General features: G+C 35.5%; 1 protein-coding gene, 1 non-coding gene and 2 pseudogenes across 2 annotated transcripts; 2 read left to right on the forward strand and 2 right to left on the reverse strand.

Moving 5' to 3' along the window:
• The first annotated feature begins 27,099 nt into the window (after positions 1-27,099).
• Positions 27,100-28,197, forward strand: LOC143645261 (pyrroline-5-carboxylate reductase 2 pseudogene; annotated as a pseudogene).
• A 44,047-nt stretch (positions 28,198-72,244) lies between these two features.
• On the forward strand, positions 72,245-642,142 carry LUZP2 (leucine zipper protein 2). The gene is made up of 12 exons (XM_077114242.1): positions 72,245-72,635; positions 318,399-318,516; positions 321,976-322,046; positions 335,661-335,742; positions 347,515-347,577; positions 479,477-479,539; positions 485,556-485,618; positions 542,484-542,558; positions 549,841-550,005; positions 610,963-611,055; positions 639,682-639,759; positions 640,524-642,142. Exons 1-12 carry the CDS (start codon positions 72,574-72,576, stop codon positions 640,626-640,628), a joined length of 1,038 nt encoding a protein of 345 aa, XP_076970357.1. The 5' UTR covers positions 72,245-72,573; the 3' UTR covers positions 640,629-642,142.
• A 282,439-nt stretch (positions 642,143-924,581) lies between these two features.
• Positions 924,582-924,652, reverse strand: TRNAG-ACC (transfer RNA glycine (anticodon ACC)). The gene has a single exon. It is a non-coding gene; the product is annotated as a tRNA-Gly (tRNA).
• A 22,784-nt stretch (positions 924,653-947,436) lies between these two features.
• On the reverse strand, positions 947,437-949,123 carry LOC143643703 (corepressor interacting with RBPJ 1 pseudogene; annotated as a pseudogene).
• Positions 949,124-1,153,433: the final 204,310 nt, after the last annotated feature.

Consider the following 1,153,433-nt stretch of genomic DNA (forward strand, 5'->3'; position numbering starts at 1 on the left):
TGGTGGGGGGTGGCTAATTAGTCAACAGCTACTAACAGTCCAGCCTTTGGTTGTATATAAGAGGAAAAAATAAAAAAAAAATAGGTAGGATATTTGGGCTAGGCTAGGGAAGAAGAGTGAGGAAAGTGGGCGATGTGGTTTGAGCTTTTAGTGCATTTTATTCGGTCTAGGGTCCAGTCCACAATGTCACCCAAAGCCACTTGGAAAACATTCTTCTGTTATAAGAGGTTCAATATCAGCCTCTTCCCTCAAAAAATTCCTCCCCCTACTTCAGTACCAGGGAAGAAGAAAACCAACCCCCCACAGAGACCCCTTAAGAGCAGGAAGCAGCCAGAACTAGCATCTCCCACTTACCTTACTCTCCCTCCTTAGCCTGACCCAATAGCCCCTCCCTACCCGTTTTTTTTTTCTTTTTTTTGTTTGCATATATAACCAGAGGTTGGAATGATAGGTCTGGACCCTGAACAGGAGACAAAATAATGGAGGCCACACCATGGAACACTTACTGCCCTCCCCCACCTGGCTCAGAAACTCCTCACCGACACCAGGACCAACTGTGCCAGGTCTTCTCCTCTCGAAACAGGCTCCCTCCCTCCCCCAAGGCAAACTCAGGGTCCTTTCCTGTCCCTTATCTGCCAAAACCCTCGCACCACTTATCACCCCACCTAGTCCCTCAGATATAAAAGATCCTCCATTATCCTCCCCCATGGGCTGAAGTCTGAGTTCAGTCCCTCACCTGCTGGTGCCTGAATAAATTCCTTCACCTGTGATCACTTTGTCTCCAGGACGTCTTTTAACCTAACATTTTCAGGAGACACAATTTACCTATGTATATATGTATGAACTCCCTGTTATGTTTCTCTATTTATATCAAAGAGAGCATTATGTTTTTAGTTTATATACCTTTAAAATAATTCTTGGTATTTGGTGATACAAGTCACTCCACCTTATTTTTCTTCAAAATTCCCTTATCTATTAATAGGTCTTTACATTTCTAGATGTTTTTTTGTCTTCTGTTTGTTCAATTTCAATTTTTAAAATCCTGCTTCACTTATAATTGAAATTATACTGAATTTTAAATAAGGGGCAGGGGGAGAATTGACATATTAAAATCCCTGAGTTTGCCCTTTCAAGAATTTGGAAAACAATAACTCGGTCATTTCTAATTGATATTTCATATACTTCTTCATGGAATTTGTCCACATGTTAGATTTATTCCTAAAGATCCTATATTTTCTGTTGCTATTATAAGCATCACATCTTATATTGCACCATATAACAGTTTCTTTGCTGGTGCAAAGTGTGCAATTGATTTTTATTTTGATTTTATATTCAGCAACACTGCAGAAACCATGAATTCTATAATTTTTTCTATTGACTTTCCTGTTTTATTCTACATAAACTGTAGTAGATTGAATTTTGTACCCTTACATTCAAGATATTGCTAATCTTAATTTGCATCCCTGTATATGTGAAACAATTGCAAGTAGGACCTTTTACTGATGTTCTTATTTTTGGCATGTGTAGGGTCTGGGAATCAAACAAGGGTTTCCCACATTGCAGGTGAGAATTCCATCCCTGAGCTACCCTTGCACTGTCTGCTAATATTCTTTTTAGTTAAGATCTGGCCAAGTGAAGCAAGGTGAGCCTTAATTCAGATTACTGAAGGCCTTATAAAGAAACTAACCCAGAAGCCACAGTCAGAAAGGGAGGAGCCTGGAGCCCAGAGTAAGAAGTCTGCAGAACTTGGAAGAGAAAGGAAACGCCATCACCATGTGACACAGGCCATGACAAAAGTCAAAGAACCCCAAGGGTCACCTGCAGGCAGCAGTGAGTGTTAAAGATTTTGAGACAGCACCATTTCGCTGATGCCTCAAAGCAGTGAGGCAATAAACTCCTGTTGTTATAATCCAATCCATTGTACAGTATTTGCCAGAGTAGGCAAGCAAATGAGAACAGTTTTTGATACTGAAAAGTGGGATGCTGGTGTTACAAATACTTAAAAATGTGGAAATGGCTTTCTTTAGGATTGGACAATGGGTAGGCTAGAAGGATTTTGAGGTGCTTGGTAGAAAAAGACTAGATTGTTTTGACGAGACTGTTGGGAGGAAGATGGACTTTAAAAGTATTTCCATTGGGGCCTTAGAAAGAAATGATGAATGGAAACTGGCAGAGAGGTGATCCTTGTGACAAAGTGGCAGAGGACTTAGGGAAATTGTGTTCTGATGTTAGTTTGAAAGTGGAACTTATAAATAATAAACTTGGGTATTTAGCTGATGAGATTTCCAAGCAAAGTGGGGAAGGGCATTCTGTTTTCTCGTTACAGCTTATAAGTAAAATACAAGAGAAAAGGGATAAACTAAGAAGTGAACTCTGACACACACAGAAACCAGCTGTTGATGGCTTTGAAAATTCTAAACCTATCCAGATATTGTGCTCTGATGCTATGGCCATAAACAGCTCTGTCAAAGCTCCCCCTGAGTTTCCAGAAGTGACTCCCCAGAGAACATGGCTCCACATGAGACTAACTGAACAACCCTTTGCTAAAAGCAAGAGTGGCTGAACTTGGATTTAGTCATTTATTTCAGAGGAAGTCATGATTGGACATGCAGTTTTCCAAGAAGGATTTTTTTTTTTTTTTGTCTGATGGTCTTGACAATTTTTTTAAGGAAAGTTGTATGAACAGAAGGACTGCCAGCTTGGAAAATTTCTGCCTCATCTACAGCCAGTTAGCATCTTCTTCTAGGGAATACAACCTTCCCTTCTTGCTAATTTCCAGCATCCAGCCTGCCCCAGCCTGCCCTACAGAGTTTGTATGTACCAGATTTCAGAATCACCTGAATCACCTCTCTTCAAGTTTCCAGCTTGAAGTCAGTCCTCAGAATTTGAACTTGCCAATTCCCAAGATCATCCAATATAGGCAGTAACAAATCTCCATATGTTTCCTGTTAGATCTGTTACTCTGGAAAATGCTGACTATTGCATAGGCCACCATCATAACTTTTCCAAACACTGATTATTTCGCTTCTTTTCTAATCCTTATATATGGTTGTCTTTTTCTTGTGTTATTTTCTTAGTTATAGTTCTCATTCAATGTTAAGTAGAATTGATGATATTGGGCTTTCATTTTGTTCCTGATCTCAAAGCGAAAGTTTTGAAGATGGGGTTTTCATGGTTTTTCTTAGATATTCTTAATAAATTAAGGTAATTTCCTCCCTTGGTTTTCTAAGAAATTTTTTCATGAATCTGAGTGAGCTTATTTTCTTATATTTATTTTAGTAAACTCATTATTGAAATATAAAATGCGGGAAAAGTGTCCACATTCATATAATTATAACCTAACTTAAGAAACAAACATTAACAAAAGAACCCTTGTGTTTTGTTCCAGTTATTATCCCCTCCCTCCATCAAAAATGGTGAATACTTTCCTGACTTCTAAAGCCATAGATCAGTAATGCCTGCTTTTAACATTTATTTAAATGAAATCACATCATAGGCATTCCTTTGCTTTAGACATCTTTTGCTCAGACTCATTTTTGTGAAATTTATCCATGCTATGTGTTTTTGTAGTTCTTTCATTGCCATTCCTAAACATTATTCAATTGTTTTGAATGCTATATACTTTGTCCATTCCAATGTTACTGGACATTCGGTTTGTTTCCTGTTGTTTTTTAATAAAATGAATAATACTGCACTGAATATCTATGTACATGTATTTTGGGGAACATGTATATGCATTTCTATTATATAGATTCCTAACAATTTAATTGCTTAATCAAAAGGTATGCATATATTCAGCTTTAGTAGATATTGCCAAATAGTCTTTCAAAATCGTTTCATCAACTTACGCTTATGTCATCTATGTATGAGAGTAATAATTGCTTCATATATTCAACAAAATTATCTATCTATCTATCTATCTATCTATCTATCTATCTATCTATCTATCTATCTATCTATCCATCTATCTGTCTAACCACCTACCTATCTATCATTTGTCTATCTTGTCATCTATTTAACTCTATCTACCTATCTATCCAATGAGCATGTAGTGGTCTTGAGTTATGGTTTTAACTCGCACTTCTTGGATGATTAATGTTTTTCAATCAAATCATATATCATCATTTATGAAGTGTCTGTTCAAAATTTTAACATTTTTCTATTGCATTGTCTGCATCTATTTATTAGTGTGAAACTCAAAATATTTTATATGAAGTTCTTTGATAGGTATATGTCCTACAAAATATTTCACCCATCTAAAGCTTGCCTTTTATTTCTTTAATTGTATTTCTTAATGAAATAAATGCTGCGTAGCCCAAATTTACTATTTTTGCCTTTTGTAATTGGTGCTTTTATAATCTTGTTTTAAAAAAAAAAAACTTTTTGAATACCAAATTGTGAAGATATTCTTCAATCTTGTGTTCTAAAACTTTTTGTTTTTCAATTCTAAGTTTGATCTCCAGGTTTAAATTTGCATTTACTCTGTGATTGTTTTTGTTATGGAGTTGTATGGGGTTTCTATGTCTGATATAACAAATTGCCACAAATTTAGTGGTTTCAAACAACACAAATTCATTTTCTCCTAGTTCTGTTGGTCACATGTCTGACAGTGTCTCACTGGAAATGTCAGCAGGGCTTGATTCCAGGGGAGGAATCTCTTTCTTTGCTGTTTCCAGCTTCCAGAGAGTCCTCTTAAGGGGCCTTGTGATTTTATTGGGCTTACTGAGACAATCTCGGAATCCCCCTATTTTAAAGTCAACTGATTAGCAAACTTAATTCCATCTACAATTTTAATGCCCCCTTGTTACGTAAGGCAACATTCAGAAGTTTCAGGGATGAGAATATGGCTATCTTTGGCAGGTCATTTCTGATTCCCATAGATATGAAATAGAGTTTAAGTTCCATTTTATTTCCATGTTGATATAAGATTAACCCAGCATTTTTTAATTGAAGAGTCACTACACTCGAGTGTCAAAAATCAGAGGTTTATTTGAATTTGGCTCTATTTCTGAACTTTTTTTTTTTCCACCTGACTATTCTTGTGCTGATATCATGCTGTCTCAATTCCTTTCCTTTATAATAATTCTTGATATATGAGAAGATTGCAGGTAAATTATTCTTACTTGAGATGTCTTGGCTTATTCGGTCCTTTTAAATATTAGAAATATTTCAGAATGACCTTATCAGTGTCCGAAACATTGATAGGGTTTTGAGTCAGTCTGCATTAAATTTTGAAGAAATTGACACTTTAGAAATACTTATTTCTGCATTTAAGACTTCCGCACAATTCTTCAATAAACTTTACATTATTCAGAATAGAGTTGCAAATTTTTGTTTGATTTATTTGTAGCTATTTGTTGTTTATGATGCTATTTTAAATGTTTTTTATTTTGTGTATTTTATTTCTATTTAGTATTGATGCAGGAAATGTAATTGATTTTTCTATATTTCACTTTTATTTAGTTACCTTGTTATAGTCACTTACCAATTTGAATATCTTGTCAATGGACAGCCAAAAACACTGCTCTACCTTTGAGAAGTTTTCAGCTTAGCTTTGTAGGCTTTTACCTTACAAAGCATAAAAATTTATCAAGTGACATAACTGTATATTAAAAGCCAATTAAGACTTCCGGAGAAGATGGCGCTGAGTAAGACGCGCGGGTCTTAGTTCCTCCTCCAGAAAAGCAACTAAAGAAACAGAAACAATACGAAACAGCTCCCGGAGTCACGACAGAGACCAAAAAGACCACGTACCCCATTCTGGAACAGCTGAACGGGCAGGGAGAATCCACTGCGGTGAGATACCCGAGGGGCGCACGTTTTCCCGGCTGGGGCGGCTGGCGACTGGGGTCCCCTCCACGCACGTGGCTCCCCGGTCTGACTGGGAACATTGGATAGCAGGGCCCTCCCGTCACGCTTGGCGTCTCGGGCCAGCTGGGCAATTTGAACCGGCACTCCCCCAAGCCGCAGCCAGCGACCCCCGCCTCTACGCGCAGTTTCCCCTGGCTGACTGCCCCGCAGACAAATGACCGCCACGAGCGCCACCTACTGGGCAGGAAAAGAAAAACAGAGCCCAGAGATTCCACAGAAAAACCTTTCAACCAGCTGGGTCCCACACCCAGGGAAATCTGATCAAATGCCCAGAAACCAGCAGAAAATAATGGATGACGCTCGGAAAATTGAAGATATGGCCCAATCAAAGGAACAAACCAATAGTTCAAATGAGATACAGGAGCTGAGACAACTAATGCTGAATATACGAACAGAAATGGAAAAACTCTTCAAAAACCAAATCAATAAATTGAGGGAGGACATGAAGAAGACATGGGCTGAACAAAAAGAAGAAATAGAAAATCTGAAAAAACAAATCACAGAACTTGTGGGAGTGAAGGACAAAGAAGAAAAAATGGAAAAAACAATGGATACCTACAATGGTAGATCTAAAGAGACAGAAGCTACAATTAGTGAACTGGAGGATGGAACATCTGAATTCCAAAAAGAAACAGAAACTATAGGGAAAAGAATGGAAAAACTTGAGCAGGGAATCAGGGAACTGAATGACAATATGAAGCGCACAAATATACGTGTTGTGGGTGTCCCAGAAGGAGAAGAGAAGGGAAAAGGAGGAGAAAAACTAATGGAAGAAATTATCACTGAAAATTTCCCAACTCTTATGAAAGACCTAAATATACAGATCCAAGAAGTGCAGCGCACCCCAAAGAGATTAGACCCAAATAGGCGTTCTCCAAGACATTTACTAGTTAGAATGTCAGAGGTCAAAGAGAAAGAGAGGATCTTGAAAGCAGCAAGAGAAAAACAATCTGTCACATACAAGGGAAACCCAATAAGACTATGTGTAGATTTCTCAGCAGAAACCATGGAAGCTAGAAGACAGTGGGATGATATATTTAAATCACTAAAAGAGAAAAACTGCCAACCAAGACTCCTATATCCAGCAAAATTGTCCTTCAAAAATGAAGGAGAAATTAAAACATTTATAGACAAAAAGTCACTGAGAGAATTTGTGACCAAGAGACCAGCTCTGCAAGAAATACTAAAGGGAGCACTAGAGTCAGATACGAAAAGACAGAAGAGAGAGGTATGGAGTAAAGTGTAGAAAGAAGGAAAATCAGATATGATATACATAATACAAAAGCCAAAATGGTAGAGGAAAATATTATCCAAACAGTAATAACACTAAAAGTTAATGGACTGAATTTCCCAATCAAAAGACATAGAATGGCAGAATGGATTACGACCCAGCAATACCACTGCTAGGTATCTACTCAAAGGACTTAAGGGCAAAGACACAGACGGACATTTGCACACCAGTGTTTATAGCAGCATTATCTACAATTGCAAAGAGATGGAAACAGCCAAAATGTCCATCAACAGACGAGTGGCTAAACAAACTGTGGCGTATACCTACAATGGAATATTATGCAGCTTTAAGACAGACTAAACTTATGAAGCATGTAATAACATGGATGGACCTAGAGAACATTATGCTGAGTGAGTCTAGCCAAAAACTAAAGGACAAATACTGTGTGGTCCCACTGATGTGAACGGACATTCAAGAATCAGCTTGGAATATATCATTGGTAACAGAGACCAGCAGGAGTTAGAAACAGGGTAAGATAATGGGTAATTGGAGCTGAAGGGATACAGACTGTGCAACAGGACTAGATACAAAAACTCAAAAATGGACAGCACAATAATACCTAAGTGTAATGTAACTAGGTTGGAACACTGAATGAAGCTGCACCTGAAATATGTTTTTTTGTTTGTTTGTGTGTTTGTATCTTTTGTTTTTGTTTTTTTTCTTTTTCCTTTTTATATATATATATATTATTAGTATTATTATTTTAATTCTCTTCTCTATATTAACATTCTATATCTTTTTCTGCTGTTTTGCTAGTTCTTTTCCTAAATCGATGCAAATGTACTAAGAAATGATGACCATACATCTATGTGATGATACTAAGAATTACTGAGTGCATGTGTAGAATGGAATGATTTCTAAATGTTGTGTTAATTTCTTTTCTTTTTTTTGATTAATAAAAAAATAAAAAAATAAAATACCTAGAAATTACAAAAAAAAAAAAAAAGCCAATTAATTCTCCAGTTTTATTACTTAAAACTTCTTGATTTCCTCTGTCCAGGTAAAGCCTGGATTATTAGTAACTAGTCCAAACCCAGAAGTCAGCTGACCTCTCTATGGTATGCCCCTCTCAGAAATCTTAGTCTCTACTACTTCCATTTAGTACTTCCATAGCTCTCTGATTGTCTTCAACTTAAGAGTTTTGCACTTTATCTGACTTTTCTAGTTTTTCCTGGTCTTATCTTCATTCTACTTAGTGCATATCACATGTTGGATTTTATCAAATTTGTTTCCATAAATGTATTGAAAAGAACATATGTTTTTTTCCCATAATATAGAATTTCTAAAATTAAAACATCTTGCATTTCTTTGATAAATTCATTCTGGTTAGTAAATTTTATCTTTATTATTTTATTTCTTCAAATGTATTAGGTTTATTCTTTCACTATTATTTTAACTTGAAAACTTACTTTATCAATTTTTGACCTTTATTTCAAATATAAATATTCACATTTATAAATTTCATTGTAAACACCACTTAGCTGTATTCGAAAGTGTTAATATACAGTATTTTTAAATCTGCAATGTAAATTTTAAACTAATGTGGCTTCTTTTTTCTGACATGAGATATTTATAAGTATTTATAATTTAAAAATGCTTGGGGCATTTTAGGCGTGACACTAATATTGAATTTTGATATAATTGGATCATGGTTAAAAACCATGACCTATATAATACAATCTTTAAAGTTTATTGAAATTTGCTTTTGATCAACACTTAGTTCATTATTAAATATATCCCTCTGTGTTTGAGAAGAACATGTAATCTAAAGTATATGTAATCCTAAATTTTATGTACATGTTCTGTATATGTTCAAAAGACCAACCTTGCAAATAATTATATTTAAATCTTCAAAGTCTTGCTCTGTGATCATCCTGCAGGTTGATTACTTTTTCCCTCCTTCACATATTCTTTTTTCAAAATTTAGTTTGTGAGTTTATGCTCATCAGAGTTTTACAGATGCGAATTTTTAAAAATATTTTTATTGTACACAACAAACAAACATACAAACATTCTTGACATACAAACATTATATACATGGTGTATAATCAGTAGATTACAATATCATCACATAGTTGTGTATTCATCACTATATATTTTTTTTGAACATTTATATCTCTCCAGCAAAAGGAAGAAAAAAGAAAAAGTCATACATGTCATACCCCTTACTACTCCCTTTCATTGACCACAAGTATTTCACTCTACTCAATTTATTTTAACCTTTTTTCCCCTATTATTTATTCTTGTCCATGTTTTTTACATAACCTTTTTTCCCCTATTATTTATTCTTGTCCATTTGTAGATAAAAGGAGCCTCTGACACAAGGTTTTCAGAATCACACAGTCACACTACAAAAGCTATATCATTATAATCATCTTCAAGAAACATGGCTACCGGAACACAGCTCACAGCTCTATAGTTTCAGGGACTTCCCCCTAGGCATTCCAATGCATCATAAACTAGAAAGGGGATATCTATATAATGAATAAGAATAATCTCCAGGATAACCTCTCAATTCTGCTTCAAATCTCTCAGCCACTGACACTTTATTTTGTCTCATTCTTCTCTTCCCCTTTTTGGTCTAAAAGGTTTTCTCAATCCCTGGATGCCAAGTCCTAGTTAATCCCAGAATTTCTGTCCCAAATTGCCAGGGAGGTTTATACCCCTTGGAGTCATGTCCCACACAGAGGGGGGAGGGCAGTGAGTTTGCTTGCAATGTCAGCTTGGAGAGAGAGAGGTCACATCTGAGCAACAAAAGAGGTTCTCTGGGGATGACTCTTAGGCTTAATTTATAGTAGGCTTAAGCCTATCCTTTGTAGGGATAAGTTTCATAAGGGCAAACCCCAAGATCGAGGGCTTGGCCTATTGATTGGTTGTACCCACTGCTTGCGAGGATATCAGAAATTCTCCAAATGGGGAAGCTGAATTTTTTCCTCTTTCTCCCCATTCCCCCAAGGGGACTTTGCAAATACTTCTTTATTCACTGGTCAAATAACTCTGGGATTTATCAGGACATCATGATCACCTGGACAAAAAAACAAACAAACAAACAAAAAAACACATGCACTAGTCAAGGTTCCATGTACTTATGGTATTTGTATTAGCTAGGATTCTCTAGAGAAACAGAATCAGCAGGAGATATCTGTAGACACTAAATTTATAAAAATGTCACTTGTAACCATGGGAATGTAGAGTCCAAGGTCTGTAGGGCAGGCTGCAAGCTGGAAACTCCAATGAAGTTCCTCAATGAACTCTCAGGGGAGGCTAGCTGGGCAACTGTAGGAATGGAAGAGTCCAAAATCTATAGGGCTGGCTGTGAAGCTGGCAACTCTGATGAAGTGTCTGGATGAACTCCACAAGAGAGGTTCACCAGGAGAAGCAGGAAGAGTGACTATATTTTCTGAATCCTCCTTAAAAGCCTTTCAGTGATTAGAATAAGCATCACTTATTGCAGAAGACACTCCCCTTAGGTGATTACAAACCTTAGCTAATTACAAACATAATCAGCTGTGAATGCGGTTAATGTAATCATGATTTAAGTCCATGAAATGTCCTCATAGCAACAGACAGGCCAGCACTTGCCCAACCAGATGACCAAGCACCACCACCTGGCCAAGTTGACACATGAACCTGACCATGACAGTGGTCTATTAAACTGAACATGCAAGTTAAATTATATGCATTTCTAATCAAAACATAAATTTTGCACCAAAAAATAAACATTTCTCCCTTTAATCTTACACAGAAGTTGAAGTTTTAAAATATGAATGCCCATTTATTTTCAACACCCTGCAATAGTGACATCCCTTTGTTCTTCCTCATGCAAAAACATTTTTAAATTTGTACATTTAGTCACTATTATTGTACAATCTAGGCATTCCTAAAGTATACCATCTCAGTCTTTATCATCTAACTTTCCTTCTGGTTTCATATGTGCCACCAGCCCTTCTCCCTTTATCATTCTCACATTCAGCTTCATTCAGTGTACTTACATTATTGTAGTACAATCAGGTACTATTGTGCTATCCATTTCTGAATTTTTATAATCAGTCCTGCTGCATGATCTGTATCCCTTCAGCACCAATTTTTCAATCTCTACCTTATTTCTATTGCTTGATAAACTGTGTTCTTTTTTTTATTAATTAAAAAAAATAAACTAACACAACATTTAGAAATCATTCCATTCTACATATGCAGTCAGTAATTCTTAATATCATCACATAGATATATGATCATCATTTCTTAGTACATATGCATCGATTTAGACAAAGAAATAGCAAGACAACAGAAAAAGAAATAAAATGATAATATAGAGAAAAAATAAAAATAAAAATAAAGAATACAAAAATATATAATAAAAAAATAAAAAAACAAAAACAAAAAAAAACAGGAAAACAAAAACTATAGCTCAGATGCAGCTTCATTCAGTGTTTTAACATAATTACATTACAATTAGGTAGTATTGTGCTGTCCATTTTTTTTTTTCTTAGAAATCATACCATTCTACATATGCAATCAGTAATTCTTAACATCATCACATAGATGCATGATCATCGTTTCTTAGTACATTTGCATCGGTTTAGAAGAACTAGCAATATAACCAAAAAAGATATAGAATGTTAATATAGAGAAAAAAAATAAAAGTAATAATAGTAAGAACAAAACAAAACAAAACAAAACAAAACAAAACAAAAACCTATAGCTCGGATGCAGCTTCATTCAGTGTTTTAACATGATTACTTTACAATTAGGTATTATTGTGCTGTCCATTTTTGAGTTTTTGTATCTAGTCCTGTTGCACAGTCTGTATCCCATCAGCTCCAATTACCCATTATCTTACCCTGTTTCTAACTCCTGCTGGACTCTGTTACCAATGACATATTCCAAGTTTATTCTCCAGTGTCGATTCACATCACTGGGACCATACAGTATTTGTCTTTTAGTTTTTGGCTAGACTCACTCAGCATAATGTTCTCTAGGTCCATCCATGTTATTACATGCTTCATAAGTTTATCCTGCCTTAGCTGCATAATATTCCATCGTATGTATATACCACAGTTTGTTTAGCCACTCGTCTGTTGTTGGACATTTTGGCTGTTTCCATCTCTTTGCAATTGTAAATAACGCTGCTATAAACATTGGTGTGCAAATGTCTGTTTGAGTTTTTGCCCTTAATTCCTTTGAGTAGATTCCCAGCAATGGTATTGCTGGGTCGTATGGCAATTCTATATTCAGCTTTTTGAGGAACCGCCAAACTGCCTTCCATAGTGGTTGCACCATTTGACATTCCACCAACAGTGGATAAGTGTGCCTCTTTCTCCGCATCCTCTCCAGCACTTGTCATTTTCTGTTTTGTTGATAATGGCCATTCTGGTGGGTGTGAGATGATATCTCATTGTGGTTTTGATTTGCATTTCTCTAATGGCCGGGGACATTGAGCATCTCTTCATGTGCCTTTTGGCCATTTGTATTTCCTCCTCTGAGAGGTGTCTATTCAAGTCTTTTTCCCATTTTGTAATTGGTTTGACTGTCTTTTTGTTGTTGAGTTGAACAATCTCATTATAAATTCTGGATACTAGACATTTATCTGATATGTCGTTTCCAAATATTGATTCCCATTGTGTAGGCTGTCTTTCTACTTTCTTGATGAAGTTCTTTGATGCACAAAAGTGTTTAATTTTGAGGAGTTCCCATTTATTTATTTCCTTCTTCAGTGCTCTTGCTTTAGGTTTAAGGTCCATAAAACCGCCTCCAATTGTAAGATTCATAAGATATCTCCCTACATTTTCCTCTAACTGTTTTATGGTCTTAGACTTAATGTTTAGATCTTTGATCCATTTTGAGTTAACTTTTGTGTAGGGTGTGAGATACGGGTCTTCTTTCATTCTTCTGCATATGGATATCCAGTTCTCTAGGCATCATTTATTGAAGAGACTGTTCTGTCCTAGGTGAGTTGGCTTGACTGCTTTATCAAAGATCAAATGTCCATAGATGAGAGGGTCTATATCTGAGCACTCTATTCGATTCCATTGGTCGATATATCTATCTTTATGCCAATACCATGCTGTTTTGACCACTGTGGCTTCATAATATGCCTTAAAGTCAGGCAGTGCAAGACCTCCAGCTTCGTTTTTTTTCCTCAAGATGTTTTTAGCAATTCGGGGCACCCTGCCCTTCCAGATAAATTTGCTTATTGGTTTTTCTATTTCTGAAAAATAAGTTGTTGGGATTTTGATTGGTATTGCATTGAATCTGTAAATCAATTTAGGTAGGATTGACATCTTAACTATATTTAGTCTTCCAATCCATGAACACGGTATGCCCTTCCATCTATTTAGGTCTTCTGTGATTTCCTTTACCAGTTTTTTGTAGTTTTCTTCATATAGGTTTTTTGTCTCTTTAGTTAAATTTATTCCTAGGTATTTTATTCTTTTAGTTGTGATTGTAAATGGGATTCGTTTCTTGATTTCCCCCTCCGCTTGTTCATTGCTAGTGTATAGAAATGCTACAGATTTTTGAATGTTGATCTTGTAACCTGCTACTTTGCTGTACTCATTTATTAGCTCTAGTAGTTTTGTTGTGGATTTTTCCGGGTTTTCGACGTATAGTATCATATCGTCTGCAAACAGTGATAGTTTTACTTCTTCCTTTCCAATTTTGATGCCTTGTATTTCTTTTTCTTGTCTAATTGCTCTGGCTAGAACCTCCAACACAATGTTGAATAATAGTGGTGATAGTGGACATCCTTGTCTTGTTCCTGATCTTAGGGGGAAAGTTTTCAATTTTTCCCCATTGAGGATGATATTAGCTGTGGGTTTTTCATATATTCCCTCTATCATTAAGGAAGTTCCCTTGTATTCCTATCTTTTGAAGTGTTTTCAACAGGAAAGGATGTTGAATCTTGTCAAATGCCTTCTCTGCATCAATTGAGATGATCATGTGATTTTTCTGCTTTGATTTGTTGATATGGTGTATTACATTAATAGATTTTCTTATGTTGAACCATCCTTGCATACCTGGGATGAATCCTACTTGGTCATGATGTATAATTCTTTTAATGTGTTGTTGGATACGATTTCCTAGAATTTTATTGAGGATTTTTGCATCTATATTCATTAGAGAGATTGTCCTGTAGTTTTCTTTTTTTGTAATATCTTTGCCTGGTTTTGGTATGAGGATGATGTTGGCTTCATAGAATGAATTAGGTAGTTTTCCCTCCACTTCGATTTTTTTGAAGAGTTTGAGGAGAGTTGGTACTAATCTTTCTGGAATGTTTGATAGAATTCAGATGTGAAGCCGTCTGGTCCTGGACTTTTCTTTTTAGGAACCTTTTCAATGACTGATTCAATTTCTTTACTTGTGATTGGTTTGTTGAGGTCATCTATGTCTTCTTGAGTCAAAGTTGGTTGTTCATGTCTTTCCAGGAACCCGTCCATTTCCTCTAAATTGTTGTATTTATTAGTGTAAAGTTGTTCATAGTATCCTGTTATTACCTCCTTTATTTCTGTGAGGTCAGTAGTTATGTCTCCTCTTCCATTTCTGATCTTATTTATTTGCATTCTCTCTCTTCTTCTTTTTGTCAATCTTGCTAAGGGCCCATCAATCTTATTGATTTTCTCATAGAACCAACTTCTGGCCTTATTGATTTTCTCTATTGTTTTCATGTTTTCAATTACATTTATTTCTGCTCTAATCTTTGTTATTTCTTTCCTTTTGCTTGCTTTGTGATTAGTTTGCTTTTCTTTCTCCAGTTCTTCCAAATGGATAGTTAATTCCTGAATTTTTGCCTTTTCTTCTTTTCTGATATAGGCATTTAGGGCAATAAATTTCCCTCTTAGCACTGCCTTTGCTGCATCCCATAAGTTTTGATATGTTGTGTTTTCATTTTCATTCGCCTCGAGGTATTTGCTAATTTCTCTAGCAATTTCTTCTTTGACCCACTCGTTGTTTAGGAGTGTGTTGTTGAGCCTCCACATATTTGTGAATTTTCTGGCACTCCGCCTATTATTGATTTCCAACTTCATTCCTTTAAGATCCGAGAAAGTGTTGTGTATGATTTCAATCTTTTTAAATTTGTTAAGACTTGCTTTGTGACCCAGCATATGGTCTATCTTTGAGAATGATCCATGAGCACTTGAGAAAAAGGTGTATCCTGCTGTTGTGGGATGTAATGTCCTATAAATGTCTGTTAAGTCTAGCTCATTTATAGTAATATTCAGAGTCTCTATTTCTTTATTGATCCTCTGTCTTGATGTTCTGTCCATTGATGAGAGTGGTGAATTGAAGTCTCCAACTATTTTGGTATATGAGTCTATTTCCCTTTTCAGTGTTTCCAGTGTACTTCTCACGTATTTTGGGGCATTCTGGTTCGGTGCATAAATATTTATGATTGTTATGTCTTCTTGTTTAATTGTTCCTTTTATTAGTATATAGTGTCTTCTTTGTCTCTTTTAACTGCTTTACATTTGAAGTCTAATTTGTTGGATATTAGTGTCGCCACTCCTGCTCTTTTCTGGTTGTTATTTGCATGAAATATATTTTCCCAACCTTTCACTTTCAACCTATGTTTATCTTTGGGTCTAAGATGTGTTTCCTGTAGACAGCATATAGAAGGATCCTTTTTTTAAATCCATTCTGCCAATCTATGTCTTTTGATTGGGGAATTCAGTCCATTGACATTTAGTGTTATTACTGTTTGGATAATATTTTCCTCTACCATTTTGCCTTTTGTATTATATATATCATATCTGATTTTCCTTCTTTCTACACTCTTCTCCATACCTCTCTCTTCTGTCTTTTTGTATCTGACTCTAGTGCTCCCTTTAGTATTTCTTGCAGAGCTGGTCTCTTGGTCACAAATCTCTCAGTGACTCTTTGTCTGAGAATGTTTTAATTTCTCCCTCATTTTTGAAGGATAATTTTGCTGGATATAGGAGTCTTGGTTGGCAGTTTTTCTCTTTTAGTAATTTAAATATATCATCCCACTGTCTTCTAGCTTCCATGGTTTCTGCTGAGAAATCTACACATAGTCTTATTGGGTTTCCCTTGAATGTGATGGATTGTTTTTCTCTTGCTGCTTTCAAGATCCTCTCTTTCTCTTTTACCTCTGACATTCTAACTAGTAAGTGTCTTGGAGAATGCCTATTTGGGTCTAATCTCTTTGGGGTGCGCTGCACTTCTTGGATCTGTAATTTTAGGTCTTTCATAAGAGTTGGGAAATTTTCAGTGATAATTTCTTCCATTAGTTTTTCTCCTCCTTTTCCCTTCTCTTCTTCTTCTGGGACACCCACAACATGTATATTTGTGCGCTTCATATTGTCCTTGAGTTCCCTGATACCCTTTTCAAATTTTTCCATTCTTTTCCCAATAGTTTCTGTTTGTTTTTGGAATTCAGATGTTCCATCCTCCAAATCACTAATTCTATCTTCTGTCTCTTTAAATCTATCATTGTAGGTATCCATTGTTTTTTTCCATCTTTTCTACTTTATCTTTCACTTCCATAAGTTCTGTGATTTGTTTTTTCAGTTTTTCTATTTCTTCTTTATGTTCAGCCCATGTCCTCTTCATGTCCTCCCTCAATTTATCGATTTCACTTTTGAAGAGGTTTTCCATTTCTGTTCGTATATTCAGCATTAGTTGTCTCAGCTCTTGTATCTCATTTGAACTATTGGTTTGTTCCTTTGACTGGGCCATATTCTCAATCTACTGAGCGTGGACAGTTATCTTCTGCTGCTGGCGTCTGGGCATTTAGTCAGATTTCCCTGGGTGTCGAACCCAACAAGTTTGTAAGATTTTTCTGTGAAATCTCTGGGTTCTGTTTTTCTTATTCTGCCCATTAGGTGGCGCTCATGGCACACGTTTGTCTCAAGTGTTTGGAATGGATCCCCCCGGTCACCAATCTCCGCGGCCTGGGGATTTCCGATCCAATTCTCTCCGTTGGTTCAGGGGCCGCGCCTGGTAGGGGCGTCAGCCGCCGCGGCTTGAGGGGACCCTGTGGCTGTTCACCGGTTGCTGCGGCTTGGGGAATTCCCCACCGGACCAGGAAGCCACCCGTGGGGGGGGTACCGTGGCTTGGATAGCCCTCTGATCCGAGACTCGTAGCTGCGGACTCGAAGCTGAGACTCGAAGCCACCCGCAAAAGAGGGGCGCCGGCCGCCTCGGCTTGGGAAACTTGCCTCTCCGAGACTCTCAGCCAGCCCAGGAAGGAGGGAGGGAGTAGCTCCGACCGCCGCAGCTGCCGCTGCTCGGGAAATCGCGCACCGCTCGGGGATCTCACCGCAGCCGAGTCTCGCAGTCAGACTAGCCAGTCCAGACTGGGGTACGCTGTGTGTCCATTCCCTGCCGTAGCCCTGGGAGCTGTTCTGCACTGTTTCAGTTCACCTAGTATTTGCTTTGGAGGAGGAGGATCTAAGATGCACATACCTTACTAAGCCGCCATCTTGGAACTCCTCCCGATAAACTGTGTTCTTAACTGAAATTCTCCAAGTTCCCTCATTAATTTAGTTCACATCAGTGAGATCATACAGCATTTGTCCTTTTATTTCTGGCTAATTTCACTCAGCATAATGTCTTCAAGATGATCCATGTTGCTGCATGTTTCATGACTTTATTCTTTCTTACAGCTATATAATATATTCCATCATATGTATACACCATAGTCTGTTTAGCCACTCACCTGTTGATGGATGTTTGGCCTATTTCCATCTCTTGGCATTTGCACATAATGCTGCTATAAACATAGGTGTGCATATGTCCATTTGCGTCTTTGCTCTATGTCTTCTGAATAGATACCTAGCAATGGTATTGCCGGATCATATGGCAATTCTATACTTAACTTCCTTAGGAACCACTAAACTGCTCTCCACAGTGGTTGTACCATTTTACATTCCCACTGATAATGGATAGTGGTGCCTCTTTCTCCACATCCTCTACAGCACTTATTGTTTTCTGGTGTTTTTTGGGTGTGAGATGATATCTCATTGTGGTTTTGATTTGTATTTCCCTAATAGTCAATGAAATTGAACATCTTTTCATGTGCCTTTTAGCCATTTCTATTTCCTCTTGGGAGAAGTGTCTGTTCATGTCTTTTGCCCATTTTTAAAATGGGTTGTTTTGTCTTTTTCTTGTTGAGTTGATGAACCTCTTCATATATTCTGGATACTAAACCCTTGTCTGATATGTGTTTTCCAAATACTCTCCTATTGTGTAGACTGCTTTTTTACTTTTTTGACAAAGTTCTTTGATGCATAAAAATGTTTAATTCTGAAGAGTTTTCATTTATATATTTCTTTCTTCAATCCTCATGCTTTGGATGTGAGGTATAGGAAATCACCTCCTATTACAAGTGTTACAAGATGTTCTCCTGCATTTTCTTCTAAAAGTTTTAAGGTCTTAGCTCTAATGTTTAGGTCTTTGATACATTTTGAGTTAATTTTTGTATAGGGTGTGAGATATGGATCCTCTTTCATTCTTTTGTATATGGATATCCAGTTCTCCCAGCACCATTTGTTGAAGAGATTTCTCTGTCACAGGTGAGTTGGCTTGGCTGCCTTATCAAAGATCAATTGCCCATAGATGAGAGAGTCTATATATGAACGCTCCATTCAATTCCATTGGTCAGTATGTCTATCTTTATGCTGATACCATGCTGTTTTGATCACTGGAGCTTTGTAATATGACATAAAGTCAGGTAGTGTGAGACCTCCGACTTCATTTTTTCTTTCTTAAGATATTTTTAGTTATTTGGGGCACCCTGCCATTGCAAATAAATGTGGTCATTGGTTTTTCTATTTCTGAAAAGTAAGTTTTTAAGATTTTAATTGGTATTGCATTGAAACTATAATCCAATTTAGGTAGAATTGACATCTTAACTATATTTAGTCTTCCAATCCATGAACACGGTATGCCCTTCCATTTATTTAGGTCTTCTGTGGTTTCTTTTAGCAATTTCTGTTAGTCTTTTGTGTATAGGCCTTTGTATACTTAGTTAAATTTATTCCTGAATAGTTTATTCTCTTGGTTGCAATTTTAAATGAATTTTGTTCTTCGTTTTCTCCTGAGGTTGCTCATTACTAGTATATAAGGACACTACTGACTTTTGGTTGTTGATCTTGTACTCTGACACATTACTGTACTCACTTAATAGCTCTAGTAGCTTTGCTGTGGATTTTTGGGGTTTTTGACATATAGTATCATATCATCTACAGTGAGGGTTTTCCTTCTTCCTTTCTAATTCTGATGCCTTGCAATTTTTTTTTCTTGTCTAATTGCTCTAACTGGAGCTTCCAACACAATGTTGAATAACAATGGTGACAGTGGTCATCCTTGTCTTGTTCCTGAAATTAGGGGGAAAGATTCAGTTAGTTGTGGATATTTTCATATAGTTTCTTTACCATGTTGAGTAAGTTCTCTTCTATTCCGATCCTTTGAAGGGTTTTTATCAAGAAAGGATGTTGAATTTTGTCAAATGCCTTTTCTGCATCAATCAAGATGATCATGTAGTTTTTCTGCTTTGATCTGTTGATATGGTGTATTACATTAAATGAGTTTCTTATGTTGAACCATCCTTGCATACCTGGAATAAATCCCACTTGGTCAGGGTATATAATTCTCTTGATGTGCTGCTGGATTCGATTTGCATGAATTTTGTTGAGGATTTTTGCATCAATATTCATTAGAGAGATTAGTCTGTGATTATCTTTTCTTGTATCTTTGTCTGTCTTTGGTATGAGGATGATGTTGGCTTCATAGAATGAGTTAGGTAGGTAGCCTTCCCTCCTCTTCAATTTTTTGACATGTTTGGACAGTATTGGTACTAATTCTTTCCTGAATGCTTGATAGAATTCAATGTGAAACCATCTGTTCATGGACTTTTCTTTTATGGGAGCTTCTAGATGACTGATTCAATCTCTTTATTTGTGATTAATTTGTTGAGGTCATCTGTTTCTTCTCAAGCCAATGTTGCTTGATCATGCCTTTCTATGAAGATGTCCATTTCATCTATCTTGTCTACTTTATTAGCATAAAGTTAGCATAAAGTTGCTCATAATATCCTTTCATTACCGCCTTTATTTCTGCAGGGTCAGTAGTTATGTCTCTTCTTCCATTTCTGATTTTATGTATTTGCATCCTCTCTTTTTTTCTTTTTGTCAACCTTGCTAAGTATCCATCAATTTTATTGATTTTCTCAAAGAACCAGTTTTTGGTTTTGTTGATTTTCTTGATTGTTTTCAACTTCATTTATTTCTGCTCTAATATTCATTATTTCTTTCCATTTGCTTGCTTTGTGTTTAGTTTGCTGTTCTCTCTCTAGTTCTTCCAAGTAAATAGTTAATTAATCAATTTTTGCTCTTTCTTTCTTTTTGATATAGGCATTTAAAACGTTTAATTTCCCTCTTAGCACTGCCTTTGCTGAATACAGGTGGGAATTTTTTAAATGTAAGTCTGGCTTGAGGATTTGTCTCTCTACATAGTATTTTATCTGACTTTGGCCAGTCTCCAAAGAGGAGCTATCAACCTAACATCAGATTTTTAGTTAAATGCTTTATAGAAGTTTGGATTAACTATTTTTTACTGTATAACAAATTATTTGAGTTGTACCTTTAAACAACAAATATATTTATTATAAAATGTTATCATAGCATCACAAATTTTAAGTCTTGGGTCTCACTTGGCTCAGGGTCTCAAGGGCTGATTCATGATGCAGCAGTCAAGCCTCGGGTCAAGTATATCAGCGTCTGAAGCTTGAATGATACTGCAGGATGGCTTTCAGAATGGCTCACTCACATGGGCTGTTGGCAGAAAGCCTCAGCTCCTTGAGGGTTATTGGCAGGATGTCTCAGTTCCCCTCCAGGTGGCCCTCTCCTTAGGATTGTTTGAGTGTCTTCACAATATTGCAAAAGCTTACCCTAGAGCAAGCACACCAAAATAGAGATAACATGTAAGAAGATACAACACCTCTGCAGACCGAGTCTCAAAGGTTTCATAATGCCACTTCTGCCATATTCTATTTTCAACATGCAAGGGAGGGGAACTAACTTCCCTTTTGATGAGAGTAGTACCAAATAATTTATAGACATATTTTTAAAATGCCATAGCAGTTTTTCAGGGAGTATAAATTCAGCTGGGATGCTTGAGTATGGTGGCAGGGTATGGGGGGATTGCTTACCATTTTTTAAGGGAAACACTTTTCCCAGATGAAAGCTGAGACACTCTGTCTTTCCTCATTCTTAAGAGCTATGAAGATTTTATTTGCCCTTTATATTAAACATAGAAATCTTTAAGAATAAGGCAGTGTGAGTAAATGTCAGTTTTAAATCTCCTTTCTGTAAGTTCAAGGCCACATCTCATTGTGAACTGCTAGAACTGAAGTTATTTGGTCCCTGAGATTGCTGCAAGCTTTAGTCTACCCAGTGCACTCTTGCTCTGTGTTGCAGGCTGTTTCAAAATTTTAGCTCCTGGAGGATTTCCTTTACTTTCCTGAACATTCAAGTGTAAATTTAGAAATAAGTTTAGTGTATATCATCCTGAAACTTCAGAATTTTGTAGTAAGAGATGATTCAAGATGATCACTGCACCTCACTTCTAGAAATGGAAGTCTCTAGAGTTTTATAGCACAGATACACAGTAAACATCAAATGAAGTAGTATGCACCACCAGTCCAGTATAAAATTTTAGCTTCTTCTCTGATGGTGAATTTCACTAATTCAGTATATTCATTTTCCCTACATTGTCTTTTTCCTCTTCTCTCTTTTCATAATTCTGCCCTCTATGTTAATGTACCTAATTCTTGCTGATTTTCTACTTTCTGAAGCTAGCTGATAACCCAGCCCTTGTTATCCTACCTTATATTATAAAACATATCGAGGTTATTTTTTTAAACAAACCTAGTGTCCTCTCTAGGAGAAATTCTAGTGAAAAATATTAAGACAATATTTATCTTTATATTTATCAATGTATTTAAGCTTCTGCCAGTTTATTCTTCTAGTTATTTCTTTCTGACAGTAAAATATTAACATTTGTATCACCATTTAGCAGATTAAATAGAAACTCAATATTCACTAAGCACTGAGTAAGTCACTGAAGAAATAAATATGGAAAGGACCTAGCTCTTCCCTCACAGTACTCACATTAGAAACATAAAATAATAATAAATTCTTGGAGAAACAGTAAAGCACTATGTATGAAGTATACTAGGGGACAATAATTTTATATAGACTAAAGAAAGAGAGAAAGATAATTAATAGAAAATGCTTTGCAGAGATATACTTTGACCTACACCATGAGTGATGAAAATAAGTTCTTTAGTTGGAAATGTGAGCTGGTAGTGGCAAGGAGTTGTGCAAGTAAAGGCACAAAGGAAAATACATGACAGAGAAGATTCTCAGGCAGACAAAATTAAAAGTAAGGGCATGGAAGAATGAGACTTCAATTCACATTCAGGCAACAAAAATATTTAATTACATAATATAAAATAAATTTTTAAATCCTAGATTTTAGGGTGCACAGTGATAGAAAGAGAGAAGGTAAAGAATGGTAGACTAGTTTGAATTTTTCAAAAGATTTGAACAGCATGATGTGGATTTAACACTTCCATAGAAAATTGGGTAGAAAGCGGTGGTCAGTGATTTCAGGTAAAAATGAGAATTCATCTGGTGACGACTTAAAACATTCAACGACTTAAAACAAGTTTTGTGTTAAACACGCTCATGTTAGAGACTGGCCTTTCTAGGCTAAATTGGCATTGTGTTCTGAAAGTTTGCTTTTATTTATCCTATTATTTATTTTCATGGTTTGTTGTTGATTGTGGTTGACATACTTGAACTACTTTCTCAGAGAAGCACTCTTCTGCTATTTCAATTTGATTTTGTTTATTTTTTTTTTTTAAATTAAAATCCAGACAGGGCGAGAGAGTAATTATACCTACTTGATGTAGTAGTTGTGAATTTGAGATGACAGTGTGTAAAAGAAAAATGAATAGTATCCAAAATTAGCACTGCACAATTTTAAACCAACTTATAGAATAAAGTAGATGCTTGGTGAATGGGTCCCTTAAAATCTCATGAACTTGATCTAAACAAATTCCTCTCTGTCTCTTTTTCTAACCTAGGGTCCCTTCCATGCCTTAAGGTACTGTTGTGAAAAAATGGCTCATTGGTGAACAATACTGAAGACAGATCCACTTATTTAGCAGAATCATATCAATCAAAGGGGTTCTAGTTAACACCAGCAAGGATTTCTGCCAAATCCAGCCTTTGGGTTTGTATTATAGTCATGTGAGTGTTGTATGAGCCTGCTCTTTCTGACCATTGCTAACTGGACTAGACAAAGACACCTGACCTTAGCTTGGGCAATCAGGTCTTCTCTTTAGAGGACACAATCTAAAATACATTGAGAAGTAGAATTATGGGTGGAGATATTCATGAAATAGTTCTAGAAAGATATGCAAACACTAGTAAATCTCTTGACTAATGTCTCCAGATCTTTTTTCCCATTACCCAGTGAGCTAATTGTTCAACTGGAATTTTATTTACTTATTTATTTATTTTAGGTGAATGGGTCTCTGGCGTGGAACGCAAGCATTCTACTATTGAACCACCCGTGCACTGTCAGTTGGATTTTTATGAATAACTTATTTCATCAATTATTTTACTTATGGCAGCTATAGCTTTTTTCCCTGTTATTTGCAACTAAGTAATCTTCCATAATTGTACTGGAGGGACTTTCTTCATGGTGGACGTGTCAGTTACCACTCACACAGCCGTGAGGACATGTTAGGAAAGAGCTTGTCAATGCAAGTTTACAGGTCCAGTTGGTTCTTCATTAGTTTTGTTTTCATAAATGTAAATTTAGACACAGTGAAGAATCTTGTTTTATTATATAATGGCAGTGAAGAAAATATTTGATACAATATCTACATTGGTTATTTTCCATTAAATAAAGTCATAAAAGTTCTAGAAATTAGTTAGACTGCAGAAATGAACATGTCTTGATCTCCCCCAGAAAGGATATTAACCATTTAATTAGGGTTCATGATTTTTTACACTCAAGATAAAATACATGAAGTAGGATATTATGATGCCTTACACAAATATCATTCTGTGAAATGATGAATTTTTATAAAATATATATTATCTTTGATATAGAAAATGTGCGGAGTGACTTCTCTGACAATTATTTTCTCTGTCAACTCTATTCATCACCACCAGAAGTTGTTTTATAATTTTATATTTTCCCCCAAGCTATGTAAATCCCTTAAGCAACATTAACTCTGTTTAATACTAAAAGTTTGGATTTCTCTAGAGCCCAAAATGGAAGGGAGAGAAAGACTTTCATTAGGATGATTCTGAAACACTGAGAACATGAATTCTGGAATTCAGGCCAAATTGTTTTCAGTTTCTTTCTTTGCCATAAATTAATGCTGAGATTTTGGATAAGATACTTAAATCTTATGTGGAAGGACTTTTGTCTGATTTGTTCACTGTTATATATTCAGCACTTAAATCAGTGTCTGGCATATAGGACTTCACTAATGTGGAATGAATGAATAAATGAATGAATGAACTACCTCATGTTTAGTTTTAGGATTGAATGAAACAACACATGCAAAGATGACTTTGATAAAGTTATCTTCAAGCAAAAGAGAAAACAACTGAAAGTTGCTAAAACAAATGAGAAGATAATCAAGAAGAATTATTGATTTATACACCAAAATTGCAGCCTGGCCAACAGTGAAAATCCAGTTAGTTGTCATTGGAAGCAGGGCCTGAATAACAAAAACGCCTTTTTAAATCTGCTTTCTCTGAATGTTGTCTTTGTTCCATGAGCCAAAATTGTCCATGAGATAATAGAATTGGCTACCTTAACACCAGGTCGTATCTTTATAGCTTATAGTGAAAAAATGACTTTGATTTCCCAATTCCCATTTGAAAAAGTGCTGGAGATTTCCCAATTCCCATTTGGTTGGGGGATTTAGCTCTATCATCTTAAGAAGGACAAAGATTCTCTGAAGGGGGAAAAAATACACACACACACACACACACACACAAACACTTAAAAAAATGTTTTGTCCATATATATCAAATATTCAATACACGTCAGACAATATATTTGTGTTTTCAGTTAGGAGTAAGAGTAGTGAAACAATGTAACTGGCAATCAGGAAATTTATGTCTAATCGATCATGTTAGAAAAATTACCTCTGATAAATTGCTTTACCCCCTGAGACTTAAATTCGTGGACTGAGTTATTTTCTTGGTAAGATGAGATAAAATTTGGTTCTAGTGCCTACCACAGTGCCTGAGCCATGAGAGATAATCAATAAATGCCAGTTCACTCCTTTGTCCTCTTGATTGTGTTTTTTTTTTCCCAATTCAGGCTCTAGCTGTAAGACTTTAGGAACTCACTAAACCTGGGTCTGTTTCAGTGTCCCCACCAATTCCTATCAAATGTGGTAACTAACTCTTCCTGATAAAATTATTTGGAGGTGGAATGAAACAGTATATATGACGATGCTTAAGAAATGAATGTATTTAGATATAAGGGATTTTTATAATAGATGAAAATGTTCTTTTTCCACTTCATCACTTTTACAAAGCAAACAATAACTCATTCACTTACTGGAGACAATAAACAAAAGAACATATTGTAACATCCTACAACTTGACACTGTGTTTATATGTGAGCTTTATTACAGATTCCAAAATTATTATATAAATTGTTGATGATTTATAAGTGAATGGTTATCATGATTAAATCTATCAGGTGAGGAATAAAAATGGTTAGAAATAAGTCTTACTTATTTCTATGAAGTATGTTACTTCTGCTAGGCTAAGAAAAATCTGCCTCCTAAAAGTGCAGTGTGTCAGAAAGCTTTTAAGTCTAACCAAGCTCTTGGTCAATTTCAAAGTTCTATACACATGATAGATTCTTAACATCTTTCTTTTTTAAAATCATATATATGCAACTTTTAAAAACTAATTTTTCTTTACTCATTATGCTAGGAAATACCCCTTGTCATAAAAAGAAACTAGCTGCTATAATGTAGGATGCTCTAGAAATGGATTATTTAAACAGCAAGATTGAATGCAAGATATTTGTCAGAGGTAAGATTCATTTATACCTACTGGAACTGATATTTTGGAGGTCCGTAAGATTCTTAAGGTAAAACGATCCAGGCCAAATGTCATGATGAAGTGCAATTGAATGAGACTGTCAGAGAAAAAGCTGGGATTTTGAGAATTTTCTGGATGTGAATGAGCTGTCGAAAGTTTCATTTGATGAACAATGAGATTTTGGAAAGAAAGTGACATTTGGAACTATAACTTTATGGCCAACCTTGGTGAATAATGACAGAAACATAAGCCATCTACTCTATTTAAAATAATTGTACTTTCTGATATATTCCTCCAGTCAGTCATTGCTGCTCAGTCATACACTCCTCCAGCCACACTTGCCCTGTTTTTCACCCCTGTTTCCATGGGTTGGCTAGTTCTGTTACTCTACTTGGAATGCATTTCCCCTCTGCTTCTCTTTTTTGAAAGGGACTTATCCTTCAAGGCTTTGCACAGGTTTCCGTTTTCTGTAGGACATACATTCTTTGAATTTCTATTGCATTTATTCATTTATTATTTATCCTGGTACTTTCAACGGCATTTGTTTTTTAATTAAATTTTTAATTTGGAGATATTTAATGGAGTTGTAAGAAATAAAATACTAAGCTCCTACGTACCATTTACCCAGTTTCCTCCAAAGAGATCTTGCAAACTATAACACAATACCAAGAACAGGATATTGACATTAATAAGGTCCACAATGTGTCATGTTCCCCCTTTAAAACCACATCTATTTTCCTACGTCACCTAACCCCTACTTACCTCTGACAAATACTAATCTGCTCTACATTTCTATAATTTTACCACTTCGAGAATAATCTATACATGGAGCTCTGCGGCGGGGTGATCTGCTGCCCGCACAACAGCGGTGACCGGGAAGCGGCTTGGGCGTGGGTGGGACCCTCTCACTGCCCGGGATTCCCGCGTTCTGGCCCCAGAGGCCGGCCGAGCTGCTGGGTTCCCGAAGCTGCCCAGAACTCCCCCGATCCGGTGCCCTCCACCTCGCTTCCTGCTGGCTCCCACACGGCCCGCCTCTCCCCTCGTGGCACCTCCGGGCCGGCACTGAGCGGGTTCCTGCGGCTGCCCAGGAGACCCCAGGCCCGAGTTCAGCCAGCCTGTGTGCAGGCCCGGGGCTTCACAGTCGCGGGCAACCGGGCAGCTCGCAAGATAGCTACCAGCCTGCCCGGAAACGGACCTGCCTACGGTGAGTGCGCTCGGGAAGATGCGTGTGAGCCTGGCCCGCAGCAACCAGGAGACTGCGGCACAGCCATGTGCTGTTCCCCGCATGCCATCATCCTCTTCATCCTGATTGAGATGCAGGCAGACGTCAGAGCCGGGCACGGCGTGTCTCCGGTGCAGCGGGTGTCACATCATCCCTGTGGAGAAGAAGCTGGTGTTGTTCCAGCAGACCCCAGAGGTGATGACCAACATTCCTGTGGTGGAGTGGGAGGGCACCGCAGGGTACACCGTGGGCACCCATGTCCATGGAGGACCAGCAGATCCTGGAGCAGCTCGTGAGCACCGTGGGCTTCTCCATGGAAGTGGAGGAGGACCTGACTGATGCCGACACGGGGCTCAGTGGTATGGGACCTGCCCATGGCCCACGGCGTTTGGCTGATGGTGCGGTGAAGATCGGACTCCCATGGCGTCTGGCCGTCGGATCCCTGGCCTAGACCTTAATGGGAGTGGCCAGAATGCAACTGGACCTGGAGTCCCACCCAGGCCAGCAGAGACAACGTTTTCTCCCCTGGGGGACCATCCACGCCCTGTATTTCAAGGAGAGTTGAGGCCTCTTGCATCTGAACAGGACAGCTGCAATCCAGCTTCTGGTGGTCCCAGACATTCCTTGGCTTGTAGATTCCTTGTTCCAGTCTCTGCCTCAGTTGTCACATGGTTTTCTCTCCTCTGTGTCTGGGTCTGTCTCTTCCTCTTCTTATAAAGATGCCAGTCATATTGGATTAAGGACCACCTTAATCCAATATGCCTGCATCTTAACTAATTACATCTGCAATGAACCTATTTCCAAATAAGGTCACATTCTGAGATACTGGGGGTTAGAACTTCAACATACCTTTTTGGGGGACTCAATTCAACCCATAACAGCTTCTATTTAACTCTTGTTTTATACTTGCTGCTAAATTGAGTTCTTTTAATAAAGTTTGACTTAAAAAATAAAAGAATACTATATAAATGGAATCATAGAGTATGCATCCTTTCAGGAATGACTTTCTTATGCAGCATAATTTATCTGGGAATTCATCCAGTCTCTTGTGTATATCAATAGCTTGTTCATTTTTATTGTGGGATAGTATTGCATGGTGTAGATCTACATCAGTTTAACCATTCATCCTTTGAGGGACATCTGGATTGTTTCCAGTTCAGTGCTATCATGAATAAAGATTCTTGAACATTCATGTATAGGTTTCTGTGTGAGCACAAGTGTTAATTTATCTGGGATAAAAGCCCAGGAGTAAGATTTCTGAGCCATATATTTAAGTTTTTAAGAAACTGACAAACTGTTTTCCAAAATAGCATTACTATTTTATATTTCCAACAGCAAAGTGTAAATGATTCCATTTTTCTCCACCCTTGTGTGCATTTGTTGTTGCCGTTTTATTTTAGCCAGGCTCATAAGTGTGTCATGATATCTCACTGTGCTTTTAGTTTATATTTCCTTAATGGCTAATTATGCATTTTTTTCATGTGTTTATTTTCTATCTGGAATATCATTATCAGTGAAATGCCACCCTTGGCCCTTTGGCCGTTTTCTAATTGGATCGTTTGATTTTTCATTTTTGAATTTTGAGAGTTCTTTTTATATTCTATATATTAGTCCTTTGTGATATAGGTGGTTTGTAAATATTTTTTTCTGCTCTGTAGCATGTTCTTTTATCCATTTAACAGGTCTTTCATGGAACAAAAAATAATAGTGATTTTTGTGAAGTCCAATTTTTCACTCTTGCATTTTATATATCCTACGTTTGGTGGTAAGTCTAAGAATTCTTTGCCTAGCCCTTGATCCCAAAGTTTTTCTCCTAAATTTTTTCAAAAGTTTTATAGATTTTGTTTTATATTCAAGTTCATGATCCATTTTGAGTTAATTTTTTGTATAAGTGTGAGATTTACATTGAGAACATTTTTGTTCCCTATGCTGTCCAATTATTCCAGCACCAGTCATTGAAATGCCCATAATTCCTTCGTGGAATTACTTTTGCAGTTTGTCAGAGATTAATTGGGCATATTTGTGTGGATCTATGTCTGGGTTCCATTGATATATATATTGTGTTCCATTGATAGATGTCTTTATCTCTCCAGCAACAAAAGTCTGCGTGATTATTGTTGCTATTAAATAAGTTTTCAAATCTGGTAGCTTGAGTCCCCTCACTTCATTCTTCTCTTTCAAAAATTGTTTTAGTTATTTTAGTTGCTTAGTTTCTACTTATAAATTTTAGAATGATATTGTCAATATTGACAAAAAGGTCTTCCTGAAATTTTGGTAGCAACTGTGTTAAATTGGTTTATCATCTTAGTGATAATTAACATCTTTAATACATTGAGTTAGAAAATCCATGAACATAGTATGGCTCTCTCTTTATTTAGATCTTTTATTTTCTCCATCAGTGTATTGTAATTTTCAGCACAGAAATCTTGTTTGTGTTTTTTTAGATTTACACATGCGTATATCATTTTACTGAGCATTTTTAATGCTATTGTTTTTAAAATGGTAATGTATTTTTAGTTCCTTGTCTTTTTTGCTAGTATATAGAAGTAAAATAATTATTTTAATGTTATTTTGTGCCCTGGGAACTTGGTGAACTCAGTATCAGTTCTAAGAGGTTTTTTGTAGATTTCTTGGGATTCTGTTTGTAGAAAAGCATGTCATCTCCAAACAAGTTTAGTTTTTTTTTTTCCTTGTCTCACCTTATTGCATTGGCTAGAATTTCCAGCATCGTATTAAATCAAAGTGGTGAGGTGGTCATCATTTCCTTACTTCTGATCTTAAGGGAAAAGCATTAAGATTTACCAGTAGTATAATATAATGTGGGGTTTTGTTTATTTATTTTGTTTCTAATAAATGCCCTTCACAAATTTAGCATATAATATTTGGGTGTTGAATTTTTTGAAGTGATTTTTCTGCACCACTGTGATGGTGACGGTGGTTTTTCTAATGAAAATAAGGTTTCAGAACATTTACTAGAGCATTTTTATTCTATCAGCATATCTACTGATTTTTACATTGAACACTTCAGGTGTTCCGCTAGCACTCATGGAAGTTTGAAAACTTATCAAAATTAATAATATTAAATGTAATTTAAGCCTTTTCTGTGACATTCTGCTATTTCTATATCTGCTCAATGAGCAATGTTCACCAGATAATAGAGTTGCTTAATCATCTTAATAACGCAGGAGGTGGAAGAAACTTGTTTCCTTCTAGTTTTCTAATATTTATAAAGTTTAATAAGTGCGCATACATTCTAGTTGTCATTGTTATTTTCAAATTTCTGATTAAAATCAAGCCTTTTCTGAATTATTAGCAAATGTCAATAAGAATGACTTCATAACAGCTAATTGATCAAAGTTACCAAAATAATTCAATGACTAACATGTAGATAGACAGGCAGACAGATACACATACATGTAGATAAGATGATATATATTGGAATTAAAACCTAAGTGCGAGACTATGAAGTAATGTTTAAACTAATTAAGAATGAAATAGTAAAATTTGTTCTAGTTTTGTGTTATTTAAAAATACAGGGTGGGCAATGGTGGCTCAGTGGCAGAATTCTCCCCTGCCATGCCGGAGACCCAGGTTCGATTCCTGGAGCCTGCCCATGCCAAAAACAAAAACAAACATTAAATTTCAGGGAAAATACATGTTGGCTCAAGTCTGAAAGAGCACCTACTTAATTTTTCCATGTATTAAGGAGTTAAGACCGTTGCCTAAAAATGTACTGGAAAATGTCTAAACTGTAGTTTTGCTTCATATTCAAATAGGCATAAAATACTAAAACCACTAACTTCTGTATTTACCTTCAAGTGATATTCATGGTTCAGTATATATTCAAACTTCTTACTCCAGGAACTATGTGTGTCAAAGTCAGGAAGAGATTTTTCTTTTTTTTACTGAACTGTGGAAATTTAAGTGATGTTCCCAAATTCAGAGACATCTGAATAATTGATCCTCATTGATATTCTTAATTTCTATCACCAATATTTATATCTACCATCTACTCTGAAGGATACATAATAAAATAGTTAGAGAATCTGTTAAAATAAATCTTTAAACAGATTAAGAAAATGTACCACTTTGACTTTACACCCTTCTTAAGAGAAAACAAAAATAAACACACCTTGTGCTGAGACTCTGCTGAGCCCTGCCTTATATACTGCCTCCCCCTGCAAAATTTTAATGTGCATATTAAACCATAGCCATGAGATTAAGGGCTTGGCTGAGTTTTATGAGTCCTTCAGCAAATTATTGAACCTGAGTGTTGTCTTGGGAACCCAAATTTGTAGTTGGTTTCAGAAGTGTGGTTAGTTTTGGGAACCCCCCAAATGCTGCAGTATCTACTCAGTATCAGGTTTCATATGGTTTAGGATATCTTCCTTGTATGATAAGTGATTTAAATTGAAATCTGGATATTTGGACTATTACATTTTAAGACTTGATCTTATTTAAACCCTATTTTGGCAGGCATCTTCTGGTAGTGCTCTGGTAAAGGAAAAGAGGTGGAGTGTGGTGGGTGAGTTTCTGCTTCATTTCTGTTGGCTATATTAGAAATGCACATTCCCAAGTTGGCCATGATTGACATTCAAGGGCATTGGTATTTCTCTTTATTGCTGGGTGGAGGTGGAGGTTGCAATCCCCCATTAGTCCTCCACTGATACCTCCCTGCTTGAGATGAGTAGAAGTGTCTTATTATTGCTCCCCATGGCACCCAATAACACCATGGGGGCAGGGGTTGTGGTTTAACTACTGCTGGGAAGTGATGGAAGACTTGGCTCTCCAACAGGCCTGCTCTGATACCACGCCAGCAAGGTGTGAAAGTGGAGCAGTGTTTTTTTAGTACCAGGTAGAGGTAAAAGTCATGACTCCCCATGTGGTTTCCGGTAAGTTGGGAAGGGGATTGGGCAGCTCCTTATAAACTGGAGAGGGTGAAAGCTGGATCTTACTTAACCTTCGTTGGCATGAGTAGGCATGGGGGGTCATAGTTTTCCATGGTGTTTTACAGGAGTATGGCCATTATTGTACAAATGTTTTCCCTCTGGCCAGGCTGCCCCTTTCTTGGTCCTTTGGTTAGAGAGAGCAGGATTTTGTTGGGCTTTTTTTTTTTTTTTCTGTAATCACTGACATTTCTGAATTGTTATTTTCTTTGGCTTCAAGTGTGGGATATTTGAAGCAAAAATAAAATTCAGTGCATTCATAACCATATCACCCCTAGGATCCTAAGGTCCTTAGCCAATATATCTTATTGTCTTTCATTTGGAGTCATTTTACATTTTTTTTATATGTAATGTTCAGGCTTTATTATTGTATTTAGTGGGGGGAATAAGGAAAAGTATCTCTGGTCTATCATTCTTAGAACTTTTAATAGTTATTTACATTATGCATATGGTCTATATGCTAGGTAGAGCTTAGGTCTTTGAGAATTGAAATTGTATGCGTTCATGGTTTTATCATAACATCTTACGTAGTAGTTGTGGTTGAAGAGTCTGTTTCTTCTTTTCACTTTTCCATGCTTCTTGGGGGCTGTAGGCAAAGGTAGCTCCTCTGCAGTCCTATCTCTGCTGCTAAACATTGTTCTTATGGCCATGAGTAGACATCTGGCTAATGCTGGGTCACTTGGTCTGAGAGTCTGAGAGACTCTGGTCTGAGATTTAAATAAAATAAGGGTGTGTAGGGTGAAGGTCATTGCAGAAATTAACAGAGAGGGACTCACAAAGATAAATAGACTGCTTCTACCTATTCATGTACAAGTAAAATTTAGAATTGAAAGTACTTCTATTCTACCATGTGGTCTGAGGATGGCGTTTTCTAGAAATAAAGAGAATTGTGGTATGTATGGAGAAATTGTGGGAGAGACAGAGAGAGACAGAGCTCACTGTCTGGGTTACATTTGTGTTGTGATCTTTCTTTCAAGTCCTTCTTCTAGTATGCACCATTTCTGCCTTATTTTATATGACACTTGCTCCATCCCTCTCCCACTGCAACTAAATTTGGTTTCTGTTATTTGTCATCAAATAAAACTAAATACTTCAATAGCTTGTGTATTGTGTGCACATTTTTAACTTGTATGGAGCTATATTCTATAGTTTCTCTGAACTTTCACTTCAATTTATTTTATTTTCCTTTTTCCTTCTTCCTTTGTATTTACAATAGTAGAATAACAGAGAAGATAAATAGCATAAGGGAATATTTTAAATTCTTTTTCCTACAACTTATACCCTTAAGACTCATGAAATACTCACATAACACCCACAAAATCTGGTCCACAGCCAGGACTTACTAGTAGATAACAGTACATTGAAAAGCATCCATTCATTGGAAGCAGTGGGAGGAGATTGATGTTTTTTCATTTTGACAATAAATATCTATTGATCACTTCCAGTGAATGCAATAGTGCTATAGGCAATGTGGAGGTATAAAATATATACATTCAAATGCTTCCAGCTTATAATTTTAAATAGCTAGTCCAGATATGTTTTGGGGAATCTTCTGACATAAACAGTTTATAATTATTTACATCATTCAGAGGAGAGATATCAAGATGCCTCTTGCAAGTTCCAAAAGAATGCCTATTCTGCAAACATGATGGCTCATGAAATGGTAGGGATAGGGTTTTCTCTTCTTCTGACACAAGAACTGAGAGAATTACAAATACCAAGATCCAGAAGTCCTAGGTCATATCTAGGATTTTTGTCAATATGAACTTAAGATGGTTCTTTCAATGAGAAGCTCTTGATCAGAGGTGGTTTGAAAATTCTCTTTTTTTTATTATTTCCCTAGGTAGTTATTTGCCCCTACTTGACATTTGCACCTATGTTAATACATTGCTAAAAGAAATAGTGGTACTCTTTCAGATAAACAAAACCAAAGGGCAGCCAAATGCAACAGAAAAAAATTTAAAAATTAAAAAAATAGTATCTGTAACATAACTTCATGGGATCTCTAACGTAATGGCTACAGCGAATTTTTTTATTTCTGAAAATTGTTTGTATTTTAGGGTATATAACTGGCAGAATGTTTATAAAAGGGCTAGATAAAATGTCATCTAGAAATTAGGATGAGGGACACTCGTAATGTCAACTTTAATAACCACAGTATGACTTAGACCTCCTTTAATTTAATTAGACTCAGAGAAAAAGGATACCCAGGCACAACTGATAAAATTACAATAGTTTATAGAGTTGCAACTGTAGTTCTTGCATGGTACAATGGGTTCTCTATATTCAATCTCTCCATAATTACACAAAAAATAGGTGGAGAAAGAAGTATTAATGCTCAATTTGGGGCCTTTTATAAAGGCTCCTAGATTGTAAACTCTTAGAGCAGTCACATATATTTAGGAGTTGTAAATTACATTTCTAAATTCTGAGATTACTGAGCTATTTGTGCACACCTGGTCTTTCCCTGAAACTTCATGTGACACCTGAGACTCAGAGTTAGAGCACTGAAATTATGAAAGTCAGCAGTAACCCCTCAACAACTGTTAATAAAACTGAAAAAGTGATCAGACTTTAGAGATATGAGTGAGGCTGATCTGGATAAGACTAGGTAAATAAAAATACTGCTTAAAGGATGATATGGCCCATATTTTCAAACTTCAACCTTTGTGGGAGATGAAAGGGAGAGATGCTTTTTTGGTGCAAAATTTATATTTTGGGTAGTACATTATTTAATTTAATTTGTATGATCGGTTTACTTGAACACCTAAATACATGGAATTTTGAACAGGACGTGAGATCTTGTTGGTCTCTACAGGTTTGTATGATGCCACGTTATATCCCTGAGTAATTTGGGAAGAAAATAAAAAAAGTATTTGCAAAGTCCCCTTGGGGACTGGAGAGAAAGGAGGAAATATTCAACTTCCCCATCTGAGGAATTCTTGATAGTCTCAGAAGAAGTAGGGACATTCAATTCAATACGCTGAGCTCTCAATCTTGGGGCTCATCCCCATGAAGCTATTCTTGCAAAGGAGAAGCTGAGCCTACTGATAATTATGCCTAAGAGTTACCCCCAGTAAACCTCTTCTGTTGCTCAGATGTGGCCTCTCTTTCTAAGCCAACTAGGCAGGTGAACTCATTGCCCTCCCCACCACGTGGGACATGACTCCCAGGGTTGTAAATCTTCACGACGTGGGACTTGATTCCTGGGGATGAGCCAGGACCCAGCATCACAGGAATGAGAAAGCCTTATTGACCAAAACAGGGGAGACAGAAATGAGACAAAATAAAGTCTCAGTGGCTAAGAGAATTCAAACAGAGTGGAGAGGTTATCCTGGAAGCTATTCTTATGCATTTTATAGATATCCCTTTTTAGTCTGTGGTGTATTGGAGTAGCTAGAGGGAAGTACCTGAAATGGTAGAACTGTGTTTCAGTAGACTTGATTCTTGAAGAAGACTGAATAACTATACAGCTTTTACAATGTGACTGTGTGATTGTGAAAACCTTGTGTCTGATGTCCTTTTATCCAGGGTATGGACAAATGACTTAAAAAAATATAATAAGGATAAAATATAAATAAATAACATAGGGAGATAGAGGGTAAAAACTGGGTAGATTGAAATACTGTGGGTTACTGAGAGGGAGGGGTGGGGGTATAGGATGTATGAGTTCTTCTCCTCTTTCTTTTGGAGTAATGCAAATGCTCTAAAAATGATCGTGGTGAAGAATACACAATTATGTGGTGATGTTTTGAGCCACTTATATGGTTGGGCTACATGTGTGTCACTGTTTCTCAATAAAAATATTTTAAAAAAGAAGTATGACTCATTTCACATGTGAAGAATCTGCGGATTTTGTAGAGATAAGACACTTGTTCACAGTCACATGTTCAAGAAGCATCATAGCTAATATCTGAACTCAGATCCAACTACAAAATATATTGCGTTAATCAGCTGCTATATTATCTTTCCCTCAAAGCCACAAGAGTCTTTTCTTCTTTTCCAACCCTAGACCATGTTCATTCTCAAAAGAGAATGAGTTTTAGAAGGAGTTTATTTAGTGGTTCTGGTGTTCAAGTGTTTCTCTTTAATTAGCAGAATCCTCCTGGAATCCCTATTTCCTTTCTAAAAGTATTGTTTTAAAACATTTGCAAAGAATAAGAAATGATCTAGTTTATCTTATGCATTGATGAATGATAAAGAACTGAATTTACCTATTCAAATTAAACCGTCATTCATTGTAAATAACTAAATCTATTAATCCCTCCTTTGCCCAATTCATAATTTTCATTCATACAAGCTGAGGTTTAAAAGATACATTTTTATAATCATTTTATATTGCCTGGCCATCAAAAGATATGGCAATAAAGTTAGGTCAGTTGATTAGAATATTAAGAGCATAATTTTTACAATGTTGTTCCAAAGAAAGAAATTTAATAAAGTCAATAATAACACTCAATTCAATTGAACACATATTAATTTTGTAAAGAAGTTTACATGCTCTAGAAAAAAACACTGCTCTCCAAAAGAAAGAAATCGTATGATCTAATGGGATTACAAATTATTATACTGAGAGTGACAAATAAGAAACTATCAGATTTCAAAGCTGACATCATATGTGGGAGGAAGATTGAGAGGGAGAAACAACCAAGGCTCCATAGAGGAGCTAGTCAATGTGGGTCTTGAAGAATAACTATGATTGAAGCAGTGGAGTGAATATAAGAAAAGATATAGACTTAGGAAGACTGTACAAGGAGATGGGGCTTTGGAGAACAGTACTATAGATCTAAAGCAGATGATCAAGGTGATTACATAAAGGCCATATAGAAAGCCATACTGAAACTTCTGTTTTGTCTTGTTTGGGGGATAGGAGAGTCCAATAAAGTAAAGGATTACATTGACAATTGTATAAGATAGTTAAACCAATCTGAGGTAATGAAGCACTACTTAGACTCATCAAATATGACCCTTGATGTTGATTTAGAGTGGAGAAAAAAATCAGTAAGTGCTAATAAAAATTGTCTAGGCTCACAACGTGAAAAGCTAAATGAAATTTAGGAAGGAAGATACTATAAAGGTAGAATCCCTTTCAAATGAGTGTATGGAGGGGACAAAGGAGTCTAATGCATTCTTGAGCACTTTCAGAATGCCATGAAAAGAAGCAATGTTTGAAGTTCTTTCTGTTCTTAAGAAAGAACTGTAATTGGGATCTATCAATGTAATATATGTGGTATTAAAGATGTTTCAAATCTAATAGGACTCTAGAATCATTATACTGCCAGGCCTGATCAAAACTGAGCCATTCATGATTCAAGGCTATGCTAGAGGTCAGGATGTCTTGCAGACCCCTCAACATAAAGAATTTGCGTCATCCACTCTTGGTTTCCACATTAGATGGACATAGCCTCTGTGTAGCAGTATGTCTTGGTATAGCTTTTGCAGAGGTTTCCATTGCAAAACCATGATCCTCTCTCCATATCTACTTGAATTCCAAAGGGAGAGAATCTGAGGGACCAGTTTGTATTCCTTCACTATTACTGTCAGTCCTGCTTTACAAGCCACTAGGTAATGGTGGCTGTTAGAATCATTTTTAGCTGAAAATAGGAAAGCCTCAAGAAATAATGACTTATACAAAGGAAGCATGTTTTTCCTTTCAATTAAAAAGGTTTGTAAGTAGGGCATTCAGATTTGCCATAGAAGACGTGCCAAAGAAGCAGTATAATTCTTACTATGGCTACTGTGTCATATCTTAGCTATGGCATTCCAACCTTTATATTTACCTTCCAGGCATCAGGAGGGAGGAGTCAAATAGGAACCTTCATAAGTAGAAATACTTCCAGGCATCTTTTTTTTTTTTTCCCCATTGTTCAGAACTTAATCACTGCTGCAAAGTCTGTTGAGCAATGTAATTTTTTCTTCAGGGCATCAACGTTCCTTGCTAAAAATTGAAGATGATTTACTAAATAAGAAGAATAAAGGGCATTGGGTAACAAATAGTTGTGTCTGACATCAGCTGTGTTTGGGTTTAATGCGCACCACTGGTCCCAGCAGCTGTGCTGGGGTTAGAGTTAAGACAAGTGACCATGCCCACCTGGGGACCTGCCTATGCTGTTAGCTCAGCAGGATATATGGCCAGGCAGTTTTCCTCAGACAAAGATTGCAAGCAAAACAATCACCATAATTAGTCTGCCTAGGATAGAGAAGTAGAATAAGAAGCAGGATTTGAGAAGAGTAGCTGGGTAGTGACAAAGACTTGATGAGCTCAATTTTATCCTCGTTAATTTTTTTCTGATGGTGGGGCACAACTGCCCATTGCTCTGTCTCTGCAGGCCAGATCTATTATTGCAAACTAGGCTTTAATAAATAATATAATAGCATCTTGGCGTCTCTGCAATCAACTTCTATTTCCCACCGGGGACAGATGGCTTAGCGTAGCGTGTGTAGGCGCAGAATTGTTCTCACTTTCATTCTAGCCATAGGCTTTTTCTGCACTTTCACCCCTGAAATGATGCTTAAGGAGCGCTCCACATTTACTTGCAAATGTCAAACCATATTCCATATGAAGCTTTCAGCCTTGTTGCCTTCCGATGCATACTTCTACTTCACAAATAACGTGACGGGGTCAAGATCATGACTCCTCTGCACCCTCAAATGAGCTAAAAGGGAGAATGAGTTTCCTAAAGGAGGATTCAGTGGCAGTTTGTTTTTTTATGCTCCAAGAGCCCTGTCAGAGAGGCTCAAATGATGAAGGTAGGTCTGGAGTGGGGAGGTATTGACCTTTCCCAATAAAGCTGTTCTGGAACTATGCCAAAATTTGGAAATGTCATCCCCAAGAATAGAGTTGCATTGGAGGCTGAAGCTAGGAAAACACAGAAGCACTCGGAAGAAATTTCAGAATACATTGGCGGATTTTTATTTAAGAATTTTTTTAATACTTTTCCACAAATTTTACACTGTTTTTCTGTTACTCACATATACCCTCACACATACATTCACAAATACACACACAAACCACTCTCATGCCTTCCAAACCCTAATCTTATTTAACATAAGCTTTCCGCTTCAGTTGAAGTAATCTAATGGTTACCAAAATGTTGACTATGCTGAGCTTCTTTATGTATATACATGTGTATATATATATCAAATGGATACCTCAAGCCAGAATGTTCTTGTCTTAATTGTTGGTTAATACAAATATCCACCCCCCAACCTCTTAAGTTCAAAACTCAACTTCTCCATTTGCTGAATTTGACTTGTTGTTACCGTTATTTCTTTTTTGTATCCTCATATTAATTATTGGAATTTAGCATGACATTTTGTTCCTATTAAATCTATAGCAGGTATTTTCCAACTTTACATTGGAAACAGGATCTAAGTTCAGTAATGGTTTTAAGTGAGGGAGTATTGATGGCTATTGCTCTGCTTTTTCAATCATTCATTTATTCATCCATTTACTTGAAAAAAAATACTCATTAAACACTTGCTGCATTTCAGCCACAATGCCAGATGCTAGATCTTATCTTTTGGATCTTCTGCAAAGCATGCAACATATTAAATAGCAAAAATGCATGACCCAAGCACTAAATCTAGTTTACCCATTAGTATTTATTTGCAATTTAAAAAGTAGCCAATATGTTATTAATCATTTACTAGGTGGATGACTCTGTGCTGGGTACTTTAGAAAATGTAATTGAAATTGAAATCATGGCTGCAGAATATAAACCCATGTGAAAATAATAAGAAAAGGTAGGCAAAACAAGCTCCTTGAGAATAATCTAGATATTAAGGAGTCAGAAGCAGCAAAGATTGTAATAGAAAAGAGGAGTTTGAGATGAGTTTTGAATGACAAGTAGAATTTAGAAAGGTAAGTCAATGGGGGTGGGCAAACAGAGGGAATAATATAAACAAATGTGTGTTGATGAAAAAAATACAAGATACATTTAGAAAAAAACATTGTGTGGTAGTTTGAAGACATTTTGTACCATAGAAAAGACCAAGTTCTTTATATATATATATGCTGTATGGCGGGGGTCACATTTCATTCTTTTTCCACAAGTATACCTTTATTGAAGCACCATTTGTCGAATTTTTGTTTATTTGTTTTTTGTTTTTTTTTTTTTGCTTGTTTGTTTGTTTTTGGGAAGTGCGTGGGCCTGGAATCAAACCTGGACCTCCAGCATGGCAGGTAAGAATTCTACCACTGATCTACCCTTAAGGCCATGTTTTTTAATCCATTCTTGTGGTTGCAGACATTTTGGTTTGGTTATTTCAATTGAGAAGTGATCCAGCCCATTCAAGGTGGGCCATAATTATTTTACTATAGTCCTTTATAAGAGAAAAAGACAGAAAAATCCCATAGAGCTTAGAGAGAAAAGCAATGCAGAAAATGAGAGAGGGCCAACAGAAGAAGCCACTGGACCCAGAAGCTGAAGAAAATGAAACCCTAGAGAGAAGGACCAGCAGATGCTGGCCATATGCCTTCCCAGGTGACAGAGAGGTCCCAAATGCCAATAGTCTTTCTTCAGAGAAGGTATCTTCTGTAGATGCCTTAACTGGGATATTTTCAAAGCCTTAAAATTTTAACTTATGGACTAATAAATCCCCATCGTTAAAAGGTAGTCCATTTCTTATAAATTCTCTCCGGCAGCTTTGCTAAACTGAATCACATGGTGAACCTATTTGGATAAGCACTGAGCCTATTTTGACAAAGTAAAAGGTATGACTGGAAAACTGGCCTAGATTGTTTTCCAGAAGTCCTTGGAAGTTTGGCTAAGCAATAGGATGCTACTGAAGATTGTTAGTACAAGAATATCAAGAAGAAAATGATTCTGAAATTACTACTTGTATTATATAAGTGTGAAGAAAGAGACAAAGATAGAGAAATAAAATCTAAATATTTGATGATTAAAGCCTGTAGCAGATACCTCTCCTTTCCAACTCAGAGCCTCTAGATAGAACTTTTCTCCACTGAGATGCTCACCTTCACCAAGAAACAAACCAACAGCATCTTTACATGTCTGCGCCTTGAACCCTAGTACGACCCTTGCCTTATGTTTGTGTCTCTCCGTTCAAAGCTTCTTTGTTATTACTGAGTGCTGAGAAAAGTTGGAACCAGTGCTGTGCATGTACAAACAGGAAGATCAGGGCAGTTATTATTCTTTCTAATGATTGACCAATGTGAAAAATGAGCCAGGAGGATTTTCCTTATTTTTGTCTTGAATGGAGTAGACTTACCATTTGCTTAATAATATTAATTTATTCCTGAAGTTCATACTTGTAAGTCGATAATTATTGAACATGAAAATTGTTGAATAAAACATTTACTGTAATTTTGATGAGATATGATGATGCATTGCATCACAACTGAAGATACATGATTTTTATAAGTAGAACAATATATCCAATGAACAATAAGCAGCACTTTTAACATTAAGAACTACAGTCAGTTGTAGATAAGATGTGGTATAACAGAGTATAAATGTTGGATATGAGAAGGAGGAAGAAAGGTTTGGTTATGTGTGGTGGTTGGCAGAAGCAGGAGGTAAAGGGTTCAGTCCATGGCAGGTGAATTATTTTTTTTCCTAAATAATTTTCTCCATCTAATTTTCAACCTTATTGGAATTAATTTGTTACAATACACTTAGTTAACTTAATAGTAGTCATTGCATGGGAAATTTTCTTTATGGCAAAATAAGGCTAAATATGATCATGCCCATAGAAAGAATACTTAGACATAACTAAAGTGTTCTAGAAGATATTACCACCTCATCTTTCTAGTGTGTGTATGCTTGTGAATATGTGTTTCATTCACCCTTCATTCATAAATGTTGATTTATTCTAAATTAGGTTTTTCTTCTCCCCTAGTGTGTTTCAAAAGGGTTGTTCTGTGTTAAACTTTCTCCATTCAAATATTATACTCTATTGAATGTTGTCTTAAGAAATCTTATTATAATCAGATTTTATTTTCATATAGCTGTTTGTCATTGTAACCTGTCTAATTGCAATTTTTCCTTATATACCTATTTTTTTTTTACTCTTTGAGGTTTGCTCAGCTGAAATTTTATATCTTCCTATAATTCTGTGGGATTTTCAATCATTATTTTGTTAATTATTTTCCACTTTAATATTTTTCTTCTATTTCTGGGGGTCCTTCATTTGGATATTTACATTTTAAGTCTCTTATACATTCATTATTAATTCCTTCTAGAAGACATCTACAACCGAAACCTCCAGTTCACTAATTTATTATTTTGTAGCATAGCTCTGATATTCAAAATATCTAGTGAATTTTTTACTACAATAGTATGTTTACCATATACAGCATCTCAGTAGGTTCTGTCTCTTCTTTCTGTACTATGTTTTCATTATCTGTACTTTTGTCTGGGGCAGGGCTCTGCTCCAAGAGTAGTTTTTTACTCTTCTTTACTCCCTGTTCCAGCCAGGTCCCAGTGTTGCTAAGATATTAACTTGCCATTTCAGGCTGGTGCCAGGGTGGTGTGGGGGCCTCTGATTCACAGTTGCTATGAGCAATAATCTGCCAAGAGCAGAATAGGTAAAGTAAAAGGCATAACTAAAAACGTGTCCTCCAATCTTCCCCTCATAGTGACAAATTTGGCTTCTTCTGTTCACCATTTCTAAACAGTTCACCAATTCTCCATCTACCGTCTTCCCAATGATTTATTGGCTATCAACTGTTTCGTTTTCAGCTCTGTGGCATGAGAATTGAATTTAAGAGTAATAGCCAGAAGCCCATGCAAGTTTTCCATCTGGACCAGAACCTGAAGCATCTAGTTAAATGTTATCTTCCCTTCATTGTTCACCCTCCCCATAGTTATCCCCTTTGCTCCACTTGTCAAGGGTCAAATGTGGCCAGCCCAGCATGGCTTTTCGTTCATTCTCCCAGAGCTATGGCTAACATGGGAAATCTTATCTCTCTGCGTTAAAATTTTAAGTAACCATTATAAAAGATATATTCAGGTCATGGCCCACCCTACCGCAATAAACTACAAAGAAGATTTAGGTGTGCAGAGCAGAGTATTCTTAAGAAACTTGACTCTTCTGAAGTTGGGGGCAGACTAGAGAAAGAGACACAGAGACAAAAAAGAAAAGATTGAAATGTACTCATTCAAAGAATGCTTGTTCAGTGCATCTTATCAGACTTTCAAAGCATCTGTAATTCAGTAGATTCACCATATTTCTATATTACATGTTTATAATGGTAGTTTATCTACAAAAGCTCCAGATTAGCAATAAAAATAGGCTGTTTTTAATTTGAATTCTACTATTGAATATTCCCTTCAGGGACCTAATTGTCTCATTCACAGAGTGGGAAGTTGAGATAGGTAAAACCCATAAGTCATTTCTTCATCTGAAATTCAGTAATACTAGCACCTTGGTGTGACATTTTATTATTCACTTGCAAAAAGAGAAGGTTTGCAGGGGCGGCTTACTACAAAAATGATAAAAATATGTTTTTCAAATATATTGAGTGTTATATAAAGTCAAAGCAGTTGTAGCTGGGTTTAGATATGTTTAATGTTTTTCTGTTAACATTCATGAAAACACTACAACATAAGAACACCTATTATATTTCTTGCTCTATATTTATGCAGTATATATTTTTAAAGAATCTGGTTTATGTGTTTTCTAGAACAGGTCCAAAATATTTTTCCCCTGGAAAATAAGATTGAAAAGTGGAAACTGAATCCGTATTGCTAAATATTATTATTATTATTTAATTCTTTTCTTATGATTCTTCTCTCCCTTCTGTTGCTTTGTGGAAGTCTTATAGTGATATAAGACAGTCTTTTAATTTTGTTTGCTGGTGACTTCCTTATTCTCCAGAGGCTGATTTTATACGTTGCTCTTGAAAAAGTTTGCATCTTTCTCCTGTGTCTTTACACACTTGATGACAGTTAATTAGTGATTTTTAAGGCATTGGACCTGCATAACTCAAGGATGTTCTTGCAGAGTAATAGTAAAATGGGCTAGAAATTCATGCTAAAGCTGAATTGCAGAGATCTCAGAGTCTTTGGTAGTGTCCTTTGGTTTATGGCCTAAGAAAATCTGTTTTCTACTGCAATCTTTACCTCTAGATTACTCTGTACTTATACAGTGTGTGTGTGTGTGTGTGTGTGTGTGTGTGTGTATGTGCGTGTTGTATGTGCAAAATGTCTGAGCCTCTAAGTTCTTTTAAGAAAAATAAAAATGCAAAGAATTGTAAGCACCTAGCAAATTGCTTGGTATATTCCATGTATGGAATAAATATGTAAAATATTTTTCCATCATTTTACTCACCATCATGCTCAATTCCCTTGCCATATTTTCATCTTTTATCTTTCTTCATAGAACTTAAGAAGAAAAAAACAAATGTGTATCAAATATATATTGTTAACTTGCATCTTTTCTGATTCTACCAATGAACTTCCAGGAGCATGGACTTATCTTATGCAGTGATATAGTTCCAATGTCTAGGACGATGTCTGGAACAAAGTAGGTTCTAAGTATATATTTGTTAAATGAAAGAATTACATATATTTTGATAATGTTTATTTTTATTATCATGGTCATTACAGAAAATGCCTAGAATTTAGAGTTTATGCTGACTACATTCATAAAAGAAAACAAACAAACAAAAAATAATGAAGAGCAAAAAAGAAATTGTCAGTTCTTGTGCTATCAGTATCCTATATTCACTGGTATTGCAGCTATAGGCCAGTTTCAGAGTTGCTATGTGGGGAAGAGCCAAGCTAAAAAAAACACAAAAAACAAAAAACAGGACAATGTTTTCTACTTTTCAATAGTTTTACTCTAAAATCCACTAATAAATATGTTTATTGAATTTTAACAGAGGCCTGGAAATCCTCAAGCTCTTATAATTTTCATTAGTTCTGTCGACCATCCACATATTGATTGAGTGCTAATGTCTATTGAATAGGAGCTAATCAGAGAAAGGCTGCTGCTTTTTCCTTTTAACCTTCATGGTATTAAATATATTTGAAGATTCATTCAACATACATTTCTTGTACGTCTACAGGTCTATATTGGGTCAGACATTGTGTTATGTGTTTGAGACTAAGAGATAAAATAACCTGGTGCTTTATGCAAACACATCATAATTTGGAGAAGGAGTCATACAAATTAACCAGCAGTTATTATACTTTTATAACCAATAATAAAGACGTAAACAATGTAGTAGGACCAGAGGAAGAAAGGATATGGTGGTCAGCAATGACATCATGGATTATGTAATACATGAACTTAATCTTAAAGAACATGTAATAGTTAATTAGGCACAGAAAGGACTCATGCATAAAATGTGAGTAAGTCTGGTGTGTTTGGTGAACTGCAAGTAGTTTTGTAAGGTGAAGAGGTGGTGCATCCTGCAAGTCATAGTTCATGACACTGGAGTGTTGTACCAGACTTAAGCCTCTAGTGTGCAAAGCTGAATTCTCATGTTATATATTATGCTTTGAAGACATGTAGGGTGGTGTGTTAGTTAGATTCAGTTGTCAACTTGGCCAGGTGAGCATACCTAATCTTGTTGCTGCAGACATAAGCCAACGGTACGTGAACCTCATCTGTTGCCAATTACATCTGCAGTCGCCTAGGAAGCGTGTCTGCTGCTATGAGTGGAGTTTGACTTAATTGGCTGGTGCTTAAATGAGAGAATGCAATGTAGCACAGCCTAAGCAGCTCAGCATTCCTCATCTCAGCACTTGCAGCTCAGCCCAGGCCCTTGGAGATGCAGAAATAAGTCACCCCAGGGAAAGTTGTTGGAACCCAGGGGCCTGGAGAGAAGACCAGCAGAGACCATCCTGTGCCTTCCACGTAAGAAAGAACCTCAGTGGAAAGTTAGCTGCCTTTCCTCTGAAGAACCAACAAAATAAATCCCCTTTTATTAAAAGTCAATCCATCTCTGGTGTGTTGCATTCCGGCAGCTAGCAAACTAGAACAGGTGGCAATGTGTTAAAATTTGTATTATAGAAAGATCATTCTTTAAAAGCATCATAGAGATGGAATGTAGGGAGTGATAGAAACAGTGGCAGATTGTTAGCTAGACTCTCAAAAGAATAAAGAGATGACTCAAAATCCAAAACCACATGCAAAATAGTATTTTGAATTAAACATAAAATTTTGAAGACTACATTTTTGAAGTTAGTCTGTGACACTTGGAGAATGGCATGTTCTACTGCACAGATCTTCCTTCCAGAGAGAAGATATGTTAACTCAGCAGCTGGAAGTGGTGCTAGCAGACACCCCTAAGCTGTTAGCTTCCTTTGGGGATGGCCTTGGTCTGAAGTAAGCTACCTTGACCGAGGTTAATCTCCTCACCCCAGATCACCTGCATCCAAGGAATAATTGATGTTGGAGATAAGCCCTCTTACTTCAACACTGAACTGTTCTAAGAAGCTCTGAAAGGTCATACCATCTTCAGAATTCCACACGGGGCTCCATTGAACTGCATCACAGCTCCCTTTGCCCAAACCTCTTAACTTTCTTTCCCTTTCACAAATGTTCATTCCACACTCTTTAATAAACCTCCTTTACATGAACTTGTCTCAGAGTCTGCTTCTCTCAGACAAAACTAGAGACATGAAATTGTATTTATTTTTTCATTCGTAAATTCCATCTTTTTCTTCCACTAATTTTAATTTAATACAGAGCTAAACATTTCTATTACTGATTGTAACTGCATTCTACTTTTATAATAACTACTCATTTCAGTTATCCAGCAACAAAATTTAAAACATTTGATGCTGATGCAATCACATAATTGTATATTCAGTTGACAGAATGAAGACACTATCTCATATATCACACAGGAATCAGATAAGTGCATGTTTAGATGCTTTGGTTTCAGAATCTTCACACTTTTATTAAAAATTCAAAATTGTAACATTATAAAGAAAAATAAAGGCACATCCTAAACTTTATAGGTGGTTCTTGATTGAGATTTTGTTTGTTAAAAAAAGAACATAAAATAAAAAAACTAAAAAAATAAAATAATAATGAACATAAAATAGAATTCTTGCCTAAAAACAGGTATCCAAGATATTAAAAGTATATAAGTAGAGTAAAGAACAATATTGACAGGCTCCTTAATCGGTTTTATTTTCTCATTCCTGGAGGTACCCTTTACTACCCAAATCTAACAAAGCTATAATTATATCAATTGCACAATTATAATCTTAAAAGGTGTCTATGTGATAAGAATCAGCATCACATGGATATACTATATTAATACATCATCTTGTTATATAATCCAAAGATTGATCAAGAATTTGTCGGTGCATTTTGGATTACTAATTTCAGTATTGTTGGCCTTTACTAAGTAGTTTTTATTTGGATAAAAGACAAGAGATAAAAATACTTTCTGTACCAGCAATTTCCATTTGAAAACACTTCCAAATGTCATGTTTCCTAGTTACAAATATACCAAGGTTAGTTAATCAAAATTTTTGAAATCCTAAACAAGCTGCTCATCCTCTTTGGTTCATAAGCTTCCCGTCAATAAGTAAGAGAATACAATTAATTTTTTTTAGGTTTCCTTTTCACCTCTTCTTATATATGAATTTCCAGAATTTATAGTAATATTTAGATAAGGTATTATTCTATTATTTGGTGTGAGGTAATCATTCCAAAAATGTGTGGGATTATTTTACCATTCTTAGAATATGTAATGATATTTTAGAGAAAATAATGTGACTAAAATAATCTGAACTATCTGAGAGAAAACTTTGGCTTGCAATTGGGTTGAGATTATTATACTGTGACTGTTTTGGAATAAAGGTTATTTGAGATTGTCTAGAAGTAGGAAAAATGGAGAAGACTGAGAAAACTACTGGAATAATTTCCATTAAATGTGATAACTGTCTCTCCTATTCATGTCTGATAAAACCAGATACATTTACTCAAGGCTGTCTCTCTCTCTCCTTCTCTCCCCATCCTCTCTTTCTTTCCTGCTATTTCATACACACAGTGTACAGCATCTGACATATACTTTTCATTTAATAAATATTTGTGGAATAAATCATATACTCCTAGAAAGGGATTCTAATTTTTACAGAAAAGCATTCCATATTTTTTAAGTCCAATTAGTTAATAAAAAGATAAATTATATATAATGAAAACATTTTTATTTCTTAATTTCACCAAAAAATATGTTACAGAGAAGCATCAAGTGATCAAACATATTTCCAATAATTGAGATTTAAATTATGCCCACAACAAAAAACAATATTTTATATAAGAACACAAATAATGTGAAATAATGCAGGTCCTATACATTTAAACTACCTTGAGAGAACTTCTGTCATTCCAGACAATCTACATGTAAAAAAAGATATTTTGCTTCTGCTCCTCAAAATTCATTTTCTTTCAAAAAATTTTGTAAAACAACAAATACTGATATGCCAGATAATATTCTACATGCTGGCAATGAACTCATGATAAAAATAAATGAAGTCTTTTATGAATTACATGCTAATTTGAATATTAAGTCAAGAAGCACAAAGCTAAATATACAATAGTTGAGTTTTAGATAAGCAATAGAGGAAAATAAATCAGGGCAAATATATGAGACAAAATTTAGTCAGGTGAAAGAAAACACAAATTACTTCCTAAAAAAAGGTAATTATATATATATTTAATTATTAACCAGGTAGAATGTGGTTAACTTTGTTGTAAGAAGTGAAGACAGAACTCTGAAATATGATATGGGGAGTAACTATAGAATACCTCTGTCACCCACAAGGCTGGGGAAAAATTGTGTAAGGAAAAAAGTTAGAAACTTGAAACAAAGGTCCCCACGAGATTGATAGACCATGAAAGGTGATTGTTCACCTGCTCCCAAAACACATTGTCTATTGCCACACTGAGGAAGAAACTTGCTGGAGGCCACCCGTGAATTGTAAGAGCAGCCTGCCACAGGGAGAATGCTAAAGAGGCTCTCTGTATGAAGAGCCACTTCCCACTCCAGGAGAAAGGAGAAGGTGGCTTCTCTTCCTACTCCAGCCTTGCTTTCTCACTCCAGTGCCTCCCACTGGTGGAGCCTCAGTGGAAACTAGCTGGCAAAGAAGAAATGCAATTTTCAAAGAACAGCTCCTATAGCAAGAAGTTGGCTAAAGAAGGGTATGTATGGCGTTAAGAGGGGATAAAGTAATAAAATAAAATAGTTAGCACAAATCCCTGATGATATGGGATTTCACTGGAAATCTACATGAAGTAAGGAATCCACTGATAGGCCTCTCTGGAAAAAAGAGGAGTACAGGCAGAGGAAACAACAATTTCAAAGATGCTAAAGCTGGAACACTGTTGGTAGGCTTGATGGATAGCCAAGATGTCAGTGCTGCTCTAAGAGACGTAGGAGATGAGTGCAGAGAGATAGCAAAGAACAGATCATGGAGAGACCCAAGGAGACTTTCTGAAGACTCTAGCTTTTAATTTGAGTGAGAAAAGAAATGACTGGAAGTTTTGGATTAGAGGAATGACATGATCTGAATATATTTAAAGGAATTACATGACTGCTGTGATGAGAAAAATATGTAGATAGTCATGAAGTCCCAAGTGTACGTATGAAATAAACCCTGGAGTATATTGCATTTGGAGGGGTGGCCCAAACTTGAGTTCTGTGATTAAAGTCATTGGTGTATAGATGTGTAGATATCATATATTATGAGATTGGTTAATATCACCTTGAAAACAGATGCAGATAAAGAAAAGAAGAGACTAAAGAACAATAATGAGGAAGTCTAATATATACTGGCTGTGAATATGAGGAGAAATCAACAAAATAATGAGATAACTTGGCTAGTGAGGTAAGATGAGATCCACAAGAGTGGTTTTACAATAACGGAGTAAACAAGTATTTACAAGGAAAGAGTGCTCGTTTGGATCAAACGTGGCAGACAGGATAATAAGAGAAGGATGAAAACTGACCATTGGATTAATACCCATTTGCTACACAGCTTGCCTCCTCTCTTTAGCTACCATTTGTATTTAACCTAAACTGCTTTGCCTCATTCCAAGTATAATGAACTGGATGCAGTTTTTCCTTTTAGTAATATACCTTCATCCTAACTTCATGTTTTAAGTGGTCACATGGTTACTCAGCTACAGACTGCATTTCCTAACCTCCTTTGTGATGTAACCATGCACAGCTAATGGGATGTAAGATAGGTAATGACTTGCTATTTAGGGTCAGGATTTTAGAAATTTGTTCCCTCATCCTTCTGGCTGTTTGGAAAATCATGATACCTGGAGCAATCTTGGAAGCCATGTGTTGAGGAGGGATGCCCCTTGAACTGTGGTTCACTTACTACTGCACAATTATATGAAAGAAAAATTATCCCCTTTATATTAACCCACTGTATTTGGAAGTCACTTTATTATAAAAGCGTAGGGCATACCCTATCTAAATCACAATCTCTAAACTCAGCAAGTTTAGAACCTAGAGAATAAAGCAGTAATATTCAAGTGACTAGTGAAAAAGTTCATAAATGAAGAGTTTATTTAAAAAGAAACAACGTCATCAGAGATCTAAAATGAGATTATAGCTTATTCTAATACCCCACTGGATGAGGAACCATTGGTTCTCTTAACAATCATGCAAAGACCTATGATGGGTGTCTATATATCATGGTCTGGTATTATTTCCCATATGCTAGGGAGAATTGATCCAATTTAGTCTCTTTATACTCAGTTCTTGGAAGAATTGTTACGTAAATAGACTTATACTATGTTCTTTATTTTCTTTTGTTGTTGCATTCCAGTGTTAATGCCATTTTAAAGTATGTGACAGTGATTTAAATAAATTAGAATAATGCTAAAATTTAGGATAATAGCTCACTAGTATTGCTTTCTCTGGAAACCTAATTTAATTTGCTGAAGGCTTTAGGGAATTGTTCCCATTTGCTTTTTGGCAGAACCACAATATTATAATGAAATTTCCTGTGTGAATTTTATTTATTTCCTTTGAAAGAGATAGCTGGCATATATCAGAAACAGTCCTGGTCTTGCCTAGAATGAGAAGACCCAGTTTTGTGAGGAGCTAAGTGAACTCTTTCAATTGCTGTTTGTCAGGAATCCCCTTAGATGCATGAAGCCATTGAACGTAGCTACAGGTGAAGGACAGGTGGATCCTGCAGATCTAAACCACCCTTCTGCCCCAACCACCACTGCATTATTTGAATTCAAATTATGGGTTCCTTCTTGACTACAGCTTTCAGAACTCACTTCAGTAGGTTTTCCTGAAAGAAGCTGATATTGACTCTCACAATATCGTATCTTGACTCTGTTGCGATGTTCTGCAATTCTCTTCTCTTTTGACAATATGATGCGTTTTTGTCCCAAGGTGCTATTCAACTTTTGCCAAATTTGAGATCTTATTAGGCTGTGTAAAATAATAATGGCTAACCAATAGTGAGTGATTCTTATATGTGAGATACTATTGAAATTACTTTACTCCTGAAATCCTCACAACAACCCAATAAAATTGTACTATTATTTTACCCATTTTACAGATGAAGTATCTGAGTCAAAGAAAGGACTAGTAGTTTGTTTAAGGTTACATAGCTAATATGTTTTAGAGCCAGGGCTTGACAACATTTTGACACCAAATTCTTGGAGTGTTAACCCCAAACTTATATTTAGATTTAAACTATAAAATATTCTACAGGCAAAAAGTTTTAATATTGCTGGAGTTTTTCTTTATATACTTGTGGCTTGAACAATTGCCTGGTCAAAATGTCCTTGAAACTTCTTGTAAAGGTCAGGAATTGTGTTCCTATACTATGAATAAAGGTCTAGGGAATTAATAAAATACCGTGATTTTATTTTCCATCATCAGGTGTTTTGACTGAGAAGCCTCTTTATGCTGTTTTTCTCCAACTAAATAGCAGTGAGCTGATACAATTAGTTCATGTGACTCTTTCATCTACAAATCTCAAAAGACTCAATAATCATTACTAACAATTTTCTCATCTTTTTATCACTCTATTTCTGAAGGAGGTGGTAAATAATTGTAAGTAAGTTATCTAAGGTCCCAGAGATTAAAAAAGATGTAGTTTAATTTATTTTCTTTCTTTTTTTTTTGGCCATATTAGTGCATATCAGCCAAAACTTTTCCTTAATTATGGTCCTTGATTCAGAGTTGCACCCTCAACTCAGCAGATCCTAAGATAGAAAATTAGGTCCTAGCTATACTAATAATAGGAAAAATTCTTTATGTTTTTGTGGTAGATAATGAGAGTTTGGCACTTTTATCGCATCATTCGATTTCCCCAAAGTACTTGGAAGAAGATATTGTCATACCGAGACTGAGAATAATGATTACTAATGTTGCGGAGTGTTTACTATATTTAGAATGATTTATTAAAGCATCAGATTAAGAATAATGATTACTAATGTTACAAAGTATTTACGATATTTAGAATGATTTACAAGATACAATTGTATCTCTTACAATTCTTAAGAAAATTCATATAGCAGGGACTTACAGTGTCCTCAGTTCTGGATGTGATGAATCTGTGACTCAAACTTACTAAGCAGTTTTTAGGGATTCCCACCACTGTTTATTTAACTCCCAAATTACAGAAACTTGAGTCCCACCTAGTAATTGGTAAAGGTAACTTGGGCATAGGTAGCATCACCATCCCACATAAAACACTCCCCCACCCCCATCACTATTCTCATCATGTATCTAAGATTATTTTCTGGAAACAGACTCTGAGTGAAAGTGACTCATGCAGGTTTGATGGGGGATAGCAAGTGGAGAAGGCAGAATGAACAGGGGAAATGGTGACCTGCAATGCAGCTAAGGCTGAAGCACCATCAGAACCTGTGGGCAGCTTTGTTGCTGAGAGATGGCCCTTGAGAGCTTTCTCATATTGAAGTAAGAAAATCAGGCCTTTGTATCAAGAGACAAGTCTGTCATTGGTCGAAAGATAGAATGCAAAAGTAACTTTTGCCAAGGCAGTTCTCTGTGCAGAGGACACTTTCCAACAAAGGAAACAGTTATGTACCCAAGAATACCCAAGTTTCACCTTTTGCACTCAATCACCATTATATACTGTCTCCCTACATTTGAATGCATATTTCCCATGAGTCAAGTTTGACAGGTTTCTTGAGTTCTCTAAAATTGCACAGATGTATCCACATCTCAAAATTATCAGATTAAATGAAATTAAGTTAGGCAAAAAATGCAAAGAACATAGCATACTGTCTGGTTCATAGAAAGTGTTAAAAAAAATTGGTAGCTCACTTTCTCAAACATGTTGACTTGAGTTTTGTAGAATTTTGTATTCCTCCTTAGTATATAGTATTTCCCATCAAAAAGAGGTAAAATAAAGATCTTCAAACCTCTTTAGACCAAACAATGACACTTTATTAAATGAGTGACTTAGTTCATACTTCCTGTTGTCCCAAACTACCAGATCACCTCTGATATCTGAGGAAAATATTCAGGAAGGCGACTATACAGAAAAATACTGAAATTGTCTTGGTCTGTTTGGGCAATGAATCTAAACTCAATTCTTTTGCCACTCCATATTCTACATCAAGAGTTTTCATTGTCACCTGAGGGATTTCTATGTCATGATCAGAAGATTCTGAAATACACTATAAAATGGAATACAGCATTTCCTAAATAGAAATGGAGGATGAGGAGTGACCTGTAGTCTAATTAGGAAACGTATTTTTAGTTTTTTTTTGTGGCATTTGGTCTGCATTCAGATAGGTAAGAAAAGAAAATTAGCAAGAGATTCTAGGTCTCCTCTGGGATGTGAGATGCTACATCTTACCAATTCCTGGTTTCTTCACATTACCTAAATGAATGTCTAAAGATGGCACTCAAAACACTCTCAATTAGTTGGGAGAGTGTTGATTGTAGTTAGATTAGTAAACTGGAATTCTTTGTTATATTTTAAAATCCCTACTACCTTATCAGAATCTAGGATGACCTTGGGATATCTCTTACTTCCCTGTACTTCATTTTTCTATCCACTATAGTGGCACCACTTGTTTTTATTTCCTACATACTTTGAGAGTTTCAGAGTGCTTTAAAGACCAAATTTTATTATCTAATTACATTTTATGCAATTGTAACAAAAAACTTGTATAATCAGTTTCTTTCTTAGAAGTTCACTCTCTATTTTCATCTGATTGATTTTGCAATGAATGGCTGAGGTTTCAGCATAAATCCAGGTGGTCGTTTAGTGGGCTGCCTGATTTCCATATATAGTATGAAAACGGCGTGCAGTGGATATGAGTTGAAGGTAAATCATCAAATAAGAGAGAGAGACCTGAAATAGATACAGACTTAAATGTTACATAAATTTTACAGCTACTTTATCATTCAGGAGTTTAAGTGCTAAGTACAAAGAAGATAAATGTGCTGAAGATAATTCCAATGAGGTAGTACACTGAAATACTAGAAATCTCAATATTTCTGGTCTCAAAACAAAGGAAAAGAAAGTAGAAGTGGAAATTTAGGGAAATACTCAGTATGGGAAGTAAATTTTAGGAGCTGTTAAAAGTGAACATAAAGTCTGTCATAACAAAGTTGTCATAACCAATTGTTAACCATGGAGGGAAAACTAATGGAATTGGCAATAGTCAATTCTTAGGTTTTTCATGAAAGACACAAAAATCAGGTAAAATGGAGGCTCAAATATCCAGGAAGGTTAATCAGACTGATATAATTTTTGAGATGGGCTGTAGGGCTTGGATCTATGTGCATGGTTCCTTTATACTCATAATACCCATCCCTAAACCAATTTTATGATGAATGTATAGAATTTTCCAGTTAACTATCCTCAAAGTGCATCCCTGCCTCTGAAACTAGGGCATGATGTTGGTCACATTCAAACCATCTCTGAGGGGAAGTGGAGGTGTTTCTCCAAAGGAAAATCAATATTTATTTCCAGTAGCAGGTTAGCAGGCAAAAAGAGCAAATTTCCACTGAGTGATCATAATCCCAAGCTTTATATATAAATTAAATAAATTTATAGGTACATATGTAGTATATGTACATATGCATGCATATGTGGTATATAATTATGAGTATATTGTACTCATTCATTTATTTCCTAGTCAGAAAATGTAGAAGGGCAGCAAATAATTTGGTGGTCATGAGACTTATGCAAAATCACTTGCAGTTAGGTTTTTAATTTCTTTTTTTATTTGAGAAGTTGTAAGTTTACAGCAAAATCATCCAGAAGATACAAAGTTCCCATGGGAACCCCATCACACATGCAATTTTTCCTATTATTAACAATTTGCATTAGTGTGATAAAGTTGTAAAATCAGTGAAATAATTTTTTTATAAAGAAATCATTAACTATAGTACATAGTTTACATTATGGTTCACTGGTGTGTTATACAATCCTATGGGTTTGTTTTTTTTTCATCTATACTTCTAACATACAAAAACCCCAAAATTTCCCTTTTGTAACTACATTCAGATATGTAAGTCAGTGGTGCTAATTATATTTACAATGTTGTGTCACTATCACCACTACCCAGTACCAAAACTTTCCCATCAACCCAAACAGAAACAATGCACCAAGTAAGCACTAACTCCCCATTCTCTACCCACACCCCACTGCCTGGTAACCTGCATTCTATTTTCTGACTTTATGAATTTGCATAATCTTATAATGTCACATCAGTGAGATAATGCAGCATTTGTCCTTTTGTCTCTGGCTTATTTCAATCAACGTAATGTCTTCAAGTTTCACTCATATTGTCATTGGCATCAATTCCATTCCTTTTTACAGATGAATAAAATTCTATTGTATATGATAGATATATACGACAGTTCATTTATCCATCCATCTATTTGGCAATTGTGAATAATGCTGCTATGAACAGCGGTGTCCAAATTTCTGTTTAAATCTTTTCTTTCAATTATTTTGTGAATCTTCCTAGAAGTTGGGGTTGCTGGGTCATATAGAAATACTATAGTTAACTTTCTGAGGAAGCAGAAAAGTGGTCTCCACAGTGGCTGCAGCATTTTACATTCTTATCAACAATTCCTGTTTTCATATCCTCTTCCGCAACTATTTTCTGTTTTTTTTTGTTTTGTTTTGTTTTTTTAATAGTAATTATTCAGGCAAGTGTGAAATGGCATCTTATTTTGGTTTCAATTTGCATTTCCCTAATGGCTAATGATGTTGAGCATCTTTTCATGTACTTTCTGGCCATTTCTTTGGAGAAATGGCTATTCCAATATTTTGCCCATTTTTAATAAGAAGTTGGGTTGTTTGTCTCTTTGCAGTGGAGTTGTAGATTTATTTATACATTCTGCATATTAAACTATAAACATTTGGCTTACAAACATTTTCTCCCATTCTATAGATTGTCTTTTTTTTTAACATTTTTCATTGTATACTATAACATATATACAAAGCAAAGAAATAAAAAAAGCTAAAGTATTCAAAGCACTCTTTAAAAAATGGTTACAAGATAGATCCCAGAGTTTGTCATGGGCTACCATATGCTCCTCTCATATTTTTCCTTCTAGCTGCTTCAGAATATAGGAAGCTAGAAGACTTAAATACTTTTTTATCATCACAATTGACTTTTTTTCCTTTTTTATTTTTTGTGAACAATAACATATATCCAAAAAAGCTATAAATTTCCAAGAACAGCACCACAATTAGTTGCAGACTATATTTCAGACTTTGACATGGGTTACAATTTCACAATTTTAGGCTTTTACTTATAGCTACTCTAAAATACTGGAGACTAAAAGAGATATCAATTTAATGATTCAGCATTCATATTCATTTGTTAAGTCCTATCTTCTATGTATAATTCCACCATCATCTTTGATCTTTCCATACCTCACATTGGGGTTGTTTGGGCTATGGAAATTCTAAATTTTTGATATTGGAAGGTTCTGTCCTAATATGGTGTAGGGAGATGGAACTGGCTGATGGTCTGGAGAGACTGGGCTATGTTTCAGGGCTTATCTGGACTAGGGACCCATCTGGAAGTTGTAGGTTTCTGGCAAGTTACTGTAGTGCCTGGAACCCTTGTGGAATCTTATATATTATCCTAGGGGTTCTTTAGGATTGACTGAAATGGTCCTGGTTGGGGATTGGAAGGTTATGATAAGTAGCAAGGCATATCTGAAGCTTACATAAGAACATCCTCCAGAGTAGCCTCTCAACTATTTGAACTCACTCTGCCATTGATACTTCATTAATTACACTTATTTTCCCCCATTTGGTCAGGATGGAATTGTTGATACCACAGTGCCAGGTCTGGATTCATCCCTTGGAGTCCTCTCCCATGTTGCCAGGGAGACTTACACCCCTGGATGTCATGTCTCACATACGGAGGAGGGCAATGATTTCACTTGCAGAGTTGGACTTAGAGAGACTGAGGACACATCTGAGCAACAACAGAGGTCCTCTAGAAGTAACTCTTAGGCATGCCTGTAGGTAGTCTAAGCTTCTGTGCTACCTACATAAGTTTCACAAGAGTAAGCCTCATGATCAAGAGCATGGCCTATTGTTTTGGGTGTTCCTAAAGTTTGACACAGCATCAGGGGATTCCCTGATGGTAAGGTTTAATAGTTCCATAGTATTTTCCCCCTCCCTCAGGAGATGTAGAATTTTACTTTCATGGTGAAGTCTTTTGATGTGCATAGTTTTTGCTTTGGATGAAGTCTCATTTATCTTTTTTTTTTCTGCCTGTGCTTGTAGTATAAAGTCTAAGGAACCATTGTCTAACACAAGGTCCCAAATATTTTCCCCTATGTTTCTTTCTAGAAGTTTGATAATTTTGGATCTTATATTTAGGTCTTTGATTGATTTTAAGTTAATATTTATTTATGGCATGAGGTACAGGTCCACCCTCATTCTTTTGCATGTGGATCTCCAGTTTTCCAAGAACGATTTTTTGAGGAGACTGCTCTTTCCCCATTGAATAGACTTGGCACTCTTGTCAAAAATCAGCTGGCTGTATGTATGAGTTCTAAACTCTCAGTGTGATTCAATTGGTCTATATGCCTGAACTTGTACCAGTGCCATGCGGTTTTGATTACTGTAGCTGTTTTTAATCTTAGGAAGTGTGAATCTTTCAATTTCATTCTACTTATTCAAGATGGTTTGGCTATTCAAGCAGTTTACCCTTCCACATAAATTTTCCATTTGTACAATGAAGGCTGTTGGAATTTTGATTGAGAATGCAATAAATCTGTAAATTGCTTTGGGTAGAATTGTCCTCCCATTTATTTGGTTCATCTTTGATTTCTTTTAGCAAGATTTTGTAGTTTTCCATGGATATGTCTTTTACTTTCTTGGTTAAATTTATTCCTACACATTTGATTCTTGTAGTTGCTATCAGTAATGGAATTTTTTCTTGATTTCTTCTCAGGTTGTTCATTACTTTTGCAGAAAAACACTGCTGCTTTGTTATGATGATCTTGGTCCCCATCACACTGCTAAATTTGTTTGTTAGATTTAGTAGTTTTGTTGTGAATTTTTCAACATTTTTCCTATATATTATCATGTTATCTGCAAATAAGGATAGTTTCACTTCTTCCTTTCCAATTTGGATACCTCTTATGTATGTTTGTATGTATGTATGTATGTATGCATGTAAGTATGTATGTATGCATGTATGTATTTTTTTATTTATTTAGCTGGGACTTCCAGTTTAGTTGCAGTGCTGCTATAAAAGTTGACACCCTTGTATTGTTCCTAAACTTGGGGAAAAGCTTTCATTTTTTCACCATTGAATATAATGCTAGCTGTGGGTTTTGCATGTATGCCCTTTATCACTCTGAGGAAGTTTCCTATTCTTCCTAGTTTTCTAAATGTTCTTATCAAAAAGAGGTGCTGGATTTTGTCAAAAGCCTTTTCTACATCAATAGAGATGACCATGTGGATTTTTTCTTCATTCTATTATTGTGATGTGTTGCATTATTTTTTTTTCTGATCAGTTAATGCATAATTGGGATAGATCCCACTCTATTGTGGTGTATAATTTTTTATTGTGATGTTGAATCAATTTGCTAATATTTTACAAAGGATTTTTGAATCTGTATTCTCAAAGCTATTGATCTGTAATTTCATTTTCCTGAGCTATCGTTAACTTGCTTTGGTTATGAGAGTGATATTGACCTCATGGAATGAATTAGAAAGTATTAAAGAGTATTCCCTCCTTTTCTTTTTTTTTTTTTTAATATTTTGACCAAGATTAGTGTTACTTATTCTTAGGCTTCTTGGTAAAATTTACCAGTGAAACCATCTGGCCCTGGGCTTTTCTTCATTGTGAGGTTTTTGATGGTTATTCTATTTTATTACTTGTTATTTCTTTGTTAAGATATTCTACTTCTTGAATCAGTGAAAACAGTTTGTGCTTCCAGTCATTTTTCTACTTCAGCTAGATTATCAATTTGTTGACATACAGTTGTTCACAGTATCCTTTTATAATCTATTTTATTTCAGTGGGGTGAGCAGTAGTGTCCCCTTTACATTTCTGATTGTAGTTATGGTGTATTCTCTCATTTTTCTGCATCAGTCTAGCTAAAGATTTGTCAATTTTATTGATATTTTAAAGAATGAAGTTTAGTTTCATTGATCCTATTTCTTTAAAATAACTTTTCTATTTCATTTATTTCTGCTCTAACCTTTGTTCTTCTCATCTTTTTGCTCATTTTAGTTTGTTTTTTTGTTCTTTTCTAGATCATCCAGTTAAGATGTTTGGTCTTTCATTTGAGATATTTCTTATTTTAGGATGTTATTTTAGCATTTAGAGCTATAAATTTCCCTCTCAGCACTTCCTTTGTTACATCCCATGAGTTTGGTATGCTGTGTTTTCATCTGCAGTTGTCTCAACAGATTTCCTAATTTCTCTTGTGATTTCTTCATTGGCACATTGGTTGGTTGTTAAGAGTGCAAGGTTTACTTTCCATATAATTGTGATTTTCCACCTTTCCCAGTTATTGATTTCCAGCTTCATTGCATTGTAGTTGGAGAATGTACATTGTATAATTTCACTTTTTTGAGTTTATTAGACTTGTTTTGTGATATGACATATGATCTATCATGGAGAATGATCTGTGTGCACTAGAGAAAGATGTATATTCTGCTGCTGTTAGGCAAAGTGTTCTATATAAGTCTATTAGGTCTAGTTGGTTTACAATGACATTCAACACTTCTAACTCCTTATTGATCTCCTGTCTAAATATCCTATCAATTTTTGGAACTGGTAAATTGAAGCTTCCTAGCATTAATGTAGAACTTTCAATTTCTCCTGTCATATCTATGTCAATATTTGTTTAATATATTTTGGAGTGCTACAATTAGATGTGCATGTATTTAAAATCATTACTTCTTTTTCTTGAAATGACTCCATTTCAGTATATGGTGATCTTCTTTGTCCCTCATACCAGTTTTTGCCTTAAAGTCCATTTTATCTATATTAGTTTAGCTGCTCCAGCAAACTTTTGGTTAATTACATGGCATATATTTTTTTCCTTTTACTTTGAGTTGATCTGTTTAGGTGAGTCTCTTGTAAACAACATTTAGTTGGGTCATGTTTTTTAATCCATTCTTCCAATCTCTGACTTTTGAATGGAGAGTTTACCCCATTTACATTTATAGCAACTAGAGATACTGCAGAACTTCGGTCTGGCACTGTGTTATATGGTCTTCATAGGTTTTCTACCTTTTGTTTCCCTCAATTCTTCTATTAATACCTATTTATTTGATTTTTTTTATAGCTTACCACTTTGAATCTTTTCTCAATTTTTTCTGAATATATTATTCATATATTTTCTTTGTAGTTAGCATAGGGTTTAAATTTAATATCCTAAATATATAAAAATCCCATTTGATTTGATACCAACTTAAGTTCAATAGCACACATGTATATTACTCCTATAGCTCTCTGTCTCCACTTTTTATTGTCTTATTACAAAGTTTATATCTGTACATTGTATGTCCCAAACCATAGATTTATATTTATATTTTATAAATTTGCATTTTAGAATCTGTAAGAAGTAAAAAGTGGAGTTACATGCCAAAAAATATAATACAGTAATAGTGGCATTTATAATTACTCATATAGTTACCTTTAATAGTACACTGTCTGCTGCTCTTTCCTTTCCTTTTAAAGATTCTCTTTAGCATTGCTTGTGGAGCACATGTAGAGGTGATGAACTCCCTCAGCTTTTGTTCATCTGTTAATGTGTCAATCTCTCCCTCATTTTTTTTTTTTTTAACAAGGGCAGGCTCTGGAAATTGAACCCAGGTCTTAGCATGGCAGACAAGAATTCTGCCATTGAGCCACCATTGCACCACCCTCTTCCTCATTTTTGAAAGACAATCTCAATGATTATAGAATTACTGTTTGATAATTGTTTTTTTATTCAGCATGTCAAATATTTCTTTCCACTGCTTTGTTGCCTTATGGTTTCTGATGAGAAATCAGCACTTAATCTTATTGTAACTCCCTTATTCATAACACGTTGCTTTTCTCGTGAAGTTTTCAGAACTTTCTCCTTTTCCTCGGCTTTAAAAGAACTTGACTATTTGTCTGGGCTTAATTCTCTTTGAGTTTATTCTGTTTGGTGTTCAATGGGCTTCTTAAATATGCATATTCGTGTCTTTGGTTAAATTTGGGAAGTTTTCTGCCATTAGTTCTGTGAATATGTCTTCTACCTCTTTCTCTCTGTCATCTCTCTCTCAGACTCCTGTAATGTGGATATTGGCACACTTGATGCTGTCCCACAGGTCTCTTTTATTCATTCTGTTTTCTTTGTGATCCTTAACCTGTATCATTTCAATTGTATTCTCTTCAAATTCACAGATTTCCTCTTCCCTTTAAGGATTTTTTTTTTTTTTAATTCCAGTTACTATATTCTTCAAGTCCAGTGTTTCTGTTTGGTTCATTTTAAAAATTTCTATAACTTTATTGAGATTGTTCCTTTATGGTTGCCATGATATCCTTTACTTCTTTCTCTGCATTTTCCTTTACCTTCTTGAACACACTGAAGATCATTTTTTTAAGTAATTGTCTGGTATGTCCAAAGTCTTTTTCCTTTGTTTGGGCCATTAATTCTTGTTTATTTGTTTGTCTTGTAAATTTTTGTTTCACACTGTACAATTTAATGTTTTAAGTTGTTAGCTATGGGATTTAATATCTGAGTTATCTGTTCCTTAATTAAGCCTGTATCCAACTAGTGATATAACAGAGATCTCCTTGAGTGTCAGGAGTTAATACAAATAAAAAAATCCTCTCAATCTTTGCAAATGAACTCTACCTTAACTCAGTCTCTCCTTCAGAGCTTAGCCCTCCTAACAAGATCAGCTAGAGGTGAGTATGAAGTGCAGGGTCCTCTCCTTCTTTTATGAGTCTGTGTCTTGTCCTGGGCTTGTGCTTATCCTGGGCTTGTGCTGGCTTTAAAAATCCCCCAAATGCAGAAATTGGAAAGCTCCTTCCCCATCCTGAGTGCTCTATTATATAACTTGAAGTAAATAATCCTTTCTCTCAAGCTAAATCAACTTAATTGCTTCTTATACTGTTTTAGTCAAGTACAAACTGCTTCTGCCTGCAGGAAGTTCTGGGAAGGTGAGTCAGAGAGGACTTTCCTGGTTGAGTCTTGCAAGTTGCCACAGAATTGATTGGAATGGGCATAAGGCCATGCAAGTATGCACACAGGGTTCTTCTGTTATTTCTGGCAAAGGGCCAGGGATCCTCAATGGGAGCACAGGTCAGCAGTACTCTGTGCCCAGAAGGGTCTGAGGAGGGGTCAGCAAGGAGCCACAAGCTTCCCCTACTGTTTTTGGTTGTTTTGTGTTTTTTTGGCCTGGGCAGGCTCCAGAGTCTAACCTGGGTCTCTGGCATGGCAGACGAGAACTCTGTCACTGAGCCACCATTGCACAGCCCTCCTACTATTTTTAAAGCTGCGTTTTCTTGATTTAGCACTTGGCCAGTTACTACAACCCTTTAACTGTTTTCTGGAGTTTTGAGGATTACTGATTAGTTATTTAAAGATCCTGTGGGGGACAGCTCCCTGGAACATCTTACACTTCTGTCTTGGGCAGCCAGAAGACTTCAGCTGAGTTTTAATATGAAATTTCAGCAGCACATGCAGAAGCGTTTTGGTAATATGATCTGACAAAATGTAAGACTTTGCTAATGTGCCTGTGGCCTATATAATCTCTTGGTCTGACCCTTTGGAGTAAGTGCCAAAATCAGTAGCTAAGTACATGATTTTATTTTTGTTTTTTTATGGAAGAGAAACAGAAAAGACTGAGGCATGTGTATAACTCTCCCTAGCAAGGGAAAGATAAAATTGTATATATCAATATCTTCTTTAGTGATATTCTAAAGGTTTGAATCTTTCATTACTATATTTTTCCCCAAAAGTCTGCATTTAAATAAAGCCAATATGCTGCACTTTAATAAAAGCTAGAAAAAGGCTATTTTAACCATAGGGAGAGTGATGAAAATGCTCTACGAAATTTTTTTTTTTTTTTTTACTACAAAAATTTAAAGTTGGGAGAGCTTAAGTGAATTAGGAAATAGCTTCATTTTGTAGATCGGTTGTTTTGAAAAAGTAATCTGGCTCTACACTTGGTAATTATAGTTTTGGGGAACATGAATCCAATTAAAAAGAAAAGAGTCAAGGAGTGAATGAAGATCCCAAAATATTTACTTGGTGCACATAGTGCAATCTTTCTTTCTTTCTATAATCTATTTATCTATATCTATCTATCTATCTATCTATCTATCTATCTATCTATCTATCTATCTATCATCTATCTATCTATCATCTATCTATCTATCTTTACCATGGTTCAGAGTGTGTAAAAGTACTAGCTTGCTTCTAGCGTTATTCAGAAAAATAACTGGATTGGAAAGAAGATAAACCAAGATTTAAATCCTCCACAGGGATTGGTGAACTGTTGATGTTGGTCTAGGTACAGTCCCTCAATTTTCTTATTTCTAAAATACGCAGGCAAATTGAATTCATGCTTAGGCACAACTGTATGACCTTGGACACAGGTAACTTCCTGAGCTTTTATACTTATACACTGGAGATAAGAACTCCTACTCCACATAATTGTGTTAAGGATTAAATTATTTCTTATTCTTAAAAAGCACTGTGTAAACTTTAAGACATTATATGAGGGTTAGCACTTGCTAAAGAATATCATGCACCCTTGAAAGATAATTAACAAATAGATTTTTAAAGTGGCTTGCAGTTCTACATTGCTAAAAATTTGGTAAAATTTAATACGTAAAATGCAGGGTAAATCATTTACCAAAGTAAGTTGCAATATTAATGTTTTAGACACACATTTGATCCTCTTACAGCTATTTTAGTTATTCTGTAACAGTTTAAAACGGAAAACATGTATTGTTTCATACATTCTGTTGGTCAGGAAAGTAAGGGTTGCTTAGCTGGGGATATTTGGCTCAGGGTCCCTTGAGTTTGCAGTCAAGTTGTCAGCCAGGAATGCAGTCATCTCAAGGCTTGACTGAACTGAAGGATTAGCTTCCAAGCTCACTCATATGGTTGTTGGCAGAGACTTCAGTTCCTCACCATCTGGACTTGTCCATAGGTCCTCACATTGCAGCTGAGAAAGAAAGAGAGAAACAGAAACTTCGGTATATTTTATAATTTAATTTCAGAACTAACCATTACTTCTAATATAATCTATTTATTAAACAGATCCATCCTAGAGCTTGTAGGAGGAAACTATGCAAAGGTGTATATCCCAGGAATCAGAGTCATTGGGGATCATCTCTGTGGCTAACACAACACATTTATTTAAAATATTTCAATGTCTATCCATATTTCCAGAATAAACTTCAATCCTTTGCTTTGATAAGATGTTTTGTGGCACTGACTCTTTCTATCTCTCCAACCTTATTTCTAACACTTTGTCACCCACTGCTAACAGTCCATTCTAACCACTACTGCAAAAGTCTCCACTATAAGCATAAAATATTTGTAATTTCCTAATGATATATTACATAACATGAATATTCAGTTTTATAGTATTATAGCTAAATTTATTAAGCACATTCTGCAGCATTTTATAGACATTTAATCGTCACAGAAATCTTATGATATAGGTGCTATTATTTTCCACATAATCAGATCACTTCTCAAAGTCTCAAGGTGAGGAAAGGGTGAACATTGCAAATCTGATCCTTGCATGACTCCATGGGAGGATAGAACCGTGACTGACATTTGCCCAACTCCTGAGAACATGGCCCTTAATTGTCCCTATTAGTGATTGAAGATATTGTAATGTATATCTGGGAAGCAATAAGGCAGCTTGTTAGCACGGCTTAGCATATGATATATATGCTGGAGTCACATAATGGGAATGTTCTTTTACGGCAGCCCTCAATAAAAGTCTTAAGCCCTAAAATATGAGTGAGCCTCCCAAGGCAGAAACATCTTATGTGTATGCCTATAGTTCAGTGCTAGAGAGAAAGTATATCCTGTGCAACTTTGTGAGGGAAGGACTCAGAATTTTTGGTCTAAACTCTCTGGATATTTCTTTGCTTTCACTTTGCTTGTGCTTTGCTATAACAAACTTCACTTAGAATATAATCTGCTATTGAGTTCTGTAATCCTTCTGGCAACTCACTGACCTTGAGCATAGTCATGGGACCTCTCAAAACAGCATTGAGTCCTCCCAGCTATTTTATGAGGTCATTATATTTTAAGAGAACAAGTTACTTCTCATGGTCTCAGAACCAATGAGAAGTACCAGAGCTCAGACCTTGGACCATCTCTGTATTCTCTGTTTAAACTCCTTCTGTCTGCCATGATTTATACTGGTGTCATCTTCTCTGAGAAAATTTCTAGACTCCAACAGCTGAGTTAAAAGCCTCCAATCATATCTTTTGCTTATCCTTTCAGTGCACTTATATGATTATTTTATAATTGCATGTTTAACTGCTGCTCCACTAGAATCCATATAGCATTGGTTATAGACTAGCACAGTGCCTAGCATATAAGATGCTCCCAATAAATATTGGTTGAATGGATATATATGATGGGTGGATGGAATTATAAATAGGTGGATGATTTCCTAGTCACTATATGAGTAGAAATTAGAAGGACCGTCATCATTGTGATACTTTACTTCATATGTCAACTTGGCTAAGGTGTGGTGTCCAGTTGTTGGTCAAGCAAGCATGGGTCTGATTGTTAGTTGTGAGGATATTTCATGGATTTAAATCATAAGCCAGTTGATTGCATCTATGGCTGACTATATCTACAATCAACAAAGGAGGTCGCCTTCAGGAATCGGAGAAGTCTCATCTAATCAGCTGAAGACCTTATGGCGTGAACGGATGATTTCAGTAGTCAGAAAGAGAGAATGTTATCTTTACTTCAGTCAGTCAGCTTTTCCTGGGGAACTTATTGAAGTTTTCATCAGACTGCTCAGTTTACAGCATATCCCATGGAATGTGGACATGTCAGTCCCCAGAGTCATGGAGGATTTGGCTAAAGGTAAGCAGAGAAATTGTTTTCTTTGTTACTGTGCATTTCTAGTTCTTTCTTCATGTGGATAGACCCAGCCCCAAGATGACCTACACTCAAAGTGACGCCAGCAAAGAGGAGGACATGAGATTGTTTCCAGGGCAACAAGGATAATGACGGGTAGAAGAGCCTGAAGCTTCTTTTCCTCATTGGGGAAGTCCTATTTGAGGGTCCTTCAACAAACTTCAGACACCAAGAAGGTGGGGAATCAATGGGTCAAAGCCATTTTGGTGGAAATCTCAAAAGAACTAGATGGTATTGAATTTTTTGTTGCGTTTTATTTTTTGTGTTTGCTTTTGTTTTGCTTTTGTATTTTTGCTGTTGTTTTGTTTGCATGAAGCCAAGACATCTGAATTAGCCTAATATTATACTTACTTTTACTCTATTAGAAGGTTTTTTTAAATTTTTAATCAATAATTGTCATTACTATTAGGAATTTCCTTGTGGAAGGTTTTAATTAGCAAGGGAAAAAAGTGAATTTTGAAATGGGAACCATGTTTTGAATGAATCACATAAATCATCTTTTTACAGTTCTTATTAACCTCAGGGTTTCCAGATATCTGAATAAAAATAATACTTGGTTTAGAAAATGCTTAAAGAAAAATTATGATTTTGTACATTATCTTTTCCTTCCTTTGCATAGAAAAAAATGAGAAATGTCCCTCTCATACTATCAACATATTTATAATACAGTGAGTAAGGAAGGTACAGGAACACACATATATTTTAAGTGCAGTACCAAAGCAATCCACCACATGTCATGGTTCTTGTAACAGTCCACCATGTCATGAGACTTGGATTTGAGGGAGTAAGTAACGTATTTCTGAGTCAAGAGATGACGAATCCCTAAGCAGAGAAATTGTGATATATAATAAAGATATGGGGTGATTGATATAAATACATACTTAGTATGTAAATCTATAGGATTTACCAATTGCCTATATATGGGATCGGTAGGAGTAATGATGACTCTCAGATTTAAAAACTGAGTGATTGGTTTGATGGAGGTACAAGGAAATATACAAAAGGAGGATCAGGCAAAGGGAGGAAGACAAAGATGTCAATGTGACTGAGTTTGAATTGACAGTACTTAAGGAAATCTAGGTAAGGGCTCAGCAAAGAAGTCGAGGCTGGAATAAATTTGGAGACCCATGACTATATTGGGGAGAATACAAACCATAAAAGTCATGAGTTCAATTGGGGAAGAATAAAATAGAGTTTTAAAAGAAATGGATCAAGTATGAAATTCTGAGTATAGTAGGGTTTCAGATATAAGGGAAGAAAAGGAAACCCAGAATTGAGAGAGAGGTATTACTCTGAGAGATAAATAATAAAGGAACAATAAAATAAAGAGTGGGGGATAAAAATGGTAACAAATAAAACAGGGGACAGAATACTATTTTTAACAAATGATGCTGGGACAACTTACAGCCCACAAAGGGACGAAGCTGCAATCTTACTTCATACCATATACACACATTGACTTGAAATGGATTGTAGGTGTAACTGTAAGAGCTAAAACAGTAAAATTCATAAAAGAACACATAGAATGAATCTTTTTGACCTGGGGTTGGGGAAAAGCTTCTTAAATACGACACCAAGAATACAAGCAACAAAAGAAAAAAAAATAGATAAACTGGGCTTCATGACAATTAAAAACTTTTCTGCAAGTAATGCCATCACAAATGTATTAAGAAAAAAATCATTTTTTGATTTACCTGTCTGATAAGGGAGTTGTATTCAGAGTACATAAAGAATTACTACAACTCAACAGTAAAAAGACAACCCAATTAAAAATGGGTAAATATTTGAATAGACAAATTGGCCATTCTGTTGACTTATTGGCCAGTAGAATGGCCAATGAGCACATGATAAGATACTCAATATCATTAACCATCAGATAAACGCAAATCAAAACCACAGGGAAATATCACTTCACATCCGCTAAGGTGACTATAGTAAAAATTTAGGTGATAATCTTGTGGGCGAGGATGTGGATAAAGTGGAAACCATACATTGCAGGCAGGCAGCTGTTTTGGAAAACATTTTTGGCAGTTCCTCACAGAGTTAAACATAGAGTTACTATATGACCTAATAATTCTACTCCAAGGTATAAACTCAAGAGAATTGCAAATATATGTTCACACAAAAGGTTGTAAATGAATGTTCATAGAGCATTAGTCCTAAAAACCAGCATATGGAAACAACCCAAAGTTCCATCAGTTGATGAATATATAAATGAAATGTGATGTATATATTCAGTGGAATAGTATTCAGCAATAAAAAGGAATAGAGTACTGACACATGCTGTGACGTGGATAAGCTTTGAAACACAAATGTGAAAGAAGTCAGTTATATAAGATCACCTACAATATGATACAATTTGTAGGAAATATCAAGAATAGGGAAATAGAGACAGACATGATATTAGTGAAAATGGGGTGGGGGTAGGGGAGTGAGGGATAGGGAAATAGTGAGGGACTGCTACCTGGTACAGGGTTTTCCTTTGGGGGTGATAAAAATATGCTGCAATTATCAGTGGTTTCATAACCCTGTGAATGTACTAAAAACCACTGAATTGTACACTTTCAAGTGGTGAATATTTTGAAATCTGAAATAAATCTTAATAAAACTGTTAAAATAGCTTGAATGTCTCTTAATCCTAATACTTAATGGATACTGTATTATCAGTATAACTGCGTGATCTTTCTTGATATCCTTTTTCCAGACTGGGATGTGGTTGCTGCAAATAACTTTTGCTGAGCCAGTGTTAAGATTCGTTGAAAGATAAGTGGCGCCAGCTAAGTAAACCTGCCTTCTGCACTAGTAGATCTTTAAGATTCAAATACCAACTCTCTGAAGCTATACAACCGATTGTGGGTTTGAGTTTTCCTGTGACAGTGTGGACAGAATGTCATGGGCAATGAAGACTTACAATTCTGTAATTCCTTGAGAAGAAAAGACTTCTGTTGCGAGGTAGATCTGTACTGGAATTCAGAATATAATACTTCAGTCTTCTAAATCTGCAGGAGTTCCCAAAATCTCACTTCCAATATGTGTTTACTTGATGCTGTCTTGCCTTGCTAACTTAGTTGTCTATTTTTGCTGGCAAAAAAAAAAAAAAAAAGGACAGGGAGCCAACAAACCTATGATTGTTTATAGGTATCCAATATAGAGGAACAACAGAACTCTTAGGCGCACAGTCTAAGAAAATTTCATTCTGCTACCTCTCTTTCTTGGCTGGTAGTCTTGGGGAGTCTGTGGTTTTATGTTGTGCATGTAGTAAAAATAATATTTAAGCTGTGGAAAGTCTTTTCTTATGTAGGTATACAAATTATTGTTCAAAAAATGAATTTTGGAATAATAAAGGTAGAATTTGAATGCCATTTTCACTATATTTGTTAAGTCAGCATGAGAAATCATTTCAACTGAGACTGTCATCTCAACTGCAAAAGTGTAGAATAATAAATACGATTATCACACTTGGCTTCATTATGAAATAAGAAAATGAATGCAAACTTGTTGTGTAACAAAAATGTGTTCTACATAGGAGTGTTATTTCCTAACACGCACATTAGGGTTTTTTTTTGTTTGTTTGTTTGTTTTTTATCACCAAGCATCCATATGTCCTTGTTAAGTATGAAACTCAAATGATCACCTTCCAAACTGAGCAGGAAAGCCATTGTTAGAAAATGTTGGCAGAAGTAAATTGAAATACATGTTCCCCCTTGGGGTCCAAGTTCTGCTTTAGCAAAGTGTGGTGTCACGGTTCTTTATAAATGACATGCAATTCAGAAATGAGTTGGTTTGTATATACCTAGTTTAACTGTAGTGAATCTTAACAATTGCCCAAGGGGCTGGTATCAAGTTGCAAAAGTTCTTACTCATCCATGTTAGCAGTCTGGAGTTTTAAAACAACATCTGTTCTGCCTGAATGGCTTAAATTTTAATTCTATTAACAACAACAAAACAAAAACAGTAAATTACATAGTTTTTATTCTTTAAACATGTGTCTTCTTTAAAATAAAGCTTCACAGCAGATACATTTTTTCTACAAATAATATCTTCAAAAATGGGATTAAAGTGAACTAATTCTTACTGTTAACTGTAAATTGCTTGCCCCTCAAATATGGACTATGAGCTGAACCTTTTGGATAGGAATTCCTGGAGGTCAGTTGATATTTCCCCTTTGGGGTCCTTGGTGCACCTCAACACTAACTGTGAGTCAACCACTGGGCTCAGTGTGCTGTTTAAGGCAACAGAACTTAGGAACAAACAGTACTTTGTTAAAAAAAAAAAAAAAAAAAATCAAGCCCAGATCTTGATGGGCTTGAGTTTCCACTGTTTTCAGCTCATTTTTTTTTCTGGAATGGCTGTTGTGAATGCAAATGAAACAATATATGAAAAGTGATAATAAATTGTTATTTAACAAGGATATTCCGCAGAAATGTTAAAACATACCATTTTGTAAAGGTCCTAAAATGGAACATCTCGGTAGATGTTCCATCTGTTTTAGAGAATTACTTTTGCAAAATGTTATTTTTTAATAGCTCATTTTTCTAATTATTTTTTCAAAATAAAATTTCTTGACTCTTGAGTGTTTTTTAATACAAAATTAGGAAAATATAGGAAACAAAATGACACAGAATCCTCTACTCTACAATCCCACCACTCTGAGTTAATTACTGTGAACATTCTGATGAATTTCTCTTCAGTTATTTCTCCTTAGTGCGTCTCACCAGAGGAAAGAGATCCTTTCCGTCAGTGATCTTGGGTGACCAACTTCATATGCACTGGCTGCTGCAAGTAGGAGCAGACGATTTGAAATCAAAGGAATATCAGAAATCTTCAAACCCTAGGAAGCAGCAGAAGTCTCAACGGCCCCGAAATCCCTTTATAGTCCACTTTTGAGGATTAAGAAGCTTGAGATGGCGTTATGGGCTCCAGGTACATTTCTGGCCGCTGCGCACTCCGGCTGCTCCTGCTGTCCTTCCACCCGCAGCTGGTGGATCTTTGTGCATTTTTAATTAGAACAACATTTAAAAAGTCCTCTTAGAGCGCCGTTCCTCCATGCACCGTTTAATCAGGTGAGAGGCCCCTGCCTGCCACCCTAAGCGTCTTTTCCAGTGAACTCAGTCTCGCCTCGTGTTGAGTCCGCCGGTGCAATTATTGGCAGATTAGATCCTCGCCCTTGCCCCGCCCCTCCCCATCCTCGGGAGAAGCGGGAATAAATGATCGGCCCCGGCCGGAGCGCAGCCGGGTGACCCGAGCGCTGGGGGCGGCCACTGGGCACCTCCTCCTTCTTCTCGCCGCCGCCTCCAGCGCGAGTGACAACGCGCCCTCCGGGCTTGGCAGCGGCGCCGCCGAGCGATCCCGCGCAGGGCTCGCCTCGGCCGCGGGTGACATCACTCCCGGAGCTCACTCCCCGCTCCCAGCTTCTGCCTTCGCGAGGCGGCGGTCAGTTTGTCCATCTCTGCCCGTCCGCCGCTGGAGAGGGCTCGCCGCCGGCCGGGGACAGAGCCGGACGCCGAGTAGCGACCGGACCCGAGGGGGCTAGAGACCGAGGCAGCGAGGGAAGGAGGACCCCGGCAGGCGACAGCATGAAATTCAGCCCAGCTCACTACTTGCTGCCTCTCCTGCCAGCGCTGGTCCTCAGCACCAGGTGAGTCCGGGAGCCGGAGTGACCTGAGCCCAGGGGCACTGCCGGTGCGAGGCTGTTCCTACAGCAGGGCGCCCATAGGGGCTGAGGACAGTTCAGCTGTTCCCATCTCCCGCCTAAGTTAGAGGGTCCCTCTATGATTTGGGTTCTGAAATCCTTCGGGGGACAGCAAATCCCTTTTCTAATTATCACAACCACTTGGAGAAAGTCTCAGGGCTGCTCCCCATGCAGGAACCAAAGCTTTTCTTTTCCAAAGATTTTTTTTTTCTCTCCAGCCCTGGTAGAAGCGAACATACAACGTGCTGGTAACCGAGAGACTAAAGTAAGAAAGGAAATAGACAAAGAGAAGAATATCACCAGCGTGTGTTCTTTCATTGGAGCTGTCTCAATAGTCACAGTACCCTTCTCCCCTCCCCCAATAAGCGTGTCTGATTTAAGGTCCAGGAAACCAGTGAAATCAGATTGACCCTGGAAGATGCTAAGAACTTTTCGAAAGTCCCTGGACTCCTGAAATGGCCTGTGTTTAACATCTTGGGTAGGCTTAGTGGTTAGGGAATTGTGAGTTTTCATTGGACTGATCTTGTGAGAAGATCTAATTAAATAACACACTAGGCCATTAAAAGTTAGAAGACACTGTCAGAGTGCTGATGCACAAACAATTAAGTACTGTGCTCCATCACTAGCCATAGATAGGACTTTAAGCCAGAGCACAGAGGAGCTATTTTTAGTGGGGGTTTAAAATGCACTGATGGAGAGTTTGGTAACTCTCCACTGTTGATCAAGTCCCAAAGTTGGTGATGGGCTTGCTTTCTTTTTCCACAAGAGCAGCACAAGGATGAACTGTTTCACTGCCCAGGACTGAGTCTTTATTCTGCTTGCCCTTAGCTCATATTGGCAGAAGCCTCTTTCCCTTGGCTACTGTATAATAAAATAACCCAGACAGGATGAATCTACATGAATAGAAACTTTATGTGATTGTTCATCTGTTGGAAAATGAAGAGGGGAAATAAGTTTACATCTAATTCTGATATTGAGAAGCATGAGGAAAACTCACTCCCTTTAAATAATTGAGACAGTAAAATTTTGAGATCATTCTTAATGTATATATATCCGTTTTGGGGTCCATGTAGCCATACTCTCCTCCAGTTTAGTGACTATTTGATTTAGCTTCAATAGTTGTTGAATTTAGCCTCTTCTTGCTAACAAAGCCCAGGTGACTTCCACAGATTAATATAGAATGTGAGCTGTATTTTTAAAAATTTCTTCTAAGGTTTGCTTTTCACTTTACTTCATAAAATAAAATTGAAAAAAACAACCCTTTCTTCCCTAGTATTGTAATAACTTGCTCCAGTTATAATACCCATTTGGATATTTGTGGTTAGCTCTAAACAGCTCAATGCAAATTGTGCTTCACAGTTATTCTTTGAAGCTTCTTGCTATTCACTTAGAAGTCTTGTGTTATAGTTTAATAATTACTTGGAAATTATTCTAGAGAAAGGAACTTCTCAAAGTTTGGGTACTTAGGAAGATGTCTGGCAACTTATGCATAAAATAGTAGATGTTTAAACAATGGAAACCCAGCCCACAGTGCAGTGGTTTAAGTACAGTGAAAATCCCCCATGTTCCCTAGGTACGTTTGTTTTTTTTAAGTGTGCTATAATTTAAGTGTTCCAGGAAGCACTGAAGTCTCTAACTTCCAAAAGTTTTAATGTTGGCTGTATTGGGCTAAAAAATCATCTCTCGCTTTTATGTAAATGCTAATTAATTTCTATAGGAATGAAATCCTTAAAATAGTCAACACATTTATCAGAACAAAAACAGAGTAGTCATTTTTAGTTCACTCTGGATATGAAACTTGCACTGTTGGTTGTATGTGAGAACTATGACAGGTTCTTCATTAAAATGCCTTTCAATTGCCAATTCATCAAAAAGAAGATGCTGAACCTGAAAATGAGACCGTTATAATAGTGGCATGTCTTGTTAGCGTGATTACTCTGTAGCAATTTATTTTACTGCATAACCAGAGTACCTTGTGACTGTGAGTAAATTTGAAAATAAATATGATACTGTCAATATGTCATTTTGCAAGAAAGGATTATGTTTTAATGGACTCTAACAGAAGGCCATTCTCTTTGCAACATTTAAGAGTTCTTGTAAGCATATGGTTAATGTGCTGGTTAGAGCTGAAACAGAACAAGTTTGGAAGAACAGTTGCATTAGTAGAGGTGAGCTTATTTTCCTGCTGGGAAAACTGTCTAGCTCAGCCATAGCCACCTGTGACAGTAGGTTTTCAAGCCAAAGAATTCTGATAACTAAGTTTGTTAGTCAGTGGTGAAGGAAATGCCATTTCACGTGCTTGGAAATTAGTAGACAGTGGCACCTGCCAGTTTCTCCTAGAGCCTTTGGGTGGTGTCACCTGTCTTCTGTTGTCAAGTTCTTTTCAAAGTGCAGAGAATGTGGAGCTGAGATTCTTGATGGAACAATATATTTGTTTAGATGTATCTTTCTCTGGTAATAATCTCTTAATATCTTGCTATTACCCTTTCCAAAAAGTCTAAATTTCAGTCTGTTTTAGGTAATGTGTTAACTGAAGCATATGCTGCAAATAGAGAAAAGAAAGTCACTGTACTGTAGTATTCTAACCATAGGGATAAAAATTTAAAACAATTAATTCTGCCTTTTAAATATGTACTTTTTAACAACTTTCAGTTTTTGATTGTTTCTCCTCCCCACCTTTTATGTAGCAACTTTAAATTCCAAAGCACAGAAGTCCATAATTTCCACATAGTAAACATCAAATGTCCCCAATCAGAGTTCTTTTAGTTATCCCAAAAGAAAGCTAAATGTTCACCTTCAACATTAGCCAAGAATGTCTCTGTGTTTTACTGGCAAACCCCATTGAGTTAAAGAGAACTGTTTAATTTCTTGGCATATTGTCATTCCTTGCTCAGAAAGTACATGTAAACTCGGAGAAAGCAAGTTAATTATATGAATCATGACTAAATACAAAAAGCCCATTTAACCTGTGAACAAATAAATGTGGTCAAAGGAAGCAAACAAATATGTCACTTTAATAGCTGCAGGGTTGAATGACTGTACTTTTTAAATAACCTCCGCCTATAGAAATATTGAATTGCTATTCCAAGGCAGCCAGTAATTCACTTTAGAAAGAAGTAGTCTAGGTATTGAAAGGAATGGTGGGATGAAAAAATCTTTAGAAGTTCTTGGTGAAAAGGGAATCATGGGGAGCTGGAGAAGGCTTGTGCTTTAGTCTGCTGAACCTCTGTTCCTTTGTGCGGTGGTTCTACTCTTGATGCCTTTGGTTTGTTAAGTTTTAAATGACTTAAGGGGGAGAGAGACATGGCAGGGGAGGAGTGAAGGTCTCCTGACTTCTGGTGATTTTACCTCAAGTAAGAACTTTAAGCAGATGGTTGGTTATCTGTCCTCCCTGTAGGAATCACCTTTTAGGTCTCTCCTGGGCCCTCTGATCAGCAGTCACACCACATGTTTACTTTGGTATCTATTTTTAGACAATCCTATATTTTGGTGATGCCCCAAGTTCCTGTTTGCTCTGTGCCTTAACCTAACCTTAGGATCAAGTTGAAGTGTAGGAGAAAAGAAAGGACAATTAGTATACAATAAGGACGCAAAAATTATTTTTGAAGCATATAAATTAGATGTAGAAAGCAGTCTTAATTTAATCCTTCTCAATAGGACTAAGATATTTTGAGTTTGTACAGAAAGTAGGGCTGTCACATATACACCTTTCTATAAACCTATGTCCATTAATGTATTTATGATATGATCTGTACCACTCTGTGTAATCAGCTTAGGGAAAAGTCTTTCCCATGCTAAAAGGATAACACAGAGAAAGTTTTTTGGCTTCTCAAATTTAAATTCTGGGCTTTGGTTTATTTCCAACAGCAGTTTTTAAAATTTTCTTTATTAATAATGATAGGGACATCTCTGCATTTATGATTTGATTGGACAATTGCCTAAACCAAACTCATATAATAAAAAGGAAGAATTTGACCTTCCAACAAGTAACAAAAATCACTGAAATGACTGGAGGCATATGGTTCTACTTAAAAGATGTTTTCTTACATGTGTTATGGGACTGTGCTTGTGTTGTGTGTGTGTGTATGCACTTGTAACTAGAATACCATCCTTTTATTAGGAGTTAACTAACACTTTTAAATGAGTTGCTTGAACAGAGACTTTTTAAAATTATGTTTCCTTTTCTGGGAAATCTACAACATCCATTTGAAAGTATGTTCATCCCTTTAGAGATATTTATCTTTGATGTTTTCTTTATCACACATTAAGAGCGAGCCTGCAATGAGTCAGTTAGTGCATGAGGCATCAGGTCAGTCCAAATCAGCACATTTCTTACACATACATGTTATCCTTACCTAGCCATCTTAATTATTTAAGACAAAATTGGGTAAATTAAAAAAAAAAAAAAACCTTAGGAGGACACAGCAAATAATGCCAAATAAAGAGTATCAGAAGTAAATCCTATTTTTGAAAAACAACGAGAGGGAGAATATTTTTAATTGTCTTCAATATCATGTACCACTTGCTAGCTCTGTGTCATTAAGCAAATACCCTCTCTATGATAGTTTCTTCAAGTAGAAAACAGGACTATTCATAGAACCTATTTTAGAGGATTGTGGTAAGTACTGAATGAGTTGATCTGTGAAGAGTTTAGTTTATTACTGGAACATGGTAAATATTCCATAGGGGTTAGCCTAAGCACCTATTACTCTATTGTTATAATTTTTTTCATGAAATCTTAGTATCATGATAAAATATAGCAGATATAGCAGAACAAATAAAAACTTGGATGCAATTCAAGTGGATGAGACCAAATTAAGAAGAAACACACTCATCATCCAAAAGAAAGGGAATGTCGACAGAGAAGAGAGGAATCAAGAGGTATAATGAGGGTTACCTGGTAAACAAATGAGTTCTTTTCAGAAGTGTTTTGTTGGCCAAGTTCCTGGATGGTATTCTGTACTTTGGTGAACACCATGAAAAATTGGGAAATTTAATCCAATCAAATAGAATGTGATTTAGCTCAAAAGTATATATTTAGCTGTTTAACTTGTATCCCTATTAAAAATTTAATCCTATTTCTACTTCATAAATCATAATATCAACAAAACTATGAAAAGAAGTCAGTGAAGAAAACAAGATGCTTTTAAACTAAGGACATAGGATTAATTAAAAAGTCTTTGTGGCTCTATTTGCTACTTGTTTATTGATTTAATCATTTAATAGCAATCTCTAAAAGTTACAAACATTTAGAGGAATAAGAGGAAGAAAAAGTAACACTGAGAATTTTTCCCCACTAGCTATGGAGAACAATTTGAAGGCCTTTGACACAGAAGCAGCCCAACTGTTACGTCTTAAATATTACCAGATGAAAGGGACCTTATACTGAGCCAATTTCAAGATCTACTGTTGTGGGAATCATCTAATCTCAGCCAGTTTGCACGTGTTGTATTATAAACTCTTCACAAATGTGCCAGGAATTTCTGATCATTACATGAAAACAAAATGTTTGGCCATATATTGCTGTGGCGATAAGTGTGTGTTTGTATGTCAACAATGGCATCCTTTGTCTGAGTGGAGCGGAGAGCACGTTATGATTTGCTGCCAAGAGGAAATAAGAGACCTAACTTGCGTCAAGTTTGCATTGCTGAAAGAGTACATGATGGCTGGAAGCTGTAAGAACTGCACCTCATGAGTATAGGCTGCAAAGGAGCATGGAAAATAAAACGTTTCCCTCAGATACAAGCTGAAGGGCAACTAAGTGAATTGTGTGTTTTGAAAACGCTTTCATAAACACTGGGAGTGCCATATAGGTAGTGATAGTGGTGCAATTATGCCTGTTTGGTAGGTGTTGCTACTGAGTGTTCTAATCTCTTCAAGTAGAGTTTAAAGAGTCTGTTATTGGGAAACATGCTGTGAATATAAGATTATGTTCTAGTCCATAGCCCTTCATCTTAGAGATAAGAAAGCTGAGACCTAGAGTGATTGAGACCTATCCAAAGTCACAGAGGGAAATCAAAACTAGAACTCAAAATTTCCCACAGCATTCTTTCTGTTTTACTGTCACGTCTGTAATCAATCGACATTTATACCTGCTGCTTAAATGTATCCAAAACTATTCCAGGCATTGTCAAGGACAAAGAAATTTAAAAGCAAATACCCTGATAACACGGAATAATTTGGAACACTTTCTTATATTTAAAAGGAACTACAGTAATGAAGAATTGAACACCATTTGTCAGCCTGTATTCAGCTGATTTTTGAAGACTGAACTGACCTAAAAAAAATTCCAGGTCATTTTTAAAACCCAAAGCAGAGTCATTAATGAGTTCTCACCATTGCATGCAATTTCTTTCTAAGGTTTATATGTATAATGGTTCCTGCTGACCTTTCAATTCTATTGTAAGGTGATATTTTGGGGGCTTTTAAGAGTATTTCATTGAACCTGTTTCCTGTAAATGCAGTTCCTAGACATTTGTTCATATATTCGTCACCTGTTAAATCCCTGCTGCAACTCTGTGGTATTGTACAACTGGCACCACACTTACTGTGGGACAAAAATGAGCTCGAAAATACATTCACATCCAGCTTTAGTGTATGGCCATATTACATTTTATTTGATTTACAATGCATTTGTACTTTCACCGTGGTTTATGTATAATCTTTGGGGTGAGGTGAACATGGATTTCATCCTATCGCAATCACTGTGATTTTGGATAGGTGTCTTAGCTGCTCTGAGGCTTAAATTTCTCAACTATAAAATGGAAAATTTACAATATATATGATTAGTAGGATTGAAGAAAATGTATTTAAGCTGAGTGAAATGGCACATATGTATCTTGCAGTCCTTCAGGAAATGTTAAAACACGTTAAGTATTATATATATATATATATATATATATATATATATATATATAACACTTCATGTAATCTGCGTGCAATTGAATAATTTTATTACAAATCAAAATAAATAAATTCCTTAACTGAATTTCAAAGTCTTAGACTGGTACAGTCTGAATAATGAAATCATGGTTTATTTCCTGATAAGATTCTGTTTAATATACTGAGCCTGTGGCAAGATGGGGTGGGATTTGAGCCCACTGCATGATCATTTCATGAAGATGTGAAAAATTACTCCTTTCTGTGGTAGAATGCATTTTAGACAATATTTGAGGAGAAAATGCTGTACCTCAAATTCTAATCCTTGCTTACAATTTAAATGAGGATTAAAGGGATTTCCCTTTCCTCTACTGCTTCCCTTTTTATTTTACTTTATTTTTTCCTTTTGCTTAGGGAGCAAAAGAACTAAATATTTGCAATGGCTTGCAGTCTTCAAAGCAGCCCTGGCAGTTGAGTTAAGGTACTGGTAAGGCCGGTTGTGGATTCTGAGTCGGCCTCCATGTCATGTCCCCTTTGGCTAGAGGATGCTTCCTTCTGTGACTTCCTCTTGCTTAACTTCTAGAAGAGGGGTATGAGGCTTTCTAATTCCCCACCCACCAGACTCTGAGTGAAAATGCACTCAGCATCTAGAAGCACTTTGTGGCTCATTAATGTGGAGAGTGGTGTAGCTGTTTGGACTCAAACCAAGGAATATGGAATCAAACAGAAACTTTTGCATCAGTCTTGCTATGTAACTTAAGAAAAATCAGTTAATAGATGATTTCAATATCTTTTAACTACATTTTTCTCATAAGTAAAAGGGGTGATAACAGTACCCCTCTCATAGATTTGCCAAGAGGATTGAATAAATGATTATATATGTCTAGCATATAAAAACACAAATCAATATATTACCCTTCTTTTTTTATTATCTAATACAAGGGATTGAAAAGCCTACCAGAGTCTACTTACATTTCAGAAAGAGTGGTCATTAGTATAATTTAGCTTCATACTGGTTTAGAAAGGGAGAAGTATTGGTGAAGTACTTTTGGAGCTTGGTCCTATGCTTTTTTTTTTTTTTTACAGATGAAGAAAATTTAATGTAGATGGTACTTTTTTTCCAAACTCATGCAGAGAATTTGAGGCCAATGTGGAAGCCAATTCTAAAACATCTTATTCCCAGTTAGGGAATTAGTTTCCCACAAATTTGGAAAGAAATAAAATAAGGCAAGTCAGTATCACTTGACTTCCATTCTAAGTCTAAAAGCTCTAAATTATGTTGCCTAACATAGTTGAAAATTGAACATGGTCATTAAAATTATTTGTCCATAATATATGGAATGATTGCTATACATATAATAAAATTATGTCCCTCAGTTGTGCCTTTAAAATAAAGTTCATTGTTTAAGTTGACCTAAAGATGGCAGTGCCCAAGCAACACATCTTAAACTACAGCAGCACGAATGCCAGCAAGCTTTGAGAAGTTGAGGGTCCTGGATTTTCATGACTAAGTTGTCCCACCCTGCCATCAGTGGGTCACAGACTGCTCAGAGTGGTGGGGGAAGATTGCTGGGGTGGCAGAGGGAACAGAAGCATATCATACCAGGGCTCTTTGTGTGCTCTGTGAATGGACAGAGCCTGAAGGAATGGGAAGAAAATCCATAATCACTAGCCTTCCTGCTCTGTTTTACTTTTCTCTTTTTAAATGTTTACTGCTGTGCATTGCTGATCTTTGTATACTAGCCCTTAGCAGTGGGCAAAAAATCCTTTAAATTACAAAAGAACTGAGAAAATGCGTGAAAAATTGAGGTGACATGTTGGTACAAAGCAGATATGGTTGGAGAAAGTTTATATTGTTGAGAGCAAGTAACATTTTCCTACACATGTCACAAAGTATCAGCATATTCTACAAAGAAGTTCACATTAAAATTGGGGAACCATCATTTATCTGACACAACATTTTAGAAAGATATTGAATCCCTTTTGTTTGATATGTGGTGTATATATATACTTAAATATATTTATTTAAGTTGCTCATTTTGTAGAATATGTATGTTACACATTCAACCAGTACTTTTGAGGACTAAGTAAAAAGTGTGCTGGTTATTAACTTTCTGTCGTTTAACCCTTATGACCTTGTTGCACATTATATCTATAAATTCTCTATTACTAGGGAGACCGAATTTTGGGTACAGCAAATGACTGGCCCATGCTCCTTAGTCCAGAAAATGGTTAGACACAAACCCACCATTCTGAGGATTGTTTTATGAATGAAACTCTAGTTACCGCCCCATAGAATCTAATCTCTGTATAAATATATACTGAAGAAAATAAACAATGTATACTACAAATTAGAATCCTCATACTAGACAATATTGCTAAATAAAGGTTTGTTTTCAAGAAATGGGCATGACTACATTAAAAATAATCTTAAAATAAATCAGCCAAAGAAATTCATTAGTTTGAATACCAGCCAAATGGACACTTTCATTATAAATACATAAGGTTGCCAACTAATTTCACCACTGCTGTATAGAAATTACATGTGCCCTTAGATCAGTACTTCTCAAACTAGTACTCTTTAATTTACCTGCATCAGTATCCCCTGGGTTGCTTCCTAAAAATGCAGATTGTTGGAATCTAAACTAGATAGATTATAGTTTCTGAAAAAGGGGGCCAAAGATTTTAATTTTAACGTACAACTCAGGTGTTCCCTTTGGACACTAAAGTTTGAAAACCATTTCTCCAGTACATAAGATTTATAGAGTTTAAAGTGATTTGATCTCTTTTGAATATGACCAACATGCAAATCACAGCTGAAATCAGGGGTATGTAGCCATGATGACTTTTTGGCAAAAATTGCATGCATTGTCATATGTTTATAAATGCGTTTAGTAAGTGAGTATCCAGTCATACACAAGACTACATTTATCAAATTACATGAAAATAATTCTCTACATTTTGCAAAAATTTTTCTACCTTTCTGCAAAAGGCCAAGAAAATGCTAAATGATATCAAACTATTTTACATGGACTAATGAGGGGCTCATATTCTGTTTAGAAAGTAGTTGTCAGTGAAGCAAAAAAGTGGTATCCGTGTTTGCTGTTTTCTACTTAGGGCAGGAAATCTGTCTTTGCAGACCAATGGAATTGATGTTTACTCTGGTAAAAATTAAAATTTTGATGATCTGCTTTTTTATCTTCATTAACAGCAGTTTGTTTTGCATGATGAAGAAAAACGAATGCTCATTTTTAGAATAAGCAGAATGCGCAACATGCCTTAGTGCTTTTCCTACGTGCAGCATCAGATGTGTTATTTTTATGGAGTAATAAAGAACAAGAATCAAAAGATGATAATGATAATAAGGTCTAACCATACTTAACTTTATGCTATGTAAATCATCAAAAGAAACTTGTGAGGTGGCCACTGATATTGTCCACTTTATAAATGTGGAAACTGAGGCATATAGAAGTTAGATTACTTGCCCATGGTTATAAAGTGGTAAACAGTGGAGCTAAATTTTCATGCCAAATATCATCAGAGCCAGGCTCTTAACCACCATGCTACAGTACCTCCTGGTGTGCAAAGTAAAGCCCTAGGGAGACCTTTTGAACACTTGTTGTTTTTACCCCATTTGTCAGCAGTTTTATTTGCTGACAAATTAATGAACAAAAAATTAACAAATAATCAGATAGCTAGAAATGTCTATATGGTGAGAGAAGGAAGGTAAACCGTAACTTCCTCTCAGGTTAAACAGCTAAAGATAGCAAGATCCTCCCCCTAAAAGTGATTATTTCGTTTTGCTTCTATATGGAAAGAAAAAAGAGTCATATACAGTCTTGTCTTTCTTTGTGGATGTTGTTGTCCAAAGTTGCAGCAGTGACCTACAGTGTTTTGCAGCAGGGCTCCCAATGGCTTTCAAGTTTTAACAGTGAGGTTTAAGAACAAGTGAGTGGGATTCCGACAAACCCGCATTCTAATCTCAGCTCTTCACCGTCTAGCTGTGTGATATCTATCTCAGCTTCTCTTATGCATCGATTGATTTTTAAAAATATCTTATAAAAGTAGCTAAAAGTTATTTTTACTGTTTAAGTTACAGTAAAATGTGTGGGGTCCATGCATTGGGGAAGAAGCTCAGAGATAAAAGAGGTGGTGAGAATTGCAGGTAGACTGGTGTGAAAAAGGACTTGTGTCACACATGCATGTAGACGTGTGAGCCAGGTGAGTATTTGGTTCATGGTAGTTGTCTGTCTCCTGTTAGCATACCAATTCTTAGAACAGACACGTCCCCATATGCTAATAGTGTCAACTTGGTTCTACAGCTGTGAAAAGAAATGGACTCATCAGTTGAACTTAGTTTTAGTCTGTTTGGAGAGCTTGGGCTAATAATGATATCAGTAATAATAATAATAATAATAATCATATTTGCCAGATTTTCCTAAGAAACGTGAGTGCTGTTTTACTGGAAGTGCATCACCCATTGCTAACCAGAAGATGGCACTGTGAAGTCTATAGTACAATCAAACCTGTTCTAGATTTAACCCATTTGTAGACTACCAAACTCATCTGAATATTTATAGTTAAAAGTAATTGATAAAATCATTGGCATAGGTCCGACGATGGTGGCTCAGTGGCAGAGTTTGTGCCTGCCATGCTGGAGAACCAGGTTCGATCCTGGTGCCTGTCCATGTTAAAAAAAAAAAAAAATTAAAATCATTGGCATAGATGTATATGTGTCTGCATATATATATGTGCTTATGTGTATGTTTACATGTGTGGGTATACATATGAATATTTACCTATCCCTCTGCATCTCTGTCTCTATGTCTCTCTACCTCTGTCTTTTTATGTTATGCATTTTACAGTTAGGCATTTTACAATTCTTTGGAAACTTTTCCTTGAAAATAGGTGTTGTTTGCTAACACAGTACTATTAGCTTGTTTCCTTTAATCAGTATGGTGATTTCCTATTCATCCACTATCCTCCTTAAAATGAGAATAAAAGAAAATTTTTGTTTGGAATATGTCCATTTATCTTTAGCACCCTATACAGCAATGAGTAATAATCACATTTTATAGATGAGGAGGCTGTTCATAAAGCTAAGTGGCCCACACTCAGTGCCTTCTCTGCGTGGTACTTTCCTGACAGCAGAGCTGGTGGCACTGAGAAAGTTGGAATGTAAAGGAGGCAAAGTTGCTACCCAGCCAGCTCTTGTGCCTTAAACAGAAACAGTCAGGGGAACATCTGATGGCGAAAACCAATCTGGGTTTACATTATGGTGCCCCTTGTCTTAATATTTGGAAGATGTTAACCTGAAAGGTTAAAGGTTAAGCTGTTAACCTGAAAGGGTTAAAACATGTGGTGCATATGAAGTTCTTAACATGTTACATGGAACATACTTTGATCCTTTGCTTTTTATGTAAGTCAATGTCAGTGGCTGCCTGAAGACACTGTCCCTTAATCAGCTGCAATTCAGTTTCTTGGTGTCAGAAAACTCCAAATTATAGTGCCTTAAATAAAGATATATGCTTATATTCTCACATGTAAAATATGCACAGGGGAAGGCTGGTTGGGTCTCAGTGGTCAACAAGCAGGGGACACACCGCCTTTTGTTGGTCTGCAGCACTTTTGCCTTTCCAGGCCTTCCTCTATAAATATGTTAATGGTTATGTTTGGTGACTGTGCTCATGCACAGATGGACATTGTATTGTGTATTAAGCATTTTCTTTAACTTAATATTTCATTTTATTCTTTGCCCTTTTAAAGAATCTAAAACATATCCATAGGCCCCTAAAAGTACGATTGGGCCCAGGCGTTGTGCCTACCGGGCCTAATGGATCCGTTGGCCTTACCCCGGGGAGCCAGGCTCCTGATGGCATCTGCCTTCACGGGCCAACCTGGCTGGGGAGCTCACATCACTGACTTCCTTTTACAAATACCTTATGTTTGCTAAAATTAGAAGAATAGCTGCATCCAGCTAAAAGGAGACTGGGGCTAGTAGTCCTTCATCCGAGCAGTGTACTGAGGTAAACATCAGGGCTTTATTACTATGAGAGAAAGGGAAAACAGATATGGGAGGAAGTGCTTTCTTTTGTCATGCTAACTTTGTCTTCCTTTCTGACTGCTTTTCCGCTAGATAAGGGATTCCAATGAGGTAAAATTCTCCATTTTTTTTTTTCAGTGCCAATGAGTAAAAGTCTTCAATGAAGTAGAATTACTCTTCAATACAGTGAAGTAGAAGCTGGGTGCCTCTCATTAGGGAAAGAGAAAGCTTAGATAATAGCAAATATTCTGCATTAAAGGCACTGTTTTAGTTTACGGGGAACATAAAAGCGTATGGCATTGGGTACAGATGAGGAGATGGTGACCAAACAAAGGAATACTTTAAGCTAAAAAAATGGGGGTCTTCATAGTTAATGATTATGTGTTCCTTTTAGATATTTACCAGGGATAAAATAATATCAATAGCTGGTAGAATCTTGAATATAGTATATGCTTTCTGAAGGTGACCAATTTAATAGTAAATTTCACATGTATCTTATGATTTTATACTATGAAGTATACATAACAGGTACTTAGTGCTTCAATGTTTACTAAATAACTCAAATTGACTTTTAATTGTTTTGTGTTCTTTTTTGTGAATAGAAAGCAAATACATAGAGAATATGATGTAGATTATTTTTAACATTTTAAGTAAATAATGATATATTTTACTATACTTATGGAAAATAAAAGTTTCTGTGCAATAATTCCAATCAGATTAAATTCCTTTATTTGAAGATTAAGCCTTAGACACCATGGATACTGAGATATAATTTTTAAAGCGTGAACTAGGAGGACAAGACCTTTACTTATGTTTTATTTGATTTTCATAGTGTTCTATGAAATGAAATGTTGGATTTTAAATGTCCTTAGACAGGGGGTGAGTGCTCTAAAGTACTTCAGTCCCTACTCATCTCTATTGTTATATCCAACCCACCTCACTCATTCATGTTAACTTGCTAAGCTTCTGAAGGGATTTGAGTTTTTAATCCTAGATGGGATTTATTCTTCCCACCCGTTAGCCTTGCTGACTACAAGGGTGTCCTAGTTTGCTAGCTGCCAGAATGCAACACACCAGAGGCGGATTGGCTTTTAATAAAAGGGGATTTATTTTGTTAGTGCTTCAGAGGAAGGGCAGCTAACTTTCCACTGAGGTTCTTTCTTATGTGGGAAGGCACAGGATGGTCTCTGCTGGCCTTCTCTCCAGGCCTCTGGGTTCCAACAACTTTCCCCGGGGTGACTTCTTTCTGCATCTCCAAAGGCCTGGGCTGAGCTGTGAGTACCGAGATGAGGCATGCTGAGCTGCTTAGGCTGTGCTACCTTGAGCTCTCTCATTTAAGCACCAGCCAATTACATCAAACGTCATTCATTGCAGCAGGCACGCCTCCTAGCAGACTGCAGATGGAATTAGCAACAAATGAGTACCATTGGCTCATGTCCGCAGCAACAAAACTAGATGCCTTCACCTGACCAAGTTGACAACTGAATCTGACTACAACAAAGGGTCGTTTGCAAAGAAGCAAAGGGTCTTTCCCAAGACTAACCTCCAAATCTCACTCTGATGATATTCACTAGTATCCACGTTTATCTATGGTTGGATTTTTGAATACCAGGGACTGCAGTGTTCTCAAATTATTCCTTTGCAAGGAACTTTCCCTGGGGGGTGGGGAGGCATGAAGTTTGAAAAAACATTCTCTTTGCATTTTTGTCTAGTTGGAAGAAAGCTTTCATAGTCATGATAAGAGAGTGCCTGAAATAATGGACCATGGGGTCTAGGTTGGCAAGGAAAGGAAGGGAAGTCAGGGTAGTGCTGGAAGCAAAGAAGAGGCCAAGGGGCTCTATCTCTCTACAGGATTAATGTAGAATGTGGTGGAGGTCTTAAGGCTGAGAAATCAAATATTTGTGGAAGCATGAATTTGGTGGCATAAGCCTCAAGAACTCTCTTACAATCTTGACATTTCAAATCTTAGTGAAGTTTTACTTTCTGATCCAACCCTTCATTTTATGAATTTATTAATTATGGGTCATAGATGTCAAGTAATTTATCAAAACTCATGCAAATATTTAATAATACAACCAAGACAAAGCAAAAAAACAAACAGAACAGTACCTTCATTGCATGCTCTATTGTCTACCCAGCATCAGCTTATAAAAATCAAGAGAATCTCATCTTAAACATGACCTCACTAAATAAATGACTTTTTAAACATTTATAAGTGAGTAATTACAGTGGTTTTTCATTCCAAATGTCAAAATTGTTTAATTTGGACAAATGCAAATGATAAAGCAATGCAGATTACTTTGAGTTTTCCCTTGGTTCCCATCTACCAATTACCACAAAGTTCAACATTAATTAATATATAATAAGTGTTGCTTGACTTATCAAATGGGTCTTTTACTTTCTGGATCTAACATTTTCTGTCATCTGGCATAGTTTTAATTTTGGTCTGTTTTTCTTTTTCTATTATTAATAAAAATAGATTGTAATAGTTTTTTCCCACCTGAGGTGTTAAAATGATTTTCTTTCAATTTATAGAAACACACCAAGTTCACAAAACTTCTCTTAAAAAGGAAAGAATGAAAAGTGTATTGGGTAACATTCTGAATAGCTAAAACTTAAGTCACTTTTGCCTGCCTTGGGATTCACTGTAGATCTGGACTGGGAATATCTATTTGCACATGAAAGAAAATCTACAGTGTCATAAAATAATTTTCACATTGTAGTAATTGTTGGCAAAGTTTTAATTTAATTTATATTTAAAATCAACGTAGCAGCTAATAAAGAAATAGATGATGTTTTTCTTGGGCCAGCAACTATGTTTTCATTCAGGTATTAAGAAAATGTGAATTTAGTCAGTAGACAACTTTTCTGTGTTTCTGTCAAGACTGTCTCTTTAAAAAAAAGCATGACAATCATTTATTTTAAATATGCTCAGGGTCTGTGTAGTACAGGAGCCATATGGTTTGTCTCCGGCTCCTTTCTGTCCATCTGTGCTAACAGCTATAATAAGTTTCCAGGCCAAGATTTGGGCCTTGGACTTTCTAACTCCATAGCTCAGGCTCTATTATGGAAGCCTAGGCTGGATAAGGGAGGATTGTAAACTTTGTTTATTGCTGGGATGGAAGTAAAGGGTCTTTCTCAAAACATTTATCTACATTTGGGTCTTGGATTCTCAAGGACTGTCATTTTCTCATATGTTCATCCTTGTAAACAGCCTTTCCTGGAGATGAATAGTGGGTGAGTGGAATGATAGAGTGGAGGAAGGTTGAAAACATGAGTGGATTCCATGAGTACCAAGCCAAGGCTGAATTCTGGTAGAAAAGAATGAATTACTCTTTTAGGAATTCACCATTTTTTTCTACCCATGACTTTTCAGGTTTGAATGTGGAGGGTGTTTATCAGAAAGACGTGATGAAAAGGTGATATGCTTGGAAAATAGGAGTAGCCAAACAGAATGTTGAATGGTGGATCAAATGAGAATGGAATTGATTTAGTGTTTTGGTATGTACAAGCATAGTATATTCTGCTATATAGGAGGGCTGTCCCGAGCTATGTTTTGTAAAAAGAAGAGCATCTGGTCTGGGGGAGAAGTTGACCCTTGGAAGGTAATGAAAACATAATGTTTTAGAGACGAGTGGTGAACTCTGTACCCTGAACAGTTGAATGTGGTGCCTCAGTGGCATTGAACAAGAGTGCGTGGGTAGGTGCTGGGACTGGTGGGAGAAAGTCCTCCCCTCAATGCAGAGAGTAATTTTTTTCTCTGGCAGTAAAAGGGATACACACGAAAAGCTGGCAGAGAGGAGATAAATAGATAATGATGATGAATCCCTGATCCCTCATCCCCAGGGGAACTGAGAGTACAGTGGCGTGAAAAAAGTTTAAGAACAAGTGAACTTACCTTATAGTCGAGTGATCCTGAACACAAACAGTCTGCATTTCAGTAGAGTTGGGAAGGAGAATAGCCCTGAGGTATTGTAGCACAGAATGAGGAAATTATGCTGTGATATTAAGGGAAAACACATACAACAATCATTTCCCTGCCTCCTTCCAGCTCAACTGTCAGTGGAATGATTCTATGACAGCTCCGCTTCCTGACCTGTGTCAGGCGGGGACACATTTTATGATGAAAGTTCACACTCTAGTAAATCACTTTTCTGAAGGAGCACCCTTCATGTGCTCTGCTTCTAGGGAAACTGACCTAAGACAAACTGGATTTGAATCTGTCATCCACGTTGCTAGTTATATGATCTTGGATTAGCCATTGAAAATTTCTTATGGCATATTTTCTTCATTTAAACTGGAAAAATAACCAATCTGAAAGTCCTGTTGTGAAGATTAACAGATGACGTTGAAAATACCTGGCATTTAGTGTTGCATAATATATGTTACTTCTCTATATTGTTCAAAGATGTAAGTGGCTGCAAAACCTAAAACTAAGGAATGTGAGGTCTTATATGAATATGAAATTTTGTTATCACTCAAGATGGAATCTGCTCTGTGATCAATCCATGCTCCAAAGCTCCAAGTGACTTTTTCTCCCAGATTTGATGGTTTCTTTTTGTTTGTTTTGTTTTCTGGTTTGATCATTTCTCATTACCATCTATGCATTGTTTTTCTCTTGTAATCTTTTCTAATGCAAAATAAAGAGATTTCTAACCTGTTCTCTGAGTTCTAAGTTGAAATGTATAAATTAAATCTCACTTAAAGGAGGCAGTTACTTGAAAAAAGGCGGTTATTTGAAAAAGTCCAAGGAATTTTTACTAAAGGTTAAGAATCCCAAATGTGAATATTATGCATTGTGTTAAAACATTAGATTTCCTGATTTTCATATTTACTTTTTCTTACATATCTCAAAATGACTCCCAAAATATTAATCACTATGATGAGGGCATTCTCATTTCTTGCATAACTAATTATTTGAGCCAATTTCCATAATTTACTTTTAAAAAAATCCATTTAAGAAAGTTGAATTTATTAGATACTTTTAGATAGTTAAAAGATAATTTAATCTTGACAGTGAAAAATGGCTTTGTGTTGCTCTCCAGGGCATTTTTCATGTTGTGTCTAAAGAAAAATTTCCTTTGGTGTCTGACTATAAAGGTGTATAAAAGAGGTTCTAAAAATTTTAATGATATTGAAGTCCTGTCTTTTTATTATTGAAAAAATTATTTCCTGCCTGTGAAATAGTAATAGTCGTCATCATTTGGTTTTCAAAATGGCATTTCCCAGAATTGATTTTGCAATGTGGGCTACTTAATACTTTCTGTCCATTAGGTTCTACTGACTTGGAAAATAAAATGAAAATGTTCTAGGGGAAGCAACTATTTGAGACAGAGTGTGTAGTGGTTTGAAGCTGTATGTACTCCATGTTCTTAACTCTAATTCATTCCTGTGGGTTGGAACCCATTGCAAGTAGGACCTTTTGTTGAGGTTACCTCAGTTAAGGTGTGGCCCAGGGTGGCTCCTAATCCTATCACTGGAGTCCTTTATTAGCAGAATGAAATTCAGACAGACAGAAAGCCAAGAGAAGCAAGAATTCAGTGGAACCCAGAAGAGAACGGAGAGGCCAGGAGAGGCTGCCATGTGCATTGGCATGTGTCAGAAAAGCCAAAACCAAGGATCACAGGCAGCCAGGCTCAGAACACCAGTATTTGGGAAGAAACCATATTTCTGAGGACACCTTGATTTGGACTTTCTTTTAGCTTTAAAAACATGGTCAACCAAATTTCCATTGTTCCATGTTCCGAGCTGTTTCGTGGTATTTTCTTGAGCAGCCCAAGAAACTAAACCAGAAGGGCTAAAAGGTCTTATGAATTTATTTTGCTTTATTAAATAATAAAGTAATCAATAGTAATAGAGTCAGTACTCAATTTGTCTGATATTACCTCATTTAATCCATGTTGCCTCATTTGATTAATTTATTAAGTATATCCTACAGAGGATTATATTAAAGCTTAGACAGCTAGTCATAGTAGAACCATAATCCAGGCTCTTTACCATCGTAGTCATAATTGGTAAGGTTCTTTGATTATTTAGAAGAGAAATCTGATAAGCATGCTTTTTTCCCTGTAGTGTTCTATTTTTACAATTTGGATTCACAGAACAGATAGCTAATTTGAAGGTATATTATTCATTCTATAAATATTCAGTGAGAAATATGAATTAATATATATTTAGTGTGTAGTTGAGGTGTCTGTCTCTGTGTCAGTCTCACTGTTCTGTCTCCTTCCCTCTTTCTTTTCACTCTCCCTTTTACTCTCTTGGCTTCCAGTTCTCTCCAGGTTATTTATTAGTATGTGTGCAATTTCTAAATAGGGGTTTGAGACAATAAAGAGGCTCTTAGTTTTAGGCTTCTGGGGTAAGTTAAGGGTGTTCTAGAGATAGAAGATTATAGTTTAAGAAGCAAAAGAGAAGTATTTTATCTCAAGAAAATCAAAGGAAATTTATAGCCTGGTGTTTTAGTTTCCTCCTTGCTAAAGCAAATGCCATGTAATGAATAGGTTGGGTTAAACAACAGGAATTTATTGGTTCATGGTTTTGAGCATAGAAGCCCAATACGAGGCACGGTCAAGGTGGTGCTTTCTTCCTAAAGACTGGACTTCTGGCCCTGACTGCCAATGGTCCTTGGTTTTGGCTCCTTTGTCATGTAACAGTGCCCATGGTGGCATCTTCTGGGTCTCTCTTTTCTTTGGGTTTCATTGACCTTCAGCTTCTTGCATCTTGTGGCTTTCTCTATCTGTTTGAATTTCATTCTACTTAAAAAGGACTCCATTAACAAGATTAAGATTCATTCTGATTGAGTTAGGTTGCACCATAACTGAAGTAAACTTTCAAAGGGTCCTACTTACATGGGTTCACAAGAATAGATTAAATTTAAGAACATGTTTTCCTTGGGTACAGAACTCCAAACTTCCACACCTGGAGAAGAGGAGTGTCCTCTTTAGCACTTGAAACAAATCTAGGATAAACTGCTAAACAGGGTAAGCTTATTGAGTATCCCCAGTATAGCACTGAGATTAAACTGACCACTGAAGCCGCAATAGATTATAATGGGTCCTAATGCAAATCTGTTAGGATTGCTCTCGTCTTGGTCTTTTCACTGGTTCAAAGCTAGCTGCAAAATAGTGAGTGACTTAATAAATTCTGTCACAGTTCTATTGTCCTCTTTTCCGAGGCCTTGCTTTCTATTTTGACTACAGTTGTAGTCATTATGATTAGGATTGTATGTAAGGACTGTTAACATCACTTCTCATACACTCTATGCTTTATTATGTTTTGTGGAGGCCTGTATTTTATTGGGCAAAACTGACATCTGGGAGGACCTAGAAAATATGTATAACTAATGCTATAGGCAAATCTGATCTAGGTTTATGGAAAAAAATAAAACTTTTAATGAAAGTTTATTTCTTTGTAGGTTTTACTATTTTTACATATTTATAGTACTTTGTGCTTAATATGTATTATTACATAATACATTAAGCACGTTAAAAATAGTAAAGAAAGGAAGTGTGAATCCTTGAGGAGTGGGATGGGATTGTGAATACATTAGAAAAGCAAGCCTATTGCTTCTTTCAAATGATCTCTGTGTCCCCCCAAAAAAAGATCTGTGTGAAAAGTCCTTGGAAAGGGTGCGGAATTTTTTTCATGTTTCAATGAGACATTTCTGCACATGCACTGGAATTTGCTATCTTCTTATGATTCGATTTTCTGAAGATTTATTTGTTTAATTGTTTATGTATTTATTGTTCATTTTATGAGAAGTTTGCCTTCAAATTTTAGTGCAGTATTCCCATCTCAATATGGTTAAATTATAGTAGCAATATACATTTTCTAGGAAAGAATAAATGTTCAAAACATATTTTTCAAGAACATATTTTGATCTTTTAATTTGTGAGCATGCATAATTAGCAAGGAATCTTCAGTTCAACTTTGCTTTAGGCATGAAGATATTCACAGAGCAGGCCTGTGGTATCTCTTTGCTTCCTCTATAAACTCAGCATCATGCCAGCAAGGAGTATTAATGCAGGCATAGTTATAAATGCTTTACTTTTATGATCTGATTTCTGTAATTCAGGCCAAAAGTACACAGCTGTGACATTTTGAAGTAGCTTAATAATACTAAAATCCCTGTTCCAAAATAAAGATTTTGTTGTATTGAACAACAGGGTTTTGGAGACAGGCCATTGAATTCTCAGAAGGGGACATCTAATACAGAACAGTTCAAGAGTCAGTGGAATTATTACCAACAGAATTTAATGAATCACATTTTACAAAAGGTTGCTATCTACTCCAAAATTCACCTGTGTATCATCAGAAATTAATATTTGAAAATGGAACTGCTATGAACATAAAGGGGAAACAGGATTGAAAATTACTGAAAGGAATACTTGTGACTAGGATAACATTTGGATATTACTTTGATGTTTGATATGTGCCTGATATAGCTATCAGGTGTGATTTCTGTGTCTTCTGTCCAGAAAGAAAGTACATATAAAGAGGTTTTGAATTTACTGGCAGAGAAGGATCTTTGGGTAAAAGTTAAATTTCTGTAAGCTTCTAAGTAATAATTAATAGATTTTGTCACTAATGGAAATGGAATTGGAAAGCGTGACCTAGTCTCTTATCCAAATTTTGCTGTTAGTATATTCAAACATCTTGTTTGAGTGAGAGAGAGGTACATTGAAGCATGGGTCACCCAGAAATGAATCAAATAGGAGAGAACAGATTGTTAACTTATATTAGCTACACCCATTTGCAGTCAGAATATAAACTAAAATTCCAGTTTGTTTCATTGAAAATGAAAAATAAAAATACAACAATGCTGGATATTAGTGTTTTCCTGTCATCCCTTTACCTACCCCACAGTAGCATCTTCATGGGTAGCCAAGTTATAAGCAAATAGTAATTACAATAATGAAAATAGAAGTAAGCTTTACTCTCCTTTATTGAAATCTTTTCATGGGTTTTAGCATCGTGCTTATCTTTTCACATATATTACTTTGCCTGTTAACCTCATAGCATAAATTCCATGATCACAGTCATTTTACAGATGAGAAAATTAAAGATTGGAGAAGTTAAGAATTTGTACAAATCCCACAACTGGCCATTGCCACATCTAGGAGTTAGATACAGTCCTGTATGACACTAGACAGGCTATGAGCCTGGACTTAACCGAAATCCAGGTGAGCTTTAAGTGGAAATAGGAAGGTAAATAATCCTGAGGACTGAGTCATCCAGACCCACTGTGAGTTCATCACCCCATCTTTTTATCTAGAGAACATCTAAATAGTGGCTGCTTATTTACATTACACTTTTTCTTTTGGTCAGCAAAAGGTATTCCTTTTGTTTGTTTCTTAGCCTCTGGGCTGATCATCTAATCGATACGATAAACTAATTCATACACTTTCACCTCAGTTGCAATTATACATATACCTGGCCATCCTAATATTATATTTAGTCAACTTGAAGGAGAGTTTTATATTCCCTACTTTCTTGTACACACATTAACATACTGCTATCACTTAAAATAGCTACTTACCTTCAGTTAGGTGGGGACTGTACTAAGCTATCTCTGAGATAACTCTGTTAACTTGTTCTTCAAATACAGCACTGCCATCTCTTCCATAGTTGGTTCATATCATTATTCATTTCACACTCCATGAAATTGTCCATTGAATTCAAACCTTGAATGAGGATAGTTGGCTCAGGTAACCTTTGAGTCCTTGATAAGATGGAATAACTGGGCTAAATATAGCTAAACCTTTGTGCTTAGAGGGAACCTGGTTTGGATTAATTTGAGAAGTTAAATCTATCTTCAGTAGCTTGCAATTACATTTTTAGAATCTATATCCTCCATCTCAGACAACATATCCTCCAACACAGACAAAATTATTTTTGGTGATACCTGGACCCCACAAGATAAAACCACCAAACATATCTGTCCTTGTTTTGAACAGTCTGAACTGTAGTCAAAGACAGTGAAGTCTTCTTTCAAAATTTGTGTATTCCAACAAAACTTGGTAATGCGTCAACTTTGCTTGAGTATCAATGAGGCATAATGACCTAATATGCTAAACCCTAGCAGTCCTCTAAAGGGGAAAGCATGTGTCATCCTGGTGGTATTGAAAACCTCACACATAGGAGACTACATGAGCAGAGCCATGTTCAAGACACAACTTAACCCCTAAGACCATAGGAGGTATATTTTTGAGCCCTGAAGACAAATCTAAAAAAGAGAAAACCTAAAGTAAGTACTTATAGAAAGTTTTAATTGAAGTAATTCATTATGTGCATAAAATAGAAAAAAATGGAATATGTGATGAATTAAATTTTGCCAACATTGAGTTAACAATATGAAGAGAGTTTCCCTATTGCTATTTTGGATTTTAAGGCTTCATGGCAGATGCAGGGATTTAATATGCAGCACTTGTAAATTACTTTTTTTTTAAAAAATGCAGTTTCATTGAGATAAAGTCACACACTGTACAAACCATCTGAAGTATACAATCACTGGCTTACGGTATCATCACATAGTTGTCCATACAACCCCATGATCTACTTTAGAATAAAAATTAAAAAGTAAACCAAAATCCTCCTGTTCTCCTTATCCCCCCATTATCGATCCATAGTTTTGGTGTATTTGTTACTGTTGATGAAAGAATATTAAATATTACAGTTAACTGTAGTCCTTAGTTTGCAATAAGTACATTTTCCCATATACCTATCTATCATTAGCTCCTCGTAATAGTGTTGTACATTTGTTCTAGTTCATGAAGGAATATTTTTACAGTTAATCATGGACATTGCCCACCACAAGATTCACTATGTTATACAATCCTATGTTTTAAACCTCCAATTTTCCTTCTGGTGGTATACATGATTCTTAACTTCCCCTTTCTATCACATTCATACACCATTCAGCACTGTTAATTATTCTCACAAGATCGTGTTTCCATCACCTCTCTCCACTTCTAAATGTTTAAATTCAATCTAGTTCTTAATATGTACATTCTGTACATATTAAGCAACTAATCCCCATTCTTTAGACTTGTTCTAAATCCTGGTGACCTATATTCTATATTTTATGTCTATGATTTAACATATTATAATTAGCTCATATCATGATACCATAACATGTTTTTCCAATTGTGTCGGACTTATTCCACTTAACATAATGTCCTCAAGTTCATTTATGTTGTCATGTGCTTCAGGACTTCATTCCTTCTTATTATTGCATGATACTCCATTGTATGTGTGTACCATACTTTGTCTCTTCATTCGTCTGCTGATGGAGCTGTTAACATCTTTTGGCAATTATGAATAATTCCATTATGAACATTGATGTGCAAATTTCTGTTGGTGTCCCTGCTTTCAGATTTTCTAGGTATATCCTGAGTAGGGATTTCCAGGTCATAAGACAACTCTATAGTTAGTTTGCTGAGGAACAGCCAAACCATCCTCCACAGTGGGTGTACCATTTTACATTCCCATCAGCAGTGAATAAGTATTCCAATTTCTCCACATCCTCTCCAATGCTTGCAGTTTCATGATTGTTTAATAGCACCATTCTAGTAGGTGTGAGATGATATTTCATTGTGATTTTGATAGGCATTCCCCTGATATCTAGTGAAGCTGAGCATCTTTTCATGTGCTTTTTCACTGTCTGTATTTCATTTTTGGAAAAATGTCTATTCATGAGTTTTATCCATTTTTAAAATTAGGTTTTGTCCTTTTATTGTTGAGTTTTAGGATTTCTTTGTATATTCTAGATATCAATCCCTTGTTAGACATGTGAAAATGTGCAAATATTTTCTCCCACTGAGTTGGTTGTCTTTTCACCCTTTTGACAAAGTCTTTGGAAGCACTGAAGTATTTGATTTTGAGGAGTTCTGATTTATCTTTTTTTTTTTTTTCTTTTGTTGCTTATGTTTTGGATAGAAACTCAAAGAAACTATCACCAATCACTAGATCTTGGAAAAATTTCCTACACTTTCTTCTAGGGGTTCTATGATACTGGTTCTTATATTAGGTCTATGATCTATTTTGAGTTAATTTTTTATAAGGTTTGAGATAGGGGTCCTCTTTCCTTTTTTTTTTTTTTGGATATAAATATCCAGTTCTCTTAGCACCATTTATTGAAGAAATTGTTCTCTTAGCTGACTGGGCTAAGGAGCTTTGTCAAAATGATATGAGGGTCTATTTCTGAACTCTAAATTCAATTCCATTGATCAGTGTATGTATCTTTATGCCACCACCATGCTGGTTTGGTCACTGTGACTTTATAATACATATAGTCAGGAAATGTGAGTCTTCTTACCTCATTTTTCTTTTTTCAAGAAATTTTTGGCTTTTTGAGGCCATTTTCCCTTCCAAATAAATGTTATTTTCATTTTCAGCCAAGTAAGCTGTTGGAATTTTGATTGATGTTGCATTGAATTTGGGCAAAATTGACATCATATTGACAGTTATTCTTCCAATCCATGAACATGGTATGTCTTTCCATTTGTTTAGGCTTTTTCTTTGTCCTGTTCATTGATTTTAAAACTTCATGGTGTACATAAGGATTTAATAAGTAGCATTTTATAAATTGCCTTTAGAGCTTTTTTTATTCTCTGAGGAACATATTGGATTCATTAATTTTCAACTGCTGGAAAAGTCTCCGGCACATAGCAGTTATTCAATAATTTTTGAATTAAAATTAATGTGGTTGTCAGTATTGTAGGTTTGCAGATAAATTGGTTATAGTCCTTACTTTCTAAGGACATACAGTCTAGTAAGAGAATTTTTTCCCAGTACAGAATTCTAATAAAGACTACAAAGTAGAATACCACAATAGATTATGCATTTAAAAGTAAAGAACATGAAGTTTATAGAGTAAAGAACAGGCAAGAGCTTCTATTCTTCCATAGTAGGGAGAAAAGACTAATCAGGAAAGTTTTAATCAACACTAATCTTTTGAGTTTGGAATCTAGGCTTTTGTATCTGAATTTAAGTGGTGTGATGGTGCCCAATTGTCTAGTCAAGCAAGCAGTACCCTGTTACTCGAAGGACATTTTGTGTGGACTTAAATCGTCAGTAAATTGATGGCATTTATGGCTCATTACACACATAAAGAGAGTTTCTTCAGCAATGAGAGAAATTTCATCCAGTGAGTTGAAGGCTTTATAAGAAAATGCGATCACTTCAGCAGTCAGAAGGGAGAATTTCCATCTCTACTTCAGCCAGCCAGCTTCTCCTGGGGAATTCAACAAACACCTTCTTGGGAGTTGTCAGCTTGTTGCCTGCCCTATGGAATTTGGACTTGTGTATCCCCACAGTTGTGTGAGACACTTTTATAAAATCTCATACTGTTTACAATATCTGTTGCTGGTCTTGTTTCCCTAGAGAACACTAACTAATACAGCAAGAGGCAAGGCTTTGAGTGAGAGCATTTTTAACAGCCTAACAGAGTTTTGGAAGTTAAAAGGTATAATGATGTTGGCTGGTTGTTCCCAAATATGATGGCTACAGTTATAAAAGAAAAGGATGAGCTGAAGCCTTCAAATTTGCAACTTAAGTGCTGCATGAAAGATGTGAAAGTTTCTATACGTACCCTGAAAAAAGATCATATTTCTTGTAGCCTCAGACGTGAAATCTCAAAAACCAGACCCCTAGTCTCACTGTGTGAAATGCAATTGCAATTCTCAAGCTTGCTGGGTGTCTACCGTTAAAGTGAGGACATTGATTAGAAATGAATGGGATCCTGAAAATTGGAATGGGAACATATGGGTTGATAATGACGGCAGTGGGGACATCAAAATCCTAGATGCTGCTGAGTCATTGATAAAAAAATTCTGTAATGCTATGCTCTGAGGAGATAACCACTAGGCCTCCAACCGACTGTTTTATCTCCAGTCTGCCCTGAGGAATCTGCCATCCAACCTCTATCTCCACCTGAAGAGATTAACCCTGTAGTGCCTGATAAACAGAAGCGGTTTCTTCTCTTGTGAAGAAACAGCTCTCACTCCTCTGTCACAGGAAATTGATCTTCTTTCACCAGATGAATCTATGTGGTATCCCCTGAGGTCATGCTTGAAAGACACTTCTAATACTGCTTGTGACCCACCCTCACTACGTCTGTTTTCTTCTAGACCTATAATTTACTGTTAGTAAAGACCATCAGTAAATAGTTGTTTTCAGCTGGCAATGCCAGTAATATATCTTCACTCTCCTACCTCAGGAGTATATCAGCTCTCCAGCCCTATGTTATAATCTCGTCTATAGGAACTTTGATTATTTTCCCTTCCCACAGGACATCATATTGTCAATTATATTGATGATATATTGATAAGTTACTTCTAGGGTGCAAGAAGTAGTAACTACACTATACTTAATGGTAAGGCATTTATATGTCAGAGGGTGGGAGATAAAGGCTTCGAAAATAAAACAGATTTCCACTTCAGTGAAATGTTTAGGTGTCCAGTGGTGTGGGACCTGCCAAAATGTCCCTTCTAAAATGAAGGATAAGCTGCTGCATGTGGTCCCTCCTATGACCAAAAAAAGAGGCATAATGCCTAGTTAGCTTCTTTGGATTTTGAAGACAACGTAGTCCTCATTTTTGTGTGCTACTCTTGCTCTATTTACCAAGTGACCAGAAAAGCCACTGTTTTTAAGTGGAGACTGGAACAAGAGGAGGCTCTGCAACAGATTCAGTCTGCTGTACTAGCTACTCTGCCACTTGGGCCACATGATCCAGTAAAGCCAATGGTGATGGAAGTATCAATGCTTATATTGATCCTTTGACAGGCTTCTATAGGAGAATCTTAGGCTCTTAGACTTTTAGGATTTTGGATCAAAGCCTTGTTATCCTCTTCAGATAACTTTGAAATAGCTTTTGGCCTGTTACTAGACTTTAGTAAAGACCAAATGCTTAACCATGGGGCCACCAAGTTATCAGGAAACCAAGTCATCAAGAGTTGCCTCAAGAACTGGGTGTTGTTTGACCCACCAAGCCATAAACTTGGGCATGCACAGCAGCACTCCATCATAATTGGAAATGGTATGTTAGAGATAGGGCTTGAGCAGGTTATGAAGGCACACTTAAGTTACATGAGGAAGTGGCCCAGATATTCATGGCCCCCACTCCTGCCACATTACCTTCTCTTTCTCAGCTAACAGCTATGGCCTCTTGGGAAGTTTCTTACATTTCAGTTAACTGAGAAAGAGAAAACTTGGGCCTGGTTTATAGATACTTCTCCATGGTACACAGGTATACACACAGAAAGTGGACAGCTGTAGCACCACAACCCTTTTCTGGGATTTTTCTGTGGTGAGAGGAAATCACCACTCAAATTTGTCAGAACTTTAAGCTGTACATCTGGTTGTTTATCTGGCTTAGAAGGAGAACTGGCCAGAGGTGTGTTTCTGTACTGATTTGTGGGCTATTGCTAATGGTTTGGCTGGGTGGTCAGGGACTTGGAAGGAAAGAGATTGGAAAATTGGTGGCAAAGAGGCCTGGGGAAATGGTGTGACACTAGATCTTTCTGAGTCTATAGATTCTGGCAAAATGCATGACTTTATTTACATCTCATGTGCCATCCAGAGGGTATCTTTGGCAAATGAATATCTCAACAATCAAGTGGATAAGATAACTAGTTCTGCAGATAACAGTCAGCCTCTTTCCTTAGCCACTCCCGTCATTGCCTAATGGGCTCATGATCAAAGTGAGCATGGTGGTAGAGATGGAAGTTATGCATAGACTGGGTAACATGAACTTCCACTCACCAAGGCTGACCTGGTTATAGCCACTGCTGAGTGCTCAATCTGTCACCAATAGAGGCCTACACTCAGGCTTTGGTATGACACTATTGCTTGAAGTGTTCAGCCTACTACTTGGTGGCACGTTGATTACATTGGAGCACTTGTATCATGGAAGGGGCCAGCAATTAGTTCTGACTGGAATAGACACATACTCCGAATATGAGTGTGCATTTCCTGCATGTAATGCTACTGCAAAAACTACTATTTGTAGACTTACAGAATGCCTTATTCATTGTTGTGGTATTCCACACAGCATGGTTTCTGATCAAGGAACCCACCTCTCTGCAAATGAAGTGTGGGAATGGGCACATGCTCATGGAATTCTCTGGTGTTACTATGTTCCCCATCATCCTTAAGCAGCTGAACTGATAGAACATTGGAATGGCCTTTTGAAGACTCAATTATTGTACCAACTGGATGGCAATACCTTGCAAGATTAGGGGAGTGTTCTTTAGGAGGCTGTGTATGCTCTAAATCGGTGTCTACTCTATGGTGCTGTTTCTCCCACAGCCAGACACCAAGGGGTGTAAATGGCTGTGGGGGAAACCCACCCACTATTACCCCTAGTGAGTTCCAAAAGGAGGAATGCTTCCACCAGGAGACATTAAAATGATTCTATTGTACTGAAAGTTATGTCTGCCACCTGGCCACATTGAGCTTCTCATGCCTCTAAATCACAGGCTAAGAAGGTGATTACTGTACTGGCTGTTGTGATTGATTCTGATTATCAAGGGTGGTTAGGACTGCAGCTACACAATATAAGTAAAGAAGACTTTGCTTGGAATATAGGAGGGATCTTCTAGGGCATCTCTTAATACCACCATGTACTGTTATTGAAATGAATGGAACATTGCAACAACCCAATGCAGGCAGGATCATCAATGGCCCAGGAACTTCAGCAATGAAAGCTTGGGTCACCCCAGCAGGCAAAGAACAATGGCAAACTGAGGTGCTTGCTGAGGGTAGAGGAACCATGAAATGGGTAGTGGAAGAAGAAGGTCATGTGACGTACAAGCTACGATCCTGTGAACAGTTACAGAAATCAGGACTGCAATGGTTATGAATGTTTCTTCCTTGCTTTGTCATAAGTATGTTTGAATATGTACACAAAGCACATGTCTTTGTTTCTTCTTTATTTTATCCTCTTGTCATATGATATAAGTTATGGTGTTCATGTCATAGTATTTAAGTTATACGATATGAAGTTCAATAGTGAATATTACTCAAGGACTCAAATCCTATTCTGTAGTGACATGTATTTTTGATTGTACAAAGGAAAGCTGAATATGGTTAGGTGAAAAATGTGCCTTATTGTTTTTTTTATTTAGAGATTAAGTATCATTTAAGGTGATGTGTATAGCTTCCAATTTCACAAAGGGTGGACTCTAAGGGTTGGGTTCATGTGTCAACCTGGCCAGGTGATGGTACCCAGGTTTCTGGTGAAGCAAGCACTGGCCTAACCGTTACTGTTAGAACATTTTATGGACTTAAATCATCAGTAAGTTGATTGCATTTTTGACTGAATCCACCTACATTCAAGTGAGGATAGTGTCTTCAGTTATGAGAGACATTTCATCTATTCAGTTGCAGGCTTTAAAAGGAGAAATGATTATTTCAGAAGTCAGAGGAGAGACTTTTCATCTCTACTTTAGCCAGTCAGCCTCTCTTTGGGAAGTCATCAAAAACCTTCATGGGAGTTGTCAGCTTGCAGCCTATCCTACAGAATAATGTATGTTGAAAGTAAACAATTTCAATAAGTTTAGTTTAAAAAACAGATGTTTTTTTCATAGATATGTGTTTCTGTATTTAAATATTTCTGTGAATAAGCACTGCTATTTGCTTTAATCATTTAAAAACCATATTATCCGGCAGCAATATAATTATACTTGACAACACCAGAAGAATAAAAAGAAGCCAAGCTGAATTCAGGAAAAAAAAATATATAGCATTTTAAATTAAGGGAGGGAAACCTTGATTATGAAGTTGCATAGTTATAGTATACCTACTTTGGAATCAGTTTGCCATTGGCCATCTTAACTTTTCACTGAGTAATGAGTTAACATTTGCGAAAGTCATCACGTTTAGTTTAACTAAGAGGAAATATATTTGGAATTATAAGTTTATTAACTCTGGTTCCAGTGAAGCAGATCACAATAAGGGAGCAGCTGCTTTATAATTGAAAACAGATGGTGCCCTTCCTTTTTGTATTCAGATTTCCCTTTTGGAAAATGTCCATTGAATGTCAGAAAAGGTATGTCATAAAACACATTGCTGGAAAGTTAATGTTAAAGATGTTCTTGTAGTTTGCATGCATGATTCCCTTTGAGCAATGCCTTATAATTTGCATGCATGGTTTCCTTTAACCACTACCAAATGAAATACTGGAAATACTATTATTTACTCTTTACAAAAATTGAAGAAATTAGGTGCTGCATAGGGGTCTGTTCTAAATAGCTAAATACGTGGCAAAAACTGGCTCAGAGTTTTACAACACGCAATAATGTTTGCTTTTCGTAATAACATTAAAATGCAGTAGAAATAAAGTATAGAATGATTTTGTTGACCCTAATGCTTTCACAGGACATGCATCTTCTTCATTATCTGTAGCTTTAACCTCTTAACAGAACTTGTAACACCTTGAGTCAGAAGACAGGGGATTCAACAGCCATGATTTTATGAATCTAATTCTAATGAACACTTCTACTAAGTTTCTGCCTTATATTGCAGTGTTTTTATTTTCTAAATTTTCCTTATAGAAGTAAGTTTGCTTTTATTCATCTAATCATGCAACACAAAGTTATGAATTTAACCATGGAACACACTAAATGAATTTGTAAGCATATATTGGTATATGAACAAGGTGAAGGCTCCTAAGCCTGAATTGTAGGGTACTTAGTGTCATTCAGAGCTTATTGTCAGAAGTCTGGCCCATGTGTTGAATAAATGTGCATTTTGCTAAATTGTTAGTTTGTCTGTATTCCGAGATAATCTCTAAATCCTATTCTAAATCCTAAAATGCTCTGTCTCTTGATTTTTATATAATCAATTGGGAAAAGTTGAGATAATAAATAGGGCTCCAAAATGATCCTTTTGACAATAAGAAGTTCTTCTGGCTTTTTAATGGGATTTTTGGTCTTGATGTTGCTGAGAATATTTATGATAGTTTAAAACAAGATTTACCATGTAATTCTGTTCTGTAGCTATAATTCACAGGAGTCATTGAAGACATTTTAAAACAGTTTATCATTGAAGACATTTTAAAACAGTTTATCTTTATGCTCTGTTACTGCCCTTCAAAACTACTTTTCTGATACACACATACATACACTCACACCATTGTGCCGTAACTTGTCCCTTTACCCATGCAGTAATCTGAACATGAGAGTCTTCCCTCCAGGTACTCCATCTCATTGTCTCTAAACAATCTTCTTTGGTGAGTTATTCCATGATAAAGCTTCCCTGACCTACTTTCAATCAGCATCTGGTTATACAGTGGAAATCCCTCTGGTGCCTACTTTAATTATGTGCTGCCTTATAATTGCTTCATAGTTTAAGAAATGTAAGTGTTCTTCACATTTTGTGTCCTTATAGACTATGCTTAATATTGAACTATCTCCTCAAATTGAGAGCTGCAAGAAATAGCTTCTTGCTCTTTACTTGAAAGAGCAAACATTACTTTACTGTTTTATTTTCAAAATAAAAATATCATATATTCCTAACATTGCAGACAATGTGAAAATGTAGAGAAGCACAAAGGAAAAAGCCTCTACTCAATAACATCTTTAACATTTTGTATAATGTCTTCATATACCAGGGAGCATATATGGTTACATTTTGAATGGTGTTTAGTGAATAGGTGTATACATGTTAATTCATATAAAATAAAGTCATCAATTAAGCTTTGGTTTATTTGTGAAAAGCAATTAATTTGAAATTTATTAATTTGCAGAGAATAATCTGTTACACCACAGACATTGAAAATAGTTCTTTTTTATGTCAGGTCAGCACATTTAGATTGGATACTAAGCTTAAATCCAGATCCTGGTAACCAGTACTCATGAGTAAATGATCCATAGGAGATAACAATCTTATTTAATGAGATTCTATTTAATCTCTCTGGGTAGGTAAAGATTCAATGGGCTTGCATTTTGTTATAAGCCTGAATCATTACTTTTTAGTATGTTAACTCTGACTCTATTGAGATATCTTTAATCTTAGGCCTTGGAGGAAGTAAAGACAAACATTAGATAAAAATTGTTCTTTATATATTTCTAAAGAATGCAAAATGAAGGTTTTTTTAAGTATAGTCTTCTTGGGTCCAGCCTCCTTAAAAAGTTCAATATCAGGTGAAGTATAAAGGTAGTAAAGGGTTGAATTGATATCTCTACTTATTTAGCTCATGAATGAGTCAGAATCTAATTTAGCCTAAACAAGGATGTTGGACAAATGCTGATATGGTTTAAGAGTCTGGTTCTCAAATTAGTGATCTTGGATATTAAAAATGTTTCAGGATTTAATCTGGTCAGTTCCACCATTTCCTGCCAAGTGAGAAAGATGTTAAATGCTCTATTTAATCACAAAAATGTTATGTAAATAAATTTTTAAGAAAACATAGTTTTTACAACCAGTACATTGCTATATATGACATGACTGATGAGCTTTTATTCTGGTCACCCAGGTGATATATTGTGACTGATATTTAAAAGCATAGCACAATTATAAGAGAGTTTAAACTCTGATATATATCAAGCATGCTGGCAGCTTTTTCCTTGGAGAAGAGATTCCACTTTAGAAGTACTCTATTGTATAGACTTCTGAGGCATAGAGTTGAAAAAGTTACTCTTATTTTTAATTCAGAACTCAAATTCCTTAGGTAGAGTTAATTATCATCAGTACTTTCTGTGAAATCTGAAACTATAGAAATGATCACTTTTACGGAGCAAGAACATTATTTATAATTTATTTCATGATCTCTTTCAGATACCATTGCATAGCACCTGGAGAGAAAGTGACTGATATCACAATTACAGTGAAGTGAATTGATTCACTTGATTATAAACTATTGACTAGCACTTAAAAAAAAAAATAATGAATGGGGTCAGTGTGCTAGACCAGTTAGGAAAATATGAAAAATCTGGCCTTGAATGTCCTGTTATTTAAATCAACTCTATATCTATTTATAGGCTCACAAAATGGCTACAATTCACCCTTTTTTTGATATTACAATATCATGCCTTCAACATCATTGAATTGCAAATATTGACCATCAAGGCTATTGAATAAACCATGGGTCATGGAATGGATGCAGTATGTCCCCAAGAAGAGTTCAGAGCTTTTCTCTCTTTTGCCTTTTATACTCAGGATTTTGATATGTAGCCTTCACTGAATAGTAACCTACATTATTGGGAAAGTGCCACAAGCCTTGCTAGTTCACACTCCACCTGATTTAACAGAGTCAATTTGATCATGTTTTCATAAATTATTTACGTAAATGTGGAATGTGAAGGAAGTTTAATGGTAATGATCTCTAATAATCAGAGACACTCTCTTTACAGTAATTCAACAATTATTTCTAGATTTTGATTTATTTTTATTGTTTGAATGTGGCTTAAATACATATATATATATATATATATACACACACACACACATGCACACACACACACATATATATATACATATAGATACAGGTATGTAGAGAGGAGACACAGGAAAACAAATATAGATATATGAATATATGGATATAAATGTAATGTACAGTTAAAGATTAAGCAAACAACCAAACACACACACACAAAAACTAAAGTAAACCATTGTGAAATTAAATAGGTGAGAAAATTATGGCAGAAAAAAAAGTGTGTATGGATAAGTACAAAATAAAACCAGGCAGCTTTCTAGAGAGCCAAAACTTGGCTTTAAAAGATTGATAGGCAATACTCAAACAAAAATGCCTGTGCAAATATGCTAAAATGATATGATTCACAGTTGCTACAGTATATAGGACCATTCCTTTGTTCAGGAAAGCACACTCTTGTCTATAACTGAGACACAGATGATTTTCTTTTATGACTACCCAGAACTAGTAGTACACAATATAGTAAAGAAGATTTTCTTTGATATACTTAAAATTAATAGAACAGTGAGTTTTATGAGACTATTTTTTCTTTTAGGATATTCTAAATTAGCTACATAAAGTTGAGACAGGATTCAACAATAGCACAATGGCTAGGCATGATAACAGAAACACAACCATTGTTTAAAAAGTAAAAAGAAAATTGTGCTTATGGAAAGTTTAAAACTTTTCTCTGTGTAAGACACTGTTAAGAGAGGGAGGGAAGAAGAAAAACTACAGATTGGGAGATATTAATTGCAACTCATACATTCAATAACAGACATATCTAGATTATGATATGTCTAGATAACTAGAACATATCTAGTTCTTCATATAATATAAACCAAACACTCCAATTGGAGAATGGAGAAAATAAACGAACCAACATTTCACCATGAGGATATAGAAATGTCAAACAAAACATGTGAAGAGAAGTTCAAATCACCATCTATGAGGGAAGCGCAAACTAAAACCACAATGAGATAACTCCACACACCTATCAGAATAGATAAAATGCAGAGAGGATGCAGAGAAATTTGATAATTTTCACATTGCTGGTCTGGATATGAAATGTGCTCTAGCACCTCTGGAAAACAGTTTGGCAGTTTATTTTTAAAAAACAAAAACAAAAAAATCAAGACTAAAACATACGACTACCATATGACATAGCAATTGCCACTGCAGTCCTGGAAGTATTGCAGAGAAATGAGAACTTATGCCCACGCATAAACCTGTGCATAATTGTTCATATTAACTTTATTTGTAATAACCAAAACCTGAAAAAAAATGCCCCTCAACAGGTGAACAGTTAAATAGTGGTGCATCCATAACATGAAATATAGCGAGATGAAGGAATATACCACTAATGCAAGCAAGAGCTTGGATGAATCTTCCTGGAATTATACTATTGAAAAAAGCCAACCCCAGAAGTTTATATACTCTATGATTTCATTCATATGACATTCTTAAAATGACACAATTACGGAAATGGAGAGCAGATTATGGAAATGTTCTTGGAATCAACTGAATTATTCTTCACTTAATAGCTTTTGTTTTGTTTTTAGGTCAACTTTTTTTTTTTTTTGAGACATCTTAAAATCACTGACATTGATGGAAAACAGGTTTCACTTACCATTACAAAAAAAGAAGCTATAGAAATGAATACATAACTATTCAATGTTTCTGAAATTTATTCTTGTACAATTAAAATCTTCACATCTGAGGTATGTGAAACATGTTTACGAAATGCTATTTGGGAATCCAGAATCAATCCTTAATTTCTGTTTTTTAACATATATTTTCTACAAGTATATTATTTGGGGGGATGAAGCATGACCCCAAAATAAAAATGATTGTAAATACTGATACATAGAAAAGTATAGAAAGTAGAGCTTTTAGATGTAACTTTTGTTTACCACACTAATTTTGAGAAATACTGCCAGCAGTGGTTGTAGTTATATTCATAAGTGTCTGGAGTGCCCATTCATTCGTAAATTACTACATTCAACAAATATTTAATGAGTTCCTACGGTATATCAGGTGCTCTTCTAGGCAGTACAGAATCAGTAGTTTAAAAAAAAAAAGGACGAAAGTGTCCTCATGGCACTCACTTTTTCAACTGTTGGTCATTAAATACATAATGTTATTTTTCACTGGAACCATTTTATCATGTCTTGTGGCCACGTTTTTCTGAATCCTGGTATGTAGTGATATACAAACTAGAAAGGCTACCAAAATCCCAAGAAGAGATGCTATTGGCTAAATAGCAGTCTTCATGCTAAGGAAGTCAAATAATACCCTGTTCAAACTTATTTCAGTGAGAGAGTCTTTTATGAGCATTTTTATAAGCATAAAAATATCAATAACATCTCTAATTTCCTATCATAATTTCCACAGCTCACACAAATACATTATTGAGAACAGGACAAGGGATAAAAAAGGTGGAAGTAACCTGACCAGCAAAGACAATTTTGGGCTATAAGTGCTGTTGTTGCCTTAGGAGGGTACTGCCTGGATGCTTTAATATTCCAAGCAGGCCACACCAAACTTCAAATATTTACATTTTTGTATACTTTAATAAGGAAAACATAGGTTTTACTTTTAAACACATGGCCATCTTTGTTGGATTGCATGTTATAGGTAGATTTTGGCCAGAGACAATATGTATGCTAAGTCTTTAGAAAAGAGAGATTATGATTGGAAAATATCCTATTGCATGGCCGTGGATAATCTAAGTGTGGAATCAACATCCTTTTGTGAACTTTATTAATAACAGTACATTAGCCATGATAATATAACAATTAACATTTGATTAGTTTTATTTATCAGATATGTGCTAAATATTTTCTGCTAATTACCATTTTCAATCATCACAAAAATGTAAATGTACACACTACCTACTTGATAAAAGAAAGACCTGAGAAAGGGTGAAATTAAATTTCACTAAGTCACTGTAAGGGCAGAACCAACCTCAGAGCACAAAATCTTAGCCCCTAGGCTAACCCTAGAAGTCATTTGATGGCCTTGAGTATTAATTAGTTTTACAAATTAGTCTTCCCAATAACCATTATTTCCCCTTTCTTGCCTTGAATAAACACTGAGGCTTAAGAGGGAATTATGCTAAAGATGAAACCACACGATACTGGGATTTTGTAAACACCTCCCTTGCACTCACAGTACAAAACAGGCTAGGAGCGCAAAATATTTGGGAGGGGAAGAGAGAGGAGGAAAATGGGGAAATGGATTAGACAAAAGGCAAAGGAAAGTAGGATATGGTTTTCCAGCTCTACTGCTCAGGTGTTTTCTTGACCCAGAATAGCTCTGCCTGTTGCATAAATGCCTGTTTCAACCAATACCTTCAGCTTTCCTTTCTTTTTCTTTGCCCACTCTTTCCACCTCTGCCCCAAGCACTCATATTCCATATATATATATATATATATATATATATATATATATATATATATATATCTGCTCTTTTTTTCTTTAAGTAATGCTATAGGGTTAAATGCTTTATCAGGAAAACAGACAATTCTGGTAATGGTGCTATATTTATTTTCTCTCAGATAAAGGAATTACCCTTCTCACTTAACACTAGCAGGGCATGGATTGGAATTACTTGATATTTATTATTTAAAATAGTTTCTATATTATGGTATTCTTATCTTTAACCAGACTGACTTTGAGACAGAGCCAACAGCTCAGGGAGAATATTGGTTCTCACTTTAGGAAGCAGAATGAAGTTCCTGCTACTTGTAGCATCAGGGACATGGATATTGTCACAGACGGAATTAGACTGGGGGTCCTTTTTCATGATGCAGAAAGATTGGGACTTATTTTGATGCTGGTAAAATTAGGGAGAAGTAAAAATAATGGTTGGGTTAAGATATTATTATTTATGTGTTTATTTTCTGACTTTCAAGCCATTAGAATAGGATTTCTGCTCTCTGAATGCTGATATTTTCTGGGTACACACACACACCCCTATATATAAAGATCCACACATCTATCAACATATAGATGTGTGGGTGTGATGCTTCCAAGTAACAAATGTGTGTTTAAGAAAAGTTTCTAGGAAATCCTGTATATGCTTTTCTGACATATATTTGAGTTTCTATGAAGTAAAACCTTGAGTTTAAGTAGGAAAAAGCTGGTATGAGCTAGGCTTATGTGAGATGTTTAGGTGATATCACAGTGGGCCAATCCTATTATCCTTTAGTTTGCTATTGGGTACCTTTTTTTTTTTTTTAATCTATTCATTATTTTAATGAAGTTCCCTAACTAAAATCTGTGTACATGTTTCCAAATGCTAGGAAGCCAATTCAACATTTTTCTAAAAGTAGGTTTTCTTTCCTTTTTATGGAAGATTAACACTGTTCGAGGGGAAACATCCATCACTGTTCATGAAATCATCTGTTTCTCTTTATGCTTCCTAAAGCAATCATTCTGCTTGAATGAGCACCATGAAGTGTTCCACTTTATACAAGTTTCCACAGCTAATAAGGCAATTAGCATTAATTAATCAATTATCCAACTCATGACACCAGAAAAAAATGTATATTACCACTGGTTCTGTCAAAGTGTTTCTAATTGAAACTTGAATAATACAGCTCATGGATTAAAATACTATGGTCTATGGACAACAAAAGATTAAATTAGGGATCTGACTTTGGATTTGATGCAATTTTTATCCCCACCTCCCTTTTTACTATGATAAGATGGAACATTAAAAGACAATTTGAGAATTATCAACTATTTCCTTTCACTGTTTATTTTGATCTCAATGATCTATTATCATAGACCTATGCTTTTCTGTTTCTGTGTTACATGTGACTTCGTTAATGCATCTCTGTTTAAAGCATATATTCAGTCAGATACTCAATATGTGCTAGTGCTTGACAGTTACATTGATGTCTTAGAAACTGATGATTAACCTGAGTTTTATTTCAATTTAAGTACTTGCCCAAATTAAGTGGTCTTTTCCCTCTTTCTGTGCTGGGCCTGACTTTGAGCTTTCAAATCACATTGAAGCAGAAATTTCAGGTCAGTAAGAACTCAGAGAAATCCATCAAAAATTTCTCTTGACCCTTTTTCCTTCATCAAACCCAATGCAGCAATATTCAGCTGATATTTCAGGAGCCACCGACTGTCTTAAAGGTGGAATTATGTGCTGCTCTAAGGTCTTGGACATGAACAGGGCTTGCTTACTGTGGTAGTTAGATTCAGTTGTCAACTTGGACAGGTGAAGGCACCTAGTTTTGTTGCTGCAGACATGAGCCAAGGTACGTGACCCTCATCTGTTGCTAATTACATCTGCAGTCGGCTAGGAGGCGTGCCTGCTACAATGAATGACATTTGACTTAATTGGCTAATGCTTAAATGAGGAGCTCAGCGTAGCACAGCCCAAGCAGCTCCGCATTCCTCATCTCAGCGCTAGCAGCTCAGCCCAGGACTTTGGAGATGCAGAGAGAAATCACCCCGGGGAAAGTTGATTGGAACTCAAAGGCCTGGAGAAAAGGCTAGCAGAGACCATCCTGTGCCTTCCTACGTTAAGAAAGAACCTCATTGGAAAGTTAGCTGCCTTTCCTCTGAAGAACTAACAAAATAAATCCCCTTTTATTGAAAGCCAATCTGTTTCTGGTGTGTTGCATTCTGGCAGCTAGCAAACTAGAACACTTTCTTTGGACATAGTACTCCCAAAGAATTTTGTTCATAGCTAATTTCTCTGGGGAACGATATTCTAATATCTTTTCTCTCTTTATTAGAATACAACAGTGGGCTAGTGGTGACAACCAATCATAACTCTCATCACATTTAGAATTCTGGGTCCCAGGTTCCTTCTCTTTAATGGAAGAGAAGGAACTGGCATTGAAAGGAGCTGGCATTGAAAGGAGCTGGTATAACTGCTTGTTAAGGTCTCTGAGGAAACATTCTGAAGATATCGCTTTCCTCCTTCCTCAATGTGTTTTGTCTTCTGGAAAAGAGGCACACATACCTTTGTTTGCTTAGCTGAAGAGGAGAAAGACAACAGTTAAGATTATCTTGAAAATCTCCACAAAAATATAGGCTGAAGTGAATTGCAAAGTGGAAGCAAACAAAGCATTGATTTTGATTAGTTATGTGTATTAGCCTCAAGAGCACTTTTCTTTATTTTAAAATATTATAGTCTTTCCAAGCTTCAAAGGTAAAGAGATACAACCATTTTCTCTCTCTTTTTTTCTCTCTCTCTCGTAGCTGGCTGCACATGTGGATGACTTTTTCTTTTTTTTTTTTTAGGTTATAATAGTTTAATAGCTGACTAAATTGTGAGAGTGACCTTTACTTTGCTTAAACAAGAATTTCTTTCTCTCTCTCACGCCCCCCCTCCACGTCGCACGCACACACATTTGTGTGTATAAACATACAATTTGCAATTTGTTGGCATCTTCTGAAATATTTTTTCATTCTTTCAGTCCTTTATTCTTCAGGTCCCACCTTCACCACCCCCACAAACCCTACTTAATCCAGCTCTGAGAAAAATCAGATCTTACACGGAGCATGCTCTTCTTTTCTTACAAATTGGGTCACTCAATAGCCTGCTTCTGGGTCATCTCCTCATTTTCTTTGCAAATGTTTCACTTTCCTTTAGAGCTTTAAAAATTTCCCAGGAAAGAGTTTTAAAAATCTTTCGAATGCAAAGCTCAGAATATAAATGGGGCTGAATACAGTCCATTTTATAATTGTTAGAGCTGGAGAATTTGGGTTTGCGACTGTAGAGATCAGCATCCTAAAAAGCAGGAAACTGCAAATCCCCTGGGAAGTAATTCTGTTCATGATAGGAAGTCTCTGCAGAGGTCTCTCAGAGTGAATGCTTTTGAAGATATAGCTCAGTCCTCTATTCATAGTATTACAGCCATTTTGTTTTTGTTGACAAAATATGAAAGTTTCTTTTCATTGTAAACCTGATGGTGAATTGAAAATATAAAAGGAAGCAAGTCATTCTTATATAGTCAGAATCAGATTTCTCAGCATGTTTCAAGGGAAACTAATTTCAGCAGACATTAATAGGCATTAAATGAACAAATAATAATCTTGAGGGAAACATTGGGTTTAAGAAAGTAAAATAAATTTCTTTACTGAAGAAAGTCTTATAACCTTTGTTTACTGAACCAAAGTGGGAATGTCTAAGGATTAAATAATTAAACAGACATTACCAAATTCATTTAGCCACCGAAGAATATATCATGAAAGCAATGTTCTTTAAAACATGTATTAGGAAATGCTGCTGTAAATTCTGGTGGCATTGTTATCGGACAAAGATCTTGGATTCTTTTGCCTAATGGGCTCAATAACAAATTCGTGAGGCACTGGGAATAATAAAATCAAAGAGAGAAAGTTTAATACTAGGCACGTTGTCAGAGAGCGGATGGCCTCGCAGCCCAAAATCTCTCTCCCTGAACTACAGCAATTCAGGGTTTAGGATAACGAGCGCACTGGCCTCACATGATGTAATTAGAGGTGTCCTAATTATTGATTGAATGCTTGGTCACAGATGTGTGTAAGAAAATGGTGGAATGAGGTATAGATGACTTGTGGGTTAAAGCCTGAGCTACTGCGTATGTCAGATGGGCCCATTTTGGTTAGATCTAGTCTCCCTTATCAAGATAACATTGGGCTTGGGGTGGATTAGTTCTGGGCTGACCCAAGACCATCCATTAATAAACCTTAGGGGCTGTCTTTAGTGCATACAAGACTCTAAAGTTGAAAACCTGGATAGATGGGTACAAATGAAAGATAGTCACAAGGTTTTTATAATCACAGGGGCAAGAGATGAGGACTATACAATCATTATCAGAGATCAAGGCAACTGGATTACAATTTAGGGATTTCAGGTATTTCCCTCTGTCTACTCTAATATACCAAAAAGCAAAAAGGAATGCTTATACAATGATTCAATAATCAAAATGATCTCTTAAATCCTGATTTCTCAGATGCAGCATAAATATTTTTAGGCTGATTCTAGTTTGCAGAAGCATCTCTTTCCTGGAGATTGACACTGACCTATCTGAGGACAAAATTAGCCCTTCATTAACGTCTGTCACAGTTTTCCATTTAATTTGCTCCTACTACCTGGTCCTTTTCTACAGTGTGATTGTAAAAAGACAACTTGAAGATTCTGCTTTCTGGAAAGAAAAAAAATGTATTGAAGATGACATCTACTCATTCGCACATACTGTCCAACAAATTGCATGAAAAAATTTTCTCTGATCATGTTTTTCTAGTTGCTAAAATCATTAAATATTTCTTAATTGCCATTAATATTGTTTCAGTTTGCTAAAGCTGCCAGAATGCGATATACTGGAAATGGATTGGCTTTTACAATAGGCATTTATTAGTTTACAAATTTACAGTTCTAAGGGTATGACAATTTCCAAACTAAGTCATCAAGAAGAAGATACCTTCTCTGAGGAAAGACTGCTGGCATCCAGCATTTCTCTATTCCATGGGAAGGCACATGGCTGGAATCTGCTGGTCCTTTGCTCCTAGGTTGCATTTGTTTCAGCTTTTGATTCCAGTGGTTTTTTCTCTTTGCATTCGGAGGTTCTCTTTTAGGAACTCTGGGGCATTTGTCTCTAAACTCTATAGGATTTTACAAAGAAGTGCTCTTCACAAAGGATTCCAGTAAAAGATTGACCCAATTTGCTAAGAATTTTTGCATTTCATATTCATTAGGGAGATCAGTCTGTAGCTTTCTTTTCTTGTAGTGTCTTTATCTGACTTTGGTATTAAAGTAGTGTTAGCTTCATAAAAAGAGTTAGGTAGTATTCCTTTTTCCTTGCATTTGTGGAAGCGTTTGAGCAGGATTGATGTTAATTCTTTTTGGATGTTTAATAAAATTCTCCTGTGAAGGCATCTGGTCTTGGGCTTTTCTTTGTAGGAAAAAGAGTGATGGACTCTTTTTACTTGTAATTGTTTTGTTTTGTTGAGATCTTCTGTTTCTTCTCAAGTCAGTATAGGTAATTCATGTGTTTCTAGGAATTTTTCCGTTTCATATAAGATATCTAGTTTGTTGGCATATAGTTCATAATATTCTATTATGATTTTTTATTTCATCATGATTGGTGGTGATGACCCCCCCCCCCTTTCATTTCTGATTTTGTTTATTTGCATCCTTTCTCTTTTTTTTTCTTTATTAATCTAGCTAGAAGTCTATCAATTTTATTTTCTCAAAGAACCAACTTCTGGTTTTGTTGATTCTTTGTATTGCTTTATAATTCTCCAGTTTCTTTATTTCTGCTTTGATCTGTATTAGTTCTCTTTTTTTAATGTGCTTTGGGCTTGGGTTGCTGTTCTTCTCTAAATTCCCCAGGTGAGCAGTTAAATCCTCAAGTTTTGATCATTCTTGTTTTTTGTTTTTTATTGAAATGGGCAGGCTCCGGGAATCGAACCCAGGTCTCTGGTATGGCAGGCTAGAATCCTGCCACTGAGCCAGCATTGTGCCACTCTCATTTTTGTTTTTAAATAAAGGCATGTAGGGCAATAAATTACCTTCTCTTCACTGCCTTTGCTATATATTGTAAGTTTTGATATGCTATATTCTCATTATCATTTGTCTCCAGATTTTTACCAATGTCTCTAGCAATTTCTTCCTTGGCCTACTGATTATTTAAATGTGTGTTGTTCAATCTCCATTTATTTGTGAAAGCTCTGGTTGTTTGGTGGTTATTAATTTCCAGCTTTTTTTCCATGGTGATCAGAAAAAATACTTTGGATAATTTCAATCTTAATAAATGTATAAAGACTCAGTTTGTATTTCAGACATATGCTCTATGCTGGAGAATGTTCCATATGCACTAGAGAAGAGTATATATCGTGGCATTTTGGGATGTAATGATCTATGTATGTCCATTAGGTCTAATTCATTTATCCCATTATTTAGGTTCTCTATTTCTTTGTTGATTCTCTATCTGGTTGTTCTATCTATAAGTGGAGAGTGGTGTATTGAAGTCTCCCAATATTAGTTTGATATATCTATAGCTCCCTTCAATTTTCCAGTATTTGCCTCATGTACTTTGGAGTCCCTTGATTCGGAGTGTGCACATTTATGATTGCTATTTCCTTTTGAAGTAACAGTTGCTGAGAAAGTGTTCCACAAAATCCAGCATCCTTATCTAATAAAAAAATACTTCAAAAGATAAGAATCAAAATAAATTTTCTCAATGTCATAAAAGGCATATATGAAAAACCCATAGCCTGCAGCATACTTAATAGTGAGAAATTGAAAGCATTCCACCTAAGATCAGGAATGAGACAAAAATGTCCATTGTCACCTATATTATCCAATATTTTATTAGAAGTTCTAGCTATAGGAGGAGAAAGAAATAAAAGGCATCCAAACTGGAAAGGAAGAAGTAAAAGTCATTATTTGAAGATGACATGAACTTATCCTTACAAAACACTGAGATATCTATGACAAAGCTACTTGAGCTAATAAACAAATTCAGCAAAGTGGCAGGATACAAGATTAATGTAAAAAAAATCAGTAATGTTTCTATACACAATGACCTATCTGAACTGACAATTAGGGAATATTTTCCATTCAAAACAGTAACCAGAAGAATCAGGTATCTAAGAATAAGCCCAACCAGGGATGCCAAGGATGTATACAGAGAAGATTACAAAAAAATTGCTAAAAGGAATAAAAAAATGATCTAAATAAATGGAAAGACATTCCATGCTCATGGATAGCAAGGTTGATTGTTGTCAAGATGTCAATTCTATCCAAACTGATTTACAGATTCAATGCAATACCTGTCATAATCCCACAACCCACTTTGAAGACTTGAAAAATCTGGTTATCAGATTTATATGGAAGGGAAAGAGACCCTAAATAGCTAAAGATATCCTAGAAAAGAAGAGTGAAGTGTGAGGACTATAACTTCCTGGCTTTAAAGCTTATTATAAAGCCATAGTGGTTTAAACAGCATGGCACTGGCACAAAGATAGAAGGATCAACCAGTGGAATAGAATTGAGAGTGCAGAGATAGACCACCAAATTTAGGGAGACTTGATCTTCAATAAGGCCCTTAAATCCACTGAACAGGGTCAGAATAGTCTTTTCAATAAATGGACATGGAAGAACTGGATTTCGATAGGCAAAAGAATGAAAGAGGACCCCCACCTTATACCCTATACAAAAATTAATTCAAAATGTATTAAAGACCTAAATGTAAGGGCCAGTACTATAAAATTCTGTTAAAAAATATAGGGAAACATCTTCAAGATCTAGTAATAGAGATAGCTTCTTAGACTTTATACCTAAAGCACAAACTGTGAAAGGAAAAATAGACACATAGGAAGTCCTTAAGATCAAGAGCTTCTGTGCCTCAAGGGATTTTGTTAAAAAGATGAAGAGGCAGCCAACTCAATGGGAGAAAATATTTGGAAACCACGTATTGGATATAGGCTTGATATCCTGTGTACATAAAGAAATTATACAGTGCCGCGGTCCAGCCGCAGCAGAGGGAACGGGCTTGAAGGTGTGGAGGGTCGTCGGCGCGAGAAGAACACCAAGAGACAGCTTAGAGAATTTTCCTCTGAGAAGAGTTGCTTAGATTTATTTTTGCTTAACTGATTTTATACCCTTATTCTTGGCAAGAAAACAGGTATCACAGGATCATGGTTGTGTCATGGCTTACATTTTAGGTAAAGTTACAGATTCAGGGAAGCAAAGCGAAAGTACACGTTCTGATTTTCTTAGGAACATTTACACAAGATTTCAATAGCAGCAAGATATTGGCTTAAACCGCAGACATTGTGTTTGCAGGTTTCTGAGTTTAGACTTTCTGTTTCTATTATTCTACAGGTGAGGCTATATGTCAAGACCTATTTTAATCTGGTTAAAGGTTAGCTTGTTTTGATTAAAAGGTTACATTGTTTATTTAGATTTTTTATTGTTTCATAGCAATGGACCGGTGCCGTGGTGGGGGAGATTGGGTGGTGATAGGTATCAGTTTTTCTAATTCTTTTATTTCCTCTTGAAGTTTTTGGACAGGTTCCCTGAACCAGGGGCAGCATGTTAAACTCCATTTTAACTGTGATTTTACTGTTGTAAAAGATCTCGTTTTGTTTTAGGCCCCAAAAAGACACCAAGGGGGGCTTGCTCTTCTAAGTTTTTCTATAAATGATAAAGAGTTAAATCTAACGTGCCTACTGTTGACATTTACAATTCTATGGCTATCTTCATTGTAAACTCCTGTGTATGGTAATGGAGGGTCAGGGAATCTTTTCCCATTGACATTAGCTCCTTTAGGGGGTTCTCACCATTTGTCTCCAATTTTATATTTCACATTAGGTGGTCCTTGCGTGGTGGGAAGTAAATTTCTAGGATGGCTCAATGCAGGGTTTTTTAATTGTAATTGTTTACTCTCTATGGGGCACTTTTCTGTGACTTGTTCTAAAAGCACTTCTGCCTGCTGCATCTGCAGCATGACTTGCTTAATGGGGGTATCCCAACCTAATTTTTCCCGAACAGTCATTAATAAAGTTTTGCAATTTGTACAATTTGTATCATTTTTTCCAATTCTTTTGCTTTCTGATTCGTTTTGATATAATGCTTGGAGCACAACCAGCAACAAGAAACATACAATTAGTGTCGTTAATCCCAGTATTTTTCTATTACACCATTTTATGCCTCGTCCTCTTTTGGGGCGTTGAAGGCCTTGCCACTGCCCTTCCTTCCAGGGAACCTTGTCAAACCGGAGAGGAAAAAGAGGACGCGGCAATACAGCTCACCAACAAAAGGACAAACAACCAAATTATAAAATGGGCAGAGGAAATGAATAGGCACTTTTCTGAAGAGCAAATACAGATGTCTTAGAAGCACATGAAAAACTGCTCATCTTCACTGGCTATAAGTGAGATCCAAATTAAGATGCAATGAGTTATCACCTCACACTTATAAGATTGGCTGCTATTAAACAAACAGGAAACTACAAATGCTGGAGAGGATGTGGAGAAATTGGAACACTTATTCACTTCTGATGGAAATGTACAGTGGTGTAACCATTTTGCAGGACAGTTTGGTATTTCCTCAGAAAACTAAATATTGAGTTGTTCTATGACCCAGAAATGCCAGTACTTAGTATATAACCAGAAAAGCTGAGGACAGTGACATGAACAGGTATTTGCACACCAACGTTCATAGTGGGACTGTTTACAATTGCTATAAGATGGAAACAGTCCAAGTTCCCATCAGCAGACAAGTGGATAAACAAAATGTGGCATATAATGCAATGGAATATTATGCAGTAGTAAGTCAAATTGACAATGTAGATGAACCTTGAAGACATAATGCTGACTGAAATAAGTCAGACACAAAAGGGCAAATACTGCATGATTTAATTATTATAACTCTGGTAAAGGTAATCTCAGAGATTACACTGTAAAATATAGCAGACCTAGAGATACTCAGAAGCTAGAGACGGAGGAAAGGCTCATCTAAATGCAAGGGAACAGATTGAAGTGATGATTACTAATTTGCAGGTTTATGAGCAACATTACCATATTAAAGGTGAATGTGACTGGAAGGAGATATATAGTGTCATGTATCCCAATGATCAAATTTATGATTATAAATGTGTTCTTACTGAACTGTTCCAATGGTTTGATAGTGGACATGGAGCCAATGGTAGAGTAATATAGGGGGAAAACTAAAAATGCATGCTATGGCCAATAGTTAACAAGCAGTTAGATTGTGCTAATGGTCATAGTTTGCTAAACCCCAATCAACATCATTCTTGTTATCTCTTAAGAACATCTGGGGCTTAAATTGAGACTGTTAAGCTTTCATGTACTAGGTTTGCTTTCCTGGAACATATAATTCCCAGAGTGTTCCTAGGTCAGCTAAATCCTGAAATTCAGAGGGACCAGCCATTCCAGAATTATCAATTGATTGCATCCTCCTGTCCTTCAGGGTGGACAACCCTTCTCAGCATGAAAGAGTCAGAACTGGCATTCCCCAAGGACCCCTAGGAAGTGGGAGAGGATTAAAGGAGAGGGAACATATATAATAGAGAAAATGGAATTTAGCAAATGAGTATGGCTGTTGAATCACTATATTAATTATCTTTCTAGCCTCCAGTGTTTTAGAGCAGCTAGAGGGAAAAATCTGAGATGATGGAATGGTGGCCCATGAAAAACTCCGGGATCTGTTCTGTAGCTGCTTGTTGAAGTATGTTTTGAAAATTATTGCTTTATTTTAAATTTTTTGCTTTGTATATGTATTTTAAAATAAAGAAAGTTAAAAGAAAAAAAAAATCAGAGGTCCTGGAACAAGACCTGGATTAAAATTCCTGCTGCTGGGCCACTCATTAGCTAGAGTGCATTGGGCAAATCACTTAACTAGTTACTTGGTTTCCTCATCCATAAAATGGGTATTATTAATTTGCTGTGATGATTAAATAAGATAATGCATATAAAACTACTTTGTATAGTGCCCGGTACATAATAAACACTTGATAAATATTAAAAACAAGAAAGATTAAGACCCACCTTGAATGGGCTGGGTCACAAATCAATTGAAATAGCCTAACCAAATGGTCTTACCCACAGTAGATATGCCTCAACACAAATGAATTAAAAGAAAATTGTCTTTCCTGGGGTATATAACAGATTCAAACCAGCACAAATATAAAGTCCTGAAAGGTAGAGGATTATCTAATACCATATCATAATCACTATACTGAGGATATTATTATATACTTATTAAAAGACTATTGAAGGACCCATTTCATGACAAAGAAAGTGTGGGAAAGGGCATATGTTCTTGGAATTCACTGGTCTTACCATATTCCCCATCATCTTAAAACAACTAAATGGGTAGAATGATAGAAGAACCTTTTGAAGATTCCATTATAACACCAACTGGATGGCAATACCTTGCAGGGCTGGAGCAGTGTTCTCCAGGAAATTGTGAATGCTCTAAATCAGTGGCAACTCTATAGGGTTGTTTCTCCCGTAGCCGGGATTCATAAATCCAGGAATCAAGGGATAGAAACGGGAGTGGGCACCACTCATTATTAACTCTAGTGACCCACTAGGAAAATGGTTTCTTCCTGTCCCTGCAACCTTAAGCTCTGCTAGCCTACATGTCTTAATTCCAAAAGAACGGTTCCACCAGGAAATACAACAATGATTCAATTGAGGTGAAATTTAAGACCATTTCCTGGTCACTTTGGTCTTTCATGTCTCTGAATCAACAGGCAAAGAAGGGAATTACTGTACTGGCTGGGGTGCTGATCCTGACTATAAAGGAAAATAGGGCTGCAACTATGCAAAAGAAGTAAAGAAGAGTTTGCCTGGTACACAGGAGATCCTCTGGGATGTCTCTTAGTAATGCTGTGTCCTGTGATATTTAAAATCAATGGAAAACTGTAACAATCCAATCCAGACAGGATTACCAATAGCTGAAAAACTCCAGGAATGAAGGTTTGGGTTACCCCACTGGGCAAAGAACTATGACTAGCTGAGGTGCTTGCTGAGGGTGAAAAGAATATATAGAATGGTTAGTGGAAGATGGTAGTTATAAATATGTTATGACCACATGGCTAGCTACAGAAATGAGAACTATAATGGTTATAGATATTCCTTATTTATTTTGTTATGAGTATGTTTGCATATATATACATAAAGCAGATATCTTAGTGTTTTCCCCTATCATATCATCTTGCCAATATGACATAAATTGTATCAGCTTCATGTTTTAGTATTTAAGTTTGAGTGAACACTACTAAAGGACTTGCACCCTATTCTGGGGAAAATTAGTGTGTTTATAATTTTACATAGGACAGTTGAGTATTATTAGGTGGAAATATGACTTTCACTGTTTTTCTTTAGGTATTAACTATGGCTTAAAGAGATTTGTATGGCTACCAAGTTGATAAGGGGTGTTACATTTAAGTTATTTTCTCAGCTTGGTCAGGCTATGATGTCCGTTTGTTTGGTCAAGCAAGCACAGCCTGATTTTTACTGTGAGGATAGTTTGTGTAATTAAATCATCATTAAGTTGATTGCATCTATAGCTAATTACATCAACTGAAGAGATTGCTTTCAACAATGAGAGAAATCTCATCCAATCACTTAGAGGCTTTAAAAAGAGAAGTGATGATTTCAGCAGTCAAGAGAAAAAAAAAAGAGAGAATTTCCATTTCTGCTTCAGCTAGCCACCTTCTCCTGGGGAATTCACCAAAAATCTCCATTGTGCTTCTCACCTTGTAGTTTGCCCTTAGAATTTAGATTTGCCCATCTGCTTCCATAGCCCCACCCCAAGACCTAAGAACGCACCAAGCAAAAAGTTACCGAGGAGTTGAATTGGGGGCTTATGTTCAGGAGAGAGCTCTTCCCAATGGCAGCCAGTTGGGGAATAGAAGTCAGTGATCCACCAAAACAAGAGGAAGAGGAGTGCCTTATACAGTTCAGCAGAGCCTTGGGAGATCTGGTTACAAAGATGCTTCAGCAGAGTCTCCGAGTTGGTTATCAACAGTGATTAGTTTTAACGACTTTAGATGTCTGTGCCCTGGCAGTGTGGGCTGCTACCTGCTTACGGCTCCATTTTTTTCCCTCAGGAGGCAAGGAGGGATTCTTACACCTGGGTTGCTGCACCATCCTCAGTCACATGAGACAATCCTTATAAAAATCTCACTGTGTGTGTATATATATATATATATATATATATATATATATATATAGCTATTGTGTGTGTGTATATATATATATATATGGCTATTGGTTCTGTTTAAGGTTTTAATTACCTTATATTAAATTCTAAATGAATTTATTTTTGCTTGAAATGACTGGTGTTATTCTAGTAGTTCTCTACAAATGGTGACATTTTCCATATCTAATAGTGCAAATGTTTCTGATTTTTTAAAATGAAGTTTGCCTGTAATACAAAATTAGGTGACAATCATTAAATAGAGGTGGCCTTTCATTACTATATAAGTAAGTCTATGAAATATTTTGAAGTTTTGGAAATTTTATTATTTCTCAAAATTAACAATATTTATTTCCTTACTACCACTAGGCTTTTATAAATTATTACTAAATATCTCATTTGTCTTTATAATATATGTGATCCCCAAAACATTCTGAGCAGAGAACACAAGTTTGAGGGTTTTTTTCTCTGAACAGAAAGCAGAATTTGTTTTGGTTAGACTTTTCTTTTTAGAGAAAATGTTGATTGAAATGTTCAACAGACTTTGGGCACCAATATACTTTAATCCTTTTCATTTTCTTCCCTGCATTTTCTGTCTGCAAAGCTGAATACCAGTAGATTTTGTCATTTAATTCTATCAGAAGTACCCTGATTCTAATCACAAGGCATCCAAAAATTTAAAGTCCCACAAATATGATCTTGAGGTCATCCAGGAGATTTGCATTATCCTCATTACTTTGTAAAATCAGGGCAAGTTATCAACAAATTTGAATAGCCAATTTTTTTGCTTAACATCTATACTAATTGTTTAGGTCTGCAATTTCATGTTTATTGAACCATGTGTGGCAAGCCCCAGCTTGTTCATTGTGTATTAATATTTGTGTGTGCGTTTAAATCTGTCTCTATATGATGCATAAATATATATATACATGAAATATAAATATGGGTATAGATACAGAAAGTATTGTCCATGGAAAAATATAGTGTTTGTTTTCACATCTTGCCTTGCTGCTCCCAATGTTTCATGTCTCCATCACAAAATACATCTAAAAAGAAAGGTGTGAACTTGATCCTTTTGACTCCCATCCCCTTTTCCTCTTCTACCCACTTTTATTTGACTTCTCTCTTTCCCATCACTTTATAAAAACTTCTCTTTTCATGATTTTCACTGACTTCCGTGTTACCTTTTTGTGATTGTGCTTTTATACTTTTTCATCTCGCATCAGCAATTTACCTTTTTGATGGGTCCACATATCATAAAGTATTTTTTTTTTACTTCTATGATTCTACCTGCCTGGCTTTGCTGCTAAGTGGCTGGCCTCTCCTTTGTTTTCACAGTTAATTCCTCCTTTTTGTCTCTGAATTTCTTAACATTTTTCTTTCTTGAATTACTCAAACCCAATTTCATGGCTTTATATAGCAATTATGATCTGATTATTTCCAAATTCAGTTTTTACTTGAACTTTCCCCTGAGCTACAGATGGCTTATTACCCTAACCTATGAACGTCCCAATTTGAATTACTACAACGAATTTCCAAATTAGCATGGCCCTGACACAGTGCCATTTCAGTAAATGAGAATGGTATGTACACATACATTAAGACCAAAATTGTCAGTCGTTCTTGATATCTCTTTTTACCTTCATATTTGATTCATAAGTAAACCCAGTTTCCAGAAATAACCCCAATATGTGCAGTTCTCTCAGTTCCTTCTGCTTATACTCTAGTCTAAGACATAATTTTTTTAAGTTTAAGAATTTCTATGTTTTAAATTTTGATTATGAACTATAATTGCAGATCAGAAAATACGGTTAGCCGAGGATCCAAGATGGCGTCTTAGTAAGGTACATGCGTCTTAGTTCCTCCGACTCCAAATCAACTAATAGGTGAACAGAAACAGTACAGAACAGCTCCCGGGGCTACAGCAGGGAATGGACACACAGCGTAACCCAGTCTGGGCTGGTTAGTCTGACTGCGAAACTCGGCTGCGGTGAGTGAGATCCCCGAGCGGCGGGTGATTTCCCGAGCAGCCGCAGCTGCGGCGGTCCGAGCTAATCCCTCCCTCCTTCCTGGGCTGGCTGAGGGATGCGGAGAGACAAGCTTCCCAGCCAAGGCGGCCGGCGCCACACTTTTGCGGGCGGCTTCGAGTCTTGGCTTCGAGTCCGCGACTACGAGTCTCGGATCAGAGGGCTATCCAAAGTCTGGGCGGGCAAGTCTGACTGCGAGACTTGGCTGCGGCGAGACCCCCGAGCGGCCGCAGCTGTGGCGGTCCGAGCTAATCCCTCCCTCCTTCCCGGGCTGGCTGAGAGACTCGGAGAGACAAGCTTCCCAGCCAAGGCGGCCGGCGCCACACTTTTGCGGGCGGCTTCGAGTCTCGGCTTCGAGTCCGCAGCTACGAGTCTTGGATCAGAGGGCTATCCAAAGTCTGGGCTGGCAAGTCTGACTGCGACTCTTGGCTGCGGCGAGACCCCCGAGCAGCGCGTGATTTGCCGAGCAGCCGCAGCTGCGGCGGTCCGAGCTAATCCCTCCCTCCTTCCCGGGCCGGCTGAGAGTATCGGAGAAGCAAGTTTCCCAAGCCGAGGCAGGCGGCGCCCTTCTTTTGCGGGCGGCTTCGAGTCTCGGCTTTGAGTCCGCGGCTACGAATCTCAGATCAGAGGGCTATCCAAAGTCTGGGCTGACTAGACTGACTGCGAGACTCGGCTGCGGTGAGACCCCCGAGCGGCGCGTGATTTCCCGATCAGCGGCAGCTGCGGTGGTCCGAGATACTTCCTCCCTCCTTTCCAGGCCGGCTGAGAGTATCGGAGAAGCAAGTTTCCCAAGCCGAGGCAGGCGGCACCCCTCTTTTGCGGGCGGCTTCGAGTCTCTGCTTCGAGTCCGCGGATACGAGTCTCGGATAGGAGGGCTATCCAAGCCTCGGTAGCACCCCCCCACGGGAGGCTTCCTGGTCCGGTGGGGAATCCCCCAGGCCCGCTGCGGCCCGCAACTAGCCACAGGGTCCCCTCAAGCCGCGGCCCCTGAACCAACGGAGAGAATTGGATCCGAAATCCCCAGGCCACAGAGATTGGTGACTGGGGGAGACCCATTCCAAACACTTGAGACAAACGTGTGCCACGTGCGCCACGTACTGGGCAAATAAGAAAAACAGATCCCAGAGATTTCACAGAAAAATCTTACAACCTTGCCGGGTCCAACACCAAGAGAAATCTGAATAAATGCCCAGACGCCAGCAGCAGAAGATAACTGTCCACGCTCAAAAGATTGAGAATATGGCTCAGTCAAAGGAACAAACCAATAGCTCAAATGAGACACAAGAGCTGAGACAACTAATGCTGAATATACGAACAGAAATGGAAAACCTCTTCAAAAATGAAATCGATAAATTGAGGGAGGACATGAAGAGGACATGGGCTGAACATAAAGAAGAAATAGAAAAACTGAAAAAAACAAATTGCAGAACTTATGGAAGTGAAGGATAAAGTAGCAAACATAGAAAAAATAATGGATAGCTACAATGATAGATTTAAAGAGACAGAAGATAGAATTAGTGATTTGGAGGATGGAACATCTGAATTCCAAAAAGAAACAGAAACTATAGGGAAAAGAATGGAAAAATTTGAACAGGATATCAGGGAACTCAAGGACAATATGAACCGCACAAATATACGTGTTGTGGGTGTTCCAGAAGGAGAAGAGAAGGGAAAAGGAGGAGAAAAACTAATGGAAGAAATTATCACTGAAAATTTCCCACCTCTTATGAAAGACCTAAAATTACAGATCCAAGAAGTGCAGCGCACCCCAAAGAGATTAGACCCAAATAGGCGTTCTCCAAGACACTTACTAGTTAGAATGTCAGAGGTCAAAGAGAAAGAGAGGATCTTGAAAGCAGCAAGAGAAAAACAATCCATTACATACAAGGGAAACCCAATAAGACTATGTGTAGATTTCTCAGCAGAAACCATGGAAGCTAGAAGACAGTGGGATGATATATTTAAAATACTAAAAGAGAAAAACTGCCAACCAAGACTCCTATATCCAGCAAAATTATCCTTCAAAAATGAGGGAGAAATTGAAACATTCTCAGACAAAAAGTCACTGAAAGAATTTGTGACCAAGAGACCAGCTCTGCAAGAAATACTAAAGGGAGCACTAGAGTCAGAACCGAAAAGACAGAAGAGAGAGATATGGAAAAGAGTGTAGAAAGAAGGAAAATCAGATATGATATATATAATACAAAAGGCAAAATGTTAGAGGAAAATATTATCCAAACAGTAATAACACTAAAAGTCAATGGACTGAATTCCCCAATCAAAAGACACAGATTGGCAGAATGGATTAAAAAACAGGATCCTTCTATATGCTGTCTACAGGAAACACATCTTAGACCCAAATATAAACATAGGTTGAAAGTGAAAGGTTGGGAAAAGATATTTCATGCAAATAACAACCAGAAAAGAGCAGGAGTGGCTATACTAATATCCAACAAATTAGACTTCAAATGTAAAACAGTTAAAAGAGACAAAGAAGGACACTATATACTAATAAAAGGAACAATTAAACAAGAAGACATAACAATCATAAATATTTACGCACCGAATCAAAATGCCCCAAAATACGTGAGGAATACACTGCAAACACTGAAAAGGGAAATAGACTCATATACCATAATAGTTGGAGACTTCAACTCACCACTCTCATCAATGGACAGAACATCTAGACAGAGGATCAACAAAGAAATAGAGAATCTGAATATTACTATAAATGAACTAGACTTAATAGACATTTATAGGACATTACATCCCACAAAAGCAGGATACACCTTTTTCTCAAGTGCTCATGGATCATTCTCAAAGATAGACCATATGCTGGGTCACAAAGCAAGTCTTAACAAATTTAAAAAGATTGAAATCTTACACAACACTTTCTCGGACCATAAAGGAATGATGTTGGAAATCAATAATAGGCAAAGTGCCAGAAAATTCACAAATACGTGGAGGCTCAACAACACACTCCTAAACAACGACTGGGTCAAAGAAGAAATTGCTAGAGAAATTAGCAAATACCTCGAGGTGAATGAAAATGAAAACACAACATATCAAAACTTATGGGACGCAGCAAAGGCAGTGCTAAGAGGGAAATTTATTGCTCTAAATGCCTATATCAGAAAAGAAGAAAAGGCAAAAATTCAGGAATTAACTATCCATTTGGAAGAACTGGAGAAAGAACAGCAAGCTAACCCCAAAGCAAGCAAAAGGAAAGAAATAACAAAGATTAGAGCACAAATAAATGAAATTGAAAACATGAAAACAATAGAGAAAATCAATAAGGCCAGAAGTTGGTTCTATGAGAAAATCAATAAGATTGATGGGCCCTTAGCAAGATTGACAAAAAGAAGAAGAGAGAGGATGCAAATAAATAAGATCAGAAATGGAAGAGGAGACATAACTACTGACCTCACAGAAATAAAGGAGGTAATAACAGGATACTATGAACAACTTTATGCTAATAAATACAACAATTTAGAGGAAATGGACGGGTTCCTGGAAAGACATGAACAACCAACTTTGACTCAAGAAGACATAGATGACCTCAACAAACCAATCACAAGTAAAGAAATTGAATTAGTCCTTCAAAAGCTTCCTAAAAAGAAAAGTCCAGGACCAGACGGCTTCACATGTGAATTCTATCAAACATTCCAGAAAGAATTAGTACCAACTCTCCTCAAACTCTTCAAAAAAATCGAAGTGGAGGGAAAACTACCTAATTCATTCTATGACGCCAACATTACCCTCATACCAAAACCAGGCAAAGATATTACAAGAAAAGAAAACTACAGGCCGATCTCTCTAATGAATACAGATGCAAAAATCCTCAATAAAATTCTAGCAAATCGTATCCAACAACACATTAAAAGAATTATTCATCATGACCAAGTAGGATTCATCCCAGGTATGCAAGGATGGTTCAACATAAGAAAATCAATTAATGTAATACACCATATCAACAAATCAAAGCAGAAAAATCACATGATCATCTCAATTGATGCAGAGAAGGCATTTGACAAGATTCAACATCCTTTCCTGTTGAAAACACTTCAAAGGATAGGAATACAAGGGAACTTCCTTAAAATGATAGAGGGAATATATGAAAAACCCACAGCTAATATCATCCTCAATGGGGAAAAATTGAAAACTTTCTCCCTAAGATCAGGAACAAGACAAGGATGTCCACTATCACCACTATTATTCAACATTGTGTTGGAGGTTCTAGCCAGAGCAATTAGACAAGAAAAAGAAATACAAGGCATCAAAATTGGAAAGGAAGAAGTAAAACTATCACTGTTTGCAGATGATATGATAATATACGTCGAAAACCCGGAAAAATCCACAACAAAACTACTAGAGCTAATAAATGAGTACAGCAAAGTAGCAGGTTACAAGATCAACATTCAAAAATCTGTAGCATTTCTATACACTAGCAATGAACAAGCGGAGGGGGAAATCAAGAAACGAATCCCATTTACAATTGCAACTAAAAGAATAAAATACTTAGGAATAAATTTAACTAAAGAGACAAAAACCTATATAAAGAAAACTACAAGAAACTGCTAAAAGAAATCACAGAAGACCTAAACAGATGGAAGGGCATACCGTGTTCATGGATTGGAAGACTAAATATAGTTAAGATGTCAATCCTACCTAAATTGATTTACAGATTCAATGCAATACCAATCAAAATCCCAACAACGTATTTTTCAGAAATAGAAAAACCAATAAGCAAATTTATCTGGAAGGGCAGGGTGCCCCGACTTGCTAAAAACATCTTGAGGAAAAAAAACGAAGCTGGAGGTCTTGCACTGCCTGACTTTAAGGCATATTATGAAGCCACAGTGGTCAAAACAGCATGGTATTGGCATAAAGATAGATATATCGACCAATGGAATCGAATAGAGTGCTCAGATGTAGACCCTCTCATCTATGGACATTGGATCTTTGATAAGGCAGTCAAGCCAACTCACCTGGGACAGAACAGTCTCTTCAATAAATGGTGCCTAGAGACCTGGATATCCATATGCAAAAGAATGAAAGAAGACCCATATCTCACACCCTACACAAAAGTTAACTCAAAATGGATCAAAGATTTAAACATTAGGTCTAAGACCATAGAACAGTTAGAGAAAAATGTAGGGAGATATCTTATGAATCTTACAATTGGAGGCGGTTTTATGGACCTTACACCTAAAGCAAGAGCACTGAAGAAGGAAATAAATAAATGGGAACTCCTCAAAATTAAACACTTTTGTGCATCAAAGAACTTCATCAAGAAAGTAGAAAGACAGCCTACACAATGGGAATCAATATTTGGAAACGACATATCAGATAAAGGTCTAATATCCAGAATTTATAATGAGATTGTTCAACTCAACAACAAAAAGATAGCCAACCCAATTACAAAATGGGAAAAAGACTTGAATAGACACCTCTCAGAGGAGGAAATACAAATGGCCAAAAGACACATGAAGAGATACTCAATGTCCCTGGCCATTAGAGAAATGCAAATCAAAACCACAATGAGATATCATCTCACACCCACCAGAATGACCATTATCAACAAAACAGAAAATGACAAGTGCTGGAGAGGATGCGGTGAAAGAGGCACACTTATCCACTGTTGGTGGGAATGCCAAATGGTGCAACCACTGTGGAAAGCAGTTTGGCGGTTCCTCAAAAAGCTGAATATAGAATTGCCATACGACCCAGCAATACCATTGCTGGGAATCTACTCAAAGGAATTAAGGGCAAAAACTCAAACAGACATTTGCACACCAATGTTTATAGCAGCGTTATTTACAATTGCAAAGAGATGGAAACAGCCAAAATGTCCATCAACAGACGAGTGGCTAAACAAACTGTGGTATATACATACAATGGAATATTATGCAGCTTTAAGGCAGGATAAACTTATGAAGCATGTAATAACATGGATGGACCTAGAGAACATTATGCTGAGTGAGTCTAGCCAAAAACTAAAAGACAAATACTGTATGGTCCCAATGATGTGAATCGACACTCGAGAATAAACTTGGAATATGTCATTGGTAACAGAGTTCAGCAGGAGTTAGAAACAGGGTAAGATAATGGGTAATTGGAGCTGATGGAATACAGACTGTGCAATAGGACTAGATACAAAAACTCAAAAATGGACAGCACAATAATACCTAATTGTAAAGTAATCATGTTAAAATACTGAACGAAGCTGCATCCGAGCGATAGGTTCTTGTTTTGTTTTGTTTTGTTTGTTTTGTTCTTATTATTATTACTTTTATTTTTTTTTCTCTATATTAACATTCTATATTTTTTTCTGTTATACTTCTAGTTCTTCTAAACCGATGCAAATGTACTAAGAAACGATGATCATGCATTTATGTGATGATGTTAAGAATTACTGATTGCATATGTAGAATGGTATGATTTCTAAAAAAAAAAAAAAAAAAAAAAAAATGGTCAGCACAATACTGCCTAACTGTAATGTAATTATGTTGGAACACTGAATGAAGCTGCATCTGATCTATAGTTTTTTTTTTTTCTCTTTCTCTTATATATTTTTGTACTTTTTATTTTTATTTGTGTTTTCTCTGTGTTATCACTTTATTTCTTTTTCTGTTGTCGTGCTATTTCTTTCTCTAAATCGATGCATATGTACTGAGAAATGATGACCATACACCTATGTGATGATATTAAGAATTACTGATTTCATATGTAGAATGGATTGATCTCTAATGTTGTGTTAGTTAATTTTTTTTATTAATAAAAAAAAAAAAAAGAAAGAAAATACGGTTAGCCTACGTATGCCTGCCATTAGCTTTAATATTTATCAATATGTTGCCACATATTTTTCATCAATACATTCACTTGTGTGCTTCCCCTTCTCCCACATGATAATATTTTAAACTAAATGCTAGGCATAATATTATAACTTAATCCACAAACATTTAAGACTTTTTAAACAAAACTATGATATGATCTTTAGTCTAATAAAATTTAACAATAATTTCTTAATATCATTTAATATACAGCTCTTGTTTGAGTTCCCTGATTGTCTGAAAAGCATGCCTATTTACACTGACTTGCTTAAATCACAGTCCAGAGAAATTTCACACATTGAAATTGGCTGATATGTGTAAGTTAAGTCTCTTTTAATCTAAGATTTCTTTCTAAGTTTTTCATATCATGGATTTACTGAAGAGATAAATTGCATTATTGTGATGGCAAAGTTTGTTGTAGGTGCTTGGACTTCTGGAGGTTTGATTTAATTTAAGATGAAATTATGGCAAAGTCTGTATTGTGTAGTGCCTAATGTGTCACTGGTTGTTCCACTTCAGATGAAGTAAAGATTCAGAATGGATTTTTAAGTACAGTAGTCTAATCCTTCCATTGTACTCCCCATTAATGTTTAATCTATGGTTTTAACAATCAGTGGTGATCCTTACCTTGATCCACTACTACTTTATAAATAAATGGTAAAATTTTTATTCTATTCTTCTACCATGCTATAGGTGGAAATTTAATATGAATAAGACTCTTATCAGTTATTTTTCATTCTGAAATAGCTTTTACAGGAAAAGTGGGATAAATAATAATCTTTATTAAATTATGATTACATCCTTAACAACTTCCTCGGATAATGCAGCTTTGATATTATAGCAGTCATGTATTTTAATATTTTTATGTGTTTTAATCAGCCAAAATAATTGCAATTTTTGCACTCAAAGTGGGGTACCATTTTTGGCCAGTTGGAGCTACTTTATTATGACTGCAATATTCTTTGAGAACAGCCTTGCTTTCTGTCACAAGATGCTATGAACTCATCTTATAAATTTTCTACACCAGACGTGGAATCAGCCATTACTCCAAGGATCTCTGGTTCGTTATAGTGGGGAAAGACATAAAGAACACAATTTTGTTCCCAGGGAAGCTTACTGCTACTCTGGGTCATCTTTCCTTTTAAGTCTTTTAATTATTCAAAGCCAGGTACTTTTTTATTTTTAGAAATAAATTTTATTTTGATATTTCCAATTCAAATTTAAACTTTTAATAAGATAATTTACCTTTTTGTATTTTCTATTCATACATATTATTGTCTATATATTCTGAAAATGTTGATTTCTAAAAAATATTATTTGTCAATTTAACATATAAATTAAAGTTTAAGGAAAAATTATATTAGTAAGAATATGTCTAAATGTAGTTCAAGGTTTTTATGTGGGCATTTTTATACTTAGAATTAGATGGCCTATTAAAGATGCCCCTTGAAATCATTCTTCTAAAAATGTCATTTGAAATAATTCTTCTTTTTCTTAGGTTTATTTGTTTCTTTTCTTTTTTGTGTGGGCAGGCACCAGGAATCAAACCCAGGTCTCCGGCATGGCAGGAGAACTCTGCCTGCTGAGCCATGATGGCCCTCCTATTTGTTTCATTTTGGATTTTAATATTTAAGGGTAACTTTAAAAATTTGAATTTGAATTTAAATTTGCTTCAAAAGTATGTAAAAATTGTGCATGGTTCCAAAGTCAAAACTATGAATAAGTACATTCAGAGATGTCTGCTTCTTTCTCAGTCTTCTATTTTCTCTATAGAAAATTACTTTTTAAATTTTAATTTTCTTTTTCATTTTTTTTAAATATGAGGGAAAACTATAAATGAATTTCTTCCTCACCTCTTCTAGTTGCATAAAGTTGGCATACTATGCATACTGATTTTTCACTTTACTTATATCCTGGAGATATTTTGTAGCAGCATACGTCACTCTTTTCTATTTGTTTTTTTTTACCATTGTATTCCACTGAGTGACTACACCACAGTCTAGTCAATTAGTCCTCCAATTGATATCCATTTGATTTTATTTTTCTCTTTTGCTGCAATGAAGAGCTTGAGTATACATCACATTTTGCTTTTATCAAAATATATTTTAGGGGAGATAATTTGGGAATAAAGTTCAAGATTTTGCCAATCTCATAGAGGATATTTTAAAGTCTAGTGATGGTTCGTTTTATATGAAATGTCAGTTTGAACCTTCTGCCCTTTCTTTATAAGATTTTGTTCCGTTTGTTCTTAAGACATCATAAATTAGGTAGGTAGGTAGATATATATGTACATATAAAGGTAGAAAGATAATTATTTATTTGTAGTAAAATGTTGTAAACATATTTTTCAAAGTTGTCCATATTCTTTTTGCCACCTTTTCCCCTTCTGCTATGTCTCTTGCACTTTGACACATTGCATTATTCTCCCAAAAGTATTCATCTATTTAAAATGCTAATCAGATGATCTCATCCCCTTGCCTAAGTCCTCACTGCACTTAACAATAACTTAAAATTTACTTACAAGTCTCTGAAATATCTTGCTTGATCTGTCACTTGACTTCCTTTTGCATCTACCTGGCTCTCTGGTTCCACTTTGATTACCATCCTTTTTCTACCCTGATATTGACTTCACCAAGAACCTTTCTATTTGGGGACCTTTGCATTTGCTCCTTATACTTGAAACACTTTAACGCAATTCCTCAAAATACTAAGTTCTCCGCATCATTCAAGACTTAGCTCACATAACACCTACCTTGAGAGAATTTTCTTGACTTTTTATCTAAATTTGCCTCTTTTCCCTTCCTTTGTTCTTCAACATGCTGTCCCTTGTTAATGTCATCTTGGCACCCTTTACTGTGATCAGATGGTTCATTTATTTGTTTATGTGATTGCTTTCCCATTCTCCTTGCTAAAATGTAATCTTTATTTCAGCATTGTTTGTTCACTGTTGCAAGCTAAGTTCCTAGAACCATTCTAAGCATTTGCTAAATATTAAATTAATTGGTGAATAGGTACTCTAGATAAAATGTTTAACATTGTAACAAATATTTCAGATTGTTATGAAACTCAAGTGAAGCTGTTTAAAAATTTCCATATTCTAATAAATTGTCAATAAATTATTATTATGTTCAATATTTAAATATAGTGAAAGATCCAGCCATCAAAATAAAATTATTTGGGGAAAATGAAAATATCAACATTAACCAAAAATCAGTCTAGTTTTTTGTAATATATACTTGTCATGGTTAGGGACAGGTGTCAACTTGGCCAAGTTGTGGTACCTGTTCATCTGATTGGGCAAGCGCTGGCCTGTCTGTTGCAATGAGGACATTTCATAGGATTAGGTCATGATCACGTCAGCTACATCCACAGCTGATTCCATTTGTAATCAGCCAAAGGGGAGTGTCTTCTGCAATTAGTGATGCTAAATCCAATCATGGGAAGCCTTTTAAGGAGGACTCAGAGGAGACAGGTTGCATTCCTGCTTTGGCTGGTGAGCCTCTCCTGTGGAGTTCGTCCAGGCCATCCATTGGAGTCATCGGCTTCGCAGCCTGCCCTGTGGATTTTGGACTCTGCGTTTCTACGGTCGCGTGAGACACTTTCATAAATTTTATATTTGCAAGTGTTCCCTGTTGATTCTGTTTCTCTAGAGAACCCTAACTAATACAATACTTAATTCCAAAATTTAATTCGTATTTGAAGGATAAATATACTTTCTTTTTTAATATCTTCTGTTCTTCAGTGGTTAGGTCCCTTACAATTTAGACTACACTGAAATGTTTGTTTCTTGAAATGCATTTCTCTACCCTTTTTAATTTCTTGAATCATATAGCACTATACTTAATAAATACATGCCATTGAATAATTAACTACAGGTCAACTTTTGAAAATTCTTTCAGTGATTTTTAAAATACTCTTTGCATACATATGGAATTTTAAAAATCAGCTACTTAGTTCTGATGTACTATTTTAATTCATTGAAATGTGTTTCTAAGACAATTCTGAGATTATATAAAAACTGAACCCAAGATTTTGTACTAATGTGTGTGTGTTGTGTTTAAATAAAATATAATGTATTCAAATAAAAAATCATTTTTTTAAATAATACACAGTAAAGTTTACTAATACAGAACTTTTAATTGGGGCTTTTCATTACTTCTGAAACAAAAACATGTCTTAAGTTTTGTTAAGGTATCCTCTAGAAGTTAGGCTGTGAAATAAAATCAGAAAGCTTTTACAAAATTTTATAAATACTTTATGCACTTACTAGTTTAAGGCATTTGAATACGAAGTGTTCTGAACATTTTCTATAACATGAACTATCAAAAAAATGAGACTCTATCCTTAAATAAGTAAAACTTTCTTTTTACTATATTTACTGTATTTTACTGCCTTGCTTTATTTTGCAGTTTTAAATAGGTCAAACTGTGTTATTAGAAATACTATTGAACTACTTCAATAGTTATTTTTCTCAAGAGTAATTAGAGTGTGTCTTTAGTCTCCTCTTCTATAAAAGAGAAAAGATGGGTGCATTTCCTCCATGCATTAAAAAATTAATATACATACAAATAGAACAAGAGCATGAATAGACAATACATAGATGAAGATGTGAAAACTGAAATTAAACATATGAATATACATATTAAACCCCAATTTTTAATCCATGTTGTTCAAGTTAAAAAATAAGATCATTTTCACCTAACAAGCTAGCAAAATTAAAACAATAATAATGAACTGGATATCTACATGCAAAGAATGAATTTGTCCCTCTATCTCATACTATATATAAAAATTAACTCAAAACTGATCTTCGATCTAAATGTAAGCACTGAAACTATAAAATGCTTAGAAGAAAACATAGTAGTAAATCCTTATGACCTTGAATTAGGCAATGTTCTCTCAGATAAAACACCAAAAGCACAAGCAAGAATAATTGCTAATGGGATATGATTTCATTTAGGGGTGGTGAAAATTTACTCAATGTGAATAAATGAAAAACTGCTAAATTGTACACTTCACAATAAAAGGGTGAATCTTATGGTATGTAGCTTTTAGATTAATTAATTTATTAGAAAGTGTAATAATGATCTGTGACTGGTAAACAGGTAAAAGAGAACTCTTCTATATAATTTGTAAGCGACATACAATGGTATGGTGACATTTGTGGAGGGAAATTTGTTAGTATATTATTGACAACATTATTGTTGCTTAATATGTGTAACTACTATGGTTAATGATTCCACTTTATCAGCTTTATTTTATAGAAATATTTGTGAGAACACACAATCCCATGACTGAAGAATTTTACAGCACTGTTTGGAGTAGCAATAACAGTACCCTACAGAAGCAAATTGATGAAGTGTATTGTGCTTTGCACATTCAAGGAATTTAGCTGTTTTACAAAATGAATAACTATATAGTCTTCACATGAAAGATGCCCCTGAAGTGTATTAAAGAAAACAATCAATCAAGTTGTAGACTATGTATAATTTTTTATCATTTAAAAGTTGAATGTTTCACTTATACACATAAACACATGTCTAAACTATCTGTCAGTATATATAACAACCTGTTAGCAGTGTTTACTTCTGGTATAGAATAAGAAGTTTAGGGAGTTATTTCACTTTTTATTTGATTTGTTTGTATAAATTAATAAAAACATTTATAAATGTCTGCCTTTTTAATTAAAAGGAGTAAATATGAGAAAAGAAAAAATGTTCTAACTTTGTTGATAGTAAAGTGTTCTGTTCTTCTAAAATCAATAATCCAGATGTAGCAAAGACCTTTTGTTCCAACTACGTGGAATAACAGTGGAGATTAAATATGTAGGTGCCATAAATCTTTGTTGCCATATATATCTAAATTTATATGTGCTACCTGGTGTAAGTATTAATAGTAGTTACCCCTTTCACTCTAAAATTGTATTGGTTTTGGCAATAAATTATGTGGTCAAACTAACTTTAATAACTAATACACACAACCTATCTGACCCTCTCCAAGCATAGATGTGATAGGTAGGAGGGTAAAATAGTTTAAACAGTCTAGAATAATATATGCACTCTGCTTTACACAAAGAAATGTTTGTCATTTATAGTGTATATAAGCATAAGGAGGAAAAATCAAGTAATCAAACAGTGCCCAAAGTATAGACTCATGAAGAGAAAATCAATGTATTTATTAGCCTAAGATGGCTTTTAGCTTTGACTGTAAACCACCAATTTTGGTAGAAATTGATCACCGCAGTCATAAACTGTGTACTTAAACATTTAGAAGGTAACCAGCCTAAGAAAATTGCATGCTTGAGATCAATCCATAAAAATATACTCTCTGTGTGTATAGAATAATTTAATGGAAACTTACTGTATGTCTGAAAGTTTTATTACCATATAAAACTTAGATTGTTGGAATAAATATACTATTTCAGATTTTCATATTTTTATGAAAGATGAAAGAAAACCAAAGCACAAAATGAGTGAGCCATTTCTCTCTTTTCAATTATGACTCTTCAAATATACAAGAAGATCAGTAACAGCTTCCTAAGTTTGCATTAAAAGACTTTAAAAGTAATTGTTGTGCATACTTCTAGGCTAACTCTGAGGAATTTGAAGTCTAACATTGTGGTACCTCTGGAAGCATCTTTAGTATGATGATAGTTATGGAATGCTTTAGTGGGACGAGGTTTTGATATGACCATAAAGGAATTAACCCCCCCATCCCAACTAAAACAAAACAAAATGATGAAAGAAAACAGGCAGAATATAATTTAAAACATGAAGCATGCCTAGTTATTTCAAAAAATGCACATGTGAAACTTTAAGCAGTGAGGTGATTGCATCTACAGGTTGTCCAGCTCAGAGGAGTATGTATCAGCTTACTCTTGGCTGATTAAGAATGTTGAATAAGATATGTCTTCATCAGAATTTGGCAGTATATTGCTGACAGTTAACTTAGATCCACTAAGGAAAATTTTTGTGGTGTTAATTATTTTAAAATAATTATCACTTGACTCTTAGCATTTTAATTTATTTTCAGCTTTAACTGTATTTCCAGCAGGAGGTTTTTCAACTTTCAGCTTAAAGACTCCCTTATGCCTATACATTGGCTCAGAGACAACAGAATATTATTTGGGGCAGGGCAACTTTGTTTTTGGAGTAAAGTTGGGAAGACCATAAGATTTAGAGCGAAATAGATCTGTGTTCAAATCCTGCCTATGTCTTGAGATCATGGACATAGCACATGACCCCTGATGGTGAAGTGACAATCTTGATGATAAAGACCCATGCTTTGAAAAGGTTGTATTAGTGAGAGTTCTCTAGAGAAAAACAGAACCAACAGGAGATATCTGTAAATATGAGATTGTTAAAAATGTCTCATGTAAATGTGGGGATGCAAGAGTCCAAAATCTGTAGGGCCAGCTGTGAAGCTGGCAGCTCCAATGAAGGGTCTAGACAAATTCTACAGGAGAGGCCCACTGGCTGAAGAAAACAGTGAAAATTCTCTTTTCCCTTAAAAGTCTTCCACTGATTAAATCAAAACCAACTCACTGGATTCTCTCATCTGTTGAAGACACATCCATAATTGATTATAGACATAATCAGTCACAGATGCCATCAGTTGACTGATGGTTTAACAAACCAGCCTTCTGATTTATCAACCAGCCGCAAAATATCCTTGCAGTAATGGTTAGGCCAGTGCTTGCCTGACCAGACAAGTGGTCACCCTCACCTGGCCGAGTTGACACCTGAACCCAACCATCATAATGGTATTGCATAAAGACAAATGCAGTCAAAAATTCTAAAAGATCATTGAGCAGCTTTACCATCCATGGAATACCTGCCTTTGGTCTTCTATTTATATAAGAAAATCATACAGATTTTTGTTTAAGTCAGCATATTAGAGATTTTTGTTACTTATAATCAAGCAAATATACAATTGGTTTGCATTTCAGGGAATCAGTGGTGCATAAAAGTGATGAATTCTTATGAGTTTAATGATATAAATGTGCCATATGCACATGCCACATACCAAATTATGTGTACTTTCCAACAATGCAAAATGGAAAGAAAGAGAGGACCCACGGAAGTCAGAGATAACCTGACCAAGAGTTGAAAGTGATAAAGGCAAAAATACCAAACACAGAAGTTTGAAGGTGATATATGACTAAGGAATAAACATTATGCATCATCCCAGAGCTCTTTAGAGGATTGCAAAGAAAATGGAGAGCTGTCCAATTTCATTTGAAAAATGGCTGCAAGCACAGACATTATCAATGTGAATTGCAATATCTGTGAAGTTATTTCTGAAATAAGTAACTTTGAATAAAACCAATAATATGACTCCAAATCCCAAAATTTTAGCTAAAACCAACTAAATGTTTGAGTTGCTGTTAATTTTAGTTTTGCTGTACACCAGTTGAAAGATTCAGTAAAATAGAAAACACAAAATTACTGCAGTTTAGGATGAAAGAATAAGGAAGAGCCATGAGGACTTGGGCTAGAAAAATCCTATGAGAAAAATGTAGAAAGGAGAAAACCCACTCCTCTACACTTTTAGAAATTATGAAATACCTGACTTCTAAAAATGTGTCCTTTGTTACCATTTTTTTAAACACCCCTACAATTATATTCAATCTTTTAAATGACTTGGGTTGAGAATACTTATAAATCCATTTCACTTTTGTATAGATTAATATGTCAAACTCTTTATAGTGACTCAGATGTCTTAGCAATGATATTAATTGCTATAAATGACAGTATGCTAGGAATATTTAAAATAGAATCTGCCTACATTTATGTATTAAAAATGTAAATCTAAGATATAATTGGAAGAAAATTTCTGAAGTTACATTTCATTTTATTTTTTAAATTATACCCTAGGTTTGGGAATGAAAAAAAAAATTGCTTACATTATTTAAAGTTTGACTACCACAATTATAAATGAGAGACTGATTTTGTTAGCTGAATATGCAGTCGTAACTGCTTAATAGAGTATTACATTCTAGAGTTGAGAATTTGGCTGTCTCATAGTCAACCTTCCTAAGTAGGCTTGAGGCATCTTTATGTGTATCAGATATCCAAATAACTTGACCACTTCTAGAAGCAACTATATTCCACTATTTAAAACCTTTGAATATTAGCGTAGTCAATCTTTTCAATAGCCTAAAACAGGATTCCTTGTAGCTATCTCTCACTGATTCTACTTCTGCCTTCTGGAGAGCACTTCACTCTATCTTACTTTCTTGTGTGTACCTGGAATTTTGCTCCTCTACATTGAGGCACAAAATAAATTTCATGATTTTTAATGTTTAAAACTACAGAGAAATATTTTCAGATGACCAATTAAACAGCAACAATTTGAGGGTAGTCATTACTTTAACTTTTTTTCAGATTTTGACTGCAATTTTTCATGAGACTATTACTGAAATTGCAAAATCATTTTTGTTGTTGCTTATATTAGAAAAAGTTGTCACAGAATCCTATTTCAAGTAACTTAAGAGGATATGGTACATACTAGTCTCTGATTGTTCCTTTATCTGGCATTATATAAAAAGCCAGCTGGCATCAAATTTAGATCTTTAATATATGTCTTTGTATCTATTGTTGGCAACTCTTATGCTTGGAAAGATACATTGACTGGAGATGCTTTCCTCTAGGGATGACTCATTTGACAACTCCTCATATGTAATAAGATAGATTCTTTACTTCCCCATTTTGAGTCAGATTAGATAAAGTGACAGTATCAATTAGCACAGAACAATCAAATAACTTGTTTTTTAAAACTCAAAGTGACTCATAAGCTTTGCAACAGATGAATAGCTTCTACCTTTACCAGTAAATAGGTTTTCAAAAGAATATTTTATATGATGATCACCGGAAATAAACATTTTACTGTGAAATGACATTTCTAATGATTATTCTCTATTGAAATGCAAATGAGAAAATCATTGAATTGATACTAACTGTAAAGCAAATAACCTAGGGACTCACCAATCAGAATAGTAAGCTATACATGTCATTTCTTGGGGGGTGAATCTTAGGATAAAAATATATATTATTTGATTCAACCATGCAAGTTTATTTATATGTGTCTTGGTTTTCTTTTGATATTTCTATTGAGAGAGGTAGTTGGACCCTCCAGAGGTTTGCAATTTTTTACCAAGAATCCATAGTTATTCAATAGTTTCTACCAGTGGCTAATTGTTTTCTACTTTGATTTCAAAATAGCAGATATACATTTATCTGGTTACATTGGTCAACAAAGATTTTACATTTGGAGAGTGAAAAAATGTTCCCATATGTAATCAAATGCAGTTCCCACATGATACCTGAAAAACTAAATGTGGAAATTGCAGTGAACTAATTAGGCATGTTAAATATTATGATAGAGCATAATTAAACTTATCCATAAAAGGATAGATTTATTAAAGTGATTTACAATATGATAGATTTTTTAAAAATTGCATGTTAAGAAACTATAAAATAAAATCCTAAATCTTCTTTTGGTTATAACAGAAATAAATAATAAGAAATTTCAAACATAGATGACAAAATGTGGTACATCTCACTATGGAATATTATTCAGCAATAAAAATAAATGAAGCACTGATACATGTCATATCACGGATTTATCTTTAAAACATCATGCTAGATGGAAGAAGTCAATCAATAAAAACATATACTGTATGATTCTATTTATGAAAAATGTCCAGAATAGGCAAAACCATAAAGATAAAAAATGGTTGACTGGTTGTGCCAGGAGCTGTGGCTTTGGTAAAGGAAAGGGAACTGGAATGGGCAGTGACTGCTAGTGGGGATGGAGTTTATGGGAAACTGTTGCAATGTTATATAATTAGATTGTGATGATGGTTGTACAATTCTGTGCTTATATACTCAAAACCACTGGATTATACATTACAAATGAGTAAATTTTATGGTATGTGAAATATATCTCAATAAATCTATTTTTAAAAACTGAATAAATAACAATAAAAATATGTAAAAATATGAAAAACATTAACAGCAGCACTTAGATATATAGTTTTAATTACTTATATTTATAATTAATATTTAAATCAATTCAATTCAAGAAATTGTTAGATGCAACATAACAAAAGTATAAAAAGAAAAAAGGAAAAGAAAAGAAAGATAAAAGAATAAAGGTAATAGAAGATATAAATGAAATAGGGACAACAACAAAATATAATACGATCCAAACTCAAAATATATGGCAAGTTTCTACAAGAAGAAGAGCTAGGGATGTGGGAAGGGTAATTAAGTTTCAAGTTTACAGTTTACAGTTCTAAAGCAATAAAAATGTCCAAACTAAGGCATCCAGAGAGAGATACTTTGACTCAAGAAAAGCCAATCTGGGAAGGCATGTGACTACCATCTGTTGGTCCTTTGACGTCTGGTTTCAAACAGTTTCCCCAGTGGCATTTTCTTTCTACATCTCTAAACGTCTGTGTCGGCTCTGAGCTTTTTCCAAAACGTTTCTCTCTTAAAGTACTATGGTAAGTGGATTAAGACCCTTGAATGGAGGGAGATACATCTCCATGGAAACCAATCACAATCGGGTCAGTCTCATCTCTATGGAAACAATTTAATCAAAAAGATTCCACCCCAAATCAGGTCTACCTCCACAAGATTGGCTTAGGAAAAAGAACGTGGCTTTTCAGGGATACATGACATTTTTAAACCATCACAGAAGATATGGTCAAAGGTATAAAGAAGTTATACTATTCAGAGTATTCAGGATTGTAAGAGAAGAAATAAGCTGCCATACTTTATAGATAACAAGGTCTGAAAATTAAAATCAACAAATGGCAAGAACTACTAAAATTATTCAGCCAGATTACTGATTACAAGATCAGCTCACCAAAAATCAATATCAATTATTGATAAGAACAACCATAAAATACACTAAAAATAGTGTTATTCTCAATAGCAATATAAACTATAAATATTTAGGAAATAATTCAAGAAAAGAAAAGACCTCTAGGTAAACTTTTAAATCTCTGACAAAGGTTATATAAGATATGAATAAAGAATACTTCCATGTTCTTAAATGGGAAAACATTATAAAAATGCCATTTTTCCCTATAATAAATATATACTACATGAAATTCCAATTAATTCCATTTTACTTTTTAAATTAACAAAGCAATTGTATTTGAAATTATATATGGGGAGAAATGTCTATGAATAGCTCTAAAAAAGCTATATTAAAGAGATCTTCGCATATAACACACCACAGACTATGAAGTCTTAATAATAAGAAGAGTGTGTTACTTATCCAAAAACAGACAATCCCATAGAAAAAAGAAAGAGATCAGGTATGGATGCATGTGTATAGCAGAAATCAATACATAAGAAAAGGGATACCATAAAATAAGGTGAAAAGGATGGGTTATTCAGCAATTTGTGTGGGACAAACTGGCTTAATGTCTGAAGGGAAATAAAATTGAATCCATATCTAGCACAACATAATGATTTAGACTCTGTATGGATTAAAAACTAATGCATATTGTGAAGCTTATGTATGTAGCAGAGAAGCTTAGCCTACCTGTAGGTGTGCCTAAGAGTTACTTCTGAAGGACCTCTTTTGTTGCTCAGATGTGGCCTCACTCTCTCTAAGCCCAACTCTCCAAGGGAAATCATTGTTCTGCCCTCTACACAGGACATGACTTCCAGGGGTGAAAGTCTCCCTGGCGATGTGGGAGAGGACTCCCAAGGATGAGCCTGGCCCTTGCACCATGGCATCAACAATTCCATCCTGACCAAAAGGGGGAAAAGAAATATAACAAATAGAGTATTAGTGGCTGAGAGAGTTCAAATAGAATGGAGAGGCTACTCTGGAGGTCACTGTTACACAATCTTCAGTTAGACATTGCTACCTACCATAACTTGCCAAACCCCAACCAAAACCATTCCAGCCAATCCTAAAGAATACTTAGGGCATTATATAAGATTGCACAAAGGAACCACACACTAGGGTAATTTTCCAGAAACCTGCAACCTCCAGATGGGTCTCTGAACCAGATAAGTCCTGAAATGCAGAGAGGCCAGCCTCTCCAGAACATCAACTAGTTCCACCCCCCTATTCCATATATCGACAGTCCTTCCAAAATGAAAAAGTTAGAACAGGCAGAGCCCAAATACCCCTAAAGAGTGGGAGAAAGATCAAAGGTGATGATGGAGTTATATAAAGAAAGCAGGGTTTACCAAATGAGTATGAGTGCTGAATCCTTATATTGATATTTCTTTTAGTCTCCAGCATCTTAGAGCAGCTAGAATTAAAAACCCAAAATTGTGGAATTGAACCCATATAAACTCTGAAATCTATTGTACAGCTAATTGTTCTGATGTGCTTTGAAATGTATTGCTTTTTTCTATGTATGCTATTTTTACAAAAGAGGAAAAAAAGTCAATAGTGATCATAAAAAACAAACATATTTCTTCTAGCCTCCAGTGTTGTGGAGCAGCTAGAAGCACAAATCTGAGATGATGGAATGGTAGCCCATGGCAAACTCTGGAAACTGTTACTACTTGTTGAAGATTGCTTTGACAATTATTGCTTTTTTCTTTCTTTGCTTTGAATATATAAAATAAAAATAAAGTTTTTAAAAACTAATGTATAAAATGTATAAGTATCTTGAAACCTGGGAGCAAAAAATATTTAAGAAGCACTGATTAAAAAAAAGGAAAATAAATTATCAGTAGGATGATACTAACATTAGAGATACCCTTATTAGCTGATAGATTGGGGGTAGGTATTTTCGATATTTGAAACCAAGAAGTTCATATCTAGAATATCTGTGACATACAGAGTTATATATTGGGTATACTTGTAGCCATGTGATACATGCATGCAACTCTTTGCTGATAGAGTTACTCCTCAAATAATAACCTGATAATTAAAATGATGCCCCTCCTATTTCTTGTTAGGGTTCAGTTTTCACTTGGAAAGAGGTGTGTCGTAGACCAGAGTCATAGCAACAGAAAGAATAGTCTTGAGCTGCCTGCAGTATGTCTACACCCATATCATCTTTGGCATGTGCCTCTGCTTTTAAATATTGATAATAAAAATACATTTTCACATTTGTGTTATTTGGATACACCCTCCTCCTTAGTGACAACTTCTCTTTGTTTGAGAAAAGAAGAAGAAAACTGCTATATTCATGAATGCCCTCTAGCTCTCTTGGGGCTGGAAAGACCTTGAAATTATCTCTTCCTACAGTTCTGAAGAAAAAAGTCTATGCCAGGCAACTGTTTTTCCTCTTGGCATATTTGCTCTGTCGTGCCCAGAAACCTGGGAGTTTGATGTTTGCTTTTCTTTGTAAATGTGATGATAAAATGCGGATGGCTAAGCTTTAGCTCCTGTCTCCAGTCTAAAATGCCAACAGAAAAGATGAAAAGCTTAATTTGAAAAATGCAACTGCAAAAAGCTAAAATAATGTAGGTAGGCTGGACCTTATTTTCTAATGAGCTGCTTTTCTTACTCATTGTTCTAAAAAAATTAATATATATATATAATATATATCATACATATGCTGTAGATTACAGTTTCAAACTAAAGAGAATGTTATTTTATGTGTTCAGATTAAAATAAACAGGCTTAACAAATTATATTTTGACATTAAAATAATACAGGAACGGGCCACGGTGACTCAGTGGCAGAGTTCTTTCCTGCCATGTCGGAGACCCGGGTTCGATTCCTGGTGCCTGCCCATGTCAAAAATAAGAATGAAAAATAATATAGATATTAGTTATCTTCAAATATATTTTTATGTTGTAATAGTTAAAATGTTTTCTGAAGAAATGTTACATTGTAGTTTCCACTGAAAGTTGTAAATTTTAATTTCATTTCATTAACACAATTATTTCATAAGAAAATAATTTCCTTTTAGGTGTTTTTCTTCTCTTTATCAATACAATTTATTGTAAAATCCTTTGAAAATAACATTTAATCTCTAGATTTTCTTTTCTAACTATGCAGAAAATTCTCTGTATTTTTTGTCAAAAATATCTCATCAACGAATAGATTGCTAATGATTGATTACATGAAACTTGGATAAGAAGTCTCTGATTATATGACATAAGCCAGTATCTCCCTGGCTAGTTTGGTTTCTTTTCTATTTTCTTCTTTTTTTTAATCTATTAGATTCAGAATCTAGAACAGGCTATTTAAATTTGACCAGTTCTACAGGTATTCCTAGTTATCTAAGTACTGTACTTGGCATGTAAATATCAACAGTAGCCAAATTTTAAAAATTGGAAAGATGCAACTTTGTAGGTTAGAAATGACCTTTATCATTTAGAATGCTGATATAACTCTGGTATTTATAATATCAAAAACATCTTTATAAGCTTAGCCATAAATTTAGTGAGGCATCAATATGGTTTGACTGCCAGGAAAACTACGTTTGCTGTTGTAACTTGCAAAGTACCATATTCTGAGCAAAGTAAGTGAGACTCCCACATGGCTGACCAAAGTGTCATTCAGGACAATGAGACATTCAAAACACATTATTTTGATGAATAGTTGAAGAAGCTGAGCATATTTGATCTAGAATACAGAAAATCTAGAAGAGATATGAAAGTCAGTCTGAATATTGGGAAATAGTATATAAGAAGAGGGTATATGTCATCTGCAGAAGTAGAACAGTACTGAAGATTTTTTTGTATGAAAATATAATGATAAGAATTGTGTAAAATGTTATCATTTAGTGTATTAATTTTTAAAAGCTGCCGGAATCCAATATACCAGAAATAGAATGGCTTTTGAAAAGAGAGTTTATTAAGTTGCAAATTTATAGTTCTAAGTTTGTAGAGATGTCCAAACTAAAGTATCCAGAGAAAAATACCTTGGGTGTGAAAGACGGATGGGTCCAGAACACTTCTGTCAGCTAGGAAGGCATGTGACAATGTCAGCTGGCTTTATCTCCAAGCCTCTCATTTTCGAAATGAGACTTCCCCAAGGGTGTTTTCTTTCCTCATCTCCAAAGGTCTCTGGCTGTGTTGGCTCTGAAGCTTTTTCCAAAGTTGTTCCCTCTTAAAAGACTCCAGTAAGCAGCCCCACCTTGAATGGATGGAGACACATCTCCATGGAAACAATTTAACCATAAAGATACCATCCAACAATAATGAATCAAGATTAAAGAACCTAGCTTTTCTGGGGTACATAACAGTTTCAAGCCAGCACACTTAGTAAATCCTCAATAAATATGCTTTAAAAAAATGCTTTTATAGATCACAGATGAAAAATCCGTACACAGATAATTTTCAACTGCATTCAGCCATCTTACAACACAGATGGAGAAGTGAAAAGCAGAAGTTTTAGAATGCTGAATTCAAATGCTCTCTGATACTCCTGATAAAATGGACCGATCTGGTCCTTGGCATGTAATTGCCCAAAAGAATCAAAGTCAAAAGACCTATTTTCAATGCTATGAAACCAATGCACTTAGTTCAAAGACATTTATTCAAATAACTGCCTGAGCTCACAGTCCTCACAAAATGCTGTCCAAAATTTGTTATCATCACCCTTCTTTGATTCTGTTTTCATGGTTGATTCTTCTACAAAGTAGCACAGTGTTCTTCAAAATCGACATGAGTGATATTGATGTTTTTCAACTGAAAAATATCTAAATTCCAACTTCTGTGGCATCAGCATACAAAAAACTTGAAATCAAAAAGAAAAATCATAGGCAAATTGTCATCCCTGCCATCCCAAACCAGGATCAAAATATGGAAAATTATGCGTTTTTGTGTATCTATTTGTTAATATGGCTTGAAAGTTTACTAAGAACCGTATTACTCATTTTCTTAGCTTTCTGTCATGCCTGATAGAGTATTCATCAACCATACGAATCTTGAAAAAAATATGCTGTAAAGCAGGTTGAAATAATTAAGATACCATACCTTCTCATAAGTATATAGATTAATGGAAGAAGGTAGGTTTTCAAATATCTGTATTTCAGGGAAGATATTGATGTATTATATCAAAGAAAAACAAAGTTATGCAGTTTCAGAAAAAGGGGAAAGTACATTTACTTAGTGGAGGCAAAGAAAGGCTTTATGAAGGACGTGTCATATGAAGGAAACCCAAGTACTGTGTGGCCTTAAGGAAGAGATCGGAGAGAACATCTCAAAGAGATAGAACAACATTCTTGGAATAGTCTTACCAAATGTTCTGATTTGACTGGAGTACAAGCTGCTTATTATACTGGAAAACTAATAACACAGTAGCATTTAGCAGACTCCAGTACTGGTTTAGATCCTGTTCCTCTCTATCCTAAATAAGGCCCTAAGAAATGTTGCCCCAGTTTATCTGTGGCCACTCTCCTTCTTGCATCCTCAACACAAATGTATGAAGATGCATTCAAGCACACACACAAACATTTCCAACCATCTGGTACTAATTTCATTTCCCCAAATCTGCCAAGCCCTTCCTGGTCTCTACAGTTACTACTCGTTTCCCCTGGGAATATTCTGGTATTTCCATCCATCCTGTCCATCCCAGTTTTCTCTGTTTCATTTTCTCCTTCCTTTCATATTTTATCTTCAATATTGTTTCCCTCAGAAAGTCTTCCATGGTCTCCCACCTCATGGACTTCCTATGGGATCCCACACCATCTAGAATTTCCCCATGGAACATGTATCCCACTGTATTGCAGTCGTTGCTAATCTTTATCCCACATCAGACTGCAGGTGCTGTGGCAGTGGGAGCCCTATTTTTCCTGTCTTCAGAAATCAGTACTGTGTTTGGCAAGTAATAAATAAGTGATAACATGTGCTCTTTAATCAGTGAATGGGTAAGCAACTATCTAGTGGGATTATCTAGTACCCTGCCAACCTGTGAGTGTAAGCACTATAGATAGAAGGAAAGAAGTTATTTTGTATTCAGTACCAAGCAAAGGCACATCAGAAGTCACAGATCTTGATGAAAAAAAAAAAAAAAGAGGATATAGAAATCAAGAATGTAACTTTATTTTATTAAGGAGTATATCAAATTGGGAATCATGAGTAATGTCTACTATGAATAAGTGAATTTCTAAATAAATATATTGCCCTTATATGCTTATCAAAAAAGCTTCTGTTGAATATTTAGACAGGTTTTGAACATTTGTTAAATGAAAAACTGCTCATTTTATTTTCAGATATGCTAAATTAGACATTGTTAGTAATATTTCAGAGGGAAAAAGTCGAGACAATTTTACAAGTGAGAAAATTAGACCCATAACTTGATAATAAACTTTGGAAGGAATATGGCCATCATAGACAGCCTCAGAACAATACATAACACTACAGTTCTGTGAATGATGTGCTGACAATAAATGTATTAGAGCAATATATTTATTTAGAACACAGATTATAGTTGAACATAGTTCAAATCAATTGAATATTGAGGATAGCATAAGAATGTCATCCAGGATTTTGGTTTGGGCACATCTGTAACTGGTGATACCATTTATGGATCAGAAAAAATAGAAAGAGGAATGGAGTTGGGTTGTGAGCTCAATAGAGCTACCTGGATTAAAGGCATTGCTAATAAATAATTTCAGATACTGTTTCAATGACTAAAAAAGAAATACACTGCATTATATCCTCAGCTTGACTTGCATTATATTCTTGTTTTATGCCCAGAAGTGTGCTAGTACTTTGTTAGAAATATCTTATTAGTTATTTTACAAAATGCTGTGAATTGTTCCCAGAATTTTAATTTCACAAATGAGGAAATGGGGACTGAGTGAAGTTAAGCAACTCTCCCAGCACCACATTAGTGAAATAGAATTCCAGTTATGCTGACAGTTTTTATGAATTCTGTTAAAGAATCACTTGGCACGGATGAGAGTCCTAAAAGACATGATATACAAATAGGTTCTTGAAATATGTGAAAATTTTTCCAAGTGAAGAAACATAGGAAAAACATACCAGAAAGATAGAAGAGCCTATGAAATGCCATGTTGTTTTCTGGGAACTAGCATGAAATTATCCGTGACCAGACAGTAGTATGAGAGGGAGCTGCCTAAAGACAAGAGTGGAGTATGGGTGAGGAAAGGTTAAGCGACATGGGTTCTATATGTAGAATCCAGTTTTGTTTGTTACATATAAAATGGGAGAAATAAGATATAAAAACACTAAGATTTATGGGATAGATTTTATGAAGAATTCAAAATCTGGAAAACAAGTCTTTTGAAGGATGCGTTTTGGAACCCAGTAATTGTATATTTAATTTGGGAGGAAATACCTTCTAGTATGACAGAGATAACGGTAAAGGACAGAGAACTGAGACTAGAATCTCTTTTCAGACTGATCAGCATCCTGGGCTATAACTCACTGATAGTTGCTGAAAGAAAGTATCATCTATTTGAGAAAGCATGGAACCTAAGGATATACTACATTCTAATTTTTATTCCAGAGATAGGGCTTCGGTCTCTATCATGAGCCCTGACAAGAGAAAATCTGGATCCTAGTTCTAGAAGAAGTTTTAGATACATTAAGCCTATCAGAAAAAAGAACCTATCCATAGGGACAAATAAAGAAAAAGGACACTATTGATATCTGGCTCATGAGCTAAAGTGTCAATGAAAGGGAATGATTATAGGAGCCAGGAAGAAAGTAAGAATCAAGCTATTGCAAGTAAGATCTTGCCTTTAAGAAGAGTAGTTGTAAGAATGGCTTGACTATAAAGCAAGGGTTTGGGGCTGTAACAGATTAAAACACTTTTAAATGAAACTTTTTTTTTTTTTTGAAAAGTGAGATAAAATGAGCTTAAACAGGTAGACCAAGTATTTCACCTGTGCAGAAAACAAGGCAGATGGAGGCAAGGAACCAGTGTGGGTCTATTTCATCTTCCTATATGAAATTTATAAAGAATCACTAGGAAATCAGAGTAGCTAGTGAAGAATGTAAGGAGACTGTCAAAACACAATTCATAAAATATGCTTCATATTAAGGACCAAGCAGTTTCTTTTCATGGAAGAGCACAGAGGAGCTATGTTCTATGACATTGAACATTTTGTGAAAAAATAATTTATTAAACACATATTATTGAGTATCTTCCATATGTGGTGTCTTTCTTGGTTCTGGGGATAAAACAGTGACCATCAGAGACCCTATTCTCTTAGATTTATATGCTAGTATGTCTCAAGTTCTTCTTTTGTAAGTCAAGGACGATTTTGCAGTGTTGCTACAAAGATTAAGTAGGACAAAGCCAAATTTCTTGTAGTTAGCAATCACTTCATGCCTTCCTTATTTTAAAGTTCCTTCTATTTCTCCGATTACCTCAAGGCCATTGTCCTATGACAATGCAGATTTTTGTGGTAGTGATTCTAACTGAACTTCAAGGCTAGGGAAATCAATTTTTCTTTGTTAACATAGGAATAATGGAATAAGATCAGAGGAAAAGATGGTAAGTGAATGTCATAGGATTAAAAAAAAAATTAGTACAATTACAAAGCCAGATAGCTGCTGCTCTATAATTTTACTCTGTATTTATTTTATGTTTTTCATGTTTGTTTTTTATGAACTATTAATTTTCTATATGCTGTAATTAAAGCTATTTGAGAATAAAAATAATGATTAAATGGAATATGTCTTAGAGAGTCTCTAAAATCAGGCTTCTTCCCGGTTTGTTCCTTAAGAAAGAGAAAATGAAAGCCTCTGGAAAGTAAGTTAACTGTCCAGGTTTAGAGTTAGTTCATTTAGTTCCAGGAAGCAATTCAGCTTGACTTTTACTGCAATGATTTGGCCCTTTCATTTCTCTGCGGCTCCTTAGGCTTTGCTTCTAGATTTGACAGAGTCTGGGGCTTGGTGTTTGAATATGTAACTTTCCTTCTCAGTAACATTTATTAAAATAAAAATATATTTTTTATTCTAGGTTTGAGCTCTTTCAGTGTACTTCTCAGCCTTTAATGTGCAAATCTCCAAGTTCTGAAATTTCTCATCCTTTTTTCAAAGAGTGAGAGTTATAAGAGCAAAGCCGATGTTATAAGATTTGTAAACACCCTGGTTTTAGGATGTTAGTGCAGCGTGTATCACTAACAACAAATATATATATATATTTTAACACCATTGAAATTAGAAGTGAGGCTTTTAGAAAGAAGACATCAAATTATTTTCACATATACACACCCGCACACAAACGTCATTCTGCTTGAATGGTTAAAGGCATGCAAAATAATCTTGGCAAACATTCAAAAAATTCTTTTTCAAGGTGACATCCACAATTTTGACACTGAACATTTTTCATAAGGCTTCCCAGATGAGCCTTCACAAAGAGCATCGTATTTGCATACCCTACGCCAACAGCCTGCACACAATGGGGGCAATCATCCATAGCTGATACGTGTCACTTGCCTAGAAGCTGCAGCTGGTAGAGCAGCTGAGTAGTAACCAGTACTCTGCTTTTAGGTTACAAGTAGATCCAGAGTTATTTTGCGAGCAGCAGAAAGAATATTTCTCACCATCTTTTGAATGATAGTTGATCTGTTCAGCCAATAATGTCCTCTGAAGATGAGTAATCAACGTGCATTTTTTTCATTTTGGTGAGCCACAGTATAAACACCGCAAAGTGTGTATATTTAAGAGACATTAACTCCAGTGATGCAAAAATGAATGGATACCTTAAAGAACTCTGGCAAGATAGTAGTAATGCCTTTCAACTTAGAGATTCAAATCTAGGGATGGGGACAAACGTGGACAAAATAGTGAGACTGTTTCATCCACAAATTAATACTATTATTTGCAGGGTTAGCTATGCCTCGAGAGTATGCAAGGAGAACCAAGGTTGTCTTCCATGACATTTCCTGGCACGAAACCGAGTGGCCGCTGATGTGGGAGGCAGATGACCACAAAGGGGTTAGGCAAAGCCAGCCTCTGCACGTTGTTACTAGGTCTGATAGCAGAGGTAGCTTGCTGCATATGCTGGCCCCGAGAACAACAGATTCACCAATAGGAAGAAATGGCTTGGAGACACCAACTGTTTATAACTGTCTTAGAGGCTTAAGATCCAAAAGAGATCCCCCAAAATCACACAGGTAGTTAAGAGAACTCAGGAAGATCTTGTCATCCTCCTTGTAAGCATATATGAGACTGGGAGGGAAAGGAATTGGGGAGGCAGGAAATAACGACAAAATGTAGTCTAAGAAAGTTTTTGATGGTTGGAAAGAATACTGTAAACTTAAAATTAAAGCTGTCGATTTTGCTGTCTTTGATGGAGTCAATAGACTTCTTTGAAATGTTGTGCAATAGGTGTTTTCTTTTTTTAATTTAAGGGCGGCCATTATTAGAATAAAAATCAAGGTGTAAACTTCCAGGGGCAGTTAAATAAAATCAAACATAATATGCTCAGCATTAGATATTATGAAAACAAAACAACACATGAGAAGTCAAATTCCTGAATTATATAAACACAACGAAAGAAATAACATTATTTATGATAACAAAATCAAAATAGTTAAAATAACCTATTAACAGATCATAGGTTTAAATGGGGTTAAACAAATATTGATAACCAACCATATACTTTAAGAGGGACTGATAAAGGATGACTAAGGTTAAATATGAAAAGAAAAAAGAAATACATGTGTGTTTGCATATATGTATGTGCATTCCAGAAAGAATCTGAAATACCCTCTTGATGTTTCTAAAGGTGCTATAGAGAATGCATCTGATCAAAGGTTGTACTAGGTGTCTCTTAAAGCCTTTTCATCTCTGAGAACCTGTGATTTATTATACATTAAGAAGTGGGGTTTTTTGATTGGTATTTCCCAGGTTGTGGAAGGTTAACTATAAGAAAATTTGAAAGTGTCCTTCTTCTTATTTGCATAGGCATTTAGGGACTTCTTTGGTGAATAACTCATGCTTCCTGCCATTTACTGGCAAAGGCATTCACATATCATAAAATATGTATCTTTATATTTTCCCTGGTGAAATTTTGTGTTTATCTTAGCAAATAAATTAAGCTCAAATACCAGCTCTAGGTAGAGTTAGTGGCTGTGTAGAGTTGTGTTTTAAATTATTCTGATGTCTAGTTTGGTTTCCAAATGGGAGTAGAAGTCCCTCACCAGGTATTTGGTAATCCCTGATATAAATCCATAAACAAATAATACTTACTGTGATGTGTGGAGAAAGCAGTGCCATCAAATGACTTAATAGATTAGAGAAAATGTGAAATTACAGTAAGCCGGCACTTATATTTTAGCTAGGATATTTGAAATTCAAAAATTGCTTTTTTTAATTTCTTGAACGGCAACTTCACTTAGTCTCTTTATATCTTTACTGATTTTTACCGGGCTTCTGAAGTCTTTATCCATGTAAGAGAAATCCCAGGATATAATTGTTAGAATATTATTTATCACCAAACTTTCTGATAGGAATCATATGCTTCCTCTTCCCCTAAACTCTAAGGAGGCATTCCCAGGAAAATGACTTCAGTTTCTTATGCATAAATTACATTATCTCTCTTGAAGGAGAGGACTGCAGCTAGACTACTCTACCTATTACCCTCTGTGAAACTCTGCAGGTTGTTTTATTTTATTTCCATGTTCTTAAGTGGGGACGAATATTTGAACTTTTATTTTTTGTACTGTAGAGATCTATGCATCTATGCAGCATAAAAAGGCCACAGGGCGAAACACATAAGAACCATAATTATAGTGAATGAATGGGATGGAAACACAATAAGTAATAATGTGATGATACCAGATTATCATAATCACTCTGCTTAGAAGCAGCATTTAGCAAAGTTTACTCCCAAACATAAATTATCCTAAAATGAAATAAATTATTTCAATTTTCAGTTCATTGTAAAATTCATATTTTTATTTTTGTAAATAGATGAAATATGAAATCACCATGCAGTAGATTTTCTAATTCAAATCTTACACATCTTCTTGACATTCTAATCAGATATAAATAGTTAAATACAGCGCATAACCAATCAAGATTTTGTAATTTTCTAGAAAGCAAGATATTTAACTCTGAGAACCCACTGAGACCCTTCTTTGCAATTTCTAAAAGTGAATTTCATTCTTTTTCTTTGTGTAAACATAGCTATGCTTAATGCAGAATGGAAAGGGGGGGCTCTGTTTCTAAATCGGACAAGGCACAAACCACAGACCATCAATTTTCTCTTCACGGTTTGTCATCGCATCTGAAACCCCACTTTGTGTGCAAAAATGGTGGTTTAGAAATGCTGGAAACAAAACTGAAGAGTGAAGCTCAGAACTTGTGAGACGTTGATTTCTGTTCTGTGTCCCAGAGCTCAAGTGAAAGCATCCTCAAGCCTGATCATTCATAGTTTATACTCAGTGGTTTTTAGAAATATCTAATTGCTCAGCTGCAAAATAATTTCATATTGTCTGAAGACACAAAATATTTTGTGTTTCTCAAGAACTGGGCAACATACAGAATGTTATTTCCTTTCTTTTCCTCTAAATAAAATAGAACGTGTATTTTTTTGTTTGTTTGTTCTTTTTTTTACCAAGCATGTGAATGCGTCTGAACTTGAGAATAGTCAGTTTTAGATAGGAGACACAATTTTTATAAGTATGTAAGCCAAAGTGAAAGACTGTGATATCTTTATTGGCTTCCGACTGATATGTTACTAGAAAACAGCATCATGCCATCATAGGTGGGAATAAATAAGCAGAAAAATAAATTAAATACACAGAGTGTGTCATCTCAAAACAGTAAAAACTCAAGAAATAAGGGTAGGTGCTTAAGAATTATAAAACCCCACAAAATTAGTTTTAAAAAACCTTTGTTATACATGACAAATGTTCATTCTTTTATACATCTCAGCACATGAGAATCTCACATACTCTTCTTAATGGTTCTTAGAGCTATTAGAAAGCTCTTGTCTTAACTCAGAGTTCAGGAATCATGCTCAGCTGGATTTACATTTCAGCTTTGCAAATTACTAATTCCATGTTTATTTCCAGTTTTTAAAATGCCAGACATAACCAGGGCTCCCCCAAATCTCTGAGAAAAAGGAATTGTAATTTTTTTTTTATGTTTGTGAAGGGCTTACTTCAGCATCTCACCTGTATGTGTTCAGCAACTGTTAGTTATTATTATCTGGCAGTTGTCTGTTATCATGCTAATTAGGAATTCTAATTTTGCTCTACTCTTTTGGCTGTCCTGACACCTCACATTCAGTACGTGCTGTGTTCTCTTAGGATAAGGAATTTTAGATTGAGTAAGGTTTTCTCTCGCCACAAAATGAGAAATTCTTTGGTCCATCTCCCTACCTTTTATGTAGTAAACATCTTTGCTTATGCATAGATTCCCAAGGATACACTGTATACCAAGAATAGTAATTTTATAAACCCCCTAGCTTACCTGTTTCAAAATTTTATTGCACAAAGGAATCTTTGTTAGATCTCATTGTTTTTTTTTTTCTTATTTTAATTTGCACTTGATTTCTTTTCTTTTTTTCTTTTGCTAGTTTTTTTGTGACATGGAAAATAAATGCCACTACTGTTCAGAAAAAAAAATGATCATGCTAATAATCTTGGGAGTTAATAGAATCACTTTTTAGATTATTCTTGACCAAACTAAATAACTTAAACATGCTGTTATTTATTTTCTCATTAAATTTTCTTGCCCAGGCTTTAAGGAGGAGTGAACCAACACACACACACACACACACACACACACACACACACACATACACACACAAAATAATAATAATAAGGTAAGGGGAGGGGAGGGAAAGGGAAGGAAGGAAAGAAGGGAAGGAGGAAGGAAGAAAGAGATAGAATTTACTTTCCTTTCAGGCACTTGCTTATCCTGGTTCTTTCTAACACTTTTCTCATTGCCCATCCTGACTCTGCAGGTTCTGTTCTAAATATCTTTAGTCAGCTCTTCCTTTCCCTGTATTTGCATGGTTGGTTGCTCTATTGGAGATTATTATTTGGATAATATATTTTGGTGAGTTTATTTTATATTTAACAATAAACAAACTTAATTTGACATCATTATATTTTCTTAACTTGGTCTTAATTTCTTCATTTATATTATTAACCTGGACTTTATGGTAGAATAAATGAGAAGACCCGTGATTTCCATGTTATATTCTGCTAGATATTAGCAATTGTCATGTATCAATGTTTACTTATTACCACTTTAAGTACTTAGAATGATAATTTATTTAGTCCCCAAATTATAAAATCTAGCAAAGTCTGTTATTCCTCTATACAGATGAGGAAAATGGAAGATGAAAGAAAAGAAAATCATGCTTTGTTGGTGTAAAAGCTTGCCTTCAAGATCAGGCTTATCTGATCACAGACCATGCTTCTAATGACTGCATCACTCTGCCTCTTCACCATCCCTCCCTCCATCTTTTCTGCAGTGTCACCTTCTTCATTATTTATTCTCTTCCATTTCCCTTCATTCTTTTCTGTTACACTTTTCTCTTTTTCTATAATGTTTTGGTGTCTGAAGATTCAAAGTTGAATTGAATAGGGACTCTATGCTCAAATAATTCACAAGCTCCATCTTTATTTTAGAATAATGTCATATATATATATAATTGGCTTCGTTACTTCATTAAATAATTTGTAATGAATCCATGAATGAAGGAAATGGACTTTATTTAACCTAAAGAGAGCTACCTTCTCCTAGCTAGTAAAGCATATGTTGAAAGTATCTTCAGGATGGTGTGATGGTGGCTCAGTGGCAGAATGCAGAATTCTCACCTGCCATGCTGGAGACCTGGGTTCGATTTCCAGTTTCTGCCCATGTGGGAAAAAAAAAAAAAAAAAAAAAAAGGAAGAAAACATATGCTCAATTGTCAATTTCAAACATTGCTTTTTTTGGAAGTAATTGAAAAAAATGAAAATTAAAAAAATGCTTAAATAATAAATAGAAACTAGTCATCCAAATAAACCAAGAATAATACTTTCTCTTCCAATGGATCATCAAGAATTTACTTCTAAACCGTGACTGTTAAAAAAAAAAAATAGGTGTACAGATAATAGGTAGATAGATGGATAAAGATAGGAAGATGGTTGGCGCAGTAGAAATAAGAGGAAATGTGATAAATGCCCTTAGTTATCAAGTTAATTTAGTCATTATACAGATATATATTTGACATATGACATGAATTCTGAAATAAGTCTGTTTTTAACTTCCATGGTTATTTAAAATAATTAAAACAAATGTAATTACTTAAAATTAGTAATTTTCTCTTCAAGTCACTAGTAAATTTACTATGGTGAATTCATTTATTTTCTTGTTTATAAGAGAAAAATAAGATGCTTCCTAAAATGACATCACTTCTGCTTTTTTGGAAATCAAAATATTTAGCATTAAATATTTAAGATATTTAAAATAAAAATATTTTAACATTGTCCATTGGTTAGGTATGGATTCCCAAAATGCACAGATAATCTTTTTTTTTTTCATTTTTCATTGTGCCTTCATGGTAACTTTAGTTCATACGGTTTTAGTACAAATGCTCTTTTCTGTATTTTGTTTTTTTTGCATGGGCAGGCACCGGGAATCTGACCTGGGTCTCTGGCATGGCAGGCGAGAATTTGGCCTGTTGAGCCACTGTGGTCTGCCCCTTTTCTGTATTTTAAAGTGAACAGGAATGTGCACTCAGGATATTTCAAGGTTATAGAATCAAAGCAAGTTTTAGAAAAAAATCAACCATTTTAAGCAAGTGCATTGTGTATTCTTTCCAATATGCCTGGCAAATAATATGCCTCATAAATTTTAAATTTCATGATTAGATGCATTGTTAGAGTTAAAAATGCAAAATGACATGACAATACAAAACTAGCTTACCTTATAATTAAGATACCAGATAGCTAAATGCCTGCCTTGTTCCATGAGGTATAATATAAGAGGTAAAAGTAAGAGACAAAAAGAAAGACCCTATTTTTAAGTATGACATATAAGTAATAATGGTTAATAAATGCTAATTCTGTGACTTCCATGGTGATAATTAGTTTACTTTTATTTTATTGTTGTTGATGTTATTTATAATACTTTAATTCTCATTAAGAAAAACCAACCAAACAAACAAAAATCCATGAGCTAATTACTGCTGTTACACTAACTTTATGGATAAAGAAACTGACATTCAGAGGCATTTGGCTTCTTAGACATGTCTGTGGTGATGCAATTAATATATCAGTCTGAAATTGCATTTAATTGCAAGTAACAAATTTAGAAAACAGTGGCTTTAACATGATTAGAGGTTTATTTTGCTCATATAATGAGAAGTCTGGAGGAAGTCATTCCAGGCCTGAGGGTGGGGTATGAGGTGCCATGAGGCTTCTGGATTTCTTTTTATTGAAGCGCTCAGCTGTCCTCATCATGTGGATTTTTCCTCATGGTGAAATCCAGTGTATAGAGGTAATTCCAGGCTGTGAGGAAAAGGGAATAAATTAAAACATGAATGCTGTAATTCTCCTCTTTTACTTTAAGAAGACATCTCATAAGCCCCATGCAACAACTTCACTTATCCTGTCCAGAAATATGTCATGGATCATGAATATAGCTTTTTATATAGATACTTTACCATTAATGATTAAGGATATTTAAAATAAATATATATATATTTTAACCAGAAAATCTCAGCCCTAGTTATTAGGAGGTATAGCTAGGATTTGAAGTCAGGTTTGCCTAATTCTTAACACGTCTCTTAATATCTATTTTATAGAATATCCTATTTTTCTTGGTATGCAGTCACATTTATAAATCTACACATAACATGATAGATGCTATATTATTGCTATTAATTAAATGTTTATGTGAATGAGTAGGATTGATGAATCATTATAATGATATTTCATTTAGTCTCCAGTATCTTAAAGCAGTTACATGTAAAAGTCTAAAATTGGGCAATTGTAACCCATTCCAAACTCTGAAATCTGTTCTACAATTAGCTGTTGTGCTATGCTTTAAAATTTATTGCTTTTTATATATGTTATTTTTCACAAAACAGAAAAAAAATCAATTGTGATAATTTTATATATATATATATATTTTCTTTCTAGACTCCAATGTTCTGGAGCAGCTAGAAGGACAAACCTGAGAGGATAAGATGGTAGCCCATGACAAACTGTGGGATCTGTCCTGTAACTACTTATTGAAGAGTGCTTTGAAAATTATTGTTTTTCTCTTATATGTTTTTCTGTTCTATGTGTTATATTATACGATAAAAAAGTAAAAAAAAAGTTTACTTGAATTTGATAAATGTGGCACATTAGTGAAATCATTAGGAACTCATGGAAAACTCTAAAAATGTGTTGAGAAATAAAGGATATGGGAAGAATTTCACTTTTTAATTCAATTTTAATTTTCTGTTATAATTATGACTTCTAAAAAGGATATGGGAAGAATTTCACTTTTTAATTCAATTTCAATTTTCTGTTATAATTATGACTTCCAATTGTTCCTAATTTGAGAGAATACCCCATCTTGAGTGAATTGCAATGTGAATGTCAGCTGATCTTCCTGAAACTTGGAGACTGTGAGGAATATACTCTAGCTATAAGACACAATCGCCTTCAGGTGTTTCAATAATGTTAATGACTTGATAGTAAAGAACAGCTATTATGTTTTCCATTCCCCCGGTTTTGTAAAGCATAGAGCCTATCTCTACAGAATTTGAAAGGGCAGAATTGTAAATGCTCAAACTGCTGATGGTTTCAACTTTTGATTCCTTGATCTACACACCCATACACTCTACTTAACTACTTAATTATGGTAGAAATGAAATCTTTTTGTATGATAAAGATTGTTATCCTTCATCCTTGAGAGTCAAGGAGCTCAGATGACATATTGATTGGGTAGACTGAAGAATAGATAGAGGTCATGCAGAAGTGAGTTCATAACTCTTGAACAAAAATACAATAATAAATTGATAAATATATTTAAAAAAATCACTTGCTAGGAACATGACTATTGAAAATCAACTTGGTCATTTTTTTTTTTAATCTCTAGACAAAATTAAGAAACAACTTGACAAAACTAGTAAATCCAAAAAACATTCTTCTTTTGGTAGAAAAAAAGTGTCCAATCACCTGGCAACTACTACCAATATATTTAGTTTATTCATTCCTATCACAAAGATTGAGTACATATTTTGTACTAGGTAGTATTAGTATTCTAATAAAGGCAGCCTTTATCCTAGAAATTGTCTGAAAAGTAGACTGTAAGTGATTTGCAAGCAAGAAATAGGTGTATTTATTAAGGTATGTTTATGTCATTCAGCATAGTCATCAATATAAAATAATAATCTATCTGTGTGGATAGATAAGTAAATGAAATTTATTACAATATATTGGTTAAATATTATTTAAATACCAAGATTTTATGATTCTTGACAAGTACTAGGAAGTAGCCTAGTCATTATCATTTTTCTCTGTTGAGTGAGATTGAAGCTTTCCTGAGTTCCCCGATGTTTAATGATGTTTGAATATAACCCACAGATGTTTATGTACACATCTTGCAAATACTTTTTCTTTATTAAGTTCTGTGAAAGCAGTCAACCTATTGAGAGGGAATTTTTATTACATTCTGGTTCTGCTTAAGGACAACATTTTTAAATCTTTTCTAATTGTTTGAAAAGTTGTAGATCAGGCAATTAGAAGCAAAACAGCTCTGTATTTGTTGCCTACACTACTAGAAAAATTCATTTTCCTTCTCCATTGCCTGTCAAATCAAATAAATAGGCTGAGAGTTTATCTATGATGAATGCACTCTATTTAATTCAATGGGACAGTCCCTTAATTTGAGCACCTAACATAGTGTCAGCCTAAATCTCCTTCTGCTGATTTAATTAGCAAAAGCTCCATATTAATCCTATTGCAATTAAATTTTTGGAGTCTCACAGTTAAAAAAAAAAATGCTGTCTTTTCAAAAAATAACAACATCAAAAATAAAATGATCCCTGTAATAAAAGGAATTTGGATGGTTTTTTTTTTTTTGTATGCTTGTAAAACAGCTGATAAATTATTCAACACTTAGGGTTGATGACAGATCTGCAGACTTGATGACCCTCCCTAATTTGGCTTTTCATACTAAATTACAAATTTTATTCCATGTTTATGAATTGAACAGTGTTCATTAGCAAAATGCATTCACAGGGTATTATATATTGTTAATAAAGAAAGCTTATTTTTCATCATTTGCCAGGAAATTTTGCTTTAGTTATCAATAGAATTTCTTCTACTGATAAAATTGTTTTATACATATTATTCATTTTTCTGCCATATATAATGAACAGACTATAATTGGAAATCTATTCATTTTGTTATTTTTTAGATATGTATTGAACAATTGCACAGATCAAAGATATATATATATATATATATATATATATATATATATATATATATATAACACATACACCACAAAGCTATAAGGCTATTTTAGTTTACCTCAATCTTGAGTTGCATAGTTCAGACAAAGCTCCAGCAAGTGAGACTCCTGGATATACAAAGCCTAATATCATAACACTTCTTCACAAGGAAAGAAACCATTCCTCAGTCCTTGGGCATACAGCCTTTGTGGAAAATAACAGCTCTAAACATTTAAAGCTAAGGAAAAAGCTGCCTTCAAAAACAACACAAACAAGAAAAAAAACAAAAAAACATGTGTTCCTGGTTTGTGCATTTTTGAACTCTAGAATTTCATTAAAATTGCAAGAGATGCATTAATAGTCTAAGCATAATCTGAATATAAGAAGATTCAGTAATCTTATTGCAAATTTACTATGTACTTGTCACTATCTTATGTACCTTACATGCATTTCTCATTTAATCCTCATAACAAAGAACAGTAGGAGTTAGGGACTCCATACTGTTTCATTAAGAGGAACTTGAGCAGTTTTCCCTGCTTGTGGGCTGGTCCTTGGTTGAAAAGTTACTCAAGCCTAGTTCAGTCTTATTGGGAATCCCATGTAGTAACTGCTAAGTGCCTTCACCCTCTGTAAACCATGCAGAGCGGACTTCCGACAACAGCATCAGTCAATATTCTGTTTTGAGCGGTGCACTTTAGAGGATATAAATTTTGTGTTCTTCTACCATATGTTAGCAAAATGGTTCATGAAACTTAAGTAAGTTATTAGATCTGCTAACTTGAACAATGCTGGTAACTTATTATCTAATTATAACTTATTTGTATGTAATGAAAACCATTTTCTTCTGAAACATATTTTCCAGGTGTGTTTTAGGCAGGTAGTTCACACACTGTAATCTCTAAGTAACTTTCTTTCAAGGGACATGTTTGAGAGAAGGTTGGCAATGGAAACAGATTGGAATCATAGGATACAGGGAGATGTTCCACATTTTACTGTCAAGTTTAGTTCTAGTGGTCTCTAAAATGAGTTATACTAATCCAAAGCTCTTCTTCTACTTTCATTAATTTTATTACTTAATGTAAAATAAAAAATTGATTACCTTTGAAGAATCATCTAAAATCCTTTCACATAAAAAGAGCTCAGCAAATATTAATTTGCTCTTGTCCTCACTTGAAACTGTATAAATGATATCTGTCCATTGGCAGTATGTGTTGTTAGTACTATGGTTTTCATAGAGGCTCACAGTGTAGGTAGTTTCTTCAAAGGTCTTTGCTTTGCCTTTATGTTTGACAACAATATGACTGTTATTTAGGGACCTCTCTTCTAAATTTCACAATGAAATGTGTGTATAACTTATTCTGAGAGAGAAACTACAAAAGTAAAAATGGCCTAGAAATAAGTAAATAAAACATCTGAGGAAAGCTAAGAGGATTTGAACCTACAAGTAAGAAGACAAAGACTAAAACAATTGTTCTTAATGGCCAGTGGTATCACAATCACGTTTGGAGTTCTCTGTAGCCAGAAGATAGAACTAAGAATTTATATGCATGCCACTTATTTGACCTAAGTTAATCTTCCGGACAACTTCGTGAAGTAGATGGTGTTATTCATATTTTATTGATAAGGGCAGATTTTCTCAAAGTCACACTGAGTAGATGGCTGTGCCTAGGTTTTAAGGTTAATGGCTCCCACCTCTGGTAAGTACTCAAAAAGAGCACTTAAATGCTTTCTCTGAATAGTTCGAATGCTGGAATATTTCACAGAGAATAGAATAATGGGCAAATTCAGGGAACACGGGGAAAGCATGTGAGAAGACTCTCCCTCCCTCAGGCTGTATTGAGTGTTTACTTAATTGACTTACATACCTTGAAACACTGAAGGGAGACCTTGGTATTGCTGCTTCTAAAAAGAGTTTCATTCCCTACATCCAGTAAAACTGTATTTTATTGGGCTTGTCCAGCTGCCATCAGCCAGAATTCAGGACTGATGCTTTCTTTTGAACCAATGGCCAGTGTCAAGTCCAAATTGAATTTTATTGCATTAGTTTCTTGAGTCATCATTTCACATCTCACTGCATTGCTTAAACCAACAGAATGGATGTTTCTAGCTCAGGTCTCCCTTCCCACTCCTCTCTGCTCCTCATAAGCTGTTTTATACATCATATCCTTTAAAAATCATATTCCTTCTCTTTTTAATTGACAATATTAAATAACAAACAAACAAACAAACTTCTCTTGTGTTCCCTAGCCTCTGATGCAAAGGCATTTTTTTAGGAATCCTTGGGAATCCTTTCATGCTGATGAATATAGCAGGCACATGTGGTAAGGAGAGTAGAAAACTACCAAAGTGACTCCTTTTCTCTTTGGGTCTCTCTTAAAGCACTGCTATTCTCAGATACATCTATGTTGCTTAAAGTTTTGTCGTATTCTCACAAGTAGTACATTGTAGTATGATTTCAGAATAATGTTTCTTATGATAAATATTAAATGGCTAAAAACTGAAGGTAAAAGTTAGCTGATCTATAATTAGCCATGCTTACAGGTAGAGAAGTGAACAGTACCAAAGGAAATTTTAAAATGCATTTTTTTTCCTTGACCTACACCGTCTACCATTCATTCTACACTTTCTTCTCAAATATTTTTTACTATGTCTATTATTCCAGCAAAATCAGCTGTAATAACTCCTCTTTTTCTTTTTCAACTTTCTTTTGTGGAGATGCAAATGAGTCATTATCAGAAAGAATAATGTGTTTCAAAGGTAGCCCTCTGTGCTGCCTGTAAAAATGTAAGAAATTCACCGAATGCTTACATGTTTAGTCATATTCTCTAAAACCAATTCATCTTTGTGTTTCTAATCTTGAACTCAGTAGTAACTTCAAATCACATAAACCTAACTTCCGTTATCTGCTCTTGGAGCCTATTAACCAGGTTTTATTTAAGAAAGTCATATAGGATATTTGCTTTCTTCTAAGACATTTATTTGCATTTCATTTCCTATGTAATTCCAAAAATATATATTTATTTTTCTCAGGCATAGCCAGAATATTTTTAAGGTGGTTTCAAACCCCCAAAGTGAGCATAATTTAAGTTTAGTGACATGAATTTCACAGAAGCAATGACCATTAAAAAGTCAGATATTCTCGTGAAATAAATTTTAATCTGTTTTCATGGCTAATAAAATATGTGACCTCCTTTGTTAGCATTATGATTCAGTATTCCCGTATTAAGTTAGAAAACTATGAGTGGACCAGGTCTGATACCTTTAGTTTTCAAATTCAAATAGGTGCAGCAGCAGTAGCCACCTGCCTTACAGAGAAACATTAGAAAAAAAAAAGACATAAAAAGAGAGACTACATCTGCATGGAGGGATTCCTTCCTACACTTGTGGTTCTGAAAAAGCTTATAGCCAGCCGATTCCATGGGCTTTCACATCTAGAATCCCAGGGACCGGGAGTGAGATTGTCTCTCAATTTCATGAAGTCAGTTGGGGAATACACCAGTATGAAGCTTATAGGAAAATATTTAGAATGTTTTAGAAATTAAAGGCATCTTTTGCCGAGTAAATAGGCATTAGCTATTTCTTGAGTACTTAGTAGATACTTGGGACTGTGTTTTTTTAACACACAACAAACATGCAAACATTCTTGACATACAAACATTCTATACATGGTGTATAATTAATGGCTCACAATATTGTCACATAGTTCTGTACTCATCAACCATGATAATTTTCTTGGAAATTTGCATCTCTTCAGCAAAAGAAATAAAAAAACAAAAAGAAAAAATTCATGCATGCCATACCCCTTACTGCTCCTTCTCATTGACTACTAATACTTTAATCCTACTCAATTTACTTTAACCTTTGTTCCCCCTATTAATTCTCATCTGTCCTTACTTGGCACTGTGTTTGATAGTGGAGATATGGAAACAAATAAAATAAACCCTTTCCCTTCAAGAGATTATCAGCCTACACCACTTTTTAAAAGAAAGTGAAACATATGTGATCAATGTTATTGGAGCGGAGGGAAGCAAAGAACTCATATTGCGTTAAGTATCATAGAGGGTTTTCCGAGATGATGTTTTACAGAAGCTGGACATTATAGGTTCACCTGGATTTTCCTTTAGCAAGTGGGTACAGGCCATCCAGTACAGATGTACAGCCAAACGAGTACAAGGTCTAATATGTAGGGAAACATTGAAATCTTCAGTGTTGTAGGATTAAGGGTTTCTTCTTTAAATATTTTAACCTTCTTGTGCTCAGTTACAGTGTATTTCTCATTTCAATTGTTTACTTTAGCTCGAAGAAAACAAAATCCCCATATTAGGTGATTCAGCATTTATCTCTTGAACATTAAAAGAGTAAATGCCAGAACCTCCATTTATCAGTGAATTAGAAATCTCACCATTAGCAATGACAGAGTCTCCCTGAGACAGATTGATGGTGATGACAAGGTATGAGTGGCCACCTATGGTTTCATTTAACTGGGCTTTTGTGGATGTCAAGGGTGTTGGATTTTAATTAAGCAAAGTAGCTGCCAGGAAATGTGAATAGCAAAAGAAAAATATGTAAGTTGAGAGGAAGGAATCTAGTTTCTAGTTTTGTCTGTAGTGACCTAGGCCATCAAGGAAATAGCATGACTTATGCCATCAAGAAAATAGCATAGCCTGTCACCCATCTCCATATACCAGGTAAGGATCACTTAAAAATTTGTTTAAATTTACAACTTAAATTTGTAAATTTGTAAAATTGTAAATGGTTAAATAAAACAAGCAATTTTTTTTCTTTTTTTGAAAAAATTTATTTATTAATTAAAAAAATAAAGAAACAAAATAAAATGACATACATAATCAGTAATTCACAATATCATCACTTAGTTGCATATTCATCATTTCTTAGAACATAAAAAAAAAACCAGACAGACAAAAACAAACAAACAACAAAAACAACAACAACAACAACAAAAAAAAACCCTATAGCTCAGATGCAGCTTCATTCAGTGTTTTAACATGATTACTTTACAATTAGGTATTATTGTGTTGTCCATTTTAGAGTTTTTGTATCTAGTCCTGCTGCACAGTCTGTATCCCTTCAGCTCCAATTAAAACAAGCAATTTTTAATTTAAATTATTTTTACAAAAAAAGATTATACTTTAAAATAATTATTATGATAGTTACAGCAAATAATAATAAATAATATTATTATTAATAGCTCCTCTGTGTTGAACAAATATTTATGGGGTTCTAGGCACTCCTTAAAGATCGTGTGACATTACTTATCCAATTTAATTCTCACACATCTGTAAGGGAGCTACTATTAAAGTTGAAAAAACTGAGGTCTTGAGACAGTAGGTGACTTCCAGTCAACAGAAGAAAAATTAATATCCTTGGTCTTATACCCATCTTCTTATTGCTTCCGGCTGCTTACAATAACTGTGTTTCACAGCCTTCCTGAGTCTCAGCTGTAGTTGAAGTAGCAAATGGCCTTGCTCTCCTTTTGGCTGGTGGGGTATATGGGACACCAATTATTAATGTGGTCATTGCCTCTTTCATTCTGTTCCCTGTTTCATGTAAGCTGCTGCCCCCAGAAGCCCCAGAGCTCACAATGTCACAGCCATTGGATATGACATCTGATTTCCTTCTGGTAGTGTTCTGTAGATTTCTAATAATTCTTAGATGTCTAATTCATCACCATAGGGACCTCTTCATTTTTTGTAGCCTATCTGTAAAATCCTGGTGTCCTTAGAAGCCCCCCCCCAGTTCTTCTGTTGCCTCCATCTATCTACCACAATGTATCTTTTCCATGTGTTTCCCATGTTTTCACGCCCCACCTCATAAAAATGCTGTGAGAATAAGTGAGACGGTATATGTGAAAGTGCTTTAAGAAATTTAACACTCTTAATTTCCTCCTTACTAAAATGAAGAGGAGTGAATAGATAATCTCTAAAATTCCCCTGGCTCAATGATTCAGTAATAAACCTGTGATTTATTAACTTGCTATTTAAAGTACAAAGTATTCCTGACATTGAGCTCCAGATAACTTAGTTTATTGCTGAGACAAACTCTTGTAAGCATTATATAAACTGAAAGAGGATAGAATGAGCTGGAAGGAATTCAAAAGTTTCTTTACATTAACTCATGCTGAAGCTGGTGCTTAGATTAAATTACCATTTTTAGAGGTCCTTCAATTTCTTTCAAACCATGTTAAATAGATACATACTTGTAGGTCAGTATCCAAGTAATCAGGCCACTGGTTAATATCATATATGACAGAGTAATTCATTCCTCTCAGTCTCATCATGACCTGTTATCTCATCTGGTTTATAATTGAATGTCGTGAAAGGCCTCTTAACACTCATCTAATTCCAAACTGAACATTTTCAATTCAAACCCTGACTTTTCAGGATGAAATGATGTCAGCTATGATGATGACTGAAGTGATTGGGGTTTGAAATAAAAAAATGAACGCTTTCCCCCAAAGCTTGGTATTCTAGCTACAGATTCTATACTTGGAGTATTTTAGTTTGATGTATCTGTATTTATAATTGTTCCATTTTTTCCCTCTGATTCAGAAGTATAAAATATATCCTTCTAGTAATCGAACTTGACATTCAAATTTCTTTCTCAAAAGTATGAATGTTTTAACAGTCATATGCTCCTCAAAGTTAATAATTTTAAATGTGTACAACCGTAGTAGAATATAAGACCTTTTGTTAGCTGTGCTTGATATCTTGATATAGTGGTAGCTACCTGCTGTGTGTGCAAACATTTTACTTTCTTCACCGAGTGGTAACGTTTTATTGTGTATCTTCAATTAAGAAAGGAATAGTTACTTTTTATTTAATTTCATGTTAATAGCTTTATCATCTAGATTTTGTGATAGAGATGAAAGTTTGTGTTGAGTAATTTTTCACTAACTTATACAGATTGATCCTTTTCCTTACTATAAAGTGGCACTTAAAACAAATCCATGATGTCATTAAATACTATATTTGTTACCTCATTGATGATTTGTTTATCAGTAAGGTGGCATTTCAAAATGATAGGGACTTTAGAATAGGAAATTCACTAACCATATCTGTGCTTCTACTATCAGTCCCAAGATGTATCAGTGAAATCAATGTCTTCTACTTCTATAACTTCTAAAGCCCATTTATCTTAGCCAAAATTGCTTCTTTCCCTGTAGTCTTTTAGACATCCCTATAAATATCTCAAATACTACTTTGACCTATTTTCAGAATGGATGAGCATATAGAGATTTCTGGTAATATTCCTTCTTTGACCTATGTAGGGATCTGAAATGAAAGAAATATTAGTAGCTATTAGTTTTGAGCATTTATAATATACGCCAGATAATTAATTTGCATTATCTTTAATTCTTCAACAAGTCTTAAAAATAGGTATCGTATATATATGAGGAAACCAGAGTGGAAAGAGAACACATGCTTGACCAATGACTAACACCAAGGACAGGGTAAAGCTACACTGCTGCCCAAGTCCGCAGCTCAAAGTCTTTCCATATCTCATCACTGCTGTCTTTCAGCTTTCAGGTATTACATACTGATATTTTTGACATCAGTGAAATCAATGTTTTCTACTTCTATAGCTTCTAAAGCCCAGATATTTTAGTCAAAGTTGATCTTTCCCTGTCATCTTTTGGACAGATAAAAGCAGATAAACTGTGATAGTGGGAAAATGCAGTGAGAATTAACTTAGTTGATTTCATTCAAATTGTAACCCTGACTCTTTACTTTGCTCCAGGAAGCTCGGTAGGATGTGGAACTTCTAAAATGTTAACGTTCTCACCTGCAGACAGAAGTGTTAAGATAGAACGAGACTATAAAGAGTATTATAGTAGATACTCAATACTGATATACTGCCCGCTCTCACTTCCAATTTATGAAGGGCAAGGTGGCAGCTTTGGACCAATTTTATAACCTTGAGAAAGTCAGGAAACTTCCCAGAATTTCTGTGTTGCCATCTGCAACAGTTTTATAATAATGAATGATACATGGACACTGTTCTGCGACATCGAATACCGTCACACCTGCATAGCAGCCTACACTCTGGGGAAGATTGTTGCAATGCAATAAAATAAAGCAACAATAACTTATTTTTTCCTTTCCTCTTAATGTTTTAATTAAAGAAGTTTTGGGTTCACAGAACAATCATGCATAAAATGCAGGATTCCCATACACTTCCCTCCCACTAACACCTTGCATTATTACGGAACATTTGTTACTATTGATGATAGCACATTTTTATAATTGTACAATTTTTTAAAGCATTTATTTTGCTAAAATTGATGAAAGTTATTAGGATAGCAGTATTAACTATCATCTGCAATTTATTTCAGGTGTATTTTTCCCCATATTCCACCCTATTATTAGCATCTTGTATTAGTGTCATACATTTGTTATAGTTCTTAAAAGAACACTCTTATGTTTGAACTATTAACTATAGTTCATTATCTATAAGAGGGTCCATTCTGTTATCCAGGCCAATGTTTTATCTTTTAATTTTTCTTCTAGTAACATGTACGATCTAAATTTTATCTTTTTAACCACAATAGCTTATAAATAATTAAATGCTGATTATTTATAATTGCAATGTTGTGCTACCATCAACACCTTGCATTCATGATGCATCTATATCTATTTAGAATATTCTGTACAAATTAGGATCTAAATAGATATTCTGTACAAATTATGCATGAACTCCCCATTCTCTAAGCCCAGTCTACCCCCTAGTAACCTGTAATTTAGATTCTAACTCATTGAATTTGCTTATTATAATTATTTAATATCAGTGAGATCATGCAATATGTGTCCTTTTGTGTCTGGCTTATTTCACTCATCATAATGTCCTCAAGGTTCATCCATGTTGCTACATGCACCAAGAATTCATTCATTTTTATAGTTGAGTCATATTCCATTGTATGTATATACCATATTTTGTTCATTATCTGCTGAAGGACACTTGGTGTGCTTCCATCTTTTGAGAATTAAGAATAACGCTGCTGTAAACATTGGTGCGTTAATATCTGTTTGAAACCCTACTTTCAATTCTTTGGGGTATATAGTAGTGGAATTGGTGGGTCACGTGGTAATTCTGTACTTAGCTCTCTTAGGAACTGCCACACTTCTACAGCTGCTGCACCATTTTACATTCCCACCAGCAATTAATGAGTGTTGCTATTTATCTACATCCTCTTCAACACTAGTTATTTTCTTTTTTTTTTCTTCTAATATCAGCTTTTCTAGTGGGCGTGAACATTTTGTGTGTTTTTTTCCATTTCACTTATAGCCAGCGATATTGAGTGAGCATCTTTTCATGTGCTTTTTACCCATTTGTATATTTTCTTTGGAGAAACACTATTCAAGTCTTTTCCCCATTTTTTAACTGGGTTGTTTGCCTTTTTATTGTTGAGTTAGTAGGATTTTAAAAATATATTCTGGTTATTAAACACCTATTGGTTATATGATTTCCAAATACTTTCTCCCAATGAATAGGTTTACTTTTGTGACAAAATTCTTTGAACCTCAAAACTTTTTAATTTTGATAAGATACTGCTTATTTTTTCTTTTGTTATGTGTGCTTTATGTCTCATCGAAGAAACCGCTGCCTAACATAAGATCCTGAAGATGCTATCCTATTTTCTTCTATGAGTTTTATAGTCCTGATTCTTATATTTAGATATTTGATCTATTTTGAGTTGATTTCCTTATGTAATGTAGAATTTCATTCTTTTTCATGTGGACATACAATTCTCCAAATACCATTTGTTGAAGAGACTCTTTTTTCAATTTAGTGGACTTGGTCAATCAGTTGACCAGGGCGGGCAAGAGTGGCTTTGTGGCAGAGTTCTCGCCTGCAGTGTCATAGACCCAGGTTCGATTTCTGGTGCCTGCCCATGTTAAAAAAAAAAAAAAAAAAAAAAAAATCATTGGCTATAGATGCAAGTGTCTATTTCTGAGCTCTCAACTTGATTTATTTGGTCAGTGTATTAATCCTTGTGCCATTACCATGCTATTTTGACCCCTTTAGCTTTATAATATATTTTATTCAGAAAATGTGAGTCCTCTGACTTTGTCTGTCTTTTTTAAAGATATTTTTGGCTAGTCAGGCTCCCTTACCACTCCATATAAATTTGATAATTGGCTTTTCCAATTCTGCAAATTGGGCTGTTGGAATTTTGGTAGGGATTGCATTGAATATGCAAGTCATTTTGGGTAGAATTGACATCTTAACAATATTTAGTCTTATTTCTTTTAGCAACATTTTATAGTTTTCTGTATGTAAGTCTTTTACATTTTTGGTTAAATTTATTCCTAGATATTCTTTTAGTTGATATTATAAATGGATTTTTTCTTGATTTCCTTCTCAGATTTCTTGTTACTAGTGTATAAAAAGACTACTGAGTTTTGTGTATTGATCCTGTACACTGTCACTTTGCTGAATTTGTTTATTAACTCTAGTTGCTTTGTTGTATATTTTTCAGAACTTTCTATAGGATCATTTCACCTGCAAAGAGTGAAAGCTTTACTTTTCTTTCCACTTTGGATCTATTTTATTTTTTTTCCTGGATGACTGCTTTGGCTAGAACTTCTAGTACAATGTTGAATATCTGTGGTGACAGTGACATCTTTATCTTGTTCCAGATCATAGAGGGAAAGTTTTCAGTTTTTCACCATGGGGATATGTTAGCTGTGGATTTTTCATATATTCCCTTTAACATATTGAGGAAGTTTCCTTCTCTTCCTACTTTTCACAGTGTTTTCATCAAGGAAAGATGATGGGTTTTGTCAAATACTTTTGCCTGCAACAGTCAAGATGATCATGTATTTTTCCCCTCCATTTGTTAAGGTGTGTATTTCATTAATTGATTTTCTTGTGTTGAACCACCCTTGCAACCTAGGAAAGCACATTTAATCGTGGCATATAATTTCTTCAATGTGCAGTTGCATTCAATTTGCAAATATTTTGTTGAGTATTTTTGCAACTATCTTCATAAAATAAAATGGTCTGTAATTTCATTTTCTTATAGTGTCTTTATTTGGCTTTGGTATTGTTGGACTTATAAAATGAGGTAGGTAGTGTTCCCTCCTCTTAGGAAAAGTTTGAACAGGATTAGTATTAATTTTTCTTGGAATGATGGGTAGAATTCACCTTTAAAACTATCTGGTCCTAGGCTTTTCTTTGTTGAGAGGTTTTTGATGATTGATTCAATATCTTTAACTTATAATTGGTCTGTTGAAATCTTTTACTTCTCGAATCAGTGTGTTTCTAGGAATTTGTCCATTTCATCTAAATTATCTAATTTGTTGGCATGTAGTTGTTCATAGCATATTCTTATGGTCCGTTTTATTTCTGTGAGGTCGGCAGTAATGTCACCCCTCTCATTTCTGATTTTATTTATTTGCATTTTTACTCTCTTTTTCTTTGTCAGTCTATATAAGGATTAGTCAGTTTTATTGATCCTTTAAAATAACCAACTTTTAGTTTTGTTAATTCCCTCTACTGTTTTATTTTTATTTTCAATTTCATTTATTTCTGCTTTAATTTTTGTTATTTCTTTCCTCCTGATTGCTTTAGAATAAGTTTGCTGTTGTTTTTTTTTTTCTATTTCCTACAGGTGTACAGTTAGGTCTTTGATTTTATCTGTTTCTTCTTTTTGTACATAAGCATTTAAGGCTATACATTTCCCCCTCAGGAATGTCTTTACTGCATCGCATAAGTTTTGACATGTTGTGTTCTAGTTTTCATTCATTCAAGATATTTATTGATTTTTCTTGAGATTTTTTTCTTTGTCCCAATCATTGTTTAAGAGAGTGTTATTTATCTTTCATATAATTGTGAATTTTCTTTTTCTCTTTGTTATGGATTCTTAGCATCATTGCATTATGGTCATAAAAAATGCTACGTATAATTTAATCTTTTAATTTTTTTTGTCAGATTTTTTGTGTACCCAAACATGGTCTGTTCTGAAGAGTGACCCTTGTGCACTTGAGTAGAACATATATTCTACTGTTTTAGAGTGCAACGTTCTATATATGTTTGTTAGGAGTGGTTCATTTATTATGTTCAAGTCCTCTGTTTCGTTATTGGGCTTCTATCTAGATTTTCTGTCTAGTGAGAGTGATACATTGAAGTCTCCAACTATTATTGTAGAGATGTCTATTTTCTCTGTTCAGTTTTGCCAGTGTTTACATTATGTATTTTGGGTCACTGTGGTTAAATGCATAAATATTTATGATTGTTATTGCTTCTTAATAGATTGTCACATTTATTGGTTTATAGAGTTCTTTGTCTTTTATAATAACTTTTAACTTAAAGTCTATTTTTTCCAAAATTATTATAAGAACCCCAGCTCTTTTTTGGTTTACATGGAATATCTTTTTCCAACCTTTCACTTTCAACCAATTTGTTTCTTTGGGTCTAGGACAAGTCTCTTGTAAATAGCATAGTTGGAACATCCATTTTTATCCATCCTTCCAATCTGTGTCTTGACTGGGGAATCAAATCCATTAAACATTCAGTTTTATTACTGTAAAGACAGCACGTCAGCCATTTTTCCTTTGGCTTTTACGTTTCATATATTTTGTTTTGTCGCTCTTTTCTCTTATTGCAACCTACATTTCTGCATTGTTGATCTTTTGTTATGTATTGGATTCACTTCTTTTGCATTTCTGTGTATTTTAAAAGCACTTTCTTTGTGGTTACCCTAGGTTTTTACTGCATAACCTACTAATTTGAAAATATATCAATTTAGCTTCAATAGCATGTGTATTTTATGACTCCTCATTGCTTCTCACTACTCCAAGTCACTGTTTACTTTTTATTCCTTTCAATCTGCAGAACTCCCTTTTGTAATTCTTGTAAGGTAAGTCTTTTGTTGATGAACCCTCTATTTTTCCATATATCCATGAATATTTTAAGCCCTCCCTCATTTTTAAGAACAGTTTTTTCGGATATAGCATATTTGGCTGACAAAGTTTCTTCTTCAGAAATTTTCATCTTAAATATATCATACTATGGCCTGAAATCAGTATTTAGTTTTATTGAAGATCCTTTTCATGTGACTTTCTCTCACTCTTTCAGAATTATCTTTTTATCTTTGGCATTTGAGATTCTTTTTAGTATGAATCTCAGAGTATTCTAAGATTCATACTAAAAAAAAATCTCTTTGGATTTATTGTTTGCAGTCCCTTGTCTGTTTACTTCATGCTGTCATTCAAATCCCTTAGGTGTTATTTTTTTCAGATCCCTGAGAAACAATTTTTCTGTCCTTTTCTCCATCTGTTTTTTTTTTTTTTTTCTGGCTGTATGATATCCATTGCCCTGTCTTCTAGTTTATAGATTCTTTCTTCTGCCTTTTCAAATTTGCTGCTATATGCTACTAGTATATTTTTGATGTCTACTATTGTGAGTTTCATCCACATAATTTCTGTTATGTCTCTTTATTTACTTTAAATTCTGCTTTATACTCACACATGTCATCTTAATATACTTTATCTTTTTTTGCATATTTTTCCATCTCCTTGAATTGATTTAGGATATTTGTTTGGACTTCTTTAATAAGTTGCTCAAATTCTGCATGTTCTCTTAATTTTTAATTTATTGCCTTCACTAAACCATATCTTCCTGTTTCTTAGTATTGCTTTTCTTTTTTGTCTGATGTCTAGACATCTGATTTTGTTGTTGTGATAAGTCTGAATGTCATTCCTCCCTCTTTTCTAGGGCTTTTGTTGACTAGCTTTATATTAAGGCTCTTCTTTGATGCTTGGTCCAACTTGTTCTGGACCTTTCCAATAGCCTCAGTTTAACTGATCAGATTTTCTCAACTCTTCATCTGATTTTTGCCCTGAATATTTGGTGTAGTTATTAGGATTGCCATTTTTGCATAGTTGTTTCACATCAGAGAGGAAGCTTCCCTTTCTTTGTTCCTTCTCTGGGAATTTTACTCTGTTCTGCTTGTTTATTTGTAGATTTTTCTCCCCAAGTCTTATGATTTGTTTAAATTCTCTTCTTCACTTAGTGTCCCATTTCCCTTACAGATTTCAGTTCTACCACCCTCCAACCTTATGGGAATTCTTTTTATTTTTTTCCTTTGTGAAGCTTTTCTGCCTTTGGTTTCTTCCACATTATGTTATCCCACCCTGGAGAGCCAGATGGAGTCAAACCAGAAAGATTAGCCATTCCAGAAGAATCTATTTGCATTTAGGAAGTCCCACATGCAGTAACTGGATCGAATGAGTTTGCTGCTTGGCAGCTGCTATTCTGCTATGGTTTCTTTCTCTCTCTTTCTCTCTCTTCTATTTCATCCCCTTGTAGGCTGTTTTGTATGCAGTACTCCTAAGCCACTTGTCTTCTGCTCTGGGTCTCTGCAGACCTGGGTCCTTGTGCCTGGATATGCATGAGGTTGTAACTTTGTGCTGTGGTTTCCTTCATCATCTGTGTTCCTGGTGGGAAGGACCCAGGTCGCTGCCTCTGGGGAACTTCTAAGCTGTCTGGGATCATGTGTGGGGATAGGAAGAGGCCCAGTTGGTCTGAGATGGAAATTTCCCACTTGTTATTTTTCTTTCTTTGGTTCAGCATTTGTGTAGTTCTGCTCCAATCATTACCAAACTCTAGATTTCTATGAAAATGGAATTTGTCCTCATAGTTGTTGAATTTCTGGGGCGTTTTATGTCTTAGATAATCTTGTTGATGACATCCCACACCAATAATAACTTTTTAAAAGTTTTGTTTCCAAGGTATTCACTAAAATATTTGAACAACTGTTTAGGACAAATTGTTCTTAAATTGAAAACAAATGCCAGCCAATTTTCAATATAATCCATTTCGGCAAATGGTTTGGCTGTCTCATGAAATACATGTTGAGACTTATTCAGATGAACTGCAAGTCATAAGGTAAATGAACTGTGTATAAGTGTGCTAACAGGAAAGGTAAAGCCCATCAAGGGCATATGCTTACTGATTACACTTTCACTGTTTTTTTTTGTTACATTTATCCTAAATAAACATTCACTATCTTAGTTGAGGTATTCTGCTAGCCCTCTGCCTGATGACAGGTATTCCTAATTTACCATGCTATAAGTCTTTTGGTTTTACATTCAACCAGCTGTACTTTTTTTCATGAATCTTGGCAATTAGAATTTGTAGAATATTTCATATTTGATTTGAGGTTCTGATTTTTCAACACCTTTTGGCATGTTTATTATAGCCTTAAAATGCAGTTGCTCATTTAAGAGACAGAAAACAATGTGAGCAAAAGCATGTGAGATAGTGATTAAGGATAGCTGTGTGTTTTTTGTTATTTCTTCAGTTTTAAATTTTCCTCATTTCTCGCTGTTTCAGTGGAGCTATCGAAATTACAGATGACCTGGCACATATCTGGAAGATTTTCCTGAACCTGACTTAGAGCCCTTGCATGATATGGTCTTCTGAATACTAAATCTTTAGAAGTAGAGAAACATTTCCAGCATAGTCTGTATAATCCACCTGAAGCAATGGTGGTGTGCTGGGAGAGAGCTTTGTCTGGGTACCACTCTCTAGCTTGAAGGAGTGCAGAATCAAAATGACATATTAAATATGTTGACAATGGAGGCATTACCAAGTGCAAGGAGAAATAGTAAAATGTTTCTTTAAAAGTCAGAGGCATATAATAACAGAGGTAGGCAAACAGAATTAAAATTGTGGAGAAAAGAGGCCAGTCTTTCAATAGAATGCTTTCAACCTTTAAGAATAGAGGACACCTATCAATGATGGATGCAAGTTAAACAGTATCCATTCTTTGGTGTTCTGCTGCTTAAAATGTACTTTCACTTTCTTCCTGCATGATTTAGACATTTTTGAATATGAAGCTTTGCTTTTAGAAACTGGTCTTCTTAGTTTCAAATTTTAATGAAAAAGTAGTAGGGTAAAGAGAGAATCTTATGTGTAGAATAAGCCTGCTCAGGGTTTTTTTGTTTGTTTTTAGTCATAAAACCAATTATTTAATTGAAGTTATAAAAAAGAGGCAATATAACTGATAAAATAATTAGGAAAGAATATTTTTTACAACTTTTTTTCTTTTTTTGCACAGGCAGGCACCGGGAATCAAACCTGGGTCTTTAGCATGGCAGGCGAGAACTCTGCCACTGATCCACCGTGGCCCCTGCTCAGGGTTTTAAAGGATAGTTTTCACTCAGGAAGCCTCAGTGGGATGATGGTAATGTTTTCTTCGTAAGACTCCTCATTTCTTTCATGGACTCCATCCCTGCTACACAGGACAGTTAGAGTAATATTTATACTATGTGCCTCTTTCTAATCGTCTTTTTTTTTTGTATGCTGTGTGGTGGGGTCACATTTCATTCTTTTTTCCATGTGAGTACGCTGTTATTCCTGCACCATTTAATTGCTTTTTAAATGAATGCAATCAAGATTTTCCATCATATGGTTCTTAAATTACTATGAAGTCCTACTTCACTGCTTTCTTATACTTACTATATTCCTATTTTCTCACTTCTATCCTTTTAATTTCACTGCAGACTGTATCTACGAGGCTTTGCCTTCATCGTCCTCCATTTGCACATGCCCAAGTATTTTTGGCTTATGGTTTCTTATGAGGTTATAGTCAGATGTCTACTGAAGGCTGCCCAAGATGGCTTATTCATGTGGCTGCAAGTTGATGCTAGCTGTTTGCTGGAAACTCATCTTGGTCTATCACCTAGAATGCTGCAAATAGCCTTTCTTTTAGTGTGACAGTTTTAGTTTACTGGCTGCTAAAAGAAATAAACAATGGGTTTTCTCAAACAATAGGAGTTTATTGGCTCATAGTTTTGAGGCAAGGAGGAATCCAAAATTGAGGTGTAAGCAAAGTGATTCTTCCTTCCCCCAAAGACTGTGGCATTCTAGGTCTAACTGGATGGTCTTTGGCTTTTCTGTCACAATGCAATGTACATGGTGGAATCTTCCTTCTTCTGATACCTTTGACTTCTGGCTTCTTGCACCTCCCTTTGTCTTTCTCTTTCTATGACTTCTCTGCAAGGCCTCCAGTAATAGGATTAAGACCCATCCTGATTCAGGTACATCACACACACTACACCTGAAGTAATGAAATGAAAAGCTTCTGTTTGTAATGGTTCACACCTACAGGAATGGATTAAGATTAAGAACATGTTTTTTTCTGTGGCACATAACTCGAAGGCACCACTTGGCCAACTTGTCCTCAGTTTCCTATGACTTTCCCAGTTTTAGTACTGAGAGTTTGACACTCTAGGTGCCCCCACATTCTTTGGAAAAGTGGGGCAGTTGGTTGCCTACCTGTGACTTTGGCTTCTTACAGCTTGGATAACGGATTCCAACTAGTAGCATCCAAGGAGGAATCTTCCAAGTGTTTCTCACAGAGGCTTCACTACTTCTTGTCAACTAATTTCAGATATCACAGATATCACTTCTGCTACATTTTATTAGTCAAGCAGGTCACTGAAGCCAGCATATAATTGATAATGGGGTAGCAAGGTCACATTGCAAGAGACAAATTGGGATGCCAAATATTGTTGCAACACTCTATGAATGTTGCAATCTGTTCAACACATATTGCAGGGTCTTCTTTTTTTTTTTTTTTTTTTTTTTTTTTTAAAGGAAAGACAGAGAGAAGGAAGGAAGGAAGGAAGAAAGGGAAACATTTTCTTGTTTTATTGTATTCTGTTTCTCCGTATTTGTTACATGGGCTGGGGCCGGGAATCGAACCGAGGTCCTCCGGCATAGCAGGCAAGCACTTTGCCCGCTGAGCCACCGCGGCCCGCCCCTGCAGGGTCTTCTTAAGAGCAGGATTCAATTCACATTTACATTGCTTCTCTATGTATCTCCCAGAGTACTTTGCACTTAGTAAGCACTTAAGAAATACTTAAATAAAAATGAGATATTTTGATCCTGAATTTATTATTATTTCTTACTTGGATAAAAAAAAAATTGCATTCCATTTTGTTCAGATGTTGCCTAGTATGTCTAGTTGAAAGTCAGCATTTTGGTTAAGGACTAAGAAGGGGAAGAGAAAATGTCCCAAGGAAAGTCCATGCTTCTCGTGCCAGTATCCATGCTGAGCACTGTTGAGGGCTCGTTAATGATTTCAGAATTCGAATGGTATTTTGTTAACGTCATGGAAAGTGTTTGGAAAGGTAGAATGCTAATAGGCACTATTGAGAAGTTCATTCATTATTTTATGCATCTAAAGGTATAAGTTTAAAAAATAATTAAAAATATACCACCAATTCTGCTTTAACTTCTCCCTTTACACTTTGGGTGCCCTGAGGGAAAACACTCTCAAGTTATACAGGACCCATATTTTGGTGCCCCAGTAATACCTGCCTTCCCTATAGATTAATAACCCTGCTTTCTCTTACTTGTTTTGTCTTAGATCTTATTTGCTTACTTCAAAATGAACTCTGATAAATCTGAGACCCAATTCTGAAAAACAAAATTTACTTAGTTGCCAATGATTGACATTTATACCATGTGCTGACCTCTCCTTAGGAGCGTATTTTCACCTAAACACTAGCCTTGATAAGTTAACACATAAGCTGTACATTGAATATAGAGGTTTCAGATGCTGTGATAAAGCCTTGGGATATTTTTTAGTGTTGGGAAATGCTGTGCTTTTCATATTCTACCATACAGAATTTAATCATTGTCAATAAATAGAGCCAACTTTATACGATTCTTTAAAAAGAGGTAGTCACAGTTTGTGGGCAGCTCTGATGGCTTTTATTACATGGGCTGAAGCACAGAAGTTCAGCTCTGTTGAGCACCAACATAGAGTGTATTTTACAGAGCCAGATGCCCTCTAATTGCTTTAAAATGTCAGGTGCTCCAACCAGGAATAAATAAGCCCAGGCACTGGAGTACTAATTTGAATTGGGACATGAAGCCTTTCTAGGTCACTGGTTTGCGTTAGTCTCAGGTCAATAGTAACTCAGGTTCGTTCTCTTCAATGGTGAACTAGTTTATCAGTCCAGAACCAAAGTCCAGTTACTAATGGACAGAGTATGTACTACAAAACCAAAGTGCAACTGTCTACTTTATTGGCATTAAGAGTTATTCATCTCAAAGGTATTTGACTTCATAATTAAAATATTGCTCTTTAGAAAATGAGTACCCTTTCACAAAAGCCAGAAAGGTGAAAATATAGCTGTTTACAGAGAGATGACCTCATCTGAGACATTCTGGAGGCCTCTGCAGAAAGAATTCAGGACCTTAAGCTTTTCATCGCTTTCTCCATTTTAATAAAGAGATGACAGTGAGGCTGAGAATGGAATTTAAATCAGGAATTGTGTATTGCCTTTGTTTTCAAAGGGGTTCGAGTCAGTTTAAGAAGCTTCTTGTCAGTGCCAATGCCGCTGGGATCCTTTTTGGCACTGGAGACATGGAGTCCATTTAAAGATTTTGATTTTTTAACCTTTGAGAAATTTTTAGCAAAGTTTAGCTCAGTTTATTTAACATGGGAAACACCATGTGCATGACCACCTTTTCTATATGCAAGAATGGATTAGCTGTATCTTGTGTCATGGAGAATTTTAAACCTATAGTAGTAGAATCTTATAGGACATCTGTAAATCTCTCCATCTTTGTCCTATACCACACCATGTGCTGCCACAGACAGGAATACAACCCCAAAGTTTCAGCTTTGTGTTCTTTGAGACATCAATTCAATAACCTCACGTTCGTCCTGAATTTTACCTTCTCTTTCTTCATCAAACAATTTATTTCCTATGTACTTACAGATAATGATAATTTAAGACAGAATATGTTCTAAGTGGAGTCATCTTGTGTATTAAGAGAGGAAAGGTTATTTCTGTGGGGGGATTAGGTGAGCATCGTGGAGAGTGTTGCATTTGAGATGGCCTGTGACAGGTTTTTTTTTTTTTTTTTCTTTTTTAATATCAGTAATAGGATCTAGGGAAGCTATCTCCAGTTGTGGGAATGCAGCACTGCAGACAATGATGGCAGAATAGAGTGGATATTCAGGCACATGTAATATTTATTTTATTGGGAGCAAGAGGTTTATTAACAAATTAATTGGAGATTGGCTAAAATAGTCTGTTTCCTTCTTACACAGCACCTAAAATCATATCCAGAGAACTTAATTCTAGATCCAAAAGACAGAGATTGTTGGCAGCACATTCTAATACTGTCTATGTTAATTTAAAAAAAAGGAGAGTTTATTGGAAGGATCTCTGATGCTCAGAAATTCTAAAAGAGACTAAAAATTTGGCTTGGGAATTATCAGGACCCAGACAATTGCAAGAGATAAGAAGTAAGACCCAAAACAGCAGAAACAATAATAACAGGGACAATCTAATTAAGATAACCCAAAGATAACCCTGCTCAGCAGAAACAGAACTCCAAAATTTTTTTAATCTCTGTCTTTCAGCTAAAAGTCATAATCTGACGGGGATATACCCAGTTGGTCTAGTTGGCCTTGTTGTGTCGTAAATAAAGGATAATGGGGCCACCGTTTACTGTCGGTTTCAGTGGTAAAGTGGTAATTGCAATAAAAGATTGCTGTAGGAATGCTATTAGAAAGAGGAAAAGGGTACGGCCAAAAGCAATTCATGTGTATGACTAAGGAGTTATAGAGTTATTATTGGAGGATATGGAAATGGAGTATAAAAATATTGCATATGTATAATGTATATATGTAAATTTTTATATTCTCAGCATTTTCTTCAACAGTTATATATATGTGTACACACGCACAAATACTTTGATAACTTGCATTTTAACTTGTGTGTTTACTTGATTCATTGGGAAATCTCTTGCGTAGTAGTGGGTATGATTACTACAGCAAGGTTTCTTCCAGAGTGTTCCATATGTGAAAAGATACACTTCATTTTCTTTAATCCATACCCCTGGTCAGTCAGTAGCCTATACTCAGAAGTTTCATACTTTCTGACCATAGGCTTAGTGTTTCCCATCATATGCTGGGTGTTATGATTTCGATATTCCTGAGTGCAGGTAAATTTAAGTGTATAAATGTAAGCTGATTCAAAGGGAGGATAGGGCATAATGTGTCTCCAAAAAGAATAATTATTTTTGTTGATGAAACAGAGTCAAGGCACCCGACTCTAGATAATTGGTAAGATTGACTTTGTACTTCATGTCCAATGATGAGTAAAACAATAAAAGTGCATTTTTCTTGTAATGCCCCTTTGATTAAGCTCCTGCTCTCCCTCCCCCCCACACACACACCTTTTCCCTACCTTATAGAGAATTGCATTAGTGAGCAATCCAGCTCATAAGTAGTGGTATTCATTCATTCTTTAGTCATGGAACAAACTTTTTTTTTTTTTAAGTTGTCCCTTGTAGATACAGAGTTATTAGGCCAAGGGTTGGAGATGTGGAGAGAGAAATAGGAGTTTCTTCTTTCCAGAACTAGTCTTATGGGAGACAAAGAGACAGAGTTGTGCCATTAGTAAATATGAACCATTGAAACAGTTGGCACAAGTATGCTAAGAAAGTAAATAAAAACAAAAGCTTTACTTTCCCTGTGACTTTCATCTGTTGAAACAACCTTCTGAAATACTTAACATAGAGTTCCTAAAACTGCAGACAGAAAAGGTGGGTAATATAAAAGATCCCCTCTTTTTAGAAGGATCTTTCTAAAAGAAGCCACTGTATGATTTACATCTTTAAGCAAAATTTGGCATTAGTTAGATGAAGAATGTGAATACACTGGCAGGCTAGATGGAAGATGGGGAGGAACTAACACATGCAAATATCCATTTCTCACTCTATTTAGAGAAAGCAAAAATGATGCTCTCATATTGCTCCTGAAAATAACCTGACCATTTCCAGAGAAAGAGGATATTATTAGGAAAGATGGCTGCAAGGCAGCTTAGCATGTCATCTTCAAAATTAGAACCTTGCAATAGTCAGGAAGCAGTCTGGTTTTGCATCTATCTAAAGCAAACCCTTATGGTACATTAGAAGCCTGCAGCTATTGTCAACACAATGGGATGTCTGTACTTCCAGAGAAGTGATCCTGAAGATAGGCTTGTTGCCAACACTGCAAGCCTGCTGACACCAGAAGTCAGGGACAAATGAGCGGTTGGCATAGTAATTATAGTGAAATGTCTGGGTCTGTCCAAATGGTTAAATGTTTTCATTCTCCAAATCATTCAGTACATTTTGGAATCTTTTTCTGCAGCAGTCATCTAGGTAGATAACAGATGGCAAAGTTTCTTTGGTGTTGTGTTAATTGTATTATTCACTTGATTATCTGCTGTCAAATGCTAAACCTCCCTTTGACGGAAAAGCATTTATCCCATTAAAAAAAAAGCAAAACGAATATGAGACGATCACCCTTTAAGTCTCGAGACCGGTTGAGGAAAATATATTAACATATAGATTCCAAAGGATACTTGCTGGTGGTGAGAAAGACAAATTTCAATACTCTGTTCCTTTGTTCTCAAGTGAACTTAAGTTATAAGTAATACTTTTTGTATAGGGAGGGGGTTGGTATTTTATAGGTTAGTAAAATATTTCCATGGAGTTTTCAGATTAGTGTAATATAGTTCATGGCTCAGAAGAATACCAGGTTCAAATCCTAATTGCTCTCTTTGGATAATGTGTGCTTTTCAGCAACTGTGTTGTGTGGTGATACATGCCACTTAATGGAATTTTTTAGGAGTATATGAGATCATGTGTACAAAATACTCAGCACCTTGTCTGGTTCTGTGAAAATGTTCTATAAATGTAAGTACGAGGGCAGGGAAGAGGTGTGTGCTAATGATATACAATCACATTACCAATTTAAAAAGGTGGATTTTTTTAGACTTAATGAGAAATGTAAGGTCCAGAAATGTAAAATGTCCTGCCTAAGGTTATATAGTCTGGTTGGCAGAATTTCAATTTTCAGCCACTAGTGCTGCTCCCATGTATATTTCCTTATGTGGCAAAGGAGACCTCACAGATACCATTTTGAGGGAAGTAATTAAACACAGCCTTCAAATCCCTCTTAACCTAGAATAAATTAAAATTTGCATGTAGGAAATGAAAATATAAGCTTTATTGCTGAAAATGCTGGTCTGAAAATGAGACAGGTATATGCCTGCACCTGGGCTTTCTTACATTTTCTCTGACTAAACTTTCTCACTGGTAGACTCCCTCTCGGAAAAATGATTGGGGAGAGAAATGAAGTGAGATTAAAGAAACATGGAGAGGTCGCGGGGGCCAGGATGGCAATTTAGTAATGTGCGCGTTTTAGTTCGTCCTCCAGAACAACTACTAAATAACCAAAAACAGTACAGAACAGTTCCCCGAGCCACGATAGTGACCAGACACACAGCGTACCCCAGTCTGGACCAGCTGGACCAGCTGCGAGTCTCCGGAACAGTGAGTTCCCCAAGCCGTGGCAGCCGGCGCCCGGCTCCCCTCCCCCACAGGCGGTTTCCTGGAGGGAAAAGAAAGAGAATAACAGTAGCAGGGACTGAGTCCAACCAAACACCAATTGTGGCATTAATAAACAAATTCTGACTACTAAAAATAGGCCCCCAGCTCAGGCGAAACTGGTCAAGGCGGACGTCGCCTATTGGGCTAACCGAAAAAGAGGAAAGGATCCAAAACAGAGGCTTTTGTGGCTGTTTCTACGGAGGCTTGGCTGCCTCTGGATTCAGCGGTGGGATTACACAGGCTGCAGCTGCCCTAGGCATACGCAGAAACAGGCTGCTTTCATGGTTGTCTCCCACCTGAACCTTCCCCAGGTGAGGGGTGAAACGCAACTCAGGTGGAATCCTCTCTCAAGGAATTCAGACCCCAGGGCTTGGCAATTTGAAGCCATTAAAACCAGCCTACAACCTCTCCTCTGTCTCCACCATGCCCCCATCAGGGAGAGCCTTCCAAAGTTAAAGGAGCCACAGCATCTTTTGCTGGTGGGACCCGCAGACAGACAAGTGCCGTATACTGGGCAGGAAAAGAAAAACAGAGCCCAGAGGCTTCACAGAAAAGTCTTTCAACCTGCTGGGTCTCACCCTCAGGGAAAACTGATGCAGTTGACTCCTTTCCCCCGAAAGGAGGCCAGTTTAGTCCGGGAAAACCTGGCTGGAGTCTGTAACACCAATGTAGACCCTCCTGAGGGTGGGGAGGGAAAAGGCACCTTACAAGCAGGACAAGAAACAAGAAAACAAGAACTGAAAAATTACCCTCTGTTAAACAAAACTTAAGCTAGAGGCCTAGAAAAAGCTGAACTGAAGGTCAAAGAACAGATAGACAACAAAATCATCTAGCAAGAAAACCCTAGGTAAGATAAGTGAAAGCAATCTTCAGAATAAACTAATTAAGGTAATTAAATGTCCAGACGCCAGCAAAAAATAACAAATCACCCCAGAATAATTGAAGATATGGCCCAGGCAAAGGAACAAACCAATAGTTCAAATGAGATACAAGAGCTGAAACAACTAATTCTAAATATACGAACAGAAATGGAAAACCTCATCAAAAACCAATTCAATGAATTGAGGGAGGACATGAAATAGGCACGGAATGAACAAAAAGAAGAAATGGAAAGTCTGAAAAAACAAATCACAGAACTTATGGGAATGAAAGATACAGTAGAAAAGATGAAAAAACAATGGAAACCTACAATGGTAGATTTCAAGAGACAGAGGTTAGAATCAGTGAACTGGAGGATGGAACATCTGAAATCCAAAAGAAACAGAAACTATAGGGAAAAGAATGAAAAAATATGAGCAGGGACTCAGGGAATTGAATGACAATATGAAGCGCACAAATATATGTGTTGTGGGTGTCCCGGAAGGAGAAGAGAAGGGAAAAGGAGGAGAAAAACTAATGGAAGAAATTATCACTGAAAATTTCCCAACTCTTATGAAAGACCTAAAATTACAGATCCAAGAAGTGCAGCGCACCCCAAAGAGTATAGATCCAAACAGACGTTCTCCAAGACACTTACTAGTCAGAATATCAGAGGTCAAAGAGAAAGAGAGGATCTTGAAAGCAGCAAGAGAAAAATAATCCATCACATACAAGGGAAACCCAATAAGACTATGTGTAGATTTCTCAGCAGAAACCATGGAAGCAAGAAGGCAGTGGGATGATATATTTAAATTACTAAAAGAGAAAAACTGCCAACCAAGAATTCTGTATCCAGCAAAATTGTCCTTCAAAAATGAGGGAGAAATTAAAACATTTTCAGACAAAAAGTCACTGAGAGAATTTGTGACCAAGAGACCAGCTCTGCAAGAAATACTAAAGGGAGCACCAGAGACAGATATGAAAAGACAGAAGAGAGAGGTGTGGAGAAGAGTGTAGAAAGAAGGAAAATTAGATATGATATATAAAATGCAAAAGGCAAAATGGTAGAGGAAAGTACTACCCAAACAGTAATAACACTAAATGTTAATGGACTGAACTCTCCAATCAAAAGACATAGACTGGCAGAATGGATTAAAAAACAGGATCCTTCTATATGCTGTCTACAGGAAACACATCTTAGACCCAAAGATAAACATAGGTTGAAAGTGAAAGGTTGGGAAAAGCTGAATATAGAATTGCCATATGACCCAGCAATACCATTGCTAGGTATCTGCTCAGAGGACTTAAGGGCAAAGACACAAACGGACATTTGCACACCAATGTTTATAGCAGCATTATTTACAATTGCAAGGAGATGGAAACAGCCAAAATGTCCATTAACAGACGAGTGGCTAAACAAACTGTGGTATATACATACGATGGAATATTATGCAGTTCTAAGACAGAATAAACTTATGAAATATGTAACAACATGGATGGACCTAGAGAACATTATGCTAAGTGAGACCAGCCAAAAACTAAAGGACAAATGCTGTATGGTCTCACTGGTATGAACTGACATTAGTGAACAAACTTGGAATATGTCTTTGGTAACACAGACTATCGGGAGATAGAAATATCTCCTGGGTAAGATAGTGGGTAATTGGAGCTGAAGGGATACAGACTGTGCAACAGGACTGGATACGAAAACTCAGAAATGGACAGCACAATACTACCTAGCTGTAATATAATTATGTTAAAACACTGAATGAAGCTGCATGTGAGAATGATAGAGGGAGGAGGGATGGGGACATAAATGAAATCAGAAAGAAAGATAGATGTTAAAGATCAAGATGGTATAATCTAGGAATGCTTAGAGTGTATAATGATAGTGAAATGTACAATGTACAAATTTTAAAAATGTTTTGGCATGAGCAAGAACAAAGGAATGTCATTACTGCAGGGTGCTGAAAATAGATGATGATTAATACTTTAAAATGTCACCTTATGTGTGAGACTAAAGCAAAAAGTGTTTTTGTTACAAAATTTAGATTTCGACTAGAGCATTTCCTAATGTAACTCATGTAGATAGTTTGATTGAATGTCATAAGTACTTGGAATCTCAGGTAGGACATGAGATTTTGTTGGTTTGTCCAGAGTGATCCCCCGATGAATCCCAGAATGATTTGATCAGTGACTGGAAAAGTATTTGCAAGCCCCCTTCGGGGAATGGTGAGAGTGGGGAGAAATTCAACTTCCCCAAGTTGAATTCTTGATATTCTCACAAGCAGTGTGGACAACCAAAGCTATAGGCTGAGCCCCCAGTCTTGGGGTTTGCTCACATGAAGCTTAACCCCACAAAAGATAGGTCAAGTCTACTTAAAATTTAGGCCTAATAGTCACCCCCAAGAGAGCCTCTTTTATTGCTCAGATGTGCCCTCTGTCTCCAGCCAATATGATGAGCAGTCTCACCACCCTCCCCCTCTCTGCGTGGGACATGACTCCCAGGGGTGTGGACCTTCCTGGCAACGTGGGACAAAGATCCTGGAATGAGCTGAGACTCAGCATCAAAGGACTGAGAAAAACCCTAGAATGAGCTGAGAATTAACATCAAGGGATTGAGAGAAACTTCTCGACCAAAAGGGGGAAGAGTAAAATGAGACAAAGTGTCAATGGCTGAGAGATTCCAGAGTTGAGAGGTTATCCTGGAGGTTATTCTTACACATTAAGTAGATATCACCTAGTTGTTCAAGATGTAGTGGAGAGGCTGGAGGGAATTGCCTGAAAATGTGGTGCTGTGTTCCAGTAGCCATGTTTCTTGATGATGACTGAACAATGATGTAGCTTTCACAATGAAACTCTGTGAATGTGAAAACCTTATGTCTGATGCTCCTTTTAGCTACTGTATCAACAGAAGAGTAGAACATATGGAATAAAAATAAATAATAGGGGGAACAAATGTTAAAATAAATTCAGTTTGAAATAGTGGTAAATGAAAGTGAGGGGTAAGGGGTATGGTACGTATAGGTTTTTTTTCTCTATTATCATTTTATTTCTTTTTCTGTTGTCTTTTGATTTCTTTTTCTAAATTGATGCAAATGTACTAAGAAATGATGAATATGCAACTATGTGATGATATTAAGAATTACTGATTGTATATGTAGAATGGAATGATATTTAAATGTTTTGTTTGTTATTTTTTTAAAAATTAATAAAAAAAAAAGGAACATGGAAGTCCCTTTCCATTATTTTGCAAAGAATGAAAATTACTATTTTATGGTAGAATAACTGTTGTCATTTCCTAGGCTGCTTAAGCAAATACCCTGAAATGGGTTGGGTTAAACAATGGGAATGTATTAAAACATGGTTCTAAGGATGGGAAAATGTCCAAATCAAGGCATCTTCAAGGAACCAAACCCTCTGTCATATGGCAAGCCACTTGGCAGTGGATCCTGGCCTCTTCTTTCTTTTCTGCTTCCTGTGGCTTTTTCTCAATCAGTGTATGAATTTCAATATCTTATAAAAGACTCCAGTAATAAGATTAAGGCTCATTTTGATTGAGGTGGGACAACTTAACTGAAGTAAACTCATCAAAATGTCTTACTTACAATGGGTTTATACACACAGGAATCAATTTAATTTAAGAACATGTTCTTCTTGGGTACATACAGTTTCAAACCAATACAACAACTTTTCATGAGAGAAGAACAAACAATGCATTTGTTTTAAAAGTCAGTGCATGGGCAGTCTACATTTTTGCCATTATAAGTACACATAATTCTTTTTTCCAAGTAAACGTCACTTATTTTCAGTCTCTGTATTATTTCTGTAAGGTTGTGCCTCTCCTTTTCATTGTGTTGCATCTAGGCCCCTCTGCCCAGTACCAGTGTATAATTCCATTATTTCTGCATGACCCAAAACATTTCAGCTCGACTCTAATTTTTTTTTTTAAGGAAATACGATTTTATAGAAGAACGTTTAGTTCATTAGCTTACTTGTCAGAGGAATCTTTATCTAAACCTTCCAAACGTTAATATTCTTTTGGAAAATTTAAATATCATCCAGGTGAGAGCAAAACATACAACAGACACTTACAGCACTGTGAATTCATGAGAAACTATATGCATCTGGAAATATAAAATGTGGTTTTCTCATGGTCGTGCTCTTCTATGAAAATATTTCATAAAATGTTCAGAGATAGAGGAAGAGCATTATTTTCAAATTGCTGGATATATAGATATGTACATATATAGATATATAGCCCTACACGTCCATTTGCATTTTTTGTCTATGTCTACATTAGTCCAAGAAATGAAGTTGTGGTCAGCTATGTTTTGTTTCAGTTAATCAAGTGATGGATTTATGATCCAGCCCTTGATTGCTTTCGGTGAAGCAATAAAAGGAGATAAATAGAGGGTTATGGGGTTTGTAATCAGTCAAAGGACCTGGCTTCATGTACAGGCACTGCCATTTCTTTTTGATTTTGTGATACAAGTCATGCTACTATAATACATAAGTTCTCTGATTTTCACCATTTGCAAGGTATGATTGAAAAAGACAATATCTGCAACATGTTTGATTGTGGAGCTGAATTGAGATATTTATAAGCAGAATTCTGTGTAAATTAACATGCAAAAAGCAGCTGTTCGTTTAACTTTCCTTCCAGCCATTGACTAAATAAAATAGAGAACGTTACCCTCTGACATTCTCCAAAATACCTGGTCCTATGGTGTTTAGCATTTGCTATGGTGTCTTTATAGTTTAGTCCTTACATTATCTACTAAAGTGTGAGGTCCTTGAGGACAGAATCCACTTGATCCATTTACTCCTTTTGCTATATATTTATATCTATATCTGTATCTATCTTTCTATATCTATAGCTTGCAGCACATACATTACCATCTGATAACATAATTCTTTTAACAGATAATTTTTGAAGATCTAATATGATCCGCGCTGTCTCATGTGATAGGAATACAATGTCAAGCAATAAAGAAGAGGTGTTTTTATTCTTGAGTTCAGAGTTCAACAAAACTTCAAAGAGTTTAAATAAAATAAAAACAGAATTACACGGCTATTAAAACACTCTTTAGCCTTCACTTCCTCTAGTACATAGCACATTTTTTTTTCTTTTGGTCTCCTATATAAACCATAGTAGTAGGAATTATAGGATAGCCTGTTGAAAAAATGAAGCTATTGGGAAAAAGAAAGTGATGGCATAGAGTGGCAAGAGAGAGGATGATAGTGTGTTCCCTTCACTGACTGCCTGGGTCACAGTTCTGGCTCTGTCATTTACCATCAGTGTGACGTTGGCCACCATATTTAACTTCATAGCGTCTTAGTTTTCCTAAAGTAATGAAACTACTATAAACAAATAATAACCTTACATACTTCTCATAGTATCAGTTTTAAAAATGTTTAGTTATTGGTATTTCCTTCGAGGAATCCATGCACTGAACTCTAAATACATTTTCTCTTAACACCCACTACGATTTAATGAAAACCTTCCCTGGTGTAATTGGGTACTGTCTCTGATATTCAAGAGAGCTATTCGAGGAAATATATTTCACCCAAGTTATCTTTTGGGTTTTATATTTTATTTGAATCAAGCTGGAGATAAATCTGCCAAAAGAGAACTGGGAGTTATGTGTATTTGTGTGTGTATATTTATATATATATGCACACACACGTATGTCACATACACACATATATGCATATTAATCATTCCATAGACCACAATATGAATTTGATATTGATGTAAAGCAGGAATAAGACATCTTTTCCTAAAGGTTCCACACATTCTGATTAATAATAGTGACTTTGAAATCATGTTTCATATACTGTGGAATAAATATGCAAGGACCGTGCTGAGTTTGAGAGTTCATGGCGTAGACTAAAATCTGAACCATTTCATAGTAAAAAGACCTTCTTTATAAGCAAACACCCTCTCTGGTTTAGCTCAAGAGATTAAATAAAACTAAAAGGAAATAATTAATTCTGAAAATATTTACTTTTCAGACCAAACTTTTGAGGGTATGTTATTTTGAGTATGTAGTCCTTTGACTTCAAGATGTTTTTAGAGAAAACATTTTAAAATATCAGTTTTTTGCTAGTTTTGTTTTTATTTTTCAGTGAATTTGTGTAAAACTCATGATTATCAGGATGAAAAACTCACTTCTAACATTTCATAATTTATCTTAAGAATTAAAATGTGGAGTAGATATAATTGTTCTGGGAAAAGTTTTAGATTATTTTCTAATTTATCAGGGGTTCCTAAAATGTAGTCTATAAATAAAGTTTTACTGAAAATGTATATGCTTAATTTATTGGGGTATATCTATTCATTTATTTATTTTAATTTAGAGTCATCAAGTTGTTTAAGGTACAAAATAGCAAGCAAGGAAATGGACAACCTCTATTCCTTCTTCAGCTTCCAACCCCATCCCAACCTCCATTGATCGAAATCACAGCAGTAACTGTCCATTTAACACCATGTGAATACATTTCTGAAAAGTGTTTAATGGAAGGCAATCAAGTACTACATAATTATATAATATAAAATCAGAATTATTTTTTATCAAGCTCGTATAGTTTTTGTGATACTTAAAGTAGTAGTACATTTGATAGTTTATTGAACTATTTTGATTTGACTCTATGGTTTTACCTGGTGGGGAAAAAAAAAAAAACAGGCAGCAAAAGCGACAAAATAGCACTGATTTTAGTAAGAGTTTGTAAATACGTTTGCAAAGACCTAAGATGAAGAAGAGAAATTAAAATCTTTAAGAGTTTTGGCATGCATCAATTTTCTTTACTTACTTCTTTTTTCTTTTTTCGCATGGGCAGATACTGGGAATTGAACCCAGGTCTCCGGCATGGTAGGCGACAACTCTGCCTGCTAAGCCACCGTGACCCATGAATTGATTTTCTAATGAGCAGTTTTAGAAGTTAGGTTTGTCTTGTTTAATAAGGAGAAATGAAAGCAGAATTTTCATTTTATACACATGAACACACACACACGTGATTTCTTGTGTTTATATGCTTTTGGAAAGCTTAATATCCAAACATTACAATGATAAACATAATAAAACTATAGATTTAAACTCAAAAATTTCTTTCAATAAAATATGGTTACCTTCCAGATAATTAGGGGCATAGAATAGCAACATTTTTGAAGGAAGAAAGTGGTAAAGTTTATTCAGAATTATTTTTTTTTTAATATGCATTTAGGAAGTCTCCAACAAAACTGTTTGATTTAAAACATTTTGCAGTGCTTGCTGCCATAGTAGAAAGTTTCCTAGAGTTGAGGAAGGAAGTTTGTTAGAAATAGAAGATTAAGACAATTTCCAGAATGGCAGCATAAGGAGTTCAGCTAATCTACTCCCCAGTGAGGCAAACATAACTGGTGAAAATGGTTTACAATAGATACACACACTTAAAATCTCTGGAAATTTTATTAATTTACTAATTTATAGCAAATCTCATTAAGAACAGTGAGAGTCTGTGAGCCACAACCTCCTCTTTCTCTTCCCCATCCAAATTTTGTGTGATAGAAGTTCCACCGCTTCTCTCCCCCCAGCGCCTAGTCAAGGGCCGCGGTACTTACCAGGAGGGGCAAGCTGCTGGTTACATAGTGTGGCAACTCTGATCCGGGCAAAACAGCAGAGAGGACTAGGGCTCTCCTCCACCCATCCCCACTGGAGGAGTGGAAAATTTACCCAAGGTATGGCAGGATGAGCATACGAGGGCCACCAATAATCCTCACTGCAGATAAGTCATAGTCTGGAGATTCCACAGCGAGAGGCAAGTCAAAACATCAACCAAACAAAAAACACAAAGGCTGCTTCCTGCCCCAGCCCCAGCGGCATGTGTATGAGGAAGAACGCCACTCTGAGAAAAGTGGGGCTGTGTTCCTAGATTTGGAATATTGGTACAGAATGTTTGCCAAGGGAGAGAGGCAAGCTATAAAATCAGACAACTCTGAAGCTCTCTACAAGGGAGCTGCTTTTATTTGGAACAGTGTGTGTGGCAGCTCAAGCCTAAGATTGTAATGGTAAGAATTGAAAGGAAGCTGGTAACACAAGTGCAAAAGGATAAATCATAAACTAGTTAGTAATTCACAAGAGAGAACCAAGGAAGGAGCAAGCAAAGAAAAGCTGGAATTTCAACAAAACTCAAAAACTGGCATCAAATATTACCCCTCTAGAAAAGCTGGCATTTAATTGGAACTTACTGTGGAGCAATTTATGCACAGGTTATAATTGAAATAATTAGAGCAATCACCTGTCAATTAGTGGAGGGTAACATCTGGGTATGATAAAAAATGAGACAGTTTAATAGAGAGACAGACTGTCCTGACAGATTCATTTTCATCAACTCTGTGAGTGCTTAACTCTGCATTCTCTGAAGAGTGACATCAAAGACTTCATACTGTGGGGGAAATGAACTTCATTAAAATAGTTCAGTTATGTCACTAAACAAATACACAATCAAGCAACAACAACAAGGGCTGTGGTGGGGGGCGGTGCTGTTCAGTATCCAGAATTGTGACAATATATTATTTTAAATATTGAAAATTAAACAAAATATTACTATACATGGAAAAAAACAGAAAAGTGTGACTTATACAAAGAAATGCAAGCAACATAAACTGCTTTTGAGAGGGCCCAGATGCCAGACTTAGCAGACAGAAACTATAAAGCAACTACTATAAACGTGTCCAAAGACCTAAAGAAATCCATACTTAAGTAAGTAAAGTATAATGACAATATTTCATCAAATAGAGAGTGACAATAAAATGAGAGAAATTATAAAACATAAGCAAGTGGAAATACTGAAGCTGAAAAGCACACTAACTGAAATTTAAAAATTCACTAAAGGTGCCAAACAGAATATTTGACTGGCAGAGGAAAGAATGAGCAGTATTGAAAAAAGATTTATAGATACTATATACTCTTAGGAAAGGAGAAAACGATAAGAAAAATTCACAGTGCCTCAGAGAATGGGGGGACACGATTAAGTGAACCAATCAACATGTAATGGAAATAAGAGAAGAAGAATAAAGACATAATAGGGCATGAAAATTATAAACGCTTAAAGATTATCAAATTTGGTGAAAGCATTAATGTACACATGCAGAAAGCTCAGTGAACTTCAACTGGGAAGACAAAACAAAAAGATGCACACCCAGACATGTCACTGGATAAATCTTGAAAGCAGCAAGCAAAAAAAAAAAAAGAAAGAAAGAAAGAAAAAAGTCTTTCCACATTCCAGGGAACCTCAGTAAGATTAATAGTTGGTTTCTCAAAAGAACCAATGGAAGCCAGAGGCTGTGAGATAACATGTCCGAAGTGCTAGAAGGAGAAACAAAACAAAACTCTCTAAACCAAGAATATTTCCAGCAATATTGTCTTTAAAAAAATGAAGGTGAAATAAAGACATTCCCAGGTAAAGACACATTGAGAGTTTACCGTTATCAATTCATCTTACAAAAATTACTGAAGAGTGTTACTCATGCTGAAAGCATTTTATCCAGACAATAATTCAAATACACATACAAGAGCATGCAGATATAAACAAATGATCAAATAAATGACAAATTTGGGGAGAATAGATAAATATCCCTTGCGAAAGAGTCTCAAATAATTTACTTCATGCTTCAAGGAGGGACAGTATAACTCCTCACTCCTTAAGTAGGGCTGTGACAGTGACTCCATTATAAAGAAGGAAATATAGTAGTTTTATAGTGGAAAAAAATGACGAACTCTGCCTCAGGCAAGTAGTCAAAGTATCACAAGGGATGTTATGTTAATAGTATGTACTTTTCTTAAGATCTGATGAAAATAGCATTTTACCTCTATAGTCTTTTTCCCAAAACACATAGGAAATCTAACCATAAGAAAAACATCAGACAAAGCCCAAGTGAGTCTTGAATAAGACTATTTAAAATAGTTTACTAAGACTACTTGAAATTGTCAAGCTTATACAAAATTAGGAAAGTCTAAGAAACTGTCATAGTAAAGAGACATGAGTGCACATGATTAGCATATGTAATGAGGCATCCTGGAATGGATCCAGAGCAGAAAAATAAATGAAGATGACACTCAGATTGGAAAGGAAGATGTAACATATATCTAACTGCAGATGACATGATTTTGTATATAGAAAATCCTAAGGAACACGGAACAAATTAACTATTAGAATTAATAAAGGAGTTCAATAACATTTCAGGGTACAAGATCAGTTCAGAATATCTATTGTATTTCTCTGCATTAAAAATATACAATTTGAAATGAAATTAAGAAAACAATTCCATTTAAAATTTTATCAACAAGTATAGCATATTTAGGAATGAATTTAACAAAAGAGGTGCAAAACTTATACTCTGAAAACTATAAAATATTGGTGAAATAAAATAAAGGAAATCTAAATTTAAAGAAAAGCCTCCCATGTTCATGGATCAGAAGACTTAATATTGTTTAGATTAAAATATTCTTCAAATTGACTGACAGGTGTATTGCAATCCCTATCAAAATATCACCTTTCTTGTCTTTTTTTAAAGAAATTAACAAGTTAATCCAAAAATTCATATGAAAATTCAAAGAATCCAAAATTGCCAAAACAATCTGTAAATGAAGATCAATGCCAGAGGACTCACACTTTGCAATTTCAAAATCTACTATATAACTCTATTATGGCAGTCTGGTATGGGCATGAGGTTGGATATAAATATAGACCAATAAAATAGAATGTGAAATCCAGAAATAAGCCCTCATATTTATGGCAATTGACTTTCATCAGAGGTATCAAGGTAATTCAGTTTAGTAACATATAACCTTTTCAACAAATGATGCTCAGACCACGGCATGTACATATGCAAAAGAAAAGAGTTGGAACTCTTCCTCACACTATTCATACAAAATAACCCCAAATGGATCATAGACTGAAATGTAAGAGCTTAAAAATTCTCAGAAAGAAAATATAGGAGTATATCTGTAGGTCTTTGGGTTAGTAAAAGTCATTTTAGGTATGAGACTGAAAGCACATATAACAAAAGAAAAAATAGATAAATTGAGCTTCATCAAAATTATAAACATTTTCCTTTCAAAGGAAATCATCAAGAAAGTGAAAAGAGCACAAAAAATGGTGAAGAATATTTGCAAATCATACATACGATAAGGGCTTTGTATCTAAAATATGTAAAGAATGAACAAATATAAGGAATGACTACAATGATTAAAATGGGCAAAGAATCTTTTAGACATTTCTTCAAAGAGGATGCATATGAAAAAAATGCTCAACACTATTAGATATTAGGGAAATGCAAATCAAAACCACAAGGAGATAACATGTCACACTCACTAGAATGAATATGATAAAAAAAAAGACAGATAATAAGTGTTGGTAAGAATATGAAGAAACTGGAGGACTTGTGCATTCCTAGTGGGAATGTAAAATGGTACAGCTGCTTGGAAAAGTGTCTAGTGGTTCCTCAAAAAGTTGAACAAAGAGTTACTGCATGACAGTGCAATTCCACTCCTTGGTACATATCAAAGAGAAATGAAAATATCTATTCACACAAAAAATTTTATATGAATGTTCATAATGGAATTTATTTATTCCAAATAGCCAAATTTGGAAATAATACAATGTCCATCAACGGATGAGTGCATAAACAAAATGTGGTATATCCATATATTGAAACCGTATTCTGCATGAAAAGGGAATGGAGTACTGACAATGTTACAACATGGGTAAATCTTAAAACATTTTATTATCTGAAAGAAGTCAACAACAAAAGACCATGTATTACATTATTACCTTTATACAAAATGTCCAGAATAGGCAGTACTTATAGAGACAGCTAGTAATTTAATGGTTACATAGAGCTGAGGCAGGAAACTTGGAGTGCATGGAATTGTGAAGTGATAGGTAATGGGTAAGGGATTTCTTTGGGGGAATAACAAAAATGTATTAAAATTGGATTGCCTTAATGGTTGCAGAACTCTGTGAATATACTAACAACCACTTAATTGTTCACTTAAGTAGGTTAATTGGGTGGTATGTGATTGATAATTCATTTAAAATATACTCCAGTATAAGTAGGGTTAGGGGAAGATGAAACCACAATTGTTGAATCTGGGTTATGTATACATGGAAGTTTGCATTAGTATTCATTTCAGAAATGTATGTTTGTGTTTGAAATTTTCCATAACAAAACATTTTTATTTGAAGGTTAAAAGTTTAATCTTAGAAATCCCCCATCTCTCCTTTATGTCTAACTCCCACTTCTATCTGTGACACATACCCTCTATTTCTTCTGTCACTTCTCTCCAGAACACCCCTCATGCCCAAATAGAAATGTCTATCTGCTGAAATGCTCTAAGGAAATCGACTCATTCTACTTCTTGTTCAGTCATTCAGCATGACTAATTACATTACAGGTGTTTTTCAATTTTCACCTAATTGTTACAAAAATTTTGAAATAAAACATTTTTTGCAGGACATATATGATGACACTTAGGTACAGAGAACACACAGTCAGTAAATGGAGGACTGGAAGTTTCAAACTCAGATAACCTACCTCCACAGCTCCTGCCCACTATACGATTTTGTGGGTGGATATCACTGAACTGGCTCAGTGGTTTCCAGAACTACTATAGGATGGTGTGCTGGTGTGAGATTGTTATGGACATTGCTATATTCTTCTGATTCTGATTCAATATTGTAGGGTGGGACCCCTTGATTAGAGTTGCCCATTGAGATATAATCCACTCAATTGTAGGTGTGACCTTTTGATTAGATGGAGCCAATCAAGATAGAGTTCAGAGCTGACAGAGCAAACACAAGACCCAGAAGTTTGGAGCTATAGAAAGTTAATGGCCCCGGGGAAGTTGTTTGAAACCAGAAGCCAAAGACCCCAGAAGATTCCAGCCAATGCCTTCCCAGCTGACAGAGGTCTTCTGAACCTATCAGCCTTTCTTGAGTCAAGAAATCTCTCCTTGGATGCCTTAGTTTGGACATTTTTATAGCCTTAGAACTGTAAACTTGCAACTTAATAAATTCTCTTTTAAAAAGCCGTTCCTTTTCTGGTTTATTGCATTTCAGCAGCTTTAACAAACTGAACAGGAGGTTAATAACAACAACAGTGATAACAATAACAGTAGATAGTAGTAATAATAGCAACAACGACACCATGTGTTGAGTATACTATGTCAGGCATTTTACCTACATTATTTCATTTAATCCTAAATTAATGTGATCAAGTCATTTTAATCTTCTCCACTTTAAGATTCCCAATTACTGGAAAAGAAACTTCAGCTGAAATGAGATAATAATCTATCCCACATTCATCTAGTAATAGGAGGAATAAGATGTCCTCTTGACAGTTCCTTTTCCTTTCTGAAAACCAACGTCCTCTTTTCTGACCCTTGACATATTTATGCATCTTTTATCCTGCAGGTGACTATAAGAAATGACTACAGTTCAGAAATATAATTGTCTTTAAGTGGTCAAAATCTTCAGATCTCAAGAGGGCATTTGTTTCTCCACTGATACAGAATAATAGACTTTTCATACCTAGATAAGTTATGTGCACATTTTCATGAAATATAAAGATGATCTAGTTTTGATTAAAACTTATCGCTTTTGGGTTCATTGTAAGTTCCATGCTGAGATGTTAGAAAACACTTGCACTTTACCATTCTGTGTTTTTGCAGACTGCTCTTTTTAGTCTCCTGGATGTTGCTCCCCTTTGGTTACTGAAATAAGTTTTTAGCTATTAAACCTAAAAATTTAGCTGACATAGCTAATATATGACCCTTTGTAGAGGTGTTTACAAATACACAGTGAAATCCCATAGCCAGTAATATCCTAACCTGCTGGAAAGTCTGACTTTTAATATAAATTCATATATATTGTTGGATGTTTGCTGTGCATATTTGTGTGTGTGTGTTGGGGGGGGGGGGGAGTGGTCTTTCTAGTGGCAGGGGATAGCTAGCCCTTCTCCCCTGTGATTTCATTTATCTGACCACCCTATAAACATATCCTATGCCTGACACTTCTGCATTGTGCAAAAGGCTCTAAGTTGTTCCCAACACTGGTACATCCTTTCTTAAGTTCTGTCTCTGACCCAGTCATAAACCAACAAGGAAGCAAATATGAAAGACTATGTCAGAGAGCAAAGTAAAGAGAGTGACATTCTGTAGGCTTGGGTTTACTATTTCAGAAGCCCCAAGAACTGACACAATTGATTTTTTTTAGAAAGTGTCATTCATGGTATTTGGAGTAAAGTAGATCTTGAATTCCACCTCTGTTTCAAACTGCTTAGCAAATGCTATGGTAAGTTACTTAATCTTTATAAGCCTTATCTATAAAATTTAAATAATGCCAATTTTCCCTCCAGTAATTTTCTGAGTTTTAAAGAAATAATCTATCTGGTTTCTAGTAAAAAGCCTGGAAACTGGAAGGATTTTGTCATTAATTCCATTCTCTTTTCTCATTCTTGGCGTTGATTAGAACCATATTTTATGTATGCATTGATGCATCCCTATCAGTAAACATTAATAAATTGGTGCTTGTCCTTGTTCTAGTTTGCTAGCTGACAGAATGCAACACAGCAGAGATTGGCTTTTAATAAAAGGGGATTTATTTCATTAGTTCTTCAGAGGAAACGCAGCTAACTTTCAACTGAGGTTCTGGCACAGGGTGGTCTCTGCTGGCCTTCTCTGCAGGCGTCTGGGTTCCAACAACTTTCCATGGGGTGATTTCTTTCTGCATCTCCAAAGGCCTGGGTTGAGCTGCGAGTGCTGAGATGGGGTATGCTGAGCTGCTTGGGCTGTGCTACGTTGAACTCTCTCATTTAAGCACCAGCCAATTAACTCAAACATCATTCATTGCAGCAGGAACACCTCCTAGCCAACTGCAGATGTAATCAGCAACAGATGAGGTTCACATACCATTGGCTCATGTCCACAGCAACAGAAATAGACACCTTCACCTGGCCAAGTTGACAACTGAATCTAACCACCACAGTCCTTTTCATAAAACTCGGTCATTGTTCAGGGCACATTTCCTCTTCAGGTTCTTCAATTCCAAGGGTAGAATCATACCTGTTGTTTAAGTTTCATAGTGACTGTGCTGCAACCTGAAAGAAGATTCATCAGTTTCTTACTTATATTTCATGATGTAAGTCAGGGCCTTTAGAGTAGATAACATGCTCAGAGTGATTGCTAGTTCATTACATGGGATAATTCCCACTTTCCTTAAATGCCTTGTTTCAGGTGTCAGTAGAAATTCAGAGGCATCATATCACAAAAGTGCTTGCAAGGTTATACATCAACAGCTGAGTAGACCCAGAGTTCTCTAATTAAACTAATTAGAGTGAGTTCTATGTGATGAATCACATCTTTCCCCCTAGTTTCATTATATATGTATAAAAAAACGAAAACAAAGCCCAAACAATTAATTTGATATGAGGTTTTGTTTTTTTTTTTTTCAAAATCCGTCTGCCCAATATCAGAGGCCAATTTTTTTTGTGTGGCAATGGATTGTTTTTAACTTTTTTTATTGTATTGTATGACATATACAAAGGTAAGAAATAAAAAAGCAAAAGTTTTCAAAGCACTCTTCAACAGGTAGTTACAGAACAGATCCCAGAGTTTGTCATGGGCTGACATATGATGCTCTCACATTTTTTCTTCTAGCTGCTCCAGAATATAGGAGGCTAGAGGGCTTAAATACATTTTTATTGTCACAATTGATTATTTTTCCTTCTTTTTTTGTGAAAAAATAACATATATCCAAAAAGAGCTATACATTTCAAAGCACAGCACCACAATTAGTTGCTGAACATATTTCAGAGTTTGACATGGGTTACAATTTTACAATTTTAGATTTTTACTTTTAGCTGCTCTAAAATACTGGAGACTAAAGGAGATATCATTTAATGATTCAGCATTCATATTCATTTGTTAAATCCTATCTTCTCTGTAGAAATTCACCATCTCATTTCATCTTTCCATCCCTCTCTTTAGGGGTGTTTGGGCTATGGTGATTATGAACTTTTCATATGGTAAGGGTCTGTAACTAATATGGGGTAGGGAGATGGAATTATGTGATGTTCTGGAGAGACTAGGATAGGTTTCAGGACTTATCTAAACCATCTGGGGTATATAGGTTTCTGGAAAGTTATTCTAGTGCCTGGAACCCTTGTGGAATCTTATATATTACCCTAGGTGTTCTTTAGGATTGGCTGGAATGGTCCTAGTTGGGGGTTGGCAGCTTATGATAGGTAGCAAGGTCTAACTGAAGGTTGTATAAGAGTACAAACTCTCTTTGCCACTGAAACTTTATCAATTATACTTCTTTTCCTCCTTTTGTTGAGGATAGAATTGTTGATCCCATGGTGCCAGGTCTGGATACATCCTTGGGAGTCATCTACCATGTCGCCAGGAAGACTTACATCCCTGGATGTCATGTCCTACAAAGGGGGTAGGACAATGATTTCACTTGCAGAGTTGGGCTTAGAGAGGCTGAGGCCACATCTGAGCAGCAAAAGAGGTCCTCCTGAAGTAACCCTTAGGCATGTAGAGGCCATTTTTAAATCTTATAATTGAGTTTTGTTCCTATAAGGTATAGGTTTCTTTCTTCTATTATTTACTTTGTTTCTGTTCTTGAAAATTGAAGCAGTACTTTTGCCTCCTGTAAGCACAGGGTCCTTGTATAGTAAGTGTGTCCATGTTTCCTGTGTGGTAGAGTAGGGAAAACACCAGGTGAGGAAGTCCAAGATTTAGTCTTGTCCTGGACACTTTCTAGCCATGCAATCCTGAAGTTAGTGACAATGATGGGATATATTTCTATCCTTAATCTGTTTCTCTGTGTGTAAAATGTTGTTACTATCTTCCTGGAACCATTTGTAAAATGATCATAATATTTTAATATAGTAATGATGCTTCTGCTATATTAGAAAGAAATTGAATTATAAAGACCTGGCTTAAAGTCCCACTTCAGACTCTTAATTAGTTGAATAGTCTTTGCAAGTCACTTAACTACAAAACAGAAATATTTTGTTTTGTACAAAACAAAACAGAAATATCTACAAAACAGAAATATTTAATTAAACCTCTGAGAATTGCTTTGGTTCTAATGGTATATTATTCTATAATGCAACATCTAATACAGATTTAAGATATACAATTATATTGTATATATAAATATACATAAATAGAAAACAACATTTTCTTTAAATGTGCTTTAATTGTATGAGAGATGTAATTTGGATTTCTGATAAGATATGCTAATATTCTTTGAACATTAATTTGTGTTGTGCTGAACCTCAGTAATATATTGATTAATATCAGCATATGTAAGAGGGCCTAAGTTTATATATAATCTCAGTTATTTGCTATTTGTAGAAAATTCCACAAGTCATTTAAGATTCTTTAGGACACTTCCTACTCTGTGCAATGAGCCTAATGAGTATCAGAATTGTTGGGAGGATTCCATAGGGCCACATATGTGACAACTTTCTAGGATAAAACACTTGGCTTTCTAAAGTAATGACTAGCTAATATTGTAACATAGATGGATGTTTATTTCTCATCTTCTGTGCTTCCTTACACACTCCTGCAGGGAAGTCCAGAGAGAGATGTAATCATGGAGCATGAAGGAGTTCAAATTGGGTCAGGTTGAAACTGCACAGAGTGTGATGAACTAGATTAAATATAAGCCATATCCTCAGAAGTTAAATATGCAGTGGTAAAGATTGCTATCAAATCCAGGGGACTGTGAGAATTGAGAACAAGAAGGAAAAACAGAAGGGTTGGAGATCATCAGACACTGAAAATATGCAGGACTCAGGAGAAAATGTAGAAGCAAAGCATAAGGGTGAATTAAATTTCCTTGATGTGACCACTAAATAGACAGCTTTGTTTATGGCTTGCCAACCATTGTAGTGTTTTAGAACCCTAATTAAATCTCTTCTTCTCCATCTGGTAGGCAATGTGTGTTTCTGTACTTTAACAATGATGTTCTATAAATCTGATGGAGAGGAAATTTTAATGGTGCAATGGGTATAAAAAATATTTTCAGGGAGTTGGGATTGTGAAGAGACTTTCATATCACAGGGAATGGCAGCCATTTTATTTTATGCATTCAGGTCAGAGTTTTGTGTGGTGATCAGCTCTGATGAGCATCAGGTATGTGATAAAGGAATTCTTAACCGCCTGCCCATTGACAATAGTAACCTCTCTGTGTAACGTGTTAAAGGCAGGCAAACAGAATTGCTTAGACCACTTAGATGCTGTGACTGGCTGACACAGAGTCAGCCTAAAGTCCTTGCATTCTTACAAGGGATATAATGTCTGTCTTAACACTGAGAGACAAGTGTGGCTAAGAGAGGAGCTTCCCATTGGTAGAAGCCATCAGTGGAGAAAAACCTCTGCATCATTGCCATCCATTACCAGGAAGCTGACACTTGGGAAATTCAGATCGAGCTTTTAAAAGACTGAAAAGTGTGACGAGCAGATTGAAAGTTGTGACTCTACATAGAGTGACATGTCATCCAAAAGAGGAGTTGTTTAGCCTCTAGTGCTTGGAGATCTCAAGTTCCATTTTTAGCCCTGTCCTGTTGATTGAAAGGTCAGTAAGAAGACATCAAGAATTTGCAGTAGCATTTCTCAGTAGCGACAGTTCATTTCTACAAATTATAGGACATCTTAGAAGCTTGAGTGCATGACTTTGTGGTGAAGATTCTAAACTTTGCTAAAAAAACTTGGTAAAAATTATAAAGTATAGAGGCATCTAAAGGTGATTAAGGGTAGACAGAAACATGCAAAGAATTGTAAGCTGTGGAAGGGGTTCAGATTGAGTAGACTCATCCTTATTTGTGTTTTTAAAAAGTATCTCGTTAGTATCTATTTTTAAGAAACCTGTTAGAGGTAAGAGTTATTCTGGGGAACAATAATTTCAATTTCTCAAAACTTCCATAACAAATGAATTTGGCCTTAAATTCTTGCTGTTTCTTATGTATAGAACTCAGCCCATTTTTCTAACTATTTACAGAACTATTATCACAGCCACGTATTGTGGTAGGTAGTGGAGATATGATGAGATTGACAATAATAATGAATATTTAAGGGGTACATACTATTGCATTGTCTTATTTGATCTTCATAACACTGACAGTGCAGTGTTATGTAGGCACTTTTATATCCCCATTTTCAAAGTCACCTAGTTCATTGATTATATAGCTTGGCTTGGAATCACTTCTCTGTGATTACAAAGCCATGTATTTTTTAACCAGAATGATGCATTCCCTCCTCAAAGAAGAAGACACTTCCCTTGAACTCAAGGGCTTACTTCAAATTAGAAAAGTGAGACATACAAAGAATTTCATATATAGTCTTCCATTGACTTCCAATTGCACTTAAGAAAAATGCTAAAATGTCCACTGTGGTCTCTCATTTTCTTCAAGATCTACTTACCAACTCCTTCTAGATCCTCATTTCTTATCACTTTCACTGTCCCAGTGCCAGTCATACAGAGGTTTTTCAGTCTCTCTGCCCCGTCTTTCACTCTGGGCCCATCGCTCTGTCTCAGTCGTCATTATTTCACCATTACTTGATCTGGAGATCTCAGCTTAGATGTGATTTCTTGAGAGGCATTCCCCATGCATAAATCCAAATTAGTCCATACTTTTGTATTTTTATATGTCATTGCTACTTTTTCTTCATTATCACTACACAATTTATACTTTTTAAGCTTATTGTGATTATTTAATGTCCATCTTCCTGATGGACTTAAACCTGGTTGTCAGGGAATATCATGTGTATCTGTGCATATTTAGAGTTCATGAGTATCTTATAAAAACATACCGTATTAATCAATATGTTACCATGATAACAATTTTTGTTTTTGCATGGGCAGGCACCAGGAATCGAACCCAGGTCTCCAGCATGGCAGGCAAAAACTCTGCCTGCTGAGCCACCGTGGCCCGCCCCATGTCAATAAATTTTTATCTCAGATTCAAGAATGTAAACTTTAGGAAACAGCATCCGTGATGATAATAAAAAAAAATAAAGCAAAGTTTCACATCCCCTTTTTACCAGGTGTACTCTATCACAGATTAGGAAGCTGTGATTGGATAACATTGATGAATCAGTAAATATTTGGTGAATGATGCAATGAATGAAGGCAGACATCCTTGCTCTGTAAGGAGAAATTTGTCCATGATGACTGAAAAAGGAAATTCAATGGTATAAAATCCTTAGTGACTAAAACTCTTTTCTATATTCAAATCTTTAAAAAAATGATGAATTTAGAATTGATTGAAGATAGCATAGTGGAAAGAATAATTTTTGATGATATCATTGGGTTTAGGATTAATGACATTTTTCTAATCTGGATACTTGGGTTATATCTATATGATAAAAATAAAATAGGTTTTATTTTTATTTTTATTTTAGTTTTTAATTTTTGTATAGACAGGCACTGGGAATCGAACCTGGGTCTCTGGCATGGCAGATGAGAATTCTGCCGGCTGAGCCACCATGGCCTGCCCTATCTATATGTTTTGAGGTCTTGGATTTTTATATGTTTTACTTGATTATGTGATATATGAAGTAAAATAAAAATGTTTTAATTTTTCTTATGTTCTTAATTTTTGTACAATTTATGCATCTGTATCATTCATTCAAGTGTATTCAAGTCATATTATGGGTCAAGATTGGGTTAGCTTTTGTGAATATGATGCTGAAATTAACGAATAAATATTAATTGCAGGGAACACAAAGTTTGAGAGGAAAATGATAATATAAATGAATATTTGGATAATGCATTATTCAAAGCAATTTATATAGCATTTAATATTCATGTAATCCAATATATGTAATATACCCATTAAATATACATACATGCAGATTTATAATATATAAAGGTGTTGCATGCTAATAAATATAGATATTCATAATGCAATGTGATATGTTATATAATTGATGTTCATGAATTCAGGCAAGGTTTTTTAGGTTTTGTGAAGCAAAAGATGAATAAGAGTTTTTCAAGCAGAGAACTATGAACAGAAAAGATGAAATCAAGTGGCACACGTTTGGAGATGTTTGGAGACAGAAAGAAGCTCAGAGAAGAGGCCACTAGGACCAGGAGCTTAAAGCAATGAAACCCAGGAGCAAAGGGCAAGCATGCATCACCACGTGCCTTCCCATGTGACAGAGAACCCCTGGATGTGATCGGCCTTTCTTGAATGAAGGTATCCTCTTGATGATGCCTTAATTGTGGCATTTTCATAGCCTTTGAACTCTACATTAATAACCTAAAAATCCCCTTTGTAAAAGCCAATCCATCCCTGATATTGCATCTTAGCAGCTTCAGCAAACCAAAACAACTGTTTATTTTGCTTATTATACTTGCTGCTGATAATCTTTGGTCCACGGCTTTTCAGTTACATGTCAGTGTACCTGGCAACATCTTCTTTCTCTTCTGGGTTCCACTGACTGCCAGCTTTTGGCTGCCCCCTGAGGTTTATTTTTCTGTTTTCATTTTCCTTTATCGGTTCTTTCACCACCTTCATTCAATTTTTCTGAAGAACCTCTTCAAATGTCCTATTTACAAATGGGTTCGCCCCCACAGGGCCAGGGCTTGGCATATAGACATGAGTTTTGTGTGGGACATGATTCAGTTACCAACAATATCTAACATTTCAAGAGCCATTAACACGTCATACATACTCCTAAGCGCCATATATGGTTTAACCATTTTAATCCTTACAACAACGGACATTTAATACCCACATTTACCACCATTTTACAAACATATATAGTGAATGACTTACCAAGGATCACAGTACATCTAGGAAGGGCCAAATAATTTTGGGTGGCTGGAATGTTTAGTTAATCCTAGGTGAAAAGGAATATAAAAATATTTCTAAGTCAGACCATAGGTAGCATATCATGCCAAAATAGCGGACTTTGAAAAATTTGATATGAGATCATTTCATAAAAGAGCATGTTAGAATTTAAGTGGTTTCACAATATTATGCAGTGGGAAATGTGAGCAAAAGACACCAATTAGGAGAAAATTATGAAAATCTAAGGCAAAAAGGACAAGAGTTAAAACAAGGGAATAGGTGTGGGAATAGAAAGAAATGAATTCAAAACCAGTTAAATTTGGCATAGAATTGACAGATGCAGTGATTGTTTGAATAGCAAGAGGGTTAGAGAGAAAGAAAGGGAGAAATTAATGTTGATTACATAGTTTCATTCCTGGGCAAATCGTGGAGTGGGGAGGGGTTTTGTATGGGAGGAACAGGTTTGATGAAATTATTTTAATTTTTAACAGGTTGTATTTAAAATATCTGTGGAATATGAAAAAAATTCTAGAGTTGCCAAAAACATCCTCTATTTGAAAAATGAAATCAAATTTATGACTTCACAAATCTATTTCCTTTATAAGTAAGGGGTCATTTTGCCATGATATTTTTTGTCCTTATACTTTCTGTAGTAATCACTTTTATTTTGAATTCAATCTATTAGCACTGTGTTTTCCTTCTGAAATGTGATGTGGTACATAGATATCAATGCCATTTCTGCACTGTTACAGTTTTGTGAATGGGGCTAACTTCATTTTCTTTCAAACGTAATTGACAGTTAGCAAAATGCTCATAAATAGATGAATATTTGATTTATTTGTTTCCAACTGGGTATAAGCATTCCAATGAGATAAGAATATCTTATCTCATCATCCAATCTATTTTTCTTTTTTCAATTGTGGTATTTAATATCCTTTGAACAAGCAGTTGTTCGGGGATATTTAATGGCATCTTAATTTATAGATTAAAAAGAATCTGTCCATCTTGCTTCTTTAATTTTCTTCAGTGAGATGCATTTGTCCCCATCTCCAATGTTAAGCTACCCACTTTTTTAATCCTTTGGTTTGCTCTTCACTTCCTGCTAAGTTAGACAACCCAAGTGGTGCTAACAGATGTTCAGAAAAGAAGCAGTTGAGACATCTTTTTGAAAACTCCAAAGCAACAAATGTTTCTACCATTTCTAATCTAGGAGTATACTATGAATATTTGCAGATGAGATTCCTTCAACATTCGTCTATCCTTTTCTAGGTCGCTCCTAGCTTCCTGTACACCCTTCCTCATCTCTCATTTGTACTAGCTCCTAGGTCAACAATGTTTCCCTGACCTTTGAATTTCAAGGACAAATAAAATTCCAGATACACACATATTAAATGGGAGGCTACTGTCTGACCTAGAGGTGATGATTTCTTATTTGCCCAGGAAACTTTCTCTCTCTCTCTCTCTCTCTCTCTCTCTCAACCTCCCCATCTTTTCTATTAAAATCATTGAAAGAATAATTTTTAAATCATAAAAGCAAAACAACATGAGAGAAAATTTAAAACATGAATATAGGTAGTTAAATTTGAAAGTTACCACTTTTACCATTTTCATTATTTCAGCTTGGAGTGGTGAAAATTTTGTCATTAGAGAGTTCCAGTCGCCATTCTTCTCAGAAGACCTAGGCATGCTGAATTTGAAATATATGTGGGAAATGAGTCACAAAAGTCCAGAATTAGCTGAGTCTATATATTACTTAAAAAATGAATCCAAATGTAAGTAATGGGATCTTGAATGAATATTTCTTAAGGATGTGAGAAAAGGAGAGACTAATGGACTGATTTTTTTTTTTTTAAGCAGAGAAGGAAAGGGAGAGAATAGAGTATGATACTAAAAATCATATGACTGTTATTCAGAAAACATTTCCCACTCTCACTCAGCCATTAGCTTTTTGGCATATTTTGTTTTTGCCTTTATATACTCATTGTTTGGAGAACCATTCAAAAACACCCTCCCATACATACGGGAAACAACTATAAATTCTTAAATTCACAAAAAAATCACATTTTCCTACTAATTTTAGAAGTTGTTCCTTACCTCCCATGCAGAACTAATCGCTGTCTTCCTTCACTTTGTATATTCTATTTGCTTCTATGTTACATGTTGCTGTCATCTTTTACATGCGTGTTTCTCTTACTACAATAAACTCCTCCATGATCCAGTAACAAAGCACTTGTTATATGATAGGCTTAATAGATACATAATACACTTTTGTTGAATAGATGATTGAATTAATTGAAAACTAGTTTCTTTAACTAAAATTACTTGGATTCCTCAAATGAGTGGAAATTGTTCCTAATTAAGAACTTCATGGTGCATTTTCTCTCTGTGGAAAAACTCTCCCCACAGAACTTCATATTGGTCAATTCTTTGTGTGTTTAAACAGTTTTCCTAATGATCCACCTTAAAATAACCTTTCTAACTGTTACTATCACTGCATTACCTAGTTTTACTTTACAGCAAACTAACCCCAAAGCAAACAAAGGGAAATAAGGAAGATTAGAGCAAAAATAAATGAAATTGAAAACCCTTGCCCCTCCCTCTCATTAACCACTTGTATTTCAAATACTCAATTTATGGTGACAGTGGACATCCTTGTCTTCTTCCTGATCTTAGGAGGAAAGCTTTCAGTCTTTCCCCATTGAGGATGATGTTAGCTGTGGATTTTTCATATATTCTCTTTATCATTTTTAGGAGATTCCCTTCTATTCCTATCCTTGAAGGGTTTTCATCAAGAAAGGATGTTGAATTTTGCCAAATGCCTTTTCTGCATAAATGAGATATTTTTCAACAGATTAGGTGAAATGTTGGAATTACATAGACCAGACCAGAGTATATGAAATAATAATATTAAAAATGGGTATAGTCAAAATAAATAGTAATTAATGATTGATACATAAAAGTATTTTGGAGCTCTATTTACTAAAATGAGTATTATTTCTATCCCTATTCTTTTATGTCTATCAGTCAAAAGCTTGCTATGTTTTCTCTGAAGTTAAAAGTACTATGTGGATTCTAGTTTCAGGTTTAATCAAACAGACATAGTTTAGTTATAAAGTTCAAAGCCAAAATCTAAGTATCTATAATTCCTTGGAAAATATCTACTAAAATGATAGTTTTAGAATGAGAATTTGATTCCATTATTTATGGGCTTTACTGTCATTAGGAAATAGTAATTTGAAGAAATTATTACCATAAAATTGAATTCTTATCCCTTTATAATTCAACGTATAAATGATTTTTTTTATTTTAAAGTTCTACGTTCACATCAATTTTTATGCATTTTTCAGTTCAGGAGTAATGAAGTTCATTTTAGTTTCATCAAGGTATTGTATAGCTCTAGTTCTCAATTTTCTCATTTTCAAAATGGGGTTAATAATACCTGTCCCTTTTTGCTAAATGATAATATAGCAATGGCGTAAACTCACCTGAAAATAATTAGAAAATTACCGAATTCATACACTAACTACTTCTTTATGCTGTGTGTGTATTGAATGATAGAAAAGTGTTTGGAAAATGTCAAAGTCCTAAAGATGTATTACTGCCTCTGAAGAGTGGGCCATTTTAGATTGATGACATAGTTTGTATGGTGACCAAACTCTTGAACAATTCATGTCTTCATATAATGCACATTGTTTAACTATTTGACTCATTTGTGGAAAACGACAAAGTAAGTCCAGCAGAGAACAGACACTAACATACACACAATGGGGAGTGGATATATTAAATTACTATAAAGTAAATCAAAGCAATAATCAATTAAGTTATGAGTTGCCTTACCCAGGTCTGGTATTCAATTTGTCCACACAGGTTGATTGTACCTGCTTCTACACACTGACATATATTTATACCAGTTGAAAATAGCTATCACCCATAGCCTTCCAAGTGTCCATGCCCACAAGAGCACTTTTACATGCGTGAAAGAATACTTTTTAAATCATAATAGCAAAACAACATGAGAGAAAATTTAAAAACATGAATATAGGTAGTTAAATTTAAAAGTTCAGCACATTTACCATTTCCTGGAGCCCTTCCCTGTAGAACATCCTAAGTGCATCAACCAGAGCTTCTGTGACCCTGGAAGCAGCTACTGCTCTGGTTGGTTGGTGCTTTAACTAGTTTGATTCTCAGTTTTTCCTAGATCTTTATGAAGAGTAAAGATGAAACGTTAGATGAGCTTTGGTTTGGCCTTAAAATTGCTTAATATTGTCAAGGGAGGGGATAGGAAAGTGCTGAACTTCCAGATTTAGCCTTTGTTTTACCTTTTGGCCTCCTGATCGCTCATCCTTTACCATCTAAAGACTGGATCTACTGTATAAAAACAGTATGCCTTGGGGCATTGAATCTGCTTCTCTGGTCTGCAATGCTTCCTTACTTCTCACTAACTTGTATGCATCCTTTCTCCAGATGCACTGTCCTTCTGTCTGAAGGCTTTTATTGACATTCCAGTCAGAACTGGGTGATGCCTGTATTCTCATAGTACCACACACTTATCTCTTTATAGTATGTGCCCCCTACACTGTATTGACTGAGTGACTTATATGTCTCTTCCTCTAAATTTCATATTTCTTAAGGCAGAAAGTATAGTCTCAAAGGCTTATTGCATAGTGTCCAAATGACTGTATATATAAACTCAATGAATTAAGATTTAGAATATGATAGGCTGTATGCCAGGTTTTTTCTAATTTATCTTGTTATAAAAATGAGAGTTGAGATTCAAAGAGAGACACTAACTGCAGAAGTTTACATAACAACACTGCCTGAATTTGAACCAGTGTCTGTTCCATTTTCAAGCACCTATCATTTGCAGTAACATCATATTGCGTTTGTAGAGATATGCAAATCTGTTCTGCCCATTAATTAAGCCTCTGCGAATACTGGGCATTGATGGTTCACTAAGCAGGGCCCGTCAATCTCTGATTTTGCTCTTTTCATTGAACAGTTTATCCCATGCGAATTTTAGCAAACCAGTTTCCACAGCAATCAAACTCAAAAGTCACTGAAGTTTCAATTTCCTTATGTTATTAGTTAAAAAGCCAGAGACTCTTACTCTTGAAAACTGTATGATTCCCTGTTCACTTTCTTTTACTCTTTTCTGTTTTTTTCTCAATGGCATGTTTTTTCTAAAAATCTTTTATGATTTCCATTATTCTAACAGAAAGATTGCAACAAGAGTGCTATGTGGTGTCTGATTCCTTTTCACTTTAAGAGATCATTGTCTTCAGAACTCTTCTCTTAGCTGGCCTTAATCTTCCTTAAATCTGTAAAAAAAAAACAAAACAAAACTAATTTCAGTCTAATGTGTGTTGTGATCACCTTTCTTATATTGTGATGTCTCTTGCTCTTTCTTTACATACAAGCTCTTTGTCAACACCATAAAAAAAGCCTCGAATACTTTAGGCAGGCAGGTTTGCAGGATGGGAGACACAGGGACTCTCATAAGGGTCACTCATTTTGCAGTTTAAATCCTGACTCAACTGCTTACTAACAGTGTTACCTTGGGAAATTTATTTTACTTTGTTGAGCCTCAGTTTGTTCATCAGATAATTAAAACAAGGAATAATAATGCTTACCACCTAGGTTTGTGGCATAGGTAGTCTTCTGTATTTGTTATTCCTCTCCACTTCCCTCCTTCTCTTTCCAGAAGATCATATCTCTATCCTAGAAAAATTACTAAGTGAAATTTCTTTTAGATTTTCTAAACGTGTGGTATTGTTCTATAATTGACATTGCAATTTGAAGAAAAAGAAAGAAAAACTGTTTTTGCAAAAAGGAGCCAGTGATGCAAGTAATTTGCATTTCATCAATTCCCATTCCCTCACAAGCTTGGAAGGGAAAGAATGTCCGGATTTCACACTGTAGATGTGCTGTAAATGAAAAATAAGTAGGCAACTTCTGAACAAACAAAACAAAGCACCAATTCCTCTATTAGTTCAAATCCTATCCTGATCCTAGTATGGGTTATAACAATAAAAACTCAAGGAAAAACTGTTTCTATTCATTTAAAGGATTACAGTAACCTACCTAAACCAACAGTGATTTAAAGATAATAAAACTAGTGTTTCCAGAGGTTTCACAAATAAAAGAGTCTTTTTTTAAGGTTTGTTTTTGTCATTTGGAATGGTATGGCATAGATTTCTATAGAAACATAGGATGGAATTGGTAGTCTTTAACAGTTAAGGAGCCCAAGAACCTACCTACAATACTCCCTCTAGAAAATATGTCCCATTTGATCCAAAAATATCTCTATTTGGTCATATATATATCCCCATTACTTATAACATTGTCCGACACTTATTCAGTGCTCAATAATTACTTGTTGAATATTTGTTGTCTGACATTAATCAATTTGTCATTGCCTCTAAATGATGCTTTTGAAGAGCCAAATTTCACTAATATGAAGTGCTGACATTTTATAGCTATAGTTTGTGCAACATGCTCATATTTATGGGTTTCATCTCCTGAATACCTTTTAAATATCTTTCATTTTAAGAATAACTACAGGATGAGTATTATTTCTAATTTGTAATGAAGAAAAATGAGGACCAGATAAGAGAAATACATTTTCCAACTTCACTCATGTACCACAAGGCCAGTTCTAATCTCAATGTCAGAATGTCAGTCTTTATAATCTTGTCAGTGTTCATATATTAATGTATTCATTCATTCATTCATTCATTAGCTAAAGGAAATATCCCTTTGAACATCTAGCATATGTTTGGTGCTGGGAATAATAAATAAGAACTCATATGTTAGAAGTAGAGACAAATAAATAAACCAATGATTACAAAAAAATGGGTAAAACTCTTAGTCAGAGATAGTTGGTTGACTTGTTTATGTCCTTTCTTAGAAGACTCTTTAATTGAAGGTATTGGAGTTTGCCATGTATAAAGTCTTAATTGCCGTGATGAGCTTTCTTAGGAATGGTTTCACTGAAGGACAAGGAGAGAAGAAACCTCGCGGCAATGAGGACAGTGAATAATGTGGGTCTAAGTCAGGAGGCCACAATGTAGAGTGAAAAAACATGTGGTTTTTGGAATGGGAAAAGCAGACCAGTTCTCTCATTGTGTTTATGTCATTGTTTAGCTTAATAGTCATGGATGTTTGTTTCACTCCTCTGAGTCCTGGATGTAATAATAATATAAAGTGCTTTATACAGTGCCTCGTACATTGTTTTTCTAATAGTGTTTCATTAGGCTACATTTTGGAAGTAGAAAATGAAGAGGATAATCGATTGGGAGAAAGTGAAGATGTCAATACATAGAAAAAGAAGAAGAATATCCATGGTGAGTGTGAGATGTTGGAGATTAAAACCTCAATCGGTACAACATTTGAGGGAAATGACAAACCCCAAATGAGTCCCTCACTAGCTGAAGTGCAGGTGGAAATCCTTGGAGAAAAGATTAAAGAACGGTAGATTGAGAAGTAATTTGTTGTTATTCATATAGGTATTATGCTATTTTTAAACTTCAGGTCCAGAGTCCTCAGTCTAAGTAGGGAAATAACTAGATCTGCCAAGGATATTAACCAAGAGAACAGAGAGCAGATTAGCTTGATGGCATGAAGTTCAATGAACATATTTAGTATAGAAGAATGAAGAAGTATTGAGGAAAAGCAGTGATCACTCATGACTTAGGCACTACATATGACCCACTTCCACTGGCATTAGTTAGTGGTGGTTAAGAGCTAAGACTTTGAAATTCAAATGCTATCACACTGTGAATTTTTATGCTTGAGCAAGATATTTAATGTCTGATTCTCAGCTTCTTCTACTATAAAACATCCACCTCAGAGGGTTATTGTCCTGGTGCAGTAATATCTGATATACTGACCAAAGGAATGGGTGTCCATGATACCTGAACAAATGGCAGGTATCTCCATTCTCCTTCTCCACCGGAGAAAGCTGGTTCTGCCCATGATCTTGAGGGGTTTCAGGAATAATCCAGGTTTCAGTGATGATAGAGAGTATCAAGAAGAGCCTATATTCTCTCCATTGTGCCACCCTATCATCTGGAAAAATTTCCAAAATTGTTAAGGCAGCATCCTCCAATAATCAGAAATACTGACTTAAAAACAGGGGAAAATAAATGAAGCCACTCTCAATTCTGGAGTCTTAAAATAGACTTCTAAGTGTAATTTCACAATGAATCACACTTGCAGTTTCTCCTTTTAGACATTCCATCAGTATTTCTATTGCTTTGCCTCCCAGTAGGCTTTCATCAATGAGAAAATAACCTTCCATCAGTTATGAGGCTGAAGTGGGACACCAGCAATCAATCCACGCTTTGTAAATGACATAGCCCATTTGATAATCTCTAACCTTTACTGAACTTTAGCCAGTTATTAGTAAATGAAAGACCATTGTGAATCAACTGGACAAACTAGCAGAACGAAGAAGGCTAGTTTACAAAATGACTGTAAAAATCAGTAGAAGGAAGATAACTTGTTTTCTAAACTGTGTCCAACATTAAATTGACATTATGAAATTAGGTATTTGTTTTATGTTATTAAAGCTAAAAATATAAGCCTTGCTTCAAACTCCAAGATTGTGTGTGAGAAATATATAGGAAGTGCTCCCCCTGTCACTTCAGGTGCCATGTGAAATGACATGTTCTAGAGTGCCCCATATCAGGGGTCTGTAAAACCTGCAAATCTGACTCACCTCATATTTAGTGAAGTAAAGTTTATTGGAATAAAACCACATTCATTTGTTTATTTATAGTCTCTGGCTACTTTCAGGCAGAGTTGAGTATTTGGGACAGAGATAGTCTGGTCTCCAAAGCCTAAAATATTTACTGTCTAGTTCTTTACAGAAAATGTTTTTTGATCCCTGTGGCATATAGGCAGGGAGCTTTGAAGAATATTACACTACCCTAAAGTTTACTTCTTTATTAAAGAGGCAGGACTGAATTTCCATATCTAATCAGATGATACATTGCTGTCTATTAAAGGAATATTAAAATCACACATTATATGTCCTACATCCTAAAAATACCAGAGAAAATTTTATTTTACTTGAACATGAAAACCTGATTTTGGAAGAAAACCGAACTTCCACCTTTTAATTTAGATGCAGTGTATCATCGTCGTTATTACTTTTGGGCAGTAACATTTCCCAAAGCATGCTTGTCTCTGAGAGGCTGACAGTTTTATTAATTGAGGATCATAAAAATAATTCCAAATAGATTTATCAGAAAACACAGGATCACACAAACCTGAATTAAGTAGGATTTGAGCTGGTTTTGATCTTAATTATTTAATAGATATTTTGGTTGAGAAGGATGACGAAAGCAAATCAGTCAGCTTAAAACTCTTTTAATGCAAGCCATGAACAGGCAAATGCTAGAGAGACTGCTGCTCAAGTACAGGACCATATGTGAGCTGTTATTCACTGAGAATTTTATTTTTCAATCAACATTTAACACCTCAGCACACATAGGCAAAGTCAGGTTAAATGGCTCCGAGGCCTAAAAGATTTGACCCTGATCAGATGGTGGGGTGTTGGCAAAGACAATTCTCATAAAATTCTCAGACCATACACGCACCTCCCTATGTACCATGCACTTTTGGGTAATTTATTTTTATCTTAAGACTCTGGCCTTTGGTCATACATGTTTTTTTGATAACTTCCTTTTCAAAGTACCACAGAGACTTACTCAATAATGTAGCATGGATTTTCATGGTGTTGAGAAGTGTTTTCTTCTCTGCTATGTCATGGAGGTTGAATCCTCTTAGAATGGGCCCACTAACACATAAAAGAGTTTTGACTGGAATCATCCTTGCGGTGTTTGTTTCTTTTCTCATTAGGTGCAGCTAAGTCTTGACTTATAAGAGCATTTACAAGAGCATTTCTTAAGTAAATAAATCAAGCAAGTTTGATACTGTACATGCTGTATTAAGTCAACAGAATACACAAATACACACACCCTCAACACAAAGCAGCATGGCCAACAGAGAAATTAACACAGCAGATTATATTTATACACACACACACATGATTATGTATTTATGTTTAAAGATATGTACATGCAAAAAATGCTGATTACATAGGGGATACAAAGCTTTCTATGACAAAGTTTATTCCTTCAGCCAAGAATACATATTAGTATAGTAAACAGGACATGTGAATATAATTTACCCCTTGCTAAATTTCGTTGAACTTCTAGAAAATCCGCTGTTGCTGCCTCTTTGGGCATTAGAAGTAATCCATGAAGAAAATGTAATATGGCTGAGTTTTTATTGATTGTTCAGGAAATGAGGCGTTTGTAAGTATTCAGCATTTTAAACTTCAGACCAACTGAATTAGGATGGTTGAAATTCAAGGATATGTCAATAAATAGGCATTTCATAGCTGAATCATGGTCAGACAAATTTTGGAAGACTCATGTAGGTATCAGAAACCTCTTATGTAAAATTAAAATAGAGTCATTGTGCGCATTTGCAGACATTGTAAGGGGCATTTGAAATATTAAGCATTAGGTAGCATTGTGAAGGAACTAAGCATTTTCTGATGCAATATTTTTTTTCCAACAAATGACTTCAAATAAATCTGGACCAAATGCCTTCTAGAAAAATAAATTAATTTTTTTTTAATTATGGACTTCACATGCAGATGAAATGATTAATGATTGTCTTATCTCCTATACACTGTATATTACACCTATACACTGTAAAATATGAGTTATATTATCTGTAGATTACAGCAAGTACGTTTTTGATGTTTTTTCTTCAGAAATCTCATTTAAGAATCACAGATCTTCCTTTTGTGAATCCATGATGTTCACAAATTAGCACGTGAACATACCTGTGTGCTCATCAATACAACCCTTATATGCGGTAGATTGAATTCTGTTTGTCAAGTTAGACATGTTCTTAATCTTTCTCCACATTCCCTTGGATGTGAACCCACTGTAAATTGATCTCTTGAAGATGTAATTCTACGTAAGTTGTGGTTCAGCTGATATAGTGTGAGTGGCCTTTAATCTGGAGACAGTGAGAAAAAGCCATAAGGAGGAACTGGATACCTGGAAAAGCAGGGACATTGCCATGTGTTTTTGGCTGGAAGCAGGGAATTCAAACATACACCACAAATTGCCAGCAGCTAGCACCAGAATGTTTCACACTTTGAGGAGAAAGTGTGACCTTACTAATGCCTCCAAGTAAGCATCAAGATCTCACAAATTCTTTCTAGCATATGTGGAGAAGGTAAAGAATTATAGCACTTTAACCGTAATCACAAAAGGAAGCTAAATTCTCTAACGTGAGGAAATGCAGGGCGCCACAGAGAATATAAATCAAGTTGACGAGATAGCCCGAAATACTCAAGAGATATTTAGCTTTCAGGCACATTGGAGATATTAGGACTCCTCCAATCTTGTTTCAGAGACCACCTTTTTAAACTCCCTCAACTAAGTGGTATATTTAAAAGGTGACAGGGAATATAACAGATGGGTATTAATGTTGGTCTCCTGGTTGGTAGGAAAGATAGGATTATGAGAAATGGCAGGGTCCAGGAGGAAATCTGAACAATACGAGTGCAATATTGTTTGTTTGATGTTAATTGCCTTTTTCATTCTGGTGATTGCCTAGACTCCTTCACACTGCCTACATTTAAAATCACTTTTATTTGTTTGTGGTGTTTTTACAAATTTATTTCTATTTATCTCGTGCTTACATTCAATGGCGTTTGGGACTAGAGGACACATAAAAACATTTCATCCAAAAAACAATGAAATGTAGGCACCATAACCCTTAAGTCAAAGCTTTCACACATATAAAAATACATGTAGGATATATAGGTCACCTTAAACCAAACCTAGATCTATTAAGGTTGACTTTAGATGTCATATACTCTTAGTAAAGGATACACAGATTGTTCCATTCATACATTTGGAAAAGATTTTTCGGCAATGTCAGGTTTCCATTTCAGTTGTATAGCTACCCCATCCATCAACTGGAATCTAAGAGTAAGATAATTGAAAAAAGCTATGGAAAAGTACGTATTTTTTCTAGGCTGTGTATTTTATTACATCCTTTCATAAAGAAATCCTTATGGTATAAGCTCTTAAGTGGTACTCAAATTCTTGCACAGAAAGTACAATTCAGGTCAAAGCATTTTAAATTAAAAGTAATTTTGTGTTGTCAATAGTTTTATATAGAAAAACATTTTGTATTATAAATTATGGTCTATTTTATATATCTAAGCATCACATTTCCTATCTCAAAAGTAATGAATAAATCCCAAATGTGGCAACTGATTTTCATAAAATTATATAGCACCACGATGAATTTTTCTCTCATAAAATAAACCATTACTTTTTTTTTTTTTGGTAAAGGACAGAATAACTAAAAGCTATTACTTTCATATTTTGAAAAAATATATATAAGATTTGTATTTATGTAGCTGATAAAATATTTTTGTCTATCTATTAAAAGATAATATCTCATTGATCTAGTTTCCCTAAGTAACAGAAGGTTGATTATAAATCTCTTCTGTCCAAATTGTCTGACTTGGTTTGAGAGACATCTCAGCCTCAGACCTTCGATTGGATGAATTTTAGAAAAAGAAATAAACTTGAAAGCAAGGAATCACTCATTCAGTGGTCTTTTAACGAATATTTTACTTTAACTGAGTATGTCACTGAGTTGAGTTTTATAAATATGAAATTAGCATTGAAGCTATTGCAGCAGAATTGACAAAAATGGTTATGTGAGAAAGACACACAATGTTTGGTCGCTATCATGCTTCTAGTTAATACTAATACATGCAATAGGCTGTCATTCCTTTGTATCACATCTGAGGGACTAACAGGATGGTAGTATTTTTGTCTCCTTTGGCCAGAAACTTGCCTAAAATATTAAGACTCATAAACCTCTCAGATGTCATAAATGAAGGGAAACAACTTAGGTGTAACATAGGCTATGCATTTGAACTATATCTTCATGACCTGATCTGTACCATATATGAGCTCAATAATACGAAAGAAAATGGATGGATATTAGCCCATTTAAAATTTAATAATTTTTAGATTACTATAAGATGTAGTGGAATCCATATTTCTCAGATATGAAACTCAGTCTTAGAAAGTTTAAATGTTAAATGTAAAGAGTTTAATGCTAAGAGTCAGCAGATGTGAGTTTTTACAGGTCTATCTTTTACTAATTGTGTGACCCTATTTAAATGGCTTCGTATTATTGAATCTGTTTCCTCATTTATACACAAGGGATACTTACACTTTCACCAGGGGGAAATTGTTTAGATCCGAAGATTAAGTATAGACTTTATAAACATGGGCATCCCACGCAGACTGTGTATGATGAGTCCTATGTTTCCAATTCTTAGCTGTCTTAACTTGGGCAAGTTACGTAACTTCCCTAACTCATAATGTGCTTATTGATATTAAATCAATTCTTTGAATAGTACCTGGCATGGAGTAAACATGAAAATGCTGATGGTGATGATATAAAGTATATAGCCCAGGACCTGGAACATATTAGTTGTCCATATATGCTTGTATTATTTTCCCACTTTCCTATTTAACTTAGATTTATTGTACATATGGTCACATCCTTTATTTAAGGAATTTCACTGCTTTTGTATTTCTAGATGAAAGAAAGGAAAATATTCAGAATGGATATCTTTCTTTTTCAATAGATATGATGGTAGATGATAAAGTACATTTTTTTTTAACAAAATTCCATAGCATATTTTATTTGGATCAAGAACCATTTTAAACTAAAAGGTGTTTCAGACACTTCAAAGACTGTTTTTTTAAACTGTTGAGCCAGTGCTCAAATATTTACTGATCGCTCATTACTTAACGTGAAGAAATTTCAGAACTAATGATCTGATGTGGTAGTTGTGCAGTGAAATGACAAGGAAACAAACTTTAAATTCCTAGTTAATGCTTGTTAACTTAATAGGGACATAGTAAAGATGAAACTACATAATATCCCCAAACTAAAGTTTTCTAAGTTCAAGAATGCCAGCTTAGCTTTGATTAACTTCAAGAAAAATCAAATTGAATAATTATTTTATCAAATGGACCCCAAAAATGGAAGATTGAAATTTTCAATAGTTTCCTCTCTGCCTCTACTCTTATTCTTACTAAATACTATGAAAAACCTTTGAAAAACTTTTGAAATTATCAATGTCATTGTTAAAGTGATATTTAGTTATTTAACAGATCTCTCTCAATATTACTGTATCAAATAAATGATGGAAAGATATAGTGAAATGGCACGTAAATTATGGTCTCCACAATGCTTTCTTTCTTAGAAGTAGGGAAAAAAATGTAGCTTTGGGTGGAATCTGAAATCTGAAGAAACTATCTTGACAACTTTGAGTAGATGTTTTTCTCTGCACAAATTTAAGTATTTCCATAGGAGGGGCAGAGAAATATCTGATACTACTTGGAATTCAGAGCAGAATCTTACAGCAGGTTGAGGTAAAGGAAAAGTCAAAATTATGCAGAGAGTTAGTGTTCTTTCTAAAGTGAGTTCGGAGTTAAGAGAGCACTTTTATTCCAGGAGGGATAACCTGAACAAAAAAAGAGAATTCCTGTAGTAATAGACACAATATTTTCTGGCCTTGATATTCTCAGCTGACTCCTTTTGGTATCAATTTTCTACAAAATTTCCCATTGAATTGCCTTTACAATAAGAGTATTTATTTTCTAAAGCTTCCTTATAATCCAGAGTCTTGAAGAAAATCAGAATAACATTCCCAGGTGGTGCTGGAAGTAAAGAGATAAGGGATTTAGAAATATCGGAAAGAGCTTTCCTTTCAGATCTTGTCATTTGAATGGAAATTTTAGTTTCTGCATTAGGAACCAGAAACCTTTAGAAAGGGAGGATTTCATTAAAGTTTAAAACAGGGAAGTCAGCACAGAAGGGAGGCAATGTAGAGTAAAGAACAAATGATTCTTATGTACTTATTTTGAGTATATATTTTATCACATAGTAAATATTTGACTTTTGAAATATATTTAAGCTCTCAATGCCTCAGTGCCCATATCTGTAAATAAGGAGAGCAATACATGTTTTGTAAGGTTTTAGAAAAATTTAGTTAAGTAAATGTACTTGAAAGAATTTCATATAGTGCATCACAATTTGTAGGCAATCAAATGTTACATCTTCTTTCATGATAAGAAATTGGACAACAATTGAACAAATATTTATAGTGTGGCTACAAGATGTGCTAATAATTGTACTAGCTTCTGAGGATGTGGCAATAAATTAAACCAATAAAACAGACCAAATTTATTTTTTTGAAAATAAACCCAAGCAAATGGATTTGATAAAACATCGTAAAGGATGAGTTTCACTGGATTAAGGGAGATGCAGTGAAGTCTAGATAGAAAAGACCTGTGAGAGAAAGTGAAATTTGGATGAGGACAGGCTGATGAGAAAGAACCAGGTATGGAAGATAGTGGTGGTGGGAGGTATGGAAGAGAACTTCTCAGACCAAGGAAACCATTACAGAAAACATGAGGTGAAGATATGCTTGACTTTTTTCAGAAACGGAAAGAAAATCACAGTGAGCGCAGAGAGTGTAATGATATGAAATGGAGGATGGATCCTCAAGTGGCATTTTGCCTGCTTACTACTTCTTTTTCAAGCAGAGAAACAAATAAACAAAAACTCATAAATCCCAACTGCAGAATAAATAACTTCTATGAGAGCTGAAATAAAACTTCAGAGACCTCAAGTGATGAAAAGTGAATGCTGCCTCTTCGCCATATGTGATTCAACATTAAAGCTCAAAATACTAAACCATATGATGCATGTATAAAAGTATAACAAAATGATTGTTTTCCATGATGACTACCTGTGCATCTACTAACATTAGTTTATCAAATGGCTATTCCTTTGCTTCTTCCCTGCTAATAAATCCTTGATAATGTTGTGGGGAGCATGGTCCCCAAATAGATACTAGCTTTCCCAGCCAACCTCACAACTGTGATCAATAAGACATCAGTTGATATCTTTTGAAAGGGTGTGGGAAATCACTGGTGCTCTTGATAGAAGAGGGACAGAAGTGATTGGGAAACTACATATAATATGTCTTTCTTAATTAAACACATATATGAGGTTTCCAGGAGAAGCAGTTATCTTGCAACCAAGATGCTACAAATAGGAGTATGAGCCAAAACCCTAAAATGGTGAAGCATTAAGATTAAAAAATATGAGTCCTTAATGGTATCACTGAACAACTGAACCAATGCCAGTAGCAATACATATCCTGATTTTGTATTTAGGTGAAGAAATTAAAACCTATATGTTAAAACACTGCTAGTTGGACTTTCTGCCACAAATAAACAATTTCCAAATTGTTATAACCATTATATCATATGAGTGTGTGTGTGTTTATATGTGTGTGTGTAATTAATATCATATATCCAATTTTACTTTCTAAGTTTTGGGTGCAAACTGTGCTTGTGTTCAGTCTGGTTACTCTAAGCTCAACAAAAATAAACAAAGAAAGCAACATTCATTGAGCTCTTACCAATGACCAAGGTAAGCCCTTAAACCATAGTCTATATAACCCAGCAACCCTGGGTAGCTGGTGTTAACATTTACATTGTGTAGATGAGGAATCTGAGGTTCAGAAGTTTGATCACTCCAAGGCTGCATAAGTCATGAATGATGGGGTTAGGTTTAAACTCGGATCTGTTGTCCTCTAGGGACCTTGATTCTATCTGCTGTGCTGTACCACTTCCACCTCTTAGAATGAATGAACCATTTGGTTACCCATGGCTTAATGAACCAAGCTAATGAGATTTTAGGTACAAACACTTTATTTCAGTTGGGAAAGGGAGAAAAATAGAATGGCTCTCTCTGTGGTTATATACATGTAAATCTTTGCAAAGAAACACACATGCACCCATAAACACGCTTGTTTTTATTAAGTAGGCTTTGTTTCCTTTTTATAGTTGGCTACATAATTATTAGTTATAGTCTCACGAAATAGCTGTAACGAAGTGCCGTATTTTAGCTCCATTGAGGTTGAAAATAGCCAAGTAAATATATTTTTAATTTTTTTTGTAAAAGCTGTTTTAAATAAAAAAAAAACTGACAGATTGTTAAGAGACTAAACTAGTGGGTACTCTGCTAATTAGGTAAATTGAACACAGTGTGCTTATGTTTGCTTTGGAAATTTAAATTTGTGGAAACGTGAAAACAGGGACTGCAGCTGTCAAATGCTCTTTCTGAGCTAGAAGTTCCCCATTGCTATGGCATAATTCCAGTGTTCTGTATACCCAAGAACCCCATGAAAATCTGCAATTCAAAGCAACAAGAGTGGCTACAAGCCTGCCAGTTTAATACTATACAATTAGGCAAAGTATTCATTTGATAGGAAGGGGACTTTTAAAATAATTAAACACCTTTTAAACAAATGTTACGATATAGTCAAAAAGAAGTATTTCTTATTTTTCTTCTTCAATGGAAAATAATGTGGGAGATAGTTGAAGACATAATGGTATTATGGGCTGTGGTTTTCCTTTGAAAACATTTATCCTTCTCTACTTTGCAATAGGAAGAAATTGGCATTCTGGATAATAAGCCAAGGATACAAATTATCCTTGGACATAATGCAGAATGCTGCACGATCACTGATATATAAATGAACAGTTTGGAAATTTAATCGAAAAGTTAAGAGTTAAACAAAAATGGCCAAAATAATAAAAAAGCATTAGATTCGGGATTTAAAGTGATTTCCATGAAATAGTCACTCCCCACATTTTTAGCTCACTAAATTAGACATACACTGTAATTTCTTAGCCATTTTTTTTCAGTCTATTGTTGAGGTCATCTTTGTACTTGGTTCTCACATGATTTCACAAAAAATAACATCAGAGAAATAAAATGAGAGACCCAAACCAAACTAATGAAAAAGAATCATCAAGAAATGCATATGCTGAGATAGCCAAGAAGTCCGCCTGCCTTCCATTCTTCCTTTCCTGTAGCCTCGTGCTTGCTAATTCAGCTGACTTGAACACTGGCATAGATGATGATATTGCCTGTTCAGCCCTGCTTTAGTCCTTCACTTGATCACTCTTTTATTTGCTTTGTGATCTATATGAAGGATCAAAATGTGCATAAGACAAATGACCCACTGCTAATAGACATGCTGTCCCTCTAGTCAACATTGTAGATAGGCCTATGTGGCTTGAGCAGCTCTGCAAAAATGTGGGGCTATAAAAGGGGAGGGCATGCATAGCATTCAGCTTGATGCTGCGTGCACAGATGAGAACAGCAGATGAGGTTTGCCCTGTACTGCACAGTTGTAAACAGGATGGAGTGAGCTGCATTGATGCTCCAAAGGAAAGCAGCCCATGAGGAACCCCCTTCAGGCTGTTCCTATAGCCCGTGGGAGGGAGCACCAAGGAGGAAATGTGCAAGCAGGCTTAGTTGGAGGCAGTGGAAATTACAGAAACAAGAGACAGACCTCAGAATTCCTTGCATTCAAACAGCACAATGGGAGTGTTGGTTGGGAAGTAGGAATAGGTTATGGAAGTCTAGGAATGTTGTAGAGAAACTGCAGAAATTTCAAAGGAAAACAGCTGAGGAATTATTTCACCTGAGTAATCAGTCTATGGATGGAGGTTGTTCACCCATTAGAAATGATTACTTGTCATGAAGGATAAATGTGAAATTTGTCTACCTATTTGGAAACAGTGCTATATGGAAAAGGAAAGATAATTTGTCTGTATGGCTCTAATTTAAGGCAGACCTAGCACGATTTGTATAAAGGAAGGGGAATTATGGTGTGTTCTAGTTTGCTAGCTGCCAGAATGCAATATGCCATAAACAGAATGGCTTTTAAAAAGAGGAATTTAATGAGTTGCTAGTTTACAGTTCTAAGGCTGAGAAAATGTCCCATTTAAAACAAGTCTATAGAAATGTACAAAGAAAGGCATCCAGGGACAGATACCTTAGTTCAAGAAGGCCGGTGAAGTTCAGGGTACTCTCTCATCTGAGAAGGCACATGGCAAACGCAGTCATGTTCTCCCTTGGCTGGAAGGGCACATGGCAAGCACAGTGTCATCTGCTAGCTTTCTCTCCTGGCTTCCTGTTTCATGAAGCTCCCCAGGAGGCATTTTCCTTCTTCATTTCCAAAACTTCTTCATCTCTGCTCTCACCGAATCTCCTTCATTCTCCAAAATGTTTCCTCTTTTATAGGACTCCAGAAACTTATCAAGACCCACCCAAATAGGTGGAGACATGTCATCACCAAATCCAGCTTAACAACCACTCTTGATTAAATCACATCTCCAGGGAGATGATCTGATTACAGTTTCAAACATACAGTATTGAATAGGGATTATTCTGCCTTTACAAAATGGGATTTAGATTAAAACATGGCTTTTCTAGGGGTCATACATCCTTTCAAACCAGCACATAGTGTGAATGCAAAAATGAAAACTTCATTAATGAGAATTTTCCCAGAGTGGAATGTGTAGCCCTGGGACACAGAGAATTTCTCACAACTAAAGATATTCAGGAAGAAACTCCAATAAAAATTATGTACAGAACATTTTATCTTAATGGGTTTCTTCTAACAAAGTGACTAATTGTGGACTAAGTGTGAATTAATTCTAACAACCATTGTACTTGCTTCTACTTACCTTTCCAAAACCAGTTTTCAGTATTGTTCAAGACCCTTGGCCTACCTTATTATTTATTATTCACTGTATTTCAAGTTTAATGAAATTATTTGTAAGCACCATTAGTTGTCATAAGTTTGGAAGAGATTTTAAGGTTGGACAGAAATCTGCCTTGTGCATTTGCAAGGAAATGAATGTTCCTTAGGAATAGTTATGTGGGCAAGTAGCCTCATTTTTTGGTCTAGTGAAAAGAACTGGTGCTGCACTTAGTTCTCATTCTGACAATATATCTAATATTATGAAACATATACTTTCTTTCCCCAATACTAGTCAGTTATTGAATCATCCTGACTTTACTTTTGAGATATTTCTGAATTTTTCCAAGCCCTTAATCTTCCCTAACTATTTAGTTTTCAACTCTATCAATCTAGATTGTTATCATATTATTCATGGATTTCACTAGAAGATCTTGATTTTTTTCTGTCTTCACACAGTGCAACCCAAGTGAACTGTTTAAAATCAAACCCAATGATATTATTCTGGTACACAAAAATATTTTGTTTTCTCACTTTCCAAACTTTTCTAGACATGGGATCATTTAATCAGACAAAATTGAATGGAGGATTTTCAAGGGTTGGGAGAAGGATTGAATAGGTGAGGCACAGAGGATTTTTAGGCAATGAAACTATTCTCTGATAATATAGTGGTGACCGCATGGTGATATGAATTTTTCAACACCTACAGAATTTTACAGAAGAAAGAGTTAACTTCAGTGTATACAATTAAAAAAAAATAGAAGATCCTTGTGTGGAATGCAGAATATGACAAAATGATCTAACTGTACTACAAATACAGGAAGCAATCTCACAGAAGGAGGTGGGACAAAAGATGCTGAATCCAGGGTCTTTGGAAATGAATGGAAACTATAAGACTAAAACCAAAAGGAAATGCATATAAACACAGTATTTTAGTTGATAGAATTATTCCCTATGGGGTTATGGGTTAAAAATTAAGTAAATGGATGTTAGAATAGAAATTTACAGTAAGCATGGGGAGGGCACTAGAATGATTATTGGATTAGAGTTGGAGATATCAGTAAGAACTAATATTTAGCTTAATATACAAATATCTACACGAATATTTTAGAGATGCGTATAGCTGTATGGGCTAGTATACACGAATGTGTTTTCTTGTTCTGTTAGCTGAGAGGACTGTGGAGCAATGACATCTCAGCAGCAATGAGCACACCTGACACCAAGATACTGGTTTCTAATACTTGTCTTCAATAAGAGATGCCAGGACTCTTTGGAGAAATGACTGATTCTAGGACTGGGGCAGGAAGTATGCAAAATAATCCTAGGGCAACTTTTGATTCCATAAAGTAAAGAAAAGTTTATAATAATGATGGAATTTTATCAAAATGGACACAGGATCCAACTGAAAGAGCCCCCAGTGATCAAAGGAACAATTTGAGAAGAAAATAAATCAAATAGTAATTGATTATAACCTAAAGTATAAAATAAATATCTGTAAGTTATTACTGAAATAAACAAATGCTTGGGCAAATAAATAATGATAACAAAGCTCACATGCAGAAGAATTCCAAATAATTTATATACATCCTCTGCCCTCAAGGACATGGTGCCTAACTCCATGCTCCTCATATGTGAACTTTGTATAGTGACTTCATTCTAAAGAATCCTGCGGTTCAGCGACGAAGCTGGCAACACTGTCTGAGCTGGTGAGGTGAACATAAACAGTGTTCAGTGGTAAGTGCTGCCACGTCCTTGATATGGCATGATGAAAATGGCAGCTTACCTCAGTGGTATTACTCCCCCAAAAGATATGACTCCAGGATAATTATAAGAAAAAAACCAGAGAAGTCCTAACAGAGGGGCATTCTATAAAATACCTAATCAGTACTCCTTGAAACTGTCAAGGCCAACAAAATCAAGAAAAGTCTTAGAAACTGTCATGACCAAGAGTGGCCTAAGAATCCATGAAAACTAAATCTGATGTGGTATGCTGGGTGGGATTTTGTAACAAAAAGAAAATTAAAATCAAAGAACATATGAGTATACTATGTACGTTAGTAATAATGACTCAATAGCAGTTAGTTTCAATAAATGGAACATACCAATATAAGGTGTGTGGTAGTTAGATTCAGGTGTCAACTTGGCTAGGCGAAGGTGCCTAGTTCTGTTGCTGTGGACATGAGCACAGCAATGGCATGTGAACCTCATCTGTTGCTGATTACATCTGCAGTCAGCTAGGAGGCGTGCCTGCTGCAATGAATGATGGTTGATTTAATTAGCTGGTGCTTAAATGAGAGAGCGCAACATAGCACAGCCCAAGCAGCTCAGCATTCCTCATCTCAGCACTTGCAGCTCAGCCCAGGCTTTTGGAGATGCAGAAAGGAATCACGCTGGGGAAAGTGGTTGGAACCCAGAGGCCTGGAGAAAAGGCTAGCAGAGATCACCCTGTGCCTTCCCACGTAAGAAAGAACCTCAGTTGAAAGTTAGCTGCCTTTCCTCTGAAGAACTAATAAAATAAATCCCCTTGTATTGAAAGCCAATCCTTCTCTGATATGTTGCATTCTGGCAGCTAGCAAATGAGAACAAGGTGTTAATGAAAGGGGAACTGAGGGTGAGTGCTATGAGAGCTCTATGATCGTCACCATTTTTCTGTAAGTATAAAACTGTGCTAAAGTTAAAAAAAAGCTTACTTTTAAAAGGCATGTGGAATCCTGATATTTAAACACATAGGTATATTTTAATGAACTAAAATTACATATCTTAACATGTTAACTTTTACTTTTTTGTAAAGCCACTGAAAAATTTATTTTAGCACCAGTTGATTTTAATGGCATTTTATAACTGACTGTTCTAGAGAACAGTTGTAATTATATACCAACGTATTTCTCTACTTCAATGTGGATATTGAGTATCAAGAAAATATTGATTTTAGAAAAAAGTCTTTGTGAATGATAAAACTTATGGCATTTATAAACTAGAGTAGAAAGATGACCTTTAATTAAAATACTCCACACTAAGGAGTTGGTGAAAGTGAGATTTTGTCAAATTAGAATACTGTGTTTTTCAGTGTGGGTATACCTTTCCAAATATATCTGATTACATTTTGAGATGTTCAACAATGACATTAAAATTCTCAGATACTGCTTGCTTATGTTTTCATAAATTCACTTAAAATTGTAAAAATCAAATTACTTGTTGAGTTTCAGATAGTTTCTCAATTTCCTTAGTAAATTGTATATCCTTAAGCAAGATGGTAGCTTTGAATTGAGTTCATTTAATTTGTTTATATCAGAATGACCTGCAAGTTGGTGAAATTGTTATATTAGCAACTTTTTAAATAATAGGCTTTCTTTATCAGGAAAAATAGTGAGGTTTCATCTCTTTAGAAAAAAATTTCCTAAACAGTCCCTTCCCTCAGGAAGTGATAATTTTGTGTATCTATAGAAAGGAAACTCTGTAAATCACATTCCGTTTCATTAGTAATAAGTATGGTCAGTCATCCGTTAAAATAACTTAATATTCAGGATTATTATGAATTTATGTAACATTTCACAGTAGCCTCTTCATAGCTACTAATTAATTACTACTTATCTATACAAGATTCCATAACTGCTTGGGCATATTTCAGTAACAAGTTTAATGACCAGATGCTCCTATAATTTTCTAATATTGCTTTTGCCCAATTGATACACAAAACACTATTTTCTACAACTTAGTTCATAACTAAAAATTCACTTAAATTAACAGAAATAGTTTATCTTTTTGTTATAATGCCATGTTTCATGGACAAATATAAATTATTTAAACTCTTACCCATATTGATTTCACACTATGTCAGTGTTCAGACCAAACATCAGATATGTTAAATACACTCCTAATGCATTTATCTCTGCTCATTGACACACCCTTTTCAGGAGCTTTCCCTCATCATCCTATATAAAAAGCTACTTTCTCCAATAAGCGACCTATCACTCCATCACTTGCAATTTATAATTTTCTACATAGAACTGGTACCATTCAAAGGCCATGGATTCTTTTGCCCAACACACTGAATAACCAATTCCTGAGATGCTGGGTTTCAAAGAGAGAAAGACTTTATTACTAGGCAGGTAGCAGGTAAGCAGATGGCCTAGTGGCACAAAATTTGTCTCCCTTAACTGTAATAGTTCTGTTAGTTTTATTAGAGGAGAAGATTGGCAGGATTTAGGAAAATGAGCAGAGAGCCCCAGATGATGTAATTAGAGATGATCTAATTACTGAGCATGCATAGTTGAAGAAAATGGTGGAACAGGGTATAGGTGACTTGTAGTTTAAAGTCTAAACTACTGCGTACGTCAGGGGACCCGTTTTGGTTAGATTCGGTCTCAGTTATCAAGATTACTTTGTACTTAGGGTGGGTTAGTTCTGGGCCGAACCTATACCCTTCATTAATAAATATTAGGGGCTGTCTTTAGTGATTACAAGACTATAAAGTTACTGGATAACTGGATATACAAGTGAAGGTTAGTGACAAGGTTTTTATAATCACAGGGGCAGAAGATAAGGGCTATATAGTCATTATCAGGGGTCAAGGCAGCTGGATTACAATTTAGAGACTTCAGGAATTTCTCTGTCTTCTCCAATATACCAGAAAGCAAAAAAAAGAATATCTATATAATGACTCAGTAACCAAAATCATCCCTTAAATCCTGATCTTGGTTACAGAAACTGCAGTTACAGTATGTATGTATTTATTTAGGTGTTGATTATTTATCTCTCCACTCTAGAATGTAAAATCGGCCTATGTTTTCTTTGCTATATACCCAGTTTCTAGAACAATACTGGACTTGAGTAGGTGCTCAATAAATAATTTATTTAAAAAGAAATAATGGTTGAACATCCTTGATTTATTTAATGGGATTGATTATGAAGCAGTGGTTCTAACTGAATCTTCACAGTGGCTTACTCCTCTGAAATGCATGTAATATGTTGGCGTCATAAGTTTTAATTCACATTTCCTCCTGAAGATCCATGTACACTTTTATTTATATGGCAGCTTACTTTGAACAAACCTTCAAGTGTACACTGATTTTCATGTTACAATTTTGAATACTTATTTTGATAACACAAAGCCACTTAATTTGTTTTGGAATAAAATAATAAATTTATTTTATCCTCATTATGCTTTGTTTCAATATGATACAAAGACAAATACACTTATTTGCAACTTTCACATAAATATTTACCTTTGGGAGTTGGCAATGAATATTTAATAGAACAGTTATTATTTCTAATCCTTTTATCACTGTATATTTCAACAAACTGGTTTTAATATACATATTATTAGGGAACTTGAAAAACCAGTGCTGACTCTTTCTCATGGAAGCAGGTGTTCTGGCCTCCCAAGCTGAATTGATTTTAACATGCATAATGTCTGAAATTAACTCTCCAGGGGAGTGGAAAAAAACCACAGCCAGTGGAGAACTTTTAACAAAGATATTAAACATAATCTCATATGAAAAAGTAGATTAATTCCCCTCAATAAGGACTTCACAAATGTCCACCTGAGTTCTTCCTCCCCTTTTGGTTTTTGCGAGGTAGATAAGAATGGAAACTCAGATTGCATTTCACAGAGGAAGGCAAACAGGTTTCAGGCTTAGTGGCGCTGCAGTGATTGAGTGTGCATATACATACAATAGTAAATTAAAAATGATCTGGCTAAAAATATCCTCAGAAGGCTGTACAAGAACAAAACAAAACAATAAACAAACAAGCAAACAAAAGTAAAATGTGCAAAAGGCAAACATACTGTGGTAGTTAGATTCAGTTGTCAATTTGGCCAGGCGGAGGCACCTAGTTTTTTTGCTGTGGACATGAGCCAGTGGTATGTGAACCTCATCTGTCGCTAATTACATCTGCAATAGGCTAGGAGGCGTACTTGCTGCAATGAATAATGTTTGACTTAATTGGCTCATGCTTAAATAAGAGAGTGCAATATAGCACAGCCCAAGCAGCTCGGCTGACCTCATCTCAGCACTCACAGCTCAGCCCAGGCCTTTGGAGATGTAGAAAGAAATCACCCCGGGGCAAGTGGTTGGAACCCAGAGGCCTGGAGAGAAGGCCAGCAGAGATTACCCTGAGCCTTCCCACATAAGAAAGAACCTCAGATGAAAGTTACTGCCTTTCCTCTGAAGAACTAATGAAATAAATCCCCTTTTATTAAAAGCCAATCCATCTCTGGTGTGTTGCATTCCGGCAGCTAGCAAACTAGAACAAATACCATACGGGGAAATACAAAATGAAAGAACATATCATACATGTGGAAGAAAGCTAAAAGAAAAGCTGAGCCTGGAAAAATGTACAACACATAAAAGTATAATTTATCACAAAAATGTCACAATAAAATTTAGTAAGAAAATTAATCCAATATGACAGCTCACAAATATGAACAGCAAACAGAGGTTGAAATGTAGATTGCTCAACAAAAGAGAGGAATACAATCATTCCATTACAAATGAGTTTGAACAATTAGAATTAACAAGTAATAGAGTAGGCATGCTTATGAAACAAGTTATAGAGGAAATATTTGATACAATTTCAGTAAGTGAAAAAAAAGAACACAACGAATAGCAGCTTTTTGAAAATGTTTTTAGAAGTTTCTCTCGCCATACACCATCACCAACCACCTCCACCTCTTGGGGTGATTGGTCTGTTTAGAATTTTAAAACCCTCTATGATGATTTTGTTTCTGTTTTTCCAAAATATATTTTTCTGGTGAAATCCATTTTGCATGAAATTAAAGCTATAATTTTCTTTAGTTTGCAAATATTTGTTTCATTAAGTATCTCTGACTGCCCATACTGATTTCTGATTTTACTATTTATTTTTATTTTTTGCCTTATTAGTCTTGTTAGTGTTTTGTCTTAAGCTCTCCCTTGTTTTTGAAGGACAGTTTTCCCGACAGTTTTCAGTTCCTTAAATATACTACTGCCTTCTTGCCTCCATAGTTTCTGATGAGAAATCGGAGCTTAGTCTTATTGATTTGTATATGACAAAGCACTTTTCTCTTGCTGCCTTCAGAAATCTCTCTTTATCTTTGGCATTTGACATTCTGATTAGAATATGTGTTAGAGTAGATCTATTAGGATTTATCCTGTTCAGAGTATATTGCGCTTCCTTGATATATGTATTTACAACTTTCCTAAGAGTTGGAACTTTTTTTAGCCCTTATATTTTTAAATGGTCTCTCTTATTTTTCCTTCCCTTCTTCTCCTGGCATTCTCATGATACATAGTTGCTATGCTTCAGGCAGTAACACAGGTCCTTTAAACACTGCTCACTGTTTTTTACTCTTTTATCTATTTGTTTTTCTAACAATATGATTTCAGTTGTCCTGCCTATCTTTTAGTTCATTGATTCTTATGCCTGTTCAAGTTTGACATTGAATGCTTCTAATGTATTTTTAATCTCCATTATTGTGTTTTTCATTCTCATAAATTATTTTGTTGCTTGTTAATCTTTTCAATTCTTGTTTTTGCTGACACATTAACTTTTAATATCATTTATCTCTATATCCATATTTAGTTTATTTTAATCCATATTTTACTACAAAATCTTGAATTGAATTAGGAAATATGAAATTTGTTTGAACTTTGGTTAACTGTTCCAAATTCTGTAATCCTCTTAAATTTTAATTTATTCCCTTAAATGAGCCATATCTTCTTCTTCTTCTTCTTTTTTATATGGCTTGTGGTTTTTTGCTGATGTCTTGGTATATGATTATTTTGATATCCTAACTCTGAAAATCACTTTCTCCTTTTGCCTAGTGTTTTATTGTAGCTTGGGTATGTGTTAAAGCTCTTCTTCAATGCTTGGTTCAGCTTATTTTTAACCTTTAGAGTAGCCTGTGTTTGAGTGTTCAGATTTTCTCTGGTTTTTGCTTCCTTAGTCTTGCCTTGGAAATATGGTCCAGTTCTGAAGAGGGCCCTTTTTTGCATAACTCTTTCACCTCCAGGAGATAGCCTTTCTTCTGTTCCTTCTCTGGAAGTCCTTTGATTTTCTTTTCTTTTTGTACAAGTTTTCTTCCCCTGCAGCCTTGATTTGCCCAACTGCTCTCCAATGCACAACATCCTCTTTTCATTACAACCTACTAGAGCCAGCCCTGCCTTACAGCATTCAGTTATCCTTATTTTCTGTGATATTTTTCTGCCTTCAATCATGTTCACATTAGGGTATCTCACCCCGGGGAACCAGATAGGATCACCATTCAAAACCTCATGTTTTTTGTTGTTTTGTTTTGTTTTGGTGCTCCAGCAATTAGAGACAGGGTTGGGTGTTGCACCAGTTGCCAACATTTCTGCCACAGGTCTCTTCCATGCACACTCTTTTGCTGACCTCTTCATCTCTTCCCTGAGTCCATGTGACCTTGGGTCCCCATGCCTGAGTGTGTGTGGGGACAGTGTTGTGAGTGGTTGTGTGGCCTGTAGCTATGGCAGGAGGTATCCAGGCCAGAGTGCACAGAAAATATGAAGAAGTCCCACACAAAGTCCTTAGTATATAAAGTAGTGTATGACTTATCATAGTTCTTGCTTGCATCTTTGTGTTGTCCAGTTCTATGGGTTTTGACGAATGCATACTTTCATGTGTCCACCATAACAATATCATTCATAACAGTTTCACTGGCCTAACAATGCCTTGTGCTCCACCTATTTATCACTCCCCATTCCTTATTGTTCTTAGATTTGTTATATAATCGGTAAGTTTTAAAATTCAACTTGAGAATCTTTTTTTCATAATAGAAAAATGGATTTTCCCTTTCTGTTTTTTTTTTTTTTTGATATTGTGAGTATATTTGGCATTAGTTCTCCTCATATTACCTGATGGAAATATTTTGTTGTAATTTTATTGAAATATGTTTACACGCTATACAAACCATCCAAAGTATACATCAATGGCTCACAGTACCATTTTGCTTTTAATGTTTGCTTTATTTTCTGATGTTTATCTTGTCACTTTCTCTGGTTCTGAATGTGCTGATTTCTTAAGGATGGATTGAAGGGTGGGGTGTGCAAAGATCAGAAGCATTTATAAGACTTTTAAAGAGGCTAGGCAAGTGAAGAAGGTGGCCTAGATTAGAATGTGAGTTGTTCAGGTAAAGAGAAGAAGCTATAGCTTCAATTCTATAAAATGAGTTACTGTTTTCCCCCATTTTATTTATGGAAAAAATAAGAGGCAGAGTTGTCTCTCAATTTATAAATGACAGGGCTGGGACTTGAGTCCAGGCAGCCTAGGTTCAGACTCCATGCGCTTAACCTTTTACAAGTAAATTGTAATATCTGTGCTTGGAATCCATCCTGGTTCTTTTCAATTATTACCTCTAATTTTGAATAGGGGATTTCCTTACCATTGCTTGCATTCATTGAGAAGCAGTATTGAGATGGATGTGAGGAGTCATCTTGGCTGAAAGCATCTTCAATTTGGGATGCCGATGCTGATTCAGAATGCCATCCCATCATCAACTCTGTATTGAACATTGTTCTCTTGTAGTTTGCAGGCCCATTGGACAGAGACAAAAATCAGCCTCATTCCTACAGAAAGCTACCCTTACCCCAGATTTTGTAGGGGGAATTTAAAATCAATTGATTCTTTTTGGTTGGCAGGGATTCGAAACTACAGAGTTGATTCCCACCCAGGGTCTCTCCATACTGCCACAATGACAACCTTTGAGGATGATATATCTCTTTCTTTAGCCTGCCTTTCCCATCATCCTGCAGAGTCACCAGTATTTGCATAGGCTTACACAGCCTTCCTGCACCCCCAGGTCTTGTATTTCAAGTGAACTATTGTTTTGGGACTTCTAAGGGCATTGAGATATACTATTAAGCAATGTGGTCTGCCTGCCTCAAATTCTCCCTAGCACCCTTTGTTAAATTTGTTCTAATTTTCATGGTGAGTGACAGTTTCTCTTTTCTCCCAGTTTCGTAAAAGATAGGTTTTCTTCTGTTGTGTTTTTTTTTTGATTTTCTGATTTATTCTCTTAGTTTGCTTTTGATTATTTTAGAGAATAAAATTTTAGAGAAGACAGTAGGATAGTAATACTTGTATTCTGAAACTTTTAACCAAATTATCATTCATTTGATTTAATTCAGATTAATTACTTAGGAAAAGAGTCATGGTTTGTATTAGAATGCATTAGAGATCACATGGCTGGATATGTTTAGTTTAGTGAACAAATATATTTTAATATAAATTGAAATGTATATGTTATGGCTACAAATATATATACGTATATCTTTCATGATTTCTAGTTTGTAATATTATATAATGCACTTAAAAATCAACTTTTAAAACAAAAATTTTTGAGTGTTATGGAGCAGAAGAGGAGAGCAAGTGTTTGCTGTTGATTTTTGATAGTACTTCTCAAATTACAGTGCCAGTATTCCTTTTATTTTCAGAAGCAGTAGTCAAATTGGTAGAATTATTATTTCACTTTCTTTTTCTCTATTTATTTTTGAATCATAATGTCATGTTTAAAGTTCCCATGGTGACTGGCAGAGGTCGGTGAGGGACTGAGCTATTGAGGGAATGAGTCACAGGTGTGTTTAATCCGCCCTACATAGTTCTCATTCTCACTAGATTCACACTAGGAAACAACTGGATGATTAAAGAACAAGGAAAAAAAAAAGGATGGAATAATTCTATTTAATAGCTTGTTGGAAAGAAATAAATGAAAACAAATATCAATACCATCTTTAATTTCTTGAACTCAGGTCCCTTTTACCACTCACTTGCACTCTCAGCCACATTCAGGAGCAAGGCTGGCAATGCAAATGAGTGAAGCAAAAGAGATGCAAAGATATGGCCTTGCCAGTTTATCCTTTAGTTAATGTTTTTTTCTTTTGTAGATGCAATATTAAAGAAGAATGATTTGCTGTAATTATTTATAGTAAATGACATTTTCTTGGTTTCGAATATGGTGATGATACAGATTATGCATGGTCGCAGTACAGGGGTTGTAATAGATAGTAGGAACCTGGGAAACTGGGAAGCAAATTCCTGATCTAAAGGGAGTTCTTGATATTTGGCACTCCTTTTGATATTTGAGTGTGGCCATAATATCAATTAAAAGAAATTATGTAGCTCAATTCTATGTTAGACAAAACACATCTAAACTGTAGGCTGTCCGTTTATGACCTCAACTATATTGGCTGGTTCTGGTCATGATATATTATCTCTCATGACTTAAAAGAATACTTCCAGGGACTCTCAACTACATTTTGAGAATACCCAGTAATGGGCATCTACAATGTGTCAACATTTAATTTGGTGTTTACCTAACTCAAAGCACCTTGGTTTACTTTTCAGCCTTTGAATACTGAGACCTTTTGTTTTTTGTTGCTCTATTTGTATGATATAAAATGAATTAATCAAATGGCTGGAGAAAAAAATGAGAATTATGAGAACAGTAAACAAAAAGGGAAAAAAGAGAAATCCTTCGAATAAAAATTATTGGAAATCTAATGGCATCACTTTAAAATATGCATGCCTAACCAATGCATGACAGTTCATGGAAAGTTATGGAAGTGCGGTATTTTCTACTTGATGAAGTAAAGTGCGATGTGATTAAGTTTTAAATGTTTCACCAATTGGAAATCACTAAGAGAGAAACAAATGTCAACATCACTTTGAGAGTGAGGCTAGCGGTACTAAGTAAATTTCTCAAGTTATTTTCTGCTTCTTTTTGGTTTTGTTTGTTTTCTCTCAAGGATAATAGTTCTCACTGTGAATGTCTCTCATTATTTCTGAGGTAATTTGTTTCTGTGTGTGTGTGTGTGTGTGTGTGTGTGTGTATGTGTTTGTGATTTCTTTACTTCAATCAACTTGTCCTGTTGCTGTTGTCTGACCCAAAAGAGAGAACGTTATTTTTATATTCCCTTTCCTCTCTGGGTGCCCTGGAATCCAAGAGTTGTATAGTCTGACACGCCCATTTCCAGCCATTCTGATGAAGCATTGAGGCAACTGATGAATTTACCGAACTATGTATCTGCATCTTCATGGATGTTCATTAAAATCTTGCCTCTTTGACTTCCTTTATCCATTTGTATTCTTGGCCCCTTTTCTTCTTCTAAAAATCCATTCTTGGGTATACCAGCCTACCTCTTCATGCACCCATGGCTTCATCTGTGCTGACTCTGTAAACTAGCTCAGATGTCTTTCTAGGTGCCAAATCCATGTTCACAATTAACACAAATATTTGGCTTTTTAAAATGCATATAATTAAATCAACATTCCTAAAATTGATCTTGTCTTACCTTTATAAGCCTGGACACTTTGACTTTTAAAATTCTGTTAGCAAGGCTCCTATTCATCAGCTTGTCCACACACCCTTTTTTCTGTTTCTTTCTCTTTCTCTCTCATTCCCATCTCCATTATATTTTACATATACAGGAGTTTAATAGTGAAATTCAGGTGTTGTGGTGTGTGCAGTAAAATGACATCCTTCCCTACTACCTATCTAATAATTTACATGAGCATTCATCATCATCCTTGGAAATTGATACATGGGCCATAATACATGCGTTCCAATTTATATGGGCATTTTTAGTCAACCTGAACTAGGAGAAAATTTCTACAGTCTGAAGCGCTAGTGGAATGCTTTAATTTGCTAAAGATGATGAAGTGCAATATACCAGGAATGACTTGGCTTTTAGAGGGGGATTTATCAATTTACGAGCTTAGAGTTCTGAGGCCATGAACATGTTCAACACAAGGCATGAAAAGGTGACGCTTTCTCCATGAAGACTGATTCTCAGCTCCTCTGCCACAAGGGACTTTAGTTCCAGGATTTCATTGCCTTCAGCTTCTGGCTCTTCTTTGTCAGCTAGTCTGAGATTTTTTTCTGTGTATCATAGCCTTCTTTTATTCTCTTATAAAGGACTCCAGTAAGAGGATTAACCAATCCTGAATGAAACAGCTCACATTTCAACTTGAGTTAAAATCCTACTCACCAAAAGTTCCTACTTACAATGGGTCTGTGTCCACAGGAATGGATTAATTTTATGAACATTATCTTTCCTGGGGTACATACAGCTTCCAACCATCACATGGAACTTCAAGCCTCTAAACATGATGTCACCACAACAAACCAAAATTCAAGAATGAAAATTAACAGTAGGGGCTATGGATCAGATTAGAGTAATAATCCTGTGAATTATCTAGATAAGGGCTATATAAATAAATTAAAGCTACTATATTATTAAATTTCCCTACTCTACAAATGCAAGTAGGTAAGAAATTTCTCATAATTTATTTTCTTTAATGGCATTTTCCAAATATTTTCTTTCAGTTAGTGAGAAATTTATTTTATTCATTATTGGGGTTCCCTCTTTGCAATAAAAATCTTACAGATGAGCTTCCATTCTATCACTAACATCTCCTGATGAAACCAAGCCTGAAGCCTGGATTTCTGCTTAAAATTTGGAAGGGCAAAAAAATGAGAATATGCATGCTTTCTACTTTGCCAAGTCTCCCATTTATAACGCTTTTCATCCAAGCAAAGAAAGCATATTCCCATTCCTTGGTCCTTTCTCTTCCCTAAAATACAGAGATTTTGCTGGTGAACTAGAGTGAGGTTTCCCAGTAGACTCTCTCCCACATAGAAATGCCCGGCTAAGTAGGTCATATTTTTCCAGAGAACCCAATGGAGTTTACTAGGGACAATCAGCACCCTGGGTATCTTTCTAGCCTATTGTCTTTAAGAGATAACTTCCTTTGGAGAATATAATTTCTATAACCTTACTTGGAGCATCTCTTGGGTCTGGATCAGCTTACATTTAGTAGCATGAGTAGGATCTTAACTCAAGTTTAAATGTGAGCCATTTCATTCAGGATAGGTCTTAATCCTCTCACTGGAGTCCTTTATAAGAGAATAAAAGAAGTAGATGATATACAGAAAAATATCTCAGAGTAGCTGACAAAGAAGAACCAGAAGCTAAAGGCAATGAAATCCTGGAACTAAAGTCCCTTGTGGTAGAGGAGCTGAGAATCGGTCTTTGTAGAGAAAGCATCACCTTTTGATGCCTTGCATTGGACATGTTCATGGCCTCAGGACTCTAAGCTTGTAGATTGATAAATCCCCCTCTAAAAGCCAAGTCATTTCTGGTATATTGCATTTCATTGTCTTTAACAAATTAAATGGTTAGAGAGTGAGGAAGTTTTTTAGCTTTAACAGCATTCGTGTAAGCACATTTCCAATTTCAAATGCCCTTCTGTGCAAGGCCCCCAATCTGAATCTTCAATCATATTTCTCTATTCCATAAAGTTCTCTGCACTGAAACTTATTTAAACCTGTTAATGACTGTAAAGTCTGATTTTTTTCAGGTGTTCAAGGAATCACTAACATACTTTGGTCATTCTTCTATTTTGGTACAGAGCCTTCAGTAATATTTATGAATGTGATTGCCAAATTAGGGATTTTATTCCAGGGAGTATGGGTCATGGGACTAAAGTCTGTAATAAAAGATCATTTCTCACAGGCTCTCAAAAAAGAAGCTTTCCTCGCAGTCTTTTTCCATATACTATCTCAAGTTATAGGTAGTATTGCCAGGTGTGTGATAATAAGATTATTATTAATTCCTAGATCACTGACAACTGGGCTACTATGTATCCTCCTTCTTTGGAATTACATATTTTCAGGAATTTGAACAGCTTTTAAAATCACCTACAGTCTCTTCTTCTAGAGGACTGGCAATAAATTAATTTTTGCAGCAAATACTGAGGTTGTATTATACTGTTTTGTCACTTCTGCTGACCATCCCAAATCTGTTCAGGATTATTAAGACCTTCTGGAAAATGCCCAATCCATCCCTTTGTTATTTTCCACATTGGTGGAGGTTTCATTTCTGCAGTCAAATCTCCATTAGTCATGACCTTTTCCGTAATTGGTTAGATGCGGAAATCTCCTCTCATACAGATATACAGATAGATAGATACATAAGAACTAAGTAGGTTCTTAGTCATCTTAGACAGCTTCTCATACTGCTATGTAGTACAGCTCATTAACAATTAGCTAATTTCCTATGATTTTACAGAGCATTTTTATACTTTTGGGGCAAGCATACCCCAAAACACCCACACACTCATCTATACAAACTGCAGATGAGCACTGTAAAGAGGACAAGTGATTCATTCACTGTATTTCAAGAGATTGTGGCAAGCATTCACAACGCTGGTAGTAATGAGATATTTTTTGAAATTGAAGCAGAGAAGCCAACAGTGACAGAGCCCAGATTCATGAAACCAAAATGATGCTGCCCAAAATGAGTGATTAATGGTGACTCATCAGATTATCTCTTAGGAACCTTAAAAATATACTTGAAGATGGTTTGCAAAGTGCTGGAATTTCTCATTAATATATGGGATTTACATCTAATAAAATGTGTATTTAACTGTTAATGTGATGGTAAGCACTCTAATAAACTGGGGGGCCTGGATACTCTGGAGTTAATATGCATCATAAACTCTCCAGGGACTTCTTAACTTTGCTACCTTGAAAACTTTCTTAACTTCTGTCTCAATTACCTCATTTCTTACAAAAAATAAAAATAACACTTGAAGTTCCTAGCACAGATTCTATAGGTGCTTAATATCTGTTACTTTCCTCCCTCTTACTTGTTTTCATGTGCCAAGCCATTTCCACTCTGTGCCTTTGTCCTTGTCTTTTCTCCTTCCTATTAATCTCCTCCCTCTACTTCTTAAAATATTTATTCTTCTAGGTGTGTATAGCTTCATTTATCTTGTAAACTGTACTCCAGTAGCATTACTTAGTTCACACTAACCAACTGGACCATAACACTATATTCCTTTCTAATATGCCTTCACATTCAACCTACCACCTTTGGATAAATTGCTTTCACTTGGTGTTGTATTTGCAGAATATATTAGTTCATGCCTTGGGAGCTCATTAACTCTCTGAGATGTTATTGTGTCTTCTCATTTGTTTGCTAATGCACCTAGCATGGTGCTGACAAGTTAGCAGTATGCAGGTACCAAAACACATGTACGCACAGAGACACACACACATACTTATGCAGAAACAGACATATGCAGAAACAAACAAACCAAAAAAAAAAAAAAAAAAACCCAGTTATTAGGTTTGTTCAATTTAATGAGATTTTACCAAAGAGGGTTGGGCAGCTGATGTGTTTTGAATATTTTCTCTAATTCTAGGCCACATAATCTGCATATGCTCTGTATTTAAATTTTCACAGTAACCTTGTAAAATAGGTATTACTGTCTTCACACTAAAAATGAAGAAGCTAAAGATCAGAAATTTTAAGTTGCCCAAAATCACAGAGTAATACCACTTGCAAAGAAAAGATTTGAAACTATTGTGGAACCAAAGTCCAATTTTATTGCATTCTACTATGAGACACAGGGATTACTTCAAAAGGTCTTATTTTTAAAACTGAGAGACATCATACACATAGCTGTAATTCAAGGAGGAAAATGTTGAAATATTTATCCATTTTTACAAAGGTAATTCAAACTGAGACAACTTTGTACAGGAGCTAGCATTTTAGATGGAACATTAATGATATTTAGCATTAATCAATGTGGAAAAAGAAATAAAAGATCATTATTTGCAGAAGAAGAGTGAGAAAAGACCAAATATGAATATCTATAGATAATAGTTAAGAAATTTTGCATATGTCCTATGTCAAAATGAAATATGAATGAAAAGAGTTTATATTATAAGAAATATAGCTGGAATAACATTCAATATTCCAGATGATGGGAAATTGGTGCCTAAACTGAGGGATTCAAAGTGTTTCACAAGAAAAGGTTGAGTTGTTTTTCTATTATTGACAGTGATTCAAATATTTCAAATGTATTCAAATATTTTTCTACATAAAACATTTATTCAATATATTGTCAATGAAGCTTTAATGCATATACATATTGTGCCTGTTTAAAAGGATTTATGTACCCTAGAAAAGCCATGTTTTAATCCTAATCAATTTTGTGAAAGCAACAATTTCTTCCAATCCCTGCTCAGTACTATAGGTTGGGATCTTGCTTAGGTTATCTCCATGGAGATGTGACTCCATCAATTGTGGATATTAAGCTTGATTAGACGGAGATGTGTCTCCACCCATTCTACGTGGGTTTTGATTAGTTTACTGGAATTCTGTAAAAGGGGAGACAGTTTGGAGAAAGTACCTTTTGAGCATGGTGAGAGAACCAGTGACCTTTGAAAATAAAGAAGGAAAATGCCTCTGGGGGAGCTTCATGAAGCAAGAGGGCTGGAGAGAAAGCTAGCAGATGCCGCCAGGTTTGCCATGTGCCCTTTCAACTGAGAGAGAAATGCTGAATGTCACTGGCCTTCTTGAACCAAGGTGTCTTTCCTTGGATGCCTTAGATTGACATTTCAATATACCTGTTTTAATTTGGACAATTTCACAGCCTTAGAACTGTAAACTAGCAACTTATTAAATTCCCCTTTTAAAAAGCCATTCCATTTCTGGTGTGTTGCATTCTGGCAGCTAGCAAACTAGAACATATATATATATATATATATATATATATATATATATATATATATATATATATATATATATATATATATATATATATATATATATATATATATGAATATAGGTATAAATATATAAAATAAAAAATATATATAATTTTTGTGTGTAATTGAATATTGGGAAGGAAAGTATAACATTTTCTTTTTTTTGGCCTAAGTAATGTAAAGGGTTTGTCCTTGTACTCAGAAGGAAAATACTGAGGCTGATTCGGGCTTGCAGGCCATTCAGCAATTTGGACATATAATGTTTGATATGCCATTCACAGCCAAGGGAAGATATCAGGTAATAATTTTCCTACATAAGTCTGAATTCAGGGAAGAGATTCTACATAAATTAATTTTGGGGTCTTTAACATAATATGACATTTATATTCATGATATTATATTATCATGAGAGTGAGAGTAAACAGGAGAGATGAGATCTTCTGATTGATCCTTGGGCACTTCTCTATGCCAGGGGCTATGGGTATATGAGAAGGAAATAATAAGGGTCCCTTAAAAGTAAAGTCAACTAATGTAGGAAGAGAACCAAAGTTGATCAGGTCCTGGAAGCAAAAAAGTTTTGAGAAGAAGAAAACACTTATTTCAAAAGTCCAACTGCTGTGAATCTAAGAGAGATCAGGAGAAAAGGCATTGGAGTTTACATAACTCCATCAGGAATATTTGTTACCAGTTGAACTGGGGCTATCTGACAATAACTGTATGATGCTGTGAGGCTAAGATAACTTTTTTGTTTTGGAGGGGGTGGGAAACGCATGGGCTGGGAATGAAACCTAGGTCTCCCGCATGGCAGGCGAGAATTTTATGACTGAACTACCCTTGTACTGCCCTAAGATAACTTTACAATTTGTAGCAAGTATGTATCACATGGAAAATTATGATATAGAAGACAGAATGTACAATTACTAGAGTGATGTCTCCAAGAAGAGTATAGAATACCAGGTACCTAACTCATTTTGAAATTTATCCTAATAGGAGTCAGAATAAAACCTTTTAACACTTATAACATTGTTCTGGATAGTTCTCTCCGTACTTTAGCAAATGAGCATGGAATTTGGAGTTTGTCAGACCTTTTATTTATTTCTTTTAAATTTTAGTTCTACTATTGAATAATTATATATTATTGTGCAAAATGCAGAGAAGGAGCTACCCTATAAAGAAGTTGGCCTAAGATAGAATCCCAGACAATTCCTGCATATACCTGTAAAGAAGACACTATATAGGAAGAGAAGCCAATTGTTTGGAATATCTTTTGGTGAGAACATATGGAAATTTCCTTAAGGAATTTCAACTTCTACTTAATATTTGATAATATGTCTAATATCCTACTTAATTAACTTCCATTTTTTTCACTGTTATAAGATGCTCTGCTGATCATCCTTGTATCTGAAATCTTTGTTCTCATCCTAAATAATTTCAATGGAATGGATTTCTAGAAGTGAAAGATTAAACTCAATTTGTTTCACGCTCACCTACCTGGGTGATTGGTGATTATTATAAACAAACTCTATTTTTCTAAAGCAAATTTAAAAAAAAAATTTGAATGTTATGTGAATAGAGAATTTGACAGAAAGTTTTTCCTGGAAAAATTAAAATGTAACTTTTAATGTAATTTTTTTCTCATTTTGGGGGATACTTAGACTAAACGTGAAATGAGACAACGAATAAATAAACAAGTAGCTCCTATATGATTTGATTACATTGAAATATGAAGACTAAGGTGCTTCAGAAAAGTATGAAATTAAGGTTTATAATCCATTTGAACAGCAGTGAAGTGGCTTTGTGAAGTGGCTATTAACTATGGAAACAGAAAATATTGATCTCATTTTAACATCTTATTTTAAGATTACAATTGGCATAATTAAGACCTCAAGCTCTGGCAAATATTGATTTTTGTTAGAGGTTAAGGCAAAAACTGGCCTTTGGTTATATATATGCAATAGTTAGAATTTTAAATATGAATAATTTCATTATTTTAAACACCTTAAAAAACTTAGAAGAGACTTTCAAAAGAGTTTTCTGCTTTTATACCTGCCACTGTGATATAAATATTGCAGCTTTTTAAAAAACAGTTTTTGAATAGCTGGAGGTACAGGACATATTTTGTATTATGATCTGGGAAATGAACTGAAAAGGATGGATTTCACGGCAGTGTGGAACTTTTAGGCCCTAAAGATCATAATCATTTTTATTGCAATTTCTTAGGAGAATGTTATAAAAAGTAATAGCATAAAAATTATTGGTAAAGTAGAAGGTAAAATATTGTACTTTTGAGATGATGAGGTGATGTACGCAGAGTAGAGTAATACATTGTTGAGTTTATATGTGATATAGGAAATCTCAGGTAGAAATGAACGTTTAGTTTGAAATGCTAGAGGAAAGAGTCAAGATTTGCAATTTAGGAATAGCTTAGCTGTCCACTGGAGTTGGTGGTATCTAAGTGATAGTTCCCCTGAAACTTTTCAAAATCCTTTATTGTATTTCTTAGTAATCTCTGGACCAAGCATAGAAAATTAACACTTTTTTTGAGCATCTGCCCTCCTAAATGCCAGGCATTCAGCTATGTGAGCTTTCTTTTTATAATCGCTATAGCATCCCCTAAATACCCTTCTAGTTAAAAATTACCCATATTTGCAAATAAAGAACACTGACATTCTGGAATCTAAGTGATTTGTCCACTGTTACAAATTAATGAGATTTGAACAAAGTGTCGCTGAACCCCTAAGTGCCTGCTCGTTTCTCTGAGGAATAAAGGCAAATATCCAAGAGCCTGTTATAGTCTTTAAAAATTCTATTTATTTCCAAATTGAAATTGTCAAAATTCAAAATGAGGAAGGTAAATCTATTAAATACCTGATCCCTAATATTGCTGGAGGGTGTCCTAACTGTATAGGACAAATACATTTTAAGTACTTATGGGCTACATCTAAATGTCAAAAGGAATACCTGCATCACATTAATTTTCTGTTGCTGCATAATAAATTACCACAAATCTAACAGCTAAAAATGAGGAAATAAGCCCATGTGGTTAAGCAGAGTAAATGAGGAATAAAAGAGTAGGTGATCAGTTTAGAGAGGCAGGGGTCTGGTCACTTAAACCCACAGGGATAATAGTATGTCAGTTTTCTATTGCTTCTGTAACAAATTACCACAAACTTGGTGGTTTAAAAACATGCACATTTTTTATCTTACTGTTCTATAAGTAAAAAATGTGATGCAGCTTGCTGTGCTATAATCAAGGTGCTGGCAAAGCTTAGTTCCTCAATCACAGTTTCATTCACAAGTTCATTCAGGTTGTTGGCAGAATTCAGTTCCTGTTTGTCCTAGGACTGAGTGCCCTGTTTCCCTGCTGCACGTTGGCTGGGGCCATTCTCAAATTCACGAAGCCTTCTACATTCATTTGTTCATTGTCGCCTTTCTTCGAATTCAAAGCCAATAACCACGAGTCAAGCCCTCCTTACACTTGGAATCTCTTTGGCTTTCCCTCTGACTCTCCATCTCATTTTTCCTCTAATTGCAGCCATGATAAGATGGGGCCCACCTGTATAATCCAGGTGAAAGCCCCTATTTTAAGGGCCAGGATTTTGATCACATCAGTAAAGTTGTCCTTCTACTGTGTACCTGTTCATAGGTTCCAGCGGTTGGTGTGTGTATTTTTTGACAAATCTGGAGTGGTTGGGGGACATTTTTCTGCCAAAGCCCTTGCTCCACAGCTGTGATAAACAATACCAGAATCAGTGTGCTGGCCAGTCAGGGGGTCTTCTGTGCAGAGGTGGGACCTTATTTTATTTATATTAAAAAAAAAGATCATGTGATGTGGGAGTGGTAAGTAAGAATAGACACATGAAGCCCACTTAAAGACTATGGCAATAGTGCAATTGAGAGATAATGGAGGCACATTTTGGTAGGTAGAGTAGGAAGTGATAGAAATGGTTGAATGTGAGATATATGCTGACTGAAGTGCTGACAAGGCATGCAGATGTATTAATATGGATTATTAGAAAAAAGCAGAAGCAAGATGAGATCTAAGTTTTGTACTATGAAACTAAGTAGACATGGTGCTTTCTAGAGCTAGAATTTTTAGTCCTGGTTTTCCATGTGTAATTTTAGCATCCTAGTGAATCCTATGGAACTATTTTCAGAAGATTTTTTTTAATACAGAAAATGCACGGGCTTACAAAGGAAATATATTATATTGAAATATTTTATCAAAATATTTTTTAAATGTTCTTGGTACTATAGTATGTATGCTTCTTCATTAGTATATTATATAATGCAGGATGCAGAAGTTTAGGATGGTCCCAATTTCGTGCTCCCTGGGATACCTGCCTTGTATAACCCTTTCTAATTGACTGTTAATAGGACCTCTGAATATGATGAATGCCACTTGTAGGATTTAGATATAATATATAGCAAATGTGCAGGGATATTGGCAGATGTAATCAATGTCTCTAGTTGGTGCTCTGTTGATAAGTACAAGGAAGATTGTTCTAAGTGGGTCTGACATTATCAGATTAGTCTTTTGAAAGAGGTTCTAAAGGTCAGAGAGTGGAAGCAACCGAGACCCCTCTCATGTTGGTCTTGAAGAAGTAAGCTACAATGCATTCTACAATTGCAAGAAAATGAATTCTGCTAACAACCATGTGAACTTGGAAGAAGACCGTGAACTTCTCATGAGATCACAAACCTGCCTTGATTGCAGCCCTGTGAGAATTTCAGCAAAGGATTCAGTTAAATCATGTTCAGACACTGACCCAGGTAATTTTAAGTCTGTTAACTTCTGTGATTTTACAGTATTGATGATCAGAAACAATGTTTCTAGATTATCTGCAACAATCAAAATGTAATGTGGAGCTGGCCATGGTGGCTCAGTGGCAGAGTTCTCGCCCGTGTGTAAGTATCACCAAGATACTTACAGAGTTTGTAAATATCACCAAGCCGATCCTCTATAATAAAACATGTACTAACTGACAGGCTGTCCAACTCAAACGTATATTTCTGTCTAACTAAGAATTATAGTAAATGCATTTTCTTTTTTCAATTTTGATAGTTTATTAAATTCTTTCCAGAAGGACATAACACACCTTTTTACTTAGAAATAATCTTTTGAGCAGGGAATCTGCTGAATCCAAACACTTTCCCCAAGCAACCCATGGGTAGAATCCAGGGTATCTGGAAAATTGGATGGGAAAATTTACACCTTTATTTTACTAACTTTTAACTGAAATGCAACATTTCCTCGCGTTATGAATGTAAGTGGTATATGCCATAGAAGAATTAGTAGGTCCCCTGACTTTGTCACAAATAGAAAACACCAACATTTCCACATTACATCTTGTTTTGCATGGGCAGACACTGGGAATTGAACCGGGTCTCCAGCATGGCAGGTGAGAACTCTGCCTGCTGAGCCACCGTGACATGCCCTATTTTTGTATTCTTTTATGTTAAAGTAAAAAACAAGCATTTAATGTATGGATGCTTGACACACACTGTACAGTATTTTTACTTTAAATAAATACTGAAACCATATCCTTGAGAGGAAAAAAAAATGAACTTATTGATTTTTATCTACCACATCATATATATATATAGGTATTTTAAAACACAAATATTTCACTCAATTATTTTTACATTTTTTGAAATTTAATGCACTAATAGTCTAAAACTACAATTTTTATCTTGTCCCTTCAGAAATGTTCTCCCTAATCTTCAGGCAAAAATAAAGTACTGAATCACAGGAGAATTGCAGCTTGAGCTACTCTACTAATTGGAATAAAAGTCCAATCTTAGTCTGTAAAGTTAAACGAAACTTGGTGAGGATTGGGCCAATTTAGAAACACGTTCAACACCAGCTCTTTTTTTAAAACAGTTATCATCTCTGTTAGATTGTGTGGGTTCTGCTCACTGGACTGCTGACAGATGCTTGAACCAACTTCTCACCCTTGCACAGCTGGGGCTGCAGAATCAGCATGCACCTTTGTGCCCCACTTTTACACCTGAATGTTTCAGCACATTTCGTTTGAGTGTTGGCAGCACTACTGAGCTCAAGTTTCCATTGTGTTGAATGTTCATCATATATAGATATCTATAAGCCTCGATTTCTTGGGTTGATGAGCACTTGGTTCACATATTTCTATGATTCTGTATTAAACCATCTCATTTTGAAACAATGCTTTCACAAATTTGATGAAATATTAACAATCTGTAGTCCTCCTTTTGTTAATGTTTAACTACATTAACAAAATGTAGTTAAAGGGCATTTATGGGTATATTATATTGGTCTTTTAACTTTTCTTGAACTTGTTAAAGAAACTAAAAAATAATATCACTTGTAGAGAGGTCTGTGGCCATGCCTGATATAGAAATATACTACAAAGGGAGAGGAGATGGTTCATTCCTAGGAAAAAATATCAATCATTGGAGCACCTCTTTTTCTTGGCACTTTTCTCATAATATTATAATATGCAGCTTGTAGTAATTTGAAATAATATCCACAGTCAGTTGAACAGTGGGTTTTGAATGCTTAAGTCAAAAGTCAAAAGTCACCAACAATTTCTGGAAAGACAATAATAATGGATTAGAAACACTGAGATCCACAAACAAAATCATGAATGTATCAATGATAAAACTTTTTAAATGAGCATAATTATGGCTTTAGAAATATGAGAAGACAACACCGTTTTCCATGAAAACTAGGGAATTGTAGACCATGGAGATTTTTTTAGCTTTTTTTATTATATAGTATTACATATATACAAAGCAAGGAAATAAAGAAGCAATAGTTTTCAGAGCACTTTTCAACAAGTAGTTACATCACAGATTCCAGAGTTTGTCATGGGCTAACGTATGATCCATTCAAATTTTTCCTTCTAGCTGCTCAGAATATACAGGACTAGAGACTTAAATATTTTTTTATCATCACAATCGACATTTTTTCCTTCTTTTTTTGTGAAAAATGACATATATACAAAAAAGCAATAACTTTCAAAGCACAGCACCACAATTAGTTGTAGAACTATTTCAGGGTTTGACACAGGTTACAATTCCACAATTTTAGGTTTTTACTTCTAGATGCTCTAAGATACTGGAGACTAAAAGAGATATCAATTTAATGATTCAGCAGTCATATTCATTTGTTAAACCCTATCTTCACTGTATAACTCCACCATCACCTTTGATCTTCCCATCCCTTTCTTTAGGGGTGTTTGGGCTATGGCCATTCTAAATTTTTTATATTAGAAGAGTCTGTCACTAATATGGCGTAAGGAGATAGAACTAGCTGATGTTATAGAGAGTCTGATCCCTCTAGGTTTCAGGACGTATCTGGACCAGGGACCCATCTGGAGATTGTAAGTTTCTGGCAAGTTATTCTAGTGCCTGGAACACTTGTGGAATCTTATATATTGCCCTATGTGTTCTTTAGGATTGGCTGGAATGGTTCTGGTTGGGGTTTGGCAGGTTTTGATAGGTAGCAATATCTAACTGAAGCTTGCATAAAAGCAACCTCTAGAATAAACTCTCAACTGTATTTGAACTCTCTCGGCCACTGATACTTTATTAAATTTCTTTTTCCCTCTTCGGCCAGGATTGAATTGGTGATCCCACTGTGTTAGGGCTGGATTCATTCCTGGGAGTCATCTCCCACATTGCCAGGTAGACTTTCACCCCTGGATGTCATATCCCATGTAAGAAGGAGGGCAATGATTTCACTTGCAGAGAGAGTGAATCCGCATCTGAGCAAGAAGAGGTCTTCCAGAAGTAACTCTTAGGCATACCTATAGGTAGTCTAAAATAATCTGCTAACTATATAAGCTTCACAAGAGTAAGCCTCAGGATTAAGGCCATAGCCTATTCATTTGGGTGTCCCTAAAGTTTGACACAGTATCAGGGAATTCCCTAATGGTAAAGTTTAATAGTTCCGTAATCTTTCTACCATCCTTCAAGGAACATTGCCAATACTTTTTGATTATCTGCTTAATATACTTTAGGATGTATTCAGGCTTTGCAATAATCTCCAGGATTGAAGGACCTCTTTCTTATTCTGGGATCTCTGTGATTCAGTTGTTCAAGTAGCTATATAGAAAGGTTGAGTTAGATTATGTGCTACAGAAAATTTCAGTTCCAGACCAAATAGACCTTTCTTCTTTTGGTCTCGAAGAGTAGGTATGGTTCTAAAATATAGACACTGTCTTCTTTACCCCTGTGTTCTAAATTTCTTTAACCCCAACCTGATCAGCTTCATACTTATCTCTAAATATTGGTTATATATATATATATATATATATATATATATATATATATATATATATAACAGCCTCTAAAAATCCAGAAATAATAATCACCACTCTGGACTTAATGTGTCTGCTATAAATGCTTACAATCTAGGCTCCTGTTTTCCTATAAGCATTTTCTAAAGGAGACCATACCAATGTTGTTCTTTTTTTTTCTGGCTTATTTTGCCTCACCAAATGTCCCACATGTTCTTTCACATCGTTGCATGCCTCACAACATTGTTCCTTTTTGTAGAAGTACAACCTTCGTTCATAAGTATACACCAACATTCACCAATCTATTTCTCAGTCAGTGTATCCTGCAGCCACCTGCATTCATCAGGCATCATTGTATAGTGCCCAAAGTCAACAGTCCATCAACATTCTCAATTTTAGATCATTTCATTTTTCCCAAACAAAAGAAAACCAGTAAACACATCCCTACCAAATAGGAAATCTAAACTTCCTCTTAAATCTTGTCCCTCCCCACATTATTTACTTCTCCTGTGGCTGTGGTAGTGCTGATGTTTTCCTTTTGAACATAGCCCATGGCATGCAATAGCAGTTTTCCCTTGCACCCAACACTCTTTGTACATGAATCATATCTTTGAAATAATTCTTGCAGGAACTAATTCATAATCAGTGTGACACACAGGTCTATATAACCCCTTTCAATCTTTTCATCCTTAATATGGTAATATTATTTATAGATCCACTAGCAAACCACCTTCACTTTTCTCTATTTCCTTACATTGGAGTTCAACTTCATTAGGGAACTGTTCACCCATCTCTAGTGTCTATGTATCTCTAAGTCCCCTATATTCTGTATTATAAGCCTCTGATTTTACCTTTTCCATGGTCATAAAAGTGGAATCATACAGTATCTATCCTTTTGTGTCTGGCTTATTTCACTCAGCATTATGTCCTCAAGGCTCATCCATCTTGCCATGTGCTTCAGGACATCATTTTGTCTTAGTGCTGCATAATAGACCATCATATGTATATATACCACATTTTGTTAATTCGCTCATTTGTGATAGACATTTGGTTTGTTTCCATCTTTTGGTGAGTCTGAATAATGCTGCTATGAATATCAGTGTGCAAAGTCTCTTTGTGTCATTGCTTTCCTGCTTTTCTGGGTATATACCAAGTGGTGCTTGGGTCATAGGGCAACTCGATATTTTGTTTCCTAAGGAACCATTAAACACTCTTTCATAGTGGCTGCACCACTATACATTCCCACCAGCAGTACATAAGTGTCCCAGTTTCTCCACATTCTCTTCAACATTTATAGTTTCCTGTCTGTTTAATAGCAGCCATTCTTATAGATGTGAGGTGGTACCTCATTATAGTCTTGATCTGCATTTCCCTTATAGCCAGTGAAAATCAGCATTTCTTCATGTGCTATTGACCCATCTGTATTTGCTCTTCTGAAAAATGTCTATTCATATCTTTAGCCCATTTTATAATTGGGTTATTTGCTCTTTTGTTGTTGAGTTGAATGATTTCTTTGTATACACAGGAAATCAAACATTTTTCTGATATGCTATTCCCAAATATTTTCTTCCATTGAGTTGGCTGCCTCTTCACCTTTTTGACACAGTCTTTTCAGGTGCAGAAGCATTTGATTTTGAGGAGTTCCCACTTATCTATGTTTTATTTAACTTGTGCTTTGGGTGTAAAGTTGAGGAAGCTAGCTTCTATTATGAGGTCTGAAGATGTTTCCCTACATTTTCCTCTAGGAGCTTTATAGTGTTAGTTCTTATATTTAGGTGTTTGATCCACTTTGAGTTAATTTTTGCATAGGTTTTAAGGTAGGGGTCCTCTTTCGTTCTTTTGGCTATTGATATCCAGTATTCCATGCTCAATTATTGAAAACACTATTTTGTCCCAGTTCAGAGTATTTGGGAGCCTTGCCAAAAATGAATTGACCATGGATTTAGTGGTTTATTTCTGCACTCTTGATTCAATTCCATTGGTCAATGCTTCTATCTTTATGCCAGTACCATGCTGTTTGACCACTGTTTTAATACCTGTGATAGGTTTTAAAATCAGAAAATATTAGTCCTCCCACTTCATTCTTCTTTTCTTAGGATGCTTCAGCTATTTGGGGTCTCTTTCCCTTCCAGATGAATTTGATAATTAGCTATTCCAAGTCTTCAAAGTAGGTTTTTGGAATTTTGATTGGTACCCCATTAACTCTGTAGATCAATTTGGGGAGAATTGACATCTTAACTATATTTAGCCTTCCTATCCATAAGTAAGGAATGTCTTTCCACCTATTTATATCTCCTTTGATATCTTTTAGCAGTGTTATGTAGTTTTCTGTGTCCAGGCCCTTTACATCCCTAGTTAAGTTCATTCTTAAGTACTTGATTCTTTTAGTTGCTATTTTGAATGGAAGTTTTTCTATTTACTTTGGGGTTAGTTGGCTCGTCTTTCTCAAGTTACTCCAGGTGTGCTCAATTTTTGCTCTTTCTTGTTTTTTTAATATAGGCATTTATGGCAATAAATTTCCCTGTTAACATAGCCTTTGCCACATCCCATAAGTTTTGATAAGAAGTATTATAATTTTCATTCATCTCCAGATAGCAACTGATTTCTCTAGCAATTTCTTCTTTGACCCATTGGTTATTTAAGATTGTGTTATTTAATTACCATATATTTATGAATGTTCTCATTCTTTGGTGATTATTGAGATCCAGCTTCATTCCATTGTGGTCAGAGAAAGTGCTTTGTATAATTTCAATGTTTTTGAATTATAAAGACCTATTTGGTATCTATCCTGGAAAATGATCTATCCTGGAAAACATTCTGGCCATGGAGATTTTGCATATAATTTTTTAAATTGCAAAACTAGGTATGTAAAGTGGCTAAATTAAAACACTTAGATTTTAATGAAAATAAATGTTCTAAAACAAATCCTTAATAACAGCAGGAATTCAGCCAGATCACAGATTTAAAAATAGACTATCCATATAAACAATTCTTCATACATCAGTAGAATAGTAAAAAAACTTTTCATAAAATAGTTAAGGGATGGATTTTGTAAACTCAACATACTTCTCAAAAGTTTTCTGGAGGGAAACTTGGGCAATTGAAGATATAAATTATTCAAAGATATCATAATATAAAAAAAGTCCAATGATGATAAAAGTTCCAAATTTTCATTAATAAAGGACCCATAGACTGCGAAGTGAGATAATTATTATAAAACTCATTTGTACATGCTGTGTAAACATTTCAGAAAAATAAAATTAATTCAAAATCTTATAAATTCCTCTGGAAACAAATAAATAAAAAAAAAACTCCTTTGAAAGATAGAAAAAAGAAAGTTTGGCTTCAGATAAAGATTAGATTAAAACATGACTGTGGCAGTAACTTGGTCAAAGGAATATTGCTCTATATGGCCTTTATTCAGAGTAGCCAGCTATAACTATCTTGTACTTAAATCGTATAGTCAAATTAGTATACAAGTATGATGGGGAATTAAGACTTTAAGCAAATGAGGAGTTAATTAAAATAATTAAATTATTTGGCAAAATCATAGAAGAGGAAAAATGATCTAAAATAAACAATGTTGACAGAAATTTACAAAACTCTAATCTCCCTTTCTAAGGACAACCATTTTGCATTTAAGTATATCTGGTATAATCAACTACCCATGTACATATTTAGAATGCTATGATTGCACTTTATAGAAAATTTTATAGACAGAGTTTCCTTTAATATGCATTTTTTCTTAAGTAAAAATATTTTACAAATATATTTTCAGTCTGCTTCTTGTTGCCTTGACTGACCATGCAGTCATTTCTTTAATTATAGTCTTATGGCTGGATACTTCTATTTTGTATTTTACTATTACATATAATGTGATCATTGTTTTATATGTTTCAGGCTATTATTCTAGACAGATTTCTAAGAGTAAGATAACTCAGCTAGATATTCTGCTCATTTATCAAATGTTTGTGAAATTCCAAAAATTATTTTATAAAAGAACTTTCCTTATTTACATTCACAGTAAGAGTGAAAGCACTAAGTTTTCTAAGCAAAAGCAACAGGGATGATTCTGTTTAGAAAATAAGGTTGAAGCTGGGTTCATGGAGCAATATGACAAAGGCAAAAACGAATCAAGGGGTACTATCCAAAGCTTAGGCTTATTAATGGAGCTGGGGAACTGTAGGAAATGAAAACCAATATATGTGTGATTATATATATAACTACTTCTTGACCAACACCTATTCACTTATTTCATATAGAGGAGTTTTTTGAAAACTATTTGAATACTCAGGTGAAGGTTGCAGAGCAGCCTTTATATCAGAGAGACTAAAGGTTCTAAAGAAATCCCTTTAGTATTGAAAAAGAATGAAAGGGTTGAATAGATGAGACCTACTTTGAAAAGGGTCCCTATATTCACCTTCAAATATGAGGTTAAATTGAATGTAGGCTCTGTTCTGAGATGGTTTAATTTCCTAGCATTATATATTAAAAATGTGAAAACAAGAGGAACTTGTGTAATTGAATCATTCCCCTTGCCTGAAAGAGAAGTTTCCCTCAAAGATAGATTGACATTTGAATCAAAGGAAATGCAATATGCACATAAGGATTATTAAAAAGCACCCTTGTCCTCAGTTTGGAAGTAAAACCTCTTTTAGTGTGATGAAGGATTTAAAAACAAGAACAAAAACAAACAAAGTTAAACAAAACAACGACAGCAAAAAACAATATCCAGTTGAAAAATTAGGGGAAGGAGCAAAGCATGGTGGAAAGCACATATGAACAAGTTTATAGTTCTGTTTTTGTAGCTCTCAATTCATTATTCCTTTACTCGGTGGTTTCATACAAGTCATTTATCTTTTTCCACCCTATCATCTGTTTGTATGTGAAATTTGTGTGAGGATAAAATGAGAGAGCAGAAAGAAATATTCTCCGAAAATGGTAAGTGCTATATATATATATATCATATATGATACTATTAAATTCTCTATAATGATCTCCCAGTTATTCATATGCTTATTCAAAGTAAATACCATCTCATCTATTTATTATATATGTTCTTAATTGCATAAAATTAAACACACATGTTGAATGTGTAAAACGTTAATGGTTTGAAACACTGCACCCTGCGATCCAGAGCTGTAAGAACAATTAATGCCCAGTGACCTAAGGCCCTTTTGTTGGCAAATAAGCACATAGAGCAAGGGATAAATGGGCTTAGTCAAAAATATAAAATATATCACATGAGCAGACAGAATTTTCTGAAACCTTGAGATTCAGCAATGGCTTTGAGAATCTATCTATGGTGTGTACTGGCAGAAAAAAATTCTCAGCAGTGCACATAACTTAAAACGCAAGTCTTTTGACTTCTTTGTGCTCTGAAAGGAGTAAATATTCCAAAGCAAAAATTCGAAGAATGAAGAGGACTCACAGGGTGAATCCTTTTCTCTAAGAGTTTAATTACCTTTACAGAAATGAGAACTATAAAGAAGGAAAATGGTAATTATTAATTAATTATTAAAGTTTATATTAGTAATATAATAATATATTAATATTATTAATATAATAATATTATGGCATCTAGCAATTAATTATTAATAATCAGATGGCAAGCCCATATTGAGTACTGTAGAAAGTAATAGAAAATTCATCCTGCCTTCCAAGACGTCAAAGAAAAAATTTGATTGTATTCTTAAAGGAAAACCACCATGATTTCCTTGCCATGTAAATCAGTGGTTTCCTGCTGATACTTGTCAGGAATCTTTTATATGCATGCTACAGAAATCCAACTTCAACCAACTTAAGCACAAAAGAGAATTTATTAGTGTCATTATTGAAGGGTACAAGATAAATCTATGCTGTCTAGTCCTAATTGGATTCAGGGGCTTAAATAATTTCCTTAGGACTCAGTTGGTATTTCCTTATCTCTTGTCTTTCCCTTGCAATTTATTCTCAAACTGACTCTTCAGGTGAAAGCAATGGCATACGGGAAAATCCATAAAAATATCTTCACAATTTAGCAACTGTGGTAGAAAGAGAATGCCCTTTCAGTCCAAAGTCTCCTGAAACACTTGTGGGATACTCTTTGATTGGACAGATTGGGCCCATGCCACAATTATGGAATAAATTACTGTAGCCAAAGGTATGGCAACCTCTGATTGCCTTTCTAAGTGTCAGAGGGTCGTACAGGGGTGATGTCCTTACTTAATGCAGGTATTCTTTCCAGAGGGGGATAAATATGAGTAGGCTCAAAACAACAACATACCACAAATCAAATGTCTATTATGCTGCACATCCGTTTTCCTCTATTTATAAATGGCTTAACCTTGAAACTTGACTTCCCTGTTGAAAAGTGAAATGGACAAAATGCAGATGAGAAGAAAGGGGACAGGGATTAAAGTATGGCTTTCCCCAATTAGAACTTGAGTACACCCTAGATTTTCCTGCATAGTTTAATATATATTTTGTCCCTTTTTCAAACCACAGATTTCTAATTTATTTTTCAAAAAATGTAGTTAGACTTGCACTTAAACCTTTGCGTTGTTTTCAGCTGAAAGTTTGAAAACTGCACTTACCCTAACCAGAAAAGCTGAGATTAAATATCTAGTGTGCTAGAACCTCATTAACTTGGGACTGGCAAGCATCGATGTGCAATATTAGAAAAGGAAATCAGAAGAACTCAGTTTAAGACTTAGTTCAGATAGGAACCAACGATGTGGCTTTTGGAAAACATTCTCTTTTACTTTGTTTTCTCATTAGTAAACTAGAGGAGTTGGCTAAAACAATGTTTGTGTCAAGTTTTATCCAGAAACAAAATAAGCAGATTGCCTCCATCCCAAGCATTAGCTTTTCCACTCTCCCAAATTAATTCCTTAGCATTTTTTGGTCTAGTTGTTTTCAGTTTTATACAAGCATATGATATCACCCAGCATGTTTTGATCCAACCCCTGGAATAAAAATATTAAATTCCTTTTGGACTTGCTAAATGTTTTCCTGGTTGTTATTAATGGTTTGCTTTTAAATTAGTAGTGCATCTTCACACTAATTGTAATTGAGTGTTACTATTAATGCTATGATTGTTTCAAATCATTAGAGAAAACTGCCAGTGATTGTTTTTTTCTATTTTTTTCCATCCCAGTGTTCTGAAAAATCTGACCATCCTCATATTTGTAAATGTCTTTAGGTTTGTGGGTAGGAGGATAGGATGTTTCTGTTTCTTTTAAACATGCACATTTTTTAATAACTGCCAATAGTTACATCATTGATTTTATTGGTATGATATTCACATTCAGTATTTGAGGAATTGTAATTTGTTAGTTCATGAAAAGTAGGCACCTAGTTTTCTAGTGCAGGTTTGAAAACTGCACTAACCTTTAACCAGAAGGGCTAAGATTAAATGCTTTGTGAAATAGAACCTCATTAAACTGGCATTGGTAAGCATCCCTCCAAAAAGGACGGATAATTTTGGATTAGTTCTTGACGGATAATTTTGGATTAGTTCTTGAACTTTGAAAAGTCTTCTAAAGAAAAGAGAGAAGAATTATGATTTCAGCTGATGACCTTACTTACTGATCAGTTCTCCTTTAACTATCTTTGGTCATGAACTTCACACTATCTAATGGTAAGATACTAATCATATAGAAACAGAGATAATGCGTAAGTTTATCTGGCTGTATTTTGAAATAAAAATTCTAAAACATATTTCACTGATAGCTATTTATTTCCAAGGAATAACTTTAGTTATAAATACTGCTATAAATTTAAATCAAAAGAATTCAAATGTAGTCCAGTTAATGTTCCTTAGAGAAGCTACATGATAAGAGTCTTGTATTCTTATTGTTGTAGTTAAAAATTCAATGTTCAGGGGGTGCATGGGTAGTTCAGTGGCTGGCATTCACACCTTCCATGCAGGAGTCCCGGGTTCGATTCCTAAACTATGCAAACCTCCCCTCCCCCCCAAAAAAGCAACATTCATAGAGCAGCACTAGGCTTGGAGTCAGACACACTGAGCTCGGTTGCAGCTCTGGGTACTAACTCTGTGACTGTGGACAAGTAACTGTCCTGCTATTCACCTTATGTATTTTGTCCAGTAGAAATTATTTTATTTTCTTATATAAGGATTGTAGTGGTTGCAGTAAGCTTAATTGATACTATGAATTATTATCTATGATATGATCATCCCCATAAAAAAAAACTTCCAATAGTTAAATATTTGAGATACATCATATCAATATATTAACCCAGTTCCAGTGGTCTCCAGTGTGTGGATATCTTACTTATCACCTTAAATACCCACCCAACAAGCCTACGACAGGCCACCTACCAAATGGGTGCCTAGGAGTTATTCCTAATTTATTAGGGGCCAGAATCTTCCTGTCTATATTGTTGAATTTGTAACTTGTCCAGGTTTCTAGACTTTTTAATTAAATTCATAGAAAGTCTAACTCAAGGTTATTTTTTTAAATGATTCTTTCTAACAGGTTTAGATTTCTTTTTAATTCTATTTTATTAAAACAGTATTGGCCTATCAGGTACTCACTTTAGTTTATATGAACTATGCATTTTTCTTAAGATGGTCATGAGTTGTCAACCTAGAACCCCTGTTTGAATAATCCAGTTTTCCCTTATTGATTTTTTTGGGGATGGTGGTGGTGATGGTGCGTGGTCTAGAAATCGAACCAGGGTCTACCACATGGAAGGCAAGAATTCTACCACTGAACCACCCATGAACACTCCCCTACTGATTTTTCTATTTTTCTTGTATGGGCAGGCACCAGAAATCGAACCCGGGTCTCTGGCAAGGCAGGTGAGAACCCTGCCACTGAGCCACCATTGCCTGCCCTCCCCTATTCTATTGACTTTGAGTTTGCCTATTTCTGTTAAGTTTCTTGTACCTGCCTGTCTCTAATTGTCAGTGCTACTCTGAATTAACTTTAGCTTTTAAAGCATTTCCATTTTGTATTAAAGGTGATTCTCCCTCATTCTTGCTTCTCAAAGATGTCTTATTGTGTATATTTTTATCCTAATGAATTTTTAAATAATTGTATCAAATAATTTTTAAAATTCCCACTGGTATAGTAATTAATATTGTATTGGATTGCTATTCTAATTTAGAGTAATTGACCCATTTCCTACTTTGGGTCTCCCCCTCTAGAAAGCAGAACTATGCCTTTGCATTTATTCTTCTCTTTTATATATCAGTGTAGATTTTTCTGTTATCATTATATAACTCTTGCCCATTTATTATTTGACTTATTCTTAATGGTTTTAGTATGTTTCCCTTATTAATTATACCTCAGATTTTTCTCTTTGTACTGCAGATATTCCCCTGGCACAACCATAATTGTCTTCTTATTGTTGGATTATATTCCAATTACTGTTTTTTTAAATAACACTGCTATTAGCATATCTTCATGTGAACGTTTAGTTTTGAAGTTGTTGATATTCAGGCAAGAATAAGATCGCACTAGATGGTAAAGTCATAAAAAAAGCGTTTCTGCCTTTCTTGACCAAAGTAATGTTTTATTTAAAGAAGACACACACACACATGCACACACCCACTCACATATACACACATAGACACACATACTTTCAAAGCAAATTTCAGCACTGACGCCACAAGAACTCTATTTATCCTTAATGGATGTCATTTTCAATGCAGAGATCTCTCTAATGGATACAATAAAGAAATGATGGTTTTGTGCAAGAGAATCAAGCAGAGTACCATTTCCCAAATATCACACTAGCCTGGTTGAAAATGTGCATGTTACATCTTCTAAAACTTTCAGGCTTTACTACTGAGATTGTTAGACATAAAGGTTACTTGTGTCATTGAGAGACCAAGTTAATGAGCGGTAAATGTTTTAATTTAACTTTCAAAACAATCATAGATGATATTTATTATTTTCTCCTTTTTTACTTGCTCTCAGCACGAAAAAAGCACATTCAGTAGACTGACAACGAATGTTGTTGGAAATGGGTTTTCCAGCAGAATACATTCTGAAACTGTTGCATTCGTAGTTGATAGATGTCTCTGATGGAGTGTAATTTAATAAATGTTGTATTATTTAGTTCTACGTAAGAATTGAATGTAGTTACACTCTGCTAGGAAATTGTATTAATATATATTCTGAATTGCACAATGAACCCAACTTTTTCTTCCTTGCTCAGGTAAATCTTCTGAAGTCTTTGGTCCCTTTGAAGGCTGTAACAAATTTACCAGTATGGTGAAATTTTATCCCTGGGTACAATAAAGTTAAGCTATAATTTGTGTTAGTCTAATTCATTTACTGTTGTTTTGGGGGAGCCACAATGAATTCACTAATTTTTATCTTATACAAAGGGAAATAATATTCAGTATGGATTTACTGTACATATTGGCATATGCTATTTAATTTATTACTAAAGAAGCCAAGTGTAATAACTATTAATCCCATATAAGATTGAACTGTCCAAGGTTATATAGTTTGCAAGTCATAGAACTGTAATTAAATTCAAGGCACCTTTTTCTCAAAAATTGATTTATCATGTCTTCTGTCACTCAATATACAAATATGAAGTGGGAAAATGCTTACCAAACTATATAGGAAAGCTCAAATTATAGGTGGCATGTACACAGTAAAATAAATTCCTCTTAATTTTACAATCTATCAAATATTCTCTTTCATTAATCCCCTTAGCTGTATACTCTTATTTGCAGAGCAGACCACGTGTCTGAATCTTTCTTACTGGGCAAAAAGTCACTATGATCATGTTGAAACCTCTGCTAGTGTTTTTTGTTTGTTTGTTTTTCTTTTGAAAGAAGAAAAAAGAAAAGAGTCATTGTCTTTTGCTCTCTGTTTCCATAGAAACCTTCTCTGTTTCTTTCTTGTTTCTTTATTCTTTCTTATTTTCTCTAGGAAACCCAATACTTCTTGAGAAACTGTCTCCTGACCCCCTCTCTAAGCCAGCTTTAAACTTTGCACCTGGTTCTTGAGGAAATGGGGTTTCGAGGGGAACAGATGGCATTGGTGGGTATGCAGTGGGTTTTAGGAGCAACCTTCTTTAGTTCAGGGTTTTCAACTCAGGCATCATTGACATTTCGGGCCAGATAATTCTTTTTTGTGAGAGACTCTCCAGTGCATTGTAGGATATTTAGCAGATGTGACACTCTTCCCCCAGTAGGATTAACTAAATTGTGTACAGACATAGCCAAATGTCACCTGGAGGGCAAAACTGTTGTTGATTGAGAAGCATTGCTCTACATGCTTCTCTCCAAAGCAGTGGTCTCTGAAATCTAGAATTCTTTAACCACACTTGTTTCCTTAGCACACATTCATTCCTCAATTCTTTGCCATTTTGCTCCCACCCCGTATCAATTTCTTAAAACTGCTGGAATGCAATATACCAGAAATGAAACAGGTTTTAAAAAGGGCATTTGTTAAGTTGCAAGCTTACAGTTCTAAGGCACTGACAATGTCCAAATTAAGGCACTGACAAGAGGTTATCTTCACTCAAGAGAGGCTGATGCTGTCTGGAACCCCTCTGTCAGCTAGGGAGGTACCTGGCTAGTGTCTGCTGGGGTCACTGGCTTCTGGACACCTCTCTCAGCTAGGAGGGCACATGGTGATATTTGCTAGCTTTGTCTTCTCTTTTTATAAGTCTTCCCTGTGGGTGCTTTCCTTTTACACTTATTGTGGTACTTTAAAAATGTATAGAATGAATGTCCATAGCAGTGACTAATAATAGTAATAAATAATAGATACTAGTTAGAGTTCCTGAAGATCATTTTTTATTTTTTAAATTGTGACTGCTTATCAAGTCATTTCATTAAGTGGAGGTTTGTTGGCAATATCTGAATTGTTTGCAAATAATTGCAAATCCAAAGATCTCTGGCTGTGTAGGCTCTATCAGTACTTTCCAAAACAGTTCTCTCTTAAAAAGCTGCAGTAAGCAACCCCAACTTGATGGGATGGGGACACATTCCCATGGAAAACATCTAACCAAAAAGTACCACCCAACAATATTAAGTGAGGATTAAAGAGTATGGCTTTTCTGGGGTACTTAGCAGTTTCAAACCAGCACACAATCTTACCTTTTTAAGAAATTTTGCATTGACATTATCATTAAATTTGCAATTGCTAAATCCTTTGGATGTTTCTGTCCTGTGACTTCAGAATTATTTGCAAGTAATTCAGATATTGCCAAACAACCTCCACTTAATGAAATGACTTAATAGGCAGCTACAATTTTAAAAATAATAATGATCTTCAGGGACTCTGACTAGCATCTGTTATTTGTTACTATTATTAGTCGCTGTTATGGACATTCATTCTATGTATTTTTGAAGCTCCAGCCCTCTTGGCATTCTTGACCACAATCCACTTCTGGAAACCTTCTTGTTTTTCTCTTAGTCCCAAGACATGTCATGGGTCCAGACTCTGGTTCTTTTATTTACTTTTGCCACTTCCCCAGCAGAGTTAGCTTGTGATTCTCTTCTCTTGGTATCCACAAACATCTCTTTCATCCTTTAAGAAGCTCTGCTCCTGTACTTTTGTGGCAGGGGAAGCAGCTTTCTCATCTGCTCCTTAGCTGCTCCCATGGATAATAGCCCTCATCCTTTTCATGCTGTCAGTGTCACTAAAAATCTCCAGGAGAACAACGACAGAACAAAACACAGACAAAACAAATTATGGTGCAGTAACACCATTTTGAGAATTCTAAACACCATAGAATGTACTTTGCAGTTTTGATTCTCTCAGATACAATAAATGAAAGTCAATTTTATTTCTTTCTGTCTGCTGCTTGAAGAATGGTGTGCTCGTATCAGCTGCCATGTGGACCCATAAACTGTCTCTCAAAAGATTTAGTTTCCTCAAGTCTCTCTCATCCACCAGGAAAAACAGTCTGACCAGCACTTTTTTTTGCCAGTGATGTTCATATTAATGTATATTATTTTTGTGTACCGGTCTTCATTTGAAGGCAAATGGGAAGTAGCTGCAAGGACTTTTATACTAAGGTAAGGTGTACAAAGTGACATTTATCCCACCTTCTATTGTTTTCTTTAGTGCATATTTAAAAATTGTTTATTTAGAGTGAATGAGCCTACCTGCCAATGCACACCCTTGTTCCAAACTATGTTTCCCCATAAACCTAAACAATAAATGTTATTGCCCTTGGACATGTCCAGAAATAAACAGAGTTGGATTCCCTGTTTCCATCTCTGATTTTCCCTGTAACCCTTTCCTTCCATGTCTTATCAACTATAAGCCACATGATCCAAGCGTGATTCCCCTGGTGGTATTGTACCACAGATAGAACTGGGGAAGATGTGTTTAAGAAATTTTAGTTATGAGACTCCCCTTACATCTCCATATAACAAAAAGAAATTGAATGTTAACATTCTAAATTAAAAATCTAAACTCAACTTTTATCTAGAAATATTGCTCATATATCAGTCATATTATGGCCTGACTGGACTTTTTAGGTTGGCCTAAAGTTAGTCAGCCTTTTAAAACTTGCCTCCTCAAAGTTAGAAACTGTGATATAATCCTATCTTCACAGTAGACAAAACCTTGATGTTTGTGTTTTATCCTGTAATCACTTGAAGAGAATTAGGCTGTAGTTCAGGTACATGCTAGATCAATAAACCCTCTAAAGTAGTATTGGGCTATCTGAGCCATAATTTTATACCATGGTACAAATGCCTAGGTGACAAATAGACCCCATTTTCTCTAACAGACTTACAAAATGAAACGTGTGGCATTTTTGAACTTTGGACTGTGAGCCTTCCAAATCTGTTTGCTATTAAAGGAATAGAAAATATCAGATTTTTTTCTGAGATATTTTATGGCAAATTTAAGAGACATAGATGATTTCTGGTTCTTGTTATAAAAGGTAAATAAATATCCATAGATTAAAATTTAAGCTCATCTGGTATATTATGAAATTTTCACCTTATGCACAATGTATTGTAAATGCAGAATTACTGAACAGCAAATTAACTTACTATAGAGGATTTTCACAATAGAACCATTATGGCTGAGAATGGGATACTATCCTTATCACCAATTTCCTCTGCATAGTCTCTATATTTGAATAAAAATTGTATTAATGCTCTGTGATTAAAAAAATAGGTTCTCATTATAAATGGCAGCAATAAGAAAAAATAAATAAAATTTGCTCACTCTTTGAAAAATACTTTGAAGAAATAACTTATTGGTCCTTTACTTAATAATTATTGATGTCTCTCTCCTGCTCAATCCCCAATATTTTCCATGCTTCTCAGGGCATGCAAAATCTATAAGATGTTGGAACGACTGTGGGAAGATGGCAGAGTCCAGGGCTCTGGACTCAGTCCTTCCTCCAGAACAAGATTCAAACAGGAACTATCTAAAGCATCTGTTTTGAAACTTCAAGACCAGTAGAACATAGTACAGTATCCAGGGAAAATTAAGGGGAAGAGGCTGGTAAATTACAGTAAAGACTAATAAACTGCTCTCCCCACATGTGGTTTCTGGTGCACATGCCCTACTCTCATGGTAGTCTGCCCTGGGCTTCAGTTTCAGCCAGCTCACTGGTAACAGGATAAGACTTTCCCAAGACTGCAGTAGAGTAGACAGGGCCAGTCACTGATCGTGACTTGTGATAAGTAACTTCATATTGCTTGGAGTCTGAATCTGAGGGTGACCATTGTTTCAATCTGCCCCAGGAAAAAAAAAAAAAACAACGGAGGAGACGTGGAGACATTGGGCTTCCTCAGAGCGGATGGGGACAGTCGATGCAGGCTGAATTTGCTGGGCAGGTGAAGAAACTCAGCTTTAGTGAGCCATGGAAGAAGCCCTTGGTGAGCACCTTCCTGGGGCACTTTGGAGCCAGTCTGTGACCCATTCCTAGGTCCCTGACCCTGTTTCAATTGGAAAAGACTGACTTGGAAATCTCTTCTCTAGCCTGCCCCTTCTCTCAGAATTTCCTCTTCATGCAAAAACAGCTTGAAATAATGAAAAAAGGGTAAGAAACTATAGAGGTGGACAATAGAGGGCAAAGGCTTGCCTCCCTTACCTGCCAGGAGAGGAAAGTCTATATCCTGGGAAACAGAGGAGACATTCAAATCCCTGTAAACAGGGAAACTCCAAAGCAACTAACAAATACAAGACTAGGATGAGACACAGGCCTGGAAAGACAGCGGACTATGGACACTGCATAGCCTTGGACTGACCTTCCTGAGAAAAGGGCTGAAGCTAAAGAAAATTCTTTCCAATCACCAGCTGGTTGCAAAATCAAGAAACATATATCTCAGGAAATAAATCCCAGAGTTAGTATTTTAAATATTAAAATGTACAATGTGCAATAAAAGAGTGCAAGACAAATAAAGATACAGGAAATGATGGCCCATACAAAGAAAGAGGCTAAAAATCCAGAAAACACAACAAAGAAGATGGACATACCAAACAATGCTTTTAAAAAATGATCTTAAAAGTTCTCAAGGCAGTGATGAAAAATACAGAGAAAGAGCTAAAAATATCAAGAAAACAATGAATGAGTAATATGAGAATCTTAGTAAAGAGGTAGAAATTTTAAAAAGGAAGCAAACAGAACTAATATAATTGAGGATCCCAATAACCAAAATAAAAAATTCCAAGGAGGGGTTCAAGAGCAAATTGGACCTGGCAGAAGAAAGAATCAGTGAACCTGCTGACAGGACACTTGAAATGAGACAAGCTGAGGTACAGAAAGAAAAATAAAAAGTGAAAAAGCCTAAGACACCTCTGAGACAATATCAGATATACCACTATACGCATTATGGTATTCCCAGAAAGAGGAAGAAGGAATATTCAAAGAAATAATGTCAGATAACTTCTAAAACTTGGCAAAAGACCTGCATATGCATATGCAAGAAGACAGGGGAATACCAAACAAGATAAACATGAAGAAAGACAAACCCTATCATATATTGTTCATACTGTTGAATAAAAAACACACGGAGATCATTCTAAAAGCTGCAAGAGTGCTTTTATGTGTTCTGTACAAGGGAGTCCCAACTAGTTTGAGTATTGAATTCTCATCAGAAATCATGGAGGCAAGAAGGCAGAGGGTCAAAATACTTAGAGGTGAAAGAAAACAACTACTAGTCAATAACCTATATCTAGCAAGACTTTCTTTGAAAAACTGAGGGAAAGATTAAGATGTTCACAGATAAGCAAAAGCTAAGTGTTTTAGTTTACTAGCTGCCAGAATGCAATATACCAGAAGAGGAATGGCTTTTAACAAGGGGAATTTAATAAATTGCTAGTTTACAGTCCTAAGGCTGAGAAAATGTCCCAAACAAAACAAGTCTATAGAAGTGTCCAATATAAGGCATCCGGGGAAAGATACCTTGGTTCAAGAAGGCTGATGATGTTCAACGTTTCTCTCTCAGCTGGAAGGGCACATGGTGAACATGACAGCGTCTGCTGGCTTTCATGTACCTCTACCAAAAGGACTCTCTACAAAATGTTTCCTCTTTTAAAGGATTCCAGTAAGCAACTCCACCTTCAGTGGGTGGAGACACACCCCCATGGAAATCATCTAATCAAAAGTTACCACACACAACTGGGTGGGTCACATTTTCATGGAGACAATCAAAATGCTCCCACCCAGCAATATTGAATGAGGATCAAAGGCATGGCTTTTCTGGGGTCCACCACAGATTCAGACCGGCACACTAAGGAAAGTCATCACTACTAATCTGCACTGCAAGCATTGCTAAATGGAATTTTTCAAACTGAAAGTAAAGGTCTCTACATGGTGGTTCAAGGTAGCATAAAAAAATAAAGACCTGTGGTAAAGATAACCATTGAAATAATTATAAATTAAAGTATTATTGGAGTGTATCATTTGGAATGTAATTGCACTTATTACCCCCTGTGCTGGTTTGAAACAGTTATGTGCCCCAGAAAATCTATGTTCTTTTTCCTAATCCAGTCTTGTGGGAGCAGACTTATTGTTTAGGATGGGACCTATTGATTAGGTTATTTCCTTGGAGATGTGACCACCTAATTGTGGATGGGATCTTTTTGATGAAGTTGTTTCCATGGAGATGTGACCGACCCAGTCGTGGGTAGGACTTGTGTCTCCACCCATCCAAGGTGGATCTTAATCCACTTACTGGAGTCCTTTAAGAGGGAACCATTTTGGAAAAAGCTCAGAGCCAACACAGACAGAAAATGCCCCTGGGGAACCTGTTTGAGACCAGAAGCCAAAGGAACAGCAGACACCAGCCATGTACCTTCCCAGCTGACGGAGGTATTCCAGACACCGTTGGTGTTTCTTGAGCCGAGGTATATTTCTCTAGATGCCTTAGTTTTTTATGGCCTAAGAACTATAAACTTTGTTTGTGTGCTGTATGGTGGGGGGTCTCATTTTATTCTTTTTCCATGTCCTATTATTGCAGCACCATTTGTTGAATTTTTGTCTGTTTGTTTTTTCTTTCTTTCTTTGCTGATTTGTTTGTTTTAGGAAGTGAATGGGCTGGAAATCGAACCTCAGTCTCCTAAATGGCAGGCCAGAATTCTAACACTGAACTACCCTTGTTTCCCCAGAACTGTAAACTTTTAACTTAATAAATCCTCCTTCTGAAAGCCAACCCATTTCTGGTATATTGCATTCCAGCAGAATTAGTAAAGTAAAACACTTCTTATAGGTGCTAAAGAACAAATGCAGAAAAATAATGATGTCTATGGTTTTAGACATACAATCTACAATGATACAAATGGTAAGAGGTACAAAATCGGTGAAGGAATAGAGGGACATCTGAAAAGTATATATGTATGCTATTAAAGCTAAGCTGACATCAAACCAAATACAATTGCTATATATTTAGGATGTAATCTTTAACCCCAGGGTAAACAGAACAAAAATATATGAAAGATATATCTAGATCAAAAGAGAAGGCACTTAATATGGTGTAACACAAAAAATCAAATAAATATTAAAAAAGGCATTAATGGAAGAATCAAGAGCCAAATATGTATAAGAAATACAATGGCTAAATAACAAAATAGCAGATAAAGTACTGCATTATCAATAGTGACTTTAAATGTAGATTAAAATTTCCCGTCAAAAGACAGATTGAAAGAATGGATAAAAAACATGACCTAATTATTTGCTGTCTACAAGACACTTATCTTAAACTCAAACATATGAGTAAGTTGAAAGTGAAAAGATTGAAAAAAAGCATATTCTATTCAAGTAGTAACCAAAAGAGATCTGAGGTAGCTGCACTATATTTATATCAGATAAAATAGACTTTAAATAAACAATAGGTAGGAAGGAAAAGCATTGTCATTATACACTAATAAATGGATAAATTCAGTAAGAAAAGGTGACAACTTTAGGTATATATACCTAATGTCAGAGTCAGATATGAAAGAAGTACTGACAGATTTGAAGAGAAAGATTGACAGTTCTATATTAAATGTAGAAGATTTTAACACCTATTTGAATAATGAATAGAATAGGTAGTCAGAAGATAAATAAGGAAATATAAGACTTGAATGATATTTTAAACCAATAGAACTAACAGACAAACATGGAACACTTCACTCATCAAAAGAAGAACCCACATTCTTCTCAGGTAGACATGGATCGTTCTCTAGAATAGGCCATATATTAGGGCACAAAAAAATTCTCAGAAAATTAAAAAATAATGAAATAAAAAACAAAACAAAACCAAACAAACAAACAAACAAATAATAATGAAATCATACAATGCATATTCTACAGCCACAATGGACTGAAGCTAGAAATCAATAACAGATGGCGGGCCATGGTGGCTCAGCAGGTAGAGTTCTCGCCTGCCATGCCAGAGACCCAGGTTTCTTCTCCTGGTGCCTGCCCGTGTAAAAATACAAAACAAAACAACAACAACAAAAATAAATCCATAACAGAGGGAGAAATAAAAAGTCCACAAATATCTGTAAATTAAACAACGTACCCTTAAACAATCAATGGGTGAAAGAGAAGGTCACAGGTGAAATTAGGAAATATCTTAAAGTGAATGAAAATGAAAACACAACACATTAAAACTCATGGCATGCAGAAAAGGCAGTGCTGAGAGGGAAATTTATAGCTCTAAATGCTTAAATTAAAAAAGAGGAAGTATTTTAAATCAGAGACCTAATATCAAGACTGGAAAGATGAGAAAAAGAAGAGGAATTAAATCCAAAATGAGCAGAAGGAAGGAAATTACAAAGATTAGAGTAGAGATAAAAGAAATAGAGAACAAAAACAAAAGCGACAAACAAAGAATCAACAAAGCAAGTTAATTCTTTTTAAGCATGAGTAAAATTGACAAATCTTTAGATAGGCTGACAAAAAAAAAAAAGAGGACACACATAATTAAAATCAGAAATGATAAGGAGGGCGTCACTACTGACATCGCTGAAATAAAAAGGATTACTAGAGGATACTATGAAGAAGTGTACACCCATAAATTAAATAGCCTAGACGAAGTAGGCAAATTCTTGGAATCACACAAATTACTTACACTGTCTCACAAAGAAATAGAATATCTCATCAAACCAATTACTTTTAAGGAGTTTGTGTCAGTAATATAAAACCTCCCAGCAAAGAAATGTCCAGGACCAGATGGCTTCATGGGAACTTCACTAAATATTCCAAAAAGATAAATTTCCAGTTCTCAAAATCTTCCAAAAGTTGATGAGGAAAATATTCCACAATTCATTCTATAATGCCAACATCACCCTCATACCACAGCCTGATATGAATACCACAAGAAAACTACAGATCAATATATCTTATGACTATACAAGCAAAAATCCTTTGTAAAATACTAGTGAGCTGAATCCAACAATATATTCATAGAATTATACACCATGATCAAGTGGGATTTATTTCCAGTTCAGCATAAGAAAATCAATCACTGTAATCCACCACAGTAACATAATGGAGGAAAGAAATAAAACAAAACACATGATCATCTCAATTGATGCAGAAAATGCATTTGTCGAACTCCAGGCCCCCGTTTGATAAAAACACTTAGAACACTAGGAATAGAGGGAAGTTTTCTCAACATGATAAAGGACTTATATGGAAATCCCACAGGTAATGTGCTACTTAGTGGAGAAAGACTAGAAGCCCTTCCTCTAAGATCAGAAAAAGGTAAGGATGTTCACGGTCACCACTGTTATTCAACATTGTACTGGAAAGTATTGCCAGAGCAACTAAGCAAAAAAAGAAGTCAAAGACCTCTAAGTTAGAAAGAAATATGGAACACTTTCCCTAATTGCAGATGACATGGTACTATAAACAGAAAATCCTGAGAAACCACAACAAAGTTACTAGTGCTAAGTGAATTTAGTAAAGTGGTGGAGTACAAAATCCACACCCAAAACTCAGTGGTGTTTTTATACATAAACAATGAACAATTGGAAGAAGAAATCAAGAAAAAAATTTCATCTACATTAGCAACTAAAATAATCAAATATATAAGAATAAGTCTAACCTCTGATGTAAAGGACAGGCACACAGAAAACTACAACATATTACTAAAATAAATCAAGAAAGACCTGAATAAATGGAAGGACATTCCCTGCCCATGGATTGGAAGTCTAAATATTGTTAAGGTGTCAATCTTACCCAAAGCAATTTATAGATTCAATGCAATCCCTATCAAAATTCTACATTCTTTGCAGAAACGGAAAAGCTAATCTTCAAATTTCTATGCAAGGGGAAAGAACACAGAATTGCCAAAGCCATCTTGAAAAAGAAGAATGGAGTTTGACCACTCATGCTTACTGACCATAAAAGTTATTACAAAGCCACAGTAATCAAAAGGGCATGGTATAGGCACAAGGGCAGGCATATAGACCAATGGAATTGAATTGAGATCTCAGAATGCAACCCTCACATTTATGACCAACTGATATTTTTTTAACTTATTTTGTGTGAAATATAACATATATACAAAAAAGTGATAAGTTCAAAGTGCATTTTAACAAGAAGTTTTAGAACAAATTTCAAAGTATAGCATGGGTTACAATTCCACCATTTAAGTTGTTTCCTTCTAGCTGTTCTAAAACACTAGAGACTAAAAAGAAATATCAATATAATGATTCAGTAGTCTTACTCATTTGTTAAATCCCATCTTCTCTGTTATAACCTGTCCTTCTCCTTTGATCCTTCTCCCAATCTTTAAGGATATTTGGGCAATGACTTTTTCTGACTTCATGTTGAAAAGGAGTGTCATCATTGGGGTACGGAGTTGCAATTGGTCGATGCTCTTGGAGAGCCTGCCAACTCTGTATTTCAGGGCTTATCTGCCCTAGGAACCATCCGGAGGCCATGGGTTTCTGAAAAATAAAGTTAGTGAGTGAAACTTTTATAGAGTCTCACATAGAGCCCTGGGTATTCTGTAGGGTTTACAAGAATACTGTTGATTGGTGTTTGGCATACCCTGGCAATTAGCAATATCTAGATGAAGCTTGCATAAGAGTAATGTCTAGAACAGTCTCTCAACTCTACTTGGAATCTCTTAGCTACTGAAGCCATATTTGTTACATTTCCTTTCCCCTAAGCATAGCTGATCCCATGGTGTCAGGCCCAGGCTCATCCTTGGGAGTCATGTCCCAAGTTGACAGGGAGACTTTCACCCCTGGATATCGTGTCCCATATAGGGGGGAAGGTAATGATTTTCCTTTAGAGTTGGGCTTGGAGATAGAGAGAGGCCACATCTGAACAACAAAACAGGTTTTCTGAAGTAACTCATATAGATAAGCTTAGCTTCTGGCTAACTGATTTTTGAGAAAGGGACAAAGGTCACTCAATTGGGATGAATTGAGTGCTGAGTAAACAGTGCTGAGTAAACTGGATCTATATTTGCAAGAAAAGAAAAGGAAAATGGAAAATAAGTGTTTGAGGGGATATCAAGAAATAGAAACACTGGTTTATTGCTGGTGGCAATGTAAAATGGTGCAGACGCTGTAGAAGATAGTTTGGTGGTTTCTCGGAAAGCTCAGTACAGACTTATCATATGATCTGGCCGTCCCACTAGTAGTTGTATACCCCAAATACTTGAAAGCAGAGATTTGAACTGATATTTGGACACCACTGTTCATAGTGGCATTAGTAACAATTGCCAAAAGATGGAAACAATTCAAATGCCCATCAACTGATGAACTGATAACAAAATGTATGGGATACACATGCACTGGAATACTGGTCAGCACTAGAAAGGAATGAAGTCCTGATGTGTGCAACAGTTTTGCTGAATCTTGAAGATGTCATGTTGAGTGAATTAAGCCACATACAAAAGGATAAATAATGTATTACAACACTGATTTGAGATAAATGGAATAGAAAAACTCATAAAGTCAGAATCTAGAATTTAAATTATCAGGGTGTGGGATGGGGATACAGAATGTGAAATTAATGGTTAAAATGTACAGGATTCTTGTTCAGATATATTGAGATATTTTGGTAATGGATGGTGGGTACGTTAGCACAGCATTATGAATGTAAACATTCAGCACTGAAATATAAATCTGAATGTTATTAAAATGGGTAATGTTAAATTGTAAATATAGCAGCAGAATAATTTTTAAAAAAATCTGTGGAATTATGGAAAGAATAAACCCTAAGTTAAAGCATGGATTGTAGTTAGTAGAACAATTATTAAAATTCATTATCATCAATTATAACAAATGTCCCACATCAATGCATGGTGTTTATATAGTAAGGTGGTGCATGGGAATCCTATGTTTTATGCATTATTATCTATAAAACCACAACTTCCCTAATATATATTTTTTAAATCATGAAAACGCTAATGGAATATTTTATTTCTTCTTTATCTCATGTAACAGAATGGGAAGAGAAGATTAGTTATTGAAATAATATTGGACCATGAAAGAGCTTTTGATGGAAAGTAGTTTTTCGAGGCTGACTTTTCCCTGTGAAGTCCAGATGACTCCACTGATGAAGCACCTGAAACCTTCATTAATAATTCATAATTTCTTTCAAAGGTGTTATTTATAAATCTCTTCTCCAGATCCCAAATGGCCTCCATAGTTAGAGTATAATGTAAATGGCATCAATAAAGCTTGTTTACACTATCATTAAAATGTATCAATTCTGGGATAAGAACATAAATTCAAAATGGTGGTTATTAACCTCAATTTACAGGTGAGGAATAATGAATGAAGCTGACTGATATAACCTGCATTTTATTTCATGCAGAACAGAAACTAAGCCTTCCATAGTGACATTTCATTTTCTATTATTCTATATTAAAAATTATAACTCTAAAAGAATATTATAAACAGAAGAATTGAATATTTTCAGGGAGAATACAAGTCACAGTTTGATCAAGTGCCCTATCCACTTTTTTGCCTCTAAATTTTTATCAAATTTGTCAATTTATGTCCATTTCCACTATCAGCTTTTTAAGCCTCCATCCTCAGCTGCCTGGAACTTCTCTAACAGTCTGCCTACTGCTTCCACTCTAAATTCCCTCCAATATGCTCCCCACTCAAGATAGTATTTTTGAAATCATAAAATACTTTTATAATGACCTTTTATGCACGTAGAGTAATTTACCAAGATATATCAGGGTCTCATTAAGTCCTAAGTGATCCTGTCCTTGTCTGATCTTTTGACTCATCTTGTACTACCCTCTCCTTTTTCCCAGCCGTTTCATTTTTCTTGATCACGCCAAGCTTGTTCTGACATCAGAGTTTTCACACAGCTCTTACCTCTATCTGCAATTCAAAATCCCTATCTTTTTCATATGGGCATCTGTACATTGTTCAAGACTCTCCAATGTTGATTTTCAACAATATCTTCCCCAACAATTCTGTCTAGGTAGTTCTGTCTTTATTCTTTTTCCTCCTTGTCCTTTGCACATTTTCTTACAGCGTTTATCATAATTTGTAAATATGAAATAAGCACACACATGTTAGACACACATATATGAATATACACACTTAATATACCCACATGTATGTGCATATAGAGAGAGAATAAGTGAGAGAGACATAGTAGGTAGACAGGTAGGTAATTCTTTTTTTTCATTTGTTTATTTGAGCATCAGTAACTTCATGAATGCAAGAACCATACATGTTTTATTCATTAAAATATACCTAGTACATAGCACAATTCACAACCCATAGTAAGTATTCAATAATTTTCAGTATCATCCATGAATAAATGTATTAAATGAATTACTGAAAGAAGGAATGAGTACATTCATACAGTTAGATGCCAAGTCTTATGAATCTAACCTTTTCTACTATACAAGATTGGACCCTATATTAGTTAGGGTTCTCTAGAGAAACAGAATCAACAGGGAACACTCGCAAATATAAAATTTATAAAAGTGTCTCACGTAATTGTGGGAACACAGAGCCCAAAATCTGCAGGGCAGGCTGTGAAGCCAACGATTCTGATGGAAGGTCTGGAAGAACTCCACAGGAGAGGCTCACCAGCTGAAACAGGAAGAGCCTGTCTCTTCTGAATCCTCCTTATAAGGCTTTCAGTGATTAGATTAAGCATCACTCATTGCAGAAGACACGCCCCTTTGGCTGATTACAAATGGAATCAGCTGTGGATGCAGCTGACATGATCGTGGTTAAATTATATGAAATGTCCTCATCACAACACACAAGTCAGCACTTGACCAATCTGACAAACAGGTACCACCACTTGGCCAAGTTGACACATGAACATGACCATGACAGTCCACCCCTTGTCAACTTAGCAGCTATGCATACCACCTTAAACCATACCAAATTTCTAAATAAAAAACAGTAAAACACACATTTTTTCTTTCAACTAGCAAAGCTCAACTGTCCTGCAAATACTGGAAACACATTGAATCTCTCCAGAATGGGGTGCAAATCCTTGGGTAATATTCATTCTTAAACTTGATATCTTGCAACATAATAGTATAATATGAACAAAACAACATTACAGTCCTTATTTCTGTAACTGATCACATGGTCGAAGTTCATATTTATCACTACCTTCTTCCACTACCCATTCCATGTTCCCTTTACCCTCAGCAAGCACTTCAGCCGGTCATGGTTCTTTGCCTGAGGGGGTGACCCAAAGCTTCATTCCTGAAGTTTCAGAGCCATTGATAGTCCTTCCTGGATTAGGTTGTTGCAGTTTTCCATTGATTTTAATCCCAGGGCATGGTAGTACTAAAAGATGCCCTAGGGGATCTCCTGTATCCCAAGAAAACTCTTCTTTACCTCCCTTATGTGGTTGCAGTCCTACTTCCCACTGATAGTCAGGGTCAGTCATCCCAAACAATAATGTAATCCCCTTCTTGGCTTGATGATCCAGTGGCATAAGTAGCCCAAAGTGACCAGGTGGCAGTCTTAGATTCCACCTGGAATGGTGGAATCACCATTTCAATGGAATCATTGTTTCCCCTGGTGGAAGCACTCCTCCTTTTGGAACTAAAACCTGTAGACCAGCAGAGCTCAGGGTCACAGGGACAGAAAGCAAAAATTTTCCTAGTGTATCACTAGGGATAATAGTGAATGGTACCACTCCCATTTCTACCCCTTGGTTCCTGGACCCATGGATCCTGGCTATGGGAGAAACAGCACCATACAGTAGACGCTGATTCAGAGCATATACAGCTTCCTGGAGAACATTTCCCGAGCCTTTCAAGGTATTGCCACCTACTTGGCACTGTAATTGAGTTTTCAAAAGGCCATTCCACTGTTCTATCAATCCAGCTGCTTCTGGATGATGGGAAACATGGCAAGACCAGAGAATTCCATGAGCATGTGCCCATTCCTGCACTTCATTTGCTGTGAAGTGTGTTCCTTGATCAGAAGCAATGCTATGTGGAATACCATGACCATGGATAAGGCATTCTGTAAGCCCATGGATGGTAGTTTTGGTAGAAGCATTGCATGCAGGGAAAGCAAACCCATATCCAGAGTATGTGTCTATTCCAATTAGAACAAATCGGTGCCTCTTCCATGAAGGAAGTGGTCCAATGTAATCAACCTGCAACCATGTAGCTGGCTGGTCACCTCGGGGAATGGTGCCATATCGGGGGCTGAGTGTGGGTCTCTGCTGCTGGCAGATTGGGCACTCAGCAGTGGCTGTATCCAAGTCAGCCTTGGTGAGTGGAAGTCCATGTTGCTGAGCCATGCATAACCTCCATCCCTACCACCATGACCACTTTGTTCAGGAGCCCATTGGACAATGACAGGAGTTGATAGGGAAAGAGGCTGACTGGTACCCACAGAACAAGTCATCTTATCCACTTGATTATTCAAACCTTCCTCTGCTGAAGTCACCCTCTGGTATGTGTTCACATGGGACACAAATATATTCATGTTTTTAGCCCACTCAGAAATGTCTATCCACATACTTCTTCCCCAGATCTCTATGTCACCAATTTTCCAATTATGGTCTTTCCAAGTCCCTGACCATTCAGCCAAACCATTAGCAATAGCCGTGAGTCAGTATACAAATGCATCTCTGGCCAGTTTTCCTTCCAAGCGAAATGAACAACCAGGTACACTGCTCGAAGTTCTGCCCACTGGGAGGATTTCCCCTCACCACTGTCCTTCAAGGACACCCCAGAAAGGGGTTGTAATGCTGCAGCTGTCCACTTTCGGGTGGTACCTGCATATCGTGCTGAACCATCTCTAAACCAGGCCCGAATTTTCTCTTCCTCAGTCAATTCACTGTAAGGAACTCCCCAAGAGGCCATAGCTCTGGTCTGGGAAAGAGAAGGTAATGTGGCAGCAGGAGTGGAAACCATGGGCATTTGTGCCACTTCTTCATGTAACTTACTTGTGCCTTCAGGACCTACTCTGGCTCTATCTCGTATATACCATTTCCATTTTACAATAGAGTGCTGCTGTGCACACCAAACTTTATGGCTTGGTGGGTCAGACAACACCCAACTCATGATAGGCAACTCAGGTCTCATGGTAACTTGGTGGCCCATGGTTAAGCGTTCAGTCTCTACTAAGGCCCAGTAGCAGGCCAAAAGCTGTTTCTCAAAAGGAGAGTAGTTATCTGCAGCAGATGGTAAGGCTTTGCTCCAAAATCCTAAGGGTCTGTATTGTGATTCTCCTATAGGGGCCTGCCAAAGACTCCAGACAGCATCTCTATTTGCCACTGACACTGCCAGCACCATTGGATCTGCTGGATCATATGGCCCAAGTGGTAGAGCAGCTTGTACAGCAGCCTGGACCTGTCGCAGAGCTTCCTCTTTTTCAGGTCCCCACTCAAAATTAGCAGCTTTTTTGGTCACTCGATAAATGGGCTGGAGTAGCACACCCAAATGAGGAATATGTTGTCGCCAAAATCCAAAAAGACCAACTAGGTGTTGTGCCTCTTTTTTGGTTGTAGGAGGGACCAGATGCAGCAACTTTTTCTTCACCTTAGAAGGGATATCTTAACATGCCCCACAGCACTGGACCCCTAGAAATTTCACTGAGGTGGAAGGCCCATGTATTTTTGTTGGATTTATCTCCCATCCTCTGACATGCAAATGCTTTACCAATAAGTCTAGAGTAGTTGCTACTTCTTGCTCACTAGGTCCAATCAACATGATATCATCAATATAATGGACCAGTGTGATGTCTTGTGGGAGGGAGAAATGATCAAGATCCTTGCCCACAAGTGTATGACATAGGGCCTGAGAGTTGTTATACCCCTGAGGTAGGACAGTGAAAGTACATTGCTGACCTGGCCAGCTGAAAGCAAACTGTTTCTGGAGGTCCTTACTAATAGTTATTGAGAAAAAGCATTTGCAAGATCAATAGCTGCATACCAGGTACCAGGGGATGTATTGATTTGTTCAAGCAATGATACCACATCTGGAACAGGAGCTGCAATTAGAGTTACCACCTGGTTGAGCTTGTGATAATCCACTGTTATCCTCCAAGACTCATCTGTTTTCTGCACAGGCCAAATAGGAGAGTTGAATGAGGATGTTATGGGAATCACCACCCCTGCATCTCTGACACATGAACCTGACCATAACAGACTCCAAGTCACAGCAGAATTTCCCCTTTCTCTATTCAGCTTTTCCTGACTGCTTCAGTTAATGTTAGTTTCTCCTTTTTAATGTATGCTTATTATTCTTCAAATGTATCAGAGAACAAGGTTGGCTCAAAGGGAGAACTTTCAATTCCTCTGGAAAGCATGCACATCTCCGGGTGTTAATTTTGGCTTGACAAATGAAGGGTGAATTTATATGTACAAGAGTTCATATTATCATTGAAAAGCATTTATTCTTCTTTGAAAGGTTATTTTCTGCAAAATAAGATGCAGTGCTGCATCCAGGCATCCAACTTGCACTGAAACAGAATGATCCTTGGCATTTAGACTAAATTATATGCCCTCTAGCTAGGAAATGCATTGTGAGTGATATTTTTCATTTTGAACTTCTGATCTTTGTAACATTTTCAATAACCTTATAAGGAGAAAGCCACTGATAAGCAGATATATTTTCACTGGGTCATAAAATACGTGTGGGTAGACAAATACAGTTTACTGCCTTAGTAGAAGGAGTTTTATGTAATTGAAAGACAGTGATCTCATATCAGTCAAGACAAGAGTCCATATCACAGCTATGACCTTTGTTGTGGCAACTTATTTAAACTTAATAAGTTTACTTGCTCATGTTATTTCACACCTTCCTCATAGCATTGCTAAGATTTTAAATGACCTAGTAACTACTTAATAAACGACAATTTTAAATAAAAACAACCATGCAGGCAAGTTATATTTCCTGAAATACCATAAAACTATGATATGGAAATAAAGAAATTAAAATGCTAAGTAGTTCCTATTATGTGACAGACAATGAGATAGGTATAAACTGTTTAATAAATCTACAGCAGTGCCTGCACTTACAGAGCTGCCCCTCTACTTTATGCTGTTATATATGTATAAGAAATACTCACTAGCTATATGTTTAATGAGTGAAGGGCTGGATGGCTGAGTATTTCCAGTGATTATATGTTATATAAGGTATGGTCTAGAAATTATCACTTCGTTTTGAAAGACTGATGTGAAAAGAAATAAAGCAAATTATGCAAATTCAAGAATCTATACTGATGATATTTTTAAGTTGCTTCCACTATATCCAGTAGAAGTGAATATTGGCAAGTAAAGTGTAATTGATCTAATATATTTTCTATGAATTGCCAGATTATCAAGGCATTTGTAGGAAATCAAGATTCTCAAATAAACAATTCCCTAAATTAGGAAAGTTAACTCTTTGTACTACCTACTGATGTGTGACAGGGATGAGGTGATCAATTGAACTCCAAAAACACTGCACTAAGTACTCACAGTCTTTTGTTTTAACTCAAGAATTTTAAGAATCTGACTAGAAAAGATAGTGAAGTCAAATATCTTGAGCTTCAGTATTTCTATTTGTCTTTAATAGGTAAAAATAATCGGTAAATATTGGTGAGAGAAACAAAAGAAGAAAACCAAAAAGGCTTAGAAAAATCTTTCATAATCTTTCACTTACTGAATAGTTAAGAGTTGGTATCATGTTAAAGGAGATCATATGCTTGGCTTTCCCATAAATTGTTATCACTCATAAACATAGCATATCTTCCTCAATTTATAGAAAATGACATAAATATAGAATGAACTATATTGGATTTACATATTTGCTGCCTTTTTCCCTTTACGTTTAATGTGTTATTATTCATAGTCTCCACTCTTTCATAATAAAAAAAGTGGATGTGGAATATCTTAGAAATATACACTACTGTCATTAACTCAGGACTATTTTTTTCTGATTATCAAATAGGCTTCTTAAAAATATCATGTATGTTATAAAAATCTTTGGAACTTTGTGGTGGCCCAGGAACTCATTTCTGGGTAAAGAAAAATCACCAATGTCTCTACATGCATTTGTATGTTTTGTATCTTAACAAAAGATCCTATATTTTAAGGAAATAATTTCTTATTTGGAAAATGCAATCATTTCCTGGCAAAATGCCATGGAAGTACCTCAAATTAGCTTTTTGGTACTGGTGAACCGGTGTAAATGGTGTACAATTCAAATGAATTGAAATGGATTATGTATTTTGTGAAAAATAAAGCATTTTATGTTATTGTAAACACTGCACATATCCAGTCTATTAATTGAAGATATTTCAAAAATGAAGCTAATTCTTCTTATAAGCTATGTAGGTCAACCCTATTTAATGAAGAAAAGACATGGATGAATCCAAAACACAGTAAGACTATATTCAAAAGAGATATGCTGGATATAAACCAACAAGATATAGCTAGTATATATACACACATATGTACACACACAACGTGCACACACAAATGGAGATGTTTGTTGAATTCCGACTAAATTTCCTATGAAGAAAGTAGTGAATGTGGGAACATTGTGAATACAAGCTATAGAGATCATTACAAAATGAGAATTCTCTTAAGATTGTGGAAGTTCAAAAGAAGAATTGTTTCCTCTCTCACTTCCCGGCTCACATATCTTTGATTTCCTAAGTGTTTTTTTTTTCTTTCTAAGCAAATCAAGTGCCTTAGAACCTCTCTAAGAATGAATGTCTGGGAAGGGTACAAAGGTCACAGAATCTTGGAAACATTGTCTTTTAGTGCACTAAAGAAATCATTGACTCATAGCAAGAGTTCATCAAGCTTTATTCCTTTATTTTTTAAAAATTTTGCATCTTTTATTGTGAAATATAACATATACGCAAAAAAGCAATGAATTTTCAAGTGCATTTTAACAAGTAGATATAGAACAGACTTTAAAGTTTGGTATGGGTTACAGTTCTATGATTTTTCATTTTTTCTTCTATCTGTTCCAAGACTCTGGGGATCAACAGAAATATCAATATAATGATTCAGCAGTCATATACAATTGTTAAATTCTATCTTCTCTGGTATATACCTCCTTCTCTTTGAATTACATATATACATAAAAGCAATAAATTTCAAAGTGCATCACAACAATTAGTTGTACAACAGATTTTAGAGTTTGGTTGGGTTACCATTCCCAAGTGGTAGACTTTTAATTCTAGTTGCTCTAAGGTACTAGAAGCTAAATTATTATGCTGAATTATCAGCATAATAATTCAGCAGTCATACTCATTTGTTAAACCTGATCTTCTCTGTGTAATTCCATCATCACTTTTGATCTTTCTCCCACTCTTTATGGGTATTTGGGATACACCCATTCTAAGTTTTTCATGTTGGAAGGAGCTGCTGATAATATTGGATAGGGGGATGGAACTAGTTGATGTTCTGGAAAGGCTAGCCCCTCTGCATTTCAGGACTTGTCTGGTTCAGGGATCCATCTGGAGGTTGCAGATCCTTGAAAGTTACCCTAGTGCATGGAACTTTTGTAGAATCATATAATACCACAGGTATTTAGGATTGGCAGGAATAGTTTGGGTTGTGGTTTGGCAAGTTTGATAGGTAGCAATGTCTAACTGAAGCATGTGTAAGAGTGACCTCCAGTATAACCTCAGTATTGTCAGTATTGACTTCATTTGAACTCTCTCAGCCACTGATATCTTATTGATTACACAGCATTTCCCCCTTTTTTTTTCAGGATGGCATTGTTGATTTCACTGTGCCAGGGCCAAGCTCATCGCTGGGAGTCATCTCCCATGCCACCAGAGAGACTTTCATTCCTGGATGTCATGTCCCATGTAGTGGGGAGGGCAGTGGTTTCACATGCAGAGTTGGGCTTAGAAAGAGAGAGGCCACATCTGAGCAACAAAGAGGTCCTCCAGTGGTGACTCTTAGGCATACCTATAAGTAGGCTAAGCTTTTCCACTACATACATAAGCTTCACAAGAGCACGCCTCAAGATCAAGGGCTTAGCATATTGATTTGGGTATCACTAATGTTTGACACAGTATCAGGGGTTTCACTGGTGGTAAAGTTTAATACTTCTGTATTTTTCCTCCCATCCCACAAGGGACTTTGCCAATACTTTTGATTACCTGCTTAATATATTCTGGGATATATCCAGGCATTACATTAAGTTCTACAGGATTAAAGGTTCTCATTCTTATTCTGGGCTCCCTGCATTTGGATTGTTTAAATGCTCTATCCAGACGGGTTGAGTTAGATTATGTGCTAATGAAAATTTAGGTTCTGGACATAATAAAACGTTCTTTCTTTCGTCTCAAAGAGTAGATGAAGTTCTAAAATACAGACAGTGTCTTCCTTATACCTGCATTCTTAATCCTGACCCTATCAGCTTCATTCTTACCTCTAAATACCAGGTTATACATATATAAAACAGACCCTCAAAATCCAGAAATAACAATTACTGCTCCAGACTAAACATGACTGCTAAAGAGCTTACAATCTAAGCCACAGTTTTCTTATAAGTATCATCTAAAAAGGATCATACAATATCTGCTCTTTTGTTTCTGGCTTATTTTGTCTTACCAAATGTTCCACATGTTCATTCACATCATTGCATGCCTCACAACTTCCTTCCTTTTTGTAGCAAAACTGGGTTCGACTATTCCTTTATTTTTTCATGACAGTTGGAGTCACAGTGGTCCAAACTTCGAACAGCAGATTTTGGTTGTGGAAAGTGCACGGACTTTGGAATCAGAAAGACCTAGGTTCAGATCTGCTTTACACCATTATTAGCTTTGTGACATTGGGAAGCCAAATTGCATTTAGTTTCCGAACCTCAGTTCCCTCATTTGTAATACGAAGATAGAACATCTTCATTAACATGGGCTTTGTGAATATTATTCAAAGAGAGTGAGTAAGTTTCCAGGCTCAGAGTCATTATGATTGTCTTAAGCAAGACATCTGCAATCACTGGCCCCACAGCAGGATTTTTCCAGTTAATTATATCCAAGGACAATCACAAACCTAACACTAGCAACAAAGCAGGCAGAAATAGAGAAGGAGCTGAACATCCTTTCCTATACCATCTCACTTGCTGTCCAACCTTGCATGTTTGGTTTACTGACCATTTGTTTTCCTTTAGAGGAAATGAAGACTTTAAAGTAAGGCTGGGGTTGACTGGCACTGCATTCCCACTGAGGAAACATATTGAGGCATATTAATCCTTACCTTTGAAGGGGAGGCCTGGGACAATTTTATGAAAAGATTTTAAAAGCCTCCTGACATGCTCGTCATCTCAGCGAATCTGGTGCTGCAACAGAAGCAGCATCGGGAAGCTGGGAGCAGTGATGGAAGCATAGAAATACTGAGCCTTGCTTTTTATCTGCCAGGGGGGTGTTAACAAGTGTGTGTCCTTCCTTCCGTATGCGTGGAGGGGAGAATTTACTCTCAACACTATTTTCCTTACCTTTTCTTTCCCCCTTTTTTCCCTTTCTTTCTCTCCTTTTCTTTTCTTTTTCTTTTTTTGCCTGGGCAGGCACCGGGAATAGAACCTGGGTCTCCAGCCTGGAAGAGAACTCTACCTGCTGAGGCATATCTTTTGCTTTATTCCTTTCATTCTGCCTCTCTTTTCCCAGTCAAGCAATATAAATTGATATCTACACTTCCCAAGCTCCCTCTATGTGCTCTTCCTGATTTCTGCCTCTGGGAGTTTTTTTTTTTTTTTTTTCCGCTGTTTGGACCCCTATGTTCCTCTCTTAAAGAGTCATCACTTTCTTTTTCATATATGTGCATTTTGTTTTCCTAATAAAGTTAAATTTCCTGATCCAGACCAGAACTCCAAACCTTCAGCTTCAAATCTCCTGTGCTTCTCTGTCATAATTGAGCGCCATTATTAAAAAAAAAAAAAAAAAAAAAAAAGCACTTAAAATTGAAACAAAAGAAAGGAAGTAGAGTATAAGCCAAGGTGTATAAAGGTGGCAAATGTTAATTACTCCTGTCATTTACAAGAAACCTGTTTCTTCTCAGCATCTCCTGATGGAAGGGCTGGGTATTTCTAAGGAATAGCTTCTTCTCTTTAAGCACTATTAACATGGTCCCTTGACTTTTACGCAAGATACATGGTTTTACTACTGTTACATACATATTCATTTCTACTCAATGGCACCCTCAAATCATGTATCCACAAGCAGCAGATAATACTGTGTGTGTGTGTGTGTGTGTGTGTGTGTATGTGTGGACAAACACATGTGCGCTTGTCAGTAGGTTATTTATCCCTCCACCTATCTAATTATTTCTACATGAGAGAACTGTTTGATTGTCTGAGTCTCTCCTTAGGGACAATGTTTCATTAGGTCAAAAAGAAATATCTTCATTTACAATAGTTTTCACCTTGCAGTGAAAAAAGAGAAAGGCCCACGGGACACAACACCAGAGTCTATGCAAGTGAAATTTTGAGCACTACCTCCGTGTTCCTCCATCCTTCAATTGGAAAGTAATATTTCAGTGCTTGTTTCTTTCCTATTAATACCTAGGCATGGACAAAAATAGTCTTCAGTTTTAGAAAAGCCAAATTCTATCTGAGATTGAATTAGGATCATCTTTTTAAGTTCATTTAGAACCTTCATCATTTACTTGCTCCAACTTCTGTTTCAACTAGCTTTTTGGATTTTTGTAATTCACCTTCATTCAGTATCCCATCTTTTATTCTTTATCACTCTTTACACAAAATTTTTCACAAGCCAATGGACTATTTAACCTCTTCCCGGTTGCATGGATAAGAGATGTGGGGAAGCTACCTTCAGTGATGCACTTGGTTGTGGCATAGCTCCAGTCTTAGCTATCTGCTCTCCACAGTCTTCCATTATTTGACATTTTCATTATCTTAGATATCTTTTAAAAATGATTCTTCACCATTCCACATGGGTGAAGAGCTCGGCAGCACCCTATTCCCTATTAATATGTCTAAAGTTCTTGAAAGCTCATGTTTTTAAGTAATATCTTGCCCAAATTTTCCTCATTGCTGAATTCCATTAATACACAATAGCTGTTCTTTTTATTTTTTCATCCACTTCTTCAAAGTACCACTTAAACAAAGCAGTATATCTCTGAGATTTCACTGAGAATTTTTCAGGCATTGTGACAGAGTGTTTGCATCACAAAACTGTATAGAAATAATACATATTAGTTTTAACTGTCCATATAAATCTTTAGGTTAAATTAGACACAAGGTATGCTTTACTTATTATCACTTTACCCATAGAGTCTTTACCTCCTGACACATTTTCTGGGACTCATTCTTACCTTAAACTTATCTTTTTACCCTAAACCCTGCTTTCTCACCCTGGCTGCCATTGAGAAAAACAGATTCCTCTCATATTCTTTTCAACAGCGTCTTACCCATAAAACACTGCTGTGCAGATAAGTCCTGTGGGCATGGTAGCCAGGTGTCCATTGCTTTAGGAACAAAATTCAAATTACTTAGCTCCCTATGATCTAGTACCTACCTACCTAGCATATCTTCTCACTCCTCTCCCACATCTGCCCTCCTCACCCAACCCACTTGGAATGTTATCAGGTCCCAGAGAGTATGGCACTTTCTTCCCTCTATGCATTTGCATGTACTATATCTTTCATTTGTGGCAAAGTACTTGTCTCTTCCTCTTCCATATTGTTATTGACATTAGACATCATTTTCTTACTAAAATCTTCTGTGATTGCCTGCCCACTTGTATGGTGACTCCCCTCTCTACTCTGCAGCATCCTGATTCTGCCTTAGTCGTTACATTGGCTATGATGAATGACTTCTTAATCGTCTTCTGCACAGAATATGATAGACTAAGAAATCTTTCAAGGAAAGGTTTATGTGTGTATATTGAAGTATCAACAGTGCTAACACAGTGATGATTTCTGGCATAAAAAGATACTGTCTTAGTTTCCTGGTGCTGCTATAAAAAATGCTACAAACATGGTGTCTTAAAACAAGAGAAATGTACCATATCACAGTCTGGAGGTTCTAAACCCATTATCTATAGGGTAGAATCCTTCCTTGCCATTTCTTAACTTCACATGATTTGGTGATAATCCTAGGGCTTCAATCTGTGCCTCAGTTGCACAACATGTTCTCCTCTGTGTCTTTCTGAATGTGTACTATCTGGCTATGAACCTACAGAATAGATTCTATCAAAGTTTAATGGTCATGTAAAACCAAAAATGGAAGGAGGTCTCTCTATAGCAAAATGACGACAATTTATTAGGGAACTTAGAGACCAGAAAGCTTGTCCTGGGTGGCTGCAGGACATTCAGAGGAGCACTCCATACCACCTGCCAGTTATAGCAGATTACACAAGGCAAGAATAAAGAGGGCACAGAGCCAAGTTAGGATTTGCAAGATCATAAACATGTCTCCTTGAAGTTACTGATATGTAGCAGGGAGTAGTTTAGTACAGATAGCTATTTTGCTTAACAATTTGCGTACGTGCTTTAAGGTATTCCCCCCACCCTGGGATGGGGGACAGGGCAGATAGGGGACACATGCCTTATCTAGGAATGTATGGCTTCTCTGCTTAATGGCTTTACATTCCACCTCTACAAAAACTCATTCTTACATTCTATGTGCCTCTTTTCCGTGAATAGCCCAGAGTATCAATTGAGAGACACATCTGGAAGCAGAATCCACAACAACAAAATAAGACACATGCATTATTATCTATGCCTGCTAACATAAAAAAGAAATTTAGTAATGCAGATCCTCAAACTCTACTCTGTTCAGTTAAAAGGCAATACTCTCCAAGACATTCTGTCTCTGGCAGAAGTCAGTGACAATCCACACACTTAGCAGTCAGTCTGGTTATAAATTACAGGCACTTCAGTTGCCCATTTCAGGAATTCATTTCCTTCTTTTTTTTTTTTTTTTTTTTGCATGGGCAGGCACCGGGAATGGAACCCAGGTGTCTGACATGGCAGGTGAGAACTCTGCTGCTAAGCCACCGTGGCCCACCCCATTTCCTTCTATTGTAAAAAAAAAAAAGAGAAACATTAACTTCAAGGCAAAATGCAAGACGTTTAGTAGGAACTAAAATGGGGAGTTCATGACCACTAGGTAATATGTAAGTTACAGGCCCATAGTTCTCATCATTGGTTTATTTCCCAGAGAAATGTAAGAAATTTTAGCCCCCAAGCATTTTATGGCCTTAGGTAGGACATTACATAAAATAACCTGGATATTAAGGCATAATAGTTATGTGACCTGCCTGTGCTTCTGTAGAGGAGGCTGGCTATAAGCTAGAGCAATGGGGATTCTCTACATGCATAGGAAGAGTCAGAGCTGTTGTTAATTACTTTTCTTTTCCCTAAGAAATAAAGGATCTATCCACTTGGGTGGGGTTTTCAGAATAAACTATGCTAAATTTGGTGGATGCCTTTGGGTATGACCTGTGGCAATCTCAGTACATGTCCCTGTTCTGTTATAATTGGATAACTACCTTTTTCTGATGTTAATTCGATTCATAGTGCTGATGGAGTAGATATTGAGATCCTGAAATGTTCATATGCTGAGATTTGTCCAGTCATATATGCAGTATTCATTAGCATAACTACTTTCTGCAAATGAGGTGGCCCTCCATGTAATGAGTTACCTGGAGATAACAGCTATAGCTGTTGTTTCAAAATATCATTCCTTATTTATATTAGGCCAGAGGCTTGGGAGTAGTATGGCAGATGAAAATACCAAGTAATTTCTCTTGCTTATACCCAGTCCTGGATTTGATGATCTGTCCTGGACTTGGTGACCTTGGGTATCTTGGACATTGTCATGTGTTATGGGAACCCATACATAAAAGAAAGTTTCTGAGGTCCCTATAGTGGAAGTTTGATTCATTCTCTGACACCCTGAAGTCGATAGAATGCCTAAAGCAGTATCTACACAGAACCTGTGTTCCCCTCGGTATCTGCCCCACATTATAGAATAAGGGACACCTTGGCAAAGCATGTGTTGGACCACAGCACACACGAACCATGAGTACAGAACTATATTTCAAAGGAAGATGCAATCTTTTAAATAATTCCTGTACAATCTTAAGACACTTTTACCCCAATTTACAATGTAGTCAATCTACTTGGTCATGATGATCAATGACTCATCTAATTTTAGTTATTGTGTCAGTTTCAAGATTTTCTGGAGGCATGCATGATGTATGGGCTAGAACATGTCAGATTTTTTATTTGTGCTCGAATCCAGATATGTTGTCACAGAATTTTACACCATATGTCCTTACTGGTTATGGCTCATTTCTCCTGTTGCCACCATCTCATCCAGAGAGTCAAACCATGACATACAGCCTAGCTGTCGGTGCATATAAGTTCATGAACTGTAACCATCCAGATGTCTCATAGCTCAGCCTATTGATGGTTCTGATGTTCTCCTTCATCCGTCCATATGGTGTCCATAGTTATTTAAACTGCTATTGTGCTCCATCAAAGAGGATGTTCTCTGCAAGAAACATCCATATGCCAGGCACCTTCTGATGGGGCTCCTATACCCTCCAGTATTGTTGCCACCTTCTCTGCTACTGGCATGAATGTGGGAGGGGGGGGGAGTTTACATTCTCTGCATATGTAACTGACCCCAATAATTTATGTAACACTTCAAATAGTAGGGCTAGAATGAAGAGAACTCTGTTGATGCAAATAAGCATGGCACTTTTGTAGTGGGCCAGCATGTGCACAAGCAACTTTAGGCTGAATACAAGTGTCTTTGATCCATCCACTTATTGGGAACAATGTTTATATCATTACTGGCTAAGTCATTGTTATTGGTATATGAGCAAGATATACTGCTAACAGTCATTTTTAAATAAGACTATGTCATTGTTCTGTTCCTTATCATAGCTGAGACTAGAACCCAAGAGGTATCCATTTCCCATTTTGTTTTTGCCATAGACCCCACCCTTCTGGGTTGCTGGCAAATCACAAGCTTGCCTTGCCATTAAAGTATCCAGAGACTGGATCTGTTTTACAACTGCTTTTGCTTGTTGGAATGCTTGCTCGCTCTCAGTGTTCCAATACCAGTGAGCCCCCTTTCTTTATCAATCTATAAAGCAAGTTAGGGATAAAGGATTGCCAGTAAATTTTTTTCCACAATTGTATTTTTATTATCTCCATGTTTAGGAGCAGTCATCACCGCAGAGTGCTTTGGGGCATTTTTTTTCCTTTTTTTTTACAATAAATGAAAAAACTTTCCTGAGAAAAAGGCACATTTTCCTTCAATAGGTAAGATAAGGACCCCATCCCCACCCCCATTTTTGAGGGAACAGCCTCTTTGGGGGCTTGTGGACTCAAGAACGTGCCGCAAAGTTATCCTTAGTGATATAACACCATTATTGCCCCTTTTCCTCAGCAGGTGGGATAAGGGCAACACATTCCTTGCAGGTCCTCTGATCTTGAGGTCCTTCCAGGCTGACCCCAAGATCTTCACATCACAAATGCCCATGCTATGGTCCTTGCAGAACTGCGAGCACCTGGCCTTTACTATGCTAGCACCGACATCTGATGTCCTCTTGTGTAGGGAGACCAGGCTACGCTTGCCACGGGCTGTCCTCAAACACACCTTTTTATTGGGATTGTGGAAGCCCTCGCAGGCCATCAGGCCACCCTGGGAGCTTTACCTGGACATGTCCAGTCGAAGCTCAGGGTCCATGCAGCACCATCATAGGTAAATTACATGGGAAAGCAGTGGTAGGGCCTTCCAGCCGGGCAGGCTAGGCAGGACACAGATCATGTGAACAAGAAATAATCTTTACTATGTTAAGCCACTGAGACTGGGAATTTTTTGTGTTACTGCAGCATAATCCAACCTATTTTGACTATTATAGGTACATGGATGGAAGAAAGGAAGGATGGGAGGGAGGGACGATAGGTAGACAGAAAGAAGGTGGAGGAAGGGACAGATGGAGTGTTGCATGGCTGTGTACTACAAGATGGCTCTAACTGACCACTGCCATTCCTGCCTTCCTCATCCTTATAGCTGCCACCAGACTGTTTTAAGTAATGAAGTGTTTCAAGTGCCTGGGAGGCATCTCGTCAGCTTTGGCCAGTGGCCAGGCACAGGGTATTGTTGTGGCTGACCCAGGTCACATGGCTTTCATCAGCAGAGAAATAGAAATCATGCACCCAACTGCAACTTCTGCTAGACCCAAACATCAGTTCTCCAAAGGGCATCTTGGAGCCCCATGTGGTGGGTGACAACTGTTCCTCCACCTCCTCAATGTAGGTTGAGAAGATCCTTGGGGTGTCTCTGCCATAGACTCTGGACCCCTGGATCTTAGCATCATTGATGGCCTGTACTCAAATCATTAAAAGTTGCTCTAAGGCAGGGCTGCCATGCATAAAGATGTAATATATCAGAAACAACCATGATATCATTAATATAGTGAACAGTGACATTTGGTGTTTTTCCCATCTTGCTGGATCAGCTGCCACCATTCTATGACAGATGGTTGGGCTATGTGGGTACTCTTGGCAAAACCCAGAAAATCCACTGTCACCCTCCCCAACTAAATGCAAATTAATCTTGGCTATTCTCAGCTAGTGGAATGCTGAAAAAGATGTTAACTAAGTCTAATACATAGTGGATCTCTCCTTACTGGGCTGATACGTTATTGAGAAGCTTTGCAACATTAGGCACTGTACGTGAATAGGAGGAACAACCTTACTCAATTCTTGATAATTGACAGATATTCTTCAACTAACATCAGGGTTTTTTACCGGTCATACGGGACTATTTAATGAGTTCTGTGCTGATCTTATGATCCCCACTTTGGCTAGTTCTTGTAATGCTTCATTGATTTCAGCATGTCCACCTGGGGGATGACATTGTTTGTCATGGGTGATTCCCCTGAGGGGAAGCAGATGCAATACGGACCCACAAGCAGTACCCTGTATGATTGATTTATGATTGATTTTGCCATGCGGAGGTGGAGGAAAAATTAACTAGTGGTGAGTGATAAAATCTAGATCTTTTAGCACACCCACCCTTAATAAATATTCAGGAATGGGAGAAATATATACAATACACTCTCAGTGGAGGTGAAGAGCCTGATTTGCAATGTTAGGTTAGTTTGCACATATGGCTTTTTCCTGATACCCATCTCTCACCTTTAGGTGCCCATTAAATATCTGGGAATTCCCATAGGTGTATCTGCACGCTGGTCCAGCATCAATGAGGGCAATGAAGGCTATAATGTGCAGATGGCTTTTTGGAGACCCATGGAAAACTAGGCTTCCATTTGCCTGCTATTGCCCACATTTGCAGGCAACCATGGCCCCAGGAGTTGGGGTTATCCACCCACCTATAGCAAACTTACTTTCCTCCGGGGATGCTGTGGAAGTGACAACCAGGGGCACATATTTAGGCATACGTGGAGGCTGATATTTTTTCTCCTTAGGCAGCTTTTGCCAGAATCTGAATAATATAATGTTAGATTGTTAATTTTTCATATTGGGGTGCCTGAAACAATTAAATCAGCCCATAATTGTTACATTTATAGGTCCTCTCTTCCCTTTCCTTTGTGAGATCTCTTTGTTTACTTTTTTTCCCCTTTGAGCACTGTTCTTTCCACCTCACCCAAGTCTGCTATTGCCTGTGTCAGCTGATGAACAGCCTATCACTGCCCCATTCCAGCCTCAGGCATGGTTTGGAGGATTTTCTCCTTCATACCAGCCAGAAATAGTTCAAGTCCATGAAAGTATTCAGCATATCCTGCATGCTTCATTCCAAATTCTCTTACTATATTCTGTAATTATTCCATAAAGACCTTTTACTTATTGTGGACAGCCTATCACCTTCATTAGGCCGGGCAGATTTTACAGCTGAAATGGACCATATTAATAAATTTTGAATGCTAATTGGTTTTTGCTGTGCCTGGTAAAGATGCTGACAAAAGGCTGAATGTTTAGTTATGATAGTTATTTTTGCCATTTCACTCCTGAAAGCATAATTCCATCTCCTCTTATGTCTCATTATCTAAGCAACCAAGTGTCCATGCTTTCTCAGCCTTCTGTTTAAACTTTTCTGTTATTTGTACTAATTATGTAAGGCTGTTGTCCCTCATTACTGTCTTCTCTGAGGATGGATCTCCTCCTGAGGGTCATCAGGGGTCCTGGTTACTTTCATTTTTGCACTTATTAATGAAGACAATTAGTACTTGCCTGCTCAGGCTCATCTTCAATCTCAATTTCCCCTCTCATTTTCCCTCATCTGCACTCTCCCTGGGATCCCACAACTTTGGATCCCAGCCTTCCCTTTGGATAATCACTAGGACCTACTGATATGATGTCCTTTGTCCATGCATTTTTGCAATGCCATTAACATACCTGTTTTACATGCCATTAACATACCTGCTTTGCTATTACAATATCATTGGAATATGCTAAGCTAGTAAGAAAATAATATTATTTTCTAGAGTCAAAGTCTATTTTTATCTCTTTACTTCAGCTTCTGCATTAAACTAAGCTTTGGCAGCATATCTAACTGCCTATAACAACAGCCATGCAGTGGAAGCAATCATTTCTCTTCCTTGAGGTTTCCATTTGCCCTTTAGACTCCTTTCAGGACAAAAACACTCTGGCTGGCATTTTCAGGGCATTCCATACTCATATATTGGGCCAAATAGTTCTTAAAAATGAACTCCCCCCACAAACTGAAGTTGACCACCACAGGATTGCCTCTGATAGCTGCAACATTGTGTCCATGGATTCTCCTTTTTCTCAGCTTATTTTGTTTTCAGTCTCCTGGCTGGCTCACCAATTGTCTGGCTGTGTACCTACAGAACCGTTTCCATCAAATGTCAGTGGGCACTTAAGACTGAAAAGTGAAGTAGTCCACTCTATATAGCAAAATAATAACAGTTTATTAGAAAGTTACAGACCAGGAAGTTGCTCCTAGGTAGCTGCAGGACATTTGAAGTGCAGTCAGAGCAACACAGCAAGTCACAGGAGCTTGTATAGGGTAAGAACAAGGAAGGCACAGAGCCATGTTGGGTTTTGTAAGATTGTAACATGTCTCTTTGATGTTACTGATAAGTAGCAGGAGTAGATTAGTACAGATAGCTATCATGCTTATGAATTTGCATGTGTGGTTTAAGATGCAAATACGGGGCTTTTTTTTTTTTTTTTTTTTTTTTTTGCCTTATCTGGGAATTTATGGCTTCTCTAATTTATGGCCTCAATGTACAATTTTCCCCTTCTTAAAAGGATACCAGTCTTATTAAATTAGGGCCTACTCCAATCCAGCCACTTATTAACTAATCCCATCTTCCATCTTCCCATTTCCAAGTAGGGCCACTTTCATGGGACTGGGGGTTAGGTATTGAACCTGTGTTTCAGAGGGGCACAATTCAACCCATAACCAGTATATAAAAATAAATACTTGAAGAATTTTAATTTACCTATGAATATGGGCCACTTAATGTCCTTCCCAAATGTTTTTCAAAGAAAATATTCCTTTACTCCATCATTAGTTGAACTATAATTGGGAAATATCTTGTTTCATTGACACTTCCACATATTGAATTTACTCCTTCTGAACATAAGACATTATTTTGTATTATCATCGTTGAAGGTATAGGTAATACAAATAAGTTGGCAGTTATTGAGATTGGGGAATTCCATCTTAATCATCTATTTTCAGTGTACAGTAAAGTGAAATCTTTGTTATAAAACATCAGTCATGCTTTTAGTAGAAACTAGGAAGGAAAAAGTGGAGTCTGCAAAGCAAAAATTTGGCTAAGTTGGTTATTTTATCATTTGAATAGCTTACTGTTTTAGCTTCTAATTTGTTTCTTCTATAAGTCATATTCTCTGTTTAATTGTGGTAACAGTGCTTGGAGCAGTTGTCCAAGGTACCTCTGCATCGTATGACCACAAATCTGTTCTATTCAGCCCATCTAAATAGCCTCACATCTGTTATTTGTAGCATAAAATCTACTAATTCTCAGAGCTTGGTTTCCCAAATGCTTGCTTCCAGTTCTGTTGACAATAGGGGCTAACCAGTGCTTTTGAACTTCAAAAACCTGCCACTTTTAAGGGAATGCTTTTTAATTCCTACAAGTGTACCTGAGCTTCAACCTCCTCACCTCACATCTGGAGTCCTTAAACATTTTATTCTGAAGGTCTGACCATGTTCATGCTGCTTCCTTTGCTTTGTCCAGAGTTGCTGACTAATTTGATGAGGAAATTCAACTTTGAAATTTTCCAGCAGAGATTTAGTATTCGCTTTTAATGCAAAAGGAACCAGCTGTGTTGTCCTTGGTAAATTAGTCTGTGATGAAGGTTTCATGGGTCTGAGATAAGATTAGGAAAGAGAAACAGAAACACTGCACTGTAGAAACATCCATGTAGCTAAATTTGATTGATTCGAAGGGTGGTGTTTATATAGAGATGCACACTCCTATTGTAGTTTTAAAACTCCGAATTTTTCACATTGAAATATTTTACATCTTCTAATAATATTGATAGAATATTATAGTTGATTTGTAGAATTATCTTCTTTGGAAAATAAAACACTATCAAACCTATATAAGTCATCAAAATAAGCATCATGGGAATGTTATCAGTTCCTGAATCTCAAAAGTAGAAGAATTGATACTAGACAAAAGGCAGTGAATTCATTGCCTAAATGACTATGAGTACTGAATCACTATATAACCTATTTTTTCTTTCTGTTGTATTAAAGTAGACAGAGATGAAATACCTGAAATTTCTGAACTGTGATCCAGTTTCCCTAATCCCTGATAATGATTATAAAAGCTCTTCTCTTTTTTTTGTGCCTTTATGATTTTAAAAGCTGGGATTTTCTTTATCCATTTTTTTTCCTTTAGAAAATTGCAATCACAAACATCCTAATGCTAATGGAGGAACTTGAGTCAGCCGTTGACTGGTTCCAACACAGTTTCACTTCCTTACATTTGTAAATTGCTTTTGCCCACACCTGCTATTGAAATGATAACTCTGTCCCTCATCCTTTCTGCTTAAACCTGCTATTGAAATGAGAACTCTGTCTCTCTTCCTCTCTGCTTATATTTGCTTTTAAATTTGTAATGACTTCATCTTCCCTTGTTAGAATCCATAAAAACTTGTACTCCCTAGACCTTGGGAGACAGATTTTGAGGTCAATAGGTCATATGATCTGCTTTGCAATTAGCATTAAACTCTGTTCATCTGTGCCTATCCCACAGGTCCAAAAAGTCAACTTGAATTGGACCTTTAAGATTTTGTCTTCAGATGAAATCTGTTTAACAAATGAATTATTTGTGTACCTTGATAAGCAGGTCACCACCTCAATTTCAAGGCCCACTTTTCAAGGGCTCTCTTAAAATGTTGCTCCCAACTGAGCAACTATGGCCTACTACTAGCTGATAGGCATTTCCACTTTTCATTTTAATTCCAATGTAGATTGCTGCATATAACTGACATCTTTTTTTTCTGTCATGCTGATTTTTAAGAAATCAATAGTCACAAAAGAGAACCCTAGTACCTGTTGTATTACTCTGTTCACATCTCATATGTCATCACACTTCTTGTTTACCATGCTCTGTTTGTTGGCCAACATCACCTGAGATGACTCTGCGAACTCACTCCCAAATCTGCTCCATATGTCAGATGACAGATGTGATTAAAGATCCCAGGCTCTAATATGGGTCCTGGCCCACTTGTCCTGGCCCACTGTAGTTGATATTTTTTTTTCCATGTTATATCTTTAGATATTTTATCTCATCGACTCTTTGGAAATGGGCTTATTTTTCTCACCAGCATAGTTCTTATAGATTCATTCCATTTTCGTAACACTTTCCATTCTCTCCGATTTTTGTTTTTTCTCCCATTTGTCTTTCTCTATCTCTCTTAGCCAAATTCTTATTCCTCAACCTCTTTAATAATTTTCCTGCTAAAATTTTAGGAGCTGTTAAAGTAAATGTATTGAGGATCTTCAGAAATCATCTGGCCTAGATCTTGTTTCTTATGCATGAGTATTCCCCTATCAGATGCAAAGTCATTGATTTGAAGTGAAAATTAAAGCTAGGATAAGAACTCAATTCTCTCAAGTCCCTTAGTTATGTTTAATTTACCAAGGTTTCAATTCTGTATTGCTTAGAAATTCAAATTGCCATGAGATTAATTATTAATTAACACTAATTAAAATTTCTAATGACTCAGACTTCTTTTTTAATGCTTATCTTCCCCAAGACTTGATTCCAGGTCTTGAAGGTAAGAGGGCTTTGAATGGAAAGACTTTCCATAATGGCTTTGATTTGATTTTTAAAACAGTTTTGCTTCCCGATTTTTGAACTTTAGTCAAACTTCCATTTCATACAAGGTTCTCAGAGGCAGCTGATGAAGATTAAATGCTGGGCCCCTCCATTACACAAGGTCCTTCAAAGGGTCCAAAAGGATCCAGCAATATGATCACATGGTTGTTTTAACATAAAGTTTGAAGTATTTTTGGTGATTTGTTTCCCTCTGACATCACTCAAAGATGCTTCTCTTGTTTTGAGTAATGTCGTAGCAGCAATTTTGGAATCCATCTAAAAGCAAGAGTTAAAATTGAAGCTATTTTAAATATTTTACTCTATAACAAATAGGACATGTAATGGTAATATTTCTATCATCACTCTACCAACTCAGTGGGTGTCACTATATGGAGATACAAGGCCAGTGGTCTAATTATGAATTCAGCATGTTCTCTCTGCCCAGCACCTGAATAGTGAAAGAGAAAAAAGATTTGAAATATATAAAAACAAGAAATGGTGCATGAAAACTCCTATAATTCATTAAGAATGCAAATTGTAAGCAAAGGATTCTCATCAATCCCTAATCGACACTGACATTCTCTTCTGTCAGGAATACACCCAAGAAAAGACACAGAACTCACAATAAACATACCATAAATATGTTATGTGCTTTCTCTTTTTTTGATGGAAATCCCTTGGAATAGAATTTATCAGAATGTTTGTATTTTGTTGTGAAAGAATAATTGTTTTTTAGAGCTTCACAAGCTACTAAATGGTCCCAACTCATCCTGGCTCCAAAGCAGAAGTACAACGTGCCAAAAGAAAAAAAGGCCCCTGGAGAGTCTGATGTGCTGGCTGCACCTAGATAGTAAGTTAACAGAGGAAAATCACCAGCAGATAACTGAATTACAAATAAGAATAGTTCTGGTTTATAATTTCCATGGAATTAGAAGTGTATACTCATAATGACCTTTGGGCACTTAGTAGTCAATGTAGCACAAATCAGCCTTGGAATTGTATCACTCAGGGTTCCATTAAGAAATAGATGGCTCCCTCAAATTATGAGATTTGAGGTGAGTTTAATATGAAAATATTTATAAAGATGAGGACATCTTTATCTCATCTCATCAATATAAAGGACAATGCCATACCCTGGGGCTTGTAACTACTTGGCTCCAGGAATATCCCTAGATATGTAGAAACATTAGGAGCAAGTAGGTAGCGGACACTAGAGATACAGAGAACTTTATGGAGCAGGAAGATATAGGTGCAGAGATGCACGCATGAATTAATACCCCAGCCTCACCTTATGATCTCATACTGTGCCAGTTTGAAACTATTATGTACCCCACAAAAGTTATGTTTTAATCCTGATCCAATCCGTGGAGGCAGCCATTTCCTTTAAACTTGATTCAATACTATAGGGCAGAAACTTTGTTAGATCATTTCCATGGAGATGTAAGGAATTGTGAACATGACTTTTGATGAGATTATTGCCACAAAGATGTGGCATGCCCAATTGTGGATGTGTCCTTTTGGTTAGATGGAGTAGATGAAACTGTGATTTTACCCATTCAGGGTGGGTCTTGTTTAGTTTACTAGAGTCCTGTGACAGAAGAAACATTTTTGGAAAAAACTTCAGAGTAGGCAGAAGTGACAGAGCCAAAATGAGACTGAAAGTTGGATGTACAGAAAGAAAATGCCCCTGAGGAAGCTATTTGTAACCTAGCATAAGACCCCAGGAGATGCCTGTCATGTGCCTTTCCAGCTGACAGAGCTACTCCAGACCCATGGACTTTCTTGAATTAAGGTATTTTCGCCTGGATTCCTTAGTTTGGACATTTTTGTAGACTTAGAACTGTAAACTTGTAATGTAATAAATTCCTTTTTTAAAAGCAGTTCCATTTCTGGTATATTGCATTCTGGCAACTTAAACTAATAAGCATACTGAGGCCTTTTATTGGTGAGAAACAACACAAAGATGGAAGGGAGAGGAACATGTTAGGATAGTCCCTGTGTATCAGTGTCTGGGGGAACGAAGTAGGTGGGATGAAGAAAACATCCAGAATTATTCTTATGGGGAAGGCACATTGCCCAGCATAGAAGGCAGAAAGTTAAATGATCTTACTATGAGCATCATATGATATTTTTAATACACTTAATAGATTATAAACTTGAAGTTGGCACATATTAAGTTAAATATTGCCTTTACTTGTCATCTAAAGTAATAACAAACTATTGCATTCTCATCTACAGTAAAGGAAAATACATTTGACACTAATAGCCAATGACAGAAGGCCTTACATTTGTATACATATAGGAGCTTATTTTATTTTCACAGCTGCTATTCCCTTTTTTTTTTTTTCTGTGACATCACTTCACTTTTAGAAGATATTTCTTTTTTATGTATCTCCCTGGATATTACAAAGAAAGTCTGAATTTTATATTCTTTACCAAAAAAAGAGAGTCAATTTACATTTTTGTTTGTATACAAGGTTCCACTGAAATGACCAATTAAGAACTAAGAAACTTGGCTATCTTTTATTGAATATATCATTTGGTTTTTGCATTTTTAATTTTATTCTTCAATTTCCCTCATTATTCTCTTTCTCTGCATTATTTATAGTCAATAAGTATATTTTTGGAAAGAAACAAGCATGATCTTTGTACAGCATTAGATGATTTGCTGCACTATTAGACCTCTAGAATGACAACATTCTCAGTATTTTTTTTAACTTTTTTTATTCTACAGTATAACATACATACAAAGCAAAGAAATAAAAAAAAGCAATAGCTTTCAAAACGCTCTTCAAAAAGTGGTTACAGGACAGATCCCACAGTTTGTCATGGGCTACCATACAATACTCTCATAGTTTTCCTTCTAGCTGCTCCAGAATATAGGAGGCTAGAGGGCTTAAATATTTTTTTATCATCACAATAGACTTTGTTTCCTTCTTTTTTTGTAAAGAATAAAATATACACAAAAAATGCTATAAATTTCCAAGCACAGCACCACAATTAGTTGTAGAACATATTTCAGACTTTGACATGGGTTACAATTTCACAATTCTAGGTTTTTACTTCTAGATGCTTTAAGATACTGGAGACTAAAAGAGATATCAATTTAATGATTCAGCATTCATATTCATTTGTTAAGTCCTATCTTCTACGTATAATTCCATTATCACTTTGATCTTTCCATACCTCTCATTGGGGTTGTTTGGGCTATGGTATGTCTAAATTTTTTATATTGGAAGGGTCTGTCACTAATATAGAGTAGGGAGATGGAACTATCTGATGTTATGGAGAGGCTGGGCCAGGTTTCAGGACTTATCTGGACCAAGGACCCACCTGGAGGTTGTAGGTTTCTGGCAAGTTACTCTAATGCCTGGAACCCTTGTGGAGTCTTAAATATTGAGGGTTGGCAGGTTATGATAGGTAGCAAGGTCTAACTGAAGCTTGCATACGTGCAACCTCCAGAGTAGACTCTTGACTCTATTTGAAGTCTCTCTGTCATTGATGCTTTATTAATTACACTTCTTTCCCCCCCATTTGGTCAGGATGGAATTCTTGCTCCCACGGTGGCAGGTCTAGAGTCATCCCTGGGAAACATCTCCCACGTCGCCAGGGAGACTTTCACCCCTGGATGTCATGTCCCACATAGGGGGAAGGCAATGATTTCACTTGCAGAGTTGGGCTTAGAGAGATTGAGGCCACATCTGAGCAACACAGAGGTCCTCCAGAAGTAACTCTCAGGCATGTCTGTAGGTAGTCTAACCTTCTATGCTACCTAATTTTCAGTGAATTTTAACAAAATAGATAATAAAGGTAATTAATCTTTTTTCACAGGAGTGTCTAGGCAACAATCATTCAAAAATGACTGGTAGAGTGTTTTAAAGATATCTTGAGGAGAACCAATGTGTGATTAATGGCTTTAGTTCCCCTTTTGCATAATTGTTCTTTTCTGAAATAGAGTGCATGATTACTTCTGAGCATGCAAGGAAATTAAATTCTATGTTGATTAAAAAGAAACAGGAGCAAGTTATCTTATTTTCATACCATGAGAGCTACATAATAAAAAATTTGTAAGTGACATCAGATATTTATTTTTCATAAAACAGAAGTATCTATTTCATTTATTACTCCTTTGAACAAATATTTAATTTTCCTATACTCACATCTCATATCTCACACAAAGTGTCTTCAAAGTCTTCTTTACCCAACTTGGACGTCTTAACAGAGGCGCCTAAGGAAGGCCTTGGTTTCAAGACGGTGACAGGAAACCTCCAAATGAAGGCACATGAGAGGGCGTATATGCCCAAAAGTATCATTGGCCTGGTGAGCTCGATTTCTTGACTGCAACTCACTTCAAAGATTGCCAAGCACTGGTAACATACACCGTAGTGAAGGTAATGATGATAATGAAAACCTGACTAGGAAGGTAAGACTCGGGGAAGAGTCAAATAGTGGTGCACTGATTATGGAGAGAACAACCTTCCCCCAGAAGTCATGTCAAATAAAGTCTTTATAATTACCTCTGGTCTCTCCTGAAGTATCACAAGTAGGTCTTTGGCCAGGAACCACTCTCTTCATTATGGATGTAAATATGCATGTATACGCATATGTTTGTGCATATGTGTAATATGTACATAGCTACCTAGTTATACATATGTGTATATATTTTTGTATACATGCATATACATACACATGTATGAGTAGATGCAACTACACACATACGTGCATGCCCTTGTCCCACCCCTTCCCTTCCCCACAACTTTCTTTTTTCTGGCTTGTTGAGAAGCCTTTGAAGCAATGACACACTATTAATAATGAGCATACTTAGTTCCCAGGTCTTGGATTCTAAGCACCATCTTTCACTAAAATAAATCAGAGTTCCTTTGATAAATGGCTGATTCCAGAGAACAAACAGGGAAGGTGGAGATGTCCTTGGAACATGTTCTGCACTATCAAGTAGTGAAGGTATCCACAAATCCAATTAAATTATAATTATTAGAATATAAAACACTATAAGAGATTCATGGGTACAAAAATACAAAAGACTGTAAACTAAATTGATAAATTTATTTAGAATTATTTATTAATTCTAAATTAATCTAGAATTAATTTTCTAAATTAATTGTAAAATGAAGATGTGGAGAGAATACACGATGTAGAAATTCAGAAAAGGAAGGAACTGCATAGTCCTAGGAGGGTATTTCATGGAAGAAGTGATATGAGTTTTTGTTTTTGTTTTAACCTGGATTGAAAAGCAGCAAGTAGGTAAAGGCATTATAGGTTGACATAAGAATTCAGGCAAAGGCTTCATTCAGGCACAATGTTCAATCAAATAAAAATAATAAGAAGTTAAGTAAGGAGAGACTTTATTCAAAAGCTACTACAATCAGGAGAGTACTCCAACCATAAAGTCTTCAAGTGCTTCAGAGTGAAGGAAGAAATGGATTTTTTTTTTTTTGGGGGGTGAAATAAAATGAGGCTGGTAAGAACTGCATATGAGGGAGTGGGTTCTACAGGTGGCATGATAGAACAAATGAACAGAAAAATATTTTTTTTTACTCTCAACTTAAGCTTAAGAGGGACCACTAAGGAAGATTTGCTGCATGTTCCAGTGCTTTCTTAAGTTTGCTTAAACTGAAGGATGGGCTGATGGTCAGGGGCCTGCAGAAAGAAGAGAAGCCTGGCTAAAATTTTGTAAAGTCAAAAAAGTGATTACTACAAATATCAATACATTCTTGAATGAACTAGTTTGAAAAAAAGAAGTGATCACTTTGTTCAGATTGGTCAGTGGGGAAAAAAAGTTCAGCTAATCATTTCTTAGGCAAAGAAAGGGAATTTATCTTGTGATGTGGCCTGGCCATAGCTAAAGAAGAGTTTCGTTTGCAAGTCTTATCACAGTCATTTGGGGAAGGTTGGTTGTTCACAGTAAGCCATTTCCAGGAACATGAGAGGTTGGGGTGGGGGTGGTTCTTAACTCTATTTTGCAGCCACACGGGGCTCAGGTAAATTCCAACATTATTACTGCTGAGTCTTATACTAAGCATTAGTTTTGCAGTCAAAGATTTCATTTTCATGGTGAGACACACATGTAAATAATCTACTATTAAAATACAAAGTTTTCGAAGACAGATGGGGAACAGCAATGTTGACAGAAGTTTGAGGACTAAGGAGACAGACGAAATATGTGGAGGTTTTGGGTTGGGACATGAAATGTGATAAGGTAGGAAGACCCATTTGTGGATGGCTTTCATTATTATGAAGAGTTTAAACATGTGATGACTCGGGGGATTTAATTTTGTTTTAGTTTAAGTTCATGTGTGCAAATGAAAATAGGGCACATAAGAGGAAAAACGATGAAAAATGAATGAAGGAAACTCGAAGGAGAATAAAGATAAGTTGACTAATGGATGGATGATCTTGACCTTGATAAGGCCGAAGGGAGCACTGATATTTGAATTGCAAGTTGGTCCAAATAGAACTTTAAGTTTAGAAATAGTGTATAATATAATTTGGAAAGGGAAAAAAAATAACACAGCACTATAAATTTCCAGGTAATGAAGACCTGAGTAGGAAAGTAAGACTAGGGGAAGTGTCAAATATTGATGCTCAAATACTTGTTGAGTTGGAAAAGAAATGAGATTTCATTCAGGAATTGATAGCCTATGAGGGGTAAAGAAAATAATTAGATGAAAAGTGGCCTGAAATCTTTCATTTTTAGTGAAGATGGACAAACTTGTTTTAATCATTCTTTCTGTAGAAAGCAATGGCAAAAACTGTACAAAATGTAAAGTGAAAAGTCCTTTGAAAGGATTATCTTATCAAGGCACAATGTAGAAAGTTTTTCCAAGACCCAAAATCTCTGAGAAATGAAGTGAACCCAGCAATTGGGACTAAGTGGTAGACTACAAATTTGGCCAAAAGTGTTCTTCTCCTTTATATTCATGGCTATTTATTATATGTCTTGGAAGCATTTTTCCACCAAGCAATGAAATTTGTTTCTCTTTCCCTTGAATATGCCTTGGATTTGATACATATTTTGAAATACAACATATGGTAGGCAAGATGTTATGGTAATTTCAGTCTAAACTTGAAGGATACTCTAATGTTTCTGCTAATATTCTTTGAACCTGACCAACCAACTGCAAAGTGAACAAGTCTGGGCTAACTTGCTGGGTGAAAAGAGACATATGGCAGTGGTGTCTCTTCTTCAGACTTTCATTCAAATTCATGTGTGTTCTACACATGAAGATATCTATAAGATATCTTCACATAACCATTAGTAGGATAGCAAGAAGTTAAATCTCACATGGATAACATTTAAAGCCTTTGATATATTGTATCCACTAACATGCCATGAGTAGACATATTAAAAAAAAATCATATCAGGATTATATCCACATAATTTTGCATCATGGCAAAGATAGGAAAGGAAGAAAGAAATGTGAGAAATAATAACAGATATCACAATGAAAATAAAAATATTTGAAAATATTCAATTTCCATTCATGATTAATTTCAAAATACTAATAAGCTATGAATAGAAGTAAACATTTTTAATCTCATAAAAATTTTCTACAAAAAAACCCTAAGCAAACACCGTATTTATGCTGAAATATCAAAAGCTTTTCCCCTGATACCAGGAATAAGACAAGGATGCCTTAGATCGTTAATTGAATGAAATATTATAGCATAGATTCTTTATATTAAATTGAAGTGAGTGAGAGAAATAAAAGATTTCAAATAAAAAAATAAAATACTAAGCTCTTGTTTTTGCAGATACTATGATAATATATGTAGAAATTGTTCAAATGATTTTTATAATTGATAGCTAATGCAGAATCAAAACAAAATTCATTTCTCTCAAATACCATAGATATCAATTGAAAATGGATGTTGAAAAAGATAACGTTTATAGCAGGGTGAAAATTTTTCCAAATACATAGAAGCACATTCAACTAAGTGGTAGAAGACCCCTATGCAGAAACTATAAAATATTATTGGAAAAAAAGTGTATAAACAAGTACAAGAAAAAATCTGTTCAGATATTGATGAGACGGAACTGACATTTTGAAAAAATGGAGGGTTCTACTTCATCAACACGGTATATACTGCAATGTATTTATGGTTTATAAAATTTTATTTCAATAGTATAGAAATGCAAAGGACCATGAATAAGGGAGACAATCTTGAAAAAAGCGACAAATTTTATTTTCTTATGTAACTGGATGTCCATACATTATACCATTATGTTAATTAAAGGAGAGAGACATTAGCAAAAGGATAGAAAAACAGATTAATAATATCTATAAACATATTTATATTTATATTTAGAACATTTATTTATGAAAAAGGTACTGCAAAATATTGGCTCTAATTATATTTTCAATAAATGATGCTGAGTGCATTGTATATAGATAAATAAATATATGAAATTTATATAAAAATAAATATATAAATGTATTTATCTGTACTGCATGAGTATAGGGTATGTTAATTAAAGGGGATATAATATGCAGTACAGATAAATCATAATCCAAGGTGGATCACAGATCTAAAATGTAAAAAGATAAACAAACAAAGCAAATATGTTTCCAGAAGATAAGTAAGTAGGCCTAAACTGCTTTAATTGTATGTAAAAAGTACAAACCCTAATATAAATGATTTATAATTCAGCATATATATTATCAAAGTCCATTCATCAAAAGACACCATGAAATGTTTCAAAATGCAAAACTAGAAAAGTATATTGTCAGTATATATTTAGCCAACATTGAAAATGTCTACATATTTAAAAAATTTGCAGATAGTACCAGTTTTGATAAGAGTGAAACAATTGGATTCCCCATTCCTTTTCTGTGATTTGGATAATCTTTTGGCAGTATTTGCGGAATTGAGCAAGCACATACCCTATAATACAGTCACTCCCCTCTTAATTACATGGCCTGCAGAAATGTATTCATAAATTAATTCCAAGCCCTATAAAATATTAACCGCAGCATTATTCATAACAGCTAAACACTGGGAAAAACCATGTTTATCAATAGTAGAATAGGATAAACTATGGTAAAAGCAGCAATAAAATTAACAAATTATTTCTACACTCAACATTGAGCAAAAATCTCACAAACTTAATGTTGAACAAAATAAACACAAAATAATAAATATTTGATGATTTCACTTTTATTAAGTTCAAAAACAGACAAAATCATAAGAAAAGAGAAGTCAGAATGTTGGCTGTATTTAGGGTGGATGATGGAGGTAAAATGGACAAGGTCAAAGGATGGCTTCTATTTTTAAAATTTCTCATATGTTTATGGCTCTATTTTTCTACATGAATGTAATACCTCAATAAAATTGCGTTTTAAAATCATAACCAGAGATGAAAGGTTTGACCTGAAAATCACAGCAAAATTGTACTTGGTTATAAAACGTTACTTAATTTCTATCTTAATGCCAGGAACTAGATAAAAATATCTTCTGTTGTTTCTTCTACTCACTGCTGTTTTGGGTATGTAAACCAATAAAATTAGTAAAGAGAAATAAATAAGCCATACCTCTTAGGTAAACACATGCATGATATTATTCAAACAAAATATTGCCTCCCAGTTTAAAAAAAACAAAATAATCAATTGAATAACTATGCCAGTTAATAAGGATATTTAATAAGGTATCTGGAATCAAGATCAACTTACAGAGTTAATAGCTTTAAAAGCAACTAGCAATACCCAGTTAGACAACTGAATGGAAAAAATCACCCACAATAGCAGCAATAAAACTAATAAGAAAAATGAATAAGATCTCTAGGAAACAAATGTATAGCACTACTGAAGCATATAAAAGTACTAGAATAGTCTATGGGGAAAAAAAATCTATGTTTCTGAATGAGAAGATTCACTCTTATTAAGATATCTATTGCCCCAAATAAAAGTATAATGTGAATGCAATTTCAATTAAATACCCAGCAATTTTTATTAAATTGACAAGCAGATTCTAAAATCCATTGAGAAAAAACAAATGTAGAAAATTTGTCACTAAATGTTTTATTAAACACAACAAGGGATCAAATTAGGATATATCAAAATGTATTACAATGTTTATTAAACAAACTACAACATTGCACCAGGGCAGACAATTAACCCATGGATTAGAATACAGCTTTTAAAAATACAATACACAAAGAAATTCAATATATCATGGAATTGTCATGTCACGATCAATGGGGAAGGAAATGATTGTTGCCCACTGACTACCACATCTATGTTAGATTCCCACCTCTTTCTAGATATAAAATATATATAAAATTAATTAGTTAACCTAGAAACAATTAACTACTAATAAATTGCCATAAAAACACAAAACAAATTTTATAAAACAATGTTGAGATGGAGAAGAGAAAACTTTAAGAAAATCCAAATACTGTAAAGGAAAAAAATATGTCTACATATATGTTTAAAAGAAATTGGGAAGGAAAGGGAGTATAACACAAAATATAAATGCGTAAAGGAATTGAACAGATAATTCATAGCAGAAGAAATCTATTAAAGATTTGAAAATCTGTTCAATCTTCGTAATGAATTTAATGAAAATTTTATCTGAAAGGAAGTATCATTTTCCACTCTGGAATCAGCAGATGTTAAAAGGAGTGTATGTATGTGTGTGTGTGTGTGTGTGTGTGTGTGTGTGTATGTGCAATATCCAGTTCAAATGAATTTGTGGAAAAGGTAGTGAATGATTATTGCTAAGATATGTATAAAGTTGAATAGCTTTGTAGGCAATAATTTGCTAGCACCTACCAAAATTAAAGCTATTAATCTTTTAATGTAATATTTCTATATCTAGGAATATGAATTACTTAAATATTCAAGAATATATACTTGTCCACACACGCATGGATTTCATTACCTTTTAAGAGAGAAAGAAAAATTAGAAACACCCTAAATGCTCATCTGTAAAGCATTGATTTACATTAATTGGACTATTTATATACAGACATGGAAAGAGCTCAAAGATAAGCCAGTGGCAGAATATGAGTACATGAGGATCACATATGTCTGAGAAGAAAGAAACATTTATTGAAAGATGAACATGCACTCATGTAAATGCCCATAATATCCAATAAGATGAAGACCAAATGAGTCCAATATGGTTACTTTTACAAGAGCAGGTATCATCAGAGGGAGGGTATGTGTGTGTTCTAGTTTGCTAGAACAACATTCCTTTTCTGGAATGAAATATTCAGAAAAGGAATGGATTTTAAGAAGGAGAATTTAATGAGTTGCTAGTTTACAGTTCTAAGGTCGAGAAAATATCCCAACTAAAACAAGTCCATACAAATGTCCAATCAAAAAGGCATCCAGGGAAAGATACCTTGGTTCAAGAAGGCCGATGAAGTTCAGAGTGTCTCATCTGGAAAGGCACATGGTGAACACGACGTCATCTGCTAGCTTTCTCTCCTTCGGTTTCCTGTTTCATGAAGCTCCCTGGGAGGCATTTTTCTTCTTCAGCTCCAAAGGTCGCTGACTGGTGGACTCTGCTTCTCATGACTATGTCATTCTGCTCTGCTCTCTCTGAATCTCTCATTCTCCAAAATGTTTCCTCTTTTATAGAACTTCAGAAACTAATCAAGACCCACCCAAATGGATAGACACATGTCATCACCTAATCCAGCCTAACAACAGCTCTTGATTGGGTTACATCTCCAGGGAGATGATCTAATTACAAATTAAAACATGCAGTTATGAATAGGGATTAGAAAAAGTGGCTGCCTTTACAAAATGGAATTAGGATTAAAACATGGTTTTTCTAGGATACATACATCATTTCAAACCAGCACAATGTGAAAGGAACTTTAATTTTTAATTGTATATATTTCTACTTTGTTAGACTTTCTAAGTATAAAAAATGTTAGAGTATTAGTTCCAAAAATTTCCCAATGCCTTTGTAAATATATACATGCATGCATATATATAAATATAAATACATCCTTATACATGTTTATGTATGTGTGTGTGTATAAACAGGGTGGCAGAGGAGTGTTTTTTAACAAAGATGCTCTCACTCTAAATGAATCTAGAGTGATACTATTAACATTTCTATTAATTAACATTACTGGATATTTTCCTGAGAAATTATATCCTCTTAATAGTTCTAAGTATATTCATTATGAAATGGAGATTTAAAATGATTCTTCTTCCTTCATGAAGTTATTTGAAGGCTAAATGAGATAATTGAATTAGAAAAGTGTTTATAAATAATAAAGATCAAAAAGATAAACGCTATTCAGAATTCCAGCTAATTAAAATGGTTAATGACAAATGAGCCCATTACAAAACGTATCGTAACAGGAGGAAGATGGAATCTACTATAAAGGTGAAAGGCACAGTGGACATTTACATGAGATAACACAGCTGGATCTGCGGTTTTTACATTGTAGTGGATGAGAGCATAGTTTTTGTGGGTTGATAGATTTATCACTTAGTTAATAGCAATACATCCTTGGAAATTGTTTACTAATCCTTGAATCAATTTCTTCAACTGTAAAGTGGGGTTGATATCTGTGCTTATTTAATGGAATTGTGCTGAAGGTTAAATTTATATATATATATGTATATGTATGTATGTATGTATATCACCACTTCACATGTGCTACATGGTCAATAAATGGTGCCTATCATTAGATTTATTATGATCACTTAAGATAATTTTGGCAATGTGTGTATCACAAATATTCAGTAGAAGCAAACTGAGGTTTGAGTGAGGTTGTACAATTGTTAGGAAATGAGAATGTGCCTTGCCATTCATTACTTGATTTTGCCAGTGAGACAGAATGGAAACTTGGGGTATTAATAACTAACTGTCTTTTCACTCACAAGGCCAAGGAAAAATATTTTGGTGCTTAGCAGTGGTCCTTTACAGTTTCTTTCAAGAAAAAAAGAAGAGGATTGCTAGATACCTACATTTAAAAAAATGGGAAGAAATTCATATTTATGCTAGAAACCCATTCTAGATAGGACATGTTCTTAAGCATTACTAAGGTCATTGGCAGATTCAGTTTCTCTGCACTACTGCAGAAAAGATGGAAAGTGCCAGGAATTTCTCAGTCATAAAAATCATACATATATATATAATATATTAATTAATCACCTACTGGGGATTCTAATCTTTGCATAATAAGTTGTAACATTTAATATTCATAAAAATTTGGGTGCTGTCAGTATTAGTATTGCATTTTATAGATACAGAAACTAACCGAATTGTCCCATTTTAGCCAGGGAAATCTTTCCAAAATGGGACCCTGATCATATTACTCCTCAATAAACCCTTCAATTCTTTCTCCTTGTTCTTAAAATAATGTCCAAACTCCTAACCATCAATTAGGAGACTTGTATGCTTTTGTCAATTGTTTTATTTTCCTGGCTGCTAAAACAAATACCTACATTGGGTCGGCCTAACCAACGGAAATTTATTGGCTCATGGCTTTTTGAGGCTAGCAGATACCCAAAGTTAAGATGTCAGCATTTTGGGGCTGGATGCTAGCCATCCTTAGTCCTTGGCCTTTCTGTCATATGGCAATGCACATTGTGGCCTCTCCTGGCTTCTCTCTCCATTGGCATTTATTCTGCATACAAAGACCTCCAGTCATCCAGATGAAAGCCCTACCTGATTCAATGAAGCCACACTTGAACTGATGTAACATCCTTAAGAGGTTTTATTTGCAGTGGGTCCATACCCACTAGGACACAGCCCAAGTTCAAGCACATGTCCAAACTGGAGTACCCCCTTCAAGCCACATAAATGTGTTTTCTACTTCCTCATTTCAGTATAAATATGGCATCCCCTAATTAGGACTTCAAATCTTGTGACTTTTTTTTTTCTCTTCCTCCAACTCATTCCTCTTCTTTTTAATATTCAAGTCATATTTTCATTGTTATTTAGACATGCCTTTCCCATTTGTATGGATAATTTCTACTTACCTTTTAAAGTACATCTTATATATTATATGTAACTTCTTCCAAGAAGTTTTTCCTAGGTTAGCTGCCCTCCTGTGTGCTGTAATTAAGTTGACCTTCTTCTCTCAGTTGCAGTTTTAGGGTGTGTGGTGGTTAGATTCAAGTGTCAACTCAGCCAGGTGAAGGTACTTAGTTCTATTGCTGTGGACATCAGTCAATAGCATGTGAACTTCATCTGTTGCTGATTACATCTGCAGTCAGCTAGGAGTTGTGCCTGCTGCAATAAATGATGTTTGATTTAATTGGCTGGTGCTTAAATGAGAAAGCTCAGTGTAGCACAACCCAAGCAGTTCAGCATACCTCATCTCAGCACCTGCAGCTCAGCCCTGGCCTCTGGAGATGCAGAAAGAAATCACCCTGGGGAAAGTTGTTGGAACACAGAGGCCTGGAGAGAAGGCCAGCAGAGATCACCCTGTGCCTTCCCGCATAAGAAAGAACCTCAGATGAAAGTTAGCTGCCTTTCCTCTGAAGAACTAACAAAATAAATACCCTTTTAATAAAAAAACAGTCCATCTCTGGTGTGTTGCAGTCCAGCAGCTAGCAAACTAGAACAGATTTGGTACTGGAGAAGTGGGGTGCTGCTGCAGTTTGCAAATACCAGATATGTTGAAATGTTTTTTTGGATGGATAAGGAAAGATTTTGGAGGAACTGAGAAGAGAATGATGGAGAAGTCCTGGAGTGCTTGAAGAGACAGTTGGTGTAAATGGAATCACTGCTAATCTGGACAAAGGGGGACACAAAAGAACAAATTGGAGTTTGCAGGGTGAGAACCATGGAAGCTCAGGTCTGAAGCCAAGAAACCTCGGCCAGGAGAGTGGACCCACCCATATAGATGGAGAGGGTGAGTCTCCCACCTCATTGCAGTGGAAGAGTTGTGCTGCCTCAAGCCTTGGAAAAGGTACAGCATGCTCCTTGGGGACGGGGGAGATCCTGGCTGCTATCACATGGAGGGGTTGAGCGTGTGCCCCGGAAATGGCAGAAACCCCAAGTGTGGCCCGGATGCCAGGAAAGGGTGGAGCCTAGAAAAAAGTGGTCCCTTCAATGTCTTCCAAGGTTAATTTGGAAAAAGGCAGGCCACTGCATAGGCTCTTGGAAAGGGTGGGACTGCCGCCTTCTAAAGCTAAATAGCTTTCAGACTTTGAAATCCAATGGTGTTTGCCCTGCAGGTTTTCCTTCCAAGTTCTCCCTGTGGATCCTGTGACTGTCCGTCCTTTGCATATTGGCACGAGATAACTTGTTTTGAGACTCATAGGTCCACTGCTAGAAGAGAAATTTTTGCACTTTAGTATTGTTTAAGGTGATACGTGTAGTTGCCAAGTTAACAAGGGGTGGACATGTGGTAGTTAAATTCAGGTGTCAACTTGGCTATAGAAGGTGCCTAGTTCTATTGCTGTGGACATGAGCTGATGGCACATGAACCTCATCTGTTGCTGATTACATCTGCAGTCGACTAGGAGGCATGCCTGCTGCAATAAATGATGTTTGATTTAATTGGCTGGTGCTTAAATGAGAGAGCTCAATGTAGTACAGCCCAAGCAGCTCAGCATACCTCATCTCGGTGCTTGCAGCTCACCCCAGATTTTTGGAGATGCAGAAAGGAATCACCCTGGAGAAAGCTGTTGGAATCCGGAGGCCTGGAGGGTAGGTCAGCAGAGATCACCCTGTGCCTTTCCTCATAAGAAAGAACCTCAGTTGAAAGTTAGCTGCCTTTCCTCTGAAGAACTAACAAAATAAATCACCTTTTATTGAAAGCTAATCCATCTCTGGTGTGTTGCATTCTGGCAGCTATCAAACTAGAACAGGGTATATCGACATTTATCTCTTTCCTTATCTACACCACCCCCCCTTGCCCACAGATACACACGTTCCTTGAATAGAACCTTGGAGTAGTAACTTAAACACTCTAAACCTAAATTCTACATTTGCAAAATGAGATAATAGCTATCTTGCAGTTTTGTAAAGGTAATTTAAAAAACATGGAAAAAAGTATGGATGCATATACCTATGTATGCATGTGTGACACTGAGATAATTATGCCTTCCATGGTAGTTAGTAACAAAACTGTTCAATATTCATTATAATTATTGAATGTTGTATATTAAATCACATTAATATACTAGATATTGTGTATATCCACTTCTTTTCAGAGAGTTTACTTCCCCCCATACCTCTTTAATAGCAGTGGGGATTCTTAGGCATGTAGGGAAGGGGATGCCTTTTCAATGGGCTTCCTTCATTACAAACCATGGGTGAAAATCCCCTACTCTTTGTTCTAGTTCTGCCCCCAGGTTTATTCCCCCCATCAGAGCATGTCTATGTTCAGGAAATAGATTGGATCAAATAATAGGACTTGCTCAAAAATCTCAAGGAACTTACCAAAAAGTAAGTGATGTCAAGGAAATGTCTATTTTTCAAGAGCTATCTGATAAACTATGTTACATATAAGATGTATGATGCTGCTCTAGGGCCTGAAACAGCTCATTATGAAAGGAAATTTTTGTAATAAAACTGTTTCAATATTCCCGTTTTAAAGGAAGAATAACACCCAAACATCCTAGTAGTTAAGATTTCAATTAATCTAGATTTTACTGAAATAGGAAGGATTAGTGGTTGCTAGGAAAGTGGTTGCTGCCCAGAGGAAGCTTGTGGGGGCTCTCATGCCTTTTCTTTCTGTTAGACAGGACTATGAAGAGCTAGAAAAGCAGCTGAAAGAAGTCTTTAAAGAACGAAGCACCATCCTCCGGCAGCTGACAAAGACATCAAGAGAACTTGATGGAATTAAGGTCAACCTTCAGGTGAGATGAAAACTCATTTGCCGGCATCAAAGGATTTGTCTCAGCATATTAACATATTAAGGCATCTGAATTTTAAAAAAAAAATTATTTTGAATATATTTCAGATTGCACACATAGGAGTTCTTTTTTGTTATTATATGAACTTTGAAAGGAAATACCATTTGAAATGCAGTCTGGAAATCTTTGCTTTGCTGATACAGAAATAAAAAAAAATGTATGCTTGGCAAGGTCTTCAATTCAGTACAGCTTCTGAGATCAATTTTGTGTTTTTTTCATATTTCAAAATGATGAAAGTAATTATGACTAAGTGTTATATGAGTATAGGAATGATCTCCAGAAGGTAATTTTAAATTCTCACTGAATAGTTCTAAAGATTCTTTAATTAACCTCATTACAGAAATGGGTAAATGCCTTAGAAATGAGAGAGTCATCTGTGAAAATGCCTTAATATTCGGTTAAATCTCAAACAAAGAACCAAAAGCAAGCTCTATATCTGATATGAAAAGTTGTTAAAATATCTGATAATACATATTTCTGATCTTCAACTATGTTTATTGAGTACCTATTATTTGCGAAGACTTTGCGTACATTATACAATTTAATAATCTTATACCTATAAAGTAGGCACTATTATTATTTTTTCATGTTGCATATGTGCAATCATGCTTAGAGAGAATAAGTTATTTTGGATGGCCCAAAAGTAAGCCAGCATTTAAGTGCAGTCTGGCACTAGAGCTTGTCTCTTAGTCATTGCATTCTAGTATTTCTGAACTGTGTGGAGTCACCATTTCCACATTCTTCTGAGAAATGATGGCTACATAGTAACCACTATGGCATACTGAACATGGTGTAGGTCTTGTATTTGACATTTTCCTTACAGGTTTATATTTATTATATTTATTTTTCATAAGACTGTGTCTTCATTTTATAGATCAGAAAACTGAATTACAGAAATTTAAGAAACTAAGAACATAGAGATAGGAGGCAAGATTGGTATTTGCACCTAAGACCTAAGCTCTTGTATCACAATTTTTGTTATACCTTGAAAACATGGATATAAGAGAGGAAAAAAAAATCATCCGTACACCAGTGGGACAGAGACACAGGTAACAGCTTGATAGCAGTATAGGAATAAAAGTGCTATGATAGAAATATGCATAGAGCATTAGGTAAACAGTACCTAGGAAGTGCATGGATGGAAGGGACTACAGAGCAGTTTTTGCAGAGATCTGATGTCTGAGTTGCACCTTATGTTGAGTGGGAATTTATCAGGTGAATAAGACTGAATAGACATCTGTGTATTACCAGAGGCATGAAACACTGGCACATGGAGAGCATTACCAGCTCATGGTGAAATACCCAGGAGTCCTCAGTGTTTACAATGTTTCTAGGACATTTGGTGTCTCTCTAGATGAATAGCCTAATTCAAGACGCCTAATGAGAGTGCAGAAAATTGCTTCATAAAGGCCTAATTTCATGGAGTTATATCTTCTTAAAGGATAACAAATCCTACCACTAAATGTAGTTACTAATTTAAGTATACTTTGGTATGCCAGCCTGGTGCAGGCTGCTTTTCATTTTTTCTCATAAACACTTGTAACTGCCTCTTTGCAAAACTAAGATTGTATTATATGCAGCATACAAATGAGGAAACAAGACTGAAATAGATCACAGAAATTATGCAGTCATACATCCAGCAAGTGATGACACCATTTTCAAACTCCTATTTGAATGACTCCATATTCCATTGTACCTATTTTTTTTTCCCCCAGTGGAACTTCAGGGAGGCAGGAGGTTTGAAAGGCTTGCTCATTTTGTTTTAATAGCACCTGGATGAATGATATATTAGGGTGATCCATATGTATTATTTAATTAGCAAGTGTATCCACCATTAGTGTCCTTAAAAGAAGCAAGATCACTTTCCTAAGTTACCCACTTCCCTGGACATTTCTGGAGAAATAAATGATACTCAAGTACACTTCAGCTATTCTAGCTGGATATTCCTTTCAGACCACCACACGTACATCTGCTCTTTATTTCTGCACCTCAGTTTTTGATTCTCAACTCCTGAGGACTAAGTTCCTTGCCTTTTCTATCTTGATTTCCCTTAGAATCATATAGGAGGAGGTAAAAAAATTAAAAATCATTTTCATTGCACTTTTTATCAAGTTATTTTATACATGTATTGCATCCTTCAGTTTTCGAATGACTGTTTCAAGTAGGCTCTTCAGAATTCTCATCCATGTTTTTCAGAAAGAAAGATCTAAGGACAGATCTTGTGAACTGCCCAAGATTTTAGGAACATGATGCCCTTTTCTCAGTCAATCCCATAGTTAATGACTCTTTCCCCACTTTAATATCTCTTCTTGCATTCTTTGTGTTTTGTGTAAAGTTATTCTTTTCACGCAGGCAGAGCACCTTGTACTGATAACCTCTTACACATCAGTCAGCCATTGTGGGGAGGAGATTTTTCTTGTCCAGTTCATACCATTATGTCCTTATTATAATGCTTAGCATATTTTATTCAAATGGTCTGTTTTTAACAGACTCAAAATTTGTGGAGGTAGGTGGCATACCTTTGTATAGATCTTGGTATTATTCATGATAAATGTCTGTTAAATAGCTAATTAATCAGTGTTTACTCTTCTCCTTATTGTCTGTCCACCACCTATAGCAACTGCTCTTCCTGAAAGCAATATTATTGCCTCTCAGTTTCAATGTTTTATACCAAGAAAGACAGGTTACAGTTAAATAGTTTATTGAGTATAAATATGGACATTCCTAGGAAAGGCTTAATGGGACAGTTTCTCTTTAAGGAAAAGTCTCCATTTTTTTTTTTTTTTTTCTTTCTCATCCGTGGATTTTGAATTTGCTAGTTTAGATAAACATCAACGATTGATGTGTTGTATTTTTCCTTTAATATTTTATCCATACAGAACATTTAAAATTTTACATGGTCCTTATTTTCTGTGAATCTTAATGCATTATTCATAAATAACAAATGGATAAGACCAACAGGTACATGCCTTTTGATTGGTCTGATCTTGAGTTTTGTTATTTCCTGGCTTTTGCAGGGATACATTTTATGTCCCTTAAATTTGTAGAAAGTAAGAGCTAGTTTAACATGCCTGCAGTGAACACATTAAAACTTCACACAAAGAACAGACTATATATTTTATATTCAGCTATAAAGAGACCTAGATATTTGGAGAGCAGTTTCTCCTTGAACTTCTGAAGGCTGAGGATCAGCTCATTCTTTGACCCACTGGGTAGCATGTGCACTAGCTGGTGCCTTAAATTCCTGTATGTGCCCTTAGAGTCGCCAGGGCCAGTATGCCTCATCTGTCCATTCTTGTTTCAGGGCGAAGGTGCTGGCATGCCATCTGTCACAGACCAAAGGTACTGTGAGCCTCAATTTATCACCTAAATGTGACCTCCTTTTCCCATTTTTCTTATCAGTCTTTGAAAAATGATGAACAATCTGCCAAAACTGATGTTCAGAAACTTCTGGAGTTAGGACAAAAACAAAGGTAAGACTCTGCTTCCTTTTTTATAGTTATTTTTGCTATAGTGTTTTCTGTGAAATGCACTACAGCCATGTAGACGAAGAGAAAAATCTGAATTCTTTTAGTCTCTCATAAAGCATTGGGTGATACTTTCTACCCTTCACTCAACAGCTGGAAAGTAAGAAGATAACGAAGTTCATACATTTAGAAGAAACAGATTCTAATGAAGTTTCTGAATGTACTTTGTCTCCCTAGATATCTAAAGCAGGGTTGTCACACTTGAATGTACATATGATACACCCGGGAATCCTATTCAACTATACAGATTCTTATACAGTAGACCTGGGGTGGGGCTGGAGATTCTGCCTTTCTAACAAGCTCCCTGGTGATACTATTTGTCTGCAGATGACAGTTGGAGTGTTAAAGGTTTATATAGTACTTTTCTCTATTTTTTCCTGATTTCTGCCTGTCATGAGACAGATCCAATAAGATTGACTTCAGTGGACCATTTTACACAATATGAAAACTTGATCATGATGATAATGATGGGAGTACAGGTAGTAGTAAGAATGAAGTAATTTCACTAATACATAGATTGTGTGCAGTAATATTAGTGTTTATTTCTCAGAGAAATTTATTATCAGATTTCTGAGCCTTGTCAAAAGCAACACGATTTTGAAATTGCTTCTCAAAGAAAAAATAAATTTGCCAACATAATTTAAGGGAGAAGGATAAACAGGCTAACGTTTTAAAACTGCATTTACTTAGGACTTTTCTAGGTGCTTTATATACATTGCCTTGTATAATCCTCACAACTACTTTTTAAAAATTTTTTGGTCCCACTTTTGTCATTTTTATTTTTTCATTTTAAAAGATTCTAAGTTATTTCGGGAAGATTACATACATGTTGTTTCTATATAGCATCTAATCCCCCCCTCTTTTTTCCCCAAAGAGCTTTATTCACACACCATACAATCCATCCTAAGTGTAATCAATCATTCCTGCTAGAATCACATCATTATGCTTCCACCACAACATTCTATATGAGATCATTCACATTTCTTCTGAAAAGAAAGAAAAAAAATCACATACCCCTCCCTTATATCTTCCTATCATTGACATTTAGTTTTGGTATAGTGCCTTTCTCACAATTAATGAAAGAATATTACAATGTTACTGCTACCTAAAGACCTTAGTTATACTTTTCCTATGTATTATTCCATTTTTAACACCATATAATAGTGACATACATTTGTTCTAGTTCATGTAAAAACTTTTATTTTTGTATGATTAACCACCCACATCATCCACTTTACATTTTGTCTTGTTAGAAAGTCTGAGTTTTTATCCTCTGACTTTCCTACTAATGGCATACACAACCCTAGCCTTCCTCTTTCAACCATACTCAGAATCGGCTTTGTTCATTATACTTACAACATTTTGCTGCCATCATACAGTATTATGCTATCTATTTCTGAAGCTTTACAATCCACCTTATTAAACCTTCTGTACTCCTGAAGCATTGAATGACCAATCTCTACCCTCTTTCTATCTCTTGATAACTTATGCTCCCACTGTTTACTTATTGTAGTTAATTCACATTAGTGAGTCCACAGAGTATTTGTCCTTTTGCTTTTGTCTTATTTCACTCAACATAATGTCCTCAAGAGTTACCCACACATGGTTGCATGCTGCGTGACTTCGTTCTGCCTTACCAGTGCAGATTATTCCATTGTGTGTATCTATATATATCTACACAATGTGGTATATGTAAATATAACCCAGTTTGTTCACTTGTCAGTTGATGGACATTTGGGTTTTTGCCATCAATTAATAATCATGAATAATGCTGCCATGAACATCGATGTGCAAATGTCTTTTCACATCCCTGCTTTCAGTTCTTCTGAGTATACCTAGTAATAAGATTGACAGATCATATGGCAATTCTATACTTAGCTTCCTGAGGAATAAACAGACTGCCTTCCAGAGAAACTGCACCATTCTACATTCTCACTGACAATGAATAGGTGTACCTATTTCTCCATATCCTCTCCAGCAATTTTTCTTTTTTATTTCTTTGATAAAAGTCATTCTAGTAGGTATGAAATGATAATTCATTGTGGTATTGATTTGTATTTCCCTAATAGCTAGTGAAGTTGAGCATCTTTTCATATGCTTTTGAGCCATTTGTATTTCCTCTTTGGAAAAGTGACTAGGTTTTTTGGCCAATTTTTAATTGAGTTGTCTTTTTGTTGCTGAGTTGTAGGATCTTTTTATATATACTGGATATTAAATCCTTATTGGATATGTGGATTCCAAATATGTTATCCCATTGTGTAGGCTGAGTTTTAACTTTGTTGACAAAGTCTTTTGACACACAACGCATTCAATTATGAGGATATCCCAATTATCTTTCTTCGTTTATTGCTTGAACTTTGGCTTTAAGATCTAGGAAACCAACTTCTTTTTTTTTTTTTTTTACATGGGCAGGTACCGGGAATCGAACCCGGGTCCTCGGGCATGGCAGGCAAGTATTTTTACCTGCTGAGCCACCATGGCCCACCCGGAAACCAATTTCTATCACAAGCTCTTTAAGATATTTCCTTCTAAGAATTTGATTTAATGTTTAGATCTTTGATCCATTTAAAATTAATTTTCGTATATGATATTAGATACAGAATCTCTTTCATTTTTGAGATATAGAAATCCAGTTCCCCCAGCACCATTTTTTGAAGAGGTTGTTCTGTCCCACTTGAGTGGATGTGGCCACTTTGTCAAAACTCAATTGTCCGTGGATAAGAGGGCATGTTGTGAACTATCAATTCAATTCTATTCTATTAGTCAGTGTATCTATCTTTATGCCAGTGACATTCTGTTTTGACAACTGTAGCTTTGTAATATGCTTTAGAGTCAGGAAGTGTGAGATATCCAACTTCATTTTTCTTTTTCAAGATGTTTTTAGCTATTTGGGGCACCCTGCCCTTCCAAATAAATTTGATTATTGTTTTTTCTCTTTCTGCAAAGTAAATTGTTAGGATTTTGATCAGTATCTTGTCAACTCTATAAATTGTTTTGGGGAGAATTAACATCTTAATGATATTTGGTCTTCCAATCCATGAACATGGCATGTCCTTACATTTATTCAAGTCTTCCTTGATTTCTTTTAGCAATGTTTGTAGTTTTCTATATGTAGGTCCTTTACATCCTTGGTTAAATTTATTCCTAGATATTTTATTCTTTTGATTGCTATTATAAATTGATTTTTTCTTGATTTCCTCCTCAGATTTCTCATTATTAATGATTAGAAACACTACTAATTTTGCATGTGGATTGTGTATCCTGCCATTTTGTTGAACTTATTTAGTAGCTCTAGTCTGCATATTTTGGGGACTTTCTACATATAAGATCATTTTATTTGTAGACAGTGAAATTTTGCTTCCTCTTTTCCAAATTGGATGCCATTTCTTTCTTTTTCTTACCTAATTGCCTAGACTAGAACTTCCAACACAATGCTGAATAACAATGGTGATAATGAGCATCCTTGTCTCATTTCCAATCTTAGAGGATTTTCTTGTGTTAAACCACTCCTATATAAGTTGAATAAAATCCAATTGGTCATGATGTGTAATATTCTTTTAATGTGATACTGGATTTCATTTGCACATTTTTATTGAGAATTTTTTCATCTACATTCATTAAAAAGATTGGTCCATACTTTTCTTTTCCTGTAGTATCTTTGACTGACTTTGGTATTAAAATAATATTGGTGTAGTATAGAATTAGAACTCTTTCCCCTCTCTTTCCTATTTTGAAGGGGTTGTGCTTCCAAAAAATTGGGATTGGTATTAATTCTTCCTGAAATGCTTGTCAGAACTCACATACGAAGTCATCTGGTCCTGGGATTTTCTTTCTTGGGAGGTTTTTGATGACTGATTCAATCTCTTTACTTACGATTGGTTTATTGAGATCTTTTTCTTCTCAAGTCAGTATTGGTAGTTCATGTGTATCTAGGAAGTTGTCTATTTCATCTAAAGTTGTCTTAGTTGTCTATTTTTTGGCATATGGTTCTTCATAATATCCTCTTATTCTATCTTTTTTTCTGCAGGGTCAGTAGTAATGCCCCCTCCTCCCACTTCTGATTTTATTTATTTGCATCCTTTGTCTTTCTTTTGTTAGTCTAGCTAAGATCCATCAAATCTATTGATTTTTCTCAATGAACCAACTTTTGGTTTTGTTGAGCGTCTCTGTTGTTGTGTTTTACTTTTGTTGTTTTCAATTTCATTTATATCTGCTCTAATCTTTGTTATTTCTTTCCTTCTGTTCACTTTGTAATTAGTTTGCTGTTCTATTCCTTGTTCTTCCAGAAGTACAGTTAAGTTCTTTTTATTTTTGCTATTTCTTCTTTTTAATATGGAATGTTAGGGCAATAAATTTCCCTCTCAGCACTGTCTTTGGTGCACCCCATAAGTTTTGATCCACTGTGTTCTCATTTTTGATGCCTTCAATACAGTCACTGATTTCTCTCATAATGTCTTCCTTGATCCACTGATTGTTTAAGAGTGTGTTTTTTTTGGCCTTCATATGTTTGTGATTTTTCCAGTTGTCTGCCTGTTATTATTTTCCAGATTCATTCCATTATGATCTTGAGAAGTGTTTTGATCTTCCCAAACTTCAAACTGAAATTTGAAAAAAAATTCGGTTTTTGACATTTGACGTTTTGACATTTATTGAAATCTGCTTTGTAACCCAGCATGTAGTCTATCCTAGAGAATGATCCATTAGCTCCTGAAAAGAATGCACATCCCACTGTGGTGAGGTGCAATGTTGTGTAAATGTCTGTTAAGCCTAATTCATTTATCATATTCAAGATCTGTTTCCTTTTTGTTCCTCTCTCCAGATGTTCTATCTGTTGTTGAGAGTGGTGCTTTGAAGTCTTTAACTATTATTGTAATGGTGTCTATTTCTCCCTTTAATGTTGCCAGTGTTTGCCTCATGTATTTTGGGGCAATCTGGCTAGATGTGTAAATATCTATGATTGTTATTTCTTTTTAATGTATTGCCCCTTTTTAACTGTTTAATAGTTTAATAAAATTTAATAAAATTTAATAAAACTTTCTATTTTGTCTGATATTAGTATAGCTACCTGACTTTCATCTTGTTGCTGTTTGCATGGAATATATTTTTCTAGCCTTTCACTTTCAATCTATTTGTGCCTTTGTGTCTAAAATGAGTCTCTTGTAGACAATATGTATACAACATGTTTTTTGACCCCATTTTGCGAGTTTATGTCTTTTGATTGGGGAATTTAATCCATTAGCATTCATAATTATTACCATAAAAGCAGTACTTTCTTCAACCATTTTGTCCTCTGGATTTTATATGTCATAACCTATTTTTCCCTTTTAGTTGACCTGACTGATGTGAACTACATTTCTACACTCTCCTTCAAGACTCTCTCTCCTGTCTTTTCCTATCAGCTTATAGCAGTCCTTTTAGTATTTCTTGTAGAACAAGTCTCTTATTCATGAGCTCTTTCAGTTTCTGTTCATCTGTGAATATTTAAACTCTCCTGCATCTTTGAAGGACAGTTTTGTTGCATATAGAATTCTTAGTTGACCATTTTTCTCTTTCAGTATCTTAAATATGTCATACCACTGCCTTCTTACCTCCATGATTTCTGCTGAGAAATCTGCACTTAGTCTTATTGAGTATTCTTTATATGTGATAAATCACTTTTATCTTAATGCTTTCAGAATTCTCTCTTTGTCTTCGGCCATCTGATTAGTAAGTGCCCTGGGGTAAGTTTATTTGGATCATTCTATTTGGGGTATACTGCACTTCTTGAACCTGTGATTTGATCTCTTTCATGAGAGTTGGGAAATTTTCAGCGATTATTGCCTCAATAATTCTTTCTGCCCCACTTTACATTTCTTTTCCTTCTGGGGCATCTGTAACATGTGTATTCATGCACTTCATGTTGAATTATATTCCTTGAGACTCTGTTCAAATTTTTCCATTCTTTTCTCTATCAGTTCTTTTGTGTGTAAGATTTCAGATATCTTTTCTTCTAGTTCACTGATCCTTTCTTCTGCCTCTTCAAAATCTTCTGTTTTATGTCTCTGTTGTATTTTTTTATCTCCTCTATTGTGACTTTCAGTCCCATAAGTTCTGTTATTATCATTATATTTTCTTGCATGCTTCCAAGTTCTTCTTTATAGTCATCCAGTGTCTTCTTTATATACTTCCTCTCTTTTGCCACATTTTCTTTCAACTTACTGAAATGATTTAAAAGATTTGTTTGAATATCCTTAATTAGTTGTATCAGCTTCTTTATCTCATTTGAAGTTTTAGTTTGTTCCATATATTCATATTTCTCAGTGTCACTTGTGAGTTTTTTGTTTGTTTGTTTGTTTGTTTGTTTTTTCCTGGGGTCTAAGCATCTGACCTTCTTTTTTTTTTTTTTTTTTTTTTTAAAGAAAGAGGGAGGAAGGGAAGGAAAGACAGAGAGAAGGAAGGAAGGAAGGAAGAAAGGGAAACATCTTTAAACATTTTCTTGTTTTATTGTATTTTGTTTGTTTGTTTGTTTTGTTACATGGGCTGGGGCCGGGAATCGAACCGAGGTCCTCCGGCATGGCAGGCAAGCACTTTGCCCGCTGAGCCACCGCGGCCCGCCCGCATCTGACCTTCTTGATTAATATATTCTGGAAATCTTTTACTTTCTCTTGCCTTGGGTTTTCTTGTTGATTGACTTTGGGCTCTAAGTCTTCTTCGGCACTTAGTTAAACTTTTTCTAGATTTCTACCGTAACTTGGGTTTAATTGATCAGAATTTTTTTCAGCTTCCATTTACCTGATTCTTGCCCTGTGTATATGGAATGATTTTTGAGATGATCCTATTTCTGCAGTTGTATCACTCTCAGGGAAAAGCTTTCACTTCCCTCTTCCTCTTCAGGGAGTAGTGATCTGCTTTTTTTGTTTTTGTTTTTTATTTGCCTCTATGAGTTTTTAAACCTCCTTTCATTATCGCTAGTGCCTTTTATCTGGAGGGCTGATTCTAGGAAGAGGGTCTACCTTAGTCAATCTTTCCCAGGCAAGACAGGTCCAGGACTCACAAAAGGGTTGTTGATAGATGTCAAGGTTCCTTTGATATCAAGACCAGCAGGGTGCCAGTTTTCCCTGGGAAGCCTCCTAATTCTGTATCTTTCCTGTTTTGCCCAGCAGATTGTGTTCTTCAGCCTGTAGCATGTCCCCCAAACAAAAGGTGGTACTGTGCTTTTAATTCTCAGCTGACCCCACCCTTTTGGGAAAGTAAGTTGAAACTCCTTCTATTTTATCAGTTCCTGGGGTCTGAATTCTCTAGATAACAGCTACTACCTGCACTGGGCCTTACTGTACCTCTTCTTAGAGATGAGCCACTTTTCAACTCCTTGATCCCCATAAGCCAGAAAAATTATAGCAACCTCAAGTAGCCCCATTTGCAACTCTGCTAGTATGTGCTTGAGACAAAGGCTGGGTGCCACTTTTTGTAGGCTGAAACTGTTTCTGATATCCCAGCCTTTGTGATCTAAATTCTCTAAATGGCAGTCACTGCTTGTGTTGGGCCCTGCCCCCTCCCTTTTCTTGGGGAAGATATGCCTTTTAGGCAGTAACATCACCACCTGGGTGATTACTGTGCCTTTCAGTCAACTCTTCTTCTGCTGCTGTCTGAAGCAGGGCTGAAAATAGAGACTTCTGATTGCTCTCTTTAATGGGTTGCTTAAAAAGAAAAGAAGAAGAAAAAGAAAAAGGACCTGTTCTCAGGGTTAAACCCCAGTATCCTGGGTTCTCCAGTCAAGAGCTGGAGTTGATACTCAGATGAATATGCCCCTTTCTTGGTACAGAGCTATCTTTCAGCACACTGAGCTCAGCCTACTTCAGAAGCCTCTATCATTCTGTCTATTCTGTTTTCTCCCTGCTGGGAGTGGTGCTGAAACACATCATGCAGTTTCTTTTTTGGAAACACTGTAAATTTATTTTTGCTTGGAGCTGGTATGCTAATAAAATTTATAATTGGTGCTTTGCCAAATTCTCCTTCCCTTGCTCCTAGGAGAGAAGGCTTCTGTTTCCCACCATAGAGTGACTCTTAGTCAGCTTTTTGTGTCAGTGGAGGAGGGGCGCTAGCCTCCACAGCATGGAAGATTTACTTATAGCTCTTCACAGCAATTTATCAATCTCTACACTCATTTCCGGCTAGTGTATGATATGCACCTGGTCTCCAAAGTCCTCCAAACAGTTATTGCAGGTAGTTCCTGGCTATTTACCAGCTTCCTTGGAGGACAGGCTAAATCTCTACACTGCCATGTTCTCACTCACAACTACCTTTTAAAGTAAATATTATTATCTGCATTTTATAGGTAGTAATTATTTCTCACAGTACTTACATGAATTATTGAGAGTATACTAACGGCAATTTGGGTGTGAATCCTGCGGTCCTATTTAATAACCACATTCTTCTATGTTAGTGCACTTAGTACATGCAAAAGGCTCTTAAAAGGTGTGCGCATAGATACAAAGTGGACGGGAGTAAACTCCAAGTCCTTCGTCAACAGTCCATCTTCTCACTGCCCTGGCGGCTTGACGTAGAAACTTCACTTTGACGTGTCTATGGATTCAGTCAATTGATATATTTGTTCATGTCAAATCAAGCATCTTGTACTGACTGCTATGCCATTATTTACAATGAATATTCATTGTTTATTGAACATGAAATTCTCTTCAAAGCCTAATATTAAAAAGAGCTGGAAGAAAATATTAGTCTGAGCACATGTTTTCAAAAGTGCATCATTTGAAAGGATTTTATAGGTTTGCAATAAGCCATTTCTTAAAACACCTATGTTCAATCAATGTCAAGCAAGTATTTGCGATTCACTGAATTTCTGATGGAGAATTATAAACAACATTTTGAATAAAAATAATTTTATTTTTATTCAAATAAAATATAATATAAAATATGATATAAAAGACATGAGGTGTGGTGTGGATAAGGAAAATGCAATTTTCGTTAGTTTGCTGATATTTTCTTCAATTAGGTATGGCTGTTTTAAATGACACACACAATTATCAGAGAAACCAAGACAAACATGGTTAGGTTTATGAAGACTTTAAAACCATTCTCTATACATTTAATATGGTGTATAAATTACTTAGATGATGGATTGAGTGTTTCATTGCAAGAACCAAATAGAATATTTATTTTGGTGTTACTATTTTGAAGTTTTATCCCCAATTAGAAAATTTGTTTAAAAAGTACAGCATGTTATGTACAAAATTAATATCAGAATGAGAAATCCAATAAGTTATAAAATAAGTCATTCCTCAAAAGAATATAACATTTAGTATATTAGTTTTTAGTTGGTGACTTAGAAAGATACATATAAATATCTTGATTATTTGACTGTGAAACAGACTGAATATCTTGTTTCCAAAATTAGAGTTATTGATATATAATAAAAGATGAAAAATATAATTTTAGGATATCGAAAACATAAATTGTTTGCAAGTTTGGAAGCCTTGCCTGAGGTTGAAAGAATACAATGTGAGGTCGATGTTATTTACTGTGCTACATGCCCAGCTCTCTGTCCCCTTTCCACTGTATTGCTTTGTACCTGACCTTTACCTGGAAGAGTGCAACCTAGAAGACATGCTTATTGCTGGTGTGGTTAACTTTTTAGTGTAATTCCACATATACCATTTGAAAGTTCCCATTTTAAACAATTTCAAGTGTACCATTCAGTATATTAATTACACTTACAACATTCTACCATCACCAATAAACCACTGGCCCCTTGTAATGAGTTTGAATTTGACTAAGAAAATGATTTGAGGACTAGATGGCAGTAACAGACAATCTGTTTATTGGGTTCTGCCTCATTGATAGCTTTATATGGGGCAGGAAGACTTTCACAGAGGAGAAACCTTCCCAAGGCTAGCCAGCTGCAAAAGGGAGCCACCGTTTGGGAAGAAGGTTAGGAGAACCCAATACTCTTGGCAAAGGAGAAAGGAAGGGGATCGGAAGCTGGGCTTGTGTCCAGATGTCACAGAGGCAGCACTGCAGGGATCCTCTGAACTGGAATGCTTATAAGTACAAGATTTTATCTAATCCACTAAGAACAAACAATACAGAAGCTGGGCAAAATTTTGCGCAATGGTTAACTCCAAATGGCTAAAAGTGGTTGCTTTGGGCTATTTTCAAAACAATTAAATGTACAAAAATTTGAGCTTGACATCAGCAAGTTTTTCTAACAGACCCAGGCTGTGTGGCAAAGTAAACAATGTGCAGCTCTACTACACACATGCTATCTTTGGCTCATTTATACAACATGACAGTTAATTGTTTCAGAGCTGATCACCCAAGCAAACTGAGTCTATTGGAATTTCCCTCTTTGGAACTGTAACTAAGAAGCAACTAATCAGTCTTTCTGTGTATCTGGAGTTAGAACTGTAAGTGAGCTTGGTGGATAGAGAGTGGCTATATACAATCATGTGGGGAGAAAAGCAGAGAAAGTGCCTTTCTGCTGAGGAGGAAAGGGGAAAATAGGATTGACTCTTGAGTGTGAGATTTTCAGGAATATTAGGCAACTGAGATGATATAAGTGGAAAAGTCCTCAGGTAGGTAAAAAGACCATGTAAGCAATGAGGTGTATTAACCACCAAAAAGAGATTCTAGGGGATAGTATAGTTCTCTGAAATGTTTGAAATGCTGACTTGGGGAACAACAACAAAAAAAGAGTAAAACCTATTTTTTCTCTGTGGTGGTTGCTGGGTGGGGGTTCCAGGAAAGACATTTGGTCTCAGTTTTCTAAAGGGCTTACAATGCTGTTCTCTGAAAACCCAAAGAATGCCTGGAAAATGGCAAGTTCTCCATCTGTAATGTTATTAAAATAAAAGCTTATGATCGCTTGAAGGAAATCCCATCCTGCAGAGTGACTTGGGTGAATGTATTTTTATACTTGAAATTCAGAATGGAAGAGATGCAAACTATTTCTAAATTTCTATGTTAAAATGTACTAGGTATTTAAGAAACCTTTTGCAGGTACCGCTGGAAGAATCAATTCTTTAGAATTACAGCTTGAGTTCAGAAACAACTAGGGTGTCCTAGAGTGACTAGACATAGTTTAGGCAAAGTTCAGTTGGTGTAGAGGTGTGGTCCCAAAGCAATTCAGAGGTTGAAAGACTTGGGAGCATAGCTTAGTGAACTCTGAGAGGCTGGAGATTTGCAGCTGTCTAACCCATTGAGACAACTGAGAATATGTGCAAATAAGTGTAGAAGGTAGAAAAAGAGTTGGAGAGATTCTGAAGACAAAAGAGCTACTTTACCATTCACCCTACTTGCTTTTCTTGGTGTGAAATAGACAGTATTCTCTATTTTTTTTTTTTTTTTGTCATGGGCAGGCACCGAGAATCGAACCCAGGACTCTGGCATGGCAAGTGAGAACTCTGCCTGCTGAGCCATCATGGCCTGCCCAGAATTCACTGCTTTTTGTAGTTCTTGTTGCAATTTATTTTTTGTTCCCACATTGCCTGTAGATGACATAGGTGACAGTTAGTGGGATATTTTTGTAAGAGTGCAAAAATAAATAAAAAAAAAATTAATACAAGCAACTTTGAATTAAAAATCACTATAATGATTTTAACATTTTTATTATAAAGTTTTTTCCATTGGAAATATAATAGTGTTTACTGAAGATTTGGGTATTAAGTATGGCAGGCAGATTTAATCTTTCTGGCCCTTCCTTCCCCTTAGCCCTTTTTTCTCCCATTTTCTCACTTCTATCCCTCTCCCTCTCCTTTCCCTCTCTCCCCCTCTTTTTCTCCCCTCCCCCCCCCCCGTAGAAATAACATGATGCCCCTGTAGAGTCTAAGAGCATAGGAGCTGAAACCCAAATGTTCTGGGTTTGAACACATCTCCCCAACAATGTAAGCATCAGGTTTTCTATCTGCAAATATGATGTCATAGGTAAATATTACAAGAAAGCTTAGCACATTGTAAGCCTACAGTATATGTAAGTATCCCTATTATTGATATTACTTTATGTTATAGTATATCATAAAATATTATATTACACCAGACATGCTCTTTGTAGAAAATATCCAAAGTTATAATGGAAGCCCAGATTTTGTGTCTGTCTATGAAAAAGTCTGATAAATGAAATCTGTTAAAGGCAGTAATGGAAGCTGAGACTTAAAATTTACTTTAAGTAACGGCATGTTATAATATGCTCCACCCAAGTGAGCGATAAATCATTCAAGATCTAAAATTTTTGCAATTATAAGTTGTTCTCATTTTATTTTTCTTTGCCAAACAAAAGCCAAATTGATTCCAAGTACAGAGACCCTCACTCACATTCTTGAACTTCAGACTGGGAGCTGCTATGAATTTCTCAAGTAAGAAAACTGAGAGCATCATTAACTGTCTTAGGATGAAAGGGGAGCTTGCAGGTGTGTAGGATGTGGAGGTCAAAGAATAAACATAGGGGTCCAGAAAATGCTGGTGGTTGTCGTAATAATTTAGCGTGATATAAGCAATTCTCTTTCAAGCATCGTGCTAAGTATTTTGCCTATATTTATGTCATTTAATGTATTAAACACCTTACCATACACCTATGGTGCATTTCTATCATTAAGCCCATTGTATAGATGAAGAAACTGAGTTAGAAGGTTACCTCACTTGCCCAAGTTTCCAGAACTAGATTTTTGGCATTATGTTGGGAATATGAAACCAGTTCAAATGTTGAGAAAACCAGAAAAGGTTTCTATTTATTACTGTTGCTTTGAGATAGTTTTTATTTCTAGCCAGAATTGATACACTCAGGCGCATATGCACACATGTACAATAACCCTTCTAAGATCTGATCCTTTGGAAGTAGATAGCTCGGATGATAGCGTTAAGGTCAGAAAAATAGTATAAATTAGTCTTAAGTGAATAAATACTAAACTCTTGGGAATGATGTATATTTGGGGAAGTATTTATACTTTTACTGAGTGAGACAGGGCCCATAGTTATTAATGAACTTGAGACTCTGTCTGTACAGGTGTGTCAAATGTATTTTCTTTTTTGTCCCCAATAAATGAGGCAGCTTTTTAGTTAGAAATAATTGTTTCCCTTTGTTTTTATAAAAAATTCCAGGCCTCATAAATGATATCTAAAGCACATTGGTTTAGAATTAATCAATTCGAAGCATCAGAGGGGAACAGTAATTCTGTTCTATCAGAAAGCCTTGGGTAGTTTTTTTTTTTTTTTCTAACTGGCATATTCATACACTAGCATGCTATCAGTGCAATTAGTTTTTCAATTCACATCTGTGTATGGATTTGATTTAACACATTACCCAAATCACAGGTGGTTCACTGTGGTATTCTTATAAGGCACAATAGCAAGGCAATTTTCCCTTAAAAACAACTTGTTTTTAATATTTGTGTATGAGAAAAGGCCCTTTATTAACAGAATCCTTGGATACATCCTGTGCACTTAACTGTGGTTTTATGTAATTCCAGTTATGTTCCTAAAATGTAGGTGTTTAAAAAATTCTCCTTTCTAATGCACAGAGGAAATAACAGAATTGTATTGTTTCTTTGTGTTCTTGGTTTTCTATTAAACTAGAGAAGAAATGAAGTCTCTCCAGGAGGCCCTTCAAAATCAACTTAAAGAGACATCTGAGAAAGCAGAAAAACACCAGGCTACTGTAAGTGTTTTTCTCTCTTGTACCCTTGGCTTTGGGACTTGGTAATTGTTACATTATTTTTCTAAAATCGCTATGCAGCAAACACACTGATTCAAAATGAAAATTCATGAAAAGAAACCTCAGACACCGTGATCAGAATTGTGCTCAATCAGCATTCATTCCGAGAAAGAATTGATGCTCTATTTGATTCTTAGCAATCTTCTAAGGATCCTGTCACCCTTCCTTTCATGGATAGCAATGGAGGGCAAAAGTGGAGCAGGAGTGCTGGGGTTGGCACCACAGCCATGGCTGTTAGATTGTGAGGTGTATCAGAACTGTCCATGAAGTAAATGAAGCTTTGCAGATCCTGAGCTTCCCATCAAATCCACTGACGAGGAAATTCATGGAAGCAAGGCTACAACATCTGCATTTTTAATCAGTCCCACAGGTGATTCCCACACATACCAAAATTTTAAGAATCAAACTGTTCTACAGATTTCCTTTCTTCAGCATGACGTTCACTTGGTACCATGTGCTTCAGTTCCTATGACCATCGTTTACATGTAAGCAGGAGGAACACTGGTTTTGACACCAATTTTGAAAACTAGATTTCTACTTTATTCCCCAGATGCAATACTTACCTTATGCACTCTTTCTGTAGACCGGACTTTTTATTTTGTTTAGGAGCTAAGTCATATGTAGGTAAATTATCTGGGAGCCGATCCATCTAAGACCTGGTGGCATGCCTTTCTTTATAACAATCTTAATTTGCTTGTGGAGTTTTGTTTCTGAAACTGAAGTCTGTCTTTCATCTGGGATTTCTGCTTCCCAGGACACTAAACTTTCTAATGTTCATTGCTAACTTTCCTAAGTCCATACTTGTTTCCTGTAAATGAATTCATTGTTATCTGTCCTACCCACCTGTAAGGATGTGCATGTCAGTTCTCTACCATGCTCACCTGTAATGAGGTCGAATGTCTGGCTCGGTGGACACAAGGTATTACATACTGGAATACATTTATTTGCTGTGCCAGCATGCTAATATCTCCCCTCAGCTTGACCTAGCCTTCTGAGTAGTTTTAATTACAATTCCATTTCTGCCTTGACCTATCACATTTAATCTGGATTTTTGCCTAGTTTTGTCACAATCAATGGCATTTAGGCAGGACACAAGTGCTTACACATACTATTTCTTTAGATCCTCATAATAAAACAATACAGTATTTTTTTTTTCTTAACTGGAAAGCAACAATACAGAGCAGGTAAGTTTCTAGTTTGTTTACAAGGTAAAGAGTGAAGGCATGAACCCATAATTGTTCTAATAGGTTATGTAAACTTTTGCTAGATACCAAAGTAGAAAGTTTTAACTCCTGAAGGTTCAAAAGGTAAATTTAGAATTATCTAGATGTGTGAAATATCATGAACAAAGAATGTCTAGTTGGGAAAAGGAAGGCGGCAAGAGTAGCTCCTGTACCCTTGAACTCATCTCAGTGTTGTTGCAAGGTCTTCCTTATGGCACAACTTTCAGTCTTCAAAGAGGCTATTCTACCCTCCTCCCCAAAATGTTCTACCATGCCAGATATTTCCTAAAACATTTATAGCTTAGCATGTACTTCTGAATAACATACCCCTGGGTTTAAATTCCTATCACACCATTTACTAGTTCTGGGGATTAGAGCAAGTGTTTTAACTTCCACAAGTTTCCTTACTTGAAAATTTAGGGTTGAATACATTACAGTAGTATGCATAAATTTCCTAAAATCATGTCTGGTGTACAGTGTACACTATACACTAAACGAACCCTTTTCTCTCTCCATTCCATTTCAATTTCATCTGCACCACTTTTCAGCTTTGTGCTTTGATACTCTTTCATTGTAAGGTACATGCCAATACTTTATTTTTATCATAGCTTATTTTGATGATTGTACAAAGTGATTCATGCGAAGTGCTGAGCAGAATGCATAGTAGATTGCAAGCCACCTCCATATGTAGCTATTATTTTTAACTACTACTACTATTTTATCTTTCCAAACATTTAAAAATCTTTTTATGTGTTAATACTATAGAAAGAATTATTAGGAATTAATTATTAAAATAATATGTTCCAGTGTTAGTAATTTAGAATGCTCTGTTTCTTCAACTCTATTGATATTGCTGTTCAAAGTCATTTTGTTTTGACATTCATGGATTCCATGCCATGGGTTGCCTATGTCTGAGTTGAATGACTTAAGACTGATCTCTAATTCCCAAAGAGTTAAAAATGCTCCATCTCTATGGGAATGGATATTTTGTCTATTTATTAGTGATAAGTTTAATCATGGCTAAATTTTTACTGTTATTAATAAATATTACAAATTTAAGGTGACTTACCATTGGTTTGTATTTTCTTAGTTCTTTTATATTCATAATTATTGTCAATTTTGTTTCTTAAAATAATTTTTAAAACATATATCTCTGTCTACTTATTATGAATGTATTTATGTGAATACATATGTACATTTATAGGAGTATTTGTATGTCTGCATATATGTTGAGAGGTAGAAAAGCAAAACATATTTCAGCACAGACTTTCTTTATTATTCTTTATATCATCCAGATAATTAAAACATAAAATAAACAAAAATTGGTATCTAATTTACAATCTCTTAAGTAGAAATAGAAGTCTTGCTATAATCAGGTGATGTGAATTAATACCTGAAGGTATTACTTTAAGTTGACAATTGTTTACTTTCCTCCATCTGATGAATAAGTTAGATAAAATACATAGTTTACTATGGTAACAGCTTACAGTTGCAATAAAAAATTTTAAATGACCAAGTTCAAAGAGAGTCATACCTGAAGTGTACCAAGTGACAAATGGTAAGGTGATCTTTGCTATGAGACGATGGATAAAGACACGAGAGAATGGAGAATGCAAAGTAAAAGAGAGTAAAGTTTAGGCAACTTTTTAGTAAAAAATCGAATTCCCCAGTGGGAGCATCTCCTTACAAATCTGTAGGTCCCTTAACAGAATAATGTACATGAGGACTTCTGGCATGGGGTACTGATAGGACTTTATACCACCTGTGTTGAGTACACTCTAGACATTTGTTGACACTCTAGTGAAGTGAGCATCAAAACTAGAAAATCTACTGCTCTCTTTTTCTTAGGCAGATGAATGTTCACTTCATCACCTAATATTGGGCAGCTAATTGAGAGTTTTCTAAAAGACTCCAGAGAGAAGAACACTCATCTCCTATAGGAGTCCCTTCCTGACTTCTACGGACTTAGTGCCCTACCCTACAGTTACAAATGCACACTTGTTATTGCCATATCATTTGTCTTATAATTGTCTCTTTATGTCTTCTACCAGGTGAGAAAAATATCAAGTTTTTGCAGTCTGTTGCTAAAAGCAAAATTTGGGGACAATAATCTAGCCTTAATCCATTAAAGAAAACTGATGTTAAAGAAATAAGAATGTAGTGATCACTAGCAATGCTCCTCACTTTTTTACAAGATGGTGGCTTATAATAATGTATTCAGAAAACAAAAACTTAATGTCAAATAATTTTACTTTGGGGTCACCCCTTTCAAAATTATTTAAATAAATTATATTCAGGGGATTTGTAACATTTTTTTAATGAATAAGTTGCTAGTTCCTCTAAACCGATGCAAATGTACTAAGAAACGATGATCATGCATCTATGTGATGATGTTAAGAATTACTGAGTGCATATGTAGAATGGTATGATTTCTAAATGTTGTGTTAATTTCTTTTTTTTTTCTTTCCGTTAATAAAAAAAAGAAGAAAAAAAAAAGAACTATAAATATCCCTCAGATTTCTTCTTTCTTTTCCAAGTCTTTTACATCCTATTAGAACCATGTATTCTAAAAATGTATTTTAATCACATCTAGTAAACATCTATCTTTCTAGCTAGATAGCTGCCAATTCTTCATCTATAAATTTGTTTTAGTTTCTAAGCTACTGACAGAAAATAGTATGAAACATGTTGGCTTAAAAAATGGAAATTTATTAGTTTGAGACCATGAAAATGTCCAAATCAAGGCATCATCAAGGCAATGCTTTCTTCTGTAGACTAGCTACTGGAGAACCTTGATTCCTCTGCCACATCATAAGACATATGATGGCATATGCTGGTCTCTCCTGGGTTTTGTTGCTTTCAGCTTCTCATTTCCTTGGCTTGCTCTCTTCATCTGAATTTCATTCTTTTATAAAAGACTCTCCTAGCAGGATTAAGATCCATTCTGGTTGAGGCGGGGAAGGGTCTTGAGTAGTCTCAAAGATAGGTCCTACGTACAATATCTCCGCACCTTCAGGAATGGTAATTTTTAGAAAAAAAAATGTCTTACTGGGGTATATACAGCTTCAAAGCATCACATTATCTATTTACCTAGTTCTGAAAATGACATGTATCTTTACTATGTGTAATGTACTCTCATATTTTATATTCTAATCTAGTTTTAATTTTGATTGCGAACTCTCTCATATCTGAAATAGAAGAAAGATGGCCAGGTTTGATGCTATGATTTTATTTGGGACTTATGACTTATATATTCATTTAAAAAAAACACTTATTAGCATCTTACAGTGATCCATGAATTCCAGAATGAATCATCTCCTTTTTTTTTTCTCCCATCATCATTAGGACCACTTATTAAATATGTATTTGTGAACTTGCTTTCAAGGTGAAAAATTGAAGCCATTACAAGCCCCTTCCCCCAAAATCAGCCCTAAAGAAACTATGGAAGTTAGAGGAAAACTTGGACCTGTGAACTGACAAAAACCAGTGAATGACCCAACAAATGAAATCGTGAGAAGCTCCTAAGAAAACAGACAACTCACAGGAATGGGTGTACATATGTTAGGAAGGAGTGACTGCTATTGACCAAGGAAGAGGACAGCAATAGAATATTTGAGAGGTTGGATTGGAGGACATCTACAAATTCTGCTCTTCTGCTATTCCTCCCTCTTCCTTGGGAGTATCACTTCTGGACATTATGTCCTTTCTTCTCATCAGGACTTTTCTTTTGTCCTCTTCTAGTGCACACTATAACACATAGAAACTAATAACCCAAAGAGAAAAATAGCTCTGAGGATAAAATAACAAGACATCTGAGTTACAGAGCTACTGTAAAAGAAAGACAACATATTGAGTCACTCATATACTCTAAAGCAGAATTATTAGAAAAGATGCATTAAGAATTTAAACTAAACATTTTAAGCACTGTTGAGGTATTTAAAATAAAAGCAACAGCAAGAAACCATAAAAAAGAGCTCACTGGAAATATTGCATATGAATAATACCCAATAGCTGAAATAAAGAATATATACGGAATAAATATCAGGTAAAAAGAAATTATCAAAAAATTCACAGAAAGGAGCAAGAAAGGATTAAGAAAAAGAGAAAATAAGCATTACAAGGCATGGAGCTTGAAAATAGAAATGCCCACTATATGAATCATAGAATAAGAGAACTGATATAAATAGAAACCATACTATATTATGATAAAATTCAAAACTTAAAAACAAATATACGGTTATAAAAGCTAGCAAGAAAATGAGCAGATGACCTATAAAAGGCAAGAACATAGTAAAAATGAGTTTGAGACACTAATAAGGCAATATTGTGTAAAATAGTATTTCTAGAATCTTCTATCTTGCTAAATTGGCTTTCAAATGTTAAGGCATATGGGTAAATTTTCTCAAGCATATAAAAAATCAGAAGGATTGTCAAAGACCCATTTTGAAAACCCTCTTGGAGGAAATACTTAAAATCAATATGAATACAGCACACTATGTAAGAATTGTTGGAAGTAGTAGTGAACAAATACCTTTGTAAATGTAGTTTTCTCTTAGGAAAAACAGAACCAAAGGAAACAAAATGAACATGATTGAAGTGGCAATGAGATGACCAAAGGGGCATGTGGCAAATAAACAAGAACAAAATTAGGGTTCATTACTTTGAAACATCAGAAGAAAATTAGGGAAAAAAAATAAAAGGGGAAAAAAGGCATCTAATTAACCAACGGAAAGAGAAAATAAGGGAGAAAATTCAAATAAGAGGGCAAAAGTAAGATTCTTTGTACTAAAATACTAGGAATCACAATAAATTAAAATGGGTTACATTTATTAATAGAATTTTTAAAATTGGTACCAAAAGACAAAAATTAAGAGGTTAGAGCAATATATGCAAAAGTATTATTTTTAAAATTTGAAGACCTCATGTACTTGAAATAAGCAGATAGGAAAACATATACAAAACAACATGAAAGAAGCCATAGTGATATTAATGCCTGACAAATAGAATTTGTCACAAAGGTAAAATAAGGGAAGACATTGTTTCTCAGCAAAATATAAAATTAGAATGAGATGATTAGTGCTATAACCATCATAAATATATATGTACATAACAGTGCAGCCTCAACATCCACCAATCTATACTTGATAAGACTCCCAAGACAAATAGATAAAAGCAGAGACAAAGAATTTAATAAAAATACAACTGATAATTTGAACTGTTAGATTTATAGAGAAAGCTCCCATGAAGTGCATATATTCTTTTTGAGCACACTAAAACATTTATATAAATATGTAATAATCTATAAAAGAAGTTCTAAAAATAAAAATACTTATTAATATAAGATATAGATGTATATTATTCTTCAAAACTATTGTAAAATTAAAAATACATTTTTACAAATGAGCAGACTCTTCCTTAGGTTTGGAAAATTTCTAGCAAATTCTTTATTAGCCTTTTTGCTAAAATGAAATTATACTATAAATTAGGAAATATATAGTACTCAATAATAATGAAAACACTACCTTCCAATGTAATATGTAAATGCATTTATCAGGAAAGATGAAAGGATAACAACATTAATTCAAGAAGTTCATAAACAAATAAAACCTCAGATGATGTGTGAAGGAAGGCAAGAATGATAAAACAGAAAACGAAGAAACAACAACAAAATCTAAGCCAGTTTTTGAAAAAGACTTACAAACATTTGTGAAGACTAAAGAATAATTAAAGGAAAGAAGTTTCAAATTTTAAGATATTGAATGAAAAGGGAAAATATTCATATCAACAATAGGGTTTTTAAAAAAAGTATTATGAGCAACTTTCCAATGATAAATTTTAAAGTATATAGGTAAATTTTTATAAGTGAATATACAATTCCAAACTTTCTGAAAGGAGGAACAAATAACTCGAATAAACCAATAAAATGTTAAAGTTTTATTGAAGTAAAAGACCTCTTTTCCCCCAAATTCTAGGAAAAGTTGTTCTCAGTGGTGGCTACTAACTTTCAAAAGGACAATAAATCTCTACTATACACAGGTATTTTCAGGAAAATAGAAAATGTGTCAAATTTTTCATGTCGTTTTATGAGCAATGCATCTTGTGATTCCAAAATCCATTAAAGACATATAAATAAATGCATAGATATATTTAACTAATGAATATAGCTGTAAAAATCCTTAAGTATTACTCAAATAAACACAAAAGTATATTTAACAAAATATATATAATTATCCATAAATGCGAACATCTGTAACTAAAGTACATTACATACATACATACATGCGTTCATACATACTTACATACTAGCATACTTGTCTCTACATGGGAATGTACTGTATGTGTTGAATTGTATGACTGATAAGTTCTAACTCAGAGCCAGAAAGATGACAAAAACCTTAATAAATGTGAACATGATATATGTATTTTATAATTATGGTATTTTTATTTATTTATTTTTATTTATTTATTTTTTTGGTATTTTTATTTTTAATGTACTTCTGATGGAACCAAGGGAAAGATGTGTTTCACATTACTGGACCTTCCATATTTTGCACTCAAACAGAATGCTATGTGCCTTTGTCTCCCTAATTGAAGGTGCTGAGTTAGCTAAAGATTAAACTACATATTTTTTAAACATGTTTCATATAAATATTTCTAAAATTATTTTCTTCCTGGGAAGACTATAGTTGATATAAATGAAGTTGGATATGAAAAGAAAATTCAGAAAATTTTCATTGCTGTCTCTGAAACAAAATTTAAAAATTGAATTTATTCTATAAATCTTGCTATGCCATTATAGATTTAAGAGCAGATGGTTGTAATGTATCTAATCACTTTAAAATATTTTCCATAGAAATAAAGTATTTTATATTTTATGCAAAAGAAGTTGCAAGTGCCTTCGGTATTTGGTAAATTTGTAGTAAAATGCTATGAAACATGAAGGTGATCTTGGCTCATTATATCACAAAAAGTATAGAAGAAGATACATTTTTAGAATAATAATTGAAAAGGAAATGTTGTCTTTATCTCATTCTATTCAAAGTACTTGTTATAAACATTTTCAGACTTGTTTTTATCCCCAAGCAAATGATGGAGTAGCAAATCTTTCAAATCGGTGTTCCTCATGGAAAACCCTGACAGCAAGGAAGAATGATGTCTCAGGTGTAGGCACAGTAATTAAAGATATTAATGCTCATTGGATGCATTTCACTACTCTTGTTAAATTTTATGGCTTAACTTGCCCTAAGTGAGACCTAATTAGTCTAAAGGTAAGAGTTAGCTTCAAGCTTTCAAGTCCATTAAGGATATGAATTGCTATGTTCTTGCATTTTTTATTCAAAGCAAAGAAATGATATTTTATATCTCTGAGAATTATTTCATAACTAAGTGCTAGGAATGCTTATTTTTTTTTTTCCAGAGTTGTTAAAATATGTAGGGATTCTAGACCAATGGTCACAGAATACCAATACTTTCAAACTGTTCTGAATATATTTTAGGTCTTGAATGTTTAAATGTTGCCTTGTCATAGTTTCTCCATCCATGCTTAAATTTTAAATGATTATAGTCATGACAACTCAGTATATATTCATTATACTTTTAAATACAGGCAGTTCTTAATTGACAGTGACATGGCTTTACAGAAACAAAATGTGAAGAATTGGGAAATAATAGCATCAGTTGAAAGCAATGTATTGATGTAAGCAAGAGCTGTGCTGGTTTGAAACTGTAGTGGACCCCAGGAAAGCCAGGTCCTTTAATCCTCATTCAGTATTGCTGGGTGGGATCTTTTTTTATTATTCTATGGAGATGTGACCCACTCAATTTTGGTGGTAACCTTTGATTAGATGGTTTCCATGGAGATGTGTCTCCACCTATTCAAGGAGGGGTTGCTTACTGGGAGGCCTTTAAGAGGGAATGATTTTGTGAAAATTTAAAACCAGAAGACATTAGACAGATGTCTGAAGCTACTGAGCATTCAAAATGCAGCTAGTCTGTTCTAGTTTGCTAGGTGCCAGAATGCAACACACCAGAGATGGATTGGCTTTTAATCAAAGGGGATTTATTTCATTAATTCTTCAGAGGAAAGGCAGATAACTTTCAAGTGAGGTTCTTTCTTAAGAGGGAAGGCACAGGGTGATCTCTGCTGGCCTTCTCTCCAGGCCTCTGGGTTCCAACAACTTTCCCCAGGGCTATTTCTTTCTGCAGAAAGGTTATTTCTTCTTCTTTCTGCCTTCTTCCAAAGCCTGGGCTGAGCTGAGAGTGCTCAGATGAGGTATTGCTGAGCTGCATGGGCTGTGCTACGTTATGCTCTTTCATTTAAGCACCAGCCAATTAAGTCCAACATCATTCATTGCAGCTGGCACACCTCCTAACCGACTGCAGATGTAATCAACAACAGATGAGGTTCAAGTACCATTGGCTCATGTCCACAGCAGAAGAACTAGGTCCCTTCACCTGGCCAAGTTGACAACTGAATCTAACTACCACACAGTCCAAATAAGGATGTGATGTTAGTGTAAATGACACATTGGATTTCAAAAACATTACCAAAAAACGGTGCCAATTATATCATTAGTGATAATGGATTGCATACCAAAATGATAATTTGCATATACCAAATTAAATCAAATATATTGGTAAAATTAATTTGACATTTGTTTTGCTTCTTTGTTTTAGTTTTACTTTTTTAATGTGGCTAGAAGAAAATTTAAAACTGCTGTATATGTGGCTCAATTGTATTTGAATTGGTTGGTGCTGGTCTAAGCCCTTTTTACTTGAACTGTGGCCAGAAGTTTAACAGCATCAACTGCATCACCTGAAACATATGACAAATAGCCTTCAAGATCTACTGAATCAGAACCTGCATTATTCACCATATTGAGACATGATTAAAATGTATATTAAAGTCTGAGAAACACTAGTCTAATTCATTTTCTACAAACTTGGCTGCGTCCTGGAATTACGTGGGGCATTAAAAAATACTGGTGACTGTGTCCCACCTCCAGAGATTCTCATTTAATTGGTAGGGAGTGTGCTCTGACAATATACATATATCCATATACCAGCAGTTCTAAATCGTGCTGTAAACAACTAAGTGTGAATATGTATGTTTGCTTATTGGCAATGTGTGTTTAAGTGTGAATTGCTTTTTTACATAAATGTTACCAACTTTTATGCTGTTTTACACATTCTCATTGAAAGCTATATCTTAGAATTTTTCCACATTAGTATTCACTGATCAACCTTATTCGTCTAAGAATTGTACAATATTACACTAAAGAGAAACACGATAATTTGTTTCCATAATTCCCCATTGTAGTATATTTGGACTATTTCCAACATTTTCCTGGACAGTGATTTTTGTGTAGATCTTTTTGCAAAGGATATTTTGTAATACATCTTTGCCTAGAATACTCTGGTTTCATCTCATGAATTTTATATAAATTTAGATCTGCAGGAAGTGTTTAGTTACATTTGCCAATGATCATCTCTTTTTTTCTCAACACTTCTGGAACACTATTAAAATTCATCCACAGTAGTTAAAGTTGAAGGAAAAGAAGCTCAGTGACATAGAGCAAAAAATAAATACTCAGAAACTAAATAAATTTTTGGTTAGTGAATTGTTCCCACTATCAGTGGTGATAAGATTTTTTTTTTTTTTTTTTAACATGGGCAGTCACCAGGAATTAAACCCAGGTCTTCTGGCCTGGCAGGCGAGCATTCTTGCCTGCTAAGCCACTGTGGCCTGCCCTGATGAAAAGATTTTAATTCAAGTGTTTTGTACATTGCAAATTTCAGCAATAGCTTCACACCTTAATACTGAGAAAATTAAATGTTTCGTTGAGTATTGTAGTCAGCATTTATCATCAGTGAAACTGTTATTACTACAAAGTCTCAATTTTTAATCTCTTTATATAATGCCTTTATATCACAGTACTCAGGTAGGGTACAGCTGCTATCTTTACAGAAATATAATTGTAATAAATGGCCTAAATTATAGATCTTGAGAATATCATATTCAGGAAGAGATATCATGGTCTCGGGTTCTGTGTTTATAGTTCACACTTTTGGGGCAAGGAAATTCACTATGCAGTTGATCTCAAACCTGGTTACAGTCAAAATTAGCTGTAGAGTGTTTTAAAAGAGAAATCTGGGCACAATCCTAGAATCTATTACCTTAAAAGAACCACAGTTTTAATGGCGCTTACCCAGGTAAAATCACAATTGTAATGTGCATGGTCTCTCATGTGAAAAGCACCATTAATCTTTTATTACTTGAAAACAGGATATTTTTTAATATAATTAGTGAATACATGTATGAATTGAACAATGAATTTTTATTTATTGAACAATTGTATTCTATGTTCTTTGTAAATATTTATTGAGAAAGAGGTAATTGTTTTGCTATATCCCTCAAACTGTGAAAACACATTTGCTAAAGCTATGAAGATGAATTTGTAATGTGCTTACATTATATTCTTTTCATTTCCAGATTAATTTTTTAAAGACTGAAGTGGAAAGAAAAAGTAAAATGATCCGAGATCTCCAGAATGAGGTAAGATTTGTACTTCAGGCAAATTGTATGTAAATCACATAATTTATACACATATAAATTTGCCATAAATTTGAAATACTGATCACATGGACACTTGACTCTCCATTAGGTACTTACATGCCAGTGGAGAGGAAATAAATGGCTAAACACTTCAAAGGCTTTGGATAATCCCCTTAGCCTTTCTAGATAATTTTGCTTTCTGATTTTATTGTGTTTGGTCTAATATTAAAATTAATTTTCATTTCATGAATTTATTTGTCTTCCAAATGGCATTAGCTATAAATTAGTTGCATGAGACAGGAGAAACAATCTAGAATGAATTTATTTATGATAATCTCAGAGTAATGTAGATTTGACCACATAAATAAGCTGTAACCGGCTCTATTATAGCCTTTCAAATATAAGGACCCGATAAAATAATGTTGTTGTTTTCTCTCTCCTTTGATTCCTTGTCTATTTTGTTATACAGCTAGTATATTTTCTACAGTTTCTCCATCCTTTTCTATTGGTATCTTTTTACTCTCTTTATTATTGAATATAATTAGTTAATTAGGATCATTAAACCACGGTTAATTAAAGATAAATTTCCATATCAGTCCCACTACTTCTGGTTTATTTTGAAAAACAAATCAACCTCTTTAGTCTTTATTAAGCCTCTCCCTTCCTTCCTTCCTTTTTATTTAAAATTAGGCATTTAAATTGCAGATGAGCTGAATTATTCCTACATGATTTCTGCTTGATATCAAGGTTAAAAAAGGGATTCTACAAAAGTATTGGTATATTTCAGCACCGGTATTCTTGATTATGACATTTGAATAGATTTTCAGACATGAGGAGAAAGTACAGGAGAAAAGGAAGTACAGAAAATTTTAAATGGCTTTTTGAGGATATTATGTATTTCATTTCTTTCTAATGATCTTTTTCTCAAGACTTCTTAAGAATGTGTGATGAGAAACATTATAAAGTTTCTCCTGACACTTAAATATTCCAGATTTCTTCATTATGATGGAAGATAGCAATGGACTTGAGTAGCCCATACTGGACACATTCACTAATTTCTTGTTGCCTGGAGTTTAGTGAGGGCTCAGTGAGAGGGCAAGATTACTCAGGCTAATCATTTATAGAAAGGGAAATTAGGTTAAAATGATGTTTAAGTCGGTATTAAAATAAGACAAAATGTGCTCATGCACATGCGTGTGGACACACACTCACACACAGGGCAATAGGAACCCTATTGTGGGATGATGAGGACATTATGGATTGTTGTTGCTGTCAACATAAAGCACATCCAGGTGTGAGTGGTTTCCAAGTTCCAGACCATACCCTTCTGCTGTTTCTGTTTACATTCTCTTTCATGGAACATTAATATGCAATCTACTCTGCCTCAGTGCATATTCTTTCTACCAAATCCCCACCTGAGCAATTAAAACATGGTGGAACAAAAGTCAGGAAAAAACACAAATCATGTTGATTTGCATGTAAATTTACCCCAATATGTTTACGCTTGAAGCAATGAGAGGAAATCCTTATCAAATTTTAGAGAAAGTCTTATAAATATAAGGAGGTAAGAAAAAAGGTTAAAAATATACAGAATGGCTTATCCTTAGTGCTTGTAATGACGGTTTAGTGCTTCAAAAATGTGGATGATTTTCACTGCCCCAAGCTGCAGCACAGAAGAGGCCTGCATTAAAACAAGATTAGAAAAAACTCTCCAACAAAATTTTTTTAAACATTTATTTGTTTTAAATTGTGAAATATAACATATATACAAAAAAAACAATACATTTCCAAGTATATTTTGGCAAGTAGTTATAGAACAGATTTTAAAGTTGGGCAAGGGTTTCAGTTCTGTGATTTTTCATTTTTTCTTCTAGCTGCTCCAAGACATTGGAGACCAATAAAAATATCAGTATAATGACTCAATAGTCATACTCATTTGCTAAATCCTATCTTTTCTGTTATACACCTCTGAATCTTTAAATAACATAAATACTAAAAGCAATACATTTCAAAATCATTAGTTGTATGACTATAGTAAAGATAAAATCAGAGGCTTATCATAGAGAATGTAGGGGACCTAGAGGTAGACCAAAGCTTGAGATGGGTTCCAACAAAGTTTTAATTCATGATAATGCAGCCAATTCTGTCCAGGATCTACAACAGGAAGAAAAACTAAGTTCTGAGTGAAAGGCTGTAAACAATTGATGACTAAGATGCCGAGGAAAATGCTGGAATACATTACATTGTGCTTGCATTTTTATTAACATCGTTATTATTTTTGCTAATGTTCTAGTTGCAAGATTACACATTGAATTGCTTATCTCAATGTCATTTCCCCCATATACCCAGTATTATGAGAGCACAAATTTGCAGAATTTGAGCTTTCTCAAAATGCAAAATTGGAATTATAGTAGATATATCCTCCAGTTTTCTAGTAACTTCTTAATTTGTGCTTCTTGTTCTGATCTCTGTTATAATCCATTTTTGTGCATTGAATAGCTTACTTTGCATTTTGTAAATTAACAACAGATATGAAAATGTACTGCCTCTGACTTGTTTGTCCTTTCCTCCTTTCTCTTGTCCTACCTTCCTTCCTTTCTGCGTTCTTTCCTTCCTCCCTATCTCTCTCCCTCCTTTCCCTCCTTCCTTCCTTCATTTCTTCCTTTCCCTTTTACCTCTACTTACTCAATTCAATATAGACTTTCTTATGATGCTAATCTCCATTAGGTTGTACAACCTATCCTGCATCAACAAGATCATTACCTTCTAGACTGCTTTCTTGTGTAACTAATTTCTCTATCTACGCATTCAGGGATAATGACTGATTAGCAGAATCTAAGTCATGCCTGACCTAGATCTGCAATGAATTTGGAAACAGAGGTGTTTGATTTATTTATTTTTATTTTTCATTAGAAATATTGGTTCACACTCAGAAAACTTTCACATTGTGAAAACGGCGTTCTAAAAATTTAGTATACTGTATAAAAGGCCGCTTTCGTAGTGAAGATTTATAGGCTATGGTGACCAGCTTTAGTATAGGCCATCATTGAAGGATTTTGGTTAGTTGAGAAATGTGTTCTGAGAGCCACTGAGAGAGTATCCAGTTGTCCACGTGTGTATGTTAAGCATGTTATGGGTACATATGGCATCTTGTCTATCGGTACGTCTGATTTTAACTTTACTTTTGTCTGAATCATTGCCTTAACTGGGGCAGACTTCTTAAAGTTAGAGACTTACCTTCCCAAGAAGCTTATAACTCATACTCCTCAGAGAAACAATATATGGTTAAGCCTCTGTACACAGAGAGAATAAATTAAAATCACATTTAAGTCTGTTCTTAGGACTAAATGTTCGAAACACATTGTCTTGTACTGTATTCGTAAATGAATTGAGGAAACATTGAACTTTACCTCCAAATTTAGAGATTGAGACTGAATTCCACTTTTGATATTTTAGAGAACTGGGATGCTTAGTGAGCCTATAAATTAGAAATATTGGTAACAGGAAGTCTCTTACCATCTTGAAATGGTAAAAGAAAATAAGAATGGCATGTATCTATTTTTCAATGTAGAGTCCATATTTGCAGAGGGAGTCCATAACTGAAATAACAGATCATGAAAAAAGCCAATAACCACTGATTTATTCTAGTGAATATTTAGAGGAAAAATTATCCTAGTGAATTTGTAGAGGAAAACTCATTTCTGTTCAACTCTTGTGGCTGTAAATCTTTCTAAAGGAAATTATTCCATCTTCTTGCTTCAATAAGCACATTGAAGTGGAGATGATGAGATATCTCATAATGTGATAGAGGTTTTCAGGTCATCAGTTTGAAAATGGATTCTCATGCATGCCTGAAGGTGGATAAGTGTAGGAGTTTCAGGCAAATATATCCTGAGTCCAAGACATGCCCGACATGTTTCTGAACAATTTTATCATAGGTTTGCAATGTATTCCTGGTGATTGGCCTCTCTTAAGTGATGACTGCGGAGAAATTTTGGTTAACTGACTATTCTGGTTGTGCCTCCAGTATTCAAAATGTACCCTGAAATATCTCTCACATTCTGTGTGTTTTAGGAAAACAGTTTAATCAACTTTTTAACAGGAAAGGAAGGAAGATTATACATATATTCCTTCATGAACAAACATATATTTAATGTACAATATCATTCTGGAGACATAAAAATGCTATTACATTTCATATAAAGCATTCCAAACTGTGAGAGATAAAAGGAATAGGATATACTATTATATAATACAAAATATGTTATAACATATAATATATAATATGTCATAATTATTTACAAATATTTACAAATATTGTATAACATAACTACAGTGAAATGCAGAATGGAATAAGTGTGGTATAACAAAATGTTGTGACAGTAACCTATCCAGGTTGATAGCCTTTGAAAGGAGTAAAAGGATTAGAACATATGGCTAGATACAATCAGGAAAGTCAATTTAAAAATAGTTGATGTATCAAAATTTCCTCTGCTCATGAACAGATTGTTACATGTTTATCAACATGAGTAAGGCAGCTATTTTTAAAATTATCATGTTAATTGATACATATTTTCATGGAAAGCAAGTTCAGTGTATGTATCTGTGAGGTTAGGTTCTGATGTCGCCTTAGCCAAGTGATGATTCCCAGTTGTCTGGTCAAGCAAGCTCTGGCCTGACCATTGCTTCAAGAATATTTCATGGTTGGTTGATAGATGGGAAGGCTGGTGTATTAGATCATCCATCAGTTGATTGCATCTGTGGCTGATCACATCTGTGATCAACTAAAGGCCGCCTCCCAGAAGGAGATAATCCAATCAGTTGTTGACTTTTGAGAGAGAAGAGAGATTCTTTCAATGCTTCTTCAGCCAGGGAGCTTCTCCTGTTCATCCAGACCCTTCATTAGAGCCACTAGCTTCACAGCCTGCCCTATGAATTTTGGAATGTTCCATTCCCACAGTAGCATGAGATACCTTAATAAATCTAATATTTAGAGATCTCTTCTGTTGGTTCTGTTTTTCTAGAGAACCTAACATAGTTGCTAAGTAAACAAAAAAAAAATTAAGAAACAATATGGCAGATCCCATTTTAAAAAATAAAGCTTTTTAGAAATCTTTCTACCATTATTTGCACAGAAATAAATAGTGCTTGAGATAAAATAATATGTTAGGATTTGGGGAGATTTTAAAATCCTTCTGGCTGACTTACAGATGTATTGATTTATCAGGTAGAGTTCCATGAGCCAAAAGTATAACCCTTCACAATACTCCAATCTTTCTAAGGTTACCTGAAGAGAATTTCTGTCTTGTAGTTATTGAAGCTCCCTTTTATCAAACAACAGCAATATATTCCATGCAAGGCACTTCCTATGCTTCCTTAACTTCCTACAAAAGTGGGAAGCACTGCACAAATTAGATCAATTTAAAAAGTCCATTAATGCAAGGACAGCTAATGTTGATGGTTTGTTGTGGCTGGATCCAACTTCAGGTCAGCCTACTTGTAAAGAATATGTTTTCAGTCACCAAATCAATAAGAAATTGATGCCTGCTATAAGAAGGCATTTTGAGTAGTCATTCTGGTTGATATAGCCTAAGTATAATATCCAGAAAAATAAATTTGAGATGTTCCTTTGTTCTAGTTTGCTAGCTGCTAGAATGCAATATACCAGAAATGGAATGGCTTCTAAAATCGGGAATTTAATAAATTGCTAGTTTACAGTTCTAAGGCTGAGAAAATATCCCAATTAAAACAAGTCTATAGAAATGTCCAATCAAAGGCATCCAGGGAAAGATACCTTGGTTCAAGAAGGCCGATGAAGTTCAGGGTTTCTCTCTCAAGTGGAAAGGCACATGGTGAACACAGTCAGGGTTCCTCTCTCATCTGGAAGGACACATGGTAAACATGGCATCATCTATTAGCTTCATCTCCTGGCTTCCTGTTTCATGAAGCTCCCTGGGAGGCATGTTCCTTCTTTATCTCCAAAGAGCTGGCTGATGGGTTCTCTGCTTCGTGGTGCTGCAGCATTCTCTGCTCTCTCTGAATCTCTCATTCTCCAAAATGTTTCCTCTTTTATAGGACTCCAGTAAACCAATCAAGACCCACCCAAATGGATGGAGACATGTTGTCACCTAATCCATTTTAACGACCACTCTTGATTAAATCACATCTCCAGGGAAGTGATCTGATTACAATTTCAAGCATACAGTATTGAATGGGGATTATTCTGCCTTTATAAAATAGGATTTAGATTAAAACATGGCTTTTCTAGGGGACATACATCCTTTCAATCCAGCACATTCCACATTCTGGACCCTAAAAAAAGACATGTTTTTTCCAATATACAAAATACATTCATTCCATAACAATATCAGAGAACCTTAAACCATATCAGTAGCATTACAAGTACAATACAAGGTTAAAACCAGTACAAAAATCTCAAAGTTAATTACAAGCATGGTTAGTCCTAAGGCAAAATTCTCCTCTGTCTCTGGACTTTTGAAAACTCATGGCAAGTTATTTGCTGCTAAGATACAAAGGAGGAACAGCATACATATACGCATTTCCATGGGGAGGAAAGAACACAGGGATCACCAGACTCACAGATTGAAAAACCCGCAGAGCAAAGTCCATTAGGTTTCAAAGTCTGAGATTCATTCATCTTTGGGGCTTCTGAAAACAGCAGTCCCACCCTTTCCAAGGGCCTACACAGAGGCCTGCCTCTCTTCAAATGCAGCCATGGGGGACATTGGGGAGACCATCTTTTTCTAGGCTCCGCCCTCTCCAGGCATCGGTGCTGCACCCGGGCTCTCTGCCGTCTCTGGGGCACATGCTCAACCCCACCATGTGGTGGCAGTCAGGATCTCCCCAAACCCCAAGGAATGTGCTTCACCCTCTCCAAGGCCTGAGGTGGCATGACTCTTCCACGGCAACAAGGTGGATGGCCCATCCTCTGCCTTTGGGGCAAACTCACCCTCTCCACGGGCTTGGGTGGGTCCGCTCTCCTGGCTTTATGTCTGCTATAAGAAGGCATTTTGAGCAGCCATTCTGATTGATGTAGCCAAAGTATAATATCCAGAAAAATAAATCTGAAAAGTTCCTCTATCAGATACAAGCACATCGCTAAACTTTCAACTTTGCAAGAACAGAGAATTATTACTCAGCATTTCAGAGGTGTCAGGACAGCTGTCTTAAGGGAGATGACGGTCTATCAAATTTCACTCTATTTACTTTTGCTATCAAATCAGTTCCCTGTTTAATTTACTTCTGTAGAATGTTGACTTGCTGCCTGCATTATATAGAACCTTAGTAAAGACTCTCAGTTGACACTGTACTTGTTTTCCTGTTGAATCTGGGTCCCTATTTCTGTTGTCTAACAGAAGGCTGTCAATGTTCTCTGCCATGCTTCAGTGAGTAAGAAAGTCAGATGGCTTATTCTTATTTATTTTGAAAATAATATTCTATGTATTTTATATATTTTATATATTTTAAAGTGTTGCTAGTTTAGCTAAATGAGAAAACAATGTACCTAAATCATTTAGTACATATTACACTCTCGACAAATGAAAAGTATTATCTTCATTATGATTATTGTTGTTTGGAGGTCCTGAGGTAAAATTAGTTCATCAGTAAGCAATATTTATGTACAAATAAGCATTTGAATAAGAATGGGTTTCCAAAGAAGTGTGCAAATGATCAAAATACCTTATCATATTTGCCGTAAATGAAAATGCCAAAGCAAAAGGAAATCTATTTTTCTAATTTATGTACAGTTTTATTCAGTTTGTCAGAGTGTTTTTCTCTACTTGAAAGACAAGATCAACAGCTCTATTTTCATATTCTACCATCTTAGGAACAATAACCATATAAGACATCTTTTGCAGATTGCACCAGTGGAAACATTCTAAAGAAAATTTTGAGTTGATCACATGCCTGAGCCAATCACTATGGCCAGGGGTGTGGGGCATTCTGATTGGCCAAGTCTGAGTCATATTCCTTCCCTTATGATGGATGCAAACTACCCAAAGCACAAGAGACTAGATGTCATACAAAAGGGAAGTGTTCATTATAGTAACTAAATATTGGAGGGTAAAATAAAATATATCTGGAAAACTATCAAGCACTCTTGTTACTCACTACTGTCCTCACTCATTTCCTCACTATCTCCCAGATCAGAGGATGCAAGTAATATCTTACTTATTTCAGGTCCCCCCAGTCATGCAGGATGCATTTGCGTCATCATATCTTTGTTAGCATTGTTCCCTTGTCTATCGTTTCAAACGTATTCAGGATCTTCGCTCTTCAAGTTTTATAATTATTTGGTACATTCAGACTAGGGAAGTTCTAGTCACATAACACAAGGTAAATTATTATCTCCATTTCCACAGAAGGAAACGGGAGAGCTGATTTCTTTTCAGTCCTCAGAGATTCATTATTCTGTTTTATTGACTTCTCAGCCTTCTTTCACTCCATTACCTCCTCCATTGTGCTTCATGTTTCAGCATTATTACATGCACCTATCTAGTCATGTCACTACTTGACATAGACCTCATCACTTCAAAGACACCTTAAATAGGCTTGACTCAAAAAAAAAAAAAGAAAAGACTGGGCAGGGGATGGATAGGAGGACTATAACTTATGAAAGGTGTGAGAGGAAGGAATTTATCTTAGAATGAAGGGATCTTAGATGGGAGGGATCCATCTAAGCATATTTGAGAGGATGGAAACAGCACCTTACAATATGGGCAGTATGATGTGAGAAGGAGTCAATCCATGTATTATCTTAAAATTTTCAAAAATTGTAAATACATTTTACCCATGTTAATCCATAGTAGAAATCCATTATGTTAGTTTTCTTTCACTTTCATAATGACAAAGTGGAGTAACTTTTCATCAATGGGAACTTTTAAAAATCAAAGAGAGTTTATTTATATTTTTTCCAATGCTAAGCACAATGGATTCACGTTATTTATGCATTAGTACTTAGAATCCACATATATATAATATATGTATAATATATGTATTATATATATAATATGTGTATGTATAAACACTTCTTTATATTGTTTGTTGTTTGAGGAAAAGAGGCATGGTGAACAACCATTTTCTGAGATCATCTTTATGCAGTTTCATTCTCGAAAGTCATAGTGTGGCCAAAAGTAGTAATTGTTTCAATAGTAAAAATGTAGGCATTTTTGTACTATACCCAAGTACTAAACTATGGAAACCTAAAGACCCATTTATTGTACCTTATTTTAAAATCCATGTGTAATAGAAAAAAATCTGATAACTCATCTTACTTTTCTTTCCTTCAAAGCAGTTAACATTTCTTGAAACTATATAATTCATTTATTTCCTCATTTTCATTCTTCTCCCCTGGTTTTTAAAGTGCTAAGAGCGGGATTATATAATCTGTGCCCTTTCTGGCACATATAAATACTTGACAATTAGTTTTGAGTTAATAATAAGCATTGCTTAAATGGGGATAGATAAATATACATATGGATGGGCTGTTTTCCATAAACCATAGGAATGAGAGTCCCTAAAATTGTAGAACAGAGTTATCAAATCAAATTTTAATGACTTTGAAAGTCATAGATACTCAGAAAACATCATGTTGATTAGAACTTGCTTAAACTTGTTATTTCACATCTTTTACATTTTGGACTAAGGAACAGGATATTGTACCTTTAGTTCCTGAATGCTGTACTGAGGGAGAAAGCAAAAGCATGAAAAAATATATATAGTAAGAAAGCATGAAATAAACACACACACACATACACAAATTAAAAGGGAAAAAGAAAGGGAGGGAGGAAGAGAGGAAGGAACTATAAGAAAATAAATTATAGCTCGGTCTGAGAATCAGGAGGGTGGGATTTTGGTCAGCACCTATGATTTATTTACTTTGTCATCTCAGGAAAGTCACAACTTTTCTGAGCATCACTGCTGAAATATGAGATTTGGAAGAAGTGATCCCTTTGATTTCATAAATTCAAACTTCATGATTCAAAGACTTTAAATTCTTACTTTTTAGAAACAACAGCACATCAACTATGAGTTAACAATATCTGAGTCCTAAACTCAAAGTGTAAATCCCAAGCTGATGGCCATTAGAATTTCAAACAAATGTCAAAGTGAATGAAAAATGTGCTTGGTTTTGCCTAGAGCTTTTCTGAGCGTAATAGCTTTTTTTTTTTTTTTTTTTTTTAAGTGAACGTCGAAGTATGCGGTTCTTTAGTGCAGGTCATAAACGTGTATACTATGGAAAGTTATCAGGTCATCAACCAAGAATATTGTGAAAGGACTTCATTACTCAACCTATGTTTATGGTGGTAAAATTTTAACATTAAAGAAAATTAATTTATTTTTGGTTATGTCTAGTAAGAATGCAAATTCATGATCTTGGAAACATTTTAAAACAATTTGCAAGTATACAACAGGAAAAGTATAAAAATAAAGGTCAATAAACTTATATGGTAATCATATAATGTATACCTGAGACAAACAATTTATTAGTTTACTCAACACATACTCAAGAAATATCAAGCAGGAAATTTGCTAGATGCCCAGTTTTCCTCCTAGTTTTCAGGTGCTCTTCTCACTAAACCTTCTGTTTCTCCATCCCCATGACTAGAGACTTGGAAGTAAATATGAAACTAATCACCCAAAGAACTGCTTCTTTCAATTATTCTAAATACCACATGCAGGTACCCATTGTCTAAACCCGCTAGTCTTAACACAGTGGTAAGAAAAGAAGCCTCTCATTTTATTCTTTATAAAGCATTATCTATCTTGTTAGATGTTACACCTTTCATACTTCCATGGATTTTTTCTTTTCTAGTTAAGATTAAGTTTCAGTTTATTAACAGCATAGAGAACTGCTGTTCTGGCTTTCTATAAAATTATGCTTAACCTTTTATTCTAAGTTCAACAAAATTTTATAAGTTTTCCCACAATGCAGGCTTACCTGAGAAATGCAGCTGTTAGACATAGCTTAAAAAACAAACCTATTTTCATTTTTAAGAATTACAAAAAACTTTTTTTTTAAACCTCAAGTACCACAAAATGTTCAACTTCCAATTAAGGATCTACGATTTTCTGAGTTTGAGGAACAAGTTTCTGTATAAACATGATTGCCCTGGGAAGATTGAAAAATTCTCTTGTGAAAAAATAATTAGATAATAAGCAACTGAGAGTTTGTTTAGAATAAGATTTATTTCTGTTTTTTAATATTTCTCAAACTGGTGCCTTTGGATAAGGCATCATGCCTTTCATGCATTTTCTAGTTTAAGAAGGTGCTTATTTTCTTAGATACTTTTTTCTGTTTGTCCTGGCCATCAAATGACTTTAAATTGAGGTAGTGTGGCAGAGACAGTCAAATTTCCACCAGTGTCTTTTTCCCCCAAGCTTCCCTCTGGTAACAGAACTACAGTTTTATAGCTGGAAATCTATAGCTACATCTACTAGCCTCCTAGCATCATTTGCAGTTAGGCAGGGCCAAGTGAATATGTTTGGCCAATAGATATAAGAAAAAGTCTATAATTTTCTGTACATCACATATAAGACAGAAAGCTATGGTTGCTACAGATAATTCTTTTTTCTCTAAAAACTTGTGATAACCTATATTTCCTATTACTAAAGGATACACTTTTGTTCACTCTGGAAACTCTTTTTCCGTCCAAAAGTGTTATTTTTTTTTCTTATACTATCAGTTCTGTGTTTTACTTGAGAGTCTTTTTATCTTAACTTTGTATTTTCTTATGCTTTTACTCAAATAAGGCAAAGTGTTGACTTCAATACCTGAATTCTTTATCCTTCAGATTTTGTGGAAGACTTTGCTTCATCTGGGTAGGTTTTGCCAAGTCTTTATCAGAACTAGACTACTACTCTTTTTGTTCCTATGGTGCTAACACTTAATTTATCTTATCATTATACTTATATTATCATACATTAAAACTTACCGTACTGTATTGAGCTCATCTACTGGAAGAAAGTGAGAAGAAGGATTTTTTTTTTTTCTATTTATCCCCAGTATCTAACATAGTGCTTGGTACATAGTTCTTAAGTAATTAATGAAACTTTAAAATGAGTCCTCCAGGTCTACCTCTATGCTTTTTGTAACTATCAACATTCTAGAAGAGGGGTTGTGAAACCTACTTTGGTAGGAAGAAGACTTCCTACCTCTTGGAAGCTCTTTGTAACTATCAACATACTGGAGGAGGGGCTGTGAAACCTACTTTGATGGAAAGAAGACTTTCTACCTCTTGGAATTTATATTGTAAATGGACTGTTTGTACAGCATCCATGCTTTTCCTATGCCACACATTTCAATACCCCTTGATGTAGGGCTTTAGAATATGGCAGAATAATTTCATGTTCAATGTTTTGTTGATCACCAGAACATAGCACTACCTTATGTAGACAAAGACAGAATTTTCTTTTTTACAGCAATGTGAATGAATTTTTTTTTAAGAAAGTTAAATTCCTTTAAATGGGCATAACATTTATTTTGTGCTCTTTATTCCGATTTGTAGGGTATTTTTCTTTTTTATTTAGCTCATTAAAAATTTATTGTTTTTATCATTTTTGTTTCATTAGCATTGGAAGTATTTTCCAAACTTCTTACATTTTAATTACTAACTTTTGAACATTTCCTTGAATGAACTGATGACACCAATAAAGGCCAAGTATGTATTGTTATCAGCAAATTTCATTAGTGGTGTTGATTCTATTAAACTAATTCTTATAAACATCGTTTGGAAGTTGCTCATGGATTCTGCCATAAAAACACAAATGGCTTAATATTTGTTTCCTTCCAAAGGCAGAGTGAAGTAGAATCTCCAATTTGTTGGTTTTGTCACGAGAGAATCTATATTTATTCAGAGGTAATCTGAGCCCCTCACCTACACAGAGCAGTAGTGAATTGGTGAATATACTGAAGCAGGGTTTCTTGCACCACATACTGCCAACCATAAAAAGGTGGAATTTGTGCAAAAGTTAAACTTCTTATAACCCTTATTTTCCAATATATTACCATGTTAGAGACATATGATTCATATATAATAGTTGTAAAAATAGATTTGTATAAATATATATAAATGGATTTGAACACTTGCACACATTCAGATATGTAAGTATCCAAATATCAGAGCTCACTTGCCTTTTGGAAATCTGATTAATCTTGATTGGAAACTGATTTCCATAGCTTTGTAAGAGTGTAGAGCCCATTCTAAATTTCTGTGGGTCTCATGCTGCATATACAGTGCCTTACACATCCCTCCTTTCCTGCATTCTCTCGGTAGATAGAGCAATTCCCCTTTGAAAACGTTCTCTTCTGTGGTTCCTTTAGTGACCCTTCCTATGTAAACTGATTTACTTTATCATTAGTTCCTTTCACGTTTTGTGCATGTCTCTATTTTACTTCTCTTTTATAACTACATTTGTTCTTTCTTTTTATCTTTTTATCTCTCTTTTCTAACTACATTTCGTGTGACTTGTATCTGCCATACTCTGCAGGAGAGAAATAAGGAAAGAAGGAAGGGAGAAAGAAAGGAGAGAAGAAGTGAATAATTTTAAGCTTGAATAAAGGAATGAGTGGGTAGATTTATAATTGATGATAAGAATGTGTCAATTTTGATTGTGTCAATATGTGAATTATTAAATAAAATGCAGGCCTTGCTTGGAAATGTTTAACCAAATAATTTAAACAGTCCGTGACCTGCTAGGATATTGTGTAGATGTGAATATTAATTATATCTCTGTGGAAGGGGCTGACATTTCATTAGGGAGTTTAATGAACTTGACAACATGATCATGGTGATCAATTCAAATCCCCTGACATCTTGTTATAACATGATTGGAATGAAGGTGAAAGAAAAACTCAGTTAAGGTCTATAGACTATTATATCTGTCAATAAAATTATGGTTATAATCCTACTTAGGTGATAGTATATAAACCATTAGAGTGAGAGAGAGCTCAGACAGTACCTAGCCCATCGTTTCCAATTTATGCTTGAAAACTCTGAGGATTAAAGAGGCTAGGTTGACTCTGTGGGATTGTTCTGTTTATCCTAGCAGATACTTTATTTCAAATCAGTACTGGTTATATCTCACAGAACCTGTACTCTTGACATCCTGCAAGCATTCTCCAAATGTTTTTCTTTGATTTTGTGCTTATACACTTTAGGTGTTTATCCTTCAGGTGGTGTCGAGAGCTGTGTCCTTAAGGACATGTTTGTATTAACTTATGTGTGCTTGATGGGAGCATTTGTCACCCACTGGCACTTGGGAAAGGATTATGTTTCTAAATTATGCTCTCACAGAGCCCTCAGTGTTGTGAATCGATTGTAATGTATATGGTAGGGAAACCTGAAAGAAGGAAGTATATGTTTCATGATTTTGACTGTGTATATACAATTTATACAAATACATTTTTTTTTTTACATGGGCAGGCACCGGGAATCGTACCCGGGTCCTCTGGCATGGCAGGCAGGCATTCTTGCCTGCTGAACCACTGTGGCCCACCCAAAATACATTTATTAAGACCTTTTAAAGAATGCTTTGTTTCCAGATTTCAATCCCAACCCATGTTCATAATAGAAACAGGATCAGAGAAAAGAACAGAAAATTACCTTCTATTATCTTACCCATGTAATAAAATGTACAGGCAGTTAGAATATATGGGCATATCTAATAAACACTTGCTCCCCCTCCTAAAAATCCTACACATGCAGACAAATGCATATATACGTGTATGTGTACATACATATATGTGTATGTATATGGTATGTGTGAATCTTTCAATCTTCATGAGTTGTCAAAAATCTCCTTTAGCACAAAAGATTAAATGTAACTGTTTTCCCCCCTCTAATTGCTGTAGCAATTAGAAAGTCTACCTCTAGTCTGGAATGAATTAAATATTTACTTACATTTTCTTCTACTTATTTTTTAATCTTTAGATTTTTATGGTAAACCCAAGTTTTAATAAAAAAAACCCTGTTTCAGTACATAGAATGTTTTACATTATTTGTAGGATTAGTATACATGGAAAATAATGACCATCACTAAAACATAGCAGGATTCATGGTCTTTCTTATCCAACTCAGACCCAATCAACCAAAGTAATTGAGGAATAAGTGGGTCAATTGAATGTTCCTGTTAACTCAACACATGTTCAAACTCATACTACTTGATCCCCACAAATTACTTTAAAAAACCTTATCATTTCACTAGCTATAATTGGAGACCCTTCTGAAACTGTAGCTTTTAAAATTAAGCTTCTTTGAATGTTTAGAATCTTTTTAAAATAATTTTTTTAAAATGTTGGTTGTGTTGTTCTCTGTCTCAATATTCTGAGTTTAAAAGAGAATGAACTGACTGTGTATTGAATCTATAAGTCCAGCTGTTTCTGGAAGCATTCTCATCTTATTTCCTTTGACTATAAAATAAAGATAACCATAGTATCTACCTCATAGATTTATTATAAGAGCTAAATGTATGGAAAGTACTTAGAATGGACCCTGGCAAACAGCCTCCCATTAATTTTATCTGTAGCTATATGAATATTATCATCATAGTAGTAAAATGGGTAAAATTTTGTCTTATTTTCAGGTGGTTTTTCACTTATATCTGTTAAAAGAATCAGTGGTCATAGAACTGTGAGGGAACATCTCAACTGAGGTTCCTAATTTATTTGTTTCTGGCTAATGTCAGTTTTCTTGATTCTCCCTCTAGACCCTCCATTTATTTTCTTTGAAGGATCTTCCCTTTAGTTACGTTTATTCCTTGTCAGTTTGTTACAAACAACAGGAAAGTCAGGTTTTGTCCTTACAACTACCAAAGCTAGGTCTTCAATACAACACACTCGCTTGTAATGCACCTGAGCATTAACATAATTATTATTATCAAAGAGCCAGTTAATGACAATATGTGCCAGTGTGCAAAGGTTGGATGGAACATTCTGAAAGGAACTTTGTTTTCACAACTATTTAAAGCACCTCACTATGCAAAAAGTTCAAGGATAGTTATGAGATGAAAAGCAGGAGTTAAATAGATGTATTCAACATCTCTAGCTTAATCTCCAATTCTATGTTTAATATCTATTTCTGCTCAACATCTTTAGCTATGTGTCTATCCCTTTCATATATGTATTTATCCAAATAATATTATGTGTCTATTTATATATTTCTATTAACATAATTTTATTACTATGTATGCATGTTGTGCATGTCCCAGTCTGAATCTGCAGTGGACCCCAGAAAAGCCATGCCCTTTGCTCCTCATTCAGTATTGCTGGGTGGGAGCATTTTGATTGTTTCCATGAAGATGTGACCCACCCAATTGTGGGTGGTAACTTCTGATTAGATGATTTCCATGGAGGTGTGTCTCCACCCACTGAAGGTGGAGTTGCTTGCTGGAATCCTTTAAAAGAGGAAACATTTTGGAGAGAGTCCCTTTTTGGTAGAGCCACGAGAAACCTAGCAGATGCCGCCATGTTTGCCATGTGCCCTTCCAGCTGAGAGAGAAATGTTGAACATCGTCAGCCTTCTTAAACCAAGGCATCTTTCCCCAGATGCCTTAAATTGGACATTTTTAATTGTTTTAATTGAGACATTTTCTCGGCCTTAGAACTGTAAACTAGCAACTTATTAAATTCCCCTTGTTAAAAACCATTCTGTGTTTGGTATACTGCATTCTGGCAGCTAGCAAACTGGAACAATGTACAAACACAGGTGTGTATAAAAACTATGATCCCAAGCCATATTGCTCAGATTATTCAAAGTATATTATTTTCCTAAATATTGTTTAAAAATGTTCTGTTTTCAGGCATAAGGCTGTATCTTGTTATGAGTTCATACTCTTTTTCATGAGAATTATTGTTTACTTATTCTCTTCATAGCATGTCTGTTTGGGGAACCAGTTGTGGAAGAGACATGAAATAGTAGAATCAGTTATTTCTTCCACAAATTCACATATCTTCTATGATCAACAAAATATATATATTTTAAGAATAAATACCAAGACAAGATATTTATTTTATTGAAGAACAATGCACTCTTATTTCATAGTTAATAAAAAAATTATGAAACATAGCTCAGGTTTTTGGCTGGCATGTCTGTGTGTGGCCTTGATTGCCAGGCATTCTCCCATTGACTGCACTACTTCCCACTCTCTTTTAATGTTCTTGTGTACCAACTTTCCCATCCTAGATTGCACTGCTCCTCTTTATCCTTCCCTCCCTTTGCCAAATGCAGATGGCTAAATTTCAACCGAGCTAAATCTAACGCTCTCTGTGCCTGCCCTAAAGGAGGAGACTGTGACTCAGTGGAAATTGAATAGCCATGGTGACCAATCTCATTTTGAATTTATTATCAATAACCTCAAATACACCCTTAGTGCTGCTGATTATTTCTGGATGTGTCACAGTCCATTCATTCTCCCACTATGATCAATGGCTATGTTATACCTTCTTCTCTCTTCACAAACTTCAAACTCATCTTCCTAAAACATCCATAGGTGATGGCTCTGATTCTTAATTCAGTAAGAAAGTAGAGGCCATCATGACAGGTATGATTCATTTACCCTTAAGATTTATATTCCATCCTCCTCACCCTTCCATCAACCACAGTAATCTGTAGTACATGGCCTACATCATTTTTTTTCCTTGCACTTTGGCTTCCAATGGGATTGGGTCAAAGGGAAATCCTTGCAACAGATTGAAGGAGGAAGAGTAGTGATGTTTGGATATTTGTTTACCCTCACTGCAGGGTAAGGGTCTTCAACCTATGTTCTGTTCCTCTCATGGGACCCTATTTACACAATTTTCTTCTCTTGGAATTATGTGCATTCCTTTCTCCTTTCATACCTGGAGTAACAATTCCAAGCTTCTGCACCACCTTTTGTGTGTTCCCTTTACAGTCACTACATCTTGGTAAATATTCTCTCAATTAAACATGCTCAGTTTATCTTATTTTGATGGTCCCATCTATTTCCTGACAGAACGCTGATTAATACATCCTAAAGAATAATCTTCTACATGCATCTGACATATCTGATATCTTGCTGCCTATTTACTTGCTCCTTCTCTCTGACAATGGTGGAATGATCCATGCTCAGTTCTAAAATCAATCTCTATCTGTGCACTGAATCTATCCATCTCTCTCTCTCTCTCCATCTATCTACCACTCATACCTCAGGGATAGCTAATACATTGTCTCTTATGTATCATCAATTAACTCTATCTATTCTATCATTTTCATATCATGATGTAGTATCGCCCATCTTTGACATACCTTCTTTCAACCCTATGTCACCTTTCCATTTGCCACTCATTTCATTGTTTGTATTGTTTGTTTGGTTTCTTTCCATAGCAACACTCATTGAAAAACTGCCTATATTCTTTTTTTTTTGCGCGGGCAGGCACCAGGAATCAAACCTGAGTCTCCGGCATGGCAGGCGAGAACTCTGCCTGCTGAGCCACCATGGCCCGCACTGCCTATATTCTTGTATCAATTTCATCCTCCATTAGAACAGCACGTTTCTGGGGTCTTTTCCTATCTCACTGGTCATTCTTCTCTTTCTCCTTTGATAGATATTCCTTATGTTTCCCACTATTTCGTTGTTGGAGTACCAGACCTCAGTCTACAAACCTCTTCTCTTTTTCATTTATACTCACACTCGAAATGATCCTTTCTGTGTCAAGTTTGCAAGTACCATTGGCATAAACGTCTCTTTTTCATATTTTCTGCCCAGACCCATGCTCTGAATCTCAGATACCCATATCCAAATGACTACTCAATACACCCACTTTTTTTTTTTTTTTTTTTTTTTTTTTTGCATGGCAGGCATCAGGTATCGAACCCAGGTCTTCAGCACGCAAGCGAGAGCTCTGCCTGCTGACCTATCGTGGCCCACCCAATAAAACCCTCTTTTATGTATAAATGGCATTTCAAACTTAAGAAGTCCAAAATTAATGCTTTCTACTATCTTCCTCATATACAGAGGTAACTGAGACAAAACAGTTTCTAATCACCTTTGGTGCATCTCTTTTTCTCACATCCCATACACTAAATTCTAGTCAGTGTCTCAGAATAAATAATGAAATCTTACAGATGCAAGATGCCCTAAAAATCTTATACCAAACCCCACTATTTTACATTAATGTCAAGATTGTTTAAGTAAATCTTATTCAAAATCAGATAAATCTGTTTTACTCTTTTATCTATCATATTTTCAAGAATATTTCCCATTATGAATTTAAAATTTATGTTCAAAGCTGCACTTTCAGTGGGAAATAATGAGATTTTTAGTGATGCTCTAAAATGGTTTCCATACAATGTGCATAAAGATTTGTAGGAATAGATGGCAAATTATTTTGGTGATACTGTGTCATATGTGAGGGAAGCTACTTGAAATTCAGAGCCAATCCTAAAATCTCCATATGATCTGCCTATTCCATCACTATGTTGTTGATTATTCTAAGTGAAATTGGAGTAAACTTTACTTTAAAACTAAATTATTATTACTTTAATATTTGATTTGTTTTCTAATCTGCACACCTTCTGTTTCTGATTTTGCATTTTTGCATTTTAGCATCTTTTATGTTTCCTTAAACATTCCCTCTAATATAAATTCAGAATTTCATTCAATGCATATATGCCTACTTAATGTCAAGACCTTTGGCTCAGAACTGTAAGGGCACCAAAGAGCGAGTTATAAATAATCATTCCTTTCAGGAGTTTTCAGTATATTGGAATTAATGTCACTGCCAGCTAATATTTTATTTATCATCAAACAGTTAAATTAATGCCTAAGCTATTTTAAGTAAAGAACTTGCTAGTTATTATGTAGGAAAGGGATGAAAGGTTTATGAATTTTAGTATTTCCAAATAGTAGTCTTGTTATTTATATAGCCTGAAACTTTGAGAAATACTAAACAGTAACTTATAGACTTCCCTTCTCTGTATTTCAAACAGTGAAAAAAGCAGAGTTAAGTGATTTTCTCTGAACACTGAGGCACTTCGAGTGTTTCTAGTTCAATCTAAGTAAATATCAGACTCTTCTTTTCTCAATTTTTTATTACTGGAGTGTTTAGAAATGGAATTTTTCATTAAAAAAATCTTTCAATCCCTTCTCCCAGGCATAGAAAAGTTATTACTTCTTGTGATCCATCATTTTTTGCACTTCCATTTTAAAGGACATGCTAGTAATAATATTATTGTTATAGTACCATTTATTGGGAACCTACTTTAAGTAGGATACTATGGTAGGTAGTTTTCATATAGTTGTTCTTATCTTTATAGCAACCCAGTAAGATAAATGTCACAATCTGTAATTTACACGAAAATGTAAAGAAGCTGAGAAACTTTAGCATACCCAAGTTTACCTAAATAATAAAGTGAAGAGACTGGATTTGACTCAAATTTTATCTGACTCTCAAATACAGATGTGCCATTAATAAAATCTCCTTTTGTCAAGTTCTGGATTTTTCCTTTTACCATTTTATCATTCCTTACCTACCAGCTACTTTCAGAGAACCACAGCTGTCCATACTCAACCTACAGCCTGCTTCCACCTGCATGGACTCTGTGACACCCTTAAATTGGTTCCTTCTCCAGCCAAAGATGTAGCATGACTGGGAAAGAAATTTACCCTTCAAGCATCTTCCACAACATACATTTTTAAATTCCTTACACCCAATTTTCAAGCCCAAAGATCTTGACTTCTTGCTCCTTGGAAGGCAGTTCATCTTTTTATATTCATTGTCTTTCATTCCTTGACTGATGAATTCCGGCTGGATTTAACTTTTACGTTTTGCGGAACAGCTTAGTAACTTCACAGTACTTTACTTGGATGCTCAGTAAAGGATTCTGTTTTCCCTGTTGATCTACTTCTCACACTAGACCTGGTGGCAAAGTTCACTGTGAAATATAGAGCCATTCAACCTTCTAGTTGCATTATTAATTGTATCTTTATTATATTTAGATTTTTTCCGTTGTGATTTATTTCTGAACAATTCTGGTTAATCCTGTGGTGCTCCATCTGCGCTCTGTGGCGTTTCCTTCACATGTAAATATGGTTAATAATGCCACCTGCAAATGTCTTTGGATGTGCCCTGCTCACAAATGGGGTACAGTGAAAAGAGTTTCAGGATTGTTTTGATGCTCTGCTGCAAAAGAATAAAGAAAACCCTGACTAAATCTCATTGCCTGTACAATTCTACTCATTACTCATACGTCTTTTCTCTATTTCAGCTGATCTCAGCTATTAAACTCCCCCTGAACTAGCTGTTCTAACATACTTGCACTAGCTACCTTGAGAGGCTTTATCTTTTCCAAACCTAGATATACGAGGGATGTGTTTACATATACTTCTTTCTCCTTTGTGTTCTTATGACCATTAATCATTTCTTAATAGAAAGTCAGAGAAGCATTCTTTTTAATGCTGAGCTTGAGAGGAAACCAGAATCTGTTTTCCTTTACCCTGGCCTTGTATTTCTCCTTCCACGTAACTCCTAGTTTAAAAGAAAGCTTTTAAAATGTCAAATGTTGATACTAAGTAGAAGGTTAAGAATGTAACCTAGAAGTATGGCCTTGTTAGCCATGTCAGATACCCTTAGCTGTCTTATTTCGAGTTTGAAAAGAAAGTGCCATTATATCCTGATCCAGCAAAAGGGAAACATCATAGGGTTGAATTGCACACTATGACAGTCTATATATTCTACTGTGCTACTCTACATAATTCACATATTCCACGCCTGGCCACCAGAGGTGGACTTTCTTATATTCTTTGTTTGGATTCTGTGGTATATTGAATTATGCACCTCAGAAAAATATGTGCTTAATCTTCATTCTTGTGAGTGTGAACCCATTATCAATAAGGCCTTTTGATGAGGCTAATTTAGTTACGGTAAGACCCGTTGAATCTGGATGGCTCTTTTTTTTCTTGACATAATAGACTTAATAATAATGAAAAAGTCTGAAATATTGCGAGAATTACCAAAATGTGATCCAGAGACATGAAGTGAGTACGTGCTCCTGGAAAAATGGTGCAGATACATTTGCTCCACAACAGGATACAGCAAACCTTCAATTGTAAAAAATCATAGTATCTGGGAAGCATGGTAAAACAAAGTACAATAAAACGAGGTATATCAGTTATCATATCAGTATAAATAAGTCTATGGCGTATGTAGGGTACAAAATAACCTGATTAAAAAGAGAGGGAACTGAAGCCCAACATGGGAATATGATAGAACAGGGAATTTGACTGCTTGGGGACACTATCATTTATTAGCTGGGTGGCAAGTTACTGAAGCTCTTTAAGCCTCAGTTAACATCTCTGTAAACTGCAGATAATATTGATATCTACCTCATTGGGTTGTTGTGAAGTTAGGTGGAATAACTTACAAATAAAGCACTATTACAGTTATGGCTATGACATGGAAGGTAGTGAAAAAACAGCTGTCAGCATTTGGGACATCAAATTGTCTTGCCTGTGTCTTTTTCCTGTCCTCTAAGGATATATTGCATTTGCATTTTTTTCTCTATATTCTGGGAACTCCCTTGGCTTAATGTTTCGTCCCTACCAGAGTTTGAATCTGGATGGATCTTAATCTGCTACCAGAGACCTTTTAGAGAAGGCCACAGAGAGAAAGCCAAGTAGAGTTTGCATTTTCAGAATGGTTGGTATTGAAGGTCATGTAATGGAATCCAGGATCCTAACAACCATAGTGAAAGCCGAAACCCCCACCTCTGTCTCCTGGCCATTGCTCTGTACTCACTGAGCTAAATACCCCCTCATATTTTGATACCTAGCACTTTATTGAATAGAAACAAGAACTGCTATTTCATAAACTGGTTATATATGGAAAATAATTGAATGTACTACCATTTGGACAAATGAAGTCTGTAATTCTGTAATTGGTGTCAACTATGCTTAACTTCCTCATCTGTTTGATGGGCATAGTATTCGCTGACCTATCTTTCTCAAAAGTTTTCTTCGGAGAATGAAGGGTAGAATTCTAAGCACATTTGGAGTTAAGGAATGTAAGATATTCTGTCAACAATAAAATATAAATATGAAATTCATAATAAGCTTGTTAATCCTGAAGCTAATTTAAAGAATTATAAGCTGGAGGAACTTGAGTAGATATGTAGGTAATTTGGCCATAGATCATATTTTTTCATTGTAAATATTGGGAAAAGGGAAGTTATATATCATTAAAACTCACTCAGAAATAGAAGTCAAATTTATTTCCTTAGATTACTTGGCCAATTCACTCTTCAGAGTGTTTCCACTTAGTTATGGCAGTGTGTATTTTTTGTTTCTTGACCATGAATATATTAATTACGCAGATAATGTACATAATTTAAAGACAAAATATATGATTATGCATGAGTTGATTCTATTTTGTACTATTTTCATCATTCCTGTTATATAATAGTGATCTTATAGCTTCAGAAATACTATTTTTTCTTCCCTTTTTGTTTGTTTTGTCTTCTGATTTTCTTCTCTTGGGAGTAATTAGTGTAAGGTCAGCAATATAATATTTATTTTTATGTTCAGAAAGGTCACTGGTCACAGACTGTATCTGATATCTACAGCGTTAAAATAGTAGCATAAAAAGGTAATACCAATAACAATTAACAACTGCAAAGAGAAAGCTTTGTCTTACTGAGGAATTTTAATAAATTTTATTACATAAAATTCTCTAACACTCGTGTGAATTTGAATGTGCTAAGCTCATTTTGCTAATTAAGGAATTTAAATGAATTTTTTATGACTTAAATGAACTTTCAGAAATCTTACACACAAACTAGTCTTCTGACTTTGGAACCTATGCTCTTTACAGGACCATGTGCTATTGTATTGTCCGTACATTTCCTCACCTCTTTTTTTGCAGCGCTCTTATGGAATTTAGATTTAGAGTCTTCAGATTCATGCTAGACTGTACACATGGAGATAAAATGTCTCAATATCAATCTCTCATCTCAATTACCCCACTATCATACACCACACCGTTGGGTACTATACAAGCCGACATGATCCCTGTGGTTGCAGAGAACACTGGCATGTAGTGACGATGTGCTCGTTCTCGTTGACTGTACTTTTTGTATCATCCAAAATACTTACAGTGCTGTCCCGGGAATCATCACAAGATCCCTTTCCCTCCCAGAACAGGGCTCTGCTTTCAGATCTGTACAAATTTACATTGAGCTTTCTCAAACGTGGCAAAGCTTTGTGTTCTGAGTGCAAGTTTGAATTTTGGACCCAGATACAATTCATCTGAAGTTCAGTATGGTGAATAAAGCTATTGAAGAAGTCAGGGACAGTTTTTTAAGTGCTTTGGTGCTTTCAAGCCCTTAAAATATAACACATTCCAAGAAAGTTATATTCTTCCAAAGTTATCTATGTTTGTCTTTTTTAATAACCTCAATAATATTTGATATTTGCTTTGTTTTATTTTTCTTTGTCCCCATTACTCTCACAAGTACACTTTTTTATGATTGATCTAGGTTGCTTATAAAAGTTGATAAGAATTGCAATTATAGTTTGAGTTTGGAATAATTATTGTAGATTCGTGCATTTGTGTGTGTTTCTGTGTGACAGCAAGTGTTAGCAAAATAAAAAGCAAAAGTAATGTTAAGAGAAAAGAGATCCTGAAGGTGCATGCAATATTCATTCAATCTATGGCTAGAAAGTACAGGACTGACTGTGGCCGGGTTACAGGTCAGCTCTGATCTCATTTCATTTTCTTTAGTCAAATTGTGCTGAACTTTATTAGCTGATAACAAAAACACAGATTCCTATAATAGCTTTCTAAAGTGATGTATTGTTTCCTACTGCTATCTGAAGTACACAGATTGTTTTTTCTCAAGTATATATCTAGCAAAGCCCAATTTAATGGATTATGCAGATACATAGATAAATAAAATAAACCCCCTCATGAATAGTGCAAACTATATATAAATGTTTATCCTTTAGAGCAAGCCATCCTTTTGTGAAGCAGCAGACGCAGGCTTGGAATAAACAAAGTATGATGGATAGGCATTCAGGCTCACAAGTCACAGCATCTGTGTTCAAATTTCGGTTCCATCACTCACTGGCTGTGTGATCTTTGAAAAGTAATTCAGACTCTCTCAGCCTTAGTCTCCTTGTGAATAATGAGGGGAAAACAATAGTACCAAACTCAAAGGGAAGATGAGAGAGTTAAATTAATTTATATGTATGAAGCAATTAAGACAGTGCCTGCCACATAGTAAGATGTGAAATGATGAACCATTGTGAATGTTCACTTCGGTTTGAGATGACATTTCTTGGGGCTCATTTTTATATACTTCTAGTTGCCACGTTAAAAAATAGCATCATTGGGCGGGCCGCGGTGGCTCAGCGGGCAAAGTGCTTGCCTGCTATGCCGGAGGACCTCGGTTCGATTCCCGGCCCCAGCCCATGTAACAAAAACGGAGAAACAGAATACAATAAAACAAGAAAATGTTTAAAAATGTTTCCCTTCCTTCTATCCTTCCTTCCTTCTAAAAAAAAAAAAAAAAAAAAAAAATAGCATCATTATTGTGTAGCTTCTTCATTGCCCAAAATGTTACAACTAAATAATATGCATGCCTCTTTTCTTAGTTGTATCTGTCCATTAACATTTTATAATTTTAGACCCTTAAACTGGTATTTGGGAAGGTCATGGAAAGTTAGTTTTCATTTGAATGCATTATATTTGTATTTTCTTCTATAAAGTCATTCCTTAATAGAATATTGTAAGTAATGCAGTAAGTATTTTGAGTAAAGTGTCCTTTAACTGACAGAAGAGTCTACAAAATTTCTATTTATGTGGTACCTATAGATCATACTCAAAATGGAAGGTATAACTATGCATAGTTTCCAAAAACAGTGTTTGTAAAGCAAAGATGCTGTTTTTTTTTTAATTTAAATTGTTTATTTATTGGCAAGTCTAAAAGTATGGGTATTAACATGGAGACATTAGAAGGGCATATGTTCTCACAGACATATCTTATAGCACTGCCACTCCTGCTGTCATATAAAAGGAGCTTAATATTGTCTCCCATTGTGTAGGCTGTCTTTCTACTTTCTTGATGAAGTTCTTTGATGCACAAAAGTGTTTAATTTTGAGGAGCTCCCATTTATTTATTTCTTTCTTCAGTGCTCTTGCTTTAGGTTTAAGGTCCATAAAAGCGCCTCCAGTTGTAAGATTCATAAGATATCTCCCTACATTTTCCTCTAACTGTTTTATGGTCTTAGACCTAATGTTTAGATCTTTGATCCATTTTGAGTTAACTTTTGTATAAGGTGTGAGATATGGGTCTTCTTTCATTCTTTTACATATGGATATCCAGTTCTCTAGGAACCATTTATTGAAATCTACTCAAAGGACTTAAGGGCAAAGACACAAACGGACATTTGCACACCAATGTTTATAGCAGCGTTATTTACAATTGCAAAGAGATGGAAACAGCCAAAATGTCCATCAACAGAAGAATGGCTAAACAAACTGTGGTATATACATACGATGGAATATTATGCAGCTTTAAGACAAGATAAACTTATGAAGCATGTAATAACATGGATGGACCTAGAGAATATTATGCTGAGTGAGTCCAGCCAAAAACTAAAGGACAAATACTGTATGGTCCCACTGATGTGAATGGACATTCGAGAATAAACTTGAAATATGTCATTGGTAACAGAGTCCAGCAGGAGTTAGAAGCAGGGTAAGATAATGGGTAATTGGAGCTGAAGGGATACAGACTGTGCAACAGGACTAGATACAAAAACTCAAAAATGGACAGCACAATAATACCTAATTGTAAAGTAATCATGTTAAAACACTGAATGAAGCTGCATCTGAGCTATAGGGTTTTTTTATTTTTTTATTTTTTATTATTATTATTATTTTTTTTTTACTATTATTACTACTTTTGTTTCTTTTCTCTATATTAACATTCTATATCTTTTTCTGTTGTGTTGCTAGTTCCTCTAAACCGATGCAAATGTTCTAAGAAACGATGATCATGCATCTATGTGAAGATGTTCAGAATTACTGATTGCATATGTAGAATGGTATGATTTCTAAATGTTGTGTTAACTTTTTTTTTTTCCGTTAATAAAAAAAAAAGGAGCTTAATAAATGTAAACTTCTTTCCCATACAGAGATGTTTTATATGTTAATTTAAATATTTACAAAGTTGTCCTCCTATTTATCAAAATATTGTTTTTCACAATTAAACTCTAGTTTATAATTTGACTTGATAATCCAAAGGAATTGGATATTCCCAAGGTCACAATTGATTATAAATGTTGTTGATGAAGACAGTAATGATTTTTTGGTACCTAAATCAGCAGACACTGTATTATTAAATTTCTTTTATATAAATCATTACATTTAATCCTAAAAAAAATTACAAGAGAGGATTTTTTTCTTCTCACTTTACACTTGAAGAAATAGAGCTCAGAAAGTTAAAGAACCTTATTTAAGGTCAAAAACCAAAAGAGTAGCAAAATCAGCACTCAAACCCCATAGTTCTTTTTCCTGTAGGTAGCCTGCCAGTCCACAGTGAAGGGGTCCCCATCTAGTCATTGATGATCTTGGACGAGAAATATTGTTTCATTAACAATTAGTTTCTTACTGTTAAGTTAAGACAAAATTTCACTATTCATCCCAGAATATCTATGAGACAGCAGATATAACTTAGGCATTCTATCACTTGACTAAATTCTCTTAGTAATTTGCTAATGAGAGTTTTGGCATAAGTTGAGGCCAACCCACCAAATTGCACATTTTTCCCATTTGTTGCTTTAAAAATACTTAAGAACCTTCATTACTTGTAAAAGAAAGCAATAGAGGTCTGTGCGTGATACAACATCAAGAAAATTGGAAAGAGCATCTGAGATGATGAGCAATTTTCCAAACGAAATAGCCATAATGAAGAGTTTGTTCTGATTTTCTTTTCTTCTGTTTTATATAAAAAGTATATTTTCCTTGGCTCCAGTGTTCCTTGAAATACAATTTTTTAAAAAAATCTATCTATCAATCTATCTATCTATCTATCTATCTATCTATCTATCTATCCATCTATCTATCTATCTATCTATATAAAGTTGAAATATAAAGAGCGTCTTTCTGTTAAGCCAAAGGTGTCTTGTATTTTATTTTACTTTACTTTGAGAATCTTACCATAATTTTATATCACAACACTAAAGGCTCCCCAAAGTTTTCATTTCCCTTCTGGGTAATGCCAAATCAGATTACCCAGAAATATTCAGTTAAGAGGCTTCAAATAGAACATGTACACCATTCCTTTGCACACTGGATTGATAAGCTATAGGAGCCAGTTACTTTCTATCCTACTGGTTGATCACCCTCTTTCCACCTGGCCTCCATTAGCAGAGGGGAAGGAGTTCCCTAGGGCTGGAGGGTGAGTGATGTAGAGAAATAGCTCTATGTCTTGCTTCTTGAGTGGACCCAAGATCCATTTCCTCAAAGAAATAAAACTGAATTGTGATCTAAGCAGTACAACTAGTACAAAGATAACATAGTACAGTAGTCTTATTTTGTCTATTTGATCCTCCTTACCAAGCAGTTATCATTGTTTCTAAGGGAAAAGGGTATTCTGAACTACAACCAATTCACAAAGTAAGTTTTATTACACAGGTGGAAGCTTCACCCACTGGAAAGAAAGCTGTTTTATCACTAGAGGGTGTGTGTTTCACTGTCATCTCTTTTTTCGGTTCTCCGCAATCATGATCATCATCCTCAGAATTAGAAACCTAATTGAGTCTTTTTTACCTTCCTGGAACTATTCTAAGTGTTTTATATACATGTGCTAGTTAAAAACTGTTGTGCACCCCAGAAAAACCATGATCTGTAATCCTCACTCAGTATTGCTGGGAAGGATCTTTTTTATTGTTCCTGTGGGGATGTGACCCACCCAGTTGTGAGTGGTGCCTTTTGATGAGTTGGCTTCAATGGAGATATGTCTCCACCCATTCAAGGTGGGGTCACTTACTGGAGTCCTTTAAGAGGGAACCCTTTTGGAAAGCACTTATAACATCCAGAGACCTTCAGAAATGAAGAAGGAAAATGTTCCTGGGAGAGCCTCATGAAGAGAAAGCCAGTAAATGTTGCCATGTGCCTTCCCAACTGACGAAGGTGTTCTGGATAGTATCAAAACTTTCTTGTAAGACGGTAACCTCCTATTCATGCCTTAATCAAAATATTTCCATGGCTTTAGAACTGCAAACTTGCAACTTAATAAATTCCCTTTTTAAAAGCTATTTCATTGCTGATGTATTGCATTCTGGCAGCTTTAACAAACTAAAAGATTATATAATCCAATCAACTATCAGAATTTCTGAGTTAGAAACTAACTTTACCTCCTTTATATAGAGGAACCTGAGGGAAACAGAGGGGAAGAAATTTGTGTATGTTTCTATAGCTATTAAATTCATCTGGCTTTCTGACTTTACATTGTCTCCCTGGGATGATTTTAGCTCTTGGTTCTAGAGTCTGGGCAGAAATTAGTTTTATCTTCAAGAAACATGGCTACTGGCACAGAGCTCTATATTTTCAGGCAGTTCCCTCCAGCCTCTCCATTACATCTTGACTAACAAGGTGATATCTACTTAATGCATAAGAATAACTGCCAGGATAACCTCTAGACTCTGTTTGGAATCTCTCAGCCATTGATACTTTGTCTCATTTCACTTTTCCCCCTTTTGGTCGAGAAGGTTTTCTCAATCCCTTGATGCTGAGTCTCAGCTCATTCTAGGGGTTTTCTCAATCACTTGATATTGAGTCTCAGTTCATTCTAGGATTTCTGTCCCACATTGCCAGGAAGGTCCACATCACATCATGTCCCACATAGACGGGGGTGGTGGGGTGGTGGTGAGTTTGCTTGTTGTGTTGGCCGGAGAGAGAGGTCACATCTGAGCAGCAAAAGAGGTTCTCTTGGGGGTGACTCTTAGGCCTAATTTTAAGCAGGCTTTACCTATCCTTTGTGGGGTTAAGTTTCATATGAACAAACCCAAGACTGGAGGTTCAGCCTATAGCTTTGGTTGTCCACACTGCTTGTGCGAATATCAAGAATTCAACTTGGCGAAGTTGAATTTTCCCCCATTCTCACCATTCCCCAAAGGGGGCTTTGAAAATACTTTTTTACTCACTGTTCAAATCACTCTGGGATGATTTGAAGATGATTGTATAATGATATAGCTTTCACAGTGTGACTGTATGATTGTGAAAACCTTGTATCTGATGCTCCTTTTATCTACCTTGTCAACATACGAGTAGAACATATGGAATAAAAATAAACAATAGGGGGAACAAATGTTGAAATAAATTTAGTTTGAAATGCTAGTGATCAATGAAAGGGAGGGGTGAGGGGTATGGTATGCATAATTTTTTTTTTCTGTTTTCATTTTATTTCTATTTCTCAATAGATGTGAATGTTCCAAGAAATTTATCATGATGATGAATATGCAACCATATGATGATATTTTGAATTACTGATTATACATGTAGAATGGAATGATCAAAATAGGAATGTTTGCATTTGTTAGGTATTTTATTTTTTTCATATAAAAAAATAAAATAAAATAGGATTTATGCAGTTAAAAGAAAAAAAGAAAGAAAGCCTTAAGTGAACTGTGGGCTTTTGGTGCCTTTTTCTGCAGTGAAGCCATGCAGTGAGGTGAGAGGCCAGCAGATGAGAGAGCGATGAGTTACACACACACACACACACACACACACACACGTTCTGATGCAATGTGGCTCCTGTCATGCTCTGTTTCTTCTCTTGGCTATTGAGTCTGCGCAATGTGGACCCCCAGCAGCCAGTCTGGTGCTCCCTGGGGCTGAGGATCTAATGTCAGGAAGCCATGATTTGATTCACATTGAAGATGGATATTAAATCTTTCTACTCAGGGTCTTGTCAAGGAAAGCAAATCTGCCTGCTATGAAGCCACAGACAATGCCCCTTCCCAGAACAACAGTTGTCTGTTTTCATCGATATCGAATGCACTGTCTGCCACCAAGCCTTCAAGGTGATGGCGTTAAGGTCAATTCCACTGATCTTTTTCAAAGATCACCCAAAGAGGCTTAAGTTAACATCTGACCTTTAAGGAGTTTTATCTTTGGGGAACCAAGCTAATTAAAATGCTAAAAGGCCATTAAAAAATATTTAGCTCAAAGCCCAGGGAAAAGATGAAGAAAAAAAAGAAAAAGAAATTAGTTTTACTATTAACTCTGCCAAATTCTCATTTTGTGATGAGGGTAAAATTACCTAGTGTCTTGAACCTCAGTTTTATTATTCATGAAATGGGTTTAATAAACATAGTTATTTCTAGTGGTTTTGTGGATATTAAATTAAAATAGAGAGAAATTATTATGGTTCTTAGTAGTGGTAATAATACTGGGATATAAATGTAATATTTTATTAATTTTTATCAGAATGTGTTAATCAAATTTAATGTTCCATTGAATTTAAAAATTGAAGAAATTCTTGCTGATTTATTGTTACAATAAATTATAGTTTTGATAGAAATGTTTAATTAATTTAGCTAATGGGCTAAACAATCCTAGGTGTCATTGGAAATAAAGCTATGCTAGTGTCCAAATTTGAACCCTTTAATTCATTTTTTTTTTGTATGTTGTGTGGAAGGGTCACATTTCATTCTTTTTCATTGTGAGGATCCCATTATTGTAGCACCATTTGTTGAATTTTTGTTTGTTTGCTTGTTTGTTTTGGGAAGTACATGGCTGGAAATTGAACCCGAGTCTCCCATGTGACAAGTGAGAACTCTATTACTGAACTGCCCTTGTATCTGCTTAATTCCACTCAAGAGCACTCCAACAGTTTTCTTTTCTTTGTCTTACTTTGCTTTCCACACTACCATCCCCACTCTTTTCCTTTCAGGGTTGGATTCTGGCAAGGGGAGAATATTTCAACTCCCTTTTCCTACTCATTCTCCCTATACTTGAGTAAAGCCTTGAAGGTAATATCGTTGAATGCTTTCCCCTTTCTGCAGCCTTCTTATCAAATGTTAGTTGGGAAATTCTTGTGAGAGAACTATGTGATACCCTACTTCTTCCTTACCCCTCCTTTACTGTGTCACATTGTATTATACTGTGATATAGTATCACACCTAGTTCAACTTGACAGGACTGCACCATTAAGCTAACATAGAAACATGCTAAATGGATGAGAAGCAGAATAATAGTTTAGGGAGGGAATCCTGGATTCCCTAGATAAGCTTGGTTCAAGAAGCAAAGATGGAGTGAATTCATTGTGAACCACTCCATGCTGTATTCCCATACCTATTAGTCAACTTTTTCAAAACTCTGAGAAAACGAAGGTAGATTTTCTTTCCAGATCATGCTCTTTCATCTCCAATGTGTTGTTCTGACTGGGAGACTAAGCAGCACCTGGCAGAACTGTTTTCTGGAATTTTGTTTTAGATAGGTTAGGAAACTCAAGAAAATAACAATATAGTCATAGGTTGAAAGTTCCTAAAATATAGGAGACAGAAAAAAATGTTTCCTTCAGGTCATTTTGTATTAGAAGTAATGCTTATTTTTCAAATCCTATAAATGTTTTTTTTTCTTTTTTTTTATTAATTAAAAAAAGAATTAACAAAACAATTAGAAATCATTCCAATCTACATGTACAATCAGTAATTCTTAATAACATCCCATAGTTGCATATTCATCATTTCTTAGTACATTTGAATCGATTTAGAAGAAGAAATAAAAAGACAACAGAATAAGAATTAAAACAATAATAGAAAGAAAAAAAAACAAAAACAAAAACAAAAAACCTATACCTCACATGCAGCTTCATTCAGTGTTTTAACATAATTGCATTACAATTGGGTAGTATTGTGCTGTCCATTTCTGAGTTTTTATATCCAGTCCTGTTGTACAGTCTGTATCCCTTCAGCTCCAATTATCCCTTCTCTTTTTTTTTTTTTAATTAACGGAAAAAAGAAATTAACCCAACATTTAGAGAGCATACCATTCTACACATGCAATCATTAATTCTTAACAGCATCACATAGATGCCTGGTCATCATTTCTTAGTACATATGCATTGGTTTAGAAGAACTAGCAACATAACCGAAAAAGATATAGAATGTTAATATAGAGAAAAAAATAAAAGTAATAATAGTAAAATCAAAACAAAACAAAACAAAACAAAACAAAAACCTATAGCTCAGATGCAGCTTCATTCAGTGTTTTAACATGATTACTTTACAATTAGGTATTATTGTGCTGTCAATTTTTGAGTTTTTGTATCTAGTCCTGTTACACCGTCTGTATCCCTTCAACTCCAATTGGCCATTATCTTACCCTGTTTCTACCTCCTGCTGGACTCTGTTATCAAGGACATATTCCAAATTTATTCTCGAATGTCTGTTCACATCAGTGGGACCATACAGTATTTGTCCTTTAGTTTTCGGCTAGACTCACTCAGTATAATGTTCTCTAGGTCCATCCATGTTAATACATGCTTCATAAGTTTATCCTGTCTTAAAGCTGCATAGTATTCCATCGTATGTATATACCACAGTTTGTTTAGCCACTCTTCTGTTGATGGAGATTTCGGCTGTTTCCATCTCTTTGCAATTGTAAATAACGCTGCTATAAACATTGGTGTGCAAATGTCCGTTTGTGTCTTTGCCCTTAAGTCCTTTGAGTATATTCCCAGCAATGGTATTGCTGGGTCGTATGGCAATTCTATATTCAGCTTTTTGAGGAACCGCCAAACTGCCTTCCACAGTGGTTGCACCCTTTGACATTCCCACCAACAGTGGATAAGTGTGCCTCTTTCTCCGCATCCTCTCCAGCACTTGTCATTTTCTGTTTTGTTGATAATGGCCATTCTGGTGGGTGTGAGATGATATCTCATTGTGGTTTTGATTTGCATTTCTCTAATGGCCAGGGACATTGAGCATCTCTTCATGTGCCTTTTGGCCATTTGTATTTCCTCTTCTGATAGGTGTCTGTTCAAGTCTTTTTCCCATTTTGTAATTGGGTTGGCTGTCTTTTTGTTGTTGAGATGAACAATCTCTTTATAAATTCTGGATACTAGACCTTTATCTGATATATCATTTCCAAATATTGTCTCCCATTGTGAAGGCTGTCTTTCTACTTTCTTGATGAAGTTCTTTGATGCACAAAAGTGTTTAATTTTGAGGAGTTCCCATTTATTTATTTCCTTCTTCAGTGCTCTTGCTATAGGTTTAAGGTCCATAAAACCGCCTCCAGTTGTAAGATCCATAAGATATCTCCTGTCCTCAGCCGTCTCGTTCGGCTTCTGATCCCCGGCCGGCGAAGGGAACAGGAGGGGAGAAAGAGACAGGCGCAGGCAAACCGACTCGAGTGATAAACACGGGTTCGAGGCACGCAACGGTTGTGAGCACAGACCTTTACTGGAGTTAAGCTTGCATTCTCTGTTACAGGTTCCACGCGGGACAAGATACCCCGCGGGGGAACAACCTCTATGCGGCCGTCAGGTACGGCTCCCTGTGGGTCGTCTCCACCCACCCTGTCCGGGTAACATCTTATATACATGATTCAAGCCCAATAGGCTATCGCCACATCTACAAGGGTGATTGGAGGATTGGGTTGGCGGGTGTATGTGTCATAAGCGGAAGCAGGATGTGGGCGCCATCCTGGCTCACTCGATGGGCGGGGGGAACTCTAGAGCAGGCTGCAGCGCGTCCACTAGGCCTGACCCGGGAGGCGGCTCTCCACATCTCCCCCTTTTTTATTATTTTTGGTCCGTAGACCCTTTCTTAGACCCAGTGTCTCCATTGATGAGTGAGCTCCCGTGAGCTTGATTAGCCCACTACTTGTTTTGGTGCTTTGGGGAGTCTGGACTAGGCTTGCTAGGCACCAACCAGAGTGCCTCCTCATATAGAGACCGGAGAGCCCGTGAACTGGAAACCACGTGACTCTCCCTGCAGTGCTTCGCCTCGCAACTGGGCTAAGCGGGGCTCAGGAGAGCGGCAACCAGAGTCGAGAGTGTCACTAGATGTCTCTGTGCAATGGCCGGAGTCTAGTCTGGCCAGGACCGTGACTCTGCCTTAGAGATCATCCTTTAGACAAAAATTATGACTTCTGGTGCCGCCTTTTACACCCGGGACACGGCCATGGGCTTTGCAGCAGATCCTGTTTTCGAGCGCCCCGCCCTGAGTGGCCGGGACGGGTCATACAGTGAGGGGGGAGCTGGTTCGTTGCCAGGAGCATCAGGGGCGAGTGACATAGCCAACATGGTAGTGACACGTAATTGCTGCTGTGTCTGGAGCAAGCGTTCTAACAAACATTTAACAGTGACTAAACCCACTAATAGTCCCACTGCCACGAGGATCAAATTGGGCCAAGAGAACCATGAGGTGACTCGGTTCCACAGACTTTGTACAGTCTCGCCCAGTTTGGAAAGGTCGAAGGCAACGGGGGTTAACTTGATCTTCCCAAGCACTTTAAGGTTTGATTCCACCTGTTGGGAGAGCGGGGGGTATTAAAACTGGTCCCCCTTCTAAACAATCGAAGGGTGACCGGCGTTTTCGTTGCCATTTCGTCAGTCGCCACCGTCATCAGCAGAGTTGGAGACCGGATCTGGTGGCTCTGGTTGGAGGCTTATCAATTTTCTGGGCAACAGTTCCTTGGCGTCCTCGGGCGACGTCACGGTTCTCACCAGTCTTTCCGGAACCCACACTGGTTGACGTCCTGGTTCCTAGGGAAAAACACAAACAGAGCCTCTGGCCCAGCTGAGCACTGGGTCAGGGCCTTGCCATTGTCCTGACAGGACATCCTTCCAACGGACTAGACCTCTATGTGGAGGACTCGGAGTAGTATGCTGAAGAGCAGGTGTCATTCCTAGTGAATTTTCATTTAAAAAATTATATGTAAATAAGGCTACAGACAGTTGAGCTTTCGGGGACAGGCCGTGGCCTATTCCTCTAATGGTTTCCTCCGCCTTGCACGTCGGCCAGGCGGAGGGCCATTCCTGTTGTCTTATGATCGACCGATCGGCCCCGGTATCTAGCAGGCCCATGAAGGGTCTGCCTTGTACCTTAATAGTTAGCATGGGTCGAGACTCCAGGGACATATGGAGGCCTTCAAAAACTTCTCCAGTAGATCCAAACCCTTTATTTCCTCTCTGTCTGGTTCTACTCGGGAAGGATGCATGTAAGCTGGGCAAGAGCAGGAGCTGTGCCAGCTTATCACCCTCTGCAATGACTAGGGTGCCTTGCTGAGACTGAACCATAACCTGGGCAAAGCCTGTGAAATCCGAATCTACAATGCCTGGTATAACTGTTAGTCCTTTCAGGGCTGTGGATGCTCTCCCTAATATGAGCCCAACAGTCTTCGTTGGTAAGGGCCCTTTAAAGGAGGTCCCCACCAATTGGACTCCCATGGAGGGGGTCAGTACAAGCCTGGAGGTGGCACAGAGGTCCAGTCCTGCTGATCCAGGGGATGCACGAATTTGGACGGGTGTTGTGTCGCCGGATGGCATGCAGGGGGGTCCTGTTCAGGGCGGCCAGAAAGGCGCACACCCTGCGCATTGAAGGCTGACCTACAGTCTTCTGCGCGATGGGGTCCCTTGTGGCAACGGCCACATAACCTGGTTGCCGCATATGGTCTACCAAACTGTTGAGTGGCAGGTGGTTGGCCTTTATTGGGACAGTTTCTCTTAATGTGTCCCAACTGGCCACAATGATAGCATCCCTTTGGTCTTGTTCCTAAGTCTTTGGGTTTCTTTGCAGCTACTTGTAAGGAGCTGGCTAGCATGGCAGCTAGACCTGCATTAGTTAACGGGCTACCAGCATCTCTGCAGAGCCGAACCCATTCCGTCAGGTTTTTTCCTCTGTTTTGTGCTAGGATAACTTTACATTCCTTGTTGCACTGCTCAAATATCATTTGTTTAACTACAGTCTCTGCCACTCCTGGATCTGAGAAAATTCTCTCAGCCGCAGTTTGCATTTTGGCTACAAAATCCACGAAGGGTTCTGTGGGGCCCTGATGTATGTTGCTGAGTGAGGCTTGAGCCTCTCCCTCACCTGTCAGCTTTTTCCAGGCTCCTACGAAACAACGGAAAATCTGGGCGTAGACTTCTTGAGGGAACCCTGTTTGATTCTGGGAGTGGGCACCTTTCCCCAATAGCATATCTGCATTCCACCCGCCACGTCTCCCCGCTGCGTTTTTCGCAGCTTGCTCCTCCGCTAACTCTTCGAACCATGCTTTCCAATCTATGTATCGGCCCTGGGGCAAGCAAGCACGGGCCAGCTGATATATATCTGATTCGGCCACCAGAGGGAGCCCGTGGTGAGGGTTTTTGGCGAGATCACCAAAACCATTCACCGGAAGCCGCCGCGCCCCTGCAGCAGGCGCTGGCGGGGCGGAAGGCTGCGTGGGTGAGACAGGGGGCCTCCCCCAATCGATCAGCGGAGGCGCGTCTGCACCCTCGGTCTCGTCACCATCTGACTCTGAGTCAGAGTCGTCTGAACTAGCGCCAGACTCTGGCGGCTTACAAGTGGGCGGCTCACTTTCACAGGAGCCGTCCGCTAAAAGGGTCTTTAAGGGAGCTAACAAAGGTAAACTTCCGGACTGCCCCATGTTTGCAGTCGGCACTGTACTTTAATCACTCGGAGAGCTCTTCCGAGTCCCCGGGGCTACCTGAAAGCCCGCGGGCCTTAACTCTCACGTAATAAGAAGCACTCACCTCCTCGCGGTGATCAGGCGCGAGAAGTCCGCTGCGAACTCAAGAAGCACGTCCTCACCAGCTCGGGGAAAGGCAGCAGAAGGGTTCCCCGTACGGGCCACCACTTGTCCTCAGCCGTCTCGTTCGGCTTCTGATCCCCGGCCGGCGAAGGGAACAGGAGGGGAGAAAGAGACAGGCGCAGGCAAACCGACTCGAGTGATAAACACGGGTTCGAGGCACGCAACGGTTGTGAGCACAGACCTTTACTGGAGTTAAGCTTGCATTCTCTGTTACAGGTTCCACGCGGGACAAGATACCCCGCGGGGGAACAACCTCTATGCGGCCGTCAGGTACGGCTCCCTGTGGGTCGTCTCCACCCACCCTGTCTGGGTAACATCTTATATACATGATTCAAGCCCAATAGGCTATCGCCACGTCTACAAGGGTGATTGGAGGATTGGGTTGGCGGGTGTATGTGTCATAAGCGGAAGCAGGATGTGGGCGCCATCCTGGCTCACTCGATGGGCGGGGGGAACTCTAGAGCAGGCTGCAGCGCGTCCACTAGGCCTGACCCGGGAGGCGGCTCTCCACAGTCTCCCAACATTTTCCTCTAACTGTTTTATGGTCTTAGACCTAATGTTTAGATCTTTGATCCATTTTGAGTTAACTTTTGTGTAGGGTGTGAGAGATGGGTCTTCTTTCATTCTTTTGCATATGGATATCCAGTTCTCTAGGCACCATTTATTGAAGAGACTGCTCTGTCCCAGGTGAGTTGGCTTGACTGCCTTATCAAAGATCAAATGTCCATAGATGAGAGGGTGTATATCTGAGCACTCTATTCGATTCCGTTGGTCGATATATCTATCTTTATGCCAATACCATGCTGTTTTGACCACTGTGGCTTCATAATATGCCTTAAAGTCAGGCAGCGCGAGACCTCCAGCTTCGTTTTTTTTCCTCAAGATGCTTTTAGCAATTCGGGGTACCCTGCCCTTCCAGATAAATTTGCTTATTGGTTTTTCTATTTCTGAAAAATAAGTTGTTGGGATTTTGATTGGTATTGTATTGAATCTGTAAATCAATTTAGGTAGGATTGACATCTTAACTATATTTAGTCTTCCAATCCATGAACACGGTATGCCCTTCCATCTATTTAGGTCTTCTGTGATTTCTTTTAGCAGTTTTTTGTAGTTTTCTTTATATAGGTTTTTTGTCTCTTTGGTTAAATTTATTCCTAGGTATTTTATTCTTTTAGTTGCAATTGTAAATGGGATTCGCTTCTTGATTTCCCCCTCCACTTGTTCATTACTAGTGTATAGAAATGCTACAGATTTTTGAATGTTGATCTTGTAACCTGCTACTTTGCTATACTCATTTATTAGCTCTAGTAGTTTTGTTGTGGATTTTTCCGGGTTTTCGATGTATAGTATCATATCGTCTGCAAACAGTGATAGTTTTACTTCTTCCTTTCCAATTTTGATGCCTTGTATTTCTTTTTCTTGTCTAATTGCTCTGGCTAGAACCTCCAACACGGTGTTGAATAATAGTGGTGATAGTGGACATCCTTGTCTTGTTCCTGATCTTAGGGGGAAAGTTTTCAATTTTTCCCCATTGAGGATGATATTAGCTGTGGGTTTTTCATATATTCCCTCTATCATTTTAAGGAAGTTCCATTGTATTCCTATCTTTTGAAGTGTTTTCAACAGGAAAGGATGTTGAATCTTGTCGAATGCCTTCTCTGCATCAATTGAGATGATCATGTGATTTTTCTACTTTGATTTGTTGATATGGTGTATTACATTAATTGATTTTCTTATGTTGAACCACCCTTGCATGCCTGGGATGAATCCTACTTGGTCATGCTGTATAATTCTTTTAATGTGTTGTTGGATACGATTTGCTAGAATTTTATTGAGGATTTTTGCATCTGTATTCATTAGAGAGATTGGTCTGTAGTTTTCTTTTTTTGTAATATCTTTGCCTGGTTTTGGTATGAGGGTGATGTTGGCTTCATAGAATGAATTAGGCAGTTTTCCCTCCACTTCGATTTTTTTGAAGAGTTTGAGGAGAATTGGTACTAATTCTTTCTGGAACGTTTGGTAGAATTCACATGTGAAGCCATCTGGTCCTGGACTTTTCTTTTTAGGAAGCTTTTGAATGACTAATTCAATTTCTTTACTTGTGATTGGTTTGTTGAGGTCATCTATGTCTTCTTGAGTCAAAGTTGGTTGTTCATGTCTTTCCAGGAACCTGTCCATTTCATCTAAATTGTTGTATTTATTAGCGTAAAGTTGTTCATAGTATCCTGTTATTACCTCCTTTATTTCTGTGAGGTCAGTAGTTATGTCTCCTCTTCCATTTCTGATCTTATTTATTTGCATCCTCTCTCTTCTTCTTTTTGTCAATCTTGATAGGGGCCCATCAATCTTATTGATTTTCTCATAGAACCCACTTCTGGTCTTATTGATTTTCTCTACTGTTTTCATATTTTCAATTTCATTTATTTCTGCTCTGATCTTTGTTATTTCTTTCCTTTTGCTTGCTTTGGGATTAGTTTGCTGTTCTTCCTCCAGTTCTTCCAATTGAACAGTTAATTCCTGCATTTTTGCCTTTTCTTCTTTTCTGATATAGGCATTTAGGGCAATAAATTTCCCTCTTAGCACTGCCTTTGCTGCATCCCATAAGTTTTGATATGTTGTGTTTTCATTTTCATTTGCCTCGAGGTATTTACTAATTTCTCTTGCAATTTCTTCTTTGACCCACTCGTTGTTTAAGAGTGTGTTGTTGAGCCTCCAGGTATTTGTGAATTTTCTGGCATTCTGCCTATTATTGATTTCCAACTTCATTCCTTTATGATCCGAGAAAGTGTTGTGTATGATTTCAATCTTTTTAAATTTGTTGAGACTTGCTTTGTGACCCAGCATATGGTCTATCTTTGAGAATGATCCATGAGCACTTGAGAAAAAGGTGTATCCTGCTGTTGTGGGATGTAATGTCCTATAAATATCTGTTAAGTCTAGCTCCTTTATAGTAATATTCAGATTCTCTATTTCTTTATTGATCCTCTGTCTAGATGTTCTGTCCATTGATGAGAGTGGGGAATTGAAGTCTCCAACTATTATGGTATTTGTGTCTATTTCCCTTTTCAGTGTTTGCAGTGTATTCCTCACGTATTTTAGGGCATTCTGGTTCGGTGCATAAATATTTATGATTGTTATGTCTTCTTGTTTAATTGTTCCTTTTATTAGTATATAGTGTCCTTCTTTGTCTCTTTTAACTGTTTTACATTTGAAGTCTAATTTGTTGGATATTAGTATAGCCACTCCTGCTCTTTTCTGGTTGTTATTTGCATGAAATATCTTTTCCCAACCTTTCACTTTCAACCTATGTTTATCTTTGGGTCTAAGATGTGTTTCCTGTAGACAGCATATAGAAGGATCCTGTTTTTTAATCCATTCTGCCAATCTATGTCTTTTGATTGGGGAATTCAGTTCATTAACATTTAGTGTTATTACTGTTTGGATAACATTTTCCTCTGCCATTTTGCCTTTTGTATTATATATATCATATCTGACTTTCCTTCTTTCTACACTCTTCTCCATACCTCTCTCTTCTGTCTTCTCGGTTCTGACTCTAGTGCTCCCTTTAGTATTTCTTGCAGAGCTGGTCTCTTGGTCACAAATTCTCTCAGTGACTTTTTGTCTGAGAATGTTTTAATTTCTCCCTCATTTTTGAAGGACAATTTTGCTGGATATAGGAGTCTTGGTTGGCAGTTTTTCTCTTTTAGTAATTTAAATATATCATCCCACTGTCTTCTAGCCTCCATGGTTTCTGCTGAGCAATCTACACATAGTCTTATTCGGTTTCCCTTGTATGTGATGGATTGTTTTTCTCTTGCTGCTTTCAAGATCCTCTCTTTCTCTTTGACCTCTGACATTCTAACTAGTAAGTGTCTTGGAGAACGCCTATTTGGGTCTAATCTCTTTGGGGTGTGCTGCACTTCTTGGATCTGTAATTTTAGGTCTTTCATAAGAGTTGGGAAATTTTCAGTGAAAATTTCTTCCATTAGTTTTTCTCCTCCTTTTCCCTTCTCTTCTCCTTCTGGGACACCCACAACACGTATATTTGTGCGGTTCATATTGTCCTTGAGTTCCCTGATACCCTGTTCAAATTTTTCCATTCTTTTCCCGATAGTTTCTGTTTGTTTTTGGAATTCAGATGTTCCATCCTCCAAATCACTAATTCTATCTTCTGTCTCTTTGAATCTATCATTGTAGGTATCCATTGTTTTTTCTATCTTTTCTACTTTGTCCTTCACTTCCATAAGTTCTGTGATTTGTTTTTTCAGTTTTTCTATTTCTTCTTTATGTTCAGCCCATGTCTTCTTCATGTCCTCCCTCAATTTATCGATTTTGTTTTTGAAGAGGTTTTCCATTTCTGTTCGTATATTTAGCATTAGTTGTCTCAGCTCCTTTATCTCATTTGAACTATTGGTTTGTTCCTTTGACTGGGCCATATTTTCAATTATTTGAGCGTGATCCATTATCTTCTGTTGGCGTCTGCGCATTTAGACAGATTTCCCTGGGTATTGGATCCAAAAGTTTGGAAGATTTTCCTGTGAAATCTCTGGGTTCTGTTTTTCTTATCCTGCCCAGTAGGTGGCGCTCGTGGCACACGTTTGTCTGCGGGTCCCACCAGTAAAAGGTGCTGTGGGACCTTAAACTTTGGAAAACTCTCGCCGTCCAGGGAGTTCGCTAGCCGAAGCGGCTTGAGCCGGCCCGGGGTCCGAACGCAGGGAGGGTTGCTTGTCGCTGCAGCCCGGGAAAGAGCCCGTCCAAATTTCCTAGTCAGCCCTGGGCGACAAGCGTGGCGGGAGGGCGCCAGCGGCAGCAGCCCGCCCGATAGAGTGCACGTTCCCCGGGAGTCACGGGTTTGGAAGGGGCCTCCCCCACCCGTCACCGTTCTCCGCGGCCTGGGGGTTTCCGCTCCAATTCTCTCAGTTGGTCCGGGGGGCCGCACGTGGTGTGGGCGCCAGCCGCCTTGGTTTCAGGGGACCGCCTCTCCAATTCTCCCAGCCGGCCCGGGATGGGGGAAGGGAGTAACTCCGGCTGCTTGCCGCCCCGCCTGGTGAAGCCCGCGCGCCTGGCGATCTCACCCGAGCTGCTTCTCTCAGCCAGCCAGCTGTTCCAGGATGGGGTACGCTGTCTTTTTTATCTCTGTTGTGGCTTTGGGCGCTTTCTGTATCGTTTCTACTCCCCTAGTAGCTGTCCTGGAGAAGAAACTAAGATCCGCGCGTCTTACTAAGCCGCCATCTTCCAGGAAGTCCTATAAATGTTTTTTTTTTTTTTTATCAGAGCTTATTTTATGGTCATATATTTTTAGTGTCAAATGCATTTCCAAATGGCTATTGTGAATTCCAGTTGCATTTGCCAACAGAATCAAAATGATTTGTAGCAGTACAGTAGAGTAGATCTAACCCTTTTTTGTTTCATGTTGTATCATGAAATTTGAGTCTGTTTCTTTTTTTAATTGTGCTTGTCTCCAAAATGTCATTTATAAAACTATTTTCTCTGAGGGTTCATGCACTACAAGGCAATGTTGGTCCTGCTGAATCAACATGTGATATCAGAAGTACTGATATCAGAACTTCTAGATATATGCTCCACAGGTTGTTGTTTTTTTTTTTTTTTAACATTGACAGACAAAGGAATATTATTTCCCTATTCTTAGAATAGAGCTGCCTCTACCACAACCCAATCCCTCAATGTATTTTCAAAGCTTCCTAGATACACCGTTAATGAAATCTTTTTTTTTCATGTCTTCCAGCTGTCATCTATTCAGGAGTAATAATAATTTCCAGGTTTTGTGGTGTGTGATAATCTGGTAATCATTTTAGATATGATAATTTATATGTGCATTGCAATAATATTTTGTAGTTTGAGATATTTTATGTAAATCAGGCTTTGCATGTTAAGCATATGGTCCAAGAGATTTGGAACAATTCTTATCATTTTTGCATACTGCTTCATGAAGGAGACTGGGAGAATGATCCCTTGGGCGTTTATTAAAAGGAACTTATAAAGACTTGGGTAATAATAACCTAATATGGGATGTTTTCCATTTCCCTGAAATTTCTTTCCCTATTTTTAAGGAATATAAATGTATGATGTAATGAAAATTGCCTACATTTTAGACTAATGAACCAAGTTTGAAACTTGGTTCTTTCTGCCTCTTAATAATTATTTCAAGTTTGAAAATTTTCTTAAATTCTCTGATCCTGATTCCTTATCTGCAAAATGGGTTTAACAATATCAACCCAAAATGTTTTTTATAAGCACTAGATTAAATAATGCATATAAGCATCTAGCACAGTATATGCTAAATTCTCAATAATTTACTTTATGATTGAATTTGTAAAGAAGCTTTTCGTGCCAGTATTGAAGAGGAATTGGAAAGACTTATGAAGAGTAAGTCCACAGACTGAAAGCATCTAGAGGAGGGTATGATTGAAATGAATCAGAAGGACTTATGAAGAGAAAGTCCACAAACTGAAATCATCTAGAGGGGGATGTTGAAAGATTGAGACATACACAAAGCAATAAGCAGGGCAAGTACTGGCCGATCTAAGGGGCATTTTGCAATCTGCAGGACACTCAGATAAAGCCTAAATTTATATCAAGTGCCCCCAAGTTAGGGTGGTTACAGGAAACATCTCCTGGCTTCATATACCTTCCTTTGTCAATTCCTCTTGGGAAAAATTAATTCAAAAGTCATTTTTTAGGTACTGAATCAGCCAAACATGATGATAAAAGTTACTGGAAGTTGGCAGCTTGACAGGGTCAGAAATAATCTCTTGATGTATTTTGGGCTTTGAAAATGGGAGCCCAGATGACCATTGAGATGATCTAGCCCACCATTTTCCTAAATGTATCTTAGTATGGATATCCACTGAAGCAAACCCTGAGACAAAGATTCAAAAGCAGTTAGTGGTTGGGCCATGGTGGCTTAGCAGGCAGAGTTCTCGCCTGCCATGCTGGAGACCTGGGTTCGATTTCCGGTGCCTGCCCATGAAAAAAAAGAAAGAAAGAAAGAAAGAAAATTAGTTTATTTGGGAAGAATAATAGATTGCGTCAGGGAAATATAGAAGTAAAAAGAGAAATGAAAGACAGCTAGTTGGGGGTAATGGGGAGTACTCACCCTAGTGACATTTTAGAAGTCAGTATAAAACATAAACCATGGTGTGAAGAAGCTGGAATATTTATCCGCCAACTTCTTTTAGACATTAGATGAAGGCTGCTGCCAGGGACTTTATTTTCATGGCATTCCATCTTGCAGCATAAGCAAGAAAAGCATGCTTCAGCATGAAGCTCCCAGCAAAGTAATGTGGATATTGGCAGCTGGTTGTTAGGCTGAATTACACAGAATGAGACGATAAGGAAAGGCTACCAGTATATCTAATAAAGTGCATTTAAAAGGTGTTTATTTATACAAAGTGCTTAATGCTCAAGCTCTTGGGAAAAATTGAGGTTAAACAAAGATGAATAACTTTCTTTACTCCAGAACGTCTCTTCTCGCATTTCTGAATGGGTAGCTTCATGATAGGACTGTACAGTGGTTTGCTGGAACTGACACTTATCAGTTGAGGAGAACTGACTGATAAATATTCAAGAATTTTGTGAACTGACTGTTAAACTACTAGAAATTTGAAATTGTCCATGGTGGGAATACTTTCACCACAAAAATTGGCAAACATTACAAATTAGACTTCCTAATCCCCAGATCTTGCTTACCAGAATGCTACTGAAACTATATAGATATTCTGCAAGATATTTGACCATCATATCTTAAATTGCTGGAACTTTATATAGTATCTGCATACTATGTGAGACTCACTGACTAAATCCAGTTGCTTCTTTTGACAAACAAGGAGCATTAGGTCCATATTGGTGGTAATTTATCCATAAAAAGAAATTTTCCACAGTGTAGAAAGAGTTAATTTGGGAGAGAAACTTGGATTTTTATCTGCAAAGAGCTAAAACGATGTAGACCCACAATATGTCATTTCCAGTTGCATATAACTCTGTTGACAATGTCCTCATACCTCATATTATTTGTATCGTTGTACCTAATAGGTCTTAAACTTTTAGCTCTGTGCATATGATCAGAATTTTAAATATAAAAGAAGTCAACCCAAACTAATTTTAACTATTAAAAAAGCTGTAGCCCTCTCCTCAGAGGGGCCTTAAGGAAATAATATATGAGTTCATTGTAGGATAGGGGATGGCTTACTAACAAAGAAGGATAAACAGAAATAATCATTTCATTTACAACTTTATTAAACATATTGGGGTGAAACAGATTGATGTACTGTCCTTCAAGGAACATAGGACTAAAAAGGGGGAGAAGTTGTTTGGATACTTCGCATCAGGGCAGTCTCTGGATATGGCCATCGAGCTGTCCAGGCCATTGCCATTAGTAAAAGGTAAGAGAACCCAATATTAGCAGTGATTACCCTGAAAAAGATGGAGCTGAGGTCAGAAGAGAAATAAAAGTACATTGATCAGTGGGGTGTGAGGGTAGGTCAGTGGTAGAATTCTTGCCTGCCATGCTGGAGACCCAGGTTCATTTCCAGGCCCATGAACTTCCCCAAAAATCAAACAAGAAAACAAACAAACAAAACAAAACCACACAAGCAAAAAAAAAAAATTAACAAATGGTGCTGCAATAATGGGATGCTCACATGTAAAATGAGTGAAATGTGACCCTGTCATATAGTATACAATAACAACAAAGTACATTGATCAATACAATACAAGTCACATCTTAATTTTTGGGTAAGATTTAGCAGATACTTCAGTTTTGCGGTATCTAATTGGTAGATGAGTTGTAATAATAGTAATACATATAAAAAAGATACATATTTTATAATGTTTTAGGTTTTATAAAACATTTTCACTTACATGATCATCAATGCTAAATTAACAAGTAAATCTTCAGGGAAGATAATGGCAATATAGACACTCTTGAAACATGTATTTAGAATAAATTGAATACTTAAAATCAATTTTTGTTTATAGAAGATATGAATTCTAGTAATGTTTAGTTTATATTTCTGCATAGTTTATTATCATATCACTGTATATTTAATTAAGTTACTGATCATATTTATAATGTATTTGGTTCTGAAAATTGGCAAATTCCTATGTTCATATAAACTTTCTTATAGTTATTACTTGATTGAAAAACAAGACTAAGCAATTTTATTGTTTCTCTGCTAGTATTTAGAAGATAAGAAACAGCTTTCAAATGCAATTTCTCACTCCAAAGCCCAATGTCAACTTATACTGTACAGATAAGATTTAGGATGCAAATTTCAAACTCTAAAACCTCAATTTATCGAAAGATCTTATACAGAATTACTCTATCATGGGTATTGTAGAGATAAAACTAATTCACAAATTTAACAGAAAATTTAATAGAAAGTTTCTTTCTGTCTACTGCATAAGGTGGTCTCTAAATCTGGTACAACTCAACATGAAATTGAATATCTACAATCTTTAGCTCCTGATATACTGAATAGCAGCATGTAATGAATTTCAGCTGTTAACTCTAAAATTAAAAAAAAGTTTCAAACTCTGAACAAGTGCTTAGGTATAGGGTATTCACTTATATAAAATGAAGACCGCTGTGTTGTAACCATATATCAAATGACTTTAACACATGTATTTGCTCAATTAACCATGTCATATTTTAAATGTAAAATGTCTTTCTATTTGAACAGATAGCTTTCTACATGAAAAAAAAATGCTTTGAAAGATCTATATAAAAGGGAATATTTTGACGTGAGACCTTCCTTTTTGACCCATAGGTTTGTAAAATGTGTATGAGTTGAAAATATATAAGGTTAATGCAAAGGCTTGGAATATCTGAGAGATTAGAACAAGTAGCTAGAACCTTGAGAATGTGATTTTCCTCAGATTTGATTTTGCAACATTCTTTGAACAGGGAGAACAAGGTTAGGCTAGAAATTTTTACAAATATATTAAAGGGAAAATGAAAGAGTCTTGTTCATCTGTGCTATGAAGTGACAATTAAACTGTCAGTGGGCCATAATATTAAAGAGATGATTTTCTTTATGAAGTTTTCATATATTGTGTCAACTTAAAAAAAACATATTGTATTAGAGTTCTCCAAAGAAACTGATCCAACAGGATACATACACATACATGCACACATGCATACACACACGCACACACACACACACATGTGTTTGTAAGTAAATATTACAAGATTTGTTATGGATTTATTTTAGGAATTGGCTCATATGAACCGGTGGACTGGCAAGCCCTAATTCTAATTTGGGAACTCCAATGAAAGTTTCGTTAATCCCCAGGAGAAGCTGACTGACTGAAGTAGAGATAGAAATTCTTTCTGACTGCTGAAATCATCAGCTCGCTGTTGAAGGCCTTCAATTGACTGGATGAGACTTTTCTCATTGCTAAAGACAGTCTCCTTTGTTGATTATAGATGTAATCAGTTATAGTTACACTCAAATTGACTAATGACTTAAAACCCATGAAATAGCCTCACAGTAACAATCACACCATGCTTGCTTGACCAAACAACTGGACTCCATAACTTTAGTCAAGTTGATACATGCCATTAACCATTACATATGGCTTGTATCAGAGAGGAGAATTTATTTTAATTATTTATGGTCATTTAAATTCCTCTTGATGTGTAAGTGAGAGCAATCATTTTAAATAAATAGAGAAAAGGCAAATCTTTAATGATTACCTGCTCAGTGGCGTATTTTCATATTAACAATCTATGGCATAGTTTAGTTGGCAGAGCAAAATGTTTAACATCAAAGAGATTTAAATTTAAATTTGAGTTCTATCACTTATTAATTGAATGAGCTTAAAGGTGTCTCAAGTCATTTTTGCCACAATGTGTGGTAAATAAACAAACGCAAATTAGTTTAGATAATTTTATTGAACTCAAGTTACTCATATGTAGGGTGGAAACGTGATAATCACACTTTGCAGAATTGCTAAAGAAAAGAGCTAGCATTTGGCTGACATTACACAGATTATGACATATTGTCAGTTCCTGGATTTTTTAGATTCCTACTCATTTCAGTATCCCATTCCCATTTAAGCATCTCAGCTGAACCTGTCTCCCTAAATTCCAAGGACACTTTTTGTTCCTTTATCCTATCTAATGATAATGTGTATGAGTTCACGCACGTTAAGTTGAGTGTATGGAAGAAACAAACATGTTAAGAATCGCTAAGGTAGGCAGGGAATGGATAATGAGAAATGCGTATGAAATATTAGCCTTTTAAATATGATTTTTATACTTGCTAATGATCATTGTACACCAAAGGCTCAATTAACACTATAACTTCTTTCTTTGTCTTTGTGCTCCTCTGTAAGAAGAGGCGAATTCAGGATTTCCTCTTTCTTTTTTATGTGCATTTGATTATCTTTTGAATGTGAAATAGTTGAATTTTTCAGGGGATGACTATTTAAAAGTGAATTATGATGACATAAGGGTATATATGAGAACTTGAATCAATATTTCAAAATATCCAGTGGATTATATTGAGTTTTTTCTTTTTATATTTCTACAATAGAGGAAAAAACTATCAAGTGATTATCTTTCCATGATTCTGCAAAAGCTCAGTGGAGCCCAAATATAGGCTCCCATTAAGATACTGACTGCCAGCATTTAACCTGCGTAACTATGGAGGAACAGTTGAATTCACAAGTTGTGTTTTGGGTGGTTGAAAGCCTGTTTTTTTATCCAAATTATTGATATCCTGGTCAGGCCACAATGGCTCCTCAGGCAAGAGTTCTCGCCTGCCATACCAGAGACCCTGGTTCAATTCCTCATGCCTGCCCATGCAAAAAAAAAATATATATATATATATATATATGTATCCATTTGATTTGTAGATTTCAGAATTTAGAACTATATTTATAAAACTTCAGGAAGACAGAAGATAAAGTAATCATTATACTCACACGCATGCAAACACAAACTGAACAATTTTTTTCAGAGATTTTTTCCATATTGCTTTTATCTTGGGTATTTAGCATATATTCTGTGCCATATAAACACTGCCATCTTTATAGGCCAAAAATAATTTTAAAAGGACAATTTTCATATGGTTCAACCCAATAACAGAAAAAATAGTCATAGCTCTTTTCAGTGATATACATCACAACAGCCATTATTTTCCATAAAACCTGATCAATACAATTTGTGAAATTTTAAACCATTTTATTTAATTGTAAAACTATTATTTCTTCATTCAGTTCACCAAATATCACTGAGTGCCTTTCATGTGCCAGAACTGGGAAATCCTATCTAACAGAACTCTAGTTAATATACTTGCTCTCTTAAAGCATTCATTCTAATGGGTGTGACAGAAAATTAGTAAGATGCATAAGTAAAATAGATGTATCATATGTTATAAAAAGAAAAATGATAGGAAAAAAATAAAGCAGGAGAAAGGGATTTTTATGAGGGATCTTTATAATTGCAGTGTAAAGAAGGTAATCTGAGATGGCCAGAAGAAAAAATACATTATGAAGGAAGTAAAAAGCAACCATGTGACTATCTGGAGAAAAGCAGCAGCTATTATGCTCTGAAGATTGGTGTAGTGTCCTTAGTACTGCTGTAGCACATGACCAGTGTCACAGCTCCACCACTGACCTTGCTGATATGGGTCAGTAGCCAGGCTAATGATTCCTCTAGCTCCCATTAGGTCTCTTTCAGCTCCTCTGAATCCTGGGTCAGAACCTCCCTGACAGAGGATACCAGCTTCTTTTCTAGGTCAGGCTCATCATTATGTCAGAGACAGTGAGTACAACTTGGTTCTCAGTTTATCCTCATGAGTTCCATATATATGTATATATGGAATGCAAATATGTATTTGTTTCTTATTGTAGGTTTTACTTTCTTCCTGTTCATCTTGTTTCACTTCCAGCTTTTTTTTTAACTGCTAGTCCTGCTGACTAGCAGATTTCAGGCTCACTGCCAGCTGCAGAGATATCACTCTTCCATGGACTTCATCACCTCAGCAATAATTGTGAAAGTTCTAATCCCTAAACCAAATACCAGGTTTCATATCATTTGTAATAGTTTTGCTTCTTTGGGTGAATCCTAATGGATAATCAGGAATGGACACTGTGGATGACACATAGAAGATGCACAGAAATGTTTAATGATGGCAACAGCTAGTATTTATAGAAAGTATTTATATGTTAGATCTTATTAGCCATGTTATAATGTTCATATACATTAAATTATTCAGTCATCTCAACAACCCTATAAGGTAAAAACCATTATTATCCTTATTTCCGATATAAATAAAATGGGTTTAAGTGACATGCCCACAGTCTTGCTGTTTGTAAGAAGCAATCTCATAGTCAAACCCAAGATGCCTGTTTCCAGGAGCTAAGCTCTTAATGATTATGCTGTACTATCTCTAAAATCAAAGATTAAGGAAGAAAGTATTTAACACGTACGAATAGTTGTTTATATATCATCTCCAGCAATAGAAACTCCTTGAGAGTAGAACATCTTATTCATCTCATTGGTAGCTGTTCAACTTTGATATCTAATAGGACTTTCAAAAGTAACAAGTCCATAACTGAATTTCGGTTGTTCTTTCTAGCATAGACTTGTGCCCCTCCCAGGCTTATCCAACACAGTTCATGACAAGTTTATCCTCCCTGTTGTTCAAACAAAAGCCACGAAGTCATCTCTGTGATTTTTAGGTACACTCCATTTTCTTTCTTTCTGGAAATCCTGTGAGATCTACCTTTAAAATATATCTGGGCTCGGGCCTCTCTTCATTCTCCCACAGCACCCCACTCTGGTCCAAGCTACTATCATGTCTTGCCTGGGCTAGATGAAGTCATCTGTAAGGAGTATGAAAAGGGAAAAAGGATATCTAAGGGGAGTTCCAAATTTTAGTGATCAGAGAATGGTGAGGTCAACCGAGGCAACTGAGAAGGAATGACCATTAGAATGGGGAGAAATTCAAGTAAGTATGAGATCCTAAAGCCAAGACAAACAAAACAAAACAAAATTTGATTCAAGGAAAAGAACGCTTAATCATTTTCTAACTCTCCCACAACTGATTTGTTACCTCAAGGGGAATGTGGGCTGTCATGTTCAGTAAGAGTTGCCTTCCAGGACATAAAGAAAGTAACACAGAGCCTATCCTTATGGTGTTACTACATGGTAGAAATTTCTGAAAAATAGTTTTCATGTTATTGTATCAGGATGATGTTTAATGTAAAAATCGCATTTTCTACAATGAACATTTATGTCCATATAACTGAATATTTCATTAATTTCAAACATAACCTTCAGGTTCCTACTTACTGACACCACAAGTCAGAGGATAAGTTTATAAGAAATTAAGAAAAAAAAATTACCTATCTGAAAAGGCCATCCTCAATTCCCTTTTTGTTCCTAAGTTCATTGTTGACTGGTGAACAGGTACTCCAACAGCTCAAGCCACGTGAAATATCACTCACTCTCCACATCCAGTCCCTCTCCAAATCCTACACATTCTTCTTCTTTAGGGTCTTGCTAATCACTTTTGTTAATCTTGCTGATTGCCTTATTGATATTCTTTTATTTCAACTGGCACCGTTCTCTCATCTTTACCATTGTGATCCTCTCCCATCTGACCGTCTGCTTTACAGTATACGTTTCTCAATTGCTTTCTTCATATACAAGTATGCACAATCCTCCCTATCTGATCCTCCTTCTTTCAAATAATCTTGTACCTGCCATCCCCAAATATGGCTCTTGCTCCAGACATGCTGAATTACTCAATGCTGTTTTGCACTGCTGACTTTCGAATATATATTCTGCATGTGAATCTCATTCCTTTCACATAGGAGGCAGCATAGTTTAGTGGTCAATGTAAAGGCTTTGGCTTGTGCTCAAATCCCAACTTCTTCCTTAACTACATGATCTGGGCAAAGTTCTGAGGTTCACTGTGTCTCAGTTTTTAATCTGTAGAGGCAATAATAATAGCTAACTCAGGGGTTTTCATGTGAATGAGATGAGAAAATTTCTATTTGTAACTGAACACAGCATATAGCTTAGCATATAGTAAACAATAATGCGTACCATTTTTATTGTATTGTGGTGAATTCCAACATATACTCTTTTTGAGAGAAAGTTTGCTTGTGTCCTTTCTGGGAAAACTTTCCTGCCACTTTTCTCTTGTCTCCTCCAAACTAACTACTCCCTCTTTTATCCTAATCTTCTCATTGTAGACAAAACACTGAGATGTGTTTGGAATTGTTTACTACCCGCCTACTCATTGGACTATGAAAACTTCTTATTTCTCCTCATATATTTCTTGATATAGGTATTTCATATATATGCAGCAAAGGAATTCAATAAGTGAAATAAAATGTTTTCTATCAAAAATAACATGTGATCCTGAGGGCTTCATGGGAGAAATGAGCTTTTTTCTGATTCATGTGATTGTTGTCTTTTCTGGTTATCTGACATGAATTCTCCATAGACAGCAGCCATTTTTCCCTTTCATTTTCATCTGTAGAGAAGGCTCCCCACCACTTTCTACTGACTTCTTCTCTGACCACAAAGCTAAAATGTTTTGTTGAGCGCAAAGTCCCAAATGGCTTATGGTAGGTTGCAGATTAGCATGCTTGAAAGAAGATATTTGTATCACAGAGTATTAGGAGTTTCTCACTGTTAGTCCTGGAACATTATGGAGGAAAAATTGGTTAGCATTAATTTGTGTTTCCTAAACTACATTTCTTAGCTTGAGAATGGGAGTCTTTGTTATTAAAAATGCGCATGTAAATTTAAGGGTGGAAACTTGTTCCGTTCTCTGTAATAGACACCCTCACAAAAATTTCCTTATAAAAATGATATGTTGATATGTCTATATCATTATTTCTATGATTTAATTATATAATTCTAATTTATTACAAATTTAACTAAACAAATTATGAATCGCCCATTTATTTTCAATGGTTACATTCGGTATTATTATTAACATTTCTGAAAGCATTTTCTATATTAATTTTGATGCATGCTGAAAGAAATTGCAAACTAAATTTCAGATGATAATCAAACCTTTTAAGTAGGAGTTTATCTTTAGACATTTTGAAGAATACTGAATAGAATTTCTTAATATCTTACATTAACTTTAGCAAAGGAGTTAAAAAATTTAGTAACAAATTGTAGTTGCCTCAGCAATATGTAGTTGCCTCAGCAATATAACTCCCAAGCAATTCGGGCCATATAATCTGAGCTGAGTATAGGCTGCTTCTAGAAGATTCTTTCTTCTTCCTGAACAATCTTCAACAACTTAAGACAGCAACATCTCTCATACTGCAAATGCAGCTAGTTTTGTTTTGAGCCTCCAGACCTCTCAGCTTCCAGTTATCTCAGTGGCTCTAACTCTTAAAGTATTGACTTAGTTCTGAGTTCCCAAGTGCTTAATACTCTGTGTATTACTAAAATAGTATGTCAAAATGTACTATTATAAACAAAGATGCTGTTCCAGTTTGCGAGCTACCAAAATGCAATATATGAGAAATGGAACAACTTTTTAAAAGAATAGTTGGAAGTTTATAGTTCTAAGGCTGCTAGAATGTCCCGATTAATACAAATCTATAAAAATGTCCAAAGTAAGGAATCCAAGGAAAAATATTCTGGTTCAAGAAAGCCCATGAAGTTCAGGATTTCTCTCCCAGCTAGAAAGGCACATAGTAAGCTAACTTCCTCTCCTGGCTTTTCGTTTCATGAAGCCTCCCAGGGGCATTCTCCTTCTTCGTCTACAAAGGTCCCTGGCTGGTGAACTCTGCGGTTCTTGTCATTGTCTCACCATTTTCTGCTCTCTCAGAATCTCAAGCCTCTTCCAAAATACTTCCTCTTTGAAAGGATTCCAGCAACGTAATCAAGACCCACCTGGAATGGGTGCAGTCACATCTCTCTCTAATGAAAGGTTGATACCCACAACTGGGTGAATTTCATCTCCGTGGAGACAACCCAGTCAAGTTTCCAACTTATATTATTGAATAGGGATTAAAAGAAATGGTTGCTCTCACAAGATTGATTAGGATTCAAACATGGCTTTTCTAAGGTACATAAATCCTTCTAAACTGACACAGGTGCCATACTCAGCTTCCACCTCAGATTTTCAATCAGTGCTACAGGATAAAGTTCAGAAGTATTTAAACATTTTAATAACTAAATGCAGTATCATGGATTATGTGTCGGGTAGGCATGTCGACATTTCTATTCAGATGTATGGTTGGTTTATATCCATGCATCTCTCTCACCACTTCTGTTTCTGTTTTGTTTTCTAAGAAAGAGATTTATGACTTTTATTGTATAAATACAATTTTTTAAAATACTGTGATCTCACTTAATAATAATAATAACAATAACAGCAAAAGTATTAATAATAAATACTTATGTATATATTTGCTAATATAATGTTCAGATAAAATATGGCAATTTAACAAAACAAAAATCCTGTCCATATACAATATTGAATTATTATTTTTTATTGATGCTGGAGAGAGAGAGTTGATGCAGTTTCTGTGCAAACTTTTGCATTCCAGTGTGGCTATGTTGGAATTTTTTTTTTTAGTATACAATATCATGCATATTGCAGCCAAAATTGAGAAAGAAAGAATTGGTTCGTAGCATATAATTATACTCTTTAAAACATAATCCCTGATCTCTGGTATTAAAAATAAATAGATAAATTATTTAAAAATTGAGAGCAGTGCAGCACAGTTTTTCCATGCTATGAATTCAGACATCTGAATTTAGAATTTGGTCCTTCATTAGGTAATTTAGGCAAGTAACAATACTTCTCTGAGGATGATTTTCATCATCTGTAAAATGAGAACAATAATGTATCAATTTTACGTTTCATTGTATCGATAAATGAATGTTATCATTCACAGTAATAAAAATAATGTATCTAGAGATGCATTAAAGTGTACAAACTTAAATGTCAGACTGTATATTAGGCAGTTTCACTGCACATACGCTACACCTCACAACAGTTTTGAAAGGTATTTAATATCCTTAATTTACCATAAGAAACAGTCTCAGAGGGGTTAATAACCCACTCAATATTATGTTACTAATATAAAGAAGAATTGGACTCCGAAATCCAAATTTCAAAAGTTCTTTCTACCTTAAAGCCCACATCTTTTCCAGTTAAGTGCCAAAGATTGGGAAAAAATCTTTTGAAAAATAAAGCCAGTTTTCCAAAATCCCTGAGGATATTTTGAAAATTTAACTTGCTGAAGAAAGCCATGAAGTGAGGAATTGATTGCTATTTTTCAATTCAGCGGTAAATGGTACAGATTATTTCTTCCCTTTACAAAGTCAAGACATGGCACTTTTGTCCAATTCCAAAGTGAAATGAAGTAAATCATTGTACTCAGGAAATGGAATTAGCAAGTGCCCACAATTCCTTGTACTACTTATTTCCCACCTTCTGAGGGGGTGGCTGTCACATAGCATGTAATATTTTCTATGTTATAGAAACATCTTCCATCTCATTTTTGCAAATTTGTGTCTAATAAGATTTTCTTAGTGTTTTGTCCCTACTCTATATTACATACACTTACTGAATTTGTGCTTTAAAAAAATTGGCAGGCACGGGACACATTATCAAATAAAAGTATTTAGATACTAGAATAGAGAATTCTCTAAGCTCTTTGAGTGGCAGCAACTTGGTTCTTTAAAACAACATTGGCTCCATTCCTCTAAATAGACTGGCAAAATAGAGTTAGCTCTCAGTAGGAACATTTTCAAATAATCATTGCAGATGGACGACAAGTTAGGTAAACTGTCTTACAAGTGGATACTATTCACAAATATTTTGCCATGAAGGCAGACAATGAGTGCGATTGACTCTTTAGTAAAGTTCAGATCAGGCAATTTCCTTAGTCTTATGAGAATCTGTAATTAAATTTATTAGCTAAATTGGAAAATACTGTGCATATTTTATTTTTGTATCATATTTAACAAATGGGTACTTGGTAATTGGTATAGTCCTTGGCATATCGACATATCATGTATTTTTCAGGATTTAATAAACTGTGTTCTAGAAGTGGGAGGTGGAGCACAGCCAGGACCACAATCATTATGAGAATCTATGCTAAAAGTGTGTGTGTTAAAATTACATTTTTAGTCTTTATTTAAAGAGATAAATCCTGAGCCCTTAAATATTCAATTTCTCATAAATTGTCAGAACTTTGTAGAAATTATATGGAAAATTGAGGGAAAGTTAGACTTTGACATTAATGCATTCATTCAACAAATATAGTCTTTGCATTGGCTATATTTCATGCTCTATGTTCGGTTAAAGGAAATATTTTTATTTATCTTTGCAGTTTTAAAATTCATATCCACAGAACTGCCTTCTGCCTTCCTTGACTCTTGTACCTCCTTTAATCCTCTGTAATATATCTCATATTTCCTCCTATTCTCAATCACATATTTAATTTTAGTATTAAGTAATATCTTTTGAATATTGAATCATGTCCTTCACAAAATGCACGTTCAATCCTTGGTACTGTTGGTGTGAATCATATATAAATGGATTTGAAGAGTTATTACGCAAGGTGTGGCCAAACTAAATGAGGCTGGTTGGACTTCAATCCAGATGGCTGAAGTCCTCTTAAGCAAAAGAAATTGAATACAGAGAGAGAAGCCACAGGAGCAACCAGAATCTGAAAGTCAATAGAACCCAGAATAGAAAGGAGAAGGTGCAGTCATGTGCATACCAAATGTCAGAAAAGCCAAGCAACCTCAAAATTAGCTAGACAGCCAGAAAAGACCAATCCCAGGAGAAACTAAGCCTCCTCAGAAGGAAGCCTTCTACACACTATGAGCCAATGCATTATTGTCGTTGAGCCAAATCATTGCATGCTATTTGTTTTAGAGGCTAGGACACTAAAACAATATCCATCTTTCTCAGTTGTCTGTAAGCCTGCAGAGACCAGGAGTCATGTGTGTTCTGTTTATCAGTCTAATTCCAGAGCATACAGCAAGACTCAATACTTTTCAAACAAACTAATAAGGCATATACACAAATAATGAACATTTCAAATAATATTAACTTTAATGGCATTTTGTTAAAAAATTGTTCTTTACTAAAAAGTACATGGACACAGGCCAAGCTTCATGAGTGAGAGGACTTAGAGATGACATTTGTTTTTGTTTTGTATTTTTTCTGGGAAGTAGAGGAGGTAAATAAATGTAGAGGAAAGTAAAAGGGAAGCCTGTGAGAGGAGCATGTTTGAGGAGCTATAAACTGGAGGCTGGTGGATAAGGTTAGAAAGTCACGAAATTAATGTAGACAAGTGATGAGAAATACTGTTTGAAGGGTCCTCCACGCTACCTAAGAAGACCTTGAGGAATTACAAGTGGGGAAATGAGAGGATTTGATTTCCGTGGGAGGAAAACACTCCTGTAGTCGATTTTATGTTGAGCATCTGCTTCTGGCTTCAAATATCTCAACGTGGTATGTCTGGGATATGCCAGGAGTTTAGTCCCTTAGACATCTCTGTTGACATATATGCCCAGAAACGCTTGGAGAAATATAAATTTATAATTATGGCTGATGTTTTATGCTTACTTTTTTGTATGTTTTTTTGTATTTTATTTAGAATGCTTTATAAATTCAAAATTTTGAATTATTTTTAACATATTCCATTTTACAGCTCTTATAACATTCATAGTGTGTAGTGTGATTCTTTCTGTTAATAAGATTCATATCATCCTCCCAGAAACAAGGTTTTCCTTTAACACATTCATCCAGAGATTTTTTTTTTCCTCACTGACTTACAATAGAAATATTACTTTTAGTAAGTAACAGTTTACAACAGAAAGTTATGTTTTACAGTTGGTTAACACTCAGATGTTTCTATAGTAAAAAATCTTTCCCACAATGATGCTTTCTTCCTCTCTGAAGCATTAATAAAAATATTTGCAAAGGACACTTAGTATAGAAAATGAAAGTGGCATTTTTATCTTCTGTGATAGATGTTAAATTAGATTGTTCAGGAATATTATTCTCTGGGAAGGGTGGGTATATGAAGCAGTCATGGCAGCTGAGAGGGAGAATGGATCCAATTCGCTCATTTAACATTACTGAGTGATGTACCCAAGAAATTACTTTGCATCCTCAAGGAACTTTCAGCCTTGTGAGAGAGACAAAGGGAAGAATCATTTGAAATAAAGTGTGAAACTGGTTTAGTTGAATGCACACACTGACACAAGAGCACTTATCCTATGGACTTGGGACAAAGTTTTACGAGGTAAGTGACGTCAGGGCTCCAACACGGTCATGTTCAGAACTCATCAGGCAGAGCCTAAAGGGAGATGAGGGGAGAAAAGCATGTGCGATGCTATGGAGCTGTGGAAATACACCTCAGGTTCAGGGAAACATAGGGTGTGTATGTGAGTATGTATGAGCGGCAGATGGGAGCCAGCAGTTTCACAAAGTCTCAAGGACCAAGTGATGAGAATGCAAAATTAGGTCAGAGCCAGAAGTAATAAAAAGCCACGAGAGATTCCTAGTGCCTGCCCATGCAAAAACAAAACGACACAACCAAACCAAACAAACGCACAAACACCACAGAAGAGACCTATTCTAGGAATGATAGTCATAAAGCTGGTAGTGGGCAATGGTATATTAAAAAGTCTGTGTCAGTGGGCAAATTAGGTCAGAGCAATAGCTCTTTTGGTACTGTGACCCTGCTTTTCAAAGTTTTTTTTTTTTTTCCCATCCTCTATAAACTTATATGCTCACTGTTTTGAAACTAGAACTTACCTTCCCATCTTTCGTGTTCTTGCACCCGAAAGCTTGCCTAGTAATGCTGAACAGGGTGTATGTCAATAGACATAGTTTATGTTGTTTCTTTAGATGGACCTGTCTGGTTGCTGTCTTCTGTCTGCTGTAGGTTTTCTTGAAGACAACTCCCAGTGCAGAATATCTCTTGACACATTTTCAGTTTAAGAGAAAAAAAAAAAAAAAAAGAAGTTTATTTGGTAGAAAAAAACACACATTTTCAGGTTTCCTGAATGTACAGTAAGAGAAGAGTTCAAAAAAATGATGGGAACTGTAAGTGGGAGGTAGCAAGGTGCTTCCAGGGCTTACAAACATTTTTCACTGCATGACATGTATTGAAAAGGATGACATTATAATCCAGCAATGTTAACAAAGATAAATGAATGCTTGTGATTTAATATTAATACAGAAAAAAGAATATACATTTTGGAATCATACCCAGTTCCGCTCACATCTGCTTTTTCTGTGAATCTGTTATATGGCCGTTAGTAATGTACTTAAATGTCCCTCCAGGCCTTTCCCTTCATTGATAGCGATTTCATTTCTCCTTTCTAGAGTTATTCTGAGTCCTAAATGTAAAGGATTGTATGCAGTACTTCACATAGTGTAGCAAGGAAAAGGTGCTTGGTGGATATTAAAACATTGTATTATTTATTAAAATAAATAATCTTAAATTATTTTATTATTAAAATATTTCTTTCTTAAAATGTTTCTTAAAATATTTCATACTATAGAAGTCTGAAATAAAAATGGTTTCTTTTTTTTTTTCTATGGTGTGGTAATATTTATCACAGACCTCACTTATCTTCCTTTTCCGGTCTGATTGGAGTCTAGGAGGTTAGTTTTTCTATTTTAGCTTTCCGGTCATTAAATATGTCAGATATTTTATACCATTCTTCCTTATGTTTTCCTCCTTGCATATTTTGTACATATCTTGTTAGGGTATATTCTCATCTCATGGTTGTATTTGTACATGGGTATAAATTAGATGAAGGGCTTTCCTTAAACTATACTCACATTACTCAAGAATACTACTTTTAATATTATCAGAATAACCCTTTACACACTCTCCACTCCTTGTGATGGGTATTGTTCTCTTAGGATCAGAAATATTACAGTGTTGCCTTCCCTTCGCTGGTGACCTTCATTCAAGGAATGACACTTTTTGTCAAAGGTCTTAGCATGCCACCTCCCAGACCCATTATTCCTTGGTAATTGAATATAAATCTAGGGCTATACTTATCCATAATGCTTCCTAGTCCTTCTGAGAATTAAATCTATAAGCATGGTTTAAAAACTAAATATGGATATTTAGATGAAAGAGGTTTTCAGTAGCTTGATATGCCCCTCATAATTATTGTTTGCCTACTTTACATTTAAAACTTATATTATAAAATCCATTTTCTTCTCCATTATTGCTTTTATTGAAAGTAAATGTTCTCTAATAAGTATATACATAATTACATTCATTCCTTTATTCAGAAGATAGTTTGATATATTTTCACCGTGTCTCAGAAGCTATTCTAGAGCTGAAGACATGGTGAAGAAGTAACCATCTAACATTTCTCATGGTCTTTACATTGTACCAAAAATTTCAGGTCCTGATAAATGTTATGAAGTTAATGTAACCAGGTTGTGTGAAACAGGGGAATGAGGTGGAAGCACTTGTCACAGTGGTTTTCTCTAATATGTGACATTGTAGCAGAATCCTAAATAATGAGAAAGCAGCCATGTGACAGAGTCCAGGGAAACTGCACTGCATGAAGAATTGACAATAAATTCAAAGGCACTTAGTTTACAACAGTCCTGATGTGTTCCAGGAATGCTAATATAATGTAAATTGGAAGAGAATGGGTTCAGAGGGATGGGAAAGGTTTGGGCCTGTAGGACTTGGGGGCTATTAAAGAGAAAAATTAATTTAATTTAAGCATAATATGATGTATTAGAAAAATTTAAGCATATTAGAAAGTTCAAGCCTGTGAAATAGTATATAGTACATATATACACATAATATATTGGCGGGTGTTCATATATATAAATAAATCAATAATTGCTCTTGGGTTTTAGGGCTGAGGAAATGAGTGGTACCTTTTACTGGTGATGAAAAAGACTTGGAAATACTGCTTTTGGGGAAATTATATTATATTTGAGAAAGCAACCTAGAGTTAGGACTCAGAATTCCTGCATTATGGTTAATACACTTTGTTTAATAAACAGAGAGCTAAGAAATAAACCACAAAATCACATATGTTTAATTTCATGGTCAAAGTAAAATATAACTCTGTTCATTTAGGCGATTGTAGTGTGTTTGCTCCCAACTTTAAGTCTTACAATATGATAAAAATTGGACAAACACAAATTTTGATACTTTTTCCACAAAGCTCTAAATATCTTAATTGCATTTATTTATCTGTTCCTTAGTTTTAAAAGGTGAAATTTTTGATTTTCCAAAATGTGAGTCATGGAATTTTTAAAAAATATTATTTTATGCTCATACACGGTATCATAATATTGAAGAATAAATTTCTATCAATTAATTCCCAGAATAAATTATACAGTCTTACATTTTTGCTTCAAAAGGAAATCTCGCTTCTTATATATTATCCCTCGTTAATGAAAATATGGACTCTGAATTTCATGTAAGTTGTACCAAGTGAAATAATGTCAAGTTTGATGCTTGAAAGACACATGCATATATATGTGGATTCCTATGTTAGGCTCTAGCACACACACACACACACACAAGCACACACACACACACACACATAATTCATGGCATTAACCCATTGTACGCAGAATAGCTAGGCTAATGTGTCATGTGATTAAGTTATATTTGATTCTAAATGTGGATTCTCTTGTAAATCACAATATATTACAAAAGAAAGATAGTATAATGGAATGATTCTATGAAATTTTTCTATTAAATAGGTCAAGGTATGGGAGAAGTTTATATTCTCACTACATATCTATCCTTTTAGGGCAACAAATTACAGGGACTAATGTTATAATGTTGTATCTCTAAGCTAATAACAGTATATTTATCAATTCCCTCAAATTGAAAGTACAATAACTTTTTACACCCAGTATCTCCCCAATCCTCTCTCCTCCCATCTGCTTTGCTATTTGGTCAATCCCAGAAATGTTCTAGCATGGTCCTCTGTGTGTTTTATACACTTTCCTTTTTTGAGAGGCACTGGACTTGTCACTGTCATTGGCACTGAAATGTCAGCCAGCAAATACTGTTAGTAAAGAATTACTCATTTTAGAATAGATATCACCTACATTATTGGCTAGAAAGTAGTTTAGAGGAATGCTACAAGCTAAGTGTATTTCTACGGTTCACTAGAACATTTGGGTTTGAGGAATAACGTAGGACTTTTTGATCTGCCTCACCTCATCTTAATTTGTGTTACTGTATTTTTAAGGCTAGTATTCTAGAATCATAGTCTTATACATCCTGAAAGTGGTGTAGTAATTGTGTCCCTTGGAGACTCAGGAATGGCTTTAAATAAGAGGGAAACCATATTTACAGTCAGCAAGCGGTGAATTTACCCTATTCCTTTGAAGCTGAAATGTCATACCAAAGACCTAAACTCTGAAATATCAAACTTGCCTCAGGATTGCAAATTCACAGGGCACTAGAAAACACTTCTCTTAGGAGAGTATTAAGCTCTTTTCTTCTTACTCGATCTAATCTGCTTCAAAAACAGTGTCAATACTGCCTTCACCAGGTGACTAGTGTGTTGTGGCAGCAACTCTAATATGAAACATATCAATTTGCCACTGCATTGTCATCTTATTCCAAATAGCCACCTGTCCAGAAACTGAAAGATCTATGCTTTCACTGCAGACATATCTGCAGCGGATAGAACCAGCACTTAAATAATTAAACAATGAGTATTCTAAGGCAGCAAGAAAATATCTTTCCTGAGCAGGTGACCTAGTTTAGTTTAAGATTAAAGCCAGAGGAATGTGGTATTGCTTAAGGAGAACTACAGAAAGCTAAAACTTTTCCAGTGCTGGGCAATTATAAATCCAACTTCCTTATTGATGTTTAATTTAAGGACTCCATGATGTGCAACTCAGCACTGTTATAATCATCTTGACATGTCTGTTTTAATTTTATAAATTAATACTACAAACAGTGAAAGATCCAAATCAATAATATGCCAACAATTAAGAACTTCTCCTTCAAGTGGGGGGTGATTCCAGAAAATACCTGCTTTGCACCTTTATTTTGTTCATATTATTCCTATAACTCAAAAGAAAGGAATTTCAGTTGAGTGATAATATCACAATTTGTTGAATAACTTTCACCTTTCGGCAATTATGAATAATGCGCCTATGAACATCAGTACTGTAATAACTATTTGAGCTCCTGTTTGTAATTATTTTAGTATATAATTAGAAGTGTCATTGGTGAGTCTCATTGTAATTCAGTACTTAACTTTGAGAAACCAACAAACTTTACCACAGCGACGCACCATTTTATAAGCCCACTAAGAGTTGTGAGGGTTCCTGTTTCTTTAGACCCTTGTCAGCATTTATTATTTTACATGTTTTAATAGTAGTGTCTCTAGTCATGTGAAATTGCATCTCAATGTGGTTTTGATTTATATTTGCCTAATGGCTAATGCTTTTCAGCATCTTTTCATGTTCTTGTCAGCCATTCCTTTGCAAATATGTCCATTCAAGTTCTTTGCACATTTTTAAATGTGTTATCTTTTTGTTTTTGAATTATAAGATTTCTTTAGTACATTCTGAATATTATACTCTTATAAGTACATGGATTACAAGTATTTTTCCCATTCTGTAGGTCTTCATTTAAATTCTTGATACTATCCTTTTTGATGTATAAAATATTTTAATTTTTATGAACTTTTATTTATCTATTGTTTTATTGGGTTACTTGCACTTTTCATGCAATTTCTAAGAAACCATTGCCTAATAAAATAAACTGAAGATGTATAGTTATGTGAAAAAAAAAAAGATCATCTTGACATAAGGGAATAACCAAAACTTACCAGGACACAACTCCTTGTAACTTCCTTTAATGGTGGAGGGCATTTGGGTTATAAAACATGGATGTTACTGGAATGTATGAGTTTTTTTCAATGTTCAAAGGAAACTTAGAACCTGCTGTAAATAGCTTAAAAGTATTTTTGATGCAAAAAAAAAGCATTTTTGTACTTATCATTATACAAGCTCAGTATGTTTACTACCTCACTGAACATATAAGAGTCTCCATCCAGACATTTAGAATGGAAAAATAGCTTCTCATAATAAAATTCTGAGTTAGTAATTGGTCAAAATTGACATCTAAATTATTGATCTGCTGCACAGCAGATATTTTCATTTGCTTCCATTCCTGTGGCAAAATAACATGGCTCTGATATTATCTGTCTGACTCAGTGGATTCATATATTTTTATCATATTCAGCATTCTGTGTCATGCTCTGGGTGTGTGCCTGAGTAAAATTCAGAACTTCAATGTCTCAATGACAACCCAGCATTTATTTTCCATAAGCCAAAGGTGGAGGGGAGGCTGCTGCCAAGGGCCCATTCAGTTTGGCAGAAAAATCTGTCAGTGGATGTCAAGGTCAAGAGGACATAAAGAAAAGTCTATTGGCTTTTCACTTCTCTTATTTAACTTTTGTTTTTTTTTTAATTTCAAATTTATAAAATGCCACAAGTAAGAAGTAAATAGAGCACTGAGATCATTGTAGATAGGAGGACGAAGAGAGAGTGGCCTGGATAGCAGCTTCAAATCAAAGGGAAAAAACAAGGATGTTGATGTGTCCTTCTGTGTCTATTTCAAAGGAAGCCACTAATATGATGAAGCCCTGTTAGTTTTCCTCAGTAAGAAATAACTACTACTGAGATAGAAAAGCTCCACTGGCAACTATTTTATTCCCTATGAAAAGAGCATCAGAGGGAGGCAGATATGTCTGAGTAACTTGCTTCCAACAGCAAAGAAATGACAAAGGAGATAAGGAATGAAATAAGAAAGATGGAGGTAGGAGAGACAGCTTAGCAAAATTTTAACAGGAATAGTTTGAGCGAAGAGAAGGATCTTTACAAAATTAAGAACTGTCATGAAAACCAAAAGGGATGTGAGGGGAAAACTCCAGAGAAGGATAAAAATGAAACCATAAAAATATAAGATGGCTCTCTCTTTTTACAGGCTTTTTAAATTTAAATTTGAAAGTAAATTAATTTATTTTAATATGCATAGTATACGAAGCTTGTGGGGAAAAAGTGGAAATAGGTGTCCGTATTGTTACTCTGCTATGCACAAAGAGATGATGCTGGAATCTTAGCATTAATTGCTAAGACCATTGCTGTCACAAGCTCACTCCTAAAACAGACAGATACTGGAATGGATATCTGCTCAGAAAAACTGATGATAAATTGTGGAAATAAAGTGGAGGAAATACGTTAGACTGTTATCTTGTTAAGTATTCCACAAAGGAACAAAGTTATACTGTGAGATATTAGTCAGCATGTGCATTAGTTGGCTGACTGGTTGGTTTTGTAAAGTAATTTCCTGATGTTCTAAGTGACTATGATTTGATCAGCTGGGGTCAACAACTGACACTAATTTCCTGCAAAATACATTCTTGAAGGGATGAAACTTGTATCTTTTCTAAGTGTTTTTCCCTGAGTCATTTCCTGCATTCTGTCCTGGCCTTACATGACAGAAGAGGTAGCAGTGATTAAGGGCTGACACTGAGTCTCTCTCCCTGCTCCTTCATTAGGAATGGACTCTGTGGATGACACATGGAAGATGCCAGAAATATTTAATGATGGCAATAGCTAGTATTTATAGAAAGCTTATTATGTGTCAGATCTTATTAGCTATATTAATTTTCACATACATTAAATTATTTAATTGTCTCAACAACCATGTAACTTAAAAACCATTATTATCCTTATTTCTGATATAAATAAAGTGGGTTTTAGTGACACGCCTATAGTGTTGCTGTTTGTAAGCAGCAAATCTCAGCGTCAAACCCAAGCACCTGTTTCCAGGAGCTATGCTCTTAACGATTATGCTATACTATCTCTAAAATCAAAGATTAAGGAAGAAAGGATTTAATACTTATAATAGGTGTTTGTACATCACCTATAGCAATAGAAATTCCTTGAGAGTAAAACATTTTATTCGTCTCTGGCATCCCATCATAGCACAATATTTTGCTTATGGTTTGAGTTCATAAACTTCAAAGATAGAATGCTTCAACTGAAAATCTTTTCTATGGAGATGGGACCTGAAAAAAGGTATGAAATGTAGTCAATCCTACAGACTTTGTTGTTCAGAATAATTTAGGTCTTAAATGAGACTAATAAATCTGTAGAAAAGACTTTAAAAACCTGATTAACTTGAAGAGCAGAACAAAATGCATTTCAGGGAGCTGTAAAGAAGGTACACATATAATAGAACATAGCCTGAACAGACAAGCAAACCGAATGTCTAAAATATATTGTGGATGATTATAAATATCACCAAATTTGTAGTTGCAAATTGAATATCCCCATAAGATTGTACAAAAGAAAAGCTTAGGAATAGTGGGCAAGCACATGAATTGGATTATTAAAAACATTCTAGGATGTTGTTTAACAATATTTAAATAGGATCTGTTGGGTGGACTTACCTTTCAAACAGTGAAAATATAACTAGTCCTAGTGAGATGAGAAAATCTTCAAAAATATTGGAAAGGCCATCATTCCTTTGTTTCTGTGTAGCAAAAGAATGTCTTTAGTGAAGAAGTCTCCACTTTTAATTGTGGTGTACTGGATGCATGTTAGTATGAAGGAGTCTAGGAAGAAACTAGGATATTTCTGATATAAAATGGTTTCCATGACAGCAGTGTCAGCATATCTGTTACTAAAACTCTATTGCCTAGAACTGTGACAGCTAAATATTACATGAAAAATAAATGTAAGAGGAATAAGAAGAATAAATAAGTAAATGAATAAACATGAGAAGAATAAATAAATGACAGCCTGAGTCAAATATGAAAGTTTCTGTCTTTTAAGAGTTTAATTTCAATAAGGCAAAGCTAGTACAGAGTTAGATACAATACAGCCCAGTATTTGCTGTATTTAATAAAATAAAAGGAAAGTCAAATCCATCTGTGGTGTAATAAAGCCATTATTGATAAAATGAACCTTAAGAAATGAATAGAATAATATATTAGAGGAAGTATCACACTGGAAAATTTTGATGTTATCACTTGACTTATTCAATGATTAAATTATCCTTTATAATAGCCCTGACCCTCAACCAGAAGAGAAGTGAAATAAATAAAACGTTATTTTTCCTGCTTAGAGAGAAATAATATAGCATTAAGATAGTGAAATATACTTTAAAATAAATATAACAGTTCTTATTTTTATAAATTGCTTTGGAAATATATTGAATAATACATACACATGATTTTCTGTAATATGTTAATGATCATATTTGTCATTCAGAAACTATGGAACATAACTTACGAAACATGTAAGAATGGCATGTCATTCAAAAGTTATTAGAGGTTGAATGTTTCTTAAAGATGATTGTATAATGATAAAGCTTTCGCAATGTGACTGTATGATTGTGAAAACCTTGTGTCTGATGCTCCTTTTATCTACCTTATCTACAGACAAGCAAAACATGGGCTAAAAATAAATAAATAATGGGGGAACAAATGTTAAAATACATTTGGTAGATTGAAATGCTAGTGATCAATGAGAGGGGAGGGTAAGGGGTATGGTATGTATGAATTTTTTTGTTTTATTTTTATTTCTTTTTCTGAATTGATGCAAATGTTCTAAGAGATGCTAATGATGATGAATATTCAACTATGTGATGATATTGTGACTTACTGATTATATATGTAGAATGGAATGATTATATGGTAAAGATGTTTGTGTTTGTATATTGGTATGTTTAATAAATAAAATAAGCAAATAAATAAATAAGAAAAAAGTCATTAGAGGGCGGGCCATGGTGGCTAAGCAGGCAGAGTTCTCGCCTGCCATTCTGGAGACCCGGGTTCGATTTTTGGTGCTGGCCCATGCAAAAAAAAAAAAAAAAAAGTCATTAGAACCTGTCAATTGAAGATTGTAAGGTCCTTTATTTAAACAAAATTCTAAATAACATGTAATTCGAAAGTAATGAAGTTAGAATATATGTGTGTTTTTTAAGTGCCATGCTATCATGCTATAAATTCTAAAATAGAAGTTTCAAAAAGATTGACAATAACATTTCTACAGTTCTCGGTTTTTACTTCTAACTACTGTAAGATACTGGAGACTAAAAGAGATATCAATAATTCAGCAATCATATTCATTTGTTAAATTCTATCTTCTCAGTATAACTCCACCATCACCTTTGATCTTTCCCTCTCTTTAGGGGTGTTTGGGCTATGATCATTCTAAATTTTTCATATTGGACGGATCTGTCAATAATATGGGGTAGGGAGATGGAACCGTCCAATGTTCTGGAAAGTCTAGGCCCTCTAGGTTTCAGGACTTAAATGGACCAGTAACCCATCTGGAGGTTGCAGTTTCTGGAAAGTTACTCTAGTGCCTGAAACCCATGTGGAATCTTTTATATTGCTCTAGATGGTCTTTAGGATTGGCTGGAATGGTCCTGGTTGGGGTTTGGCAAGCTATGATAGGTAGAAAGGTCTAACTGAAGCTTATGTAAAAGCAGCCTCCAGAGCAGCCTCTTGACTCTATTTGAACTCTCTCTGCCACTGATACTCTATTAGTTACACTTGTTTTCTCCATTTGGTCAGGATGAAATTGTTGATCCCACAGTGCCAAGGCTGGAATCTTCCCTGGGAGTCATCTCCCACACTGCCAGGGAGACTTTCACCACTGGTTGTCAGAAGAGAGGGCAATGATTTCACTTGCAGAGTTAGGCATAGAGAGACTGGGGCCACAACTGAGTAACAAAACAGGTCCTGCAGAAGTAATTCTTAAGCATGCCTATAGGTGGTCTAAGCTTCTCTGCTATCTACATAAGCTTCAAAAGAGTAAGCCTCAAGATCAAAGGCATGGCCTATTGATTTGAGTGTCCCTAAAATTTGATACAGCATCAAGGGATCCCCTGATGGTAAGGTCTAATAGGGGATTCTTTCTCCCATCCCTCAAGGAACTTTGCCAATATATTTTTTTATTGTCTACTTAATATATTTTAGGGTATATCCAGGCATTATATTAAGCTATACAGGATTAAAGGAACTCTTTCTTATTCTGGGCTCCCTGTGTTTCAATTGTTCAAATAGGCTAAGTTAAATTATGTGCAACAGAAAATTTCAGTTCCAGACCAAATAAACCTTCCTTCCTTCAGTCTTAAAGAGTATGTGTGGTTCTAAAATATAGACAATGTCTACCTTACCCCGTGTTCTGAATTACTTAAACCCCAACCTGATTGATTTCCTTTTTATCTCTAAACACCAAATTATTTAACTATAACAGCTTCTCAAAATCCAGAAATAAAAATTATCACCCCAGACTAAATGTGTCTGCTATAAAAGCTTACAGTCTAGGCCCCTGTCTTCTAATAAGCATTTCTAAAGGAAGCCGTACCATAATTGTTCTTTTATTTCCGGCTTATTTTGCCTCACTAGATGTCCCACACATTCATTCACATCATTGCATGCCTCATGGCTTCATTCCTTTTTATAGCAGCATACCCTTCTTTCATAAGTAAACACTGTCATTGGCCACTCAACTTGTCAGTCAGTGCATCCTTCAGCCGCCTGAATTTGTCAGACATCATGTATAGTGCCCAAAGTCCACAGTTCATCAGCACTCTCAATTTTAGATAATATCATTGTTCTCAAGAGAAAGAAAGCCAATAAACACACCCTCACCAAATAGGAAATCTAAACCTCCTCTTAACTCATGTCCATCCATTATTTACTTCTGTTGCTGTGGTAGTGCTGATGTTTTCCTTTTGAACATAGCCCATAGCCTGCAATACCAGCTTTCCCCTTGTACTCTGGACTTAAACACTCTTTGTACGTGAGTCATACTTTTGAAGTATATCTTGCAAGAATTAATTTATATTTCTACTGTTAATCAGTAGGACATATGTCCTACACAACTCCTTCCAATCTTGTTCATCTTCAAGATGGTAATATTACTTATAGACCCACCAAAGAACTTCCTTCACAACTATCTATTCCCTTATATTGGAGTTCAACTTCATTACCTAACCATTCACCCATCTCTAGCTTCTATGTGTCTGTCAATCCCCTATATTCTGTATTATAAGCCTCTGATTTTACCTTTTCCATGGTCATAAAAGTGGAATTATACAGTATCTATCCTTTACTGTCTGGCTTATTTCACTCAGCATTATGTCCTCAAGGCTCATTCATCTTGCCATGTGCTTCAGGACATCATTTTGCCTTAGTGCTGCATAATAAACCATCATATGTATATACCACATTTTGTTAATCCAGTCATCTGTTGATGGGCATTTGGTTTGTTTCCATCTTTTAGCGATTGTGAATAATGCTTGTATGAATATCAACGTGCATATGTCTTTTTGTGTCATTGTTTTCACCTCTTCTGGATGTATACCAAGTAGTGCTATTGCTGAGTCATAGGGCAACTCAATATTTAATTTCCTAGGGAATCACCAATCTTCATTACTGGCTGCAACATTATACATTCCCACCAGCAGTGCATAAGTGTCTCAATTTCTCCACATCCTCTCCAAAATTTTTAATTTCCTGTTTGTTTAATAGAAGCCATTCTTATGTTTGAAGTGGTATTTCATTGTAGTCTTGATCTGCATATTCCTTGTAACTAACGAAAATGAATATGTCTTCATGTGCTTTATAGCCATCTGTGTGTACCCTTCAGAAAAATGCTTATTCATATCTTTAGCCCATTTTATAATTGGGTTGTTTGTTCTTTTGTTATTGCGTTGTATGATTTCTTTGTATATACAGGAAATCAAACATTTTTTTTCAATATGTGATTTCCAAATATTTTTTCCCATTGGGTTGGCTGCCTATTCACCTTTTTGACAAAGTCCTTTGGGGTGCGGAAGCATTTGATTTTGAGGAGTTCCCACTTATCTTTTTTTTTTTTTTTTCTTTTGCTACTTGTGCTTTGGGTATAAAGTTTAGGAAGTTACCTCCTATTACTAGGTCTTAAAGATGTTTCCCTATATTTCCTTCTAGAAGCTTTAGGGTGCTAGTTCTTATATTTAGTTGTTTGATCCACTTTGAGATAACTTTTGTATAGGGTATAAGATAGGGGTCCTCTCTCATTCTTTTGGCTATTGATACCCAGCTCTTCCATGTCCAATTATTGAAAAGACTCTTTTGTCCCAGTTCAGAGGATTTGGGGTTCTTGTCAAAAATCAGTTGAACACAGATTTGGTGATCTATTTCTGCACTCTCAATTTGATTCCATTGGTCAGTGCTTCTATCTTTGTATTGTACCATGCTGTTTTGACCACCATGGATTTATAATAGGTTTAAACATCAGAGAGTATTACTCCTCTGACTTTGTTCTTCTTTTTAGGATGCTTTTAACTATTCGGGGTCTCTTTCCCTTCCAGCTGAATTTGATAACTAGCTTTTCCAAGTATTCAAAGTAGGCTGTTGGAATTTTGATTGGTACTATGTTGAATCTTAGATCAATTTGTGTAGAATTGACATCTTAACTCTATTTAGCCTTCCTATCCATGAGCAGGGAATGTCTTTCCACTTATTTAGATCTTCTTTGATTTCTTTTAGCAATGTTATATAGTTTTCTTGTACAAGTCCTTTATATTCCTAGTTATGTTTATTCCTAAGTGCTCGATTACTTTAGTTGCTATTTTGAATGGAATGTTTTCCTTAACTGACTCCTCAGTTAGGTCATTGCTTGTGTATGGAAACATTACTAATTTTTGAACATTAATTTTATCTCCTGCCACCTTGATGAATTTGTTTATTAGCTCAAGTAACTTTTTCCATAGAGTTCTCAGGATTTTCCAAGTCTAGCATCATGCCATTTGCTAATAATAAAAGTTTTACTTCTTCCTTTCCTATTTGGATGCCTTTCATTTCTTTGTCCTGCCTGATCACTCTAGCTAGAACTTGTGTAGCACAATCTTGAATAATAGTGGTAACAGTCGGCATCCTTGTCTTGTTTCTGATCTTAGTGGGAAAGCTTTCAGTCTCTCTCCATTGAGTACAAGACTGGCTATCGGTTTTTCATATATTACCTTTATCTTATTGAGGAAGTTACCTTGGTTGGTTCCTATCTTTTGAATTGTTTTTATCAGAAAAAGATGTTGAATTTTGTTGAATGCTTTTTCAGCATCAATTGAGATGATCATGTGATTTTTCCCTTTTGATTTGTTAATGTCCTGTATTACAATAATTGATTTTCTTGAGTTAAATCATCCTTGCATTCCTGGTATAAACCCCACTCAGTTGTGATGTATAATTCTTTTAATGTGTTGTTGGATTCGATTTGCTAATATTTTGTTGAAAATTTTTGCATTCATGTTCATTAAGGAGATCGGCCTGTTGTTTTCCTTTCTTATAGCATGTTTACCCAATTTTGGTTTTGAAATAGTAGATTCATAAAATGAGTTAGATAGAGTTCCTTTTCTCTTAATTTTTTGGAAAACTTTGAGCAGGATTGTTATTAGTTCTTTTTGGAATGTTTGATAAAATTCCCTGTGAAGCCATCTGGCCCTGGGCTTTTCTTTGTAGGAAGATTTTTGATGGCTGATTGAATCTCTGAACTTGTGATTGACTTATTGAGATCTTCTGTTTCTTCCTGAAGCAGTGTAGTTTGTGTGTTTCCAGGAACTTTTCCATTTTATCTAAGTTGTCTAGTTTGTTGGCATATAGTTGTTCATAGTATCCTCTTATGATTTATTTCTTCAGGGTCTGTGGTAATGTATACCTTCTCATTTCTGATTTTATTTATTTACATCCTCTGTCTTTTTATCTTTGTCAGTCTTGCTAGCATGCCATTAATTTGATTCATTTTATCAAAGAACCAACTTTTGTTTTTATTGATTATTTCTTCTTTTGTTCTCCCATTCATTTAACTCTGTGTTAATCTTTGTTATTTCTCTTTTTCTGTTTGGTTTGGGAGCAAACAGTTTGTTGTTCTTTCTCATGTTCCTCCAGGTGAGTGTTTTGGTCCTTAATTTTTGCTCTTTTCTGTTTTTTAATATAGACATTTGGGGCAATAAATTTCCCTCTCTGCACAGCCTTTGCCACATCCTATAAATTCTGATATGTTGTATTCTCATTTTCATTCATCTCCAGACAGCTATTGATTTCCCTAGCAATTTCTTCTTTAATCCACAATTTGTGTAAGAGTGTGTTATTTAATCTCCATATATTTGTGAATGCTCTCATTCTTTGGGGGTTATTGAGTGCTTTGAATAATTTCAAACTTTTAAATTTATAAATACCAGTTTTGTGCCCCAACATATAATCTATCCTGGAGAATGTTCCATGAGCACTAGAGAAGAATGTATATCCTGGTGTTTTGGGGTGCAATGACCTATATGTCTCTTAGGTCTAATTCATTTATCAAGTTGTTAGTTATTACTGAAAATGTGTTTCTTGAATCCACCATCTTATTTTTTCAGTTATTTGTTAGAAATATATATTCTTTTTCCTCTTTCTCTTTTTATCTTTTAAATTACCCTTACTAGTACTCTTCAATTCTGTGCCCTTTTCCAAACTTCCCTTTCCTGTCTTTTTTTTCAACTGGCAGAACTTCCTTTAGTATTCTTTTAGGTCCCATCTCTTTTTTACAAATTCTTTCAGGATTTGTTTGTCTGTGAAAATTTTAATCTTTCCTTCAGTTTTCAAGGACAGTTTAACTGGGTACAGAATTCTTGACTGGAAGTCTTTCTCTTTCAGGATCTTGAATATATCATACCACTGCCTTCTTGCCTCCATTTGAGTAGTCTGAACTAAGTCTTATGTGGTTTCCCTTGTATGTAGTAGATTGTTTTTTTCTCTTGTCGCTTTCAGAATTTTCTGCTTCTCTTCAACATTTGACAGATAGATTAGTGTGTATCTTGAGGAAGGCCTTTTTGGATTTATTCTCTTTGGAGTTCATTGGACTTCTTTGACTTGTATATTTATGTCCTTTATGAGGGTTGGGAAGTTTTCCCCCATTATATCCTCAACTACTCTTCCTAGCCCTTCACTCCTCACTTCTCCTTCTGTGACACCAATGATTCTTATTTTGTATACTTCGATTTGTCCATCATTCTCTAAGATCCAATTCAAATTTTTCCATCTTTTTTGTCACTTGCTGTTTTGAGTGTTCAAAATCAGTTATTCTGTCCTTTAGTTAGCTTATTATTTCTTCTGTCTCTTCAAATCTGCTTTTGTGTGTCTCTAGTATGTTCTTAATTTGGTCAACAGAATCTTTAATTTCTGTGATATCAGCTGTTTTTCTATTTATTCTTTCAAATTCCTCTTTATGCTCTTGTAGTATCTTCTTGATCTCCCTTATGTCATTAGCAATCACACTTATTTTATTAAGTAGAGTTCTATGAACATCTTTGATTAGTTGTTGCAAGATCTGTGTTTCCTTTAGGGCTTTAATTTGGTCATTAGGCTGCTCTTTATCATCTGCATGGTAATGTGCATAGTGATCTTCTGTTGTTTTTGTCTCATGTAAATATTTTGATTGATTTACTTTGAAAGTTGTTTTCCTTCAGGAGTCTAAACCTTGTGCTTGTTGGATGGATGTATAGCAGGATCTATAGCACAGGGAGGGGCAACAACATGCAGTGATGCATTGTAGCACAGGTATAGACTCAATTTGGGGATGCAATACTGTTCTCTGTGAACATGGGTACCCAGCGACCAGGAAAGTTATAGCTATGCTGGTGTGGGGGACATTACCCTAGAGTGTGCTGATCTAGGGTACAGGGCTCTTTGTATGCATGCACAGAGTTATGGCAGCCAGTCAGTGTTATGCCTGCATGGGCTAGGGGCAAATGTTACCTGACTGTACAGATTGGTGCTTTCCCAAAGCGGAGACCGTGACTGAGGGCCATGTGTATGCACAGGCCTAGGAGTTCCATAAACTAATGTACAGAGCTCAGGGCAGGGTAGGGTAGGGCTGTGTGATTGTATGGGCTGCGGGCCAGTGTAGCATGAGTGTAGAGGTAAGCCTGCACAGAGCAGAGAGGAAGAAGTAGTGCTCAGGAGGTGGGTTGGGCTGCACCTGGGGTGGGGGTGTGGGACAGGTACTTGTGCTGTGGGTTGGTGGAGTGGGGATGCTTGGAATACAGGTAGTGGGTGCGAGTGACAGTGTTTAGGTGCATGGTGTGTGGGGTGAGTTGCAGGGCATGGGCTGCACTGGTGAGGATAACGCCTTCAAGGACAGCAGCTGGTCCCCAACTCACTGTCCGTGCACTCCTTTGGGCTCCAGACTTCCGCATTAGGCTCCGGTTCTCTGTTTCTCCATTCCTTTGCTTTTGCAACCAGAGTCACCCAATGTGATGCAGAAGATTCTCCCAGGTCACTTGCACTCTTGAATTGCCATCTCAGTCACCCTCCCATCCCTTCTCTAACTTTTCCTTGGATCCGGGCAGAGCCTGATCTACCCTGTTCCCGCCATCTTCCTGGAACTGACTACGATAATAAATAGTATCTTATTTGAAGGGGGGCAACATTTCTTTCAATGTATGCATTTCTATATATTTCTGTTGAATTTAAATAAAGTGATAAGTGCAGGAACTAAATAGAATGAATCTCTTGTACCTTGGCACGACGTTCAATTTGGAGACCAGAAATCTGGATTCTAGTCTTATTTTATTTCTGACAAACTATCAGGATGACTTTGGAGTTATCAATTTCACCTCCTTGGGTATTAGTGAGTGACATTAACGATAAAATGATGATGCTCAATTGGGAAATCCCAGATGCTTTCCTGTAGCAATGCTGTGAGCTTATGGTTATAACCATAGGTCAGCAAGGAAAGAATGAATGTGATAGCATACAAAACCTAAAACAAATTATTACAAATGATTACTTATAATAGGAATAAAAAGACAAATATAGGTGTCTCTGATTGAAAAATCACCAAATACTTTGTTTCAAAGTAATCTCTTATCTTTATACCAAGTTTGCAATCTGGAGAACTTAAAAAAAATCTCAGTAAAGGTAGAACAAAAAAAGTACACTAAAAGATCAAAATTCACCGGTTGAATTTCTGAAGTCAGAATATCAACACTATTAATTTTGGTGAGTAAAATCAGTTTCCAATAAACATTATCTAGTTTGTTGAGAAAACATCTGTGCTTTTTCACTCATTCACATCTCACTGCAAGAAGTACCCAAGGGCTTAGATTCTCAGTCAGATTTTCTAGTTAGCCACAAGCAGAGATCTTTTAGCTCTGACTTAGAGGTTCTCTACCTTGTCTTTCAAATAGAGTCATTTGGAGCACTTTCACAAAACATGTTCATTCCAGGACCCAGAACAAACCAATTGAATCAGAATTTCTAGGAGATGGTGTTCAAACCACAGGGTGTTTTAAAAGCTTGCCACTTGATTTTGTTGTGCAGCCAAGTTTAAGAGCTGCTGGAGGCTCAGTGCCTGCTGCTCATTTTGGCATTTACTGCATACGGAAGAGAACATTAAATATAGGCTTTGATCGATATAGCTGATGCCCCTCACCAATCACCAAAGGGCATTTACAGCTGTTGTGTTCTACTTTGGCATTTTCCAATGAGAAAAACTTATAGGAAAATGTCTGGGTTACCAATCCATAGAAAGGAAAGCAAAGCATTCGAATTAATAACATATTACTGTATTTGAAAATACCAATTCTTTAATACTTAGTGAAGTTCAATATTTGATTAAACCTTATATTTTTGAACTAATAGTATACTTTCATGATCTCACTCATATATTTCAGATTACAGATAAGAAAATTAAGACTTAGAGAGGGAAAATGGCTTGTGTATGGTAAGTGAGCCAAAATTCGACAGAACTAGACCAGAATCCCAGTTTCCCAATGTCCATTTCATTACTGATGAAGACTTTTGCCCTGCAAAATTTCACATTCCTAGCAAAGAGAGGAGTAATAAATATTTTCACTAGCAGGAAAATATTGCCCAAATTTTGGCATTAACAGACTCAGGGTCCTAAATTCCTTAATATAAGAGTGTTTCTTCATATTGACCCTCAAAGTAATGTTTATTTTTTAAGTGAACAAGCACCTACCATAAACCTTGTCCCTTTCTTTAAGCCTGTAAAACATTTTCATAAATTAAGAAGCTGGTCTTAAAAATTTTATTCAAAAAATCTTCAGTAGGACACATTGACTTCCAAAGGTGAATGCAGATGCTATATGGCATCCAATCCCACATCCAATTCAAACTGGAATTAGAGTTGGATTCAAATTCTATCTGTCCCACTTTCAGAGCTAGAGCTATAGTGATCAAGGTTTGAATTACTTGACTTGAGTTAATGAAGTTGAAATTATATCAAACCCAGTAAAGATCAAGGACACTGAAATGAGCTATCACAAGATAGGAAAGGGTCTAGGAAGTTGACACCTGAGCCAGGTGAGGAGCATAGCATATAGAAGGGGCTCTAATGCAGGGAGTTGGAGCTTGAGTGGAGCGAGGAAGGTGTTCTTAAGAGAGGCAGCAGCATGGTAGGAGTGCTAGGAGATCACTTATATGAAGGAGCATCATTCAAATAAATACATAATTTTAAAAGAAGACAGGTTCCTGACTGTCTGATAAAACGATTACAAAGACGGAAGAGGAGACAACTCATGATGTTAGATTATTGTTGGAAATGTGGATGGGTGTAATGCATATACAATTATATATGTATGAATATGAAGGTCTGTAAGGATTTCATAAATGTGTGTATGCCTGTGTACATACATACATGTGTTCTCTAGCTCTGATCGCAAACACGACTTGGGGTCAGTGACACCCCATTAGCTATGAGCCCACCTGCTACTCAGATCTAGATACCACTCATATCCAGAAGGACTTGGAGAAATCACTGATTCCACTGCTGGGGCAGGGGAAGTATATGATGAACCTAGAAAATTCTACTGTACAAGAAAATAAAGAATTACTTAGAGAATAATTGGGGAATGTCAAAAGGAGGGAAAAACTGAGGTGAAGGGGCTTCCATTGGCCAAAATCTAGGAGAAATTGAGCATTGAAATGAATAATGATGGTAGTGGATTTTAATTATTGGGAAAAAATGAGGAAACCCTGAATCCATTCTGGAATAAATGAATGAAGGTGTGGATGAGAAGTTCAAGGTTTGGGATGGTTACATAGTCCTGAAATGCCTCCCCACAAAAAATATGTTGATTGCAAAAGGCTAAAAAGTAACTTTATTGGGAGAAGCCTGATAAATACTAACTCAGTCCAAACTAATATCACTAATATTAGGGTGCAGTGAGAAAACAAAGAGGATGAGAGGGACTTGACATCAATTGTACCATGTAATTCTAAATATGAATTTTTGTAATAAAGGACATTATTGAAACAAATGTAAAAAATGGACTGGAGTTTAAAACTAGATAGTAGCAATGCATCACTGTTAATTTTCTGATTTTGAGTTTGTATTGATTTTATTTCAGAATATTCATGTTAATAGGAAAAGTGCACTAGAATATTTGTGGTCATCATTTTGGTAGTTTGAACTCTCATTTGAACTCTCAAATGGTTCAAGAAAATAAATATTTTTAACTAGACTTGAACTTTTAGCTTCAAGTTTTTCAATATAAACTATTGATTATTATTACCATAATTAATAAAATGCGAGCTATTGGAAGGCTTTGTACTGTTCAAGAATGACCTTAGAATTTATGTCCTTCAATGTCTTAAATTATGTCTCTCGGCCATATAGTACGTTCCTGTGTTCTACCAGTCTCTCTCTAACACCCACCATTTCTGACATATAGTGAAGGATCTCTGGTGATTCTGTACCATATTTATATTTCTTCTTTTTTTTCAACAAGCGTGAGCATGCAGAATGTCAATTAGTTGATTTATTAAGGTACATTTAAATAATAGTTGATATCTGAGGACACAATACAGAAAGGAGCCTCTAGGCTTGCTTGCACAAAGGGTGGTTATTCAAGATAAACAGAAAGTTGTTTAAAACCTCTGAAGAGATTAAGACACAACACCTACCATCAAATTTGTATTCGTGAATTTTCTGAGTCTTGAGGAAGCTGCTGAAAGGAGGTCATAATTAACCAAATGTAACTGGAATAAGGGTGAAAGTGGATGGTAAGAGAATAAAGATGAGGAGGGCTATCCATAGAAGGTATCTGGATGACAGCTGCTGTACAGTTTTTAAATAAATTGTGTTAAAGTCTTATAGAAGGAATTCCATCTTCCTGGAAATACTAGCAGTTTATTCCACAGTGAAGAGATTCAGACCTTGAAGACAGACAGAAGACAGATTTGCCCATTTGTTTCACTTTTCATGATCTTGGTACCTTATCTGTAAAATTGATATACTGATGCTTTTAAGAAGGACACATGACTTTTGTGTAAAATGATCTGCATGGAGTTGACAGTCATATGTGTTCAATAGATGGTAATTTCCTTCATTGCTCTCTATCCTAATATTGTATTTTCCAGTTTCTAACAGTGCTCCTACATTATGTCCACACAACCCCTTGAAAAAACTTCCAGATCAAGAAATTAGACTCCAGGTATAGTTGTATCATAATTTTGTCTAAGGGCAATAACAATAATAACTGGGAAAAGTTATTAATCACATTTGGTTCAGGTACCACAGTAAGCCCTTCACATATAACAACCATATTTTTATATGCTCTCTTTGTTCATTAACATGATCAAACTAAAGCTTAGAAGTTTAAACAATATGCCCAAAATCATATGGCTGATATGTAGTAGAGCCAAGATAAAACCAAGCTTATCTATTCCCCAAAATTTAGGGATTTACTGGACTCTAGTGTTTTTATTGTGGAGAAACATGTGGATTTTGCTATTGGAATGAATTGGAATTAACAGTAATTTCTTATTTTGCTGCATTTAATTTTTTACACAATGTTTGTATATGTTCTAATTTATTGTATAATTACAACTTTGAGAGATGTGGCTCAGGTATTCTTAATTTCCTTTTAGAGAGATAAGAAATTGAGACTCAGATAATTTAAGTCACTTTTCCAATATTGTAGCTTGGGTGGGACACAGTTCAAGTCTTCTGATACTAAGCACAGGGCTCTTTCTCATTTTCACATATTGGTTATCAAAGCTTTTTTTGTGAGAACTCCATATATTTTGGTTGTGTAAATAGTAGTAGTTCCAAGAGCATTTCAGTTCATGTTTTTGGCTGATAACTTTGATATTATTTGACCATTAAGAATTTTAAAGAGACATTTTTCTTACCAAGTTGTTAGATTAAGCTCCTGAAATTGACAATTATCCTCCTCTTTCAACTGTACATAGCTTGGTGAGATATTCATTACATCAGATATATTTAAAAATATTTTAGGGCCACTTACACCTTAAGGTGATGACAGCTTTGAACCCTCTCTTTGTAGAAATGCATTTGCTCAAAAAAGGATTGCATGTAGTTTCAGGCATTTCAAAGTCTCCATGATGCCCATACTTGGACTTCAAATTAAGAGCACCTTTTCTTTCGCCCACATTATCACCATTGTTCCAACTAACGATTAAGATTTATGTGCTAGGAATTATTCTAAATCCATTTATATGTGGTGTCTCATTTTATCAGAATAGCAGTCATATGAAATAGGTACTATTATCATTGCAATTTAATATATGAAAAAACAAAGTGGTAGGTTCTATTCTCATGATCATTTCTTTTTTCCCAAAATTACAAGATCTGATTCACACCTGTAATTGTTTTATTTTCTTTTTCTGTATTTATCTTCTTCCAAATATTTTATTAAAAATGTATCAATATTTTGACTCTAATTGGGCTCACATTAGTCCTCTAGGAACTCTGTTATGTGCATTTCTCTACCCATGAAAAATTCTCTCTATTTCAAACTTGCTTGTTGGATATTAATCTGGCGCCATTGGTGGTGTGCTATTTTCCGGAACAAGGGCCATGTCCAGTGAAATAAACATCTTTGATCATTTTTTTCATCGATTTATTAAGAAACCAACTATTTTTTTAGAGAGGCCAAAACATTTAGGCTGTGGAAACTGAGATTCGTTAAACAGTGATGCTAAATATAATCAAGTTAAATTATGAATCATTAATATCCAAATCACCTGTGCTGCTGAATTTAGTACTATAATATAATTCAATATTGATAAGGAGAAAAATCTTTAAACTTTTGTCTATGCAGAATCCTTTGTCACTGCTAAATGATCATTGTAAATATTCCTGAAGTCAGTCTGGAGACTAATTTGTTCATAGGCATCCTACTGTTAAAATGAAGTTTTTCTCAAAGAACATGATTTCCTGTGAAACTAACATAGAACACAGAAGACATTGTGCATTCTAGCGGTAACTTTGTGTAACAGTCAGATCATAGCTGTCTCAGTTTGCTCTTGTCAGCAATTTCAGGGTCCAGAAGGGAGAATCAAAATGCTAGTGAGTTGGTCTGAATGTGAATGGAAAGAAGCCTTATCTTTCATTCTTGGTACTGATGGCACAGCCTTCTGGTGGAATCAGAATAATTTCAGACAGAACCCATGCCCTAAATCTCTGTACTGACTATTGACTCAAAAATCTTGACATCAAACCCTTCACATTTTAACACAGGGCAAAAAGTCATGGTTCACTTCCCCCCCCCCCATCATTTTTATAATGCTGATAAATTGATGCAGAATACAAGACGTCTTTATTTCATGGAATAACACCTTGAATTTGTATGGAAAAACAATGAGTGAGTGTTTTTCTCCTCTGAAATTTAAATAAATTGTTTAGCAGCAGAGGCAAAGAGCCCCAGGATGGGTTGGCTATTATCTTAATGTAGACTATTGTCTTAATTATTTTAAGTTCTATTAATACCCATCTTACTTATTTTCCTCAACCTTTCCTTCTTACAATGTATATAATTTACAAACCCTTAGATTTATAACAGGAGCACAAAAAAGGGAAATATCCTATTACAGAAAGATACCCAGTGGTACTCTGGCAGTAAATCAAAAACCACTGATTTAAGCCATCTCATCCAGTCTTTCCCACCTCCAAAAAGGTTTATAGACTCCTATAATTGCTAAGAGATGCCTTCCTATACTCATATGTTATGATACTGTAGATACTTACAGAATATTTTTAATTTGATTTGCTGGTTTTTAGTCATGACTCTCAATAGAACTACCTGAGAAGTTTGTCAAAAGATATCTATACTCAGGCCTTTCTCCTAGAGACTGATGTTGGCTCTACTCCTGAGAAATTTAATCAGAATATTGAAAAAAAAAGTGAATTTTTCAATTTTATGCATGTATTGAATAAATAACAGAGAAAGCATATCTCCAATAACCTGATATTTGGTTTATGGTTAAATCCATGTCATTTAATAAATTGAGCTATCAGCACCATTCTTTCCACCAAGAGCTACAGATTTGCTAATAAACATGTAAGTTCAACACTAGGTAAGAAACTCAACATTTCTGCAGGTTTCTGAGAGAATTTACAGGTTATTCTCTTGTATGAGTTTTTTATTGCACCATCACAGGGCTTTATTATGCCATGTGTCTTCTAAATTCCCCTGAGAATAATGTAGAATGCAGTAATACAAAGATATGAGGGTATCCTGTGTGGGGGGCAGATACCTTGGGTGAGAATTCAAAGAAAGGAAAAGGCAGCAGACAGAAATCTACTTCTGGCCATGAAACAAATTTTGTATGCAGAAAAATTCTGCCTAAATGCATTTAGATTTTTAGAAATTATAGCACATATACTTTTAAAATAATTATTGATCTCTGAAGAAAGCAAACCAATTCCCAAGGGCAAATACACAATTGAAACAAAATGAAGGATATGCAAAGGACAAATGCCACGTAGAAGATTAACTGATACATAAGAACTCTAGGCTTTATGCTCTAGAAAAGTTGAGGCTACTAAACTTGAAGTCCTTGAATGAAGCTCGAATTCTCACAGGAATTATATCCACAGTGAAAATATAGAGTGAAAGTGAACAACTTTCTGCCTCTTCAGTATCTCTGGGAGGGAAAAAAAGTAATGATGATGATAATGGCTCCTTTACAGCACATAAATATTGACATACTAAAAGTAAACCCATGTATATCACAATAAATGTAAATAAACTAAAACATCTAGAGTATTGTTGATCAAAAATGCAAATACATTCTATGAGCACACAGAAATATTGAAAGTAAAAAGTGCAAAAAAATACATGCGAGAAAAACACTAACTGAAAGAAAGTTGTAATAACTATATTAAAATCATCAAAATAATATGTAAGTCATTACTCTTAACAGAGAGGCTCATAATTTAATACTTAATTCCCATTATTCAATTCCTAAGATGTTATAATATTTCTAGACATATATGAATTTGATAAATTAACTTTAAAATTTATAAAACTATACTGCTGTTAGAGGTTGAGATGCAACACATGAATCCCAGTATTTGATAAGTTAACCAGGGGGAAAAAAAAGTTAAAATGTATACTACTTTAATAACACTATCAACATGGTTAATTTCATAAGAATTAACCTGCACCCAACAATTAGAGAATATACATCATTTTTCATTCCCAAAGAACTGATAACCTGCAGTCCATACTTTCTTCCTGTAGTCCATACTTTCTGACATTTAAACTAGAAATCAATAACAAAAATGTAACTTTTTTATCTTTAGAAATAAGCAATTTTAAATAACTTATTCAGAAAGAAGAAATAAAAATGAAAAAAACTTAAAATGCCAAAGTGAAGCAAAATAAGAATATATAAAATTTTGTGAAATGTAGCTGTAATAAAAATTCAAAAGAAAGGTACATTTAAATTTTTATATTAAGAAGAATAAGTAAATTCACTAAGATGGAAAGTAGATTTCAGGTTACCGGTTACCAGGGTTGGGGGTTGAGGGAAATATGGAATTATTGCTTTATAACGTTAGCACAATACAAAAACAGAAAGGGAGGAAAAAAGGAGAAAGGGGGGGGAAGAGAGGGAAAGAAGTCTAAAATATGAATGAGTCAAGCATCCAATTTAATAAGTTAGGAAAAAGAAAACATTAATAAAATGGAAAACAAGGAAAATATAAATGTCAACAAGTTCAAAAGTCCAGTGAAATAGACTCTGTAGCTATGGATAAAGAAACACATGACTCAAATAACAAATATTATAAATTAAAAGGATATATGATTATAGAAATGATAAATATATTGACAAATGGGTGTACTGTGAAAAAATGTCTGACATTTTAGCACATAAATATCTACATGCATGTAATTATTAAAATTGACAAAAAACAGTGAACCATTTTAAAAATTGAGTTGTCAGAAATCTTCCCAAAGAGAAAACAATGCATCCATTTGGTTTAAGAACTAAGTTTTACCACAATCTATTAGAATATATTTCCTTAGTCTTATGGAAGTTCTCAGAAAATAGATATCAGTGAATTCTCCCAACAATTCTAGCATAATATTATTACGTAACATGACAATATTTGAAAAAATGATAGGCCATTCTTTGTCATGATAGTAATAGTAAAATCAGAAACAATATATTTATGCAAAATCTAACACTTTAAAAATTATATCACAAGGTGAGCAGCAAAATATAGTAATATTATTAATGATACTGACATATTAAAGAAAAAAACCTTCAATCCTGCTATAAAATACAGAAAAAATATGTACTAGCTTAAATATATATATTTTTAAAAAATTGAACTAGAATTAGAAAGACATTTACTTAATCTGAAGTAATATGTTTACTGAATCTTTCAACAAACAACATATATTATGGTGAAGTATTTAAGCCTTCCATTAGAAGCAGGACTACAGCTAGAATCCCTACTATTATCAGTTTTATTGAATAGTGTATTGGAACTGTCTAACTGTCACAGAGTGAAATAAAAGTACAAGGATGAAAAGGGAAAAAAACAATTCACTGTCAATATATGATGGTAACATAGTGATCATATCACAAGAATCCCACTTTTCTAAATCGCTGAGAGGTGTCATATTAAATCTCATAGAATATAGCTAAAAATGTGCATAGAAGAAATTATATAACCTTCAATGTAAATTTGTGATTTCAGTTCCCATCTTTAGGAGCTGTAGGTATAGAAACCACAAGAGCAAGTCACATCCCCAAAAGTAGAAAAATAAAATAATGAAAAAATTTAGTGAAATAAAAGACAAATATACAATAGAAAAGAATCAGAAGATAAAAAAAAATGAAGAAAATACATAAATTCCCAAGAGCAATAATTAAAATGAAATCACTAAAGACAATAAAAGATTGCTATGAATAGCTTTATACAATACATTCAACATTTTAGATGAAATGGAAAGATTCATTTAAAATCATGATCTACCAAAACTGATAGAAGAAAAAATTTTAAAAATATTTTATGGTCTGTTATCTCTTAAAAAATACTGACTCTCTAATTAAAACCTTCTCACAAGGAAAAACCTCTAGATTCTGAGGCTTTGGTGAGTACTTCTGAAAATTTGAGGAATGAATAACATCAATCATATGTGAACTTTACAGAAAGCAGAAAAATTATGAAGCACTTCCTGAATCTACATGGGAAGAATAAAAACTTCTATTCCTATAACAATTCCTTGATTCCCAGGTGTCAAGTTTCACATTTGTTTCTCTCCCCTGCCGGCGTGCCCCCCCCCCACTTTGAAGCCATTGAACGCACCTTATAAACATGTCATATCACCCCTAAATACTCAATTATAAATTTCTTTCGAACTAGGACATTTTCCTACATAACCACCATAACTATTCCAATTATGAAACCAACATTAATGCATTATCATCTCGGAGACCCCATTTTAAATTGGCCATCAGTTTCAACAATGTTTCTTTTCCTTTCTAGGTTAGTATCCAATCTATGATCACACATTTCATTTAGTGCCATATCTTTTTAGTCTTTTTCAATATTCTACACTTCTCAGTTTTCCCTATATTTTATAATCTTTTCAATTGTAAAGGATGCAGGCTTTTCATTCTGTAATATTTCCCTCAACCTCAGTCTGTCTGATGTTTTTTCATGTCCATACTCATGCCAGTCATTTTGGCGTGAGTATTTTCATACCATGAAAAATGATGCTGTACTCTTCATTGGAAGCACATGATAACTGACTTGTCTTACCATTCATGCTGTAACTGTGACTGCTTATTTATGTCGTTATGTCAGGGATTCTCTATTGCAAAGACAATATTCTTCCTTTGTAATTGAGAAGTATTTTAGTGGAAGATACTCCAGTCTAATCATTGATGACTTCTCCCTGATTCAAGAACCTCTATAATTATTACCAAATACTGACTTTCCATTTCCATGGTTCCTTCTCTAAATATTAACTGACATACTATTGTAAGGAAAAGCTTTCTCTTCCCATTTATTTATGTCAGTTTGGACTCAAGGATTCATATTTTTAATAATAATTATACTGTGCTGACATCACTATTAATTTTGATATTTAAATTGTCCCATGTATATTCAGTAGAAGTCCATTTGGGCTGTCTTTGTTTTGTGACATGTCCTCAGCATGTTTTGAATACTTTCTTACTATTTGTATAAGGTAATTTGAGCACACTTACTTTCTCTGTCTCAGCTCTGAAATCAGTCATTGCCAGTGTTTAGAAACCAGTGTCTTGGGACTCATTTTGCTCATTGCTAGTAAGGTGTCACTGCCTCTAGATCTTCTCAGAGAACCAATTCCTTTGAAATACTTTTCCTGACCGTCCTAAGGAGGCTCCCATCTCTCACCACAATTTACTACTATTGTTATTTGTTTTCCTCATTAGAATTTACAAGGTACATAACTTGTATTTTCATATTTCTTGTTTATGGGCCATGTACTTCCACCCCTAAACCATTCATATATAAGATACAAGAGGACAGGACATATATATCTACTTTATTTACAAATCATATAAAGTACCTGGTATGCTAAACATCATAGACATTCAATAAGTATTTTTTAAATAAACAAGTAACATTTATTTGACAAATATTTAATTTTATATATATATATATATATTCACAATGCAATATATTTTAAATTCTTTATTCATGGGCCTGATAATAAATTGTATCTTTTAATTATGGTCAAAAATGAGAGAAAATGCCTTGTAAAGTAGATGTTAACTCTCAGAACTAGGAGATACCTTAGAGGGGAGACAACAGAAGACAAAAATAACCTGTTGAGTAGCTGGCATCTCTTGAACTGCTTCCAGTGATGGGGAGTTCACATCTGAGTGAAATGTCTATGCTGTGGTGAGATAGCTCAATTACAATAAAACCTTTTTCCCTATTGAGTCAAAATCTGGTTCCCTGCATCCTTTACTAGTTAGGCTATATAGCTTATGGAGGCGATACCACGGACTCTGTCAGCCAAATTGTCATTGATTGGAATTCTAGCATTACACCTTTGCAATGCATATCAAGTTAGTTTTCCTATCCATGCCTCTTAGAATTGTGAATATAAAAACAAAATTAATATACAAAGCACTTAGAACTGTGTTGCCCAAGAGTCAGTACCTGAGAAATGTGAATGATAATTATTTTACCATCTTTAGTTGCATTAAGTCTGTGAATCTCTTATGCAAATACCATGAAGTAGTTATTTTATTATTTAAAATCATTTAGCATGATCCCTGCCACCCACGCCCCCGTTACTACCACTTCACCACAAGTTTTGTATTTTCTATGCTACAAACCTTGATATATTAACAGGTATTCATATAGGCTTGTTGGGTCCCAGTAATCTCACTGTTGCCTTCATCAGGATACAACCTGGGTCAGATAGTTTTATTCCAGGATTTGCTTGGGACTCGGGTATTCTTTCAGGACCCTGAAATGAGATGCAGATCTTTGTGTATAGGTATGCTTATGTTTGTTTTGTTTTGTTTTGTTCGTTTCTGGAGAGATGACCATTGCTTTCCTCACGGTCACCAGGGTACACTGACACTCAATGACAAGCAACGTTGTACCCAGAAAAGAGCACATTTTCCCACATACCCTATAACTAAATTGGCTTCAATAAATCCCATAAGGACTCCAACTTAGGGACACCTACTGAGAACACATTTAGGGGGCTGTACTTAAAGAAGCATCCTTTGCCTGTGTTCCTGAAGTCGAATTTTGTCATCTTGTTCCTTCCCTAGAATGGAGAATATAATCTACTTTTCTATATTACTTTTCTTTCCTAATAAATTGTAGTCACTATATTGAGAGATATTATCTCTCTGTAAAGATAAAACTAGTCTTTTTAGGCAACACAATGGTTTCCATGGTAATCCAAGCAATTTGCTGGGACAGAATTTTCCTTTCTCAATGGGGGAGAAAGATTTTAAGCAGCTGGTATCATCACACCTAGAGAAAATGGAATGTAAAATAATGCCACATGGTTCCATACATTTACCTGTGTTGACTGTCTCAGCTGGAGGATATTGAAAATAAAAGAGCCGTTGTCAAATGCTAGGAAATTTAACAACCCATGTGGAGTCAGAAAATATTGCACACCCTTGCCTTCTGAATGATAAAAAGTCTGTGAAAAATGTAATCCTCATCATGGAAATGTAGTGCTATGCAAAGTAGGGAAAGGTATATTTGACTGAGTAAGATCCGGCACAATTTTTTCTCGGGGGCAGGGGCAACTGTTAAAACAGCTAAAGTACAAATAAATAGCACAAAATCTTCCAGAATAGTCTCAGGCCACTGTCTGCACCTCCACATTTGAGATATCTTGTTTATTCCGCTTCCGTTTTGAAATGCAATGTTCTTTTTTTGTTGTGGTTGATTTTTTTAACTAGAGAAGTTGTAAGCTTACAGAAAAACTATGCAGAAAATTCAGAGTTCCCATATACTTCCCTATTATTAACACCTTGCATTAGTGTGGTGCATGTATTACAATTGATGAAAGAATATTATTATAATTGTACTAGTAATTAGAGCCCCTGGTTTGCATTAGGGTTCCCTGTGTTGTGCAGTCCTATTGTTTTTAACTTTTTTATAGTAACACATATACAACCTGGAATGTCCCCTTTTAGCCACATTCAAATATGTAATTCAGTCTTGTTAATAACATTCCAATAGTTGTGCTACAGTCTTGAGACTTAATATTTCATATGCAGTAGTTACCAATTACAAAAGTTGAGCTCAATCACATTTCTGTGGCTTTTTATAATCTACTGAGAATTTTAATATTCTGTATCAACCTCTACTCTCAGTGCACTAATAAGCCAAGAATAAAGTCAAAACAAATGACTCCAGGCGTTCCTGTTCTGTTCTAAACATTCACGCTTCCCCCCATACTTTGCTCTAATTATTGATCTTACTTCCTCCTTATTTCCAAATAGTGGCCTTGATTAGTATATACTATAAAAGTGATCTATATCTATGTATACTACTACAAGTAGAAGAAAACAAACTTTATTGTAGCATAAATTAATATTTTAAGGCTTCATGGAAGAGGAAGAAATTGAGTTAAACAGAATGAATTAGTTTGTCCCAAATCACTTTCTACGTGTATGCTTTTGTTATAGAATTTATCACACATAGCTGCACAGTTTTTGTTTCCTGAATCCCTTGTCTCCCACTTCCCTTCCATTCAGTGCCCTACATAACCCCATTCAGCTAACGTAATGATTTGGCACAAAATAGACGTTTAAACCTTTTGAAAAATTGAATGATAGCTAGGTGCGGATTGAAAAATATTAAGGGAGAGGGTAATTTAAGACTAAAGAAGTCAAGATTGAATGAAGATACTAATTAAAGCCTACCATTAAATTATTTTGAAGATAAGAAACATGGTATGAGTTTTAGTGGTTTTCCATGCCTTCATATCTATGTATTGACATTTGGACAATTGTTAAATGTACAATGTATGTTGTAAATTGAATGATGAACCCCATAAAAACATATATTAGCTCTACCCCTGAGTCTTGTGGAAGCAATCCTTTTTAAATGGAATCTTCAAAGATTCCCTGTTTAGATGAGGCCAAATTCAAACAGGGTGAGTCTTAATGCAATATGACAAGAGTTTTATTATCAAAGGAAATTTGGTAATGGAAATAGAATCCAAAGATAACTGTGTGAAGGGGGCAGAGATTTATTTCCATTAAGCTACCGCCGAAGCATGGCTGGCCAATACCTTGATTTTGTATTTCTTCCCTCCCAAACTGTGTAACAATAAATAGCTATTACTTGTTGTTTTAACCAACTAGTCTGTGGTATTTGTTATAGCAGACCTGGCAAACAAAGACAATGTTTGAGATATACCAAAATAGAACTTGGACGACTTCCCAAAGTGGGCATGTAGGAAACTTGCCCTCTCACTTATGATGTTTGCTCATCATTACCCATTATACTCAGATTTGGCATTCATCCTGCACAGAAAGGAATCATTGTGTTCCTCCTAAATAGACCATTGTGTTGTCTTCTATCAGGTCTCTCGTAGGGTTACTTGTTTGAAAGAGTGATCCCATAATTCTACGTTTCGCCTTGCCATAAAAAAGTACTACTTCTATGTTTTAGTAGCGGACTCCATCTTTTTTACAGTTCAGTTTCATGATCAGGAGTACAAGGAGGGGACAAGTTATACAAAAGCACTTACGGTTCAATAATGAGCTTTGACTCATTTCTCTCTTGCTTGAAGTAATATGTTGTTCTCTGTCTTTGGTAAACTAATGAAAAGGCTGACCCCTCCATGATTTTAATTTACAGGCCCCTAAATGTTTATGTTCTAATACTGTAAAAGCAAAAATAATCTTTTGAATCAAGGGCTGAATTGTCTGTATATCACAGTTTCATTTTTATTGTCCTGTGAGCCTGGTAATGTTAATAACTACCATTTGAATAGTATATTATAGTTTCGAGAAGCCTGTCACATTTATCATCTCATGTGTTGAATACAGACAGCAACAAGTCCTTTTAAAGAGAGGGCAGTTTGTGAATTAAACATTCATCCACTCAGTTTTTCATTCATTCATTTATCAGACATTATGGCAGTGCATTTTAAGTTATGTTCTCATGGCCCATCTGAACTAAAATGTCGTGGGGTAATTACAAGGAAAAAAACAGCAGATTTCTGTGTCTTACCTTATTGAAATAAAGAAGTAAAGATGTTTAATAATCTCTACTTAAGAAACATTCAGGTGATTCTTGTGACTACTAAGGTATGAGTACAATCGATTTATGCAGTAACAACCATATACATGGGGTTTAATGCCAGGCACTGGGGAAACAGAAATGAATAAGCTGGTAAAGTCAGTAGGAAGACGTATAGGGATAAAATATGTGCTATAAATAAAACAGACAGAATTCTGTGAAAAACAAAGGACTGGGATGTTTTATCCTATTTCATCAAAGATAAATAGTAGTCTTTGAGGAAATGAAGACACATATCAGGACAGGAGTTGGAATTCACTACATGCTTTCAGAAGGTAGTGATATACACCCCCCAAAAAAAAAGTCAAAGGTCTAGTCAATTAAGAATTTAATTAATTAATATCTGCAGGTAATTTTCAAAATCCCAAACATAATGTAGAGAAACTAGAAGGCAATGCAGTTGTGTGCATTTCCAGGATAGACCTGAGAAGGCCTGACTCAACTCTGCTTGACTCTGAAACCCTGTACAGGCAGGCAGTGAAGGCAAAGACAGGATAACTGCAAGAATACTTAAAGTCCCTAAACACAACCAGAATGCTTTCAGCAAAATGCTTGAAATAATATATTACAAGACATTAAAAAAAAGCGTTGTGTAATCTCTTCAGCTGCCCATGAAGGTAGCTAAGTGGGTGCCATGGCAGGGAATGTAGACTTTATTACATCTGTCCAGGAAAATCACCAAAAAAACAAACTGCAAAATATACCCTGGGGTTGAAGTGGTGAGTCTCATTTCTTGAGTTGCCACATTATATTACTTCAGATGTCCAATTTTCAATAAAAATTATAAATTGTGCAAATAAACAGAAAATTTTAGCCCAAAACCAGGGGAAAAAGCAGACAATAGAAACTACCTCTAAAGAAGCTTAGAAATTGGAGTTACTATATGAAGAATTCAAATCAGTTATTTTAAATATAGTACAGAACTAAAGAAAAAGGAAACCTAGTCTGAAAAATAATAAAGGTAGGTATGAGAACAATATCTCAATAGAAATTTGTAAAGGAAAATAATCAAATAGAAATTCTAAGGATGAAAATACTGTTACTGAAGTGAAAAATAAAAAACAATCAGTGGAAGGACTTCAGAGCTTATTTGAGTTGGCAAAAGAAGGAAGCAGCAAACTTGAATATAAATCAATTGTAATTATTCAGCCTGGGCAAAAGACGGGAAAAAAAAGAACAATGGAGAAAAATAAAACAAAACAAAACAGAATTCAGAGATCTCTGAGACTCCAATAAGCATGCAACATACATGTATTAAGACTCCTAGAAGGAGAACAGAGATTGAAATGGGAAGAAATAATATTTTGAAGAAATAAGGGCTGAAAAAATTCCCAAATTTGATGTAAAGCATTAGTCTACACATCTAAGAAGCTCAACAATTCCACTTAGGATAAACTGAGAAGTCCATCAATGTACATCACAATCGAACAGTTGAGAGATAAACACAACAGAAAACCCCAATACTGAAGTAACTCCTCATATAAAAGGGACTGTTAATATGATTATCAGAAGACTTCTCATCAGAAAAGAAAGAACTAAAGCCAGGGTGATGACCTATTCAATGTGCTGAAAGAAAATGACTGTCAACCAAAAATGCTATATCCAACAAACTTATCCTTCAAAAGTGAAGGAGACATAAAGACCTAAGTCACAAGCATGACAGCCTGAGAAGAAATACTAAAGTAATACCATTCACTTTGAAATGAGTGATCACTAGATATTAATCCAAATCAAAAAAGAGCAAAAGAATATTAGTAATTATAACTATATAGGTAAATATAAATGCAGCATGGATTTTTTGTAAATCTCTTTTCTGCTGTGTAATTTTAAAAGACAACTTCATAATGCAATGATTATAAAAGATTATTGATAGAATTCTAATGTATAAAGATGAAATTTGCATGACAATAATAGCAAAATGTTAGAAGAAAAGAAGTGATTTATGTTAAAAAGTCTTTGTATGATATTGAATTTAAACTATATTGATAAACATTAAGATGTTAAATTTAATCCCTAGGGCAACCACTAAGAAAATAACTAAAAAAAATAAAAAAAATGTTAAAGAAACAGTTAGAGAGTTTAAATATGGGATATGATGATATTGTTCACTTAACTCAAAAGGAGGCTGAAGTGGAAGAGTAGAGACAGAAAATCATGTTTGAGATATGGAAAACAAAGAGAAAAATGACATATACAAATCTTACATTATCAATAATTTAATTAAGTGTAAAGGGACTAAACACTCCAATCAAAGGGCAAAGAATGGCAAAATGGATTAAGAGAGGAAGAAAAAAGCATGATCCAACTATATGCTGTCTATGAGAAACACTAGCTTCGAAGACACTATTAGGCGTAAAGTGAAAAGTTGGAAAAAGATAGGTAACCCAAATAATTCTGGAGTTACTATACTCAATTCAGATTCCTAAAAAGGCACAGACCACAAAAACTAAGTAAAAAAGAATGAATGTGTATTGATATATAAGAAATATAGAGATTGAATTAGTATTTATATAAACATCCCACAAAGAAACCGAGACCCAGATGGCTTTATTTGTGAATTCAGTAAAATGTTTGAATTATTAGTTCTCATTTGTGCTGGTTTGAATCTGTTGTGTACCCCACAAAATTCATGTTTTTTAATCCTCATTCAATATTGCTGGGTGGGATCTCTTTGATTGTTTCTATGGAGATATGAATTAACCAATTATGGGTAGTACCTTTTGATTAGGTAGTTTACTTGAAGTTATGTATCTACCTATTCAAGGTGCGGTTGCCTAATAGAGTCCTTAAGAAGGAACCATTTTGAAAAAAGTTTTCGAGCCAACAGAGCCCACACAGTGAGAGAGCTTTGGAGATGCAGAAGGAAAATGTCCCCCACCCCCCGGAAAGCCTTATAAAATGAGAAGAGAACGCTAGCTGACAGAGGTGTTCTGGACCCATCAGCCTTTCTTGAGTCAAGGTATCTTTCCTTGGATGCTTTAATTTGGAAATTTTTCATGGCCTTAGAACTGTAAACTTGCAATTTAATAAATTCCCCTTTTACAAAGCCATTTCATTTTTGTTATTTGCATTCCAGCAGCTTTAGCAAACTAAAACATCATTTCTCACAAAATCTTCCAAAAAACAGAAGAGGAAATATGTCCCGATTCATTCTGTGAGAGTAAACCAGACAAAGGTATCACAAGTAAAAGAAACTTTAGGCAAATATACCTTACAAAAAATATAGGTGTAAAAATCACCAAGAAAATACTAGCAAACCAAATCCAGCAACATGTAAAAATAGAATTATCCATCATGATCATGTAGAATTTATTTTTGGAATGCAAATTTGGTTTAATATCCAAATATCAATTAGTGTAATAGACTAGATTAATAAAATAAATATTTTTTTAAAAATAAACATATGATCAGAGCATACCTAGCAACCAGATTTTGGTTTCTAATGCCATTCTCCAATAAAAAGAATAAGAGATCCTTGAAAGGTGACTGATATTAGGATTGCAGTAGGAAATAAACAAGGTGACCCTAGAGCATCTTGTACTTTGAGAAAGTAAAGAAGTATTTTTTAAAGAAGCCATAATGGTAAGGGTATGGAAAGGAACACAGAAGCCAACAGAAAAAGCCAATTCTGGAAATTTGTAGCAATAAAATAAAGTACCATTGGGCTATAATTCAAAATAAAATGTAAATGTCCCTGCGTCCATACTGATAGTGATAAATGATTGAATAAATAAATAAGTGGAAGAGAATAGACAATTCTCCCATACAGAATTTCAAAAAGAAAGACAACTGAGTATATAAACTCTGGCCCCATGAAGGTGGAATATAATACTTCACTGCTTCAGTGTGTGCTACAAATAATGACTTCATTCTAAAGAGTACAGTATGGAAAGGGGGAGGGGGAAGTAATAGTGGAGAAACCTGATAAATCCTACCTCATTTAGGTGACCCAGGTCAACATCAATGGTAATAGGCCATGTTGATAATGTGTATGCTTTACGTATGATGAAATTGGCATTTTACTTCTGCAACCTTCTTTTTCCCCAAAACCCACAATCCTGGTCTAAGCAGGCTGAAAACATCACACAATTCCAGTAGAGGGATATTCCATAAAGCACCACACCAGTCCTCCTTGAAATTCTCAAGGTCATCAAAAATAAGAACAATCTGAGAAATGTCACAGCCAAGAGAAACCTAAGGACATGTGACAACTAAATTTAATGTGGTATTATGGATTTGATCTTGGAACAGAAAAAGGACAATATGTAAAAGCTATGGATAACTTTATAAAACATAGATTTTAGTTAAATACTATTGGCTAATCAATGATAACCAATGGAACATACTTATGTAAGCCTGGGTGTGGAAACTCTCTGCAATAATCTCACAATTTTTCTATATATCTAGACCATTCTCAAAAGTAAAGTTTATATATTATATGTCATCTCAATGGATGCAGAAAGATATATTAAACAAATTTCAACACCTTTTCAGATTTGGAAAACAAACACCCTAAAACATATTACTGAAAGAAACTTCCTCAACTCAATAAAGGTCATCAGCAACAATAGCTAATGTCATACTCAATGTTGAAAGTCTGATGCTTCCCCCATAAGATTTAGAACTAGACAAGAATGTTCCTTTTCACTACTTCTATGTAACATTGGGCTGGAAGTTCAAGCTAGAATAATTAATCAAGAAAAAAAAATAAAGACATCCATAATGGAAAGAAAGAATTGAAATATCTCTATTTGAAGGTGACATACTCTTGGATAAAAAGCATCATAAGGAATTCTATTAGAGGAATAAAGGAGATAGGCAAGTTTTCAGGGCACAAGGCAAACATGCAAATATCATTTGTACTTCTATAGAGAAGTAATGGCCAATCCAAAAAAAAAAAATTAAGAAAAAAATTCCATTTATAATAGTATCAAAAAGAAAAAATATGCTTAGGCATAAATTTAACCCAAGAAGTGCATGATGACATTGGAAACTACAAATCATAGCTTACAGAAAATAAGATCTAGATAAATGAAAGGCCTTAATACTCATAGATTGGACAATAATATAATTATGATGACAGCATATTCCAAATTGATCCACTGATGCAAGGTAATCCATATCAAATCCCAGATGCCTTTTTCAGAAATGGACAAGCTGAACCCACTAATCCAGATGGAAATTCAAGAGATCCAAAACAATATTCAAAAAGAATATCATAACTGGAGGAGTCACACTTCCCATTTTCAAAACTGACCACAAAGATGAATTAATCAGGTCAGTGCAGTACTGGCATAAAGTTAGACATATTGATAAAGGATACTGAATTGAGAGTTCAGGAATGAACCTTTACTGTTGTGGGCAATGAATTTTGACACACCGGCCCAAATCAGATCTGCGTATTTCAAGTGGCAAAAAACAGTCTTTTCAACAAATGGGCTGGTACAACTGCATATCACCATGCGAAATGTAATCCCTGTCTCGTACCATATACAAAATTAATTCAAAATAGATCATAGATTTAAATGTGTAAGCTAAAAGTATAAAACTGTTAGAAGAAATAATAGGAATAAGTATCCGTGACTTGGATTACTCAATGGTTTCTTAGATACAGCACTAAAATCAAAAGTAACAGAAGAAAAAATAGATAAGTTGTGTTTCATCAAAATTAAGCATGTTTTTGTTTCAAAGAACATCATGAAAGTAAAAATACAACCTACAGAATGGGAGGGAATATTTCAAATCATATATCTAAAAAAGTATTTGTATCAATAGTATATAAAATACTTCTATAATTCAGTATTAAAAAAACAACCTAACAAAAATGGGCAAAAAATAGACATTTCTTCAAAGAAAAAAACTACAAATGATCAATATAGCATGAATAGGTGATTGGCAATCATTATCCATTAGGGGAAATGCAAATCAAAACCATATTGAAATACCATTTCATTATCAACCATTAGGATGGCTAAAATTAAAAATACAGGCAATAATGTTTCCAAGCATGTGGAAAATTGGAACCCTCATTCTCTTCTGGTGGGAATGTATAATGGGGCAGCTCCTTTAAAAAAATAGTTACTCAAGATTTTAAATATCGAGTGATAAAATGACCCACCAATTGCATTCCTAGGTACATATTCAAAGGAAACTGAACAAATAAGTCCACATAAAAATCTGTACATGAATATTCATATCAGCATTATTCATAATAATCAAAAATAGTCTTTCAACTGATGAATAAATAAGGAAAAATGGCGTGTTCATAAAATGGAATATTATTTGGGAATATAAAAGAATGAAGTACTAATACATATTACAATGTGGGTGAACCTTGAAAACATAAAGCCAAGTGAAAGAAGACAAGAGATTGCACATTTGTATGATCCCATTCATGTGAAATTTCCAGAATAGGCATACCTATAAAGACATGAAAATTATGCAGAAAAAAAACATAACCTACAAGTTTCCCGGGATGGCGGTATAGGCAGTTACTGCATGTAGGTATAAGGTTTCTTTTTGGGGTGATTCAAATGCTCCAAAATTAGATACTCATGAGGGTTGTCCAACACTGTGAACATACTAAAAATCACTGAACTGTGCCATTTAATTGAGTGAATATTATATGTGAATTACATCATGATTAAATGGTGTAGTTCGCTAGCTACCGGAAAGCAACACACCAGAGACGGATTGGCTTTCAATAAAAGGGGATTTATTTAGTTGACATATAGTTCTTCAGAGGAAAGGCAGTTAACTTTCAACTGAGGTTCTTTCTTACATGGGAAGGCACAGGGAGATCTCTGCTGGCCTTCTCTCCAGGCCTCTGGGTTCCAACAACTTTCTCTGGGGTGATTTCTTTCTGCATCTCCAAAGGCCTGGCTGAGCTGCTAGTGCTAAGATGAGGTGTGCTGAACTTGCTTGGGCTGTGCTACACTGAGCTCTCTCATTTAAGCACCAGCCAATTAACTCAAATATCATTCATTGCAGCAGGCACACCTCCTAACTGACTACCGATGTAATCAGGAACAGATAAGGTTCACATGCCATTGGCTCATGTCCACATCAGTATAGCTAGGCATCTTCACCTGGCCAAGTTGACAACTGAATCTAACTACCACAAATGGTTATAGAAAAATGTCCCCAGAAAAGTTGGAGAAAAGTATCACTACCATTCTTCCCTCAACCCCAGGAAGTGAGTATTGCTTGTCTCTTTGAAAATCGAGGAGACTGAAGTTCTTGAAGGTGATTTAACAAAGATGCCACTGTTAAGTTACAGAATGATGACTCAAATCTAAATTCCATGACTTTTGCAAGGTTATTGAATGACAGATTGTAATTACTAGCAGGATTATCTTCTGAATGGAAAAGAGTGTGTTTTAGTGAAAGAAATAAAAATCAGGGGCAGCATGGGTTTGAAAGCACTGTGTATCACTAATATTTTTCTACCATTCCAGTATCATGTAATTAAGAAAGGGAACAAAAAATTGATGAATGTTTAGTTTTTCCTATTAATAATCATAATAGTACTGCTATTAATAAGAGTATATACAGTGTGCTTATTATATTTTGGGCATTATACTAAACCTCATTTTCATGTAGAAGTACCTATGAAATAGATTCTCTTATGTCCCAATAAAGGTTGAGGTTTTTTCTCATGGGCAAATTTACAATGAGGATCCAATTTGCTTAAAATACATTGGCAAAGAAAATTACAGAATTTTGAGCTCAAAGTAAAGTCAGAGACCATCTCTACCTATCTATTTGTAGAATTTATGTTTTTATTATGGAAGAAATCAGACGTGAAAATTAAAAATCAATGTATGTAAAGGCTGCTACAAACTTCTGGAAAGATACTTGGTTTCAGACTTATCTAGATGTAGGACTTAAGGGATCTTTCCATTTCTGGACATGGCATTCTATATGATGACACCATTTTCAGACAGGCCGTTTTTGCAAGTTTTTAGCCATTGGCAATCAATTTTTCTATATTCGTTGTCAATGTCAAAGAGAAAATAGCATTTTGACTAAAAGTCTGGATATTCACAATGAAGGGATCAGTAGGCTCGTGACTGTCATTCTATACAGGGCAATGTGATGCGATGACTGTTTTATGCTTGCTTACATATTCTACTCCCTGCGATGGGAAGGGCTGAGAGTCATGTAGAGGTGGGGCCACAATCCAAAAATGGGCAATTTTCCACAAGAAGGAGGTCTGGGTGTGGGATAGAAAAACAACAATTGTTAGATATTTTCTGTCTTAAAAGTTGATGCTCACAGAATTGTAGATTTATTCAGAATCCTGCAGCTGGGTATTGGTAGAACAGGACTTGAGGACAGCATTTTTTACTCACTGGCATATGTGCTCCCGTTATAACGCATCTAGTACTTACAGGTGTGACAAACTGTCGCTGGTAGACAGGATAACAATGGAAGCTGAGACAAACTTCACAGTAAAGGTAGATGATAGTATGGTTGCAAAAAGCAAGGGTTTTAGAGTCAGACCAAGTTGAGTATGAATCACAGCTTTGTCACATAGTATCTGTATGACCTCAAAAATGTGACTTAGCATCTCTAAAGTAATCTCATCTGAAAAAAATGATGTTAGGCACTTAGTATAGTTCGCAGATTTTGTAAAGCATTTAGTGCATATTTACTACATTTTTGTTTTTGTTACTATATCACCTCAGTTTTCTCATTTACAAAGTGAGACAATTTAATCTACCTTAAATATTTGTTGAGAAGTTTAAATGTGTATGTATAAAATATTTCACCTGGTGTCTGGCACATGGCAGATATTCATTAAATAATGATTTTATAAATTAAAATCTAAGTAATCCAAGTTTTTGGCTTCTTACCTAGTCACTCTAAGTGACCCTGGCTTGCCTATTCAGCAGAAGCTGAAGGGCATAGCAGATATGACTGGCTTTAGCATTCTGTCTCTTGGATTACCTAAAACCATGTCCCACTGCCAACTGCTCTTTCTTGTTTTCTGTTTAGTTGATTCTTGGACAGGTTTCCCCCCATATATTTCTAGTAGATGTCATTATACGCTTTCCCCAGTAATTCTCTTGGCCCTATGGAATAATGGATTTTTCAAACTCTCATTTAATTGTCATTTTTATGCTTCATCAGAAATTTTAATGAACATTCCTTAGTCGTCTTTCCTTTCTCATTTGTCCCCATATGGCTGTATCTTATGAGCTCAGCCCATTACCTGGCTCATAGGTAGAAGTGAATAATCTTGTGAAGGTGATTCTCTGTCTAAACACTCCATTAGTGAGAGGAAGTAGACATTCCTTGCTGCAGCCCACAGTGATTCCTTTAATATTCTATTGTCCATGACAACTGGCCTGGAATAAGATGTTCTAAGAGGAAAACATTCAAGAGTGTCTTCCAGAAGCAAAGTGACATATGCCAGATTTAATGTCCCTATTAGAAATATAGCTGAAACCACGTTTTTCTTCTCAAGTAGAAAATCCATTTGGTAGAGGAAATGTGATAGAAAACGCTTATCGAGTACTACTATGCTAGGAACAGAAAGGAATTATGCAAAGAGAAGCTATTAGCCCACCTTGGAAAACACAGCAGAGTGTTGGAGAAGCTAGACGGGTCTGTAAACTTCACAGTAGGCATAAACAAGACAATGTTTCAGGACCATGGAAATTCAGGACAACTTTACAGAAGTGATGACATTTTTTACTAGGCTCGGTAGACTTAGACTTCTTGGTTGAACATAGAAGTATAGAGTGAGAAGGAATGGTAAATTTATTATCCCAAGGTTTGAAAAATGCTCAGTTTAATTAGATTATGAGAATACCACTGTGACTGCAGTTTGGTGGGGGATGAGGCCGGAGGTAGACTGAGGCCAGTGCTAAAGTGTGCAGGTGCTGCTAACAGCATCAGTTCCAGTGTTGAACCTTCTTTCCCAGGAAAGCAGGTCACTGAGGAAAGTTGAGTAATGTAACTTGGCTTCAGAAAGTCTTTTGAAGAGTTAGAAGGCAATCCAATTAAGGGACAGAGAATAAATTATGAGCCCTAGGTTTTTTCTCTTCAAGTGTAAATTAATTACAAAGTACATTTCACCAAAGGAAGGAAGAAGGATTCCTTTGATGAGGCAATAGTAACTACTTGCATTCTCATCTTATGGTAACTGGAGACTGCAGAGGGTAGAAGATTTTAGATTTGAAACCTCCAGGGATGTACCAGGTGGAATTTTCACTTACACCATAGTACACATCAGTGGCTATGTTTTGTTTTGAGGTATCATTCCTTATGGCAGCATTTCAAAAAAAAATATATAAAAATGGCAATACTCAGTTAAATGTGTATCTTTCTCTGAAACTGCTTCTCTCTTGCTTCTTCACCCTACATCCCCTTTCCTTTCTCTCCTCTTTTTTTCCTTTTTCTCTTACTCCCGCCACCTCTCTCTCTTCCTCTCTCTCTGTCTTACAATTTTTGATATTGGTCTCACCTCTGCCCCTGATAGTTTTGACGAGAAACTGCAGCAGTTGAACCTCTCCTTGTTTCGGAATTTTATACTCACTTTAAATGTGGATATGGATAGCAAGCTGCTCTGATTTTTCTTTGACAGAACTGTTTCACTCTCACAACTGCTTGAAATACTCTTGTTATTTTAGGTGTCCTATGAGACCCGCTCTTATTGCTTCGGATTCCCATGGTGCTTGCTTGTCAAAGAACTTGGGACAAGTTTTCAAGGATGGAAGATGCCAGGAAATTTCAGCTTTTCTTACCTAAACAGTTCCTTCCATACATACATTCAGAGAGGGGAAAAGGAACATAGATCCCTCCAATCATTTAGACTAAGGGTTGTCGAGTTAGAATGTAAATGAATCACATGGGGTTCTTTTTTAAATGCAAATTTGATTCCTCATTTCTCAGTATTTCAATTTATGAGTTTTTAAATGGTACCTTAATGGTATCACAGTTGTCGAAAAGAACCTCAAATGATTCTCATGTAAAGTAATCAAGTCCTACCTTTTGAGAAACCAATACAGAAATTATATCTCCCTGTTCAGATACAGGACCAGGACCCACTAGTTCACATTAAACATTGTCCAGCCCTCACATGTACAGGAGTTGTGTTGATTAATTTCATGTGTCAACTTGGCTAGCTTATTTTTTCAGGTTGTTTGGTGAAGCAAGAACTGGGCTGGTTGTTAACAAGAAGTTATTTCATAGACTGATTGTACCTAGAGTCAGTTGATTGAATCAATGGCTGATTGCATCTACAATCAACAAATGGGATTGCTGTCATTATCAAGGGGAGTCACTTCATCCAAGCAATTGGAGGTTTTAAAAGCCAGAACTGAGGATTTCAGTAGCCAAAAAGAATTTCTGCCTCTAATTTGGCCAGCTAGCTTTTCCTGGGGAATTGAACTTCACCTTCACTGGAGTTTGCAGCTTGTGGACTGCCCTGTGGAAATTCAGACTTGCCAACCCCACAGTCATATGAGCAAATATCTATAATAAATCTCTAAATACAGATAAATATGCATCTGTTTCTCTGTTCCCAGTCTCCTTTGAACTGTTCTGCCTAAGCGTCTCACTACACATGTACACACCTCAAGCAGACTCACACCATCTTTATCAAAGGCTAATTAACAAGGTGTTAAAGAGCATGACAAATGAATTGAAGCTTTCTCAGAGATTTAATCAGGAGAACAGAAGAGCAGCAAAACAGGGAGAGAGATAGAAAGCAGGCAGCTATACAGAAATTCACATGGGGAACAGTTATCACTGATCTGGTCATGTATTTTTGGCATCACTGTTCAAGCATCTTTTGAAGTTAGTAGCTCCAAAAATGAGAGAGATTTTCCTCTCTAATACAAAGTCTTCATTTTGTAGTTTTGAGAGCCAGGCAAATGATTTAGGCAGATGTAACAATAAAAACATTTTCCCCCCACCCCTTGCCCTAACACACTAGCAAAGCAAATCAGAGTATCTGATAGATTTCAAAGGGTAAAACAATATTGATTTGGGTAAGGACAAATAAAATAGAAAGGGTCTCTTAAAGAAAAGAAGATTTGTTTCCTTCATCTGCTATATGAGATTGAAGTTTCTCCCTGTTTATTTTTTTTAAGGAAATTTCCCCTGTTTTTTACCCCTACACAGGAGAAAATCATTTCAAGATGAAATCAGTCAAGCATTATCATATCCATATAGAGATATATAGATAAAGTAGTTATATAGATAGATGAACATACCTATCTAAGTATTGCTTGCTCTTTCCTTTTATTCCCCAAATTGACCAAACACATTTGAATGTGTTTCCCTACCCATGGCTGTGATTCATTATGAAAGCTGGTTTTCCCTCCTATTGTTGGTTCAAAGTGTTTTTCCTTGTTTGTTTAATCCTCCCTCAGCTCTCCTAATCAGACTTGATGTTTTAGTTAGGGTCTTAGTCCCTGAGCTTCTATTGTCCAAGTTTGCAAACTTTTCTAAATTTTGCTCTAGTCCTACCTACATCCATACTCAGTTTCAGCTTGCAGTAATGCTGATCTGAGTCAAAATCCCAGGCTTCCTGCCTCCTCAGAGGGGAATTTAGACACCCATGGAGTTATGGTTGGATTATGCCTGTGTAGGCTTGAGGGTTGTGGCTAGGGCAACAGTGAGAAAGAGAGAGAGACTTACGGCAACTTTCATAACTTAAATATTAATTCTTCTGAGAAGCCTTCCCAACCTCCTAGCAATGCCAATTTTTTTCTCCTTTGGATACCCATAAGGCAACTATCAATGACTAGCATTTACCATGTCAGTACTATAGCTTGTTCAGTATATGTCTGTACTTCTCAATTCATTGCATATTAAATGAAGATAAGGAGTGCATGTTCACTCATCTTCATATACCAGCTCCTATCAGAATATCTGGTTTTAGCAAAACCTCAGTAAATGTTACTTGAAGTGCTTAAGACTGAAAGCAAAATAAGGTCCCATCTGTCTATCCTGGTATCCCAGGCATGTAGATCTTTTCAGAGATTTTTTTTTAAAGGCTTCTCAGAAGTACTAAATGAACAACAGTGCTAGGAGGACCTTGGATATCTTAAGCACAAAAATTCACATTGAAAATATCCTAGTCGATGAGAGAACTAGCATGAAAGGATTATGCCTCTTTTTAGTGGATAATGCCACCCTGGACTCAGTAACTGTCATTCCTAGTGTGACATCCAGGGAGGAGCCAAGGGCATGGATCCAATTAGCAAATGGATAATTGAACAGAAGAAAGTAAGACTCAATAGACAAGTCACAATATGATCATCAGACAACTCCTGTAAGAGTGACCCAGTAAATACTAATCTGGGAAAGTGACCAGGGACCCCTCAAAGGGAGTGAAGAGCCTCTATTATTGCTATCAAGACCATGAATTTCATGGTTTTTATGATTGTCCTTGGCAGTCTTTGTCAAGTTTTTGCTTCAAAGACTCCAACGCATCCCCTGTTTATGTAAACACATTATTCTCCCTTCTGAAGGAATGTCCCATTGGTGGTAATCTTACTCCTTTTGCCTCCTGCTGCAGAAGCAAAGAGAGGCCAGTCCCTTCTGCTCTTTGTCCCGTTATACAATCACTTTATCTAAGCTTTCCAGTCATATGTGACCTGCTGGAATTTTGAACTTTGGGGGAATGTCTTGAAATTCAGTTAATGATGGTAATTGTAGTTTACCACTAGTAGTTTTCCTTTTTTTCTTGCTGTATTGAGTGACTTGTTGTTATATCCCATACAATAATGGGCGTCAACCAATTCTGTAATATATCTAATTCTGTAAGTTTTGTTGTCAACCTGAATATATCTCCTCTGGGCACTTCAGGGTTTTGTTTTATTTTTTCTTTTGGTTTTTTTAATTTGTCAAAAAAGATGTTCCATAGAGACTGAATTCTACTGTAAATAGATGGTAATTGAGGCTGTTGTTCTGCCCAAATTCCGGTGTTCCTGTGGGTCCTGCCTGTTTCCATCCCTGGTCCTCTAGCCACCAGTAACTATCAACAACTATGCACACTCCATTTCCTTTATGTGTGTGGGTATAAACATGCATACAATGAAAATATATCACCATCTACCTATAGCTGTCTTTCTATCTTTCTATCCATAAACACGCTCAATTTTTATTGTTGTTGTTGATAGCCAGTGTCTGATTCTGTTACCAGCAGCAAAAATCTTCACAAATAAAACTGTAAACCCTGGTTTTGGAATTAGGACTTGAGTGCAGAACCTTGCAATCAATCCCCATTAAAGTGTCCTAAAATCCTCTGTGTTTCTGATACTGCTGGCTGAAAAAATTACCAAAGTCATTGGAGCCATTTTAAAATCAGTTGTAGACTAAATTGTACACAGTTCTTAAGGAGATTTGTAGTGCATGGCTGTAATCTTTTATTTAAAACAAAGATTCATTTGCTTGGAGTATTTTTCCTGGCTATTTCATTTGTAAGAAACCCTGTGGCTGTCGTTCTCTACTCAGTCCCAGAGCACAATCTAAACACAAAAGAAGCAATGGTTCAATAAATTGGACCTTGATAATGAGATGTCTGCTTAATTAACCAACTCGAACTGGAAAATACTTATGTTGTTTCCATATTTACTATTATTATAAAATGTGGGATGACAGATAACTTTTGGGGTGATATTTCTTTTTCCCCTACACTATATTTAGGATCATTCTTAAGAAGTGGTAGAAGTATGAGAAAATCTTAAGAGGCTTAAATCTATTGTCAAATTATTTTCCAACGGAGTTATAAAAATCTATAATCTCTTCAGTGGATATTCAATAATGCCCTTTTATTATAACTTCTCTCTTCCTGTATATTCTCTAAAAAAGCTTTAAACAAACTTGATAGTAAAAATGCATATGATTTGTCAATTTCAATTCTATTGATTACTAGTGAGATTGAAAGCTACTATAATTTTCTCTATGGAAATGATCAATTCCTGATCTCAAGCCACTAGTAGTTTTCCTTTTTTTCTTGCTATATTGAGTGACTTGTTGTTATATCCCATACAATAATGGGCATCAACCAATTCTGTAATATATCTAATTCTGTAAGTTTTGTTGTCAACCTGAATATATCTCCTCTGGGCACTTCAGGGTTTTGTTTTGTTTTTTCTTTTGTTTTTTTTATGTGTAAAAAAGATGTTCCATAGAGATTGAATTCTACTGTAAATACTGCAAACTCCAGTCTATCCCTGAATACTCATGAAGCTTTCTTTAAATCAAGTGCTAGGACATCCTTCAGCAAAGAATAGTTACATAAATTTGTTTGGTCGCATAAATGTTCGTGATGCAATCATTATTATCATTACATAAGTTAATATTCCCTTGAACCCAAAGCAAGAAATATTTAATTTCTGGAGAAAAAATATTTAATTCAGAACTTCATGAAGTCAATGTAAACATTTCCTTGAGAATCACTGGCCCAAATTTGGAGTTGAGACTTAGGTATAATGAATGTGTCAGGCAGTTACTTTGGGAAGTAATTTTTCCAAACAAACTATGATGACACACAGTGAGGTACTCAAAAATACACTTTCCATTTCTAATCCACCCCACATTCCATTGGTTACATTTGATTCTGGCCTCCTGTAATTTTCCTCCTCCTTCATTTCCTCCTCCTCCATCTTCTTGTCTCCATTCCCCTCTTCTTCCTCCTCCACCTTCTTCTTCCTTGCTCCTTGCATTGCCCAGGTTGTTCTGATCCTCTTTCATGTGTGCAGACACCATCCTTCCACATGCCAATCTACACCGGGCTATCAGCTTCTTATAGCAGAGTAACCCTATGGATGCAAATTGTCTCTGTCTTTACTTACAGTTACTTATAATACACCTTATATATCAGCGTTAATCTAATTCAGTAACATCCTGAAGGTGTTTGCTCCCTCTAATATGCTTTGCATATTTAATAGTAAGTACTCATACTTGTGTCCAGCTTGAACAGTTCATACAGTATTTACGTGCTCTGTTGCATTCATAGCTGTATACACTAACCCAAGCCTTTGTTCTCTACCTTCAATTGTAAAACTGGTATACTATTTTGGAGGATTAAATCATTTTGGCAGGTTAAAAGCATATTTAAAAAGTTAATTACTGGGTGGTGCAATGGTGGCTCAGTGGCAGAATTCTTGCCTGCCATGCTGGAGACCCAGGTTCAATTCCCAGTGCCTACCTATGCAAAAAAAAAAAATAATAATAAATAATAACAATAATAATTACCTATCATTTCTTCAGTATATTCCTCTTACAGGTTTTTACTTCCCTTTTATTCTACATGAAATGGAGTATTATTAAAAATATGGGCCAGTAGAAGACTGTATAGATTTTCTGACTAATAGACCCCGTATTTTAAGAAAATCCTATACTCTGGAGATTTTAACTTATGCTTCATCCTCACTGACATACGAATATATAGCATATGCAAAATAACAGTTTTTGGATTTACAATGCACTAGGACATTTATTGTTTCCTTTCCTTGTCATACTAACATAAGTGAAAAGAAGCAGACATTATTACAGATGGAGAAGCCAAGGCTTAAAACTGTCATGAAACAGATATGTCCATGGTGACAGCTTGTAAATGTGAGACTCAGGGCTAGAACATAAGTCTTGTGAATTCTATCCCATGCTTTTTCCTCTTAAAAAAACTGTGAAAACATTGGTTTTGACTGAAAGGAGAGTGATATCAGAATACTTTTTGTTTCACGTTGTTCTTGTCTAATCAGGCAAGTCTAGGTGCACACTGTGTGAGCAGATGGAAATGGGATTAAGACAGATGCGATGACAGTTTATTCACTGACTCTTATGCTTTCAAACTCCAGTGCTAGTCTAAAGGTACAGATCTCAGCAGGCATACCACAGGAAGAATCAAATGTGGTTGCAAGATTTGTACAAGTTAGAGGGTTTTTCCTGAATTTAAAAAATGAAATGTAAATTCGTGATTGTAAAATCCTACATATATTCATGATTTTCTTAGGTAGTGAATGCTTTTCAAACTGTTGTACCAAGAAAATAATTAAGTAAGCACAGGGTCATAGGTCATAGATAAGCCATGAGCCCAGCAGACAGTAAGGCAGAATGTTAGAGTGACAAAAGCTTTGGTCTTTGGAGTCTCTGTGTGAGTTGTCGCATCAGCATTAGCTGAAAAGTCTAGCTGAGTGCTTAGAACAGGGTTTTGGCAAGTATTACTTTACCCCCTCTGCTCTCAGGATAGCCCTTTGACTTCAGATATTGTTTGATCACTAAAAAATGATGAGGGGTGGCCCACGGTGGCTCAGCAGGCAGAGTTCTTATATGCCATGCTGGAAACCTGGGTTCATTTCCTGGTGCTTGCCCATGTAAAAAAAAATATATATATATGAGTATGCCATCTTTGATTTCAATTTATTAGCAAGTAACCTAGTTGATTCTCAAGAGGGTGACCTGAATACCTCAATGTGAGAAATATTAACTGTAAGTCCTTCAGCTATGGATGCAGCCTATTTCATACTTGCTTGATAGTAAGTGCCTTGGCAGCATGCACCAGAATTCATATTTGAAGGTCTCCCACCAAATTAAAGTGTGACACTCATGGTGGAATAATGTTCGCTCCTGCAAAAAGGTGACACTCAGGCGTTATGACAATTAGCTTTATTAGCCAAGATTTGTTACTTATCACTTGCCACTTCCTATTTTGAGAGCTGAGATCCAGGTACTGAAATGGGGCAAGAGAAGACTGGAGAATTCTCCTCCAACAGCTGTTCTTCCTGTTCTAAAAAGAAACTCCATTTTAATCTTAGCATCTGGCCACCCCAGTATAAACATTCCCTAGCCTGCTTTGCAGTTTAGTGGGATCATGTGCCTAAGCTTTGGCCACTAATACGTGAACAGAATGAAGTCAGCACTTTCCATGTGTGTCTGTAAAGCAAAAATATTTTCTCTCTCCTTCCTCTTTTCCTTTCCCTCAGTGTAGAATATAGACACGGAAGCGAACCATCATGAACCAAACAGGCAAGAGCAGTGTCATAGAGGTAGCAGTGCATTGAGAGAGAAGGAGTCTGGCCCTCTGGCAGTTTCAAGGAATAGACTGGCAACATTTAGACTTTTATATGAAAAAGAAAGAAGCTTTTATCTTGATTAACACTCTGATCTTTTGGGTGTGTGTCAGAGAGCTGAATCTAGGAATCTAGTTTATTCCAATTGATGAAAGCATCAAATGGACATACAGGATTAAGACGATGCAATACTATAATGTGAAATCCACAGCATTATAACTTCCTCTGCAAAATGTGAATAATCATACCTGTCTCAAAAGGCTGTTAGGAGAACCATGAGAGATATTTATGTATGCAGATTGCCTGATGAAATACCTCCGACTTTGTAAGTGAACAATCTTTTTTTTTTATTACTAAGGATTATTTTATATATTTTTATTTGTGATTATAAATCATTGACTCTTTGATAAAGATACCTGCTACCATAGTTTGGTAGAGTAGCTTTGATAGGGGAAATCCTTCTATAACTCTAAGATTTAAATGAGATTCAAGTAAACTCCAAAAGAAAGACCTTGAGTGGAGAGCACTAGTGGAATCACATTTGATATCAGAACCCTGATGAGCTCATTAGAAGCCAAAACAGAAAGTCAGACAGGAGCGATATTGAGTCCCAAGGCTTTTACAAATTACCAAGGAAATGTCTGTGAATGTGGGTATTAGAAAGGTGATTAGGATGGCTGATTTATCATTCATGAAGAGTGAACAGTGCAAAGTTTATGTTACAGGCTTTTTTGAGTCATGTTCCCATCATCATGAAAAATAGCCCTGTCACAATACTGCTGCCAAAAAGATATATGGGTGTTCTTTTTTCATATTTGAGAGGGTGCTAAGTAATGATGCTAGAGTAGCATTTGAAGGTGACCATGTGTTATTCAGATAACTTGTACTATTTCAAAATCACTTAAGGTGGGGGACGGCCTCCTGAAAGGCCAGGAAGCGTTAACTTGAAATATGGAAATGATAAGAACTAGAGAGATTTTCTTTAGCTGTGAACACAAAACCAGAAATAAAATGTCTGCTAGATTCTGGCTATTTAAATCTGGGGCTAGTTACTATAATTGCTGACAGAAGTCATTTTCGTGTGAATGAGCATCAGACTCCCCTGAAGAGCTTGTTAAATGCCAATAGCCTGACCCTACTCTCAATGTTTCTGACTCAGGAGATGTGGATAAGTTTTCTGCATTTCTAATGAGTACCCAGGTTATGTTGTTACTGTGATCTGGGGACCACATTTGAAAACCACTGGCTAGTAGAAAGTTGCCAGTTGAGTTTGGTAGGCAGGCAAACTCTTTTTGTGTTGAGATCTCTCAAGCCTGCAAGGTTTCCTTCATTCTCTACACACACGGATGTTAGAACATAAACTCCTTAATAGGTAAAGGCTTTGCCTTGTTTGTTATAATTCTGAGTCTTTGACCACTGCTGGACACTTAGCTTTTTGGGATTTTTTTTTTTTTTTTTTTTTTTAAAGGAAAGACAGAGAGAAGGAAGGAAGGATAGAAGGAAGGAAGGAAGGAAGAAAGGGAAACATTTTTAAACATTTTCTTGTTTTATTGTATTCTGTTTCTCCGTTTTTGTTACATGGGCTGGGGCCGGGAATCGAACCGAGGTCCTCCGGCATAGCAGGCAAGCACTTTGCCCGCTGAGCCACCGCGGCCCGCCCGATTTTTTTTTTTTTAAGAGAAAATCCCCTTGCTTTCTTCTCCCTCTCTGTGAGACTGCTACAGGCAATCATCTATACTTTCAAATGTACCTGCATTCTGCAAAGTCCTTTGTATAATTATAGCTTGGAAATCACTTCACAACACAGAGCTCCCCCTAAGCTGAGCTATGCACACAGATGTATGTACTTTTTGTTGTTGTTTTGAGCATGGGCAGGCACCGGGAATCGAACCTGGGTCTCCTGCATGGCAGGCAAGAACTCTACCGCTGAGCTACCATCACCTGCCCAACAGATGTACTTTTTTTTTTTTAATGTTTTATTCAATTTGTTAAATATAACTTTTGTACAAGAGGTGATCATTTGATTTTAATGAGCCTGAGTCTTGGAGACAGAAAGACCTGACAGAAGTCAAAATCTGGGTTTGAATCTTGGCTTTGTTTTTAACTTGCCATATAAGTTTTGGGAGATTTACCTGAACTTTATAAGTGTCCAGTGTCCTTGCGTTTTCTATATCTATAAATAAAAATGGGTTCACTAAGTTTGCACATCAAAATCTCCCTGCATTGGAAAACTATAGCAATAACAAAAAAGTTGTATAAATTTTGCTCAGAGACAAGACAGACATTGCCACAAGATAGAAAAAGAAGAGAAATGCAGAGCAGTTGTTGGACTCTGATCCTAGCAGCCTGTAGGGCAACCTGGAATGAGGTTTTGGGGTCACTATGAAGACCAAAATAGCTAAGGCAGGGTTGAGATTCTCTCTATATTTAAAAGGAGGACAAAACAAACAAAAATACCTCTACTACTAATAAGAACTGATGTAACCTGCCTGGTGCCACCTTCCTATAAGGAAAAAATGCCCTTAAGATGCCAACAGAATTAAGACATGGGGTTGTATAGGGTTAATCATTCAGTGTGATAAGAACTTTCGCTATGAGGCTCTTTCAAGTCTTTGTTGACCTGTACTTAAAAGCATTTAAAGTACAATTGTATTACTTTTCATTTATTTGTTTAAGGGAAGTCAGTTATCCCCCCCCCCCATAATATTTAGGAATAATGGAAAGAATGAACTGAGTGTCGGTAAAAGAAAATAGAGATAACACAGATGTCTTAACAAAGGAAGTTTGTGGCACGGAGTAAAGATAAAGCTATGCCTGAGCATTTCTCTCCATCTATAAAGTCGGCAGGATGGCCAAATCACATGTAAGTAGGCTGGTAGCGTGTATTTTTGCATGAGGTCTTCATAGTCAAAGTTAGGGATCTAGAATATTATGTATTTGGAATGTAAGTGAAAAAAATTATTGGATAAAGTTTAAGGCAGTATGATAGTGAAATACAATTGCAACAAATGTGCAGAGAAAGGTAAATAAAATTTATCCACCATATATGTTACTTCCTCTTGTTAGGACCACAATGCAAGAAACAGGAGTCAAAACTTTTTGAGTCATACATTTAAAATTATCATCATAAGATCTAATGGAAATACAAATGGAAGTGAAAAAAAAATGTTTGCTAGAATGCATGGTATTTGCAATAAAGCAAAATGCCTTTACCGGAGTAATATTGAAGTTGTGGTGAATAAATTATATGAGATATTTATAAATACCAAAGAAAGTAAATGCAGTCAATTGTATAAATTTTACTTATTTAGGCCATGTATATCTGTAAAAATTATGTAGATTTGAAAATATTGGACATATGTTTATTTAATGTGTTAATGTATTATTTTTGCTTTATCTTAATGAACAATCAAAAGGACATTCATTATATAATTTATGATCTCTTTTTTCACAATCTATTATCTCAATAAGATCTTAATTTCATAATTATTAATCCACTTTAGGAATTTGAGAGACTTCTCTGTGGTATACATCACTTTATGCAAGTGAAGGTGTTTTTAGCATAATGTTTTAAAATGTTTTTATTAACATCAATCTCTTTACTCTTTGTAACAATACTGATGTTATGCTTTAAGGAATATGTATTTCACATAGAACGTCCAAAATACATGGTTTAAATGGAGAACATACCTTTTATTTCAGTTGAATGTTTTTTAATTGTGATTTTTTGTATAATATTATACATTAGTGCCTTCTTTGTACTCCATCAATGATCCACAGAAGCATTTTTTCAATGTTTGAGGAAAGAATGAGAAAATGGACGTAGAACAAAAGGCCATCAGGTGCTGACTTTAATGGTGAAAGCTGAGACACCATTAAAGAACAAGATAAAGATGGAGACAGGCAGCTTTGCCATGGAATGTTTCAGCTTCATCAGATGAGCAGCTGCTCCTGAGCCTGCAGAGTGCACTTTGAACACAGATGTTTCCTCCAAGATCAGAATACTCATTCACATGCAGAAAATGCACACTGATGGAACTTCCTGTCAAAGGAAAAATTCTCTGTATAGCATGAGAAGTCACTCTTCTCACAGCATGCCCAATCACTTGGAAAATGATTGCTGTAACAGGATTATTTAGTTTAAAATAAATAGAAAAAGAAATACTGACAAAACACTTGTCATTTTAAGGGTCTACTCTAGTTTGCTAGCTGCTGGAATGTGATATATCAGAAACAGAAAGACTTTTAAAAAAGGGAATTAAACATGGTGCAGGTTTACAGTTCTAGGGCTGGGAAAATGTCCCAATTAAAGCAAGTCAATAAAAATGTCCAAATTAAGACATCAACAAGAGGTTACCTTCACTGAAGAAAGGCTGATGACTTTCAGGGTTTCTCTCTCAACTGGAAAGGTACATGGTGAACATGGTGACATCTGCTAGCTTCCTCTCCAGGCTTCTTGTTTCATGAAGCTCTCCCAGTGAGGTTTTACTTCTTCAGCTCCAAAGGTCTCTGGCTGTATGAGCTCTTGTGGTTCTCATGCCACTTTTGTGGCTTTCATCATTCTCTCCAAAATGCTTCCTCTTTAAAAGGATTCCAGTAAACTAATCAAGACCCACCTGGAATCTCCATCTAATAAAATTTTAATACCCAAAATTGGGTGAGTCACATCTCCATGGTGAAATTTCTTATAATCTAATCGAGTTTCCAACCTATAGTACTGAATAGGGATTAAAAGAAGTAGCTATCTCTATGAGATGGATCAGGATTAAAACTTGGTTTTTCTAGAGTAGATAATCCTTTCAAGCCAGCACAGGGTGCAAGCAAAGACTTTAAGATCAGAATGAGCAAGCATACATAAGATATAAGTAATAGTGTTAAATTTAATGCTAGGTAAATTATAGTTTGATTTTGGTGTCAGACTTTCTTCGAACTTTTCTATCTATCCACCTGAACTTTTTTTGAGCAGCTGTTCATCTTTAATTGTCGTTGGCTCTAACCAGAATCAGGAATGGTTTGCATGAACATTCAAAAGAAACCATCAAAACAATGCTAAAAACTCAGCATAGATTGATTTGTTCTATTCTTTAAGTCAGGTAGAGTCCAGTTATTCTACAATTTTTTTTAAAAAGTAGCAACTTAGTAACCTGAATGATGCTAATAATACAGATATTCTTTCTAAGAAAGAGCCAGCATTTGAATCAGTACAGATTTGGTCTAACATGAGCTCTAGCTCCTCAGAGTAGAAATTCTTTCACCCATATCCATGAAACACACACATCTACCTAATATTGGAAAGTAAAGCAAATCTCCTTATTTTAGAAACTTTCCTTGATAGAACTATAAAAACACTGGTGGGTGTTCTCTGTTGACTTCACCTCCATTTCAGAAGCAATCATTTGAAAACTTATGTTTCGATAAAAGATCATATATTGCTGCATTTTATGGGGAAAATATGCTTATCGTTCATTAAGGGCTATCTCAGTATAAAATTGGGTATTATCTTTTTAGATGTCTTTCAATGAAAAATCTTTCCAGTGTAACAGTTTATCATTTAAGAAATGTGACACAGTTTATTTTTAAACCATACTCTGAACTAAGTGAGGACTGAGGAATATTATGATACAGCTGTGGATGGGAAGAAAATATGCAAATTGAGAATTATCAGAATATAAATCAGAGAAAAATCCATACCTTATATATATAATGTATGTATATAAACATGAAGCAACTGATAAGAAATAATTATATATCAAGCAATATTTATAAATTCATAAGTTTGCACATCAAAATCTCCCTGCATTGGAAAAATTTATCAGTAAAAAAAAATTTTTAAAATTTGGTTCAAAGACATGACAGGCATTGCCACAAGATGGCAACAGAAGAGAAATGCAGGGTAGGAGTTGTTGGTCTCTGATGCTAGCAGCCTGCAGGGCAACCTGGAATACAGTTTTTGGGTCACTATGAAGACCAAAATAGCTAAGGCAGAGTTGGAATTCCCCCTATATTTAAGAGGACAAAACTAACAAAAATACCTCTATTACCAGTAAGAACTGATGTAAAACTACAGCCTGGTGCCACCTTCTTATAAGGAAAAAAGATGCCCTGGAGAGGCCAACAGAATAAAGACAGAGTCTCTTACCTGTAACTGAGTCCACTTAACTGGCTTGACGACTGGCTCTGGGATATTTACCAACATCTCCCTTCAGCAGGGAGCCTCACCCTCCATCAAAGACTCGTTCTGAATAGGGGAACCTAGGACTAAGAGGAGATCACCACACGACTGCTGAAGTGCAAGCATTGTTGAACAGAACTAGAAAAAGAAAATTAAGGCAAAATGCTATGAAATTAAAACCACCTCAAAATGAACCTATGCACTCAATTCCAAAACAGAGAAGTCTAGAGCTAAGAAAGACAATAAATAAAGTTAACCAATAGAATTAGTGTAGATGATATTAATTTTATGGAGAGGTTGATAAATTTGTTTAATAAGTGTTTCAGGTAATTCAAAGAGATAAATGCACAAATATGAAAATTATCAATTATTTGTAAAACAATTGAGAGAAAATACAAAAGTAGGTGAGCATTTTTAAAAAGAACCAACTATATATCTTGGAAGCAAAACCTATTTATATTATTGGAATAATTTAAAATAAAGCTCTTTTAAAAAAATCCCTAGTCTGGACAAAGTGGAAAAGAGAAACATGGCCGTATCATAATCTAATGAATTAATTTAGAACTTTACACAAAGAAATAAAAAGTGCTTATATGTGTGTGTGTGTGTGCATGCAGTTAAGGGACATGGATGATAAATTGAGAGCCTAGAATATGTGTTAAATAGGAAATCTTGGAAAATAGAGAAAATAATATAGATTAAATATTAATCTCTGAATATATATTTTATCTTAGAACTATCGATATTTATTGAGTTATTTATAAACATTGTAGCAGAACACATAAGAGTGCTCCAAAGTTTTAGTCGATCAGAAAGATGTAATGTCCTTTACTGAGAGGAAGAAGAATGTAGCTGGCAAAGGTTTAGAGGAAAGATGACACTTTCATTCTGAATACCTTAAATTTGAGGTCTCTACATTCAGGGAACAAGTTGGTTGGCAGTTGGGGTTCAGAAGAGAAATTCTAGCCGAGAGATATAAATGTCGTAAGCATTGCTAGAAATGGTATTTAAAATTGCAAGCACAACTGACATCTATGAAGCAGTGAGAATAAATAGAGAAGTACAAGTAGTAAGCCTTGGGTTGTTCAAAAATGGAGAAGTTTGGAGATTAACCAAAGGACAGGGAGGGACAATTAAAATTGAAAAGAAAGAAAAAGGGAGAAAGAAAAAGGGAGAGAAAGGGACAGAACTAAGGAGGGAAAGAGGGAAGGAGTGAAGTAAGGAGGGAAGAAAGGAGAAAAGAGAGAAAAATGTATTCCATAATTTAAGTGGAAGGAAAACTTGCAAGGATTAGGTGGCAGTTATTCAAGTCATAAAGGGATAGATTAGAGTAAAATTATTCTCAGTCATAATTATAGGATAATTAAGTGATCTTTCCTGAAGCCTTCACAATGAATTTATTTGCTTAGTTACTATACTAGGGACAAAATTACTTAATAAATTCTGTAATTTCTAGTAGGTGGTTGGATTGGTTGATACCTGGGAATAAAAACTCAATGACTCTTTCCATGTTTATACACACTTTGGTTATTGAGAGTCAGCTCATTTGTCCTTATATTATCTGGTAGAATGCAAGGATTTGTATTTATTGTTTCTTGTTAGTTGGTTGGTGTTTCAGTTTGCTAATGCTGCTAGAAGGCAAAACGCCATAAATGTATTGGCTTTTATAAAGAGAATTTATTAAGTTGCAAGTTAAAATTCTAAGGCCATGAAAATATCCAAATTAAGGCACCAGCAACAGGATATTTTATCAGAGGAAAGCCAGTCAGCATCTGGTACACCTCTGTCCTTTGGGAAGTCATATAGCTGCCATCATGTGGTCCTTGCTCGTAATTCACTGCCCTGTGCTTCTGATTCCAGTGGCTTTTCCTTTCTAGGCATCTCGGGATCCTTTCTTAGCTTCTCTGGGGTAAACTCTGGATTTCATTTCTCTGCTCAACTTCTCTGAACGTCTGTGTCTGGTTTCATCTTTCTGCTCTGAGTATTGGCGTTGAGTTTTTTCTGTCTCCATGAGCTATTTTAAGGACTCCAGTAAACTAATCAAGACCCACTTGAATGAGTAGAGTCACATTTCCATGGAAACAACCTAATCAAAAGATTCCACCCACAATAAATCTTCCCCCACTAGACTGGAATAGAAGAACATGGTTTTTCTGGGTGACATAGTTTCAAAACAGCATGGTTGGTTTGTTTTTGCAAGCAGAGGTGAATTAACAAATACAATGCTGCACGATGAAGAAAATAATGAGTTCTGAAAGTATTAGAGTTGGACTCCAATTCCAGCCTGGCCACTTAGTAGTTGTCTGACCATGTCTACAGATTAAATGAAGTCATTAAGCTTTAGGTTAGTCATTGCTAAAATAGAGATAATCAAGATATTGCTTCATAAGGCTACTGAAAGGATTCAATTAAATAACATACATAAAACATTTTTCACAATGTCTGCACACAGCAAGCACTCAATAAATGCAAGCATGAACACATACATCCACCAGACCCAGCATTTTTTTTTCTCCCTTTAAAATACCACCTAAAACTTAGCTGCTCATTTATACTATAAGGCAACGAATTTTAGACATGTTACTGAATTTGAAATCCAAAATTCTCTCTACTTGCATTTACTAAAGGATTAATCTGGTAATGTGACCTCAATGCTTAGTATTCAATTCCATGGCTTCAGTGGCATACAAACACCTTGTGTGGCTGACCCCAGGGCCCCTCTCCTGTCTCACCTCTCAGCCCTTTCATCAGTCCTTCATGCATGGTATCACTTTCCTGAAGTTCTAATGCACAAACTCTCTACCTCTCTTACCATTTCTGATTATTTCACAAACGCATTCATATACCGAAAGACTCAGCTCAGTGGCATTCGGTACTTCAGCAGATGCCTCTCCGAGTTCCAAAAGCACCAGAACATACCTCTTCCAGATGAAGAGTTCTGTCGGGCTCCTTCATGGATTGTCAAATCCCTGAAGAGAGGAACTGTTTTTGTCCCATTTCTAGAACACAGAAAACTATGTTGGTGTGAATATGAATGAGTCTTTCTCAAAGATATTTTCTGAAGTGAATGCTATTCCATATATTAAGTCGCCATTTTTAACCCATGGGGATTAGAACTCTCTGATAGGGAAAATGATATATTAATAACAAAAAAAGTAGTTTCTTTTGTCAAAAGAATTGTCTGTTTGAGAAAAAAACAAATCAGATGCAGAAGGAAGTATCAGGTGCAATGACTTTTGCAATACATTTGTCTTTATTCATTAGCCAAACTTTATTCATTAGACGAAAACTTCCCTGTAACCAAGTAAAATAATAAACATTGATTTTTGTAGATGTTGAATCCTACACCCTCTTCAAGTGCTGTCCTAATCATCTCAAAAGTTTGCTCTTCTTTATGTTTTACAAGAATTTTAATTTTCTTGCAGAAATATATGAACTAATATTTTTCTAATACTTGCCATGTGCCAGGAACAGGTAGAAATGTTTTTTTTTTTTATTTTACTTTTTTTTATTTTTACTGGTATCACCTCATTTAATACAACAATACCATGAAGTTTTTCATATTTCCTCCATTTTATCAATGAGAAAACAGAGGCTCAAAAGGTTACATTATATGTCATGTGTCACAGAGCTTGTAAGAACTTGGGTTTAAGTCCATGTTATTCTGACCCAAGAAAGCACACACAACTGCTATACTATTTTGAATACCATCTATCAGGTGTGAGATGAAGTTAATTGGTACACAAAGTATCTAATTAATTTGGTCAGTAAAAGGAATCATGTCACAAATTTATCACACCTGATATCAGAAAAATCATCTCATGTCCCAAATCAATAGTAGGACCATAGACATGAAGCTGCAAGGAATCAGAGACAGTTTAGACATGCTGTAGGATTTCACAAATGTGGACACTGAGTGTCTAGCGGTCAAGTTATGTAAACTGGGTCTTAGAATTAGTCTGATATTAAAGTAAGAATTGAACTTCTGAAGAAGCCCTCTTAAAATTTCTTGTGGAATAGAGCCAAGTCCAATATCTTACATGAGGAAATGTTTGACTACTTGTGAAACTCTTGTTACATTAGCAACCAATCAGTTTGGCAAAGTCAAAATTCAACCAGGGTATCTGCCACCACTTGAAAAATGGTGTGGCTATCTGGTTGCTTTTCCCAAATGTTTATGTAATGAATATTTCAATCACATGAACTCAATTTTAAATTCTTCACAATAGGTTGGTTTAAACAATGGGAGATTTTTTATTTTGAGTCTGGGACAGAGTCTAAAATTGACACGTCAGCAAGGTCATGCTTTCTCCCCAATACCTGTGACATTCTGGTGCTTCCTTCCATCAGTTTTTGAGGTTCATTGGCTTGTACCCCTGCATGGTATCACATGGCATTGTCTTCAACTTTCTCTTCTGGGTTCTGTTGACTTCTGGCTGCAAGCCCCAACCATGACTTTCTCTCACTGTGTGTGAATTTCTTCTGGAGTCTTCCCAACTCCAGTGGTCAGGCTTAAGGTCATGCTAATTCAGTTGGAATATCCCTTAACCATGAATAATATCTTTAAAAGTCTTATTTATAATAGGTTCAGTGTCCACAAGGAATGCAGATTAAGGTTACCAATATATTTTTTCCAGGGTATATAATTGAAATACCACAGTGCCTTCCTCATTACTTACATAATATATTCCTTTATTCTCAAAGATAACATCTCTAAATCTTTGCTTAACTGAAGGTATTTCAGTAGTCTACAGCTCAGCATTAGTATTATGGTCTCTGGACATCTGATTCACTTTGTTCTTTCTTAACTATTATCCACTTGAAACAATTTCATAGACAATTTTAATTCCCACCATTTCAGAGGAAGCTTTCTGCTTCTGTGTTGACATAAAATAAATTAAAATGCCAGGCCTACATTCCTTGTGGTAGTCCCTAATTTCTGTACCTCTGAATCTTTCTAAAAGGGAGAAAATAAACACCACTTTATTTGTATCTTTGGCTGCTTTATTCACTTTAAAACAAGAATATCCAAGGTGCCATCACTTATAAGATATGTTGTCTGATCTGTCAACTGTTTTTTTGACAGGGGAGGTGAAGCACAAATACTAAGTGAAAAGGTCATATCTTTGTAAGAGTACCATGATTTCAGAAAACATTAGAAGTAAAAAAAAAAAAAGTTTGTCTAAAGATAGATAAACTAAAGGTCTATGGCTTAGATCCAAGCCAACTACCCCATCATTTTCCTGAAATAACTTCAATAAGGGTCCTGTAGTGAATTTGTAAAATTTTAAATCTAAACTTTTTCTAGTAGTGAAGTATTTGCATTTATATATTGCTACTAAACTCTATGTCTTTTTTTTTTTTTTTTTTTGTCTACATCTTTTCTTAACACAGGATAAGATAAGGCTCCCAGTTGTAAACTGATTTCTTTGAAAGGGGACATTCGTCCTTCAGGCTTTTTAACAACAAACTACAACAACTGTGGGTCTCAAACAGTTATATAAAGTGATTTCTACACAGTTTCAGGAAGTTTTAAATAGGAGATGCTTTCCACAGTGGGACATGACAATCTCTGGTTTTATTTTGAATACCTCTGCAGATGTTTTTGCAGGTTTAAATTTAATTGCATTTTGGAGAAATCAATGCATGTTTTCAGATGCCTGAAATGAATGGGTGTGTTTAATTTCAATCTAAAAAATAATGTGATAAATACATTTACATAATTTATTATGTTTGATAAACGTAAGTAGTCCCAGATTCTGCTTTTCACCATAAAAATTCATTGAGGCCTCATCATTCCACCTTGTAATTATGAACAGTGATTTACAGCCTCTCATTCAGTTATTCACTTATCACAATAACTGTATTCCTGTCTTGTGATTGTGGATGCCTCCTCCTGCTTGGTTCCTGCCTGTTTTCTAAGATGTATTCCCCAGGCTTTCTCTTGATTTTACCCGAAATCCTTTCAATGAATTACTTGTTGGTTTTTTTTGTTTTTGTTTTTGTATGATTTAACCATTATAGATTTCCATTATTTACAAACAAGAGTCTCAATTAATACCTAATTTTACCTGTAAACACTATGTAAGATGAAGGCACATAGTGACGTTGGAACTTTTACATTTACACAGAACATGAGTAAACATCACTATGTTTATAGAGATGTACTAGAATTATAGTCAGTAACCTCTGTTTTAACTGTCAGAGGTTTTGTCAGATTCAGTCTACCTTGTAAGTTATACTGAAAATGGTGATGTTTTAAATTTCCAATCAAAAAGCAAATCTGTATTAACAGAGTATATGTATTGAAAAAAGATTTTTTGTCACTCATATTTGAGGTTGGATGTTATTCTGTTGCAATGGGAAAATACTAAATGATTTTTTTAGCCTGGGCTGGCATGTAGACAAGCTAGAGTCCAAGAAAGATGTAGAGACCGAACATCTGAACACCATTCCTATTGGGAGGTATTTCCTAATTAGGTAGTATACGAGGTCTTTCCACCTACATAAGTCAAAGCAACTTATAGACAATTTTAACACCCTCCATTTCAAAACTCACCTTTTTGTTTCTATGTAACTTAGAATAAATTTAAAATGCATGTATATACTCCCTAATTCTATATATAGACATATACGCCTATATGGGTATACATGTGAATATGTTCTTTGCCCAAACCCTGGTAGCTATGGCATTGGCATGAGAGTTAGGCTTGATTACTTGGCTGCCATTCTTTACTACTTTCAATCTTAAGTGACAGGATTATGTGATTATGTATTATGGGGGGGGGCAAAAAGACTCAATTGGGGTGCAAGAGACCATGTTAGATGCATGCCTCTGAGAAAACTAGGAGTATTTGATTTACATAAGGCTGAATCCAGGCGAGGCAAAGAATGCCATCAGGATGTAATTGTTCTTTTTCCATACTCACATATTTTTCTGTATTAGGTCTATTCTAATACAAGCTCTACCTTAGTGATAGCCCTTCACATTTGTTCTCTAGTAACTCTAGAAAGAAAGCAGGATTGCTGATTCTTGTCAGCAATGCTTGTGTTACACTAGATCTGAACTAAGATTCTGGTCAGATAGGCTTGAATGTTACCTTTTTCCTTGATAAAGTGGTTGGAGTTCGTGCCAAACATGTTGCATGACTTTAGCATGGAAAAATATTTCCTATAAGAAAAACCCAGTTATGGTAAGGAGAATAAGCAACAGCAGAAGCCTGAAAGCAGAAATATCAGATATTTGATACACTTGGTCTCTTTTCCACTCTTTTTCTTTATATCCCCTCAAGGAAGGAATAATAATTAGTCCTGGAATTTTGGGGTGGAAATAAGTGTCAATTAGTATTTTAGTTCTTGATGTAAAAGAGTCATTAGGTCTCATACGTATGAGAATCACCATTTAGAGGGTAAAGTAAAGCAACACTCCCGATTACAACAGTGTACAATGCTCTCAAAGTCTAAGTGATGTCTAACCATAAGCGTTTCTAGAATTAAAGAAGTAAGTCCACTAATCCTGATTGAAGAGGTTCATCAGTAAATGGTCTGAGAACGGACATCCCCTCTTCAGCCACCCGTGCCACCCATGCTCCTGGCGAACAGGCTGCCTGAGAACAACCTCAACATGGTCCTTGGTAAGGGGCCCTCTGTGTCCCATGCAGCTTTAGGCACCACGGGCCAACAGTGGTTTCCTGTAATTAATTATATCTGGTTCTAAATACATTTCAAATAGTGAAATATTCTAATTTTTAATGTCTAGAAATAACATTTAGCTTAATGGAAACATATTGCTCTATGCAGGTGCCTAGGATGACCAACTACTAGAGCAGACCATGGGCACACATTTTAATCACTGCTCATTTGTGGGTGGCCCCAAGGATACCGATGCCCAGACTTGACAGTCTCTCCTATGCTGATCCAAACACAATCTACTATAAACACTTCAGGTGAAATAATGTTCATGTCATTCTTTATTTCATTAGAATCAGACAGAATGAAGAAAACAAAATGAAATTCAAGCGAATTTCTCTTCACATTATCTCAGACAAATAGATTTTATCAATAGAAGTTAATACATTTACTATATTTAGATGGAGATTGAACTAGATAATATGAATGTTCTCCTCCTGATCTTAGTCTATTATCCTGTAATGCTCAATTGTGAATTAATAAATGAGTATTATATTATAAGAAAATACAAGGAAGTATATGCTAAGAAAAAACAAAAATATCCTAAATTCTGTTGGCACAGAGATGTGATAATGGACAGATGGCATATAGAATGCAAAACAGATAGCATGCAGTTTAATGAATTTAATTACCCGATAGTCAGAAGAAGCACATAAAATGAAGAGCTAATTGATGCAAGTTCTAACTGGACCTTTTTCTAAATCTACTTTTAAGTATAAAATAATGTTTTCAGATAGTATTCTAAGCTGAATGTCACGAAATTGGTAACAGAAAAGTTGTATGTGGGGATATCTATAGAGGATATACTTTGCTAAAGTGAGCATGTGGAATCACCATTTAAAAATTAGCCATTAGTATGGTGGCAAGGAGCAGAATCAATGAATCTAAACAGTCTTGTAGACGTGACTTATGAATGAAAATTTTATGGGTGCTAAATTTGAAGTTAAATCAGAGAGACCATCCAAACACAGTCATGTTAAGAGAATCTGAATACAAATTCAATGTAAGGCATAAGGAATCCCTTACACACTGGTAACAAAAAATAGGTTGGTTCTTTGAGATAGCCACCTGGGCTTATTTAGTTTTATCCTAAAATAAGTGATTTCTCAAGTGATAATTTTTGTAATATGTAATTTTGCTGTTTTAATGAACAAATTATGCATAGAAATAAATGTATATGCACATATTTGTATGTTATACTAACAAATCTCTAAAAGTCAAATATAGGAAATTAAAATATTCTGGAGTCATTTACAAGAGGTATAAAATTTTCTTCTTAATACCCAGTGACACCTTGATTAGCATCTGATGTCAAAGCTCAATTTCATAATAAAGAATGTATTCCATCATGAAAAATTTTGTAAATACATGCAGATCACAGTTACTGTTTAATAAAGCAGAAACATCTATAAATCTGTTAGTATGTCTACTTTCCAAAATATTCTGTTCATTCATAGATAAATCCTCCAATGTTTCTATTTAAATGCTAATCTCCTGAAAATTTCCACATTCAGCAGACAATCTAATATGTGCATCCTGAAAATAAGGTGATGTCGATATTTGTGTATTTTATATTTAACAGCTCAGATTGTGATTACAACCTTTTCAGGGATTATTAAATTCATTCATTCGAGTAAAATTTTTGAGTACCTATTCGTCCTACTCACTGAGGACACACCTAAGTGTATAACAATATAAGAATCATACTTTTTTTAGCTTAAAAGAGCTCCCAGGTTTGTGAATATAGAAATACATGAAATATTACAAACATTGAACAGTTTAATGTTTATAAGTCCACTTCTGATTTTCAGGAAATGAGTATCACCTAATTTTATTGCATTCTATTTACAAACAAATTTTCCTCCTTTTTATTCCCCAGGAAGCGCCATACATACCAAGACAGTAGAGATATTATGGATTTTGAAGATACAGATTTAAGATATCCAGCTATTGTCAAAAGAAAGAAAACGATTAAGTAATGTCACACATAAGCACTGAATGGACAGCTTAGTGCTCAGCGATAGCATGATTTTCATTAACAAGTTCCTTGAATAAGAACTACAAGGGGAATAATGTTCGGCACTGGACACTGAGACATATATTCAGCTTTCAGTTTAGATGAAGAAGCAGGAACTGAATATAAGCAATAATAACAGAAAAAACAAAACAAAACAAAACAGCAGCAACAACAAGAGTACTAATTTAATACTCAGCAAATTTATGTGACTCTGAATCCATTTGCTCACAGCAGCACTTTTATGATGTTATTTATATATTCCATTTCATATTTTAATTTAATGCTATTTAATTGTGAAAACTCTATTGCACTATAACATTCCATTAAAATAACAACAGAAATTCTCAGAGAACCTTGCACATAATCACATCATCTAATCACATAAAGAGTTTTATTTGCTCATCTTGCCTCCCCAATTTTTGTGTAAGTTTTATGCATTTGAATTAAAAATACAAATATTCTTTTTTGTTCTGTATTTTCACTCAACATTACAATAGAATACATAAAGGCCTGGAGTGTATTTTTTCACTTCCATCCAATTTCATGCAGGCACACAAATGCATTCACACACATTTCTATGGATTATAGTTTTGTTTCATTTCATTTTGTTTTGTTTTGTTTTTCAAAACCTGGACCAGCATTTCATACATTTCCCTGAAAATTGCTTTTTTTCAATAGCAATATAATCTGAGCATCCATCCAAGAGGATAGTTATAAATCTAATTTATTTTTTGATAGCTATATAATTTGTATTTTACATTCTGTTTCAATTGTTTGTCGTCATTTCTGTAGTCCACACTAACACAGCATGTGAGATTTGAGAAGCAACATGAGAAAAAATCAATAAGATTTCATGTCTTTCTCCATTTCCTTTTGCTTTGAATTTTAACATAAACTGCCCCCTCTTTTTTAATGTAGTTGATTTGAGCTGGGTGATTACACTTTAGGAAAGCAAGGAAAAATATCTGAAAAATTGTATAACTCTTTATTTACACTTCTTCATTGTTGCTATATCTGTGATAAAATAGCCACAATGAGAAATACAACATGACAGTAGATTTACAGTAAATCTGAAGAGTCAAGCAGATCTAAGAAGCCAACTTTATTTCTCATTACTCTCTATTATCTAAAAATTGGTACATCATATCTTCCTAATTGTTTTCAGGGGATCTGGCCAGATGGCAGTAGTTTTGTCTTTGAAGAATAAGTCTCACTCCAGAATAAATCAGAGTGATACACATATTCATCCAAAATGTCTCCGTTCCTTAAGTAAAGTGTTTATTTTCAATGAAACGTCTAACCTCATATGAAAATTGCAAATATTTACTCATCATACTTTTTAAGGTGACTCCCAGAAGTCTTTTTCCAAATCTCAGAGGCATTTGAAAATGGACTTAAATTCTGGCAAAAGTAGGCAGGAAACAGAGACAGAAAAGTACAGTTTCCAACTATTAAATGGGATAATGTTAGCCCCCAAATTGGCATAGTTTGATTGCATCATTTACTGACACTGAAAAAGAAATACAGATTTCCTTTGAACCTGTTGAAAAGATGGGTAACTTTCCTAACTTACATATATATATACACAGACATGTATTGACAATTTTCTTCCATTTCATCTAAGTTGAATAAAGAAGTATAGTGATGCACATATCTCTAATGTATTTTTCCTCCCCTGTTGTCTTTGGTGTCCCCAACATCCTCCTTAGATGGAATCTGTGCCTTGAAGCTCTCTTAGTTATAATCTACTGTTGTTATACTAGAGTACTTGTTGGTGGTAAAGTGTAGTGAGGAAAAGCATTCTAAAATCTCGTGATTTAATCTGTGTAGTTTAGTGGGCCTGTGACCATGAGCTATGATTTCCTTGTTTCTTAGCATCATCTCCTGCAACCTTATTTGAGACAGGAAAGCTAGAGAAGGCTGAACCTGGGAAATGCTTTTACCTTAGATTGGATAAAACTATGGCAATATATTTTCCCTTAAGGAGTTGGCTTTTGCTATGAGGAATGATCTGGGGTTATTTAATAATAGTTATTCTTCCTCTGCCCTTGCTGGAGCCAGGAGGGACACTTTCTAGCCTTTTACCATGAGAAGCTGGTGGAGTTCTTAAAGGTAGAACCCATGACATTTGGGGACTCCAAAGCTTGAGGCCTCCAGGAAGTTTTCACTTTCATGCTGGCCAGACTCAGCCTCCCACAACTTGTGAAAATTGTCATTTAGGTGTCCCTTCCTGTTTAAGGCTTCAGTGGCTTTTGTTTCAGGGCCGTGACTCTCTATACTCACCTTTCTCTCCACACCTCAAGGTGGTGCTTAGCCTTAAGACCTCAATTCTCTAATGAGTCTAAGAGAAGCAGTGGATTTCAGCTTTTGTGTTGCTGTAAGAATGAGTGTTGACTTCCAAGTTTTTTACATGTCAATACTGAAACCAGAAGATTCTTTTATCAGGTTTAGATTAGCTATTTTAAAGTCCTTTTACTGTCTCCAGCAATCTCTAGCATCTCTGGCTCTGTTTCTATACATTGATTTTTTTCTATTTATGGATCACGTTTTCCTGATTCTGTGCCTGATTAGATTTTTATTGAATTCTGAATTTGAATATTATAATTTTGAGTCCATGTATTTTGTTTTCTTCTAAGAGTATTAAATTTTATTCCACTTGACATTACTCTTGAGTAGGCTTGATTCTTTTGAATATGTTTTGTAAACTTTTTAAGGTTGGTATAGATTAGTCTTTACTGTAAGACTAGTTTAGTCCTATTTGTAAGACGTGCCTTTCTGAGGTCTTCACTGAATACCTTAGTTGTTCGAGTCTTTCCATCCTGGCTACATGGAAATTGAATGTCTCCCAACAGTATAGAGCTCTAGCAGTTTTTCAGCTTGCAGTTCCCTCATGCTTGTACTTTGCCAGACCTTGTGGTAAGTTATTTTATACATGTGTAGATTTCTATTAGTCTAAAGAGACAATGAGATCCCCTAGAACTATTCTGGAGCCCTGTCTCTTTATTGCTCCCGCTGCTTTGGTACTCTGCCACACAGATTTCACCTGCTCACCTTCCACTAATGCTGAACTTTTTTTTTTTTTTTTCCCAGTTAGTTAAGACTTATTTGTTCTGTTTGGGTTTTTCTTCCTGTGTTGTATTTGGTTAGTTACTTCTAGGTAGAAAGCCACGACAACTTTAACCACGATAACTTTAAGCCATGATAACTCTGCTCATTCCACCTCTATCAGGGGCCATGGTCTGGCACTTCCTGCTGTCCAGTGTCTGAAAAAATGTGTTTCAAATGTTTCTGTCCAGTTTTTCAGTTTATTGCAAGAGGGCTGGTGTGGTGCCAGATGCTCCCTCATAGCCAACAGGAAGCATTGGTTCAACTGATGTTTGACAAAGGTTCTTGGGTATTTCAGTGGGTTCTGGAATAACTGCAGATTTGTATAAAAAAACAAAACTGAACCTTGACCTCTACTTCACATCACACCAAAAAATTGTAATTTAAAGAGTAACAAATGAACAAAACCTCTAAAATGTCTAGAAAGATTTTAGGAAAAATTCTAAGTGATTTTGGAGTAAACAAAGATTTCTTAGACAGGATTCAGCAAGCACTAACCATAAAAGTAAAAATTGCTTTATCAAAATGCACTAGTGTGTGGACAGTGTGATGGTGGCTCAGTGACAGAGTTCTTACCTGCCATGCCTGAGACCCGGGTTCAATTCCCAGTGCCTGCCTATGCAAAAAAAAAAAAAAAAAAGCACTAGTGTGATTTGATTTGCCTCCTTTCGTAAAATTGAATATCAGTTTATTCTTGCTGTTGTATTTCCTATTTTACATTCCATAAAATTCTAGTAAAGAGATATATTCTTCAGGCAGAAAGTTTCTACAGTCATACAGATTTAGAAAACATAACACACATGGTACATCTGTATAATAAAGTATTTAAAAATACTGCAGAATATAAACTTAACTTTTACTCAATCCATATTGCCACAGCATCAAGCCCCTGTCTTTTTTTTTTTTCTGGCAAACGTTATTAACATCTAATTTAATGGCCCTGTGAGCACCTTTTTAGAAATACTTACTTCAGTTATGAAATAGAGAGACTCTTGCAGAGTCACTGATGGGGTGGAAAATCAAGCACTATTCAATACTGTATGAATTTGGCAAGTATATCCTAGTTCCTGAAAACTTCTTCCAAGTAATTAAGGAATACCTTTCCTGGAAACTCAATCTTCTAAGCAGGCCAAAAAAGATAACATAATAAATAGTATATTTAAAAAATGGTCCTTAATAGTCTATCCTGCTTAAAATTAATGTTTTCTATTTCTGAAAAATATATCATCTATGAGGGGTGGAAGTTAGAATACATTGTATAACATTAGCATTTTTAACACTCAAATCTATATTCAAAATTCCCACTTGAGTGTTAGCAACCTGAATAAAGGTTAATTACTAGCTTCCAAAAATAATCAAAAAGAAAAGTAAGAGAGAATAAGGTTTAAGTTCTGTTAAGTTGAGATGCAAGCTTTAAATAGTAGACACTATCCAGAGCCAGTGTTTCAATATATTATTTATTTCTCAATTTATTAATCTATAGCTGTTTCTAATCATTTGTAATAAACAGAACATTCAGGCATGGATTGTTTGACATGCAAATGTTCATATTGGATGACTTCACTGATTTTTTTCTAATTTTTAGAGATGGTGGTTTTTGTTCTACAATCTAAGTTGGAACATATCAGCATATATTCCCTCATTGTAGCTATATGCCTTTGAATACATCAGATTCTCTTTCATGATTCCAGTTTTGTGTCTTGATTTATGATGAGTACAAATATTTACAAGAACTCATAACTAAATAAATCAAGATAACTTTCTCCCTGTTTGTGTACAATATTTCATACCATTGAAATTCTATAGAAGCTTTTTAGAATTTCAACTCTTAACCAAAAAGAAAAATATAGACAGAGGTTTCTTTCAAACTAGGACAGCATATTCCCTGAGTGCTTGACAGGAAAACAAAAAAGAAAAATGTTCAAAATCAGGAGGAAATTATGAGTGAAGAACTCATAAATTTGTTATATTCATTCAGTCATTTATTTATTCACTGTGCATAAAACGCTCATTTTTCTCATGGTGCTCATAAAAACTCACAGTGTCTTTAGACTCATTATGTATAAGATATACTTTGTCATTACCCTGTTTGCTCTGCTAGAGCCAGTATGAGGTCTAAATTTTGTGAGTTATGCAAAGTTCTCTGAACTCCTTTACCTTTCCATGTGATAAATGTTGGAGAGGTGCAATTTGGGAAATGTATTATAATGACTCTAACAAAAGACCAAAAAGCCTGAGTGTAATGAGGCAAATAGAATTGCACAGCTATGTGGGGTTGTATTCACATAGTTAGGAACAAATGGCTTTCCATATCAGAAGGAACAGACATAGGAATCTAGGCCAGTTATGGTTCAAAGGGTTAACGACTCTGCCTGCACACATGGCTGGCAGAGAGGTTCACCTTCAGAAGCCTGGGAGAAGAAATGGCTTCTGAGCATCAAGGAGATCTTTGAGTTCAGGCATCAAGAATATAAGATGACTATCAAGCCATAGTCCTCAAAGGGAAGTAGACCCTTTGATGAGTCTTTGTCTGCATTATAATAGGGTACAATATGACCAATATCTATATGACAGCAGCAATAAATGCTTATCTTTCACAAGGTGCTTTCAGAAATTAGTACCCATTGCATTTTTGATACTAAAAGTATTTTATAAAATACCATATAAAACAAATGTTTAGAATGAGGTGGGACCCTATATAAGTGCTGAATAAAGTTTCCTTTTCTAAAATGAATGTATTATTTATAATCAATCATAATTTTAACTGAATTAAAAATCATTATTTTAGATTACAGATTTTATTCAACTTTATATCGATTTATCACATCTCACATCACAAAGTTCTTATCTGTGAACAGAGCATAGAACAATGGTGCTGTCATATCGAATGAAATTCTTAATATTTAGCACTTTTTAGCAGTAATGCTATATTTCTTTCTGCAGAATAAAAGCTTGAAAAACAAACTCTTGTCAGGAAACAAGCTGTGTGGAATCCATGCAGAAGAGGTGAGTAAATTTTATCTTATTCCAGCTTCAACTGGATAAAATCAATATTAATGCCAACTTTGTTCTTTTACCCTAAAATTTGGTAACATTTTTTCCTAACATAAAGGCAAAAATTAACTAAGGACATAAAACAAACACTTTGAATTCTCAGATTTTTTTAAATATTTTGACATCACATACTCCCACTCCCATCCAAATTTCATGACCTCCAATGTCACAAGTGAAGCATGCAGATAAAGAATAATTATTAAAGGACTACCATTCTTCTAAAAAAAAGCATTTAAATTTTCCTAATTTATAAAATTACCTCCCGATTACCTACAGGTCTCTATTCTCTCTAATGTCATTTTGGTCATTGTTTATATGAACTTTATGCCCTGCTAGTGTATTTTATGAGTGTTGTCAGGAAATAGAGACCAAAGCCCTGATACTAAACCTCTACTATAATGCGGTGACACCTGGTTCAGTGGAAAACAGGGCTATCTCCGTAAGGATTCTACTCCCTGATTAATGAAGAGGCACCACTACAGCTCAGGAACTCACAGCACCTCCACATATGGGAACTTAATTTATTAGTCTAAAGGGAAGAAGTTAAAGAACATCAGAAAGAGAAAGGAAAGAAAACAAGGAAGAATAAGAAAACTCTTGACTGGAAGAATACAGAGATGTTGAGTTGCAAATGTAACAAGAATAAAAATATTAATAATGACTCCCAGAAATAAAAATGCATTGAAAATTGCAAGAAACCCTTTAAATCATTAAACTTAATACATTTCTAGATATTAATGATTTAGCTGGATATATTCCTTTTTTTTTTTTGCTTTTGCAATAACTTATTTGTATTTGTAGTGTTAATCAGTGGGACACATAGGTCTATACAACCCCTTTCAATCATGTTCACTTTCAAAATGGTAATATTCTCATGCCATTGTCATTTACATATATGCAAAGTTGATTACATTATTTTTGAAAGAACAAAGGAAAAAGCAGAAATAAATATTTTTTATATGTTTACCATCACCTCCCTAAATAGCTGATGTCTCAGTAGTCAAGCCAGTTGAACATATTAGATAGGTTAAAAAAAATTACACTTTCCTAAGGTGATTTTCTGGAATCCTTGCTTAATGAAATTATTAGGATTGCTTTAATAACAAATACCTATAAATCCACTTAATTTTCATTTCTATATATCATCTATGTGATATACTATATGTCTAACAAATTTTGTGATGGCAATTGATCTTCAGAGAGAGGATTCTGGGGTTGATAGCTAAAGTTTACTCAATAAATACATTACTTGGTTCTACTTCTGGGATAGGAAATTTATCTCATATACATCTAAGTAAAAAATTCATTTAAAAAGACATTCTGGTTAATACAATTTTAACTGAAATAATTACTTTTCTGTGCTCCCTTTCTCCTAAATCTATCCATTCCTTGTAATTTCATAAGGTGATAGAAATATATTCATAGTAAATGTGATACTTTACACCCTAAGAAGAGGAGACACAAATTATTCTGTTTGTCAGGTCATACCAGAGGCAGATAAAAAGATGGTATTAGATGTGCAAAAAAGTTCTTGAGAAAAGTCTGTGAATAATAAAATATAGGGATAAAGGACAGGCAAGAGATAATTCATACCACGATGCAGATTTGACACTGGTGGAGGAAATGGGTGAATAAGGAGGAAATGGCTTTCACATGATAGAAATTTACTTCTTTTCCATAGTACTCTAGAAGTAAGTGACTTGAAATGATCATGGTGATGAATAGACTACTATGTGATGATATTGTGAGCCATTGATTGTACTCCATATATGGAATGTTTGTATGTTAAGAATGTTGTTCTGGTTTGTCAAAAAAAAAAAATATATATATGATATATGTAAGTGACTTAGAGTTGGTAATTTAAACTTTTCTTCATAAATGGATTCATTATTAAAACACTGATTTGTGTATTATGCAATGATTCATTCAGAACCTACGTTAAAATCTAGATAAGTTTTTTCTGCATTACATGATGATGAACTAGATTTCTTGAGTTTAGTTACAATGACTTAAAAATAATTTTTAGAATTTTCCCTCACAGTCATGCATTACTTCTTTGCATTGCATTTTCCAGATCTCATCTAATATTCAGTGAATTAAAAAGCAAATTTTCATCTCAGAATTTGATGAAAGAATATCCAAAGTAAGAGTAAATATGCTCCAAGTAAGGGCATCCTCCAGACACAGATCTACTTCCAGTTCAAAAAACCATCTTTCTAGGAACCCAGTTAGGAAAGGTGCAACCGTTGCACCCTGTTTGCCAGAAACATGCCAAACTAAGTTGAAGGACAGATGTCAATTGTTATATCTAGGTTGGCATTCATAGGATCAAAAGAAACCAATACTTGAGGTTCCTTTATTAAAGAAGGTGAGAATATTCCCTGGTGAATAAGTTTAATTCCTTATCACAAATTACTAATGTTCAAGTCTAACTTGCAATATAATAATCCATCTTAGAATATGCCTTCCAATATTGCTGTGTAAAAATAAATGGAAATTTTAAACACATGGAAACTAAGGGTTGATACCCTATAAATTGAAACCATAGATTGAATGTCTTTTAGATCTTAGTCTGTAGTATATTTCTTCTAGTCTCATTGCAGTTCTCTACTGGGGGAAAAATATCCCCTTTCACTGTTAATATTTGCTAAGATTCCAGAAATGGTACAAAGGTGGCCTATGTAGTTTCTTAATGTCAATTGTAAGAGGGGGATCCACTGGAATGGCATTTTGAATAGGGAATATCTGTATAGAAGCTGTATTCTGAAATTTCAACATGTTCCCAGGGTCCACAAAACACTCATATACTTCAGAGAGGATGGTTCCTCAAAGAAAGTGTTTGTGGTGGCCATATATATATATGTGTGTGTGTGTGTGTGTGTGTGTGTGTGTGTGTGTGTGTGTGTGTGTGTGTGTGTGTGTGTGTGTGTGTGTGTGTCCTGGGCTTGCCTGCATTTTTTAGCCTTTTCATTCAAGAATGATTCATATTTTCTCTTCTTAAAGTCTGAAAGGATATATTATCTCTGCATTCTTATTTATACATTTCTAGATGCTTCTAATAATGTGGACTAACATTGAAATGCATTACAATCTATTCTTTATAAGAAATTCATCTGCCTTTTATATTTATTTATTTATGAAGAAAATTTAGAGTCTGAAATGCTGAGTATGATGGGGAAGAGACCATTTTTTTAAATCTGCCCTAATAACTCTTCAAAAAAAATGGGGAAAATTAAATTGCTTAGTTCATCAAAACCATGAAAAACAAAGAGGCAATGTCTTCTAAATTTCACACAATTTTAAGAGCCCAAATTACATGGACTTATCTTCTACATTTTGCCTCAAATTTTGGTCTACATAGATGGATAAAATATTCAACTTGCACTGACAGGGTTGCCAATGTTTTAGTTTGCCAAGGTAGAACTTTTAAATGATAGAAGTACTACGAATTCTATTTATCATCAACGTCACTATTAATTAATAAAAGTAACAGTATTTGGACACCAAAAAATAGGAAGGACAATGTAATTCTAAAAGATAAATTAGCTTAGATGAAAAGATCTTTCATGACCTCTCCCTCCTCCTCTTCATCTTCCTCCTTTCCTTCTTCTAATCATCATTCTTGTCGTTGTCACATCATCACCATCATTACCAGTTCTAATTTTGCTGTATACTGGTGAATCATTTGCTGTAGACTAACAAAAATGTCATCACTGACAGACACCAAGTTTTGGAATTGCATTTAGAATCACTACTGTAAAAATAAAATTGCTAAAATCCCCAATATAATAAATCTTATTTGTTTGCTGGTTACCCCTCTGACAATTTTAACTTTTTACAATGTGGCTGTGAAGCCTAAAGGAAACAGAGCCTCAACTAGGTTTAAATTTTACAATCATCACAAAAAATGCAATGCCCTTACTTGGAGCATATTTACTCTTACTTCGGATATTCTTTCATCAAATTCTGAGATGGAATTTTGCTTTTTAATTCACTGAATATTAGATGAGATCTGGAAAAATGCAATGCAAAGAAGTAATGCATGATTGTGAGGGAAAATTCTAAAAATTATTTTTAAGTCATTGTAACCAAGCTCAAGAAATCTAGTTCATCATCATGTAATGCAGAAAAACTTATCTAGGTTTTAATGTAGGTTCTGAATGAATCATCGCATAATACACAAATTAGTGTTTTAATAATGAATCCAATTATGAAGAAAAGTTTAAATTATATTCTGCAAATTCAGTTTAATATTTAACAATGAACACTGAAAGGTTAAAATGGGCCCTTTCTTTCACTTAAATGACAGAGGATCAATTACATGATATTAGAGAAGTGAAGTTGGACAAATCATGCATGCCTTTTATAGTGGTAATTTCTCATTTCCTATTGACACCAATCAACATTTGTTTGAAAAATATATGAAAGTCATGTTTTTTTGAGAGACTATCCTTACTATAAATGAATCTTGTCGAGTAGATTGGAACAACAGGCAGGAAATGCCAGTCAAATGTGCTTTTGAATTTGAGAAAGATGAGAGGAATGGTCCTTTTCTGAAATCATTTACCCCAAATTAATAATAGTCATGTAAAGGAGGAATTGTCTAGGAGGTATTATTAATATAATAAGATAGAGACATGATGCCTAAGATCTCATTTTTTTGTCAATCTGGAAACCTTGTGTAGGGTGGGGTAGAGCTATATATAACAGAAATAGAATCCTGAGAACCCACGTGTAAGTTTTCATTCTGAACAGCCAGCAGTAACCACACACGCAGTACTGGTTCTTTGTCTTCTTGTGCAATGTCATATATTTAACTTCCATTATCCATTTCAAGGAAAAGAAGGCGCCTTTTCATAGAAATGGAATCATTAACTAGTTAGTAAGAAGCTATAAACTCTTGCTGCTTCTGGATACAGAGTTGAATTATGTAATCTAGATTTGTCAATGTGTCAATCTTTCTCTCTTCCTTCCCTGTCTCCTTTCCTCCTTTCTTCCTTTTCTTACCTCATTTCATTTATTATATTTCAAATGTCATTTCATTTATTTTTGTTGTCTTTTATCAACTTCTGGATTCAGTAGATTAGGTAATGCAGGTGGCTAACAATAGATACAAACAATTTGTGAAAAACTGTTTCCAATATGAGAAACTTGCAGTGATGTGTCTTTATAACACCTTCATTGTAATTAAGGGTGCATCAGTACTGAATAGTGATTTTAGGATTATGGCCCTATCCTGACATAGCCTCCCACTCTGCAAACTATTGCATGGCATGGTTAGAAATGCTTTTTTGGCAATAATAGGAAACTGAATTACAGTAGCCTTGCAGTTGGACGACATGCAACAAATGTACATTTGTGTAATTGTTAATAGCTCAAGTGGCCAGGTAGTCTTTCCTTGTAAGAAGATCTTCCTATCAACATACTTTACTAATAGTTTCATAACAGTCTTGTCCTAACGTCTATGACCAAACACTTTTTAAATTTAATTTTATTTTAGATACAATTTGCATGCAATAAAATTCACCTCCCTTATGTGTACCATTTGATGGGTTTGGCTGGCTCATGAAGTCATATAACCAACGCCACAGTAAAGGTATCAGACATTTCTCATCATCTGAAAGCTTTCCCCTTACCTTTTTATACTCAGTCCCCATCCTTAACCCCCTTTTTGTTTAATGAAACAAAGAAAGTAATGCAAAATAAGCAATGAAATTGAGGCATACCTATATTCAAATATATTTAACATCTAAAATTGGATTGTTAGTAATGCCTGGGTAGGTAAATTCCTGAGTGGGTGACAATAAGACACTTCCTCTAAATATTAATTTTTAAACAATATGCTTCCTTTTTTCTTCCTTTGTTTGGCTGCAATAGTCACTCTTGTGTGGTATAAAACTATTTTAATCTTCAAGTTTGAAAATATATAAATGAATTGAGCTGCTAATCCATGTTTCTGTTCTTGCAGTCAAAAAAAATTCAAGCCCAGCTGAAGGAGCTTCGCTATGGGAAGAAGGATTTACTATTTAAGGTAAGTCTCTTTCTCCCTTCCCCTTCCACCTAATCTGCCCAATATCTAAACTAAATAAAATATTACTTGGATTTTGTATAGCGTTATAATTTTGTTTTACTGCATTGAAAATACTTTCATTTCTTGCTTACTTAAAGGAGATAATGTAGTTCTAATTGTCTGAATATATTCTTAATCAAAGCCAGATATCTTTCTTAAGTGTTTTAAAGCCCTTTTGTAACTTTTTATTACTTCAATATAATGTTGAAAAAGATTGTCATGTGGAATATTTACACTAAAGGGAGCATTTGTTGAGTAAGTTTCCGGGGATGTGCTTATTGATGACCTATGTTCTTGAATTCCAGAGATTTCTGCGTAAATCTTTTTATTATAAAATGGCATTATATTTGATCATTGTTGATAAGTTTTGTTTATTAACACTTCCCTTTTCAAGACTATCCAGTCTAAAACCTGTAGATATGTACAGTATGAAAATGATGCCCCAAAGAGATCTACTTCTTAATCTCTGGAGCCTGTGAACATGACCTTATATAATGAAGGGACTTTGCAGATGTGATTCAGCTAAGGATATTGATATGTAGAGATTATACAGGACTGCATGGGTGAACCCTAAAAGTGATCACTAGAGTCTTTATATGAGGGGAACAAGAAAACCAAAAGGTGACAATGCAAGCATAAAGGAAAAACTGCAATGCAAAGATTCTCTCCTTGAGTCTCCAGAAGGAACCAGTCCTACTCAAACCTTGATTTTTAGTTCCATGAGGCTCATTTTCAGACTTCTGACTTCCAGAGCTGTAAGAGAATAAGTTTATATTGTCATAACACTAAGTTCGTGGCAATTTATTTTGGAGACACTAGGAAAGCCAAAGAAATATTTTCTTTTTTTCCCCTTGAGCAGGTGAGATAAAAGGCAAATGCTTTTAATTGTTATGTTTGTGGTACATCTGTATTGCCAAATGTATTAAGGGGATAGATCATTCAGCTCCTAGTACTGGGAAAAATAATTTACTTAATAAATAATAAATTGCAAATTATTTGGAGTGCAATATTTCCTTTTTCAAAGTGTGTCACTGCAACGATCATCCCAATCTACAACTGAAGGTTGTAGAAAGGGTGACTTTCCATCTTATTTAAAGGTTAGGATATTCTGCAATTTTTCCAATGAGGGTAATAAAAAATAATTTATCTCTCCTCTTCAAAGCCTTTACTTTCAGTTTAGAGCTTTGAGAAAGCATTCTCATGTTAACCAATAATTATTAAACACTCATTCCATGCAAAGCATGAATCTGCACACATATTACCATTTACTTTTTTGTAAATATGCCATCCTTGGACTTCATTTATAACAAAGCATTTCCCCAGCATCCAAGAAAACTGTGGCTTAATTTTGACCAATGCTTACTGACCCTACCACCCAGCTCTCCCCTTGTTGTATATAATCAATAAGATGAAAATATGAAGTCCAACTTATTTACTGTCTACTTTTAACCTTTCATACTGACACTGATAATCCCAAGGGAGACATACTTTATCTCTTTGTCATCACCAAAAATAAATAGATGAGATTATCCTCCGCAAAAAGGGGATACTCTTCATGTGCACTGAAAGTCTTAGTTCTTCAGAAATTTAGATTCCCTGCTGCTAAAATAAATACCATATAATGTGTTGACTATAGAAATGGGAATCCATTGCCTCACAGTTTTAAGGGTAAGGTAAGTTCATAATCAAAGTATCAGCAAGGTGATGCTTTCTCCTTGAAGACTGTGGCATTCAGGGACCAGCTGCCAGATATCTTGGTCCTTAGCTCTTTGTCATATGGCAATGCACATAGCAGCATCTACTTCGCTCTCTTTTGGGTTCAATTTATTTCTAGCTTCTGGATGCTCCCTATGGCTTCTCTCTATGAATTGCATTTTGCTTATAAGGGACTCCCATAATCCAAATTAAAGCCCGATGTGATTTAAGTGGGCCACATCTAACTGAAGTAACATCTTTGAGGAGATCTTATTTACAATAAATTCACACCCACTAGAATGAGGACCAAGGCCAAGAACATGCCCAAACAGGATGCACAATTCAATCCACCCCAATCAGTGAGTCCATTTACGAGAAGGTCAGCAGTGGTACAAAAGGAATCCAGCCCCTCTAGGGTTTAAGTTGTAGGTACTAGACTTACAACTTTTATGCAAGGGAGACTTGCATAAAAGGAGAAGATCAAAGATGTCTTTTGGAATCTTTTGATTTTTATTTCTAAACTTTTTAAAGACTTTTATTTCAAAACTTTCTAAAGATTTTTAGAAAGAAAAGTTGGTGGAAGAGAATGGGAAGCTCTAGTAATTCTAGATGGTTTATCTCTTTGAAACACACTAATTCTTGAATGTGGAGTAGTGATTTATCAATGTTCAGAAATGATCTAATTCAGGATTTGTTGAAAATCTTTATGATTTGGAAAATCAGAAATAGCACTTTTGAATCTTGTTCTTTCATGTCACTTTGATAGGCTCACTCACCAAGACATCAAGAGATATTAAAAAGAATAGACCTACCCTCAGGATATTGTATTAATTAGGATGTGTTCAACAATAATCCCCCCCCAAAAAAAAGCTGTTTAACAGTAAAATTTTATTAACTCTAATAACAAGAGATCTAGAATCAAGATAGTTTTATAATTGAGTAATTAGTTCAAAAATGTCATCAAGAATCTAACTATATTTTAATCACCCTACCTTTCCATAATATCATCTTCAACTTTCTGACTTGTTCTTAGTCTTGATTCCTTGTAACAAGACAGCTGCTAAATATCAGCAGGCTGTGTCTTTACCCAATTATGTCCAAAGTTAAAGAAGAAAAAGGATAGTATTTGCCCTGCAATACTGCTTTTGTGTAAAGGAGACATTTTTTGAAAGAATCCCTCGAAACTAAGCCACATGCCATGAAAAAAAGTGAGATTTTAGCATTTTATAGCTTCTGTGGAAAAAATATATATAAAAAAGGATTTTTAAATATAACTATAAAAATTTATATATTTATTAAATATAAAAAAAAATGAAGGGAAATGCTTAGTGGGAGACACTCAAGAGTTTCTACTATGACATACCATCTCTGATTTGCTTACTGCTGATATCAACAGTGTAATTTTAGGTCTTGAATAAACATGTGCTAAATAAATGAATGTATGTTCAGGGCTGTAGATAGTATAAATTCATATACGTAGCACTAAAGAGTATGTGAACACATCATTTGACTCACGCACTTTTGAAAAATGAGGCCTCACAATCTTTGGTGTGAATTTTAAGTTACTGAAACATGAGATGAGCAATGGAAAAATATTCTGTTTCAAAGAATTTTCTCTTTAGGGTCTGTTCAAATTTGAATTGATTTAATATTTTGTAGCAAAGATACACTTGAAGGAACAATGCTTGCTGCCGAAGCACTTAACTTTTGTCTTAAAAATAATGGCATGTGCTGGAAATTGCAAGGCAAGATGATAAATGCTTCGTTCTTATTAATGCTTGAGAGCTGGCATTTGGTTGGGAAATGCTGCCAAATGTAGTAAACATTTTCCACTAAAGAAGAGATAACTCTGATGACTGTTAGCAGTGCAGGAATTGAATGTTGAACGCTTTTTTATTTTATTTGGGGCTGATATTTTCTGGCATACTTTTTTTTCCCCATTTGGCTGTTCATTTTAATTCTTTCCCATCTATAATTTTTTTTGTTTTAAGGGTGTTATTTGCTCAGTGTAGAAAATTTTAGAAAGTGTCGAAGTATAAAGCGTAAACTTGAAAACACTTTAAATCCATCACTCAGAACAAATAAAAACAATAATTTGATGTATTTCCAGAGAGTTCTTTTACTACTGTCATAATCTGCCTTGTGATTTACTTCCTACATATAATTTTTAGGCTGTTCTTTTTCACGTGAGAGCAAAACCTAAACATATATTCATTATTATATTTTATTGAAATGTAGTTGCATAATCTTCTAGGATGTGAATATGCTGAGTTAGTTAACCTTTCCCTTATTTTTGGATAAATATGTGTAATCTTTTTGAGGGAGGGGTTGTCACAAAAGTACATTATTTTGTCAATGTATCTTTTTGTTTGTTTGGTGGATTGTTTAATTTTACCAGCAAAGTTGTAAGTTTGTAAACATTTACAAAAAAGAGTCATTTATAAAATACAGGACTCACATATGTACCCTATTATTAACACCTTGCATTTGTTACAATTGATAAAAGCATATTTATGTGTTTTATTAACTGTAGTACATTGTTTAACTTAGAGTTCACTGTTGTGTTCTGCAGTTCCATGGACTTTTCAAAAGATTTTTATTCTAGCAATTATATGTACAACCTAAAATGTCCCCATTTAATAACATTCAAAGGTATAATTTACTGCTGTTAATTATGTACACAGTTGTGCTACCATCACCCCTCTTCATTATCAAAATTTTTCCATTGTCCCAAATAGAAATACAGTGCAATATGATTTTAATTTATACTGTTATAAAAAACATATTCTGTTCTAACTTTTTGTATATTTCTATTAAATAGATATTTAAAACTTAAATAGTTTGCTAAAATTATTGAATTATGCTAATTTATTAATAACTAGTACAAATCACTTTAAAGGGTTTATTTTCCAACTAGTGGGTTTAAACAGGAGGAAAAATTTTGCATTAATTAAGTCTTCTTCAATACTGGATAGTCTCATTAAAGAAACAATAGATAAAGGCAAAAAGCAATAACAACATTGTTATGTTGAGATGTTATTAAATGAATTTACTATTTTAATGTTTCATAAAACTGATTACTGGGAAGTATGAACATTTATTTTGATAGATGAGCCATTTAACTTCCTTTACCTACCTTTCTTCTGTTTTTGGTAGTTTCAAAACAATTTCCACAGTGTTCCTCAATACCTGAAATCCAATCTATTAACTTCTTATTGAGGTGAGGAACTGGAAAGAGCTTAAATTCTGTGATAAGATTTTCAAAAGGAGACATTGCTAAATTGAATTGGAAATAAACTCTGAATTCCATTGGATGTCTTGTAGAGCTAAGGATTAGATAGCGTCTGAACAGGAAACTTTTTAAACACATATTTAAGTTTCCTGAAATGAATTTCTCTCTATGGAGACCAACTCATGTTTATTCCATTGCTGAAGTTTTTCTTCAGTGCTGCCTGATTTCTTTTTTTTTATTTATTTATTTATTTATTTTTATTAATTAAAAAAAGAATTAACAAAACAATTAGAAATCATTCCAATCTACATGTACAATCAGTAATTCTTAATAACATCACATAGTTGCATATTCATCATTTCTTAGTACATTTGCATCAATTTAGAAAAAGAAATAAAAAGACAACAGAATAAGAATTAAAACAATAATAGAAAGAAAAAAAAAACAAAAAAAAACAAAAACAAAAAACCTATACCTCACATGCAGCTTCATTCAGTGTTTTAACATAATTGTATTACATTTGGGTAGTATTGTGCTGTCCATTTCTGAGTTTTTATATCCAGTCCCATTGTACAGTCTGTATCCCTTCATCTCCAATTATCCCTTCTCTTTTTTTTTTTTTTAATTAACGGAAAAAAAGAAATTAACCCAACATTTAGAGATCATACCATTCTACACATGCAATCATTAATTCTTAACAGCATCACATAGATGCATGATCATCATTTCTTAGTACATTTGCATTGGTTTAGAAGAACTAGCAACATAACCGAAAAAGATATAGAATGTTAATATAGAGAAAAAAATAAAAGTAATAATAGTAAAATCAAAACAAAACAAAACAAAACAAAACACAAACCTATAGCTCAGATGCAGCTTCATTCAGTGTTTTAACATGATTACTTTACAATTAGGTATTATTGTGCTGTCCATTTTTGAGTTTTTGTATCTAGTCCTGTTGCACAGTCTGTATCCCTTCAGCTTCAATTACCCATTGTCTTACCCTGTTTCTAACTCCTGCTGAACTCTGTTACAATGACATATTTCAAGTTTATTCTCGAATGTCCGTTCACATCAGTGGGACCATACAGTATTTGTCCTTTAGTTTTTGGCTGGATTCACTCAGCATAATATTCTCTAGGTCCATCCATGTTATTACATGGTTCATAAGTTTATCTTGTCTTAAAGCTGCATAATATTCCATCGTATGTATATACCACAGTTTGTTTAGCCACTCTTCTGTTGATGGAGATTTTGGCTGTTTCCATCTCTTTGCAATTGTAAATAATGCTGCTATAAACATTGGTGTGCAAATGTCCGTTTGTGTCTTTGCCCTTAAGTCCTTTGAGTAGATACCTAGCAATGGTATTGCTGGGTCGTATGGCAATTCTATATTCAGCTTTTTGAGGAACCGCCAAACTGCCTTCCACAGTGGTTGCACCCTTTGACATTCCCACCAACAGTGGATAAGTGTGCCTCTTTCTCCGCATCCTCTCCAGCACTTGTCATTTTCTGTTTTGTTGATAATGGCCATTCTGGTGGGTGTGGGATGATATCTCATTGTGGTTTTGATTTGCATTTCTCTAATGGCCAGGGACATTGAGCATCTCTTCATGTGCCTCTTGGCCATCCGTATTTCCTCTTCTGAGAGGTGTCTGTTCAAGTCTTTTTCCCATTTTGTAATTGGATTGGCTGTCTTTTTGTTGTTGAGATGAACAATCTCTTTATAAATTCTGGATACTAGACCTTTATCTGATATATCATTTCCAAATATTGTCTCCCATTGTGAAGGCTGTCTTTCTACTTTCTTGATGAAGTTCTTTGATGCACAAAAGTTTTTAATTTTGAGGAGTTCCCATTTATTTATTTCCTTCTTCAGTGCTCTTGCTTTAGGTTTAAGGTCCATAAAACCACCTCCAGTTGTAAGATCCATAAGATATCTCCCAACATTTTCCTCTAACTGTTTTATGGTCTTAGACCTAATGTTTAGATCTTTGATCCATTTTGAGTTAACTTTTGTATAGGGTGTGAGAGATGGGTCTTCTTTCATTCTTTTGCATATGGATATCCAGTTCTCTAGGCACCATTTATTGAAGAGACTGCTCTGTCCCAGGTGAGTTGGCTTGACTGCCTTATCAAAGATCAAATGCCCATAGATGAGAGGGTCTATATCTGAGCACTCTATCCGATTCCATTGGTCGATATATCTATCTTTATGCCAATACCATGCTGTTTTGACCACTGTGGCTTCATAATATGCCTTAAAGTCAGGCAGCGCGAGACCTCCAGCTTCGTTTTTTTTCCTCAAGATGTTTTTAGCAATTCGGGGCACCCTGCCCTTCCAGATAAATTTGCTTATTGGTTTTTCTATTTCTGAAAAATACGTTGTTGGGATTTTGATTGGTATTGCATTGAATCTGTAAATCAATTTAGGTAGGATTGACATCTTAACTATATTTAGTCTTCCAATCCATGAACACGGTATGCCCTTCCATCTGTTTAGGTCTTCTGTGATTTCTTTTAGCAGTTTTTTTTTTTTTTTTTTTTTTTTTTAAAGGAAAGACAGAGAGAGAAGGAAGGAAGGATAGAAGGAAGGAAGGAAGGAAGAAAGGGAAACATCTTTAAACATTTTCTTGTTTTATTGTATTCTGTTTCTCCGTTTTTGTTACATGGGCTGGGGCCGGGAATCGAACCGAGGTCCTCCGGCATAGCAGGCAAGCACTTTGCCCGCTGAGCCACCGCGGCCCGCCCATTAGCAGTTTTTTGTAGTTTTCTTTATATAGGTTTTTTGCCTCTTTAGTTAAATTTATTCCTAGGTATTTTATTCTTTTAGTTGCAATTGTAAATGGGATCCGTTTCTTGATTTCCCCCTCAGCTTGTTCATTACTAGTGTATAGAAATGCTACAGATTTTTGAATGTTGATCTTGTAACCTGCTACTTTGCTGTACTCATTTATTAGCTCTAGTAGTTTTGTTGTGGATTTTTCCGGGTTTTTGACGTATAGTATCATATCGTCTGCAAACAGTGATAGTTTTACTTCTTCCTTTCCAATTTTGATGCCTTGTATTTCTTTTTCTTGTCTAATTGCTCTGGCTAGAACCTCCAACACAATGTTGAATAATAGTGGTGATAGTGGACATCCTTGTCTTGTTCCTGATCTTAGGGGGAAAGTTTTCAATTTTTCCCCATTGAGGATGATATTAGCTGTGGGTTTTTCATATATTCCCTCTATCATTTTAAGGAAGTTCCCTTGTATTCCTATCCTTTGAAGTGTTTTCAACAGGAAAGGATGTTGAATCTTGTCAAATGCCTTCTCTGCATCAATTGAGATGATCATGTGATTTTTCTGCTTTGATTTGTTGATATGGTGTATTACATTAATTGATTTTCTTATGTTGAACCATCCTTGCATACCTGGGATGAATCCTACTTGGTCATGATGTATAATTCTTTTAATGTGTTGTTGGATACGATTTGCTAGAATTTTATTGAGGATTTTTGCATCTGTATTCATTAGAGAGATTGGCCTGTAGTTTTCTTTTTTTGTAATATCTTTGCCTGGTTTTGGAATGAGGGTGATGTTGGCTTCATAGAATGAATTAGGTAGTTTTCCCTCCACTTCGATTTTTTTGAAGAGTTTGAGGAGAATTGGTACTAATTCTTTCTGGAACGTTTGGTAGAATTCACATGTGAAGCCATCTGGTCCTGGACTTTTCTTTTAGGAAGCTTTTGAATGACTAATAGTGCTGCCTGATTTCTAACATTTGGTCTTCAGAAATCATAAGGGTGATGTCAGAATTAATATTGTATTTGTAGTATGTACACATTTTTTTGTAAAATAATGCATAGAATGTTATGTATGCATATATGTCAAAACATACCTAAATGATATCTTATTGCTTCCATCTAGATGTATAATCTTAAACTTGTTGAAATAGAAAATCTCTGGTAATAATAACTGATATAATAAGCACTAACCCTGCATATACAAGATATTTTGCTCAGTGCTTTATATGCAATATTTCATTTACTCTTCAAAACAGGTGCTATGCAGTATTGCTTTTGTGTGCGTATGTGTGGATGTGTGTGTGTATATATAATATATACAAATATATATAAAGGCATAACTCGGAGACACTGAAGATTGAGTTCTAGACCACTGCAATACGGTAAATATCATAATAAAGCAGGTCACAGATTTTTCAGTTTCCTAGTGCAAATAAAATTTATGTTTACACTATACTGTAGTCTGTTAAGTGTGCAATAGCAGTTTGTCTAAAAAAAGCAATGTGTATACTTTAGTTAAAATGCGTTATTGCTAAAAAACGCTAACCATCATCTGAGGCTTCAGAGAGTCAAAACCTTTTTGCTGGTGGGAGGCTTGCCTTCCATGTCGATGGGCGCTGAGTGAGCGGAGGGTGCTTCCTGAAGGTCCACGTAGCTGTGACAATTTTGTAAAATAAGGTAATGCTGTAGTTTGCCACATTGAGTGACTATCCTTTACCTGAGATATTTCTCTGTAGCATGCGATACTGTTTGATAGTATTTTGCCCACAGTAAAACTTCTTTCCAAAGTATATGTACTATTATAAATCTTTTCTTGTCATTTCAACAGTGTTCATGGCATCTTCATCAGGAGTAAATTCATCACCTATAGACTTATGAAATGTATTTCTTAAATAATCAGACTTGAAAATTCAAATTACTCCTCATCTGTGAGCTGCAGAAGGGATCTTGTGCTAGCAGACATGAAAACAATATTATTCTCATTGCACATATCCATCAGAGCTCTTTTGATGACTAGGTACATTAACAATAAGCACAATATTTTGAAAGGAATCTTTTGCTTTCTCAGCAGTAGGTCTCAACAGTAGACTTTAAACATTCAGTAAACCATGATGTAAACAGATGTGCTGTCATCCAGGTTTTGTTGTTCCATTTATAGAGCACAGACAAAATACATTTAGGATGATTTTTAAGGTCCTTATGATATTTGGAAAGGTCATTGAGCATTGGGCTCAACTTTAACTCACCAGTAGCATTGTCCCTAACAAGAGAGACAGCGTGTCCTTTGAAGTCTTCAAACCAGGCATTGGCTTCTCCTCTCAACTATGACAGTCCTCAATGGCATCTTCTTCCAATAGAAGGCTGTTTGTCTACATTAAAAGCCTATTGTTTAATGTAGCCACCTCCATCAGTTATCTTAGCTGGATCTTCCTGATAACTTGCTGCAACTTCTGTATCAGCAGTTGCTTCACCTTACACTTTGATATTATGGATATGATGTCTTTCCTTAAAGTTCATGAACCAACCTCTGCTAGCTTCAAACTTTTCTTCTGGAGCTTCCTCTCTCAGCTTTCATAGAATTAATGTGAATTAGGGCCTTACTCTGGAATAGGCTTTGGTTTAAGTGAATGCTGTGGCTGATTTTATGTATCCAAGTCACTCAAACTTTCTCCATATCAGCACTTCCTTATCATTCATGTGTTCTCTGGAATAGCACTTTTAATTTCCTGAAGGAAATTTTTGTTTGCATTCACAACTTGGCTAACTGGCATGATAGGCCTAGCTTTCAGCCTATCTTGGCTTTTGACATGCTTTTGTCACTGAGCCTAATCATTCCTAGCTTTTGATTTTATCATGAGAGATGTGCAAGTCTTTCTTTCATATGAATCTTTAGAGGCCATTGCAGGGTTATTGATTGGCCCAATATGGTATTGTTGTGTCTAAGTGAAGGGGTGTCTCAAGAAAAGGGAGAAGAAAACGGCCACACAGCCACATTTATCGATCAAATTCCCTGTCTTACATGGGCGTGGTTTGTGGTACACCCTCCCAAATTACAATAGTGACATCAAAGATCACGGTTCACAGGTCATCAACAGATATAATAATGAAAATTTTGAAATATAGTGAGAATTACCAAAATGCGACAGATGCATCAAGTGAGCACATTCTGATGAAAAAATTGTGGCAATAGACTTACTTGATAAATGGTTGCCACAAAACTTCAATTCATAAAAACAGCAATATCTATGAAGCTCAATAAAGCAAAATGCAATAAAAAGAGGTATGCCTAGGGCAGGCCACGATGGCTCAGCAGGCAGAGTTCTCGCCTGCCATGCTGGAGATTCAGGTTCGATTCCTGGTGCGTAGCTGTGTAAAAAAAGAGAGGTATACCTGCTCAATGTATATATATAATATATATTTATACTATTGAGAAGAATGAATGTGTGTATGCTTATGTGCATATATATCCATATACAAATGTGCATGTGCATAATATGTATATACATTATATATAGAGGGAAGGAGGTAGGGAGAGAGAGAAAGAAAAAAATGTGTTTTAGTCTGTATGTGTGTGTATGTGTATGTGTGTTTGTGTAAAGTGAGGACTTAGAGAAGTTAATTGTCCAGGTTCATTGAGATAGTATATAACTGAGAAAAAATTCAAATCTGTCATATGCATTTATGGTCTATGTTTGACCATCACACAGACAACTGATAAGTTGAATTTATGTAAGCAATTTATTCATTATGGAAAGAAAACATTAAAGTCCTTTGTTAATTCAGCCTAAACCACTCTTCCCCCTTTTTTCTTCCCTCTTACTTTCTGCCTGGCTTTTCATTTGGTTATTTGTCCTCTCTCTTTATAAAGACCCATCAGTATTCCTTTGGCCTACGAGTTGTAACACATATTGGCAACCAATATTCTCTGTCCTCTGCACTTACGAACTCTCAGAAAGTGGGACAGTGTTCTGATCTTAGCTTTTGGATGGATGGACGATTTGATCCCAGGTCCATCCAAGGCCTGCACATTGCAGTATTTTGAAAGATTCAATTTGTAGGCATTCTCTTTGTTTCACTGAAAGAACTGTGATATACTAGATCCCCCACTGAGTTATTTTTTATTATTCCTATTCTTTATGGAATAAAACCAATCGAATAATACAATGTGTCACTCAGCATTTGAAATAAAATGGTGCAATAAAGTACTGCCTTTAAGGCACCTGTAGTCAAGTGATGAAAAGAATACCTCATATTTGTGTAGCATTTTATAGTTTACTAAGTGCTGTGATGTCCCAAGCACCTAAGAGCCAGAGAGGAGATTTTGTGGGATCCATTTCACAATGAGAGAATGGAAACCCAGAGAAATATATGTTTACTTAAGGTCACAAAATTACTTATTCACAAAGCAGATTTATGAGTAGATTTTTATCATCAGCATGGCTTTCATTTTTTATTTAATTGAACTTATTTTTTGGAGCATCATGGCTCAAAATATATTTGGCAAAGCCTTATAAATATTATTTATTACTTTGATAAGTACTCCTATAGCATATATCACTGCATTAAAAAGCTGACAATTATTTTGGCAAATGTGGTGATAGACAAGATGCAGTCATTCCTTCTAAAACTCAGGCAACAAAATAGTATGTGTTTTCAATGGAATTTTCTCTAGAAACCAGACTGGTTCACCTTGAACTCTCCATTGTTGTGTGCTACTGTAAAGAGGGCCATTGCCACAGGTATTTCTATTTTTGGACACCAACAAGTATCAGATTATTTTTTATGGTCTTGGTTTCCATATAGGAAATTTTGTGGCACAGTTGCTCCTTAATTTTTAAACTCTCCTGTAATTTACAGTAATTTTATCATGCTTATAATTAATTTATACTAAACTCATCCACATGTTAAACTTTTTAATGAGCAAAGGCATTTTCAGTGTCATTCATTTGTTACAAGTGTCAATCTCCAGTTAACTGAGCTTTAGTCCCAAAGCATATGGGCACCTTGCAAAAAATGTTTGAGGAGTGACCGATTTTATTTTCTCACATGATTCCAAAAGTTTTAGGGCTTCCATAACACATTTGTTTGCACCTCAGAATAACTCTGAGAGTCAGATAGAGCAGATCATATTGTCCCTACATCATGAATAAGAAAATCAGAGCCCAGAGACATTATAGAATGCCTGAAATTTTAAAGTGGCAGAATTTTATTCTAATCTTTTGTCTCCTCTAAATCACATTTTCCAGGTTATATTTCAACTATAATAAAATTAGGAAAATTTTTATAATTTTTGAGATTTTTTTAATGCACTCAAAGATCTAAGGTCAACACTACATATAGGCTTTATGACATGAAAATTAATCCATGATGTCTATTGGTTGCTAAAATTCAATGCATTTCCCTGAAAAGAAAAGCCTTTTCAGTACAAGAATATGATACTTTCAGTTTAGAATTGGCAATTATCTGGAACAGAGACAACAGCCTTATCTATTCTAAATCTCCCTATGAACTTGTGATCAGCCAGACCTGTGGGTCAAGGAAATAGTATAAAACTAATTGGCTCTTGTCAAAACCAAACCAACTTTTTAATATTATTACACTGTGCTTAAAAAACAAAAGCCAACTAGTCACACTATTTCTTTCATGATTTATCAGAGAGTGGAATAGACACAGAGGTTTCTCAGAGATTACATGTATTACTCAGTAGACATTAATTTCCTTAAAGCTGGAGATTATCTAAACAGTGGAAATCACTAACAGTAAAACATTTTCAAATAATGTATTAAAGTCTTATGATAGATTATTTTATAATTTTGGCATTATTTCAAGTTTTGAAAAGTGTTCTTAAAAAATGTGCCACAGGAAAAAAATTAATGTTGCAAACAAGCATTTGCAAATGCTTTAAAAACATGGATTTATTTACATGTTTTCATGCCCCACACCAAAACTATCACACCTTGAGGGTCATAGCACTCTTTTCCACTGACTGAACTTGGATCTAGTCTCAATCCAAGACTTGAAACAAATCCTAAAAATTTGAGCTGGTATTAAAATGATGCTTATTTGCTGTACCTGAATGAGCTCTAATACTGTTTTGGTTTTTTTCCCCCTTTAGCTTGTCTTCAGTCTCATTCGAGCTAGTCTGCCAGGATTTGCTTGCCATTTTTTTATGATTGCAATAAATAATATTTGTTCTATTTGCACAGAATTTGGAAGAATATATCCTGTAAGCTAAGGAACGTTAGAGAATAGGCCAAGAGTAGTAAACTTTGTGTATAAAACCTAAACAAAGGAAAATAACTTTAGACCAGCTCTAGGATATTTTTCTTTGGATCTTCGAGGATGGGATGAACTTTGTATTACTGAACTTCCCTACTTACTCTTGTTATATAATCATCAGATTTCATGTGCATCTGTCCTCCCAGGGATAGGGGCTCACAGCCTTATATTATATAATTTAACTGACTTTGTCCCTTTCCTTCATGGAGCATATATAGATTTCTGGTGCCCTCAAGAACCCTTTGGAGAAAATCTTCTCCTTATGGACTTTGCCAAGGCAGTGGCCATTTCCATTCTAGGCATAGTACTAGCCAGTTGATGAACTGGTTTTGTTATGTCCTAAATATTTTCTTTGTAAGTACCTTTAAGTAAAACATTTTTTCAATGGGAGACACTTTCTGTATCTTTGGAGAATAGAAAGGTCAGCACTATTGAAGGATTTATATCTTAGGTCTTTAAGTTTTATACTGGAAATGATAGCCTGTTTCAGAGTCAAATCTGAGCACCTTAGAAGTACTAATCAGGGACACAGCACAACTCAAACAGCTTTTCATCTCCAATTAAAATGTGGAACAATCCCAATGTGGATCTCTATTCTAAATATAATTTTTTAGTTTGAACATAAAATAACAAGAAGGAATAGTGAAAAAAACAGACCAATTTCACTCATTATCTCTTTATCTTAATGGTGCCAACAGTAATTTCAGAAAAGTAGAACAAGTTATTGTTTTCCTTTGAATACTTCTTTTGGCAACACACTTTGATGTTCTCCTTTGTCATGATAGGAGACATTTCAAAGGCATATTTGTATATTTATTTGTTTATTTTATTTCATTTTATTACTTTTTCTCAGTTACAAGACTGTTTTTTAGCCTACAGATGATAAAAAGGAAGCCAATTACCTCTGAAGGTAATTATTTTAAAAGCTACTACAACAGGCACAGTTTAACACAATTAAAAAGTCAAGTTCTCCATAAAATTCGTAATTTATCAAAAAGAATGTACAAATGATGAAGGCAAGGGCAGAGTCCCTAAGTAGAATTTACACACTAGTATTCTGTTACTCCTAATCAACACAACCATTTCAATCACTTTACCTGAAATTAACTCTTTAAAGAAAAACTTCAGATATCTCATTCCCTACCCTTGTCCTTTGGCCTTAACAAACTTCATCTGAAGAACAAGTCAGGTCAATTTATTAAACAAATTTTCAAGAACACAGAAACTGCATCTTGTAAATTCCTGCAACATCTTCAATTCCAGTCTCTTGCAATTGTGGGTTGTTGCTGATTTCTCAGGAGTTATCCCTTCTCTCTCCTGATTAAAACTGATTTGATAAATACCTACCTTGAATTTTACAGAGTTGTGATGCTCACATCTATAAAGAAAGTAATGTGTCTTTTCACCCTTGGTCTTCTTTTGATACTTGCTTTACTTTGGGGCTCTGTCTGTCTTCACTGTTCTCTATGCTCACTTTCCTAAAGCCCCTTTGGAAAGAAAATTTAAGCTCCTAATGCAATTATTTTTAGCTAAGGATGTAGTAATTGCATTAGGAGCTTAATGGTGGAATTAAGGAATTAATGGAATTAAGGTGGAATTAAGGAATTAAGGAGCAAATGGTAGAATAAACAGGAAAGGTAGGATAAGGAACAGTATCTGGGGAGGGTATGAAGATCACTTCCGTGCTCTGATCGCATGCTGCTTAGCCAGAAGCCAACATTTACAGTTGTCAATAGATATTTTCATTTTCCTTTATGATGGCATATCCGTTCTTCTGTCAGTCTCACAACTAACGTGTGTCTTGATCCTGCTTTCCATCATTGCTACTCTACCTCCATTACTGGACGTATGAAAATTTCTTGAGGCTGGATATACCCATATGGGGCATGGTACATGATGTGTGGAAACACAATTTATATATTTTGCATAAAACCGTTCTGCTCAGTCAGTGATTTCTGCATGAAGTTGGCAAGCACAGTGAAGTTGTACGTGCTAGAGAAACTAGAACTGCACTGCAGACTGCAAGCAACAGGGGAAGTTACCCCTAAAGACAGACTATTCTACGATTTTAACTGGTCCCTATAGAAAAGTTTGTACTTACATCTAGCTTTAGCATCATTTAAACATTTCAGTATCAATAAGTTGCTTTTTTATATTCAAAGGGAAATGTATTTCCTAAGATATTGCTTGACTACTTGTTCAGAGTCTGAACAACTACTGTTTCTTTTTCTCGTTCCAAAAATGCATCATATTTTCTTAACTTAAAGCCCTCATACTTTTCAGTCTCTGGGATAACTGAAACTACACTCCAGGCCCTTTTTCCCTTTAAGATATGAAGCTGGCTTGGAAGCTAAGGAGACAGCAGTTCATCCATTTCCCTGGAGGAAATACTCCTTTTTTTATTTAAACATTATAAAGGTGGAAGAACCTTGAAAAAAATTCCAAATACAATACAGCTTATATTTTTATAGTATTTATTAGGCAATTAAATATAAGGGGATACTACTTTTTCAGAAATGAAATTTGGGGGATATATACTTTTTATGTTTTCCTAATAAAGATTTTACATGACTTTCTTTATTAAAGAAGGTAGATGCAAGAAATAAGTACGATATCTTAATTGTGGTTGACTATTGTCTGGAGAAAGAAATCTGAATGATTGCTTCTCCTTTTCAGCTACCTTTAACTTGTTGTTTGTGGGAAAAAATAGATGGTAATTCTCTTTAATCTTAGAGGCATAAGTAACCTTCGCTATAATGATTTTGTTTCGTGATTGATTCTGTCCTGAAAAAACTTAACATGCTGATGCCTGATAATTTATTCATTAAACTCTGTAAAACCTACTAAAATTAAAAATACTGAAAATACCTTCCTGGATTTTTTTTTTCCGACTAAGTAGAAACTGTGTAACTCAATATTATGTCATCCCTATTTCCTTTATTTATTAAATTTGTTTTAATTTAGGAGCACTGTAGAGAATTATGGACCCATATTAATATTTTCACTTATTTGAATCTCTTTATTTGCATGTTTCTTGAATTTTAAAGTTACTTTAGTCTGCAAGACTTCAGTAGCAATTAAGTGTAGTCTTATTGATTGTCCTTCGAATTCTGAGTATTTTATATTACTACCCAGCTCAGCTATACTGAATGCAGGTGCTCTGTTGGTGGACTCCAAAAGTTAACATGTGTAAAAGTCACCTGTGAACCTTGCAAAAGGAAATTCTGATTCAATAGGTACTAGACAGAACTTGAAATTCTGCATTTAAAACAAGCTCCGGATGGTGCTGCCTCTGCCGGTCTAAGGGCCAAACTTTAAGTCACAAGGCCCTAGGCCTTTAAGTAATCTGTTTTGAAATGACTGTGTTTTTTTTTCCTTTCTCAGTTATAAAATTTTGCAGATATTTTCGCGGTAGAAATAACAAAGCATTTGAAATTGGATGATCTGAGTTCCCTTTTGGACTGCCATTTATGTTACTAGTGTTTCTTTCCTATATGGGTCTCTGAATGAGCATATTTACATTTATTATTTGGCGTCATGTCTTTAATATTCCTAGAAGTGGGAAAACAAAGTTGGATAAAAATTGTCCTGCCCTCAGTTTATTAAGGGAGAAAAAATAATTTATAGTTAACTTTAATACAATATGTTATGTGTCTCCTAAACACTTTACCTGGCGCTCTTCGGAGGGGAAGTCATGGAGGAGAATGTCACAGAGCACTAAACTTACTATTACCTTAGGCGAGCTTCGTGGAAGAATGACATTAGGTTGGACCTTCAAGGCACTGCACAATGCTTATGCCTGGTGGATACTCAAAAATGTTTGTGGACTGAATCAGGAAAGGAAGGAAAAAGACATGGCATAAGTGAGGAATGCTGCTTTATTGAGAAAAGTCTGTCCAAAGAAATGGTGGTTTGGACATGCATCACTGTTTAATAAATTATAATAGGAACTTGCTGAAATATATGGTACCCGTGGACAGAGGAAAGAGAAGAGATAAGGAAGATAAGTTGGATCATCAATCATTATGAGCATTGATGATAATGCTAATAAATTTTAGAGAAAAGCGTGAAAATCTTATATATATATGATGCCCCTTATTGATGATGGAAGCAAGGCTCAAGCTACTCTTGGCTTATAGAAGGAGATCAGCCTCTACTCTCCTGTCTGATTTTATCTTCACCTCTCATGGGCATTGGGCATGGCTTGTCATGCCAGCCAGCCCAACATTTACCAGCCGCAACATGACATCATGCAAACTTATGAATGATCAACAGGCCTGCTGGTTCTGACTCTGCTTTTCTTTTGCTGGTTTCCAAATTAAATGTCTATTGATTTTAATATAAGTATAGGACAAAAGCAGAAAGAAAAGGAGGTTTATGATATAGAAAAGAGATGAAAAGACTTGTAATCTAATACTTCATTTTTTTTAAATAAACAATTTAATGAAATTGGAATCTATATTGCTATTTAATGAGGTACAAAACTTTTCTCATTTAAAATCACCCCTGGGTTGTGAAAAGAAATGTGGACACAAATATTCTGGGTAAAAAGAAAAAAATGAGAGTCCTTGCATTATTTGCTACTTTAGGCATTCATTAATCCCATATTTTACTCACAACTGGACTCATTAGCTTTATCTTCAACCCATGTAAGAGGCAGGACAGTGCAGCATTTAAAAGCAGAAGTTCTGGAGCCAGACCCCTGTGTTTAATACTGAGTCCCTCAATTACTGTGTGAATTTGAACAGTCTTTGTCCTTTTTTCCCCATCTGTAAAATGGGGTCAGTGATAAGTTCTAATTTATAGAGTTATGAGAAATGTAGGTTGATGCAAGTAAATTTATGAATCTGCAATAGTTCCTGGCACATAAGAACCCAGTAAGTATTAATATTATTCAGAGAAAGAAAGTGGAAATGTAACTTAGTTTTGCTCATAAGTTTGCTAATCAAGTATTTTGAGTTCTGATAGAACTTTCGATTCTAATCCAAGTTCTCACCTCTCTTGAATGAGTTGCGTAACCTCTCTGAGCCATTTTCCCAACCACAAAATGAAAATTGTTACTGCATTATAGGAACGGAGTAATCAAAAAAGCACTGGGGTATGTGAACTAACAACATAGTAGACACTAAACAAATGTTGATTACCTTTGCCTTCCCTTCTAGTTCTTTAAAAATATATGTAGACCTATGCAATGAAAATATAAGAATGGTTTTGTTTTCCTTTTTCATGTTGCTCACGGCAAGCCTGAGATAGGAATGAAAGATAGTTTGGTGTTTAGACAAGAGCATGTAAATGAAATCCACCAGTATCCCCTGGGTGCAACATTCTCAATTTTTGCATTAATTCAAAGGAAATGTGGAAGATCCGTATTTTTCCAGCATCATCATACGAAAATGCTGTGGCATCCACAGGTGTTGGTTATCAATGCATTACACTTCATAAATCTAATAAGCGCCCTCTCATATCGTAGTTGTTTTACTTTTTTTATGGTAAATATGATTTTCCAAAATCGTGGTAGGATTTTCATTGACAGTTTTATACAATAATCATGTTTTGATTTATTTTAAATCAGATATATTTTAAAGTTTCATCTCTTCAGTTTCCTTGTGGAGAGAAAAATATATGAATCGTGGTCTCTACAGGCACAGGTATGAAAAAGAGAAACAAGACAGCAAGTTAGAGCTGTCATCTAGGGTCACAAAAAATCAATCCATCCAACAGATGTTTATCAAGCACATTTTAGTACCAGATGCTGTGCATTTGGTGTGATTTATTTAACAGTAAATAGTCAAAATGTATTGTGGAGAACTGGAGACTTCCAGCAATCCCCTACTCTCTGGAAGCACTATCATTTGTGTACTATATTGTCATATACTAGCATCCCGCACATCTTGTATTCCCACTGGAAATAAAAGTGCTAACTTCATTTATTTATTAGTGTACTTATTAATTTTTTTTTATTTTTGCATTATTGATTCATAATTTGCATTCAACAAATCCACCAATTTTCTTTCGGATAATTCAGTGAGTCTTGACAAACATGCATTCTGTAACTGTCACCACAGCCAAGACCGAGAACATTTCCATCACCTCCAAAATTAGCTTAGGACACCCAGCAGTCAGTGCCTTACCCCAAACCAGCCTCTGGTTTCTCTCACTATAATTTTGCCTTTTCAAGAGTATCATGTACATGGAAACAACTAGCATAATGCTTTTGTGATTCATCCATGTTGTGGCATATGTCAATATTTTGTTCTTTGCTAATATTGAGTAGTATTCCTTTCCATGGATGCACTACACATTTTATCCATTTGCCAGCTGATTAGCATTTTATTTGTTTCCAGTTTCGGATGATGGTTAATAAGGGTTCTATGAACACTCACATGGAACACATGGACATATATTTTCAGTTTTTTGGTAAACCTAGGAGTAGAGTAGTTGGGTCATATGGTAAGTATGTGTTTAATTTTTCTTACAAACCACCAGATTGTTTTTCAGTGTGAATGTTCCACTTGCATCCCCACTAGCAATATTTAAGAGATCCAAGGGCAGCAATTTCCTAAGAGTACTTGGAATATTCAGTCTTTTTAATTTTAGCCACTCGAATGCTTGTGTAGTAGTAGAGAACTGTGTTTTTTATTTGTATTTCCCTGAGATTGATGGTGGTGAATCTTTTATATATGTTTTATTTTTCATTTATACATCTTCATTTTGAAGTATCTATTCAGACGCTTTGCTCAATTTTTATTTGGTTGTTTGCTTGCTAAAAATTGAGTTGTAAGTATTCTTTATATATTTCAGCTACAGGTCCTTTATCAGATATATATTTGTGTTTTGAAATGTTGTCTCCCAGTATGTGGCTTCACTGTCTGTTTTCTTAACATTGTCTTTCAAAGACAAATAATGTTTAATTTTTCTATTAAGTAAAAGTTACAATTTCTTTTGGGATTGGGGATTTTTTATATATCTAAGAAATCTTTTCATAACCCGAAGCCTATAGGTTTGCCACCGGGGTTCTTGCTAGAATTTTTGGCTCTTATTTTTAGTTCTAGGATCAAATTCAAATTAAATCTGGCATATAGTATGAGTTAAGGGTTTGGGACTTTTTATTTCTTTATGGCTATTCAATTGTCTAGTTCATCGTAAGTTATTTTTAACATGATTGAACTGAGAATTGCCCAATGACGAATATAAAAACATACACACAGCAGTGCACCCAAATTACAACAGTACTCCTTATATCAATTCATTCATGGATTCCTTCCTAGGAAATCCATATAAACCCCTTTAGATTCAAGTTGTGTGGTGATTGTTTGCTCTTACAGCTCAGCACAACCATTCTGAACCAGGAGTGTAATAAATAAATAAATTAAATAAACAAATAAATAACAGATTTTAATCTTGGGTTTGCCATTGATTGGAGATGTCGTTTTATTTTTTAGGGGGAGTGGAATTTTCATCTTCTAGGTCTCAGCTTCTTCATCTGTAAAATCAGAATAATAGTTCATGGCTTAGGGCAATGTCTGGCAGAGAATCAAATGCTTTATAAATGTTAGCTCTTCTTATCCTCCTCTTCTTCCTCTTCCTTCATCTTCTTCATTAACTCCTGTGTATAATCAAGGAAAATGCATTAGCCCAGTTTTCCTCTGTACTTCCATAGTGCTTTGAGCTCTGTTGCCTTGAACTGTGTGTTTTTTAGAGCTGTACTGCAATTGTCTGAGTGTCCACCTCCTCTACTTACAGGACTGTAAATTCCTGATTCGGGGGAAGTTCATCAAGTACTGATTTATTCTAACTCATTCCATCTAAAAGCATTTATTGAGTGTCACCATCCTTGTGTTAAGTACCTTGCTTGTGTACCAAGAAAAAGAAATAGGTAAGGATTAGGTTTTATATTCACGAAACCCAAAGTATTTGAAATAATACTAGCAACCATTTCCTAAATACTTAGTAGGAGCCATGCAATGTACTACAAACTCCCACACACTTAATCGCACAAATCACAAAACCTTTTTAATAAGCCTTAGACAGAGTGATCTTCTAAAATTTCTAAAGCCTTGGCTATACCCCACACCATGTAAATAAAACTTTCTAGGGATGGGGCAAAGGAATAAGCATTTTTTCAAAGCCCCCCAGTTTATTATATTATGTAGGCATGTTTGGGAACCATGGCTTTAAGGCCATTTCTAATATTAGTAACCCCATATTTTAGAGGAGGTAACTGTGGCTCTGAAAGATTAAGGGCAGGATTAAATATTTAGTGCCAGATACTTATTTGAAGCAAAGTCACTCTGGCTCCTGGATCTCACACTTTCAAAGATTATATTACATAACTCTCAATATTACAAAATCTAAATATATACATATGATTTGCACATGTATACAAAATATATGTTCATATATAATATAAATATTATATACACATATAAAAAGACAAAGTGGAAATATGTTAGAACTGATAAAGTATAGAGTGGAAAAACAGGAAAATTTAGTATCACGTTTGACTGGTGATGGTTGAAATTGTTGGAGGGGTGGGGTGGTGGTTGGTTTATTTAAGAAACATTTTGAAGTAAAGTTGAGGTTTGAACTGGGTATTAATGAGAAATTGCCGGGTGTAAGTACTGGGGAAGTTTTTTTGAGCTGAGTGGACCAGCATGGGGTCTGAGGTATGAAAGTACAGTCAAAAAACCTACCTAATTCAGGTATTGGAGGTCCTTATATTTCAGAATAAGGACATTATATTTGTTACTTTTTATTAAATCTTTGCTGAATTTAATTGAAAATTATTGTGGATTAATTCATCTTAATGCATATTACATACTCATAGCTACCTTTATGCAAAGTTTTGGTTTTGAGTACACCGCTGTAGAAAAAATAAGGACCAATTCCTTTTATTTAAAGCTGTTCATTGAAATCCTAAGTTCTTGGCAAGCTGGAAACCACATTTCAGTATTAAGTGCCAGATGCCACTGCCAGGAGGCACATTTCCCTGAATAGACTTCCACTTGCCAGTTTTGAGATTAGTGGTATAATTGGATTTCAAGACTCATCCTTTCTATATCCTTCTTCACTTCTCCCTGCTGTTTGCATAATAGGAGAACTTAAGAAGAGTGAAATAGGTGATCTTAGTTATCTAATTCTAGAAACAGAGACCTACAATAAGATCCTATATTGGTTTGTCAATGCTGCCAGAATGCAATATACCAGAAATGGGTTCACTTTTATAGAGGGAATTTATTAAGCTACAAGTTTATAGTTCTAAGGCTATACAAATGTCCAAACTAAAGCATCCAGAGAAACATACCTTGACTCAAGAAAGGCCAATGGGTCTGGAATATTTTTGTCAGCTGGGAAGGCATGTCTGGCATTTGCTGATCCTTTGGCTTCTCGTTTCAGTTAGCATCACTGGGGGTGTTTTATTCTGTATCTCCAAATGTCTGGGTCTTGTGTTGGCTCAGAAAACTTTTTTTCAAAATGGTTCTCACTTAAAGGGCTCTAGTAAGCAACCCTACCTTGAATGGGTAAAGACACATCTCCATGGAAATGACCTAATCAAAGAGTACCACCCACAATTGGGTGGGTCACATCTTCATGGAAATAACTTACTAAAAACAATCCCACCCAACAATATTGAATCAGGGTTGAAGAACATGGTTTTTCTGGGGTACACAACAGTTTCAAACCAGTGCAGATGCAGAAAGATATTTCCAACATTATTACACATTTTATTTATGACAATGCACAAAAATTATCATAAAATTTCCCTCTAAATATTTTCTACACCTTGACATTATTTGTGTTAGTTCAGTTTCTTGTCGCATCTCTGAATTCCTGGAGGCCTCCCTGCCTTCAGTCTTTCCAGGGTGTCTTCTACACTATAGAAAAAAGAGTTGTCAGTTTAAATTCAAATTTGTCCATTTCTTCACTCCTAAATCCATCTTGATATCTCCAGCCTTATAGGATTAAATTCAATCTCCTTACACTGGCATGTAAGATGTTCCATGTACTACCCCAATCTACCTCTTTAGTCTCAACCTCAAACACTGGGTAAAAGTCTTCCATTTCTTAAAGTTCTCCATTTCTTTTTTTCTTTTTCTTCTCATGTCTTTCTTCTTTGCCTGAAATATCCTTCCAGTTTTTCATTTCTTGGTTAAATCTTATTCATTTCTTAAACAGCTTTTTGAAATATACTTCATATAACATAAAATTCACCCTTTTGATGTGTACAATTCAATGGTTTCACTAAATCAACAAGCTTGTACAACACCATTGCAACAATACAATTTTAGAACATCTTTGTCACCACAAAAATAGAAATTCTGTATCTATTAGCAGTCACTCCCTATTTCTCCTCCCCGACAGGCCTAGGCAAATACTGTACTTCATTGTGTGTTTGTAAATTTTTTATATTGTGGATATTTCATGTAAAAGGAATCACATAATACATGATCTTTTGTGGCAGACTTCCTTCTCTTAGAATAACATTTTCAGTTCATCCATGCTATAGTATGCATCAGTACTTCATTCCTTTTTTATTGCCATATATTATTTCATTGGGTAGATGTATAGATTTTATTCATCTACTCATTAGATGATGAGCATTAGATGACTTCCACTTTAGGGATATTATGAATAATATTGAGACAAAATGTATTTCACTCTTGTTTTCGATCTAGTCTTACAATCTCTGCCTTTTGATAGGATTATTTGTTGCATTCACATTTGCTGTTTAGATATAGTTAGATTTATTTCTACCATTTTTACTGTGTTTTCTGTATGTCTCATAACTAGTTTATTATTCTGACACTAATTTACTTCTTTCTTTTGTATTATGTGGTTTTCTAATGTAACATTTTAATTTAGTTAATGATATTAATTATATATATCATTTAGTTAATGATATTAATCATATACTATGATCTTTGTGCTTCCTCCAAGGCTAATGATATTCACCTTAAATTATCAGAATCTACTTCAGGTATACACTAATTTAATTCAAGTAGATACACAAATTTATACCAATGTAATGCTATTCCTTCCCCTCGTTATGATTTTTATTCATATCATGACTGTATATGTTTCTTGTATCATTTAAAGAAGCTAGATGCTAAGAGAAGAAAGGAAAGAAAGTATGTAATTGTGGAATGGCTACACTAAATTTGTTATTTACAATTTCTGCTTCTCTTCATTTCTTTCTGTGAATTCAAATTACCATCTGGTATCATTTCCTTATTCCAATTCATCAGCTTTGCCCCCACCTTCTTCTTTGAGTTGTTTTTATCAAATACATTATATTTCTTTTTTGTAATTGCTTTAAAATCATCTATTTATAAAAAGAGAAGAAATGTACAAGTATACTGTGTTTCATAATTACCAACTTAATTACTTACCAATGCTCTATTTTTGTTCCTTATATATTTGAATTATTGTCTGCTGCTACTTCCTTTCAGTCTGAAGAAATTCCTTTGACACTACATGTTAAGGCAGGACTTCTTACTATGAATTATCTTTTTTTGTTCATCTGGAAATGCATGTTTTGCCTTCATTTTTTTTATTAATTAAAAAAAATTAACTAACACAACATTTAGAAATCATTCCATTCTACATATGCTATCAGTAATTCTTAATATCATCACATAGGTGTATGGTCATCATTTCTTAGTACATATACATCGATTTAGAGAAAGAAATAGCAAGACAACAGAAAAAGAAATAAAATGATAATATAGAGAGAAAATAAAAATAAAAATTAAAAGTACAAAAATATATAAGAAAAAAAACTATAACTCAGGTGCAGCTTCATTCAGTGTTTTAACATAATTAACATTACAATTAGGTAGTATTGTGCTGACCATTTTTTTTTTTTTTTTTTAGAAATCATACCATTCTACATATGCAATCAGTAATTCTTAACATCATCACATAGATGTATGATCATCGTTTCTTAGCACATTTGCATCGGTTTAGAAGAACTAGCAATATAACTGAAAAAGATAAAGAATGTTAATATAGAGAAAAAAAAATAAAAGTAATAATAGTAAGAACAAAACAAAGCAAAACAAAACAAAACAAAAACCTATAGCTCGGATGCAGCTTCATTCAGTGTTTTAACATGATTACTTTACAATTAGGTATTATTGTGCTGTCCATTTTTGAGTTTTTGTGTCTAGTCCTATTGGACAGTCTGTATCCCATCAGCTCCAATTACCCATTATCTTACCCTGTTTCTAAATCCTGCTGAACTCTGTTACCAGTGACATATTTCAAGTTTATTCTCGAGTGTCGATTCACATCATTGGGACCATACAGTATTTGTCTTTTAGTTTTTGGCTAGACTCACTCAGCATAATGTTCTCTAGGTCCATCCATGTTATTACATGCTTCATAAGTTTATCCTGCCTTAAAGTTGCATAATATTCCATCGTATGTATATACCACAGTTTGTTTAGCCACTCGTCTGCTGATGGACATTTTGGCTGTTTCCATCTCTTTGCAATTGTAAATAACGCTGCTATAAACATTGGTGTGCAAATGTCCGTTTGAGTTTTTGCCCTTAATTCCTTTGAGTAGATACCTAGCAATGGTATTGCTGGGTCGTATGGCAATTCTATATTCAGCTTTTTGAGGAACCGCCAAACTGCCTTCCACAGTGGTTGCACCATTTGACATTCCCACCAACAGTGGATAAGTGTGCCTCTTTCACGGCATCCTCTCCAGCACGTGTCATTTTCTGTTTTGTTGATAATGGCCATTCTGGTGGGTGTGAGATGATATCTCATTGTGGTTTTGATTTGCATTTCTCTAATGGCCAGGGACATTGAGCATCTCTTCATGTGCCTTTTGGCCATTTGTATTTCCTCCTCTGAGAGGTGTCTATTCAAGTCTTTTTCCCATTTTGTAATTGGGTTGGCTGTCTTTTTGTTGTTGAGTTGAACAATCTCATTATAAATTCTGGATACTAGACCTTTATCTGATATGTCGTTTCCAAATATTGATTCCCATTGTGTAGGCTGTCTTTCTACTTTCTGGATGAAGTTCTTTGATGCACAAAAGTGTTTAATTTTGAGGAGTTCCCATTTATTTATTTCCTTCTTCAGTGCTCTTGCTTTAGGTGTAAGGTCCATAAAACCACCTCCAATTGTAAGATTCATAAGATATCTCCCTACATTTTCCTCTAACTGTCTTATGGTCTTAGACCTAATGTTTAGATCTTTGATCCATTTTGAGTTAACTTTTGTGTAGGGTGTGAAATATGGGTCTTCTTTCATTCTTTTGCATATGGATATCCAGTTCTCTAGGCACCATTTATTGAAGAGACTGTTCTGTCCCAGGTGAGTTGGCTTGACTGCCTTATCAAAGATCAAACGTCCATAGATGAGAGGGTCTATATCTGAGCACTCTATCCGATTCCATTGGTCGATATATCTATCTTTATGCCAATACCATGCTGTTTTGACCACTGTGGCTTCATAATATGCCTTAAAGTCAGGCAGTGCAAGACCTCCAGCTTTGTTTTTTTTCCTCAAGATGTTTTTAGCAATTCGGGGCACCCTGCCCTTCCAGATAAATTTGCTTATTGGTTTTTCTATTTCTGAAAAATAAGTTGTTGGGATTTTGATTGGTATTGCATTGAATCTGTAAATCAATTTAGTTAGGATTGACATCTTAACTATATTTAGTCTTCCAATCCATGAACACGGTATGCCCTTCCATCTATTTAGGTCTTCTGTGATTTCTTTTAGCAGTTTTTTGTAGTTTTCTTTATATAGGTTTTTTGCCTCTTTAGTTAAATTTGTTCCTAGGTATTTTATTCTTTTAGTTGCAATTGTAAATGGGATTCGTTAATTGATTTCCCCCTCCACTTGTTCATTGCTAGTGTATAGAAATGCTACAGATTTTTGAATGTTGATCTTGTAACCTGCTACTTTGCTGTAATCATTTATTAGCTCTAGTAGTTTTGTTGTGGATTTTTCCGGGTTTTCGACGTATAGTATCATATCGTCTGCAAACAGTGATAGTTTTACTTCTTCCTTTCCAATTTTGATGCCTTGTATTTCTTTTTCTTGTCTAATTGCTCTGGCTAGAACCTCCAACACAATGTTGAATAATAGTGGTGATAGTGGACATCCTTGTCTTGTTCCTGATCTTAGGGGGAAAGTTTTAAATTTTTCCCCATTGAGGATGATATTAGCTGTGGGTTTTCATATATTCCCTCTATCATTTTAAGGAAGCTTCCTTGTATTCCTATCCTTTGAAGTGTTTTCAACAGGAAAGGATGTTGAATCTTGTCAAATGCCTTCTCTGCATCAATTGAGATGATCATGTGATTTTTCTGCTTTGATTTGTTGATATGGTGTATTACGTTAATTGATTTTCTTATGTTGAACCATCCTTGCATACCTGGGATGAATCCTACTTGGTCATGATGAATAATTCTTTTAATGTGTTGTTGGATACGATTTGCTAGAATTTTATTGAGGATTTTTGCATCTATATTCATTAGAGAGATCAGCCTGTAGTTTTCTTTTCTTGTAATATCTTTGCCTGGTTTTGGTATGAGCATGATGTTGGCTTCATAGAATGAATTAGGTAGTTTTCCCTCCGCTTCGATTTTTTTGAAGAGTTTGAGGAGAGCTGGTACTAATTCTTTCTGGAATGTTTGATAGAATTCACATGTGAAGCCATCAGGTCCTGGACTTTTCTTTTTAGGAAGCTTTTGAAGGACTAATTCAATTTCTTTACTTGTGATTGGTTTGTTGAGTTCATCTATGTCTTCTTGAGTCAAAGTTGGTTGTTCATGTCTTTCCAGGAACCCGTCCATTTCCTCTAAATTGTTGTATTTATTAGCGTAAAGTTGTTCATAGTATCCTGTTATTACCTCCTTTATTTCTGTGAGGTCAGTAGTTATGTCTCCTCTTCCATTTCTGATCTTATTTATTTGCATTCTCTCTCTTCTTCTTTTTGTCAATCTTGCTAAGGGCCCATCAATCTTATTGATTTTCTCATAGAACCAACTTCTGGCCTTATTGATTTTCTCTATTGTTTTCATGTTTTCAATTTCATTTATTTGTGCTCTAATCTTTGTTATTTCTTTCCTTTTGCTTGCTTTGGGAGTAGCTTGCTGTTCTTTCTCCAGTTCTTCCAAATGGATAGTTAATTCCTGAATTTTTGCCTTTTCTCCTTTTCTGATATAGGCATTTAGAGCAATAAATTTCCCTCTTAGCACTGCCTTTGCTGCGTCCCATAAGTTTTGATATGTTGTGTTTTCATTTTCATTTGCCTCGAGGTATTTACTAATTTCTCTTGCAATTTCTTCTTTGACCCACTTGTTGTTTAAGAGTGTGTTGTTGAGCCTCCATGTATTTGTGAATTTTCTGGCACTCCGCCTATTATTGATTTCCAACTTCATTCCTTTGTGATCCGAGAAAGTGTTGTGTATGATTTCAATTTTTTTAAATTTGTTAAGACTTGCTTTGTGACCCAGCATATGGTCTATCTTTGAGAATGATCCATGAGCACTTGAGAAAAAGTTGTATCCTGCTGTTGTGGGATGTAATGTCCTATAAATGTCTGTTAAGTCTAGCTCATTTATAGTAATATTCAGATTCTCTATTTCTTTATTGATCCTCTGTCTAGATGTTCTGTCCATTGATGAGAGTGGTGAATTGAAGTCTCCAACTATTATGGTGTATGAGTCTATTTCCCTTTTCAGTGTTTGCAGTGTATTCCTCACGTATTTTGGGGCAATCTGGTTTGGTGCGTAGATATTTATGATTGTTATGTCTTCTTGTTTAATTGTTCCTTTTATTATATACAGTGTCCTTCTTTGTCTCTTTTAACTGTTTTACATTTGAAGTCTAATTTGTTGGATATTAGTATAACCTCTCCTGCTCTTTTCTGGTTGTTATGTGCATGAAATATCTTTTCCCAACCTTTCACTTTCAACCTATGTTTATCTTTGGGGCTAAGATGTGTTTCCTGTAGACAGCATATAGAAGGATCCTGTTTTTTAATCCATTCTGCCGATCTATGTCTTTTGATTGGGGAATTCAGTCCATTGACATTTAGTGTTATTACTGTTTGGATAATATTTTCCTCTAACATTTTGCCTTTTGTATTATGTATATCATATCTGTTTTTCCTTCTTTCTACACTCTTCTCCATACCTCTCTCTTCTGTCTTTTTGTATCTGACTCTAGTGCTCCCTTTAGTATTTCTTGCAGAGCTGGTCTCTTGGTCACAAATTCTCTCAGTGACTTTTTGTCTGAGAATGTTTTAATTTCTCCCTCATTTTTGAAGGATAATTTTGCTGGATATAGGAGTCTTGGTTGGCAGTTTTTCTCTTTTAGTAATTTAAATATATCATTCCATTGTCTTCTAACTTCCATGGTTTCTGCTGAGAAATCTACACATAGTCTTATTGGGTTTCCCTTGTATGTGATGGATTGTTTTCTCTTGCCTCTTTCAAGATCGTCTCTTTCTCTTTGACCTCTGACATTCTAACTAGTAAGTGTCTTGGAGAATGCCTATTTGGGCCTAATCTCTTTGGGGTGCGCTGCACTTCTTGGATCTGTATGTTTAGGTCTTTCATAAGAGTTGGGAAATTTTCAGTGATAATTTCTTCCATTAGTTTTTCTCCTCCTTTTCCCTTCTCATCTCCTTCTGGGACACCCACAACACGTATATTTGTGCACTTCATATTGTCCTTGAGTTCCCTGATACCCTGTTCAAATTTTTCCATTCTTTTCCCGATAGTTTCTGTTTCTTTTTGTAGTTCAGATGTTCCATCCTCCAAATCACTAATTCTATCTTCTGTCTCTTTAAATCTGTCATTGTAGGTATCTATTATTTTTTCCATCTTTGCTACTTTATCCTTCACTTCCATAAGTTCTGTGATTTGTTTTTTCAGTTTTTCTATTTCTTCTTTATGCTCAGCCCATGTCCTCTTCATGTCCTCCCTCAATTTGTCGATTTCATTTTTGAAGAGGTTTTCCATTTCTGTTCGTATATTCAGCATTAGTTGTCTCAGCTCTTGTATCTCATTTGAACTATTGGTTTGTTCCTTTGACTGGGCCATATTCCCAATCTTTTGAGCGTGGACAGTTATCTTCTGCTGCTGGCGTCTGGGCATTTATTCAGATTTCTCTGGGTGTCGGACCCAGCAAGTTTGTAAGATTTTTCTGTGAAATCTCTGGGATATGTTTTTCTTATCTTGCCCAGTAGGTGGCGCACATGGCACACGTTGGTCTCAAGTGTTTGGAATGGGTCCCCCCGGTCACCGATCTCCGCAGCCTCGGGATTTCCGATCCAATTCTCTCCGTTGGTTCAGGGGCTGCGCATGGTGGGGGCGTCAGCTGCCGCGACTTGAGGGGCCCTGTGGCTGGTCGCCGGCCGCAGCGGGCCTGGGGAATTCCCCACCGGACCAGCAAGCCTCCCGCGGGGGCGGGGGCCACCGCGGCTTGGATAGCCCTCTGATCCGAGACTCGTAGCCTCGGACTCGAAGCCGAGACTCGAAGCTGCCCGCAAAAGAGGGGCGCCGGCCACCTCGACTTGGGAAACTTGCCTCTCCGAGACTCTCAGCTGGCCCGGGAAGGAGGGAGGGAGTATCTCCGACCGCCGCAGCTGCCACTGCTCGGGAAATCTCGCGCTGCTCGGGGGTCTCACCGCAGCCGAGTCTCGCATTCAGACTAGCCAGTCCACACTGGGTTACGCTGTGTGTCCATTCCCTGACGTAGCCCCGGGAGCTGTTCTGAACTGTTTCTGTTCACCTATTAGTTGATTTGGAGTCGGAGGAACTAAGACGCACGTACCTTACTAAGCCACCATCTTCTGCCTTCATTTTTGAAATGCAGTTTTGCTGCTTATAATATTTTTTATTATTTTTTTCCTTCAAACCTTTGAATATGTCATCTCACTGCCTCTGGCTTCTACTGTTTCTTATAGGACACAACTGTTAGACTTACTAGGGAGCTCTCTTATATCAACAAGTTGTTTTCCTCTTGCTGTCTCTAGTTATCCTTGTTAATTTTTGCCTTCAATATTTTGAATATGATGTGCCAAATTGTGGATGTCTGCTTTTATCCTAGGTGAAGTTTCTGGAATTTTAGTGATGTGTCAATATTTTTTCTTCAAATTTGGGAATTTTTCAGCTATTATTTCTTGAAATATCTTCGCTCCTTTCTTTCTTCTTCTGGTACTCCCATTAACATACATTGCTATGCTCAATGGTGTCCCAATTTCTTTGAGATTCTGTTGATTCTTTTTCATTCATTTTTAGCTTGCTTTTCAAAGTGTATAATGTCTAGTGATCTCTCTTCAAGTTTTCTGATTCTTTCTTCTGCCATGTCAAGTCCACTGTTGAGCACATAATGAGTGTATATATATATATATATATATATATATATATATATATATTCATTAATTCTGGCTATTGTAGTTTCAACTTCAGAATTTTCTGTTGGTTCTTTTCAATAATTCTTGTCTCATCAAAGCTATTCCCCATTTGATAAAGCATTTTCATCATGCCTTCATTTAATTATTTGATCATTATTTCTTTTAGTTCTTTGAATATATTTATAATAGTTGCTTTGAATTCTTCGTCTGCTAGATCCACCATCTGGGTGTCTTCCAGGGCTCTCTAGTAATAGAGTGCACACAGAGCTCCACAACCTAACTGCTTAGTGTGGCTGGAGCACCCAATGTAAAGGAGCGTACAACAAGAGCAATAGATAGAGGCATAAGTAATGCTCAGATAATGTGTGGCTTGTAAGGTACATTGAAAATGTTGGATTTTATCCTAAAACAGCAGTAGACAAACTATGAGCTTGTAGACCAAATCCAACCTGTCACCTCTTTCATGTGCACTTCATGCTAAAAATGGATTTTGTGATTTTAAATAATTGGGAAAAATCAAAAGAAGATTAATATTTAGGGACATGTGAAAATTATAGTAAGTTCAAGTTTTAATGTCCATAAAAATGTTGCATTGGAACATAGCTACTTTCATTCTTTTATATATTGCTGCTTTAGTGTTACAGTGGCAGAGTTGAGTAGTTGTGTAGTTGTGACAGAGGCTATATGGCTCTTAAAATTTTAATTATCTACTATTTGACCCTTTAAAGAAAAAGTTTGCCAACCTCATCCTGTAGTAATGGAATATATTTACATATTTTCATAAAAATATTTAAAAAGTAAATAATTAAATTGGCATGTTTTGCTGGTGGAGGCAGGGGACAACCTGGAGGATGGTATGTTGAGAGTCCCCAAATGCATCCCAAGTTCAACAGTTTGCTAGGAGAATTCACAAGACTCAGCATACAGCCATGATACCAACTGCAATTTATTACAGCAAAAGGATACAAAGCAAAATCAGCAAAAAGAAAAGGCATATGGGGAGAGATCCAAAGGATACCAAGTGCAGGTTTGCAAGGGTCCTGTCACAAGGGAATTATAGTATAATGCTTAATTCATCGAACAATGCATTGTGAAATAAGTGTAAAATTATTGTCTACTAGAGAAGATTGCATGAGTCCAGGAGTCCAGGGTTTTTAATTGGAGGCTGATCACCAACTGCTTATCATAGGCCCAACCCCAAACTACCAGAAGGAAAGCAGGTGTTCTGCATAATCCATATTGTTTGTACAAACAGTTTAGGAACATTGAGTCACTCTTATTCTTAACAAGGTATGGTGGGAACCATCCTTAACTCAAGGTTCCAAGATGCCAGCCAAAGGCCAAGCTAGCAAGCAAACCTTTCTAAGATTAGTAGTTTCAATCCTATTAAGGTAAATGTTTTCTGCGCAGGAAGTTACTGCACCAATCCAGAGGAAGTCTAAATTGTAAATGGAACAAAGTGGACAGAATTTTAAAATACTTAAAAAGTAGTATCCACACAACTTAGCCATGGGAAAGATATGGCAGGTGAGATGTAAGAAGTGAAGGATTACCTAGGAATCTGGCTTATTGGTAAATATTGGTACTCTGATCTAGTTTACACTTTGTAATGATTTCAGTTGAAGAAATAAACCAAGATGATTATTGAGGGCTCTCTGCTGATCAATTGGATAATCCCATATTTCAAAGAATACCACAATTTTATATATGATTATTTATATATGTACAAACCTTATTTTATATATGTATATGCACACATATAACTTAGGACTTTCTATGAAGAGACTATTAAAACTACACCTTTAACCTTTCTGGTATGAACCAGTTGAAAATCACCACAATAATCCCATGAATGGAGGTCTAATATCAAGTGTTTCCCAAGATTAGAGAATGAGAATGTGACTAGAGCAGGCAAATGTGAGCCCTTTAATACCGACCTCATTTATTTCCAGGCTACTCTCTGAATCCATACCTGCATGAGAGAAATGTTTCCGCAAGGCAACATGCTAACTATAATGTAAAGTATATCTTACATGCATAGAGTCCCGAGAACATGAGATAGTTTATGAGGCAAGCCTTGGGCCTTAGATTACCTAAAGCATCTCATTCACAGATTAGGAGCTTAAATAGAACCTATGAAGGGAGAAAAATGCAGACAATCTTAAACCTGCTAAATATATACTTTTAAAAGAGCACATGGATTCTTTTACACTGGGAAATCCACCACTCCAAAAATACCCTATTTCCTCAATGAAAAGTAGTGAGGAAAAGACAGACGATCCAGAAGTATTTTTCCCATACTGTTGACCCTTGGAGAGTGAAGGCTGAAAGGAGAAACTTCCTCTTGAATACAGAGGAAGAGAGAAAAAGAGAGAGCAGCGAAAAAGAGAGTGTTTATGGTGGGGGAGGGGGGCGTGGTTCTGCTGGTTTAATTTAAGCACCTGTATTTACTAAAAATTTTGGGCATATAAATGTTGTGATTACCTCTATCTTCAGAATATATGGTTATATATGATTTCCTAAATGAATCTAAAATATGTAAGTGTTCTACTGAGGCATGCAAAGGGAAATATTCTCTTCAACAAAAACACACTGTAAGTCCTTCTTCTGGAGTGGTTGTTCTTATTGTCAGCATTGCGTCAACATCCAAGTGCAGATATTTCAAAACACTAATGTGCAGGCTAAATTGGCAGAGTGTCTGCCTCAGAAGTTTTGAGTTGGAGAGGGATTATTTTTATTTTATTCAGAAACACTGATTTAAGGAGTCATGCTTTAACTGCGTAGAAATTAATAGCTTAGAAAGATCATATTTCTTGGGAAACAGCTTGTAAACATTTTGAATTCTCTAATGGAAAGAAATAAAGCTTCTGCTTGTCTAAAATAAGCTTAATGTTACTCCTCCTTGTATCTCAAAGGTCAATTCTAGGCAAACTGGATGGGTGGCTGGCTCCTGTGTATGAATGGGTAGATGGCTGACGGATGAATAGAAGAATGAATGTATGAAATAGATAGATTTGTGAGTAGGTAGATGGAGGAATGTGTGCATAATAGTTAAGAGGTATGTAAGGGAGAAGAAAGATGCATGATTAATGGATGTTGACTAGTAGCTGAACTAATGAATGGAAAGATTGCTGATTGAACCAATGACGGAATGAAGAGGGCATAAAGGAAGGGCAACAGTAAACCTTATACCTCCTTACAATGTTTAACTTTTCAAATTTTCCAAAAAATAGTTTCCCATGCTTGGTAAAATGTGTCATTTAGTTGGGATTTATTCATTCATTCATTATCCAGTCTTGAATTCCCAAGAGTTAGGTCACGATCATGATGCAGGAACACAATAATCCTATGGAGTCTAAATAGGAAAGCAAAATGAAGGCTGCAAGACTGGTAGAATAAACATTTTGACACCCATTTGACAGCTACAGTTTGAAGGCATGTAACCTCTCTAACTATAAAGAGAGACCAATGACATATGAGGCAGGAAAACAGAAATCAAGTAGCTCTTTTTGATTTTTTGTTTTCAGGGAAGCAATGAAGCTAAGGAATAGGATAACAAAAACTTTTTTTATTTTTTTTTATTTTTATTTCTTTGCTGAAATCAAAGTTACAGATATAACTTCAAATAATTATCTCAAGGACAAAAAATCAGTTCTTTTTCATTTATGAACTTATTTGAGCCTTAGAACAATCCTTTGAGGTGGTTAAAAAAATCAGTACTATTTCTTGAGAATGAAAACCCAGTGAAGGATAAGATTAATTTAGATTAATTTTGTCTCCAAGGTTTTTTCTAGCTCTAAATTTCTTAAAATTTATGACACATGCTACATATGAAAACTCCATTAATCAAAACAACGGTGTGAAATTTTGTTGTTTTCTTTTTGTCTTATCTGTGCTGGTTTTTATGAAATAGGCCTCAGGATGAAACTCCAGATGCTATTTCAACATTTTTCTCTTGAGGAAATGAGAATAGGGGGCGTTTTTTTATTCCACTGCAGTTTATTATAATTTGGGATGCCTTGAAACCCGAAACTGTGTGATAATTGAGGACAAAAATGTACATTACCTTAAGTAACCTCACAACAATTGGCTTACATAGAGGAAGATTTTGGAATCAGGCATATGAATACTGTCTCTGCCTCATACTAATAACACAACCTTGGGTTATACAAATTGTGTAGTCTCTTTACTGCTCTCTTACCTTCTTTGCAAAGCAGTTGCAATAATAATACTTATAACATAGTGCTTTTAAAGCTTAAAAAGACAATCAATTTAACTGATATTAATTTAAATATCAGTACAATTTTTGGCATATAATAAGTTTCCAATAAATTTTCATTGACACAATTGTTCTGATTTGACAGATTTGAAAACTAAGAGTTAGAAAAATAAGTGACTTGCCCATAATCTTAAAGCTAGTAAATGTAAAGAGAACCAAAATCAATTATTTTATCATACATTTTAGAATTCTAATATCCCTAATTAACAGTATTCAATGAAAAATATTAGGTTAAAAATTGAACAATGTTCATGCAAATGTTCCATGTTGACCTATGCTTAGAAGCCAATACTTTTTATCCTTACCAGTGGTTAATTAGCTCAAATGGGATATATTAAAATATTAAAATATCAGAAGATATTCAGGCAGTCCTTCCCATTGAATAGTATAATTGGAAAACTAGTTTTTGTAGGATGGAAAAAAAACACATATCCCTCTTACTATGCTCAATATAATTAAGTCAAAATTGAAAACACCCACTAGAACTTTACACTTCAAGTAGTATAGTGCTAAAATAGAATATGTAACATTTAAAATGGGAAAAATTATTACTTTATGTATCATATCCTCCACCAAAATACACATTCCTGGAGTGAAATATCTCTATTTTATGCATTTTATAATCCTCATAATTTGCATTTTTACTGGCATATGGCATGTAATTGATAAGTATTTGTGGAATCAAACTGACTTGATTGAATACAAATCATCATTTTGTTAACAATTCAGGAGATGTTCTGGCAACTGAAGCTGAGGAGAATCTTAGATTTGGCAATAAGATTACCACATATTAAATAATGTGTTAGTAGCCTGATTTTTAAAAATGAAGCCATTTCTTCTTAATCATCATCATCATCATCATAATTATTAGTATTGTTATCTTCATCATTTATTGAGCAGCAATAATATCCTCTGTGTTATGATCACATTTGCAACAGTGTTTTTAATCCTTACAAAGACCCTCTAAACTGCATTATAATGTAATTCAGTCAACCACTTTCCCAGGTGATTGTATGATTTGACAATGAAAAAAAAAAAAAAAAGAAACAAACAAAGATCTCTACCTTGGTAGAGCTTATGCTTAAGTGGATACAGATAATGTTTTGGTTTGTTAGATATGCTGGAATGTAACATACCGGAAATGGAACTGCTTATATAAAGGGAATTTATTAAGTTGTAAGTTTGCAATTCTAAGGCCATAACAATGTCCAAACTCGGGCATCCAAGGAAAGACACCTTGACTCAAGAAAGGCCAATGGGTCTAGAACACCTCTATGAGCTGGGAAGGCACTTGGCTGGCATCTGCTGGGGTCTTTGGCTTCTGGTTTCAAACAGCTTCCCCAGAGGCATTTACCCTCTGCATCTCCAAATGTCTGGGTCTCCTGTTGGCTCTGTCAGCTCTGTCGGCTGTTTTTCTTCCCAAAATGGTTCCCTCTTAAAGGACTTCAGTAAGTGACCTCGTCTTGAATGGGTGGAGACATATCTCCATGGAAACCACCTAGTCAAAAAGTCCCAACAAAAAATATTGAATAAAAATTGAAGAACATGGCTTTTCTGGGGTATACAATAGTTTCAAACCAGCACAGACAGTCATACTCAACAAACAGAAAATTGGAAATTGGAATTTGGAAATGCCAGTTTAGGAAGAGAGGCAAGTTGCAGTGTTAACAGTCCAGAATGGACCTCCTTGAGCAGCTAATGCATGAGCTAATAATTGAGAGGGATGAGGAAGTTGATAGAGATGAGGGTGGGCTTTGGAATCATCGAGACCTGAGTTTGTTGTCTCTGGCACTTATTAACTATGTAGTTTACTGGACTTTTGCAAACTTCTGTTTCCAAATCTAATAAATGGCCAGTGGTTTCACTGTTATATATTTGTAAATTGTTTAGAATTTGACTTGCATGCAATAAGTACTATTTGGTGTCTGTTAAAAATAGAAGGTGCACAAAAAGTGGTGGCTTTTGTCATTATACATCCCATTACATGAAAAGTGAGAAGTTGATACAGACCGAAGACTATTTCATTATACTTCTTGAAACCTCATATCTCAAGGGCTTCAGCTATTCCCAAGAGTTTTGGATACCTCTGTAATTTCTAAGTTCTGTATTTATTGGTTCCACTTTTAAATTTAAGAGAAAAGAAAAATAATAAAAAGCTGTGAGTTGAGAAATAAGTCATAGAGTAGAACTCTCTATGAAATGTATTAAGAATGATTTCAGAGTGGGCCACGGTGGCTCAGCAGGCAAAGTTCATGCTGGAGACCTGGGTTCATTTCCTGATGCCTGCTCATGAAAAAAAAAAAAAAAAGGACTCAAAGAAAAATTATACTTTTGGGGTGATGGAAATTTGACAAGCTGTTAAGTAGGTGTTTCAATACCTGCTGATTTTTAACAACAGACTTCTACAACCAAGTGTTAGAAGCAAGTTTGGAATGGATATTTAGGATAAACATCTAGTGCAGCTGGCATACTTTGGCAGTGAAAAAAAAAATTGAACAATTGACTCCATTCAGCCTTCAAATGGCTGAAGGACTTGCACAAATAGAGGGGACCAGGACATTCAGTCAGACTCATATAGGAAAATAAAAGTACCTATAGGAAATATTTATCACTGACTGAATAATCCTGACATGTACTAAACTTTTTGCTGAGTTTTAGCCAATGTCCCTTCTGCATTCCTGATACTGATGTTAATAAACCATCAGTTTCTGTGCCTGTTAGATGGAAGTTCAGCCCTATTTGTCATATCAACTACCTGAGAGAACAAAGAGACTTACATGATAGAATAAAAGCTCCTCAAGGAGAATTCTTGGGTCTATAAAAATGAAAACTCAGTCTTTAAAGTGTTCAAATATTCAGAATTCTTGTAAAGACTATGGCACTTCAGACACAAATCTAGAAATAAAAATTGCAAGTAATCTGGAGGAAGATAATAAAACTGTTTTCTTACTGCAGAATGTGATGTCAGTATGAAATTTATTCACTTGCTCATTTATCACCCAACATTTATTAAGCATCCAGCATGTACCAGTCACTGTCCTCACTGTACTGAAAATTATGGATTCAATGGTTAACACAATAGAAGCAATCCCTATTGTGACTGAGCCTATTGTTCAATGAGGGAATCAAACATAATAAAACACAATAGATAAAGAAATTGAAGGCGATTATGATAATAAGGATGGAAATATGTACTGTGCACTAGTACAATCTGAAAGTTGTACAAATATTAAAACATTTCTGTATCAGTTGGAAAATAGCCATTTTCTTGGTCACTGTGTCTTATCTCTTGGAACCTTTCATCTGCCTCTGTGCCCCTAAACCCTAGGTCCAGGTCAGTAATAAGTGGTTAACACCTGTTTTAGCAACAGTGGTTCTCCATAACCCTGAGAACCTTGCATTTCTCCACAGAGGTATACAAGGGCAAGGCTGAACTATAGTTTGCCCAAGTCTAGGTGGATGTCTCATGATCCTCCATAGAGCTAGCAGATTAGGTAGTCTTATTAAGATCTGTGGCAAAGCTGTTTCTCGTCAAACTCCTTATCTTGCAGCAGGTCTCTATCTTGAATGAGGCAGCAATGAATTAGTCTCTCATCGGCCTCCTTGTGCAGGTTACACAGGGACTTTCCTTATTGCCCTCACTTTGGGTAGAGATAGATATTATGAAACTCATTGGCTGTAGTTTAAAGTTGGCTCCTCAAGGGTAGAAGCCTGTCACTTCTGTTACCTGTCATCTGGCACCCCTAGTCTGATGTCACACAGTGGAACAAGGAACATGGGTTGCTAAAGCTGTACTGATTTTTCTTATGCTTTCTGTGTGAATAATAAACTTTTAAAATTAATTTGGGTTCATTGTCTTCTTACTGACTGAATCTATGGAAGTACAGCAAGACAGTCTAGCAGCTGCCATCAAGCTATTGCTTAGTACTGCTGTCTAGCAGGGGATTTCCATACAGCTGCAGCATTCAGGGCAGACTCTTATTTTATTGGTTGTTTCCATACTACAAGTTGGTATATATTTTGAATACCACAATTTATGAAATTATTAGAAAGAGAAATATGGCATGCCACAGGATAATGTAACAAGCATGATAAATTATATGTGGGGTTCAGAAATGTATCTCCAAGAGAATCAACATTTCAGCTGTGATCTACTCCAGAATAACCTAATTTTATTTTATGTAATTCTATTTTTAATGACCATGTCTGCAAATGAGGTCATATTTTGAGGAACTGGCTTTAGGACTTCAACACATCTTTTGGGAGGACACAATTCAATGCACAACACAAGAAAATTTTTATTGGTCTTCTATATTAAGTCTCATGAACTCCATCTTTACTGACAGAATTAGAAGTGATTTTGCCAGGCTGTCAGAAGAGATAGTTTGACCCAACTCTAATATATATAGTGTCTCATTGGTCCTTTTTATAGTTCGTAGATTAGGCTTGCTCTTACATAGGATGAGTAAGATTTGATCAGGAGGAATGGAGTAGCAGGAAAATGTCCAAGATTCTAGGCATAAAAAACAGCTAGTTACAAGTGAGGACCCTGAGGTATGTAAGAGCAAGCCTAATCTACGAACTATAAAAAAGACCAATGAGACACTATATATATTAGAGTTGGGTCAAACTATCTCTTCTGACAGCCTGGCAAAATCACTTCTAATTCTGTCAGTAAAGATGGAGTTCATGAGACTTAATATAGAAGACCAATAAAAATTTTCTTGTGTTGTGCATTGAATTGTGTCCTCCCAAAAGATGTGTTGAAGTCCTAAAGCCAGTTCCTCAAAATATGACCTCATTTGCAGACATGGTCATTAAAAATAGAATTACATAAAATAAAATTAGGTTATTCTGGAGTAGATTAGGCCCTTAATCTAATGTGATTGCTGTGTCCTTATAAGATGAGGAAATTTGGACACAGGCAGAGAGGGGCGCACCATGCAATGACTAAGCCAAAGATTGCCATAGATTCCCAGAGAGCCACTAGGATCCAGAGGAGAGGCATGGGACATATTCTTCCCTACAGACTTCAGAGGAGACAAGACCATGCTGACGCCTTATTTTGAACATCGTGCCTCTAGCACTGTGAGACAATAAATTCTTATGGCAGTCCTAGGACATAGGTTTGGCAGTCCTAGAACATTTGTTATGGCAGTCCTGCTATGAGAAAGACATCTATGATTTTAGTGATGGATGCAGAAATGTTTGAGAAGCCCTATGGAGTGAGAGCTTAGAATTTAGGAATCCATCTTATTTTGCTTTTTATTTGCAACTCATCTCATAATAAGGTAGTTGAAAAATAATCTCTGGTGAATGTAGATGTGAGAAAAGGAAGAGTGAAAGGAAAGGAGGAAGGAAGGCAGGTCCTCTATTTTAGAGGGGTATACAATTTATTGAATGTCTGAGGCTTATTAGGCCCTCAGTATATAGCTGTTTTAAGGTTGGATGAGAAAAGAGAAGATGCAATGAAGAAATTGCATATAATGAAGAAACTACATATAATGAAACATATAAATAAGACATGAAGTGAAGAAATCATAATTTGAAAAAATTAACCTGGCAGGATATAAATTTCACTACTGATTAAACTTCATACAGGTCTGCCTGAAGAACCCAATATTTGTTAGCCTGTTCAGGAAAATTAAATGAAGAAAGTGGATGCCTGCTGGACTAATCATGTGACCAGAGGTATTGGGCAATACATAAGCAGTAGCCTCTGAAATATTGTAGGGGTAAACCATAAAATATCTCAAAGTAAATGTGAAGGAGTTTACATTTTATTGTAAAAGCAATAAGTAATCATTAAGAGTTTTTCATGAAGGGGGAATAGGTTGAAAGAAAGGTTCTTGGAAACTAAGCACGATGGTGTATGCAGGACAACGTCACGGAGGAGGCAGAGGTGACAGGTAGAGATTAAAGGCAGACACCATGATGAGACAAGAGTGGAAATCAGGACTAACTGTACCGAGAGAACATAAACAAATCAAAATTACAATTAAATGGACAGAGTAGGGTAGTTCTCTTAGTTTGCTAGGATTTTACCAATAAAGTACCACAAACTGGGGCATCCAAAGCAAGTTAAATTTATTGTCTAAGAGATCTGGAGACTAGAAACTGAAAATCAGGTGTCAACTGGGATCATGCTCCCTGTGAAGTTGTAGGGAAGAATCTCTTCTTGCTTTTGGTATCGGCTTACAATTTCTGGTGTTCCTTATCTTGTAGGTGCATCTCCCTCCATCTTCACATGACCTTTTCCTGGTCTCTCTGTCTTCTCTTCCCTTCTTATAAGGAAACCATTTATCTTGGTTTCCCCTATATAAGAAGGGAGGAGAAGATAGAGAGTCCTAATCCAGTTTGCTCTCATTTTAATTAATCACATTTTCAAAACCCTATTTCTAGTTAAGGCAACATTCATAGACTGGGGGTTAGGACCTGAACGTATATTGTTGGGTGACATTTGGTATTGGTAGTGTTTTGAACTTTGGCCATTCTAATATGTGTGCAAGGGTGTCCCATTGTTTTGATTTGCACTTCCCAGATTGCATATGACTTTGAGCATCTTCTCATATGCTTATTTACCACCTGAATATATCCTTTGACAGAATGTATGTTCTGACCTTCTGCCCACTTTTTAAGCTGGTTGTTGGCTTGCTTATTGAATTTTAAATATTCTTTGCATATCTTCAGTACAAATCATTTATCAGGTAGCTTTCAAATATTTTCTGTCTGTGGCTTGACTTTCCACTTTCTTAAGGGTGATTTTCACAGAGCAGAACTTTTAGATTTTAATGAAATCCAACTTATCAACTTTTCTTTCATAGATCATGCTTTACTTATTAGCTGGCTAGAGGTTTATTATTTTTATTTATCATCTCAAAAAACTGAACCAGCTTTGTTTCTGTTGATTTTTTCTCTTGTTTTTCTGTTTTCAATTTTACTGATTTCAGCTCTAATTTTGGTTATTTATTTTCTTCTACTTATTTTGAAATTAACTTGCTCTACTTTTTCTGCTTTCCTGTGGTAGACACTTAGAATACTGTTTTTAAGTCTTTCTTCTTTTCTAATATATGCACTCAACACTAAATTTCCCTGTAAGCACTGCCTTTGCAGCATCGCACAATATTTGATGTTTGTATTTTCATTTTCATTTGTCCCAAAATAATTTGAAATTTCTCTGGAGACTTCTTTGACCCATGTGATATTTAGAAATGTGTAGTTTGATTTTAAATATTTTAAAACTTTCCACCTGTATTTCTGTTGTTGATTCCTAATTCCACTGTGGTGTGAAAGTACGAATTGAATTATTTCTATACTATTAGATTTTTAAGGTATATCTTGAATTATTTCTAGGCTATTAGATTTTTATAGCCCACGATATGGTCTATCTTTGTGAATGTTTCATGTAAGTTGAAAAGTATTCTGTTGTTGTTGGTTGGAGTTGTATATAAATGTCAATATGACTCAGTTAATTAATAGTGTTGTTCAGTTCAGCTATATCCTTACTGATTTTCTGCCTGCTGGATTGATTACTTATAGAATTGTATTGAAGTCTGTAATTATAATAGTGAATTTGTCTGTTTCCCCTTGCACTCTATCCATTTTTGTTTCATGTATTTCGATGTTCTGTTGTTGGCACATGTGCATTAAGGATTGTTATGGTCTCTAGAACAATTGACCCCTTTGTCATTATGTAATATCCTTGTTTATCTCTGTTAATTTTCTTTGTTCAGAAATACGCTTTGCCTGAGTTAACATAGCTACTCCAGTTAACAGGGTATATCTTTTACCATTCTTTTACTTTTAATCTGTGCCTTTATATTTAAATTGTCTTTTTTTATAGACTACATAATGTATGGTCTTGTTTATTTTTTTCTATGATAGTTTCTGTCTTTTAGTTGATTCATTTAGCCCATTCACATTAAAATGTTTATTGATATGGTTGAATTAATATTTACCATATTCATAACTTTTTCTTCTATTTATTGCCGTCGTTCTTTGTGTCTTTTTTTTCTTTTTGTCTTCCATCCTTTATACGTCTCCTCTGGTTTCGACTGGATGTTTTAGATTATTCCATTTTCTCTTCTCTCAGCATAATAATTGTACTTCCGTAATTATTTTTTTTAATGCACACTTTTTTTTTATTATATTAAAATCAGGCAATGGTCTGACAGTAAAAAGGCTTCTTATGGAATACTGTTAAACTTTTCTTACAGGATATTAAATCCTCATAACTAAGGTTTTCCCCAGAAAAAGATTAATGGAAACATCAGTTATTTTTCAGACTTGATATCTGGTGTTCTGAAAGGTGGTTTTACACAAATACTAAATTTAAAAAAAAAAACAAAAACTTTAGGACACAATGAATTTGCTTTTATTTCGGTACGCATCCACATTTTAGCATATAGTGGTCCTGAACAGACAAGTGGGAGAATACAGCAATTTGTCAGAAAGTCAAGCCCGCCAATTTCAGGGGTCTGCTGTGCACACCCAGTCCTTCCCGAATCCCTGCTGAGGGTCGTGAGGCAGCAGCACCAAAACCAAAGTACGCACCGAATTCAAGGCTCTTTTTGTTCCGGTTGTCAGATTCCAAACTAGACTCAAATGGATTACAAGGAAAACCAAATGAGATCCCTGTTTAAAACTTCTTCAATTTTTAAAAGCAAAAGCAATTACAAGGAAAGAACACAATTCATTCCGAGGGTTTGTGTGTGCTTACGGGAGTCTTCGTGTGGCCTTTCTCTGAGGCTACCCACCAAGGACTCTGAGAGCTGGCAGGTCTGAATAACCCTGGAGCCTGGTGACAGCTCTTTTCACCATATCAAAACCTGAGCTAAAAAAATGCATCAGCTGATGATGACAGCAGAGGGCGGCAGGACTGAGGACCCAATTTTCATTTTCCAGGCTGGTGGAGAGTAAAGAATTGTGGTTCCAAAACTAAATGAGGGAAGTCAGAGGCTTTCCAACCTTACCTAATGGCTTCTGGCCAAAGCAAGGAAGTGTCATGGAAAGCAGTGGATGAAGGAAGGGACGTCAGGAGGAGGAAGGAAAAAGCAGCACCCCTTGATTAAGGGGGGGGGGGGAGGAATGGATATGGGGAAAGCCCTGAAAGAATTCCTCACCAAAGGCCAATTTCAGAGGGGAGCAGGGTTGGGGGTAGGGGGATTATGTGAAGAGACACATCACGCAATCACCTTGCTGCTGATTCCATGGCCTGGGGTCTCTGCCTTCTCCCCCTCCAACAGCGCTCCAGATTGGGATGGCTTATGAGACTAGATGTGAGGGTTTCAGGTTGCAGCCTGTGGGACTACTGCTGGGTGTTTGTGGGTGCTTCATCTGCACCCCCTTCCCTCCCCCCTCCCGGTTTCTTTTCTAAGTCTTAAATGACTACCCTATTCCAAGCCATCACCCTTTCCTCACTCTCACTACCACCCTTGGCCAAAGAATAAATCGTAATTATCTTAATGGTTGCAACTAATCTATGTCACTTTCAAATAATACTGTATGGCTTTCCAGGTAGTGCAGGTACATTTTGACAATGCCTCCTTCCCTTCCCCCATAACATTGCTCTCATGCATTTCATTTGTCCATAAACTATAATAACTCAATATATTGCTACTATTAATTTGAACAAAAAGCTATTTTTTCAGTTGAAAATAAGAAAAATGCAATTTTATTTTACCTCCATTCTTCCGTTCTTTATGTAGATCTGAGTTCAGGATCTATGTCATTTTCCTTCTCTCTGAAAAAGTTATTTTAACATTTCTTATAAGGCAGGTAAGTCTCCTAGTGACAAAGTCCCTCAATTTTTATGTGTATGAGAAAATCTTTGTTTCTCCTTCACTATTGAATTATAAGAATTCCACTGTTTCAAGATTTTCTCTGTCTTTGATTTTCTGCAGTGTAATAATGGTATGCCTAAATAAGTGTGGGTCTTTTAGTATGTATCCTGGCTGGTCTTCTCTGAGATTCTAAGATCTGTGGTTTTGTGCCTGTCAAATATTTTGGAAAATTTTCAGCCATTTTTGCTTCAAATGTTTATTCTATTCTTTTCTTTGTTTTTCTTCAAGTATTTCCATTGCATACATGATAAGTCATATGTAATTGTCTCGTAGTTCTTGCATATTCTGTTTCATCTTTTCCATTATTATTTTTCTCCTTTGCATTTCGTGGAGCAAGTTATTACAATGGTACAAGGTTCAGGGCTCAACAGAAAATGTCACCAAATGACTTCGCTATTACTTCCACAGCATAAAGAATCCAGAGGACAAATAATGTCTTTGTTCTTATATAGTGCAAAGAGCCCAAAAGAGCAGAGGAAGAACTTCTATCATGGCCAACCTTCCAAGGTGGCCAAAAAAATGCTCTGGGTCAAGGTTGATGGATGACAGCTCTGTATATTCCATTTTGTGCTGGAAAAGAGAGACAAAGCTATCTCTTTATTATTTGTACAGAATAAAAAGTCTAGAAGAGCAAATGACCTCTTTGTTACCTACACAGTGCAGAAAAACCAGATGAGCATGGGAAGAAATTCTATCATGGACACTTTTCCAGGGTGGCTAAAACGGCTCAGTATATAGCAGCTCTGCATGCCTCACTTCACTTCAGAGAAGAAAGACAAATGCAGACTGTTCAAATATGTTTTTTCTTCAACTCATGGGCAGGGGACCCAGCTACTGAGAATTCCTAGCTTAATTAACATATGGGCTGCTTGTTCCAAGTTTCCAGATGTATGGGCTGACCAGGCTTTTCTTTTAGACTTAACATTTCCCCAGTTGTGGAATAGCACACAATAGTAAAGGTGGAAGGCTGGAGGATGGCTGCTCAGTGACTTAGTCTGTGTCTGTGACTATCCCAGGGAAGGAAGTGGGGATAGATGAGGTCTGGGTGAGAGTTGCTTCAAAGATATCTGTGACTCACCTAACCCCTTTCAGTTCTAAAAGTTTTTATTGACTTATCTTCATGCTCACTTATTTTTTCCTTAGGTATGCCCAGTCTACAGATGAACCCAACAAATCCATTTTTCATTTCTGTTACAGTATTTTTTATTTTTTATTCTTAATAATTTTCATCTGTCTGCTTATATTACCCTTGTGTTCTTGCATGTTGTCCATTTTTTTCCCATTAGAATCTTTAGCATATTTATAGTTATTTTAAATTCCAGTTCTGATAATTCTAATATCTCTGCCATATCTGAGTTTAGCTCTGATGCTTGCTTGGACTTGATGTACTAGGTAAAAAGGAACAGAGGTGAAAGGCTATTAGTAGGAAGATTTGTAGTTTTCTAACTGGCAGTTAGGTTGTGTTTACTGTTTGTTTTACCTATAGGTGTCAGAAGCTAAAATTCCTTTGATGTCCGTTTGTATTCTTTGTGTTTGTCTGGAGACTTCGTAACTGAAGTTTTTGCCTTGATATTCTTGCTGTCTGTTATTATACAGTCACCCTATTGGTCTGGTGAGGACTGAGGTGAAGCTGTCTATAATACTTAACTTGGTCAGTTTTTTAGTGTGTAGCCCTTTCATTGTGACTGTCACAATGGATTCCCATCTTTTTTTTCCTCATTTAAGTGAGACAAAATGGCCAGAAGGAACTAGATTTGGGGATTACCCTTCCCTCATGTTGGTTAGATTTTGGTAAAACCTAAGTCAATTAGGCTGTGGTGAAGTGATATCTATTGAGGGCAATCCTATGGTAAAGAGAACAGAATACTTTGGGCATATTTTGAAATGGTAACTTTTCCCTTGCCCCTGCTGAAAGTTTGAGGTGAGTTTTTACCTGTCTTCATTGTGAGAACCTGGCAGGGATCCTGAATGTAAAATTCAGGAAAGCTTGGGCAGCTTCCTGAGACTAGATCCCTGGAGATTCCAGGTCTCCAACCTGTCCAATCTGAGCCTCTAGTAATTTGTCGATTATGGTATAATTATTGCTGGCTTCTGCTGAAAGGTTTTTATTCCTAGGCTTCTTTTCCAGGTAGGCTGTGATTTTCTGTATCTCTTCTTTCTCCAGATTCCGGGGCAGAGGTTTTCCGTATGATTCCAATTCTCTGGTCGATCTAATAAGAGTTTTTATTTTTCAGTTTTTCTGATTTACTATTATTAGGGTGAGATTGAGGACTTCCAAACCCATTGCATGCCAGATAAGAAACCAAAGTTCCTCCTTTACATATCCAAGAGTAAATTTGATTTTTAACCTCATCTTTCAGGGGTACCAATGAAAAAATGTTAGTGACTTGAATTGTCTTAAAAATCTCAGAGGCCCTCTTCATATTCTTGGTACATTTTTGTTCTTGCTGCTCTTTAGAGTGGATAATTTCTCTTAATCTTACTTCACATTAGTTGACCCTTTATCCTGCCATCTTCATTTTGTTGTTTATCAAATAATGAATTTTTCCTTTCTAAAATTTTATTTTTTGTCATAATATCAATATTTTTTAGGTGATTAGCTGTCTCTTTAATCACCAATGACACATTACCTTTGAGTTTTCAATATTTCTATAGCCATCTTAAAGTCTTTTTCTGCTAAATTCAATATACGGGTCATATAGAGATTGATTTACATTGTGCACACTGTTTAATTATAGGTCATATATATTTCTTTTTAAAAATATCTAGTATGTTTTATTTTGTATTAGACATTGTCGTTAATTCACTGTAGAGACTAGATTTTGTTATCATCTTCTGAATATTGTTGATTTTTGTTACACTACACAGCAAAATACTGGCTAAACATCTTTATGTTGTTTAGGGCTTGCTTAATATCTTGTGAGGACAGATACATGAAAAATCTAAGACTACTTCAAAGTTCCTCTAACTTGACTAAACTAAACCCCTCAGAACCCACCCCCCTTCCCAGAACCTTGTTAGGTTTGGATTTAAAGTTTCTTAAGGCAGGACTAAGGTAGGGCATATTGTAGAACAGGGATCCAGCAAATGTTTTCTGTGAATGAGAAGACAGTAAATATTTCAGAATTTGTAGGCCATATGGTCATTGTCACAACTACTCAATTCTACTATTGTAATATGAACGCAACTAGGAAATACTTAAATAAATGAAAGTGGGCATGTTCAATAAAATGTTATTTATTAAAACAGGCAGTGGATCATATTTGGTCTGTGGCCTGTAGTTTAACAACCGCTGTTCTAGTATGTGGCAATTAATACCGATGCTGTTCTTTTGTTGTTAGTGGTATAAATGAGTTTTATAGATGTCTCTGAATCTCTAATATTCTTCTGTAGTGCTCATCTTTTAGTGTTCTCTTCTGATCTCAGCTGCTTTGTGATTACCCATGAATAATATTATATAACAATATTGTATGTTTGTGACCCAACTTTCTGCCAAGCATTTCTAGGGACTCTACATACTGCCCCTGCCCCCTCCCCACATACAGGCCTTTGGGAACCCCATCCTTACACACGTCTCTGTACTCTGAATGTATATATCTGTGTGTATGTGTGTGTGTGTGTGTATGTGTGTATGTATATATACTTTCTGTTCACTTGGATGGAAAAGATAGACAGCTTTTGTTCCAGAAGCCATCACTAATACAGATGCCTAAACCCAGCCAGAATGATTGTCTCTACAGAGTTGACATAGGCTGATTGCTTTAAGAAATTATAGCCCCATCCTTGGAATTAGAGTTGAATTAATGAAACCCAAAATATAGAGTTAATAAAGGGGATGAGGTAAATTCACCCAAGGTCCTGGTGTTCTTGAAGGAAGAAAAGAAATCAATAACAGATGCATAATACAATTATGTATTATAATAGAGTTTCCTTAAATGGTCATTAATGCCACATGCATTTGTATGTACATATGATGCAAATAAAAAGAATTATATATGCCTGTTTTTATTTCTCAAAGAAAGGCTTATTTACTTTATATCTTTGATTTATTAAAATTCATTTTTAATAGTGCTTATAACCAGATGTATGCTAAAATATTCCTGGGCAATTTGGGATCTAAATTTGGCTCTTGTAACATATTTTAGTAATTCAAGGTCAAGTCTTTCTGTATTATTCATAGGTTATTAAAGTTGAAATGAACAGGTGTTACATCAAAGAATCTGATGACCAATATTATCTTGATTTTAGGACCTTGTATTTTTTTGGCGGGGACAGTGTGGGTGGAGAAGCAGGGTGAGATTGTTGGCTTTCTTCTTTGTCCTATGGTAAATTTGATATAGAGATGGTGGCAGTAATGGTGGTGGTAGTGATATTTGTTATATTTCTCAAGTACTATCAACAGCTACTAGGTTAGAATTGCTGTGCTTCTTGTGCTAATTGACAAATTGACTCATGCAAAAAAATTCAATCTTATCATTATCTTTTCACCACCTACCAAGTACACCTAAGTACCTGAGAATATCACTTGTCATGAGAGCATTATTTTCATTAGATGAATAATCTTAAACACATGTTCTTCCAGTCTTCTAAGCATTCTCCAAACAGGCTTTATCAGACACATGATAAATAAATTTTGAACACATTCTATTAAATATGTGTGTTTATTAGTTATAACTTAGATAAGCACATATTTTTAGTGGTTAGGAGGAACAGCTATGGATCCAGACTTCCTGGGCTTGAAGTTCAAATCCAGATCCATTGTTTTCCAGCTGTGTGACCTTGGACGAGATAGCTCCTTAATCTATGTCTCATTTTTCCTCATTTAAAAGAATGAAAATAATGCTGCTTACTAAATACAGTTTTTATAAGGAGTTTTCCGTTTATATCTATAACCTATATTTATCTATCATCTATCTATATGTTAAAATAACAGCACCAAAAGTTTAGTATTTTGTTATTACTGTCATCGTTATTTTACTGCCATGTTTTATACATTGTATACATGAAAAAAACATTAAGACATTAAAAACATGCCTCAATATAAGTTCTAATATTTTGTGCTTTTTATTATAGGATATTTTAGCTTAAGGAATATAGAATGCATAGTATATTGTAATGTGACACATATTAGAATATTAGAATTTAAAATTAGAATGAAGATTTCTTTATGTTTTCTTCCCAAACTCCAATGAAACTTTCATTGTACTCACTGTCCATAGCCCTGTTTAATTTGCTGGAAGATACCTACATGCTGTTCTTCGTTCCAAAATTTCAGCAAGTGACCATATTAATAACAAAGCAGCAATGCGTTTGTTAGGAGACTCTGAAGGGTTTCTGACTTTCTTTCATTGATGCCACCTAAAAACCTATTACAGAGCCTTCCATTTTGTCCAGATTCACCCTCTGTAGCTCTCTAACAAATATGGCCCTCTGATGGCTAACTTCATCCATCGAATAGGCTAGGTTGTGGCGTCCAGTTGTTTGGTTAAGCAAGCATTGGCCTGCTTGTGCTGTGAGAGTATTTTGTAGATGAATTTAAATCATTAGTCAGTCCATTGTATCTATGACTAATTACACCCATAATCACAAAGGAGATTGCCTTCAGCAATGAAACCATCTCTTCATCCAGTTAGTTGGAAGCCTAAAGTAAGAACAGAGGATTTCAGCTGTCAGTGAAAAAGAATTTCTATCTCTACTTTAGCTAGTGTGCTTCTCCTGGGAAATTTAATGTAACCTTCACTGGAATTTGCAACTTACATCTAGCCCTCCAGAATTCAGACTTGCCAATCTCCATAGTTATGTGAGCCAATTGCTATAGTAAATCTCATTTATATATGTGTGTGTGTCTGTTTTATATATATATATATATATATATATATATATATATATAATTTATATTTACATAAGTATGAATATATTTACATAAATACAAATATATATAATTTATATATGTTTACATAAATATATAAATGCAAATCTGTTCTTTAGCTACTTGTTGGAATGTACTTGGAAATTTGTTGCTTTTTTGTATGTATGTTATGTTTCACAATTAAAAAAAACAAAAACAAGATAAAAAGGAAAAATAAAAAAATATATATATATAAATACTATATGTAGTTCAGTTTCTCTCTAGACCCTAGACTGTCCCCAGGTATTGTTAGAGTAGTCTTCTAACTTGGGGGAAATCCTATTCTTGTTTTTTAAAACTCTGCAATGGCAAAAATGCTTTGAGAAGGCTCTGTTCTCTTTCCTATATACAGAGTCTGATGTATATATATATTCCTGATCTGGCCTTACATGAGATGGTTTCCACTTTAATATTCTGAAGCAGGGCACAGTGCTACAGAATAATCTGGCTGAACATATTTATACTGAGACCCTTCTATTGTTTCTTTTGCTATGTTTTATCAAAGGGTAAAAAACTGATATTTGAGGCAGCATTCAAAATCTGTACTCATACTCACATCTTCTCAATTTAGTCCAAAATTGTCAGAGATTTAATTTTTAAACACCATTTATTCATTATATGGAAGGCTCTGCTGACTGTTAAAACTCAAAGATAAAATAACAATTCTGGTTTCTGATATCTTAGTATCTAAGTTGTTTGTCACTCATTCATATTTCAATCTACCTTTTAGAGTAGGTGACAAACAGTTAAATTATAGAGTGTGTCCTAGGAAGCAAATCAAGTTTGTGACTTGTTCTGCTTCATTTCTGTACCTCTGTAGTCAAGAAAACAAAAAAAGAAAACAAAAAAGGAAAAGAAAAGGGGTTTTCTAGCATTCTAGATTTGGTTTGAGATGAACCACAATGAACCATGTATTTTGTCTATATTTTCTTGGCTCCTAGGGAAAAAAAAATTGGTTTCCTTAGTTGAATTGTGAACTTCATTAGAATTTTACTTTGAAGCATATTCCTTGGAAAAGCTTTGTACCTTTTGTGTCTCTGGTATGTTAACTAATCCTTGATACTGAGTATTGTGGAGTGAATAGCATTTATATTTACACCTAGCTTCCAGTTATGTTTACATCTGGCTTCCAGAAGAATTGGGACAAAATTTACAGCTCAGCCAAGGCAAATGGATCTAACCTTATGCCCCCCTACTTATCTGAACTTGATATATTTTATTTGCAGTTAAGATTTTATTTTTAGCAAGAAAATTGTCTCATGTCCTTTTTAGAAGCCCCAATGGACATATTTTATATGCTATAAACTATAGGAAGATCCATCAGAAAACTGAAAAAGAGAGAGATGGATATTCTTACCTAAAGGAAAGGGAGTAGGAAAGGAATTCAAAACAAAATGGTTTCAATTGGTCTTTCAGAAATATTGAAACACAAACCTGATGTATGGCAGATTAATTTGAAACTTACAGACAAAATGTAATTTGAACCTTACCTGAGAAAATTTTGCACAAAGTTTCATTGATATTTCAGATAAAAGGCATCTTGGTCTTTCTTTATATGCCATCACAACCAGCTATACTTTCATGTTTCTTATAAAATAACAGGCAACTTTGTGCCATCATACACAATCTAGGTCAACGTAAGAAGGATTCTTGAGAAAGAGATCATGAAACAGCACCAGGGGCACATGGAGTCAAGTTAGACTCCAGCATTGTATGATCTACGAAAACTTGTATATCTGAATCTCCATAAATTTTCAGTAAAATAAATTAAAATATATGGTATAGAGTCTATGTTCCAAATGAGAAAACGTACATGTGAGAAATTCAAGATTAATAATGATTTGGGGTTATTTTCATGAGGTAGAAGACCTGTTTCTTAACTGAACAACCCCTCCCCTCTTCCCTCATTTGCAGCTTATCCACACATCCAGTTTAGCTGTTAGGATCTCACATTGTGGCTTTAACTTTGTGTGCATGTTTTACCCCTTTTGTACTATAAATACCCTAAAGACAAGGAAAGCATATTTTCTACCTTATGTTCTCAGGCAGTCTCATAGTTTGAGAGATTAAGCACTTCATAAGTGTTTATATAATGATTGAATGTGCAGGAAAGGTATTCTAGAATCATGCTTAGATCCTGTCAAATAATCCTGCATTTCATTTTAAAGGTGTTTGCATCATTTTATCTTTTGAAATAAAGCAATTAAAATTCACTATCAGTCTCCTGCATTTATGGGTTTTCTGATGGTTTAACACCCATAGAAGTGTTCACCTTATATATGAATTTATGGCCACTATATATGAGTTGATCCAGAACCTGATTTTTCGGTACAAGGAACCCAATATGGAACACTAACTGTAATTCCAGTGACTGCGTTCTTTACTCTTTTAGTAATCCCTCTTTCCCAAGATCTCCTGCTTGTTTATACCAGGTTCAGTGAGGTGCTAGAAATATTAAATAATTGAAATCCTGGGAGCTGATGGCTATGTAGCTTTCAAATATATATATATTTATTATTGCTGTCGGAATCCAGTCTTCCTGCCCTGATGCAGGCTTTCTGGATTGTTATACTGGCTCATTTTATGATGTATACATTAAAGACTAAATAAACCATTACAGACTAAATAAACCATATGGGTATTACTTATCAAACATGTATATGCTCACTGGTACTCCCACATGTTTTATCTGTAAATCTATTTAATCTCCTAACAATCCTATGAGGTACTAATAGGTACTGCTATTATCCTCATTTTTACACAAAAGGAAACAAGAATGGAATGGTTAACTATATTTCCCAAGATATTTACAATTAGTAAGGGCTGAGAGCCACTAATCAAATTCTAGTCAGCTAGATCTAAAATGCATCTCCTATCATCTCTGCTCTATTGTCTCTCCGTAGTGGGTAAATGGACTAGCAAAGAGTGATACACAACTTCAGAAATTAATATTTTCTTAGAAATACAGAAAAAAAAGGAGAATTATGCTTAGTCTTTTGTATTCAATGCAGATAATCTTCCACCTGTGAATTGGGAAATATAAGCCTCAAATACAAGTTAGCCAGCTTGAATTTTCCAACTATTTATTCACTTATTTAAAATAATATCCTTACCATGGCAGATAAGGCACTATATATTTTTTTTACCCTTTCTTATCTTCTTTTTCTGCCTCCTGTCCTCCTGCTTAATATTTTCTATAAATATTAGCCTTGTTTTTCCTCAAGAAATGATGTTGGTTTCCATGTCACATTCTTGAAAATTCCCAGATTTTTATATTGTTTATAATAAAACCTGGATCATTCAGGTCCCTGCTTAAATTCAACGGTCAGAACAACTCTCAACAATCTCAATGGCCCAAATCTATATCAATTTGCTTTTGTTATGAAATAAACTGCCCCAAATCTAGAATATTTATTAATATATCACAAACATGTGAGTAGGCTGGAGCCAGTGATCTTGGGCGAGCTCATGCAGGGCTCTGTAGATCCACCACCAGGTTGGCTGGAGCTCTGGTCTAAGATGGACTTAACTGCAGCAGTTGAGCTGGGACAGCTCTATTTCAGCACACTAGCTCAAACACGTCCTCATGGCAATTGCAAACAAACAAAAGAGCAAGCCAAATTTTGCAACAGTGCTTTGCATTCCATTGACCAATGTAAGCTACATAGACACTATCCAAGTAAGAAGAAAGATAAATATTTTACCTCTTGCAAAGCCATGTAGGCCAGGATATAGATACCATGAGAAGGAAGATGGAGAATTTGGGATGCAACTCATTAATATAAACTGATGGGTGATAATAATGGAATGAACAAAAGTGGTAAGAGTTTTATAAGCAGGCTTTATATATTGGAATTTTCAAATCTCCCCACATGAATTTGAGCACTAGTGATATGGTGTAGAGAAATATTGCCATTCCTATGTTAGCAAACTTAAGTATTTTGCCCAAAATTACATAGCTAAGAAGTGGTGGATCATGATTTGAACACACATCTTCCTAATCTGAAGCAATTGCTCCTTTCTTTTTAGAACAGACTTAGGACATTTGCAAAGATGTGGAGTTATGATGGAATAAAGAAATGCACAGGATTAAAATTCAGCATAAAAAAAGAGTGAATACTAGAAAGATAACTGATATATTCAAATCACTAATATTTTCAAAGACTTGAACTCGTCTTAGAAGTAGTCCAGTGAAGAATTTAGTGCATATTCATCTAGTAAACACCATTTTCTGTAGCCTCATCAAATGACCATGCAATATAGTATCTTTAACCTGAATTCCAAATGAATCGCACAAATAAAAAACATTTTTTTTTTAAATTTTTGGGCAATGAATGACAAGCACTTAAAGTTGGAAGGGAAGATTATAGATTTTGCTGAAAGAAGATTTGCATTTCTTTCATTTTACAGGCTCAACAGCTTACAGATCTGGAACAAAAATTGGCTGTAGCCAAAAATGAACTGGAGAAAGCAGCTCTCGACAGGGTAAGTTTACATCCATGAACAATCACAACTTTGGTTTTAGCAAAAGAAGTGAGGATGTGCTCAGTTTTTTCCCCTTGATTTACTAATTCAATTCCAGCTGCTGTGCAAATATGACAGTCATAGAATGTAGGAGTGCTTGATAATCCCTCTGGAATCCAATTCTTTCCTTGCTTTTTTCTACTACAGTAAATTGTCTCAAAGTTCAGGCTGTGGGAGCTCATGGCTTCATTTTTCATTTTCTTGGTGTATTTGTTCTATATTGCCATGAATAAACAGGCTTTAAAGCACCAACTAAGATGCTATGTATTTGAATGAATGAGTTATGAAAGTATTCATTGACATTTTTAATTTGTTGGTTCTAAATTAGAGTACTGATATAAAGGCATAAAAGAAGGATGCTCTCTTAAACAAATCTGTTTACATAATGATAACGCAAGAGCAGGTTACAGTCATTTTTTTTACAACAGTGTCATTGAAATATAATTCATCTTCTATAAAATCTATGCTTTTACATTTTCAGAGAGGTGCACTTATCACCATTTAATTCAGGAAGGTTTTATTCATCTTTGTTTTATTTTTCAGTTTGGTTTTCTTAATCTCTCTTTGTGCTACAACTCTGCATGCTCAGGATAAATCACAACCTCCATCTGATGACTACCTTTACCTTTCAATATTCTTCATCTAAGACATGCATGGAGAAAGTGGGAATTGTTAAATGGAAAAGACTATGTAACATAGAATAAAGAGTTAGTTATATAATACTAATTGCCATTCTGTGCCTACTAGTTGTTATGTTCTGCAAAATTTCTTAGTGCCTCTCTCTCTCAATTTATATATTTTTCACTTTTAACCTAATTTACAAAGTTGTGAGGAATAAATACGCATTTCCTCCTTTAGTTACTGCAGAACAAATAGAGTGATTTTAAAATCATTTGTCTCTTTGTTCACTCAGCACCCATTTATTGAACCTCTAATGTAATACAAAATTACATTTGCTACCTGTACCATACACTATCATGCAAAACTCTGAATTTGAGAAGTGAATCTCCCTAGAATCTTTGTCTTCAGGAGACCTGCATAAATCTCAAACAAAAAACATGGGAGGCTTATATCCAAGAAGCAGAGACAATTTATTGATTGAATAAATAAGTCAATACCTTATCAATGAATAAATGAACAACATGCTAAACCCCACATACATTAGCAACCTAGAGCTGACATACAAAATGTGGAGCGACTTTCCAAGAATCAAAGGACTGATTTCATCACAGAAATAAGTAAGGGCAAAGCCTTTGGATTCATAACTCCTCATGATCTTCCCAAGGCCAGCAGCTGATCTTACAACCAGTTCTTTCTAGGAACTTCATATATTCATGTAAATTAATTAAAATGAATATGAATAATATTTTTGGCAGGGGATGAGAAATTAGGGGCATAGCACAGTTGTCTTTGCAAGGCATGTCTTGTTGTCCCCAAACAAAATGCATTTTTCTGTGAAAGGTATACACAAATACATACATGTAAGCAAAATTACCTTCTAAATCTCATAAATCTTCTGTCATCTTAAGATCACAGTATACAGAACAATTTCTTTTAAGATTTGCATATTATACAGCACAAGGACCAGGGATTTGTTTATTGTCTAAAATAACTTTCTCACACTATCTTATGTGTAGGCTAAGATGAGAAACATTTCATTATTATCTCATGTAACATAGCACCAGCTTATATCCTCTGGAGGGTTTGCTTTATTTACTCATTCAATAAATATTTGCTGAGTTTCTTCTACTTATTGCAAGTGAAAGGTAGCTATATGAATACTTGGAAGAAAGGTTGTGTAGGCAGAGGAATCAGCAAATATAAAGGCTCTAATGTGGTAATGAGCATGGAATATTTCAGGTGTTGTAAATAAAGTACATATGTCAAGCATGATCTTTTAGGATCTTTGTGCTTTTTTTTATTATGTGGCAAAGCAAGTAGGAAAGGTGCTTTGGTGGGTGTGGGCAAGAAGACAAGGTGAAAACAAGCCTGATCTTGGGAGAGAATGTGTTGTAAGATCTAGAGCAAATTATGTTTCATAAGGTTTACAACATCTTCCATTAGGTGACAGCTTGTCTCAGTGATTTTCAAACTGAATAAGCAGCAGTTTCGAAACAGACTATACCTAGCAGTATAAATGAAAATGTAATGATATTGTATTGTAAAATCATTGTTACAATTGTTACAATGGACCCAGCTCATGGGACTGCTTTAAGCCCAACCTGAATAGTGTCAGTAACTAGCTTTGCTCATTTAGGGAACTTGATGGTAGCTAGGTAAAAAGATGACCAGATTAGGGCAGAGTTGGTTCAAAGGAATACCTGGTCTCAGGCAAGAAAAAATCTACCATGTTGTCAAGGAATGAAATCAGAATCTAAGATAAAGAGCCACAGGTTTGTGACTCAAAAGAGAAATGAAGCCAGAATGCAAGAGATGAAGCATAGGCTAGAATATGTAAGAGCAAAGATATCTCACTGCTCTGGCCACGAGAGGTTAGAAGGAGATGGAGATGATATTGACTCTGTGATCTTGGTGGCATCTGCAGGCTTATGAGAGCAGAATATTGCACCAAATTTTGGTTCATTAAAAATCTAATGTCTACACAACTTCCCATGATGTTCCATTGGAAAAATTCCCTTCCTTAAATAGTGTTTACTGAAAATCAGTGTTTGAAACCATTAACATAATGCTGCTCACTAATCCTTCTCAGCTTCTGAGTTCAGTCATTAGGGATTTCTACTGCATAATGATAAGTCTATTATGAAAAAATATAACTTAAGCCTGTAAAAGTTCCAACTTTTTTTATATGTAGTATGGTAAAAAGAGGCAAGTTATGAATAAAGTTAACCGTCCATGCTTCGTCCCTGACCTGGGCATTTAAATTCCACATTTCAAAGTCATACAAGTTTTGGGTCCCAGCCAAGAAGTGCTTGACTCTGTTACATTTACTCTACCCCTACTGTCGCATTATAGTATGCAAATGAGAAAGCATATTTCAATTACTCAGTGCCTCCTGGCTTATTGAACCTCTGACCCAGCATTTAATGCCATGACAAATAGGAAAAAATTGCTTTTTACTTTTTAAAATCATTCAAAAAAACTGTTGAGTCCCTTCTAATGTGTCAGGAGTTATGCTGAATAAAAGATATACAGTCGTGAACAAATAGGCAAATGGCACATGTAGATATATAAATAATTAAAATCAGTGATAAATTATATGATAAAACAATCAAGGTCAATAATAGAAAATAACAGGATTGGGGGGGGGGCAGGAAACCAGGATTCAAGCAAATTCAAAGCAACCACAAGAATAAAAATCTTCAAATCCTAAATGCCTTCATTAGGCTTAACCCCTCCTGCCCACTTTCCAACATCTCTTCTCCCCTATCTTTATCAGGTTCTTATTCTGTCTTAAATAACTAAATTGGACCAGATTAATGGAAAAAGAAACATGCATGTCTGTCCATTTGTCCTATTTCTACATCTGCTACTTCCAGTTGCTTCCCCGTTCTTTATATTACAGCTGCTTTTTTATACTCTTGAAGTGGTCAAAAGAACTGTATTTCTGGAACTGCTATTCTAGCAGCAAGTTATGTCATTTTTTTTAAACTTTAAAATCATTTTTTTAATTAGAGAAATTGTAGGTTTACAGAAAAAAAATATTGTAAAAAAATACAGCATTGCGATATACTCCCCCATTATTAACACTTCGCAAAAATTAATGACTTTTTAAAGGTAAATGCCATCACATACTACATAAGAATAGATAGCACAATGCAGGCAAGTATCAGAAAAGGTCTAAGCCATGGTGCCTGCTCTCAAGAAGCTACCTCTATAAAAGAGCGATTTATAACAGGCAATAGAGGGCATTATCTGAAATGTATTCCAGGCATAGGATGTGAAATGTAGTCGTTTTGTTGGGGTTATAGAAATATACCATAGAAATAACCTGTGAGTTTTCCCAAAATGCCATGTCTCTCTTTACTTTGGCACCTGGAGATCTCTCGTTTTTGCTCATATTTATGTTCATTTCTTGTTATAATCGATCATCATTTAGAAATCATTTTATCAATGGGAGCTGGGAGCTAGCTGGGTCTGAGGGGGATGTCTGCATTAGCTCACTCTCCCTACTGTCTAAAGTAGAAATCACTCAGTCAAAAATGGTCAGCCTTGTTTTCTTCATAGTAAAACAGTAATTATCATAATGTTACTTTTACAGATGTTTAGAAGGATCAATTATTTCTTTAATGCAAAAGTGCAGGCAATATTGTTATATTTTAATCTAATATAAGAAAATGTTAGTATTTCCCCTCAACATCTCATCAGAGCAACTCCTATCATTTAACAAGACCTGGAGGATATCAGTTTTAACAGAGATGCAATTTCTTTTGAGAAATTAAGTGGAAGTAAGTCTAGTCTGAGAAACAGGGAGCTATATTGCTGGAGGAGGTTTCATAATAAAGGAAGCCCATGTTAACAGAAAGATGTCAGGTTTCTAAAAAGGTCATTCTCTACTTTAGAGTGAGCCAGGTAAACTATCAGCTTTGACATCATGACAATTGAAGGGAAAAAAGTAAGAAATATCTCTGAATTCAGGTGTTCAGAATATATAGTGAAATACATACTCCTGAAAACAGACTGAATAGTGGATTGGTTGAATTTATAATTAGATAATTACTTTTATTTTCCAGTTGGATGAATTATGAAATTTATTTATATCCCAGTTTCTAAAGGCCAGAACATAACAAATTTCACTTTCTGGAAAGTCATACTTTTAGAAATATGTGACCTAATACTAGAAAATAAGTCAAGTTCTCTGTTCCACTGTGAGAGATGGGTCTGCTCTAATCAATTTCCTCAAACGAAGGCTTGGTCAAATTTCCCTCTAAACTCCTACAAAGAAAATCTCTACTCAAGGAGCTTTGAGTGAACTTTTGTAGAAATTACAGTGAAGAAGCTGACCTTAGTATTTGGGTCCTCCCAAGCAACAAACATTAGAAAAAAATGATTGCCCCAGAGGGGCCAAGTCTTCACTGGTGACAAGGCATCTGCAGGTATTTCCTCGAGGGCAGGGGGGGCCCGCGGCAGCAGTGCATGGCCCAAATCACTCTGTCCTTTGCAACCTCAGCCACGGATTAGAACATTTTCCATTTTAAACAATCTTGGACATGAATGAAAGGGGCTAATTCTCATATGCCTTCTGGTTTATCAAATATTCTGCTCCTGCAGTTAAGCTGACACATTTTAGCCTTATATTTATTCATATCCGTGCCATACCTTTAACTTCAAGCAGGAGACCACTTTTATTAACAACTGCTCATCAGGAGATGCATTTTACCATTATGAACAGGCTGTCTTATCATATGAGAAAACGGGGCGTGATATCAGCTTTTCCTACAACCTTGCTTCGCTATTAGAAAGCAAGTTTCAACTCATTTACAGGTTGAAATCAGATTCATAAGGAAACCATTCACGACAGAAAAACAATACCCTAAATTTAATCTGGCATCAAATAGAAGATTTCAAAGAACCAGTATCCATTGAAGTCTTCAACTTTCTTCCTCATTCATTTGAGGATTCCTTTTTGTACTTCAAGGACAAGAATGCAAGCAAGCTCCAAATAAAGAAGTATAATGGACACTCAACAGTACCTCATTAGCCTGAACATCAGAAACAAACAGCTACTGCCCTCTCACCGCTTAGCTGAACCTCCTTGCATTTACGGATAAATGAGTTGTTAATCTTCTTAACCTAGAAACGCCTACTGTCACTAAAAATATATGGCTACACCTCAACCTAAAAAACACCATGCAGGCATTTAAGACCAAGCCAGTTAATTTTAAGGATGTACAGGGGTAGTAGGAAAATATCACTCGTCAAAACTGCCAGCATCACACCATGCTAATCCCAGAACATTCACCCCGACAGGACTTCAGAATTGCCCCCTAGGATGGTAGCCCCAGCTGCTGCCAATGACCATCCAACCAGAAGCACCGTGACATACTGGTCCATCACAGATCAGTCCATCACGGATCAGTCCATCACGGATCAATGTGCCACTGCCAGAGATCTCATTTCTCAGGGACTAGGAAAGGAGACCTGTGTCTCATTCCTGCTAGTGTGACCCAGAAAGGATCCTGGCTGTCTTTGGGGACCTGAGAGATGAACACTGGATGAGAGGAAAAAGTGGAAAACAAGGACAGTGGGGAAGCTGGATTCTCTTCCAGAAATACCTCTAGGAAGCAGCTGAGGATCAAAAAACCACTAGGCCATGTGACAAACAAGGTTAACAGTAGGAGAAAACAGCTTTGCAGGAGCCCAAGGGAAAAAAAAAGAGGTCTCTAAGCTGGGAACCCTATCCCCTGTCCTTAATGCCACCACTCAATCCCATGTCTGTTGTACATTTAAAGTGTATGAGTCAAATGTTTCATGTTTAACATGTAATGGGAGCTCTGGAACATGAGACGGACAGCAGAAACTCTGCTCACTGACGGATGATGGAGCCCTGGAACAACTGATTCTTCACCTCCTCTTCATCCATATGTAAGCCAAAAAAAGCATAAAGAAAAAACTGGTATCAGTGCTGCATGTGCTCTATGAAGTTGGCATTGCAGTAACTAGGGTCTCCCAGGGCATTGAGGCATATGTGAGACAAACCTCAGATTTGGTATCTGTGCTATGGGATGATTTTCAGTAATTCCTTCCTGATCAGTAAGGCAAGGGTCAGTAAGGGCAAGGAATGCATAATGATCTGAGACATTTCCTGGCTGAAGTGATACATCCTTCGTGCTGGCCCTCACCTTCCATGATGGAATGCTGATATTTGGAACAGGTAGCCTCGCGGGTCCAGGTCTTGAATAGGAAGACATTTTTATGACAGCCATGGAAAGAAGGCTCTGTGCTCTCAATATGCGGCTTGAGCCCCCTAGCGCGGATGCGGGGTGACAGAGAGCTGCGACGCGTTACACAGGCTTCTGCTTCCCACATTCCTGCGGGCACGCAAAGCAGAAGATGTTTCCTCAGAGCACCCGCCCGGTAAAGCGGCCCGGGGGTTGGCCCTCGCCCCCCTCCGACCCCGCCCCTGCTCCCCTACCTCAGCGTCCTGTTGCTGCTTTTGAAAATTTCTATGTTACTTGCTGGAAAGTAGTGCGGGGTAGCGGGAAAGGGAGAGTGGAAGTACATAAATGGTGACCAGAGCACATAAAAATCAGTAAAAACTTGATGGCTCTTTGTTTTTCCATAGGAGTCACAGATGAAAGCAATGAAAGAGACGGTGCAGCTCTGCCTGACATCTGTTTTCCGTGATCAACCTCCCCCTTTGAGTCTAACCAGGTCAACTCCACCTCGTATGATACTTCCGCCCAGGCCAGTGGACCCGAAGATTCCAGCCGCGATAGTAAAGAGCCAGGTACGTTTTCTTCTTGCCTAGAGAAATAAAAACATGTAATGTACTGCCTCTGTGGTTCATTCTATAAGATCACCAGAGTGGACACAAGAAAATATCAAATTCACTGAAAGAATTGGGGAGTGGAAGACTAACTCAGTTTACAAAGTCTCCATAGTAACTTGGAGAAAACGGTGGAGAGCAGATTTTCTAAGAGCCTTGCTGTTTCTTAGGAAGAGTCATTTTAGTAATATTTTAAAAATAAGTTAAAATTTAAAATATATTCTATTATACTTAAATACACAGCACATGTTTAATATCGAAGATACTTTTTCCCAGGATATAAACATCATCCTTATTAATACATATACTTATTATTATTATTATTTTCTTAATTAAACTGCTAGTTCTAAACCCTGGCTGCTGCAGAGAATAATCACTTGGGGAACTTGTTTTAAAAAATCCTGACACACACACACACACACACACACACACACACACGCAAAATCCTGACACCTGAACGCCCCTCCTCCACCCTCAGACCTATTAAATCAAAATTTGAAAACAAGTGACATAAGCAAAACTTCCTTCATATCCCCAATACTACCTACTTCAGACAGGCAGAAGGACATTTCGGTGTTTTGTTTACAAACTTCAATTTGTGGACTCCAAATTTAAATTAGTCTTGGCAACGTGAAATAGTTAGGGAAGTTGGGTTTTAGGAGGTAAAGCTGAAAGTTGTGGCTCTCTGATCACTTGCCCAGAATCACTTGCAGTTAGAATGAAGATACCATCCCAATTTGTGAATGCAAATGTCCACAGATGGGCCCAGGATGGTGCAATATCTTCAGGGCTTTCTTACTATGTATTTCTCTGGTTTCTAATCTTTATGTGAAAGGCAGAGGGATTGAGGATAAGGGAATACTATTTTCAGGAAAGGTAGAGTCAAAACAAATTAAACAAAATAAATGCTCTAAAGTTCTTTTTTATCTGAAATTGGTAAATTATACAGACTAAGCAGAATTAGCCTGGGTAATTTCATTATGATCTTTTAATATCTTTCTCTGTCAAAAACCACTTAAAATATGTTCCAATTTTGTTTAATTTTTTTCTCTTTATTATATACTGAAGAATCTCTAAAATTGTTTAAGCCATTTTTTTTTTCTCTTTTATTATTTCTTGCACCTTCTGTAAACATACCAGGTCACAACCAGTCTAAAGTATCTGTACTTAACCAAACTCAGGCAATAAAATTTCATAATTGATTTTTTAAGTTCATGAAAAATCTTGGGTAAACTCTTTCAAACTGGTCATGGGTAAAGCGCACACGTACCTACCCATCCTCACCTACCTACAAGGGAGCTACACCCTGACATCATTAGTTTCTAAGGGAGGAGCTAAGGTTGACTCTCATTAAGTCTGAAGACTGGACAAAACAGCTTTGTAATTCTATGGGCATTTGACATTTGTCTTCAACTCGAAGTATATTTGGTTAAGCTCATCATGAAATTGGTCTCTTTTTGACCCTGAATTTGAGAGGGAAATTATTGATTGTGACTTTAACCAATTACATAAATGTATGACCTGTTATTGAAATAAATAATAAATGTTTATTATTTCTCTGGGCATATCACTGAGAAACAAAAAAAGCATTTTGATAAATCTGTTTGGGAGAATGCTCATTTTGCAAAAAAGAGAAACTGAAATATCTAATTGTTTAATATAGAGTTCAATAAATCTATGTTAATATAAAGCAATTTATTTTACAGATTAGTATTAAAATGTTGCTTTTTATTTTGTGGTGTCCATATTCTTTTTCTTTACAATATATAGCGGCAGAAATTAAATTTTATGCATAGTTGGGGCTTGATCTGTATTCATCCACCTTGCAATTAATATTTTTAAAGTCCTTAAATAATGTGATATGGGCTGTAAGAGAAACAGAAACTTCAGTCAAGGAATAGTTTTTCTCTATATTCAAAAAAAGTTCATGTTTTAAATGAGGACATTTAACTGGTAAGTCTCCACACTTGCATAATTATGTTATTGCCCAATGCAGTGAGGTCCACAGCATGGCACTAGGATTTCGAGAAAAGAGTTTATTGTGAGACAGGAGGTAAACGTCAGATCTATCTCCCCGAGGTGAAGGGACTTAAGATATTTAGGCAATTTCCAGTAGGTATGTCTAGGGGAGTGGTTTAGGATAAGATCAGGAGATGTAGGTTAAGGGCAGCCTTCAGTAAAGCAGGTGTTCCAAATCATTCTATTTCATGCAGCATATGTTCAAAAATGGCGGCTTAGCCTCCTCCGTGGATGTGATTTTTACTATTATACTTAGGCAAAGGTAACTTTAGGTCAGGGCTTCTACTGACTTGCATGCCCCAGGTCAGGCTAGACCAATTTTGGCTAGAATTGGCCAGAACTAACTTGAGCAGGTGCTGCAAGGGAAAAGAAATGGTAACTCTTCTTGCAGTGAAACAAGTTTCTTCTGAATAAACAGGAGGAGGTGGGAGCTCAAACAAATGAAATAGAAACTTCTGCAAGGCCAGTAAAGAGAAGGCCTATTCAGTAGGAAAGTCCATACAGTTTCAATTAGAGCCACAGTGATGTGATCTGTCAGACCCAAGGTTGAGAAACAAACATATCACTTAACTCTGTGCCTTTGTTTTTATTAGTACCAACTTCAGAGTGATGTAATATAAGCATTAAATCAAAATAATAATTTTATTTTTTATGATATGTGGCCAGCCTCAGTATCTTGTTTCATTTCATTTTTGTAAACTTCAACCTTTCTTTAGGTGGGTATTTGAATGATTTTTTTCAAAGCACATCCCAGTAAGCAATTTTCCAGCATACCTATGGAAAAAAAATATATACTCTCCAAAAATGTTATTTGTATTTGAGCTTTTTTCTTCCAGGAGATTAGTTAATGCAGTAAAATTCTAGATTCGTGTGCATGAATGTTCATAAACATACACAAATATTTTATATGTACACAATCACTGCAAATTTTCAAAGCCACAGGTGTCATTGGAAAGGGATTTCAAAATTACAGGAGTTTTTTGAGAGCTTAAAAATGATTTCTATATCACCCTACTCTGCCCTTTGTGTGTGTGTGTGTGTGTGTGTGTGTGTGTATGCGTGCACAAGTGAGCACATGTGTGTGTGTTAATTCTGTAGCATGCCTAATCACCTGACCTTTCAGTGCTATAGTTTAAGTTTCTGCTGAGGAGTCTCTGTCAAGTCTATTGGCTTAGTTGCTATGTCTGCTTTTTACTGATTCAAGTGAAAGTTTCTTACTTTTATAGTTGGAAATCATTGTTCTGCCCTCAATGCTCTGATGACACAGTGTTTACAACTCGTTGCCCTTGGTCATGCCTTAGACACATTGACTTCTGCATATATATCTCTCTCTGCTAGGGAGATGATTGCTTAGATTATTTATCTACTCTGCAGTATTCACTACTTAGAATGATGTTTCTAGAAAATTCATTTGAAATGACACTTTCTATGCAACTCACTTTTTACTGATCACTTTCCTTATTTACCGAGTGCTAATTAAACCAAGGCTTTGTTTTCCATCCATGTGCCAAGACCCTGATAGTCATTGTGATGCAATTTGAAATGGATCAGCCCTACATTATGGAGACTGCAGACTAACTGTCTATAAAGAGAAAACAAGAAAAATCCAGGGGGTGTTCTTAGTAGTAGAATAGACCATCTTTATTTTCAGGATTTGAAATTCCATATTCTCAATTGCTTTGGTTAAAGGTAAAGATCTTGAAAATGCTTGGAATGAAAATGCACATGACATCATGTCTTTTCTGTGTCTTTGTTTAGAAAATATTATTCCTGTAGAGTTTATGAGGACAGGAATAAGCCAGGAGATTCGATTTGCATTTTCCATAAAATAACTCTAGCTAGAGCAGAAACAGGCAAACCAACAGGGACCTATTGCACTGATCTATGCAGGAGATGATGGTGACTTGAGCTATGATGCAGAAAATGGAAATGAGCTTCCAGTTGTAATTGGGAAATAAAATTGTCATGGTTTAGAAACTAGGTGAGATGCATTCAAGGGGGAAATCAAGAACAATATTCAGAAAGATGGTGTTTACATTAATTTATTGCAATGGGGAGGGCAAGAGGAGGTGTGGTTTAAGGGGAGCAGCTAAATTGGTTTGTTTTTCAACATGCTAAATTTTGTATGACTGCCGTAAAATAGTGTATATATTAAATAGTTGATTTGATAGTTGCATGTGGAACTCAGGGAAGATATCTGAAAGAAAAAACAAGTTTTTGATATCATCATCATGGACAGCAATTAAATGTTGGAAATAGAAATGGGTGAGTGATGAGAGAGACTGTGCAGAATCAGAGAATATGAGAACCCAATGGACACTAGGCATGAGAAACAACTGTACTATGATTTTATGTATACTATAAAATATAGGATAAAAGTACATCCCTTTTTCTGGTCAGTTGCTGAGATACTCTCCATTATATCTTTGGGTTGAGAACCAGGGCTTTTCCATGTCTGATTTACTAGTACAAAATCAGCATATGCATACAATTATTTATATTGGGAATAGTGAATACTGTGCCAGTGGTCTCTTGGAGCTGACTCATAGCTTGCAAAGCTGTTACATTTTCAGATATTTTTCCTAGTCATCTTTTAAACACAACCATTATTAAATATTATAAGAACTTGCAATTAACTAAGCTATGTTAAAAGAAAACATGGCATATACTCAAAACGTCCTTATTACTTTACTACATTCTCCTATTATCTATACTCTTGAGACTATTGTGTCCTTTAAATCTGTACGCTGGAAATACTATATAATAGCAGGCAAATGCACATCTCTTCCCAATTTCACTCTCAGAGATATGTTAGTAGTTTAAAATTGTAGTATTTGTACCATGGAAATTGGCAAGCACTACTAATCAGGGCCCCCAGTGCTAGTGAATAACAAGTTCCTATCTGTTTATATAAGTGTGGTGTGTATACATGTATGTGTGTGTTAAGCATTTAAGACAGGCCCACTTGTCGTCATATACAATATATACATCAAAGGTGATTGAAGATTTACTTATCTCTTTTATTGCTGGTGTGTAGAGATAGAAACATATTAAGTGTTGAGAAAAGCCAAAGTAATAATACAAAAATAAATTTTTTTCAGTTAATGGAAAATTCTGAAATTGTTTTCGATTATTTATTTAATTATATTAATTTAATATTAAAAATATCAAATGTGACTTTGTTTTCAAAATATATACATTAAATAAGAAAATCTACATTTAGCATTTGCATGTTGTGCTGATTTGGAAGGATTATGTACCATAGAAAAGCCATGTTTTAATCCTGATCCAATCTTGTGGGAGCAACTGTTTCTTTTAATCCCTATTCACAATGTAGATTGGAATCTTTTGATTAGATCCTCTCCATGGAGACATGAAACACCCAATTATGGGTATTAACTTTTGATTCCATGGAGATGTGACTCCACCCATTCTAAGTGGGTCTTGATTAGCTTACTGGAATTCCTTAAAAGAGGAAACACTTTGGAGAAAGCTTGAGAGCCACCGCAGAGCCATGCGAGCCCTCATAGCCAGAGATCTTTGGAGATGAAGAAGGAAAACTCCGCTGGGGGAGCTTCATGAAACAAGAAGCGTGGAGAGAAAATTAGCAGAGTTTGCCATGTTTACCATGTGCCTTTTCAGTTGGGAGAGGAACCCTGAACTGCATCAGTCTTTTTTGAGTGAAGGTAACCTCTTATTGGTGCCTTAATTTGGACATTTTTATAGACTTATTTTAATTGGGATATTTTCACAGTCTTAGAACTGTAAACTAGCAATTTAATAAATTCCCGTTTTTAAATGCCATTCTGTTTCTGGTATGTCACATTCTGGCAGCTGGCAAACTAGAGCACATGTGCAGTAGTACCTGACAGTGAGAAAGCACTAAGTAAATGTATGAAATAAGCATTATGCTATCTGGAAGCCTAGATAATATATAAGAAGACATAAGGAAGATTTTTTGGTGGGATATTACTTTAAAACAAAACAAAGCAACCAATTTACCTTGTTGCCATGATCAAGTATGAGAATATGATGTCTATTCAAATAAGTGCAATTTCAGTTTTTTTTTAGCATAAAAATGTAGCAGAATCATCACAGTATGTTCACAGTACATTTAATGTCATGGATCATAAAAGCAAATGCCATGTAAAAAGGTAGAAAGCTGAAAGACTGCAGAAATGGAAAACACTTCAGATAAGCAATGCAGATAAGAAAGCTTTTAAATTGCATTATTAAAACCAAGAATTTCATCCCTGTTCCAGGCAGTTAGTGTTCTTTGTCTGTCTTTGCATGTTTTTTGTTTTGTTTTGTTTTTGTTTTTCCATGCCCCTCACTGCCTGGGATTTAGCTGCAGTTAACACTGTTAAAGGTCACGATTACGGCATCTGCTTAAGTGGATAAGGATGATTTGTTAATTTTTTTCAAGTTTGTTAGAGATGCCAAAATAACTCCAGGGCAGGAGGCAATCATGGCTCTATTCAGGAGCATAAAGACATTCAAGCGAAAAAAAAAATTGCGTTCTGCTTGACACCTGCAGGTTTAGAACAAGCTGGATTTGCATTTCCCTTTTCTCTGCCAAAAATTTGTTGCAAAGTAATTTCCAAGAACTCTCAAAACAGTGCACCTGAAATTGTCCTAGATCAATGATTTTCAACCTGGCTGAATTTTGAATCGTTGGGAGCTTCAAAAAATAGTCTCACCTGAGTAGATGTCAACCCAAGCAATTCTGATAAAATTCTGCAGGTTTAAAGGATCCTTGTTTGAGGAGTGTTTAAAGCTCCCCAGATTATTCTAATTTATAACCAAACTGTGAACCACTAAGTTGCTCACTCTAAGAATAAGAAAAGTCTCTAAGTAAGCTTGTCCCTTGGCCCTGCATGCTTCCAGAAGAAAATGTTTCTCAGCCAGCACAGAAGTAATCCATTATGGACAGGTCTGTTTTTCTACCTGCTGTCTGTCATTATCAGACATTATCAGTCATTTTGTTATCTGTACCACCTGAATTCTTAAAATACCCCAAACATGTTTTATATCTTTATATGCCCATGATTATTGCAAGATAAAAATAAAGACATGGTCTAAAGCATTTTGGATAAAATTCTAAGGAATTTTGTTTGAATTTGCTATTAGCCCAAGGACATAGGTCATGAAGCCTTGTCTAATTACTCCCAAGCAGAAAATATGGCATTTCTATAATGATGAATATTGTAAGTTAAAATATGACATGCTTTACAGTGGATTATATGAACATATATATGTGTGCATAAATGCTTATATGCTTGCATGCATACTTTAAAAGGTATATATTAAAACTGGTAGATATAAAAATTGAACTGACATGATGTTTTCTTTCTATTACTGATATGTGAGCCTATATTAAAAAATAGCCTGAAATTATAGCCAGCTAGGTTTTATTTATTCATCACTCATATTAAATATATAATGAGAAAAGTACCTGTAATAATTAGGGATTTCTAGAGAAACTGAATGAACAGGAAATATCCGCAAATATAGTATTTATTAAAGTGTGTCATGTAAACATGGGAATGTAGAGTCCAAAATCTGTCTGTGAAGCTGACAACCCTGATGGAGGGTCTGGATGAACTCCATAGGAGAGGCTCACTGGCCAAAGCAGGAAGAGAAGAGAAGCCTGTCTCTTTTGAGTCCTCTTTAAAAGCCTTCCATTGATTACATTAAATATCACTCATTGCAGAACACACACTCCTTGGCTGATAACAAATGGAATCAGCTGTGGATGCAGCTGACATGCTCCTGATTTAATTCTATGAAATGTCCTCATTGCAACAGACAGGCCAGCACTTGCCCAACCAGACAAACGTGTACCACCACCTGACCAAGTTAACACATGAACCTGACCATGACAGTCTGCCCTTTGCCGACTTGGCAGCTATATACAACACCTTAAACCATACTTAATTTCTAAATAGAAAACACATTTTTCCTTGCCTAACAATACTTAACTGTCCTGCATACAAACAGAAACACTTTATATCTCCCCAGAATGGGGTGCAAGTCCTTGGGTAATATTCATTCTTAAACATGATACCTTACAATTTAAATACTGTAACATGAACAAACAGCACTACCATCCTCATTTCTATAACTGATCATGTGGTTGTAGTTCATATTTATCACTACCTTTTTCCATTACCCATTCCATGTTCCCTTTACCCTCAGCAAGCACTTCAGCTGGCCATGGTTCTTTGCCTGGTGGAGTGACCCAAACCTTCATTCCTGAAGTTTCAGAGCCATTGGTAGTCCTGCCTGGATAGGGTTGTTGCAGTTTTCCACTGGTTTTAATCAGTGGGCATGTTAGTACTAAAAGATGCCCTAAGGGATCTCCTATACTCCAGGAAAACTCTTTACCTACATTTTGTGGTTGGAGTCCTATTTTCCCCAATAGTCAGGGTCAAATACCCAAGCCAGTAACATAACCCCCTTTGTGGTTTATTGATCCAGGGGCATGTGTAGCCCAAAGTGACCAGGTGGCAGTCTTAGATTCCAGTTCAATGAAATTATTGTTATTTCTCCTGGTGGAAGCACTCCCCCTTTTGGAACTAAAACCTATAGACCAGCAGAGCTCAAAGTCAAAGGGACAGGAAGCAAAAATTTTCCTAGTGGATCACTAGGGGTAATAGTGAGTGATACCACTACCATTTCCACCCCTTGGTTCCTGGACCCATGGATCTTGGCTATGGGAGAAACAACACCATACAGTGGATGCTGATTCAGATGTTCAGTCCTGGAGAACATTGCCCCAGCGTTTCAAGATACTGCCACCTAGTTGGCACTGTAATTGAGTTTTCAAAAGGCCATTCCACTGTTCTATCAATCCAGCTGCCTCTGGATGATGGGAAACATGGTAGGAACAGAGAATTTCATGGGCATGTGCCCATTCCCACACTTCATTTGCCATGAAATATGTTCCTTGATCAGAAGCAATGCTGTGTGGAATATTGGGACGATGGATAAGACATTCTGTAAGCCCACAGATGGTAGTTTTGACAGAAGCTTTGCATGCAGGGAAAGCAAACCCATATCCAGAGTATGTGTCTATTCCAGTTAGAACAAATTGCTGCCCCTTCCATGAAGGGAGTAGTCCAATGTAATCAACCTGCTACCATGTAGCTGGCTGGTCACCTCGGGGAATGGTGCCATATTGGGGGCTGAGTGTGGGTCTCTGCTGCTGGCAGATTGGGCACTCAGCAGTGGCTGTAGCCAGGTCAGGCTTGGTGAGTGGAAGTCCATGTTGCTGAGTCCATGCATAACCTCCATCCCTACCACCATGACAATTTTGTTCAAGATCCCATTGGGCAACGATAGGAGTTGCTGGGGAAAGAGACTGACTGGTATCCACAGAATGGGTCATCTTGTCCACTTGATTATTAAGACCTTCCTCTGCTGAAGTTACCCTCTGCTGCACATTCACATGTGACACAAGTATATTCATGTTTTAAGCCCACTCAGAAAGGTCTATCCACATACCTCTTCTGCAGACCTCTCTGTCACCAATTTTCCAATTATGGTCTTTCCAAGTCCCTGACCATCCAGCCAAACCATTAACAACAGCCTATGAGTCAATATACAAATGCACCTCTGACCATTCTCCTTCTAAGTAAAATGAATAACCAGGTGCACTGCTTGAAGTTCTTCCCACTGGAAGGATTTCCCTTCACCAATGTTCTTCAAGAACACCCCAGAAAGGGGTAGTAGTGCTACAGCTGTACAATTTCATGTGGTACCTGCATATCATACCAGGCCAACTGTAAACCAGGTCCAAGTTTTCACTTCCTCAGTCAATTCACTGTAAGGAACTTCCTAAGAGGCCAGAGCTCTGGTCAGGGAAGGAGAAGGTAATGTGGTAGGAGTACAGACCATGGATATTTGGCCACTTCCTCATGAAACTTACTTGTGCCTTCAGAACCTGCTCTGGCCCTATCTCTTATATACCATTTCCATTTTCCAATAGAGTGCTGCTGCATACGCCCAACTTTATGGCTTGATGGGTCAGACAACACCCAGCTCATGATAAGCAACTCAGTTCTCATGGTAACTTGGTGTCCCATGGTTAAGCATTCAGTCTCTGCTAAGGCCCAGTAACAAGCCAAAAGCTGCTTCTCAAAAGGAGAGTAGTTATCTGCAGCAGATAGTAAGGCTTTGCTCCAAAATCCTAAGGGTCTGTGTTGTGATTCTCCTATGGTGGCCTGCCAAAGGCTCCAAACAGCATCTCTATTTGCCACTGACACTTCTAACACCACTGGATCTGCTGAATCATATGGTCCAAGTGGCAGAGCAGCTTGTACAGCAGTCTGGATCTGTTACAGAGCCTCCTCTTGTTCAGGTCCATATTCAAAATTAGCATCTTTTCTGGTCACTCAATAAATGAGCCAGAATAGTACACCCAAATGAGGAATAGGTTGCCACCAAAATCCAAAGAGAACAACTAGGCAAGTGTGCCTCTTTTTTTGGTCGTAGGAGGGGTCAGATGCAGCAACTTATCCTTCACCTTAGAAGGGATCTTTCAACATGCCCCACACCACTGGACACCTAATAATTTCACTGAGGTGGAAGGCCCCTGTGTTATTGTTGAATATATCTTCCATCCTCTGACATGCAAATCCCTTACCAATAAGTGAAGTAGTTGCTACTTCTTGCTCACTAGGTGCAATAGACATGATATCATCAATATAATGGACCAGTGTGATGTCTTGTGGGAGGGAAAAATGATCAAGGTCCATGCGGACAGGATTATGACATAGGGCTAGAGAGTTGATATACCCCTAAGGTAGGGCAGGGAAAGTATATTGCTGACCTTGCCAGCTGAAAGCAAACTGTTTCTGGTGGTCCTTACCAACAGCTATTGAAAAATAAAAAGCATTTGCCAGATCAATAGCTGCATACCAGGTACCGTGGGATGTATTGATTTGTTCAAACAATGATACCACATCTGAAACCGCAGCTGCAATTGGAGTTACCACCTGATTGAGCTTATGATAATCCACTGACATCCTCCAAGACCTATCAGTTTTCTGCACAGGCCAAATAGGAGAGATGAATGGGGGTGTGGTGGGAATCACCACCCCTGCATCCTTCAAGTCCTTAAGAGTGGCAGTAATCTCTACAAGTCATCCAGGAATCCAGTATTGTTTCTGGTTTATTATTTTGCTAGGTAAGGGCAGCTCTAGTGGCTTCCATTTAGTCCTTCCCACCATAATAGCCCTCACTGCACGAGTTAGAGAGCCAATGTGGGGATTCTGCCAGTTGCTCAGTATATCTATTCCAATTATACATTCTGGAACTGAGGAAATAACTACAGAATGGGTCTGGGGGCCCACAGGACCCACTGTGAGATGGACCTGAGCTAAAACTCCATTGATCACCAGGTTTCCATAAGCCCCCACTCTGACTGGTGGACCAGAGTGATGTTTTGGGTCCCCTGGAAGTAAAGTCTCTTCTGAACCAGTGTCTAATAACCCCCGAAATATCTGATAATTTCCTTTCCCCAATACACAGTTACCCAGGTAAAAGGCCATCAGTCTCCTTGGGGAGGCTTGAAGGAAGGAAGATTAACATTATAAATTTGTGGCAGTGTAACAGGTTTCTCCCCCAAAGGGACCAGCCTCCCCTTCATTCAAAGGGCTCTGGATCTGTAAACTGTCTCAAGTCTGGAAATTGATTAAGGGGCTATGACTCTGTGTTTTTGTAATTCAGATTAGACTTCTGTTCACTTGACCTAGAACTCTTTTGTTTATACAGCTCAAACAAGAATTTAGTAGACTGCCCTTCTATTGTATTTCTAGGTACCCCATGATTTACTAGCCAATGCCACAAATCTCTGCAAGTCGTATTATTTTGACTCCTGCTTTGAGTTTGCTATTATAATAACCATGTCCACCCTGTCTTTGGCAATTAAGTGCCACCACCTGGCTTCTGCCAACTTGGCATCTGGTCATCCCCATTGTGTTTAAGGATTCCAGCTCAGTGACAGCAGTTCCTACAGTAATATCAGACCTACAGAGAAGTGCATCTACAGAGCTCTTCAGTGATGATGGTGCTAATCTCACAAATTTATTTCTCACTGTTTTGGTAAATTACACCTCCAGACATTCCTGGGGTGTAAAAGCAGGCTTTGCATGATAAATCCACTCTAATATTCCAGTCTCTGTAAGCCTCTGGATCCCCTCAACTACATTATACCAGGGCAGTTCTGGCATTTCAACCTCAAGTAATGTCAGCCACCTTTTGATCCATGTTTCAACCAACCATCCAAACAAACTGTTAATACCTTTTCTAACCCCTCAAGCTATAACAATGAATGCAGAATCTCTGCTTAATGGGCCCATATCAATAAATTCAGCCTGATCCAGCTTTATATTCCTCCCACCATTATCCCACACCCTTAAAATCCATTGCCACACATATTCCCCTGATTTCTGTCTATATAAATTGGAAAACTCACGCAGTTCTTTTGCAGTATAATGTACCTCCTCATGTGTGATATTTTGCACCTCACTTTTAGGGGCCTGTTGGGACTTTAGTCTAGTTATAGGTCTGGAAGAAATGAGGGGTGGTGGCGGTGGGTCATGAAAAAATTAGAAATATCTTCTGAGACATTTGCTTCAGGGCATTCATTTGCAATTTCGTCTGGTGAAACAGGATTAATCACTCTAGGACTAATCCTTTCAAGAGGAGGTTGGGTGGCCAACTCCTCAAGGCAGATTGGAGGTGGGGTGGCTATGTTCTCAGAGCAGACTATTACAAGAGTACTAGAGAAGACTCAGCATGACCTAGGGTTTCAGTTTTACCCCTGACATCATTATCAATCCATGTGTCACCATCCCATTTGTGCTGGTTTGAAAGGATGTATGTTCCCTAGAAAAGCCATGTTTTAATCTAAATCCCATTTCATAAAGGCAGAATAATCCCTATTCAATACTGTACATTTGAAACTGTAATCAGATCATCTCCCTGGAGATGTGATTTTATCAAGAGTGGTTGTTAAACTGGATTAGGTGATGACATGTCTCCACCCATTTGAGTGGGTCTTGATAAGTTTCTGGAGTCCTATAATAGAGGACATATTTCGGAGAATGAAAGCGATCAGAGAGAGCGAGAGAAGAATGACATAGCCATGAGAAGCAGAGAGCCCACAAGCCATCGATCTTTGGAGATGAAGAAGGAAAATTCCTACCGGGGAGCCTCATGAAACAGGAAGCCAGGAGAGAAAACTAGCAGATGATGCCTTGCTTGCCATGTGCCCTTCCAGCCAAGATAGAAACCGTGACTGTGTTCACCATGTGCCTTCTCACTTGAGAGAGAAACCCTGAACTTCATCAGCCTTCTTGAACCAAGTATCTTTCCCTGGATGCTTTTGATTGGACATATCTATAGACTTGTTTTAATTGGGACATTTTCTTGGCCTTGGAACTGTAAACTAGCAACATATTAAATTTCCCTTTTTAAAAGTCATTCCATTTCTGGTATATTGCATTCTGGCATCTAGCAAACCAGAACACCATTTTTCAGGGTCCCACTCCTTTCCAATCAATGCCCTCACTTAACGGTAGACACCATGCAACATTGAGATTTCAGTTTACGTTGTAAAGTTGCTACTCTAATAATAAGAGTCTGATTTTCAGAGATCTCAAGTCTATGGCTACAGGAATTAAGATTTCCCTTCAGGATACTCATAGAAACTTCTGTATCTGTCATACTGCACTTAAGCTTCTCGTTTGAAGCCGTAAGCCCATCCCTTTCACTCCTTAATGTAGCCAGTGTATCTAACAACAACATCACTATACCTCTTATCTCCACAAAACTCTGTAAAGGGGTCAAAAACATTATCCCCCAGAGCCTGGCTTCATACAAGCAAAGCATTAGGAGAATCGAATGGCGATATTTTTACTATCTCTTTTGCCAACTCACCCCATGGATTGGCAGTATCATTCTGATTGCAGGAATCAGAGTCCTTAGTGCCTTTGACTCCAGTCAGAGTACAAAACCAATCATAAAAACCCATTTTTATGATTCTGTTTAAAAACCACTCCTGATACCAACCTGTATTAGTTAGGGTTCTCTAGAGAAACAGGATCAACAGGAAATATCTGTAAATATTTATAAAAGTATCTCATGTAACTGTGGGAACATAGAGTCCAAAATCCATAGGGCAGGCTGTGAAGCTGACAACTCTGATGGAAGGTCTGGATGAACTCCACAGGAGAGGCTTGCTGGCCAAAGCAGGAAGAGAAGAGAAGCTGCCTTTTCTGAATCCTCCTTAAAACCCTTCCACTGATTAGATTAAACATCACTCATTGCTGAAGAGACTCCCCTTGGCTGATTACAAATGGAATCAGCTGTGGATGCAACTGATATGATCATGATTTAATTCTATGAAATGTCCTCATCACATATGACAGGCCAGCACTTGCCCAACCAGACAAACAGGTACCACCACCTGGCCAAATTGATACATGGACCTGACATTTAGAACTTAATTACTGGGATATGTTTTTGAACTTTTTCAAAGGCATTTGTTAGTCACCTGTAGAGATAATTAATTTAATCCTTCTAAAATTAAAATAGGAACAATACTTTTTTGGTAGAAATTTTACTTTACATAATTCTTAGAAGTCATATTTATATTAGGAGAAAATATCACTATGTTGAAAATAATACTCACCAGGTTCCATTTTCTTTTCCTATATTTTCATTACAATTTCTAGGGCATTTGCTAAATAATAATGACTTTCATGGTATCTCTAAACTGGCAAAGATTAAGTAATTTTAAAGGTGTTTTAAACTAATTTCTAGCTGCCATTTGGCTGGTAATCAGTTAGAGAGAATGCAATATCCCTTCATTTATTTTCAGTTTGAGGGGGATTTTTGCATTGGAACTAAAAAGCTTTCAAATTCCCTGGGTCTCTTATTATCAACAAATCTCTTAACCATAAAAATCCCATCTGCAACAGATCTATTTCCTCAAAACAGTTGAAAATAAAAGGGCATCTAATATGTACTTAATAAATGCAATATATCATTTTAAGTAATCGGTCCATTTGTTCCCTCATTCGTTCATTTATTTTTTGAGACTTTATCTTGAAGCCAATTGGAATTGACTAAAACCTGACCTGACTGGAGTTTTAGGAATATAAGTCAAGTAGCGATACAGAGGGAAGAATGGGAGAACAAGACATTTGAAGCAGACAAAGTTATTGGGAGTATAGCATCACATTTTTCGTAAGAGATAATGAGATGATCACAAAGGGAAAAGAGAAATACAAAAAAGAACATAAAATTTTGACAAATTTATGAGGAAGCGGAGATGACATGAATAGATGATTCTTTTAAAGAAATTGGCTGTGAAGAGGAAAACAGTGGATAAATATCCTGAAGGATTCTCTTTTAGGATAGAAGAAAGTTGAGCACATTTTTAGTAAAAGGGAAAGGTAAGGGTGAATAAAGATAATTAAGGCATAAAATAGAATATATATATATTGCAAGGCTGCAAAGTTCTAGAAGAAGTGGTAAGGACTACCACCAGTATCACAAAATGAGTAGTTGGCCATTGAAAGGAGCAGAGACATACAATCATCTGAGATGAGAGACAAGTTAATAAAGATGAATGATGATATGTATAAATTTTGATATCGATCATAGGGAAATTCAAAAGATGTTATGCCCTGTGACGTGTGATATAAGATCCTGAGTAACACTGCCAAAGCTCCCTGATCCTCGAGGCAAATGTCGTGAAAAACCTTGATCTGCCCCTGCGTGGGTTGGAAGCTACTAAGTATCCCAGAAAAGCCAGGTCCTTTATCCTCATTCAATATTGCTAGGTGGGATCTTTCCGATTGTTTCCATGGAGATGTGACCCACCCAGTTGTGGGTGGGGTTGCTTACCGTAGTCTTTTAAGAGGGAACCATTTTGAAAAAAGCTTGAGAGCACCAGAGCCAACAGAGTCTACCCAGTCAGAGACCTTTGAAGATGAAGGAGAAAAATGCCTCACCTTTTTCAGGAGAGGTAAGTTTAGGGTACATGAGATCAATGAAATGAAGTTTCAAAGAAAATCTAGCAAAATAAAAGCAATTGTTGTGCTGAAAGATAATAGTAAAAATAAATTCACAAGAAGCTTAGTAAATTTACACATTGTCAAGTAAGTCTTACATTTAGCAACAAACATACTATAGCATCAAACTCACTTAAAAGAATTTATAGTTTCTTATTTCCTGAAATAGTATCTTCTCAAAGATAGGGTTAAATTCTAAATCTCCTCTGTGTAATTAGCATCATAGTACATGTACACAGAAGTTAAAATATGCTCTTTTGACTATAAGTTTATGCTGATTTCCAATTGTCCTTGTAAAGCATTGGTAAGTTTCATTAAGTGGACACCCTTTTTACGGTAGATTATCTCTTTAACACCACTGTCCTTGAAGTGTGCATTATAATCTTTCACCAAATTTCAGATACCACTGCTAAGAATCATGCAAAAAATCGTGGATTTTGGAATTCAACAGATCAATTTGAAATTCTGGATTCTGCCAATTATTTAATAGTTATGTGAGACTCTGAACTACAGAGTTTGATAATTTCTTAGTGAAATAGAGCTTTAAAAAAAGAAAGTAGAATAAATACACTGAGATATATATGTACTTTAGCTATAGTACTTTATCTGGCATTTATCATATATATAGAATTTAAGAGCACAAACTATGAAGCCAAATTGCCTGGGTTCAAAGCTGAACTCTGACATTTATTGACTATGTAACAATTGAAACTTTTTACACCTACTCCTCATCATTAATGTTGAAATAACAATATTTCCTCAAAGTGTTGTAATGAGAATAAACAGTGAAGTGCACTGGCCCATAGTTTTTAATAAAAATGAACAAAAACTTTTCATAGTATCTAATCTAGTACTAACTCTTACTTCCCTAATCTTGTTAAATGCTAAGTGAAAATCTACAAGCTCAAACTCCATAAGAACTCTATAAGAGCTGCTTACAATACACCCTGAGACTCTCAAGTTTCCATCTGGGTTTACTTTCCCTTGTTGCAGAATATTAAATATACCTGAATTTGTTTTTACTGCAACTGTGTTTCTGGTGGTATTTGACTGATGAACTATGAAAGATGCAGGCCTGAATATAACTTTCATATATTTCATTACTATCTTTAAATGAACTACCAGCATTTTTTCAAATCATAAGTACTTTATATATACATACAATGAATTTTAATTTTAATATTTTCATTAATACTCAAGAATGATATAAAGCAAAGACTAGGGCTTGTCATCAATAAAAAAACAAAGAGCTAATACTGAAAATAGTGTGTATCTCTATTTTCAAAAGATTGCCCTTTAACAGGAAATCTAGAGGGAAATACCTTGAAATTGAAATTACTGCTAAAACGAATTAACTTTCTTTTTGTATTTGTCAATCATACTTTTAAAGTTTAGGGTCTCTTCGAAGTCATATACTACAATGGTTTTATAAGCAGAAGTAGTCTTATTCTTCCTTGACTTGTTGTTTGTTTGTTTTTTCTTTTTTATTTCTCAAATAGATATTGTACCATAAGCCAAATATGCAAACATAGATGAAAGCAGATATTCTTTACTCAGACTCTCCCTTGTTCAGAAGGGGTTCCTGAGGCCTCTGCAGAAATCTAGAAATACAGGGTTGCAATTTGAGAATCATCCATGTAAACCAATGCTCTCATTTTGTAACTAAATTAATGTGAAACTGTAATATTCTTAGTTTCAGACATATTTTGCTAATAAGATATTGTTACATAATATCTCTTGTAAATTATCTCTCAGGAAAGTCTAAACGGAGCTTGACAATAAGAAAATAATTTCCATAAAAGACCTCTAAAATGGTTGAAAGTAATTGCATTCTTTGAGCTAGAACGGAGAACCTGGAGATTTATTTATTATCCATCATCAGTGTACTGTGAGTTAGAGTAAGAATTTCAAAAAAAATTGCAAGTAGTAGCCTTGCTATTCTTCACTATAGGAGTCACTTTGAATTATTCAAGATTTTGTGAAATTACATCTAGTGTATTTGAGCCCCATGCAATACTGGTATTAGGCTCTCATATGACATATTTAGCCTTCTTTGATCTGATCTTTATAAAACAAGAATATTTAACAAGTGTTTGTAGCTCCCTAAACTAAGGAGTTATTCATATTAATTATATGCTAAATTGAAACTCTTCTCTTTCATAGTATATTGCATTAATTTTATTGAAGAAGAAAGATATATTTATGTATAAATGTGCATGTGTTCATATAAATACACATATATATTTATTATTTTGGTAATGTTTATACCTGTGGTAGGATAAGAGGAGAAAAAAATAGAAATTTCCTTAGGGGGATTTCAATAATAACAAAACATTACCAATTTTCAAGACTATGTTCATGGCGTGTTTTCAGCATGTAGTCACTCATTTTATTAAAGAGACAATTATGATCTTTTTACAATTTGCTCAAACAGATGAACTTAGTAGGCATTCTAGTTTGCTTGCTGCTGGAATGCAATATACCAGAAACAGAATGGCTTTTAAAAAGGGGAATTTAATAAGTTGCTAGTTTACAGTTCCAAGGCGGAGAAAATGTCTCAATTAAAACAAGTCTATAGAAATGTCCAATCAAAGGCATCCATCCAGGGAAAGATACCTTGGTTCAAGAAGGCCGATAAAGTTCAGGGTCACTCTCTCAAGTGAGAAGGCACATGGCGAACACAGTCAGGGCTTCTTGCTCAGCTGGAAGGGCACATGGCGAACAGGGTGTCATCTGCTAGCTTTCTCTCCTGGCTTCCAGTTTCATGAAGCTCCCCGGGAGGCGTTTTCCTTCTTCATCTCGAAAGGTTGCTGGCTGGTGGACTCTCTGCTTTGTGGTGCTGCAGCATTCTATGCTCTCTGAATCTCCCTTTCTCCAAAACATTTCCTCTTTTATGGGGTTCCAATAAACCAATCAAGAGCCACCCAAATGGGTGGAGACATGTCATTCCCTAATCCAATTTAACAACCACTCTTGACTAAATCACATCATCCAGGGACATGCTCTGATTACAGTTTCAAACACATAGTATTGAATAGGGATTATTCTACCTTTATGAAATGGGATTGTGATTAAAACATGGCTTTTCTACAGGCATACATTCTTTTAAACCAGTGCATTCCACCCTCTGGCCCCTAAAAAATACATGTTTTCCCCATATACAAAATACATTCATTCCAAAACAATATGAGAGAAGTTTAAACCATTTCAGTAACATTAAAAATACAATACAAGGTTAAAACCAGTACAAAAACTCAAAGTTAATTACAAGCATGGTTTGTCCTAAGGCAAAATTATCCTCTGGCTCTGGACCTATAAAAACTCTAAACAAGTTATTTGCTGCCAACATATAAAGGAGGAACATTCATAGGATACATACACACATTTCCATAAGGAGGAAGGAGCACAGGGGTCACCAGACCCATACAGTTTCAAAAACCCACATGGCAAAGTCCATTAGATTTCAAAGTCTGAGAGTCACTTATCTTCAGGAGTTCTGAAAGCGGCATTCCCACCCTTTCCAAGGGCCTAAGCAGAGACCTGACTCTCTTCAAATGCAACTTTGGGGTACATTGGGAAGACCACCTTTTTCTAGGCTCCACCCTCTCCAAGCATTGGGGCTGCACCTGGGCTCTCTGCCATCTCCAGGGCACACCCTCAACCCCTCCATGTGGTGGCAGCCAGGATCTCCCCAAACCCCAAGGAATGTGCTTCACTCTCTCTAAGGCCTGCAGCAGTCTTTGGGGCAAACTCACCCTCTCCATGGGCTTGGGTGGGTCTGCTCTCCTGGTCTGAGGTTTCTTGACTTCAGACCTCAGCCTCCATGGTTTTGCCTATGCAGTTAGTTTTCCTACAATGTGTCCCTTCTCTGAAAACCCCCAGTCCAGACTGGCAGTGGCTGTGCTTATACAGGTCCCAACAGCACTCTCGTTGGCTTTCTGTGTATAACCTCGGATCATGCCCATCAGACATAAGGAGTTTCCACAGATCCTTCCTGGATAACTCCATGCCCATTCCTGGCTTTCTCTGAAATGACTGACTGGTTCCAGATTTGGTCAAGTTCTCATGCTGGGTACTGTTCTCTGGGATCTCTCTTCCAGGAAGCCCAGAATTCTCCAGAGCATCAACTTCTGGTTTCTTTGTACCCAGGAGTTCAGCTCTCAGCTTATCTTTTTCCTGTCGCATTTCACTATAAGCTGCAAGGAAAAACCAGGCTGCACTTTCAACATTTAATCTGGAGATATCTTCTGCTAAATATCCAAATTCATGGCTTTTAAAATCTGCCTTCCAGCCAAAGCCACTAGTCAGTTTTGCCAGAGCATCTGCCACTTTAAAATAAGGATCACCTTCCTTCCAGTTTGCAATAACATGGGCCTCATCTCTGTCTAAGGCCTGGTCAGAGGTATCTTCCGAGTCTACATTTCTACCAACAGTCTCTCCAAAACATTCTAGGCCTTCTCTATCAAGCTTCTCACAACTCTTCCAGAATCTTCCCTTTATCCATTTAAAAAGCGATTTCAACGTTTTTTGGTATTTGCGAACTGCAGCAGCAACACCCCTCTCTCTGGTACCAAAATCTGTTCTAGTTTGCTAGCTGCTAGAATGCAATATACCAGAAACGGAATGGCTTTTCAAAAGGGGAATTTAATAAGTTGCTGGTTTACAGTTCTAAGGCTGAGAAAATGTCCCAATTAAAACAAGTCTATAGAAATGTCCAATCAAAGGCGTCCATCCAGGGAACGATACCTTGGTTCAAGAAGGCCAATGAAGTTCAGGGTTTCTCTCTCAAGTGAGAAGGCACATGGCGAACACAGTTAGGGCTTCTCTCTCTCTCAGCTGGAAGGGCACATGGTGAACACAGCATCATCTGCTAGCTTTCTCTCCTGCCTTCTGGTTTCATGACGCTCCCCGGGAGGCATTTTCTTTCTTCATCTCCAAAGGTTACTGGTTGGTGGACTCTCTGCTTCGTGGTGCTGCAGCATTCTATGCTCTCTCTGAATGTCCCTTTCTTCAAAACGTTTCCTCTTTTATTGGAATCCAACAAACCATTCAAGACCCACCCAAATGGGTGGAGACATGTCATCCCCTAATCCAATTTAACAACTACTCTTGACTAAATCACATCATCCAGGGAGATGCTCTGATTACAGTTTCAAACATACAGTATTGAACAGGGATTATTCTACCTTTATGAAATGGGATTGTGATTAAAACATGGCTTTTCTAGGGGGCATATGTCCCTTTAAACCAGCGTAGTAGCATTTTCTTTTTATGTTACTTGTTGGCATAATTTGTGACATATTTTTATATCCGTAATTGTTATATAACTTATCATATTGCTTATAAAGACTGGTTATGTTCATATTTTAGGACATTACATAGCAGAGAACCAGAATGTGTTTGAGAGGCTTTTGACTGAAATATTCCTAAGGGAAGAGGTGGAGAGAAAGTCAATGAAAAAACTAATTCATAGAAACTTAATCCTGCTTCAAGATGATCTTAAATGCACATCTAATATCAGCTGTAAACTTAATTTCAGGATATAAAATTAATCTTGGAGAATTGGAAAAGAATAAACAAGTTGATTCCAAACACATAATTTGATTGTCATCTTTCTTAAGTGTGAAATGCATTTTTAGAATGTAATGTCATACTCTCTCATGCACTTTATGTATTCACATTTTATTTTATAAAATGTTTTCATCCAACTGTGCAATAACTTGATGATAATGATAAATTTAATTTGCCTAGCTCTGAATGTTTATTGTTACATTTTATTCAATCAGCGCAATAAATAGAGCAGATCTTATTGTACTATTTTTCTTAAAGAGAAATTACAACCTGTACCCAGCCTTCTTATCCCAAGTCTTTTGCCTGAAAGCACACTTTCATAATGTATATTATTTAGGCTCTTAGAGATATAAAATGGAGTAAACCTTTAAATGTCTAACACTTATACTTTCATAGGACTGTTAAAAAGTATAGAGCACCTCCTTTGGGCCCAGTTTGCTACCAGGGGCTGAACACATGTTCTCTCAGTTACAATCTAGAACATTTTGAGGAGGTACTGATAGAATTCCCATGAGAAAACCAAGAACTCAGAAAAGCTAGGTACCTATTACAGCTTCCACAACTTGGTCATTAGCCATTTGGGTTTTGTAGATGGGGGGGTCTGGCTTTAAAATCAGAGCATGTGATCATCACTTCACTTCTGAAGATGTGGTTCAAATACCAACTCACTGCATTGTAAATACAGGTAGGAAAGCATTTGAAAGTTCTCTTTTAATCTTCCTTCTATGTCACTGTAAAGTGCAGTTTTAAAAGGTAATAAACATATTTTAACTCAAAGAAAGTGCCAACTAAGTAGTAGAATACACCTGTTAATGTTGGAGGGACTTGAAGGTCAAAATAACCATCAGATGCCGACCTCCTTCATCCTTCATAAGGGATGAGACCGCAAGAAGGTAGGGTCTCAAAGGATGTGGCAAACCCAGTGTTTGCTCTGTCATGTCCATTGTGTATTCAGGGCTTATATCGTTCTGCAAAAAGAACACCAGAAGCTTATGTACTTCCCCGTCAGTGAATGCCTACCAACTTCAGGATTTTCTGTTTCTTGGAGCAAGCTCCACATGAGAAGACAGCATCTTAATTAAGTGAAACACAAAAGAGGTAGCACAAGATATTTCTAATGAGGCACCTTTCCCCAATTTAATTAAATATAGTTTGCAACTCAAAGAGGTAAAGTAATTTCCCCTTTTACTTTTTTCAAGGCCTCACAGCCCATGTTCCTGTATTGTATTATGATAGCAGGATTTATGGATGCAAAATGCCCAGGTATCATATGTAAAGGATAATATTCAGTGAATCACAGAGAATAAGACTATGTAATGTGGTCATTTGTATCCTAGTAACAAGGAAGATAATATTATGGGTTTTGATTATCATTTGAATCCACTAGCAATAAACCTGTCTTAGATCCTCAACATCCCTTTCCTGAGGCAAGTATAAAATAATTTTTAAGTTTATTGAGTGCACTAAGCAATTCTTAGGAATGTTACTACTTTAGTTTAGTTGTTGTACCTATAAGAAATATCTTATATTTTTTAATCGAGGAGGACTGATTATTAGAGTTTCAGAAGATATGTTCTAAAATGTGTGTGTTCTCCAAGGAGATACAAAATGGGTTTGGACATGCAAAATGTATTGGGGAAAATGATTGTGAGGGAAAATGGAAAGGGACAGGAGGAAGCTGGGAGAGCCCCATTGTGTGTCTGACCTCTCTGGAGGAGTGAAGAAAGGAAGAGAGGCTTAGGTATGAAAAGTTTTTAGACTACAATGCAGTCATAGAAAATTTTCAACAAAGTCGATGGGGAGTCTTTGAGTCAAAGACCCTAACCCTAAATCTAACCCTAACCCTCGCTCTCCTGACCATCAGGCGGTCTTGTCTCTCATGGGAATGGGCTGCCTTAGTCACCATACCACAGCACAAACACAATGGTGGATTAAAGTTTAGCACTAGGAAAACTGAGAGGCACCACATTGTTAAATTGTATTTTGCTCCTTTTCCTGGAGTTCTCATCATCTTAAAATTCCTCAAGATCCTCAATTCTTCCTAAAATGTGGCCTCTCAATTTCTAAGAAATATATCACAATTCCCTTCAAATTTAGGATAATACCATTACTTTGTCTGCACAGCAGCTGAAGAAGATAATATTATGGGAGTCTAATGGAATAGCAGGATCGTGAAGCTATTTACATCCATTCAAAGGAGGGGGCTTAAATCTAATAACTAAAGCTTTCCTACTGTATGGAAACAGACTATTCCCTTGAAGCTAATTTTTTTTTTCTTCTTAAGTCTTTCCATTAGTTAGGAATAAAGAAAACTAAATGGGCATCTGGAATCTTGAAAGTGAGCACAAATAAATTCTAGACTTCTAGCTTTAGGAACGTAATCTAAAGTATGTGCTGGCCTACTTATATAAATTGCTTATCTCAAGAATGTATGGTGAAAATATAAGATCATGCAACTAATGGAAAAGAAGATCTAAACTAAGGTTTTGGAGTTCTAAAACCATTCCTTTCTACCTCAGTATTATCAACGATGTGATATTTATACATCTATCTCTAATAATTCTCAGGCATGTTACCCAAATTTCTTCAAAATATAAAGAATTTATTGCTCCAGAAAATATAAAGCTCTCTAGATCTTAGCAGTATGAAAATGGATGTGGATTTTTAGGCCTCAGAATCATGTTCTTCTTTTCTCCCTCCCTTATTCTACACCCTCCTTCATTCAGTATTTTTCAACCTTCGCCAGGTGTATGGCACGTGAAAAAGCAATGACAAAACATTTAAAAATCACTTGTAACCCCACTACTCAAAGAAATACTTGTCAATTTACTCTTCTAATCACTTTAAACTATGACATTGTCTGGAAAAAAATATTAGAATATCAATTAAATTTTAAAAATGTATACCACCTCAGTGGAATATTAGGCAGCTTTCAAAGAGGGGTTTGAAAGAAAATCTACCCACCTTCCATGCAGAAGACCCGGGTTCGACTCCTAGACCAAATACCCAAAAAACAAGTGAACAAAAAACATCTAAGAGCATGGAAAAACACCCCAAAATTTGATTATGTAGGATACATGGATTCCTCTTAAATACTATATGGATATGATGCTATTCTTGGCATATCTATAAATGCAAAAAATTACTGAGAAAAAATTAATTCAAAATAATTTTAATTGTTCTCACTTCATAATAAAAAATTTAGTTCTAACTTTAAAATATTTTTCATTATACGCACATAATAAGCAATCAGAAAAATATGCATTATCGTATAAAAAGAAATGAATGCTGAAATTTACACATCATGTAACAGAGTGGGAAATCAGAAAGTATTGTCAAATTATTTTTTGTAGACGCTATCACTCTTTCTATTCATTATTTTTAAACTAAATTTAGTTGAATTTACTGCATGTACATATAGACTTAGGATGTCTTTATACTTTTGAGGATCATTCAGAAATAGCATTAGTGTTCTGAGTGAATATGTTTTTTCAGTTATACTGTTTTGTTTTCATGGAAGCATATTTGCCTCAAAAAGCAAGATTTATAATAAGCACCGTGCTTCCTTTTTTACCAATAGTGATAAATCAATATTTTCATTTTATATAGCATAAGGTATTTAATAATGTTCTTTAATGGTTTGAGTCCAAATTGTTTTATGTCATTTTTAAAGTTTCCTTATTATTATCACATTTTCAAATATAAGTGATGTTATGATTTTTTCCGGTTTTGACCAGATGAAAATTAAATTGAAATTCAAGAAATATGAAATTTAAATCATGCTTATGTCTCTCTTTTCCTTATCATTATTGTGTATCTCTTTGAAATTAATTTCTCCCATTGTATTTTTACAAATATAAATTGCTGATCATACCAAATTAATTGTATAAGGAATTGCATCCAGTTCCTTGTAGATATTAGGCTTATAGATATCTTGTGAAGCTCAGTAGGATATTGAGAATATTCATAAATAATTCAAGGCACAAAATTATTTCACAGATTATGATATACAATAGTAAATTATGGTCCTAAATAGTCATAGGGAAAATTTTTCCCACAATTTTCTATTATCTCTGTAGAGAAGATGCTAAGATACATAGTAGTTTTTATAATCATTTCATTCACAAGTAACCATTAACTTAGCAATTCAATTTAGCGTAAACTTCTACAACGTATTTTTTTTTAATTTTAAAATTTAAATTTAGCTAAATTGAAAATTCAGATTTATTACTCAATTCAGATTAATCATTTGGAGCTTCATCAGAAATTGTTCATAATTTACCATAAGGGAAATTTATTAATTTTGTTTAAATTCTGAGTGCAAATAGGGTTTATTTTATGTTAATTTCACTCTTGGTTAATTAGAACTTTGGGAGCACTAGACCTGATATGGCATAAGAGTCATTGCTTTAGGTGATGGAGATCTGTTATGTTATATTGCACATGCAGGCAATTTAGTTTAGACAGATCAACATCATCAGCATTATGATTGATGGCTGGGAAGGTGATGGCACAACCGGAGGCAGGGAACCCGTCATGAGCCTGATGAATTTGTCCAGAGGACAGATTGCAGGCATTCCATTAAGACAATTGGGAATGGAGAGGACAAGAAAGAATCACCTTCTTTGGCCAGCCAGAACACATGAGTGGTGTGAAATGGGAGATCAATCAATGCCAGCAAATACGGCTTACCTGGGCTTCCAATTACATAGGAACAAGCAATTATTGAGTAGAAGTTACCAAAGTTGAAAACATCTGAATTTAAAAGTCAATACCAGAGGATGGGCCACGGTGGCTCAGCAGGGAGAGTTCTTACCTGCCTTGCTGAAGACTCCGGTTTCATCCCTGGTGCCTGCCTGCCCATGCAAACAAAAGAAAAAAAAAAAAAATCAGTACCAGAACCCTATTTATGTGATGATGATTTGGAATATTCATGACCTTTCTCTAGCCCCAGGCTTTGGGAAATGAATCAGAGAAACCACAGTTACCAATGCACTTCATTTGCCTAATAGTGGCACATCCCCTAACTTGCCCTTGCGTTTTATAGCTTGTTATTAGGTACACTACTTCTGGATACAAAAACATTTAAAAATTTTATGACTTGATGAATTCACCCTTTTCCATTACACAATTCTATATTTATCCCTTTCCATGCATCTTTCCCTGATGTCTACTTTGCTGGTATTAAAATATCAACCCCTGCTTTCTTGAGTTTGCTATTATATGTTAAATCGTATTCAAGTCTTTTAATTTTAACCTATCTAGTCTTTATTTTTTAACTGATTTTCTTGTAAATAACAGAAAATTGGATCTTTATTTTTTCATCTGATCTGGAAAAAAAATGGTCTTTTACTTGGAATATTTGGATAATCTATGCTAATTTAGATAAATTATACTAATTATCATAATAGCCGAGCTTCTTTCGAAGTTCTTGCTAGTGTTTTCTTTTTTCCATCTGTTCTTTGTTTATTTCTTCTTTCCTTAGCAATTTTGTTTTTAACTGCTGTATTCATATATAGCACATATACCACACTATTCACCCATTAAAATGTACAGGAAAGTATTTTTTAATATATTCACTGGAATATGTAACCATTACCTAATTAGAACATTTTTATTTCCCTCAAAAGAAACATAACACCCACTCAGAATTGCTCCCCATCTTCCTACCCATATCACATTTTACTCTTGTCCACGAGCAAACTCTAACCTATCTTCTGTCTTTATAGATTTGCTTATTCTGGGCACTTTATATGAGTGGATGCATGCAAACATGATCTTTGCAAGTGGTCTCTTTGATGCAGCATGCTGTTTTTGAGGTTTACCCATGATTTAGCATTTATCAGTATGTGATTTCTTTTTATTCCTTGTTTTCATTATATGGATATATCACATTTTATTTATTCATGAGTAAGTAAGTGGGTGGACATTTGGGTTGTTTCCATTTTTTGGCTATTGGGAATAATTCCACCATGAATATTCATAAAAATTATTGTGTGGACATATGTTTTCCTGTCCCTTGGGAATATATCTAGGAGTGGAGTGACTGGGACATATCATAATTCTATGTTTAACATTTTGAGGAACTAACAGTGTTTTCCAAAGTCACAGTACTATTCTAAAATCCCAGCAATGGGGTGCTTTAGAGTTTAGGTTTAGCCACATCTTTGTTGATAATTTTTATTGTCTTTCTTTTTTATTTTAGCCATCTTACTGGATGAGAAGTGCTATCTCATATTTTTTATTTGCATTTCCCTAATGACATTGGACATTGTGTCTTTTTGTGGGCTAATTGGCAATTTGTATACCTTCCTTGGAGAAATGCCTGTTCAGACCTTGGCCAATTTTTAAATTTTGTCTTTTTATTTTTGTCAGAGGTTTCATATATTCAGATATAAGTCTCTTATCCAATATAGAGCTTATTAATAGTTTCTCCCACTGTGGGTGTTGTCTTTTCACTTTCATGATTATTTAGTTTTCAACAGAAAAGGTTTTAAATTTGATGAAGTCCAATATAGCAGTCTTTTCTTTTAGCAGTCACATGTTTGATAAATTTATACTCAGTGGTCTCCCCACACTGTGTGAACTCTGAGAACTTTATAGCTTACAACTCTCCAATTATTCATTCCATGGTCATGTTTAATTTCACCTTATGTCTGCACAACATGATCTTCAGCAAAAATACAAGGGAATCAATTTGATTCATCGAATTTATTCTACTTAACTCCCTATTCTCTAGATGTAGCCAGTAACAGTCAGAGGCCTCACCTGTCTTGAACTCTGATCTGCATCTATTTAACCCTTCAAAACTGCTGCACTCTTTGGGGTATCCAAACCTGGCTTCTCAGTCAAGAAATTGCCTCTCAGCAAAAAACTTTAGTGATCATAAGAATCATCCCTCCAGGCTTACAGTCCTGACTATGTGTAGAGCAATGTTTGAAAGGTTTATTTCATAAATTTTTGGTGGTTTTCAAGTTGTTTACTCTGGCAAGAAAGTCCAGTTGATACATAAACTTGATTAAGTTTTTTACATAAAATTTCTTTTCTATTAAAAGTCATTGCCACTGTTTTTTTCCAGGTTATTGCTAGTTCAAGAAAGGACTTTTCAAATTTTTAGTTTAGTTTTGAAGGTATTGTTTATGTCCCCATATAGATTTATAAATTCAAGACATTGATGAAACAAAAGACCAAATATTTCAAATATGATAATGGTCAAAATTAGAAGAATGTCTACTGCCTAACGATTAATTTTATATACATATCTCCTCTCCTCTTCCTACCCCAAATAATTACCTTCAATTACCTTATGGTCATTCAGTTAGGCTTCTAAAAGTCAGGCATTGTATTAATTTCCAGATTTATACTAAACCACCTTGGGTAGATGTATAGATGATACAAAGAGACAGGCTATAGAAATTTTTCCTTGTACAAGAAAAAAGAAATGTCATTTCTGTAAATTTTTAGAAAGTCAGTCCTAATTTCACCCTAGGCTTTAGACGTATGTAAATTTAAAGGACAAATCCTCCTAGGATATTTATTCATCATTATCTTATGTTATAAATTATGAGGGCCCCTAGGAACATTTCCTCTCTTCATGGATAAGATGGCTATTACACCCTCAAGCTGAGCCTCTCTACAATGAGGACTTTCACACCAAAGAGAAAGATGTATCCCTGCCTCTGGGAAAATACCCTGGCCAGGCAACCACTACATTGGTCCCAGACTTCCAGGAAAAGTTTATGTACAGTAAAAGATGCATTTTATTAATATTTCATTTTACTCTCCAATGTCTTAGAGCAGCTAGAAGGGGAAAAAAAAAAAAACCTAAAATTGTAGAATCGTACCCCATACCAAACTTTGAAATCTGTTCTATACCTGCTTGCTAAAATATACCTTGAAATGTATTGCTCTTTTTTGTATATATGTTATATTTCACAATAGGCAAAATTTTAAAAAAGTGAATGGACAAGACATAAAAGGCAAAAAGTGAAGGATGAGAAATACTTTGCAAGATCAAACACTAAACAGTTAAAATTATTTTTTTTGAAAATTTAAAAACGTGCAATCTGCCTCATCTTTCCTTCTGAAGGTCTTCCACACATTTTGGTTAAAAGTAGCTCCTATCTCCCAAGCAGTAGAATTATAAATAAAGAGCACTAGGATTCACCCTCTCTTTTCTTTTGAATTCAAAATTTCTTAGAAAAGTCCATTTCTGCTGTGATTAAGAAGAAAAAAATCATCCTGAATTCAGGAATGAACTTCTTATTTATACTTTAGATAGATACTTGAAAGATTTTCTTCTTAAGTTAGAGAAAATATGATTTGATTACCCATGACCATGATATAATACTCTTGTATTCATATTTTCCATGCATTCAAACCGACACAGTTTTAGATGAGACCCTGACCTTGTGTTCTACTCACTGGACTGGACACTCTGCTTCTGATCTCTTGTCTCACTCCATTATTTGCCTCCACACCATTGCTATCTGTACCAGTTTGAAAAGATTATGTATCCTAGGAAAGCCACGTTTTAATCTTGATCCATCTCCTGGAAGCAGCTCTTTCTTTTAATCCCTTTTCAGCACTGTAGAATGGAAAGTTGATTAGATTATCTCCACAGAGATGCGACATGCCCAGTTGGGGGTGTAAACCTTGATTAGACAGAGATGTGATGCCACCCATTCCATGTCAGTCTTGATTACTTCATTGGAATCCTTTAAAAGAGGAAACATTTTGGAGAGAGCCATGAGAAAGCCGTGAGAACCAAGACAGCCCATGCAGCCAGAGACCTTGGAGATGAAGAAGGAAATCACCCATGGGAGAGCCTCATGCAACCAGAACCCTTGAGAGAAAGCTAACAGATGTCACCATGTTCACCATGTACCTTTACAGTTGAGAGAGAAAACGTAAATGTCATCGGCTAATCTTGAGTGAAGGTAACCTCTTGTTGGTGCCTTAATATGAACATTTCTATAAGCCTGCTTTAATTTTGACATTTTCACAACTTTAGAACTATAAACTTGAAACTTATTAAATTCCTCTTTTTAAAAGCTGTTGCATTTCTGGCTATTGCATTCTAGCAGCTAGCAAACTAAAACAAATTTCAGTACTGGAGAATTGGGGTGCTACTGTGGCTTGCAAATAGCAATCATGTTCGAACAGCTTTTTAAATAGTTAAGGGGAAGATTCTCAAAGAGTTGTAAGGATCTTGATAGAGAATGCCTAGAATGCTTTGAAGAGACTGTTGATAGAAATGAGAACTGTAAAGATACCTATGATGAGGCCTTAGACAGAAATGATGTACGTGTTATCGCAAACTGGAAGGAACGTGATCCTTGTTTTAAAATGGCAGATAATCTGGCAAAATTGACTAGTAGCTTTGGCTGGAAGGCGAGTTTTAAAAGTCACAAATTTGGATATTTTGTAGAAGAAATTTCCAATTTAAATATAGAAGTTCAGTGTGGTTTCTCCTTTCAGTTTATAGCAAAATGCGGCAGGAAAGAGATAAGCTCAGAACTGAACTCTGAGGTACAAGAAAAAACAGAAATTGATGGTCTGGAAAATTTGGGGCCTCCAGAAAGGGAGAGCCAAGAGAAGAATGCCTCACATCAGGATTTAACCAAATGTGGATCCAGTCAGTCATTTTAGAAAAAGCCAGAATTGGAGATGAACTTTTTCAGGAAGGATCTATGAAACTCCTTTTGTCTAATGGGCATGATGTAAGGCTGCTGCACAGACAGCTAACAAGAGTGTTTCAGGATCTGCATAAATTGAACCACTACTAGTCAGGACTGAGAGGGACAGAGAAGGGACACAGTGGAGGAAATATAATTTCAGAGGCAGAAATGTGGAAGCTAAAGTCTAAAGTCAAGAAACCTCAGGCCAGAACAGCTGGCCCAACCAAGCACTTGGAGAGGGTGAGTTTGCCCAGAAGGCAGAGGGTGGGCCTTCCACCTCACTGCAGTGGAAGAGTTGTGCTGCCACAGGCCTTGGAGAGGGTGAAGCTCATTCCTTGGGATTTTGGGAGAGCCTGGCTGCCACCACGTGGAGGGGTTGAGTGTGTGCCCTGAAAATTGCAGAGATCCTGGGTGCAGCACCAATGCTTGGAGAGGGTGGATCTGAGAAAAAGGTGGTTTCCCCAATGTTCCCCAAGTTGCATTTGGAGAAAGGTGGGCTGCTGCATAGTCCCTTGGAAAGGCTAGGACTGCTGCTTTCTAAAGACCCAAAGATAAACCAGCCTCAGGCTTTGAAATCTAATGGAGTATGCCCTGCAGGTTTTTGAAACTGCTTGGGTCCAGTGACCCCCTGTGGAAATGAGTATATGTATCCTATGACTGCCCCTCCCTTGTATGTTAACAGCAGATAATTTGTTGTGAGTCGTACAGGTCCAAAGCCAGAGGAGAATTTTGCCTCAGAACATACCATGCCTGTAACAAATTTTGATGAGACTTTGTACTGGTTTTAACGTTGTATTGTATTTGTATGGTTACTGAAATGGTTTAAGGCTTTCTGATATTGTTATGGAATGAATGTATTTTGTATATGGGAAAAACATGTCTTTTTTTAGGGCCCAGAGAGTTGAATGTGCCAGTTTGAAAGGAGTATGTTCTCTAGAAAAGCCATATTTTAATCCTGATCCATTTCGTGGAGGCAGCTGTTTCTTTTAATCCCTTTTCAGGACTGCAGGATGGGACACTTGATTAGATTATGTCCATAGAGATATGAAACAGCCAATTGTGGGTATTAACCTTGATTAGATGGAGATATGACTCCATCCATTCCAGGTGGGTCTTGATTCCTTTACTGGGATACTTTAAAAGTGGAAACATTTTGGAGAGAGCCACAAGAAAACCATGAGAACCAAGAGAGCCCACTCAACCAGAGACCTTTGGAGATGAAGAAGGAAAACACCTCTGGTGGAGCTTCATGAAATAAACCTGGAGAGAAAGCTAGAAGACATCATCATGGTTGCCATGTGCCTTTCCAGTTGAAAGAGAACCCTGACCTTCATTGGCTTTTCTTGAGTGAAGGTAACCTCTTGTTGGTGCCTTAACTTAGACATTTCCTATAGCTTTGCTTTAACTTGAACATTTTCACAGCTTTAGAAGTGTAAACTTGCAACTTAATAAATCCCCCTTTTTAAAAACCATTGCATTTCTGGTATGATGCATTCCAGCAGCTAGCAAACTAGGGCACTAACTTTCTCCTTCCTTATTTATTCACTAAAACCATATACTCTCTCAAATTGGAACCATAGTTATCTCTTCAACAACTTCAGGCTCTTTACCATCCACCCCAAGCCACCCTTCTAACTTTAATTTCTTCCATTCAGTTCCATTCAATTTATTCCTCATTCACACTTAACCATTTTATGTTTGTTTGTTTGTTTGTTTGTTTATTTTTTGCATGGGCAAGCACCAGGAATCAAACCTGGGTCTCCAGCATGGCAGGCAAGAATTCTGCCACTGAGCCACCATGATACCACCCATATTTAACAATTAATTAATAACTTTCATGGCCTTTAGGCTGTGCACATTCATTCATTTTTGTTCTCTCAGCTTGGAGTGTCCAAAACACAGTGAATTAAATTTGTAGAAGACTTCCACTTGCAAAGCAAGCCAGATTAAAAATTCTCTTTCTGTAAGGAATCGTTCTCAATCACTAAGTACAAAATTTTACTGTTATGTCTTCATTCTCTGAGGCAGGTTTTCTATAAGACTTAGGCAACGTGATTTTCTTGTAATGTTTGTGAACGAACCCTATAAGCTTAAAATGTAGTGCCTGTGCAGTATATTCTCCTATTATTTATTTGTATATTTATTTACATATCCCTTATAAACACAGTCAGCATTGTAAGCAGAGCTGAGGTATGTTTACACCTTTCTTCTTGAAAATATGAAGCACAACCCAATATTGTCTCATCACTAATAAAATAATGGCTCTCCTTTGAGGGACACTTGCAATGTTCAAGATGCTTCTAAGCACTTCTCACAGATGAATTGTTTTAATACTCACAATAACCTTGTGCATTAAGCCCCATAATTATTCCCATTTTGCAAATTAAACAAGCAAACAAAAGAACAGAATCTAATACCCTGCCAAACACTATAAAATACTAAGTTATAAAGCCAGAGTTTGAACGTCCCCATCTGGTTCCAGAATCTGTGCTCTTTACCATTATGATGAACTAATCCTCAAATGTGCCTGCATTGTCTATGAGGATGATTGCTCTTATGTTGTTTTGCTGAGTGATATGAACTTAATCTAGATATACAAAATATCAAGAATATTGAAACTATGCTATAGAAATGTTATAAAATGTTATAAAATTGTTAAAATAAAATTGGTTAGGAATTAATACAGTGCATGATGCAGTTAATTTCCCCTCTCATTCACTGTGAACAGAGGCAATTTCTTTGGAGTATCCAGTGACTTTTTTCATGTGAAAAAAGTCCTCAAACTTTAAAGGACCTCAAAAATAGGTCCTCAAACATGATAATACTGTCTTAAATGATTGTTGAAATACAAATATGAATAAACAATAATGTGAAAAGGAATAAGGCTTTGTCTTTATGTCCAAATCCAGAATGAGGTATCCAGATGTCCATTTAAGGCTATGTAGATTTCACAACTATTTTTAGGAAAGTGGATGGGTATGGGAGATGACTATTTGGATGCCATGCAATTGTTATGGCTCATCCTTATTTGCTTGTTCATGTGAAATATATGTTAAAATGTGTATTGAGATATATACATTAAGTGATATTTTCCTTAATCTTCAGAAAAAGAAGCTACATAGTGACTTTTAAAAGTTTTCATAAATAATGTAGTAAAAGTGATCCATTGGCTATGAGTCATGTATTTTTGTCTAATTATGATGTGGTGCATCACTCTCAAATATTTAAATATTGTGTACTGAAGTAAAATCTGCATTTTGAAATATTAGTGACAGTGCTTCGTAATTTGATAATGCCTTTAATCCAAAAACAAAAGGAAAGCTTAGACAAATTAATTAAGCCTATATGTGGTTTTTATTTCCTTTTCAATACATTTGGGAAAGGTTCACTATATCATTACAACTCACTAGAGATTAGACACACTTGAATAATTTGATTTTAAATCTTCAGTTTTCTCTTTCACTTAATTTTCAGAAAATTGAGAGGACACTGAGAAAGTATCTTTCCATTTTAACAGAATGTCTACATTGAAGAATCAACTGTTTAAGAATTCACAAAAAGGAAATGTCTGTTATATCTTTACGGAGTAAATATAACTGTTTCAGACTTGAATAAGTTGATCTCACATTTGTGCTACTCCTTTTCCTCCTTGTCCCCAGCATGATCTTTCTCTCCCACTCTCCATCTTTACTTTCTCTGTGGTCCAATTAAGGATATATCAGCCTACCATGGGTTTTATTTATTAATTCATTTTTCTGTTTTTTTACATATTTTTTATTTAAGAAAAAAAATTACTAAGAACCACCAACAATGGCTGTCTTAGCTTAACCACAGGCATGTTTAAATAAAATATCCGTATAATCATTGCAAAGCCTGCATTTGTGCAGAGAAACCCTGAACCTCGTCAGCCTTTCTTGAGTGAAGGTAATCTCTTATTGGTGGTTAATTTGGACCTTATAGACGTGCTTTAATTGGGACATTTTCATGGCCTTAGGACTGTAATAGCAACTTACTGAATTTTCCTTTTTAAAAGCTGTTCCATTTCTCGTATATTACATTCCGGAAGCTAGCAAACTAGAACAGACATTAATTTGCTAATGTTCTACTTTGACAAGGCCTACATGGTACCATTTCAGAACTTTTGTAACTTATCCTTCTTTTTAGTAACTCCCAAGCAGGGTAGAATAATTACGACCAATCAGTTTTCTATTCAGGTAAGCCTGAATTCAAGTCTCTGCTTTGCTACTTCTTAATGATATAATGCTGGGAATGTCTTTTGACATCTTTAAGACCATTATCTCATCTCTAAGATGTGTTTAATAGTGATTCTAACTTTGCAGGGTTGTAAGGAGGATACAGCACCCTCATAAAAATACTCAATAAATGTAAGCTTCTCATAGGAAGCTAGGTAATTGAATTTCAGTTGAACCTGTCTTTCTATTATACACCAAAATGATTGTCATGGTTGTTTCTGGGAAACTACCAATGTACATATCAAAATTAATGGGTTAATTCAGAATAATAAACCCCTGACATTTATTGACTTAACACACGCTAAACTAATTATTTTAGTACCCACGCTGTTTATTATATGTTGTGACTATCAGTGAATGTTTGATGATCAACAAATGAATAAAGTGACGAATGAAAGATTTCAGAGAAGGAATGCTTCCACAGTGGCCAAATTATATAATATGTATCTGAATGCATATCTTCCTCAAAGGATCTCCATCTCCATAAAGTTTTTCTTTCATGTGGATAAACATATTTATTTTAATGACAACAATGGCAGCAAAATTTCATTTTAGACACACATTTTGAGACTATTTCATCATTAGTAATGGGTATGCTGTGAATTTCACTGCCCATGATGGAAACAGCTTTGCCTTCATACACCTTCATATGCTTGTTGATTATCCATTTTAATGTGGGACTAGAGTTAATAGAAAAGTGAGCATGAATTTCAGGCCATGTGCCGAAACTATTACCTACCCCAGAAAAGCCATGTGTTAATCCTGATTCTATTTTGTGGGGGCAGTCATTTCTTTTAATTCTATTCAGTATGGTGGGAACTTTTTATGAGATTATCTCCACAGAGATGTGACATGCCCAAATGTGGGTGCGACCTTTTGATTAGATGGAGATGGGACTCCACCCATTCAAGTTGGGTCTTGATTAATTCACTGAAGTCCTTTGAAAGGGGAAACATTTTGGAGAAACATCAGATGCAGATGCTTGGAGAACAGTTGCTTCAGAATTGATGGAGACATGATCCTTGGAGATGTTTGCAGTGCTGACAAAGCAGATGGCTAGACTTGGGCAGAGAGCCCAGCAGATGTTGCCATGAGCCTTCCCCTGAGATGCTAAGCAAGCCAGAACCAGGAAAGAGCCAAGGGAAGCCAAGAGATGAAAGTCAGTCCCAGAGAAGCAAAGTGAGGAACCCCCACAGAAAATAGGCTGAAAGCAACAAAGCCCAGGAGCAAGAGGCTTGCAGAACCTAGCCCTTTTGTTGAAGAAAATATTTTGTTCATGCTGTAATTTGGACATTTTATCAGATTTAGAACTGTAAACTTGTAACTTATTAAATTCCCTTTATAAAACCTGTTCCATTTCTGGCATTCTGCATTCCAGCAGCTTAACAAATTAAAACAGGCCATGTGCTTTACAAAAGGTTTCATAAAATATTCTAATTATATTTTAAATTAAAAAAATTACCGATTAGTCCATAAGTGCCTCTCCATAGGTGGTGATGAAACTACCATATTTAAGTTATCTGAAATTCACTGAACTGTTTTTTAATAGCCTTATGGTTATTGTCCACCTTGATCAAAATAAAGAACAAAGATACGTTCATTAAAGCCCAGGCAACCTTTCTTCAGTTTTGCCACCCCCAGTTCCTCATGATTAATTACCATTGGACTTCACCTGTAGACTTTGATCTTTCCTGGAATTGTCCCTAATCAAGTTAAGACATAGATGGAGAATCCCCCTCACTACCTGTAGTGCCTTTCTACAGAAGGACCCATATAACAGGAAGGTTCCTGGATGATTGTGTTTATACACAAGGGGCAGCATTTCCTATCCTCTTTGGGCAATGTTGATCATCAGTAGCATAGTAGGTATTTTCATTATTTTCATAGACCAATGATTCGATTTCTTACTAGGATTAAGATTAGAGTCGTTCCTTGAATACCTAATTTGCTTTGCTGAAAACCTTAAAAACCTCAATTGACTTTTTCATGACTCTCACTTAGGAAAAATATATTATCCTGCTCCCTGTATCTCCTTAAGTCCTTGACCTAAATAGTCATATAGCATAAATGATAATGATGCTTAATGGTTTCCATTATTATCTGCTGCCTATAATGCTATGTTCCACTTAGCTGATACAACCCCTGTGGTGACTTGGCGTTATGTACCCCCCGCAAAAAACATATTCGTACTCTTAATCCATTCGTGTGAGGGTCCACCTATTGTAATTAAGACCTTTCGGATGAAATTATTTCAGTTAAGGTGTGGCCCACCTGGAATCAGTAATATAATAATATTATGTCATTAGAGGCCTTAAAGAGAAAGAAGCCAAAGTGAACAGCCAGAAGCTGGTAGTCAACAGGACCTGGAAAAGGAAGGAGAAGATGCTGCCATGTGCATTGCCATTTGATGGAAAAATCAAGGATTGAGTATAACCAGAACACTACAGCCTTTTAGGGAAAAGCACCTTACTGGCTCTATTTTGGATGCTCCAAACCTCAAAAAATTCCCGTTGTTTAAGACAACCTATTGGTATGTTTTTTGTTTTAGCAACTAGAAAGTTAAAACAACTCCATTCCACCCAACTTCCCCCATAGCTATCTACCTAGGAATAAACTTCTACATCTATAAGACACACACAAAAAAACATTGCACCGCCATCTAGAACATTTCTTTACCAATGGAAGGCTGCTTCTATCTCCCTGAGACACTATTCCCCAATTCTTCCTCAAGTCTCCTGCCAATGCTGCTCAAGTCTCAACAGTGTTCCATTATAATTACAGTCTCTATTGCACTGTACAGTCAGTTACGTAAACTTGATCTCATTAAGCTTTCCATGTGCATCTCATTAAAAAGACCTTCTCCAGCTTTTCCATGTACTTAGTGGAACAAAACAGATATGTAATTTTCCACACTAAAAATAGGTTGGATACACATTAAATGTGACTATTCCTTTTATTCCAAGTTTTTCTTTTACTTTTAGCCATCTGTTAATGCCTTTGATGTAAACTAAATATTTTGAACCTATATATAATATTAATATCAGTGTTTGTAATATTTACATGCTTATGGACACAAGAACAAGTAACAACATTTTAAATAGCAACTAATTTTTAAAATTTTAGTGTTTTTATTAAAACATTCTTTTTTATTTACAATAGAATTTTATCAAGTAATGTTAAAAACACATAGTAGTTGGCATTTATTGTTAATATGGACTAGGTTAAGTGTGATACCCATATGAACTTATTTGATCCTCACAAAACTTAGAAGAAGGATCTATTTTATCCACATTTTTCATTTGATTTATGTATTTCCTAATTTCTGATATTTTCAGTTTTCATTTTAATAAACATTCAATTAAAATTTAATTACACACATGCCTTTCATTCTATCAAAATAATAATCTCTATAAAGACAGGGTTCCTGTCTGTTCAGCTTTACATCCCTCCTTCCTCTTAATTCATTCCTTCCAGTCACTAGCATTTCATATAATGCCTTATACCAACATAGTAGGTGATCAATAATTGTTTTCTGAATGAACAAATAAGAGAATTGATTTCTGAGGTTTCTTGTAACCACTAGCAGAGGCAGAAATGTGAGCAGACCATCACAGTGTTTTGATCCAGTGTGACCCACCTTACCTTCTCAAACACATCTGCAGCATTTCACTTGCTGGAAGGTGTTTTTGAAGATTATTACTTAAAGCTTTGTGACCTTATTGGAGTATTTACAGATCCCCTGTTCACTAATTACCATTTGTCAGCTTCAGTAGTACAGGATCAAGGTTCCAAACACTTTTGAGAACCCAGCGTGTTTTATGAAGTTTAACATTTTTTAATGAATTAATGTGGGAATTGTTCTATAGAAGCCTTACTATGATGGGTGCAGTAAGGAGCAACACACAAAGAATCTATACTTTGAGGAAAAGTACTTTGCTGACCGCACATACTCTATGTAGTTTAATACCTCTAGAGTAATTTTCTGAACATTTTGAAAAATAAATGTCAAAGAAAGACTATCCTTCTATTTGTGAATTATCAATAAAATATGGTCACTCATCTTCCCATTTTCAATTAACCATGTTAAACTCCAGAACACCTGCTATACCCAGACAATTTTCAAGCACTCCATTTTCTGAAACTGAGTACAAAGTGTTTTAGAACAAAACTCATTATTTTTAATTTGAAGAATCCCTCTTTATTGCAACACTAATGCATCTTTTTATGTTTCACTAGTCACATCTTTTTTGTTGTCATCTCTTTAGAGTGATGTTTCTCATTTTGGTATATATAGCAATAAATGAATTTTGCCATTATCAAAAGCTTTCAGCTTTGGTTCTATATTTAATCATCCACAAATACTATTAATTTTCTTCTATGTTTCACTTGCAAGAACATTATCACTTAAGAATTCGAATACTTAAATATTTTCGAAGACTTGTGCATCTCTAGATACATTAGGACTCTCCATTAGATAATTTCTTTTAGGATAGTAATTAATGACTTTTAAATTTATTCTACTGATTTGGCCCTACCATCTCCAATAAATGAAATATGGGAAACATATGGGTAGTGTTCTGCCAATAGAATAATTTAGAAAGATCAGATTAGAACTGCTACAGCAGTCTTGCCACTGTGAGGTGCCATTCTGAAAACGGTAGAACAGAAATATGAAAAGCTGCTGGACCTGACAGGATTAACCAACTCTAGAACTACTCTGCGTTAGGTTTCATTCATGAGATGATGGGGCCTTAGTGTTTAAGCTATTTCAGTTGGGGTTTATATTGTTGAAACTATGTGATGTCTAACTATGCAGAGTCCCCAGTGTAGTAAGAGGGAAAGAAAATTAGACAAATAAAATATAAAAATTAAAATATGTTCATGAAAAAGTAAAATATGGTCATGGAAAAAAATCTAATAGAAGCATACATGTGGACAAAATTTTTAATCTGACATGAGAAGGTTTGAGAAGACACTTTAGTGAAAGTGATGTTAAAGCTGTGTTTTCAAAGATAAATAGGAACTTATCAGGAAAATGATTTGTTGGAAGATAAAAAATAAAACCACGGTCCAGAGACAGAGGCAAGAAGAGACCAGTATGAGAAATGTGAAGATGAAAACACAATGTTGTGAGAGAAAGAGAGAGATACAGAGAGAAGGAAGAGGAAAGGGAAGGAGGGAGACAGGGAGAGAGGAAGGAACAAAGACTTGATCATTGATGGTGAGAACAGTGCAGGGATAGAAGGAGAGGTGAAGAAGGAAGATTTCAAGGAGCTCCTGTTACCATGAGGCAGGAATTTTCTTTTCGGCCTAAGGGTAGCAGAGAGCTCGCACCATGAGCAGGTTCAGCTATGTATGACTTTTCTTACATTGCTCTGTCAGCATCTGGAAGGCAGACTATAGGGAATCAGTGAGATTTAAGGGGTGGGAATGGGGGCAGGGGGATGGTGGAACTGGAGTCATGGGAGATCAGTTATGAAACTATTACTCTGTTATATGGTTGACCTGGGGTGGTGCTAAAGGTCAAAGTAGGGAGAAAGAAGTAGGCAAATAAGATCCATAGCCTCCACTCTAACTGGAGTTTGTTCCACTCCTCTTTCTCCAGGCATGCTGTTGCTCTCTTTTGATTCCTTAATGTTTGGTCCTTCCCTCTTCAGTCTTTATGGATTCAGTTCCCTTTTCCTGAAAGGCTCTCTCTGGCCTCTTCATCAGTAAACATGGCTCATCCTTCAAGTCTCAGTTTCAATGCCACGTCTTCAGGGAAACCTACAGACCCTCCAGATGTGTCAGCTCACCCTATTAGGTGCTTTCAAAGCAGTATACAAATCTGTCCTACTAATTACTGAAATTGTATTCAATTAAAGATTTTTGCTTTATATGCGGTTATCCCATCCAGGCTAGATGTTCCATTGGCAGAAAAACGAATAGAACATCTGTTTGGTGGTCTGCCACATTCTGGGCACATCGTCGTCACTCGATAAATGCTTCTGTGATAAATGGACAAATGAATGAAATAGAATACTAAGTATCAGCCTAATCAGGGAGGGAATGAGCAAAGCATTATGGTGTTGCTGAAAATAGGGGATATTTTAAATCAGTTGTCCTTCATTGAGATTTTACAGCCTTTAATAAATTCATAAAATCAATAGAATTTCCCCAGAAAAAAACCCACCTATACCTGCAGAATAATGTACATGAGGTTAAGAAGTCTTATTTTAAAGGCTATTAGAAAGTCACAAAATTGAGTTTTACCAGAAAGTTAAACATTTTCAGGGCACTCGTATGTTTCTGAGAAATACTACCGTACATGATCCAGCAGCTGCTATGTTTTTCTCCTAAAATGTGACAAAGGGAGATAAATTTAAAATTTTAATGGGAAAGTTTCCAAATGGCATAAGAATTTATGGATTAAAGTTTGGTAATGACAAACCATTTAACCTCTGGAGATGAACTGTTACGTTGTGAACACTATTCCAAGATGGTCTATTTGGAAAGTGGAGTATAAGCCAGTTGGTGATAAAAAAGCAAGCATTATTGACATGAGATGTGAATTTATTTTTCCTAATTAAATTTTTTAAATGTCTAATCTTAGAATTCATTACAAAGTTCAGTACTTAGGAAATGTTTGAGTGATCTCTGCCTTTTTCTTACCTTGTTAATTTAGATAAGTTTTTTACTCTGAATTGTAGTTTTCTCATTCTCAAAAGATAGCATGATGGGCTGGTGGGATACAATGTACATAATTATCTTATATATATATTTTTTGCACATTGCAAGAGCTTTGTAAAAGCAGCTATTATCCTCATGCCCCCCTCCTGTTTCTTCCCCAAAAGAAAAAACATATTTTTCTCCTCATTTAATATCTCTTTTTTAACCCAGAACAAACCTTTACTCCTTTCTAGTCAAACTTATCCATGTACATTTCTAATCCATTTGCAAATTGTCCCACTTATGTACATATCCTCATATAGAATGTCATTCAGATTTGTGAATTTTTCAAAGATCTTAATATTGTCAGCAATATCTTAGGACATAAATAATGTATTCACTCTTCATTTCTCAGAATTTATTAGTAAAAGAAAATAAATGATAGCTAAATGGTCCCATTCTGATGTAAACAGGGTTTTATGTCATATTGAAAGATTAATAAACATTAATAATAGAACTTTTATTAATTCAGTTTAGAGCAGCAATATTCATCTTCAAAATACTGGAAGCACTGATATCCTAGATCTTATGATCAATTCAGAAGAATTCTTCTCTTGAATAAATTGATGTATTCTGTTATTTGCAATACTTTTACATCATCACTTATAACCAATTTTGTGTTACTTGGAAATGAATTTTAGGAACATCCATAGAGGCATATTTTCTTAATCTTCATAGCTATTGATTTAATTCTATATAAAAATTTAACTGAATCATTTGGCAATGCCTGAAATTTACCAGCCCCATCTCTAAGAGTAATTATGCCTAAAGCTGTTGAGATGTTAAAAATTACCATTTAGAAACCATCTAAGTTTCTCCATTGTCTAGGGGATGCAGTCCAGACTCCTCAGTCTGGAGGACAAATCCATCAACTACGTGTGTAACAAACTTTTTCACTGTTCAAACTTTCTCCTTGGAGCAGGGAAAGTACTCTTTTTACATCTTACCAACTAAATCATGTTTTCTTCCCCAATGTTACATTATCTAAAGGCTGATTCCAATTCCTCGTTTACTCCTTTCCTCACCTTAAAAGCTAATAGTCCTTTAAGACAGTCCTAGGGTATGGGTTCTACACTCAATTTCTCCATTACATTGCTTAACATTCGTTTGACTAGGATTAATATTCTCGTATGCATAATATTTCATAATTTTTGTTTTATACATATATATATACTTTTTTTTCTTATTTTAGAAACAATCCTTGCTCTTCCAGGAAGCAAAAGAGAAAAGAACAAAAAAAATTAAACAGAGCATAAAGTATCCTATAGCTGACCCCCAGTAGGGAAAAAAAAATACCTGATATATTTTCTCTCAGAAACTTTACTTTTCATGGACACAATTTATACATTTTGAGAATAAGATGATGCTATGAGTATTGCTTTGTGAGCTGTTTTACTTTAATAAAGAATGATTAACAATTTTCATATCCATAGATGTATTTTTATAACTTACATAAAATTTAGTTATTTAATACTTTTATTTTATACAATATAATAATAAAGCAAGAAGAACATAATTCCACCAGCCAACATACATTCTTTGGACATTATCGATATTACTGACATTAGCTGTGAGTTCATGTATAACCCCTGTCCTTAATTTTCTGTTCATCATTCCTAAGCTTTGTCTGGGAGACTACATGTATTTTAGCACAGGCACATTGATCTTTAAAGAAATATAGCTAGTGATGCTTGTTTTCAAATTTAATAAAAACAGTATTATACTCTACTTTCTGTAACTCACTTTTTCACTGAATATTATTTCTAGGATGTATCCATGTTTGTTGCTTGTAGACAGTTCCATTAATTCCCATTAGAGAATTGACATATGAGATTAAGTTTCAATTTATTTCTCCATTCTCCTCTTGCTGGGCATTTGAATTAATTTCATTTTTTGTGTTTGTGAATAAGGCAGTTGTTAACATTTTGATTCATTTCTCTGGGTATAACCACATATAAAATGCTTTGGAGTATATATACTCCAAAGAGAAGCTGAGGAATCAAAGGTCATGTGCCTGTTTAATGTCACAGGACAATGACAAATTGTTTTCCAAAAATGGTATTGAAGATTTTATTTCTACAAATACTGAGGATGCATCACAATTGTTCCATTCCACAACTTCACCAACACAAAGATTTCAAGACTTAAATTTTGCTGACCTAGTATAAAATGGTAGCTTATCAAGTATTCATTTGCATATCCTTGATTGCTAGTGAGGTAGAGTATCTTTTCCTAACTTTATCAATAATGTGTATTTCTTTTACTGAGACATGATGATTTATGTATTTTCCCACTTATTTATATAGATTTTGTCATTTACTTATTGATTTTTAGGTGTCCTTCATATATTGTGGATAGCAATCTTTTTGTTTGCTGATAACTACTCTCAACTTGTGTGTGTGACTTTTTTTCACCATCTTTTTGTAGTCTTTAGATAAAGAGATCTGAGTTTTCATATTGTAAAATTAATCTATTAATTTATTTTTGATTATTTCTTACTGCCTTTTTTAAAGAAACCACTTCCTGTCCTGTTTTCATAAAAATCTTGTAATGTCTTCCATACGCTTTGAATTTTTTAAATTACAATAATGGATTCATGTAGAATTGTTTTAGAGTTCTGTGTGCTATAGGGATGCAATTTAAAATATAATAATATGGATCCTTGATTTTCCCATAAATTGCCAACTTCCCTGGGGGTGTTCTCTTTCTCCATCTCAAATGTCCCTGTCTATATCAGCTCTGAAACTTTTTCCACAATGTTTCCCTCTTAAAGGAGTCTAGTAACTGACCCACCTTGAATGGGTGGAGACACATCTCCCTGGAAACAACTTAATCAAAAATATTGCACCCAACAATATTGAATGAGGATTAAAGAATATGGCTTTTCTGGGGTACACAAAAGTTTCAAACTGGCACATTCTACCCTCTGGACCCCCAAAAGACATGTTCTTTCCATATACAAAATACATTCATTCTATTTCAATATCACAAAGCCTTAAACCATTTCATTACCAACACAAATACAACACAAAATCAAAACCAGTACAAAAGCTCATCAAGGTCACTTACAGGCATGGTCTGTCCTAAGGCAAAATTCTCCCATGGCTCTGGACCTGTGAAACTCAGAACATTTTATCTGCTGGGAGGAAGACAGGGGTCACTGGGCCCACACAATTCTGAAAACTTGCACGGCAAACTTCATTAAATTTCAAAGTCTGCAAGTCATTCATCCTTGGGCTTTAGAAAGTGGCAGTCCCATCTTTTCCAAAGGCCTTTGCAGTGGTCTTTTTCTCTCCAAATGCTGGGGTGAGGGTTGCAACCTTGCAGGAAATTTTTCTCAGCTTTACTCTCTCTAAGCATGGAGATTGCATCCCACCTCTCTGCCATCCCAAGGTACACCCTCAACCCCCTCAAAACAATGACAGTAGCAAGACACTCCCCAATCCCCAAAGGATCTGCCCCACCATTATCCCATACATCCCCCCCCCCTTTTTTTCCCATTCCCATAAATATATGGGAATATATATACATATATATATATGTATATATATTCCCTTGATTTCTGTCTATACAGATTGGAAAACTCATGCAGTTCTTTTGGAATACAGAATACCTCCACACTTTGTACCTCACCTTTAGGGGCCTCTTGGGACTTTAGTCTAGTGACAGATCTTGAAGCAAAGTGGGATGGTTGGGGTGGGTCATGAAAAGAATTAGAAGTGTCTTTCAAGCCAGTTAACTCAGGGCATTCTGTTAGTTTCATCTGGTGGAAACAGGATTAATCACTCTAGACAGAGGAGTGAGGACTGTTTCCCCAGAGGAGGTGGTTACAGATTTAGCAAGCACTGAAGGGTTAATAATTTTGAGGTGGAGGCTTGGATGGGCCACAGCCTAGGTGGGACTGGAAGCTGGGAAGCTGTTTCCTCAAGGCAGCCTAGAGATCAGAAAACTCCCTCCTCAGGGAAGGCTGGAGACTGGGTAGCCACTTCTCAGGGCAGGCTGGAAGTGGGGCATGTGCTTCATTTTGGGGTGATGAAAATATTCCAGGACAAGATAAAGGTGGTGGTTGCATAACTGAACGTTACTGGACAAAGGCCATGGATTCTTTTGCCTGACATGCTCAATAACCAATTCCTGAGATGCTGAGGTTTCGAAGAGAGAAAGAGTTTATTACTGGATGAGTCATAAGAGAGTAGATGACCTAGCAATCCAAAATCTGTCTCTCCAAGTTTAGGGGCTTTAAGGTTTTTAAGAATTTTAGCAAGGGGAGATGTGGCCATTTTGAATAGCAAGTTCAAAGCAGAAAAGGAGACAGTGTTATTTATCATTTCAGTAGAAGACCACAAGTTTAAAGGAGGGAAGGCAGAGCTATCACTTCAATACTAGAGGTTTAAGCCAAAAGGAAGGGAGACAAGTTAGCTTTCAATAGCAGAATCTAGCTGGTATGATTTTCAAATGTCCAGGGCTGAAGCTAGTTAATGGCTGACTTGAAATTCTTCATTAGCATTAGGGTCTTTGCCCTACAGGAAAATGACCAGATAAAGGGAGTAACAGCTCTTATAATCACAAAGGCACAATATAAGGTCTTTTACAATCATTTCAGACATCAGGGCACTTGAATTATGGTTTAGGGCTTTCAGGTATTCCCTTTTGTCTACTCCAATATCCCAGAAAGCAAAACAGAATATGATTCAGTAATCAAAATCATCCCTTAAATCCTAATTTCCCAGTTACGTGATTGTACCAAGTACCACAGAATTTTACAGATATTTCCTGTGGTTCTGTTTCTTTAGTGAACCCTGACAAAGTCACCACTTATTTCATAAACATTTATATCTCTTCCATTACATTTACTTTTCGTTGGTTCTTTTGCCATGTTTCATTTCTTCTATTAGTTTGTGTTTAAATTTTTAAGAGATAGGATTGTTGTCAAATTCAAAATTTCTTTTCTCACAGTACCTGTGTTGTTGGTTGCATATAAGATGCCATGTAAGTATTCCTCAACTTCAATTTAAGTATTTGAATGGTGAAATCAACTTGGTTAATTCAGTAAGAGTATTTACACTATTAAAACAAGTGACTTTTAAAAATAGTCACAGCAATTGAAAGGGCAGAAATTATTTTAATTTCTAAAAATGCCTTTTACTGTTCTTGGTACTGACATGGCCATCAAATGTATATTATTACTTTTTATTTTTATTTTTATTATTAGAAAACTGATTAACTCAGTGGGGCTTGGAATATGTAAACCTAGAATTTGTATGTGGCTGTATGGAAATAAAAATGGCTTCCATCCCAAAGTAGTTTTAATGGAAAATCAAAGAATCTTGATTCAATACTTTCATTGTATAGATTTTTGCAGATAAATCTGGTCAGAACATAAACTGATTGCATGTGAGACTATAAGTTAAGTAACTGGGGAATATTATTATTGTCCTACCAGAAAAATGTACAACAGTTGAAAATCTAGGCTAACCTTGTTTTCTACTTTCTACCTTAGGACCAAAACCACTTTGCTAAAAGCCAATTCACATGGGTTGTTCCCCAAATGACAAACCTTTCCACCAATGCCAGCATGCATTCTGTTAAGCCTTTGCCTTAGTTTCAATTTCTGTTTATTCCAAACAATCACAAAAGTAAGAAGATAATTTAACAAATAGCTAGCTAGCTACCATCTTGTTTTGACAATACATTGATTTCTGTGGCTACAGATTGTCATAGCAAATAAAAATAATAGTGTTACAGTTTGCTGGCTTCTGGAATGTGAGCTACCAGAAATGGAACAGCTTTTAAAAAGAGGAATTTATTAAGCTGCAAGTTTACAGTTCCAAGGCTGTGAAAATGTCCAAATCAAAGCAAATTTATAAAAATGTCCAAATTAAGGTACCAACAAGAGGTTACCTTCATTCAAGAAAGGCCGATAAAACTCAGGTTTCTCTCTCAACTGTAAAGGTGCATGGCAAACATGGCGACCTCTGCTAGCTTTCTCTCAGGGTTTCTCGTTTCATGAAGCTCCCCCAGGAACATTTTCCTTCTTCATCTCCAAAGGTCTCTGGCTGCATGGGCTCTCATGGTTCTCTCAAAAAGGGACTCTCCAAAATGTTTCCTCTTTTAAAGGATTCTAGTAAAGTAATCAAGACTCACCTGGAATGGGTGGAGTCACATCTCCCTCTAATTAGGATTAATACCCACAACAGGGCAAGTTAAATCTCCAATGAGATAATCTAATCAAAAGATTTTAATCTATATTATTGAATAGAGATTAAAAGAAATCCACAAGATTGGATCAGCATTAAAACATGGCTTTTCTAAGGTACATAATCCCTTCAAACCAGCACAAATATTATATAAAAATAATAGTATATGAAAAAATGAAATACAGTAAAGTAAAAATTTGTAATGATGATCCAAAATATAAATTTCGAGGTACTCAATGCCAAAATGTTGAGATCCTAGAATATACGTGTGTGTGTGTGTGTGTGTGTGTGTGCACTTCCTTATCTCTAAACTTAAAATAGTACTAATAATAGTACTTACTTTGTAAGAGCATTGTGATTATTGAATTAGTGCTACAATATAGAACAACGCAGTAAATATGAACTATCAGTTGGTTTTTCTTTAATTATTTTGATGAGTGGAGTGGGAACATTTCTGGCAGAAGTTGTGGTGAAGCTCAGATACATGGGATGACTGGAGGCCAGGCAAAATTTGAAAAATAATTAAGCTAACAGATAAGATATAGGGACTATGTATTAAAGAAAGTATGATTGATTTTAGGTTCAATAATGATGATAGCCACTGTTGATTGATGCTTGCAATGTGCTGATATGTATGCTAAGTGTTCTGTCCCTATGATCTTTGTTTAATCCTAATCAATCTGTGATAAGACACCAGCATATTATAAACATATGCCTGCCAAAATCTTAAGTTTAGCCCAATAAGATCCCTGTGAAACTTTGACTAACAGAGCATTAAGGTAATGAATTTGTCTTATTTAAAACTATCAAGTTTGTAGCAATTTGTTACAGTAGCCGTAGGAATATAATATAGTAGCTTGTCTCAAAATTTAGTAACAATATAATATTGCACAAATGACTTAACCTCCATTATCTAGATCTCATTTTTCTGAAAAACTGAGATTCTAATGAACCATTTGTCTTCGTTGTATTTTCACATTATCAGTATGAAAATGTCATAAAATTGAGGTATAACTTCAACTCCCCTCCCCCCAAAATGTTATTCTATGCTGTGGTGCCTTCTTTTACCTTTTAGAGTCACAGAGGTACCCTCAGACCTGCCACAGGCATTAGGGAGTATTCCTGAAAAAGGGGTTGATTATGCCCTGCCCTAGAGTACTGTTAGGACTCATCATTACAGAGGTAGCAAGGAAAGCAAACTGGGGTGAAAAGAAACAAATTACATAAAAGCACAGAGGTAGGTTAGCTTGGAGCTTTTTCAGAAAACATTGAAGTTGTCACGTGGGGTCCTATCAAACACTTATTTTTGATAATTGGAAGAGTATTTATTTACACTGGACATCAAATATGATTTATGTTTGCTAGACCAAAGGGAGATTTGAGCAAAATCCAAGATTCCTGATTCTTTTTGCTAAGAATCAAGTCAGCTACTTATTATCTAGGGAAGGATATATATATATATGTATATATGTATATATTGTTTCTTATTTAGAAATAACCCTATTATATAGATCCCACATGAATGTTTATTTTCCCTCTTAGCAATCATCTAACTCTGGCAAGCAATCTCAGACTGGAGAGCTGTGTGCTCTCTGGAAAAGAAATGAATGCCAGGAACTCTTGGGCTTCTTCAGGAAGCGCCATACGCGTGGGGAAAAGGGTGGTGCCAGAAACACGTGGTATATGTGTTTTTTGCAGAAGCATAACAGAAGGAATTTAATAGAATTAGGAACATAGAATTAGAAAAGCTTTATTTCTACTTTGGAAAATGTATATTAACTAATATTTAAATAGCAAATTTCCTTACCCGGAGGAGAAAGAAAGTATAGCAAGAGAAGTATTTCCCCTTTTAACTTTTATTTCTTTTTATATTCTGGACTATTCTCTTTGAAAAATTGCTTTTAGTTATTACTACAGACAGTTTATCTGCTCATCCTCTTAGCCTCATTTTCTATACATAAATTAAACGTAAAAAAGGAAGATTTTGGAGTATTATGTGTGGATGGCAGCCATGACAGCTCTCCTTACAATTTTATTTCATATGTAAAAACCTATAAATTTATAAAATCATTGTTTTATAATAATTTGTAAAATAATACACCAAAATTATTAAAGATGGAGAAAAAATGAATAATACAACTACCAAACTTAAAATGTGAAAAGTACATAAAAGCATTTTATTATTCAAGTAGAATGTATGTTCTATGTCCATTGAAGCTTTTTTTTTTTTTAATTGATTGCTACTTCGCCGCAAAAGAAGCCATAATGAAATTGAAACATATTTTAGCAAGCTATATCTTATACCCAGGGGCCTCTGTAGAGGCCTTCTTTCTTCTAACCAATAGTGTGTAATGCAGAAACTAGAGCCCTGGGAAAGTCATTACATAATTTGAGAGTGAGGAGGGGGCTACAAGAAATAACATTAATCCATGTTGCCCATTCTCACATCTAGTGGTGAGGTGTTGACATGCAAAGAAATTTGATTCTGACAACGTGGAATTAAATCATAGCTCCATTATCCGTACACTATTTGATTATGGTGACTCAGTGAACCTCACAGAGATTCATTTTTTCTACCCGTAAAGTGGAATACCTGTTGTGCTAATAATAATACCTGCTGTGCTAATTTGAAATTGCTGTGTGCCCCAGAAAAGCCATGTTTTCTTTCCTAAGCCCATCTTGTAGGGGCAGACTTGCTTATGTGATACACCAAATTTGGGTGGGACCTTTTGACTAGCGGGAAATGTGACTGCCTATTCAAGATGGGTCTTGATTAGTTTACTGGAGTCCTTTAAAAGGGGAGACATTTTGGAGGAAGCTCAGATGCTTGTAAAACAGTTGCTTCAGAGCCAACAGAGAAGCAAATGTAGACACAGATGTTTGGAAATGCAGAAGCCCCAGGAGATGCCAGAAGCTGAGAGAGCTCATGGAAGCTAGACAGGAATCAGGAGCTAAAGAAGAACCAGAGCTGACAGAGATGCACATTTGAAAATGCTTGAAGTGTTGGCAGAGAGAGCAGATGCCTAGGCTTGGATAGTGGGAGATGCAGAGCCCCAGCAGATATCACAATGTACCTTCCCATGAGATGCTAAGCAAGCCAAAACCTGGAGTTGTGTCCCAGAGGCGCTAATTCAAGGTCCACAGATGCTTTGAGAGAAAACCCCTGGCATCAGAAGCTGCAAGCAACAGAATCAGGAACAAGTACCAGCAGTTGCTAGCCACATGCCTTCCTGTGTGACAGATATCAGCCTTTCTTAAGTCAAGGTATCTTTCCCTCAGTGCCTTAGTTTGGACATTTTTATGGCCTTAGAACTGTGAACTTGTAACTTAATATATTCCCTTTTAAAAAGGATAGTCCACTTCTGTTATAGTGCATTCTGGCCGCATTTAAGAAACTAATACCCCTGCTTCATAGAATTCAGTTAAAATAGCATATCTGAAGAGTTCTGTGATGTTTGTGTGCATTTAAATAATATGGAGCATCTTCTCTTTGTCAGCCTTGATGCTAACATAAAGAGTTATAGAGATAAAAGAGGAATTGTCTTTGCCTTCAAAAATGTCGTGCTCTCATTTTGTGTGTGTGTGTGTGTGAGGCTCATTTAAACAAATAACAGTTCCAATCATTTAATTTATTTTCATGGTTCTCATCATAAGGGAGAAGTTAATCATGGTTTGGCCCATGCTCTGGATTGTCCACTACATATATGGGGCTTTGGCATAATTGCATTGTAGGTCAAACAGGTCTTAGGGACTATCATTTCCCATTCTTTCAGCTCTTCATCACCTTCCTTTTGGCCCCCAGTAGCCAGTGATCCAGGCCCTGTGCACTGCCCCTCATTTTCTATTGATAAGTTTAATGGCATTGTTGTTTCAGTTTATTCACTGTCTCATTTGGGAGAATAAATCTGACCTGTAGTACTTCGTCTTGACAAGATATGAAAATCTCATTTTGTTTTAAGACAATTAAATAAAATGTTTCACTTAAAGTGCTTATCAGTCTGCTAAAATACAGTGAATGATATATCGTATATGTACTTATATATACTTATTATGACCATGAGGAAGCTCCTTAGCATAGAATTAAAGCTATTTTTCCAGTACAGCCACTAGTACCCTCACTGACTGTTCTACTTTGCTAGCTGCCGGAATGAAATATACCAGAAACAGAATGGCTTTTAAAAAGGGGAATTTAATAGGTTGGTAGTTTACAGTTCTAAGGCCGAGAAAATGTCCCAATTAAAGCAAGTCTATAGAAATGTCCAGTCTAAGGTATCCAGGGAAAGATACCTTGATTCAAGAAGGCAGATGAAGTTCACGGTTTCTCTCTCAAGTGGAAGGGCATGTGGCAAGTATTGCATCATCTGCTAGCTTCTTCTCCTGGCTTCTTATTTCATGAAGCTCCCCGGGAAGCATCTTCCTTCTTCATCTCCAATGGGTGGTGGCTGGTAGACTCTGCTTCTCATGGCTACGTCATTCTTCTCTGCTCTCTCTGAATCTCTCATTCTCCAAAATGTTTCCTCTTTTATGGGACTTCAGAAATTAATCAAGACCCACCCAAATGGGTGGAGACACACCTCTACTTAATCCAGTTTAACAACCATTCTTGATTAAATCATGTCTCCAGGGAGGTGATCTAATTGCAGTTTCAAACATACAATGCTGAATAGGGATAGAAGAGAGAGCTGCCTTTATAAAATGGGATTAGGATTAAAGCATGGCTTTTCTAGGGGACATACATCATTTCAAACCAGCACATTGACTATTCTTATGAATCTTTCCATTGTTATTCCACTGAATATCCAATTCCTCATGTTATATACTTAAAAATATGCAAAATATAGAAAAAATCAAATTAAATTAGAGAAAAAGGTACATATGCATTATCCATGCTGTTATCCAAAGTTCATCAAAAGACAGAGATAGTAATTTATTCTGGAATTCTTGATATGGCAGGTACCCAACTTAGGATTCTAGTTTCTTCAGTTCATGAAAAAGTATTATTTGAGTCCTATATAATGCTTAACGTTTTGGATTCTCAGTATTGTTAGAAATGTTTAGGCTTTTGGCTTTTTCATTAGTCAAGAGAGAGCCTTGAATATTCTATTAAGGGAATATTAAACTATTTTCTTTGAAATGTTAAATTATTTTGATCATGGAATAGCTTCAAAAGCTAGGAAAACGAGTCTAGCATATTTCTAAATTACAATAAGGAGCAGTTGTATTAGTTTCCTGTGGCTACTATATCAAATTAATACAAAATTGATGCATAAAACAACAGAAATTTATTCTCTCACAGTTTTGGGGGCTAGAAAAATGGAATCTGACTTGTCATCCTCTTTCCAGAGGCTCTAGGGGAGATTCTGTTCCTTACTTGTGCTGACTCCTGGTGGCTGCCAGTGCTGGATGCCTTGATTTGTGACCCCACTGCTCAAGTGTCTGCCTTTATCTTCATATTCGCCTTGCCTGTGTGTCTGGGTGAAATCTCCATCTTCTGCTCTCTAATGAGGATACTTGTGATGGCATTTAGTGCCCACCAGATAATGCAGGGTAATCTCCTCATCCTAGGAGCCTTAATTTAGTCCTATCATTTGCCATGTGAAGTTATAGTCACTCTTTTGTCATATAGGGTAATATTAATAGGTTCCAGGGAATAGGAACTGGACACATCTTTCAGGGCTACCATTTGGCCCATGATAGTGTCAATTTCTGACACAAGCCTTCCGAAAGAAGGTAGAAGTCTCTATTCAGATAACCAAATCTGCAAGCAATAGCTCTCTCTGGTATAATGTCTCACAGATCCAGGCCCTGTTTCCACTTCTAAAAACAAACAAAAATACTGCAACTTGGATTTTTGTTTTATCTCCTTTGACAGAACAGAAAACAGAGGCCCTGCTTGAAGTCACTCCCTTTTTTTAAAGTGGCAGATGCAGAATCACAATCCAAATTTCTCAGATCCCAAACCCCATTATGTTTCTGCAAAGTCAGATCTCATTCTACTGTTAATTTATCAGATTCAATGAGGCTTCTTCCCACAAAGTGCCATCCCACCAACAAAGAGGAGTGTCTTGAGGATTACATTTATTATGTTTAAGAGCAAACAGCTCCTGATTCATTAAATACTGTGTGTGTTTTTTTAACAGAGAATAATTCAACATTTCATGCTTCGTTGCTCACACTGATGAAATGATGTAGAATTTCTTTCCATTGTTAAAAGTAATTCATATGATGAAGTGAGATAACTTCAATCTTGTTATAGAAGTTTGGAAATTAAGGACCCTGTTTGTTTAGTAGATAAACTAGCTAGAGTAGCCCTTGGCAAACTTGTGGAGGAAGATAAGTTGCACTATCATTCATTTCCCCTGATCTTTTTTGTAACTAAAATATTGAATGAAGCCCCTTTTGTCCTCCATCCAAAGTAACAAATGCATACATATACACATACACATATACATGTATACACGGATGGATGGCTAAATTGATAGATAGATAGATAGATAGATAGATAGATAGATAGATAGATAGATAGATAGATAGATAGATAGCAAAATATATAAAACCTTTTATTTAGACACATTCCTTGCCACAGCCTATCTGGCAAAGGCTGGGGATATTTTTAAAAGTACACAATTTTTCTATTAAAAATATAGTTAATGAGCAAGCAAGAATATTTATCAATCTGATAGTGATCCGAGTATTGCTAAATAAAACAATAACTATATTTTACTGAATATATTAGCTATCTGCTTAAAAATAAGTCCCTCAGTGATGAGCCTGGTATTATTTTTCTGAGCTGTGCTTTGTTTCCCTTCTGTTGGTTTCCAGACTTCTTGAGTTCATGCAGCAAACACTGACCCTGACCAAATTTAACAAAAGTTATTTATTGATAGACTATAAGGAGCTCACAGTGTCAAGGAGAAAGTGGGCAGAAAACAATAATTGCTCCAGAAGACTAAGGATGAACTATAAGAAAGTTCTTGCTATAGGAACATGGGCAAAGAATCCTTCCTACTTTGTTGAATAAACCCAACCATTTGTGTAGCTTTTCCTCAGTCTGACCAATATTCAAAGTCGAAAGATGGAGCATCCAAAATCCTATCTTGAGTTATATGCCCACATCTTGGGTTGTAAAGGAAATTAGAGAATATTTGAAATATACACCTTGAGGGAGTGGTAACTCTCCAGAAAAATGTCAGAATCTATCAGGAAGATAGAAGCACTGAAAACTCATCAAAGAGTAGCAAATAGGAGTTCTTTGAGATCAAGCAATGGATTTTTAATCTTTGATCTCAAGTTCCAAACACAATGCTGTCATAGATTGGATGAGCAATATTTGTTGATTCATATTGTTGGGACTAACTCAAATTGCCTGTTTGAGGACATTCATCTAACCATAAATATATGCATTCCTCTTGGCTCAATACTAACATTTAATTCTTATTTCCTCTTCATCCTAATAAATACATCCTAAATAAATGATTAAAAGAAAAAAAAGTGAACACTTCAACACTTACTGAGTAAAAAATTTGTGATAGCCTCAGAGGATGCAATAATGAATAGGACAAGATAGCTTCCCTTCAGGAGCTCCCAGAGTATGAGAAGAGGCAGACATTTAAACCAATGAGCAGGTGATAAAAGTTATCATACAGGCTAGTATGTATATAGAAGGTTGATGTTCATTGCAATATTATCTATATAACCCCAAACTGAAACAACCAAAATATATACTTTTGCAAATCCATGTATGGAATATTATTTAGAGGTATAAAATTAGAGAGATAAAGCCTAATACAATTATTTATGTTTTATATCTGTAAAAACAATAAAAACTGGTATGTGCAAAATATATACTTTTGCAAATCCATGTATGGAATATTATTTAGAGGTATAAAATTAGAGAGATAAAGCCTAATACAATTATTTATGTTTTATATCTGTAAAAACAATAAAAACTGGTATGTGCACTATTATTGTGGCTATGTAAAATATCCATGCATGTGGATATAGACAAAGACTGGAAAGCAACATCGAGAAATAAAACTAGCTATTGCTAGAATAATGAATGAGTTTTATTTTTCAATTTCCTTTAATGTTGTTATATAATAGATGAAATTTACGAGAAAATGTTGGGGTCTATAATTCAGTTATCTAATTGTTCAGCAGCAGCAAAATATGCTAAAATTGGTCCTTTGCCTGTTCTTTTAATTTAATTCATTCTTTAATTTATGTTTGGCAGTCACTTGCTGTGCATACCAGGGGTAACTATTCTTCTGAATTAGTGTTTATTTCTCCCGTTCTTTTTAACTTTTTTTCCTCAAAGGACCTGTAAAACGGGGGCTCTGTGAAGACAGGTGTTAGATGATTATTAGATTTTAACTAGAATAAATGGCTGTTTTGGCTCAAAAAATATTATATTGATATCCAGTAGTTCACATATTTTTAGGAGTCCCAAGCATTTTAAACTCTTTATTAACAATAAAAAAAAATCACTCTTCTTGCTACAAACCCCTTTTTCCAGTTGTGTCTATTGCTATAAAATTCATAAATTATGCAGGTTTTTACCTTTGTTTCCAAAGTACTCTCAGTGCTCAGTCTCTTCTGATTGTCACTTTTGACAGCTTAATTCAGCCTTTGCATCCATCCACCTGGTCGCTTTTATTGTTCCTCTATTGAACTCCACTCCCCCCCCCCCCCCCCCCCCCCCCCCCCCAGTTCTCCTCTGCTCCATTTCTCCCTCCACACTACTGGCTGCAGTTTCATGCTGGGAGGGGTTCTAGTGATGTCATACCCCTACTCTAATATAGCAAAAGCAGTTCCCTTTGATTATTAAATTAAGTGCAAACTTTGTAGCTCTGGAATTCCCTTCCTACTTTGTGGGGTTTTTTTTGTTTTTTTTTTTTTTTTTTACATGGTTGCCCTACTCCTACCTATCAACTTACATGCCAGAAATGGACTCTTCCATCACCATGTCTTTATTCATATCATTTCCTTTATCTGGAGTTCCCTTATATCATTCTTACTGTAAGCATCCAAAGGTCCATTTCAAAGATTACCTGATGCCATTTCTTATTATTTCAAATGGATTTGACCTCCATCTTTTCAAAATATATTCGATTCTGCTTGTGCCCACTTTCACTTAATCTGCTTGATGTAGAGGTATTCATGTAAATAATTGTAAGACTGTGTAAGCTCTAAAGACACAAAAACAATGTATTTCTCATATTTGTATCCAATAGCATCTAGTACTTAGCCTTGCTTCTTAGTTGGCTTGAATTAAAGAGCAACCCTGAATTTTATTGAAGAGATTTAATGGGATTAGAGAGAAGACATTATGGTTTCCTTCTTAATTATCTTTCTTATTCAGAAGGAAGGTGCAGGTGGGAAATGAAAAGGCAGAGGCCCTAATCAAGGAAGGAAGGGGAAGAAAGAGGGTGTAAGGGAGGGGGAGATAATTACTGCCTTCTGAAATTCATGCATCTAAATTAAACTTCTTTAAGTATAGAGAAAGATTTGTTTTGCTTCTTTATGTTATCATTTTTGTACACAACTCTGATAATTTTGGTGGCTTAAATAGTGAACTCAACTACTTTGTTTTATTTTGTCTCTTTGTTATTCTACTCATTTTATTATTAATATTCAGTTTCATTAACCATCCTTGGGTTTTATGTTTATGCACGTGTTATCTTTGTAGGAGTATTTCCCTGCTAGAGAATGCGTGAACCTGTGGAAAACCAGGTCATTGCTTTTCAGAAAGTAATATAAATGCCACTTTTGGATATTGTGCCAAACATTAGGGCCAAATCAATAGGCCAAGCCCTTGATCTTGAGGCTGGCTCTTGTGAAGCTTAGCATACCCATAGGTATGCCTAAGAATCACCTCTGGAGGACCTCTTTGGTTACTCTGATGTGGACTCATTCTCTCTAAGCCTAAACCCAAAAGTGAAATCACTGCCCTCCCCACTGAGTGGGGCATGAAATCCATCAATGAAAATCTTCCTGGTGGTGTGGGAGATGACCCCCAGGGATGAGCCTTGCCCTGGCACCATGGGATCAACAATGCCATCCTGACTGAAAGAGGGAAAAGAAGTGTAACAAATAAGGTATCAGTGGCTGAGAGAATTCAAATAGAGTTGAGAGGTTGCTCTGGAGGTTATTCTTACACAAACTTCAGTTAGACATTGCTACCTATCATAACTTGCCAAACCCTAACCAAAACCATTCCTGCCAATCCTAAAAAAATCTTAGGGCATTATATAAGATTCTGCAAGGTTTCCATACACTAGGGTAACTTTCCAAAACCTGCAACCTCCTGATCTGTCCCTGGGCCAGATAAGTCTTGAAAGGCAGAGGGTCCAGCCACTCTAGAACATCAACTACATCCATCCCCCTATGCCATATAATCCACAGCCCTGTCCAACATGACAAATTTAGAATGGGCATAGCCCATATACCCCTAAAAAGTGGGAGAAAGATCAAAGGTGATGATGGAGTTATACAGAGAAGATTAGGTTTAACAAAAAAGTCTGAGTGCTAAATCATTATACTGGTATTTCTTTTAGCCTCCAGTACCTTAGAGCAGCTAGAAATAAAAACCTAAAATTGTGGAATTATAACCCATACCAAACTCTGAAATCTGTTCTACAATTATCATGATATACTTTGATATTTATTGCTTTTGTGTTTATATGTTATTTTAAGAAAAGGTTGAGTACAACAGAGAAGACAGGATTTAACAAATCAGTATGACTGCTGAATCATTATATTGATATTTCTGTTGGTCTCCAGTGCCATGGAGCAGCTGGAAGAAAAAGCAAAAAATCATGGAACTGTAACCCCTACCAAACTTTAAAATCTGTTCTATAGTTACTTGTTAAAATGTACTTGGAAATTTATTGATTTTTTGTATATATGTTATATTTCATAATTAAATTTTTTTTTTTAAAAGTACAAGTGGAAAATGTGTATGTGCTTTGAGTCAATGGATCTGAATTTACACTCTGACCCCACCATGCCTTACTGGGATTCCAGTGGTGGAAACTTCCTTTCCTCCTCCCCTTTGACCACTGTGATCAAAGTTTCAGACAGAAGCAAATTAACATTTACCAAGTTTGTTCTTTGTCTTTCATACAATAGTACCTTCCCTATTTGTTCTAGTTTGCTAGTTGCCAGGATGTAATATACCAGAAATGGAATGACTTTTAAAAGGGGAATTTAGTAAGTTATAAGTTTACAATTCTAAGGCTGTGAAAATATCCCAATTAAAGCAAGGGTATAGAAATGTCCATTCTAAGGCATCCACAGAAAGATACCTTGGTTCAAGAAGGCCAATGAAATTCAGGGTTTCTCTCTTAAATGGAAAGGCACATAGCGAATATGTGGTATCCACTAGCTTTCTCTTCCAGCTTCTTATATCATGAAGCTCCCCCTGGGGCATTTTCCTTCTTCATCTCGGAAGGTCTCTGGCTACATGGGCTCTGTAGCTCTTTCTAAAATGGTTCCCTCTTATATGATTCCAGTAAGCCACCCCAGCTTGAATAGGTGTAGACACACCTCCATGGAAATCATCTAATCAAAAACTACCATCCACAATTGAATGGGTCACATCTCCATGGATAATTGAAAAACTTCCACCCAGCAATACTGAATGAGGGTTAAAGGACATGGCTTTTTGGGGGTCTGCGTATTCAAATCAGTACACCAATTAATGAAATTAATACATATTCAAGTCAATTCTGTTTAAAGATACAAATTTGATTGGATAATCTTAAACCTGCCTATATAGGAATGTTTCCATACATTAATCATGGTACATACTCCCCTGGCCAGAGCTGGCTTTATTTTTAATGATTTTTAATTCGATGTTCCCAAAGAGATCAATTTTAGAATAACATTTAGTTTTTCCAGAAATTTAAAGGTTTTAAGTATAAATCAGAGCTTCATTATTTTTGAAGCATTAGTGTGAATATAATCTTCTGTGTAAATCACATTGAGATATTTTAATAAATTTCCTCTCTCACTGAGAAAACAAGGTATATACTATTGGGGGTTAAAATAATGAGAGATAGAAGGAGTCCTCCTCTTGAAGAAAATAGGAGTATTTAAGATAAAATCTTATTATGCAAGAAATACATATTTTCCAATGGGAAAATAATCCCACTAGACATCACCAGTGCAAAATTAAATAGCAATTATTTGATTAATTTCAAAGTTAGGACTTTTTAAGGTATAATGTTTAAGATCTCTGGTATATATAAATCCCCACTTCACTCTTTTTCTCTGAGTGCAGTATTACCATAATGCTGCCAATGTATGTGATTTTACAATAGCAATGTTAATCTATTTGTTGAACCTATTTCTTTTGTTTTTAATATTCTCTCTCCCTCCCTCTCTCTCTTTCTCTCTCAAGCCTCAGAAAAGTGCTCCTGGAAGAAATGAGAGCTCTCAAGTTGATTCAACAAAAGAAAAAAATTCGAGTACTACTGTATGTGATTCTCAAAATGTAAGATTAACTCAAAATGGTTTGTAATGATATTCAACATTAAAAAAAAATGTAAGCATCTTAAAAATCTTAGTTCATGCCACCAGAAACATTCTATTTCTGTACACATATATGCCATCTAAACAGTATAATTTTAAGTGTGAGAAAGTTCTTTGGATGTGAATCAGGCAGGTTTTTCATTACTGGTGCAACCAGGGTTATTAGGCTGTTGTGAATGAGTGCTGTCAGAGAGATAGGTGGAAGTGACCAGCAGGCTCACACTGTTTGCCCAGAACATTGTTAAAAATGAGGTGGGGGGAAGACAGGATGAAATTCTATAGTAATCTCTCCATAAAGAAAATAAACCCAGCATTACAGAGACCTCACAATAATAAAGGGAGATTATTATTCAAGTGATGAGAGTAAATATAAAGCTTGTGCCCTATGATTTTTCATTTATAAGAAATGTGTCAAATTTTAATTCTAGAACTTTGGCATAATCAAGTTGATAGACCTATCAGACCTGGATTTGAGAAACTAAAAGTAACAATAATTGTGCTGAGTTCATTCAAAATAAGGCTTCAGTCCAGCTGAGAAAATGGAATGTGCCCATTGAAAATATTGGTGCTTATGAAGAAATAAGCCTGCAGCTAAAGGAAATAAGGCAGAATAGAAAAATAAATTAACCAAGTCATACTCTTTTTCATTTGATAACTGCCAAAGTAGATTTAGAAAAGCAAACTTCTCAGTAACCATGGCTTCAAATCTTAATATATTTAAACATGTACCCAAATAATCCAAGTTAGAACATAGTTTTAATGAGAAGTAGCAGTAATATGCTCTGCGATTTACGTCCACAGTGAGAGAAAGTTATGAAGGCCTTGGGCAGGTTGGAGTATTTTTGCTGTAGTTTGAAGGGCTGCTTAGGTCTTTGACAGTGGAAGCAAATGCGCAAAAGAAAGAAATATCAGCAATATGGCTACAGAATGGTATACAGAAAGCTGTGGGATATGGGCCTGTGAAGAGAAGTCTGAACTACAGTGTGAGGGACCCTGGGATCCTGAGCTAAGATGTTTGGTTTGGATTACAGAGAGAGTTAAGATTGCCAAATATTTTTGTCTATTTGAGTGGAAAGACAATGGAGTTAAACTTAAGGAGAGTATTTTAATTTCTTGATCTATTTTCCTGAGACTTCACAAAAAAATCCTTGAAAGAGTATTTAACTTATTCACATAAGAGAACAAAACTCAAAACCTCTGTGTGTTTTTCTAAGGATTCCCTTAAAGCAATATTCAGTGTCTACTTTCCTTACTGAAGCTGGGGCCTACTGAAAATCATAGACTATCCTTTGCCCATTTGTATCTGTTTGCTTCACTCTCCTCCCCTTTTCTTAGTCAAACTTGTCTCTGGTAACTCTTCTCCATTCAATAAATCTCATAAGCAACTACTTCCTTGGTGTTGGTTCCACTACCTGTTATTTCTAAAGGCTGCCTCTATTTGCACCATCATGTCCTCCCTCTAACCCACCCGCAGTCCCTTTGACTTTTGTCTTTGGAGACTCTACTCCCAAAAAGCCACACTTTCTAGTGTAAGAAATCCTTTCAGCATTTAGAGGTTGTACCTCCAATACATTTAAAATAACATAAGTAGTATAAATAGATGAAATAAACCAGTTGTAAGCTAGTAGGGATTTTTCAGTCTTGGGTGGACCTAATTTTCCACCTTTAGATCAGTCATTCTTAGCACCACTTTTAAAGTAATATTACTTATAAGATACCAATGAACCCTTATAAAATACTGATGCCCCTAAGCTAAATTGGTAAAATTAACTCAGCATCTATGTCCTTCCCTCCTTTCGTTCCTTCCTTCCTTCCTCCCTCTCTACCTTTGACCCTTCTTCCCTGTCCCTCCCCGCCTCCAGGTGGTTCTAAGGTACAGACAGTTTTCACCATCAGTTGTTTACAAAAGTAAATGACCATTAGAATCACCTGAGAAGGTTTGTAAACAGCAGAGTCTAAGCAATTCTTCAGGAAATTCTAAATGAGTAGCAGTAAGTAGATTGCTGGAATCTGCATGATTTAATATGCACTTGTCAACCATCCCCTCTCAACTCCCCCCACAACCTAGGTGACCCTGAGGTAGATATTTTGCAGACCGTATTTTGAGAAATATTGGTCTAGATAAAGCATGATATATTTAGTATACTTTTAAGTAATAGATTTCTAGTTTGTCACCTACTCTGTTTTGTTTGCATTTTAAAGAGGGCAGTGACTTACAAAGACTCTGTAATTGTGGGAATTCTGCTGGTGTTGAACAACTAGTGTGGATTTTGACAGTGGGTAGGGGTCTCCATTCCAGAACGTTCACTTCTCATATAACTTTATTTATCACATATATAAGAGACCCGTTTTGATGTAAACCTGTGCAATTGGCCAGGAGGTTGCTGTGTGATTGCATCCATGGCTACCCTTCTCATGAGAAAGTAAACATGACCATCATCTTCCCAAGCTACAGGGTGAGAGTGTCATTAATCTTAACCATAAAGAGCCCTCTGGGTCCTTTCCAGAATTTCCTAATAGTAAGGAACCAATTTTACTGACTTCTTCCAACCTTCAAGCTGTTGGTGGGAAATTTCTAGGACAGAGAACAATTGTTCCTTTGCTTGTCTAAATTCAACCAGAATATTCTAATTTGTGTGAAATACTGTATTGCTAACTGTGTTGCTTCCATTTCACTACAGCAGTGTGAAAATATCATCAACCTGACTCTAACAGGCTGGAGACTCAAGCTCCAATTTTTGTTGTATTAATGAATTCCCAAACTAGCAAACATATCAGAACCCCATTTAATAAAAAAGAACAAAATAAAATTTCATTTCACTTCCATACATATATTCTCTAAATGTGAGTGTCTATTTTCATAATATTTAAATCTGCCTTTTTTATGAAGAGCTTTAATCAAAGGTTAAGTCAATGCTATCATGTTTTATTCAAATAGGGAAACCATAAATGGCAGTTATTTTAGTTTTGTCTTTAATCCCTTTACTTTGAAAAATTGATGGTTGGCAATTTCATTTGAATATCTTTTTTTTTCTTTAATTTAATTTTCTATTCTATGCAATTAAAATCAATCCAGATACTATGGGATTAGAAAATTATATAAATAGTATTGAAGATACAAAACACTGCCTTGAATTAAGCTAATGGCAAAAAGAATTGAAAGCGGCAAAACCAATAGAGGATCAAAAAGAAAAATCTATGTGACTTCATGTTCAAGTAAAGATGAAGAAATAAACAGGAAATCTAACACGAGGTTCAATTTAATTTTTTGACTTACTAGGACAATTACATTTTTATTCGGAAATAAAGGAAGCCAGAAGACAACTTCTGAGTTAACTTTTGTCCATTTACCCCAGAGCAGAAGGTTGGTATTCTCTTAATAAAGGAATGAATGAAAAGGCACATCTGAGCTAAGTATCTGTGAAAAATATCAGTGTTTCCTTTAAATAACTTTTTAAGGGGCAATTTACATACCATAAAAATCATCCATTTTAAGTGCACACGTCAATAACCTTTAGTAAATTCACCGAGTTGTGCAACCATCATCACAATCCGGTTTTAAAACACTTCCATCTCCCTAATAAGATTCCATGTGCCTTTTTTACATTTAATGACTGTTCCTTCCTGAAAACACAGGCAATCAGTAACTTATTTTATGTCTGTATGGATTTGTCTTTCCTGGGCATTTCATATAAGCAGAATCATAAAATATGCAGTCTTTTACATTTGGCTTCATTCACATAGGATATTGTTTTTGAGGTTCAACTATGCTAAGGCGTGTGGCAGTGGTTGGGTCCTTTTTATTGCTGTATAGCATTCCATTGTATGGTTATACATTTTGTTTATTGATTTACCAAATGATAACTATTGGATTGCTTCCATTTTTTGGCTATTATGAGTAATGATGCTATGAACATTCACATAAATGTCTTTGTATGGATATGTGCTTTATCTTTGGTAGATAATGATGAATGGAATTGGTGGGTTGTATGATAAACTTATGCTCAACTTCTTAAGAAGCAGGATTTTTTTTTCCAAAGTTGCTGAATCATTTCACATTCCAATGATCAATGTATGAGGGCTCCAGCTTCTCCCTACCCTTATCAACACTGTAGTCATTTCCAGTGGGTGTGAAGTTGAATCTCATTTTACGATTAATTTTACTTTCCCTAACGATTTAAGATGTTGACATTGATTCATACACTTATTAGCCATTTGTATATTTTCTTTGGTGAGATGTCTATTCAAATCTTTTACCCATGTTTTAACCGGATCATCTGTATTCTGAATTTTCAACTGCAAGGATTCTTTGAAAATTCTAGACATAAATCCTTTATCGTTTATATGAATTGAAAGTATTTCTCTCAGTCTGCAGTGTTTTAGTCACCTCCTATTCATTCCATTGATGAGAGAGGGATTTGTGCCTGTTCCAGTTTGTTAGCTACCAGAATACAATGTACCAGAAACAGAGTGGCTTTTTAAAAGGGGAATTTAGTAAGTTGCTAGTTTATAGTTCTAAGGCTGAGAAAATATCCCAATTAAAACAAGTCTATAGAAATGTCCAATCAAAGGCATCCAGGGAAAGACACCTTGGTTCAAAAAGGCCGATGAAGTTCAGGGTTTCTCTCTCAAGTGAGAAGGCACATGGCGAACACGGTCAGGGTTTCTTGCTCAGCTGGAAGGGCACATGGCGAAAAGGGTGTCATCTGCTAGCTTTCTCTCCTGGCTTCCTGTTTCATGAAGCTCCCTGGGAGGCGTTTTCCTTCTTCATCTCCAAAGGTCGCTGGCTGGTGGCCTCTCTGCTTCTCATTGCTATGTCGTTCTGCTCTCTCAGAATCTCTCTTATTCTCCAAAATGTTCCCTCTTTCGTAGGATTCCAGTAAACTAATCAAGACCCACCCGACTCGGTGTCACCAAATGGGTGACATTGATTGAGTCACATCTCCAGGGAGATGATCTAATCACAGTTTCAAACATGCTATACTGAATAGGGACTAGAAGAAATGGCTGCCTTTACAAAATGGGATTAGGATTAAAACGTGGCATTTCTAGGGTACATACATCCTTTCAAACCAGTACACTGACCTAAGGTTATGGGAATGTCCACAAAAAGACACCCAATACTGCACATATGAATTTGAGAGCAGTTTATTAGTCAGTATGATCACAGGTTAGAGATTGCACCACATAGCATTCAGGGACAAAAGAGGTTTCACTCCAGTAAAGTGAACAGTAAGGAACTGAAGTCAGACTTTGTAGCATAAAGAGGTTAGAGTCCTTGCATTTCTCACAGGATGGTGTGATTGGCTTATTTGAGTGATTCTGTGGGCCAGCAGGGAAATGGAATCTTCTGCACAGGAATAGGCAGGACTGTGCCTGTTGTTGCATATGGAGGATCGTTTGGGTAGGGGGCCTTATCTGTGGGGTCAGAGTAGGGAGAGAAACTTGAGATGAGGCCATTCAAGTCCCTCCTGGTTTCCACCAGATGTGGAAACACATAAATAATGGGCCTTAATTTTAGGCCTCACACCATGGATTTGCATGAAGCTTTATATCGCCCCCCTCCCCCCCAAAAAATTACACTCCATTCCTGTGGGTGTGAATTCATTATAAATAGGACCTGTGGGTGAGCTTATGCAGTTAAGTTGTGGCCCAACTGATTCAGGATGGATCCTAATACTATTACTGGAGTCTTTTGTAAGTGGAATGAAATGTAAACACAGAAAAAGCCACAGGGAGCAGCTGGAAGCTGAAATTCAATGGAAACCAGAAGAGAAAGGAGAAGACTTGAGGGGCCACCATGTGCATTTCCATGTGACAGAAAAAACAAGGACCAAGGATGGCATCTCGCCCCAGAACACACTGACTTCTGGGAAAAAGCATCGCCTTGATGACGCTTCAGTTTTGGATATCTCCAAGCCTCACAACCATGAACCAATAAATTCCCATTGTTTAAGCCAACGCATTGCATGGTATTTGTTTTGGCAGCCAGGGAACTAAAACACACCGTGTGTGATTTGTCTTTTCATTTCCTAATGGTGCTTTTTGAAGCACACAAGCCTTCATTTTTTATTTATATTTCTTTTCTTACCTTGGTGTTGTACCTAAGAAACTTTGTCTAATCCAAATACACAAAGATATTCTCCTGTATTTTTTCTAAATGTATTATACCTGAGGTGGTGGGAAAGGACTACCCTGTCAGCATCCTTTTCAACATCAGGGATCTGTGATCATCAGTAATGTCAGTGAAAACTGATTGGAGCACACATGCTCTTTAAGTGATTCAATATAAGAGATGATGCACTTTCTGTTGGTCACACCTAAAAATAAATAACATAAGAAAGAAAGGCTGGAAATTACATAAAACCTACGATAAATAACATAGGAAAGAAAGCCTGGCAATTACATAAAACCTACGTCTGAACCTTAACATTGTTGTTTCCTAAAATTGTCTCTTTTGGACAGGGACTGTGTTTTTAGCTCCCTTATCTATATTGTAATGTAGTTCAATGGTTTTCAAACATTTAAATTGTTTAAGAATCACCTGGCCAACCTGTGTACTCTACTTTCACGAATTATAATTTATCTGGTCACAGTAGGGCCAAAAAAATTGCATTATTTTAATAAATACATCTCTTTTTTTTTTCTGTCAAGATTTCTTGTGAACAGTTTGATGTGGGTATCTCTCAGACTTTTGATGATCACGTACATCAGATATTATAACTATACAGTGGTCAGCTACATCATAGAAGCCCATTTAGTTCTTTCTGAAACAGCTGCTCTGCAGTTTCTAATCCTCTATGTCCCAGTATTTTCCATGAACAAAGTTCCAAACTAGGAATTAGAGAGCGTGTTTATTCTTAGGTAGCTGTGTGGGTTCATTTCATTTGCTGCCTTGCCCTCTGCAAGGGAGGCAGGGTCACTTAAGGAAGTGGGCTCTGGATTACTGGGTTCTTTTTTTAATAGACTGAAAACTTAGAAATGGATCACCAAGAGCCCAAGGACATATTGAATTATCAGTTTGGTGTATGTTTAAATTACCCTTAAAGCAGCTTTGCTTAAATGATAATATTGGAGTCACATTGAGAAAGCAAAGGATGTACCTGCTCCATTCCATTTTCCTGCAGCTTGCAAATGTGCCTCATATTGTTTAATAGTGTATCAAGAATGAAAGCGATTGCACATTTTATTTTAATTTTCACTTCGGGATTAACATTGTTCAATGTAAATGTATTTTGCAATGTTTCTGACTCCCATAGATAGGAAACATTTAATTTTTCTTAATGTGCTGAGAAAATATAAACCAATGAGAGCTTATGATTAGAACTGGGAGCACTGGCTCAGTTTCCTGCCATTATATCTACCTGGCAAGTGCCTGGCCAAGGGAAGTTTCTTAATCAACAGCAAAGAATAGTCTAGGGAAATGAGAGGAGAAAATGTGCAGAAAATAAATCTTAGACTTGCAGTTAGGAAATTGTGCCAGCTTTTTCAAGTTCAACTGAGTTTTGGCAGAGGTTTCAGAAATCCTCATTTGCTATTATATCTAATGTTTATTGTGTGGCATTTGATGGCCTTGTGAGATGTTGCAGATGCTCAGTTAACAAAACATTCTAGAGAAGTCATGCCCCACTATAATTGGGTGCAGAGATCACACATCATTGTCATTCTGAGCTCTGCTCTGTCACACCATCTCTGAAGAGCTTGGCCTCAGACACAGAAATTTTCATTGTGCTATTGTGGTACTTTTCAAGATGGGGCTGGCATTCACCCAGATAATGTAGGAATGGATAGTTTCTGAGGACTTCAGAACAAGTTGCAGCTTTTCTTATTTGGTAGCAATCTCCACATTTAGTTTCCTATTAATACGTTAATTTGAAGCATGAAAAATATGAACCTAATTGTGATTTCTTTACCAGAAATATATGGCATCTTAAGAATATGATTAATTTATTAATTTGGTGAGTTAGAAAGCACGATGAGCATGCTAATATTTATTGTAAGGATGCTAGCCAGTTGGTGATATGCAAACACAAAGATTAGTGTGATCTATAATCCTTAGACCCACTTCCTTCCCCTTGTTTTCCCTTGTTTCCCTTTGTTTATAGAGGTATTTCAGCCTGTATAACAGTCCACCTTGCATTTTGATAATTTATGTGAGCTTCTCTTTTGGCATTGGATTATAAGGAATTTGAAGACAGGGGCTATAAAAATTTTGTGTTCCCTTCAGGACCTATGAAAATGCTTATCTCAGCAGATCTCAATATTCCTCAAAAGCCCAAAATTACAAAATAGATGAGACTGCATTTTTCATAAATGTAACTATTTCTCAGGAGAGATGAGGAAAATTAAAATTCAGAGAGGGAAAGGGAGTTTCCTATACATGCCTGGTTAGGGGGCATCAGTGTTAGCCCCTCAGTCTCTCCCAGTCTAACCTTCCTCCCACCAGCTTCTTTAACAGAATTCAGAGACACACCTTGTCAATACGATAACTTCATCCTATTTCCCCATTATCTTCCAACTCCTGATTTTCTAAATATAAAAGTAGTATTGAAGCACTATTGTGTAATAAACGTGAGAAATCCATTTCATATACAAAGGTAGTGTCAGAAAAATTTAGTCAAAATGCATTCATGTTTCCAAGTAACTTAATATTTAATTCTAATTTTTTTTCCTTTGGAATATTTTTAACATTGGTCCCATCTCTTAGGTAAGTCAGTAGAGGCATGTGGCTTATAGCTGTCACAGATAGTATTTGTTGGTAGAGTTTCTGGTTGTCCGTATATTCATTTGCCATTAATTATACCAAGTCTTTTAAATGTTTTTGAGGAAGTTAATAAGGAAATTAAGTACCATCTCTTGTAAGAGAAAACTGAGTGTTTAACAACAACAAACAAAATAATTGGCAGGGCCAGAGACACAAATTCGAAGAAGGCCTGGTAGTGAATCACTGATAAATCATTCAAACTTCAATGCTTTTATTTATTTATTTAGTATGCTATATGGTGGGGTCACATTTCATTATTTTTCATGTGAGTAACCCGTTATTGCAGCACCATTTGTTGAATTTTCGTTTGATTTTTGTTTTGCTTTGATTTTGGGGAAGTGCATGGACGTGAAATTGAACTCGGGTCTTCCACATGGCAATGAGAATCCTGCCACTGAACTACCCCTGCACCCCTAATACTTTTAGATGTATAACTTATTTCTGAGAGAAGAAATAGAATATAGTTAACAATAAGCAAAAAGAAAGTATTACCTTTCTCTTTTATAGGCATTCTGATGTTTATTAATTCAGTCACAGTGCCCTGTGGCAAAGATCATTACAATTATACAAGTTTATTTTTGTAAATAATTTCCAACTAGGATGTTTGCATTGAAGTCATAGATGACATGTGTTGTGATGAAAGTCTTCTGAGCAGCTGAAGCCCTTAGGTAGATTGGGTAGAGTGATCTAATAATTCTGCTTTGAAGAGGAAAAAAAAAAGAAAACAGGGAAAGAAAGAGACAATGAAAGACATCCTCCCAGAGTGGATGTTTGGTAAATGAGTCTTTAATCTTTTCTTGTTGAATTATTAATAGAATCATATTTAAGAGGACTAACCACAGACCTGGAAGAAAATGGAAGCAAATCCATTGACTACAGATACCCTAAGGACCAGAGTCAATGTGTTGACAATGGGGTTGCAAATTAAAATGATTGAATAGTGATTCTATTCTCATAGGATGAATCATATATTGGCAAAGTAGATGATTTCTTATTGAAGGAAGGGGGAGCTGGAAAAAGGAGAGAAAGAATAGGAAATAAATTTAATTGAGCACCTACGATGTAGGAAATACTCCATTAAGAATCTTCATGTACCTTTTTCATTTTATCTAACTCTTTCAACTCTTTGCAGTCACTATTATTTTGCCTACTTAACCAGATGAACTACCAGAATCTCAAAGAGATGAAATAAATTTTCCAAGTCACAGAGACAATGAGCAGTAGAAGAATTCTAACCTAGGATGAGCTAATTCTATTCTTTTGACCTCAACCTGTTACGTACATTATTTCATTTCACTATGTCAATATTTTGAGAGTAAGCATAATTATGCCTGTTCTATAAATGTGGGTAAAGTGAGGTTCAATTGGTATTTGCCAAACATCATTCTGCAAACAAGTACGTACTGTGATGAAATTTTCAACTTTACAGAGATATAAAAAGTGAAATGGAACAGAACCAGAAATAAAAACACATTAGTGTATTTTCCACAAATCATTCAATCTCTACCTACGCCTTTCTTTCTCTCTTTTTCTCATTATACTTTATTAACCATTAGATCCTTTAGCTATTTTGAATATTAATATTCTTTCTTTTCAGAGATATTGTTGAAATACATTATATTGTTAGTGGGTTTATTTGTTCTGTTATCAAAATTTGAATTTGACAATCTCAATTTTGTTGCTTTAATTTTGTTTAACTGTAAATTGCCATAGTCTGGGGACCTCTGAGTTCATTAACTCACAAGCATTGTCATAACTAGTAGGTGGCAGAGATGGGACTTAAATTTATTTGCATGACTCCAAAGCCTGAGTTTTCCACACTACAGGGAAGCCCTGCTAGTAAGTGGGACCTTCCAGTATGGTAATCTCCCCCACAATCTTGTGTTTGTGTTTTGTTTTCCATGCACAGAAATAAGTAATTAGCAGTGCTTGACTCATCTCCATAGATTTGTTGTTACTCTGCTTGCTTTTTTGACCATAACATAATATTTGGCAGATGGTAGTTCATTGTCCAAGGCACAGGGAAAACAAAGGTTGATTACTCTGCTACTGTTGATAGAGATGTGTATGTGAAAGAGAGTGTGTAATCATTTGCAAAAACATGTGTTGATGGCTCATCCAATTATACAGTTTACAGCCCGAACTGGGCTCCTCTCTAGGTCTCCATAATTGAATGGGTGAGTTGCATATTGAAGCAGCTGAACTTGTGCGTGCTTTCATGATTAACCTGCAGATTTTATTACTTGAGTTTCTGGAAAAAAGAAACTTGATCCATCAGAATTAATTTGTAATTAATTGAGGTGATGGGAGTGTTTTGAACACCTCTATCTAGCCTTTGATTATAAAGTTTTATGCAATCCTCTAAACTACCATTTTCATTTTTGCATCTTTTAAGATAAAAAATAGTTCATTTGTATAATTATCTACTACATCCATTAGTTCTTCCTCAAGTAAAATTATATTGTTTAACCTTATATGAATGAAAGGAAATGGTAATTTGGAACAGCCTTTGAAAATTTCCTTTTCCTTTTCCTTTGGTCTGAGAAAAACATTTGGGGTTCAAATTGGTAATGAAGGAAACACCAAAGTTTACAGGCACTGTTTCAATTTAAACATCATATTGAAAACATTTATAAATATATATATCATCCTATAAGCTAAATATACACAGATAAACAGTCTTTGCATGACTTGGCATAACTAATGGAAAGTGACAAATTAGCTGTATCCCCAAGAAAAGGGAAGAGAAAGATAAAAGAAGACATTAAAGGAAGAAAGGGAGGGAGAGAGGAAAAGAGAAAGAAAGAAAAAAGAAAAAGGAGGACAAATATGCATAGATTACATAGAATGATAGACTGATTGATCGATATGTGTTATATATTATTTTGTACCCAACCATTACGTCAAAGCACAGTGATAAAGTTGGATTTGAGAGGTGGAGAGCAAGATAGAAAGCCAGAGAGAGATAGAACTAACTTTAAATTCCTGACACTTTAAATGCCTATCTTGTATATACCATTTACAACAATGATATAAATCATATATTGTTATTCTGCTTTTATTGATGATGAAGCTGAAATCCAGAATACTTAAATTAATCTACACAAGGTCATACAGCAAATAAGTGTCAAGAGTGATGCCAAGGCTTGTATTTTCCCCCATCCAACCCTAAATTTGCTTTTTCCATCTTTTTTTCCCAAGAAATAGGAACTTTGCAAAGTTGGACAAGCTCAATATTTGAGGTCAGATAGCCTCTCTTTCTTTTTTTCTCTCTTCCCCTCTAACTATGATTAATCTAATGCATATATATTAAGAAGACTCATTGGATATTCTCTGCCTTTGATTTTTAGACATGTGATGAGTGACAAGGAAGGAAATGTCTAGTAGACATTATCCAGACCAAGCAATTCTCACACTCTGTGATGAGTACACTCTGGGTCCTCCTTCCCCACACCTCTTATGGCTGTGTCCATTGACCTGTGCATGCTTCTCCATTTTGAGAAACTGATCATGAATACTAAAAATTTCTTCAATGCTACAAATTGATAATATAATACAATGTCTTTACACACACATACACACACACACATACACATAAGGAAAGCTGCAGGGCTTTATGCCTAAAAAAGTTTACCTACAGTTTTATCTTCTGTACCATTTTGAAGATATCATGTAGCCTAGAAAAGCCATGTTTTAATCCTGATCCATTTTGTGGAGGCAGCCATTTCTTTTAATTCTTCTTCAGTGCTGTATGTTGGAAACTTGATTAGATTATTTCCACAGAAATGTGATAACCCTAATTGTGGGTGTGATCTTTGATTAGATGGAGATGTGACTCCACCCATTAGTTTACTGGAATCCTTTAAAAGAGGAAGGTAACCTCTTGTTAGTGCCTTAATTCGGACACTTTCATATTCTTAGAACTGTAAACTTGTAAATTATTACATTTGTAAATTATGCCATTCCAATTATGGCATAGCTTGCAAACTAACTTGCTTAGTAAGGACAACAATATTAACATATTGCTATGTTATATGCACTTCTTGTTTTGCATTGTTGTGATAATTTTATCTGTATAATTTTGTATTATGTACTTTCAGCATAAGCATTTCTTATATTATGAAGTATTCTAAAAAGTGTCATTAGAATTAGAAAATAATTCATCCTATTATATCATTATTTAATTACCCATTCTACTTACATTCAATCATCCGTTTTTTTCAATATTTATTTATTTATTTGTTTATTTTTATTTTTTCATGGGCAGGCACCAGGTATCAAACCCTGGTCTCCAGCATGGTAGGCGAGAATTCTGCCACTGAGCCACCGTCACACTGCCTTTTTTTTTTTTTTTATTAAAAAAACCACCCTAATGAACACTTAGGAGTCCAAAGCTTTTGTTGTTGTTGTTTTCAACATAAGTTTATTTTGTTCAAAGAAAAAAATCCAAAATGAAATATACTGGATTATGAACACAAAACATGTTATGTTATTAAATTATTTTCCAAAATACATGTTTTTTTCCATGCCAGCTTTATCAAAGGGATAGAAAAATTAGTTTATTTCTTTACATGTTAGTCAAAATTTAATGTATCGATTTTAAAATTTTTGTTGATTACTCATTTCTCAGGAAGCATATAGTTTGTTATCATTTTAATGGTATTTATCATTTTTGTACAGTTAAATCATAATTTTTTTCTTCAATGATGTGAAGATGGCACTGTATTAATCTAAATATATCTGAAATGTTAATGTGGAGATACATTTATTCCCAAGCTGAGTGAACTACATCAATCATATAAACAACTAATATTTTTTTGAACATATAATATCAGGGAATTTGTTATGATAACAGTAGGTAAGATTTATTGAGTATCTAATATGTACCAATGCTTTGTTCCAGGCATATAGCCCTCCTCATATACTAAAAAAATCTCGTGAATTTGAGTCTATTACTTTTCCCCATTTCACAGATGGCAAACACGAGGCACAAATCCCAGAGAGGTTGAGTTACTGGGCTATTACCATCAATGAGCTAGTAATGGAGCTAGACTCAATGTCAAGTTTTCTGAGTACAGAGGAATTTAGCATTCTGTCAGTTTATTCTGAAATATCTTAAAGGATAAGCATTTTATCTCTATTTTACACACTTTGGAACATGAGGGAAATGTAGCCAGAATTCACACCCTGGCCTTCCTGAATCCATAGCACTTCTTTCTACCAGGCTGTACATTTTCAACCTACATATAATATATGCCTTTTTATTGTTCCTTATAATTCCACCTGCTTTGCTTTCCCTAAGGAAAAGCAACATGTTATACATCTATTGTTTCCTAATAATGTCTAGATCTGTGCTTGTCTATAAAATATTGTTGGTATTACATACTATACAAAATGTTGACATTTAAATAATTATATATTAAATTATCTACCCCTTAGAAATTACTTTATAATTGACCATTAAGCCTAATTCTACCATGGAGTAATTTAATTATCCTTCTTCACGTCATTGTACATAAAGATTTTCTTAAGTAACATGAACAGATATGTTTCTGTGCTTTAACTATACAGAAATTCAACAACTTCCCATCTAGCTTTTATAAAACATAAAGCATTATTATCAATTTTTGGCAGATGCATTTGAGTTTTGAAACCTGGAAAACTAATTGGGAGACATCCTGTATTCCATATCAATACATACAATCTTAAATTTGCTAAGAGCTTCAGAAATGGTAGAATCTATCCATTTCATGAAACTAGCCCAAGATGTTGGCCATTTTGCTTGCCATAAACATTTCCAGTTAATTCCATTTTTTTGAGTATCTGTCAATTTAAGAAATGTGTTCTTTGCGTTGGCCCCAGTGTGAGCTCCCTCTCATCCTAGGCACATCACTCAGGGTACACAGACTAGATCTAATCCTTTGTCTTTCATGATAGCTCCTTAGACATTTGGTGGTAGCTTCTAATATTCCACCACATAATGGCATTTAAAACTTGATGGATTTTCTAATGCTTGTTGAAAAGTAAAAAGTCTTTTCTAGTTTCCAAGATCCACTCGATTATAATTCAAAACTATAATTCTAACCAACTCCCCAGGCAAGTCTGATTCAGTGTTTTGCCTGGAAAAAAAGTGACAAGCATTGTAAAGGAGAGAAAAGTATTGTGGCTTCCTTTAAATATAATTCACTCATTGAGTTATTCTTTAAATATCTAAGAACAAGAGATTAGCCACAAAATATGGCACATCTGCTTGATGTTTGTAGTCACGTGTTGTGTCTGGGTTGCTCACCGCTCTATTACTGGGCCTACTCAGCACCTGGCACCCAATTAGGACTTGGTACTGAGTGGATGAACCTACAAAAGTATTAATCATTATTGCCTAAAGCATTCATATTTATCTTTGTCATCATCATTCCTACAATATATTGAGATCTTACAGAGGCAATGAATAAATGTTTTCAAAAATTTTCTTTTCCAATCTTCACAACAATTTATAGAATAAAACTGTTTCATATTCTACACATGGAAACTTTCCCAAGGTCACAAAGCTTGTAGATAGTGGGTTTTAAAGTTTAAACCTTGGCTCAAAACAATCTCCTTAGCCCATGGGTTAAACCACTGCATTATACTATTTTGTCATCAAATTTCTTTTATAAGACAACACTTTTTGTCTCTTCCTAAGGTTTACTATGGCATTCCAGGTGGTACTAGGGAGAAATAAAATAATGCAATCAATATTTACTGCTGGCAGTTTTCAGGAATGAGACAAAGAAAATATCAGTGTGACAAAAAGTCCTGTATGTACGTCTGTATTTCACAGTCATAAGAAAAATAAAATACATGAGTCTGGGTAACAAGAAAGACTCATTTTTTAAATGCTCAGGCATTCATCTCACGAGCCTTTGCTGTGATTCATCAAAGTGGGTCTGAAGGCTGAGCTCCTGTAATCACATCTCACGTGCTAAGCAGCCAGTCCCTCACTTCATCCATCGCCTCAGTTCTCTCTGACTGCTTCCTCTCTTGTCACTCCAGGCACACGCAGGGAGAAGAGCATCATGGAAAATTTGGCAAGACCTATGCTTTTATGTTAAATATAAAGGCCTCTTAAGATTCCAACTGAGCCTTCGTTCAAACAAGGGCAGCTAGGGAAGCCAGTTCAGTATATTTTCAACATGGGTGCCATTTTTCTTCTTTAGGAATCTTCCTCTCTTCTTCTGGACTAGAAAATCTCTCCACTTTTCTTATCAGTTGTGTATGACCAAAAGGAGGAGACACATTTTGATTAGTTTGGAACTGTCTTATTATGTTCACAGGTAGAGAAACATAGGAGGTGGGAGGTTAAAGAAAGTATGCATACAGTTTTTCAATGCCATAGGTTCTATGATCCTCAGAGATTTATAATTTGAGCTGTTCACAAAATGATACAAAAATGTTTATAATGTGGGGTTAACACATATTGACATGTGGAGCATAAAGACGCCTATGCAAAGGTTTGGGGATGTGAATTTACATGTCAAATTTGAAAAGGAGCAAGTAAAATATTGTGACTTTTCCATTCCCTAAGGGGTTGGAAATTTTGTGAGAAGAGGCTCTAAATGTGGCTTTAATATGAAGTATTTTATGGGCTATTTAAGAAGCTTTTATTCTGTAGGCAATGAGAATCCACATATCTATGTGTGTGGTAGTGTTTTTTAAATTTATTTTACTTAATTGATTTTTTTCTGGTTGAATAAAGTGTTTTTTTTTTTTTAATTTTTAGTTAAAGTTGTGGGTTTACAGAACAATCATACATAAAATACAGGATCTCCATGTACCACCTGTGCTGATTTGAAAGGATGCATGTCCCCTAGAAAAGCCATGTTTTAATCTAAATCCCATTTCATAAAGGTAGAATAATCCCTATTCAGTACTGTATGTTTGAAACTGTAATCAGATCATCTCCCTGCAGATGTGATTTAATCAAAAGTGGTTGTTAAACTGGATTAGGTGATGACATGTCTCCACCCATTTGGGTGGGTCTTGATTAGTTTCTGAAGTCCTATAAAAGAGGAAACATTTTGGAGAATGAGAGATTCAGAGAGAGCAGAGAAGAATGACATAGCCACGAGAAGCAGAGAGTTCATCAGCCAACACTTTGGAGATGAAGAAGGAAAACACCTCCTGGCAAGCTTCATGAAACAGGAAGCCAGGAGAGAAAGCCATCAGATGACACAGTGCTCACCATTTGCCCTTCCAGCTGAGAGAGAAGCCCTGACTGTGTTCACCATGTGCCTTCTCACTTGAGAGAGAAACCCTGAACTTCATCGGCCTTCTTGAACCAAGGTATCTTTTCCTGGATGCTTTTGATTGGACATTTCTATGGACTTATTCTGATTGGGACATTTTCTCAGGTTTAGAACTGTAAAACTAGCAACTTATTAAATTTCCTTTTTTAAGAGCCATTTCATTTCTGGTATATTGCATTCCAACAGCTAGCAAACTAGAACACCACCCTATTATTAACAGCAATGGTAAGTTTAAGCATGTTTTGATGATATGCAGTGTATAAGATTCAGGCAAAGAGAGAATTTGAGTTATTTGAAAGCAAGAATTTTTCATTATTGTTCTTTCACTTGGATAGTCTAGTTTAGTGATGGACTCATGAATTCAACTCTGAAACTCCTATTGCCATGTTTCAACTTTTTGCCAGCCAGGTGAGAGAAGGAAAAGGGACCTGCCTTGACATGTCCTGGCCATCTCCTGAATAGCAAGAGTAGGAAGGAATGCTAATGAACATGACATGGATTCCAAACCTTTCTCTGAACCAACAGAGTCCCTACTGATGGTATTTTTGAGAAGGTGTGATAAAGAATGATCCTTTTAAAGTCCTGTTCATGAACCTGTTTAGATTCCATGTAGAGAAAGCATTAACTTGAAACTTCTTAGAAAAGGAGGCATATTTCTGCAATATATTTATAATAGAATTATCTCTTCTTAGCTGCTTAAACAAGTATGATAAACATCATTGGTTGGCCTCTAAGTTCCATAAATTGTTTCTACTCTATTTATCTCATCTTAGCTAACCTCACCACTTTATTCATTGATATATTCTTGCCTCCATCACCACTTGATTGTTTCCAACTTCTCCCTGGTCATAATGACTCTGTTCAGGTCCTCTGATCTCCTTCACAAATAAATTCCTGGCCACTTTTATTAAATGAGGGTCTTACTTCCATTTTTCTAGATTATACATCTCAGAAGCAGCGTCATCAGGTCCTAATAAGAAACCTCCACTTACTTATTGGTTTGGTCAAATATTTGGAAAGTATAGGATAGGAAATCATTTTTGTTGTTCTTGCAAATTGCATTGTTAATTAAAAATTGTAAAAAAGGTCATACTAGGAAAAGAGCAAAATGATATTTTTACAGTTTGCTTGCTTTCATTGTTAATATTGTCTTTGATTCATGATTTCTTTGCAGGAAATCTTTTAAGTCACACACTTTGTAAGTGTTTACTTAAAACTAGAATATAAAAATCGTAATATTTTTATTTGGGCATAGGTGAATTGCAGTATGTCCTAAATGTTCAAAGTAAATGAGAGAGTCAGGGTCTCTTAAAAGTTTCCCTGCTTCATAAGTACCTATGTGACACATCAGATGTAATTCATGACTTGTGGTCATCTGGCTGAATGAAGACATCAGTGTCAAAACTTATGATAATTACAGAAATGAAACAATTTATTTCTCATTTCTCCGGATAAATTTATCAGCATTAATAGACATTCTATTGTTATCTTCCTGTTATTCCATTAATATTTTTAAAATGCTCAGTAGGTTGTTTGCATGCAATATGGAGTCCATTCTTTTAGAAGTTGAGATGAGTGAAGGCTCCAAGAAATTAGATAATAAAATAATAAGGGAAGAGACCAATCAAAGGAAGAGGGACTTTCTATTTTTTATTTTTTTATTTTTTATTAATTGCCTGGGCAGGCACCAGGAATCGAACCCGGGTCTCCAGCATGGCAGGAAAGAACTCTGCCTGCTGAGTTGCCATTGCCTGCCAGGAGGAGGGAATTTTAAGAAGATGAAAATATCTAGTCTTTTTGTTCAGAGAAAAAGAGGAAATGGGAAAGAAATTGTCTGTTACTGTTCCATTAAAAATCATCTATAAATTGCACTCACACAACTCTTTTGAAATTATTTTATACTCCTAAGAATTGTTTTTATTTACAACTTATACACTATCTACCTTCAGAAAATGTGGAAATCATTACCCTAACTACAGTGAAACCGTTATATCAGTCAGGATTCTCCAGAGACACAGATCCAACAGGATATGTATGTGTATGTATACTGTCAAAGAAAAGCACTGGATAGTAGTTAAAGTGGCAGGGCAGGAGTCATTCATACTGCTCCAGCGTGGGAGTAAAGAAGCCAGTAACAGCTAGTCTCAACTCGGATTAGTTACAGTTTTTTAAAGGGCGTAAGAAGGTAGGGAAATCAGTAACTGTAAATCACTGGGGGGAGGGGTCTGAAAGGGAAAAAAGGAACTTAAAAATTGCTGAGAGATGTCTGGATAAGGTCAGGGCATCTGGGAATGGGGTTATGGAAGGGGGTCAGGTCTTGCAGTCTTTTTGAAAATACTATATTCTGTTGTTTAAACAGTATTGCTTCACATTAAGAAAGAGCTCAAAATAAAGCAGTTCACCCAGACACATAGCTTAGCAGTGGGGAAGCCCACACTAAAGTTTAAACAAATCTCTAGTGAAAGTTAAGGAAATTGGCAGGGCATACTCTCTTGTAAAGATACACAATATACACATGTGCATAAAGAGATTCATTTTAAGGAATTGGCTCACACAGCAGTGGGGACAGACAAGTCTGAAATCTGCTGAGTAGACCAGCAACCTGGAAACTCCAGGAAGAGTTCTATGGAAGTCTTGAGTACAAATTTCTTAGAGCAAGCCAGCAGGTTGGACATTCCAGTTCAAGAGTTGTTGTTGAAGATTTAAGTCCGAGAGTTGCAGGGGAGGCCAGGAGGCTGGAAACTCAGGGAAGAACAAGCATATAGTCTTAGGGCAGAATTTCTTCTTGGAACCACAATTCTTCCTCTTAAATCCCTTCAACTGATTGACTGAAGCCCACCTACATTGTCAAGAGTAATTGCCTTTACTTAATCTCAATTGACTATAGACATTAATCATATCTATAGAGTATCTACACAGAAACTTCTAGGCTAGCGTATGTCCAAACAAGTGGACAACATAATCCAGCCAAACGGATACATAAAATTAAGCATCACAATGATCAAAACAGTTCTACACAATAATATGGTACTTTGAGCTCACAGGATGAGACATATAATCTTTTCTGCTAAAATATCAGTATTAATATTCTATTGCTGTGTGAGAGAGTGCTACAAACTTATTGACTGAAAAACGAATTTATTATCCTCACATTTTTCGTGGGTGAGGAGTTTGACATATTTTAACTGTGTCCTCTGCTCGGGCTCTCGCAAGGTAGAAATCAAGTGTCTACCAGGTAAGTATCCTCATCTGGAGTGTTGACAAGGAAACCTCAGCTTCCAAACTCATTCAGTTGTTGACAGAATTCATTTCCTTGTGCACATATGACTGAAATGCCCTTGGTCTTGTTAGCTATTGGCCAGATACTGATCTTAGAAGGACACTTAGGTTTTTGCCACATGGCTCCCTCCATTGGCTCTCTCACATTTCTGAGCTCTCAGATTTCAGGAAAGTTCCAGTCCCTTTTAAGGGCTCACCTTTATGATCTCCTTTTGATTAACACAAAGTCAACTGCCTAGTAACCTAATCATCAGAGTGGCATGGCATCAAAATCACAGGTTCTGCCGGCACTCAAGTTGTGAACACCAAGAGGTGGGAATCATGGAAACCATCTTAAAATTCTTTCTGCCAAAATATTTTAGTGTGACTAACCAGCATTCAGGTGTTTAAATGTGTGTGTTTTTTTCCTTAATATATATTTTTTCTTATTGAATCAGTTGTGAGTTTACAGAACAATCATGTATAAACTACAGGATTCCCATACTCCAACTACCTCACCACCAATACTTTGCATTGGTGGGGAACATTTGTTACAATGGATGTTAGCACATTTTTATAATTATACTATTAATTAAAGTCCATGGTTTAACTTATGGTTCACTGTTTGTTTACTGGAGTTTCATAGATTTTTTTTAAAGCATTTTATCCCATTACCACATATAAAATTTAAAATTTCCCATTTTAATCACATTCAGATATATACTTCAATGCTGTTAATTATATTCACAATGTTGTACTACTTTCACCACCATCCATTACTAAAATATTTCCATCATCCCAAATACATTTTAAGCCATAACTTCTCATTTTCCTGTCCCCTGGTAAATTATCTTCTAGATTCTGACTCATGAGTTAGCTTTAAAGATGTGTTTTAAACCAATGGTTTTTATACGGATTAACAATATTTGAAAATAGTACATTTCAGACTCATATTCATGTCCTAGATTACTTTGATTATTAATGATGTTGAGTGTGTGTATTTGTTATTACAAGTTAAAATGATAAAATTGGCTGAAGAAACAAAAAAACAAAAAACTTTCTCTATGCCTTTCACTTACCACCTGGAAAATTTCTCTTCTTTTTAAATACCGTTAGCCTTAACCTTGCAGTTTTCCCTGCATAAGTGTCTGTACATGCCACAGATAATTGACAGAGCTCCAGTAATGAATACAGATAGCAAGCCATTCATTCAAAGCAGATGTGTGCTTCTTATACTTTGTGCAATTAATGCTAGTCCACATCATGCAAATTGTGGATTTGTTATGAATCCGCTGAGGCATGGCCAATTTGTTTTAGGAAAACTCAAATCGTACCTCTTTTGTTTCCTCGCACTATTTAGCACAGTTCCAAACTTTAAAATGTATGAAACAGCAATTAAGTTGAAACAGAATTATTGTTCTTAATTTATTATCTACCTATTATTGCACAGTTTATGTAAAATCATATAAAGCCAAAAAACAGAAGTATAAAGTAACTCTAGACACTGAAAGAATTCAACAAACATTATATGTAAATCTAAAGTGTGACTCATAAATACACTGTGCATATTAAATTTCTTTTTAAACTAAAACATAAATTCCCTGTTACAGATATGAATAGCCCTGTATTCAGATAAATTAGGGCCCCAAAAGATTACTTGGCATGTCCCCAGACAGATACAAGTAAGCATTAGAACTAGGTTTCTGAGCACAGGTCTGTGTGGCCTCAAATCCTGTGCTCTTAGCCTCATGAAAGATGTCACTACATGTGATCTTAAGGCACTAATTTCATCATCACACTCATCACTCTCTGATACTCTTGTACCTGTACTTATTTATGCATTTGTTTCTTTCTCCACTAGAATGTCAGCTCCACTGAGGAATAAAGGCTTTTTCTTTTTCACTACTCTATTTCTAACCCTAAAATAATGTTTGCTCATAATAGGTACTTGTTCTAGTTTGCTAGCTGCTGAAATGCAACACACCAGAGACGGATCGACTTTTAATAAAAGGGGATTTATTTTGTTGGTTCTTCAGAGGAAAGACAGCTAACTTTCCACTGAGGTTCTTTCTTACGTGGAAGGCACAAGATGGTCTCTGCTGGTCTTCTCTCCAGGCCCCTGGGTTCCAACAACTTTCCCTGGGGTGACTTCTTTCTGCATCTCCAAAGGCCTGGGCTGAGCTGCTGGTGCTGAGATGAGGGATGCCGAGCTGCTTAGGCTGTGCTACATTGCACTCTCTCATTTAAGCGCCAGCCAATTAAGTCAAATGTCACTCATTGCAGCAGACACGCATCCTAGCTGACTGCAGATGTAATTGGCAACAGATGAGGTTCATGTACCATTGGCCTATGTCTGTAGCAACAAGACTAGGTATGCTCACCTGGCCAAGTTGACAACTGAATCTAACTAACACAGTACTCAAGAAATGTTTGTGGAATGCGTGACTAAAGTATAATAGAAATTCTTGGGCACTCAATTTGGCTCTAAGTTTTCTGTCAATTTAAGGACAAAAAAATGGTATTTCATTAATTAGGTCACCTAGATTTCATTTTCAGACCATAAAATTAAAAACAAAAACAACCAAAAATCCTATTCTACAGAGGCAAAAAAAAGAAAATTGCTCCCAGAGAGCTTAGTTATCACAGTTGAGAATAGATTTCTCAGTAAAGATGTTCTTCCGTTTCCCTTGCTTGTTACATGCCCTGCCACCACAAGAGATTGTAATCACCCACCCCTGTTTGGAGAGAATTCCCTGTGGTCTTATTTCCCACTCTCTCCCTAATGCCTAGACATGTGACCCCAGGACTGAATAGTCACAAAGACCTGTTACAAGTGATTAGTGTTCTCTGGACCTCTGAGTACTTGTTAACATATGCAATTCTTGTTTTGTTTTGTTTTGTTTTGTTTTGAATCAATATGAGGTCATACATGCTTTGTGTAGTGAATGCTTTAATACACCCAGATTCTCGTTTGACTGTAACATTGTGATGATTACTATAGAGTCTGCCTTCAAAAATTGTGGACTGACAAGTATTTAAAGGGTGCAGTATAATCATTATATACCAATTTAATCAAAACAACTGCAAATATTGGAATATGAAGGGTAAATAACCAAGCCCAGTCATTATCTTTTAAGATAAACCACTCTACTTTGGTCATATAATCCTTCTAAGAAATGCAAAATCTTAAGAATGCATTGCTTTTCTGCTTTTTTGTGTGGTATACTACTATCAAACTTAACTTTCCTTATGTTAACTTTGGAGTAAGTATAGGTTCATCTTTAGTAATTTTACTTCTGAATATTATTTCTGTATCCTTGGAATGAAAGGCCTTCTCAAATGGTAACCAAATGTTATATAATGGCTGCTTTTCATATTTACTTTATTCATATTTACATAATTTAAAATTTGTTTCTTGCCTATAGGTTTACTTCACCAAGGAAATAGCATAAAATAAGTGTATGCACTTTTATTCTCGCATACTTTTAAATTTATTTATTCATTTTTTTGTAAGCCTTGCTCTAGTTTCTTTATTACCACTGTGATTTCAGGAAATTCGGAATAACAAAGTATAGCAGCCAGGAGATTGGCCTTGTTGAATTCCATTATTTCAACTTCATTCCCATAACAACTGAATGAAATGAAAATTTGTCTTATTTGTCTTGTTAGAGTCCCACCCCCTAAAATTCCACCTTCAAGGCAGATCCTGAAGTAAGGATGTGGGTTCAAGTAATTTATTTGAGAAATAATCCCAGGATGTACTATTAGGACATGGAGAAAAGAGACAAAGAATGAGCTCAAGCCAATAAAGGGTGCACTAGGGAGTGGATTACAACTGAGGTTAAAAGGGCTTAATTCCACTGCAGCCTTCTGAGATACCTGGAGGAACACATTGAAGGGTGGAGAGACTTGGGTTCCTTGTCTACCAATTCTCATTACTCAGCGATTGATGGTCAACTACTGGTTTTCTAATTGCCTATCACTTTGGGCTAGGCCCCTGTGCTAGCTAAGCTTTCTCCTTTAGTTGGTGAGTGATTTGAGTCAAAGAGGCCAGGGAAAGACTTCCCTGTATATGAGATCATTCTTCAGGTAATCTTCAAAGTAGGCTGAAAGGATGGGGGCAGGCAGGAGCTTCAATATCTACTGGGTCTTAGCCTCATTCTAACATAGGAGGAAACAGTTTCAGAGGGCAAGTTAGTGGCAGAATAAGCACGTGAAAAGTAATCAATGAACAGTTCTTTCTGTCTCACACATTTATGTTTGCTCCTATTTGCTCTGGTCTGAATCCATTATTTTCTCTAGTCTGAATCCATTATCTGCTCTAGTCTGAATCCATTATTTGCTCTGGTCTGAATCCATTATTTTCATTATTAGCAGCAGCAGATCATACAACAAGGAAAATAAGTTCATAAGAAACCTTTTAAAAAATTCCTCTTCATTTAAACAAAGTTATGCTATAGGGTGAGAGATAGGGCCACAGAAAAAAGACAGACATTTTCTGTAACTATACACAAAATGCTAGTGAATGAAGTATAATAAGAAACTGTTGGAATAGTTTATTTAAATAAAAAATAAATCACTGTTGAAAGGCAGAGATAAAAAGACTAAGTAGAAAGAGAGTCATTCATGTGAGAGGCATTCTAATAATTACTATATATATGTTAAATTTAAAGATTTATGTATATTTATCATAATATTTATGATTCAGTACAATTAGCAATAGGCTTCAGTTTTCTTCTCTGATGTATTCCTTTTTTTATCTATTCCCATCATATTTGTGCATATACTTTCAGTTCACTGACTATTGGGGATAAAAAGGAAAGAGAAGAAATTATAGAATCCAGAACTTGGCATATATCCAATGTAGTTAAATAAGAACAATTTAATTGAGGTAAGATTTTTCCATTCTGTTTTTGATGTAGTTCCCACCAGTCTATATTTGATGGAGGAATATCAATTTGCTCAAATCCTAATAAGGCAACTCCTTTCATTGTTGAACGACTTCAACCGTTAGGAATTACATAGGCTGTCTTTAAAGCAGCTTCCCTAGAAGCAGTCTCATTGGTTTAATTCTATACCAAGTAATATCTAGTATAACTCCAAACTCCTGTCTTATTGGCTAAATCTTTAAATATATAAACACAGTTTGGTGAAACCTAAGAGCCTCCATGTTCTCAGCTCTCTTTTCCTGCCAAAGTAAAACATTGTGGTCATTTTCATTTTTTTTCTTGGTGTTTTCACCTATTATTATTTTTTTATTAGAGAAGTTGCAGGTTTATAAAAAAATCCTATAAAAAATACAGAGTTCTCATATAACTTCTAGTATTAACATTTTGCATTACTGTATAACTTTCTTAAAATCAATGAGAGAATATTATATTTATATTGTAACTATAGCCCAGAATTTACATTAAGGTTCTTCGTTTTGTGCAGTCCTTTGTTGCTTTTTAAAAAAACTTGTTATTCTAGTAACATTTATACAACCTAAAATTTCCCTTTTAAATTGCATTCAAATAAATAATCCAAGGGTGACTATTGTATTCACAATGTTGAGCAACCCTCACCACCATCCATTGCCAAACTTCTCCATCACCCCAAGCAGAAATTCTATATGGCTTATGCATTAATTCCCCATTCCCTACCATATTCCTGGCCCTGGTAGCTTGTATTCCAGTTTCTGACTCTACAAATTCATTTATTCTAATTATTTCATATCAGTGAGCTCATATAATTTTTGTCCCTCTATTGGCTTATTTCACTTATTATGATGTATTCAAGGTTCATCTGTATTGTTGCATCTATTGGAACTATACTTTGCTTTTTTATAGTTCATAATTCCATTGGATGCATACACTATATTTTGTTTATATATTGATATGTTGATGGACATTTGGTTTCCTTCCATCTTTTGGCAATTGTGAATAATGCCTCTATGGACATTGGTGTTCAAATATCTGTTCAAGTCCCTGCTTTCAATTCTTTGACTTATGTAAGTAGAAGTGGCATTGATGAGCTATATGGTAGTTCTCTACCTAATAATCTGAAGAATCACCAAAATGTCTTCTCAAAGTGTTGCACCATTTTACATTCCCATCAATAATGAACAAGTGTACTTTATCACTTCACATTTTCTCCAACACTTATTATTTCCCAGTTATTAAATAGTATTCATTCTGGTGGGTATGAAATGGTATCTCATAATTTAGATTTGCATTTCTCCATATGCTAATGATGTGAGCATCTTTGCACTTTTTTTATCAGTATAGTCTTTGGAGAATGTCTATTCAAGTCTTTTGCATATTTTTCATTGAATTGCTTGTATATTTGTTGTTGAATTGTAGGATTTCTTTATTTAATGTGGATAATAAACCATCATTGCATATGTGGTTTCCAAATATTTTCTCCCAATCTGTAGGCTGCCATTTCATTTTCATGATAAAGTCTTTTGATACATGAATGTTTTGAATTTTGATGAAGTCCCATTCATCTGTTTTTCTTTTGTTAATAATGTTTTTGGTATAATGTCTAAGAAACCATTGCCTAACACAAGGCCCTAAAGATGCTTCCCTAATGTTTTCTAGGAGTGTTATAATTTTGCTTCTTATATTCAGGTCTTTGGCCCATTTTTAGTTGATTTTTATATATGGTGTGAAATATTGGATATCCAGTTTTTCCTAGCACCATATGTGAAAGGGACTATTCTTTCCTAATTGAGTGAACTCAACATCCTTGTCAAAAATGGAATTTCCAGAGATTATGAGGGTTTATTTTTGGCCAATTCAATTCCATTGGCCTGTTTGTCTGACATTAGGCCACCACTATTAATTTTTGATTACTATTGTTTGAATAAGTTTTTAAATTAAGAAATATGAGTTCTCCAAATACATTCTTCTATTTTCAAGATGGGTATGATTATTTGGGGTAACTTAACCTACCATACAAATTTTAAAATTGACCTTTCCATTTCTGCAAATGGGATCTTGTGCTAATAAAATTAGGCCCTATCTTCAATAAACGCACAATATGTTGAGAAACCAGATATATGCATACATGTGAAAACAAGGTTAAGTGCCAAAATTATGTTATATGCATGGGACCTCGAGAGTTGCCCCAAGTCACTAAATGATGGAGATGATGGGCTACTGATAGAAATGATTGGCTATTGAAGGAAGGTTTGGCTTGTTTTAGGATCTCTCAGTGCAAAGAAACTAAAAGGGGATGGGGGAAGGTAAAGATGGCATGCACAAAGTCATGAAAGAGTAGGATAACATGCTGTGATCAGTTAAGGGTACTATAACTGGAGAAGAGTAAGTATATAGAGAAGTCTTTGCTCTAAAATGTGGATCAGAATAGGTAAAATCTCCTACATAACCTCTTTAGTAACTACTAGTTACATGATTTATCTAATATTTGATATAGAAGACTGTTTAGATCTCTACTCCCTGTTTGATCCTCAGGAAACAAACTGACTTTTAAATGGGCAGAGTTATTCAGTGGCCATAGAAAGGGTTACATGAAATCACCAAATTAAAAAAATGCAGATCTTGACACTAAATTAGTTTTACAAATACTTTTAAAATGTGCTTAAAATAAAAAGGAAGAAAGAAATGAAGGGAGGGAGGAAGAAAGAGGTGAAGGTAGGAAAGGACATAGGGAGAGAAGTAGGCAAACAAACAGGGTGGAAGGAAGATAGGAAGAAAAGAAAAGAAAATTCAGTATTTTAAGTTGATTACAATGGAAATGAAGTCTGTTGCCTATACTTTTAGGAATGCCAGCATTTTATCTCCTTCAAAACTGTTGAGCCTAATAAATGAAATGAGATTTCCTAATATGTAAAATATAGTATCTCAGTTCCAGAATACTAGCTTTTTATAATATTGAGGCTTTTTTTCTAGATGGATTGATGGTCATATTGATTAAAGTACAGCCTGGTTTGCACTAGTTATGTTCCTAAAGGCACATAGACCACTGACATATTTAAATCATAGACTCTAGATGCATCAAGGATTCAGTAGTTTTTTTTTTAATGCTTTACAGAGAAATAACTTTCTTTGAAATTGAGCTTCTTTGTAGAAGCTGACTGCTGTAAGTACCACTTAAACCGACAATTAATGCTTGATCTCTCCTTTTGAATCCCACTTAGACTGTGAAGCTTTTATCCCCTAGGTTTCCTTTTTAGCATACATCTAAGTAATGGAACACAATCGATTCAAGAGACTTCTATACCCTTCCTTCTCTTAGTTTAACATCTTTTGCCTGTTTTTAATTGTTGCTTTCACAGGAGGGCAAGGCTTGTTCAATGAAGCACAAAGAAAGTCCCCCAAGCAATGCCACTGCAGAAACAGAGCCTGTCCCACAGGTATTTTTTGTTTTGATTTGTTTGGTTACATCAAAAAGCACTTCTTGGGTCCATTGCATTCAATACTTTTATCTTTGGATCTAGCTGGAAAAGTGATTATATATTTGGTAGCATAAGCTACCTTCACCTGATTTCCAGGGCTGCTGTGCCTGACATTAAGCTTTTGGTTTATGTGAGACCCTCAGAAGATCAACAGGGAATGAGATTAGCCCCACCCCCACCTGACCAAGAAACAAACAAAAACACACAGAAAGAAAAGTTTTTAAAAGCTTCCATCTGTTCCTATGGGAGAAAGAAAATCAACAGAAGATTTGGGAAGCAGATTAGGTTTGAAAGAAGTACATACACACTCCCCCCAAAAGAAACAAAGCATAAATACAAGTCAGGAGTTTAATTATAACATCCATTTGCACTACATTATATACTTGACCAAAAATACTGTGTCAGAACACTTCTCACTGTTTACTTCATTTAATACAACATAGCTTTCACCTTTAGGTGAGATGAGTCAACGTTAAATGGTTTGACCAAGTTTATTTCAAAATAGTTGTTGAAACACCTTGCCATTTATAGACAAACTATTATATATACTTCCCTGAAGAAGTATTAGGAAAATTACATTTATTTTATTTTTGCTTTTATTTTTCTATAAGATATTTGTTGAAAATTAGAAGATTTCATTACTATTCTCCTAGGATTCTAGATTTTTGCCTAAAAATTATACTGTTGACTCTTCTAATTTTCTTTTCTGTATTGTTTGATAGAAATTGCAAATGCCTCCTACTTCTGAATGTGAGGTGAAAAAATCAGCAGAAAAGCAATTGACCAGCTTTGAAGGGATGACAACAAGAGAAGAAAAAATTCTGTAAATACCAAGAAACTGTGTTAAATATGTTTGTTTGCTTTTGTCTACATACTGTTCTTCTTAGACCACAGGCTTGAGGGAAATAATAAGTTTCTAAAGCATGCAATTTTCCACAATTTTATGTAACTTCATGAATTTTCTGAAACAGTCCAGGCAAATATGATTCTTCATATTTCTTAATTGAAATTTCGTTATCAGTAATTTGCCCAGTATGAGTTTGTATAGTTTGAACCTAAAAGCAGTAGGATATTTAATTCTGCTGGTTCATTTGGATTTCTAGTCCTTCTATGATCTAAAAGATGATGAAATGTGGTAGAACCCTAACATTCTTAGAATCCAAATTACAGCCATTTCATGGAAGATTTTGTTCCCCACAAGCCAATTGAACCCACTTTCTCAAGACTAAAAATTTATGCCAGCTTGAATATATTATTTACTTGAGGGTCATTATTGTTATTCTTATTATTATTTTGAATCATGCCTAAATAATGCAAAGGCAGTGCTGGCAAGGATTTAATCTGGAAAAAGAATTAATGAAATCAGATGGTTAGCATGGTTTAGACAAAAAATCTGGGTGAATGACTAAATTTCTGACTGAATTAATTTGATTTTTCTGACATTCTATAAACACATCTCCTGCATATGTCTACTGGAATTGCTCCAATTTAGGAATCTGATTTGGAAATAAATATTTGACATTATTTTTGACATGAATTTGGATAGTGGAATGTGGGATGGTGAGAATGTTTTAAAATGCAAACATGTAAGCAGAAATACTTAAAATGTAGATTTAAAAAATGGAGAGTTGATGAAAGTAAAACAGCCATGTAATAACAATGAACCCCGATTCATATTTTTAGCAAACTTATTATAAAAAACAAATCAATGTCTATATTAATCCTTAAAATTGGGAGTCTCAATAGAAATATCATTCATCAAATAAATGTATCCCTGAATGATCTGAACATATCTCACAGGCAATGGGAATTGGCATTTGAGTAACTATCTGATTTATAGGATCAATAGAATATTGAACCTATGGACTGAAATTAGTTGGTTAAATGATTCACTTTTGTTACCTGCACCATATATATTCACTTTTGCTGTATAGACTCGTTTTGCAAATGCAAAGAATGTGTGCCACCCATTAGTTTTAAGAAATGGATCTGCAAGCAATAATGAATACATTTAGAGCAATGTATCCTGGTAGGCTATGTTAGGATGCTGTTAATAAAAATATATTAAATGAAGTCTGTAATCAATAGTGAACTTAAACTTTAGGATATACTGGTGCATCTTTGATTACAATGACATATTCAAATAAATGTAGTGATCTGGAGAATTGGGAACTACTAGTTCTAAAGGTGATATTGTGGTATAGTCATGAGGAAATTTTCCTTGCAGAATAGTTCGATGTCGTTTATCAATAGTTTTCACATCACAGGGTACTTAAGACAGACAGAGAGAGAGAGATAGAATTTTATAAATGAACCATAGAATGTTCAGATGGCATGGCCAAGAAAAGGGTCTCAATTTCCTGCTGACAGTAATCCTTTCCCTGTTGTAAACATTTATTAATTCTCATGAGATGAAATATTTCTAGTCTCCTGAATACTGTTCCCTGTACTTTTTTCACCATATCAAGATGTCCTAACCATTTCCTTAAGACTAGGAAATGGAAACAGAAAATTTAGTTTAAAGTTAAGTTCACTTCCCTGTCAACACCTCATGTCAACCTTCCACTTTGGCCCCATGGATCCTAAGGAAAGCTAATCACCGTTTTACATAAATAGCATGTTTTAAAGCATCTTTGGAAGTACAAAAGGAAAATCAGGCTGAATTTTTCAGAAATTGTTTTGACAGGTGGCACATTGAATGATAAGAACTTGACTTAAATTAATCAAATCTGATCAGATTATTTTTATTATTTCTTTTATCTATGTTATAAATTCCTTTTTTAGAATGTGACAACATAATAAAATTTATTCTCTTAATTACTGACTTTATAAAGTGAACTTTGAAGTGGCATGAATAAACATGAAGTATGTTTTTTTTTTCTTTAAAGATGTACAGCATCATGCATTCACAAGGGTTGCTGTGGTAAATTCATTACATCATTTCTCCCAAATCAAAAAGAACTGATAGCAAGAGAGCTTTAAAAAAATCACTCTAAGAAATATTTGTGGAGTCCCTTTTAATAGCTAAGTATGGGATTCTTTTCAGTAAATTCTATGATTGTACTTTAACGAAGGCATTTTATTGCTCTACATCCTTCAATTTAATCCTTTAATCCTGCTATTGCTTCAAAATAGAAACAGAGAGGTTCAAGGTGCATTATTTACCCTTGCAGCTTCTCCGAAATGATTAACAACTCTAAAATAGAAGTTGTTTTGAAGGAGTCACCATTCAGAGCCTAACTGTCCTCATATGGAAGATAAGATTAAACTAAATTTTGACTATAGATAGTATAATTTTTGTATGTACTTTTAATGACAAGCAGTTAAAGATTACTTATTCTTTGTGGAATATGAATTGATACCTACTGAAAAAACAAACACACTTTCCAATTACCTAGCTTGTTTTAATATGGGTTCTACCAGAAAATGCAAAAGAAACTCATTTCTTTCTTATTTTAAAATATTAATCAATTTAATATATTAATTTTTATTAGAAATTTGTTTTGAACTCTGTGTTTCTTTTTATATGCATTAATTGTATGTAAATTGATTCAGTGCCTAAACTGAGTAAGACCTAAATGAATGCTGACTGTTTTTATCAGTGCCAACATGCTCAGAAGAAAAGTGAATAATTTGGTCACTCACTTGGATGTTGTTTTCTGTACAATCGCAACTATTTGATTATTGAAAAGAATAAGTGATTAGTTCTGTTTCTTTCTTTAAGTAGAGTGTAGGCATCAGAGTGCTGTTTCAGACGTTACTCTGTTTCATAAAATATACAGGATTTTAGCTCCAAAACAGTTATATGTGAAGGAGATATTTAACGTTTGAGTTGAAAATGCAGATAGCTGGATTAAAACAGCGTCTTCTGTGCATTTTGCTATAATGAAATCTTTTATTTTTATAGCTCAGGAACTATAACTAGCACTGATTGCAGCAGACTCAGATAATTATTGGCACCATAGAGTAAGCTGAACTGGCCAAACTTAGAGTACACTGAAAAATGTATTTGGTTACTTAGGGGATATTTTCTCATTTGTACAACCTTAAAATTCCCCAGGCTATGTACGTCTGGATTGTCTGACATATTAATGATTGAGTGATAAAAAATAAAAGGTACTGAAAGATGGCCTGATTTTATTCAATAAATATTTGTTACGAAGACCACAATATGTTATCCTACATAAACTAATTGAAAAATCAAATATTGAATTTAAAAATAATACTTGCTCCTGTGTATTAGGAAGGATCTAAGAAATTTTTAAAATGTCATCCTGGAAGATTCTTCAATTTCTCTCTGCCAATGTCCCCCAAATCTTTTATCTTATTTAGATTCTTAAAAAAACAAAACAAAACAGATCTCCATGATGAAAAACAGATCTCCTGCCTCCATGATGGCAGGGATTTTTGTCTTTTTTTTTTCACAGATGAATCCCGCATGCTTTGAACTAGCCTGCCTCATGGAAGCTGGTAATTATTTGATGAACAAATTAGTTAAGACCCTTGGAAGAAGCAAGGAACAATATCCTGGCATTATAACAATATACCAGCACCACAATTAGTTGTAGAACAGATTTCAGAGTTTGACAGGGGTTACAATTCTACAATTTTAGGTTTTTACTTCTAGTTGCCCTAAGATACTGGAGACTAAAAGAGGTATCAGTTTAATGATTCAGCATTCATATTCATTTGTTATTCCTATCTTCTCATTATAACTCACCATCACCCCTTTCTTTAGGGGTGTTTGGCCTATGGCTATTCTAACTTTTTTCATGCTGGAAGAGTTGGTCACTAATACAGGGTAGGGAGATGGAACTATCTGATGTTCTGGAGAGGCTGGGCCCTCTAAGTTTCAGGACTTATCTGGTCCAGGGACTCATCAAGAGGTTGTAGGTTTCTGGAAAGTTGCTCTAGTGCATGGAACACTTGTAGAATCTTATATATTGTCCTAGGTGTTCTTTAGGATTAGCTGGAATGGTCCTGGTTGGGGTTTGGCAGGTTATGATAGGTAGCAAGGTCTAACTGAAGCTTGCATAAGAACAACCTCCAGAGTTGCCTCTCCACTCTATTTGAACTCTCTTGGAAACTGATGCTTTATTAGTTATACTTCTTTTCTCCATTTTGGACAGGATTCATCCTCCTGGAAGAATTTTTAAAGAAAGCTCAATATCATAGACATGATTTGCATGTGCTCTGGGAATCTTAAATTGGAATCCAGCTCTGATATTTGCCTGGCCTTACTTGGGTTACTTAACTTATTCTAGCATTCATTACTTAATTTTTTGGGCTGTAAGGAGTTGGGTAGGATGAATAGCATGTGAATTTTAAATTTTAACTTATTCAACTGTGAAGTCGATCCTGCTGAAGTCAATGCTGAACAAATCAAGCTGAATGTATTTACTAGATGTGCTTCCAAACCATCATTTGATATATATGTAGACGGTTTAGAATATTGGCCCAGTTAATGTGTGCAAGTTTGAAGAGGTGTGAAATAGAGAAATAACATTTTTCTCAAAGCTTCTAATGTGGTAATGTCATCAGTTCATTTCTGTCTCACATTTAAATTAATAGAACTACAGAGCAACCAGGTGTGTTCCAAAAAGCAATTTGGGTCATTATCAAGGTGATGAAATGAACTTTAGTATCCTTGAAAGAGAATATACCGTCTCACATTTTATACTCCTTGTGGTAAACTGAGCAGCTTGTTTATGTCTTTCTTAAACTTAACTTACATATATAGAACAAAAAAATAAAAACATTCTACAGTTTGGGAACATCTTGGTTTTCGAAAAGCTTTCTTTATTCCTTTTGTAAGGGAGACAGAGACTAGTTTTTGGAATGAGGACTTAGGGCAGCTCTTTCTCCTCCACAATAGTAATTGCTGTGTCTGTCATTTCCCCTTTCATAATCACCTCATTGGGAAGGTAGACATTTAAAGGCCTTTTAGTGTTTGAGCTCCTGTATAAATTTCAGATATTTTAAGGATGCATCTATTTCGCCCATTGTTCTAGTTTGCTACCTGCTGGAATGCAACACACCAGATATGGATTGGCTTTTAATAAAAGAGGATTTATTTTGTTAGTTCTTCAGAGGAAAGGCAGCTAACTTTCATCTGATGTTCTTTCTTATGTGGGAAGGCACAGGATGGTCTCTGCTGGCCTTTTCTCCAGGCCTCTGGGTTCCAACAGCTTTCCCTGGGGTGATTTCTTTCTGCATCTCCGAAGGCCTGGGCTGAGCTGCGAGCACTGAGATGAGGTATGCTGAGCTGCTTGGGCTGTGCTACATTGCACTCTCTCATTTAAGCACCAGCCAATTAAGTCGAACATCATTCATTGCAGCAGGCACACCTCCTAGCCAACTGCAGATGTAATCAGCAACAGATGAGGTTCACATACCACTGGCTCATGTCCACAGCCACAAAACTAGGTACCTTCACCTGGCCAAGTTGACAACTGACTCTAACTACCACACCCATTGACATCTCATCTGTTAACCAAAACCTAACAGTTTTTCATGTATCTTCTCATACTTTATGTGCACTGTATCTATTTCTATATAGTGGACATTTGTCTTAGTAGACATTATTTATAAGTGTTTTTATCCACATTTCTAATCTCTGGCATTTGTGTACATTCCTATTTGTGAGTACATTTGGTTTATGAATGTCCCCACATGTGAACCTCTCTGTATATGCATGTCCAAGCCTTCATGCATGTATTCATGGATATTATCCAGCAAAATACACATATATCAAGTGAATACCTTTTCTACTGCCCTGATTGCATCTCTCTTTATACATTTCATGGCATTTTATGGGGTAATTCTAAGAGATAATAGAAAGTTGTACATAAAAAGTGAAGGCCCGATGCCATTGCAATGACCACATTATGTTACTTTCGACTGTCCAAATAGCCACACCAAATCCACATCCTGCTATCGTCATTTGATGGAGACAAAAAACCGCATGCTACTTATATATAAGTTCTACACAGGTAACCCTTTATGTCTGTTTGCTCATCTATACTTGGAATTAGATTAAAAAGTTATTTTTGGAGGTATTTACTTGATGCCCTAAAAGGGGGAATTGCTTTTAGCATTCTTTTTAGTTCTCTATGGAAAGTTTCAAATGGATTTTATAAATTATTTGGTCTTAATCAAAGTATATTTTATTGGGAGAAAATGAGGGAAATAAGTTTATTAGATTATACCCACTGGACTGTACTAGAGTAAAGGTACATGGTTAGGTAAGAATATAATGATAAGGTCAAGAAAAGGATGCGGTATTTCATATATCTCGAATGGTAACACGAGGATGTTCTTATGCCAATGATTTACTTCAGAAGTATCCAGGCATAGATTACTCTTGAAATCACTACAATTTTGTAAACCAATATCTGTTTATGTGAGAGAAACTTTACCTAGATTTTGCTTTTTTGTCTTTTTAAAATAAAGTGATGCATTGTTACTTTGTTCTCTATGTTTTCTACTGGAAATTTGGATTAAAGACGGTCAAATGTATGCCTATACATTAGAATGAAATTATAATTACTCCATGGTCCAATTGACAAGATTAATTGGCTTTTACTTAAGATTCAGTTTGTTTTGTGTAATTTTATAATACCAGATAATCTGAATATAGATTTGTCTAATTGACTTATTCCATCTGGTTTCTAAGAATTCCCACTTTACTAGTTAGGGGATCTGGTAGGTAATTATTGCTGTCTAACAGATTACAGAGTTTAACCCCTTTTTCTATGCCCCCAAGAAATGTGCAATTCAAGCTCACTCACCCTCTTCCCAAAAGGTTGACCTGCATTCTTTGCTTGGGCTCAGAATTGGGATGGGCATGGCAATCTTGGCAGATTTTTAAAGAAATCCTCAGAAATCCTCCTAAGTGTGAGTCTCAATTTGGTATCTTGAAATACACTGTTTCCTAGTTAGATTCTCCAAAAGTTACTTCCCTAAATACAGATATCTAAATGTTTAAATGTAGAAACCAAGTGTAGAAAAAATATGTAGAAACAAAAATGTGCTGAACTGTTGCAACATGCTTAAGATCAAAGACTTTGGTATGATGCTTGCATTCAGTTCTTCATTCAGCCTCTTATTGACTTCCTAGACTTTGACAATTTAACTAACCTGTGCATATTTCAATGTCTTCATCAGTAAATTTGGAATAAGAGGGCCTACCTCATTAATAATAATAGCCACTTCACTTGAAAGTTATAGGAAGCTATATAAATTAAGAACCAAGCATATAGTAAACATTTAATAAATTCTAGCTGATGCTACTTTAGAGGTATATGCATAGATATGCCCAATAGGGAAATGGTGACACATACAGAATTGGACAAATGTTCAGTCTATGCCTGTTTGAGGAGAAGAAAGAATGATGTATATCATCCCAAAAGAAAAATTCCTAATTTTAATTATCTGAAGTAAAAACTGAAGTTTTCTGAATATTACTATGTTGAACTCTATTTCTTAAGATGAGTGAGTCAAGATATGATGCTCATCCTTTTAAAACCCCTGAGTATGGAACCAAGTAACTATTTATTTACACAATATCATATGCAATTTTGTCATGCAATTTTTCTCTTTAGAATATCTAGTATATGCTTCTTGTTGTCAGTCAAAAACCCTAAATAAGGTTGCAGGAAACTATTTGTTTCCAAGCATTTTGCAAGAATGTGATCACTCTGATATTTTTTTTTCATATCTGAAAAAAATATTTTTTCAGCTATATTTTTATTTAACTCAATATATAATTAATAGCATCTGGGGAAAGCAATGAAGGGATTTATTTTTCCTAATTTGCAATCACAATGATTTTAATAAAATACAGCTTAGACAGGAGATATAGGATAGTTCCTTTTAAAATCATTTAGTAGGTATATATATAGTCACACTTTCTCATATTTTTTTCTTCATGGAAAGAGAAGAAATTTTCTACCTTTCAAATTGTCCTTTGCTTTCCAAGTTTTAAACTTGCATAGGCCCCAGTAACAGTTTTGCTGGGACCTTTACAACACCAATAAAACATTAATCAAACACAAACCCTATTCCAGAGTTTATGGTGGAAATTATTTTACGCACAACATAACTTTTTTTGAAATTAGATTTTTATTCCCTTTTGGGAAACTGTAGCCTCAACTTCCTTTACCAATCTTTCTTTAGCCCCATTTCAAAGCTTCAAAGCCTGGTGGACCCCCTTTCCCACTTTCTCTTTTATTAAAGGCAAGTATGTGAGCAGACTCTTACCTGATGCTCCTGAAATTTCTTTTGAGGGAATAAATGAGGTAAGATCTCTGTGGATTTGATATCTTGAAAATTTTGAAATCCATAGAACCAACACACTCTTCAAATACAAAGTTTTTATAGTTCTGAACTATTCCAATAGCCTTCAGAATTGTCATTGTTTCACCCTTGCAACTTATAGTCTGTTTTCATCACATAGTGGCCATACTAATTCTTTAAAAAAATAAAAATAAAAAAGTTAGATCATGACACTCCTCTCTTAAAATCTTTCCAATATTTCCATCTCATAAGGAATTAGATTTGAAAACCTTCTTACCATGGCTGACTAGATTCTACTGTGTTGGGCCTACCTCTCTCATCCCCATTTCCCATCACTCTCACTATTGCTTGCTCAGCTCCATTTACACAAGCCTCCTTGCTGTTCCTTGAAATTACAGAAGACATCCTGCCTCAGGGCTTTTGTACTTGCTGGTCTCTCTGACTGGGATTTTTTCTCTCACTATTTATAGAGCTTACTCTTTTCTAGTCTCTCCTCGAATATAACTGTATTAGAAAGTTTATCCTTGACTATATCTAAAATGACACCACCATCCCCTACCTGCTCATATCATTCTCTGTCCTCTTACTTTGCTATGCTTTTCTTTAAAAAATGTATCAGTACCTGAAAATTTACTATATATGTATTTGCTTATTTATTTCAGTCAGTCTTACTCCTAAAATGTACTCTCTTTGAGAGCAGAGGTTATGTCTATTGTGTTCATTACCATAGCTCCATATTCTGGGGCAAAGTGATGCTCAATAAATACTACTTGAATAAATAATAGAAATATACACTTTCTCAACTAAATTCAGTGCTTCCCTATCATGGCAGTATGGTGGGAATCACCCTTGAAATGAATTAAAATGTGCAGTCCAGCACCATAAATCTGCTACTTGGAGGAAAATGAGTTATGGAACCTTGGATAAGCCACTCAAATGTGAGAGAGTATTTTATAGATATTTACATTTTATGAAGATATAATCATTGACACTTCACTTCTCCCCTCAAAATCACCAGAAAATTCCAGTTAGCTCTACTTTCTAAAAGATGACACAAAGTGCTTGACCCTAAATCCTAAAATATAGAAAAAGAAAAATAGCCATAGCATCCTATATGTTATGGTGAAAGAATTTGAGACAGGGCTAGGTAACTGTGAGAAACAAGAGTCTGGGCCACCCCCCACCCCCATTATGAGAACAAGTCACTGCATGCACTGCTTATATGACTAGGACAGGCATTAAAGATCAGCAGATCCCCTCAGAGAGGAAAGAATATCATTAAAGTCCCCTCCCCTAATCAAATCTTGTGAGACCATGATGAAGCTCCATTGTCACACCCTGTGTACCTAAACCTTTATAAACTGCTCCTATGACATTCTTCTCTCTCATTTTTGCACAGAACACTAACTTTCATTTCCCGACCAGCAGCCATTGGGAAGAATCTTCTCCTGTTCATAAGTCTCTGTTAAACTCATGAATAACTCTGTACCAGACATGTTAATTGGTCTTGGAGCTAGGTTGGGTTGGAATATTTGGCGAGCCAGCCAGGAGAACAAAGAACCACCAACTGCAAAAGACATGAATACTGGGAAGGAGACTCACTGGGGGAAATCTTGGGATGATCTGCACCATCTATGTTGGGAAGGATGACTAACTGCCTAGACGAATAAGAGCCACTGAAGGAGCATGGGGACACCCAAGAACTCCCAGTCAGACTGTTAGTACACCTGCAGCAGGCTGCAGGACAGTTAGGATTTCATAGTAAAAAGGATTGCCATCAAGCTGCTGTGGCCATTGCATGGTCCTTATTAAGAGCTATGTGTTTGTACATGGAAAAAGTTCTGGCAACTAAAGCTGCACTTCATTGCTTAAAAGAAGATTTTTAGAAGGGACTTATATATAGTGTAAGCAGATTTGAAGGATATATTGAATGAGAAACTATGTTGTGTAGATGGGAGTTTAGAATTATTAGCATACCAGCATGTTAAAGTAAGAAGGCAGGGACTGCCCAAGGGGCAAGTGAAGCATATCCTGGCTTCCTCTGGGACCCTAAAATATAGAATCCTGTTTATTTCTCTTCAGATGATAATGAGCCTCAGTCTGACTGGGATATTGAAAATGAGGAAAAGTAATATGTTCATCCACTGGTGAAACAAAAAGTTAAGTCAGAACTATTCTATTTACTCTGCTACTACAAGGATATCTTAAAAATCCTCCAGCAAGGGAGAGTAATGCTGATGGTGCTGCTACCACTGTGGCTGCCCCAGCACCCCTTCCTGACCAAAAATCTTAGTTTCATATAAGTCTACACCATTGCCGAATTACGTGAAACTGGGAATCAACACAGAAAAAAAAAGTCTAAAAAAGTCCTAACAAATTGGCTACTATATCTTTGGTACAACAGTGTGGAGGGAGTATTACTTTCAGAAAATAAGTAAGCAAATTAGTCTCAACTACTATACACCCCTCCCTCCACCAAGTGCATGTGTGTGTGTGCATGTGTATGTATATATATATATATATATATATATACACACACACATATATTCTTCATACATCCGATTTGTATCTAAGTTGGCTTAAAACTAAATGTAGAGAAACTTAGCCCAAAGTGGGAGACATATCACATGCTGTGCCACACTGGAATATGTTAAATGAATTGCAATATATACTAAGGGAACTAAGAACAAATCATGCCATTTATGCTGCTAATTTTGTTGGACTAGATGACAGACCTTCACAACAGGCATAAAGGATGCTATCCAGCATGGTGCCCCCAGTCAGTAGTATGGGACTCTTATACCCATGCTTAGCCCAATAGTAGTGCAACCCATTTCAAAAGCCAACCAAATTCTGGCTGATTTAGAAGAGTCACAATGCCTAAGTCACAGAGGGGCCAGGGTAAGAGTGCATCTCATGCCCCAAAGCAGCATGCCAGTCCAAGCTGAGCATCATGCAGGCAGACACAGGCCCATGCAATAGCTGTTAGCACTAAAATTGAAGATATTGATGGGCAGCCAATTGCAGTACTTGTCAGGCTCTGGAGTAAATTACCCAAAGAACAAAGAGATACTAAACTTGAAAACAAATCAGAGAATGGAGAAAGAAACTCAGGCATGAATGGACATAGACTTTCCATTGCAATCTATGGAGTCCTTTGCTCATCCTGCTGAGGAGGTCTGTCAAACTCCTTTTCCCTTCACATAGGGGATTGGTCAAGATTATTAAATAAGAACCATATAATTGAACACTGGGAATTTAATGTTGCATAATAGGTTAACAGTATTTTGGTCCCCTACTAATGAGCATAAGGTTTTGGCACTTGTGGATACTGGAGCAGAACACGCCATAATATATGAAAAATTGCTCCTACCCAGTTGGTCTATGTTAGCCATTGCTGGGTACAGTGACAAAATAAATAAACAGTTAAAGCAGGCTGGCCAGTTACCACCTCAAAAGCACACCAAAATTTATTCCAAAGTTGATATTTTGTAAAATATCACTTTGCAAACTACTGTAGGTGAATTCCATCTCTGGAGCTGGGTAGTCAAAAACACCAAAATAGGACATGCTTAGTGGTCATCAGTAAAGTTTCCCTCTCCCAGATGCATGGTGGCAGTGCCTCAATATAAGTTATCAGGGGGCCATCAATAAATTACCATCACCACTAAGAAATTGGAAATAGTGGGCATACTCCCAATCATGGCCAATTTAATAGCTCAAAGTGGTCAGTGAAGAAGCCTGATGGTCCTTAGTATATGAATATTGATTCTAGAAAATTTAACAATGTAACTCCTCCTTGGTTTGCATCTCTACCAAACATAGCTACTTTGTTACAGGACACAAGTACTCAATTGGGCCAATTTCATTTTGTGGTGGCTCTTGCTAATACCTTTTTCAGTATTTCTTTAGAGCCCTCCAGCCAGCCTGTGTGGACTTCCATTTCCCAACCAGCTGCCATCAGGAAGAATCTTCTGTTTATAAGTCGGTAAATAAACTTATGGGTAACTCCATGCCAGGTGTGTTCTTTGGTCTTGGAGCTAAGTTGAGTTGGAACAGTAACTTCAGAATAGATAATTAGCTTTTATAATAGTTCTGCTCAACTAGATTATGAATATAATCATCCCAACATTCTTAGTGATTTAACCAAGGTACATGAAACTAGAACTGGGATCAAAATAAGAAAGCTACTGTTGCCTTTTCTACCTAGCATTTAAGTGTTAGAATATAACCTTAGGATAGCATTATGAATACAGATTCTGAGTCTATGCCTTGGAATTACTAAAACAGATTTTCTTGTACTAGCACTAAGGACTCTGCATATTTATTTGAAATAAAAATGAACCTATTCAAGGTAAAGTTTATGCCACTAAACTATGTATGACATGCTGCTTATAGAATTATTCTCCTTTTGTTTTCCAGAGCAATCCCATTTTCCTTTTCTATGAGTGCTAGCTAGCTTTACAAATATGCTTTGTTTCATGTAAAAACACTAAAGGTACAAACTCTTTGGAAAAGAGGATTTTTCCACACACCCTCCCTCTAAATACACCAGTTTTTCAGCCAGTGTTGAACCAAAGTTGTTGTCTCCCCATTTCTGCTCTACCTGTTATACACCTATCAATGTGACAGACTGTGTCACCAAGGTGGCAGTGTTATGACTTCATCTCATCTACCTCCAGGATATGTTAAAATATTAAATATGGTAACTGAGGACTGATAATGCAGACTATCATTCTAATAACAATCACCTAATTGGGTGCCAAGAAGGATGACTGTATGGAATCTCCATGACAACAGCTCATTTGAAAAGCTACTGATTTCATTAATTTTATATCATTGCATATTGTTTTGAACATGGTGTTTTTACCACCACCCCATCTCTTTAGAGGTTATTGGATTTAACCATGCATTCTAGGTGTTGCATGGACTTCCAGATGCCTTTTAGTAGGGTAGGTAGAAACAACTGTAGCCATGATCAAGGAAAAGGGGATCAGAAAGAGAAACAAGTTAGAGAAGCCCAAAATTACCACCACCATCTTCAGAGAAGTGACTGGGAAGTAACAATTTTTATCATTATCAAGGATTATGAAAGGAATTGCAAAAATGACAATTTTCAATGGTTTGCTGATCTGTAGGTCATTAAGGAACCAAAACTCAGACCATTGTTTGAATGTGTTATGTTTTGGCTTCAGGACTTCCTGCATCTTCAAAGAAGACTAGGAATTGCTGCTGGCCTTAAATTCAGTGAACTTGCTAATTTGCATTCCTCAAGAAACAGCAATAATTCCATGTTACTATTTTGTGTTTTATTTTGTTTTTTCCTGAACAGGCTTTTAGTTCAGTCACTGACCTAAATATTCATAAAGCAATGAACACTCAGGGATTAAAATACATATCAGAGCATTACACTCTTTGTTCTCAACTTCTTCCATTACTTAAATTCCAAACATCTCACAAGGATCACAAAACGCTATAAAATCTGGCCTCTGGCTATTTCAATCTGAACCATCCCCTCTCTGATTCTTCCTGTATTCTCACTACTCTCCAGGAAAGGCGATGGACAGCTTCTACCTTTAAAACAAGTACTAACACAATGTTATTTTTCATACTAGCTAGTATTTATGAAGTTCTTATAATGCTGCGAATATTATTATAAGCACCTCATGTATTTAAGTCATGCAGTCTTCACCACAACTCTGTGAAATAACTTTTATGAATTTCTTAATTTACATCAGAGAAAACTGAGGCACAGAAAATACAAATAAAATATCTGAGGGCACACAGCTAGTAAGTATCAGAGCTGGATTCAAACCCAGGCAGCCTGAACCCAGATATATATTCCTCCACACTATATCTCTCTACAAATGAGAGATCAGCTTTCCCTTTCTTAACACACTCCAAAGTCTTAACACACATCACATTGTGTTTGCTTTCTAGATCTTTGACTCACAAGGCCAACCACATAATTTGTGGGGCCCAATGCAGAATGAACATATGGACCCTTGTCTAAAAATCACTAAGGATTGGATAGGCAGGGAAAGATGGAAGCATAGTGAGATGTGAAATTTAGCTCATCCTGAAGAACAAAAAAAAAAAAAAAAAAAAACAACAAAGGCTTTTTAAGTTGGGTAGCACAACATACTGGAAAATGGTTGGACTCCAAGAAAAGGGGGCACATAGAGCGTGGAGACACATGTCACCATGTACAAATTCAAGCTCTTTATTGACAAACCCAGGGAGTGGGGGGAGTGGGGGGGAGTGGGTGTGAAGTGGCTGTTTTTTTCCACACCTGAAATATGTTCTACAACTAATTTGGTGCCGTGCTTTGAAATTTATAGCTTTTTTGTATGCAAGCTATTTTTCACAAAAAAAAAAGAAGGAAAAAAGTGATGATAAAAAATAATTTAAACCCTCTAGCTTCCTATATTCTGGAGCAACTAGAAGGAAAAATAAGACAGGATCATATGGGAGCCCATGACAAACTCTGGGATCTGTCCTGTAACCACTCGTTGAAGAGTTCTTTGAGAATTATTGCTTTTTTTATTTCTTTGTTTTGTGCATGTGTTATACTATACAATAAAAAAATGTTAAACAACAACAAAAAATAACCTGTGCTATAGAACTAAAGTAAGTTGAATTGAAGGCCAAAGAAGAGATAGAGAACAACACCATCTATCAAGAAAACTCTTGGTTAAAGAGTGAAAATACTCTCCAGAATAAATTAATCAAGGAAAACAAATGCCTAAATTTGTTTTCAGCAAAAACAAATGACTCAGCAAAAAATGATGAGTCATATTAGGAAAATCGAAGATATGGCAATTCAAAGGAACAAACCAACAATTCAAATGAGATATAGGAATTGAAACAACTAATTCAGGATATTCAAATAGACATGCAAATTTCATCAAAAGTCAAATCAATGAGTTGAGAGAGGATATAAAGAAATCATTGGGTGAACATAAAGAAGAACTCAAAAGTTTAAAAAAATAAATAGCAGAACTTTGGGGAATAAAAGGCACAGTCGAAGAGATGAAAAAATAATAGAGACCTACAACCATAAATTTAAAGAGGCATAAGAAAAGATTTGTAAACTGGGGGACTGAACATATGAAATCCAACACACAAAAGAAAATATAGGGAAATGAATGGAAATATATGAGTAGGGTCTCAGGGGATGGAATGACAAGACGAAGTGCATGAATATATGTATTGATGATGTCCCAGAAGGAGAAGAGAAGGGAAAAAAGAGGAGAAAAGCTAATAGAGGAAATAATCACTGAAGATTTTGCATCTCTTATGAAAGACATAAAATTACAGATCCAAGAAGTGCAGCATACCCCAAACAGAATAGATCCAAATAGACATACTACACAACATTTATTAATCAGATTGTCAAATGTCAATGACAAAGAGAGAATATTGAAAGCACCAAGAGAAAAGCTATCCATCATATTCAAGGGAAGTTCAATAAGACTATATGTGGATTTCTTAGCAGAAACCATGAGGGTGAGAAAACAGTGGTATGATATAGTTAAGATGCTGAAAGAGAAAAAGTGCCAACAAAGAATTCTATATTCAGCAAAACAGTCCTTCAAAAACAAAGGGGAGGGTGATGTGACTGTGACTCAGTGGCAAAATTCTCATCTGACATGCCAGAGACCCAGGTTTGATTCTCGATGTCTACCCATGCAAAAAAAAAAAAAAAAAAAAAAAAAGCAAAAAACAAAGGGGAGGTTAAAATATTTTCAGACAAAGAGTCACTGAAAGAATTTGTAACTAAGAGGCCAGTTCTACAAGAAATACTAAAGGGAGCACTACAGGCAGACAGCAAAAGCCAGGAGAGAGAGAGGTCTGGAGAAGAGTGTAGAAATGAAGACTATAAGCACAGGGAAAAAGAGGAAAAAGTAGATTTGACATATAAAATACAAAAGAAAAACTGGTAGAAGAAAGCACTGCCTTTACAGTAATATTATTAAATATTAATGGAATAAATTCCCCAATCAAAAGACACAGACTAGCAGAATAGATTAATAAACAGGACCTATCTTTATGCTGTCTACAGGAGACTCATTCTAGACCCAAGGACAAAAATAGTTTGAAAGTGAAAGCTTGGAAAAAGGTAATTCTTGCAAGCTACAACTAGAAAAAAGCATGGATAGGTATACTAATATCTGAAAAACTAGATTTCAAAATAAAATCAACTAAATGAGACAAAGAAGGACACTATGTACTAATAAAAGGAGGAATTCAACAAGAAGACGTAACACTCATAACTATTTATGCACCACAGTACTCCAAAATACATGAAGCAAACACTTCAGAGTGACAACATTGAAGGGAGAAATATGTACTTCTACCATAAGAGTTGGAAACTTCAATTCCCTGCTTTCATCAATGGATAGAACATCTAGATGGGGGATCAATAAGAAAATGGAGATTTTGAATAATACAATAAATGAACTATACTTAACAGATATTTACAAAACATTATACTCCACAAGAGCAGGATACACACTTTCCTCAAGTGCTCATGGATCATTCTAGGGATAGATCATATGGTGCGTTAAAAAACAAGTCTCAATAAATTTAAAAACATTTATACTGACAAAACACTTTCTTGGATCATAATGGAATGAACTTGGAAATCAATAGCAGGCAGAGGGCCAGAAAATTCACAAATTTATGGAGGCTAAACAACACACTCTTAAACAAGTGGGTCAAGGAAAAAGTTACAAGAGAAATCAGTAAATATCTTGAGACAATTGAAAATGAAAACACAGACTATCAAAAGTTATTGCATGCAGCAAAGGTGGTGCTGAAAGGGAAGTTTATTGCCATAAATGCCTATATTAAAAAAGAATGAAGAACAAAAAAATGAGGAATTAATGGTTCACTTGAAAGAAATAGAGAAAAAAACAGAAAAATAACTCCAAAGCCAACAAAAGGAAAGTAATAATGAAGATTACAGCAGAACTAAATGAAATTGAGAATATGAAAAAAATAGAGAAAAGGGAAAAAAAACCCAACATGTTGTTTCCTTGAGAAAATCAATGGACATTTAGTTAGGCTAACCAAAGAAAAGAGAGAGAAAATGCAAATAAATAATATTAGAAATGGGGACATAACATACTGATCCCACAGCATTAAAGGAGGTGATGAGAAGATTCTATAAGCAACTATATGCTAATAAACTAGACAATGCAGAGGAAATGGTCAACTTCCTAGAAAGCCATGAACAAACACTGACTCAAGAAGAAATAGATAATCTTAACAACCAATCACAAGCAAAGAGATTGAATCAGTCAGCAAGAAGTTTCCAAGAAAGAAAATTCCAGGACCAAATGGCTTCACATGTGAATTCCACCAAGCATTCATGAAAGAATTAGTACTAATCCTGCTTAAACTCTTCAAAAATTTGAAAAGAAAGGAAAGCTACCTAACTCACTGTGTGAAGTCAAATTCATCCTAATACCAAAGCCAGACAAAGGTACTACAAGTAAAGAAAATTACAGACCAATCTCTTTAATGAACATAGATGCAAAAACCCTCAACAAACTATTTGCAAATTGAATCAGCAGCACATTAAAAGAACTATACATGATGTCCAAGTGGGATTTATTCCAGGGATTCACGGCTGGTTCAACACAAGAAAACCAATTAATGTAATGCACCATAACAATAAGTCAAAACAGAAAAAACACATAATCATCACAATTGATGCAGAAAAAGCATTTGACAAAATTCAATATCTTTTCTTGATGAAAACACTTCAAAGTATAAGAATAGAAAGGAACTTCCTCAACATGATAAAGGGAATATATGAAAACCCCACAGTTAACTTTATTATCAATGGGAAAAGACTGAAGGATTTCTTTCTAAGATATGACACAAGGGAAGGATGTCCACTGTCACCATTATTATTCAATATTGTGCTGGAATTTCCAGCCAGAGCAATTAGACAAGAAAAATAAATAAAAGACATTCGAATTGGAAAAGAAGTAAAACTCTCACCATTTTCAGATGACATGATACTATATGTTGAAAATCCCAAAAAATCTGCAGAAAATTAGTAGAGCTAATAAATGAATACAGCAAAGTGGCAGGGTGCAAAATCAACACCCTAAAATCAATAGTGTTTCTATATATCAATAATGAGCAATCTGAGGAGGAAATAAAAAAAGAAAATTCCATCTACAATAGCAACCAAAATAATAAAATTTTTAGGGATAGGTATAAGGATACAGAAAGACCTATACACTGAAAACTGCAAGAAATCATGTAAGACCTAAATAAATAGAAAGGCATACAATATTCATCAATTGGAAGACTAAATACAGTTAAGATGTCAGTTCTACCCAAATCGATGCATAGATTCATTGCAATACCGATTAAAATCCCAAGAATGTGATTTTCAGAAATAAAAAAAAAAACATTAACCAAATTTGTTGGAAGGGTAGAATGTCCCAAATAGGTAAAAATATACTGAGGAGAGAAAAATGAAGTGGGATGTCATACATTACAAAGCTACAGTGGCCAAAATAACATGGTACTGGCATAAAGATAGATAAACTTACCAAAGGAATAGAATTGAAGGTTCAGAAATAGACCCTCCCTTCTATGGATAATTGATCTACGATAAGGTGATCAATCCAATCCACTTGGGACTCCTTAATGAACAGTATTTGGAGAACTGATTATCCATATGTAAAAGAATGAAAGAGGATCCATATCTCACTCCCTCTTAAAAATTAATTCAAAAGGAATCAAAGATCTAAACATTAGAGTCAATATCATAAAACTTTCAGAAGAGGTGGTGCAATGGTGGCTCAGTGGCAGAATTCTCACCTGCCATGCCAGAGACCTAGATTTGATTCCCAGAGTCTGCCCATGCCAAAAAAAAAAAGAACTTTTAGAAGAAAATGTACAGAAATAACTTATAAATCTCGCAATAGGAGATGGTTTACTAGAAATTACCCCCAAAGCATGAGCAATGAAAAAAGAAATGGGATCTCCTCAAAATTAAACACTATTGTGAATCAAAGAAATTTGTCAGGAAAGTAAAAAGGCAACCTATGCAATGGAAGACAATATTTAGATACCACATATCAGACAATGGTTCAATATCCAGGATATACAAAGAGATTCTACAAATCAATAACATAAAGACAAACACCCCAATTACAAAACAGGCAAAAGACATGTACAGGCACTTTTCAGAAGAGGAAATGCAAATGGCTAAAAGGGACATGAAAAGATGCTAAAGCTCACTGGCTACTATAAAAATGCAAATCAAAACCACAATGAGATTTCATTTCACACCCACTACAATGGCTATTATAAAAAAAAAATAGAAAACGATAAGTGCCAGAGAGGATGTGGAGAAAGAGTCACACTTATCCACTCTTGGTGGAATGTAAAATGTTGTTATCACTTTGGAAGGCAGTTTGGCAGAACCTCACGACGCGAAGCATAGGATTTCCATATGACCCAGCAATCCCATAACTAAGTATATATTCAGAGGAACTAAAGGCAAGAACACAAATGAAGATTTGCACACCAGTGTTATAGCAGCATTATTTACAATTGCCAAGAGATGGAAAGAGCGCAAATGTCCATCAATGAACAGGTGGCTAAACAAGCTGTGGTATATACATACAGTGGAATATTATGCAGCTGTAAAATAGAATAAAATCATGAAACATGCAACAGCATGGATGAACCTTGAGGACATTATGCTGAGTGAAATTAGGCAGAAACAGAAAAGGAAAAATAGTGTATGGTCTCACTAATATGAACTAACATTAATGAGAGAACTTTGAGAGTTAAAGTTAAGAACACAGGTTATCAGGAGATAGGTTAGTGATTGGGCATTTGGTACAGAAGGAATACAGAATCTGTAAAGGACTGATTGTAAAAATTCAGAAATGTATAGTACAATACTATCTGATGGTAGCATAATAATATAAATCCACTGAATTAAGCCAAATGTGAGCATGGTTGAGGGAGAAGGACTGGGGGCATGTACGATACCAGAAGGAAAAACAGAAGATAAAGGCTGAGATGGTATAACTTAGGAATGCCTAGAGTGGACAATGATGGTGATTAAGTGTACAAATATATAAAAGTTTTTTGCATGAGGAAGAACAAATGATTGTCAACATTGCATGGTGTTAAAAATGGTATGGTATACAGGAAAAAGTAAAATCAATGCAAGTTAGGGTCTATAGTCAACAGTAACGTTGTATCCTGCTTCTACTGAAAATAACAAAAGCATTATGAGAAATCTAAATGTCAACAACTGGGGAAATGGGGGAGGGGTATGAATTCTTTGTGGAAGAAAAAGAAATGTCTTTGTAATAGATTATGGTGACAAAATCATACCTATTTACTTAGACTGGATTGTATATGTGAATAAAACTTTTTGTATATATATATAAATGTATATATATATATACCTGTATATGTGTATGTATATATATATATACAGTATCCCTGTATATATAGATATATATTATAACCCTGTGTGTGTGTGTGTATATATATATGTATATATATGTATATATGTATATAAATATATGTATATATATGTATATATATGTATATATGTATATATATGTGTGTATATATATATATATGTATATATATATATCCCTGTGTATGACACCAAGTGTGAGGCATTTGTGAGCAGCAGCAGGTTGCACCTTTGACTGCACTTGATTACCCCATATATAATATATATATTATATATATCAAGTATATTATATATAATATATAATATATATTATATATTATATATTATATATCCCTGATATATATAATATATATATATCCCTGATATATATATATATATATATATATATATATATATATATATATATATATATATCTTTTTAGTTTATTATATGTTGGAGTGGTTAGAGTGAAGTACCTGAAACTGTTTAAGTGTATACCAGTAGCTTTAATTCTTGAAGACAATTAGAAAACTATATAGCTTTTATAGTGTGACTGTGCAATTTTGTAAACCTTTTGTCTGATGCTCCCTTTATCTGGGGTGGGGACAGATGAGTAAAATAATAAGCATAAAAAAACAAATAAATAATAGGGGAATAAAGTGTAGAAAATTGGGTAGATTGCAATACTAGTGGTCAATGAGAGGGAAAGGTAAGGGATATGGGATGTATGAGTTTTTCTTTTTTCTTTTTCTGGAGTAGGCAAATGTTCTAAAAATGGTCATAATGATGAATACACAACTATGCAATGATATTGTGAACCATTGATTATATACTATGGATGGACTGTATGTGTATGATCTCTGAATAAAAATATTTTATAAAAATCATTAAGAATAGTAGAATGGTAGCAGCTGAGCATGACACCAAGTGTGAGGCATTTGTGAGCAGCAGCATCCCGTACAACTGAAAAGGTTGCATCTTTGACTGCACTTGATTACCCCAAATCGTTTCTCCCTGGGGCATTTGTGAGCAGCAGCATCCTGTACAACTGAAGAGGTTGCACCTTTGACTGCACTAGATTACTCCAAATTGTTTCTCCCCAGGGCCTCTAAATTTGCAGATATCCCTATCCCAAGAAGGCTTCTTCCCACAGAGCCACAAGTTTTAGTTCTTAACTTCATTCAGCTCTTCACCTAATTGTCATCTCGCCCGTGGGACCTTTCTTGACCACCATTTCTAAATTAGATACCTCCCTCTCTTGTACCTGTAGATCCACACACTTGCTCAATTGTCTTCCCTAGAATTTATTACATATTTGTTAGTTCATGTGTGAATCCTAATTGTATGAGCTACAACCATAAAACTCTTGAAGAAAACAAAGGATTTGATCATGTGACCTTGGTTTAGACAACGGTTTCTCCTAATACAAAAATAATAAGACCAAAATTAAAGAAATTTGGCCTCATCAAAATCAAAACCTTTTATGTTTCATAGGACACTAACAAGAAAGTGGAAAGTAAATGTACAGAATGGGAGAAAATATTTGCAAATCAAATATCTCATAAGGGGTTAGAATCATCCAGATATACAGACAACACTTACACCAGAGTAATCAAAAGAAAACACAGGGTAGTTTCGGGAAGATGGTGGAACAGGATAGGTCAAGTTCACCCTTGCTCCAAGGAACAGCTAGAGAAGTGACAGGAAGGTGACTGGGATGGCAATTCCGGGGTGTAAGTGACCTGGGAGTGTCTTCTACATCACATAGGGAGGGGCTGATTGCAAAAGCTGAAGAGTTGAGAAGCAGAAAACTGGAGACCATCCAGGTAGGGCAAACAGCCGAACGCAACCTTTTCCAAACAGAAGCAGGAGCCCTCAGGAATGCATGAACAGGGAGATGGGACAAGGAAGCAAGTCAAATTACTGTTCCTTGAATGCATTACCTTCACATGGGCCGCCCCTGCCCCATGACTTAGGACTCCCTCCACACTCCTGCTCCTGAAACCCATCACCCGCCCCACCACCAACGTGCTCTAAGTGCTCTCACCCCGTCTTCCCCACCCCATGCATCCCCACGCCCCACCCCACACGCACACGTGCACACACCTGCCCCTGCTAGACCCACCTATCCTGCACAAGTACACATTCTTGCCCTGTTCCTCCTGAGACTGGTGCTCATGGACCCAACACCTCAACTCCCACCTCCCACTCCCAGCCCCCTGCTAGTGGTTGTCTGAGCATCCAGGCTGTGGGTGCGTACCTTCGTGTCCAGGCCACATCCGCACTCAGCCAGTGCAGTCACAACCCCTCCTACACCCCTATGAGCTCTGCATATGTAAATCATCAACCCCCCCACCCCCGCCCCAGATCTGGGCACCAGACATGTGCACCCCTGCCATGCCCCCTAGCTCTGGGCTAGAGCTGACCTGTGTCTCCAGCCCACAGCTGCCCACAGCCCAGGCAGGTGAAACTCAGCCTCATGCCCTTGAGCTCTGTACTTATGCACACCAGGGCTCTGCTCCCCAGACCACAGACGCACACAGCCATGTCCTCCGTTCCAGGTACCCACACAACAATGCACTGATCTCTTGACCCCTCACCCCACCCACCTGCCCGTACATGCTCACAGCTTTATTGCACCCCTGGCAAAAGTCTCCTGTTCCCACACCTGGCAGGTACTCATGTGCACATCTATGCTACATGGCCCCCACCCTACACATGCATGAAACCCTGCCCCAAGCTCCTCACATACACCTGCACATCTGCGCCAGGGCCCCGCCCATCCATCAGCCACCCATGACCCACATCCTGCAAACCCAGTGAGCTGTACCCCACCCCCACCCTACACATGGATGAAACCCTGCCCCAAGCTCCTCACACACACCTGCACATCTGCGCCAGGGCCCCGCCCACCCATCAGCCACCCATGACCCACGTCCTGCAAACCCAGTGAGCTGTATCCCACCCCCACCCGCACATGCATCTGAATCCCGGCCCCCATGGATATGTTCTCCTGTACAAGTACACACCTACGCCTTGTTTTCCCTGTGCTCCAACCTCTGTGCCTCATTCCCCGTACCCCGGTACTCATGAGCCTACCCACATCGTGCCTTTGCACCAGTCCCTTTGCATCCACACAACCCCTCCATCTGCCTCCTGCCATGCTCTACGTCTGTGTCCCCCACACCACACACTGCTCTTGCACTCCAAAGCCTGCGTGAATGACACCCCACCCTCACTGCCCCTGCACCACACCCTCACAACCCCGTGCCACATATCCCACACTCCCAGGCACCAGCCCAGCATCCCTGACTTATGCCAACAACTGGGCTGCAACCCGTAACTGCACTGTGGTGTTCCACCCATACCCCTCATCCTGCTCCACATCCATCCCACAAATACAAAGCTTTAGACTAGGAATCATTGCCCTCCTCCCTATGTGGGACATGACATCCAGGGTTGGAAGTCTCCCTGGTGGTGTGGGAGATGACACCCCAGGGATGAGTCCAGCCCTGGTACCATGGGGTCAACAATGGCATCCTGACCAAAACGGGAAGAAGTGTAGCAAATAAGGTATCACTGACTGAGAGTTCAAATAGTGTCCAGAGGCTACTCAGGAGCTCACTCTTGCACAAGCTTCAGTTAAATATTGCTACCTATTATAGCTTTCCAAACCCCAACCAAAACCATTCTTGCCAATCCTAAAGAACAACTAGGGCATTATATAAGACTCTGCAAAAGTTCCTTGTAGTAGGGTAACTTTCCAGAAACCTACAACCTCCAGATGGGTCCCTAGACCAGATAAGTCCTGTAAAGCAGAGGGGCCAGCCTTTCCAGAACATCAACTAGTTCCATCCCCCTGCCCCATATTATCGACAGCCCCTTCCAACGTGAGAAAGTTAGAATGGGCATAGCCCAAATACCCATTAAGAGTGGGAGAACGATCAAAGGTGATGGTGGAGTTATACAGAGAAGGTAGGGTTTAACAAATGAGTATGAGTGCTGAATCATTGTATTAATATTTCTTTAAGTCTCCAGTAACTTAGAGCACCTAGAGGTAAAATCTTAAAATTATTGTAATGTATACCAAACTCTGAAATCTTTCTATGACTAATTGTTTTGATGTGCTTTGAAATTTATTGCTTTTTGTATATATGTTATTTTTCACAAAAAAGAAAAAAAAGTCGATTGTGATGATAAATGCACAGCTATATGATGATACGAACCATTGATTGTACACTTTAGATGATTACATGGTATGTGAAAATATAATAAATAACATTAAAAATAAAATATTAAAAGAAAAAAATTAAAAGCTGAATAAAAAAACATTGAAAAAAACAGATTTTAAATGGAAAAAGTTTTGAATAGTCATTTCTTCAAAGGATATAAAGGAAATTTACACCTCCAATAAGGATATGAAAATATGCTCAACATCTTTATTCATTAAGGAATACAAATTAAAACTATCCAATGAGATTCCATTCTATACCTATTAAAATGGCTATATTAAGAAAATGTAAAATAACAAGAATTGGCAAGGATGAGGAGATATTGGAATTCTTGTACATTGTTTCTGAAATATAAAATAGTGCAGCTTCTTTGGAAACCACTTTGGCAGTTCATCAAAAAGTTACCATACGGCCCAGTAATTCTACACTTAGATATATATGGAAGATCATTAAAAACCTATGTCTGCACAAAAACCTGTATAGTACATGAGTATTCATAGCAACATTTTTGTAATAGAAAAAAAGTGAAAATAATCCAAATGCCAATTAATTAATGAATACATAAACAAATGTGGTAAATCCATAAAATGGAATCTCATTCCACCAAAAATATATTAAATACTGAATCATTCTACAATCTGGGCGAACTTTGAAAATATTGTGGTAACTGAGTGAATCCTGATATAAAATGATACATACTGTATGAGTCCATTTATACAAAATGTCTACAATATGCAAATTGATTTTGACAGATAGTAGACTAGTAGTTAACAGGGGGTGGGTGTGTGGTCAGAACAATTAAGAGTAATAGATAGAGAGTATGATGTTTCTTCGAGGAACAATGGAAATATTCTGATATTAGATAGTTTGTGAATATACTTAAAACTGCAGAATTGTACATGTCAAAAGCGTGAATTCTCTGATATGTGAAATATCTCTCAAAAATAAAAAAAAAATGAGCAGGGTAATTTTGAACATAAGAAATCAATAAAAATGTAAACAAATAAAGAATATTGGTTTATTATCTCAAGAACTCTAAATTTAGGAAAGATACTCAAATTCAGTAAATCTGGATTTTGCTATTGGCCAAACGTGAGCTTGTAAAGTCACCTGAGTTCTCTGTTTCCCAAATAGGAATGGAAGATCTCAATCTAATTTCTTAGATTGCTTGGAGGATCAGGGAAGATAAGTAATATTGATTCTACCTGAATCATAATGATAACAATTAATAGTCTGACCATTTATTCAGAACCATGCACTCTGTGAATTACTTCATATAGGGTTATAGTAATTGGGATGATGAAGTTCATGTGTCCATTTGACTAGGTTGTGATGTCCAGTTGTTTGGTCAAGCAAGAACTGGCTTGATTGTTATCATGAAATTATGGATTTATATCAATATCAATTGATTGCATCTATGGCTGATTGCATCTACAATTAACAAAGGAGACTGCCTTCAGCAATGAGATGAATCTCCTCATCCCATCAGTTGCAGGCCTTAAAGGGAGGACTGATAGCTTCCGTCTCTACTTCAGTCAGCCAATTTCTCCTGGGAATTAATCATAACCTTCACAGAAGTTGCCAGCTTGTGGCCTACCTTAAGGAATTCAGACTTGCCAATTCCCACAGTCATGTGAACCAACTCCAATAATATTGACACACATATACATATACATATGCATATGCATATACATATACACACATCAACTCTGTTTCTTTGGAGATCCTTGACTAATATAGTAGCACTTAATTTTTATTGGTCACTCTAAACAATATCACTCCTAAATGAGAGGCAGTCATTATTGTTCGTGTTTTGCCAATATTCACTTTTTTAGTCCTAGAACAGCCCTATAAATTAGGCACTATCATTAGTTCATTCCACAGACAATTCTGATTTCAGATGTACAGCTCCAGAATTCACATTCCTAACCACTATCTTTAATTCCATTAATGAAATCTTACTGAATCCTGCAAATGTGATGAGATGTCACCTATATGATTAGGTTATAAAAGACTATAACTTTCATTTAGCTGGACTTTCTTTATTCCCTTCTTGATTAGCATGTTTTGATGAAGCAAGTTGTCATATCAGAGAAACCAAAAGAACTGAGGGTGGCTTCTAGCCAATAGACAGTGAGAAACTGAGGCCTTAGTCTAATAACACGATAGGACCTGAACCCTGCCAGAAGTTGTGAAAGTGAGCTTGGAAATGGATTATCTCCCCGTCATGCCTTGAGGTGAATGCAGCCTGGTCAATAGTTCAATTGAAGCCATATGAGTAACCCTGAAATAGAGGAGTTAGCTTAAGTCACACCTGCATTTCTAATACTTTAGAGATGGGGAGATTATAATGCAGGTTTTTTTAGTACACTAAGGTTTAGAGTAATTTATTATGCACCAATAGATACCTAATATATTATCTTTTTGAATACTAGCAATAATTATACTTCTAGTTTGTTCATAGAAAACTTGTGGTAGATTGAAATTTGTACCCTGACGAAGACATGTTCTTAATCTCGTGGGTGTGAGTCCACATTCTTGTGGGTGGTAACTTATTTGTAAACAGGACTCTTTGAAGATGTATTGTCAGTTAAATTGTGGACTCATTTGTGAATAGGATCTTCTAAAACCTGGTAGATGTGGCCACACTGAATGAGGGAGGGCCTTAATACAGATTGCCAGAGACCACGCACAGTGAGGTCAGAGAAGGCCACAGGAAGACGCCAGGAGTCAGCAGAAACTGAAAAAGCAGGAATAAAGGAAGCCAGATCTCCATGTGTCAGGAGGAAGAGATGCCAGGCAAGAAACCCCAAGGATTGTGGCCACTCATCACCACAATGTGCAAACATAGCCTTGCAAAGACTTGTTTTTGGATTTCTAACCTCTGAAGCCATGTGACAAAAAATTGCTATTGCTAAGCCAGCCATTTGCAATATTTGTCATAGAAGCCTTGACAAACAAAGATAAACTAACCTGAGGCTTAGAGCAGTTTATTAATTGGTTCAATCCAACATTGCAGAGCTAGCAAGTTGTAGAGCCAAGACTCGATCCCAGGAGAGATTTGCAAAATTTTCCCTTGATTTGCTTAGATGATTCATATATATTTGTCTTCAGGAAAAATTGATCTTCAGGAAAAACAGATTCAGATATTAGCTAATATGTATCATCTATCTTTATATCTGCTCAGCACTTAGATCTGGGAGTTGAGAATCTGATGATTCCAGTAATGAGAGAATTGTTGTAAATAGGCTTATCTTTGCTCAATGAGAAATTTTCGGAGTACCTTGTCTATATTTCTTAGGTGCTGTTATTAGATGAATCCAAATATTGCAACAAAAGAGGAGCTTTTGGCAGCTTTCTCCTTGAGTTCACGTTTGACATTTCACCTCAGAATTCCTGAGTGTCAAGTTCCATGACAGAACTGTGAAATACACATTTTATACATGACTGAAATTTCTGAACTATATTTTCAAGTCTTAGAGATAAGGAGACTAATTATGAAACTATATTCCATCTCTGAAACTATGTGACACATTCAATCTTAGATCACAAAATAATAACAAGGGATATTAAGCTCATGTTTGATCTTTAGTTTCTCCTGCTTCTTTTTCTATTATTAAGCCACGTCCACCCCACTTTACAAACTCTCTAATCTCTAATCTAATGTTCAGTTTCATTCTTACTACTGAGTTATCATCTCTCTTCTTGGCTGTAACAATTGCTTTATAAATTGACAACCTTCATTCTTGCAAAGCCACTTCATCACTAAATACACACATCCATACTACTCAGTTCTTCAGGCAAAAAACCCCAAGGACTATATTTTTTAAATAAGGTTTATTTAAAAATCAACTATCCCCTAACTTTAAAGAGGGAGCAACGTGCCTTATACTTCCACTAAATCTAACTGCAAAAGAGATTGACAGTCTACTGATGCCACGCTCTGAGAGTAGAGCTGCCTCCACTCTACTACTTAAAGAAAATTTTTGACTCCTATTTCAACTTCAGAATTATTCATAAGCTATGTTTTACTTTACAGTTCTATTGTAGCAGCATTTATTTCAATATATGTTTTAAATTACTATACTCAAGGAGAAGAAGCTTGAACTCTAACCCAATTAGAGTATAGCCAATGCCACATCAAAATTACCCTATGTCTTGGTTTGCTAGGGCTCATGTAACGAAATACAATAGACGTAGTTTAAATGACAGGAATTTATTGCATCACAGATTATGAGATTAGAAGTACAAAATCAAGTGTTGGCAGGACCATGCTTTCTCTGAAGTCTAATGTTCTGATGCTGTCTTCTAGACAATCCATAACTCAATCTCCCCCTCCATCACACATCCATCAATTTCCTCCTCCTGTCTTCTACTCTGTTTATAAGGACTCCAGCCTTATTGGATTAAGGCCTGATTCCATTTGGCCTCACCTTAACTAAAGATATAGTCAAAGATCTAATTTACAATTGGCTCACATCTACAGGACCAGGAGTTAAGACTTGAATATCTCTTTGGGGGAACATGATTCAATACACACATCCACCTCTGGTCTCCTAAAAAATATATTCTTCCTACATGCAGAATACATTCTCCCAATCCCAATCAACAATTTATAGCCATTTTTGGGCTTTGAATCCAAATTTAATCTAAATAATTAAATGGGTGTGATATATCATGGAACAAAATTCTTTTCCATTTATGGACCTGTAAAACCTAGAAAACAAGTCATCTGCTTCAAAAATACAATGCTGGGATATCTGAAGGATAGATATTCTCATTCCAGAAGGGAGAAATTGGGAAGAAAAAAGGGGTCATTGGTCTCAAAGAACTCCAAAACCTAGAAGGGCAAATTCCATCAGATTTCACAGTCTGAGAATAATCTGTGACTCAATACTTTGTTCTCCAGGCCTATTTGGAACAGCAATCTCACTCTATCCAAGCCCTAGGCCAACATCCCCACCCTCTCTAAGTGTAGCAGCTGCTACACTCTTCCCAAACACTGAGGTAGAGTCCTTCCCCATTCTGAATACTGGAGTTGTGGCCGCACTGTCTCTGAACACTGTGGTGGGGTCCCATCTTCTGAACATCAGAGTTGTGAACATACTTACCTGAACACTGAGGCAGAAACCCTACCATCTCCAAACACTGGGGTGCCCATACCTTCTCCACATGCCAGGGTAGACCTGTCCTCACCAAATGCCCAAGGGGTGACCCCTCTTTCTTGGCCCAAGGACATCTCTTTTGCCTAGACTTTTGCATCCATGGTTCTTCTGCTGAAATCATTCTTTCTTAAAGAATGGAAACATTCTTCTCAGTCTATGCTGACAATGCTTCTACTGATACAAAGTTCTCAAAAACCTTAATGATCCTTCATGCAATTCAAAGGGGTCCATGCCATCAGACAATGGCATCTTCCACAGATCTTTCATTGGATAACTATATTTCCATTCCTGAGTTACCCTGAGATGGTTCATTGGATCCATAGGTCATACACATAATCTTTTTGGCAAATGCTTATTCAGCCCTCATGCAGAGCCCTGTTCTCTGGAAAGTAGAGAGGGTCAATTCTGGTCCTAGTCTCAAAGTGTGCTATCCAGACTGAAAATTTTTCAAATAATCAAGTGCTGATTCTTTTTCTTAGAAGCTCAGTCCACAATTTATCTCTTTCCTCTCACATTTTAATACAGGAAGCAAGCAGGAACCAGGTTGTGCTTTCCACACTTTGCTTAGGAGTCTTATCAGCCAAATATCTAAGTTCATTGCTTACATGTTCTAGCATCAGAATACTGTTTCACTAAATTCTCTGCCACTTTATAACCAGGGCCACGTTCTCCACTTTCCAATAACACATTGATCATTTCTTTGTAAGTCTTCACTACAATAGCCTTTATTGCCCATATTTCTACCAATGGTTCACTCTAAGGAATCTAGTCTTCTACAATCAAATACCTAAAAACTCTTCCAGTGTGTACCCATCACCCAATTTCAAAGCCATTTCCACATTTTTAGGTATTTGCTGCAGTAGCACCTCACTTCTGATTCCAAAATTTGGATTAGACAGTGTACTCCAGGGAACTAACATTTTATGTGTATCTATCCTGTGGCTTCTATTTCTCTGGAGAACCTTAACTAATATAACATATTTATAACATTATTCAGCAATTATGTATAGCAAACAATAAAAATACATTGGCATAATAAAAACAAAATTAGTATGTGTCTTTTCCCCTTATGTCTATATGTCAACTGCAATCAACTCATGCAAGTTATGCTTGGATGTGTAGCATTTCTTCAGGTATGGGGTTCACATGGATTTGGCTCCTTATTGCAGAATCAACTCTGATCACCACATGAAGGCATTCTGAGCACTGAACGTGATATACCAATACAGGTAAGCTCTTCTCATGGCAGTGGTAGACAAAAAATAAAGAGAATCCCACTGCACAATGATATTTCACGCACTTGATTACATTTCATCTGTTGAATCCTATTCAATCAAGTCAGATGGCCAACCACAAAATCAGCAGTCAGGGAAGTGTATTTCTTCTTTGGAGGTAGATTTTGGAGAATATGTATTTTAAAACAAACCAATATACAACATTCACTGCATTTTACTTTCTTATCTACTTTATAAGAGAGAACACCCCATAAAGATATAGCTATCGACTTACTCCTTAATATTTCTACTAAAAAATCCAACAGTATTGTCAGATAACTGCAACACATTACTTATATAAAAATTGTAGCTCAATATGTCTTTATCATTAGCATGTGTCCACTTCAAATGTAAATACTTATAATCTGACTACTTCTCACATGTCTACTGATGCCACCCCAGACCAAAGTACCTTACTTCAACCTATATTAGTGAAATATTTCAAGCTGGCATTTCTGATACTACCTTTTCCACCTTCAATCAAATTCTCACTCTAATACCTCTTAATATATGTGCTCTTCTTAATATACTAATTACTTTGCTTAAATATTAGTACTAATGGAGTAAAAGAAGCTACTTTGGGCATTATAATCATGCAACGTGAAGAAGACAGGGATGTAAAATGAGAAATGAATGTTTGCAAAATATTTGGGAAGAAAAAAAGAGTGAGCTCTCAGCTGAATCTCATAGTTATGAGAATACCCATCTTTCACGCAAAATGAGCTAATAATTCTGTAGTGCTACTAGAGTTAAAGTTGCCCTAAAATTGACCTACTGCATAATCAGAGCAGCCTCTGGACCCTCAGGTTTTAGAATAGACTTTAAACTGTCACCAGTGTTAGAATATTGGATAATGAAATTGGGAAATAAACCCTGGAACCTGCTGCATGAAAATGAACTTTTCTTACATAGCCCGCAAAAGTGGAAGCTATAGAAAAATTGCCTTATTTCTATCTTCCACATTTCAGACAAGTGCATCACTTTGAGGAATATTAATTAAATCCAGAAGCTAGGTACAAAAGGAAGAGGATAATTTCAGTTCCCATCTTCTGGTGATTCAAGTACAGGTGTGGAAATGGATGCCACGTGCCAGTGGTCACTGCATAACACAGTCCACACATTTGAAAGCTCCCTCTTCACACACACACACACACACGAACACATACACCATCCCTTCCATACTTAAATTTTCAAACCACGACAAGAATAACTTTATTTTGTAAATAGTCTTTATACAAACAAATGTGTGTTCGCTCTTTAACCAAAAGTGTGAAAACCTAAAAACTCCATCACTGCAGTTTTTTAAATTCAGTCCCAATATGTGAAAAGCTTTAAAGGCCTTGTGGAATGGGGCAGTTCTAGCTGGGTTCCACGAATGCATCCTGAGCTAAGGACCAGATGTGTCATCCTGGCAGGATAAAACATAATCCCCTAGTACAACTATTCCACTATGGTCCTGAGCACATGTAAATATTCACTGAAGACAGGCTGTCACTGGCGGGCATGTTTTATACCATTTAGTTCACACATGAATGGTATACCTGCCTCTGGAGGGGAGGGATTAGGTTCATTCACTGTGGAGGCATGGTCCACCATGGAGCATGAACACAGGAGAAGGGTGGACTGCCTAGAACATCTTCCTACTTCTGCTTTAAGACCCACTGGCTATGAGAAATCAATGTTAACTAATGAAGCTGAGCATGCTCTGTCTGTTCTCTATGTGAGTAAAAGGTCTTTCCATCAGAACCTGTATGAGTCCTGCTGCTGCTGGTGACCCAGAAACTGAGTTGGAGTGGGTTGCCATCTCTTTGGGTGTCTCTCCTTTTGATAAAGAGCTGCAATCCCATCCTTAAAATAAGTAACAAGCTGAATAAATTGGAAATTTTTTCTTGCTGTTTTAGAAATATTGTTTCCTTGTCTTTTAGCATTTTTACTAGGAGATGTGTGTTTTTAAATTTCTTTGTGTTTATCCTATTTGGTATCTCTTATTAGATTAAGGTTTTGAAAAACCAAATTTAATAAATTTGGTTATGTTTTTCTCTTTTCACCTGTCTCTCCAGATTTCACCATGTTGGTTTGCCCCTCAACCTTAATTCTCTGTTGGGTCCCCCCAAAAAGCTCATTATGTACAAGGGAATCAAAATAATATTAACAGATTTAATTCTCATTAGAAACTGTTGAGCAAAGAAAACAATGGGGTAATAGATTCAAAGAGCCAAAATACAAAAAATCAAAAAAATTCTCAACCAAGACTCCTTTGTCCAACACAGCTATTTTCAAAAATGATAAGGTAAAGTACATAGGCTTTCCAGGATAGTGATAAACAGAGAATTTGTTGCCAGCACACATGCTTTATATATAAGAAAAAAAATAGTAATACATTAGTTCAGGTTGAATGAAAATGACTCTAGATGAGAATTGGAATCCACATGAAAATTAGAGGACTGGTAAAGGTAAATATATTATCATAAAACACATTATAAATGAATAATATTGTTCTTCTTACCATTGATCATACTCTCTATAGCAGATGCCCTTTGATGAATATTTACATGGGAGGAAACAAAGCAAAACAGGAAAGTAAAAACAAAGCACGCCATGACTCGCACTCTGACCATGAATTCTTGTATTTGTATTCCGTTTATAAAAATATTTTAAGTTATTTTTACATTTTTTTAAATTGGGGAAAAAGTCACATACCACAAAATTTGCCTTTTTGTGTAGAAGATACAAACAATGCAATGTTACATAGCTATAAAAAAGATTGAAATCCTGGTACATGCTACAGCATGGATGAATCTTCGAAGCCTTATGTTAAGTGAAATAAGCTAGGCAGAAAGGTCACATTTTATGTGATTCCATTTATATGAAATGCCCAGTATAGCATATTCACAGAGACAGAAAGTAGATTAGTTTTTCCAGGAGATAGAGGATGGGGTGTGGGAAGTGATGCTAAAAATAGCAGTTTCATTTTTAGGGTGAAGGAAATGTTCATAATAGTCATTCAAAAACATTTTCTATTGGGAAGCATAACATAATCAGAAAAGTAATACATTTCAAAGTACAGTTTAATAAGTAGTTATAGAGAAAATTTCAAAATATAGGGTGGATTACAGTTCCACAGTTTCAGGTAAAACTGTTCTAGCTGTTCTTATACACTAGAAACTAAAAAGAAGTATCTATATAATGATTCCATAGTCATATTAATTTGTTAAATCCTATCTTCCCTGTTACGACTCCTCCTTTTCATATGATCCCCTCACCATTTTCAGGGATATTTGGACAATGACCATTCTAACTTCTTTGTATTTTAAAGTGGTAGTGACACTATGGGGTAGAGGCATGCAACTGGTTGATATTCTGGGAGAGACTGGTGCATCTGGGCTTCAGGCTTTATCTGGCATAGGAACAATCTGGAAGTTTTAAGTTTCTGAAAAAATAAGCTTAATAAGTCAAACTTTATAGATTCAAAGATAGAGACATGGGGAGTCTTTAAGCTTTTTAGGAATACTGTTGGTTGGAGCTTGGGATACCATGGCAATTTACAATATCTCTCTGAGGCTTGCATAAGAGTTACCTTCAGAATAGCCTCTCAACTCTGTTTGAAATCTCTTAGCCACTGATACCTTATTTTGTTACATTTTCCCCCCTTTTTGATCAAGTAGGCACTATTAATCCCATGATGCCAGGACCAAGCTCACTCGTACGAGGCATGTCCCACATTGCCAGGGAGACTTAGCCCCCTGGACATCATGTCCCATGAAAGGGGGAGGATATTGAGTTTACTTGGAAAGTCCAACTTAGAGAGAAAGAGGCCCCATCTGAGCAACAAAGGAGGTTCTCTGGAAGTCACTCTTCAGCATAAGAACAAGCCTTAAGATTGAGGGCTTGGCTTATTTAATAGGGAGTCCCTAATGCTTAAGAGAATATTAGATATTTCCCAGGTAGGGGAGGTTTAATAGTTCGATATTTTTTCTTCTTTGGTTTCCCAAGGGACTTTGAAAGTACATTTTTATTATCTGCCCAACAGATTCTGGAATGTATGAGAGTATTACATTAATCTATATAGAATTACAGGAACTCATTCCGTATTCTAGGCTTCATGTATTTAGGTTGTTAACTAAACTGGCCAGACAGGTTAAGTTAGATAGTATGGTGCAGAAAAATTAAAGTTTGGACCAAATAAACATCTTTTTCTTTGGTCTCACACAGAAGTTGAGGTTTTAAAATATAGACAATATTACCCTTTACCCTATATTCTGATTTACCTTAGAGCCAACAAGATCAGCTTCATTTATATCTATAATTGAAATCTGATCTCTTTTTCAGCTTCTTAAACAGTTGCTATATGGAGTAACACTGACCTTCAGAGCTGCAGAACTCTAACTTAGGTATCCCACAAGTACCCATTGATCCAGAGAACTACTAGGTTATACACAAAAAGCACAGCATCTCAGATATTAGAAATAACACTTAAAACTCAGAAATAAATTTGACTGTTATAAGAGCTTACAATGTAGGCCTTAATTTTCATATAAATATTCACTAAATGAGATCATGCAAATTTGTTTCTGGCTTAATTTGCTCAAAATAAAGTCCTCAAGGTTCATTCACCTTGTTGCATACCTCACAACTTCATTCCTTTCTGTAGCTGCACAATAGTCCACTGTATGTATGCACCACAGTTCGCCCTTCCACACTCATCAGTCAATGAATACTTCAGTCACATCCCTACGTTGGCTATTGCGGATAATGCTACCATTAACATCAGCGTCTTCCTGCTTTCAGTTCTTCCAAGTATACTCTTAGTAATGGGATTGCCTAAGCATCTGCCACCCTGTATCGAGCTTCCTGTGGCTCCATTCCATTGTCCTCCAGAGGGGCTGCACCATTCTGCTTCCCTACCAACAATGAATGGGTGTACCTTTCTTTCTCCACATTTTCTTTAGCACTTGACCTTTCTGTTTATTTATTTATATTTTTGAATCAGCAGATTTTGTTGAAATATATTCAGGTAGCATACATTCTATCCAAAACAATACAGTCCATGTCATAGTAGTCTTTTAAAGATATCACTTGGTCAGGCTAAGCCTTGATCTCAATATTTTATTCCAGACTCTAGAAGTTCATTATTTAAATAAATATTTGCCACTTTATGGCAAGGGCCGAATGTGCATCCTATATCCTACTTGTGATGACAATTTGTCAGATGAACAGTCACAGCTGACCCACTCTGAAGATATGTTTCTTATAATCATTTTCCAAGAAATGACCGGATCCAGTGAAGGAAAAAGAAGCAGGGTATTAAAAACAAAGATAATTAGATGCTTATAAAATTGCTGAAAGGATCAAAAGAAAGGTTTAGTCTGGGCCTTTAGGAGCAGTTTTCCAAAGAACACAGAACTGTTCTTCTGGGTAGCCACTACTTCTGACATTGGAGCTATGTCCTGGTCTCAGTCAAGAGCCTTCTCTGATTCTCCTCAAGATCATTTATATTTTCAGCATATGGGGTCCTATTTCAAATTAGTTTAAAATTGTATGTTATGTCTAGCAATGGCAATATATGATTTTTTTTTCTTTTGACGTATGCTTATTCTGTGAATAAATTGTATTCAAATTTTTCCACAAGAATTTACCCTATTTTGAGGTACATCTTCTCCAGTGCCTCTCTTTTAAGTTACCTAATACCTTTTTCTTCCAAAGAAGAGACTTTGGTTGTCCATGAAATATGTTTATCAATATCCTAGTGAAGTTGGTTATTGAAATCTGTTCACAGTCACATGTATTATTCAGTTAACACAAAGAAAGACATCTTTTAAAAATATGTCCTGTAAGTTCAAATTGATCATTTCAATATTTAACCAGATTTGCATAACGTATTCATTAATTGAAAGGCTGTCTACAATTGTACAATTGTGAGAGTTCACTTTAGGAAGAATCGCTACATGTGAATTAGATTTCTTTGACTCCATTTTTATTATAATTTTTAAGTCATGCTGAAGTGTATTAAATAAAATATCAAAATCCAATGTGCACACATAATTTACAAAGTAATGTTATAAATATAATTATAGTCTCTTTCACTTTTCAACCTCAATTGTATTACATTTATCTCTTTTCTTTCTCTCTAGAATATTTTATTACCACCACTACTAGTACTAGTGAAACTAACAAAGGACTTCAAGGAGCTAGCATTCTCAGGAGGTAGCATACTACCAAAAAGTTGAGAAGAGTCAACAAAATATGTCATGTTGTGAAAACCTGCTCTATGACCACTGAGTAGACTTCAAACATAATTAGAATAATAGGAAACTATTTCAAAATAATCAATGCATAGCAAGTAAAGTAACAATATTATCATAGTAAAACAAGTTTAATGGTGAATTAAAGTTTACTTTATTGCACAATCAGATATTACAGTATATGCTCTGTAAAGCCATGTTTATTTGGGAGTATTTTCTCCACTTTCATTTCCTTTTCATTATGTTTGCAAATTTTTCAGGTAGGAAACTGTCATTTATTAAACAGAGGATAATTGAATGAAACACACAAGCAAGTATATATTTTGCTTGTAGTAAAAATGGAAGAATAATATTTCATTTTTCCAAGGTCCTAATGGATTTTTTTTTTATAAAAGTGGCTTCTCCAACTGCTGTATCTCTAGAACAACTGCATGCCTGTCTTGAATGGTAATCTCTGCATCCAAAAATCACAAGTTGGTTCACACAGAGATGAGAGATAAATCACATCAGAAAGAAAAGCAAAATGACGTTACATTGGAGCCACTGTGAATGGCCTCAGCTATTTTCTTTAGCTAACTTCGTTGGTAAGAAGAACAGAAAGCAGTGACAATAACACCGGTCTGTTATTTAGTTTACAATCATGTGAGAGAGGGAAAAAGGAAGTTAAGAGGTAGTAAGAATCTATTTCTTTTTAAACCCAACCATTGATTGCTCGCTATGGAATGCCAATATCAGCAAGCAACATTTCCAAATCCTAGCGAATCCTTTGAATCTTCGTAAAGAGATTTGTCCATGATTATTAATGTTTTGATGTTAGTGTGTGCTATTTGTGATGTCAGCCTACATTCATTAATAGTTCACTCAATACATTTCCTAGTTCTTTGTTGCTGTGCTGTATAAGGTTCTGGTCACCCTTATACCACCCACTGCAAAATCAAGTTGTTAGACATTGTTTAGACATTATTGTCAAGGGCATGTGTGAACATCTTAGGATGGAATTTGCTGTTTGATTCTGCCTTAAATGCATCTAAATTGAAGGACTGAATCCCAAGTTCTTTTTATAGACAAATATAATGGTTTCATAAATACGCTACATTTTAAAATATAAAGTTGCTGAATATTTTAAGCATATATTTAACATATATTTAATATGATCTTGCTCAGCAGAATCCCTCTGTAGCTAACAACAACCTCCTGCCAGAACAATTTCCCACCAGTCTTTCTCAGTTATCTGTGTCTTTTTGTTTGACAGTTACCAAAGAGTCTGTTATTGTGGTTTAGTCAAAGATTCTCTTCTGTGAGAAACACTTTGCAGATGAAGCTGAGGCATTATCTCTGGTAGGGCTCTGAACCATTACGGTTCAGTCTTCATCATCTGGGAAGAGAAGTAATTAGTGAGTTATAGATCCTTTCAAACCAATCACAGTTGTTTCATTTTCTCATGGCGAAACTAATCAAAAGGTTTTAAGAATGACAGAGCCCATGGAGCTTATGATTATTGGGACTACATATGGATTCTTGAATCTTTGGAAATTTATTACTTTAGTTGAAAACTTCAGGACAGTCATTATTCTTTCTCAAAAGTCTTAGCATTTTGTCTGGTTGCCATCTTTTTCGCCAGCAGATGACTTAATCCTAGGGGCATTTTATAATCATAGTGCATTTTATAATATTTCTTTATCTCTTACCTCAATCTATATCCTTCTCTGTCTACTAACTTACCTGCATATTTCCTCCCTCACATATACCTGTTTATAGATATACATTTGCATGTAATTTAAGGAGAGGATCATTTAGATTATTGGGGCTATTTATAGACAAAAAGTCACATTCTTTTTCTCTTATTTAGATCATTGCTATTTTAAGAATCAGAGACCCAGATCTGGCTTTACCGCTCCTGAGCTCTAGGATTGTGGACGCAGCTCTTTCCCAGTCTTGTCTTCAGTTTCCTGGTCAGTCAAATGAGGGAACTGGACTGTGTTAAGATCCCTTCTTACTGTAATCATCTAGAGTCTATGAGATAGATCAATTTTTTTCAGCTTAATGACTTAGCAATACAGAAGTGTCAAAAGAAGAATGTTTAAGGAAGGACATTTCTCTGAAGAAACCAAAGATCCAACAGGCTGAACCAGCTCCATTCCTATAATTCAGAAATCCTTGATTCATTGTCAATTTTTAAAAATAATTTTAAGCATATGATTTTGATTATTGCTTAAGTAAATTGTCCTTTCCATATGTTGTTATTTAAGTCAAATGCTATGAATTATTGTCTATAGCAAGGCCAAGTTTTCTATCTTGAGGAAATTTTAATCTAGATAGAAATCAGGTTAGAGAAATAAAAATAGAAGAAAGGGAAGATGTCAGAGGGCTACTTCGGAGAAATTTTTCTCCGAAGCGAATTTAATGAAGGTGTAAGCAGATATAGGGGACCTAATAAGGGAGTTGATGCTCACTGGAAGCAGCCCCGTCAGGAAGCTATTACTACATCTATGTGTAAAGAGCAAGACGATGAAACAGGTTGCTGTAGAGAACCACAGAGAAGGAGGCAGCCCACAGATGCTAGAATACCTAAGAACATAGCAACTGTTAGACCTTCAGCAAGGTGGAATGGGGATATCAGGAGGAGGATGCGGGGAGGAATATCAGACTCTCTCCCCAACCTCACCCTCTGACATTCTTCTATAGCCTCCCTATTTGTCTTCTGGAAGCCAGGGGGTAAGGGACCCCCAATAACACAAGCCATAGAGTTTATTTTTCCTGAATCACAAAACAAGTGAATGAATATGGAGGGCAACAGAAAATACCTGTACAACCAACTATTTTTCCACTCAGCACTTATTCTTGCCTTTTGCTTGGAAGAATACACACCCTGAGCAAAGCCACCATATTCATGGCAGGATGATGTCAACTCAGGCATACTTGCAGTTGCAATGTGAATTTCTAGATGAGCAGCTATCAGTAATCTTAGTGTATGGTAGGAGGGAAAAGCAGTAAAAGCAAGCAAAACAAAACATAGATTTTATTCTGTTGTCTTTCATCTGTAGCTGTTAATGATGATTTGATAATCATAGTTTCCTTCTTTCGCCATCTGACTCCCAATGCATCATCAGTTTGGGTTTTCTTTCATAGAAAGTTGGGGTTGTGGTGACTCAAATCATCTTTGAGTTCTTGTCCCTAACGGCCCTGTTTTTACTGAATATTTGCAGTTTCCCACTGGTAAATATGGACATAGGATTCTGAGAAGTGACCGATCAAATTTATTGATTCACTACATTGCTGTCTTTGTCTCCACTACACAGAAGGAATCTGATTTCTCTTTGAGATTATAGATCCTCAAACCACCCAGAAGAATTGGGAAAAGCACAAAATACTCAGTTGGCAATCTCAAATGTCAATTTAATGGGATCATGCTGGGCTTTTTTGGGGAAATGTTCCTCTTTTGGCCACTAAGATCTCCAAACTCACTAATCCTGCTTTTCACATTGGAAAGTAGAACATCTATTAACCAGCCACTTCTATATATATCTTGTCTTCCATACCCATATTTTCTAACTAGGAGAAAATACACCATATATTGTCTGCTACAAACAAAATTCAATTTTGCTTCTCAGTTGTAGTCACCAATCTTCATAAACCATTTTGTCATCCCATCTTTTCTCAATCACGGGACACATGCTAAGGGCAATTGTTTTAGTTTGTAAGCTGCTGGAATGCAATATGCCAGGAATGGGGGAGCTTTTAGAAAGAGGAATTTATTAAGTTGTAAGTTTATAGTTCTAAGACCATGAAAATGTCCAAATTAAGGCGTGGCTGTAAAAATGTCTAAATTAAGGCATCCAGAAAATGATACCTTGGTTCAAGAAGGCTGATGATTGAATTTTCTCTCTTATCTGGAAAGAATATTGTGACGTCTGCTAGTTTCTCTCCTGTCTTCTCATTTCATAAGGATTCCCCAGGGGCATTTATCTTCAGTATCTCTGAAGGTTTCTGGCTATTGGGATCTGTTGGTTCTGAAGCTTTTTCAAAATGGTCCCCTCTTCAAGGGATCCAGTAAGCATCCCCACCTTGAATGGGTGGAGACACTTCTCCATAGAAACCGTGCAATCAAAAGTTACCACCCACAATTAGGTGGATGATAACTCCATGGAAACAATCAGAGAAGTCTCACTCAACAATATTGAATGAGGATTAAAGGACACAGCTTTTCCGGGGTACATAATAGTTTCAAACCAGCACAAGCAGTAAATTCTGTGTGTGCATAGTACTTTCACTACAAAACATACTCCTTGGCAGAGAGGAATATTTTTGGGAATACTGCAGAGTATTTTGGGAATACTATACAGAGACAAATATACTTTCTGTAAGTACCCAAATTGCAATGCTTGAACAATGTTTTTTGAGTGTTGTTTCTCTGTTTTTGTTTTATACAATATTGTATATGTATATATACAATTAAGTTGAGAATATAGATCATCAAACCACCCAGAAGAGTTGGGAAAAGCATAAAATACTCAGTTGGCAATCTCAAATGTTAATTTAATGGGATCATGCAATATTGTTGTATATATATATATGGCATTGGAAATGACAATCTTTCTGTTAATTCATTCAATTACATTCACCATGTTAACTACTATACATGAATGGATTCAGGTTTATGCCTCAGGCCATCTCTATTCTATGCTATGAGGACATCATAATTTATCTCTGAAGGATTTTTCTTCACATTGTATCTCAGAGAACTAAATTGGTGACAGCAACCATGCAAATCCATCTGTATTCCAGGCCTTCCCAGCCCTTTTTTATAATCTCTGATAAAATGAATATAAGGGGGATTCCTATGAGGGCACTGGGATGGGATGAGGGATAGGAGCAAAGGGAGGATAGGTATCGCGAGTCTGAGCCTCCTTTTCTTACAATTTACTTTTGACTTTCAGAACTGCTTGGTTCCCCTCTAATATATTCCATTTCTGTTTGATAAGTGAATGTTTCATGCTCATTCTACATCTGATTTGTTGAATCAGGTAACATCTAATTAACAACGTTTCGGTCAGTTTCTACAGTTCTTTTGGTCAGACATTGTTTTCACCATGGGCTAGTAGTAGGCAAAGAGCTGATTTCCCAATAGAGACTATTGTAACTAGAAGAGGGCCGTAAGTTAACAGAAAATTCTGGGGGTCTCTAGTTTAATTATTCTTTGGGGCATGTTAGATGTTGTATAAAGTGTCATTACTTGTCATTTCCAATGCCATTGGTATTTTGGGTCATGAGGTTCATGTGGTAAGGAAGCTTGCCTAGATTTGCTGCAGAATCCTCATTTTTGTCCTAATTTTAATTTGGCATGCTTATGGGTTACCTAGTAATAAATAAATAAATGAAATTTATTATTTATTATGGAATAAAACAGCAAACCAAAATATAAAATATATTGGCTTCATAATACAAGAGAACCCCCGCCCGCCCTCCTCTCCCCTCTTTCTTTGTCCACCGGCCCGCCGCGCGGTGCCCACGCCCCGCAGCAGCCGACCCGCCCGCCCTCATCTCCCTTCTTCTGCCTTCACCGGCTCCTCCGCCACCGGCCTCCACAGCCTTGCCACCCTCACCTTTCCTCCTCCAGAACAGCTACTGGGGGAGTGGAGACAATATGGAGCAGCTCCCGGAGCCACAACAGAGATCAAAGGGACGGCATACCCCATCCTGGAACGGCTGACTGTCTGGGAGAACCAGCTCTGGTGAGATCACCGAGGGGCGCGGGCTTCCCTGGGTGGGACGGCAAGCGGCCGGAGTCCCTCCCTTCCTCCTTCCAAGGCCAGCTGGCAGAATTGGACAGGCGGTCCCCTTGGGCCGCGGCGGCTGGCGCCCCCACCACGCGAGGCCCCCCCAGACCAACTGAGACAGTTCGGTCGGAAATCCCCAGACTGCAGAGAACAGTGACCGGGGGGTCCCTTCCAAACACGTGAATCCCCGGTCCAGCTGGGAACAGTGCAGTCTCCTGGGCTGTGACAGCTGGCACCCTCCCGCCACGTTTGGCGCCCTGAGCCAACTAGGTAATTTGGCCAGACGCTCTCCCGTGCTGCAGCGGCCGGCGACACTCCCCGCGTTCGGAACCCTGGGCCGGCTGGCACTCTTCCAAGACGCTTCGGCTGCCGAACCTCCCCTACGGTGAGAATTTTACAGAGTTAAAGGACCCACAGCAACTTTCACTGGTGGAACCCGTAGACAAACGTGTGCCACGAGCGCCACCTATTGGGCATGATAAGAAAAACAGAACACAGAGATTTCACAGAAAAATCTTTCAACATGTGGGGTCCAACACCCAGGGAATTCTGATTAAATGCCCAGACGCCAGCAGAAGATAATGGATCACACTCAGAAAACTCAAAATATGGCCCAGTCAAAGGAACAAACCAATAGTTCAAATGAGATACAGGAGCTGAAACAACTAATGCTGAATATACGAACAGAAATGGAAAACCTCTTCAAAAATGAAATTGATAAATTGAGGGAGGACATGAAGAAGACATGGGTTGAACATAAAGAAGAAATAGAAAAATTGAAAAAACAAATCACAGAGCTTATGAAAGTGAAGGATAAAGTACAAAGATGGAAAAAACAATGGATACCTACAATGACAGATTTAAAGAGACAGAAGATAGAATTAGTGATTTGGAGGATGGAACATCTGAATTCCGAAAAGAAACAGAAACTATCCGGAAAAGAATGGAAAAATTTGAACAGGGTATCAGGGAACTCAAGGACAATGTGAACCACACAAATATACGTGTTGTGGGTGTCCCAGAAGGAGAAGAGAAGGGAAAAGGAGGAGAAAAACTAATGGAAAGAATTATCACTGAAAATTTCCCAACTCTTATGAAAGACCTAAAATTACAGATCCAAGAAGTGCAGCGCACCCCAAAGAGACTAGACCCAAATAGGCATTCCCCAAGACACTTACTAGTTAGAATGTCAGAGGTCAAAGAGAAAGAGAGGATCTTGAAAGCAGCGAGAGAGAAGCAATCCATCACATCCAAGGAAAACCCAATAAGACTATGTGTAGATTTCTCAGCAGAAACCATGGAAGCTAGAAGACAGTGGGATGATATATTTAAATTACTAAAAGAGAAAAACTGCCAACCAAGACTCCTATATCCAGCAAAATTGTCCTTCAAAAATGAGGGAGAAGTTAAAACATTCTCAGACAAAAAGTCACTGAGAGAATTTGTGACCAAGAGACCAGCCCTGCAAGAAATACTAAAGGGAGCACTAGAGTCAGATACAAAAAGACAGAAGAGTGTAGAAAGAAGAAAAACCAAATATGATATATATAATAAAAAAGGCAAAATGTTAGAGGAAAATATTATCCAAACAGTAATAACACTAAATGTTAATGGACTGAATTCCCCAATCAAAAGACATAGATTGGCAGAATGGATTAAAAAACAGGATCCTTCTATATGCTGTCTACAGGAAACACATCTTAGACCCAAAGATAAACATAGGTTAAAAGTGAAAGGTTGGGAAAAGTTATTTCATGCAAATAACAACCAGAAAAGAGCAGGAGAGGCTATACTAATATCCAACAAATTAGACTTCAAATGTAAAACAGTTAAAAGAGACAAAGAAGGACACTATATACTAATAAAAGGAACAATTAAACAAGAAGACATAACAATCATAAATATTTATGCACCGAACCAGAATGCTCCAAAATACGTGAGGATTACAGTGCAAACACTGAAAAGGGAAATAGACACATATACCATAATAGTTGGAGACTTCAATTCACCACTCTCATTAATGGACAGAACATTTAGACAGATGATCAATAAAGAAATAGAGAATCTGAATATTACTATAAATGAGCTTGACTTAACAGACATTTATAGGACATTACATCCCACAACAGCAGGATACGCCTTTTTCTCAAGTGCTCATGGATCATTCTCAAAGATAGACCATATGCTGGGTCACAAAGCAAGTCTTAACAAATTTAAAAAGATTGAAATCATACACAACACTTTCTCGGATCATAAAGGAATGAAGTTGGAAATCAATAATAGGTAGAGTGCCAGAAAATTCACAAGTACATGGAGGCTCAACAACACACTCTTAAACAACAAGTGGGTCAAAGAAGAAATTGCAAGAGAAATTAGTAAATACCTAGAGGCGAATGAAAATGAAGACACAACATATCAAAACTTATGGGACGCAGCAAAGGCAGTGCTAAGAGGGAAATTTATTGCCCTAAATGCCTATATCAGAAAAGAAGAAAAGACAAAAATGCAGGAATTAACTGTCCACTTGGAAGAACTGGAGAAAGAACAGCAAACTAATCCCAAAGCAAGCAAAAGGAAAGAAATAACAAAGATTAGAGCAGAAATAAATGAAATTGAAAACATGAAAACAATAGAGAAAATCAATAAGATCAGAAGTTGGTTCTATGAGAAAATCAGTAAGATTGATGGGCCCTTAGCAGGATTGACAAAAAGAAGAAGAGAGAGGATGCAAATAAATAAGATCAGAAATGGAAGAGGAGACATAACTACTGACCTCACAGAAATAAAGGAGGTAATAACAGGATACTATGAACAACTTTACGCTAAAAAATACAACAATTTAGGTGAAATGGACGGGTTCCTGGAAAGACATGAACAACCAACTTTGACTCAAGAAGAAATAGATGACCTCAACAAACCAATCACAAGTAAAGAGATTGAATTAGTCATTCAGAAGCTCCCTAAAAAGAAAAGTCCAGGAGCAGACGGCTTCACATGTGAATTCTATCAAACATTCCAGAAAGAATTAGTACCAACTCTCCTCAAACTCTTCACCATAATTGAAGTGGAGGGAAAACTACCTAATTCATTCTATGAAGCTAACATCACCCTCATACCAAAACCAGGCAAAGATATTACAAAAAAGGAAAACTACAGACCAATCTCTCTAATGAATAAGGATGTAAAAATCCTCAACAAAATTCTAGCAAATCGAATTTCAGCAACACATTAAAAGAATTATACATCATGACCAAGTAGGATTCATCCCAGGTATGCAAGGATGGCTCAACATAAGAAAATCAATTAATGTAATACACCACATCAACAAATCAAAGCAGAAAAATCACATGATCATCTCAATTGATGCAGAGAAGGCATTTGACAAGATTCAACATCCTTTCCTGTTGAAAACACTTCAAAAGACAGGAATACAAGGGAACTTCCTTAAAATGATAGAGGGAATATATGAAAAACCCACAGCTAATATCATCCTCAATGGGGAAAAATTGAAAACTTTCCCCCTAAGATCAGGAACAAGACAAGGATGTCCACTATCACCACTATTATTCAACATTGTGTTGGAAGTTCTAGCCAGAGCAATTAGACAAGAAAAAGAAATACAAGGCATCAAAATTGGAAAGGAAGAAGTAAAACTATCACTGTTTGCAGACAATATGATACTATATTTAGAAAACCCAGAAAAATTCACAACAAAATTACTAGAGCTAATAAATGAGTACAGCAAAGTAGCAGGCTACAAGATCAACATTCAAAAATCTGTAGCTTTTCTATACACTATTAATGAACAAGCTGAGGGGGAAATCAAGAAACGAATCCCATTTACAATCGCAACTAAAAGAATAAAATACCTAGGAATAAATTTAAACAAAGAGACAAAAAACCTATATAAAGAAAACTACAAAAAACTGCTAAAATTAATCACAGAAGACCTAAATAGATGAAAGGGCATACCGTGTTCATGGATTAGAAGACTAAATATAATTAAGATGTCAATCCTACCTAAAATGATCTACAGATTCAATGCAATAACAATCAAAATCCCAACAACTTATTTTTCAGAATTAGAAAAACCAATAAGCAAATTTATCTGGAAGGGAAGGGTGCCCGAATTGCTAAAAACATCTTGAGGAAAAAAAACGAAGCTGGAGGTCTAGCGATGGCGGACTTTAAGGTATATTATGAAACCACAGTGGTCAAAACAGCATGGTATTTGCATAAAGATAGATATATCGACCAATGGAATCGAATAGAGTGCTCATATATAGACCCTTTCATCTATGGACATTTGATCTTTGATAAGGCAGTCAAGCCAACTCACCTGGGACAGAACAGTCTCTTTAATAAATGGTGCCTAGAGAACTGGATATCCATATGTAAAAGAATGAAAGAAGACCCATATCTCACACCTTATACAAAAGTTAACTCAAAATGGATCAAAGATCTAAACATTAGGTCTAAGACCATAAAACAGTTAGAGGAAAATGTAGGGAGATATCTTATGAATCTTACAGCTGGAGGCGGTTTTATGGACCTTAAACTTAAAGCAAGAACACTGAAGAAGGAAATAAATAAATGGGAGCTCCTCAAAATTAAACACTTTTGTGCATCGAAGAACTTCATCAAGAAAGTAGGAAGACAGCCTACACAATGGGAGACAATATTTGGAAATGACATCTCAGATAAAGGTCTAGTGTCCAGAATTTATAAAGAGATTGTTCAACTCAACAACAAAAAGACAGCCAACCCAATTACAAAATGGGAAAAAGACTTGAACAGACACCTACCAGAAGAGGAAATACGGATGGCCAAGAGGCACATGAAGAGATGCTCAATGTCCCTGGCCATTAGAGAAAGGCAAATCAAAACCACAATGAGATATCATCTCACACCCACCAGAATGGCCATTATCAACAAAACAGAAAATGACAAGTGCTGGAGAGGATGTGGTGAAAGAGGCACACTTATCCACTGTTGGTGGGAATGTCAAAGGGTGCAACCACTGTGGAAGGCAGTTTGGCGGTTCCTCAAAAAGCTGAATATAGAATTGCCATACGACCCAGCAATACCATTGCTAGGTATCTGCTCAAAGGACTTAAGGGCAAAGACACAAACAGACATTTGCACACCAATGTTTATAGCAGCATTATTTACAATTGCAAAGAGATGGAAACAGCCAAAATGTCCATCAACAGAAGAATGGCTAAACAAACTGTGGTATATATGTATGATGGAATATTATGCAGCTTTAAGACAAGATAAACTTATGAAACATGTAATAACATGGATGGACCTAGAGAACATTATGCTGAGTGAGTCCAGCCAAAAACTAAAGGACAAATACTGTATGGTCCCACTGTTGTGAATGGACATTCGAGAATAAACTTGAAATATGTCATTGGTTACAGAGTCCAGCAGGAGTTAGAAACAGGGTAAGACAATTGGTAATTGAAGCTGAAGGGATACAGACTGTGCAACAGGACTAGATACAAAAACTGAAAAATGGACAGCACAATAATACCTAATTGTAAAGTAATCATGTTAAAACACTGCATGAAGCTGCATCTGAGCTATAGGGGAAAAAAAATACAAGAGACCCTCCTAGCGTTGTACTTCATCCATCAAGATGGTGAGTGTTAAGGTGAAAAAACTAGTTCCTTATCATATAAGGAATATCTGAGTAAAAGCTATACCCTTGGAATAGCAGTTCAAGTTGGTCTCAATTCAGTTGCTCACTATTCTTTCCTCTTATAGTCTCTTGACCACACTCCATTAGCAAAAGGTAGCTAGAAATTGTATGGAAATAAAATCTATGTATTTCATAAGAGCCAATATTCTTGGGCACAGGGCAGAGTAGAATGAATCTGGGGTTCACACAGAGGATAAACCACACAATCTACAAAACTGTATTTTGAGAAAGGGGGCTGCTAAATAGGAGAATTGATATGCAGGAAGATGCTAAAGTGGTTTGATAGATAGTGCCACTAACTTTCCTATGTATCACGCTGTGTTTGAATAGGAGCAGATTTTTCCAGAGCCGCTCAGAACAGAACTGGAAATTTTTATAAGTGACATTGATTTTGTTTATATATTTCACTTTTAGTTTGTTCTTGAAGGAAATACCTACTGCCCTATAACTACCAAGAAATAATTAAAAAAAATATATTCCTGTTATAATAACTCTTTCACATGTGGAACCTATTTCTTGAAGAAGGAAATATTTTTAATTAATATGTTATTGTATTTGATATTTTATCACCAAATGATTATCTGCTATTTATTTTTATATCCATCCATAGTGTATAATGCTGAAGAGTCTATTTGTGAAGTAGAGATATTTAGCTGCTATAGACATATGAGCTATTTGTGGCCAGAACACATTCAGAATAAATATTGTTGAATATTTTCAAGATAATCCTGCATGTAAATTTAATAAAACTCCCACTACTTAAATTATTCTTTGATCCTTGCAGGAGGTAATTTTTATCCTTAAACAATAAATCTTTATGCAACCTCAATTCAGTTTGTGTAGTCCATAAGGGAAGTATGTTTTATAGTAAACAATCAGATATTGATAATTCTGGTTTTTGTCAAGGCATTATAATAGATTTTATTTTAGGAATTTGGACGTTGTTCAGAAATATGAAAGGAATCTGAATCAATTCAACATAAGTATATAAACCATTATCTCCATTACGGACTAGAGGATCTAGGGAAAAAAATGTTTCACTTGAAAGAAAATATTTCAATACCTTAAAATGGATACATATTAGAAGTTTTCTGGGGATTACTTTAGAATGGGACTTTGTACATCTGGGTTTTGAATTTCTGTGCCACAATACTTAATTAATAAACAAAGAGACATATTGTTTCAAAGAAGCCAAAGAAAGTTTCATTCCATAGCTAATCAAAGCATACTCAAACATCCTGTTGTTATTGACTCTTCTCTCTAATTAAAAGTGTCAGCACACTTACCTCTGAGGTAGAATCATGGGGAAAAGTGTATCATTTTGTTTTCTACTAGTAACTTGATCTGTAAGTACACATAATTTGAAGAAGTTATACATAAAAGAGCTATAGTTGAAAGATGTTTTTATGTACCATCAATATTTATTCCAAGACAAAAAAAATCATGTCTAACAAGAAAAATAATCCTGTAGTGTATTAGTCAGGATTCTCTAGAGAAACAGAACCAACAGGAGAGCTCTGAAAATGTGAAATTTTATAAAAGAGTCTTGCAACTACAGAGATGCATGAGTCCAAATTCCATAGCGCAGGCTGCTAGCTCGCAACCCCAATGAAGGTCACTGATGAACTCTCCAGGAGAAGCTGGCTGTCTGAAGAAGCAATGAAAATTCTCTCTTCTACCTTAAAAATCTTCAACTGATTGGATCAAATCCACCTGATTGGATTCACTCATTGTGAAAGACACTTCCTTAGTTGATCGGAGTGGTAATTAAGAACATGCACAATCAAGTGACTGATGATGTAATAAACAGCCTTCTGGCTTATTAAGCAGTCACAAATATCTTTGCAGTTAAGGTTAGGCCAGTGCTTGCCTGACCAGACAACTGGGCATTCTCACCTGGCCAAGTTGACACATGAACCCAACCAATACAACAAGGGTAAAGAGTGAACTTATTTACTGAGGACCAAATTCAGAGATTAACAATGTCTATCATTTCTTCAGCAGACAGTTATTAAACATTTATTATGAGCAAGGCTAGGATATGGAGCATATGTAGCTAATATGAAAGTCAATGAAAAATTACCAATTTTCTGCTAACACACACTGTGCTGATAATCATCAGGTAAATACAAATATAGCTACACATATTGTCCTGGTAGGACAATGCCTTGTATATAACATGCTTTCAATGAGAAATTATTGAATACGTTATTCCCAGATGTCTCATTGGGAAATTTTAATAAACATATGAAACAAAAGAACCTGAATTTTATGCAATCTCACAATCTCTTTCAGGGAACAGAAAAGGAAGTTACCCCTACCAATTCCTTTTAGTACAGCAGCATAATTCTAATACCAAAACCAGTCAAAGAAAACAACTACAACACAAAAGATAATGACAAACTAATAGATTATAATATACACAAAGTCCCTTAACAAAATGTAAACACAATAAATATAGCTATATATATATATATATATATATATATATATATATATATATATATATATATAAAGAATATACCATGATCAAGTGGAATTTACTAAGGAATGCAAAGTTGTTCAAATAATTGAAAGTCAACCAATCTAATATTACATATGAACAGTTTAAAGAAGATAAAACACGTGATCATATCAACTTGTACAGACATAAGTTTTCACAAAATACAACATCCATTCCTTATAAAACTCTCAGCAGCTGGGAATGAAGGGTAAGTATCCTTTCAGAGAGAAAAGCCATGTACATAAAACCTACAGCTAACATCATGCTTGCTGATTAAATAGTGAATGATTTCGCCCAAAATTGGGAGCAAGGCAAGGATGTCCTCTCACAATTCCCATTTATATTATACTGGAAATCTTAGCGAGTGCAATTAGGCAAGAAAAGAGATAAAAGTAACATGGACTGGAAAAGAAGTGATAATACTGGACCTATTCACAGATGACATGTTTGCTTATGTATAAAATATCTATAAGTATACAAAAAAAAAACCCTAAAGCTAATAAGTGTGTTAAGTAAGATTGCAGACATGGTGTCACACAAAACAAATCAATTTCATTTCTATATACAAGCAATGTGTATATGGTAACAGAATTTTTGAAATAACATTTAAAATAGCTTGCAAAAAGAAATACTTAGGTAAAATCAAACAAAACATGGGCAGGATTTGTATGTTGAAAAACAGAAAACACCAATGAAAGAAATTAAGGAATATTTTAAATTGTAAGACTATATTCACTTTCATGATTCATCATTGTAAAGGTATCAATTCTCCCCAAATTGATCTATATATCAATAACTACATCTACCACAATTTTTAAATTTAAATGAATGAGCTTCTCTCTCTGTTCTCAAATAAAAGTAAAAAATCGCACTTGCTTCCAAGGCATACAGGAATATAGACCTTAGCTGTCTCCATGACAATTTCATGCCAGTACTTAGCAATGTTTACAAAACTGCCATGATCTGATAGCATCAGCTCTGTTTTAGACAAGTACTAATTTACACTCCCAAACATGAGATTCAAGTCAAAGATTCTCTGAATTCTCAAGAAAGAATCTTCTCAAGAAAGATTCTTTGTTCAACTCTATTTTATCTTGTTATGCATCCAATAACAAATGTCTATCCTCTACAGAGGCAGTGATGGTGTTTGCTACATAGTAGTCAATCATTAAGTATATGTTGGATGAAAAAGCAACTTCATATATATATGTGCGTGTGTGTGTATGTGTGTGTGCTTATGTGTGTGTGTGTGTATGATTCCTAAGAGCAAGAGAAATTATATTTATGTTGTAACACTTGCATGGCAAGCATTTTTGTGGCATTCTTCTTATAATTATGTTGCATTTCTTCCATCATTTTACTAATATATCTCATGTGGAAATATTTATTTTCTTAACAATTATCTAAAAAATCTGAAATGCAGAGAGGAGTACTAACTTGTTCAATGCCATAATATCTGCAAATGGCATAACTATGACTTTAGTACATGATGGGTAGTTACAATATACATATTAGTTTTAATGCTTCACATAGTCTTTTAACTGGAAGCATTTACTGTTGTTAAATTGTTATGCACATAATACTACTTCATATTTTAAAGGAAAGTGTATTTAAATCAAAATTTTAATTCTACTTGTAGAGTGATTTGATGATTTAGAGAGGAATCTTGGGGCTAATGAATATTGCTATGCTTTTTTGTGATTGAAGGTCATATCTAAGACAAGACATATCAATGACTAAGACAAGGGTCTTTAGTCATTATAATTAAAAGAAAGGAGACTAAAATTGCCTGAGAGTGAAGGCTAAATAAGTGGGAGCTACTATAAATGTCACTCCAGATGTGAGCCGATGAAGACGAAGTAATGATTCAGTACCATATTTTTAAAACTATATTTATGCTCATTTGTATGAAATCATAGTGAATCTTTTTATGGGATAAGTTTTATGGAGTCCATTCATTTGAGAATTGCAGCTGAGAAAATGGTATGTGTGTGACATTATTCATTTTTAAATAGATGTTGTGGAAATGAAAGTTATTGGGGAGAAAAGGACCTTAAAAGGAAGCTCTTCTTCAGAGTACTTTCAGTCTTCGTCCGATATATTTTTAAAGAGTAAACTGTGATGCTTGATTCACTGTCTATTCTGGACTAAACAGCCTGATGCAAATAGGATGCATCTGACCAGAAGCATGTTAATGATTTGCATCTAAAAAGTGATTTGTATTCATTGATTTATCTCTCACCCTTAGGTACTCAAGCTGTCTCTTGGCACATACATTTCCTAATTCACTGGCGCAATAACTCAGTAAAATAAGTGTGGATAAATTATAAGGCCACAGATAAATTAAAGGAATACCTGGGGAGATTATTGCTACCTACCTCAATGTTGTGGGGACCCAGAGAATTTTAGGAAACTGTCTGGAATCTTACTTCTGAGAGATAAGGAATACCCAGGCAATTGCATGCCGTAGAAGTCCTGTTAGTGAATCCATCCCAAGGATCACATGAGCAAAGTGGATAAAAGGTTTATTCCATGTCCTAACAATGAGCAGAAGTAAGAGGAGAAAGTACCTTAGGAGTTAATTTCCTAAAAAAATGATATATTAGGGTGTTTCAGTTTGCTAAAGCTGCTAAAGAGCAATATACCAGAAAAAGCTTGATTTTTAACAATGGGTATTTATTAGCTTATAAGTCACAATTCTAAAGCCAAGAAAATGTCCAAATTAAGGCATCAATAGGAGGATACATTCTCTGAAGACAGGCTGCTGGCATCTGGGACACCTCTGTCACATGGAAAGGCACATGGCCAGTGTCTGCTGGTCCTTCTCTCCTGGGTATCACAGCTTTCAGCTTCTGGCTTCAGTGTCCTTTCAGCTTCTGTGGATCCTTGTTTCCATCTTAGGGCTTTTTTTGCTAAATTCTCTTGGCTTTTTCTGTCCTTTATCCTCTCGTAAAACTCCAGTAAAAGGATCAAGACCCACTTTGAATAGGGTGGATTATATCTCAATTAGAATAATCTAACCAAAGAACCCACAGGGATGGATAAAAAGTACATGACCCCCACTCACAACAGGTCTACACCCACAGGAATGGATAAAAAGTACACGGCCTTTTCAGGGGAATACAATGGCTTGAAACCATCACAAAGGCATACCTTCGAGATAGTGTGAGTTTGGCTCCAGACTATCACAATAAAGATGATATCATAATAATGTGAGCCAAATATTTTGGTTTCCCAGCACATATAAAATCTAGGTTTATGCTATACTGCATTCTATTAAGTGTACAATAAAATTATGTATAAAAAACAATGTAAAAAACCCAACAATGTATAGACTTTGATTAAAATTTCAAGCAGAGACCCTAAGTGATTACATGCTATTGGAAAAATAGTGCCAAGAGACGTGCTCAACACAGGTTGCTGCAAACCTTCAATTTGTATGTAATATCTGCAGAGTATAATAAATTAAAGAAAGTATTGCCTGTAATAATCACAGTAATGATAATGACAGGTAAATCATATTAAGTGATTTCTACCCACCAGGCACAGTGTTAATCATAAAAAAAAAACCCTATGAGAGAATTATTTTATTTTCTATATAGTCTTTATAATACATATAAGAGAAAGGAGGATATTTGTACCCTTGACAATGCTGAACCTCACCTGAGTCCTGTATTCTTGGAAAACAATATCTGTTAGCAAGCCTCCCCTATTTTGTGTTCTGAGATAATGACTCATCAAAGACCTTTCTCAAATGACTTAGACAAGACTGTCCGATTTTCCTCATGATTCCCATAACACTTATGGTTGACTTCCTTGTTCACCTATGTGAAGGCCAAACACAGACCTTTCCTCCTTAGCCAGACTTACTGATAAGGGCAGATGGAGACCTGCAACTTTCCTGGTAAATTATTTCACATACAACGAACTTTTCTTATCCACAAAAATGTGAGACAAAACTACCTTGCTGAGATGCACTTTTTCAGATATTTGGGTGCTATCCTTATTGTACTAGCTTGAGTAAAATAATTTCCTTACATGTTTGTTTTTTGTCTCTCCAAAATCCAATGGTCCTTCCTATTTGGTATGGATACTAAGTTTCTCTGCGATTCTGCAGAGTATCATTGATTCCCAAAATTACCAATTGCAAAGCAACAATACCATCGCTCAAAGAAGTTGTCCAAAGTGGAAAAATATTTCTCAATTCTGTACAGTTGAACCAGTAATTGTATGGAAATTATTTTCTGAACAGTGCCAGAGGTTGGAAAACCCCATATCCAAGACAGTGTACTCAAAAGCTAATTTATTCACAATGTCACTTAATCTGCAGATTTCAAGAGACTGCTGAGTTGTAGCAAAAATAGCATAGGATTGATGGCTGTGAAGGTATTTTTAGTCATATGCTTGTATATCAAAAATTGTAATTATTAATTATAAGGCGCTTTATAGGAATAATTACATCCTGTAATTTTGTCTAATTAGCTTGAGTAAGCTTATGTATTTCCCTTAGCATTATAAGTAATGTAAATGTTAGAAGTGTTGGTTCTGCTCTGCATAAAGGATTCAGTATAAAATCAGAAAGACAGAAGGCTTTGAACTGTATATCCTGTACACCATAGAGGATGACAGGGCCATGGCCTGAGTCTACTTGAGGGTAAACACTTGTAATCATTGTGATCTGGATAAAATGAACACTGATCAAACGCAATGTGAGCTCTGGCTGGAAAGCAGAGATATTTCACAAGGTTTCCCTTTCAGTAGGTCTGGCATTTTGTAAACTCTTAGTATTTATGGTCCAGGACCCATAGAAAGCATGCTGTGGGACTGAATTATTTCCTGAAGGATAAAGCACTAGGGATGTGCAACAAAAGTTGCACTTTTAGTGGTAATACTTAAAAGAATGTATCATTACATAATACAGAAGCCCATGCATTTGCAATATCTCTTAAGACCACAATGACTTTTAAGGAAATGATTACTATTTAAAAATTTTAAATATTTCCCCTGGTGCTAATTGTAGGGGACAACAAGTATCACAGGTCTGAGAAATATATTGAATTTGCACGTAAAATTACGTGCAAATTCAATATATGTTACTTCTCATAATAAAAAAGAAAGGATCATTTGAAAATCATTTTCGAATAATTGGGACATTTTTAGGGTCTTTATTTCAACTTAATTATGATTGCTACTTTTTCCTTATCTAGGGAAAACCACTCATTAACATCTTTTTTTTTTCCTGTTTCACAAAGCTATGCTGTAGTCATTTTTTCCCCATCATTTCTGTTAAGTCCATCGTCATTCTTAACTTTGTAAGAATGCAAAAAATGTGCATCTTTTCTCTGGCTGCTCTTAGAAGCTTTTTTTTTTTTTTATCAATGGATTTCAGCAATTTGAGCTATCATAGTAATGGCTTTCTTTGTGGTTATTGTATTTCTACTTCATTGAGCTTTTTTGATTTGTTGATTTATATAAAAGTACATATCGACATTATTTCTCCCACTAATTTTGCTGTCGCTGCCTTTACTCATTTCCTTTTGTGACTCCAATTACACGTGAGACTGGTTGATAGTATAGTAAAACTATTTGTTTATTTCAGTATCTTTAAGTTCACTGTTCTTTGGTTTTACATGTTTCTATCTAATGGCAAGCCTATCCAGAGAAACTTTGTCTCTAATATTTTATTTTTTCAGTAGACAATGATTCCTCTTTATGCCTTCCACTTATCTCCTCTTTTAATTCATATTTTTCTTCTTATTCTTGAAAATATCCATACTAGCTGGTTTAAAGGTTGTGGGCTGAGTGAACCCTATGATTAAGGAGTGACTTTTGTAGAATTTCAACTACTATTTGACCTGGTTGGAATTTGAACATCCCCCGTACTGTGTGAATTCTAATCATTGGTCATATTTTAGCAAACAATACTTGATTTTTGCCTGGCATGTGTACTCTCAGTCTATAAATGTGTAGCTTATTATTCAAGCAAAACTCAAAGGAGCACCCGTGATGATTTCTAGAGTGTTTCTCTAGCTTTCTCCTCTCCATATTCCCTTCTTCTGATTCTAGGAATTTTGAACTCTGATTTCTGCTTTCTCACCTCAGGAAGGCTATCCCTGTTAATACAGAAAGTGCCTCCATACAGTAAGCCAGGACAATAAATGTCAACTTCATTGTGTAATCTCAGGGAACACAGTCAATATTACCTCTTGCCCAGTGTCTGAAAATGGACATTGTACGTATTACATCTGATTTGTCAATTGTTTATGATGGGAGGGCAAGCCCAATATCTATCATTTCTTCATGACTGGAAGTTTTTATTATGTATTGGACATTGTTTATAATATATTGTAGAGAACTAGAATTTTGTTTCTTTTCTTTGAAGAGGGTTAGTTTTAATTTTTTTTCCTAATTGCATTTAATTACTAATTGATTACCTTGAACTTTGCATCCTTGGTTTTATGTCTTGTTAGGGTAGATTTCCAGCATCTTCACCAAGGCCCACTTGGGGGTGTGGGGTGGGATTCAATTTCAAAATTCAGTCTCTCTTTTGCCCTTAATATGGCTTAGTTTTTTTTTCTTTTCTTTTTTTATTTTGCATGCTGTATCGCAGGGTCGCATTTCATTATTTTTCCATGTGAGTATCCCATTATTGCAGCACTATTTGTCGAATTTTTGCTTGTTTCTTGTTTGTTTTGCTTGTTTGTTTCTTTTCTGTGAAGTGCATGGATCAGGAATCAAACCAGGGTCTCCCACATGGGAGGCAAGATTTCTACTACTTAACTACCCTTGCACCCCCCTGGCTTATTTTTTTAATGCAATTTTATTGAGATATATATTAACATACCACATAATCATCTAAATTTTGCAGTCGTTCACAATATCATCATATAGCTGTGCATTCATCATCACAATAACTTTTTGAACATTTTCATTGCTCCATAACAATAAAAGTAAGAATAAAAGTAAAAAAGAACACCCAAAGCATCCTACACACATGTCCCCCATATTATTCATTTAACTTTTGTCTAATTTTTTTCTTACTCCTCTGTCCATACACTGGACAAAGGGAGAATCAGTCACAAGATTTTCACAATCACACAGTCATACCCTAAAAGATCTACAGTTGTTCAGCCATCTTCAAGAATCAGAGCTAGTGGATTACAGTTCAAAAGTTTCAGATATTTCCCTCTAGCTACTCCAAGATATCAAAAACTGAAAAAGGTTATCTATATACTGCATAAGAATAACCTCCAGAATGAGTTCCCAACTCTCTTTGAAATCTCTCAGTCACTGAAACCTTATTTTGTTTCACTTGTCTTTCCCCTTTGGGTCAAGGAGTCTTTCTCAATCCCATGATGCCAGAGCCAGGCTCATCCCCGGGAGTCATGTTCCACGATGCCAGTGAGATTTGTACCTCTGGGAGTCAGGCTGCATGTAGTGAAGGGGTGTGGGAGATGAAGTGAGTTCCCTTGCCATGTTGGCTTAGAGGGAGAGATGGCTTAGTTTTAAGGCTTTGTTTGGATGTGCTTAGAGTAGGCATTAGTCTGACACGTGTCTCACTTGAAAGACATAGTATATCTGGGATTGTTGCTGGAAACCTGACATATATCAGACATTTTAAAGGGATACTTTCATTTTGGCTGGACTGGGACGCCAAAGCCCCTCCCCACTGCTTGCAATCTATTTTATCTGTAATGTTCTACTACTGTAGCACCCACTTGCAGATAATTCTCATATATTCTCACCATATAGATGTGTCATTTAACTTTTATGCTTTCTGCAACCTCCCCCTTCCATACACATAGAGCACCTTCTCTCACTTGGCATTGTGTAAGAATGCCTATTGTTTTTAGCAGATTACAGCCTATTGAGCTGCTCCTTTCTTGGATCTCAGCCTACTTAGCTTAGTGGGACTACAATAGTTTGCTTGGAGTCTTGATTGCTGCACCGTGGTCAGAAAATTTTACCCAGTCAGAAAGCGCAGAAATTGTAATGCTTATCTCATGAACTTCCTTTCTCAATTGCCCAACTCCTTAAAAATATTACTTCTTTGGCTTTACACAGTTTTGTAGATATTTACCATAGGAACGCTAGTGCAGTGCCAATTGCTCCAAAATAGATGGAACAGAAATCCAGCAACAGAGGTTTGTAGCAGTTTGTTACACAACATTATTTTAATACGAGGCAATTAACTCAGTGCCCTCCCTATGGATTACCACAATATAATGCACTTTTCAAATTTTAGCCTAAATAAAACTATGTTGCAATGCTCTGTTTAAAAAAAATTTATGAGGCAATACTAGTCTCTACCCTCAAAGAAAGCAGGGATCCTATCTAAATTGTTTTCTTTTATAACTCTAGCTATTAGCATATTCCTTGGGACAAAAAAATGAATATTTAATAAAATGTGTTTTGATATTGATCAACAAATTAAAATATTTTAGGAGGTTTAGGCAGAGAGTAGCAAATGGAGTTGAACAAATACTTCTCCCCTAATAACGCCAAATGCTTTAAAAGAGTATTTATCTACACAAGAATATTAAAGAGACAATGTGACAGTTATCCTCATAGTTTTCTCTTTTGGATAGAAAGATGTTATCATTTTGAGTCTTAGATATGTTACCATTTGCGTAAATATAAAAACAGCATAGTTTTACTATTGTAGGTATCGAGCATAGCTAACCTTTGTCATATCTAATTTCAAACTCACTTTTATACAAGTAGTTTTAAAAAATAGTAAAACAAATTCCAGCCCAAGTTGTATAAATTAGATACCCATTGACAAAGGAAGTATGGTTATGGGGACCCTGGAAATATTTGAAAAGCATTATTATAACTAGGAATATTACTATTTTGTGTGATAAGACAGGCCATAGCTGCTGCTATCCAATGGGGCAAATGACATAATACCTCTGTAGCTCAATTTTTTGCTTGTAAAACCCAACTTTGGATGAAATGCTATAAAGGGATGTTTTCAGTGTTGAAAAGCTGTGACTATTAAAACAATCTTATTTATTACTAATAACAAGTAATTTTCCCTCTGACAAACCCTTTTTTTTAATTAGAAAATAATTGATTGTGCTTTTAACACTTGATCTAAACAATTTTCTCCTTGTAAAGATCATATTCTGTCCCTTCTGGAGCAGAAAGAATTTTCTAGTTCAATGCTTATAATAGCATTTTTCATTATTTGCATTACTTTTTTTTATTAATTAATGGAAAAAAAGAAATTAACCCAACATTTAGAAATCATACCATTCTACATATGCAATCAGTAATTCTTAACATCATCACATAGATGCATGATCATCGTTTCTTAGTACATTTGCATCGGTTTAGAAGAACTAGCAACACAACCGAAAAAGATATAGAATGTTAATATAGAGAAAAAAATAAAAGTAATAATAGTAAAAACAAAACAAAACAAAACAAAACAAAAACCTATAGCTCAGATGCAGCTTCATTCAGTGTTTAACACGATTACTTTACAATTAGGTATTATTGTGCTGTCCATTTTTGAGTTTTTGTATCTAGTCCTGTTGCGCAGTCTGTATCCCATCAGCTCCAATTACGCATTATCTTACCCTGTTTCTAACTCCTGCTGAACTCTGTTACCAATGACATATTCCAAGTTTATTCTCGAATGTCGATTCACATCATTGGGACCATACAGTATTTGTCTTTTAGTTTTTGGCTAGACTCACTCAGCATAATGTTCTCTAGGTCCATCCATGTTATTACATACTTCATAAGTTTATCCTGTCTTAAAGCTGCATAATATTCCATCGTATGCATATACCACAGTTTGTTTAGCCACTCGCCTGTTGATGGACATTTTGGCTGTTTCCATCTCTTTGCAATTGTAAATAACGCTGCTATAAACATTGGTGTGCAAATGTCCGTTTGTGTCTTTGCCCTTAAGTCCTTTGAGTAGATTCCCAGCAATGGTACTGCTGGGTCGTATGGCAATTCTATATTCAGCTTTTTGAGGAACCACCAAACTGCCTTCCACAGTGGTTGCACCATTTGACATTCCCACCAACAGTGGATAAGTGTGCCTCTTTCTCCGCATCCTCTCCAGCACTTGTCATTTTCTGTTTTGTTGATAATGGCCATTCTGGTGGGTGTGAGATGATATCTCATTGTGGTTTTGATTTGCATTTCTCTAATGGCCAGGGACATTGAGCATCTCTTCATGTGTCTTTTGGCCATTTGTATTTCCTCCTCTGAGAGGTGTCTATTCAAGTCTTTTTCCCATTTTGTAATTGGGTTGGCTGTCTTTTTGTTGTTGAGTTGAACAATCTCTTTATAAATTCTGGATACTAGACCTTTACCTCATATGTCATTTCCAAATATTGATTCCCATTGTGTAGGCTGTCTTTCTACTTTCTTGATGAAGTTCTTCGATGCACAAAAGTGTTTAATTTTGAGGAGTTCCCATTTATTTATTTCCTTCTTCAGTGCTCTTGCTTTAGATTTAAGGTCCATAAAAGCGCCTTCAATTGTAAGATTCATAAGATATCTTCCTACATTTTCCTCTAACTGTTTTATGGTCTTGGACCTAATGTTTAGATCTTTGATCCATTTTGAGTTAACTTTTGTGTAGGGTGTGAGATATGGGTCTTCTTTCATTCTTTTGTATATGGATATCCAGTTTTCTAGGCACCATTTATTGAAGAGACTGTTCTGTCCCAGGTGAGCTGGCTTGACTGCCTTATCAAAGATCAAATGTCCATAGATGAGAGGGTCTATAGCTGAGCACTCTATTGGATTCCATTGGTCGATATATCTATCTTTATGTCAATACCATGCTGTTTTGACCACTGTGGCTTCATAATATGCCTTAAAGTCAGGCAGTGCAAGACCTCCAGCTTCATTTTTTTTTCCTCAAGATGTTTTTAGCAATTTGGGGCACCCTGCCCTTCCAGATAAATTTGCTTATTGGTTTTTCTATTTCTGAAAAATAAGTTGTTGGGATTTTGATTGGTATTGCATTGAATCTGTAAATCAATTTAGGTAGGATTGACATCTTAACTATATTTAGTCTTCCAATCCATGAACACGGTATGCCCTTCCATCTATTTAGGTCTTCTGTGATTTCTTTTAGCAGTTTTTGTAGTTTTCTTTATATAGGTTTTTTTGTCTCTTTACTTAAATTTATTCCTAGGTATTTTATTCTTTTAGTTGCAATTGTAAATGGGATTCGTTTCTTGATTTCCCCCTCAGCTTCTTCATTACTAGTGTATAGAAATGCTACAGATTTTTGAATGTTGATCTTGTAACCTGCTACTTTGCTGTACTCATTTATTAGCTCTAGTAGTTTTGTTGTGGATTTTTCCGAGTTTTCGATGTATAGTATCATATCGCCTGCAAACAGTGATAGTTTTACTTCTTCCGTTCCAATTTTGATGCCTTGTATTTCTTTTTCTTGTCTAATTGCTCTGGCTAGAACCTCCAACACAATGTTGAATAATAGTGGTGATAGTGGACATCCTTGTCTTGTTCCTGATCTTAGGGGGAAAGTTTTCAATTTTTCCCCATTGAGGATGATATTAGCTATGGGTTTTTCATATATTCCCTCTATCATTTTAAGGAAGTTCCCTTGTATTCCTATCTTTTGAAGTGTTTTCAACAGGAAAGGATGTTGAATCTTGTCAAATGCCTTCTCTGCATCAATTGAGATGATCATGTGATTTTTCTGCTTTGATTTGTTGATATGGTGTATTACATTAATTGATTTTCTTATGTTGAACCATCCTTGCATACCTGGGATGAATCCTACTTTGTCATGATGTATAATTCTTTTAATGTGTTGTTGGATATGATTTGCTAGAATTTTATTGAGGATTTTTGCATCTATATTCATTAGAGAGATTGGCCTGTAGTTTTCTTTTTTTGTAATATCTTTGCCTGGTTTTGGTATGAGCATGATGTTGGCTTCATAGAATGAATTAGGTAGTTTTCCCTCTGCTTCGATTTTTTTGAAGAGTTTGAGGAGAGCTGGTACTAATTCTTTCTGGAATGTTTGATAGAATTCACATGTGAAGCCGTCTGGTCCTGGACTTTTCTTTTTAGGAAGCTTTTGAATGACTAATTCAATTTCTTTACTTGTGACTGGTTTGTTGAGGTCATCTATGCCTTCTTGATTCAAAGTTGGTTGTTCATGTCTTTCCAGGAACCCGTCCATTTCCTCTAAATTGTTGTATTTATTAGCGTGAAGTTGTTCATAGTATCCTGTTATTACCTACTTTATTTCTGTGAGGTCAGTAGTTATGTCTCCTCGTCCATTTCTGATCTTATTTATTTGCATCCTCTCTCTTCTTCTTTTTGTCAATCTTGCTAAGGGCCCATCAATCTTATTGTGTTTCTCATAGAACCAACTTCTGGCCTTATTGATTTTCTCTATTGTTTTCATGTTTTCAATTTCATTTATTTCTGCTCTAATCTTTGTTATTTCTTTCCTTTTGCTTGCTTTGGGATTAGTTTGCTGTTCTTTCTCCAGTTCTTCCAAGTGGACAGTTAATTCCTGCATTTTTGCCTTTTCTTCTTTTCTGATATAGGCATTCAGGGCAATAAATTTCCCTCTTAGCACTGCCTTTGCTGCGTCCCATAAGTTTTGATATGTTGTGTTTTCATTTTCATTCCCCTCGAGGTATTTGCTAATTTCTCTAGCAATTTCTTTTTTGACCCAGTCGTTGTTTAAGAGTGTGTTGTTGAGCCTCCACGTATTTGTGAATTTTCTGGCACTCCGCCTATTATTGATTTCCAACTTCATTCCTTCATGATCTGAGAAAGTGTTATGTATGATTTCAATCTTTTTAAATTTGTTAAGACTTGCTTTGTGACCCAGTATATGGTCTATGTTTGAGAATGATCCATGAGCACTTGAGAAAAAGGTGTATCCTGCTGTTGTGGGATGTAATGTCCTATAAATGTCTGTTAAGTCTAGCTCATTTATAGTAATATTCAGATTCTTTATTTCTTTATGGATCCTCTGTCTAGATGTTCTGTCCATTGATGAGAGTGGTGAATTGAAGTCGCCAACTATTATGGTATTTGTGTCTATTTCCCTTTTCAGTGTTTGCAGTGTATTCCTCACGTATTTGGGGGCATTCTGGTTCGGTGTGTTAATATTTATGATTGTTTTGTCTTGTTGTTTAATTGTTCCTTTTATTAGTAGATAGTGTCCTTCTTTGTCTCTTTTAACTGTTTTACATTTGAAGTCTAATTTGTTGGATATTAGTATAGCCACTCCTGCTCTTTTCTGGTTGTTATTTGCATGAAATATCTTTTCCCAACCTTTCACTTTCAACCTATGTTTACCTTTGGGTCTAAGATGTGTTTCCTGTAGACAGCATATAGAAGGATCCTGTTTTTTAATCCATTCTGCCAATCTATGTCTTTTGATTGGGAAATTCAGTCCATTGGCATTTAGTGTTATTACTGTTTGGATAATATTTTCCTCTACCATTTTGCCTTTTGTATTATATATATCATATCTGACTTTCCTTCTTTCTACACTCTTCTCCATATCTCTCTCTTCTGTCTTTTTGTATCTGACTCTAGTGCTCACTTTAGTATTTCTTGCAGAGCTGGTCTCTTGGTCACAAATTCTCTCAGTGACTTTTTGTCTGAGAATGTTTTAATTTCTCCCTCATTTTGAAGGATAATTTTGCTGGATATAGGAGTCTTGGTTGGCAGTTTTTCTCTTTTAGTAATTTAAATTTATCATCCCACTGTCTTCTAGCTTCCATGGTTTCTGCTGAGAAATCTACACATAGTCTTATTGGGTTTCCCTTGTATGTGATGGATTGTTTTTCTCTTGCTGCTTTCAAGATCCTCTCTTTCTCTTTGACCTCTGACATTCTAACTAGTAAGTGTCTTGGAGAACGCCTATTTTGGTCTAATCTCTTTGGGGTGCACTGCACTTCTTGGATCTGTAATTTTAGGTCTTTCATAAGAGTTGGGAAATTTTCAGTGATAATTTCCTCCATTAGTTTTTCTCCTCCTTTTCCCTTCTCTTCTCCTTCTGGGACACCCACAACACGTACATTTGTGCGGTTCATATTGTCCTTGAGTTCCCTGATACCCTGTTCAAATTTTTCCATTCTTTTCCTGATACTCTCTGTTTCTTTTTGGAATTCAGATGTTCCATCCTCCAAATCACTAATTCTATCTTCTGTCTCTTTAAATCTATCATTGTAGGTATCCATTGTTTTTTCCATCTTTTCTACTTTATCCTTCACTTCCATAAGTTCTGTGATTTGTTTTTTCAGTTTTTCTATTTCTTTTTTATGTTCAGCCCATGTCTTCTTCATGTCCTCCCTCAATTTATCAATTTCATTTTTGAAGAGGTTTTCCATTTCTGTTCGTATATTCAGCATTAGTTGTCTCAGCTCTTGTATCTCATTTGAACTATTGGTTTGTTCCTTTGACTGGGCCATATTCTCAACCTTCTGAGCATGGACTGTTATCTTCTGCTGCTGGCATCTGGGCATTTAGTCAGATTTACCTGGGTGTCGGACCCAACAAGTTTGTAAGATTTTTCTGTGAAATCTCTGGGTTCTGCTTTTCTTATCCTGCCCAGTAGGTGGCGCTCGTGGCACACGTTTGTCTCACGTGTTTGGAAAGGATCCCCCCCGGTCACCGATCTCCATGGCCTGGGGATTTCCAATCCAATTCTCTCAGTTGGTTCGGGGTGCCGTGTGTGGTGTGGGCGTCAGCCGCCGCGGCTTGAGGGGACCCTGTGGCTCCTTTATTAATTCCCCTATTGGTGTTTTGTTGGACCCAATCCCTGCCACTGTCGGAAATTCCCTCCTCTCCCTGGAGGGTGTCAGTTGCCGGCTGCTGCGGCCCGGGGAATTCGCCACCGGACCAGGAAGCCGCCTGCGGGGGAGGGCCAACACGACTTGGGTAGCCCTCTGATCCGAGACTCGTAGCCGGTCAAGGAAGCCGCCCACAAAAGAGGGGCACCAGCCGCCACGGCTTGGGAAACTTGCCTCTCCGAGACTCTCAGCCGGCCCAGAAAGGAGGGAGGGAGGAGCTCCGGCCGCCACAGCTGCCGCTGCTCGGGAAATCACGTGCAGCTCAGGGATCTCACTGCAGCCGAGTCTCGCAGTCAGACTAGCCGGTCCAGACTGGGGTACGCTGTGTGTCCATTCCCTGCCGTGGCCCTGGGAGCTGTTCTGCACTGTTTCTCTTCACCTAGTAGTTGCACTGGAGCTGTATTACTTTTTAGAAGACTACTGTGGTTATCAAGTGATTCATTATAAATAATAACTGCATCATGTCAAATTTTCTTGAAGAATATGTGATATCTAAAAAAATATCTTTGTCCTGTGAACCTGTTACCCACATATATCACACACCATTAATAACTTTGCATCATCAGCAAAGTACTTGTATTCATCAAATCTGGAATTTATATTTTTCTTATCAACCAGCTATGAAAATGACTGTAAATTTTTGAAACAATCTATGATATCTGTTGTATACATTAGTATCAGGGCTATTATAATAAGCAAGGTAGTACTGGTTTATTTGACTTTCTTGCTGAGTAAATATCTTCTAATTTTTCAGTGAAAAAATAAAATAAAATCATCACCTTGAAATGAGAAGGAAGAAATTAGTGCAGGTCTATACAACTTCTCCCAAGCTAAGATTCTGAGGCTACTTTGATTAGTCAAAGATAGAGAGGATGAAATAGACAATTCCACCATTATGCTATATGTGCCAATGATTTTTTCCAGCCATGTAGGAGAGTAATGAACTAATTTAATAGACATGCATTGCATTATTTATTGACTTCTAACCATTTTTATTTACTTTGTTTATTTTTGCGATGTGTCAAAAATTGTGCACTTGCACTAGTTTGCTTTTTATTTTTCACTCTCTATAAATGTACATAAGCACATCTATTAAATTGATTTTTGAATAAGAGCTTAATGTAATAGTATGTAGCACAATTTGTTTCAGTAATGCCAAGTATTATTTATCTCTAAAACCTAGAAAGAATCCCAAACTAGCAGATAATAAATCTATTTATTTAAAAATTCATCTAACACCAAGTTGCGAAAATAGTACAAAGCACTTCTGTGTGTCGTTTACCTTAAGTTCTGCAAATATTGCACCTTATGTACCTCCAGAATTGTTACCAAATTCAGGAAATTAATGTTAACACAGTACTTTTAACTCATCTATGGACCTTATACAAATTTTACCCATTTGATGTCATTTTTCTGGTCCAGGATATAATGCGGGATCTCACGTATTAAATATAATATTCATGTCCCTTTAGTATCCTTCAATCTAGGAAAGTTCTTCCATCTTTGCTTGTCTTTTGATGTCTTTGACACTTTTGAAGAGTACTGACTATTATTTTTTAGGATTTCTGTCAGTTTGAGATTGTCTAAAGTGTACTTGTGTTTAAATGTTTATTTGCAAGAATTCTATAGAAATGTTCTGTGGTCTGCTTAGTGCATCATTTCAGGTGGTACATAATGTTGATATGTCTCAATACAAATGATGTTGATTTCCACTGTGGATTGTTTAATATTCTGAGTCTTTACATTGTAAAGTAAACCATTTTCCCTTTATGATTAACTGTATCTATAATATTGTGATTATCCTGTTTCTTATCTTAATTTTTCCCATCACATTGAGCATCTATTTATGATTTTTGCCTGCAATAATTACTACTGTGGTGTTTCTTAAGTGGTGAGTTTCCATTTATTAAAGTTTAATAAACTTTAATTTATTAAATTTCTATAAACTTTAATTTATTGAAGTTCTTATAAACAATAACTTTATTAATGGAAATCAACAAAATACTATCCCTTTCATGGCTTTCCTTCTTCCTCCCGTCCTTTATTTATTTATTTCAGACTGGATTTGTGATATTTTTTCACCCTATGGAGCATAATTCATTATTATAATTATCTATTTTGCTGCTCAATTTATTCCAGATGAGTCAGGGTTTTTTGTTTGTTTGTTTGTTTTGTTTTCACTTTGTGGTGGCAGGAGCTGTTCTTGGCTCATCTTGTATTTTCTCTGCTTTGGCCCTGGATCAGCCATTTTCCCAAACAAATCTGTTCCCTTTTCTTGGTGAATGGTATTTAACAATGGACTATTGAGTGGCTGCAAGAAGGAATGAAGTGAGGTGTAATACTAGGTGAATGAAGCTTGAGGACAGTATGTTGAATAAAATAAGCCAAAATTGAGAAGAAAAGTATCTTGCCTCACTAATACAGACTAACCATAATGGGCAAACTCTGAGAATTCAGTTTGGAAGCCATGGTTATCAGGGGAAAGCTTACTGTAAAGGTTCCTCGATTGTAAGCTCTTGGAGCAGTCACATTTATTCCAGAATTATAACGATTTCTAACTTCTGAGATGTTGAGCTTTGTTTATAAAACGGTCGTTCCCTGGAACTTTGGGTATATTTGTGACACCTGAGGGCTAGAGTTCTGCAACTATGAAAGAGGGTATTACCCCATACAACAACTGTTAAAAACACTGAAAAAGTGATCAGACTACAATTAGAGTTATGAACGAAGTTGATCCTGTTAGGACTAAGATAAATCAGACTAAAGGGTAAAGAATGATATTGACTGTGTTTTAAAACTTCAACTTATGTATGAGATCAAGGAAAGAGATGTTTACTTGGTGCAAAATTTATATTTTTGGTAGCACACAAGATGATCTAATTTGTATGGTCAGTTTATTCAAACACCATAATTACATGGAAACTTTAATAAACAGTGGGAACTTGTTGGTTTGTACAGGTTGGTGTTTTGCCCTGATATTTCCCAGAATAAACTGGGCAGAAGATTAAAAAGTATTTGCAAATCCCCTTTAACTGACTCGGAGCAAAGTGGAAATATTAAACTTACTCACCTAGAGGAAGACCTGGCGCTCTTGTGCATGTTGGAGGCTGCCAATTGGATGGGCCAGGCCTTCGATCTTGGAGCTTGCTCTCATGAAACTTATTCCTGCAAAGGATAGGCTAAGCCTACTTGTGATGACGCCTAAGGGTTCCCCTTAGAGGACCTCTTTTGTTGCTCAGATGTGGTTTCTCTCTCTCTCAGCCAACTCCACAGGTGAGCTGACTGCCCTCCCCACTACACAGGATGTGACTCCCAGGGGTGAGCCTGGCCCTGGAATCTTGGGAGTAAGTAAGACTTCTTGAAGAAAAAGGGGAAGGTAAATGAAGCAAAATAACACCTCAGTGGCTGAGAGAATTCAAATAGAAACTAGAGGTTATTCCTGTGCGGTATGCAGATATCCCCTTTCAGTTTTTGTTGTATTGGAGTAGCCAAAGGGAAATACCTAAATCTATTGAACTGTAATCTAATAGCCTTGACCCTTGGAGAAGGCTGAATGACTATAGAGCTTTTAAGGTGTGACCATGGGATTGTGAACCTTGTGACTGACACTCCCTTTATCCAATGTATGGACAGGGGAATAAGAAAAAATAAATAAATAAATAAATAATAGGATGTTTGGATGTTCTTTTTCACTTTATTTTTATTATTTTTGGAATAATGAAAATGTTCAAAAATCAATTGTGATGACTAATGCACAGTTATATGATGATATTGTGAACCATTGATTGTACAATTTGGATGATTACATGGTTTGTGAATATATAATATATCTCAACAAAACTGCATTAAAAATCTATATCCGGTTGCTAGCTATGCTTGTGACTGTGAGTCATTACTTACAGTCTCTCTCATCAGAGAAGACCAAGGAACATATAGATATATATATAATATATAGACAGCCATAGATAGATACATATACCCATAAATGTATTTTCCTATATCAGTGTGTGTGGGCTGTGTATTTTGTAAGCCATATGTTCACAGTAGCATATCATATTCCAATAAACAGTAGGTTTACCAGTCTTCTCCCTTTTTGTATATGTAATTCCTCTGTCCAGAAAGTAGGAAACATGGTTATCTTGATGCACAATGTATTTCCTTACTTGTTCAGTTCTAGAACATACATATATTAGTTTCAGAATTGAAAATCCATATCCCTGTGAAAACATATTTTTAGCTACAGTGCTATATTTGTATATAGTTATTTTTTCCTTTAGATTCAAAATACTTTTGGTATGATAAGCATTCTAGGAAGAGAAAACTGTCTGTGCAATATGTGAAGATCAGAGAAAGAGAGAAATATTATGAATTTTAGAGAGTAAGAGCAACTACAGCTTTGTGAGATCCTGTCCCCAAGAGCAGTAAACCATGCATCTTATGAAATAAAGAACTTCAAGAATCACAGGAAAGGGTGACGTTACGGTCACAGATATTGTTTTACTTGAGGAGTACATCATTTCAACTTCTTTCTCATCTATGTATTTTTGAATTAGGAATAATAGATGCAATAGAAATAATATTCCCAATGTATAACTGGGAAGAGCCAGTTCAACATGCTCATAAAGGAAAACAAAATTGACCTACAAAAAAGATCTCATATTTTTCCAATTCTCTTCCATAGTCGCTAACACCACCCTAGTTGCCTCCACCATTAGTTTTCAAGTGAACTTCTATTTAATTCATGTTATTCTGCTACTCTGAGATCCAGATAAAACAGCTTACTAAAGCTATCTTTCTGTTGGTACCCCATCTTAAACATACTATTGTAACTAACAATATTTTAAATTTTATTTATTCATTTATTTATTTAATTGACAGGGAACTCCAAAAATGATCTGTGTCTTACATAATGGTGTGTAAGAAAAACACTGAGAGATCTAGTTATCATTCAGTGGGAGTGCAGGAAGGGAAAATGACCAATTTACAGATGATAACTAATAAATATTATAAAAAACAAATAAACTAGATAATCTTAAACAGTCTTGCTTAAAAAATTGAGCAACAATAATATAAAACACTGTTTTTCTTGCTAAAGACTTTGCACTGAATATGTGATGTTTAACTTTGGAGGCCCTCATGTTTGTAATGACTTATATACCAAATCTTTCTCTGGGATAAATTCACTCTTGTGCCTTGATCTTCAACTTCCATGCATTATTTGAGTCCAGAAATCTTGGACTTGCTTAATCTTTCATGGTGAATCCTAGGTATCCCATCATTGTCAGATACTCTTACTTTTCTTCATTATGGTTCATTTTCAGAGTAAACTATAAGGAAGTTTTTAAATTCAAAGAATTCAGTGTGAGTTTTACAATGATTTACATAAATTTGGGGGTTGGTAGAAGAGCAGAGACCAGGGTTAGAGCCAGTGTTGACTGACAGTGTTACTGAATGGGCCTCCTTGTTCTTAGCTGTGTGCAGGGAATGCTTTTCAATAGGAAATAAAAGAGTACTTCTGCCCAAGTTTCTGTAGTAATTTACCATTATGGGTGTTTCACTAGCTGTGCTTACTTCTCTTTCCTTGCTTTGCTGGTAACTGTATTAGCTAGGGTTTGCTAGAAAAACTAAATCAGCAGGAAATATCCATAGATGCAAAATTTATAGAACTGTTTCACGTAACAGTGGGAACATAGAGTCCAAAATCAGTAGGGCATACTGTGAAGCTGAGGGCTCTGATGAAGGGTCTGGATGGACTCCACAGGAGAAGTTTGCTGGCTGAAGCAGGAAAAGAGACTCTCTCTTTTTAATCTTCTTTAAAAGCCTTCCAGTGATTAGATTAAGCATCACTCATTGCAGAAGACACCCCCCTTGGCTTATTACAAATGAAATCAGCTGTGGATACAGCCAATGTGGTCATTATTTAATTCTGTGAAATGTCCTCTTAGCAACAGACAGGACAGCACTTGCCTAACCAGAAAAACAGGTACCACCACATGGCCAAGTTGACACATGAACCTGACCATGACAGTTCCTTACTTAAATACATGTACAAAATACAAAGTACAAAATACCAAATACTAATATTATTTCCTTCTCTTAATTAAAGTTTTTTAAAAAATATTTTTATTATAAACAACAGACATACAAATATTCTTGACTTACAAGCATTGTTGATAGGGTTACACTCAGTGGCTCACAATATCATCACATAGTTGTGTATTCATCACCATGATCATTTTTTCAACATTTGCACCTCTCCAGTAAAAGAAAGAGAAAAGGAAAAATGTGCCATACCCCTTACCACTCTCCTGCATTGACCACTAGTATTTCAATCTAATCAATTGATTTTAACCTTCATTCTCCCTATAATTTGTTTATTTTAATCCATATTTTTGCTTATCTTTCCATACTGTAGATAAAAAAGAAAACCTTGTCCATCAGACACAAGATTATCACAATCACAAAGTCACATTGCAAAAGCTATGTCATTATATAATCATCTTCAAGAAACATGGCTCCTGGAACACAGCTCTACACTTTCAGGCAGTTCCCTCCAGCCACTGTAATACACCATAAACTAAAAAGGGAATATCTATATAATGAATAAGAATAATCTCTAGTATAACCTCTCAACTCTCTTTGAAACCTCTCAACCACTGATACTCTATTTTTTCTCATTTCTCTCTTTCCCATTTTGGTCACGAGGGGGTTCACAATGCCTTGTTGCTGAGTCTCAGCTCATTCTAGGATTTCTGTCCCACATTGCCAGGGAGGTTTAAACCCCTGGGAGTCATATCCCACATAGAGAGGGAGAAGACAGTGAGTTCGCTTGCCATGTTGGCTGAGAGAGAGAGGGCACATATGAGCAATGAAAGAGGTTCTCTGGGGGTGACGCTTAGCGTAATTTTAAGTAGGCTTAGCCTATCCTTTGCGGGGATAAGTTTCATAAAACAAACTTCAAGACTGAGGGCTTCTGGACCATTGATTTGGTTGTCCCCATTGCTTATGAGAATATCAGGAATGCTCTAAATGGGGAAGTTGAATATTCCCCCACTCTCCCCATTTTCCCAAGGAGACTTTTCAAATACTTCTTTATTCACTGTTCAAATCACTCTGGGATTTATCGGAGCATCACACTAATCTGGACAAACCTACAAAATCTCATACCCTATTCAAGGTTCCATGTATTTATGGTCTTAATTAAAGTTTTGATAGGCAAAGCTATAATTAACAGGAAAAATGCTATTGTCTTCCAATTTTCAGTGCCCAGAGCTTGAGGTACAAGAGAAAAAACTAAAGGAAATGGCTGACCATTGCAAAACTTGAGGATAGTTCAAGGACCTCAAAACAAATAAGCATCTCAGAATTGCTATTCTTTATACATGAAGGTAGAAGTGCTCTTCCCCAAGTGTGGTTGGAAAGGCAGGAGTATTTTTTGGGAGTGGGAGTTGGGGGAGAAAGACAGGAGGGATTGTATCTGTGTACACCTGGGATAGAAGGAAATTTTTACTTTCTTCTGCAAAGAGGAAGAGAATCTACCCTGAAGAAAATTCCTTTGTTTGAAACCTGTGGGGGTTGCCTTAGCCAAGAATAGTGGGCTTGTGCAAAATCTTAAATTGTTACTGGGAGTTCCTGGTGTGACTGGTATTATTTGAAGGCTGTAGTCTCTTGTGACAAATCAAAACACATGCAAAAACTTCCAGAGAAGTTGTGGATTGTTCCATGATTCTTTTTTTATTCATATAATGGCAGATGATTATATGGGTCTTAAGAGCTTATAGGGAGAAAGATAAAACTGTGGTATTCTGTGGATTTGGGTTTCACTGGTCGGTTCATAAATACTATTTATTCTTAAAAAAAATCTCTTTATAGGAAATATAGATGATGTATTGTAAACTTAGTGATATTTTGTAAGTAATTATGCATTTGCACAATTAACAAAAATATTATAATGGAGTCCTTGGCACATAAGATTCCATGTTTGTATTTTCTCATCTTTTTCAATAATGCACATGATGTGTTCTTAATTAATCACTGCTTTCATGAAGATTGAAAATAATTGTGTTTGGGCCTTATAGTGCACAAATACAGTTTCTTGATTATCAAAATGGTATTGAAATAAAATCAGACTAGACAATTAAGATTTTTTCTTTCAAATAAATGCAGCTCAACACTGAGGTAGTATTTTACATTTACATTTCTTTAACTATTTTCTAAATTTACAATTTGCAAATCAGCCTGGAGACAGTGTAATACAGGGAGAAGAATATTGACTTTGAAGTCAGAAGTGAATTTAAGAACTCTCTCTACCACTGAGCTGCTTTTGGATGAGTAACTTAATCTCTCCAGGTGTCAAAGTCTTCTGCAAAATGATGATGCAGCCTATTGCACGAGTTTGTTGTAATGATCAATGAAATATTATAAAACTTTATAATGCGCTAGAAAAGTTTAAAAGGTCTCCATTTTTCCCAGCATATGCTCTTTAGGAAAGAAGTAACACAGATACTTTCAAAAGGTTTTTATGAACAGAATGAGAGAGAATTAACAGATCTGCAATTGATCATCTCCCTTAATTGGGGGATATCCAAGAAAGGTGAACCAGTCAATTCTCCTTGATAATGGTAATGACAGACCTCTTGGCAATCACACAAATGGTATATACTATTAGAAAAGACTGTATTTGAGAATTTTTTTGCAGGATATATGTGGTTTATCTAGGGTTGCTTGTAACTATATAAACAAATAAAAGCAAAAATTAAATCCTGTAAAATATAAGTTAATGGGACATGCAAGCTATTTAAATATCAGAGTAAAGAATTGATATATTTGATGACCAAGGTAAACACATACACACACACTCACACAGACAATCATCAGGGAACTTTTGTGTTAAATATGAGTTAGAGAATGTCTTAATGCCCAAAGAAATAAAGTGGTAAGCAAAATGAATGTTCTGTGCATTTTCTACTCCACCTGTGTCTCTCTATTAGTCTCATCATTGAAATTAAATATTGATGCTGTATAAGATCTTTGATTCTTGTGAGTCTTACTGGCAATTTAATCCTTCATGCTATCTAACATAGGTTAAAAAGTGCGTTTTAAACATCATTATATGCTCATTTTGTCAAGCTATTAACCTAGAAATGATCCTTGATCTTTTTTTTTTTGGCCTTTTCACCCTAATATCTAGTCAATTTGTATCCTAAAAATAATTATTCTAATTATGTCTTGTATATATTTATTTCTCTCTGTTATCATCTAATGCTAAGGCATCACCATCTCTTATATAGTTAATGGAATAGCCACCTAACTTGTCTCATTTTCTCTACCACTCTCCTCCTTCAGTTCCCTTACAGCAGTGCACACTCTCTGTTTAGAGCCTCTTGGTGGTTTCCATTTGTTTTCTTCTATATGAATCCTTACTATGCCTTCTCTGGTTCCTGCCAACCCTCATTTCTTCATTCTCTGTGATCCAGTCACACCAGTGGTAATATTGATTCTCAAATCTATCGAGCATCTTCCCACCTCAAATCTTAACATGTATTATTTCCTCTGCCAAGCACACTCCCCTCAGTTAATTCATTCTCCATCTTACGTTTCTCCTGCAACCTTTAATTTTACTTTCTCTTGAATACAGAAACTAGGTTATAAACTCACCTCTGTTATTATTATTGTTATTTATTATAGCTTCCTTTTCTTCATTAGACTATTTACCAAATCTGAAAATATATAGTTCCTTGTGTAGCAATTATTATTTTTTTAAGTTCTTTCCATGAAGGAAAGGATGTAATCCCTCCTGTTTACTGCTCTAACTCCAGGACATAACCCAACAATAAACACAAGGACCTGCTTAGAAAGGTTCAGTGAATGAATATAGCAGCTGATTTCCAAATAATAAAAGAACAATCAGTAGCTGCTGCATATTTCTAGATATTTAAGATAGCATTAATCCTGATTCTTTCCTCACCAATTCCAGCCTTGAAGAAAGTGCTAAGTAACAATCCTATTTTATGGATAAAGAAAAAAAAAAAAAACAAATGATAATCTTTCAAGGAGAATGTCCAGACTTAATAAAGAGGCAAATTCCTTGGATGTTTAGTAAAGGCATTTATTGAGACTGAAGAATATGAACTATTTTCATCTCCTGAGAGAAAAAATATGGAATGCTCAGGGAACAATGGGTGCAGGACTCTATTAGAAGTTAGAGAAGAGGCCACAAGATTGTGGGTGAATGTATGGCTGACAGCCTATGCTTTCAGATGTTGATCTGGAAACTGGTCATGTATAAGAAGTGTATTGGGAAGAAAACTTCTACTTAGTTGCTACTTTGTGGTTTTAGAATCTCTGTGTTTATATTTATCTTTCAGGCCATCATTTATCCAAAAAAAACAAAAGGAAGAAATAGGGAGAAAATGACACAAAGGGTAATTAATTTCTTGAAGAGGTGAACATCTGCTTGTTCTCAAAGATGCTTCTGGCTTTGAACAAGCGTCAAAGTATGACATAAACAGCTGTAAGCAAAATAAAGTGAGTATTTCTTCCAGTTCTAGTTTTGTTTTCACTACTGGGAAGGATGAGTGGGTTCTGAATTTCACCTGCCATTTATGTCACTTATAGAGAAGTCCCAGTGGCTTGATAGTCATGCCTTGTTTGATTCTTTATATCTTCAATGTAATTCTTGGTTTTGTTGCCTGATAATATTCTTATCTTTTACACATGGCATTTTTACTTTCATCATACGGTAGTATACGTTTCGTTGCATCTATGTTAATTTGAGAGGATTTATGTGCTACATAAAACTTATAATGGGATTGCAGTTACATTAAATACCTTAACCCATGCACCAATAGTAAACAGCATATAGGGTGAATGGACACACATGCATTTGACAATCACCATATTAGTGTCAATTATTATTAGATAGTAATTTATCTTGTCTGTTCTAATCAACAAAATATTTTATCACTTTGGTTTTGGAAAAAAAAATCCTTTTTAAAGCTTATCTTCCTAAGCAAAACACATTAACAGAAATACTTTCCTAATTGCTCAACATCATAATAAACTTCAAAATATTCCAGAATTAATAATGATGTTGACAGAAATTACTGAGTTTCCTGGAATTATTTCCTCTTCTCTATGGCCCAAGATGCTTTGCATTTAAGATCTTATTCTTCTGATTTTAAAGTGTTTCTTTTCTTTTTTTCTCTCTCCTTCCTTTTCTTTTTTTGTCTTTCCTTCTTCTTTCCCATCATCCCTCCTTCTCTCTCTTCCTTTGCCTTCCATCTTTTCCTCTCTCTGTTTTCTATATTCTCATTTTATTTATTTCATTAATGTCTATTTTTTTTTCATACTCAACTTTTACTTCTTGTCATTAATAGTATTATTGGCTCCACTCTAATCTTCCGCTGGAGGAGGAACTAAATGCCTATATGTTATAAAATTGTTCTAAAGCAAGGGAAAATGGTTTTGCAATAAAAGTCTTCATTAACTTACCTATAAGTAAGGCACATGAATTTCAGGGCATGGCCCTCAGGATGGCTTATTTTAACTCTACAGAAAACATTTTTCTTCCCTCTGGATTTCATCTCTGTTTCACATAATAATTCATATAACCACAGATATTTTCTAGATAAATTTTCTAGATAAATTCCACATTGTTTATGGAATATACACATACCATGTATCTCTTCTAATTTTTTCATTTTAATGTAATTCTAACTATGCATGTATGTGTAGTCATAGGTGTAAAAACTATTATATAAATAATATTGGATTATATTTGAACAAATTCGTTTCTTTTTTTTGCCTTTGGAAATTCTATTCTGAGTCTACTTTTTTAATATTAATTATCAGTTATGATGATTTTGTTTTAGAATGAGGAGCTATTTAATGTAACAGTGAAATAGAAATCAAATGGACTATCAATGAAATAATCATTGACCATATCTAATTTCACCTTAAAGTTAAAATAAATTTTATTATTGATAGCATGTAGTACCATTTATATAAGATATTTTTCAGTTAGAAAAGATTTTGGAATCTACTATGTAAAGGAATTGTGCTAGCCTGCAGCTTTAGAGAAAAAGACTGATAGCTAAGATTATCGACATTCAGGTGTTGCTTATAGGTTGGGAGTGAGGAAAGCTACATAAGGGAGGTAATTTCTAAGTTCTCTGGAAAGACAGATAGGGATATTGTATTGTTAAGAATTCATTCCAACAAAAGTGGGTACCAAAGTATCAAAGATCCCAGAAAGAAACACATGGTATGGTTTTGTATCTGTATTTTGGTAAAATTCACAACCCTTGCTCTTCTGATTTCATGAGAGTAAATCTGTGGAAGCAGATCATTTTCGCATATATGATGATTTGGCTTATTTTTTGAACAATTATATTACTATTATTATTTGCCTATATAAAGGTTAGTGAAACAGAAAGTGCATTAAGGAATAAAATGACCTTAATTAAGATGGGGTGCCATAGAACAAAAGCATGTCCATGGAGATTAAGTAACTAATTCCCCACTCTAAACATTTTCACCTTCTATTACTAAAATTTTCCCATGTTGCCAGACAATAAAACCTGCACCCATTATGCGTGAATTCCCCACACCCCATGCTTCCTGACCCTGGCAACTTATCCTCTAATTTCTGACTCTGTGTGCTTTGTATTCTCTGATATTTTCTTTGCAGTTACCTTGGGGCTTAAATATAATATTCCAAATTATAACAATCATGTTTGCTTTGATATCAACTTAATTTCAATAGTATATACATCTATGTCCCTACACCCCTCTGTCCCCCACCTTTATGTAGTTCTTGTCATAAATTACGTGTTTACACATTATGAGTCCAAAATGATTGATTTATGACTGTATTTTATGTGCTTGCATTTTAGATCCTGTAGGAAGCAGGCTACACTTTTGAGTAGGATTTGTCTTGTTTCAGTGCTTGCCCTTTTACTACAGTCCTTTAACTGATTTCTGGAACTTTGTGAAAGATAGTTCTTGTCAATTCAATTCTTCCTGGTTATTCAACTTCTGTGAGAGTCAGAGTCCTGAAGGCTGTCACACCACCGTGTTGTTTGGAGCAGGAGGGCTCGGTATCAAAGGCTAGAAGGCTCGGTTCCTCCCTGGGTCTGCACCATTGTGGCTGGTTGTGATCTTTCTTAGGTTTTCGATATGGGCAAGTTGCAGGGATGCTCCATGTGTCAATTTTCTTGGTTGCACAATATAGATAATAAGAATACTACCTACCTGAAAGTTTTATGGCTAGATGAAAAAAAGCATAATTTTATGTGAGAAAGCATTAAATAAAGAAAATTAGTTAATAATCTCGGGCATTTTTCCTATATCACTAGAAGCCTATAACATTGAAGTTTTTTAAGCTGATAATATTTTATTTGAGCATTCCATATTCATCCTAATAACAATTCAGGTATAATTGGCCTTTATTTGACTTCCAAATTCTGCCTCCTACTTTTCCTAATCTTATCTCTCTCTAATTCCATAGCCTCACTCCAGACCTGATCTCAGCTTTCAGCCCCTAAATCACAATCAGACGTAGACCTGATTCACTCTGTAGAATGGATCTGGAGTTCTTGATGCCTAGACTGCACTGAAAAGCTTATCAACCTAACCATGACTGCTCTGAAGGAATACGTAAGCCATTTCCTCTATCACAGAGAGCTTCATCATTTTGACTCTGTCTTTAAATATATAGAAGGAGCTGGGGTCTGTGAGCTTACAGTTCAGTGAGTGGCAGATTGGAAGTAAAGTCCAGAACATAGGTTACTTCTCAGTAGAGATATTCTGACCCTTTGTTCAGAGTGTGGGCGATGGGTTACAATCTGCTGTGTTGATGGGGAATTCATACACAAGATGGTGCATATTGCTTATCTTTGTTTATAGGTTTTCCATCTTGGATGAGAATGTTAGAAGTTTATATTGTCATTGAATGTATAGAATATTAGATTTTGTTTTAACAGATATATTTAATGATATGCTATAATCTGTCATTTTGTATTTCACACTGTATTATGTTTTAGGCATTTACTATGTGAGTGTGTGTGAGGGGGTATAAAGTATAAGAATATGATCTATGTTCAACTAGTCTTTATTAGGTAGAATAGGTATAAAAATTGGAGGGATTGTTGGGTAAGGTGGATACTATAGAAAGGGAGGACTGCTGTTTTTCTTATCACGATTTTGCCAAAAGTAGACAAGAAGGGAATTTAAATATTTTTCAGCACAGTTCTCTGTAAAAGAGTAAATATGCATTTGCATATTCTCTTTCTTCTTTATTATATATTTATAAATGCAAGGTGTGTGCCTGGTGATTCCTTTGCAATTCACAAGTCTTGTATGAATGTTTTTCAAGGTATCATATAGATGTGGTTATGTGGTTGGAAACTTAGATTGGATTGGCAGTAGCCACTTAGTTGGAAAACAGGAAAGAGCAATAAATGCCATAGTGGCCAAGTAAGAAAGAGGATGCAATATAGCAGGAATAACAGCCATAGAAAAGGAAAGAGCTGCTAATGTATGACAAACCCACTTGGCCCTGATCACTAATATAATCCACTTCCACTTAAGGATGAAATGCTGCTGGGCAAGTCCAACATTATGTCTTCGTTAATCAGACAACCTTGGTTAGGCAGCTCAGTTCACATGGTAACTTGATGGACCATGAAAAGCTTCCATCTTTTCTAAGGCTAAATAATTTAGAAATTGCTTCTCTATTGAATGGATATCTCAAATTTTGTCCTAAAATCATGTGCTCCAAGTTCTAAAATCTTGTGCTCTGATTAACCCTATGGGACGTACAAAATTCTCTTTATGGCATTCCTATTCATCACAGAGGCTTTAAAATCATCATATCTCCTGGGTCTATATAGCCCACATTGCAAAATATCTTCCCCACCAGCCAGGAACCATTACTGAGACTTTTCTTCCTTTCAGTCCCATTCAGAAGTGGCAACCTTTTGAATTACTCATCAAATGGGATGGGACAGAAGCTCCTAAAAGGTATATGTTCATTCAAAATTCAAATAGGCTCATTAAATGTTACACAATCCTTCATCTTAGGTAAAATAACATAAAGTGCCCAAGATAAATTGCCCTTCGGAAATTTATCAATATGTAAAGCCTTTAGATTTCTCTTCTATTTATTTTCATACATCCTTCAGCACACATATTGCTATTTTCGGTTCACCAGCTCCAATTTGTATGGCATCATCAATTTGATGCCTATATATGATATTTGGACTGAAGAGGGGATACATGCTCCTGTATGCCATGTTATGGCATAACAGATATAGCTTTAACATAAGAAAATGAATCTCTATTACTGATTGTGCCAAATGTATGCAAACTGTTTCCAGTATCTTTACTAACAGGCAGATAGATTAACACATTCACCAAATCAATATCTGACTAGCAGGTGCAAGGGATTTGTTGATTTGCTCCAGCAAAGAAATCACATCTGGAATAGCAGCTGAAATTGGAACCACCAGCCAATTAAGTTTCCAGTAACTTCTAAACTTAACTGTTATTCTCCAAAATCAATTTGTCTTTGGCACAGAAAAATATGTAAGAGGAATTGGGACATTTTTGGAATCACCAATCCTGCATAACTTAGGTATGTGATGGTGAAACTAAACTGTCAGTCTGTCTAGGAAGGTAGCATTGCTTTTTATGCACCTCATTTTGGTATGTAAAGGCAACTCTAGAGATTTCTACCTGCTTCTTTTTTTAAAATTTTATCAATATTAAACCTTACCAGGCTGATGACTGAATATGGAGATTCTTCCTATCACTGTGCATATCTTTTCCAATTATGTATGACAAACTTGAGGAAATAACTACAGCAAGTATTTGGAGGTCCCACCACACCCATTCCAAGACAACTCTGAGACAACTCCATTAAGCACATGACTCCAATAACCTCCTGTAACGACTGTTGGGCCATGGTGGCATATTTTGCTGTCAGGAATTAGTGCCACTTCAAAGACAATGTCAAGTAATCTCTGAAAGATCTGTTTGTTTGTTCTTTCTCAATGAAAGATTCTTTACGGAACATCTAGAATAAAGATTTCTGGAATAAAGTTTTCGTAGGGTAACACTTTTCTTTTCTTTTTTTTTTTTTTGAGTCCTCATCCAACATCAGCGGGAAGGACCAGGGTGACACTTTTCTTTAAGGGAGTCGTTCTTTTTTCTTTTTGGGAATTGCGTACTGGCTCAAGTATGGACAATGATTGAAGAGCTGGAAGTGTCTGCTCTCATGATTCAAATAGGATTACTGTTCACCAGAACTTGAGCTTTTCAAGTAAAAATTTAGAAGGGTGACTATGTGTATCAGTCCCATGTATACTATAATATATTAATCAAAATCAAAGATCACTGTAGGTCTCTGCTTCCCATTACAGTAACCACATACAACTTGTCTTTGACAGTTAAGTGTAAGCCACTTCCCCCAGCTCTTATATCCATCATTTCCATTAAACTCAGGGAGCTCTCACCTGATGGCAACAATTCGTGGCTTGTAGAGAATAGCCATTGCAAAGCTCACTAAGGAGGCTGGTGCTCCCCTTACCAATCTATGCTTTAAGCTTTGGTGAAGGAATTGTCTTGTGAGATCATTCAACTGAGAAATTTAGGGATTGGGTAAGCAGATTTCACATAATAAATTTACTTCAACATTGTAATCTCAGTACACCTTGGGATAACTTCCTCTAGCCCAATAGAACTTCCCGCAATGATGAGACTATTTTATATCTGTATTATCTAGTATAATAGCACTAAGTACATGCAGATATTGAACACTTGTAACGTGGCTAGGACAAGTGTGAAACTGTACTAATTAAATTTAATGTTACCACATTGGGCAGCACGGCTCTATAATATAACAAGGAAGTTGTATCATCTGTGAGGTTGAAGTGCTTATGTACCCCAGAAAAGCCATGTCCTTTAATCCCCATTCAATATTGCTGGGTGGGACCGTTTTTAATTATCTATGGTGATGTGACCCACTCAATTGTGTGTGGTAACTTTTTATTAGATGGTTTCCATGGAGATGTGTCTCCACCCATTCAAGGTGGGTTTGCTTACTGGAGTCCTTTAAAGGGGAACCATTTTGGAAATGGCTTTGGAGTCATCAGAACCAGCAGAATTAAAGGAACAGACAGAACCCTGGGGAAGTCATTGAAGACTACTGGAGAGAAAACTAGCAGACGATGTTATGTGCTTTTTACAGCTGAGAGAGAAACTCCAAATGTCATTAGCCTTCTTGACCCTAGGTATGTTTCCCTGAATGCCTCAAGTTGGATATTTTTATTGCTTTACCTTAATTTGGACATTTTGATGGCCTTAGGACTGTAAACTTGTAACATTAAATTTCTCTTTTTAAAAGCCGTTCCATTTCTGGCATACTGCATTCTGGCAGCTTGCAGTCTAAAACAGCACCTTAATTTCATTTTATAACGTTTAGTTCCATGTTTCAGGTAACCAATTAACCAAACCATGATAGTTACAAACAGCGGCTTTAGCTGACACACTGAAGTCAGACTCTGATTAATGCATGCATACCAGCTTGAATCAACATTATATTCCCTGCATTCTGATCCAGCATCTTTAGAATTCATTATGCTTTTTAATATAGTCAAATCTAGGGGCCATTTCTAGGTTCATATCATTAAGGTTTTCTTTCTCGAGTAACACTTCTAGTGCTAATAACTGCTTCCAGTCAGGTAAGCAGAGTCATTTTGAATATTATGTAATAAAGCATTTATTATAGGAATCACACTTTTCACAATCATTGAAAGAAACTTGGAAAGAAGAGTTGGAAGTTCAGAGAAAGGGTAACTAGTTAAACTTCCTGAAATACAAGCTGAAGTTTGCCAGGAAATCTGGGCAGTCAAGCATGGTTAGCCACTGAAATGGGACCTTGAAGCAAAGACTTTGGAGAAGTGTCTGGGAAGCCACTGATTCTTGTGAGCTATCATCATTGAGTGTCTGTATCCAAATGTCTGCTGGAGGGCTCAGGGCTACTCTGGTCAACAGGGCCAGCAATTGGGAAAATGAGTTGTATGTGAATGCTCACAACTGTGTACCTGCTGGCCTCCTCTGCATTTGTCACCATGTCTAGTGGTGAAAACGCAAGATAAATATCCACTTCTTCATTAACGTCTTCCAAATCTCATGGAAGCTCCTCTTTTGACCAACTCAAACTTGGAGATATGCAGGGAATTTGTTCTGGGATGTCGTGCTCAGACTTGCAATGAAGGTGAATGCGGGGCCACAAAAGAATGAGAAGAAACACGAGTAAAGTAAAAGAGTGGGGACAGAGGGTCAATGACTGAAGCAGTCAAAGACCCTGTCTTCCCCTTCTACTCAGCTTTTATTCATGGATCATAACAGAAAGTGCATGCATGCTTATTTTTTATTGTTCTTAACACAAAGCATTTTATCTTGCTTAATATTTAATCTTTATTTATAACTCTTATGGGGAAAGAATGGTCTGAAGACACAGGCCAGTACATTGACAGTTCTCTCCCAGGTTTTCAGAACAGGTTTTTTGGTGGTTTGCCACCAGCTGGCAGAACACAGTGTGCTGTATTTAGCTGTTCTTCATCCTGGTTGAGTGCAACCATGTATGCTCCTTAGACTGAAGTCACCACACTGGGAAATGCAATTGCCAGTTTAGCCAAATTGACAATAGTAAAACTAGCACTCTTCGAATTTCCTTGCATACCTCTTAGATTAGCAATGATATATTCTGAACAATATTTGTTGCAGTCTCAATGAATAATTGATGGCAGCTGAAGAGATCTTTGTAGGAAGAAGGAGTGTATGGTATTAAAAATTCCAAACTAGATTTTTCTTTAATAAAATTAATAGGGCACAACTTCCTTTGGTAAAGGGATTGTCTTACTCCTTTGTATGAAAGAGCTCCTGCATTAGAGAGATACATCTGTAATGGTACCTACCAATGCAACGATAGTCATTAATCTATAAATATATCCTAAGCTCCTGATTTAGAGCAATCACCTCCTATAGCCACTTTTTTTTTTTTTTTTTTAATTTCGTGGAGTCTCCCCAGGCGATAGCTAATTTGAACAGGTAGGTGTATGTATTCAAAGCTGGGCCAATGGCATTCTATTTTATGGGAGATTGACATTAGGAAAAGTTGCATCATTCTCATCATGAACTGCAAACTGAGGAGCTGTGAAACATCATGATCTAATCTCTGGACCTCAGTAACAAAGTGAATCAATCTCAGAGAACCCCTGGCAGTGAGATAAAGAAATCTAAAACTAACTTTCTGTGAGATGTAGAGTCTAGAGAAAAAGAAAATTTATTCCTGCCTTGCCTTCCAGGGAAAATCTGTAATTTTTTTTTTTCAAAAAATTCCTGCTATGCTTAAGCGAAGTTGGGCTGTTTTCTGTTAAAAATCCCCTAAGTTCAGTTCCCATATTTTAATTCCTCCAAATAGCAATCTACTACAGGAAACAACCAGGAAATCATTTATTATCTCGCTTCTACTCTAGTAGATAGTTCATTAGTCCCAGCTTCTCATGATTGCAGGCATATTACAGCTTCAGAAGATGAGTCAGCACTATTATATGTATAAAGAAAAACAGGGTCAAAAATTCTGTCAGTGAGTCAGTGTAATATAGTGGCTAAAATAGTCACCTCTAGGACAAATGGCTTTGGTTTAAATAAGTTGGGCAACCTATTTTTGTTTCTTATTTCTCATACACATAAAATGAGAATGGTGATGGAACCTGCTTGATAGGATTATTATGGTGATTACTTGAGTTAATACACATAACATACAAAGCATTCTCCATTTAATAAGTATTAAATCCTCAGTCGTAATAGCCTGAATCCTCAATATTAGGAGTTTACCATATTTGGTAGGGCACATAACATGATGAGAAAGCATCCTTATTAGAAAACTGCTTCAAGCTCACTTTTTTTCAGAGAGCTGATGGCACTTCTGAAATTGAACAAAAGCTACTATTATTTACACTCCTTGTGCTAGCTTCCAGCAGTTTCACAGCAAAGATAAAATCATAAATCACACCCTGGACCATGAGTCCTAATTATGCTGGTATAAAAGTCTTTGAGAACAAGAACATGCAATTGCTTATTTTTCCAGTTTGTTCACAGGGCCAACATTACTTCCTAGGTTTTGTAACACATATTAATATGCCTTTTGAGTCCTTTGATTTGACAAAGGAAAGAGCACTGAATGGAAATTCAGATGGATCCACAGAAACTCCAAAGAGAGAGAAAAAGCATTATATGTCAAAGAGTGTGTTATGCTAGGCATAAAAAGACTAGTTACACCCAAGACATAACTTCTGGAAAGTTAAAATCTAGGTCACGTATGTGCAGGATAGACAGAAACTATGACATAAACACCTAAAATATGATTAGCTACTTACATTATTTGTAAAATAACATCTGTATTGTATTTTGGTTAATTTGATAATTTCTAGATTTTAATTTTCTCTAGTCTAGAAATCAGAAATACATCTAAAATTAGTGATATGCAATAGTTATTCCATTTCCTGCACATAGTTTGTCCTAAAGCTAATATACAGGTATGTAATGCTTCTGTAAGTAGCTCTGTGTTACACTGAATCACTTAAAGGAAGTTTTTTATTGTTTTTTGCTTTGGCATTTGTATTTGTATATTACATGTGTGCCTATAAACCCTAAACTTCCATTGTTTTTTGCCAGTATGTGTATACACTTACTGCTTTCCTCCCTAGCTATGATAAAGTCTGTGAGATCACAAAACCTGAGGAGAAGTCATCTGAGGACTATATGTATTTAATCCTTTCCTCCTACAGGGAGTCCGTGAGAAATAATGTTATTTTCATTTTATCAATTTGCAGGTCTCTTCCTATTTATGGGCCCTAGAATCAGTCTCTGCAGTGGGAAGGGAACTTTGAGATTGCTTTCTTGTTAATAAAACTGAGCCAGGAGTGTGGAACTCAGTTACCATATATCAGAAAACTAGAACTAACATCAGACTGCTTGTTCCTATTCTGTACCCTATTGGCACAGCCCTAAATTTACTATCTTCCCCCAAACTAACCAAATGCGTTCCTCTGTGAGAGTATTTTACAGAAGGTTAAAAAGAAGACGGATGTCAGTTGTGAGTGTGCTGCTGTTACATCATCATTTAAATTGATGAGTTCAGGATTGCTAGTTGTTAGTCTCTGAATCTGAGTAAATAAATGCTCAGCCATACGCAGTAGATTGTTAATTTGAGCTCCAGGTTAAATTGAAATACGTGTAAATTTCTTTGGCTTGACATTCACTTGCTTCTCACTGGTCGTGACTTTGAGGAGGTTCAAGATGACAGCCTGAGTCATTTCATCCTGAGTGTGCTGCAGTTGTGCTCAGGAAATGCACTCTCAGATCAGCATGTGGGATCTTCCACCCACATCATGAGTTAGGCATGTGAGGTGAGGGGTCATCCACCATTGCTGTGCTGTGACTGTCTTAACTCAACACTTCTGTTCTGCTGTCTTCATTTGTTGTTATCACTGTCCAATACTCTCTGGAAGCAATAATGTATTTTGGAAACACTTGACAGAATAAAAACTTTGCGTAGTAGTATTTTTCAAAATTTATTCTTTTGTGCTATGCTTATTTCACTCAACATGATGTCTTCAAATTTCATCCAACAAATATTGCATGATCTCACTGTTATATGAAATAATTATAATATGAAAAGTCATAGAATCGGAAACTAAAATACAGGTTACAAGGGACCAGGGGATAGGGAATGGATAATTAATGTTAAATTGCACAGAATTGCCATTTGGGTTGATGCAATATGTGTAGTAGTATACTTCTTGATTATGGGAGAATTAGATTATTAGGATTTGTTGACTAAGTAATACATTAAGGAGTAGTGTTTGAGGTCCTACCTAGGATAAGGCATAATAAACAACATGTTAAAATATTTTTCATAGTTGATGTTATATGTCTGTTAGGGTGGAAGAAATTAATATCCATGTGTTCATATTATGTTCAATTCAGCACCAGTATAAAGCAATCACAAGCAGGGGTTAAAAATATAAAAAAGGAGTACCTCCAAAAACAGAATTTTATTTCACTTTCATGTAAAAAAAAAAGGCAAACCTTGCTGATAGACATAGGTCTGTTCTGGTGGAATTTGCCATCATTCCTTCTTCCTTCTTGATCCTGAATATGCAGTATTGGTTGGAGAGGGCTGCACAAGCTTCAACCATGGTGTCTACATTTTAGCAAACTGCCTTGATAAAGGCACAGTTTACAAGGGGCCAGGGGGTAGGGAATGGGTAATTAATGTTAAATTGTACAGAATTGCTATTTGGATTGATGCAAAAGTCTTGGTAATGTATGATGATTATGGTAGCACAACATCGTAAACTTAACGCCACTAAATTTTATATTTGAATGTGGTTTAAAAAGGGAAGTTTTAGTCGTATATGTTATAGGAATAAAAGTTGAAAAGAAAATAACCATAGGACTGTACAACACAAACAGGGAACCCGAATGTAAGCCATAGATTACAGTCAATAGAACAATTATAATATTCTTTCATGAATTGTAACCCATGTACTAATGCAAGGTATAAATAATAGGGTGGTAAACAGGAAGTCTGTATTTTCAGCAGGATTTTTCTGTAAACTTACAACTTCTCTTAAAAAAATAAAATCATGTCTTCAAAAAGGCATGAAGGCAGTTTTAGGAATATAGGTAGATGTAACTAAAGACAGAGCATCTGCAAGATGCCGTAAGTAGTACAGTTCAGCTCCCTCTGCTTTCCACCTGGTATCACCTTCGAAAAATCAAATTCCTAATTTAAATATGCTGATTGTTTGATCTATAACATAAATCCCTTTTAAATAGGGAATGGCTGGAAACATCAAGAGAAACAACACAAGTGAATGCAATAGGGAGTTACAGAGGGATAGAAAGTCAGTGTGCTGAAGATGTTACCAGAGATAGAGGAAATAGAAAAATAAAAATAAATAAATAAATAAATAAATAAATAAACAAACAATACTAGAGGTTCCAAAATACATATCTCTAAAGATATGAAGAGATTCTAAGTACTAAATCCAAATGTGTAAAATATAATAAGAACTTAAAATGACAAGAAGGGTAACTGAAAAGAAGCCTAACCTTTGTGTTTAAAAATAATAAAAAGAAATTAAATGAAGTAAAAAAAAGTTAAATATATCTTGAATTAAATTATCTATTAATTCATTATAATCACAATCAAAATATGAACTGGAATTCAATCAGATTTGATTCTCATATTGATCTGGTTCAAAATATTCATAAACTCTGAAGAAAATAAAAATACATAGACAAGATAGGTTATTCAGTATCTCATGTAAAAATTGGTAGAACAAGTAAAATGAAGTACTTATTTATATCACAAATATACATGCACGCACTTAATTAAAGGTTTAAAGTTTAAGAAACTAGAAAATAGTGTATAAAACTAAATGTGTACTCTTGAGGCAAAGAAGGTTTTCCTAAAAAAGGACATATGGATTTGACAACATAAATATACAAAAACTCAATAGTGAACAAATTATGTACTCTGAACTCATTAGAACCTTTTATTGACAGCTTCTGTACTTTTTAAGATAAGAAATAAACAACTGGAAATAAATCACATAAAAGATCACATTAGAATTAGCCTACTTTTATTCTGCAAAAATTCTAAAACCCATATTTCTGAGGCTCTTCAATATAGATCTTTAGCTTTTATTTATTGCAATCAACAAAGCAAGCAGCACTACAGCCATCTGCAAGGGTTAAGACAGCAGAGTTGGGGATTACAGTTTGCTTTGAGCTTTTGGGATAGCTCCAAGCAAGTGAAACTGCATTCTGGCTATGACCTGGTCTCTTTTTAATATCAGCCTTTCCCTATGAGTTGGTCTTAGGAAATGGAGGTGGAGATTAGACATTATGCACAATATATTCTATCTTGAACAAAGTGGATTAATTACCAGTTAATGTCAAAATTGAATCATTTTCTAAATAACTTTTATTTTTTTGCAAGGGCGAGACTCTTTAAAATCAAACTTATGTTTAAAGGCATCTTTGTTCTCTTTTATCCCAGTACAAATAGCATGAGATTTTGATCAAAATATGGGTTATGGTCTTGCTGAATAATTTCAATGGCATCTGGTACTAGCATCCACCAGACTTCCATTCTGCCTTTTTAACTTTTAAATGGACAGATTCAAATTAAAGTCCCTGCTATCTTCTCCTAGCAAATTATACATGATTTGCGGGCGCAAGATAGTCTTACATGTTTCTGAAAACATCTTGTTTCTGTGGAAATTCTTTTCCCAACCCTTAAAAATTTAAAGCTCTTCTGCTTTAGAATCTGATTTTTAGTCCATCCAGAACTTCTGATTCACAGGAATGTTTCACAATTGATCTTCCAAAATGGTTTTGTGATAGTCTCCTCCTGAAGCAGGCATGAAATAATGCACACTATTTATGTACAAGGATTGTGTTTTCATTGATTGACACCTGAACCCAAAGAAAATACAGTTCATTTTTCTCCAACAGGGCGTATCAAGTCTCACTGTCACCTAAATTCTCCCAAGCCAAACATGTTTTTTATCATTTCCAAGACAGGAAAATCATTTCCACTAGCAAGAGCAAAAAGCTTGAACGTTAGCTCCTTGCTCTAATTTATCATGATTTGTTTGTATTTCAGAAGAGACAAATTAATATACTTTCTCTTTTTGCTCTTATTAATTAGTAGACACACTAGACACCTCTATCAGAATTACAATCTTTCTAAGATATTTTCCCTCTTCTTTTCAGCTTTCTAGAAATGATGGCACAGATTACTTCTTTGAAGTCAACAGGAATTTGTAGCTTGATTATTAGTGCCAGCAGTTGAAAATTGAACTATAAAAATAGTAACTGGTTTTCACCATTATTTGAAGCCTGAGAATGGAGAAAGGGAAATTAATTGGTTGTTATGTTTATTCTATGACAGGTTTTGAGAACGATTTCAAGATGTCCACTTTTTACTCTTTGATGTTTCCTATATGTAGGTAATAGAATTAAATCAATCATGCAGGCAAAAAACAAATGCTGACTTTCTCGAGGGAACTGAAAGATTTAGTTATGGTCAAAGTAAGTTATGTTCAGAATCTTCTAAGTTTAAAAGAAGATACGGTGCTATAGCATTCAGAAGTTTGATACAAATTAGCCTAGATTTACACATCCTTACCCAAGTGACTGAAGCATTAACTGACCTTTATTCTAGCTGGCTGTCCTTGTTTGAAGGATGTACGTTCCCTAGAAAAGCCATGTTTTAATCTAAATCCCATTTTGTAAAGGCAGAATAATCCCTATTCAATACTGTATGCTTGAACCTGTAATTAGATCATCTCCCTGGAGATGTAACCCAATCAAGAGTGATTGTTAAGCTGGATTGGGGAAATGTGTCTCCACCCATTTGGGTGGGTCTTGAGTAGTTTCTGAAGTCCTATAAAAGAGGAAATGTTTTGGAGAAAAAGTGATTAAAAGAGAGCAGAGCAGAATGACATAGCCACAAGAAGCAGAGTCCACCAGCCAGCAAACTTTGGAGATGAAGAAGGAAAATGCCTCCTGGGGAGCTTCATGACACAGGAAGCCAGGAGAAGAAGCTAGCAGATGATGCCATGTTTGCCACATGCTCTTCCAGATGAGAGAGAAACCCTGACTGTGTTAGCCATGTGCCCTTCCACTTGAGAGAGAAACCCTGAAATTCATTGGCCTTCTTGAACCAAAGTATCTTTCCCTGGATGCCTTTGATTGGACATTTCTATAGATTTGTTTTAACTGGGACATTTTCTCAGCCTTAGAACTGTAAACTAGCAACTTATTAAATTCCCCTTTTTAAAAGCCATTCCATTTCTGGTATATTGCATTCCGGCAGCTAGCAAACCAGAACACTGGGCTATACAACTAATACAAATACAATCTCAACAAAAGCATTCGGTGTTGATTATGTTTGAACATTTCACCTGTCACATGAGATTTGCCAGAAACCATATGGGGATTCAGTGGTGTGCTTATGCAAACATCTCAGTAAAGGGCTTCACTGCCAGCATTATTAAAGAAAGCAAAGGAGAAATATAAAAAAAATAGAAGTGTACCTTTAAAAAGATGCAGAAGAAGGCCTATTTTAACTACTAATTTGCCATAAAGCTTAATAGAAAATACAGAAATAATGTAGGATGCATAGTGACATATTGTACTTGATATTTCCTCTTGATTAGATAAGACAAACTGAACTTCTTTGGCTGAATCCTCTGTCAGAAGATTTGCCTTATTCTCTTGCTAGGGTGAGAAAAAAGGGGAGATAATCCCAATCAGGATGGCATATTTATTCGTTCTGTGCCTAACAAAATCTAATACAGTGTCAAATTGGAAAAAAAAAAAAAACACAACTTGCTCACCTCGTTCAACCTGCAAAGAGGTGCATCTAACTGCTTTACAAACTGTAAGTCTAATTCTGGGTCATGGAGCAGCGGCATCAACATTACTTGAGAACTCATTGAAAATGCAGAATCATTCCCTTCCCCCCAACCATATTTTTCTCAGAATCTTCATTTTAACAAAATACTCAGGTAATGAATATGCACAATATTGTCTGAGAAGCACAGCTTGACAATATCCCCTCCAAATTTTCATCCAGACCTAACCACTTTGGTTTCCAGAAAATCACTGCCTTAGGTATTCTAGTTCATTGCTGACAAACCCCGAATAGTTATGGTGATCTTCCTTATATTAAGGCAAAAATTTGCTTGTCTGTTATTTCCATCTAGTTAGTCATATTTTTCCTATGGCCAATCAATACAAGTTCTATCTGTCTTTCAGGATATTCTTTTAGATACACGAATATTATCACTTCTTCTACTCTCTCCACTTCCTTTGGTCAGTCTACAAATGACAAAGTAGTTTTTCCCCCAGCATGACTAGATGCTCTTTCTCAACTCCACCTTGCTGTTTGGGAATTAAGATGTGATCCCCACCTTTGAAATGGGTTATTCCAATGACTGATTCAGATCTGAGCACAAGTTTCACATCCTGCATCCTGCACTTTCTCTTCAAGATTGGATTGAGTCTACTTGGATCAGGGTAGATTACGTCAATCTAAAGACTCATTTGTACTCTATTTCCTCCCCATTTTTATACAATGTATGTCAGATTTATTCACTGAATCCCAAAATGGATCTCTAAATTTTGACTATGAGGTGTCACAGTCCTTTGCCTTATCTGAAGAAATTTCTTCTTTAAAAATATACCACATTATGGGTGGACCTCAGTGGTTCAGTGGCAGAGTTCTTGCCTGCTATGCTGGAGACCCATGTTCAATTCCTGGTGCCTGCCCATGTGAGAAAAAAAGAAAAAAATATATACGCTACATTGGACTAAATTCACCATCTGAATTTTGAATCATGAAGTTCCTATGTTGAGCATTTGTTAATTTTCCAATTTAATGGAAATTGGAAGAATTTGCTTTTGAAAATGAGAGGAATTTTATGCTAACATAATGCACATCTAAGATTAAGATTGTCATTTATTTTCCTATACCACAATCCTTAACATTTTTAATTGTGACGCTCTGCTTTGGCTACCTACTTGCATATATGTATGTGTTTAATTCTTCCTGCTACCTTCTGCTGATCATACATACATTTTGCATTCCAATGAGCTGACTTTAAGCGATACAATCTTTATAATGGCTTTAAGAGCACCACATCAACTGAGCCCATTGCCTCTATATCTTTCTCTCTTATTTACTCACTCTCTTTTTCTTCTCACACTCTCCTTGATTACTTTACTCAATAACCATCTTATAAATAATGTCTGCCCTGACCACTCTAATACTTTCCTACTCTGTTTTCTGCATTCACTTTATGGTAGCTCTTTACACTACTAAATAGTAAATTTTAATGCTTATTTTGGATATTGCCCCCCACACCCAAATACATACTTTGGTGTTTTGTTCAGTTTTATTCCCATAAACTTGATCAATACCTGTCATTCTGTAGGCACTCAAAAATATTTGCTGAATGAATGAATGCATGACTTTGCTCTGCTTTCCTTGACCTCATTTGAGCCTCATTTTGGCAACTTGCAGTTTGAGAATAACAGCACTTATTTTACAGCATGGTATGAGAATTCAAGGTATCTATAAAATTCTAAGCTTAACTGGAGCTGTTATGATTTAGTACACATTTCTCCCGTAATGGACTGAATATCCTGCTGCCCATCCCTCCTGGTATAGGAAAATTGTCAAGTTTAATCAGCAAAACCTGTAATTTCTTTTTCTCAACTTCTTTATAATTGCACCATTGCCAATAGTTATAAAAATCTCAGAAATATTCTAACATATAAATAATTTCTGCTCAGTTTCTCCCTTCTGCCCATTTTGCTGGAAGTCATCTTTTAACAGTTCCTTTTGGCTTATAAATTAATGATTTGGAAGAGATGAGAAACAATACCCAGCTTCTGTACTAGAGAAGTAATAGATCTTGGAAAGCCTGAAGACATGAGTGCAACAGCTTTTGATAGTGCTTCTGCTTGTTAGCTTGCCCCATACACACAGTGAATTTCTTACGGACACTTAACGTGTCAATGCTTTATTTTTAATTTTGCAAGTACAGTCTCTGAAAAATAAAGTTATTGTCTATCTAAATAAATCTAGGTTTAGAAACTATAGTTAAGGGAAAAGATATTTTCTTGGTATCTTGTATCCAAATTTGATCTTCTGTGCCTCATGCAAATTGATGAATTGATAGCCATATACATTGATTTATTTTTCTCTACTAATTCCCAACCTAAATGGCACCCAAGGGAAATACTTCTATGTCAGTACTTGATGGAGATTCAGCGTTTATTTTTTTATACAACACTACTGGCATTCATCTCCAAAGTGTTAAGGTTATCTTACTTTCTTTGGAAGATTAGCAAAAAATAGTGTTCAGGTATGAGAAAATAGTATTTGTGTGATAACTCAACCAAGGGGAAGATCTCTGGTGCTAGTAATAGCTAATGATGCATGTTTGGGAGTGAAGGGAGGGAGGAAGGAGAGAGGAAGGAAAGAAGGAAGGACGAAAAGATGGGTAGGATAGAAAGACAGAGAAAGATATAAAAGAATAAAGAAATGTTTTGCCCTATGTGGAATGGGAACATTTGAACATTCTTTTGTGTAGAATTTTTTTTAAATATTTATTTAGATTCTCATGTGTTTGGGGAATTGTAGGCACTAAAAGACAAATAATTATACCACTTTGCTGTCAAAACTCACTGTACTGTACACAGCAAACCAAAATTATCACTACATTTTTATTTTCTTTGTTAACTGGCTTTATAGGACTTTTTATATTCTCTTTGAAATTTTCGTATCTTCTCAGTGAAGGCAGCTCCAGCAAAGATTAATTTCTTCCATTGTTGAATCATCAAACAACGTGAAAAAACACCATAGAAGGGTTAATGTTGCAAATGAGAACTTTTTTCTGCTCTTGCTTGTCAAAGATTTTTGTTTTTCTAGGTTCTTCTATTTGAAATTTACATATTTAGGGACTTTTAATCCCAGCCTCTTACTCAACAGATGGTCTATTGAAATTGATAGACCAGGTCATTTTGATTCTGTCTTATTGTGTTTTAGGGAAGGCTATTTGTCAGCATTGTCATCATCATAGTACTCCAAACCTGGCAGGGTATGGTACCCGATGCTGGGAGAGCATAAGCAGGATTTAGACACCCAGTCCCCATACCAGTAGCTCACAAGCCCAGCAGTATCAGTACAATGGAACTTGTTAGAAAGACAAATTATTAGACCGATGGAATAAAAATTTTGTGGGCAGGACTCAATCTAAATTGTAACAATCTTCGAGGTTATTCTCCTGGCAACATTTTAGAACCACTGTCCTAAATAGTAGCTCTCAGACCCTAAAGTCCATGAGAACAACCTGGGGATTCTTAGTAAAAATGTGCATTGTCCTCAATCCTAAGTATTTGGATTCACTAAATTGGGTGTGGTATCCAGAATCTGCATCCCTTTCAGATTATTCTGAACATTGCAGTCCACAATCTAAGATGTGATTTGTTCAAGTGTAATCCCTAGATATAGCAGCTATTTGCCGTGGAGAGTCTTCTAAAGTCAAAGGCATGGTTCTTTACTTGCCGAAGTTTTTACTTGGCAGAGTAAAAACCAAATAAACTGACAAACAAATAATACTATTATCCTACAAATGAGTGTTAAATGAATATATATTTGCATATTAAAGTTAAGCTAAAATGTAATACACATATATATGTATAAACATATTGTGCTGGTTTGAATCCGTGATGGACCCCAGAAAAGCCATGCCCTTTAATCCTCATTCAATATTGCTGCGTGGGAGCATTTGATTTGCTCCCATGGAGATGTGACCCACCGAAATGTAGGTAGTAACTTTTGATTAGATGATTTCCATGGAGGTGCGTCTCCACCCATTGAAGGTGGAGTTGCTTACTGGAATCCTTTAAAAGAGAAACATTTTGGAGCGAGTCCCTTTTGTAGAGCCACAAGAAAGCCAGCAGATGCTGCCATGTTTGCCATGTGCCCTTCCAGCTGAGAGAGAAATGTTGAACATCATCAGCCTTCTGGAACTAAGGTATCTTTCCTTGGATGCCTTAAATTGGACATTTCTATAGACTTGTTTTAATTGGGATATTTTCTCAGACTTAGAATGTAAATTAGCAACTTATTAAATTCCCCTTTTTAAAAGCCATTCTCTTTCTGATATAATTGCATTCTGGTAGCTAGCAAACTAGAACATATATCTATATCTATATCTTTATGTCTATATCTATATCTATATATCTATATCTGTATACATACACATCTATGTGTTATAAAATGATTCTCTGCTTTGGCTTTTTCTGTTAACTACTACACTACCCATCATGACAACATTACATTAAAAAGCCTCTTTGATATATTAAATAATGAAATTCATTTAACTATTGAAAGTTCACATTGTACTCCACAAATATAGTTCACTGTCATCCACTAAACAACAAAATCAGAAGAGAAAAGAAAGTGGACTTTACTTACTTTAGTAGTGGTGATTTATTTCTTAATGATAAAAGATAAATTGGTGCATTTTACACTCATAAAATATTGTAAAGATTTTCAAATAAATATCATGTCCAAAGTGGTTTCAACTGGGTTAACCGTTCGTTTTAATAGAGTGTTATGAGTATTCCAGAGCATGTCTTGGTTTGACACAGATTTTTATTTATATTTCCCTGGAGACACAAAGATAGCAATTCGTATCCCAAAAACAAAGACAGCAATTAATTTAACCAGATACCTGAATTAGAAGAACAAGAAAGTAGTACCTTGAAAAAGAATTTAGACAGTACATCATTCTTCTTTATTGTAGTTCTCAGTTAAGGGGACCAATGACATTGGGTAACTGTTAGAAAAAAGAAGTTCAGATCATATAACTTAGTTTACAAATTTAAAGGCTGAATGTAATTATTTACATGCAATACAAAAAAAAATATTAGTGACTTTTGATAGTTGTATGATTTGTGATTTTTCTGTTCACTGTTAGACACGTGTTCCTCTAGGAAATTATTTAGCTAAGACCTAAAGGGGGTTCACAAGTATTTCAGGATAAAGTATGCTTTATCACTACTGAACTTTAATTTATTATCTTATCTCCACCACCAAATACAAATAATGTTCATTTTAATTCTTTATCATGTTTTAAAAGGAATCAGTGTGACCTAAGTTTTCCTCTCATGAATTTATCATATTTGCCACATATAATAAGCTGACTAATATATATGAAGTATACCAGATTTTGCCTAGCTTGTGATAGGTTTTCAATACATTTCAGTCCCTTATGAACCACTCTCTCTTCACAATCCATGTACCCAAAATGAAAACATTCAGGTTTCAATATTTTCTTCTGCATTGTGTGTGTGTGAGAGAGCTTTTAATAATTGATTAAGCATGAATGCATTTCTATTTTCATTTTTATTGTTCTGCCAGAAACAGCCAGTCACCTTTTAAGTTTTGGATGCCAGGCTCTTAATTTTTAAGTTGATAGATCTAAAATGGTGTTTGTATTTAGCGAAAGAAATCATTAACATTTTATAAAAAATAAATTGAGATGAGGTAGTTTTTTTGTTTATTTTGGAGTCTCTCTGTGGTTAATCTCAACCAAATATTATTAGGGAAATATGAATTTTGATACTCCTAATGTCATTTTTCAGATGCTTCATGTTTTAACATTTTGCACAAGGATGGCATCTCTTCTGCAGTTTTATTAGTTTTTAAATAGTATTGAGTTGCTAATGGGAATTCATAAATGATCTTCCAACATTTCTGTAAGGGAGGCAGCCTAGTTGCAAGTTCCCTAATTTACAGCTGAAGATACTGAAACCTGGATTCAGCAGACTAACTGTTCCAAATTCTTCAAATTTTGAGTTGGAAACCAAAGCAATGTTTTCTTTTTCTTTGCTTATTCTTGAACCTTGTTATCATAAGAGCTTCTGTTTTTTTTTTCTTAAGATTGTTTATTACATAAAATACAAATAAAACAAAATATGTATTCTGTCTAGTTATCTAGCCAATTCATTAATGAACTTGAAAATAACTTTCTGTTAAAGAAGGGCATTGCAGGACGGCAATGAAAAATTCATAAAAAATAATTGTTTTTCTCCCTTATCATTACCTAAATGCTAAGCAGCAATTTTGTGCAAAATATTTTCAATGTTTTTTGAGAAATTTTCCTCAAGGAATTGGAATTATTCATAAAAGTTCTCAGGTCTTGGTCAATTCTAGTTTGCCCTGAGCAACGAAATACTCTTGGTGTGTTGTCCTTGGTTTACAAACTTTAAAGGACTATGGGACAAAAAGGCAAAAAAGCAAACAAAAAAAAGGACTATGGAACAGACTATGGATTGCAGTGAGTTTATCACAGTGTTGAAATGAAAGAGAACAACTCTCCTTTCCACCTCAGTTTTGCTTTGAAATTTAACCCATGAGGATTGTATTTTAGTTATTGCCTTACGTTGTTCCCATCTAGGCACAACACATAGCTGAGCACATAGATGTTGTAGACAATGTGTGTGTGTGTAAAGTCTTGGCCATTTTGTGACTTTTTCTGGTTTTCATTACCAGTTGTTTGTCTGTCATAAGCATCTTGCACCCCTTTTCCTACTTGTGTTAGTTAGATTCAGTTGTCAACTTGGCCAGGTGAGCATACCTAGTTCTGTTGCCGCAGACACAAGCCAATGGTACGTGAACCTGATCTGTTGCTAATTACATCTGCAGTCAGCTAGGAGGCGTGTCTGCTGCAATGAGTGACGTTTGACTTAATTGACTGGTGCTTAAATGAGAGAGCTCAACATAGCACAGCCAAACAGCTCGGCATTCCTCATCTCGGTACTCGCAGCTCAGCCCAGGCCTTTGGAGATGCAGAAAGAAGTCACCCCGGGGAAAGTTGTTGGAACCCAGGGGCCTGGAGAGAAGACCAGCAGAGACCATCCTGTGCCTTCCACGTAAGAAAGAACCTCAGTGGAAAGTTAGCTGCCTTTCCTCTGAAGAACCAACAAAATAAATCGCCTTTTATTAAAAGCCAATCCATCTCTGGTGCGTTGCATTCCGACAGTTAGCAAACTAGAACACTACTCAACCCTATGACATGTGGTACCAGAATTTTCCAAGAAAGCAGATGATAACATACAATTTGGGAACTGTAGCTTTTCAGTGAGAAATCCATCAGGATTGTAGGTCGCTTAACATTGAGGTCCAATTGTTAAAACTCTCAGTGTTGGTGGGTTGGGATAGAAATGTGTTAATAAGTGTGAGACATAGCAGTCATTAGAGAGTTACGTAGGTAAACTACTAAAAAATAGTAGCTGCTTGGTTTGCTAAAGCTGCCAGAATGCAGTGTACCAGAAGTGGAAACAGCTTTTAAAAAAAGAATTTATTAAGTTGCAAGTTTACAGACCTACGGCAATAAAAATGTTCAAACTCAGGTATCTACGGAAAGATATTGTGACTTAAGAAAGGTTGATGTGTCCAGAATGCCTCTGTCAGCTGGGAAGGCACATGGTGACATCTGTTAGTTTTTTTTCTCCTGGCTTCTTCAAATGGCTCCCCCAGGGAGGGATTTTTCAGCAAAGTAGGAGTGTGAGAGAGCCGGTGACCATACGGTCCATTGGTGATCTCAAACGTGGTACCTCCCACATGCTGCTGACTTGATAGAGCATTGGAACAGCCTGATAATGGCAGAGCTGAAACAGCAACTCAGAGACAAGAGCTTAAAATGTGTTTTCGCTCCACAAGATACAGCTACACATTAAATCAAAAGCTTATATGTGACACCGTTTCCTAAATAGGAAGAATATATGTTTTCTGGAATGGAATCAAGGGGTAGAAATAGTGACTCATCACAATTCCCAATAAGCTATTTGGGAATTTTGTACCTACCTGTGCTAGTCTAGGTTTCTAAGGTGGGGACACTTTCGTTAGAGGCTCTAATGAGTGTTACTTTGTACTGTAAATGCTGTCATCAGGACATTTTGTATCAAAGGACTAGTAGGCAACAAGAGGAATCATCATTTGGTAAGAGTAACACTTCGAAGGAGGTAGGGAAGTAATTTTACAATATAGACAAGGTAGAATACATGCAGGTCCCAGCTGATCCATTTGACCGCCTTCTGGTACTCCTCTGTCCAATTAGGACCATCAAAGGTCAGGTGTAGTCACGCCAAGCTGAAAAGAACTTCTTAGCTTCTGGAGAATACAACTTGCAAGAGACAGCTCTTTTAGAGAAACAGGATGCCCAGACTTCTGCTAAAATGAATAAAAACATAATTGTCTCCTTTTATCAGAAGTCAACAACTTGAGAAAATGATTGGATCTTAGTGAATAAAGGAATCCCAACATACGTCAGGCAAATGGTGTGTGGATTTATGCAATGGTGATTTATGTATGTTTAGAATGTTTACTTTTTTTTTTTTTTTTTTTCCCAGAGAGAGAATACACATATATTCACAGGAAGGAATCCCTAGAGTTTTCATCAGATTACCAAACGGGCATGTTTCAAAGAAATTTTGACCCACTACCATATATACTAAGTACATAATCATTTTTTCATGATCTTTGATACATCCAAAATTGAGAGGATAATATTTTAAAGAGTTGAACTTTTGTTTTCTAGATGTTAAAACTAATTAATAATGTGCTTATGAAGTACTACCATGTGGAAATATAGGGTTGAGGATGAAATGGTTATGAACTGATGCAGGTATAAAAAGATGAGATGAATAAACCTCCTACAGGAACCTCCAATAAAGGTTTACTGTGGGATCATGATTTATTGTATTTTATTCATGGAAAGACAGTATTTTTTCAATGAATGAATTAAAGACTATATTTTATAGTTTTGCTATGAACCCATTTGGTAGCATTTCTGGCTTATCAATTGAAAACTGAACTCGGTTTCATATATTTGATAATCTCAGAAGCTAATTTCTTAGTAATTTTATAAATAAATTATGAAAATAATATGTAAATTTTATTCATTTTCTTATGGAGGCTATTACACCTTGTCCCAGATTTGAACATCACTTTAATGCCCTGTGGTCTCCTAACACAGTAATTAATCACCTTTAACTCCATGAGTTGACTTTGAAGCAGGACCCTAACAGAAGGCCACATAGATCATTTGCTTTGTTTATTGTTTTTAAGATTTAAATGATTTTATTCAATCTACATAAATAATAATTAAAATTATTTTTAAAATATTTCAAGTAAAGATTAGAATAGAATATATTTGTTGTCTACCATTTTTTAAAGAAAGCATAAGTCACTTTATGGTAACATGAATTGCTTTTAATTAGCATGCAGAGAATGGTAGAATTTATGTCAGCATTGCAGCGCTGTGCTGACATGCATCAGAAGAAATGAAGGAAAACTTTCAATGTTGGAGGGACATATCTTCTAATTATTTTATCAGTTTCTATCCTTTTGCTTCTCTGAAATATTAATCCTGTAAACAAAAAAGAAGTGTGCTTCATTGAGATTTAAATTTGGAAAACTATAGTTAAATTGAAGGTATTTCTTGATATCTTGTCAAGACCATCAATGCATGAAAATACTTAAATATAATAAAAACACAATGAACATCGATTGTTAAGAAATCTGGTCTTCCAAAAAAAACAAAAAGAAAAATTATCTGGTGAGAGAAGTCCTGGCAGGTTTCCTGGCAGGTTTCCTGACCCATGAGTAAGAAGTGGTTCTAGCTAAAGAAACAGTGTCTTTGAAGTGCTAATATGAGGTTCCCACAATATAACATAGGCTGCCTTACATGGTGTGCTGGCTTGAAACTGTCATGCACCCCAGAATAGTAATATTCTTTAATCCCGATTCAATATTGTTTAAGGTGGGATTTTTTTTTTTTATTAAGTTGTTTCTATGGAAATGTGACCCACCCAATTGTGAGTGGGACCTTTGATTAGTTGGCTTTCATGGAGATGTGTCTCCACACATTCAAGGTGGGTCACACACTGGAGTCCGTTAGGAGGGATACATTTTGGGAAAAAGCTTCAGACCTGACGCAGATAGGGACATTTGGAGATGCATAAAGAAAACACCCCCAGGGAAGCCATTTGCAATGAGAAGCTGGGAGAGATAACTAGCAGACATCTCCATGTGCTTTTCCATCTGATGGAGAAACTCTGAATATCATCAGCCCTTTCTTGAGTCAAGGTATCTTTCTCTGGGTGCCTTAGTTTGGACATTTTTTGTCCTTAGAACTGTAAGCTTCTAACTTAATAAATTATCTTTGTAAAGCCAACCTATTTCTGTTGTATTGCATTTCCTGCAGCATTAACAAACTAAAACACATGAGTATGTCACATACAGCCTAACATGAGGAGTCAATGTCTGACAGCAATGCATGGAGATCCTTTACATACTACAAGTAAAAGCAAAACAGCTCTTTATATACGGGTCAGCATTCATTTGGAGTTATCAGGAAGGATGTTGTGGTAGAGGGATGGGATTTCCACATTTTAACACCTCTTTGTAGATGGGAAAGCTGAGCCTCCTTCAATCGATAGGCTGACAGTGTGGTGGCATTATGTTCCAAACAGTCAAGTCAGTGTCAAAGTTAAGATAAGAACCCAGTTCCCAAGGTTCTCATTTTTTATCTCTACCCTAGTATAATTACCAAAATTGCTTTATTTTCAGGCTTTAAAAAAAAACTCTATTTTGTACTATGAAATGCTTACCTTTATACTATACCACTTGCAATATTGGGTGCTTTCACATATTGTTGCATTCAATTTTGATGTTAACCTAATAAGGTAAAGGTAACTGATCCTATTTTACAGATAAGAAACAAGGCAGCAAAATAAAGATCCACTGAGGCAAGGAAGGTAGTACCTACAGGCATATGGGATTGATATCTGTATTGAGATGAGAGTCCTATACTTTTCTCAAATATGAAAATCTGCCATTTTCCTTCAACTTAGATTTGCAAATTTAGGGATACTCATTTACAATGACTACATTTTCCTGGTTAATTCAATGTTTCATACATTATAAACTATCCTCTATCTCTAGTAATGATTTCTTCATGAAGGCCTATTTTACCTGATATTAATAACCCTATACAGGTATTTTTTTCTTTAATTTTTTTGTGGTGCATCATTATTCACCATTTCCCTTTCGTTCTTTCTCTAACCGTATGTTTCAGTTATGTTTTAATAATCATAGCATTTCTTAATATATCTGACAGTTTTCATTTCTTAATTAGAGCACTTAGATTATTTAACTAAGTTTAATCATTGACATATCTGGGTTTGAATCTACTACCTTAATATGTGCCTTGCATTTTTCTGACCTCTTCTGCCTTTTCCAGCGCTCCCTTTGATTTTTAAAAATGATTGCTTCTTCTCTACATTTATTTAGATACTATATACTCATTTACTATTTGCTTAGTGGTTACCCAAAATTCAATCTTTTATCTTTGTCTTTTGAAAATATATCGTTGTGTAGATTTATTCTTTCTTCCAAAGACAAATAAGAAAATGTATTTGTCTTTACCAATTTCTTAACATATGTGCTATTTTTTGTGAAATTTTTATCTATATCATTTTAAACTCTCTTAGAAATACTGTTAGAATCTTCTATATATTAGTAGCCATTTAGATTTACCCACATATTTAGTCTTTCATTGGTGCTATTTATTTATTTTTTTGTATTTCTGAACTTCCACCTGAAATCATATTCCTTCTGCTGTGTGAATATGCATTAGTATTCCCGTTGGTGTATGTTTGCATTTGAAAATCTCTTGTTTCCTTTTTTTTTTTTTTTTTTGGTTGTCTTCTAAAAATGCCTTAATTTCTTGAAGGGTATGTGCACTAAGTATGAAATACTAAGCAGGCAGTTATTTTTTTTTTCAAAATTTTAAGGATATTATTATCATATATAATGAAGTCCACTAATCATGTTTAAAAATCATCTAGAACACTGCTCATTGCTTCTTTGAAAGTCCATTATTTTTTAAATGCTCTTCATATTTTCTCTTTGTCCCTGTGTTTAAATATAGTATCACAATGATGTGTCTTACTGTGACTTTATTTTTATTTATACTTCAGAGTTACATCGGGTTTCTTTATTCTGTGGTTTCCTTTCTTACATCAGATTCTGACCATCTTCAGCAAATATGTCTTGCAATATTTCTGTTCCTCATGATTGCTTTCCTTTCTTATTGGGACTCAAATTTATTATGTGAGACCCATTCACTGTCTCCCATTCTCTCTAAGAGACTAATATGTTCCATTATTTCAGCTTTTCCAATTGCCCTCAGTGAAAAGTTTGATCCAATATAGTTTGTTTTTATTGAAAGTCTTTGCTCTTTAGGTTTTTTCATGTAAAATCTATTTAGTTTCCCTTTGTCTCTTTCAATTATTTCTATCATTTACTCTTCTAATAAAGACCCACAAGCCAATTTTTGGAAAACAAGCAAACAAACAATAATCCACTAGAAAGTGCAGGCTAAATTAAAAAGCCATGAATGCTATAATTTATATTTTTTAACCCCATAATGTTTTGGCAGTTTTGTATATAATATTAAGTTCCCATTCAAATATGTGATTCTTTATAATTCTCAAAATATATTTAAAGTATTTGTGTAAGAGTACATGTGTGAAGGAAATATACACCATTGGGATTTTCGGGTCTCATTTTCAGTAAAGACTCTTAACTTCTGTCATAAGTACCATTAATTTTTACTAATTGGCGTTTATTTATTGCCTCTCTGTTGTCTCTGGATTTACTGAGCCTTTTCCTAGATCAGTGATGTTAACTAATGACTACTTAAGTTTAAAGTGAACAAATATGGAAATTATTTATTTGGGGGGGGCAGTAAATATAACTATATGTCAATGGTGTGTGAAGTTTTTTCCTGATATTTAGAGATTTATATAGGTTGCTGTTAAACAGTGCTAAAAATGTGGGATTCTTTGAAAGCCAATAAGATTCATAGTCTCTTACAAGTTGAATTTCTCTCGCAGCTTTTAGTTTTCTTCAGTTGTCTTGCTACCATACACATGAGGGTAGATCAGACATCGTGGAATAAGCACCTTTTAAGAGTGAGTTGATTAAATTCTTCAATTCGCTGATGAGACTAAAATGCCTGTGGAGGTGGAATGAGATGTGTGATCCATGCAGAGAGATTTGTGTTTGGCAATTGCTTATTGAATTTTGCGCTCTGTGGCACTAAAACCCTTGATTCTAATAATCATACCCAGTTCATGATGTCTAGACTCAGATTTTTAATAATATTGGTTTGGACCATCTTTCATTATTTCAAGCACAGTGTTTATGCAGAGGCTATGTGACCATTTTTTCAGTGATTTGTCCCAGGATTTAAGTGTTTATGGAGTGGCAAGGGGTTGCGGGTACATCTAAATACTCTCTAAATTCAGAGCCAAATGTGAGAAGCTCTAATTTAGCAAGCATCTGACATCTCATATGTTTACCTTAAGATTTAGTCTGAATTAATAGACCTGAAAACCACTTATTTAAAGCACAAATACTTTGAGCTTCTTTACATTGAATACCTGCCTTTATAATGGTTGCTGTCACTTCATCAGCTGGCATTTATTAATTGCCTTTTTGTGTTTCAGAGTATTACCTAGATTTGTAATGATTTATAGTGAGTACCTAATCTGATAAAAGAGCAAATACAGCTTTTTTTCTAGATGTAACTATAGATGTACCACAAGATACGACTGACAGAATTCCCAGAGGTGAAAAAGTGTACCTGTGTCAGTGTTTAAACCTTTTGGCATATTGTACGGGTATGCATATTTCACAGCCTAGAAAGTAATCTGGATAGTCCACTAGAGATAGTAGTTTATCGCTCAGAATTTTATTAATCTGTCATGTATGCATTTTATTCCTACATTCAACAATTTTTATTGATTTTCTATGCTCCCAGATGTCAAATCCGTGTACCCATGTCCTCATAGTCTATATTGCTGTGAATTTCATCAGTCCAAAAGGGAAGGGCCTTTACAAGTCTTCTAACCATTTTCATCAATCTTCTGATGTGAAACAGGTTTCCGTAGGCATTAATGCAATGTATAGGGCACCAGAATTCTTAGAACTGCTCTGTTAGATCTGTGTTATCTTATGAATTATCTATTGGGCCAGTTCTTTATCTCCATGAATTCCTTTCTTTCATTGCATTTGACTGCATAAAAGCAATGCCTATTACTTATATAACCTGCTTTATTTTCTTCTGGTTAAAAGTATTTAAAAATGTGTGTAGGCTACGTCACCTTACAGATATCCAATAAAAATGCCATGTTTTACTTGTAATTAATTCCTCACCCTTGTGTCACATAAATGCATTTTCTTTAATGCTCAGGGAAAGTTCATAAGCAGAACTTGTTTGAAGGAGGGAATAAGTCAGGTAGATTCTGGGAGGCCAGCTAGAAACTAATGGTAATGCCTTGATAAAGATAAGCTCATATAAAGTTGGGGACTCTAAGAGAAAGGATCTTTTGTCCAGAGAAGTCAAGTTTAAATTATGTCAGATCTTAAGACCTGCCTGGTCTACACTTGACCTTTTTAGTTAGAACCAGCTAGAGTACTGATAACGTGAAGAATGAACTGAGATAAAAATCACACTCGGTGTCAGGCTGTTTCTCAAGGTTCACAATTTGATTATGGATTTTGCACCAATTGTTAATGAGTAGGTTAGAGTGATAAAAGATAAAACATAAAAGAAAAATGTGTACATGTTCTACCTCCTATGAAATTGCTTTCATCTTCATTGTTCTAAGCAGTGAGAGGTCTCCAAGTAGCATGCATTTCCTCCTGCCGTCCACAGTGTGCTGTAATTTGTCTTCATTTTCATTTTGTCATAGTTCCAAGATGACTACTGTAGATCACGAGGTAACATCAGGTTTCCAGACTCCAATTTATGTCTCTGTCCATAAACTTTTTAAAAGTAAACCAACTTTTTCAAAACTCGAAACTCACTACCAGTAGCAGATTTGCAGTTAGACATCACTAAATTAAACTCTTGCCCTCAAGTAGAATACAATCCATAGCTAATGTCCTTGCATGAGTAATCATTGAACACTCAGTGTGTGACAGTGTACTGTGACAGACATTCTCATATAATCATTATACCAGTCTTGCAGATTAAATTATCACTGTGGCCTATACTGTGGGGAGCCTACACAGTAGGTACCTTCTCTACATGATAGATCATGAATGTTCTACACCAATCTCAATCATTGTGTTCCCTGATTTTTCACCTTCTCTTGCAGCAAGAGTAGTCGTATAATCAAGTTCTGGACAATGATGTCTAACTGCAAATCTGCTACTGGTAGTGAGTTTCAAGTTTTGAAAAAGTTTGTTTACTTTTAAAAAGTTTATGGACATAGATGTAAATTGGAGTCCAGAAACTTGATGTTACGTCTTGATCTACAGCAGTCATCTTGGAAGTATGACAAAATGAAAATGAAGACAAACTACAGCACACTGTGGATGACAGGAGGAAATAAAGAGAAAGGTGGGAATCCTGCTGGCAACACAGAATAGTCAAATCAACAAATGCAAACATATTCCTGGATTAGATAAATATATTCCTGGATTCCTGGTAAGAAAAATATATCCCTGTAATTGTTTCAGAAGCTGACTGTTGGCTATACTGCTACTTGTAGCTAAACACATTTCCTTTTAACAAACATTTATCTCACTTTTGCGGGGAGACATGGGTTACACAACCAAGAGATACTAAGTGAGGGACCTGAGAGTTGAGCTGATTCCAAAATTCATGCTCATTTCATCAGAGATACCTGGCTAAAAACAAAGGTAAAGGAAGAAAGTATCTTTAGTACAGGGGATCAAGGAAAGATCCAAAGAGAGAATATGCTAGATGGATCAACTCACTGCAGAATGACAGTGTGCATTTTTAGAAATTCTCTGGTATTAGAAGGCATTTGATGAGGGTCCTGCCTTTATATTTTGGCAGTATTTAGAAAAAAAATCTTTATTAAGATTTCAAAGGAAGCATTAAAAATGAAAGAAATGTACAGTTCCTCTCTCTAAATTCAATTTTTCAATGCTAAGCTTAATTTGCTTAGTGAATATCTAACCATTTATAAAAACCTGGATGAAAGCTTTATTCTTTCTTATGAAGATAAATGGACATTTATTTGAACAGCATATTTCACTGATTTCTTAGTCAGTGATGTACATTATTATGTAGAAAATGTATAGGGTTTCTTCACAGAACAAATCCTTGTAAGGCCATGCCCTGTTTGGTTGTTGACTGTGCTCTGTGCTCCGTGTGCTCTATTTTAGCTTCTCCATTCATATTATCTGATGTGTAAAAAGAGATGGGCAAATATACCATGAAGCAAAGCAGAACACACTGCTCCAACAGCTACGATAACGGACTACATGGTCTCAGAGATCATTCCCATCCTGAATCTTTGTAGCGCTGCGATTTTTCTTTGAGCTTAAATGAGTTCTGCTGATGCAGCTGCTGAAAACCTTATTTTGTCTGAATCAGTTTGTGAGAAGTTTGCTCCAGGCTCACTTACTCTTTCCTACTATCCCCTTCCACTTAGATTTTTTTTCACTTTCTTAACTTTTCTTTCTGAATTTCCATATGGTAGTCTGTGGTTTTAAAACTCAAACGTTTGCTCTTTTTTTTAGCACTTAAGGAATTTAATTTTAGTTTATTTCTCTTCTAAACGTATCTTTTAGTCCATATGTGTCTGTATACTTCTATTATACACACTCTGGAATTTGAGGAAGCTTAAAGATTCAATAAAAGTTTCAATTCAATAAAAGAGCCAAATATAAATTTAAAGTATGAAATTAGGGGCCTGAAAAGTATTTATAAATGAGAAGGGTTTGTTAAGAAGCATATAGAAACCCCTGGCATTTTAAAAATGATTTTTTAGATGCTTGAATAAATTTTAGAGTCAGTTGGTAAAATTCCTAAAAGTAAATATCTGCTCCTATTTTTATTAAAATTGCCTTGAACCACAAGTAAAAGATTAAAAAGATCCATCTATATGCTACCAATGAGAAACCTGCTTCAAACACTAAGAAAGAAGTTAAAAATAAAAACCATGCTAACATCAAGAAAAAAAATGCTGGAGTCATTATTAATATCAGACAAAATAAATTACAGAGGAAAGAATATTACCAGGATTAAACAGTCATTTCACATAAATAAAGAAGTCCATTGATCAAGGAAATACAATATTCTACCTAACAGAGCTTCAAAATACATGCAGTAAAAACACGTGGTACTGAAAGGAAGAACAGACAATCCACAATTATAATTGAGATTTCAAACCCCTCCCTCCGATTTGACCATTTGTGTGAGGTTTGAATTCCCCATATAATTTGGAAGTAGTTCTCAAGAGCTTTATAGTAATGGGAATGGCAAAGTTCAAAGGGTGAACATGTAGGTACATGAAAACTGGATACGTTCAGATGATTTTGAATATTAGAAGAATGTCTGTGAAAACACTTGTGGAAACTGTAGTCCATTCTACATAAAATTTTATGATATTCTCTTTGAGAATCAGAAGATTTGGATGCTAGCTCTATTTCTGATGACAGAATATGATTCAGAAAAATTACTAGATCTCAAACAGTGTAATTTAGTACATTGAACTTTCTATCTACACTAAAATATTATACTAATATTTACCAACTATGGGTTAGGAGAGCCGAAATGCAGAGAAGCAAAGTATTAGTAGCTCTTTGCTTTCTTTATTATATCCTAAATTTTTTCCAGACCTAGTCTAAGTATTCATGGAGCCAGAAGTAGAGCAAAAATAACTCTACAGCTAAATACAAAAATGTTTTAAATGGGATTCAAATTCAATGACAATTGTGATAATTTATTAAGCAACCAGTAAGTGCAGTTACACAATGCACTCTTGTTTTTTTTTTTTTTTTTTTTTACATAATTTCACAGAATTGACTTTTTAAATATATTTCACAGATGAGAAAAAAGCAGATATATAAAAAACATCATCATGGAGTATAGCTACTTAGGGCATGCCACAGGAGAGAATTATAAGCCTAAGTGTAAACTTTATAGTTTCATCCATGAATTGCAAAGAAAAAAAAATACATGTAAAAGTAAAAGACTAATCTTGTCTGAAGTGTCATTAACTCTGAAAAACCCAGAAGAACTCTTCCCAGGAATTCATTCTCCTGTATCACGTGGCAGCATCTTCATCCTTAGGAACAGCTTGAAATGAAGTGACAATAACTCTTAAGTGAATTGTCTGCATGTTTTGTCAAAATCTTAAATATAATGCTACCCAGATTTTGAGATGTCATGAGAATATTTCTAACTGTTTCTTCATATTTCGACTATTGGCTCCAGCCAACACTCTATTAGGCACAACAGCTTTTTAGAACTCAGCCATGAAATTTTATGACTAGCCTTTCCTTCTTGTTGCATCATGAAAGACACAGGGTTTCTCTGCACAATTTACAAAAAAACTTCAGATAAAAGCTATTTTAATGATAGTGAGTTAAGCCAATATTGCCAATATTCCCAGATATTAATTGATATTGACAAGCAATTCCCATCATCAGGGATTTCTTATGGGTTTAGTTGAACTTGTTCAAAGGGAGACTCTTGGCAGCTTTGCATAAATTGTAATACTCTAAAGATACCTGGACGCCATTTGGAAACCAGGTGAAGCATTATTAAAAGCAGCTAAGTAAGAGATTTATGAAAAATGTGTTTTCACTTTATAAGAAATAATTAATAGTAGTTAAGAACATTATGGAGGCTGCTGATACTTTGATATGAAGGTAATTCTCAAACATATTAATGGTTACAAATTATTTTAAGCAGCAATAAAAGCACAAACAAGATTTCAAAATAAATTTAAATGAATCTTTCTAACAAATGGTTTAAGGAAACGTTAAGACTTGTGCAGTATAATTGACAACAAAGAAACAAAATAAAACTGAACAAGAGGATAAGTGGAGATTTTTGCTCCTAAATCTAGACCCATGTGATTTCTACTTTTGGTATTAAATTTATCTCAACCTCTTTCATGTACAAGTTCAAAACAGTATATATAAACATATGCATATGTATTATATTATGCATCATATATATTAAATTGTATAATCTACATTATAACTACATCTATGGGTATATATATTAAGATTCCTATAAATATATTAGTTGCCATTTATTAATTATTTAATATTTTAATATTTGCTGAATACAGTGGGAAAACATTATCCTTTCTTTTAATTCTTTCAGCAAATCTGCTATTTATGTATTTTAATTACCCCTATTTTTACAAGCAACTTCAAATTGTTTAAGTCTTTCCTCGGCGGGCTAATCTTGCAGTAACAGATATAATATACCTGTGTACACATGAAGGTAAAATAAAACACAGAGATTATTGCATGCCTGTAACTGTCTATCTAAAAATATGATAACTAATTTTTCAAGTTTTCTGATAGGTTTGAAGGAGACAATATGGTTAACTTTTCTAGTATAAGGACTTACACATGATATTTTCAATAAATAATTTTTGCTTTAAATTTACCCTATTGTTGGAGATAAAAATTCTTCTTTCAAATAGTATGCATACACTCCATTTCATAGACAGGAAATGTTTATCACAATTAACTGATTTTCCACCTTCCCATCGCTGTCTCTGAAGGCAGTCACCTGTACATCTGGGCCACAGGCATTCACCTCCATGCCCAGGCCACACCTGTCCCAAGTCACAAAACCCAGCCCTGTCCAGGTCCTGTCAGGGTTGCTACTGAGGGAGGGAAACTGAAGAGGCCCCGATGCCATAGAATCCATTTTGTACGTCAAGTGTTATTTTCTGAGACCTGACAGATACGTGAGAGGAGATCAATTTGTCTCAAATATAAACTGATATGGATACTGCATATGGTCATTACATCTATAGAGAGTGTGAGAGAGAGAGAGAGGGAGATCTGGGGTAGCAGGGAGAAAAGGAAACAAAGCAAGATTTATGGATATAGATTTACTTTCTAGAAGATGAGTCTTTTGTTAAATAGCTATACTAATCAGGAATGTTTCAACTATTATTCATAAGAACCTACACTCGTGTTTTAAGTTGTTTATTTGTAAAATGGTATGCATTTTAACAAAACCAGTATAAAATATATACTTCGGGAAAGTTATTTGCAAATAACTTTCCAAATTTCTGTTGCAAGAAGGAAACAGTAAAAATCATGTTCTAGAGGGGTTTTGTTTACTTTTTCATATTTGCGCATTAGGTTTGATGGGATTGTGTATAGATAAATGGTACTGCAATATGTTGTGATAAACCTCATCTATAGACCTGAGAGTTAGGATAAATGCATGTTCTCTTAAAGTGCCACGTTCCTCTACATTAGGGAATTACATATACTGCATTATATTTGTAAAATATAGCCTAAATGGCTCAGCAAAGCATGAAGAGTGTTGGACATTTGGAAGGTTGGCTTTGGGGGAAAAGGCAATTCATTACATTAATGTGACTATATTAAAAACAGAAATTCCTCTTGGCCATATACCATCCTTTAACCCCCTATTCTGATTCAACCAAATATCAACTATATATGACAGAAAGTTTCAGATGTGGCAAGGAAAGAACGAAAGAAAGAAAGAGAGAGGGAGGCAGGGAAGGAGAAATAGAAAAGAAAAGACAAAAGGAGGGAGGAAAGGAAAGAAGAAGGAAGGAGAAAAAATTTAATTTCCTTTGCAATTAAATTGAGGATATAATCTATGGTGATTGCCAATTAATTGATGTTTGAAATGTATTTATATGTCCTAAAATACGTAGTCATAATTGTCTACAAAGGTAAAGGTATGCAGTTTTATGATTTAAAGTTTGAAGAGCGTTACTTAACGATCCTTGAACTTGGAACACCAGAGCTGGCTTACTTTTCACTCTACATGAACAAAAGGTTTGTGAAGCATTTAGCTAAGACAGAGTAGATACTCTCTTACCACAATAATGTCAGTGCGTGAATACACTAGAAATAGTGTCAAATTTTCTCCAATAAGAAAATATGATGTTTTTCTATAGACTTGATGTGGGGCATGAGATATGGTTAGAAAATCATCAGGCCTTGCTGGATAGGAATAAAACACAGACACAGCCACTGAAAAAATGCTCTGGAATATTTTCTGAAAACTTGGCTCTGACCCCATCCCCCAACCCTGACCCCATCAGTCCATCAGCACTCTACTCCTATCCTAGGTGTTCACAGACACTGAATGAGACCAACTCTACCTCTTAGGTTTAATAGCAGTATATGGGAAAAGATGGAATCTAAAATATTTATTGGTAGAGACTGAGACCTAAATACCACTGTAGGAAGGAGTGCGGAATCATCAGATACAAAAGGAGGGAATGGAAGTCCAGCAAGATAAAGTAATTCAGGATAATCAAATATCCTTATTTGCTTGGGACTGAAGATGTTCAGTTTAAACATCAGAGGCTCCTTGAAGCCACCTTTTGAAGTCTCAAGTGGGTTCCAGTTAGGACATTGTCAAGTTCACATTGTAGACTTGAAAAATGAGGCTCTGTCTCTTATACTGAAGAGTTAAAAATTTAGATCAGGGGCATATTTCCCTCCCTGACTCCATCCTCAGATTCCAAAGCAAACACACACTGAATATATAGTTTGATAATCTCATCCAAAGCCTTCTGTGGAAAAATACTTGAAAACCTCTTAGGTCCTTACTCTATTTGCTTTGCAAGAAACACACGTCAAGGTATTCAGATCAGTTTTCTTACCACTTACCTGGTCACTGATGGGCAACAGCAGCTGTATATTGATTTTGAACCCCTGAAAAGTAAGAAGTTTTATCCACAGGCAAAAGTTCAGAAGCTCAGTGGAAAGAACAAGAAAATTAATATTTTTGGTTCTTTCTCACCAAAACCTACCCATTGGATACCTACTACCAGATATCATGATGACTTAGGACATGTCAATGCATGGCTCAAGAATTCACTGTTGCTAGTGAGGCAAACAGAAATTGACCTTATGCATCTTATGATCTAGTGAGAGATAGTGGCATAAAATGAATACTCAAATAATATACTATGAAAATATTATCGAAAAAACAGTAAGGCACTATTTGAACATATAAGATGGTTGCAGAATTTAGACATTGAGTCAGTAAAAGCTTTTCTGAAGAAGTAGCATCTAAGTTAAGATCTGAAAAGCTTGTGTAGGGATTATTGGGAAAAGTGTAGGAAAGCGTGTTGGCAAGGGAGAAACACATTTTCCAGGAGTAGGACCAGCATGTACAAAGGCTCTAGTTGGGAAAGAGTTTAGGATTTAAGAAATTTAAAGATAAATTCAGTGTGACTGGAACATAGTGAGGGAGAGGAAATGTTGTATGAGGTATATGCAGAATAGTAGAAAGGGAAAAGACCAAGAAAAGCAATGAAAGCCATTGTCAGGATTCCAAATTTTACTCTAAGTACTATGGAGAATTAATGAAAAATAATAAGGAGGAGAGTGGCCTGCTTGCATTAATATTTTTAAAACTTTGCAAAGCTTATCATTAAAATAGTAAACTACACACTTTAATTAAATCTTACTACTTTTCCATTTAATGTTCTTTTCTAGGACCCAATTCATGATACAATATTACATTTTTTATGATGACTCCCCAGTATCATCTGTTTTTACATAAAGAGTATTAAAATGGACAGGTATCCTATAAAATGTCCCCACAAATGGATATGCCTGATGTTTTTTACATGATTAGAATGTTGTTATGGGTTTCTGGAAACAACTTGGATGTTGTGTTAGTCAGAGAGACAGAACCAACAGGAGAGATCTGTAAATATGAGATTTATAAAGGTACGTCACACAACTATGGAAATGGAAGAGCCCCAAATCCATAGGGCAAGCTGTAAAGCTAGTGGCTCTGATGAAGGGTCTAGACAAACTCCACAGGAGAGGCTCGCTGGCTGAAAAGGCAGTGAAAGTCTCTTTTTCCTTAGAAGCCCTCACCTGATTGGATTATCTTGTTGTGTGAGACACGCCTTAGTTGACAGTAGATGTGATCAGAAATAGATGCAATCAACTGACTGATGATTTAATACACCAGCCTTCTGGCTTATCAAGCAACCACCAAGTACCCTTGCAACAATTATCAGGCCAGTGCTTGCCTGACGAGACAATTGAACATCACCATTTGGCCAAGTTGACACCAGAACCTAACCATCACAGATATCAAGTATTCTTATTTTCACTTTACATCCGGGTATATCACATCCCCGTGACATCACTGGTGATGTGACCCTTCATCACTCAGTTAAGGTGGGGTCTGTGATGTTTCTCTGCAGTAACATTACTATCAGTTTTCCCTTTCCCTACCCTATTCTTGAAAGTGAGTTTCTAAGTCCAGGTGAGCTTCCAGGGGTGGAGCATGGGAGGGGATAAGAACTACCCTATCTGGAGGGAGGTATGGAGCGAATTGTAAACAATGCTGTGTTGTAGGAATATAGATTCAGGGAACAATGGAAACTTTCAGCAAATGATCCTTTTATTACTTGCACAAAATAAAGAGTCCAGAAATGGCAAATAATCTGTTTGGCACGATAGTCAGTGTTCTAGTTTACTACCTGCTGGAATGCAATATACCAGAAACAGAATGGCTTTTAAAAAGGGAGAATTTAGTAAGTTGCTAGCTTACAGTTCTAAGGCTGAGAAAATGTCCCAATTAAAGCAAATCTGTAGAAATGTCCAATCTAAGGAATCCAAGGAAAGATGCCTTGGTTCAAGAAGGCCAATGAAGTTCAGAGTTTCTGTTTCAAGTGAGAAGGTACATGGCAAACACAGTCAGGTCTTCTATCTCAGCTGGAAGGGCACATGGTGAACATGGCGTCATCTGCTAGCTTTCTCTCCTGGCTTCTGGTTTCATGAAGCTCCCCGGGAGGCATTTTCCTTCTTCATCTCCAAAGATCACTGGCTCATGGACTCTCTGCTTCGTGGTGTTGCAGCATTCTCTTCTCTCTCCAAATCTCTCTCATTCTCCAAAATATTTCCTCTTTTATAGGACTCCAATAAACCAATCAAGACTCATGCATATGGATGGAGACATGTCGTCACCTAATCCAGCTTAACAACCACTCTTGACTAAATCCCATCATCCAGGGAGATGATCTGATTACAGCTTCATACATACAGTATTGAATAGGGATTGTTCTACCTTTATGAAATGGGATTTTGATTAAAATATGGTTTCTCTAGGCGGGCATACATCTTTGCAAAGCAGCATAGTCAGCATGAAGAGTCCAAAAGAGAGGGCGAAGAAGTTCCATCATGGCTGGTCTCCCAGGGGACTGGAAAACTGCTCTGGGTAGGGGAACATAGATGACAGCTCAGAATGCCCCATTTGGCACTGGAGGAGAGAGATAGATCTACACGGTTTGAATGTGGTTTTTAACCAGCTGTGGGGAAGGCACCTCGCCAATGAGAATTTTTGTAATGATAAGCATCTGGAGCTGCTTGTTTCCTGTTTAGAGGTTTAAGGTCTGACTGAACTTTTTCTTTAGACTTAATCGCCCCAGACTGTTGAATTAAACACAACAAAAAAATGGCAGGGACGTTGAAGACCAAAGGATGACTGCTTAGTGAGTGTCTGTGAATTTCCTAGAGAAGGAGGTGGGTGTAGGTAAGGTCTGGGAGATAGTTGTTTCACAAGTACTGGTGACTTCCATAGCAAGAGGAGTGCCTACATATATTATCTGGAATTATTCTGACAGGAAGATTTGCCTTTTCCCACCCATTTATTAATTTATTCAATCATTTTTCTGTAAGCATCGTCTCATGGTTATTTACTTTATGCTTTGGGTTGTAATCTAATACAGCACTAGTTATAATTTTGCTTGGATTGTTCCAATTTAGGCTATGGTAAACTCTTTCAGATTGGCTGCTGTATCTCTTTGACATGCCCCCATTCTTTGAGCTTTTTTTAAAAAAAATTTTTAGCACTTCCTTACTTTCTGATACTATAAGATTTTCCAGGCTCCTTTTATTTTCCGTGCTCTATAGTTAGCCATTTCTCCAAAGAATCCTGGTTCCTTTTCTTGGAAGATGTTACTAGAATCCAAGAACTGACCAGTGTGTATACTCAGTGCCACTAGGGGTCATTGCTTCTGGGTCTTTTCAGAAACAGAGAAAGGTAATATATGTAAGGGACGAACCTTCTATACACACAATTCCTTAATTGTTGCTGTACACATTTCTCTGTCTATCTATCTATCTAAATGTAAACATTAATGCATACTAATATCTCTGACTAATTCAGCATTACAAGTTTCATTTTAGCCTTCCTTTCTGATCTATAACTTTCCTCTCTAAGAAAGGAAAACACAGCTCCCACATTATAGGAATATTTTTAAAGACTTTTCTCATTATATTTTCAAGTTGTGATAACTCATAAAAGTTTGATTTTCCTCACTGAGAACATCTTCTCATAGGACAACAGGTCGTGAAAGAAAAATAGGTTCTTATTGAAATTCCAATTATAGTTTATCAGCTGCCAAATAGAGATGACTGAGAATTAGATCTTCAAGTTTACAGACAAGTTGGATGGAACTTTTTAAGGTACATTTCTTCATTTTTCAATTTCCATTTTGGGCTTCCACACACATTTTAGCAAATAGAAATCCTAATTGCTCAAGTATGAGGATATTAAGGACAAAAAGAACAATCGTGAACAAGAAATGGAAACATGATGGATTTGAAACCACTGGGAGATTCTAGCCTAGTTGCAGAAAGTCACCTGGCATCACTTTGCTCAAGGAGACATCCTTATCCTAAGAAAAATCTGACAAATTTAATGATTAGCATGTAGATGATGCTTCCTAGAGTTGTGTGGCCAACAAACTGCCAATTGAATGGAGTCTCCAATGACTTCACAAGGAAGGTTCAATAGAAGGTTAATAAAATAATCCCCAACCTCTGGGGTCTTGGAATATTGGGCAATAGCCATCAGTCTCTCCTAAGAAGGTTAGTAACAGCACCCGCCGATGTCTCAGCTCACTTCCTCTGGTTATTTTCTGCTTTTATCCCTAGCTTCCCTAATTTGTTTGATATTTAGCAGGTTAGTTGTTTTAGTTTTTTTGTTTTGTTTTATTTTGTTTTGCAGGCAGGCACCAGGAATAGAACCCAGGTCTCCGGCATGGCAGGCGAGAACTCTGCCTGCTGAGCCATCATGGCCCGCCCAGTTGCTTTAGTTTTTATTTAGAGAAAATGGTCATAAATCCTACATGAATACATTATTAATACAAATTAAATTTGTGAAGAAAAATCAGAAAATCTTTACTTTTTTGTAACTGCTGAGGAGAGACACATCTTATGAACTGTGAGACTGTATTAAATAATATTTACTAATGGCATATTGAAATTCAACAAGCTTCATTCATATTCCTTCCACAATTAGGTTCAACATATTTTTTGAAACTTAGGTCCAAGAATAGCAAAAGAAGCTTCCGATTGCAAGTTACATATGAATGGGATTCTTCTTGATATTAGCACATGCCCATTTTGAGGTCTACCAACTCAAGTCACAATTTTTAATAAAACTCAACATTACAAAGTAGGAAATACATACTGGTTTTGTACTGATACTTTCTCCTTAATATTATCTTTAGACAATTTTAGAAATCATTTGTTAAATGTAGGTTTTTTCTCAGTATGAAATCATAATTGTTGAAATAAATCATTATGTATTTTTATTAATATAGGTTTTAATAATTTAATTATATCTGAATAAAATTAAGTCAATTCAAATGATTTTTAATTGTATCTTTCGATTGATTCCTACAGCTGATCAAATTTAAATATAACAAAATTTTCCTGCAGTTCAAATCAATATAAATTGAGGTTATTGATTAACTTGTATGTATGTCACTATTAAAGGCCATAAATAGATATAACAATTATGCTTAGAAACAAATTAAGAGAATATTTTAAAGAAAGACTTTACCACTGGAAACTAAATCTGTTTGCTGCACATATAACATGCTTGAAATAAAACAAAAGATCTACTCTATTTTAATGAAGAAATTATCATGCACCAAGAAATTTCAACTGTTTATCTCATTTGATTCTGATGACAACCTAATGATGTGGTATGATTATCTTCAAATTATAAATGAGAAACCTGAGGCACAAAGATGGTAAGTTTTAAACTCAGGGAAATCTGGTTAGCAGATTACGGAGCCAGTGTTCTAATTCCTGCCTCTTTGGCCCCAAAGCGTGTCTACTACCATTACCACAGCATTGCTTCATAGTTAAAGTGCCGTCAGTCCAAAGAGGGAGAGCATTCAAAAACTCACACGAAAGGGCCAAGGGTGTTTGAAGAGCAAGGATTCTCTGTCTTCTGTGGCAGATTACTTAACATGAATAATGTAATAATATATTAAAATTACATTAATATTGTAGCAAGCAGGTCCCTTGCAGGGGGCGGGCCCCTCACCCCTTCTTGCACATTTAAACTACCTCCTCTTTAAAAGTTCCCCAAATTTCTCTGAGCAGTGAGAACTACATGTAAACAGAATGCTTGCTCTGAGAATGGGTAAAACTGCACATGGGCAAGATAAGACAAATTCCTGTAAAGAACCCACCTTCCCAATTGCTCACCCACTTCTGTAAACCCAGCTTCGCCCCTTTCCCAATTTAAACCAGCCAGTCGTTTCCATCCAGCACCACCAGTTAACATATTAAGCATACCTTGTCTTTAATGTCGCATCCGTCTATAAAAACCGATGTTAACCTTTTGTTCGGGGTTCAGACTTTCAGAGGCTACTCGGCTGAGCCCTATGGCCATGGATGCATAAAAAACTATTTCCTGAAACTTCAGAGACTTGGCCCCAGTTTGTTCTGTTTCCACATAAATTCCTGGAGCCTTGTAGCCTTGTCCCTGGTTTTGTGCAACATTTCCATACTGATATAGGTTATTAATTGATATTATTAATGTGATTAATTAGTACTATTATTATATATTTTTGATAATTAAAAGAAAAATGCTTTAAGGAACAATTTACCTCAAACCACTTCACTCTAACAAAATAGCCTCCAAACAAGCCTAATATTGTGTAGGGGTAGAGATGGGGCTCAGAGGCTTATTGAATTTGATAGTTTTCACACAGACACCAAGATTCTGAACCCTCACCCCTGCACCAGCCAGTGGGGAATGGATGTGAAGCCTGACTCAAGGCACTCCAGGCAGGAGAGTCAAGAAGAGACTACATGGACAGAAGTAAGGAGCTCCACATGTGACAAAGATGAAGCTCCCACAACAGGTCACTGTTCTAAGGTTTGTTTGCACTGTCATAGGAAAAGACACAGAGACCCAGAAGATAGCAACCATCTACAAGGACTGAGCTGACTGATGGGAGCTGAAGGCATTTGTCACCAGTTTATCTAAATACACTTTGTTAGCAACCTTAGAGAGTGGTATTTAACCCAATAGCACACGATATCAACGATTAGAAAGTACTGAAGAGAACATTTGTATCCACACTATGAAATTAAAGAGATCTGAAATATAAACTTTAGGTACAGTATACACTAAAGTTCTGATGTTAGAGTCTGGTGCCTCTTCACAAGGACCTGGTGAGATCATTAGGCAGATCTCACAAAGGAAATTACTCTACCTATTCTCTCTGCACTCCTTCCTTCTCTAGCTTATACTAATACTATGTTAGCTGCTGATCTTTGAACTCTCATATCATTGCACTGAAATGTCTATTTCTCATGCCACAGCTCATGTACTAATTATAAGATCTCTTGGTCTCTCTGCACACAGTACTGTTATCAAAGTCTTCATTGGCTATTTATTTTGGTTTGCCTGCTCTGGTTCCCACTAGCTACTGCATGGGTTCATGTAAAGTTAAACCTTAGAAGTTTCTTCTCTCCAAAAATTCCTGCAGTCGCTACCTGGAGGGCCCAGCATCAGGAGTGGTGAAACAGGTTGATATGTGCTGCAAGATTATCTTTGATTCTCTCTATAAGAATATTTTCCTGTTCAGACCTAATGAACACTATTGTCAAGGAGCCTTAACTTTTCCACTATAAAAGCCCAGGATTTCATTATCTTCTTGCTCCAACACTTACATGTGGAATAACAATCGTAATCGATCACGGTTATTACTGATAATTTTATTTTTGTCACTTCAGTACAAGCAGCATAGTGCATCAGTTTGTGTGTTTGTTAAATTTTAAACCTTAAGGGCAATTACACATTGGAAGCAATGAACTCTCCTAGGGGACATACCACAAGTGATTTTAACTGTAGGGTTGTCATAAGAGTGCTTGTTGATTACCCGATATTAAAATAATTTAATGGTTTTCATTAAGATATATATATATATATACACATACATGCATATATATTTATAATATTTGTCAGAAATATTGTAGTTCTCTGATCTTATATTGCTAAGGTTATAAATATCTGATGATATTAGCATCCTGCCTTCAGAGTGGAGTTCGTGTTTTAGGGCTTAGATTTCATTCTGTATCCAACCATGTAAGAAGGAATTTTGTTTTTCTGGTTTTAGCAGAAACATAGCTGAACCTGCCATTATTATATCATTACATTTACCTCAAGGGAACCTTTCATGCATATTAATTACTGTATTGCCTCAAAGCCAGAAAATAGAAACTTCGCTAGCTTATTAAGAAGAGATTATATAACTACAAAAATGCAAGTCAGATAATACTTTACTTCCATTTTTCAAATGGAGGATATGAGGTCTGTATATACATATAGGTATACACATGTGATAATTATGTAAATATGATTATATTGTATGGTTTTTAAACATTGCAAAAGCCACCTCCAGCCATGGTTCTCCTTACTCTTTGTAATATCTGTATATTTCATACCTTTGTAAACATCAGCGGTATTAATATATTGGTTCACCAATATTTTGCATTTCAGTTATTTCATCTTATTATCTTTCTTTTTAATAATAAACAGATCATTAGAAAGCATCTCTGTGAGACATGCCACTTTGGAGTCTGTTGAGTTATAACCATAACATACATTCCTAGATTCAGATCAAGACATCTACACCTGTATGCTTTATGACTACACATTACCGTATTACCTTCTAGAAGTTTATGCCCATTTATAGTGCTAATGATATTAATTCTATGCTTCAGTTTTAATGATATATTGTAGCAATGGGTATTTAAATTACATTTTTGAGAAATTTTAGTGTCAAAATAGTGCCTCAAATGTGCTTATATAGGCATGGGTGAACATTTTCCCATGTTCATGATTATTCTTTGTGTTTCTTAACATGTTAATTGCCTCTTTGTAACTTTTATTTTTGCCTCTTCATGTAACTTTCCAAATTATGCCACCAAATGTGGAACATTACATGTAAGTGTTTTCTTCTTTTGGTAGTTATTAATTGCTTACAAGGGAAAAAGAGGGGGAAGTTTCATTTGGCATTTCTGTTTGTAACAATGCTACATCCATTAAGACAAATGACATGCTGTGGGGATTGATATATAATGGATGACTGGGACCATTGGGGAGCAAAACTCTCTAGATCATGATTAGAGTTTCAGTGGTGCCAGATGTCCTTTTGCTAAGGCAGCTTTATTGATAAAATTCGAAGTGGCTGACAGGCAAAATAAAATTAAACAGCAAATGGATGATAAATTAGCATTTGAAAGGCGAAGTCAAGGATCTAAACAGGAAACATTTCCCTTGAAACTCTATTTTTAAAAGACAAACTATAATTCTTCTGAAGTCCATAATGCAAATAACGTGGAAGTTGGCTTGACAGTGTAATTGATTGCACCGCTTTCAGAAAACATCAATCAGGAGACAAACAAAACAAGGATGGGACGTATGAAAAGAAACAAACTAAAGGATTACAAGATGAAAAAGATGAAGAGAGGCCTTGAGTTGTTAAGGAAACTATAAGCTATTCGTTTATATATTTCCAACTGTTTTCCTGGACGGTGATAACTAAAGAGATTAGAAAATATTATAGAAACTGATAACTAGTACACCTGGGCTAAGAGCTCCCATGAGCTGACTAGCCTATAGTAGAATTTTAATTTGGCAATAATTAAACATACCTCTTTCCCTTGCTCATAATGGAAGGCAATAGATAAGTGCTGAAGAAATCTTCTGGAGGAGTGGGGTATGCTCCTACTTTGATTTATAAAACAGACCCTGGGAAGTTTGATTCCTCCGTTGAAGCTGACTCATCCTACTTAGGACTTTGAAAACATCTCTTCCTGTGCTATTGTTTCCATTTACCTAATGTGGAGAAGGGCTTGCTTCTGTCACCAAGCCTGTCAAATGAGCATCTGTAATATATTTTTATATAGCTAGGGAAGACCACTGTTAGTGTAAGTAAGTGTATGTCCTGGAATTTTTGCTTGAGATGATTGCTGAGGCAGAATGGAGGCTGTTGGTTAAAGAACACAACTGTCTTTCCAGACAATCTAGACTTTTCAATCATGACTCACTGCCTCCTTGGGGCATTGCTTCCAACAAAAGATTTAGTATTCCTGGATCTCTTTTTTCCCAACATAGAAAACTGGGATAAACTTTGTAACATCATTGGAAAGATTAAAATGAGTTCCCCTTTAGAAATCTTTGTAAAAAGCTTGGCACATGGGAGGAAAGTAGTCCCTCAAATGTAGTGTTTTCTTTCCCTGCATTTATAATTTTTGGAATACTGGTGGTGGAGCAAGTGGTCTATGTTCTGAAGACAAGTTTCTTACCGTGCCTGGGTAGTCCCATAGCATCTAAAAGTCTTTCTTCACTGTCAGGGTTTTGCTGACAGAATTCTACTACACTTCTGGATATGTGTAGCCTTTCATGTGATCGTGTGAGCTGGAGAGGGTTCCTGGGAAAGCCATAACCTTCCTCATAACCTGGGACTGAATCAGCTACATGTACTTTTTCTCCTTTCACTTTTCTTTCTCTAACAGAGATGGACACCCTCTAGTGAATCAGCAATCACCATGGGAACATAAAGGAAAGATACACTAAGCTAGAGGAGCCTGATAAAAGGAGCCTTGTTGTTGTTAGAATCATTAAGTTTTAATTTCAACTCTACAGTGTCTACACTAAATGTTATTACCGGAGTAAAATATTCAGCTATTTAAAAATATTATGATTTGTCTTTTAATATATGCAGCTATAGCCAATTGTAATTGCTACATCAAGCACTTTCATTGCACTTCCTCTCATCCCCCCGAGATCTCTCTTAACTTGTAGAATGTTTTTTAAATGTATTTTTCTGGATAAATTTGCAAAATAAGTTACTTTTGTATTGCCTAAAACATTTCATTGGCATTTTGTTCAGAATTGCTATAAACCAAACTATAAATTAATTTGAGAAGTGTTGGCATGTTTACAGTGTTTAGTTTCATCATCCAGGATTGTAATGATAGACTTATCCATTCAGTCATATATTTTGTCTACTGTCTCTAAGTAATGTTCTTTTATTTCACTTCACAAGGTTCCTTGGGTAACTGAGTAACCACTTTATTAATAACTTTGACTGATTTTTATTGACTCAGTGGAGTAGAAAAGGTCAAAATGATCATTTTGAAGATATAGCTATGTACCAAGAAAAATGAAATCAACCAATTACAAATGATTCATGTTAGTAAGATGAATCATTAAGTCAACAAAAATTAAACAAATATCAAAATAGAAAGTTTCTCTGTATAAAGAGTAACCAAAAAATGATATAAGAACATTATATTTCCTGTTCACAAAAGCCACAAATTTGTTACAGTCTTAAAATACTCAAAAAGAATCAGAAAAAAAAGTATGGACTACCTATTAAAAATATGACCAATTGTCTCAGAGATTATTTTGTGTGAATGAATGTTTCAGGGATTTGACAATTCATAGCAACCTCACTTGGAGAATTAATGAAGCATGATCTAAGGGTATTGGAAATTTTAAAATACAACAACAAACACAAAGGAGTATGCAACAGGGGTGAAAGTCTCTCTGGCAATGTGGGTCATGACTCCCAGGGATGAGACTGACCCTCACATCATAGGATCTACAAAGCCTTCCTAACCAAAAGGGTGAAAAGAAATGTAGCAAAATAAGGTATCAGTGGCTTAGAGGGTTCCAACATAGCCAAGAGGGTTACTTTTATGCAAGCTTCAGCAAGATATTGCTACTTACCACGGTTTGCCAAAACCTAACCAAAACGTTCCTGTTAACCCTAAAGAACACCTAGGGTGCTATCTGATATTTCACAAAAGTTACATACACTAAGAGAGAAACCTACAACCTCGAGATGGCTTCCTAGGCCAGATAAATTCTGAAACCCAGAAGGGCCAGCCTCTCCATGCACATCAATTAGTTCCATCCCCCGTCCCATATTATCGACACCCCTTTCCAAAATGAAAAAAGTTAGAATGGGAATAGCCCAAGTAACTATAAAGATTGGGAAAAGGATCAAATGAGGAGGAGCAATAATAATGAAGACAGGATTTAACAAATGAGTAAGACTGCTCAATCTTCATGTGGATACTTCTTTTAGTCTCCAGTGTCCTGGAGCAGCTAGAAGAAAAAACCTAAAGTTGTGAAACTGTAACCCACACTAAAGTCTGAGATCTCTTCTATAACTTCTTGTTACAATGTACTTTGAAATGTATTGCTTCTTTGCATATATATTTCACCATAAAAATGTTTAAAAATAGTATGTGAAATATATTTCATGATTGAACTAACGTGAAAAGAAAGATTTTAAAACTTTTATATTGATGACAATTTAAACATTGCAGGTACTTAGTGCTAATTAGCTATTCTTATATCCAAGACTACCAAAACCTGTCATGTTTACCTGGGTGACTAGCAGGAAAATACTGTGGCTGGTCCCAGTGTTTTGTACATTAGAGAAAAATCTTTCCTCTGTTATCCACAGACACATTTTATTTTTCACAGCTGTAAGCTATTTATAATTCTTTTTTACACCTAGGAGACTTCTCAAGCATTTGCCCAGAAAACACCAATTTGATTATCATCTGGTTTATGAACAGAAGTATAAAGAGAATTGTAACACAAATGCAAAACTCCCTTGAATAGAAGTATTATATTTACTGATTTTAATATTATTTCACAGAAAAATTGTTTCCTTCTGAAGATACACTGCTTAGTGATTCATATTATAGAATTATAATAATATAGTTAATAATTGTACATCAATTGTTTTCTCTATTTCTTTTTTACTTTTCAGAGTTAAATGTGAGTGAAATTAGAAGTTAGCAGAGTTGCTATTGAGAATATCTTATACATTCTTAATTTGAAACAACTTGCACCTTAGTTAAAAGTGTGTGTGTTTGTGGGCACATGAGAGCTTATGAATTAATTAAATGCCTATTTAATACTTACAATGAGGGAGAAAAACTAACACATGCATTCATTAGAATCCTGTTATAGTATTATTATTGTATTATTATTATTTATTTTATATCAGCATGTTTATCACTAGTTAGTCTATACATCACACTACTTCATAATCATCAGACTTCAATATTCCATCACAGCTTTATATTCAAAGAGATGGCATACACGACATCAGTCAAACCAGATATTTGAAAACACCAGCTTAATTATTTCTCATTTCTACTTAATGAATTGTGTTGGTTTGAATCTCTATGTTCCCAGAAAAGCCTGTTCTTTTAATCCAATCCTATGGGAGCAGATCTATTGTTGGGTGGGAGCTTTTGATTAGGTTGTTTCCTTGGAGATGTGACCATACCCATTCAAGGTGTGTCTTAATTCATTTCCTGGAGTCTTTTAAAGGAGAGATATTTTGATTAGAGTTCAGAGCCCAGAGAATTGAGAGAAGCTAAGAGAAAGAAAATACCCTGGGGGAAATTAAGAGAGAAAAAGAAATGCCCAGAGACATATTTGAAAAGAGCTGAGCCAGAAGAGCAGAGAGATGAAACCAAGTGAAGGACACAGAGGGAGATAGACTCTCTAGAGATGCTGAGAGGAGATGCAGGACACAGAGAGCTCAGAGACGTGTCCCTAGAGAAGCCAGTAAGGACCCACAGATGCTCAGAGAGAAAACCCCTGGAAGCAGAGGCTGAGAGCAATGGAGGCCAGGAGCAAGGGACTGGCAGACGTTGTCATGTGTTTTCCCATGTGACAGAGGAATCCTGATGCCAGCGACCTTTATTCAGAGTCAAGGTATCTCTCTTTGGATGCCTTAATTTGGACATTTTCATGGTTTTAGAGCTGTAAATTTGTACCTTTATACATCCCCTTTGTAAAAGCCAATCCATTTGTGGTATATTGCATTCCAGTAGCATCAGCAAACTGAAATATGAATTTTAGGAGCCTCTTACCAATTAGAATCCTACTATTTTGCTTTATTTTCTATCTTTGGATGTCATTTTTAGATGTTGTAATTTCTAACATTTACATAGTAATACACAAGGGTATGATTTTACCTGCATCTCCAACAATAATTAGGGTTTGAGATTTTGGGGGTTTTGCCAGTATGATTTTCTTTAAAATATACCTTATTGTCCGTTTAATTGTCATTCTTCCTCGTGTTCCCACTTCAGATATTAATCTTATCATTAGAGAGTACAGGGTTAAGATTGAAAAATGAATATGTGGTCAAAAATATGCTTAAAATGGATTTCTTTGCTACACAAGCAACAGATGAACAAAAATCATTTTACAAACTTACAGAAACAGCAGCCTTGATGTTTAAGATAATGGATAAAAATCCAATATTATGTTATCCCACAGTTACTTGCTTCCTAAATCCCCTCTCTCACAAAGAAATTAATTTAGGATGCTTGGTGATTGATATCCCCCCTTCTGCACAGTAGATCAGGAATTTTCCAGGTTGTTTCCTGAGAGAAATGTAAAGAAAACGCTGTTACAAGTCTTTCAACCTATGGGAATGATCAAGCTATTACGAATTTTACAGTGTAAAGAAAAGACATAGTATAAAATAAAGGAGACAGTAGTGTCAGTTCTGAGAAGCAAACATATTAAAAACAGTTGCCCACTGAAAATCAGAAATTGGCCGGTCAATCACTAATAGGTTTCTTAACTAGGAGGGAGGAAGAGAGACAAAAACTCAATTAAAGGAACTTTATTGTGAGGCTATGCGCAGGAGAGTTGAAGCTTAAGACGGTAAAGCGTACAGCTTGTATAGGATTGTATCGGCAGGCTAAGTGGGGAGTTATCACACACATGTAGCTGCTGGGGTTGTAACTGCCAGAGGGTGGATGTTGGATGAGCTGTTGCATGCTTGTAGCTGCTGGGGCTGTAACTGCTGGAGGACAGAAGTTGGATAAGGGGAGCTATTGCAGGAATGCAGCTATCGGAGGGCAGATGCATGGACAATCATGGGATGCCACGTGGGCTGGAGTAGGTTTGCTTTTGCAAGGGGCCTCCTGGAAACTATGGATGGGAGGAGAGTCTTCCAACTGGTGGGGTGGGGGGAGCCTGCAAAGAGCTGTCTCTATGTTTTGGCGTAGGGCAGTGGCTGGTACTGGTATTTTTCCAGAGGAGTAGCATTTTGCCAACAGTTTGATTTATCGTTGTTTGGACAGTTCGGCAACTGGGTGATGACTCTTAAACTGCTTCAAAGCTGAAAAGGGGTGTGGTTATTTGGAGGCAAAGGGATGATATGATGAAACTTGCTGTTCTTGGAGAGTGATATTTCTGGGTTTTAGAGCTTTCTTAGCATTGGAACATTCTGGAGGTTTTAAGTCTCTGAAAAACAAACTTAGTGAATAAAATTTTATAGAGCACAGGATATCTTTCAATATTTTCAGGAACACTGTTGGTTGGGGTGGGCCATACTGTGCAGTTGGATATATTTGGCTGAATCTTGTATAAGAGTAACCTCAGAATGACCTCTTGACTCGGTTTGAAATTTCATAGCCAATAAAGCTCTATTTCTTTTCCCCCTTTGGTCAGTTAATCCATGATGCCAGGGCCAGGCTCATTTTTGGAACTTATGTTTCACAATGACAGGGTTAGCTATGTTCCACAATGCTAGGGCTAGGCTTCTATCCTTGGAAATCACACCCCACATTGAAGGGAACTTCAGAGTCCGGCTTAGAGAGAGACGACATTTGAGCAACATCAGAGATTTTCTGGAGATGATTCTTAGTCACTAATCATAAGTAGGTTCAGTTTGCCATTACAGAAATAAGTTTCATAAGCACAAGCCTCAAAATTGAGGTGTTGACTTATTTAATTGTGAGCCCCTTTTGCTTAAGAAATTGTCAGGAATTCCCCAGGTGGGGATGTTAATTGTTCTATTTACCAGTTCCTCAAGGAACTTTGCAAACATGTTTTTCATTTTCTCCCCAACATATTCTGAAATGTATCATTGCAAAATATTAATTTGTAGGGAATATTAAGATTTAATTCCTTATTCCATTTTCTATATTAAATGAAGCTGAATTAGGTTGTTCAAATTGAATGACTAGACAAAAAAAATTAGAAAGTGTGCTATAGAAAACTTAAATTTTGGACAAAATAAACATTTTCTTATCTCACGCAAAAGTTAAAGCTTTAAAATACGGGCAATATTATTCTTTACCTTGTATATTGGTTTACCCTAGTTTTAATCAAATCAGTTTCAGCAAATCTTTAAATAGAAATGGTTATTATTATCATTATTTTTTTGTATGCTGTATGGCAGGGGTCACATTTCAGGCTTTTTGTATGTAATCATCTTGTTATTGCAGCACCATTTGTTAAATTTTTGTTTGTTTGTTTGCTTATTTTGTTTATTTGTTTTGGAATAGTGCATTGGCCCAGAATCAAACACAGGTGTCTCCTACAGCAGGTGAGAATTTTACCACTGAACTCCTCTTGCACACCCAAGTTTTTTTAAGCACTTATATGGACCCATGCTGAGTTTCAGATCTGGAGAACTAAATGTGAGTTTCAGGTGCACACAGACTCTTAAAGTTCCAGAAAACTACTAGGATGTACAAAGAGTAAAGTTATTTTAGAATTTAAAGATAACAGTTAAAGCTTACAATCTGAGCTTTAACTTTTATAAGCATTTTTAAATGATGCTACTTTCAGAAATAAAAACATAAGACAGTTGTTTCATATTAACAAGTCATAGCAGAGTTTTTATTCTGTTTCATTGCACACATTCATCAGATAAAATATTATATGTATTTGTACTACCTTTCTTTTAAAGTGTTTCCTTTTTACAGATGGAGCTCTGACTATAGCTAACCACATACACTTTTTAAAAAGTATTAGAGCAAAGCAGTGCAACTGAAAATTTAGCTGTTTCTGTGATCTGTAGCTTTTTTTAAAAAAACTGTGACTAACAACATTATATCATTGCTGAACATCATACAGGTTAGTGTCAGGTTATAACATGGATAGTGAAAACTGTCAGGTTTTTAGGATCTTTAAAACAAACTTTAAATACATTAATAATATTATTTCACCCATACAAATTTAACCAGCAACAGGATAGAAAATCTCTTTTAACCACTGTAGTACTTGCCACACACCTCCTATGCATAGGTTAAACTATTTTAGCAACTTATTTATAGAAGGTGAAAGAACCAATTATTTGTAACAGTTTTTCCCTGAACAGTGAAAAGACTTGTCTTCTGAAATAAAGGATGGGAAGGCTGAGGTTGTTAAGAAGGATATTGTTTTGATGTAAAATGTTTTTCTAGACATAGTGCTTGAGTGATTAATATACTGGTTTGAAAGGATGTATGTCCCCTAGAAAAGTCATGCTTTAATCTAAATCCCATTTCATAAAGGCAGAATAATCCCTATTCAATACTGTATGTTTGAAACTGCAATCAGATCATCTCCCTGGAGATGTGATTTAATCAAGAGTGGTTGTTAAGCTCGATTAGGTGACAACATGTTTCCACCCATTTGGGCAGATCTTGATACGTTTCTGGAGTCCTAAAAGAGGAAAGGTTTTGGAGAATCAAAGAGATTCAGAGAGAGCAGAGAAGAACGACATAGCCATGAGAAGCAGAGTCTACCAGCCAGTGACCTTTGGAGATGAAGAAGGAAAATGCCTCCTGGGGAGCTTCATGAAACAGGAAGCCAGGGGAAGAAGCTGGCAGATGATGCCATGTTCACCATGTGCCCTTCCAGATGATGGAGGAACCCTGACCATGTTCACCATGTACCTTTCCAGATGAAAGAGAAACTCTGACTGTGTTCACCATATGACTTCTCACTTGAGAGAGAGAGAAACCCTGAATGTCATCGGCCTTCTTGAAACAAGGTATCTTTCCCTGGATGCCTTTGATTGGACATTTCTATAGACTTGTTTTAATTGGGACATTTTCTCAGCCTTACAACTGTAAACTAGCAACTTATTAAATTCTCCTTTTTAAATCCATTCCGTTTCTGGTATATTGCATTCTGGCAGCTAGCAAATTACAACAATTAAGAAAAAACATTTTTAAAAACTTTACATTAAGAACAGATTAACAATCCACATTATTTTAATGGGGAGAAAAACTTTAGTTTTGTATGACTACCTGGTTTGACACAAAACTTTTTTTTTTAATATAAGATTGACATTCAAATTTGGTCAGCACTGACTATGACAGAATTCACTTTCAGAAATTCCTTTTTACAACTGTCTACATTCATTCAGAGCGTATAGTCCACAATGACGATACAAACCAAATCTACTTCCTCCAACTCTCAACTACTTTCTGTATCCATTCAGGACTAATAGTTAACAATGACTATAACAAACAAAATTCATTCTGTTAACCTTTCTATCACCTTTCATATCCAGTACATCTATAATTTTTATTTATCCAGACTGCACATGATCAGAAATAAGTTTGATATAAAATTCACAAAGCTTTACTTCTTTCCAATAACAGTATTCATGAAGTGGAGAAAAACAGAGATACTATAAAATATTATATATTAGGAAAGTTGAAAAATACAATGGAAGAAGAAAGAAATTTATACTTTGGTTAGGAACACAATCACGCATTTGCATACTTTATATTGAGAACACACAAACGGTTATATTAGAATACGCTTAAAATTTCTTAGTCCAGAGGCGATGCAATGGTGGCTCAGTGACAGAATTCTCACCTGCCATGTCAGAGTAATGGGTTGGATTCCCAGAGCCTGCCCATGTGAAAAAAAATAAAAAGATCTCAGTTTAATTCAGTATTACTTTAGGCTACCTTATTTTATCAATAAGCTTATATAATTTGAGGGAGAACACAGCCAAGCACAATAAAATAACATTTGTTTAGGTTAAAATTTACCATAAAATTTGTTTAATGAGGGGTTGAAAAAAATCTTTGTTTTCATATTTTAAAATTAAAAATGATTTAGAAAGTACATTGATTATCAAATTCTGGAAAATGCACTGCAATTGTTTAATTTGTCCCAAACTTAAATCCAGGAAAACTTCTTCATATTTTTTTAAAGAATTTTTCATTTAACTTCCTGAAATTTGATTAGATTTTATTCAGTTATTCCTTCTTTAAGGCTATTTATATTTCAGTCTGGAGATGGGGGGGCAGATGGGAGAGTCTTACTTTCTCGCTGTGTTTCTGCAGCAGCTGCAGCTTGGCTGGTAGAGGCTGCACAGGGCGGAGGGGAGGGCAGTTAAGGAGGAGGTTTTTGGTGGGATTAAAGGGAGAGTTGGGGGTGGGGAGGAGAACCAGCGCTGGGTTCAGAACTAGCTTGTTTCTGGAAAGGGGAATGGAGAAGGATTTGATAAGTGGAACAAGTTTGGCAGAGAGAGGGGTGCCTGCATGAGTCAAAGACGGCTTGGATATATGGGGCTTCACGCCACTTGCCAAGATGCTGACAATAATTGTCAGGGTTTAGAAGAATTTGTGGGTCAATGGTTTTGTTATCTTGCCAAACTGACCCATTATCTAATTTATACTGTGGCCAGGTGCTATTGATATAGAAAATTGATCACGTAGATCTTAAATTAGCATCAAGACCAAGGACTTTAAGATTTTGAAGTGAGCAATCCAAAGGGGTGTTACAGGGAGGTCAGAAGTGCCCATTTTCCATGATAGTGGATGAGGTAAGGATAAACTCTCACTCTCAGATGACTTTCAAACCAACAAGAGGGCATCCCCTCCTGAAAGTTTTAACCCCAGTGAAATGACTTAGAAACAATCAAGAGTGCATCCTCCCTTGAGAATTTTATGCCCCAGTGAGTCTTAGGTTCCCAAAGCAGCAGAGGAAGCTCTCCCCTAGAATGAGCGTGCCACAAAAGACGAGAGCGTTCTCCTTACCCTGAAATGATTTGTCACTGTTGGTACTGAAGTCAGGCAAGTGGGTCCTGTCCCCTCCTCTGGAGGTTTCGTCTCCATTCCTGAGCCTCAGGTTTTGACACAAAAATGATCAGTTTCTCGACCAGGAGGGAGGAGAGGAGACCACAAGTCAATTAAAGGAGCTTTATTGTGCGGCTATGCACAGGCAGGCTGATAAGATGGCAACAGTCCTGAGCCGGGAAGGGGCAGGGGTAGGGAAAGGGAAGTGGTGAATTTTCATTGTTTTGCTTAGGAGAGATAAATTGACAGACTAAGCAGAGTGTTACCACAAGCCTCTGCCAGGGCTGTAACTGCCAGAGGACAGAGACTGGATAAGGGGAGCTATCTTGGATGCAGCTGCTGGAGGGCAGATGCAAAGACAATCATAGGACTTCTGCAGGAGCTGGGGCAGGTTTGGTTTTGGAAGGGGCCTCCTGGAAGTTGCGGGTGGGGATTTTCTTGGAATGTTTGGTGAGGGTGGATTGCTTCATGGGGGAGATTAGCTTAACACAACAAGGCCATTTTATCCTACTGGATATAAGCAATTTTATTAGAATACCAACCACAGACAAGTTTACTCTGAGATCATAGTAAAATGAGAGAAAGCAAAGCCAGCTGATAATAGTACAGACAAGAACAATTTCTCTTTAGCACTCAAAAAACCAGTCACCCCCTCTCTTGGCTACAATGAGTGATTTCTTTTTTTTTTTTTTTTTTTTTTTAACCAAGTGCAACTTTATCTTCACTTTGGCCTACCCTCCCATTATGTAATGTTTTAATGAAATACCAACTCATAGAATTTCCCCTGCTTTCTGGCAGCATCCAATCTAGAGCAAACCCCTGTTCCCTTAGGCCTTTCTTCAAACCACCCAACCAAACTTCAAATCCTATAATAATAGCTTCCTTACTATGGAGACACCTTCTTATATCTTCCTATGGAGACCTCATAGTCCCCCCTCTTGTTTCCCCCATGTGCGTCTTCTTTCTTGCTGTTATGTGTTCACCTGCAGGTGTGTTCCTGGTGTTTTTTGGTGGAGGATATTGATGCTTTCAAAAAGAGACATAAATTATATAACATTTCAGCAAGCCCTTTTTGCCCATGAGTAAGCCTGTGTAATGTGGGAACATATAATGTGCTTCCTCCATTAAGTATTTTTTATTCAAAAAAGCTGAAAATATCATTTATAATGGTTAAAATGGGCCATAATGCAAAACATGTCAATGACTACCAAAATTAAATTATAAAATATGCTGTCTTTGCTGGGTATTCATGACTTACTAATAAATCTTTTCTCTGTATGAAAATTTTAAACAAAACTGTTCGTGAGTTGCATGCTTAGAACTTAATAACTTTTAATGATCTGGAGGCACATAACCTTGATAAATAAAGTTAGTGAACAGTGACTTAGTGTGAACTGGTTGTTCAAAGACCAGAAAGGCAATAGGAGAGGGAAATGCAATTTGTTTAAAGTTAGCAAGAATCAAATCAATGTAAGCTCTGGCTTGCTTGGTTAAATTTCCTAAAATATTTGTACTTTATTGTAAAATAGCTCTAATTGAGAATGAAACAAGCTGTGTTAGTTAGGTTCAGGTGTCAACTTGGCCGGGTAATGATTCTCCACAGTTCTTTTACTGTGGAAATGGACAATTAGCATGTGAAACTCATCTAAGGCTGATTCCATCTGTAGTCAGCTAAGGGGAGTGCCTTCTGCAATGAGTGATATTTAATTTAATTAATTGGAAGCTTAAAAGAGAGACCTGAACGCAGCACAGCCCAAGCAGCTCAGCATACCTCATTTCAGCATTTGCAGCTCAGCTCAAATGTTTGGAGGTAGAGAAAGGAATCACCCTGGGGAAAGCCATTGGAATCCAGAAGCCAGGAGAGAAGGCCAGAGGATGTACCATGTGCCTTTCCATCTAACAGAGAACCTCAGATGAGAGTTAGCCGCCTTTTTTTTCCCTCTGAAGAACTGTAGATTTTTAACCAAATAAATACCCTTTTATTAAAAGCTGATTCATCTCAAGTATGTTGTATTCTGGTAGCTTTAGCAGACTAAAACACAAGGAATCTATTTTTTTTTAAATAGAAATCTTCCTTTAGAGAACAATGTTGATCAAAGGGCTATGTAATGGAATTCACTAAGGAAACCACATAACTTGCCCTTACTTTGGAACCTCACAAAATCCCCTTGGAGAGTGTGGTGGTGTGAAGCTGTCTTATGTCCCAGGAAAGTCCATGTTCTTTTAATCCTGTGGTACAGACCTATTACAGATAGGACCTTTGATAGGTAATTTCAATTGAGATGTGACCCACCATTCAAGGCAATTCTTAATCCCCTTGCTGGAGTTCTTTATAAGAGGATAAAGAATACAAAAAGATGCAGCCCACAGAGCTCTCAGAAACCCAGACATACTGAGAGATAAGGACACACCCATAGGAACTGAGAGAAGAAGCCACTGAAGTCAGAAGTTGAAAGAAATGAAACCCAGGAAAGATGAACCAGCAGACACTGATAACGTCCCTTCATATGTGACAGAGGTGTCCCAGATGTCAGCAGTATGTCTGCAGAGCCCAGGTGTCATCCTGTAGGTGCCTTAATTTGGACATTTTCAGGACCTTGGAACAATAAATCCCCATTGTAAAAGCCAACCATTTCTAATATATTGTATTTCAACAGCTTTAGCAAACCAAAACAGACAAGTGTTAAGAAGTAAAGAAAACCCAAATGATTAAATCATATGAATTACAATTCAGAGAACACTGAATGTCAACTTATTTATATATAAAAGTTAGTTGTATAGACTTTACCAACACATGTTTGGAAAAAGAGGCATTATTAGTTATATAATAACTGCTAATTTGAAGCACTTTTTATGAATCAATGTACTGTGCTAAGCAATATACAAGGGTTAATCCTCACGACAAATTTTAGAGAGGTATATTAATATTTCCCTTCTACAAATGAAAAAAAAGAGGGGCAAAAAGTAACTTTCCCAAGTGCCTAAAGCAAATGAATAGTGTAATAGATTTCAATCTGGGTTTACCAGGAATAATTATTGGGCTTTTGTAAATCACTCAATCATATAAAGTGGAATTGAAATGCCTTTCTTTGTCCTCCACCATCACACACACAGACTTCATACTACTGGCGAAATATAATTCAAAGCAAAATCTTCTCCCAGCCCAGAAAACTGTTTCACAAACATAGAAGTGAAAATAAAAAATGTCATTGATGAATATGTATTAAACCAGAATGTGATGCATAACAGACAATCTGCAGAGATGATTGAATAGACAGGGGCCCCAAGTTTTATCTAATGGAGCTTGAAGTTCTCATTCATAAATACATAAATCTATACGAAAAGGTTCACTGCAATGTTTACTAGAAACATCCTACACCACTGCTTCTTTTCTCTCTCTGCTCAAGCTATAATGACCTTGTTTAAATCCCTTGCTTCCACCCACAGCAGTATTTGCATACGCTGCTTCATTGCTTGGACAGTTTTCACTTTCTTCTCCTCATCAGCTCTGACTCATCTTCACCTCTCTCACTAAATAGTCCGATAACACATTGCCTTATTTCTATGTAGCAATTTTAATGGCTTGAATGTACATATCTATACATTTATTTGATTAATATAAATCTCTTTCAATATAATCTGGATTCTGTGAGAGCAGGGGTGATATATATATGATTGTTGTTGCTATTTATTAATAGTATTGCTATTTTGCTAACGTATATATCTCCTATACCTATCATAGTGCTTGACTTTTGGTAGATGTTCAGTAAATTTGAATGAGAGAAGAACTGTATGAATAATTCCATAATTAATTTAATTTTAATGAAATGAACACAGTTCTCAGATTAATACTGAATCACATGTTGCTAGACATTGAAATTCCTAGAAGTAAAAATGTACATTTTCCTAGGCCCTGGAAGTCTTGAGCGGCCTGGTTGGAATACATATTTTCAGCCCTGTTACTCCAAGGTCTATTCCTTGCTGGATCACTTCTATTCCAATCCAATTTCCAGTTCTAGCCCAGAAGAAGAGAAAATATCCATAGTGTTCATAAGAGACATTCCTGAGGTTTTGCCCAAAAGGAAGCCTTCTCCATATCTTAATTTTAATTTCGTTTTGACATCTTATCCATCTCTCTATTAATTTTAGTGGGAGAAATGACTCTTTTGGATCCATGTGGAAAGGAATTCAATATATAAGCCCACTTCCCTCTGGCTCCTTTCTAATGGCTATAGTAGTACCAAAATGTCAACTCTTTAATCATATTAAGTGTATAATCACAACCAATTTATCTAAGAAATTTAGAAGTGTTTTGTGCATTCAGAAGCGTGTTCATTGAGTAGATACAAAGCTTATGGCTATTTCTTAGAAACTTTCGGACAAAATTATTTTTCATTTATACTTCTCAGTGTAAAGACTATCTCTTGGAAGTCACCCAAAGAAGCTGTTGACATTTGGTTTACTTAATAACTTTTGATGTATTAATGACATCTAACACAATTTTTTCTTCTTTTTCATGGAAACTTACCTTTTCTCCTCTTAATTTCAGCTCTCCATTTTCCCATAAAATATATAAAATAGAATGATAGTAGTGAATGAAAATCACAGAAAATGCATTTGCCTCACTGTGGCTAGAATTATACATTTATATGTCAGTAAAGATATGAGTTCCTTCATATTAGGTATGATTTATTTTTATAGCATCAGTTTCTAAGACAGTACCTCCCATGCAGTAGATTTTTAATGAAAAAATTTAATAATTGATTAAGAGACCACTGTGTTGGAGACAGTACATAAAGATAAATATTGGGGAAGGCAGCTTCTTAATGCATTGGAGAGACCATTGTTCTTGGAATTAGGGTATCTGTATCTAACCTGAACTATGCTTTCAGTTCCCAGTGCATGACTTTCACTTTTTTTCATTTTTAGTTTCTTCAGTCTAAGCAAGTATTCGATGACCTCATGTACCCTTTCCCTTGTGCTTTCTGAAAAAAACCTAACTACCAAGAATACAATTGTTTAAGCATAATCAGATAAACCGAATGCATTAGTCACTTAAAAAGAAAATGAATTATCTGCAAAGTAGAAGCATACTTTCACCTTTTAAAACCTGTAACAACATCAAGTCTTTCATATGCAGTTAGTGTCATTTTAAAGGAATGATGGATGGAGGGAAATTACTGGGCTTCCAGAAAAATCAGTGGGTGTGACGAATAAGGATTGTAAATGCTCAGGGTCTAGGATAGATACACTGACAAAGTCATTGCAATGCAATGGCCAACACGCCTCTACCTCGCTGACCATTCTCGGCAGTTTTCCTCATCTTTTGTTTTGTCCTCCAGCTTTACTGTCTTCTTTGCTATTCTTTGAGCATGCCAGGAATATGCCCCCTTCCAGGCTTTTTCTTGTCTGTAAAGCCATCCTTTCAATTCTCAATTACCAAACTCCTTTACCTCCCTCAAGTCTTCAGTGTTAGTTAGTCAGTCTTCACTTGCCCAATACATTCAGCAATTAGTCAATGAACTGGTTAGAATGTTTGACTATTACTATTTCTGATTCAACATTTCTGGCTGCTAATCATGGGGAATGAAAGGTGGACAAAATGAATTTAAAGATAGCAGGCTCTTCAAACTGATCCTGATCATATCATCCAAAAAAAAAAATGCTTCAGGAGAATTCAAGGATTATGAAGGAAAAAAGAACTTTTCTTTTAATATCATTATATAAAAGTAAAGAGAAAAACAAATTAGGCCATCCAGCTATAGGCTTGAGAGCCTGTTTCAGGGCCTGTAGGATTCATCATCTTGTCAGACCATCTACATTTCCTTCCCCAGGGCAGAATCACACCCAATAATGATAGAAATATTGGTGAAGAAATTCAAGAAACAATTCTGGTTAATGACTGTCCTTGTGACTTGCTCATAAAATAGTAACATACTTAGTATCAAAAGAGGAAATATTAAATATTTTATGAAAGACTACAGTTGATAGCATAATTGTTGTCCGAACTCAAGCAATTTGTTTCTTTAATAACATCATGAAAGTTTTTGCCCAGCTCAGCCTCTCATGAGGGTAACCATCAACTCGCAAACTAAATTTCTTTACCAGTAGGAAATGGATCATTTCGGTCCACACCTCAGAAAAGATACGCACTTGAAGCTGGCTTTTTGCTATTTTCAACAGGGATTTTATTTGGAAAAAATCCAACATTGTGACAAAATCAAGATGAACTTCTTTTCAAAGAAAAATAAGAGATAACTTGTTCCCTGAAATAATAGTATAAATCATGGGATGATTAATCTTGATTTTAATCTAGGAGTAAAAACAAAGGGAAACCTTGTGTCTGGTGGTATTGTAGGTTGCAAGCATTATCACAGTCACTCCCGGGCCTGCACACACACATACATTAAGTCCCTTGAGTACAGAAATCATTTTAGAAATTTTTTGCAGAGCACATTATAGGTGTTCAGTACATGTAATGTGAGTTGCATTCTTTCCTTTTGAAGAATGCAGAATTCTACACAGAAGAATTGGTGATAACTTTGGCAGGCCTGAATGTCACAGCTTCTAGCCCAAGAGAGAAATTCTGGGAGAGTAACAGTGATCCTTAGCCACCCCAGCCAACCAATCTTGCCTTGCAGAACAGCTTTTAAACTTTGATATTATCTGGAACAATTGTGTTTTTGAATGATGACACTATCCCCTTGGCTCTTTATGTTTGAAAATCTCATTATGTCTGTGCAGTTAACACATCTGTGCCCTTTGTTTTCAATGAACAATGAAGAATTCATCTGGGTTTGCCACAATGCCCAGCAACTCATTAGGTTTCCATTCAAAAATGGGGAGATGGATATATGTGCTCACAAAGGCACTAGATAATTCTGACCTTAATTGAACACTCTTTTAGTGGTAGATAAGGGTTATTATGATATACAGCCTTTCCTTTGTGAGGCAGCCACCATCTACAACTGTCATAGAAAATTTTTGAAATAATAACATACCTCCTTTGTAAAAAACCACAACGCTTTCCTGAAGTAATTCATCTATATAATATATTCCCAGTAAGATTGTGTTTCGTTATTTTGTCTAACTTGCTCCCCAGATAATTTAGTAATCTGTGGAAACAATAGTAATAGAAAAGATGCTCAGAGACAAAAATAAAAATAAAAAAAAAAATAAGGGTAAGTAGAACTGGATGACCTGATTTTGTAGACAGATGATTTTGCAAGGTGCTTTGAAAGAAATAAAGTATACTGAGGAAGACACCCCAAAGCAATTAATATACCCAAATACTGTGAAGAATGTCAGTGCTAAATATTGAAGATAATTAGATAAATCAGAATGGTATAATCCCTTATCTTGTGGAATTTAGCCTGTTTAGAAAATGTGTAGATTTATTAAATAATTCTAGAAATAATAATATAAATACCCTTGTAACTGAGTGATTGAAACCAAAGCATTCCCAGCATGCCGTGATGAACTATGATGTAAAGTCATCGTGGATGGTGATTCCGTAACAGCACTGTAGATGTTGGAGACCTTAATTCAGATGGTTGCCTGGGTGTGACTGAGAAATTAGGATTTAAGGGATGATTATGGTTGCTGAATCATAGTATAGATATTCCTCCTTGTTTTCTGGCATAATTGACTAGATATTGGGAAATACCTGAAATCTTTGAACAGTAATCCAACTGCCTTGATGTCTAATAATGATTGTATTTGGTCTTTATCTTGTGCTCTTGTGACTTTAAAAGCATTGTGACTGACCCTCACTTGTACCAATTTCATGTTTTCTTTAGTTTGGAATCTTGTGGATCACTGAAGACAGCACCTAATTTTTATGAATGAAAAGCCTAATTTAGGCTCACCTTGAATGGACAGGATCTATAGAAATAATTTAATCAAAGGTTGCACATCTCCATGGGAGACCCACCCTATAGTAGGTCTGCCCCCATGAGATTGGAATCAGTTTAAAAGAACATAGCTTCTCTGGGGTTTGTAACAGTTCCAAGCCAGCACATCCATCATCATGTTTTCTTACACACATTCTGTGACTAAGTCTGTAATCAGTATGCACACGTTTAATAATTAAATCACCTCTAACTACACCATCTGGGACCATTGTACTCATTAGCTTGAAACTTGTCTGTCTTTTGATACTATAAATCTATCAGAATTGATGTAGTTTAGGAAATTGTATTTTTGGGTTGATACATAATCTGATCTCCTGCTTCATGTCTAGGAATAAACACTTTCTCTCTTTGAAACCCCAGTGTCTAGGAATTGGTCATTGAGTGCATCAGGCAAGAATACACTACCTTTGTCTGGTAGCATTTCTCCACATGTTTCTCCTCCTGGTGCAACTTTGCCTATGGAATAAAGTGACTATGATTTTTTCTACTGAATTTTCATATTACTTCATATCTTTTCTGGACTATAGAATGGAAAATTGAGAGCTAGCTTAGGAAAACTACTGTGTGTTCAAGAAAGGAGTCACATATTATATGTAATCCATGGTCTCAATTGTTGTTAGCAGAGTCCTGTTCACTTTGGGACATTATCAAAAATCTAGCATTGAAAAATCTAGCATTGAAAAATTCTTCCACAGGCTTATATTGATATGAAAAACTAGATGATCAAACATTCAATTATATCCAAATCAATTCCATTTATTCTGAGAGTCAGGTATTATCACAAGATGAAATATATTGTCCTTGGGAAAGAGGATAGGAGTAGATAAATAGGTAAAGCATAAGTGTGCTGAATTTATATATGCATATGCAAAAATCATATACTGTGATGAATATGCTTTGTAAATTATAAGTGCCATGCAAATATTGCAGGTTATTATTCCTCTTCATCTTAATAAGTGTACCTATGACAAAAAGACATCTCAGAAAGGGTTATTCTATGTAAATAAATAAGGAAACATAAATTAAAAGAAAGAAAAAACATACAAAAGACAGAAGCACTAATTTATGTACACTGCAGAATCTTATAAAATTGGAAAAATTAATAAAATGATGGTTTTATAAATTAAGAGACAGAAGAGAAAAATCAGTATTGCATCAACAAAACAAAACATACCATCCTTGTTACCAGATAAAGGTGGTAGATTCTTTTGCCCAATGTATTTAAATGACCAATTCCTTAGACACTGGAGTTTCAAAGACAGAAAAATTTTATTGCTAGGTGCAAAGCATATCACTTGGCCTACATATTAGTTAGTAAGCTTCTGGAATGCAATATACCAGAACTGTAACAGCTTTTAAAAAGAGGAATTTAATAAGTTACAAGTGTATGGTTCCAAGCCTACAAAAATGTCCAAACTAAAGCATCCAGGGAAAGATCCATTAATTCAAGGAAGGGTGATGAGTCAGGAACACCTCTGTCAGTTGGGTAGTCTCATGGCTGACATCTTCTGGCCCTTTCTCCTGGGCTCCATTGCTTTCAGCTTCTGTTCCTCTGTGGGGGTTCTTCACTTTGCTTCGCTAGGGCTGGCTTTCATCTCTTGCCTTGGCTGTCTCCAGGTTTTAGCTTGTTTAACACCTCCTGGTGACATCTGCTGGGCTCTCAGCATCTCCAAACATCCATATCTCTGTTCTCCAGGTGTCAACATCTGTGTCAGCTCTGCTCTGAAGTTCCTGTCAATTCTCTCTGTTGGCACTGTCATTTCTGTCTCTCCCTAAAATATTTTCTCTTTTAAAGGATTCCAGTAAACTGATTAAGACTCAGCTGGATTAGTTGTGGTCACATCTCCATCTAATCAGAGGTCACACTCACAATTTGGCATGTCACATCTCATGGAGATAATCTAATCAAAAGACTCTAAACTACAATATTGAATCAAGATGAAAAGAAATGGCTGCCACCACAAGATTAGGTCAGGATTAAAACATGACTTTTCTGGAGTACATAATGCTTTCAAACCAGCACAGCATTTCAGCCCAAAAATCTGTCTCCACAAACAGGAGTAATCTTGATAGTTTTATAGCATTAAAAGATCGATAAATTTTAGGATAATGAGCACAATGACTTCAGGTGATGTAATGAGAAGTGACTTAATTAGTGAGCATATGAAGATTGATTTCCTGTTTAGTCAAAGAATGTAAGAAAACATATGTAAGTATGTAAGAAAACGGCAGTTTTAATGTGGTAATGGGTATTATAATGAGGTATAGGTGACTTGTAAAGTCTGTGCCACTGCACATGTCAGGTGGGCCCATTTTAGTTATATCCAATTTTGAGTATCAAGATAACTTTGAACTTGGGTGAGTTAATTTTGGATTGACCCAAGACTCTTCATTAATGAACATTAGGAGTTATCGTTAGTGATCACAAGACTCTAAATTTGAAAAGCTGAATAAATTGTGCAAGTGAAGGTTATTATCAAGGTTTTAAAATCACAGGAGTACAAGATAAGGCTATCCAAGCATTATCAGAGTTCAAGGTAACTGGATTACAGTTCAAAGATTTCAGGTATTTCGCTCTGTCTACTCTAATATATAGAAAAATAAAGATGAATATCTATATAAAGTGTTAAGTAAACATAATCATCAATTAAATCCTAACTTCTCAGTTACAATTCCTCCCTCTCATTTGGTAATTTTCTCTCAATCTTTATGGATATCTGGGTGATGATTTTCTAACTTCATGGTTGAAAAGGGGCATTGTCATAATGGGTCAGGGTAGTAATACTGATTGTTGTTCTTGGGAAGTTCATAACTTCTAGGTTTCAGAGCTTATCTGGCAATGGAACAATACCTAAACTTTAAATCTCTGAAAAACAAACTTAATATGTAAAACTTTTATAGAGCTCAGCATATCCAGAAACACTGTTGGTTGGGGCTTGTCACACTGTGGCAGTGTCCACTATCTGGCTGAAACTTGCATAAGCATAACTTCCAAAATGGCCACTCAGCTCAATTTGAAATCTCTTAGCTATTGAAACTTTATCTCTTTTTTTTTTTTTTTTTTTTTTACCCCCTTTTGACCAATAAATTTCATGATGCCAGGGCCAGGCTCATCACTGGGACTAATGTACCATGTTTCTGTGAAGACTTACAACCCTGAGAGTCGTGTCCTAAATAGGAGGAGACCATAGTTTGGCTTAGAGAGAAACCACATCTGAACAATAAAACAGGTTCTTTGGGGATGACTCTTCGGCATTCATTATAAGTATGGTAAGTTTCACCATTACAGAAATAAGTTTCATAAGGGCAAACTTAAGATGGAGAGCTTGGCCTATTAAATTGGGCACTCTTATTCCTTAAGAGAATATCAAGAATTCCCCAGTTGGGAGTTTACTTTTCCAATATTTTTGCCCCAAATACTTTGAATACCCTGATGTATTACATTAACGTATGCAGAATATCAAGATTTTATTCCTTATTCTAGGTTTCATGTCAAATAAGGCTGAATTAGGTGGTTTAAATAAACTAAATAGACAGGTTAAATTAGATAATATACTATAGAAAATTTAAATTTTGAACAAAATAAATATTTCTTCTTTTGGTCTCACGTAGAAGTTAAAGTCCCCAAATACAGAAATCTCATCTTTTATCCTGTTTTCTGATTCACTTTGGATTTAACCAAATCAGTTTCATTCACATATTTAATAGAGTCTGATCTCTTTTTTTAGTTTCTTTAGCAGTTGTTGTGTGGAGTAATGCTGACTTTCAAAGCTGAAGAGCTAACTCTGAATCTCAGGAGTCACATAGATTCTTAAAAGCTCCAGGAAACTACCAGTTTATAAAAAGACCAGAGCATTTCAGAATTATGAAGTAACAGTTAATGATAAGAGCAGCTGTGACTGCCGTAAAAGCTTACAATCTAAGCCCTAATTTTCTTTAAGAGTTTTAAATGAAGCTACTTTCAGAAATAAAAACATTAGAGAGTTGTGTTTTACTTTTTGACAAACCATAGCAAAGGTTTTGTTCTGTTTCACCTTTGCACATTTACCAGAGTAATGTTAATTAACTGATAAAATATAATTTATGTATTTGTTCTTCCTGTTTTGAAAAATCTCTCCTAAGTGGGCCACAGTGGCTCAGTAGGCCGAGTTCTTGCTTGCCATGCTGGATACCTTGGTTTGATTCCCAGTGCCTGCCCATGAAAAGAAAAAAAATCTCTCCTTGTTGCAGATGAAGCTCTGATGTATAATTGACTACATAATCATTACATAAAAGCAATGTGACTAACAAGTAAATTTGGCTGTTTCTATGATCCATAGCCTTTATCTAAAAATAGCTAAAACCATGGCTAACAATGTGATACCATTGTTTAAAAACACGCAGATTAGTATGAGGGTATAACATTGACAGTGAGATATTGTTGAATCTTTAGGAATTTTTATACAATCTAAAAAAATGAATAACATTTTATGCATACAAATTTAGCTAACAACAGGAGAAAAAAATCCCCTTTAACCACTGTACTACCTCCCTGTGTCAGTTTGAAAGCGGTTATGCATCCTAGAAAAGCCGTGTTTTAATTCTAATCAATCGTGTGGGAACAACGGTTTCTTCTAACACCTATTCAGTACTATAGGCTGGAAACTTGATTAGGTTATGTCCATGGAGATGTGACTAAATCAGTTGTGGGTCTTAAACTTGATTAGATGGAGATATGGCTCCATTTGATTAGCTTACTCGAATCCTACAAAAGAAGAGATTCTGAGAGAGCAGAGAATGATGACGGAGCCATGAGAAAGCCACAGCAGAACGGAGCAGAGTCGGGAGGCTAAGAGAACCGTAGAGTCTGCCAGCCAGTGATCTTTGGAGATGAAGAAGGAGAACGCCCCTGGGGGAGCTTTGTGAAGCAGGGGACCTGGAAAGAAAGCCAGCTGATGCCACCATGTTTGCCTTGTGCCTTTCCAGCCGAGAGAAACACTGAATGCCATCAGTGTTATTGAACCAAGGTCTCTGTCCCATGGATGCTTTAGATTGGACATTTCTATAGACTTGTTTTAATTTGGACAATTTCACAGCCTTAGAACTGTAAACTAGCAACTTATTAAATTCCCAAAGCCATTATGTTTCTGGTGTATTGCTTTCCAACAGTTAGCCAACTAGAACACTTCCAAACACTTCTTTTTTTTTTTTTTTTTTTTTTACTCGGAATTACTTTACTGCTGGAACAATTACAGAATTGGATTCTGTTCTTCATCGGTGACAACCTGGGTCTGGAGTCCACTTTGGAATGCAGCAGTGGAGGAGATGGAGGGTGAGGGGCAGGGTGCCCTGGGGGTCCTCTGGTCTCATACTCTCTTGTTCTCTAGTCCCTCCTCAGAAGGGACCCTGGGGCAAATCTGTCACTCCCCTTTTAGGACTTGCTTGTCTTCAGATCTTGGGAAAGCACTGGTATTAATTTGAGGGATCTTTTCCTTACTCACAAGTTTAATAATGTTCCATCACCTAGACCCCGAATCTGTCTTTAGGCAAGGGATCAGATAAACCTTATAGGTTAAAGAAAAAAATAAAAAAAAAAATCTTCTAAAAATGGAGATATAACACATTTCCCTTAGACATATTTTCTGAAATGATTTGAAAGCATCATTTATTAAAATGCAATTTATGGGCACAGCACTGTGTAGGATTTTAATGATATATGCACGTAAAAGCATTCTTACTGTCCATAAATTTTGATATTTTGTAACAGAATGCTTATAATACAGGCAGTCTTGATTGAACACACATTTTTAAATTCATTAAAATTGCTTGTATATGTCAATTTTCCTAAATTTTTGTTGTATTTTCCTAAGTAAATAGTCTATATTCAAAGTTCTTAGAAAGTATTACTATTGTTTAAAAAAAGAGTTTGAAAAAGTCAAGGGACCAAAAAACACAAACTTCTGGATGATGTTATCTACGGAGAAAGGGAGGGCAAGGGATGGGTTGGAAAAGGGCTCATGGTGTTCCAAAGGCATGAGGTATACAAATGTTCACTTTATTTACTTATTTATGTACTTTACATACATATCTTATAGGTATTATTTTGCATTAATTTAATATTTGATGGAATAATTTAAAGGAGAAAATTATTTAAAGACATTATCTCATAGTTCAAGTAATGGCAATGGAAATAATAATAATTATTGTATTATTATTATTTTTGAGCCCTTGAGTTTTTATTTTTTACTGAGGTGAAGTTTACATGGCATAAAACGAACCGTTTTAATGAGAACTCACAACCTGAGTTCCTTTTTTTTTTTTTAATTTTTTTATTAATCAAAACAAAGAAAAGAAATTAACACAACATTTAGAAATCATTCCATTCTACAAATACACGCAGTAATTCTTAGTATCATCACATAGATGTATGATCATCATTTCTTAGTACATTTGCATCGATTTAGGAAAAGAACTAGCAAAACAGCAGAAAAAGATATAGAATGTTAATATAGAGAAGATAATTAAAATAATAATACTAATTATATATATATATATAAAGGAAAAAGAAAAAAAACAAAAACAAAAGATACAAACACACAAACAAACAAACAAAAAACCATATTTCAGGTGCAGCTTCATTCAGTGTTCCAACCTAGTTACATTACACTTAGGTATTATTGTGCTGTCCATTTTTGAGTTTTTGTATCTAGTCCTGTTGCATAGTCTGTATCCCTTCAGCTCCAATTACCCATTATCTTACCCTGTTTCTAACTCCTGCTGGTCTCTGTTACCAATGATATATTCCAAGCTGATTCTCGAATGTCGGTTCACATCAGTGGGACCTTACAGTATTTGTCCTTTAGTTTTGGGCTAGACTCACTCAGCATAATGTTCTCTAGGTCCATCCATGTTATTACATGCTTCATAAGTTTAGTCTGTCTTAAAGCTGCATAATATTCCATCGTAGGTATACGCCACAGTTTGTTTAGCCACTCGTCTGTTGATGAACATTTTGGCTGTTTCCATCTCTTTGCAATTGTAGATAATGCTGCTATAAACACTGGTGTGCAAATGTCCGTCTGTGTCTTTGCCCTTAAGTCCTTTGAGTAGATACCTAGCAGTGGTATTGCTGGGTCATAATCCATTCTGCCATTCTATGTCTTTTGATTGAGAAATTCAGTCCATTAACTTTTAGTATTATTACTGTTTGGATAATATTTTCCTCTACCATTTTGGCTTTTGTATTATATATATCATATCTGATTTTCCTTCTTTCTACACTTTAGTCCATACCTCTCTCTTCTGCCTTTTCGTATCTGACTCTAGTGCTCCCTTTAGTATTTCTTGCAGAGCTGGTCTCTTGGTCACAAATTCTCTCAGTGACTTTTTGTCTATAAATGTTTTAATTTCTCCCTCATTTTTGAAGGACAATTTTGCTGGATATAGGAGTCTTGGTTGGCAGTTTTTCTCTTTTAGTAATTTAAATATATCATCCCACTGTCTTCTAGCTTCCATGGTTTCTGCTGAGAAATCTACACATAGCCTTATTGGGTTTCCCTTGTATGTGACGGATTGTTTTTCTCTTGCTGCTTTCAAGATCCTCTCTTTCTCTTTGACCTCTGACATTCTAACTAGTAAGTGTCTTGGAGAACGCCTATTTGGGTCTATTCTCTTTGGGGTGCGCTGCACTTCTTGGATCTGCAAATTTAGGTCTTTCATAAGAGTTGGGAAATTTTCAGTGATAATTTCTTCCATTAGTTTTTCTCCTCCTTTTCCCTTCTCTTCTCCTTCTGGGACACCCACAACACGTATATTTGTGCGCTTCATATTGTCATTCAGTTCCCTGATCCCCTGCTCAAGTTTTTCCATTCTTTTCCCTATAGTTTCTGTTTCTTTTTGGAATTCAGATGTTCCATCCTCCAGTTCACTAATTGTAGCTTCTGTCTCTAGATCTACCATTGTAGGTATCCATTGTTTTTTCCATTTTTTCTTCTTTGTCCTTCACTCCCATAAGTTCTGTGATTTGTTTTTTCAGATTTTCTATTTCTTCTTTTTGTTCAGCCCATGTCTTCTTCATGTCCTCCCTCAATTTATTGATTTGGTTTTTGAAGAGTTTTTCCATTTCTGTTCGTATATTCAGCATTAGTTGTCTCAGCTCCTGTATCTCATTTGAACTACTGGTTTGTTCCTTTGACTGGGCCATATCTTCAATTTTCCAAGCGTCATCCATTATTTTCTGCTGGTGTCTGGGCATTTGATCAGATTTCCCTGGGTGTGGGACCCAGCTGGTTGAAAGCTTTTACTGTGAAATCTCTGGGCTCTGTTTTTCTTTTCCTGCCCAATAGGTGGCACTCGTGGCACTCGTCTGTCTGCACGGCAGTTGGCCCGGGAAACCGCGCGTGGAGGCGGGGGTTGCTGGCCGCCGCGGCTTGGGAGAGTGCCGGTCCTAATTGCCCAGCTGGCCCGAAACGCCAAGCGTGAAGGGAGGGCCCCGCTATCCAACGTTCCCAGTCAGACCGGGGAGCCACGTGCGTGGAGGGGACCCCAGTCGCCAGCCGCCCCAGCCGGGAAAACGCGTGCCCCTCGGGTATCTCACCACAGCAGATTCTCCCTGCCCGTTCAGCTGTTCCAGAATGGGGTACGCTGTCTTTTTGGTCTCTGTCGTGACTCCGGGAGCTGTTTCGTATTGTTTCTGTTTCTTTAGTTGCTTTTCTAGAGAGGAGGAACTAAGACCCGCGCGTCTTACTAAGCCGCCATCTTCTCCGGAAGTCCCAAACACTTCTTAAGTAATAAGTTAAACTATTGAGGCAACTCACTTTTACAAGGGAAAAGAACAAGTTCCAAAGGAGACTTGTCTTCTGATATAAAAGGCAATAAAATAAACATAAATATTAAGGATATCATTCTGATATAAAATGTTTGTCTTCTAGACAGAGTACTTGGATGGTTAAAGAAAACAATTCATAATTTTTCCTTAACAGCTTACTAACAATTCACATTATTTTAACAATGAACAAACTAAATTTTAGTTTTGCCTGAATACACAGTTTGAAACAAAAGCTCTTTTCTTAAAAAAAATAGAGACAGGCTTATTAGCTTTGGTTAGCACTGACTATGACAGGAATAATTCACTTTTATAAACCTTTTACAATTTTCCATATTCATACAGGGCTTGTAGTCAATAACAAATTTTACTTTCTTAAATTTTTTACAACTTTCCATATCCACTTAGGACTTACAGTCAGACACAAACAAAATTCATTTTAATTAGAAAATATGGTCATCTTAGTATGGAAAATAATAAAACACCATCCATCCCACCTATGGTTTTATGATCTAGGCTGCATATAATCAGAAACAAATGTGATAGCACATTCACTAAGCTCATTGAACATACATACTTCCTTTCAATTACAGTATTAATGAAAGGGGTGAAGAGACAGAGATACTACAACATAATGGAAGAAGGAAGAAATTTATTCTTAGGTTTGGAACACAATCAGGCATTTATATACTGTATATATATATATATATATATAACACAAGTGTTTAGTTTGCAGCATGCCTAAAATCTGTCAGTCCAATCCAATACTACCTTCCAAAATCATAACAGCTCCAAATTTGAAATATAATCAGCTTTTCATTATTTTCCAGAAAAAAATTAAAATTTTTCTCAAAGTTATTCCAAATTGCTAAATAATACCAAGAATATGTCAGTTTAAAAATTAAGTTGTGTCTTCTAAAAAAATTTCTTCAGAGTTCTATTTATTAAAATTCTACTTCCTGGGTTTAAAGGTCTTTCAAGTATTATCTCTTCTGTGAGATCTTTCTTAGTCATTTTTCTTTTGTTTTTTTTTGCTTGGGCAGGCATCAGGAATCGAACCTGGGTCCCCAGCATTGCAGGTGAGAATTCTGCCTTTGAGCCACCTTAGCACTATCCTAGGTCATTCTTTATCTAGCTTCTTTTTAAATTCTTCCAGCATTATTATTCCTTCATTACTACTGTCTTATACTATGGCCTGGTACAAATATATTTTAACTAGAATGTAAACTCTTCGAAGCTAAGAATTATGTCTTCCCTGTTCATGACAGCATTTAGTAACAAAAAGGTACTGACTGACATTAACAAAGCCATTACAAATTCACGTTTTTCATGTATGGAGGTAACAAATAGCAAAGTAACTAAAATGCTAGATTCTTCCAAATCCAGGTAATCAACGTTATTAAAAAATCTCATTTGTTTTTCTTACTAAGCTTAACTGATTTCTTAAATAGTACATATTTGAAGTATCAGTAAATTCTCAATTTATTATTCAATTTTAAAATTCATCATAAAATTTCTTCTGTTGGAGGTTAACAAAAGTCTGTTTGTCTTTATAATATCCTAAAGTTAGATAGAACCTTAAAAGTATCAAGTTCTGGAAAATATATTGCAATTGTTTAATTTGTTCCAGGCCTAAATCCCAAAACTTCTCTATAGTTCTCAAAAACCTTCCATTTTTTTTCCTGAAATTTAGTAATTAGGTTTTTTTCAGTTACACCTATCCAAGGTTAATCATATTATTAAAATAACAAATAATATAAATATTACCATCATTACTATTGCAAAGGTGTTATTGGAAAGAAATAATTTTAACAAACATGACCTATTCCATAGCATTTTCTATGCCTGCCATTTCTAATCTCCAGACCTAATTGAAAGCATTCGAAACTATACCTCCCTATCCTTCAGAAGCTCATCCTTCCTTTATGACTTGCTCAAGCCCTGGGGGAAAGGATAGGTTGGACAGAAAGAATGAAGCTTAGACTTTGAGCTTGGAACTAAAAATTTTGGGTGAGGGCTGTGGGATTTTGAGAGTTCTTATGCCCTTCTTTTAGTTATTTCCAATTATTAGCTCTAAGTGACTTAATGTTGTGACCAAGACAATTGGAGAAGGTCTTTGCCTTTTCCAAAGAGAGTCCTCTGGTTGTCTTCTGTGGGCTTAGAGAAATGTCAGGGGTGATTTCTTTCTAATGACAGATTTGTTTACAGTAATTACAAAACCAAGGCTTTGAACCTTGCTACTTGAGGGCTTTTATTTCTTTTTCTCTGGGACTTCAGGAATATTAATATATGTATATTTATATATTTACATAAAAGTGCTTTTTATTGTGCTAGTTTGAAACTGTTGTGTATCCCAGAAAACTCATGTTCTTTAATCCCGACTCAATATTGTTGAGTGGAATCTTTTTATAATTGTTTCCATGGAGAGGTGACCTACCTAACCATGGGTTAGATCTTTGATTAGACGGCTTCCATGGGGATGTGTCTCCACCCATTCAAGGTGGGTCACTCACTGGAGTCCCTTAAGATGGAACCAAACTTCAGAACTGACACAGACAGAGACCTTAGGAGATGCAGAAAGAAAATGCCCTGGGGAAGCTGTTTGAAACCAGGAGTCAAAGGACCAGCAGATGCCAACCAGGTGCTTCCCAAATCTGCATTTCTTAAATCAAGGTAACTGTCTCTGGATGCCTTAGTTTGGACATGTTTATGGCCTTAGAGCTATAAACTTGTAACTTAATAAATTCCCTTTATAAAAGCCACCCCATTTCTGGTATATTGCATTTTGAATACCATTAACAAACCAAAACATTTTTTTCTTTCTCATGAAAAATAACATATATACAAAATAGCAAAAAAACAAACAAACAAACAAACAGAAAACCTCAAAGCACATCACAACAATTAGATGTAGAAAAGATTGTAGTGTTCAAAACATTTATTTTTAAAGCAATTCCTATAGAATCCTTTAAGAATGTTTTTGTTAATTTTCTATTATCATCCAGAGGTATGAGAATATGCAATGAACAAGCAAAAAGACACAAGTAGAGAGTTAGTTATATAAGAGACATAAACACAGAAATACTTTTGGGAGATACAAATAAAGGATTGAATATAATTACCTTATCCCATTTTTCCCTTTTTTCAGAACAATTACAGAGCCATTCTCAGGCTATTTCTCCTCTGATCTTAAATCATATTGAGACCAGATTGTGTTACTGTAATAAGCTTTTTTTCATAACTAAAATATATCTAATTTTCAGTAAAGCCCAAAGGTTCCCATTTTAAGATTTATTTGCAATCAATAACCAATTAGGAACAATTAAGCAATATGAATGCAAGAACATGTCAACTAATACATTTAAACTGACATTTAACACATATTTGAGTAATGCACCAATTAATAACCAGACAAGCACACCACCTAACAATTAAAGAAGCATTAAACACTCAGTATACCTAGGTAACACATGGGCTAACAGTTAAACAGGCCTACATAATTTCATTTAATACCAAGTAATTATTGGATTACTATTTTCCAGGTGTATACTCAACAAATGAACTCAGGTCAGGGCTTCAAATGCTGTTCTTTAAATTCTAACTCAGAGAAGCTGAGAGACAAGGATACACTCACAGAAGCTGCTTCAATCTATACAGTCAAGGGAGAAATATCTGTGTTCCTGAAAGTCCACAGGGATATCAAATTAGAACTCTCAAGACTCTCATTCCAAAGACAGATGGATTAATCAATACTGTCTACATCTAAATTAACATGAAGAATCTGAAGACTCTGAAGAGAAGCTCAGCAAAAGAAAAAGTGATTTCTTTCTGAAATCAGACTGCCTTTAAACAAATCCACCCACTTACTGAGTATTCTAGGAAATTTATGTACAGTTTCCTCATCTTTACCATGTAGGTAGTTACATCCTTTGCATTGTATTCGTAAGGATATTGAAGTAGATATACAAAAAGTTGCACATTAGCATGCATAGTAGGTACCCAATGTGCCAAGGTGTCAATTATTTCATTTTCACATAGGGTAAGTTCGTGGTTCTTTTTCTTTAGGACCAGATCTAAACTGATAGGAACAGCAAACCTATTTTAAATCAATTATTCTAAAGCCAATATTCATGCCATAAAGAAAACCCTACCTATATCCTTCTCTTCCTATGTGTCTCTCTTTTCCTGATAATAGGATCACCATGAAGCTTTCTGTAAAATCTAGTAAAAGAAAAGCAGTTCCACCACTGTTGTTTTAAGCACATACTTATATATAGGTTGTACTGATTATCACGAATGCCAATATATCTAAGAAATAGCCTTTTCAGTTTTGAAAGCCATGCATCTTACCACATAGAGCTTTAATAATACAAAATAATAGCTATCATTTATGGTACCAAAACTTGTTCTAGATTCAATTGCAGTATGATCTTAGACAATCTTCACTGTCACCATAATGATTATCATTTTTGCAAGTGAGGCTACCTATATTCAAATTCAAATTCAAAAACTGAAAAATCCTTGTTCTTCCCATGACACCTAGCTCCTTTCCTAACTGCAATCAAGTATCACTTCATTTTTCACTGATTACAAATTGCAGACATTATATAACAATGTTAATATTAAGGCATATCTTAATAAATGGTGTTTGTTTAGGCACAGTAATGCAATCACTATGATAGTTACTTAAAACAAGGTTATAATTAGTACTAATAGATTATTAAATCTGCAGGCTTTTAGCCCTGACTTTCATTGGTAACCTTTGTGCCATCACATAATCTAAGAACAATCTAATATTAACTATTCAAAATGAGAAATAAAATCCCATTTTCTAACAAATCCATTTATTACAAATCAGACAGAAAATGTAGCAATAAGAATGACTGAGGAGGACAGTATGACTCTATTTGCAAAAAGGTTCATACCCAATTTTAATAGATGATTTAAAATTTTAATAACATCAGCATTCTCTCTAAAAATTGCTTGGTGCCCATTTAGAAAATCATCCTGGTTGCTGAGGAAAATAATGGATAATAGAACTATGAAGGTTATTCAATTAAGGAAAGTCTGCTTGTCAATGGCATTGCAAAAGCTGAAAAAAGTAGCGTGCAACTTGTATTATCCATTCATTCTCTTATTCATCAACACAGACATCCAGGGAAGATAATTTTTCACATTCTTACAGAATCAGATTCTTACAGAATCAGAGAAAATTTAATGCCTTGACCAAGTCATGCGGAAGTTATAAAAGCCTTAAAATTTCCAATGCCTTTCAAACAAGGAAGAGAGTAAATAATCTATGACAACAAGATTGAATGTCTAAAATGCTTGGCACTATTCTAGGTGCTGAAGATACAGAAGTGAAAAAAACAAAAACTTCCTGATTTCATGAAGTTTACATTCTGATGAAGAAAGTGGGAAATAAAAAAGATATATAAATAATTATTACAACTTCAGAGATGGATAGATAGTGGGTATTAAATAAATAAAGGAACGAAACAAGGTGAGCTTTGATGAGGTAAGTGCTTGTTTTAGATAAATTATAAACTTCATGGCTGAAATTTGTACATTTTGTGAAAGATGTGAGAGAGGAAATCAAGTAAGGCCCTAGGGCACATATTTTATGCCAAGGCCTTGTGTTGGAAATGAACTTGGCATACTTAGGAATTGCAGGATGGTTGGTATGACTAGCTCAGAATGACCAAAGTGTGGAGGGATTGAATTGAAGCCAGAGAAAGAGATCACAGCTTGATCACACATTGCCTTCCAGGGAATTTGAGTGGTTTGAGCAGGTAGGTGACATGATATGGTTTTAGCTGAATTGTTGATCTTGCTATAGTGTAAAGAATAGACTTAGGTAGCAAATGATACTGGCTTCAATGAGTCTGGTAAAGTGAGAGGTGATAAGAAGTGATTGAATTAAACATTTTCAAGGCAGAAACGACAAGCTCTGCTGGTGAAATGGATGTAGGGAGAGGGGTAAAGAAAAGAGAATCAAAGTTTCTAAATTGAGTGACTCAGCAAATGATGTTACCATGAATTAGGATATGAAAAGCAGAATAATTTGCTTTGATTTTTTTAAGTTATTTTAGTAAATTTTACCTTACAAAGTTCATAGGTCTTTAGTATTTTTATCCATTCATATTTAATCAATAGCTATATGTTAGCATACAGAGACTCAAAGCCAGTACTCATATATTTAAATTTATTCAGGAATATAAGAAATGTTGCATTCCCTAGAATCGTAGATAGTAAGAAGCCATAGATACAGGGAAATTATGCATACATGAAAGGCCACCCCAGTGACTCTGCAGATTTGCAGATATAGTCCCCTTGTGTTTCCACATTCCATATCTTGTTTTATAATCAGAGTCAATTCCTTAGGCTACTAGAATAACCACTCTCTGTCTGGATTACCTTCAGGCATGCAGAACTTCACATGGTCATGACCATCTTCACTGGTAGGCACACTCTTCTTTTGGGCAGAAAGAAATCACTAAGCTCAAGCTTTTAAGAACAGGGAGCAAAATTAATTTAAGTGATTTTTAAGCAAATTATGGACAATGATTACCCCCACCTCTCTTCTTGATTTCTGGGCATGTGAATTGTATCTACAGGAAAGGCTGCATGCATCATGCATCATCTGCATATTTAAAGCATGTACACATCCTATAGACAGGACCTAAATCTTGCATAGTATTTTCTGTTAGTTGATATTCTACAGAGATTTTAGAAGACTATTGCACAGCTCTACTAAGCCAACTCCATTTCAGGGTGAAGCAGGAGTAAAGACCCTTAAGGAAATGCCATGTGCTTGAGCCAACTCATTAAATCTCAGGAGAGTATATTGATGTTGATAAATTCAGTCTTATCATTTTTTTCCCTTTTGTTTGATTTTTGTCCTCCTTTTTCTAATATCTTTAGAATCCACCCCCATAGTTGCTCCCGAGCATCCTTCTGATTCAAATAGGCGAAATCCTGCAACTCTTCTATAGTTAGGCTGTATCCCCTTTAAACAGGCCATACACTTCTACTCTGAGCCATGCTGGATCTGGTCCTCATTAAGGGTTTGGCCACATTGAAGAGATATTAGGAGTATGTCCCTGGTGGCAAATAAGGTTCAGGGAGTATGGGGGTTCCAAAGTTATCAGTCTTGTCTCTGTTTCTCTGAATGCTCTATTTCATTTCTGAGAGGATTTCATTTTGAGGTTTTCCTTGATGGGATACCTTATGGCTATAATCTTGACCTTCCAGAAATTCCAGAATCCCCTGATCCCTTTCTCTCTCTCATTTTACTTTAACATCCCTTACGGTCATAGCTGCAGCTAATAGATGAAATATGCATTTCTAACTCCCAGGTGATGGCTATGTTGAACCACTCCAAACTACCCCAAAAGTAGTAAGTTTTGAAAGAACCTATTACTGAAAAGTACTAATAATTATTCTAGGAGAAAAAGATTCAATGGTTCAGTCAAGTTGGAAAACCCTGAATTAAATTTTGACAAACAGGTTTCTTTTCTATAGAATTTCCAGAGCCTTTAATAAACTAAGATACATAGTTTAGTTTATGAGACAGACTAACTGAGTGCTTCTGCAGTGTTTTTGTTTGTTCTTTTCTTTTCAAACTTGACTATAAAACCCTTATTATTCATTGATCATCTTAAAAAGTTAGTACTATATTAGAGATATTTTTGGAAAACTATCATGTTTGACTTCAAAAGCAGTATATATTAATTTAATTTTTCCATTGTACCATTCATTAAATTAAATTTGCATCATTAGCAATTATTAGAGTGAATATTTTTAGAAAGGTCACATTTTGGTAGAAAAATGAAATATGTGACTGGGTTGTCTACTAAAAAATGTTATAACTCAGAAGGTGTGGGAAGAGAAGTGCAACTATCATCCAAGACTCCATTACTATTGAGAGAAACCCAAACAAAGGCACAAAATGTCTAAAAGTAAATACATATAATCGGTATGGATAATCTGCAAATTCAATATCTTAAAGGGTTAGAAACCCTCCCCCCCACCATGATAACAAAATCATTTTAAGGCTACTACCTTCTTCAAAGCTGTTCAGAATTTACGTTTTCTCCCATATACTCACTTGTTCATGAATTTCTCTTATACTACAGATGTTCTGCTAGGCATGGGGGGAGAAAAGAAGTAGCTAAGTAATGATGGCAGAAGAAGGATCACTGAACTTGAAGAAAGTTCAAAGGAATATTTGCAAATCGAAATATAAAAAGAAAACACACATGTAAACACCATAAGAAAACATGGTAAATTAGTGTACAGTGTCATCAAACAGTTTAACATATATGTAATTGGAATTCCAGAAGATAAGAAGCATAGGGTAGAAAAAATATTTGGAAAGATAATGTCACAACATAAATGTAAATGAAAGTGTTCTGTTAAGGTGGGATATTTGGAAGCAGGGAAGACTTCCTAATTGGCCTTCAAGAATGTAGGCAGCCGTTGGTTGGCTGAAAGGGGATAGTATGGGGACAATTCAATAGAAAGTATTGTTCAATGTTAGGGGCTGTACTAACTTCCCCAAACTGCTATTGTAAATACCACACAATAGGCTGGCTTAAACAAAGGGAATTTAGTGGCTCCTGATTTTGAGACTAGAAGTTCAAAATTGGGTGTCAGCAAGGCGATGCTGTCTCTCAGAAGTCTGTAATATTCTGGTGCTGGTTGCTGGAAGTGTTTGAAGTTTCTTGTCTTATAATACTGCCTGGTGGCCTCACATGGCAACCTTCTCTTCCGGGTTCTGTTGACATCTGCTTCCAACTCCCCCCATGGCATTCTCTCTGACTGTATGAATTTCTTCTGCTTAGAATGGACTCCAGTAATCCAGATTAAGACCAAAACTCACTGAGTTGGGACGCATCATAATGAAAATAAAATTTTTGGGGGTTGCATTTACAATGGGTTCATACTCACACAAATTTGGGTCAAGATGAAGAACATGCCTATTTTGGAGTACACAGTTTAATCCACAATAGGAGCCGAGTGTTTTCTTTGTCTGGCCATTTTCTGGAAAAAGTTGAGGATAATGAGGTGTTTTTTCTTTTTTTTTTTTTGAGGTCGAGAGGTCATATTGGCCCTTATAGAATCAGGAGGTGTCACAGCAGGTAGTTTCTGCATAGGAACTAATGGAAAGAGGTAAACTGGTGAGACAGTAACAAATCAAGTCTAAAAATAAAAAGTTCTGGTCTTTGCCCTGGTTTTGATATCAATTAGTAGTGTAACTCTGGGCAAGGATTGCACATACCTGGGCCTGAGTTTTCTAGTCTGGGTAATGAAGGATGGAAAAATTATCATTTCACTTTCTTCCTTCAAGTCCTACTTTTCTTTGATGTCAAAAGGATGAGCTACCAGGTCACATGAAGGGAGCTGAGCAAAAATAGCATACAAAATTATTTTGCCATATTGTCTACCCAATCCCAGATCTTATATGAATCTAACACTGTCTGTTTTTTTCACATTTTTACATTTTTTTTTCCCTTCTGTAAGACCAAATGAATAGGATTTTCATGGCACAGATCACATTCTTCATTTTAGGGAGAAGGAAGCTGAGGTTCCAATTGGTTAAGAATTTCTTCAAATTTCAGAAAGATGTAGTGCAGGCTATGCTTTCAATTTATAACCCACTGAACTATGGAAATGGCAGGCTGTCATTTGCATTAATTGTTCAAGATGTTGAATTCTCTTTTAGTGATTCTCTCTCATCTCCTACTTTAAAAAACCCTTTTCTCTCTTTGTTATTTCTACTTTTATCTTTTTATTTTCATGTATTTCTCTGTACGAACCTACAGCATTTTTGGCTTTAATTATTCTGTTTTATGCCTTTTCTAAGCAATATTGTTCTTGATGCCATGAACACCAAGCAAAATGTAATTATAAATGTTTCAAATAGCACATTGTAATCTTTGCAATTAATAATGTAATATTCATCTTTTTCTCCAGTGTAACTTAAGTTTACATAAATGTGAAGTAGCCTGTAATTTTGAAAGGTATTACTTTTTATTAATGGTAGCAAAATATTAGTAGAGCAGGGTGATGTTGCCAATTAGAAATACATGATTTTCAGCACCCAAAATGATCCAAACTGAAGGAGATGGAATTTGTCATAATTTTAAGAGGCAGCAATCACTATTCTACTCATCAGACTCACAACAGAATTTACAGTCTACAGAAAAATTATATGCAAATAACCAACTGGCACAAATTAGCAACCTTGATACACATAACAAATTTTACAAAGAATGGATACCTCACTAATTGAAATAAAAATGGAGCATTTGTACCTTTTAAAGACAAGCTCATGGGTATATAATTTTTTTTTTCGGCTTAATCCATTAACTCTAACATTTGGCTTAGAAGACGGTCACTGCTTGCCTGTTTGTGCTTGCTGATTTATAAGATAATTACGTTCAGTGCTACTCAGTAAAGAAATAAATGTCTCCCAAGGTTCAAATCAAAATTCGCCTTCCTCAGGTTCACTATTTTAGAGTTTAGAGACTTCAACATGAAATGCTTTATTTTTCTTTTATATATATATATATATATATATATATATATATTAATAATACCTCAGTTCAGATGCTTATATGTTCTACAATTTTTAATATCTCTCAGAGAAATAATGTGCGAGTGACCATGAAATGGTATGGTGCTGATTTTAAACTGCATATTTTGGATTTTGATTTTAGTCTACCACCAGAGAACATTCCCCATATCGAAATCAACAGAATTTCAAGATCCGTTAATTCTCTTGGTGTCTTTACCTCTCCTAATATCATTATTTTCAATCTTCACAGTTCATACTTCCTAATTAGAGATTCAATTATCATTAGAAGTTATTAAAGCTAGGGAAGCAGGAGTTCATTTAGTAATTTACTTAATGAAAATTTTTTTAGCACCTTCTATGTGCCAGCACCCAAAGAAACAAATAAGTAGCTGAGCTTGGTGAAGTTTCCAGAGTAGTACTTTTAAAAAGTAAATTTGCATACAAACTAAAGAAGATCTTGTTAAAATGCAGATATTTGGTTCCCTGTGTCTGAGGTGGAACTTGATATTCTGCTTTTCTGATTAGAACCCAGGAGATAACAATGCCAGATTATAGAGAAGTGAGAAAAAATTAATGATGAAATTAAAAGTATATATAAGCTATAGTGTGTTCAATAAGGAAGTGAATTTGGGGAATAATAAATCTGGAAATGCAATTAGAGAAATTTGGAGAGAGAGGATGAAAATCCTAGAATAGTCAGAGATGACTTACATTATAAAGTGACATTTGAGTAGAGCATAAAGAACGGATGGAAGCAAAGCAAGCAGATATTCAGTGAAAAAGAATCTTTGTGGAGGGAATTGTAAGATATTTGGGTTTGAGCACGTCATATTTGAGAAACATCAAGGAAGTTAATGTGAATTCACAAAGGTGACTGTGAATGTGCAAAATGAATGTGAACTATGAATCGAATGTGAATTAAGTGAGTTGTGAATTGAACTACTGTGAACTGAGTGAAGAGGAGAGAGAGCAGAAAAGGTCTGAGAGTTAATGGGAACCAGATTTTGTTGGCCCTGATCTCATTGGCTTTCGTTTTGAATGAGATGGGAAAACATCAAGGGTGTTGGATGAAAGAGGCACATTTTAAGTGGCTCCCTTGGGCTGCTGAAGGGGTCAATGTAGTAGTGGGATCAGCTAAACAACCATTGCAGTAATACAGATAAAGATGATAGTAGTTTGGGAAGGGTGGTAGCTGTAGAAGTAAAGAAAAATAGTCACATTCTAGATATGTTTTGTGACATAGAAGACAGAATTTTTAATGGATTAGATGTGGCATTAGGATGCTTTTTTATAGATGAGATGTGTCAGTTAGAAAGTGAAGAGTGAAAAATAACTCCTAGGTTTAACTGAATGAAAGGAATTGCTACTGAGCTGAGGAGACTGAAGGTGAAGCAAATTTAAGGGGAAGACGAGTTTAGAGTTAGACATATTAAGTTTGAAACAACTATTAGAGAGTCAAGTTGAAGTGGTGAGTAATCATTTGGATATATGGGTCTGCCATTTATGCAATAAATGGTATCTCTACAGCTACCTTTTAAACCATGAGACCATATATGGTACTAATGTAGTTCATGTAAGTAAAAAGAGAGGGGTTCTCAAAATTAACTTGCAGAAAACTCCATTTTTGCAAATCCAGAAAGTTAAAGAACCAGAAAGATGAGAAGTGACAGAGTGAGAGAAAAGCAAAAACATAAATGTAATAAAACAAGAAAATATGTTGTCTTGGGAGTTAAATAAAGGCATCATTTCAAGGAGGAGGGAATGATTAACTGAATTGGGTTCCAAGCTATGGTTCAAGTAGAGTGTGGGCTGAACAGTCATAATCTTAATAAACAAGGGCAAGGAAGTTGGGGGCCAGGCAGCTGTCAATGTAGTAGCATAATAGCCTGATTAATATGGGTACGGATGGAATGGAAGCAGAAAAAATGCAATCAAAATATATACAATACAGACAACACTTGTGAGAGGGAGGGTACAAAGGGGAAGGAAAAAATGGGGAGGTGCAGGATGAGGAGATTTGCTTTTTTTATGATGGAAGAATAACAGCTTGTAAGAGATCAAGAAAAGAGATCAAAGAAAAAGGATAAACTTGATGATGCTGGACACAGAGGAGAAGTGCTTTAGCCAAGTTTCTTAGTAGGCAGGGGGGAATGAGACTAAGGCATGAGTGGACTGGAGGAATGAGCTTTGCCAAGAGCACTGATCAGTCACTGCCTGGAGCAGGAGGGCAGGTAAAGTAGGTGTGAACAAATGCAAGTCATGAGGGAGACTGATGGGAACTTAGATAAATTCTTTTCTGATTGTGTTTTTAAAAAATCCAGCCACATGGAAGAAGGACACAAAAGAGAACTACCTATCAGTGTATGATGTTTTTAAGCCACAGTACCTACTCACTGGGAATTACGACTCAGTACATTTCCTAACCTAACAATCAAATTATTCCCTCCTTTCTGTATAAAGGGCTATACTTAACTTTCCTGTCTGAACATGTGCTTTTGCTTCATGTCGACAAAACCATATAACAAGAAGGATTCAATTCTTGTTCTGTTGCTTCAACAGGAGCAAAACATTGGGACACAAGGACATTGTGTTTGCCTTTTCTCTTCATCTGCTGTTATGATTTCTCCCTGGCTTCTTATTCGCTTTGATTCTTCATCTTTTCTGAACCTCTATTTATCCCTCAGACTTCTTGTCAGATTTGGCTACAGTGGTTTTCATTCTGGCTGCTTCTTTTCTACTATCGTTTTTTTTTTTTATCCTGTCTTTGCCTTTAATGAGCCAAACTTCCCACCTCATCAAGTCCTAACCCTCCTAAGCCCAATTTCAGAGTCAGTCTGCTAAACCAGCAGCCCTCAGTGTTTCCCCAGACCTCTGGCAAATAGAATTGGGAAAGCACATAACCACATCCAGAAACCAAGACTAATAGTCAACACTGCCTCGTGCTTTATTTCTCTCATTCAGTGGGTAAACATGCTCTGTCATTTCATCCTGAACATCATCTCCTATAGATTTCCTCAATATTCTATCTTTCACGTTTACTACAAAAGTTATTGGACCAGTTACTCACTTTCCTAATAGATTATGGAGATAATTTATAGAATGTTTCCTCGCTTAATTGTCACTCCCACTGAAGACTTTTTTGATTGAGAACTGTCAAATTAATCTTCCTAACATAGAGTTCTTTGCTGGTCCTCCTTCCCTCAAACACTGTAAGTATTTCTTTATAATTATAAAAAAAATCATAACTAGTTGAAGACGAATATAGAGCATCTCAGAAATTTGACATGATTTACCTATTCAGATTTACCATCTATAATCTCTAGTTAAGAATTAAATTCTCAACAGCATCAAACTCCTTCTTGGATATAATTGCATTTTCTAACACTGGGAACTTCATGATTATCACCCAGAATGTTTTTCTTACTGCCAGTTATAATTTCAAAAATCCAGCTATGTCCTTCACTGAAACCATCTCATTCTGGTCAAAGCGAAAGTAACTTGTTCCTGTTTCTTTGTTTACCCCAGGTCCTTTGTTTCTCTTACAGCTATATCATAATTAAAGATAATATTTTTGTCTTACAAGAAATGGCTAGTATCTGTTATGTAAGAAGTGCTTTCTCATTGTTTGTTGAAATAATTTACATTCAATTGAAATGTTCTGATCCTTCCTTTCAGGAATGTACTAAATTCAGGACTGGGAGAGCTCTAAAGGATTCCTAACCACACATTTCCATCTCCTCACTAGAACTATTTCTGAGTGGTCTGTCTTGAAGACACATGGATTCAAACATTCTAAAAACATTATTTTTAGGAGAAAAAATGTTGTACTTTAGTAGGAACTAGCTTTTCCAATTAAAAAAAATATATATTTTTTCAGGGACTTTTAAGCTGCCAGGTCTCAAGGTGATCAATTAGAAAGTAAGCCAAACTGAAAGTAACAAGCATATATTCATTTATAGTGGCAGTGCAAGTAAAAGATGAAAATGGGTGCTGACTCCCCAGTGTTTCATTTTTTTTTTCCCATAGAACTTCACCAAGTGAGGACAGATGATTTGTAGAACAGATGGGGAGGCAAGGATTAGAGGTGGAGAGGCATCTTCTCACCTTTGAAGAGCCCCAAACAAAAGGCTCCTGTCTTTTTATGAACGTGGAGAGCTAAGGGATGTTACAAAAGGAAGGGACAGGAGTGGAAAAATACTGCGTCATGGTAGAGAAAAGAGCTTAAGCCAAAGTCTAATGAAACCAGGGTAGGCCAAAAATTTACTTATGGGACTATCCGATGTTCTGGTAAACTTTTCTTTCCTCAGCTTATTTTGCAGGCAAACTGGCTGCAGGTTATAAAACAGAGCATGCGCAGAAACAAATTCTTGTCCTTTAGATAACCCCTGAGATTCTAAGAACTCACCATTCTCAGAACCAAAGATTATGAAGAAGAGGAGACATCAAAAGCAAATAAGATGCAAAGGTTCCTTCAGCAAAGAATATCCTATCCACAAGCATTTATTTTTCCCATATATGCATAATTCTTTAAGCAACCAATCAGAATATGCCAGCTCGAAACCCTGTCACTGTTCCCACCTCCCTTTGTTTTCTCTCATGAAATCCCTTTAATTCTCAGATCAGGGAGACAGATTTGAGTTTGACTCCTGTCTCCTTGCCAGTTGACCTTGCAATGAGACTCTTTCTCAAAATCCTGGCATCACAATATTGGCTTCTGTGCTCACCATGCAGCAAAACCCATTGCTCAATAACACTACCATAAGGAGGCCTCTGAGTAGAAGTGCCTGGGCTAGAAATGAACTATACATGTGAGAATGGATGACCTGTGAAATGGCTTGAGTCCCTGGCTACAACTTCTTCAAAAAAACTGTAGTGCGCTGACTGTGTACCATCTCTGGTACCACATCTGGTGCAAGGGGGGCAACTTACCCCAATAAATATTACCAGTAAGATCTTGGAATTGCTGATGATCATACCTGAAAGATCACTTCAGGACAGGAGGAGAGACACCTAAAGAGAGGTTGACCCACTCCAGTACAGGTTTTGCAAAAGCACGACTCATAGAGGCTCTGGTGGAAAGATGTTTTGCTTACATGGAGAAGAGAGAGACCAAGGTCAGCTTCACTGGAGGGTATCAGTTCCCCATAGCCAAAGGGTCTCAATCCTGATGCAGGGAGATGTTGCATCACACCAAACCCTTCTTTGGTGTTGGTGTGCCATAGAGCTGCAACCTGTTCCTTTCCAACAGTGACAGCTAAAGCATCTGACCATAAACTGGATGTCTTATAATAGACCCACCAGAGTCAGTTTGTCTCCAGAGAATATTTACATATGCTTGGAACAATAGAGAAAGAATATGCCAGCAGTCACCTTATCTGCCAGGGGAAGCTGAAATTTTCCTTAGGCCAACACATCTGGTCCTGGGCACAGGATATATTTGTTGTCACAGAGAAAGGTGGCAGACTGTGCTAAGACTGCCTCGTATTTCAATCATGCTTGGGATTTTGGCTTAGATCCAAACTCTTCAGCTCTGTCTCTTGAACTTTGAGGGCCTAAGTGAAAAGCCTAGGCTCCCCAATAATTGCCTCAAATGGGTCAGAAATTGAGGGAATATAACCATTATAAATTAATCTGTCTGAGAAAATATCAGACCAGGGACGCAAACAAAATTGACCCAAGCATGAACCCTGTGGTAGATTGAAGTATGTATCCAATTTAAGTATGTACTTAACCTTAACCAGCATTCCTATGGGTGTGAACACATTGTCAATAGGATCTCTTGAAGTTATTATTTTTGTTAGAGTGTGGTACAATTGAATGAAGTTTGGTCTTAATCCAAATTATTGGAGACTTTACAAAGAAAAAGCAACCAAATGCCAGAATTGAGAAAAAAACACAGCAAGGAGCCAGAAGCCAGAAGTCAACAGAAACCCAGAAGAGGAACAAAATAAAAAAAGACTTATGATGTGATATGAAGCAGGAATAAAAGCCAAAGAACTAAAAGACAGGCAGAAGTGGAAGGTTTCAGACTTTGGAGAAAAAGCAAGCATTGTAGATAACTTGATGTTGGACCTCTGGCCTCGAAGTCATTAGTCACTAAATTCTCATTTAAGCCAACCTATTGTGTGGTATTTTTCATAGTAGTTTGGCAAACTAAGGGAAGCTCCAACTATTACCAACCTAGAAAAAGATGTTCCACAGCTGTTAGGGTTTATTGTAGTGATCCAAGAGTCATTCTATTTAAGCCTCATAAAGGACTGTTCTTCTTTGCTGGTTTCATTAATTCAGATGAAATATGAGTTATAGAAATCAAACAGTAGGGTGAGTTGAAGATGTAGTAAAAGAAGAAAGCTTCCACCTTCTTGGCCAAAACAGCCCCATTGGCAGATACCAGGACCCCTTTCCAATTTTTCCAATGACCCTCAACTTTGAAAGGAGAAAGTGGACATTTAGGGATTTGTTTCACTTCTGCAGTGTCCCAGTCCAAGTGTGGCTAAATGCATCAGGTCAACTTTAATAAGGTTGGGGCGCTGGAACTACCAGAAAGGCCAAGGTTAAAGAAATTCCATCTGTGGTATTCAGTAGCACAGAAATTAGATGCTTATCTGTGGTATTGCACAGTGAGTGAGATAACCAGCAGCTCATCAAATTCAGGACAGCAGCAACTTCCTGGAACAGGCATGCCAGTGGAATCAATGAAGTAGGAGTCAGACAGGCCACCTTATGGGAGAGAGAGAAGGCAGGTTAGATCTGCTCCTCCTCCCTTCCCCATAACCAGGCTCTTGGGCCCAGCGATGCTAATGTGCTATCTCTCTGGGGGATTCTTTGCTATCCACTGTGATGTGAACAGTCTGAACAAGAACAGAGTCCTTGTTCCAACCCAGGATGATGAACTCAAATTTTTTGTCAGAATTTCTTATATTTGAATGAAAGTTTGTATTTTATATACTGATATCCAAACCATGGGACTACTCTGGGCAAAGCAGCAGGACTACTTTAAGAAGAATGCTTAACTACACCACCTAAATCAAGGGTCATTATTTTCAAGGCCTTTGTAGACAAAAAAGAGAATAATACCTATACCTAGGAGACAAATGGAGAAAGTAGTTACTCTCTCACACTCCTTGCTGCTTAAGAACCATCTTTTTCTCTAATTGATGAGTCTGAGAGTAAAGATATGTAGAAAAGCATAGAAAGTCCCTCTGGAGATGGAAGTACAAATAATAGTACAATAAAGGAGTACAATTGAGGAAGGGGGCAGGCAGCCTGTACTGATAGCCCAGCAGGCTCAACTGGGATGAGTAGTTGATATAGGGGCCATCTTGTCTCCTTTTATCATCCACTTAAACCTGTCCTTTAATTGTCCATTAAAACACTTGAGCACTCTCATAATTTGGGAGTGATATAAAGCATTGAGAGTTCACTGTATGCCCCATGATTCTGCCCACTGATGTGGGACTTGGGCCTTAAATATATAGCCATTATCAGATACAATGCTTTCAGAGAACCTGAAGAGAAAACAAATATGTGCTTGTGGTATAGCCCAAGTCAATGGAAGGTAATGGATTGGCTATGCCAAAGCTAGACAAGGCGTCAACTGCAACGAGGTTCCAGCAGAACCCTCTGCATAGAAAGAGAGGCCTATTGTGATATATCTCCCAAAACACTCTGGCCTGTTGCCTTAGAGGACCTGTCTCTGGGCAGTAATTTTAGCCTTGGTCAGGGTATGGCAAGCAGAACAGCTTTTCCATGCTGTTTTCACATCTTCTTATGACAGTGGCGGTCTGAGTGTATAGGTCCAATCTAGGATGGTGTCTGAATTTCCATATACTGTCCCCTTGTTGATTCAGGAATTAATTGATTGTACATATGCTAACTCTGGGGTGGAGACCAAATCAGTCTGCACATTAAGCTGATATGTGCAATCTGCACATTGGCTATATTTCCTTTTGTCACTGCTGGGGCCTTTCTGGTGAGTACCCACAGGAGTAACATAAAAGTTTATTAGGAAAAGAGCCTGTTTTCATCTGAATGTCTCATCCCCACAAGGGTACTTGTACATTCCATTCCAAGGCTTGTTAGTGGCCTGAAAAAATGGCCAGACCATTAGCTACAGATCATGAATCAATGAAAATATATATGACTCATTTGCTGGAGTGGCCTGGATAAGCGTCCATACCACATGAAGCTCTGTCCATTGTACTAAGTAATCTTTTCAGTGCTCTGTAGAAAACAAATCTCTCTCAGGTTAGTCTGTTTTGGGGACACAATGGCACTAAGTACCAGTAGTCTGGTAGTTTCATAGTCTTCTATATGTCTCCCAAAGTAACTGCAATCGCATGAATTTTGTCAAGTGGAATTGCATAAAAATACATCTATAGCAATAACATATCAGCAGTGGAAGTCATAATAATAGAAGTTTGTAGGGGCTCAAAGAGACCCAGCCACAGCTGGGATTTGTCAAGGATCCTAACAATGGTGTATGTAATTTCTAAAATCTATGTTTGCCATTATAAAGCAATCTTATGTTATATGTCATATGTTCTATGTTGAAGTAAATTTTATGGAAATCCCTCTTCCTGCCTTTCTCATCATTGCTAATATTTTATTAGTATAGAGTTTAGAAAAAAAATTCAGTTAGTATGGAAGATTTTTTTTTCCCATAATGACCCTTGGTCTTCAAAATACAGCTGTCTCTTCTATTCTGAAGAAAACTAACAAAAAAATCCATCTATTAAAAGTCTCAGACACATCAGTATGATTGCAGCATGTATTTTAAATTACAAAGATAACAATTTCTCTTAGCTTTATGAGAAATGCTACAGATGAAAGACTAAAGCAGAAGAAGCCAAGGGTATATTTTTTCCAAGTACTTATTTTTGGCAGCCAAATGGAATCATTGTGCAAAATCAGGGAAACAATTATTTCAAAAATGTATGTGACTAATGGATGTGAAAATTAGAGCAACTAGCATGCTGGCATTATTTGATGGAATTCAGCAGCCCTTTGAATTTTATCTTCAAGTTCATCACATTTGCCCTGCACTCTGGGAGAAATATTAAAGTAAATCCTTGAAGGTCAGTCAGTATTACATTACCAGGGACAAAACTCCAAGAGTAAATTGAATGCAATATGTTGCTGATAGAAATTTTAATGGCAGAAAACAACAAATAAAATCTGTTGAGGTTTTGGCCTTCAACATCAGCATTTAATAAACAGAGGCTCATTTTATTTGAATGAGCTTGAAGTCCAGTTTGAAGCATTTCAGGAGATGTGGGGATTCCAGTCACCTAGGCATCAGTATCCAAAAGGACCAAGCAGTGAAATCCTCCCTAACCTCCTTATTGGCCTTACAATAGGGCCTCTGGTCCCACTAGGCCAAACCCTAGTCTTGTCTATTTTTGAAAGTTGAGACATGTGGGTAGTTGCTAGCAGAGATCTCTGATTTATCTTCAGAGTCATTGGGAGGGGCGGATGTAACATTGTGGGGACTGCAACAGGAATGTTCCTTGAGCCTCTATGGTCCATTTTCTAGACATAGAACTGTGTAAATCAAAAGTGTGTGAGTTTGTGTGTGTGTGTGTGTGTGTGTGTGTGTGTGTGTGTGAAAGGGAGGAGGGAGAGGGAGAAATGAAGGGTGGTGTGGGATACATAGGAGGGGGATTTTTAAATACCCATAGTAGGATGAATGAACACTGTGTTTCCTACATAGAGGTCATGCATAAGAACATGGACAAACTGTAATGCTAACACCTCTGTTGTGAACTTTTTATACTGATACCTTTAAAGTTTAATAAAGATTTATTAGGTGAAAGGATAAATGGATTTAAAAAGTCACCACACTTTTGGATACATCATGAAAGTGCCAGGAATATTTTGACAAATACATAGTGGTGAGTTGAAGTATCTGAACAATAGTTTCCCCTATTTCTGATATGACTCTTCTTCTGGCTCTTTTTTTAAATTTTGCAAATCAATCATAAACTTTTTTTTTTTAATTATTTTTTGCATGGGCAGGGTCTGGGAATTGAACCCAGGTCTCTGGCATGGCAGGCGAGAATTCTGCCACTGAGCCACCATTGTACCACCCGATCACAAACTTTTTTATTTATTGAAACATTTACATATGACACAGTATCACAGAGCTGAGCATTTTCATCAGTCAAAATATGTGTCCTCACCTTTGTCTGGGGACTTCCTTGAGACAAATAAGTCAATCATTAATGGAAGTGAGAGCTCAGTATATCTTCCTCCCATGATTTCTTCTTCTTTAGAATTCCCTTTGCATAGTCTGCTTCTTCCTAGATGTGCAGCCAAAGTGCATAGTCCAATTTTCTATGATGTTTACTTCTATAATAACAATGACTCATTGAATATACAAGTTAATGGGATTTATATGTATATACCTGTGAAACTTTCCATTTATATTAATTCCTAGGCAAGATGTCAACAATCTTTTCTCTAACCATGTGTCTAAATTTGAGGTCACCATACCTAGAAGATATATTCTCCAGTATGCCTAAGCATCAAAAGGAAATGAATTTCTTGCTACTTCTGCCCTTTCCCTGACTTTAACTTTTGAAGAAATTCCATTATTCTGATTTGTACTTATTTATTATCCCCAGACTGATTTGTATGTTGAGCTATGAAGAATGATATCAATAGGATATATGATATTGTAGATGTGTTTAATTTTAATTAAAATTGAAGGATGAACTCTTTTCCTCTGTCAGTGTGTTAATATAGTAAAAAAAAAAGCCTTAGGTATTTCTTGGCCCCTATAAATAAATGCCAACAAAATGTGTTGGGAAAAAGTCACTAACAATTTTTATATCAGCATTCTGAGCCAAGGATGGTAGTAAATTTCATTATTTGCAGTCACTCATTTTGACACTGAATCACTTGTCTTTGCTAATTAAATAAATTCAATTTTTATACCAAATGTTGGCCAAATCCTAAGCTCCGTGTACAGGGGCATGCCCTTGAAAAGAGAAAACAAAAATAGAGGCAATAATATTGGCCTAGCATTGCTTTACTGTTGCTGGAGTGACAGTTGCTCATAAAAAATATTTGTACTAATAGAGTTGGAAACTGGCTAAAATTGCTATCAAACTTTTGCAGGTGGTATTTCTCAACATTTAGATCTAGAATAGCCTAAAGCACAATTCCCAAAATGCACCTTTTCTAGGACCCACCTGAGGATATCTGAACTAGAATTTCAGGGGGATGTTATAGAGGATATGTGTTTTTTGACCATGTCCCTTGGAAAGATTCTGCACACCAAAGATTGAGAAATACTGTAAAGGTTCTATTATATTTGGTTAGGCTCCCAATTAAGATGCCTGAGAGTCCAGAGCCCAGAGCTGATAGAAATGGAACTCCTCTTAAAGGGTTGCAGAGGAGAGAATGTCTTCTCCTCAGCTCCCTCCCTCAGGCTTTGGCACCCTTTTTAAGATCCTAAAGCTCTTTGGAGTACAAGTTGTTGAAACAACCACCATTTCCATTATTCATTCTACAAATATTTCTTGAAACTACCATGGAGTGGGCATCCTTTAGGGAAGTAGTTGTAGCAAACTGAAACAAAGAGACAAAGTCCCAATAATTTTCTGTTTTGTGTTTATTTTGCTTTGTTTTAACATATGTGTCAGATGATGATTAGTGATATGCAATAAAGAAAATCAGGAAAGGGAAACAGGGAATTTTGAAAGTGCAAGAGTCCTTCCAAATACAATAAAAACATGGCATTTCTCTTCTGAATGCTTTGATTTTCTCAATAATTTAATTAACAAGGTTGTTAGCTGATGGATTGCTGGAGTTTGGGATGAGAAAAGGAAAACTGAAAGAGTCAGCCAAAGGTTTAGGAAATAAAATAGAAAAAGGAAATGCATTGTCAAATGGACCCATATATGATTCATTTGAAGTTAGTGATAATAAATTTAAAGTAAGTACATTTGGCGTTTTCCCAGACATATTCAGTCAACAGCAAGTTGGATTTTACTATGGCTATCACCTTGTCAGGGAAGTACAAAAAAATGAAAAAAGAAAATGAGGGTTTAGAATGAAATGCAAGCAAACAATTACAATGAATATCTGTGGGAATTTAATCTGGAAATAGAAATATTCTCTACTTAACCATCTGAATTTCTTTTGTACCTAAAACCAAAGATCTCAATGCAATTATTTTAAAGCTCTTCAAGCTGAAGAGATACCAAATAAAATGAGTATCTGGATATTGAACACAGATGATGATGGCCAAAACCTGGATGGACTTTATTTGTTGATTTCTGCCATTAAAAGTTCTATAGGCAACATATTGCATTCAATTTACTCTTGGTGTTTCGTCCCTGGTAATGTAATATCGACTGACCTTTGTAGATATACTTTGCTATCTCTTGCAGAGTGCAGGGTAAATGTGATGAACTTGATGGTAAAATTCAAAGGGCTGCTGAATTTCATCTAATAATGGCAATATGCTAGGCACTTTAATTTTGACATCCATTAGTCATATACATTTTTTTTTTGCATGGGCAGGCACTGAGAATTGAACCCGGGTCTCCAGCATGGCAGGCGAGAACTATGCCACTGAGCCACCATGGCCTGCCCCATATGTTTTTGAAATAATTGTTTCCCTGATTTTGCACAATGATTCCATTTGGCTGCCAAAAAAAGTACTGGAAAAAAAATATATGTTCTTGGCAGCTGTTTTAGTCTATTATCTGTAGCATTTCTCATAAAGCTAAGAAAAGTAAATTTTCTTTGTAATTTGAAATACATATGCAATCATATTGATGCATCTGAGATTGTCAATAGATGACTTTTCTCTCTTTTTTTTTTTTAAACAATAGATGACATTTAAATTTTGTTTTCTGAAGTAAAGAAGAGACAGCTATATTTTGAAGACCAAGAGTCATTGCTGGAAAAAATGTTCAACACTAAATATTTTCTCAAACTCTATGTTTATGTAAAATTAGCATGAAAAGAAAGATGTGACAAGTGATATGATTAAGAAGTGTAGCAATAGGTGTTTATGACAAAATTCACATGGTCTTCCAAATAAGAGATTGCAGGATTAGCAGAAGAGAAAAACAGATATTCAAAATTTCCTTGAACACATAAAGTAATGTTGTTTTATAATGGCAAACAAAGATTCTAGAAATTACTTACTATCCCCCATGCCCAATTGAATAAGCATCCTCAACTTGATTTTTCTGAAGAAGGAAAAGGGTATATATATGTAATCATACTTGATTTTAGTGTCAAAATGAAAAATCCCCCAAAAACAAAATTATAAGAGTGGGTACTACTTGTCTATCTATGGTAAGTAGAAGACTGATTTCATCACACAGCAAAAAGAAAACTGTTCTCTGGAGAAAACAATTTTTGTATCTGATACCACAATGTTTTATTACAAATGTGTTTACATGTTGAATTTAACTTGTTTTTTTCTTTTTTTCTACAATAACTATACCTAGGTTAAGATCCCAGAGTAAGGAAGTCGTTCCCTTTGTCATTTTCAATTTAAGCTTCTTGAATACAAAGCAAAGACGTTAGTTTTCCAAGTCAGTGTTAAAATGTCTAGTCTGAGTCTGAACTGGTGGAAAAAAGGGATCATGAGTCAGTGATGTCCCTTAGTAAATAAGAGATGTTTTTAAAAATTTATAAACAAGCTTATCGCTCAGAAATTCCAAAGAATCATAGTCAATATATTTACATTAAGTGGAACAAATGGAATACTGACTAACATTAGGAACATTTATGATATTAAGAGGCACAAAGGAGCAAGAATGTCCTTTGATTCACAAAAGTTTTGAAGCCCTAGTTATCTATGACAAAAGTAAATAAAGACCATAGAGGATGGGAGGAAATATTTGGAATTCACTTATCCAAAAAAACTTCAATATCCAGAATATATTTAAAACTCTACAGCTCAATGACCAAAAGACAATCAACTAATTAACAAATAGGCAAAAGACTTGAATAGACATGCCTCCAAAGAAATTATACAAATGGGCGAAAAAAACACATGAAAAGATGCTCAACAACATCTGGCATTAGGGGAATGCAAATCAAAACTAAATGGAAAGGATGCAGAGACATAGGAACACTTGTTCACGGATTTGGGAATGTAAAATGGTACAGCCACTGTGGGAAACAGTTTGGTGTTTCATCAGAAAGTTAAGTATAGAATTACCACATGACCCAGCAATCCAACTTCTATGTACATACCCAAAAGAATGGAAAACAGGGGCTGAAACAGATATTCACAACATTGTTCACAATTGTCAAAAGATGGAGGCAACCCAAGTGTACATCAGCAGATGAATGGATAAACATAATATGATATATACATGGAATATTATTCAGTCCCAAAAAGGAATGAAGTTCTGATACGCTGCAACATGGGGGAACTTTGAAGACATCATGTTGAGAGAAATAAGCCAGCCACAAAAAGGCAAATATTGTATGATATCGCTTATATGAAATAATTAGCATATGCTAAGTCATAGATTGATTAGAATACATGTTACCAGAAGCTGACATGGAGGTAGGAAATGGGGAATTAATGCTAAATTGGTACAAAGCTTCTTGGTGATAGAAATGTTTAATAATGGATGGTGGTGATAGTAGTACAACATTTAAATGTAATTAACACCACTGAATTGTATATTTGAAAGTGGCTAAAATGCTAAATGTTTGCTTGCATTTATGCTTCCAGAATAAAAGTGAAGAAAAATACATAGAACTGTACAGCACAAAGAGTGAACCCTAATGAAAATCATTGACTACAGATATTGTTTCAATAGTTGTAACAAAAGTAACACACTAATACAAAATGCTAGTAATAGGAAAAACTGTGTAAGTAAGGGATTGTATATGGAGCTCTCTACTGTCTGCATGATATCTCTATGAACCTACAATTTCTCTGATAAAATAAACAAAGAACAAAAGAGCAGAAAAATCTCTTCCCATGAGCATTCCATGTAGGTAAATTTGTCAGAACATGATACCATAAAAGATTATATGTTGCCAAAATAAATGATACTGGTGTCAAAATATATACTTCCTTAACCTGCAATATTTGAGAAAAGTGATCCTATAGGCAGAGTTCAATAATCACTGGTCAAGTTATTACCTGTGTAGTATGAGTTGCCCATTCAGAAAGGTGCCTCTCCATTTGAGGTGCCATTGTTTTACATTAAGGATGCACTGGGTCAGGGTAATGACAGACTATACAGATTTTATCCATCTGGAGAGTATGAGGAATCATTGGTCCCAGGGTTACTGTCCCATCTTGACTTCCTAATAACAGCCTTACTGTCTTAAATCCAGCCAGCCAGGGTCACACACAGGGAAATGAGACAATGCAGTCTGGCACAGGATGTAGCAGAAAAACAAGAAAACAGATATTAATTTTTACTCTAATTTGGTTTAGAAAATATTTATCGATTACTCGCTCTTTGTCATTTCCCTGAATTAAACTTCTGGAATAAAATGAATGACATGGGTCTGCCTTCAAGAAGCTGTGTGGTTTGGGAAAATTGATATACAAATAAATAGCATAGAGCATAGTACAAGAGTAAAATTAGAGGAAAAACAGTGGTCCTAAGGCAGGGAGAAAGAATTATTTGAACCTGGATTGGTAGATAGTTTCAGGAAAGCGCAGTAGAAGATATTTTATCTGATTTAGGATTTGAAAACAAAATAAAGGTTTTCCAGAAAGGCAAAGAGGAAAAGGACATTTCAAGGTAAGGAATCACATTAGAAAAGGCATATTTTATTAACTGCCAGTATTTAGGTGTTGGATATAAGAGACAAGAGAGAAAATGGAATCTAGATTGACTCTCAGGATTCACAGTTTCTGACCTGCATGTAATAGTGCTTTATATAAAGATCGGGCATACAGGAAGTGGGGCAGTGTCTGGGAAAGTGCAAAAAGATTAATTCTGGTTTTGGTTTAAACAGAATTCATCTTTTGGTTAATTTTACCCTAATTTGGTTTAGAAAATATTTATTGATTACTTACTCTTTGTCATTTCCCTGAATTAAACTTCTGGGATAGAAAAATGAATGACGCGGGTCATAAAAGTGGAAATTTATTGCATCAGTCATGGTAGAAAACATATTGCACACCCAAACTGGGTAATTAACAGTGTTTATGATAAAGGAACTATTTTCAAATGTGTGGGCAGAATGAAAAGAGACAGTGTAAACAGGGGTGCCGTTACCATCTGTATTGGTGAGGTGGGAAGCAGTTACCTCCATCTAGATTTAGATATGTAGAAACAGGAACTGTGGTCTTTGACTACAGAGATGCAGCTTTCCCAGGAGACCCAACAGGGGAGGAAGCTGTGTGAATAAATATATTGGCCTGGTTGTTTTCTCTCCCTCCTATCTATCATGTCAGAGGGAGAGATACCTAAAGAGGTGTCAACCCACTCCATCCACATGTTGGTGTCACCAGCAAAAGTGTGATTCACATAGACTCTGTGGAAAGATATTTTATTTACTCAGAAAAGAGACAACAAGGTCAGCTTCTCTAGTGGGCATTGGTTCCCCATCACCAGCAAGTCTCAATCCGGAGAAGTAGTAAGTGTGGCACCACTCTTCTTTTTATGTGCCATGTGGAAGGAACCATGCTTCCTCCCTGCCAGAAGCAGATACACCACTGGAGAATGAACTAGATGCCATAAAACGTGCCCACCAGAGTCATCCTGTCTCCAGTAAATATTTACATATTCTTGGGACAATCAGAAAAAGTATGTTTCGGCAGCCCCTGTGTCTACTAGGGGATTGTGCTTTATTTCACCAAGCTAGCAATTCTGGCCCTGAGCACAGGATGTGTTTGTGGGTCCCAGGACCAAGGTAGGACTGCCCCCTACCACTTGTTTATTTTTGTGTCCCTCCTTTGATCAAACAAGCAGAAACCTGAGCCCTGGGAGCTGTTAACATAGTCTGCTAGTCCCTGTGGGTTCAGCTGTACTGGGCACAGATTGGTGTAGAAAAGAGCAGAAGACATATCTAAAGAAGCAAGCGGAAGGGCTCAATGTCAGCTTTAGGCTTTACTGTTTATATTAAACAAAGGTGGAAACTGTTCAAACAACAACTGTTTCTCCTTGGAAAGTGTATTAGCACAAAAGGGCAGATTATGATAGATTATGCATAAATTTCATGTCATAAAAATGTCATCAACAGGTAAATGTGTTTGATTCAATTGTCACAGAAGCAAAACCAATTAATCGAAATTCTTGTTGGGTTTCATCAACCCAGTACACAGGATGATTCATTCTATTCCAGTGAACAATTGTTAGACTTGTTCCATCTGTGCCAAATTGCAAAGTACCTGATTGAGTCTAAACACACTATTTCCTGTGACATAGGTAAATAACAAGCATTATTGGCAGAGTTCTACCATTTCAAAGAAAACGAAACATGAGACAAGACAATATTATGAAATGATATCTCTAGTGATGGTTTCCGTGAACAAATATTGAATTTTGTATGAAAATTGTGTTCAAATCTTGTCAGCTACCCAGTGACATAAGCACCTCTGCTACCAAGGACGCTGTGAGAAAACAAAGTGTTCTTTGTCCAAATTTCTGGTTTAGAAAGCCTTTGTTACAAAAACACAATTTTACAAGGTAATAAAATTGGCATACTTATGGGCATGCGTATTAGAAACATCTCTGAGAACATGAAATGTGATGGATGTATGGGTAAAAATAAACCAAAAATGAATAAATAAACCAAAAATGAATAAATAAATAAATAAATAAATAAATAGGAATTTTCCCTGGTGCAAAAAGAGGGATGCACCCCTTTGCTTTTCCTAGAGGCATTCTTTAGAAAATTTGTAATTATAAATGCTTTCCATGTCCCTTTGAGATGTATGTAAATTTTTTAAAGCTAAATAAGCCTTTTGCCAGTTTTACCACATAGGAATATCTTTGTCAAAGACCTGAGAGCATCTCTCTGAAATGTTAAGTATAAAGAAATGTAACACTCATATCTGTCCATGTCCATGGGAGTTTAACTTAGGTATCTGGCTCCAAGTTGTAGCTATCTACCTGCCATACAGACACAAGATGTTTTATTATTCCTTTGGATAAAGGCAATTAGCAACACAAAGACCACCAAAATTAACAGTAAATTTAAAATAAACTATATTCGGTGGATGGTGCTGTCAGGTCTTCTTATTTGAGGATCAGATCTCATTTATCTTGAGAACATGCATGTAATGGGTTGTACCTGCTTGGCTGTCAAACAGAGTGAGATTCTTTTCTTTCTTTGCAACCTTTTTAACAAATTGCTGTTATGTATAACATTCTGGTTTAATGCTTATTCAATAATAAAACTGTTTTATTTACCTTTGTGGAGAGGTTTTCTGGGTTGGGAGAAGACTTTGCTTTTAATTTTATTTCCTGAACATGATGACTAATGTATTTTGTCATTTTCTTGGCACTAAGTTAGGGTAAATGCCATGAATTACTCTGCATTTTCTACTAAATTTGATTAGAACAGAAGCTGCAAAAACAAGGGACATCTATAGGGTCCATGGTGTGAATGTTCTTAAGCAGCTAACAGCTCTTGTAAACTGTTGCTAAAAAAATGCTGTTCCTTATGAATGGTCTAGAGTGACATAAAGTAATAGCATTCTATTTCTTTGTATAACTTAATGGAGTTTATTTCTGTATTGTATATATTATATATATTAAAATATAGGGTGGTATGATGGTGGCTCATTGGCAGAATTCTCGCCTGTCATGCCAGAGACCTGGGTTTGGTTCCTGATGCCTGCCCATGCAAAATATATGTATATATATGTTGGGCCTGAAGTCATGGAGGCAGGGAGATCATCTATTGGGAAGTGGGGTTTAGTTTTTCAGATGTGGAAATGATAAAACCCTTGTAATTTTCTCAGAATAGTACATTTCCAAATTGATCTGGTTCCCTAATATGACATTTATTATAAGTTAATTTTTGAAAGGAAGTACTAGATTTTTATAATCATAGACAAACTCAATAATAAATTAATTTTATATTTTGGAAATAAACGGTTTGGAGCAATTAGCCGCATATTGATCTGAAAATCAGGGAATGTTTAATCCCATTTTTTTCAAGCATCACCTTGGCTTACACCGAAATTGTCACAAAATCTCTCTGGGTCTCATATTTGCTCTTTGTTCGTTGGTAAGCAAAAAGGTGATATGCAAAAAGCTGATTTTAATTAAATATCTTTAAAATCTAACATCCATGTACGAAAAATTATGAGACTATGATATAAAGATATTTCTATATATCTGGGTGTAATTCTGTGTCCTTTGAATTTTACACTGATTACATTGATTCTCTTTCTTCATTCAAGATTGCTGGACTGCTTCTATGTCTCTATTGGATACAAAGTCTGATTTAAAAGCCATGAAAATTGTCTTTTGCTCTTCACAAAAGTACTTGATTTTGTGCAAATTAAAAATAAATCCATTTTAGATGCCACCTTCCCTCTCATAAGTAAATTTCATACCATGTCAAAACTAGAGACCAAACAGGTTTTTCATCCACTTTCCACTGTGTCTGCCCCTACCAAGTCAGCAAGCCCAGACCTCGTATCTCAGACTAACCTCATTTCCAACTTCTATTTTCACTCAACTATTTGTTGTTTTCAACCAATATCTACTACCCTCTCACTTTGATTCTAGTCTTCCTCCTGCCTTGATTGGTGAATTTATGTTATTTATAGATGTTTAGACCAACTAATTAACATATCACTTTAATGGAGCATATGTCAACTTAGTCACGTTATGGTTTCCAGTTGTTTAGTCAAGCAAGCACTGGCCTGATTGTTACTGTGAGGATATTTCATGGACTTAAGTCATCTATAAATTGGTTGCATCTATAGCTAATCACATCTATAATCAACCAGATTGCCTTCATCCAATCAATTGAAGGTTTTAAAAAGAAAAATGATGATTTCAGCAGTCAGAAGGAAGAATTTCCATTTCTACTTCATCCAACCTACTTCTCCAGAGGAATTCATGAAAACTTATTGGAACTTCCAGCTTGCAGCCTGCCTCACAGAATTTGAACTTGCCCATTCCCCTAGTCACATGATACAATTCTTAGAAAAATCTCATTATAGTGATACATATCTATAATATTTATATTTGCATGTATTTAAAACCCATACATACTGTGGGTTCTGTTTCCCTAGAGAAACCTAAGTAGTAAAAGCACATTAGAAAATATTTACCAGCTGGCTTAAGCACGTAATGGGTTCACTAATATAATCTTCAGAGAAATTTAATGAGGAAGGGAAGTAGTTTAGGTATTATTGCCAACATTTTCCTAATAAGGAAGAACAGATAATACAGATAATACAAGGAAGTCCTACTTCTCAGGCTATTTTGTTTATTTATTTCTTTTGATTTTCACATCATCTTAACATTTTTTTCCAAGAAATCATTCTGCCTTTAGCAGAAATAATTGAAAAATATTTCTACCATGGAAAATGTCATTTTATATAAATACTAAATAACCAAGATGATTATAACACCTGAATGAAATACTAATAATGTGCCATGCATTATTTTGAAAGTTTTGCATTTATTATCACTTAATAATTACAATGACATTTAAAAAGTAATTACAATGACTTTTTGTGTTAGTATTATCATTTTGCCCATCTAGAGATTAAGGAACAAAATCTTAAAATTAAAGTAACTAGAAAATGTTCATAAGGCTTGTAAATAGTGAATCCAAAACAGCTCTTGCTACAGTTGAGTTTGTTTCAATTTTTTTTACATCTTTAAAATAATTATTTCCTGCAAATCAAGTACTGCTCAAATTATTTTAAATTATATTAGGAGATCACAAGATTTGTCTAAGAACTATATTGAATTATGTCATGAAGTAACAATACAAAAGCTTCCAAATGTTCCAATTTATATTTTAATTAAGTTAAACGTCTCCACTGCTAGTAATAGCTTACAGCATTAATAAGAATGCACGAAGAGGGTTTTTATACCATTATCATTGCAACCCATTAATATTTAGGTAAATTTGCCTGTTTTTTTACTTCTGAAAAAGAATGAATCAAACAAGGTATATGATCATGTAACATTATAAAATGATTGGCAATAATAGATTCCTTCTTAAAATGTTTCTTTCAAATTTAGGATTATCTGGAAAAAAATCTGTAGTAGAGACTATAGCTGAATATCATCTTTTATGATTACATAAAAAATCTAAAAAAGATTTAGATTACATAACACTTGATAATATCCAATATCAATATGCAAAATTAAGTTTAATAAATCAGACTCAGTTATTAAATACTAGCTGTAAGAGAATCAACACATTTAAAACAAAGATAGGACAACACCAAGTCTTAGACATACTGAAAATCCAATCAGTTGAATATTTTTTTTGTTATGGGGTTATACATTTGTATACTTGCCAGTTACCACAATTGTTTCTGTTTTGCAAACTCGGTTGAGAAAAACTGGATACACCATCCTGCCCACCACAATCATGACATCCCTACCACCACTGGAGACCCTCAAGCAACTGCTATGATGCAAGTTTTTACCACTGGACATAGATACTCCTTTGACTATATGAAGAGTGTCTTTAGAACCTCTGTGCATAAAACACACGCATAAAGTTGCTGATAATTTCTGAAGGATTGTCCGTCAAAGATCCAGTACTTTTGAAAACTGCCTATTCCTCCAAGGTCCTCCCTCCTGTCAACCTGAAGTTCTACCTTGTGTAGTTATAATTTTTACATGGTTTATGCTACCATTTCTCATTCAAACATAAATCCCCGTCTTGGCTTTGGAAAGGAATTTTCTAAGAACTCTTTATTTCAGCTTAAAGGTATACATTCATCTTCCTGAAACAAAAATTATCAAGGTGCATCAAAAATAAAACTTGCATAATAAAAATCCTCCACAAGCTGTGTGGTCTGTATTAGCCTCATGTTATGAAACATTTATTTATATTCTTTAAAAACTACCTAAGGCTTTGAAGGTAGGGGTTGAGTATGATGATGATAATAAGAAAAGGATAACTTATTTTTCTAAACCCAAACCTTTAAATTAGCCTTTGTCTACTGGCAGATCTCCAATGCTCCTTACTTTGGTGTTAATTCAAATGTAAAGATTTTTTTTTTTTTTTAGCTTGTTAAAAAGAGCAATAATCAGCTGACTTGGATCAGTCAGATTTTTTTTCATCTCAAGGCTCTCTTCCATTATAATTGTGATCTAGTCTTTCTTATAATTTTTATAACTTTTAACCTTATAATTTTATTCCAACCCAAATTTGTGGAATAAACATATAAAACAAAGAGAATGCAAGAAAATTAGCTAGTAGATGCAATTTAAATCATTAAATGCTCCCATAATCACTTTATTAATACAGATCTGTGGGATACAAAGATTAATCCAACCTGGCTATTAATTTGTCCAATTATCATTTTATCTTTCTCTGTTGGTATCTATTACCCCTAGCCATCTCATTACCAGATTTGTTAGGTCACTATGACTTTATTTTTACAGATTGTTCTTCTAAGACCATCTAAGTCCAGCCAAATTTTATAACAGTTTCTTGAAAGTTTCAAAACAATAATAAGTACCTTGAGTATAGAGACCTTGTTAGAATTGTGTTTTATGATACATGGGGGTGGATACAGTTTTGTTTAGCCAAAATTTTTCACATTTGGGGAAGTTTGTAGTTTTAAAAATAATACAAAGAGAAAGAAATGAAGTTGTTTTTTTTCCTTCTTTTTCATCTCCAAAGCATGGTCTTTTCTTGTTCCAGTACTTTTGTAAGTTGCTTGGTAAATAATTTGACCACTAAGCACCCCATTTCTAAGGCTTTCATGTTATTGATGCCATGAAATTTCTCATGATATACAATTACTAAAGTAATCATTCAGAGGGTTCAAGGAAATGTTGACTTCAACATGGTTTTCAGAAATATGGTAATTTGAATTTTAAAAATATATCTTGATGCCAACCAAATATCAACATGGTTATCAGAAATAAAACCATCACCTGCTGGAATCCTGTAGCCTCCATGTTTCCAATCTTGACCTTCTCTATCATTTATTCTAAACAGCAGCCAGATGGGTAACATGTAAATCAAAATATGTTCTAAGCCTGCTGAAAATTATCAAAAAGCTTCCTTTATAAGGAGTTATTTGATCCCTGGTCTCTTGCTTCATTTTGCACCATTCTTTCTCTCTTCTACTATAAAATTTCCATACTGGGTTTTTTGAAGCTCAACATAGGCAAAACTCACTCCTCTCTGGCCAGTTTCATTTGTCTGGAATGCTTTTCCTTTGGGTAGTCACATTTTACCTACTGCCAATTGTAGTTAAGTCTTTTCAAATATCATCTTCCATACATACATTTTTTCCACTATAATCCAGAGTTGCATACAGATAGAATTTGGAGATCTGGCTCCTTTTCTTTTTCTGAAATGCTCCCTGTAATAATTAGGTTTGGATGTCAACTTGGGGGTGATGGTGCCTAGTTCTGTTGATGTGGACTTAAATCACAGCATTAGCTGTGGCTAATTACATCTGTGGTTGGCTGGGGGGAATGCCTTCCCCTATGAGTCATGCTTAATTCAACTTTCTAGAGGTTTAAAAGGAGAGGTTAAAAGAGAGAGAAGGATCTCAGCACAGCCCAGCACAACTTAGCTCAGGGTTCAGAGCCCTTAATCAAAAGTCAATCCCTCTCTGGCACTTTGCATTCTGGCAGCCTCAGCAAACTAAAACAGCCCCCTCTCTAACAACCGTGATCGCTCTGATTCAGTACTCTAGTTACAAGCCAGAAAGACTACTCATTTTCTACCAATTCCCCATTGAATATGTGTGTGTACAATGTCCCTATCTTCATGCCAAAAGCAGCAAAAATAGAAATTTAGGTAACTCCCCTTCTCAATGTGCCTACTCTCCGCCAGAATCTGCCTGCTTCTCTTTATTCTTTACTGCTTTCATTTATCTGCTTTGTGTATTATTCCTTAATTTTTATGGTTGTTATCTGTGGAGACAGTGATCCTGTGGGATATTAGCCATTGTTAGCATTGAAAGTAGATCCACCTAACATGAAGATTAATTCTTAATATCAGACTATCAGTCTCTGGGGTTTATGGATAAAAAAAAAAAGCTGTCCCTTCAAGATTTTAATCCTTTTATATGATAGCCAAAGCAACTTTCCAGATTTTGCTTTTTAAAGTTTGGCCTAAGATTATGTGACACATCTAAATGGAAATTTGCAGCATGAGATTAAATTTGCAAGGCTAATAATCAAGAAGACTAGGGATCAAAGTAATGTGACCAATCAAAGTAATGTTAGAGCTGAAGCGCAAGTTGGGGATAGAGAATGTGGAGCAAGAACAAGAGGGCCAAATATTAAATCTAAGAAGATACCAGAGGAAGAAAAGCAGCTAGAAGAGAAGTCAGAGGAAGTCAGAGACTATGAGGGAGGAAAAATTATCCACATAATGTAGTGGTTATGCTTCTGTCAATGTAGTACAATAATTTGGAAAGGATATTTAATTTCACTAAGCTCAATTTCTCAACGTTCAAATGGAGGTAAAAGTTTCCTCAATATTTTTTTGAGGATTTAATAGTATTCTGTATTTAAAGTTTTTGGCTTTTTACATATAGCAAAAGTTCAATGTAACTTTTATTGCTATAGTGATTTCTTCCATTTATTAACTTATTCTACAAAGCAGTATTATTAAATAACTCTTCTTTGTCATCCCCAGTGGTACAATGCTACATAGGTGTGAGAAAGTTCTCACATTCATGAAAATTAGATAATGGACTAGTCAATTACAGAAGAATAAAAAAGCACCTTACTGGAGGTGGCGAAATGTGCTATGGGAGCAAATGTAGAGCCATGTAATCTAGGGGTCTTTCCAGAGGAAATGATGCTAACGTGAAGATTGAAGAAAAGTCGAAGTTAGCCAGGCGACGAAGGATGTCAGCAAAGAGTGTTCTAGTAAGAGGGATTACAGGAAAAAAAAAAAGAGACAGAAAACAAAGCAAAAACAAAAAAACAAAACTTGAGTATGAGAAAATTTGGTGTGTTCATGAAAGCGAAGTACGGCTGGAGAAGGGAATGCATGTTTGAGGCCATGGAGGTCAGCGATAGTTAATACTTTTAGCAATGTTACAGTGTTGGAATTTTTTCCCAAAAATAATGGGAAATCTTATATGATGTTTTAAGCAGATTACTAATGCCCTCAGGTTTATGTCTTAGTGGAATTAATCTGGCTGAAGCATCAAGAGTGAACTTGAGAGAAGGAATCAAACCTGGAAAAGATGAATTTATCCTGGTGAGAGTAAAATGGAGGTAGTAAGGATAGAGAGAAGTGAATGAGTTTGCAAAATCTTGAGGTAGCTCAAAGCAAATATTAAAACCATTGATCTTTCTAATTGGTTAGATTAATATAGTAACTATTGTATAAATCTTTAATCATATAATTAATTAAATAATATTTGATTATTTAATTTAATTTAATATTTAATTATTAATAATTATATAATCGTTATATAATTAATTTGTATATTTGATAACTAAAATACAATTAATAGAGTTATGTTTAATATAATTGGTTAATGTAATACATTTTCATAGAATCTAAAAATTTCAAAGTGATAGCTATATAGGCTATATTATAGAGAGGTTAGATTTTCAGCTCAACATATATCTTCATAAAAGTATATTCATATTCAGGGGGGCGAGGGTAGTTCAGTGATAGAATTCCCACCTGGCACAAAGGAGACCCGGGTTCAATTCCCAGCCCATGCACTTTCCCATAAAAACAAACAAGCAAACAAAAAATCAGAAAAACCAAACAGACAGAAAAAAAATTCAACAAATGGTGCTGCAATAAAGGGATACTTACATGGAAAAATAATGAACTGTAACTCTTCGCCATACAGCATACAAAGGGGAAAAAAATTTATTCATATTCTTTCTTGAAATAAACCTAAGATGCTATTTCAAGATAAATAAACACAAAGGTATTTCTGGTACATCCTTCCTGAAATAGAAGGCCCCAAAACTTCTCAGTTTTATTCTGTACTGATATAACATTTAGCATTCATGTTATATTTGTATAAATATGTATTTTCCTTTAGACATCTTTTCAACGAATAATATGATTTTTCCCACTTGGCATCTCACTGTGTAAAAGAAGATAAATGGTGAGGAAACACCAGTTGCTTATCTTAATATCTGACTGACAACTTCTCTAGAAACTGTTCAGACATTGAAGACAAGAATAAGATAAATACCCAGATGAATTTCATTTCCACAATTATGGATCTTTTTGATACTCAATTTTTACATATTAATATTTATTTGGGATTAACAGAACCAAACTTTAGTGAGCATAGAACCAGTACATTTGTTCAGAAGAAAAACATGAAACTGTTGAATTAGATTTTTCTTAAAGCAAGTTATAATCTTGTGAGAAATTATAATATATGAATTTATAGAGAAATAGCATATAAATCCTTTTGTCATGTTCATTAAATATTGACCATGAGGAATGTGGTAATTAATCATTTTTTCAGAGCAAATATTTACCAAATACACTTGCATCAAGATACGTGGTTAAAATAGAATACTGGAAAAAGAGCCATTTCTGTTGTTATATAATCTGAACACAGCAAATTAAAAGCCTGATGATGTATTTTTTTTCATTTCAACAAATGTATCTTTGTTATTTTTTAAATAAAAGCCAAAATGCTTTAAACAAATGGAAGTTTCCTGAGCATGGAATTTCAAGTTTTATTTTATAAAAATAATTTTCAAATTAATAGCTTGAAAATAGTATTCTAATAAAGTCACTGATGAGGGGAAACTGATAGCAGACAATATATCCACATGTTAAAATTTATTAATACAAAATTATGTCCATAGACTCGACACGCTGAATGCTGTAAGTTAGCAGGAGAATTTTCAGTTTCACAAGTTCTAAGGTACTCTGTCCATTTTCCTCTAGAAAATGAAAACAAGTAGAAAGAAGAGAATCAAAATTAGGAGTCAGAGCATCTGAGTTCTGATCCAGACATTTAACAATTCAATTACAGTTCATTTGATCCTTTCTCAGTAAGTCGAGGTGATAATAGAAGACTCCAAGACAAAGTGTTAGCAAACTCTTCATTTCAGAATATCTAAGAGATATTGGAAGTTTAGATCCATAAAATGGTAATGTAGCTGTATCAGCTAGAATTAACTTTGGTGGTAAGCCATGAGTACACAAAAGAGCAGTTACTCATGCAAGGTAACTGAGATTTGTTTGCTTGTTTCATTCTTATAAAATTCAGAAGATATGCTGCTCAGAACTTGTCTCAAGCGAGTCCTCAGATCCACTAGGCTTCCCTGGGTTATTGTTCCTTTCATGTACCTGCTCATGAGGACTCGCCACTTATCCAAATTTATCTGTAAGGAAGGTTGGGAAATACACTCTTCATTTTGCCATATTGTTTACCCAGATTATAATTCAGGTTTCTTTTATTTTAAGAGAAATAAGTGAAATAAGCCTGATACAAGAGGATAAATATTGTATGAGCTCACTGATATGAAATAATTAGAATAAGCAAACTCATAGGGTCAGAATCTAGAGTATAGGTTACCAGGGCATGGAGTGGAGCTAAGGAATGGGAAGTTAAGGCTAAAAATGTACAGGGTTCCTATTTGGAATGAGGGGAATGTTTTGGTGATGGATGGTTGTGATGGTAGCACAGCACTGCACTTACTTAAATGCACTGAAATATATGTCTGCATGTGATTAAAAGGGAAAATATTAGGATGTATATGTGGTAACAGAATACAACTTCTAAAAATCCATGTAATTGTACTTTACAAACAGTAAACCCTGTTAAACCATGGACTATAGTTAATAATAAAATTATCAAACTGTGCTTTCATCAGTTATAACAAATGATACACAGCAATGCAAAGTGATATATGGAAATCATATACTTAATGCATGATTGTTCTATAAACACACAACTTCTCTAATAAAGAAAAAAATAAAAAAAAATAAGGTTGAGCCACATTTGTCAATCTTTTCCACAGCAGCATCAATAATAATGATAGTAAAAATAATAACAACAACAAAAACAATAATAAACATTACAGATCTGTACAAAATATACATCTGTCAGGGTTTTACAGCAAAAAAGAACCAATGGCAGATATGTTTATCTATTTTCATATATATTTACATACATATGTAAAGATATTTATAACAGGAATTAACAGGAATTGGCTCATTCAAGTTTAGGGACTGGCAAGTCTGAAATCTGTAGGGCATGTTGGCACATTGGCAATTCAGGAAGCATTGAAGTTGTGCCCATGAGTCTGAATTCTGTAGGAGAATCTGTCAGGCTACAAACTCATATAAGAGGTGATATTTCAGTCATGAGGCTGAAACAATTCAGAGTAACCATGTATATTTTTTGTTGTTTTGTTTTTTGTGAAGTCGGAAGCATCTTCACTTCATTGGCTCATTAGTATTCCCTCTTGACTCACTCGCCCTACTCTTCCTGAGATTGCTTTCCATGCTCAAATGGTCTCAGGTAGGACAAATGAGTTGTACAGGCTTAGGTTTTCAAATTAACTGGCATTGAACAAGACTGGTTTACTATTTTGAGTCCAAATATTAAATGTATGTGATAATTTCGATTATTGTTCAACAAATATCACTCCCTTTCTCTTGCCATTGTGGGCAGAGTTTACTTTTCCACCTCACTGACATTCTTTGGTCATGGTTGACATTCTTTGGCCACCGACATGTTCTTGGAACTGACTGTAATATGTGCTTGGCTTTGGTGTTCCAAGCTACTATGAGAAGGATATACCTTAACTGCTTTCATTTTGGTCCCCAGCATGAGGTATATTAAGAAGATCTGAATTCCACCTTCAGCTTGAAACAGATCCACATCTTCAATTAGACCAATCTCAGCCAGCCTAGAGGTCCATGAATAAGAAATAAATACATACTGTAGGTCATTGATATTTTTGGAATTCTTTATAACACAGCAGAAATGGACTAATACATGCTATTACTTCTATCTTGTCCAATTTGATATATTCCTTTTCTGATTAATACTGCCATTTAAGACACAGCAAGCAATTTCATCCTTGGGACTCATTTCATCAAAATTTTCCTGTCTGAATGAGTCTTTCCTTCTTGTGTTTTATCTTCTAGATCAATCTATATCTTGTGAGGTTATACCTCTCAAGGCTATAACACATATTGAAATGCTGAAGAACTTTTAATTTAAATGAGCCCCCAAGTCAAGTTCAATAAGGTTGTTTCATCATTTAATATATCTAGGATCTAAGACATAACACAGCTTTGTAAAATAACTTTTGGTTTGATTTGGGTTAAAATACAGACGAATGATCAGCATATATCCTGCTGGGCAGCTTTGCTATTGGTAGATAGTTTCTTTCTATCCAAAAAGACCTCAAACAGTATTTTCATAAAACTATATATGTATATGCCAAAGCAAATTCCTTTTTCTCTGTTTGAGCTCAAACCATTTTTTTCCTTCAGTCTTTATTTAAAATAACTGATCTATCAGTGTAAACTAATTCTTAAGGGTTACCGGCACAAAATAACTAATAGCCTCTCCTTTTATTGAATTGATATCATTCTTTATGCAACATGATTTAATATACTATTTTTGGTCATTGTTATTTCATGCAATGATTTCCTAATGCCAAGTTAATAAAATCCTAGAAACAGAGTTACTTCCATGTTTTCCAGATTAATTCCTATGTTATAAGTTAAACACCTATTGTCTGTCAGTAAATTGTATTTACCTGCCCGTTATGCAAACTGAAAAATTCAGCTGGACCTACATAAAACTGAAAATAACCAAAACCCCCATCCCAAAAGAAAAACTCTGCATAATTTCTTCATGTCTCCAAGGACATATTTTGAAGATGTTAACTGTCAAACTGTTTACAGAAATAGGCAATTCACTTATTATTTCTTCTTCCTCTGACCATAAATCTTAGTTTTAAGACTTGAGTAAGTGCTGTCAAATAGAACATTTTCCAATGCTGAAAACCCAATCTCATCTCTTGAACAAAAGTTTTATTCCAGAAAACTTACTGAACTTAAATATCAGAAGAAACATGAGAAAATCTCAGCTTTTTGGCCCCCACATCCTACTATTTTATCTAAAAATTTCTTATAAAATACAAGTTAATAAATAGCAACATGGAAATCCCTGCTTCCTATCCTTTGTCATTCATTACCTTATTTTATCTATTTTTTATTCATTTAAATGTACTCAGCCAAAGCTAAGAACCAGTATCTTGCTGGATTTAGGAGCCACAAACATGAACCTGAAAATGCTTCTGCTCTCCTAAGTCTTCCCAGTTCAGCAGGGAGTCCACATTAAGATTAACAACTCCAACACAATATGATAACTGGTTTGACAGGAAGAGGATCATAGGGTGAATTTGAAAGAAAAAGCATCATCTCTACCTGATGGAGTCTGTCAACTTGCAAGAAGATCAGGGCCTAATACATAGCAAGGAAGGAAATTCTAATTGTCCAGACAGAAATGTGTTCATTGGTAGAAAGTGCATTAAGATTTTAGTATCTGAGAGATTTAAGTCTATTGGAGAATAGTGCACTGTAGAAAATTGAGAGTCTACCTGGATATAAAAGAAGTGAATTCATGAGAACTTTATTTCAGCTAAAGGGTTTAGATAACCTCTGGTGTCTCAGGGTGAGGAAATGATATTTGGTCAGTAAAAGCCAAAAGGGATCTTCAGTTTTATATGTAATGATCTATTATTTTAATTAGCTCTGTCTTCTTTCTCCATACATTCTTTTTTATTAGCTTTTTTTTTTTTTTGGTTAGAGATGTGTCTGAAATATTCACAAAGTGATTTATCATTTTAAAGAAAGCTATTGCATTTAAATGTTAGTTATGAAATATTTTTTGAAGTATTATTAAACAAATTCAGAACCAAATATATCAAAACATATTAGAACAATTTTTATTTTCTTCTTTGAACCATTTAAAAATATTTTTCTACCCTGAAACTTAAAACCACACACCAAAACAGGAAAATATTTAATTGGATATTGGAGTGATACACAATGAAGATAAACTCAATAATGTAAAAATAATAATCTGAATAAGAAGTGATGAAATTCTGAATAAAGGCAGTATTATTTGAAAAGGAGTGGGAGGGAAGGAGTAGCTATTCTGATGCCTCAGTCAAATGTCTTTTATAAAATAATTCCCTCTATCAAGGGGAATTACAGTTTTCTCTTCATAAAAATGGGAATTTCTTGCCTTAAGATTTGTTGATGATATTTGTTTGTTTGTTTGTTTGTTTTTCACAGTCTGAATGAAGAAAAGAGTACACAATGACAATGAATTGAGTATGATAACCACAAATTACTTTCTGTATTATTGCAAAAAAGACTTCTAAACTGGGAAAGGAAAGTTAATGTTTAGGAGATTTAAAGCCAAGTATAAGGAAGAATCCAGTTATTTTTTATAGGCATAAAATAAGGCAGTAAGTGAGGAGGAAAGGAAAGAAGAAAGGGATATGAAATTATGTTTGTGGCTTACATTGTTAGTAAGAAATACATTTATTCAGGCTTGAATATTACAATTTATATTTCTCTTGTCTTAGATGAATCTTCTAAAATGCTACAGAATGCAATTTCTTTTATATATTACATCATTTCAAGTATGAGCAGATGGCTGATTCCATCCTCCAACCTTAATTTTCGTTTACTCTTCTATCTTGGGGGGTAGCTATTTTATAAAGGGAATAAAAACTCTGGGTATGGAATAAGATGCGTTAAGTTTACGACCTAGTTTTACCACTTATTGACTTTGTCATATTGGGGTGATCTGTTGAACAATGAAAGCTAACACTTATTGAGAATTAACTATTTGCCGTATTCCACCTTAAGAGGTCTTATAGCTGTTTTATTATTTTACTCTTATAAGAAAGTTCTGTGATTGATAGCATTATTATCTTCATGATATCATTAAAAAATTGAAAGGCAGAGAGCTTATGAAGTGGCAAGGTCAAGATTTGAATGTGATTCCAGAAACCCAACTTTTACCTACCATGAAACACAATATCTGACTCTGATGGCATAGCCCCATTTCTCTTACCTGTTAAATTTGGATAAGACCCTCTACTTCATGATTATTATAAGTATCAATGGATGGACTTTAGAAACCATGCTATATGCATTTAATGTGGCATGAGAGATCTTTGATGATAAATCTCTACAAAGTAACCTATATGCTAACCTAATCACTTTTGTTTAGCTGCTCCTTTCTTGAGATAGACACTGAATTACAGTGATAGGAATCCAACAATGCAGAGCTGCCTTGTACAGTGCATTGCTATGGGACTCCAGGGCATTGTTTTCTGGATTTACCAGTTAAAGGAGTTGAAGAGTGTCCACACTGCTGAGAAACTAATTGAAAAATAACATTCTTCTAAATTTCAAGTTATTTCATTACTTAGAAAGGTGATGCTTTAATCTTGAAAAAATATTGTACCTGAAAGCCAACTACAGTCTAGGGAATTGACAACATTTATTCAAATAACACCAAATACTAATGAAACATTGTTGAAACATCCTGACTGAGTCTTCAACAACCTGCGATTCAGAAATAAAAACTTTATGGCATATTAAAATACATTACCATATCTTTATATAGTAATATATGCATGAATAAGAGTAAGATATTTATATATAAGTAAGCAAGATTGGTTTTTAAGTTATATGAAAGTGTTAGAACCACACAGCATTTAGTCTTACAAATCTTGCAAGCTGTATGGAGACTCTATAGGAAGCAGTAAATTTAATAGATAAAAGCATGGGCTTTAGAATTCAAAAGGTCAGTCAATGAACCCCACCTCTGATACTTATTAAGTCTATGACATTCAGTGAATAAATAATCTTCTAATATTTATGTTCTTATTTAGGAAATTGAAATATACAATGTCTATTTTGTAGAGGTGTAAGAATAAATTGTGATAATGCAGATCAACTATTTAACACAGTACTGTCATTGGTGGGTGCTCAATAAACAGTGCATTCTATTAAGGGAAGTTTTTAGACAAGTTGACTCTGAAAAAAATCCTAAATGTTTGAAAAATATTAGAACACAGTAGAGTTAGGCATAACTGATTGAATTAGTAAAAAGGAAATTGTTAAAGAGTGATTTCTTTAATCAATACAATGTGCATTTGATATTTTTCATGAAGTGTATGTTCCAGGATATGTCTGATATCAATGAGGATATCATTGCTATTGAATAAGTAATAATAATTAACATGTGCTAACATGTGCTAATGAATAGGTAATAATAATTTATCAGTTTGATAATGATTGCAGACACATCTGCATTTTGAAATGATCAAAAATAGTTCATAAAAAACTTCTTTTTTTTTAATGAGGAAAAAAATAGATCTTAATAGCTCCTTTAGTCCAGGTAAACAATGCTTATCTTTTTTACAAGAAAGGACAGATTAAATAGTTAACTAAGAATTTTTATTGTGCCTTATCTGAACTTCAAGCTTTGCAAAGTAGCCACACATAAGAATAATATGAAGTTAAACTGTATTATTACAACTCTTTATCATAGTTTTATAAGTGCTGCTTACTAGCTAGTAATGTTAGTTTTGCTAAGAGGCACTCTATTATAAAGGTTAAGTGCGTGGGCTTTGAAATGTTACCACCATAATGGGAATAATAATTATAATTATGCCCTCCTCTTAAAGTTAATGTTCTGGCATATAATAAACACATAAAGTGATAGCTGCTCTTGTCCTTGACTCTTCATTCTTTCGCACCCCATAGTGATTCTATTAGCACATCTTGTCAACTACAATTTCAAAATATATCACATCACTGAACACATCTCATCACGACCACTGCTAACACCCTATTTAATCCACCATTATCTCTCACCTTGACTATTGCACTAGCTTTTTAATTAGTCTCCCAAGCTTATTTCCACACAGTAGTCATAATGATTGTTTAACATGTAAATCTGTTTATGTGATTTTCCTACTCAAACTAATCTCCTTCCCATCAAATCTATTTAAGAAAATAAAGTCTTCAGTACGAAAGCCTTATATGCTCATTCTCTCAATCTTTTCTAAGCTTTACTGGTGTACAAACAGGCCCAACACACTGTGGTCCATGGACTATGCCTGGAGGCCTCTTTCCCCACCTCTGTCTTTCCTCCTGGTTGCTGCTCAGGAAACACCTCTCAAGAGTTCTTTGACTCTTTAGCACGCTATCTCCTTACTCAGCCTTTTGGTTTTGTTTTGTTTTAAGAGCTTAACTGCTCATGTTTCACTATAGATCTGTTTGTCTGCTGTCTATTTTCTCTACCAGGATTCAAACTTCATAGAGTCAGACTGTTTTACTGCTTTGATAACCAACGTACTACTGTGAGATCTGTACAGAACAGTGCCTGGCAAATAAGTAGTAGCTGCCTAATATACATGTGTTATATGAATGGCTGGTCAATGAGCCAGGCAGTATGCTAGGTACTTTGAATATATTATTTCATTTACGCATGAAAACAATTCTGTAAAGGAGTTATCTCTGTTCCTACTTTCACACTTTAAACAACTGAAAATCAAGGAAGCCAAATTAATTCTCTGGAAGGACACAACTCCGTATGAGTCAGGAAGTGAACCCACAGTCTAATGATTTCAGAGTGCCCACTCTTTCTATCTTGCTGTGCTCCCTTTCTAATATTTCCATATCTGAAGTCAGGCAAATGAAGCTTTCATCTCTACAGCGAACCATTATTTTACATCCTGACACCATAGGTCAATGCAAAATCTCCATCAAACACAGACTGCAGTTATGGAAGGAGTTCTCTTCAGGCCATTAAAATCAAATCAGAGTCCTGTGTGTTTTTGATAATGTGCTTTCATCTGTCTTATTAGCTCTAGTGAGATACACAGTGTGAATACTTAAGTAAAAAGTGGTGTGCAAGTTTTTGAATTTGGAGATGTCAGGATTCACATTTATCCTTATGAGGCTGACTCAGTGCAGTAGGGTTCTTCCTAAGATGGAACCGAGAGCTTGGCCATTATTCCCTGTTGGTATATGGGATGGTTATCTTGACCTCACTTAGTAAAAATTGCTGTTTACTTCTACTTTTTAGCCTGTATCTATGTTTCATGAAGGCATTCAGTTCTTCCAAAAATAAAATTATAACATGGTTCTGTGAATTTCTTACCAATAGCTGATTGTTCGGCACTAAAATTCATTTTCACGAACACTCAATCATTTTTCCCTCATTGGAATAAGCACCTTTGTTTTTACCCTGCTGGGCATTTTCCCTGGGAGGTGGGTTATGAAACTAATGAAATGCCTCATAGAACTGCTGCATCCAAATAAATAACTTTTACTATAAATTTTATTGAAATTGAAATTTGCAATAAGCTGGCTCACTTGAACACGTTCACTGATAGTATAATTTGTAAACACCCACTGTGCATAAAAGGATTTCTGGGGCGGGCCGCGGTGGCTCAGCGGGCAAAGTGCTTGCCTGCTACGCCGGAGGACCTCGGTTCGATTCCCGGCCCCAGCCCATGTAACGAAAACGGAGAAACAAAATACAATAAAACAAGAAAATGTTTAAAAGATGTTTCCCTTTCTTCCTCTCTTCCTTCCTTCTATCCTTCCTTCCTTCTCTCTGTCTTTCCTTTAAAAAAAAAAAAAAAAAAAAGGATTTCTGAAAACTCATTTGAGAAATTCAGGAAACAGCTACTTGAGGCTTTAGCAATATGTATTACCTATGTAGACTGTGTTTTACTAAAGTCAGATCACTGTTAGTAAGTAATTGCTGTATTTGGAGGAAATGTGTTTGGAGGTAGAAACAATTTGGTTGCGTATGGGATATTGAGCAAGTTTTATAAATTATGAAAATTTCTGTGAATAATTTCTGAAAATTTTTCCAGATGGAATAATATGACAAATCTTTGGATTTTGGGACAAAAGTCATTATTAAAGGGGGAAATTCACTGTTATTAAAATTGGATGCTATCAAAGAAATCTCTTTATTTAGAACTGTCTCTGATTTTTCTGTTGATATATGCACCAAATTCTACTTATTCCTAGATTCAGGTAGATTTGGTCCTGATCATTTAATTTACTAACATATTGTGAGCCTTTTGCCAAATCAGTCATTTTCTGCAAACTTCTTTAATCAGATAAAATTAGAAATTTAGATTGTCTGATTTCTAAAATTCTTTCAAAGTCAAAAGTGAATTCTGTGGAGCTAACCAGAATAAAGGATCCAGAATTGCAGAACAGAGTATCTAACAAACTGCTCAAGAGTCTTGTAGAATATGCAACACGGTGTTTCCCAGATTGAGATTATACAGAGAGCTGTCGAAACACGCAGCTTCTCCAACCACAGTCCCAGTTGTTGGTGATTATGAAAAAATTTGCTGTAAACATTCATGTGTATGTTTTTATGTGGACATAAGTTTTCTATTCAGTTGGGTAAATATCTAGGACTGGAATTGCTGAGTGCTATGTTTAGCTTTGGAAGAAGCTAACAAACTGTCTTACAAAGTAGTTGTAACAAAATTTTGTATTCCCTCCAGCACAGAGTAAATGCTCCTTTTGCATTCTATCCTAACCACAGTTTGGTATTACCAGTTTCTTGGATTTTCGCTGTTCAAACATGTGTGTAGTTTTGTCTCATTGTTATTTTAACTTGCAATCCCCTAATGGCATATGATTTGGAATATCTTTTCACATGCCAATTTGCTATCCATATATCCTTTTTAATGACCTGTCCAGATCTTTTGCTCACTTTTTAATTTGCTTGTTTCCTTATTGTTGTTTCAATTGTTCTTTTTAATTTACTTTGCATAATCTTACATATTTTAACATATCACATTTTATCAAATACATGTTTTGCATAAAATTTCTCCAGGTCCCTGGTTTGTCTTTTTATTCTCTTAACAAATATTTGCAAAGCAGAACTTATACATTTTAATAAAGTCCAACTATCTCATGGGTAGTATTTTTGCTTTTATATTTAAATACTTATCAGCAACTTCAAGGTCACCTAGATTTTTTTTCCTCTATTATCTTCTGGATGCATTCTGTCTCCATTTCCTGGAATAATTATGGACACTTGGTACCATTTCTTCCTTAAATTTCTGTAGAATTTACTAGTGAATCCATACAGGTTTGGTGCTTTCTTTTCAAAGATTATTGCATATCGATTCAATTTCTTTAATAGATATGTGTCTTTCAAGAAATTTGTACATTTCGTCTAAACTTTCAAATTTGTGGTGTAGAATTGTCCATATTATTATTAGCACAAAAGTATCTGTTAGATAGTAACAATAAGAAATACTATTTTATTTTTATTTATTCTTTATCAGATGGTCTTTTAAAATGTAAATCTATGTTTCTGACCTACATCGTTTTCCTTCTCTCTGAAGAAATTTTAAAAATATTTCTCACAGGATAGGTCTACTGGTGATAAATTCCCTCAGTTTTTGTGCATCTGAGAAAGTCTTCATTTCTCCTTCACAGTTGAGGGATAATTTTGCTGGATGTAAAATTCTAGTTTGATAGGGTTTTTTGTTTGGTGGTTTTTTTTATTTGTTTTTCTTTTGAAAGTTTAAATATTTCTCTCCACTCTCTTCTTGGTTGCATGGTTTCTGGCTAGAGGGATGATGTAATTCTTATCTTTGTTCCTCTAGTGGTGAGATGCTTTTTAATCTGATTCTTCCAAGATTCTTTTCTTTGTATTTAGTAATACGCAATTTGAATGTCATTTCCTTAGGTGTAGTGCTTTTGTTTGGTTGGTTGGTTGATTGTTTTTTTGTGCTTACCCTGCATAGTGTTCTCTGAATTTCTTGGCTGTATGGTGTCTGCCATTAATTTTGGAAAAGTCTCAGTCTTTCTTACTTCAAATATTTCTTCTTTTCATTTCTTTCTCTCTTTTCCTTCTGATAGACCTTTCTGTTACACTTTTTTGTAAGGGTTCTGTGGTTCTTGGCTATCCTCTTCCTTTTCTTTTCATTATTTTTTATTCTTTGCTTTTAAGCCTGAGAAGTTTTTATTGAAATATGTTCATGCTCACTGAGTCTTTCCTCCATCATATTCAGTGTATTTTTCAGCCCATAAAAGTCATTTTTCATTTCTCTTACAGTTTTTTTTTTTTTATTTCTAGCCTTTCCTTTTGCCTAAGTTTTAAAATGTCACTCTGCTTACACTTCCCATTTGCTCTTGCATGCTTTACATTTTTCTTAGAAACTTTAACAAAATAATCATAGTTTTAAATTCTCCCTCTAATAATTTCTAAATTTCTGCTATATTTCAGTTTGGTTTGAAGATTGCTTTGGCTGTGATTTTCCTTGTTTTTTAATATGACTTGTGAGTTTTGTATTTGAAAGCCAAAGACGATTTATTGGGCAATAGGATCATAGGTATTCAGACCTTTAGTGTTAGCTTTTATATTTACATAGCCTGTATTTCCTGTTTATGACAGCTGTAAATATCAAAGGTTATGATTTTCCCTGGTGTTCTTGTGTTTGTCTCTCCTATTGTCTTTAGATTTCATTAGGAACCCTGCTTTAAATGGAGACTGAGTCTTGCAGTTCTTTCAGCTGCAAAGCACTCTTGTGATATAAGCAACCTGTATTGTGGTGGTAAATGTGAAGTGTGTTACTGGACAGTGCGTTATCAGATCACAGGCTGAGACACAAAAGAAGCTTTCAGCAAATGACCAATTTATTGCTTTCTAGCACCAAGGGCTCAAAAGAGCAGGGGAAGCAACCTCATTTAGGCCAAACTATTGGGGTAAGGGTCAGTGGACAGCAGCTCAACACATCCCCCTTCAAGTAGAGGGGGAGCCCTGTGCTGTTTGAATGTGGAGTGTTTATTCACCCAAGGGAAGGAAGCCCTGCCACAGAGAATTCCCTCCTTCATAAGCATGTGGGGCTGCTTGTTCCAAGTCTTCAGATTTAAGGTCTGGCCAAGCCTTTTCTGAGACCAAACATCTCACTCCGTTTTGTGGAATGGAAACAGAATGACACATATATCTCAATAGAAAAGGAGGCCGGGGGTAGATGAGGGCTGGGAGATGGTCACTGAGTGTGTTTCCATAACTTCCTTAGCAATTAAGCTTGGGGGAAAAGGAAGCATTATACAATCTTCTGTTTAGATTTTAGTCTTTTAGTGGGCCTGTGTCCATGTGCTGTGACCTTCACAAGTGCTTCTCAGCTCCCACCCCCCTTTAAGCAAGGCATTAATTCTAGACTCTTCAGGAATTCTAACACTGAAAATAGAATGTGAAGTCAGCCAATGGTAATACAGAAGACCTGGTATCTAACCAAAATTGTGTAATGTAGACAACAGAGTGAACAATTCCTGTACTAATATATAGCAGCAGAGGACCTACCTTCTTGAGAGGCATTGATCAATTGTCACATGACTAGTGGAATGACCATGCCTCTATCATCAGCAGTTTTTATACTGCTTATTGTTCATGCTGTATGCCCAGCCCTGAGCCAGTCTCTGTGATGAATGTAAAGTATTTAGCAGATTCCATGCATCTTAGAATATGAAAAACATCATAACCATGATAGAAAAGTCTTTATATAATCTCACTAGTCTCATGTGCACTTTAATTTACAGAACGGAAGCTTGTGAAAGATATTTCTCAAAGTGTCATTCATGGACCATTACGTTAATATCACCAAGACTCTTATAATAGTAGTTCATTTTGAAATAATTACATCCCAGATCTTCTGCATCTGAACTTCAGCAGATGTAGTCAAGAAATTTGAGAACCACTGCTTTGGCCAATAGACATAGTTGATTCACATATAATGTCTTTGGTGTCCCTGGAAAGAAGAGCTTCCTGTAAGACATGATTTTGTGTTAGGATATTTATGATCACAATAGCATCCACTCAATAACAGCTCTCTGGTCACCATGCTTCAACATAGCAATGGTTGTTCATCAGATACTTGACAGCATATCTGATAAACTCTTTCCTTTCTGCCTGTCAGGAACAAATTGGCAGACTGGATTCTTAACATGGCTTGTACATCTCTCTTAGAGGAAGCACTTTAATGAATCTTTCCAAACTAAAGATTAGAATCATAACCTTACAATGTGGTTTTAGAAAATAGCTTTGTAACTCAAAACTGGCTATGTCTGGGAAACAGACATAGAAAATAAGTTACTTTCTCAAGGTCCCAGATTTATAGACTATGGGAATGAAAAGTTCAAACAAGGCGCAGATCATGGTGAAAGAATCAAGACTTGAATTCAAATTATCTGACTTCAAATACAGTTTTGAATGCAAAATATATTTCATGGTTTCAACAGTTGGATCCTCCTCCCAGAAAGTGATGTTTATGTACCCTCCCTCATTTTTATTGTTGCCTGATGCTTTTGATTATTATTACCTCTCTCCCTCTATTCATTTGGTGTCACAACCATCAACTTCTCAAGTGATTGCCATTGCTCTTCATTTAGCCTAATGTGACCCAATTTCAAGGAAAATTTGGATTTTGATGCTTTGGCAATGTCCTGCTTCTTATCTGTTCTATAAAATAGCTCATTTTCCCTACATTAATGATACAAAGTTCTGCTATTTACCAATTGTTTTGTTGCTTGTGTATTTCATGAATTTCATGTTTTATCTTTTAGGTATTAGATACAGTCCTAAAACTATTCTCATCAGTGAGAGAATAAGCTTTCACAAGACATTTATTGAACTTCTTTCCTATTCTCCAAAAAGAAACAAGTGTAGAACCCAATACAGAGTACATTATGAATTACATTGGGCTTAATATAACTTTTCAAAAGTGGATAAATGAACAGAAATATTCAGATTTTATCTACTGAATTTTCAATCTACTCCTGAATTCTTAACATCTCTGCCTAGGGAACTTCATACCTCCTGTATAAATTAATCAAGTTTCATATAATATGCATTCTTGCATTCTTTGGATCTCTTAGTAAAATGAAAACTTTAAAGCTAATATGGCTTTTTAAAAATTAAATAATTCTTTAAGGTTGAATAATCTTACCTTTTGCCTTTTTATCTTTTATTATTTGTTAACTGAAGAATTAAATTAGTAAAACATACATCTGAGATCTTTGGAAATATCTACAATTATATATAAACAATGAATTTTTGGAAAAGGCTTACGAATTGTTCTGAATTGGTTTTCCACCAAAAACCTTATGTCAGATGCCATTGACTAACACCACAAATTCCTTCCCTCTTCAACATTCCACATCATTTTTCTCTTTTATTTTTTAAGCAATTTCTATATTGCTGGTGTATTCATTAAAATTTTTCATAATTTCTCCTGGCTATTTATTGCAAAGACAATTTTTTTCATTCTGAGTTCAATGATGAATGGAGGAATATGAATAGAAAATACCATCCTGTTGAGATTAAAACATAACCTTGACCACCAGCTAAATGACTCGTGTAATTCACTTCTGAATCTCTATCACTCTCCACTAATCATAACAAACAAGCAAAAAACTCAATGACTTTTCAGGATATTCAAATGTAATAGAAATCATGAAAGATAAATTTGTGTGTTCTAAAAATTATAGTGGTAATATGCTCTCTTTTCATTTGCATTTATAGTAGTAATGATTTAGAAATTCAGATCATGACTAAAGAAATAATATGCTATTGTGGAAATATCAATATTGTAGGAAACAGTAAAAAGGTAGATTCCAATTCATAACATGACATTTATAATTTAGTTAGATTATAATTTAGGCAGATAAGTCACTTAATTTCTCTGGGACTCAGTGTCCTGATGTATTAGATGAATTTCCTGATGTATTAGATGAATGTAATAATTTTTGTTTTATTACTTAATTATTGTATTAGTGTTTTATTATTGATTGTTAGTGTTTAACACAAACTTATTAAAGAAAGAATGACCATCAATGGAACACATCTTGGAGTGTAGAAAAATAATTAGGCAGATCATTTCTATTTGTTCCTCTAGTGTCTCCTTTAACTATTGATATTCCTTTAGGGAAAGATCAGGTCATATTTGGGAGACAGCCTGTGCACATGGAACATGTGATCCTCTGGGCATAGTCTTCTTTTTTTTTGGATGTGTATGGTCTGGGAATCGAACCTGGGTCTCCCACATGGAAGGCAGGCATTCTAACCACTGAACTACCCATGCACCCTTGGGGATAATCTTAATACCAACATTTACCTCATTCATAAAATTGATTTTCTATCAGTGAGAATTGTCAGAAACTAAAACTTCAAGAAAATATCTTTCAGATTTTACGTAATCTTGAGTAATATTTTATAGACGCACATTATTCTAGGCATTGAAGGGTGCACAAACTATCTATGGAGACCATCATGCATAGATACCAAAAAATAAATATGATTAGTGAGAGCAGATTTACAAATAACATGGTGCAAGGGTACAGTGGAAGGAATATCACATTCTGCCAGAGAAGAGGGAAGTAGTTTCATAGAAGGTTTCACAAAGGAGGATGTATTTAAACTGAGTTCCTACAGAAGAGGAGACGTTTATTAGAAAATGAAAGCAGAAAGGAGGGAGGACATTCAGTAAAAGCCAATAGCCTGAGCAACTTCAGAGAGTCATGAGGAAATGTGATACAAAAATTTGCATGTAAAACATCTCTGAATCTTCTATTTAGTGATCTCTCCACATGCATTCACTATATAACTTTTCTGATTGTTTCTTGTTTTAGGGTAGGTACTATATTTGATTATGGTCTTTTTAAATTTTCATCTGACAGAAAAAAATAGCACTGTTGATCTTCCAAACCTCAGAAGGAAAAGTGGCTACATTTCTACTGAATTCTCTCTCTTTTTCTTTGCTTTTTCATAGCATTTTCTATTTTCTTTCACACCTTTTCAAGCAAGAGATAGGCACCAATATGTGCCAAACAAACTCCCATGGACCAGCTCAAGGTTTCCTGAGAAGACAGTTATCCTGAGAAGACATTGCCACCCTGGTAGCATCACCACACTTTAAATTCTGAAGCTCAACAAGCATGAATGGGAGATATCAAGCTGTCAATCTTAGCTACCTATAAATTCCCTTACCCTGAAGTAGTTTTCTTGATGCTGCTTTCACTTGATTTGAATTATAGGTGAAATCCCTGAAGCAGGCATTGTAAATGTACAAAAAGCCAAATATTTTCTTTCAAGGAATCCCCACTGTCTATTCCCTATTATTTTCATGCCTTATCTTCCATTTAAAATGGAGGTGTGTAAAGTACGATGAGAAACAATGACCACTGAATTTAATATTCTGTAAAAGGATCTCTATTTAGTTTTTAAATTTAGTCTCAGTTTTGTGCTTCATCTTAAACCAGGGAACAAAGAAAGTTTCATTTTTCATTTCAACAAACATTTGATACCTATTGTGACTCACATCGTCTTATAGAGGAGGTTATTATCTACCTTTTCTAGATGTGGAAATTCATGATCAAAGAGTGTTTATAATTGAATAGATTGAAATACTAGTGGTAAATAAGAGGCAGGGGTAGGGTATATGAAATGCTTGAGTTTTTCTTTTTTCTTTTTTTATTTCTTTTGCTGGAGAAATGCAAATGTTCAAAAAAATGATTATGATGAATACAAAATGATGTGATGATATTATGAGCCATTGATCATACACCATGTATAGAATATTTCTATGTCAAGAATGTTGCTTGTATGCTTGTTTGCTGTGTACAATAAAAATATTTTTGAAAAAGACAGTTTACAATGAGCCAAATTTCCCATAGGTAGAAAATGATGGTGGAGTTGAAAGATATATCTAGATGTTTCTGACTTGAAAGCTCATCCTTGTATTCCCCGCGTCAACTGTTCATTTTAGTTTGAGCAAGTAAGAGATTGAGAGAACAGTCACTGACAGACAAATAAGAGGCAATTATTTGAAGAGAAATTTGGGTGAGTGGTCTGCACTTCCTAACCACTTGCTAGAGATATCACTCTCAAAAGAAGGCTCTGCATTTAGGAAGTTTCCTCATAAACCCAAATAATTTAGTTGAGTTGCATGGCTATCATGTTAAAAATGTGTGGTCTAGGTTAAGTATAGGACTTAATAATTTCTGATATCTGTAATAAAGCTAAAAATTGACTTAGCAAGAGATGGACAATCGATGGTGAAACCCATCATGGGTTTTGTTATTGGTTTTGTTTTGTTGTGCATGGGTGTAGGTGGGTGTTTTTAACCTTGTGAAAAGTTGCATTGCTTTTGTCTAAGTGATAACTTAGATTATGTTCCCTTAGATGCCAATTCTTAACAGCCTGCTTTGGGGCAAGAACACTCAGCAAAAGACAAAAGCTAATATTTTTATTGTGCCCTCCATTAGTAACTTTTCTATTAAAGAGTATAATTAAGTTCTATTTTACTTAACACAAAGCATTGCTTAAAAAACAACAAAGCATGAAATAAAAAGGCTATTCTGGAAGGTATTTGCACAGGTGTTTATTCCTCTAATATTTATAGGCTGTCCATAGAGAACGAAATCATCTATCACTGGACACAGGGGATGAAAGCTGTGTACCACAACTACCCTACACACACAGGCAGTGTATTGCTTAAATTAGCATGGTTTTCATTTTGCATTATTTTCATTACCATAACTTTACTCCTGGAAAATAGCTTAGTGTCTCATTATATGATTTTCACAAAAGTCTAATTAGCTCTTCAACAGACGATCATCAAGAGACAGTTCCTGACCTACACTCTTCTGAAATACTCATCTCATCTTGGTGTTTCTACCAATCCTAATCCATTAAGAACTAAAATCCTCACCTTGGTGTTTCTACCAATCCTAATCCATTAATAACTAAAATCAACCCCTGCCATCCGGGACCTGGGTGTTACTATCAGCTAGAACTCGATGTTCTCCTACTGAAAGTAAGCAATTTTACAGAACATTAATTTCAGTTAAGTCCAATCTGTGATGTTTCAAGATAAAACAAAAAAATAACATAACATTTCTTAAAGTAGACATAAACATGGACATTGTCCAACCACGAGATACCATATATTCCCCTCTCTTGCTTAAGATTTATCTCTACCTTTCTTTACCAATTACAATTTAAATTTCACTCTAATCCTCCTTCTTCCTAGATATGGTTATTGAGATATTCATAAAATTACCAGACTTACTGAAAGTAGCAAATCAAGAGCAAAGTCCCCACTTTCTTGGAGCCTCCCCCAAATCACCTAACATACGCCACAAATCCTATGATAAATCATTCCTAACACCTTATTACTGAGAGGTTCCATGGTTCCCCATGATGTGCATTTAGTCCCTGTGCAAGGACTAATGAACCCAACTTGTGCAACTACCAATTGTTTTTGCTGTTTTTTGGCACTATTAAATCATGATCCTTACCCAACCCTAATCTAGACCTACCTTATCCCATAAATTTCATGCCCAACCCATACACTCTGTTTTGAAAGACCCACCTTAAACCAAACTTCTAATCCTCAATTCATATTCCAATACACCACCAAAGCTCCTTCAAGGTAGTGTTTTCCCTGTATGCTATAATACTTCTGTTCGATCAACCTGTCTTATCTACAGGTTGTGTCGCTGTTATTTGGAGAGCTCTTGTTTGACAAGAGGCAACATAACAGGCAATCTGCTGGTCCATAAATAGTGCCAACAAAGGAAATTTAAGTGAAGCCTCTCCAGAATTTTTTCTAATAATGCCCTATTTATGATCATGTTTGTTTATGACAATTTTTAAATTTATTTATAATTTATAATGTTTACAAGGGCACAACCCAAGTTTTTAGAATTGCCTCTCTGTCTACTCAGAAACCTTAGTAATCAAAACTGTTCATATTATGTGTATTTAAAAAAATACAAAGGCATCATTTCCAAATGCACTCATAATGCATCCTATTCCTTACTCTGGCCTATAGGAACGATATGAAACCTGCCTATTTTCAATTCTCCTGAACTGACACTTTCCCACTTCTTTTTCAGGACAACTACGGAGCCCTTCTTTTCCCTCAAAATATTTGGCCATACCATAAGCCCTGGCACTCATTATATCTTCTGCAAGAAAATCCTCTTCTCTTATAACTTTGCATGAATTCTCATTGTCCAGACACATTCACGGACCTTTTCCGGCTTGCATATAAAGTGCCAGTAAGCAAACTTTACCTTGGCCATTTTTTTTTCATTGGCATATCTCTCTACTTATTCTGTTTTAGGAAATCTCAGACACAATGACAAAACCTACAGAACTACTGATGATACAGAACTAGATCTGTATAATAACAGACTGTATAATAATAGTCAAAGTTATATTGTTTGAATATAACCATGCAAATTTATCTTAGTGCATTTCTGACTGAACTGAAAAAATTAAAAAATCAAATATGATGACATAACTGAAAATTAGGTTCAATCATTTAGTTTTTTTTATTGATAGATAGTCAAAAACAAAGTTTCTAATATTTTGTAAATTTCTGAAGTACTAACTTGAGCTTTCAGATTACATTACTGACATGTCTGTTTCAGAGTTGTCCATGTGATGTAACATAGAAGTAAAATGATTTCAAAAGAGCTACCTATTCTTCCTTTTCATAGGATCTTCTTAATAAGCAACTTAGATATTGGATTTCTTGAAGTGGCATGAAGAAGGTATATTATCTTTTCAATGAAATAATGCAAACATTAACATTGAGCTTTGTCTACTTTAAATCTTGAGATTATTGAGTGTGTTTTTAGTATGTACAAGATAAAAGCTATTATTAACAAGAAATTATTGATTATGGCATTTTTATGTTGCTTAATTTAAAAGTAGGGCATGTTTGCTATGGGATACTGGATGCCTATGTTCCTGTATCAACTATAACAGCTATTCCCATAAAAAAAACAAGCAATGTATTAAAACTATTTTTAAAGGAGTTGGAAGTTTGCAAGTTTCCTTAAACCATGGTAGGCAACAATCAGTTTCTAAAATGATGGCATGTGTCCTCATGCTGTTTAATGAAGATACAAAATATGATGAATATTTGACTAGCAAGTAGACATAAAGGTAAATTTTAATTTCATACTGTCATTGACTAAATTATTGGATTTATGATTGTGGATCTTTATTTTATCATATTTCTTGATGACTTTCCTTGCCATTTTAATTTTTTTTATCTATTTAAAAAGTTAAATAGATTTGAGTTTTATATGGAATATGCCATTTAATCCACAAATGAACATAGAACATGAGATGAAAAGGGTTATTTAATATTTGATTCACCAAAAAGGAAGTCTGAGGGAAAGAAAAAAGAGATTTTTGTATTAGTTTGGGCATGGCCACCAGCAGTGCTATTAATGGAATATCAATTCCCTTCTTTTCGCTTAGTCTCATATAATCTGAACTATAAGGACATTGGGCTTGTGGCAGTTCTAATATTCTCTGTAAATTATTATTCACAAAGTAGAAAATAGCAATGATAATGTGGGCAGTAGTTACTTTGATATGTTCATTTTTTGAAAATTTATCGACCTGTACAGATATGATTTGTGTTTCAGTAAAGATAGAAATAATAAAAATGACTGTCACATATAAGCTTATAATGCTATAGATATATTTTTAGCTATAACATGTATATGAAAACATTGGAGTAGATATTTCACTATATCCATTTTATTGATGAAAATTAGAAAAAAATAGGTAATTTGGTCAAGGTCATCCAGCTATTAAGTGTCAGGCTATGTATTTGGAACTTAGATTCTATGCTTCTACCTGCAATGTTGCATTGTTCTATTCATTTAATGCCTGTCTGTGCTTTAACTTATCATGATACAAGATATTGTACCAGGTATTGCAATGATAAAATAAAAGCAGTCCCTGCACTTAGGTAGCTTTCAATCTAATGGAGAAGGCAGGTAAGGCAGGTATTACTAACACTCAACAACATTCGGGTCTTCCCCCTTCCAGGAAACTGGAACATCACACTACCCACAGTTGCTTTGGTTTTCAGCCAAACATGTGACTGGTTCTTGCCAAGGAAATAAGAGCAAAAGGAATCTGTTACATGTCTTCTGTGGTGGGAAAAGTTTATGGGATTCCATAAGTCAGCTCTTTTCTTGCCACTCCAACTTCCTCAAGTCACAATGGATATGGAATGTAAGTGAGAAATAAAGCTCACTCTTACTAGCTTCTGGAATTTGGGACATTAGTTATTGCCACATTACCTAGTCAAGCATGGCACAACAACATGCATATGTTTTTAATGGAGTCAAGAAACTAGAGTTAATTCTCCCAAAGAAGTCATGGTTAATGTAAGACTGGATCACAAAAATGAATTAGATAGGCAAATGGGAGAAAAAAGTAAAAGTTAGTACTCCAGGTGATAGAGGAATATGTGTAATCATGGAGACGAAAGTAGAGTCGAGTCAAGATAAGGTTTGCATTTCGAAATAGCATTCGATTAACAATGCGATAAGTAGTTTGGCGAGAGCAAAAACATGAATGAACTATATCAAGTTTATGTTCATAGCAAAAGTAAGAACTGATGAGGCTAGTACAATGTGTATGTGGAGCATTGGTCATGTTTGATATTATTTATTGGATATGATTTATTGGATTTATTGGTTCCTGGTGAGATGGAGAATCGTTGTTGAAGGGTATGGAGTGACCCAAGGGACAACTCAAATATTTGTTTTGACCAGATGGTTGTTCTTTTGTTTTGTTTTATTTTATTTTGCTAAACTTCTTTAATGGAATAATATATACTGTAGAAGAAGAGGTTTGGATAGGGGAATTAGAGAACTGAACTCAGATTTGGGGTCAGTTGAGTCTGAGATGCCTCATAACATTCAAGTAGACTGGGCAGGGATTTGTGTTTTGTTTGCTTTGCTTTTTTTTTTATATTCTGTATGGTGGAGTCACATTTCATTCTTTTTCCATCTGAGTTCCCATTATTGCAGCACCATTTGTTGAATTTTTGTTTGTTTGTTTGTTTTTTGGGAAGTGTATGGAGCAGGAACCGGACCCGGGTCTCCAGCATGGCAGGTGAGAATTCTACCACTGAACTACCCTTGCACTCCCTGTTTTGCCTTATTTTTTGAGATGAGAAAAACTTGGGCCTGTTAATATCCTAATGCAGATGTGAAAATTTGTTTGAAGAAATAGAAGAGATGTAAGTGGACAAAAAATATGAAAATCCCTGAAATTTTAGAAATGGGAAATGTATAACTCAAGCCTTGCTCCATTTTCAAACTTATCTGGCAAGTGTTGAGGCATCTTGGCAATCAGATTCTTTGGTAATCAAGTACTAGGAAAATTCAAACATTAAGAATTTTCTCTTTTGACCTTAATTATCAGAGAAAATAATATTTTGTTTCCAAAAACACATACATTCTTTTATCTTTCTTGAATCTAAACTTAAAATGTCCTGCACATTCTTTTCTAATTATCTTTAAATCCATCTCAATCTCTGTGGCTTCACTGTACTTCAACTCAAAATGGTCTCTCCACTTAGTAAACTCCTGCCCCAATGTTCTTATGCACTTAGCCATAAATTCCTGAAGTTGTTATTCAATCGTTTTATAAGTTTGTTCCCAGCTTAATTATAAAGCAGTCTGTGTCTGGTACATGAATTTTGTTCCTTTAGCCACAAAAGTCTGACCATTTATTAGACATAAGCCAAAAGATATTGATGATGGAAATGCTCTCTTGAAAAGCATTTTAATTTGAAGAACTGTGATGGAAGCAACATATGCCTTTCCTCATGCTATTTAAAAGTAAATGCCAAGCTTGATCATTAAACCTAAGAATAATTCAACAATAAGGGAAAGCAGAGCATTATAACTGCTATGTCATATGTGAACACTGCCGTGGAAATAGAAGCTAAAGTACCTGGTCTTTGTAAACAAATGAAATTTGGTACCACCAAAACAGATGCTCTTGTTTTAGCACTTGCTTCTTTTCTGAGTTAGGCAAGTTTTTTTTTTTTTTTTTTTAATGTGATTTCTTTTCCTTTGTCCATTGCATATGAATGGTGTTAATAGCTAATACACATTTTAATTAGAGTGAGAAAGAGTGAGAATCAAGTGAAATAATGTATGCAAAGGGTTAAAAATTAGGTAGGTTAAAATACTGGTGGTCAATTAGAGGGGGGTAAGGGGTATGGGGTATATGAGTTTTTTTCTTTTTTCTTTTTATTTCTATTTCAGAAGTGATGCAAACACTCTAAATATGATCGTGGTGATGAATACACAACTATGTGATGCTGTTGTGAGCCGTTGATTGTATAATATGGTTGGACTGTGTGTGTGAAGATTTTTCAATAAAAATATTTTTAAAAATTAAAAAAATTATATTGGTAACATTTATGAACTTCAAAGTACTATACAATTGCCACTTACTACTGATTTGAACTGGTGGATCAGAAAACACTTCATATAGAAAAACTATGTTGTGAAGTAATAATGAGGATAGTTTTCAGACATGAAGGTAGTCCCAGAATTAAAACCAATATGAGACTTTGGTCAAAGCAAGCTAGAATAGGATTGTACGTGACCTTGACAAGTAGGGTGTGTGATGTGGAGGTGAGCAGCAGAAAATGAGGAGCACATCACATGTATTAAATCAAGCCCTCATTATCCTTTCCCCACATTTATTCCACATTTTTTCTTAATCTTTGACAATCTGAAGGTAGAATTGAGTGGACTTCTAACGATACCAAATATATTGCATATCCAAAGTCATATATGGGTCTGTGATCCAATGGCATTTTCCTGATTGTTATTTTCCTTAAGATAATTTTCCTTTCAAAGAAAGTGCTTGGGGGGAGGGAAGGGAACAAATTGTAGTTGTTTGGCATTTAAAAATATTTAGGCTAGATGTTGAAGGTCAAACATTAATGAATGAAAATGTCCAGTCAACTTCGAATTCAAAATCTAGTATAGAAAACCAAGATGTATACAAATAATTATAGAATAATGTGAAGAATACAAAAAACGTTGGAAACTTCAAAGTACTTAAGAAGCATATAAAAGAGATTAGTTCTTACAGCGTGGAGGTTCTCTGTCCAGTGTACTTGATGCTGCTGCAAATGTAATTCTGAAGAATAAACTAGGAATTCACACGCAAAAAAATGCTAAATTAGCAAAATTCTCCTTCCTTTACTTTCTCCCTGTTTCTTACTATTGATGTTGTGAATGCTGTCATTAATGCTTATATACTGTATTTTAAGCCGTTTTTGTACCAGATAGGTATTTTCTCTTTGGATTCTCACCATAACTCTATGATTGTTCACACTTTGCTGTTGAACAAAATGAGATTCAGAAAAATGAAACAGCTTACAATAGAATTCTTAGAATAAGATAATGCTTCAGATTGAAAGGAATAATGAACCTGAGGATTTTGTGTGCACCAGGTATCTTTAGGATTCTGAGGTTATTGATGTCCATTGTTTATTCTCCTTCCTTTTGTTTGTTGTGCTTCTTCAAAGGTTTTTTTTTAATAATTAAAAATACTTGCCAAGCCTTTGCTGGGATTATTTATTTTTAAAAGGATAATATATTATTTAATAATGATCACAATTTTGATTATTAACAAAAGTTGATGGAGATCATTTTAATTTCTCTCATAGTCAACTTTAAAGATGATCAGTCCAGACATTTTAACATGTGCTAACAGAATACAAAAATTTACAAATATTTGTCTCATTTTATCTATTACAAATGAAGGGCATATACTGTATTTCTTGGAAAAAGTAAATGAGAATATTTTGAATAATGATATTCTGTCAACTTTCTGATATATGGAAAGCAAGTGAGATATCCTGAGTTTTAAAGTTGGTTTTTACATTTTTAAAGGTCTGTCTCTCCCCAAAAGTTGGATATAAATGGTTAAGAAATGCATGACTCCTTAGGCTAATGATTTGAGGCTTTTTTTGCATTTTTTTCCTATAGGTTATAATAATTTAGTAATAAAAGCTCGTAATTACCACTTTTGAGAAAGGAAGTCCCCAGAAAAAAATGGGAACTTTCTTTTGCTAAGAAATGTTTGGCTTAATTTATTATTATTTTTTTTCCACAGGCAGGCACATGAATCACCAGGGTCTCCTGCACGGCCTGCGAGAACTCTGCCTCCTGAGCCACTGTGGTCCGCCCACTAAATGCTAAACTAAATGTTAAGATAATGGTTGGAATCCACATTCCTCTATTAAGCAGGCAGAATTAAAACATCCTTTCCAAGTATTCACACCTCAGTTTCTTATTTTAAAAATAATAGCAGTAATAATAATAAAAATAATAAGTATTTATTAAATAATTATTCTGTACTAATCCTAGTTTTAACTAATTTGACCTTCACAGTGTCCCAGGAACTGAAGAGCAGTTCACAAACTGATTCTCAGTTTAAGAAATTACAAAACTGAGAAGCCATTGATAAAGTTTATCTAATGTTGTACTCAAATATTTATTCTGTTCTGCATATGTAAACACACACAACACAATACAAACAGGACACATACAGTCTCCAGAAATTTATATGACAGAAAGTAAGATAAACAGTGTGTCTTTGTTTCGGTGCAGTTGGGGCAACAGCACGGCAGAGCAGATTTGAATCCTAATGGCTAGAACGTGGTGAAAACAGAGGTAGAGCAACTTTAGTCCTATTTTTCAGCTTCTTGGTTGATTAGATTTTGTTTCATTTTTTCCTAATGTATAAAACCTATTAGATCACTAGAGTACACTCAAATATTTCTCCATAAATGAGCTTATTTTTCAAGTTTCCAATTCCCTCTGGAATTGTGGTTCATTTTGAGATGGTAAGAAAATAAGAGCAGCTCATCTGAGTTGAGTTCGCTGAGATGACCCCTGCTTGATCTACAGTTTCATTTATAATTTTCCTAACAGCTCAGACTCATTAGTAGTGAAATCCAGGAGATGTCTGTGTGTAGACTATTGGATACTACAATAAAAGTGAGTAGTTCTGATTCTGTTACCCTATAAGCTATATGATCTCATTCGAGATAGCCAACCCAGGGGAAGAGCTAATTTTTTAAATGTGCAATAGGAATAAATTTTATTGCAGAAGGCTGTTGTAAACATTAAGCTCGTTGATTAAATTTGTTTGATAGGCTGTGAAGTACTAACTATATATAAGTGGTTTATTATTAACAGTAATTACAGAAGTATTAATAAAACTAGTAATATCAATATTTTCTCAATAGTTACCACAAAAGCATCTAATTGTGTGCCAACTTTTGGTAATACTTTATCTTTTTTCTTGTTGTTGCTATTTTTACAGGTGAAATTTGCTTTTATAAAATGTATTTTTATTGAGATATCTTCACACACTGTACAATCCATCCAAAGTATACAGTGTTCACATTATCATCACTTAGATGTGTATTCATCCTCATGATCATTTTTAGAACATTTCAATTACTCCAGAAAAAGATATGAAAAAACAAAAACCCATACACCCCATACCCCTTACCTCTCCCTCTTACTGAGCACTAATGTTGCAATCTACTCTATATGCTATTGCTTTATCTTAATCAAAGAACAACTTCAATTTTAGTGGCATCAACAGATTTTGTTTTTACATTTTGTAGTGTAGTTATAATCTTGACAAGTTCACAAGTTGACTTTGAAGTTCAGTTGTGAAGTGTCTATGATAAAAAAATAGCTTTACAGTGCTCCTCAGGATAGATGGATTTGAGCCAAAAAAGGCCTCTTTTGGGTTCCAACATAAAAACACTTCATCAGTTGAAGTGACCAGGTCAGGAGTTTCTTATCCACAAATAGCTATTATTTGTAAAGAAACCTGTAACTTAATTGATCTTTGCCCATTAGTCACATTCACACTTCTACACACTTGAAAAGATAGTGCACCAAGTTGTCAGGTAATAATAAATACCCTTCATGTGCAGTTTTTTGCTCATACTTTTCAACAACTGAAATACCAGATTTACTATTTTCGTACGGTCTCTTCTCTAGAGCCATTTTATTTTAAATAATTTGTTAATTAGACAGAGAAAGCAGAAATATGACTCTGCTAACCAAATCACTGCAAACATATCTAGATGCTATCTGAAAATAGAGAGTACATATTCAGATGGGCAGGTGGACCAGTAGCTATTTTGATGTAATGTATAAATTCAAATGTATTCATTTTTCAAATCAGGAAAGTTAAATCTGACTTTTGAAAAAGTCCTCTATGGTTCTTAAAAGCTATTACATCCTTATCTTCTAATTACTGCCTCTTGAACTTGCTTAATATTAGGTGGAAAGAAAAATACACATCAGTCAGGTCTGATAGTTCCTAGGCTGTGTAACATATTTACCATATTAACTCAAATTATGAGTAATTTATTTTAGGAAAAGTAGATTTCATTTTATACCATTCTGTGTCATTGAGACAAGATGATTCTGTTTGTTACTGAAACGTTCTATGGTAACTATGTACTCCTTCATTTGATAAAGGCTGATCAAGTTATATAAATATTTTAGTATGTTACTGATTTATCATTTTTTCATGTTTTGACAGCTAAAATAAACCAGTACATTTAAATAAGTGAATTTATAAATTATTACAAAGTAAGAATTATTATCCTCCTTTTGACTGGAAACAATGAATTTATCATGTTCATTTTACATATTTTCAAGATTCTTTGTGTGAATTTGGGTCCTTACTATAAAGAAGATCACTATAAAGAAGATAATTATTAATACAAGAGATGTAATTGGAAGTCACTTCTGTGAATGATAAGAGGAAGGAGAAGAAACCTTCAGAAAATAATGCAGTTCTGAAACTCAAAAACGAAGGAAACTAAAGCTTAGAAGGGTGATCCTCCCACTACAGTGAGACCCAACAAAGCTTTCAACCAACCCAGTGCGGAGTTCTGGAATAAAAACTGCCCATTGAGAAGATTCACAATGGGCAGAACTTAATGTTCCTCCTTATACACTTAAGGTAACCAGAAAAATGACACTGTCCCCTAGAGCCAAGTATATCCTAACTCCTGGGATCTGTGAACAGTTTATGTTGCATGGCAAAGAAGAATTAAGGTTGCTAATTAGATTGTCTTCAAATAGGAGTATTGTGTGTTATCCTGGATTATCTGATTCTTTGCAATGAAATCACAAGCCTTTGTGGAAGAGAAAAAGAGAAAGTTGGAGTGAGCTATAACTGTGACTCAGTCCACAGTTGCTTGTTTTAAAGATGGAGACAAAAGACCATGAATCAAGGATTACAGGCAGCTTCTAGAAGCTGGCTAAGACAAAAAAAATGGATTCTCTCCTAGAATGTCTAGAAAGAAATACAGCACTTCCAAACATTGACTTTAGTCTACTATAGCTGTGCTGTATGTCCAATCTACAGAACCGTAAGATAATAAATACATTTGTATTGTATAAGTCACTAAATTTGTATAGCAGCAATACAAAACCAATACAGATTTTGGCAGGAAGTGTGGAGTATTGCAGTAACAAATACACATGGAAGTGACTTTGGAATTGGGCAACGGGCAGAGGCTGGAAGAGAATGATAGAAAAGCTTAATTATCTTGAACTGACCTCCCATATTTGATTCATGTTTTCTGCAAACATTTCCTCCTGCCCCAACCGCTGAGCAAATCACTCATTTGCTTTACACTGTATCATAGTTTATATTTGCTAGAATTTTGTATAAAAACAATAACTAAGTATGTGGTTTTTTCTGACTTTTTTATCTCATAATTATTTTGAGATAGCTCTGTGTTGTTGTGTGTAGCAATAGTCCATCCTTTTCAAATCTTGAATAGTTTTATAGCATGGGCAAACATTCACCTGTTTATTTATATTTGGATTGTCCCCATCTTTTGGCTATTACAAATAAGGTTGCTATAAATATTTGTATCCAAGTTTTTGTGTGGATAAATACTGTTTTTTCTGTTGGCTAAATATCTAGGCATAGAATGGTTGCAACATATGTTAGGTAAATGTTTAACCTTTTAAGAGGTTGTCCAATTGTTTTCCAAGGAATCTGTACCATTTTATAAAAATAACAGTGAATGAGAGTTGGAGTTCCACCATATCTTTCCCAACATTTTGGATGGTCAGTCTATGTAACTTTAGCCATTCTGATAGTTCTGGGGCAGAATCTCATTATGGTTTTCATTTACATTTTCCTGTAATGACTCATTTTGAGCTAGTTTTCATGTATTTATTTGCCACCTGCAATTGTTTTTGTTCTCATCTGAACAAATGTTGGGTATGTGGGAATATACCTTCTGCAGGGGTGAATGCAAAACAAATGGATGCACCTATGTCTATATATTATTAAAATCCTTAAGTCTATCTTCACCACTACCCAAACATTTTCCAGTTATCCTGACAGCATCTGAAATACAGGAAAACATACTGTTAATTTAATTGTCTTTAGTTTGTGTTTGATTGTGAAACTGGAATTGTCACTTTTTTTCTACAATAGAGATTTCCTAAGTTTATGGGTTTTGACCAATATTTCAATAGTTGCCAATGAAAGATCTCTTGGGTTTATTGTCCTCATAATCAAGCATAGGGGAAAAGTTCATTCTTTAATCAAACAGACATTTTTCACCTTTATTAAATCATTCATTTACTTAAAATATGTCTGGATAAGACATGATCCAAGGAAAGCACTATGGATAATCCAAAAAAGAATAGGAGGGTGGTATGATCGTGGCTCAGTGGCAGATTTCTCACCTGCCATGCCAGAGCCCGGGTTCGATTCCCAGTACCTGCCCATGTAAGAAAAACAAAACAAAACAAAACAAAACAAAATAGGAAAGTGTCTCTTTCAGGAAATTACAATCCAGAGGAAAATATCACTTAAGGTGGTACCAGTCCAATGGTTGGCAGAGACGTTCAATCTGAAATACTTCATTGCCCTGGGTTTGAAAACAATTTCACCACTAATCAGTGGTGCATTGAGTAATTAACTTAACCAATCTATGCCTCAGTTGAGTCATTCATGAAGTATGTACCCTACTTCCATCCGACTTTCTATCCTACGGGACTGTATCAGTAGGACACTGGCTCTGACTTGTACCTGTTGAAAATTTCAACTAATCATTGAAATTGGCTACTGTGGAAGTATTTACCCACAGAAAGAGACAAGAGACAAGCACAAAATAATAATAATAGCTTTATTATTATTATTATTACTATATTATTATTTTGAAGACGAACTTTACCAATATAACTCTGGTCATAGAGATGGTTATGTGCACTGAAACTATTTAGTATATTCCTGGCTGACAGTAGGAGCTCAACACATTTCTTTACTTACTTTTCAAAAGAGACCAAATAAATGGAAGAATATAATGTTATTAAAATATATGAAAAGGATATCTAGAGATAGGGCAGTCATAATAGCTCCTGTGGATGGTGAGAGGGGAGACTGACATTGTGGAGGATAGTAAACATGCTACAAATCTTCAGTAACATTAACAGTGATCTTTGGAACCCGCTGATGTCACATCTATGTGTATCCCTTACTGTGAAAATGTTAATATCCGTTGGCCTGGACTTCAAGTAATGTTTAAGCACATGAACCCAGTTAATGAGGGTAAAATAACTTCTCCATGAGGAGTTCAGTTGGAAGTTAAGTGGACCACAGGCTGAAAACTAGGAAGCCACATAGCAGAGAGAGAGTTCACAGATTGGAGAGATAGTCTGAGCTTGAATCCTAGTTTTATCTCTTACTAGGTGCTCTGTGACCTCAGTCAAAATGCAGAAATTGTGACTCAGTTTCCTTATGTGTAGAATGAAGATAATGAAATTACATACTTCATAGCTTTATTGTAAAGATTAAGCATGTTAATATTTGTTGCATGTAATTTATTATTATTTTTTTACATTTTAGAAGAGTGCCTGTGATCTGGTAAATAATTCTATGTATATATTTTACAAATTAATAAAATCTTAAAACCAATAATTCTCCTAAGATTGATTATCTTATGTTCTGTTCACTTATACATCCCTAGTCATTGTAGAGTATTCTTTGTGAGCACACGTCTTAGCATAGGAAAAAAGGTCCACATTTATGTCTTGAGTAAATACATAGGGATGGATTTTCTTGGTCTTAGGAAAGGCGTATGGGCAGTTTTATACTGGACTGCCAGACTTTTGTATAAAATGGCTGCATATGTTCACCCTCCCAGTAGCAGTATATGGGAATTTCATTGTTTTATATCCTTTGCACTTGGTCTTTTCTGTTTGGTTGTCCCTTAAGCCATATTGATGATACATTTAGTATATATTTGTGATTTTAACTTGCATTTCCCTCAAGTCTAATGTGTTGAACATTTTTTCATATGAATACTGATCATTCGTATCATCATTGTAAAATATCTGTTCAAATTTTCCTATCTTATTCATCTATTATTTAATTATAAGACTGTACAGGAGATTTTCATGTATCTGGGAATCCATCATCAGATACAATTTTTGCCAATATTTTGCCTACCTTCAAACCATGAAAAACCATGAAGGTGTCCTATTTTTTCCATTTAAAGGTTTAACTTTTTATCTTTTATATTTACATCTTTGGCCCATCGCAGATTAATTTTTTGAATGATGTGTAGTAGTGGTCTGGAATTTGTGCTGTTGCTTTTGTTTTCCCATGTGGCTGTCCATTTATTCCAGCATCATTTGTTGATAAGACTTTTCTTTACTCATCAAATAGCTTCAGCCACTTTGTCAGAAACACAGTGAGCATTTAAGGGTGGTTCTTTATCCACGTCTCTTTTCTGTTTTGTTCATCTATTTGTTGATTTTGTGTTGGTTTCACCCAATATTGATTATGGCAACTATATAAAATTCTTAAAGTCAGCTCATGTAAGTCCTAAAGTTTTTTTCTTTCTTAAAATTTCTCTGGGTAAGCTAGGTTGCTTACTTTTTGTATATATTTTTTAAAAACTTTTCAATTTATACAAAAAGGTAGTTGGGATTACAATTGGGAACATATTTGATTTGTAGGTCATTTTGGGATCAGAGACATCTTAATATTATTGAGCATAAAAAGTAATCCATGGGCGGTGCAATGGTGGCTCAGTGGCAGAATTCTCGCTTGCCGTGCCACCAGCAACATGGATTCGATTCCCAGTGCCTGCACAAGCAAAAAAAAAAAAAAAAAAAAGTAATCCATAAAAATTGCATGTATCTCCATGTACTTAGATCTCTAATTTCTTCTCAGCCCTGTTCTACAGCTATCATGGTAGAGGTCCTGCACATTTTTAAATTATCCTCTGTTAATAGTTTAGTGAATGTCATTATATTTTTGTTTCCCATTTGTTTTTAATTTAGACAATGCAATTTACTTTTATATTAATATTTATCATAAGATCTTAACTATATTCACTCAGTTCTATTTGTTATTTTTTGAATTCCATAGAATTTTTGATGATAAGGTTTAGGACATCTGCAAGTAGAGAAAGTTTTACTTCTATCATATTTTATAGTATTTATTTATTTAGTTTGGTATTATATTTATTTTTTCCTGATCACATAATATGAGTAGGGAATTGATGTTTCTCTTTCATTTTCTAAACAGTATTTACATAAAATTTTGCTGTTTGTTCTTTGTATATTGATAGAATTTCCAGTAAAACCATCAAAGTTTCAAGTTTCCTCTGCAGGAAGATCATAATAACTAATGCAATTGTAAAATCTATATAAGGCTCTTAAGTTTCTCTGTATCCTCTTGTATCAGCTTTGGTAGGTTGTACTTTTAAAGGAATTGTTCCATTTCCTTTGAGTTAGCAAATTTATCAGATTTAAGTTATAAATATCAATCCCTTATGGTCCTTTTACTTTCTGTGATGTCTGCTGTGATAACCCCTCTTGATAGTGGTGATTTGTGTTTTTTCTCGCTTTTGTTTCTTTTTCAGTTTAGAAAGGTATTTATCAAGATTATTGAATTATTTAAAGAACCAACTTTTGTACTTTGTTAATATTCTCTATTATTTGTCATTTTTATTTCATTGATTTCTCCTCTTTATGGTTTTCTTCCTTCTGATTGCATTGTGTTTACTTTGCTCTTCTTTTTAAAAATCTTGATGTATACATTTAGTTCATTTTCTTGATTTTAGCACTTTCTTTTGTAATATAAGCATTGAAAGCTGCAAATTTCGATCTAATAATTACTTTGGCTATATTCCATAAATTTTAATACGTGTTATATTCATTATCATTTGGTTTGAATTAGTTTCTAATTTTCTTTGTGATTTCATTTTTGATCCATAGTTTATTTAGAAATGTTTTTTTAACAAATATTAAGAAGTTTTCCACTTATGTTACTATTTTTAAATTAATTTATTTCAGAACAGAGAAGGTATTCTGTATGATTTCAAGTATTTAAGTTTATTGAGAACTTGCTTTATGAACCAGTATATGGTGTTTCTAGGTAAAGCTACCCTGGATACTTGAAAAGAAAGTGGACCCTGCTGTTTCTAGACATACATAGTATTGTATGATTGACACGTAGGTCCAGGTGGTTGTATTTCCTGTTTTCTTTTTTTAAAGCCTGTTTATGAATTGTTAGGTAACAGGTATAAAATTTCTGACTATGACTGGAAAATTGTCTCTCTCTATTAGCTCTGCTGATTTTTGCTTCATGTGTTTTGAAGTTCTTTTATTAGTCACACAGACTTTTACTTTTTTATGCACCAACCTGATGAACTGAGCTTTTTATCATGAAATGACCATCTTTTTCTTTATTATTTTTCTCAAAATTTAAATGATTTAATATTAATGTGGTCACTCTAGCGTCTTAATAGTTGATATTTATATTGTTTACCTTTCATATTCTTATATTTTCAAATTATATGTATTATTATATTTAAATTACATTTCTGATGGATAGAATTATAGTTGAGTTTTGCTTTTCTTTCTAAATCTTTATTAATAATCTCTGCCTTTTACATACAGTGTTTTATCCATCATTATTTTTACAATTAATGATATGGTTGGATTAAATCTACCATTTTATTATTGGTTTTCTGTTTATACTTCTGTAAATAGTTCTCTTGTTCTTCCTTTCCTGTATTATTTTAGAGTATTGAATGAGCTATAGAAACTGATTACAATTAATCTGTTGATGGTTTTCTCTAAAATTGTCTTGTGGTAACTCTGGAGATTAAAATATATATATATTTTTAATATTCACAGCCTACTTAGAATTAATAGTGCATGATTTGAAATGAAATATAGAAATACTGCATGCATATCGGCCCAATTGTTCACCCACCATGTACTTTATGCTGTAGTTTCTATATATAACATTTAAGTGCATTATATACATCACATATTCACAGTATAAGCTTTGCTTTAAACAGTCACACACATTTTAAAGAAATTATAACAAAATGCTATGTTTTCCAAAATATTTATTATTTTCCATATCCTTCATTACTACCTTAAGATATATACCTCCACCTAGTATCATTTTTTAAGCCTATGAATATTCTTAACTGTATCTTAGAGTTCAAACCTGCTATCAGTGAATTTTCTTCATTTTCTTTTATCTACATTTTTAAAATACCCTTTCTTTAGTGAAGAATATTTTCAATTGGGTAGAGAATTCAGAGTTTAGTGCCATTTTCAATATTTCAAATGTCATTCTGTAGTCTTTTGGCCTCTATATTTTCTAATGAGTGCACACTTCTTTTAATTGTTCACATTATATAATACATCAGTTTTCTACGTCATCTTTTACAATTTTCTTACCTGTGGTGTCAGCATTTTGACTATTATGATGTGACAGGACATGGTTTGCTTCATATTTTTCTTCAAACAATTTTCTGGCGTTCTAGAATCTGTACATATATATTTTTTCTCTATTGGGGAACTTTGGAGCAGTAATATCTTCAAATGTGTGTTAATTTTCCGCAAGCTCTCTCTCTGCTCCTTCTGACTCTCCAATTACAAATAACATTAAAATGTCTGATGTTGCTTCACAAGTTCTGAAATTCCATTCATTATTTTCAAGCTTTAATTTTTGTTGTTCTGCAGAGAAAATGGCAAGGCATTCACAGTAATAAGTACAGCATATGATAAATAAGGAACAAAAACATGCATGTTGATGTACAGGGCATAGGGAAATAATTCCTATGCCTTACATTTAGGCTGCATGTAACAGAGCAGTAGTGGAAACTGGAGATGGGGAAGGGTCCCAATCCAGTCAGAAAGAATCCTGATCCTATATTAAGGATGTACTTTTAATTGGAGCCACTGAATCAATATAGGCAGACACAGGATCCATGCACCTTATGCCAATGCTTTGTATTGATACTTCTTAATTTATTAAATGACAATGGAAGCCATTCCCTGCAACATTCCTTCCATAGTTAAGCATTTGCCATCTCACTAGATTTTACTCTTTTGGCATCATAGAGGCTATAATGTAAAGGCTTATAGTTCAGTAAACATTTTACAATATCACTTATGTTATTTTTGTTAAATGAAATTCCCCAAATGCTATGATATCTAATATAGAACATAATATCCTCAAACTTCAATTTATTTTTAAAAAGTATGCAATATCTTCTCAAGGAGTAGCATTTGAGTCAGTGGATCAGGCAAAGGTGATTTTTTCTGAAGGTGTACTCTCAATAGAAAGTGAACTAGGGAAGAAGGAATAATAGGGGATAGATTTGAACTAATACGTGGTCTCAACTAGGGACTGGCCACATTATGATCTTGAATTGCACTGATGATTAAGTTCCATCTTCAGACAAAGTCAGCCTTTTTACTCTTAGTCAATTATTGATTGCAGACTGTTTTCAGGGTGAGACAGTTTCCTTTTACTCATGGGCAATTCACAGAAACAGGGGGTAGGAATAAATGTTACATTAATAGCCAACAATCACATTAACTGGGACAAGGGTGTGCTGTTTTGTAGTTGGATCCTAGACTGCGTAGCAATTTTCATCCACTAAATCAAACCCCAATAGTATACAAAAGAGCAAATAGCTGAAAATTATATGACCACCTCATATATTATTTTTTGTACTATAATCTCTGATATTTATAAAATATTTTCCTGGATTTAGGAGCTGGTCTAGTTTGCTAGCTGCAGCATTCTCTGCTCTCTCCGAATCCCCTTCATTCTCCAAAATGTTTCCTCTTTTATAGGATTCCAGAAATTTATCAAGACCCACCCAAATGGGTGGAGGCATGTCATCACCTAATCCAGTTTAACAACCACTCTTGATTAAATCACATCTCCAGGGATATGATCTGATTAGTTTCAAACCTACAGTATTGAATAGGGTTCTGCTTTTATGAAATGGGATTTTGATTAAAACATGGCTTTTCTAGGGTCCATACATCCTTTCAAACCAGCACAGAAGCTTCTTTTTAAAAATAACTTTCTTAAGGTAAAAAGTCCCTGCTAGAATTCCTCTATCATAGTGTATTTGCCAAACAAAATTAAGTGCATACCACTTTATCTTTCAGCACTTCTTCAAGAAATACATTTATTATTTGCGAATGTCGTGAAATAAAATCCATTGGAGAAAATGTCTCTATGGATAGCAAGAAGTTATTTCTCCCAAATGCTGTGAAAGGCTCTAAACTTCCATTTCTTCATTCTGTGCTATGAAAATCAGGAATGACAGATCTCTGATGACCTGGTTCCACTTGTGATTCCCATGTTATCGTGGCAGACACCTCTCTTCAATCACTGTGCTCTCGTTCTCTGAGACTTCAGATTTTCTTTCAGTGCAACTTTCCAGACAACAATCCAGCCCCAATTGTGCTTACCTAATGAATCAAAACCTGGTTGCCCTTGGTGAATTAAGTAGTGAACCTTTTTAACGTGATTTTAATTTGTTTAACCTACTACTTGGGAAATGGAGATTAGGTCAGTTTTGCTGGTAAGTGAACCTGAGAAATAGGAAAACTGACCCAAATGTTTAAGTACAAAGCATAAGCTCATACAATCTAATTATTTATATGACTTCAACACAATTAAGGTTTTGGTAAATTAATACATAAGTCATCACTTTAGTGAGTCTGGCACATTACCTTTTAACCTTAGAGCTTCAAGCATTTCGTCTTAACTATAAATCTGAGACTTTTTGATTTGTGGGTAAGAGTCCCTCAGTGTAAAGAGGAAGGAGAAAAATTTAGGTATAACCTGAAGATCATTATCATCTTGTTGCTGTCACATCATCATTATCATCTAGCACTCACTGACTTCTAACTGTGTCCCAGGATCTTCCTAAGTATTCTACAGATATTATTTCATGAGATCCACACAATAACTCTATGCATTTGGTTATTATTAATCCCTTTTATAAATGAAAATGAAGGGTGGGCCACGATGGCTCAGTAGGCAAAGTTCTCACCTGCCATGCTGGAGACCTGGGTTCGATTCCTGGTGCCTGTCCATGTAAAAAAATAAAAAATAAAAAAAATGAAACTGAAGCTTGTCTACTATCATAGAATGTAATATATGTTACTAGAATCTGAATTCTGGCACTCTGTCTCCAGAACCTAGAGGACCTCTTAATCACAATACCAGAATTTACACTCCAAAACTGAGATGTGTCATTTGTAATTACTAAGATTGCAAAGTTTCAGGAAGTGCATCTATTATTTCTCCAAGTCTTTAAAGTTTTCATATATTTACCTTCATAAGATCCCTACTAGATAGTTAAGATGATATCCTTTTTTCAGATGAAGAAACTGAGATTTAGAGACACTAAATAATTTACACATGAATCAAGCTAGTAAGTAGTAAATCCTGGACTTGATCAAGTTAATCTGACCATAAAATTCAACTCTAAAATTTTCTTTGAGTTGATACATCAGCATATAAAGGTTTAAGATTCAAAATTATCATTGTTTAGGATAATATCACAGGTAGTATTCTAGGGAAAAAGATGTTCTAAACTAAACTCTGATGGGAACAACTCTAATCACTGAATACCATTTACAAGGAGAGACTGTACCTATGTCCATTAGAGTCATGAGGTTTGAGATAGCACCTAGAAGTAGGTTTATGATGAAGGGTATCATGGCAGAAAAGTGCCATTTTTGGAAGAGAAATTACCAATGACCAGAGTCAGATTTAAGTAGAAGGTCACATGGTATGGCCTAATGTACTCAGATATCTCCTCTCTCCTAATGATTTTATGATGTCCCAACTCTACTATTAGCAATTTTTCCTTAAGTAAATTATTCTCTACCTTTAATCACAGACAAGCTGGAGAATAGTAACACTATGCCGACTACTTTTCTTCCCTTGTGTATGGGAGGAGTTTGGAGGTGGTGTCATCAGGAGCATGTAGGTCTCTGAGGAGAAAAGAGAAAGAACCTTCTAGAACGAGCACAAGATTCCGGTGTTAGACTCCAAATACAAGTTTCTACCAACTTTAAATGTTGTCTGTGGAGAGTCCTGGAGGCAGAAATAAGATAACATGTACACAGGTGTACTTCACTAGAGAATCTGACAATATTTATACCACAGCCGCTCCTGCAAGCCAGGAAACCTGCCTGATCAAGAGGTGAATGAAGGAGGGCAAAGTAGAGTCTTGTTATAATCTTAGAAGCAAAGGACAGACCCACAGACTCATCTTTGTAATTATATGGCCTTATATTCCTTAGCCTCTCTAAAATATAGTTTCCTCAGCTGTAATTTGGGATTGATACTTCTGTTATCACATAGAAGTGCGAGAATCACAGTAATGTATTTCAGGCTTATTTGGTATATAGAAATATTTAAATGTTAATTGCTAAACCCAAAACTCAACATTATTATTTTGGTTTTTCAAGGTCAATCAGTTTATTAAATCATTTGTAGTAATTGGGCTACAACTCCGTTTTCTAGACCACCTGGGCTGTCAACTCCCAAATAAAAGCAGATGCCTCCAGTAGAAAAATATAGAAAACTTAGCAAATTATCTATACATACTAAGTATCTATTAATCACTTATATTACTGCTTTCACAGCTCATGGAGAGAAATTTTGCATTCTATAAACCTGGTTATCATAGATTCCTGATTTTCTCAAACTCAAGGAGGTTACTTTTTTTCCCTATAATGGAAATGTAATAATTCTATCAATGAAATGAATACCAATTTAGGCTACTTACATAAACCTACTCCTAAAAAACACTTCTACTGTTTTGCACTACTTAAACAGGAATTTGGCTTTGAAGAACTTACACATACTGTGCCAGTTTGCATCTGTTGTGTATTCATGAAAAGCCAAGTTCTTTAATCTTCATTCAATATTGTGGGTGGAATCTTTTTATTGTTTCCATGGAGATACAACCTACCAAATTGTGGGTGGTAACTGTTGATTAGATGGTTTCCATAGAGATCTGAACACTCATTCAAGGTGGGATAGCTTATTGGAGCCCTTTAAGAGGAATCATTTTGTAAAAAGCTTTAAAGCCATCAGAGTCACGAGAACCAACAGAGCCCCGAAAAAGCCATAGGAGGAGCACTGCCCAGAAGGAAATGCTTTGTTTTGTAGAAGGACGTATGACCTAGGATCCCTATCATATACTTTCTTATTTAATTTTAGACTTTCTTACCTAAAGTCTGCCAAAATGTAGATCCCAAGAAATATGTTGACTTTTAACAATGGTAATTTATTAACATGCAAGCTTATGTTTTGAGGCTGAGAAAAATACCCCAAAGACAGGCTGCCAGCACATGACATGGTGCATGGCGGTGTCTGCTGGACTTTCCCTTCTTTCCAGGTTTTTTTTTGCTTTCATCTTCTTGCTTCTGTAACTTCCCCTCTCTTTCTTTCCGTATTTATCTCATTTGTAGGGGACCCCAGTAAGAGGCTTAAGACCCACCCTGGGCCACACCGTAGCTGAAATAACCTAATCACAAGTCCCTATTTAGAATAGGTTTACACCAACAGGAGCAGATTCACTTTAGGAACATACTTTTCTGAGGTCCATTCAACTTCAAATCATCACAATTTACTTGCCCATATTAGACAACCACTTATGCTACAAATGATGGGATAAAAGGAAAGGAAAACAGGGCAATTGATAGTTTATTTTTCTTTTATATCATTCTTAATATGGGAAGCAATCCTAAAATAGAGTGTTGATTGAATGTGTTTAAATCAAGATGTAACGTTTTTTAAAGTTGAGTTAGTTTTCTGCAACTTTTCCAATGTTGTGGTATGAATGAAAGACACATGCTATACAAGCAACAAAATATCAATTTGTAATTTTGAGAGAACTGCAATTGAAAAAAATATTTTCATGTTTGCAGTCAACTTAATAATGCTAATAATTTAAGTTTTTAGTTTTCTTTACTTAGAATGAAGTAACAAAAAATAACTCATGATAAGTGAAGATAGAAACGTAGATTAAATGAAAAGTATATTTTAGTATCCTTAATAACCTGTTTTTTATGTTGCTTTTGAACAGAAAGCCCCACATTTTCATTTTGCATTGGGGTTTGCAAATTGTGTAGCTATTCCTGCATGAGAACAGGTAGTCAATTAAGAAGCCTACTGTCACCATAACCTGATGGCATTATTAATCTCAAATTTGTCCCAAGAAGAAAGATAAACAAATGAAAATGTTCTCAGGAGAGAAGCACCTCAGAAACACACAGAGGCTGAGGAGTTTAGAAATCTTTGAAGAAAGCAATATAACGTGAATTCAAGAGACTGGCCAGGTCATATTTATTTTGAGTGCACATTTGTGGTTTTTATTCTAATTATAAACATACACTAGTGGATAATTTTAAGCAGTGAGTAGTAGAATTAGGTACAACTATTTTAAACATTTTCTTCTATGGTTGTTGCATGGAGAAGATATTAAGGAAAAAAGTGGAAGCCTTTCAACTAGATATTCAGAGAGTGGTAGGACCCCCTACTGAATGCTCTAATAACTTTTGGTAATCATCACATCATTATTCATAATTGTAATTAGTTACTTTTGTGCACCTACTTATTGATAATTCATTGCTATCAATTTCTCTCTTTGCATGTCCTTGGACTTCTGAAATGCCCTTCACATGCATCTATTCTTTTGTTTCATATCTTATTATTCCATTTAACCAAATCTACCTTACTGATTATAATTCTTTTTGTTTTCAGGGCTGAATAAATGCTGATCAGGAGAATTATGATGGAATCAAGATAACTGCAATATGAATTAGTTTGTGAAATATACAACACACAAAAAGGTTTGAATGATTTAGAAACATTTGTTAAGCAACCAGGAAGAAATATTGGGTAGGATGCTATAAATGTGAGGCTGGACTCAGAGAGTGAAGAACGTTCTAAATGCTGATTTCTGAGTCATCTGCAGAGAAGTGATAAAGAAGTATCAAAATGGAGTGCACTGGCTGTGAATAAAGAAACAAGAGAAAAAGAGAGGGAGGAGAGAACTTTGGTTAAATTAAATAAGGTCATCTTAGACCATATAATTAGGTGCAATATTTATTTAGCAAAGTTTAAAAAAGATCTCTTCTATATCAGATCAGAACATTAACAAAATTTTTATGTATTGAGTCACCTTCATAAAATATATATAAAAGAAACACAATGAAGAGGACTGCAAGGTACATATTTATATCTCTTATTTGCAGATGAGAAGATGGAGGTTCAGAGATGTCAAATAATTTGCCCTAGGTTATAAGGGACAGAAGCATAACTTCAATCCACAACTATCTGATTCAAATTGTGTGAACTTTTATTGCACATGCATTCTCCACAGTGTGCTTTCATCTGAGATATATCCCCTTATTCCCATAAATGCAAGGCACACCGTGTATTATAATTGTCATACATGTATCAAGTTTCTGAGAAGTCTTTCAGTAAAGAAATCTGTTTAATTTTACTTAATTTAGTCTTCTCCCATATACACATATATGTCTGCATGACATCTCTTATACTACACAAAGTTACTTCCAACAGAGTCAACACATAGCCTTACTGGCATCTTTAAGGAATAAACTTTTATGCTATGGCAAAATATTGAACAGGGGCTGCAATGTCCAGTCTTCTTCAGCCAAAACACAGTTTTTTTCCTACAGAGAGAGAAATGAGGTTTCAAACAATGCTGAGTTTTTATTTGAGAACCCCAGTTTTCTGAACAGGCAAAAACTTGATTAACTCTATCTTATATTATGCTTAAGTATAGAATCCACTCTTTTAAAGTGCATGTATTGCCACCCCCTGCATGCCTCAAAACCCCCAGCTTGTCTCAGTATGAGAGAAGTTAACTTGGTACTTATGGGGTTTTCAGTCTCCATGAGTTTTTTTCCAGAAGCAAATACTTGTCTCTGGAATCAGAGGACATGGTTCTTTCTATATGTTCTCTTTATAACAGGTAAGTCAATTTATGAATTTTTTTTTCATTAAGTGCTTTTTATGTATATTTCCTTTCTTTATTTTTTTCCCTGTATTCCTGAATTTCCTATATTTGGGCCAGGGCTATTTGAATGCACAAGAATTGGAGCCTCAAAATCTTTGTTGCTTTGGGAGAGAATCTGTTTACTCCTTTTAGAGAAGATTCTAGTCAAATATATATATATATATACATATTTTTTTTTGCCAAGAAAGAAACGGAGAGGCAGATATCTGAGGGGTTTGTCCGAGGTTACAAAAATTGAAAAAGTTTATTTATTAAAGCTTTGCCTGGGCCTGCATAATGACAATAAAATTCCATATTTATTTCTAAGCAAATACGACTTTATTTAATCCTCACTGAAACACCAAGAGCTGGGTGCTATCATTTCCCCAGATGTGGAAGGTGAGAATAATATTAAATTGTCTTAAAATTATGTATCAATTAAGTGGCTGGTTCAGGATTTAAATTCAGATAATCTGTTTCCAGAACCCAAATTTTTAACTGCTATGACTTAACATATCACTTTCGGGCTTTTTGGTGTTAGAACCAAGACACTTGTGGATAAAAATCTAGTTGACTCAGATTTATTAAGATTGTCGATGATCTTTTCTGGGAGTATTTGTTTACTTCTAAGTAGTCTCAATATATAGACAGAATATTTTAAAAAACTGAACAGAAATACACTGGTTTTCTCAGGCTTATATAGGAGACTGATGTTCTTAAGCTATTATTTAAAGCATAGTAAAATCCCCAATAATCAAATAAATATTGTACTCATTATATTTATCTCTTTGTGAAACTTGTTGTGTCAGAAATGAGGACATAAATATTTCAAAAAGGTTCATGAGTAAGCAGAAAAAAACAGTTTTTAGGTCAAAGATACACTTAATCAAAAATTTAAATTAACCATAATTTTCTCTTCCTTCTCTCCTGATCCTCCCCCATGGAAACACCAGAGTATGAGAGTAGATTTAATCATTTAAATCAGTTTACATTCCATGTATCTCATCCACTAACAATGAATAATTTGTTATCTCTGACTTTCAGTTTCTTCTCTAACAAATTAAAATATGTTTTCTTTACCAGATGTTTTGAGGATGAAATGAAATGATCTCTGTAAATATCTGTAAATTGACATAAAACCTGTATACAGAGTTGAACTAGGACATGCGTCAACATGTGCTAGTCTTTCTTCAAGTAATGTTGGATAATTGAAATTTGAGTTTGAAGTAAATGTGTGAAAGTATTTCTTTTATCAGATATTTATTTATATTTTCATTAATTAGGTCACAGTTTGCCTATTTTACTTTTGCTTGCTTTATCAATAGGATTTCTATAAGAAAATAGTTTATGTTTTTATTTCAATACTTCTATAACAAAGCTGAACACAAACATAATAAATAAATCTTAACCAATTCTTTTTTTTGAAAGGAATTTTAAAAAAATATAGTCTGTGTTATAAATACTTTGTGCTTTAAATAGTCTCAAATTATCCACAAAAAAAGAATGTTTGCCTCTGAGGATGAGGTTTATCCTGTGGGTAAAGGTCAGAGTAAAATTTTTACTTGATGCATTTACTATCTTTGTAAACAGAGCAATTAAGAAAGAGAAAAAGTAATATATGTGAAATGGCATGAGTTGAAGGTGAGTTTTCAGTTCCTGTTATTAAGCTGTACTATATAATTTAGCACAACTGAATGTCAGTGATTTAGCTTTGTTTAGAAACTCTGTTTAAATTAAAATGTGTATGAATATAAGATATTACCAGAGACTGTTTTAGTACTAAAATAAATAATATTTTATGTGTGTGGTTCTGGAAGGCAAAAATTTTAAATCAGTAGGGACAAAAATTGTGTATTATCTGTATAAACTGAAGTTTACAAGTTTATACATGCTAAAAGCATCAATTGTTTCATCCTTTTTTTTTTTTTTTTGAGGGGTGGGGGGGGTGCATAGTTAAAAAATCTAACCTCAGTATCCCACGTGGAAGGCGAGAGCATTCTACCACTGAACCACCACACACCCTGTCTCATCCTTTTATAAAAACGTGTATAGGGATCTTGGTATGTATTTATATATACACACAAAGCAAACTGATTTCCAGTTTATCGTTTTTTTAATCTAACTAGCCAAACATTTTGAAATCTGAATTCCCATAGATGTTTGCAATCTCAAAGAAGAAATTGCTGCCAAAAATGTAAAGCTCATCCATTTCGCCTCTACATGTTGTAGAGATCCAGGAAAATAAAAAATAATATTTTAATGCAAGTCTAAAAAGAATTTAATAAAACCTTTACTTACAGTGAATATATGTGTGTGTGTACATATTTTGTGTATCTATATCATATGTTTAATCCAAAATGAGATGCTGAATTAAATGATCTTGGGTCAGAGCCATGAATTATGTGGTAGGTTGGATCATGGGCTTCAACAACAAACATGGTCTTTATTTTAATCTGTATCTGGGACATGTGAACCCATTTGTAAGTAGGACCTTTTGAAGAGGTATTATCCACTAAGGTATGGACTCATATGTGAATGGGATCTTATAAAATCCTATTTAGGTATGGCCCAATTGAATCAGGGTGAGCCGTATTCCATATTACTGGAGCGTTTCTACAGAAGAAATTCATAAAAAGGCAGAGTAGGAGCAAGAAGCCAGAAGTCAATGGAAACCAGAAGAGCAGACACAAGGAGAGAGATAGCCCTGTTGAAGGGAGGCAGAGGTGCAAATCAGGAAACCCTAAGGATTGCATCAAACCAGCACCAGAACACAACAGATTTTAGGGAGAAAGCATGGTCTCCACAATGCCTTGATTTTTGACTTGCAGCCCCTGAAACTATGAGGCAATAACTTTCTGTTGTTAAGACAGCCAGGGTATGGTATTTGTTATAACAATGGGCAAATCAAGACAGTTTTTGGTACCACAAAGTGGGGTGCTGCTTCTAAAAATACCTTAAAATGTGAAAGCAGCTTTGGAATTGAGTAACAGAGGCTAGAAGAATTTTGGGGAGCACTTGGCAGAAAAAGCCTAGATTTCTTAGAAGGGACAGTTGTCAGAGTTAGTGATAGTAAAGGTGTTTCTGCTGAGGGCTCAGAAATAAGTGAGAGCTGTATTGAAAGTTTCTCGCGGCTTAGAGGATACATATACTGTCATGAGCAGGATATCAGTAGAAAGACCAGCGACATTACAGGTGCATTTATGAAGGCTTAGAACGAAATGAAGAAGGAGATATTGGAAATCTGAGGAAAAGCAACCCTTTTTATAAAGTGTCAGAGAATTTGGCAAATTGTGTTCTGATGTTAGATGAAAGTCAGAACTTGTAGGTGATGACCGTGAATATCTTGCCAAGGAGATTTATTTATTTAGCAGAGAGGCAGGCAAATCAAGACATTGTTCAGGCTGTAAAGAGCATAAGAGATGGTGTGCTTTAACCATAGGACTCTCTCTAAAACATTTACCACCTCTGTTGTCCTACCAAAAATACCTACACAGCCACAAAAAGTTTTAAATTTTAAATTCATTCATTCATGAATCTATTTATATATTTGACATTTATTAAGTACCTAATATATGCCAGCTGCTGTTCTGGACCTCACATCACTTAACAAAGCAGATAATGATCTCTGCAGTGGTAAAGTTTATATTCTATAAAGGGAAGAAATTCATAAATAATATTGGCAAAAACATAAGTAATATTGTAAGTTAGAAGGTCATACATATCATAAGGAAAAGAAGCATGTAGAATGGAGAAAGGCAGATTAATAATGCAATGTCATTTCACTTAATAAGAAATTAATTTATACATTCATATATATACAGAGAGATTGTATAACTTTATATGATAATGTATAAGCAGAAAAAACCCCAAACATAAAATAAAATAGATGGGCCTCTATTGATTGCTTAGAAATCATCTTAATAAGTTTTCAAAGACAGTTTGAACTCTAAAATCTCATAGTTTTAAAAACTGTAGATTCTGACTGATATGCGACCACAAGCTGAAGACTTTCAATTTACATTTGTCAGAAGCTGCTTCATGGCCTTGGGAGAACTAGCAAAACTAACTCATATCCTTAACTATATAACTTCTCCTGAAAATGATCCTGAGATTTGGGTGCAGTACAAAGTTAGCCAAAATTTGTTGTAAATGACAAGAAAATAACCTCTTGGCTTGCTTTTCTGTGTGAACACTTTCCCCAGATCCTTCTTATAAGCAGTTTCATAACCCCAATCTCACATGCCACCTTCTTGAAGAGACAGTTCTGCAGCTCTGTTTTAAAGCAGCATCTCTTCTTTTACTTGCACTTTAGCTCTGGAAATGAATTACATACTTTCGTTCCCTTGTTTACTGCCTTCCCCGCATCTGCACAACCTGAACATCCCAAGAGCCTGTCTCTTCTCTATCTCACTCTGAGCTGTAACTCTAGGTTAGCACGAGGTCTGGCACACAGTAGATCCTCAATAAAGATTTGTTGAATGAGTGATGAATGCCCCTAATTATCCATGGTTAAAATATTCAAGTTGAGCTTATTTTTTCGCTTAAATTTATTTAGTTGAGTTTGAGTCCGAAATTAAACGGCCCTAAAGAAATTGACTCTTGTTACCGGAGAAAAATGATCTAGCTTGGTGGTTAAGTGAGCTAATTCTGTAGTTAAAATTCTGGTCTTGCCACTTACAATTTATATAACTTCACTCCGCATTATCTTTAAAATAAGATAAAATTTTAATACTTATTTTATTGGATTATTGTGAGCATTAAATGGTCTTATAGTACAATGATTAGAACATTACACGATACATTATAGACACTCAAAATGTTGATTATTATTATTATTTCCATTTTAAAGAGTATCTATAGTTCTCATCCTTGTGGTTATACCTGTAAATATTATAAAATAATCGTGATGCATCCAATAAAATTTATGGCTAAAGAAGTAACTGATGTAGTGTAGTTTGGGGAGCTGCAACATTTTCAACAACTGTTGTTGCCCTCAGCAGTATAGCTATTTTCAAATACCCATCTGGGTGGTACTATTGCATGGAAAAAACAAAAAGATTGCATTCCAGTGGGCCTATTAAAGCTGCTGAATATATGCCAATCGACATCCATATTCACTGGAAATTAAGCCCCTGAAATACAATTTGATCTGATGTGCCTCAGTTCTGTGTTGTGTCCTGACAGACATAAATTGTCAGAATGAAGATTTTTAAAATACATATTTTAAATGGTCTTTGTCTTCTCTAACCCAAACTTATTAAGAAAAATGTTTTTGACACATGGCTAAATAGTATGAGTTAAATTTTATCTGTATTTATTTACATGATAGCAACTTAATTCTTGAACCTGGCATGCAACAAAATTTACATTAAATTAGTGTCACTTAGTGAAATAAAATTCTCATTATACCTGAGTGCCCTATGTGAAACTCCTCAGGCCTCAAGTATGTCCAGTAAGTCCCCTTATCAAAGGGGGGACTTACAGAGATCAGACTCAACATTATTATAAAAAGATGAAGACTCAGAAGAAAACACATGGAAAGATTAGATAAATTCTGCTAGAACTGAGAAATTCCAATGGCTCTTGGGGAAATTGGCAAGAAAGAATTATTTACATATGATACACTTTGTTAAGATTTCTAGTCCATTCTAATAAAGCATGTTTCTGAAACAAGAGAATTGAACACAGCTCTAATTTTATACAGAAAGAAGTCTTGTCGGCACATTTATTCTGGACCATAAAGCATTGCCTTAGAAAATTTACTCTAATATTCCCACACAAACCAGCCAGCCTGTGTTGAATAGCAGATCTACACAAGTTGCTGTTTTGGGTATCTTCTCCATTTACCTTGAGATACATTTCCTTGTTATAAAAAAAAAATACTAAAAAAAAATTGGTGAGTAGGAAGTTTTATAAATATCTCTCTCCACTGGAAAAATGAATGAGCTGGAAAAAAGAGATTGTAATCAACTAGGTGAGAACCACTTAGAAATTTAGAACAACCATGGGATCACCAGATCAAGGAAGAGACTCCTAAGAGTTCGGCTTGTTTTAAGTGTAGGTGAGTGCAAAGCAGGTATTCCATAAATAGGGCTGTGCAAATGACTGCAGCTGCAGAAATGTGGGGGCCCAGATTCCTGGAGTGACTGGCAAAGGCCAGGGCAGGCAGAGGAAACTCTTGTCTTCCAAAAACTAAGGTTGGAAGTCAAGGTCAGTCTGGGGAGCCCTAAGAGACTAGCATGTGCCTTAACCTAGATTTATGCCCTCCAGCAGCAGCAGCTTCTGACCTCTCACAAGTGTTCCTGAGACATTTTTGTTGTTGGTTTTCTTTCATTTGTGTGCTGTGTTGCTTGGTCTGGCAGAACTCTGGAGATCCAGCACACTTCAGCCCTCTAAACAGCAGCAGCTTCTGGTTCTCCACCAGTATCTGCTAGGACATAAAATGCATTTGGGGGGTTGTTATTCTTTCTCTTCCTTGTGTCTTTCTGGTCTGGAGGATCACCAAGGAACCTGCAAGGATATTAGCCTTGCTTTTTGGCCTTCTGTGCAGCAAGTTCTGGACTCCAAGATAGACCTACCAGGATGTTTTGGTTGGTTTTCTTTCATCTTTTTAATTTTCTTTTTATTTGTTGGTCTTGTTGCTTTTGTACATTTCTTGGTTTGGTAGGTGTTTGAGGGGTTAGAGTGAGGTGTGACTCTACTGCAGACATTCAGAACCCATCATCCAGGAAAGCCTGATCCCCTCTTTGCCCAAAATAATGTGAAAATTATTAGTTCCTAATCTAAATGTCTAATCCTGTCTTCTGGTACCTCCAGCCTTTATATATTAAAGTCTTTGCTGTTTCTTCCTCAGACCTGTGACTTACCATCTCTATCACTTTCTTCACAACATCCCCCCATGTACATTGTCACATGAAGTGTTCTTCATTTCTCACAGTCTCCCAGAAGATGCTGGCATGGATTGAGCATTGACTACAATTTAAGTAAGCAAATTATGAATGAATGTCTGATATACGTTAACTCATGAAACTCTCGTTTGGAAAGTGGCACACTCATCTGTTCAGGTGCTACTGTCCATCATATAGTTTTTCTTTTTTTCCCCTCCCTCATCTATTTCTAGAAAGAAACATAACCATGGCATCATTCTCTCCTGCATCCTCATGTGGCGAAAACAACTGTGTTCATTACTTTAGCCTCAGTATTATACCTATGGTTCCCTCAACCATAAACCAAAGAGATATAACTTTTATAATACTTCCCATTTTCTATTTTCTAATCAGTGCTGGTGTAGATGAAATGGCATGGACTTCATTGTCAGGAATGCCTAGGTTAATATCTTAGTTTTGCCACCGTGTAATATTAAACAGTTGCGTAATCTCACTGTTCTTAAATTCTTCCTCCATTAAATGAGGGTAAGAATGCTGACTTACATACTTTTGTAAGAATTAAATCAGAAAATGCCTCCAGAGATCTAGTACATGGTAGATGTTCTGTACTTATTCATTTCATTCCACTTTTGCTAGTCGTTTTACTAGAGAGCTGTAAGCATGTTCCCAGACTATGTAAGATAACTTGAAAGAAGTTTGGAATGAAAACAATGGCATTTTGAAGTGAAATAAGAAAACGGCATTTGACAGTAATTAAATCTTATCTTTGTGTGAATATATTCATACAGTTTCATTTTCATATGTTTCCCACGTTCTTATGCCATCATGGCTGACACCATATTAAAGAAGTTTTTGAATTTTTAGTGATTCTCCTTTGGTTGTGATTACTTTCTTCCTGCGGAGAATTTTAGATATAGCAAGATATATCTCCACTTCAATCTTCCAGCTCCTGCCTAAGAGGTACATATACATTTCACAGAATGGCTACCTCAGGCAAAACTTCTAAGAGACAAGAGGAAATCTTTTGGCTGGTATGTGCATTGTGTTTCTCACTCAAATAGCTGAGGCACCTTTTTATATGTCTTCCTTCCAACATTCTTATTCCCTTGAAATCTATTCCCAATTTTGCAGTCATTGTAGCATTTGAAAAATTCATATCCCACCCCTTTCAGGATAAAATAGAAACTCATCACTTGTCATATAACCCATCAATGAACCAACCCCCACTAACCTGCCCAGTGCTACCTCTTGCTTCTCACTGGTCCATTTTCTATTGGCATACCAGTCCTGAAGAACTACTTGGAGTTCTCTGTATGTTTAATACATTCTAATAGTCCCGTGTCAGTTCATATGTTCTCTATTTTCCAGCAATGCTCTTTGCTACTCTAGCACATGCTGCAAAGTGTTTCATGATTCTGCTCTATAATCTATATGGCTCCTCTCTGCTCCCCGGGTTGGATGAATCCCTACATTCTTTCTGAGCACTTAGCAAACCAAATAATTAGCACCTGTATTATGACTGCCTTCCCTAGCTAGGCTTTTCTTATATGCAAATCTGGTACAATGGTTGGCACTATAGGAGTTTCTTCTTGGATATTTGATGAATGAATAAATGAGTAGCAAAAAATCTTGAAAGACACATAAAATTTCCAAATTCTCTGTTTTCTGCTTTGTTTTTTGTTTTTCCCTTCCAAACAGAGGAAAGAAAAAGTATTGAGACTAGAAAGAGTAAGGAAAGCTTTTATTAAAGTACGCATTAGCAATATGGAGGCTCAGGATGAAAAAGAGAGTATATTTCCAGCCCAGAATTAAAATACAGTTTCACTGGAGGAAACCATAACGTGAATAATTGTATGGACTGGGACGGAGACTATATTTAGGAATTTACATGCATAACTTCTCACAATTTTTCAAGCCAATGCTGTGGCATACAAAGTGCCCCTCTGTTTTGTACATGTGGAAATGAAACTCAGAGAAATTAAAAGACTTGATCAAGATTGTTTATCTAGTGCATGATTGAACAGGTATTTAAATATAGATCTCTCTGAATGTAAAGTTCAGTCTGAACTATGAACACTGTCTGAAACTGATTTTCTCTTAATAAACACAATTTTGTAGGTACATTTTTCACTTTTCAAGTATAGATTCTAATCACTGAGAGTTAAAACTTTTGCTGAAAACAAACTGGCTGCGCATTATCTGGGGTTGGGGTCGGGGTACAGTCCCTGTGCAGTGCGATCGCTCTGTGTCCAATGCCACTCTTCTGCACCCTGAGAGGTATTTGCAAACCAACTTTAAAAAGGCAATAGGACGTGGGGTGCAAGGGTAGTACAGTGGCAGAATTCTAACCTGCCATGTGGGAAACCCAATTTCAATTCCCAGTCCATGCACCTCCCAGAAAACAAACAAGCAAAACAAACAAGAGAACCAAACAAACAAAAAATGATGTTGCAACAGCAGGATACTCACATGGAAAAATAATGAACTGTGACCCTGCCATACAGTATACAAAAAAAAAAAAAGCAATAGGATGCAATGCAAGGCGTCTCTATTTTTCATTGATCAATTAGGTAACCTTGTATGAAACATGTCATTTCACTTAATCTTTTCTTCATATATCAAATGGAGATAACACTTATCTTGTAGGGTTGTACTGGGATTAAAAGTTATTCTTTATATATATAATATATATTTATGTATGTATCTGTAAGTATATGTAATATATTTATATTTAGTATAATGGTTTTCCTGAAATATAGTATGAAATTAATAAAGTTTAGTCATTACTGTTTTTAAAAAGCCCAAAATAGAAATAAAAATGAAAACAAAATTCTCTTGCACAAAATATGTTGTTGTGCTCATGTTTTAAGATTATTTGGATGAAGGATGATCAAAACATAATCCAGTCTTCCTAGAAGCCTATTTTCTAGAGCAATCTTTCTTACTTTTAACTTTCAGAGATAGGACATTGCCTCTACTTATTCCATTTAGGTAGTAAAATAAAAAGCATGCATCTTTTGACATCAGTTGAGGTTTCAAAATATCATCTCATTGTGTACCTCACTGCTGGGTGAACACGGACAAATTACTATTTGATATTGATCTCAATTTCTGCACTTGAAAAACTTTAATTCCATTTCCTGAGATTGTTTATTGGATGAATGTGTGTACTTCAATTAAATATTTTCATTGCATAGAGCAGTGATGGGTACAGTGTAAGTACTATAAACGTTGGATGGCTCTTCTTTTTCTGTAATTCAGGATATTTTCTCCAGACCCAGGATTCTTTCTCCAGTCTCCAGTGAATCCTCTAAACCTATTAAAGCTGCGTTGGTTTATTGTGCTCTTAGTCATTCATACACTGCTTTTTAGAGTTTCAGAATAGTTTCTAATTTTATGTCTTAGCTTATTATCCAAGGATTAAGTGTCAAGTAATCAAAGAGAAATAATAGAGGGAAGTAAAAATAAACCATATAATCCAGTGGGTGGAAAGTTCTTCTCTTGAGTTTTCAGTAATAAAACTGTCAGAAGAAAAAGTGTGTAAAGAGGCACAAAAGGATTATTTTGGGTAGCATAAAGAAAGGTGAGAAAATTGCCAAATCTAACCAGTGTCTATTTATACAATACATCTGACTTAACTACTGCTGAATGCTGAAAATAGATTTCTGGTCTTTATTTTTATAGGAATAAGAAAATATTGAGGAAAATGATACTGATTGTCACTGATAAATGTTTCATACCCTTTTAGCTGATAGCAATATTTTTAGAGAGGTTGGTGAGAATATGAACAAAGAATATTTCCAAAATTACCTGCTCTACTAAGAATGGAATAAAAGAGATTGAAAAATAAGAAAAATAATACTTAAGGGTTATACTTTTTACAATATTGAAAACTTGTCTCTCATGCCCTAAATGGATTTTGGTAAAGGTGAGCTGACAGCAACTAGCAGAGTTCATCCTTCCTTGTGAAGTTTCCAAAATATCCCATTTATTTAGAATTTTTTTTAAAGCTTTGATTGAAATTCAAAATATCTGTCATTGACCAATTATGAAATGCAAAAATTTTATCCCTGGATTTTTCCCTGGATTTAAGGATGATTAAAAATGGAAGAACATGATTTCCCAAATAAAATGGAACACCAGACTGACCAGTGATATCCTATATGGCTACAGCAGCCAACAGAGGATGCCTTTTCATGATTACTCCTGATGGTGAGGCTGGTGTCAGTAATGTGGGTGATTTTATGTTGCTTCAATGAGCCTTTCATTAATCTGTGTTTGTCATGAGAGCACACACTCATGTTTCTGAGCTTGGTCAACTCTGTATCATCATCGCCTGTCTTAGTGCCTGATTTATAGAAGAGATGGCCAATTTTTGTTGTTGAATAAGTATATACGGATAATGCTGGGACTTATAGGTGCCAGGATAGGTGTCAGTGATGCAGAGATGGATCAGCAGTCCTTAGCCACAAGGGTCTTTCAGTTTAATTCAGGAAATAAACTTAAAATATTTTGTAAATTGGTAAAAAAAAAAAAAATCTATCCATGCTGCTAAACAGCCTGGTAGTAGGGAGATATAAAGTCCCCTTAATTCAGATTCATGTATTTGGGCAGATCAGGAAAGTCTTCCAATAGTTAGCCTTGGAGTTATCATTGAAGGAAGTTGACAATTAAGCCAAGAAGACTGGTAAAAATAGGTATTCACATGCATGAAAAAGAATTGCCCGATTCATGTATAGCTGTTTATCATAGTGAGAAGAAACTTTTCTCCCCATTTTATTTTCTTTTCCTCCCCACTGTTTCTTTTCTTTTCCACTTTATTCCAAAAAAAAAAAAAAAAAAGCCAACACCACAGTACAATGCATATCTACTCCAAAGGAAGAGAAACTCAGTTACTGTAAGAGCAATAATCATAAGCATTCTCTAAATTGTCAGGAAGATCAGATGATTCCTCTAGAATGTATAAAATTAAAGGGCCTGTTTAGAGTACTCGGCACCTCAATTTCTCTTACATTTTATTTTTCTTTCATCACTTGTGGGTTTGTCTGTGCTGTGTTCCTTTTTTCAAGGCTATGTGCTGCTAAATTTTCAACTTAGGACATTAATTTGAAACTGAGCAAAACAGTGCATCCAAGGATACACCAAGAAGCTGCATGATCGTACAATTCATTTAAATAAAACCGACAGTTGAATTGTGTTCTTAGTCAATGTAAAGCTAGCTCTTCTAATGTTATATCTTGCAAATGTCCCAAAAATATACTTTTGTTCTTTAAAATATTTCAAAATGTTCTAGTATTTTACAGGGAAGTAGCAAAAGTATTCAAATGTAACCATTTTAATAAAGGTGAATCATTTACTATGGAACTAGGAGGGACAAAGTTGTCAAAGTATAAAATTTCTCAAATATATACCTTTATAATCAGGAAAGAAGCCTACTATGGTAATTCACCTTTATCCATTTTTTGTTGTGTGCCTTTTATTTTTTTTTGTAAACTTTTCATGTTTAACTTTCTTTCTAATTATTTATTTGATCCCAGTTTCCAAAGACAATTTCCAAGAAGTCTGTTGTGAATAAAGTGTTCTGAGCTCAAATGCTTTTAAGAAATGTTATGCTTTTACTCCCTTTTGTCATTTTACAGGGCATATAAGTACACTAAAGGCTTTGAGAAGTCCTGCAGCCAATCATCCTCTCTATATTTGTATAAGCAGTGATTACAAATTTAGTCTGCCCCATTCCTGTACTGTAGCAGGTGATGCCGCTATTGATGTTTGCTACAAACATTTTAGGGGTTAAGTATTTGAACAGGCTGAAGTAACATTATCTACTGAATGTTTATTCTTTCACAAGGTTTTAATTAATGGTTTAGGGTTAGAATAGCCACTCTAGGACATATATGCCTTATATGGAAAGTTTGAAGAAAGAAAATTCTCTTAAGAGCCCACTGAATGGCAATTCCATTTTCTCCTTTGTTTATGACAAAAACCTCCATGCCATTCTTGATGCCGCTTTTCCAAACATATTCCACTTCCAATTTGTTAGCAATTCATGTTTCTCTGTCATATAAATATTTTTAGATTCTAGAATCATTGAATATTTTCTGCCACCCTACTACTTTTTCCCTTATCCACCCACCTTCACCCCATTATTTCATTAATCTGTTTCTTTCTGACTTACCAACTCATCTTCCTACTTCTCCCTACACTTTCAGTTTACTCTCAACCGAGATGCCACAAGATTCTGTTAAAATATAATGGATATCATGTCACTCCTCTCCTCAGAACCCTCTGATGGCTTCCTCTCTCCCTCAGAGTTAAAGCTCAAGTTCTTGGAGTGACTTAAAGGATTATCTACCTGGTTTGCCTCCCAGTTATCACTCAGATCTCATACCTTCTGAATCCCCCTCCTCACTTCTCTGCTCCTGCCTATTTGGATGCTTTCTCCAAATTCGTCAGGCTCACCCCTGCCACCGGGCCTTTGCCTCAGTCCTCTCCTTGGACAGCTTTCCATCCAGCTCTCTAAATGGCTCATTCGCCCACTTCCTTTAAGCCCCTATTTGAATACCATGAGTCCTGAAATGATAAAATCTTTTGGACAAAGTTAATCTATTAATGTTTTCCTTAAAGAAACAAATAATGATCCCCAAAATACCATATGAAGTAATTATGAATGTAAATTTATAGGATGTGCATACAATATTGAATCTATGCATGTGTCACTTATTAAGCATCCAATACATGATTATTTTATATTTTCGCTGAATCACTATCTGTAATAGAGAAATTTGAAAATATTCAGAATACCAACAGCAATAAAAGCCTGTTTTGGTAAATTGATCTAATAATATTGATACTACACAGATAAAAAAGATTCATTATGGAAATTGCATGGCAGTAAAGAAAATATGAAATAAACTTATGTTAAAAAAAATTCAACTAAATTGAATATTTCTATTTATGAAACCCTGAAAGGCAGTGTTTCTTCTTTGTTTCATATACATTCTCAGCCTCTACATAGTAATAATAAATTATTAGTTGATTAAAATTCATGTTCATCCATACATATGTATTCATATTTATACAAATTCATGTTGATAAGGATTGAGTAGACATGAGCAGTATAATTATATCTATTACATTGGTTAATTTCAATGTATAAAACAGTATTTACCATAAAAGAAAAGACTGCCACAACATGACATCAAGTCTTTAGGAAAACAAACAAAAAGTAGAATGTCACATATATACATTTAAATGAATACCAATATAGAAATGTGATGTGGAGCAAAAAAAAAAAGATAAGTCAGCCATTATTAAGAAATCAGGAACATTGAAGACAGATACACAATAGAGTGTGGGCTTATTGAGAGATCTGTATTTTATATAGAAATTTCAATTCACTGTCTTTCACAGGACCAGAATTTATAAAAATAAAAAATGGATTTCATTGCTGCTCTTACCTAATTTCAATAAATATTTTCCTCAATAATTATTATTACAGTTGAAACACTGATGAAGTTTTAATTTTCAAAATACAGCTCTCAATGCATAAGAATAATTCAAATTACAGATTTAAAAAAATTAACTCCATTTTATTTAATATTTGAATAGACTATTTTTCAATCTACAATGAGGGAAGATAATGATTTTTTAAAAGAATGCATCATGTATTAAACCTGGGCCAGATATGCCAAAAAGAGCCATAAACATGGAAAATAACATTTCAATAATGAGCATTAAGTTCCAGTTAGCATAATGAAATCAAGTTTCTATATTCATAAACTAAAACTGGCTCTATAGCTGAAACCTGCTGGTGAACGGTGAACTGACATGGTATAAAGCTGAGTCAGTGATTATGGGTATCCATTGTAACCACTTTATCTATTAATTGCATCTATTCCACTTGTTATTATTTAAATTTGCACAGAGATTATTAGAACGCATTGTAGTCAATATAGTTGAAGTGGTTTGGGTAGAATAACTATAGCCTTTAATAGAACATATGATGTTCACTGTAATTTGCAAATATATCAAGGTAAAAACATTCTGACCTCAAATGTTTTGCCACCATGTCTCTAGTTCTGCCCCTTTAAAGATTATATTTTTTTCAGGGTACAAAAAGGAAAATAGAAGCATCCTTAAGTATTTAAATTGGGAGGAAAGCAATTCAGAAAAACTAGTTATGGAGTGGCTGAAAAAGCAAAGAATGAAGAGATTACTCAGGAAGCCACTATTATCTCTAAACCAATAAACAAAATAAAGCAAGAACTTTCTAAAAAGCAGAATCAATGCAGCAGATATCTGAACCAAATTAATTAGGAAATCATTTCAATTACACTTTCATTTGAGATGCAGCTAGTTGTTACTTAACATGTATGTTCTTCCCTCTTAGTTAATAATAAGAACATGGATATAATGAATGACCCCCAATGCACTGAGTGATTATGTGATGAACTTCTAGCAAATAAAATATATGATACAAATGGAGTGTGAAAAATTCCAGAAAGTGTCTTTAAAGGGCAAGAGCATTTCTTTTCTCTGCTCTTAATTTCTTCTCTCTGACTGAGTTGTGAGCATGATGTTGGAGGCAGATCATGTGGTAAGCTTAGAAACGGATCCATGCAAAACAAATCAATATAGGAATAGCCTGGGTCCTTGATGTATCATAGAGCCCCATACCAGCATCTAATTCTCTACTAAGATTTTATATAATAAGCTATCTTTAAGGCACAGTTAAATATATTATTGATTATTTGCATAGCTAATATATGGATTGTACACAGATGTATGTTTGGGACCAGACAGTTGATAGAATTAAAATGCAGTATGCTTAATTGCTACTCTTGACTTTAGTAGTTTATAAATGCTTGTGTCTCTTACTATACAAGCTATGCTACTTCATCAGGTATTCTTTTAAACGTCACAAATCATCAAATGAACATCTTTATTTGAAACGAAATTTTTTCAAATAATTTGTCTACCTCAGGGCTTTTTCTGCCTTTGGATCCTAGCTGCTTAATTATAAATAAACCATTATTTTAATGGCGATTTAACAAAGTGAGAAGCAGAATGTAATGTTGTGGGCAGAAGGTAGGACTTGTAGTCTCATGAAGACCAGACTTCTTACCTGTAGATAAATAAAAATAAACCTGTGTTTTCCATTGCTATCTGTCAGAAAATAGAGTATTTCCACTGCAATCTGAGTTTTGGCCCCTGTTCATCCTTTAATAGTGCAAAATTAACCAAAGAAATGCAAAGAGATTTCCTTAAAGTCATCTTTGAGACATGCCATGATAATGTTTATTGCATAGACGTAATTCAAATTTAGAACTGAAAATTTAAAAGGGAACCTCTGGAGTTGAATAAAGTATCATTTTGTTTATGTTCTTATTGTCACAATAGCTAAAACATTTTTACCATTGGATATGTAGAGGAACAAGAAGTCTGTAGTGATAGGTAAAATATATCAGTTTGCTTGTTCTCACCTTGAATGCATTATTTTCTTAAGAAGGCATCTTAGTTATCTATTTCTGTGTAAGAAAGCAACCCAAATGCTTTCTTTGTAAAAAAAACCATTAAGCAAGAGTCATTTAGTGCATATCATATGCTGGTTGAGTTCAGCTGAGTGGTTCTTCTGCTCCATATTATATCAGCTCCTGTAGACATTTACCTTCGATGGTTGTAGGAGGAATATAAGGTACATAGAAGTCTTAGGACTAAGGCAATTCTGCACTCCTGCCAAGCATATATGAACAACATTTTTGCAGACTCCAGAGCAGGAAGTGTCCCTTGAGTAGAGCCTAGTTCTCCTATCTGGGAGTTGGTCCCTAATCTACTGTTCTCCATGGTTACTGATTCTGTCCTCTGTGTTTTGTGCTCTGGCCTCTGTGTCACCCTTCTCTGTCCATGGGAAATACCTGTGTTTGTGGCTAAGTAGGTTTCTGAGCATGCATCTTAACAGAGAAAACTCAGGTCCTTCTTTTCATTTTCTTGTTCAACTTCTTTTCATTTGGACTATCTTTGTCCATTTTAATCCAAGCTGGGATAACTCCTTTAAAAATATTATGGTTTTACTGTGTAACAAATTAAAATATGTAGATTACACGAATTCTTTCACCTATGCACAAGTCTATCTCAGACATTCATTTCTCTATTTTGGATTGTGAGATTTATAGAAGTGGCAACAACTTACATTTTCAAGTATATTAAGAAGAGTTTTGCAACCATACTTTGGTGGCTAGCTTTTACTGTCAGTGTCATGGATTCAGTTTTTGCCATTAAGATGTTTCTTACTTTGGGAATCTTTGGCTGAGTAGATTGCAGAAATTGTCCTGAACATAAATTTTCTTTTCCTAAATTCTGCTTGCAATCTTAACAGTTCTTTCTATGCCTAGGAAAAGCCAATTGGCACTTTTAACAAAGTCCATATAAATATCCTTAGCCAGATCCATAAATTCAATAGGTACATTTTCTATCTTCCAAGTTACCAGAGTCAACAGTTTCACTAATTGATCTGTCAATAAAAATCAGGATCAAGACAATATTTGTTGCCTTATTAGTGTTACTGAGAATCCTAAATGAGATACTTTAGGTTGATTATCTGTTCCAGTGCCCAATACACGTTAAGTTCTTAATAATTTGCAGCTGTTTTAATCACTAATGCTGAAAATCTGTATCCTAGCCTTCAAAGTTTTATCAATCAAAATCAAACATCATTTTGAAACACTTTTTCACTATTCTTTACAATGATCCTCTACTGCAGTCAAGCTGGGATACTCAGTAGATACCAAACTTATCTCTGGCTTTTGCATATATTGTTTCCCTATCTAAATTCTCCTATGTGCTTCTCTGATAATTTAGGAACAATACATCCTTCTCTGAAGCCTTCTAAAACTCTTCCAGCATACATTAAACTCTCTCTAATCTGATTTTCTATCCTACTTATTTTCTATAATCACATATTATCTCGTTGAGGAAGATAGTAACATGACTTTCATTTCAAGTCCATAACTCTCTCCTTCGTAAAAATAAAATAAAACTAAATAAATAAAGCAATTATCCTAAACCTGATAAGGATTAAATTTTACCTGAAAGTGATCTGTAAACTGCAGAGAAAAAGCAAAACAAAACAAATTTATAGTCTTATGTATTAATCTTAATAGAGTGGAAAAATGTTACATCAGGAGTTCACTGGTCAAGACAGAATCATAAGAATCCCATATTAAACAGTTAATGTCCAAATAATTTTAACAGTCATAAATAGAATACATCAAATTCTATAGTACAAAATACAACATTTGCAGGGAAATTTTCTTTATCCTCATGGTGATGTTAACAAATATTATATTTTCAGAGAAATATTTTATGGAAGAAAGTGATTAAAGCCACATTTTACAAAGCGTGCCAATCAAGTATTAGTTGAGTATCTGGGAAAAAATGTCCAAGGCTCTTTGATTCTTTCATCAAATTGATACTTTAGCATGAAAAAAGAGCATTCTTAGTATTCAGCAATGAAAAGCAGTTACTTTGACTCACGTCTATAAACAATGGTCCCCAAGGAGATGACTCCATTAGACATAACTTGACTTATATTTCATATCCCTCAGCTCTATCCATTTTTGGTACATTTATGGCTTACATGAAACATAGGGAAAAAATGTACTGTGGACAGGCTATCCAATTTTTCATGATAGAGTTCCAGGGCAGGTACTATTCAAGGAAGCACTGTATTTTTAGAGGAGTTTTCTCCCTATACACTTCAAGATATGTCAGAAATACAATTAATCAAAACAGGGGTCAGGTCTCAGTTGAACAGACTTTTAAAATTTTTGCTAAACTCTCTCCCTACACTGAACTGCCAACAGAATAATGTTCTGGAAGCATATGGCAACATCTTCTAAGTCTTCTCAGTGATGACCCTCAGTCATCAGTCAGGAGGCAAAGAAGCTTACCTTTTATAATAATATTTTCAAAGGGCTTTAATATATATGATACATTTATCTTCATAATGACCCCACCAAATAGTTTGGGAATGCGAAAACCTCCCCATTTTCAATTGGAACCTAAAACTCAAAAAGATTACATTCTTACTCAATGACCCACACCAGTGGCAGAATCAAATTGTACCACTACAAACCACTATTGCTTACTAGCTAAAAGCCTGGTTTTGGAGTAAGATTAAGGATTTAAATCCCTTCTCCATTAGTTATTAGACTAATGCCCTTGGTTTAATTTGCTCTACATCTCCATGCATCATCTAAATTTGGGCTAGGAATACTCACTGGATTGAATGTTATAAAGACATTGACATAATGCCATAAAAAACATTTAGCATAGTATTTAATGAATATTGTTTTTGATGATAACATTAATTATAATTTATGAAATTTTAATGCCCTTTTAAAAAGAGTATGCAATTCAATAATCACCAGAAAATTTATATAATGTTTGATAAAATGTTAAAAATGCCTATTTTATCAAATGGTATATGCCTATTTTAGTTTTATATTGCAGTGAGAAAGGAAAAATCAGCATTGTGTATCGATTGTACCAGAAAACATAATATAGATGTTTATATACATTATTTTACTCATACTTGTGAAATGGTTATTATTATTTTCATTTGACTAAAAGGAAACCAAAGTTTACAAGGATAAAAGCATTCAAAATCTTACAAAGCATAATTAGTAGAAATAAATAAATACATAAATAAAGATAATGAACCTATGACTCTCAGATCAAGATTCCATGTTTTCCCCCATATATGAAAGATAAATGAGATCATAAGTACAGGCAAAAACAATATCATAGAGATAATTTAAAAGCCTGAGAAGGGCAATATGGGAGTAGGACACTTATAACCGGTGTCATTTATCAATTAATGCAACAACTAGAAGTAATCGGCCCTGTGTTTATTTCTCTCTACTTAAACCCTCTGGGGATTAGTTCCTCATAGACATAAGTGGCCTTATATTCCATTAGCTTAAAGCTCTAAGACCTTTGCCAAATCCACTAGTGACTTTGATTCAAAAAGCATGTCTCTCCAGGGGTGAAAATCTCCCTGGTAGCATGGCAGATGACTCCCAGGGATGAGTCTGGCCCTGGCACCATGGGATCAACAATGCCATCCTGACCAAATGAAGGGAAAAGTAGTGTAATTAACAAGGTATCAGTGGCTGAGAGAGTTCCAGCAGAGTTGAGAGGCTACTCTGGAGTTCATTTGTATGCTAACTTCAGTCAGACATCGCTACCTATCATAACTAGCCAAACTCCAATCAAAACCATTCCAACCAGTCCTAAAGAACACCTAGGGCATTGTATAAGATTCTATAAAGGTTCCATGCACTAGGGTAACATTCCAGAAACCTACAACCTCCATATGGGTCCCTGGACCAGATAAGTCCTGAAACCCAGCCTCTCTAGAGCATCAGCTATTCCATCTCTTTACCCCATATTTTGACAGACCCTTCCAACATGAAAAAGCTAATATGGCCATAGCCCAAATACCCTTAAAGAGTGAAATAGAAAGATCAAAGGTGATGATGGAATTATACAGAGATGATAGGGTTTAACAAATATGATTGCTGAATCATTAAATTGAGATTTCTTTTAGTCTCCAATATCTTAGACCAGCTAGAAGTAAAAACCTAAAATAGTGGAATTGTAACCAGTAACAAACTCTGAAATCTGTTCTACAATTAATTGTTGTGTTGTGCTTTGAAATTCATTGCTTTTGTATATATGCTATTTTTCACAAAAAAAGAAAAAAAATGTCGATTGTGATGATAAAAAAAAATATTTATTCCTTCTAGCCTCCTATGTTCTGCAACAGCTAGAAGGAAAAATCTGAGATGATGGTATGGTAGCCCATGACAAACTCTGGCACCTGACCTGTAAATATTTGTTGAAGAGTGCTTTGAAAACCATTGCTTTTTTTCTTTCTTTCTTTGTATATATGTTATATCATACAATTAAAAAAAGTTAAAAAAAATAAAAATGTCTCTAGCTTGATTATTGGCCTTGCTATTTCTAGCCTATGGAAGACAATAAATAGTTGCAGATCACTTGTTTTTTTCAGGGTGAAATGGTGTTCCCATGTTCACTCTGTTTTCTGAAATGCTCCATCTCTTAGTTGCACCCACTACTAAAAGTATTCAACTGCATCGTCCTATTTTTTGCCATGCACTTTAAAAAAATCCCACAGGGACACAAAACAAGTTATTTAGTTCTCCACTCTTTGACAAAGCTTCCCCAATGCATTGGTATTTCCCTTGAGTCCGAAAATTGTAAAGTCTCCACTTGCATTTGGTGGTTCCTTAATACATGGTGACTCAATTCCAAATTTACGCTGAGTGCGAGATTGGGCCATATATTCTACCACAGTTAAGAAGATACTCACTTGTTGTCTACCTCCATGGAGTACCAGCAGTAATTGTTCTCACTACCGGCCACACGTTATCTACTGACTTTGGGTTAAGAACCAATCCAGGAAATCCGGAGAGGAGAATTGAAACACGAACAGTGTATTTGATACTTCCATTGTTTCATATTCAGCTATCACTTTAAAAATTCTAGCTGAATTAAATACAAAATTTCAAAAATAAGTTTATCAGCAAACTTGATAACATTTGACAAATGTGCTAGCCATGAAGTCTAGATAATAATTTTTAGAGGAGACTTTTCTACACTGTTCTACATAGTTCACTAATGTTTGATGTGGACACCAATATCTCCCCAATCTTTTATAGAATACTACTAGTGTTATAGTTCTTGCTGAGACTCAAGAGAAAATAAATATAGAAACATATAATAAAATTAATGAAAAATTGTGAAGTAAAGTATATTACAACAATTTCTAAGGTAAAGGAATGATGCAACCACATTTATTAAATGCCAACAAATTTCCATTCACAGTTTTTATTTAACCCTCACAACAATCCAAAGAAATAGCTGATATTATTATGTCCATTTTTTCAGAAAGAGGAATCAGAGGGTTGGAATGTATGTGTCAGCTGCCCGAAGTAATTCTGCAAGTTCTGGTGGTGGTAGGATACAAGTCCATTTCCATAAAATCCCATCTTTCTTTTCTTAGCATCATACCATCTATGTGATTCAAGACAGCGTGATACATGACCCAGTTTTGTTCTTCTTTCATGGATTCTGTTGTTGGAAAATATTCCCATATAAACCTTCTACTCTGTCACCCTGAATCCAGATTAAAAGAGTTGGTTGCTACTTCCTCTGTGTTCTCTGAGCTTGGTCTTCATTTCAGGGTCCGTGCTTGTGCTTATCTCCACCGTTTCTTGAGGGCAAAGCCAGTGTTTCCATTTTTCTTTCTCTTTTGATTTTTTTTTTTTACTATAGAGTGATTAACATATTCTAGGGTCAAAAGGGATGTTTCTTGAATGAATGAGTGAAAAATTGGTCTATAAATTTCATTACATTTATATCAAGGATGAGATCTAGAGTGAGGTGACCATTGTATTAGGATTCAAAGGCTCAAATCCCAGGTCTTCCATGAACTAGTTTTTGGACCAGAGTCATGATCTCTTAATCTCAATATGCTGTCCTCTAAACAAAATTGATTTTATACTGCCTGAATTCGTATTTTTGCCTCAATCTAAAATAGTCAGTCGTAAATCTATTCCTCAAAAGTGCCTGCCAAATAAGTCTCTTGTTTTTCTACATTTAAATGTAATTATCTGATGTATTTGTGAAGTAATATGGTTTTCTTTTTGTTTTGCATAAAGAAGTGTTGTGGTCTTTCTTGTTGGGATTGAGTTCTAATATCCTCTCTTCTGGAAGGGAATTATACTCTCAATTTCTTAGGAACAAATTTGTTGAAAGTGTTTCCCCAGATCTCTGGCCTGAATTATTCACCATCCTAGACTAAACTCACCCAGTGATACCAACCTTACATATCTCTTCTTGAATCTCTCCTGCAACGTGATATCTCACTATAAGGATCTCACTATAAGGCTGTAGGACAAGAGAAATAGCATCACAATTCATAGCACAACCCTGGGGTCAAGGAGATATGGGTTTTAATACACATTTTGCAGTTTATATGATCTTGATAAGGTTTTATAACCGACCCAAATATGGGATTGGTCATCTGTGAAAGATAAATAGGATATCGGCTCCAGAGAGTTGTTTAAAAATGAAATTAGATAATGTATGTAAAGTATTTAAAATAGCTGGGGTATGCATTAGATGGTCAATGAATTATAACTGCAATATGATAATGATGATGTTGCCATTGATAATGAAGATTATAATTATTACCATTCTTTACTTCACACTACCTCATCTGGATTTTTAAACCAGTTCTTTCCCTAGCTATGACACATTTTCAGGGCTGTCTTTTTATAAAAACTACACACACACACACACACACACACACACATAGACACCAAACTTATTTTTAGGGGTTTTCTCTTTCATTAAAGTTAACACATACTTTTTATAAAGGACATGTGAAGTAAAGAAAAACACAAGAAAAAGGAAATATATACATAAACTGCCACTTAGATGTAACTAGGTTTTACATTATAAATTGTGTTTTGTGCAAATGACTCTTTCATTAATCTGGTTTTGTACCTTAACCGTTTCCCTACACCTGAACTCCTCAACCTTTATGTATGACTACTGTATCAATACCAAACATAGACCTCAAGTTATAACTGGGAAAAAATAAGAGTTGGAAATAGGTCTCATTGCTTCTCAACACTTGACATTATGATAACTCAAGGGAATTATTTTATTTTGGCAACATGAGCTAACACGCATTAGAATATATTTCAGTTCTTGTCCAGGAACTTACTTAGCAAAAGATGATAATTTATTTGTATGGATGTAGATAAAATTGCTCATGAAAATGCATCTGTCTTCCAGGTTGTCATAAAATATACAACCCATATCTTTGATATTTATCAATCCTCTTTGATGTAGCCCTAATCCTCGTCTTATTTCCTCCTGTTACCACTCATTTTCATTCTATTACCATCCGACACCTGCGATGATAGGAAATGCATTATAAGAACTCACTCACCACTCTCTCCTCCCTTCACCAGCTAATTTTCACTCATCTTTTAGGTCTTACTTTAAAATACCACTCCCTAACAGAGATTTTGATTTAATATATTCCCGTGACTCCCTGAGTTTTCTTCCTATTTTTGCCCTCCACCTGGATTTCTCTTTTTTTTTTTAAATTTTTAACTTTTTTTTTGCATAGTATAACACATATACAAAGTAAAGAGATAAAAAAGAAATAGCTTTCAAAGCACTCTTCTACAAGTAGTTATAGGACAGATCCCAGAGTTTGTCATGGGCTACCATGCGATTCTCTCATATTTTTCCTTCTAGCTGCTTCAGAATATAGGAGGCTAGAGGGCTTAAATATTTTTTTTATCATCACAATCAACTATCGTTTCCTTCTCTTTTTCTTAAAAAAATGACATATATACAAAAAAGCTATAAATTTCAAAGCACAGCACCACAATTAGTTGAGAACATATTTCAGAGTTTGACATGTTTTACAGTTTCACAATTTTAGATTTTTACTTCTAGTTGCACTAAATACTAAAAGAAGTATCAATTTAATGATTAATCATTTATATTTGTTAAATCCTATCTTTTCTGTATAACTCCACCATCACCTTTCTTTCTGTCCCTCTCTTTAGGGGTGTTCGGGTTATGGCAATTCTACATTATTCATATTGGAAGGGTTTGTCACTAATATGGGGTAGGGAGATGGAACTATTTGGTGTTCTAGAGAGGCTGGACTAAGTTTCAGGACTTATCTGGACCAGGGACCCATCTGGAGTTTGTAGGCTTCTGGAAAGTTACTCTAGTGCATGGAACCCTTGTGGAATCTTATATATTGCCTTCTTTAGGATTGGCTGGAATGGTCCTGGTTAGGTTGGCAGGTTATGATACCACCTGGATTTTCCTTACTTGCTAAACATTTTTCCTCCTCGCTAGCATCTAAGCTCCAGGAGGACAAGTAAGTGTTCAGACTTGGTCTCTATCTAAAGCACCTGCTGTGGAGTGGCCTTCTAAAAACTTGTTGAACACATAAATGAATCAGTGAATGATTGAATAAGTTCAGGGGTTTAATTTGTACTCTTGATGTTAATAATTTGTGACATCAAGTTTCATTTTGACATTTTTGTGGCACTTAAATTGTCAAACCAGGTTAATGGAGACGTTGATAATTTATATTGGAAAGTATTTTTGGAGGGTTCACCATGTACAAAGTTCCATATACTAGACTGTGAAGTGCCCAAAAGGGAATTTGTATTAGATAGATGCATGCTCAGTTCCCAGTTCTGGCACCTATTAGCGGACTGAGATTGGGTAAGTTACTTAAGATTTATGACTCTGTTTATTTTCCAGTGAGGCTAATTATAATACCAGTTATTCCTTAATGTAGCTGAAAGGATTTAAGATAATGATAGTCTGACGTGTTTAGCACAGTATCTCGCTCAGATCTTATTATTATCTCACTCAGTATCTTTACATACCTGTCTTTGGGGTCCTTTGGGCTATGGCAATTCTAAATTTTTTATATTGGAAGGGTCCGTCACTAACAAGGGGTAGGGAGATGGAACTATCTGATGTTCTGGAGAGACTGAGCTAGGTTTCAGAACTTATATGGACCAGGGGTCCATCTGGAGGTTGTAGGTTTCTGGAAAGTTACTCTAGTGCCTGTAATCCTTGTGGAATCTTATATATTGCCCATTGGTGTTCTTTAGGATTGGCTGGAATGGTCCCGGTTGGGGGCTGGCAGGTTATGATAGGGAGCAAGTTTCACCTGAAACTTGCGTAAGAGCAACCTCTGGAGTAACCTTTCAATTCTATTTGAACTCTCTCTGCCACTGATACTTTATTAATTACATTTCTTTTCTCCCTTTTGATCAGAATGTAATTGTTGATCCCACAGTGCCAGGTCTCGATTCATCCATGGGAGTCCTCTTCCACGTTGACAGGGAGACTTTCATCCCTGATGTCATGTCCCACGTAGGTGGGGAGGCAATGATTTTACTTGCAGAGTTGGGCCTAGAGAGACTGAGGCCACATCTGAGCAACAACAGAGGACCTCCAGAAGTAGCTCTTAGGCATGCCTACAGGTAATCTAAGCTTCTCTGCTCCCTACATACATTTCACAAAAATAAGCCTCAAGATCGAAGGCATGGCCCATTGATATGGTTGTCCCTAAAGTTTAACACAGTATCAGGAGATTCCTTGATGGTAAAGTTTAATAGTTCCAAAGTCTTTCTCCCATCCCTCAGGGGACTTTGCCAATACTTTTTGATTATCTGCTTAATATATTCTAGGATGTGTCCAGACATGACAATAATCTATACAGAATTAAAGGACCTCTTTCTTATTCTGTGCTTCCTGTATTTCAGTTGTTCAAATGAACTATAAAATTAGGTTGAATTAGATTATGCACTATGGAAAATTTCAGCTCCAGATCAAATAAGCCTTTCTTCCATTGATCTCAAAGAGTATATGTGGTTCTAAAATATAGATTCTGTGTTTCTTACCCTATGTTCTGAATTACTTCAACTCCAAACAGTTTGGCCTTTTCTCTATCCAGGCAGTAGTGAAAATCAAATCAGCTTATAGTCGGTCTGCTTCTATATTAGTATCATGCTCTGACAATTCCAAACAATGTCGGCAATAAAATACTCCACTAGTTGAGGTAGATGATAGTGTCTACTAATTATTCCCTCATACTAAAAGGGTAACTAGTTCATATCTTCAAATTGATCAAACACCTAACCACACACCTCAACATTTATGGCAGTATGTATTACATCCTATTTCATGGAGAGATAGTGTTATTAAAGGTAACATTTGATGTTTATTCATTATATGTCAGATTCTGTGCTAAGTCCTTTCCTTATATTATCTCATTTAATCCTCATTATAATTCTATGATCTAGATTTTATTATTATCCCTATGACACAGCTAAGAAAACTGACACAGTTAATTCATGTAATTTGTTGAATGTCAAATAATTCCTAAGATTAAAACCCAAATCTGAACCCAAACTCTCTGGAGGATTGACTTGTAGTCCAGTTGGACATGTCCTTGGTTTTGGTCCACATTCTGGTGGGTGTGAGCCATTGTAAATAATGTGTCTTTGAGCTACTACCTCAGTTAAGGTAAGCCACATGAATCAGGTCGGGCTTTAATAGGGAATACGGTAGTCCTTTATGGGTAAAGTGCAATTTAGACAGAAAGAGAAGCTGAGAGAGGCCACCACATGCACTGCCATGTAACAGAAAGCCAAGGTCCAAGGATCATGGGCTGCCAGCCCCAGACCTCCACATCTTTTGGGAGAAAACACCACTTTTTGACATCTTGATTTATTTTGGACTTTTAGCCTTCAAAACCATGAGGCGACAAATTCCCATTGTTTAAGCCAACCCACTGTGTGGAATTTATTTTAGCAGCTAGGAAATCAAAATATCATCTGATAGCAGAACTTAAATCTTAAACGTGAGGCTTTATCACTTCCAGATTATCAATCAGGAAAATCTGCAGTTCTCCTTATCACAACTCCAAACCTGCCAACATTTATTGTCTTCTCCTTCTCCTGTCATAGGAAAGACGTTTTATAATTCTGATGTCAGTCCAATTCCTCCACCTGTGTCTGAGAACATATCCCATCTCATTGATGCACCTCCTTAGAAATCCAGAAACAAATGTTATTTTAATGTCAGGACCTTTTTTTACATGTAAACCTTCAATAGTCATGTAAATGATTCTGGAAATTGTTAAAAAATGTACCCAATATATATCATAAAACCTCATATTTAATGAGGAGCATGTGAACTGATTCAGTCTACACTCAAGATGTGATTGGATAATGTTGCTTAGCAAATTAATGTGAATGGAATTTACATACCATAAGATACTACAAAGACTGTCACAATCACAAATAGCACATGAATTTAAAACATATTTATAGATAAGTATATTTCCAGTTTTTGAATTATTTCTAATAATGCCTCTTCAATACCTATTATAAGGATTGAGAAATTGTTACTCACCATTTGATTAATTTTGTTGCATGAATTGGAAAGCAATGCTATTATTCTATTTGAGTGGGAGAACATTAGCTGTGCATTAGGTTCTAGGATGGATGTGGGGAGATAGAAGATGCCCCAAGTTCCTCAGAACTCGGCTCTTGAAAGCAACGTAGTCACAGAGTTTGTAAAGAATTGATGTTTTGATGTTTCACATAACCTGGGACTACAAGGAGAAGAGACAAAAACTTTGTTAGCAAAGAAGTGTAAGATCATGGCAGACCATCCTTCCTTTCCACAAGGCAGAGTAGCCTTGCTTGACAAGGAAATGTTTATTTTTTAATGACCTAAAGATAGAGGTGGCTCTGAACTTTAGCTTACCACTATAATGATGAATATTTTAGAAGCACTCTGCCAAGTGCTCTTTTAAAGAATGAAGCTATTTACACAGCAACAAGAAAAAGAAGAAAAATGTGAGAAAAAGCAAGTATATAAATACATTCATCAGAAGATTTTCAAATCTGAGAATGAATTCTACATAAATTATTTAGAATTAATTATTTAGATTAATAGAAATTAATCTAAAAATTAATGTCCGTACAAATGTGAACATGTGTTGACTTAAATTCAGTATAGCATTGTTTGTAATGGTGAAACATTAGAAACAAGAAAAATGACCATTATTAGGCAAATGGTTAAATAAATTAGAATTCATCCATACTATGGGATACTATTCAACCATTAGAAATAAATACGGTGGCATATTAAATTACTGTTCAATGTATTTTCTGCCTCACCAAAAATACTTACCCACCATGCCAAATGAAAATTTGACCATGAAATTTGCCTTGACAATTAAATGTGAACAAATGTGACATATAGTTATTTCAAGAAATAGTTATTTCAAGAAATAGCTTCAGCACACCCTTCCCCCATATTATTTGCAAATAAAGCCAATGTCCAAGACTGGGTCTGCTCTAGCAGTTGGGATTCCCATATGGAAGAGTTTATGGGGCAGAATGACTGCTCTCCCTTGGTAGATGTGTAAAATGAATAAGAAATCAGCCGGTGTAGTTGTGGTAAACCACTGAGATTCTGTGATTATCAAGTAACTTGTTTTTAGCACAACATAGTTTATGTTAAACTGACATGGATATTTGTGTGTTCAGACTTTGTGGTCCAAATTGTTGCGTAGTGGTGGGAAATAGAAAGTTATACCCAATGGTTCAGTCTGGCTGCTCCTTTGGAGTGTTAGTCTTTTTATGACTTCATCATGCCCAGGACATTCATGATGGCCAATGCTAACTTAATTCTAGTTATAGGGCTAATAGTCAAGAGTGGAGAAGGGGAAGGTGCAAAGAACCAAAGTTGCCTCGTGGTGGAGAGAACTTTGCATTTCTTCCATTATGGTGCCAGGTGGGGACAGGATTGTTGCACTACTTGCTAGGAAGGCATGAGCATGTGTTTAAGGTCAGAAGATTCAGAGGACTCTGGAAATTAAAAATCTTCACTCAGATGGCTCCATCCTGTGGGTCAGGAGCCCTGACATTGACATCTTATTTCTTCATATTTGGTTCATAGAATAACTCAATGAATGTTTGATAGATGAATGAATGCAGGAATCAATACACCTATAAATAAAGAACACTAATATTAATAGTGACATTTCAAACACTATTAGTATACAGAGTAGAAATGAAGGGAATTATCTTTGAACATGGCATACTTCAAACTTCATCATATTACAAATGTATCTTCTACATCATAGAAGGTGCTGTGAATATAGCTTTGCCTGAAAATTAATATACTTATTCTCATGTAGAAAATTAATATAGATATAACTGTATGTCTCAAAATAGAAAATTTACATAGCATAACAAGTTTCCTATAAGCAGCCACTGTTCCCTTCACAACAATCACTATCACTCGGTGTGTAATTACTGTAAAACTATTATTGGGCTTGAAAAAAATCTAGAAATATGAAAGAAAATCTGATAATATTCTTACGCCTTAAATTTATCAACAAAAGCATTCATATAAGAATATGAAAGCTTGTGCTTAAGATGATGGCCATAATAAATAAATCTGCTACTACCTAAGATGCATATTCATTTTGGTGCCAACATGCCTTCTACTTTTCCTATCTAAATTTCTGAATTAATATTGGTTAATGAAAATGCTAAGCAGTTCTTTTAAAAACTGTATGTCAGCTTTACCCAGTATTGAGAATGATTTTGAATATGCATCAAGCTGAATTCATCTAACCAGTAGTGATGACTGTGTATAACTCAATTTGTTCTATTCTTCAGGTTAGCTATATCCAGATAGCTCTGCAGAAATGACACATAGCAGACCTAGCAAATGAAATGAGATTAATCATAGCAAGCTCTTTTTGAGGAAAGAAACAGATTTTCCATCAATGTAAAACTAAAATAATGACATTCCTTTATTTTTACTCATGCAAAACCATTTTTAAAATTTGTACATTGTACATTTCACTATTGTTTAACACTCTAGGCATTCCTAGATTATACCATCTCAATCTTTAATATCTATCTTTCTTTCTGATTTCATTTATGTCCCCAGCCCTCCTCCCTCTATCATTCTCACATGCAGCTTCATTCAGTGTTTAAACATAATTATATTACAGTTAGGTAGTATTGTGCTGTCCATTTCTGAGTTTTTGTATCCAGTCCTGTTGCACAGTCTGTATCCCTTCAGCTCCAATTACCCAATATCTTACCCTATTTCTATCTCCTGATAGTCTCTGTTACCAACGACATATTCCAAGTTTATTCACCAATGTCAGTTCCTATCAGTGAGACCATACAGTATTTGCCCTTTAGTTTTTGGCTAGTCTCACTCAGCATAATGTTCTCTAGGAACATCCATGTTGTTACGTACTTCATAAATTTATTCTGTCTTAGAGCTGCATAATATTCCATCGTATGTATATATCACAGTTTGTTTAGCCACTCATCTGTTGATGGACATTTTGGCTGTTTCTGTCTCTTTGCAATTGTAAATAATGCTGCTATAAACATTGGTGTGCAAGTGTCCGTTAGTGTCTTTGCCCTTAAGTCCTCTGAGTAGATACCTAACAATGGTATTGCTGGGTCATATGGCAATTCTATATTCAGCTTTATGAGGAACCACCAAACTGCCTTCCACAGTGGTTGCACCATTTGACATTCCCACCAACAGTGAATAAGTGTGCCTCTTTCTCCACATACACTCCAGCACTTGTCATTTTCTGTTTTGTTGATAATGGCCATTCTGGTGGGTGTGAGATGATATCTCATTGTGGTTTTGATTTGCATTTCTCTAATGGCCAGGGACATTGAGCATCTTTTCATGTGCATTTTGACCATTTGTAGTTCCTCTTCTGAGAAGTGTCTGTTCAAGTATTTTTCCCATTTTGTCATTGGATTGGCTGTCTTTTTTGTGGTTGAGTTGAACAATCTCCTTATAAATTCTGGATACTAGACCTTTATCTGATATGTCGTACCCAAATATTGTCTCCCATTGTGTAGGCTGTCTTTTTACTTTCTTGATGAAGTTCTTTGATGCACGAAAGTGTTTAATTTTGAGGAGCTCCCATTTATTTATTTATTTCTTCAGTGCTCTTGCTTTAGGTGTAAGGTCTATAAAACTGCCTCCAATTATAAGATTCATAAGATATCTCCCTACATTTTCCTCTAACTGTTTTATGGTCTTAGACCTAATGTTTAGATCTTTGATCCATTTTGAGTTAACTTTTGTATAGGGTGTGAGATACGGGTCCTCTTTCATTCTTTTGCATATGGATATCCAGTTCTCTAGGCACCATTTATTGAAGAGACTGTTCTGTCCCAGGTGAATTGGCTTGACTGCCTTATCAAAGATCAAATGTCCATAGATGAGAGGGTCTATATCTGAGCACTCTATTCGATTCCATTGGTCGATATATCTATCTTTATGCCAATACCATGCTGTTTTGACCACTGTGGCTTCATAATATGCCTTAAAGTCTGGCATCGCGAGACCTCCAGCTTCGTTTTTTTTCCTCAAGATGTTTTTAGCAATTCGGGGCACCCTGCCCTTCCAGATAAATTTGCTTATTGGTTTTTCTATTTCTGAAAAATAAGTTGTTGGGATTTTGATTGGTATTGCATTGAATCTGTAAATCAATTTAGGTAGGATTGACATCTTAACTATATTTAGTCTTCCAATCCATGAACACGGTATGCCCTTCCATCTATTTAGGTCTTCTGTGATTTCTTATAACAGTTTTTTGTAGTATTCTTTATATAGGATTTTTGTCTCTTTAGTTAAATTTATTCCTAGGTATTTTATTCTTTTAGTTGCAATTGTAAATGGGATTCGTTTCTTGATTTCCCCCTCAGCTTGCTCATTACTAGTGTATAGAAATGCTACAGATTTTTGAATGTTGATCTTGTAACCTGCTACTTTGCTGTACTCATTTATTAGCTCTAGTAGTTTTGTTGTGGATTTTTCCGGGTTTTCGACGTATAGTATCATATCATCTGCAAACAGTGATAGTTTTACTTCTTCCTTTCCAATTTTGATGCCTTGTATTTCTTTTTCTTGTCTAATTGCTCTGGCTAGAACTTCCAACACAATGTTGGATAACAGTGGTGATAGTGGACATCCTTGCCTTGTTCCTGATCTTAGGGGGAAAGTTTTCAATTTTTTCCCATTGAGGATGATATTAACTGTGGGTTTTTCATATATTCACTTTATAATTTTAAGGAAGTTCCCTTGTATTCCTATCCTTTGAAATGTTTTCAACAGGAAAGGATGTTGAATCTTGCCAAATGCCTTCTCTGCATCAATTGAGATGATCATGTGATTTTTCAGCTTTGATTTATTGATGTGGTGTATTACATTAATTGATATTCTTATGTTGAACCATCCTTGCATACCTGGGATGAATCCTACTTGGTCATGATGTATAATTCTTTTAATGTGTTGCTGGATTCAATTTGCTAGAATTTTGTTGAGGATTTTTGCATCCCTATTCATTAGAGAGATTGGTCTGTAGTTTTCTTTTTTTGTAATATCTTTGCCTGGTTTTGGTATGAGGGTGATGTTGGCTTCATAGAATGAATTAGGTAGCTTTCCCTCCAGTTCGATTTTTTTGAAGAGTGTGAGGAGAGTTGGTACTAATTCTTTCTGGAATGTTTGGTCGAATTCACATGTGAAGCCGTCTGGTCCTGGACTTTTCTTTTTGGGAAGCTTTTGAATGACTGATTCAGTTCTTTACTTGTGATTGGTTTGTTGAGGTCATCTATTTCTTCTTGAGTCAAATTGGTTCTTCATGCCTTTCTAGGAAGTTGCCCATTTCATCTACATTGTTGTATTTATTAGCATAGAGTTGTTCATAGTATCCTGTTATTACCTTCTTTATTTCTGTGAGGTCAGTGGTTATGTCTCCTCTTCCATTTCTGATCTTATTTATTTGTATCCTCTCTCTTCTTCTTTTTGTCAATCTTGCTAAGGGCCCATCAATCTTATTGATTTTCTCATAGAACCAACTTCTGGTCTTATTGATTTTCTCTATTGTTTTCATGTTCTCAATTTCATTTATTTCTGCTCTAATCTTTGTTATTTCTTTCCTTTGGCTTGCTTTGGGGTTAGTTTGCTGTTCTTTTTCCAGTTCTTCCACGTGGACAGTTAATTCCCGAATTTTTGCCCTTTCTTCGTTTTTGATATAGGCATTTAGGGCAATAAATTTCCCTCTTAGCACTGCCTTTGCTGTGTCTCATAGATTTTGATATGTTGTGTTTTCATTTTCATTCGCCTCGAGATATTTACTAATTTCTCTTGTAATTTTTTTCCTTGACCCACTGGTTGTTTAAGAGTGTGTTGTTGAGCCTCCACATATTTGTGAATTTTCTGTCACTCTGCCTATTATTGATTTCCAACTTCATTCCTTTATGATCCGAGAATGTGTTGTGTATGATTTCAATCTTCTTAAATTTGTTGAGACTTGCTTTTTGACCCAGCATATGGTCTATCTTTGAGAATGATCCATGAGAACTTGAGAAAAAGGTGTGTCCTGCTGTTGTGGGATGTAATGTCCTATAAATGTCTGTTAAGTCTAGCTCATTTATTGCAATATTCAAATTCTCTGTTTCTTTATTGATCCTCTGTCTAGATGTTCTGTCCATTGATGAGAGTGGCGAATTGAAGTCTCCAACTATTATGGTAGATGTGTCTGTTTCCCTTTTCAGTATTTGTAGTGTATGCCTCACGTATTTTGGGACATTCTGGTTTGGTGTGTAAATATTTATGATTGTTATCTCTTCTTGTTGCATTGTTCCTTTTATTAGTAGATAGTATCCTTCTTTGTCTCTTTTAACAGTTTTAAATTTGAAGTATACTTTGTTGGATATTAGTATAGCTACTCCTGCTTTTTTCTGGCTGTTATTTGCATGAAATATCTTTTTCCAACCTTTCACTTTCAACCTATGTTTATGTTTGGGTCTAAGATGTGTTTCCTGTAGACAGCATATAGAAGGATCTTGTTTTTTAATCCATTCTGCCAGTCTATGTCTTTTGATTGGGGAATTCAGTACATTAACATTTAGTGTTATTACTGTTTGGGTAGTACTTTCCTCTACCACTTTACCATTTGCATTTTATATATCATATCTAATTTTCCTTCTTTCTACACTCTTCTCCACACCTCTCTCTTCTGTCTTTTCATATCTGTCTCTAGTGCTCCCTTTAGTATTTCTTGCAGAGCTGGTCTCTTGGTCACAAATTCTCTCAGTGACTTTTTGTCTGAAAATATTTTAATTTCCCCCTCATTTTTGAAGGACAATTTTGCTGGATATAGAAGTCTTGGTTGGCAGTTTTTCCCTTTTAGTAATTTAAATATATCATCCTACTGTCTTCTCGCCTCCATGGTTTCTGCTGAGAAATCTACACATAGTCTTATTGGGTTTCCCTTGTATGTGATGGATTGTTTTTCTCTTGCTGATTTCAAGATCCTCTCTTTCTCTTTGACCTCTGACATTCTAACTAGTAAGTGTCTTGGAGAATGCCTATTTGGATCTATTCTCTGCACTTCTTGTATCTGTAATTTTAGGTCTTTCATAAGAGTTGGGAAATTTTCAGTGATAATTTCTTCCATTAGTTTTTCTCCTCCTTTTCCCTTCTCTTCTCCTTCTGGGACAGCCACAACACGTATATTTGTGTGCTTCATATTGTCATTCAATTCCCTGAGCCCCTGCTCAAATTTTTCCATTCTTTTCCCTATAGTTTCTGTTTCTTTTTGGATTTCGGATGTTCCATCCTCCATTTCACTAATTCTAACCTCTGCCTCTTGAAATCTACCCTTGTAGGTTTCCATTGCTTTTTTCATCTCTTCTACTGTATCTTTCATTCCCATAAGTTCTGTGATTTGTTTTTTCAGACTTTCCATTTCTTCTTTTTGTTCATTCCTTGCCTTCTTTATGTCCTCCCTCAATTGATTGATTTGGTTTTTGAAGAGGTTTTCCATTTCTGTTCATATATTCAGAATTAGTTGTCTCAGCTCCTGTATCTCATTTGAACTATTGGTTTGTTCCTTTGACTGGGCCATATCTTCAATTTTCCTGGGGTGATTTGTTATTTTTTGCTGACATCTGGACATTTAATTACCTTAAATAGTTTATTCTGGAGATTGCTTTCACTTATCTTACCTAGAGTTTTCTTGCTAAATGAGTTTGTTGTCTATCTGTTCATTGACCTTCAGTTCAGCTTTTTCTGGGCCTCTAGCTTAAGTTTTGTTTAACAGAGGGTAATTTTTCCATTCTTGTTTTCTTGTTTCTTGTCCTGCTTGTAAGGTGCCTTTTCCCTCCCTACCCTTAGGAGGGTCTACATAGGTATTATGGACTCCAGCTGGGTTTTCCTGGACTAAACTCACCTCTTTTTGGGGGGAAAGAATCACCTGCATCAGTTTTCCCTGTGTGTGAGACCCAGCAGGTTGAAAGACTTTCCTGTGAAGTCTCTGGGCTCTGTTTTTCTTATCCTGCCCAGTATGTGGTGCTTGTCTGTCTGCGGGTCCCACCAGCAAAATATGTTGTGGCTCCTTTAACTTTGGAAGGCTCTCCCTCCTGGGGGCATGGTGGAGACAGAGGAAAGGTTGTAGGCTGGTTTTAATGGCTTCAAATTGCAAAACCCTGAGATCTTAATACCTTGAGAGAGGGATTCCACCTGAGTTGCGTTTCACCCCTCCCGTCAGGAGGTAGACAGCCCTTAAAGCAGCCTGTTTCTGTGTTTGGGGCAGTTGTAGCCTGTGTAATCTTGGTGCTGAGTCCAGAGGCAACTAAGTCTCTGTAGAAACAGCCACAGAAGGCTCTGTTTCGTCCCCTTTCCTCCCTTCGAGCCAGCCCAATAGGCGACTTCCACCCCGATCAGTTTCATCTGAGCTGGGGGCCTATTTTCAGTAGTCAGAATTTGTTCATTAATGCCACTATTATGTTTGGTCAGACTCAGTCCCTGCTACTGTTGGAGACTCCCTCCTTTCCCTCCAGGAAGCCACCTGTGGGGGAGGAGCGCCTGCCGCCAGCCGCCGCAGCTTGGGGAACTCGCTGCTCCGAGACTCGCAGCCAGTCCAGAGACTCACAGCTGGTCCAGGAAGCCGCCTGTGCACCGCAGCTTGGGGAACGTGCTGTTCCAAAATTTGCAGACTGTCCGGAGACTCGCAGCTGGTCCGGGAAGCCGCCTGTGTGGGGTGGGCACCGGCTACCGGCCACCGCAGCTTGGGGAACTCGCTGTTCTGAAATTCACAGCTGGTCCGGAGACTTGCAGCCGGTCTGGGAAGCCACCTGTGGGGAAGGGGCGCCAGTCGCCGGCCGCCACGGCTTGGGGAACTCGCTGTTCCGGAGCCTCGCAGCTGGGTGGGGGATTCTACCATGAGGGAGGGTCGCCAGTTGCCAGCTGCCGTGGTTTGGGGAAGTGCTCGTGGCTCATGGAATTCATCACCGCGGAGACTCGCAGCCGGTCCAGTGGTCCAGACTGGGGCACACTGTGTGTCCGGTCTCTGTCCTGGCTCCGGGATCTGCTCTGTATTGTTTCTGGTTATTTAGTAGTTGCTCTGGAGGACAAACTAAAACACGCGCACCTTACCAAGCCACCATCTTGGCCCCCCCAATTCATTAACATTTAGTGTTATTACTGTATGGGTAGTACTTTCTTCTACCATTTTCCCTTTTGCATTTTATATGTCATATCTAATTTTCCTTCTTTCTACACTCTTTTCCACACCTCTCTCTTCTGTCTTTTCATATCTGTCTCTAGTGCTCCCTTTAGTATTTCTTGCAGAGCTGGTCTCTTGGTCACAAATTCTCTCAGTGATTTTTTGTCTGTAAATGTTTTAATTTCTCCCCTATTATTGAAGGACAATTTTGCTGGTAGAGAATTCTTGGCTGGCAGTTTTTCTCTTTTAGTAATTTAAATATATCATCCCACTGTCTTCTCACTTCCATGGTTTCTGCTGAGAAATCTACACATAGTCTTATTGGGTTTCCCTTGTATGTGATGGATTGCTTTTCTCTTGCTGCTTTCAAGATCCTCTCTTTCTCTTTGACCTCTGACATTCTGACTAGTAAGTATCTTGGAGAATGTCTATTTGGATCTATTCTCTTTGGGGTGCGCTGCACTGCTTGGATCTGTAATTTTAGGTCTTTCATACGAGTTGAAAATTTTCAGTGATAATTTCTTCCACTAGTTTTTCTCCACCTTTTCTCTTCTCTTCTCCTTCCAGGACACCCACAACACGTATATTTGTGCGCTTCATATTATCATTCAATTCCCTGAGCCCCTGCTCAAATTTTTTCCATTCTTTTCCCTATAGTTTCTGTTTCTTTTTGGATTTCAGATGTTCCATCCTCCAGTTCACTAATTCTAACCTCTGTCTCTTGAAATCTACCATTGTAGGTTTCCATTTTTTTTTCATCTCTTCTACTGCACCTTTCATTCCTATAAGTTCTGTGATTTGTTTTTTCAGACTTTCCATTTCTTCTTTTTGTCCATTCCTTGCTGTTACGTAGCTGATGGCTGGTTAGATGATGGCTAGGGGTTAGCGGCCATACTGATTCAGTCACACAGACACATAGCACACAGCACACAACTCAGGAGACAACCCTCAGAGGTGAGTGGAAGGCGTCCGCTTTATTGAGGAAGTGCACAGACTTATATAGCCTGGGAGCATGCAGGGAAACGTGTCAGGCTGGGATTTGTCACCATTGTTGCTAGGGTGGAGGGCAGATGTATGTGTTGGGCTGGGATTGGTCACCACTGTTGCTAGGGTGGAGGGCAGATTTAAGGTTAGCACTTTTGGCGTGAACCACCACAAGTTCCCGGAAGAAAGCCGGTCACGGGTTAGGCCATTTTGTGTTGCCTTGCATCAGCCATGGCAGCCATGTTTGGCAAGATCTTATGACTTCTCCATCACCTTGCCTTCTTCATATCCTCCTTCAATTCACTGATTTGGTTTTTGATGAGGTTTTCCATGTCTGTTCGTATATTCTGAATTAGTTGTTTCAGCTCCTGTATCTCATTTGAACTATTGGTTTGTTCTTTTGACTGGGCCATATCTTCAATTTTCCTGGTGTGATTTGTTATTTTTTGCTGGTGTCTAGACATTTAATTACCTTAATTAGTTTATTCTGGAGATTGCTTTCACTTATCTTACCTAGGGTTTTCTTGCTAGATGAGTTTGTTGTCTATCTGTTCTTTGACCTTCAGTTCAGCTTTTTCTGGACCTCTAGCTTAAGTTTTGTTTAACAGAGGATAATTTTTCAGTTCTTGTTTTCTTGTTTCTTGCCCTGCTTGTGAGGTGCCTTTTCCCTCCCCACCCTTAGGAGCGTCTACATAGGTAATAGAGACTCCAGCCAGGTTTTCCCCAGACTAAACTGGACTCCTATCAGTGGGAAAAAGTCACCTGCATCAGTTTTCCCTGAGGGTGAGACCCAGCAGGTTAAAAGACTTTCCTGTAAAGCCTCTGGGCTCTATTTTCTTATCCTGCCCAGTACGTGATGCTTGTTTGCCTGCAGGTCTCACCAGCAAAAGACGTTGTGGCACCTTTAAGTTTATAAGGCTCTCCCTGCTGGGGGCATGGTGGAGACAGAGGAGAGGTTGTAGGCTGGTTTTAATGGCTCCAAATTGCCGAGCCCTGGGGTCTGAATTCCTTGAGAGAGGGATTCCACCTAAGTTGGGCTTCGCCCCTCCCCTGGGGAAGGCACAGGTGGGAAACAGCCATGAAAGCAGCCCGTTTCTTACTATGCCTGGGGCAGTTGCAGCCCGAGTAGTCCCGCAGCTGAATCCAGAGGCAGCCAAGCCTCCGCAGAGACAGTGACACAAACCTCTGTTTCGTCCCTTTTCCTCTTTTTCGATTAGCCCAATAAGTCACCTCTGCCTTGACAAGTTTTGCCTGATTGGGAGACTATTTTTAATAGTCACAATTTGTAAATTAATGCCACAATTGGTGTTTGGTTGGACTTAGTCCCTGTTACTGTTAGAGTGTCTTTCCTTTCCCTCTGGGAAGCCGCCTGTGGGGGAGGGGCGCCAGGCACCAGCCGCCGCAGCTTGGGGAACTCATGGTTCTGGGGAGACTTGCAGCCGGTCCAGCTGGTCCAGACTGGGGTACGTTGTGCATCTGGTCGCTGTCATAGCTCCGGGAGTTGTTCTGTACTGTATCTGGTTATTAAGTAGTTGTTCTGGAGGACGAACTAATATGGCGGCATATGCTAAGCCACCATCTTGGCCCCTCCCTGAAATTCATTTTTAAGGTAATTTAAGTAAAATACCATCTTTATTTGTTGAGAGAGGTATTTTGGTGCAGTGTTCAAGTCAAGAAAATACCCCTTTACAAAAAATAACCACAATTTCTTTTAATAAACTCAAATTCAGTTCAGCTAAGGAACAGAGTCATACAAAATGCATATTTAAAGAAATGTGTGTTTCCAGAAATATCTATTTATAGACGAATACAGTCCATAACTCATATATTCCTCTATTGCATAATTTTAAGTTGGAATGTAGCTACTTAGCCAAAATTTTGTAAGTACATTCTCTATTAAGAACATTGTATCCGGGTGCACCTGGCAGGTCATTGGTAGAAGGCTCACCTTCCATGAGGGAGACTTGGGTTCAATTCATTGTATCCAGCATTTGGAAAGACATAGTTTTGTCTTTATGAAACATATGGGACCCCATTTTTTTTCAAAATACTTTATTTTTTAGAACTAAATGATAAAAAGCTCAGCATCAAGCTGCAAAGAAGTATAAAATGATACAGAGTTGTGGAGAATCCAATAATAGGGAAGCAGTAAAAAAATTCTAGAGGAGAGGAATTTGTGCTTGGATCAGATTCAATTTGGAAAAATTTAGGGAAAAAATATATATTCTAGCTTGATCTTTAAGAATGAGGGATTGCAAGCAGAAATGGCAAACTGCTGAAAATTATAGCTAACATATATTGAGCACTCCTGTTTTTTCAAAATAGTTTCAGGGTGTCTTACCTCTATAAATGTCAATATTTTTAACAAATCAATGGGACAGATACTATTATTATTCGCATTTCAATGATTGATTTCCCTAGTCCATAGCAGTCAATGTCAAATAGAAAAAATTATGGAGCCACTTTCAAATCAGAAACTGCCTCCGTAATGGCAGAGCTCATTCTCGTTTACACGATGCACTTTATATTATTATTCTAATCATATGCAGATAGATGAGATATCTCCTTCCTGTGAAAATTCATAAAATAACTATTTAATCTTACCTAAGCACTCACAAAATGTACGTTTGTTAATATTATAATTCTTTCTTATTTTAGCTCCCTTATCTGAAAATAAAATACTTGAGGGTCTGAATTGTGTTTTACTTATCTCTGTATACTTAAATTGCAAGATACACTGTTTCCAAGGAAAAATAAATATTTAAGAAGAAATGCATATTGTATTTAAGTAACTTTACAAAAAGGAATATTTCTAACATGAAAATAGCATTTGGGGTACAGTCAGGGTTTTTGAAAAGGATGCTTAAGTAATTGATGTCTATATGATAGACAACAGGAGTAATTAGAGGTTTTTTAAACAGGAAATACGAAAACAAAATATTTCATCAAAATAGCCAAGTGATCCTCTCTACTAATACTTAAAGAAGTAAACCTGATAAGCAAAGGACTGGGTGGAAATGAGCTCCTAATCTGTGTAACTCCAGGGTTATTTCTTCTCTGAACCTCTGACTTAATTAAGGAAGAAAATATTCAGCATTGGATAGATAGGATTGTTTCAAAATGTTTAGAAAGATGTCTGAAAATATAAAGTGGAAGGATATAATAGGAATGCAAGTTGATATTGGTAGTCAAAAGATATTTAAAACCTAATAGTGGACTCAGTAAGTTTAGAGTTCAATACACTCCTGGCTGTAACACAAAACGATGGCAAGACAAAAGAAATAAAATAAGGTACATAAGAAGAAAATCAAAAGGAAATAACGTGGCTCAAAAACAAGGTAGACATTTTTCTCAGGTCAGATGCAGAACATTTCAAAGCAGAAGGTTGCTGGTCGCTTAGTTTGGCAACACTTTAAGTCAATCTGGAGTTCAGCTTTGGATAACTATGGGGACAGAACTGTTGACACAAGATAGCACCAGAACCAAGCTCATAGTTTGAAGCTAGGATTCAATCATAGCATGGCTCAATAAGGTATTGGGCAGCAGACAGGATAGGAGAACTGAAAGTTAGAGGATCAAACAGAAAACTAAAACTTTCCCAACTTAGGCCTTTGAAACCATATTCCAAGACACATAAGAAGTCTACTTCTAAGAAAGACTGTCAGTATATAAAATATATAAAAATTGCAAGGAAAATTAATTTTATGAAACAGGGTAACAATTATTTAAAAATAATATTTAGGAAGCTCAAATATACAATAAATAACATTCCTTAAAAAAGTCTGATAAATGATGAAACATTTACAAAGTAAAAAAAATAAGGATAGATATTTATAAAAACAATTCTAAAATGTAAAAATACATAGGTATTGAAATAATATAAAATAAAACTACATATCAACTAAATTTTGTCTCGTTATGCTTGAAAGAAATCATGATGGCATAGATTAATAAAGAATTCATAAAGACTGCACACGAGGGTATAAAGATATGCATACTTTTCCTTTGCCTCCTTCAAACAACTTCTTTTTTTTACCAGTGTCATAGTTATGGAATCAGGGGAACAACAATTTTAAACTAAGAACTTCCCAATTGATGTAATGTGCAAAAGTTTTTGCAGGACTAACTTATCCTGATTTGGAACAATAATGAAAATGTTGTGGCTTTGCATATTTCCCCAATACCTGCAGCGGAAGCTTTCAAATGATCCTGTTGAAAACAACCACCAACACAACAAGTACTACAGAAACCATCTCAACTTCTGAAAGTTTTAACAATCACTTTATTGCCTAACTTGAAGTGCACCTTTAGAATTTAGTTAGAAATAAATGAAGAAACAATTGTTCACAGCAGTCAATATTTGGCAGGTTTCTATTAATATACAAAATTTCAATCAAGTGTGAATTTATCTCATCTAATAAGTTAATACCCATGTTCTTAGCATATCTTGTTTACTGATTAGAAATGTTTGAAAGTACCGTTATTATTTAAAAGGTGGTATTAATATGTCTTAAGCTACTAATAAGTATTTCCTGTGAATGTTAAATATGTGACACACAAATAATTTATATCTTGGGTCTGAGAAAAAGAAAAAAAGAAAATTCTGACAAAACTTTAAAGAATAATTTGATTTTCCCATCAGTTAAGAGGCTATGAGTGTGTGGACATTTGGCAGGTTAGCTAGGCCCTACCTCGTCTCAGATGCTCGTAGCTGGGGAAACTGGTTCTGCTCCATGTCATCTCTCATCCTCGAGCAGGCTAGATGGTGCTGGTTCTAGTGGTGACAATGAGTCCAAGAGTGAGATGAGACGTACACTCAGCCTCTTGAATTCTAGGCTTGTAACTTGCATTCAGCTGTGCCTGTTGCTTTCTACTGGCCCAAACAAGTCACAAGGTCAGACTAGATTTAAGCTGTGGGGGAAATAAACTCTTCAACTTCACAGGAGTTTATAAAGTCATATTAAGATGCATATAGATACAGAGGGGAAAACTGGGGACCATAAATGCAATCAATCCTCACTCAAAAGAATCTGTGACTAAAGGGAATAATTCTAAATTATATTCTCCATCTCTAAACACGTCACGAAACCTCACTTCCAGATCCCCAAAAGAGAATGATACACACTATGTATTCTGTATTCACAAAACACAAACATGATCATGCTAATTCCACTTAATACTTTAAAAGAGCACCCTTTATGTGGCAGAGATGATCTTATATGTCTCACAACCAGGTTGTCTCTCCAGTCTTGTGATTCATCCTTCTCACCAGTTCCTCAGACATACCTACAATGAACTTCTTACTAGCTATTGGCTCATTTTCTTTTCTCTCTTCTTTGGCTCCTCAACTGGTAGATACCTTCACATACCTAAACTTTCAGCTCAGGCATCTACTTGTTCAATGTTTACGCACACTCAATTCCTGCCTCTTTCACAGTTGAGGGTTTTCTGTCAGTTTCCTACACTGAAATAGGAGCTACTGCAGGAGGAATTGTCATGTCACTGTAACCCAAGTGATTCTAGAGATTGAAGCGCTGCAGCTATAAGCCAGGGAACCTGAAGGATTGCCAACAAACCATTAGAAGCTGGGTACATGAAAGCAAGAAGAATCCTCCCTTGTTATGTTTCTGAGGGAGCATGATGGTGCAGAAACCTTGATTTTGGAATTCTGATCTCCAGGAATGTGAGACAATGAATTTTTGTTGTGGTTCTTTGAGATGGCAGTCCCAGAAATTAAAACAGTGCCCATCCTGCAATGCCTAAGACAGTTCTAAAAAAAGAATGGTACCAGGTCCAACATGATTTTCAAAAGCTGTTCCAGATCATCATATAGACCAAATACACACACATACACACTCACACACAGACCCTCATAATCTAAGCCAAGAACCTGTTTTTTAGATTAACATAAAGTATTTTGCAAGGCTTTAATATACAATAAATATTCCATGCATATAACTACATGCAAATAAAAATATTATTTGTTTTGATTAGGATTTTATCAAGGACTATTCAATATTCATAAATTCATGACACCAAGAGCAGTGCTGCTTGTGATATTTGCGTTGTCAACGCAACACAATTGTTAACAGTCTGCATTTGACTTGTCTCATGTATAATAATTCTAATTATAGGTTCCAGCTTCTATTCACTTCATTAGGTTTTCAAGAACAGTTAAGCTTAAATATTTACATATTGAAATTAATGTAAATGTATTAGAAATGACTTTCCATTTATATCTCTTTCATATTAAAATTAGGACATTATTCCAATTATTTAAATTATCTGTATGAGTAGGTGGATTATATCCCCATATATTTATTTCCCAAATAAAATGTATTATTTATTATGGAAAGGAGATATTGGCTCTGATAGGGCTGCTATAGTATAGAACACCTCTATAGAGGGGAAATGAACACAACTCATGTTTGTTTGCAAAAAAGTACAGATTAAAGTCACAATGTCTGTGTTCTATCCAACTCTAATTGTCTCTGAAATTAAAAGCAAAAACATATGTCATAAAGGCAAAAAGATTATACCATTGAATGGCTTGAGAGTCAGGAACCCCCTCTTCAACAGCCTGTATCATCCATTCCTTGAAAGTAATTGAGATTAGCACCTGATTAAGAAAAAGCACAGTAGGAGGATTGTATGTATGAGGTCAATGTACCTGAACTGGCCTAAGGAACACTCATAGGCTGGACAGGGACAGCCGCACACTCACCTAGAAATGGGAAGTGATTTTAAAGCCTACTGGCCGCAGGTAATCCTTTGTATGTAACGCAATACATTTCCATGACATGCTAGAGCTTAAGAATTAGAGCAGTCATTCTAACCAGATTTATAAATGAGTATTTTATGATGGGTAAAGTATATGTAGAGCCTGGTTGGCATTCAGAAGTGGGTTATGTTTAAATATTTTGGGCTATTAAAAGAGGAAAAAAATATTAGAGTTTAGTATATTAATTCACTTTCACAATGCATATCTGAACATTAAGACAAATATTAATATACATTCATTACACAGAGACATGGATAACATTTTTGTTAATGTTTCTATCTCCTAAAATGTTGCATTTAGAGAAAAATCCTCCTGAACTTCTGAATGAATGATATTTTCAATGTCTCTGGATTAAGGATACAATCCAGGATATTGAATACCAAGTAACTAGTAGTGTGTATACATTATCATTTTAGACATTAGGTCCTTGGACTGAGGTCACAATATTTCCAGTGTATTTAATTAATTACTTCAACAAACACATTGAAACTTGTGTAAGAAACAAAACTCATTGCAATATTTTTTTAAAATAAGCTGTGGCTTTAGTAATCCCCTCCCCCCCCCAAAAATTGGAGAAATGAACATGCCTGAATAGCATTGCATAGTATTTATGACAAAGTTTACTTATTTTATGTTATAAGAGATGCCAAGCAGACTAAGCTAATAGAGATTTTAGGTGTTTTTCAAAAAAAAAAATAGGATTTTTATTTATTGTCAAATAAGGTGATAAAATAAGTACCATCCTGGCTCTGAATTCCCAGGTCACTTTTTAACATTGGAAACATCTTTAGTGACAAGTATTCACTGAACACAAATTATAAATAGAATACTTTGTCTGGCACTGGAAAACCAGAGAAAAATCAGAACTAGATTTAGCTTTCAGTTCAGTTGAAGGGGAGAGGTTGGTTCTAAATGGGTAAATTGCAACCACCACAAAAGTACCTGTTCAAGTCTCAGCCCTTGTATTTACATCTTCTTTTTATGTGTAAATAGCAACACTTTTATTTCATCGTTATACAATGATATAATGCAAAGACCTTTAATTTTGCTTTAAAATTAAAATGCAATTTTAAATGTATATGGATTAATTGCAATGATGAAGCTGTATATATTAAGCTGTATTAAAATAATAATGCAAATCTGTGAAGAAAATTACCCATAATCACCAACTTAATCAAGTAGAATTTTCATTTGTACACTTGCATTTTAGTCTTTAAATTTATGCTTATTCAATATTTGTACATCTAAATTTCAATTGTTATTAGAGATACGGTTTTATTTTCTAGAATTTCATGCATTATAACACCATGGTATTTAATAATCTAGTATATGTCTTCTTTTATGAAATTTCATGCAGCCAAACACACATATGTATATAGTTAAGGATATTTGTATTTCTTTCAAAAATGGGTTCAGAATCCATATGCTTATCTATGTATTGATTTCTTACATAAAAATGTAATATAGAAATATTTTTAGGGCAGTACTTCTAGTATAATTTATTTTTTATAAGGTATATAAAATTTTCATTTTTATATATGCATGCAATATCCTTGTACATGCCTACGTATATGATTATATTTGTGTGATGTGTTTGTTTATCCCCAGATATGTGCTGTGTCCTACACTAGGACATGAGAGGGCCCCCATATTTATAGTGATGGTCCAGTGAATATTTGAATGAATTAATGAATGCATTAGCTATTTGCTAATCATAAATGACATCAATATTGTTTTCATTCACTTAAAAGCTAGAGAATAGAATTCAACTGTCGTTTTCTTTTAGGGCGCCACCAATCTTGTTTCCTAAAAATAAACTTTTAGGCTTTTGTTCTGGGGGAAAAACACACTGTTTAATTGCTGAGAAAAGGTAAAATATTTACAATAGAAAATAATTAATACCAAGGACTTATGCTTTGTTCACAGAAAAGACCTTTACAATATGAGATATAAAGTATTAAGGTAAAATAAGTTAAATCTATAATGTAAAATCACTTTCCATTTATTCATTTATTTTTATTATCATGATCACATTGATAAAAATGAAAGTCTTTACACTCTTGCAACTTTTTCAGTGATAGCATATTAATGATAATGCATTTAGAAAAATAATTTGGCCTTTTCTACACATCCGGACTCTTAATTTAAGAATGACTCCTATGTTTTTTCCACAAAAATTTTGAAGTGTGCATTTATCTTTGAATTTGCATTTATTAATAACTAAATGCTTCATATATTTATTGTTGCATGTTGGTTTAGATCCATACACTTCATATATTTATTGTTGCATATTGTTGAAATATTTTTCAATGTGTTCATTATAACTGAATCATTTGCCCTATAAAATATATTTAAATTCATTTAAGGTGTATTTAACATTCCTGGGGACTGGGGTTCCTCTCCCACTTTAAAAGAATTCGGTGGTAAACGTAATTAATCCTTTCAACTAACTACAGTTAAGAATGCTTTCTAAGTAATGTGAGACACTGACATAAGAGGAAGAATTGCCCAACATAATCAAATCAACCAATTCAAATTTATAATTCATGAACAATTTAATTTATAAGTCCTATTGAAACACACACAGGATTATCGAAGTTTTTTTAGTTGCTAATGTTAATTATTAAAAGGCATATACAGCTAGTCCACTAGTAACTACCATTACTCTGACAATTGTTTTATGAAAGCAATGTTATTTTAATACCAAAAAAGGTAAAGAAACAATTCCAGAGTAAAAGATAGTACTCTAAATGGAATAAATTAGGCTATGAAGAAGTACTATATCTATTATTGCAGTTATCTTTCCTTTTTCATGATTAAATCTTTATAATTTTCATGAGGCAATCTTTAGAACACATTTAGACACAGTAACCTAGAAATAATTAAAATCTTTAAAGTCCATCTATATTTATGTCTGAGTTTTTGAAGGTTATGATTAAAGAACTTCACCTATGTAAAATACTGCTAAGAAGCTGAAGGTAACAGCTGAAATAGCAGTTTGGTTTAGAGCCATACACTTCAGAAAAAAAGAGGCTTTTACTCAGAATGTGTTTAATCATATTTTGTATACTCTCTTAGCAAATGCTGGGATGAGATCTGGTTTCTCATGCACTGAAAATTAGAAGCAGCAAATAGAAAAGGTCTAGTCTGGAGTATGCCCTGCAAACAAGATTGACAATTCAGAAAAGCAGTGAGTGATAATGAGGGAAAAAACTGAAAAAGACTTTAAGTATGACAAAATGCTCAAGGAATCCAACTGTTCATGGTCTCTAAATTGTGAAACAGGTGTAGTAATCAATTCTAAATGAATAATTAAATTATTCAATAATTTATTTTTTCAAAATATGTTTTTGTATTTATTGAATAATATCTTATTACTAAGGACTTTTAAATAAAAATAAATCACCCTTAATTAATAATGAATTGTTAAATGAATTATATAATGAATTTATTCTTGGCTATTCTTTTTTTGTATTTTTAATAAACTGTTAATTTTAGAATAATTATAGTTTTTGAGAAAAATTGCGAAGATAGTACAGAGTTCTCATCTGCCACATATCTAGTTTCTTCTGTTATCAATATCTAATATTAGTATGTTAGCTGTATCACAATTAATGTACCAATACTGAAACATTATTAATTAAATTTTATACTTTATTCAGAATTTCTTAGATTTTTACTTAATGTTCCGATATCCCTCTCAAGTAATCCCATTACATATACTCATTATTACCTCAGGCTCTTCTAGGTTGGGGCAGTTTCCTAGATTTTCTTGTTTTGAGGACCTTAACACTTTTGAAGAGTCTGTGGAGGTATTTGTAGATGTCTCTCAACTGGAGTTAACAACTGATTTTTTGGGGTGATGGTGGGGAGTGCAGAGTCCGGGAATTGAACCCGGGTTTCCACATGACAGGCGAGAATTCTACTTCTGAGCTACCCTTGCAAGGCCCCAATAATTGATTTTTAAAATGATGATTACAGATTATGGGTAAAAATTAAATTTTATTCTGTATATTCCAGGTAAGAAATTGTTTTTAAATATTAGCATGCAAAATGATTAAATAAATACTTTTTGCACAAAAGACATACCCAAAACATTCATCATCAACTCTGTAGTGTATGCTAGAGAAGTAAGGAACATGCCAGGAGCCATCTCCCAGCATGCACCTACTCACCCACTGCCCCTTTTCTATTTCCAGCAGTGTCTGAGTGTGTTTCCACGTGCAGGGAGGCAGACATTAGATCTAATGGTGCAGCCTGACCATACTTCAGGTACAGAAACAGGAAACCAGCAGTTGTAGCTGTCTATCAGGGCAGGAATACTCAGTGGCAGGGCCCACACCTCCTGGATTGTATAAATACAACCTTGAGCAACAGAGATTTGTGTGTCCTCTCTGATGTGAAGGAGGGTTTGCTAAGCTGCAATCCACTGACCCTGACCCAGCAGGAGTCAGGAGACCGGCTGAATGAAACCTCTTCCCCTGCTCTTTTGGGCCGTTTGTACTGGGTAAGAAATAAAACAGTCATTTGCTAAAAGTTTCTGCTGTGCCTGAGCCTGTGTTGCCATGATGTTCCACAGAGCAACTCACTCCACAGTGTAGAAAATTAGATTTGGGAGGTGAGGACTCATGTACTTGTCAACAGGAATTTGGTCATTTCCATTCCCCTCTGGCAGCAATGAAAATTGCTGTTACATTAAAAAAAGAAAGAGAGGTGATCTGAGAAAAAAAAAAAAAAAACTAAACTGTAATTCATTTTTTCTGCAAGATCATTCTGACTGTCATTGAGTCTTGGACAGCAGATTGATAGAGCAGAGAGGTAGCCCAAATCAAATTTGCACAGTTAGAGAAACATGGCAGTAAAGATACTTGTGCTGACATTGTTAGCTCATAATTAATAATAGTCATATAAGCCAGGAATTATTCCAGGGATAAAATTGATGTAAAAACACAGAGAGCCTGGGTCAAGAATCTCATTTTGTTGAATCACTTTAGAGTCACATCTCTTGGCTCAGAGTTTTGATAGAAGTGACAGAGCAGATCATATGGTAGAAATGTAAATCCCCTAGCATGGTTTTCCTTTTAAAGGCCAGAGTTCTGATTTACAAACACAATGTTGCCTCTTTGTCTTCCTAACAATTGTATTCTGTACTCCACTTTCACTAAACATAGCAATGAAAAGAAGATTACTTATAGAAAGGGGGTTTATATAGTAGTTTATTAGACCCAAGAATTGCTGCATCTTCACGCAAAGATTTGTCTAGAATTGTCTCTTCCAGAAGAGACAGCCATGCTAATATTTTTGACTATCACAAAGAAGATGCAATCAAGTTAAGATGAGGTCATAGTGGATTAGAGTGGACCCTAAATTAGAGTGGACCTTAAATCCAATGTGACTGTTGGTCTTACAGGAAGACAGAAATTTGGACCCAGGGACAGGGATTCACAGAGATAAGATGGCCACATGAAAATGGAAGCAGAAATTGATTGTTATCCCACCACAAGTCATGGGCTGCCTGAGACCACAGAAGGATTCTTCCCTAAATTCTTCATAGGAAGCATGGCCCTACTGATACTTTGAGCTTATACTTGTCTTTAAAATTGTGAGAGAATAGATTTCTGTAGCTTTAAGCCATCCGCCACACCATAATATATTACAACTGCTCTGGGGAACTAATATGGAAGTTGTTACTCATATGTAACATCTTCTTCTGAATACTTTGTTAGTTTCTTCCATTTGGGGAAATGTAACTTGTCATGATGCTTGAGTTCAGATGATTTGGGTTCCATTATTAACTCATTATTAATTGGCAACTAAGATAGGTAAGTCCTTAAGGTCATCAGGCATAAATCAAATAATGTATAAAAGGGTAAGATTCATATATACTGCTCAAAATAGTTGATATGCTCAATGAGAGTACACAGACATATGCATTTTAAAAATATTTACTACTCATATGCAAGGTGTTCTCTTACAAGATATATTTGAAATTTGCATTCTTTTTCTCAATGAATTTTCATCCATTATACAGCATGTTGTATTTCTCATGAAATTTTAAGGCTACTTTATCAGAATCTAACACTACTTTGTTCTTTATATCTTTCAAGAAATAGATTGCACCTTCTTAACTCAGAACCTTATACTTTTCAATCTCTGAAATGTATAGAATTATATTTCAGACCCATTTCCTCCTCCAGCAATGTAGCTCTTTTCATAGTTTGGGAGAGAGCAATTCATTCACATCCCATGAGCTAAAATATATATTTTTAAGCATTGTTTAAACAAGCTTCTTGAGTGCATTCAAGAAAGCTCCCAGCTCTTGTACTCAAGTGTGTTTTAGGCTAACAAAAACCAAGGTACAGTGGGCCATGGTGGATCAGCAGACAGAACTCTCACCTGCCAGGCTAGAGACCTGGGTTCAATTCCCTGTGCCTGCCCATGAAAAAAAAAAAAAAAAAAAAAAGTAAGGTATTGGAGCTTTACTGAAATGACATTACCATTGGGGTTATTTTTTCAAGATATTTATTTCAGTATCTTTATTAAAAGGAGATATGGATATTGAGACAAAGAACTAAATGAAATTCATTAACTTAATTACGGTCTAACCTTGTCTGGAGACAGAGATCTGAGATTGCATTTTTCTTATCAGCTATTTATATTTTTTTCTTGGAATAACAGATAATGCTCTCTTATTTGCATTTTATATATATCAGAAGCTTTTGCTATAATAAACCAAAAAGTTTTGGATTTTGTTTTTCTGCCCCTATTAAGCAAACTTGAAATGTTAATTTGCTGATCATATAGATGTTAAAAACTGTAAAATACTCAAAATAAACTGGAAAAGAGATAGGATACTTAGTACAACATTTAGGGACTGCATTAAGTGGTATAAAATTTGGTTGGTAATTATAGGAATCATTTTGACAAGAAGTTAAGCTTTTAAGTGAGTTTAGAAAGAGAAATGATAATTAGACAGGTATAAGAATTAGGCAGGGGGCACCTGGGGCAGAGGGACAGCATGAAAAAATGCACAGAGACATGAAAGAACATGGAGAGTTTGGATATGGTAATTGTTGAAAGATGTCTGCGGTGACCTGGCAGGTGCTGAAAGATATTTGGAAATCTTGCATGCCAGGCTAAGGACCTAAAACTTTACTATGTATTAGAGCTTTCTGAATTTAAATGAAATATAATACAGATAGAACACCTTTAAGGAGATTTACATGCCCGTGAGTGCATCTCTGCAAAGTTCTGATTCTGGTTTAATAATGTTGAAAAACAGCAAAGACACAGTCTTCTCTTTAAATAAGTGCTGTGAAATCCTGAGTCCTTTGTATATGAAAAACACGTGTCAGCATGAATTGCAAGAATAGAATAGAATATTGGATGTCAAAATACATCCCTTACCCCCCTTTTCCAAGCCTGCTATTTTCATAATAGAAGCACCCAAGAGCAATGAAAGAGATATTACTTATCTAATTCTGGAACTCAGAAATAAGAGATGTAAGAGATGCTTCAATAATGATTGCATATTTATTGAAGACAGTACAAAATAGTTTTTTTTATCTTAAATATTTTTCTACATTCCCACAACCACATTTTTTTTGTATGCTGTATAGTAGGGGGTCACATTTCATTCTTTTTCCATGTGAGTATTCTGTTTTTGCAGCACCATTTGTGAAAATTTTGTTCCTTTGTTTGTTTTTGTTGGTTTCTTTGTTTGTTTATTTGGGAAGTGCATGGGCCAGGAATTGAACCTGGGTCTCCCACGTGGTAGGTGAGAATTCTACCACTGAACTACCCTGGCATCCTTCAACCACTGCTTTTTTTTTTTTTTTCTTTCATATATCTTCATCCTCTCTGAATCATTGCAGGAGCCCCTTGACAGGCTTCCCTACTTTCAGTCTTCTTACCCATGTTCTTTTCCATCCTTCAGCCCAAAGGATCATCTGTTCAAAATCAAATGCTTTTTCCCTCACTTTCAAATCTTTCATTATCTCCCAAACTATCTAGGCTTAAGCCCAGATTTTTTAGGATGGATACTGACTTTCCATGAACCAAGACCCATCTATTCCATGAGTTCATTGGCAGTCAAATAAAAGTTCTGCATTGTGGATAGATGTCCATTTTCTTACCTTTGTAGTCTCAATTCATATCTGTTTAGAAGAAGTGGGTCTACATGTCAGATACCAGGTACCAGACTACTCCAAAGCAAATCATACTTGATATGCATTGGCTCCAGAGAACCAGACAGGGAGACATGCTGCAGGATTGTCTCTGGAGAGCAGGCTTTGGCCCTAAATCAGCCTTACTTATCATACAGAAGTTAACAGGGAAAGAATGTTAGCTTACTACATAAAGGAAAGTTACAAAAGAGGGAAGAAAGAGAAGTCACCAGGAAATAGAAACCTTTAACATCTTATCCCTGCTGTGTAACAAAAAGGGATCAATGGATTTCAGACTCTCAATAGCTCACCGCTTACAGAAATCCCTCCTACATGAGAGGAGAGAAGAGGGGATTCAGAAATATATATTCAGTAATGAGCTCTCCTGGAAAATGGACGAGGAGTTTCCTTATAAAACCTTAAGAATAATGATGTAAAAGGAAACCCCAACTTTAAATTTTTCTTTCATAAATGTAAGTCAATCATAAAATATACTTTCTCACTACAGTATTTTATACAAGTATATTTGTACACACTTTTAGTTGGTTGGTTTATATTGGACTTTTGTCTATTTTTGTACAAGATAGGGTATACATTGCCTGATAAGCTTGTTGAAAAAAAATATATATATATCTACCTGCAGTATGCTGGGGAAACATGGTATCAAAGGAAAACTTTAAAGAATTTCTCTGAAGTCAGTAGTTCTCAATGCTGCCTATGCACAATAATCCATGAAGAGCTATACAAATATGCTAATGCTTAAGCTAAATTTCTAGACATTTGCAACAGAATACTTGGGTTGAAGTCTTAGTTTCTCTGTATTTCCACAAATTCACAGAGCAGAGTTTTTTCACAGGTGATTGCTTTCTGGGTGGCTACATCATCTTAAATAGGCAGGATTTGAGCAAATTCATATGAACAAATGTATGTTGGAACAATTTTTTGGAAGCCTTTTGCAACTTTAAAAAATTCTATAACTGAAAGAAATCAAGCCTTTCTCCTCTCTTTTCTGAAATAAGTTTATACAATTCTTTCTTGTTCCTCAAGTGTCTACTATATCTTGATACTTAACTTACAATCAACTTAAATAAATGTTCAGAAGGTAGGCAAATGACCAGACTGAGTGGATGAATGAATAGATGGATGGATAAATACAGAGATGGGTTAGTGGGTAGGTATGTAGATGAAAAAATGCAAGGGCTGGAGATATACATGTGAGTAGAAGAATGACAATTTAATGGAAGGTTTGGCAAGTGGCTGGGGTGAAGAATTAGGAAGCTAGTGAATGAATGAGTTAATGAGTGCATGGATAAACTATGAATGATCATCTACTCAATTATCCAGAATAAAATAGACATTTTGTTTGATTTTTTTCATGCTCAATGAAATGATTTCAATTTAAAATATATTCATTAATTTTCTGGTTATGAATTTCATACAATAACATAGAATCAACTAAGTGCTATTGGGCTAAAATATATAAAATTGATGTGAAGTGCTTTAAAACTGGCTGTATAAACATTTTAATCCCATTTGACAGCTATAGTTTCAAAGCAAGTAACTGCTCTAACTATAAAAAAAAGAGTGACAGCTGAAGCAGGCCAACAGAAAAGAGCATTCCTTTTAGATGTCTGTGGGGAAGTAAAAAGACAAAAAAATGGGGTTATAATTACAATGAACAATTTTTAAAAACACATTTGCAATTCTAAATGCAAAAAGATTATCCCCCCGGACACAAAGAACAATTTCTTTGTGAATCAGCCTTTTAGAAACATCAGAATACATGGATTGTGATCAGGCTTGGCAATGAACATGATAAGGAAGAGACAATTTTACTGTGAATTATGTATGTTTTTAATTCTACATATTGAAACAGATCCATGGGTTATCCAGCTGAGAGGTCTTGTTCACATGCAGGAAAAAAGGTGATTTCAGATCCTATGCAAAAAGAGATGTTCACTTCTAGGTTCATTTTTAAACACTAAAATACCAATTTAATCAAATGAAAGAAAATCTATTTTTGATATGTATCTCATTTTATTTCCTAGTTCATATTTTATTTATTTATATTCCTTTTTCAGGGTTTGTCCATTTTATTTTTAAAATCCACTTTATGAAAGTATGACATATAAACAGTGTGGATTTTACCAGTACAGCTTTATGAGATCTGACAGATGTCTATATCTATATCAACATCATAGCCCAAATAGGATATAGAGCATTTCCATCATCCCAGAGACAATGACTATTTTGATTCCATCAACATGGCTTAGCTTTTGCTTTGTACGGAACATTCATAGGAGTGGATTCACTCAGCATGCACTCTTTTGGGTCTAAGTTCTTTCATTTAACATATTTCTGAGATCTGTCCACTTCTGTGTGTGTGCATTTCATTCGCTCATCTTTTGAATTACTGATCAGTATACCATTTTGTGGCATGCTACAATTTGAATTTCCATTTGCTTTTAAACATTTTTAAACAGTTTAGTTAATATTTAAGACTCCTTCCATTGCTAAATGTTTTGTGTTTATCAATTGTATTATATATGTACCATATAAATATTATGTTATATATCATATAAATATTAATATAGATATATGATCTGACTTCATTCTCAAATATTAGTGTTCCTTGCAAAATAGATGGAACCCACTTCATGGGTGAGGGGTGATGACAACAAGAGCTTACATCTTTTACAGGATCACACTTTTGGTGACAGAACCAGAAAGAGAATGCAAGTTCCTTCTCTCTTGAAATATGTTTTTGAGTACTAGTGTAATTCTGTCATCTGTCATATTTCCTTGTCGATCTGGTATAACAAGCAAATATTTATTAACCCCTTTTGTATCAGAAAGTTTATTTTACTTCATTAGTATTTTTAATCATGCATATCAAGATTCTGTAGCCTTTAAGCCAGATTCAATCCTCCAATTTAATCCTCTAGTTTGTACTTGATCATTTATGCACACACCCACAAATACGTAAATAATTATTTGTTGACAATGCTCACCTTACATTTATTTTAATCATAATGTTTAATCTAAGCTATATTTGAAAATTAAAATATACAATAGACGTCATCTATACTTACAGTATAATAAAGACAATTAACGAATAAAAATCCCCTTTGGACATTACCTCTTTCAACAATAAAAATGGCCCCAAGTACATCTTTACAGATTAATAACAACAAAACAAAACACAACAACAAAAAAACTCAGTGTTTATGAATCAAACTGCAATGTAGTACAATATATATAATTATGGTCGACATTCAGTATCATAATATTTTTAGTATCAAAGACATGCATTATTGAACATGCCAGCAATATCACACGGGAGAACTTCTTAACTTCTGTGAATCTTGGTATCTTCTTAAAATGTTTATAGTAACATGAATTTTACTGCAAGAATCCCAGAAATAAAAATACGTAATGTGTTTAATGTGTCTGGCAGATTATAGCATCCCAAATAATATGTGTCCCTATTCCTTCTCTTCATTAAGGTAAATATTAAATAAATTAATCATGTGTTGGCACTAAAGCTCAGAATGCAATTTTATTTTCCTGAAATTGAGCACAGATGTCATTTCAGAATTTTTTATCTGCTGGGCCCATCTTCAAGATAAAATGTTCATGCTTTCAATGATGTTGTTTATCAATCAGTATTTCATAAGCATTGTGTGAAATGGGAATTGAGACTTCTAATGAAATAATTTATTTTGGTCAATACAATGCATAAAGGATATAACCATTGTAACAAAACCTATTACAAAAGCTTCACAACTTCCGTTTACAAATATTTAAGGAAAAGCATTTCAATCTTTAATTAATGAATAATAAACAAAGTTGAAAAATTTCTCTGTGCTTTATAGGTGGTTAGAAACTTTGATTATAAAAAGTAGTTTCTTTTTCATCTCTTTCTCAGTTGAACAACTAAATTTGATAACGATTTTTTAAATTGGTTAAGTAGGTTGGGATCACAGAAAAGTGGAAGGAATTTTTGTCTAGTTGCTTTAGAAGTTTTGTTTCTCTCAACACGCTCTGTGACCTTTGCCAAGACTTGAACCATTCATGAATTATTCCTAAATAACAAATATTTGTTCTATATTTTATATTTATGAACTGATTTAATTATTTCTAGCTCCACAATTTAAAAATTTATGGCACAGTTTTTACTTTAAAAATTTAGGAATCAAGAAATACCTTTGATAAATGCTCTTTTTCTCCATACTATATGTGGTTGTCCCACAATGTCAGAGGGAGGTGAGAGTTGTCTTTGGGATTTTATCTTTTTAGTCTCATGAAGTATGAGGAAACATTTTTTTCTATTATTGGTGGCATTCTAAGATCTAACACACAATGCAAAAATTGGAAATAATATAAACTCATAGTGTTTATTTTGTACATTTAATATTTACATGGAATTTCCATATCTAATATGTTATTTAATACCCACAGCCTTTCTCTCAAAGAAAACATTTATGTCAGACCTAGGAATACCAGATTTGCCACATACCAGTGGGGACTTGAGCCTTATAGACTGTGTGACCATTTTAACACACTTTAATTTTATAGAAAAATTTTACTTTAATTTTATAGTAAAATTTTATGTCATATAACTGACATGAAGATTGATTAAGACTATTAACTTTTAAACTTCTTAATACAATGATTTTGGTAAACACTGCATACAAGTATATTAGTATTAGTAAATTAAACAAGGAGGAACAACTAAAGACATTACAATAAAGGAAAATTACAGACAAACAGCTCTCTTGAACATAGACAAAATATACTCAACAAAATATTAGTGAATTGAGTCAAACAATGTATAAAAAGAATTTAGGGAGGACTGACTTACATTCCTCACAAGAGACATGTCCTTAATCTACATCTATGTTCACATGTGTATGAACCCATTTGTAAATAGGATATTTTAGAGATTCCAATATTAGTTTAAATAGGACTAAATTGAATCAGGGAGGGTTTTAATCCATGTAACTGAAGTCCTGATAAAGAGAGTAAATATGGATATAGTCAGATAATCCAGAAAACATAGAAGCCAGGAGTCAGAGAAAGCCTCAGGAGGAGATCAACACTTTCCCCAAGGGATGGATTACTACCATCACCAGAACATTACTGAATCCAAGAAAAAGGATTGCCTTATCCACACCTTGGTTTTGTATTTCTAGTCTTCAAAAATGTGAAGCAGCACACCGATGTCATAGCATCTTTATTCACAATTGCCAAACGATGTAATAAACCTAAGTGCCCATCAACCATGAGTGGATAAACAAACTTGTATATATGTATGACGGAATATTATTCAGCAGTGAGAATGAATGAAGTCCTGATGCATGTGACCATACGGATGAAACTTGAGGACATTATGTTGAGTGAAATAAGTCAGACACAAAGGGACAAATGTATGAGCTCACTGATATGAACTAATTAGAGCAAACTCATAGAGTTAGAATCTAGAATGTAGTTGTCAGGAGATAGAATGAGGCTAGAAAAACAGGAACAAATACCTAATTGTGCAGAATTTTTTTAGCTAGATTGAATTTAAATGTTTGAAAATGGACATAGGTGATGGTAGCACATTATGGTGCATGTAATTAACAGCACTGATTTATGTGTGTGATTGTGGTTGAAAGAGGGAAGTTTAGAGTTGTTATTAGAAGGAAGGCGATAGGATGAAACATGGGACTGTATCACATAGTGAATCTTGGTGGATGACAATTTTGATTGATAGTACAAATATAAACATATTCATTCATGAACTAGAACAATGGACCCTACTATTACAAGGAGGTAATAATGGAGTGACATTTGGGGAAAATGCCCCTATTGCAAACTATGGTCTATAGTTATAGTAATATTTTAATATTTTTTCATCAACACCAACAAATATACCATATAAATACTAGTGGTGGTCAATGATGGAGATGGGTAAGGGGTGTGAGACGTTTGGGTTTTCTCTTTTTTTTTTTTGTTTGGATAATGAAAATGTTGTAATATTTATTGTGGTGATGAATGCACAACTATGTGATGATACTGTGATCCATTGACTGTATACTTTGAAAAGATTGTACAGACTGTGAATATATCCCAATAAATTTTCATTAAAATATCAAAAAAAAATGTGAAGCAATAAATTCTTGTTGCTCTAGCCAACCCATAGTGTGGTATTTATCATAGAAGCTCTGGTAAGCTAAGACAGAATTTTACACAATGACTAAGTGGGATTCCAGCTATCCAAGGCAAATTCAATATTCAAAAATAAATTAGTGTATAACATATGAATATGACTCCTGGATCATTATATTGGTATTTCTGCTAATCTCCAGTGTCTTGGAGCAGCTAGAAGAAAAAAAAAAAAAAATCATGGAGCTGTAACCCATACCAAACTTTGAAATCTGTTCTGTAACTACTTTTTTAAATGTACTTGGAAAGTTTTTGTTTTTGTTTTGTATATATGTTATATTTCACAATTAAAAAAGGTTAAAAATGAATCTGTCCTAAAAATAGATAAATAAAATTAGTGTAATCCATAGCATCAATACATTAAAGAAGAAAAAATCATGATCATATCAATAAATGTATAAAAAGCGTATGAAAATATTGAATCCCCGTTCATGATAAAGCCTCCTAGTAAAATAAGAATAAGGAAAGTTTCATTAACTTGTTAAAGAAGACCTACAAAAATATTTAAAAGTATCTTGAAGTGAATTAAAATGAAAACAAAATGTACTAATACTTTTATGACACAGCAAAGTAAGTGATAAGAAGGAAATCCACAGCTCTATATGTTTAGATTGAAGAAGAAATATCTCAAATCCAAGACCCAGCCTAACAGCTGGAAGTTCTAGAAAAAGTAGAGTAAACTGAACCCAAAGCAAAGAGAAGGAAGGAAATAACAAAGATTATGTGGTGATAAATGAAATACAGAATTAAAAAAAAAAAAACCTAGAGCAAATTAACAAAAGCAAAAGTTTGTTCTATGAAATTACCAATGAAATCAAAAAACCTTTAGCTAGTTGATGAGAGTGGGAGGGGATGCAAATTATTAAAATAAGAAGTGAAACATAAGACAGTACTACCAAACTCAAAAACTAAAATGGATTATAAGCAGTTACTATGAAGAGAACTGTATGACAACAAATTAGATAACAAAACTGAAATGAACAAACTTCTAGAAATTTACATATTACCTCTATTGCCTCAAGAAGAAATAGATCTCAGCAGATCAATAACTTGTAACAGATTGAATCAATCATCAAAAAATTCCCTGACTAAGAAAATCCTAAGACCAGACAACTTTACAGGTGGACTTCACCAAGCATTCCAAGAAGAAATAATACCAATCCATCTCAAAAAAATTGAAGTGAACACTCCCTAACTCAATCATGAGGGAAACATCATCCTAATATCAAAGCCAGATAAAGATTCCATAGAAAAAGAAAACACAGGCCAATATCACTTATGAACACACATGCAGAAGTTCCTAGTAAAATACTAGCAAAATGAATCCAAAGGCACATTAAAATAATTATACACCAAGATATAATGGTAATCAGAGGGCAGTTTAATGTTAGAAGATCAGTGAATGCAATACATCACATGAACAAAACAAAGGAAAAAAAAAAACACATGATAATCTCAATTGACACAGAAAAGACATTGGACAAATACCAAAAATCTTTCTTCAAAAAAATGTTTAGAAAACAAGAAATAGAAGGAAACTCCCTCAACATGATAAAAGTCATATATGAAAAACCCACAGGTAATATTATACTCAGTATAACTTCATACTGAATAATGAAAGATGAAAGTTTTCCTTCTGAGGTCAGGAATCAGACAAGCTTGTCCACTGTCATCTCTCGTATTCAACATTGCATCTGAAGTTCTAGCCAGAGCAATTAGGCAAGAAAAAGAAATAAAAGATGTGCAAATTGGAAAGTAAGAAAACTTTCCGTTTGCAGATGGCATAATACTATATTGAGAAAATCATGAAGAAATCCTCAACAAAGCTACGGGAACAAATAAACATATTCAGCATTGTAACAAGGTAAGAGATCAACATGCAAATACTAATTGTACTTCTATATACTAGAAATGAACAACTGAAGAGGAAATCAAGAAAAATTTGATTTATAATACCAACTAAAATAATCAAATGTCTAGAAATATATCTAACCAAGGATGTAAAGGACTCATATGTGGAAAAAGCAAAACGTTTCTAAATGAAATCAAAGACTTAGATAGATGTAAGTACATTTTGTTTTCAATCATTGGGAGACTAAATATTATTAAGCTGTCAAATCTATCCAAAGTGATTGGCAAATTCAACATAATTCTATTCAAAATTCCACAATCCATATTTGCAGAAATGTAAAAGCCAGTCATCTAACTTATATGGAATAGTAACTTATTGCAAACCTTCAGTAATCAAAATAGCATGATGATCATACAAGAAAAGACATATAGACCAATGGAATTGAATTGAGAATTCAGAAATAAATCTTCATATCTACAGCCAATTGATTTTTGACAAGGGCACAGACCATTCAACTGAAAAAGAGTATTTGGTTCCACAAATGATGCTGGGAAAACTGAATAGCCATATGCAAAAATGAATTTGGACCCCTACCTTACATCATAGGCAATATCTACTCAAAATGGAACAAAGTCCTAATTATAAGGACCTAAACCATAAAACTCATAGGAGAAAACATAAGAAACATTCTCAGGGCCTTGTATTAGACATCAGTTTCTTACACTTGACACCAAGAGCATGAGCAACTAAAAAAAAATAGTAAAATGAGAATTTATCAAAATTAAAAAAAGCTGTGCATCAAAAGATTGCATCATGAAAGTAAAATGTCAACCAAAAGTATGAGAGATATATTTTGAATCCCAATATTCAATAAGGGATTCATAACCAGAATATCTAAATAAGTTCTACAATCAGCCACAAAAGACAATACAACTCAATAAAAATTGGGGAAAAAACTCGAATAGATATTTATCCAAAATATAAATGATCAAAAAGCAAAGGGAAAGTTTTTCAACATCATTAACTATTGGGATAATGCAAATCGAGACCATAATGAGACAACATTTCATACCTGAAAGAATGACAACTATTAAAAAAAGCAGAAAATAATAACCAGTGTTGGAGAGGATGTAGAAGAATAGGAATACTCGTTCATTGTTGGTGGGATTGTAGAATGGGGCAGCTGCCACGGAAGAAAGTTTCACAGTTCCTCAGCTAGTTAAATAGAGAATTACCATATGACTTACAGCTCCACATCTAGGGGTATACCCAAAAGATTCCAAACCAGGCACTCAAACATGCTTCACACTCATGTTCATTTTGGCATTATTCACAATTGCCAAAAGTTGCAAGCAACCAGATGCATGGATAAACAATATCTGGTTGAGGAGAGTTTCAGGTTTGGGAAATAAGATAAAATTATATAGAATATTGCATGAATGCATGGAATATTATTCAGTTGTAAAAAGGAATGATGTTCTGATACTTGCAACAACATGGATGAACTTTGAAGACATCATGATGAGTGAAATAAGACAATCACAAAAGGACAAGTATTGTATGAGCTCTCTGATATGAAATAATTAGCATAAGGGAATTTGTAGAGTTGCAAACTAGAATACAGATTACCAGGGGTCAGTGTAAGGTTAGGGAATGGGGAATTAATGCTGAATTAGTACAGAATTTATGTTGAGGGTGATGGAAAGTTTTTGTGATGAATGATGGTGATGGTAGCAAGACATTGGAAATGTAATTAACAGCATTGAATTATATATTTGAATATGGTTAAAAGGGAAAATTTTAGATTGTATATATGTTACCATATAAAAACAACACACACAGGGAACTGCAATGCACACTATGGGGTTTTAGGTATCATATCTTCCATTGGAATGCATGTTCTTCGGCTTTAGGGTCTGTATTATAGACATTTTTGTACTTGCTGCTATATGCGTATTGACAAAAGCATGGTAAGTAATTGGGAAATATTTATGGAATTAAACTGAATTTAATTGAAGCAAGTCAATTTTGTTAACAATTTAACTGAAGCAAGTCATCATTTTGTTAATTTAAATAAGTATTGGCATCACTGGTTGAGGAGAGTTTTAGGTTTGGGAAATAAGATAAAATTATATCACATAACTTGGTAGTGGTCTATTTGCCAAAAATGATACCATAGCTCTTTAGAAATATTACTAATTATTATTATATTCATCCTGTATTGAACACAAACTATATGTCATGGGTTTTGATAGTTGTTTTTAGTACAATATTTCTAAACCTTCTGTGGCATGCTATAATGTACCGACTATACACGTATTCCACTAAAATTTTATTGAGAGCTTTTCATGTGCCAAATTGTTCTAGCGGTCTATGATCTTTTGTAGTGAACAAAAGAGACGAAATCCTTAACTTGACAGGGTATGGTGGCTTGGAACTATATGAACTCCAGAGAATCATATTCTTAAAAAAAAATTGTCTCCATCCAGCCTTTAAAGGATGACTTGCAGAAATAGAGAGGACTATTACAGTCAATCAGGCTCAACCAGATAAAACTCCCTATAGAAATACCCACTACCAACTAATAATCCTGATACCTATAACATTCTGTTATGGATTTTATCCCCTAGTTCCTCAGCACATTGTCTATAATATGAATAAAACCTCAATTCCTGTGCCTGATAGAAGGAAGTACTGCCATTGTCTGTCAGGCCAATTACATGATGGACCACAGTGGCCCCTAGAGGATCATTTGATGGTCTGTTAAGCAATGAATTCAAGCTTTCCCAAGTACTCAGCTAGCTAGAGTGTCCCTGCTTATAAAGACTAAGGCTTTTCAAATATAAATCTGGAAATAATAATTCTAGATGCTTGGGAATAGGACACAGAATTTTTTTCTCTTAGTAGAATGTGTTGCAAAGTATCTGGTTTCAGCATCAAATTCATTGATTTGTTCATTATTTATCTCCAGCTATTGCAGACTAAATGGTCAGTAAGTCAGAGCCTGTTTCTATTGTAATGGAGCGTATTTTTCAGTGAGAGAAACGAGCATTAAAAATCATACAAATAAAGAAAAGAGGCAAATGGAAACTATGATAACAACCGAAATTAACTGTATGTGCTAGCATGGTCTTAAGAATCGGTAAAATATTGAAACATGTCTGGAACAGTTGGTAAATAGCCATTATATGTTTCCAGCCCCATTCCCTGGAATTTCCTTGAATTTCCCATAATCTAGCAACTAAGTGGTTAATAAATCTCACACTGGAGTTCCCAGGACCCTACTTTAGCCTAAGGGTATCATTATTTCTTATTGATTGGTGCCTTTGATGTGTTATTTTCTATATATTTTTATTGCCACACCTAATTAGAAGAAAAAATATGCTATAGAAAATATAATCCAGATGACAAGTTTATGGGGGGGGGGCAGTATCAGAGATTGTCCTATAAAAGATAAAAAGAATCGCAGCAGAAATATTACTGTTTGAAAATGGGGGAAGCAGTGGAAATAGAGGTCAGAGACTTTTAGATAGAATTAAATAGTCATGTGAAGTCTTGAGCTGTGAGAGAACTTGGCCAAAGTGACTTTATTATAAATGGCTATATGCTGAGGTGAGGTACGAGGAAACATATCAAGGTTATTTTGAGTCTCATATATCCCAAAATTAGTTGCTTTGAAAATGCAATAAAACTTTAACATTTTCTGAATTGATTAATGCATAACATCCTTGGTGTAGAAATTTAAATAGGCTGCGGCATGCCTTGCTCTAAAACTTGGTGGAGAGGACAATTACTTCTTTGAAGCAGGTTGTGTAACCAAGAGCTAACTGTAAATTCTGACAGTAAATGTGGAGCTCCTGAGACTTGAAAGGGGAGTGAGAATACATTTGGTGCACTGCTTGGGCAAGACATATTCACAGATTTAGTGGTGAATACAGAAATGTTTAAGAAGCCTGTAGACTGTGAGCTTCATAAAGTAGAGATTTTACCCTTATTTTGTGTTGTATTTGTTGTCTCTTCCCCAGTTAATTGAATAATGAAACTAAATGAAGGGGTAGAGAAAGGAAGGAAGGAAGGAAGAGAAGAAAGGAGTGAGAGTGAGAAAGACACAGGGGACTTGTCTCAAAAATAGTAAGTAATTTATAAAATGCATTCAATTTTTTTTTGTTTTTGCATGGGAAGGGTCTGGGAATCAAACCAGAGTCTCTGGCAAGCTGGGCCTCTGGCATGGCAGGTAGGAATTCTGCCACTGAACCACCACTGTACTGCCCTAAAATGCCTTCAATTTAACAGGTAGTAAGCACAGACCTTTTAGAAGATTGAGGGAGGAGAGCAAATGTAGTGAAGAAACTATATTTACCAATATTGACAGTATACTACATAGAAATTAACAGTATAAACTTGTGATGGACCTTCACACAGTCTGTTTGACTGAAGAACCCACCACATTCGGTTTGTTTGGAGAAACATTCTTAAGGGGGATAATGAAAGCCTTAGGACCAAAACTGTTAAACAGTGATGGATGTATGGTGGCATTATCTTGCACTTATCTATAATTTATGCCCCCCTTAGCAGCTTTAGTTCTTTCTCTTTAGCATGCATCACTATATTATATATTAATTTTAATGAATGAGTTTTAATAAAGACAGGGTTTTGTTAGCCTTATTTAATACTGAATCTCTTCTACATAGAATAGTAACTGGAAAAGAGAAACTTTCAACATGTTTTATGGAAATATATAAAGATACGGAGATGAAACAGAAGAGAGATGACAAAGAAACTATGCAAAGAAATATAAAGTGTACACAGTTAATTAAAATTTGCTGTGCGTGTCAGTACAATTTGTTAGCAGTGACTCAATATCAAATTTAAACAAATATAAATAATTTTAAAAAGATGGAATCATCCATTTTCTCATGTAGAGAAACTAAAGGAAGTTTTGGTTGGATCTGACTCTAACATTCACTAACTAGGGATTAGAGGATTAGAATGATGTAAAAGATGCTTTCTCTATCTTCTAGTATATAGGGTTTTTGGTAATTGAGCACTAGGAAATTTGAGAACGAATGTTGTTGATAACTCTTTTGGGGTTCACATTCTTAGAGATTCATGACAAAAGAAGAAAATGAATTTTTGCTGCAGACTTCCAGTTAATATACAAGTAAACAAAGAAAATACAAAAATCACAGGGAAATATCTCTGGCTCCCCCGGAATCTCTTAAATGTCCCAAGAACCCCATAAAACTTTCCAGCATGGGGGATTGAGCTGGGTTGGTCCAAGTACCTGCTTCTTTGGCCAAGGGAGCAATGTATGTTACCAGAAAAGGAAGCAAGCATTGGAAATGGATGTTCCATGCGAACAAAGTAATAGCCACTAAAGGTGATGCAGCAACAAACTGTGCAAGGTTTCAAACTGCATAAAATAGAGTATTTTATTGTTAAAGCAACAAAAAAATCACTGAAGTGTTTGACCAAGGGAAAAGCATGTTAGAGGCAGAGTTGTTTGAAAAACAAATATGATGATGGATACATGATGGCTTTGTGGAGGAGTCAGAGACAAGTAGAAAACAAAAAGCCTGAGACCACAGTGAGGCTGGAACAGTCTAGACAAGAGGGTGAATGGAGGTGGTGGTGATGAAAACTAACTTGAGTAGAGGCCATAAACATGGAAAAGAGGCAAACAGTGGAATTTATAACTCAATAGGCATTGCAGAAAACCAGTTTTCAAAAGTAGGCATAGATGATATGCCAATAACAAGAATATTAAATGAGAGATTATAATTTCTGCCTTTAATAGCTTTATTGAGGTTAAGTTGACATATTTGAAGTGTACAGTTTGATCTATTTTGTCATATGTAATTACCTCTAAAACTGCAATCAGGATTGTAAAACTATCCATCCTCACTAAAAATTTCCTGTGTATTTCCTTTCTTCTGGCCCCTACTTGTGGCTAGAATCTAATCGGATTTTGTTACTACAGATTAGTTTGCATTTTCTCAAGTTTTATATAAATTGAATCACACAATGTATACATGATTTATACTGAATTCTTTACTCGGGAAGGTTATTTTGAGATTCACCCATATTGTCCTATAAATCTATAGTAATTGCTGAGTAGTATTCCCACAATTTGTTTATACATTCATGCAACGATGGGCATTTGTATTATTTTCAATTTGGAATGATTGCAAACAAAGCTGTTATAAGCACTCATATATAGATATTAATAGGAGCATGCAATTACTTTCCCTTAGGTGAATATATAGAATTACAATGACTAGTTTTCAAAATGATTGTACCATTTCATTCATATTCCACTCACAGTGGATGAGCTCTCCAGTTCCTCCATATCCGCATCACCACTTGGCATGGTTATCTTTTTTTTTTATATTTAGTCATTTGCCCCTTACTGGATGTTATTTTCATATTCTAGATAAAAGTCCTTTACTAGATATCTGCTTTGCAGTGATTGTCTCTACCTCTTTGGCTTTTCATCTTATTCTTTTATCAGTATCTTTGAAGAACAGAATTTTAATTATTTTTTAAAATATAATCTATTTGTTTTGTTATTTCATGTTGTGAAATGTGTTATTTCATGTTCCTATATCTACGAACTCTTTATCAAACCCAAGGTCATAAAGATGTCCTCCTATTTTTTTCTTTCAGAGACATAATAGTTTTGGTTTTACATTTAGACCTATGATCCATTCTGTGCTAATTTTGCATATGAAACAACGTATGACTATAACTTCCAACTGTTCCAGCATCATTTACGGAACTATTTATTCCCCATGGCATTTCCTTTGTGCTGTTATCAAAAATTAATAGTTCAGTATGTGTGATTTTATCCCTGGACTCTATTCTGTTCCACTGATCTATTTAGATCAGTTGAATTTTAGGTTTAAGAGGGATACATAGGGCGGGCCACTATGGCTCAGCAGGCAGAGTTCTCACCTGCCATGCCTGAGACTCGGGTCCGTTTCCTGGTGCCTGCCCATTTGAAAAATAAATGAATAAATAAATAAATAAAAAAGAGGAGGATATGGTGGTTGGAAATATCTTTCAAACATTAAAAAAATGATGCCTAGTGAGATCTTACATTCAGGGGTCAACTTGGCCAGGTGAAGGTGTCTAGTTCTGTTGCTGTGGACATGAGCCAATGGCATGTGAAGTTCATCTGTCATTAATTCATCTGCAGTCGGCTAGGGGGAAGAGTGCCCGTTGCAATGAAAATGTTTGATTTAATTGGGTGAATGTTTAAATGAGAGAGCTCAATGCAGCACAGCCCAAGCAGCTCAGCATACTTCATCTCAGCACTCGCAGCTCAGCCCAGACCTTTCGAGATGCAGAAAGAATCACCCATGGGAAAGCAATTGGAACCCAGAGGCCTGGGGAGAAGGCCAGCAGAGATCGCCCTGGCCTTCCCGTGTAAGAAAGAACCTCAGATAAAAATTAGCTGCCTTTCCTCTGAAGAACATATGTTTTTAACTAAATGAATTCCCTTTTATTAAAAGCCAATCCATCTCTGGTGTGTTGTATTTTGGCAGGTTTGGCAGACTAGAACACCTGACCAAAGAATAAAGTAAATAAAAATGAATGAAGACTCTAGAGGTATATTCAAAACCAAAGCAGTTGATGATTTCTTGTATTAGTTTACAGAGAAGACACAAAGCAGATAAATGGCAAGGCAAACATGCAGAGAGGCAGAATTAATAAATAAAGGATGAAATTTTCCCTAGGGTTCTTAAAGGGCAATTTTCTTGAAGAGGTACTACTCACCAATGCCAATTACTACCCAAAGTCCAAAAGACTCAGGCCTGGGTCAAGCTAGAGGTTTCTTGGTCCTTGACAAGAAGTCATTTAAGGGCACTTACTTCTTCATAAGGGAAAAATAATGATTAAGCATTTGAATCACAAACACACACATTTACATGCACACACACACATATTCTGAAACTGTAGTGATCACAACGAAGCCCATTAGGTAAGATAGTCTTAAAAGGCAGAGGAATGTAACTAAAGTAGAAGTTAAGATGCCAAACACATACCAGATTTATTTCATAAGTGTCCTGGAGCCACCAGAACCTTTAAGCTATGAACTTGATTTTTAAGCTATAAACTTAACTTTTAAGCTATGAACGTGGAAGCAACTCTTTGTATTAAATCACAGAGTTGTGGAACCAAAATCTAGTTTAAGTTCTTCCTTTATCCAGATGCTTATTCTCTCTGATTCTGTTTCTTCACTCAGACAACAAGAACACTAGTATCAACATCTTAGGGTTAAATGTCATAAAAAGTGTTAACTGACACATTTCTGATACATGATTGCTAAACTCAAAATGGCGTTCATTATTAACATTCACTGCATTGATAGAGGCAGAGAGAATAAACACAGGACAGAGACCAAGATCAAATATTTGAAGAAATATAGAAAACTATAAATACAGAAATGCACAAACTAGTTATTTTGTTCTTTATTTATGACTGATTCTCAATTATAGCCGTAATTTGTCATGATATATCAGTAAGCCAAGTACGATGGTTATACAATCAGTCTTTATCCAAGAGTTCAGATCATACTAGTACATATTCAGCCTTAAAAAGAATCTGTCAGATAATTGACACTAGAAAAAAGAAGAATGTTTTACACATACAAATTTTAGCATTAAAAAGTTATTGAGAGGCAAAAATGATTCACTATCAGGGAGCTGTCTAATTGAAAATGGAATGAGAGTCTCTACAGCCGTCTGGTCATAGCTACTTATCATGGCATTTAGGGAATTTCCAAGTTTGGGTGCTGAAAAGACTAGCTCACACTCAAGTTCCTAATTACTTAGGAGGATCTTGCCAAGCAGTTAATGGGTATACATTGATTCATAAGCTATCCCTACTGGCCCTAAACTGGCTTATCACCAGGTGTTGCTTAAATGCAATTCTATAGCGTAGACTCTATTTCCTTAGAAAGTTCTGCATTCAAGTGGTTTTGCCTTATGGATAATTATTTCTTGGAAAAGGGTCCATTCTGGCATTGACCAATGCAGACAGTCATTTCATTTTAGTTTACATTATATTTCAAGTTTTTTTCTAATTAAATAATATACACAGACTTGAGACCATTTCACTTATTGGAGGTCATAAGCACCTCAAAACATTAGAATAGACAAAGCCAAAGCTTTTCCTTTAACTAATAAAATTTTGTCAAAAATTTTAAGGCAGGACCTTCTTTTCATTTCCCTAAAAATTTTCCTCATATTTCATTGTAGTCAATCTCCTCCCACTACTCCAAAACCCTTACAACCACTGATATAATTTCTGTCCTTACAGGTTTACCTTTCTTAATATATCATATGAATGTAATCTTAAATATTTAGCCTTTTGTATCTGTGTTATTTCACTTAATATAATGCTTTCAAGATTGATTCTTGCTTTTCCAGATATCATATTAACAACTTTCAAAAGTCATATTAGGATAATTTTGGTAGGCCAGACACAAAACTAATCAGTGCCTTGCAGAGCAATACATTGTACTTTTGAGTTTAAATCCATTAGACAAAAATAAATTAACTAACCTATTCGACTTCAGAGTTGTAAAATATCACTTAAAAGAGATATTAATCTCAGCACTGGGATAAAAAGCATTCAGTAATCACTTATCTATTTCCTAATTTCAGATAATTTTCCTGACATTAAATAGGAAATGTTATTACACTCATGAAATTCAACACTTGATATGATAAATACCGATAAGAACTTCCTAGAGAAGTTTAATGCAAGCCTGTTATCAAAGATAAACTGAGGCATTTAAAAATATTTCTTAAAGTTTATTTGGGCAATAAACAATTCACAAATTAGGTAACACCAAGTCAAAAATTAAGGAGCTCTACCAAGGGAATGGAAAACTTAGCTTATTTAGGGTAAACATTAAAGTAAGGAAAGAAATATTCTGATTGGCTGATGTTAAGATTCATTTTATATAGGAGAGGTCTTACAAAGTGGAGAGTGATTGGTTGGTATGTTATACTTTTCCATTCTTATGAACTATCTGTTGCTACTGGACTAAAACTGGTCTATCACTAGGTGCTGCTTAAATTTAATTCTGTTTGATGTATCACATCACTCCATTTTTCAGAAAGCCCTGCATGTCACTTGTTTTTGTCTTCTAGAAAATCCTTTCCTGCAAACGGGTCTCTCCTAACAGTACTTGAAGCAGATGGCTATTATACAAATGACTATATTAATTAATGATGTTAATCACAGAAACTGTTTATTCTAAGAGATTGGAAGCTTCTGATATCCATTTTTATGACATCAATCCTTAGCGTTTCTGTTTATAAATGACACTCATGTTGAATTGAACCCTCAGAAAATGTAAGACTCTTTTACTATTTCTGGATCTGTGGTGAAGGACATAGGATATTGTACTACCTTGAAACTGCTATGCACCCCAGGAAAACTATGTTCTTTAATCCTGATTTTAATATTGTAGGGTGTAAATCTTTGATTAGGTTGCTTCCATGAAGACTGATCTACTCAATCGTGGGCATTATCTTTTGATTAAGGTTATCTCCATGAAGATATGTGTGGGTGTGACCTTTTGATTAGATGGAGATGTGACTTTACCCATTCAGGTTAGGTCTTGATTAGTTTATTGGAGTCCTTTAAAAGGGAAAACATTTTGGAAGAGCCTAGTTGATTCAGTCAGAGCTGACAGAAATCAGCTCTGACTGAAATCAGTAGGTAAAAGAATTTAAGACTATAGTGAGGTTTCTTGGAAGAAGAGATTCTGCCTCTAAAGTGCCACATGAGCTCCTATCTGCCAGCCTGCCCTACAGACCTTAGGCTTGCCAGTCCCTGCAATTGTGAAAGCCAATTACTTGAAATAAATCTCTCCAGTTCTGTTTCCCGTGAGACCCCTGACTGATATATTAAGCTAAATTTTTATATTTTAAGATATAATTGATACAATAAATGAATGGCATAAAAGTGTTCTGAAAAGTTTGCTTTACTGAGAATAAAGTTAAAAGAAGTTACTTTTTGCCTCATTTCTTCAGCTTTCTCCCCATTTCTAAGGCGAAATTATGAGAAGGTAGCACAGAGTAACTTCCAAGTCTACAGCTTTACTTGTAAAACTTTTCTAGGTAATTAAGCCCCCCAAATAAAGACATCATCAATATTTGATAATCATAGAAGAAACAGTTTTCAGGTTTCAATAACTCACAAAAAAGCAGCATGACTTCTATCAATTATTTTAAAAATATTTCTGGATAGGAGAAAAAAAAGCATGGGATTATAAATTTGAAAATCAACTTTGGGGAAATGGTATAGGTACTAAAATTTAGAAGGTACCCATTCCACTTTTTAAATGATAAATATGACAATATCACAATCGTATACATACATGAGTGCATATGTGTGTGTGTGTGTATATATATATATATTCTACTATGTCTACTATTGTATTGTAAATGGAAGTTAGGTATGAAGTAATGGTATAGGACAGTATCTACCAGATCTTTCTTTCTGCTGAATTATTTCTTGAAAATATCTCAATTCCAACTATTAAAAAAAATGGTATATATACATATATATATTCATACCAAGGTACCATGGAAATTCTCTAAATTAGTTATCATGTCAATATATAGCAAATACCGAATCTAGATAGCTGAAGTGGCTTATTGTTTTAGTCAATTAAAATGTAAGCATGAAGCCCCCTTCGGGGAATGGTGAGAGTGGGGAGAAATTCAACTTCCCCAAGTTGAATTCTTGATATTCTCACAAGCAGTGTGGACAACCAAAGCTATAGGCTGAGCCCCCAGTCTTGGGGTTTGTTCACATGAAACTTAACCCCACAAAAGATAGGTCAAGTCTACTTAAAATTTAGACTTAAGAGTCACCCCCAAGAGAGCCTCTTTTGTTGCTCAGATGTGGCCCCTCTCTCCAGCCAACATGATGAGCAGTCTCACCACCCTCCCCCTCTCTGCGTGGGACATGACTCCCAGGGGTGTGGACCTTCCTGGCAATGTGGGACAAAGATCCTGGAATGAGCTGAGACTCAGTATCAAAAGACTGAGAAAAACCCTAGAATGAGCTGAGAATTAACATCAAGAGACTGAGAGAAACTTCTCGACCAAAAGGGGGAAGAGTAAAATGAGACAAAGTGTCAATGGCTGAGAGATTCCAAACAGAGTCGAGAAGTTATCCTGGAGGTTATTCTTACGCATTAAGTAGATATCACCTTGTTGTTCAAGATGTAGTGGAGAGGCTGGAGGGAATTGCCTGAAAATGTAGTGCTGTGTTCCAGTAGCCATGTTTCTTGATGATGATTGAACAATGATATAGCTTTCACAATGAGACTCTGTAAATGTGAAAACCTTATGTCTGGTGCTCCTTTTAGCTACTCTATCAACAGAAGAGTAGAACATATGGAATAAAAATAAATAATGGGGAGAACAAATGTTAAAATAAATTCAGTTTGAAATAGTGGTAAATGAAAGCGAGGGATAAGGGGTATGGTACGTATAGTTTTTTTGTTTTTCTTCCTCTATTATCATTTTATTTCTTTTTCCATTATCTTTTTATTTCTTTTTCTAAATCGATGCAAATGTACTAAGAAGTGATGAATATGCAACTATGTGATGATATTAGGAATTACCGATTATATATGTAGAATGGAATGATTTCTAAATGTTTTGTTTGTTAATTTTTTTAATTAATAAAAAAATGTAAGCATAATTTATCTATTTCTGCATAGAAGCTTGGATGTTTATTACCCTGATAGGCGTCCAAGCACTCATAAACACTTAGAGGCACCCTAAACACAGTCTAATCCAAAGTACCTGCTTACGATGAGGAAATTGTGGTCATCAATATGTGGTTTAGATCCTACAACAGCTTTAGTGCTGACATTGAGAAGATCAAACACTATTGGCAATTCAGTGTTGCTCTAAAATATTACATTTACTATTCCTATTTTGCTTCCTAATACAATATTAGGTCCTTCTGCGACTCACGAAAGCTTCACATCCTCTACAGAAAAGTTGTTGATATACACAACATTCACTGTGTCTATCCACAGACTCCCATCATCTAGTTAAAAAATAACAAATGGCAACTAAGAGTTGTCTTCAGTATCTTGAATTAATCATCCACAATCTATTTTAAATTAATCAACCACAAAGTAAATACTACAGAAAATTGGAGCTCCATATGGAGGATGAGACTGACTGATGTAAGAAATCATAGGCTGCCTCTGGATATGAGGCTAGAGTCAATCTCATCCGAAATCCATCAATGAAAAAGGAGGGGGAGAAGATCCCCCTGACATACATCAACCCCACTCCCCCCAAAAATAAAACAAAAAACTGCAGCAAAGCAAAACCCTATGTTATCTTGAAAGGGGAAAATTTTTTTCAAGAAATGTACCAGAAAATATCCATTATTTTAGATTTTTTGTATGTATCCATAAATATCAAATGTACACACTGCACTTTAATAACAAATGGTCCCATTTATAAAATTCAGATTGTATACAATTATTACATTTGGGATAAAATAAATTTGTCTGCTCTTTCTCCTGAAGATGAAGCTTATATAACTTTATAACTTTGATCTTAAAGCAAAATTCATTTTAAAAGCATATTAACTAGATGTTATGCTAAGTTATTTCTGTGTAATCTCAATCGGGTTTTACACATATGTTAGTGATTCAAGGGCATTTCTCTCCATATTATTCACAGGACATTATCAGTAATAGAAACAGATGGGTCAAAAAAACTGGAGGGTCAAAGTTAATCTTGGTTTTAATGTATGTGTTGTGGTAGGAGGGTTGCGGAGGGACAGAGTGCATTGGCTGTTTCCTTAATAAGACAGTGAGGTGGCAAGTAGACATGATCTGTGTATGTACATTACATCTATCAAGTATTAATCACTGCATATATATAAACGCTATTGACCAGAATAGATGAGTTTAATAAGAAAATAGTAGCTGAATCAGACATAATAGCAATTCAAATTTAGGTTCTTAAAATAACTTTTAACTACGCATGTTTCAGTAGTTTATTATCCTAATTAATTAAATAACCATAAGCACATGAAACCCTTCTAATCATCTGGTCTTCAACATTTTCAATAATTTATTACTATTAAAATTTTTGAGTATACATCCCTAAATAAATTCATATTCATATAAATTATGAATGATACGCCTGTTCTTCTTTAGTGGTCAGAAGCATCAGTTCTTGAGTGAAGCCACCTGGATCTGAATCGACTCTGCCACTTTCTAGCTTTGGAACTTTGGGTAACTTATTTAATCACTATGAGATTAACCTTTTCTTTCTTTTTTTTTTTTTTTGAATTGTAATCCTTTTAATGATATTTCAGAACAAAGAAAATGTCACAGAGTTATATGGCATTTTTGTCTAGTATAGAACACAAGAAACATTTACCAACAGAAAATAGTTCTACAGTCCAAAAATAGATTACTTACAAATATTTGCAAAATTAATTCTTAAGGTTCTCAAGAAGTCTTGTACTTGAAGTGACAGTTTACAGAGATGAGAAATTAAAATAGAACTTTTTCATTAGAAAGATAATGATTCATAACTTAGCCCTTGCTGAAAGTACTCAATAAGAAAGTGGAGATATTTTCATTCCCAGGTAACTGTCATATAGTATCTCCTCTCCCTGCTTCTACTTTATTCTTTTTGTGTCACTTTAGTACATTTATCTCCTGAGTTCTCTGTTTTCTCTTCTATATGTATCTGTGCCATGGGTTTTCTTGTCATTTCTTCTGTTCTGCTCTTCACTGAGGCTTTGCTGTGGCCATTTTCTACTCCCTTTGCCTGTAACTACCATGACTTTGGCTTTGACTTCGGCTTCTCCTACTCTTCTCATCTCTGCTTTGGCTTCTGCTGTTCCTCTCATTTCTTTCAGATCCTCTCTTCTCTGGACTATGATGACAACTTCCGGACTTTCCGTAAGAAACAGAATAGCTCCATTTGCTATTTTTCCTAGAACTCTCTTGTTTTAAATGCCCAGGCTGTTCCCTGGCTTTTACCTTCTTACTGTGACTGCTACAAAGTTCTTCACAAAATTTTCTCTTTTTAGACTTGTCCTTCTCTTCAGAATCACTGCTATTTCTTGAACACTTATTTTTCCTTCTTTTCTTCTTTTGTAATTTTGTTTCTTTATTGTCACTTTCACTCTCACTGCTGCTTGCTGAAGTCTCACTGGAAGAAGAGGAAGAAGAGGAGGTGGAGGATTTATTTTTATGTTTTTTATGTTTACTTGTGTTCTTCTGAAGCTTTTTCTTTTTTCTGTCTTTTTTCTTTTTCTTTTTTTTCTTCTCGAGTCGATCCAATTTCCTGAGAAGCTTCTGTTTTTGTTTGGTTGTTAGTGACTTTAAAAATTCAACTTCTGGATCTTCTTCACCCTCACTTGCAACATATTCCTGTGATGGATCATTTGCGGTCAAGTTTCTCCCCAGTACATTTCGTTTCAGTGCAAACCCACTGTTTCTCATCTCCGCTATTAGCTCCGAGGGGTGCATTGATGGGCCTTAGCCATCAGTGGGAACTGAACTTGCATTGATTCCAGAAAGACCAAACAAAGGACATTCTGGATCTGTATTGACGTGACCCCATTTGTGACATTTAATGCATCTCACATTTCGAACCTGAATGCCAAAGGGTTGATCTCTGATGTTCATATCATCTTTGGCATACTTTTCTCGTGGAGCTCCCTTCTGCCATTCAAATTTGTATTCAGGTTCTCCTTCTGTTTCTTCTTTCTCTCTGTTTTCTTTTTTAGCTCCTGGTGGGGCATCATACATAAAATTAAGGCCATTATTTACATGTTCATCTCCCATAAGCAATCTATTGTCATATGATTCTTGTTCTTTAAGATACTGTTGCATTAATTCTTCTTGTTTTTTCTTATCATATGATATTTTCTGTTCTGCCATCCATACCTTTTTGATATTAGATTTGGAAGCGGGATGAAAGTCCTTCTTGCACATGAAGTTGGCAAACGATTTCCCCATTTCGGAGTCCAGGCTCTTAACCTTTTCTAAGAGTCTGATAATAATAATACCTACTTCATAGATTTTTTTGTGAGAATTGAATTATTTAATATGTTTTAAGTGCTAACAACAGGGCAGGGAGTATTTTAAACACTCAGTAAGGGAAGGATAGTATTAGTATACTTTATTGTTACTGAGGCTGCTGTTGTTATTGTTTTTGCTATTATTATTACTGCATTGCTATTTTCTGTAACGTTCTAAACATGGCCCCAAATGGAAAAAGAAAAAAGTGCATGTATATGTAACTGTAGATGTAGATGTAGATGTAAATATACACATACATGCATTCCCTACACAGGAGCGGGAGAGGGGAGGCAAAGAAGGAAGAGGAGAAGAAAGAGGGGGTCGATAAGGAGGAAAGGTGGTACAAAGACGAGGGGGAGGAAGTGGTCTAATTTTCTCTTTCCCACAGAATTGTATGGTGACTGCACCCAGTTTGGCAACTACTACCCGTAGATCTAAATCAATATGTCAAAACCCACTTGTGCACTGTTACCGGTTCCGAGATGCCTAGCAACTGACATGTTATTAAAGATAGTCACAGTATCAGTCTTTTGTTAGGAGTTTCTCCTAAAAGTATCTGACATTGCTTCATGTCTGCCAGTTAAAGTCCTTTTACAAATACTGCCATTAACATTGTGACCTGCAAGGACACTCCATCATGCTGTTATTAATTAAATTTCCTGATGAATGAGTCATCAAATATCACTTAATATTGGCAGTTACACAGTTCTTTGTTAGGTCTTTGCAGAAGCTGATATGCTGGGAGTAGGCTGAGAGGTTTCTGGTTCTGATTTCACACACGTTTGGAGAATCAGACCTATCTGCGTTTATCTTCTGGTTCTCACCTACGGTAATATAGCTTCCCGTTGTCTCTGCAAATGGGAGGCAATTCCGTGAGGAATCTATGCAGGCATGATTATCCTGATACTTAGCTTTCACTGTTTCCCTCCTGACTCCAGGCATGTTTCATCCTTGGACAAATTGGCTGAAAACTTAGGCAATATCCGAAGGTCTTTTCTTGTCCCCCATCTCTCCAGTTTAATCCAATGTCGTCAGAGATTAAAAGTTTAAACATCATTTCTTCATTGGTATATGCATACAAAGGTAGCTTTTGGACACCTATTAATGTCAGGCACTGGTAGCTGTAAAAAGATATGATGGTGGGAGAAACTTCTAGCCCCTCATATCAGGGAGTAAAGAACTGATTCTCACTTAGCATGTTCTTGAGCCCATCTTCTAATGTGGGTGAGAAAGGGTGGAATTAGCATGCATGCACTGGGAAGCAAGAAAACCTTGAGAGTGTTCATCCTGCTTTTTGTGCCTTGGGAAGATAAATATTAAAGTATTCTAGCTTTATCCTTGATTTAAAGAGAACCGTGAATTTGGACTCTCTTATCTAGATTCCTTGAAGAACTCATCTTGAGATGAATGATGATCTTGATTTATGAGAATATTATTTTAGAGCCTGTTGCTTGGAATAGCTTTTGTTCTTCTATGTCTCTTTTATCATCTATTTCTCAATGATGAGAACTGTGGAGCAGGTTCTGTTTTACTTTATGCTGGGATACAAGGGGAGGTACAAACTGAATTTACAACTCAAATACCTTGAATATTTTAACCTTATTAGCAACACAAATTTTTGCTGTCTTCCACTTGCAAATTTACCTCCGCATCCCAGTTCACTCTGCTTATTATGATTTATAGTGTCTCTGTATTGATATGTTTTTATTTGCATTTAAGATTTTACTGGGCTTGAATTTTTTTTTTGGGGGGGGTTACATCGTCCGGGAAGTGCACCCAGGTCACCTGTATGAAAGTTGGGTCTTCTACCACTGAACCACCCGTGCACCCTAGGCTTAAAATTGTATTTGTAAAAATAGGTGGGTTCTATGATATCATAATTTACAAACATCAGAGAAATTCATACCAATGTTATATATATTTTTTTAAGATTACTTTGATTTAAAACAAATAAAATAACTCTAATCTTTAAGGCCCATTGACCTGTGAGCATCATCTATTGGGTTGACACCCTTAAAACATGCTCTTTAAGAATATTTTACTTAATTATTTGCTTATTTAATTATTTCTTCAACACAATATGATGTTAATATATGGATTAATGCAAGCAGAGATTCATTTTAAATTGAGACCTAACATCACAATGTGCGACATTATCTACAATTATCTGCAATTTCAGTAATCACCTTTATATACTCTTTCTCTAACAGTCCAACTCTCAAAACCCCTTGGCTAATTTATAATAAGTTCATTGAAACCATGAAGAATTGAAATGATAAAATCCTGGAAGTTGGTTGCTCTGTAACTGTAAAGTCATACTTGGTATTTCTTTGGAAGCTATTCTTCCTGATAGAGCACAAACTTCCTGAATTGATGACTTTGAATTTTTTTTTATCATATGTCAATGGAGAGTAAAAAAAATCTAGAAACCATATTCATTGTTAATTATCAAATATTGATATACTTACCCAGCATCACCTAATATTCTAGGGGTTTTATAAATGCCGACTCATTTAATTGTCATAACAATATTATGAGGTGGGTACTATCATTATCCATTTTGTAGAAATGGAACAGAGACAGAAAGATATTAACTTCCCCAGTAGGTGCAAAGAGAATATGTAAACTTGAGCTATAGAGAAAGACAGGGAGGTCAAAGCAAAGTATAAATCAAAAAGCCAAATCAAATGGCTTTTCTTCTAACCTATTTCTCATGGACTTTTCTGTGGCCTCTGACACTGTGAACATTACTGCCTTGTGGAGATTAATTTTTCCCTTACCATTTGGAATATCTGGCTCTACTGGTGATTTCTTATGTCTCTGCCTACTCCTTTGCTGGTTTCTCATCCCACTGTCTTTTACACAACTTGTGAGCTTCACAGTATTCTCAGCTCAGATTCTTGTTTCAGCTTCTCCTCTGTTGACCGTATCCACATGAATAATTCCGGCTATGTTTTTAGCAACACATTTATTTTCGGTATAGCAACCCATCCATATCCCTGAGTCCCAGTTATTGACTTCTGATTGCTAGTTATCTGTACCCAATACAGTACCTGCACCCTAAATTTCAAGCCCAAGTTTGTAATGTCTCAAGCTCACATTTCCTTTTAATGGTCACTATAGTCCTATCCTCTTCCTTTGCCCATAGCCATCATCCCTCACACTAACACTGCATTCAATTGCTAAACTGTAAATTCCACCACTGGGATATCTTTTCTTAATATTTCTCCTTGTCATTTTCTCTTCTCCCTACATTTTGGCCCTTAAAACTGCTCACTCACACAACAAAACAGTTTCCTAATTGCCAGCTTACATTATTCCCAATTTCCAAAAGGTGGAAGCTCTCCATCAAAGATGAATGGATGAGCAGAATGTGGTGTATACACACAGTGGAATATTATTCAGCCTTGAAAAGGAATGGAATTCTGGTACATGTAATAACATGGCTGAGGCTTGAAGACATTATGTTGAATGCAATAAACCAGACACAAATGGACAAATATTGTATGATCTCTCTGGTATGAATGAGCAAATTAATATACTCAGAAACTAGCATACAGGTCGCTAGGGACAGATTTGAGCATGGGAAATGGGGAACTACAATGCAAAATTGGTAAATAGTTTTTGTTTGGGGTTGTTGAAACGTTTTGGCATAGGTGGTAGAGATGGTAGCACACACTGTGAGTGTGTTTGATTTTGGTTGAAGGGAAACAATTTAGGTTGTATATGTTTTTAGAATAAAAATTTTAGGGAAAGAAAACAAGAAACTGTACAACACAAATAGTGAACCATAATGTAAACTATGGACTATTGTTAATAGTATAATTATAGTAATACTGTTTTATCAATTGCAACAAAGATACAACTTCTAATGCAAAATGTTATAATAGGGAAAACCATGTAAGTGTGTATGGGGTGGGTATATGGGAATTCTGTATTTTCTACAGAATTGGTTTGCAAACCTACAACTTCTTTAATTGAAAACACAAATAAAAGAAAATGTACCAAATTACATAAAAATATAGAGTGACAGCAAACAATTAGAAACTTCCATAGATAAGCCAAAGATACTAATCATGAGAGCAATAATATCTATTATAACTTTTATGAGTCTTTTAGAGAGAAATATTGAATATTTAAAAGGTATAAACAGCAAAATAACATTTAAAGGGCTTAAAATATGAGAGAGCCAAATTAATGAAGAATAACATTCAATTATATATATACATATATATGTCAGTTTTCCCAAAATAGTGTTCTAAAAATAATATACCAGAACTTTGATTGGCATTAGATATCTATTTAAGCTGGGTGTTTGGATAATCTATGGCTCAGCAATTCCACCTCTAAGAACATATTTAACAGAAATGTGTACAAGTGTAAGTTAATTTAAGAAGTTTTTTTAAGTATATACAGAGCAGTTTTATTCACATCAGACAAAAACTGAGAACACATTCATCTAAATTGGAAAGAATATTGATACTTTAATATTGTGCCAGTTTGAATCTCTTGTGGACCCCAGAAAAGCCATGACCTTTGATTCTCATTCAATATTGCTGGGTGGGAGCTTTTTGATTGTTCTGAGATATGACCCACCCAGTTGTGGGTGATAACTTTTGATTAGGTGGTTTCCATGGAGATTGTCTCCACCCATTCAAGGTGGGATTGCTTACTGGAGCCCTTTAAAAAAGAACCATTTTGGAAAAGCTTGAGAACCATGAGAACCACGAGAGCCCACAGAGCTACAGACTTCTGCAGATGAAGAAGGAAAACGTCCCTGGGGGAGATTCATCAAACAAGAAGCCTGGAAAGAAAGCTAGCGGACTTTGCCATGTGCCCTCTCTCAGCTGGAGCTGAGAGAGAAACCCGAACTTCATCAGCCTTCTTGAACCGATATACCTTTCCCTGGATGCCTTAATTTGGGTGTTTTCATAGCCTTGCTTTAATATGGACATTTTCACAGCCTTAGAACTGTAAACTTGTAACTTATTAAATGCCTGTTTTTAAAAGCCATTCCTTCTCTGGTATATTGCATTCTGGTAGCTTGAAAACTAGAACAGGTATGATATACAACAATGAAAATGAAAAGAATTATGATTGAGAAAAATATAGAGAAATCTCTGAACTATAATATCAAGCAAAACGACAGATACAAAAGATTAAATCCTGAAGCATTCCATAAAGAACGTTTAGAAAAGGACGATGTTTATCTATTTGCTTATGCTAGGATGTTGGTGAGTTTTGAGTACAGCGTGAAGAGTGAAATGGGGCCCAAAAGAGGAAGTCTTCTGCAATGTTGGTATCTTTCCATTTTATCACCTGGGTAGTTGTAACATTTTGCAATTGTTTTGTAAAGCCAGTATTCATGCACTTTTCAATGACAAGTTTCAAATAAAATTTTATGCTAAGAAAAAAAAAAGATGCTCAACACCACTACAAACCCGGAACATGTACATGAAGATACCATTTGACAAAAATGACTGACAAAAAGTAGTAAATGATCAGAAAAACTAAAAAAAGTTTGATATCTCAGATGCTGTTCATGATACTGGAGAAGAGGTACCCAAATACCACCTATAACTGGTACAATAACTCTTGGGAACAAGTAAATATTTAAATATGATGATTTTAATACTTCCGGTTTCTCGTATGTGCCTAGACAATTGCATGGGGATATTAATTTTGGCAATGTTTGCAATAATTAAAACTTGAAATAATTTAACAGTCTTTCAGTGGGATAATAAATAAATAAATATTGTTATAATTTATTTATTCACATAATGCAATCATATGCAAAATTCAAAAATAATACACCACTATAGACATACCAATACTGAAAAATCTGAAATATATAATGTTGTAAACAAAAAAGTTTTAGAATATGTATAGCATATTAACATCTAAATAAATATTATATCCACATTTCGTTTTATATATGCAGTATGTATAGATGAATAGTTGTACTATAATGATGCACAGCAAATTCATGATGAGAGGTGTTTTTAGATAGCATGGTATAATACTATAGAGGATGTTATCAGACAGTACAGTTACTTTGTCTCCAATGCTGTTGTTCTTCAAGAATATAAATCAACAAACAAGCAAACCAAAATAAATAAATCACATACATGACCATAACTACACACACACTCATTAGAAATTAATACAATATTTTGTAAATATTTAATTCTAGCTATTTATCTAGTATTTATTTTGTTTTATATATACCTGCATTTTTTTAAGCTAAGTAGACTTAAGTTGAGTGAGGTTTCATCTCTTAGTTCTCAAATCATAAAACGTGTCCACGGGAGTCAAACTGTCTCCAGTGAATGCTTACATGTGCTCCGACAGGCAATTGGGGAAAGAATGTACTGGCAGATCCCTTATCCACGAGGGGTTTTGTTTTACTCTGCCAAGCTGGGACACCAGGTCCTGAGCATGGATGTAATTTCTAGGTCATGGAGAAAAGGAGCAGGCCGCGCTAAAACTGCCTCACTACAAAGACAGAAATAAATTCTTTCCTGTGTTGATTTCCATTTGGTAGAATTAGGGAGTTGGGAACGTTTGCCTCCAGAGCAGTTGCATTTTTCTGCTATAATTACTGAAAAAAAAAAAAGTTTCCGTTCCCCAGACTAAATTTATTTAGTCATGAATTGTTGTGCATATATAATTTCTTATAATATGTCTGCAACACAAGGGAAAATGTTTAATTTATTGTTTGACTTTAAAATGTGTTTACATTTTTGCTGTACAATGTCGTAGCTTGTAAGCTGATTCTGCAAGATCTTTTAGGTGATGGGTTTGCATTTTTAAATAATATTAACTGGTAATGCAGACTGAAGGGATTGGTTGGCTGGTTGACCAGGTGCTGGGAGAAGGAAGATCATAATGGAAGATTGTTCTTGAAGATGGAGGGCCTTGTACATCCAAGTAAATTACATTGATCAGGGTGTGTAGCATATCTCATCAGGTGCCATTTAGTTCCAGTAAACTTCAAGGCCACAGTGGCCTGTAGATTCAAATCACTTCATACCAATCAGTATAAAATAAACATATAATTTTTACATTGTACAGTGACTATTCAAACCCTACTATTGGGACTGGGTCAAACTAAGTCTAAACAATACATGCTGTTTCTTTTCAGCATTTTAGTACAGGGATACCTTGGTTTTTATAATAGGTGCTTAATTAAGATAAGTCATTTAAGTCAACATGTGTCTTAAAACTGCTGTAGATCTTAATTATCAATATTTGCTGTGGTTAAGAACAACTAAGATATGAATAAAAGATATTGTCCTTGGGTAAAAAAGATAATAACCATTGTTAGTCTTTCAGATTTCAGCATTTAAAGTCCACATTTTAAAACCACATAGGCTTTGAATCTTGTCCCAAGCATACCTGACCTTGTCACATTGATTCTATCCCCATTGTTCCACAGACATATGAAACGAGAGAACATGTGCAAACTGCTCAGTGCCAGTTGGCTGGGTTCATTACTGACACAGCACTCTGAGACTTCTTAGCCTGCTGCGAGAGAGAAGGGAAGGGTCAGCCAAGATGCTTCCTATGGAAAAAGCAATTTGATCTATTTCTTTTTATTTTTCATTGTTAGTGGAATAGCTTTCTTTCATTGTCATATGGGGAAAGAAAAAAATTATGTCATGTGGGTTAAATCATTCATTGAGAAATCTATTGAGTTCTAAACTCTCAGGAACTGGTTATGCAATGCTGAAAAGACAGGCAAGTTTTATGTGTGTCTTTATATATTGATTAATCAATATACAGATTACTTGTAAATTTATGAAGGTAAAAAACCAATCCAAAGTGCTTAATTTGAAAAGAATCCATTTTTTTTGTGCTGTCCTTTCAGTTTAGCATTCTTCTTAACATCTTCTACCACCCCTCCACCCCAACTTTTTTAGAAGTTTTTTTCTGTCATAGACAAGTTGACAAGGCAAAATCAATGGGAAGTGAATGCTCACCTGTCCTATTTCTCATAAGTGCCTAGTGACTGTAATGGCTATTTCCATTACAGCTGCTTTTTATTTCTCAAACGATCACAAACTGTGAGATTTCTTAGAAAACTATGCTATATTATCAATAGACAATCTCATTTTAAGATATATTTTATCATATGACAAATATGAATAGAAAACATATTTGGAACTGGGACTGGAAAAGACCCATGTTATGGTTTCAATCCTCAAGGAATTGGTCATATAAATGGGGATTTTTATTTAAAAATGAGGGATCATAGAGGATGCTTTAAGAATTTCATCACTGGTGGATTACAAGCAGGACTATAGTTTGTTGGGTACATTATTTTATCATGAAGAGACAACAGACCTATGGCTTCACTGATGAATAAAGTGTCACCTCTGCAGGTCCAGATTGTGCAGAGGGCTTAGTCCCAAGCACTTAGACCTTCTTTCATGTCTCCCTTGGCCACAAGGTCATAGCTTCTCACCCTGAATGGATGTAAAAGGGTCATCAAAATTCCTCCCACACCCAGGAGTTTTTCTCCATGCCATAATGGCCCTTCTTATTTTGGCACCTCACTTTCATTTGAGTACAGGCTTATATTTTGCTTATATTTTATACACATTTCTAAATATTTTTAATACGAAAGTTAAGTTTGAGTGAACTGGGAGAGGATTGTCTTCTGCACTTCAGTATGCTTTGTTGTGTAAAACAGAATTTACCATGTGAAAACTGATTTTTTTTATTAATTAAAAAAAATTAACAGCGAACAAAACATTAAGATATCATTCCATTCTACATATACAATCAGTAATTCTTAATGTCATCACATAGTTGCATGTTCATCATTTCTTAGAACATTTTTGATTTCTTCATATACAAAATGCTAATCATAATTGATTAGCATTGGCAGACATTTGAAAGGATCAGCTGTATTTTGGGAGTGTAAAAGTGCTTGGAATATTGTTATATTTTATGCAAAAATAATTTTAGCTTGCTATTACCATTTACTATCACATCATATTAACTTTTGTCCCCAGTAAGACTAAGAAGAAATGAGAAACAGTAAATTCCAGAGATTGATCAGAGACAAAATTATTCCAAAGCATAGTGAAACTAAATGGGGTTTTGGTTAATCTAAATATAAGGATATACATTGCAGAGAGGAGATGCTTTTTTTTTTTTTTTTTTTAACATGGGCAGGCACCAGGGATCGAACCCGGGTCCTCTGGCATGGCAGGCAAACGTTCTTGCCTGCTGAGCCACCGTGGCCCACCCGAGGAGATTCTTAATAAGGTAGATTAGGTAGACAGATATTAACACTAAGTTGGCAGCTGTGTAAGCAGAGCATTTTCTACTTTACAATGAGCCTGACGACCGACCCCTTTTTCTCAACTATGTTGATGCCAGGAAAAACCAAGATACATATCTGAATTACTGTTCAAATTACAAATTAAAAATTACCACATTCTAGGAAATGGCATGTTTATTTATAAACAATGTTTGCTACTTTATTTTAAAAATTCAGCAATTACTATGTGAAAATTGTATATGTAACTTTTGGGGCAAGTGTACGTGAGGAGTGAGAAAGAAGGGAGGGTAAAAGAAGATCCATACCCAGTGTCATGTGTAAAGAAGTCTATGCATCTTTGTTTTTCACAGGAATTTCTGTTAAAAGCTGTGAAGAATACTGTATAACTCTGCCTGATGTACTTTTTTTGATCAACTTTTCCCTGTGTGTCTAAACCTGTCAATCTACTTCAGCTTTTATTTTCTCCCAGTAAAATTGACTCTGGTTTCAGAAGCAAAGGCAAACAGTGAAATGAGTTTTATTCCTTCTTCAAATGAAATCATGTGATTTTCTGCTTTGACAGAATTGTACTAGTGGAACCAAGAAGGATTTCAAATTCACTGAAAGATTAAAAAGGAATATAGAAGATATAGTAACTCAGTTAAAAAAGTCTCCATATGAGCGTGGAGAAAGTGGGAAGGCAGCTTTCCTTTTGTAGTAGTAAGCCTACTTATATGATTTCATGTGTGTGTGTATATATATATATATATGTGCGTATATATATATATGTATGTATATATACATATGTGTGTATGTATATATATATATATGGAAAAAGTTTATAAACTACCTTTTTATTATGTTCATATATTAAATATCATCCTTTCAAAGGTGTATCATACTTTTGTGAGTCAAGTCCTTAGTTATCAATCCCGAATCTGATCATTTGTGGGTCTTATATAAAATTCGGATAACTTCATTCCATACCAGCACTGATAAATCCAATTCATTGGTGTTTGGCTTCAAATGCCAGTATTTTTTTTTTAAACTTCTTTAGTTGATTTTAACGTGCATCTAAGATTAAGAACACTTCCTCTGAATTCCAGAACCGCCCTATGAAACAGGGCAAAAATGAATATTAGTGTTTCAATTGTTTGAATTATCAGAAACATCAATTTGGAGTCTAAATTCAACAAGGTTTTCAATTCATTCAAGGTTTTTCAATGAAATTATATTTTCCAGGCAGTATTTTTCAAAGTGCAGCATTCTTGTCACTTGCACAGTTTAAATGAAAATTTATAAATACAATTTTAGCTTCTAAAATTAAAATTCCTGAAGCTCGACTCATCTATGAACTATTGGTGAAAAATCTCAATAATGTATTCCAACTGGGGTTTTCTTACTACTTATTCCCAGGATTGCCTGTATTTGGGTGCACAGTGGTGGGGAGATGTTATAGGTTTAAAAGATACACTTTTTATCATGAAGAAAGAATAAAAAAACAGATGAACAAGATAAAACTCTTACTCCTCATTTTCTTCTGTAGTCAGTTAAATTGACTGTCCATAATTAGGCTCCTGTAATATCACCATGAAATATTAAGTCTTTAAATGTTTTATCAAAAATCTTCATAAATCATGACTTTTCATTTTATCTTATTATTTTGATAGATTTTGTAACTTAATGAAGGGCCTCTAAAATGCATTTTTAAAAGCCAGGTTATTTTTCTTCTTCTGTTATGAGGTATTTTTTAGTTTATCTAAAACTTCCTCATTTCAGAATGATGTAATTGTCATCCAATTAGCCTCCAATCATTAAAGAATAATTCATTTCACCAAATTGTTCATTCATCCAACAAAATCTTTCTTAATGTCTACCATAATTCAGACACTGGACACTTAGTGGATTAACAGTGGGGTTATCAAGGTATAAAAACAGTTGAGGTAACTATCCATTTAAATCAGAATTACAAAATGCATGGAGAAGTAGGCGCAAATTCAAGTGAAATTTGAAGGAAAGAGCTATGGTTTTAGGATAGAAAATATCAGCTATGGTGGTAAAGGTGGTTACCTCTGAAGAGATGACAATTTCACTGAGATCTGAAGCCTGAGAAGGAACTGGGCAAGTGTGAATGTTACATAAGGAATTGGATATAAGGGTCTGGGACTCAAAGGAGAGGTGTGAATGACAGATGAAAATTAAAAGGAAATTTGTATATTGGTGAATAGTGGAAACTCTGTAAGTGTGGAGGACACCACTGTGAAAGCAGGAGTGTAGATTGGAGGGAAGTGTAGTCAAGAGCAGAGTTTTCACAATCTGATGCATTTAATGGACAAGTGGAGGAGGCTGAGTCAGAGGAGCAGGGAGGCCAGTAGAACCCTGGGTCCTAGACGCTTAAAAAGTGAAGCATTCATAGGGAGTATGGTGAAAAAGTGAAGTGTGCTGATAGGCCAAATGAAAGGTGAACTGAAGACGGATGCAAAACATGGAAGTCTTTGATAACCTTTGGTAAAGCTACCTTTGGTAGAGTTATTTAAGTGTCTGTACCACACTCACTTTTTAAAAAAACTGAATCTTTCTTTATTAACAACACCCTACCAGTTACCTAAGTCAAAATCACCTTCCTGCATATTTATAACCCATGTCTTCCACCCGCTGCAATTAGGAGTGATGTTTAGGATTTCAAAATTCCTGGAGAGAGTACTATATTTCAAAATCACTGCAAATGTTCACCTCTGAGTTATATGGGATAAATGTGCTTGCTAAAATGAATTCTTGATTTTACATGTAAATTGCTCCTTTGATAGCCCTTCAAATCTCAATTTATGATAACCCCATTCTTTTTATTCAGGCCAAAATTACTCGTGTTAGACTTTCTTTAAATATTTTATATATGTATATATCTTATTTATTTTTGTCGAGTTTTGTAATTTCCCCCTAAAATGTGTGAAGGATATATGTGTAGATAGAAAATGTTTTATAACAATCTAATCTTATTTAACTTTTCATCAAGGGTTTCTTTATGCTTTTTATGTAAACTGCTTTTTTTATAAGTGACACTAATATGGAAATCAACAGAAATTACTATGAATTTTTCAGAAATTTATTAATAGTTTCCTATTTTAGAAAATGTTATCATTTTTGTTTTGAATTACCAATACACATCTATAAAAAAGTGCATTAGAACTGTTGCATACACAGTGACTTAACATTTTGTTGAAAGGATCTCACTATTTCATTATACTTAGTATACCTAATGCTGTTATACCTTAGTGTCTATGCATTAACATGCATATTAATATAATGCGAATTAGCTATCTTTTATTTCTGCTATATATTAAAGGATAACTATTTTAAAACTTGTCTATTTTATTAATATTAGATCCATTTTAGAACTGGAAAGGTCCTTTTAAACCTATAGTGGCATTAGGTCTAATATGGATTAAGAACCATTGTTTTATGGATCTATTGCAATATAATCGTGCTTGTGAGGGATGTGTTTAATAAAAATCATATTGATGGCATCATGGATCATAGATTGGAAGGAAGAGTTGGCTTGATGCAGGGAAAAAATTAGAACATTTTAATCTAAAACAGTCACTGATGGAAATGGAGAGGAAGAAAATATTCAGTAATATTTAATCAGTTGCAGTGACAAAATTTGACGATTTGTTTGATTACTTTAGATTTCAATATTTAATGGAAAGAAAGAAAGTAAATGGGAGTCAGCAAGTTCCCGAAGAATCTCCCATGATCTGACCTTTTTCACCTGACTATAATATTTTCACCCCTACCGTACATTCACACCCATCTAGTACATTTTTACTTCTTTGTATCCATTAATCTCAAATATTAACCTGCTTTTACCATTTTCTGAATGTCTGGTGCAACTAAGCATTTCTTCCATATATTCTGTAATACCTTTCCACTCCACAGCTCACCACATTGTTCTGTAATTCTTTTCTTGTATATATGACCTTTTGGCTAGTCTCTGAACACACCAGGTCCAAAAATGTTACACATTTACTGTTGGCTCACCAGTAGCAAGACGGCATACACAATTAGTGCTTGAAAGCCTGAACTAAAGCTTTAGGAGTTAATCTGGACAATATAAAATAAGCAAACTTTTATTTGTAATTTTGCTATATTCTCTGAAATATTTATTACCCTTCTATTTCCTTGGGATTATTTGCAATACCTGCAGTCACCATGAACAGAGACTCCATTAACTGAATTTTGCGGAACATAAATTCATTGAGGACAGGTATTTTTGCCTCATTTGCTAATTGACAATTCCATGTTTTCAGAACAGAACTGAACACAAAAGAGGTGTCCAGTTACATTTGTGAATGGATGATTCAAAGGGAAATCTGAGAAGCACTTCAACATGACATCAATCATAGTGCCTTTAGATTTTATATCGTGCATACACCTCAAATAAAACAAACTATGTTTATTTTTATTGCTTTACTCTGGTTTTATTGGCTTTGAGCTATAATAATGCTTTAACAACATTATAAACTATATACTGAACTGCCCATTAAATGATTCTGTATTGAAATTTATGTGCAACTTATCGCTTTGCATATTTCCTACAGCAAAAATTTCTTTTTAACAGGTTATTCTTCTGAATGCATATACTTGCTTCACCTTCCTGAGTTCATTTTCCCTTTCTCCAGAAATCACTGTACCACTCACATTTGAATTTTATTGTAGAAGAATTAATAATTTTTAGTATCTACTAAGTTTGAGGACCAGTGCTATGTTCTTCCCATAAACACTAAATTTAAATATTGCAAAATTATGATGAACTAGATATAATATTTGACTGTTAAGGAATCTGAAGTTCAGAGAACTGACATTACTTGCTTAAGATATGCAGTTAGCAAGTGGAAGAATTGAGACTTGTAAAAGCCCAAAGTTCCTTCCTCTTGCATCACTTAAATGGAGCAAAAGAAGAGAAAAAAATCAATGACAGCAAATCCATCTGCAATGGATTCTTCCATTGCAATGGATGCAATTACGAAGGCTGTTATAGCTATTAAGTGGAAAGTAGAAAAGATAAAATGGCAGGATTCAAAAGATTAACATCCAAACTCCATAAATGTAGTAACAATTCTAGTTATTTGCACTCTACTTAGAGGGCTAAACTTTGGGGGATTATATCAATGATCGATCTCTACTAAAGTCATATTTTTTTCTTTTATGATAATATTATACTCTCATTTGTCTTTCAACTTCTCAAACCCTCAGCCTGTGACCTCTCTTCAGTGACAAATAGGAAAATGCCCTTCAGTTGGCTCAAACACTGTAAGAGGCTTAACAATGGAAACTTTCGCTTTTTAAAATTTTGAGAGGAATTTTAAAGACCCTCAATATCATAGCCAAGCTTTATGATCTTCGAGACATAATGATAAATAGCTATGAAGGAGAGTATTTATCTTTTTTTGTAATATAGAATATTTTATGCCCTACTTGGATAACTTAAATTGCACAAAAAGGTCACATATCAAATATGATTATGATCAAGATTCAGAATACCTCCTGCCTAAAAGTTTCATTTTATACACCACTCCCTACCCCATTATTTATGGACCTTCAGTTAGGCTTCTGAAAAACATGCAGAACCATATGCAGAAATATTGACATTGCAAAAGAGCAGGTGCGGGAAATAACCCTTTCTCTTTATCAGGCTGCCGACTGACTACTATTATACACCTGTTATGTGTGATGTAATGCCTCCAGCTGAAAAACCAGCTCCTCAACTACTGCAGCATCACATCCAAACATGCTTCTTTGCAATTGGTTCCTGACCTACCTTCTCGTTTTTAATTTCTAACTTTCAGTCCTACTTACCCTTTTCCCATTCACACCTGACTCCAGTTACTGAGTTGGATGCTTAGGGGCCTCAATTCATTTTGTTCTCTCAGCCTGGAGTGTCCAAAACAGAAGGAATTAATTTCTAGAAAACATCCACTTACAAAGCAAGCACGTTACAAATCTGTTTGCAGAAGGAATACTCCTTCTCAATCACCAAATTTAATTGTCCAGGAAATGTGACTGTGCCATCTTTATTGCCTGGGGGAAATTCACCATGAGTATTATGTGATGCAGTCTACAGTTCTTTTTAATGTTTATGAACTAACCTTTATGTGCTTGAAATTCAATTTCTTTTGTATCAACATTTCTTATTATTTATATTCATTTGCTTTTCAAATCTCATAAAATGCTGGCTAACTGATGGCCTATGTATTTCACAGAGTATCACAGCAAAAATGTTTTTCTCCTTTCTTTTGAAAAACCTACTACTACCAATAATAATAATAACAACAGCAAATTATTAAATAAAATACTTATTTGCTGGGTGCTTACAATGCAGAAGGTATACTGTTTCTAATTAGTTTTCATAATGGTCCTCTTCATTTACCAAATTAACCTTATAGAGCATGTTGCATTATTGTACTCCTACAAATAGGACACTAAAGCAGAGATAAGTATCTTGCCAAACATTTAAAAAAAAAAAGCCAAGTGTTAAATATTTGATTCCAATTTAGACTGTCTGGTTTGAAGTTCTGTGAATGATAAACTAATCCACAAACATGTCCTCTTGCTTCTATTAAAAGAGAAGAAAGTGATAACTTTAGTCTTACAGAGAAATGGTTTGCATCATATTCTGTTTAAAGAGACTGCCTTGAATATTGGATATATACAGTTCTTTGGACTTTAAAATTATAATATAGAAATACAGAAATCATGGTATAGAAATACAAAGTGATAGTGTTTGCATAACAAATGACACTATGCACTCCTCAGATAAAAGATAGGACTGCTCGATTTGAATTAGTGTATCCCTTTCACTAATGGGCAGTGTTCATAAAGAGCTTTCTATAGGTGTTTGTTGAAACACACATATAAATAAACAGAAATGTATAAAGCTATAAAACTTTGCTTTTATATCCAGAATTGTTGTGCAAAGATTAATTACTTATTAATGTGTTCATTCTAACAATATTTTAATTTAACATAACTTTAGTTTATAGGGAAAATATATCACAGGACCAATTTTTCTTATTGCAATGTAAATCAAAAAGAACTCTGAGACAGACTCATGAAGTGAGATTTTGTTTGACCATCAGCACAAAAAGACTAATTTTTTCAATTTTTCATAAATGTCATTAGTAATTAAATTTGGACTCAGTGTGACCAAATGGGCTTGAATCATTTTCTTGGGCATAATAATTACCTGTCTGTCTGATATGTGGTATTACTTTCAAGTCCTGTGTATATTTAATATTTGAAAATCAAATTAAAATTTACATTTTATAGAGTATTAATTATAGTACTTAATATTGTTAGTACCTTTCATTTAAGGACTTCAAGAAGGCTTAGAAGTGCTAATTAAACATTTATCAGATTTTACTTCCTTTAGATATGTGTGGAGAGAGATCAAAATATCATTCAAATGATTCTGAAAAAATTCCTGGCCATTTGCTGTTTTTTCCTTTTCTTAATTTTAAGACTATCTGAGAGATTCATGATTAACCAAATATGTTACCTTTTAAAAATTCAATGATTCCAGTCATTTTAAATTCATCAAAAATATGAGTTGTATCTTCATGAAGTAGAAATAACCATTTAAATATTAAATAGTTTGGTCAGAGTTAATGCAACTCTTTTTTTCATAATCCCCCAAGCATTTATTTCCTTCTTTCCACTTCCATCTTCACTCATACTTTTGGCCTTTTAAGTATATCTCAATCTACCTTAGGTTTTAATATTTCACTCACATGTATTTAAACAATATTCAATGTGTGAACCATAGGGTTTTTTTCCTAGGCAATAAATTATTTCAAGTTAAATGAACAATGTTTTTATTCCAGACCTTGCCTTATAAACTGTCAGGGAGCACTGCATAGTTAAGGTCAAGGATTTTGAAGCCACGTGTATTTTTGTGGCTTATTAGTGAGAAATTCCTTGGGCATCTTTGATTGGTAGGCTTCTAATGGTCTATCAATGAATGTTTGATGAGGGAATGAATGAATGGAAAAGAAGGATAAATAATCTGAAGGGAAGAATGGTTCTCAGCCTTTAACTGGCTGTGTGCACCATTTTCATACATGTGCACATCCATGTGCATCTTTTTCGGTGGCTCTTTCCCATCCATTGGGGTGTTCCATCGTGGACAGACTGAGATGCGCCATGACTGACTTTTCATATTGAAGTACACGTTTCATCTTTCACGTATTACTAGTTAAATATAAATTATGAATTTCAGTCTCCCATGACGTGAACAGATTTGCTCTTAAGTTATCCTCTCAAATTTGTTGTTAGATATCTCCTTCATACTAAGGAAATTACATGGCATGTGGATCATTTCCTCAAGCACATATCTGTATCTATATCTATAATCTATATCTATAAATCTTTATCTATAATCTGTATTTATATATCTTTAGCAATTACTGTAATTTATACTTTAATACTAAAAAAACAGAAACACTTTTCCTTCTCATAATTTCTTTACCATATTTCAGTCACTATAACTTAGCAAATACTATATTAAACCCTATATTTATGACCCAGATGGTGGCCAAATTACAAAGTGTGGTTCCCTGTCATTTAGTCTTTCTTAAATCCCATAGCTATATTTAATACTAGAAGCCTCCCGTAGATGCTATTTCATTCCAGTATAAGCATACACATATATATATTTTTAGCATTGTACAGGGTCAAATCTTTTCTTTCATCATTTCTCAAAACTTGTTTATGGGTGATGTCATCATCATGGTGATATATGCAGATACTGAAAATCTTCTCAGATTCAGTGTTAGAAAAGAACAATTCTTAATAATTCAGAACTCTTGAGGAGAATGTGGACTGGAGAGGGACCCCTCAAATCCTGAATTGCTGAACTGGAAAAGTGGAGAATATCAGGTAGGAAATTTCTGTCCTGGACTGGCCAGTCCTCTCTCCTCTCCTTCACACTATCTCACAGTGCAGGATGGGCAGAGAAATAGCAGCAGTGACCCCTTCCAGTGAGGACACAGAATACATATTCTCTCATAGCAGTGGAACAGACCCTCACCTTTTGTAGACCTCGGGGACAGGGGAGAGCATTTCAGATCAGTGAGTGACAGAGTCTGAGAAAACGTCACAGAAGCTGTGTTTCTAGACCTGGGTCCTAGAGTCCTCCCTCCACACTGAGAAAAGGGAGAGAGAGACCTGAGAGCTGCCTGGGAAAGGCTAAAGACTGGGACAGCTGTGGGTGCACTCTGCCACAAATAAAGTAGGGGATGCAGCCCATATTGAACCAGATTTTGGCTGGCAAAGACAGGGAACAGGAAACCTACAGTTATTTTAGCCAGACTTGGGGTTGCAACCAGTGCTCTGAGGATGATTAAGTTACCAATAGCTCCATGTGCTGGGCAGAATAGAAAGTGCAATAGAATTGAAGGGCTTTTTCTGTGACCACCCAGAAAATTATTTCAGCCAACTGGAGTGGGTCTATCTCCTGCATGGAAACCCTATATTGGCTGAGAAACACATACAACTCAGACTGTTAAAGCAGTTATCTAAAACAAATCCAGGTTTTACAGGATGGTAAAAAACAGAGGGCCACTAGGAGATAGTAGATATTTTTTTACCCACAGAGATATTGCTGTGGTGCCCAATGCCTACTCCCCTTCCCGAGGCAGGCTGCTGTAAGAGTCTGAAGTTTTTGTGAGACTGGGGGGCAGAACAAATCTGACAAATGGCTGATGAGAGAGATGAACAGATTGAGAGCAAATCCAACCAACAGGAAAACCCTAGGCAAAAGAGAGAAAATGACTTCCAGAATCAAATAAGCAGTGAAAATCATGCTTATGATGATATACACTGAAATATGCTGGTGAAAGTCGCCCGCAGAAAATCATGACTCATACCAGGAAGAAAGAAGATACAGCCCACCAAAGGAACAAACTAACACCCCAAGTGAGATACTGGAACAGAAACAACTAATCAATGATATTAAAACAGCTTTTCTAAATCAATTCAATGAGCGAGTGAAAATATGCAGAAAGACATTAAGGATATAAAGAAGATACAGGGTGTACGTACAGAAGAACTCAAAAGCCTGTGAAAACAAATGGCACAACTTATGGGAATGAGCAGCACAACAAAAGTGATAAAAAAACAAAATGGAGGCAACGGCAGATTTGAAGAGACAGAAGAAAGGTTCAGTGTACTAGAAGACAAGACATCTGAAATTCTACACACAAAAGAACAGATAAGGAAGAAATGGAATAATTTAAGCAGGGTCTCAGGGAACTGAATGACTAAAAACATGAAATGCATTAAAATAGGTGTTGTGGGTATCCCAGAAGGAGAAGAGAAGGGAAAAAGGGTAGAAAAGGCAGTGAAGGAAATAATCAATGAAAATTTCTCAACTCTTATGAAAGACATAAAACTACAGGTCTAAGAAGCACAACATTTGTCAAAGACAAAGAGAGAATCCTGAAAGCAACAGGAGAAAAGCAATCCATCACATATAAGGGAAGCACAATAATAGTAATTGTAGATCTCTCAACAGAGACCATGAAATCAAGAAGGCAGTGGGATGATAATCTAAGACACTGAAAAAAGAAAAAAAAATGCCAACCAAGATTTCTGTATTTTACCACATTATCTTTCAAAAATGAGGAAGAGTTTAAAATATTTACAGAACAATAGGCACTGAGAGAGTTCATGAGCAAGAGACCTGCTTTGTAAGAAATACTAAAGAGAGCACCACAGATAGGAAAAGACAGAAGAGAGAGGTTTGGAGAAGAGTGTAGAAATGAAAATTAGCAGGAAGGGTTACTAATAGGGTTAAAGGACTGAAAAATTCAGATACAACAAATACAATCTAAAAGGAAAAATGGTTGAAGACAGTACAGTTTTTTGTTAATAACATTGAATACTAATGGATTAAACTCCCCATCGAAAGACATAGATTGGCAGAATGGATAAACAAACAAACAAACAGATGCATCTCTATGCTATCTACAAGAAATTCATTAAGAGCCAAGGGAAAATCAAACTGGTTGAAAGTGAAAGATTAGAAAAAGATATTCCATGCAAATAACCAGAAAAGAGTGGGAATAGCTATATTAATATCAGACAAATTAGACTTCAAATGTTAAACAATTAAAAGAGACAAAGAAAGACATATAGTATTAATAAAAGGAATAATTCATCTGGAAGACACACAGTTTTAAATATCTATTCACTGAGATAGAGTGCCCCAAAATATATGAGGCAAACACTGACAATACTGAAAGGAGAAGTAGATACTTCTACAATAGTAGTTGGAGACTTCTATACGCCGCTCTCATGAGCTAGATCTAGCAGTTTTTTTTTTTTTTTTCTTTTTTTTTTGAGCGGGCAGGCTCCCAGAATCGAACCCGGGTCTCCAGCATGGCAGGCAGGAATTTTGCCACTAAGCCAGCATTGCTCCGCCTCCTGGCAGAATTTTACAGAACAGAAAACCCAACAACTACAGGGTAAATATTTTTCTCAAGTGCTCATGGATCATTCTTCAGAATAGACTATATGTTGGGGCACAAAGCAGTTGTTAGTAAATTTAAGAATATGAAATTATACAAAGCTCTCTCTCAGATCATAATGGAAAGAAGTTGGAAATCAATAACAGCAGAAGCCTGGAAGATTCACAGATTTATGGAGGCTAAATAACATGCCTAAATAACCAGTGGGTCAAGGAAGAAATTATAAGAGAAATCGGTAAATATCTGGAGGCAATTGAAAATGAGAACACAACCTAGGAATGGTTATGGTATGCGGCAAAGACAATGCTGATAGGGAAATATTTCACCTTCAGTGCCTGTATTAAAAAAGAAAAAAGAAAAAAATCAAGGAATTAACTGCTCCCCTGGAGGACCTAGAGGAAGAACAGCAAACTAACACTGAAACAAACAGAAAGAAATAAACAACAAAGATTAGAGCAGAAATACATGAAATTAAGACATGGAAAACAACGAAGTCAATAAAAGCAGAAGTTGGTTCTTTGAGAAAGTCAATAAAATAGACGAATCCTTAGCTAGGCTGACAAAGAAACAAAAAGAAGGGATGCAAATAAATAAAATCAGAAATGAGAGAAGGGACATAACTACTGACCCTGCAGAAGTAAAGAAGATAATAAGAGGGTACTATAAACAAGTATAAGCTAGCAAACTAGAACATTTAGATGAAATTGACAAATCCTAGAAAAGTAAGAGCAACCAATATTGACTGAAAAAGAAATAGAAGACCTCAACAAAACAATTGCAAGCAAAGAGATTGAATCAGTCATCAAAAAACTGCCAAAAAAGAAAAGTCCAGGACCAGATAACTTCACATGTGAATTCTACCAAACATTTAAGAAAGAATCATTACCAATCTTTTTCAAACACTTCAAGAAAATTGAAGAGGGCGGGAAAGCTCCCTAACTCATTCCGTGAAGCCAATATTACCCTCATATCAAAGCCAGGCAAAGATACTACAAGAAATAAAATTACAGACCAATCTCTTTAATGTATATACACGCAAAAATGCTCAACAAAATACTGCAAATTGAATCCAGCAGCACATTAAGAGAATTATACACCATGATCAAGTGAATTTTATTCCAAATACACAAGGTTAGTTCACACAAGAAAATTAATTAATGTAATATACCACATCCACGAATTAAAGAAGAAAAATCACATGATAATTTGAATTGAAAAGGCACTTGACAAAAGTTAACATCCTTTCTTGATGAAAACACTTCAAAGGATGGGAATAGAAGGAAGTCCTCAATATGATAAAGGGAACTCACTGCCCTCCCCCTACAGGGGACATTACTCCTAGAGGTTTAAATCTCTCTGGTAACGTGGGACATGACTTCCAGGGATAAGCCTTGCCCTGTAATTGTGGGGATGAGATGGCCTTCTTGACCAAAAAGCAGAAGAAAAATGAAACAAAACAAAGTTTCAGTGGCTGAGAGATTTCAAATACAGACAAGAGGTCTTTCTGGAGGTTATTCTTATGCAGTATACAGATATTCCTTTTCAGGTTTTGGTGTATTGGAGTACTTAGAAGGATATGCTTGAGACTGTTGAACTGTGATCCAATAGCCTTGATTCTTGAAGATGATTGAATAACTATAGAGCTTTTAAGGTATAAGCATGCGAATGTGAAAACCTTGTAATGGATACCCACTTTATCCAGTGTATGGACAGATGAGTAAGAAAAGGAAAAAGACAAAAAATAAATAAGCAATAGGGAAGTATAAGGGTTATAAGATGCTTGGGTGTTCTTTTTAACTCTTATTTTGGTCTTTTTATAATTGCTTTTGGAGTAATAAGAATGTTTAAAAATGAACTGTAATCATGAATGCACAGCTTTGTGACGATACTGTCAATCATTGATATACCCTTTAGATGATTATATCTCAATTAAAAAATAATTGAATAAAAATAGTTGTTCATAATGCTGGTGCATGTGACAATGGGCAGATTTTACCGTTCTCTAACACTTCATCTATGATTAAACATTTAATCTCACTCAAATTCAATTCCCTGCCTTTCTTCTTTCTTTCATTACCATTATATGTGCTAAATTAAATTTGAATTTGTGGTTTTATTTTTGAAGTCTTCAGGATCTATAAGACTACTGAGGTCCTCCAAGTCAGTAATGATGACATTTCAAAGCGTATTTTAGCAAACATTGGCTGAATGATTTAGACAACTTAGGAGACCTCACAGATTCTAAATTTCCTTATAATACCTTCACTATTATACCTGTCAATAATACCTGCGAAACAAAGTTCAAGTGAGATGTGATGAAACTGATATTTTTATTTTGTACATAATTGAGCATCTTTGATTCAGCCATAAGGCTGTGCATGGGAGGGGAGAAGGGGAGGTATTAAACTGATGAACGAGGGATTGTTTTTGCCCTGAAGAAGCTAACACTTTTACTTTTATCAGAATCTCTGAAAGCTGAAATGAGTCCATTAACATATTATATCGTTCCAATAATTTCATTCATTTCTGTGATCTTAATCACAATAGAAGATGTCAACGTGGTAGTTCCCTTCCTACGTTGGCCTTGGGAACATATGTAAAAATAATTTTTGTGACCCCCTCATTTCCCATTGTTTCACCTACTTAGTGCCCTTCTCCTGGTTTCCCATTACCAATGAATCAGGCACTGTCTCCTTTCAAAGGCACAAAGGAAAAAAATCTCTAAATCAATGATGTCATTAAGAAGTACATTAAACTGACTAGCCAGGTAGTAAATGATGCATTTGATGCTGTCCTTCCCTGGACATTGTAGCAGGTTTTTTAGAATGTTTGGAATGGTTGGGTGCACAGGGAAATGTAAAAAGCCAGTAGAACAGGATCAATTTAGGGTAACATTGTTTTAGCTTACCATACAATTCTGGAATGCATCTCAACAACCTCCCTTTTGAGACTGCTACTCCACGTTTTACATTGGAAAAAATACAGGAGGTCATCTAATAACAATGACTGAAATTATATATGATTTTTGTATATTAATTTTGGTTTGTAGGTTCTCTACAATAACATTTTCAATATATATAATAAAAATTCAATATAAAATGTAATGCATATGTAAAGTAAAATGAAAAGTTTAAAATCATTGCCTTAAAGTGATGGGATTTCAATTATTTATTAGATTTATATAATATTAGCTTTAAGCATGATTTATTTCACTAACTGGGGGAAAGGAATATTCTATAAACCATGATCTACATTTTTTTGTAAACCACAGTGCTTAATATTTAACTCTCTCTGTCAAACCCTGATTGTCTTTCTCTCTCAGACAGTTATACCATTTGCAAATAAAGACAAATTTTTCTTTTGGTTATCAATCCTTATATCTAGAAAATGCCCCAGATTTAACATTGACAAAATAGATGACCTTTCAATATATATTTTTTATATTAATAAAATGCTTATAAAGATTTTTTTTATGTTTGATAGAACTGTTTAATGGATTAAGAGAAGTTCCCTCCTACCACTCTTTTGCTAAGTGTTTTATCATAAGTAATCTTGGAATCTTACCAAATGCATAGTCTTTCTGTATTGAGGTAGTCATGTGGATTTTCTCCTTTAAAATGCCTGTCAAGGAAAAATTCCAATTTCATATGGGATGGCAGGAGCAAACCTGCCACTGCTCGGCAGCTGCTAAAAGTAGATGATGAGATTTAGTGGATCAGAGCAAGACAGTTCATTCCTTACAACAAATCAAACTGCATGTGCATCACAAGAGTTCCATCTGTTTTCCTGCCTCCAAGTCCAAAAGATAACATTGGTGAGAATCATGGATGTGCCAAAAGCAGTGGCTTCCATTACAGCTGAGGGTCCAGAACTTTTTGAGTGGCTTGAAATGAGAACTCTGTCACAAAACATATTTTGAATACATTGATACATTTTATTTTAATGTTTTACATGGTATATTTCCAGGAGGGAAATTTTATTTATATTGTATTCTTTTCTTGTATCACATTTGCATGATTTGGTTTCACTTCATTCTAGCTCTATAAAATAAATTGGTAGAGTCTGCTCTTTTGCTTTTCCTTAAAATAGTTTGAGTAGGAAATGATTTTCTGTTACTTCAAGATTTTGCAATATTTTTCTATATGACATTCCTAATATGATACTATTTGAACATGTTAGTAGTATATAAGATATTTTATATATTAAATTTTTATTGAGTTGAGTTTATTATCATCATGGTGAACATATCTCCTGAGGCTGAGACTAGAGGGAATCAAATCCCACTAATTCATCAAAGTTTTGCCATCTTTTGGAAATTGTTACCAAGGACTATAGAAAGGAAAATGGTAGCTATTGAGGATTTGAGCCTTCAAAGGTGCTGCACATCTATTATCTCATACCCTGTGATGAGCATTATTAATCCCAGCATGCAAATAAGGAGACAGAAAATAACAATGTATTAATAACTACGACAAAGCAGTAGTGAATTGCCTTTCTGAAACAGGTTTGGCTCACTCCATAGTCTATCCTTATTAGACTCGATCAGACTATTTTTCCTAGGAAATTACATAAAATTTAAACTATTCCCAGTTCACCTTAAACCAGGTCCTTACTCCTTTTCCCTCTTAATGAGATTGTCCTTTGAGAAACTAAAAATAAAAATTAGGTTTGAAATTTATTATTTTTCATTTAAAGTATTTATATGGAAAGGTCTAGAGAAAAATATATGGGTTTAGGTGTGCAAATCTTGGTAGGATTTGTTTCACATCCTCACCTACAATTTAAATCATAAAGAAAATGTTTATCTCCCTTAAGGGGACTATGCTGTTCTCCGTCTTTTTTGCTTTTCACATGTGACGTCTTCTGCCTTAAATATCCCTCCAGTCCCTACACAGAAGGTTCCGACCCTGGTTGTCTTCCTGATGAATTCTTCTTTTCTGCCTCTCTGCAAGTGAAGTGGGTCACTTCAGCCTTTGTGACATCCTCGTTCCTCAGGCCTCCTTCCATAATTGCAGTTATAATCCTCAGTTGACATGAATTGTTTTCATTTCTGTGATAGTCAGTATACTGAGCTCTTTGAAAAAAAGGTTATGTGTTTTATCTTTTAATGCCCTGCTCCTAGCAGAGCCCCTGAGACTTAAAAGCCAATAAATGGATAAATGAGGGGCTGAACAAATGTAGCAGAATGGTGAGGCAGGAGAATTAGTTATTAAAAAAGCATAGGCAAAAATTTGAACATTTTGAATCTGGTTCTCTTTTATAGGCTTTTGAGATAATTAAGTGAAATATTGCATATAAAGTGCTTATAAATCTGCCTAGGATAAAAATAAGAACTCAATGTACTATTTATTGCTAAGGTGATGAAATTGGAAACTCAGAGTAAGAGCTAATATTTCAGCGTTGCTAGCCCCCCAACACAGATTATCATTTTGGAGCTCTTTAATAATGAGAGTTAGGAGTGGTCTTGCTTGTTTTTAATTCTTGCTGAGTTCATTATCTTATAAAAGAACTATAGATATCTCTTATTATATTTTCTTCATTTATACCAAAAATATGTATAAAGTTGAGAAAAATTCAATTTAAATTAAAGCTGAATGGCTATATAATATGCATTTGCATACTATGGATTTTTCCACAGTGCATTGAAAGGATGAAGAAACTGTTTGTCCTGGAAATTCGGATTTAACAAACACCCTGATATGGAATCCAGTTTGACCAGTTTATGAAACATTTTGTGTAATTGAGAATTTCTGAATGATTAATATGGAGTCTCTGGCTAGTTTGAAAAGTGTGTACTTTGAGTTTTTTCAGTAGAATAGGGAGGTGAAACCCTTGTCGGGGGAACATTTAAATGTATAGCTTTGATTTGGTTCCTAGAATATATTCAAGGATCAAGGAACGAGTCTCTAACATATTTCTAAGTTACCGGAAGACCGGTAAATTCTCTCTGGCCCACACCTTCCCAGAGAAATATTGAGATCTCAACTTACAAAAGTAAACAAACAAAAAAATAAAGTGGCAATTGCCACAGATATACTGTTTAACAAGTGCCAGGAACTTTATGTTCTTTTTCTCTGTTAATAACAAAAAAAGTCAATGGAGGTGCTCTTGACCCCATCTTACAAAGGAGGAAACCAAGACTCTGAGAAGCCCCTCAGCACGGCTGAGGTCTCAGTGCTTTTACTTGCTAAACTAGGCTCAGAACTCAAATCTTTCTGACTCCAAACATCTCATTATCTTTCCACAAGGTCAATTCTTGTTGTTCTGCCATTAATTTACCAGAGGCAATACAATTTCTTCTCGGAAATACCCATCCCATTTTCAGATAAGTCCTATCTTGAGGGTAGTATTTATTTTTGTCTAAACACAAGTCACTCTTCCATCAACAAAAAGTACGTTTCAGCATTTAAAGAAATTTGACTTTTCGTGCTTTGTTTCTCATGCAGTAGAGAAAATGTGAGAATGGAGAAACGATATATTCATATATTACTTAAACGGGCAAGATAACTTCAGTACTAATAACGAAGTTAAAAATTCAGGACAATCAATTGTTCAATGGATAGAACTACTTGAAGAAAAGTCATAGCATCATTTCTTCCTATCTGTCCACTCTCTGTGGGCAGCATCATTAGTTCAGTCTCTCTTGATCTCCCTACTTGGATAGCAAGGGCCCCATCTCAGCATCAAAGTTTTTTTTTTTTTTTAAATTGTAAAATAAATTTAAAAACAAAAGCACCTTACAAAGGGCACCTTATATTCTGGACATATCACTTCCCTTTGATTTCCTTTTAAATGCCAGGTTAGTTTCCTTAAATGCAGAATAGTTACATGAAAAATGGAATAACTAAACAAACATAGACTTCCTAATTAAAGAGTAATATTTATTTATTTAGATATTTATGAAATTATTAAATATTTAAATATATCATCCATCATAGTTAGGCTGCTACAGCTTTCTGAGCTGGATGAGGTTTCCCTCTTGTGGTTTTCCAATGTAACCTTCTCCCACAGCACTTCAGATGTTTTCTCACTCTGAGTTTAGCCATGTGACAACCTGTATCAGACAGGCCTCTTCGGTTACAAGGACAGACACTGATCCTGGACAATTTAAATTAAGGTAGCTTATTGATACAGCCTCAGAATCTCACAGTTTCAAGAAGATGGGAGAAACAAACCTGGAAATGAACTGGAGTAAAAGCTACTCAGAAGACTTGGGGTGGGATGAGGCAAGAATATAAGGTCTTACAGCTGGAAAATCTGGGCAGTACCCTGCATGGGCATGAATGTACCCAGCCATTTGTAGATGCTCCATACTCTGCTCAATATCCAAATTCCAGGAAGGGAACCTTCAGTAGAATTATGCTGGTCCACATGCCCCGACCTTGCAGGATGTGCAGTATGCTAAATGTACACAGGACGCACACTGCCCATCTCATGAGAAAGTGACAACCCCCTAGGAGGGGATCAGTGGCAGTTAGGAAGGCAGAAGAGATGATAGGCAAGCACATAAGAATAAGCATTAACTTTGTTATGTGTTCTCTGGGATCAGCTATTTTTTTTTCTCCATTTCCTGGTACAAAGATGTCACAAAGTTGCTGCTAAATTCCTTTGCTGACTCAAATTGTGTATATCGATTTAAATCACCATTTTTACCTCGTTCCACTATCTTTAAAAAGTCCATTCCCCTTTCATTCAGTTTCCCTCTTCATTCTCCTCTTCTCCCGTAATTAAAAAAAATATGTCCTTGTAAATGATGAAAATGAAAGAAAAATTAAAGGAACGATTATTAGGGGCAAAATAGATGCAACTTTGAGTGCGTGCAATAAGGAATAAGGAAGATTTCTTCCCTGCAGAAGTTAGTAGCCTATCATGAGAAACTTAAAGAAATGACTGTCATTAGTTTATATAAACTAGAGTACAGCCCTCTCATATGTGGACCAGTGTTCATCACAATATTAGCTCTAAGAAACAAACACATGTAAAAAGCCTAAAACTATAACCATTGAGAAATAATTTCATATATTTTGGCAAATTGAATCAATGGAATATTACTCAAAAACTTAAAATGTAAGTATATATCCTATATATCAACATAAAAGCATTTATAAATGAATACTAAAGAGCATAAGAACCATAATTTTTAGTACATAAAATATGCACACACAAAAACATAGACAAGGAATATGAGAAAAACAGCGTGAAAATAGCTGATGTGCAAATAAGTGAGTTTCACTTTTAAATTTCCTTTAACTCAATTATAATTTTATTATGCAATAAATGGAATTTGTAGAAAGCAGCCAGACTACTTATTAAGTTTGTGATTATTCAACAGAAATAGAAGTTGTTAAAATTGCTCTCTTGCCTGTTAGTGTGAATTAATTTCATGCTTTAATTTAGTCATTTGTAGCTGGGATTTTGTTATCACTGCCAAGAGAGACTATTGTTCCAGCATTAGTGACTATTCTTCAGTTCCTGGTAGCTTTATAACTTAGATGTGTCTACAGTTTTTCAGCAATAAGTAAAAAGGTATCAGATGGTCAATACATTTTAGTTAGAATAAATACCTGCTTTTAACCCTTTCTCATGCTTTCCTTTCTAAGTTCCCCACCTTTTCTGGAATGTAAAGGGTTTTTAACTCTACTTGAATTTAACACACACACACACATATATACACACACACATACACACTTCCCTTCCCTCCCCTCTTTATTTCTCTGGAATTTTCCAAATTATGATGGTTTTAAAATTTTCTTCCAAAATAAGAAAACACTTTTGTCACATCACTTATGGCCTCTTAGTTCAATCCATTTGATACTTCCCACCCTTTCTTAAATAGCCTCTTATCTGGGTTCACCCATCAAATTCTCTCTTATTCTGAATCTTCTCACTCACTACTGTGGCATCATTCTGACACGGACCTAATGATGTCACATACCTCCTATAAAAATGTCTTTCTTTCATATATTTTTTACATATTGTTTCATTCACCTGAAATTGTCCTCCCTCCAACTTACCATAATACTTCAAACTTCATCCATTTCTTCAGAGTTTATCTCTAAAAAATATCCCCTCCAAAATGATTTCCCTTATTATCCCAAATAAATTTTATGTCTATCCTTATAGTACAAATGCAACTGAAGTTGTTTTGTCTTTTACAATATGTAATCACTTTCTATTAAGGTTATTTATGTAAATAACAAGATTTTGTTATCTCCCTAAGGACAAAAGCATGCCTTTCTCCTCCTGTATTAGTCCCCCGGGGTTGTTTGAATTCTTGGAAGATAACTCTAGAGCTTGATGAAAAAGTTTTACTGTATTAGAGAGAGAATTTATTTGATTTCCTGATTAATATATTTCCTAATTCAGAGGGAAGATTCAGAAGAGATAACAGGAAGCTCAGACCTGCAGAAGGAAGACTAAAGGAGAAAGAATAAGAAAGCATGGGAAGGTTAGTACTACTTCTAGCATCCCACAACTAAGTGAGTTTTAGATAAGTGTAAAGAAAGAGAAATGCATTTCACTCATTCATTTATTGGTTTAGTATTTAAGACCAAACAGGAAAGGTGAGTAACTTTAGGACTTAATTTAGGGAAATAGATGCTTAATTTTATGTTTTTCTCTCTGAGGGTTTTCCTTCGACACATATTTTATTAACTTTTTTGATGGTTTTGTTGCTTGTTTTATTTCATTCAAAATGCCTCCTCACAAGGGATGTTGTGGAAAACCAGGATGGTGCTGTGAGGAACACAACATGAGTGCGGTAATCCAGGTGGGCTTTGCATCAGGAGATCTGGCTTTCCATCCTGACCCTACCACATCTTCCCTGCTGCCAAGGGCAGGAATCGTAGTCTCAACTTCCTATTATAAGCACTGTATCAAAGCATCTGACCCAGTCATGCTGGCATTTATTCTTTCTTACTTTTGGTCCCTCCTATTTCAGAAGCCTCTTTGATTGGTAGGAATTAAGCCATATCCAAGCCATCTCTGCCCCAAATCCCAAAACACAAAACCAAAAAAGCAGAAAAATTATTTTATATTCCTACTCACATAATTCTATATTTCTCTTCCTCTTCCCAGGAGTTACAGTCAATGCTTTCCTTACCCTGTGATTGAGAGCCATACACTAATAGTTTTATTGTTGAAGGCTTTTAATTTCAGACTCTAAAATTTCTATCTGTTCTGCCAATTTGATCTCAGGCTCTCATCTGTTCATTCTTCCCTCCACTCCTTCCAAGACAGTTTCTTTCCCAAACCAACTCCTTTTACCATATGCAGGGAAGTTAAGTGACTACTTTGTAGAATAGCTGGAACTTATTATTAAACTATTTTAAAATAGTAAGATCAGTTGAGGCATTAATGCCCACCACGTTATATGCTAAGCAGTCTACATGCATTCTGTCATTGTGTCTTCACAATTAACCTTGAAGACAGGTATCATTATTTTCCCATTTTTCAAAAGGAAGAAACTGCAGTTAGGAAAGTTTAAGAAATCTGCCTAAATTAATTAAACCAGAATATCCTGAGTCAGGATTCAAACTCAAGCAGTCAGTGGCCTGAGGGCAAAACTATCACTCTGTATTACCTTCTATTAAATTCTAGGAATTCTGAGTACTCAGATTCTTGGAAGGTTGAGCAAAACCAAGGTACCTTTGACCTTGGGGTCCCTAAAGGTCTATGGATTGGATTCTACCACATCACATTTTGCTGTCCATTCTTGGCATAACACTTATTATCTCTGAGATTCAGCATTTTCATCTATTAAAAAGAGAATAGCAGTGTTTTCACTCTAATGTGTTCTAATAAAATCTAATTAGATCACCTGAGAGAATCTACTTGTTAATTTTAGCTATGTCCTTACTTGGGGTTATAACTGAAATCCATACCAACCTCCATCCTTCCCAAAAGCTCAGTCTCCTGGGAAATCAGAGAAAAATTAAGGACAAATTTTCCTTTCTAGAAAGCAAATACAAACAGGCTCAGAAGCTGGTAGATATGAACCAACATTTGTCTTATTCTAGAAGCTTATTATGGAAGAATTCAATAATTTCCTTTGGAAAATAATACCATTGAAACACAAAGTTGTCTGTGTTCAGTACCACAAAGTTGAGTGAATGATTCAATTTCAAATTTAAGAAGTCTATAAGGTAAAACATTCAAGGTCTCTGATAAAATGGATTCACAATGCACTTTTATACTTTTTTCTCAATGTTCCAATTATATTATGTCTTACGTTAATCAGATGAATATATTGGTTGAAACTATTTCTATTTTTCTAGTATCTCTGTTTTACTCTTTATTCCTCAAATAGTAACAAAGTGATCCTGGATAGAATGCTTTTTGTGATGAGACAACAAAGGAAGGACATTTAACACTCACTGAGTGTGATCTTCAGGATATAAATAAGCTTAAAAGGTCCAGTGGCACTCAATAAGAAAAGACACATAAACATTTTAAAATGCTAGTTTGAATCAGTTAGGTAGTTCTTATTTTTATACATTTTTTTTGTTCCAGAAAATAAGTATTTAGGAAGATTAAAATATGCATGTTTTTTATCTAAGAAGTTGAGATCAACTTTAGAGCTTTTATAAATACAGATTTCAGAGATGACGATTGTTGACTAGCAGGCTTACCTATCTGCTTTTCCTACAATCACTCATGGCTACTTGAGCATAATGAAGGAAAGATGTGACTCAATATAATTCTTTCCAGTTAGTAAATAAAATACCCATCTCAGATACATCATAATAAAGAACAGGGGATTTTTTACTTGAATAAAAATAGAGGGGGATTTTTAAAGCACAATCATGCAAAGTGCTTTCTCACACTTAAAGATGTGATGCAGTTTTAATTCTAGAACTATGGAAAACTCAGGCTCATATATCTATGTGTCTGTAGTTCACAACCAGAAAATAGAAATGATCATATTGGATAGATTCAAAATAGGGTTATGTTGTTACTAAAATTGTAAATATCAGTAAAACTCCCAATTTCCTGGGAAAATTCAGGTAGCAGATAAAGCAAATAAGCAGGATAAAAAATAAAATAAAATAATTAGCTTCCATTCCCATGAAGGACTAACAGGGGTAACAGCTTCCCTCTCATGCCCAACTTCAAAGAACTAAAACTGCAGCTAGTCCGTATGAAGTAATCTTCTTCAAGGGATTGGATGGTAGTCAACAAAAGACAGCAATCTCCCAAGATAAGAAAGAATCGAGACGCGTGCTGTGATTCTCCCAGTTACTACCTTGAGAGAGTTTCTAGAACATGGTACAGAAAAGGGGAACCTAGACAAATTCCAGTAGGCTCCCCGAATTGTGGACATGGAACTGAGGGTCCAGAGAGATCAATGTGTACACGTTTTTTTTTATTCCTTTCAGCACCTACAAAAACTATTTGCTGAAGCAGTTACTCAATAACATTTAGCAAACAGAATTAACGAAAATTTCAAGTTAAAAGGAATGTATCTTCAAAAAAACTTAATGATTTTTCCCCAGAGATGAGCGAACTAAGTAGCAGAGAAGCCGTGTGGCTTGCTCAAGGTCGCCTGTTGAGTTAGTGGGAAATTACGATCAGGGTCATGTTCTCTTTCCCAGTCCTTTTTATTGGAGGCAACTGGCCTCCAATTTAGTGCTTTGATTAGCATCTTATTTACCATCTTGCATTTTTGTTCCTTCTCTCACTCTCTTTTCTTCCACTAGCTGAAGATTTCTAAATAACTAAACAGTTTAATGCACTGCTTTTCAGTAAATGTAACGAAGAGTGGTGGTGTCACAGAAATAAATGACCCCAAAATGTGCAAATGTTTCTAAGCAACCTAGAACTTAATTATAATGGTTTCTGTTTGGAATATTCAGGAAACTGCTTTATTTTAGCTTCCATCCTCTGCCTTTTCTTAATTAAATAAGTAAGGGACCTTCCTGGGATTTACACTGTCATGGATCTAGTTGCTAGAATTTCTGTTTGCCAATTATGCACTTATCTTTAATATTGCTGGACTCTATAAGTGTATTACAGAAAACACTGAAGAGATTTAATGGGTCTTTCTTGAAATACAGAGAAATGTAATTAATACCAGGCAAGGAGCACAGGTACAAACCCTATGAAGATTTGGCAATGAATTACTATAAAACCTAAACCCTATTGTTCTTTAAAGGCTTTCCAAAAAACTGTCAGTTAGCCTGAGTTACAGGGTTATGTGTCACACAATTCCTTCTCGATACAGATTAAATTCCATAAATAATTTCTAAATGGGATGTTTAGACTGAAACCAAATATACACATGTACAATAAAGAAAAAAATTCCCAAAGCATATCATCTCTCATCAAATGTTTGAAGATTGTGTGAAAATTTGTCAAATTACAAATTTTGCCAATGCTTCTGTGGCTGTGGTATTGAACTAGGGGCAATTTTGCCCACCAGAGGACATTGACCAATGCCTCCACATTTATTCATAGGTGCCTCACTCAACTGGGGGTCGTTTGGCCCAGATGCTGATTGTCGCTCTTTCTCTCAGTAATAGCGCTCCCCTTGAGATCCAATTGCTTTTTGGAGTTTGCCTTTTGCTTAGCCAGACACTGCCCTAATTTTAACCCTGTGTCATTTCCCCCTCAGAGACTTCTAGCTCACTTTAATTTTAAGGGAATTTGGGCTGACGTTCTGTCTTCTATAATTATTTCAAACTGCCTATGGGTTCCAGGCCCCACTGTGGGAGTAAATAAGTCCCTGACCATGCCATTGACGGCAGCTGCTTGAGTGTGGAGAGCAGCAGCACAGCCTCTGCTGAGGAGAAGTTTTGTTGTGAAACGTTTCTAAACTGGAAGAAACAAACTGAGTGAGAAACTGTATATATGGTCTGAACAGCAGCAGGAGCATCATGGAGCTCAGGATATATTTTAGTTTTTAGGAACATTGTTGGTTGGACCATGGCATCCTGTGAGGCGAGGGCCAAGCTCACCTTTGGGAGTCAAGCTCCACATCAGAATGGAGATGTACATCCCTGGATGTCATGTTCCATGTAGGAGAAAGGTAGTGAGTTTTCTTTATTTTTTCTGCAGAGTCCGGCTTGGAGAGAATGCTTTAGTTTGTAAGCTGCCAGAATACGATATACTAGAAATGGAATGGTTTTCAAAGAGGGAATTTAATAAGTTGCAAGTTTACAGTTCCAAGTAGGTGAAGGTGCCTAAATTGAAGCACCAGTAAGAGGTTACCTTCACTCAAGAAAGGTTGATGGGTCAGGAACACCTCTCTCAGCCAGGAAAGCATGTGGCTGGTGTCTGCTGGTCCCTGGCTCCTGGCCACCAATGCTTTTCATTTCTGTCTTGTGGGGGTTCCTCACTTTGCTTCTCTGGGGCTGGCTTTCATCTCTTGGCTTCCCTGGCTCTCTCCAGGTTCAGGGTTGCTTAACATGGTGATGTCTGCTGGGCTCCAAGCACGTCCAAATATCCGAGTCTCTGTTCTCTGAAGCAGCTGTTTTCCAAGCGTCCCCATTTCGTCTCTCTGTCAGCTCTGAAGCTTCTGTGGGTCCGAACTCTCCAAAATGTTTCCTCTTTTAAAGGCTTCCAGTAAACGAATCAAGACCCACCTGGAACGGGTGGAATCATATCTCCATCTAATCAATGGCTATACCCACAAGTGTGTGTGTCACACCTCTATGAAGATAATTTAATCAAAAGTTTCTGTCCCAAAATATTGAATTAGGATTAAAAGAAATGACCACCCCCACAAGTTTGAATCAGGAATAAATACATGGCTTTTTCTGAGGTCATAACACTTTCAAACTGTCACACAGAGAGAGCACATTTGAGCAACAAAAGAGATTCTATAGGTATGAATCTTAGGCGTTAATTATAGATAGTATTGCTTTTACTATTACAAGAAGTTTTATAAGGGCAAGCTTTAAGATTTGGCTTGTTAAATTAGGAGCTACTATTGTTTAATAGAATACCAGGAATTTTTTATGTGGGGAAATTTAATAGTTTACTTTCTCTTTAGTCCTTCAAGGGACTTTGCAATATTAAAGAAGTTAAACTAGTGTGTTATAGAAAATTTACAGCTTTTTAATGGTTGCTGTATGGAATAATGCTGAATATTAGAACAGAGTAAACTTTAACTTTGAGTCTTAGATGTTACATAGATGCTTTAAGTTTTAAGGAGTTACTAGGTTATATTACAAGTAAAGCATTTTAGAATATAGAAATAACAGATAAAGCTCAGGAGCAAATATGACTGCTATAAAAAAGTACTTAGATGTTTAAGAAAAAAAATCTGTAACTTTTAATTAAGAGCAGACTAGCAATTATTTTAACAAAATCCACTTTTCAAGTTAGGAACATATTAGTGTACAAACTTAACATTTTGCAAGACTGTACTTGGAGGCAGTTGGAGGTTAGTAATGTTTGCTGCTAAGGCTTTCTTAAAGATATGGAGGCTATTTTGACCCCTTGGCAAGGATGCCATGGGTACTTAGTGGAAATCTTATCCTTAAGCTCCTGCCACATAAAAGCATATAAGTATTGAGAGTAAGGGTAAAGAAGGATGTGAAAAATGTTTTTTTGAGATTTAAGACTGAATAATGCAGACAGGGGTTATTCAGTGGGTTAGCCCTGGGATACCTTCTACTTGCTCGAGGATTTTTGGGGGGATGCCAAGGGTCCTTGATTTAGTAGGGACCTCAAGGCAAACAAAAGGTAAATGCTAGATGGATTGAGTAGTCTTCAGGTGGCCCTCAGGGAATGAAGAAGATCCCTCCCTAGAGGGGGGTGGGGCATCCAAGTATTGTGCTACTTTGAAGTTGTTATGTACCCCTAAAAAACATGTTGTTTTAAGCCAATCTTGTGGATTCGGACCTATTGTTGGGTGGGAACTTTTGATTAAGTTATTTCCATGGAGATGCAACCCACCCATTCAAGGTGGGTCTTAATTAGCTTAATGGAGTCCTGTAAAAGGAGAACATTTGGAGAATGCTCATACACAGAGGCTTGGAGAAGTTGAGAGAGTCATTTGAAATCAGAAGCCCAGAAAGAAGGACAGCAGACATTGACGTGTGTCTTCCAGTGAAACAGAGAAACTCCAGACTTGATTGGTCTTGCTTGAGTGAAAGTATCCTCTTGTTGGTGGGTGCCCTAATTTGAACATTTTCATGGCTGTAGAATTGTAATTTGTAACTTAATAAATCCCTTTTATAAAAGCCAATCCATTTCTGATATCTTGCATTCTTCAGCAGACCAAAACAGGGACAATGAGAAATTGATGGAATATTAGAATGTCCTCAAGCCTACAGAGGAGATGGATTGTGAAGGTTTTAGTTTTGGCTTTACTGTCAACTCCTATAGCTAGGCAGATCCAAGTGAATGTAGGCCCAGAACAGCAGTTCAGAATAGAGTAGCTCCAGTGTTAATCAAGAAGTTAATAATCTTACCTACCATATTGAGTTTCACCTTAAGTTCCTTTAAGTTGATGGTCACATGTGAAGTTAGTAGATCCATAAGCAGCCTCAAGCAACCTCAGTCTTCTTCACTTGCCATGAGCAGAGCTCAGGGGCTGTCATGCCCCTCCATTGGGAGAAGATGCTGTCCCTGAGCCCAATGCTCATGTTGGTGGCACCTGGAGGAAGGCCCTGGTGGGTCCTGAGGTTCAGGGTGGTCTCCAGGTTTCTGGAAGTCACAGTTTAACTAAAGCCTTTGAGATTTGGAGCCACAATGCAGGTGACCTCTAGAAGGCAGGGTGCTTTAGGTAGCAACTGCAATAAGCTAAGCCTGTTCTCTGGTTTTTCTGTTAATGTCTTTTTACCTTCTTCTCCTCTTGGGCTTTGTTTCAGTTGTTAAAGACAGAAAAGGCAGTTTTGATAGGTTATTAATGGGAGTTTGGAGAGCTTTTGCAGCTTTCTTTGAATGTCAGGGCAGACTGACTCATGAAATGGGTGTCTAACAAAATTTGACCTTCTCAAGAGCCTGGGCTGGCATTGGTATACTTCTAAGAGCTCTTATTAGCTTTCCCTTGAAAAGAGCTGGATCTAAGACCATGAAAATGCCCCAATGGAGGAATCAACAGGATGATACCTGGACTCTGAGGAAAGGCCACCATACCTGGGACACCACTGACAGCTGGAAAATCATGTGGCCAGTGTCTTCTGGTCCTTGCTCCCAGTTTTGTTACTTTCAACTTCTGATTCCGTGACTTTCTCTTGTGTCCTGTTTGTCTTCTCTTAGTGTCTCTGGGTGTTTTTCTCTCTAAGCATCTGTGGGTCCTCACTTAGCTTCTTCAGGGAAATTGGATTTTATCACTTAGCTTCCCTTGCCTCTCTCCAGGTTTGAGCTCTTTCAGTTTCTGTGGATCTTGCTTAGCATCTCCTGGGGCATTTCTGTCTCAACTTCACTCTCTTATAGGACTCCAGGAAACAGATTAATACCCACCATGAATCAGCGGGGTCACATTTCTATGGAAATGACCTAATCAAAAGGTCCTGCCCTACAATAGTCCTGCTTTCACATGATTGGATGAAAAGAACATAGGCTTTTCTATGGTACGTGACAGATTCAAACCAGCAGATTCAAACTCCACCCTCTGCACCACAAAAAGACATGCTCTTTCCATGTACAAAATACATTCATTCCATCACAATATCACAAAAGCCTTAAATCATTTCAGTAACAATACAGATACAATGCAAAGTCAAATCAGTACAATGTATCAAAATCAGCTACAGATGTGGTTTGTCTTAAGGCAAAATCCTCCTCTGGCTATGGACCTGTGAAATTCAGAACAAGTTATCTGTCACCAATATACAAAGAAGGGACAGTCATAGGATAAACATTCCAAATTACATAAGAAGAAATTAGAAGGAAAACAGAGGGTCCCAACCAATTCCCAAAACCTGAAAGGCAAGCTTCATTAGATTTTGAAATATGACAGTCATTCATAGAAAGACATTTTATTGTCAGGGCTGGAGAGAGTGGCAGCCCACCATTTCCAAAGGCTTATGCAATGGCTCTGCTATCTCCAAACATCAGAATGAGGGTTGTAATATTGTAGAGCACTGGGGAGACCATCTTGTTCCTGGCCCCAACCTTTCAAGCATCTGGGTGGCACCCAAACTCTCTGCCATCTCTGGGACACATGCTCAACCCCTTCAGAACAGTGCGGTGACGACAGGGTCTTTTCCAATCACTAGGGAATCTGCTCCATCACCTATGATGCCTGGGGCACCACAAATCTTCCTGAAAAACAAGTTGGAATGCCCACCCTCTGTCCATGGCAAACTTACCTTCTCTATATGTATGTGTGGGTCTGCTCTCCTGGTCTGAGATTTTTGGCTCCAGACCTTAGCTTCATGGTTTTGCCTTTGAAGTCATTTTTCTTTCCATCTTTTCCTTTTCTGTCCCTTTTAGTCCAGACTGGCAGTGGTTCCATCTATACAGATCTCACAAAAAAATGTGTTGGCTTGGCATACCTTATACAGGAGCCACAACCATCAGATAATACGACTTTCCAGAAAACCTTTCTGGATAATTCCATCTCCCATCCTGGCTTGTCGTGACATGGCTGACTGTTTCCATGTTTGTTTAAATTCCTCATTGGGGACACTATTGCCTGGGGCCTCCCTCTCAGGAAGCCCAGAATGTTCCAGACCATCAATTTTTGGTTTCTTTGAACTTAAGAGTTTAGTTCTCAGCTTATCCCTAACACTTACATTTTACTATAAGCTATAGGGAGAAGCCAGGATGCATTTTCTACATTGAGTTTGGTAATGTTCTCAGAGAGCTGTCCAAGCTCATCACTTTCAAGTTCTATCTTCCATGTAACACCAAGACTCGATTTTGCCAAATTCTCTGCCTCTTTAAAACAAGGGTTGCCTTTCTTCCAATTTGCAATGACAATTGCAACATCTCTAAGCCCTCATCAGAAGTATTTTTCGAGTCCCTATTTCTACCAACAGTCTCTCCAAACTATCTAAGCCTTCTCTGTCAATCATCATCTCACAGTTCTTCCAGAATCTTCCCCTTACTCATTTATAAAGCTTTTCCAGCATTTCTGGTATTTGCAATTGTAGCACCCCACTTCTCTCATACCACAATCTGCTTTGGTTTGCTAAAGCTGCCAGAAGGCAATATACCAGAGGTAGGTTGGCTTTCTCAAAGGAGATTCATTAAGTGACAAATTTACAGTTTTCAGACCCTGAAAATGTCACAATTAAGGCATCAACAGGATAATACCTGGACCCTGAAGAAAGGCCCTCATATCTGGGATTCCTCTGTCATCTGGGAAGGCATATAGCCAGAGTCTGCTGATCCTGACTACTGGTTCTGTTGCTTTCAGCTTCTGAAAGCTGCTAGTAGCTTTGTCTCTGTGTCCTACAGGTCTTCTTTTAGCACCTCTGGGGCAATTTTCTCTATATAAATTTCTGTGGGTCCTCTCTTAGCTTCTCCAGGGCAAACTTTGAATTTCCTCACTTAGCTTCCCTTTTTTTCTCCAGGTTTGAGCTCTTTAAGTTTCTGTGGATCCTTCCACACATCCTTGAGGCATTTCTGTCTCATCTTCTCTCTCAACCCATGAGCTCTCTTAAAGGGCTCCAGTAAGTGGATTAATACCCACTTTCAATGGGCAGGGTCACAACTCCATGGAAACAACTTAATCAATAGGCCCTAAACTATAATAGGTCTGCCTCCCCATGATTGGTTGAAAAGAAGATACGCTTTTCTGGAGTAGATAATTGATTCAAACCAGAAACATGCCAAAATATGTTGCCGCATTTCAGCTTCTAGGTTCTTGGCTGCACAGTGAGAAAAGATTCAAGGCACAGTACAGCACAGAATAAGCAGATAGAAAGTTTATTGAATGCACATTTGAGAAGACATACGGAATGCACTTTCGCGAGGAAGGGGTCTGAAGGTTGAGAAATCCAACACTGTAGGACCATTTGCATTTATAGAGTAGCTTTACTTACTCCCCTTCTCCCTTCCTTGTTTGGGGCTTTCTTCTGCCTCCACCCCACCCCCTCCTTCTCTCCAAAGTGGTGCCTGGTTGTACATAGTGCATTTGGGTCAGCTGGTTGGCACCACCTTTCTCCATAGATGAGTTACTTATGTAGGGGCTGTTTGGCTCCCAGATGCTGTTTATTGTTCTTCTTCTCAGAGATATTTTTCTCCTTGAGGCCTGATCACTTTTCGGAGTTTGCCCTTTGCTTAGCCAGCCACTGCCCTGATTCTAACCCTGCATCACTACTACAGACTTTCCAGAGATATAGTACTACACCCACTATTGAATTTAAATCCAGTGTCAACATTTTGAAAGTAAGCATTGTTATACCCATCTTAAAATAATGAAAGAGACCGAAGAGGGCAAGTCCATGTTGCTCAAACACTAATATACCATTAGAATGATCTTTGTAATGGTTTCATCAGCCAAAAGATGCAAAAAGGTAATCTAGAAAAATGAGAAGCAAAGGAAAAATAGTGACTTTTTCATGAATCAATTTCTTTTTTTCTCTCAATTTAGAGAATGATTAAGTCTGATATTGGATCCTTGCTTTTCTATGTTTTGGGAATCAAGATATACATAGCGCTTATTCTATTTGTTTGTTGGCTTATTTTTTGTAATGTCTAAAGTTGACATTGAGAATCCCAATTTTTGTTATTGGTGCTTAATCTTACCTATAAAATACAAAAGTTTAAGAACTTCTATTATTATTAACATGCACACATTCTCACAGTTAGTAAGGGGTAGATGTGGGACTCAAATCCACATGAAATTCTCTTCTCTCCCTAACTATCATGGTGTTCTGTGGGAATGCACCAATATAATAACCCCCATCTTCATGGATTAAGTATTGTTTTTCATGCATGGAAGTAACTATGAGGTTTTACTGTCAACCCTCCTCCCACCCCCCACCCCCCAAAAAAACCTGATCTGCAGGGCATCAAAGAATAAAGGAGTTTATTTGGGATCTTAGAATTGCAATTTGGGGATTACTGATTCAAGTACCAACCCAAATTGTGTTGGTCTTGGGTCTTCCAGGCAAGGTTTTTTAATGAAAAAGACTACTACATGAGTTATTTGTGACTGGTATATATTATAGCACTCCAACTATCCTTCAGGTTAGATAATTTACTGACATCTTTATCTTGTGGTTTGTTTCTGGAGTATAGATGTCCTTAGGCTTTTGAGGAACATTATTGCTTTAGATTTTGCATGCTTTTCCATCTTGTGATATCTGGCTGAGATTTGCATAAAAGTAACTTCCAGAACGACCTCTTGAGTCCGTTTTAAATTTCTTAGCCATCATGACACTACTGTGCTTTATTTGCTCTTATAACTTCTCTGTATTGTTTTGGTGTTATCTTTAAGCTCTTATTGGTAGATCATCACATTTTGGCAGTTGGTAGGTTTTTGTAAAAAACACTGAAATAAACTGATTACTCTGGTGGCATTGCTGGAGATTTTAGCTAAGTAATTTTAAGGGAGACGGTGTGCTATTATTTTAATAAGATGTGTCTGCGGCTTATCCCATTTCATAATTTACAGACACAGCTGTGCTCCTCCCTGGGTCTCCTGTATAATTGAGCGGGTGAGCTGCATATTTTAGCAGCTGAATTGGTGCATGATTTCCTGATCAAGCTGCATATTTTATTATTAAATTTCCAAAGGCAGGTACTTTTCTAATCAGGCTGAAATTTTAACGAATCAAGATAATATGTTTTGAGAAACTTCTTAGCCTTCCATTGTACCATTTTGCTCGATTTACAAACTTATCATTTTTACTTTTTATTTCCTGTAGCATAGAAAGTTGTTCTTTTGTTAAATTTATCAATCAACATTATATTTCATACATCTTCTATCCATTCTTTCCACATTATGACATATTGCTTGACTTTATGTGAATGAAAGGAAGTAGCCTACAAAATTTCCACTTGTTCAAGAAAGATAATCTTTATTTCAAATTAATATTGAATTTATAGACTGTGTTTCAAGAACTATTTTAGTTTAAGATTAATAAGTGTTGTATATTCTAGTTTAAGATTAATAAGTATTATTAATAAGTGTTAAGATAATCAGTGTTCTTATAGATGGCGGTACCTCTTTGTGTAGTGACAGAAAAATGTCTCCTTGAAAATATGTATATTTTTCATTTGTTAAAGGATAGAAGGGTTGATTGAATGATGTATGTCTATGTGTTAGTTTGAAATCAACTTAATTGTCAACATATAAAATAAGAGAGCAGAGGGAGGGAGGAAGAGAGGATCTAATGATAATAAAGAGAGAGTGAGAGCAAGAGTAAGAACTAGAGAGCGAGAGACAAAGAGAGAAAAAGGGTGGGAGAGAACAAAAGATCAGAGATAAAAGAACAAGAATAAAGAACAATTTGATACACTTCCTCCTAGTCTTTCTCTTTCTCTCCCACTACCCCTCATGTTCTCTTTCTTTCTGACTCTCTTTTCCCACCTCCCTCCCCATCTTACATAATTATTCTAAGTTATTATGGTTTGGGTTCCTGCTTCAATTTGAACAGGTGATGGTACCCAGTTGTCTGGTCAGGCACACACTGACCTAATGGTTACTGCAAGGGACATTTCATGGTTGATTAATAGCCCAGAAGGTTGGTTTATTAAATCATCAGTGCATTGACTGCATGCATAGTTGATTCTATCTGCAGCTGGCCGAGGGTAGTGTCTCCTGCAATTAGTGACATTTAATCTAATCAGATGAAGACCGTAAAGGAGAAGTCAGAAGCGAAGATCACTCTCTCCGTTTTAACCAGCTAGTCTCTCTTGAGAATTCATTAAGACCTTCATTTTAGCTGTTAGCTTGGTGCCTACCCTACAGAATCTGGACTTGTGCATACCCACGGTTGTATGAGATGCCTTTATAAAATTGCATATTTACAAATATCTCGTTTTGGTTCTATTTCCCTATAGAATCATGAGTAATACAAAAGTATATCCATTAACAAGAGTTTATGGTCCTTCACTTATAGGCCTATACAGAATGATGAAGATGAGGTAAGTTTCTTGTAGGCATGCTCCAAAATCTGTAATTCCCATGTCCTGTGATCAGTGCATATTCAATTCAGTTCCTTCACATTCCCTCCAGCACCACCCAGAAATCAGTGCTTTGCTATCTGGTATTAAGAAAATTCAACTCCCATGTCACAGACTTTCAATCATAAATTAATCCATTACATGTTTTTAGATGCTTTTTTTTTGCAAAAAAATGATAATCAGAAGTTTCTATCCATCTTTTTAAATGTGAACATCTTCTTTTGCATGGTCATAATAATTGCTGCATGATTCATATTTTTTTACTTCAGTCATAAATATTTTTCGCATTGCCAAATAAGATTAAGATGTACTATTTCCCTGACTAAAATCACTTCACATAATTAGTAGATCCATATTTAATAATTCTTCTTACTTATATTCAAATGTGGCTGTTTTTAAAATTTTTATCATTGTATAAAGTTTTTATTTTAATTGAGAATTATTTACATAAGAAAGGAAGATTCTAAGGTGAAAAAAATATTGGAACAGGAATATATTTAAAACTCTGATATACCTTTAAATTGTGTCTAAAATATCTGAATCAATTTATTTATGCATTTTGTTTTTTTTAATTTTATTTCATTTTATTTCGTCACAAATAGAGTGAGTCTACTTCGTCACACTCGGGACTACTGTGAGTATAACTTATTTTTGTTTGCTTGTCTGATAGGCAAAAGTGGGGAGAGTGGCTTGTAAAGATGTAAATATGTGTGAAAATATTAAAGCAGAACTAACTCTTTTAGAATCTGAATCAAAATAGTCACGATAAGCAACTTTTATTTAGTGAATGAGTATGAGTTTGTGCATTTGTTTGTGTCAGGGAAACTACTATAACAACGTTAATAATGATAATTTGATTTATTGAGCATGTATCATATTCTAGGTACTATTAAACTACTTTGAATTATTATTTATCTCACTCTAATTTTATATACAAGGAAACTATACTCAAAATTTATACCCAGGTCTTCCTGTTACAAAAGATATGTCCTTTTCACTATGTTGAATTGTTGTGATCTTCACTGAATATTTATTTTTATTTTTAAACTTCCATACTCATTTTAATTTATACTGCAGCAAGTATTTCTTACTCCATCTGTTCTAATTTTTCTTGAGATACAGAGATGTTTTACACATTTACATTTTTCCATAATTTTTAGCTCAATGACTAACTCTAAAATAATGTTGATAAGCATCTTATAGAATCTTGGCTAGGATTAGATATATAATACATATAAAATCACATAGCACCTAATAACCAATTAGGTAACTGATTATTGAATCTAAATCTCCCATATAATTAATTTCCAAATAATTTTCTTTAGTACTTGGGGTAGAAGAAATCATTCACAAATGTAAATAAGATGTAATTTTCTGTTTGTTAATAAATTAAAAACCAAACAACCTGACACTAAGCCTTTATTTCTTAACAAAATGTGGTTATCAAATATTGGGAGGTACATTTAAGTTCTAACACCAAAAAAATCATTATTTCAGACTTAATGATTTTCATATAATTTCATGGAATCTCAAAGTTAGAAGAGGCTTTGAAGATGAAAAAATCCAATCATTCCTTGAATGTATCTCATCACAGCTCAGGGACATGGTTCTTCTGGCATTGAATAAACATTTACAGAGCCAGGACTGCTGCTTGTCTCAAGACAGCTCATTCCAATTCAGGATATTTCTAATTAAAGAATTATTTCTTTTATATAAGTTTAAATCCTAAGAAAATTGATGTCTTCTTCCCTTATAACTGTCATCATAGGAAAATTGATAACTTCTTCCCTCATGAAAGCCATTAAGGCATTTGAAATATTTTTTGTCATATTTCTGATATTCTTGTACCTAGGATTGTTGAATGTTAGCCAACTCTCAGGGAGATCCCCCTTACCTCCAGCTTGCTGAGTGATACTATAGTAGCATCAGTCACAACGGTAATGCAACCCAAACACCCCAGACTGTAGAATGATTAGTCTTATTTTGCATATATTAAAAGTGAAATTGAGAGAAGTTAAGTGATTTTTTCCAAGGCCACAAAATTAGTATTTAGTAAACTTAAGAATTTGAACAGTAGATTGGTCTTAAATTTAATACTATTATATTTGTTCTGTCATAAAACATTCTATATGAGACATTTTTTGCCTCTTTTCAAGACTGCATCAGACAGAAGTTAAATGATGAAAATTTCATAGTTATCTGGACAGAGTTGGATAATAAGACAAAGAAAACATCAAAGGTGATTCAATATCCTGTTTGTGCTTGTATTTGACAGTATGATACAAAGTAAGCCTGTGATTCTGAATAGGTGCATGTGCTGATTTTTTTCCCCAATTCCTAAGTATTCATCTCACGAGGCTTTGCTATGGTTCATCAACGTGTGTGTCATGCCACACTCCTGAATTTCATCTCACTTATTTAATTAAACAATCTCCTGAGCCCATTATCGTATCCTTGTATCCGTCTCTTCAGTCTCACTTTGACTTCCTCCTCTTTTTACATTCCAAGTGCACATAGAATAGCATTTGCATGGATAATTTAGCGACATCTCCGTTATTACACTAACCATAAAAAAAGTTCTCAGGTACTGAATGTGCATTTGCTGAATTGGAGACTGCTAAGGAAACAAGTTGTGGCTGTTTCCTCAGTAGAAATACCATTTTCACTTTTTTGGAGCTGTTTGCTATTTCATCTCCACCCAATATTTTGGGACTGAAAAACCTCTAATGCTTCCTGGATTTTATGCACACAAAGATAGTTGGAGAGGAGGCAAATTTAGACTTAGTTCATAGCTCGCTGATGATATTCTTTGATAGAGGACCAAGGGAAATGAAAAGTGGAAAAAAAAAAACTGATAGTCTTTTAGCTGCGCATGATTTACTAATCTTGGGAATTTGTACTTTAAACTGTACACATTGAAAGATGGATAGTTGCAAGCCATGTGGACAGCCTTAGGGAGAAACTGAGTAATGTCTTTAGATGTGATTTTGTTGGGCAGGATTTTTAAAGAACAATAAGATGCTGTTTTAACAGTATTTAGTGCAGCTTAGTTATTGGGATAGAGAGCGATAGTGCTCTTGGGTAAAGGGCTCTAAATGTAGACCAAGGATAGATTATAAAGTCTGGATGTAGAGGGAAATAAGAAGCCATATTTGAGAGGTGGGCAAGTACTGTTTGGTATTGTTTTGACACTATTTGATTTTCATGTAGCAGATAATCTGAGACAATATCATGTAGAAAAATTCCTTTGCAGACTGAATGGTGGGTAGATTAAAGAAGGATGAATATAGAGTTAGTGGTTTAGTGTAATACTCCAGGAAGAGATATTGGATGGCAAACTAGTTTCCAGTGGCTGCTGTAACAAATTACCATAAACTTAGTGGTATAAAACAAAGAAATTATTTTTTCACAGTCCTGGAGTCCCTAATTTCAGTATCAAGATGTTGGCAAAACATGCTTCCTCTAAAGTTTCTAGGGGACATTCCATTTCTTGGCTATTGCATTGACTTTAGGCCTCCTTTGGCTTGGGGCTGCATCATCCCAACCTCTGCCTCTCTGGTTATTGCCTCCTACTTTTCTGTATATCCCATCCCCCTACTGTGTCTCCTAGAAGAGCATTTGTCATTGAAATCAGGGCCACCCAGAGAACACAGGGTGAGCTCTTCATCTCCTGATTGTTAACTTTATTACCTCTTCAAAGATCCTTTTTTCAAAATAAGGTAACATTCACTAGTTCTGAGAAATAGGACATGAATATATCTTCTTAAAAGATATTATTCAACCCACTACAGATACTAACCTAAGATCTTGGAAAGTTAAGGGGGAAGAAGACCAAAAATAAGCACTTGCTGAGAGCACATTAATATCTAATTTTTCCCAACCCATTCTAGCCTCCACTTTTATTAAATCTGTCTAGGAGATTTAAGATAAATTTATAAACCTATTCCCCAAACCTGTAATAGGATTGAAGGTGACCCACACTATGGGCAGCTAGAAAAATTCCATTGAATTTCATAGAATTTATGGACAAAGTTCGGAAAAATGTCATAGTTCAGAAGACAAGACAGATAGGTAGGAATTGCTGACACATGCATTGGAGCCTGTTAGATGTGTGACAATCTAATTAAAATGACTATCTTGGTCATCTTAGACATATCAGAGTAATGCGACAATAAATATTTATGTCAGTAATTAAGCTGGGCAAATTTGGTAGTTTTTGTGTTTTTATTCTTTTTAAGTTCAAGTCAGTGCATTTAATTAATGGGAAAACTTACAGGGATGACTATCTTTTGGCTTGTGCTAAATGAATAAGAAGATAATAAGATATCTTGATTGTTTTAGTCCTTAGCATTGTGCAATAACTGGAGGAATGACACTGGAAAATAAAGCTTTGAGCATATGAGTTTCAAGTTCAGAAAGGCGGTGATTTACTTGACAAAGATATTTGTTATTGCTATTCCTTCATTGGTATAACTGAGCTCTGAAATGAACTCATCGATTCTGTTCTGAAGTGACCTGATGACTTGAGTACTTAGTAAACTCAATCTTTGATGAATTTACCCAGCAAAGTTTATGAAAATATGAAGGATCCCAGAAATCCTTCAATGAGCCAAAAATAATTCTATAAAAAGACAGAGTGTTTGAGAAGGAACTTTAAGCAATAATCTCTTTAGAGTCCTGTTTAAAATTCTATCGGAATTCCAATGTAGAGACAAGCATTGTAGAAAAAGAATGTTTCATTTGACACATTTCTGAAGTACTATTTATAGTGCAATGCCATTCAAAATCTACTAACTGTAGTATAAAGCATCTGCTTGCCCTATAAATTCTTCCTTGAATTCTCCCTATTCTCATTTCTCACTACTCCATATCTCAGCTTACATTTACTATTGCTTATGTTCCATTCTATCCCAACCACAAGTTTGGTTCTGCCCCTTTCTTGGCCTTATATTGTTACAAAAACTTCCATTATTCAGAACACAGTTCTGAATTTCTCACCTCCTTCATGAAGACAACTGAAGTCATCCCACTTTCCTGTGAATCAACAGTCATTTTATACCATTGCTCTGAAACACATGCGTTAGTGATGAAACAGACCATAGATAAGAATCTATAATTAGTGCTCTGGTAGGGAATCTAGAAAGCATAATAATATTTAGAAAGAAGAAACACTCTTAACAGTCAGTTGTCAGTTGCATTGATAACCATGGAAATACTACACGTGAACTCAAAGTCTAGAATGCAGGACATTATATAATGAAATGCTAAATATTGAGAAAATTTAGAATCTTTTTTGGTAGCAAGATAGACATAGGTTGGAACTCAGAAGAAAGAACCTCATGATCTCAAGAAAGATACTTCATGTGTGTAATCCATAATTTAATCATCTTAAAAAAGATATGAAAGTAACTTTCATAGGATTCTCATGAGAAATAAACATACAGAGTATGTAGTGAGGACTATTTCAGCATATGATATGAAAACGCACTTAATACACATAGTAGCAGTGCCCTTACAGCCATTTATTTTTGTATGCCTCAGCTCAGAAACCTGTAATTCATATTATTCCCTCATAGGATTGGATGAGATATCTATGCAAATTATATAAGGACATGGTATTTAATGAATTTAACTAATATGAATATACTATTATTTTAAATTTTCCCTTGTTTTTCTTGAGGTGAAATTCACAGAACATAAAATTACTGATTTTGAATTTATAATTCAATGACACTTATTACACACACAATGTCGTGTAATCACCAGGTATATTAGCTTCCAAAACTCTTTCCAAAAGAAATCCCATGCACTTTACCCACTTATTCCCCATTCCTCCCTCCTTCCCAGGCTGTGGCAAACACAATCTGCTTTCCATAAATACATATTTAACTATGTGTGATGGTCAGATTCATCTGTCAACTTGGCCACTTGGTGGTACCTGTTTGTCTGGGTGGGCAGGTGCTGGCCTGTTTTTTGCTATGAAGACATTTCATAGAATTAGATCATGATCACGTCGGCTGCATCCACAGCTGATTCCATTTGTAATCAGCCAAGGGGAGTGTCTTCTTCAATGAATGATGCTGAATCTAATCACTGGAAGCCTTTTAAGGAGGATTCAGAAGAGACGGGCTCTCTTCCTGCTTCGGCTGGTGAGACTCTCCTGTGGAGTTCACCAGATGCTCCATCGGAATCATGAGCTTCACAGCCTGCCCTGTGGGGGATTCTACGTTCCCACAGTTATGTGAGACACTTTTATAAATTTCATATTTATGAATATTTCCTGTTGATTTTCTAGCTTTCTCTAGAGAACCCTCGCTAATACAAGTTGGTACCAGGAGTGGTTCTTAAGAAACAGAATCTTAACAGTGGGTTTTTATGAATGGTTTTCTACTCTAACTGGACTTAAAGGCACTAAGGACTCTGAATCCCATAATTAGAATGACAAGGCCAATCCATGAAGTGAGTTAGCAAAAGAGATAGTCAAAATATCACCATTCAAACTTCTAATGCTTCACTTGTATGAAGCCAGGCTCTGGTCGATAATGTTTTTGACACCTTTACAGAGTTTTGTGGAAATAGGAGTTGTAGCAATGTTGGCTGGTTGTTATTAGATACACAGCGGATCCAGTGGGGGCCCCGACCCATTCTGTAGTTATTTCCCCAGTTCCAGAATGCATAATTGGAATAGACATACTGGGCAACTGGCAGAATCACCACATTGGCTTTCTAACTTGTGCAGTGAGGGCTATTATGGTGGGAAAGGCCAAGTAGAAGCCACTAGAACTGCCCTTACCTAGCAAAATAGTAAATCAGAAGCAATACCATATTCCTGGAGGGATTGGAGAGATTATGACCACTCTTAAGAACTTGAAGGATACAGGGGTGGTGATTCCCACCACATCCTCATTCAACTGTCCTATTTGGCCTGTGCCAAAAACAGATGGGTCTTGGAGGATGTCAGTGGATCATTGTAAGCTCAACCAGGTGGTAACTCCAATTGCAACTGCTGTTCCAGATGTGGTATCATTGTTTGAGCTAGTCGATATATCCCCTGGTACCTGATATCCAGCTTTTGATCTGGCAAATGCTTTTTTCTCAATAGATGTTAGTAAGGACCACCAGAAATAGTTTGCTTTCAGCTGGCAAAGTCAGCAATATACTTTCAATGTCTTACCTCAGGGGTATAGCAACTCTCCAGCCCTATGTCATAATCTTGTCCGCAGGGAACTTGATCATTTCTCCCTTCCACAAGACATCACACTGGTCCATTATATTGATGATGTCATGTTGATTGGACCTAGTGAGCAAGAAGTAGCAACTACTCTAGACTTACTGGTAAGGCATTTGCGTGTCAGAGGATGAGAGATAAATCCAACAAAAATACAGGGGCCTTGCACCTCAGTGAAATTTCTAGGTGTCCATTGGTTTTGGGCATGTCGACATATCCCTTCTAAGGGAATAAGTTGCTGCATCTGGCCCATCCTACAACCAAAAAACAGGCACAAAACCTAGTTGGTCTCTTTGGATTTTGGCGACAACATATTCCTCATTTGGGTGTGGTACTCTATCTCATTCATCGAGTGATCAGAAAAGCTGCTAATTTTTGAGTAGGGACCTGAACAAGAGGAGGCTCTGCTACAGGTCCAGGCTGCTGTGCAAGCTGCTCTGCCACTTGGGCCATATGATCCAGCAGATCCAATGGTGCTGGAAGTGTCAGGGGCAAATAGAGGAGCTGGTTGGAGCCTTTGGCAGGCCCCTATAGGAGAATCACAATGCAGACCCTTAGGATTTTGGAGCAAAGCCTTACCATCTGCTGTAGATAAATACTCTCCTTTTGAGAAACAGCTTTAGTCCTGCTACTGACCTTAGTAGTGACTGAATGCTTAACTGTAGACCACCAAGTTACCATGAGACCTGAATCACCTATCATGAGCTGGGTGTTGTCTGACTCACCAAGCCATAATGTTGGGCATATACAGCAGCACTCTGTCATAAAATGGATATGGTTTAGACAAGATAGGATCAGAGCAGGTCCTGAAGGAACAAGTAGGTTACATGAGGAAGTGGCCTAAATGCCCATGGTTTCCACTCCTGCCACATTACCTTCTCTTTTCCAGATCAGAGTGATGGCCTCTTGGGGAGTATCTTACAGTGAATTGACTGAGGAAGAGAAAACTCAGGGGCCTGGTTTACAGATCGTTCAGCATGATATTCAGGTGCCACCCGAAAGTGGACAGCTACAGCACTACAACTCTTTTCTGGGGTGTCTTTGAAGGACAGCAGTGATGGGAAATCCTCCCAGTGGGCAGAACTTTGAGCTATGCACCTGGTTGTTCATTTTGCTTGGAAGGAGAACTGGCCAGAGATGCATTTGTGTATTGACTAATGGGCTATTGATAATGGTTTGGCTGGATGGTGAGGGACTGGCAAAGACCATAATTGGAAAATTGGTGAAAAAGAGGTCTGGGGAAGACGTATATGGATAGAACTTTCTGAGTGGGGTAAAACCATGAAGATATTTGTGTCCCATCTGAATGTACACTAGAGGGTGTCTTCAGCAAAGAAAGGTTTTAATAATCAAGTGGATAAGATGACCTGTTCTGTGGATATAAGTCAGCCTCTTTCCCCAACAACTCCTATTATTGCCCAATGGGCTCATGAAAAATGTGGTCATGGTGGTAGGGATGGAGGTTATACATGGGCTCAGCAACATGGAATTCCACTCACCAAGGCTGACCTGGCTACAGCACTGCTGAGTGCCCAATCTACCAGTAACAGAGACCTAAACTCAGCCCCTGATATGGCACCATTCCCAGAGGTGACCAGCTGGCTCCATGATGGCAGGTTGATTATATTGGACCACTCCCTTCGTGGAAGGAGTAGCAATCTGTTCTAACTGGAATAGACACATACTCTGGATATGGTTTGTTTTCCCTGCATGCAATGCTTCTGCCAAAAGTACCATCCATGGGCTTACAGAATGCCTTATCAATCGTCATGGTATCCCACACAGCATTGCTTCTCATCAAGGAACACACTTCACAGCAAATGAAGTGTGGGAATGGGAACATGCTCATGGAATTCTCTGGTCTTACCATGTTCCCCGTCATCCAGGAGCAGCTGGATTGATAGAATGGTGTGATGGCCTTTTGTAAACTCAATTATGGTGGCTACTAGGTGTTAATACCTTGAAAGGCTGAGGTAATGTTCTCCAGGAAGCTGTGTATGCCCTGAATCAGCATCTGGTGCATGGTGCTATTTCTCCCATAGCCAGGATCCATGGGTCCAGGAACCAAGGGGTGGAAATAGGAGTGGCACTACTCACTATTATCCCTAGTGATCCACCAGGAAAAGTTTTGCTTCCTGTCCCTGTGACCCTGATCTCTGCTAATCTACAGGTTTTAGTTCCAAGAGGGGGAGTGCTTCCACCAGGAGAAACAACAATGATGCCATTGAACTGGAATCTAAGACTGCCATCTGGTCACTTTGGGCTATTCATGCCCCTGGATCAACAAGCCAAGAAGGGGATTACATAACTGCCTAGGGTGATTGACTCTGACTATGAGAGGGAAATAGGACTGCAATTACACAATGGAGGTAAAGAATAATTTTCCTGGAATATCGAGATCCTCTAGGGCGTCTTTTAGTACTACCATGCCCTACTATTAAATCAGTGGAAAACTGCAACAGCCCAATCCAGGCAGGACTACCAATGGCTCCGAAACTTCAGTAATGAAGGTTTGGGTCACCCCACCTGAAAAAGAACCACAGCCAGCTGATGTGCTTGCTGAGGGTAAAGGGAACATGGAATGGGTAATGGAAGAAGGTAGCGATAAATATCAACTATGAGCACATGATCAGTTACAGAAACAAGGACTGTAATGCTATTTTGTTCATGTTATACTATTTAAGTTGTAAGATATCAAGTTTAAGAATGAATATTACCCAAGGATTTGCACCCTATTCTGGAGAGATTTAATGTGTTTCCAGTTATACACAGGACAGTTGAATATTGTTAGGTGAGAAAAAATGCGTCTTTTATTGTTTTCCATTTAGAAATTAGGTATGGTTTAAGGTGATGAGTATAGTGACAAGTTGACAAGGGGTGGACTGTCCTGGTCAGGTTCATCTGTCAACTTGGCCAGGTAGTGTTACCTGTTTCTCTGGTTGAGGAAGTGCTGTCTTGTTTGTTGCTATGAGGAAATTTCATAGAATCAAATCATTATCATGTTGGCTACATCCACAGCTGATTCCATTTGTAATCAGTCAAGGAGAGTGTTTTCTTTAATAAGTGATGCTTAATCTAACCACTGGAAGCTTTTTAAGGAGGATTCAGAAGAGACAGGCTCTCTTCCTGCTTTGGCGGGCAAACCTCTCCTGTGGAGTTTGTCCAGACCCTCGATCAGAATTGTCAGCTCTACAACCTATCCTGTGGATTTTGGACTCTATGTTCCCAGTTACATGGGACATTTTAAAAATTTTATATTTATGAATATTTCTTGTTGATTCTGTTTCTCTAGAGAACCCTAATTAATACACTATGCTAGGTATTTCTTTAAAAAATGTAATTAAAAATGTGTGAACTTCTGCATCTGGTTTCTTTCAAGTGGCATGTTTTTGAGGTTCATACATTGTGTACTTGAATCCTTTTCACATGTGGAAAATATTCCTTTGTGTGTATATACCATTTTCTAATTTTTATCCAATCATCTGTTGATGGGCATATGGACTGTTTTTACCTTTTGGCTACCATGAATGTTGTTGTTGTGGACCCATGCATGCAAGTGTGTGTTTGAGTACCTGTTTTCCATTTTTTGTGTGTATATGTACAAGTGGAATTGCTGTGGGTATATATGTACAAGTGGATCATATGGTACTTCTATGTTTAAATTTTTGAGGTGTCATCACACTTTTTTCATCAGCAGCTGCACCATTTTACATCCCCAAAAGCAAGGTGAGGGGGTTCCCCTCTCCACATCCATGCTAATATTTCTTATTTTTGTTTCATTTTGTTTGGTTTGTTTTCTTTTTTAAATTATAACCATCATGTGGGCCTGAAGTATTATGTCATTATGGTTGTGAGTTGTATGTCCCTAATGACTAATGACATTAAGCATTCTTTCACATGCTTATTTACCTTACGTCTGTCTTCTTTGTAGAAATGTCTATTCAAGTCCTTTGTCCATTTTTTAATTGGGCTATTTGTCTTTTTGGTATTAAATTATATGAGTTATTTATGTATTTGAGATATTAGATTCCCATCAGACATATGATTTGCAAATATTTTCACCAAAACTGTATATGGTCTTTTCACTTTCTTTATAATGTTCTTTGATGCACAAAATTTTTGAATTTTCATTCCCCCATTAAATACTTTTTTATTTTGGTCTCATGCTTTTGATGCCATAGCTTATAATCCACTGACAAACCCAGGGCCATGAAGATTTATTTAGTTTTCCTCTAAGATTTTTATACTGTTATATATAAAGTTTTAGCTCTTACATTAAAGTCACTGATACATTTCAGGTTAATTTTCTATGTGGTGGATTCATTCTTTCGCATGCGGATATCCAGTTGTCAGAGCGTTATTTGCTGAAGAGACTTTTCTTTCTCCATCGTCCAGAGTCTTGATAACCTGCTCAAAATCAATTACCTATAATGTCTGGTTTGTTCATATTCTTAATTGTGTTCCAAGATCTATATTTTAATCTGTTTACTGGTACCACACTGTTTGACCACTGAAGGCTTATAATGGCTTTAGAAATTGGAAAGTAATAACTTTTATGAAATCGGAAAGGATTTTGTTCTTCTTTTTCAAGATTGCTTTGGCTATTTGATGCCCCTTAGATTTTCACATTAATTTGGAATTCACTCCCACAAAATGACTGTTGGAATTTTAAGAAGGAATCCATTAAATCTGTAGATTGCTTTGGGGAGTTTTTCCATCATAATAATATTGTCTTACAATCCATGAACCCAGGATGTTTTTCCATGTACTCAGGGCTTCTTTAATTTTTTTAAGCAGTGTTTTGTTGTTTTTAGTCTAAGTATTTCATCTCCTTGGTTCAGTTTTTTTTTTTAAATTTTTTATTAATTAAAAAAATTAACAAACAAAACATTAAGATATCATTCCATTCTACATATACAATCAGCAATTCTTAATATCATCACATAGTTGCATATTCATCATTTCTTAGTACATTGCACCGATTTAGAAAAAGAAATAAAAAGACAAGGAAAAATAAATAAAACTATAACAGAGAAAAAAAAAAGATTATACATATCATACCCCTTACCCCTCACTTTCATTTACCACTAGCATTTCAAACTAAATTTATTTTAACATTTGTTCCCCCTATTATTTATTTTTATTCCATATGTTCTACACTTCTGTTGATATAGTAGCTAAAAGGAGCATCAGACACAAGGTTTTCACATTCACAGAGTCGCATTGTGAAAGCTATATCATTGTTCAATCATCCTCAAGAAACATGGCTACTGGAACACAGCTCTATATTTTCAGGCAGTTCCCTCCAGCCTCTCCGCTACATCTTGAACAATAAGGTGATATCTACTTAATGCATAAGAATAACCTCCAGGATAACCTCTCGACTCTGTTTGGAATCTCTCAGCCATTGACACTTAGTCTCATTTCACTCTTCCCCTTTTGGTCAAGAAGGTTCTCTCAATCCCTTGATGTTAATTCTCAGCTCATTCTAGGGTTTTACTCGGTCCCTTGATGCTGCGTCTCAGCTCCTTCCAGGATCTCTGTCCCACATTGCCAGAAAGGTCCACACCCCTGGGAGTTATGTCCCATGCAGAGAGGGGGAGGGTGGTGAGACTGCTCGTCATGTTGGCTGGAGACAGAGGCCACATCTGAGCAACAAAAGAGGTTCTCTTGGGGAGACTCTTAGGCCTAAATTTTAAGTAAACTTGACCTATCCTTTGTGGGGTTAAGTTTCATATGAATAAACCCCAAGACCTGGGGCTAGCCTATAGCTTTGGTTGTCCACACTGCTTGTGAGAATATCAAGAATTCAACTTGGGGAAGTTGAATTTCTCCCCACTCTCACCATTCCCCGAAGGGGACTTGCAAATACTTTTCCAGTCACTGATCAAATCACTCTGGGATTCATCGGGGCATCACTCTGGACAAACCAACAAAATCTCATGTCCTACCTGAGATTCCAAGTACTTATGACATTCAATCAAACTATCTACATGAGTTATATTAGGAAATGCTCTAGTCAAAATATAAATTTTGTAACACATTTTTGCTTTAGTCTCACACATAATGTGACATTTTAAAGTATTATCATCTATTTTCAGCACCCTGAAATAATGGCATTCCTTTGTTCTTCCTCATGCAAAAACATTTTTAAAATTTGTACATTGTACATTTCACTATTATTATACACTGTAGGCATTCCTAGATTATACCATCATGATCTTTAACATCTATCTTTCTTTCTGATTTCATTTATGTCCCCAGCCCTCCTCCCTCTATCATTCTCACATGCAGGTTCATTCAGTGTTTTAACATAATTACCTTACATTTAGGTAGTATTGTGCTGTCCATTTCTGAGTTTTTATATTCAGTCCTGCTGCACAATCTGTATCCCTTCAGCTCCAATTACCCAATATCTCACCCTATTTCTATCTCCTGATAGTCTCTGTTACCAACGAAATATTCCAAGTTTATTCACTAATGTCAGTTCATATCAGTGAGACCATACAGTATTTGTCCTTTTGTTTCTGGCTAATCACACTCAGCATAATGTCCTCAAGGTCCATTCATGTTGTTACATACTTCATAACTTTATTCTGTCTTACAGCTGCATAATATTCCATCTTATGTAAATGTCACAGTTTGTTTAGTCAACTGTCTGTTGATGGACATTTTGGCTGTTTCCATCTCTTGGTAATTGTTAATAATGCTGCAGTGAACATTGGTGTGTAAATGTCCATTTGTGTCCTTGGCCTCATGTCCTTTGAGTAGAGACAGCATATAGATGGGTCCTGTTTTTTAATCCATTCTGCCAGACTATGTCTTTTGATTGGAGAGTTTAATCCATTAACATTCAGTGTTACTACTGCATGGGTAGTACTTTCTTCTACTATTTTGCCTTCTGGATTTTATATGTCATATCTAATTTTCCTTCTTTTTACCTTTACTCATAGTCTTCCTTTCTACACTCTTCTCCACACCTCTCTCTTCTGTCTCCGTATCTGTCTCTAGTGTTCCCTTTAGTATTTCTTGCAGAGCTGGTCTCTTGGTCACAAGTTCTCTCAGTGATTTTTTGTCTGAAAATGTTTTAATTTCTCCCTCATTTTTGAAGGACAGTTTTGCTGGATATAGAATTCTTGGTTGGCAGTTTTCCTCTTTTAATAATTTAATATATTATCCCACTGTCTTCTCACCTCCATGATTTCTGCTGAGAGATCTGCGCATAGTCTTATTGGGCTTCCCTTGTATGTGATGGCTTGCTTTTCTCTTGCTGCTTTCAAGATCCTCTCTTTCTCTTTGACCTCTGACATTCTGATTATTAAATGTCTTGGAGTATGTCTATTTGGATCTATTCTCTTTGGGGTATGCTGCACTTCTTGGATCTGTAATTTTAAGTCTTTCATAAGAGTTGGGAAATTTTCAGTGATAATTTCCTCCATTAGTTTTTCTCCTCCTTTTCCCTTCTCTTCTCCTTCTGGGACACCCACAACACATATATTTGTGTGCTTCATATTGTCTTTCAATTCCCTGAGTCCCTGCTCATATTTTTCCATATTTTTTCCTAAAGTTTCTGTTTCTTGTCGGATTTCAGATGTTCCGTCCTCCAGTTTTGAAATCCTATGTTCTGTCTCTCGAAATCTACCATTGTAGGTTTCCATTGTTTTTTTTTCATCTCTTCTACCTTGCCTTTCATTCCCACAAGTTCTGTGATTTGTTTTTTTAGACTTTCAGTTTCTTCTTTTTGTTCTTTCCTTGCCTTCTTTATATCCTCCCTCAATTCTTGATTTGGTTTTTGATGAGGTTTTCCATGTCTGTTCGTACATTCTGAATTAATTGTTTCAGCTCCTGTATGTCATTCGAATTGTTGGTTTGTTCCTTTGACTGGGCCATATCTTCAATTTTCCTAGTGTGATTTGTTATTTTTTGCTGGTGACTAGGCATTTAATTACCTTAATTAGTTTATTCTAGAGATTGCTTTCACTTCTTTTATCTAGGGTTTTCTTGCTGGATGAATTTGTTGTCTATCTGTTCTTTGACATTCCGTTTAGCTTTATCTGGACCTTTAGCTTAAGTTTTGTTTAACAGAGGAGAATTTTTCAGTTCTTGTTTTCTTGTTTCTTGCCCTACTTGTGTGGTGCCTTCCCCCCCACCACTCTTAGGAGGGTCTACTTAGATAGTATATACCCCAGCCAGATTTTCCCAGACCAAACTGGCCTCCTATCAGGAGGAAGGAATCACCTGCATCGGTTTTCCCTGAGGGTGAGACCCAGCAGGTTGAAAGACTTTCCTGTGAAGTCTCTGGACTCTGTTTTTCTTATCCTGCCCTGTGTGTGGAACTTGTCTGACTGCAGGTCCCACCAGCATAAGATGATGTGGTACCTTTAACTTGGGCAGATTCTCCCTGCTGGAGGCATGGTGGAGACAGAGGAGAGGTTGTAGGCTGGTTTTAATGGCTTCAAATTACCAAGCCCTGGTGTTTGAATTCCTTGATGGAGGGATTCCACCTGAGTTGGGCTTCACCCCTCCCCTGGGGAAGGCACAGTTTCCAGACAAGCCCCCAAAAGAGCTCACTTCTGCCTATGTCTGGGGCAGTTGCAGCCTGAAAAGTCCTGCCACTGTATCCAGAGGCAGTCAAGCCTTTGTAGATACACAGCCACAAAAACCTCTGTTTCTTTCTCTTTTTTTTCCCCCTTTTTCTGTCAGTCCTGCCCCCTTGGCACCGGGGCAAAAATGAGCAACCTCCACTTTGATCAGGTTCACTTAAACTGGGGGCCTATTTTTAGTAGTCAGAATTTGTTAATTAGTTCCACAATTGGCATTTGATTGTGCCCAGTCCCTGGTGCTGGTAAAATCCTTTACTTTCCCCTCTGGGAAGTGGCCTGTGGGGGAGGGGTGCTGGCTGCCACAGTTTTGGGAACTCACGGTTCAGGGGGGTGCTCACAGTCGGTCCAGCTGGTCCAGACTGGGGTATGCTCTGTGTCTGGTCACTGACATGGCCCCAGAAGCTGTTCTGTACTATTTCTGGTTATTTAGTAGTTGTTCTGGAGGACGAACTAAAGCGCACACATTGTTAAGCCGCCATCTTGACCCAGAACCCCACTCTCCCCATGTTCTTAATCTTAATCCCATTCCTATGGGTGTGGACTCATTGTAAACAGGACCTTTTGAAGATGTTATTCTTAGTAGCTAACTGAATCAGGAATGGTCATAATGCTATTCCTGGAGGTATTATAAAGAGAAAGTCCTGGGGAGGAGCTAGAAACTGGAAGTCAACCAATCAACGAATGAAGGTGTCATACAACCAAGCCATTTCTATTTCACAGCAAGTCTCCAGATAGCACAGCCATCTACGTGGTTTCGAATTTTCTACAACAAATCATCCATCACCGTTATTTTTCTGCAAGTGACCTGCTTGGTGCTCATGGTGGTCGGACTGGGGGGCTGTTGCCGTGCCTCCACCTCTCTTTCTCGGTGCCACCACCTCCCTTGGTTCAGTTTTTATTTTTTTTAAAGTTTATATTCTTTCTACATTCTTTCATAGGCTATTATATTTGGGATTGTTTTCTTACTTTACTTTTTTGAGTGTTCATTGTTAATGTAAACAAATGCAGCTGAATTTTGCATGTTGATCTCGTATCTTACAATTTTACATGCGATTTTGCTGAGATAATTTATTATGTCTAATAGTTTCTTGTGGATAATTTGGATTATATATATATATATATATATATATATATATATATATATATATATATATATATATATGTAAGACCATGCTGTCTATGAATAGAAATAGTTTTACTTCTTCCTTTCCAATTTGAATTCCGTCTCTTTCTTTTCCTTGACTAATTACTGTTGTTAGAACTTCCAGAACCATGTTGAATAGCAGTTAACAAAAGCAGCCATCCTGTTTTTTTCTTGATCCTAATACGAAGGCTTTCAATATCTCACAATTGAGTATGATGTGCATGGTTGATTTATAATAAACACCCTCTATCAGGTTCTGAAAATTCCCTTCTACTTTTTGTTTAATAGAATAGTAAGTTTAACAAGTGTGTTCTTTATCATGAAAGAGTGTTGGAATTTGTCAAATGCTTTTTTCTGCATCAGTGGAGATTATCATGGTTGGTTTTTCCTCTTGCTTCTTATTAATGTGATATGTTACAATGATTGATATTCATATGTTTTGTCACCCTCGCATTCCTAGGACCAATCCCAAGTGGTCACAGTGTATAGCCCTTTCAATATGCTGTTGGAATCTGTTTCCTAGTACTTTGGTCAGGATTTTTGTATCTATATTCAAAAGGATTTTTGCCTGAGGTATCTTGTTCGTTTATTTTTCCATTGTGTTGCCTTTCTTTCACTTTGATATTTAGCCTTGATATTAGGTTAATGGTGGCCCTATAGAATGATTTAGGAAGTCTTTTCTCCACTTTCGAGAAGGACTGGTATTTTTACTAAAATAATTGGTAGAATTCACCATTGAAGCCATCAGTTCTGAGCTTTTCTTTGTTGTGAGGTTTATGAGTAATAATTCAATGTTTTGTTTCTTGGGTCTGCTCAGATTTTCTATTTATTCTTGAGCCAGTTTTGGTAGTTTGTGTGCTTCTAGGAATTTGTCCATTTCATCTAAGCCATCTAATTTGTTGACGTACATCTGTTCATAGTATTCTGTTATAGTCTAGGTCTGGAGTAACAGCTTCACTTTTTTCTTTTCTTTTCTTTTCTTTTCTTTTTTTGCATGAGCTGACATCAGGAATCGAACCTGGGTCTCTGGCATGGCAGGTGAGAACTCTGTCACTGAACTGCCATCACACTACCCATACCTTCAGTTTTTTGCCTCATTTTAGTAACTTAAATCTCACTTTTTTTTCATAATTACGCTAGCTAAAGTTTTTTTTTTAATTAAATTTGTTGGTCTTTGCAAAGAACCATTTTTTGGTTTAATTATTTTTCTCTATTGATTTGATATTCACTCTCTTATATCATCTCCAATCCTTATTAAATCTTTCCTTCTTTTGCCTTTGCAATTAATTTGCTCTTTTTACTTGTTCCATAAAATCCAAGGTTAGGTTATTGCTTTGGGAATTTTTTTCATATTTAAAATAGAGTTTACAGCTGTAAATTCCCTTCTAAGCACTGCTTTCACTATCTCCCATACTTTCAATGTATTGTGTTTTGTTTACATTTGTTTCAAAGTGTTTTGTTTGAGTGGGTGTGATGGTTAATATTGTGTGCCAGCTTGGCTAGTTTATGTTGACCAGTCGTTCAGGTAAGCAAGAACTGGCCTGATTGCTACTGCAACCTGTATTTCATGCATTTAAATAATTTGTCAGTTGATTGCATAGAGAACTGATTAATCTACAATCAACAAAGGTGATTGCCTTCAGCAATGAGAGGAATCTCCCCGTTCAGTTGGAGGCCTTAAAGTGAGCACTAAAAATGTCAGCAATCAGAAAGAATTTCTAACTCTATTCCAACCGAGTCACAATTCTGAGTGAAAACAAGGTCACTTTCACCAGTTTCCAACTTGCAGCTTGCCCTATGGAATTTGTACTTGCTAATCCTCACAGTCATAAAGCCAATTCCTATAACAAGTCTCTTAATGTTTATATCCTGATGGTTCTGTTTTACTGGAGAACCCTAATACTGAGAATGTTTATTTTCCATATATATATTTTTAAGTTTCCATTTCCTTCTGTAATTGATTTCTAGTTTCATTACATTTTCTTCAAAAAAGATACTTTGGAAGATTTAAATATTTTAAAATGTATGACTTGTTTTGTCACATAACATATGGTCTATCCTAGAGAATATCCTGCATGTCCTTATGTCCTTTAGAAAAATGCATATTCTAGCATTTTGGGTATATGTTCTATATGTCCGTTAACTGTATTTGGTTTATAGTATTGTTCACACCCTTATTTTTTTAATAATATTCCATCTTGTTCCTTTCATTGAAGGGGGAGTTATACAAGTGTCCAATTTTTTTTTGGTAGAACTATTTCTCCTTTTAATGCTTTATATGTTTATGGCTCTATTACTAGATGGATATGTGTTTATAATTATTATATGTGCTCTATGGATTATCCTTTTTATCATTATGTAAGGTTCTTCTAATCTTTGATAACAATTTTTTACTTAGAGTTTATTTTTTTCTGATACTAATACAGCCACTCTATTTTTTGCTTACTATTTGCATGAAATGAAATATCTTTTATATTTTATTTTCAACTAAAGTATTCTCTTTTTTCTCCCTTCTACTTATGTTTTCCCATTAAATCAAAACATCTCAAGACTACTGGAAGACAAATCTGTGCTGCTTCCTTTTCCACTATTTTTCCTTCACAGAGTCCAAAATTGAGTCATAGAAGATATGAGATCCCAGTTGCTATATAATCATGGATAAACATCATCTGAAATTTATGTTCTCTCCTCTATAAAGTGGTAGGGAGCATACACTTGTTTTTGTCTAAATAAAATTAACTCAAGTTTATATTGGTTGGGAAATGTGCTAATAAATCATCATCTCAGGCTTGACTCCAGACTTTGAGAATCACTTTAGAGTGGGCACTCAAGAATCAGTGACTGGCTCATATTTGGAGGCCTGGTAAGGCTATTTGTTCTGATTTAATTAGAATGATTGTAAAATTTTGGTGGAAGGAGAATCTAGTTCATGTAGACTTCTCTATATTAAGCCCTGAAATATCACTGGTTCTTTAAATATTCCAGAAAACTCAGAAGCGTGAGAATAGACTGTTTGTCTGATTTTAATTTTTGTAAGATATTTGATAACATATATCATGTTATCACACATTTTAACTAAATTTAATTTCTGTATAAATTTCTTCAGTATTTTGGGAAAGCATGGCTTTCTCATATGGTAAAATGAATGGCATAAAATGTCAGCCTTTCTGTCATATTTACTTTGTATTACTTATAATAAATAATTTGGTATATTGAGTTTGCTGCATTATTTATTTCTCACAAAAATCAACTGAAGTAGTTTTTAGATTTAGTTTGATTTTCCCCAAAGTAGACCCTAGGATAAGGATTTCGGTGAGAGTATATATTTTCTAAGTGATCCCACAGGTGCTATGAAGGAATTGGCAGTGAGACAGGGAAAGGAGGAATGATGCATTATTGACTAAATTAAAGTGTAGCAAAGGGCTCAACTGCTGAGGGATTTCTAAGACACTCTTTGGAACACGCTTCAGATTGTTTTAATGACAAGGGTAGATCTGGGGTATTTACCCACCAATTCTTATCCCTCACTAGTTGAGTATGGTTCTTAAGGCATTAAATCTGTGCATGTATAACTTGACCAGAGCTTGGGCAACACATGCTCTTGTGGCTAGAGAATACTTTCGGACCCTGGGAATAGGAAGCTACCTGCATATACTGAAATTGCCTAGAAGGAAATAAGGACCAGTGGAAACAGATATTGCAACAAAGGTATTCTAATTTTCAGAAAGGAGAGGTCTGAGATTCCAGGAACTTATGTCCTGTGTAAGAGCACACCAGCAAGTTCATGACAGTGGTAGGACTGAGCCTATGTCCTGACTCCAAAGTCCATCATTTTTCCTTTCTTCACGTCTTATCTACTTTTATTCTCTCATCTGAATCTCTGACTTCCAACTCTGCATGCAACGGGACATGCAAATGGGAAGATAAATTCATAAGAAGGCTAAGAAACATGCATCTTCTTTTCTTAGAAGTGTTATAGTTATACTACAGGGCAACAAGTGGGGTCACAAAGAAAATTTGAGGTATTTTCAACAATTGCAGAAAACACATCTAAAAATAATGGCTGTTGTATCACTGGAAAATGTTGTTTAGTTAATTTATGTTAATGAATATGCCAGTTAAGAGAGAAAGGCTAAGAATTAAAATTCTTATTGGTCAATAGGTTTTCTGCAACTTCATAAGTTTAAGTAGGTAACATTTTATGTTACTGCTGATAATATGTATATATAGTCTATTTAATACTAGCAATTTATTATTTAATATTGTCTTACATTTTTCTTTTATGCTGTTGTTTGTTCATTTGAAATACAAAAAAAATTATCTAAATTATTCTTTTACTTATTTTATATCATTGTTATTAGGATAAAGGAATTTAAAGACAGAATGAAGCATTTTAAGTACACTAAATAGAACTTGAATAAAACCTACCAGACTGATTTCAGCCTCAATCCTCACAGTACAGCTTGATTCATTGTGGCACAGTTTCATTATTTTATACAGTATTTCAAAAATGCATTCTGAGAAAAAGAGCTGATGGTATAATTTTATGCCAGATTATCTCAGTAAAATCCAAAGCTATCTCTTATTGATGAAACTCTAGACTCTAAATTTGGAAATCAGCTTGGTGTGCCTTTTTTTTTTTTTTTTTTTTACATGGGCTGGCACTGAGAAACAAACCAGGTCTCTGGCATGGCAGGTAAGCCACCATTGCACCACCCTCGTGTGCCCTTTAAATCTCTAAACTCTCAAGTTGTTTTTTTCTCTCTCAAAAGACAAAACTGTACATCTACTATTTAAAAATGAAAGAAAAACTTAAAATTGTGTTCTCATTAACCTTTGCAATATTTATTTTTTCTGTAGTATTGAGTGAAAAGTTTTAGCAATGAATGCATTTCTTGAATCAACTTAAGGCAAAACTTTTTCTTTTTCTGCTTCCATTCCTCATTCTTCCTGTTCCTTCCTCTGTTTATGGAAATTCAATGACTATGGATTTGGCATTCTACTCCCCTGGTTATAATGTTAGGGTTGAAGAAGGCCTGGAGACAAACTGATTACAGGTGAAGGAATTTATTCAGGCACCAGCGTGTTGAGGGTCTGAAGTCAGACTTCAGCCCACTGGAGAGAATAATGGAGGCTCTTTTATATTTGAGGGACTAGGCAGGGTGATACGTGGCATGAGGGTTTGACAGGCAAGGGGCAGGAAAGGACCTTGAGCTTTGTTGTGGGGGTAGGAGGGAGCCTGCTTCCACAGGAGAAGACCTGGAGCAGATGGCCCAGGTGTTGGTGGAGGAGTTTCTGAGCTGGGGGTAGGGCAGAAATGGAATGTTCCATATTGTGGCTTCTGTTAATTTGCCCCTTGTTTGTGGTCCAAACCTACCATTCCAACTTTTGGTTATATACATATACAAAAAAAAAGAGGAAAAAAAAAGGGTAGGGAGGGGCTATTGGGTGAGGCAAGGTAAGTGGGTGACTATTCTAATTTGTTAAACAGAATGGTTTTTAAAATGGGAAATTGAATAAGCTGCAAGTTAACAGTTTTCAGGCTGTGAAAATGTCCCAATTAAAGGAAGTCTATAGAAATGTTCAATATAAGGCATCCAGGTGCAGATATCTTGATTCAAAAAGGCCAATGAAGTTCTGGATTTCTCTCTCATCTGGAAAGGCACATGGTGAACACAGTGTCATCTGCTAGCCTCTCCAGCTCCTCCAGAGGTGTCTTCCTTCTTCATGTCCAAAAGTCACTGGCTGGCAGACTCTCTTTTTCATGGTTCTGTGCATTCTGTTTTCCTTCTCTACTCTCAGAATCTCCAAAGGGCATTGGTTAGTGGACTCTGTAGGTCTCCCAGTCTCGTGACTCTGCTCCACTCTGCTGTGGCTTTCTCATTGTTCTCAAAAGGCATTCTCTCCAAAAAAATGTCTCCTCTTTTATAAGATCCCATAAACAAATCAAGGCCCACCTGGAATGGGTGGAGACACATCTCCACGTAATCAAGTTTAACACCTACACTTGATTGAGTTACATCTCAATGGAGATAACCTAATTAAAATGCCCAACATACAGTGCTGAAAAGGAATTAGAAAAAAACATTGCTCCCACAAGGTTGATTAGGATTAAAACATGCCTTTTCTAGGGTACATAAACATTTTCAAAATGGCACAGCAACGTTGCTTGTCTGGCTGCTTCTTGCTGTTAGAGGTCGCCATGGGGGGTTTGGTTTTCTTCTTCCCTGGCACTGAGGTAAGGGGAGAAATTTTTTGAGGGGAGAGGCTGACACTGAACCTCTCATAACAGAAGAATGTTTTCTATGTGGCTTTGGGTGACATTGTGGAACGTAGGCCAAATAAAATGTGCTAGAGCTCACATGATGTAGAATCCTATGCCTATTAAGAGAAGAAGAGTTATAGTGGGGTGAGGACTGGGATATGCAATGAGAATCATGAGGATTTTGTAACCATCAGTCTCAAGACTCAGAAGTTCATTGATGGATTTTTTTTTTTTTGCATGGGCATTCTCTGGGAATCGAACCTGGGTCTCTAGCATGGCAGACAAGAATTCTGCCACTGAGCCAAGTTTGTACCACCCTCACTGATGGATTTTTGAAGTCCAATCAACAAGTTTTTTTTGCTGTACCTCTCATAAGCCCATAGTGATTAAGAAAAACACAGGATTCTTCCTCTAAAAACAGACAGAGGCCTTCTTTCTCAGCTTTTAGGGGATCAAACCTCATCTGATTTGTAGGGTGACTGCAACAAATCTACTTGGTCTTGTATCTGAACAATGCTTTTAATGATGTCATTTAAACAGTCTTGGAGGTCCTGGGACAAGATTTGGTAGTAGGTGAGGGATGTCATTAACTTTTCAATGCCTTTTCCTTTTCTAACCTTTTTGCCTACAGTGATTAAGAGAGTGTCATGGTCAACTTGGCCAGGTGGTGGTGCCTGGTTGTCTGGTTGGGCAAGTGCTAGCCTGCCTGTTGCTATGAGGACATTTCATGGATTTAAATAATGATCACATTGGCTGCATCCACAGCTGATTGCATTTGTAATTAGCAGAAGGGAGTGTCTTCTGCAATGAGTGACACTTAATCTAATCACCGGAAGTCTTTTAAGAAGGATTCAGAAGAGACAGTGTCTCTCTGCCTGCTACAGCCTGCCAGCTTCTCCTGTGGAGTTTGTCCAGACCCTTACTCAAGGCCTGCAGCTTCACAGTCTGTCCTATGGATTTTGGACTCTTCCGTGCCCATGGTTGTCCAACCAACCTCTCCTGAGAGTTCATTGAGGACCTACATCAGAGTTGCCAGTTTGCAGCCTGCACTACAGACCTTGGGCTCTACATCCCCATGGTTATGTGAGACATTTTTATAAATTTTATAGCTATAGATATCTCCTGCTGATTCTGTTTCTCTAGAGAACCCTAGCTAATACACTGTGATACCAGAAGTGGTTCTTAAGAAAAAGAGTCTTAAAAATGTATTTTTATGATTTATTTTATACTCTGACTGGACTCAAAGGCTCTAAGGACTTTGTTTCCTATAATCAAAATGGCACTGCCACTCCATGGGGTGAGTAGGCAAAAGAGATAGTCAAAATATCACCATTGGATTCTTCTAACACTTTGTTTATACAAAGCCAGGTTTGGGGGGATAATGATTTTGACACCTTTACAGAGTTTTGTGGAAATAAGATGTATAGAGATGTGGTTGGTTGTTGTTAGATATACTATATGCATTGATGAGGGAAAGGGATGAGATGAAGTCTTCAAATGGGAAGTTTATATGCCTTATGATAGATGTAAATGTTTCTAGGAGTGCCCTGAAGGAAAACCTTATTTCTTGTAGCCCCAGACTTGAGATCTCTGAAAATCAGACTCAGAATCTCATTATTAGGGTATCAACTTTAAAACGTAAACTGAAATCTCAATCTTCCATGGTGTCTGCCATTAAAGTGAGGTCATTGACTAGAATGGACTGGGACCCTGAAGGATGGGATGGCGACATATGAATTGGTAATGATGGTGGTGGAGAGGTTGAAACCTTAGATCATGCTATGTCTTTTCAACATAACCTGTAACAGTCTGCCCTGAGGACATGGCTGCCCCACCTCTAGCCTGCTCTAAGGAGTTGATAACCCAACCTCCACCTGAAGGGATTAACTCTAGAATGATCAATCCTGTTTCACCAGATGAAATTGGAAATGAATGACCTGAAGAAATTATCTTGAAAGATAATTCTAATTCTTTTCATGACCCACCCAATCTCCCTCAATTCTTTCAGACCTATAATTAGACTAAAGTCCCAACAGACCCAAAAAGGTTAGGTACAAAGTGTCACCCATGAGGAGGTATGTTATACTCCAAAAAACTGCATGAGTTTTCCAATTTATAAAGACAGAAATCAGGGAAATATGTGTGGCAATGGGTTTTAAGGGTGTGGGATGATGGTGGGAGAAATATAAAGCTGGATCAGGCTGAATTTATTGATATGGGCCCATTGCATTCAATGTTATAGCTCAAGGGGTTAGAAAAGGCACTGACAGTTTGTTTGGATGGTTGGATGAAACATGGATCAAAAGGTGCTGACATTACCTGAGGCTGAAATGCCAGAACTGCCCTACTATAATGCAGATGAGGGGATCCAATGACTTTAGAGAGATTAGAATGTTAGAGTGGATTTATCATGGAAAGCCTGCTCTTACACCCCAGGAATGTCCAGAGGATGCACTTTTACCAGAAAAGGAGAGATAAATTTCTGAGATTAGTGCCATAATCCCTGAAGAACTCTGCAGTCACCCTTCTCTATAAGTCAGATATTACTGTGGGAACTGCTGTCACTGAGCTAGAATCCTTAAACACAATGGGGATGATCAGATCTCAAGTTAGCAAAAGCCAGGTGGCAGCATTTAATCACCAAAGACAAGATGGACATGGCTATCTTAATGGACAGCAGACTCAAAGCAGGAGTCAAAAGGATCTGACTCACAGAGAATTGTGGCATTGCATAGTAAATCATGGGGTGCCTACAGGTACAATAGAAGGACAGTCTACTAAATTCTTGTTTGAGCTGTATAAGAGTTCTAGGTAAAGTGAACAGAAGTCTAACTTGAATTACAAAAACACATAATTACAGCTCCTTAAGCAATTTCCAGACTTGAGGCAGTTTAAATACCAAGCCCTTTGAATGAAGGAGAGGCCGGTCCCTTTGGGGGAGGTCCCTATTATACTGCCACAAATTTATACAGTTAATCTTCCGCCAAGCCTTCCCCAAGGAGACCTATAGACTTATACTAGGGTAACTGTGCACTGGGGAAAAGGAAATGATCAGACATCTCAGGGATTATTAGACACTGGTTCAGAAGTGACATTAATTCCAGGGGACCTAAAACATTACTCGGGTACACCAGTCAGAGTCGAAGCTTATGAGGCCAGATGATCAATGGAGTTTTAGCTCAGGTCCATCTCACAGTGGAGCCAGTGGGACCCCAGACCCATTCTGTAGTTATTTCCCCAGTTCCAGAATGCATAATTGAAATAGACATACTAAGCAACTGGCAGAATCACATTATTTCTCTAACTCATGGAATGAGGGCTATTATGGGAGGAAAGGTCAAGTGGAAACCGCTAGAACTGTCTCTACCTAGCGAAATAGTAAATCAGAAGCAATACTGGATTCCTGGAGGGATTACAGAGGTTAGTGCCACTCTTAAGTACTTGAAGGATGCAGGGGTGCTGATTACCATCACATCCTCATTTAACTCTCCTATTTGGCCTGTGCAGAAAACAAATGGGTCTTGGAGGATGACAGTGTATCAGCACAAGCTCAACCAGGTGGTAACTCCAATTGCAGCTGCTGTTCTGGGTGTGGTATCATTGCTTGAGGAAATCAGTACATCCCCTGGTACCTGGTATGCAGCCATTGATCTGGAAAATGCTTTTTTCTCAATAGCTGTTAGTAAGAACCACCGGAAGCAGTTTGCCTTCAGCTGGTGAGGTCAGCCATATACTTCTACTGTCTTACCTCAGAGGTATATCAACTCTCAAGTACTATGTCATAATCTTGTCCTCAGAGACCTTGATCATTTCTCCCTCCCACAAGAAATCACAATGGTCCATTACATTGATGATGTCATGTCAATTGGGCCTAGTGAGCAAGAAGTGGCAACTATTCTAGACTTATTAATAAGGCATTTGTGTGCCAAAGGATGGGAGATAAATCCAACAAAAATGTACCAGCCTTCCACCTCAGTGAAATTTCTGGGTATCCAGTAGTGTGGGGCATGTTGTGATATCCCTTCTAAGGTGAAGAATAAGTTGCTGCACCTGGCCTATCTTACAACCAAAAAAGAGGCAGAACACCTAGTTGGTCTCTTTGGATTTTGGTGACAACATATTTCTTATATGAGTGAGCTACTCTTGCCCATTTATTGAGTGACCAGAAAAGCTGCTAATTTTGAGTGGGGACCTGAACAAGAGGAGGCTCTGTGACAGGTCCAGGCTGCTGTACAAGCTGCTCTGCTACTTGGACCATATATCCAGCACATGCAATAGTGCTGGAAGTATTAGTGGCAAAGAAGAAATGCTGTCTGGAGCCTATGACAGGCTCCTACAGGAAAATCACAATGCAGACCCTTAGGATTTTGGAGCAAAGTCTTACCATCTGCAGCAGATTACTCTTTTTAAGAAACAGCTTTTGGCCTCTTACTGGGCCTTAGTAGAGACTGAATGCTTAACCGTAGGCCACCAAGTTACCATGAGACCTGAGTGGCCTATCATGAGCTGGGTGTTGCCTGACCCACCAAGCCATAAAGTTGGGCATATACAGAAGCACTCCATCATAAAATGGAAATGGAATATACCAGATAGGGCCAGAGCACGTCCTAAAGGCACAAGTAAGTTATATGAGGAAGTGGCCCAAATCCCCATGGTCTGCACTCCTGCTACTTTACCTTCTCTTTCCCAGACCAGAGCTATGGCCTCTTGGGGAGTTCCTTACAGTGAATTGACTGAGTAAGAGAAACTCAGACCTTGTTTATAGATGGCTGTGTATGATATGCAGGTATCATCTGAAAATGGACAATGGTGAGGGGCAATCTTCCCAGTGTGCAGAACTTCAAGCAGTGCACCTAGTTGTTCATTTTGCTTGGAAAGAGAACTGGCCAAAAATGCATTTGTATGCTGACTCAGGGGTTGTTGCTAATGGTTTGACTGGATGGTCAAGGACTTAGAAAGAGCATGATTAGAAAATTGGTGACAAAGCAGTCTGGGGAAGAGGTATGTGGATGGACCTTTCTGAGTGGGCTAAAAACCTGAAGATATTTGTGTCCCATGTGAATGTACACTAGAGGGTGGCTTCAGCAAAGGAAGGTTTTAATAATCAAGTGGATAAGATGACCTGTTCTGTGGATACAAGTCAGCCTCTTTCCCTATCAACTCCTGTCATTGCCCAAAGGGCTCATGAGCAGTGTTCATGGTGGTAGGGATGGAGGTTATGCATTGGCTCAGCAACATGGACTTCCACTCACCAGTGGCTACAGTCACTGCTGAGTGCCCAATCTGCCAGCAGCAGAGACCCACACTTATCCCCTGATATGACACCATTCCCCAAGGTGATCAGCTGGCTACATGATGGCAGGTTAATTACACTGAACCACTCCCATCATGAAAGTGGCAACAATTTGTTTTAACTGGATATGGGTTTGCTTTCCCTGCATGCAATGCTTCTGCCAAAACTACCGTATGTCAACTCACAGAATGCTTTATCCATCGTGCCTTATCCATCGTCATGATATTCCACATAGCATTGCTTTTGATCAAGGAACCCACTTCATAGCAAATGATGTGTAGGAATGGGCACATGCTCATGGAATTCTCTGGTCTTAACATGTTCACCATCATCCAAAGGCAACTGGATTCATAAAACAGTGGAATGGCCTTTTTAGTGCCAATTAGGTGGCAATACCTTACAGGACTGGAGTGATATTCTCCAGGAGGCTGTGTATGCTCTGAATCAGCATCCAATGGACACTGCTATTTCTCCAATAGCCATGATCCATTGGTCCAGGAACCAAGGGGTGGAAATGCGAGTGGTACCACTCACTATTACTCCTAGTGATCCACTAGGAAAACTGTTGCTTCCTGCACTTGCAAGCTTGAGCTCTGCTGGTCTACAAGTTTTAGTTCCAGAAGGGGGAGTACATCTGTTTGGAGAAACAATGATCCCAATGAAATGTAATCTAAGACTTCCACTTGGTCACTTTGACCTACTCATGCCCCTGGATCAACAAGTGAAGAAGGGGTTTACTTTACTGGTTAGGGTGATTGAACTTGACTATCAGGGGGAAACAATATTGCAACTACACAATAGAGGTAAAGATTAGTTTTCCTGGAATATAGGAGATCCCCTAAGGTGTCTATTAGTACTACCATGCCCTGTGATTAAAATCAATGGAAAACTGCAACAATCCAATCCAGGCAGGATTACCAATGGCTCTCAAATTTTAGGAATGAAGATTTCTTTACTGCATGTATTGGGGTGTTAGCTCGGGAGTTAGTTGGTCATAGTAGGCCAGTGGTAAAAGTTTATTGACAAAAGGTTGTAGCCCCCTTAGTGCTGTGGGGAGAGGGTATGCTGAGTTTTATTTCAAAAGTGGTTAGGATTTTTCAGAGTGACCGGCACAGGCATGTGGTGCATGGCCACTGAGGGGTGGTTAGTATCCCACACTATAGGGTTAACTTGGTTAGAGAGGACTAGGGGAAGATTTGGGGAGGTTTTAAGTAGAGGGGACAAAAGGAGGAATGTAGCAGTTTGGAAGTCGGGAATGCGGATGGTGATAGTAGAATGAAGTTTTGTTAATATTCCCTATCCTCACAAGGGGGTAGGACATGCTGGTATTACTAAGAAGGCATGGGCAATGCTCATTGTTTTTATAATGCATGGGAGTGGCTGGGTAGTGCGGGGTTTGGAGACTAAGCCATCAACTCCCACAATAGAGAGAAAGGGACTAAAGGTCCCATATGTTCCCATTGGACCAAATCGGTAGCCCCAATATCTAAAAGGAAAAAGATTGGCCCATCTGCAACCGCTAACGTTACCCTGGGCTCAGCTGTGGTGATCGGGATGATGGGGGCTTCTAATCCTGGGTAGCGTCAATCCTCAGTGATGAATTCCAACAGTTCTGGGATCCCCTCTCAGGGTTAGTACCCTGTGGAGCTTTGGTTGATTGCAGATAGTTGGAGCCTGCTCTCTGGTCAGAGGTCTGAGGGCAGTCTGACTTCCAATGACCCTTGACTTCACATGCTGGACAACATCCTGGCAGAGGCTAGGAATTAGGGCAGGCCCTTGCCCGGTGTCCCTCTTTGCCACACTTGAAGCAGGTCCTGGTGGAAGACGGCTGGAGGTGATGGTGGTTCCTTTCTGGCTGTCTTAGAGAGTGGCTCCAAGTAAGGTATATTTAGCCTGATCTCGTTTGGATTTTTGTTGCTCATTTTCCTCATCTCAATTGTTAAGGACCCTAAAGGCTGCTTTGATGAGGTCCTTTTGGGGGGGTTCTGGTCCGTCCTTGAGTGCGTGAAGTTTTTTCCTTATATCGGGGGGGGGGGGGATTGGGAGATGAAATGTGTACTAAGTGTAATTTTCCCACCTCTGAGTCAGGGTCTACATTGGTATATTTGAGGACGGCTTCAATGAGTCTGCTTATGAAAGTGCCAGGGCTTTCATCAGGTTTTTGAGTGATTTCTTGCGTTTAATCATAGTTTACTGCCTTCAGCTCAGCCTTTTCAATACCTTCAATAACACAAGTCAGGAAATGAGCTATCTGAGCGAGGGCAGGGGAATCAGGTTGGTAATTCCGGTCAGCAGCGGCTCCACTGATAAGAATTAGCGTTTTGGGCATGAAAGGTGCCAGTAAAAAAACTACGGTTGGGGTTTCAAATGCATTTTTTTGTTTTGTTTTTTCTCCTGGGGTGGTAAAGAAAGAGAGAATGACATAGACATTCTGATATGTGAGATTATAGGAGTGGGATAGATATTGAAATTCTTTGATAAATTGGGCAAGGTCAGTGGGAAAGGATCTTAGGAGGTTCTCAATTCAGCCTGTATCAGAGAGATAGAAGGGGACATGGATGCAAACTAAATCTGTCAGTCTGCGCTACTTCTCAGAGTGGAAGGACGGGAGCTGGAGGGGGCAGGAGGCCCCATTGGAAGTGGGGAGTTGAGTACGGCAGTAAAACGTGGAAGAGGGTATTGGTGAGGAGGACCAGGAAGAAAGAGTGGTGGGCTTGGATGAGGTTTGTGGAGTGAAGGGGGAAGGTGGGGTGGTGCGTAGTCAGAAGGGTTGAAATCTGTAGAGGACTCTTTAGAGGATCTTACCACAGAGGATTTTTCAGATTCCTTGAGAAAAAGGGAGGTGAGGGGCAGGCATTCACAGAGGAGCAAAATTTGGTAGGTGGTACAGGATTGGCAGAGGGAAGGACGGCTAAGGAGGAAAAAGGAAGCCTGAATGTGAGGAACCTCAGACTATTCGCCTTTGGGCTGTATAAAGTTCTTGAGGTCCCTGAGGACTCGAATAACAGGAGTACCAAGAGGCCACTCGCTGTTATTGTTTAATTTATACCGTGACCAAACTGATGTGGAGTAAAATATGAGGCTTATTTTTTACGTATGGTTCCCCAATACAGAATTTTAAGTTTACGGAGGAGATCCTAAAGGGGTGTCCGTGGGGTGAATGGAATGAGTGTTGCCCATGGCACATGGAGGGATGAAGTCTTCAAGACCTGGGAGTGGAGAGAAGAGACAGACACGAGCATGAAGAGGTGGCTGGATTCTCCAGAGAAGGGACCAAGACTCATTAAAAAAATGGGCACATGTAGGAACCTCCAATTGGAGGTTGAAGGGGGAAGACAGGTGTCACCATGTCCCTTGTCCTCAACCCAAGGAAAGATGGGTGATCAATCTTGGGATCAGTCATCCCCAGAGCTGGGAGATCAAGGCTAGGCAACAGTACCCCACTGCCAGAGAGGAACACAGACCTAGAGCTAGGATTTTCAGAAACAGAAGGGCCAGGAGACAGTTCCCCACTGAGCAGACCTCTGGAGAAGTCCCAAGACTCACCTGGCCAAAGAATTAGTATTTGGTATTGTTTGCTTGGTTGGCAATAGTGAGGTCGAGGCTCCCCACTGATCAGTTTGTCTCAGTGAAGTCTCCCAGGTTTCAGCACCAAAATGTTTGAAGAAGGCCCAGAGAAAAACTGATCAGGCAAAGGAATTTATTCAGGCACCAGGATGGTAGGGTGCAAAGTCAGACTTCAGTTGCCCCAGGGAGAATAATGGAGGATCTTTTATATCTGAGAGACTAGGCCGGGTGATAAGTTGTACAAGGTTTTGGCAGGCAAGCAACAGGAAAGGAGCTTGAAACATTGGCCCTGGAGAGGGAGGGAGCCTGTTTAGACAGAAGACCTTGAACTGCCAGTCCAGGTGTTGGTGGGGAAGTTTCTGGGCCAGGTGGGGTAGGGCAGAAATAGAATGTTCTATGTTGTGGCTTCTGTTAATTTGCCCCTTGTTTGGGGTCCAAACCTATCATAATATCAGCAGAAAATATTACGGTAACAATAATAATTATTGCTATAGAAATAGAAAAAGAAGAAAGAAGAATGTTGAAATGTGCTATGCATTGTGCTGAATGTTTTCTGTGCCTTTCACATTTCCTTTAAAGAAAGCCCAGGTAGGGAAACAAGTAATTGATCAAGATAATTCAACTACTCAGGACCAGAGCTAAAACCCGAAATAAGTTCTATGTTTGCAGTTTCAGTAACCGACTTATTTCAATATTTTTAACTTTTGTTTTTAAATACTAGTAGATTCCTAGTAAGTTGTAAAGAAATTTTCAGGGAAGTCCTATGCACTTTTCATCCACCCCCTCCCCCACCTTAACATTTTACATATTAATTGTTCAGTATAAAATACCAGGAAATTGATACTAATCATGGAGTTTGTTCAGGTAGTTGAACATGTACTCATTTGTTTGTGTGAGTGTTTGTGCGTGTGTGTAGTTCGTGTAATTTTACCGTAGGTGCAGTTTTATGTAAGCATCACTACAAACAGAATATTTAATTGTACTACCACCAAAAAATCCCTTGGCTACCAATTTAGAGACATACCTATCTAACCCTTTTCCCCCTTGATAATTTGTTTTCCACTCTATAATTGTTATTTCCTGAAAGTCATTTAGGTGGAATTTTTTATAAAATGTGTATCAGTCAGGGTTCTCTTGCTACATATATATATATGTAAAGCTGCAGAGGGAAGAAGCTGAAAGCAATGAAAACCAGAAGAGAGGGGAGAGACCAGGAGATGCTACCATGTACCTTGCCATGTGGCATAGGAGGCAAGGACCACCAGCAGCCAGTATTCAGGAAGAAAGCATCACATTGATGATACCGCAGTTTGGACATTTTCCCAAACTCTAACCACAGAGAGTAAATTCCCACAGCTCAAGCCAAACCATGTCATGGTATTTGCTTTGAAGCAGCCTATGAAACCAAAGCAAGATATAATATTTATGTCAAGGCTATTTTTTTCTTTATTTGGCTTAAAGGTGTCCAATTGTTCTAACACTGTTTATTTAAAATCCTATCCTTCCATTGAATAGCCTTTGCTCTATAGTCCAAAAGCAACTGGGCATATTTTGCAGATCTCTGAATTCTTTATTCTGTTCTATAGATGTGTCCATCCCTCAGGTACTACAATATGGTCTCTATTAGATTAGTTATGTAGTAATCCTTATCATCAGAAAGAGTGTTTCCTCCCACTTCATTTTTTGTTATTTGTTTTGAAAATTACTTTGGCTATCCTAGGGCTTTCTTTTTCCATATATATTTAAAAATAAGTCTGCCTATGTCCAAAATCAATATCTGATTGACATTTTGATAGGAATTGCCTTGACTCTATTAATCAATTTATTTAGAATTTACATTTTTACTATTTTGTACATTCTAATCTGTGAACATCAGTGTTTCTCCATAAATCTAGAGCTTCTTTTATTTATTTCATTAGTTTCACAGTTTTCAGCATACAAATCCTGCAAAGGTATCATTATATCAGACAAAACTGGCACTGATATCCAGCCATATATCATATTTTTTAATGTTAAAATTCAGTATTTGAGACTTGTTAGGATGATGAAAGGATTTTATCCTCATGGTCAATCATGCTTGTATTAATGAAGAAACAAATCCAAGATCATATCTTAACATGTTATTTTCATGATTGTGGTCTCATGTGATATGCCACACCAGAAAGGTTTCAGAGTCAAATATAGATTCAGGAAAGGTATACACTCTCTCTCTCTCTCTATATATATATATGTATATATATTTACATGTTTACTCTTTTGTGCATTCTAATCTGTGAATATCCATGAACATCTAATCTGTGAACATCTGTGAATATATATATATATATATATATATCATATTTGACAATTTATGATGATTTGACAATTATGAAGAAGTAGAACTCAAAGTTCACTGAGCTTCTGAATGACTTAGGGTGCTGGTTAAAGACACAAGTTCACATAATGCACAGCTAGTATGCCTTTAGAATGAAAGTACTCCAATTTATTAAAAAATGCTGAAGTTAATCAATGAGATGGGATCCTCTGAATAAGAAAATATTACATCTTAGTTTGCATAGATGTTGCTGTTTATAAGATGCTACTTTTTTTGCTAGACAGGTTGATGATTATGGTTCAAATTACTTCACAGTTCCCATTATTGATGTATTTGAAGGCATGTGGGAATCATTGTCTCTTTTGAAATATTAGAGTCTGGACACTTTAAAAATCCATTAAAATATTTTATTTATTCCAGAGAAAGAAATTTCCAGTGGAAATGAATTTTTTTTTATATTACTGAATGCCTTAGTATCTGCTGAAACTCATCAACACTTGATCTCTCTTGATGGATCCCGATTGCATTTGTGTTGATTCTGTCTTTAATTTGCCCTTTCAATGTGTATTCCAAGGTATGGTAATATAATCAAAGTTGTATCCCTTAATTTCTAACATCACCAAGTGATCTTTTTTATAGGTCTTGTCTTACTAAAAGTATGCACAGCACATCCTGCACAGTTCATCATAATGGAATCACTGCAGAATTCATTATACAACAAAAATAATTTATAATATAAATGACTTTAAAACATTTAAAAATAAATATTCTGGGTTTCTCTTTTAATAGTTAAGCACTAGATTATTTTTCACTATATTCTATGATAGTTAACCAAAACATTTACTTCTCACCTTTTTATTAACTTAATTTAGCATCAGTGAGGTTTAAATGATTAACTTTACATGCAGGGATTTTGACTAGAGTGTAAGTGCCATTTTGTTCTGGTTTTCTAGCTGCCAGAATGCAACACACCAGAGACAGATTGGTTTTTAATAAAAGGGGATTTATTTCATTAGTTCTTCAGAGTAAAGGCAGCTAACTTTCATCTGAGGTTCTTTCTTACGTGGGAAGGTACAGGATGATGGCCTCTGTTGCCCTTCTCTCCAGGCCTCTGAGTTCCAACAACTTTCCCTGGGATGATTTCTTTCTGCATCTCCAAAGCCCTGGGCTGAGCTGCAAGTGCTGAGATGAGGGATACTGAGCTGCTTGGGCTGTGCTATGTTGCGTTCTTTTATTTAAACACCAGCCAATTAAGTCAAACATCATTCATTGCAGCAGGCACACCTCCTAGCCAACTGCAGATGTAAATCAGCAACAGATGAGGTTCATGTACCATTGGCTCATGTCCAAAGCAACAGAACTAGGTGCCTTCACCTTGCCAAGTTGACAACCGATTCTCACTACCACACATATCCTCTTGTTTATAAAGAGTATAGCTCCCCTCTATATGGACCTCACATCCAAGGATGAGCCTGGCCCTGGCATCATGGGATTGAGAAAGCCATCTTGACCATAAGGGGAAAAGAAAATGAAACAAAATAAAGTTTCAGTGGCTAAGAGATTTCAAAAAGAGTTGAGAGATCATTCAGGAGGCTATAGTTATGCAAGCTTCAGCCAGATATTGCAAAATGCCACAGTATGACAAATTTCAACCAACAGTATTCCTATAAACCATAAAGAAATTCCAGGGCTCTACCTGAGACTCCATAAAAACTTCACTCAATAAATTTATTTTTCAGAAACCTAAAACCTTCAAATGGTTCCTAGGCCAGACCAGCCCTGAAATCCAGAGTTATCCATCTTCCCAAAAGCATCAACCAGCTGTATTCCCCTACCTGATAATGTCAACATCCCTTTTCAACATTTGATATAGAGTTGAGAGGTCATTCCGGAGGTTACTCTTATGCAAGCTTTAGCCAAATATTGCAATTTGCCACAGTATCCAAGACACAACCCACAGTATTCCTGAAAAGGAATACCTTGCGCTCTATCTAAGCTTCTATAAATGTTTTTCTTAGTAAGTTTACTTTTTCAGAAATATAAAACCTCCAGATTTTTCCTGTGCCAGGTAAGCCTTGAAACTCGGAGGCACCAGACTCTCCAAGACCATCAACCAGTCTCATTCCTCTAACCCATAAGGGCAACACCCCTTTCCAGAATGAGGGAATTAAAAAGGTCATTGCCCTGAAGATGACAGAACGATCAAATGAGAGGGAGGAGGTGTAACTGAGAAATTAGGATTTAACAAATGATTATGACTACTGGCTCATGTAGATGTTTCTTTTTAACTTCTAGTGTATTAGTATAGATAGAAAGTAATACCTGGAGTTGAACTCTAATCTGGTAGCCTTGATCTTTGATAATGATTGCATAACTCTATAGCTTTTATCATGTGATGATGTGATTGTAAAAATCTTGTGATTGACACTCCCACACTCACTGCATGTATAGATAAGTAATAAAATAGAGGCAAAATTAATTGTAGTGGGGCATAAAGGGCATAGGATGTTTCGGATTTTCTTTCTAGTTTCTATTTCTTTTCTGAGGATAATGAAAATGTTCTAAAATTGATTGTGGTGATGAATGCACAACTATTTGATAATACTATGAGCCATTTATTGTATACTTTGGATGATTTATATGGTGTGTGAATATATCTCAATAAAATTGCATTTAAAAAGAGCATAGCTATGTGTGCTGGTTTAAAATTGTTATAAACCCCTAAAAAGCCTGTTCTTCTAATCTTGGTTCAATATTGTATGGTGAGATACTTTGATTAGATTGTTTCCATGGGTATATAATTCACTCAGTTGCAGATGTAATCTTTTGTTTAGTTGGAGATGTGATTCTACCCATTCAAGGCGGATCTTGACTAGTTTGCTAAAGTCCTTTAAAAGGGGGAGCTTTTGGAAAAAAATCACAAGAAGATGCTTGGAGAACAGTTGCTTCAGAGTTGACAGAGAGGCAGACATTTGAAGATGCTTGGTGGGACGATAGGGAGAACAGATAACTATATGGACATTTGGAAGAACAGATCCCAGCAGACATCACCATGTGCCTAACCATGATATACTAAGCAAGCAAGAACTCAGAGTTGTGTTCCAGAGGAGCTAAGCAAAGACCCACAGACACTTAGAGCAGAAACCACTGGAAGCAGAAGCTGGAAGCAACAAACCAGGAACAAGGACAAGCGGATGGCAACCACATGCCTTCCCATGTGCTAGATATTGGTCTTTCTTGAGTCAAGGTATCTTTTTCTGGATGCCTTAGTTTGGACATTTTTATGGCCTTAGAACTGTGAACTTGTAACTTAATAAATTCCCTTTTTCAAAGCCATTCCATTTCCCATATATTGCATTCTGGCAGCAATTAACAAACCAAAACACTATGTTTCCAGACATCTTTTTGAACAATTAATATTTAGAGTATAACTATCAATATAAAATAAAAAAATTAAACATGATAATTACTGGTAATACAATTTTGGGGCACACCTATAACAGCAAGGAATGAAAGACCATCCATCTTCTGTGGAATATGGACTGATTTCTACTGAGAAACAAACAGACTGTCCTATTAAATAACATGCTTTTACAAAGTTACTAACAGAACTAGAAAAAATTACTTTAGTCTTCTCCAGTCCTTTAAAAATATTGTCCATTGGTATAAATTTAAATAGATTTGTTTCTGCATTAGGATTCTTTATATTTTAGTTTTCTTTTATATATTTCAACACTATGTAAATTGTACCAGTGTACAATTTATAATAAACACATTTTATATGGAGAAAGTCTATATAAAGAAAGAAAGAAAGACTTTCTCTACCCAGTGTCCATATGTTTGGAAGAAGAGTAAGGACTGAAAATAGGCAAGTATTCCTCTTTCACATTAGGGGTTGGACTGAAACCACTGATTTCCCTCCTCAATTCTGCTGACGCTTAGTACTTGTCAGAAACAACTCAGGAAGTGCTTAGGGATTATGGAGCTCTAATATATGACTCTGGGCTTCACAACATCTCCCTCCCCCCAAGTATAACCACAGTATCTTCTCTTCTATATAATGTATTATTGGGCTTATGCATTGGAATCCCACATGTAACTTAAAGAATGGAGCCAATAACTCAAATGGCTTTTTAATCTCTAAACAAGATGTGATTAATGATGCCTCCTGTATGATTTAGTCATTAAGTCAATTGGTCATTAAATTATTCCGGAATCATATTTTTGTACTCACAATGTGCCAAAAATTATGCAAACTACTGGAAATATTATAATAAAGGAAGATTGCAATAATATACTAATTTTCCTATGAGCCAGGTACTATTTTAAACTATTTCTCCATATATTAACTTCGTAAATTATCACAATTCTCTGGAATGTAAATACTATATTTTCCCAATGCAGAAACTAAATACCAAAATGTCACAGTTCTTTTAAGAAGAAGAGATGGGACACAGACCTAGTAGTATGTTGCTAGAGTCCATGGGCTTAACCAGTACCCTATAGTGCTTCTGCATAAAGGTGCTATCTTTCGTAACTGAGCCTAAGTTCTAGTAGTAGCGACAACCCTTAATCAAAGTAGTAGGTAGATAGACACATAATTTTAAAAAGTGATAACCACTACCAAGAAAATCTTTAAGATCATAGCAGAAAGCAATACGAACTCATTTGAGCTGTCTGAAGATGTCACTAAGTAAACGACATTTGAGTTAAGCTTAACTAACGTATTTTATATGGACTTCCAAAATGAAAATTCATATATTTTTTCCAAATACTATCTGGAAATTTTTAAAAATACATGCTGGAATTCAAATAGACAAATTTGCTGGTCAGGGGATGAGAGCATCATATGGCACACATGTCACTGTTTTCAAGCTATGACATCTAGGTTCATAAGATTTAGTTGTCATTGAAAATTACTTTATTCCATAGACATTTTATTATTACCTCACTCTGTGTGTGTATGTGTGCTTTCACCCTATCTCTAGAGTGCCTGTTCATGTAAAAAAACACCATAACTTATCTAAAATTTTGCTCCGAAGTTGTCTATAGCTGGAGTGATTCTCATGTACCATGAGAGTATGAGGAGAAAAGCAAATGTGGTATGCATGTGTCTCCCCTTCATCCCTCTTGGCTCAAACCTAACCCCTGAATGCCTTCACTTCATGCCACTTAGACACAATTACAGGTAATATGACTCATTTAACCCTAGTAATCCTCACCCTCCTCTCAGAGCTAATAACTGTGCTCCTAGTTAATTACACAATTAAGCAAATTTGTAGCTTATATAAGCACTATCTCTACCAAGGGTAAAGAAGGAGCAAATAGCAGGGCTAGCCTTTTTTTTTTTTTTTTTTTTTCTTCTGGTACCTGTTCTTCACCACTACTATCATGTAAAATCTAGCTCTTGGAATAATAACCTGTCACTAGATTTATTTTAGTGACATAAATTTAGCAGATTGGCCCTGCTCAAGTTCCAAAGAGGCAGCTGAATTGAATAGGCTTCATGCTTATCCCTCAATACAGCAGCACATCCAAGGTGATAAACAGGCTCCTTTCATTCTATAAATGTCAGATTATCTCATTTGAGGTTTCTTCAGTCTTGGTCCAAATCATTATAGGGATGCTCCTCTCAGTTGCCATGTATGTACTTTATTGGAACAGTTGTCCCAATCTGCTTTGGTACCCATCTTGCCCAGATTCCATGCTAGGAAGTGGTCATATTTCCAGTATAAGTAAATGTGTTAGTCAGGGGTCTCTAGAGAAACAGAACCAAAAGGAGAGTTCTGTAAATATGAGATTTATAAAGGTGTCTCATGCAACTGTGGGAATGGAAGAGTCCAAAATCCATAGGGCAGGCTGGTAGTTTCCATGAAGGGTCTGGATGAACTCCACAGGAGAGACTCACTGGTTTAAGAAGAAGAAGTAAAAAGTCTCTCCTCTTCCTTAGAAGTCTCCAGCTGGTTGGATTATCTTGTTTGTGAGAGACACCTCTTAGTTGATCAGCCATAGCTGCAATCAACTGACTGATGATTTAATAAACCAGTCTTCTAGTTGATTAACCAGCCACAAAATATCCTTGCAGCAATGGTCAGGCCAGTGCTTGCCTGACCAGACAACTGCGCATAATCATTTGGCCAAGTTGACACCAGAACCTAACCATAACAATGACTTTTTCAGTGAGTAAGCATTTAAAGGCGTTTTCTTTTTTTCTATCTCCTAATAAATTTCACATCCTTCTAAAATGCATCCATTGGATCTTTTGACATCTCACCTTTGGTGGAAACTGAATAGTCATATTTGAGTCTTCTACTGCATATAAATATCTGCATGCTGTTCATAAGTATATATTTCTCTATCTCCAAAGTTTGAATTCTCTTAAGTAATTGCTTCGATATTCAGTTGTGGTTTAAGATATTTGTACATATCCTATTTGTTGGCACATCTATTTGGTGTCTGTATATATGTATGATGCCTGTTTCTTTGCATAATGGTCCAGCAAAAAGTACATACAGATTTTGAATGGTTTCTGAGCGTGTGCTTTTTTATCTTTATTTCATCTCTGTTTAAACAGGTCACAATCTATATATAGAAACTCCCATAAATAGCAAATGACTCCTTGTTGTATAAAGTTCCAGTGTAATTGAAGAAGCCCCATATATTAATTTTGGCTCCCCATAGCTACTGAAACCACCATCTAATTCAGACATCAGTAGCTGCCTTTTCTATACAGGCTCAGTCCAAATTATCATGTCTGCTAATTTGCCTACAGTTAGACCTAGACTGGGAAGGTAAATTTAGAGCTAAGCATTGCAGCAGAGTACTGTAAAGGAGGATTCCTTTCAGCAGTGTACTGTAAGCAACTTACGTGAATATTATAAATTATCCAGATGGTAAACAAGGCATTTTTAATTGGGTGCAACTGAAGAGAGTGAGCATTTCAGATAACCATTTTGACTATGCTGAAGAGAATGTAGAACTTAGAGAGATAAGAACTTAGCTTTAATACCAAGAAAAGTGGAACATTTCTTTGTATTAAATACCAACAGGAATGCTCTTAGGTTTGAAGCTAGCTTCAGAAGTTTTCAGTTGTGCACTAATTTTGAAATCACTATACTTTGAGACCAAGGTCTATTTATTAGTAAAGGAATTGCTTATATTTTTGTCCAGACAATGAATTAAAACTTTGCCTTCTCTCTAGGTGTTTTATTTGAAATTCCCATTAATTGTAGTCAGATATTTTCCTCTTACTTGTAAAACAACATGCTAATTCTTCTGTGGTGTAACCTCCAAAGTTTCTTCACTTTTACCTAAGATCTAATGTGTATTTCACAACTTTTACAAAAAATCTGAGGACTGCAATAGGTGATCAAGTAGATTATTACTTCTTTCTGTCCCATCATATAACATCTCCTTCTGTTCCCCAACAGGTAAACAAACAACGAGAACTTATTAATGCTTTTCTCTGACAGTTGACAAATTTTTATTTGGGCCCAGTGGGAGAGGTGGTGGTGGCTTATTTCAGAGAGCCTCAATGACCTTAACTTCGATCTCTACTTATTGTCTTGAGATAAACTACTCAGAATATCCTGATTCTGGTTCTGCTTGTCCAATAGCTTATTCTCTGCACACTAAGGTCTAAACATTTAGGAGACATATGTACATACTAGGGGCAGCATAATACACTGGTTAAAACCAAAGGCTTTGGAATCAGACTGTCAAATTCCTACTCCAATTATGCACCGACTGGGCAACTTAAATAAGTTAATTATTGACTATAAGCCTCAGATTTGTCATTCCTAAATTAAGAATAAGAATGCCTATTTATTAGTTAGAGTAGATTTCTCATTTGAATACAAATGCAATAATAAAAGTAAAGTTCTTAGCTCATAGTAAGCATATATTACATGCTAACTATTGCTACATAAATATAGTGCATCTAACAAGCATAAATACACAAATGCCCCTGCACATAAGTAAATAACTGCATATGCAAAATTTTACACAAGTAGAGACTAATGAACAGGCCCATATGACTATACTTCTATGTAGGAATAAATATACATATTATTTCATAGACTTATATTCAAGATGATCATACGTACATATCTGAAAAAAAGAGAATATTTACGCACAGGTTTTCATGCATTCATCATATTCAGCATATATGTCTGTGTGTGCACAAGGCAGAGCTGTGATTTTTCCACCTCCAAAAGAATAATCTTACTTTTAATTATCTGAGGGAAAAGACTGAATTACTCTAGATAGTACTATGTTGTACTCATATTCTTTAAGATGAGTCAAAGATATGATTATAATCCTTGTAAAAGCCCTATAATTGTGGCATCAAGTACCTCTCCATTTATTCATTTGCTTTGTCATGTTATTTTTATTTATACAAATACCAATTCCAACTCTATTGTTAATGGCAAAGTGTAACACAGACTATGGAATTTTGTATCCATAGAAATATAAATTAATATAATTTTTGTTCTCTTCAGGGATAATTTACATTCAAGTTAATTTTTCATACTCATGTTAACATATAATAAGTAAAATTGAAGGGAAAAAATCAGTTTTATTTTCTATAACTGTATTAGTTTGTTAAATGCTGCCAAAATGCAATATACCAGAAATGGAATGGCTTTTATAAGGGGAATTTATTACAAGTTTACAGTTCTAAGTCCATAAAAATGTCCAAACAAAGGCATCCAGGAAAATATACCTTGACTCAAGAAAGGTTGATGTCTGTCACATGGAAGGCACATGGCTAGCATCTACTGGTCCTTGTTCCTTGTTCTTTTGCTTCCAGCTTCTGATTCCAGTGGTTTCCTCCCTAAGCATCTGTTGCTCTTCCCTTCACTTCTCCTGGATACAACTTTGGGCGTCTTGCTTACTTAGCATCTCATGGAAAGGCACATGGCAACATCTTCTAGACTCTGCCCATATCTAGGCATCTACCTTCTCTGCTGGTACTCAAAGCATCTCCAAACATCTGTGTCCTTGTCAGCTCTGAACAACTGTTCTCTAAGTGTCCGCATCTGAACTTTCTCCAAAATGTTTCTCCTTTTAAAGGACATTAGTAAATTAATCAAGACCCACCTTGAATAGGTAGAGTCACATCTCTTTCTCATCAAAACACCACCTACATAACTCCATGAAAGTAATCTAACCAAAAGATAAACCCACAACTGGGTGTGTCACACCTCCATGGAAACAATCCAATCAAATTTTCCTACCATAAGCAGTAGGTCCGGCCCCACAAGATTGGAGCAGGATTAAAATGTGGCTTTTCTGGGCTACATAATAATTTGAAGCTGGCACAATAACTAAGGGATATAATATTTTAAGACATTTCTCAGACTATAAATGCAAGGATAAAGACACCAGGTTTTGTTTTGTTTTCTCTTGTTGAAGTGAGGAATATTTGAACAATGTTTTGAAGTTTCAAGTTCCATTTGATGTTTCTATAAAAAAAGTAGAAAAGTAGGCTTTTCAGATTGTCTCTTTGCTTTCTTTGATTTAAAATTCCTATATAGACCTCCATGTGACACTGTTTGGGATATTTAAACACCAATAAAAGATTAATCAAAACAGCCGCCATTCATAATTTATGATAGAAAGGATTCTATTCGCATTCATATATTTCAGGTTGAGATTTTCCTCATGCTTTTGGGAAATTGAAGCATCAGATTTCTTTCTTTCTTAATCTTTTATGAGTATTTCAAAACTGGAAGCCTCCTGAATTCTTTAATTCTTGTCCTTTCTGTCTACCTACTTTTTGTAAGGAACACATGTAAACAGAATCCTTCCTAATGTGAACGGACATTTCTTTTACTGAATTCTCCTTGGAATGTTTGAACTTAACAATATCCACTGACCCTTTCAAAGAAAACTTTTAACTTGGATCACTCTAGCATCCTACATTTTCTCTCTCCTTCCCCTTGCTCCTTTAATCTATTCAAAACACAGTACCCTGAATGATACCTTTCAAACATAAGGCAGATGATGACACCGTTCCGATTGAAATGTTCAGTAGCTTCCCATTTCAGTGAGAATTTGATAAAAACATTTTTAGACTAAAAGCAATGTATGCACTGGCCTGCAAGATATTCCTAGACTTGCCTAACTTTCTTGGCCTCATCTCATTGAATTCTCCCCATGGCTCAATCTGCGCCAGTCATCTTAGCCTCCTTTCTGCATCTTGAATTTATTAATAAGCTTCTATGCCACAGTTTTGCACTTCCTGATTACTCTTTTTGGACTATTCTTACTCTGAATGTTCATATTCCTTGCTTTTTTCCAGGGTCTACTTAAGTAACACTTTATAGAAGTTCTTTTACTTGATTATTCTCTCAAAAAAAGAAAAAAATCTCTACTCACAAGCATCGACTTCCAAGACTTTTATACCCTTGCCTTGCTTTATTTGTCTTCGTAATTATTTGCCTTCATAATAATAATGGCTGTCATTGTGTGCATGTATATACATACACACACACACACACACACACACACACATATGTGTCTGTGCATCTGTGCATCCTGCTGGTCCTGTTTCTCTAGTAGAATCCAGACTGATACTATGTATACATATATATATATATGGAAGAAATTGGCTTTCATGATTGTGGGGTAGCACAGGTCAGCAGGTTGGAAACTCTCAATCAGGAATTGATGGTTCAATCCTAATGATGCAGAATATCTTTTTCTTCAGTGAAACCTCAGTTTTGTTATTGAGGTCTTTCAACTGATGGGATAAGGTTCACCTAGATAATCTAAAAGAATTGCCTTTATTTAAAAATCAACTGACTGTCAATTTTAAAACATCAACAAAAGTGCCTTCACAGTAACATGTTAGTTTCTGATGAAACAACTGAATTTTATAGCTTAGACAAGTTGACACATAAAGCTTACTAATATGCATGTGTATGTGTTTCTCTCCATGTGTGTGTGTATAATTTGTCTGTTGTTTATTTACTGGCTGTCTCTTAGTCTCTTACCCCTAGATGTAATCCTGTCCACAAGGCATGAGAGTAGGGGCTTTGCTTTATTTATTGCTGTATCCTCAGGGCCTGGCAAAAATTAGGTTACCTAATAAGTACTGGATGGGTAAATGAATGAAAAGCGCACTTTTTTATAGCTTAAGCACTTCCCAGGGAAATCACTCTGGATGTGAAATACCCAGAACTTAGGTCAGAGTTGTGGCTCTGTTACTTGCAGGGATATTAGCCTTGAGACCTTCAGCAAGTCATTCAGAAAAAAAGCCATTTAGCATTTTGAGAATTTATGAATGCTGGCATTTCTTTGTCCACTCCAAATAATCAGCAAATACTTGATAGAATCATTTACTTAAAGGTGAACATAATTAAAGTGGTTGATTCTAAATATAAAATCAAAAGAATAAAAAGAGCCATAAATGATGCTCGTCAGAATGCTTCAAGAATATACAATGAGGATAGGTAAGTGTGGGTTTCAAAATAGTTTTTCAGTGGTACATATCAAGGACATTATGAAGGAGGTCAATTCAAGAATTTGGAAGACTAACCAATGTCACATGGAGGCAGAATCTGCACTCCAGATAAGGAAGCCAGTGTATGCTTAGCAACACTGCATTAGACTGACATCAAGTTAGAGTCACAACACAGATTCCAGCTCACATCTTTTACATACTAAGACGTATTTTCTGGGGCTTGAAGCCAGGACTTTGCATTTACGTTATGACCTTCATGTGAATGTAAGTACCTATTATGGATTGAGTTGCATCCCTCAAAAAGGCATCTTCAAGACCTGAAACCCAGGCCTATGGGCATGAATTTCTTTGTAACTAGGATCTTTGCAGATGTTATTAGGTAAGATAAGGCCAAACTGGTTAAGGGCAGGTCCTAATCCAGTATGATTGGTGTCTTTATAAGAAAAGGAAGTTTGGACATAGACAGAGAGGGAATTATATGATGGAGGCAGAGGTTGAATGATGTCACAGACCAAGGAACATCATGGATCACTCAAGCTACTACCAGAAAGCTACCTACTTCAGGGGAAAATGGGCTGGGCAACACCTTGGTTTTAGATTGCTCACCTCTAGAACTATGAGATAATCAATTCCTGGTGTTTAAGCCAATCAGTCTGTGGTGCTTTATCTTAGAGTAGCCCTGGCAAATTAAGTCAGCATGCTAACATTTAGGGATACTCGTGTGCTATGCTCCCTCTATAGCTGTTGTCCCTTTACGGTATGTCATTTTCTCATTCTCTCTTTTTGTGAGCTGTGTCAAGTTATCCAACTGTGTTCTACAACAAGCAAAAAACAAGACACTTATGACTCTTCATTGAAGAATATAAACCAACTGGTAATACTGTAGTTTTAAGCCAGCATTGAAGTACTGTTGCTTCTCTCCTCACTTCTGGCCTGTTTATTACATAGCAATCATCTTGCCAGACTTTGGCAATTGTGAGGAAAGAGTTCACACAGCACTCCCAAGACTGCTATCCTTAGAAAATTCTACTTGAAAGGTTAACTTGTTGACTGACCTCTAGGAACTTGGATTTTGGTAGGGTCTCCATCATTCTCTGAGAAGTGGCTTAGGATGCCTTAATAATTTGTGTAATCATTGTGGCTTATGCTGTCTCCTGGGATTTTGAAACTTTGGTACCTGCTAAGTAGAAAGTATCTATGTGACCAGCTCCCATTATAAGATTCCCTGTGCTTTCTTGGTAGAAAACATTTCATGTATGTTGCCACAACTCAATGCTAGAGAAATTAAGCATATTCTGAGTAACCTTGCTTGAGGAGACTCTTGTAAGCTTGTGCCTGGTTTCCTTAGGACATTGCACCAAGCACCCTTTTCACTTTTCTGATGGTACTTTATATCTTTTCACTACAATAAATCACAGTTTTGAATATGACTGTATGTTGCATCCTGTGAATCCCAGGAAATCACTGAAGCTGATGGTGGTCTGGGGATCTTCTGACAAAGCAGCTTATTGGCTTTTTCCCACTTTCAGTCTGAAAATAAAAACTACTGAAGGTGGTAAACTGAAGATGGATAATATCAATACTCACTTGAATAACAATAATAATCCAACCATGTAATATGACTGTGATGGGGTCTCCTAGGCAATAGCCTCTTTTGAAACCATATTCTATCATTTCTGTCATTATAAACTGCAGGAATTATTTCTCCTTATGCTGTAAAGAGGTTTGGTTGTGATGCTATACTTTAATGTTACACAAACTTCTGAACTTCTTTTTGTGAAAAACAGTAGAAGATTTCATCATAAAAAATCATAGAAAAGGAAGTAAATTTCGGGAGCTCTGTGCTGTTGCCATGAACTTTAGAGAGGAGACTGTGAAGTAACAATTGTATGCGCTCACTGATTATAACAGGACTAATAAAATGTAAATTGGCAGTGAACTATCCGGTGAGTAGAACAGTAGAATATTTCTTGAATACATCACCGTTTTGGCTTCAGGCACTTCCATGACTACAAGGGAAATCAGAATTACAGGTTGGCTGCAATTCATTAGAGAAGTTGCTATTCGTATTTCTCAAGAATCATAAAATACTCCCTTTTTTTTCATTTTTCAAATTAGAGAAGTTGTAGGTTTACAGAAAATCATGCATAAATACAGAGTTCTCAAATACCACTCTATTACTAACACTTTGCATTAGTGTGGTACATTTGCTGGAATTCATGAAAGATCATTTTTATAATTACGCTACTAAATATAGTCCGTTGTTTCCAATAGGGGTCACTGTTAGTGTCGTTCAGTCCTATGTTTGTTTTTTTAAAATTTTTGTTCTAGTAATTTTTATTCTTAATACCTAAGACTTTGCTTTTAATCACTTCACATACAGCATTCAGTTGACAGCAGCACAGCATTGCAAACATAATTGACAGAGAGTACACTTGTGAAGGAACATATCAGTCTGAGTTGAGGAACTGACCCAAATCTTTAATAAGGGTATGAGAACTAAGGAAAATGAAAAGCATATTAGAAGATTCCACTCCTTTGCTCTTAAGCTTTGACTTCCTTAAAGTCTTAACTCCTCACTCTCTCCTCTGCTCACAGGGCTCTGGGCACACTGGCCTCCCTCATGTCCTTTGAATGCTTCAGGTTGCTTCTGAGGATGGTGTTTGCACCTGCATAAGCTCCTGACAGAAAGGTTCTGCCTCCACATGGTCACATGGCCTATTTCCTCACTTCATTCATGTCTCTACTCCACTGTCACCTCTTCAGTGAGATGTTCACTGCATTTGATCTAAATTAGAGCATCTCTGTTTTGTGCCTCTCAATCACTTTACCCTGATTCTTTTCGGCCTCAAGTCCCCCATGTTCTAATTGTTTTGCTCAGACATAACTGATTGCAACATTGGGTAAGGAGGATTTCAGAGTATACATGGAGAGTTACATTTTGAGCCTATAAAAGTTTTGGGAAACCATTCTCCAGTCAGACGTTTACTAAGACTTTCTTTACTTTGGCATTGTATTGTGTGCCAAGTTTATCAAATATTTCTATGCAAATTTTGAGTTAAATTTTCTCACATTGTAAATTCACCAGGGAGCTAACAGACTACACAAATGGAGATTAGACTAAGGTGTCTCCAACAAGGAAAACATCACCACCATAACCAATATTCTATCACCACTGAAAATTACACTTCTTGACATTTCATTGAATGTTCTAAATACTGTGGTGAGTGTTTCAGATATATCAACTTAAGTAATCCTTACAAGAATTACATTTTATTCCTAGTTTATATGAAATTACCTGGAGATTTACAGTAGTTTAATAATTGGTTCAACCCAATGTCACACAGTAAGTCCCAGAAATGGGATGAAATTTCAGATCTCTGCTATACCCCATGACTGCATTCTTATCTACTCTGTTATTCTGACTCTCCACTCACTATCACACGCCAGTCTGCACACCCATTATGCAAATGACAATAGACATAACCGTAGATGGGACATCTCTGGATGTTTGCTCACTAATCAAGACTCATTTCTTACAAAGGACTATGATTGCTATAAATTGTGCCAAATCAGAAAAGATGATGTTCATCTGTGGCTAAATTTAGTGATGCCAGCTGTATTTTGTTCTTAGGATATGATAATTTTAATTTCATTAAGCTTATAATAATAGGCCAAATGATTCTCATCCTATGATCATTATTACCTATTGATCTGAGATCCGACAATGTGTTAATTACCTGCTATTTCTCTAGAACAAGATTAAGCTATGCAAATGCAAAGGCTATTTAGTATGACATTGCACTGTGATAGTTCAGAGTGGGGAAAAAAATATGTCAAGGTTTATTTTGTTACATGTTGAGACTAGTTTTTTGTTTTTTGTTTTCCTGCATGGGCAGGCACGGGGAATCAAACCTAGGCCTCCGGCATGGCAGGTGAGAACTTTTCCTGCTGAACCACCATGGCCCCCTAGTTGTTTTACCCTTGAGCTGTAACTGTAACCAAGCAAAGGAGAATGTTTTATATTTTTTTTAAAAATTGCAAATGATTTAAATATAGGGGGTAAAGATGAATTAGCTAATTGATATCTTGTCTCTCTAGATGGTCAATACTGATATTTGGGAGTTGGGAGACTGCTGGTTTTAGCAACAAGGGACCAGTATTATCTAGGTTATTTGCTTAATGAGGATTTCTTTTAAACAAAGCATACTGCCACATGTATCTATACTTGAGTACTGTAACTATCCTTGTTTATCTCTTCTAAATGAATAGGAATATTGCAAACCAAACCATATGCCAGCTTTCTCTATGATGTAATATTTGGCATTTTGTCTAAGCATCCTCTGATTGTCTTCCACTGTCAGAACTAGTAAAAGCATATATTTAAAACTAAATTATTGACTAGTAGTCTCATGCATTATGGAGAAGATGAATTTAACAATTATCCTCCATCTCTATTGTACCACTTTGATTACTTTCTATCCCATAGACTAAAAAAGGAATTTCATAGTCATATTTGACCCCCTCCTTTCTCCCACAATTTCTGTCATTAAATAGTATCAATTTCATCTTTGCAAAATCTTTCAACTCCGTTCTCTAATTTGTGTTTCTACTGCCAACATAGAGTCTGTTATCAGTCTTCTGCCCTATTACACTAACCTAAAACTAGTCTATCAACCCAATCTTCCTAAGTTCCCTTTTACCCCTAACTCATATATCTTTACACTTCACAATCCTGCTACAGTTGCATTTCTGAAATGAATTTGAATGAATACTCTATCATTACTTTAAAATATTTTGGACCCTCAAGGCTTTTAGTAATGCCCTGCTAACATTTGCACTATAATGTTCGTAATTGCAGACAAGGTTGACAGTTGGCTCCTACGAGGCAATGGAAATACAGTCAGAAGCAATTCACCATACTTACAGAATTCTTTAGTGTTTCCTAATTTATTTTAAGAATTCCTAAGATATTTTTTCCTTTCCTTCTAAGTAGAAGTAGCATTTGTTTTAAAATTAAAGTTATGCTTTAAGATATTCAATAGGCAATAACTGATACTTCTGGAAATGGAGTGAGAACTCTGAAAATCTAAACACTATGACTTGCTGAAGCATATTTTAAACATCTGTTATTATAATTACCATATTTACTGTACCGGTTAGCTATTGTTCTAAAACAACCAGCAACAAAATTGCAGGGATATATAAAAAGTATATATATCCTATGTGTTTGTGGTTAAGGCTGTACTTCAATGAGTTACTAAGCTTCAAGTAGCAGGTCCAGCTGAGTTTGGTTCCTTGAAGTATGTAAGTTCTGATGCTCTCCACATTAATTCATTTTGTGACCCAAACTCAGAAAATATTTGTAAGTACTACAGTTCTTGTTTCTATAGTAATATCCTTCACTATCCATCTATGTCCTTTGAACCTCAGGCACACCTTAGAAGATCAACTTATTTTTTTCACCTAATATGTAATGAACCAAACCTTCATTCTTACAAGTCCTGAAAATTTAAATTTCTTGCAGCATTGCATTCTTTTCAGCAACAGGAGTTTGCAGAAATAGTCCTTGTCCAAGAGTATAAATCATCAAGACATTTTGGATAACTGATACTTCTTAATATGTCAAATGAATAGGATGACATTAATAAAATAAAAATACAATAATGTGTAGAAAAAGCCTAATGCCCCATGTATTCTCCTACTTATGCTACATGTTATTTAATCATCACCACTGAGAAAAAAGAATCTGTTTCAATAATTACATTGCTATTCTTCATTTCTAGTCTACAAAATATAGACACTACAAAGCTTTTCCATGAATATGGTGTTTTCCTCATTTAATGATTTTCCAATCACATTTTACATGCTTTCCAATATTCCTAGCTACATAAGATTTTGAATTGCTTTAGCATATTAAAAACATTAGTATCTGAATTTAATTTACTATAATTCTTAATTTAGTAGAAACCCCAATCAACAATCAAGAATCTATTAGGTATAACCTCAGCATTAACACATTGGATGGAGGATCTTTAGTATACTATCTCATTATCAACTTGACTTGATATGACATTACATTCCTACCTTTTAATATTTACCTGGTATTACTTCCTTATAATCTATCTGTACAACTATTCCCAGAATTAGTACTCATAAATATTGAATAAATCCTATAAATATTTTCATAAATAATTTACCCCTGAGTCAGGCTTTATCTATCCTTGAGCTACCATCAAAGACGCTGGGATCTGATTTCATTTATAATCTGAAGGCAATGAGGGGTAATATTATGGTGACAGGAATATTGCCTTCCCAAGCTGGGTAGTTACTCCAGGTGAGATAATTTTATGTCATGACACTAGTAAGAACGAGCCATATCACATAGAAGAAAATAGCTTATTGCGCCAGGAAGAAATTCAGTCAAACTGGGAAATTCCTGATATTCTGCATACAAATCTTTTTTTTAACCTCACTCTTTCCCTATGAATCCATAACTTTCATATGAGTCATTGCAAGGCTACTTTTATTTTAACTTATATTGTAGTAGTGCAAAAGGCAGATGTAGATCATAATTTTAGCTGATTTTAGGCTATATCAGCCCTATGGTTATAAGATATAAAAATGGTTTCATTGTGGTTATAGAAAGCCTCCAATTTTTTAACATTCTTTGATCAGAGAATTAAATCCCTGAGATTTGGGGTTGTTTTCTATGTGGTCTCAATGCTGCGGGAAGCAACTATCCGTAGCTTCATGCATCCCATTGGCTTCCATGGTGTACTCTTAAAGGTATGACTTGGTATGCCAAAACTTGCCCTTTGTAAAAAATATCCCAATGACCCAACTCTTAAGTAACTCTTTTGCCACTTTATGACATTGACTTTCTGTCCATGCTCCACTAGTAATGAAGTATCACAATAATCAAGTTCACATTGGCTAGAAAATCAATTAAACATTTCTGATCCATGAAGTCCTGTTTGCTCCAACTGTGTCCACTCTCAAATTGCATATCTATAATGAAAGCTGCTGCCTTCCTCATCAATAGGGATAGAGCAAATCTATAGGAAGATGGTCACTCCCTCATTTCTACTTTCCAAATCCCTGGTAGTCCATCGCATGGTGAAACCCAACCCTGCATACCTAAGTACAATGGTATCTCTGAAATATAATTTTTAGCTTTCCAGCTCCTACTACTAATGGAAAAATTTAAAGGAGTAGGAATGGATACTGAAAGTCAACAAACAATGTCATTACAATTTCACTATTCTCCTCAAAGTATTTCAGTAGCTTCCCAACTTTCTTTCAATGGCAAACATAGTCCTTATGGTTTGTATTAACACTAGTTTTCTGAACACTCATAATAGATTCTTTCTCAATCTATTATGCTGTACTCCTCGATGTTCCACAAACAGGCCAAGCATATCCTTAACTCAAATTTAGTATTACTTTTTTAGATTTATGGGACTTTTTTTAAATTACCAAAGTTGTGAGTTTACAGAACAATTTTGCATGAAATATAGGATGCATGTACCACATTATTATCACCTTGCATTGGTGTGGTGCATTTGTTACAACAATGAAAGCACATTTTTACAAGTGTACTATTAACTACTGTTGATGGTTTAACTTAAGGTTCACTCTTTTTGTTGTGCAGTTCCATGGATTAAAAAAATTCTATTAATACATATAGAACTTAAAATTACCCCTTTAACCACATTTAAATATGTAATTTATTGCTATTAATTATGTTCACAATGTTGTGCTAGCATTACCACTATCCATTTAAATTATCTCTTTTTTTTCCCCTTTTAATTTACTTTGTCAAGTTATATTATTATTTCCTCCCTTGCATAATTTTGGCTTCTCTTCAAATGTTATCTATCAAAAAGGTCATCCTTAATCACCCAATGTAACATAATAACTCACCTCAACAAATCTGTGTGCCCCTATATGGCTTTATTTACCTTTATGATTTCTTAACATCTGACATATTATATAATTACATGTAAATTTGTTTTTTCCTCTCCCTCTAGAATATAGATTCTGCAAGGGTAAGACCTGTTTCAGTTGACTGTTATATTTTCAATGCCTAGGACCATTAAAGTTACATTTTAGGTGATCAATACATATTTATTGAATGAATGAATGAATGGTTCAATGAATGACTAAATTTTCATGCCTTTGTCCTCTCACCTGGAAACGTCTGTTGCTTTCTTCTCTTCAACTTCCCAATTTCTAAACAAACTTCTACATTCAGCTTATATCTAGCCACCCGTTAGTTCCTTCCTCAAATGTCCTCTCTTTCTTTCTTGGAAACCTAATGGATTCTGCAGTCTGTATCATATTATTTGGCACTAATATTCTATCTTTTATTCATGCACCAATATTGCAAATATACTGCAAATTTCAATTCTTTTATTTATTTCACATACATGGAATCTTGAAGTTTGACTATATAGTTTTGTTATTATGAATAAAGTTCATAGTTAAACAGTTTTATGGCATGAGCAGGTATTGCATTCAGATTTTTAAGGGTTTGTATTTGTGTACTTATGAAGAGAAAATATTTTGTCAGTGACTATGTGTCGGTTATTGCTCCAAGCATATTATGTATATTTTACTATACAATTTTGATGATTACTGTAGAAGGAGGGCATGACTAGTATTCCAAACTAAATAGGTAATGAAACTGAAGAACTGAATGATCAAAATGAAACTAATCCAGAGTCAATAATTATTAACAGTAGAGCCAGGATTTGAATTAGTTTGTCGGGTACTGAACTCCACACTCACCCATTACAGGGCACATTATCTCACTATCAAATAGAATTTCTACTCTCACATATTAAATATTTAAAAGTTTTATTTACCTAAATAGAGTTTTTAAAATAATAACATATATGTTAGATATGTGCAACATTACATAAATCTAGTCCTATTCCTCCAGAAATAATATTCCATGAAATATGCAGGTCCACTATTTTGACACAATGCTAAAGGACCTTACAAAAATATTTTGCCTATGGAAACTTTGATGAAGAAAGCCATCTGATTTAGGTCCCTCTAAAATTTGTCTTTCTGTACCTTTTTCTCCTAAGTGGTGTGATGTCATTTTATTAGATTTCTGGTGAGGGAAAAGATAAACTCACACAAAAATCCACCCAACTAGTGAAAGGGTGGGGAAAGGGAGCAAGGGCACATCACTTCAGTGATACTAATAGACGTTTAAAATTCAAAGTACACCATGATAATTTAGTCACATGTATTTATTTTAAATTCCATATTGTATCTAACAATTTATACATTTTGTCTTTACACATTTTGCCTTTGATCCACTTTCTTATTCTGGATGGATGGATGGATAGATAGATTAATAGACAGAATTTTTTTTCTTTTTTGCAAATCTTTTCCAAATTGTCAGTCCTTAACAGGCCTTTACATTAAAACTATAAAACTATTTTTTTTGAAGTCTCATAATTCAGTTTCCTGCAGCATCTCATCTTTCAGTGCATGAATGTTTGATGCATGGCACGTTAAAATCTATTTTAGAAGTTTTCACTGGTTATTTTCATCCTAACCATAGGTACCCATATTTTTGATATAAAGACATCTATCACATATATACCTATTCGTGGTCTCTACAATGCAGTCACATTTGGCATTTTAGATGACAATGGAAGCTTGTCTTCAATGAAGCAATTGTGAGACCATATTCCTTGAAATAATTGTTAAATCCAAGTGTAATTTATTTGGCTATATTTTGTCATAGCACAATTTTAGACAAACAAAATTATATTAAACAATATATCAAAAAACATATGCCTATCACAAGGTTTGAAAACATATTATTATGATAACATAATATGGACCCCTTCACTTTTCACGCTGAATAGAATAGCAATGAACTATTTACTTTTCTGCCTCTCTCCCAGAATAATTTATTACTGTCGCTAATTTATGCCAGAGGGTCTGTAATTGGCAAAAATATCATTGTCCCCTGGAGTGCACATGGTATCAGCTAAAAAAGTAAAATCATGTCAGTAAAGAACACTAAACAGTAAACACCTATTTATGTGAATACTAAGCAGCCTTCAAATATAGCTAGCATGTTAAAAAATAGTGTTTTAAAATGAACTCTGCATAATAAATATTTTTAAGTTCAAAGCATTTGAGGAAAAATTTAAATAAATTACTGTGTACTTTCTTAGCATAAAAGGATACTTCTGTTATTTCAAAATTTTCTTTGGAAAGCTATATTTATTTGAGAATATTATCATCCACTACATTTTCCTCTTCATACCCTTTCCTCTTTAAGAGGTTTTCAAAATTATCTTGTGAGGAAAGAAAAAGCAATTGAATAAAGCATACAAACAAGTAAATCTACTGCAGCTAGTAATAAACAGTTTTTTTCATGTCCTAACTGATGTTCTTAAAATTGTCATTTTTCTAACTGCAATACACCCAAAATGATGGGGTACCCATCTTTGTGGGTAACTTCTACCTCAAAAGTCCCAGATCAGTTCACACAGAGGGAGAGATACAGCCCATCAGAAAGGAAAGTGAAGTGATTGTTCATTACAGTAATTGAAGATGACTTCTTGCACCTCAGTTACCCAACTGCATTCTGTAAGAATGTAAATAAGCTATGACAGTAAAACTGCTCTAACATTTAGTACATGATTACGGAGGCATGGGAAGTAGGAAAGATAAGAGGAAACAAGGGGAGTAATAACAAATGTTGGTTTATTTTTTATTCCAACCATTAATAATGCACTCTTGAATGATAATATTGCGAATGAAGTGCATCCAAACTCCTGAGGAATCTCCTGGATTTTGCAAAGATTCCTCCATGACTGGCAATGTTATGATGTCCATGTTTCGTGAATGTCAGGGGCATTTCTTGTAATCGCTCCTTCATTGCATTTCCCATGCAACACCCCTGGGTCTTGCTCCTGTGCTGGTCCCCAATCACCCTGACAGCACCCACTGGAAAAGCAAGGTATTAGAGGATACTACCAAAGGCGGGACTGACGAATTTAGTACTGATTTTACTCTTTATATTACCATTAACTGAAGCAAAATTGATAATCTGAATCTGAAGTTCTTTTTGACAACAAACATAGTAGCTTCATCAATAGAACGACGTTTTAAAATGTAAAGATATTTCAGAATTGCTTTGACCGTTTTTACTTTTTTTTTTTTATAATCATCTAGCTTATCAGAATCAGGCTGTAGTGAATACCTGCCAGGAAGCTCTCCCTCCAGTCTCTTCCATTTTCTTCAGCTGTTTGCCTATTTTACCCCTAGGCTGTCTGCTGATCTGGCAGCTGCCAAAAAGCCTATTAGTGCACTTTGGTCAAAGCTATTATTCTCTGAAAACACCTCCCAAGTAAAGCCCAAGCAGGATCCCCAGAAGGGCTCAGAGATGCTGGAGTACTGTCCCCATCAGAAAGATAATGAACTGCAGCCTCCTCTAAGCCATTCATGGTTGTTTCATTCTCTCACATTGAATGCAATTCAAAGGCTGTAACAATGAGGGAGCCTATTGACCTTGTTAGGACTGGGGCTTCTTGAGATTTCTCTACGTCAGGAAAAATATCCCTTTTCAGAAATCTTGCTCTTCAATAAAAACCTTCCTGCCTGAGTAGCAGACCATTCAATCCCTGGATTTATCTATAAATATATCTGTTTATCTTTAATTCTCTATCTTTTCTGGTCAAGAAAATATTTATATTTAATATCAAGGGAATAATACTTTTTTTTAGAGCACAGTTTTCATTCAAGAAGTAACATGCCTTTTCTTCCACTGATGTCATTGATGTTTTGAGAGTCAGAGATCCAGTCTGTGAAATTTTGGATGAGTCACGTCTCCATTTTTAGCATCCTCAGTTTCTTGACTGATTGTGAGGAAACTGGATTAGCTGATTCTTTAAAATCCCTTTTAGATTTAATATTCACTGAAGTAGAAAAATTGAAGCAGCTCAATTATCCTGTTTAGCAAAAAATGTAACAGGAAAGGTGTTTAGGAAGAGAAGTTCCACTGAGAAAGGTAAATTTCCATGAGGCTGAAGTATCTCTATTATCTATAGTGCCATGAATCCTAGGTTCACTGTCATCTTTAAAGAGTAGGATTTTATTCCTGCTCAAAGAATCATGTAAATGAAAGTGACAATTCATATAAAATATCATCTATAGCAAAGATTAAAATGACTTGGAAATTTTAAATGAAAATTAGATGAAGGTTAAAATGAAAGAATCATCTCATCAATAGCAATGGTGAAATTCTGAAATTTTAATTTAGGTGGAGATTAGACAAAGGTTCAGGGACAGTCACTTGGCAGAAAGGAAAAAATATTCAGGGGAACTCAATTGGATGTATGGAGCAGTCAGTTTCGACAAGAGACAATTGTCACAATCAAAACTATTAACTGAAGAGAACTTAATGAAAGATTGTTTAGAGAAATGTAAGTGGAGCTAAGGTAACTGAGAAGGAATATGAAATCGCTGGAGCCTGGCAACATCAAAAGGTCATTACCATATCAAGACATAAGGTAACAAGGGGACAGGAGAGTTACTGAAGGTTAATGAGACTCAGGGAGAGGTTCATGCCATGAAAAAGGAACCAACCTATAGAATTCTAAGTGCATTAGAACTGTGTTCCCAGTGGGAATGGTTTCACCTTAGCTAGTGTGCCTCCGTTATCTCTGCATTCAAGTCAATGTGGATAAGAAGCAGAATTTCCTGCAGAAATGGACCATTTGGTAAAATATAAAAATATCCATACCCATCTCCACCTCTTGGTTTCTAGAACCTTTTATTCTGGTTGCAAGGAAAAGCATACCAAATGTTAGCTGCTATTTTAGGATGTAGGTTGCATCTTATAAGACAGCACCCAAAACTCCAGGGTATTTCCTTTTTGGTGCTAAAAATAAATTTCTATAAACCATTTTACCATCTTATCAGGTCAACTTCTTCAAGTAATGGGACAGATGATAAAGATGGTCAATTCTGCGTTTGAGCACATCACCATAATTACACCTCTGTGTAATGAGTTCTTTTATAAAAGGCAACATTTTATGGGGTACCATAGTTATTACTTCACATTCGGTATGTCCAGAAATGGTATTGTCAGTAGAAATGCTTTGTGCAAGTAAGATTAAAATTTGTCCTGAATAAATATGTACTTACTTGGGGCAAACTTACTGAGCTCTGCCATCAAGTGTCTACTGTAATCAACTTGCCTCTTGGTGATTGGATGATTCCATGAGAATGGAGTCATACCTGGTGCTCAAAGCCTTGGCCTCTGATGTTGGCAGCTGGAGCACTCCAAAGTGGTGACAGTAAAGATGGTCTTGGCGAAATAACAATATTATTAGCACCTTATATTTATACCAGTCCTGCCACCATAGTCATTTTTCATCTGAACTCATTGGGTAAACACTGGAGACTGGGAAAAGAAGTAGAATGACTTCAGAAGAATGAGTTATCTTTTATCTCTGATTATGAGGAGACCAATGGACAATCTTTAGTGAATATTTATGCCAGACACTGATCTCTTCATGTTTTTGCTCTTAGCAAGAGGTCTAATCTTGCACTTTTCAAGGACCTTCATGTCTAAGTGCATTAGAACTGTGTTCCTAGTGGGAATGGTCACGTCAATCTCTTATTTTATTTCTTTCCAATTTCCTAATCTGCTACTTAACCCATTAGACACTGTGCTCTTTTATGGAAAGTAGACAATAAGAAGTCCTGCATGCAGTTTTCTCTCTGAGAGAATTTTTAGTCGATATCGGCTTTTTGAGACATCCCTGAGGGAGGCTGCAATGCAGAGCCTTCTTCTTCCCATGTGGACTTCAACATATCCTGAAAACCCATCAGTAAACCCAGGGATAAACATTTTTTTCTCTGATAAAATGGTCATAAGGAATTTCTCCATTGGATTATGTTGAGTGAGAGAAGACAAACTACTATGTTAGGAATAGGCAATTTAAGAGTCTGAGCTTGCTGTTCGTTCAGTTTCCTCGGACCTTCCAGACAAATCTTGATCCTTGTTTTATTTATGTTTATATTTATTTAATTTAATATTTAATTTAATTTAATTTAATGATGTAATGCAACTATGTACATACAGCATCTTCATTTGTTGGATCAAAAAGCTTGAAATTCATGATATCCATCTCAGTTATCTTGCTCTGGGCCCCAGCCTTATGCGTTTTCAGATAAATGAATCGGGGTTTAACACCAGAATGTGCTATCTAGCCTAGCCTGTAACCACCCCAGAACCACTGAGTGAGCAGTTATTGAAAGTAAAAATAAAGATCCCATTTTCCCTCTTCTCTTTTTCTATTAACTACTGCTGATTACTCTCAGTTGCTGAATCTAACTGGAAACCAAAAGAATGGGAATCTGCATTATGAAATCTACATAAGTTAGACTCCTTGGCACAGTACAGAGTGGAAAAGAATAGAGAGAGAGAATCTGGTGGAAAATAGTAGAATAGCTAGTTCACTGTGAAAAAGACATTTTTAACAGGCAAGGAATAGGAAATGTTTTCTATGTGGAGAGACTATTACAAGCAAAGGTTCAAAGTTCCTTTTCCTTTGTTTTTTGCAACATACTGAGGGTCAACAGAATAGGCTTTTATAGAGCCACCGAAAAACCATTTAAAAATTGTGGGGGGTGGAATATTGACTTTTTTGTTTGTATTTTACGAGTGTATTCTAGGGGGAGGGGAGGCTAAACTCCAACCTAATTATTTTGCATAAGGAAGTTGGAGAAAAGGAGTCCTCATTGAAAGTTTATTGGGATGAGAGGAAAAAAGAAAGAAAAACTAGTTATAACAAATAAAAATACTGAAAAATTAAAGCTTTCTCATTTCTTATTTTTCACAAAATATGACCTGCTACTGCCCTACTTTCTTGTTCTTATCAATATAGAGAAATTTGTGCACAGAAAGGTTTGCTAAAAAATCTGTAAGTAAAGTGTGTATTTCACTGGTTTGTACCATTAAAGTCTTACCAGATGTTTATGGCCAAAATCCATTCTGATTTGTTGTATACATTTAGATGGGATGCTACTATTTGGTTTCATTTTTTCCCCCAGTTCTTAAATATTTTAACGTCTGCCTTGTGAGTACCTATCATAATTACCCTACAATCTCAGTTCCCACTCTTGGACCCCCCCCCCCCGCAGGGGTTTCTCCATACAGTCAGATAATATATTCTTTTACTGCAGCCCCCCTCTCTCTCTCTCTATAGTCAGTGAGAGGAGGATGGTTTCTGATAACAGACTCTTCATGCCGCCACCTGATATTAAAATCAACTTTCACATATTTTAGATATTTGTTGGAGCAACACTCCCTTTTTGGTTCTAATTTCTATATTTATTAGTTATAATGTTCCCTAATAAAGCACACACTCAGTGACTTAAGGCAACAATAATTTATGCTAGTTTATGCAGTTGTATGCCTGCTGGGCTGTCAGCTGGTATAGACTGAACTCAGTTGGGCTGCTCTGCTTCTAACTGCATATTTATTTAGCTGGAAGATTCACTCAGGATGGCTCAGGAAGTGTTTATACTGGGACCCAGGCCTAAGGGATAGCAGCTACCTGAGGAATGGCTACTTTTTCAAGGGTGTAGCAGAGGTACAAATGACAAGCCCACCCCACGAGCACATTTTATGTCTCTTTTCTTCTCATACCTATTAAAATTTCATTGTCGTCAACAGGATACATGACCAACCCACTTGGTAAAATAATATTTCCATAGAGGAAGTGAAGGAGAGTACTTTGAAAAAATAGCATAATCTACCAAAACGCCCAAGTCTAGATACATGGGTCTCCCCATCTACAAAAGCAGTTAGAAGTTTCATTACTTTCCATCACAAACAGGGAAATAGAGCCTCAGCTTTCTCCATGGGAATATCGTGCTAGAGTTCATCAGCGCAGTTCACAGGTTTCTCAATTGCCAACATTGATTCTATTTTACATAAGTGTTTACTTTGTCCTCCATCAGATCAGGATTCACTTAGAAGGCATGAAAGTTTTTTACTACGTCTTTATTTGCCAAGGCTTTAACCAGATAATATATATTTCTATTCTGCTTCACTTTCACCTATCTTTCCTCTTAATAACATCAATATCCTCTCTGACCATTTTTTCCAACAGAAACTTAGACATACCTCTTGGAATCTTAGATAGTGTAAGAGGTTAGGCATTGGATTACAGCTTAGAATATTATGGTTTGTTAATTACCTTCATATAAGTTAACTCCATGGAGATAGAGATTATGCCTGGCTCTGCTTTTCACCATCATATGCCCTGTATCCAGCCCAGCGTTTGGCACATAGCAGGCACTCATTAAATACATGTTTAATATATGAATGATTCACATAATTAACCTTTCTTCTAGCAATATAAATTGCATGGTAGCTTTTAGTTCAATGACTATTTGATAGTTTATGGGTTTTTTTTAATAGCTTATCTCTATTATTTTATTTTCTATATTTTATAATGTTGGTGTATCTCTTTTTATAAAGCAAACTGAAAGCACATCAACATAAAATGACTTACTCAAAGCCATGGCCCTTGCAAGTGGCAGTACTGTGACTGCAGGAACGCTTTGTCTAAATTTTAAAACTCCCTAATAGAATGTAAAATTTCTTAACTGCTTAGGTCTTAACTGTTGTTCCAGTACATTCTGTAGGTAGTAGAAGTTCTGTTGTGGAAGGAAAATGTATTTTTAAAATGCTTCAATTTGACTGGAAATATGAATTGAAGATACAAACAAGGCCCTTGGAGCTAATGTACAGAGTAACTTAATGAATCAGGATTTCTTAAATCACTATAATTCTGCACAGAGGAACCTTAAAATAGTTGAGAGTGAAGCCTTCAAATACGGGAGATGCTTTATTAGGGAGATTAAGACTACATAAGGCAATGTAGAGTTGAGCCAATTAAAAGGCATTGATTCTTTAACACTGCACTATATTTTAAAGACTACATTTAGGCCCATTTCAGATGAGCCCTGAGATGCAGACAGGCCAGCCTCTCCAGAACATCAATTAGTTCCATTCCCCTATTCCGTATTATCAACAGCCCCTTCCAACATGAAAAAGTTAGAATGAGCACAGCCGAAACAACCCTTAAGAGTGGGAGAAAGATCAAATGTGATGGTGGATTATACAGAGAAAGTAGGGTTTAACAATGAGTATGAATGCTGAATCATTATGTTGATATTTCTTTCAGTCTCTAGTATCTTAGAGCAGCTAGAAGTAAAAACCTAAAATGGTGGAATTGTAACCTATACCAAACTCTGAAATCTGTTCTACAACTAATTGTTGCAATGTACTGTGAGATTTATTGCTTTTTTGTACATGTATTATATGAAAGAGGAGGAGTATGACAGAAAAGATAGGATTTAACAAATAAGTTTGACTACTGAGTTATTGTATTGATATTTCTTTTGGTCTCCAATGTCTTGGAGCAGCTAGAATCAAATATGAAAAATTGCAGAACTGTACCCATACCAAACTTTAAAATCTGTTCTACAACTACTTGTTAAAATGTACTTGGAAATTTTCCCACCTGGGTAATTCCTGACACTCTTGCAAGCAGTAGCGACTACCAATTTAATAAGCCAAGCTCTTGATCTTAGGGCTGTGAATTATGAAACTTATACCTGCAAAGGAGAAGCTAAGCCTATTTATAATGATGCCTAAGAGTGACCCCCACGGAACCTATTTTGCAGCTCAGATGTAGCCTCTCTCTCTAAGCCAACTCTGCAAATAAACTAAGTACCATACCTCCTACATAGGAGATAGGAATCACAGGCATATAAGACTCCCTGGAAACTCCCAGGGATAAGCCTGGCCCTGGCATCATGGCCTGAGAAATCCTTCTTGACCAAAAGAGGGAAAAGAAATGAAACAAAATAAAGTTTTAATGGCTAAGAGATTTCAAATAGAGTCAAGAAGTCATTCTGGAGGTTATTCTATGCATCATACAGACATTCCTTTTTAGTTTCTATGTATATTAGAATAGCTAGAAAGAAATACCTGAAATTGTTGAACTGTAATCCAGTAGCCTTGATTCTTGAAGATGATCATATAATTATACAGCTTTTATGGTGTAACCATGTGATTGTGAAAACTTTTGACAGACATTCCCTTTACCCAGTGTATGGGCAGATTAGTAAGAAAATAAATTTAAAATGTGGGGGGAATAGGGATATGGGGTGTTTTGGGTGTTTTTTATTTTATTTGGGGGGTAAAGAAAATGTTCTAAAATTAATTGTGGTCATAAATGCACACCTTATGATAATATTGTGAACCATTGATTGTATACTTTGGATGATTTTATGATATGTGAATATATATCAATAAAATTGAATAAAAATTATAATTTTATTCTTTTAAAAAAGAATAAAAGCAATCTAAATGGAAAAAAAAGATTATAGATGAAAGGAATTAATTTGGAAATACTGTAATTTACCCAAATGTTTGGGGTATACAGAAAACTAAGAATTAGAAAAAGCTGATTGGTGCATCACATCTGGAAGATAAAGTTTGGGAGTGTCACAGAAGCCCTATGAGTGAATCCATCAAAAGGATACTATTTTGCCCAGACAAGTTGAGTGGTCAAAAGATTTATTCTCAGAATTGTCTATGAGCACAATGAAGAAGAGAGGGTACCTCAGGAGCTTATGACCTAAATTTTAGAACCTAAGTAGTGATTTAATAAATATGGTAGTGATAATGATAGGTAGAAAGTTGATTTTTTGCACCCATGGACTGTGCTAAGAGTTTCGGAAGCCTCATTTAATTCTTAAAATAACACTATTTTATATATAAAGAATCTGATGCTAAAATAAGTGGAACATCATGAGGTTACTAGTACCAAATAATTTTTTTCCTTTTGATTGGAAATTTTTCTTTTTACTTCTACACAAATGAGCTCATCTGGTCCTTAGAACTTTCTGTATTAAAGTACATGGCTCAAAGAACATAGCAATCCTAGGGTGGAAGTGTAGTAGCTCTTCATATAATAGTGAAGAGTCGGTTCACTCTACAATGTACATTAGATGGGTTCCATGTGTACAACTTCCAAAAAGGTAATTCATGCTTAAAGGAGAACAGGGTTTCATCATTTGAACTGTGAAAGTTTGCCGAGTTGTCACAAAAACTCTAGGATTGAGTTCTATGAATTGATTTTGAATTATTCTGTTGCACATCAAAAGCTGTAATTATTAATTAAAAGACATGACTGGTGAAAGATTACAAATTAAAATTGTGGTTAATGATATTGAATAAGAATAAATATTTTACATAGAAATATAACAAATGTGAACTTTAGGAATATTGATTTTATACTTCTGAATATTGAAAGCAATACAAAAGGAGAAATCTAAAGTGCAGACATTAAATGAAAATAAGAGCATACTGCATGCCCCAGAAGAAAGGAAAGGTCTGTGCCCTGTATAGACTTAGGGATATGTTGGAGCTAAGGAACTTGGTTATTTAGTGAATGAGGATCATTCACTTATACCTGCTTGTGAGAGGAGAGTCAATTGTTAAATTTTCAAGAAGTATTTGAGCAAATTGTCAAATTTGTTAAAGATAGCCTTTATTAAATATTAAATTATGCAAACTTAACAGTTAATTATATTTAAAACAAAAAGAGTATACTTCTCAAAACTTAATTCCTATTTTTTCTAAATTTTATTATACTGTATATTCTTGAGATTATTTAAATCTATTGTACCTTAAAGTGAATATACAGACCTTTTTTTCCAATGTGAAATGATCATGATGTCTTGTTGGCCTGTTGAAATCAGTCATTGTGAAACTATTTACACAAGAGAAATTGGCAAATCCTATAAAGAGAAATTCATTTTTTGTTGATTTTCTAGAATTGATAAAGGGATAGAAAAAATGTGAATAATGTAAGTTAAACTTAAAAATACATTTTGTGTGCAGCCATTACTTTTTTTAAAACCATTTTTATGTTGTAAAATATGACAAGTATATATATATAGTGTGTGTGTGTGTGTATATATATATATATATATATATATATATATAAAGAAAAGAAAGAAAAAAGTAATTGTGAAAATATTATTCCAGTATTCAAAATCATTATGCAATGCAGTAAAGAAGTTGTTCATTGCTGTGATGAACAAGTAAAGATTTGACATATGTCTTTCTTGATTTCCCTTGGATTTGTTCATTAATATAAGTGAAAATATCAATTGGTATTAATGTTGGAACTCCCTTTGTTTAATTGCAACCAGAGTTGGCTATGATACCAGAGTTTGGAAAATATGATACCAGAGTTTGGAAAATACCAGAGTTTGGAAAATACCAATGAAAGCTTTAAGAAAGAATCTGGATTGTAGAATCTGGAAGTATCTGGATTGGTTTAGGTGGCCTGGGCTAGGTTTCAATCACTGAAAATATGATTGTTGCCACCAAAATTCAGCACCCGCTAGGTTGAGTGTTGGATTCAGTCTCATCAGAGTTGGGGTGAGTTGATTCCACAGAAGGAGAATATTGCACAGGATGCAAACATTTGTGGATGATACATACAATTCATTTGGAAAACCAAAATAAAGAATGTGAATGCAATTTGCCTCATGTCTTAAAGTGAATCAATTGTAAAACCTGGTATAGTTTCTTACACCCAGATCATTAATCATTCCATTACCCCAAGTTGTCTGGGATCCAGGTTAAATGCCAGATATCATAATAAAAGTTTATTCTCAGAGAAGTGTGGTAGTCATGCCCAAAGCTTTTGAAACAATCTAAAGTAATTCAGAGCCAAATTTACTGATCAAGATTTATGATCAATTTGAATAATGTCTATGGGATAAAAAGTTAATAGAATTTAATGAAAATACTTTCATTTGTCATCAAAAATAATTTGGAATATAGTTTCAAAAGATTGACTGAGCAATTTAAATATATATTTTGTTAGTTTTGAGTAAAATATATAATGCATTTTTATAATCATAGGCATTTATCATAAGCACAATCCTGTCTTAATCTTTATCTTTCTAATTTATATATAAAATTTATTTTAGCTCCTAAAAAATAAATTTATACAGCAATATTTAGATCAATTATATAAAATTTTTCCTTGAAAAACATCTTTAAACATGAATGATTAAGCCTGTCCCTTAAATCTAATAGCATTAAAACAACAAAACCAAGCAAGCAAGCAAATAAAATATTTGGAGTTATTCCCCTCTGGGCTGGTTTGAATCCATTGTATACCCAAGAAGACCCAAGTTTTTTTTAATCCTCATTCAATATTGCTAAGTGAGAGCTTTTGTACTGTTTCCATGAGGATGTGACCCACCCAAATGTGGGTGGTAACTTCTGATTAAACGTTTTCCATGGAGATGTGTGTTTCCACCCATTCAAGGTGGGGTTACTTACCGGAGCCTTTTAAGAGGAACCATTTTGGAAAATGCTTTGGAGCCCATGAAGCCCAGAAGACTGGAGAGAAAATGAGTAGATGTGGCCATATTTGCAATGAGCATTTCCAGTTGAGAGAAACCCTGAACATCATTGGCCTTTTTGAACCAGTGGTATCTTTCCCTGGATGCCTTAGATTGGACATTTTCATAGCCCTGCCTTAATCTGGATAGTTACAACCTTAGAACTGCAAACTTGCAACTTAATAAATTCCCCCTTTCTAAAAGCTATTCCAGTTTTGGTATATGGCATTCTGGCAGCTTGCAAACTAGACCTAACCCCCCCCCCCATGTATATGAATGCACAAATGTTAGATATTACTAATTAGAATAATTGGTCCTTACAAATGTACAATAAAACATGAGATTAGCAAACATTAAAGATTTACATAATAGAAAGCTGTATAATGTTCTGGAGAAAAAAGAATCTAAATAACCCTTTGTGAATTTTTTGTTACTTTGATTAATAAAATGAGTTTGGTAGAAAAGCAATAGCAAAATATATAACAAAAGTATTATTTTATAGGCTAAACATGTATACATATATGAAAATTCACTTGAAAAATAAATTGACAAAATTCAATCAATAGTATTTAAAAAAATTGAAACAATAAAAAAAACTAGGCCAATATGTATGGTGAAAAATTTGAATGTCTGCAAAGTACTCTCTTAGGAGAAGTTTCCATCATATCGGTTGCTAGTAATCATAATAAAATAGGAAAAAATAGATTTACTAATTTTATTGAAATTAGTATATAAATATTTTGAGATATAATTTATATCTACAATTTATATTGCTTATCAGTAGATGGTCTAGATGTATAATAAAATGAAATATTTTTTCAAAATAAGAAAAAATATTTGGCTAATGCAAAATTTCTCGAATAGCCTACTAATATAGAAGCTAATTAAAGATTCCAGAGAAAAGGTCTCCATGGTAAAGTCAGATTGGGAACCATGCCTAAGGATTCTTCCTCTCAGAGATTCACATTACACATTAATGTGAAAGACATATTAAAGACATGAAGGATTCTAGCAGGAAAGAAACTTCTCTAACTTAAATTTTCCATATATATTTGAATAAAGAACATGTTTCTACTAATATTAATTGTATTTTATTTTGGCATAAGTGTTCAGGATATAAACTCAGAACTATCAATCACAGTCATTGAGAACTGTTTTCTAAAAATTGAACAACTTAGGAAATTTGAAATAGAAGCATTTATATATTTGACTATAAACTATTTATACTTCTAGCAATATAGGTGAACTTGATAGAATTAACTCTGTAAAGGTCATAATCAGATTTTCTTATACATCATCTATCCCTAATACCTAAATATGTTGATAGTTATTTAATATCTGACAATTTCAGAAAAAAATATTTATTCATTTAAAATGATACCTGAGAATGGAGAATTGTTTTCATTTAGATGATAGAAAGCTTTTGGAATTGTTAAAATATAAATGAGTTCATTTATTTTCAGAATGTAAAATCTAGCAACATTTAAAATAGATAAAGAGGACAATTCACATGAGAAATAATGATAACACAAAGCTAATATGCTTAAAACACCATTTGACCACATTTGACCATACTAGAAATTTATAAAACCCAAAACAATGAGTTGCAAGTTTTTGTATTGTTATGTTTTTAAATGGTAGCTGACTGAAAAATCAGAGGAACTGAGTCTGAGTTTAAAAACAGTTTATTGTCCCCGGAAGAGGTTCCCGGGTCCAGGTGCTCAGGGTGCAGGCCGGGAAGACATGTCCCCCTGGGGGCGGTGGGGCTAGATATAGGCTAGCTAGTGGGGGTGTTGACGATGCCTATGGGGCCTCCTGTGGTAGGTTAGGAGTTTCCCGGGCTTTAGGGCCGGGGGCATAGCTATTGGCCTTGGCCAGGGGACATAACTATGGGCCGTGGCCAGTGGGCATAGGTACGGGCCGTGTGCAGTGAGGGGCCTTTGTTTGTCAGGCCAGGTCCTGATTGGCTGAGTTTGAACAGCTGTATGCCCGGATGTGCACTAGTTTTAGTTCAGGTGGGGTACTTACAGCCAGAGGCTACCCGGCCAGGCCTTACACATATATTAGGTTAGGAAAAATGTAAAATAAGGTTATTCAACAGTGGTGAAAGGCTGAATGTTAACTACGTGTTTTCTGAATTAATATCCATATAGAATATTTGTTTATTAAAAGATGAATGATTAAAGTGCCCTAATTTAAGCCTATAAATATTATTTAAAAGCAATGGTAATCATAGCAAATGCTTAAAACTTAGAGTACAAAATATTTTGTCAGGAGAAATAGTTTATCATTGATATTTTTTAGGATTGCCATTGCAATCTATGAAGAAGCAGACTCATTTTAGATATTTTTGCATGGTTTTAAAGTTATCTTCATAAAGTGCACCCATTTATTGTCTGAGACCAGTAGCTCACAGCTACTCTGGTACCTGGCATTGTTAGCACTCAAAATATTGGTAGAATCAATTAATGAAAACGAATGCTGAAGGAACAATTTTGAGGAAGGTTAGTAGTTTCCATAAGACAATTTGAGCACTATATTAATTATTTAAATGCAGATGTCTTGGAGGCAGTTTGGTTCAATAAACCGGAGCTCGGGGAAACATTCTTAACTAGAGCTATACATTAGAAATACATTGATTTATACATCATGTTAAAAGCCTGAATTCAATGTGATTGCAAAGACAAAAGGAAACTAAAAGCTTGGCCTTGGAGCCAGCAGAAATTTAGAGTTCTTCTGGAGAAGAATAAAAAGGAAACAGAACAGGCAATAAAGGAAAAATACTAGTTGGGTCTGGTGTCAAGAGAAGCCAAAAAATTGAAGTCTTACAAAAAGGAAGTGAAGTGCCAAACTCTGTTAAATGATGTTGAAAGATCGAGTGGGAGGAGAATTGAAAATTATTCACTGATTTTAATAGCATGATTATTACTGGAGACCTTAATAAGCCTGGATGGAACAAGAAGAAACGATGAGTTGTGAAGTCGAGATAGCAAGTATAGACAAATATTTTGAGATGTGAAATAACTCAGGAAATAGGGAATATCTGGACAGCTGGGGAACAGGAATGTTTTGTTTTTAATATTGACGGTTATTTTAAAAGAAATGTTCATCTCTCATGAAAACGATAGAATAAACATGGGTAATTAATGATGTAGGTAAAGGAGAGAGCCAATAATGTCAGGTAAGTTCATGAGTAAATAAGAGGGAATCAACTACTCTAGTTGAGAATCCAAGAAGGGACAATTCTTCCACTGGTACCGAAAGGAAGGCTGCTATGAATTGAATTACAAATAGTTAAATCATGAAATTTGATCTGGAATGTAAAAAAGAAGCAGAAGAATGCAAGATATTACATTTACAACTATGTGAAATTTATATAAAAGGGAAGATACAGTATTTTATTCAGTAAAGAAATTGTTTTGTGACAGTATTTTTCTCCAGTATTTTAATCATATATTACTCTTATTCAATTCCTCTGTGGAGAGCCCTTGACAAGCTATTTAAATACAAGTTATTGTAGGCATAACAAAGCTGATTAAATAGCTTGGTAAGATTAAAGTGAAATTTAATTTTCCCCAGTGTAGCAAAATAATGAATTTCATAGCAGGAAAGAATAAAAAATACATCAGAAGTACTTGTAATAAAATGAGAGACTATAACGGTTTTTGTTTCATATTCATATTTCATTTAAACCATTTTCACATAGGAAGTTTGTTCCTAAATCTGGAAAGTAAGTATCAAATGCTAGAGTGTCCATGATGCTCACTTTCAACTCCACTTTTTTTTCTTTTCCTGTAGAGGATGTTTTCCATTTTCTGATATCTCATTTAATTTATGATACAAAAAGTAGATTGTGAATATATATTATTTTCATCATGCCACAATTTTTTTCCTGTTTAATTTCTCTTTCCTCAGTGCATCAATGATAACAAAATAGTTTATTTCTTTGGTAAATGGTGCAATTCTGCAATTCCATATAAATTATCTTTGGTTCAGCAACATAAAAGGTTCTCAGATATTGAGTGTAATCAATATTATTAAAAACAAATATGGGTGCATGGGTTGTTCAGTGGTAGAATGCTCGCCTTCCATGGGGAGACCCAGGTTCGATTCTCGGACTATGCCCACCCACCCACCCCCCAAAAAAACACAATAAATATACAATTTTTCCTTGTCTCTTTAAAAAAAACTTACTTAATTGACTTTCATGAATGATTTCCCAATTCAAAGTCGTCGTTACCTTTCCCTCTCTCTCAAAGACTACATCCAATGAACTAGCAAATCTTATATATTTTTGGATTCCTTATATCTTTTTAAATATTTTTATTGATATATATTATATATCTATATACCATGTAGTCATCTAAAGTGTACAATCAATGGTTCACAACATCATCATATAGCTGTGCATTTATTAGCACAATTGGCTTTCTTTTCTTTTGTATATATGTACACAAACAATAAATTTCAAAACACATCACAACAATTAGTTGTAGAACAGATTTCAGAGGGTTTGGGTTACAATTCCACAATTTTAGGTTTTTACTTCTAGCTGCTTTAAGATACTGGAGACTAAAATAAATATAAATATAATGATTCAGCACTCACAGTCATTAGTTAAATCCTACCTTTTCTGTTTAATTCCACCATCACCTTTGATCTTTCTCCCACTCTTTAGGGATATTTGGGTTATGCCCATTCTAACTTTTTCAAGTTGGAAGGGGCTGTTGATAATATGGGATGGGGGATAGAACCAGATGTTCTAGAGAGGCTGGACCCTCTAGATTTCAGGACTTATCTGGCCCAGAGACCCATCTGGAGGTTGCAGTTTTCTGAAAAGTTACCATAGTGCATGAAAACATTGTAAAATTTTATATAACACCCTAGGTGTTCTTTAGGATTAGCAGGAATGGTTTTGGTTGCGGTTTGGCAAGTTATGATTGGTAGCAATGTCGAACAGAAGTTGTGTAGCCTCTCGACTCTATTTGAACTCTCTCAGCCACTGATTCGTTATTTGCCTCACTTCTTTTCCCCCTTTTGGCATTGTTATGGCGTTGTTGATTCCACACTACCAGGGATGGGAGTCATGTCCCATGTAGGTGGGAGGGCAATAATATTACCTGCAGAGTTGGGGTTATAGAGAGAGAGAGAGAGGCCTCATTTGAGGAACAAAAGAGGTCCTCCAGAAGTAACTCTTAGACATACCTATAGATAGGCAAAGCTTCTCTGCCACATACATAAACTTCACAAGAGCAAGCCTCAAGATCAAGGACTTGTCCTATATATTTGACGGTATCACAGGTTTCCCCAGTGATAAAGTTCAATAGTTTCATATTTTTTCTACTATTCCTCAAGGGACTTTGCCAATATTTTGTGATTATCTGCTTAATATACTCTGGGATGTTTCCAGGCACTACGTTATGCTCTACAGGATTAAAGGCCCTCATTGTTATTCTGGGCTGCCCATATTTGGATTGTTTAAATGATCTATCCAAACAGATAGGTTATATACTACAGAAAAGTTAGGTTCTGAACAAAATAAATCTTTCTTTCTTTGATCTCAAAGAATAGATGAAGTCCTAAAATACAGACAATGTCTTCTTTACCCCTGTATTCTGAATTACCTTAATCCTGACCTGATCAGCTTCATTCTTTTCTCTAAATACCAGGTTATAGATATATAAAACAACCTCACAACCTCTCAAAATCTGGAAATATCAATTACCACTCTGTACTAAATGTGACTGCTATAAAAGTTTACAATCCAGGCCCCTGTTTTCTTATAAATATTTTTTAAGTGAGCCAATGCAATATTTTCTCTTCTGCTTTTAGCTTGTTTTGCCTCACAAAACGTCCCACAGGTTCATTCACAATGTTGCATGCCTCACAGCTTCATTCCTTTCTATGGTAGCACGATATTCCATCATATGTATATACTACAATTTGCCATTCTGCTTCTCTGTCAGTGTATCCTTCAGCCACCTCCAGTCATCGGGTACTTGAAGGAGGCAAATTAGGTGTTTGCTTTGTGTGATATGATTTGGGGAGATTTCAGGATACCTGGAATCTTTCTTTTAGGTGCTTAGTTTTCTTTGCATGTTAAGAAGAGTTAGCAGCAGGACTACAGCCGAATGTCTTTTTGTTCCAGTGGAAGCTCAAAAATAACTGAAAGAAGGTAGAAAGGAAGGAAAGGAGGGAAGAAGGAAGTGAATGTAAGAGGGATGAGAAAAGGAAGGAAGGAAGGGATGGAGAGAGGGAGGAATGAAGGAAAGAAAGAAGGTATAAAAGGAGGGAGGGAGAAAAGAAGGAAGGAATAAAGGAAAATAACTTCCAAGCCAAATCTCCTTGTTTGTCTCCTGGAAAGCACACTAACAGCAATTACTCGGGACAGAATTCTCATGTACAGAATATTTTCAGAAGGTTGTACTTGTTATATCTAGGAAATGCTGATAAAAAAGCATGGAATACACTCCTAGGGCATGAATTTCTGTGAAATATCCTATAAACTACATAATTAGCAGAGTATAAAATAGAGATGCTTCATCACCAAGAACTCTATATGTAATGCTCTGTTTGCCCATTTAGAACTATTTATAACTAAAATGTCAGCTAGTAAACATTTTATATGCAAGAGAGGGCTTAGGATTGATGGTGCCTGCTTAAACTGGACCTCACAATGACCTATATCATTGAATTTATTTGTAATCTTGATACTGGATAAGTTTTCTAAACATATGATCATAGTGGGACAATTAATGTTATTTTAGATTTGTGAGTAATAAAATATAAAGTATATTTATCTTTAATCTTGGTCATCAAACATTGTTAAAAAAGGGATATGTGTTTTTTTTCCTGTCTGCTCTCTAAATTTATACCAAGAAGTAGGCATCTTATACATTTTTTTATTATAAAAACTGGTCATACCTACATTGTTTTTTTTTTTTTTTTTTTTTTTTTTTAAAGGAAAGACAGAGAGAAGGAAGGAAGGATAGAAGGAAGGAAGGAAGGAAGAAAGGGAAACATTTTTAAACATTTTCTTGTTTTTATTGTATTCTGTTTCTCCGTTTTTGTTACATGGGCTGGGGCCGGGAATCGAACCGAGGTCCTCCGGCATAGCAGGCAAGCACTTTGCCCGCTGAGCCACCGCGGCCCGCCCCTACATTGTTTTTTAATTGAATATAATTTCAATTATTGGCACCAATATTAATTAAATAAAATTCAGAAGAGAAACCATGACCTCCTTAAAAACCAAAGTGATTATGTTGAATAACTATACTTTCTTTGCCATAGCAATGGGTATTAAATCTGTAAGAAATTGTACATAGGTCTGTGCTTTTAATATTGCAGTTAGTATTAGGGTACTAAAGGGTATTTTTCTTGAGGAAGTGGTCCATTTACTCAAAGATTAAGTCAAGAAAACTATCACATGCTTTCAAGTGCGGTGGTGTCTAGCAAAATGAATCAGGTGTGTCAATTGGACTTGGCCAATTACTAATGCATTTCCCTGCCCTCTTACAACTAAATTAATTATTTAATAAACTAGATTTTTTTTCCAATAATGCAAAGTTATTTACAAAATCAACTATAGTATTGCTACTACACTACATTATTTATATACATAGAACACACCAACGTATATTATGAGGATGGGTTGGCATCAACCAAAGTGAATATCCAATTAGAGAAGTAAAAATTGGTTGTGTTTAAGTTAGGAGTTTTTTAAATTACTTATACCTTGAAATAATGATTTTTTTTCCAAAATTTGAGTCTGATTTAACATGCACAAATAGTTTCCCTTTGTTTCATCAATTTGCAACTATTCCAGGCTATTTATTTAAAATCATTTAAATATTCAACCCAACCTAACTGTAACAATTGAGTGGAATATTTCTTAATTATTACATATGTCAAGTAGAAATTATTTCTGTAGGGCACCAGAAAACTTTTAAGTATGAAACACCATTTGCATAAAATTAAATCTATTCTTTGACTTATTAATTTTGATACTTTTAATTGGAAATTATTTTATTAGTAAAGAATGCTTTTAAAGGAAGATTTAAAAACTACTTGCTTCTGTTATGTGTGTGTGTGTGTTTTTTGCATTGGCAGGCAACAGGAAGCAAACCCGGGTCTCCAGCATGGCAGGAGAGAACTCTGCCAGCTGAGCTGCCATGGCCCGCCCTGTTATGATTTTTTAAATTGCAGGTTATAGTTCCTAGTTCCTTGGTTAAATATATAATGGTAATATTTTTATTGAATGCCAATTTTTATTAAATTAAAATCCTTCTAAAGGAATTTATTCCAATGAAAATGGAAATGATCTGAAACTAATCTTGATGTAAGCACCTCTGTTTTGGTGTTGTAGTTTGCTAGCTGCTGGAATACAACACACCAGAGGTGGATTGGCTTTCAATAAAAGGGGATTTATTTCATTAACATATAGTTCTCCAGAGGACAGGCAACTAACTTTCAACTGAGGTTCTTTCTTATGTGTGAAGGCACAGGGCGATCTCTGCTGGCCTTCTCTCCAGGCCTCTGGGTTCCAACAACTTTCCCCAGGGTGATTCCTTTCTGCATTTCCAAAGGCCTGGGCTGAGCTCCAAGTGCTGAGATGAGGTATGCTGAGCTGCTTTGGCTGTGCCACATTGAGCTCTCTCATTTAAGCACCAGCCAATTAAATAAAATATCATTCATTACAGCAGGCACACCTCCTAGCTGACTGCAGATGTAATCAGGAACAGATGAGGTTCATATGCCATTGGCTCAGGTCCACAGCCATAGAACTAGGCACCTTTGCCTAGCTAAGTTGATACCTGAATCTAACTACCACATTAGATAATAGAGAAATAAAGTTTGCTATAGAAATAATGCATGTTCTACCCAATAAATTTTCTAGGAATTATTTTTCCTAAGATTTTTCATATATTCAAAACAATGACAGTCAAAAATTTCATCACAAAATTCACAGTTTAACAAGTCATATAAAAATTCCTATCTAATATAAAGGAGTCAAGAATTGTCATAACAATTTTCAAAAATAAAAGTTAAAAGGGCTGTATTTGCACTATAACTATATTTATTTCTATAAAATCAATCAGTAACAAGTTATATAAAAATTCCTGTGTAATATTAAGGAGTCAAGAATTGTCATAACAATTTTCAAAAATAAAAGTTAAGAAGGGTTGTATTTTCCATGTTACTATATTTATTTCTATAAAGCAAATCAGTCTATTTTTATCTTTGAGGAAACTCTAACCCAGATCCTTTAGGGAAGAGCATTCCAGAAAATGCCGTTATGAGGTTAACCAAATTGAATATAATGAAATCCAGCACATTTCCCTCTTTTATTATTTCTTTCTTAGGTCAGAAGTAGTATATCCCAAAAATATCTCTTTCAAAGTTTAATAAATTATTAGTAATGAGTTGATTCACTCAGAAGAGAAATAGTGTATATGTGTTAAACGTTTCATATAATATCATTTGTAAGTATTTATAGTATTTGTTGAAAAGCAAGAATTGGTCTAGCTCCCTGATTCCAACTATGCTATGTCCACAGAATCAAGAAGAATGACTCTTTAGAGGGACCTGGAAATCGGACACCCATTCTTCTTCAGAATGTCTTCTCAATACCTGATTCAGAAGTTCACCTCCTGCAACCATGTTTCACTTCATGAATTCTCCCTTGACCCTACGTGATTGGTTGAGGTATGTACTCTAGATAAAATCTGAGACTCTCATATTACCTTGTATGGGTTTGAAATGATTGTGTAACCCAGAAAAGTCATGTTCTTTAATCTTCATTCAATATTGTTGGGTGTGATCTCTTTGATCAAGTTATTTCTATGGAGATCTCACCCACCCAGTGGTGGGTGGAACCTTTTTGTTAGGTGAGTTCCATGGAGATGTGTTTCTACCCATTCAAGGTGGAATTGCTTGTGAAGTCATTTAAGAGGGAACCATTTTGAAAAAGCTTTAGCACCCTCATGGACAGAGACCTTTGGATATGCATAAAGAAAATGCCTCCGGGAAAGCCATATGAAGAAGCTGGTAGAGAAAGCTAGCATGCCAGCCCAGCTGACAGAGGTTTCTAGAAGCCAAAGATCCCAACAGATGCCACTCACATGGCTTTCCAGCTGACAAAGCTGAACCCCAAGCATAACCCTACAAACACACACAAATATAGCAAATTGTATCTATATATATGAGTGTGTATTCATATTGAAAATGCATAGTTTATATACGTATATATATGTGTGGTAGTATCAGGACAGTTTTATGTACTTCCCAATGACTTAAAGAACACAAAAGTTTATTTCCTCTCCATTGGATTTTCAAGAAATTTATTTTCCCATCTTTTATATAAAAGCTAAAATGCTAAAAAAAAAAAAAAAAAAAAAAAACTAAAATGTTACAGAACTGTTTTTTTGACAGATCATCTCATGCTTCTGAGATGTGGCCCTGTACCAAGAATGCTTTTCTAAAATATTTTGTGACAACCTCACCTTCACACAGTCAAGAAGATAGATGAAATAGCAAGAAATTATTCATGAATAGGTCTTGTTTTTCATTGACTGACATGTGAACCTGAGGGATATATGGTTTCATTTTCCTCCAGTAGGGTGAATCAAGTTTGTCAAACTAAATTCTGCTATGTCAAATATTCTTTAGTTTATCCAATAAACCACAGACTGGTTTCTATGCCAGTTTGCAAGTTGTGGCATGTATCTCCTTGTTCCAGATCAAAATTAGTACGAGTTGCCATGTAATCTGGAACTACGAAATTTGTATATTTTCTGCCCTGGCTTTTAATTAATTAGTAGATATGTTGGACACGTGTTAAAGAATTATAAACCTTCTTAATTTTCATTTCCTTTCAGATTACTAGAACTTTTGGTACATAACCTTTCTTTGAAGTTAACTAGAGCTTTTAGTTTGGATATTAGCAAAAGGAAAATAGAAATTAAAATTTGAGCTATATAAATAATGTTTTGTATTATAATTTGAAGCTCTAGAATGGAGGAGGAGATTATTCATTGTTATGTCTGTTTATTTTATGATACTATTTGAAAATAATTTCAAAATATTTCCCTTTTATCCTTTGATATTACTTATACAAGATAAAAAAAGTCCATACTGAATTCCTTAAGTGAAATGTTATTAAGCAGCAAAGACTTTATTTCTTCTTCAAAAACAGGATTTAACTGTGACAAACAAAGTAAGGTTTAGAATCATATAAATGTCATGTTCAGACATTCTCATCCAAAAGATTTAGGCAATACAGTCATCAGTATTCAACTTTACAGTCACATGTCTGAATCTGTAATTGCTTTGTTATACATGGAACTTCCAAGAAATCACAACGAAAGCCTTTGGATGTAAGGTAATGTTTCAAATTTTCACTTGTCATATGCAGTTGATTGAAATCCATATGCAGTTAAGTAGACCCTGGTGTGAATATCTTAGTAAAGTGATTTACTTCCAGTGGTGTTACTGAGGGTCAAGTAGTTGTGACAGAACGTGCAAGAGTGCTACTAAACTCCACTAGGAAATAGCATGTGAGCAGCATTTGTCTTCGGAAACTTCAATATAGGAGGAAGAAATAATGTAGTATGTGTGGAATTCATGCTAGAATTGGGATTTCCTCCCCATTAGGCAATGTAATTGCACTTCCTCTTTTTGAATATTCTGTCAAAAGGTCTCCCTATTTCTATGACTAGTATGGGAGAGAGGGGAAAATACCCAATTTAAGATATTTATGGCATGCCCCTCAGGATCTAAGAGTCTCAAGATTGAGTGAACTTGCAATGGAGCCCATGTAATATCTCTACTATATTATTATTTTTAATGTGACCCATAAGTGAGCAACATTAGCATCATAGAAGACTGTGTTAGTTAGATTCAGTTGTCGACTTGGCCAGGTGAGCATACCTATTTCTGTTGCTGCAGACACAAACCAATGGTATGTGAATCTCATCTGTTGCTAATTACATCTGCAGTCGGCTAGGAGGCGTGTCTGCTGCAATGACTGATGTTTGACTTAATTGGCTGGTGCTTAAATGAGAGATCACAACATAGCACAGCTAAGCAGCTCGGCATTCCTCATCTCAGCACTTGCAGCTCAGCCCAGGCCTTTGGAAATGCAGAAAGAAGTCACCCCGGGGAAAGTTGTCAGAACCCAGGGGCCTGGAGAGAAGACCAGCAGAGACCATCTTGTGCCTTCCACGTAAGAAAGAACCTCAGTGGAAAGTTAGCTGCCTTTCCTCTGAAGAACCAACAAAATAAATCCCCTTTTATTAAAAGCCAGTCCGTCTCTGGTGTGTTGCATTCCGGCAGCTAGCAAACCAGAACAAAGACTTTCTTTAGAAATATAGAAATAATTTCTTTCCTCCTCCCACCTTCTGACACAGGATCTGCATTATAACAAGATCTCCAGATGATTTTTAAGCACATTAAGTTTGAGAAACACTGCTCTGCAATTTCTCTCCAGTTACTCATCCTGACTCTGACTGAACATTTCTCAGATCCTGGGAAATCAATGTCAGGGGTAGCCTGTTTCATAGTTGAACAGTTCTAAGCATTATAAAGCTCTTTTTATCAAGAAAACGTCTGCTTCTCTGTTACCTCTCTTAACCTGTCAAAATTACTCTAGAAACACTCAGAAGAAATTCATTCCTTCTTTTGGAACAGATATAGGTAAATGGCCCTACTTTTATGCCCTTTTGGATTTTGAATGCTTTACTCTGAGCTCCCTTTGGGGATTGCTACCAAAAAATTGAGCTCCAGAACTGAATGCAGTGTACAAGATTATTTCTAACTGGAAAGAGGTAGGAGACCATACTTTTTACCTCATACTTAATGCTCTGTATGTATTAAACCCACCCATATTTGAACTGGCTCTGTTTTGGAAGGGAATGTTGAAGGGATTACATCATCCTCTTGTATCATACTGAGTTTAGAGATATCAATACTCCTAATTTCTTTTTCAGCTTCTGACAGTGCTAGGCCATGTCTTCATTTTCTACCTCTCCTCTCTCATCTACATGTCAATTTGGTATTCTTGACCCTAACATAATGCTTTCTTAAACTGGTCATGCAAGCCACATGCAAGTATCAGCCTACATCTCTGAATAGCTTTGGTTAGCTGTGATTTTTTGTATGTATCCCTTTAAAATTCACAATTTTTAATTCAGGACATCACATTGGTCAACTAGATTATTTGAAATCATGTATTTACATCTTGTGAATATTCATTCTATTGCTCCTTGCTTAATCTTGTATAAGGCAGAAAAATCAAGCCACTATTAACACCTTTTAAGAAATTAAGATTTTGATGCAATTCCTCATACAATAGATCGTAAATTGTGTAAGTCATATTGCACAACTCTGGCTACTCAGAGGATAGTATGTATTTTCTCTGGTGTCTGGGATGCCTAATACCTTTTATAAACCTACTTTTTTTAAAAGAAATTATGTACTTTGAGCTCAGAAAACGAAATTTAATTTAGGACTACCACATGCCAAGATCTGGGTTTCAGGGCCCAATTTGAAAATCAAGGTATATTCTCATCCCTAAGTCCATAGAAGATATGGCCTATCCTTTAATAGGTTTCCAGAAGTAGGTGAATTTAGAAAAATAGGTTATGTGTACATAAAATATTTAAAACAAATTTTAAAATCTATTTTAAGGTGGCTTTATATGAAACTACCTAAGCAACATCTTGAAATCCTATGATAATTAAATGTCTGATATGATTTTTCTGGCCACTGTTAAAACTTTCTCTTTGATATTATTATTTAAACTGAGATCCAAAGCAGTTGATCAGTATTCCAGAATAAAAGCTTGCCATTTCATACCAGGATTATCGAATTATTACATTGCTTCACCAAATTCAAATAATTGCCTGTTTGGTTATGTCCATGTCTTAGAAGGAACCAGTCTGACGTCTGAAGTATTAGTTTCATTATATGTATATGGAAAAAATTATATAGAGAGACACATATCTATGTATGCATCCACACACACAAACAGTATAGTGCCTATTTCATTTATTGTAGGTTTACAAAGCATGTTAGTTTCATTACTTGGCCTCCTCATCATGTCTTCATGCAAAGTGAAAGCTTCAGATTTTATTACCCCACTGTATAATTCTTCTGGCCATGAAAATAATTTGTGTGTATGTGTATATTTTCACAATGATTGATTAAGCATGAATGCAAGTTTGTGTTTTGCAGCATTTTGCTGCCCTGCCAGAAACACTCCTATTACCCAGCAAGAATTTCATTTTTGGCCTATGATTTTGAAATTATGACAGAACTTGCAAAATGGTTTTTGCAGTTAACAAATGAGGTCATTAACATTTTGTGCAAAATTAATTTCTATGTAATGATTCTGTGCTTTGGTTTCCTTCTGTGCTAAATTCCCAACCAAGTGTCATTACAAGATTGTTGTTTTCCACATTCCTTATTTCAGAGCTTATTTGATTCATGTTGTCTAAATTGTTCAAAATGGTGGGCATCTCTGTATTCTTTTAATAACAATTCTTTAGAAGTTTATTAACTTCTTGTCAAGCTCTTTTATTACATATCATATTTGGAGTTCTATATAAATGATCTCTGAAAATTTCTATAAAATATTTTTCTCAAAGTCCCCTGATAATAAAGTACATGCAAAAAACTATAAAATATCTAGCTACGTTTTTCATTAAAACTAAAATACTTTCCTTTAATTAAATAATAGACTTTGCTTGAGCATAACATAAAATTCACAATGATAATATTTTTTCTCCACTACCTTTTCCAAATAGCTAAGGAGCAATAAGTATAATGGCAAATAATGCTTCAAATTACTTTCCTTTGAAAGGGGGGTTGATTGGTAATATCATTTTGTCTTGGTCAATGAAAATTTGCCTGCAGTGTCACAAGTATTTTATTTTAATAAAAGATTAAGATATAATTCACATATACTTTAACTATTTTAATTGTACAATTCGATGATATTTATTATAGTCACAATGTCGCCTAACCATAACCACAATTTTGACTTTAGGTTTATTATATCAAAAGGAAATCCTGTGATATGTCAGTAGTCACTTGCTCCCAGTCTTAAGCAACTACTAATCTACTTTCTCTTTCTATAGATGTGCTTATCCTGAACATTTCACATAAAGGGAATGGTATAATATGTGGTCCTTTGTGACTGGATTCTTTCACCTAGCATTATGTTTTCAGGCTCATGGGTGTTGTAATATGTATCAATGCTTCATTCCTTTTTAGGCCAAATAATGTTCCATTGCATAGATATGCTACATTTTATATATCAATTTAAATGGCAGGCATTTGAATTGTTTTCATTTTTTAGCAATTTGTATAATATATTTATGAACCTTGGTATATAAGCATTGTAAAACTACAGGATTTCCTGTCTCTTTGGTAAATGCCTAAGAGTGGACATGCTGGATTGTATGATGTTTAATATTTTGAGGAACTGCCAGACTGTTTTTCAATGCTGCTGAAAGCATTCCTCCAAGCAGTACATGGAGTTTCTGATTTGTCTGCATCTTTCTCCACATCGGTTAATATCTGTCTTTTTAATTATAGCCACGAAAATGGGTGTGACATGATCAGGTTCATGTGTCAACTTGGCCAGGTGGTGGTACCTGTTTGTCTGGTTGGGCAAGTGCTGGCCTGTCTTTTGCTATAAGGACATTTTATAGAATTAAATCATGATCACGTCGGCTACATCCGCAGCTGATTCCATTTATCATCAGGCAAGGGGAGTGTCTTATTTAATGAGTAACTGGTAGCCTTTTAAGGAGGATTCAGAAGAGCCAGGCTATCTTCCTGCTTCATCCGGTAAGCCTCTCCTGTGGAGTTCGTCCAGACCCTTCATCAGAATTGGCAACCTCACAGCTTGCCCTACAGATTTTGGACTCTATGTTCCCATGGTTATGTGAGACACTTTTATAAATTTTATATTTACGAATATTTTTAGTTGAGTTTGCTTCTCTGGAGAACCCTAAGTAATACAGTGTGTGAAATTGTTTATCATTGTGTTTTTTTGTTGTTGAGGCATTTCCAGGAGGGCTAACATTGATGAACATCTCCTCATGTGAATATTGGTCATTTATGTATCTTTCAAGAAATGTCTATTCAAATTATTTGCCCATTTTTCAATCCAATCATTTGCCTGTTTTTGTTATTGAGCTGTGAGAGTTCTTTAGATATTCTAAGTTCAAATCCAATTATCAGATATATGATTTGCAAACATGCTCTCCCATTTGGTAAACTGCTGTTTCACAGTCTTGGTGATTCTTTTTGGAACCACAGTCAATCTTGAGGAAGACCAACATAATTGTATATTTTTGTTTGTTTTTGACTAATCATAGGGCTTGAAAGTTTATAGCTTTTTTCCTTACAAGCCTTAGTTTTTGAGCTTTTGTCCAATATGTGTTAATTTTTACAGATGGTCAGGGCTTGATGCACATTTCCATGTGAATACTCAGTAGTCCCAGCAAAAGCTTTGAAGACAAAATTATTTCCCTTTTGAATTGTCTTGGTACTATGTCAAAAATCGATAGATCATAATATGAAAGCTGGTTTCTTTATTCTCAATTTTATTCCATTGATTTAGCTGTCAATCCACGTATCAGTAAGATACTGTCTTGAATAACATAGCTTTTAGCGGAGTTTTATATCCGGAAAGTTTGAGTCCTCCAACTTTGTTTTTCTTTCTCAAGATTTTTTTTTTTTTAGCTAATCTAGATACATTGAATTTGAATATGTTTTTTTAAATATCTTTGTCAACTTCTGCTAAAAAGGGAGCTAGAATTTTGATCGTGCTAAATATCTAGATCAATTTGGGAGGACCACTATCTTAACAGTGGGTCTGTTAAGGCTCCCAATTTATAAATATACTATGATTTCCATATATTTAAACCTTCTTTAAATTCTTTCAAAAATACTTTTTAGTTTAGAAGTATACATGCTCCATTTCTTTTCTTAAAATTTATTCCTAAAAGTTTTTTCTCAATTATTTTTGACGCTACTGCAAATGGAATTGTTTTTGTTTAATTTTATTTTCATATTGTTCATTGCAATCACATAGAGATACAACTGACTTTTGTACATTGTTTTGTATCTTGCAAACTTGCTGTACTAGGTTATTCAAATAGCTTTCTGTTGGGTTCCTTAAGATTTTCTATGAGATCAAGTGATTTCTGCAAATAAAGATAATTGTATTTCTTCTTTTCCAAACTAATGTCTTTTAATTAATTTTCTTGCTTTATTGCCCTCGCCAGAACCTCTAATAATATGTTAAATAGAAATGACAAGAGCTAATATCCTTATATTTTGCCTGATTTCTTTTGTGTGCTGATTTTAAGAGGAAATCATTCAGTTTTAATTCTTAAGTATGGTGTTAGCTGTGGGTTTTTCAAAGATGTCCCTTTTCAGATTAAGGAATTACTCTTCAATGACTAGTTTTGGAATATTTTCATCATATAGGATTTATGAATATTGCCATTTTTTTCTACACTTATTGAGATGATCATGTGATTTTGTCTTTTATTCAATTAACATAAATTTTTACTTTAATTGATTTGTGGATATTAAACCTTGCATTCTTGGGAAAGATTCCACCTGGTCATTGCGTATAATCCTTTTCACATGTTGCTGGATTCAGCTTGCTATTCAGTTGAGATTGTTGTGTCACTTTCATTCAAGATAAGAATCGGCTGTATTTTCTTGTAATGCATTTGTCTGGTTTTCATGTCTGGGTAATACTGGACTCAGGAGGAATTGTGATGTATTCTGTCTTCTGTTTTTTGCAATAATTTGAGAAAGATCGGTGGTAATTCTTCTTTGAATGGTTGATAAAATTATATGGTCATCTGGATCTGGGTTTTTCTTTGTGGGTAGCTTTTTCTTTTATTATTACAAATTTATCACTTTACTTGTTATAGACCTATTAACATATTTTTTTCTTCTTGAGTCATCTTCTGGGATGTTTCATAGAAGTTTTTTCATTTCATCCAAGATACCTAATTTTTTACATTGTATCTTTTTTGTAATTGTTTCTAACTCCCTAACATTGATAGGAAAATGCCCTTTCCCATTTCTGATATTTGTAATGTGAGTAATCTCTGATTTATTTTTCAATTTAGTTTTATTAGTCTAGCTAAAATTTTGTTAATTTTGTTAACCTTTTCAAAGAACCAACTTTTATGGTTTAAATTAATCTTTGATCTTTTAGAACCCCAGAGCCTGTAAATATATTATTTTATGTGGCAAAAGAGATGTTGCAGATGTGAGTAAATCAACAATCTTGAGTTGGGATTATCCTGGATTACACATGTGGGCCTACTGTAGACACGAAGCTCCTAATAAGAGGGTAATAGGAGGATCAAAGTTAGTAGCAGACATGATGATAAAAGTAAGAAGTTGGAATGATGTGAGAAAGGAGTCATGACCCAAGTACTAGAAGAGTTTTCTAGATGTTGAAAATTCAAGGAAAGTGTTTCTCCCTTGAAGCCTCTAGAAATAGTGTGTCCCTGCTGTGATGGTTAATTCCCTGTGTCCACTTGGAATATTTATGGTGTTCAGTTGTTTCGTCAAGCAAACTCTGCTCTGATTGTAACTGTGAAATTATTCCATAGATGGATGTGCATATATAGGTAGTTGATTGCATGTACAGCTAATTGCTCCTTTCTCTCTTCCCTCCGTATGTTCACATTTCACTGTTGTGCTTAATGGTGCCCCATAGTTCTCTGAGGTTCTGTTAATTTCTCTTCATTCCCTTTCTTTATTATTATTATTCAAACTGCACAATCTCAACTGATCTCTTTTTAAATGCAGTTTTAGTGAGATATATTCACATATCATAAAAACAAAGTATACAAAGTACAGTATCATCATATAGCTGTGCATTCTTAATCGTCATTGATCTTTGAGCATTTTTATTATGCCAAAAACAATAAAAATGAGAATAAAAGTAAAAATACAAGTAAAAAAGAAGACTAAAAACATATCATACCCTCTATTTCCCCTATTACTTATTTATTTTTGTCTTTATTTTCTTACTCATCTGTCTACACACTGGATTAAGTGAGCGTCAGTCACAAAGTTCTCACAATCACATGGCCACACAATAAAAGCTAAATAGCTATGTAATCATCTTCAAGAATCAAAGTTACTGGATTACAGCTCAATAATTTCAGGCATTTCTCTCTAGTTACTCCAATACACCAAAAACTGAAAAGGGATATCTACATAATGCCTAAGAATAACCTCAGGAATGACCTCTTGAATATATTTGAAGTTTCTCAGCCACTGAAGCTTATTTTGTTTCATTTCTCTCCCCACTTTTGGTCAAGAAGGCTTTCTCAATTCTATGATGCCAGGGCCAGGCTCATCCCCAGTAATATTGATCTAAATTTATGTTCACTTATTCTTTCTATTGCTATTTGAAATCTACTATTGAGTCCCTCTGGTGAAATGTCCATTTGAGTTATCCATTTTAACTTTGGAAAATCCATTTGTTATTTTCAGATCATTTCTATGTGTATTAATATTCTGTGTTTGATGAGACATTAACGCCATGCATTTCTTTACCTTTTTATAATTGCTTTGTTTCCTTTAGTTCTTTGAACACATTTATAATGGCTATTCTGCAGTCTTTATGAAATCTGACATCCATTTCTACTCCCAGGCAGTTTATTTTGCCTCTTTTATTATCTGTGTATGTTCTGTTTCTTTGTATGTCTAATATTTTTGCTATTGAAAACTGGACATTTTACATAATACATTGTAATGACTATGGATATCTATCCCCTTCCCTACCCTCTCTGGTCTTTGGTTTTGTTTTTCTTTGCTTGTTCTTTTTCTTAGTGTCTTGGCTGTGCCATTTTGGTGTAGTCTATTTCCCTCAATGAGAACCCTCTGATGTTGCTCCACAGAGGGTATAACTTTAGGCAAGTACACAGTCTCCTTCGGATAAAAGCAGGTTTAGCAGGAGTCTCATTGGCTCTTTCCCTAATTAGTCTGTTAATCTGTCTGCCTCTACTGGTGTCACTCTCAGCTTTTGGTTTCTACTGATAGCCAGTTGGCTGATTGCTCTATTATTTTGGACAATATCCTGGGACATAAATTGCTCCACAATCTGATACATTTAAAATCAGGCTCATTTGAAGTGGTGGTCTTTAAATCCATTATTTTTATTTGTTCTGATTCCAAGAGGACCCCTCTTAGCCATCTGTTTCCCTGATTCTTGCTGGTAAACTAGCTGGTTTATGGCTGAGCATATTGCTCTCAATTGCAAACGACTGATCTCCATTGTTTATAGGAGTTCCCTAAATTGCGAGCTTCTCCAAACTCTTTTTCAATAAATTTCAGTTCCTTGGGGAAGAGTTTTGAAGTCCTCTATTTTTATGATTTGCCTTTCCTACTAAGTAAAATCTCTGAGCCCCTTGAGATTATCCTGGATTATCCTGTAGAACCAATATAGTCACAAGGGTCCAAATAAGAGGGAATCAAGAGGATCTGAGTTAAAATAGGGGATGAGATCATAGAAGAAAATATTGAAATGATGTGAAGAAGGGACCATGAGCCAAGGACTGCAAGCATTCCACTTATCTTGCAATGATACCCTATCAGCAGAATGATGGGCGTTCTGACCCCCTTGACTTGCCTCTCCTGGTGTATTGACTGCTAAGCAGATCTGTTCTGCAAGAAATGTTAAAATATTTTCTTCAAGGAGAAGGGAAATGATTTTAGGTCAGAAACTTTCATTTGCATAAACAAAGGAAGAGCACCAGTGAAAGAATAAATGAATAAATACAATATATCGTCTTTTCTTTTCCCTATTCTTAATTAATGTAAGAGATAACTGTTTAAAGTAAAAATGGAAAATATATTGAGTGATTTTAGCATGTGGATCAATTGAATGCCTTAAGATTGGGAGGGAAAAATGGGAATTCCAAAGATGGGTGTATGTCGAAGACACAGGAGTCATATGAAAGACGTTCCAGTGGCCAAAGCTTAAACAATTTGAGCAGTAGAAGAAAAAGTGTACTGGATTATAATCCAAAAGTAAAATACACAATCATGTGCTCATACCGACACAAGTAAATGACTGAGTAAATACAGAAATGGGAGAGAAGAGACAAATCTCTCATGCAAAAGATTTCCAAAAACTTTATATAAATTTTCTGCTGTCAAGGAGGTTGAGCATAAGTCTACATTGCTTAGTGTCATCTGCACATAGTGATATTTTTTCCAAAGAGTACAGTATGGCAAGGAAGAAAAAAAGTGTAACTTTAGGATGTTGAAATATGACAAGCACTACCTCAGCCATGTGATCAAAGTCAAAAGTGTCTACATGGACAAATCAAGTTGATAACATGTACCCCTGATATGATGTATTCGAATGACACTTTACCTCTATGTCTTCCTCCTCAAAACTCATAAAAATAATCTAGTCTTTAGGAAAACATCAGAAAAATCCTGACTGAGGGAGTAATCTACAAAATATCAGACCAGTTCCACTCAAAATTGTAATGATTATTGAACAAAGAAAATTTCAGAAACTGTCACAGCCAAGAAAAACCTAAGGAGCCATGATGATTAAATATAATCGCAGATGGGATCCTGGAACAGAAAAAATCATTAGGTAAAAACAAAGAAAATATGAGTAAAGGTAATAGCAATATATCAATATTTGCTTATTAATTATAAAAAAAGTACCATGCCAATATAAAATGTCAATAACAGGGAAAAAAGGGGTGCATGTGTAGAGAATTCTCTGTGCTATCTCCACGGTTTTCCTGTAAACATAAAACTGTATTAAATAAATAAATTTATTAAAATGAAATAAAAATTTTAAAATTAAGTTCCTTAGTTGCTTTGACCATATAACAGATGTTCAAAAAATCACATGCAGCTAATGGCTTCCTTTTTGAACATTTCAATACAGAACATCACAAAAAAGTATACTGTGTTGCATGACCCAGATTTTGCAATTTTATCTAATCTGATATGCCAAATGCCTGAAATTGAGTATGTAATCGTTATATATTAGAGTTGCTCTTTTTACTTTTTTCAGCTCACATAGTAGGAAATAGATTTAGATTTAAAATGCTTAAAGCTATTTTTAAACCCCCTTTTTACAATTCATTGACTACTGAAGTAGCTCACCTTCTCAGCTAGCTCAAATAAATATCCCCCTCTTTTAGTATCTTCACTCAATGTTTTATTCCATTTTCTTAAAAAGCCATCCCAGATGCTTCTAACATTTTTTTTTTCTTGGTTGGAATTTTGGGTGTGATAAAGGCATTTTTCTTTCTTACATTTAGGGATTTGGAGCTGAGAAAGAAGAGTTAGCATGAAGGACTGAGATGTAATTGCTAGGGAAATAGGAAAATAAAAAAGAAAACATAGGTCTTTTGAAACCAAACATACCTAAATTACTAATAAAGTCACTCAAAACGCCAACCAGAAAAAAAAACTCCACACCTCTAAATGTCAGGGTACTTCCTCCTGGGTCTATCCTGAATGTTTGTCCTTTTTTATACACACTTCTGCTACATCAGATAACAAGCATGTGCCCCTGTGTACATGGTGACAAGAACTGGAACTAGCTCCTTCACGATGCAGTGTAGCCCTAGGGACTTAGTGTCCATCATCCTCACATGTTACTGGCTTCTTGTTCACAGCACCTTCACCTCTCACTAGTGTCAGCTCCATTCTGCTTACTCTGCTGGTCCATTCCCTGTGCTTATTCAGTTTCTGTAATTTTCTAACTTCAGTTTGTACATGGTTCTTCATGACTGCCATGCATAGTGGAATCTCTCAGCGAAGCTTCCACTGCTAAAAGGTCCATTCTTTTAGGTCTCCTAGTTAATCTCAAGAAAGCAAACACTTAATTATGAAACAAAATACTCTTCTGTCACCATGTCTGATTTCATTTTTAAAAATGCAATTGCACGCAGCCTGTATCCAGGCATAGTTACTTAACTGTTTCTAAAATGTGCTGGGTTTCAGGACCCTTGGATTTTATTTCCTTCTGCCCACAACACTCTCCTTTGTATCTATCATGGTTGCACTTCCTCTTTCTCCACTTCAGTGTCAACTCCTAAAAGAGGCACTCCCTAGCTAACTATCTAAAGCAAATCCCCTTGGAAGTCAGTTTTTAAACTATATCTCTAGAATGTTTCTAGAATATATATATCTAGAATGTATCTCTTTTTTCTTTACATTCTTTGAAATAACATGAAGTTATTTTATTGCTTTATCTTCTTATACATTTATCATCTATATCCCCTTACTAGAAATTAAGTGTTATGACAGCAAGAAACAGGATTGGTTTATTTATGACATTTTTCAACATTTACTGCAATGCCTAACACAATATAGAACTATTCATACTATTCTGCTTATTGATATAATTAAATAAATTAGAGAAAATATAATCACACATTCTCAGAGGCATTATTTGCAATTTAAATTTATTGTAACAGAAAATTAGAATGGCTCTCCATACTCCTCTAGGAAATATGTCAGTAAGGGTGAAAGTGTTGTTTGCATCTTAGACTCCTTCCATTTGCCAAATGACTTCATGGTCTGCCTGCTGTTTGACACCAAATGGAAACACACTCTTTTGCATGAACAAATGAGGTAAATATTTCCATGTAAAATGTCACAATCTTGGAATCATACTTACATTTTAGGGAGTTTGGAAATTGTCTTAAATACAGTCAATTATATTTGGGTTTATGTGCATGGATTTATGTGTTGGTGTCTTGTTTCAGTGAAAGAGTGTGCATATGTTCTCAGGAGAGAATCCATAGTTTTCTCCAAAGGAATCTGAGATTCAAAAGGAATACTGAATCAGTGCCCTATAAAGCCAGGTTGTTTTATCAGAATGCAAGGCATTTAACTTCTTCCAGCTTGAAAACCATAATAAGTTAAATAACTGAAGACTTTTTTCCTAGATATTCCAGTCAATTTATGACATGTTTTAAGTGAGCGCTATTTGTATATATGGAGTATGAATGGCTATTGAAAAAGATGAGAATACGAATGAAGATAAATAAGCTACTTCCATGAATGTCCATTATAAATGCTCATAATATGAAAATGTTCCATATACTTTATGTATGAAGATGCTAAGAAAATATTAATTCATTTAATAAGAAAAAGCTTCATATGTGGTTGAACAGCATTTTGGAGGTTAAATCCAGTATATCAAACAAAGTATGATTACAATAGAGAATAAACTCTTGATGATCTTATTAACAAGCTATAGTTATTGCATAAATTTTATTCATGGTTTTACTGAGGCTATTCCACAGTGACTCAGAGTTTGCCAATCACTTTAATACACCGTGAATTTTAGGATTCAAAAATTAATCAGTTTTGATTGTCTCAGCTGTGACTGACTTGGATTTGGACCCCAGCCTGGAATCACATGGGAACAAGTACTTTAAAAATTTTGCATCAATGCTTTTAAAAATCACATAACTTCATTCATTCTTGATTTAAGAACTATAAAAATGGTTTAAATTGTCTTTGTACCAAAGGAATGGAATAGAATATTGTTTTATCATTGTTCTTTCCCAGAAGAAAGAAATAGTTGTGTTATTCAAAAATGAATTGCTTTTTAATTATCATTCAGGGTGTGCTGGAAATTATTTCAGCAATATAGCACCATGGTGACATGCATAAAATGAAAAAAAACCATTAAAGTTTAGCAAGACACATCTCTTCTAATTACTTTTACTATTTTATGTTCCTTTAGTTTCTTTTGAAAATATAAATCCTGTCATTTAGAAAGTTAGGTGTTTCCTTTAGATTCAAATTAGGAAGTTGGGTTTAAATAGAGCGAATTTCTGAATACTTTGCCAAGATCATTGATATAAGAATATGCTTAAGTGTAATAATCCAAACATTACCATGTCTGTGGGAAATCTAGGTTTCAACAAACAGGGAAATTTTTCCAATGACCGGGTCCTGATAAATGTTTAGAATCTTTCTTTATCATGCAGTCAATTAAAAACAATTTGGAAAATTCTTTCTTTTTTTTTATTAATTAAAAAAAAATTAACTAACACAACATTTAGAAATCATTCCATTCTACATATGCAATCAGTAATTGCTAATATCATCACATAGATGTATGATCATCATTTCTTAGTACATTTGCATCAATTTAGGAAAAGAACTAGCAAAGCAACCAAAAAAGATATAGAATGATAATATAGAGAGAAAAATAAAAATACTAATAAAAATAAAAATTAAAATATATATATAAAAAAGAAAAAAGGAAAAAGAAAAAAAAACAAACAAACAACAAACAAAAAAAACTATAGCTCAGATGCAGCTTCATTCAGTGTTTTAACATAATTACATTACAATTAGGTAGTATTGTGCTGTCCATTTTTGAGTTTTTGTATCTAGTCCTGTTGCACAGTCTGTATCCCTTCAGCTCCAATTACCCATTATCTTACCCTGTTTCTAACTCATGCTGGTCTCAGTTACCAATGACATATTCAAAGTTTATTCTCGAATCTCAGTTCACATCAGTGGGACCATACAGTATTTGTCCTTTAGTTTTTGGCTAGACTCCCTCAGCATAATGTTCTCTAGGTCCATCCATGTTATTACATGCTCCATAAGTTTATCCTGTCTTAAAGCTGCATAATATTCCATCGTATGTATACACCACAGTTTGTTTAGCCACTCGTCTGTTGATAGACATTTTGGCTGTTTCCATCTCTTTACAATTGTAAATAATGCTGCTATAAACATTGGTGTGCAAATGTCCATTTGTGTCTTTGCCCTTAAGTCCTTTGAGTAGATACCTAGCAATGGTATTGCTGGGTCGTATGGCAATTCTATATTCAGTTTTTTGAGGAACCGCCAAACTGCCTTCCACAGTGGTTGCACCCTTTGACATTCCCACCAACAGTGGATAAGTGTGCCTCTTTCTCCGTATCCTCTCCAGCACTTGTCATTTTCTGTTTGTTGATAATGGCCATTCTGGTGGGTGTGAGATGATATCTCATTGTGGTTTTGATTTGCATTTCTCTAATGGCCAGGGACATTGAGCATCTCTTCGTGTGCCTTTTGGCCATTTGTATTTCCTCTTCTGAGAGGTGTCTGTTCAAGTCTTTTTCCCATTTTGTAATTGGGTTGGCTGTCTTTTTGTTGTTGAGTTGGACAATCTCGTTATAAATTCTGGATACTAGACCTTTATCTGATATGTCATTTCCAAATATTGTCTCCCATTGTGTAGGCTGTCTTTCTACTTTCTTGATGAAGTTCTTTGATGCACAAAAGTGTTTAATTTTGAGGAGTTCCCATTTATTTATTTCCTTCTTCAGTGCTCTTGCTTTAGGTTTAAGGTCCATAAAACTGCCTCCAATTGTAAGTTTCATAAGATATCTCCCTACATTTTCCTCTAACTGTTTTATAGTCTTAGATATAATGTTTAGATCTTTGATCCATTTTGAGTTAACTTTTCTATAGGGTGTGAGATACGGGTCCTCTTTCATTCTTTTGCATATGGATATCCAGTTCTCTAGGCACCATTTATTGAAGAGACTGTTGTGTCCCAGGTGAATTGGCTTGACTGCCTTATCAAAGATCAAATGTCCATAGATGAGAGGGTCTATATCTGAGCACTCTATTTGATTCCATTGGTCGATATGTCTATCTTTATGCCAATACCATGCTGTTTTGACCACTGTGGCTTCATAATATGCCTTAAAGTCTGGCAGCGTGAGACCTCCAGCTTCATTTTTTTTCCTCAAGATACTTTTAGCAATTCGGAGCACCCTGCCCTTCCAGATAAATTTGCTTATTGGTTTTTCTATTTCTGAAAAATAAGTTGTTGGGATTTTGATTGGTATTGCATTGAATCTGTAAAGCAATTTAGGTAGGATTGACATCTTAACTATATTTAGTCTTCCAATCCATGAACACGGTATGTCCTTCCATCTATTTAGGTCTTCTGTGATTTCTTTTAAAAGTTTTTTTTAGTTTTCTTTATATAGGTTTTTTGTCTCTTTGGTTAAATTTATTCCTAGGTATTTTATTCTTTTAGTTGCAATTGTAAATGGAATTCGTTACTTGAATTCCCCCTCAGCTTGTTCATTGCTAGTGTATAGAAATGCTACAGATTTTTGAATGTTCATCTTGTAACCTGCTACTTTGCTGTACTCATTTATTAGCTCTAGTAGTTTTGTTGTGGATTTTTCCGGGTTTTCGACGTATAGTATCATATCGTCTGCAAACAGTGATAGTTTTACTTCTTCCTTTCCAATTTTGATGCCTTGTATTTCTTTTTCTTGTCTAATTGCTCTGGCTAGAACCTCCAACACGATGTTGAATACTAGTGGTCATAATGGACATCCTTGTCTTTTTCCTGATCTTAGGGGGAAAGTTTTCAATTTTTCCCCATGGAGGATGATATTACCTGTGGGTTTTTCATATATTCCCTCTATCATTTTAAGGAAGTTCCCTTGTATTCCTATCTTTTGAAGTGTTTTCAACAGGAAAGAATGTTGAATCTTGTCAAATGCCTTCTCTACATCAATTGAGATGATCATGTGAATTTTCTGCTTTGATTTGTTGATATGGTGTATTACATTAATTGATTTTCTTATGTTGAACCATCCTTGCATACCTAGGATGAATCCTACTTGGTCATGAGGTATAATTCTTTTAATGTGTTGTTGGATTCGATTTGCTAGAATTTTGTTGAGGATTTTTGCATCTATATTCATTAGAGAGATTGGTCTGTAGTTTTCTTTTTTTGTAATATCTTTGCCTGGTTTTGGTATGAGGGTGATGTTGGCTTCATAGATGAATTAGGTAGCTTTCCTTCCACTTCGATTTTTTTGAAGAGTTTGAGCAGAGTTGTTACTAATTCTTTCTGGAATGTTTGATAGAATTCACATGTGAAGCCGTCTGGTCCTGGACTTTTCTTTTTGGGAAGCTTTTGAATGACTGATTCAATTACTTTACTTGTGATTGGTTTGTTGAGGTCATCTATTTCTTCTTGAGTCAAAGTTGGTTGTTCATGTCTTTCCAGGAACCCGTCCATTTCATCTAAATTGTTGTATTTATTAGCATAAAGTTGTTCATAGTATCCTGTTATTACCTCCTTTATTTCTGTGAGGTCAGTGGGTTATATCTCCTCTTCCATTTCTGGTCTTATTTATTTGCGTCCTCTCTCTTCTTCTTTTTGTCAATCATGCTAAAAGCCCATCAATCTTATTGATTTTCTCATAGAACCAACTTCTGGTCTTATTGATTTTCTCTATTGTTTTCAATTTCATTTATTTCTGCTCTAATCTTTGTTATTTCTTTCCTTTTGCTTGCTTTGGGGTTAGTTTGCTGTTCTTTCTCCAGTTCTTCCTAGTGGACAGTTAATTCCTGAATTTTTGCCTATTCTTTTCTGATATAGGCATTTAGGGCAATAAATTTCCCTCTTAGCACTGCCTTTGCTGTGTCCCATAGGTTTTGATATGTTGTGTTTTCATTATCATTCGCCTCAAGATATTTACTAATTTCTCTTGCAATCTCTTCCTTGAACCACTCGTTGTTTAAGAGTGTGTTGTTGAGCCTCCGCATATTTGTGAATTTTCTGGCACTCCACCTATTATTGATTTCCAACTTCATTCCTTTATGATCTGAGAAAGTGTTGTGTATGATTTCAATCTTTTTAAATTTGTTAAGACTTGCTTTGTGACCCAGCATATGGTCTATCTTTGAGAATGATCCATGAGCACTTAAGAAAAAGGTGTATCCTGCTGTTGTGGGATGTAATGTCCTATAAATGTCTGTTAAGTCTAGCTCATTTATTGTAATATTCAAATTCTCTATTTCTTTATTGATCCTTGGTCTAGATGTTCTGTCCATTGATGAGAGTGGTGAATTGAAATCTCCAACTATTATGGTATATGTGTCTATTTCCCTTTTCAGTGATTGCAGTGTATTCGTCATGTATTTTGGGGCATTCTGGTTTGGGGCATAAATATTTATGATTGTTTTGTCTTCTTGTTGAATTGTTCCTTTTATTAGTAGATAGTGTCCTTCTTTGTCTCTTTTAACTGTTTTACATTTGAAGTCTAATTTGTTGGATATTAGTCTAGCCACTCGTGCTCTTTTCTGGTTGTTATTTGCATGAAATATCTTTTCCCAACCTTTCACTTTAAACCTATGTTTATCTTTGGGTCTAAGATGTGTTTCCTATAGACAGCATATAGAAGGATCCTGTTTTTTAATCCATTCTGCCAGTCTATGTCTTTTGATTGGGGAATTCAGTCCATTAACATTTACTGTTATTACTGTTTGGATAATATTTTCCTCTACCATTTTGCTTTTTGTATTATATATATCATATCTGATTTTCCTTCTTTCTACACTCTTCTCCATACCTCTCTCTTCTGTCTTTTCATATCTGACTCTCACCTTCTCTCTTTCTTATTTTTGATAAAAATGATCCATGTCTAAGAATTTGTGCCAGCTGATGAAATGATGAGTTTCAAGACTGACACAGATGCCTCACTATGGCGTGGGCTGCCTCACATGAGTATGGCACATTCAGTCTAGGCTGGGAAGCCCTGGCTGACAACAGAAAACGATATATTCTCCCAAGGCAGTTGGCAGAAGAAAGGCTCATTTCAAATGGGCAATGTCCAATTATTTGCACATAACCTCTTATTATATGTTAATAGCATCCTTGGTTGGAGGTAGTAGGAAGGAGGAAGTCATGATGGAAAGAAGTGGCATATTTCAGCATCGCTTTATAGATGGAGAACTTGGGGCTCTTTGATCAGTGTGCACTGCTGTGTACCAACTATTCAAGCCAATGTCAAAGCCAAGACAAGAACTCAACTCCCAGGATTCTCAGTCTTGATCTTTCTTCTACATAACTAGCCATCAAAATATTCCTTGTTTTCTTTTTGCCTTTTTTAAGATCAAATGTTACTAGGAAATGTAGCCTTCTAGATATCACTTCAGATTTCTCTGGGGGTCTCTCATTATTCATTTGTGCTTATTTTTATTTCTAAGCCTTGACTCCAGAGCCAGGTAGGGTGGCATGGGATTGGTCATCTACGTCTTGTGATATCTAGAAGGTTTTGAACTGTAGATTTTGCAAGATGTTCAAGAATTTTATTGAGAATGGTTGACTACACAAAGTGACCTTCAATAGCATGAAGAAATGATCAAAAGAGCTGAGATTTGAGGGGAGATTACAAAATTCCTGTTTATTTCCTCATACATAGTTTATTGTGAGAAGATAGTGGAACAGCTTATTATGCCCAACACAAGGCATCAGAAAGAAGAAAGTGGAGGATCAACAAGCTTAAGGGAGAATTGCAATGGTCAGTTTTATAAAGTCCTTTACAAAAGTAAACTTTTTACGTTTTGAATCTTGACCTTCATACTACTTGATTAAAAACCAGGCTTCATTAAGATTTGAAGACTATCAGAAATGCTAGAGATGTGTTACTTATTTCATACCAATATGTCAAAATAAACCTGCTTATTTACATTGGAAATACAATATTCATATCCAATATTCTTTTTTATATCTTTGGGTTAAGATTTTCTCCTTTCTCTGAGGATGGAAACCTATGAAGGAAAACTTTTTAACTTACTTCACAAGCATTGTTAAAAATATTGAAACAAAAGTCAAATACTGGAGTACTGCTGAACACTGATATTTGCTAATTATGGTTTTTGATGGCCATTTTGCCTGTGTTGGTTCATATTATTTTATATTTAAAATGAAATGGGCAAATATACTGTAAAATAAAGTATAATGCAACCCTTTTCAACAGCTTAAGAACCGAGTGTGTGACTGACCTTGGAGACTTTCCCATCTTGAATATTTGTAGACATATGATTTTTTTCAGAGTTTACATGAATTCTACTAATGTCCATGCTGAAAAACTTACTTTGTTAGAATCAGGTTGGGAAAACCTTTCATTAGGAACGTATTTTTAAAATTTTCTTTATTAAGGTTTATATGGATGTTTGATTTTTAAAATAATTTTATTTCTAATAAAATTTTATTTCCATTAGAAGTTGTATGGACATTTATTTCATACAGTAATGGGTTTGACACAACATGAAGGAAATACAGTCAATAAAACAACTTACTACTAAAAATAAATATAAAATAAGGAAACTAGAAAATGTAGATTAGAAAGCAAAGATGAAAGAAAAGTAGCACTCAGATGTGAAATCATTGTTTTCTACATAGCAACTAAAATAGAGCTTTAAATATGGTTTCTATTGCTACTATTTATTGAGGGCCTGCTATGTGCCAGTCTTTGTGCTCCAAGCCTGATGCACACACATACACAAACACACACTGCAGTTATAAGGAGCTGCCTTGTTCCTCAGTTTAACCAGGGCTGGTGCAATGGCCATTAGCAATTTATCTACCACTAGTAAAAGTAGATACCACTTCAATGCTTTTGGGGGGTCATATGTAATCTCTTTGTTGGCATTCTTCAAGTTGTTTAAAAACCTCTTGTAATTTGGAATGCATTTTATTTGTTGCTATGTGCAAATGCATGAAATCTGTGCAGTAGGGTTCAGTTCAGCATGCAGTCTGCCTTTTCTTCAGATATGACTGAATATTTTCATTGTTTTAGCCAAGGAAATAACTTCTGATGTGGCCTTGTTTAGTGTCTTGCCTCCGCTTTTGCTGATGCTCTTTGGGGTCTTCAGGATGTCTGCTCCGTACCATCCGCTCAGGGATTCTTAGCGCTGTTGTTTCGGGAAATTTATTACTAGTTGCAAATATTTCTTTGCGTGTGCATTGATAAATTTTAAAATTCTCTGTGAGAGTATTTTTATTAATTCCTTTCTCTATCTTTTGATTCTCTCTAACATATTTGGCAAAATGCTGACTTTGATTTGTTCACAAGAGTGAATTTTTTCCTTAATAGGAGTGTGCTCCATCATCTTGTACTTGCATTTCCTTCTATGATCCATATTTTGTTCTCTGGTGATTTTTTTGCGTGTGAATTCGAGTTTATATTTTGCTACGTTACAGTGACTCATTTATGGATTGAGTTTCAATCATGAAATATAGTGTTTAATACATTGCACATGGCCATGCCTTTTCCTGTATAACACATTCAATAACTAATATTCTGCTCTAGAGCAGTAGCTCTAACAGTATTAACTATTAAACTATTCACATCCAATATTTGTAGCCTTTATTTTAAATGTGTGAGTGAGTAAATATTTGAGAAAGACGGCCATTAAGTTTGTATAAGAAAAAGTTAAATATATACGGTATAGAATAAAAACAGTAAAATAAAGCCATGAAGCTGTACTATACAAACAGTAAACCCTAAGCTAAACCTAGCACAGTTATAAAAAATATGCCTTTGTCAACTGTAACTAATGTGCCACACCAATAAAAGGTGTTGTTAATAATAGAGGGGTATGGGTATATAGGAATCCTGACTTTTATGTCTGATTGTTCTGTAAGACCACAACTTCTCCAATAAAAATACTTTTAAAAAATATTCAGCCCACCTAAAGAAAGCCAGTAATTCCAGAAAACATAAAAATATTTCAAAGCTTGCTCTTATTTAAATGAAATTCTTGAGATATAATATGCCCATTCATATTATTTGATTTCTGACCCCTTTTAGATGAGAAAGGCTTCTCTTGATTTCTCCATTTTCTAAGAAAAAAAAATTAACCTAAAAATCTGAATGCAGTACAACAGCAGTGAACTCTAATTAAAAAAAATGGTATAAATATCAATGTTCTTGCTTTGCCTTAGCTATCTAATCTCACAAAGAAGGATATGATATCAATTTGTACACCTGAAGTGAAATAAAATGCACAGATACTCCAAATTTCAGTTTTTACTTCTCTGAAGGGGAGGGATAATATTAACCAGCAGTATACATTTTAATGTCTGAAAGAGTTTGTACATTTAAATCTTTTAGAGCTCTGCCTTATTAATTATAGGATTCAGTAAATATCATTCCCTTTTTTCAATATCCTTGTTATTATATGGAAAAAGAAAGTACTTCTGTAAAATTAGACTTGGGAATGATTAACAAGGATTGAATGACTTTTCTGACTCTGAAGCCTTATTTTGTTTATCATTAATCTCCAAGTCAGGTTTATACTGGAGTGTGCTATATTAATCTGTTAAATTGAAAATTGTTTATCAGAATACCTTCCTTGAATAGTTCTGGATTAGAGTTCTGCAGTATGAGCATTTGTGCAAGATTTGGAAGGTAGAAATGAAAGAGAAGTTATTGTTATTGGATTCAATGCAGATTCTTAGTGGTCCTAGTTCATAGTTATTCTTTTCCATTCTGCATTGAACAAGTCTTCCTAACTTCCCAACCACACACACATACACAAAATCCTTTTCTAAATTCATTTGCTGTAAATGTAATAATTGAGATTAATTATTTGTGAATTAGATGGAAGGTATAGTGATATGTATTGACTTATTTAAAATGTTAAAATTTCTGTCTTAGAAAAGCAAACTTTATTGATGAGATGCTGAGTTTTTCTAGGAGCCCAAGGAAGCAAATTTTGGTTGTGTTAAAAAGAGAGACTAGAAATGTTCCTGGCACTGCTTCCCATCATTTAAAAAAAAAAAAAAAAATAGGGTTAACTGTTTGTGTTATACAGTTCTGTCTTTTAAAATAAAATTTTATTCTGGTAACACATATAAGGTAAAGTTTCCAATTTTTCCACTTTAAAATATGCAATTCAGTGGTGTTAATTCAGTTCACAATGTTGAGCTACCATCACTAGCATCCCTTACCAAAACTTTTCCATCATCCAAACAAAACTCTGCGCCCTTTATTTTCCTGTTTTATCATTTTCACTGTATTTTTTGCAGATAGACTGTATCTGCTTTTCAATGCACACAACATTTAAAGTTCACATCTTTTTTCTTTCACTCAAAAGATGTTCTGATTTCAGGCTCAAATTGCTGGAAGTTTTGAACTATCTTTCCAGCAGCTTTTTATCCAATCAGCTGCATCCATGGGAAACTGGGTTGTAGCTTCAGGATCCTTCCACTAAGGTGAAGTTTTCAAAGAAAGTGGGGTTTTGTTTTGTTTTGTTTTGTTTTGAGGTGGCTCCACATTTCAGAAAATGCCAATTAGTTGTAACATAATGCTGGGTAACTGAAAGTGTGTTATCCATGTCAATTCCTTCAGCAACTTTAACGAGAAAATTAGGAATGTAAATCAGAAAGACTTGCGTACTTTACCCAGAGTCACATAGCTGATTGATGGAGCCTCAACTTAAATTAAATCTATCTTAACTTCGGAGCCTAGTAAAACTAGGTAGTGAAGGCTCCAATTTGTGTTTTAATGGGGGAAACCTATAAGAGAAAACATTTTCCAAAATTGGAGCCATTTATCAATAGCTGCCTTTATAATAAATGATAACACCCTTATTTATCAGAACTTATATTTAAAAATTATAAATTATTTCCTTGTATATCTGGTGAAAACATTAAGTAAACCAATATTAATTATTTATTAAATAAGTACATTCATACAAAAATGAAATATGTATTACTACTAGTGAAGGAAATTGCTAAACTTCTATTTCAAAGAAAAAGATAAATAATGATATGTTCATTTGAGGCTTCAGTTCAGTTTTGTGTTGGGCATCGAGTTTGATGGACTTGTGTGTAGCTAAATGGCACCCATAGTAGGCCTGGGAGCTATCTATGAATGCATGTTGTCTTAAAATGATTTATTTCCACACTTAGGGAACCAGCTTCCCTACAGCATATATTCATAAATGTGACCTGACTGGCTGGGCAAAGTATGAAAAGAGTTACATATAAGAAAGGTTGACTTTAGAAAGAGGAGCATTTCCATATGTCTGTTTGACTCTTCATCAGTAGCATAACTCCCACTTCCACTTCTCCTCAGTCTTCTGCTCTGAATTACCCAATAAATATGGGTAATTTTATATGATACAAGCATGGAAGGGGAAGAAAAGAAAGGAAATGCCATATGAAACATATATCCCCTCTGCCCACCTCATTTTTAAATTTTCATTGGCTAAATCTAGATAAGAGATCAATCAGGCTGAAATAATTTTGAAATGAAAGCTATGATGCATTGTAGCCATCAATACTGAAGCATAAAGGATGAATCTAGTGATGTAGAATTCCCTGGTTTTATGTCCTGAAATATGTAGCTAAATTATGTAGTCATAAATGACCACACAAAGCAGTAAAATAATGCAGATTTGTGGTTTGAAGTTTTAAATATTCCATAGGTGGCCTTAATCTTGGAGCATTAAGTTCCACTTTTTCCTAGTTATGAGTGATAATTAGATAGGGAAATAGGAGGTTGAATTGTCAATATTATACTTTAATGTTCTAGGCAGGGCAAAACTTCTCTTCAGGAAAAATAGATGAGTTTACTTTAGAAACAATTTAATAACTTCACTTTCCAAAGGAAAATTGTAGTTATTACTAATCACTGAAAATTCTTTCATATGGTTTGACAGGAAAATGGCTACAGGTAGAGCATGGTAGAATATAATACCTAGGTTAGATAAGGAACCTGAGACGTATACAGGCTCCTTCAGATTAGGAGGAAGGAGATTTGTTAAGTGGCTCATGAAAAGTCAGGAACTCTTGTCAGAGCACCTCACAGATGCTCCCTTAGCAAAATGAGTGGCAATCACATCATTAATTCACAAGAAGTATTATTAAATTTGCTGAAATAAGAAAAATATGAATATGTAATATAGAGCAGATGTGCGATGCACAGATGGGGTTTAGCAAGTAATTAATCCTTATGCTATAAGATCTATTTTGATTTTGATACTTAAAAGAAGAAACAAAGTCAGAGAGGAACATGGACCAAGCATCATTTTTTCAAAATCTTACCTTTCCACCCAACCCTCACTACTTTTCATACACACACAGAAAGAGAGAGAGAGAGGAAAGAGAGCAAATGGAAAAAGAGGTGCATCAGAATTAATAGGTGGCATTACAACTAAAATGGAGTTCAGGGGACCAAGAAATCTCTTCTGAGAATTACTCAAAAAAATTCCCTGGGCCTAACAGAAAAAGCAGATATTAGAGGACATGAGTAGCTTGTCTAGTACATGAATGAAGGGAGAGATTAAGGACCGCATTTTGAACCCTGTGTATATCAGGCTTAGAAAGCATTTCTGAAATTTGCAAATGCAAATTTTTGAATAAAAGTTGGGGGTGTGGCTTTACATACAATCAAGAGAGTCCCTGTAGATATTAGGGTTTGAGACACTGAAATAGGATAATAAATTTGATTTAGAAGGCAATAGTGGAAACAGATTTTTTGAGCAAGAGAATATCATGATCAGATCTATGATTAAGGAGGTATAATCTGGAGGATATAGCTTAGTCCCTGGTTTGTAAGAGATGCTTAGTAATGCTAGTGCATTCATATTTAAGGTAAAAAAATACTAAATGATATCCTAAGAAATTCTCTAATTATATTCTTAATTAATATAATCACAAAATTGTGAGTTTTCTCACTATGTAAAATGGATCATGAATGAGAAATGCATTTTATTTGAAATCCTGAGAAGACTATATTATTTAGTTAAATTACATAGCCTGAGAAGTAGATCTTCAAGCTACAGATAAAATGGATTAAATTTATTAGGGCAGGCACATTTGTTGGTGTGTAAATGTACACTTTGTGCTTGCAAAAGAATTCTGACATATTGAGTTCTCAATTGTTCATGAGTCAGCTGATTTAGTGTGAAAATACTAGATTATGAATGCAAGATATGAAAATGCAGATGCATTCAAAAATGAACACAGGAAGTTCTATTCTGGCAACAAAAGTTATTTGAAATGATTTTTTCCATCAGTTTGTCTTTAAGTTAAGAAAATTGGTCTTTCCAGCCACTGTGATATTTATATTTATCTGAAGCCCTGTAGGAATGATCCAAATTTGCATGTTAGGGATGAACAATCACATTATATAGTTAAATCTGACCTGTATTCTTACAATGATCTCTCTTGAAAATCTGATCTCTTCTGAACAACTGATGTCTACTGAGAGAAACCTGCCCAATTGTAGAGATGCTATGCCACATGTCTGCCAGGAACAATTCAACAACATTGTAGGGGCTTCCCTCAACAACCCATGAACTCAAATGTCTTAACTCTCTCTCCCAGATGAAATCTAAATAAGATGTAACATTTTTATACATGTTAAATTACAAATGACTCCATGTTCATCTTCTTAATGTAGAGCAGCTGTTAGTTTGCAAGCTGCTGGAATACAATATACCAGAAACTGCATTGACTTTTTGAAAGAGGAATTTAATAATTTACAAATTTACAGTTCTAAGCCTATAAAAATGTCCAAACTAAGGCATCCAGGGAGTGATACCTAAATTCAAGGAAGGTCAATGAGTCAGAAACAGCTTGTCAGCTGGGAAGTTATGCGGCTGGCATCTGCTGGTCCCTTGGCTCCTAAGCTCCATTGCGTTCAGCTTCTGCTCCTTTACAGGTTCCCCACTTGCTTCTCCAGGGCTGGACTACATCTCCTGGCTTCCCTTGACTCTCTTCAGGTTCTGGCTTGCTTGACAACTCATAGTGATGTCTGCTGGGCTCCAAGCATCTCCAGACATTTGGTCTGTGTTTTCCAAATGTCGCCATCTGTCTCAGCTCTGGGCTCTGATGTTTCTATCAGCTCTGTTCTTTCTCCAAAATGTTTCCCCTTTTAAAGACTCTGGTAAACTAATCAAGGCCAACTTGGAATGGGTGTAGTCATATACCCATCTAATCAAAAGGTCACACTAAATTGTGGTGTGACCATCTCCATGGAGAATATCTAATCAAAAGTTTCCAACCTATAAATTCTACAGGATTGAGTCTAAATTAAAAGAAATAGCAAGTTGGGAGAATGGTGATTGGGTGAAAATATAGTTGAAACAAGAGTTGTAGAATGATGAAGCCTTGTCAAAACTGTGCGAAGTGTACATGGGACATTGGTATACTAGTCTGCTTATTTTGTACATGTTTGAAATTTATTACTACAAAAAATAAAAAAAAAATAGACATCAATAATAGATCAGGGTTCAAATCCTGGATTTTCCAAAGGCAGGCTTTGTGACCTTAGGCAGATTCTAATCTTTCCAAGCCTTGGTTTCTACAACTTAAAAATTTGAATACTATTCTTCAAAAAGGATTGCTTTAAGTACAAAGTAGATTTTGTATGTATACTCTAAACACAGGTCAGAGCCAATATTTTCCTCCATGTGATGGCTATACACAATGTACACAATTGTATGCAGTAGCATAAAGTACCTGACATGAAATGAGTGCTAAATATTGCTGTTACAATAATTCTCAGACACCAAAGCTGTAGAACAATAGAGGAAGTTGTGAGCCTGAAATTCCAGGCCAGCCAGTGCATGGAAAGGGAGTCGAGGATCAAAGGGTGTGTCATACCCTCAACCTTCCCTATACAGATCAAATTTAAGCTTTCCAGGCAAAGACTTGTTCTGGTTGGAGCACAGTTGACAGTTAGGAAAATACACTACATTATATGACATTTTTACCAATTTTGCTTCAGGTACTGGGAAACTAAAGTGTGTTTCTTGTGCCAAACTGTAGTCACTAGACTGTCCCAGGAAGGGGACTGGGAGCAGTCTCTGAGAGCTCTGCTTACTCTCCAGGACTCACTTCTGCTTCTATCTGGAATTGTCCTATTTTACATCATGTTTGACTTTTAAGCTGCTTCTAGTCATTCTGATTAGAGAAAATGGTGTTTAAATAAAAATTAAGCATATTCATAAATGCAAATTACATTTGAAATGGAAAGTTGGTGAAGCTTATGAATTGTGAGATGATATTGAGGAAGGAATATTAATGAGGTACAGAGACAAAATAAAAAAAAAAAACACGTATTCAGTCATTTGCCTAAAATTAGGTTTGCCAGGACCATCTAAATTGAGATTCAAGTATAATAGAAGTGTTGTTAATTGAATTTTTAAAAATAAAACTGTATTTTTATATCTTTTGCTTGGAAACTGCAGCAAATAAAGGCATAATTTTAATATTACCCAAAATTAATGTGTGGACACGAAATACAAGTTGTTGGCATTTTGAGGTTTGTTTTATTTTATTTTATTTTATTTTATTTTATTGACCCTGTGTCATTTAGAAAGTGGTTCATTAAATGTGCTGTTTTCTCCTCAGTATAATTCTAGATAATGTATCTTTATAGAAGTCAATTTTATTATATTAATTGCTTTATATAACCTAACACTTCCTATTGAAAATAACAGATTAATTTAAATTATTAATTCACTGTTTTACATTCTACTACCAAATATTAAAGATTTAAATATTATCAGAGACTTTCTCCATATTCTATAACAATGTGTTTTTATGTCTATCTCATTCTGTGAGATGTTTATCTCATTCTGTCACTGTAAAGGCTATAATTAGATATAGAAATTGTATAGTAAATAAACTATAGACGTATTCTTTAACACATATAATTTTACCCTGGAAAAGTAAAGTTGTTTCCTAGACATATAAAATATCTTTAATTTAGTCAAATAAAATTATAGTAAAACAATTAATACAAAATCAACTATGTTCCAATGAATTCGCATTCCAGTCCCTCAACAGGGCATTCTTATCCTCAATGGACAGATGAGAAAAACAAGATACAAAGAAAACAAGTAACCCTCCTATGTCACAGAGCTAGCAAGTGTGAAAGCCCAAGTTCCAAAGCCCACCCTCTAAGCACCACCCTACTTTACTTTCTAGGTAAGAGAGACATAAACCCCAAGGAAGCAACCATATATCAACTCTTAAGAGCAGTACTTGACATTTCTTATATTTATTTGCAAGTAAGTTAAAGTATTTAAAGGGATAATTTACTCCCACACCATTTATCCTAACCAATTACCTAAATTAGCTACCACCCTAAATAATGTTAAGTTGGTGGTAGAAGGAGGGGTTTAGAGACTTGTTTAACAAAATAATTTCGTACATAGACACAAACATATGAAAATTATCTGCTCACATGTCACCCCACCGGGGATGGATGAAGTGTCTTGTCCCAGAAGGGAACATTGAAGGAGGGAAGCTTGTATAGTTCTAGAATGCCTCACAATTATTGGAGTGAGTCTCCCCGGACAGGATGGTTGAAGGACGATATAATCTTTATTTGAAAAGTGATGTAATAAAAGGCAAAACCCAAAGAGGAGAAAGCAGATATATGAATGCTCTGCAGGAATGAGCTGAAAGATCTGTTACCCAATGATTTTGGTAATTTAAACCAATATTATATAAAACCAGTAGAAATAATTATGAGAGTAATTGAATCCATACTGTTTTGGTCTGGCGAAATGCAATATGCCGGAAATGGACTGGCTTTTAACCATAGGGCTTTATTAGCCTACAAGTTTACAATCCTAAGGCCATAAACATTTCCAAAATGAGGCATCAACAGGACGATACCTTTTCTGGACCTGTTAGCAGCAAGCTTGGGCTCTTCTATCAGATAACAAGGCACATGGCAGCGTCTGCTGGTCCTTATCTCCCAGGCTTCCTTCCTTCCAGCTTCTGGCTTCAGTGGTTTCCTCTCTCAACTTCACTCTGTGTCTTTTTTTTTTTTCTGTGAGCTTCTTTCAATTTTATCTCTTAGCTTCTGGACATGTTTTGTTCTCTTAAAAAGACTCCAATAAAAAGATTAAGACCCACCCTGGGCTGGCAACTGAAATAACTTAATCAACCAGAAGATCCCACCTATGATAGGTCTGCCCCTACACGATTGGATGAAAAGAACATGGTCCTTTCTGGGGTACATACAGCCTCCAAACTACCACACATACCATGGAATTAGAGTAAATACAAACACATAATTTATATAATAAAATCATATATATGATTATCTAATGTTAAGCTGAAATCTTGAAAAAATGTGACCATGCAGACTCTCTTTTCTATGTTTACTAATGCGTTCTAATTTCAATCACCCTCTGGATTTTCTATTTCCTACATCACTTTCATTAATGGCTGTCACTTGTATGGAACTTCTAAAATAGTTAAAAGTAAATCTCAATCTTGTTTTCTAATTCAGTTCATACGGGGTCTCATGACAAATTTAATTGTCTGACTTATTTTGATCCCAATTAGCTACTGCCTAGCTTTGCGTAAAGCTAAAACTAAGGAGCATTTTCCTCAGAAATGCCTGCAGGAAGTATTGCCTCCTGCAGCACAGCAGATTTTGGAGTGGTAATAGAAGCTTTTAGCAGGAAAATAGCATCTAAAAAGAATCCTCCTAATCCTGTGGTAGGAGTCATTGATTCAATTATGTCTTTATTTTAATATCAAGCACCTTTCTCCCTCCTTGCCCAGGATTTGGCTGCATAGTTATTTCCTGCACACTCATGTGTAAAAATAATGAGTGTAAATAATAAAAGGATAAGTTATTAAATTTTCTCTAATTTTCTTTATAACTAACAAAGGCAATGTAAAATGCATGTGTGTGTTAATTCTAATCTATACTTTAAAGCCAGTTTGTTAGCCTTTGAAGCTTTCTGGTCACCTATGTACTGCCCAAGGATGCTGTACAAGGCCTTCAACTACAACCAGAGGATCTTTGTTCATTTGCTAACTATTATGAATAATTAAAAATAGTTTTTCATTGAAGAAATGTATGATTGTCATTGTTTGTGGATTAATTAGGAAGATGCCAGGTACCTCTGCCCTTATAAGAATCTCAGAAGTGAATTTAGCAACCGGTACCTTCAGATTGGAACTCTTGATTTGGGGCTCAAATTTAACCCTGTGTTCTTGCAACAGAGAATTCTGTTGCCTGATTGAACGATAAATTTAGCCTAACCTGCTGTTAAATACTGTTGCATTTGCCCCAAGGGAAACTTCCCTGCCAGATACTTTCCAGAGTACCAAAAGACAAGCAAATGAAGCATCAGGTTTACAAAAAAAAAAAAAAAAAGTATTGTATAACTATTACATTCCTTTATATGGTTGTGCAAAAGCATTCTTGCCAATACATATTCCCATGGGCAGAAGAATTCAAGCTGAGAATTAAGTTTCATTAAAACATGACACCTGAATAGTGAAGTTGTGGAGATAGAGACTTATAATGATCTCCTACCAAGAGTTTTAAGAAGCCACTGATTTCTACAAAATAAGAACCAATAGTTACAAAGATTAAATTGGCTTATGCTAGCACACAACAATAATATCCATAAAAGCCTCAATTAAAGGTTTATGTGAACCAGATTTTATTCTGAGCAGAATAAAACCAGATTTTATTCATATTATTAGACTTCACTTTCACTGCAAAACTATGGGGTAGTTAATGCTTTCTTCCCATCTTCATATGGAACACAAACATGAATGTGCATATGTTAAAGAATCATAATTATTTCCATTTTTCAAATTGAGCACATATGTGAAAATTGACCTATCAATACAATTATAATTATTATACAAATATGCATTTATTTTATGATTTTATGTAAGTTTTTGAAATGTTCTCTTGTGGCTCTCTGTAATCTTCATCATAATTGTACATTTAATGACTAGGCAATGATCACTTGCATTAATGTACCATTTCCACGTCACTGTGCACTTCAGTTATTTCCAGTCTTTTTTTTTTTCTTTTTAATATTAAATGATGCTTCAATGAACATCTCTGTGAATCAAAATGTTCAAATACTGCTTTTTTTTTTATAATCTTAGGAGAAATTCCTTGAAGTCAGATTATGAGGTTAGAGTATTTAAATGGCACTATAACTATTGCTACATAATACCATGTTTTTTTTTAAAGTTTGTACCTTTTAAAAGATGCCTAAAGTACCACAGCAATGCTTTCATTCTACTGCATCTTCTAGCAATTAGCATTATAATGTAATATTGGCCAGGATTATTAGCGTAGTGACTCGAGGTTAACTAAATATGCATTTTCTTGGTTATTCAAACAGATGAAGATTTTTTTTCCATATGAGTTTATTGTCTGCTTCTATTCTTATGTTAATTACCTTTTATACTCATTAAACTCTTCAAAATTAAGCACCAATTATAGAAAAGTACATTAGACATTTTCTCTGTCTTCATCACTTGTATGTAAGGTAAAAGAAAAAGATATTCACTTTTCATTTCCATTTGCAAAAATACTAATCCATTAGGATAAGGGATGTATCAAAACACGATGGTATGACATTTGATAGGTGTCTAGGACAGTTGAAGAATAAAACTTTAAAATTTAAAAGCTGTCTGAAGTCTGATATTTTTTGCTAAAACTCCCTTACTAACAAAAAGGAGTTTTAAAAGGCCATAGTGCAAAATAAAAATGGAAAGGAAAAGTATTTTTTAAAATGCATCTGAAAGTCAAAGCCATAAAAGGAAACTAAATATATTTCCCTTGAAATGGCATTTTAAAAAGGAAGACTATAATTCTCCCAAAGTCCATGATGCGAGTAATATGGATGCCAGCTTTCAGCTTTTAAGTACAACTGTTTACAAAGTTTACATGAAAACGTAAATCAAGACACAAGCAAAGCAAGATGGGACATATATAAAGAGAGGATGGGGTAATGGCATGAAGAATGAAGAAAAAGTGGTTCTGAATTATTAAGGGAATTATAAAACATTTACTTAAATTCCCCAAGTATTTTCCACAGTAGCGGTAGCTAATGGGATCAGATACTGTACAGTTGTAAAATAATTGACGAATAGAATAAGTAAACAAAGCACTTCACCTGGCTTTGATTATTCTAAAATGCATATTAAATATTTGGTTATAAGTAAAGATGACTCTCTTGCTTGTAAAGTTAAGGCGTGAAGTAAGAAATGAAGGAATACTCTGAAGTAGGGGAAAATCTTCCCTATAGGTTATGTCAGCCTCTTGGTTGAGAAAATAATTCCTGTATTAACTTCTCCACTGAGGCGGGCACATTTCCTTAGGGATGTGGAGTATTGTTTTTGCCATCAGGATCTTCAATCCCTCTCTAAGTCTATGCAATCAGTACTTTTACATAAAACTGTAAAAGAGAGTAATGATTATAATCAGTGAGCATCTTGGAATTATTTTTTGAGATCATTTCTAGAGAAGAACAGAATCTAGTGAGATAGAGGTTCAGTTATGTGGCACAAACTCCAGGCTTTCCAGGAAGGTTAGAACAAAGCAAAAATCCAGACTCCTACGGTCTGGCTCTGTGACCTCTAGAAAATCCCTTAATTTTTCAAGTGTCACATATTTCTCAAATTAAAAATGGATATAAACCACATTTCATTTATTCCTTCACCTTTTTAGAAAAAGTGTTATATGCATATGATGAAATATTATTCAACTGTAAAATGGAATGAAGTTCTGATACATATGACCACATAGATGAAACTTAAAGATATCATGTTACTCGAAGTAAGCCAGACACAAAAGAACAAATATTTTAGTACTCTAGTTACATGAGATACCTAAAATAAGTAAATTCATAAAAAGAGAAGGAAAATTCTAGGTTGCCAGAGGCCATGGGAAGGGTAGAGAATGAAGAGTTATTGCTACATTGGTACAAGGTTTCTGTTTGGAGTGATGAAAAGTTCCAGTAATGGATGATGTGTGGTGGTAGCATAACATTGTTAATGTGATTAATACTCTTGAATTATATACTTGGATAGCTAAAATGGGAAAATTTGAGTCATATGCAAGTTACCACAATAAGTTTTTTAAAGATTTAAATGCTGAATTAGATCAAGGTAAATATTCATTGAAGGTCCCTGTGAATCTCTAATAAAGATCCTGGCTCCTGAGAAGAAAATAGTTCCTCAATTACAATGCTTGCCATTTCATTAAACTTTTAAAAAATTGTGGTAGTAATGTTGGTGTTGGTGTTGGTGGTGTTTGTGGTGAAGTCGGTGGTGGTTGTGGTGATGGTGATATCGGTGATGGTGGTGATGGTGATATCGGTGATGGTGGTGGTGGTGATGGTGATATCGGTGATGGTGGTGGTGGTGGCGGTGATTATGTTGTGGGTGGCAATGATAGTGATGGTGGTGATGGTGATGGTGGTGGTAATGGCAGTGGTGGTGGCAGCGGCGGTGGTGCTTATGGTGGTTGTGGTGGTGACAATGATGGTGGCAGTGCTGATAGTGGCGATGGTAATAGTGTGGGTGGCAATAGCGGTATTGGTGGTAGCCTGGTATATTTCTTGAGGGCAATTGATGACTGTATCTGAGAAGATGAATAGCATCTCAGAGTCCTTTGCCTGGTGTGAGACTCATGATAGCTTATAAAATAAAGGGACTATGAAGATTTGCCCTCTCCCTTAAAGAAACTGAGGGCTAGAGAGGGTGAGGACTTGCAAAGGTCATGCAAAGAGTTAATAATCAAGAAAGATCCAGAGATCAGCTCTTGATATGGAACAAAGACAGGATTCTCTTCCTAGTGCACACAACAGCCAATCTATGAAACAGAGGTTTCGAAGAGAGAAAAAGCTATTGTTAAGCTTGAAGCAGGAGATCAGATGGCCTATCAACTTACAAATATGTCTCCTTGAGTCTAAAGATTTTACAGTTTTTATGAATTCAACATGGGAAGCTGGAGTTGTTACCATAAAAATAAGAAGAATAACTACAGTTTGCAAATGAAAATGAGTGGCGTTAGGCTAGAACTAAGCAGGCCACCACAATAATAAGTCAATGATTAATTATAGGCTGACTCAAATTATTTTATTTGCATTAGGGATTGTCTTTGTGATTATAAGACTCTAAAGTCATAAAATAGGATAAGATAGTACAATGTGAGGACAGTCCTGAGGTTTTTACAGTTTGCAATTCAGCAGATTTCAGTAATTGGAGGCATTTCCTTTTGGCTATCCTACTGGGACATGACTGTCAGAGATAAGGCTGGCCCTGACAACGTGGGATTTGTTGACCAAAAGTGGGAAAAGAAATAAAATTTCAATGGCTAAGAAATTTTAAGTCAAGCGGAGAGATCATTCTGGAGGTTACTCTAATGCAAGTTTCCACCAGATATTGCAAATTTCCCCATTATGGCAAGCTCCAACTAACAGCATTGCTGGAAACCCTAAAGGATACCCTGGGCTCTATAAAATTTTACTTATTGAGTTTATTTTTCAGAAACTTAAAATCTCCAGATACTTCTTATGCCAGATAAGTCTAGCATAGATACTGGTCTCTCCAAGAACAACAGCCAGTTTAGTTCCTCTACTAGTTTTCAGCAGGAGGAAATCAGAGCAGTCATCATTCAGATATATGTCAAGATTGAGGAATTACAAAATGACAGGGAAGAATTATAGCAGAGGAGTTAGGGTTTAAGAAATGATTGTGACTACTGGATTATTATATAAATATTAGAGGAATTACAAAATGACAGGGAGGAATTATAGCAGAGGAGTTAGGGTTTAACAAATGATTGTGACTACTGGATTATTATATAAATATTATTTTTTCTTTCTCTATATTAAAGTAGACAGAGAAGAAATACCAGAAATCTCTGAACCATGATTCACTGCACCAATGTCTGATAATGATTGTAAAATCCATTATCTTCTGCCATGGTGATTGTAAAAGTTAGTACTTCCTTTACCTGTTTTTTTTTTTTTTCACTTTAGAAACTTGTAAGGGCAAACACCCCAATGCTAATGGAAGGAACTGAATCAGCTCAAAACCAACCATTAACTAGTTCCAGCAGTTTCATTCCTATAGGCAGTTTCTGCCTGTATTACTAATGAGATGATAATTCTCTCTCTCTCTCCCTTTCTGCTTACACTAACTTTTGAGATGACAACTGTCTCTTCCCCTTTCTTGTGGTAACAGAGATAACTTTGTCTCTCTCCATTTCTGCTTAACTTGCTACTGAAATTGTAATGCCTTCATCTCCATAAAAACTTTGAACTCCCTAGGATAAAGGAGACAGATTTTGGGGCCAATAGGCCATCTGCTCTCCTGCTTCTTGCCTAGCAATATACTTTTTCTCTCCTTGAAACCCTGTTGTCTCAGGAATTGATTATTTGGGCACATGGGATAGAGAATTCACTGCCTTTGTTTGGTATCACTACAATATACTGAAAAGTAAGAAAAGGGTGTTTATGTAATGATTCAGCATCAAAACCATTTGTTAAATCTTAACGTCTTGGTTACACTCTCCTGATACCCTAGATGAATATGTGCACACTTGGAAAGCCTTATTTTGTATATGTGCATGTGGTATTTTTGATGATCCATTATGTTTATGTACCAGGTATCTTATTTAGATTCATTAATCTAAATCCACTATGGCTATTTGGCTGGCTGCCTAATGCTTCTAAACTATTGTGTGTACTACTAACACTAGCAGTATGCCAGTTAACTGGAAGTTAAGCACAGATATGCACAATAAAGGAACAAGGATCAAAGCAGAAGTAATGTTCTCCCCCTGGCTAATCCATGGCTTGTGTGTAGACATGAATGGTATAATTGAATTCCTTTCTTAATCTCTTGCTAAATTGTGAAGATGTCTTCATTCTATTTGACTTTTTCTTTTCTATCCCATTTTAAAGCATAGAAGTATCAAAATTTCTCTGCACAGAAGTGTTGGCCAATGAAAGCTTAAAATGTTTGATGTTTCCAGAAACTAAACCCTGATAAGCAGTATATTTTGGAGTGTCTTAATATTTCTGATCATGAATGCTTCCTTATACAAGGTCTGTCAGTAAAAATATAGCAATAATAGTCACTAAAGTTTAATGTTATATTAAAAGTATATTTTGAAGGGTGATGCGATGGTGGCTCAGTGGCAGAATTCTCACCTGCCATGCTGGAGACCCGGGTTTGATTTCCAGTACCTGTCCATGCCAAAAAAAGTATATTTTGAAGATCGAAGTACATCTTTTTACTCTCAAAGAGTATACATTTGGAACCAATGACCACGAATTGCTACATCAATGAATGTGCATATATTTTTGTAGGATTAATCAGTTGCCACATTTGAAATTGAGCAAGTGAAGACTGACCTATGCTCATGATGATGAGATCCTTGTGAGTATGTTTGATATTTGTCTGCTTTACTGTTTTCACTTTAGAATATAATTGTGCTTATTTTAGAAAATATATTGATAGATATAAATTCGAAAACCATCTATAATCAACTACTCACATCAAAATAATTTTTTATATTCACTTGATTTCTGTTATTTTCTGGAGACAATTAGGAGATCGTGTGAATGTATGTGAGTGTGTATTTTGGTTTACTAAAGCTACCAGAATGCAATAGACCAGAAATGGATTGCCATTTACATTTTACAAAGGGATTTATTAAGTTACATGTTGCAATTCTAAGGCCAAGAAAATGTCCTAATTAAAAAGAGAGAAGTCTACTGGTAAATAGGTTTACATGGGAAAGCACTTGGCAATGTCTGCTGGTGCTTCACTCTAAAATGTCTCTATGGGTGTTTTCCTTCTTTCTTAGCTTCTCTTGGCTTTGACCTCTCTAGAGAAATGTCTTTCACTTAAAGGCCTCCAGAAAGTGGACTGAGACCCACCTTGAATGGGTGGGGTCACATCTCTATGGAAACAACCTACACAAAATTCCCACCCAACAGTGCATCTGCTCCTACAAGATTAGATTAAAAGAGCATAGGCTTTTCTGGGGGTCCATTACAGATTCAAACCAGCACTGTGTGTGTCCGTGCATGTGTGAGTGTATAGAGACTTACATTTATATACAATAAAGTAAACACATATAGCTACACATAGCATATACATATATGCACGCAAATATATATTGATAATTATAGACGGTAGGTGTTGTGGTTTATACACAGAGAATATTGACATATTTTTTCATGACCATATTCTTATTCCTTTAAATATTCCTTGAAAACACAATTTTCAGTGGCTGCAGAATATTTTGTTCTTGGATATAATTTTTAATCATTCCTCCACTGACTTTTTTTGTTTTCTAGTGTTTCACTATTCGGATAACATTTGAAGAAATAATTCTGCAATAAAATAATCTCTTATTGGCAACTTAAATGAATTTATAAAAGTAGAATTATTAACTCTATGATAATTATTTTAAGGATTCTGATACATTTTACCGAATTCCCTTCTATTAAGTATAAGCAATGCAGTGTCCATATAGTGGACAGAGTAACTTTTAAGGTGAACCAAGCTGCATCACTTCCTGGTTGAAGATCCTATTTATTGGATTTCCATTACTCTCAGTAAATACACAAACAAACATACTTCCCCTAATTCAATATTCTTCAGCCACTCTGACATTCAATATACAGAAATGCCCAGAGAACTTGATTTAGAATTAAGAAATTTAGAAATTAAGGCCAGAAAAAGAATAAATATGTTTTTGAAAATAAATAAATATTTACAGTTTAATGACAGATAACTACTAACTGTTCTTACTAGTCTATGATGAAACAGTAATTCAATAAGTATTGAGAATTTACAAATGACCCCCCACACTCTGTTAGTTCCCTATGCCTGTCTTCACCAAGCTTTCATTCTACTAGGTTAAGGACTGTGAATAAAGTAATGCTAGTGATAAAATAGAAAATGATTATGATGAGTCACTTTAAATAATGTGGTCTAGGAATTTATCTCTATGGAGGTGATCTTCAAATTGAGCATTGAAGGATGGGCTTAAGGCAAAAATGAAATAGCAAGAACAGTAACCATATATAAGAAAGACAGGAATATTATGATGAAGATTTTGGGTAAGAGTGAGTGTTTTAGTTTGCTAAGGCTGCCAGAATACAGTATACCAGAGATGGATTGGTTTTTATAAAGGGGATTTATTTAGTTACAAATTTACAGTTCTCAGAGGAAAGGCAGCTGGCTTTCACCCAAGTTTCTCTGTCACAGAGAACATCTGCTGGCCTTCTCTCCTGGCTTCTGGGTTCAAACATCTTTCCCTGTGGTGGTTCCCTTCTGTATCTCTAAACATCTGGGTCTGAGCTGCCTCTGAGCTCCCTCTGAGCTCTGAGCCAGCTCTGAGCTCTGAGCTGAATTATGCTGGGCTGCTGAGCTCCCTTTTTAAGCTTCCAGCTAATTAAATTAAACATCACTCATTGTGAAAATCTCTCTCTTTAGCCAACTGCAGATTTAATCAGCCATAGGTGAATTTCACATGCTGATGATTTAAGTCCGCAGCAACAGAACAACTGGGCACCATCACCTGGCCAAGTGGACACCTGAACCCAACTACTAGGGGAGGTTAATGTCCTTAATTCATCCAATAGAAAATTCACCCTGTAGTCAATTCAAAGAATATTACAGTTCCTGAATAATTAATTTTTCAAAATAGCAATTTATTGTATGGTCAATTCTATGATGGTATACTTGCTACATTTTATTCTGCTAATTTTCATAAGAACACTTCAAAGAAAGGTTGAATTGCCTGTCCTTCATAGTCCTCCACAACAGCTGGAGAAAAAAAGGTTACAAAAGGGAAAGACTGATAGGAAAAATTATGAATATTGTGAATATAACGAACTATTTTGGCTTTTATTACTGATCTGTCAAAAAGGATGAAAACAAAAATAATATTCCTTGAAGTTCTGTACAAAGACCAAACAGAACCTATCAAATAAAATAAATGGTTACCAAATTCCAAGCTTTTGTAGACCATTGGTCATTTGGTGACTTGGCCATTCAAGGACTTGCCTTTTGTTTTAAAAGTTAATAAGAGTGATGAGCTGGGAAGAAACCTTATTTACAACTTAGGTGCAAATTAGAGTGGTGTGGTTTGTGCAACAGAGTATTTAACTTAATTTTATACTGTCATCTTATCCTTCTATCAGTTCTAACAGGAGAAATTGCATTTTGGGCCTAATTTGGACTCTACTCATAAATAGGCAGACTCACCTCTTAAGTACTCCCACAAAGATAAAAAAATTCATGGTCAAATTAACAACTCTTCAATCATAATCCATAGCTAAACACAGCCAACTCACCTAAGAAATCACATTCATTCTCAGTGTTGTTAAAGTGTATTGTAGGTAGGTAATATAGAGGTTATGGTGATTATTTGGAAATTTGGCCACTAAACATGTTTTTTTATATTTACTTCTCAAATTACCTCTTAGAAATCAACCCAAATAAGTTTTTGGGTTTTAATTCAATAAATAACTTGATTTTTTAACAGTGGCATGTAGTTAAATATCATCTTTTTTATCAAAGAAGCCTAAATTTGTCCTCTTATATTCAAATATTATTTTCTACATCAGATTTCTGAATTGAAATGAAAGTAGTCCAATGCAAAATATGGAAAGTTTACTTGCCTCACTGGCTCTGTGGCATAAGTACTATTTCTTATGAGTAGGGCAGATGCATATTTACACCTCCTCTGACTAAGTTAGTATCTAATAAATAAAGGTCTTTTAATAAGTATTAGCAAATGAATTACACCATAACATCAAGATTCAGGTTCCAGTATTTAAGACTAGGAGGACAGCTAATTAAGACTAAATGAAATATTGTTATGCTTGAAATCAGAAGACTTGACTCTAATTTGAACTCTGCTGTAAACTATCTATGTCTCATTCTTTTCAGTTTGTTTTTAGCACCTTCCTCTAAGCAAATTTAAGCAGATGGTTCTGAGGCAGGTTAGAGGAGGGCCCTGAGAGGGTAGAGAAAATACTGTGAAGACACCTTAAGCATGGACTTGATCACAGCCTGCCCTGTACCAAATCCTTCCTGGGCTATCTACCTATTCAAAATACCCAGCAGCAGCAGAACCACCCAAATGCACTGTCTACCACCGAACTCCACCCTGGAGGGAAAGAAGTGGAGGAGAAAGAGACCGTATTTACAAGATATGTTTTTCAAAGGCCTGTTTTGCAAAAATAAGACTTAATGGAAAGGCTAACAGAAAATCTTCTTAAGCAATAAACTACTTGGATCTAACAAGAAGGGAGAAGAAGAAGTAAGTAAAGCTAAGCAATGTTTGATCTGTGCTAAATTTTTTCATATAGTGGGGCCAATAATTTAGAAATTCAATACCAGCCACAGTCCCATAATTATGTTCCCTTGGCTTTACTCGGAAATCAGTTTGATCACCAAAGAGAAGCATTGCTGCCTAGTGTATGTACACAATTCTAATGTATTAGTCAAATAAGGGAAAGACAGCGATCCATAAGTTTGAAGAGGACTTTTTCACTTAAAAACTTGTGTTAGTCAGGGTTCTCTAGAGAAACAGAAACAACAGGAAAGATATGTAAATAAGAGATTTATAAAGGTGTCTCATGCAACTGTGGGAATGGAAGAGTATAAAATTTGTAGGGCAGGCTGTGAAGCTGGCATCTCCAATGATGGGTCTAGATGAACTCCACAGGAGAAGCTTGCTGGCTGAAGAAGCAGTAAAAAAGGTCTCTGTTCTCCCTTAAAAGCCCTCACTGATTGGATTATCTCATTGTGGGAGACATGCCTTAGTTGATCATAGCTGTAATCAGCCACAGAGGCAATCAATCGCTTGATGATTTAATCAACCAGCCACAAAATATCCTTACAGCAATGGTCAGGACAGTGTTTGCCTGACCAGACAGCTGGGCATAATCATTTGGCCAACTGACACCAGAACCTAACCATTACAAAACTGCATCACTATTAGACCTTGCATATGTCCTTAATGTCTTTGAGAAAGTGGTGTAAAGAGGGATATGAGCAACCACTGAAATAATAAATGATCAAGGAGAAAATTAAATACCTAAAGAGATGTATTTCCAAAGCCATCACAAGACCTTTAAGAATTTACATTTCTGGGTAAGTCTTGTACACAGGCTCTTCCTCTTCATGAAATAGCTTTTCTTTGAATATTCGCATTGCTTGTTCTTCCAAGTCCTTCTGGTCTTTGCTCAAAAGTAATCTTCTCAATGAGGTTTTTCCCTGAAAATTTTATTTAAGGTCACAGCTTACTCTTCTGCGTTACAGCCTCTACTCTCTCTTTTTTTTTTTTTAATTACACTATGACTTTCAAATATACCATATATTTAATTTATTTATTATAGTACCCCTGTTGCTAGAATATAAATTTTATATTTCAAGGATCTTTTCCTACTTTGTTCTTTCAAGTATATCAAACACTTAGATGATTCTAGTATATAGTAGTTGTTCAGTCCTTTTTGCTAAATAAATAAATGAATGGATGGATGATTAAGGAAACAGCCTTTATTTGAGCTAGTCATCAAAAAATTACTAACAATGAATCATTGAAACATCCTTTTTGACCTGAAGACAAAGCTTAGAAGAATATATAAGAATTTTATGGAATATTACAGTGTTTGGGTTTCGCTAATAAAACACCCCCCAACATTACAAGCATACATACACAGTCATGCCCAAATACATACTGAGCAAATATGAGTATACAGACAAAACACATCCAAGAATATTTCCAAAATAATTTACATAAAAATAGGGGCATCTAACTGACAGTTTTAATAGTTATACATTTTACCTAAACAAAACATTTATTTGGTATTTGTTATATAAAGCTGGTAAACCCCTTTTTGTCAGGGCCACAAAATTATTTCTTCTGTGAATGACTATCAGCTGGATTTTGGTGAAGTTTTTGGAAGTGGGAAAGGTTAAAATTTTGATGAACCCATCAGATGGGTGAGAATGTCTGATGAACCCAGACATTTACAATCTCATAATGTGAATCACAAGTTTGTTTCCTACCTATATCTTGAAATCTTTAATTTTGAGTAGTCTCTTGAAACTTCTGTTGTAAGGTTGCATATTCTTAAGCTCAAAGGTCAGGTATCATCATGCACTCAATGTTTTGAAAGAAAAGAATGTGATCTTCATGGCCCTCATCTCTCTTTCTGTCTTGTATTTTGTTTCTCTCATAGGCATATTCACATGCAAGAATTTGTAACTTTCCTCTTTTAGTCAAAGGACAATATAGTTTCATTTGGAACCTCTGCTCCCAGTGATTTCTCAGACTTTTGGTTTCCATCAATGTCCCCATAAGCTCAATAGTAGTTCCCACAAGTATCCATGTCCTAATTATGGAACTTGTGAATGTAAGTTTATATGACAAAAGAAATTTGCAGATGTAACTAAATCTAGAGCCTGGGTGGGCTCTAAAGGTAATCATGAGTGTCCTTATAAGAGGAGGCAAGAGAGAGATTTTACTACAGAAGTCATGAGGGTGGATGTGAAGACAGAAGCAAAGAGAGATTTGGAGATGTTATACTGTTAGCCTTAGGGAAGGAAGAAGGGGCCATGAACATGAAATGAAAGGAATGCAGATTTAAAAGCTAGAAAAGGCAAGGATTTATTTTGCCTAAGCCTTCAGAGAGAATGTGGCCCTTCTAACATCTTGGTTTTAGTCCAGAGAAATCCATTTCATACTTCTGACTTTCAGGATTGTAGGAGAATAAACGCGTGTTGCTTTAAGCCATAAAGCTTGTGTTTTGTTTTGTTTTTTACATTAATAATAGGAAACTGAAACAGATTTGATACCAGGAGTGGACACTTAGACAACAAATCCCTAAAAATGAAGAAAGGCTTTCAAATTTGGTAATGGGAAGAAGCTGGAAGAATTTGAAGATCATGGTAGAAAAATCCTAGATTGTCTTCAACACCTCCTAGTAGAATTATGGTTGTAAAAGGCACTGCTGTTAAGGGCTCAGAAGGACATAAGGAGCAATGGAGAGAAAACCTGTATCTTAGAGAATACCTAAATAGTCATAAACAGGTTGCTAGTATAAGCATATGTGCCAGCTTGAAAGTATCGTTTGCCCCAGTAAAGCTAAGTCCCTTCATCCTGATTCGATATTGTAGGATGGAAACCCTTTAAATAGATTATCTCCACAGAGATGCAGTACTCCTAGTATTAGCTGTCAACTTTTGATGAGATTCTCTCTGCAAAGATTTGGTGCTCCCAATTGTGGGTGTGACTTTTTGTTCAGATGGAGATGTGAGTTAACCCATTCAGAAGGGTAGCTTTGATTAGTTTACTGGAATCCTTTGAAGGAGGAAACATTTTAGAGAAAGCAGATGCAGATGCTTGGAGAACAATTGCTTCAGAGCCGACAGAGACAGGGTTGTTTAGAGATGCTTAGAGTGCAGACAGAGAGCAGATGTCTAGACACAGCCAGAGCCCAGCAGACATCACCATGTGCCTTCCCATGAGATGATAAGCAAGCCAAAACCCAGGGGTGAGTCCCAGAGGAGCTGAGTGAAGATCCAAAGATCCACAGATGCTTAGAGAGGAAACCACTGGCATCAGAAGCTGGAGGCAATGGAACCTGGAACAAGGACCAGCAGATGCCAGCCGCATGCCTCCCCATAGCCTTCTTCCTTAAGCAGAGGTATCTTTCTCTGGGGGATGCCTTAGTTAGGAAGTATTTATGGCCTTAGAACCTTAAAATTTTAACTTATAAAAATCTCTTTTTAAAAGCCATTCAATTTCTGATGTATTGCTTTCCAGGAGAATTAGCAAACTAATGCAATATGGATGTAAAAAATACTGCTGGTGATGGTTTAGCGGTGAAGAACATGTTATTTAAAACTTAGAAAAGGGGAACCTAATTATGAAATGGATGGAAGCTAAAATGAATTGTCCTATAGTTATGTTGAAAGCACAATCTGTAAGTGTTAAACTTGGATATTTACCTGAGGGGATTTCCAAGCAAAGTGTTGAAGGTATGAATATTTTCTTTTTGCTGTATATAGTGAAATACAAGAGGAAATAAATAAATTAAAGGAAGAACTTTTAAGCAAAATAAAACCGGAACTTGATGATTAGGGAAATTCTCAATCTATTTCAATTGCAAAGATGCTAAAATTAGGAAATTCACTGTCAGGAGAGTGTTCTCAAGAGAGAAGGCCAATGAAGTGGATGGAGAAGCTTTTGGCATGGGCTGAAGAGATTAGCCATGTGACCCATAGATTCATTTAGCTATCTCAGCAGAAGCTAGGAATAGAGATGAGATGGCCTAGGAGGGATCCGTAGGGGATTTTTTTGTCTCATGACACAGCAAAGGACCCCCAAAGCTTATAAGGGTATTGTACTAGCACAAATACGACCCAATTGGACTTAAAGGGAAAGAGACAGGACAAATGAAAGAAGATGATCTGATCCAAAATTCTACAAGTTGATAAATCTATTCTACTACAAATAGGTGCAACCATTCAAGAAAAAGGAAGGATAACTATAATGGGAGATACTTGAGCCCAGAAGACACAGCTATAGACCCAGAGGTCAGAGCCTCAAACCACAAAAGATTATTCTCAGGCATTAAATCCTAAAGGATTCAATTGCTTGGTGCCAGTAGATGCTTTTTTCTTTATATATTCTTTTCAAACTGTAAATTTCTATAGTGTTAACCCAAAGCCTGTCCCCCCACAAGATTTTGGGAACTGATTATTTTCTATTTCATGGGTCTACAATTGGAGGGGAATTTTCCCCAAGATAAATTATAACCAGTCTCAACCATACATGATTAAATTATTTAAATTATGATTCTGTAGCTTTACTATGATGATATTTACATGAGAATTTGGACTTTAAGTTGATATAATCAGTCAAGATATTTCTGGATATTGGGATGGGATAAGTGTATTCTGCATGTGGAATGGTTGTAAATCTTTGCAAGCCAGATGTCAGACTATGGAGAATAAATAATGGTTCACTGTATATCCATATTCTTATTTATGGAACCTATGAATGCTATTTTATTTAGAAAAATAGAATTTGCAGTTATGCACTAGTATCATGAGATGCGGGGATTATCTTGGAATAGCTCAGTGAGTCCTAAATGTAATCATGAGTGTCCACAAAAAAGGAAGCTGGAGTGAGACCTAACTACTGAAAACACAAAGGGGAAGATGGAAACAAAGAGATAGCATTGAAGATGCGATGTTGCTGGCCTGTAGATAAAGGAAGCACCATGACCAAAGAATGCCACCCTAGAAGTTGGAAAAGGCAAGGAAATGTATTTTCCTCTACAGCCCCAGAAGAAATGTGACCCAGTGGACAACTCAATTTCACCCCAGGGAAACCCATATCAGACTTCTGACCTCAATAATTGTAAAATAATAAATGTGTTTTGTTTAAAACCAAAAAGTGTGTGGCGCTTTGTTTCAGCAGCAATAAGGAACTAATATATTTTCAATTTTTATGTTGCAGTCATATAACAAATACATATAATGATTCAGTGTTTTCTGTAAGGGAAGTTGCAATATGTTTGAAGAGATGTGTATCTATGTTAAAGAACCAAAGAAAGCCAAAAATTCTTAGAGATAAGTGATGCAGGTAGAATTTAAGGGTGGTGATGATTATGATGATGATGACAATTAATAACTTAATATGTAGGATTTGCTCTGTTCAATGAGCTTTACATGAAATTCTCATAGCAGTCTGACAGCATCCTCATTACTCATATGAGGAAACCGAGAGGTTTGGTGAGAAGTTGGTTGACTTCCTAAGGCACACAGCTGGTGATGGGTGAAGTAAGGATTTCACTCCTGACCTGCCTGCCACCAGAGATAAGGCTGCAAATCTCATCACTTCTGCTGTGACCTAGAATATCAAGAGTAGTTTTATGAATAGGGTAGAACTTGAGTAGGTCAAAATGTATTAAAATTTATAGTAGGAAGAGACAGGAGGAAAAATGTCTGCCCCAGTTATAGGGACAAACATTTTTCACCTTTTAATTTTAACTCTCTTAATTGATCAGAGTCTTCCCTTGGCTGTATTTTCAGGACTTAACAAAGGAAGTTCATTGAGAGTATGACTATAAATAGCACTGTTTCATATTTCTGCTGCTAATCATACTTCGAACTAAGGGTAGGATGAATTTGAAAGATAATGAGTTCGAGCTGATCCTGATCATATACCAGCTGGTAAATATACCAGTTGAAAGAATATTGTATGAAATTTAAAGGAAGGATAAATTTATCCTGCATGAGGCTTCATTTAAGGATTCCTCACTTTGTCAGGCCAACTGCATTCCCATACCTTGAATACAGATAGAAACATTTGTAAAGACATTTAAGAAACAATTCACATTAATAACAAAGAAGTGACTTGTTTACAGGAAATTATCACAACAAATGGCAAAGGTGAGCTAATGCAGTTCATGAAGGACTATAAGTGATACATTTTTGAAATCCAAAACTTAGCCAAGTGCTTCAGTGATTTGCTTTCATTTATAATAAAAGGAATAAATTATTCAAATGGAATACTCAGAAGAATAATTAGCAACCATCAGTTCCTAATTTTGGTCTGCTTAGTAGAAGATGAAAACTCACTGCTTCAAGGGGAAAAGATGAATCTGGATGTTAAGCATTAACAAAAATATGGATAGCATTTGGGAAAAAAATCAGAAATTGTGACATAACAAAAGTAGTATTTATAAAAAAAAAAAAGAAAAGTTATGTTTCCTGAAATAAGTAGACAGCACAGGTAACAGACCAAAAAATTGGGATTAAATTTGTTTGAATTAGGGGGAAATGTTCGCATCTTTTATTATGGTTACTTTGAAAAAAATATTCCATCCAACCCACAGATAAAGATACAAAAACACTCAGGTATCTTTCTTGAATTCTTTAGTGTAGATATTTTCAACAATGCTTACAGTTTTTGGAGTAAAACTGGCAATAAAGAAGGCAACAAATAAATGATTAGTATAAATTTCAGAGACAATGAGTGTTTGACAATTAATGCAGTAGGAAAATGCTCCTGTTGATGGATGAATGCTCATAATTTAGGTAGGCTGATTAAGAAAAATCTTATGTGAAGGTGAAATTTGTCCTTCCAGAGAGAATGAAGGGACAAGATCTGAGAAGGCAAAAGAAGATGTTCTAGGCTGAGGTCCTTGATAGAAATGAGTTTGTCATGTTATAAAAATTGTAAGATTAGTGTAAAGCTAGTCAGGCTGTATGAGAATGAACAAGAGAAGAGTGATAGCATTTGAGATTAAAGAAAAAGACAGTGGCCAAATCACACCTAACGTTGCTGGTTCTTTGGACTGTTTGAAACAAGTGAAATGATCTTGCTTTTGTCTTTAATGTACACTGTTAACTCTAGTGTGAAGAATAGACTGATTGGACAAACACAAGGGACTAGTAAGAAAGAGAATGCACTAGTTCATGAAGCAGTTAATGGGGCCTTGAAGGAATTGATAATTTAAAGGTGATAAAAAGAGATTAAATTTAGGAAATTGGGGGGTATTTTATTGAATTTAAGAAATTAGGGAACATTTCCACAACAGGCTTGCTGATGAATTGGATAGGGAATGTTGAACGATTCAGGTGTTACCATTCACTAAGATAAGTTATTGATTTTTTTGTTGAATGGGGAGAGAAATGATTTTGAAATTTTTAATTACATAATAAAATAAATTTTGCAGTACCATTATCCATGTTTCTATTATTTATTAATACCAATGCACTATAATAGAGATATTAAAAACCATACAACTCCTATATTTTACATGTGTACAGGAATATAAGCAATATGGCAAGTATTCAATATTAGATGTAAGTCATAGATTCTATTTTTAGATGGATGCAACTGTAAGAATTTGGTAATACAAAGTCAAGACTTGACAGACAGTATTAATTTGAACTCTATCTCTATTGGGACACCAATGCAAATCTCTAGACCACAGCAGAAAATTTATAATAAAGTGAGTAATCCATCTGAAAACCTCAACTAAGTGGCATAGGGAAGAGATAGGTAGAAGGTGAGGAACACACAGGCAAGACAAAATCAGTTATATGCAGAGATGGTAGATGTTTGGTCAAGACAGGTACTAGTTATAGAGATTGTTTGGAAAGGCTAATAGAGTGTATCGGTATCACAGTTGCTTAAAATGACTTAGATTTCAGTAGTACTTAGATTGGTCATTTTATCTTTCAGTTTCTCTAGAGGAAAGAAGGAATGATTGAAGAGAATTTAATTTAATGAAGGAAATAATTGCAAAGGGATAAACAGGTATAGGACAAAGAATTGCCCAGAACTAGCAATATCAGTAAGCTACTATCACAATGTTGCCCAGTGAGATCTATACCTGTATGCAAGAGAGAGCTTCACTAAATGAATTGACTGTGATTTGTTTGAGGAATGAATTTACATGGTAGAGCAAAGAAGGTGATAAATATCCAGACCTCTATCGTTTGTTCTCTCAGATCACCTGCTCTACACCCTATTGGCCAAATCCAAGAAGAATCCAGAAGGCAAGAAACACTGTATATAATTATATGGCCATCTTTAGGGCAGGTAAAGCACTAGACAAATATATTTCCTAACTGTCTTTATAAACAATCTGCTTAAAATCCATATTACAAAATTCATGGGTCATGTGAGGTAAAGTAATTTATCAATGAGGATTAAGAGAAAATGGCTCGAAAATGGACACTTACATGTGTTTACTGGCTTATTTGTGTATGTAAAGACTTTTTGTATTATCTAGGGATTACCTTTTCCTGAGGTCTAGTAGCCATCGCTTTGAATTCTTAGCTGTAAAATGTTTTATTCCTGACTCATTTCATATCTCCAAAATGAGAAAAAGATGACACACTATTTCTCATAATGTCATGACTTTCTGGAAAGTGTCTCTATTAAATTAATTTAGAACTTCTTGCCCTTCAAATTCCCTAATACCATTTACTTAATGTACTTTACATCATTAACTCATGAAGCTGTATCATCCTCTATGTCATCTATGAATACTGGGAACCAATGATGCTCTTGGATATTGCTACTGTCTTTCATTGACAATGATAACAAATACAATTGTTTTCTGGAGTACATGGAAATATGTGAATACTGCTTTATTTTCTGGCCATGGTTAATTCACTATTTGGAATTTTATAGCATAAACACTGAGAAAAACAACTTCTCACCATGTCTCCTCTTGTAATTTTAGGGCTTGTCTCTGTTTCTACCATGTGATCTTTTCAATATTCGCTGTCCCTAATATCAGTGGCATGGATTAGTGAGGGCCTGTGGGAAGAAGATCTTCCTATTTGTCTTTCCCTAGGATGGTTTAGAAACCTAGATGTAATCACACAATTAGAATTAAGGGATAGAATCCATTGGAAGGGCTCACTGATGTTATAGAACAATGAACTCAAAAGTTGTCGGGGGGAGGAATTCCTGCCACATGGCATAGGACCCGCAAAGGAGTGGGATGATTATTCTGAACACCAGTAGAGAGTGTGCATTGGGTAAAGGATGAATGATGTCATCACTACCACCCTCAAGTGCTATCTATAAGAGGCAGCTAGAATTTGGATGGGGATTAGACCTAGAATTCCTTGGGACATTTGGTCGGCATTCATGTATTAGGCTGAATCCTGTAAGATTGCCCCTTTTTGTATGACAAAATGGTTGAATTCACAGAAGTAGTGAATAAGAGAACTGGAAAGATGATACATTGGTCCTACTCTGAGATTCAGGATCCCCTTACCAGAAGAACACTACTCATCTCAGCTATTTCCAGGCAGTAGAGGATAATGCAGAAAATTCTGAGGAAAGCTCTTTAAAGCTCAGAGACTGTGAGGCACAGGGCCAGGTTAGAGGAACTCTTGTCTGGGTGATATTGCAGAAAGTTCAGTCCATGCCTTTATGGATCAGAATGGATATACAAAAGGAAACAGAGTAATTCTGAAATCTTGCCAATTTTTTTCTTTCCAGATCCATTCATATATTTGTATAGATATTGGGCTGTTTTGAAACTGTTATATACCCCAGAAAAGCCATGTTCTTCTAATCCAATCTTGTGGAGGCAGACCTATTACTGGGTGGGACCTTTTGATTAGGCTGTTTCCATGAAGATATGACTCTGCCCATTCAAAATGGGTCTTAATCCACATACTGAAGTCTTTAAAAGAGGGACATTTTTGAGAGAACACAGATGTTTGGAGATGCAAATAGAAAATGCCCCAGGGGAAGCCAGAAAGACCCACAGGAGCTGAGAGAGTCATTTGAAACTAGAAGCCAGGAGAGAAGGACATCAGACACCCCCACATGCCTTCCCATGTGACAGAGATACCCCAGATTCATCTGACCTTTCTTTGAAGTCAAGTTATCTTTATCTGGATGCCTTAATTTGTACATTTTCAAGCCCTGAAAACTGTTAATTTGTAACCTAATAAATCCCCTTAGCAAAAGCCAACCAATTTCTGGTATATTGCATTCTAGAAGCATTAACAAACTGAAACAGATATGAGATGTGTAACTCCAATGCAAAAACACAACTGCATTACTGTATTGTTAAAAGTAATTTCACTCGTCACATCCTCACCTGAATCCTAATACTTCAGAGATTTCCTACATTCTTCATATTAAGGATCAGGGGAAGAGAGTAGAAATAAATAACCAAGTAAAACTACAATAATTCCCATTTATGTACCTCCTGACAAGTTTTAAATTGATAAAATACACACTTTTTCCACTACTTATATGTCTCATGTAATTTGGACCTCACTTCCATCAACTTGGCTGAAAATAGTTATTTATTTCATAGTATAATTCAAATCTTCATTTTCTTTCTGACCATCTTTACTTGGTTAGGTTTTCCACTGACCTGTAAAATCGGGCAAGAAAATACAAAAGAAGCACTGCTGTGCATCTACCAGATTCTGACTGTTTTCCTTGTCCCCATTGTCTAACAGCAATGAGATTTTTGTCGCGTAATCAAATAAATAGCTCATCCAGGCTGCTTCTCTTCCTCTTGAGTTATCATGTGGCACCTCACATGATTATACCAATGTTTTGGTAAAAGCATTCCTACATTGAGCACCAAGTCTTCTAGAGTGTCTGAATCAAACATAATACAGACAGGGACCAAAAGTTCTTAAGTAGGTTGTTAATTGGAAGAATAATGAGATGGTTAATTATGCTTGGGCAGGGTGAAACCAGATAGAACTGCGGTAAAAGGCTATGGCAGTTGTTGGGATTTTGATTGGTATTGCATTGAATCTGTAGATCAGTTTAGGTAGGATTGACATCTTAATTATATTTAGTCTTCCAATCCATGGAGCTGAAGGGATACAGACTGTGCAACAGGACTAGATACAAAAACTCGAAAATGGACAGCACAATAATACCTAATTGTAAACTAATCATGTTAAAACACTGAATGAAGCTGCATATGAGCTATAGGGTTTTTTTTGTTTTATTTGTTTTTTTTTTACTATTATTACTACTTTTATTTCTTTTCTCTATATTAACATTCTATATCTTTTTCTGTTGTGTTGCTAGTTCCTCTAAACCGATGCAAATGTACTAAGAAACGATGATCATGCATCTATGTGATGATGTTGAGAATTACTGATTGCATATGTAGAATGGTATGATTTCTAAATGTTGTGTTAATTTCTTTTTTTTTCCGTTAATAAAAAAAATAAAAAAAAAAGAAAGCAAAAAAAAAAAAGGCTATGGCAGACTTGACATGCAATGGGTCACCTAATTATCTAATTATTCTTTCTACCTTTTGATTATTGGGCATACGTGCACAAACACACACACACACACACACACACACACACACACATATCCACACATATAAGGTATATATCAAATCCTATTTGAAAGCAGCATCTGCTTTTGGGCATTTTATCCCAAATCGAATTTAAGTGAGATTTCAATGGGCCAATCATTAATTCTATCAAGTCAACCCTTCTGATTAATGGGACATGAGATCTGAATGTTGATGCAACTCCTAACTCTCAAACCAACACATTAATTCAAGTTGAGTGTATACATGTTGTTAAATATAAGTGTCTAAGTATGATCCTCAACAATTAAAACTCTTAAAGGATTTTCTGACTTTCCTATTTGTCCCAGAGTTGGGCAATCAAACTTCTACTTGTGCCCTTTCCTCTGTACCCATTATAGTTTTGTCCATAGTAATTTATTGCAGAATTCCTCTTTAACCACCATTGTCACAGTAGTGACCAGATGCACAAGCATTCCATCTCCCAGCACTTTGCCCTGTATTTTCACTCCTCTCCATGCTATCCCCAGTGATAATTTCATAATCATGACACCATTGTATGCCAAAGTGTCCCATTTCTCCTGACAAGAAGATATCCATTCATTTGTCAAATATATGGACAGCCTGATCAAGATGTCCATAAGGAGTGTTAATTTTTCTGGCCAACCTGGGTATTAATTAACACATCAATTGGTATCCTAGAAGGGAAAGAGATGTACTTTTAAGACGAGTGACTGAAAGAACTTTAATGAAAGGATTTTTAACAGAGGTATGAGGAAAACAAACATGAGGTGGGGAAACACCCTGGGCCTAGCAGCAGTGGAAAGTATCTACCACCCCTAAATCTGAAGGAACAAAGTAAAGGAGCTGTTATCTGAACTTTAGAGAATGATGATCGTTATACAGGAAACTTGGCCTTCAGCAAAAGAATTAATCCACTATCAGTCCACAGGTCAGAAAGGAAGGAACAAGGGAATAAATGACTTTACCTTTCTTTCCTTCTACCCTTCAGTCTCATGTTGTTGCTTCCTGTTGACTGAACAAAGACCAAAGGCAAAGTGCAAGAGAACCATAAAGGTCATATTCCTGGGATGCTTTAGGGAATCAAGGAGCTGGAACAGGATGAAGGACAGATCTACAAGAATGATCAGAATTCCCTCAGCACAGAAGTCTTTCCATTCTGTGTATACAAATGACCACATGGCGATAGCCACAAAAATAATGTTATCCTTTGAATTCTGTGTACTAAAGCTTAGATAGATAGAATGAGCCTAAATAATTTCCATTTGCAATCAAACTTTGAAACTTGGAACTTAATTATCTCATTTGGGGCATCACCCAGCAGCACCACAATTTCCCCAGACATCTTGTATGAGTTATTCTACAGAATGATAAACTGGTATTATTGTCATTGTCAGTTACAGTGTATTGTTCTTTCTTTCTTGAAAAGCAGTCAGGCAAGATGGGTGCTAAAACTGCATCAATTCACTGAAATTGCCATGGCTTTAGGAACTCCTTGTACAAGCAGCATTTTGAAATGAACCATCAGATACAAAGCACCACAGATTCTCTTATTATGTCAGTCTCTTTTCATTGCTATCTGGAATATAGTAGAATAAAAAATAAAACAATGGTTTCATGGAATACAAAACTTCAGCAAATATTTTTTCATCCATTATAGATTATAATAGATAATATAATCTTCTGGTCAGAAAGACAATCTCAAGGAAGTTTCTGTAATCTAATAAAGAGAATATAAATCAATCCAATACACATTTTTATCAATATCTATTTTTTTGTTTAACACCATTTTAGGCTTTCTTGAAGGACAGGAAACTATTAGATACGTCTTTTCAAAGTTAATTAATATTTTTTTATAAAATTAAAAAGAGCTTTTATCTCTTTCTTCAGGAGTCTCATTTGCAAACAAGGGAACTCACTGAAATTAATATAAGAACAGAAATTCATTAAAATACACTACATGGTTCACACAGTATCTTGGTGATTTGTAAATATTAGAGTTTAGAAGCTATGCAGCCAAGGTAAACATTTACACTATCCTCCATTATTGTTCCAGCAAAGATCCAAAACATGCAGGATGCAGACTGAGCAGCTCACATGGCAGACAAGGGCCACAGGCCATCAAAATCTCTGGCATACCTGCCCCAAAGTTAGCTAGAAAATTTCATAACATGCATTGTTTCTTCTGAATAAAAGTCTCATGCTGGCACTTCTGATATACCTGAGACACACTGGCCTCAAGGAGAATGAGAAAATGAATTTCTGATTTTCATCTTGTGGGGAAAAGACTCCAATTGCAGCAGCTTCTCCAAACATGCAATAAATACACACACACACACAAACACATTGTGGTCTCTAACAAAAAAATGAATCTAAGTCAGAACATAGATTTAGAATATAAAAAAATGAACGTGAAGATCCTGCTTCTACAAATAAAATCCTGTGCACACAAAAGATAAGCAATAAAAGAAAAAAAAAAATACGGCCTCAATGAAAATAAAATAAAATAAAAAAAAAAACAACACTTTTGTTCCTTAAAGGACTTTATTGTGCAAGTAAAAAGACAACCTACACAGCAGGAGAAAATATTTGGTATCCACATATCTGATAAAGGATTGAAATCTAGTACATTTAAAGAAATCCTCCAACTTAACAACAAAAAGACAAACAACCTAATTAAAATGAGAAAAAGTCTTGAACAGAAATTTCTCCAAAGAAGATAAGCAAATAACTAGAAAACACATGAAAAGATGCTCAACATCTCTAGCTATCAGGGAAATGCAAATAAAACCATGATAAGACACCATTTCACACCCATTAGAATGCCTTCTATTAAAAAATAAAACAAAAATAGCAAATATTGGAGAGGATGCGGAGAAATAGGGGCACTCATTCATCGCTGGTGGCAATGTAAAATGGTGTAGTCTCTGTGGAAGACAGTCTGGTGGTTTCTCAGAAGACTAGATACTGAACTTCCATATGACCAGGTAATCCCCATATACCCTAAAGAACTGAAAGTAGGGAAACAAACAGATATTTGCACACTGATGTTCAAAGCAGCATTATTCACAACTGCCAAAAGATGGAAGCAACTCAAGTGTCTATCAACCAATGAATGGATAAATAAAATAGTATTTGGATAGTGTGTGCATATATGTATATATATATATGTATGATATATATATATATATGATAGAATATTGTTCCGCCATCAAAAGGAATAAAGTCCTGATACATGCAACAACAAGATGAATCTTAAATAGAGCTGCAAACAAGTAAAATTGTATCTAATTGAGATTGATAAGAAAGAAAAAAGTCTAGTTTTATTAAATGAAAATGAAATATGATTAATACAAAAACATTTTTTTAAAATGTAAGTAGGCCTGGGATAGACACCTCTGATTCAGATACAAAAGTTATGATTTGGTATTAGTTTTCCCTTTTTAATCTGATTGCATTGGAACAAAGAACAATGAAAAATGGAGACGTTCTTTCTTAATTCAAACCTCTCAAGTAATGATATGGGCATTAAGAATGCAGGATTCACTTTAAAGTCAGAGGAGTGATATTTACTATGTTGACAGAGATTTAAGAGAACTACAGAGCAAACTAACACTTCTTTTATCGTATTTAATATGAAGTAGTTTAAGGTTGGAATATAATTACCTATCTTGGTTTCCTGAAGCTTAAAGTGAAATACCATATTACATAGAGTCTAAAAGCATCAGAAGTCATTTACTCTGTGAAAATATTTAACATTTATAAAAACTAAGGTTATACTAGTGAGAGCTAACATATATATATGTTAAATATATATTTATATATATATATATAAATATATATTTTTATATATATATAAAGCAAGCTATTAATGGACATTTTCAAAATTGTACACTATAGCCATATTTCTAAAATTTAAACTTCATACGAATCCCCAGGGGGATCATGCTAATTTTCAGGTCCCGGGTGGCACCTATGATTCCACATTTTTAACATGTTCCCAAATGATACCCTGTTGATGCTCCATGGGCCACCTTTTGATTTCCAAGTCTTTAAGAGCATTAGTACTGAGTGATATTAATAAATAATCTAAAAGAAAGGGTTCAGTCCATTTGGATATTCCTTTCTTAAACAATGACAACTGGTTTCTTTATGACAGGGTATCTCAGAACCTTTTAATAAGCCAATATATGCACTGAAACAGTGCAAGAGAAGGAGGAAAGAGTGCATAACATTGATGATCACAGACTTGACAATGAAACCTTTTGTTCCTCGATTATCTTGAAGAACTAGTATTCCATAAAATGCATTTTGGAAAATATGGTACCAAACTTTTAATAAATTTTTGCCTTAATTTAAATGCTCTCTGTTTTAATCTATTAAATAGTAGTTTTGCTGTTCTTTAAAAGGTTTTTAAATAATTCTTACAGAAAAGTATATAGCTGTCTTATATATTGGAAACCACTGTTTCCCAGAATAAAATAAAATACAAACTTCATCCACTACCTCACCATTCAGTGGGAAAATGGCAATATCAAAAAGGAAGCTCTGCATATATATATATACCCACACACACACACACACACACACACACACACATATATATATATATCCAGGATATGACTCACCTCCAAGTTCAACTTCTAGAGCGAAGAGAGAACATCCCATGATAAAGAAATTATTAAGCTTATGATCTATATTTGTTCATGGATATTTTGGAAAGCCTACTATAGATTTTGCTAGATATGGAACTGAAAAGTGTAAGTAAGGAATTATGGGTACAAGCAAGTAAAATATTTCAGTATAAATTAAAGGATGATTTCAGTAATTTAAACATATTTGTACATTTACCTCTTTTAAAATGCACCATTATTTTTTTTAAAAATCACAAGCTGCTTCTAAAACTTTTAAAGAAGGAAAGACCTATGATAGTCAAAACAATCTTGAATAATAGGGGCAAGGGTACAGAACTTATAGCACCTGAATTTTAAGCATATTGTAATCAAGAAAATATGGGGTAGAACAAATATAGACAAACAGATACAGTGAAAAGAAGAGATAATACCAAAATTGAGAGGCACAACTGTTTTTCAGAGTCATTAAGCCAAGTCCCTGCAGAAAAGGACCTTAAAAATACGTTGGAAAAAAAGAAGAAGGAGGGAAAGGAGGAAAAAGAGAGTGGGAAGAGGAGGAGGGGGCTGCAGGGAAAGAAAAGATGGTAGTAATTAAGTAAAGGAAGAACTTCCACCTCTATATTCCTCCATAAATATAAATTAATTTAACACAAGTCTTAGGCTCAAACATGAAAGACAAAAGTAGAAAATTTAGAGAAAAATACAGAAATACAGAGGAGAAAATCTTTGCAGCTGTATTAGTTACCTAATGCTCTCGATAAATCATTCCAAACCTCAGTTTCCCTTAAATGACAATACTCATTTCTTATTGAGTGATTAATTCTATAAGTCAGGAATTCAAAGGTAGCTTGGCTTTGTTCTGTTAGGGACTCCAATCACATCAGGCAGGTTTGCAGTTATATTCGTTTAGGGTACATAACCTTTCTCTTTATTCAGTGTGTTGTGTTCGTTATATTCATTTCATTTTGGTAATCAAATAAGACACATGATCACTGGTTCACTTATGAATATTTCAATAGACCTGTTTTCCAATAAAATTTTAATTTTCTTAATTATCAGTCTACTATCTTAGGAATTGTGAAAGTTTGACCTTTTGTGTTTAAGAAAATGTTTTAATGATAAAGGTGGTATGAGCACATCATATAACATTAATAATTTATCATTAATATTATGTTACATCTCTTTTCTATATTTAACCATACTGATATTACTCTTCAGAGAATATATATTTTACATGGAAGTCCAAATGTAGTTTGTTCAATGGTGACATGAACCATTTATTCCACTCAAGTGTATCGTAGCAATTTTTTGGGTCTCCCCAACAGACAATGAGATCTTTGAGGCTATAATTGTATCTTGGGTTCTTTTCACTCTCGTAATACATGGCTCATAAAACCACTCATTTGATGTTTAAGGAATGAATGAATGAATGAATGATTGCTTGAATCTAGATGCACAGAACACGGTTACATCCCAGACCACTGACTTTAGTGCTGACATTTCAGATACCATTGGAAGCCAGGGCTGCTGGAGAGGGGTAGTCTAGCCATGGAACACTTCAGAATCATCATATAAGGACTTTTCTCTTCCAGAGTACCACAAAAATGTGCTCTGAACACAGGTGTCTTATTCTAAGATAAAAATACACATATGCTGCAGAAAAATGCAGAGTGAATATAACTTAACTTTCAAAAGATAAAACCTTTGCTGTATGACAAGTGTGCTAAACAATCTCTGTTCTTATCATAGCCTGCATAGCCACTCACTGTTCAATTGCTATGGAATTACTAAATTCAGTTTTATAATAACTAGAAAAAGAACAGAAACTTCTAGTGTACTTACCATTAAAGATTTGGAGCAAAGACGTGGAGACAGGAACTTATGCTTAAGAGTGGAGTGAAACAGCAGAGGAATGACAGCAGATACGGTTATTTTGATTTTGGTGTCAAATTGCCTTCAAACTTTCTACTTTCTGGCCATCCTTCTTAACTGATTTTAATCTAAAAATTCCAAGTAGTTCATTTTAAATTATCTGCCAGCTCTGCTAAGGCTCAAGGAAGGTTGGAACAGACATTCAGATGAAATCATCTAATCACTGGCAAAGACTAAAGAAGATCAATATTTTTCTACTCACCAATTCAGTCAGGCTTCAGAATTCTCTGCCATAAATGAAACACTCTTACTAATTTTAGGGACAAATAGGGCTTGAATCAATGCAGCCTTGGACTGAACACTACTATAGCATGTTAGACTTTTTTATGCTTATCTATGATATAAGGCATTTATCTCTGAAAATTTTGGGCAAATAAAATCTTCCTACTTCAAATCAATCCTATTCCCCTATGGGCTTACATTAAACTGTCAGGATTTTGTCAGAAGATCAGAACTATTCTATATTTTTTGTTCCATCAAAACTAATTTGCTACCATGTATTTGAGATTGTGCTGGGAACAGTTAATATACTCCCTACTCCATAGCCTACTGGGCTTCATGAAACTATGTCTGTAATATATGCTGGGGTAACTCAAAACAAAATGTCACCTTTTGAGAGAGGAACTGGCTGAAAACATTTTCAGAAAAGCAGATCCCCCTTTAAGGAATATAATGTTTTTCAAAGCATATCCAAATTGTATCCAGTATGAGAGAATAGATTATGATAGCTGCGGGTCTGACAGAAATGTATAATTTGAAGATTCTCAGAATATAAATATGTGAAATCCATATCTTAAATATTCCTCTGATGTAAACTTTCAGAATTCAATTGCGGATATTCAAGAACATTGTATTAGGCATTGAAGTCAAGTGCAAATGAAGTCACAAGATTTAACCTTAAGAAACTTACAGTTTCACTGAAGAGTAAAAATATAAAAAAGCATTAGGATGTAAAGCTATAAAACAATAGCATAATATGAAACTCAAGACATAAGTGCCATCAAATATGTAGGATTGAACTTGAAGAGAAAGTGATGATGTAGAACTAATTTGGTAAAAGCTTCTCTAAAGGAGAAAATTTCCACTAGACCTGTAGGATGTGCCTACGTTGGAAAGGTACAGGGAGGGAAGAAAGATAGACATTGTAGGCTGTGTCTGTGCTGAGTAAATGTAGACCAAAAGAGGCCTGCTGTTGAGAATTGACGTGACGCATTTGAAGTATGGTTGTCAGTAGATATTGATCACATATTATTTATAACACACTAAGTACTTTACCTTCACCCTCTCATTTCCTTCAACTGATGTGGTAGGCACAGTTATTAATCACATTTTAAAAGTTAGAACACCAGAGTTAGAGAAATTAAATAACTCACAAAGGTCAAATTCTTGGGCAGGGTTTTAGACCCATTGAACTGCAAGGTGCATGCTCTTACTCATTATGTTTTTCTTGTTATTTAATCACAAGCAGATGGGCTTTGAGATTAGATGCTTGCCTCCTGTGAGTAGTCTTAGTATTTTTTATATGATCTCAGTCTAAAGTAGTGGAATCAATGTGATTTTTCTTGAATTATAATCACTTGAGTTTTTATTGTAGCACTGTATTGGATAATTAGCTGCTTGAGAGCATCTTTCATTTTTGCATCACCTAAATTTCCCAGCAGTATCTTTTTTTAACTTTTTTTAAATTGTGAAATACAACATGCATACAAAGAAAAGAAAGAAAAAAGGAAAAATTTTCAAAGTACATTGGAAGTAGCAGCTATAGAACAGATTTCAGAGTCTGCTATGGGTCACCACTCCACTATTTCAGATCATTCTTTCCATCTGCTCCAAAACACTGGAGGTCAAAAGAAATACCAATATAATGATTCAGCAGCCACACTCATCTGTCAAATCCTGTTTTCTCTGTTATAACTCCTCCTCCTCCCCTGGTGTCCCCCCACCCCATCCACAAGGACCTCTAGGCAATGCCCATTCTGACTCTCCCATACTGAGAAGGGGTGTCCGCACTAAAGGACAGGGGGATGTAATCAGTTGATATTCTGGGAGAGGCTGGCCCCTCTGGAGTTCGGGATTTATCTGGCCTAGGAACCCTCTGGAAATTATAGGTTCCAGGAAAGCAAACTTGGTGCATGAAAATTTTACAGTCTTAATTCAAGCCCTCAGTGTTCTTAAGAATTAACAGGAGTGATGTTAATTGGGGTTTAGCAAACCATGGCAATTCACACTATCTACCTGAAGTTCCAGCAGTGTTTTGCATGTAAAAAGTGTTGAACTGAAATTGCTTCATCAAAGAGGCAGTCACTATTCGGAGTGATTTTGAAAATGTTGCCTTGATAACTAGGCTGAGTAGTTGGAATTTGATAAGATAGAAATGTAGGTGTCATTAGAAATTTCTTAAGTAGGGGCAAAGTATGAACAGAAAAAAAAAAAACAGGAAAAGTTTTGTCCCCATAATATATACTGGAAATAAAAGTACTCCTTTCTAGAAATGCTTAAAGGAATAACCTGATAATTTAGTAACTGTGTGGTAAACGAGCATCTGCACAATTCATCTATGAATCACGCAACTTGGAGGTTGTTTCTTTACTGTTCTTTTCTCATGCAACATGGAAAGAAAATTTGCATCTGAGTGCCTGATCTGTTTCAAAATATTAATAAAATATTCTAGAAGTAAAAAAAGAGCAATAAGGCAACATATATGAAGATGGATATCATAAATAAAACGGTATTTACAAAATTAAAAGAAAACCCAGTTGCTTCTCACATCAATATATTCCCACCTAGTTATGACAAAATAACAAAACTCAAAACAGATGCATATGAAGAAAACCTAAAAACTATACCTTGGCTCAAAAGCAAGATAAATCCCATATGTGTATCAGAGCTAGATGAGAAATGTAAAGCACACTTCTGCTTATTACTGAGCCTAACAGCAGACAGGAGCAGGGTGAGGTTTAGCTTTAGATAGTTGATGGGGTTGAAATGCTCATATCAGATGGGGAATTAGAGGCAGGATCATGGCTTAACACAAGGAGCATCATGAAGCACCCTACTTGTAAAAGGAGACTAAAATATTCAAATGCATAAAAATATGCAAAATATTCCAAACAAAGAAATGGCAAAAAGAGAAAAAAACCACATGAATCCACCGTCAAGAGCTACAATCTCTAAAAATCACCTGCAAACCTGGAGAGAAGGAAGGTCAAAGACATAACATGTCATGTGGGACATGGGGTTGGATCTCTGGTGTTGACAGTTTCTCCCTGAGGCAAGAACTCTGAAATTCTATCTTGAGATTGGGTTTTGGATTGTAGAATATGAGGCCAGATAAGAACAACTTCAAAACTGCCAGAGAGAGAAAGAGAAGGGTGAAAGAGCAAGAGTGAGAGCGAGAGAGAGGGGCGGGGAGAGGAGAGAGAGAGCAGAAACTCCATCTATGACAGATCTGATTATGTAGCTCAACAAACACGGTAATCCACATTCATGTGGGTGTGAACCCATTGTAAAATCGACTTCTTGAGGAAGTTATTTTTTATTTAAAATGTAGCAAATGAAGCAGGGTGGTCCTTATTCCAGATTATTGGAGATCTTATGGAAAGAACCAGGAAGTCATAAAAATGAGAAAGAAGAGGATACCGCCATATGACAAGAAAGCCAAGGAACCCCAAGAAATGCTAGCAACCCTCAGCAGAACGCGAGAGACGTCAGCCTGCTTAATATCTTGGTTTTGGACTTTCCTAGCTTCAAAATTGTGAGTCAGTATGTTCCTGTGGTTTAAGCCAACCCATTGTGTGGTATTTGTCATAGCAGCCTGGAATCCCAAACTAAAAAGCCAAGACACAAAAAATCCTCTGCTAAAGGAAGCAGTAAGTGAAGTTGTGGTCAAGTTCACTGTAAGGAAAATTAATTTTATAGAAAAAAATGGAAAAAGATTTGGATATAAAAATTCTTGGGAAGCGAAGGAAAAGAGAGGGAAGAAGAGGAAGGAAGGAAGGAGTAGAAGGGGGAGTAGAAGGTGGAGGAGAAATAAATTATGAAGCAGATGCAGAGAGAAAAATTAAACTAAAGTGTTATATAAAACTAACCAATTATAATCTTGGAATTAAAAATATATTGTTTAAAGTAATTAAAAATTAAATTGCATATGCAATTACATAATCACCTACTTATGGAGTCAAGAACAATGCTATATATTGTTTATAGATGCATACTTACGTAGAATTGCTTTTTAAAAAGTGCCAAGATATGTACACTAAATTTAGGTTTGCTGTCATCATTGGAGAGGGAATATTATAAGTGGGATCATGGTATATGAGGCAAATTTGGTTTCCTTTACATTTTGTGCAAAGCCTTTCATTATTATTGCAGTTGAAAACAGTGTTATTCGAAGAATGCACCAGTCAATACAATATATTTAAACTATAGGCAAGGATAGCATATTCTGTTTTGGAATACTAAGGAAGGTGATACAGTAATGAACATGTCCCTACCAATGTACACCCCTACCCCCATTCCCATCTTGGAAGTTCTCAAATTATCCTTGTGGAAGATAATGAACCATCTTGCTTCTTAAACATACGACAACTGTATTTTATTGTCTGCTTGAAGTCTACATGAAAGCTTACTTAGTAATCAATTAAAAAGTAATTATTGAAAGCAGTATTTGGCCAGTTTTATCAGCACACAGATAATAAACAAGGTGCTCATTCATTCCAGCTAATAAGTTAAATATGATTCTCTTTATATTCCCTGTTTAATGTCAACATTATTATGAGTTTCAGAATAACTTTTAAGTTTAAACATTGCATTTTTATAGCAAATAATGTTAATGTATCTATGCAGCTAATGGATTTATTAGGATTTGGGAATCTTTAATATATTTTTATAACTTTAGCTTGAAATATAAGGAAACATAATAGTGATACAACTCAAGGAAGAATTACCCACAAAGTAGAGGTTAAGAGCCTGATTTACTTTAAATCACTATAGTCGCTGAGGCATGTTTCTGGGATGAGAGGATTTCATTGGACTGGGGATTCCCAGCAGACAAACAAGGCAAAAGTGGCAGGTGTCCAGGTCTTAATTACATAGGTCAGGGCAAGATTATCCTCAGAGGTAATTATCAGTGAATTAACTGATCTTTCCTGGTGATTTCACAGCAAATTTGTTTTGTCTAGTTACCAATTCAGCTGTAAATTACTTTTTGAATCATAATTCCTTATAATGCCTGATATCTTGTTGCTTCAGTTTGTGAAAACTGCAGGCATCTGAGAAAAAGTTTATATTAAAGTTTATCTCAATGCATACATACATTTTGGTTATGGAGAGCTAGCTCATTTGTTCTTTCAATATGAAGCTTCTGTGAATTCCTCTGTGTATTATCTACCCTACCATCTGCATTTTAAATAAGATGTTGAATTGCCAACAACTTTCCAAAATCAAAAGGAGAATTACATGAAAAGTTTTCCTCCCTTCTAAACTGCATCTTATAATCAGGAAGGAATACTTAAAAAGTAAAAAATATTGTGTACTTCATAACTGATGAAATAAAATATTTACATTTCACATTACTCACTGTACATTGTGAATTCCATTATTACTGATTTTAATATGAATCTCTATTACATGCAAATTTACATCTTTGAAGGTGACACATCCCAGTTCAGGTTTATTAATTTGAACCAAGTATAGAACTCAGGAAGTCATAAAAAGTGGCTTCAGCAAAATCATTTTAGTTAGTTTAAAATAGAAGATGCTTTCTATGACAGACATAACCACCTCTAGTTTTAGAATGAATGCTTCTGCAGGTGTTTTTACTCTCCTTTTAAATTTAAATACACTTAGGAAAATTAATGGCAGGTTTTTCAGCTGTCTGCGGGACATGGCAAGTTTTATTTAGATTTAAAAACAATGTGTTGCTCATATCTTAATAATTTAAAATTTATGTATAAATTATTCTGAATTTTTGGCCTGATATTCTGAATTTTGCCTTGGAAATCTATTGAGGTTCTATAAATTCAGGTTGTTGTAATGTAGAGTGCTTTAATCCTATCTCAAGACCTTGGCTGGGTGCTAAAATGCCTGTCTAGCTTGCTTCCTGCCCATTTTCGGAGCCTTGGTCCTCAGCCTTCCTCCTCTTAATTCAACCTAAAATTGTTCTAAAAGAACCCTAATTAATGCATAACCTGAACTTATGGTGTAAAGGAGACTCATACAGATTTTGTAATTTTTCAATTTTTATGCAAGAAGATTACAGAGATTTACTAGAATTATGGTAATTTACTTCTATTTTACTGTCCAGAAACTTTTTAGGATTTTTGCTATAGACCAAAACACTAAATTTGTGATATTTTAGGTTTCCTATCAATATTCAAAGCCCAGTTAAATGGGCATGTTTTCTAGTAAATATTTCTCAATATTGTAACACTAAATATTTTTCATATGAATAAAGGGTAAATATATAATGAAATTTTAGGAAGAACTGACAAGTGCATACAGTTGTGTTTCACAAAGGTTTTAGACAGCATTTGCTGTTTATTATCTATCCAGCATTTGGTCCAACTTCATATTTGGAAAAGCTTCCTAAACTGTCGGTAAGTAAGATTTGCCTTTTAGTACAGAAGCAAATGGCAGGAAAAAATATTTCCTTTCCCTTAACCTGGGACCTATGTCATGTGCTGATATGATACATTTGGCCAATTAAATATTACTATCTGAAATTCTGACTTGTGATGTCATGAAAGACAAAGCAAATGGTAGGAAAAAAATAGTTCCTTTTCCCTTAACCTGCGACCTATGTAATGCACAGTTATTATGAATTTGGTCAGTTGGATATTTCTGTCTGAAAATCTGATTTAGGATGTCATGAAAGACATTCAAAATAAAATAAAAAATAGTCAGAGACTCAGAGAACATTCACAGTGAGGGAAAACTGAGTCATGTATTTTGGAAAGTAGTTATTGAAACTAATTCTAGAAACATGCAGATTAAAAATGGAGAAATTTATTGCTTTGAGTTATGACTGTTTTCAGGCATGCAATGTCATCTTGAATCAGTATTTCTTCTTCCATATTTTGACTATGTTTCTCCTTTGTTGCATTCAAATCATTGATGCACTCTATTCTAGTGGTAATCTCCCGAACTTTTCCCAGTAACACAAGCAAAAATCCCATATCTGCAACTACACAGGCTTCTGCCCCATTATCCCTTAACCAGTGGTTTGATAGGCTAGAGCAGTCCATATGCTTCCCCTCAACCTACTGAGTGGAGTCAGTACTACCCATTTGAAAGAAAAGTATGTCCCTTGGCAGAAATAATGGTGTGTTTATCTGAAAGAGGAACAACAGAGGTCAGACATTTTGAAACAAAGACATTTACTGCCTTTGATGTAGATACTTCTAAACTACTTTACCTGCTATCCCCTCAAGTGGGAAACAGTCATATTCAGATTTCTGTGCCACTAAGCCTGTGAGTAGAGAGCTGTAGGCCATGGAACCAAACATCACCAGACAGTAATGGAAATCATTAGAGTTGCTGGTTTTAAAGTTTATAGTGTATATTTCATTCCAGTCCACCATCTAAGAATACCTGTAAGAAAATAAGTTATCTTCTTAAATATTAATATGACTTCACAATTTGAACATGCTAAGCTAAATGTTATCAGTTCAAGAAATTTCTATGATAGAAGACATACTTAAACAAATAAACCAGATAAATAGGACAATTGGTATATATTCCACATATTGAAAGCAATCTAATAGCACTTAATTTAATTCAGCTGACTAACATACCACCTAACTTTCCCCATCCCCACACCAATAAAATATTCCTTCTGATCTTTTAAAATCAGGTCAGGGTGAATAATGATTAGAAAAAATATATTTATATCAATTTTTACACTGCAGTGAAGTTTTCATATCATGCCACTGAAACCTAGGTTCCATGAAGTCAGGGATTTGTGTTTGGCGTATACACTTTTGTACCCTTACCTCCTAGAACAGAATGAATAAATAATAAGGAATCTCAATAGTATTAACTGACAAGTAGTTTACAATTGCTGAGCTAGGAAAATATTTTTATTTGCTAAACAATTATTTATATTTGTCTTTATTTATAATTTTGTGTATATATTCATATGTGTGTGTATATAATGTATGTACACACAAACATATAATTTATTTGTAAAAAGACTAATCTTGTCCTTAATCATTCTAATTTGTGAAGGAGAATTGACTTTAAAAATCAAAAGCCACAAATGAGTTATCCAGCTACAGTAACTGGAGTCATAACAGCTTTAACAAAAAAAAAAGGTAAATCAAAAACAAAAGTTTTAGTCAAGTGGGAAACATACTGAGAGAAATCCAAATTACTTCTGAAAACTAAATAACAATTAATGCTTATTTCAGCCAAATAGCTACAATATGCCAAGTGATTGCTAAATGCTGGGGACAGTCTGTCTTCAGAGATTGTTTACAGCTAACTTGATGAGATAAATGTGGAAACCAATTATTTCATTGTAAGATAAATAGAAGCATTAAGAAAGTCATTAAAGTAGCTTAAAGGAAGGGCAGAAGAACTAGCTCACAGAATTAGACAAGATTTACCCTCTTAAATTCAATCTTAAAGAATGAGTAGGAGGTTAAGAAAAAAAAAAGATACTTAAGGCAAGATGAGAAATGCATTCCAAGTGAAATTTCGATTTATTTTGGGCAATTTTGCAATTAATATCAATTAATTTGGTCTGTTAGTAATCCAAGCAGTGTACCTACTGTGAAATCCATTTATAGCTGTGCATCTTGACATAGATGATTTTATTTCCGAAAGGTGCTTTGGAAATTGGTGGTGATGTTGGGGAATATTATTTGTGCGATGGTTGGGAATTACCACTGACATGTAGAGGGTGGGGACAGGAAGTGAGACATCCTCTAAAGTCCAGGACAGCACTCCACACACACACACACACACACAAACACACACACACAATTATCCCATGCCACTTTCCTAGGCGCTGCCAAACCTTCATGCAAACCAAACCCAAACAAACCAACAAACCAAAGCAGAAGAACCTAACTCTGATATTCTATTAACATAAAGATTTGCCTGGGTTTATTACACAGTCCATTGTCTGAACATGCAACTACCAGTTGTATTTAGGAAATGATCTCCTGTTCTGTCTTTTTCAGAACTTTACCAAGGTTTGTGCTGCTTGTAGTATTTGAGGTGCTGGTACAATGTGCTATAACATGCTGCATTTGAAACTGTTGCATCCATGCATTCCTATATTATGCACAAGATTTTCCAGTGTTATGCCTGGACATTTGCATATTGTGGTATATATTCATTACAAATTATGTTCAAGTTATTTTTCCTTTATGTTAGTAGGAGCATTATTTTACTACTTTTTATAATTTCTGTATGTAGTAATATTATATAAGGATTTATTTTAAGGAGAATAAAGAAAGCACCACAATGTACTTGTTATTAAAAAGGGAATATTGAGTCTTACAAGATTAAGAACTGCTATTGAAAAGAAGATGAAAATGCTACAAGTCTTCTCAAAAATCTTCTCAAAAAAAAACTATATTCTCAAAGACAATGCACTACTAAATAATGTATTTTTTCCTAGATTTAAAAACTAATAGAGATTGTACAAATCATGACGAAAAAGTTTATTTCGGTGACTGATTTGAAATCCAGCACTCTTCTGTCACATATGTGTCAGAAATGACTGTTTATTACCTAAGACTCTTGGACAACATGCTGCCCTGAGTCCTGATCCGCTTTCAGAATCTATTGTCTCAGCTATGAGTATTTGTAATCAGACATGATTTTGGATATCTTTCCAGAGAGTGAAATAATCTAACTTTGAAGTTTTGGGGGTATCATTTGGTTTAATGGAAACATTACTTCACATAGTTGTGTAGAACTACCAACTTCAAGAATGGACTCTGTACAAGCATTAAAATCCCTGAACATTTTGGGTTGATCATATGCATATCCATTTCCAGGCTTGACAAGCTTCCTTTTACCAGTCCATGTCTTTTGGTCAAGAGTATTAAAACATTTCTTCTGAACCCAGTGAATTATGCTGCTTAATTATCCTGGCATCTGAAAGAATGAATGGGGGAATATCAGTTGCATTTCTCTTTGCTTTAACTGAGATAAAGAGCTTTATTTTGCTGTTCTCATTTTAATTGAAGTCATATACTGATATTCAATATATTATTGAATTCTAATTGGAGTCATATACTTAAATACTATTCGTACATTCAGTGGAAAGTGACTTTGCTAACTAACAAGGATCTCTCTGATACTAAAAACTTTATGAATCCAAAGTACTCTCACTTGCAAATTAAAAAAACTGGATAATTATATGCAAATACAAACCCAAGTATTTGCTAGGGAAAAAGGAGGACTATAAAATATTATTTGGAGATAACTACAATTACAAAATCATGTAGTCATCAAAGCAGATTATCTGCATTTTAATAAACTAAAGTACAACAAATAGATGAAGCACATGAACTTAATGAAGAGACAGTGTCGATATGAAAGAGAGAAGGAAGCCCATAAATTAACCAACTTTATATGTCTAATCATTGACATTTTTCAATATTATTTGAGTATTGTGCATAGGATAGAAAACGGTTACCTTTGTAATCTTTGTGAAGAATATACTACACATTTCTATTAATTTGGTTTTTATGACCATGTGAGATTATAATGTGTAACTCATCAGTTTCTTGTTGATGGCTTATTTGGAAATATTTGAGCCAATCAATTGTGTAGACCTATTTACGAATGAGAACCTTTTGATGACTAAAAGAGATATTGAGGTGTGAAGGGTTAAAGAAGATTACTTAAGAGGATCATAGGAGTCTCTCTTACTTAAACTGAACAAATGGAGGCATTGGGGACACTTTATGCCCTGGTGTAAATAAATTAGATAGTTCTTTACTACAGTCATATAATCTGAATTTTTTTTATTCCAAATTAAATTGCTACACCTTTGAGTATTACCATTATGTAAATTCCTACAAAATTGTGCACAGAAATAATTGTATCAATATATACTTATAGTACTTAGAGACCCTATGTAAGAAATACAGGCTCTAAACAGAAAATGTAAGAGCACACAGAGAAAGCCAAGTGTTGTTTAAACCGTTAGAGGTGGTGCAAAAGTTTCTACAAATCTTAATAATGTCCAATGATACCTCTATTATATTCTAGAATAGAGTTTGGCAACCTACAATCTACAAATGAAATTTGGCCAGCTGCCTGTTTTTAAATAAAGTTTCATCGGAACACAGCCACATCCATTTTTTAGCATGCTGTCTATGACTGTGTTTGCATGAAAACAGCAGGGCTGATTACTTGTAACAGATCAGATGACCCTCAAAGACTTAAATACTTACTGTTTGACTCTACAGAAAAGTTGCCAATCCTGGATTCTAGGATATTAATTTGCATTCATAATAGAATTCTGAACCATATAACTTCACACATGTTTAATATATTATTAGTCTATTTAAACAGCTGAAACATGTATGACACCTTTTGTTAATGACTTTACCCTCAAAATGTTATGTCATAGATAAACCTCCAAAGCTTCCATTTAAATGTTAATCTCTTGAATATGTCTAGATTCAGCAGGCGATTTTTTTATCCTCCATCCTGACAACCAAGTAATGTGGATGTTTGTGATTTAATTATGTCTTTTAAGGGCCTCCCACTGAGGTCACAACTTATTCTAGGTGCATATAATTAATTAATTCAACATATTTATTGAGCTCCTCCTTTGTGTAGTTCATCGAAAAACACTTCCTTTAGATAGAATCATTGTTCTGAAGCTAAAGTGGCTTTCTGCCTAGTGAGAAGGTCCAAAATAGGAATCACCACAAGCCTGTTCAGTTCAGGTTAATACTTCCCTGGGGGAGCACATTTCAGTAATCCCAGTATGGTTTTTAAGGAGTTCTAAGAAGTTATGGATATAAGCACAGCCAAAATTATTGTATGTTATTTACAGTGTTTTCTCCTGGAAAGCACAGATGCAAATCAATTGAGTAGAGGCTTTAGGTATTTTCAAGTTTTACAAATTTAAGATATTTAGCTCCTGCCAAATGAGGCAATACAACAAAATAATGTTTCTCAGAAGCATTGAATTTCCAGCTCTTTCTTAGCGTTAGAATCAGCATCACTAACAAACTTTCCTCAATATCAAAGACTGGTGGAATACTATTTCTGGCACTGGAAATTAAGAGAAAATTCAGACACAAATTAAGCTTTCTGTTTGTGTAAGGGAACAGGCTTAAATAAAAACAGGAGTAACAGAAATGTCAATTCAAGTTTGAACATTTCTGTATGGAATATTTCTATCTTAGATATGTCTAGAAGTATCAATTTATCTGTTATCTATTTTATTTTGTTTTCACTATTTTTTAATTAAATTCCAAAACTATATTAAAATGCAGCATAAATATGAAAGCTATATTAAAATATTAACCTTTACTAAGTTTGTGACAAAATAGAAGACAATAAGTCACAATCACAATACCTAATCACAAAAAGACTTTCATTTGCCCATTGTAACATCTAGTAAACATAGGTTTGTTCAATTATTGCATATTCAAATTAGTATTACAGAGAGGATTTTGTTCCCACATTTTCTCCCCCAATTTTGACATGGTGTTTTGCCTGTGATGTGATGTTCCTCACCTTATCAAATTTCTTGTGTCCACACATATGCGTATATAAATATACATACATTTTATTGTAATATTTTTTGAAAAGTGGAATCATAATTCACATCTTTTTTCCTGAAATTTATACATGAGAGTAAAATGTGGGAATCCCTCTAGATAAAAAATTATAGGTATTTTTCATTGTTTTTTAATATCTATATGACTTGCAATGAAATTACTGTGCCTTAATTGTGTAATTTCCTCTCTGTGCTCTTCCCTATGCCAAAATGTGTGCTCTGGGGTGGGCCATAGTGGCTCAGCAGGCAAGAATGCTTGCCTGCCATGCCAGAAGACCCGGGTTTGATTCCCAGTGCCTGCCCACGTAAAAAAAAAAAAAAAAAATGTGTGCTCTGTGAAATCCTCCCTGTTCGTATGTGTTTTTCTACCCCACCACAATGTCTGATTTTAGTTGTATTTCAGTGAATACCTGTGAAGGGTTGAATGAATGTCTGCATTATTTGCTAAACATAAAATAACAGATATGGGCAAAGGGCAATATGTACGACAAAAATCCAGAGCAGAGGGCTATTACAGAGAACAAGCTGGTTACACAAGGCTTTTCTAAAGGAAACATAGCTACCGAGAGAAGAGCAGGCCCATGAAATGAAATGACAATGTTTAGAGAACAGTAGCCAAGCTAGCCATGGCCCCATTAGATAAGAATAGGTCTTGAGGGAAAACTGTTTTTGCTTTTTTTAAACTTTTTTTATTGTGTATAATATAACATATATAGCAAGCAAAGAAAGAAAAAAAAGCAATAGTTTTCAAAGCAGTCTTCAACAAGTAGTTACAGGACAGATACCAGAAATTGTCATGGGCTACCATACCATCATCTCATATTTTTCCTTCTAGCTACCAGAATATAGAAGGCTAGAAGGAATATTTTTTTATCATCACAATAGACTTTTTTTTTCTTTTTGTGAATAATAACATATATACAAAAGAGCAATAAATTTCAAAGCACAGCACCACAATTAGTGGTAGAACAGATTTCAGAGCTTGGCATAGGTCACAATTCCACAATTTTAGGTTTTCACTTCTAGCTGCTCTAGGGTACTGGAGATTGAAAGAGATATAATTTAATGATTCAGCAATCATATTCATTTGTTAAATCCTGCCTTCTCTGTATAACTCTACCATCACCTTTGATCTTTCTATTCCTCTTTTTAGGGTTATTTGGGCTATGGTCAATCTAACTTTTTCATTTTGGAAGGATCTGTCAATAATATGGGGTAAGGAAATGGAACTAGCTGATGTTCTGGAGAGTTTGGGCCCTCTAGGTTTCAGGATTTATCTGGTCCAGGGACCCATGTGGAGGTTATAGGTGTCTGGAGGGTTATTCTAGTGCATAGAAGCTTTGTAGAATCTTGCATATTTCCCTAGGTGATCTTTAGGATGGACCAGAATGGTTTTGGTTGGGGTTTGGCAAGCATGATAGGTAGCAATGTCTAACTAAAGCTTCCCTAAGAGCAACCTCCAGAGCAACCCCTCGATTATTTGAACTCTCTCTGCTTCTGATACTTTATTAGTTGCACTTCTTTTCCCCCTTTTGGTCAGGATGGGATTGTTGATCCCACAGTGCTAGGGTCAGACTCATCCCTGGGAGTCATCTCCCACACCACCAGGGCTACCTCTCACCTCTGGATGTCATGTTCCAGATAGGGGGAAAGGCAATGATTTCACTTACAGAGTTAGGCTTAGAGAAAGTGAAGCCACATCTGAGCAACAAAAGAGATCTTCCAGAGTAACTCTTAGGCATGTCTATAGGTAGGCTAAGCTTCTCCACTACATACATAAGCTTCACAAGAGTAAGTCTTAAGAGCAAGGGCATGGCCTATTGATTTGGGTGTCCCTAAAGTTTAACACATCAGGGGATCCCCTGATGGAAAAGTTTTAATAGATCCATACTTTTTTCCCAATCTTGAGGGAAAACTGTGAAGGTCAGATATCTATTCTGAAAGTCAGTAAAATTATAAAACACAGTGGAGATTTTCAGCGTGTGTGAGACAGGACTTAAGACATTTTTCAGGACTATTTCTGAGAAGGTTTTGTTTAATCATTGAAGATTGGATAATTCTAATGTAAATTAGGAAAATGTTTCTTCTAGGAGTACATTAAATGCAAGTCTGTGCTAAAGTATGACAAAAGGTGGGGAAAAAGGATAGAATAAAACCGTAGGGAAAAAATTACTAAGATTTCACATATAATTTTGCTTCTTTCCTCTTTTTGCCTATTAAAATGAATTTTTCATAAGAGTGACAAAATAACATTTTCTTCTTAGAAAAACGTTGCCATTGGAAAATGATATATCTTCAATTATGTGTTATATTGACAAATATGCATGAGTATGCATGGATGCATAGACCTATAATGGATGTTTTGATGAATTGTATAGTCTAAAAATGACCTCCGTGATCTGTCCCATCCCACACGTTCCTGCTACAATGGGCAATTGTTCCTCATTTATGTGAAGTAGGATCTGTGCTTTCTTCCTTTAAAGTGAGTGAATATATGTCACCTTCTAGGCTGGGTCATTAAAAGTCATACAGCCACTGTCTGGCCTCTCTTGAGATTCCTGCCCTTAACTGCATGCCATCGTGTTGTAAGACATCGATGAAGACACATGGAAAGGACACATTTAGGTGCCCTGACCACGGTCCCAAATGAGGTGCCAACTGACAGCCAGCATCAATCAAGAGACATGTGATTAAATAAGCCCTCAGGTAATTCATTCCTGGACTTCAAGCACTCCTCTTCCCTCACTGTTCCCAGCTGGAACCAGGTATTCCTGCCAAGTTCCACTCAAACTGGAGATTAACGACCACGCTAAATGTTTCATTGTTCTAAAGACAGTGGATGTTGGGGAGATTTGTTAGATGACAATAGGTAATATTAATGTATTTTGGTATCTAGACATGGTATGCTTTGGTATGTGGAAGTGGTATGCTGCCCCCCCCCCCCCAAAAAAAAAATAAAAACTGAACATGTGGACATAACTTTGGCCTGGGCAAGTTTTTGAAGAGACCATTAGAAAAGCCTGGTTGACATCAAGAAGCTGCCAGTCAGGGCTTAAAGAAAATTGAGAAACTATTATTAGAAACTGGAGAAAAAAGGAACCTGTGCTATGTAATGGTACAATGTTAAGTAGGACTGTCACCCATGATTATAGGGAAAACAGAAAATACACCTAATGAACTGGATGATCTGCTTAGAAATATTCCTAGTCAGAGTGTTAAAGGTACTGTTGATATTCTTCTTGCTACTTAGAAAGCATAAGAGGAGAGAGAACAGCTAAGTAAAGCCTTGTTCAATATTAGAAGTCATGATGTGCTGGGTCAGAAATAGAGTGTTTCTCATTCCCATCCTTTACACATTGATAACAATGGTAAAGTTGAGAAATGTTTTTTTTGGCAAAGATCAAATCCTTAGCGCTGTTAGAAAAATGTAGTCTAAAATTGAAGATGAATTTGTGACTATAAAGTCTTTGTTATGACCACAGAAATATTTAATAGGGTGCCTCATAGACCCTTTCAAATAGAAAACAGCAGTTTTAGAGGGATCCTAAGGTACAAGAGAGCTGATCTTGAAGAGATTTATGGGTGTGGCATTCATCTAATCAAGCGTATTATAAATTGTTTCTTAAAGGCATTATATCAGCTTGGATTGAAAGGGTCAGAAACATCAAAAAATTAAAAGATCCCATTGAACCCCCAAACTCCTGTTGGGTTGGAAGCATCCTAGGTAAACTGTTTCGCTACAAATAAAGGTTACTTTTTTTATAGAAAAGGAAGTATGACTTAGAAGTTGGAACCAAAAGCCCAAAGGATGGAACCGAGATCCATATTGTATTAAGATCCACCCACATTCAGTTTGGACACACCTTAACTAATAAAATTTTCAAAGGTCTTATTTACAAAATACTTCCAGGGAAGCAAAAGACTGGGTTTATGATTAGAATAGGCAAGAATCAGACACATAAAATACAGATTGCTACTGTCAAATGTGAACAAATATGAAAAGATTTCCTTATCACCAGAGGAAAAGGTAGAAAATTGTGATGATGTAGATAGTAGGCTAATATTTGGAGAAATGTATCTTTGTCCAAACCTATTCACCCCTTTCTCTACTTCCCACAGCCTTTGTGACCAATATTACTGCTTTGATCAGTGTTAGAATTGTATGTCATATGACTAAGAGGTAGTATTAAGATAATTGACCAACCCTTTTGGCATCATTAAAACAATGTTCAAACCACAAAAGTCAATTGGTCACTTCTATTTGTCACACACACATTGAGAGAGAGAGAGAGAATATGGCAAAAACATCTGTTCCTTATCAAAAGCCACAGCAATCCCAAATGCATGCAGATGTTAATTTTTTCTCTATACAAAATTAAGATTTATCCAAATATTCAGAATACCTAAAGATATGATTATTCAGGAGAATTTAGCAGTCCTGAAGTCCATCTGTTATATACATAGCCATGTTTTGTCCAAGGACTCCAAGAGACATATCCAGAGGTAGCCAAGGCCTCTAATCTAAAATCTGTTCCTTGTGGAATAAGAAGCATGGCTTAGGAAATGGCCTATTATGCCAATTGTAAAGTAAGTTTTGGGGCTCTCCCCACTGGAAAGCAGATGTACAGGTGGAATTTTTTTATAAAGTCTGCAATGAAAGTGAGAGATATGTATAAGCCTTATAGGTGTTATGCATGCCCTACGTAACCTTGCGTTTGATGGTGATGGGAATCTATCTTCAGAGAACCAGATAATGTCCAGGAATTTGACAGAGTTTGATGGCCCTTGCATTTCATGAGGTGCTATTGTTATCGAGTCTCATTTCTGTAAATGATGTGTGAGTATAGCTAAGTCCTCGTGGAGGCGCTCTTTAGTGTCACCCATTAATTAGATCCCAGCTCTCTACACAGTGCCAGTATCAAGTAGAAATATTTATACATCAGAAATACTGAAATTGATTTCTAAAAGGATGTAAAACTTTTTTTCTTCCACATTGTGCTGAGAATTCAATTGAACTTCCACTGGACAGAATGTATTAGCACGTCTACAGACAAAATTTTATTTTGCATTTTCTCTTATCTGCAATTTAGGAAATTGTGAAATAGATCAAGGGTAAAGAAAGACTCGAAACCCCATGGAATTAAAATCTGAGAACTAAAAACAGAGTGCTCTAAGCCACAACTAGCTTCCCATTTAAGTCCTTTTTTTTCTATAAAGACAGTGTTTTGGATGTTTTGAAACCGAATTTCGCATTGTTCAATTTATTTCTTTTCATGTTCTTACTGATCTTCTGCTACAAGTTTATTTGTCACCCATTTTGATAATAAAAAAGAAGATATTACCTCTGAAAGACATTTACCTTTATATGGGGGAAAGCTTTTAAGCAGATACCGCTTAGAACACTTTTTAAAAGGAAAAGGAAGGAAGAAAAGGAAGACTATCAGGTGATGTTCTTTGATAGTTTATAAAGGGAAATTTACACATCTACAAAGCAAGACACAAACATGGTAATCATGTACAGTGGTGAACACATGCAGTTTTCACCTGGAGTGTGACAGGAGAGCTCTCTGTAGACAGACATACTATCCACAAAGGATCTTTTAGCTCTGTTATCACGATTTCATATAAAAGTTGTCAGAAAGTTAGAACACCACATTCGAAGGGTCCTGAAAGTCCATCTAATCCATCTTCCTACAATATGCAGGAATCTGGGCTGGCCACAGTGGCTTAGCAGCAGAGTTCTCGCCTGCCATGCAGGAGACTTGGGTTCAATCCTGGTGCCTGCCCATGCAAATAAAAAAGATATAGGAATCTCCCCAACAGCTTCCAATACTCACCCTTCTTGCCTCACATGAAATTATTCCATGAAGGCAGATTGCTACACCCCAAGACATGTTGTCCTCTTTTTGCAAATTTCTGTTATAAAATTCCACATCATTCATGGTGAAAACTTATTTTTTACAGATTTTTTACAGGAAACTCCTCTGATAAATCAAACCCACATCTGTGAAGAAGGATAAATGAGCGTTCTTTCTGCAGGTTCCTACACTTGTTCTCTCTCGACCTATTTTGTTCTCTATGCCCACTTTATCCACTGAGAATAAGTTTCAGATGTAAGTCTTTTCCATCCCCAGATATATTTCCATCTTAAGCAAAGGATAAAACTCTGTTAAACTTAAAGGCAGAAATCACCTGGAAAGCAGGTGTAGGGAGGGACTGTTTGGGGAAGGTATATAGATCATATTAGTTCCTTGAACTCATAACACTTACTCACTGGCCAAATGTTAAAGCCAATAGAAACAAGAGCTGGCAGTATACCTTTTTATTTTCCTTCCTGGTTCCATACACTCTTCTTTGGAAACATCAGCTAGCATATGCAACCAATCATTGCTACTCGAACTCCAGAACTAAAGGTATATAAATTCCTGAGATTCTGCCAATATTCTTAGGATGCCTTGGGATGTGCCATATATGTAATCTGTGTTTATAAATTACTAAACGATTTTGTGAAATCAGTGATTCTTGCTTTTAATTAGGAAATCCACACGCCATAGTTATGGAGGATTTACTATGCGCTCAGGCCTGCATTGCATGCTGAAATGGACAGAAAACGATAGCTCTAAGACTGCATTACATTATGGTGTTTCCATGATTCAACTACTTAGATGTTTTTATTTCTGTCTAGGGTTAACATTTTCTACTACAGATTTTGATAATTGCTTCTTGATTAGGAAACAGCTTGATGTGGTGGGAAGTATATATGGTTAGAGTCTAGATTTCTGCTCAATTCCTTCATTTACGGGACAAATCATTGTTATTCCTCAATTTCCCTGGGTATAAATTGGGGATAAGATTAACATATTTGTCTCAAAGTTGTTTAATCAAAGGGAGTGTTATGAAACATTTAATAAACATTCAAGAAATACATTTAAGTTAAATGTGTGAAATCACTCTCTCCTGTACCAGTGGATTTCTTCCTATTTTTCTATGAGAAATTTTCCGGCCACTTTTTCAAAGTTTAAAACAATTAATTTCCTTTCTCTTAATAAATAATGGTCCTCCTGTCAGTATAATAAATATGTCATGCCTTCTTAAATCAGGACCTTTAACTTGTTGATTTCTGGAATTATGCAAGCATATTACATGCCTTTTTTCCTTAATATATTTTATAGGAATAATCTACTCAGTTCACCTGAGACAGAATTAATACCACTGGATTATATATTTGAATGTGGTTAAAAGGGAGAATTTTAGGTTTGACATGCACCCACCCACACACCCACACATACGCACATAGAATTAGAACAAAAAATTACAAAAACCATAGAACCGTACAACTCAAACAGTGAACCCTAATGTAAATGCTGTAATAGTATAATTAAAGTATCATCATTTGTAACAAAATAGTGAAAACTGCATGTGTGTGTGGAGGGTGTGGTATCTGGGAACTCGGTACTTTCTGCAAGATATTTCTGTAAACCTATACTTTCCCTAACATAAACAAATAATGAGTAAATAAATAAGTATTATAAAGACCACAGCTTCTTCAATACATTCAAGAAACTTCAAAAGGCTCATGTGCTCTTGTATTTCTTAGGCTTAATAAAAACAGGTCATTATGACTTTTTAGAAAAAAAATTTTATCTTCCTGATGATGCATTTACATGAGCCTCCTTATTAAAGAAGAGGAATGGGTATAGATATCAACAACTCAATCTAATTTATACCATAATTGCAGTTGACTGGAATCTGGAGACATAGATCTCAAATATTAACTTCTCATTTTTAACTCCCTTTAACATACTGCTCCTGATAAAGTCTCTTAACCTCTCTGTCTCTGATCTTCCAACTGAGTGGAAGTCACAATTGTTCTATAGGATCTCTGTGAGAATCAAAATGTTTGTGAATCATTTAACACAAAGCCTGACACATAGTGGTTGATCCCTTCTCATTTTCTAAAATGAAATTATATTTAAAGTATGAGAAAAATATTTTCCCTTTTTTCATTGTGCTTCACAGTCAAATCTGCAATAGGTTGGACCTGGGCCCTTTTATTTTAGACACAAGGGACACAAATGACACGCACAGGGCATCCCATGGACAGTAGCATCCCCTATTATTCCATAACTCAGGGTAAATGCTAGCAGTCAATTTCACTCTACTTCCTGATCCATATTTGGTGTGTCACCCAGTGGTATTGTTTATGAATTAATTCCACTTTGTACCCTTTAACAAATTACTTCTTATGGTACGGTTGAGTTTGGGTTTTCCCCATGTGTTATGTATTCCCAATCCACTAGTAGTGTGTTCATTTCCATTTTGAATATAAGAAATAATATGGTTGTTTATATTTCCTTATTTCAGCTAAAATAGAAAGTAATTATGAATCAGAGATTTTAAATGTGCAAAATAAATAAAATTGAATTCTTGCTATATTGTTACAACTACAAAGCTGGGCTCAAGCAGACTGATCCACTCAGCAAATGATTATTGAGTGTCTGGTTATATAGAACTAAAGAAACCAGTTATGACAGTTGCCCTCAGGGAGCTTATGGGGATTAATGAAGAATTTGGGTAAAGACTCACAATGTAAATCACTTCATTCTGATATTAATATATCAATATCCTAACGTTCCACACATCCTCAACCCACTTGAAAGGACATTCTTAATAGATTCAAAATCAGTATCTTCCACAGTAGAGGGAAGTCAATTTTGAATTTTTATCAGAATTTATTTGCATTTATATAAATAATAACTTGCATTATTATTGGTTTTCTGCAAGTTAATATCTATCTCTACCAATTTGCACAATAGTTCAAAAAAATGAAAACCATAAATCCCATAGACTCAGATAACTGAGGTATAGTGTAAATAATGCATACATTTATATTGAAAATAGCTTTGATCCATTTGAAAGTCTTTCAAATATTTTCCTCATATCATTCACTCTTATTTTTATCCCCCTTTGTTTGTAGATTCCTGGTTTAGGAGATTTTAGAAAACTCTGCTGATTAGGATCGTGCACTGATTGTTCTTTCAGTTTAGCAAAATGATCAAGACGTCTGGTTCCATAGCCAGAAAGACCCGCATTTTGATCTTAGGTCTGCCCCAAGTTGTGTGAGTTGCAGCAATTTTATTTGACTTCTTTCATTCATTCCTCATCTGAAAAATTAGGATAAAGTTTGCTGTAAGAATTGAATGGGGTAATGCATGCAAGTGTTTAGCTCAATTGCCTGGCTCAGAATGCTTCATAAACATTCACTCTTGTTACTATTAGTATTGCTATCATTGTTACTATTATGTATTAGATAATGACCTTAATTAGGGCAAGTGCATTAATCTTTATCTCTTCTGGGCACCCGCAATGTTCTGAGACTGTTGTCCCACTTTACTTTGCATTGTTCTTATCTTAGCATCTGTCTCTTTTCCCTACAGGAGTGTAAGACTCTGATAATGGGACAGTTTGTCCAGTACTTCCCATGGCGTCTTGCTGATCTATCAGTTGATAAGCATTTGTTAAATACCACTATGCCTTCTCTCAAGTAGCTCACTACGTGCCAAGAAAGAGAAATGAGTTAATCATGATCCCTGTAGTCAAGGAGCCCCAAATATTTTGATGAATGCCTCAAAATTATAATGCTGATCCTTTGCTGAACATTTTGTCTGTGCCTGGTACTGAGCCATATATTCATGTATAGACCACTTAATTTAATCCTCATAATAACCAGTTAAGTTTGGCTATAATATTACCAACCCTATATATTAAAGGAAAAAAACCAGACCTATTAGATAAAGAGTAGAAAAACAGTGAGGGTGTTCTGAGGAAGTCCTGATGATTATTTAGTTAACTAGGTACAAGAGCTGAGAAAAGTTGTTCATGGCAGAGAGGACATCATGAGCAAAGGCACAGAGACCTGGCAGCACATCAGGACTTCATTGGGGTGACTTGGCAGGAACATAGATGATGAGATAATGTTAGAAGATGTGCCAGGTCAGGTGCTGGAGGATCTCATATGCCAGGGTAAGGGCTTAGACTAAACTCCTCATTAAAACTTTGCTGAGTTCAATTGAAAATTAATACAGGCAGAAACATTTTAATGCAAATTTACAGCTATGAAATAGTTCCGATTTTTAAGGTGAAGTTTTGAAAGCAGCATGGGTAGAATGTTTTCTGAAAATCGGTACAGTGAGAAACTA

The sequence above is a fragment of the Tamandua tetradactyla genome, chromosome 8 (assembly GCF_023851605.1).
Source record: "Tamandua tetradactyla isolate mTamTet1 chromosome 8, mTamTet1.pri, whole genome shotgun sequence".
Taxonomy (NCBI): domain Eukaryota; kingdom Metazoa; phylum Chordata; class Mammalia; order Pilosa; family Myrmecophagidae; genus Tamandua; species Tamandua tetradactyla.

Coding starts and splice junctions, on each gene's coding strand:
- LUZP2 (XM_077114242.1), top strand. CDS start 72,574: ATGAAATTCAGCCCAGCTCACTACTTGCTGCCTCTCCTGCCAGCGCTG. Junction 542,559..549,840: donor AGAAAGCAGCTCTCGACAGG/GTAAGTTTACAT, acceptor GTTTTTCCATAG/GAGTCACAGATGAAAGCAAT. Junction 639,760..640,523: donor AAACAGAGCCTGTCCCACAG/GTATTTTTTGTT, acceptor ATTGTTTGATAG/AAATTGCAAATGCCTCCTAC.